The sequence below is a fragment of the Dermochelys coriacea genome, chromosome 6, assembly GCF_009764565.3.
Source record: "Dermochelys coriacea isolate rDerCor1 chromosome 6, rDerCor1.pri.v4, whole genome shotgun sequence".
NCBI classification, from domain to species: domain Eukaryota; kingdom Metazoa; phylum Chordata; order Testudines; family Dermochelyidae; genus Dermochelys; species Dermochelys coriacea.
In genome coordinates this window covers 30,102,392-31,255,824 of record NC_050073.1, presented here as the reverse complement: position 1 = coordinate 31,255,824, position 1,153,433 = coordinate 30,102,392, and the positions used below count along the sequence as shown (strand labels likewise).

Genomic DNA, 1,153,433 nt, shown 5'->3' with positions numbered 1-1,153,433 from the left:
ATTCAGCGAGTATGGAAAGAAGAGCAGGATTTGCTTCATATATTTTAAGGTCCCTGGGGCAAAAACATCTGTCTTCTGTGCTCTATGAGGCTGATCCAAAGGCCACCGAAGTCCCAGTGAGTCTTTCCATTGGCTGTGAAGGGCTCTGCAACAGGCCCTATACTCTGAGTACAGCGTCCATAGGCGTGCGCACGGGGTGTGCCTCAAGCAGGGCAGAGCTCTGGGGCTGCGGGTCTGGCTCCGCGCTGAGCCAAACGCTGCTAGGAGCCTCATGGTTGGGGGGGCCGGAGGCTGGACAGTCAGGGGACAGGGTGGGTTGGACACACAGGCGGGGAGATAGGCCGTGGTGCCCAGGCTCCACGGTTCAGCAACGAGAGGCGGGGGGGGGGGGGGAGCGGGGCGCTTCCCCCCCCCCGGCGTCCCTGCGCGCTGCGGAGCGTCTCGGGAGAGGCCGGGCGGCTCCGCACGCTGCCTCCCTTCCCCCCCCTCCCAGAACTGAGCCGGTTCCCAGCCCATTGGCCAGCAAGCTGGCCAATGGGAGCTGTGGGGCGGTGCCAGAGCTGCCGGACCGCGCCTCCCCAGCTGGGAGCGGGAGGGGGAGGGAGCTGCAGGAGTCTGTCCCTGTCAGACACAGACGGGGGGGGGGCAGACAAACAGATGGAGCCGGGGGCAGGAGAAGGGAGCAGCGGTGGACACCCTGGGGCTGGCATAAAATACACAGTACAGAGAGGGCTTCCTGGGGGGTATAGCAATACTCCCTTCCCCCACAGGCCAGACCCGGGCTGCAGCTGGCTCTGTCCATCATTCCCCCCCACCCTACCCCACTGAGACCCCCCCACAACCCTCTGCCCCCCTGGAAGATCCCCACCAGCCTCTGTGCCCCCATCATCCCTCTCCAGAGAGCCCCCCCCTTTGTGCCTCCAGAGACAGCTCCCCTCCCCCCTGCTTCCCCTGCTCCCGAGCTCCCTACAATCTTTCCCTTTGCCTTCCCCCTCCTGCCCCCACTTCATCGGCCAGGAGGCTCCCAGACTGTTGGCCACCAAGGACAATGGGAGCTGCACCAGATGCAGACCTGCCCCGCTGTGCCTCCACAGCACGGGGAGAGGGAGCCACAGGTGAGCAAACGCCGCTCATCATCACAGGCCCAGCAATTCTCTGGATATTTAATTTCACCGAGGCAAAAAATTTAATCTGCTCTTCCTTTCCAGACAGTTTGTGGCTCTTCTTGTAAGAAAACTTACAGTTTCTTTGCAAAGAATTCCAGTTATAGTTTTTCACTTGAGAAGTGTTTTTTCTGGTTATTCATAAGCTCATTTATTTTAACTCGGTTTCATAGGGAATTTTATAAGTCACTTGAATTGTAACTGTTTTTTTTCCATTGGTCCAAAAACACATGGAAGATGTGCAGATTTTTATTTCTGTGGGCCAAACCATGTAGAAATGTAAATGTCAGAGCTAGAAAAGCTCTGCAAGGGTATGGGTATGGGTCCCTCAGGAAATTGTCCTCAAGTCATTCATTCTTCTGGGCATTCCATTCTGTTGTTCCCTCTCACAGTGAGAGAGATCAGTGTCTCCACCCACAGGGGAGATGCAGAAGACTGGGCCAACCCTACAGCCACTCTGCCTCTACCCTTGTTCTCTGTCTGCTTCTTCTACCCGCCCCTTTGGTCTCCCTGGGATTCCCCCTACCATTACTCCCTCTGGGTCTTCTTTCTCTGGAGCTTCCCATGAAGTAAAGTTGTCATTACAGGTTCTTATCACTGTAATGTATTTAATTTTGATGTATTTATTAAGTGTTAATTAATGCACTATGGGAGTCCCCCTTCAGCCCTCTGTATAAATTGATCCTCTTCTTTCTATATGTTTTGCCCATAGGGTTTTCTGCAGCCCTAAGGCAGCTAGCAATAACACCTGCGCCTTTGCAATGGGGTGAAGGAAGGGGACCATGAGATAACTATTTATGTAATTTGCAAGAGGTGTTATCATTACTTAGGGTACCAAATGTGTTAAAATGATATAAGTGCTTTGTAAAATCCCAAAGCAAGCTCATTTTCATTTCTCATATAATAATCTCATATACAGTATACACACATTTTTCATTAATTTTATGAGTTGATTTTAGTAGTATTAATCATTATTATTATTATTATTTATTATTAACTAGGTTACTGGGTTTTTTTCAGTGTGGAAAATTGTGTGCTAAATGTTCGCCTTTAAAAAAATAAATAAATAAAATTCTCTGGGTGCACACCCTAATGAAATGTGCTGCACATGCCTATGACTGTGTCAGGGCTTAAAAAAAGAGTTTTGAACTATGATTTTTTTTTTCCTCAGAGGAAAAAGCAAAGTTATTTCCACTGAACTTTTTGCCTCTTTTCTTCAGAGAATTGAAAGTCTCCTAGTGGATTTGGATTTTCCCTTCTGATAAGTAATTCTTGTATTGTTGACATGTAAACAAAATTTGTCTATTTTGGTTGCATGCAATTTTGTCCCAAGATAAAATGAGTAAATATAAGCAAACACTAATTAATCTGGTATATAGACTACCTTTTGAGAATAAAAGTATGTTCTTATGTGGATTTGATAAAGATTTAGCACACAATGTATTTTATCAGCTAGAAACATCTTTTTTGGCTTAGAGATCCATGTTTGTGCAAACTTATTTATGTATCAAAGTATGATTTTATACTGTGACAGTTTTTAGTGCTTTTAAAAATTCTCACTTTTGAATAAAGAGATTAAATGATGATGTGTGGGGAGAGTTGAGAGTTATTTATTGTGGGATAACTGTGTTTGTCTGCACAGTGCAGTTTTTGTTGTGGATATATATAAAATAGAGAATGTGCCATTAGCTTTATACTGAAGACCCTACGTCAAGTCCAAGTCTCAACACACAATCAGTCATTACATGGACTTAGGATATCATTTATAGTATGATTTCAGAGATCAATTAATTTATCTAACCTCATTTGTTGTACAGAACTATATTGTATTAGAGATACACAGGCAAAAAAGAACGAGTGGCATTTTATTATTAAATTTTAAGAACTCTTCTTTAAAACAAAGTAATTCTATAAACCATAGGATTAAATAAGAAACCTTTTCTTATAAAAAAAAAAAAGCCAGCAGACCAGTTTTCTGTTATTGATGCACTAGTCTTAGGATAAACTAGACCTAAGCTAAGAGTGACATCCAGTGGAAAGATTGTCCCTATTCTTTTCTGTCTTTAATGCTGTTCAGAAAGCAGCTTTCACTCAAATAATTTATCAATCAACAAATTTGTATTATAAAAAATGAGTGGCGAGTCAGGCTGATTTATATATAATTGAGAAGATTCTGGGTCAGATCTTGATCCCACTGAAGTAACAGGCAAAATTGCCAGTGGCTTCAGTGAGAGACAACTTGGCTGTTTAGATAGGTTCTGGACTGCTATCAGGTTTTATAATCAGCCTAACATTAGGATAATAGTATCCTTCTGGTACTTGACCCATGTAGAATATGGTTTGGGACCCTGGTTATTCATGGTCATATTGTTATTGGCTACTTAAGTTATCTTCACTGCTATCCCATCCATGCACCATCTCTTAACAGCATGACCATGAACACCACTGAAAAAGAAAGATTAACAATCCTCCTTTAGCAGCATTTCTTTGCACCACAAAGAAAGTCTAACTGAGTTGTTATTTACTTCAGGGCCTAAATTCATACCTGAATTGGTATTATCAAATTCAGCTCCATGGGGGAGCAAGTTCAGATCTGCTGTTGGGTGCAATTTGTTTTCTTTGTCTAGGAACAATTTTTCCCTTGGCTTAATGGTAAGATTTGTTTTCAAAATAAAATTATAAACCCATACATGTCTGTCATTTTTTAAACAATAGTATAATCCCTTGCTGCGGTCTGAGTGTAAGGGCAGAGGGTCTACAATCTTTGCATGTCATGCAGCTATGGCCTATAGAGACTCCCTGTGCCCTAGCATGGAAGGCGAGGAAGGGAGTGGTTGGGTTGGACTGGAAGAAGAGCTGAACAAGCAGCCATTCCCCTCCATAGAGCAGCAGTACAGAGATAGTTCTAAAGCTGCAACCTCACCCTTCCTTTTTGGCCCCACACGGTTCTCCCAATCAGAGCAGGGTTTTGGGGGAATTAGCATATGCATCCAAGAGACAACACAATGGTGGTGGGGTTGTATAGGATACTAGTGCTTGCTCCATAGCCCACTAAAGTCCATAGTAAAACCCCCATTGACTTTAATGGGGCCAGGACTTCATCTCCAGCCTTTGGCCTTATGCTTGCAATGCACCTGAGAAGTGCTTCTGGTATTGCAGACCTAATAATGATTAAGTAAACAATGTAATACTCTATGAAACTGATATTGTTTGGCAAGTCCAACTCCAGTTGTAAGCAAGTTCCTGCTTAATTATATATTGCATTAAAACATTATCAATTAATCTCTTCTCCAAACAACTACACTTTTAAACAAAACCTGCCAGGATTGGCAAGTAAGTATTTATTTCATCTCTTCAGGAAGAATTTACAAAGAGAAGAAGATAGAAGCAGGAACTGTAGACTAGAACAGATGATAAAGTTCTCTGGTCAGGTATGTGTATTTAACATAAAACCAAAAAGTATTTTTAAAGTTTCAAAGCAACAAGGTGCATTTGCTCATTTTGGCTTTTATCCTGTTTAATAAGAAGGCTGGGGAATGAACAAGGGTATACAGAGCCTTTCAGATCAAGGATGTTGGTTCAAATCTAGCTAACATCACAAGTCTATGAATGACTCATACAGTTGTCACTGACCTATAGATGCAACCACATTTTTTTTAAAAAGTCAGGAGAGTGAAATTGTATTAAAAATATAACAAAAGACAAAACAGGCATGATACCCAGGCAGAGCTAGACACAGAAATTGTCCTGGGCCACCCTCAGCAAATGTTATCCCTTTCCTCTTTAAAAAATAGGTTTTTTTAAGTTATTCTATTGCATACATTTTGCATTTTTCTTTTCTATTAAGCAAAACTTTTAAATGTATTTTTTCTCCCTCACGTTTGTTCTTTTTCCTTTCATCTTCTTCAATTTTTTCCTTTCCTCTGTCTTTTTTCAGTCTATTTTCCCTTCAAAATCACTTTTCTATATCATATAACTGATCTGTTTTTACTTCTTTCCCTTTACCCTCCTTCATCCCTTTCCTCTTTCTCTTCCTGTGCTGTTCTGTTCTTCCTTACCCCAATTTTCCAATCTCTCTTTCTTCTCCTTCATTCTTTTCCTCTTTTACATTCCCAAACTCTCTGTACTCTCTCCAGTGCCATCTTCTCTCTCTTACACATGCTCTCTTGCCTCACCCATGTTTTAAAGTAAATTACAGGCTTCTTCCTTGCATTACTCCCATCAAATGGGGTCTCCTCTATGAGTCTTCTCCCTCTAAAGTGCTCTATGAGATTTCTCCCTCTAAAGTTCTTTAATATCATGCCACATACTAACATGCCTTCCTTATTAATTTAAGTGGTAGGATGTCATAAAGTTTATTTTAATTTTAATAAATACCCTGCAGTAGTTCCTATTATTCTTTCCAACAGTGTTTCTTTGCTTCCAAAGCAAAGAAATTCTATAAGACAGGATAATATTTTTTTCATCATGCAGCATATTTCATTCATCCAAGGATATTGAGGCACTTACAATGATGGGTACTATTTCAATATTTTAGATAGGGAAACCAAGACATACAAAGCTGAAGTGATCACTTGTCCTGTTTTGGAACCTTCATTCTTTGGTGCCTAATTTTCCCATGTACAAAGTCTAAGGACCTACCGTACTGAGAAACTCCGTCTGATCAAATGCATGTTTTCTAGCAATAATTATGCATAGAATCATTGATACAGATGTAATATTTTTCCCCCTAATACCAAGAAAAAGTCACTATGGGATGTTCTCCTATAAAAATAAACTGTTATGGATTTTTTCACTTCATTACTATTAGTTTGCTTGAAATGTAGATTCATAGATATTAAGGTCAGAAGGGACCATTATGATCATCTAGTCCGACCTCCTGCACAACGCAGGCCACAGAATCTCACCCACCCACTCCTGCGATAAACCTCTCACCTATGTCTGAGCTACTGAAGTTCTCAAATCATGATTTAAAGACTTCAAGGAGCAGAGAATCCTCCAGCAAGTGACCCGTGCCCCATGCTACAGAGGAAGGCGAAAAACCACCAGGGCCTCTTCCAATCTGCCCTGGAGGAAAATTCCATCCTGACCCCAAATATGGCAATCAGCTAAACCCTGAGCATATGGGCATAGATAATCAGTATTGTTCCAGAAGATAGCGATGATGATAGCATAAGGTGATTTTCAGAAAACATACATTCACCAGTTATTAGTAGCTATACAGTTTCTGGTTTTTCAAAACCCCAGTAGTTCAGGGCCACACATAAATATGTTCACAAAATCTCATGCCTAATTTGAATTATAATTTACATTATTGTGCAAATGGGCATCTAATTGGCAAGCTGTGGGGGGAAGTGTCATAACTGAACATGCAAATTAGCAGAGTTTCATGCACTTTTTTAACATGGCCCAAGACTCCTGGTGTTGAGGAAAAATTGGACCCTTCATACTCATCAACCAAATCTTCAGGATGTGAATGAATATAGCTAACCAGCTAGTGCAAGTTAACTGTCTGTAGGAATTTGTGGATAATCATATCAAAGCAAACTGTTGTGAAAAATAAACTGCATTTCCCAGAGATGTGAAAGCTAGGAGACTGGTTTCTAAAAATGGAAAATTACCTTGGCTGATTTTTAGATTAGTGATAAATGAAGGATTACAAGGAGGTTTGGCCCAGGCAGTGTATTTATTGAATAACATCATATAATAAGAGATAACGAGGACAGGAGAATACAAATGAAACAAACCAGTAAAATACCTTTTTATTGCAAATGAAAAGCACATAATCCTCTAATTACTCTACTGGAGAAGAGGGGCCTGGGTAAGCCAGGAAAATGATTGGAAATTTAAAATACCAGAATGACAAAAGTTCTGCATGGGACAGGTAAAATAAAGCCTCAGTCGTAGTGGTAGTATCAATCAAGGATGATATTAAATCTTGAGAGAAATGTTTTGGTTGATACATCAGAGATCATTTGGATATACATAAAAAATGATGTGCCACAATGAGTTTTGTGTGGTATAGCTCAGAGTAGAATTTGGCCCTGAAGATACTCAAGTGATTCTTGGTTACTGTAGCTTGTGAAAGTAGACTGGGACTTTTTTTTTCCTTTTACCCACTTATGCCCCAGTCCTGCAACTGGATTTGCACAGGTAGGCTCCTGCATATTTGTGGGCACCATTGACTTCATGGCTTGTCTGAAAGACATTGCAGAATCAAGGCTAAAAAAGGTATACAACTCTGATCATGGAGAATTATTGACTTCAGCATTTGAGCATCTAGGCAACAATTAAAGGAGTATAGCCTCTCTAGGGACAGCAATGCAGGATTGGTTTTGGACAATTTAAGAGCCTAAAATTGTCTCTCTTTAGTCACTTTAGTCACTAAAGTTTAGTGGATTGAAGCAGAGGAGGAAAAAAGAGCTACTGTTACTCAGAGCTAATGGACAGTCTCCTTTAATTCAAATGGTAACAGCTGTTTCTGAATCTGAAGGTTGTTGGATCAAGATCCCCAGTCTACACTGAAGTTCTTTGAAAAATCTCAGGGTTGTTAGTGCAGGTGCCAGAGCACCAGAGGAAGTGACAGTTGACTGATTTCCAGAGTTTTTACCACCATCCTCTAACCCTGTGGCACCAATGCTAGGGCATCGGTAGCAGACGTTCAGAAAAACTTTGGTATAGACACAGCTGGTAAAGCCAGACCCTTTTGATCAGCTTGGAGACTTCAAGACTTCTAAAAAAATAATGCAAGTATTATAATGTATGCTGGTAACTCACTGGTGAGCAGTGAGTTAAAATTGTAAAATTTATTCCCGTTATAATCCCCTGTTTTCACTTGCTGCAGCTTTTTCCAAAAGTCTCTTGTGAGACTGAAAATGTCTATGTTTGTTCTTGCTCTGAGGTGGATTTTTTCTTTGAGTTTGAGCAAAATCTTTTGACCCTGAATTACAACATAATTCAAAAGAAAATAAAAGTTGGAGAGGGTAGAATACAGTACAGTGACTTCAGGAAAGGTAATGTTGAAGAAATATGAATTCTACCAATGAACTGTGATTGACATTCTATAACAGGTTGAGTGTTTTTACAGAGAAATGAACAGAGACTCTGGCCTTGACCATGCAAATATTAAGTACATGCACAATTTTGTACATTGTGAGTAATCCCATACACTCCAACAGGGTGTATAAACAGGGTACACTCCTAGTATATAAAGTAAACCACATGTATAACTCTTTACATGATCACAGCCTACCTTTGTATTTAAGAGGCTTGTCAATTTCAGCCTGTAATTAAATTCCATTTAATCATAAACATTCAAAAATAGAGACCAGATCCTCAGATGGTGAACATCAACATAGCTCACTGGAACTCAATGGACCTGTGACAATTTACACCAACCAGTGATCTGATCCACTTAGGAAAAAGATGGATAGTCTATGAAAGCCCTTCTTTAGTACGTCATAAGTTTTATTACAGTGGAGGGGACTAACTGGGAAGTGCCAGAGTATATAAGTGAATTCTGGGGATCAGAGACACTTGGGTAGCTTCACAGATCAGACCAGATTATAGAGGCCTGGAGCAACAAAAAATAATGGCCAGTTTTGATCTCATGCCAGTGTGATTCAGGAGTAACTCAAAGGAGTTACTCTGGTGTAAAATCAGTGTATAAGTGAAATGAGACTCAATGAGATCTTAAGAATCAGAATGACATGGAGCAATGAGTGAGGGGATGAGAGAGGAGGAAAGATCTTAGAGGACCAGAGCAATACTGAAGGCAATCAGGGGAGATGAGAGGTTTACAAAGGTCCTGTGTGAGAGGTCCAAAGGGGCTAAGGGGTTGGAGAAAGGAACCTTCTGAACTTGGAATGTCCCTCTGTTAGAAGTAGCAACAAAAATAATTTGTAAGAGGTTCCAGTCCTGCAAGGATTCCCATCATCTTCATTTTGCTCTACAAAAGCACAGGAGCCTGCAATACAAAGCTCCATACCAGGATTGGAGCCTAAATTTGGTGGGGGGGGGGGTAAAGAGGTCATTAATTTTGAGGATACCGAGTAACCAGACTAAAAGGAATTTGCATTTTAGTAGCTTTGGATGGTAAGAGGAATACACAATTTAATATATTCCATGTAAAATACATTATATCTGGGGACAAACCAAAGGAAGAGCGTATGGAGTAAATGGAGCAATTGTACTGAATGCTTTACACAAAACTATTAGAGGCTTATTGAAGGCAATTCTATGAAACTATCAGCCCATGTTTCTACAATAATAAAAGGAAATAGGGTACTGAGATTCAAGACACACACACACAGAAAATGGGACAGAATCCAGTCTCAAAAAGAGAAAGATTTATGATGTTGTTGTTGTTCCAAATGCTGGGTAAACACAATTGATAGTGTTCATGTCGTCAGCTCCACACTCAAACCTGCTCCTATAAAGGTCTGAAGGTGGCACTAGGGTGACCAGATAGCAAGGGTGAAAATCGGGATGAGGGGTGGGGGGGTTATAGGCATTTATATAAGACAAAGCCCCGAATATCGGGATATCTGGTCACTTTAGGTAGCACAGACATTAAGTTCTGAGATCAAGGCTTCTGGAGTGATTTTTGCTGCAGGACAGATAAAGCTTAATGCTGACCCTGTAACTGTTCCACATAAGAATGAGAGGAAGAACACTTAAAATATCTCTTTACTCCCATAGCCGTTTCTTCTGTGCATCAGAAAAGTGGCCTGAAACACACTGACTGACACCACACAGAAAGCTATTGTCTGTCTTGTCAAAACAACCTCACGGAGAATGCTGATCAGTTATTCATTTATATGGAGCATTCTGTCAGGATTATAATTAAACACAGAAGAAACAAGACTAATCAGCCACTAGTACAAGGGAAGGCTCATCAACAACAAAAACCCAGGACACTAACCTTCTAACAATGGTACTGTCATTAAATGGAAGGGAGGGGAAAATCTGTTTCACTGAAAATCATAGCCCCAATAGCATACTGCGCATTAAATAATGACATTGAATGGCTGTTGTAAGAGGCATGAATTCCTTAGAAGTGCCTAGTAGAACAACAATGCCAATCAATGCAATTGTCCCAGAGATACTTCGGAAAAAATATCACCACAGGAAAAGTCATTTTGGATTATCTTTTGTTGACGAAAAACCAAATGAATTCAATAGTCATAACAAACTTGGTCCAGTGCACTTGCTTTACAATTAACAGACTAGAGTTAATGCACTTTGAGATGAGCATCAATCCCTCAGCAAATGCTGGAGGTTTTTATACTGTCTATATTGTGGTAGCACCCCAAAGTGCTATTAGGGGTCAGAGCTCCATTATGATGGGCACTATATGTACACACAAGAAGAAATGGTTCCTACTAGAGCTATTTGGGAAATACGTTGTTGTTTTATTGGCATTTATGAAAAATGTTAATGAAAGCAAAAGTTTCAATTTTTTTTTTTAATTTTCAGGTTTTCATCGAACACCCCCAAAATGAAAAAAAAACAATTACAGTTTTTGGCTGAAATGTTTTGACAAAAATATGAAACACTTCATGGAAGAAATGTATTGTAGTGATTTTAATTTTTATGAAAGCCATTTTTCAACCAAAAAGTTTCAAATTTCAACAAGCTCCAGTCCCTGTCCCAAAGATTTTACAATATAATTTAAGACAAGATGTATTAAGTTGGTAGAATGAATAGCAGGAGGTGAGGAAGGAAGAGAGTAATAGTAAAAAAGTTCATGCAGTTATAAAGCTGTTCATATTGCTAGGTCTGAATCATTTGAAAGGGTGTTTGTGGGGGTTTTTCATTAAGAAATAAAATATGTGAATAGCAGTGGCTTAATTTTCCTTCAAAGCTCCTTGGTTCCATGTTTATTTTGTCAGAACAAGCCTTTCCTTTAACCTAATAATATACATTTTTTCAAGAAGAATATATTTCAAACCCAGAACCTGATCCTGCAATCCCTTAGCTCAAGGAATTTAGTCCCATGGATTTATGAGTAAGAATTCTTCACATGATTAAGGGTTTGCAGGATTGGGCCCCCAGTTACTAGCAAAAATGGGTTTCTAACTTCAAATCCAGATTCCAAAATTCAGGTGTGTTTGGATCTGAGATTAGAAAAAGGGATCAACTGTCAAATTCAGAAGTAGATCTGTTTTCAGACCCATTCTAGTAACTATCTCCCACCAACCTTTTTAGAAAATATATGGCAAAAAGCTATTTTGTGCACACACTAAAGCAAGAAGGAGATGTAAAATTGTGCTGTAATTAAAAAAGAATCATGCTATCCCTGGAGAGTTTTGTGTTCTAATAGCTCTGGAGGTTGAAAACTCTGATAAAATGCATAATACTATTGCTTAATCTCATCCTATTATTGTGTTAGCATACTGGCCATCATAATGTGATGCAAACACCACACAAAATGGGAGAATATTGATAGAAGTCCTGTATTCAGTCATTATTAACTCAGCCATTTCATACCACAGGAAATTTACATTAGCTCATACAGGCAAATGGCAAAAGTGGATTCCGTTAGCCTTTGCGTGTGTGGGAATAATTTTGTTATCTTGGAGGTGGCCTAAAGAGATTTTAACCTATTTCAGAATGTGCTGTAGGGCAGCTGCTATAGAAAAGTTTGCATGAAAAAATGAATTCACAAATTATATTAATCCCCTACAGGTCCCCATTTATTTATGTCAATTTGTAAAGAAAAGGAAAGGACATCTATCAATTTGATCTAAGTGCATGTGACATCAATTAAAACACCTTTATCAGAATCCCCTTCATTATAACCTCAGCGATTTATCTAACCCAGAACCAGACAAATTAAAAATTAAAGCAGTCTCCCTTCACACCATTAACTACCTTCCTAATTCTCTCTCTCCTTTCTCTCCCCCCCCCACTTTAAAAACTTGCCCTGAAAGTAGACAAATTGGGGCTATTTTGAACCCAGGTGGGAAGCTAGTTCAATGCTGTGGCCCCCTCAGGGAGAATGCCCTGTCTCTTTCTTGCATCACATGAGCTCCAGACTGAGTACCTCTGCTGATCACAGTGGTGGCAGTATGTCATCGAGAGAGGCATTGCATTTACTTGAACCCTCAGTGGGTATACATTAGAATAAATCAACTAATGACATAGAATCTGGGGCGGGGAAGTTGGTGTCTTAGCTGACTTCATGACATGCAACAGGAGTGGAAATCCAAGCATGTGCCTGAACTTGGGCCAGCAAAGGCAAGCACATGGTACAGCTGATGTTCTTGGTCTCTGGGAGTGGGAAAGACTGATGCTGACTTCACCAGACTTTGAATTGGCCCCTAGAAATACTCAGAGAAAATATTGCTGCACCATTCAGCAATCACTATGGTAACACAAGTGAATGAAGACTGATTACAACCACCAAGTATGAACACTTTGGTTTACTAAGTGATGAATGTGTAAAGGTAGTAAGTACATTAATAATTAGTGGGAGGGTCAGAGTATTAATGTTTCCATGCAGGAATTTGGGGAGAGATGAGATAACACAAAGTCTTTGATTCAAATTAGATTGAAATAAATATTTTTTTAAAAAAGTAGTTTAGTTAGTAGTCAACTTCTATTCCTTTTTTTTATTTCATGTAATTAACAGGACATTTTTACAATAGGACTTGTGACTGCATAATTACCTTTTTTAGTTATTCAAGTTGCCACAGAATTGTGCTCGTCAATTAAGGCTTTGATTTATTTATTTTAAAATTGTTTCAAGCCTATATGGTGCAAAAGTAACTTTCAAAATGTGAAGGAACATAAAATAATGTTTGAGTCTTCAGATAGCATGAAACAGTTCTGAGGTATGAACTGCCTCAATCATTTCAATGGGCCAATGCTGGAACCTTATGAAAATTAAAATGTCAACATTAACTAGTTCATTGGTGGTCATTTTAGCAGAAACAGTAAGTTAAGCATTGTTTGAGATGCAATTACCAATATGTGAATGAGATCCAGTGGGCAGCTAGTTGCTGTATGGGGTTGTGATGAGGAATGAGGAATTCAAGCCTGCATGTTCCATTGCATAGGAACTGGGAATTTGGTAACTGGCGCTTAAATAAGAATGTCCTCACTCAGTTTATTGAACAGACCCAAACACTTGGTTTGGAGTCAGTTCAATATTAAATTACAGTTTCCCATAGTGGAACATTGCCTCATAGGAACCGTAGTTCAGGAATCTGATGCCCCCATTCTCGCTTATGGTCCAGCCTCCTTGGCTGAACTACATCTCCCATGATGCACTGTGCATCTCAGTCAGCTAGAAATCTATATAGTGTTATGGGAGATGGAGACCCCCAGTCCTGCTAGGAAGACTGGTCGAGAGGAGAGAATGGGGGCCTGAACTACAAATCCCATAAATAAATGAACTCATAAAGAAATCCAGTATACTATTTTGTTGAACTGATTTGAAACATTTTCAGTTCAAAAAAAGGAAAGATTCCAATTTTAGTCAAACTGATTTGTGGAAAATTTTTGGCAAAAATCAGAATTTTGCCATGGAAAATTTTGCTTTTTTTAGAAACTGCATTTTCCATTCAGAAGTCATTCAGATGGAAAAGTCCCTACCATCTCTGTTTTGGAGCAGCGGTAATAGTAATCTTTGTTTAGACTTTTAGATGATGAGTGATTTCCTTATATGATCAATACAACCGTTGCTTCCCTGCTTTATGTCTGGCTCTCACTGAGAAAATATATTCCAGAATTTAGATGTGAGGGTATACTCACTCTTTATTACAGTTTTCTCTTGAAACTTAGGCAAAATTACTTAGGCAAAGTTAGCTGTAGGCAAAGTTACACTGATATCAACAGTGTTCCACCATGGTGCATCAGCTTGCATGATCTGCAGAACCTTAATTTGTTCCATTAATTTTTGTGCATTTAGTGAAACAGCATAAAAATAACCAATTTTGTAAGGCTTATGAATCTGACCTACGTGGTCCAGTACAGACCCAGGGAAAATCCCCTCCATATTGTTAACTACCTAATGTAAACAGCTGTTGGGACTGGAGCTGGGTGAATTTTTCAGTTCAGAGGCAGTTCTAAAAAAAATTGTGGGCAAGGTGGAAATTGGGTTGGGTCAAACAGAAACCAACTTCTTTTTTTTAATTTGTAGTGAATTGGAATAAGTTTACAAATCCAGTTTCATTTCCAGGTATTCTAAACCATTTTAACAACAGAAATGATGGACTAGCATGGTGGTGGGGGTGGGCATTGTATGCAGTTATGGGTGCATAAGGAATATAGGATTTTTTCAGAGTAGCAACCATTCTAATTTGCATAATCATCAGTCTTTTCCAGCTTTTCAATGTCTGTAGATAATTTTTCTCAAAAGTTGATTATTCTTTGAATGAATGTCTGTAGGGAAAACTATTTTGTCCTCCTTTATAAAATAACTATAGGATATAAGATGTTCTTCCCTTTGGCTGATTGAGGAGTTCAAGATTTATATTTGCATGCAACAGGCAGGTAGCAGAAGAGAATTGAAGCTGACAGAAAACACAGATGTATTAATCGCTATTAGAGTTTTTGCCAAATAAATATGAGTTCATGGCTTGAAGAGTTTGGCAAGAGAGCTAGCTGCATTTGTCATTCAGGCATATCATAATACTTGAGTGTTATGTTGTGTGACACAGAAATGCCGAAATGATGAAACATCAGCTCTCACCTGAACAAATATATGCTTATTGTCACCTTGGTAAGCTGCAATCAATTCACATTTCTTTGATAAAAGGAAGCAGCAAATTGGTATGGCATAAATGGGCAAAATGTCCACATGAATTATACACTCCCAAGCAGAAAAAGGAAGCTGTCTGATCCTTAGAAGCAGAACCAAACTGCTTTTCTTCACCGTCTCTTCTCATATCGCTTCTCCTTTTTCTCTTTCATCCTATTGCCATCTTCTCATTCCTCAGTACTTCCTACTTCTTTCCCCCTGTCCCTTGACTTTTTCTTTGGAAAAACCACACTGAGATCCAGTTCAAAAATGGAGAGACTTTTCTCACATTCAGCTCCTCTACTCATAAGGCTCATAAAAAAATCAGAAAATAATCTGGAAATAGGGCAGTTGAGGTTCCTCAGGGTAGTATGTGTTGAAACAGATACATTATGACCTTTGCCTCATACATCGACTCTTTACATCAGTGATTCTCAACCAGGGATACGTGTACCCCTTTATTGCTGCCTTTCTTCTTCACTTCTCCTTCAAATTTTTTGTCCTTATGCACTGTTGCGACATTTATCAGGTGGGTAGCCATACTGTTTGGAAAGATTGGGTAGTGGCACTATGCTGGAGGCTTCTAAGCAGCACCAAGTTTTCAGATTAGTGCCCAGGCTTTGTGGCTGGATCTCTGCATGTTTAGTTCCTTGGTGACCTGCTCCCATCTTGCCCTTCTAGAAGCATTCAAGTTACTTAAAAGATGTCTGGCGATGTCTGGATTGCCACTCTCTTCATATTCCTTGAGGAGTTCTATATACACCTCATCTAGACAGGGACTATAGATCTTATAGAGACCTCTTGGAATTGACTTGGTGGCAGGTTTATAAATAGCTTTTGTGAACCAATGCAAGCTTCATCAATAGAAATGGTGTGGGATATGAGTGATACAACAGTCGATGGATTGCCAATTTGCTTTCCGATAGCTCCAGTGAGTGTTTTATTGGTGTTCACAATAGGTATGGTTACTCCAACTTTGGAAAGGATTGGATGATGTTGACCATGTAGGAAGTTTTTCAAAACACTGCTTATAGCCTGAAGTGGACGATTGCCTGTGCTAGTGGTCTAGGAGAGGTCAGGGGAGCAGTCTTGCTTCCATCTGGCAGACTGAAAAGTACCCTGTTGTTTTGGATCATGAATGAGTTGAAGGTCATAGAGTGAGACCCGGTCCAAAAAATGAACTCCATTTTGATCTGACTCTTGGTATCTCCACATGTTGTGGTGACTGCTATATTCTCCAACATAGGTGGCAGGATTTGTGAGTTGAGGAAGAATATCTGGAGTAGGTTAGGGGCTTGTACTCATTTGCCATTCTCAAATGTCTGACTTTCACAACATCACAGATGTATTAGATGGGAGTGGCTTTGTGCCGACAAGATATGCTATAACATAGGAAACATGGCTATATTTGCTATGCAGAGAATAATTCACAAGGTCATAAGCAGCTGGCAGAGAGGGAGTCAACAGGTGTCTCCTGAAGGAAAATTACATTAGTTTTATGTTTGAAAGCTAGAATGGAGACTATAACTGGTTAAACGTTTAGCTGAAGGATTTTCAGAAATGGGCCCATGTCCAAGGTTTCTTGATCACGGGTAAGATTGCTGAGATCACTGAAAGTCCATGCCGGCCGTGATCTGAAAGTTTTGACTTTGTTAATAGGTGAACCAGACTTCCATGATTATGAGTAGGCGAGACAGAGTCCCACAATGCCTTGTGTCTATAATTCTTTATATTTAAGATGAAACTTAACTGAGCTTCAGCTGAAACTACTGTGTTATCAGTAAAATGAATTTAGGCTGAGCCTTAGCTTCTTATCAATGTGGATTGGGTGTCCTCTTAATCTGAGCTATTGGCCCTTAGAAAATGTGTCCGGATGGCCAGAAATGGATGACTTGTGATCATGAAGGGTAAATGGCTTCTGTGATTGAGAAGCTCAAAGCATCTCCCACAAGATCATTATCAGGAACTACTCACAGATATTTTCTGTCATAATGAGTTGGTTACAGGTGTCTTTATCTTATCTGCTAGGTAGACCAGATAACTGGAAAAGCTACATAGGTCAACAGGTCATTTACACAGAAAAAGAGACAAAGAAAATGCATAGTATATAAGGGGGAGAGTTGCTGGTTGTTACTTGGGAGTGAATTGAGCTGTAAAGTTGCTTCTCTGGACTAGTTTGGTATGTATAACCTTCCTTTCTGGTCTGTGCCATATTGATCTTTGACTAATAAATTCTAGTTTAATCTGGTTAGTCCACATCTTGTATTATTATTTTTAAAATTCAAACCTGTAGCAGCCTGCTTGTTGCAGTTTTCGTTCTCCTGCCAAAGCAGGGTACTTATGGGGTATATGATGGGAACATAGGTGCATTGTACCTGAGTGAGAGGAATTACTGATGCAGTTATTTGTATCTATGGTAGTTATATGGCCCCCTCTGTCATACTATTTAAGTGCCTCACCATTTTTATTGTAGTTAACCTCTCTGTACCTCAGTTCTCCCTCTTTAAAATGGTAATAATAGTACTTCCTTCTCTCACAGGCTGTTGATAAGGATAAGTGACTTTCCTAAGATCACAAAGAAGCTCTGTGGTGGAACAGACTCAAATCCAGGTCTCGCCAATCCGAGGCTGGGTCCCTAGCTACTAGACCAGTATTTGCAGTACAATCCTTGGTGTTTTAAAACCATCTGAAATAAAAAACCTGGTAAACTGTTCAATGCTGTTGCTCTGTCTTATTCACAGTATATAACCTATATTAGATCTGGAGTAGTGTATGCAATTGGTATATACTATTCTTTGGTCTGTAGCTGAGCTGGTGACTTCAATATTTTTAGGAGTTACAGAGCTGCTGGTGAATTTCCTATTCTTTACAATTATATGGCTACAAGGTTTAGAGTGTACTTCTAACAGATGTTGGTTTGGAAGGGCAATTCTTCATTAGTTAAATATGCCTTAGAAGAACTGGAAAGTTCAGTCATTTACATCTTAATATTAGTAGATACTAATTGTGGACTAGAGCTGCTAAAATCCTTTAGTATAAGTGATTTTTTTTTAAAGCTTTTGTTTGCACTTCCTCCCAAAAGGGAAAGGATTGAACTATTTATCCTGAAGTTGAAAAGCTGGCTATTTAATATATTTAGAAAAGGTTTATAGTTCTTTTTGTATAAACATTTGCAGAGTTATAACACTGATGATTTACTGTACTTAACAAATAAAAGACTTATGAGTGAATTCCCATAAAGGGAATAGCAATACAGAGCATTATTAATATTGCTTCAAGTTTTATGTTTAATTTATGAAAGCTTCATTTTAATCACCTTGGCACCAGTGGATTAGGAGTTCAAGACTCACTGTGACATTTATTTCACCTTTGATTTAAAACCAGCACACCCTGTGTTAAGCAGCCCAGAGTTTGTGAATCAGAGGGCTCTGTGCTACCTCTTTGCAGCTTCTCACAGTTTGAACAGTGTCAGGTTGTGAGGAAGCTGCTTTTGGAAATGATGATATAATGGAAGGAAGCAACAACCCAATGCTAGCTGTAAGAAGATTCCAGAGGGGCCAAGTGGAACGACGAATGACTTGCTATAGGGTAACTTTACTGAACACTTAAAGAGGAAGGATATTGAAAGATATGTAATAGAGGAAAAACAGAATATTCCAGTATGCTACAATCCTCCATCATTAATCCTGTGGTACGAAGTGGCTGCCTCAAAGGATTGGTAAAGAATACCAAGCCTTTAACCCCTACACTGCTAATTTAAATCCAGCCCATTTTAGTATAGGCCAAAAGTTGGTGGAGAATGGTGGGCTAGCCTGAAATGAACTCATACGGTGCCTACAGAATATATAACCCTCTGGCAGTCCCAGAAGGAAGAAAGAGTACATGGGGGTGGAGACTACCCTACTTTCTCTTAACCATTCAATTGGCCCTTTCAGGTGGGGGAAGCTTGCAAGCCACACTTTCTGCTCTTGTCTGTGCTGTACCTGTTCTGTGGTAAATCAGGGCCTGGTTCAAAGGTCATCTAAAGTCAATGGAAAGTCCTCACTGGGCTTTAGGTTAGGTCCATATCTCCAGGAATATCAATCCAATTCCTTTCATCAAATTCATTTTAAAAACTCCCCCTATTGGTGTCTTACCTGAGACTACCAGATAACTGCCTCAGAAATGGTAAAAGCGTGTGAGAAAGTAACTGCAAAATAAGACACTTTGTTTGTCCTGAGGAGACTGATGATGATATTATTGCTTAGTGCTCAGACATTTTAAACCAGCTGTTATTTCTGTCTCTCATGAAGTTCATGGGGAATATCTGGCATTAATAATGTTCAATCAAGCAGTTGACACTGCATGTCACAATAACTCTTTTGATAAATATTGGAATAAACCTGAATCCAACTTAGTCTATTGCCTCCAAGGAACTAGAGACTCATTACTAATATCATCTAAAACTAATTAGTACTTGGTGTTTATAGACTGTTAGCATTAAGAGGCTGATTAACGTTCCTCTGAGGCAAAATTCGTTTGTTTTTCATTTTTTTCCTTCTTTGCTTCAGTTTCAAATAGAGAATAAATGATTAACTGTTTACATCTGTGAAAGATTTTATTAATCTATAGAACACAGGATTAATTAGCTCTTAGGTTGTGCTCAAGGCACGTACATCATTGCTTGACATATAACTATCATGTGCTGGGATGCAATGCACGCTTGTATTTTAACCCTGGGTGCCCCCAAAATGCTTCTGCTACTTGTGGCTCCCTGCCTAGGACATATATGCAGCTATCCTGCACTCCATGTTCTGTATACTGTGCAGCTGTGATTCAACCACTTTGAATTCAACAGCCTGCCAGCAGTTATCACACACACTTTTTTTGTCTTTACCAGACTTGGGGTGTTTTCAGGTTGCACCTGCTAACATTACCCAAGTCCCAAACTTCCCCAGTCCCATGTGCTCTCTCTTGCAATGTTCACAGGAATAATAAGATATTTGCTCCTTTAATGAGACAAAACACATCAGTTTGCCACATTAGCTGGAACTGACATTCACTTTAGTACAAACACAGCACTGTTGGCTTACATTAAAGTAAAACAAGTTTATTAACAAAAGATAGGATTTTAAGTGAGTTCAAGTATAAGAGAGAATGTTAGAAATGGTTACAAGCAAATAAAAGTGAAAACACACATCTAAATGTCTAAAATTTCATCTAGCAAGTTCTTGTTCAAGATTGCCTTTCTCATCCACAGTCTTCCAGCAAGATGGTGACTGACCCTCTCCTCAGTCAGGATATCTTCCAGAGGCCCAAAGGTGCTGGTGCCTTTGTCTTAGGTTAAAGAGAGAACTCTGCCCCTTTCTTTTATAGTCCACTGAATCTTTGAAGATCATCCTTCTGAAGGATACCCCTCAAAGTAAAGTTTGTTCAAGCTCTGAGAAACGCAACATAGAGTCACTTGTGTTTGTTGAAATGCATATTGTTCTGTTTCTTGCCATCTCTTCTCCTTGCTGTCCAGATGATCCTGTTTCCTATCTATATGTAAATTGGGTTAAACATACATTCCTTTGTTTAGGATAGATCTATTTAAGAATGTTTGCCTAGGCAGAACTGTCTGGTTTTGAACATGCGCTAATAACATCATACAGAGTGAATTCATATCTTTACATATCATGTTGCTACATACATTTCACCATGATATTATTTACCAGAGTTATTAGTTTTCAAATGATGCCTCAGAAGGATTTTTACAATAGTGTTTAGGGTGTAAATACTGGAGTGCTTTGCATGCAATAGCATGGCTCGTTTTTTTTTTGCTTGGTTGGGGGATTGCAGTAGGAATCTAAGCAGAATTTCTTTTTATTACTATTTAAGCAGATGCTTCATGGACTTGTTGAAATAGATTTCATGAACATTCTAGAACAGTGCTATTTTTTTCCAGGATATAATTTGTTCCCAGATACTGTGGTGATAGGTATAAATACCTTAGATAACACTGAGTGGGTTTTTAAAAATTACTAAATCTTTAGGAGAAAACAGTTATTTGTTTCATTTTTAAATATTACTCCATGTAATCCCTTTCCATTAGCCTTTTTTTTTCAGTTCTTTCATTATGTTTTTGTCCATATTGAACTGCATTCTTCAACAGCTCATTGGGGCTGGGTCTTTCAAAATAATGGCATCTACAACTCAGTCTCGCTACTCTCTTGGTTTTATTTTGGTGGAAGACAATTTAGGGATGGGATCTTCTGAAAATTTAAAATCATATTTCTCTGGCAGGGGGGAAGCATCTGACACTGTAGAACTTAATAGTCAGGGAGCCCTTATTCAATGAACGTGATCAAAACTTGATTTGCAGATGACCGTTCCAAATACATTCAGATATTTTTAGCACTAATTTGCCCCCTTTGCCATTATCCAACCACAATTTAAATGTATGATGCTGTATATAGTCCATGCACTATGTACATTGTCACCACAATGGTGGGCCAGATGGACAGGGAGGAGGAAGCTCTGGCTATCTCTCTTTTGGTTTATAGGTAGCCATACATAAAGCGTGTGAAGGGGACGTGAGAAGAGAGAAACTAGTTGGATGTCTGCAAGGGATTGCTACAGCCAAAACAGATTAGTAGACAAAGTTTTGGTTCTATTTTTGTAAGACATTCTGAACCACAAAGTTTTGGAAACTTTTATCCTGATGAGTAAATTGTTGCATGGTTTTAATGATTAGTCATCACATACACAACACTATCACTGAGTGTTACTGTCCTAGTGGAAGGAATTACTCAACTATAACATAGACCTTATCCAACTGAGAGGTAATGAAGATTTTCCTTTAGCTTAAGTGATAGTTGCCTCTGTTTCAAACAGGAGACACTGAGTTTAATCCCTACTACTACATTCCTGAGATGGCAACATAATGACCACCATAAAGTTCTAGGTGACTGTGGATTTGTTGTAGCAACATTTCAAAGAGGAATCATTCTTGACAGAAAGATGATTTGTAAAGAAATACACTCCAGAACAAATTTAAATGCAATTAATGTCATATTTAAAAATTAGGGCTGTTCCAAAACAAAATACTAACAAAATTGTAATTTTGTTCAAGGCCATTTCTTGGCTCCAAAATTTCATTTTTTATTAAATTGTTGCAAAATCTCACATTAAACCATGTTACATTAAAATGGTGTATTGATGCAAAAATTCATAACAAATAAAATTTCGAAGTCTAGAATGATGCTATGTTTGTTCAAAATGCCAGTTTTTGGGAAACTGGAACAAGTTAACTAAAGCAGCATGAAATAGGAATGCATCCACTTTTTAGGCTTTTGAATTCCACTGCAGATATTTCAGAACCTTGTTTAGAATGCTCAGCCATAGAGGGGATGTTTAGATTTAGCCTACAGTGAGAACAAAAATTACATGGGTGCCTCACTCTCTAAAGTAACAGAAGTCTGTGTTGGCAGATGAAGTAAATATTGAATAAAAGATCAATGCTTTTTCATATAAAATCTGCAGTAGCACTGCTGGACATGAGATGGTTCTGCCTGCATTACTGAAGTTAAGCAAGTATATTCACTCTGACTTTAACCTGGGTTAGGAGGACATCATGTGGCAGAATAATGTATAACCAGAAAAAGTAATGATAGGCCTTTTTTAAAAATTCCCCTACTTGGGTGTGAAAAATCAAGGTTTAAGAGAATAACACTTTCATAGCTGTTAACTCTAAGAGATAAAGATATTTAATGCTGCTAATTATCTAATGTTAGATAAGTAACTGGCATATTAGTGAGATCTTAAATTCTGTCTCAGAAGTGTGTGAGTGAACAACTAAGAGTATGTCTACACTACGAAATTAGGTCGATATTATAGAAATCGATTTCTAAAAATCGATTTTATACAGTTGATTGCATATGTCCACACTAAGTGCATTAAGTCAGCAGAGTGTGTCCTCGCTACCGTGCTAGTATAGACTTACAGAGTGGTGCACTGTGGGTAGCTATCCCAAAGTTTTGGAAGTCTTCGCCGCCCATTGGAATTCTGGGTTAAGCTTCCAATGCCTGATGGGGCAAAAACATTGTCATAGGTGGTTTGGGGTACATGTTGTCAGTCGCCCCTCCCTCCATGAAAGCAATGGCAGACAATAGTTTTGCGCCTTTTTTCTATGCGGATGCCATACTGCTTTCAGCAGACAGTGCAGTAGGACTGCTAACCATCATCGTCCACCGTTTCCGCTGCAACTCTGCTCTGCTGCTATTGTCTCAATAGCAAATTTCTCCATGTTGTCTCTCATGGGCTTCTCGGGAAATGTGCGCGGTGCTAACCGTCGTCCTCCACCACAACTCTGCTCTCCTACTCTCATGAATCCACCTTGCAGGTCTTCTCGTCGTTCTCTATAAATATCTATTCTCGTGGCATCCATCGTCAGCCACCGCTTCCACTGCAACTCTGATCTCCTGCAGATGCCATACCACGGCAAACATGGAGCCCGCTCAAATCACCGCAGCAGTTATGAGCATTGTAAACATCTCATGCATTATCCTGCAGTATGTGCAGAACCAGAACCTGCAAAAGCAGGCAAGGAGGTGACAGCAGCACGGTGACGAGAGTGATGAGGACATGGACACAGATTTCTCTCAAAGCACAGGCCCCAGCAATTTGGCCATCCTGGTTGCAATGGGGCAGGCTCATGCCATGGAATGCCGATTCTGGGCCCGGGAAACAAGCACAGACTGGTGGGACCGCATAGTGTTGTGGGTCTGGGATGATTCCCAGTGGCTGCGAAACTTTCGCATGCATAAGGGCACTTTCATGGAACTTTGTGACTTGCTTTCCCCTGCCTTGAAGCGCAAGAATACCAAGATAAGAGCAGCCCTCACAGTTCACAAGTGAGTAGAGATAGCCCTCTGGAAGCTTGCAACACTGGACAGCTATCGGTCAGTCGGGAAACAGTTTGGAGTGAGCAAATCTACTCTTGGGGCTGCTGTGATGCAATTAGCCAACGCAATCACTGAGCTGCTATTATCAAGGGTAGTGATTCTGGGAAACGTGCAGGTCGTAGTGGATGGCTTTGCTGCAATGGGATTCCCTAACTGTGGTGGGGCAATAGACAGAACACATATCCCTATCTTGGGACCGAACCACCTTGGCAGCCAGTACCTAAAGCACAAGGGGTACTTTTCAATGGTGCTGCAAGCACTGGTGGATCACAAGGGATATTTCACCGACATCAACGTGGGATGGCCAGGAAAAGTACATGACGCTCACATCTTCAGGAACTATGGTCTGTTTGAACAGCTGCAGGAAGATACTTACTTCCCAGACCAGAAAATAACTGTTGGGGATGTTGAAATGCCTATAGAAAAGGAATACTTGTGGCACCTTAGAGACTAACAAATTTATTTGAGCATAAGCTTTCGTGAACTACAGCTCACTTCATCGGATGCATTCGGTGGAAAATACAGTGGGGAGATTTATATACACACACAGAGAACATGAAACAATGGGTTTTATCATACACACTGTAAGGAGAGTGATCATTTAAGATGAGCCATTGCCAGCAGGAGGGAGGGGAAGGAGGAAAACCTTTCATGGTGACAAGCAAGGTGGGCCATTTCCAGCAGTTAACAAGAACGTCTGAGGAACAGTGGGGGGTTGGGTGGGGGGGAGAAATAACATGGGGAAATAGTTTTACTTTGTGCAATGACTCATCCACTCCCAGTCTCTATTCAAGCCTAAATTAATTGTATCCAGTTTGCAAATTAATTCCAATTCAGCAGTCTCTCGTTGGAGTCTGTTTTTGAAGTTTTTTTGTTGAAGGATAGCCACTCTCAGGTCTGTAATGGAGTGACCAGAGAGATTGAAGTGTTCTCCGACTGGTTTTTGAATGTTATAATTCTTGACATCTGATTTGTGTCCATTTATTCTTTTACGTAGAGACTGTCCAGTTTGACCAATGTACATGGCAGAGGGGCATTGCTGGCACATGATGGCATATATCACATTGGTAGATGCGCAGGTGAATGAGCCTCTGATAGTGTGGCTGATGTGATTAGGCCCTATGATGGTATCCCCTAAATAGATATGTGGACAGAGTTGGCAACGGGCTTTGTTGGAAGGATAGGTTCCTGGGTTAGTGGTTCTGTTGTGTGGTGTGTGGTTGCTGGTGAGTATTTGCTTCAGGTTGGGGGGCTGTCTGTAAGCAAGGACTGGCCTGTCTCCCAAGATCTGAAAGAGTGATGGGTCGTCCTTCAGGATAGGTTGTAGATCCTTGATGATGCGTTGGAGAGGTTTTAATTGGGGGCTGAAGGTAGTTATCCTTGGGGACCCAGCCTACCCCTTAATGCCATGGCTCATGAAGCCATACACAAGGCAGCCTGGACAGTAGTAAGGAGCTGTTCAACTACAGGCTGAGCAAGTGCAGACTGGTGGTAGAATGTGCATTTGGACATTTAAAAGCACACTGGCACAGTTTACTGACTTGGTTAGACCTCAGAGAAACCAATATTTCCATTGTTATTGCTGCTTGCTGTGTTCTCCACAGTATCTGTGAGAGTAAGGGGGAGACGTTTATGGTGGTGTGGGAGGTTGTGGCAAATCACCTGGCCACTGATTGTGCTCAGCCATACACCAGGGTGATTAGAAGAGCACAGCTGGGCTTGCTGCACATCAGAGAAGCTTTGAAAACCAGTTTCATGACTGGCCAGGCTACAGTGTGACAGTTCTGTTTGTTTCTCCTTGATGAAAACCCACCCCCTTGGTTCACTCTACTTCCCTGTAAGTCAACGACCCTCCCCCCCCTTTGATCACCGCTTGCAGAGGCAATAAAGTCATTGTTGTTTCAAAATCATGCATTCTTTATTAATTCATCACACACTTGGATAACTGCCAAGGTAGCCTGGGAGGGGTGGGGTAGGAGGGCAGCACTGGGTGGGGTGGGGGAGGAGGGAAGGACAAGGCCACACTGCACTTCAAAACTTATTGAATGCCAGCCTTCTGTTGCTTGGGCAGTCCTCTGGGGTGAAGTGGTTGGGTGCCCGGAGCTGCCGCCTCGTGTTCTTGGGCGTCTGGGTGAGGAGGCTATGGAACTTAGGGAGGAGGGCGGGCAGTTACACAGGGGCTGCAGTGGTGATCGGTTCTCCTGCTGCCTTTCCTGCAGCTCCACCAGATGCCGGAGCATATCACTTTGATTCCCTCAGTAGCCTCAGCATTGCATCCTGCCTCTTCTCATCATGCTGCTGCCACCTCTCCTCTTGCTCCCGCAACCTCTCATCTTGCTCGTCCCTCCTGTCCTCGCGTTCATTTTCTGCTTTCCTAGACTCTGCCATGTTTGCCTCCATGCATTTTGCTGAGCTCTTTCAGTGCGGGAGGACTGCATGAGCTCAGAGAACATTTCATCGTGAGTGTGTTTTTTTCCCACCTTCTTATCTGCGCTAGCCTCTGGGATGGAGATAATAGGGGGAGCGTTGAAACATTTACAGTTGTGGGACGGAAAAAAGGGAGAGTAGTATTTAAAAAGACACATTTTAGAGAACAATGGGTAGACTTTTTCACGTTGAACCAACTGTTAACATTACATAGCTGTGTACACATTACATGACATGTGCTGTCGGTACAAGGTCGCATTTTTGCCTCTTATATTGAGGGCTTGCCGGTTTGGTGTGAGAGATCACACACGCAGGGCCGGGCAACAGAATTCGGCTTACAGGCAGCCATGATAAGCCACAGTATTTCGGCTTTTTCAACCTTAATAACATGTGGGAATGGTTTCAAACAGCAGTGCCCTTCTTTCCCATACCAAGCACCCATTGGGTTGGCCATTTAAAAGGAGGGGCTGCGGTTTTCGGGTTAACGTGCAGCACAAACCCCACTAACTCCCCCTCCCCCAATTCTCTGGGATGATCGCTTCACCCGTCCTCCCACCGCGTGACTAGTATCAGGGAAGATCCCTGCCAGCCAGACGCGAACAGTTCAGCATGAACACCCCCGCCTTCCCCCCCGCCCCCCCCCCCGGTGTGGCTAAAAGTGGGGATGATGTCTTTTCAGCCACAGGCAAACAACCCAGCAGGAACAGCCACCTCTGAATGTCCCCTTAATACTGTCCCTGGAGGATTTCCGCTCCATCTCCAGACACGTTAACAGACTTTTCCAGTAGCTATACTGGCCACGAATGCATCCCAAGTCTTCAGGGCAAATTAATCATTAAACACACTTGCTTTTAAACCATGTATTATATTTACAAAGATACACTCAACAGAGATGCCTTCTCCGGATTCATGGTCCGGGAGCCCGCCTTGGGAGGGTATTGGCTCCAGGGTGATAAACAGTTCCTGGCTGTCAGGGAGAACGGTTTCTCCACTTGCCTGTTGTGCGCTATCCTCCTTCTCCTCCTCTTCCTTGTCCCCAAAATCCTCATCCCTGTTGCATGAGACTCCCCCCTTGCAGGTGTCCACGGACAGGGGTGGGGTAGCCCCTGCCCCTAGATTTGCATGCAGCTCATCATAGAAACGGCATGTCTGGGGCTCTGACCCAGAGTGGCCATTTGCCTCTTTGGTTTTTTTGGTAGGCTTGCCGGAGCTCCTTAATTTTCATGCGGCACTGCTGCGGGTTCCTGTTATAGCCTCTGTCCATCATGCCCTTGGAGATTTTTTTTCAAATATACTGGCATTTCAATGTTTGGAATGGAGTTCTGATAGCACGGATTCGTCTCCCCCTACAGCAATCAGATCCAGTTTGGTTCATGCATTAACATTTTAATCTCAGTGAGTGGGGGTGGGGAGTTAAAGGAACACACAAGTTTTTAGAACCTTGAGGACATTTGTCACCAAGCCAAGCAACAAAAGATTTCCTGTGATGGACTACTCTGTGTGCCAGGGGGGAAAAGGAGTTTACTGAATCGGTTTTCATTCTCACTTAAAAAATTGTTCCTGTTTTGTCCAGCCAGAAGTCAGGATAAAGAGCAAAAAGAAGAAACAAATTTCTTCACCACGCTGCCCAGACAGCAGGGAAAAGGCTTCTATCAGCCAACATCCAAAATTAACCAAGATCCGGTTTCTTCAAACTCAGTTACATAGGACAGGCATTAGAGACAAGACACCCTTCTGCCATTCTTAGATCTCCTGATTTCCTCCAGGCTACTGATTTACATCCCCCATCTGCTTAATCATGTGCCTGCTGCCAATTAGACTTGTTAACAAGGAACACCTGTTGTAATTTCTGGAGCATTGGAGTCCAAAACCTCAGGAGACAGCTGTCCTCTATAATCTCAGCTGTATCTTGAAGGGGCTTCTGGCTTCCTGAAACAGGATTTTACTGTCTTTTTAGGTAGATATATTGCAGGGTTTCTTCATCATCTCATCATAGTTCTTTTTTAAAGTTTGTTCAGTAATCAGGTAAAATACTTCTGAGGTGTCTGGGGTGGGATGTATTGGGGGTTTACATTTAGTCAATATCTACCCCATAAATGGAAACATACTGGCATCAATAGAGTAAGCAGGCTGCGTTAACATTTCATGGAAGACTCAACATCTGCATTGGGCTGATAGATGATCACCATTCCAAAGGAGTCCTTGCACACCAGTGAGGAAAATGTCCACATCCTCCTCTGTCCTTTATACAAGCATAAGAGTGTATGTGTGGATAATATAGAGTGACTTAAGCAATTTGAAAAATATAGTCTTTCAGTGGAGTTATTTATACAGAATATGAGTTCAAAATTATATTTGTTTGAAAGAAAAAAAATGAATATGTCCAAACTTTGGAGAAGTTCTCACTAAAATCTGAATTTCATGGAAGCCTGTTATGTTAGGAAACAAACAGATGTAAACGTTGACAAACTTTCACATTCAGATTTGGATCTGAACTTTGCAGTTCAGGTTTATCTCTATTTTGTCTGTAATTAAAAAGTGTTGTTAAGGTTTTAGAAAATGAGAAAAAGACAATTACATCAATTCTTTTCATAAACATGTTTCATAAACATGACCTGCTCTGCCTGGCTGTATACAAGTGGATATCACCACGAATTCCCTTCATTACTTTCTCTAGTGTCACAGTTAATAATGACACTAGAGCAGTGGTTCTCAAACTTTTGTACTGGTGACCTCTTTCACATAGCAAGCCTCTGACTGCGACCCCCAAAATAAATTAAAAACACTTTTTCATATATTGAACACCATTATCAATGCTGGAGGCAAAAGCGAGGTTTGGGGTGGAGGCTAACAGCTCATGACCCCCCAGGTAATAACCTCATGACCCCCTGAGGGGTCCCAATCCCCAGTTTGAGAACCCCTGTACTAGTGCTTGAGTTGAAGAAAATTCTGGGCATGTTGAATCATAGCTATGTAGGGCTATGTCACCCTGAGAGTTAGCAAGTCCAGTCCCTTGTGCTGAGGCAGGACCAAGTAAATCTAGACCGGTAATACTCAGATTTCAGTGGTTCAAGAGCCAAATTAGCAATCAACATTACCCAAAAAAGCCACAGTAATGCGAATGCATTTGATTCATTTACTATAATACTATATAGTCATATTTAAACAGTATGACATGGGAAATATTTAGTTTATATTATTCTCACAGAAAAATGACTGACCACATATTTATGAACTATAATTGGTTAATAACATAGTAGAAGCATCCTAATTGGTTAATAACTTAGATTAGTTAATAATAAATCACGCAGTGTTTTAATATGTGCTGCAAAGAACCCCAGGAGACACATTAAAGAGCCACATGTGACTCAAGAACCACAGTCAGAGTATCACTGATCTAGACCATCCCTGAAAGCTGTCTGTCCAATTTGTTCTTAACCTCCACTGGTAGGGATTCCAGAAGCTTAACTACCCTTACAGATTTTTTTTATTTAATGTTTAGATTAGATTGTGTCAGATGATAGAAAATCACTCCAGAAAGTTAAATCCAAAGAAGACTGAGACAAATTAGAGAAGTGGTCTGAAATCAACAAGATTAATTTTGAGAAAGACAAATGCAAACTACTACACCTAGGAAGGAAAAATTATATATACAGCTACAAAATCAATAACAACTGGCAAGGTGGTAGTACTGCTGAAAAGGAACTGGGGATTGTAGTAGATTGTTTAGTAACTTGTTCCAGTATCTTTGCAGGTATCAAGGTTACATTGACTTGTCTATAATTCTCTGGGTTGTTTTTGTTCCCCCTTTTAAGATAGGTAATATGTGTTCCCTTTTCCAGTTCTCTGAGACCTCTCCTGTACTCCATGGTTCTCAGAAATAATTGCTAACTGTTCTGAGATTTCTTCAGCTAAGTATCTAAGGATGATTTTTATCAGGTGCTGCTGACTTGACTGCATCTAATTTATCTAAATTTTCTTTAACCAGTTCTTACCCAATTTTGGCTTACATTCCTTTCCCCTTGACATTATGTTGGCATTATACATTCTTTTTCTAAGAGAAAATTTATGGTTGGACTTAAATTATAATAGTCCAATTTTATCACAAGTCACGTGGGGTGGAAGGACCAGGTATTTTGGCCTTGGAGAGCCTTTTGTCAATTATTTTTGAGAGATCAAGGTCACAAAAACACTCTGTAAATTCACAGTGGTGTTATTAGGCCATATGTACGTCAAAAGATTTTGTTCTATTAATTTTCTCTTGGTGGTTTTTTGTTTTTGCTTTTTTTACTGATTATTTCTGGGTGTATAATATACCTATATGTAAATTGTATATATTATAACACACAAGTCTATATATGTTAAATATTTAACATATACACTGCCATCTTCTGGACCACCACTTTTTGAAAATATTTGCTAAAGAACTCTTATAAACCATTATTGATTATGCACTTTGAAAATGATTTTTATTGTTTTTGCAAAATTAATTTGTTGTGCAGGCTCTTCGATTTGACAAATGGCATATACCACCTTGGGTAGGGGAGAGAGAGAAATGACACGTTATTTTCAGAGTAAGCAATCAAACAGAATTTTTGCTCTTCGCATTTTTTCCATCAGAATGTTTCCATCCATAACTGTAGCCTCCAGTCATTTTGTAAAACTTCAATAAAAGGACTTATTAGCATAAGCTAATATTTTCAAACATGGGTTAGAAGTTTAAACATGGATGTAAGAGCCTAACTATCAGTGGCCTGATTTCCAGAAGTGCCGAGCGCCTGCAGCTCCTGTTGACTTTAAATGGTGGTGTGGCTGCTAAGCACTTCTAAATGTCAGGCTCAGACCTGTTTGAGTTTGGGCACCCAAAATCAGTGGCTATTTTGTAACTTGCCCAAAGTCATACCAGGAAGAAAAAGCAGAGACGGAAACAGAACCCAGATCTCATAAAGCCCCAGCCCTAGCTATAAAATGTTTTCTCTTTCACAGCAATTTGAACTTACCTACACTATCCATGTATATTTCATAAGACTCCATTTTGCTTCAGATACAATCATGCAATCACTGATGTCATTTCATATTGCATGTGTATCTGAGGGTAGAACAATGCACGCTGCATTATAGGTCGGACACCTATAGTTAATGTTACCTGACACTTTCTGTTAAATTTAAACCATTGGGGCTGAAATTTTCCATGCCCTTGTGTCTTCCGCAGGCTGATTTTAAGTTTCAGCTAAAACAGTTCTGCTGCTTCTCAGAATGAAATTAAGGGAAAATGTTAATTTAGAAGCAAAAGCCAAGAGTGGGGAGCCAAGGGCAGGATCTGGGGTGGGGGGCGAGATATGGGAGGGGTTAGGAGTAGAGGGAAGGCGCTGGGGGCAGGAACTGGGGAAGGATTAGATCTAAACTGGAGGAGGACAATGACAGGAGCTGGGGAGGGGGGTATAGGAACAGAAGGGGACAGGGAGAGGCTGGACAGGGGCAGGAGTGTGTATATATAATGACTAGAGAACAATCCTCTAAAGAACCTGGAATAAATTCCTGAGTCTCAACATTCCTTTTTTGCCTAGCAAATATCTGTGAACCCCATTGGCAAAGTGGGTCTATCCCCTCTAGCAGCAGATCCACACAAAAGAGAGAGCCTTTTATTGCTACCAGTTTCTCTGTTAGCTTAAATGGTGGAAGACTGTGCTGTAGATCTAAAGATCACTACCCTGCCACTGACACATGTGGGCATCAATATGATTACATAAGATAAAATTTTTCTTTCAATTTTTAAAAACATGTGAAAGTACATCCAAAACACAATCTTAAAAGAATGTTAAGGTTGAAAAGTCAAATCCTGTGGGGGGAAATAGCATGTGATCATGTAATTAAAGACTATATCTACCTATAGTCATACAACAGACTTTTGAAGTCAATAGGGGTTTCATGGATGTAAATGAGTAGAACATGACTCTGGAGTTGGTCCAGTTAACACTTATACACAGGAGTAACTTCACTCACCCAAGTATCACAGTGAATTCTATGGAACCGCTTAGTGAGTAAGTATTTGCATGGCTGTGTCCTACTTATATTATGTCATGCTCTCTCTTAGTTTCTTGTTAAAAGCTCTTTTTATCTTTTGTCTTTTCACTCATTTTTGCTCACTAACTGAATGCCAAGTTAATGAAAATTGTGTTGCTTTACCACTTGGGTTCAAAATGTAAATTAAACCACCACTGAGTTCACTAGCAAACTTGGCCCACAGATTCTCATAGGAGCTCTACCTATTTCCAGCAGAGTTTAACCCTCCACCTTTAAAAGCAGTGTTGTTCCAGTCTTATATGCACCAATTTCCAGGGATTTTAACATTCTGCTTAATAGTGGTTCTTGCCTATTGTACAACAAAAGAGGCTTCTTTCGCAATATTAGTTTAACCTTCATTCCAACCAATAATAATGTACAAAGCTAACATGAGACAAATAAGTTGAATATTTGTTTTAACAGGCCTTACTTTATAGTAAAAATCTTTTATTGTGAGAGTGAATCTCCCTGTAACTTGCAGTTAGCTAGTGTTTTTGTTTGGTGGTTTTTTGTTGTTGTTTTTGACAAAGACATGTTAAATGTAATTGCTTAGCTGCTGAATATATGTGATATAATGATCACATGGAAAGATACAGGAAATCAGACTGGGAGTTGATGAGAGTGCAAAGAACTGCAGGGAATTAATTAAACTCTTAGATACACTGTAAGCTTTTTTCCCCCTTCCCTTTACAAACAACCTTGTGGAACTGGCTGCTAACGCGTAATCAGACAATGGTTAGAATTAAAATAAGGCCAAAAGCATGATAAACTAGGTGGTTACAATAAGATGCTTAGAGTTCAAATACTACAGGCTTTCTCCTCTGGCAAAACTCACATTGACTTGAGTAGCAATTTTGACTAAGGACTGCAGAACTAGCCTATGCAGTACCATGTGTGTTATACCCATACACCTACACTGGTTCTGTATTGTGTGAGACAAACCTGTGCTTGGAGAAATGTGATTTCTACAAATGGATGGAAGGTTTCAGAGACTGACTGACAGATGACACTAGTATAAAGCGGATAGCCTTTATTTTTACTGTGAAATATACAGTACGGGTATCTGGGAATGCCTGTGAGAACTCTGATGCTTCATTATCCCACATGCTTCATTATCTCAATTCTCTTGATTGGTCTAGTTTTATGAAAAGTCTGGGTAAAAAAGCAAGATGGCCTGTCCTTGCTCTTTCATTTGCCTGTGCATTACATATTATGGTAGCAATCATAGTACGCACTGTAAACAGAAAATATATGTTGGGTCTCATTCTGCAATCCCTGTGCAGGCAGAACTCCCATTGAAACAAATTGCCATGGGAATTTTGCCTGCCTAAGAGCTACAGGATTAAGTTCCTGATTTTCAAAAAGTGTATCTTGCTTTTGTCTGAATTAAAAGTCATCCAATATCCTTCTGAAGACCAGTTAAAACAATCACAGGCTGAGCTGTCTGCCTGCACCTTTTGGAATAACTGTATAGCCTTGTTTGAGTGCTACTAATATGCTTGGCATTATACGAACACAAACATCTTGTAATTAGATCTTCTCTCACTAATACTGGATGACTGTTTGTTTGCTTTTCCATGCTCCTACAGTATGCTATGAACTTGCCTTCAGAACTGTTGAAGACAGAATCAAATGTGAGCACACCAGAGTACCATGAATTTGGTTAATCTAAAGTGAGTTTGAACTTTGAAGGAGTAGGGCTCAGTTCTGTAAATGTCACTCCTTGATAATTAATTACTATTAAACAGATGTCCCAAGGAAGTCAGTGCATCTTGTGGTGTATGTAAACCCATGTAAGTTGAGTAAAAGCTGCAGAATTAGGCTCCCGGGTGCTGGCCATTCCTACTGAAGTCTGCTAAACTACAGTAAGCAGCAGCAGTATCTAAAGACACACCTTTTGAGAGAGATCTTAATTTCATCAGCATTTGGATCCTGAAGATTGTTTCAGACCCATCTATTTATTGCATGCCTGCCATACTTATAAACATTTACATTCTACAATAATTATTCAAAAATTTCAGTTAATAGTGTTATTACATTATTTGCAACTGATGCTGTAGGATTATGTAGTCTGTGTTAAAAGAAGAGCCCACAAGGTTTTAAACCTTGCCTAGTGTTCACTGTTGCATATTATGGAGTTTGGGAAGTACGGGGAAATTTGAAATCTATCTAAACTCCATTTAAAATCCATACTTCTCCAGATATTCACTCCCTATAATTATAGCTTTTTAAAAAGGAAATGATTGGTGGTAGTCTTTTAGTTTAAAATATGTTGTTTGTATTATCTCCCTAATGGTCATGAACCAAATTCTGTATGCAAGTAGTCCCTTTTAAGTGAATAGGATCACTTGCATGAGTAAGGCAACCTGGATTGTGAGCACCTACATTCTGTATTATCTCCCCTTCTCTGTGCACCTAGGACCTAATATATGCAGTTGCGTAAATCCTTTTATACATAAGTGAAGTTAGGGATATTTCATTTAGACAGAGATGGTATTGTGCCCTTTTTGACCAGAGTGGTTCACCAATATTCAGAATCTTGTGGATTGTTTGCACTGGAGGAGAAATTGATGATGGGGTCAGGTAATACTTTGATGTAATCCTATTTATTTACAAAGAATGTACTAAGAGGAGACGGTTTCTTTGCTCAAAGTTCCAATATGCTTTCAGGCAGCATTCTACCCAAAAATGTTTCTCTTGTGTTTTACTCAGACCCATGTTCCCAATGCTTATTCTGTTTGTCTTCTTAGTTTCTGCTGCTTTTCTCAGATTCTCAGGTGTTTCTGAGGTTTCCCCACCCGCCCACTCAACTTTGTCTTCACCCAGAACAATACCCAGTCTCCCTATATTTTGGTATGGGGCAGGAATGCAAAGATGATGTGTTTGGTGGGGCACAGCTAACAGTTTTTTTGTGTTTTTTGCATGTGCACGTGCTGTGGTGGCTTAATATAAAACACTTCCCTGGCTTCGATGTAAAACTCTTGACTGTGAGTTCAATCCTTGAGGGGTCCATTTAGGGATCTGGGGCAAAAATTGGGGATTGGTCCTGCTTTGAGCAGGGGGTTGGACTAGATGACCTCCTGAGGTGCCTTCCAACCCTGTTATTCTATGATATGATTGCTATTCCTCTTAAAGCACTGTCAGGGGAAAGGCTATGGAGGAGTGGATGGTCACATACTGAAAGACCTGAAGTGCTTTCTGTAAGGTAATGCATACACTAGACTGTGTCAAACTAGACTGAACTATAAATGTCCAAACTTGATTAGCATCCTGCTCTAGATTCTTTAGCCATACAAAGAATAGATACCAGTATTTACAATCTAGATGATGCTGTGATGACTAGGGAGAAAACTCTTTCACAAAGCTCAGTAGGTTCAGTGAAACCAGGCCTAGCTCACCAAATTGTAGGATTCTGCCCAGCATAAACACTTAATCCTTCCGTAAATATTAATGCTGCTTCTGTCTCTTGTGTTTATTTGATAAACTATTGGTTTTCAATAGCCTTTCATCTGTGAAATAACTTAGAAGCGGTTCTCTATTGCAGAGAACATCTACTGTAAAAGTGTAAGAGACTGACTAGAATTAATAAGAGGATATTTCTCGTCTCCTTAATATTTACAGGAGATCTTTCCAAATCCCATAAAGCACTCAGGGATTTTCCCTTACAATTTCTAACTTATTACATTTCATAATATTAATTAACTTTGTTTTGAGGAGGACTGGACAGCTTGGTTGATTAGTAATGGGAAGAAGAGCCTTTCAGTCATATTGCATGTCTGAATCCAGGCTTGGCTGGTATTATTCAAAGCTTTTCAGTGGCCTATGTCAAATGTACCTGGTGATGTCAGTCCAGTCCACATCATTAAAACAATCTTCTATCATAGCTTGCACTAGCAGTCAACTTTTGTTCAGTCTCAGCAAAGAGGACTGGATGGGCATTGGGGACTGAACTATCAACTCCTCCATAGAAGTGCTCCCTCCAACTCAGGACTGGCAGAGCAGTATGGAGAAGCTTACACAACATGTAGTGATAGTGCATCTATTCTGGGTCCAGTTCTCCATTTCTTGCATGTTCCAAGCACCACTTATTGCAGTGCTTCTGCCCTGATGCCTACAAAAACGTGACAATGGTTAGGCAATTAGCATGCTATGACCACTGCTTAACAAGCTGATTACTTGTCTCATTGTTACCTTGTGCTCCATCATCTGTTTGTTCTAGCCACCTGTTATCTTCCATTTTATATTTGGATCGCAAGCTATTCAGGATAGGAACTGTCTTTGTTATGTGTTTGCACAGGGCTAAGCATAATGAGGACTTGATAAATGAGTGGGGCCCCTAAACACTAGAAGGATTCAGTACTATTTTTCCAAGCTGATGAACTGTTTGACAACTCAGTTTTCAAGACACATTGAAAATATTAATATACAATATAATATACATTCTACTAATATACAATACATCTACATTTGGCGTTTATGAAGTTGGTGAATGCAGGGTCAGGCATGGATACAATAAATGAGCAATACAAGGATTTTTTGTTTTGTTGCTTAGCAATACAATATGACTCCTGTAAGCCAGCAGACAGACACTGTTAAGGGAATGGAATATAAGCTACTTAAAAACAACACAGTGCACAACCTTCTGTACTATACCAAAAAGATATAATGGAGACTAATACAGAGCAGGTAATGTCAGCAGGCCAAAATAAGTCAATTCAGTCCAGCAAAATCTATCCAGAGTGTGTGTGATGCAAAACAAATATAGAACAAAATATTACAAAGCGCCTAAATCTGTTCAGTCAGTCAAATGATTACATTTTTTTCTTTGTCCCTCTCCTATTAGTAGAGTGGCTGCATCTCTCTGGGCCAACTGGCCTGGCTTTAATTGTTGTTTTTTAACTTTGTACAGCCCCACAGCTTGGGTGCAATATATACACAAATAAAGAATATTAAACTGGCTGAACATTCTGGCACGTCTTTCCTTGGAAAATATTGCATCATATAATGGAATGTTCAGCTAGCATTCATTGCGCTGCTGAGGGGGGGAAGAACTCTGGGTTGATTTTTTTTTATTTAATATAAACTTTTTTTAATTTCACTGATGCCTTTTAATGTATTTAAGGTCTCTTCTGTTCGTGTCATCCTGGTAGAACAAAGTGTTTTTCTTCACTGTTTAAGGGGTGGACTGGCAAGATCACAAGCCAGGATCCTATGCTACAAGTATAAGTCACAGTGGTGATGTCTCCTTTTCAGAGCAAAACCTGCACTGGCCTTTTTTATTATCCCATTGTAAATAGCCTGTATTCTTGCCTGACTGGTTAGAAATTGGGTCCAGCCAGGCAAGAATAAATGCCATTTTCATGACAGTCTGTCAGCATCACAAGCACCCTGTGCTAGTCTACCGCTGCCCTGTTTATTCCAAAGGTAAGGTCAGCAAACCTTCTCATGCCTTTGTCTAGTCCTTCCTTAAACCACTCTTCTTTCACAAAGTCTTCCAACACTGACCTCATCACTACCAACATCTGCTTCTGCCCGTGTTTGAACTCTTGCCTAGTGTATCATATTTTATTAATATTCATGGAGCAGACACCTTGGGTCAGATTATTCTCAGCTGAACAGTATAAATCCAGACCAATTCACTTAATCTCTCTGTGCCTCCATTTCACATTTGTTAAATGGAAAATAATATGGCCATGTCTATACTATGGGCACTACAGGCAGCACAACTGCAGCTATGCCACTATAGCACCCGAAGTGTAGACTCTTTGTACATCAGTGAAAGGGGGTTTCCCATGTATGTAGATAAACCACTTCCCTGAGCAGCAGTAGGTAGGTTGACAGAAGAATTCTAGTCACCTCTACTCCCTGGATTAGTTTGACTTAAATGTGTGTTAACAGGGTGTGAATTTTTCATACCCCTGAATGACCTAACTAGGTTGATCTAAAATTTTAAGGATAGATTAGGCCTCAATCTCTTCCTCAGAAGGATGCATCTGTGGATAATTACATTCGGGCCTGATTCTCATATATCCTAAGAGCAGTGTAAAGGGGCTTTACATTGGATGTAAATGTAACTTACAATGTAAAAGGACCTGGGATGTCAGGTCACTAATGCTTGTGAGTTGCTTAGATACTATAATAATAGCGGCTATATAATTACCTACAATGATAGAAAATTAGAATAAAGTAGACCTGAGTAAGGACTCTGAGATCTAAGTCATGGTAAATAACTTACTTGCTTTTGTGTGTTGCAGTATAAATATAATGGCAGTAGTTTTCATGCCTGTTTTACTGCACTACTTATTGCATAATATTCACTAATTTACTTATCCCTAATAGTGGGAGCATAGGTGGTCCTATTATGTGTGTTGACTCATTGTAACAGTATTTACTCCACACTCAACCAGAGTCCTTAGGCCTTGCAGAGGGCACTTCATGTACCCAGGGATCTAAAAACAGGGAATGGGTGGGCTGGGGTCAAGTGCCTTGTCCCACTCACACTTGCCCCACGGAAATTCCACAGAAAAACTAATATGGCTCTAAGTTATATCAATTTTCTACACACTCACCCCTGACATAGATCCCCCAAGGTAGCTGCAGGCTGGGAAAACCTTAGCATATTGGCCCTACTGGCTCCATGTTGTCAGAAAACATGGAGGGACTGGGAACACAGAACTGGCACAAATGCACACAGCCTTTGCACAGATTGACCTGGCCTCCTGCTGATTCTCATAGCATAGGTTCTACACATGTCTAGGGGATCTGCATGATTCAGGAGTAGACTCTCCCAAAGGGAACTATATGAGGGGAAACCTCAAAGATTTCCTTTCCCGTAGCTTTCTCCTTTGGGGCAGGCTGGTAGTGACTGGACCCAATAACACATTAATAGAGGCAGAATCCATAGTTTTACTTCCCCTCTCCCCCACCCCGCCCTGTGAAATACCACAATAAATAATATTTCTTGGACCATTATTCTCATGACTACATGTGCCTATGATGATTATAGGTTTCAGAGTGGTAGCCATGTTAGTCTCTAAGGTGCTACAAGTACTCCTCGTTCTTCTTGCTGATACAGACTAACAGATTTATTTGAGCATAAACTTTTGTGGGCTAAAGCCCACTTCATCAGATGCATGCAGTGGAAAATACAGTAGGAAGATATAGATAGTTACAGAGAACATGAAAAAATGGGGGTTGCCATACCAACTCTAACGAGACTAATTAATTAAGGTGGGGTATTATCAGCAGGAGAAAAAAAACTTTTGTACTGATAATCAGGATGCCCCATTTCAAACAGTTGACAAGAAGGTGTGACATTAGCATGGGGAAATAGTTTTTAGTTTGTGTAATGACTCATCCATTCCCAGTCTTTATTCAAGCTGTGATACAGGAGGGCCAGGGAGTAGTGGGAGAGTGCTAGAAGGGAAATATATAAGCTCAAGGCTAATTAAGGCATGGTTCCCTGTAGACTAGGGAAGGTGGCTGCAGGTTAATTGGAGTACCTGCAGTCAATTAAGGCCCTGTTAGGAACCTAATAAACCCCCCTGCATCAGGCAGATAGAGGAGGAAGGAGAAAGGACTGGAGCTTGGAGGTGTGGTGAGAGATTTGAAAGACCTGAGAAATGAAATAAGGGAGACCCTGCCCAGCAGGACAGGGAGACTCCCTTCCCCCCAGCATATAAGGACCAAGGGTAACCCCACCTAAGGGGGATGAGGGTAAGACACCCACAGGGGCTGGGACTTGGAGTGAGGAGCAAAACTAGACCCCCTCCCCTGCTTCACGCCTCTACCACCTTCTGAGCTACTAGCAGGGCCCTCGGCACCCAAGAGCAGGGGCAAAGGGTGGCATCTTAGCTCCCTGTCAAGAAAAGTGCAGGACCCACCAGACCAAGATCAGCCATCTTGCCACAAAGCCTAATTTAATGGTGTCTAGTTTGCAAATTAATTCCAGTTCTGCAGATTATGGCACTGAAACACTTTAAAGACACTACTTAAAATTTACAAGTTTTAACTCCTTGTATAAGTAAAATATCTCTATTCATTGTTTTTGTCCTGTACAACATCACTCAGAGCTCTGCCACAAGTTACAACACAAAGGCCATGGCTAACTTGTAAAACGTATTGAAACAACTGGCATTTACAAGTGTATATATTCTACTCCATGATACTCACCCTTTGTTGCCTCATGCTGAGCCATGTGAGCCATGCTTCAGGTGAATGATTCAGATTATAGATTGAACTAGTGAAATTCAAATTCAATATAAATCTCCTATTCCCTTGCCATTAATTTGCTGAGGAGCCTGAAAAACCTGACAAAGATGACAGAATAATAAAATAGTTTTAATGTCACTTTATAAGAAAGGGAAACTGTCAAACATTAATACTCCCAAAATTGCTAGTCCTCTTAAAAGCAATTTTTCCTTGCAAACAGAAATATTCCCTTGACGTTTTTAATCAGGGCAGTAGTTAGATGTGGACATGCTTTTAGGCTTAGCATATTATGGCAACTCATTGTCATAATGCATCAGGTATACTGCATCTGATATTGGTCAATGCTTGATGCAGCATAGGAAGGCCAAACATTTCACCGCCCAGCCTCCACAGTGCACCTGGCTGGTTGCATAGGGGAAGATTTTTTTTGCTTCTACAGCAGGCAATCTTCTCATGCCCTGATGCAAGAGAATTTACACCTAATGCAATTTTTTGATCTAGATCTTGCAACAGCAAAAATTCAGAAAGCTATTTAACTTGCTAATATCCTGTGAATATATTCCCCGGATTGGCTATATACTGCTGAAAAGTATTTTCTTATCTGGCCTAAAACTAAAAGTCAGCAAACTGAATAAGTGCCTAATGCTTACTATGCTATAGGTAAGACACATATATACCTCCTTCCCTGATTAGATTCCATCATATTGTGTATTACTTTGTAAAGTGTTCCCCTTCTTCCTCTATTTTTCTTCTCTCCATTGAGCTAAATAATTTCATTCTTTGAGACCTGCTTTCAACTAAAATGCTTGCACAAATCCTTCATTTGAACATCCACACAGGAATTTCAGTGCACACTTACTCATTCTGCTTATCTGTTTGCCCATTTTGTCTGCACAAATTTTGGGATCTGTGTTCAGTCTAGATGACCATATTTAAAAATTACAGGGGGGTATCATTCATCATGTGCAAGGCACCTCTGTCCCGTTCCTCTGTTTTTGATTCCTCTTTTTAAAAGTTGTTTTAGTCTTAGCTGTAACAGATATGGCAATTTCCTGCAAGATCCTTGAAAAACCTTATCAAATGAAGTTTAAGTATCTTTGGACTCCACAGTATTAACTGCAAAGGTTATGTATTATTGTGGTCCTGGGTGATTAAAGGACTAGACTGAATAATGTGCAGACAAGAATGGTCTTTTGGGACAATATCTATAAAGTGGATTTCTTGGGAAATGCATAAGGGCAGTGAATGCAAATTCCTCACCCCAGGTTATACAAAAGCCCAGCCTTTTGAAACTATGACCTGAGGAGTGGGCCTTTGACTGATGATCACCTGTTACATGAGACTAAGATCAAAGGCCCAATCTGTATAAATGAAAGACTGAACTATTCATGGTTATTCTGGTTCCGAGCTGAGTGTGTTCTAACCGTAGAAAACCCCCTTTGTGAGCTTTGAAGAACTGACTCCTAACCAGAGCCCTTCTTTGAGTTGGAGGGTGATCTCTGGTAAGTTCATTGGCATGTGTATAGGCCCTTTTATTGTTTTTTAATATGTTTACTTCATCATGCTTTCACCTTAAGAATAAATGTGCTCGCTTATAAAGAACAGTGTGGTAACTCCTCATTGCTGACAACGACATAATACGTAGCTTTCAAAGAGAAAACAAAATGCAGATGTTGGCCTCTTTAGGCAGTCTGGCTTGCTGGGAATATCACAGTATATGCAGGGAACTGTGCAGCCAAGAAAAACAGTTGAGAGACACAGGTCTCTAACCAAGGGAGGTGATTGCTGAGGAGCCTAGAATGAGCACCCTTGGTCCTTTTAGAGTGAGTTCTCATGCCCGTCTCATGAAACTGTCTGCAAAAGTACACCAAATACAATCACTTAATCATAAATTCTTACTGGTAGCAATTACAACTGTCATTGGTTAATGAACAGTTTGTAGCATCTGACAGATTGCATCATTCAACATCTGAAGGGTGCCAACAGAATTGCTCAAAAGTGTTTCCTCCAGGCCAACTCTGTTGCTATTAGCAATGAACCCCCTTCAGTAGCAGCAGTGAAGCAACTCTGAGGGGAGACAAGCAGCAGTGACAGCTTCTCCTCCTCTTTTACCAAAAAAAAAAAAAAAAAGGGGGGGGGGGCAGGGGGCAGAGTAGTTTGAAATATCAGTGCCAAGCTGTTTAAGATCTAGTGGTACCAACAGTAAAAAGACCATTATCTCTCTTTTTAAAAATAGATAAAGAAAAGTAACGGGTGTAGGACTTTCTGATAGCTGTTTTATATTTAGTATCCAACAAACCTTTGTGGCTTGGAGTTGTCTTTTTGAATTGCTGTTCTGATTAACACCATGCCTGCGTAGACCACAGATACTAAACTAGTTTACTCTCCTCTTCCTTGACAGCTAAATAGACCTAAAGAAAATAATGTTCCCTGTTACTATTTGCAGGGGTCATGTGAAAATGATTTTAAATTATGACAAAAATTAATTCTGTCACTACTTTAATGAACAATATATTATTTTGGAACTATCAAGCTGTTTAATTTAGCAGCTCTGATAAAGAATATTCTGGATGTGGCTTCACATCTGGAAACACAGAATTGTGCTAATGATTGTTTGTTTTTTAATAGAGAAGTTTGAAGACCAGACTTAATTCTTGCTGCCAAAAACCATTTAAATCAGTGAAATAACATTTGGAATAGGTCTAGAATATTAACCCAGCTACACAAATAATCTGACTTCTAAAAACCGGATGGTATATGATCTTTATTGAAATTTTCCTGGGTGTGTAGAATAGCTCAATCATCTCTTGGGAAACATCTGTGGAATAGAAATTCCCTGGAATGAGAGAGACAGTCATGGAGGAGTCGCTAATTAAATATATCGGAGCCACAAATAGCAGAACTTGAGGCATTGTAAATTTCTCAGAATTTTTGGTAAACATATTGGAAATAGGTTAGTTGGTGCCACAAGCACTCCTGTTCATATTGGGAATAGGGTCAGAGCATGAAATCACAGCTCTATTTAAAAGTCTTTGTGCCTGTAATCCCTGTGACAAGATACAGAAGCTGTATTTGATCTCTAGCAAGCAGAGTTAATGCTTGGCTCTGATCTCTCACACAGGTGTTGTAAACTGAAGTAATGAGGCAGGATTGGGGCCTAGAGGCCCAATCAGATACTCCAAGGAAGCCTAGGAGATTTTATACAAACTTGGTAGTCAGAGGAGAGAGAGTCCAGATGCTAGCAGGCAGAGGTAAGACTTCAAGTAGGTTTTTCTGTTTATGAACTACCATATGTTTGAGGAACAACATTTTCTTTCAACTTGGACACAAAAGGCTTGATAGTGATGGAAAAAATCTCACTTTCACAAGTTATCCCTCTCTCTACCAATTTGCAATCCAATTTAGAACATATGAAAGAAAAAAGGATGGTGGGGAACATATTGTACACAGAATTCCTTTATTTTCAATACAGAGAATATAACCCCACCCCTCCCCACATTTCTCTGAATGTCTGGTTGAAAAAACCTTTTCTCTTCCTTTTTTGTATGGTTGCCAAAACATACAAAACCTGGCAAGATGCTAAATGTTGGTCAGTCTTTTAAACCATATCTTTCCTGAGGCTATTTTCTTTTCTGGAGTTGAGCCTCTGTGCAAAGTAGCACCTGTGGAGTTTTCTGTATTTTTAAATATGAATAGTATTGCTCCTTTAGTCAAGAAACAACAAAAGCTGAAGCAATACATATGATAGGATAACCAGTACCAAGCCAGTTTTTCTTTTGTTCAGTTGAGCTCTGTTGTGTCTACCAAACCTGATTTGTGTTCCCTGAAAATGGCATTTGAACAGAAGGAATCCATTGTACTATATCTCGTTATCAGAACAGAATGGATAAAGATATCAATATAAACTGCTGTTATGGAAAGAAGGGTCTTTAGCACTTTGTTTTTAAGGACAAAAAAACTAAAAATAGGGTAGCCATTTTGTAGACTTTTTTTTAAGCAAGCCAAGTAAAAGAAAACCAGCCGAAACCATAGGAAATGTATCTCACAACATTAAATTAATACACAAATAGTGAAAATCTATAGTTCAGTGGTTTTCACACTTTTGTACTGATAACCCTTTTCAATGACAAGCATCTAGTACAAAAGCCACATCCCCCTCTTAAATATATATAATATTTGACATTTATAACACCATCATAAATGCTGAAGACAAAGCAGAGTTAGGGGTGGAGGCTGATCGTTCATGACCTCTTCTCTCCCCGTCCCCCATGTAATAACCGTATGACCCTTTCAGGTGTCCCAACCCCCACTTTGAGAACCCCTGCTCTAGTTAAAGTCTCCCCCATTCTTCACTCCGTGTAGTAAGATTGAAACATTGTAATCTATAAGGTCATTCATGTTGAGTATATACAAGGAAAAATTCCTTTTTTCCCCTCCACTGAACATTAAAAATCAGTATTTAAAAATAAATAAAAAATTGTTGTGCACAGCTGTTTCTACTTGAAATCAGCTTCTCCAGCCTCCACTCTATTAAAGACTAATAAAATAACTGGCTCTGGAAACCACTATTTGGTGCTCCAAAACTATGTCAGCTAAAATAACATGATGTATCCCAATGGGCTTGCTGATGCAAAAAACAATGAGAGGGGGAAAATGAAAAGGTAGGACCTAAATGGGGATGGGAAATGCTGAAAAGGGGAAAGGAAGGCTTTAGAATGCCACTCTCATAAGAGCTTAATATTAATAATAATAATATGCAAACTCCAGCACTCTACCCATAGATTTTTAAAGCACTTAAAATAGCATCACCACTTGGTAGATGAGCAAGCTGAGGCACAGATAAGTGAAGTGACTTGCCCCAAACTTACTTAACAGATCAGTGGCAGAACCAGGAATAGAACTCAACTTTTCTCAGTCCCAGTCTAGTGCCTTACCTGATGGGCCACACTTGCTCTTAAGGAAACTTGATGATGATCAGTTGAGAAGTAAAGTCCTGTCATGGTTATACAACTGTTAGAAGACAGGGAACACACTGTGTGTGTGTGTGTGTGTGTGTATATATATATATATATATATATATACATGGCCAATTCTCATTGAGAAAAGAGGTTGATAGATTGCCCTGGGAATTAGTACTACAGTGACTGCTAAATATAGTAACGATCTGGAAGAAGAATAAGTGGCTGAGGACATGCAACTCTTATTTAAGGAAGACAAGACTAGGGAAACCAGTGTGAGGAACTCCAGAAAGACCTTTCCAAATTGCCTAATTGGGCATGGTAAGCACAAGTCAGGACTAATTTCAGTAATCTATATACACATCTAAGTTAATTGCTGTAACTACTGGATGGAGGGTAGAAGTGGAAATCTGGATGCTGTTGTGGACAGTTCTATTTAGTCATCTTACTCACTGCAGCGGTGGCCAAACCAGACTGTCTCCTGTCATCTGATGAGACTTTAATGCCAATCACTTGCTCCCATCATCCTAAATCTTCCCCAAATATGGTTAGTTGGCAACAGCAATTTATCTTCTAAAGGAACTAGATAAACCATCCAACTGTGATTTTTGAAACCGCTTCACTTTACTCTGAACAATCAGGTTCCTCTTCACACCACTTTCATTTCATTTTCCACTTGAGAATTGCTGTTTCATGATTCAATAAATGAGTCAATGTAAATCAATAAAGTATATAGTATGTGTAATGTACTGTGAGCCAAATTAATCCCTGGTATAACTCTAGTGATGTCAGTAGTTACACAAGGGATGAATCTGGCCCTGTGGGTTCAGAGTTTAAATGGAGAGGAATAGGATCCTATTCACCCTCAGATAAATAGATATAGATATTAGTATGTAGTAGGAGGGGACAGAAGGGAAGACAATTTCCCACCATTAAATGTGTAGAGATGAACTAAGGAGTGTGTTTGAATCTGGATTAGGTTTAACATTAGAGTTTGGGTATCTTATTCAAAAAAAGCCAGTGTATAGATTCAAATATGTCAGTAACAAAATTTTTTGAGGCAGGTCTTCAGAGATGTCAGCACAATTAAGTGAAATCTTGCAAAGTCTTGTTCCCATGAGCTCTGAGCCACTTAAGCCTACATTTTAGTTGGATCTGGAAAAATAGGCTCCTTCCAGTTTTGAATTCAATCTGCAACCAACTCTAATCCCAGGGCCCAGATACTCAAATGTGAAATGCACAACACATGCCTAATCCCAAAATGTGAGGTTCCTGTGAAAGCCCATCTGGTCTAAAAGTTAAGCCTCATAAATCTGAATTTTATAACATTTTCAACAAAACATTTGTATTGACCACAATAACTCTACTAGTGTATAGTGCAATTAGTACAGCTCCTTGGTTTTAAAACAAATAAAAGGGGGAGACATTTTGCAGCCAATTCTCTTTTCTCTGTACAATTTATGCAAGGCAAAGGGCACAGAAACTAGACACAGTTCCCCAGCAAGAGGTTCCCCCACTGTAAGGCAAGCCACAGCAGGCATATATAGCTAGCTCCGTCCTCACCGTCTTACCCTAACTTGCATCCCCAGCCTGGGAATGTGTTGTGGGTGGAGAAGTGTACTGTGCTCCTGCAAGCTGCAGCTGGTGGATAGTTTTGCAGGACTGTTGCTAGCTGGCTCAGAACTAGCCAGAGAATCAGGTAACTATAACCATCTCCCTTTCAGGTCCTCCCTCTCTCGTTCTGAATGGAAACAGGACAGGAGAGAATGTGGGCCAACAATTCATAGAACTTAAATACACACCTATACTCCTTTATTACAATTGTTTAAAAAAATTTGTTGTATCATAAATTCATGAAACGTAAGAAAACAGTCTTATCATTTGAGTAAATTTCATGCTGCTGAAATAAACCAACATTGAGAAATGGACTATTTTTAATTTGCAGAACAAATACAGTGCAAATTTCCCCACCAAGGTACCCCTAAACTACTTGGATTGAAAGAGTTCAGAAAATTCACTTCTATAATAATAATAATTAATAATACCTATTTTTTATAGCTCTTTTCATCAGTAGAACTCCAGGTGCTTTTATAAAGGAGGTCAGTATGATTATTAGTTTATTTTGTATTATCATAGTACCTAGGAATCCCAGAGGTGGACCAGGACCCCACTGTGCTCGACTCCAAACAAATACAGAACAAAAAGCCAGTCCCTGCCCCAAACAGCTTACTACCTAAGTATAAGGCAAGAAACAACAAATAGATACAGACAAAGCAGGGAGGAGTACAAGGAACAATGAGACAATATTTGTCCGTGTGATAGGCAGTGCTCTCAGCACTCCAGCTGCCTACTCATTGTCAAATATTTTGCAATCTTCAGAGCAAAGAGGAGGTCTCTGAAAGAAGATAATGTTAGTTTTGCAGATATTTACAGGAGGCTTCTCCCAAGCATGAGAGGCAGAATGGGAGAAAGCACAAAAGTGCTTGTCTGAAAATTTAACAAGTGGGTGATGGAAGCTGACATCATGAGCTGATCAGAGGCAGCAGCTGACTTTTCAATACTGAATAAGAGATAAGTGGGTGAGGGGAGATTAAAGATGAGCAGCTTGTTTGATGTGTGGGGAAAAAAGAGGGAATCCCAGTGAAGTGATCCAAAAAGAGGGGTGATGTGGTCAAAGCAATGAGCTATGAAAATTATCTTTGCAACATAATTCTAAATGGATATCGGCTATCAAAGTCAGAGAAAGGGAAGTTGCAGTAATGAAGATGAGATTCTGGATGAGAGCTTTAGGAAAGGCTATATCTTAGAGATGTTATGCAGAAATAATCTGCAAGACTTAGATGTTGGCTGGATGTGACTATGTGAGGACCTGGAGAGAGGTCCAAATTGAAGATTATGGTTAAGGGCCATAGGGACATGTAGAATGGTAGTGTTGTCCATGGGGATTGAGAAAGGAGGTAGTGAGGATAGTTTTGTGGGGTTTAGATTAAGAACTCTATTTTAGCCATGTTGAACTTGAGCTGATAGCCAAATGTCCACAAAAAGATGTCAGGGAGACAAATTGAGGGGAGGCCTGTATTCCAGACCTCCAGTATAGACGCTACCTATGCTGATGGTCAGCACAAAACCCATTCTGCTTTAGCAAGGGCATACTCAGTGGAATTAAAATGTAACCCATTTAAAACTGATAAAAGGAAATATTTTATACAATGCATAATTAAACTGTGGAACTCACTGAGACATAGCGTTGGGGCCAAAGGCTTAATAGGTCTCAAAAATAGATTATTTTTTAATGGAAAATGATAACATTTATCATTGCATTATGTATTATGCAAACTGATGAGGGATATACACCCATGTGCGTGCACCCTGGGCTTAGGGCATAAGTCGAGCATTAACTGACTGAAGATGGGGGAGGGGGAAAGTTCTCCTGTAGGCAGGTACTGTGTAATTTTAAAATCATGCCTTATTTTAAATAAATTGGTCCTGGCCATTGGCAAAAACAGGATACTGAACTAAATTGCCCCCGTATAGCAATTTCTCTGATCATAAATATTATAAAAATGCTGTCACTTTAACAAGATGGTGAATCTAAGCATTCTGTGGGTCCTGTATACCAGTAGACAACATTTAATAAAGGGCCACCATTTTCCCCCCAAGAGTACAAACTATACTGAGGACATGTATGCACTATTTTAGCTTTAAAAAGGATTAGCATATTTAAATATTTGTATTACTATAGTTATGTTTTGGTTCAGAATATGCACTATTTTTAAATGAAGAGCATACTGGTAGGCTATTGGACTGCATAGACAGAACTGTGCATAAAATCTTGTGTAATACTAATTAAAGCAGGACTGGCTCAAGTTCTGCTACCATTAAGCAAATTAGCAAATGCCCACCTATAATAGCCCACAGTAATCCACACAAACAGTTATTGCTGTAGCATCAATACCCCTAATATTTGGTGGTCTAGTGATTGCCGGTCCATGTGGTAAAGCTGGGCCATAATTTATTTAATTAGCCAGTGAAATAATGAGGTGGTAAGTTTTTTGCCTTCTTTGGTCTCTTGTTAAGGTAAGTGCAACAAGCTGAAAAGCATGGCAAGCTCCTGGGTAAACAATGACATTTTGGGTTCCACATTTTTACAAAGAACACCACTAAAATCACACACAATCCTGACTGTAAGATCCGAGGAATCCAGTGACTATTAGTTGATAGGCTAGTGTGTAAAAAAGAGGGTGATGGGGGGAAATACTGCCCATATATGTGATAGAGAATTAAGTGGATAGCAGCAGCGGGAAACCAAGATGCTGATCTAATTTATATAGAGCTTGATTTTCAGAAGCTGACGAGATAAAGCAAAACTCTGATGGCTCAGACACATCTGAGACAGATGTGACACTTGAGAAGTGTAAAGAGTTCCAATGACTATATTGAAATGTTGTTTTTAGTGTTGTAGCCATGTTGTTTCCAGGACATGAGAGAGACAAGGTAGGTTTAGTCAACTTTTATTGGACCAACTTCTGTTAGTAGAAGGGACAAACTTTCAAGCTTCACAAGATTATTCCTCAGTTCGGCAGAAGGTAACCAAAGTGTCTCAAGCAGGGGTCGGCAACCTGCGGCACTCATGCCAAAGGAGGCACGCGAGCCGATTTTTTTTTTTTATACTGGCACGCTGCTGCCAGCCGAGGTCCAGGCCAGCAGCTCCACTCAGCCCACTGCCTGCCTGGGTGAACGGAACCCCAGACCGTCAGCGGGTTAAGCGGGGCCTGTGGCCAGGACCCTGGCTGGCAGAAGCCAGCGTACGGAACCCCAGACTGGCAGTGGACTGAGCAGCTCCACTGGGGGCTAGGAGGGAAGGGGTTTCCCTCTGTGTGCTGCTCTTGCCTGCAAGCACCACCCCCACAGCTCCCATTGGCCAGGAGATCTGTGGGGGCAGTGCTTGCAGAGAGAGACAGTGCACAGAGTCGCGTGTCCCCTGCCCCTCCCCAGGGGCTGCAGGGGTGTGTTGGCCCCTTCTGGGAGCAGTGTGGGGCTGGGATAGGCAGGGAGCCTGCCTTAGCCTCCCTGTGCTTGCTGCCCACCAGGAGCTGCCAGAGGTAAGTGCTGCCCAGAAGGATGCTGCACTCCATCCCTGAGCCCCCTCCCAGAGCCAGCACCCCATACCCCCTCCTGCACCCCAAGCCCCAACCCTGATCCCCCTCCCAGAGCCAGCACCCTTGTACCCCCTCCTGCACCCCAACACTCTGCCCCAGCAGAGCCTCCTCCTGCACCTAACTCCCGTCTAGAGCTTGGACCCCTCATCCCCTCCTTCACTCCAACCTGCTGCCCCAGGCTCAGCCCAGAGCCCCCTCCCACACTGGTAACCCCTCGGTCCCAGTCCAGAGCCCACATTCCCTCCTGAACCCCAACCCCCTGTTCCAGCCTGGTGAAAGTGAGTGAGGGTGGAGGAGAGTAAGCAACGGGGGGGAGGGATGGAGTAAGCAGGGTGGAGCTTTGGGGAAGGGGAGGGGACTTGGGGAAGGGGCAGGGTAGATCCTGGGTTGCCCTAGATTCAAAAAGTGATCTTGGGTGTAAAAAGGTTGGAGACCACTGACTTAAAATGAAGTGGGCAGTTAAGGGTTAGTAGGCAGTAGGGTGAAAAGAAAAGCAGTACTTGTGGCACCTTAGAGACTAACAAATTTATTAGAGCATAAGCTTTCGTGAGCTACAGCTCACGAAAGCTTATGCTCTAATAAATTTGTTAGTCTCTAAGGTGCCACAAGTACTGCTTTTCTTTTTGCGAATACAGACTAACACGGCTGCTACTCTGAAACTAGGCAGTAGGATGTGTTACATATTGTAATGAACCATAAACCTAATGTCTCTAAGTTCATAGTGTCCAACAAAGTTATGAATTTAAGTTCCCAGATTTGTGTTTTGAAGGTGTTTGTGCAGATTTCCTTTGACATCGGGGACTGTGTGATCAGCTATGGAATGATTGCTTTGTGAAATCTGTTCATCTCTGGGTGATAGGATGTCTTTGTCATTTATCAGTTTTCTGTGTGAGTTCATTTGAGACTGGAGTGATTGTCTGGTTTCACCCACATAGTCATGGCATTTGATGCACTGGATGAGGTACATTACATGTTGTGGAAGGCATGTAGGACCCAGGGATCTTGAAAAGTGTGTTGAGAGGTATTGATCTTCATAGTGTGAAGATATGTTTGCAGGTTTTTCATCTGTTCTGAAAGGGTCTGGTCTGTGGGATGATGATGAGCTTGGTGAAGTTGGGGGGTGTTTGAAATTTTTGAATGTGCCAGACAAGCACAGATTTTTGAGACAGTACATGGGAGTGGGTAATGCCACAATACTGGTTATGCCCCCCCCCCCCAAAAAACGGCCAAAAATCAGCTTCTTGAAGCTAAACATGGAGGAGCGAGCTATTGGCTGCTTATTACCTGTTCCTGGAGACTAGTGATCAAAGGCCTGAGCTGCATAAAGAAATAGCTGATCTGTCTAGCCTTCGTTCTGGTTCCTGATCTAAAGACTGATCTGAACTTGTAATCACAGGGAAAACCCAGTTGTGGGGTTTGAAGGAGTGATACTACCTCAGCCTTATGCTGTAGTAGCAGTGACCTCTGGTAAAGTTTATTGTTTTCACTATAATCCTTTTATTTTAAGGAAACACATTTATTCTTAGAAAGAGTTGTATGGTAACTTGAACTGCAGTGCTGGCAATACAGTAACCATAGCCCTTGCAGAGAAAGCGAAGTACAGGCACTGCCCTTTTAGGCAAACTAACTTGCTGAGGATAGTGAAGGGAGTTGTGCTGCCTTAAAACCTTGGTCTTATTGGGATCCGGGAAGTGGGCAGGCGAAGCCCGTCCACTGCTAAAGGATCCCCCCCAGCCTAAAAGGGGGATCCACAGGACCTAGATGCCCAAAAAATTCCGGGGGACAACTAATAAAATAACAGGGATAGGAGTGAGGTCAAAGGGTCAAACGAAGGGAACCGGACGGGGACACTGAGCAGAGAACCCCTTAAAACCTTGGTCAGAAGGGAGTGAGATAGGTCTTTACCCAGGATTGGTGACAGCTGGGAGCCAGAAACCTTTCAGCGGGTGCTCTTGAGGGACCACAGAGGGGGAAATACAGATGCAGTTATCCTGAAACAGTGACAACATAAAAAGATATTCCTGAATATTCAGTGATGAGCTGGAAGGGGCTCTTGGGAGGAGGGAAGGGGGTGCTCTCAGAAACCCCTTGTTAAAACTTCATCCCCTTACTACAGGGAGGATTCCGTTGATTTCCCTGAGTCTTTGGAGTCATCCCTCTCTGGAAATTGCTAAATAATCTCTGCCAGAGATAGCAACTCTGGGGCTCATACAATGTTTCTGAAAAGGAAATCCGTTTGTACCAAATAAGCATTTTCTAGAAAATTTTCTAAGGCAGGATGTCCCCAGAGCCCCCTAAAACATCTCCACCCCTAACCCTGTCACATTACCCAAGCCAAGACTTGTAATATGCTATCAATGAACTAGTACATTTTTCATAAATACGACATAAACACTTCCAGTAAAAGTGCAAGTGCCCAATATAAATTTGTTTGCCAAATGATGATGTGTTCCTCTTTGGCTGGAAGTGAGGAGAGGACTTTTGTTTAAAGTGAAAAACAAATGAATAGATTCTTCAATCCCTCACAGCTTCAATCCCACAGCATAGATGTTCCCAATTCAGAGAGTTTATCACAGGCTCAGAGGGAAGAACTAGTGAGATCCACTAGCTACATGTGATGGGCCAGAGACACAAACTGGTTTTAGCAAACAAGGAGTTAAGTTCAGCTTTCCCATCACTTTGCACATCTTAGAGGACAGCATATAACAATAGATGCTTGAGAAGCAGGGAGGGGTGGATTGTTTTTGTGAAGATAGAGTTCCATTTACAGAAATATCATACTGTCCCACATGTTCTGATGGCAAACACTTTTTTTTCCCCAAGTGTATAACAATTATCAGTTGAGGAAAATAACTTGTTAATTGCAATTGTCCTGTTATTCCAGCAGATTATACGGGATAAATATGTTGATTGTTGGCTGTTAAATTTTTATTCATGTAGACAGAAAAATATATCTCAAGTCCTTTAATTGATGGGCTCCCCACAATCCAGTTAACTCTTGCTCAAGACATTTTCACTTGTTGAGGTAGTTGTCTACATTTATAGAGATTTTATAACCAACTTATTCCATTGCATTTTCGGAATTGACACGTTAGATGCTACTATTGTTGTGGTGCCTAAACTGATCTGCTGGAGATGAGTATGTGAAGGTAGAGAGTAGAGCTGAGCAAATCCAGTGACGGTTTTACACTGTTCAAAGTGCTTCTTGGGTTTTCAGGATTTGTTAAAATTTGCATGCTACTTTTCCATTTCTTTTTCTAGGAAGTTAAACAAATACAAGGTCTCTTCAGCTAGGAAAACACCTTTGTTGTGTATGGATTAAAGGACTACCCCAAACAAATAGATGACCCTATACAGTACTGTACATATAATCACTGATTTTTGGTTATATACTGTTCTTTCCTTCTTTCTGGTCCTTTTTTGTAATGCCGTTGTAAATGGTTTTTCTCTCCACTATCTTTTCTCCTATTTTTTTCCGCTGGAGTGTGTGTGGGGTTTTTTTTTGTTTGTTTGTTTTTAAAATCTTCCACTTCTGCTGTATGCCCCAGCCCTGCCTTTCCTAAACGGAACGCCAAATGAAATAATGTTCCAGCTCAAGTCAAACGGTTTAACTTCTGCTGTTAGTGGGTTCGAGATCTGACAAAGTAAATTCACTCATTCCTAGTAAAGCCTATGTGCCTTTCTTCCTATGTGATTTTAAATTTCCTCCCAAATTGAAATGTTTTCCTTCTTTGATACCCACAAATCTATGTAGCCCTCACAAGATTATTTTCTGTGCATTAGTGACACATGAACTTCAGATGGGATTGTTTTACATCCACCTTAAAAAAAAAACCATGTCAATTTCTCTAATCTTGCAACTGTTCCATGCCAATCAATGGGGATGTACGCTGACATTAGTGGGGTTCTGAATGAGTGTAAGGGTACATCCACACAGAGTATTTCTCAGAGTCTTGGCTTCCCTGATTAGTCACCGAGTCACAATGTGCAGGTACTGAAATTGGATTTAGATTCTAGAGGACCAGACTGAGTTTTTACTTTTGGAGTTAACAGTCCATGTTAAAACTGTGTTTTAGATATAGGGGAAGGAAGGATGTTGAGGCGACTTTAAACATTTTTCTTTCTTTACCAAAAAAAAAAAAAAAAAGGCAGCGGACCCCACCTTAAGGAACAACCCAGGTACCAATGAACAGCAGCAGCAAGAGGAAAACAGGTCACAGAGATGGAACAAACATGATAATCACAAAGATTATAGATACTGTAATTATAACTATTTGTTAAAGAGGCAACTTATTCCATACCCACAGAGAGACAACTGCAGAGACTGATAGCTAGATCAGTCCTGGCCTTGGATTCTTCCAGACATTGAGTAGCTGCTGTTCAATATAAGTGACATTATGAAAAAAGATATTTAAAGGGGTGAGGCTAGGATAGTTTAGAGAAGACTAGCTTATGATAAAGGTATCAGGACCACAGATGACAGTCAAAAGGGGTAATGAAACTGATAACTGATTAACATATTGCTGATTGCCTGGAGCAAAGTGGGGATAATATAGAAACCCCTTCAAGTTAAGATATGTGCTGGATACTGTACTAGTGATTGGACTATGCAGCTCTCAGATGTGAGCAAGGGTGTGCCTTCACTGTTGGTTGGTGGTACTAGTAAGATGGGCAATATATGTGACACTGGTGTTTTAAAGCCTAATTTGTCCTGCCAACATTTTTAGCAGTAGTAAAGAGGAAGGGAAACCAACTCTCCAGAGATGCTCAACACCTTGCAGGCTCACCTTAATGGCGCACTTTTTCAAACACTTATGCACCTGAATAGTCTCATTCAAGTCAATGGGACTTCTTATGTACACAGCTACTTACATGCATATTTGCAGTGTTAGGGCCTAAGAGAACAAGCACAGTTTAAAAAGTAAGGATCATGCACCATGAGATGTATTATTAGTTTATTTAGCAAATGTAGTTTAACGTTCATTGTTTACTATAATATAGAAATAAATATTTTGTAGTGTAGTTTTCTAAAAAAAGTAACAAGGTTGATACAATGGTCTGCTAATCAACATCCACATAATTTGCTTACAAAAATAAATAAATAGTGGTTTCTACCCACTTCCCAACAAAGACTTATTAGAGAAAGTCAAATGATCGAGCTTTTACTTCACTTCCACTTTGGGATCCTTTGTGCCCTAACACAGTGCTGGAATAGTTGTGAGGCAAACTCGGTAGGGGAATGTCCTGTACTTCAAAGCAAAACACAATCCCTCATTTCAATTTGGTTTTCAAAAATTTTGAGTACTTCTATTACACTTTTTTTTTTTTTAACCCCCAAGAACACAAAAAATTTTTGGATCTGTTCTGTACTAGACAGAAGTCTGGTACCACCCTTAATAATTGTGCTTTAATATCTTGAGCCTTGATCTCGCAATGGCCTCTGCAGGCAGACCCTATATCCACATAGAACCCCATTGAAGTTAGTGAAGCTATGAACAAGTGCGGAGGTCTGCCTGTGTGAACCCTATGCAGGCTCAAGGTTGTTGCTGTATAGCTCTTTGGGGAAACTGCCTTTTGACACAAAACAAGTCAGGGGGAAAAAATATTCTTCTACCCCTCATCATAAAGAAATCTTGAGCTTCCTAGTATTTTTTTTTTTGTTTTTTAAAAAAGACAGTCCCTACATGTGTTTACCTACATACAGCATATGTGTCTGTCCATGAAATTTACTTTTAAATAGTCTGAGTAGTCTGTTCAGGTTTTTTCATATAGGATTTTGAAGATAAACTGTTAATGCTTATTGTTATTAGATAGAGGAAAATACCTGGATTAATGTTGTCCTACTGAAGAGGAACACACAAAGGCCTATATCGGTGCACCATGGTAGGCCTCACATAAATTTTTGGACAGCAATATAAGTTGTTGAGAGCCTACTGCAAGGTATTAACAACAGGAGTTGGTTCTGGAAAATTAGAGGCTTTCAGTAAAGCCATCTGTTTGGACCTCCCAGCTGCAGGGTACAAGAGTTAGTGTGTCACTTTCTCAGTCACTTGCCCTACACTTCTGTCATGCCAGCTAAAAAAAGAAAGGCACAGTAGGTGATGTGTCCAGAGCTAATGTGGGTGTTTGTGGAAGTTTAGTGTTAAGGAAAACCTCTGGCATGACCCATACAGGACTGTGATAAAAATGAAGATATTTTGATTCTTTAGGAGGTTAAAGTTAGCAGTATCACCATAGAGCTCCTGTAGTAAAGGGACATGACCCCATCAGTCTAGCATTTTATTCTGTAGCTGCTAGGGATCCTGCATGACCTAGGAATCCACCTAAGGCTGCATCTCTGGCAGTATTATTTGAACTAACATACATGAGCACACACCTATTGACCTCAACCAGAGGAGTGAGCCTTCCTATGACTGGTTTAAATGACGCATAGTGCCTGAGGTGGGCACTCAGTGCAGGGGTAAATTTTATTCAGTACAAATTAAAAGCCTCATCCCCACCAAAACACCAAACTGCAAGCTATAATTGTATTACGGCTTGTCTACACTACAAAATTAAGTCTATTTTAATTTAGGTTGACCTACAGCCACCGCAATAATTCAATTGACGGTTGGTGTCCATACTACCCTACTTCTGCCCATAGTGCACATCATGGGCAGTGGGTGAACCCTCCCCCACTTCGGGAAGACTAGCCCACCTACCTTGTCTTGCCCACCAGAGCCCTGAGGGCCCCTCCCAGCCGGAGAAGCCCTGGCCAAACCACTCCAACCCCTCAGCCATGGGCTTGCCCGAGCCACCCGGGCTGCCAGCCAGCTGAGTCACCCCTGGCCACCGGTGGGTCTGTGGACTGGCCCAAGTTGCCCCTGGCCACCAGCAGGCCTGAGGACCAGGCATGCCAAAGCACTGGCCCAACCTTCAGGCTGGCCTGAGCTGCTCCGGGCCACCAGCCAGACAAGCCCCGAGCTCCAGGCTGCCGGCCCAAGTTCAGCCCCTACTGGCTTTGGGGGAGCAAGGGTGGGACCTTGAGCAAAGCATGGGCGGGGCCATGGCCTGGGTTAGGAGAGGCTTAGCCTCCCCGACCTATTGTACCTGCCACTGATGGTGCATATCCTCACCAGGAGCACTTGCATGACTGAAGTGGGGCATTGTGGGACATGACAGCAGTGCGGAGCTCATAGTGGAGTAACCCACCCTCCCCAGGGTGACAGCCTGAGCTGTGAGCCAAGGAGGGCTCAATTTCATTGCTGGAAGCCTACCAGCAGTGAAATTGACATTTGTGTCAGTTTCACAGCTTCCTCCTGCTCAGAGCAGCAGCCTGGGGCTTACAGCTGGAGCCCTGAAACTGACAAGAATGACAGCCAACAGCAGATCTAAGTAAGGCAGAGTCTACACAGCCACTACACTACAGACTGCCTTAATCACACTGAAATAAGCACTATACCTCTTGCAGAGGTTGTTATGTCGGTGTAGCACGCCACTTGCTTTGGCAGAAGCAGCATTCTAGTGTAGACATTGACATAATTAGGTTGACGTAAGCTGCCTTATGTTCACTTATCGCTGTAGTGTAGACTAAGCCTTAGAAAATGATAATATTGTGATGGCACACATCATGAGATGGTGCTGTTGCACAGTCTTCCAAGTTTGCCTTCTCGTGTGCAAGCAAATGTTCAACTTTGGTATGGCACACGTTGTTGTTGTTAGTTGGGGTTATGCGAGTTCTGCATGGAAGTCATTGGTCGAGGAAGAAATGGCTGTGTGAGGCGTGGGAGAGTTTGCTCTCTGCCTTGTCTCTCGAGTTGTTCTCTGGGAACCAGGCCTTGAAGTTGAACTATTATTCCTGGGGGAAAAAAGATTACCGTTAATGTCATCTAACCACCACTTTTCTAAAACAAGTGTATTGTGTAACCACTAGGTAGAGTACAGGAGTATACTCAGTCTCTGCTGGGCATTGACCTGCAAAGCCCTTGGCCTAAACTTCTGCTACCATTTGCCAGATTGTTGAGACTAATGTCAGAAGAAGGAGCAACGTTATTGCCAAGCATAGTTTACCATGCTTCACTACTTTTAACATGGTCATGGTTGTAGCTGACAGTTTAGGGCTCTGTTGTTTACTTTGTGATTAGAGTATGCTCCCTTCAAGCTCAGGCTGCATATATAAAATATTTATTTAATCTTTAAATCTTCATAACATGAACTTTGGAACAATTCAATAAATAGAATTCTCCTATTGCCCCGCAACTAAGACTCTCCTATACTCAAACCGGTCACTTTATTTTTGCCACCACCCTCTGAAAAGTGAGGAAAAAACAATTAGTTTGAGAGAACAGCTGTATTTTGAAGTGTGTCCTGCAAGCTGAACAATCACGGTTCTGGGTAAAAACCTGTGACTAGATTCCCCCCATGTGCAGTCTGGGACTGGCATGGGCCCGCTGTGCACCCCTGACTCTTTTTCCCTCCGGCTGCTTGTCAGGAGCTGATCCAAAAAAAAAAAAAAAAAAAGCAATAAGCTGTAACAAGCCAAAAACTAGCTAACAAGGAATTCACAAGCCAATTAAGCAAAAAACACGCCCAATTTCTGGGTGTGTGTGTGGTTTTTTGTTTGTTTGTTTGTTTGTTTTTGAGGGTTTGGCAGGTCTGGTAATGAGGGTTTACTGTTGACAAGACTGTACCCTAAAATAATGTGCAAAAACATATCAATTAAGAGGAGGAAAGAACTGTGATTTATAATCTAAGGAAAATTTTTCATCTGCCCAGTAGCTGCATTGTGAAATGTGCATGTGCTCTCAGTCATAGCAGCAGCAAAAGTCCTTCCATGGCAAAGCATCTAACTGTGCTACCATAGCTACAACCATGTTCAAGAACGATTGTTAAACACTATAAACCATGCAAGTCAGAACCGGCCCCACGAATCATCGTCAACCATCAGTCAGGTGCATGATGCCACGCGATGGACTGAACAGCTCTACCAGCTGAACCCATCTACTGCACCCTAGGTGGCCTCTAAAGAGGGAATCCAATGAAGTGAGCTGTAGCTCACGAAAGCTTACGCTCTAATAAATTTGTTAGTCTCTAAAGTGCCACAAGTCCTCCTTTTCTTTTTGCGAATACAGACTAACACGGCTGCTACTCTGAAACCTAAAGAGGGAATGCAACCCTAGAATTGGATGCAGGGGACTAGACCCCTGCAGCCACCTGGCAACGGTCCTTCATGCAGCTGTTTTCAGGCTCAGATCACAATGTATAACCGTGTAGTGTATGGCAACAGTAGGTAGGGTGTGTACGTGTGTTTTCAACCTGGTCAGAGAGGCTGAGTAGTAGTAGGTAAAACATCCCCTCCCCTTGCTCGCTGTGAGCCGGGCAGCCCGATGTAAGGCACTGGGACCGCTCCTTCACCGTCCTGAAGCAGGAGCCTGCCTGATGGGAGAAACATAGGAACAAACAGCAAAGAAGAGAGAGAGGCAAGCAGCTCCCACTGAATGGGTGCGCCACTTGCGCAACCGCCTCCTTTACACCCGGTCAGTTACGCCATCCCGTTGGCGTACATGCCTTCGCGCATACCGGTGCTGCACTGCGGAGGTGCTGCTCTTCAACCAAGCTTTCCTTGCTCGCTCCTCCCCCATCTTTGCTCTATCCCCGCCCCCTTCCTCTGCTGTGATTGGCGGGGATGGGTGGAGTCTCCGGCGGCGATTGGCCGTTGGAGTGCTGAGGCGGGGTAGGTTGCGCGCAGGGTAATAAAGTTAGTGGGGCTGCCTCAGTGCGCGTTAGAAGCGGCCGCGAGTTGGATCTCTATGGAGGTGGTCGACGGAAGCTTTTGGCTGCTCCTGCTGGGGTGACTCGGAGGCTCGTCCTGCGTCGCACGCTTCCCCCCCCCCTCCCCGGTTCCCTCTTTCCCCCTCCCTTCTCTCGTCTCCCCCACGCCCTTGGTAGCCGCCGGGACCCGGTGAAGCTGACGAGGCCCCAGGGAAGGTGAGGAAGCCGGTGCCGGCGGACAGCGTTGGGTGGGGAGGGGGTAGGGTACTGTTGTCTAAAATGGCCGCCGCTAAAATGGCCGCCATCTTCTTTTCGTCTCCCCCTCTTTCTCCACTACAAAATGGCGGCTCCGGCCGCCGGGACCGGCTTCTCCCCGATCGGTGGGCGAAGGGCAGAGACTCGCAGCCCGCCCGGCTAGGCTGAGAAGCCGCGGGGAGAGGAGCGGCGGTGGGAGCCGGTTACCGGCTCTGCCCTTGGAAGGGCGCCTCGGCCCCTTCGCGGCGGCGGGGAGGCGGAGAACCGATTGCTGCTCCCCCGTAAGCCGGGAGACGCTGCCTGCCCCCGCCTACACCGGGGTGCAGGATGAGGGGTCCTGATCCGCCCCGGGGAGGGGCGAGTCCCTGTCCCCGACCTGCCCGGGGGGGGGGGGTCGCGCCTTCGGAAGCGTGATCGCCCCCATAGGAGCCCCTCGCTCCGGAGGAGGTTCATGTCACGCCCGCCCTTTCGGGCGCCTCCCTGGGCCGGCGAAGGGGGAAGCGCTTTGTCTGGGCGGCGCGGTCCTCGCGGGCGGGCGGGCGGGGGGGGGGGGGGGCAGGCCGGCCCGTCGCCCTGCAGAGGGCGGGCTGGGGCCTTCCTGCTTCCTTCGCCGAGAACAAAGAGCCGGCCGGGCCTGCTGCGCCTAGGAACGGGCGGCGCCCGGAGGCGGGGGCAGGGGGGGGCGCTCGGGGCTCCGTGCGGCAGGGAGGGGGGGGGGGAAGCGCCTGTGTGCTGCGGGGGCGCCGCTGCTTCCGCCTGCGTTTCCCGCAGCCCTTTTGTTCAGCTGCAGCCGCCTCTTGTTCCCTTCCCTTGCCTCCAGCCCTGAGCAGCCAGAGCAGGATGAGAAGGTGTATTGCTGCCGCGGAAAGTATCCCTAAAGAGCAGGAGGTAGCGCTTGCCTGCCAAACCTGCAGAGGAGGGAGGGGGACTTCCTCAGGGGGAAACACCTTTCGTGCTCTCGTCCTCCAGTGACGAGACCTGTGCTAGGCTCCATCATGCTTTATCTCGTCACTTAATTTTTTTAAAATGGCTGAGCCAGTAGAAAAGGTTATGGAAGGAAAATTTGAAACGCAGAACAGTTCGGGTTTCAGAGTAACAGCCGGCTTAGTCTGTATCCGCAAAAAGAAAAGGAGGACTTGTGGCACCTTAGGGACTGACACGTTTATTTGCGCATAAGCTTTCGTGAGCTACAGCTGAAGTGAGCTGTAGCTCACGAAAGCTTATGCTCAAATAAATGTGTCAGTCTCTAAGGTGCCACAAGAACAGTTTAGGTGCTCGATCTTTTCAGAGCAGAGTACCTACATGATGAGTACTGCTCTGATTTTTCTTTTAAAGGCCACCCACGTTTCCAGGCATGCTCAAACTACCTCCATCTTTGGATCTTAACCATTTGTGCGGTGAGGCAAATGGGGTTTAAAGCAGTTCTGTAGTTAAATGACTATCACATGGATTAGATATTCATGTGATCTTAAATCGGCCTGGATTAAACCCTGATGATCTGGCACATCTGTTCACGCTACAGTTTTTAGGATGCATTCCTGTTAAATTTGACATTATTGCATGGCTGTTCCTGCCAAACTTAACAATAATACAAATAAATCTTAATTTAAGTAACCTGTAAGAAAAAGGTGCCTCTCGGACAAGTATTGAGACCTTATTTTTGGTCACAAGAGAAATGATTATGATCACATAATCGAGCTTTCTGAGGCTGTCCCTACATTGCTTTATGTTGCTCATGTCATCAAGTGTTGCACATAAGTGAAGGAATAAACTGACTTTCAAGCTGTATTTAAGCTCTGGGGGAGTCCTTTTTAATAAAAGCACTTGGTTAACACAAACCACATTATTTGAGTGTTTAGATGTCATCCTGCTGAAGAAAAGAACTCTGTTATGAGCACAAGCGAATAATTGTAATATGATCTCTTGATTTATCGTTCTAGGTTTTTTCCCCCCACCCTGTCAATTTATTATTCTTTTGAAGATTCTTCGTTGTCAAGCCGCCAAAGTGGAGAGTGCGATTGCAGAAGGGGGTGCTTCTCGTTTCAGGTAGGTTTTTTTCCCCTCGATGACAGACTATTGTAAAATGACTCAAAAGCAAAATGTCTGGCAATATATACGTTGAACTCTGAGAATTTTAAGTTAGTTTCATATGCTAAGGGACAGATTAATTGTATCACTTTTAACTTCTGTTTATGAAGGATGTATAGCTAAACTTTCAAATAAAATATACAAAAATTGTGTAGCTAGTCCAGAGTTAGAGAGAATACTTTTGAAAAGCCTTGAATAAAGATATATTCTTCTCTGAAACAGTGCTTCTTCAGGCGGAGGAGGTAGTAGGGGTGCACCTCAGCACTATCCCAAGACTGCCAGCAACAGGTATGTCCTATTGCCATGGTGGTAAAAATAAATAACGAGTCTGCATGCATGCAGCAATTATTGATCTCAAACATGTAGACTTCTCTAAGACACCATATGATGATGATTTTGTCAGTTTTTGTTAGCTTGCTAACAGATAACACTGACAGATCTTATTCCAGTTTTGTATACAACAGAAAAAGGCTTTTATCTTTTTAGTTAGACTGGCCAACTGTAGGCAGTTAGCGCTAATATGATCAGTTTTTTCATTTAACTGAAGTGAAGTAAAGGGGGTGTGGAGAGGAGTTGCTGGGGATCCTAGAGAATACCCAATCCTGCAAAAGAAGTATGTGGGTCTCCATACTGTCCCCACAGGCTAAGGGAGCATCTATTGCACAACCAGTTGCAGGTTCATATCCTAAATCTAAGGTGACATTCAATGCTTCTGCTGCTTGTGACAATATTTGAGCAAAATCACTTTTTCTCAGTTTGTTTACTTATTTATATTTTTCAATAAATATAGCGAGTTCCTGGGGAAAACCCCAGGGCAAAACGCTCAGAAATGGATTCCTTCACGAAGCACTAGACGAGATGACGACTCCGCAAATGACAAAGAACGACACGATGCAATCTTCAGGAAAGTAAGAGGGTAAGTTGGTCTGTTGTTTTTAAGGTTAATATCGATTGGCAAAGTGGAGTACTAAAATTACCTTTTTCCCCCCCCCATATTATATTATCAACCTGTAGTACAAGTACTTTTATACCAGTAGTTTTTAACTTGTGATCTTCAGACCCCAAGGGGTCTGCAGACTACATTCAAGATTTCCAAATGGGCCCACACTTCCGTTAAAAGTTGTGGGTTTTTTGTTTTTTTAGGGGGGAGGGTCCACAAATAAAAGGTTGAAAACCACTGTCTTGTATGGTTAAAATTGAAATGCATAGTTCCTAATGGAAGAGTTAGGAGGGGAAAATACGTGTGCATAAACTTATGAGAGAGTATTCCTGAAGCTGGTTAGAAATTCCTGAGTAGCTGTCAGGAGCAATAGAAAATATCAATTGTCTGCCCTGCATCATGTAAAAAAACTTGTAAGGGGGGGGATTAAGACTGCTATATTCTCTTTGCTACTGAGAGTGTATTTTTCATGTGCCCTAAAACCTACTCAAGTTGACAAACACACAAAGTAAATTGATCTTGTCGAAAGTGAAAACTGGAAGAAAACCAGGAGAACTCAAATCTTAAGCCCAACTCGCATAGATTAAACTGTATGGACTATGTGAACATTTTACAAGCATAACTGATTCCTCTTAACTTTTTTCTTTCTCTAGCATACTAAATAAACTTACTCCTGAAAAGTTTGACAAGCTATGCCTTGAGCTCCTCAATGTGGGTGTAGAGTCTAAGCTCATTCTAAAAGGGATCATACTGCTGGTAAGTCGGGTGTATTTTAAGTACATATTAATTTAGTATTCAATAAGAATATCTGTGATTTTACTAAAACTTAAGTTTTTTTTGCTTAAAGGATGGTTATTCTTGGTTAAAGTCTCAGAATTGTTCCTGATGCATAAAATATGGCCAAATAGATGACGGAATATTGCCCAAAACTTAATTTTATTACATATTGGGGGGTTACAACTGGAAGAGAAGCAGTAGCCTAACTAATGAGCAATTTAATGTTTACGCATATATTAAAACAACCCTTCTGGTGAAGATTTCTACAGTAGAACAGGATATGAAGACTTCTTTTAATCTGAAGCAGGCTTTTACTAGCCACAAACGCTATTTCTATAGGTGGTCTTGAGATAGTGTAGCTTTTTTTTTTTAACATTTGCTACTAGTAGTAGTTATACTGTGCAAAATAATTTGTACTGTACTACCCATCTTTGTGATCTGTGTAAATTACTTGCATATAGTCAGGTGAACTAAAAGTGGGATGGCAGGGACTTTGAGAGATAATCTAGTCCACAGACACACACCATGCTGTGACCACCACCCCTCTTCCCCCCCCCCCCCCCCCACCCCAGTGCAGAGGTAGAACCAAATACACTCATTCACATGACATAAAAGATGTGTGAGCTCAGGCACAACTACTGTCTAAATCCCATAGCAATGCTGTAAGGCTGTATTAGATTCTGAGGTGGTTGGAGGGGAGGGAGGAGGAGGGTATTTTTTTAACATTGGAATACTAGTGTATTGAAGATTACACAAGACACTCAAGTTCTCTAAGGCTATAAGAGGTTAGGCAATACCAGGAGTCCATCTGGAACAATAGTCACATATGAGAGTGACTCTTGTAACTGTATGACTGGGTACTTTGCCCCCAAATGGACAGTTTTAAAAGTCCCCTGTTAGTGTCCTGTTGAAGATATTCACTACTTAATCCTGAAAGTATCTTAAAGTTTGAATTAAAATCTAATCAATTACAGTACTAGAAACATACTATTTTCTTTAGATCGTAGACAAAGCCCTCGAAGAGCCGAAGTATAGCTCCCTGTATGCTCAACTATGTCTGCGGCTGGCAGAAGATGCACCCAACTTTGATGGCCCATCAGCAGAGTGTCATCCAGGACAGAAGCAAAGCACAGTGAGTGTCTTATTCCTCTCTCTCACTGAAAATCTAAACTTTTTGCTTGTGTGGTTAACTATATTGGTCTGAAACCTAATTATATCTTGTTTGTAGACATTCAGACGCCTCCTAATTTCTAAACTTCAAGATGAATTTGAAAACCGCACCAGAAATGTTGATAGTAAGATTAAAGCTATTTATATTAAATCCAGACTTTATATTTTATGTATATTTGTATAGTATTGTTGACACACTTCTCTTTATGTCCAGTCTATGATAAGCGTGATGGTCCCCTTCTCCCGGAGGAGGAGGAACAGAGAGCTATTGCCAAGATCAAGATGCTGGGGAACATCAAATTCATTGGAGAGCTTGGCAAGCTTGATCTTATTCATGAATCTATCCTTCATAAGTGCATCAAAACAGTAAGTGTCAGGACTTCCTAAATTTGGTGTGTAACAGCTTGGTAAAATAGTTCTTCACAGCTAACATTCAAGTGCAAAATAGTCAATGCTACTTTAAAAAGTGTGGGTTTTTGTTTTTTACGGTGTGTATGCAGGAAAATTTGAATAGTTAATGATGGTGCAAAATACTTTTGGGTTTTTTTCTTTTGTTTAAGAGGGGCAACTTTCAGTGCAGTACATAGCTTTATCTAACAGAGGTCTTATCTTGGAGAATTCTCATAGGTTTTAGTTTGGTCCAGGTATTTTGCAGGATCAGGCTCTATATAGAGAGAGGGAGGAGTATTCTGTATTTTGAATTAACCTCATAACTGTCTGCAAAAAGATCCCCCTCTTAATGGAAATAATCCCTCTTTAATCTTTTAGCTTTTGGAAAAGAAGAAGAGAGTTCAACTCAAGGATATGGGGGAGGATTTGGAGTGCCTCTGTCAGATAATGAGGACAGTGGGACCTAGACTAGACCATGCAAAAGCCAAGGTATGTCTTTCTTTCAAACTGGAGTACTAACACTGATTTTTTATTTTTTATTTTTTTTTTTTTTGGACCCAGGTGTAATATGTGGCAATCCAGTCTAAATTAGTGTTTCAGACTGAGTGCTACTATACCAAAATCTTTAAAAACTGGCTGGAAAAAACTAGATTTAGACTAAGTTCTTTATATTCAGGGAGTTCATCTACATTAATTGTGTTGCCTTTTTATCACGTGAACTCTGTATACTTGTCGTCTTTTTTTTTTTTTTTCTTTTCTCTCTCTCTCTAAACAGAATGCTGGAACCTTTGTGTTAAATCTGTGAAGGATTCGTATTTTGATTGTATTTTTTATTTGAGATGGCTTCTTTATGCTTTTCTGGGGAGGGAAAAAACAGGCAGAAATAAGTTGCTTGTTCACAATTTTCACTTTAGAAAGTTGGGGAATTAGGTAGGTATCTGAATATTTTCTATTGGGGAAATAATGTAGATCTGCATTCTAAGCACAAACAACTAGTTAGTTACATGATGTCTTATGTTTTATGGCCTATAACTTTCCTACCCCATGTCTCTTAAGGTTGACTTGTCTTACCTTCATAGGTATTTTTAGTAGCTGGTCACTATCAGAATGTTTATAAAGCTAAGTAGTGTTGATCTTTTTGACTTTTTGCCTCAGAATGACTTGGGCAGAAGATGGTCTAGGGATTCAGCTACAGTCCAGTCCAAACCATTCCCTTAAAGGAATGGAAACAGAAGAGGAGGACAACAGCTTGTTTCCCTTTACCATTTTTAGATCATTTGAACACTACCACATTTAAAATGTAATTTGTAATACTGATACTGAAAAGAGAGACTATTGAGGGGGAAACTGAAACTTTAAACAACTAAGCTAAACTTGGCCTCTTTCTCCTCTTAGTCCTTAATGGATCAGTACTTTGCCCGTATGCGCTCCTTGATGTTAAGTAAGGAATTGCCAGCAAGGATTCGTTTCCTGCTGCAGGTAAGAGTGCCAGTCACTTAACAGTTTGTCCCGTGAGGTTTCTTGCCCTCTTTGTCTCTTCCCCCTCCTCCCCCCTCCCATTAAGTTTTTGCTTTTTTCCTTTAGGATACTGTGGAGTTGAGAGAACACAACTGGGTTCCTCGCAAAGCTTTTCTTGACAATGGACCAAAGACTATCAATCAAATCCGTCAAGATGCAGTAAAAGTAAGTACGTCCATGTACGTTTGCACCAAATGTGGTGGTGGTGTTTGGTCATCTGTGGCATGTTTGCATGAAGACTCCTGGACTCCGACTAAACTCTTATTCTTAGAATCTGAATAGACTGCAAATACATATTCTGGACTTGCAGAACTATCTATATGAATTGACTAAGATTCTAAATCTGTCTTTGAAGGATCTGGGAGTCTTTATTCCTGCTCCTATGGCTCAAGGAATGAGAAGCGACTTTTTTCTGGAGGGACCGTTTATGCCACCCAGGATGAAACTTGACAGGGACCCACTTGGAGGGCTTGCTGATATGTTTGGACAAATGCCAGGTAAACGGAAATCCTAAAGCCGCTGTGGCAGCAGCAGCATTCTCTTGAACGTCAGGTGTATACATGACTGTCTACGTTCTCATTCACCTTCCTATGTACAGGTAGTGGAATTGGTACTGGTCCAGGAGTTATTCAGGATAGATTTTCACCAACCATGGGACGTCATCGTTCAAATCAACTTTTCAATGGCCATGGGGGACACCTCATGCCTCCTGCTCAATCCCAGTTTGGAGATCTAGGCAAATCTTTTTTGAAAAATCAGGTAAGGAAGACTTTTGGTGATTACGTATATCTGAAACCTCTTAGTTTTGGAATCTCTTTAGATTGAGACAGATGTGCAGGCTTCCAGATGGATGATGGTCATCTGTGGTGTATAAGATTCTTACAGCTGGTAGGAGAATAAACATTTCTTGCATACTGCGTCATTCCCCACCCCTCCACACACTCCTTCCCCTCCCCATCCCCCGAAAAAAGAGAGAAAAGAGACTGTTGCAAGGGAGACTTCTTTCTTTATTGCCAGGGAAGGTGCACATTTAATGACTTCGAGTCAGAAGTGTGTAATTTGTCACTTTTTTTTTCTCTTTTAAATCAATGGCCCTGGTTTTAGGGATAGACTACACTACTTTTTTTTCCCCTCTTTCTTCCTTCCCTGGCAATATTTCTATTGAACTTCTAGTTCCTTTGGTACTACTACCATATTTTGTGCACCCCCGTCATCTGCACTTCTTTTCTCTCTATCTCTTTCTCTCTCCCTCTCTCTCCCCCTCTCTGAAATAGGGGCAAAGCCAGCTCTACCATAACCAGAATCAGGGACTGTTATCCCAGCAACAAGGACAGTCGAAGGATATGCCACCTCGGTTTTCTAAGAAAGGACAGCTTAATGCAGATGAGGTATATACCTACATTACTTGCAGCATTCTCAATATATTGCCCAATGATTATAGCAAGACGCGTTATTACGAGGACTAATGCTGGACCTCTGCTTCTTATCTCCTCCTCTTTTTTCTTCTTTGTCACTTCTCCACTTTCACTTTAACCCTCATTATCCTTGGGTGTCCAGCGTCCTGTGAGCAAGATTATGAGATATGAGGGCAATTTCTCAGGATTTTTCTTTCATAAAGCAAGGCCAATACCTCTGGCTTTTCATATAAAGAAGCTCTTCATCTGGTCACAATACAGACTCTCTTTAAAGGTCTGCTTTAGGGAGTGGTTGGCCATGATAAAATAACATTTCAGTCAATCTGAAAACTGATAAGCATGTATAATAATACAAAGTTTACTCTGCATTTGACACAATCACTGAGATGTCAACTTGCATATTTTTCCATTAAATCTTGGCTTACCTAATAGTCATGCCTCTGTTTCCAAACCAAATCACTTTGGGTCTATATTGCAGTCATCAAAATACCAAAGCAAGGCTGAAACTTACAATATCAAAACACAATATTGCTAACCAACAGCCAAGACTTAAATACACAGGCACCTTATATTAACACATCTTGTTTCAAATTGGGACTTCTATCCTTCATTCATTCTGTTGTTGTTGGGTGTTGAAGTACACACGTGGCCTACTCCTGATTAGTTTTACTAGTGTAAATTCTGAAATCCCATTGAATACACTAGTGTAAAACTGGCATGAGATCAAGATCAGGCCTACAAAAATAAATTTGTCCTGAGTCACTACACTGCATTAGCAGGGCTTGTGTGATATTCTGATTATTTAATGACTTACCAAGGAACTTCAGCAGTTTGATGGGCTAGGATTTGTCTTACAGATTAGCCTGAGACCTGCTCAATCTTTTCTAATGAATAAGAACCAAGTGCCAAAGCTTCAGCCCCAAATAACTATGATTCCTCCCAGTGCACAACCACCACGCACTCAGACACCACCTTTGGGACAGGTAAATATCCTAATTTGATAAGTGACTATTGTTTAGCTCTATATAAATATGTATGCAATTTAAGCACTGACAACTAAAGTAGATCTTGCACATGCATCAGGATAAATCACAATCAAATATAAAAAAACAATGTTGAAACAAATACAGGCTTTTCTTCTGGCTGTACTTTCAGTAAAAGATATTTGAATAAATGTGACCGAATACATAATTTCTGAAACTACCCTAACTTTATCACTTATTTTCAAGCCGCCTCAGCTTGGTCTCAAAACAAATCCACCACTTATTCAAGAGAAGCCTGCAAAGATCAGTAAAAAGCCGCCACCTTCTAAGGAAGAATTGCTTAAACTCACTGTAAGTTTTAATGTTGTTGTACTCTGCTCCAAACAGGAGACACGGCTGCTGCAAGAAATCAGTGGAGCTCAGATATTCATTTCTATTTCAGGAAGCTGTTGTGACTGACTATCTGAACAATGGAAATGCAAATGATGCTATCAGTGGTGTGAGAGAAATGAGGGCTCCAAAGCCCTTCCTACCTGAGATGTTGAGCAAAATTATCATTCAATCCCTAGACCGATCAGATGAAGATAAAGAGAAAGCAAGTGCTTTGATCAGCTTACTCAAACAGGAAGGAATAGCCACTAGTGACAACTTCATGCAGGTACTGTGTTGTAGCTTTGGAGTTCTTTTTGAGTTAAAAGTTCTGTTTTTGATGCTTAGCTTCAAAAAGGTAGTCTGCTTAAAAACTGTAAGTGATTTAAATACTGACCTTGCAAGTCCCTCTCCCAACTGTTGTGGCTTTACAACTACATTCCTATTTCAGATGTGACAGTTTCAATGACTGATTCCAAGATCTACAAATGGAAATGGTGAAACTGACTAGATAGAATTCTATCAAATAAGAAACTGGAAAACACTCCTTCCCCCCCTCCCCATAATATCCTAGAGTACAGGGGTTCTCAAACTGGGGGTTGTCATTCCTCAGGTCGCAAGATGTTTGCATGGGGATTGTGAGCTATCAGCTCTGCGGGGCAGACATTTCCCAGCCCCCATTAATTTAAGTCTTTCTTCCCTCCCCCCCATGTGTAAGGGGGTCACACTCAGAGGTTTGCTGTGTGAAAGGGGTCACAATACAGAAAGTTTGAAAACCACTGCTATAGTAAATATAGGTACTACTCCGGATAATAGACAGTTTTTTCACTGATGTATAGTTAGTGTCGTTTTAGACAGAATAGTCCTTGCATGTAAGGTTCTTTCATCTTGTAGTTCCCTAGACTAATCATGTTACTGACAACTTAATATTCTTCCCTCTTTCATAGGCATTCTTGAATGTATTAGACCAGTGTCCCAAACTGGAGGTAGACATCCCTTTGGTGAAATCCTACTTAGCACAGTTTGCAGCCCGTGCCATTATTTCAGAACTGGTGAGCATTTCAGAACTGGCTCAACCACTGGAGAGTGGCACCCATTTCCCCCTCTTCTTGCTTTGTCTTCAGCAGTTAGCTAAGTTACAAGACCGTGAATGGCTAACTGAACTCTTCCAACAAAGCAAAGTCAACATGCAGAAGATGTTGCCAGGTAAGCAATCAAAATACCTGTGATATGATATTAATCATTTTATCTTGCAACTTCTGTAAAGTACACTAGGGTGGAAAATGCCATGAAAAGTTCTTGAGGAGGGGGAATAAGATATTTTAATAAATAACTGTCATATAGCAGAATTTCTTATATAGATCAGGTTTTTTCTACCCCACTGACTTACTTGATATCATATCAATGGTATTCTTCAAGTTGTCTATATGGATGCCTGAGATGAGGATGTTTGCTTGCAATTGCATTCTTAATTGGAGTTTTTTGTTTTGGCTAGTAGTGTCATCAAGTTCATAAGTGGGAGCTGACAGACATGCTATTTTGAAAGATCAGCCTTACCAGGGGCCTTCCCCAGGTAGACCTTTTTTCCATGCCTTCCAACTTAAAATGGCAGTTTTCTCAGAGCAGAGTGTGGAAGATGCACAGTTGTGACTCCCTGGGAGATGGTCTTCTGGCACATTGGTCCCTTATATGCTTTCCCTCCAATTTCACTGATCCATAAAGCCCTGCTCAAAGAGAAAGCCATGATCATTTTCATAACCACAGTGTGGCCAAGATCAATGTGGTTCCTGACCCATCTGGTCTGCCTCTACCTTCTTGTAATAATTGATCTTCTGGCTCTGTAGTAGGGCTCCATAACCTGCCCCAGTTTATCATCCCAGCTTCTCAGGCCTAGAGCAGGAACGTTGTTCTGAAGTTCAGGTGTGTGTGTGTGTGTGTGTGTGTGTGTGTGTGTGTGTGTGTGAGAGAGATATGCCAGGGGAGAATTGGTAGAAGATGCATAATGTTGAGTGTACCAGATCTGGAAGTACTTCTACTCTTGCAAGTCCTTTTTAAATAGCGGGAAATCTTCAGCTTTTGTACTAATCCTGAAATTGATGGGCTTGTTCCTGAGCTCTGTCAGGGTTCATTTATCTTCCATTACAGCTTTCCATCTGCCACTCCATCCTGCAACCAGATTCCTTAAGGGCTTCCTTAATCTTTTCCTTCCAGTGTAGGACCACAACTTACCCTGGAACTTCAGCTTAATGCTTAACACAGTAAGAGGATCTCCTTTCAAACACAGGGCAACCTGCTTACTATTTCATCCATTCTTCAACACTTGGTTTCTTGTGTCAGTCGCCTAAGCCAGAAGGGATGGGGAGCTGGAAGCCTTCATGGCTGACCCACCATATGCTGTGGGGGTTTTTTTCTGGACAAAACTTACATTACAGGCCTACCACACTTCTTCCATGAAGTGTCACTGGACTGCCACATCCACCAGGACATTCATCTGTCTTCCCTAGACAAGTGGAACTTGGATAAGGTTCAGAGACCAGTCTTCATACATTGGATATAAAATGGGTCCTGGGTTTCTGTCCTTATCAAAGTAAGCCCTTCAAAGGGCTTTCCCTGGACGCTGCCCTTTGGAGGGGTCACTCAGTCTCCTCAGACTGAAGTGATTGTAGTGGTGCATTTTGCTCTCTGGGATGAACCCCCTCAAGTCGCTGCTTATTCCTTGAGGGCTCAACTAATTCCATTGCCCTCCTTAAGAAGGTGCCCATCAAGGACACTTGCAAGTCAGTCACCTGATCCTCCCTTAATACATTTTCATAGCATTATGCCTTATTTCATGCCTTCAGAGCAGACACAGCCTTTGAAGCTGTTCTATACTCTGTACGGGATCCACCTCCTAAACATCCTCCTCCACATTAAGGAACTGCTCGGGACAGGGTCGGGCCAGATGGCTATAGGAGAGTAATAAAGGCAGATATATTAGCCCCAGGCTAAGTAGGTCCCTTTTCCCTGGGTAAGGTAACAGGGAAGGTTCCAGAACAATCAGGAACCTTCTGGAGACTATTAAGACTGGCTGCAGGTGTTCTTATCAGGCTATCAAGAAGCTGCTAGAATCAATTAAGGAAGGCTAATCATGGCACCTGGGTTTTAAAAAGGAGCTCACTTCAGTTTGTGGTGTGCATGTGAGGAGCTGGGAGCAAGAGGCACTAGGAGCTGAGTGAGAACGCGGACTGTTGATATACAAGCATTATCAGACACCAGGAGGAAGGTCCTATGGTGAGGATAAAGAAGGTGTTGGGAGGAAGCCATGGGGAAGTAGCCCAGGGAGTTGTAGCTGTCACACAGCTGTTCCAGGAGGCACTCTAGACGGCTGCATTCCACAGGGCCCCAGGCTGGAACCCAGAGTAGAGGGCGGGCCCGGGTTCCCCCCAAATCCTCCCCAACTCCTGCTCAGACACAGGAGGAGTCGACCTGGACAATGAATTCAGAAAAACAGCCAAGCGGGGGGCTGCTGTGAAGCTCCAAGGCAAGCAAATCCGCCAATAAGCCCAAGACCCATCAAGGTAGAGCAGGAACTTTGTCACAACCCATAGGAACAGTAATTCCAAGGAGAGGTTACTTAACTTAGATCCATAGACTTCAAGGCCAGAAGGGACCATCATGATCCTGTAATCCAGTGGTTCTCAAACTTTTGAATTGGTGACCCCTTTCATGCAACAAGACGCTGAGTGCGAGACACCCCCATCCCCAAAAAACACACAACGCTGTTATAAATGCTGGAGACAGTGTGGTTTGAGGGTGAAGGCTGAGAGCTCATAACGCTTCCCTTTCTTCCTCCTCCTCCCACCACCCTCATCCCCAAAAAACACACACACACTCGCTTCAACCCCCAGTTTGAGAACCCCTGCTCTAATCTGCCTTGCACATTACAGGCCACAGAACCTTGACCACCCACTTCTTTTTAATAGACCTGTGACATCTAGCTGTATTACTGAAGTCCTCAAATCATGATTTTTAAAGACATGAAGTTACAGAGAATCCACCATTTACACTAGTTTTAAACCTACTCCTATAGTAATTGGCATTCTTCCTGATGTCTTGGCCCTATGTGTTTTTTACCATTACCTCCCTTCCCATTTTGCTTTGGAGTCTTGCTGTGCTGTGAGGTTCTGAAGGAACTGGAGTGTCCTAGTTTGCTCCTCATACCAGAGCACAAGGAGGCATAAGTGCAGGTGCAGACCCATAGGCACTATTAGTAGAAAAATCTCCTAGTCTGCATGGGCATGTATACATCCTTGCCTGGAGCACCCATCGTGGCAAAACATCATGAACTCAGTTACTGTGCAATTGTAAGTAACCTATCCTTTTCAGCTAAGCTGGTTTGGTCCCTCGTTTAACTTCAAAAGTTGTCTTGGTTATTCAGAATTTTTATTCAATTTGTCTTAGAAATTGATCAGAATAAGGATCGTATGCTGGAGATCTTGGAAGGGAAAGGACTGAGTTTCTTGTTCCCACTTCTGAAACTGGAGAAGGAACTGTTGAAGCAAATAAAATTGGATCCATCCCCTCAAGCCATCTATAAATGGATTAAAGACAACATTTCACCCAAACTTCATGTAGATAAGGGATTTGTGAATATTTTGATGACCAGGTGAGATGATAGGTTTGCTTTGAATTAATCAGTCATACTTGTTAGTAGTTCAGAAATGGATTTGTGCTCACTAATGGCTTATGGAGTATCCACATAGCTGAAATAAAGTGTACCCTGCAGAAGGAGGATATAGAGACAAGATCTTACACAAGTAGGGCGTTCATAATGACTTGTTTTTAATGCTGTTTAAAGCACTACGGCAGAAGGAAAGAATGCTCTAAAGAGCAAATCCTGACCTTGTCCTCAAATCCTTCAGTGCCCTAACAGAGTCCAAGGAAATAGATTAGGATTGCTTGCATCTGAAGATGAATAGGCCCACAAATAACTTGTCTACTCATTGAGTATTTTCCCAAATAGGACCTTGTTGGTCTTTGGGTTTAATGTGGTGAGTTGAAAGTGGAAAATATTGATAGTGAATTTGACTGACAAAAGTGCTTGTTTGTACAGCTACTTTGACAATGTGAAAGTAATTCACTAGTCTTAGAGATAATTTCAAAATATTTTCATAAACTTTTATTTTCAGTTTCTTGCAGTATATTTCAAGTGAAGTAAGCCCTCCTAATGACGAACCAGATTCTTCATCTGCTCCTTCTAAAGAGCAGTTAGAACAGGAAAAACAACTGCTTCTTTCCTTCAAGCCAGTAATGCAGAAGTTTCTTCATGACCATGTTGATCTACAAGTGAGTGCTCTGTATGCACTTCAGGTGCACTGCTACAACAACAACTTTCCAAAAGGTATGGATAATGTATTTACATATTTCCCTCAAATACAGTAGCAAATTGGCAAAGTATTAATCCAGTGCCATCCATGTTATGAAGTGTTTAGTAAAGCTATCTGTCAAAGGGCAGTCTGTAACAATTGCAGCCTCTGCTACTTTTATAACGAGGATGTGCTTAAAGTTTACCACCTGGTGCAACAGTGTACTTCATTTAATGTGCAATTGTCAACCTTGTATAGAGCTTTCTACAGCTGGGGAAACTGCTTCTGAGGAAAGCAATATGCCTAATACTGAATTGATTTACCTGGCCTGTCTTTTATAGGCATGTTACTGCGCTTTTTTGTTCATTTCTATGACATGGAAATTATTGAAGAGGAAGCCTTTTTGGCATGGAAAGAGGATATTACTCAAGAGTTTCCAGGGAAGGGCAAAGCTTTATTCCAGGTAAAACTGTGTATAATGGAGCAGAAATTGTGTTTTAAAAAAAAAAAAAAAATCTTTTTTCAGTATATATCTGCCTACTTCCATTGTGCTGATGAGTTCAGGGAAGCCTACCGTAAAAATATTAAGTACTTAGCTTAATTTAGAAATGCTCTTGTATGTCATTTATTTGGGCTGGGGAAGGGAATCTGAGTCAGGATAAAGGAGCACTGCCCCCAACTCCACTCCACACAATAAAGGGACAAAGGTCCATGACATGTATGTTAGCCAAAAGAAATGCTTTCTATGCTAGTATTTTAGGGGAAAGCCACCTGAATGAGACGTAGAAATTTGTGTGCGTGTACACAGTCTGCTCGTTCCGCTTCTGAAACTGCATTGATATGATTGCAGGTAAACCAGTGGCTAACCTGGCTGGAAACTGCTGAAGAAGAAGAATCTGAAGAAGAAGCTGACTAAAGAACCAGCCAAAGCCTTAAATTTGTGCAAACACTGTTGCTATGATGTAACTGCATTTGACCTAACCACTGCGAAAATTCATTCCGCTGTAATGTTTCACAATATTTAAAGCAGAAGCGTGTCAATAGGATATTCTTCTGCATAAGGTTTTTGTAGTATGTCTTAATCATAGTCTACCATAAAATATTTTAGAGTATCTTTAATGTTTAGATAACAGTGTATTAGCAGCATGCAATAATTACATCATAAGTTCTCAAGCAGAAGCAGTCTATTGCAAGGGTTTTCTTTGCTGCCAGTTATTATAGGCTGTTAAGTTAGAAAACTGAATAGCAACACTGAATACTGTAGAAATGCACTTTGCTCAGTGTAATACTTGAGTCGTTGCAATATTTGATTATCCATTTGGTTGTTACAGAGAATCCTTAACTGTAATCGATGGTTGTTGCCGTAATAGTATATTGCCTGTAATTCTACCTCTAGTAATGGGCTTTATGTGCTAGATTTTAATATCCTTGAGCCTGGGCAAGTGCACAAGTCTTTTTAAAAGAAACATGGTTTACTTGCACAAAAACTGATCAGTTTGGAAAGGTGCTTAAATGCCCTTGGAAGTGGTTTTTGTGGGTGTGAAACATAAAATAGTGAGAAATTGAATTGGTCCCTCTTATTATAGTATTGAAATTAAGTCTACTTAATTTATCAAGACATGTTCATGCCCTGATTTTATATACTTGTATCTATCAATAAACATTGTGATACTTGACTTGTTTCTGAATGTCTCCCGGTAGAAGAGCTTTGACTGTCAATGGTTAATTGGATTCCTTAAAAACATTTCATCCAAATGAAGTGAAGTTAAAGTATACAGGTGGTAATATACTGATGAGGTAGAGCTGAGGCTTTGCTAAATGGGGGAAGTTACAAGTTAAATTTGTGTTTAAATCAACTACTTTTTTTTAAGTGTCTACAAAGGAGTTTGAGTGACTGTTTAAACATTATTCCCAACTGATTTAAGTTAAACTGCAAAATGTCACCCTTACATTATGTCTACTGATGGGTTAGGGCCAATTTAACTTTTAGATTGCACTGATTTTTACGAAGTGTTAATTTTCATAATATGTAGACACTGTTAAATGGATTTCTTTTAAAGATGGGATACAAGGGAGTGGGGGGGGGAAGCGGGTGAAGAAATCCTAATCACAGAGCAAGTTTTATTAATTCCTGATATCTGGGTGAGTGCATTTTGTAGTGGTGCGGTTGCTTGTACCTTCCTGTGAAGTATCTCATACTGGCAACACATGAGGACTAGATGAACTACTGCCCTGACCCAGCATGGCAATGGTGTGTTCCTAAATTTTAAATTGCTTGTGGATTTCCTCACTTGAAGGACAAGCTATTGCCTTCTACTAGAATAGAGAAATAGCATTGACGAGCTTGCAAACACACTTTTATGTAATTCTTTTAATGAAATGTTGATGAAAGGAGAACTTTATATAAGCACTAAATTGCTACATCTTGTGGTAGATGAGAACTTAAGGAAAGCAAGATATGACCGACTAAACAAAGTGTTCAAGACTGCTGTCTAAATGTCACTTCTACTGAATTAGGTTGCTCAGACATAGCTCATCTCATGAGTAGGTGTATTTTTAGGTTGGTACACAGGGTGCAGTTCTCACAAGGGTTAGAAGCATGCTCAATATATCATTTTAAATTGGGGGTGGAGGGTGGCTGGCTTCAAGTAGTGCAACATAGTCTGCAAGCTGGCATTGAAAATAGCTCCTGCTAGAGTATGTATGTTAAACATCTCTTGGGAGGAGTTTCACCATACATAAATCCTTAATTCTTTTTACATTTTGTCTAACAATTAAAGCAACGCAATGTAGGTTAGATGCAGGGCAAGTGGAGGTGCCAGGACACATTGATGTTAGTAGTAGTATGGATAATGAGCAGTCCATAGAGAACATTTTAACCTGTGTAAAGCTTAATCAGTAATCTTTTTAACTATGCTTTTATTGATGTCTTCTCCAAATAAAAAGATATTTACTCCCCATCCTAGCAGTCAGAGCAGAAAGTGAGCAACATCAACTGTAGTTTCCTCTTCTCAGACTATTCAATTGGCTACAACTTTGAGCTGCTTAATGATATTAAACTATCACTGCAGGTTCAAAATCTGTTAAATGTTTTCAACAGTCACATCTCATTGCTAGTTTGTCCCTAGTGAAATGTATATGATCTGCTTTATCGGTATTTGTTTTAATGGTAAAAGTGTACTTACACTCAGACAATCAACTTATACTTCAGTCAGGTTTACTATAAGCTTGCTGTTCCAGGTGTATCTACACTATAAAATTAGGTTGAATTTATAGAAGTCGGTTTTGTAGAAAGCATTTTTATACAGTCAGTTGCGTAAGTGCATGTAGTCAGCAGTGTGGCCACAGTACTGAGGCAACCGTTGATTTACGGAGCATTGCGCTATGGGTAGCTATCCCACAATTCCCACAGTCCCTGCTGCCCGTTTGAATTCTGGGTAGAAATCCCAGTGCCTGATGGGGCTAAAACGTTGTTGCGGGTGGTTCTGGGTTCATAGCGTCAGGCCCCCCTCCCTCCCTCCTTCCGTGAAAGCAAGAGCAGACAATCATTTTGCATCCTTTTTCCTGAGTTACCTGTGCAGCCACCATGCCACGGCAAGCATGGAGCCCGCTCAGCTAACGGTTCCTGTATGTCTCCTGGGTGCTGGCAGACACGGTACTTTATTGCTACACAGTAGCAGTTTATTGCCTTTTGGCAGCAGACAGTGCATTATGACTGGTAGCTATCATCGCTGTAGTCCTGGGTGCTCTTTTAACCGACCTCGATGAGGTCGGGGCGCCTGGGCAAACATGGGAGTGACTCAGCCAGGTCATTTCCCTTTTAAGTTTCATCTCATGGCGATTGAGTCCTACCAGCAGTGCACTGTCTTTTAATCAGCAGCCAGCAGAAGACAATGGCCAGCAGTCATACTGCACGGGTCTGCTGCCAGCAAGATGTATAAAGATAGATGAAGTGGCTCAAAACAAGAAATAGACCAGATTTGTTTTGTATTCATTTTCTCCTCCCTCTGTCCGTGAAATCAACGGCCTGCTAAACTCAATTTTGAGTTCTATCCTTGAGGAGGCCATTCCGTTTCTTGCAAAGCCACCCTCTTTGTTAATTTTAATTCCCTGTAAGCCAGGGCGTCAGTCGCCTCTCCCTTCATCAGGGCAATGGCAGACAATCATGCAGACGCCATACCACGGCAAGCATGGAGCCCGCTCAGATCACTTTGGCATTTAGGAGCACATTAAACACCACACGCATTATCCAGCAGTATATGCAGCACCAGAACCTGGCAAAGCAAAACCGGGCGAGTAGCGACATCAGCCCGGTGACGAGAGTGATGAGGACATGGACACAGACTTCTCTCAAAGCACTGGCCCTGGCATTGTGGTGCTCATGCTGTGGAACGCTGATTCTGGGCTCGGGAAACAAGCACAGACTGGTGGACTGCATACTGTTGCAGGTCTGGGACAATTCCCAATGGCTGTGAAACTTTCACATGTGTAAGGGCACTTTCATGGAACTTTGTGACTTGCTTTCCTCTGCCCTGAGGCACAAAAATACCAAGATGATAGCAGCCCTCGCAGTTGACAAGCGAGTGCCAATAGCCCTGTAGAAGCTTGCAATGCCAGACAACTACTGGTCAGTCGGGAATCAGTTTGGAGTGGGCAAATCTACTGGGGGGGGGCTGCTGTGATGCAAGTAGCCAACACAATCAAAGATCTGATATCAAGGGTAGTGATCCTGGGAAATGTGCAGGTCATAGTGGATGGCTTTGCTGCAATAGGATTCCCTAACTGTGGTAGGGCCGTAGATGGAACCCCTAGTCCTATCTTGGCACCGGAGCACCAAGCCGGCGAGTACATAAACCACAAGGGGTACTTTTCAATAGTGCTGCAAGCAGTGGTGGATCATAAGGGACGTTTCACCAACATCAACGCAGGATGGCCGGGAAAGGTACATGACGCTCGCATCTTCAGGAACTCTGGTCTGTTTCAAAAGCTGCAGGAAGGAACTTTATTCCCAGACCGGAAAGTAACCGTTGGGGATGTTGAAATGCCTATAGTTATCTTGGGGACCCAGTCTACCCCTTAATGCCATGGCTCATGAAGCCATACACAGGCAGCCTGGACAGTAATCAGTGGCAGTTCAACTACAGGCTGAGCAAGTGCAGAATGGTGGTAGAATGTGCATTTGGACATTTAAAAGCACGCTGGCTGGCGGAGTTTACTGACTTGGTTAGACCTCAGCAAAACCAATATTTCCATTGTTATTACTGCTTGCTGTGCGCTCCACAATATCTATGAGATTAAGGGGGAAATGTTTATGGCAGGGTGGGAGGTTGAGACAAATCATCTGGCTGCTGGTTACGCACAGCTAGACACCAGGGCGGTTAGAAGAGCACAGGAGGGTGTGGTGCACATCAGAGAAGCTTTGAAAACCAGTTTCATGACTGGCCAGGCTACGATGTGAAAGTTCTGTTTGTTTCTCTTTGATGAAGACCCCGCCCGTTGGTTCACTCTACTTCCCTGTAAGCTAACCACCCTCCCGTCCTCCCTTCGATCACCGCTTGCAGAGGCAATAAAAGTCATTGTTGCTTCACATTCATGCATTCTTTATTAATTCATCACACAAATAGGGGGATAACTACCAAGGTAGCCTAGGAGGCGTGGTGGAGGAGGGAAGGACAAGGCCACACAGCACTTTAAAAGTTTAAAACTTATTGAATGCCAGCCTTCTGTTGCTTGGGCAATCCTCTGGGGTGGAGTGGCTGGGTGGCCAGAGGCCCCCCCACCACGTTCTTGGGCGTCTGGGTGAGGAGGCTATGGAACTTGGGGAGGAGGATGGTGGTTATACAGGGGCTGTAGCGGCAGTCTGTGCTCCTGCTGCCTTTCCTGCAGCTCAACCATACGCTGGAGCATATTAGTTTGATCCTCTAGCAGCCTCAGCATTGAATCCTGCCTCTTCTCATCACACTGCCGCCACCTTTCAGCTTCAGCCCGCCACTTACTCTCTTCAGTCCGCCACCTCTCCTCCGGTCATTTTGTGCTTTCCTGCACTCTGACATTGTCTGCCTCCACGCATTCGTCTGTGCTCTGTCAGTGTGGGAGGACAGCATGAGCTCAGAGAACATTACATTGCGTGTGTGGTTTTTTCGCCTTCTAATCTTCACTAGCCTCTGGGAAGGAGAAGATCCTGTGATCCCTGAAACACATGCAGTTGGTGGAGAAAAAAAAGGGACAGTGGTATTTAAAAAGACACATTTTATAGAACAATGGGTACACTCTTTCACATTAAACCTTGCTGTTAACGTTACATACGTAGCACATATGCTTTCATTCCAAGGTCGCGTTTTGCCTCCCCCCAGCACGTGGCTAGCCTCTCCCCCCTCCCCATGGCTAACAGCAGGGAACATTTCTGTTCAGCCACAGGCAAACAGCCCAGCAGGAACGGGCACCTCTGAATGTCCCCTTAAGAAAAGCACCCCATTTCAACTAGGTAACCATGAATGATATCACTCTCCTGAGAATAATACAGAGAGATAAAGAATGGATGTTGTTTGAACGCCGGCAAATATACACTGCTTTGTTCTACAATGATTCCAGAGTACGTGCTACTGGCCTGGAGTGGTAAAGTGTCGTACCATGGTGGATGGAATAGGGCTGCCCTCCCCTGAAATCTTTTGCAAAGGCTTTGGGACTACATCCAGGAGAGCTGTGAATGCTAGGGCAAATTAATCATTAAACATGCTTGCTTTTAAACCATGTATAGTATTTTAAAAGGTACACTCACCAGAGGTCCCTTCTCTGCCTGGTGGGTCCAGGAGGCAGTCTTGGGTGGGTTAGGGGAGTACTGGCTCCAGGTCCAGGGTGAGAAACAGTTCCTGGCTGTCAGGAAAACTGGTTTCTCCACTTGCTTGCTGTGAGCTATCTACAACCTCATCATCATCATCTTCCTCATCCCCAAAACCTGCTTCCATGTTGCCTCCATCTCCATTGAAGGAGTCAAACAACACAGCTGGGGTAGTGGAGGCTGAACCCCCTAAAATAGCATGCAGCTCATCATAGAAGCGGCATGTTTTGGGCTGTGACCCGGAGCGGCCGTTTGCCTCTCTAGTTTTCTGGTAGGCTTGCCTCAGCTCCTTAAGTTTCACGCGGCACTGCTTCGGGTCCCTGTTATGGCCTCTGTCCTTCATGCTCTGGGAGATTTTCACAAATGTTTTGGCATTTCGAAAACTGGAACGTAGTTCTGATAGCAAGGATTCTTCTCCCCATATAGCGATCAGATCCCGTACCTCCTGTTCAGTCCATGCTGGAGCTCTTTTGCAATTCTGGGACTCCATCATGGTCACCTCTGTTGATGAGCTCTGCATGGTCACCTGCAGCTTGCCACGCTGGCCAAACAGGAAATTGAAATTCAAAAGTTCGCGGGCCTTTTCCTGTCTACCTGGCCAGTGCATCTGAGTTGAGAGTGCTGTCCAGAGTAGTCACAATGGAGCACTCTGGGATAGCTCCCAGAGGCCAATACCATCTAATTGTGTCCTCAGTACCTCAAATTTGACCCAGCAAGTCCAATTTCAGCGCCAATCCTCTTGTCGGGGGTGGAGTAAGGAAATCGATTTTAAGAACCCTTTAAGTCGAAAAAAAGGGCTTCATCGTGTGGACGGGTGCAGGGTTAAATCGATTTAACACTGCTAAATTCAACCTCAACTCCTAGTGTAGAGCAGGGCTAAGTAACATCCCTTTCCTGATGTCAGTGCAGCTGTACATTAAGTTGAAGCAGATACTGTTCATCCTATACTGAAGATTGAGGCAGGGAGAAAGATGTCATCTAGGTCAGTGGCAGACAACTGATTCAAGATGGTGACTCAAACATGGGAACAAATAGTTTCTTAGCATTAAAGGAGTGTTTAAAAAAAAATTACCCTCAGATTATTCCCCTTTTACAGGGCTCCCTCTTCTTACACAGGGAGTTTGTCTCTGGCTTGCAGTAGTAATAGAAGATATACCAAGCATCTTTTTATCTGAACTGTTCCTACATAAATGGTGCAGGAGCGTGGGTCCTAAATATTACTGCAATACTAGTTCCTTTTAGAAAATTCCCCAGTTTGAGCTGTCTTCTCATGTAGCTAATGGGCCATTTTTAGACCTGCTTCCCAAACTTCACAGCATAAGAAAAATTCCACTACACACATTTTTTCCTGTCCTGTGCTGCAGTATGGGGCAGATTGCAGTGAAGGGATTAAAGCATCAGATTTCTACTCCTCCCAATTTGGGATATCTAGAATAAGTATGAATGAAGCACCAAAGACAATTACAGTAGCAGTGTCTGGCAGGAGAGGAGTCACCTGATACACCAGCTGAACCACACACAAAATGAGCCTAGAATGGCATTATAGGACTCTGCAAAGGGCCTTCTTTCTTACATCTTCTGGCCCCAACTGCCACTGACTACAATGCATCTCAGCAGTCAGTGCTCTTCTTCAAATAGGACTAAGAGAATGAAGAACAACCAATGGAAGGATTACAGTGACTCAGCCTTTCCAACCACGACCTTGTTCAAATACAGACTGTTCTCAATTCAAGCTGCCTTCTGCTTTCCTGTGGGATGTAGCCAGGTAGAAGGAGGCTGTTATCTGCTCAGCTTCAGCAGACAATTTTTCAGAGGTTTGGGACTCAAACTCAGAGTTCCTTGTGATCCCTCCACCAAAGACCACCTTCCACAAAAGGTACAGGTCCCCCTAAGAATCTGGAATGAATTAACAGTTGGAGAGAGTATGATCCCTCTGAGAAGCCAAAACTCCTCCTACTTCAAATTCCCTGGGCAGCATGAGGATTTGTCCATGCTAGAGATTAATCAATGAAATAATACAAATTTATTCTTTGCATATGTAGCATAGTTTATGCTGTAGGTGTGAATCTAAGTTTAGAATCTTTTGCATAGCCATGTCTGTTAAAACCTTGAATGGGCCTTGTGCTCCTGGGCAAGGACAGACCCTCCCTCAGTTCTCTCTTACTGCCCACAGCAGCAAGATAGAACCTGGCCTGTGCCCAATTTACTCAGTCTTTGGTCTAAGCTTTAGACTTAGGTGAAGAGTATTTTTTCACAAATAATAAATTTCTAAATTCTTAATTTTAATTGGCAATTCCAAAATATAAAGATAGACAACCAATGAAAATTAGACTCCAAGCTCTCTGCCCTTTGTGTGATACCCAGTTGCCCCTGACAGACTGGCGTAACAAATGTCTCTGCTGCCTGGGGGAAGCTCAGTTCCCCAATAAATGCTCCATCTGTTGCTCTTTCTCCAAAATATTTTACATCTGATATGGAGCTTCACCACAAATGTTGCTCCAACAGCCCATCACATCTGTATCAGAAGAAGGACCTTAAGTCGAAAGACAGCTGTCACAGCCTTCCTGCTCCAGGTATGGTAGCAGAGCATAAACAGTGAAAAGAGACAGAGAAGCTTTGGACCTGGTGGTGACATCAACATTGAGAGCCCTACTGACTGAGAAACTATTTCAGCTTTTAAGCATCCACCTTCACTGTCCCAGCACTGATTTAGGAACCAACACTACTATTAGCACTGTCTTCACCAACATCAAACCTGACAGCACCACTATTCTGAGAGGTGGAGTTCTCCTCCCAGTCTCTGGACCCTCCTCTATTGGTTCTACCAGATAACGTCTCCAGAGAGACCAGAATGATATCCTAGAGGGTGCCCAGTACCAGATTCCCAGACAAGACTGGCAACGGATGGGTCATGCACAACCTGTCCAATACCAGTACAACCTGCCCCCAAGGCCATATTGGCCATACTGGGCTTGCCATCTCACCATCCTGGAACTGTGCCCTATCACATGTTTCCACAAGGAAGAGGAGATCCTGGTCCTTGTCAGCATTAGTAATGAGGGCTCCCTTGACAAAACTGGAATGGCTAAGCAAACTTTGGCAGATCTAGCCCAGGAGACACTCCAGCTTCCTTCTCTCAAGGAATCCTCTTCCTCCCCTGACAAGGCCATTGCCCCAGCTCTGGTGCCAACCGTGGACTATTTTCAGGCATTCTAGAAACTTTTGTCCAAATGCAGATATCTTGGATATCAAAACTACAGTCATCCAAGGGGACATCCGTAAACTGTTTGACATTTTTGAGTTCCTTGGAGCCCACCTGAATTGCCTGCACATCAGCAGGGGCTTGATGGATCCTGCAAGAAGGGTCTTTGGCACACTAGGGTTTCATGCCCCCAATCTTGAAACAGGTAGAGAAGAGGTGCCAAATCCCACCCAATGGGTTATTTTAAGCAAATTCTGTACGCATCCTACATGATGATCACTTGTTGGCAGTCCAAGACATAACAAGGTCCACCCAAAGGATCCCAAAGACAAGGATCTGAAGAAACTTGACCTTTCCATCAGAAAAACATACTCTTCAGACTACTGCAGTTTTGCATTGCAAATTACTAAGCACTGTTCATGAAGTACAGCTTCCTTGTGTGGGAGAGAGAGCAACCCCTTTCCTCTCCAGACTGACCCAGAACTTCAGAGGAACTGAAGGATAGTCACAGCGAAGGCAGCATTATAGGCAGCCATGGGTGAGTCAGACACTGTCACCTAGTCCATGGCCACAGTTATCCTGATGCTCGGGGCATCTTTGCTGCAGGCAGCAGGCATCCCTTAGATGTCCAAGCAACCATCAGATATCTGCCTTTCGAGGGAATGGATCTGTTTAGCTTTAGGACGGATGAGGTATTCCACTCATTAAGATTCCAGGCTATGTTAAGATACCTCAGGATCTATATCCCCATGTCATACCAGAAATCATTCTGGTACCAGCCCCCTCCAAGGCATAGAACATCATCCTTCATCCAGACCAGTTACTGTGAGTACTTGCTGTCATGTTTTGCGGTGCAATTCAGACCAGTGAGAGGTTGTGTCACTGCTTGTTGACTGAGTGACTCAGAATGCTCTGCAGCTGTAGCTCCATGTCTGGACACTCCCAGCCAGCATTTAAGCATGCACTGGATGTCTGTGTTAAGCAGCCTTATTTCAGAATCTCTAACTCCAGCAACTTGCTTATTACACCACAACCATACTCTGTTCTCCATTAACCTTGGTTACAACTAGCTAAGTGACCCCCAACACACACCCAGTCCCAAATGTCTCCAAAACCATCTTCCCTGAAATGTCTAGCCTCCTGATACATTCAGAGATGTAATAAGGGCTGTTGCTCCTTTAAAGAGGCAAAAGCACAACAGCTTGTTCCTTTAACGGGAGTTAATAACCACTTCAAGTCAAACCCAGTACTGGATTGATTTTTAGAAAAAAAAGTAAAAAGTGTATTTAATCAAAAAAGAGTTTTAAGTGAGTTCAAGTATGAGAGATAAAGTCAGCAATGGTTATAAACAAAAGTGAAAGCACACCTCTAAAACTCTGACTTACTCTAGCAAAATACAGTCTTTGTTGAAGATGGTTTTTCTCACACAGTCTTCTGTCCAGCTTTTTACTGGCTTGCCTGGCAAGGACCCATCACACAGATTAAATCACCTGCTTTCTTTGTCTCCTTATGATAGGGTGTATGGACTCACACTGGGGAAGTAAGGGTTAAGGAGGAGCTCTGGGCCCAGAAAGCCCCGCCTACCACCCCTGCTGGGCATGCTTACAGTGAAAGCTGAGCTCAGAAGGGACCAGTTTAGCTCAGTCTGGTGGATGGAGCAGGAGAACTGTTGTGTGTTGCAGGTTCCTGCTAAGGAGCCACAAAAGCCCCACACACCTGGGCCCAGTGCTCAATGCCAAGCTGCCACAAGCCTTTCAGCGATGGAGATTGGAAACAATGAGTTGCAACTGCAAGAGAAAAGTCCTTTGGAGCATAGATAGAACTCTAGAAGGGACTCAGAGGTGAACCACTGACCACCAACAGAGGACCAGAAGCCAGGGTAGGAAGTGGCCCAGCTGCAGGTGTAGGAGCACCCGCTCCCCTAAGATGCACATTTTGGTTTAACTGCTTCAATGGGTCCTGTGTTGGAACATGGTGGAGCAGGGAAGGCCTGGGTTTCTCTACCCCCAGACATTGACTCTCGCCATTGGGTGGTACAGACACTGACACTAGCTGCTAGGCAAAGCAGCTACTGATTCTTGCCAGTGGGCGATCTAGCTATTGGCTCTTACCACTGGACGACACAGCCATTGACTGTCACCACTAGGCAACATAACCCAGAGTATTGCCACCAGGCAGGTAGCACTGCTGGAACCAGACCTGAATCCCAATGAGACATGGTGGAGAATGTGGGTAACTGGACCACCAACTGAATGATCCTAAAGAGGCCATGGTTACAGAAAAGCTGCTGAAATGGAGAACTACCAACATCAGGCAATTCATCAACATTAAGGGCAGATATTGCCACAGATTGCGGCCCAGCAACAACAGCAAGTGGCAAATAGCAACAACAGCTAACTTGGGAGCTGGCAGCCCTTTACCAGGCACAAAAAGCACACCTGATCGAGCAGGTGGCAATACTATTTTAGCCCTTTTGCGCATCTGGTGTCTGGACCTATAGGAGATGCTCTATCTACCAGGCTGACCATCTGGCTCACTAGAAAGGATCCAGAGATGACCCCAAAGCCTTCAAACGGGTCACCTTCAAACGGGTGGCCACCGTGGCACAATGGCCACCAGAACATTGGGCTATCTTTATAGCCGCACACCTGACCGGCTCTGCGCAAGCAGCCGATCAGAGCTTGGACCCCACTGAAGCACTAGACTACACTAAGGTAAAAGCAGCCATATTCAACTCCCTAGATATCAGCCCTGAGACATTCTGCCAGAGGTTACACAAAGAGAGAGACCCACCCAGAGCCCGGTTCTGGGTCGTGGCCCAGCGTCTGAAGGACCAGTGTTGGTGCTGGTTAGACCCAGAAAAACAGACTGGGGCGTAGGTGGTGGAAGTTATCATATTAGAACAGTCCATCCAGATTCTTCCAGCCAGGGTGAAGGAGTGGGTGAAGCATCATCAGCCGTCAAACCTGATAGAGGTAGTGACACGAATGGAGAATTACTGTCCACCCAAGGGCCAGCCTCACCAACACGGAGGGCAGGGGCCCCTGGAAGCAAGATTTCGACCCCTAGAGAGGACCAGGCTAGGACAGAAGGCTGAGGACAACTTGGGAGCCGTCACCTTGGGAGATACTCCTGGCTGCAGGGAGAAACCTAACCGCAGAGGTGGAGTGAAGAGGGGTGTCTCAGCAGGAAGGCTGGGTCACTGAGGACTTAAGTAGGGGCAAGGAGTCCCTGGGGAAGATGCCCTCGGGGTGCTACTCAATTTCAGAGTGGGAGCCTTGCAACCTAGCCGGACCAAGTGAGGGTGCCATGATGGGCCCTTTTGGACTGTTTTAGAGGACTTAGCTCAGGGAGGGCTGCAGGACATTGGGGACATTTTGGATTGTGTATCCCAGAAGGGGAGGGATTGTTTCGCACATGGACAGAGTGTGATTTGGCCGGAGGGCTGAGTCACCAAAGACCCTGACAAGCGCAGTGGCCAACAGCGGGCATCCATGAGCAGAGGGAATTGAGAAAACTTCAGTATGCATATGCTCAATAAGGGGTGCTTGCGAGAGGTGAGTGCACCCCATTACAAGGCCTTAATGAGCAATATGTGCTTGCTAACTTTAAAAAAAAAATGTGAACGCTTGAGAATCCAGAACTGCACATATGCGGTAGAAAATTCCACTAAGCTCTTAGGTGTGCACTTCTGACAGATTGCTGTAAGAATTTATAAGCACATCTGCTGCTGAAGCAAGAAAGTGCTAGATCAAGAGGCTTGTACATCATGCAGAATACTAACGGTAGACTTTTCCTAAGAACAAAACAACAAACTGCAGACAAATTAAATAAAAATAATAATAATGTTACTGCAATGATAAAGTTGTGAATGAAGCGCTGAAAGTTCAGGAAATAAGGTTTTCTCCACAAAAATAACTTGGCCATCTTGCCCTGTTAGCAGTATTTCCAATTCCTTGTTAAAAGTATTTTTTCATTTGTTGTTCCTTTAATAAAGTGTAGCTTATTATATTGGATGGGCAACACAGCTGAGTTAATGCTACACAAGAAATTTCACCTTTTGGATTCTCCTGACTTTTGAGTGCTTAATTTTGCAAATTGAATGTCCTATTACCATTGGAGTTTTTAATTTGCATTTAATTATATATTACTTTTAATCTGAAGATTTATTGGCTTTAAAAATGCAGCATGCTTTATTCAGATTTGGCTATTCTGAAACTCTAGGGTAGCTGAATTTAAATCAATGTGAGTTTGGTCATTGAATTCAGTAGGCCAAGATTTCATCCTAAACTCTAGCTATAAATGCATTTCTTTTGGCACTGTTTGAATTTTTGCCTGCAAATCTAAAACTTGTTTCAATTTTCTCTATTTGATTATTTTTTTAGATATGAATCACCTATTTCTAAATATGGTTTATCTGAAAGATTGCAAAATGCCATGCACTTTCAATCTCAACCCAAGTGCTGGAACAGCAGGAACTGGTGCTATAGAACAAATAAGTACTTCCCTTCCTAGCCAGAAAAGTAATGTTACCTGTGTGGTAAAATACAGATGATAGCAGTTTAGGACTTTGCAGGGTAAGACTTCTTAAATTACATAGAACTTAATTATAACACAGTGGAAGTTCTATACTGACATTATAATTGGCAAATATTACCTTAAAATAGAACCTAGAATCAGATTTTTGTTTCTTCTAAAATAATACATGTGGGGGGCAGGGGGTGTATACGGTATGGTTAAAACTGAATCAACATGTTGAACCTTGGATTAAGTTTTCATGGCGGATGTGTATTAAATACAGCACAGTCATGGCAGACATAAAGTTTTAGTTTTTGTGTGAGAGGAAGAGGAAACTTGCCTTCTATATACTATATTCTAGGGACTACCTTAGGTTCAAGTACTCAGTCACAATGATTCATATAACTAGAGCCTGGAAAATCTGCGTATAGCCGCTTTTGCAGATCATGGATCAGATGCAGATATAGATTTGCAAATACAAATCCAATCAGGGCTCTACACATAACCCAAACAACTTTCATTTCAGTAAGCTGAAATTGAACAACAATAAAGAACAAAGAACAACTAGGGGCTGGATTCACAAAGAGGACCTAAATGTTGCAACACCCAACTTTTAAATGCTTAGCCTCCCCAGGTTGAATCCACTAACGCTGAGTTAGGCACCCAAGCTCTTTATACAATGCAGGGGGAGACTTGTGTGACAAAGAATGAGATTCACAAAAGCCAGCATGTTGAGCCACCTAAGCTAGCCAATAGCAAGTGTCAAGGAGAGGAGTGCATCTAAATCCAGGCCGGAGTGAGGCATTTATCTCCATTTGGGATTCACAGACATGAACTCTCCTGGAGGCAGGCACCGAAGCCATTTGTTGCAAGAAAGGTGACCCTGCATGCCTAACTCCACACCAAACAGCCGGAGGAGCTCACCTCCCTTCTAACCTCTAGCCCACTGGTTAGGCATACCCTGGGGATGTGGGAAACTCTGGTTCAATTCCCTCCTCCACTGGAGGAAGAAAAGGGATTTGAAGATGGGTCTGCCCCTCTCTCAGGAGAGTGCCCTAACCACTGCAACATTCTCACAGGCCCAATGCTGATGCTGTTCCAGTGTGTATTAAATATGCAAGAGACATTGAGGGAACCTCACATCAGAATAGCTTACAGAACTCTAGGTAGGACACTTATTTGATAGGTGGGATGGAGGCACGGGGGAGGGAATTGCACCAGCTGATCCTACATCCTGGATGAGCATCCTGTGTGGGGGGAGGGGGGATGTAAAGTCCTCCCCTGCTGTCTTGTGTGGAGTTAGGTGTGCTCTGAACACAGAGTCACCTATTGCACTGGGCCTGCAGAAATAGGAGATGGGGCAATGCCTAGTTTGAGGGTCCTTCGGGGCTTGGGTGAGACAGAGATGTCCTGGCACCTGCCTGAGGCAGCAATGTGCACCCACAGAGGCAGAATCTTAGGCTGGGAGGGGACTTTTACAACAAAAATTCAGGTGCATGGGGAATTTAGGCATCTCCACAGCTGAGCAGGGGTTGTGTGAATGCTAGTGGTGCCTAATAGTTGGACTTTGGGGCCTAAATCCCATTGTGAATCTGATTCTAGATGTTTTTCTAGTAATGAAAATGAAAAATAGGATGTGATGTGGTGGTCTGTCCCTTTAAGGCCCCTTGAGAAGGGGCAGGTGTTCCCTGCATAGGCAGGCTGTTAAAGGTTGGAGACCAGGTATGGCAGGAAAGAGGTCCTTAGGAAGTAGCAAGTAAAGCCCAAAAAGACACAGGAAAAGGCTATTGAAGGCTGGAAAGAAGAGACTGCTGGAATGGTTGTGATGGTTCCAGAACAGTCCACTGGAGTAGCTGTGGTGATTGTGCACGGGGATTGGTGTGAACTGTGGGTTGGGAGCATAAGGGCTGTTTACAATGTGCAGGCTAATAATCCAGGGAAAGTCTTGACATTTAAGAATGTGCACTAGTGTCTTTTAAGGAACCGGAGAGGGGAAACTGAGGCAAGTGCACCTGTCATGCTGCAGAGCTACCACTAAAGGCCACACTCAAGCACGTGCAATCCTTGTATGTGGATTTGTGGGGAAGCTATTTTTCTAGTATATAGTGTCCTCTATTGCTTTTCTTCTAGAAGAACCCAGTTTTCCTTTAGAAGAACTCCAGTGTACCTACATACACATATAAAAATCACTCCAACCACTTTGTGATGGAAAATATAACCATTTAACAGAACAGAGTATCATTACACAACAGTTTACCTGAGAAAATGAAAAATCTAGCCATTAGTGCTTCATCCAAAGCCTATTGTACCAACAGAAAGACTGCACTTAATGTCAGTGGGCTCTGGCTCAGGGCCTGAGTGCTGGGAATGAATGCCCTAAAGGAAAGAGGGAAGGTTTGTCCATTCTCTCATTTCTAGATTATGTGCTACAAAAGCATACCGTGATGCAAAATGCCAGGGCACTGAAGATCTATTGATAGAAGTGATCACTCTTTGAGATTTACTTTACTGATTAAAATTAGCTGGAGTGAGCAGAGCTTAAAAAAAAGTGAATACGTTAATTCTGGGAAAGACACAGTTAAACATTTTGCCTCTAGAATAGAAAAATTGATACATTCAAAATAAATTTCTGAGCAATAAGTCAAGCACACATGCAGGGATGTTTTACATTAGCTGGTGATTGCTGGACTCTTGAAATATCTCCATGGGCAATATTTAATTACTACTGCCTTTTTAAATCAAAATAACATGAATATCTTTAGAACAGTTGCTTAAACAAAATACCAGTGTAATTGTTTGTCATGTATTCATCAACATTGTGGATCTAATTTTGAAGCCAATAACCTTAGATTAATAAGATCTCAATCTTGTGTATGTAGGGAATTTGAATCTGTATTATTTTGAAGTATTTTCTGGTTGATTATAAATAATTATTAAAGGTATACAAGCCTTTTTGGTAAATTCGTGATACTAAAGCTGCTTTCCTTCGTGTGACATTCTTTCAATGTGGTCAGGGCTGTAAGTCACCTTGTTACCCACTACCTACGTGAGAGAGAGACTTGCTGGTGTTAAATTGGCGTAGCTACCTGTCACCCCAGTCTGTTAGCCATCCAAACAGTCTGCTCAGCTCTGCCAGCCTTTACTCCTCCTTGTAGGTAATACTTGGTGTGCCCCAGCACCTCAGAACTGTCTATCTATAGTGTCCAGCCCATCAGTGGCCACTCAAAGTAATTACCAAGTCCGCTGTCTCCAAAGAGACACTGTACGCACCCACTTGTTTGATTCAACTGGAGATGCACATTTAATATCACAGCACTGAGATGAATTTAAAATAAAAAGAGAATGTTTATTAACAAAGAACAGAGATTCAAAAGTGTAATGAGCAAGGATAAAAAGAACAGATTACAAGTAAAGCAAAAAAAAAACCACTTCTACAAGACTAGAACAAAACTTGAGTAAGTTAATCTTATTTAAAGCAGTTTCTCACCTAAAAGCTTTTCTGCAGAGCTTGCTAGTTTTCAGTCATGCCAGGATTCAGACTTTCGTTATTGCCCTACATGCTATGAGGGGTTTCCTCAGTAAATGGATAACAAAGGGGTTCTTTTTCCTTCCTCTTATAGCCCAGTAACCTTTAAAATGTATCTTTTTGAAGTGCCCCCAGGTAACATTCTCTGCCCTGTTGTTTGTTCTCTGGTGTACTGGCACAGTGTTGAGTTCACATTCCCTTTTCAGCCTCTTTTTGCTGTTGAACCTACATGCAAATGGGGCTTCCTTCCCATCAGCTTCACCATGCTGAATTTACATTTGAGACACAAGGTAGTGAGGTAACTTCTTTTATTGGACCAATTTCTGTTGGTGAAAGAGACAAACTGAATCTGAGTTACTACAAATAATTCTTTCCTGGGTATCTGGCTGGTGAATCTTGCCCATATGCTCAGGGTTTAGCTAATCGCCATATTTGGGGTCAGGAAGGAATTTTCCTCCAGGGCAGATTGGAAGAGGCCCTGGAGGTTTTTCGTCTTCCTCTGTAGCATGGGGCACGGGTCACTTGAGGGAGGATTCTCTGCTCCTTGAAGTCTTTAAACCACGATTTGAGGACTTCAATAGCTCAGACATAGGTGAGAGGTTTTTCGTAGGAGTGGGTGGGTGAGATTCTGTGGCCTGCGTTGTGCAGGAGGTCGGACTAGATGATCATAATGCTCCCTTCTGACCTTAATATCTATGAATCTATGAAAAAGCTTCCATGAGCCCTTCTTCAGGTCTGAGAAGCGTACTGGGAGTGTCACAGCTAAATACAAGGTGGAATAGATTATTCAGCGTAAGTAGCTAACACACATTGTAAGAGACCATTCAAGGTAAAGTGGCCAGTTAACCCCTCTGCAGTCATAAGACAAAGAAGGGGGCTTAGTGGGTTACTCATTGTTATAATAAGTCATAAATATAGTGTCTTTATTAGGATCATGTTTTTTAGCATTTAGCAGTTATGAATTAAAGTGCCCAGACTCATCTTTGGAAGTTGTTGTGCAGGTTTCCTTTGAAGATGAGGACTTAGAGGTCAGACATGAAGTGATGGTTTTGTGAGAAGTCCATGGGGAATATGGTGTTTTTGTCCTTTATCATTTTTCTGTTTGAGTTCATTCAAGACTATAGTGATTGTCTGGTTTATCCACATAGTTGTTACTGGAACATTTAGTGCATGGATGAGATACAGTGTTTACATCACATGTGGTGATAGGCATGTGTAGGACCCATGGATATTGACGGGTGGATTGTGGGGGGTATTGATCATCATACCAGTGAAGATACACCTGCAGGTTTTGCATCTGTTGTTACGATAGTGTCTGGTGCCTCTGATTTGGTGTGTTCTGGTCTGTGGTGATGAACTTGATGAGGTTGTGGGGTTATCTGAAGACCAGAAGAGTGTGTGGTTTTCTTTCAGGATGTGGTCCCCATTGAGTATGGGTTGTAATTGTTCAATGAGACCCCTATAGGTACTAGTGGGGGTGGGTAGGTGACAGCTAGGAGTGTGGGGTCAGAGGAATTTTGTTTTTCCTGTATTGAAGCAGTTTCTCTTGGGATTTTTAAGTTACATGATGCAATCTACTTCTCTGGTGGAATGGCTTTGTTTGAAGATAGTTTTAAGTAGGTTAAGGTGTGTATCCTAAACTTTCTCCTCAGACCATATTCTGTGGTATCTGAGTGCCTGGCTGTAGATAACAGATTTCTTGGTGTGTTTGGGGTGCTTACTTGGATTGTGAAAGTAGGTATTGTGATCTGAAGGTTTTTTGTATATAATTGTTTGCAGGGTTCCACTGTCGAAGCATGGTGTCCAAGAAGTTGATCCTGGTCCATGAGTGTTCTAAAGCGAGTTTGATGGATGGTTGATGATTGTTGAAGTTGTAGTAGAACTCTATGAGGGAGATTAGATCATCTGTCCAGAGGATGAAAATATTACATTTACATTTGACAGAGAGATAACTACCTTCCCTCCTGTCTGGAAGAAAACTTGTTTCTTTCTTTGGTTATAGACTTTAAAACTTAATATCAGTAGATATACATAATTCCTCACATAGTGTTAATACAAACATTACACAATAATATAATTCATCAGTGTGTCATTGACTTTCATTTAATACCCCACAAGACGCTTTTTGGAAGTTGTATGTAAGCAATATGTTAGGTGTAGTGAGTTGGTCACGCCTGATAGGAGTTGCTGATAGAACAGTGAAACCTTTGCCAGTTGGCATTGAGAGGCTCTTAGAGTCACACTTGGGTCTTTTCCCATCTTGTGTAAAATGCTATATTTACTTGTAACCATCTCTTCTCTTCTCTTCATCTTCAGCAGGAATTCAGAAATATTCAACAAACTTCTTTCTTTTTCTGGAAGGCATTTTCTCTTATAGGTCAACAGGGCAAAGTGCACTCAGCTGCTCTTGTCCAGGGCTTGAGCTTGGTGCAGCAATTTTATACAATATCCTAGAAAGCAAACGAAAAATAATAGTATATACTTTACTTGGGGCCAGAGGCAAAGTCCATTGAAGTCAATACATTGACTTTAATGGCACCTGGATCAGGCCCTTGATTAATCTTATTGGTAGAGGCTTAAGATTTGAATGGATTGAATGCCAAGAATTGAAAAGAAAATATCTTAGTATGGATTTGAGACTTGTATGCAATTTTTTTCTGCCCACAAGGGAAGGCAAAGGAAAGTGCACTTTTGCTAAGGCAACTAAGGTAACTGTAGTTCTTCCCTGAGTTCAGATTCATATTACGTGTTGCTTATACGGATTATTTTTAACATATAATTTACTACTTAGTGCTTTGGATGGGACCCAACTAATATAGGAAAAAATATTGGCCTCATTAGTATATCATTAGGAATACTCTAACAAAAACAGGCCTCAGAGTGTGTGGTGCTATGGCTGAATCAGAATCATTGGGTTAGAAGGTATCCCTAGTGAGTCATGTAATCTTCCCCCTACATCATGGAAGAATTGAGTTCACCACTTCTAAATCATACCAAAGAGACGAGTCTAGTCCAACCTTGAGTGTGGCTAGTGATGTAGATTTTTCATTCCTGTTTATTTTTATGAAACATCATGAATGTGCTTTGGCTTTAATAAATTCTATAAATCTGATATTATGAGATTAGTGAAATGTTATTTTTAATCAGTTGACTAGGCAACCATGACAACAAAATTACATTTGACATAAATATAGGGTGAAAGTGGGGAAAGTAACTGATTATTTGACAGTGATTTTGATCTTTGAACATTTTTAAGTTTATAATTAAAACAAAATGTAGTATTTTGACAACCTATATTTAGCTTTTATTTATGTTGGCAGCGAGATAGCTGAAGTATTTGCATTATGAAACATTCTCAGAGTTTTACTGGTACCTGAGCAGCTATCCAAAGCACTATATCTAAAAATAAAAGGAACAATTTAGAATAACTATGTGGATGGAGGGGTTCCTTTAAAGAATGCAGTCCAAATTGAAAATCGTTGTTTATTACCTTCTGGTAGCTCTAAAGAGGCACTCTAGAAATGAGGGCATGGGACTAGCTGCAGAGTTTGAAGCCTTCCCTGCTGTCTTTTTTTGAATCTCATGTAACTCTCAAATGAGACATAAGGAAGAGGATCAAGAGTCTATGGAGTTAAATCTGAAATACACTTCAGGGTTTGATTTGTGTTACTATGGTGTTGTGGGGCGGTGCCCCACCCCCATGCCAGATTGGGCTACAACAAGCCAGAGTGGCTGCACAAGGCGGCAGCCAATCACGGAGGGCCTATTAGAGAGCCAATCAGGGCCAGTATTACAGCCAGCCCATCAGGGCTAGGCTGGGCCCTATATAAAGGCTGCCTAGGAAAGGAGCAGGTAGTCTCTCCCAGGCCTTCAGAGGGTGAAGGTCTGTCTCCTGTGTGAGCACGGCACGGCACGGCACGGCACGGCACGGCACGGCACGGCACGGCACGGCACGGCACGGCACGGCACGGGGGTGAAGCAGAAGGGACCTTCTGTGTGGTACCTGCTGGGCTGCGAGCCCTGAGAAAAGGGGCTGAAGGGGAAATGGCACAGGGAGAGAGATGGGCAAAGAGAGAGAAGGAGGGCAGGAACACTGCTGCCAAAGGACTGCTGATAACACCAAACCCCCGGAAGGGGGTGAGACTGGAGGGCAGTGTCCTGAAGAGGATGGCGCAAGCTGGGAGCAATGTGGGTTGAGACACCAATCTAGGGCAAGAGATGGATGGGCCACCACTGGCAGAGGGCGCTCTGCATGAACTGAGCTAATTCCCAGAGTAAACAGCAGGAGGTGCTGCGGTGGTGAGTCCCAACCCTGTCACATGTTGCAATTACCACCTTATCTTAAAGATGAACTGTAGAACTAAAATCAACATTGAGGCTAGTCCAGAGGTAACTTCTAGATGTCTCCACTAACTAGATTAGGTAAGTGGGTGGTTAGTTGGAGAAGGAGATATTTGGCACATAAATATGTTAATTAACCTTCTCAGAAATTCTATTTAGCCTCTGAAGTTCCCTTGCTCTTTTGGGTTTGTTAGCAATATCCCAGCATGGATCTATTTGGGGGTTTGGCATAAGTAGCACTGGAAGATCAGCAGTCTTTCACAGAGGCTAACCCTGTGGGCTTTAGCACCCTTTCAGAACCTGTGGTTAAACGCAATTACTCCTGCAGCTGAGTTGAGCACCAGTTCACTTTGCCCATGGTTGATGCCCACTGTTAACAATGGGTAATAGTGTAGACAAAGCCTAAAGGGTGTGGATGCTAGTTAGGGTGACCAGGTGTCCTGATTTTATAGGGACAATCTTGATTTTTGGGCCTTTTTCTTATTTAGGGTCCTATTACCCTCCACCCCTTGTCCCGATTTTTCACATTTGCTGTCTGGTCACCCTAATGCTAGTTCTAGTTTTATCTCTGATCAGAGTTGGAGGGACACAAACTTTCAAGTGTGTCACTAAAATCTTTAGTAAGTTAAAGGCTGTGAGGATACGTTTTAGTAAGAGGATAATTTGGTACTGAACTTGTTGGGGCCAAGGAGGCAGAATTTCACTGGATGGTTTAACAAACCAGTTTAGTCATTCTGTGACTCCTATCTTCAGTCTTCAGCAAGATCTTTGAAGCCATTGATTCTATTGACTGTTTTTAAAATCTCGCTCCTTTCACCTACTCATTAGCCAGGCCAAACTCCCTTTATTAACACCCAGTTACTCTGGGTCAGATCCTGTGGCACAAAACCAGCTTAGCTGATTACCAGAAGATCTTTCCACTCCCCCAGGATAAGGAAATTTTCAGATAGTATAGAGCCACCGCAATGGTTTCTATGCCACCCTTTCTCCTTGCTACCAATGTATGGTTGGAGAAAGGTGAGTAGTTGGGACATCCTGGCAATTGACTGTTACAGCCCTGAGTAACATTGGTAATCAGTGAAGCCTTTACACACTCCTAATCCATAGGTGTGGGAACTAGGGATGTAGGAGGTGCTGCAGCACCCCCGCCTAGGCCTCCACTCCCCAGCCCAAGGCTTGGGTCCTGGCCACCGGCCCTGCTCCCCAGCTACTGGCCCTGTGCCCGGGGCTCTGCTTCTGGGCTTGGGTCCTGGCTACCAGCCCTGCTTCCCAGCCACTGGCCCTATGCCCAGAACCCCACATCTAGCCCCTTGCTCCTGGCTCCATGCCCACCCCCAGCCTTTGCCCATTACCCCTGTCCGGTCTCTCCTCCCCACCCCACCTCCCGTCCTGGAGACATGGCTGCGGGGGGGGGGGGGTGTGGACAGGGGTAAGGGGGCTGGCTTCAGCACCCTCACTATTAAAAGGGTTCCAGCACCACTGCTCTAATCCATGCTGGGGAAGGGCCCTGTACCCAGCCAGTTGAAAAATGGCTTACTCATGCAGCATTTTTGCAACACTGCCCTCCTCCACCATTGCTGAGTGGCATGAGTACTCCTTGGCCACAGCTCAGGATCTGATCCTTGGTTTTCTTCCTCACACCATTTCTGCCTCATACAATTTGGAGGATGAGGTCTTGAAAGACTAAGGTGCTTAGTCTCCTGAAATCAATGGAAACTGAGAGCACTTGGCATCCGGCAGGATCAGCTCTAGAGTTGGGGAATGATTAATCTAGATGGCTTGAACTCTGAGGAACAGCTAAATGCTGCCTTCTGTCCAACAGTAGCGATCTTTCTGTATCATTCATTAGAAAAATAAAAACGAGTGGCACAGAATAACCCTAAGATTACCCTGTCTGTCCTGTTTTCAGCCACTAGTATAAAACCTAAAGTGTAATCCATTGCACAAGAATGCATTCATAGTTTTAGACACTGCATTGACTTTATTTTTTGTACATTTCCAAATGACAGCACATCCATGTAGACTTCATACACTACCTGTCAGCACTCCTTGCTTTTCATTCATTTTCTGCAGCAGGAGTTGAACAACAGGGTTGCTCTCCTTCCTGAAACAGGTGTAAGATTAGAAAGTCAGGCCAGCTCTGAAATTGTTTCCATTTTTCTTGCCAAAAATCTAGTCTTCCATTGATGTGTATGCTGTTTAAATAAATATTTTATACTCAATTTTTGAATTTACCAGTTTTCAGGCACAAAGCAGTGTAATGAATAACAGCAGATGAAGATTGGCAATAATTCTCATCTAATCACACTACTGGCAAATTTCCTTAGGATAGCTAAAAATATCCATATGGGGGAGCACCCTGCCCATGCAAATGAAGCTCTTTGGCTCACTGAATCCCATGACAATATGGTATCTACAATACCTCAGGTACCCAGAGGAGTCATACAGGATGTAATTAGATGCCTTCCAGGAGATTTGAAAATAAACTTAATTTAACCCTATTGCATATAATTTGACTAATATATGGGGAAATATGCTGCTAACTCAATTCTAACTCTGGATAGTTTGATCTAGGCATTTACATTCTGAATACATTAACTTCACAGATTAACGTATTAAACTGCCATTATGATTCAGGTATAACACGACATCATACACGTGTGTCTGGTAAATTAATTCACAGCTGCCTCTTTAGAAAAGGAGTTGAAATCCCCAGAGGAGTAAACAGAGCTAGCAAGCTGACTAGACCAGCCATGCATTGTTTCTAACCTAGCAGCACAAAAAGGGGGAAGCACTGAATGCCTTACTTTTATTCTTTCAAGATATTTCTTGATTTTACTCTTTCTCCTAACAAATCAACCAGACAACTGTCAGCTGCTCACTCATTATTTTAAATGTGCACTGTGCCTTCTGACTTAGCATTTCAGATCACTATGAAAAGAACCAATTCCTCCCTGACACTTACATAACCATCAGCAAAACAACAGCAGATATTCATTTCATCCTTAAATATCAAGATATTGGTGCAGCAGAGAACTGATTCAAGCTCAAGACTGTTGTCAGGGTTCCTTCCCCACTCTGATATCTAGGTTACAGATGTGGGGACCTGCATGAAAGACCCCCTAAGCTTATTCTTACCAGCTTAGGTTAAAAACTTCCCCAAAGTACAAACTTTGCCTTGGCCTTGAACCATATGCTGCCACCACCAAGCGTTTTAAACAAAGAACAGGGAAAGACCAGTTGGAGACGTCTTCCCCCAAAATATCCCCCCCAAGCCCTACACCCCCTTTCCTGGGAAGGCTTGATAAAAATCCTCACCATTTTGTACAGGTGAACGCAGACCCAAACCCTTGGATCTTAAGAACAATGAAAAAGCAATCCAGTTCTTAAAGAATTTTAATTAAAAAAAAAAAGGTAAAAGAATCACCTCTGTAAAATTAGGATGGAAAATACTTTACAGGGTATTCAGATTCAAAACACAGAGGATCCCCCTCTGGGCAAAACCTTAAAGTTACAGAAACAGGAATAAACCTCCTCTTAACACAAGAAAATTCACATAAAACAAAAGATACACTAATCTGCCTTGCCTGTCTTACCTACATTGGTTGCAATTTTGGAGACTTGGATTAGGATGGGTTGGAGAAGACGGATTTCTGTCTGGCCTCTCTGTCGCAAGAGAGAACAAACACATAAACGAAGAGCACAAACAAAAGCCTTTTCCCCGCCCCAAGATTTGAAAGTATCTTGTTCCCTTATTGGCCCTTTGGGTCAGGTGCCAGCCAGCTTAGCTGAGCTTCTTAACCCTTTACAGGTAACAGGATGTTGCTTCTGGCCAGGAGGGATTTATAGCACTGTATACAGAAAGGTGGTTACCCTTCCCTTTATATTTGACACCCCTCACTCCCCCCTCCTCCCGCAATCACAGATAGGGTGAAACACTGGCTGTGATTTCTTCCTGGAGCTCTAGGATAAACAGAGTTAATAAGACACATCTCTAAATATACTACTAACTGTATAAAGACTAACAATATTTCCCATATCTTAAGGATGATTTGGACCAGTTGATTCTGGGAAACTTTCACGGGAGAGTGCCACTTTGTTAGAAACTCCTGAAATGTGTTGTATGTCGAAATTAAAATCTTGGAGAGCTAAACTCCACCAAATAAGTTTGTGGGTTTTTTTTTTGTTTTTGTTATTTCCCTTGGCGGTATGAAGCCATTGTAGCACAGCATGGTCGGTTTGCAGGTGGAAACGCCATCCCCAAACGTCTGGGCGTAGCTTTTCCAGAGTGTAGACAATGGCGTAACGTTCCTTTTCACTGATTGACCAGTGGCTTTCCCTCTTGGACAGCTTCTTGCTGAGAAACGCAACAGGATGGAACTCTTGATTTGGTCCTTCCTGCATTAAGACTGCTCCCACATCACACTTGGACGCATCTGTGGTTACTAGGAATGGTTTGTCAAAGTCTGGGGCCCTTAGCACAGGTTCAGACACGAGTGTCGCTTTAGGCTGGTTAAAGGCCTTCTGACATTCTTCGGTCCACTGAATGGCATTTGGCTGTTTCTTTTTGGTTAGTTCTGTCAGTGGGGCGATGATTTGGCTGTATTGCAGTACAAATTGCCTGTAATATCCGGCCAAACCTAAGAAGGATTGGACCTGTTTCTTTGACCTTGGGACAGGCCACTTTTGGATAGCATCCACTTTGGCCTGTAGAGGTTGATAGTTCCTTGACCCACCTGGTGTCCAAAGTAAGTCACTCTGTTTAGGCCTATTTGACACTTCTTAGCCTTAATAGTTCGTCCTGCCTCCCTTATGCGCTTGAAGACTTTTTGTAGATGTTCCAGGTGTTCTGCCCAGGAATCTGAAAATATGGCCACATTGCCAAGGTAGGCAACTGCATATTCTCCCAGTACCACTAGGAGACCATCTACAAGTTTTTTGGAAGCTGGCGGGTGCATTCTGCAGCCCGAAAGGGAGCACATTAAATTCATACAGCCCGACATGTCTGATGAAGGCTGATCTTTCCTTGGTGGATTCATCAAGCAGTTCCTGCCAGTACTCCTTGGTAAAGTCCAAGGTAGAGATGAACTGGGCCTATTCCGTTTCTCCAATAGTTCATCTGTGCGTGGCATTGGATAGTTGTCTGGGCGAGTTACAGCATTTAGTTTACAGTAGTCCGCGCAAAAACGTATCTTCCCCATCTGGTTTGGGAACTAGAACCACTGGAGATGCCCATGCACTACAGGAAGGGTGGATTACACCATCTGTAGCATATCCTGGATCTCCCGTTCTATAGCAGGTTTTAGCTTGAGGAGACATCTGGTAAGGTTGGGCTCTAATTGGGTGAGCATTACCTGTGTCAATGGAGCGGTATGCCCGTTCAGTCAGTCTTGGGGTGGCTGAGAATGTCAGTACGTAGCTAGTGCACAGCTCCTTGATCTGCTGTTGCTGCATATGATCAAGGGTCATGGACAGATTCACCTCTTCCACACCACCATCACTTTTCCCTTCGTAGTAGACACCTTCAGGCCACTCAGTGTCATCTCCTCCCTGGGCTGTAAACTGACAAACCTTTAATTCTCTGGAATAAAAGGGCTTTAGAGAATTAATATGGTACACCTTAGGCTTTTGGTTTGAGGTGGGGAATGCTATGAGATAATTAACAGCTCCCAGGCGCTCTTGGACCTTGAATGGCCCTTCCCACAACGCTTCCATTTTATGGGCCTGGAGTGCCTTTAAGACCATGACCTGGTCCCCTACTTTGAAGGACCGCTCTCTGGCATGTTTATCATACCAGGCTTTTTGCTCTTTTTGAGCATCCTGTAGGTTTTCTTTAGCAAAGGCTAAAGAGGTTCGGAGGGTGGTTTGTAGGTTGATTACAAAGTCCAGAATGTTAGTTTCTGGAGAAGGTGTAAATCCCTCCCATTACTGCTTCACCAACATATATGGCCGCAAGGTTAAGGGGCCATTACAAAGTTCAAATGGTGAAAACCCTAAACTGGGATGTGGTACAGCTCTGTAGGCAAAGAGCAACTGCTGCAACACTAGGTCCCAATCATTGGAGTGCTCATTTACAAATTTACATATTATGGCCCCAAAGTTCCATTAAACTTCTCCACCATGCCATTTGTTTGATGGTGGTAAGGGGTGGCAACCAAGTGACTTTTTTTTTTTTTTCCCCATGAGCTTCCCAAAGGCTTTCTGTAGTTCCTGCCAGGAAATTAGTTCCTGCATCTGTAAGGATGTCAGAGGGCCAACCTACCCTGGCAAAAATGTCTGCTAGTGCCTGGCACACATTTTTTAGCCCTGGTGTTTAGAGCTACTGCTTCTGGCCATCAGGTGGCAAAAGCCATGAAAGTTAGTATATACTGCTTTCGTCTGGGTGCCTTTTCAAAAACAAAAAAAAAAGGACCCAGAATATCCACAGCTACTCGCTGAAATGGAACTTCAATGATGAGGAGTGGCTGGAGAGGGGCTTTGACCTGGTCTTGGGGTTTTCCCACTCTTTTTGGCATACCTCACAAGACCGGACATAGGTAGAAACATCCTTGCCCATTCCCTCCCAGTGGAATGACCTCCCCAACCGGTCTTTGGTCCTTTTCACCCCAGCATGGCTGCTAGGATGATCGTGGGCTAAGCTCAAGAGCTTTTCCCGGTACTTAGTTGGAACTACCAACTGTCTCTGAGGATGCCAGTTTTTCTGATGCCCACCAGAAAGTTTCCTTGTATAAAAGTCCTCTTTCTACAACAAACCGGGATCAATTTAGAAGAGTTGAGAGTTGGTGGGTTGCTCGGTGCCTCCGTTCAAGCTCTCTGGAGGTTTTCATCTGCTTCCTGTTCAGCCTGGAACTGTTCCCTTGATACTGGAGACATCAGTTCCTCACTGGATTGTGGACCTGGGCTTGGGACCTCTGGAAGCAATGCAGGTGATGGGGCTGTTTCTGTTGACGGTGAACCGCTCTCCACTGGTGCACTATGGGGTATTTAGGCTCTGGCTGAGCCTCTTGTGCAGAGTCACTGCTGTCCATGCAGGCTCAGTGGTGCCCTCTGGTGTTGGAGTTGTAGACAGGGTTGCAAGCGCTGGACTCAATGCTGGCAGTGGTTCTGGTGCTGGCTGCTGTGCCAGTTTCAGTTCGGAGACTAGCTTTGGCTGGGTCTGTGGGACTGGATCCACTACAGCCATTGCAGTTGGCAGGGGATCCGGTTCCACCATCTCCATCTGGGTCTCTAGTAACACAGACGGGGCCCTGGTGGAAGGCTCAGGAACAGGGATAGGTGTGGAAGCTTGCTTAGTCTGGCTGCGGGTGACCATTCCCATCCTCTTAGCCAGCTTTACCTGGGTGGCAAAGTCTTCCCCCAGCAGCATAGGAATGGGATAATCATCATAGATTGCAAAAGTCCACATTTCTGACCAGCCCTTGTACTGGACAGGCAACTTGGCTGTAGGAAAATCGAAAGGCTTGAAGCATCACATGGGCCTCTGGGTTGATTAAGTTGGGGTCCACTAAGGATTGATGGATAGCTGACACCTGCGCTCCAGTGTCCCTCCATGCTGTAACCTTCTTCCCACCCACACTCAGTTTCCCTTTGCTCTAAGGATATCTGGGAGGCATCTGGGCCTGAGGACCTTTGGTGTAACCCCAGTGCAATTAACTGTAATCTGTTGTGGTTCTTGGGGCAGTTGGCCTTCACATGTCCCAGCTCATTACATTTAAAACATCGCCCAGTTGACTGGTCACTGGGGCAAGGTGGGTTGCTGGAGAATGGTGTGGTGGGACAATAAGGTGTCTGGGGTTTTCCTTGGGATGTAGGTGGGGCCTTGGGTTGCCCCCGGTGATAGGGTTTTGTTTCGGGTTGTCCCTTCTGATATTTGCTCCAACTGCTACTAGTTTTTTTTCTTTTCTGCCACCTCCACCCATTTGGCTCCAATCTCCCCCACCTCGATTACAGTTTTGAGCTTCCCATCTAGGATGTGCCTTTCTATTTCAGGAACACCCTTTAAGAACTGCTCCATTTGCATTAGGAAGGGCAAATCTTCTGGAGATTTAACACTTGCTCCTGATATCCAGGCATCCCAATGTTTCACAATGTGGTAGGCATGTCGGGTAAATGACACGTCTGGTTTCCACCTTAGGGCTCTGAACCACCAATGGGAATGCTCAGGTGTTAGCCCCATTCTGACTCTCTCCTGGGTTTTAAAAAGTTCATAACTGTTCATGTGTTCCTTAGGCATTTCAGCCGCCACCTCTGCTAAGGGTCCACTGAGCTACAGCCTCATCTCTACCATGTACTGGTCTGTAGAGAGGCTGTACCCAAGGCAGGCCCATTTGATGCTTTCTAAGAAATCCTCATTATCCTCTCCTGCCTTGTAGGTAGGGAACTTTCTGGGATGGGAAGCAGTACCTGGAGAAGGATTGCTAGGGTTGTTTGGAATATTCTGCTGAGCCCTTGCCTTCTCCATCTCCAGTGCATGCTTCCCCTTTTTTTTTTTTCTTTTTCCTCTTCCCCTCCCCCCCCCCCCCCCCCCCCCCCCGCACAGCTCTCTTGTGAGCAGCTTCCTCTACCTCCACCCTGGCTTTTTCTGCCTCCAACTCCAAGCGCCTTAAGGCCATCTGTCTATCATGCTTATTTTTTTTGTTTGTTTTTTGTTTCTCTTCAGCTTTGAATCTGGCCAGCTCTAGTTGCTTCACTGGTAGTCCATTTTCCTGTTTTCTTGTGCTTAACTCTAGGTATACTCGAGAGTTGGGGTGGAACCTTGTGAATTTCCCTGCAGGAAGTTAACTACCCTGCCTTTAGGTAGAGAACTCCAGCTCAAAAAAACAATCCCTTTAAAAAAAAAAATCACCTCTGTCTCCAGGCAAATAGACAGAAAACCCTCTAGCTGCTCTCAGCTTAAAAAAAAAAAAAAAACAAACCCTCTTGAGGTCTGCTTTTGGTTCAAAATGATCTCTGGTTCAAAATGATCCCACCGCTCTGCCACCATGTTAGGGTTCCTTCCCCACTCTGAACTCTAGAGTACAGATGTGGGGACCCACAAAAAAGACCCTCTAAACCTATTCTTACCAGCTTAGGTTAAAAACTTCCCCAAGGTACAAACTTTGCCTTGGCCTTGAACTGTATGCTGCCGCCACCAAGCGTTTTAAACAAAGAACAGGGAAAGAGACCACTTGGAGATGTCTTTCCCCCAAAATATCCCTCTTAGCCCTACACACCCCCTTTCCTGGAGAGACAAAGAGCATAAACAAAAGCCTTTCCCACCCCAAGAGTTGAAAGTATCTTGTTCCTTTATTGGTCCTTTGGGTCAGGTGCCAGCCAAGTTAACTGAGCTTCTTAACCCTTTACAGGTAACAGGATGTTGCCTTTGGCCAGGAGGGATTTTATAGCACTGTATACAGAAAGGTGGTTACCCTTCCCTTTATATTTATGACAACTGTCTATTAACATCAGACAAAGGAAACAACAAAAAAATTAAAATAGAGCCTCTAAGTAGTCAAGCAGTAACAGAAGTCACTTTTGGAGAAGTACAGACTATGACAAGAGCAACATCAAATACCAAGGGAACTAATTCACATTAACTCTCCTTCCCACCCCCAAGTTAGTAAAGACCTGAATAGATGTTAGATCTCGCACTTTTGCTGGCTAACCATCTAAGGATGGTGCAGTGGTTAGGGCACTCTCCTGGGACCTGAATTCAATTCCCTGCTCCACCAAAGGCTTTGGCTATGAACACACTACAGTTGATGTTGGTATAAGATATGTCGCTTGGGGTGTGAATAAGCCACCCCCGAACAACATAAATTATACTGACTTAGCTCTATCCATACTGGCGCTTATGTCGGTGGAAGAGCTTCTCCCACCAACATAACTACTGCTTCCTGCAGGAGCTGGAGTAATTAAGTCAATGGGAGAGCTCACTCCTGTCAGCATAGAGTGTCTGTACTAGCAGCGGCTACAGTGGCACAGCTGCAGAGCTTATAACAGTGCAGAGTAGCTATAGTCTTCCTGCGTAGTGTTGGCAAGTCACCTCATCTGTAACTTCACATTAAAATTGTGATGGGGGGCCATATATAAATCTAGATTATAGATGGTATTGCAGAATTTCAATATTAAACTGAAGCCCCAAGGGCACAATGAAGACTGTTAAAAGACTCAACACATCTGGAAAGTCCTCAGCTGGTACAAACTATGCAGGTCCATTGATTTCAACTTATGTGGACCTGTGTGGAATTATAGTGGCTGAGGATCTGGCCACATTCTGTAAAATAATGCAGTATTAAACAAGTTATATTGGTGTCTATTGCCCTATCAATGGGCTAGATTCTGAGATCTTGACTGAGTTTTAACTGAATCCTCACTGAGGCAAACTGCAGCTGACTTCAATAGGAATTTGCTGGAGAAAGGGCCAAGTGGAAACTCAGTAAGGACCTCAGAAATGGGCCCAGGAGGCAGAGCATTTAAAGTCATCATAGTTCTGACTGGCAGACCCTCTCTGTCTTTCCTGCTAACTAGGGCAAACCTCTGTGATTCAAGTCTTTTTTTTTCTCCCCTCACCATTCTTTTTATTATTGTGCAATAGACATACCATATAACTTAAATGTAGCTTAAATGCATCTTTGACATCATGTATGTTTCAGTTTAGGATTTGATCACACTTTCTCCATTGTACATATAGAATCATGCTTGATAAAAATTACACATAGGCTAATGAAAGAGAGGGTTGGCTTACCAAGAAGCGCAGTCAGTTGTGCAATAAAATACAGGAGCAACCTGGAAGAACACTATCATAACACTTTAATTGTGAGTGATTTATTCAGTATCTTGGAGATCCATCTATACCCAGGCACTATTTTTACAGTATATGATGTGCTTTAGACTGGCTCAGTGGGTATTTTAGTCTCTGTGCCTGCATTGGGCCCTATCAATGGGGCTCTGTGGATACAGGAGTCCACCACTCATTGTAGGATTGTGGCGTAGTGAAGAGGGCTTCACTGGAATACGAACAGTACCAAGCTGAAGCTATTTATCACAGAACTCCTTAAAGTTCTATCTTGATTTCTCAGAATGCTAATTTGCTGGTCACTTTCACCAATGCACAAGAAGTAATTTTTTAATTTAACGTGGCACTGGGGGAGCTAAAAAGATTGCTGCTGAAACACAAGATGCTGAAACAGCCTAAAAATGCACTTCAAAAAATTTAAATATAACAAAGTCTCCTAAAGAACAAATATATAAGCCATAGGTGGCTGGGGGAAGGAAGAGTGTGGTGGTGGGTACTGACCTGACGCTGAAAAGATTCCCTTTGATTTCAATGGGAGTTTGATCAGGCCTTACATGAATTTCCTGATCCTGTCCAGGTGTCTTGTATGCAAAGTTACATCGTCAATGGGAAATTAATTCCATTAGCTAAGAAGGATGCAGAAGGTAATTGTGATGGGCTGGATCCCCTGGGATGTCACCTGATGTGCTGGGACACCACTGAGTTGGACTATTCTGCCAGCCTGGTCCCCCTTTTACCTGGTATTGCTGGGCTAGGCTCCCTAGCCTTTTCCAGCAAAGCACACAGGCAGAGCCACACCGAACTGCACAGAGAGACTGTGATCCACTCTGGAAAGGCTCAATTTAAGGGGCTTGCTACAGCACCCAGATGTCCGCCCTGCCCCCTTGCAGTACAGACCCAAAATGATATTTGCCTCCTCCCTCAATGTGGAGGAGGGTATATACAACTTCTTGCTCCCCCATGTTAGAAATCACATAAACTGGGTTATATTATAAACCAGAAATACATGTGTTAACTGTAACAGGTGCATTTTAAGTAGTTAAGGAGGTAGCAGACAGAACAAGGCAGATTACTAAGAAAAAACAGAGTACACAAACTAAACTTAATACACTAAAATAAACTGGTTACATGTAATGTGGTTCTAATAATCTTCTTCACAGCCAGATGCCCTTCCAGCTTGGGTCCAGTTCTTTCTCCCAGTTCAGTCTTAGTTGTTTCCAGCAGTCATTTTGGGTGGGGTAGCAGGGGAGATCTGATGAGCTGGATTACCTCATTCCCAACCCTTAAATAGGATTTGCATAAGGCGGGAGTCTTTTGTTTCCTAGTTTGACCCCCCCACACACTAGTTTCTCCTGGAAAAGTACAGAGTTCAAGATGGGTTTCAGTATCGGGTAACATGGTCACATGCCTCTGTAGTGCCCCTTTAGCCATTCTTCACAGGCTGACCCACAGGTTCACAGGAAGACTAAGCTCTTTTATAGTCCATTGTCTCTTGCTGATGGGCCATCAGCACTGTCAGGCTTTTTCCACTGTTGTACCTTAAGCGGTAGCAGTAGGCATCACCCAAAGTAGCATTGCTGAAATACGGATACATAATCAATATTCCTAATTTCAGATACAGAAATGATAAATGCATACAAATAGAATAATCATATTAAGTAAATTATAACCTTTCCAATAATACCTTACAAGAGTTATCTTGCATAAAGCATGCTAGGTGTGTCATATTGCTGCCACAAGCATATTTTCATAAAGAACATGGAGTGTAATGTCCAAGCTACTGTAATGGTTAGGTTTGTGGCACTGAAGTAAAAAATCTGTCATAGAGCCAGCTAAGCACACACAGGGCACAACTGCACTACGGACAGAATGTGTGCTAGCACAGCTGTCTTCCACAGTTAGGGATATCCATGGTTTAACACTATTGCTAAGGTGGATGGAAAAACATAGTCCTACAACTATGTTGAGAAACAATATTGTACTGCCTATTATGCTTCCCCACCATGTTATAACATGATGCTCCTATAATTCTAGGGGCATATGAGAGAGTTCATAGAGACTGCAAACACTATTTTTTATGCTAAGGAACATACAGCTACACTCAGTTTCAAACTAGGTTTATTGAATCAATTTAAAAAAAACTTATTTTAAACACAGTTCCAGGTTGAACAGTCTAAACCTAATTTAGTTGGCCAGTCTGGATGGGTTAGTTATCAGTTTTATAACCAGTATTATAGCCAAGCTTTAAACTATTGAGAGACCATGCCTTACCCTGATTTCTACACTAGCCAGCCCAACTGACCTTTCCTTCAGCATCTCCTTGAGTGATTCTATTCCTCTTCCTTTTTCTCTTTTGGTGTTCTCTATACCTCAACTTCATACCAAAGAACCCAACTCTTTCTCTCCTTCCCCTGCAACCCATCTGACCATTCGTGCATCTCTTCTTGGATATTCCACTGCCACTTAAAACTCTCTCTCCATAACTGAGTTGCTTCATAATCCCACTTCTTCCACCTCTCCACTCTATCACTGTTGAGAACTCCATAATCTTTCCTACTACCTCTCATATGCCTCCCAATCTTTTCTCATTCTTACTCCCTTCATCTCCTCCTCCTCCCAGCTTCATGCTTTCATGTGATCTTGGACGACTCACCAACTTCTTGTCTGCCAACCGCTTCCTGTCTTTGCTTTCAGAGATTCATACATTTTAAGACCACAAGGGAGCATTATGACCATCTAGTGTGACCTTCTGCCTAATGCCGCTAAACGTTTCTAAAACATCCATTGAGCACATACAAAAGATTTTAATAAATCTTTTGTCAAGATCCATGGTATTTAATTGATTGTATATTGTATACCCATTGTATACTAATTTATTTTATCTGTTTGATTTCTCCTCTTAGGACCTTGAATGCGTTCATCCATAACTCACATTCTCTTCTCTCCTGTCACATTCCAGTAAACATTTCCCCCTTTTGGCCTCATACTTAAGCATGGTAGCTTTCTCTAAAGCCTTTTCAGCTGCTGCCTCTCTGCATCTTTGAGATTTTTCTCTGGAAAACCAAAAGGAAATAATGTAGTCATTTTCAGAATAACCATAAAGGCACATCTGTGCTATAAAATAACCAGTGCTTTCCCAATGCACTAGCCTGTAAAATTGCTGTATTTTTTTTTTTTTTTTACTCTCCCTCACATTTTCAGAGACTACAATATTGCCAGCCCCAAGCTTTCAAAATTGTCAGGCCCAAAAAACCCAGGAGACTGGCTAAAAATCTTGACATTTTAAAAGTAATAAATGTTGGCTTATTTGCCTTCTTTCAGAGCCTCTAGGGTGTCCTCTCTTCACATTTTCCAACTTCTCTCTGGAACCACAAGGGCTAGAAGCTTGCTTTTTAAAAACTAAAGCTGAAATTCTCATACAAACCCTTGATTCCAGCAGCTGGGGCTTTAGGGAAAAACACCAAATATCTTCAGACTCGCGATAAAATCTCATGAGCTGGCAACACTCAAGCCATGAAATTTGAGTCATGGTTCTCCTCTCATGTATAAAAGTGTAAACTAGGAGTAACTCCAGTGAAGTAAACAAAGTTACACTGGTGTAAGTGGGAGGAGAATCATGTCCTCAGCCTTTAAGATAAATCACAAGATATACCTTTTACCTTTGTATTGGATGTAAGAGGAAAAACTCACTTTTCTTTAAATTTAGAATTTTCCTTCATTTCTTCTTTCAGCTGGTGCTTCATTTAATTCCTTTCATGCTTCATATGTCTATTTTCTTCTATGATGATTTTTCTCACCATAGTTATTCTGTCTACCTTCATCTTGCTTTTAACTATAATGGCAAAGAGAGCTCCCTTTTGCCATCTAAAATTCCAGATGGGGGTTTGAGGACAGGTTATGGAGAAGAAATTTAGTTGTCAGTGACAAGAGCTGTTTTAAAAAAAAATACAAATAATAACTAAAACAAAACAAAGAAAAAAATCCTCAAAGTATCATAAGAATGGCCATAATGTGTCAGACTATTAGTCTATCTAGCTCAGTATCCTGTCTTCAGACAGTGGCCAGATCCAGATGCTTCAGAGGGAATGAACAGAAAAAGGCAATTTTGAGTGATCCAGTCATCCCTGTGGCACCTTAGAGACTAACAAATTTATTAGAGCATAAGCTTTCGTGAGCTACAGCTCACTTCATCGGATGCATGTTTAAACATGCATCCGATGAAGTGAGCTGTAGCTCACGAAAGCTTATGCTCTAATAAATTTGTTAGTCTCTAAGGTGCCACAAGTACTCCTTTTCTTTTTGCGAATACAGACTAACACGGCTGCTACTCTGAAACCAGTCATCCCTGTCATTCAATCCCAGTTTCTGGCAGTCAGAGCATGGGGTTGTGTTCCTGACCACCATGGCAAATAGCCATTGATGGACCTGTCCTCCAGGAACTTATCCAATTCTTTTTTGAACCCAGTTATACTTTTTGGCCTTCACAACATCCCATTGGAATGAGTTCCACAGGTTGACTGTGTTGAATGAAGTATTTCCTTAGGTTTGTTTTAAACCTGCTGCCTATTAATTTCATCAGGTGACCCCTAGTTCTTGTGTTATGTGAAGGGGAAAATAACACTTTCTCCACACTGTTCATGATTTTATAAACCTCAGTCATATTCCCCCTTAGCTGTCTTTTCTAAACTGAACAGTTCCAGTCTTTCAAATCTTTCCTCATATGGAAGAAGGTCCATATCCCTAAGCACTTTTGTTACCCTTCTCTGTACTTTTTCCAATTCTAATATCCTTTTTTTAGATGCGGCAACTAGAATTGCATGTGATATTCAAGGTGTGGGCATACCATGGATTTATATGGTTGCTGCACTGATCAACATTGAATTTTATGTGCCATTTTGTGGCTCACCCTTAACGCCTTTCCCAGACCTGAAGAACTCTGCATAGCTCAAAAGCTTCTCTCTCTCTCTCTCTCTCACCAACAGAAGTTGGTTCAATAAAAGATATTACCTCACCCACCTTGTCTCTCTAATTTTGTTGACCAGTCACCCAGTGTTGTGAGATCTTTGTAGCCAGTTTTGCACTTAACTATCTTGAGTAATTTTGTACTATCTGCAAATGTTGGCACCTCAGTGTTCATTCCCTCTTCCAAATCATTTATGAATCTGTTGAACAGTGCACGTTCCAGTACAGATCCTTGGGGAACCCTATTTACCAGAGGCAACATGTAATTCTTGATTGGGAGGGGGCACAATTTAAAAGTTCTGGGGGTGCACATAGCCACCCCATGCATCACCTCTGGGCCCTTTCCCATGCTCCCTGTGCCTCCCAAACCTGCACCACCTTGCCTCCCTCTCCTCTTACAGTCCTTTACCCATCACCCATTTACTTCTCCCATCACCTCTTGCTGTGGGCACGGCGTGGGCCTGAGCAGGTTTCAGCTACCTACTGCCAAGCAGTGGTAACATGTATGGCGAACAGGGGCTTGTCCAAACCAAATCTATTGTGGTTCTCATTCAACCATTAACATATGCAATATTTGATCCTGGGACAGTAGGTTTCCCTGATAACCTGTGTAATAGGTCCGCTGCCATTAGCATCCACCATTCTCTGAAACAAAGTATCCTTGATATGCTTGTACCCTTCTCTTCAGCTGCAGCATTTCATCTTTTAAATAACATTCTCACCTCCTTTTGCTCTCAACATTGCTGCTCCTGGGCTTGAACTTCCACAAAGTATTTCTCTGTCTCCACTTGGGTCAGCAACAGAGTTGCCTTCTGTTGAGAAGCATGTAATTTCTGCTTCAGCTGCAAGGGATCCCAAAGGTGATATGAACAGGTCTACAACCAGGACTCAAAAACAACTGAAAAACCTGAAGTGAAAACATCTCACTGACAATTGTTCGAGCGAGGTGCCTTTTCAAGGGAACTTCAAAGGAAGCATCTCAACTGAAAGATTCAGCCGCAACAGTGGTTTTCATGCCATGCCCCATATTCAGCCACTTGGCAACTGGCTTTCCCCAGATACAACCCAGAATCCTTTGCACCAATTCTCTTTGCAGTGCTTCAAAAGGAAGAGTCAGGGGTGCAGAGCTTCACAGAAAGAATCAATACACTGGTTTATGGCAGCATTAAAATTTTTCACTCAGTCACTTACCTGGGCAAATTACAATCATTTTAGGACCAGTAAATATATTTTTCCCATTATAATCAAGTTAAAGGGTGCATGCTTTGGAAACTAGATACCTTAGAATCACAGCAAGTAGGTAAATATATTAGATTTATTGTCTATGTCTGCACTGTTCTCTTTTCAGGACAATTGTTGCAAAGCTGGTTTGGTTGGCCTTAGAATCTAGGAACCTAATGCAAATCACTGCAAATTTGCTTCAGTAGAATTCCAGAAATATCCTGAAATGGGAGTTCAGCTTGTTACCCACCTGGTTCTTCTGACAAGGGCAGGTTTTGCACTGAGGTGGATTGTTAAACTCCACAGGACTACAGTAGAAACATACAGGATACAATACATTAATTTCAGTTTGGGATCTGAGCATGTAGGTCAGGGAGAGTTGCCTCCCAAAGTTCAAATATAAATCCTCACATCCCTGAGAAGTTCAGATTTGAGGTTCCTGATTTAGCACAGCTCTAATCCAAGGGAGAGAAGGGGTAAAACAAACAAACATATTTCAACAGGGGAAACAAATGCAACAGTCTAGGTGGAAGATGCTAACACAAGTTATGTTGCAACCCCAGGATTTTATATATTATAAAGAATTACACCCTAAATGCTAAGGGTTACCCACCTTTACTGTTGAGCTGGACTCCAATTTTAGGTTTCACCACAGAATAAATATTGCTTGCTGTAAAATTCAGAATCATGTTTTTCAGAGGCAAAGAGAGGGAACTTCTTTCTTGTGTTAAAAGAAATACACCCACCTTCTCTGATTACATAGAGGTCGCCACTGTGAACTTTAGTGATTAATATTATATGACTAGTGATGTCGGGAAGGATCAGATTCAACATTTTGGCAGCATGCTGTCCTTCAGGACTGTTGCCTAACTTGGGCAGAAAAGGTGTAGGGAGAAACAAGGGAAAATAATATAGGAAGGTTATTTAAAAAGCCTGTGGATAAACAATTAGTAGACAAATGCAGGTTTGCCATGACCAGATATAGGGCTGAATGGGCAAGAATTTGAAAGGGTACATAATTTATTTAAAAACCCCTTGTAGTTTTATCTGATATGCTGTATAATTATGTGTGACCATATATTGCTGGAGGCCTCAAATAAATTAACAAACAAAAGAAACTGAAATATTGTTCAGGTGAAGAACTGAGTTCTGTAACCCCTACTCTGCTGCGTAATATTTACTCACACTGGTACCCTGATTGTGAGCAGTGGGACTACCCCCAGGGATAACTACTGCTCAACATGAGTAAGAGTTGCAAAGTCAGGTCTTAGATTAATAATCATAATTATATTTATTTAATATTTACATTGCCGCAACCAGCGCAGTACACCATTGTGCGAGGCACTCTATCCACACGCAGTAAATGTCAGTCCCTGCCCCCAAAGAATTTCTTGGCTAAAGAAGACAAGATGTAACACATGAATGAACCAAACCAAACCAATGCATGGGGAGTGAGATTACAAAAATAAAAGGATGTTTTAGCACAGGCTAGCATTGTGCACAATTCTAAGCCAATCAGCAGCAGTAATCCCTACAATCCTGATCCGCTACTAGACATTACAGGAGTTACAAGAGATGTCTGCATATATGTAAATATTAAATAGATAAGGTGCTAGTAGGTGGTGCCCAAGAATATATAGCATAGTTCCTAGGTTTTGTAGGATAATACAATTTTTTGATGTGTACTCTGCAAATGGCTTCCTTTGTGCAAATCTTTACATTAACTCTTAACAGCAGGATCAAGGCCTAAATGACACATCAGTGAAAAGGAAAATGATGAGGAGGCAATAATTCATTTAAATTCAAATCCTCATAGTTTATTTGAAATAAGAAAAGTCACTTACCTTTTGGAAAAATAAATGATACCTTTTCTATAAGCCTCAAAACCAGATGTGCTGGGTTTTTTAAATTTAGTTAAACGTGTTGCTTGTCTTCAGGGTTTATTTCAGCACCAACCCCTCTGATCAATTAGTTAATCCCTTTTCCTTTTGAAAGGCATGTTTTCCAAACTTGAAAGCAGCTTTGAAATAAAATCAGCATTGCAACGAGTCTCCCCTGCACTTGAGGGACTGCATGTGCCATCCTCAGAATCCAAACAACCTAGTTAATGCTTTGCCATCTTGCCGCAGGTATAGCAGAGATTTTATCTTACAAGAAAAAGAAAAGGTGGTTTTAGTCATTTCTCTGAGCCAACTGCTTCACCTACAAACTACTGACATAGGCACAGGAAGTGCACAGAGGTTCCTGGAGCAAATCTAAGTGAACTCCTTCATGTTGTCTGTCTCCGTTGATACAAATATCACTCTCTTGTTTTGCAGTTCATTCGCCTTTAGTGGTTTGTAATCTTGGGATTTGATTGAAAACATAAGGGTCTGGAGACTCTCTCCTGCTGGTTCAGCTCCGGTGTGTGAGTGTAAAGGGGTAAGATATTGGCTGTATCTGGCCAGCAGAGAATTTCCCCTGACAGCGTGGAGGCCAATGTAGCCAGCTCCTAAGCCACCTCTTTCCAGTCCTGATACAGGGGGTTGGAGGAAGTGGGGCCAGAGAGATGAGTTCCTCTTGATGGTTCCTTGAGGATCTCTGCCAGGTGATGTAGATTACAGCAGTGCTTAGACTGCTCTAATATGTGCTGTGGTTGGAGTTGAACAGGGTAGAGAATCAAAGATCTGTAGAGCTGGCCCCTTTTTCAGGCTGTCCACCTCTCCAGTGCTAAGTATACCTCAGCACAGGAGAGAATCTGACCCAGGGTTATTTTTTAAATTAAAGCACTTGGAATATATTATAGGCACTTACATACTCCTCTTCTCTGATAGGCAAGAGCTGGAAGAATTTCCAGGCTAAGAGCAGGAGAAGGTTAGTGTTCATCCTATTTGCTTGGAAAAACCTGGTCATATGGTGGTTGTTATAGTGTCCTCCTTTAGATACATTTCTAAAGAGACAACTTGTGATTTCTAGATGGCGATGGTCTAAAATCTTTTATGGGAAAATCCAATGTGACAATATGCAAAAATGTAGCAAATAAAAGGGTGGTTTTTCACAACAGATTGTGGCCAGTCTCCAATGCTCCACTGACCAGTCAAATTGGAACCTAATATGAGAATGAAAAATATGGTAATCTCATATAATTCATAGCTGCACATTTGGGAAATTGATTTTCTCATTTGCATAGGGCAGAAATCTCCTGAAAAGAGCTGTTCTCATGAGACTTTGCCCCATGGTGGTGGAAGTTTTGTGAGATTTCCACCATTCAAAATGGGAGAAACCTCATGATTGCAGCCCGAATGTTGGAACTAAGGTCTCGTAACAGCAGCTTGCAAGATTTCAGTTCTGTCAACTCAAAACCTAATCCTTCTCCCAGTACAGGAAGCTATAATTGCTCAATTCCTACCCTAAAATTAATCCAGAACTAATCATCATCCTCTTTGTCCGTGTCATTCTTTTTTTTTTCCCATGTGGAACTTCAATGCTTATCCATTCATCACTCATTTTCTTTTTATCTCCATTTCCTGATTATATTCACATTTCATGGGAGTACACCTCTCACTCCAGGACATGGATTGTGCATCTTTGTTTGGAACCAATGCCCAGAATCCTCACCTGCTGGAATGCAAGGAGGAAGCGTTCTGGGAGGGTGATACTCAGTATCAATAATCCCAGTGCATCTCTTAAAGTTTCCAAACAAAGCTGACTTGGGATCCCAAATACCTTGTACTGGCCCACTGCACAGGGTGGAATTTCACCCTAAATGCTAAGGGTTACCACCTTTATTGTTATATGCTGACCATAGGCATTCTGAGGCAGGCTGGATTGGAAATGCTGACCCTTCATCCCATAAAATAATATTGAAGAGAGGAGGCAAGGCCTTCTCCACTGACAGCCCATGACTCAGGGCTATTCCCCACTCTCCCACACCAGTGTTCATTTCTGTCTTCCTTCCATATGGGTTCCATGATATTTTTGTTGTCTCTTTACTCATATGTGCTGGGAGGACCGTGGTGGGGGTGAAGCAAGTAGTAGATTTTTCTCCTCACCTAAATATGATCACTGCTTACCATTTGGCCCTGTTCTTTTCCTATTTGTAAGAGCTCTTCAGTGTATATATTATATTGTGCTAGGCCTCCAGAGGCCTCTAAGTACAGGGATGACTTTCAAATAAATATTCTCACTATTTATTTTACATGCGTGTTTCAGCTGGGTGAGACAAAGTGACAGAAATATTTAATCCCTAAAGTCAAAACTTATTATGGAATCAGAAGAACCATCTACATCACTGTAACAGATTTATCGAAAGTCACGGAAGGTAACTTACAAGTTACTTACTGAAAAATAAATGAATGGCAATCAACGTACCTGGCTGTTTTAGCAAACGCTATAGAAGTATATGATCATCTGTCATCCTCAAAGGGTTGTGAAACTAACCAGAGCCTGTACTGCAACCTTCCAGAGGACATGGAATCCATTGTCTAAAGGAGGCAACAGTTAAAGAGCAAAGCTGTCATGTTGCAATTTATTTATAATAGGAATGGGATGGTTGGGGACAACTGCACTTGGTGCCTGGACCTAAGACTGGCTATGGCTAACAAAGCCTCAGGCTTCAACTTGGGGTTGATGACCAGATGGGGAATTTGGCAATATAGATTTGATTCTACAAGTTGCTAAGAAGTCTGCCCCCAATCTAGTACTTAACAGGTGTAACACTATTGGTTTCAAGTTTAAAATTGAACACATGGCTGAACTGGGGCCAGAATGCTCAATACCATAAAGGATCAATCCTATAGTTGGCCAATTCTCAACTGAAAGTAAATTCTGTAAATTCTCAACTGAAAGTATGGCTTGCTCTCAGTAGAGCTAAATAAATATTATAGAAGGGAAACACTGTTTCTGAACAATAGCCTATAGCTAGAGAACAGCAAAATAATTAATTTTCTCACAGTATTATTATTAATTTGTATTATGGTAACTAGACACAAGAAAATATGTGAATGTTTAGTTTGGAGCTTTTGGAACAAAAATAAAAAATCCCCCCCGAGAGTTAAATCCATATATACTAAAACCACCCCCGTGAATGCCATACTTCCGCCTCAGGCCAAAGATCCAAACACTTTACCCACCTGGGATTGAATTTTCTCAAACTCATTGAGAAAAGGGTTGGCTCAGATATCCTGTACATTCTGGAAAGTGCATTATAGATATGCATAATTTTCTAGTTTATTTTAACAGTGAGATTTGACTGAATTTCAAAATGTTGCCCTTTTCCCACTTTTGAAGGTTTTTTTTGCTGGATAAGAGAAATTAGAGACAAAACACTAATTCCATTGAGCAAGCACTAAATGTGAGTAGAATTTGTGAAATCAGGCCCTCAGTGCAGATCCATAGTCCAGTTTAGGACACAGAACGTATAGCTTCTTTCAGAATCAATGTGTTTGGATCAAACAGCATACAAAAAAAGTGTCAGCATACTATCTTTATTCAAAAGATTAAGGATAAAATCCTGGCCATTGAATCAATGGGAGTTTTGCCATTGGCTGCAGTGGTATCACAGTTTCACCTTAAGTGTATCAGCCCCGGGGTTGCTCTTGGAGACTATATAGTATTCAAAGGATTTCCATAGGCCCCAGTCCTGCAAACCTTCATCCGTGCAAGTGGTCCTTAGATGAAATGCCCTGCAGAAGTCACAGGACACTGCAGGTTTGCAGGATAGGGCTTGTGTATTTCTAATACAATTGTATTCTTTTTTTCTTCTTTTTAAATTAAGCTATTTCAAATGCAAAGCTACACTAATCTTCTAACCCACCACTCTTGATCGGAGGGGAAAGAGCGAGAAAGAGACTGTGGAATCTCATTCATGCATGTCTTAGGATAGGCTATTATTATTTAAGCAGCAATACCTGGTACTTTGCGCACAAAGGAGCTTGCACTGTAGTTCAGACACAGCTAGGAGCTGGTTTGAATTGAAGGAATCCTTGGTTGGTCATATTCTGAATTTGCGGATTTCCCAGGCTTTTGCTGAAAGAAGAGGACCTGATGTGGTGACTTAGCGGCTGGTAATGGCTGAGTAGGCTAGAGTTTAATTTGGGGGGGTTGGAAGAGTTCTAATTGTGAACATTGATCCAATCTCTATTTTTATGTTTTTATAAATACATTTTGTGCCTGCTGCAACAGAAGTGGTTGGGCATATTTTCAATAAATCTAAATAAATTAAATAGAATATAAACATGATATCTGAGCAATACTATAATTCTGTAACAGCAAAATAATAAACATTCTCTCATAGTATTATTATTTTGTACTAGAAGCCCCGACCAAGACCAAGACTGCACTGTTCTAGGCTCTGTACAAACGGATAGTGAGAGACAGTGCCTGTTCCAAATCGTTTACAATCTAAATAGAACAGACAAATGGAGGGAGGGGAAATTGAGGCACAGAGCAGGAGAAGTGAGTAAGACTATACAAGTTAATCAGCACACAGGGGATTCTGGGAATAAAACCCAGATGTCCTGACTTGCAATTCAATACCCTATCCACTAACCCCTGCTGTCTCCTTACATACTACTTAAAAGCTGCAGATATAAAAATCTACACTCATTTATTTTTCATTTATAAAAACCAATAGAAACACTTGCATCAGTCAGGTTGGAACTAATGAATGACACAACCTGCAAGAGCAAGTATGGATTTGAAAACAAGTACTAGGGATTGTAGACGTCTCAGGCTAAAAAAAGTCAAATATTGTAGCATGCTAACTGACCTTCCTTTTTCACACAAGTTCACCTTGCAGTTGGCTAATGGATCCTTCTTGGATCACAGTACTGATTGGGCAGAACTAGACCAACTGGCCTCATTCCATGACAGATTAGCATGGCCTTTGAGAGAAATGGTAGACATGTGGGTTTTTCAGTAGGCCCCTCCAGGCTTAATTTTCCAGTCACTGATAGTGCTGCTGTTTGTACAAGAGCTGCCCTTGCTAACTGACCCCATCCTTTAGCAGAGATGTTCTCGTTAGTGAGCTGGTTGCCTGAGGTTTCCGTATGATGATGCCTTCTGCGACATAATGGAGAGGAGTCTTCCTGTAAATATATTATGCTTTGCCTCACTGTTATGAATGTTACTCCCAGGTTTTAGAGGTGGATAGATCAATAACTTTTGCTTATGCAGCAAAAATATCTTTTCTTAGGCACTCTTTAAAGACAATGAAATTGAAACGCTGGTGGACAAGATGAGATGGCTGTTTGGACATAAATTATTAAATGTTATGTGATCCCAGAGCAAAAGAAACCGAAATACAAACTCCAGACTGGAAACATGAACAGGCAAATGGGGGATTTTATTAGGAGGCATTAGATAATTAAGTGGCAAGAACTAGAAATAGTAAAATCATCATTTTGTTGCTTGTCTGTACACTGAAGGGTTTCACCCTCCTCCCAGTCCCTCCACTTTAGTTTATACAGCTATTGAATACAAACATTAACAAAATACAAGGTTTATAACCACCTAATGCCTGTGATTTGAATCTAGAGATGAAGCTGCTACTCACTGAACAGATGGACTATGATGGCTGCATATCTTTCAGTATCACACGACCTGGGGTCTTGATTCAGTAAAGCACCCCCATTCAAGACAGCACTCAAGCATATGCTTAACAGTTAAGCATACATAAGTGCCTTCCTGAATCAGGCCTGTAGTGCTATTTGCTGGTCTATCTGTACAAACTAGGGCTGTCTAGTGATTAAAAAAATTAATTGCACTGTTAAACAATAGAATACCATTTATTTAAATTTTTGGATGTTTTCCACATTTTCAAATATTGATTTCAACAACAGAATACAGAAGTGTAGAGTGCTTACTTTACATTTTAGATTACACATATTTGCACTGTAAAAAACAAGACTTTTTCAATTCACCTAATACAAATACTGTTGTGCAATCTCTATCACAAAAGTTGAACTTACAAAAGTAGAATTCTGTACAAAAAACCTTCATTCAAAAATAAAACAATGTAAAACTTTAGAGCCTACAAGTCCACTCACTCCTATTTCTTGTTAAGCCAATCGCTCAAACAAGGTTTGTTTACATTTGCAGGAGATAATGCTGCCCGCTTCTTGTCAAAATGTCACCTGAAAGTGAGAACAGGTGTTCACATGGCACTGTGGTAGCCAGCATCACAAGATATTTAGATGCCAGATGCGCTAAAGATTCATGTGTCCCTTAATGCTTCAACCACCATTCCAGAGGACATCCATCCATGCTGATGTCCGGTTCTGCTCAACAACAATCCAAAGCATGCATGTTCATTTTCATCATCTGAGTCAAATGCCACCAGCAGAAGGTTGATTTTCCTTTTTGAGTTCTGTAGTTTCCACATTGGAACACTGCTCTTTTAAAACTTCTGAAAGCATGCTCCACACCTCATCCCTCTCAGATTTTGGAAGGCACTTCAGATTCTTAAGCTTTGGGTCGAGTGCTGTAGCTATCTTTAGAAGTCTCACATTGGTATCTTTTGTGTTTTGTCAAATCTGCAGCAAAAGTGTTCTTAAAATGAACAACATGTGCTATAACATGAAATATATGGCAGAATGCAGGGAAAATAGAGCCTGAGACATACAATTCTCCCCCAAGGAGTTCAGTCACAAATGTTAATGCATTTTTTTTTAAATGAGCATCATCAATATGGAAGCATGTCCTCTAGAATGGCAGCCAAAGCATGTAGGGGCATACAAATGTTTAGCATATCTGGCACATAGATACCTTGCAATGCTGACTACAAAAGTGCCATGCAAATGCCTGTTCTCACTTTCTGGTGACATTGTAAATAAGTAGTGGGCAGCATTATCTCCTGTAAATGTAAACAAACTTGTTCTCTTAGCAATTGGCTGAACAAGAAGTAGGACTGAGTGGACTTGTAGGCTCTAAAGTTTTGCATTGTTTTGTTTTAGAGTGCAGTTTTGTAACAAATCTACATTTATAAATTGCGCTTTCACAAAAGAGATTAACCTCATAAGTATTGTAGTGCAATTGAAAAATTTTTACAGTGCAAATATTTAATAAAAATATAAAGTGAGCATTGTACACTTAGTATTCTGTTAACAAATCAATATTTGAAAATGTAGAAAAACATCAAAAATATTAAATTTCAATTGATATTCTATTTAACTGTGCGATTGTGAATTTTTTTTTTTAGTTAATTGCATGAGTTGATTGCAATTAACCAACAACCCTAGTACAAACCTATCTTAGCTCTGGTGTACACAAGCTCATCCACATGGGTTCCCACAAAGCTGAGCCAGCAGTGAATTTGGCTCTATTTCTATACAACTCTCAAAAGAAGGGTTGATTATATGTAGGCTTGAAAGGATTCAATTTTTATCGGTAAACAAATTTTCCTCACACACACACACACTTTAAATACTAATAACCTAAATTTACACAAACCAAGAAAGAAAAATGCTGCTTGAGAACTTAGTTTGATTTAAGGATATTCACTTTGTACATTTTGGAATGTGATGTTGAAAATTAGTGATTTGATGGTTATAAAGCTAACTTCTTGAATCTCAACATTTACTGTTCTTAAATGATTATCTCCCTCCCCTATAATTTCCCACAAGGGTGAAAATTTATAAAAATTGGAAAAGCTTAAAACCCATAATTTTGTGCAACTGAAAATTTAATTCAATCAACATGGAAAAAATGCTTAAATAGAAACATTGATATTACCTGTCAACATTATAATAAAAAGTTAATTCTGCCAAGCCTAGTTGTTTGTTGGAAGTTTGAACTAGTTACTTAAGGGACCAGCTAGTCAGAGGTCTTCTCTAGCCTGAGAAATTATATTGCGTTTAGAATATGACTGAATTATGGTAACTGACATGTTAAATATAACAGACTACCTACAGAGAGTGCTAAGTTGCATTTAACATTGGGTTAGTTGTAACAACTCCTCAGGGTTGCATCTAATGTAACCTAATTGCCTTGTGAAGAGAAGCCCAGAGGAAGGATTTGAGAGAGGCTGAGACATGGGATTTATTTTTTTAAACCTCATTAATGTTACAATTAAGTAAACATTTTCTACATTTCCTTTCCCTTCAATTTATGACTGCTAAATTCTTAACTGGCTCTTTTCCCCAATATGGTCTGAGCACACTTCCACATGAAGCAGCATATGCAGCTATCCCCTGTGACAGTCTTTGGATCCATTCTCTCCCATGGAACACGGTATTGCTGAATGTATGCTAAGCCAGAGAGACCCAAAACCAAGGCTCAGAGCAGAAGATGCACCTCAAAAGTTGCATACCCAACAGGTGCATGTTTTCTACTTGAACTGCAGAAGGGGCTTACAGAACTAGACCTACTACCTTCAGGTATGTTAAGCCCCTGACTTGGTACTAGGTACCATATCATCCACTGGATGCAGAAGTTACTTGTAATTGTGGAGTGCCGATAAATTCCTTCAAATGAGGGAAGACAATTTGCACATATCACACTTTGGCAGTGTAGAGACAGTCTCTTTCAGCGCTAAAACTTGAGTCATTCAAGGGTATGAAAGAACACCCTCTCTGAGCAACAAAAATGTTAGCGCTGAAAAGTGCCAGTATAGACAGCGCTTTATTGCTGGGAGCCGTGCTCCCGGCGATAAAGCTACCACCTTTCATTGGGATGGTTTTTTGTTTGTTTTCTTAAATCGCCGGGAGAGCTCTCCCCTGGTGATAAGGTGTCTCTACAGTGCCCAAATCACAACACTGCTGCAGCTGCACTGTAACATGGGCAGCGTAGGCATACCCTTAGAAAAAAGGAGTCATGGGGATTCTCAAACCCATAACTGGTGATAGGAATTTAGTGGCTGTGTCTCTGTATTAAGCAACCCCTTCTCTCTCCCTAGCCACATCAAGGTTACGTATGAACATCCCACAGCATCTACCTCTTCTCCAAGCTGAATATTTGCACATTCTCTCCCCCTCACAAGTTCAGTTCTGAAAACCCTTTTAGAAGGATGCAGCCAACAGAAAATAGTAATTTAGGCTTTTTTTTTTAGCCACTCATGACTAAAATACAGCTTAATTTTACACAGTAACATTTGTATGCTGCACTAACATGTAAATTAATGTGTCTATACTTTTCATGTTAAGAATGCTTATCACTTTTTATAAAACACAGAGGTAGCTCTATATGATACAAAGATGCACATTAAGGCAAAGATTTTTTAAAGACAAAAACTGAATAAAGTTTAGGTCCATATTTAGGCACCAAAAATGTGGGCCTGGTTTTTGAGATTGCTGAGCATCTAGCAGTCAATAGGAGCTGCTGGCTGCTCAGCATTGATCAAAAGCAGGTTACTTAGTTAGGTGCCTAAATATTGATTTAGGAACTGAAGTTTACATATACAGATTTCTGAAAATCTAGGCCTGAGACAGCATTTCCTGACATGTGGGGCATGATGGGCTAGGCAGGCCTCAAATATTTTTCAGAGAGTCTCAGCTGTACTTTTAAAAGTATGATATGGCTGCAAACTAAACATTCAAAACATTAAGTATACCACCTCCTACGGGTACTGCTAGGCAAACTTCTCTGGCTCCTGTGAGCTGGGCACACGCAGGTAAGTGGAATACACAGCTGCATCTGCTTGAAGAACTGAAGACAATATCTGCTGCAGTTTGCAAAGAACCTGAAACAACAGCCTTGAGAGTTAAGGACTTCCCTATTCATTACAATGGGTGCTAACTCAGATGCCAACATTAATTATATAATAAATTATATTAATGCTGGCATTTAGAGTAGTTCAAAGCATGAAAGGGAGTAATTGTATTCTATACAGGTTTTTATACCACGTCACCATTGTATCTGAGAGCCTTCCAGCAGTGCATTAAGCAAAGTCACTACTACTACTTCACTTGTTTGTTCTCTCATCCTCCCCAAAGGAATAATGTGCAGTGGAGTATCTTGTTTGAGTGTTTTTCTTTATTTATATATGTATATACATATACACACCCCTGTTGCTATATATTTATGTTAGAGAAGGCAAAATGCACTTGGAGCAGAAAGGGGTAAGTATCTGTGATGGCCCTCAGTTCTTGGAGTTCATTTCACAGTCTGACAGCCTCCTGAGGAAATGCTGTCTCCAGCACGGACGAGCTTTACTCTTATTGTTGAGAGTTCCATTGTGCCGGAGGAGCATAACTATATCAGAGTCTTCAGAAGATGTTTTAGATATCGTAGACTCAGGCCCTAGAGAACTCTGAAGATAAGGGCAGAGACATGAAACTTGATTTGAGATTTTATAGGAAGCCAGTAGAGTGTAAAGGACAGGTCTGATGTATTTGCAGTAACCTGTGTTGCTGAGGAGCCATGCTGCAGCGTTCTATGTTAGATGGAGCTTCCCAAGTGCTGAAGACTTTAGACCCAGGTATCCTGCATTGCTGTAATCCAGGTGAGAGATGATGAAGGCATGAATAACTGAGACCAGGTCTTAGTCCACCAGACTAAGATGGTAGAAAGTGTTACTTGGTGATGCTATGTGAGAGCTCTGCGTCAGTGAAGAATGCATGAGTACTCCAACACTATGGACCGAATTAACAAATCGTGGAGTGTCCATCTTCAACCAAGACTGCCCTGTGGCTGCAACCTCTTCCAAATACTGTCCTCTGCCCACCAGCATCACCCATCTTGCTCAAGTTCTACTTCAGCTAGCTGGTTTTCATCCAAGAACTGCTCTCATCCAAGCACTGGGCCACCTTGGTGGTGGGTAGTAGTATTGTATGCGGTGAAGGATAGGTAGCGCAATGTATCATCTGCATATTGCTGGCATTTTAGTCAGTGTCATATGACCAGTTCGCCTAGTAGCTACATGTAGATGTTGAAAAGGACCAGAGAGAACTGGTCCTTGTGGAATAATGTAAATGAGGAGTCTAGTGGTGGAGGTGCAGTTTCCTATCACTACTTATTTGGAACATCCATCCAGGAAGGACTCAGATCATTTTAGTACATTACCCTGGACCCATCACCTCCCTTAGGTGATATAGTCTCATATTATGAGGTTCTATACAATATACTTTGAGCGAGTGCTCATTTTGAATAGGCCTTTAATACATGGTGAGGTTAGGGAATCAAATTGGTTTCCTTTCCCAAAGGATAACTCAGCTCTCAAGTTTGGGAAACATTGCCCCAACAACTAGAGCAGCAGATTGAAAAGTCTGGTTTTAGTGTCTACATACAGTCTAGCAATTGGTTTGTTACATGGTACACACAGTACTAAATTGAGGGGGTTTAAAAACTCTTGAACGTGGAGCCATCTATTAGAAATGAAAAATGAACTTAAATGTCTGATTGCTGGCAAACTTCATTTTCTTAATGACATCTGAACTTCAAGATTTTCGTGTGTCATCATAATAGATTGCAGTTTGTTGTTTTGTTACTGTTGGGTTCAGGGGATAGGCGTTTTTTTTTTTAAAAAAAGGATGATGAAGTAAAATAGATCACTCCAGAACAGATGGTAGCAACTACTTTTTATTATTGCAACAATGGCAGATCTCTTCACTCAACCATACAAGAATACAGAAAGTTTTCTACATCTTTATTTTTCACCTGTCAACTTAATATATTTGCATTTTATCTACATACCTGTAATGTTTATTTCATAAACTTTTGTTTAAACCTGCATCTTTGTTGCTTTTTATTTATTTTTTTAAATTGGTATATCAGGAAAGCAGGCACAAGAAGGAAAGCTTTTCAAAACTTAGGAGTTGCATCACAGTAAACTTACCCTTTAACAGTTTAAAAAAAAAAAAAACAACATCACCATTGATCTCTATTCAGAATGACACAAAGAAATAAATACCCAAAGTTCTTTGTACCATTCAATAAGATCTCACAAAGACTGGCCTGTAGCTTTTTTGCATGTAGAAACATTGAACAAATACACTACAGTTTTAACCAACTCTTTGAACTTGGGTGTTTTTGTTCTGCAGCATTTACATACACCCCATCCTCATTGTGTGAGTTTACCACTCACTGTACAGCATCTGTGATCGTCAGCTATGTTAGTTTCAGTGTAAGAATACACCACATACACCAACACAGAGAAATATCCATTAATGCCTAGTAATGTACAGCTTGATAGAACAAAATCATATGAAGCAAGTTTCACAACAGTTTTATTAAAACATTAAGTTTTTTTTAAATCAGTTTTCAAATCTAAAAATTGGATTTTCCTCCTCATAAACTGAAGTATATTTAAAAAACAATTTTTAAAAAATGGTTGTAATTTAAATCTAATCGCTATCATCTGATCCACCTTCTGATCCATGTTCAGACCCCTCAATGTTGGATGCTTCTGGTTCAGATTCATTGCCAGACTCTCTGCCAGAGCCTTCGTTGTCAGATCCTCTATCAGAATCTCTGTCTGAATCACCACTGCGAGAAGCTGGACGAGATTCATTCTCTGAGCCACCGGAGTGACGACTTCCTGATTGTACAGAGTGGCTTCTCCCAGATTGCACAGACTCATTGTCAGACTGTTCTGAATCTGACAGTCTCTTCTTTCTGGCTGACCTGTCACTGTCCGAATCCTCATCAGATAGATGAGCACTGGACCTCCGTGGACTTCCCATCTCACTACCAGACTTGTTTCTGTTATCTGAATCGCTGTCAGACATGATGTGTTTATTGCGTGGCTGTTCAGCGTCATCAGAATCACTGTTGCTGTTCCTGGCATTTCTGTTTTTTAAAAAAAGCAGTAGAGTCAATTATTAAGCTGCAAATATTGGCTTATATGATCAAGCAAGAATCCTGGATTTCACAGAGATGTTGACACTTGCACTGAGAAGGAAGAGGAGAAAAGGACACTCAAATAATTCAGAGAGGAAGATGGTATTGCAGTGCAGTACTCACTATCTTCCCAAGTGCAGGGTTCCCAGTTTGGCTATGAAAAAAGGTATTTGGCAAATCTGTGTGGATCACCAAGGAAATACACTAGAGAATGAAAGGTGAAACACAAAGAACCCATTCAGACTAACATGATACAACAGTGATACATCACTGAAGCAGCAAGTCAGGACTAAGAAGTGGGGGGATTCCAATCTCAGAAATACCAAAGGAGACACGAGTATATGCTTTGACTGAGAATGTTTTTTAGACCTCAAAAGTACACACTTTCTGGGCACAGTATTTCAAAGTACTGACTGTTGAATTTTTGGCCATTTAACAATAATTAGTTTGTTCATTTGAGGAGTGTTAACCCTACAGTTATGTCAATTTAGATTTGGGAATATATACTTAGTTTTATTTTAATCATCATCATCATCATCATCTTCAAGCATGGGTTTGCAACCTGAGGGCCTGGATGTCAAGAGGTCATGACGTGCCCTTTACATATTGCTTATTTAGAGAACAGTGTCAGTTAACTAGGGTGGGGTTGTCCCAATATGGAAAAGGTCGAAAGCCAATCTCAGAGCTTTTTCCATCAGATAGAAGTCAACATTTGACTTTCAAAACGTACAAAATCAAAGGTTCATACCCATCATCAGCAATTTTGAGTTATCCTCATCAGAAGAATCTTCACTAGATGAAATTATGGCTTTTGATTTGATCTTTCCTTTCATTGAAGGAGGCAGACGTTCTGGCTTGGCCTGTATGGAAAAATATACAAAGTAATATTGCTTGTTCAATGGAGTAAAATGGATAAAATAACTGAGAGCTTAAAGTACAGCTGTTCTAACATAACAGATGGATGCAGAAAACTAGACTCAGATTTACAAATAGCTGTTTGAAATGGTCAGAATTTATCTTCTGATTTCAAAATGGAAGTGGAGAGCTTTCAGAAGCATCCCTGTAGCTACTGCTATATTAGGAGACATAAAAGAAGGGGAAAGTATGATAGATGTTTGCTGCAGGAAGTATTTTACATAGTTCTCCCTTCAGCGAATGTCACTTTACTGAATGCTGTCGCACTGTAATCTTCCAAATGTAAACAGGAACTATCAAGGCATTACACTTTGAAACTTACGGCCTTTTTCCTCTCTGCTTTGGGTGGACGTCGTTTTTTAGGTCTTGGGCCATTTTCATTTTCTTCATCATCGGTTCCATCATCTCCTTTCTGGGGTCTTAAACACAAAAATTACGTCAGAATTAATATTTAATTCCTGCATAAACAGTGTATTATTTCCAACAGTGTCAAACGATCAATGTGTTAACCATACATTTCTTGTATTATAGTAATATGAACAGTTAGCATTTTGCTAACATTTACGGTTTATAATGGATGCGTATGGCCATTTACAACTGGGAACTTCTTTTTTAAAAGAAAGTTGTTCGGGGAAAAAAGCAAATCTACTTGGTCTTATTCTAACATCATTTGTAGGCTCCTGTGTAAGGTATACTCTAAACCAATACTACAGAATTACAAAAAGAATTTAAAAGATTTAAACTTAGTTACCTCCTCCTCTTTTTCTTCTTCCTCTCGCCATCTTCTTCTTCACCATCTTGTTCACTACCACTGCCTTTCCTCCTCTTTTTCTTTCTGGACACAGGCAGATCTTCATCACTCTCATCATTGACAAACTCATCAAATTCTCCTCCTTTTCTGGAACGCTGCAATAAGTTAAAAACCCACACCATACCAGATTTGTAATCTGAAAACCAATCAGTCAACATATGGAGAATATAACCCTTTTCACCTTAATGCCTCGACTGTCCCATTATCTGTACAGATTTAGCACTAAGAAACTGGTTCTTAAGAACGATTATTATAATATATAATTCCACCCGCTGCTGATATTTGTTGGATAAAATTTATTTTCTGTACTGTATTCTTGGAGCAATATCTTGATTTACCTTCCATCCCAAAGGTGTCTGCATGTCATTGATGAGCACTCTGTACAGCCTCACTAAATGTCAGGTGCTGATTAATGCCTGTCTTAACTCTGGTCACAGAGTAACTCTAAAATTATAGAAAAGTGTGGAAAAAACTCCATTCTGTACCCTTCCGCCACCACGTTTCTTCTCCTTCGATCCTTCTACTTCTCCAGTGAACATCAAAATATTCTTGGTCTTCTCCACATATTGGGCTCGTTGTTCCAGAAGTTTTTTCTGTTCTTCTTTCTCTCTGAGGCGTTTTTCTTCCTAAAAGAATCAGAACAAACTGACCATTACCAGGACCCTGCACTGGAGGCATGGAGAAGCAGCTGCTGCTAGTGTAGTTCATAGATCACACAGTGACCATGGATGGCTTGTGCTAGAATCTCACATCTTGTGGGGGTGAATTCTGTTCTCCTAAACACCATTTTCACTTTTCCTTCCCCAAAGCCTGAATGAACGGGCTCTGCAGAGGAAACAATTTCACCCCTTTTTACATATCCATACATTTTCAGCCCCCTCTTTGTTAAGTACTCATTTACTCCCTGAACAGTTTCTAGGTATCAACACACAGCTATGGTGGCAAGCATACCCATTTAACACACACACACACACACACACACACACACACAGTACTACAGGGAATATAAACCTGTTCTTTAAGCAGCTTTTGGCGGAGCAACTCCTTTTCTTGCTCTTGCTTGGCACGCAATTCTCTCTCTTCTTCATCCTGCTTGCGTGCACGAGCCACATGATATTGAGCTTGACTCAGTAAATCAGAGCATTGCCTGTAACATTCAATGTTTTCAATTAAAGGAAAGTAAGTTTCTAGGCACATCACACATGCTAGAAGGAGAAAACAGTTATAAAAGAACACACATCACGATACGAAAGTTGTCCGTACCACTGAACCAAAATACAAGCGATCTGAAGTAACATAACTGAAATGTTTAATAATTCTACACACAACATAATTATTTGTCCTTTTAAAATCCATTACAGTGATGACTTTTACTTCAGTTTATTCATTCATCTTCTGAGACTATGGATTTTTTTAGCTAGCTTTTTTTAATTTAAGCCTGAAGAACATGTTTCCACAATTCCACAGAATGCTACTCAAAGCTGTCTGTTTGTTAAAAGTTTAGCTACTTCAGTAAGAAAAAATCCTTAACATAAAGAGGAAGAGTCTTAAACTCAGCTGTACAGCTCCACAAATACCCCTTACAAAAGCACCTTGTATTTAAACAGCTGTAATTAACCTACCCAATCCAAAAATATAGTGAGAAGTTAAGACTATGTTCAGGGCCCAGACTTTTTAACTGATTTAGGACTAAATCTCAGTCAACATGATTCAGGCACATTAGAGCCTAAATTCCATCAACTGTCAATGGGATTTAGGCTCTCAAGTGTCCTAAATCACATTTGAAACTGAGATTTAGGCTCCTAACTAAATCAGATATGGCAACGCTGAGTGCAGCCCTGTCTAAATGCCTTTAAAAATCTGGGCTTAAGTGCTCAAACATCAGAAAATGAAGTAGGAAGTGGTCTCAGTTCAACCCCCGGTAAGTTTAGTGTTCATTATGAAGTTACCTTTAATATTATGTTCACAAATAGTTTCTTAATACAATGCAAAATATTTTTCTGCCCACAATTTTAGACATACTATAACTTCTATTGGTACTGCAGTCTGCACATGCAATCTGTGAAAAGCCTGAATTTGTAAGATGTACAATGAATAAAGCTGAGTTTTTTTCATTCAATGTGCACCTTCGAGATATCTGTTTACTGCACACCTGAGCTAGATGTGCTCATATGCACAGTACTATATTATTTATCTTGGAGCACTGGTAAAAACAGCTAAGAAGCTGCATCCAAAGTACTGTGATTGCATGAACTCATTTGAAGTCCTAACTACTCTTCAAATAACTGGTTTTCACCAGGGCACTCAAAATCACTTCTCAGTGAAAGCTAGTAGCTGCCAGATTTCATCTTTCTGATCCCAAGCCCCCTTAAAAAAGAAAAAGGCAAAGAAATTATTTTAAGGGGAAAAATATTTGCCATTAAAAAACCCCACAACTCATTTTCACAATGTTTTGCTCAAGCTTCTCAAGCTTACAAGTAAACATTCCACCAGAGGGCAAACACCAGGCCTGGAGTGTTCTAGCCTCCCAGCAGTAAGTTTGGAAAATTATGAGCAATTGAAAAATGAATTCTGATGGAAATGCTCACAGCGCCTTACCTATGGTTATCACTATTCCCCCATGATAACAAACCAACCACTGAATTTTAGTTCTGGAAAATACTCTGTTTTAATCAGAAAAAAAGGAATAATTTTTACCTGGCTTCAGTAGCAGCAAGAGCCAAATCAAATCTCATTTTATCTCCTACTTTACTTAAATAACTGAAGTATCTGGAGGGAAAATGAAAAACAAAAGCAGATTGATATAGTGACATTTCGTCTTATATTCCCCGTTTCGTTTTACTTAAACACTCACCTAAACCAAAAGCAAATGTGTCACTGCAAAATTTTACAATACTACTGATATGACACGCTGGCTTCTATATTTGTACACTGTGCTTGGGCCTTCTAGTACAAAAGTACTACGTTGACATTTAAGTCTGATATCCCTAAAACAAACAAACATTCTTAAAATGATCACTACAATTATTATTGCTCTTTTCACCCTTAATCCAAAAAGTTCATAAACACTTTACAGGCTTTCTGTAGGGACCGATTCACTCAGCATGTAGGAATGTTTGAAGTGGAACATTGCAGTCTTATAATGTTGTAAACAATTGAAAGTGTCAGCAGCAAGTATGAAAAAAACTTCACCTGAGTTATCACAGCCAAATTTCTATTTACCTACATTTTCCCAATAGTTTCAATGCGTTGAACACCCTAACTATTGAAAAAAAAAAAAAAAAAAAAAAAAAAAAAAAAAAGAGGCATCTTTTCAGCACAGTTGACTTGGTTCTATTCTGTTTTAAAGTACTCAAACAGAACCAATCTAACAATCAAGTCTTAGATCTTTTTAATTTAAAAATTAATTCTTAGAACTCCCATTAATAGAGGGTCAAATCCAAATTCTCTACTTGCTTTTATACTGGAGGCAGGCTTAGTTTCTAGACATAGCTGTCCTATGTACTGTAATTATCACACAGCAAGAAACTGAAGTCTCAGAAATAAAGAGCTCTGTTGGAGATGGCCTTGAAAATCATCATCTCTCCTCCCTTACAGATCAGTCTTGCCTTAGCTTTCCCAGGAACCTCAGCATCTGCTGCTGCTGCACCTGCCTAACTCAGTCCTACTACATTGCATTTGTAGCCTCTGGTGATTACATCAACAGGAGGGAGTCTTTGACACCCTGCTCCACTGGTGCCTGACTACGTATGTTGTTGGACTAGTCACACTTATGTGTTTTCCATTCTATTTCGGACTGTGGTGACCATTGAAACAGTGGAAAAAGGGAGGAAATAGAAAAAATATTTTTTCCTGCTAGAACTCTGCCCTGGCCAAATTTACATTTTCTCGACAGAAGCATGGATCTCAGAAGATAGATCCAGAGACCTTTAGAGGCTTTGAGGTCTATAGGTATAGCTTCTGGAAGGCATGCAATAGAGACTTTCCAACCCCTCAAAGATAACTTCTCAATCTGCAAGCAAGGATTTGTCTAGGTTTACTTGGTCCTGCCTCAGCACAGAGGGCTGGGCTGGGCTTCATGACTTGGGAGGTCCCTTCCAGCCCTACCTTTCTATGACTGAAAGGATTTCTATAGTAGAACTTTTCTTTTCTTTGCTAGACTGACCTAGCATTCTACTGCAAAGAAAACAAAACAAACAAACTTTTTTCATATGAGATACAAGATTCAGATTCCACCCTCAAGTTTATCCCGACAGACATTCAGCAGCAAAAGTGAAATGTGTTGGAAGTCTGAATTCCCCCAGACTGGGGCATCAACTCCACTTAAAAAAAATCTGGCTATAATACTTTAGTGAGTACAACCAAGCAGGATAATTTAAATTCACACCAATTCTGACAACATCAGTCATGTAATGCAAGCCATTTTCCTCAAGACAAGAGATTACAGACTTCCCTTACAGGATTTCTAAATGGAAATTTGTTTAACTGGATTTTTGTATTACAGCATGCAGTACAATTTTGAAGTGATTGCCTGTATAAATAAAGGGTTTTGTTTTTGTTTTTTAATTTGTGAGCAAATAATTAGAAGCCTTTATCCTGAGGAAGCGTTTTCGTCAATACTAGGAGCACGATATTTCTGGGCATGAATGAGGAATAGAGCAAAAGGGCTCAGACAAAGTAAGTTCCTGCTATAACAGAAGTCTGAAAAGAAACACCTACTAGGCAACTTTGTCTCGCATTTCAGAGTTGTGCTTAAGTATATAAAGCAAGTGACAGCAACATCAGCCTAAATGCACAGACTGTTTTTGGAAGTATATCAGAATCCCTTATGCCAATATGACTGGCTGACCTACCTCCAATGGTCTGACTCAGCAAACTCAATGGCAATTGATAGTAACTATGAATGAGATCAGAATTAGAGATGTCAAGTGGCAAAGTGAAGCCAGGACTAGTAAAAAAGTACTCAATTTATAACATTGGTTGATACCTGTAACCAAATTGCTATCTACATAAGCTTCAGTGATAGGTATACAGCTTAAAAGTGAAGAATCACACTGTGGTTTGTTCAAGCAAACAAAAAAGTAACAAAGTTTGCCTGCCACACAGTGTTTTGGAATTTAAGGTAAACTACTCCTTGAGATCTGTGACTGAAGTAGGTTGGCAGGTAACCAGGATATAAAACAAATGATTTCAAGATTTTACAACCAAAGTTTGCATCAGGAAAATGGGCAGGAAGAAAAGAAAGCTGTGGAAGGCCAGCATTAGTTACCAAGGGACAGAAATAAGCCTTAATTTCTTGTGGCACGTTCAACTCAATATGCTCACAAGTGCTGGACAGTTTGATTAATCTAATTGAACTCAGTTCTCTTTATTTAAAAAATAGGTTTGTAAAATAACTCATGAAGTCTGATTAATTAAGAGACCTCGAACAAGCTCATGAAATGGCTCCACAGCTGGTAGTTTTTTTTTTTATTTTCACAATTTCTGTGAATAAATATTTAATTTATTTTCAGTTAGTGAATAGCAGTTGACGGATTTCCTCGCCCCCTTCAATTGTGATCTTCTACCACCAGAAGAATTACATAAGGCAGAGACATAAACAAAAACAGAACTTCTTTGGAGATTACAACACCAAAACAAAGAAAACTGGTTTGGAGCAAAGATTGGCAGGGCTCCATTTCTTCAAGCTTAAGCTCTTATATCTAATTTTTTTCCACTAGGAATGTTGAGAGAGATGCAACTTAAAAAAAAAAAAAATCTTGTCTTCTGTAAAACAAACCAAAAAAACCAAACCACTTTCACTCATATCAAAATTGGAATTTAAGATCCATATTCAGAAGAAAGTATTTTCTTTCATGACAGCTAGGTAAACATACTACAGCAATTAAAAAACGGGGCATAAAACTTTTTTTACTGCTTATTGTTACCTGTGGGCTAACTCCAGTTCTTTCACAGCATTTAGTACTTCCTTCAGGTTACTTTTTTCATCTTTCAGGACCAGAAGTGGCTAGCCTCTGTAGCACTAGAGCCACATTAAACATAAGGACTGTATCACTGGGTGCTACATGTCTAGCCTGTGAATGAAATGGACATCTTTTAAATCACAGAAGTTATCAATGACATATGGATGGTAATCAATTATTTCAACCCCAGACTATAGTATTTAAAGAGATGTACAAATAAATGTACATTAATAACCCAAGGATATGAAACAGCATGTATTCAAGAATAAAGAATAAAATTACTTTAAAAACTGCAATATACATACATATTTTTACCTTCAGCAAAGTCTGTTTGCATTCCTGTAATTTGCCACATTTGAAGAGTGCTCTGGCCAAGTACAACAATACTTCAGTATTCTGATGCTTATAGAACTTTCTAAGGCAATTTTCATACTGAAATGGAAAGATCAAATTACTTAAAAAAAAAAATAGTGGAGTTTTAAGAACTTTTGTAGCAGTTTTGTATTGCAGACAATTCCAAGTAACTTGGGTTCTAGTCATGAAATATATTTATTTCTTGATGGGGGGGAGGGGAAGAGAATAATTACACTGTGTTGCATGGCTCTCTTCCACTTTATTGTATACCATTCTGAGTTCCAAGTTATTGTAAAAACTCGTAGGTCCCTCAGCACTCCTGCAAGTCCTTAGCTTAATACAATAGGATCCTATGCATTTTGGAATGCACAACATTGTAAGCACGCACCATTCATTTACAGCAGTGGTTCTCTGAGGGTATACCAAGATCTTCCGGGTGTACATCAACCCATCTAAATATTTGCTTGGTTTTACAACAGGCTACATAAAAAGCACTAGTGAAGTGAGTAATAACTAAAATTTCATACAGTGGCTTGTTTTATACTGCTCTATTACTATATGCTGAAATGTAAGTACAGTATTTATATTCCAATAATTTTATTTTATTATATGGTAAAAATGAGAAAGTAAGCAATTTCCAGTAATAGTGTGCTGTGACACTTTTGTATTTTTATGTCTGTCTTTGTAAGCAAGTAGTTTTTAAGTGAGGTGAAACTTAGGGTACACAAGACAAATCAGAATCCTGAAAGAGGTACAGTAGTCTGGAAAGGTTGAGAATCACTGATTTACAGTAACCAAGGTAGGGGTACAAATTGTACAAGAAAAAGAATTGTTGGAATAAGCATGTTTATTTAAGTTATGAAATTTGAAATTTCCATTTTCTCTCTCTATTCATGTGTATGTATTGCTATCGTAACCTGAAATATACTCGATATACCTCTTTCACCCCATCCCCTTCACTGTAATTTCTGAGGAAAAAGGTCAGTTTTAATAAATACCTATCATGTTAGTTCTATCCAGCTAACTCAACATTGTTTGGCTCAGTAACTTATCAAAGTGTTGCTGAAGTGTAATGCAGGTACAATCAGCCTACAACTGGGCTTCATGATGCGTTTAGGGTTTTATTTCTCAGTTTCCACTGGTCATTACCACCTTTCTTGATCTAGTGGCAGGCTGTCACATAACATGCCATTTCTCTTTTTCCCCCTGCATCCAAAAGTTATGCAGTTTTCCTTGCTGTTTTTTTTTTTTTTATTGAAAAAGCTTGCATCATTTCTGATCATTTGTGGGAAAATCATTTGATTTGAACTTCCTCACATTTCAAACACTGGAGTAGAAAGTCTCTCAATCTCTATTAAACTCGCAGGAAGAACCACCTCTGGGGTTGGACTGTGCTTTGTCTCCCAATTTCCACTTGTAGTTTATGGCCAAGGATTCTATATTTGGTGAGAAAGCTACCTTGGCTTTGCATATTTTCTGTAGAGAGTCAGCTACTGCAATAATTTTGTGGCTGTATTAGTCTAAGTTGTTATATTTGATTTGTTCTTCCATATACGCCAATACTGGTGCTCTCTTAGCATGTTGTGCATTTTTAGTTCTGGGTGGAATTGTTTGTGTTGGCAAGCCCACAGAGTGATAATGCACTTCTATTTGAATACGATCTTTTGATCTCACTGTGCTTTGCAGTGTAGGAACTTTTTGCTATGCTGCTGTTAAATTTAGTGTTCTTTTCTGCATGTCAGAAAGATATGGGTAAGTGACCCCCCAGTTTGTCCCTGGAGTCCTAGTACTCGTAAATATCTGCAAAAATGTTGCAAGTAAGGTTTCTATTAAGATTTTTGTCTCAAACAGTGCAATTGCCTGTTACAATAGGTTTTGCAACTTCACTTTCATATAGTATAATTTGACTCCTATTGCTATCAAATAGTTTTATCAGTAGTTTCAATGGAGGATTGTATTTAGTAGGTTTTTTTATGGCATTATCTATGAAACCATATGGCATCGCCGTTCTTGTAATGCTTTTGTAGCCATTCTGAAGCTCCTGGGTGTGTTTACTCTAAGGCCCCTGTACACACAATTAAGGAGGGTTCTATTTCCATGTCTCTAATAATGTTTAGTTTGTTCTGAGCTTTTCTCCAAATATCATTCAGTTGATTTTTGCTTGTTTTTGTTATTTTAAGTTTGACTTGTAGGGCACATGTTTTAAAGTAGCAGTTTTCTAGTGGATGGATGTTTCTTGGAAACAACTTTGTATAGGCCATAGTTTACCAGATCCCCAGTATACAATAGGCATTTTATCTCTTAATTATTTAGTATGACTTTTGGGTTTGTGGATTCGGCCAAAAGAGTTGGTAGGATCAACTGTGTTGTGTGTTGAAAGGGGGGGGTGATGAAGTTTCTTGATAGTTGATAGTTTGAAGTGTGTGTTATACACGTTAGTAGTCACACTCCGGGCCATGATTACAAAAAACTGTGCCATGAAGGAAAGACAGCAAACTGTACTTATCTACGTCAGTAATGTCTCTTATAAATGACATTAAGTGACTTAACTGAACTACACACAATCAAAAATGCCTCCTCGTAGAACAAAAAACTCTTATTTATATCTTAACTGTACTTAGGACAGCACAGAAATAAAAAGTACAAGTTGATAGATCCTCTGTTACTCTTGTCCACAGTTGGCAGTTCACTTCTAAATCTAGACATAACCTGGCAGCTAAAAGGACTTCTATTTTATTTGAATAGGACCATAATTTGTTTAAAACAAGAATATTATTCAGAATATCTGAAGGCTGCCAGCAACGACCTCTAGCTATTCCTTTGCTACCTCATTCCAATATTTTAAATGGTTCAACTTAGAGGTTACCATCTGCACGGCACTGATGTACTGCTTCTGTTCTACGTAGATGTGCGCCAAATTCAGCCACACATCACTGATATCTGCTGTTGCCTCTCTCACTTGGGCAAAAACATCACGAGCCTCACGGAACTATCCTTTGTGTGCCAATACAGCTCCTAAAGGGAAAGTTAAACGTACAGGTAAGCTTCCAGGTTTAAATACTATCAAAGTTCCCAGAATGTTAACAGAAAATTGAGACAATTAACTGCACGATATAGCAAGACATTCCTCCTGAGATCAGTAATGTATAGCCTCTGAAAAAAAAACTAAACAAAAATGATGCTTGAAATGCTCTGCAGATTATATACTAAAAGAGCTAAATCCAAGAACCACCACTAGTAAACTACTAAAGGGAATTCAGGTGTAATAATCACCTATGCCATTAGCAGCGTACAAATTCTTTGGATCATTTCTAAGTACTTGCTTGTAGATTGCTAGTGCACGATCTTGATGACGCTTTTCCTACAAACATGAGTAAGAAAAAGATCAATCATTCATTCATCTGTTTGGTGACGCAGTGCACCTAATATTTTACAACTGATGAACTTGCCATACATACAACATAAATACTTGCGCCAGGGAGGTCAAAGGTTAATGGCATACCAATGTACTTCAACAGATGTGAAATTTACCTCTCTCTATCCTGGTGGGCTGATGCAAAGTTTGCAAACCAGACATTACCAAGAGCCAGCATGGAGTAAGTGTCATTTTGTGTGGATGGTTGTTTCAATATCCTTTCAAATTTCTTCTGTCCTGGACCCCATTCTTGTTTAGCCAAGTGAAGATTACCAATTAAAGACCAAGCATCTGGATGGTCCTGAAACAAACTCCATTGTAAATAACTTAAGGACTGTTTTCACTTATCTGTGCTAGACATCTAAATACAAGCCTTAATCATTGTATTATTACATGCGTATTGTATGGAAATAAATTACATTTTTATATACATAAAACAGAGCAGAGGAAGTTAACTAAAAGAAAGGGACTACTTTGGATAACTTGCATATATTCATTTAAAAAAAAAAAAAAAGGGACAGGAATCCAGTGAATCTCATTTGAAATTTTGCTTCTAAATTAAATATTTAAGAGTCTCACTAACCTGATTTATCTGAAGTGCTTCTTTAAACCAATCAGAAGCCTCATAAAAATTGCCTTTATCTCTAGCCATAGCTCCTAAGCGCAAATAGCCTAAAAACAGAAAATTATTTTACATAATCCGCTCAAACAGAATAAATTAGGCCAGGCAAGGATTTCACAAACTGTCTTTTTTCTGATAAGTTTAGGATATCAAGCACCTAAAGATATTCTATATTTTTATTTCTATATATGGACACACATTACATATGATTTTTATTTAAATGCTGGAGAATATCTTGAGTTGGAAGCTTATGCTATCTCTGACTATATCTTTTGTAAGTGTTAATCAAAATAGTTAAAATTTGAAAACAATCTGGATTTGACTTATGAGCTATTCACCAAACAGAAGAAAGAAGGATACATCAGTTACACAAGACAAAAAAATCGCTCAGCCTCCTGAACTCTGTTATAAAACAAAAAACTCAAACATACAAAGAGGCAGATGAGGGCCTCAAAACAAAAATCTTTCAGTTTGAAGAGGAGGATTATTGAACCAAAATAGAAGAATTTCTTACAGTCAACCTAGTTAGGATGTTCCCTTAAAATGTTTTATATAGCTTTTCTGCTTCATGAAATTCACACATTGCCTCATATCGTCTGGCAAGATTATAGGATGTTGTTACTGAGATAGCATTGTAGTAATGCTCATCATGTTCAGCTTCTGCTTAGCACGATCCAGAGATGCCAAAAGTATTTCTAAGGACAAAATAAAAAGAGAGAGGAAGGAGAGAGGAACAGAATGCTTAGATGATTAAATAATTTAAACTCAGATTTGGATAATTTCTTAAAATTAGGTTATTTAAAAAGTAGTAATGTGGTTTAGTACCTTTGCTTCACCTAGGTTTCCAAGCCTAAAATGGAGAGCACCCACAGTATTCAAAATCTCTGGTGGGACATCAGCCTGCACTTTCTCCTGAAGGATGCGTGTTTGCTGTTCCATAGGCTGAGAGGGGCACCCTGTGCAATTGTAAGATTGAAAAGGTGGGAAGGAAGTAGCAGGATGAGTTCCATTCATCACTTTGTAACTTAAACTAAGCGTATGTGTTATACAATGTCTCCAATTTTACAGCATTAATACCTGTATGTCAGTCTGCTCAGGATTTGCGCTAGTTCAATCCACGCTTCTACGTCATCTGGATACTGTTCTGTGACTTTCTTCAAGTGACCCTGAGAAAAAACACAGTACTTATGCACTCAAAAGATAAATATAAACTGTCAAAAAAGGCACCAGATTTGGTTTTTCAACTTGTTTAGGCTTGAAAGCAGAAAACATCTCTTCTGTAAAGATATAAAACCTCAAATGTACGCATATGACTGAGCATGTTAGGCAACAAAGCCAACCTAGTTCATCATCACTTAACACCATGTATTCCGCACCCCCCCATTTAGTAAGATATGGGGAAAGAACTTTAGGGTTCTAACTATTCAGGAGGAATACAAATTTCCTTCAAAAAACTACCACATTCAATAACTGAGAAATTAGCAGACTGATTTGCCATGAAACTTATTTTCAGGTCAGTCCTGATGTATGCTTGTCAGTTTTCATTGAAGCTCAGCTCTGGGAAATGTCTGTGTTCCCTACCAAAAGGAGGGTCTGTCTTGATAGAGGTATTATATACTGTTAAATTACTGATCAGTAAATGAAACCATGTACCCACACTGCCATTCAAAATTTGAGGGAAAAGCAAAGTAATATTTGAGTAAATAGAAAGAAAATCAGTAGTAAATCAAGGAAAAGATCTAAGCATCAGAAAGAATAAACAGACAAATTTTTAAAAAAATGTTGTACTAGTATGTGACAATGTCCTTTTAGAATGTTAAACTGGGAGGATAAGAATATTCCCAGAAATGTGATAGTCAAGTTGTCATTTACAGACAAATCACCTTTTTTTATGCAGAGGAAAAAAAGTGTTTTTCCATATGCAACAGAAGCAGAATGGTTTTGTTAGCTTTGGTTAACAGATCTAGCATGGACCCACTTCTGTTCAGATGACATTACCTTCTCTGCAGTTAATATCTTGCCATTTGGAAAAGTGACTGACCTACTAAAACTATCACCCCCAGTTCTATTTTCACAGCGAAGTAAACCTGATTTTTAGTGATACCATAACTCAGATTTTCAGGAACAAAATTTTCCCTTGGATGCACGAATGAGGTATGAGCTGGAGCGACATACATTCAGGTCATCAAACAGGTAACACTGAGATCCAACTTCAGCAAATAAATATTGAACATACTTTTGCAATATCTCGTTTGTCTTGGTCTTCTGAAGCAGCATAAAGAGATCCAAGGATTTTCATAGTCTCATAATTGTTAGGGTAGGCTTTCAAAACTTTTTCAAAGCATTGTGATGCATTCTCTTTGTCCCCCCGATAAATGTACATTTGACCCAATCCAAAAATGGTAATACAAAAGAGGATGAGGCAAACTGTGTGGCTTGGTAGTAATATTGGAAAGCTTGGTCATAATCCTCCTAATTTAAAAGAAACAAGGAGAAAAAAAAGCAGATGGATTATTTTCTTAGAGTTTTGTTTAGTTTTTTTAAGATGTTGAATACATTTGAATATTACAACGTTCTAAATGTAATCTAGAAAGGATTTTTTAAAAATTCATTCTACCTGTACGTGAAAAGACCGGGCCAGCTGGTAGCAACTCTCTGCCTGCATAGCTTCAACTTCTGTATTATGGAAAGCATGGAGAGCCAAGTGCTGGACTTTACCATAATCCTGAAGATGAAAATAAAAAGCAGTTTTGAAAAAATCCCAACCCATTTGCGGTGAAGTTTATACATTTCTGAATCATCAGGCCTGGACTGATTAATGCAGACAAACATAAGCAGTAGCATTGGTAAGTTAACATCAGTAGATTTAATTTTACAAGTTACTGTTCTTTTCTCTATACCCCAGTTTTAAAAGTAGCAGAAAAGAAATCTTTTCAGGAAACGTAGGTAAGTTTAAATTAAGAAAAAAGTGTGCGCTCTTCTTGGCAGTCTTGAGGAAAAAAAACAAATAAGGGATTTAAAAGTTGAAATTTTACACTTTTCTGCCTATATTAAAAATGTACTTTTACCCTTTGGCCTTATGAAAGTCATACGATGGGTAAAACTTATTCTTTTAACAGCTGTACTTTAATACCTTTCAAAATGCAGGATTTAAAATGATTTTTGGAAGCCAGAAGCAGTAATGAGTTTGACACTGGAGCGGTTACTGTTCAGAAAGTTATGGAATTTTCCATTCATGTACTTTCTTACCTTTTTGAAGAAGAAGTGATTAGCCAAGTGGTTCAGCACCATTGGGTTACTGGGATCAATTGTGTAAGCTCTAGAAAGGAGTTGAACACCATTTTTGATAGAATCAGCCTAAATGAATAATAGATATTAGCACTATATTTCAACATATTTCCTCAATATAACATCTTCAGAGCTATTCTTCTCACAAGTCCCAGGAACTGTGGCTCAGAAGAGCCTTCCATTGATGGCAAGAAGCAGCATCAGGACAATCCAGCCAGAATCTCTTTACTCCCCCAGATTCACACAGAGAGTACCCCTTTGACAGGGCACCAAGGCCTTTCATGGGTGGTGGAAAGAGGAACAGGACTTCCTGAAGTGGAGATATTTTCCATCTGTTGTTTGCCCCTACCTCCTCCTCACAGATCTTCTCATGCCCCGCTATGGTACCCTCTCTCACACTCAACTTCCTTGTTCCTATTTACTGACCCACTCACCCCCAACATTCCCTTTCATCCCCACTCTGGCCACAACTACTAAAAGAGGAAACACCATGTATGCTCATCCTCATCTTGATTATTTTGCTAATATGTTGTATCCCTTTCACCACCCTATATGTTATTATCTCTAATGCGCAAGCTCTGTCCACGTGTTCTTATGCCTTTGTACAGCAACTAGCACACTGCAGCTCCAATCTCAACTTGGGACTTTGAGTACTACTACACTATAAAATATTAAATAAGCATTTGCTTTTTATAATCTGCCTTTTAAAAAATGAACATTAAATCATTCCCTTCCAAAGGGATCTCTTAATTTGCAATAATTTAGTTTTCCTGAATACAAACCCAAACTTTATTGCAAGTCAGAACCCATGACAAGTACAGTAACTTGCAAGCTGGCACAAATGTGAAATTGTCACAGGGAAGAAATCTTATCTCTAATTCTATTTTCTGTTTTGCCATTGACTCAATGTGTAATTTCTGGCAACTCATTTAGCATCTACATCTCAGTTATCCATCATAAAAAGGGTAAATCCCCTAACAAAGGATTAATTAATGTTCATGAAATGCTTTCAGACAATCAGATGGAAGGTGCAATAGAAGTGAAAGTGTTTTACAGTCCAAAAATACATTGGTCCTTTCCAAAGCTATCATAGCAATATCCCTGTGAATTTAGTTTAATGAATCATTTATGATCTCAGGTTTTAGAACTTTTTGGTTTGGTTCTATAATTTTAACAGTGTAAATTCTCTCATTTCCATATACGTTTGTTTATACTGTAGATAAAGTTAAATGTGCAAGTGGAGGTTTGAAGGGATGCAAAAGGAAAAACCATACAGAAATAGAATTAGTATTTGTATTTTCAGTGCACTCTACGAGGCTACATCTTAATTTATATGAAAACCAGAAACAATGCAGAAGGTGATTACCTGTTTGGTAAGTAGGGTGTCCAATAGAGAGCAAGGCCTGGTCTACACTCAAAAAGTTCTATTGGCATAATTATGTTGGCAAAGAGTGTAATTTTTACTGATGCTGTTATTTGGGTAAAAGCCCTTGTGTAGATGCACGTATACCACTTTAGCTCATTTTGCTTCGCCAAAATGGAATAACCAGTACATGCAGTTATACCAGTGTAAAGGTGCATCAACACAGGAGGGTTTTGCCAATGTGATTAAAGTGGCAACCTTTAATGTGGACAAGGTCCATGTGACACTTGTGCTCCTGAACCTACACTAGTTACATGCGAACTTCAGACAGATGTTCAGGTGTTGGTTTGTACTTATGAAGTCTGAATGGCCTGGGATCAGGCCACCTGAGAGACTGCCTTTCTTACCAAGACACTCCGCTACAACTGCAATCAGTGGAGACACTGACAGTAGATTACTCCTTGATACAATGATGAGGGGGGCTACTGGTATAGCATTCTCCCGGAAGTGCCCTTCTATACCAGAACAATTTTACTTGAGATTTGCAGACTTTCAGAGGATGCTAAAGGACTTGTTTTTAATGCCCGGCCTTTGAAGAGAGTAGGGAAGAATGCAGCACTGGCCAGTGTGTTGCAGCGTTATTTGTATTTGGAGGTGCTGCTTACTGAAAGTGGTGAACTGATTAAAGTTCCAGAATTAAGAAACAAATTTCAAACAACAATCAGACCACGTACATGGGCACAGTTTATTATTCTATGTAAAATATTTTTTACACACACATTTAACACACCGCTAGTTTTTAATTCATATTACTTAGTGTACATATCACTTATTAAATACAGGTGGCTCTAAGAAGCACACGAGAGATTAACATTTAATTTGCACTCTTCGTAACTATTCAGAATTGCAATACCATCAACATCAGTGATGTTGATTAAAGTGATTCAGTAATTATAGATATAGATATAGATAAAATTAAAAAAAAAAATTTCAGACTGCTGAGAGGCTCATTTTTTAACTAGAAACCCAATACAGAACTTCACATTTTCCCCATCCCATCACACCCACCTCTTTGTTATTGAGTTCTAGAACAGCCAATCCAACCAAAGCCCCTACACATTTCGAATTAAGCTCCAGAGCCCTGCTGAATGCCAGACGAGCTTTTCCAACTTGTTCAGTTTCACGAAGCAATGGCCCATGCCTAATCGAACCTCAGCTAGAAAACAAAAGCAAGTCATTCAGAATGTCAAAAATCAAAACTTTTTACGTGTATATTTTTTTACTTTAGACAGTGAACTGATACAGGATTGATATCTTTATTACTTGATTCATACTGTATTTAGCGATGGTTATAAACAAGGCCCTGTGCTCAGTGGCAAACCTGACAATAATAGTGTGGTAAGGCCCCTGATTTCTACTATATTACAGTGGAGCAGGCTTATACTTCTGAAGTAGTTTCAGATAATTATTTTTAATTAAATGAAATATGAAAGATTAGTGCAGTCAATGTAACATTTATGCTTATTTAATATCACTTTTAATCTATTCCTGATAATTTAATTTTCAGTGTGCTGCAGCATGCCATTTAGAAAGAACAGTATTACAGAACTGTAAGTCAGGAAAGCTGGAGGTTGATCAGCTAAAAGGGAATAGTTTTTGGTACCTCGGCAAGGGTATGAGATGGTTTGGGATTGTGGGATAAGCAATTAAGCTACGTGTTTCTTCTAAAATGATTAGCAGTGAAAGGGTTAACAAGGCTGCTTAAATTATCATCCATTGATATCAAGTTCTTACACAGTTCAACATAAAGGGAGCAGTTCACACTACAGACATTGTTTCAGGCTGTCTACAGACTCAGGAATAAACAGCCACATTTGTTTACATTAATTGCACATTTAGAAGTTTTCCTTGTAAGTAGTAGAAACTTTTTCTTAAAAAAACCAAAACAAACAAAAATAAAAACACCACACAAAAAACCCAACTTCTATTCTGAGCACAATTCTGCAGCAAGGAGTGGATTCTGCAGCTAATCCACAGCCTAAAGAATTACAGATTACACGTGGCCCCTAATTTTATCTCATGTTTAGGACAGAAAATGGCCAAGTAGCTTATGTAGGTGTACCCCATCTTTCAGTGTATGGATAACACTTATTCCTCTATTAAAGGAATGTGTGACATCCTCTTCAAGTACTTCCTTAATTTCTAACACTGGACATATAACTTCGCTGCCTCTGGTAGTTTCCGCAGGAATTTTAGTAATAAAAATCCAATATGATACAATGAACCATCAGATATTTTTGTATCATTTGACACATCTTAGATAAATTTGACACATACATCATTTGTTTTGTTCAGAATTTTGTGATGTCTCCATTTACCTCTGTCTAACTTCATATTCAAAAGCTTAGAGCTAGTTTCTGTAATCCTTTTGGACAAGAGTCTGATTTGGACATCCCTTTGGTACTTTCTGCACTTCTTTAATGGCTTTTTAATAATCTATTGGTCAGAAATGCATGAAATATTATTACGAACTTGGCCTACTTAAGGTATGTCTACTCTTTGAACAGGAAGCATATTTCCTAGTTCAAGGAAATACCTGCACCGGCTCCCTGGAGCTAGTATACTAAAAATGGACGTAGCCACTTCGGTGTGAGCCACTGGTCACCCCGAGTACATACTTGTCTGAGATGCTAGGCACATACTTGAGGTAGCTGGCCCCTCCCACTGGCATAGCTATGCTCTTTTTGATGTGCTAGCTCAAATCATAGCCAGCGAGATTATTGCCAACACCCAGATATCCACCCCAAATTTATTAATTTGATCCTCACCCAGACCAATTTTACATTCATCAACACTCACTTCAACCAAACCATGGGAACAGCCACTAGTAGTAGGATGGCTCCTCAATATGCCAGCCTCTTCATAGAAGAGAAGAAGAATTTCTGGACAAATGCACCATGAAACCAGTGATATATTGGAGATACATCAATGATATTTTCATCTTCAGGACAAAGGACCTAAACTTCCTCACATTTCCATCACAACTTCAACCATCCCCACCCATCTATCCAACTCTCTCTAGAACACTCCCACACCAGCATCAACTTCTTGGACACCAAAATCAGCTTCAACAATGGAACCCCACAGACAACTATACACAATAAACCCACAGATTGCACTTGTCTTCACAGATCCAGTAACCACTCCAAACACACCAAGTAATCAGTTTTCTACAGTCAGGCACTCAGATTCTTCTCAGAGCATATTCTGTGATAAGCCTGGGATATACGCTTTAACATATTTAAGACTTCCTTCATCAAACAAGGACACTCCACCAGAGAAATACATCACATCATGGAACAGGCCACCCAAATACCCCAAAAGAACTTGCTTCAATATAGGAAAAAAAACTCCAACCACATACCTCTATGTGTCACCTTCTACTCCACACTGAAACCCCTATAGGTATCATAAAACAATCACAACCCATACTCAATGGAGACATCCTGAAAAAAAAAAAAAATCTTTCCCAAGCCACCTCTTCTGGCCTTCAAACAATCCATAACCTCACTATCAGAAGCAAGCTCCTCACAGACCAAAACACACCAACTCAAAGTGATGCCAGCCACTACCACAACAAACAGAGCAAAACCTGTACACATATCTACACTGCTATGATGACTAATACCCACCCATACCTTTCAAGATACATGGATCCTACACATGCCTATCACATGTGTACCTCATCCAGTGCACTAAATAACATGTTAACTACTTATGCTAAACAATCTGTTCTGCATTATATTTAGCTGTGATACCAAGTACCTTTCCCAGACCTGAAGAAGAGCTCTGTGTAACTCCAAAGCTTGTCTCTTTCACCAACAAAAATTGGTTCAATAAAACAAAATTACCTCTCACCCACCTTGTCTCTCTAATATCCTGGGACCAACATGGCTACAACAATACGGCAGACATATCTCTTAGTCATTACTCAGTTAGCAGCTATTACAGAGCCAGCAGAAAGCAGATCTGTCCTACAAGAATAAGAATTTCATTTGTGACCGCATGGATTGGAAAAAAGGAATTATAAAAAAGCCCATTTTCTAACTGCAGGAATTATAAGGACCAGTTTTAGGTTTAAACAACTTAGTAAGATCGCTTCAGTAGCAAAGATTTTCTACACCTTACCTGGACAACCTGGGTTGGTTCGTAGTGCTTTCTTGTAGTAGGCAAGGGCTCCTCTATAATCTTTCTTGTTGAATGAAATGCATGCTTTACCTGTTACAACAAGCAAGTTACAGAAGTTGCTATAGATTTGCCATTCTGACTTTTTCAGTAGTTAGTGCCAGAATAAATGGAATTAGTGAAGGCTTGCATGCTGTCAGGAACAGTCATTTGATTATAACTGCTTTGTGTGTCTTGATGCCGAGCCTACAAGTGTCAAGTATCTCAGAAAATAAAATTAATAAAAGGGCAACAGAAAACAAACGTAAGATTTTAAAATAATTTTAAATAACTTTCATTTTCTTTTCTTGGTTAGGAAGTTTGGATGAAAATTGCCCTAAGCTTCACTCTAGAATACTGACTGAAGGTGTTACTGCTTGCTGACTCTTCACTACTGAAAGTGTTCTGACCACATTGAGAGAGCACAGCACCACTAGTGTCAGCAGGAAAATACTGGTAAGTAAGGTGGACTGTCTCAGGTGACTGGCCCCTTTTAGAGAGAAGGGTCTGCCCCACCTGTGCCTCACTCAGCTCTCCTCCCCAAATGTGACAAATCAGGTAGGTCATGTGACCAAATCAGTCACAGGCCTTGGAATAAAAGAGAAGCCTCCAGAGAGCCAAAGGAGGAGGGAATAAGCAGACAGCCTAAAGGAGGCACATCTGCCTAATGACAGGTTTCAGAGTAGCAGCCGTGTTAGTCTGTATTCGCAAAAAAAAAAAAAAAAAGGAGTACTTGTGGCACCTTAGAGACTAACGAATTTATTAGAGCATAAGCTTTTGTGAGCTACAGCTCAATGAAGTGAGCTGTAGCTCACGAAAGCTTATGCTCTAATAAATTCGTTAGTCTCTAAGGTGCCACAAGTACTCCTTTTTTTATATCTGCCTAGTGAAAGTAGAACTGTGCACCTGCCTGTTGGCTCTTCAGCCTACTGACCTTTCACAGCCCTGGGGGAAAGACAGGATTAAAAGAGGCCCGTTCAGAAGCTGAGTGGTGCAGCCAGCCTGAGTTATCAGCACAGACCCTAGAACGGCTGTGAGACTCTTAACTTATGGAGGGGTAGCCTATGGGAACACTCATACAGAAGCCTAGAAGGAGGGCTGTAGGAACCCTGAATCAAGGGGAACAAGAACTTGATTCAGGGGATAAAAACTAAATTGATACACTATAAGAGACACATTAAATGTACATGACCACACAGAGGAATCTCAATTTAAAATATTTTGACCTGGGAGTTACTTCTTATAAGAGCTGAAGGGGAAAGAAGAGGTAGCACATCTGCAGAATCAAGCGTGCTACAAGGGGGGCATCCTGAGGGTAGACATGGACATAACCACACAGGCATTAGCATACAGTTGTTGATAATACCCCCACCACCACAGCTTTCCTTTCTGCAGGCACTTCCTGAATCCATCTCAGGCTCTTAAATGCGTATTATCCCAAGACAGAGATCTCCCTTCTTTATTGCAAGGACCATGTATGTCTCTCCTTATGAGAACTGGGACAGACTGCGAACATGCATTTTCTACAAGTCCTAAATGGAGATGGAGAGACTGGGTTTTTGCAGAGATATTCACAAAATTCTTACCAAGGAGGGCTGGAATATTATTTGGAGACTGGTTGAGCACAAAATGAAACTGTGCATCAGCCTGGTCCATTTTATCACCCTCCAGCAGACAGAAGCAGGCTCTTCCCACAAGTGATTCTAGATGAGAAACAGATTTCTAAGATATTATTCTTTGCATTTTTATACAAATACTAGGATTTTGTATTTGGGTCTTTCTTAAAAAAAAAAAAGTTATAAAAATCAGACTAAAGGAAAGAATGCTAATGTACTACTTTAAACCTCATTTTGGAATTTTATGATGAATTTCATTCTCCTGCATCAAAGCCTGTGCAATACCAATGGTTAGACTGTAGGTTCCCACAATTAATTTCTACAAATCACATACAACCAAAGTAGGAAGGTATATTGAGCAAAATGTTTAGGCCAACAACAACAAAAAAGGAATACACAGGCATAGTTGCATTAAGAAGCTTGAGCTAGGATCACTTTTATTCTGGGCAGTGCTACACAAGTGCCAATTTAATCCAAATGTTTGTGAAATCAGTAAGGTAACACATACTAATGAGGTTATAAGGGCCTGCCCATCAGTGACTACCTTCCCTTTAGGGTACAATAATTAGGTATCTGCTTCCTTTCAAAAAATGTACTTTGAATCAGAGTTGGAGTATGGATACTATAACAAAGTTACAAACTAAGTTTAATGACACAGTTTATAGCTATGATTCTATGTATAAATGGACACAATCTTTTTTTTTTACCTGATCATACATGATAATTTTGTCAGCCATAGTATACAGCAGGGTAGCTTGCGTAATGAGCTCCTTCTTGTTGTCTTTATTCTTTTCCTTCCGCGCCTGCTGTACATAGTATGCTGCCAGAGTATCCAAGCATGTCATCTGATCTTTTTCATGGTCTCTATAATCCAAGTTACCATCTATTCGTGCAGCTTCCAACAGTTTCACAAAATCTTCTGTTTTTCCTTGTTTGTAATATTCCAACTATAAAAGCAAACATTTTAAAAATACTACTTTTATAGCTATTCCACCACATTTTTTTTCCAGTTAAACCACAGATTTTCACTTACATTCTAATATAACGTTTCAATATAGCTCCATGAGTACTTTTTTCTTAGAACAAAATCTTTCCACTGATGAATTACATACACAAGTACAGCAGTTGTTAGAGCAGGTGCTCTGCTGTCCACAATCATTCATTCATACAAAACACACACATGAAAAATTATTCAAAGATGAAATTGTTGGACAGTACACAAGTAATCAGCTACGCCTGTCCAAAAGAGCACTGGGATCCTTAAGTGTTCAACTGGACAACCAGAGACTAAGCCAAACAAAGGTTTCAGAGTAGCAGCCGTGTTAGTCTGTATTCGCAAAAAGAAAAGGAGTACTTGTGGCACCTTAGAGACTAACAAATTTATTAGAGCCCATAAGCTTTCGTGAGCTACAGCTCACAAGTGAGCTGTAGCTCACAAAAGCTTATGCTCTAATAAATTTGTTAGTCTCTAAGGTGCCACAAGTACTCCTTTTCTTAAGCAAAACAAAAAAAGTCAGTTTGAAGCCTGTCTGCAATGTAACACATCTGAGACGGCAGAACCTACTAGTAGTGTACGGTATCAGAAGAGGGTGAGCATCCTCATGTAGGAGTTCAACCCCCAACCTTCTGGTACAGAAGTGAGCATCCTATCAGTCAGGCTGCAATCATGCCAATGTAATTCATTACTCTCTCTAATGGAAACATACTTTTGGAAAACACCTTTGGAAATTTAGCCAAAGCATACAGAAGTTGAACTTTACAAGGAAAGGTTTCAGAGTAGCAGCCGTGTTAGTCTGTATTCACAGAAAAGAAAAGGAGTACTTGTGGCACCTTAGAGACTAACAAATTTATTTAAGCATAAGCTTTCATGAGCTATAGCCCACTTCATCCGAACAGATGTAAGTTGGATTATAGAGACCATGAAAAATTTGTGAGTCTCTAAGGTGCCACAAGTACTCCTTTTCTTTTTTAGAAGGAAAGCGTTCAGACCATTTAATCCTAAAATTCTATGTTGTTGATTCTTTTCACAGTCTTTTATGGCAATTTTTTCTCCATTCACTCTTTTCTTATTTATTAAAGCACTCCCACTGGAACTGTTCAGCTCTCCCTTCCAGCCAGCATAAACTTGATAGGGTAGTTAAGTGAATATTGCTAGCACTGATCTTGCCTCATTGTGATGCATAGCCTAGGTAGTAACGTCTGTGTTAATAAATTAAGAGGGATTTTTTTTATCAGCACAATCAAAGAGACAATTTTATTTTTCTTCAGTCACCAATGTATTTTTTCCACTATATCTGAACATCAGGACAATGTTTTTTACTTTGAAAAAACAAAGTTAAAACAAAATTAATGAAGCATGCAATTTTTAAATATAGTAATAGAAGCAGCCAAAAATTGTATCAATTCATTACAAACCTCAAGTTGTAGAGCCTCTACTGATATTTGCAATATCAAAATTGATGTAAGAAATATCAGTGATCTAAAAGAATAATTTAATTTCTTCTGCTAAAAAATGCAACATAGTAGAAATTAATTATTTGCATAAATACTGACCGCTAAAGCAATCCATATGTGCAGCTGAGTATGTTCCTGTTTCAGGATACTTATAACTTCATCCCCCTCCGGTAACTGATCGAAGTCAAGCTCAATGACCTAAAAGAAACAACAATAACATGAGTTAACACTTACCATGAATATCAACTTTTTAAATCACAGGTTTCAGAGTAGCAGCCGTGTTAGTCTGTATTCGCAAAAAGAAAAGGAGTACTTGTGGCACCTTAGAGACTAACAAATTTATTAGAGCATAAGCTTTCGTGAGCTACAGCAAATGCATCCGATGAAGTGAGCTGTAGCTCACGAAAGCTTATGCTCTAATAAATTTGTTAGTCTCTAAGGTGCCACAAGTACTCCTTAACTTTTTAAATGTTCCATTTAAAGTCTATATTTACAATATTTATAATAGGAACTCAACAGAAACCCTAATCCTCACTCTCTCCAGCATGCCAGATGATAGATTAGACAACCTGGAGTCTGGATTTTCCACTTTAAGAGGTTTTCCAATAAGACCATCCCCCAAATAATAACAGAAAGTAAGTATCTATGGGGTTGGGAGCAAATACTGCCTCAGAGCACAAATGGCCTCGGCCACAGAAATCAACAGAAACTGGGCATATTTCAGAGAGCAGAATATAATCCATTTTTTTGCAGTCTGTGGGCAAAGGGAGAAAAGAATAAATCTGTCCTATCGTTTATACAGCACTGACAATGTGCTCAGCAATGTAAGTAACATAAAATGAGTCTCTCTCAAAGAGGTTATGATCCAGAAGACACACATATGGAACGAAGGTTGGTCCAGTGGATAAAGTGCTAGCTTGAGACTCAGGGAAATCCAGACTCAATTCCCTTCTATATTCATAGGATTACTGTGTGACCCTAGCTAAGTCATTAGCGTCTTTGTGCCTCAATTCCCCATCTGTAAAATAGGGCTAATTAGTATATCCCTATGTCACAGGAGTAATGTGAGAATAAGTATGTTAGATTGTGAGGCACTCAGATACTATACAGCGAGGACCATACAAGTCCCTAAAACAGAGAGCAAAACCTTTACTGAGCAGAAAATTGAGGCTCTAATCCACAATCCACTCTATACAGATATAATTAAATTGCAGAAACTGGATTTTGAGCTGAATATTGGATACTGCAGTACCACTAACTGTAAATAAGAAGATAGTGCCACATAAGACATGGCAATAATCCATACATGGATGCAAAAGAACAATAATATTTTGCAATTCAGTAGCACTTTTTGTTGACAAATGCAGTAGATCTCTACTTTACAGCTGGGGACAGAGATTACATGATTTCCCCAAGGTCACAATGTAAATCAGTTGAAGAGCTGGAGATACAACCTTTGTCTTTTCATTCCCAGTCCAGCCTCTATCAATGAGCCATGCGGTCCCCAGAATTGCTTAGCTGCTTTACTAACTGAGATAAATGCTTTGTATCATACATACTTGATTTTAAGGCTAGAAGGAGCTATTATGATAATTGAGTCTGACTTCCTACTTAAACACAGACATAAAACCGTACCAGTAACTTCTGCATCAAGCCCATAACTTCTTTCTGATCTATAGCAACTTTTTTAGAAAGACAACCAGACTTGATTTTAAAGATCATAAGTGATGAAGAATCCACCACATCCCTAGGTAAACTTTTCCAGTGATTATCCTCATGCTCATGAATTCGTATTTTGCTTCAGCTTCCAACCACTGGATCTTGTTATGCCTTTTTTGCTAAATTAAACTTTGATCCAACTGCTGAACTACAGGAAAATAAAGTTATATTTCTGATAATCTTCCTGTGTGTGTGTAGGTTGTGGTGGTAGGAAGTGAGCAAATAAGGGTAATAGGGGAAAAAGAAGAAAAACTGCACACTGTACTCTTACTGCAGTCCCTGGAGATTAATCCACAGACCAGCCTCCCAGATGGAAAGAAAAGTAAGTTTGTCTCATGTCACAAACACAGATGGCCATCATTTCAAAGAGCACTACTAAGATCACTTATCCTTGTGGACAACCATGGTGAAAGCAATTATTTTTTGGGGGGAGGGGGAGATTAATACTTATGATTATACACATACGTTACCTACAGAAAGCAAAACATACTGCCAAATTGATGGCAAGTTTCAAACAAAGTAACAGCTAATTGCAGTGAACGATTGTTTTTAAACAAGCATGTGAAAGTAGTATCTAGTAACAGAATATAACTGCTTCACCAGTTTAAGGATTCGTCTTCATACAAGTTTTGAACCAATATCAGATTTAAATTTGATTTGGTTATACTGGGGTAAACACCCGTGAAGCACTCTTAAATCTATATATCCCTATTGTCAGTTTAGTTTATGTTGGCAAGGAACCCATGTAACCCAACTTGATATAAATCAGCTTTAAACCGAATTAGGAGTGTCCACACAGGGTTTTCCACCGATTTAACTAAGCTGACTTTAAAACACACTTTGAGCTAACCTGATGTGACACAGAGTTAGACAACATGAAGTTTAACTATGCCACGCTACAGCTGGACAGCACATGGGCAAACCAAAGTTACTAGTCGTCAAAGGAGTTCAGACTCAGCCCCTTAGTGTCTTTGTAAGAGGCTTCCATTCTTATGATTGAAGGTTATTATTGGGGGAACTAGGCCCTGGTCCTCTTCCTTGTGGTGCCTGCGTGAAAACAACCAGCACAACGTGCGGCCGGCCGAGGCCCCGGGGCTGCATTTCCTAACAGCTGCTTTTCCTGCCCATGAAAACCGGCCAGGCACAACCCCTCTGCCCCCCAAGGGGGGAGGGGGAGTATTCAGCGGAGTGAGGGCGGCTCACAAGGCCCCGGTGTGTGTGTGTGTGTGGGGGGGGGGGGGTCAGAGTTATGAGGCGACCACACACTTTTCTCTCTCTCTCTCTCTCTCTCTCTCTCACACACACTCGCCGGGGCCAGCTCACGGACACCCCGCACAGCGCCAGGGGTCAGCAGGGGGAAAGAACCAGGCCCGAGGCCGCCGCGTCCCCCTCACCTCGTCAGTGTCCCGGAGGGGGATCTCGATCGAGCCGCGTGACATGGTGCTGCCGGCGCTGGCCCCCGCCGGGCCGCTTCCGCCTTAAGGGGGGGGGCGGTGCGGCGGCGGCGGCGGCGGCTACTGCGAGCTCCCGAGCGGCCGGCAGCCTCCGCCTCGCTCAGCGCCCGTCGCTCCGCGCGCCCAAGCCCCGTCACAAACACGCCCTCTGACCCCGGAACGGCTCGGGCGGAAACGGCCCGAGACCCCGCCCCTCGGCGCGGAGCCGCCTCGCGCACAACCCGGAGACCCTGAAGCCCCTCCCCCTCCCCCTCCCCGGCCCGGCCGGGAGCACCCGCCATTGCCCCGCGACGAGCAGCGCCGGCTCCTCGACGGGCCTGGCCGCGCTGGGAAACGGCATCGTGGTCAGCAGCCTGGCTTAGCGGCGGGGGCAGGCCGCCGTGTGGGAAACCGTGTCAGTCTCCGCCGCCGCTGAGCGCCCGGCCCGGCCCGGGCTCCGGCGGAAACGGCTGCCGGGGCGGTAACGTTCGCGTGTTCGGGGGGCTAATTCGTATCTTCCCCGGCATGTCGCCAGCAGGAAGTGCCCTTGGCGTCGACTCAGTTGTGGCGACATACAAGTGCGTTGGTATCGCTTATTTCCCCCAGGCACCCGCTGTAAGGCAGAGCAGCCGAAGCTCGCTCGCTCTCTCTTTTTTTTTTTTTATTTGCCTGTGTCAGCTGCGTCCCCACTAGGAAGGTTTGCTGCTGGCAGAGCTGTTGTACGTGTTGTGTTATATCACAACCTCTATGTGCTTCTTTAAGGGCATGTTCCTTTAGCCCTTTCTCATGTAAATAGCCTGGAGACGCACAAGTAGACTCAAGTTATTTGCTTGAGTAAGGCCCGTTTATGTGATTAATGGTTGCAGGAGTTAGCCCTAAATTAGACCCTGATTCTGCGGCTGACTGTACAGCAGACTCCTGTGCAGCACTCCATTAACTTCAAGGCCCTGATGAGATTTGTGTAGCTAGGCTCCCATTCAAGTCCTCAAAGAATCTGGTTCTTTAATCAAGATCTAATAAAGTATTCAACAACCTATTCCTATCGTTGGGGGCAATAATTTGCCAGTAGAAATGTTTATTCTTTGACGGTATAAGTGATGCAATAATATTAATAAAATAATGTGTCCACATATACTGTACTGTACACGGGTATCAAGCTGTGTACATGCATATACCCACAACCACACTTGTGCTGTTGTTACCCAGTGTTGGCACTACCATTTCAGGGGTGGTATCTCTGTGCTCTGCATCACTGCAGACACCCTGGGAACTGCTTTGCTGTGTATTGTTGATGCTATCTCCCCCACCATCATACATTTGCTGATGACAGTTCCTGCTCACCTCTCCCTCCTGCCAAACTGGGTGGAAGGTATGGAGCAACTGGATGATGGTCTGGTTCTGCTGCTGCTCCTTACTGTGGTACAAATGTTTATGTGTTGGCGATTGGCGAGATACAAGATGAAATATGGGCTGAACTTTGTGATGTGCTGAAGGCAACCAACTATGAGGATGAATGACAATTCTTTCATGTCCCCTGGACAGATACAATGCCAGTAATGGCAAAGGCCTGCATGGCTTTTTTAATTGTGTTTCATTGTTCTGTATATAAACCAAGCCATAAAGATGTTTATCTACCCATTTTCTGTGGGGTGATTCTGCTGCTTTTAAAACTCACAGTGCTTTCTGTGAGCGGATAATGTATTTTCCCCATTCCTCCCATGTATCCTTAGGATTTTGGATATTTTTTAAACTGAGGCAGGGATTGTGGATGTGGCATGAACAGAAAAGTGTTTGCACTATGATGGCACCAGACAGCTACATCATTCCAATCCATGTTCTGTGAGTCACATGGCACAATACCGAATCTGCAGACATCTTTAGGAAGGAGGGTCCACACACAAGTCAAGGAAATTATCCCATTTATTAAAAGTAGTATATGGAACATGTAACTGAAATCAGGGAGGATTTGATTTAAATCGGATTGATTTTAATCATGATTTAAATCACTAGTCAGGAAGACCCGATTTAATTATGGATTTCTATATAAAAGTGCATTCTGGTTGGTTTTTATAACCTTAATACATATTCTTCACAACTCAGAGGTAGATGTAGGTTTCATTTTTAGAAGGTACACACTATACATTTTTAAAGTGATTTATTTTGAAAACTTTTCGGATGAGTTTTACAGCTATATCAGAAAATGAATGATTGGTTATTTCATTTACCAAAGGTAATTGAAGTAGATATTAATGAAGTCATTGGGAGGTGAACTATCTCCAATTCAACAGGTTAATCATTAATATTTGGAGGATTTTCTTGCCATGCTGTATTAGGAAGAGAACATCACCAGGCAGACATTTAAATTGTTGTATTTAAATAAAACAACAATGTTATATATTCTGGATTTTTTCTTCAACAGCAAACGTATAATATTTTAACAAAACAAGCATATGAATTTTTGAATTTAGTTAAACATTCAAGTTTTTTAAAATCAGGTTTGTTTTTGTTAAAATTGTTTTAAACTTAAATATTTAAATATATATAAAAGTAAATTGACTGTCAGCCAGGTCAACATGAGAAACTTAAAATAATGGCTTCTGCACCTAACTCAGTCGTCTTCACCCTAATTTTTCTGTTTGTTCGTAATCTGGAAAAGAAAAACTAGCTTTCCCACTTTTTCAGGTCCCAAACGATTTCTCAATTTGGAATGAATTAATCCAAAGGAAGAAAATATTCTTTCTACGCTGGCAGAAGAAGCTACTGCTGTTAAAAGTGAAATGATCACTTCAGCAGTCTCTAAATCCAAATGCTTAAGTAGCTTCCACCAGTTCACTGGTGTGACTTTCTTTAAAACATCATCAGCAAATATGTATTTATTGAATGGTTCACCTTTAGCTCTGAAGTTTATTGTAGTTGGCATTATGGAGGGATGATTGCTGGATGTCCATGTCATAACCAACTCCTCTTCTTCAGCAATTAAGGCATATTTCTCTTTATAAGATCTCACTCAGTTCCTTCCAAATTTCAACAGCATCAGCAATAAAACAGCTATTTCCCTGCATTTTGATCAAGGCTACAGAAATAGGCTTCAGGGTACTCAGCATGTGTTCAACATTTCTCTTAAGCCCAATGTTGAGAACTTTGGCCGTGACAGCGCCATCTATTTTTTCACGATTTTGCTCACAAACTGTCATTAGATTAGGCCAGTTCTTGATACAGTGCTCAAAACAGTCTACTACTAAGTTCCATCACATTTCTTGTGGGAGAGTTAGCTTGGTTCTTCCCACTTTTTTCAGAGCAGTTGCTGCAAAGTGGTTATTATGGAAGTATTTTGCAATTTCAACATTAGCCTTTATTTCTGGAACACTGAAGTCTTTGGCTAGGAGGTGCACCAAATGAGCACTGCAACTGTATGTTAGCTTTGGACTCTTCTAAATTTCTTCTCACCTTGGATACACTTGCAGCATTGTCTGTGATCAAGCTGCATACTAGACATTTGGATGATGGGGATTTTTTTTTTCTTTTTGCTACAGGTGATATACTGTGGCTATGTGACATACGTGATGTGACTGAAACACTGTGATTGACAGATAACTCTGAAACTATAGAAAATGATGGTGATCTTGAAGGTGGATAGTCTTCAGAATCCTGTAGGTTGAGGATGGATTCTCCTAAACAAAATAAGTCAATGAACTTATTTAATTATTATTACCATACTGCTCATTTAGTATTACTCATTGCATTCACTGACACTTGGTACTACTTTAAAGGTGAAATTGTAAAAGGAAGATCTGCCTATTTCAGCTATTTATTTTTTATCACAACTGCATCTAAAATGATAGTACCATAGAGTAACAACTATATTTTTTGCTCAAACATGAGAATTCAAGAATAGTCCAGAAGGAATACAGGCAGTCCTTAAGAAAGAAGTATGAAATAAAAAAGTTTACCAATCTGAAGATCTTACATGTTCAGACATGTTCATTTCATTATCTTCAGTGAAACTTCCTCCTGAGAAGGAACACTTCTCATGATGTTGTTTCCTTCGGGAAACCAGGCCTTGCATTTCTTTGTTGCACTGTTTGCATTTTGCATGCATGCCTGTCTTACCCACAGGTAAAGGAACGTCATTAAAATATTTCCAAACTGGGTCTCTTTTATGGCCTGCTGCCATTATAGGTTTACTTACCCTTGTAGTGAGAGAATGGTGTGGTAGATCGCAAATCAATGAAGGCTACACTGAGAAAGACCTCAAGACTTCTGGAATATGCTGCTCAAACAGTTTCACTTTTGTTTCTACTGCCTGTCCCTCCCTTCTCACATTTATCTCCAGATTTCTTCTTGTCCAGATCTTTTCCACCCCCAACAATCTTCTCTATTCATTGAACTTTTTGAAACTTTGCACTTTTAGAGAGAGGTAAGGGATTGATTCCGTGTACACAAATTTGCAGAGGGACAATAAGGTTGAGGTCTGTTACCTCTATATATTATTTAATTATTTAAAATATTTTTGCTGTTAACAAGCATGTTACCTCTGGAAACAAATCCATAGTTTGAGAACTGCAAAACTAAGCATCTCTGATGGTATCTTCTAGACTGAGCACTGAGTCCCATTGGGTAGATAGAAAGATTAACCTAAATAATCATACAGAAGTCTGTGGAACCCCATAAAATTGGGTCCCTAATCCATGAACTATTGGAACTCATTTACAAAACTTTTCTTAAACATTACATGAATATATTGTCTCATACTATAGAATTAGAATTTATAATCCCTATTCCATGATGAGATATCTTTGAGCTATAACGTATCTTAATTAAAACTATCCGTAGAAAGGTTTTTTCCTCAAAAAACATTTTATTAAAACAATCTGATTTAAGTAAAAAAAAATCCAATTTCTTTTATTTAAAAAAAATGATTTTTATCCATCCTGACTGAAATATTTTTAAAAGGAAACATCAACCAAGAAAACATAACGGGGCCTGGGGGGAGAGGCATGGAGGCCAGGGATGCCAAAATACAAGCTTGCCCAGGGTGCCATTTTCCATAAAGCCAGCCCTGCAGCTAAGTCCTGGCTGCAGAATATGTGCTATGGGTTATTTTGATATGAGGCTCCCTCAGTTCCTCCTGTTGAAGCTGTTGGATTCTGGATAAATGATGAAAAAGTGGTTGGAGCAGGGGGACTGGACCTGCGATCTCCCACCTCCTAGGTGGGTGCTGGGCTAAAGGTTATAGGGTGGGAACCGGAACCAGCACCACCACCACTTCCTTTGGCCAGATTCTGAATGGGGTCCAATCCAGCTGGCAACTTCTGTGCACAGTTTAAGTGGACAAATACCTGTCTTTCCCTGGTTTGTGAATTGCTCTCTCTTAGGTGAGAGATAGGTGTCAGAACACTTAGAGTGAGGCAGCAGTGGACATGCTCAGAGCCGAAACTTAGGCCTGATCTACACTTAACAGCGAGGTCAACATAGTGTGCTCATTGGTGTGAAAAATTCACAGCCTGGAGCAGTGTAGTTATTAATCCCACTTAACCTCAGTGTAGATGCAGCTAGGTAGACAGAAGAATACTTCTGAGTTCCACTATAGTGCTCATAGTCCTAAGTGGCTAGGGACTTTTACTCTGAAAAGATAGGTACCAAATGAGTTTAGGAGCCTACAGGGTTCAGCAAGAGTTTTGTGGATCATAGTAGAGCCAAATCTGGGTTTTAGGCACCTAAACTCAAAACATAGGCCTAAATCTAGGATTTAGGCACCTAAGTACTTTATGCATCCCACCCTTACAGCCATGAGTAGTATTTGAGACAAGTCATGTCAGTAAGCTCTACCCTCATTAGTGTTTGCAGGTTTGAGTCCTATGGTAGTTTCTATAACATTTTTCAAAAAGATCTGTAGAGAAATTGAAATGCAGACAATAAAAAGACATAATATTTTTCTTAATTGCAACCCATGAGTTTGATCTTGTGATCTTATTCAGAAAAAACACCAATTTACTTAGGCCCTGATTTTGCCACTGTGTTGCTTGAATCTCTGTGGAGCCCCTCGCTCCATGCAGATGCATGAATCCACCTATGAAGAACAAATTGCAGGATTGGGCTCTTAAATTGCTATTTTGCCTCAATTACAACTGCAAGATCAGCTCAATGTGCACAATAAAGGCACTGGAGTTTCAGTATAAAGTATACAGTGGGTGGTAATTTACTATAAAAGAGCAGCTACAGTCATCTAGTTTTGAAGCAGTATTGAAGGAACAAAAAGACAAGGCAAAAAACTACTTTTACTATAAAGAGAATCATAAGGATCAATTAAAAGAATATTTTTTAAAATATATTTATTTCAAGGAAAAACGTATTTCATGTATAACAAGGCAGCCCACCTCCCCTTACATGTGTATTTCAGTTGAAATAGATATGTTAAAATCATTTAATTTTGAACAGAGTTATAAACTAATTGTTTTCTACTGTTTTCATTTGCATTATCTTATTAATTCCTAGGTAAGTGGTGCATCTGATAATTATAAGGAGGTTCATTTTGTTTCATAATAGAGGGAAAATGGAACCTGACCCCCTAAGAAAAAAAGGAAAACATTCTGATTTGAACTTTGACCAGTGCATTTTAATCAATATGGATTCTGGATCAGATACTTTTTCAGAAGATATACATCTATCACCAGAGAATAGTAACTCCCTATTGAAAGACTGCTGAAACTTCAGAACCAGTGTGCCCTCCTGTGTTAGACCTCCCTGTGTTTTTTACCACTGAAACTAAGTATGCAAATTTTTTTGAAGTGTGACAAGTTCTGATTGCAGATACTAATAAAGGGCTCTCTTGTACCATGGAGGCATTGCCTTATCTTTGGAACTTGGAAGAGTAAGAAGTCTTCCCAGAGCTTTTCCAATTTAGACAACTTCTGCCCCATCCACAATGTGGTGTGGTGCAGTGCATATAGGAGCTGGAACTAGGGGTGCTGCTGCACTCCCTGACTTGAAGTGGATTCTGTTATATAGAGTGTATTACAGTTTGGTTCAGTTGCTCTCCGCACTCTCACTATAAAAATTGTTTCAGCACCCCTGATTGTACATAAATGGCCCAAAGAAACCCTTATCACTCCCTCTTAATTAAAACAAACATTAGAACATTGTGTAGTGCTCTAATTTCTAACAGCACTGGCTTGCTCTTTCTTTTGGGTGCAGTTTAAGGTTGTTAACTTTAATTGTTTTAAAAACTATATGAATTGGGGACTAACTACTTCAGATCATCTCTCTCTCTCAATGAGGGGCTACTGCAGTTGGGGTCAATAAGGTTGCCCAAGTTAACAAGCCCTAATTTAAAACATCTGGGTGCTGTTGGATGGTGGAATTTTCTTCTTTTGCCGTTCTGATAGAGCAGGAAACTATTGTCTTCTAAAACATAATACAAGTTAAATCTTTTCTCAAGGGTTTGCTAGAGCAGGGGTGGGCAAACTTTTTGGCCTGAGGACCACATCTGGGAATAGAAATTGTAGGGTGGCCCATGAATGCTCACAAAATTTGGGTTGGGATGCGGGAGGGGGCTCTGGGTGGGTGAGTAGGGTGTGGGGGGTATGAGGGTTCTGGGGTGGGGCTGGGGATGAGGAGCCTGGTGTGTAGGAGGGTACTGTGGACTGGGACCAAGAGGTTTGATGGGCAGGAGGGAGATCAGGGATGTGGCAGGGGGTTGCAGTGTGGGAAGGGGTGCAGGCTCTGGCTGGGAGTGTGGACTCTGGGGTAGAGCTGTGGATGAGGGGTTTGGGGTGCAGGAGGGTGCTCTGGGATGGGATCAAGGGATTCGGAGGGTGAGGGGGAATCAGGGTTGGGGCACGGGTGGGAGGCTCAGCAGTGCAGGCTCTGGGTGGCACTGACCTCAAGCGACTTCCAAAAAACAGTGGCATGTCCCTTCTGCTCCTATGTGGAGGCATGGCCAAGCAGCTCTGCACGCTGCCCCATCTGCAGTTGCCACCCCTGCAGCTCCCATTGACTGCAGTTTCTGGCCCATGGGAGCTGCGGGGGCGGCACTTGGGGTGAGGGCAGTGTGCAAAGTGGAACCCCCTGGCTGCTCCTATGCATAGGAGCCAGAGGGGGGACATGCCACTGCTTCTGGGAGCTGCCTGGAGAGGCTCCTGACCCTGCTTCCCGGCTGGAGTGCTGGAGCGGGGCCATGCCACTGCTTCCAGGAGCCGCGTGGAGCGGCCCCTGACCCTCCTCCCCAGTTGGAGCACTGGAGCAGGGTAAGCCCCAGACCCCGCTCCCCAGGAAGAGCTTGAGGGCCAGATTAAAATGGCTGTTGGGCCGGATCCGGCCCATGAGCAGTAGTTTTCCCACCCCTTTGTTAGAGAATGCGATGGCTGGGGTTGGGGATTTTTTCCTTTTCTTTATGAGACTTGTGGAAAATAGGTTAAAAGTGGTATGTTTTTATTAAATGGTAGGTATGTGTCCTGAAGCCATAACATAAAATATATTTTTAACTTACAATATTTCTGTTTAGGAAATGCTAGTACTGCTGTCAATGAAGGCGTAGCTAATAATATAGTAAAAGTTGCTGGTTACTCAGAAGATGATTTGATCAATATTACTTTTGAAGTTTGCAACCTTAAGGAAACAGGTTCTACTGGTACTCAATCAAAATAGGAAAGGTAAACATATACTAAACTGTGCTCCATATCATTGCTTTTTCTACAGGACTAGTTCCTGCTTCTGGTTTTTATAAAATATTTGGAAGATGTGACAGGACAGAGCCATGAGAAATGCAGATTATTAATCCTCTACAATATGTTAGACCCTAAAAGGCAGAATAGCTTTAATGATAGCATGAAATGTTTCTCTACTATGAAAAGCTGGATTGCCACATGCTATCAGGACTGGTAACTATGTTTGGTTTGGTTTGTTTGGTTTTTTTTATTCAAGCTGATTTGACTTGGTTATATTTGATTTGTATGCATGATGGATCTGATACTGAAGTCAGTTGGTGTTTTGCCTCAATGAGGCTCTTTAGTAAGCTTTGGGGACATACTCTATAAGATACAAATGTGAATGTTTGTTTGAAAATGAAAGAATGATAGTTTTATGGTTAAGGCACAGCATTCAATGGGGATAGCTGGCTTCTGTCCTATCTGTTCCATTGACTTCCTGTGGCACATTAGGCAAGTCACTTAGGTTTAAATCCACACCTAAGTACCTGGCCTGCTGACTTAGATAAAGCTCTGCATTGTCATCTGTTTTATCTGTTCCCCACAGCTACCCATCTACCTGCACAGAAGAGAGCCTTATGTGGGTTCCTCCCCATTTGTACTGTGACCTGTGGGGAAAGTAGCTTCACTTCATGCCCTCTTACCCCTCCTCACAAGCATGAGGAGCAAGAGACAATGTATTTCTAACTAATTATAGACTAAATCTCTCACCTATGGTGTTTGATATAATTCTGAAAACTACAGGAAGCAAATTTTCCCACAAAGAAGAAAGGAAGATCTGTGCAGTGTTTATTTTGATCTTTTTAAATAGATGGACTTCTACACTTTCTAAATTCAGTATTTCAGATGATGAAGCTGATGAAAATAGGTCAACAAGTAAAAGAAACATGCATAAAAATAGTAAGTCTCTCTTTGGTCTTGCATGTTTGATAGAATGCCAAGCACATTTCGGGCATTACTGTCATATGCTATAAATAATAATCTTTATTGCATATCAGTTTTGCTGCATATAATTTATAACATTAGATTAGGTACTTAAAACACTTAACTATTTTATGAGTGACATGTTAAAGCTGGAAATCTCTCTCCTGCTTTCAAGGAGGAAATACATCATTCCTATCTGAGGAAGATTATGAGAAATTCCAGGGAACAGCTGAAGACATGTATGTTGCCTATAGTGTATTGTTTAGAAATGTGTGCCTGATTGCCGTGGGGTGGGCAATTATTTATTTTAGCCGTCTTCATGTCTTTTTTGTTGTTGTTGGTTTTTTGCCTATTTTGTGGGTATTTATAATGTTACCCATGCCTTAAAAATGTATCTCCTATTCCTAACATGTTCCTATTTAAAATGGCAGAGCATAATAAAAAATAGGGCCAAACCCTACTGGTCTTAGTTGGGCAAAACTCCTATTGGGATTTGGCCCAAATTACACTGAATATGCACTACATATATCAATATTATTTGAAAACTGCATCTCAAGATCATGTTATCATCTAGAAAAAGAGCAGTTTGGTAATAGCAAATAGTACCTTAAGTGTGTGTGTTTTACTTATATACACACACAGACACACACGCACTGTGTATGTCTCTGTCTCTCTCTCTAAATTGGTTATATTCACCTTTGGAGTTACTCCATTGAAATCAACCTAGTTAACCCAGAGATGAATTTGTCCAACTGCACATAGTTGGAAGGGTTTTCATTTAATTTTAGATTCAAATCTACCTCTGCTGACTTTGAATTATTTTTATATAAACCCCTTTGTTCTAGAAAACTAAATGTTGTTGTTTTCAATGCATATTTTCCCCCTAATTAGGGCCCCTTTTGTGCCTTGTAAGTGAACTCTCTCTCATCTAACTTACCCAGATAAAATATATATATATATATATTCTTGAGATTGCATAGGTCACAGATCCAGCTGGATTGCCTCTTCTGTGGAAAAATTCCATGAGAAATGTTCAAGGGAAGGAAATTTTCACATTTTTGTCCACCCTATGTCCTCCCAGGCTTTTCTCCCACCTGGTGCAGTCTCCACTTCTTCCCCATGTGGTCCTCAGTCTAATGAGCACCCACCACAGAGTTGTGGGAAGGAGGAGCAGTGTAGTAGAGGAGACTGACGTTCCTTTTCCCCCTCTATGCGTCTGTCTACAGTGCAATATGCGGTGTGATTACAGCTTGAGTAGCTTTTCCTATGCTAGCATTACTAATGCAGCAGCACAGACTTCAGCATGGGTAAGCAATGTATTTGCATGGCTTTTTTTATAGCATGCTAGTGCATGTCTGTCTACCTGAGCTGCATTCACACCTCAAAAGGCAATACTGATATACCCTGTTGTGGGAAAGAGGAAATGAGCTGGGTCTGAAAAAGGCCCAAGTGACGAGAACTACAAAAACATCAACTTACTCCTATTCTTTCTTCTGAATGTGGAAATTACTCTAGTAAAATTGCCTATATAAAATAAAACTTCCAGTAATAACACCTACTTCTTATATAGTGCTTTTTATCAGTAGATCTCAAAGTGCTTTACAAAAGAGGCAAGTGTCATTATCCCCATTTTACATATGGGGAAACTGAGGCATAGAGATGAAGTGACTTTCCCAAGGTCACCAGTAGAAAGGGGGAAGAGCTAGGAATAGAATCCAGATATCCTGACTCCCAGTTTAGTGGCTTATTTGATAGAGCACTGAACTGCTTATATTGAAGCGATGGACTTGTGTCTAATATTAATTTATCCTACTGATTTACATTTATTCTTCCCCTTAGCCTTAAAATTTTTCACATTTAAAAATACAACCACTTTTAAATATTGGGACTTGTACACTACGTCCAATAAGTAATGGTTAAAAGATGAAAATCTGCCCTTTTTCACCAGTTCAGATTTTGTCCAGGTCAGTACAGTGGCATATGGGGGAGGGCAGAAATTATCCTCCCTTGAAGACGGTGGTCACTAACCCATCGATTGTGATCGACTGGTCGATCCTGGAGCCTCTGCCAGTTCATTGTGATCTCCGGGCCACTAGCAGTAGGTCTCAGGCATGCTGCCTGCCCGCCTGCCTTGGTCCCACGCTGCTCCCAGAAGCGGCTGGCTGCTGGTATGTTTCTGCAGCCATTGTGGGGCAGGGGAACAGGGGAATGAGGGGGCTCTGCATGCTGCCCCAGCACTGTCCCTGCAGCTCCCATTGGCTGGGAACCAGCCAGGCAGCAGGCAGGCAGCCTGCCTGAGCCCTGCTGCACGGCCAGCCAGGAGCTGAATGTGGTAAGTGCCTCCCAACCACACCTCCTCCCCTACCTCAGCCCCCTCCCACAGCCTGGATCCCCCCTGCACCCAAATTCCCTCCCAGAGCCCACACTCCTGTCCTACACCCCGATTCTCTGCCCCAGCCTGGAGTCCCCTACTGCACCAAACTCCCTCCCAGAGCTTGCACCCCTCACTCCTGCACCCCAACCCCCTGCACCGGACTCAGACAATGTAAACCCCACAGTTGAGATAGTTACACTGATTTGTGACAATCCCTGAAGGATTTTGGATCTATAAACTACAAATGACACTAATAAAAAGTAAAATTCATGAAATATCCAGTGGATTCTAAGAGACTAGGTGCAGTGTGACAATAATGATTCCTGCACCCCAACTCCTTGCCCCAGGCTCAGCCTGGGGCCCCCCTCCCACACTCTGAGTCCTGTGGCCCCAGCCCAGACCCTGCACCCCCCCACACACCCCAACCACCTGCTGCAGTCTGGTGAAAGTGAATGAGGGTGTGGGAGAGTGAGCAAGGGTGGGGGAATGGAGTGAGTGGGGTGGGGCCTTGGGGAAGGGGCAGGGTAGATAATGGGTTGATTTTTAAGTTCAAAAAGTGATCTTGTGTGGTTTAAAAAAAAAAAAAAAAGGTTGTACAGCACCGCTTTAAGATATGGTTCAAATTAAATTTAGGTTCCGTTTCCACAAAATATATGTACTAAAAGGGTACTTTTTCTTTTTCTTGGTAAAGGGGATTTGACTCCTTAACCAGCAATGTTGAAGACTTAAAGTATGTGAATCAGAAATTAAGTGGACAAATACAGGGTATGCAGAAAGCAATGGAAGTACTGGATGAAGCCTGTCTGCAATTGGCAGATGAAATTGCAGAGCTGAAAAGCAGACTAACAAGGTATGATTGATTTCTAGAGTTGGCTGTTCTCTAGACAGCACTGTTGTATCTTAAAGTGTTTCATCTGGACCCATCTATGCTGATTTGGGGGGAGAAAGGTGTGTCTTCTGTGCTCTAAATTCATATCCCTCTTAAAATATTATTTAAAAAACAAACGTGCACTTAAAGAAAACTGTCTCAAGGTGCCTTTGAATAAGAGTGCATGTAAACTAACCTAGGATTTCTGGTTCTCTTACCATTAGACGTGAAACCTGTTCATATTTGATTGTGGTGCTGTTTGAAATGGAAACTGCTTAACAGTTGGATGGGTTTTTTTACATTTCATATACATTGTATTCTGTGTTGTAATTGAAATCAAAGTGTATATTTTTTTATTACAAATATTTGCACTGTAAAAATGATAAACAAAAGAAATAGTATTTTTCAATTAATCTCATACAAGTACTGAAGTTCAACCTTTGTCGTGAAAGTGCAACTTACAAATGTAGATTTTTTTTTTGTTACGTAACTGCACTCAAAACCAAAACAATGTAAAACTTCAGAACCTACAAGTCCACTCAGTCCTACTTCTCGTTCAGCCAGTTGCTAAGACAAACACGTTTGTTTACATTTACAGGAAATAATGCTGCCCTCTTCTTATTTACAGTATCACAAGAAGGCGAGAACAGGCATTTGAATGGCACTTTTTTGTAGCCAGCACTGCAAGGTATTTACATGCCAGATATGTTAAACATTCGTATGCCGCTTCATGCTTCAGCCATCATTCCAGAGGACATGCTTCCATGCTGATGACGCTCTTTAAAAAAATGTGTTAATTAAAATTTGTGACTGAACTCCTTGGGGGAGAACTGTATGTCCCCCTGCTCTATTTTACCCGCATTCTGCCATATATTTCATGTTATAGCAGTCTCGGATGATGACCCAGCACATATTATTCATTTTAAGATTTCAATTTCGCTGCAGATTTCACTAAACACAAAGAAGGTACCAATGTGAGATTTCTAAAGATAATTGCAACGCTTGACCCCAGGTTTAAGAATCTGAAGTGCCTTCTATACCTCATCCCTCTCAGATTTTGTAGCATGCTTTCAGAAGTCTTAAAAGAGTAACACTCCAGTGCAGAAACTACAGAACCTGAACCATCAAAAAAGAAAATCAACCTTGTGCTGGTGGCATCTGACTTAGATAATGAAAGTGAACATGTGTCGGTCTGCACTACTTTGGATTCTTATCGAGCAGAACCCGTGATCAGCATGGATGCATGTCCCCTGAAATGGTGGTTGAAGCATGAAGGGACATATGAATTTTTAGTACATCTGACATGTAAATATCTTGCGATTCCAGCTACAACAGTGCCATTAGAACACCTGTTCTCACTATCAGGCGACATTGTAAACAAAACCAGGCAATATTATCTCTTGCAAATGTAAACAAACTTGTTTGTCTGAGCGATTTGGCTTAACAAGAAGTAGGACTGAGTGGACCTGCAGGCTCTAAAATTTTTACATTGTTTGTTTTGTTTTTGAATGCAGTGTTGTGTTGGTTTTTTGTTTGTTTTTTACATAATTCTACATTTGTAAGTTCAACTTTCATGATAAAGAGATTGCACTACAGTACTTTGGTGAATTGAAAAATACTATTTTTCTGTTTTTTACAGTGCAAATACTTGTAATAAAAATATAAAGTGAGCACTGTACACTATGTATTGTGTTGTAATTTAAATCAATATATTTGAAAATGTAGAAAACACCCAAAAATATTTAAATAAATGGCATTCTATTATTGTTTAACAGTGCGATTAATCATGATTAATTTTTTTAATCACTTGACAGCTCTACCAAAGATGCTAACAGAGTGATAGATTAAATACCTAAATTTGGACTATTAATCTAGTTCCTTCACAGTAAATTTAAATGTCATCATCTCTGTATGTTATGATAGCTAATGCCTAGCTTCTTGCCAGTTAGTGTGTCAAAATCTGAAGCTTAACCCCTCTCCCCCAAAATAACTCCCTCTGACTTGAGTAGGAGTTCTGCCTCAGTACTAACTTAATAAAAAATTTGAAAAAACCGACTCAAATTCTGTTTCAGACAGTGGTAGGAGTCAAATATGGGCCAAATCACCTGAGACTGTACCTTACTTTAAAATGTCTTCTGTTTTCCATCACTGGTAGAACAATTGAACGTGTTTCTGAAATGGGCCTTTTTAGCACTCGCACAAGTTTTAACAGGAAGTTAAAGCAACACATAACTTAGTCAAATTTATATAAGCAAGTATCTGTGAGCATAGCTTTTAATTTTGGTATTGATTTCTAACTCTGGTGAGTGAAAATACTTGATTCAAAACTCTCCAGAAGAAGGAAACCTGAGAAGCAGAAGTAAAGATGGGGAAAGTTTGGTTGGTTGTGGTTTTTCAGTACAGCAAAAAATCTTTCTCTATCTCCTATTTAACTCCTCTATCATTAATGTGACTTTTTAAAAATTAAACTTTTATATTGACCACGTGTAGTTTCATTAGGTAACCAATTAATTTTCCTTTCCTCTTCACTAGTTTTTTCTAACTTTTTCCTTCTGCTTTTGTCTCTTCTATGCCGTTTCTCCCCACCCCTTTTCTCTTCCTTGAACCACTCCCCATTGTCGGTCTTCTCTAATCACTTTTTAAGGTTTTCAGCTATTAACACACCAGTATTTTTTCTTCCTGGTTGGACAGAGTGCTATGCTGCAAAGGATGATCTAAAAATCCGCCTCTTGTGGCCTTAAATCCTGTAAAAGTGTGCATAGGGGCTGACTTCCTCTGCTCCCAGGGTGGGGGTGCTTGACCCCCTGCTCTGCCCCAAGCCCCCTCCCCAGCCTCTTCCTGCTTCACCCCCTGCCCCAGCACCTCCTGCACACTGCTGAACAGCTGATCTAAGGCATGGGAGGCACAGGGAGAGAGGGGGAGGAGCTGATCGGCAGGGCTGCTGGTGGGTGCTGAGCACCTACAATTTTTTTCATGGGTGCTCCATCCTATAGAGTCGGCACCTATGAAAGTCTCTCTCTCTTTCAAAGTAAATGTGGCTGATGTCCATCTACCTTACACCATGCAGCAACCTCTAGAAAATTTAAAATGTATATCAAATGAGCTTGAAGACATCAAGTGCAAAACAATTAATTTGTGTGAGGAGAATCATGTGGTTTATGATGCTGCAGAAGACTGGTATGTATATTTTTATTATAATACATCAAAAGATGCTGTCCTTTTTTAATAAGAATTCTAGCAACTATTGTTAGTTTAGCTGTATTTCACATTTCATATTATTTCTGGGTCATATTTGATAAGGGCCTGATCCTGCAAATACTCTGAATGTAAAACTTGGACATATGTTGGTGCTCAAAGCATGGAGTGGTTAAAGGATTGTGTCCTATGTTGGTGAAATAATTTTAAAGTTTGTACTAATAAAATATTTTCTAATATTTAGAATAAATATTAGATAACATTTCTATAGGCTTATTCATAACCTTTTTAATGATACAAAAAGAAAAGGAGTACTTGTGGCACCTTAGAGACTAACAAATTTATTAGAGCATAAGCTTTCGTGAGCTACAGCTCACGAAAGCTTATGCTCTAATAAATTTGTTAGTCTCTAAGGTGCCACAAGTACTCCTTTTCTTTTTGCGAATACAGACTAACACGGCTGCTACTCTGAAACCTTTTTAATGATATGATAAGATTTCATTTTTCTGACTGATAACAGAATATAAAGAAATACTTCAGGACAAAGGGCCCACAGTATGTGGGAATTCAGTTTGGCTTGGGGAGCAAGAGATTGTGGAACTGGGAAGCAAACCCAGGGCTTCCACAATTCAAAGTACAGGATCAGCACTGAGCCGTGGTTTTTAAAAATCAGAGTGTGTAATGATATAACAATAGAAACATTGAAATATTGATATGCAGGTAAACAATATTTAATCCTTGTTAAAAAGAAAGGAGTACTTGTGGCACCTTAGAGACTAATGAATTTATTTGAGCATAAGCTTTCGTGAGCTACAGCTCACTTCATCGGATGCATTCAGTGGAAAATACAGTGGGGAGATTTATATACACAGAGAACATGAAACAATGGGTGTTACCATACACACTATAAGGAGAGTGATCACTTAAGATGAGCTATTACCAGCAGGAGAGTGGTGGGGGGAAGGGGGTAGGAAGAAAACCTTTTTGTAGTGATAATAAAGGTGAGACATTTCCAGCAGTTGACAAGAACGTCCGAGGAACAGTGGGGGTCAATCTGCATTTGCTCCAACCCCTCAGACAGAGACAAACACCTACAAGATCTCTATCAAGCATTCTTACAACTACAATACCCACCTGCTGAAGTGAAGAAATGGATGGACAGAGCCAGAAGAGTACCCAGAAGTCACCTACTACAGAACAGGCCCAACAAAGAAAATAACAGAACACCATTAGCCATCACCTTCAGCCCCCAACTAAAACCTCTCCAACGCATCATCAAGGATCTACAACCTATCCTGAAGGACGACCCATCACTCTCACAGATCTTGGGAGACAGGCCAGTCCTTGCTTACAGACAGCCCCCCAACCTGAAGCAAATACTCACCAGCAACCACACACCACACAACAGAACCACTAACCCAGGAACCTATCCTTGCAACAAAGCCCACTGTGCCAACTGTGTCTTCATACCTATTCAGGGGAAACCATCATAGGGCCTAATCACATCAGCCACACTATCAGAGGCTCATTCACCTGCGCATCTACCAATGTGATATATGCCATCATGTGCCAGCAATGCCCTTCTGCTATGTACATTGGTCAAATGGGACAGTCTCTACATAAAAGAATAAATGGACACAAATCAGACATCAAGAATTATAACATTCAAAAATCAGTTCAATCTCTCTGGTCACTCGATTACAGACCAAAGAGTGGCTATTCTTCAACAAAAAAACTTCAAAAACAGACTCCAAAGAGACTGCTGAATTGGAATTAATTTGCAAACTGGATACAATTAACTTAGGCTTGAATAGAGACTAGGAGTGGATGGGTCATTACACTAAATAAAACTATTTCCCCATGTTATTTCCCCCCACACACACTGTTCCTCAGATGTTCCCCACTGTATTTTCCACTGCATGCATCCGATGAAGTGAGCTGTAGCTCACGAAAGCTTATGCTCAAATAAATTTGTTAGTCTCTAAGGTGCCACAAGTACTCCTTTTTCTTTTAACCCAATGGAAGTAATTGCTAGGTACAGTAAGTGTGCTTTTCTGTAACTTTAACATTCTTTTTCTCTGGGGATAAGCTTTCTCTTATTTTTCATATTTTTTTTTCTTGTGCATTTTTAAAATAGTCTTGTTTATATAAACAAAAAATCATTAATTTCACTTCTCGTCTGCTCTGGATATGGTAATCCCCCAATCCTCTGAGACTAAACTCCAGTGCAATAATAGCTATAGTTAGCACTAACTTATCTGTTTCTGCAAGAAAAATCTGTAGAATGTTATTTCTTTCATTTCCTGTGTTTACTTCCACACTTCTTCTTCTTTTTTTTTTTCTTCCTCTTTTGGAGACCAGCAACATTTTATCTGTTTTGAGAGTAATGGGAATGGATGCCAGACTTGAAAGAAGGTGAAGTTTTTAGACCTAAATACAGGCATGGTGCTTCAGTATCTTGCTGAATCAGTCGGGAAGGAAGCCAATAACTACCTTCGACCAGAGGTGGATGTGATTTCTAGATGTTACGAGATTTAATGCCAGTTCCTTGCTAATACAGAACAAAATATGATCACTGACAGAGAAGGTCTTAATCATATTTTTCTTGCTAAATTAAGCCTCTCTCTCTAAAGCTACTCTTACTAGATAGATCTGGTGTGTAAGAAGTAGTGCACATCTTTGTTAATCTTTCTTGACTGAAACAAGATCCTGTTGAAAATGAAGCTTCTAATAAGTCCTGCAACTTCCATGGATGATGTATTTTTCTACTTCTATATCCAATATTTTAGTATAGAGAATTGTAATATTACATGGCACTTACAAAAAATGTTTTTAACTGACAACATTTTACTGATTCAGTGGGATCGTAATACAGTACATAGACAATGGGCCCAATTCATTCACTGGGTTCTGTTGATAGAACTGCAACTGCAGTGCATAGCCGTAAAAAGTCCCCATGAATGGAGTACAGATCTGCACGCTGCCTGCAATTCTCACTCCACCAAGGTGTCTGGAGCTAGTATATGTCATCACAAAGTGGATGAGGCTGAGGGAATGGGAAGGAGCGTCCCGAGCTGCCTCTGCCAGAATGTTTCATTATGGAGGCCTGACTGGAATTGAAAGCTGCCCTCCTCCTGGCAGAGGGCAGTTGAGGTACTACGGTGCGTCCTCACATGCCTCTACAGGAGGAGCTGCCCTCTCTGGTACTGGGATGTATGTTTTTAAGTTAGAAAAACATTTTTATCTACTAGCGCTACAGAGTCAGCTTGGGAGCTAGAGACTAGCTGTGTTCCTCTTGACTTGCACGTTATAACCATTAATAAAGCTTCTGCAGCTGTAACTTGGTCAATAGATCTGTTGATGATGGAGGAGTCGGAAAAGAATTGCCCAGAGCTGTATTGTCTTGGCAGAGAGAAGAATAAAACCTTTATTTTTGTCAGTCAGGTAAGCAGTTATGACCTTGAGTGCAAATGGAAATCTCTTCTTGAGTGAAGGAGCCATTTTCACTATAGTCAGTCTTCCTGATCATAACTTCATTGTGTACCAGATTCCTCCTTTGTGTAACTCTACAGATATTATGCGTGAGGAATGACTGTGACTCCATTAGAATGAGGGTTTGAATAACATGCAGTATACTAGAAAAATCACATCTGAATTTGTTTTATTGTATTATGAAATCTTTTCTCCTGTGATTTTTGTTTTGAACTCTTCAGTGTTCAAGTCCTATTCCTTTCAGTGCACTGAATCTAATTCTTAATTTGCTATTCTGTAGAATTCCATTAATCTCTTTCTTCTTAGAACTCTAAGGCCCATGAAGAGAAACAAGTAGCTGTGTATGAAGTGTTGCCCATTGAAGATGCCTGGGAATATTTGCAGGACTTCTTGCAGGAAATAAAATTTCAGAATAGCGCATTTCTGGCCCTGACAGATGAGATGACAGATGAGATAACTCTGCTAGTCATTCAATCTTGAAGGCCAATAAGATTTAATTTAATGTTTTAAATGTGTATCTCTCATCTTGTTTTTACTTGGAAAGTAGGTCATGCAATCAATATACCTACCTTAATAGCAAGCATAAGGCATGCTTATGTTTAGAACTATTTGGAGAGGTCCAAGTTAGTTTGGCTCCGTTCCCATCAAAGCAACCTTTCATTTCTACCAATTTAAGGGCTGGATCCTCTTATTGTTTCTTGTCTATGAATTGACTGCAGAATTAGGTCTTGATCCTGTTATGCAAATTATTGTGATTGTTTCAAAACATCAGATGGTTATATGAACTGTTCAGATTTCCCTTCTTGCTCTGGTGGTAAATCATAAGTGGGAGGATGGTGGCTTTTGCCCATCTGTACCTGAATAAAATAATAAAGGATTACAGAACATGACCAGGCACATTACAGTTCTAGAAACTTTTCTGTAAGCGAGAAATCCTTTTTCTCTGTGTGCAGATGAACTTGCATTATTGGCTAAATCTTATCTCCTCCACCCTGAGCACGTCAGATGGCACTGTTTTGTACAGGTGGAAGATCTGCCAAGCGTGCATTTCACAGGAATTCAGAGCTTAACTGTGTAGCAGCTCCTTCTTTTGTTCCTTTGTAATAGTTTGAGAAAGAGGGGCAGAATGGGCTAGAGAAGGAGCAAGGATAACAATTTTACTGCTGCATGGTACCACTAATTTCTGACATCTCCATCTCCCTACAGTTTGGGAATGCAGCAGCGGTAGGGGCTACTGCAATCCAGGATGGATAAAAATCAATGTTTATCTTTTTTTAAAATCTGATCTTTTTTTATTTAAATCTGATTTTTTTGATAGGTTTCTTCCCTCAAAAAGCATTATCTGAAGATGATATCTCATGGAATAGGGATTATAAATTCTAATTCTGTAGTATGAGACAATATATTAATGTAATGCTTAAGAAAAGTTTTATAAATGAGTTCCAAAGTTCATGGATTAGGGACCCAGTTTTATGGGCTTCTGTATAGATTATTTAGGTTTAATATTTCTATCTACCCAATGGGACTCAGAGCTCAGTCTAGAAAATACCATCAGAGATGCTTAGTTTTGCAGTTCTCAAACTGTGGATTTGTGTTTCCAGAGGTAACATGCTTGTTAACAGCAAAAATGTTTTTAAATACATAAATAAATATATAGATGTGAGAAATAACAGATCTCAACCCTGTTGTCCTTCTGAAAATTTGTGTACACAGAGTCAATCCTTTACCTCTCTCCAAAAGTGCAAAGTTTCAGAAAGTTCAATGAATAGAAAATTGTTGGGGGCAGAATAGATCTGGACAAGGAGAAGAAGTCTGGAGATAAATGTGAGAAGAAAGGGACATATGCTTGTTTTGTTAAAATATTATATTTGCTGTTGAGAAAAAAATCCAGGATACTTAACATTGTTGTTTTAGTTAAATAAAACAATTTAAATGTCTGTCTAGTGATGATCTCCTTCTCCTAATACAGCATGGCAAGAAAATCTTCCAAATATTAATGATAGTTCACCTCCCAATGACTTCATAAATATCTGCTTCAATTACCTTTGGTAAATGAAGTAACCAAACAATCATTCATTTTCTGATTATAGCTGTAAAACTAATTTGAAAAGTTTTCAAAATAAATCACTGTTTAAAAATGTATAGTATGTGCCTTTTAAAAATGAAACCTATATCTATCTCTGAGTTGTGAACAGTATGTGTTTAAGGTTATACCAACCAACAAGAATGCACTTTTATGTAGAAAACCATAATTAAGTCGAGTCTTCCGGACTAGTGATTTAAACACATTTGATTTAAATCAAATCCACCCTGCTGCAGACTCAGGGCTGCCGTAGCAACAGTGGATTATGATCTGAGTTGGAGGATTCCTTCCCTTCATGGAATGCACCCCATGAGACTTCTGACGCTGATAGAAGGGGGCAGATATAGCAAACTGTAATGTAACATCACTCCACCCTAATGGGGGCATACTTCGGGCCTAGATATTTTTAATCTAGTCTGATAATTTGCTAAATTGACTAAAAAGGTGGTGGTTTAAGAAAAAACAGGAATCTAGCAGCAAATCTGTCACTTATTTAAGACTAATTTGTGCTGTTTAGACACAGTCTGGGCTTGGGGTGATATGGAGCCACCCTGTAGCTACCTCAAGAAGATATGCCTATTTTAGGGCATGCAGCCTGCTCTTAGTCTACTCTGTGAGGTCCTGCAGACTGATGCCATGTCCTTAGTGATGTTTTCTTAGGGACATTTGGAGGGAACAATCCCTATTCTCCCCTATCAACAGGGACTGCATTGTGCAAGTAGAGGAAGTTCCTATGTGCTCCTTCTCACTCCATTAGCTTTTAGAAAACCACCAAGGGCCAATAACAGCACTACCGCCCCCTATCCCCCCCGGCCAAAAAAAAAGCTTCCTTATCTCAAATGGAAATTGTACTGTATACAGTAATTTTCTGTAAAGCACTAAAAGATTGTGTACTATAAGCCTAGTTATACCTTTCTACAATATACCTTACACTAGAGCACATGAACACTTCGTGGGGAGGGGGGGAAGGAGGCTAAAAAATTGCTATATTTTGTTTAGTTTAATATAATGCTATTTTTCCAAAGGAGGTCTTTGCTCTTACAAAACACTTCATGGCAGATGTGATCAACTTCAGTACTAGAGAAGCTGTTAAAAATAGCTTGTATCTGTCATCATCATGACTGGTACAATGCAAGCTTCCTCAAACACTGCTCCTAGTGCCTCTCAATCCTGACTTTCAAGTATGTCTGTTGTTCTATTGCTGGGTAGATGCTGTAAATGGACAGGTCATGACAAATTGCAGGTCAATAACGATACAAAATATCTGCTAGGGATTACAACAAGCTTATTGAGACATCTTGTCTGTGACTTTTTTGTAAAATTGGAGCCCAGATATTCAGAGGTGGGGGACTGCTAAATTCATAGACTGCCTTATTACTTGATCTTTGAGTGGTTTTTTTTTATCCCAGTCATTGGAGAAGCTTCCTTTTTAAGTGATCTGCATTCTTATAACTTTGTCCTCTATCCAAAGAAGCTTGTGAGCAGCTGTCTTGGGAGCTCCTCACCTATCCTGAAGGCATGGCTGAGAGTGTCTGAAGCAGAGCATGCTTCTCCTGTGCCACCCAATGAAGTAGAGACCAAACTCACTCTGTAATGCAGAGCCTCCCTGTATGGAGCTGAGTAAGGCTACCTGCTCATTTTTTAATGTGCTCTGTCTTAAAAATATAAAGTTAAAGAATCCAAATAAACCCAGGGATTCAATCTAATAGACTGACCTGAATGTAAGATACAAAAAAATCTGTTATTTTATAAGATTATTTTTTGTGTGCTTCATTTACAGGAAAATATTTAACAAATTTATCATGTTTTAGTTCAGGAAGAGAGAGATCTTCCATGCAACCTACAAACTAGAGCATGAGTTCCAGCAGATGGCAGTATTAAATTTATATATGGAGATAGCATTTTAAAAAACTGCTTCATCTGTGAAGTTGGCATGTTTCCAGTTTTCTCTTATGGAACACAGTAATCGCTGTAGGCTTTAACTTGTTATATAACAGCAGTTAGGATTGTAATTCCTACATAAGTAGGGTTGGATATCCTTCCTCTAGAAACCCCTGTTATATGAGGATTCACAAGTCAGCTGAATAAAGATTTGTGTCCTGTGCTGAAATGCAATTTCTTAGACATCTTGAACAATATTTAAAAAAAAATAAATCTGTTCATACACTTTTGGTTATGGGGTAGCAAATAGTTCCTGAAAGGTCTTCATTTCGCTATCTTGCATTATCATAATTGGTTGATTAATCAAACCATTTTTTTTCAGGCTTTAGCCTCTAATAAGTTCTAATTACTTGTTTGAAAAAAATTATTTTTTTTGAATTGCCCAGTATTGAACTTTTAAGGGTCAGAATTTCAAGCACGGCCTTTAAAAATTCTGGGCTGAAAATTTGCATTCCCAACAATTTTTTTTACATGCAACTTGTTGTGAAAGTAACAGTACATTGTATGCAGAAACTGCATTTACTCACACAAATGGGTTAATTGAACACCTGAGTGTTCTAACAGTTAAAGTTGTTTTTGCCCCAATTATTTGAGATTACATGTTTAATCATTTACTCAGTATTCATGTTTTCAAACAACCCTGTCTCACCATAGTCTAAATTGAGACATTAGGGCAAATTCTCTCTTTAGTAGAGCAATGGAACTCCTTTGAAGTCAGTAGATTCCATGATTACTAACCCCATGTGCTTATTTTGAAATCTTATGACTATTAATGAAGCTTGAGATGTGTCTTCTGATGGGGGAACCTTAAAGCATCATGTTTTCAAGCTTTTCTTCACAGCCATAAATGTTACAAATTTATTCTTAAATAGAGTTGCAATTTTCAAGTAATATCATTCTGGCAGCTGGGGCTTTAAGAAGAACACCAAATACTGTCCGTTCTTCCAATTTCATCTCCGTTCTCATGATACTAGAAGGGCCTTCTCCAAGCAGTCTCCTATGAAAGAGGAGGCCTGGAATGAGAGAGTGGGATTGGTGCTCCCGCAGCAGAGTCCCTGCACCACCTATGGCAGCACTGCAGACAGCAGGAATTGGAAGCTGCTTGCTGGCAGTAGTGCTGGTGGCCTGTATCAGCTCAGAGCTAGATCAAGGGGCTCCATAGATAAATGCATGTATACATATGTATTAGACTAGTTCTATACAGTTAAAATGTTTGAACAAAAACACCTGGTTGTAGACAGCCTTTCCCCTCTTAAGGCTTGGCTACAAGGGAAATTTACCATATCGGTATATCAGTGTAACTCCCCATTTGCCCATTCTCGTTCCTGAATGTGTGTGTGTTTTTCTGATTTAGCTTATACTGTTTGCTGTTCATGAGTCATAGTAATGTGATCAACTAAGTCATCGTATATTATTTCTGCTTCCTTACTGGATGACTGAAAAATCTTATATGAGAATGAAAAATCAGTGAACATTGCACTACTGAAACAAATATTCAAATGAATAATCATTCTGCTAAATATGACACTTTTAGGATTTAGGAACTTTTTTGTGAATAACTGGCGTTCATCCAAGCACTCAAGCACAATTAATAAAATGACCTTTATATCACACTGAGACAAATTTGCCACTTCTATTTGAGAAAATTAATTTCAATTTTTTTCTGTCAGCCTGCTTAGTGACTGAAATTAGAGTCTTGTGGGACAGAGCATATTCCTGTAGTTTCTCATGTGGGTCTGCTATAGTGTTGGGGTTTTTTTGTTTGTTTGTTTTTTCCTTCAAAGTGATAATATTGTAGGTGAAGTAGCAAATTTCTAATGTGGGAAGTAATTGCCTAATATAATACTAAGCCTAATGTTATGCTAGGGAGTTTACTGGCACTCCTGTCATGCTAAAGTACTTTTGACATTTCTTTAAACCATTTACATGAACTAACAATTTATCTTGTTTACTTCAATAAAACAAGTACTCTCTTAATGTCTTCAATTTGAGCAGCAAAATTATTTCATTATACTTCTGGTCCTAGAGTGTTTAGTTGTGTTTTCTTACAAAAAAATGAGTTGCAATGCTTATTTGAACAAAACATTTGTAATTCTGCATTTCTCTCTACAATATCTACTGAGCAGTTTTCTTTATCTAAAACATCTTTTATTCTTTCCTGTTTTAGGCATTGAAAGAGCAGCTGAGTCACTCACCCTTAAGTGTGATACGGACGGATGCTTGCTTGCTTGCTTACACCCATTCATAGAAAATTGGAACAAAGTCATAAAGAGATTGAAAACAACATTTCTAGAATGTCCAGAACTTTCAACAAAATCAACCAGGTGTGTAAATTGTTTAGCTGAAAAGTCCCAGAAAAATGTGGCTTTATTTCATTTTTTTTTCTTCCATACAATTTAGAATACGTTATGGCTGCTTCCGTCTTTATGGTGGTGATTAATGGATGCCTCTGTGTTGCTATGCCAGAATTGAAGAGGAAGGGTGGTGGTGGGTTTTTTTCTGTTTTAAATCTCATGCTAATGTGTCTGTCTCTAGCTTTTACCGCATATACCCATCCGTGCATAGATTGTGTGGCCAGATTCTGACCCTATAAAACAGAATGATCGACTCACAAAAGGGCTGTGCTAGGGATAAGCTCAGTTTTATCTTAAGAGTGCCCAGACTTTTAAACACTGGTTACACAAATAGGTGAAATCATTATTCTTCTCTCTTCCTATTTAAGATTTACACTGTGTTGGATGTACACTGGTGTTCATGAAATTCTGCAGGAATTCTAATATAAGGTTTGTCAACTTGAACGAACCAGGTTTTCAAGGAGGGCTGGAGTCAGGTTCTGCTGAACTAGTATAATTCCTCCCCTCCCGCCCACACACATTAGGAGTAGGAAGTAGTGAGAAAGTTGCAGTTCAGCTGGTAAAAAAGCATTGCTTGTAACACAACTGGGGTAGGTGTTGTGGGAACACCAGATGACTGCTTCTCCTCTTGTTTGCTCTGGTATAATGCTTGTTTATTTCATTAGTTACAAATGTACAGCTGGGATAGTCTCAAACTTTACTGAGCAACTTGCTGGCCATGCTTTTCAGCCTACTGTAGGCAAGGTCACAGAGATCTAACACCATAGAAATATAACACTTGTTCCATCTTAGAAAAGAAAAGTGAATAAAAATCAATGTGTTTCATAGTAGTCTACACGTGCAAGTAAATTTTTTTGGCTTCAGTGTAAAGGAAATCTTATTTCATAATCTTTCATTAAGTCAAATAACGCCTTTAGTGAGAAGTTAAATTTCACTGTAGTTTGAGCAAGGAACCCTGATCTTGTAACTTCCTTTCAAATTGTGATGCATATATCATTCATTGACCGTAAGTTTTACTGATCTATGGTAATAGAAACAAAAATTAAGATGGAGGATAACTTTACAAAGGATTAAATATCATGTAACTGCTTTGAATTTTAAGCTTGACAGCCTTAAATTAGAACAGTCATTTAGAGAATTGCTATAAAATAAATATCTGCCTAATATGACAGATGTTAATGTTTTGTGCAATGTGACCTTTGAAAGAACAATGCTAAAGAAATCTGCTAGCCTTTGGAAAAGAGTGTTCACTATATACTCACACCTAATATAGGTGGTGCAAGTAGCAATGCCTAGTCAAGGCTGCCTAATGCTTTCCATAATAAGACCCTATTTGCAGTTGCTTATAATTTTGCCAGACATTAACAGTTTAGGCTAAAATTTTCCATGCCAGGTTTCTGCCTTGGACTGCTGGTTTTTTTGTTTTTAATTCAGCAAAAATGCATCCACCCTTTCTCAGACAAGTTCAAGGGAAAATGCATTGTTTTGCCTATGTTAATATTTTTTTTATAACTGTTGAGTTGAGAAGCTCTAGTGCCTCCATCGTGTGGAGTAGGGACTTGAAATTTGGTTGGGGCAGCAGTCTCCATGCTGTCAGGGATATGACATTTCCCATCCCTGTGAAAGTCCACCCAAATTTGGCCAAGTTATGAGCCTCTGAAACTCTGAGTTCACACCTGTTCAGAGAAGACTAATTAAAGTTTTTGGCATCTAAATTTTCCATGAGCACCCTCCATCCGCTCACAGCCGGACAACTTCTGTATGTGCCATCCCTTCAGAGCAGCTGAGTATGCCTGGGGCTGCATTTGCTCCTCCCTTTTGCCATGGCTAGTGAGCTGTAGCTCACGAAAGCTTATGCTCTAATAAATTTGTTAGTCCCTAAGGTGCCACAAGTCCTCCTTTTCTTTTTGCAAAGGCAGGAGACTGTCTCTCCTGTTCCTTTAATGCATCCCCTATTGGCCGCCTAGCAGAGAGGAGAAGGGAGATGCAGCGTGATTTTTAATAACTGCAGAAGAGTGTGGAGTCACAGCTGGGGGTATAGTGGCAGGGTCGGAGTGCAGTGAGGAGCAAAGGGGAGACTGGAAGCCGAGATGAGGTGGGGCGGATGGGAAATGGAATGAGGGAGTTGGGTGGCCTCAGGAGGAGGACAGGCTGGAGGGCAGAAGCTGTCAGGCGTGAGGAGCTTCAGGAATAGAAGTGTCTAGTGCAGTGGTTTTCAAGCCGTGGTCGCGGCATGTAAGGCGCAGGGTCACCTCGCTCTGCTCAGCACCGCCGACTGGGACGTTAAAAGTCCCATCGGCGGCGCTGCCCAGCTAACGCCGGCTAGCGCCTAGCTTTTCTGACGTCACCACGCTGTGCCCCGGAAGCGGCCCGCCGCGGGTCCGGCTTCTAGGGAGGGGGGGGTCACAGGGCTCCCCGCCCCGCCTCCGCCCCGAACTCCAGCTCCGCCCTCCCATTGGCCGACAACTGGCCAATGGAAAGTGGCGGGGGGGGCGGTGCCTGCAGGTGAGAGTTGTGTGGTGCCACTTGCGTGCCCAGGAGCCAGACGTGCCTCCTGCTTCCGGGGCGCCGCGCGGTCTGCGATGCATCCCGGCTGCGCCGCTGACCGGGAGCCGCTGGAGGTAAGTCTGTGCCCATGCCCTAATCCCCAGCCCTGAGCCCCCCCCCCACCTGAAACCCCTTCCTGTACCCCGAGCCCCCCAAACCTGGAGTCGCTCCTGCACTCCAAACCCCTCACCTCCAACCCAGAGCCCTGACCTCCTCCTGCACCCCACACCCTGCCCCAGCCCTGAGCCCCCCTCCTGAGCCCCTCATTCCTGGCCACAGCCCTGAGCCCCCCCATCTGCCAACTCCATTGGGTCGTGGGCATCAACAATTTTCTTCAACTGGGTCCCCAGAAAAAAAAGTTTGAAAACCACTGGGCTAGTGTAACCACTCAGAACTTGGAATGGCACCCGGAATCACTGAGTCTGAACACTCTCTTCTTCTGTCAGAAATAGCTGTGGAACCCACTGTCTCATCTCCTGCTAGTGGCTGCCCCCCATAGAGAATGACTGCCTACTACTGCTATTAGTTACTCTGATAGTTTGAGAGGCAAAGGTCTGTATTTTGGATTTACAGGTTCCAACGCTGCTGATAAGAATGGCTATACTGGGTCCGACCAATGGTCCATCTAGCCCAGGATCCTGTCTTTTAAAAACGGCTGGTGCCCGATGCTTCAGAGGGGATGAACGCAACAGGGCAATTATCAAGTGATTCATCCCCCTGTTGTCCAGTCCCAGTTTCTGGCAGTCAGAGGTTTAGGAACACCCAGACTATATGGAGTTGTCATGATTCCACATGGGGACACTTCTGGTTTTCCACTTTGCTTTTTCAAGAACCGAGGCAGTTGCATCTAAAAAAAACTTCCTTAAAAGAGTGTTAAGGTAGTAAAATCAAGCAGTCAAAAATTAGGCAATACCAAAATTAGGATTGCCTATGCAATCTTAATTTGGCCCTCTTGGGTCTATGCATTTTGACACCGTCTTTAATTACATGTTCACTTTTTTTTTTTTTTTTTTGCCCACAGGACCCTGGCCTCATTCAATGCACAGGAAGAACGGGGTGTAGGTAAATAGATCACACCAGTCTCTAGAGCTTTTAATGCCTGTGAAAATTGCTGACTGAATCTACAAAAAAATGAACTTTGGCCATGATCTTCTGAGATCAGTCACTGCAGTTTCCTGAAGTGAATGGGAGGTGAAGATTCAGCATGATGCAGGAGGTGCTTTTCACAGGATCAGGCCCTTGTCATGTAAAATATAATTTGGAGAGATTTATTTGACTATCAATTAGTTTTATACTCCTTGATTTAGACACTATTGTATAGAAGTTTACTCTTGCGAGAAATGATGGACATTGTTACCCATGGTACTCTGTTCTTATGTGGCAACTTTTATTCTAGTTTACCACAGGTTGTAGAGAAAATTCTGTCTGATCCACATCTTCTTTGCACATCTTGACGCAAGATAAAATTGAATTGTTACTCCTAATGAAATATACAACAAGTTGCCCTCATTATGATGACTTTGCTCAGTTTACAATTTATTAACTTTCTAATGGGGGAAGAAGAGAAGAGAGGGGCCGTTTGTTTTTGCTTTCTTCTGTATAGAGTTGTAGTTTGGGACACTTCAGTGTGAAAATAGACATGTTTCTGTCACAATTTGTTTTTAAGAAAACATAAGCTCTTATTATACAGAGAGACAATAGTCAACATGATGATTTGGGACAAAATTCAGGATCATGTTCTCAAAGAAAAGCAAGTTAAATAAACAAGGTGTCACCTATTTTTATTATTTATTATTTTTTATATCATGAGTTCATTTGGAATTTGCCTTCAAGAAACTGCGAAGATGTTCTGATGCTTTTTACAAGTGGAACAACTTGGAGTGAATTTAAAAGGTGCATAATTAATTCGGGGAAGGAAGGAAGGAGTGCGGAGAGAATACTTCAGCACTTGTAAATATATATGTACGACTTGGATTCTTGGAACAAAAAGTGGCCAGGGCCAGCATGATCTCCCAAACCTGTACAATTACCTGTATAAAATAAACTGTCTAAGAGCAAGCAGACCAGATCATCTGTATCTGGTAAGATAATGGGTGCTCTACCTCTGAGATATTGGGAGGATTACTTTAGCAAAGTCAATGTTAAAGGTTTTAATAAGAGGGGTGTGTGTGTGTGTGTGTGTGTGTGTGTGTGTGTGTAAAAGGATCCAAACAATCCTAAAGCTAATTTGAATGCCCAAGTGTGGAACTGCAACTGTGCTGGAACACAATGACAGTGTGAATGAGGGAAGGCTGTTTTTGCTCTCTTTTCCCTCTCTTCTTGTGCACCTGTCCAAGTCCTAGCAGCCTTATTCAAAACATTAAAGGGAATGGTAACATACTTTTATGGCTGTACTCTGTGAGCTCTTGGGAAGGAACTGTGGGTTTTTTAATACATATGTACAATGCCTACCACAATGGGGCTCTGATCCCTGAGGAACTACTGCAGTACAAATGCCTAGTAGTAGTAATCGCAAGTAGGACTGGAGAAATGGCACTGAATAGATGGCAGTGCACTGAGGAGGACTTATAGGTGTTAATACATTGTATTTTTTCCTCTTAGCTGTGGCCTCATTTGGTACTGTACATCCATACACTGTACTTCCAGACATCCAATCAGAACAGAGAGCAGTGGCAAATTTATTCTATGCTATTGCCTACCCTTGTTCCCGGCTTCTTCAGAGGGCTACTGTGTGCAGTTGTGATGGCCAAGGTCAGCCGGGGTGATTTTTCTGACAAACTCTTAATGTCTGGAGGCAGGAAGTGGGGCATTTTGACAGAAACTTCCTCAGATCTGGAACTCTCTCCAACTTTGACCTGACAGAGCTCAAATATGTAGGCCATCAGGGCAGAGTGTAAACCCTACTGACTGAGGACTTTACATGAGAAGGCAGTTATGAGGAACCGAGGTAGCTCTACACTGAGGTGAGTTCTTAAGCTTGATAAATATTACATGTGTTCTGCATATGCACCTAGAACATTCTATAAACCACCTAATAAATAAAATAACCCTTATTGGTTTGTGTAACATGAATTTTGTGAACATTCTGAGTGCTATAAAATGTCAATTACTGGAGGAGAGGACAGATGTTAGAAGTATTAGTCTGAAACGTATTTGCAAGCAGATATCATTAGAGAGAGACTTTGGGGATAGCTGTGTGAAGGTGGGAGTGGAAGACTCAGACTTTACTTAAGGTGAGAGAGGGACATGTATGGTAGCAGTGTTGGATATGGGATTTGCAGACTGACTTAATCTAGACTCTTTAGGGTTAATTTGTCCATAAATACACCTACTATTCCTGGAGGAGTTTTGCATCACTGAGCAGGTGCAGAATTTATGTCCCCCACAGATTTCTTTGCTTCCCCACAGAAAAATGACTTTCTGATGGGGAAGCAAAAGGAAGCGACAAGAGCGGTCATGTGACTCTCCCTAGCATTATGTTTCGGGTGCCCAGGGCAGCTGGCAGAGAGGTAAATCATTGTGGTGCATGAGGTGGAACAGGAGAAGACCAGGCTCAGCGGCTGGGCTGGGCTGGGGAGGATGGTACTTCCTCTTCCCCTGCATGGCATTCAGGGCCAGGTCAAACCCATCCACAGATTTCTCCCCCAGTTGCAGGAAGCTCTGCAAACTCCCCCCCCCCCACCTCTGCTTCCTGCACCCATCACTCCTCAGCTGCAGGGGGAAGGATCCCTGTACAGGGAACTGCTCTCCCATTTGCCCAACCCCCATGCATCCAGACCCCCTCGTACCCAGAGCCTCCTACCGAGCTGAACCCTTCCCCTGCACTAATAACCCCCCCTCCCGATAAGCCCCACTCCCCTGCACCTGGAGCACCCTAGTGAGCCCTAACCATTTGCTCCTAGATTCTCACCCCACTGAGCCCCTCTCCCCCACCATGAGGACCACCAACTAAGCCCCCACCCTGAGCCCCAACCATCTTCACCTGGGCCCCCCTGCAGAGTCCCATTACCATGCACCCAGAATCCCACAACAAGCCCCTGTGCAGCCGGATCCCCTTTGCACCCAGTTCTCTCCACTGAGCCACCTGTACCAGATTGACCCACACAGAACCCTCTCCACCCACACCTGGGTCCCCCCACACTAAGCCCTTCCACACTTGGATCCTGCTGGGCTGAGCCTTCCCACCCACACCTGGTGCAGAGGGACAGGGCCCTGGGGTGTTTCTGGGACAGGCCCTGTCCTTGCACTGCTTCAGGGTTGGGTGCAGCCTCACCAGGGAGTCCACGTCCAGGGAGCCTGGGGGAGAGCTACACAGTGATCTCCCACCTCTGTGCAGTCAGCGGCCTATGTTCCCCAATACCATGCTGGAGCCTCCACATTTGACAAATAAACTTGGCAGAATTTTAATTTTTTTTTTTGGTGCAGGAAGCCCTCAGGAGTAACAAGAAAAGGAGTACTTATGACACCTTAGAGACTAACAAATTTATTTGAGCATAAGCTTTTGTGAGCTACAGCTCACTTTATCAGATGCATGCAGTGGAAAATACAGTAGGGAGATTTTATATACACAGAGAACATGAAACAATGGGTGTTACCATGCACACTGTAACGCGAGTGATCAGGTAAGAGCTAGTACTAGCAGGAGAGCAAAAAACAAAAAAACACCTTCTGTAGTAATAATCAGTGGGCCATTTCCAGCAGTTGACAAGAACGTGTGAGGAACAGTAGGGGTAGGGGGAAATAAAAATGCGGAAGTAGTTTTGCCTTGTATAATGACACATCCACTCCCAGTCTTTACTGAAGCCTAATTTAATGGTGTCCAGTTTGCAAATTAATTCAAATTCAGCAGTCTCTCATTGGAGTCTGTTTTTGAAGATTTTTTTGTTGTAATATTGCCACTTTTAGGTCTATAATTGAGTGACCAGAGAGATTGAAGTGTTCTCCGACTGGTTTTTGAATGTTGTAATTCTTGACGTCTGATGTGTCCATTTATTCTTTTACATAGAGACAGAACGCCACAACTATCACCTTCAGCCCCCAACTAAAACCTCTCCAGCGCATCATGAAAGATCTACAACCTATCCTGAAGGATGACCCATCACTCTCACAGATCTTGGGAGACAGGCCAGTCCTTACTTACAGACAGCCCCCCAAACTCAAGCAAATACTCACCAGCAACCACACAACAGAACCACTAACCCAGGAACCTATCCTTGCAACAAAGCCCGTTGCCAACTGTGTCCACATATCTATTCAGGGGACACCATCATAGGGCCTAATCACATCAGCCATACTATCAGATGCTCATTCACCTGCACATCTACCAATGTGATATGCCATCATGTGCCAGCAATGCCCCTCTGCCATGTACATTGGCTAAACTGGACAGTCTCTACGTAAAAGAATCTTCAAAAACAGACTCCAGTGAGAGACTGCTGAATTGGAATTAATTTGCAAACTGGACACCGTTAAATTAGGCTTGAGTAAAGACTGGGAGTAGATGTGTCATTATACAAGGTAAAACTATTTCCCCATGTTTATTTCCCCCCCACCACTACTGTTCCTCATACGTTCTTGTCAACTGCTGGAAATAGCCCACCTTGATTATCACTAGAAAAAGGGTTTTTTGTTTTTTCTTTCTCTCTCTCCTGCTGGTAATAGCTCACCTTACCTGATCACTCTTCTTACAGTGTGTGTATAACAACACCTATTGTTTCATGTTCTCTGTGTATATAAAATCTCCCCACTATATTTTCCACTGCATGCATCCGATGAAGTGAGCTGTAGATCACGAAAGCTTATGCTCAAATAAATTTGTTAGTCTCTAAGGTGCCATAAGTACTCCTTTTTCTTTTTGCGGAAACAGCCTAACACAGCTGCTACTCTGAAACCCCTCAGGAGTAACCTATATGTGCTAAGCTGGACACCATACGAGTTTCCATATTCCTATTTGCTAGAGATGCCTGCGGATAGTAGAAGGCGACAAACTGGCATATTGTTGCATGTAACTTTACAGTGCTATATAAATGTATACCTAATAATAATATGCAGTTATGTGGGTTTACTAAAGTGAAATTGTCTGTCTGAAAAGCACAGAAATACTTGTGAGCAGACAGAAAAGGAGTACTTGTGGTACCTTAGAGACTAACAAATTGATTTGAGTATAAGCTTTCGTGAGCTACAGCTCACTTCATCGGATGTATCTGAGCAGACAGAGGATCTTCTAAAGGTTAGTGAAGATGTGTTAAACTCTTGAGAATCTTCCTTTGGTGCCTAAAGGAAAGCGATGCATTATGTTAAACCAGTTTTCAAAATGTACAACTTGTGTGAGAAGAAGATTGCTTTAAGCCAGTGTCCATATTTCAAGGTGGGAAGTGACTGGAAGCAGCTCCACCAGGCATTGAGCCTGAGCCACCTCTGGGAAGTGCACAGAGTAGTGGCATCTGCAGTGTTCTTTACCTGGCTGCAGCATATGCTATGCCCAGCACTTGGCCCACTTCTGCTGGCTGGTGCAGAATGAGGCAGGACCATGGCACTGGGATTTGTCTCTTTCTATTAGGTTTCTAGCCCTGCTGTTGAGGCTAGAGACCTTTTGGCTCTTACACACTGGGTGTGCAATGACCAAGACTGTGCATGGTCCCTTAGCTAGGTTTCAGGTTGAGATGCTCCTTACTTATGCCCCCTCTCCCCCTTTTCACCCAATCAAGCCCTTTCTGCATTATGATTTCCATGCTGAAATGTTTCATAACTCCTAGGATCTGAGTGTTCTGCTCTTTAGCTCCTGCATTCTGACACTTCCTGAAATAACAGCAAGGACTGGGATTCCTACTGTGTGCAAACAACAAGCCAGAGTCTTCAAAACCCCACTTAGAAAGGGGTGGGCACAGAGTGTCCCAGTTACTTGGATTTTCCTTCTGTAAGTGGCAAAATCTCCACCTTGGCTCCTAAACACCAGCAGTAGAGGTTAGGAGGAAACCCAGAGTGTGGGTTTTATGGGCTAGCAAAAGTCACTGTTCTGCAGGGGTGAGTGTAAGAGGACTTACCGGTATGCTGGAGTCCTGAGCAGGGGGTGTGGCCTCAACCAGAAGAGGAAGGGCCTTAAATCCCCAGGCCCTTTAAATCTTGATTTAAAGGGCCAGGGCTCTAGCTGTGGTAATGGCGGCTTTAAATCACCCCCGAGCTACCAGCTGCAGAGGCGGGGCTTGGGGGCAATTTAAAGGGCCCAGGGCTCCAGCTGCTGCTACTGCAGCAGAGCCCTGACCCCTTTAAATCACTGAGCTGGGGCTCCCAGCTGCCACTGCTACCCCGGGGCTCTGACAGAGCTTTAAAGGGCCTGGGGCTCTGCTGTGGTAGCAGCTGCCGGAGCCCCGAGCCCTTTAAATCCATGCCTGAGCCCTGCAGCCGCCACTACCGCCCCAGCCCTTTAAATGCCCGCCAGAACCCCACCGCCGCTACCCCAGGGCTTCAGCAGCAGGGCTCCGGCAGGGATTTAAAGGGCTGGGGCGGTAGCTCTGGGGCCCTTTAAATCCCTGCCGCCGCTACCCCAGAGCTTTAAATTGCCCTCTCGGAAAGCCAGTCCTGGTACGGCGCACCAGCTGTTGCCAGTATGCTGTACCGGCTTACTTTCACCTCTGCTGTTATGCCCTGAGCATAGCATCTGTCACTTCTCCAGAGTGGCCAGCAAAAGCTAAGGGAGTGCCTGCCCCATAGAATCTCCTGGGCCTGGCCATTTATAATCTCTGTAGAACCTTTATTTTACTGCCATTTTTTACACAGTGATGACATACCACAGGAGCATTCAAACAAAAAAAACATGTAAAGTTATAAACATTGAGGTAAACTCTAGTCTCAGATGTGCATCAGTGGCTCCAACTAACTGCCCTATTCTTCTCTCGGATGGGTGCTCATAAGCAGAGTTTTTAGTTCTAGCAATTGTAAAAGCATTTAAAAGTATGTATATCAAAACAAAATCAAACTTGAATTAAAAAAATTGTATACACACTTTTTTTTACCACAGGATTTCTTAAAACATTTTTTTCTTTATGCATGAGCTGGTAAAAAGCCAGGGAAATTTCAAGAATTTATAACAGTTTATTGTTGCAATTTATAGAGGCAGTAAATCAAGGCCTGTATTTTAGTAAGTTCATGTTTAACAGTCATGTTTTTCTACATATCCTTTCCTGTAATGGCTAGTTAACATGATACCGTAAGAGCACCAAAAAAATTCAGCTTCAGTGTAATCAGACACTGTTCCATTTTCGTTGCTGGGGTCTCACCAGTGTAACTCAGGGCCAAAACTGAGCCACAGAGTGCAACAATCTCTGACTTGGTACTCTGAGTCCAGTCATGCAACCTCTCATGCATAGAAGGAGTCCTGTTTTGAGTCAGTGGGATTATTTATATGAATAAGGCTTTGCAGGATCCGGTCAAATTCCACTCTATTAAATGTGTTCAAACCCATTAAGTTCAATGAGTTGCATGCTTGTATCTGAGAGTAAAAATTGGCTCTAAGAATTTATCTGTGCATTCAGCAACAACTGGAAATGAAAGGCAGAAATAATAAATAGCTAAATGGAAGTTTAGAAATTATATATTGTCAAAATACAGTAAGGGTTTTTAGGAAGACTCTGAAATAACTTCTCTTCTTGTACTTGTACTTGATGCCAGTATATCTCCTGCTAATGTGCATAATCTGAAGGACAATTCTTTGTTTAACTCCATACCAGTTGTCAAAGATGAAGGGAAGGGTAAACACCTTTAAAATCCCTCCTGGCCAGAGGAAAAACCCTTTCACCTGTAAAGGGTTAAGAAGTTAGGATAACCTCACTGGCACCTGATCACAATGACCAATGAGGAGACAAGATGCTTTTAAAGCTGGAGGAAGGGAGGGAAAAAAAAAAAGGGTCTGTGTCTGTCTGGGTGTTGCTTTTGCCGGGGACAGAACAGGAATGGAGTCTTAGAACTTAGTAAGTAATCTAGCTAGATATGCGTTAGATTATAATTTCTTTAAATGGCTGAGAAAATAAGATGTGCTGAATGGAATGGATATTCCAGTTTCTGTCTTTTTCTAACTTAAGGTTTTGCCTAGAGGGATTCTCTGTGTTTTGAATCTGATTACCCTGTGAGGCATTTACCATCCTGATTTTACAGAGGTGATTCTTTTTATTTTTTCTTCTATTAAAATTCTTCTTTTAAGAAACTGAATGCTTTTTCATTGTTCTTAAGATCCAACAGTTTGGGTCTGTGTTCACCTATGGAAATTGGTGAGGATTTTTATCAAACCTTCCCCAGGAAGGGGCTGCAAGGTTTTGGTGAGGATTTTGGGGGAGAAAGATGTTTCCAAATGGCTGTTTCCTAATAAAAAACCCGGTTAGACATTTGGTGGTGGCAGCAAAAGTCCAAGGGCAAAAGGTAAAATAGTTTGTACCTTGGGGAAGTTTTAATCTAAGCTGGTAAAAGTAAGCTTAGGAGGTTTTCATGTAGGTCCCCACATCTGTACCCTAGAGTTCAGAGTGGGGAAGGAACCTTGATAATGAAATGGGTAATGGGTAATAATGAAAAACTTTAATTCACTTACTTGGCTTCACTTTGGCTTCACTTACTTTTTAGGAGAGGAGAAAATGAGTCATCATAACCAAGGAAGTGGAGGGATAAGATAAATAAAAGCTGATCTCAATAGCTAATAATAATTACAAAATAAAAGAAATCTCTTCTTATGATCTGGCAGTTTGCTATAATACACTTCACAGCAACATTCCTGGATATAAAACTTTGTAAGAAATGATTGTCCAAATATTTAGTAAGAAATATAGGTATGCCTCCTTGCTACCACTATGTTGACAGGCAATATTTTCCATGAACTGTGTCCAGTGAAAGACTCAGTACATTTAATTTAGTAGTGATTCACTCTTGATCTGGCTTCCACTAAAGTCGATGGCAAAACTCATCCTGATTCCTATGGGGCCAGATCATAGCCTCCATGTGGCCTTTGGAATTTCTTCCTCTGTGTCTGTTTCCTCATCTGTCACATGGGGGTTGGGTGGTATGGTAATATTTGCTTTCCTGCCTCATAGGGGTTCTGTGAAAAATTACTGATTTGTTTTACATCTTCAAAGCATTGCCCCCACCCCCTCCAGTATGCTGTAGCTACAACAGGCTTGGATCCCATGGTGGTATCCATGTGGGTCACCCTTTGCACCCACATGAACCTGCATTGATTTTTCATTTACTTGTAGAATTGGCCTTCTAGTACATAAAGACCTATTTAGTCATAACCTCCCTCCACACACATTTTATGTGGGTACTGAATGACAGCTGAAACAGGATGATCTTCTTATTTGTTAGGACATGTGCTCTAAAGCATCTCCAACCCAAGTGAAAGTTACATATAAAGACTCACGACTTCAAAAGGCAACATCAAAGGAAAAAATTATTATAATATGTGGCTATTCTTGTCTGACTTGACTAGCTACATTTTACCATATTTCATGATAATCATTATGATGATCCCTTTGGCTGCAGACATCTCCAATGGACTGGTTATACAAGTTACAGGTTCTGATGTGTTAAGTTTAACCAAAAATACCTTTAGTCCTCAGTCTTGCTTCTTTTCAAGGTAAAGTGAAGCCATCCAAGATTGTTCTTCAGTCTGTTTCGGGGATGGGGGGGGGGAGAAGAGATGTATATTTAGAATTTTTTTGTTTTGAATTTAAAAAATGTAATGTTCATAATAATGGAGAGGAAAACAAAGGGAAAATATGAAAAATAAGGCACAGGGCTTAATTCTGGTCCCAATTGCACCCATGCAACCCCATTTTCTTCAATTGGGGTAGTGTCTTTATTATTTTTTGTATTACAGTAGTGCCTGAAGATCCCAGCCTCATGGTGCTAGGCACTATACAAATAGCAAAGGTCCATGTGCTGAAGATTTTACAGTCTGAGTATAAGATTACAAATAGACTGGGTGAGCATAGGATTCACTGAAATGATCCAGACAATAGCTGCTTGCTCCCATCTCCAGCAGTTTCTGGGGCCCCAAAAGGAGGTCGGTCATTCTGACTAAAACTTCCTCAGATCTGGAATAGGAGTTGTCTTTATTATTTGTACACCTAGGGTCTACACAAGTAAGGGCTAGAAAATCAGCATTAATTTAAAGCTATCAATCAGCCACTTTATAGCAGCCAGTGTAAAGTAATGGGCAAACAATGCAAGCTGAATTGGCAAAGTAAATGTTCGAGGCATCTTATATGAAGTAAATATTGGTACTCGGAAAATAATTTTTCTCCTTAAAATAAAATTAACAAGATTAGTAACAAATTATTCCATTTTGATAGCCCCCCAAGTTCCTGAACTACAGAAGGTCCTTTTGGAAGAATCAGATGAAATAAAAAAGCAGTCAGAGCAAAATACAGCAGAAGCAGAAAGTAACACCACCACTAGCAATATAAGAAAGAACAAGTGGTCCATGAAGACTGCCAAAATTAATTGCCACAAAGACCAAGATGGAGAAGTAAGTTTAAACAATACACCTATGGAAAATGATGATATTTTTGCACACCAACCAGAAGCTAAGTGAAACTGAAGACAAAGCTCCAGATCAAATACGCATGTTTCAGACCTGGCAAAAATTATTAGAAGTAGAAAGAAAAGCTAAAACAATAAGAAAAAAATCATGAAGTCTTTGACAGAAGACGAAAGGGACAGTGTGATTTTTGGCTGAGCAAAGAGAAACTGAAATAAACCTACAGGCGTTACAGCAAACAAATCTCAGTCAGAAGACAATAAAGAGCTAAATCCCCCAGCACCTATTTTGAACATTAATAAAACTGAGAGGATCTGCTCTTGGGATTCTGAGAGCTCTCAGTAATGATGTACTGGAAACTGATGTGTTAATTTCACATGTTCTGTATATGATTTAGGCAGTTCAGTATAGTTTTCTGATGCTGAAAGAACAATGGTGCTTCCAACATGCCCAAAGGAAGTAAAAAGCTACTTTAAAATTTAAAAAAAAAAAAAAAAAAAAGGAAAGAGAGCAACTGTTAAGCAGGTAGTGTATGTAAACCAGATGTTTATAACTAAACTTAACTGAATAATTTTAAAAATGCTTTGATTTAAAATGCTAAAATCCTGCTCCAGTCATCATAATGGAGGGTCTTCCACAGGTATTAATGCGCTTTACTCCCTCACCTTTGCAAGGATTTAGAGTAGGACCATCATTTGTGATGCTGGTTAAAACAGAACTCTGGCCTTCAAGAGGTAAAGGGTTAGAACATCGTTTATTTCCACATCAACATTGTTATCGAGTGTACATCTTTAGGACCAACTGATGCTCTCATTTGTTCATATAGGGCTCCTGCTGAAGGCAATGGGAGTTGAATGTGTCTGTATTCAAAATACAGCGCAGTGCATTTTTTTAAATGCAAAAACATGTTGCCATTGAAGTGAATGGTAAAACTCTCATTGACTTCACTGGGAGCAGGATTTAGTCTTTTTGAGAGAATCAAAGGCCCAGTGACTTCAAGTCTTTTTTAGTGTTTGTTAAAGTTAGTCCTGTAGGAAACAGAATCGATATCATGTGACTTACTTTGACCAGTCATACAACTTGAACATCAAATTATGATCATCTCCCAGTAATATTCACATTAAACAGCTGAGCAACCAAAAAGCTAAACTGTCAGACAAAATACTTTTCAAATAAGTGTGTAAAGAAATCATTGGATATCTAGATCTGTGTACAAGTTGCAAACAGAAGATTTCTTCATTAGAAGTAGTTCTTTCAGCCCCAGTAAAAACATAACATGACCCTTATGATTATATAGGCTAAATTCCATATGAAACATTTAAAATGCAAACTTAGCTTTTGAAGATTCTAAAATGGTTGCAGGGCTTCCCCTTGGAGGGAATCCAAGGAGGCCATAACAGTGTGGGAAAAGATTCTTATCTGTGATGTTGTACACTTGTAATAATAAGAAGAACATCCAAAAAACTATGTTTAAAGAACATAAAGGTTGCAAAGTCAAGCACTTAAAAGTTAAGCAACCTTACATCTAGCATTTCCTGTGCAACCATAGTTCGACCCCCTCTGTATGCACGCATTATGATACAGTCTTTAATTACATGATCATGTACTACTTCCCTTCCCCCCCCACGAGACCCTGGCCTCATTTAGTGGATGGGTCATTTAAGCAATATTTCTTTTAGTCCTCCACATTCAGTGTGTTCCTCTCCAGGCCTTATTTAGTGCAAACCATCCAAACAATGCTGTATATACAGAGAATGGATTTCAAGAGAAGAAAACCAGAGCTGTCTTTTTAGACCTTAGCATCATAGGCTGCAGTATCTGACACACTGCTATACAAGATATCAAGAGTTCTTCCTAGATGGGTCCTGGCAACTGAGAAGAAGAAGCAGCTGATGCTCTAAGGTAAATGTTTTCAGGTGGCTCTGTGCCACAAAACCAGCAACTGGAGATTTCAGATTAATTGACATCTGCAAGACTTGTTGGCACCAACTTTACTTAATGTATTCAACCATGATTTACCAAACACCATCTCCAGGTGGTTCATGTATGCTAAAGATAATTGCTTGGCCTCAAAGGACTGACTTCCAGAGGACTGAAGAGAACTTGAATCATGTTTCAGTCTCCATTTCTTGCAACAGTTACCTATGGCAGCCATATCAAAAATCATGTCACCGTGCTTCCACCTACACCAGGTTCAGAGCCAACGTGAGCTTAACATCTTCTTGAATGGTCAGTAATTGTCCCATGATCTAAAGACTGTATATGGGGGCTGCTTTAGATCATACACTCACATACAAATATCATGTCACTAAATTGTCTCAAAAGATCAAGAACAGAAACTTTCTTGAATAAAATGGTAGGGTCACTCTGGGGAATAAATACACAAATACTGCATGTTTTGGGGCTCCCTCTCTTATTTAGTTGGTGAATCTTGTGTTCCAGTTTAAATTCTCCCCACATTAAACTACTGGGCACACAGCTTAATCATACTAGGAAAATTATCACAGGCACACTGAAACCAGCAAAACTTGTATGGTTACCAGTCCTACCCAATATTTCTCCACCTAACATCTAGTTTCGGCAGCCAATAAACTGATCACCAAGGTACAGCAAATGCCACACTTGCCTCTGTTTAGGGATATTCAGGATGCATCTTGCTAGGAACTGTGTAGTAGAAATCCCATCTGGACGGTGCCGCACACCTTCCATGTAACTGATCACCACAGTGAATGGCTGAAGTTAACAGAATGGAAAAGAGCAGAAACTGCTGCTGCTAACAGGAGCTCTCACATCAACAGGCTGGACGGATGGCTACCTGACTTTGGTCTCCTGCACTTCCTTTGGCGTCAGCTTAACAGGTTCACTGTGTGAAGACTGACCAGGCCTGGGGCATCCAGAAGAGCCCACTGTGCATCTGTGATGCTTTTTTAGGACGCCACACATGTGCGGGATGGTTCCTGGTTTTGTGCTTGGCTTCTTGGAGGTAGTCTCATGCTCAGTGCTAGTGACTGAGAGGCCAGTGACTGGCTCTAGACTATTTAGCTGTAGTTCTTCCTCTTCCCCCTCGCCCCTCCTTGTAAACAGAGTCTTGCTTGTCTTGCCCACATGCAGACTGTACAAATTATACATTATACAACCCTGATTTATTTCCAGAGTCCCATCCACTCTGTGGACTAAACAAGGCAGGAGTCCTGTAGAAAAAGTAGTATGTGTATGCTTTGAATACTGGCAAAACAACATACTGTTCTGTAACTGGATTCCGTGAAATGGCTGAACCGTTTTAGCTGAATCTTTCCAAAAATGTTTAGGAGCCAGGTGCCTGGCATGGAATATTTCAGCCCAAACTGCTAAACTTGGCAAAGTTTTTTATAAGCTTTTGAAATAGGGTCTTATCATAGAAACTGTTGGGCAACTACAGGTAGCATTACCTGCTCTGCCTGTAGTTCTTTGAACTCACTTAAGATTTTTTTTTGAATTTCAAAACATTTGCTAATGAATCCACAAAATGGCCCTGTCCGGTAATAATTTAAGTGGTGGTATCTCTATATTACACCTGGGGAAAATTGACAGAGAATTTAATAACTTACCCAAGGCTACAGGGAGGGTGTTTTGATAGGATTTTCCCACAGCAGGGGTAATAGCCAGGCACATTGCTTGTTTTATAAATTTGTTTCATACAAAGATGTTAGTAGGATGGTATCTCGCCCTAACATTTAATAATCCAGGCATGGCTTAAAAAATTAAAAGAATTGTAATTGTTTTGTTTTAAAGATTGATTTTAATTTTGGATTTTTCACTTGACTATGCTTTGACTGTTTAAGCAACAAGACATGGGCCATGTGACAGAGGGAGATTTTCCAGAGACACAAAGAGGAATTAGGCACCCAACTGTCATTGACTTTCAGTGGGTTTCTGCTGATATGTGGTTGCCAGGTTATTAGTGCCTGAGCTATATAAAGACAATGCAGATACTATACTCTTGGCTGTTCAATGTATACTATGACAAAGCTCTGTCCTTGCCTCTGTGGGTTGCACATTTCCTGGCAGATTTAGCTAGCCTCAGAGGCTCGCTGTGACCCTCCACGTAACCCTTCTTTCTCTAGAGACAAGGGTCACAGTCTACTGAGCCGTTTTCATCATAAGCCACCAAGGGAGGTGAGAAGTTATCCTTCCTTGTACAGTCTCTGTTGTCTCCTAGTCTCAGTGATTAATCAGGGGCAAAGGTGGTGGCGGGGGGAAAACCCAGGCCCTCCCTCTACTCCAGGCTCCAGCCCAAGGACCCTAATAGTATCAGCTATGGTAGCTGACCTTTTAGAAACATGTACAATTCCCTGGGCTACTTCCCCCACAGTAGCCCTCACTTCCTCAAGCGCTACTTCACCCTTAAATCAGAGCCTCTTTCCTTGTACCTGATATGGTGTGTACTACTCAGCCTCTCCAACCACGCAACTTCTTCCCATAGCTCCTGATATGCACTCCCACTTGACTGACTGGGAGGCTTTTAACTAGTTTCAGCCAGCCCCTGATTGGCTTCAGGTGTCCCAATCAACCTAGCCTTCTCCCTGCCTTATGGAAAGTTCTTAATTGGCCCCAGGTGTCTTAATTGACCTGTAGCAGCTTCCATTTCACTGATCCTGGAACCAGGGATTTGTTTAGCCTGGAGCGAATCTCTCTCTCCCCCACTGCTCTCCCATAGCCTTCTAGCTTGGAGAAGGGCCGGGTGGTAGGGGGCGTTTTTGTCCCCCTAAAGCTGCTAGAGGACCTGGGCGTCCGCCTGGTCCTGACCTCCGTCCCTCCCTTTCTCCCTAATGCCGCCCTGTTACCCGCCCTTTCTACCTTGGGGAAGCCCATCTCTGTCATCAGCCCTCTCCCGTTGGGCTGCAAAAACCCCGCCCTCCGTCACGTCCTCTCGTTCCGCCGGCAAGTGCAGCTTCAACTGCCGCCGGCGGCGCGTGACGGAGAGGCACTGGAGGGGTCCTTCCTAGTCCCCTACCAGGGGGCCCGTTACCGGGTGCATTACTCCACGGGGGGAGGCCCAGTGCTACCTCTGCCGGGCGATGGGGCACGTCCGGAGGGACTGCCCGGGAAGGAGGGGCATCCAGGACCCCCGAGACCCGGCAGGGCACCGGCCCCGTCATCGCCGATACCCCTGGCTGCCCGGTGCCCGAAACCGCCCCTCCTCCTTCCCAGTCCACCATTGCTCCCGCTTGGACCCAAGAGGCACCTCCCCAACTATGCCCAGACGAGCGGGAGAGCCCCGCCCCCGCTGCTTACAATCTGGCGAGGCCTGTGGAGGAGGGTGTGGCAGGGACACTGCCGGGCATGGGAGAAGGCCCGCCCCAAGGGGAATCTTCCCTCCCTTGTGCTGCCCCACCGTTACCCTCTTGAGTCCCTGAGCTATCGCCTCTGCCCCCTGACACAACCCCTGCTAGCCAGCCCCTGGATGATGCCATGGAGGGCTGGGCCCTAGTCCAGGGGAAGCGGGGCAAGCGGAAGGCTGGAGCTCCGCTCCTCCCATCTGACGCGGAGGCCCCCCGGAAGACCAGGAAGGGGGGCACTGATGCCGAGCCTTCCGCTCTACCCACGGATGTTTTCCATCCACCAGAGCCGGCTGGGGAAGACGTGGCAGCACTGGAAGGCAGTATCTCCCCTCCAGGGGAGTCCCTCCCCTCCAAGACCCCCGAGGCACCATCTGAAACCCCAGTGTGCCCCAAAGCAACCGTCGCGTCAGGTGCCGGCGGGGAGAATCCCGGGGGAGCGGAAAACAATTTCCCATCTATATAGGAGGAGATGGAGGCCCTGGGTCTGACCCCGGTCACGCAGGGGGAGGACGATCCAATGCCAGCGGGCCTCAATCTGGGCGACTTCACTCCAGCCCCCCTTTCCCCAAGTTCCCTCCCCCTAACCGTTGCTTCTGCTCCCACCTCCGAGGAGCCCCTGGACTCCTCCATCAACCCGGCTGCAGAGGGCACCCCGCTGAGAGCCGCCGAGCCAGTTGAGGCGACGGCCAGTGCCACGCGGCTGGAACCTGAGCCACCAGGGGCATCCCTCGCTGGTGAGGAGCATTCGACCTCCTTCCCGGGAGAGGACCCTACAGAAGAAAGTCCACCTCCTGATGCCGTGGCTGCCAAATCCACCAGAGAGCTTGCGCCCGGCATCAGTGAGAGCCCTCTCCCGACCCAGACTCTCACCTCTACCCCTGCCCCTGCCCTTCTCCCGCCCACCTCCCGAGATATTATTGCCACCCCTGGGACAGTCTCCTTCCCCTTTCCAACAGATGACTCCCAGGGAATGGCCTTTGTGTTTGCCCGTCCCGACCCACCAGGGGCTGCTATCCTCCCTCCGCCGCCCCCTATCGCCCCAGCATTCAGGTCAACCCATCAAGAGCCCCGTCGGGGGTCCGCACCCTGTCTGCCCGTCACGCTGGGCCAGGGGGCTGTACCAAGGGCCCCATCGGGAAGCAACCAGACCATAACCCCAGCCCCCCATGCGCTGCGAGAGGAGTTGCGGGAGTTCCTAGAAGACGTCCGTGGCTCCCGCAACAAAGTCCAGCTTGCCCTCCAGCGATGGGGGGACTTTAATCAAATCCTCCGGGCCGCAAGGGCCCTCATGGGGGAGGGGAAAAGGACCGGGAGACAGGGCGCCGCGGCCTACCAGCGGGTCCGCCACTTCCGTGACTCCTTACTCACCTACGGGGTGGGTCACGGACTGCTACGCGGCCCGCCGGGAGCCACGAGCATCCCTGCCGGCGAGGATCCCCCCCAGCCCTCCTCATGGCACCCTTTACCATCGCAACATTGAACACCCGTGGCTGTAAGATGGGTCTCCGCAGGTCCCAGGTGCTCTCCTTCCTTCGAGAGGGGAGGTACTCTGTGGTTTTCCTGCAGGAGACCCATACGGATCCGACCGCCGAAGACAGCTGGCGGCTGGATTGGGGGGACAGGGTCTACTTTAGCCACCTCACAGTTCATACGGGTGGAGTGGCGACCCTGTTCTCCCCCGACCTACGGCCCGAGGTGCTGGGGGTCGCCGAGGCTGTGCCGGGTCGCCTGCTGCACCTCCGGGTCCACATGGAGGGGCTCGTAATCAACCTCGTCAACATCTATGCCCCAGCAGCGAGCCCGGAGCGGCTGCAATTCTATCAGCAGGCATCCGCCTTCCTCGGCACCTTGGATCCTCAGGAGTGCCTGGTCCTGGGAGGGGACTTTAACATCACCCTTGAGGAACGGGACCGCTCGGGGACCGAGAAGAGCCCGGCCGCCGTCGCCGTCCTCCAGGAGATAGTCGAACACCACTCCCTGGTAGACGTCTGGCGCGACCACCACCCGGATGACACTTCCACGTTCACCTTTGTCCGGGTGGAGGCCCATCGGTCGCGCCACTCCTGGTTGGACCGCATTTATTTATCACGCTTTCATCTTACACGAGCCCACTCCTCCAGCATCCGGCCGGCCCCTTTTTCGGACCATCACATAGCCACCGTGACAGCCTCCCTCTGCGCGGAGAGGCCGGGGCCGGCCTATTGGCATTTTAACAACAGCTTGCTGGAGGATGCGGGCTTCGTGGCGTCCTTCCGGGAGTTCTGGCTGGCCTGGCGAGGGCAGCGGCGTGCCTTTCCCTCGGCACGGCGGTGGTGGGACGTAGGGAAGGTGCGCGCCCGGCTCTTCTGCCGTGACTACACCCGGGGCACCAGCCGACGGAGGGATGCAGCGATAGAGCAGTTGGAACGGGAGGTCTTAGAGCTGGAGAGGCGTCTGGCCGCCAGCCCCGAGGATCCACCCCTCTGCGGAGCGTGCCGGGAGAAGCGGGAGGAGCTCCGGAGCCTCGAGGACCATCGGGCCCGGGGTGCCTTTGTTCGATCCCGCATCCGTCTCCTTCGGGAGATGGATTGCGGCTCCCGCTTCTTCTACGCCCTGGAAAAAAAGAGGGGGGCTAAGAAACATATCATATGCCTACTGACTGAGGATGGCACCCCCCTCACGGATCCGGTGGAGATGTGCGAGAGGGCGAGAGCCTTCTACGCAAGCCTTTTCTCCCCGGAGCCGACCGATCCTAACGATTGCAGAGTGCTGTGGGAGGAGCTCCCGACGGTCAGCGTGGGCGACCGAGACCGGCTAGAGCTGCCTCTCACTCTGGCCGAGTTCTCGGAAGCCCTCCGTCGCATGCCCACCAATAAATCTCCGGGCATGGACGGGCTGACCGTGGAGTTCTACCGCGTGTTCTGGGATGTCCTGGGCCCAGACCTAGTCACCGTCTGGGCCGAGTCTTTGCAGAGCGGGGTCCTCCCTCTTTCGTGCAGGCGAGCCGTGCTCGCCTTATTGCCGAAGAAGGGGGACCTCCGCGATTTACGAAATTGGCGTCCCGTCTCGCTCCTCAGCACGGACTACAAAATCGTGGCAAAAGCCATCTCCCTGAGGCTAGGGTCCGTGCTGGCGGACGTGGTCCACCCAGACCAGACCTACACCGTCCCGGGCCGCAGTATCTTCGACAACCTCTATCTGGTCCGGGACCTATTGGAACTTGGGTGTAGGGATGGTCTGTCGTTCGCCCTCCTGTCCTTAGATCAAGAGAAGGCGTTCGACAGGATGGATCACGGGTATCTCCTGAGCACTCTGCAGGCATTTGGCTTCGGACCCAGATTTGTGAACTTTCTCCGGGTGCTGTACGCTTCCGCAGAGTGTCTGGTAAGACTCAACTGGACCCTGACCGAACCGGTCAACTTCGGGCGAGGAGTACGGCAGGGGTGCCCCCTCTCAGGCCAGCTCTACGCTCTGGCGATCGAGCCCTTCCTCTGTCTCCTCCGAAGGAGGTTGACAGGGTTGGTGCTGAGGGAGCCGGAGCTGCGGCTGGTCCTGTCGGCGTACGCTGATGACGTGCTCCTCATGGTCCAGGACCCGGGCGACTTGGTGCGAGTGGAGGCTTGCCAGGCCATCTATTCAGCAGCCTCCTCCGCGCGGGTCAACTGGGTCAAGAGCTCTGGCTTGGTGGTAGGGGACTGGCGGCAGGCGAGTCCCCGCCCACCCGCGCTTCAAGCCATCCGGTGGAGCACGGGTCCGCTGCTCTATCTGGGCGTTTACCTTTCCGCCACGCATCCCTCTCCGCCGGAGAACTGGCAGAATTTAGAGGGCGGGGTGATAGAGCGGCTCCGGAAATGGACAGGACTGCTCCGGTGCCTCTCCCTTCGAGGGAGAGCGTTAGTGCTTAATCAACTAGTCCTGTCCATGCTTTGGTACCGGCTCAACACCCTGGTCCCAGCCCCGGCTTTCCTGACCAACCTGCGGACATCGATTCTGGAGTTCTTTTGGTCAGGACTGCACTGGGTCGCTGCAGGGGTTCTCCATCTACCTGTGGAGGAGGGAGGGCAGGGCCTCAAATGTCTGCTTACTCAGGTCCATGTCTTCCGCCTCCAGACCCTGCAGAGGCTCCTTTATGGTGCAGGTAGTCCGGCGTGGAGCATACTGGCGCACGCCTTCCTGCGCCGCTTCCGAGGGCTCCGATACGACCGGCAGCTCCTTTATCTCCATCCGAGAGGTCTTCCGCGAGACCTCTCCGGGCTGCCGGTCTTCTACCAGGACCTCCTCCGGACCTGGAAACTCTTTACAACGAGCAGGTCCGTGGCGGCCACCGAGGGGGCAGATCTCCTCGCGGAGCCCCTGCTACACAACCCCCAGCTCCGTTTGCAGGTGGCGGAGTCCCGCTCGGTGCGCCAGAGGTTGGTCCTGGCAGAGGTCACAAGAGTCGGAGACCTCCTGGACTATGACCGGGGAGACTGGCTGGATCCCCTAACCTTCGCTCAGCGCATGGGGCTTTCCAGACCTTGTACTCCCCGATGCATACTTCAGGAGGTGAAGGCCGCTTTGCCGCCCGCTGCTCGGGTTTATCTCGACCGGGTCCTGCACGAGGGCACGCCCCGCCCACCCACTACCCCAGGCCCGCCGGACCTTTTAATTGGACCCCTCCCCCGTGGACCCAACCGATCCCTTCACCCCTTCACTAGAAGCCGGCTGCACAAGATGCAGCCGGTCTGTTTTCAAACCGCGCCAAGAAAACATCTCTACACACTCGTGCTCCACACCCTTCACGCCCGCACCCTCGTGTCCCGCCCCGATACAAAATGGCGGGACCTCCTGCCACCTTTGGAGGGTGCAGAGCCCCGGTGGGGCAGCCTATATTCCATCTTAGTCCCAAAGCCCGCCGGGGATGTCAGTTGGCGGCTCCTTCACGGAGCCGTGAGCACAGGCGTGTACTTGGCGCGGTTCACCACAATCCCAGACACCTGCCCCTTTTGCGGCGTGAGGGATACCCTGGCACACGTCTACCTGGAGTGTGCCAGGCTGCAGCCCCTATTCCGGCTCCTCACCAATATCTTATTACGTTTTTGGTTGCACTTCTCCCCTCACCTTCTCATTTATGCACTCCCTATCCGTGGCCCCACAAAGTCCCGGGATCTCCTGGTCAACCTCCTCCTGGCCCTAGCTAAAATGGCCATCTACAAAACCAGAGTGAGGAGGTTGGCCGATGGAGTCTCCTGTGACTGTGGGGCCTATTTCCGATCCTCGGTCCGTTCACGTATCCGGGCAGAGTTCCTCTGGGCGGCGTCCTCTGACTCCCTTGACGCCTTTGAGGAGCAGTGGGCTCTGTCCGGGGTTCTCTGCTCGGTGTCCCCGTCCGGTTCCCTTCTTTTGACCCTTTGACCGCACTCCTGTCCCTGTTCTTTTATTAGTTGTCCCCCGGAATTATTTGGGTATCTAGGTCCTGTGGATCCCCCTTTTAGGCTGGGGGGGACCCTTTAGCAGTGGACGGGCTTCGCCCGCCCACTTCCCGGATCCCAATAAGACTGCTCTCCCATAGCCTTCTAGCTTGGAGAAGGGCCGGGTGGTAGGGGGCGTTTTTGTCCCCCTAAAGCTGCTAGAGGACCTGGGCGTCCGCCTGGTCCTGACCTCCGTCCCTCCCTTTCTCCCTAATGCCGCCCTGTTACCCGCCCTTTCTACCTTGGGGAAGCCCATCTCTGTCATCAGCCCTCTCCCGTTGGGCTGCAAAAACCCCGCCCTCCGTCACGTCCTCTCGTTCCGCCGGCAAGTGCAGCTTCAACTGCCGCCGGCGGCGCGTGACGGAGAGGCACTGGAGGGGTCCTTCCTAGTCCCCTACCAGGGGGCCCGTTACCGGGTGCATTACTCCACGGGGGGAGGCCCAGTGCTACCTCTGCCGGGCGATGGGGCACGTCCGGAGGGACTGCCCGGGAAGGAGGGGCATCCAGGACCCCCGAGACCCGGCAGGGCACCGGCCCCGTCATCGCCGATACCCCTGGCTGCCCGGTGCCCGAAACCGCCCCTCCTCCTTCCCAGTCCACCATTGCTCCCGCTTGGACCCAAGAGGCACCTCCCCAACTATGCCCAGATGAGCGGGAGAGCCCCGCCCCCGCTGCTTACAATCTGGCGAGGCCTGTGGAGGAGGGTGTGGCAGGGACACTGCCGGGCATGGGAGAAGGCCCGCCCCAAGGGGAATCTTCCCTCCCTTGTGCTGCCCCACCGTTACCCTCTTGAGTCCCTGAGCTATCGCCTCTGCCCCCTGACACAACCCCTGCTAGCCAGCCCCTGGATGATGCCATGGAGGGCTGGGCCCTAGTCCAGGGGAAGCGGGGCAAGCGGAAGGCTGGAGCTCCGCTCCTCCCATCTGATGCGGAGGCCCCCCGGAAGACCAGGAAGGGGGGCACTGATGCCGAGCCTTCCGCTCTACCCACGGATGTTTTCCATCCACCAGAGCCGGCTGGGGAAGACGTGGCAGCACTGGAAGGCAGTATCTCCCCTCCAGGGGAGTCCCTCCCCTCCAAGACCCCCGAGGCACCATCTGAAACCCCAGTGTGCCCCAAAGCAACCGTCGCGTCAGGTGCCGGCGGGGAGAATCCCGGGGGAGCGGAAAACAATTTCCCATCTATATAGGAGGAGATGGAGGCCCTGGGTCTGACCCCGGTCACGCAGGGGGAGGACGATCCAATGCCAGCGGGCCTCAATCTGGGCGACTTCACTCCAGCCCCCCTTTCCCCAAGTTCCCTCCCCCTAACCGTTGCTTCTGCTCCCACCTCCGAGGAGCCCCTGGACTCCTCCATCAACCCGGCTGCAGAGGGCACCCCGCTGAGAGCCGCCGAGCCAGTTGAGGCGACGGCCAGTGCCACGCGGCTGGAACCTGAGCCACCAGGGGCATCCCTCGCTGGTGAGGAGCATTCGACCTCCTTCCCGGGAGAGGACCCTACAGAAGAAAGTCCACCTCCTGATGCCGTGGCTGCCAAATCCACCAGAGAGCTTGCGCCCGGCATCAGTGAGAGCCCTCTCCCGACCCAGACTCTCACCTCTACCCCTGCCCCTGCCCTTATCCCGCCCACCTCCCGAGATATTATTGCCACCCCTGGGACTGTCTCCTTCCCCTTTCCAACAGATGACTCCCAGGGAATGGCCTTTGTGTTTGCCCGTCCCGACCCACCAGGGGCTGCTATCCTCCCTCCGCCGCCCCCTATCGCCCCAGCATTCAGGTCAACCCATCAAGAGCCCCGTCGGGGGTCCGCACCCTGTCTGCCCGTCACGCTGGGCCAGGGGGCTGTACCAAGGGCCCCATCGGGAAGCAACCAGACCATAACCCCAGCCCCCCATGCGCTGCGAGAGGAGTTGCGGGAGTTCCTAGAAGACGTCCGTGGCTCCCGCAACAAAGTCCAGCTTGCCCTCCAGCGATGGGGGGACTTTAATCAAATCCTCCGGGCCGCAAGGGCCCTCATGGGGGAGGGGAAAAGGACCGGGAGACAGGGCGCCGCGGCCTACCAGCGGGTCCGCCTCTTCCGTGACTCCTTACTCAGCTACGGGATGGGTCACGGACTGCTGCGTGGCCCGCCGGGAGCCACAAGCATCCCTGCCGGCGAGGATCCCCCCCAGCCCTCCTCATGGCACCCTTTACCATCGCAACATTGAACACCCGTGGCTGTAGGATGGGTCTCCGCAGGTCCCAGGTGCTCTCCTTCCTTCGAGAGGGGAGGTACTCTGTGGTTTTCCTGCAGGAGACCCATACGGATCCGACCGCCGAAGACAGCTGGCGGCTGGATTGGGGGGACAGGGTCTACTTTAGCCACCTCACAGTTCGTACGGCTGGAGTGGCGACCCTGTTCTCCCCCGACCTACGGCCCGAGGTGCAGGGGGTCACCGAGGTTGTGCCGGGTCGCCTGCTGCACCTCCGGGTCCACATGGAGGGGTTCGTAGTCAACCTCGTCAACATCTATGCCCCAGCAGTGAGCCCGGAGCGGCTGCAATTCTATCAGCAGGCGTCCGCCTTCCTCGGCACCTTGGATCCTCAGGAGTGCCTGGTCCTGGGAGGGGACTTTAACATCACCCTTGAGGAACGGGACCGCTCGGGAACCGAGCAGAGCCCGGCCGCCGTCGCCGTCCTCCAGGAGATAGTCAAACACCACTCCCTGGTGGACGTCTGGCGCGACCACCACCCGGATGACACTTCCACGTTCACCTTTGTCCGGGTGGAGGCCCATCGGTCGCGCCACTCCCGGTTGGACCGCATTTATTTATCACGCTTTCATCTTACACGAGCCCACTCCTCCAGCATCCGGCCGGCCCCATTTTCTGACCATCACATAGCCACCGTGACAGCCTCCCTCTGCGCGGAGAGGCCGGGGCCGGCCTATTGGCATTTTAACAACAGCTTGCTGGAGGATGCGGGCTTCGTGGCGTCCTTCCGGGAGTTCTGGCTGGCCTGGCGAGGGCAGCGGCGTGCCTTTCCCTCGGCACGGCGGTGGTGGGACGTAGGGAAGGTGCGCGCCCGGCTCTTCATGCCGTGACTACACCCGGGGCACCAGCCGACGGAGGGATGCAGCGATAGAGCAGTTGGAACGGGAGGTCTTAGAGCTGGAGAGGCGTCTGGCCGCCAGCCCCGAGGATCCACCCCTCTGCGGAGCGTGCCGGGAGAAGCGGGAGGAGCTCCGGAGCCTCGAGGACCATCTGGCCCGGGGTGCCTTTGTTCGATCCCGCATCCGTCTCCTTCGGGAGATGGATTGCGGCTCCCGCTTCTTCTACGCCCTGGAAAAAAAGAGGGGGGCTAAGAAACATATCATCTGCCTACTGGCAGAAGATGGCACCCCCCTCACGGATCCGGTGGAGATGTGCGAGAGGGTGAGAGCCTTCTACGCAAGCCTTTTCTCCCCGGAGCCGACCGATCCTAACGCTTGCAGAGTGCTGTGGGAGGAGCTCCCGACGGTCAGCGTGGGCGACCGAGACCGGCTAGAGCTGCCCCTCACTCTGGCCGAGTTCTCGGAAGCCCTCCGTCGCATGCCCACCAATAAATCTCCCGGCATGGACGGGCTGACCGTGGAGTTCTACCGCGTGTTCTGGGACGTCCTGGGCCCAGACCTAGTCACCGTCTGGGCCGAGTCTTTGCAGAGCGGGGTCCTCCCTCTTTCGTGCAGGCGAGCCGTGCTGGCCTTATTGCCAAAGAAGGGGGACCTCCGCGATTTACGAAATTGGCGTCCCGTCTCGCTCCTCAGCACGGACTACAAAATCGTGGCAAAAGCCATCTCCCTGAGGCTAGGGTCCGTGCTGGCGGACGTGGTCCACCCAGACCAGACCTACACCGTCCCGGGCCGCAGTATCTTCGACAACCTATATCTGGTCCGGGACCTATTGGAACTTGGGTATAGGGATGGTCTGTCGTTCGCCCTCCTGTCTTTAGATCAGGAGAAGGCGTTCGACAGGATGGATCACGGGTATCTCCTGAGCACTCTGCAGGCATTTGGTTTCGGACCCAGGTTTGTGAACTTTCTCCGGGTGCTGTACGCTTCCGCAGAGTGTCTGGTAAGACTCAACTGGACCCTGACCGAACCGGTCAACTTCGGGCGAGGAGTACGGCAGGGGTGCCCCCTCTCAGGCCAGCTCTACGCTCTGGCGATCGAGCCCTTCCTCTGTCTCCTCCGAAGGAGGTTGACAGGGTTGGTGCTGAGGGAGCCGGAGCTGCGGCTGGTCCTGTCGGCGTACGCTGATGACGTGCTCCTCATGGTCCAGGACCCGGGCGACTTGGTGCGAGTGGAGGCTTGCCAGGCCATCTATTCAGCAGCCTCCTCTGCGCGGGTCAACTGGGTCAAGAGCTCTGGCTTGGTGGTAGGGGACTGGCGGCAGGCGAGCCCCCGCCCACCCGCGCTTCAAGCCATCCGGTGGAGCACGGGTCCACTGCTCTATCTAGGCGTTTACCTTTCTGCCACGCATCCCTCTCCGCCGGAGAACTGGCAGAATTTAGAGGGCGGGGTGATAGAGCGGCTCCGGAAATGGACAGGACTACTCCGGTGCCTCTCCCTTCGAGGGAGGGCGTTAGTGCTTAATCAACTAATCCTGTCCATGCTTTGGTACCGGCTCAACACCCTGGTCCCAGCCCCGGCTTTCCTGACCAACCTGCGGACATCGATTCTCGAGTTCTTTTGGTCAGGACTGCACTGGGTCCCTGGAGGGGTTCTCCATCTACCTGTGGAGGAGGGAGGGCAGGGCCTCAAATGTCTGCTTACTCAGGTCCATGTCTTCCGCCTCCAGACCCTGCAGAGGCTCCTTTATGGTGCAGGTAGTCCGGCGTGGAGCATACTGGCGCACGCCTTCCTGCGCCGCTTCCGAGGGCTCCGATACGACCGGCAGCTCCTTTATCTCCATCCGAGAGGTCTTCCGCGAGACCTCTCCAGGCTGCCGGTCTTCTACCAGGACCTCCTCCGGACCTGGAAACTCTTTACAACGAGCAGGTCCGTGGCGGCCACCGAGGGGGCAGATCTCCTCGCGGAGCCCCTGCTACACAACCCCCAGCTCCGTTTGCAGGTGGCGGAGTCCCGCTCGGTGCGCCAGAGGTTGGTCCTGGCAGAGGTCACAAGAGTCGGAGACCTCCTGGACTATGACCGGGGAGACTGGCTGGATCCCCTAACCTTCGCTCAGCGCATGGGGCTTTCCAGACCTTGTACTCCCCGATGCATACTTCAGGAGGCGAAGGCCGCTTTGCCGCCCGCTGCTCGGGTTTATCTCGACCGGGTCCTGCACGAGGGCACGCCCCGCCCACCCACTACCCCAGGCCCGCCGGACCTTTTAATTGGACCCCTCCCCCGTGGACCCAACCGATCCCTTCACCCCTTCACTAGAAGCCGGCTGCACAAGATGCAGCCGGTCTGTTTTCAAACCGCGCCAAGAAAACATCTCTACACGCTCGTGTTCCACACCCTTCACGCCCGCACCCTCGTGTCCCGCCCCGATACAAAATGGCGGGACCTCCTGACACCTTTGGAGGGTGAAGAGCCCCGGTGGGCCAGCCTATATTCCATCTTAGTCCCAAAGCCCGCCGGGGATGTCAGTTGGCGGCTCCTTCACGGAGCCGTGAGCACGGGCGTGTACTTGGCGCGGTTCACCACAATCCCAGACACCTGCCCCTTTTGCGGCGTGAGGGATACCCTGGCACACGTCTACCTGGAGTGTGCCAGGCTGCAGCCCCTATTCCGGCTCCTCACCAATATCTTATTACGTTTTTGGTTGCACTTCTCCCCTCACCTTCTCATTTATGCACTCCCTATCCGTGGCCCCACAAAGTCACGGGATCTCCTGGTCAACCTCCTCCTGGCCCTAGCTAAAATGGCCATCTACAAAACCAGAGTGAGGAGGTTGGCCGATGGAGTCTCCTGTGACTGTAGGGCCTATTTCCGATCCTCGGTCCGTTCACGTATCCGGGCAGAGTTCCTCTGGGCGGCGTCCTCTGACTCCCTTGACGCCTTTGAGGAGCAGTGGGAGCTGTCCGGGGTTCTCTGCTCGGTGTCCCCGTCCGGTTCCCTTCTTTTGACCCTCTGACCGCACTCCTGTCCCTGTTATTTTATTAGTTGTCCCCCGGAATTTCTTGGGTATCTAGGTCCTGTGGATCCCCCTTTTAGGCTGGGGGGGATCCTTTAGCAGTGGACGGGCTTCGCCCGCCCACTTCCCGGATCCCAATAAGACTGCTCTCCCATAGCCTTCTAGCTTGGAGCTTGGAGAAGGGCCTGGTGGTAGGGGGCGTTTTTGTCCCCCTAGAGCTGCTAGAGGACCTGGGCGTCCACCTGGTCCTGACCTCCGTCCCTCCCTTTCTCCCTAATGCCGCCCTGTTACCCGCCCTTTCTACCTTGGGGAAGCCCATCTCTGTCATCAGCCCTCTCCCGTTGGGCTGCAAAAACCCCGCCCTCCGTCACGTCCTCTCGTTCCGCCGGCAAGTGCAGCTTCAACTGCCGCCGGCGGCGCGTGACGGAGAGGCACTGGAGGGGTCCTTCCTAGTCCCCTACCAGAGGGCCCGTTACCGGGTGCATTACTCCACGGGGGGAGGTCCAGTGCTACCTCTGCCGGGCGATGGGGCACGTCCGGAGGGACTGCCCGGGAAGGAGGGGCATCCAGGACCCCCGAGACCCGGCAGGGCACCGGCCCCGTCATCGCCGACACCCCTGGCTGCCCGGTGCCCGAAACCGCCCCTCCTCCTTCCCAGTCCACCATTGCTCCCCCTCGGACCCAAGGGGCACCTCCCCAACTATGCCCAGACGAGCGGGAGAGCCCCGCCCCCGCTGCTTACTATCTGGCGAGGCCTGTGGAGGAGGGTGCGGCAGGGACACTGCCGGGCATGGGAGAAGGCCCGCCCCAAGGGGAATCTTCCCTCCCTTGTGCTGCCCCACCGTTACCCTCTCGAGTCCCTGAGCTATCGCCTCTGCCCCCTGACACAACCCCTGCTAGCCAGCCCCTGGATGATGCCATGGAGGGCTGGGCCCTAGTCCAGGGGAAGCGGGGCAAGCGGAAGGCTGGAGCTCCGCTCCTCCCATCTGACGCGGAGGCCCCCCGGAAGACCAGGAAGGGGGGCACTGATGCCGAGCCTTCCGCTCTACCCACGGATGTTTTCCATCCACCAGAGCCGGCTGGGGAAGACGTGGCAGCACTGGAAGGCAGTATCTCCCCTCCAGGGGAGTCCCTCCCCTCCAAGACCCCCGAGGCACCATCTGAAACCCCAGTGTGCCCCAAAGCAACCGTCGCGTCAGGTGCCGGCAGGGAGAATCCCGGGGGAGCGGAAAACAATTTCCCATCTATATAGGAGGAGATGGAGGCCCTGGGTCTGACCCCGGTCACGCAGGGGGAGGACGATCCAATGCCAGCGGGCCTCAATCTGGGTGACTTCACTCCAGCCCCCCTTTCCCCAAGTTCCCTCCCCCTAACCGTTGCTTCTGCTCCCACCTCCGAGGAGCCCCTGGACTCCTCCATCAACCCGACTGCAGAGGGCACCCCGCTGAGAGCCGCCGAGCCAGTTGAGGCGACGGCCAATGCCACGCGGCTGGAACCTGAGCCACCAGGGGCATCCCTCGCTGGTGAGGAGCATTCGACCTCCTTCCCGGGAGAGGACCCTACAGAAGAAAGTCCACCTCCTGATGCCGTGGCTGCCAAATCCACCAGAGAGCTTGCGCCCGGCATCAGTGAGAGCCCTCTCCCGACCCAGACTCTCACCTCTACCCCTGCCCCTGCCCTTATCCCGCCCACCTCCCGAGATATTATTGCCACCCCTGGGACTGTCTCCTTCCCCTTTCCAACAGATGACTCCCAGGGAGTGGCCTTTGTGTTTACCCGTCCCAACCTACCAAGGGCTGCTATCCTCCCTCCGCCGCCCCCTATCGCCCCAGCATTCAGGTCAACCCATCAGGAGCCCCGCCGGGGGTCCGCACCCTATCTGCCCATCTCGGTGGGCCACGGGGCTGAAGCAAGGGCCCCGTCGGGGAGTAACCAGACCATAACCCCAGCCCCCCATGCACTGCGAGAGGAGTTGCGGGAGTTTCTAGAAGACGTCCGTGGCTCCCGCAACAAAGTCCAGCTTGCCCTCCAGCGATGGGGGGACTTTAATCAAATCCTCCGGGCCGCAAGGGCCCTCATGGGGGAGGGTAAAAGGACTGGGAGGCAGGGCACCGCAGCCTACTAATGGGTCCGCCACTTCCGTGACTCCTTACTCAGCTACGGGATGGGTCACGGACTGCTGCGTGGCCCGCCGGGAGCCACAAGCATCCCTGCCGGCGAGGATCCCCCCCAGCCCTCCTCATGGCACCCTTTACCATCGCAACATTGAACACCCGTGGCTGTAGGATGGGTCTCCGCAGGTCCCAGGTGCTCTCCTTCCTTCGAGAGGGGAGGTACTCTGTGGTTTTCCTGCAGGAGACCCATACGGATCCGACCGCCGAAGACAGCTGGCGGCTGGATTGGGGGGACAGGGTCTACTTTAGCCACCTCACAGTTCGTACGGCTGGAGTGGCGACCCTGTTCTCCCCCGACCTACGGCCCGAGGTGCAGGGGGTCACCGAGGTTGTGCCGGGTCGCCTGCTGCACCTCCGGGTCCACATGGAGGGGTTCGTAGTCAACCTCGTCAACATCTATGCCCCAGCAGCGAGCCCGGAGCGGCTGCAATTCTATCAGCAGGCGTCTGCCTTCCTCGGCACCCTGGATCCTCAGGAGTGCCTGGTCCTGGGAGGGGACTTTAACATCACCCTTGAGGACGTCTGGCGCAACCACCACCCAGATGACACTTCCACGTTCACCTTTGTCCGGGTGGAGGCCCATCGGTCGCGCCACTCCCGGTTGGACCGCATTTATTTATCACGCTTTCATCTTTCACGAGCCCACTCCTCCAGCATCCGGCCGGCCCCATTTTCTGACCATCATATAGCCACCGTGACAGCCTCCCTCTGCGCGGAGAGGCCGGGGCCGGCATATTGGCATTTTAACAACAGCTTGCTGGAGGACGCGGGCTTCGTGGCATCCTTCCGGGAGTTCTGGCTCGCCTGGCGAGGGCAGCGGCGTGTCTTTCCCTCGGCACGGCGGTGGTGGGATTTAGGGAAGGTACGCGCCCGGCTCTTCTGCCGTGACTACACCCAGGGCGCCAGCCGACGGAGGGATGCGGCAATAGAGCAGTTGGAACGGGAGGTCTTAGAGCTGGAGAGGCGTCTGGCCGCCAGCCCTGAGGATAAGCCCCTCTGCGGAGCGTGCCGGGAGAAGCAGGAGGCGCTCCGGACCCTCGAGGACCATCGGGCCCGGGGTGCCTTTGTTCGATCCCGCATCCGTCTCCTTCGGGAGATGGATCGCGGCTCCCGCTTCTTCTACGCCCTGGAGAAAAAGAGGGGGGCTAAGAAACATATCATCTGCCTACTGGCAGAAGATGGCACCCCCCTCACGGATCCGGTGGAGATGTGCAGGAGGGCGAGAGCCTTCTACGCAAGCCTATTTTCCCCGGATCCAAACGATGCTATATGCTTGCAGAGTGCGTTGGGATGATCAGCGTGGGCGACCGAGACCGGCTAGAGCTGCCTCTCACTCTGGCCGAGTTCTCGGAAGCCCTCTGTCGCATGCCCACCAATAAATCTCTGGGCATGGACGGGTTGACGGTGGAGTTCTACCACGTTCTCTGGGATGTCCTGGGCCCAGACCTAGTCACCGTCTGGGCCGAGTCTTTGCAGAGCGGGGTCCTCCCTCTTTCGTGCAGGCGAGCTGTGCTGGCCTTATTGCCGATGAAGGGGGACCTCCGCGATTTACGAAATTGGCGTCCCGTCTCGCTCCTCAGCACGGACTACAAAGTCGTGGCAAAAGCCATCTCGCTGCGGCTAGGGTCCGTGCTGGCGGACGTGGTCCACCCAGACCAGACCTACGCTGTCCCGGGCCGCAGCATCTTCGACAACCTATATCTGGTCCGGGACCTTTTGGAACTCAGGTGTAGGCATGGTCTGTCGTTCGCCCTCTTGTTCTTAGATCAGGAGAAGGCGTTCCACATGGTGGATCACGGGTATCTCCTGAGCACTCTGCAAGCGTTTGGCTTCGGACCCAGGTTTGTGAATTTTCTCCAGGTGCTGTACGCCTCCGCAGAGTGTTTGGTCAGGCTCAACTGGACCCTGACCGAACCGGTCAGCTTCGGGCGAGTAGTACGGCAGGGGTGCCCCCTCTCAGGCCAGCTCTACGCTCTGGCGATCGAGCCCTTCCTCTGTCTCCTCCGAAGGAGGTTGACAGGGTTGGTGCTGCGGGAGTCGGAGCTGCGGCTGGTCCTGTCGGCGTACGCTGATGACGTGCTCCTGATGGTCCAGGACCCGGGCGACTTGGCGCGGGTGGAGGCTTGCCAGGCCCTCTATTCGGCAGCCTCCTCTGTGCAGGTCAACTGGGTCAAGAGCTCTGGCTTGGTGGTAGGGGACTGGCGGCAGGCGAGCTCCCTCCCACCCGCGCTTCAGGCCATCCGGTGGAGCACGGGTCCGCTGCTCTATCTGGGCGTTTACCTTTCCGCCACGCATCCCTCTCCACCGGATAACTGGCAGAATTTAGAGGGCGGGGTGATAGAGTGGCTCCGGAAGTGGACAGGACTACTCCAGTGCCTCTCCCTTCGAGGGAGAGCGCTAGTGCTTAATCAACTAGTCCTGTCCATGCTCTGGTACCGGCTCAACACCCTGGTCCTGGCCCCGGCTTTCCTGGCCAACTTCTGGACATCGATTCTGGAGTTCTTTTGGTCAGGACTGCACTGGGTCCCTGGAGGGGTTCTTCATCTACCTCTGGAGGAGGGAGGGCAGGGCCTAAAATGTCTGCTCACTCAAGTCCATGTCTTCCGCCTCCAGACTCTGCAGAGGCTCCTTTATGGTGCAGGTAGTCCGGCGTGGAGCATACTGGCGCACGCCTTCCTGCACCGCTTCCGAGGGCTCTAATACGACTGGCAGCTCCTTTATCTCCATCCGAGAGATTTTTTTGGATTTTTTTGGGTATCTAGGTCCTGTGGATCCCTCTTTTAGGCTGGGGGGGATCTTTTTGCAGTGGATGGGCTTCGCCCGCCCACTTCCCGGATCCCAATAAGACTGCTCTCCCATAGTGTTCTAGCTTGGAGGGAGGTGGGAAGCTGCTACTAGGCCCTAAGCTCTCCCTGCTGCTCCAGCTACTCCCTTGGCTGGGTCAGACACCCCTACCTCGCCATTCTCTGCTACCTGGTTGCTGGACCCCCACTTTCAGGTGCTGCTACCGCTCAAACTACAGCCCCAGGGCGGAGGGGGGCTGCTAGTCCACTCCCCAGAGAGCAGGAGTGAGGGACCCCAACCACTGCTGTTGTGGACACCACCACCACCTGAGAGGGGTCCTGTCTGCCTGCCTGGACCACCACCTGGAGTTCCTGGAGCTGCTGCTGCTGCAGAGTCTGCTGCCTGGAGCTGCTGAAGCCCGAGGAGGAGAAGAAGAGGACCGTCTACCAATGGGGGAGCACCTAGAGACCACCGTGGAGGGGGCCCCAAGACTGAGTAACTTTCAAACTGTGCTCTTGTGGTGGGGGTCTTGACTGTGTTTCCAGGGACACAAAGGGTAGGGTGTGGAGCTGCCCCCCGATCCATCTGTGTCCCCCCACACACACTATTACCACCACTGCTGCCCCCTCCACCACCCCCACTGGCTGTATACCATCTGCCTCAGTTCCTGCCTGTGGACTCAGCTGCTGGCTTGGCTTGCGACGCCCTATTTCCACCTTTTGGGCCAGAAGCAGCAGCCAGCCTAAGAAAGACTTGTGCAAGCGCACGTGGGTGCACGTGCCCCCCCCCGGACTGCCCACTCCACAGTTTTGCCCTTTACTACCTGCCCCATTTGCTACTTGTAGCTTTGCCCCCCATTTTTGCCCCAGCCCCCCTTACTAGCTTCAGTTTGTTTGCCTACCCCACCCATTTCCTTCTGCAGCCTTTGTTTGTTTGCCCCGCCCCAGCCTCTGAAGCTAGCCCCTTGGTTTCCCTGTTCTACCTCCAGCCCGATTAGCCCTCGTTTCATGCGCCCGTGTCCCCTCCCATGCGCTTGTGCCACTCCCCATTTTAGTTTCAACCCTCTTCACTGCACCCCCAATGTTGTTGTATCCCCCCCACTCTAGTGCACCAAGAGGAGCTGGAATTCCACCCTGTGTCGGCAACTGAACCCTAACCCCTGATTGCCCCCCGTCCAGCCCACCCCTTTTCGCGCCCTCCTCCCCTGCCTGCAGCCTAGCGGGGAGGAGTGGTTGACCGCCTCCCCTTTCCCCTCCTTCTTCTGGTATCTCCCCGTCCCCCAGCATCATGAGCAGGGATGGAAGAGATGGGTGGGGGCCCCCCCGAGCAGCCCCAGCTACCCCTGCCCCTCCGTCACCCCCCCCAAGTCTCTACCTCCACTGCCGAACCATCTGCCACCACCCCCACTGGGGCACCAGCAGGAACGGGCACCAGGGTGACCTCCACTGCTGCCATGTCCTTCCCCCACTCAGATTCGCGGGGAGCCCCCCCAGCCGGTGGGAAGGGCCAGGGTAAGAAGAAGGGGAAGGGCCCCGTTTTCCCACCATGACCACGAAGCACGGCAGCCGTTGCCTCCTGGTGCCCGCCTTGCCCCACGTGGAGACCTATGTGCGAGCGTTGGCTAGGGTGGTGGGGCCCATGGCCATCGTGGCGGCTTCCAAAATGTATGGCAAGGTTGTATTCTTAACATCGGAGGCTGCCACCCAGGAGATGGTGGAGAAGGGCCTGGCAGTAGGGGGCGTGTTCGTCCCCTTAGAGCCGCTAGAGGACCTGGGCTTCCACCTGGTCCCGACCTCCATCCTGGGGAAACCCATCTCGGTCATCAGCCCTCTCCTGTTGGGCTGCAAAGACCCCGCTCTCCGTCACGTCCTCTCGTTCCACTGGCAAGTGCAGCTTCAACTGCCGCCGGCAGCGTGTGACGGAGAGGCGCTGGAGGGGTCCTTCCTAGTCCCCTACCAGGGAGCCCATTAGCGGATGCATTACTCCACGGGGGAGGCCTGGTGCTACCTCTGCCGGGCGATGGGACACGTCCAGAGGGACTGCCCCTTGGCCTGGCAAGGAGGGGCATCCAGGACCCCTGAGCCCCGGCAGGGCACCGGCCCCGTCATCCCCGGTGCCCCTGGCTGCCCGGCGCCCGAAACCACCCCTCCTCCTTCCCGGTCCACCATTGCTTCCGCTCGGGCCCAAGGGGCACCTCCCCAACTATGCCCAGACGAGCGAGAGAGCCCCGCCCCCCACTGCCCCAATCTGGCCGGGCCTGTGGAGGAGGGTGCGGCAGGGACACCGCCGGGCATGGGAGAGGGCCTGCCCCAAGGGGAATCTTCCCTCCCTTGTACTGCCCCACCATCATCCTCTCGAGTCCCTGAGCCATCGCCTCTGCCCCCTGACACAACCCCTGCTAGCCAACCCCCGGATGATGCCATGGAGGGCTGGGCCCTAGTCCAGGGGAAGCGGGGCAAGCGAAAGGCTTGAGCTCTGCTCCTTCCATCGGATGCGGAGGCCACCCGGAAGACCAAGAAGAGGGGCACCAATGCCGAGTCTTCCGCTCTACCCACAGGTGTGTTCCATCCACCAGAGCCGGCTGGGGATGACGTGGCAGCACTGGAAGGCAGTATCTCCCCTCCAGGGGAGTCCCTCTCCTCCAAGGCCCCCGAGGCACCATCTGAAACCTCAGTGCGCCATGAGGCAACCGTTGTGTCAGGTGCAGGCGGGGAGAATCCCAGGGTGGTGGAAAATGATTTCCCATCCATATATGAGGAGATTGAGTCCCTGAGTCTGACCCCGGTCACCCAGGGGGAGGACGACCCTATGCCAGTGGGCCTCGATCTGGGTGACTTCACTCCAGCCCCCCTTTTCCCATGCTCCCTCCCCCTAGCCGTTGCTTCTGCTCCCACCTCCGAGGAGCCCCCGGACTCCTCCATTAACCCAGCTGCAGATGGCACCCAGTTGAGGGCCACCGAGCCTGTTGAGGCGACGGCCAGTGCCACGCGGCCGGGACCCGAACCACCAGGGGCACTCCTTGTTGGTGAGGAGCATTCAACCTCCTTCCCGGGAGGGGGCCCTACAGAAGATAGTCCACCTCCTGATGCCGCCTAGAAACTCGTGTCTAACCCTGCCCCTGCCCCTGTCCCTCTCCCGTCCACCTCCCGAGATGTTATTGCTGCTCCTGGGGCTGTCTCCTTCCCTTTTCCAATCGATGGTCCCCAGGGAGCGGCCTTTGTGTTTACCCGTCCCGACCCACCAGGGGCTGCTTTCTTCCCTCTGCCGCCCCCTAACACCCCAGCGTTCAAGGCACTAACCCATCAGGAGCCCCACTGGGGGTCCGCACCCTGTCTGCCCATCTCGGCGGGCCATGGGGCTGTACCAAGGGCCCCATTGGGGAGTAACCAGAAGACCGTAACCCCACCCGTCCATGCGCTGCAAGAAGAGTTGCGGGAGTCTTTAGAAGATGTCCATGGCTCCCGCAACAAAGTACAGCTTGCTCTCCAGCGATGGGGGGATTTTAATCAAATCCTCCGGGCCGTAAGGGCCCTCCTGGGGGAGGGTAAAAGGACCGGGAGGCAGGGTGCTGCGGCCTACCAGCTGGTCCGCCTCTTCCGTGACTCCTTACTCACCTACGGGGTAGGTTACGGACTGCTGCATGGCCCGTCAGGAGCCGCGAGCATCCCTGCCAGCAAGGATCCCCCCCAGCCCTCCTCATGGCACCTCTTACCATTGCAACATTGAACACCCGCAGCTGTAGGATGGGTCTCCACAGGTCCCAGGTGCTCTCCTTCCTTCGGGAGGCGGGGTACTCTGTGGTTTTCCTGCAGGAGACCCATACGGATCCGACCACCGAAGACAGCTGGCGGCTGGATTGGGGGGACAGGGTCTACTTTAGCCATCTCACAGTTCGTACAGCTGGAGTGGTGACCCTGTTCTCCCCCGACCTACGGCCCGAGGTGCTGGGGGTCGCCGAGGCTGTGCCGGGCCGCCTGCTGCACCTCCGGGTCCGCATGGAGGGGTTCGTAGTCAACCTCATCAACATCTATGCCCCGGCAGCAAGTCCGGAGCGGCTGCAATTCTATCAGCAGGCGTCTGCCTTCCTCGGCACCTTGGATCCTCATGAGTGCCTGGTCCTGGGAGGGGACTTTAACATCACCCTCGAGGAGCGGGACCGCTCGGGGACCGAACAGAGCCCGGCCACTGTCGCCGTCCTCCAGGAGATAGTCGAACACCACTCCCTGGTGGACGTCTGGCGCGACCACCACCCAGATGACACTTCCACATTCACCTTTGTCCGGGTGGAGGCCCATCGGTTGCGCCACTCCCGGTTGGACCGCATTTATTTATCACGCTTTCATCTTTCACGAGCCCACTCCTCCAGCATCCGCCCGGCCCCATTTTCTGACCATCATATAGCCACCGTGACAGCCTCCCTCTGTGCAGAGAGGCCGGGGCCGGCCTATTGGCATTTTAACAACAGCTTGCTGGAGGATGCGGGCTTCGTGGCGTCCTTCCGGGAGTTCTGGTTGGCCTGGCGAGGGCAGCAGCGTGCCTTTCCCTCCGCGCGGCGGTGGTGGGACCTAGGGTAGGTGCACACCCAGCTCTTCTGCCGTGACTACACCCGGGGCGCCAGTCGACGGAGGGATGCAGCAATAGAGCAGTTGGAACGGGAGGTCTTAGAGCTGGAGAGGCATCTGGCCGCCAGCCCCGAGGATCCACCCCTCTGCAGAGCATGCCGGTAGAAGCGGGAGGCGCTCCGGACCCTCGAGGACCATCGGGCCCGGGGTGCCTTTGTTCGATCCCGCATCCGTCTCCTTCGGGAGATGGATCGCGGCTCCCGCTTCTTCTACGCCCTGGAGAAAAAGAGGGGGACTAAGAAACATATCATCTGCCTACTGGCAGAAGATGGCACCCCCCTCACGGATCCGGTGGAGATGTGCAGGAGGGCGAGAGCCTTTTACGCAAGCCTTTTCTCCCCGGATCTGACCGATCCTAATGCTTGCAGAGTGCTCTGGGAGGAGCTCCCAGTGGTCAGCGCGGGTGACCGAGACCGGCTTGAGCTGCCTCTCACTCTGGCCGAGTTCTAGGAAGCCCTCTGTCGCATGCCCACCAATAAATCTCCGGGCATGGACAGGCTGACAGTGGAGTTCTACCGCGTGTTCTGGGACGTCCTCGGCCCAGACCTAGTCACTGTCTGGGCCGAGTCTTTGCAGAGCGGGGTCCTCCCTCTTTCATGAAGGCGAGCCGTGCTTGCCTTATTGCCGAAGAAGGGGGACCTCCGCGATTTACAAAATTGGTGTCCCATCTCGCTCCTCAGCACAGACTACAAAGTCGTGGCAAAAGCAAACTCGCTGCGGCTAGGATCCATGCTGGCGGACGTGGTTCACCCAGACCAGACCTACGCCATCCCGGGTGGCAGCATCTTCGACAACCTATATCTGGTCCGGGACCTATTGGAACTTGGGTGTAGGGATGGTCGTCTTTCGCCCTCCTGTCCTTCGATCAGGAGAAGGCGTTTGACAGGGTGGATCACGGGTATCTCCTGAGCACTCTGCAAGCGTTTGGCTTCGGACCCCAGTTTGTGGGTTTTCTCCGGGCGCTGTACGCCTCCGCAGAGTGTTTGGTCAGGCTCAACTGGACCCTGACCAAACCAGTCACCTTCGGGCAAGGAGTACGGCAGGGGTGCCCCCTCTCGGGCCAGTTGTACGCTCTGGCTATCGAGCCCTTCCTTTGTCTTCTCCGAAGGAGGTTGACAGGGTTGGTGCTGCGGGAGCCGGAGCTGCGGCTGGTCCTGTTGGCGTACGCTGATGACATGCTCCTCGTGGTCCAGGACCCGGGCAGCTTGGCGCGGGTGGAGGCTTGCCACGCCATCTATTCAGCAGCTTCCTCCATGCGGGTCAACTGGGTCAAGAGCTCTGGCTTGGTGGTAGGGGACTGGTGGCAGGCGAGCTCCCTCCCACCCATGCTGCAGGCCATCCAGTGGAGCACGGGTCCGCTGCTCTATCTGGGCGTTTACCTTTCTGCCACGCATCCCTCTCCGCCAGAGAACTGGCAGAATTTAGAGGGCGGGGTGATAGAGCGGCACCTCAAATGGACAGGATTACTCCGGTGCCTCTCCCTTCGAGGGAGAGCGCTGGTGCTTAATCAACTAGTCCTGTCCATGCTCTGGTTCCGGCTCAACACCCTGGTCCCAGCCCTGGGTTTCCTGGCCAACCTGCGGACATCGATTCTGGAGTTCTTTTGGTCAGGACTGCACTGGGTCCCTGCAGGGGTTCTCCATCTACCTCTAGAGGAGGGAGGGCAGGGCCTGAAATGTCTGCTTACTCAGGTCCATGTCTTCCGCCTCCAGACCCTGCAGAGGCTCCTTTACGGTGCAGGTAGTCCGGCATGGAGCATACTGGCGCACGCCTTCCTGCGCTGCTTCCGAGGGCTCCGATATGACCGGCAGCTCCTTTATCTCCATCCGAGAGGTCTTCCGCGAGACCTCTCCGGGCTGCCCGTCTTCTACCAGGACCTCCTCTGGACCTGGAAACTCTTTACAATGACCAGGTCCGTGGCGGCCACCGAGGGGGCAGATCTCCTTGCGGAGCCCCTGCTACACAACCCCCAGCTCCGTGTGCAGGTGGCGGAGTCCTGGCAGGGGTCACAAGAGTCAGAGACCTCCTGGACTATGACTGGGGAGACTGGCTGGATCCCCTGACGCTCGCTCAGCGCATGGTGGTTTCCGGACCTTGTACTCCCCGGCGCATACTTCAGGAGGTGAAGGCTGCTTTGCCGCCCGCTGCTCGGGTTCATCTCGACCGGGTCCTGCACGAGGGCATGCCCCGCCCACCAGTTACCCCAGGCCCGCCGGACCTTTTAATTGGACCCCTCCCCCGTGGACCCAACCGACCCCTTCACCCCTTCACTAGAAGCCGGCTGCACGAGATGCAGCCGGTCTGCTTTCAAACCGCGCCAAGAAAACATCTCTACACGCTTGTGCTCCACACCCTTCACGCCCGCACCCTCGTGTCCCGCCCCAATACAAAATGGCGGGACCTCCTGCCACCTTTGGAGGGTGAGGAGCCCCGGTGGGCCAGCCTATATTCCACCTTAGTCCCAAGGCCCGCCGGTGATGTCAGTTGGCGGCTCCTTCACGGAACCGTGAGCACGGGCGTGTACTTGGCACGGTTCACTTCAATCCCAGACACCTGCCCCTTTTGCAGCGTGAGGGATACCCTGGCACATATATACCTGGAGTGTGCCAGGCTGCAGCCCCTATTCCGGCTCCTCACCAATATTTTATTACGTTTTTGGTTGCACTTCTCCCCTCACCTTCTCATTTATGCACTCCCTATCCGTGGCCCCACAAAGTCACAGGATCTCCTGGTCAACCTCCTCCTGGCCCTAGCTAAAATGGCCATCTACAAAACCAGAGTGAGGAGGTTGGCCGATGGAGTCTCCTGTGACTGTGGGGGCTATTTCCGATCCTTGGTCAGTTCACATATCCGGGCAGAGTTCCTCTGGGCGGCGTCCTCTGACTCCCTTGACGCCTTTGAGGAGCAGTGGGCGCTGTCTGGGGTTCTCTGCTCGGTGTCCCCATCTGGGTCCCTTCGTTTGACCCTTTGACCACACTCCTGTCCCTGTTATTTCATTAGTTGTCCCCTGAAATTAATTGGAATCTAGGTCCTGTGGATCCCCCTTCTAGGCTGGGGGGATCCTTTAGCGGTGGACGGGCTTCGCCCACTCACTTCCCGGATCCCAAAAGGACTATTCTTCCATAGCCATCTGGCCTTGCCCCATCACAATATGGATAACGCTCTTTCCTTGTTCCAGCATTTTTCATGTACTTCTGGATCAAATATACTGTTTGATAATAATAGTTTCTACAATATTTGAAATATAGTATTTTTTTTCTTTATTTGAAGAGAAAATAATTACTCTGCACATGAAGAATTCATCTTGGATGACAGGAAAGAAGGAAAACCCAGCAATGTAAGAGGTTGAAAGCATGAAAACTTATTTTCCCTAAGTTGCTTGATTTGTGCTTAGCTAATGTTAAATCTGAATTAACACATTCAAATAATAGAATGAACATACTCTTCTATTAAATCCCCAAATTATATAGAATATTTGGGGACCCTCTGAGGAACCCATATGAGCAGGGAAATTTAGGCTCCACACTAAAACTTCATTCTCAAACCACTTTGTCTTTGCAGAAGTTATGCAGCCTTAAGATTTCACATGTCCTGTGAAGGATTTCTTACTCTGCCTGGTAAATTCTATTGAATAAAACTGAATTCATGCAAAAACAGATTCCTTCCTGCAAGACAGGTGGGATTTTAAGGTTCCAGTACTGTAGAATTCATGACAGATAACACATTTTTTAGGCCTTGGAAGGAAACCTAATAGAGTATGGAAAATACATCACAAATTACAAGTCAATAGAGCCCTGCAAATCTGTGAAAAGAAAAGGAGTACTTGTAGCACCTTAGAGACTAACAAATTTATTTGAGCATAAGCTTTCGTGAGCTACAGCTCACTTCATCGGATGCATTCAGTAGAAAAATCTGTGGATATCTGCTTTATATCTGCAGATATCTGCACTCAGACCATTTTTGCAGATCAAATGCAGATACAAATTTTGTATCAGCATAGGACTCTAGAGGTCAGCATGTCAAATTAAATTCTGATTTTCCCTTGCGTTTTGATAGATGCAATGGACTTTATTCATGCATTGGAACATAAGTTTTTGTTGTTTAATCTCATTTAGTTTGATGGAGGAGAAGAGAGAATAAAATGTGTCCTCAACGTGCTCTGAGTTAACTTGCACTTCGGCAAGTTTGGTTTAGGACAGGGATCGGCAACCTTTGGCACGTGGCCCGAAATGGAAAGCCACTGGCAGGCCAGGACGGTTTGTTTGCCTGCAGCGTCCGCAGGTCCCACTGGCCATGGTTCGCCGCTCCAGGCAATGCAGGCTGTGGGAAGTGGCGCGGGCTGGGGCACCTCTTTCCACAGCCCCCATTAGCCTGGAACGGCGAACCATGGCCAGTGGGAGCTGCAATCAGCTGAACCTGCAGACTCTGCAGCTAAAAAAAACCGTCTCAGCCCACCAGCGGATTTCCCTGACAGGCTGCATGCCAAAGGTTGCCGATCCCTGGTTTAGGGGGTTCCTCATTTGTTTCTGACTCAGTAGTTTGGTTTCCCGTAAACCCTCCCCCCATCTTCAAATTTACTTAATTCTGGGAATTTTTTTTATTTTTTTTTTAAAAAGGTCATGAATCCTCCATCAATTTATTTCAGTGTTTCAACATACCAAAATGAACAAACTTAATCAGGCAATCAATTTTAAACTCCTTACTCAGACAAATCTTCCATGACTACACGCTTCTTTAAGGTTATAGAATCATAGAATATCAGGGTTGGAAGGGACCTCAGGAGGTTATCTAGTCCAACCCCCTGCTCAAAGCAGGACCAATCCCCAACTAAATCATCCCAGCCAGGGCTTTGTCAAGCCTGATCTTAAAAACTTCTAAGAAAGGTGATTCCACCACCTCCCTAGGTAATGCATTCCAGTGTTTCACCACCCTCCTAGTGAAAAAGTTTTTCCTAATATCCAACCTAAACCTCCCCCACTGCAACTTGAGACCATTACTCCTCGTTCTGTCATCTGCTACTACTGAGAACAGTCTAGATCCATCCTCTTTGGAACCCCCTTTCAGGTAGTTGAAAGCAGCTATCAAATCCCCCCTCATTCTTCTCTTCCGCAGATTAAACAATCCCAGTTCCCTCAGCCTCTCCTCATAAGTCATGTGTTCCATATCATTTTTGTTGCCCTCCGCTGGACGTTTTCCAATTTTGCCACATCCTTCTTGTAGCGTGGGGCCCAAAACTTGACACAGTACTCCAGATGAGGCCTCACCAATGCCGAATAGAGGGGAACAATCATGTCCCTAGATCTGCTGGCAGTGCCCCTACTTATACATCCCAAAATGTCATTGGCCTTCTTGGCAACAACGGCACACTGTTGACTCATATCCAGCTTCTTGTCCACTGTAACCCCTAGGTCCTTTTCTGCAGAACTGCTGCCTAGCCATTCGGTCCCTAGTCTGTAGCGGTGCATGGGATTCTTCCTTCCTAAGTGCAGGACTCTGCACTTGTCCTTGTTGAACCTCATCAGATTTCTTTTGGCCCAATCCTCTAATTTGTCTAGGTCCCTTTGTATCCTATCGCTACCCTCCTGCTTATCTACCTCTCCTCCCAGTTTAGTGTCATCTGCAAACTTGCTGAGGGTGCAATTCACACCATCCTCCAGATCGTTTGGGAAGGTATTGAACAAAACCGGCCCGAGGACCAACCCTTGGGGCACTCCACTTGATACCGGCTGCCAACTAGACTGAGAGCCATTGATCACTACCTGTTGAGCCTGACAATCTAGCCAACTTTCTATCCACCTTATAGTCCATTCATCCAGCCCATACTTCTTTAACTTGCTGGCAAGAATACTGTGGGAGACCGTATCAAAAGCTTTGCTAAAGTCAAGGAACAACATGTCCACTGCTTTCCCCTCATCCACAGAGCCAGTTATCTCATCATAGAATGCAATTAGATTAGTCAGGCATGACTTGTCCTTGGTGAATCCATGCTGACTGTTCCTGATCACTTTCCTCTCCTCTAAGTGCTTCAGAATTGATTCCTTGAGGACCATGATTTTTCCAGGTACTGAGGTGAGGCTGACTGGCTTGTAATTCCCAGATCCTCCTCCTTCCCTTTTTTAAAGATGGGCACTACATTAGCCTTTTTCCAAGGGGGTGTAAGGTTTTGGTGAGGATTTTGGGGGGGAAAGATGTTTCCAAACAATGCTTTCTCAAAAATAAACCCGGTTAGACGTTTGGTAGTGGCAGTGGAAGTCCAAGGGCAAAAGGTAAAATAGTTTGTACCTTAGGGAAGTTTTAACCTAAGCTGGTAAAAGTAAGCTTAGGAGGTTTTCATGCAGTTCCCCACATCTGTACCCTAGAATTCAGCGTGGGGAAGGAACCTTGACAGGTGGTCTATAGTAAACTCCCACCACGACATCACCCTTGTTGCTCACACTTCTAAACTTAATCCAAAGACTCTCAGGTTTTTCTGCAGTTTCATACTTGAGCTCTGAGTAGTCATACTGCTCCCTTACATACAATGCAACTCCCCCACCTTTTCTGTCCTGCCTGTCCTTCCTGAACAGTTTGTATCCATCCATGACAGTACTCCAGTCATGTTAGTTATCCCACCAAGTCTCTGTTATTCTAATCACATCATAATTCCTTGACTGTGCCAGGACTTCCAGTTATCCCTGCTTGTTTCCCAGGCTTCTTGCATTTGTGTACAGGCACTTGAGATAACTTGCTGATCATCCCTCTTTCTCAGTGTGAGGCAGGAGCCCTCCCCTCTCGCACGCTCGTGCTTCCTCCCGGTATCCCACTTCCCCACTTACTTCAGGGCTTTGGTCTCCTTCCCCCGGTGAACCTAGTTTAAAGCCCTCCTCACTAGGTTAGCCAGCCTGCTTGCGAAGACGCTCTTCCCTCTCTTCATTAGGTGGAGCCCATCTCTGCCTAGCACTCCTCCTTCTTGGAACACCATCCTATGGTCAAAGAATCCAAAGCCTTCTCTCCGACACCACCTGCGTAGCCATTTGTTGACTTCCACGATTCAACGGTCTCTACCCAGGCCTTTTCCTTCCACGGGGAGGATGGACGAGAACACCACTTGCGCCTCAAACTCCTTTATCCTTCTTCCCAGAGCCATATAGTCTGCAGTGATCCGCTCAAGGTCATTCTTGGCAGTATCATTGGTGCCCACATGGAGAAGCAGGAAGGGATAATGATCCGAGGGCTTGATGAGTCTCGGCAGCCTCTCTGTCACATTGTGAATCCTAGCTCCTGGCAAGCAGCAGACTTCTTGGTTTTCCTGGTCGGGGTGGCAGATAGATGACTCAATCCCCCTGAGGAGACAGTCCCTGCCCACCACCACCCGCCTCCTTCTTCTCTTGGGAGCAGTGGTCGTGGAACCCCCCAACCCTAGGACTGTGCATCTCGTGCCTTCCAATGGGCGGAGTCTCCTTCTGTTCCCTTCTCTCAGATGTATCATCTAGTCCACTCTTCGCATTAGTACCTGTGGAGAGAACATGGAAAATGGTTACTTTCCTGTATCTGCGTTGCTGGTACATGGACGCTCCCCTTTCTTCTTCTGGAGGTCATATGCTGCCAAATTTCTTCACCGTCCTCCTGTCCCCACAGTGCAGCCTGCTCTGAATCTTCAGAACGTTGTGTCCGTAGAAGCATATCCTGATGTCTGTCCAGGAAATCTTCAGTTTCTCTTATGCAACGCAGGGTCAATTCCTGTTGCTCCAGACCTTGAACCTTCTCTTCCAATATGGAGACCAGCTTGCACTTTGTACAGACAAAGTCGCTTCTGTCCTGTGGAAGAAAGACAAACATGGCAGGTCACAACAGTGCAGGTCACAACAGCTGAACACACCCCATCCATATTACCTTCCTTCTATGAGCTTCCTCAGGAGTTGTAGTAACTACTCAGAGAAGCCGGCAAGATATAAGCCTCAGTGGGCTCTTCCCAGGTGAAATCCCAGGCAAACTCCCTCTGTTAGCCTCTCTGCTGTTGGCCGCTCAGCTGTTTCGCAGCTGACTGGTTTTTTTTTATAAGTCAGGCCCACTCAAGGCTCACCTGGAACAAAGCACTCCAATTCACACTTTTCAAACAGCCAATCAAGCACACGGTCAAACTGTTAAACTGTCCCCACAACAGATGCTCAGATACTCACCAACACAGCCTCCTTAATGCAGCCCTTAGCATACCTCCTCTCAGGCAGATCCTAGGCAAACTCCCTCTGTTAGCCTCTCTGCTGTTCACTTTAAAAGAAGAAATGTCTTGGGTTTTTAAAAAAAACTTTGATGGGCCTTTACTTTGGGACAATTTCTACTTAACATTCTTTTGTAATAGCATATCTCTTTTCTCTGAAGAGTAACTTTCTGTTAATGAACAGAAGAGTGGTCCCCAGGCTTCCTTGAATTGGCTAAGAATAACATCTGTCACTACCAGGAGGTTCTGTGTAAAATTAGAATTTCTCAGGACAGATTCAGAACAAGACTTGTTTATACTGTGTTCTTGAAGTATGTGATTACATTCCAGCAGTCATTTTAGTTAGGGTGAACCCTGCATAGGCTTGTGTATTGTAAACTTCAGTGAAGTGCACAGAACGTAAACATAACTCTTCACAGTGTACTGGGAAAAGGGGTTCATTTTTCTGTTGGTGAATACTTCACAGTTTAATATTAGAAGGTTTGGGATTTTGGTGTGTATCACTGTCAAGGGTAGTTACCTGTAGCAGATTCCCTAAGCATATTTAAAAAGACTGGGGAAAACCAAGAAAGTCAAGTGGAAAGTGAGTAAGGACCTCAGGATTTGGTACACTGGTTACACAGATAGGATTTAATATGTTAGAAAGCCAGCTAATAAGTTTAGTCCCGGGTAAAGACACCAAACCTTGCTAGATCTTCCAAATAATATGCTAAAATGCCTATGTCCCTACAGTTCAGTTAATTCATCCTAGAGAGATAGTAGGGGCACAGTGAAGAGCAAAAGGAAGTCTTATAAATTAATACTAACAATCAGGAAAGGCACTTGGTGATATTTAGATTATAGAAATGCTAAAAAAGAGTTCCCCATACTCTAGATACCCTTGATGTAACTTCAGGTGTAATATATGATATATTTTTAAGAGCAGTTGTCTGGTGTGTCTCAGCAGAGTGATGATGAAAGGTAGGCATTTCTAGTAGGTAGGTTTAAGGTTGTGGAGTATGGCATACAAAAGTTGTGGTAGTGGATCAGGTGTGCGCCTGTAGGAATAGAAGGCATATACTGTTGGATAGCTTGACTTTTTTCCTTCCTCTTTTAGTCTGGGGTCAAGTATGTTGTGTTACAACCTCTGTCACAACAAAGTTTTTGTTTGTTTGTATGTGAGTATTGCATGTCACAACCATATGGAAATCCACACTATCCCAGCTTCTCTCTTCATCCCCAGACTTGGAATGGCAGTCTAGGACCAATGTACTGCTTGTGGTTTGTCAGACCCAGAAGCTGGCCCAATAGCAAAGCTCAGAGGCCCTCTTGTCAGGGGAGATTACCTGCCTGCCAGTGGAGGTGTTCCATACAGCTTTTAGGGGCTGGGACATGGAAGGGAAAAGAAGGGTGGAGATTGTAGTGGGGCAAGTAAGGGAGGGTGTTAGAAGCAACAGTGTCCCATACAAGTACTCAAACATAACACTGACACCTACAAATCATGAGACTTCAAACAAAAAACAAATCACTCTTTTTTTTTTCCATCAGCCTTCTGATTTTTGAGCCTTTTAGGAAAAGCTCTCGAATGTTAACTTGTATGTGATCGTTTGAGCTTCAAAATTGAAACTTAAATGCCCAAACAAAAATGTGAGCCTCACTGCTGGCTATTTTGGAGGGGACACCTTACCTTCTCCTAAACCTTGAAGTGTGGGAGGTGCCGTGATCTCTCTTTCTATCCTCCTCCAGCATCCCTATCTGTGAACCCTGAATCCTTCCTTCCCCCTTCCCTTTATATTTCCCTGCCTCATCTTCTGTTTTTATATCCTCCTGCCTTTCCCCCTCACTTTCTCTCCTGTCACTGTTCCTCTTGCCTCTATTCTGCCGCCCCCTTATCTCCCTCCTGCACTCCCTTACATTCCCCTACACAAACCCCTCTCCCAGCTGTCCCTGTGCCCCTACATGTGTATGCACACACGCTTTCCCCCTCCTGCCGTCAACAATCTCATGCACACACAATTTTCTCTGTTTCCGCTCTCCCCCTCCATTTTTACCTGCTCTTTCCATTGTGTGCCTCTGTCTCTTGACAGCACTGGAGGCCTTCATCGTCCCTGAGGACATTTTGCCTTCCTTCCCAATGGGAGCAATTGGAGATAGTATTGGCTTATACAGAACTTTAGAACTCACCCTTTTATCTTTTAGGTTTCCATATTAATAGCACATCCTGCAACTCCACACTCTGACCTTCATCAAGTTCATTTCTCCATATTAATAGCACATCCTGCAGTGTTTTTGATAGTCATCATATCAAGGTTATCAACGGGGATGCACTGAAACAATAATAACTTTGGGAGGACATTCATCTTTACCAAGGCTACCTAGCTAGCCAAAAAATTTCTTGTTTCATTCCTCCAAGTCTTTTCTTCTACATTGGTGGGTAATTTGCCTTAAAAAAGATTTGTATGTTTCTACACAATACATATTCCTAAATAGTTTAAATATTCCTTTGCCAATTTAAATTTATGTCACTGATGATAGTTTGTTTTGAACCTTTCAGGAATATTAATTCCTAAAACTTCAGATCTGTCATATAGTTTATTTTGAAGCCTGATATCTGCCCAAATTCCAAAGTTCCATAATTTTTAACAAGACTTCTGGCTCCTGCAAATGTAGCAAGATATGTCAGCATACAAAGCTATTTTATGTTCTAATCCAAAAGATGTTTTAATGCCCTTTACCAAGGGGCTATTTATCACATTTATTGGAAATTGCTCTATTGCCAAAGCAAACAGCAGAGATAACTGGCAACCTTGTCTCATACCCCTAGACAAATTAAAAGGGGGGGATTGACAACCATTAACCAAAGCAGACACTTAAGGATGAGTATTTAGGGTCAATATGCCTCTATTAAACTGATTCCAAAACCAAACCTTACAAACCTGTCTGTGATACTCTCACAGCAGCCAGTTTGACTAATATTCTTTCAGTTAAGAACAGAAAAAAAAAAACCCTTATTGCACTAGATCCATTTGAGTCACCTCTACCAATCTGAGAAGATAGACAATGTTATTTTAAAGAAACCTATCAGTAATAAAATGTTAGAAACCCAAATTTTAGTTTCAAGCACTTCCTATTAATGTATTAGACAAAACCAAAATTAAAAAAAAACATATATAGAAAATTTTAAAGGACGTGAAAACTAGTACTATGTGAAAATTTTCACAGAAAGATCAACCGCATATAGAGGAAAAACAGGAATTTATTTCGTATTTTAGAACACAGTCTTTAATTATGGAGTCACAACCAACACTTCCATTATGTGCCAGCAAATAATGGTGGGCACAAAAATTCAGACCTAAATATTTGCAGGTGCAAAGTTACAACAGTAAATATAGAGGCTGAGTTGAGGTTGAAAATCTGACCCAATATATAGTAACTACTTTTTTTCAAAAAAGTTTCTGTTTGCAAAATGAGTTGTTCAGATGCAAGTAAAGCACCATTGCCTATTAACTCACTTTTTGACAGCGTGAAACAACAGTCCAAGTTTCATGTGAGAGAGACAGTTTCTTTCAAATAATACCTTCCTTGCTACGAACAGCAAAATGCTCCTGTTCATATGGCATTCTGATTGATTGGAAGTGAATCTTTTTTTGTATTTACAGAGAGTAGTTGTAGCTTCTCTCTAGTATTGTGTTGAAGCATTCTCATGCCCTTTTCATCTTTTGAAAAGAACTGAAAAACCTCTGACATGAATTGGAAATCCTTGAATCCTTCAGCATACAATAGGTATTTGGATGAGCTGTTTCGGGCTTTATAGCTGCATTCTGCTCTCAGGTGACCACATGGTTCCTTTTTTGCCTTCCGGTTGATAAAAATGATGTGTACACTTGAGGGCAGACTTTTGGCTCTTAATAGGCAAGTATAGGAATTGTAACTTTTTGTTATAGACTAAACTTTCCCACTGATCATTGTCTGTTTATCATGTCACATGCTTCCTTTTGATCCAGAATACAAGTGAATAAGCTATAATTTAATCCAGTTAGGTTCCTGCCTTCAAAAAGTACCACTGCATTAAAATTTTATATTATTTAATCTGTATGGGGTGTGTGTGTGTGTGTGTGTGTGTGTGTTCTAAATGATTCAGGGTTGTGTGTTTTCTTTTCTTTTGGCAGAAAGCTTTTTAATAGATTTGTGACCAAGTCACTTTGCAATTTGGTATTTTTTCCTCCTTCTATTTGATGTTCTTCTTTGACCCTGGAGGTCCTGGCAGACTTAATTATACCTGGATTCAAGAAAAAGTAGATTCTTATTTGGTCATCCAGTAGTACCTTGAGTTATAATTGGAATTAAATGCTTCTTTAAGGTAATTCTTGCTTATATACAAAAGGTTTAACTTGATTGCCAAATTGGAGTTGAGAAGGCATTTTCTCCAGGGCGCATTGCCAAGAATTTTTTTTCAGGGTGGACAAGGGGAGTTTTACTTTGTCAATCTGATCATATGAGGAGACATTCTACACAATCCTCTGAAACTGAAAGGACTAGGCATTGATGGATCCCCATCTTTCCCACCTCTTTCTGCGTCTTGGTTTCTGTGATAAGAGAGCTATCGCTGGTATCTTGATTATTAATACAGTGCAGAAAGATTCTTCTTTTTAGTTCTGGAAGTTCTTTGTGTGAATAAATCCCCATGAAATGTAGTGGAATTTGATAAGCTTTGAAACTCCACAGAAGTCAATGAGCTTTTATATTTAATCTAGACACCTAGAAGTCAGTGGGGGATGCTAGCTAATGTATCTACACAGAAGTTAATGAATTTCAGCAGTACGTTGACTTTACTAGTGTTGTAGGTTCCAAACTACGTAACAGTCAGGTTGGCATGGAATATATGTTCATTTTCAAAGAAAGATGAACTAAGACGTCAATTGAGGATCAGATCTGGTGAGATATTTGCAATGTCTCTCACATGTACACTTTGAGAGTTGTTTTTTTAACGTCAATATGTTGTGTTGCCTGAAATCAAATATTCATGAAAATTTTCTGGTGGAATAGAAATATCTTGTCCCTTTCTACTCGCTGATCATTTGAAATTTGTAAAATTCTGTCTCATCTGACTTATGTTGAGGTCTTCCCATACTTTTGGCTATTTTGATTTTATTTGGATTTTGAGTTGGCCATCTTAAATTGACTTTTTAGTAAATTGTAGCCATGTTTTGAGCAGTATTGAAACAAGTGGGCAAGTAAAAAAGAAAGGATATATGTACATTTAATAATGTTTCAGGTTACTGGATTTAGCAGGGTGATGATGATGATTTTGAATTGGTTGATACAGGAGAATTGACAAAGTGATTGTTCCTTACTCTTGTATAGTTAAAACAAACTTCTTCGCTTCAGAGAAGGTAAAATATTGGTTATTGTATAGCACTAACATATAAATGTGCTTCTTGAAGTGACCTGAATTTGAGAAACTGGATAAAAAAACATGTAAGAATCTTGGGATTTAGAATTTTCCAGAACCATAAAACCCAGGGAAAATCCTAAATTTGGGAATTAAAAGTAAGCCATGTTTTAAGTCTTTGGATAAACCGAATGAATATAATGGGAGAAAATTGTTTAAAAAAAATATGAAGAGCCTTAAATAGCTCTTAAACAGCTGCAGCAGCACAGGAGCTAGCAAACAGAGCTCTAAACAAGGAGTTTGAGTGGAAGTTCTGTTGGAGGAGAAGGTAGTTGTACTTGGTTTTGTATTTTTAGTATTTGTGTGTGTGTGTGTGTAGAGGCTTGTAGGGGCTTTGTGCTGGGAGAGCAGCTGAGCCCTGATTAGAGGGTGGGGCTTCTGACTAGAGGTCCTATAAAGGTAGCCAGCCAGTGAGGCAGTGGCACAGACAACTGCAGCAGCATAGGAGCTAGCAAACAGAGCTGTAAACAGGAGAGTTTGAGTGGGAGTTTGCAAGGGAAGTTTGGATTGTGGTGCTTGTTTGGGGTTTGCTTTTGCTGGGGAGGGTGGTCTTTTTGGTGTGGCTTGTGTTTCCCAGATTAACAGGATTTAGGTGGGAAGGCGATGACAGATACAGAGGCAGCTGTGGGAGTGACTCCTGTAGTGGAAGACACATTGAGGATGACTGGATGTGGAAGCTGTGGTATGTATATGATCCTGGAGGGGGGACTTGGTAAGAGTTTTTTCTGCATGAAATGCCGTCTGATAGAGCTGATGGAGGAAAAGATCCGAGGTTTGGAGTTGCACGTGAAAAGTCTGGTTGAGTTTAGGAAGGGGTTTGAGCAGATGATGGAGCAAAGATATGAGGTATCTGAAGGGAAAAGCTCAGACTCACGGATGGAAGCAGGGCTGGGGAATTTTGAGGGGAGACTGGGTGAGGAAAGTGGTCAGTGGAAGCATGTGACTAAAAGAACCAGGCAGAGGAAAAGACGAACTAGTGAAGGAGAGGAGGGATAGCTCAGTGGTTTGAGCATTAGCTTGCTAAACCCAGGGTTGTGAGTTCAATCCCTGAGGGGGCCATTTGGGGCAAAAATTGGGGATTGGTCCTGCTTTGAGCAGGGGGTTGGACTAGATGATCTCCTGAGGTCCCTTCCAACCCTGATATTCTATGATTCTATGATTCTATGAAATAGAGTTTAGGAATAGGTTTGCAGAGTTGGAAAATGAAGAAGGGGCTCAGCAGGTACTTGTTGAAGGTGGAAGGGTAAGGAAGAAGAGAAGAGAGGCTAGTCCTATAGGAAAAGCGGAAGAGTCAAGGGAGACTACACCAAATATGAGCCCCAGGAGGATACAGGATGGGTTGAAGAGGATTATAAGGGAAAATAGGAATGGAAAGAACTTGCAGCCAGAGGGAACAGGGGAGAGACTGGAGAATAGCACCGTCACCAGGAAAAGGCAGATCTATGTGATCGGGGACTCTTTATTGAGAAGAATAGACAGGCCTGTAACTAGAGCTGATCCAGAGAATAGAAGGGTGTGCTGTCTTACAGGTGCTAAGATACGGGATGTAGACCTGAGGTTGAAAAGGATCCTAAAGGGAGCGGGAAAGAATCCCCTAATTATCCTTCATGTGGGAACAAATGATACAGCTAGATTCTCGCTGGAAAGTATTAAGGGAGACCATGCTAGGCTGGGGAAGACGCTTAAGGAAATTGAGGCTCAGGTGATCTTTAGTGGGATCCTTCCTGTTCCTAGAGAAGGGCAACAAAGGTGTGACAAGATTATGACTGTCAACAGATGGCTTAGGCAGTAGTGCTATAAGGAGGGCTTTGGGATGTATGGCCACTGGGAAGCATTCATGGACAAAGGACAGTTCTCTCGGGATGGACTTCATCTGAGTAGGGAAGGAAATAGAATTCTAGGATGGAGGCTGGCACAACTGATAAAGAGAGTTTAAACTAGGAATTTGGGGGAGATGGTTGGGAGATGTCCAGGTAATCTCCACACCAGATTTTAGCATTGAGAGGGAAGAAGACGAAGTAAGAAAGGATACAGCCGTGGGTAGGAGAATGTATATAAGGAGCGAGGGCGGTGTGGATACTAGTCTAATAGGTTATACTGGTTGTAAAATGATTGTGCCTAATAGGGTACAAAATGTGAGCGAGGCCAAACAGCAAAAATTAAGATGTTTATACACCAATGCGAGGAGCCTAGGTAACAAAATGGAGGAACTAGAGCTACTGGTGCAGGAAGTGAAACCAGATATTATAGGGATAACAGAAACATGGTGGAATAGTAGTCATGACTGGACTACAGGTATTGAAGGGTATGTGCTGTTTAGGAAAGACAGAAACAAAGGTAAAGGGGGTGGAGTAGCATTGTATATCAATGATGAGGTAGAATGTAAAGAAATAAGAAGCGATGCAATGGATAAGACAGAGTCCGTCTGGGCAAAAATCACATTGGGGAAAACTAGTAAAGCCTCTCCTACAATAGTGCTTGGGGCGTGCTATAGACCTCTGGGATCTACTTTGGATATGGATAGAGCCCTTTTTAATGTTTTTAATAAAGTAAATACTAATGGAAACTGTGTGATCATGGGAGACTTTAACTTCCCAGATATAGACTGGAGGACCAGTGCTAGTAATAATAATAGGGCTCAGATTTTCCTAAATGCAATAGCTGATGGATTCCTTCATCAAGTAGTTGCTGAACCGACTAGAGGGGATGCCATTTTAGATTTAATTTTGGTGAGTAGCGAGGCCCTCATAGAAGAAATGGTTGTAAGGGGACAATCTTGGCTCAAGTGATCATGAGCTAATTCAGTTCAAACTAAATGGAAGGATTAACAAAAATAAATCTGCAACTAGGGTTTTTGATTTCAAAAGGGCTGACTTTCAAAAATTAAGGAAATTAGTTAGGGAAGTGGATTAGACTGAAGAATTTATGGATCTAAAGGTAGAGGAGGCCTGGGATTACTCTAAATCAAAGCTGCAGAAGCTATCGGAAGCCTGTATCCCAAGAAAGGGGAAAAAATTCATAGGCAGGAGTTGTAGACCAAGCTGGATGAGCAAGCATCTTAGAGAGGTGATTAAGAAGAAGCAGAAAGCATACAGGGAATGGAAGATGGGAGGGATCAGCAAGGAAAGCTACCTAATTGAGGTCAGAACATGTAGGGATAAAGTGAGACAGGCTAAAAGTCGAGTAGAGTTGGACCTTGCAAAGGGAATTAAAACCAATAGTAAAAGGTTCTATAGCAATATAAATAAGAAGAAAACTAAGAAAGAAGAAGTGGGGCCGCTAAACACTGAGGATGGAGAGGTGGTTAAAGATAATCTAGGCATGGCCCAATATCTAAACAAATACTTTGCCTCAGTCTTTAATAAGGCTAAAGAGGATCTTAGGGATAATGGTAGCATGACAAATGGGAATGAGGATATGGAGGTAGATATTACCATATCTGAGGTAGAAGTGAAACTGAAACAGCTTAATGGGACTAAATCGGGGGGCCCAGATAATCTTCATCCAAGAATATTAAAGGAATTGGCACCTGAAATTGGAAGCCCATTAGCAAGAATTTTTAATGAATCTGTAAACTCAGGAGGAGTACCGAATGATTGGAGAATTGCTAAAATAGTTCCTATTTTTAAGAAAGGAAAAAAAGTGATCCGGGTAACTACAGGCCAGTTAGTTTGACATCTGTAGTATGCAAGGTCCTGGAAAAAATTTTGAAGGAGAAATTAGTTAAGGACATTGAAGTCAATGGTAAATGGGACAAAATACAACATGGTTTTACAAAAGGTAGATCGTGCCAAACCAACCTAATCTCCTTTTTTGAAAAAGTAACAGATTTTTTAGATAAAGGAAATGCAGTGGATCTCATACCTAGATTTCAGTAAGGCATTTGATACCGTGCCACATGGGGAATTATTAGTTAAATTGGAGAAGATGGGGATCAATATGAACATCAAAAGGTGGATAAGGAATTGGTTAAAGGGGAGACTGCAACGGGTCCTATTGAAAGGCGAACTCTCAGGTTGGAGGGAGGTTACCAGTGGAGTTCCTCAGGGATCGGTTTTGGGACCAATCTTATTTAATCTTTTTATTACTGACCTTGGCACAAAAAGTGGGAGTGTGCTAATAAAGTTTGCAGATGATACAAAGCTGGGAGGTATTGCCAATTCGGAGAAGGATCAGGATATTATACAGGAGGATCTGGATGACCTTGTAAATTGGAGTAATAGGATGAAATTTAATAGTGAGAAGTGTAAGGTTATGCATTTAGGGATTAATAACAAGAATTTTAGTTATAAGTTGGGGACACATCAATTAGAAGTAATGGAAGAGGAGAAGGACCTTGGAGTATTGGTTGATCATAGGATGACTATGAGCTGCCAATGTGATATGGCTGTGAAAAAAGCTAATGCGGTTTTGGGATGCATCAGGAGAGACATTTCCAGTAGGGATAAGGAGGTTTTAGTACCATTATACAAGGCACTGGTGAGACCTCACCTAGAATATTGTGTGCAGTTCTGGTCTCCCATGTTTAAAAAGGATGAATTCAAACTGGAGCAGGTACAGAGAAGGGCTACTAGGATGATCCGAGGAATGGAAAACTTGTCTTATGAAAGGAGACCTAAGGAGCTTGGCTTGTTTAGCCTAACTAAAAGAAGGTTGAGGGGAGATATGATTGCTCTCTATAAATATATCAGAAGGATAAATACAGGAGAGGGAGAGGAATTATTTAAGCTCAGCACCAATGTGGACACAAGAACAAATGGGTATAAACTGGCCACCAGGAAGTTTAGACTTGAAATCAGATGAAGGTTTTTAACCATCAGAGGAGTGAAGTTTTGGAATAGCCTTCCAAGGGAAGCAGTGGGGGCAAAAGATCTATCTGGTTTTAAGATTCTACTCGATAAGTTTATGGAGGAGATGGTATGATGGGATTTTGGTAAGTAATTGATCTTTAAATATTCAGGGTAAATAGGCCTAATCCCCTGAGATGGGATATTAGATGGATGGGATCTGAGTTACCCAGGAAAGAATTTTCTGTAGTATCTGGCTGGTGAATCTTGCCCATATGCTCAGGGTTTAGCTGATCGCCATATTTGGGGTCGGGAAGGAATTTTCCTCCATGGCAGATTGGAGAGGCCCTGGAGGTTTTTCGCCTTCCTCTGTAGCATGGGGCATGGTTGACTTGAGGGAGGCTTCTCTGCTCCTTGAAGTCTTTAAACCATGATTTAAGGACTTCAATAGCCCAGACATAGGTGAGGTTTTTCATAGGAGTGGGTGGGTGAAGTTCTGTGGCCTGTGCTGTGCAAGAGGTCGGACTAGATGATCAGAATCGTCCCTTCTGACCTTAGTATCTATGAAAATAAAAGTATGGCAGACTAAAAAGAAACTAAGTGGTATTAAGGCAAAGTGAACAGACTTCTGAGTTTTAGGAGGATGATAATTTCCACTATTTTAAAATTAGCATAAACTAAGGAGTTCTGCTCCAGTCCTGGCCCCCAGCTCCATCCCATTTGTTCCACTTTGGCGTTGCAGAAGGAACAAAGAGCAGCTCTAAAACAACTATTAGGGATTCCCTTAATGTAGAGAAATCCTTCAGTGGCATAAATCAGTTGTAGTCAGTTCTACATTACATGCTGCCATTCTCAGGCATAGAGGGTATTTCTGTGGAGGCAATGGACATGGCTTCATGATGCACTCTTAGGATGCCTCGTCATTGGGCTGGACCCTAGGGTGTATGCTCACTGCTGTAATTTAGAGCAACACCTAGGCTGCTCTAAGACCTTGTCTACATTTGGAATTTCGCTTCAGTTCCATTATTTGATGGCAATCCACTGATGTGGCTGCACTGGTGCAAACCCCAAAAACAGACAAGGAAAGCAGCAATCTGCACCGGCAGGAGAGCACTTACCCCGACTGAAACTGAAGTAAGCGCCGCTGATTTGAATCATGGCTTTCCTTGTCTACACTTGGGGTTTGCAACAGTGCAGTTAATGCAGACAATGCCTAAGTTATGCCAAAAGTCAATTTCACCACTAGCCATGGATCTGGCCCTCGGAGTTTGGGCTGAAACTATATCACTGCTGTTACTACTGTTGTGAGGGTTCCTGAGCAGTTATCCTATTTTAGTGGTAATTCTTAGCCATAATGGGGCTCATTAGGAGGGAGCTTCCATTTTAATATGGAGTTTGCTAGTTTAAAGAAACAGTTCTCATTGTGTAAATTAATGCACATTGTATGTAGAAGCATTTTTATTTAAGACAATTTTTAAACCTTTAAGGCTAAACTCTGTTGGTGTAAATTTTTGCAGTTCTGTTGATTTCAGTGGAGCTGCCTTAGTTTATACCAGCAGAGAATTGTTGCGCATACAAAGCTCCCAGCTTTGTCAATGGGGGAGATGTGCATGCAAGGTCTCAGGCTCAGTCCCCTTTTGATTTGGGCAGAGTAGGGATTTGTCTTTTTGGGATAGCATCAGAACACTGCCCATAAGGCACTTGAGTATTCCTTATCTTTTGGGCCCATTTCTTCACAGTCCAGGAGCAGAGGATTTGCCATCCCAGTTCAGATCACTGGTCTTTCAAGTCCCACACCCCATATCTCTGACAGTGGACCATACACACTTGATGTTTCATAGTAAGGTGAAAAATCAGCATGAAGCATTAGCCAATAGTGCGTTTCTCTACAAGGGAGTCAAACAATGGGGTGAGCAAATTACACCTTGAAGTGTGATATTTAAATACCCGTGTGCGAGCATGCTTCGTTGTTGCCTTTTGAACAAAACTGCCCATTTGTCCTGTAGAAATCGGTATTCCAGGCCTTTAGAAGGCCATTGGCCATTATAAGCTAAAAGACAGAAGGATGGAGTGTGATGTTTTAGAGCCTTTTCCCACCCCAGTTCTGTAGGGAAAAACCCTTACTGTCTAATACTGATTTTTAAAATGTCTTTCCCCCTCCCCTGTCTGAGATAATTGCTTCTTATCAGAATTTAATTGCATTGTTTCTAAAGAAGACTGAGGTTTAAAAAAAAAAAGACTGTATTGTTTAGGTTTTTAATGGTGTTAGCTCTTGGCTTTTTGTGTGTATGGTTTTGTTGTTGCTCTGTTGTGGGTTGTTTTTTTTGTTTTTGTTTTTTAAATCAGTGGGTTATATTTAACTCTGTACCCTTAGTAATATTCCCCGGCTTTCTTCTGCAGTATGAAATTACCATTCATATTTGTGAATCAGAGAAGTAAAGGTATTTTCATCTGAGTGTCACACCTTCACTCACCAGCTTGTCTAAAACAATTAAATGAAAGTCGCAAACCCAAAGATTTATTTACCAGACTAGTACATTTAATTTTTTAAAGGGACATTTTAAAAAACACATTTTCAACTGATTTTCTTAACTGTCTGCAATATTTGTATACCTGTGAATGGATATTCCCAAATGGGCACGTCTACACACACACACACGATAACTGAGAATTTAACTATATGGAGACCTGCATTACATAGTTAGCACATGCAAACTTGAGTTTGTATTTGTACTCATGGATGTAATTCTTAATCCTGTGGGCACAATTAAGGAATCTATATGCAAATTTAGCCCAATTAGTTTCTTTTATTACTCTTTACTGCAATGGCATACTAACTTTTTTTGTTATATTGTGATAATTTACTTTTGTTAGTCTTGAGAGCAGTGTTGAGCAAAACTTTCCTGGTTTCACTAACATCCATATCTCTCGAGTGTTACTGGGAGCTGCTAGGCTCCTGCTACTGGCTATTTGTTCTCCTCCTCCAGACAGGTAGTGCTACATAGTTCTTCTCTCTCTAGAGTTGCTTGCTGACCCTTGGTAAAAGGCAGTAGTAGAGAGAAGCAAGTGGACTAGCTGAATTCAATGTGATTTTATTGATCACTGATCTTATTTGAATGGTACAAAACTACTATAGGCGAAGAACAAAATACTGAAAATTAATACCCTGAACCTGCAAATGTTTAAGCAGGTACATATAACTTCACCCACATGAATAGTCCCATTGGGCCTACTCCAGGTCTAAAGTTAAGCATGTGTATAAGTATTTGCAGCATCAGGGACTAAAACTGTAGTTTAATAAACAACTTTTCTCTTAATGGCATAAAACTCTTGTCATTTCACAACAAAATTGTGTTGGCAATAAAAACTTAACTTTGTTAATCTGTTTAAAGTTTATTCTGAACTTTTTTAATACACACAGGCCATGATTTTAAAATTAGAGTTTAAAGGTAAGCTAAAGTTCACAGTTAGGCACTCATGGGTGGGATATTCAAAACCACCTAAGTGCAGTTTGAAGTAATTGGAAATTTGTGCTCCAGACAGAGTCAGACTCTGATGGATGTGTATGGCCTAGTTGAAGCATGTCAGCTTTCTTCATTTGTGAAAGCTTTTGATTGTATTATACGTGATGTTGGTTGCCAATGTAACATGGGCTATTTGCTTAAACACTTTTCTGTTCATATGGTCAGATTGTTAATAAGGCCCTAAATGTGCCTTTTTAAAAGCATAATTAACTTTTATGAAACGTCTTAGTTAAAAAAAAAGTTTCTAGGTAAAATCTGAAATTCTACTAACAGGAAACTAATTAAAGAAACATCTACTTTAGCAATGTAAGACTATAAATGGGATAAAAATGAACTACCAACATGTAAATAAAAATCTGATTTAAATCTTCTTAAATTATTTAAATTACATTTTAAAAATTATTTTATCTTACGATTTTTATTCCCCTGTGGAGGGCTAGCAGCTGGGGAAGTGAGAATTAAAATAGGTCAGCAGGCAGCCTCACAGGAAATGGAGATTCTTTGCCAGACTTAACTGATGGAGAGAACTGGAGGAGAGGAGACGGGTGGAACAGAGAGAAAGAAAAGAAAGGAGGGAAACTAAAGGGGGGAAAAAAGAGATTGGGGAGGAAGATGACTGGATTGAAAAAGGGAGGGAAACCTAGAGAGAAGGAAGAGAGACAGATATAGGGGAAAAACTAGCAGGGAAGACCGCATGTCAAGAATCTTTGGTATATAAGGGGGATCCAAAAGCTCAGGGAGAGGTAGTGAAGTTGCAATCTGGTCTGTTTCATGTTCTCTGTGTGTGTATATAAATCTCTCCTCTGTTTTTTCCACCAAATGCATCCGATGAAGTGAGCTGTAGCTCACGAAAGCTTATGCTCTAATAAATTTGTTAGTCTCTAAGGTGCCACAAGTACTCCTTTTCAATCTGGTCTGTGTGAGGGGCATTGCAGAACTGCAGTGCCTTTGGAGGGTGGTCCAGCAGAGTTTGTGCCTAAGAACTTGTCTACATTAAAAACTTGTATCAGCAAATTTCTGCCAGCATAGTGACATTGACAGAACAATTTCAGCATTGTGTGTTCACAGTTGGTTGCTTGTGCTGGTACGTTGCATTCGCACAATATCAAGTTGTGTATGCAAAAGGTGTATTGCAGTGTGTGTGGGTAGCATCTCAGTGTCATGCATACCACATCAGGCACACTACCATGGGAAACGATCGTTGTGTAGGGTGGAACAGCTGTTATGTATTTTGGGATACCTGCACGCCTTTCAGGGAATTGGTGAAACTTGGGGTCAAATGTCCACAATTCCTTCTGAATTATCCCATAATCTACAGCTGTCACGAGCTATTTTTGAATTCACGACTGGAAACTTGGGTGCAGCATGGTGGAACACAGCATTCTTATCCATTATAAGGTCTGGACATACCATCCTGTTTTTGTGAGGGATGTGGGAGCTGCCCAATATTTGATGAATATGATATGTTCCATATGTTTGTTAATTAAAGAAAGGGTTAGCTGCATGTAGGTAGGAAGGGAGACAATGACCTGATAATAGCTGCTTCAGGAATACCTGAGACAAGACAGAAAACCAACCAATTTGAAGTTTATCTCCAACCCTGGGTGAGTTGCCTAAACCAGTTTAACCAGGTTCAAGAGATACAGATCAATCAAATGACTTGGCTGGACTGAAAAAGGTGATACCCTCCTTGAAGGGGAGAGATGGGGCAACAGAGAGCAGGGCTCGCAGCCTGGGTAGACAGAAACTCCCTAGCTTACAGTGTGAATATTGCAGCCTTGGTGATGACATAGGCAACAGTGTGGGCTACTCACCTGAGTATGGACCCCAGGGCAGGCTTGTATTCGGGCAGCTAGTCTGTGCCACAACATCCACACTGCTATTTTTAATGCGATAGCTTGACCAAAGCTAGCACATCTGTCTGCCAGGGCTGGGGGAGACACTCCCTGCTGCAGTGTAGACATACCTGCAGGGTGCTGTAGACCAGGAACCCAGTCTGAGTGAAGAATCACGGGATTCCATCCCATGACAGGTGAAGGCCAGAGGCCTCTCTCTGAGGAAGTACATTCAGAGAGACCAGAGAGGGGTTAAAGGTGCAACTAGCCCATGACGGTATTTGCAACTATGCAATTCTCAGTCAACTGAGGATGACTGGACAGGGAATTCAGCAGCTACACTGTTACAGCTAATCATGAAACAGCTGCACACACAGTGGAGAGGTGGTCTTGGGCCTGTCAAACGAGCACTGAGTGGTAGGACTGAATAGTCCTACAGACTTGGGGAGACCAGTAGTGGCTCCTGATCTTGCAAATGCAGAAGGACATGTTCCTGAAGTTGTGTGCCAAATTCATCCCGGTCCTACAGTGCAGAAATACCTAGATGAGAGTTGCCCTAACAGTGGAGAAATGAGTGGTGAATACAATATGCTTGCAGCTCCAGATTGTTGTTGGCAGGTAAGGAATCAAACCGGCATTGGAAAATCAATGGTATGGGTGGTTGTCATTGAGATGTGCCAGGAACTAAAGTGTGCCCTGCTGTACAGGGTTGTCAGGTTAGGCAATGGTCAGGAAACAATGGATTCAATGACATGGACTTTCCTAACTGCCGGGGTGATAGATGGGATGCATGCTCCATTATGTGCACTCTGCCAAGCCTCTGAGTATATAAACAGAATGAGGTGTTTCTCAGTGGTTACACAGGCCTTGGTGTATCACTGCAGGTGGTTTACTGACATAAACATTGGCTGGTTTGGGAAAGTTCACGATGCCTGGATTCTTAGAAATGCTGGACTTTTTGATGAGATGAAAGCAGAGTCTTTTTTCCTAGACCATCCAACTGTCATTACTGGCATCTTGGTGTAAGTCAAGATTCTTGATAATGTTGCTCTCCTTTTTCTTCCTTGGCTTGTGAAGCCATATATCAGTAAGGGTGGGCGAAGCAATCGCTCTACCCCCTCATGGCACTTTAGAGGTAGTTTGTGCCCTGGGACATGCAATCCCTTCGCTCTTTAGAACTCCGGGACTGTGATTCTCCCAGGGCCTCTGTTTACCTGTGTGTGTGTGTGTGTGTGTGTGTGTGTGTGTGTGCGCAACAGCCAGGAACCGTCTGGCCCTTGGGGCTGCATCCATGTAGTACAGGTTCCTGTGCTACCTCACTAGGCACAATCAGGTGGAATACGAAAGGAAATTTCAACTGTCATTTTGTCAATCCTTCCTTTTTTATGATTTTGTCAGACTCCTTTTGAATGCCATTCTGTGGATTACTATTTAATATTTTAAGTATTCTAAATTATGTGAAGATGAATCATAACATAACCTGTTAAAGGTTGCCCAAGGCTTCCTATTATAAGATTCTGTTTTCCAATCCTTATGCCAAACTTTAAGCATGTGGGCTGAAGTCTCCCATAACCAATATAGCAAACAGAATTATTCTGGAAAGGTTTTAGCCAAAATGATTTTTCCATTTCTGAGAACAAGGTTAGGAAAAAATATGTTGTTTGGCCATGGTAACAAAAATATCCTTTTCTCTGTGAAGCTCTGGCACCCTCATGTTTTGGAGAAGGGATTTGAAATTCAGCTGGGAAATGGCCTTTGTTAAGGATGCTGTCAGGGTTCCCTCCCCACTCTGAACTCTGGGGTACAGATGTGGGGACCCACATGAAAGACACCCTAAGCTTATTTCTACCAGCTTAGGTTAAAAACTTCCCGAAGGCACAAATCCTTCCCTGTTCTTGGATGAGTACTGCTGCCACCACCAAGTGAGTTAGACAAGATTCTGGAAAAGGACCACTTGGAGTTTGTTTCCCCAAAATATTTCCCCAAGCCCCTTCACCCCCTTTCCTGGGGAGTCTTGAGAATAATCTACCAACCGGATAGGTAAACAAGGTGAGCACAGACCAGACCCTTGGGTTTTTAGGACACTGAAAACCAATCAGATTCTTAAAAAACAGAACTTTATTATAAAGAAAAAAAAAGAAAAGAAATACCTCTGTAAAATCAGGACGGAAGTTAATTTTACAGGGTAATAAGATTTAAAACATAGAGGATTCCCCTCTAGGCAAAACTTCAAAGTTACAAAAAAAAACCCTCCCAACAATAACCCTCTTAGCCTAGGGAAAATTCACAAGCTAAAACAAAAGATAATCTAATGCATTTCCTTCCTATTACTTACAATTTGTAATCTTAGTTCAGATATGGCTTTAGGAGATGTATTTTCCCTGCCCTGATTCCTCGCTGACCCAGAGAGAACACAAAGACACACAAAACAAAAACCTTCCCTCACAGATTTGAAAGTATTTTCTCCCCTTATTGGTCCTTTTGGTCAGGTGCCAACCAGATTATTTGAGCTTCTTAACCCTTTACAGGTAAAGGAAGGATTTTATGCTACCCTTTGCTGTATGTTTATGACAGATGCACCTCTTGCTATTTCTGTGAAAATTGCCCAAATCTGGTCAAATTATAAACTGCTGAAAAATTAGTTTATACAAGTTAGCAGCTAATAAATCCAAAGATTCCACTCCTGACTGATTGTTCTGTACCTATCACAGCTCCTAATGAGACCGGACTGGACAGGGTAAACCGGGTCCTCAAGCAGTATCTGCAATGCTACATTAATTATCACAAGAATGATTGGTCCTTGCTTCTCACTTATGCGAAGTTTATATATAACAACACAGCCCATGCATCCATGGGTCAAAACCCTTTTTAATATAAACCAACTACTTCCAATTCCATCCATAATTGCCCATGTCCTTTCCCAGTCTGGCCACCTCAGACTTAGTGCAGCGGATTCACTGGGCCTGGGAAGAAATGAGGGAACACCTGGAGAAGTTGAGCAGACTATAAAGGGTACGCTGATCAGCATCAATAGCAAGGTCCCACCTATTCACTGGGACAGAAAGTATTGCTCTCCATGGAGCATCTCTGCAAAGCCAAACCTACTCACATGCTGGACTTTGGATTCCTTGATCCTTTTAGGGTGCAATGATTAATTAATTCCAGTCACTTTTGAACTTCAACTACCCTGCTCTTTGAAGATTCACCTGGTGTTTCATATACTGCATTTGAAATCCTATATGGAAAATGCTTTCCCTCACAGGACCCAGCCTTCTCCTCCTCCATGTACAGGTCCATAAGGAATATGTGGTTCAGGAGATCCTGGACTCTAAGCATAAATGTGGCAGGCTCTGGCTCTTTATTGACTGGGAGGGATACAGCCTCAAGGAGCAGGTGGAAAATGTACATGCCCCAGCATAGTACAAGCATTCTCTAGGAACCATCCCGAAAAGCTCAGTTCTACATTGCCCAGAGGGAGAGGAGATGTCAGGGCCATGGGTCTCAAACCCCAGTCCACAGGGCTCTTAAGAGCCAGTATGTTCTGACCTGCTGCATAGTGACCTGCTAATAATTGCCAGAATTCAAAGTTCAACTCTGGCAGAGGACCAGTCTAGGGATTTGATTAGAGTAGCTCTGGGAGTCTAGATTGGTTCCATGCCTCTGTTTAAATCAAGCAGGAACAGAAACTCATCTATGAAACTAGGTTTTCTCCAGCATAGGACTACTTGTTCCTGCTGCCTGACTCTGACCTTGTGGTATCGTGACCTGGCCCACCTCCTGACCTGACTCCAGGTGTGCCCTCTGGCTGTTGGATCTCCTGGTAACTTGACTCTGCTTGCCTCCAGGTACCCGACTCTTGCTCTGCCCTTTGGCCTGTCTCAGACTCTGATATCCTGGTATTCAGACCTGACCTGCTCCTGACTCCCATTTCAGACCACAGAACAACCACATCCTGGTCCTGAAAAACCAAGAAATTAACTGTCGATATGTACAGCCCTGTAATACTTTTGCAGAGGGGGTATGACGCACGGGGGAGCTATCCAATCAGCAGAGGTGTATGATTAACAAACAAGACTGTTTTACAGAAATTTTATTGTTTATGAAAAATCCATTTGTACTATCAGAAATGGGAGCAAATATTCTAGTATAAGACACATTCTTGGTAGTCTCAGGAACTGCTTGGAGATCTTAGAAGGAAAGGTACAATATAAGTGCAAAATTTTAATGTTTAACACCAATAGGCCTTAAAGAGCAGTCTTAGTTTAACTGCTACTGATTTTTTGCATTGCTGTTCTCGAAATGGAGGTCAGATATCTATTTCAGATAGCATATCCCTGAACAAAGCTTCCCATATTACTTTCTGATAAGTTTATTTTTACCATAACAAATGTACTTTTCACTCTCAAAGCAGTTAAAAAAATAAACTTAGGCCATTCATTAATTATTCTGCAAGCATGTTAGATCAATGTGTATAGTATAGATCTTGGTATCAAATTTTGCAAGTGATTAATGAAACTTGCCCCATTGTTAGGATTAATCCAGCAAAGGAATGTCAGCTCAAAAATGTCAGTTATCTTGCTTGCGTCTTTTTTGCTCTCTAGAAAAAATTATATAAATGTACAAAAGGTAAAAGGGCAACTTTTAATTTCATTTTACTAGGAATAAAATATGCTATTCTGATGATGCACTATCCAAATTAAATATGAATACTTTGTTTCAGAATCCATTGCCCTGGATCAGTATGTAGTATTGTCCCATCAGATCAGTATATAGATTGCCATGCGAAAAGCACTCTTTATCTCCTTCCATGTTGATGGGAAGTCAGATATCCTTGTGGCATCATTTTCTTTCCCCTTGCCCCCCCTCCCCTTTCTGCCAGATTCTACAGAGGCAAACTGAGGGCAGGATTGGGGAAGCCACACATCATCCCTCTTCAGTTTTGTAAAAAATATCCCCAGAAAAATCATCCTTGAGTTGTATTATCTTCTTTTCAGTGCATCCCACTCTTCCCCCTGGAGTTGCATGGAAAGGAGGCCCGTACCATAACTGCAGAGGATCTAAGCTGCCAGAAGCCTGTGAGGCCAGTGCTATTACAGAGGCAGAAGACCTCTCTGCACCTGTGGCTCCCGCAGGTGTTCCACAGATAAGCAAATCCTTCCACAGAGCAGTAAGGAGGGAACTCTGATGAGGGTTCTTTGTGGAGACTTCCTCTCCCAGGGGCCTGTCCTATGTGTGTTTTTATGATAGGAAATTTTGACTCAGTTTATTGTTCCTAAAAGCTGCTGCATAGGGAGCTAGTTATTTACAGTACTTCATAATGGATTATGTAGACGTTTGCCTGTTCAAGACCAGTTCCAGTTAGTATTGACTGAAAGATAAACCACTTAACAGCTTTCAGATGTTAAACTGAAATGTGGTGCTAGTCCTAGCAGACAATTGTCCATGACAAACTAACCATGTTTGAGACCCCGTAGCCTCTTGGTGGAGCAACTAATGCTTGAATGGGCACAGAAATTGAATTACTTGCTTACTGCTGAGGTGTCCAGTCATGGTTATGTTTGAAACACATTAGTGTGGGAAAACTTGTGCTGTTGCTGCCAGTATTTTACTTCATCTGAGGATAAACAAGAATCTGAAGGGCTGTCAATATAGTACTTTTCAAGAGAACTGAATTAACTTATTTTTTAAAAAACCCTTTTTTCCCAAAAGCCTATAAACACTGCAAGTTTAAATGTAAAGATATTGCAACTTGTCCAGAATAGTATCTTAGCCGGTTGTGTTTACCATTTTAAATCAGTTTATTATCAATGTCATCTGCTTGTGAATTCTACTAAATATATTGTTACATTTCCCAAGTAGACAATCCATTACATCCTATCAATTGACTTTTTCTTTTTTTTTTTTGAGCAGCATAGCAATTACTTAAATCCACTTTTACAATGGATCACTACTTTAAAACACTATCTGGACCAAAATGGAATATAATATTGGAAAGCACTGGAACCTTATTTTTTTGTTGGTTTTTTGTTTTGTGTTTGTGTTTTGTAAGAGCTACTCATTCTCGTGTTTCATTCAAAACTGAAGTTATAAGGCCCCAATCTTGTGAATGTTTAAGCACTTCTTAATTTTATGTACCCAAATATTCCCATTAAAGTAATTTTTTTAAATTCAAAAATGTTCTGTCCAAAACTAGAACATTTAGGCCTCAATCTTGCATAAATGTCTGTTCATACAGCATGGAGCATCTTACAGAATCAACTAATCAAACCCAACATCAAATTTTGTTACTGTTAGGCTGGGACATAGACAGCCAGGTCTCTCAGTTGGAGCAGGAGTCAGAGTTGGGAGTTAAGTGAAGAGTTAGAGCTATAATCCTAGATTGAGCCAAGGGTCAGAGCTGGAGTTGGAGGCCAGGATCAGGAACCAGAAACATCTCAACAAGGCAGGAACCAGGAGCAAGTCAGGGAAGCAGAGTTAGGAGTCAGGCAAGAAGGCAGGATCCAATGTAGCAGCCAGGTCGAGCGCAGTTGTACAGATAACTTCTTGTGCCTCTCTTTGAGTTTAAATAGAAAGCCCTGATTGATCAGAGTTCCCTATCTTCCTCTAGTTGGGCCCAGGGAAGCCCTCCCTTGTGTAACTTCAGGTTCTTTTTCGAGATGTGTTATTCACGTCCATTCCACATTAGGTGTGCGTGCGCTGCGTGCACGAGCATCAGAAACTTTTTCCCTTAGCAGCTCCTGTTGGGCCAGCGGGGCCCCCCAACTGGTGCCACTGCGCCATGCATATATACCCCTGCCGCCTGACCCCCTCCAGTTCCTTCTCTCTCTTGTATGAGAGCAGTCCCTTAGCCTTTCTCTTATAGATAGCTGTTATCAGCTAGTTAGCATACACTTCGTTGTGGACACTTAAGAGATTAGGTGCTTGGAGGCTTTGGGCCACGGGGCATGCCACAGGCTCATGGGTTTAAGGCTTGTGCCATGTGCCGCAAGTCTATGCCAGTTAGTGACCCCCACAGCTCGTGTCTACGTTGCTTGGTGGAAGAACATCAAACTGAGCAGTGTAAGATTTGCAAGGCATTCAAGCCAAGAACAAAGAAAAACTTTAGTTTAAAGTAATTGTTGGTGGAAGCCACATTACAGCCACTGGGCCCGGAGCGCCCGATGCTGGCTCCAGCTTCCTGGGAGCGTAGTGCCCCGGAGCCATCAGGAGACCCAGCACCGGCTAAATACTGAAAGCTGTCGGCCCCACAGCACCAGACTAGGCCCTGGCACTGCTCGTCCTCCCCGGTGCGGCCCATGGTGCAGCCAAAACGAAGGCGTGGACATTCCCCGCTTAGGAGGCCAGCACCTTCCAAGGCCCTGAGCACCAGTAAGAGTGGAAAGGCTGCTGTACCGGCGCTGGCTCCAGCGCCACAAGTCCCACTGAGCCCAGGCCTAAGTGAGCTCAGTGCGGACGATGGGCTCAGGACTTAATGGATCATCCCTCCATGCCTGGCACTTTTGAGATGGCAAAAGACTTCATTGAGCTTTTGGCGACGAGCCCCCTCCCGTACAGGGAGAATCTTTCAGCACCCATGCCATGGGTGCCATCGAGGGCTAAGCTGGAAATGGTGTGCCATTCGAGGACACCGTCCCGGCATAGCTCCTGGAGTTGGTCCCGGTCAAGCTCCACATCTGCGGACTCCCAGTTACCCACAGCTCAGAAGGAAGTTGTGGTACTGGGAGTCAATCGGTGCGAGGAAGTAACGGACGAGGCACGATCCCCAGCACCGATTAGAGACCAGCACCAGGAGGAGTCGAGATGGCCCTCACCAGAGAACTCCCACAGGCGCCAAGCCTGGTCCCAAGAACACTGGCGCTGGTCCCGGTCCAGATCCCAGTCCCGGGGATAGCAGTACCGGTCTCACTCCCGTTCTGTTAGGAGCCGCTCGTCGACCTCCCGCTGAAACAGATCGTCAGCACTGCCATGGCCTTTGTGGTCAGCGTCGCCACAGTCCGACGCCGACTCCAGCCGTTACGGTCACTCGCACCATGCTCTGGACAGCAATGGGGCCTGCCAGGTCATTGGCCCTTCTGGACTCCTTGGGCCTATCAACAGCGCCAAGGGGCCCCATCCAGAGCGAGCTACTCAGTGCAGAGGTCCCGGTCCCCGTACCGATAGCACCAGAAGCCACAGTATCCAGGCCTCCAGCATCCCCCCAGGGTAAACTGGAGAGACCAGCACCGAGTTCGGTGCCGCCCCAAGGTCTCCCACCCTGGCCTGAGCCGGAGGCCCCTCCCGCCAGAGAAGAGGAGCAGGAGGACCAGCCAGAGGGGGCTGAGCAGCTGCTAACCTCCTCGTCATCCCCGGATGAGGCGGTGGCAGGAACAGTGGTGTCCAGCCCTCCATCCATAGACCACAGAGCCCTCCAGGAGCTACTGCGTAGGGTCGCCCAGAACTTTGGGCTGCAGGCCGAGAAGACGGTTGAGCAGGAGGACCCCATGGTGGACTTTTGAGCCCCGAAGGCCCATCTAGAATGAGCTCCTGCTCATTAAGACCATCCAATCGAATTATAAGACTATATGGCAGACCCCGGCCTCCAGTGCTCCAATGGCCAAGGGTGCGGAGCGCAAGTACTTTGCCCCATCAAAGGGCTATGAATTCCTATTTTGCCACCCAAGTCTGTGCTCCTTGTGCTGTGGTCTCAGCGGTGAACGAAAAGGAGCACCATGGTCAACAGGCCAAACGCCTGGACCTTTCTGGCAGAAAGGTGTACTCGTCGTGGGGCCTTCAGTTGAGGATTGCTAACCAGCAGGCCATCCTCAACAGGCATAATTTTAACTCCTGGGCAGCAGTGGGAAAATTTAAGGAAAACCTCCCGCAAGGTTTCCAACAGGAGTTTATGGCCCTGGTGGACGAGGACAAGGCAGTGGCTAAGACCTCTCTCCAGGCCTTCCTGGATTCAGCAGACGTGGCAGCCAGAACAATTGCGTCGGCGGTGGTCATGAGGCACTCGGCGTGGCTGCAGGAGTCAGGCCTGCTGCCTGAGGTCCAGAGCACACTCCTCAACCTCCCCTCTGAAGGATCCGGGCTCTTTTCAGACCAGACAGACACAAGGCTGCATAGCCTCAAGGACTCGAGGGCTACACTTAAGTCGCTGGGTATGCACACCCCGGTGACGCAGAGGAAGCCCTTTAAGACCTCCCCCTCAGCATCAGTACCAGCCTCGTCATAGGCATGAGCCTTACCGTAGGTGAGGCAAGGATAACAGGTGACGGCGCAATAATAATAACAATGCGCCGGGCCAGAACCAAGATCAGCACAAATCCCAGCCGGGCACTAAGCCAGGCTTTTGAAGGTGCGCTCAAGGACAGTGTACCAGACCAGTCACTGGATCCATCCCCTTGTTTCCTGAACCGCCTGGCCCGTTTCTCCCGTACGTGGTCCAGCATTACGTCAGACCGTTGGGTCTTATGCGTGGTACGGAACGAGTACTCACTGCAATTCTCTTCCCTCCCACCCCTCTTCCCCATCCCTCTTCAGGGACCCCTCTCACGAGCGTCTCCTAGAGAAGGAGGTTCTCTCGCTGCTACAGGCAGGGGTGGTAGAGGCAGTGCCGCATGGCCTAAGGGGGAAAGGTCTCTACTCCCGGTACTCCTCATCCCCAAGGCCAAAGGGGGCCGTCGTCCCATTTTAGACCTGCGAAAGTTCAACAAGTTCCTGATCAAGGCTCGGTTCCACATGGTCTCTCTGGGCACCATCATCCCTTCCCTGGATCCGGAAGGCTGGTATGCTGCCCTCGACATGAAGGGCGCATACTTTCATATCGCCATCCACCCAGTTCATCGGCAGTTCCTGCGTTTCACCGTGGGCCAAGAGCATTACCAGTTTGCAGTTCTCCCGTTCAGTCTAGCCGCGGCCCCATGGGTGTTCACAAAATGTATGGCAGTGGTGGCGGCCTTCTTACGGAGACAGAGGGTCCATGTTTACCCATATCTCGATGATTGGCTCCTGACAGGTCGATCCAAAGCAGAAGTGTGGGGACACGTGGAGGTGGCCCTGAGATTGTTCCGTGAGCTGGGGCTCCTGGTCAATGTCCCCAAGTCCACTCTCGTGCCCACACAGAGTGGAATTCATAGAGTGGTCTTGGATGCAGTGCAGGCCAGGGCAAGCCTTCCAGTATCCCGCTTCCAAGCTATCCAGCAAGCAGTGGCCTCCCTGCACCAATTTCCAATGACATCAGCCAGGTGCTGCCTGCGGCTGCTGGGCCACATGGCAGCATGCATGCATGTGGTCAGGCATGCCAGACTGAGACTCAGGACACTGCAGGCATGGCTCACTCAGCTATACTGCCCAGGCAGGGACCCCCTGGACTTGGTAGTGACAGCCCCAAGTGATGTGCTGGACTCCCTACTGTGGTGGCAGTCCCAGCCTGTGGTTTGTGAAGGCATCCCCTTTGCCACCCTACAGCAGGACCTGACGCTGGTGATGGATACGTCAGACCATGGATGAGGGGCTCACCTGGGGGACCTCAGGACTCGGGGCTTGTGGTCTGGAGCAGATTGGTTGCTCCATATCAATGTGAAGGAGCTCAGGGTTGTTCGTCTAGCCTGGCAGACCTTTCACGCCACTCTGAGTGGTCACAGCATGACAGTTCTGACAGACAACACTACTGCCATGTTTTATATAAACAAGCAGGGAGGGGCTCGTTCCTCGCCACTCTGTCGTGAGGCTCTCCTCCTCTGGGACTTTTGTATAGCCCATGCCATTCTCCTCGAGGCGTCATATCTCCTGGGGGTGAGAAACGAACTGGTGGACTACCTCAGCAGGTCGTATTGCATGCACAAGTGGACGCTCAGAGCGGATGTCATGCTTTTGCTCGTTCACAGGTGGGGGTTTCCCCGGGTAGACCTGTTTGCCACCAGTGCCTGCAGTTCTGCTCATTCCAGGGCCACAGCCTGGGCTCAGTTGCAGATGCGTTTGTGATCCCGTGGGGAGGGGGCTTGATGTATGCATTTCCCCCACTGCCCTTGGTACACAAGGTCCTGCTCAAGGTATGCAGGGACAGGGTGACGGTGGTCCTCATTGCCCCAGCGTGGCCCCGCCAGCACTGGTACATAATGCTCCTAGAGCTGTCAGTGGAGGCCCCGGTAGTCCTGCCCCTACACCAGGAACTCATCACACAGGATGGTGGGTGGCTTCTCCACCCCGACCTGCAATCACTACACCTGACTGCATGGAAACTCTGTGGCTAAACATCTTGGAGAGCCAGTGCTCCCTTCCTGTGCAGCAGATTCTGCTTGGCAGTAGGAAACCCTCTATCAGGGCTACCTATATAGCCAAGTGGAAGAGGTTCTGTTGGTGTGAGCCCCAACAGGTGCAGCCATGTCAGACCCCGGTGCAAGCCATTCTCGAGTACCTCCTGCACCTCAAGCAACAGGGGCTGGCCCCATCCTCACTTACAGTGCACCTGGCAGCCGTCTCCGCCTTCCATCTGGGGTCTTCGGGGGGCTCGATGTTTGTTTTTCTCACCCAATGGTGGGACGGTTCCTTAAAGCATTGGAGAGGATGTTTCCATACTCACACCCCCCAGTCCCTCCTTGGAACCGTAACTTGGTCCTCTCTAAACTCATGGGACCCCCCGTTCAAGCCCCTAGCTACCTGCTCCCTCCTCCACCTTTCCTGGAAGGTGGCATTTCTGGTGGCCATTACCTCAGGGCTCTCACCTCTGAGCCACCGTATAGTGTTTCACAAGGATAAGGTGCAGCTCCAACCACACTCCTTAGTTGCTCCCTAAGGTGGTCTCACAATGCCATTTGGGCCAGGACATTCATCTGCCAGTGTTTTTTTCCAAAACCCCAGACAGACTCGGGTCACTGCAGCCTACGCACCCTGGATGCCCGTCGAGCGCTGGCGTTCTATTTGGAATGCATCAAACCCTTTCATAAATCTGTGCAGCTGTTCGTGGCCATAGCTGAGAGGATGAAAGGCCTCCCGGTTACGGCGCAGCAGATCTCGTCTTGGATAACAAGCTGCATCCGGGCATGCTATGAGCTCGCAGGTGTTCCGGCCCCGGCGGTCATGGCCCACTCGACCAGGGCGCAAGCGACTTCCACTGCTTTCCTGGCACAGGTCCCAATCCAGGAGATCTGCAGAGCAGCCACCTGGTCCTCGGTGCACACCTTCATGACCAACTGTGCGGTCAACTAGCAGGCCAGAGAGGACACGGCGGTTGGCAGACCGGTCTTCCAATCAGTTGTTCTGTGACTCCTACCCTCCTCCCAGAGGTAAGCTTGTGATTCACCTAATGTGATTCACCTAACGTGGAATGGACGTGAACAAGCGCTCAAAGAAAAAACGGTTACTTACCTTCTCATAACTGTTGTTCTTGAAGATGTGGTGTTCACGTCCATTCCACCACCCACCCTCCTACCCCTCTGTCGGAGTCGCTGGCAAGAAGGAACCGGAGGGGGTCGGGTGGCAGGGGTATATATGCACGGCTCAGTTGCACCAGTCAGGGGGGCCCCGATGGGAGCCACTAAGGGAAAAAGTTTCCGACGCTCATGCACGCAACGCGCGCACACCTAATGTGGAATGGACGTAAACAACACGTCGAAAAAAACGGTTACTTACCTTCTCATAACTGTTGTTGTTGTTGTTGTTGTTTTTCTCTCCTGCTGGGTTGGTTAGTATTGTGCTGGGAGCATGGAGTTAAGTCAACTGGGCACCCGGCAGACAGAGGATTAAGACCTGTGGGGTCATGACAATTACTTTGCATTCTCTTAACTGAATGGGCTCTAACTGGTGGTGGACTTTTTAATAAAAAAAAAAAATTCCTTCATTTTTATTTGCTAGTAATGTGACTATAGATTTATTCTTTCCACCTTTCTAAACAAACAAATAAATAAAACTCATATGCACCAGAAAAGCCAAGTTGGAAGAAATGATTAAATCATATAAAAGATATAGCTAGAAAAACAGCCATGTTAACATGATCAAATGTAATTGGTTAAAGTAAATAAGACACAACTGGGGCTCTCTCATTCTTCTTCACAATTATAGTTCCCGTGGCTGGGTATATGAACCATTAGGTAGTGGTGTAATTAATCTTAATTGTCTTTTTTTTTTTTTTTTTTCATTTTAACTTGACTATCTAAAAGGTGGCTAAGGACAGAAAATTAAGTGGGTTAAATAACACCTTTATTCCACACATCTGCCTAGCTGACTTAAATTTTGTCTATATGTCTTATGCTTGTAGAGCCAAAACACCCTATTGGTGAGCTGAATTACACATCAGCAACAGACTTGTTAACTAAGTTTCAAATGGGGAAGCTTTATTATCTAGCTATCCTTTCTGTGTTTTTTTTTTTTTTTATATAGCTTCAAATACTATAGGGCTTGATTCTGTACCATGCCTGAGTTCTGCCTGAACTGGGCAGACCAGAGTATTTGGCCCCTTAGTGTTTAAGAACTGCATGGAAAAATGAGATATGGTCAGATCCACACTGTAGTGAGGCCATAGTAATGATGATATCCAAACCAGAAACAAAAAGATATACAAATCCTAAGCTGATGTAAATCTGGCAGTTACTTTAAAACAAAAAATATTTTTTCTTATCACTGAGTAAATTTGTTCAGGGGGAGACAGTAAATGTGGAACTCAGTTATGCAAGTTTTGAAGTCACTTTTCTGAGTAGAACTGCATTGAGAGTTACTTAACCATCATGACTAATTTTCTAATTATCACCCTTTTATAGCTGAGCACTTTAAAAAAAAAAAAACCAAAAAAACAAAAACAAAAAAAAACTTGGTATGTGTGAAATGTTTTCTGATCAAAACTACTCACACTACTGACTGCCAAAATGAGGCTGACAGTCACATTATTACTGAAGAGAATTTATTTATAAGTTTGCATAGCTTTTATGTTTAATGGAAATGATTGCCCATGGTTGAAGTAAATGACGATCTGTTTAGAGTGAAGACTTTTGTACTGTATGAAACTTAAAAATAAAACAACCCAAAGATGAAACCTTCTGTAGCACAAGGGACTGATTAAATATAACATTGATTGCTCTTGGTTTTTCAAAGTTTAAAAGTCAGGGATGCATATATGAAGGAATATATGAATCTCTCTGTTCATGTACTGTTTATTTAATGCAGCATTCAGATTGAGGGACCGGGTTTGGGTTTTTTGTTTGGAGGCAGGACTTTTTGGAGAGAGCATATGGAGTCTTTGAACTGACTGATGTTCTTTATGGCTATATCTGTCTGGTCTTTTGAATGACTCCATGACTCTTTCATACTGTGCTTGGCTCATCTTCCTATTGTTTGTGTCTTTTTGTGGGCTGAAGCTGACACTCTCTTAAACAGTCTGGGTCATTGGCTGTCCCTGGCCTTCCTCCATGATATTCTAACTTTTTGTACTCTTCCTGAATTACTGTTCTTGATTTCTGAAGCCATAAAACGTTCTTCCATTCTCCTTTATACTGCGTACACCCTTTGGACTATCTCTGCTCTTTGTGCTTTCTTTGTCTGATTATCCCTTGCTTTCCTCTATACTGTTAGTGGATATTTGACTGTCCCTGGCCCTTCTTTATGCTGCTCATGGCTTTCCCAACTGTTTTCTGACACTGTATTGTTTTACACTGGCCTTTTACAGACTCTCTCCCCCTGTTTTATATATTTGGATGTACTAGAATGATTAAGAAGTGAGCAATATTATCTCTGACTCCTGAAGGACCTCTGTATGTCTTCCAGATACACACAATTCCTGTGGCTCTTCTATATAGTTTTTTAGTGATGGGCTCCAATGTGCATCTCAGTAAAGTTCCAGTTATGTTTTTTTATTGCTATGTCATTTGTATTGTTTGGAGTGACTAGCTCTTAGCTATGCTGATCTTTGTTACACCCAAGTAAAGCAGAGTATGGTGTTTGAAAGAAAGTGAACTCTCCTAATAAGAATATGAACTTAGAAAAAACAAGACTAAGACAATTTCTGGAGAAGTTCCAATAACCAAAGTATTAATGGTGATTGGCAGTCTCATTGAGAATGTAAAAAAAAAAAATGGGACCAGAGGTTCTAAAGCTACAGGAATACACCTGTTGTGTACGTTTTTGATGTCCAAGGACATGCAAGTAGCCATGGTAAGGTAAAGGTCCTAGCACTTTATAAGTGGTCCCTGGGGAACAGATACTGCTAACATCAAATTCTAAAATTCATTTAATAGAATCCAAGTTTAATGTCAGAATTTTACACTACTGCAATACTTGAGCTTGTTTGCAGTGGAAAGATTTCTCTATTCTTGGTTCTGTGCTTGCAAAACATGACCTAGTCTTTTCACAAGATGTAAACAGTTTTTGTCTTTTTTTTTTATTACCCTAGGCATTACACAGAAACGATTCAGAAAGATAGGTTGAGCCAAAAGGTAGTAAGTAGCATATTCATACAATCCCAATCTTAGACTCTTGAAAATAGTACAATAATTTATTTGTAACTTTTCCTAAGAACTGTTTCTTTCAGACTTTACTGAGGAATTTCAATCTCTACACAAGTAAATCAAATGTTCAGATGAATTTATATAATTGCTTTCTACTGTTACCTCTTCTCATCTCCCAGTAAGTTTAGTTTTTTCAAATAGCAGATCACTGAAGTGATAAATTTAAGACTCAAATGTATCAGTAAATTATGCCAGATTACATAGTTATTGTTGGTCAGAAAATAATTTTGTGCCTAGAGTTGCTTCCAAGAAGTAAAGACCTTGGATGAAATCCTGGCTCTATTGAGGTCTGTGGAGCAACTCATATTGACATACTCCAGAGCCAGGATTTCACCCTTGTTTATAAATTCAGACAGTTGGCTCTAAGCTTTTCCTCTCTATAGGCACCTTACATTGGGATGAAATGTGAGCTATCAGTGTTCAAGCTCCATCTCCTCATAAGGCATACAGATCTTGAATTGAGGACCATTGACTTTATAAAAAAGTACCTGTTTTTTAGCTTTTTGTTTTGTTTAAACCTGCTGCACTTGGTCACATTGCAAAGCTTCCATAATGGCAGAGTCATGGGACACTGAATCCTTACCTTCCAGGGCATCAGTTGGAATGAGCACATAATGATCCACTTGCAGGTCAGGCCCCACACGTGAAGAAGCACTGAACAAGCCAATGAAATATTTCAGAATAAGAATAATGAAGCATTTGGTGATATTAATGGAGAATACGTTAGTGTTAATGACATTATTATTGCTGCTGAGAAGGCTACTATGAGAACATTCTGAGTAGAGTAATCCAGAGAGATAAGACATAACAGGTTCACCAGGTTGCTGGGTGTGATCAGATATCTCCCCTCAAATATTCCAAAAGTGGCCGGTATCACTCTTCCTTGAAGAAAACCTGTATGTAAAATTATGTTTCTGGAGAACACAACACCATGCCTCACTTGCATTTTTGGGTAACAAAATAGTTATCCAAGGGAGAGCAAGAAAAGATTGGTTGAGAGCCATCCAGGAGCCCAAAGGATTTAGGGCCTAATCCAAAGCCTGTTGAAGTTAATGGAAAAACTCCCATTAACTTCAATGAACTTTGGGTCAGGCTCAAAGACCAGAGCTAGAACAATGATATAGTGACTGGCCCAATATGTTTTATGTCTTTCAGAGCACTATTGAGCAGGTGTAAAAATTTTGCCCTAAATCAACATAGTATTAACCAGAAAATGTCTGAGATTCAGAATAATAGAATGTCCACTGAAAAGTCCAGGTCTGCCATGGCACAAACTAGGCTTGGATATTTTTTTTTTATTCCAAGGAAAATGTTTTTGAATGCTTAAAAAATTAAGTAACTAAAGGATGTGAACAGTAAGGAGGGAGAGAAATAATTTGATATGGTTGATGGGATATAATTAGGAGTAATAACAGTACTTTGTACTTATAGAGTGACTTTATTCTGAGAATGGCAATGGAGTGGTATGAAATTAAGCAAATATAAGTTTAGGCTAAATATTAGGGAATAGTCCCAGGAAGCAGGGGTGCTGGAACTAGCGGTGCTGGGGGTGCAGCAGAACCCCCTGGCTTGAAGTGGTTTCCATAATATACAGGGTTTGCAGTTTTGTTCAATGGCTTATAGCACCCCCACTATAAAAACTGTTTCAACGCCCCTGGTGGGAAGCCTCATCACTTGACTAATTTAGAACTAAACTTACAAGTGTTGTAGAATGTACTATAGCATATGTTCTCATCCTGGAGGTCATTGCCCAACAAATGTCAGCGGCTCACAACCACTCTCCCCTTCTCATATTGCTAAATGGGACGAAGGTTCTGTGTAGACAGAAAGTCCCAGTATGGAAAAGGTTGAAAACCACTGTACCATAAGAAACGTACACTAGCAAGGGATGTATTGGATGACCTAGTGGATTTGTAATGAGATGTTTATAGGGGCTTTGGATATGGACAGGGTCAGAAAAGCCAGAAGACAGAATGGGGAAAATTCACAAAGGTCCTTGTCTTTATGACCCACTTCTCGCATGATGTTCATGGTCATCTGCTGCATGATAACGGCTAGGAAGGTGGCCTAATAGTGATTCATTATTATATCTTGTTTACTTAAACCAACTCCAATTATACAGTTTTCAAATTTTACATCAAGCTAGTATGTACAGTCTTGTGCTGTTATTTCTGTCACACTTATCTCCCCACTCACCACCTGCTCCTCTGTTGTGTTCTTTGCATCTTGCCCCCATTTTATTTTTGTATAGCACCTCATATAATGGGGTCCAGATCTGGGTGCTACTGTAATAAAAATAAAAATTAGGAACTCAACAGTTGGAGGAAAAGCTGTGGGCGATCGCAGAGTTAAGATTTTTAAATCTTAATTCTTCTCATATATAATATATAAACATTGAAAAGAAACCATTTATTATCTTGTAATGGCAGAATTCTCCCCCTGCAGGATGTGAGCAATCCCCCTTGACTTTAATGGGAGTTACTCATACTCTGTGAGAGGAGAATAGGGCCCAATATTGGAAAGAGGCCAGTGTTCTTTACAAGTTCACATGCCTTTTGAGTGGGTCATTTAATTTAGGCTGCCTCTGACCAACCAAAGGAAAAACTTCTCCAAATAATTATGTTTATTTTTGTACAATTTCATAGTAAGGGTTAACACATTACGATGAAAATCGTATTTCATCTGTTCTTCCCACTTGCCCATTTTAATCAGTTATTCAGAAATGAGTAAGTAGATCCTCACGTTCAGTGAACTCGGAGAATGTTAATGGGGTTATCTGTGTCTTTTTGCTCTGAGGCTTAAGCCAGAATCAGGAAAGCCTTTTATTCTACCACTCTCTCGGAGTCAGAAGAAAGGGGCTTTCTGAAGAGTTACTTTAAATTGAAACTCTCTTCTAATGTTAGTCTGCTGACTGTCTTGGGTCTCTGAGTTAGAAACTGCTTCAGCTTAGTTAATAGAGCCAGATGTAACATTGACCTTAAATGGTAAAAGCTCCCAAGAGTGAGAGAGAGGCTCGCCTGAGGGGAAAAAGAGGAATAACTCAGTTTTAGGTAAGTAATCTATGTAACCAAGAATAAGCTGTATCCTTCATCTGTGAACCAGAACGGAACCATTTTTCCTCCTTAAAGGTACAGTACCTCATTGTTGTGATATTTAACTTACTTGGATAGATATTTTTTTCCCCATTAAATTGACTGTCTAAAAAAAAAAAAAAAATGGGTGTAGCAAGACCTGTTCGTCTTGCATACTGTTTTGGGAACAGAAAAGTCTTTGGGTAAAGAAAAGTCTTTGCTGGTTAGATAGAAGTTTGCTAAAGAGAGGTAGGTAATCAGTAATAAAATGCAACCCTGATTCAGAATAGTCGGTAACTGTATTGTGCTATCTGAGATAATTAGCTAGTGCCCTGAAATGGTTATAGACAAATATGTTTAAAATGAGCTCATTATATTTAGCACACAGTTGTATGGTCTTCTTCCTTGCATGCACTCTTTTAACAGTGTATGCACCAGAGTTGCTCATTTTGATGGATTACCTACTTGTCTCTGGAACCATTTCTTTACTTAGTACATGTTTGCTTTTAATGCCAGTAAGGGTAAACGAATGCTGATAAGTTACAACTAACTTAGCTGTTGTAATTCTTCAATATCTATTAAAAATAGCCTCCCCAACTCAGCAAATTTAAAAAACAATATTTGAGATTTCTGATATTTCAAATTTCAGTTTGTCTGTGCTGAAGCTATTGATAGTTACATTTCCTTGTTAAATTAAAATTTTAAAAATACTTGTTGTTGTGTTTAAAAATATGCATGTTAAGCATTTTTCAGATAGAAATATGTAAACTTAATATGTTGCAATAATATATTATGTAAATGAGAATTCAGATCGAGGTCATGAAAGTTTAGGCCAGCAATCATGTTCATAATATAAATGTTCATTAGTGAGTTAGATTTCAAGCTTTTAAAAAATAGCCTGATTACCACTGGTGAAAAATTCCCATGCAACTGAGTACACATGGAGAGAATAGACACCTACATTAGTTTATGCTTCATGCTATTTAGAAGAAGCATTTTTATTTTGGATATAGACAGAGTTCCTGCAAATAGTTACTTCATTTATGTTTGACATTGGAAGGTGTTGTGTATACTGTAAGTGAAAGCTCACTACATCTTGTTTCAAGAGAATCTGGCAAACATTTCTTAATTGCTTTAACATTCAGATCCAGTTACAAACATTATGATTTACTTCACTTCTATCTTTCTCTGAAATTTGAGTCTTTCATTAGTGGCTATTTTTTTAAATCATTGATAATGTTGACCTTGTATCTATTAGTACCCTAATAATAAATCTCCTGGAAATTGTAAATTAATACATTTATTAGGTTTTATAATTAGGCCACCTAGATGAATGGAAATGACAAAATACAGCCTGCAAAATGCATCTGAATATTGTGAGTGACACAAAGTAAGAAACTATCCAATACATTAGAAAAAGTAAATGACATACTTTAGGGAACTCCAATTTTCAAAATATTCCAGTATCAAAGGGCCTTATTCTGATTTATTGGACTTGCATGTATCTTCACTTGTAGCATTATCTATATCCTTTCAGTGTGCATGATGATTCACAGTTGTTGATCATACATAGAAGAAATTTGGATCATTGCATATTTTATTTATAACTTCATATGTAGACTGGACTAACTTCTACCTTTCAGTTTAAACATCTTTTTATGTTTGCCCCTAGGGCAGAGGTATCTTTTGTTAATATCGCATTTCATAACAACTTGTCAACTGTTGTGTTATCAGATACACTGTAAATCAAGAAAGAATATATAATGTAATACCCAGAGTTATAGTTGTTATAACTCTATAATTAAAAACAATCATACTTAGTATAACAATACAGATACATAAGGCTATGGATCTGTATTCACAATTTTAATTGGGGATTTAATTTTAATGGGGATTTAATTTTAATTGGGGACTGTGATATAGTAGCTAAACTTAGCACTTTATTTATTTTAGAGCTAACTTATAGGCACTGATGATATTCCTTCTAGGAAACTTCCTAGAACTCTGTGGTGTCCGCATGCATCTTTATCTCTCATTACCTTTCATTTTGTCCATTTTTAAAATTTATTTATTTTTTTTAGGAGGAGTCAGTGATAGCCTAAGTCACAGTCCATGGATCCAGGCACCAAGCAGAGAGGGGACCAATGGCTACTCAGTGGCTGGATCCATTGATCCAATGAATTTGAGGGGGTTGGGGAGAGAAAGTGATCCAGTATGCTACCATTGCAGGAGGCAACTGGTGCCAAGGGTTGGGGCTACTGGACTCTCTGCCTCTTGCCAACCTGCTAATATTAGTCACTTTTCAGCTAATACTGCAGAACACCTGAACCAGCTGGCAGCTAGTGGGAATGGGAATTAGAGAGCTGGTGGAGAAAACTGGTCCAAAGAGTTGGTAGCATGTACTTTCTAGGGTCATGTCCTTTACATATAAAGGTTGTGTGGTACCCCTTTAGCCCCAGATTCCCAGGGATGGTGGCTCTGCTAACCCAGCAGCTGCTGACAGGGAGAGAGCAGGGGCTGAGTGAGAAAATTCAGTATAAGACTATATCTTACTCTTCCTGTCCACTATAACTTCATTCCATCTATCTGTCTTGTACATCTGTCTAGGTACTTATATGCTGCCACCACTATAGTATCAGAGTGCTTAGAAAAGCAGAGCAAGTTGGGCCCTGATCAGTTGGTTCAGATAGTCAAGGGCTGCAACCACTTTTCATCACTGCTCTCTGCCCACTCCTGGTTTCAGGCATGTGAGTAAGAAAGAGAACCTGCTGCAGTTCCAGGCAAGGGAAAGTACATCCATAGCCTTTTTGAGTGGGGGAGAGAGACTAGCAACCTGGTGGGCTGGCTGCCTCTTCCTGAGATTTGTGGGACAGAAAGAAAGAGGAATCTCACAGCTTTCTTCCCCTCTCCTGACCTTCAGGCCCTCTATGGGGATTGGCAATAAGGATCTCCTGCTGGTGCCTTCACTCCTGCTCCCTTGTGGAAGTGGATCTGAGAGAGACTATTTGAAAACTAGGTATCCGTGATGGGGGTTTATGAGTGGAGAGAGGTCCAGGACCAGTGATAGTGTGTGTTAATTATATTAATTATGCACATATGCATTTGATAAATTAAGGGGAACTATGATTATGAATGCAGAGTTTTGAAATATTGCCTGAGTTGCTTCCATTCGACAGTCTGCTCCTGAGAAGCAGGGTTCATTTCTGTGGAAGAAGGGAGGAGGATCTTGAGATTTGAAGAGAAGAGGACAATCCAGTTCAGGTGGGAATAGGTGTCTGTCAGGGAAAGGATATAACTGGCGGGCAGAGGTCTGACAGGATTTGGTTTGGTTAATCCAGGCCCACAAGTAGATAAAACCTCTTCCTGCAGTAGAGTGAAGCAGCCAGGATTCTTTCTCTACTGATTTATCTTGCACTTCTCCTGTGAAGTCTTTCCATTGTAGAATGAGATATTTTATAACTCCCAATTCCCAAAAAGATTGACATTTTATTTTAAAAAATAAAAATTGAAATGTAATAAGCTGAATAAAGCATGCCAGTATATGTGTCAGTGGGCCATTTTTTGCATTTCTCGGGGGAGGGGGGAGCGGGAGGGGGCTGTAGGCACAAGGTCCAAAGATTTTATACCTCACAATTCACCAGTAACATACAAATGCATGTCCTGTTGTGGCTTGTCAGTGCAGAAAGTTACATGGTAGAACCACATTACACAACATATTCATCCAAATTACATGCATACGAAATACTCATCCTGCAAATGAAGAGGGAATATGGTTTTTGACTGTTATCCTTGTGTCATAAAATCCAGTGGAGTCCATTCGGCCAGATCCTTGGTTTTCTTCTTCAGTTAATAGGAGTTTTGAGTAGTTACGTATCCAGCCATAAAGAGGCTGTCTTTCTTGGAGAATTCATTTAGTTAGTTTCATTGGTTGCAAAGCTTGCAGACTGAAATGTGTGTGTTGTACTTGCAGTGTGTTTTGTACTCCTGTGTCTAGGAGGACAAGAATGTATGCTTTGGGTTGGGCTTGTCATAAAAATAAAGTTGTTTGTGCTTATGTAATGATGCAAAGTGTTCTGCAATGCTGACATTATACATGGAGTCTGTGGCTCCAATCCTGTACTACTGAATTCAACAGCAAAACTGCTGTTGACTTCAATTGAGCAGCAGAAAGCCCTTAGTGAATACCACAAAGGAAGGTTATGACAGTACAGAGGAAATAAGAGTCTGAAATCTGTGAATTTGGCCAAGAACAAAGAGATTTTTCACCCATCTTGCTTTGTACCCTTGCACCAATGAATAGCAGGGTATGTAGAGTGGCATCTGTTTCAAATCTTAAAAAACAAACCCTGCAATGAAAAAGCAAACTGGTTCCCTTTTCTGAGTGTTCTAGCAGTTTCTTTTGACTTGTGATACAGGCTAACTGGGACAGTGGAGTGTACTCAGCAGGGTAGCGTAAAATGAGAGATATAAATTATTAACATTTCCTGTTTGGGAAATTTAGCAGGATATTTAGTAATGGTGAACTGTGCCCTAACTGCTGTACACAGAAATTAAAAATAAAATGTTCAACCATAACTCAAAGAAGAATTTGTGGAGGGGGAAGGGAAATATTTTCACAAAGTATAAAAATACACACACAGCCTTGACTTATTTGACAAGAGCTGAAGACATTTTAGCCACTGTACTGCTCTTATTTTTCTTTTTCAAGGATGAATGAATGTAGTTAAGTTCAGGACTCATGAAAATGGCATGATGTGGCTGGTTGCAGCTAAATCTAGTGGCAATAAGTATAGCTGGTGAAAATTATATTACTGCAGAAGGCCTGCACAAGGTCTATACAATGCTTAGGCCCCGTGTTATGGTTTTAACTGGGTCATAAGGCCTTTCTTGTGCAGATCCTCTGCACTAGGATAAATACTGTTCTTAATGGAAGCTTCTCCACATAGTAGCTCTACTAGTGCCCATCATCTTGACACTTCTGAATGGTGATTACATTTTAACAAACTCCCTGCAGATCTTGCTCTCTGGAATGATAGTTGTCATAATTGTTTTGCCTGCTGTTTTAGATGGAGGTAGATTTAAGTCTTACAAATAACAGTGGTCAATAAAGCAGAATGAGGAAAATGAAATAGTTGCAAATTTTGATTTGTCAAATGCTAATCCTTGGATATAGGGTACACTCCCTGCATGACATGCTGGGAGTTTTGGAACTTGTACTGTCTCAGTCACAGACCATAGATATTGTACCTATTTCCAGCAGTACTAAGTAAGCATGGCAACAAAAGAGTAATCATTGTGTGGTGGGAAGACTTACCGTGGACATAATGGGATGTATTATGTGAGTTGTACATATCACACCTCTGTGCTAAACTTTTGGGAACTTTTTGAATACAGCATTGCACTAAAATGTTCTTTTCTGAAATTCAGATACTGTACACCGAAGAGAAGGACTTGCTGAAATATTAAAAACCTTGCACTTGTAAGATGCTTTTGACATTTCCTGTTGAATTTGACTTTTTTTTAAAAGTCTTTTACATTTCCTGTTTAATGGATTTAGTATGGTGTTTGTCAGTAAAATGGCAAACATCAACGACCCCAGTCTATACAAGGCTGACATAAAATCATAACAGAAAGGTGAATAATACCATAGGATTTCTCAGGAAATCTGTAATTATGCGTCTTGATATTTCCCTGTGTTGGAATGGGTTCAGAAGTTGCATTATATTAAACTGCAGTATTTTTTTCACTGACCAGTTGCAAAAATGAGTGTCTGAGAACCTGAAAGAAAAATACCATACCAAAGATGAATAACTTTTTTTTTAATTGTAGAAGGGTAAATGATGATGAGATGCAGTTTGGTCCTTAAGATACAGTAGGGAAAATCTTGTAAATCAGTGTAGCTCCATTGAAATCAGTAGAGCTATGCCAATTGACATCAGCTAAGGGTCTGCTCCAGTGAATTTTCATTGCCACTGAGAAGGGAGGGTACAGCCACTTTCGCACCCACCTAACCCAAAAGATATTAAAGTAGTACCCCTTCTCTTACGAAAGAGGAAGACACTCCTACTGTTTCAAAACTAAATGTCAGAGTTGATAGAATTTCCTTCCTCTTTCTAAAATTCATTGTAGTTGGACCTTTAAGCTGAATAACTTTTGCTTTTATTAACAATATCTTGTTACTGTAACTATTAGCTATAGATACGGTACTCATCTACCCTGACTTTTAACTTCTGCTCCAATGATCCATAAAAATGTACAGAAAATCACAATGTGCACTAACAGTTTATATGCTTCAAAGGTTACACAAATATTTCATGCAGTTACAAGAGGTTTTTCCCCCCTGTAGGTTAGATACTGTACTATCATCTTTTTATATTTATCTGTGAGCATCTGCTAAGAAAATAAAAGAATATGCGACTTTGACAACCAAGGAAGTTCTATAAAAAGTCTGTTGCTATGTTTAAATGCCTACACACAGTTGCTATGGCAATAAAATTCTCAAAATGATGTAAGAATTGACACAGCTCATTGCCACTCCTTTCTGGGACAGGAAACTTGTTGGACTGAGGAGATGAAGGCAGTCAATGTATTAGGACAGAGCTCCCGTATATAGTTCAAGTGCCCTATGCTCCACTCTGGTAAGCAAAAGGCAGCCTAAACTCACAGACCCTAGCTGGGGAGGACACATGGAAGGGAATGTAGCATTCTCCTCTTTCCTGATTTAATGGAAACCCTTTTTCGGGATTTGTATTGGTAGGGAGGGGATGGAGATGTCAGCCATTCTCCAGAATTCCCCCTACCCCATGGAACAAAATATTGCAAGTCATTGCATACATTTTTACAGTAACCTGTGTGGGTTCCCTGTCTGCCCCAAACACTGTAACCATGCTATGAAAAGGTGGGAGGGAGGGAAGTGGGTGAAAGTAGTGAATGCCTCAAGGTCTGTGGGTTTGGGTGGGCTGATCTTCCAGCTGCTTCTGAGAAGGGCAGTAAATCCTATTTCTCATGGGAGAATTAGGAGGAATTTTCATGATGCATGAGGAATTAAACATGCAAATCCTAAGAGTTTTATACCAGGGAACTGTGATGAAATGCTTGGTGTAGAATTGTCAGCTCTGTAGGACTTGCTCCTGTTTCTTCCATTGAGCAACATATTAGATGAAAGTAAGTCAGAGAGAGTCAGGACAAGCTTTATCTATCTGGGAGCAGTATGCAAAGTATTGCATAAGTGTTCAGTGACTGTCATCACCCTCCACTGTGTCTCTTACTTGACCACTAATGATGATTCTTCAAAGACCACTCTAGAGTACCAGATTATATCCCAATATGTGCTGTTTAGCTAAAGTGTGGTGTCCAAAGTCTGCAGCACACAGATACATTAAAGGACAAAGATAAATTTGAGTAACGTACCTTTTGATGAAGTACAGTTGAGAGATATGGTAATAAGAATGCATCAGAGTTGGCAATCTGTGTTCTTAAAGTTGCCAAGTACTGAACAAGAATACTTCTATTCAAGATTCAATCTACTGATTAGCCTCCTGATAAAATTGATCTTGTAGGTGCTACAGTATTCTCTGGCTTATGGGCAAACACAGATCTGTTGTATTTATTTAGATAGACTATATGGGTCCAAAGAGTCATGACCTTAACTGTCCAGCATTAAACAAGGTTCAGTGTTTGGTTCATGAAGACCTTAGCTTGCTTAGCACTGTGGCAAACACACCATTAAAAATCCTTTTAACCTTGTATTAAAGATACAGAAAAGAAGGAAAAACAGTTTAAGCATTTGAAATGTATTAAGTAAGGATTTCATTTTAGCATCGCCCCTTGCTCCCCTTCCCTTTAGCTGGAGAGAGTTTTTAGAAGGAAAACCCCCTTATTTGACACTCTCTCTTTTAGGTGATGTTAAAGATGGTAATTGTCCTTTTTGTGGGGAGAAAAGAAGCTAGTTCAAATGGCTTGGAGTTGTTGTTAAAGTCCATTCCTCCCACTGCTTGAAAAACAAAGGCACAGCACACAGTCTTATCAGCCATGCCAAGACATGGCAAACTTGTACCAGCATCAGGCTGGTTAAGGTATTGCAATTGACTGCTTCTCTGGTCACAGGCTTACAGCAGTATTGCAAAATATATAGTCCTAGGCCTTATCTACACTGGCAAGTTTCTGTGCACTAAAGCAGCTTTCTGCGCTGTAACTCCTGAGGTGTACACACTGCCAAGCCACTTCGTGTGCAGAAACTGCGCAGTTACAGCACTGCTTATTTAAAAAAAACAAAAAAACAAAAAACCAAAAACCAACACCCTACCCAACGAGAGGCATAGAGTTTTCTGTGCTGGGGGTACAGCGCTGCGGTGCCAGTGTAGACACCCTGGTCAATTACAGCGCTATGATTGGCCTCCGGGAGGTGTACCACAATGCCTGTTTTCGCCTCTCTGTTCATCGGTTTGAACTCTACTGCCCTGATGTCAAGTGACCAACAGTCATCCCCACCCCATACATTTTGAAAGTCCCCTTCCTGTTTGCTCGGTGATGCTTGCAGTGGTCTCATCACATCTTTCCAGGTGACCATGCCTGCTCCACACACCAGGCGATCCCCCGCTTGGAGCAGTGCCAAGCTGCTGGACCTCATCGGCATTTGGGGAAAGGAAGCTGTCCAGTCCAAGCTGCACTCCAGCCATAGGAATTACGATACCAATGGACAGATTTCACAATGCGTAACAGAAAGGGGCCATGACCGGGACACGCTTCAGTGCAGGGTCAAAGTGAAGGAGCTGTGGAACGCCTACCAAAGGTGAGGGAGGCAAACAGCTGCTCCAGTGCTGTGCCCACGAGCTGCCAGCTCAATGAAGAGGTGCCAGCTCTACAAAGAGCTGGACGCAATACTCGGCAATGACCCCACCTCCACTGCGAAGGCCACTATGGATACTTTGGTGGCTTGCGTGCCAGTCAAGAGTGAACCGAACCAGAAGGAGGAAATCTTGGGGAAGTGGGGTACCCAGAGGCCGAGGATGACTCGGAGGTCAGAGATACATGCAGCCAGGAGCTCTTTTCTACCCTGGAGAAGGCTATCCAGTCACAGATGTCGGATCTTGGCAAAGTGCAAACAGGAGAGGAGGCCCCTGGTAAGTGGCTTTGATTTTTGGGAATTGCTGAAGCAAGATGTTGTGGGCAGGAGGGTTACAGAAAGCAGGCTTGGGTACCCACTGCACTGTACTCCAAAGGAGAAGGTTGGATATGATACCTGGACATACACAAATCTTTAACCATCCCGGGACCCCACCTTTTCCCTTCTCCCATCCCCCTCAGTGCTGATGTATTTTTTTGTTTGTTTGTCTCTCTCCTCCAGTTGTTGTTTTTTAATAAAAGAATTGTGTTGGTTTGAAAGCAATCTTTATTCCATTAATTGAAAGCAAACAGAGCCCTGCAAAGCAACAGACAAATTTCTTACACCTTTATAGTGCATCATCTGCACCAATCGCAATCACCTCCTAGCATTACAAGCACAGCAACAAATATTAGTGGCTTTCAGCTTCAAATTGCTACCTCTTGGCATCCCTGGTCCTTATGGCCCCACACTGTGCACCTCTAATAGCCCTAGTCTCTGGCTGTTCAAATTCAGCCTCCAGACAGTGAGCCTCAGTGGTCCAGCCCTGAGTGAAGCTTTCACCCATTCCTTCACAAATATTACGGAGCGTACAGCACGCGACTATAAGCATAGGAATATTGTCATTGGCCAGGTCCAGCCTCCATATAGGCAGTGCCAGTGTGCCTTTAAATGGGCAAAAGCACACTCAACAGCCATTCTGCAGTTGCTCAGCCTGTGGTTGAACTGCTCATTGCTGCTGTCAAGGTGTCCCATGTACGGCTTCATAAACCTAGCATTAAGGGGTAGGCGGGGTCTCCCAGGATCACAATGGGCATCTCACTGTAGGGGAAGTTGATCTTCTGCTCTGGGAAGAAAGTCCCTGCTTGCAGCTTCCCGAACAGGCCAGTGTTCTGAAAGATGCGTGCATCATGTACCTTTCCAGACCAGCCTGTGTTAATGTCTGTGAAACACCCATGGTGATCCACAAGCACCTGGAGAACCATTGAGAAATACCCTTTCCAATTAATGTACTTGATGGCTAGGAGATCTGGTGCCAAAATGGAATATGCATGCCATCTATCCCCACTCTGCAGTTAGGGAAGCCTAGTTTTGTGCAAAGCCATCCACAATGTCATGCACGTTGCTCAGAGTTAGTCTTTCGGAGCAGGATGCAATTAATGGCCCTGCACACTTCTGTCAACACAAGTCCAATGGTCAACTTGCACTCCAAACTGGTTAGTGACTAATCAGTAGCAGTCTGGAGTAGCCAGCTTCCACAGTGCAATTGCTACGCGTTTCTCCAATGACAGGGCAGCTCTCATTCTCGTGTCTTTGCGCTGCAGGGCTGGGGTGAACTCATCACACAGTCCCATGAATGTGGCTTTACTCATCCGAAAGTTCTGCAGCTACTGCTCATCATCCCAGACATGCATGACGATGTGATCCCACCATTCAGTGCTTGTTTCCCAAGTCCAGAAATTGGCGTTCCACTGTGGTCAGCATCTCCGAGAATGCCACAAGCAATCTTCTGTCATAGCTACTACGCGTGGCAAGATCAATGTCGCACTCCTCTTGCCTTTGTAGTTTAAGGAATAACTCCACTGCCACTCGTGACGTTGGTGAGAGCAAGCAGCATATTGGTCAACCGTGCGGGATCCATTCCTGCAGACCTAAGAGGCACAGCACTCAATACACAAACCGTTGAAAGATGGCACCAAATGCGGATGGAAGCACAGGGGTTGCTGGGATGCAAAGCAATGCATCACAGGGCTTTGGGACAGGATCCAGAATGCCCTGCAACCCCCTCCGCCTTCCCACAATTCATAGCGGCAGAAGAGGAAGAGATGCTCAGTGGGATAGCTGCCCAGAGTGCACTGCTCCGGATACTGCTGCAAGTGCCGCAAGTGTGAACACGCTATTGCGCAGGCAGCTGACAGTGTGAACACACAACCACTGTTTCCCTTCAGTGCTCTCTGAGTAGTGCTGTAACTCTGCCAGGTTTTACATACCCTTAGTTGACTAGGCCAGATTCTTACATGACAAAAAAAAAAGTGTGATATGAGAGAAGAAATAAGGTGGGGAAGGAAAAGAACACACAAAGAAGAGGATGTGAGTGTGAGTGAGAGAGAGTGTGTCACATCCCAGGTGGTGGCTGGGATTCATCCAGAGCTGGTAGAGGTGGTGATGTCCTCTGGGTCCTCTTTCTGGCCCAGTCTAACCAAGACCTCTTTTAGGATTAGGAAGAAGAAGGTCTGGGATCCCAGGAGACTAGGCGGAGGGGTGGTATGCCAGCCATGATGGTGATGTTTGCTCAGTAGCCAGATTTTCTCCCCAAAGTTTTTTTTTGTTTTTTGTTTGTTTGTTTTTTTTAATAAGGACCTGAAAAGGGAGTGGTGGGTGGAATAACCCATCCCCTCATTATTTTGTCCACCAATGAGGCCTGATTTCCAACACACCAATTTTAGTTTCTTGTATTCTGGTTTCATGCTTTTGTTGTTTACCAAGAGTGATCTTAACACAGTCCTTGAATTATATCATTAGGCCTTTTTGATTAGACTAAAAAGCCTTTCTGTCCCACTTTTTGAGCCTTTTCCCATCAACATTTGTTCTTAGAGATTATTGTGATATCTTACGAACTTCCACTTTTTACAGTTGAGCTCACCATTAGGACCCAATTATTACAATGCATTTAGTATCTAGTAGTAACTGTAACAAATCTATATATGTACATTTGGAGCACTTAGCAAAATTGATATAAGGCAAGCCTGAACCTACCTAATGCTTATATATTTTCTCAAAATGGGAGTTTTAAAATAATATGGATAAAAAGTAGGTACTCTGGCATCCTTACTTATGTCTGTAATTTAGAGATACTCTGTAATTAGTATAATTAAGTACTCAGTCTGTTATGTAGTAAACTGTGAACTTCCCTAGTATTTGTTGGCTACCTGTAGAGTCATAGAGTTTAAGGCCAGAAGGGACCACCAGATATCTAATTTGACGTTCTGCATATTGCAGGCAACCAACACCTCCCAGAACCTTCATGCTAAACCCAACAACTGAAATTAGACCAAAGTATTACAGCCCACAGGAGACTAGACAATTATCTTTTGCAGGGACAGACTAGGATGGACTGAGGAGGCCCGGTGCCTGGGCCCCAGTAATGGCAGGGAAATGATTAAATTGAGAAATTAACATGTAACTTCATTACTACGTGATGTGGGCCAAGTTATGTGGGCATGAAAACAAAATCTTCTTACACTTTGCATGGATTTCTTGATTACTTTCCTTCTGAACCTGAAATTCTTTTGTTTTGCAGGACTTGATCACTATCATGCAAATAGCCTTATTTTTAAATATTGGATAACAGGGCTGGATTTTGATCAAACAGAACTCTTGGATGAGCTAGAATTTGATGCCCCTCATAATAATAAATTTGTGATAAATGTTTAAAATTTTCCTTTGGTGTTCTCCAGTTTCCAACCGTAGGGGAAGCTGGCCAGCTTACACATCCCCTCAGACTGGCCTTTAGATTTAGCATGTATCTCTTCCATGTTTAATAAATGGCACTCATCAACCTGGATTTCTTAGCATGCAACTAGATGCTGATCCAGTATGTGGTTCATGGAGGAAGCAAACTGAAAAGAGAGCAGAGAATAGGGAAAGTGGTTTGAAACTAGTGGTTTGAAATAAGTTAAGGCCATGTCTATGCTACAAACTTTGGCTGACACAAGTTACATCAACATAAAAGCTGCCACAGTTAGTATATAGCTCATACACATGTATATTTGGCTTTTTGCGTCAGTGCTGCACGCACTCACCAAGAGTGCTTTTTTCAATGCACAGAGTGTGGTACACTATGGGAAGTTATCCCAGTGTGCAACTCACCACCATTCAGCTCATTATCTTTTGCCAACTTTTGATGATGCAAGGTGGAACAGAAATGAGTCATGCAAGGGTGCTAAGACTCAAGTTCCCATCATACAACTTCTCCATCCAATAATGTCATTCATATCCCATAATTTTCACACCTTTTTTTTAAAAAAAACAAAACAAAAAACCCCATGAACCTGAATGGCGCTCCTCGCTGTCCACAATCTCTGACAGAAGCTTGGAATGTGCACAGCTCTGCGTTATTGTCACAAGTGTTGCAAACACGGGGTGTACAATCCTTTGGTATTTGCAGAGCAGCAAGAAGAACCTAATTGGCGGGGAACATGACAAATTCATGGAGGATCAATTGCTGTGGGACATAGCGAAAACCAATTCAAGGTTGTTGGTGGCATTCACAGAGCAGCTGCAGATAGTGGAGCACCGCTTCTGGGCCCGAGAAACAAACACTGTAATGTAATGTGGGGTTGGGATGATGAGCAGTGACTGCAGAATGTTCAGATGCAAAAGGCCATGTTCCTGGATCTATGTGCTGAGCTCACCCCCACCCTCCAGCCTTGGGACACCAGAATGAGAGCTGCACTGACCATGGAGAAGCAAGTGGCAATCACACTGTGTAAACTTGCAATGCTGGTTTGCTAACAGTCCATGGCTAATCATTTTGGAGCTGGAAGATCCACTGTGGGGGCTGTTGTCATGCAAGTGTGCTAGGGTGACCAGATATCCTGATTTTTATAGGGATAGTCCCAATTTTGAGGGCTTTTTCTTATATAGGCACCTTTTACTGCCCCACCCCCATCCTGATATTTTATACTTACTATCTGATCACCCTACAGTGTGCAGAGCCATTGATTAGTCTTCTGCCGTGCAGGACTATGGCTCTTGGCAATGGGCAGGACATAGTGGATGGATTTGCAGCAGTGGGGATCCAGAACTGCAGTGGAGCAATAGATGGCAAGCATATCCCTATTTTGGTAGCAGCCCACTGTGCCCCAGAGTACATCAGCAGATAGGGCTACTTTTCTATTGTTGTTATGCATGCATTGGTAGATCACTGAGGATAGTTCACTAACATCAGTCTTGGCTGGTCAGGGAAGGTATATGACACGTGCATATTTTAGAACACAGGACTGTTCAGAAAGTTACAAACAGAGACTTTCTTTCCCACCCAGTAGATTTACCATTGGCAATGTTGAAATGCCACTGGTGATCCTGGGGGATCCAAGCCTCTTGCTCCCCTGGCTCATCAAACTGTAGACCAGCCTCTCTGAGAGCACCAAGGAAAGATTCAACTACCAGCATAGCAGGTGGCAGAATGACAGTTCAATGTGTTATTGGTATACTGAAGAGACACTGGTGTTTACTCAGATGATTGGATCTCAGTGGGAAAAATATCCCAATGGTTATAGCTGCCTGCCATGTCCTGCATAATATTGATGAGACAACTTGGGAAATGTTACTGCTGAGGTAGAGAGCAGTCATGAAGCGGCTGTCTGCCAAGTTTGAACAACCAGACACAAGGGCTATTAGAAGAGCTCAGTGTGGAGCTACACAGCTGAGGGATAGCTTGAAAGTCACTTTAACAGTGTGCCCCAGTAGTGCATTGTGCTGGAGGGTGGCCATGCACCCTGGCCATGCACTTTTGAGGTCTGTTAGGAACTCCATGGGGCTTGCTGTACATCTATGAATATAACACTGTCAATGTGCCTATTAATTGTGTGATGCTTGTTGTACATTGATGATGATGATTACACTGTCACTGACCCTTTGAGTTCTGTCACACTGCACAATAACAAGTGGGTGCTTTCAGTACCTCTAGGCATTCTGCAGTGTATGCTGGGAACTAATAAAGATGAATAGAATTTTGAATAACAAGACCAGTCCAAAATATCTGTGCAATTTAAAAGCAAATACATAAAAAAACCTCTAATAAATTAATGGAACAGATCTTAACATGTTCACTTTGGCTACACATACAGTAACTGTGGCTTCCTCAGGTCACTGTATCTGAAGCTGTGATTGTCCTTAGCGTCTCCTTCTCTGAAGTGGCAGGAGTAGTGCAGCAGTCCTTGGTGCCATGGGGAATATTGAGGCAGGGTGTGGGGAGGTGCTATACTGGAGTTCTCCATGATTGCAAAGGAAGGCTAGGAATTGTTGAACCTGTAGGTCCCCAAGAATCTACAGGATCTGTGTTTGTTGCTGGAGAAGCCCCATTTTGTCCTGGGGCATCTCCCTCTCCTTTTCCTGCTGGGACTTCTGAGGCTTTTTTCTGTCAGCTCTTTTCCTTTTCCAAACAGCTTGAAATATTCACCCTCCAGACTCTCTGCTTGCAGTCTGAGGCAGCATTGGTTTGCAGAGTCTCATGGAACGTGTCATCCCGAGTCGTCCTCTTTTTTTTTTCTCCTTATCTGACTTCCACATGTGTGGAGGGGGAAACCCTCAAAGCTACAACAGCAGCAGCTTTAGATAGAACACACAGAGGTACCATTGTCAGCATAGTCCTAACAGAAAGCAAACGTTAAGGTTCAGAACTCCCTTTCCTTGCCCCCTCTGAAGTGTTAAACAAGACGTGACTATTGACACCTGCTTCAGAGTGCTAGTGCACGGCACCACTCTCAGCATCAGCCACAGTGAATACAACCCACCAGAAATGAGGAAAATGAGGAGGGAATAGCTCGGTTGTGTAAAACTGTGAATATAGGACCATGGCACTGAAGATCGGCACTATTTTCATAGATTCATAGATACTAAGGTCAGAAGGGATCATTCTGATCATCTAGTCCGACCTCCTGAACAACGCAGGCCACAGAATCTCACCCACCCACTCCTACGAAAAACCTCACCTATGTCTGAGCTATTGAAGTCCTCAAATCGTGGTTTAAAGACTTCAAGGAGCAGAGAATCCTCCATCAAATGACCCGTGCCCCATGCTACAGAGGAAGGCGAAACACCTTCAGGGCCTCTTCCAATCTGCCCTGGAGGAAAATTCCTTCTCGACCCCAAATACGGCAAACAGCTAAACCCTGAGCATATGGGCAAGATTCACCAGCCAGATACTACAGAAAATTCTTTCCTGGGTAACTCAGATCCCATCCATCTAATATCCCATCTCAGGGGATTAGGCCTATTTACCCTGAATATTTAAAGATCAATTACTTACCAAAATCCCATTATCCCATCATACCATCTCCTCCATAAACTTATCAAGTAGAATCTTAAAGCCAGATAGATCTTTTGCCCCCACTGCTTCCCTTGGAAGGCTATTCCAAAACTTCACTCCTCTGATGGTTAAAAACCTTCATCTAATTTCAAGTCTAAACTTCCTGGTGGCCAGTTAATACCCATTTGTTCTTGTGTCCACATTGGTGCTGAGCTTAAATAATTCCTCTCCCTCTCCTGTATTTATCCCTCTGATATATTTATAGAGAGCAATCATATCTCCCCTCAACCTTCTTTTAGTTAGGCTAAACAAGCCAAGCTCCTTAAGTCTCCTTTCATAAGACAAGTTTTCCATTCCTCAGATCATCCTAGTAGCCCTTCTCTGTACCTGCTCCAGTTTGAATTCATCCTTTTTAAACATGGGAGACCAGAACTGCACACAGTATTCTAGGTGAGGTCTCACCAGTGCCTTGTATAATGGTACTAAAACCTCCTTATCCCTACTGGAAATGCCTCTCCTGATGCATCCCAAAACCGCATTAGCTTTTTTCACAGCCATATCACACTGGCAGCTCATAGTCATCCTATGATCAACCAATACTCCAAGGTCCTTCTCCTCTTCCATTACTTCTAATTGATGCGTCCCCAACTTATAACTAAAATTCTTGTTATTAATCCCTAAATGCATAACCTTACACTTCTCACTATTAAATTTCATCCTATTACTATTACTCCAGTTTACAAGGTCATCCAGATCCTCCTGTATAATATCCTGATCCTTCTCTGAATTGGCAATACCTCCCAGCTTTGTATCATCTGCAAACTTTATTAGCACACTCCCACTTTTTGTGCCAAGGTCAGTAATAAAAAGATTAAATAAGATTGGTCCCAAAACTGATCCCTGAGGAGCTCCACTGGTAACCTCCCTCCAGCCTGAGAGTTCGCCTTTCAATAGGACCCGTTGCAGTCTCCCCTTTAACCAATTCCTTATCCACCTTTTGATGTTCATATTGATCCCCATCTTCTCTAATTTAACTAATAATTCCCCATGTGGCACGGTATCAAACGCCTTACTGAAATCCAGGTAAATTAGATCCACTGTGTTTCCTTTATCTAAAAAATCTGTTACTTTCTCAAAGAAGGAGATCAGGTTGGTTTGGCACGATCTACCTTTTGTAAAACCATGTTGTATTTTGTCCCATTTACCATTGACTTCAATGTCCTTAACTAATTTCTCCTTCAAAATTTTTTCCAGGACCTTGCATACAACAGATGTTAAACTAACTGGCCTGTAGTTACCCGGATCACTTTTTTTCCTTTCTTAAAAATAGGAACTATATTAGCAATTCTCCAATCATTCAGTACAATTCCTGAGTTTACAGATTCATTAAAAATTCTTGCTAATGGGCTTGCAATTTCAGGTGCCAATTCCTTTAATATTCTTGGATGAAGATTATCTGGACCCCCCGATTTTAGTCCCATTAAGCTGTTTGAGTTTCGCTTCTACCTCAGATATGGTAATATCTACCTCCATATCCTCATTCCCATTTGTCATGCTACCATTATCCCTAAGATCCTCTTTAGCCTTATTAAAGACTGAGGCAAAGTATTTGTTTAGATATTGGGCCATGCCTAGATTATCCGTATCCACCTCTCCATCCTAAGTGTTTAGTGGCCCCACTTCTTCTTTCTTAGTTTTCTTCTTATTTATATGGCTATAGAACCTTTTACTATTGGTTTTAATTCCTTTTGCAAGGTCCAACTCTACTTGACTTTTAGCCTGTCTCACTTTATCCCTACACGTTCTGATCTCAATAAGGTAGCTTTCCTTGCTGATCCCTCCCATCTTCCACTCCCTGTATGCTTTCTGCTTCTTCTTAATCACCTCTCTAAGATGCTTGCTCATCCAGCTTGGTCTACAACTCCTGCCTATGAATTTTTTCCCCTTTCTTGGGATACAGGCTTCCGATAGCTTCTGCAGCTTTGATTTAAAGTAATCCCAGACCTCCTCTACCTTTAGATCCATAAGTTCTTCAGTCCAATCCACTTCCCTAACTAATTTCCTTAATTTTTGAAAGTCAGCCCTTTTGAAATAAAAAAATCTAGTTGCAGATTTATTTTTGTTAATCCTTCCGTTCAGTTTGAACTGAATTAGCTCATGATCACTTGAGCCAAGATTATCCCCTTACAACCATTTCTTCTATGAGGTCCTCGCTACTCACCAATATTAAATCTAAAATGGCATCCCCTCTAGTCCGTTCAGCAACTACTTGATGAAGGAATCCATCAGCTATCGCATCTAGAAAAATCTGAGCCCTATTATTATTACTAGCACTGGTCCTCCAGTCTATATCTGGGAAGTTAAAGTCTCCCATGATCACGCAGTTTTCATTAGTATTTATTTTATTAAAAACATTAAAAAGGGCTCTATCCATATCCAAAGTAGATCCCAGAGGTCTATAGCACACCCCAAGCACTATCGTAGGAGAGGCTCTACTAGTTATCTTCCCCAATGTAATTTTTGCCCAGACGGACTCTGTCTTATCCATTGCATCACTTCTTATTTCTTTACATTCTATCTCATCATTGATATACAATGCTACTCCACCCCCTTTACCTTTGTTTCTGTCTTTCCTAAACAGCACATACCCTTCAATACCTGTAGTCCAGTCATGACTACTATTCCACCATGTTTCTGTTATCCCTATAATATCTGGTTTCACTTCCTTCACCAGTAGCTCTAGATCCTCCATTTTGTTACCTAGGCTCCTCGCATTGGTGTATAAACATCTTAATTTTTGCTGTTTGGCCTCGCTCACATTTTGTACCCTATTAGGCACAATCATTTTACAACCAGTATAACCTATTAGACTAGTATCCACACCGCCCTCGCTCCTTATATACATTCTCCTACCCACGGCTGTATCCTTTCTTACTTCGTCTTCTTCCCTCTCAATGCTAAAATCTGGTGTGGAGATTACCTGGACATCTCCCAACCATCTCCCCCAAATTCCTAGTTTAAACTCTCTTTATCAGTTGTGCCAGCCTCCATCCTAGAATTCTATTTCCTTCCCTACTCAGATGAAGTCCATCCCGAGAGAACTGTCCTTTGTCCATGAATGCTTCCCAGTGGCCATACATCCCAAAGCCCTCCTTATAGCACCACTGCCTAAGCCATCTGTTGACAGTCATAATCTTGTCACACCTTTGTTGCCCTTCTCTAGGAACAGGCAGGATCCCGCTAAAGATCACCTGAGCCTCCATTTCCTTAAGCGTCTTCCCCAGCCTAGCATAGTCTCCCTTAATACTTTCCAGCGAGAATCTAGTTGTATCATTTGTTCCCACATGAAGGATAATTAGGGGATTCTTTCCCGCTCCCTTTAGGATCCTTTTCAACCTCAGGTCTACATCCCGTATCTTAGCACCTGGAAGACAGCACACCCTTCTATTCTCTAGATCAGCTCTAGTTACAGGCCTGTCTGTTCTTCTCAATAAAGAGTCCCCGATCACATAGACCTGCCTTTTCCTGGTGACAGTGCTATTCTTCAGTCTCTTTCCCCTGTTCCCTCTGGCTGCAAGTTCTTTCCATTCCTATTTTCCTTTATAATCCTCTTCAACCCATCCTGTATCCTTCTGGGGCCCATATTTGGTGTAATGTGACTCTTCCCCTTTTCCTATAGGACTAGCCTCTCTTCTCCTCTTCCTTGCCCTTCCACCTTCAGCAACTACCTGCTGAGCCCCTTCTTCATTTTCCAACTCTGCAAACCTGTTCCTAAGCTCTATTTCTTCTTCACTAGCCTGTCTTTTCCTCTGCCTGGTTCTTTTAGTCACATGCTTCCACTGACCACTTTCCTCACCCAGTCTCCCCTCAAAATTCACCAGCCTTGCTTCCATCTGCAAGTCTGAGCTATTCCCTTCAGATACCTCATGTCTTTGCTCCATCATCTGCTCAAACCCCTTCCTAAACTCAACCAGACTTTCCACCTCATCTCCAGTCCTCGGATCTTTTCCTCCATCAGCTCTATCAGACGGCATTTCATGCAGAAAAAACTCTTACCAAGTCACCCCTCCAGGATCATGTACATACCACAGCTTCCACATCCAGTCATCCTCATTGTGTTTTCCACTACAGGAGTCACTCCTACAGCTGCCTCTGTATCTGTCATAGCCTTCCCACCTACGTCCTGTTAATCTGGGAAACACAAGCCACACCAAAAAGACCACCCCTCACAGCAAAAACAAATTTTCCATGAGCGTTGGTGATTTTAGCTGATATCTCACTCCTGATGGTAACAAAGACACAGAGCACAGCTGCTGCTGGTGTCCCAAAGCCACCTAGTCCATATGCAACCACTCTATTTACTGCACTGGTGCCTGCTGAAGTCATCACGGACTGCCATGGGAAAGTGTCCTACCACGGAGGAAGAAATAAGGCTGCCATCAATAGAAATCTTCAGGAAAGGATTGCAGAGTACCTCAAAGGGATATCCCTTTGTACATAAACTATCTGTTCCACATCCCCTGCCTAATGCAACAGGGGAGTGAAAAGCAGTGTACCCGGGGTATGTGGGGTAGAGGTGGCAAAGTAGGGCATGCCGCTCTTTTTTTTGTAAAAGTGGCAAGTCTGTGGCTTGGCACCACATCGACTGTTGACTTCTGTGGCCTTCTGGTAGGCCTGCCACAATTCCTTCACTTTCATGTGGCACTGCTGCTGATTCCTGTCATACCTCTTCTCTCGCTTCCTCTGTGCAATCTGCTCATAAATGTCCATGTTTCTGCAGCTGATCTATAGTTGTGCCTGCACAGCCTCTTCTCCCCACATGCCTAGGAGATCTAAGATCTCCTGTCTATTGCATGCCAGAGTGTGTCTGAAGCATGTTGCCAGCAAGATTGGTTGGGCAGTTGCACACAACAGTGGACAGCTGCTAGGTGTGCTCACCAAGCTGTGCAATCAGGAAAAGATATTTTAAAAATCCATGGGGTTCCAATCTCCATGACCCTGGGAATTGGAATTTGCGAATGTGACCAGAGCAGTTAGTGTCAGGCATTGTGGGACAGCTGCTGGAGGACTGTTAGGGTTGATATGAGTAATGCAGTCTGTACACTTATATAGTGTTGCCATTAATATGTCGAACATGGCTCAATGCTATTCAGCGAGTTGATGTTGCTGCCTTGCTGCAAACGGGGTGCTTACACCAGTGGGAGACAATTTTAGGTGTAAGCACCTGCACATCTATGTTGACGCAAAGTGGCTTACATCAACCTAACTTTGTAGTGTAGACCAGGACTAAGAAGGGTACTTTGTAAATATGACTTAAAAAAAAATCCTGAAAAACCTCTACACAGTGGTTACAAATATCTAGTTTTGCTTATGTCTTGATCTTATGCTTTCCATAAGAATTAGCCATACATTTCTTCCCTACCCTTATTTTTTCTAATGTAGAGATATTCGTTATGTTCGGTTTCCGACTTGCATTATACATTCAATTTGTTCTCTTTTGAAAAGCAATGTAAACTCCCTGGAAATGTGTGAGACATACCTGGTTTATGAAAGTTTCCACTGATGACTTTCGAGTGAGTTCATACTAGGCAAGTTATAATAATGGTGATAAGAAAAGCAGGAGAGCGGGGGGGTGGGAGGGAACCTTTTGTAGTGATAATCAAGGTGGGCCATTTCCAGCAGTTGACAAGAACGTCTGAAGAACAGTGTCCATTTATCTACCAATGTGATATATGCCATCATGTGCCAGCAATGCCCCTCTGCCATGTACATTGGTCAAACTGGACAGTCTCTCTGTAAAAGAATAAATGGACATAAATCAGACGTCAAGAATTATAACATTCAAAAACCAATCGGAGAACACTTCAATCTCTTTGGTCACTCAATTATAGATCTAAAAGTTGCAATTCTTCAACAAAAAAACTTCAAAAACAGACTCCAACGAGAGACTGCTGAATTGGAAATAATTTGCAAACTGGATACAATTAACTTAGGCTTGAATAGAGACTGGGAGTGGATGGGTCATTACACAAACTAAAACTATTTCCCTGTTTATTTCCCCCCCCCCCCACCCCCACTGTTCCTCAGACGTTCTTGTCAACTGCTGGAAATGGCCCACTTTGATTATCACTACAAAAGGTTTCTTCCCCCCCCCGCTCTCCTGCTGGTAATAGCTCTCCTTAAGTGATCATTCTGGTTACAGTGTGTATGGTAACACCCATTGTTTCATGTTCTCTATGTATATAAATCTCCCCTCTGTATTTTCCACTGAATGCATCCGATGAAGTGAGCTGTAGCTCACGAAAGCTTATGCTCAAATAAATGTGTTAGTCTCTAAGGTGCCACAAGTACTCCTTTTCTTTTTGAGCTCTGGGTGGCTCAAAAGCTTCTCTCTCTCTCACCAACAGAAGTTGATCCAATAAAAGATATTACCTCACCCACCTTGCCTTTCTAATATTCTGGGACTGCTATGGCTACAACCACACTGCATAGAGCATGATCTTTTTCAGTATGTTTTTAAATAGTACAATACATATTATTATCTTACTTTTGGAGAGAGTGATGGATGTTACTTGATCATTTTGAGAGCCTCCAAATAAAGCTAGGCAACATCCTACTTTTTGAAAAACCTTCAAGTTTACTATTAAGATTTTTTTTTCTCTTATAACAGGAGGGTCCTGCTTACTGTGTTCAATCCAAAAGCCCATTGCCATTTCATTATCCCTTCTTCACCTACAATACTGGGCATTATCCTGACCATGACAGTTCCAGACTTCAGACTCCACTGTTAGGTAATGGAAATATCAGTTTACTTTATATTTTTATTGCTTTTCAACCTTACCTTTGCTCATTTCTTGGGCTGGGCTATGACGATGTTTCATTTGGGGTCTGATCCTAAAATTATTGTACACACAACACTCAGCTGGAGTTTTAACATCTTTTTGTTTTCTTAAGCATATAGGCTATTTGTTAGCACTTATAAAGTAGCTTCTCTCTTATAAAAAGGTAGAGGAGCTGCTGGTTTTTTTACTTACTGTAAGTAAATTAATTATAGGATGGACAAATCTATTGCTAAGACTACAACTGTGATAAATTATAATGGAGCACTAGTAAAACAAAATTATTTGAAGACAGTTTCGGCTTTCAGATGCACTCACATGAATGGCTTCTGTTGCAGCCAGTGGGACTGGCTTATATTTGGCCCTTGAAGTCTGAGCTAGATGTGGTAAGTAACTAGTTAATTTAATTGGGCCAGGTGAGGAAGACTTTGACTCAAGTAACTAGTGGTCCAGAGCCAAATTCTGCCATTAGTTGTCCAAGTACAGCTCCTATTAATTTGTCCCTTAATATTAATTAATTAATTAATTAATTAACTTCTGCTTTGAAAATGTCTGCTGATTTGCAGTCAAATACCTATTGAGATTGGGGTACATGAGGAATGCAGGTTTGTGTTGAGAATTTGCCAGGAAGCACCAGATGCCATTTTTCTAGTGCAACTGAACAAAATCATTGTATGATTACCAATCTGTCCTGTCTCATTAAATAAATAGCTGCTAAATGTTCTGCCTGAAAGAGTGAGTGAGTATGATAAATTTAACCCTAAGTGCTTGCAAGGACCATTTCTACTTGAAACAAGTATCCTATCAAGAGTCTTAAATCCATGGTAGCAAAAGGTTTGGTTTTTTTTAAATAGTTTAAATTATATGTTGTAACTAATATTTTTGCATATTCTGAAATTCTTTAATGGGTCAGCTATTTTAAACTCTCCCAGAATAGTTGTAGATTGCAGCACAGTGGAGAAAACAGCCAAACTCTGAACATATTAGCACTGAACTGTTCTCCCCAGGCCCTGCAACACACAATTCTAGTGTTTCCTGTGGCATTTGTGCTCTGAAACATTAATGTTAATGGCTGAATTTTAAAAGCATTGCACAGACATTTATAAAGACAATTCAACAATTTGTGACAACACCTTTGCATAACACCCTCACTACCACTTTGAAAATACAAACCTTCCATTCGCTGCCTAAGAAATATTAAAACCTTATGAACCAAATTCTGCCCTCAGTTACATCCATGTAGCCTCACTAAAGTAACTGAGACAAAGTTGCTGCTGGTGTGAGTGTACACAACTGTATTGACTACAAATAGTTCTGCAACAGCTGATGCCTGTGGTGAATTTGGTTTGGTGAGACTGTGTGAGTATAAATGAGGGATGACTTTGGCCCTCTAAAGGAGGGGTGGGCAAACTTGCGGGAGGCGGATCAGGGCAAGGGCAGGGGCATGGGCACGGGTCAGGGGGGTGAGGGTTCTGGCTGGGGGTGCAGGCTCTGGGGTAGGGCTGGGGATGAGGGTTTGGAGTTCAGGAGGGAGCTCCAGGCTGGGATCAAGGAGTTCAGAGGGCGGGAGGGGAATCAGGGCTGGGGCAGGGGGTTGGCCACAGGAGGGAGTCAGGGATGCAGGCTCCAGGTGGCGCTTAACTGAAGCAGCTCCAGGAAGCAGCGGCATGTTCCTGCTCTGGCTCCTACATTTAGGGGCAGTCAGGGGGCTGTGCACATTGCCCGTCCCCAGGTGCCTCCCCTGCAGCTCCCGTTGGCTGGGAGACCCCAGACTCCGCTCCCCAGTGGGAGCTTGAGGGTTGGGTTGAATTGGCTGGCAGGTTGGATGTGGCCCACAGGCCTTAATTTGCCCACCCTTGCTCTAAAGTCATCCCAATGAGATTGTTTAGGATACCTTCACTCAAATTCTTGATGCCTCCCTGTTGCAAAAATGAAGGCGAAAATGTAATCCTTAATACTTAAACCAGTTACGTTATGCAAAGGTGTGTATTGTCTTTGAATATTCATGAGACCGTACAGCACACTTTTCCATTAAAGTTGTCAGTTGTAATTTAAAATGAGCTTTTTAATGGCTACTTCTTTTTTGGCTCATCTCAACACAAAAGCGTTGCCATGCACACCTAGAATACAAAGTACTCTTGTTCTCAGTGCTGGCAATGGAAGAATGCAGTGCTACTCAGATTTAGCAAATGCAAAACTGACTTGATATGGTAAGAATTTTAGTGTCCCAGTCTTTTGTTTATTAACCCAATATGTTTCTGGCTTCTCTAATTGAGGGTTGAAGTCATTTTTCTTTGAATTAATTGACTATAAAGAATTTGGAGGAAACTTTATAGTCAGAGCTAGCTTTTAAATTAAAATATTTCCTGCAATAAAAAGAAAAAATAGTATATTCACTAAATTACTTTATCCTTTTTATATTATAAAGTAAGCTTTTCTGTTTAAGAGAAAAACAGAAAAAACACTAGAGCCAAAAACTCTTTAAAATGAATTTGCATGTTGCCATTAAATGCCACGGCAACTAAAACAAACATTGTTCTATTTAGGAAACCTTTTTTTAAAAAAATTGTGTTGAATGTGTTTGAGATTTTTTCCCCAACAAAATTAGTAAGTGTCCTTCATGCATGGAGATCCAGCTACTCTGTAATGTGTGGCAATTATAATCAGATGGGCTAAAAAGCGGTGTTTTTATATATTATAGGTATGGTTAGTAGGACCACCTATTAAGGTTGCCCTACATTTCCCTTTATAAGACCTAATTTTCAGTTGCTTATAATTTTATTAGACTGTAATTGTTTAGCTGAAATTCCAGTTCATTCCAGTTGATCCTTCGGGGGAAAAAAGTCAAAAAGAAAAGAGAAGATTGGGAGGAAGGTTGTCTAATGGGTGGAGCAAAGGGATGAGAAAAATGGGATCTGTTTTTTATCGTCCCCTCAGCACTAATTAACAGTGACCTAACTCAAGTCAATTTATGCCTATTTTTTTTCCTGAAGTTTCTACTGATTTGGGGTAAGTTAGTTTTTGGTTGCTCAACTTAATTCACCTAGGACATGACTTTCAAAGGTTCTAAGTGAGCACTCACAGTTCACAGTGACTAGAGTTTTTTTTCTGGAGTTGTAGTTGCCTCGATCTCTCAAAATCAGTTGCTAGGTGTTTGACATTTCCAAAATCAGAGACCACTTTTGAAAATGTAGGCCTTTATTTCTTTGTGCCTCAATTTGCATCTGAAAAACAGCGATAATAAGTAATATGTGTGGTTTCAATGTTTAACATTTGCAGAGTGCTTTGAGAACTTTGAATGAAAGGAACAATAAAACTAAAACTGGTGTTGGGAGATGTCCCCACTCAGTTTGTTCAAACAAACTCTCACGTAGAGAAAGTTTTCACTCAGTAAGGTTTTCAGGATTTTACCAACTGTTATTTACTTAATAGCTGATAGGTATATAGTTTATGATGATAGCTTACAGTAAACACCTTTTTTTTTTTTTTAAGATGACTTACAACAAGAAAAAATAGGGCTTTTTTTCTGCTTCTCCTTTCCCTTGGAAATATTGGGAATGTAAATTGTGGTGCTCCCTGGTTTTGCTAGCGACATTAGTGAGAAGTCTCAGATGAGTATTAGGAGCTTTACCGATCCATAAATGAATGGGTTAAGGAGGGCTGAACATTTTAACAAAGACAGCTTTTCTGCCAATTGTTTAATCTGATGTTTTGAGATAAATAGGTGGTAAAACCAAACAAAACCCAAATGTTTTAAGGAGTTCTAAATCAAAATAATTTCCCTTCTCAGTTTATCAGGTTTCACTGGCATGATGGTATCTCTAGTGTCATCATAATACTATTTCTTATGTTGACCATAATGGGGCTTGCACCAATTTAACTAAATTGGTAGAGAAAATAATTTAAATTGGTGCAATCCCCCATGGCATTGAAGCAGTTATACCAATACAAAGGAATGGTATGGTAAATTTAGAGTTTTCCAGGGGTGGGGAAAGGGATTGACAAGAACTGAATTTCTGAAATTAAAGACAACAAAAATAATAAATAGCTTAATATTTTTCAAGTCCTTTTCTGCCTTTTTTATACATCATAAAGAAGCAAAATAAAATAAAAATAAATAAAAAAATAAACAAGGGCACAAACACATTGTTGTTCCTTTGATGTATCACCTTGAAAGAGTCACTGTTCTTCACTTCAGGAACTTCAAGTTACGGACTCAAATTGAATTTTGTTTCTACTTTAGTAAATGGTAGTGGATATATTTTTCATTATGGTTTTAATCTTGATTTTAAAAAAGCATTTACAAAATGACATGAAATAATCTTAATTCCAAAGCTTTTTATGATCAAATATTGTGTTTTGAATCACAGAAGCTTTGAATTTAGAATGTATTTGGACTCAAGAAAGATGCCAGCAAACATTTTGTAACACACTCTTCCATCAAAGACAAGGATCAGAAGAAAATCTTTTAAATAAGAAAAGGCATGCCTATAAAACAGAGCATGGGAATAATCATAAAAGGTAGAGTGAACCTATTTTAGTTGTCATTTATGATGAACCTGTAAATACAATTATGATTTGTAAAGTCAAAAGTTGAAACTATTTCCCAGCAAAATTTTTATTACACAGGACTATTCCTAAAACTGTTTAACAGTAAAGCCAAAAAAGGAAAAAGCTTTCATTAGAGCATTGTTCAATGTAACCAATAATTCTGATTAAACCAATTGCTAACATAGGGCCAAATTCTGCCTTCAGATATTCACTCACAACTCTTATTTGGGAACCTTTCAAAGGAATGTATGTACAAATTAAGTTCTTGGGGCAAATACTTGTTTGTTCACCCACCTAACATCACATCAGAAATGCTACATTTATATCTGCTTATGCTAGCAGGCCAGACAGTAGACATCATATGCCTGGGGCTCTGTGCATCCTGCATGCCATGGAGTGTCTCTCTGCACCACAACAGCAGGGGCAGACATGGGTATGAACAGTAAATTTTCCTACCAAACTAACTCCTCATTGTGTGTCCACTACTCCACTTTCCACATGGTAAAGGTCCTGAACCACACGTAGGAACTGAGGATTCTTTCCCTCTGCCTTTCTGTGCTTCAGTGCCTCGTTACAGATATTGGGCTGTACCCTGAAAAAGTAGCTTGAGATCCTTGGGGGGGGGGGGGAACAGACTCTCTAGAAGTGCAAAGTATTTATTTTAATATGGAAACAAGAGTACTTGGAAAAGGTGTGGAAAATAATTTGCATCTCCAGAAAATCTGACCATTTTTCATTAAAATTGTTTTGCAGAAAAGGAGAATAAATTCCAGCTGTTTGCCAATGTAGTACCACAATTGGCATCATAAAATCACTGCTGCCTAATAGCCTAGGCTTGTTTTCAGTTTTAAAACCAACGGGCCAAAGCCCTTACTCAAGGAAAGTTCCCATTGACGTCTATGAGTGAGAACTTTGGCCTAAATTTTCAAAAGTAACTAGTTAGAGTATCTGTTTTTGGTTGCCCCACTTGTGACACCTTAAAAGAGTATGATTTTTTTTCTCCAGAAATTGAATGCACAACACTTTCTGAGCAGCTGGACAATGTCAGCACAGCTCCAGGCTGTCTTTGTTGAAGAGAGATTCATGAAGGAGTTGTTCTGATTCCACAGTAACAGGGCCCATATAAATACCTGAATAGTAGAGGAAGACCCTCCATAAGGTCAGAACTTCCTTTCTCAATAGATCCCTAGTATTCACAGGATTTGATAGCCGTGGACTTTACTTCCTCTGTCCTGTCCAACAGTCTTTGCAGTGGCAAAATAGAATATGACCATGAGATTACTATGGCCCTTTGTCCACTCAACTGATTAAGAAATTACTATGGCACAGAGAGCTATAGAATGTTCAGTACATCTATGCAAAACTTTTCTACAACAGATTATAATCCTCTAATGGTTTGTTTAGGGGAAAAGGAATTCCGGGGACCCCAGAGGTTCAAAATCTCAGATTGTCATTTAGCATGGATAGTATGATTTTCTGCAGGAAATATGTTTTGTTGTTGTGTATTGTTTACTTGTTCAGCTACCCTGTCATACTGGATCTAGCAATTGCAGCAGAATTACTGTGGTGACATATTATAATCTCCATTCTCATGAGATAAAGCAATCTCATTGTTACAGCCTGGTGTAACTTCTCTTCTCTTCCAAATTTTGCTCAGTAGATACACTAGGCAAAATTTGCTTACAGTATTATATTGTTTGGGGAGATAGTGATTACATTCTATCAGCCACATGAATTTCTAAATTATCTTTGTTTTCAGAACTTGATTAGCCTCAGGAAGCAAGATTATTTATCATGTCTGAGACCAATAGCTTTGCTTGGTTTGAGCTTCTACCGATGTGATTGAAGATCTGTGCCTGATGGACTAATGAGTGGTACATGTCAGTGAAGTGAGGAAATGAAACTTTTTTACAAACTAATTTAGGGACGGTGATCTTTCACAGGTGCACTGACATGATGGATCCTGGAGGAACAAAGCTCATGGGAAATAGCATGATATTTGAGACACTAATTGACTGACATATGTTTATACTGTTAATTTTAGGAAGTGGGGCCAGTATTGTGAATGACTTAAGTGACTCATCCCCAAGTGAGATTGGGGGGGTGTGTGCATATGCATGTGTGCGCACACACGCAAGATGGGATGGAAGGAAGATTGTGCAGTTGAGTGTGTGTGATAAAGTGAGGGAGCAGAGATTCGAGAGATGGGTAGACAGAATAAGTAAAGAAAGGAAAGGAAAAAGAAACCCAGGGGAATAGAGTGAGGTAGATAGTAATTAAGTCTGGTAATTGAAAGGGCAAGAATATAATTTGATTCCCATGCTCAGTCACTGCTCTCCAAGCAAGTATAGAGCACATCATGTTGCTTTGCAATGACCCACCTGGCTGAGATGGGAGAAAGTATGCTGGGGCTCAAAAAGAGACTCCATTCAGCCATTCTTTGCAGAGTAAAATCATCACATGGAACTTTCACTATGGAGGCTGTAAACTTGGGGAGAGAAGTCTTTTCCCTGGGATGAAAAATAAAAGAAACCTGGAACTCAAGTCGTTGACAAATGAGATTTTTTTTCTTAATTTGGTCAAAAAAGTTTTGGTTCAGTATCACTTACCTAGCATGTCCAGTACCTCTGCATTGATGAACACCCTTTTGCAGTACCAGAAATATGTCTGGTAGCCTGGCATCTGTGTGCTTTCTAAAAATATTTAATGCTGACCACATTCAGAAATCCAAACTGACAGAGCAGAGAGATTCGAGGCATTCTCTAGCCTGGGATTTTTTTACTGTCTCGAATAGTAGAGTGGCCACACTAGGTCAGATCAATGGTCCATCTAGCCCAGTATCCTGTCTTCCAACAGAAGTCAGAACAGGGCAGTTTCAAATCCCTTGTCATCCAGTCCCAGCTATTGGCAGTCAGAGGTTTATGGACACCTCGAGTATTGGATTGCATCCCTGACCATCTTGGCTAATAGCATTGATGGACCTATCCTCCAGGAACTTATCTAATTCTTTGTTGAGTGCTTTTATAGTTTTGGCCTTCAAAGCATCCTCTGGAAACAAGTTCCAAAGGTTAACTATGCATTATGTGAAAAAGTACTTCCTTTTGTTTTGTTTTAAACCTGCTGTCTTTTAATTTAATTGAGTGACCCCTAGTTCTTGTGTTATTGAAGGGGTAAATAACTCTTCCCCATTTACTTTCTCCATTCGTGATTTTATAGACCTCTACCATATTCTCACTGAGTCACCTCTTTTGTAAGAGTCTTTTTTAATCTCTTCTCATATGGAAGCTGTGCCATACCTCTTATCATTTTGTTGCCCTTCTCTGTACCTTTTCCAATTCTAATATTTTTTTTTAAGATGGGGCAACTGGAGCCGCATGCACTATTCAGAGGGTGGGTATAACATGGATTTAAATAATGGCATTATTATATTTTCTGTCTTATTATCTATCCCTTTCCTAATGGTTGCTAATATTCTATTATCTTTTTTGACTGCTGCTGCACATTAACCAGTGTTTTCAGAAAACTATCCACAATGACTCCAAGATCTCTTTCTTGAATGGTAACAGCTAATTTAGACCTCATCATTGTGTATGTATAGTTAGGATTATTTTTTCCAATGCACATTACTTTGCATTTATCAACATTGAATTTAATCTGCCATTTTGTTGCCCAGTCACCCAGTTTAGTGAGATCCCTTTATAACTCTTCACAGTCAGCTTTGGACTTAATTAATTTGAGTAATTTAATATAGTCTACAAATTTTGCCATCTCACCATTCACCCCTTTTCCAGATTACTTATGAATATATTGAATAGCTCAGGTTCCTGTACTGATCCGTGGGGGACCTTGCTATTTATTTCTTTCCATTGTGAAAACTGACTATTTATTCTTACCCTTTGTTTCCTATCTTTTTAAATGGTTACTGATACATGAGGGGACCTTCCCTCTTATCCCAGGACTGCTTACTTGGTTTAAGAGTCTTTGGTGATGGACCTTGTTAAAGGCTTTCTGAAAGTCCAAGAACACCATATCCACTGGATCACCCTTGTCCACATATTTGCTGAAACCCTCAAAGCATTCTAATAGATTGGTGAGGCATGATTTCCCATTATAAAAACCACATTGACTTTTCCCCAACATATCGTGTTTATCTGTGTGTCTGATAATTTTGTTCTTAGCTATAGTTTCAACCAATTTGCTTGGTACTGAAGTTAGGCTTACTAGCCTATAATTGCCAGGAGTCTTTTTAAAAATATCGACATTACATTATCTACCTTCCAGACATCTGGTAGAGTTTGTTTTAAGCAATAGGTCACATACCACAGTTAGTTGTTCTGCAGTTTCATATTTGAGTTCTTGCAGTACACTATCTGGTCTGGTGACTTATTACTGTTAAATTAAACAATTTGTTCCCATCTCCTCTGACACCTCACTCTGGGACAGTTCCTTAGATTCGTTGCTTTAAAAGAATGGCTTGGGTTCAGGGATTTCCCCCATGTCCCCTACAACTAAGACCAATGCAAAGAATTCACTTAGCTTCTCTGCAATGGCCCTTTTTCCCTTGAGTGTTCTTTTAATACCTCCATTGTCCAGTGACCCTACTGATTGTTTGGTAGGCTTCCTGCTTCTGGTGTATTTAAGAAAACATGTGGTTAGTTTTTCTGTCTTTTGCTAATTGCTCTTCAAATTCTTTCTTGCCCTGCCTTATTATACTTGAATTGCCAGGGTTTATGCGCCTTTCTATTTTCCCTACTAGGATCTGACTTCCAATTTTTAAAGGATGTCTTTTGCCTCTTTTACTCTGTTTAGCAATGGTTGCATTTTTTTATTCTTTTTACTTTTTTTTTTAATTTGCGGTATATATTTAGTTGGAGGCTCTATTATGGTGTTTTTAAACAGTCTCTGTACTGTTTGCAAGCATTTCACCCCTGTGACTGTTCCTTTTAATTTGTTTAACTAGCTTCCTCATTTTTGTGTAGTTCCCCTTTTTGAAGTTAAATGCTACTCTGGTGGGTTTCTTTGGCATTTCCCCCCCCCACAAGTTTGTTAAATTTAATTAAGTTATAATTGCAATTTCTGAGTGTTCACCTCTTGACCAGATCCTGTGCTCTGCTTAGGACAAAATCAAAAAATTGTCTCTCCCCTTGTGGGTTCCAGGAAAAGCTGTTCTAAAAAGCAGTCATTTATGGTGTCTAGAAATTTTCTATCTGCATCCCTTCCTGAGGGACATATACCCAGTCAGTATGATAATTGAAATCCCCCATTAATTACTATGTGTTCTACCTTTGTAGCCTCTCAAATTTCCCCAAGCATTGTCGCCAGGGTCAGGTGGTTGATAGTCTGTTCCATTGCAATTGTTCAAGCATGGAATTTCTATAGTGATTGGTACAGCTTGATTCATTTCAGATTTTTACTTCATTTAACTCTGTGCTTTCTTTCTTTCTATATAGAGCCATTCCTCCACAACACAACCAACTCTGTCATTCCTATATACTTTGTACTTTGGTATTACTGGTTTTAGAGCAGCTGTGTTAGTCTGTATCTGCAAAAAGAAAAGGAGTTCTTGTGGCACCTTTAAGACTAACAAATTTATTTGAGCATAAGCTTTTGTGAGCTACAGCTCACTTCATGTAGCTCACGAAAGCTTATGGTCAAATAAATTTGTTAGTCGCTAAGGTGCCGCAAGTACTCCTTTTCTTTTTTTGGTATTACTGTGTGCCGTTGACTATCATCATTCCACCAAGTTTCCATGATGCCTATTATATCAAAATCTCATTTAATGCTAGGCACTCTAGTTAGCCCATCTTAGTATTTAGACTTCTTCTAGCACATGTATGTACACAATTGCATATTTTGACAATATTCAGTTTATCAATATTCAGACTAGAAATAAGGCGTAAATTGTTAATAGTGAGAGTAATTAACCATTTGGAACCACTTACCAAGGGGCATGGTAGATTCTCCATCAATGAGAATTTTTAAGTCAAAATTGGATTTCTTTCTAAAAGATGTACTCTAGGAATTATTTTGAGGAAGTTGTGTGACATGTGCCAAACCAGAGGTCAAACTAAATGATCATACCTGTCCCTTCTGGCCTTAGAAACTATGAATCTGAGTTGTTTGCCTTCTGTGTTATGTTTAAATGGGAATCCTTTAATTTCACTAGCTCCTACTTGTATTTTACCAGCTTCTTTCCTGTCTTCTTTATTAGGATAGAGTGTTCTCCCTTTAATAAATTCATCTCTGTGGGATGTCTGTATCTGAACCATGTGCTGCTTTCCACCCTCTAGGAGATCTGCATGTTAGCTCTCTAATGCAATGCCATCCTAAGGCAGCAAATAGTGAGTATTAAGGTCCATGTGCTATTCACTATTGTCTGGGATAGAAGGGAGCTCATGAAATCAGATATTTAACAGAGTGCTATGATGGAGAGAGAATTAGCTAGGGTCCCTCTGACCGTGGTGCCTGAAGGGGCCACACTGAGAATGCCACACTCATGGCAGACTGTAAGAAATAGGACCGACAATCCCCCAGACTGGTGGTTTAGTCTATAATTAGATTCACTGAGCCAATAATAAAAGAGCTTCTGCAGTACAACACTGGTTTAACAAGAAGCCAGACACAGTCTCCTTTAAGCAATTCAGCCTTTGGCTCCCATCCAGACAGCCAAGTCTAATATACTGAGGGATTATTGAAAACCTTATTCACTATATTTAAAGTTCTACCAATCCCAAAAGATCAGGCACGCTGCCCACCAAGTCAATTAATATTTCAGATCTCACCCCAAGTACACACTTACAGCCAATCCTTATTAACTAAATCTAAGATTTATTAAAAAAAGAAAAAAGTTATATATGGTAAGAGATGAATATATATACAAATGTGTGTAAAGCCCTTAGGTCAGTTTCATAGCAGAGATGGTGAGGCTGCTGAATCAATTGTGAAGGTTATAGTCCAATAGGCTGTTCAGATGTAGAGTTTGTTCAAATTCTTCCATGAAAATTCCAGGGTAAATCCAGAGTAAATGTGGAGATCTCAGTCTTGTGACTTAGACCTTCCCTTCAAAGTTGAAGCAGGCTTGAGATAAAAAGGATCAGGCCTAAAGCTTCCTTTATAGTTGAAGCAAGCAGGGTACTGACAGGTAATCTCACCATGAAGCTTTGATGAAAGCGAGCCAACTTTATTCAGAGAGTCCTTTCTTAGACAATACTTTAAGCAATAGCCATTCAAATTACTAAGACAGTTCATTATATCAGATAATTAAGCTGAAGTCAATGTAAATAATAATATTAGTTCCTACAATATCTTACATCTTTTGAATCAGTAGAATACAGTAATGTATCATCAAAAAACAGGAACTGGATTTTTTTCATCCATGAACTAATTAGATCATATTGTTAAACTTCTAACAAGATATAGGTAAACACAGACAACACCTAGCATCTACTCATGATTCTCTAACCATACAGGCAAACATGTTAAAGATTTGAGTCTACTTAACATGGTGTTGATGACTAGCTATGAGGAATGGCCCTGTTTACCATTTCAGTGCCTCTTGTTGTTATGGGTCATACACAAGTTGACCAGTCTGTCAGTTTCACAGTGCCCTTTGCCCCGGCAGATGAACACACATTTTAGGGCTCTACTGGAAATTTGAGGTAGGGGGGAATAGCCAAAGGGTGAGGGGTCTGAGAAAATTCCATTCTATGTGGCATAGAATCAGAGGTGTAGGGCTAGAAGGGATCTTGAGAGGTCATCTAGTCCAGCTCCCTGTACTGAGGCAAGACCAAGTAAACTTTGACCATCCCTGACAGGTGTTTGTCTCACCACTTCTTAAAAACCTTCAGTGACAGGGATTCCACAATCTCCTTTGGAATTCTATTCCAGTGCTTAACTATCCTAATGGTTAGAAAGATTTTCCTAATATCTAAGCTAAAACCTCCCATGCTGCAGATTAAGCTGATTACTTCTTGTCTGACCTTCAATGGATGTGGAGAATAATTGATCGCTGTTCTCTTTATAACAGCCCTTAACATATTTGAAGACTGTTTTCAAGTCCCCCCTCAGTTGTCTTTTCTCAAGACTAAACATGCCCTTTTTTAAACCTTTCCTGGTAGGTCAGGTTTTCTAAACCCTTTATCATTTTGGTTGCTCTCTGCTGGACTCTCTCCAATTTGTCCACATCTTTCCCAAAATGTGGCACCCAGAACTGGACATAATACTCCTAACTAGGGCCTCACAAGTACTGCCTAGAGTGTGAAAATTACCTCCCGTGTCTTACATATGAGAGTCCTGTTAATACCTCCCAGAATATTAGCTGTTTTTGCAGCTGCATTACATTGACTCATTCAATTTGTGATCTGCTATAACGCTCAAATCCTTTTCAGCAGTACTACCACCTATCCAGCTGTTCCCCATTTGGTAGTTGTGCATTTGATTTTTCCTTCCTAAATATAATACTTTGCTCAGGAATGCTCACTTCACCCTAAGTAGAGGAGGACCTACACTTTCCTTCATCTTTCTCTTGCTCCTAAAGTATTTAAAGAACCTCTGATTGCCTTTTATGTACCTTGCTAGGTGTAACTCATTTTGTGCCTTAGCTGTTCTGATTTTATTCCTATATTCTCATGTTGTTCTTTTATACTCCTCCTTAGCAATGCATCCATGCTTCCACTTTTTGTAGAACTTCTTTTTGATTTTTCAGGACAATGAAGAGCTGCAGGATGGATAAGCCAAAATTCATGAAAACTGGCCTTGCTGTTCTCACAAAAAAACTGTTTTATTTTTTAATGCAATGTAAAACCTGAGAGCTTACAGATCCACTCAGTCCTACTTCTTGTTCAGCCAATCACTAAAATAAACAAGTTTGTTCATATTTACAGGAGATAATACTGCCCTCTTATTTACAATGTCACCAGAAAGTGAGAACAGGCATTTGCATGGCTCTTTTGTAGCCGTCAAGGTATTTACATGCCAGATATGCTGAGCATTCATATGCCCCTTCATGCTTCGGCCACCATTCCAGAGGACATGCTTCCATGCTGATAATGCTCGTTAAAAAAATAATGCGTTAATTAAATTTGTGACTGAACTCCTAGGGGGAGAACTGTATGTCCCCTGCCCTATTTTATCCGCATTTTGCCATATATTTCATGTAATAGCAGTCTTGGATGATGACCCAGCATATGTTGTTCATTTTAAGAACACTTTCACTGCAGATTTCACAAAATGCAAAGATGGTACCAATGTGAGATTTCTAAAGATAGCTACAGCACTCGACCCAAGGTTTAAGAATCTGAAGTATCTTCCAAAATCTAAGAGGGACGAGGTGTGGTGCATGTTTTCAGAAGTCTTAAAAGAGCAACATTCCAATATGGAAACCACATAACCCAAACCACCAAAAAAGAAAATCAACCTTGTACTGGTGGCATCTGATTCCGATAATGAAAATGAACATGCATTGGTCCGCACTTCTTTGGATTGTTATCAAGCAGAACACGTCATCAGCATGGACGCATGCCCCCTGGAATGGTGGTTGAAGCATGCAGGGACATATGACTCTTTAGTGCATCTGGCACCTAAATACCTTGTGACGCCAGCTACAACAGTGGCATGAGAATGCCTATTCTCACTTTCAGGTGACATTGTAAACTAGAAGTGGGCAGCATTATCTCCTGCAAATGTAAACAAACTTGTTTGTCTGAGCGATTGGCTGAACAAGAAGTAGGGCTGAGTGGACTTGCGGACTCTAAAATTTTACATGGTTTTATATTTGAATACAGTATTTTTGTACATAATTCTATATTTGTAAGTTCAACTTTCATGATAGAGATTGAACTACAGTACTCGTATTGGGTGAATTGAAAAATACTATTTCTTTGGTTTTTTTTAGAGTGCAAATACTTGTAATCAAAAATAAATATAAAGTGAGCACTGTACACTTTGTATTCTGTGTTGTAATTGAAATCAATATATTTGAAAATGTAGGAAACATCCACAATATTTAAATAAATGGTATTCTATTATTGTTTAACAGTGCGATTAATCACAATTAATTTTTTTAATTGTTTGATAGCCCTAATTTTTACAAATCAGACATAGGGAACATTTTGCCTCCTGCACTAGAATTAAACTATTACAAAGAAATAGAGCTATTAATTGTCTTATTGCTCTTCTCCTAAGCTGCTGTTCTTAAATGTCTAGGCCCCATCACATTAAAGAGAAAAATAAAGAAGGTAGATTTTTCACTGTACATAAAGCCATCCAATCTGCAGTTTTGTTTTTCTTGCCTTATTCTGATAGGATTAGTATTTTATTGCCATCCTCCTTGGTTCTATTTTTAGAGGACAATCTTTTGGGCAACACAGGGAATATGTTAACAAACCATCTGTTCATAACAAGTTGTTCAGTTTTTTTAGTTGTCTGCTTCATAAAGAAGAGCAAGAATCTCCCTACTCATTTCTCCCCCATCCCCATCTACCCAAAATCTCAGCTTTTCAGAACAAAATTTTCAAACTTGGGTGTATAACATATAAGCTCTTAAATCCACATTTAGACACCTAAATAAATGGCTTGATTTTTCAGAAATGCTGAGCAATCTCAAATTCCATTGTTTTTAAAGATCATGACACATTCATCTAGACACCTAAAAATAGTTTGAGCTAACTTTAAGCACACGATTTAAAAAATATTGATCTTTGTGTATATGCTTACATTAGATCTGTGGTTCTCAGACTATGGTCTCAGGACCGCTAGCAGTGCATGGAGTTCTTTCTGGAGGGCTCATCTTTACATGTTTTCAGAGCCAAGCAGTAGGAGAATTGGGCTGCTGAATAGGGAGATTGATCTATGAGAAGTTATTAATCTTGCCAAGTAACCTGCAGAATAAAAACATTGAACCACTCACTATATTAGATAATTGTCATTGTGAGAGAGTTAGAACACATCCTGGTCCTGGGATAATATAAGCAGGAAATTAGGAGGCAAGGGTATGGATTTGCGGGGAGAGGAACTCTGGCATTTTTATTTTTGCGCAGTAAATCTAGGGGAAGGAGAGACTTTTCTAGTCTTCATTGTTGTAAGAATCCTGGTGGAGCCATAAGAGCAGAGCTCCCAGAAGACTGGGAATTGGGAGGCTTCTTTTCCTCTCCTGGGGGTATTTGTTTAATGTAAGATGTTTTTGTGACTTCTGAAGAAAAGTGAATTACTAATCACTCTACCTCATTTTCTATCTGTCCTGACCTTTCTGCTGCCCAGAAAACCAATTCTCTTCCTGTCTTTCTCAACTGACGATGTGCGGATTTTCCCCCTCTCCTACACCTGACAATCTGCACTTGTATTAAAGACACTTTGATTTTTTTCCTGAATCTGTGTTGCCTGCTTGCCAACAATAGCAGAATGCAAACATGGGAAATTATTTCTCTTGTAAAGTGGTGGCTTGTTCTAGTCTCCCCTTTTTCCCCCATCATACTTCTTTCTCTTCCTTCCATCTTTTGAGGGTGGATATGAAAGCTCTCAGACTGAGGACAGTAGGTCAGCACTACATCTTAGGTAAGGCTAGTTGGTTTAGAGCTTTATAGTAGGTGAGTTGTATTATCATAATAATTAGCCAATCTGTTAGGCATTTTACTTACGGCCAACATCTTTGTGACCTCGTTTTCAGTTAAGGCCTCGTGTGCCTTAGAACTGGAATTTTTTCTCATTTCCAGCCACTGATATAGCTGCATCAGTGCACATCTTAAAGTTAGACAAGAAAGCCGCATTCTGCGCTGGTGGAGCTTACTTATCTTTGAATCTGGAATAACCTTCACTGATGCATATGACTGTCTTCATTGATTACATTTGGGGTTTGCACCAGTGCTGCTGCTGTTTTGTGGAGTCCCCTCTTGAAGTTCGCAAATATGTACTGTGGTATTGGAGCATCTATTGTCAAATGTATCTTTCATGGAAGAGTTATTTTGCTAATATAACAACCAGTGATGAGCTGCCAAAATCTTAACAACAGGTTCCCTCCTCACCCCACAAGGGGGTCGTTGCCCACCCCTGCTCTCTGGGACTCCTGCCCCATCCATCCCCCCTATGTTCCTTGACACTCCCCCGGACCCCTGCCCAATTCACCCCTGTCCCCTGACTGCCCCCAGAACCGGGCAGGAGGGTCTCATGGGCCACCGTAGTGGGTGCCCACCCCACCCCTAAGAGCCAGAGGCACCTGCTGGGGTGCGAGGTGGGGAGTCCCGGAGGTGCTTACGTGGGGCAGCTCCCAAGAAGTGTCCGGCAGGTCCCTCTGGCTCCTAGAGGTGGGGGAGCATAGCTGGGGGGGGGGAGCGGCCGCTCCCCCACTGATCACATCAAAATTGGTGCCTTAGGCACTGACTCCCTGGGTGCTCCGGGGCTGGAGCACCCACGGGGAAAATTTGGTGGGGGCAGAGCACCCATTGGCAGCTCCCCGCCCTGCGCCCAGCCCCAGCTCACCTCACCTCCCCTCCGCCTCCGCCCCTGAACGCACCGTCCCGCTCTGCTTCTCTACACCCCCCCAGCTTCCCGCGAATCAGCTGTTCAGCAGGAAGCCTGGGAGGGCTGAGAAGTAGGCGGCAGCTTCCCGCTCAGGCCGAGGGTGGCGGAGGTGAGCTGGGGCAGGGAGCGGTTCCCCGCACGCCCCCCCGCCGGGTTACCTGCTGTGGCACGGGCGGCCCTCCTCGCGCCCCCCTGCCCCAGTTCACCTCCGCCTTGCTGGGCCTGAGCGGGAAGCCGCAGCCTGCTTCTCAGCCTGCCCCAGCTTCCTGCATGAACAGCTGATTCGCGGGAAGCGGTGGGGGGGCGGAGAAGCAGAGTGGGGCGGCACGTTCAGGGGAGGAGGCGGAGCAGAGCTGGGGCCGGGGAGCTGCCGGTGGGTGCTCTGCACCCACCAAATTTTCCCTTTGGGTGCTCCAGGGCTGGAGCACCCATGTAGTCAGCACCTAAGGCGCCACTTTTGCCCGGTTAAATTTAGAAGCCCTTTTAGAACCGGTTGTCCCTCGCGGAACAACCGGTTCTAAAAGGGCTTCTAAATTTAACAACTGGTTCTAGTGAATCGGTGCGAACCAGCTCCAGCTCACCACTGATAACAACTATAGATGATGTATTGAATTGGGATGATTGATTTTATTTATTTTACCCTGGGGGAAATAGCACAGTTTTGAACCCTGTGTTTTAAATCAAATACCCTTTAGTGGCTTACTTTGGAATTGCATCATTGCCTCAGTTAAGCAAAATCCTTTTAAATATAAATCCAGCTCTGAATCGTTCATCACAATCTCAGCTAATGCATAACCTCTTTTGAGAGGCAGCCAAATCATTGCTATCTTGACCAGTGAGATTCCTATTGAATTTCTTGGCAAGAGACAGAAGAAATAGGATGGCCTTCCTGCCCATAGATGGCAGAGAGGATCTTTTGTTTTTAAATCCCAGTAAAAAAGTTGTCTCCAATTATTTTAAAGGGATAAACTACAAAGAACCGCATGACTTCCTATTATGGCCTCACTCTGTCCTCTTTGACTGAGGCCCAAGCAGGTTTCTTCAGCACACTTGAAATAGTCTCTCTGAATCAAATGGTTTAAAAAAAAAAAGTTTCACCCACTGGAAATAATGGTGTAAATATGTGGGGTGCAGCATAAAAGGGTCCAGTCAGTAAATAATGGAGGAGCTGCCTACTCACAATAGACCTTTTCAGACAAAATTTTTGATTAGGGAAAAAAATAAGAGCAGCATTTGAATATAAGAACCCTTTCTTTCCAATATTAAAATGAAACTCGGTGAGATTGAACCAAAAGATACTTCACAGCATATTATTACTAATGCTTTTGAGAGTCTTGCTGTCAACAGCTAGGATTAATGAATTTCAGGTGAAACAGTTGGGTAGCTGTGCAGTGCAAGCAAAAGACTTACTGGAAAATATGCTTTGCAAAATCTTTTATCTCATTGAAATGAATGGGAGTTCTGTAGTTGACTTTAATGGGAGCAGGAGCAGTGCTTTAGGCACCAATCCTGCCATGGATCAGTGCCTTTGTAAAGACCTTTTTGGAATAACAGTGGGGACAGTGGAAGTCCTTCATCCTGCCATCATAATACAAAAAAAGAGGTGATGACAGGTTGACTGTTTCTGAAGCCAGAAATGTGTATGGCAAAGTAATGTCGATATCTGCTTGCAATGTTTTTGTGCTCTGAGACTCTGAAATATGGCACCATGGGGTTTCATGTTTATTGTTTGTGACTTCTGGATCAGATGGTCACAAATAAAAAGATGGTGTGATTTTTCCCTCAAATTGATAACCTTGCAAACTCAACCTGAAAGTGAAGTTGTAGTTTTTCTGATTCATGTAACCATACAGATGTTCCAGTTGGAATGTAAAACTGCAGAGCCAATATCATCATCAACAAGAGTAAAAATTAGTTTTAACTTTTCAGTAAAATAACACATTGGACTCCGAATCCTCACAGCGAGCGGATTGCTTAAGAAGATGCCATTTTTAGTGTAAAGCAACGCTTTAAGATGTCACCTGGATTCATAAACAGGAAAAGCAACCAATTCTCTCCACCTTCCCTATGTTGATTCTACCATGCTAACAAAAGTAATAAGCAGTAAAAAAAAATTAATCGCTAAAGCAAGCAGATCAGACTCTGAATATCCTCAGAGATCAGATCTGCTGAATAAGAGTGCTCTTTTTATGTAGTCACTTTTCAGAGTGGATCCTCACTTTGAACTGCCAATTAGGTCATGAAGTTGTTGATCTTGTTTGCTAAAAAAGGCTTTCTAAAATCCAGAACAAAACCTATCTGAGCCATGAGAGTAATCTCTTTGTACATTACTAATCATTTCTCTGTTTTTATCACTTTGGCAATGCAAAATTTAACTAGCTACATTTGCCACTTGCTTAGATGAGCTGGAGAGTTTAATGTAATTTGTGTCTGCCTAAAGGACTGCAAATGCCTCTTAGGATCCCAAAGTAACCTGTTTATGTTGGTTTTAATCAAGAGAATGTGTTCTTTGTGATCACTCTTTTTCAAATAATGATAGAAAGAAATTTTGTTTCATTTATTTCTTCATTTGGTAGACTTTTTGCTTGAATAAGAACAAGCTGTGTTTAGCTTATTGGGTCACTAACCAATTGTGTTCTGCCCAATTGCCTTAAACTTATTTAATGTTGCCAAATTAGGTCTTTGCTAATATTTTTTTCCAAAGTATATAATTTGTTTTCCAGCTCCACTGATGCTTATGTGATTTTTTTTTATATAATGTGTTTGAAATTATAGCTCCATTTTCATAACTTTAAATGATTCCCAAAAATGGAATGAATTGACATCAGAGGACATGGGATATTTTTCCCAAAGGAAATGTCAATTTGTTCTTTTCCCTTAGCTAAGAAAATTATCAAATTGCCATTTCAGAACTCATCTTTACTGATCTTCCCAACTCAACCTACATGCTAGCCTAAAGTAAAGATGTGATCTGAAGTGCACAATTTTGAGAGTAGTAACATCTAGGCTTCTCCAGTTTGAGAGGAGCGGTGGCAAAAAAATTGGTTCATCAGTAACACTCAGTCAGCAAAGGTGTCTTTATCTGTCTGCATTTATTTGTATTATGCTAATATGTAGGGGCCTAGTCACAGATCAGGCCCCATTGTGCTTGGCACATATAAATGCATAATAAAAAGATGGTCCTTTCCCCAAAGATCTTACAGTCTAAGGCTACATTTACAGTACACTGAGCTAGGGATGTGATTCCCCTGCTCACATACACATAATCATGTTGGCGCTCATCAACCAGCACAAGTATAAATAGCAGTGTAACCCCAGTAGCATGGGTGGAGGTAGCAGAGGCATGGCTTAGCCATGCTGTGTACATACCTGCTGGTTTCAGGTAGGTTTGTATTTGGCACAGCTGGGCAACGCCTCTGATGCCACTCCCCATGCTGTCAAAACTGCACTGCTGTTTATACTCACGCTAGCATGTTGACAGCACAAATGTGTGTACACAAGCAGGAAAGTCACACCGCTAGTTTGTGGTGTAGACATAGCTTCAATATGAGTGTTGTTTGATAGTGGTGTCGAAATCTTTTGCCTTAGAACGCAATCGTGTTGATGCTAAGAGGAGTTTGTCCATGACATTTGAAAGTGACATCTATTATCAGCTCACTTTGGGGAAATAGTAGTGAACCTAACTATTGGGGAAACATAGAAATCATTTTCATAACAGGTAGGTGAGTATATAAATGTTCACAAGCAATTCTCTATCCATTTGTTTCCTCCATCATAATTCAGAAACCATACTGAATAGTTTGTCTTAATTGTCTTTTGAATTAATATTTACCATTCTTATACAGACATCCAGTACAATACAACTCTCTGGATTTTTTTCCAACACAGGGTCATCCTTACCAGACAGATGTGTAACCTGGAAGAAATCAGTTCACAGTATCTCATTTTTGAGAGCATTAAGAATGTTTTTCATTTTTCATTTTGTGATTATTCCCTATATGTCCCAGGAGCAAAGACTTATGTTGTCCTACATAAATTAGCCAGTTTCTGTACAAAATATGTTTGCAGTGTTGTAGCTGTGTTGATCCTGGAATATTAGAGAGACAAGGTGGGTGAGGTAATAGCTGTTATTGGACCAACTTCGGTTGGTGAAAGAAACAAGCTTTCGAGCTCCACAGATCACCAACAGAAGTTGGTCCAATAAAAGGGCAGCCCCTGGGCCAGCAGCAGAAGTTTGGGTGTGTGGGAGAGGGTTAGGGGCTGGGGTGTGGCAGGTGCACTTACCTGGAGTGGTAAACATAGCCTTACTTATGATCACCCCTAGATCTAGATTCCTTCCAAGCCACCCTCCTAAGTGGCACTTGATGACACTGTTTGTCCAAGATCTGTTTCTTAGAATTAGAATGACTAAAAGATCAAAGAAGAGTACACAAAATCAATTAAAGTTTGCAGGGAAAAGATAATGGCAATAAAACAGAGGTGGGCAAACTTTTTGGCCCGAGGGGCCACGGGTGATCACAAAATTGGGGGTTGGGTGAGGGAGGGGGTGAGGGCTCTGGCTGGGGATGCAGGCTCTGAGGTGGGGCCAGAAATGAGGAGTTCAGGGTGTGGGAAGGGGCTCAGGGCTGGGTCAGGGGGTTGGGGTCGGGGAGAGAGGGCTCCGACGGCAGTGCGGGCTCTGGTGTGCAGGAGGGTGGGACCGAGAGGTTCGGAGAGTGGGAAGGCTGTGGCAAAGTGTTGGGGCATGGGAAGGGGTTGAGGTGCTGACTCCAGATGGCACTTATCTCAAGCAGCTCCTGGAAGCAGCGGCATGTCCTACACGGAGGTGCGGCCAGGCAACTCTGCGCACTGCCCTGTCCACAGCTGCCACCCCTGCAGCTCCCATTGGCCCCATTTGCTGGCCAATGGGAGCTGCAGGGGCAACGCTTGGGGCTGGGGCAGCGCACGGAGCCCCCGACGTCCCCTATGCATAGGAGCTGGAGGTGGAACATGCTGCTGCTTCCGGGAGCCATGCGGAGCAATCCCCCAACCCCACTTCCCAGCAGGAGCTTGAGGGCTGGATTAAAATGTTTGAAGGGCCCAGTGCAACCCCGGGGCCATAGTTTGCCCACCCCTGCAATAAAAGGGAGGCCTTCATGGACAGAGGACAGTTCTCTCGGATGGACTTCATCTGAATAAGGAAGGAAATAGACTTTTAGGATGGAGGCTGCCACAACTGATGAAGAGAACTTTAAACTAGGAATTTGGGGGAGATGGTTGGGAGATGTCCAGGTAATCTCCACGCCGGATTTTAGCATTGAGAGGGAAGAAAACAAAGTAAGAAAGGATACAGCCATGGGTAGGAGAATGGGAGGAAGGGCAGTGTAGATACCAGTCTAATAGGTCATACTGGCTGTAGAATGACCGTGCCTAATTGGGTACAGAATGTGAGTGAGGTCAAACAGCAAAAATTAAGATGTTTGTACACCAATGCGAGGAGCCTAGGTAACAAAATGGAGGAACTAGAGCTACTGCTGCCATTTTAGAATTGGTTTTGGTGAGTAGTGAGGACCTCATAGAAGAAATGGTTGTAGGGGACAATCTTGGTTCAAGTAATCATGAGCTAATTCAGTTCAAACTGAATGGAAGGACAAACAAAAATAAATCTGTGATAGGGTTTTTGATTTCAAAAGGGCTGACTTCCAAAAATTAAGGAAATTAGTTAGGGAAGTGGATTGGACTGAAGAACTTGGATCTAAAGGCAGAGGAGGCCTGGGATTACTTTAAGTCAAAGCTGCAGAAGCTATCGGAAACCTGCATCCCAAGAAAGGGGAAAAAATTCGTAGGCAGGAGTTGTAGACCAAGCTGGATGAGGAAGCATCTCAGAGAGGTGATTAAGAAAAAGCAGAAAGTATACAGGGAGTGGAAGATGGGAGGGATCAGCAAGGAAAGCTACCTTATTGAGATCAGAACGTGTAGGGATAAAGTGAGACAGGCTAAAAGTCAAGTAGAGTTGGACCTTGCAAAAGGAATTAAAACCAATAGTAAAAGGTTCTATAGCCATATAAATAAGAAGAAAACTAAGAAAGAAGAAGTGGGGCCACTAAACACTTAGGATGGAGAGGTGGATAAGGATAATCTAGGCATGGCCCAATATCTAAACAAATACTTTGCCTCAGTCTTTAATAAGGCTAATGAAGATCTTAGGGATAATGGTAGCATGACAAATGGGAATGAGGATATGGACATAGATATTACCATATCTGAGGTAGAAGCGAAACTCGAACAACTTAATGGGACTAAATTGGGGGGGCCAGATAATCTTCATCCAAGAATATTAAAGGAATTGGCACCTGAAATTGCAAGCCCATTAGCAAGAATTTTTAATGAATCTGTAAACCCAGGGGTTGTACCATATAATTGGAGAACTGCTAACTTAGTTCCTATTTTTAAGAAAGGGAAAAAAAGTGAACCGGGTAACTACAGGCCTGTTAGTTTGACATCTGTAGTATGCAAGGTCTTGGAAAAAATTTTGAAGGAAAAAGTAGTTAAGGACATTGAGGTCAATGGTAAATGGGACAAAATACAACATGGTTTTACAAAAGGTAGATCGTGCCAAACCAACCTGATCTCCTTCTTTGAGAAAGTAACTGATTTTTAGACAAAAGAAATGCAGTGGATCTAATTTACCTAGATTTCAGTAAGGCATTTGATACTCTGCCACATGGGGAATTATTAGTTAAATTGGAAAAGAGGGGGATCAATATGAAAATTGAAAGGTGTATAAGGAATTGGTTAACAGGGAGACTACAGCGGGTCATACTGAAAGGTGAACTGTCAGGCTGGAGGGAGGTTACCAGTGGAGTTCCTCAGGGATCGGTTTTGGGACCAATCTTATTTAATCTTTTTATTACTGACCTTGGCACAAAAAGTGGGAGTGTGCTAATAAAGTTTGCGGATGATACAAAGCTGGGAGGTATTGCCAATTTAGAGAGAGACCGGGATATCATACAGGAAGATTTGGATGACCTTGTAAACTGGAGTAATAGTAATAGAATGAAAGTTAATAGTGGGAAGTGTAAGGTCATGCATTTAGGGATTAATAACAAGAATTTTAGTTATAAGCTGGGGACGCATCAATTAGAAGTAACAAGGAGGAGAAGGACCTTGGAGTATTGTTTGATCACTATTTTTAATCACATAGGATTACTATGAGCCGCCAATGTGATATGGCCGTGAAAAAAGCTAATGCGGTCTTGGGATGCATCAGGCGAGGTATTTTCAGTAGAGATAAGGAGGTTTTAGTACCGTTATACAATGCACTGGTGAGACCTCACCTGGAATACTGTGTGGAATTCTGGTCTCCCATGTTTAAGAAGGATGAATTCAAACTGGAACAGGTACAGAGAAGGACTGCTACGATGATCCAAGGAATGGAAAACATGTCTTATGAAAGGAGACCCAAGGAGCTTGGCTTGTTTAGCCTAACCAAAAGAAAGTTGAGGGGAGATATGATTGCTCTCTATAAATATATCAGAGGGATAAATACAGAGAGGGAGATGAATTATTTAAGCTCGGTACCAATGTGGACACAAGAACAAATGGATATAAACTGGTCATCAGGAAGTTTAGACTTGTAATTAGACGAAGGTTTCTAACCATCAGAGGAGTGAAGTTTTGGAATAGCCTTCCAAGGGAAGCAGTGCGGTCAAAGACCTATCTGGCTTCAAGATTAAACTCGATAAGCTTATGGAGGAGATGGTATGATGGGATAACATGATTTTGGAAATTAATTGATCTTTAAATATTCATGGTAAATAGGCCCAATGGCCTGTGATGGGATGTTAGATGAGGTGGGATCTGAGTTACTACAGAGAATTCTTTCCTGGATAGCTGGCTGGTGAATCTTGCCCATATGCTCAGGGTTCAGCTGATCGCCATATTTGAGGTCAGGAAGGAATTTTCCTCCAGGGCAGATTGGAAGAAGCCCTGGAGGTTTTTCCCCTTCCTCTGTAGCATGGGGCACGGGTCACTTGTTGGAGGATTCTCTGCACCTTGAAGCCTTTAAACCATGATTTGAGGACTTCAATAGCTGAGACATAGGTGAGAGGTTTATCGCAGGAGTGGGTGGGTGAGATTCTGTGGCCTGCATTGTGCCTGAGGTCAGATTAGATGATCATAATGGTCCCTTCTGACTTTAATATCTATCTATGAGAAAAGGTGAGATAAGCATAAATGAATTAATAATCATGTGGCAAGGATAAAAGAGCATAGGAACACATAACATCTACAGCTATTAAAGTGGTGTAACACATGAAGCAGAGAGAAGAACTGATGATGTATGACTAGGATAGGCTGAACTTAAGAGGAGAAAAATTCTGCATGAATATCTGAAAGAGCTTCCCTACAGCACAGTCTATGAGGCTATGGCATAGTAGCAATCTAAGGTCCTAATCCTGCAGTGGAAGTACTTGCATGCATATGTTTGTTCACATGTGCACAAGTCTATTGTGGTGGCTGTAAAAGAGAAAATACAATTCTTTATGAAGTAGTTCATCTACAGTGGCCCAAATCTTGAGGTCTTTAGTCAGTTTTGACTCAGTCCGTTCTTCGACAAACTTCTACTGAAGCTAATATGAGTTTGCTTGAGTAACGTCTAAGTAATAATTGAGAGTTTTGTTGTGTCCCCAAAATCTATACATCGATCTCCTTCTTCTGCATGATCACCCTCTTCTCACTTGGCTCCCTGGTAATATCCTTCCACCTTCCCTTTCCTTGGATTTTCTGTTAGGTTGAGCAATCTGTCCAGGTACTTGGAGGGCAATGAGAGAAAAAGGAAGACTGGGTTTGCCGGAGTGGGAGGATGCAAATGTTTTCTCCTATTTTGCCGAGTGGCACTTGTTGCTATATTAGTTCCATAGCACTCGTCTACTGTGGGGATTCCTTCTTAAGGGTGATCCTCGGGACAGCTGCCAGTTTAGCAGTCTTGTGAATAGGGGCAGATGGAGGCAGCCACTGGGGACCCAGATTCGTCATGGAGGCACCAATCTTCCTCTGACCACTTAGAATCTACTGGATTTGTTGTTGGGCCCATGCTGAGCAGGGGAGAGGACCCTGATTTCCTACTATGGAATGATTAAGGAGAAATCTCTGCAAGAAGAACCTTGCAAACATTTCCCCTCTCTGGTTACAGTGTGTATGGTAACACCCATTGTTTCATGTTCTCGATATATATATCTCCCCACTGTATTTTCCACTGAATGCATCCGATGAAGTGAGCTGTAGCTCACAAAAGCTTATGCTCAAATAAATTTGTTAGTCTCTAAGGTGAGACTAACAAGTCCTCCTTTTCTATTTCCCCTTTCATAATTCCCTCTGGGCCAGTTTTCACACACAAGGATATGATCAGACCCTGAGTAAGGCCCTCTGAAGGGTTAAATAGGGTCCAGTGTTTGGACATGTCCATGCTTAATGATAAAGTATCTCACTGGATCTTTGTCATGAACAGATGAGTCAAAAAGAATAGGCAGAATTAATAGAAATGTAGCAGACTGCTATTAAAGATGATTTATGCAAAATCATACACACAGTTCCTATAGTCATTAGTAGAGGGATATGCCAATGACATTAATAGTAGCCTAATCTTCTTCAAATTCGTTGTCTAGCTAAATAAAACACAAACATTGGAAATGGAAAACTTTGGTTCCAGGACTTGTGACTCATTCATAAAAGGTAAAGTCATGCACTATTAACTCCTTACTACCCAAAGCAAAGGGGCCCTGAATTCTTCCAGAGACATTTTTGTAAATGGACCTAGAGATTCCTCCCTTAAAAGAAAACTGCATCCATTTTCCTGAGCATATTGTTCTAGAATTTTGTTCCTTATCCTCACTATTACTAATTCTTTTTAAAATATATATTAATTGCATTTGCCAGTTGAGTCTCCTGTTAGTGGCAGCAAAATGGGGTCTTAATACAAGAGACCACAGACCAGGTTCCAAACTGATTTAGTGCTACTTGAATGAACAAACCTAAATTTTAATGTTTGATACTTAAGCAGAAGTGGCAATATTCAGATAGTTTTCTTCTGATAAACTAGTGTTAAAACGGAATGGAACCTGGCTGACAATTTTTTGTGGAGAATTCCTATTCTGCAGGTGTGATTGCTATTCATTAATCAGCCATAATCCTGTATGATGGGTCTATATTAAAACTATTTTGTGTGTGTAGTAGAATCAATATAGAACATTATGTAAGAGCAAATATTAAACTTGAGGTTTTCATAGGTGCCTAAAGCAGTACAAACCTAACTCTCCTTGAATTTGGGCCCTAAAATATTGTTGCAGAATAAGTTTGTGAATTTCAGTAACAATGGGAGGTTAGGTGCCTAACTCCCTTAGGCACCTATGAAAATCCCAGCCTAAATGCCCAAGTGCCAAGCTGCTAATCTAGTTGCTACTTTACAGCTATACATACCACAAAAAAACCACTGCATTTGGTTCTGTTTTGTGCCGTTGTTGGCAATTTCAGAAGACTGCTGCGGGTCTCTGTGATAGCCTCTATCCTTCATGCCCTTGGAGATTTTTTCAAATATTTTAGAATTTTGTCTTTTGGAACAGAGTTCTGATAGCACGGATTCATCTCCCCATACAGCAATCAGATCCAGTACCTCCCGTTCGGTCCATGCTGAAGCTCTTTTGCGATTCTGGGACTCCATGGTCACCTGTGATGATGAGATCTGCACAGTCACCTGTGCTGATCAGCTTGCCACACTGGCCAAACAGGAAATGAAATTCAAAAGTTCGCAGTGCTTTTCCTGTCTACCTGGCCAGTGCATCCAAGTTCAGAGTACTGTCCAGAGCGGTCACAATGGAGCACTGTGGGATAGCTCCCAGAGGCCAATACTGTCGAATTGCATCCACGCTAACCCAAATTCGACCCTGCAATGTCAATTTCAGCACTAATTCTCTCGTCGGGGAGGAGTACAGAAATTGAATTAAGAGCCAATTAAGTCAACGAAAATGGCTTCGTTGTGTGGACGGGTGCAGGGTTAAATAGATCTAATGCTGCTAAATTCGACCTAAACTCATAGTGTAGACCAGGGTTGAGGGTTATGTTAACTAGAGGTATTCCCTGCAGACCAAAGTGGAGGTACATTGAAGAAGCATTTTGGGAACATTAAACTCTCACTGTCCTTTGCTGTATTTACTTAGTAGAAAAATGAAGAACTCCATTTTCCATCACATTGAATGCATCACTTTTCATCAGGACTAATTTTTTAAGCACTAATGCCTGTAATATTACTCTCCAAACAATCCACCGTATCTACAAATTCTTCAGACTAGTGCAGGCCACCCTTACCTCATTTTTGAAAATACAACCTCCAAAGAATGATACTTTTAGATGCTTTGGAGAATCAGAATACTTTGCTGCCTACCTAATTAAGTTATTTCTTCTTTGTTCAATAACAAGATGGTGGCATATTCTAATTTGTACATAGTATGATGAGCAAAATACTATTCCAGCTGTGGACCTCTCTGTACCTTCACAGAGTTGAACCTTTTCAGTTTATTTCTAAAACAGATGCTTACAAGCTGATTTTATTAAATAGTACAGTAAAAGTTGTGTTATCCAGATCTTTACCAACTGGAAAACTCTATAAACCGGCATTTCTGATCTTCATTGAAAGTTGGGTTTATAGTCCAGTTGGTGCGGGGCCGGCAGGCTCCCTACCTTGCTCCCCAGAAGCGGCGACATGTCCTTGCTGCTCCTAGGCAGAGGAACAGCCATAGGGGCTCCGTGTGCTGCCCCCGCCCCGAGCACTGGCTCCACAGCTCCCATTGGCTAGGAACCATGGCCAATGGGAATTGCCAGGGCAGCACCTATGGGCAGAGGGACAACACTGTAACTGCCTAAAAAAGTCTTGATCCTACCCAGTGGGGTTGAATGGATATTAATGGGGGCAGAATTTGGTTCAGTAAACGTTATCGCAGAATACATTGGTATTGTACAGTATCTATGGAGTTGTTAATTATCTGTGCAGATAAATGATGGCTAATGCAGTTTTAAAATAACTTACAAATTTAAGCACTACTTCAAGTGAAAAATCAACTTTATAACTTTTAAAAAATTACATGCAGTAAAGAAGCACCTTCTATCAATGTCCATGACCTCTTTCTATATATCTATATCTAAAGACTTAAATTGCTAGCAAATGTTAACAAATTGCACTTTTTCTTATTGGAGTAATTACTATTATTAATAGTGTTTTGTAACTGAAAGGCATATCATGCAATACAAATAAATTGGCAGGAAAATTGTGTTTCTGTCTTGCATTAATTTTCACTGAATGAAATAGAGCTATAAACTGTCTTAGGGGTGGGTCTACACTGCAATAAAACACCTATGGCTGGCCTATGGTTGCTGACTTGGGCTTGCAGAGCTCGGGCTGCAGGGCTATCAAATTGCAGTATAGACATTCAGGAGCATTTTACATTCACTTCACACTTGTGTAAAAGAACACACAGTGTGCAGTGCATTTGTGAATCAAATCCTCTGACCTTAAACTTCTTAACACTGGAGGTATGTCTACATTGCAATAAAACATTCATGGGTGGCCCATGTCGGCTGATTTGGGCTCGGGCTCCCAAACCTGAATGCCTACACTGCAATTTTATAGCCCCGCAGCATGAGCCCAGGTCAGCTGACATGGGCCAGCCACAAATGTTTTATTGCAGTGCAGACATATCCTCAGTGTTAAGAAGTTTAAGGTCAGAGGATTTGATTCAAAAATGTGCTGCACCTTGTGCATTCTTTTACACAAGTGTAAAGTGAATGTAAAATGCTCCTTTTCTGATTTGGTAGCAATCTACACTCACCTGTCATTCACTTTTCAGGGGTGCAAATGACTGCACAAGTGCAGGGCAATGGAAAACTGAGCCCACAAGGAGCAATTCAAAAATATTTCATTCAGAAGCCAAGATACTATCCTTGATGAGAACATGGAACTCCCACTACTGCCAATGGGAGTTGCTTGCCTTGATTGGGGGCAGTATATGAACCAAGGAATCTTAAGAAAACAATTTCTAAACTTTGTGTTTATATTTTTGCTCTTTTTCTTATGTATTTGCTGTGATTTGACAGAGCATTTGAGGTCAGCTGTCAGACTAGCAGTGGAGATGGAGTAAAGCATCTTTATTCTAAACCCTTGCTAACACTGTTTTCAGCTGTGACTCAGACAGAGAGGGTAAGTTTACTGATTATACTCTGCTTTCTCTACTGTGGTGAAATGGGTTGCAGAGGGAACAGATCAAAAGCCAAACATTTCTGAATACTTTTTCCTATTATGGAATACAGCTTCTATATCATCATTTCCTGGAGACTGTGTTCTAAGCTACCAAGGGATAGAAGAAAGTTCCCTGTATCCACTGATCTATATCTGACAACAAATTTGAACCCTAAGGAAATCCATTTTACCTAACTATTTTAAGCAGAGGTTGTACAACAACAGACAAGAACTAAACGAAACTTATTTATACTGCATGTCACTCAGTGTGAGAATAAGTAGAATCTGGAGAATAGGGTGTTTGCCTTGTTTAAAACAACTAAATCTTTTATCTTATAGTCCACAAAGTGATTTAACTGAACCGATGTTCTACTCCTCCATCCTTTTCCACTTCACTTGTGGCATTGAGTTAAAAAATAATTTATAGAGGTTTTTATTTGTAACTGATGATTTCGAAGCTGTTGCTGTTACTCTGTGGTTGGTTTTGAAATGGTATTGTGGATCATTTGATTTAATAAAAATAGCAACAATAACATAATGATAGAATCCTTTGGGATGGAAGTAGGTCATACAGAGCCTGATCCAATGCTGTTATGAAGATACTTCCACTGACTTGAATGGACATTTGATCAGGCTCATAGTGCATCCTTCTGAAACATGGCAGGACTAATTTTGTTATTCTTAAACCATCGATGGCTGCCTTGTCCAGCGTTGGATATCTCCAGTGATGGTTATTCCACAGCATCCTTTGGAGGCTTATTTTGTTGTATGTTTTTTATAAAGAGGTTTCTAATATTTAACTTAGAGAGGTAAAGCTAGCAGCTTAATGTCAGCATGAATCAAAAGGTAACCAGCTGGCTCATGTCAAACCAGGGAGCATCTGGCACTCTGCACTACAACCCTGGGACTGTAACCTGGTTTCCATGTGGAGGTTCTGAGCCTTGGTGGTTTCAAGGCTGCACCCTGTCTCCCAATATCCCAAAATAAAAGTCACTTCACCTTCACAGGTGAACTCTGAAGAGTTTCTAGTGATTATTTTCCCTATTGCAGGTTTTCTGTGGGAGGGCAGATCAGATCCTACCATTCTTGCTATAGTGCATTGTTAGTGATTGTCTGTCCTTTGACACTTGAGATTCCACTCCATCCAAGCTCTGCTTATGGGGCCACAGGAGCAACCCCAATCGATGCCAGTGATGTAAGGTCACTCTAGTGAATGATCTGGTGTGAAGGAGATCTGGTTCGCCACTCCTCTCCTCTCCTTCCCACCCGTGACCCAACTTGCCTCTTTTCTTCCCGGACACCCAAGGGAAGGGAGAATGCAGGATGTGTCAGAGATGTCCCCTGCACAGAGCAAATTCTCCACTGGATATCCCCAGTGAGTTTAAGGCCAGTTTGTTGCTTATGTAACACCTCTGCCTTAGTGTACCAGAGAATCTGACCCTGTACGTTTAAAGTGTCTAAATAAAAAAATTGGAATGCTAATGCATGTGTCTTTATTAGGAAGGAAAGTATATGTTCATATTTTGCTAAAATCCTAGGCCCTCTAAAACACTGAGGACGTGTATAGGAGACACAAAAGCACCTCAGTTAGCCAAGGGAGAGTATCCCTGGCATAGTGTTTTCTAGAGATGGGGTTGGGCACCAAAGGAGATGTGACAGGGTCAGGAGAGGGAGTTTTCTTAGTGCTCAGCAATACAGAGATTCTTGGCTGCTCCTGGCTCCAAAGTAGCCCATCAGCAGCCTGAGTAAGGCTCTAATTTTATGCCAGAGGCTGCTCCAGGCCCAGCCACCCAGGATCCAGGCACTGCCATGGTGGCTTAAATTAACCTGTATTCCACCAGCCCCCTAGGCTGTACTTTCTGAGAGGCACAGCACAGAATCAGTCCCTCTGCGTTATATGCAAGAGTGGGTTGGTTTTGTTGTTGTTTTTAATCAAAATAAGGGACTGAACCTTGAGGTGTTTTAATGGTACTGTGCATTGTCTTTTTTTTTTTTTAATTTGAATTTGTTGCTCATCAAAGTAAGACATATTAGGCTAAGTAGGTAGCTGGTAGTATGAAAGATTTCACATCTAGCAGTGTAGCAGGCATGACTCTGTCCTGGCCTGAAATAATTCCTGATATTTTAGCCCCAGGGTTCTCTTGAGTACTTGTCTGTCAACTATGCCAAATTATATGGTGATGTGTTTCTATGTCTACTGAGAATTAGGTAAAACAACCAAATTCATTTTTCTTTGTGACCAAAGAAAGGACTGAATCCATCTTTTATGTAGTAATGTGCTCAAGCTCTAAAGCTTTTTTGGATTCAATTTTTCACCAAGTTCAGAGGTTGCTCAGATCGCAGGATTTTGTTCGATCCTATGTCTCCAGAGATGAAAAATAAGGGTTTGTTTACATTATAGGATAATACCCTTTAGTGACTTCTAAAGGACACTAACATGTTGTGGACTAATTGGTCCATGTGCACTAAAGGTTCTGTAGTGTGCTTTAACCTAGCACTAAGAAAAGGAGTACTTGTGGCACCTTAGAGACTAACAAATTTATTAGAGCATAAGCTTTCGTGAGCTACAGCTCACTTCATCGGACGCATTTGGTGGAAAAAACAGAGGGGAGATTTATATACACACACACAGAGAACATGAAACAATGGGTTTATCATACACACTGTAAGGAGAGTGATCACTTAAGATAAGCCATCACCAGCAGGGGGGGGGGAGGAGGAAAACCTTTCATGGTGACAAGCAAGGTAGGCTATTTCCAGCAGTTAACAAGAATATCTGAGGAACAGCAGGGGGTGGGGTGGGGTGGGGGGGAGAAATACCATGGGGAAATAGTTTTACTTTGTGTAATGACTCATCCATTCCCAGTCTCTATTCAAGCCTAAATTAATTGTATCCAATTTGCAAATTAATTCCAATTCAGCAGTCTCTTGTTGGACATCTGATTTGTGTCCATTCATTCTTTTACGTAGAGACTGTCCAGTTTGACCAATGTACATGGCAGAGGACACAAATCAGACGTCAAGAATTATAACATTCAAAAACCAGTTGGAGAACACTTCAATCTCTCTGGTCACTCGATTACAGACCTAAGAGTGGCTATCCTTCAACAAAAAAGCTTCAAAAACAGACTCCGAGAGACTGCTGAATTGGAATTAATTTGCAAACTGGATACAATTAACTTAGGCTTGAATAGAGACTGGGAATGGATGAGTCATTACACAAAGTAAAACTATTTCCCCATGTTATTCCCACCCCCCCACCGCACCCCACCCCCCGCTGTTAGCTCATGAAAGCTTATGCTCTAATAAATTTGTTAGTCTCTAAGGTGCCACAAGTACTCCTTTTCTTTTTGCGAATACAGACTAACACGGCTGCTACTATGAAACCTGTCAGATATTCTTGTTAACTGCTGGAAATAGCCTACCTTGCTTGTCACCATGAAAGGTTTTCTTCCTTTCCCCCCCCTGCTGCTGGTGATGGCTTATCTTAGGTGATCACTCTCCTTACAGTGTGTATGATAAACCCATTGTTTCATGTTCTCTGTGTGTGTGTGTGTGTATATCAATCTCTCCTCTGTTTTTTCCACCAAATGCATCCGATGAAGTGAGCTGTAGCTCACGAAAGCTTATGCTCTAATAAATTTGTTAGTCTCTAAGGTGCCACAAGTCCTCCTTTTCTTTTTGCGAATACAGACTAACACGGCTGCTACTCTGAAACCTGTCATTAACCTAGCACTGCTTCAAAAAGCACTACATTAAAGCACACCAGCAGGGTCATGGCACTTTTGTAGCTGCTGCTATGACTCCAATGACCAGTGTCACTAGTGTAATTCACCAAAGCAAGCATGGCAACAGTTTTAAAAATCAGCCTGGGAAAATCAAACTGTTGCTGGACAAATTCTTCCTGTTCTTTCATGAAACAGCTAGATCAAAACTTTTTATATTAGTAAAAGACAGTTTACAATTAACAGTTCATATAAAAGGCATTGAATATTAAATTATCTGTGTCTCGTCTTCCTCCAGACAAAACAATCTCCCACTCAAGAATAAAGATTGAGCAGACTTTGTAGAATTATATATTTATTACCATTTTTGACTGATAATACCAATGTTTATTTTTTAGCATTTTTTTTCTATTTTTATCAATTTAAACTTTCACAGTTGTGGAAATTTAAGTGGAGAGAGTCAGATAAGTTATTTAATGTTAGTAGACATTGAGATTCAAAAAGCTAAAACTTACAATTGTTAAAAATCCAAATTGTCAACATCCTATGTCAAAACATATAAAATAAAACTCTAATAAGTGCTCAAGCAGCATTTTTCTTACTTTGCTTATCTGTAAATTTTGATTATAACCCATATTTGTGTGTGTGTGTGTACTGAAATCCATGTTTATTGACATTTACCAATAAAACTCTAATCCTTCAAGACTAGGAATAATGCAGTGATTCAGAGTTGGGAGAAAATAATAGGGTTCAAGTGTTGAACCTGTTCAGGATTGGTAGGTTACTCTATCCTTTACTGACCAAGAACTGTATGTGGTGATTATTCTTCCCAGTACACACAGACATAATGTATCTGCTGTTCACCAGCCAGAAAATGAATATAGTTAACATTTGCCTTCATGGTAAATTGAGCAGTGAGTTCTGCCTCTGATATCCACCTTGTTCGTGATTTAGTTAGTGTGTGTTAAGAGGACATTAAATAATACACATGCGTGTTTGTTCCTCATTTCTTCTCTCTTGTGCCTTCTATTAGTGATACTGAGAGCTAACAAAACAATAAATGTAAATTCAAGCCATGATGTTTCTCTGATTTTCACCAGCACATAAATTTTAGCAGGTAGCTGATACTTTGGGAGATAGATTGAACAAAGAGAGAATATTAATTACCCATCTGCCTAGTAGATACTGTTTCTATTTTGTTTAATTTCTAGTTGAAGTTTAAACTAGAAAATTAAGAATCTTACAGTAATGTACCAACAAGCTGTTGTTGGTTAGAGTTTCATAGTGACAAGAACAATAAGAAGGTAGTTAGTATGCAAGCCAGATCTGCCCTACTTTAATGGAACCAGGATAACTAAGCAGTTGATAACTAAGCTAATTTGATAGAATCATTAAATCATATATCAACAAATCTGACTTGCTCACTCAGTGAGTTGTTTTGTTTTAGCTGTAGAAAGTTGTCCAACTGCTGTGTAAGTGTGTATACACACCCATGCACTGATGTCAAACCCAATCTAGTTTGCATTCTCTCTAACCAATACCTCTTTTCAGTCCAATAGTATTTATTTGCTTTTATGGTGGGGTGACTGTAGTCCTACATTCTGTCCAGGGAAGCCTATCTGAAGCAGGACCTTTGTGTGAAGCAATTAACAAAATCCAGCCACTGAGTAGATTAAACTCTTATATGTTTACTAACCATGTTCTTAAACTGACCACCAGGGGTCGCAGTAAGGTTTTAGTGCTTAGTTTGTGACTACAATATAGAGTGAACACCACTTAAAATAATTCTTCATGTTATATAGCATTTTTCCTCTTCAACTTGCTTTATAGACATTAACTAATTAACCCTTACAATATCCACGTGAAGTGGGTATTATCATCCCCGATTTGATGGAAAAGCTAAGTAAGAGAGGTTAAGGGGACAACATTTTTAAACATCCATTAATCTGAGGTACCACAATTTTTAGGTATCCAGTTTGAGACACCAAGGGTCTGGTTTGTTTTTTAGAGGCGTCATGAACGTACAGCTTCCACTGATTTCTACTGGAGTTGTGGCTGCTTCGCACCTCTGAAATAGTTATTAATGTAAGGTAATAGTTCTAACACCTCTAGTTTAGGCATCCAAAATTAGTGGAAGTTTTTGTGGATTTGAACTTGGAACCAAATTTTCAGAGTTGATGTCTGAGACAAGATTCAGAAGTTACTGGCTCCCAGTTCTGTGCTCACACCACTAAACCAGGCTCTTAGTCTGAGAATAGACAGTACATAATGAAAACATTGAAGGTGTATATATACTTACAGGACTGCAGTTGTAACCCACACACCTCCTGGGTGTGGTGTTCTGTCCCATCTAGTGGCACTGAGATCACTTAGAGAGAGAGAGATTAATGAGTTTGCTCTACAGCCTTAGCTAAGGGCCATATCATAGGCGCCAACTCTGTGGGTGCTCTGAGGCTGGAGTACCCACGGGGAAAAATTAGTGGGTGCTCTGCACCCACTGGGAGCCAAGTTCTCCTCCCCCCTGCCCCACCTTGTCCTCCCCCCCAGCATGCCATGTGCTCGCTCCTCCGCCTACCTCCCAGCGCTTCCCGCCTGGCCGCCACCAAACAGCTGTTTGGTAGCGTTAGCATGCTCCAGGTGGGTGGGGAGGAGCAGGAACGTGGTGCACTCAGGGGAAGAGGAGGGGCCGGGATTTGTGGAAGGAGTTGTAATATTGGCAGGGAGGGGCAGAGTTAGGGCGGGGACTTTGGGGAAGGGGTGGAAAGAGGCTGGGAAGGGATGGGGCCTCATGGAAGGGGTGGAGTGGGGGCAGGTCTAGGGGCAGAGCGGGGGTCGAGCACTCACATGAAAGAGGGGAAATTGGTGCCTATGGGCCATATGGCTTTAGCTCATGCAGTAGAGGCTCATGAACTAAGCTCCAGAGGTCCCAGTTTCGATCCCGACTACCAGCAACCGGGGTCTGTCAGTGTTACACAGTGCTAATATTTTTCTATCTTTAATTACAGTAACAACTTTATATAATACAATTTAAAATTATAGTATTGTGCACTTTAACTCTGTTCCTCTAAGAAAGTAGCAGTTGCTTTCTTTCCCCCTTGTTGCCAATAGATCTTATGCAAATAGAGCCATAAAATTCCTGCCAACCTTTATTAGGCATAATTGTTTTTTTCACTTTGCATAACTCTCACTGGAAAAGAGATGCCCCAGGCTGACCTGGGTTTTTTGGAAGAGACCTAATAGCTATGGGAAGCTAGTAATTTACCACAGAAACCTCAAAACTCTAAGCTTGCTAAAAATACATGTAAAAGCAGAAAAAATCCTCTTGAAAAGGACAAGTAAGAAAGAGTCCCCAGGAAATATGTTCTTGGACTGTGATGACTATATTGCCTTAATAAGTCCATCAGGCAGTCTTTTCTTTGAAGCAAAAGTTGGAATATATGATCTTGATTACTATATAGTCCCTGTCACCCAAATGGATCCAAAATGCTGTACAAATTTCCATAAGAATTACAGTAACCACCGCTGAAATTCAGCTACTCTTGGATTAAATATGGTAGGCGTTTAACTGTGTTCTCAGCAACACTGCCTGATAGTTTCCTCCCGCTGAAAGTGCATGGAGAATTTAGGTAGGCAAATATAATTTCCAGAGTTGAAATTTGGTCAGGACAAGAGTTAATATCTTTGGCTTTTGCAAAAACGGCTACAGGATTTACAATGGCTGCATTTGATCAGGAGTTATATTTTATGCCTTATCTAAAAAAACAGCATCTCAGACAGGACAAAGCCCTTAACACTGGTGTTAGCTATTGATGCATTACACAGTGCAAAATAGTGGCACTGAACCTCAAACCCACTTGAACTGAGCCAGGTTTCAGAGTAGCAGCCATGTTAGTCAGTATCCACAAAAAGAAAAGGAGTATTTGTGGCACCTTAGAGACTAACAAATTTATTTGAGCATAAGCTTTCGTGAGCTACTCTGATGAAGTGAGCTGTAGCTCACGAAAGCTTGTGCTCAAATAAATTTGTTAGTCTCTAAGATGCCACAAATATTCCTTTTCTTTGAACTGAGCCAGGCATTCAAGATTTAACATGTTCATCAGCTTTGTTCTAGTCTCCTGAACGTTTGGTGAACATGGACTGAATGTCTGCATAGTTTGGAAGCCAGTGAACCTCCATTCCTGAAATCAGCTTCCCTTCTTCTTTCCCCCAATAATCCTAGAGACATCTAAAGTAAGATGGGGGGCGGGCGGGGAACTCGACTCTAATGAGTGTGAGAGGGCTAGAAAGCTGGCTGAGGCTTGTTCTTAGGATATTCCAGTTTGTTAAACCCAAACCGCTAAAAAAAAAAAAACATGCAGAGGTATGATTCAATTGTAACTGCAGGAGTGAGCCTCCAGGGACCAATTTGTGAAAACCCTTTGCTAACCAAACTGTGCAAGGTACACATATACCTATTCAATACTAGCTCAGAGGAAAAGTGGCACCTCCTGAATCAGCAACATTTCCTCTTGAGGATTTTCCTTTCTCATCCTCCTTAGCATATCAGATCTGAGATCACATTATGTAGTAGTAAGGTTGCAGTGTTTGTTCAGGGATATATTATAGGTATCAACTGCACGCTCTCCATTTTTTAGAGAGCTTTTTGAAAGGGCAGTTCATAGTCACAAGCGAATCAGATGCGGAAAGTCTGAAAAATCACCTAAGAAAATGGAAAAAAAAATGAAGCAAAATAAGGAAGATTGTTCTTTTAAATATTTTATCATGTTATATTTGATCTTTGAAATTTTAGTTAATAAAATGCAAGAAGACACATCATTTTTAATTTTAAACTTTATTACTGTTTGTTGTTATAAAGTGATCCCCAGTGTTTGAACATAGATTTTAAATGGATTTGATTTGTATTTTTGGCATACACTATAGTCTGTGGATCACAAGGCATCTCAGTGCTTATCCCTTGAAGTTAACTTGAAACAGACATTCCAAGTGCATGGTCTTTTTAGTCCACATTGCAGTCCATCGTGTCTCTCACCACCTACCATGCCAACCCTACCTGAAGACGAGGGACAGACACCAGAAGCACAACGCACCAGTTCTCCTCCAGTCAAAGTAAGCAAACTTAAAAATCTATTCTATTAATACTGTGTTGCACAAATCTAAGACAGAACCCTGTCACTTTGTATACTTTCTGAAGTTTGTAAAATTGTATACAGATTTTGTACATGGCTTTTATAAAGGAAAATCATGCCTCTGCAATCTGTTAGAATGCTTTGAGGTTGTCAACAAATATGTAAACTAAGGTGATCCAGTGGATATAGTGTACTTGAACTTTCAGAAAGCCTTTGACATGATCCCTCACCAAAGGCTCTTAGGCAAAATAGGTGGTCATGGGATGAGAGGGAAGGTCTTCTCGTGGATCAGTAACTGGTTAAAAGATGGGAAACAAAGGGTAGGAATAAATGGTCAGTTGTTATAATGGAGATAGGTAAAAAGTGGAGTCCTCCAAAGCTCTGTAGTGGGACCAGTGCTGTTCAACTTAGTAAATTATCTGGAAAAGGGGGTAAACAATGAGGTGTCAAAGTTTGCAGATGATATTAAACTACTCAAGACAGATACTCAAGTCCAAAGCTGACTGTGAAGCATTACAAAGGGATCTCACTAACCTGAGTGACTGCAATAATATGACAGATGAAATTCAGTGTTAATAAGTGCAAAGTAATGCACATTGGAAAAAATCATCCCAACTATACATACAAAATGATGGCATCTAAATTGGCTGTTACCACTCAAGAAAGAGATGTTGGAGTCATCCTGGAGAGTTCTCTGAAAACATTGGTCCAGCGTGCAGTGGTAGTCAAAAAAAGCTAGCAGAATGTTAGGAACCATAAGGAAAGGGAGAGATAATAAGACAGAAAATATAATGCCACTATATTAATCTGTGAATACCGCATGCAGTTCTGGTTGCCCCATCTCAAAAAAGATATTTTAGAACTGGAAAAAGTATGGAGAAGAGCAACAAAAATGATTAGGGGTATGGAACAGCTTCCATAAGAGGAAAAATTAAAAAGACTGGGGCTGTTTAGCTTAGAAAAGAGACGATTAAGGGAGGATATGACAGAAGTCTATAAAATCATCAATGGTGTGGAGAAAGTGAATAGGGAAGTGTTATTCACTCCTTCACATAACACAAAACCAGGGATCACCCATTGACATTAATAGGCAGCAAGTTTAAAAAAAATATGAAGAACTACTTCTTCACATAACACCCGCTCAACTTGTGGAACTCATTGGCAAGGAATGATGTGAAGGCCAAAATATAACTTGGTTCTAAAAAGAATTGAAGGATAGGTCCATCAGTGGCTATTAGCCAAGATGGTCATGGATGCAATCCCATGCTCTGGGTATCCCTAAGCCTTTGTTTGCCAGAAGCTTGGAATGGATGACCAGGGATGGATCACTAGATAGATTGCACTTATCTGTTCATTCCCTCTGAAATATCTGACACCAACCAATGACAGGAGATTGGGCTAGCTGAACCATTGGTCTGGCCCTGTTGATCAGTATTTGTATACTTAGGGTTTTTCCATTACATCAAATGATTCATATATATAAGGGATGAGAGCTCTACTTTTTCAAGTATAGTACCTTCAGTTTGTTTTGGAAGCTTATATTACTCACTTATTATAACATTCTGTGCTATTTATTCCAAAGCTGCCTAAAAATGTCATGTTCTTCCAGAGACCATGAATAAAAAAGAATTATGAAAACATACGCATACTGTCTGTCTTATTGCAACAAGGAATTGGAGTAATTTCTTTGCATTTTCAGAACTAAATTGCAGTATAATGTACAATAACTTAACATCTGAGGAAAGAACTGAGTCTTGTAGATGCTTTAAGCTAAAACTAGAAGCACTGTTGCCCTCAGAGCTACAGAGCTTGTTTCTGAAAATGTTATCTTGTTGATGCATGATGGAAATTTATTCTGTCTACAGTATCTATCAGCATCACAACATACTCATCACAATGGTATCTGAACATGTAACAAAATTACATAAAGTCCAAATGGGTAGTCTACATAGAAGTCTATATGCAATTTTGTAATTTTAGATAAATAAAATAACCAATAAAATACAGTTTGGCCTTCAAATAATTTGTATGTTACTTTAAATATTTTTTTTAATTTCTCAACCAATTGTTTTTTTTAAATAAAAATCCTATTCTTTCCTCAGATAAGTATGAATGTCTAGCTGAACAAAACAACATCCTTACATATAACAATTAAAGAATCACAGCCCCACCAGGTTATCCTGTTTTATGCAACCTGGTGAAAATGGAGAGAGGATTTATTTTCTGGCATGTTTTCAGTTAAAATTTATCATTGTCACTGGAGCTAGGACACTGTATAATACACTTTGGATAAAAACATCCGCTTCTTTTCTTTTAACATCATAGGAAAATATTGTGAGTAATGAACCCTTCATTGATTTGTCATGCATTCCATCAAAATTGCACATTTTGCTGAGGGTTAGTTTCCTGGTTTCAGATAAACACCCCAGTTGGATTCAAGTTTAGCAAACGATTAGTTGGAAACATACAGTAGGTCAAGCAGATTACTTTTATCTGTCATGTGCAAATTGTATTTGAGTGTACTAGATACTCATTGTGAGCTTGCTAGGCAGAGCACACCAGAAGAGGACTAGTATGAGAAACACGAATGTCTAGACCTAAAAATTTTGTTAATCTGGATGGATATAACAGCATAGCCTCCTGTTCTAAAAACAAGTTTAAAATAAACTACAGTAAGTGACAGATTATGAATCTTTGTTTACCAGGCAAAACACTTGCTTTTCAGAGGAACGTCATTTTAAGGGGTAAGAAAACAGAAGAAGGAATTTAAGCAACAAGCTACTTTTAATCCTATCTAAATGTTTGGAACAAGGATTACAACTGGCAAATGTCTGAGCTAGGAGTTGAACGTGTATGTGCCTGTCACCACTAGCAGCCTGACTCCTACGGCATAATCTAGATATTAGCTTAAAATAATGATAAATAAAGTAGTTCTGTTTCTGACTAGCTGAAAAAATTCCCACTGAAGTCAATAGAAGCAGGGTTTTAAGTATGGAGGAACACAGCTCCTTTTCAGGTTGGTGAAGTGAGGACTTGCCAAGTCAGAGAAGCAGGAGAAGCTAGTGACTGATGGAGGAATTTCTGGGGCTCTGATTCTTTCCTGCTACTAAACAGAGCAGCATTAGTATCTGCTGGGAGAAGAGATGTCCCAACTTGAAGTCTTCCTACCTTCCTCTTTTTTCAGATAGTAATATTTGTCCTCTAGCAAGCCCTCATTCTCTTAAAGAGAGAAACTCAATCCTACCAGTTTCCTTTATGTAGAACCTCTTTCTCGAAATTTTTAAGATATTTAAACTGCAGAAAATTGCATTGGGTTTTCCAAAATTTAAGGAAAAAACCTTGGGTCCGTGTTTTTAATTTATTTTTACATCAATACAGATTCTCCAACTTGCCCAAGTCAAAACAACAATATTGGGTAGGATTTTCAAAAGCACTCAGCGTTGGCCTAACTCTGCTCCCATTGACTTTAGTGGGAAATGAGTTAGGCCAACGCTGAAGGCTTTTGAAAATCCCACTCAATGTCTTTAGGAAAAAGGATGGCTAAATACTAGGGATGTGCACCTCCCCAGCTCCACACACTGCCCACACACGTGCACACTGTTGCTTGGTTGGCTAAGGATCTGCTTGTGGTCATGTACACCTTACAAATACATTTCTCCTCTTCTCTTCTCTCTTCTCCCTGCTCTCTTCCTCCTGCTGCATCCTATCTCCACAGCAGGATGCAACATTGAGACCTGTAATAACTGACACCAAAATTGGTGAGCGTGAGCACCCCCTCCTATTCTGATGCACTCTAACTCCTAACACTGAATAGGAATGTTGCCTGAATAGGGAGTGCAGGATAGGTCTTGTGTGTGTCCTGCTCCCATAGAACATTAAACAGATTTTTTTTTTGACAAGACCATTCATTCAGCACTGAAATGGTTTATACAGAATGGTTGCTCAAGACACAAGTCGTATCCCTTTTTCTGACTTGATGTTATGTCCCTTTATAAATTCACTTTCTTAGAATGAACTGACCTGCAATAACAACCAGAATCAGTTGATCATAGGGTTTTAGAATTAAAAAAAAATTGAATATTTCCTACAGTTGCATTAAGAAGCTAGAGACTAAATTATCTGGGGATATGTGATAGCAGATTTTTGAGGCTGTGTAATTCTCATCTGGGGTTAGAACCTGGCTGTCTCAAGCCTACTGTATTCTTTTCCAACTGCATGTTATCAGGGTTCAATGGAAGCTCTCCCTTTCCCTCTTTTTAGTATAGAGAGTCCCTTTACCATTTTCAAGCTGTCTCCTTCTTCAACTATAATCTGATTTTACTGGCTCTCCTGAGTTCTGATGACATATCATCCTATTATATTTTTAACTTTTCTTTTAGACAATTTACTTTATTCCATCATCCAAATCTTGATATTGCTTCTTTGACTGTTTCTTATTCCAAATTGTGTGAGACATTGATTTTCTTTTAAATTGCTGGTTATTATCTGCTTTATTTTGAAAGGGAAAAAAGCCTCTCATTTTTATTCTGTCTTGCTCTCCTGTCAAGAGAGCTACAACTGTGAATCTCAGTACCCTACTGCTCTCTCTATGCCCCCAGTTCAGCAAATCACTTAAGTATATGTTTAAACATGAGCTTAAGCCCCTTCGAAATCAAAATTAAATTAAGTATGTGACTAAGTGCTTTGCTGAATAGGAATGGTTTTACGCATATGCTTAAAGTTAACTACATGCTTAAATACCTTGTGGAATTGGGGCCTAAGCAGGAAAGGAAAAAACCATTTTAGTTGTTAGAACATTCTATGATAACAATGGCCAATCCTTGTGTTACATTAGTTACTTAAAACAAGAATCCATTTAACTAAAATAAGATTTACTCAATGGGTTTATTTTGAGGATAATCTGGTCAACTAAACTAAATATTTGTTATCTAAGTACCTGTATTGTCCTCGATTTCTCATGTACCCAAAACTCCCATTGACATCAATGAATTTTCAGTATGTCCCAGTATTGCAGGATCAAATGCTAATGTAAAAGATAGATAATGTAAATATTGGGTTGTCAATGCAAAAATTGACTTCCACAGATAGGGAATGTAGGATTGGTTTCTTAGTTTAATTAAATTAGTTATCACTTTCTACTTCAAAGGCTCTTACGCAAAGTAAGCAGTCATGGGATAAGAGGGACGGTCCTCTCATGGATCAGTAACTGGTTAAAAGACAGGAAACATAGGGTAGGAATAAATGGTCAGTTGTTGCTATGGGGACAAGTAAATAGCAGAACCCCCAAGGCTCTGTACTAGGACCAGTGTTGTTCAACTTATTCATAAATTATCTGGAAAAGGGGCTGTCAAGGTTCCTTCCCCACTCTGAACTCTAGGGTACAGATGTGGGGACCTGCATGAAAACCTCCTAAGCTTACTTTTACCAGCTTAGATTAAAACTTCCCCAAGGTACAAACTATTTTACCTTTTGCCATTAGACTTTATTGCTGCCACTACTAAGCGTCTAACAGATATATAACCAGGAAAGAGCACGTTTGGAAATGTCTTTCCCCCCAAATCCTCCCCAAACCCTACACCCCCTTTCCTGGGGATGGCTTGATAAAAATCCTTACCAATTTGCATAGGTGAACACAGACCCAAACCCTTGGATCTTAAGAACAATGAAAAAGCAATCAGGTTCTTAAAAGAAGAATTTTAATAGAAGAAAAAGTAAAAGAATCACCTCTGTAAAATCAGGATGGTAAATACCTAACAGGGTAATTAGATTCAAAACATAGAGAATCCCTCAAGGCAAAACCTTAAGTTACAAAAAGACACAAAAACAGGAATATCCATTTCATTCAGCACAGTTTATTTTCTCAGCCATTTAAACAAACAGAATCTAACGCATCTATAGCTAGTTTACTTACTAAGTTCTAAGACTCCATTCCTTTCTGTTCCCGGCAAAAGCATCACACAGACAGAGAGAGCCTTTGTTTCTCCCCCCACTCCAGTTTTTGGAAGTATCTTGTCTCCTCATTGGTCATTTTGGTCAGGTGCCAGCGAGGTTATCCTAGCTTCTTAACACTTTACAGGTGAAAGGGTTTTTCCTCTGGCCAGGAGGGATTTTAAAGGTGTTTACCCTTCCCTTTATATTTATGATGGGGGTAAACAGTGAAGTGACAAAGTTTGCATACAATACTAAAAATTACTCAAGATAGTTAAGTCCAAAGCTGACTGCAAAGAATTACAAAGGGATCTCATTAACCTGGGTGACAGGGCAACAAAATGGCAGATGAAATTCAGTGTTGATAGGTGCAAAGTAATGCACTATGGAAAAAATTACTCCAACACTACATACAAAATAATGGCATCTAAATTGCCTGTTACCACTCAAAAAGAGATCTTGGAGTCATAATGGCTAGTGCAGTGAAAACATCCACTCAATGTGCAGCAGTAGTCAAAAAAGCTAACAGTGTTAGGAAACACTAGGAAAGAGATAGATAATAAGACAGAAAATATCATAATGCCACTATATAAATCCATGGTCCACCCATTCTAGAATACTACATGCAATTCTTGTCATAGACGATGCATGCCTCCTCATGCTGGGGCGAGGTGCAATCCAAAAGGGAGGGAGCCCAGCTGGGGAGGTGGTAGTGGTGACAGGCCACACCCCTCTCCTTCCCGGGCCTGACTGCTGGGAACAGTGGCCAAGCGAGTTGGAAACCTGCCGGGTGGGACGAGGGACTCTGGCTCACTCAGCCCCCGTCTCTTGCAGCTGGGCGGTGGGTGGCCAGCTGCCACCACCACCTCCCTTGCCATGCTCTTTGACAGCCGCTGCACTGCACAGAGCAGCAACCCAGAGCAGCTTGTGTGAGAAGTGGCTGGTCCCACCCCTTCTGCTTCCCACCTGGGCCCAGCTGCCAGGGACAGGGGCCAAGTGTGCCGGGGGCAGGTGCGGCAGGAGAAAGACAGTCCCTCTCTCTCCCACCCTGGCAAGCCAAGCAGAAACCAGGGGCGGGGATCCCTAACTTGACCCCGCATGCCCCCCCCCCGTATTGCCTTTTGAACAGTCACTCCATCTTAAGATCTAGTAATTGGAAAAGGTACAGAGAAGGGCAACAAAAATAATTAGTGATATGAAACAGCTTCCATATGAGGAGAGATTAAAAAGACTGGAGGTGTTCAGCTTAGAAAAGAGACGACTAAGAGACGACTAAGTGGGGATATGATAGAGGTCTATTAGATTATGAATGGTGTGGAGAAATCAAATAGGGAAATGTTATTTCACATAACACAAGAACTAGCGGTCACCCAATAAAAATAGTAGGCAGCAAGCTTAAAACAAACATAAGGAAGTACTTCTTTGCACCATGTACAGTCAACTTGTGGAACTCATTGCCAGAGTTCCAAAAAGAATTAGATACATTCAAGGAGCATAGGTCCTTCAATGAGTTTTAGCGAAGATGGCCAGGGATGCTCTGGGTTTCCCTACATCTCTGATCACAAGAAGTGGGACTGAACAGTAGGGGATGGATCACTGGATAATTGCTCTGTTCTGTTTATCTGTTTGAAGATCTGGCACTGGCCACTGCCAGAAGATGGGATACTGGGCTAGATGGGCCACTGGTCTGTGGCCACTGTGCCCATTCTTATGTTGAACTTGGAGCTAGAAACAAATTGGTGTCATTTTAGCAAATCTGCAATTAGACATATCACATATGGCACTATGTATTTTATCACCATTATAAATTATGTTTCCTTTCTGACCTGTAAATACAAATATTTTTATGGTTTTCAAACTACATTTTAAATTAGTTCTATTCTTCTTGCCTAGATTTGGACTGTGCATGGATAAGCAATGTAAAATTACTGAAACAATAAAAATGAAACGTCCTTTGAACTTCAAAACAAATGTTTATGTATAATTTGAGACGATCTCTAGAACACACACAGGATGAAGTTCATTTTATTTCTGAAATCTGCTAATATTATTGTTTCTGTTAAAACTTCTTGAGAAAGAGGATAGGTGGGGCACATTATAAAGAGAGCAGTGAATCAGAGAATTTGGAAAAAGGGCAGTTAGCATACTGTACAGTTTCTTAGTATGAGGCTGGTTAGAAAGATTATTTTGCTAAAGTTTGATCTGGGCTTTACTGTTGTTTTTTCTCTCTCATAGTACATTATGTTTTTGAGTTACTCGGGTTTATTTTTATTTAATTTTAAATAGTGAGTGAGTTTTCCAGCTTAAAGGAAGGAGAAGAGAATTCATATCATGTGCTTCAAATTAGTCACAGCATATAAATCCTTTCTGAGGCAGTTTTGTTTGAGATGCCATTTTGTTTGTACTGTTAAAATGCTTTAGGATACTGAGTATTGTTGTCTAATGGCTGAATTGTAGCCATTCCTTGTGCAGGTGCAGAAGGGTCGGGGCATGAGGAGCTTCCCACTTTAATCATTCAAAGACTCATAGACTTTAAGGCCAGAAGGGACCATCATGATCATCCAGATTGGACTGACCGCCTGCATATTACAGGACACAGAACCTCACTCACCCTCTCCTGTAATAGACAGTAACTCAGCCTGAGGTTATGTAACATCCTCAATCATGATTTAAAGACTTCAAGTTACAGAGAATCCACCATTTACTATAGTTTCAACCTGAAAGTGACCTGTGCCCCATGCTGCAGAGGAAGGCAAAATACCCCCAGGGTCTCTGCCAATCTGACCCAGGGGAAAATTCCTTCCCACCTCCGAATATGGCAGTCAGCTGGACTGTGAGTATTTTGGCAATACCCAGCAGGGTCCAGCCACTGTTGCGGTGTTTGTCCTCACTTGAGTACAATCAAGGACTGCTCTTGATTAATAGTATTTGGCTCCGTGACAAAGGGCTCTGTGACTCCTTCCCATACATGCAACAATGTATCTCACGGGGTAGGGCATGAACTTTGCACCACATTAAAGGGTGTGCTGTATGAATTATACTCAAAATATACATGATGACCTAGATTAGGTTACTTTAATCTGACCTCAAATCTTGAATTCAATGATTTCTGAAAAAACAAGCCTCTTATTTCGGTTCCTAAATATGGATTTTAGGCACCTAATTTTAGTCACCTGTTTTTTAAAAATCTCAGTTGCAGTCCTGACATGGTCCAAAAGGTTTTACCCTTTGTTTATACGAGCTTTATAAAGATCACTAAGGTGTGTTTAGGGGGCCTGATCCTGCTCACACTGAAATCAATGGTAGTTTTGTCATTGACTTCCATGTAAGTAGAATTAAACCTGAAAACTGATTGTTATAGGCGTGTGCTATTCATTCAGTAAACAGGGCATGAAGATAGCTCTTTCACAAATGTTAATAAACAGGGTTCTATAATATCTGATCATAATAGTTTCAAGCAACATCAGCATTGCCGTTACGGTCTCATATTACAATAATTAGGGTTTCTAGGTTTTAGCATTTATTTTTCCAAATATTCAGGCAATATATTTCTTTAAGTTTAAATCTGCACATAATTTTCTTAGCATGTTTTTATTTTTCTTAATTCTCACTCCCCTATGATCACCAACCTGGAATGGCCTGTCTGTGACATCTAAATGAGAGTTATGGTCATGGAGATGAGGAGCTGTGTGAATTACATTTTATTTATTTATTTATTTATTTATTTATTTTTAAGTAAAAACTCCTGTTTACCAGCAAGTCAAAATTTTGCTGCCTGTTTTTAAGTAATAACTTTGAACTTAAAATGGAAGCCTTAGCCAAAATTTATTTTATCACTTGACATTTGTCATCTTGGTTTTAATCATACGTCATTTGGGAGGGAGGGTTTTATAGGTTCACTTGCAATAATGCCACGTATTTTAGCTTTATACCATTTTGAAGCTATTGTTGATTCCTTTGAATTTATCAGATGAATAAATGTATTCAACAAAAACAAAATGTGACTCTTGAGGAAAATGTATTTATTAAAAAATTAAGTGGTGTACTTAATGGCAAGCAATTTGAGAATTGCTGAGATCAGAGTATATTTTATTCCATGTTAGTTGTACACTTGCCCACTGGGTAAATACGTTTATAATGACTTTGTTTACTACATTGCATTTTTAAGATAACCTCAAATGGAGAAATTAAAAAGCAAGTGACTGATTGAAAGAAAGGTATCAAAGTATTCTTTTTAAAATAATTTTTAATTGTCTCAAATGAAGAAGTAGTCATTTTGTAGCCTGAATGTCAGAAATGTTTTTGTTTTATTTTGACATTACCCCTAATTTTGGAATGTGAATTTCAGCTCCATTAAACTGAATATCACATCTTCTAAAGACACAAATCAGTTTTGTCAGGAGGACTTTCATTGATCTATGTATTTTGAGTAGACACTGATGAAGTAGTTCTAACATTTTAACGCTAAATTTTACAGATTTAAACCTATCTTGTGATTAGTCATATGTCTTTGTTATAAATTAAGATTACTTCACTGAGCACAGTTGGAACAAATACAATATTTCACGCAGAGCCAATTTGAATTTACAGAATAGAAAAGCACATGTGAATTTCTGCCACGTTTATACCACATAACATGTTGTTTTAGAAGCATTCAGAAGTAATGAGAGCCAAATTCTGCTGAATCCATTGCTCACTGAAGTCAATGGTAAGTCTCCTTTGGGTCAGGCTTTCAGTTATTGGGGTGTAATTGAGGGGAAATTTGGCCCTCAAAAATGTACATATTATATAGCTGTATTGTATTGTAACTAAGCTATAGAAACCTTATTTTAATTAGTTCAGAAAGTATTTCAGTAGAATTGTTTTTAAATTAAGAATCATTAGGGTGGTATTTTCTGGCAAATGCTTTCTCCACTTAATCCTGGTCAGTGTCTTCTTGGTAGAAGTCCCTCAAATTAATCTCCTAATTGTTTCTACTGAAAAGTGGAGATACAGCAAGTTATTCTATTGCTCTGGTAGATTTGTTCCTTCAGAATACCGGGAAGAAAGTACCATTCACTTGTGTGCAACTTTAACTCCAGCTAGAAATACTACCAGTATTGCAGAGCGGTGTGTTCCATTCATTTTTTCCTAAAATACAAATAAATCTTGTTGCCACTTCTAAAATGAGCCTACACTCTCTTTTATCAGTATAGTTTTCTGTGAATTGAGGCTTTTCAAACTTATTTACTTGATTAGCATCAGGAGTAACAATAATCCATTTGTTCATGAAAATACTTAAAATGTGCAGTGAATTCTTCCTTTTTTTCTCTTTATATTTGCATAGATTATAATACTACTTACCATTTACATAATGCTCTTTTATCTTCAAAGCATTTTACAAACATGAATTAATCTTTGTAACTTCCCAATTATGGAGGAAAGTAGTACATGAATTTCCCAGATGGAGAAACTGAGTCAGATGTTAAGTGGATTGTCTAAAGAGTTGTAATTAGAATTCATGTGGTTTTTAATGCTCGTCCCTAATGCTCTGAGTTACTGTGCTAATCCTCCATCTGTATTTGAGTCTACTTGTATGGGCATATGTTTACATTGAATATTTCTTCTAGCATCATTCTTCTCCACATGTAACTGATTGTTTTGCATTTTTAAAATGTTGATATAATTTTTGCTAATTTGAAGCAGTCTTCCTCCTTAATATTGAACAGAATAAGTCTTTCAATTGTCCTCTATGAAGAAAAAAGAATTTCAGAAATACATAACTTTCCAACAGTATATAGATGATGTTTGGCTGACAACCTTATGTACTTGACAGTTATTTAAATATGGGGAAAAGGGCTTAATCTTTTTGTATGGGAAAGAAATCTATGTATGGGAAATCCACAGGTCTTAATTCCAAATCCATTCTTTGCACTTTTTCTAGCAATATCATCACCAGTAGATAGTACACAGGAAACGGCCTCCACAACTCCAGTATCCACCTCTCAACTTTTGGCATTACTCCCAGCTCTCCAGTATAGGTCATGGGCAGAGACAATAGAAATTTACAGTTGCTAAAAGTTGTTGGTGTAGGTTCCTCTAACAGTTCTTACCATATTTTTCTAGAAAGAACTGTCAAAATCATAGTACCAGGATGACACAATTAGATTTTTAATTATTGACCTTGGACCAAAGCTATAGTGTTAGGATCATGCATTATCTTGATTCACAGTAGATCTCCAACAGATAACAATAGGAATTTTATACAAAGATTGAGGGTAAATATGACCTTTATATAATAAAGATAATGACACATTTACTCATTTGCGGCGGGGGTAAACTGGAATTATCCCTATTGAAGTCTGTTGAAAGAGACTTGTGGAACAAAGTGTTGAAATCAATAAAAATACTTGTGAAGGTACTATTCAACATGATTTAAAGGTGACAGAATGGAGTCCTTATTTAATAAAACTAATACTGTATTCTGCATTGCAAATTGTAAAAAATAACTTATGAAGGGCGCTGCTAAGAGCATTATTATTTCTGCCATTGTTTTCTATGGCTATTCATAAGTTCAGTTATCCAATTTGCATGTATATGAAAATTACTTGTGCAGTCACATGATTAACTTCTTTGGAAATTGGATCCTTAAAATATAGCCAGTGGGCATCAGAATCAAAATCCATTTTCTAAAAAAAAAAAAAAAAAATCCATTTGTAGGAAAATGAAAGCTTTCTGTGGGATCTGACTCTATTATGGGGCTGGAATAAGACATTAAGTAAACTGGGGGGTTGACACCCCTAGGTCTAGAATCTAAGGTATCATTTCTAAAAATGGTGTATCTGGCCCTTCGGACTGTGCAGAAAACTTCACAATGCAAACCAGTGCAATGTTGTCATCTTTAATGTGCAGACAACAGGTGGAAATTATATTGCACCAAGAGACGTGAATTTTCTCTCTATATATCATAATAGTGTATCAGCCTTCAAGCTTATTTATGACCATTGTTAATTCACATAACAGGTACATGTTATCCAGCAGATGCATATGTCCAGTGCAGACAGATACTGTGCTGTTTCATTTGTTTAAAAAGATATTCCATAGAAACTGCTGTCATTATGTAAATGTTAAAGAACAGATGAAGGGAATGAAACATCAAATTGGGACAGCTGGATTCAGTTCTGGTATTGATTTATAAGACCCATGTAATTTTTTTTAATCAAACAAAAAATGAACTCTGCTAATTTAGTAGGTTCATGGTTTTTTAAAAAATGAATTGCTATCCTAACCTTTTTCTACAGGATTGACTGGAATGTGGAGGAATTTGTTTTTTTGTGGAGAAGAAGAAAGCTTTATAATACAGTTCTTATTTTCCTAGAAAATCCATATAAAACATCAACAGATTTCCCATTTGTTAGATATGGATAACCTTAACTAGCTTTCTTCAAAACCGCAGCCACCACCTCTACTTATTGGGAGTTCCTTATAAAATATTTTAGTATGAAATCTGTGTCAGAAGTATTTCTGTGCTGATTTGAAAGAAGGATTTCTTTTTCCCCAGGGGAAAATTTCCATGCAGCCACAAACCAGCATCTCATTTTGCACCCTCATAAAAATGAGTGCTCACCTGTTTTCTGCAAGTGATTGGTTGTGCACCCACGTTTGCAGGTGCAGTCCATGGTACATTTAGAAATGGAGGCTGTATTATTGCCTGATTTGCATGAACAAAGGCTAGTTTACACACTCAAAAGCAGTATGTTGTGATTACTATACAAATGCAGTGAGTGCACATTGTATAAGGTTTTAAAAATTTGACCTTCAACACTGACACCTACTAGAGAGACAAGGTGGGTGAGGTAATGTCTTTTATTGGGCCAATTTCTGATGTTGAAAGAGAGAAGCTTTTCAGCCACAGAGAGCTGTTCTTATTCCCATCTGGGAAGGGTACTCAGAGTGTCACAGCTAAATACAAGGTGAAACAGATTGTTTAGCATAAGTAGTTAACACATTCTAAAAGACTATTCAAGGTGAAGTGGTCTGGAAACAGCTCTGCAGTTATAGGGTTAGTAGTTACAGATTATTATAATAATCTATAAATCCAGAGTGTTTATTAAGATCATGATTTTCACTGTCTAGCAAAATTATGAATTTAGGCTCCAAAGTTTGTCTTTTGAAGGAGATTTTGTGCAGGGGTCCGATGAGAATGAGAACTGAGAGATCAGATATAAAGTGATCACTTTGTGAAAAGTGTTCGCACCCGGGGACTATGGCATTTTGTCTCTTATCATTTTTCTATGTGAGTTAATTTGAGAGCATAGTGATTGTCTGGTTTCACCCACAGTTGTTACTGGGGCATATAGTGCACTGGAAGATATACACCACATGTACCGAAAGGCGTGTGTAGGATCCAGGGAACTTGAAAGGTGTGTTGTGGGAGGTTTTGATCATTGTAGCAGAGGAGATATGTGTGCAGGTTTTGCATCTCTTGTTATGGCAGGGCCTGGTACCACTTTGAGATGGTATGTCCTGGCCTGTGGGGAGCTTGCTTCTGATAATGAACCTGGCCTTCAAAAACAACTACCCATCCATCAGACTCTATTTAGAAAACACCCACACCAGAATCAACTTCCTGGACATGATCAGCTTCAATAATGGAATCCTACAGACAACTATATTCAAAAAAGAAAAGGAGTACTTGCGGCACCTTAGAGACTAACAAATTTATTTGAGCATAAGCTTTCGTGAACTACAGCTCACTTCTTCGGATGAAGTGAGCTGTAGCTCACAAAAGCTTATGCTCAAATAAATTTGTTAGTCTCTAAGGTGCCACAAGTACTCCTTTTCTTTTCTGCGAATACAGATTAACATGGCTGCTACTCTGAAAACTATATACAAGAAACCCATGGATCAGCACCCTTACCTTCACAGATCCAGTAACTGCCCCAAACGAACCAAGAAATCTGTTATCTACAAGAAATGTGGTATCTACATTCAGATACAACAGAATATGCTCGGAGGAGAAAGTCCGGGATACACACCTTAAAATATTTAAAACCGCCTTCATCAAACCCACCTCCAACCACACACTCTTATCATCCCACACTGGAACCCATATGGGTTATTATTGAACAATTACAACTCATTATCTATGGAGAGCGCATCCTGAAAGAAATTTTTCCTGAGTCCCCTTTTCTGGTCTTCAAACAACCTTGCCAAGCTCTTTATCGGAACAAGCTCCCCACAGACCCAGAAATAGCAATTCAAAGCAGCACCAGACCTCCCATAACAAATGCAAAACATAAATCCACTGCTATGGTGACCCCCACAACATACCTTTCAAGATCCATGGGTACCTTTTCCAGACCTGAAGAACAGCTCTATAAGCTCAAAAGCTTGTATCCAGTAAAAAAAAAAAATATCTCATCCACCTTGTCTCTCTAATATCCTGGAATCAATACCACTACAACAACACTGCAAACTGACACAGACTGTCATGTAAACTTTTAAAAATGACATATTGTATTTATTAAAATATCTGGCTGTTGTAAAGTCTGATAAATCCCACTATATTTGATTACAAAAAGCACTGCTAATTCATGTTGATGTGAGATAGGAAAATAGAAAGCAAGCAATAAAACAACATGAAAATAATAGTTTCTATATACTGAAACAAATTGTTCTTGCTGCTAACTGGAGTTTTGCACCTAATTTAACCCACCATTGTAAAGGATCCATTCTTCCCCTTTTCTTACATGCAGCTTTCATTAACTTCAATGGGATTTGCACTTGAGCTTCAAGGGGAATGCACAGATTACTTATAATGTGCCTCAGCACCTCTGTGGGACTGATCCTGAGAGTCTTTGTAAAAGCCAGTTGTTTACTGATTTTACCTTGTGCAAGGACTGCTAACATCAGGCCCTATGTGAAGAAATTGCATGTCAATGACTAGCCATCATTTCTCCTTAGTAGTTGAAGTTAAGGATCAGTTTCATTATCTGTTGTGTTTGAAGGACATTTAACTCATATATTGTTGAACTATGGTCATCTTTTCTCCTGGTAAATTGACAGTGAAATATATTTTATATTCCATATACAGCATCATTTTTCAGTGTTTTAAATTTTTGTTTAACTACATTTTTATTTGTCACAAACCATTCAGGATGCTACTATTGAAGGAACAACATGCAGTACACCTTCTATTGTTCTTCCAGAGAATGCTGTTACGCCAGATGTAGAAATTGATAAAAATCTGGTTAACAGGTACTACATATAATACATGTGTTACCAGATTATACATAACTGGTATAATAATTCCAAGATATACGTTTCAGAGAATCTGTTTTGAAATTTACCTAATTTTAAAGAAATCAGCCTTTTATTTTTATTTGTAACTAGATATATTGTCTCTACAGTAAAATTACTATTTTTAACATAAGGAGGTGGCGTTATAGAGATATCGTAATTGGTACCAAAGGAATAGGTTTTTTACACATGACTCAGTTCTGCGACCTAACTCTGGGAATAATCCCAATGAAATCTGTAGGAGTTTGACATGAATAAGGACTGCAAAATGCATGCATGAAGTTTACATAAATTTGCTAATCTTCCAGATTAACATAATTTAAATTTTGAGCAAACATGAGATTAAAACAACTATGTAAATAGTTTTTTTCCACATAATTTGGACCCAATTTGACAACTATTACTAATGGGAGCAGGCCTTTCTCATGTGAGTAACTCCAGTGTAGTCTTGTGAGTAAAGGTTGCTGCCTCTGTCCTTTTGGCATGTGATGGAGTGTCCTGGAACCCTCTGCCCTTGTGCAGTGCAAGCAGGGACCTGGAATAATTGTGCAAGGACTAGTCCTTCCACACACTTTATTGCATGCACAGTATTCCAAGCCCTTTGACCCTGCATCAGCTTTATGTATGACCACCAGGGGAGCACAAATTGGGAAGTTTAGGAAGGGATTGTACCTCAGGAGAAAGGCACAATTCTTCCCTGAGCTCCTCATCGGGCAGTATACCCCTAGTCCAGTGGTTCTTAACCTTTACTGCAGCCTGCACCCCTTTTGTTCTCAAAATATGTTCACACCTCTTATCAAAAATCAAAATATGTTCTCGCACCCCTTATAAAAAAAATTGTTGAAGTAGGTCAGTTCTTTAAACCTAGATATATTTTTGTTTGTATATTACAGTAATTGTTAAAAAATGTATAATGATAATAAATACATAGGTTTGATGAAACAAAGTAGTTGTATTTATGTGCCTGTGCTTAATTTGTGTTTTCGATGATTTACCTTCTAAAAAAAATCTGGCATGTCTCACACCCACAGAAAGAGCATCTTGCACCCCCAGGGGAGTGTGTGCACCCCAGGTTAAGAACCACTGCCCTAGTCAGTTCAATGGCTAAATCCCACATTCTACTCCACTAGTTGTAGTTATGGGGTCAAATCCTGCTGATTTTACTCACACGAGTGAATATTGGCGTATGTAAGGTGAGGAGAATTTGGTCCAAAATGGAAATATGTTTTTTTTGTTAAAATCCTTAATATATATTGTTCCTTCTTCGTTAGCTCATACTCCTGTAGCTTAAGTGTGTATAGAATGCATAGTTTGAATCTGATTATTCCACTCCTTTTTTGTTATCCAACTAATTAGAATGCTGTTTTAAATTATGCCTGCTAGTATTATATCCTAGCATCACAAAGAAAAGTTTATATATATTAGCAGTCATTCATATTAAATAGAACCTACTTTGCAAGAACTATGTATCAACACAATATTTTGTACTTAGAAAAATCAAGACCATTCCATTTATCTGAAGCTTAAATTAGTAAAGAATTAAAAACCAATAAATTAACTAAAAAAGAAAGAACCAATTTAAGCAGAAGTTGTATTTATAGTGTGTAAGAACAATATAGTAACAAGGCTTAACTGTAATGGAAAGTAATTTCCAAAGGAAATTGAGTAAACTAAAAATGCTTTGCAAGTTGTACTAACAGCCTTTGCAAATACTTTATTTAATTTTATTCTTATATTTTGCATTTTATGTTTTCATGCATTGCTGAAAGTAATTATGATTTTTCTTGACATATTTAGTTGATGACACATTTGTTAGATGCACTCTTATTTCCAGTCTTGTGTACATTATCTTCAGTATTGAATAAATTATTAAAACTTACACCATTATAACTATCAACATCAATAACTACTATTGTGTATAGTTTCATTACCATATGCATTGTGGGAAAGCTTGTATCACTGCAGATTCCCCAGTGCAAGCCATTATTTAGTAAACTTGTGTTGGCAATAAAGGAAATAGTCTTATTTCTTATTATCAAAGTGTGGGAAATCTTCAAAATACTGGCAAAACCATTTGAGTTTTCTTTTAAAGAATTTGAGTTGGCTGGTAACCTGAGTGAGACCACATTCATTTCAAAATAGCCATCAAACAGTTAACAAATGGTAATAGCTCTATGTAACAGATCTTTGAACTCATGAAATGGAAGAGATAAATTCCAGATTCTGGCCCCAGTTCAACACATTTTCATGCTAAACTTCAAACACATCAATAATACCGTCACTATTCAGCAAAGCACTTAAACATTGAGGTCAATGGGATGTATGTACTACTTAAAGTTAAGCACATGCTTAAATACTTTGTTGAACAGGGATAGGATTATCAATATGATTAAAGATAAGTATGTCTTTACATCTTTGCTGAATCAGGACCATTATTATCAATCCTTTGAGCTACCCAGTTCCTCATCTTGACGTAGCTTAATATCTATTTAAAGGTTTCAGAGTAGCAGCCGTGTTAGTCTGTATTCTCAAAAAGAAAAGGAGTACTTGTGGCACCTTAGAGACTAACAAATTTATTAGAGCATAAGCTTTCGTGAGCTACAGCTCACTTCATCGGATGCATTTGGTGGAAAAAACAGTTTTCCACCAAATGCATCCGATGAAGTGAGCTGTAGCTCACGAAAGCTTATGCTCTAATAAATTTGTTAGTCTCTAAGGTGCCACAAGTACTCCTTTTCTTTTTATCTATTTAAAATAATTCTTTTTTTTTAATCTCAGAGAAAACAAACAATCATAACAAATTATCAGTTTACACACATTGGAAAGTATTTCTTGCCATGAACCACATTAAATCAGTCTTAGATCATGACACTGAACTTAAAAGGTGCAGCTTATGTTGAAAAATAGTGGAAACGTTTATGGAATTCAAGTTTGTTGGTAAAAGTCAAAACTTCCACCAGTTGAGAGTAATTTTTGCAATACACTGCTTCCTTAATTTCTCCCTTATACCAGAGGAAACTCAGCAAAACAAGAATTTTTGGGGGGGGGAGGTCTAACCCAACTCCGATTTAAGTCAAAGGGAATCTTTTCATTGATTTTTAATTGGATCGACCTTTACTGAAAAGAATCAGCTACGTAAACACTTTTCAATAAAGCAAGTTCAGAACTTTGAAGAGAGGGTGTTTGCCTGTCTTCTCCCAGATTTTGGAAAACTTAAAATGTCTAAAATATAAAATTTGTATAATTAACTTTTATGGGAAAAATAATACAAACCTTTATCATCTTGAGCATACTGCTTCTTTTTTCTTTCTTTTTTTTACATTCTGAGACAAATAGTTAATTGGATATCAAATTGTGATTGGGGAAAGAGGGAAAGGGAAAGTTAGTTATTTTTATAATGTGTTTTTCCAAAAGGCATACCAGTAAATTAGAAAATGTTATTTTTGTAGAAATTTCTGTCAGTGAATATATATGATAAAAGCATTATTTTAATTTCTTCCTTGTTGCTTACTGCTATGTTTTGTTTTGTTTTTTCTCTAGACCACATAATCCTTACTTGAGACATTCTAACCGACACACTAGGACTTCTGTTACTTCACTGACTTCAGTTGGTAAGAAATAGTTCTGTTAATGTTAATATTTTCTTCCCCAAAACAAAATCTGACATGTGCAAATACAATTTAAATAGATCTCCACTGGAATAGCATAGTATATTGACTTCAGTGGAACCACCCCAATATACATCAGTGGAGAATCTGACCCCCAGAAATTAGAATGACTGTATAATGCCCTCTTCTGTATACACTGAGTATAATGTATGCCCAGAAAATACTTGATGGTATAGCAGGATAAATTATCACCCTGAGTTTAAGATGTCTGCATTGCAAGTGCTGAATAATACACAGAATACACACATGAGCAGAACTAGGGAAATGTATATCTTCTAGCACCTCAAAATACAGTAATAAAATAAAATAGAGTTTACTTCTTTTTTTATAAGGCTGGAGATATATCTTCTTAGAAACTCCTGTTTTGTGAAAATTATTGTACAGTAGTTCTATTTTTTCATTCCTTGTGCAGAATCAGATATCAAATTAAAAGGGAAAAAAACTTCATGAACAGTTATCTGTCAAAATATTCAGGTCAATTAAGGTATCAGCTACTTAAACATTTAATGAAAATTAGCACATTCTTTAGGGAGAGATTTTGATGCCCTGCCTTGCAATGAGTACCTTACTCCATGAAGAGTACCATTGACTTCAGTGTGGCTACTTATGGAATAATGTATTTACTCAGTAGGAATAAAGGTGATAGAATCTGACCATTATTATACGTATGTGCATTTGGCAAACTTCCCAAAGTTTCGAGATGAAATGCTGGCCCTACTGAAGTCAGTGACAAAACTTCCATTGACTTCAATAGGACCAGGATTTTATCCCATGTCTGTTTGTATCTGGATTGTTGCTGCAGACCCATCTCTATTTAGAACATCCTTCCTTTGCCAGTACAAAATGTACGGAATTATAGGCATGATTACACTAAAGTATGAAAAGATAAAGGAATAAACAGACATGAGCTACTATCTAAAGAAGGAAAGAAAGAAAAACTTCAGAAGTCCAGATCCAATTACACAACAGACAAAATGGTTTATGTAAAATTAAGTTTATGTATTGAAATACATTAAAAATGTTTCATTCTTATTGTACTTTAATAGTCAAGATTCTGGTTTGATGTTTTCAGTTTATTTTATAGATTATATTAAAATGATGAGTATATGATTTCATTAATAAAAATCCTAACAATTTATTTAGGCAGATTTGTTTTTCTAAAGCTATGTTTGAAGCTGTTTTTAAAATAGCATGGTATATGGTATGTGGTGGCTCAAAACATTTGAAGTCAGACATAATCAAATATGTGAGAAAGCAAGCAAACTATGGCACTACTGAAATTAAACTTCAAAATGCCTAGAAAACTAAGTGGTCTTGAAAACCGTGTACCATATATAATAGACCTACATGCTAGCTAGATCAACAGCAGCACCCAAGTCATGCATACATTGTGAGATGCCATTATTTGGTGAGAAAATGAGAATGCTGAACTAAGAAAATGAGAATTGTTTGGTGAGAAGTCAGTTCCCTTACTCTCTTTTTAAAAGATAACTGAGGGCCTGATCCAAAGCGCTTGAAGTCAATGGGAGTCTTTTCACTTACCATAATGGACTTTGGATCAGGCCCACTGAGGTGGATTTTTGACAAGACCCTAGGGTAAAATGTTCAAAAGCACCACTTAGTTCCAAAAGTGACTTAGGCTCCTAGATGCCTTAAGTCACTTTTGAAAATGGGACATAAGTTTCTAAGTTACCAAGTGGTTTTGAAAATTTAGTATGAAGCTACATGAAAAGCCAATTTTTAAATAGAAGAGGAACAATTGTAGACCCTATTGATCAAATTTTCAAAACCAGCTTCTAAAATTATAGTCACAGTTACAGATGGTCAAATATTTGCACACGCAAAATTCTGGCCCCAATCTGCAAACCGGCCAATAGAGCTACTCATGTGCTTAAAGTTAAGTATGCACTTCCTTTCCCAAGGATGTTTGTGGGACTTTGTGCTTGAAAAATTTTACAGGCAGAAACTTTCACAAAAAATAGTTTGTAACAGAAATGCTGACCGTATTAGCTAACACAGGGATAGTGCCACGGTCATTTTTATAAATAAGGAAAATCAATCTTAGAAATAAATAAAAGGGTGGGTGGTATATAGAAAACCAAGTTTTATGTTAAGGTAGCTATTTAAGGTGAGCACCTGCACCTCCAATGATTTCATTTGACAGGAGATCATCAAGATCTTTTAGGATTTGTCCCTAAATCAGGGGGGACAGCACCACTGCAAAGTGATGTTAAATGTGATTGGTTAGTGAATATGAGTTGATAGCTCAATTATAGGTATATTTTAAACCATATGATATGCGCACATGATTTTTTAGTAATATGCAACAAATTATCTAGAGACAGGGTTATACTATACAGATCTAAGTCACGTGCTTTGCTACTGAGACAATACAGGTCAGGTGATTGATCTGGTAAATGGCCAACTGCCAGATGTCAAAATCTCAGATGAAGATAAAAAGAAGAATCTTGAGTTACTAGAAGAAGCAAAGAGAGTGAGTGAGAGGTTCCTAATGCGCAGAGGCAGAAAATCAAGAAGCAGTCTTCCTGAGTCTCCCACGGGTAGGTGCAAGATGTGAAAATAACATACTACATAGAAATCCAGAAGTTTGCAAATGTATAAGGCACATGTTCAACATGACCCATGCACATAGTTTGTAGTTATTAATCTCCCTGAGGATATTTCTCTCTAACTGTCTTCAAAGCTGAGTAGAATGCCTTTCCAGTCAGCTAGTCTAGAGCTGGCACACACTTTTTGTGCAGAGAGTTTTCCCACTCAAAATACAAAATTCTACATGGGAAGATGTCCATTTTTATTAGATTTTTCCCCCACAGGAAATATGTAAATAAAAATTTGTTTTTTAATCCATAGTTCTAAACTAAATTAAAATTGTGTTGACTTAAAAAGTTGTTTTATTTCATTTTTTGGTTTAAAAATGAAGACATTTTATGCTGGAATGTCAATTTGAAATGACACTTTTTTTTCCAACTTAACATTTTTTTGGAAAACTGAAACAAAATGATACTTTAAAGGAAATAAAGTGAAAATTATGGTTTCATTTTCACTTGTCAATTTGAAACCAAACATTTTGTTTAGAATTGTTTGAAACTTTCTGGGAAAAAACAAAATTTTTTTCTTTCATTCAGAATTCCTGTTGGCAATATTTTGGTTTTCTAACCAACTGTAAGCTCATTGTGATTTTTTTTCACTAGTTTCCTTTGTGGGTTTATATATATAATATGTGTGTGTGTGTAAGATGATATTTCTGATACCCCTTTTACCATCATTTTTTTTTTGGAATTGCTTGTCTTTTTTTGGGTCATTGAAGCCATAACCCATTATTGTTGTTGTTATTTTAACTGTTTTTTCTTATTGGCCTGATGCTGCAAACAGGTGGGCACATGTAAGGGCATTGATCTTAGAAAAATATGCTGTAGCACAATGGGGCTAAGGTCAAATATTTTGTCACAAAATGTTCTTCAGGGCCTTCAAACCCAACCAGTCTGTGATCCACAAATTATTGCAAGGTATAACCAGGAGTCGCAGAAGCAGCTTGCTGCTTGCTTCCATTGTGGGTTCTGGCCCTTTTCAGTTCACACTGTGTACAAATTCCCAAGTCCTCACTCCTGTACATCCACTTCCCTGTGTTGCAGTGCAGACAGCCCCTACAGGTGACCCACAAATGCAATAGAAATGCAGCATCAGAGGATCATATTTAGCCCATTCAGGAAGTAGCCTGTTTGTTTCTCAATACAAGTTGTTTATATTTTTAGAAACTAGTTCCCATTTCCCCAAAATGTTTTTAGCAATCTGAAATAATTTGTTGAGACTTGGAAATGCTCTGGCCATGAACATTACCATCAGATGACTATGCTACCCCACTGTCTGTTGGGGTGTTTAAACCTGAGCAGGAAGCTTAGAAACCACAAGCCAAGTTAAAAAAAAATTACCTAATGCTTTCTTTTTCTTTTTTTTCCCTGTTTTAATGAAGCTGTTTCCCCTACACTTAGTCCAAGGGTTTCACCTGTACCAGCTCAGAGCAACTCTCTCACTTTTCCAATCCCAACAGGTAAAGTTATCTGTAGATGTTCAAATTTAAACTATTTTACAAAGCCGGGGGGGGGAGAGGGATGCCCATTAGGCTACATTTCCATCCATTGAAAACTAGCCAGGATTCATAAATTCACAAGTCTCTGTCCTTGAAAATGATGTTTGTGAATACCCACAATACGTTGGTATGTATGCAGCATTGTTGTAGCCGTGTCAGTCCCAGAATACTAGAGAGACCAGGTGGGTGAGGTAATATCTTTTATAGAACCAACTTCTGTTGCAGAGACAATCTTTCAAGTTCTCACAGAGCTCTTCTTCAGGTGTGGGAAACTTATTCAGAGTGTCAAAACTAAATACAAGATGGAACAGATATAGTAAGACCGTTATTTTGTCCTTATTCCTAGGTTATATGTCCTGTATTTTATTGTCCTTCTCAACTGTGAAGCTTTGCTATAATAATTAATGTTCTATTCCTACTGCAGTAAAATAGGCATTTGTTTATTATTATTATAGTTTATTATTTCCACTTTAAGCTACAACTTTATGAATTCTAATATCTAAGTGGGAAATGTTCAGGGTTGTGCCTTTGAAACTCTCTACCTCAATTATCTTGAGGGTGGGTGGGTGGGTGGGACTGGGTGTTGTTGAAATATAATAAACAAAAAATAAAAAAGCAGGAGATTCTCTCATCATATATTTTTTACTATTCTAGGGTCTGATATATGTATAGCCACGGGTGTTGGGTCAGTGTCTCCACTGCAGGTAAGACTGAGTTACAGGTGCTGGCTGTGGTATACTGTAATTACAATAATACAACTTTACACTGTCCTATTACTCTCTAAGAATAATATGATGCTTTCAGTAGCAGTCTCTATACCAAAAGTAGCAAAAGTTAGGGCTAAAGATACATCTTTTATTTAGGTTATGATAAGCTTAATGAGCTGACTTTGAAAGCCAATTACACACAACATAATGACAGTTCTCTGAAACATCATGGAGAAGTGGAGAGCCACTGGAAGATTAGAAAAGATCTAATGTGTTCCTGATTTAGAAAAAAGGACAGAGGCATAATCTTGGTAGTTACCAGTCCATAAATGTAATTTCTACTTCAAATAAAGTAATGCAACAAATATTAAGAGATTAAAATATCATCCCTGAACATCTATTAAATGCAGAATTAAATGCAATAGGTGTCATGTGTCTGTCAAAAAAATTAAAAAGAAGTCTTACAAGACAAATGACTTATTTTTTTCTTTTTTGCTAGAATAACAAAATTATGAAAGAGGATGAAGGGCAAGCAGCAGAATTAAGCATTTGATACAGTGTCTTACAAACTCTTACCCTTGAAATTAAACTCAGGTTGGCTCAGATAAGAATACTGTTGTGTGGCTTTGAAACTGAGTGAAAAATCTTAATCAAAGTGAAATGAGATACAGCACTGAACTGAGAGGCCAGGAGGGGTCTACTGCAGTACTGGAGAGAAAAGATTGCTTCTAGCCTTAGAATCTAATATTGTGAAAATTTATGTTCCTGTTTATACACATGAGTATTTCCATTGATTTTTAACTGAGCTACTTATGTGAGGAAAATTTAGAATATATATGACTTGAGTGTTGCAGAATCAGGGTCATAGTTAACATTTAGAACCATAATGTAACCCCACCTAATGCAGCCATGCAAGGGAATAAAAGGAAATAAGATTCCCACCTCCACACATACACATGACCCTGCACATCTGAATTTGTGTTCCCTGCATCTCCGCATTAGTGCTCCTTACCTCAGTAAAGAAAGGATGGGGTGCATGCCCCATACTTCCTCCATCCCTTCTCTCCTACAGGCATATGAGTAAGGAATATGCAGATCCCTGGCTCTGACCCCCAACACACAGGCCAACAGAGTTGGCAGGTGCTGGGAGGGGTGAGGAAGAATGTGCACCAAGTAAAGGAGTGGTGCAAATCATTTCTCCCTGTGAACTAGAGGCGAGTAAGGAAGAATCTGTGTTTACTGTGACAGTTCCTTCTCATGCATCAACTGGAACATTGGGCAAAGGCGCGGTCTAGCCTTTTGCAGTCAGAAGGAGAGAGTAAACACCATGTTAAAGAAATTTTCCAATTAGGCGGAGTTGCAATTATCAGTAAACAGAGAAATAACAGAAAGGGACCCAGAGAGATTAGAAACACAGGGAGAAAATGAGATAATGTGATTTAATTTAGGAAATATAAAGGCTCATATACTGGTGGTGGGGAAAAAATGGGAATCAATCTCTATTCAAGCCTCAATTAATTGTATCCAGTTTGCAAATTAATTCCAATTCAGCAGTCTCTCGTGGGAGTCTGTTTTTGAAGTTTTTTTGTTGAAGAATAGCCACTCTTAGGTCTGTAATCGAGTGACCAGAGAGATTGAAGTGTTCTCCGACTGGTTTTTGAATGTTATAATTCTTGACATCTGATTTGTGTCCATTTATTCTTTTACGTAGAGACTGTCCAGTTTGATCAATGTACATGGCAGAGGGGCATTGCTGGCACATGATGGCATATATCACATTGGTAGATGCGCAGGTGAACGAGCTTCTGATAGTGTGGCTGATGTGATTAGGCCCTATGATGGTGTCTCCTGAATAGATATGTGAACAGAGTTGGCAAAGGGCTTTGTTGCAAGGATAGGTTCCTGGGTTAGTGGTTCTGTTGTGTGGTGTACTTAGGCTTGAATAGAGACTGGGAGTGGATGGGTCATTACACAAAGTAAAACTATTTCCCCTTGTTTATCCCCCCACCCACCCCCCACTGTTCCTCAGACGTTCTTGTCAACTGCTGGAAATGGCCCACCTTGATTATCACTACAAAAGGTTTTCTTCCTTTCCCCCCACCTCCCGCTGGTAATAGCTCATCTTAAGTGATCGCTCTCCTTACAGTGTGTATGATAACACCCATTGTTTCATGTTCTCTGTGTATATAAATCATCTCCCCACTGTATTTCCCACTGAATGCATCCGATGAAGTGAGCTGTAGCCCACAAAAGCTTATGCTAAAATAAATTTGTTAGTCTTTAAGGTGCCACAAGTCCTCCTTTTCTTATTTTTTTGTGTGTGTGGTAGGCACTTTCCAAACACATAAAGAAATCTGCCCCTTAAAGCATACTATTGAAATAATTATTATTGTTATTTATTTAATCAATCACTTAATCTGGAGGTTTATCGCCAATATTGCTATCTTTAATTTCCTCTAAACATCATGAACAATATTAATGTCATGTTTTCTCTGGAAAATATCCTAGGAGCACTAAAAATCTAGTGAAGTTCATGGCTATGATTAGATTCCATAGCATAGAAAACATTAAACATTTTTGTCTGTCAGGTACAAGTCTACTTCCATGAAAGATGGGTAGTTCTCTTTGAATTAAAGAATCCCTATGTCTATGAAATGCACAGCAACCTTAAAGTTACTTCTATTCATTTTTTATATTCATAGATTCCAAAGCCAAAAGGGACCATTATGATCAAGTCTGAACTTCTGTATAACACAGGCAATAGGACTTCCCAAAAATAAGTCCTAGAGCATATCTTTCAGAAAAACAGACTTTTTTCTTTCAATATTTCTTTGATGTGGAAATAAGTATACAAATTCTAAAGCTCTAAATATTTTTGTTTGTCTATCTCAGTGATTGCATTGCACAAGGAGAAGGAAATAATAAAAGTTTAATAGAGCTAGGATCAACAGCACTTTTAAGTTTGTATATGTGACAAAGTTCCTCCTCTACCTTGGTGGGTCTTGCGCTTATTGGCGGATTTGCTCGCCTTGGACCTTCACAGCAGCCCTTAGTTTGGCGGTTTTCGTAAATCCACAGTCCAGGTCAACTCCTCCTGTGTCTGACCAGGAATTGGGAGGTTTGGGGAGAAGCCGGGCCCGCCCTCTACTCCGGGTTCCAGCCCAGGGCCCTGTGGAATGCAGCTGTGTAGAGTGCCTCCTGGAACAGCTGTGCGACAGCTACAACTCCCTGGGCTACTTCCCCATGGCCTCCTCCCAACACCTTCTTTATCCTCACCATAGGACCTTCCTCCTGGTGTCTGATAATGCTTGTACTCCTCAGTCCTCCAACAGTCCACGTTCTCACTCTCAGCTCCTAGCGCCTCTTGCTCCCAGATCCTTACACGTGCACCACAAACTGAAGTGAGCTCCTTTTTAAACCCAGGTGCCCTGATTAGCCTGCCTTAATCGATTCTAGCAGCTTCTTGATTGGCTGCAGGTGTTCTAATCAGCCTGTCTGTCTTAATTGTCTCCAAAAGATTCCTGATTGTTCTGGAACCTTCCCTATTACCTTACCCAGGGGAAAGGGAACTACTTAACCTGGGGCTAATATATCTGCCTTCTATTACTCTTCTGTAGCCATCTGGCCCGACCCTATCACAATTGCAATAAGCCTACTCTTTGGGCACTGGGAAAACTACTGCCATACTAATACCTTATGTCTGGAAAGTTGCTTAACAATTGTGTGTTTGCTTGCTTTGTTTTTAGCTGGGGAGGTTGTGCATGTAGGACAGTGCCTGTTTTAAATATGGATTTCTTTTAATATTAGGCATTAAAACATAAAATGAGTAAAGCAAACTAGTTTTCTCACCTGTGTTAGCAAAATCAAAACTGATGTACTCAATTCAGGCAGCCCAATGCCCACTTTGTCTTCATTCTTGCTCATAGTTCTGATTCTCACAGGCCTTGCCAGTCTGGGAGCAAGGGGCCATGCAAGGTTTAAAATAAAAAAGTGATATGAATTCATGGCAAGCCTTGGATTCTCCAGACATGGTTTAACTGGTTAAACTTGTTTAGGCTCTCCTTGCAAAGAGCACCAACAAATTTCTTGTGAAAATATCATTCATTGTAAACCAGATAGATTGACATGCCAGGAATATCTCTTCTGCTTCAGGTTTCAGAGTAGCAGCCGTGTTAGTCTGTATTCGCAAAAAGAAAAGGAGTACTTGTGGCACCTTAGAGACTAACACATTTATTTGAGCATAAGCTTCTGTGAAAGCTTATGCTCAAATAAATTTGTTAGTCTCTAAGGTGCCACAAGTACTCCTTTTCTTCTGCTTCAATGTAAGTTTACTTGTTTGACACATTTATGGGCCTCATTCTGCAGCCCTTACTCAGGCAAATCTTACACTGAAGTCAACAGGGAGTTTTGCCTGATGTAAGGTTAGCTGCATTGGACCCTGGAAGTGGGGGTGTGATTTTTTTTTTCAAAGGCACAAATGAGAGGTGCCCATCTCCCATTGATCATCAACGTGCCTGCAACCACCTACCTGCTTTCTGTGTCTTTCAAAATCTCCCCTACTCTCTCCTCTACAATGAAGCATTTATAAGCAAATGGCAGTGAAAGCGGAAGTGTTCCTTTACAATGCAATCCAGGTCTCCCCCACCTACTCCCCCCCCCCACACACAGTGTTTCCATATCTTTTATACATATCCTTTTCTTTCAGAATGTCACAAAAGGTTTAACCGATCGAAAGCAGAATGATCAGAGGAAGGTTTCTCAGGGAAGGTTGGTTCCTCGTTCCACTAGTTTTGAAAACTCCAAAGAGAAACTCTCTGCACAAAAAGAAAACTTTGATCCACTTACACGTATGGATAATTTACCCAAATCCTCCCCTTCAGGCAGTGACGCTGGCAAAACTTCTCTTAACACAAGCACAAACAGCTGTGAAAATGAACATGGAAAACCATTACTTAAGAAATCAGAAGAAAATGACTTTCCTTTAAGAATGTATCGACAAGGACCAGGCATAGGTACTATGGACCGAAAATTAAAAAGTTCTGTACCAGAACTGACGGACCCTAAAGTTACCTGTAAAACAGAACTTAAAGGATCTGGAACACGCCCTCCTCTATTACGAGCTGTATCGTGGGATAGCATAGAACCTGGACATCAAGAAAAGGCACCTTTTAAATTACCACCTGAAGAAGATAAAAGCTTTGCCATTAGTAATAAATCCAGCAATAAATTGAATAAAACGTTAACGTTCAAAGACCTCCAAATACAAGTTCAACCAGTTCGAATGCAGAAATTGACAAAGCTCAGAGAGGTGAGTTTCTGGACATAAATAGTATTATGTAGCGTTACACTAAGTTACATAATGTTGCAATATCCTATATGTGACCTACTGTGTTTATACATCACAAAACTATAAATTAATACTTATTAAAGTGCTACACTGTAGTAGACTAGGCAAAAATAATTTTGTAGATGGAATTGAGGAGATTGGATAGTGAAATATAAGAAAACAGATTTTTTTCATTTTTTCTATTTCTCATAAGAGACCATGCAGACTAGACTCTTTTGATTCCATTATTGTTCATCTAACTGTGCATTTCCTAAGTCTTACATAGTAAAAACTTATTAAAATATATGCAGTTGTTATTCTGGGCTCTGAGCTCTCTGAGATTTATGTTCTTGACTGGTTACAAAAGGCTTTGGATGTGAAACACAGTTCAGTACTAATGGAACATGCGTAGCTAAAACTTAAGCCATTACATTTAGAAAATTGAGTCCTAATCTGAAGCCCATCTGAAGTCAATGAAAGGTGGACTTTGGATCAGGCCCTTATCGAGAATACTGTTAGTGGTATTCCTAAATAATTCCTAAATAATAATGCTGTCCTCGGGAGCAAAAAAATCTTACTGCGTTATAGGTGAAACCACGTAATATCGAACTTGCTTTGATCCACCGGACTGTTCAGTGCCCCCTCCCCCCCGAGCGCTGCTTTACCATGTTATATCCGAATTCGTGTTATATCAGGTCGCGTTATATCGGGGTAGGAGTGTAGTTCTACTGATAAAGTGGCTTCAGTGCACTGCACACAATGTTTATCATTTGGACCAGAAAATCAAACTACAAAAAGCAGCATTTTGTTAGGCTCGGTGTGTTTCACATTTTCTTATTTTATCACTATTTTTATAATTACAAGAAAGCTTATGCTTAAGTCATGGAAAGAATTACAGCAAAGTTAACATAGTATTGTGTTTTTATTTTTCCATTTCTATTTATTGAATAAGTAGCTTTAAAATTCCTTTCCACTGGTGTATTCTTGTTCTCAGTTCCATAGAAACTGCAAGCTCTTCACAACACACATGCTGCTGTTACATACACATTTCTTGGTTCCCAGAAACCATCTTATGGAAGAAAAATTATCACATGGCTGTATGAGAAACATTACTTGTTTCCCTCTATTTAATATAAAGGTGAACATAACACATAGTACAATGGTATTTCAGTTTCAGATATAGTGCATTATATGTAAACAGGAAGAAGCTGATTAACTGTCTTGTCATTTTAAGTAATATTTGGGAGTGAAATAATCTACTTTAATCTCTAAGGAGAGATTTAGATAAAAGCTCTCCTTCCTGAGGATATATCAACAAACCTTATGCAAAAAAATAAATTATTTAGGAGTGTTACTTCTGCTTATGCACTTCCTTTTCTTCTCTGTGCTATATTTTTCTGCTCCTTCCAGAATTTCTCCCTCAAAACAAGATACTCTCTGACTTTATATGTTAATAGAATTTGGTATGTGTGGACTGAGAACTGTATATGGACCTAAGGTCCAACTAAAGTTTAGACACGGTTACTGTACTTCATTAAAGTCTGACTCTGCCCTGGTATACTCCTTCATGTCTCTCACTGGAGTCAATGGTATCTTATTTGTCCTTATTGTATCTTATTTGTCTTTTTTTTTTTTTAAAAAAAAGGTCACTTTTGTTTAGTTCTGTTGAACATATTTGAATCTCTGTAAAGAAAATAGTAATTTTTAAAGGGTTTTGGCCTTTGATCTAAACCTTGGCTTACAAGATATAATGGAGATTAAAAAAAAAAGGAAATTGCACTTCTTCAGATAAACTTTTACGTCTAAAAATTAATCTGCTTGATAATTGTATGTGTTTTAGCATCAAAGTACTTTTTAAAGTGATAATCCACCCACGAACATTAGCAAACTGATACATATGTATTGCAAAGAAGAACCCTTGAATTAAAAAGCAGTAAATCTTTCACTAGAGCTGAAAGAAACCCTTCACTGATTCTTAATTACAATGACACAACCAAGATATCTTCTTGCAAGCCTCCAGCCAATTATATGCAAGATAAACACAGTGCTGATATAAAAGAGAATATCAGATTTTAAAGTAGGTTATTTAACTCCACAGTATTAGTCCTGTTTTTCTTGTTTAAGATATAGAATTATGTACTGGAAAAACAATTTCTTTCAATAAGCACTCCAATCATAGGAATGCCATAGAGATTCCTAAAAATAAATAATAAATTTATAAGCAACAGAATCAGTAACTGAAATCAGGAAATTAACACTTACAATATGTGGCAAAATTCAAGTTAAAAGAGATTAATCTTTAGGTTTAACAAGGAACCTTTTTTAGCAAAGGACCATGTTTATGACTTATAAATACACTTAAGAGAAGAATGTTATCTAAATTTATTTTTTGCAAAATTTAATCCCCTCTCTGCTTGGGAGCATAGTGGCACCATAGACTGCAATAACAGTGAGAAGCATTAGCTTGCAGTAATAACATAGAAGGGGTTTTGTGAAGAATTCCTAGTGGATAAGTAGGCTAAGTGACAGCCACTTGAATTCCTTTTCTGCATTTTGCCTTCTCTCCTTCCTGGGATCAGTTTTACATTGAATTATTGTAGCAGTAACAATATCTAGAACTTTTTATTTTTCCTCCACTTGCGTAGAGAGAAATTGACCTTCAGAAATGAGAGAAATAAATGCCTTTTGCAAATCCCTATAGGCATTGAGCAACTACAGGGATGACCATAAATCTACACTGAAGATTCATTAGTTTGGAGACTTTACTAAATAAAATGGGTTGAAGTGTTTCATACCTGAGTTATTGAGTCATACAATTTAATACGTGACTACAATTAATTCCTTTTGCATACTTCATATATATATGTACATACATGTATTTCAGAAATACAATGTTGACCTTAGTTTTCACAGTGCTGTGATATTTAAATTGAAACATCTAATTATTCTGTTTAGAAATATTTCAATTTTTCTCAACAGGAGCATATTCTGATGCGAAATCAAAACTTAGTTGGACTTAAACTGCCTGAACTCAGTGAAGCAGCTGAACATGAAAGAGGTGCAATATCATCAAGCTGGAAGAAATACTTGTTTATTTCACACAGTCTTTTTATCCAAAGAATGTAAAAGGAAATGATCTTTAGTTACTGTACTGTCAGTACATTCTCAAAACATAACAGTAAATGGGGAATCATCTAACTGGTGTGTTTCTAATGTGGTCTCTCCGGATCAGTTAGTGGCCCTATGCTATTTAATTTTTTTTTATCAATGATCTGGAGGAAAACACAAAATAATTGCTGACAAAGTTTACAAATGACACATATGTAGTGTAAATGATTAAGAGAACAGGTCACTGATACAGAGCAATCCGAAATGCTTCGTAAGCTGGGCACAAGCAAACAATATGCATTTCAATATGCCCAAATTAAAGTCATACATCTAGGAACAAAGAATGCAGTCTATATTTACAGGATGAGGGACTCTGTTCTAGGAAGCAGTGACTCTGAAAAGGATTTTGAGGTCATGGTGTATAACTTGCTGAATGTGAGCTGCCAGTGTGATTCTATGGCCATAATGCAATCCCTGGATATATAAACAGGGATGTATTGAGTAGAGCAAAGGGGATTGTATTGCTTCTGTATTTGGCACTGGTGAAAAATTAGAAAGACTGAGAGGGGACATAAAAGTTTTCAAGTACATAAAAGGTTGTGACAAGGAGGAGGGAAAAGAATTGTTCTTCTTAACCTCTGAGGACAGGACAAGAAGCAATGGGCTTAAATTGCAGCAAGGGAGGTTTAGGTTGACATTAGGAAAAAATTCCTAACTGTCAGCATGGTTCAGCACTGGAATAAATTGCCGAGGGAGGTTGTGGAATCTCCATCTTTGGATATTTTTGAGAGCAGGTTAGACAAACACCTGTCAGGAATGGCCTAGATAATACTTAGTCCTGCCATGAGTGCAAGGGACTGGACTAGATGACCTCTCGAGGTCCCTTCCAGTCCTATGATTCTATGAAAGGATTCAGAGAAAAGCCATGAGCATGATTAAAGGCCTTATAGTGGCAGAATCCAAGGAGCCCAATCTGTTTAGCTATCAAGAGAAGATTAAGGGGTGACTTGATCACCATCTATAAGCACTAACATGGGGAACAGAAATGGGCTTTTCAGTCTAGCAGACAAAGGTATAACAAGATCCAATGGCTGGAAGTTGAAGCTACAGAAATTCAGACTAGAAATAAGGTGCAAATTTTTAACCATTGGAACAATTTACCAAGGGGGGTGGTGGATTCTCCATCCCTGGCAATTTTAAATAAAAGCTGTTTTTCTAAAATAACTGCTCTAGTTTGAACAGGAATTAATTCAGGGAAGCTCTGTAGTCTTTGTTATGCAGGAGGTCAGATGAAATTATCACAATTATTTGGGGTATGATCCAAAGATCATTGAAATAAATGGAAAGATTCCTATTAACATCATTAATTCGTAAGTTTTCAGGCCACAACTACAAACACGAATATCCTGCAAAATGCAGACCACAGAATTTCATCCAGTAATTCTTTCTTCAAGCATGTAACTTCTAGTTGAGCTAGCTCTTATCTTTTACAAAGACCTCAAATCTTGATTTAAATAATTCAAGTAATAGAGAATCCATCACATTCCCAGTAAGTTGTTCCAAAGGTTAATAATTCTAATGTTTAAAAATATGCATCTTATTTCTAGCCAGAATTTGTCTAGCGTAAGCTTCCAGACATTCAACCTTGTTATGCTTCTGTTTGCTAGATTGAACAGCCCTAGCTTCTGTGTGCTAGATTACCAAATTTCTGTTCCCGTGTAAACATTTATAGACTGTGATCAAGTCACCCTTAATCTTTTCTTGGATAAACTAGATTGAGCTTCTTATTTCTCTTGCAGTAAAGCAGGCTTTCCAGACCTTGATTGATTCTTGTGGATATTTTCTGAATCCTTTCCCATTTTTCAACATCCTTTTTGAAGTGTGGAGACAAGGCATGATATCCTGGCCCAAATGAAGTCAACAGCAAAACTCCCATTGACATGTGCTAGAATTTCACCTTGGAAGTGGATTGCAGTAGCACAGATGAACCAACATGCTTATACTAACCTCCTGTATCATGATTTTTTGTGTGATCAGATGGACCACCTTGTGGGGGGCTACCATTCAAATGAACAAATGACCTTCACTTTCTCAAGAGATTTCCATGTTGCTCTGTGACATGTGTTCCAATATGTAAAACTAATATTAGTGACAGGACTGTAAAGGTTGAGGCCAATGTTTTCAAACCTGTGTGCTTAAAATCAGTCATCTAAATCTGTGTTTAAAACCCTAACATAAAGGTGGTTTGGTTTTTCAGAGGTGCTGAGCATTCACAATTTCCATTTAGTTGAATGGCAGTGTTGGGTGCTCAGCAACTTCGAAAAAGAGGCCACCTTTTATATAGTGGCTTTAAATAAGAATTGAAATTACTAACGTCAGTCACCCAGTTAGGAAATATTTCTAAATATACTAAATATTTCTGCACTCTGTAGTTCAGTTTTAAATATCACTACAAGAGAAAAACAAACTATGGCAAATATCCCTTCCAACAGGGAAGAAGGCTCAGGGAAAGGAAACTTCTGGCAGACATCCCGCCACCTACATTATCCTGTTGGGGTGCTGGATAATATGCAAAATAGGTTGTGGGGCTCACCTCCAAACCTGACAGCTATTCTGGGATCTGCAGGAGGTTAGGGCTGGGTGAGCAGAGACTCCATTCCTCCCCTCTCCCCACCAGACCCACTTGGGATCTCCAGCAGCATGATTCCACTGGAGTTTCACTACTTTGGATTCCTCCAGGTGGCTACTGCTCTTAGGATCCCCAGGTTGGGGTATGCTCTGCAGAGAAGATAATATAGCCTGGGTGTGCATTATCTTTTTCACTAAGTTCCACAGTGCTGGAGAGGGGAATGATGCATCCCATTCCCCCATCTGCCCTGTTTCTACTCCTTGGACTACATCAAGAGGCTTACACAAAAGGTAGAGACCAGTGAAGGAGGGCACAGTGCAGCGGAGTTGAAATGCACTTTGTTGCTTTGCACTCCTTAAGTAAGACACTGTCAAAACCTGAAGGTTCAGTTTCACAGGAAAACTGTTGAGAGATTGCTTTATTTTTAACAATTTCAACCGTAGCATCACAGAAAATCAAATCATAAAAAGAAAAGGAGTACTTGTGGCACCATAGAGACTAATAAATTTATTACTATGAGCTGCCAATGTGATATGGGCAGACACATACACATACACATCCCTTCCCCACAATTATTTTAGGGGGATCTTGGTTGTAGTGATATTGTTAGTAGATATAGTCTCTTAGTCCTGTTAATATACCTTTAAATAGTCATTTTCAGCAAACCTAAGTTTGTATGGCTGGAATAATTGCTACCTTTCAAAATTCACACATGTAGAGTTGGCAGACTTAGAACTTTTGAGAAGAAAACATTCTGAAATTCTACATGTTATTTTACATAGGATGAAGGCATAGCATGGACATTTAGAAGCCAACCACACAAGGGAATCTCTAGCCAGGGCTTTAAAAATCAACTCCTTCACCTCATTGGGAATAGCAGCAAGGAGCAGAATCCTTAGTTTACTTATTAAAGAGCTTCTTACTTCCTTAAATTGTAACAAAATTAACTTAATGTAATATTTTACTAAAAGATACAGTAATCAAGGTGCCAACAGTTTCCTTTGTTTCCAAAAGTTTCCAAAGCACACAGTTTGGCTCCATCTTATCTTATCTTATCTTTTCTTATCAATGTCAAGTTGTCTATCTTTCTCATCTTGGGATAAACACGACTTTAAAACTACAGACCTTTAAATAAATTAGCAGACCCAGTAAACTGGAGACACTGTTATGAGACAAAAAGAAAAGGAGTACTTGTGGCACCTTAGAGACTAACAAATTTATTAGAGCATAAGCTTTCGTGAGTTAGCTTTCGTGAGGTAACTCACGAAAGCTTATGCTCTAATAAATTTGTTAGTCTCTAAGGTGCCACAAGTACTCCTTTTCTTTTTGCGAATACAGACTAACACGGCTGCTACTCTGAAACCTGTTATGAGACAGGCTCATTATTCTTCAGGGCATATACGCAACAGTGCTGAGGTGGGTGTTGGACAATCTTTAAGTATTAAAAAGGTACAGAAAACAGGAAATACAAATTTAGTTGTATAATTAGTAGAGAATCTGCCTCCATTAAGCTTCTCTAACTGCAACTACTATCATGCACATTTTTAAAGGGTCAGAGCTTTTTCTTACTACCTCTTACATTTTTCCCAAGTCCAAGAGTTTGTTAAACAGGGAGGATTTATCTAGAAGACAGGAACATGAGTATTCATAGGCTTTCCAGCTTCATTTGTAGGTGTTCATGTTCTAGAAATGAGTCTTGTCCAGGGTGGTCACAAACAGTTGTCAGGGCATTGTAATTACCTTGTCCTTTTTCCTATTGCTAACCACTAGATGGGAATGAGGTAGTAGGGGGCTTCTGGTATGGAAAAGGGTGAGACTCAGTGTTGTATGAGGAAAAAGTAACTGAAATACACTGAGAGCCATACCTTGGTCCTAGTGAAGATGAGAGAAGTATAAGACTACAATTCAGTATCACTGTTCTGTCATATTTGTAGCAAATAAACATGTAGTATAAATCAGTTAGATATCATATATCCATCACAACTTGGGGGAACAGTGAAGCCATGTAGTACAGTGTACTTTCTACACCAGCAATAATCTTGGCCAGATAGCACATAAATCATCTGGTAAATGACAGTGCCTTGTTATAAAACATCTAATGCAAAATTCTAGAATGATATGATCAACTAACAAAGCTCAAAGGCACTGGACTAGATTTTCCAACAGTCTATTCTGATTCAACTTCTGGGGTTCCTAGGAAAATGCTCACCTAGAAAAATAGAATATTTGCTCTTTTCCAGTATGTTCAGAGGCACTATGCCCTGCCAGAATATCTCCTTCCCTTATTATCTCCTTCCTTCCACGCAACAGATTGCCATTCTGAATAGTTATTCTTGCTGCCAGTGTTCAGAGAGGGAAGTAAGGTAACTTTACCCTAGTATTAATGAATATTAAATAATGAACAGATGGATTATAAATTGGTGATTGGGAGAAATAAGGTACACATTTCAGACTGTAGAGACAAAGGGTGGGGTTTTAAAAGCACTCCACTTTTCACCTAACTCTACTCGCATTGAAATCAATGGTAAAAGTTCCATTGACTTCACTAACAGTAGAATTCCGCTGACATGGAATATTTTTTAAAAACCCTCCCCAAATGTCTATGGGAGGCTGATTTCTGTATTAACACGTGACTTCTTACAGTGACTTAATTGTGTCTTATGAAATTGTCCTTAGGGCCTTCACCTATACCTTGCTCCACTGAAGAAGAGGAGTCAAAGAATAGCTCTGATGTTATGCCTAATATTCCTGATGTACTACTACGAAAACTCCATGTGCTTAAATCTCTTCCAGGAAGGTAAAAGCTAACTAGGGGTATCGGTCCAGCATCTGTTGGAAGTCTGCTATCAAAGAAATAGTTAGTTCGACTGAACTAGCATTATGTAATTCTGCTCTCATATGAAATCCATATGTAGACAGATTTCTGAATCAGGATTTTTGGAAGGGCGATTGAAGCTATATCTTAAAATTTACTCTGCAGAGTCTTATAAAAAATATGTGCATTTCTCAAACACCCAAAATGAAGAAAAAGAGAACCCATTTTAAAAATAATTTGAAATTCATAGTTCTGTAAATGTCTTATAGACATGAGGTGCAAGCTACAAATATTCCTTACCAGATTGTTCATGGTCTGACAACTCCTAGTTTTCCAGAATACTGCTGCAAACTTAGGTATTGGAAATGTTTGTATTTCCTCCATCAAAAAAAATGAAACAAAAACTATTGGGCCAGTTCGCTCCTTGCCCTGGTAAAACCTGGGGAAGGGAAACTCTGCAAGGAATCCACTCTGCCAGTTTCTCCTAGATCGGGGTCCTCAAACTGGGGGTTGGGATCCCTCAGGGGGTCACAAGGTTCTTACATGGGGGTTTGTGAGCTGTTAACCTCCACCCCCAAACCTCGCTTTGCCTCCAGCATTTATAATGGTGTTAAATATATAAAAAATGTTTTTAATTTATAGTGTGGGGGGGTCACACTCAGAGGCTTGCTATGTGAAATGGGTCACCAGTACAAAAGTTTGAGAGCCACTGTCCTAGATCATTGCTTTGGCAGCAGGGGGTTTGCCACTCTGCAGATTTAGATGGAGGACCTGCCCGCAAATTCCACAGATCCCTGGGGATCTACAAGCAGCCTGAGACATTGACACAGAGATCCTATCCTTCTGCCACAACTCTAGAGTCTCACTGTCCTTTCATCCATCTTGTCATTGCTGACCCAGGATCCCCTTTAAAGGGCAAGAATTTCCCCGCCACATAGGGAGCTCCATGGGAAAGATAACATAGCTTGTCTTACTTGTCCAAGGTAATCTATATGCAGGACCATTGGAAGAGGATATTGTGTATCCATCTGCCCCCATCTGTACTCAACATGGGACTAGATGACCCTGTCCCCAGTTTGTTCCACTTCCAGCCTTCTTGCACAGATACCAAGCCCACAGTGTACTCCCTGTGGGTTCCGGGACAAGAGCAGGAGACACTACCACCAATGCTTTCCACATGGGAGGGTGGAGATCTATGCAGACATCGCTGGACACCCGGCCCTATGTTAAGAAAACCTTAAAGTTGCATTGTTAGGTGCTCAAAAATGCAAAAAGAGAGACCTTAATTCTGCTCTCCTTTGCCACAATAGTCATTAATTGCATTATCATATAATGTTTCTCAGATACTATAGTAGAATCCCATACATTTTTCTACTACTTTTGATACATACTGATAGCATGTACTCTGTATAATCCAGACCAAAACAACAAAGTCATGTATACACAAGATGTACAGTGAATTAGGAAGGAATATCTGTAGAGTTCTTGCCTCATTCATGGCCTATATGGCAAGATACATGTTGCACAGTGGGAGAAAGAATGGTAAAGTTAATATTATTATGGTCAAATTCTGAAGTATATGGCCTAGTATTTAAAACCATATTTTAATTCATATGTACAAGTGAGTAAAGTTAAGGTTATATGGACAGCCTTGACACTGGATTTCCTGATTTTTGAGCACTTCACCAAGCAACCTTAACATTCTCTTTTTATACAATTTTTAATGCAGTTTCCATAATCTGGAACAATCTGGCTAAAACGTATTGTCCTGTCCCAAGCAGTGTGGATGCTTAGTGAAGAAAGAGTAATTCCTAAAGTATATCTTTTAGCGAAATGTCCAATATTGATTTTAAAATGGTCAATGATGGAGAATCTACCACAATACTTGGTAAACAGTGATACATCATTTAACTCATTTGAGGTCAGTGGAGAATGAATTTAGCCTCAGAGTTTTTGCATAAATTTTTACAGCTTTGAGTAGTGAAAACCTAAAATGTGTGTAATGTAAAACCAATATTTTACCAAAACTGTGCCTAGATACTTCTGTGCATCTTTGTAGCATATTTGTAATCATGCAAAATACTCCATTGTGACCAGTGCAGCAAACATGCACTGTATAAAACTTCATGTAAGAGAATATTTATTTAGCAAGTGATGCAACTTCAAGATCTTGTAAAGACAAAGGCAATTGAGTAGACAAGGACAAAATAATTCAGAGTTGTACTGAGGTCAATGCCTAACAATATTCAGAAAAATAGAATTTGACCACTAAATAAAGCCAATCCATTGAATGAATTCATAAATGACCTTGCACCCATATTGCATGTTTGCTGGAGTCTCCATGGCCAAATTAAGGAAGTGATATTTCCTGGTCATTGGTTTCAGAGTAGCAGCCGTGTTAGTCTGTATTCTCAAAAAGAAAAGGAGTGCCACAAGTACTCCTTTTCTTTTCCTGGTCATTGTAAACAGTCCTGTAACACTGGCAGATGCTCACACTTTTTACTCCTTCTTTCCAAAATTCATTAACTCCACATCAGCAAAGAAAATGATTTGTTTACAAAGTACAGTGATAAAACAATAAATGAACTTTACTTGCATATACTACAGCAAATCAAAGAGCTTACTACTATTGAACTTGCCAAGAAGTACACATCTGTCCAAAATAACAAACCCTTTCTAATACGAACACTTTGCCTTCCAGCAGGAAATCTCTTTTCCCATATGATAGATGTGCTGGCCTCCCCTTTTTGGAATAGCTGTCAGTTCCAGATATTAATGCTGCTCCACTTCACCAAGAAAATCTCTTGCTCATAAATGACAGACAGGCTAACTTCTCTTTGGGATAAACACACTATACAAAATGCGAATAACATTTCAATATGCTGAGAAATGTATTGCCCATACAGTACCTACTATACATGCCAACCACTTCTTCCATTATTAGCTTCCCAACCTGTAGGTGAAAGAAGTACTGCCACTCTTTTTAGATACTTCCTTTGTTAGTTCACTCTGGGTAGCATTCCAAAGTGTCAAAACAATTGCAGGGGATAAAAATTCTGTAACTCATTGGTAATGTGGACATGGCCACTAATCATGCCTGCCTATGATCTAACAGGCTTACCTAAGTCAGCCCCTCTGTAGTATTTTGTGGAATCAAATTTGTTATCACTTCCTACCTCTCATGCTGATATTCATCATCCTTATAGCAAACTCCACTATACTGTGCTGCAGTTGCCTCCTAGCCAGTTACAACAGATTGTATCTCCACATCTTACTGCATGAAACGTTCATATTTGCACCATTTTTCTTCCTACGGGTCTCTGCTGTTTTCACAATGATTATGTGCCTCCACCTTCTCTTCGTGGCTACCATGATGCACCAATGAAAGGGTTATAAGGGACTGCAAGGGTCATGAAGTCTAACCCCTTGCCAAGATACAGGTTTTGTTGTCTAAACCATCCAAGACAGATGGCTATCCAGCCTCCTTTTGAAATCCGCCAATGAAGGAGCTTCTATAACCTCCATAATTGCCCTGTGCTATAAACTCCCCCTGAAGCTTTGGTACAGGCCACTGTCGGAGACAGGATAATGGGTCAGATGGACCATAGTCTGACCTGGTATGGCAGCTGTTATGTTCTTATGTTACCACGTGAGATCCCAAACCAGCACTGGTTCATTTTCTGGTTCCAATCTGGATGCAGATGAAATCCAGTAAGAACAGTCATTCTTCCAAGACTTTGTGAGATGCATGTATTTTACAAAAAGAAAAGGAGGACTTGTGGTACCTTAGAGACTAACAAATTTATTTGAGCATAACTAATTTGTGAACTACAGCTCACTTCATCGGATGCATGCAGTGGATAAATTTGGTAGTCTCTAAGGTGCCACAAGTACTCCTTTTCTTTTTGCAGATTCAGACTAACGCGGCTGCTACTCTGAAATCATGTATTCTACAGGATCAGCCAATGATCACAGTACAACTTCAGTGCTTTGAAACTAATTCTGTCTGCTGATTTGTCTAAGCTTTTATATTGTGTTCACCATACTGCCTGAGCACTTAACAGGAGGAGGATGGGTGGTGATACTGATTCCAGACATAATACATTCAACCATCAGTTGTCCCAGAAGCATCTCCCCCGATTTTTCCTTGCATGCTCATGTTGGTGCAATGTAGTGTTGCTGTACCACCAGCACAGCTCAGTTACAATACATTTCAGTCAGTGCATAAGTATTACTGTCTTGAAATTTAAAGCAGTCACAATTTAGTTTTATCAAAAATGAGTCATTTTTAAAAAAAAATGTAATAAATGCTATGTTTTCATTTCAGCTCTCCTCCACTTACTGAAAAAGAAGTTGAGGTAAGTGATTTAGTAAACTCAAGATTCATAGGGTTTTTTTTTTTTCAAGGACAGAAGCAACCACTGTGATCCTCTGGTCTGACCTCTGCATAACACAGACCATAACTTCTATGTTGAACAAGAACATTCATTATAGAAAGATATTCAATCTCAATTTAAAAACTTCAGGTGAAGGCGAATCCATCACATCCTTTAATAAATTGCTCCAATGGTTACTCACCTTTGCTGGGTGAGGTTGGGGATTAAGTGCCTTATTTCTAATTTGAATTTGTCATGCAAGTTCTTGGCTATGTATAATTCAGATTATGCTCTTAATTCTATATTTTATTTTTTATTTAAAATTCAGTTATTATGGTATTACTGTGTTTTCCATGCTGCATTGGTTTGTATCTTTTGTAATATGCTGTCAATTTTGAGAAGTGAAAGGATAGCTGGTCTGTTACAGAATAATTTAGCAATTGTCTGCGCTCAGTTAACTGCCATGAATGTGAATGGTTGTGAACATGAATACCCACCAGCCCAAGGATAATATTGACTCCGGGTATTGTGACACCTTCTTATCACATCTATGTGAAATATAAAGGCCCAGTTTTTCAAGAGTGACCACTGCTTTTACAGTGCCTCAATTTTAAAATACCTAACTTTGGACATTGTAACTTAGAGAGGAAGCAGATCACTTTCAACTCTAATCAGCTGTTGTTCAACTACACGGGAAGAAGGACAGGAAACACTGGATGTGGTTTTATTAGGCCTCAACTTTATTATTAACTGTCTGGGAGTACCTGGCAGATAAAAAGTGTACAGTGCAGGCAATTCCATGATCATTTCAACATATACATATGAGCATGGGCGGTGGGCAGCCACCTCTAAGGGACACCTGGGCCACAGTGGCCCCGCTCCTTCCCCGAGGCCACTGCCTGCTGCTGCAGCCACCTTCCTACCTGCAGTCCACCTGCCCCACCCCCAGGTCTCCACTGCTCACCACATCGCTTCTCCTCGGGGGCAGGAGAGTACAGAAGGACGCTGCGAGGAAGCAGTGGGTGTGCAGGTCTGCCAGGGGAGTGAGGCAGCTTGGCTGGGCACTGGGGCTGGCAGCTCGGCCCTGAGGGGGTGGCTCGGCCCGGCGCTCAGGCACAGGGTGGGGGAGAGTGGCTCAGTGCTCGGGCAGGGGGCGGATGGGAGCATTTTGGCCCAGTGCTCAGGTGGGAGTGGCTCGGCGCTCAGGGTGGGAGGAAGGGCGGCTTGACTCAGCCCAGCATTGGGGCTGGCTTGGGGGCAGCTTGACCTGGCACTGGGGCCGGCCCAGGGTTGCTGGGGTGGGTAAGCCGGGGCTCCTCTGGTCAGTGGGGGTCTCAGGGCTCCTCCTGTTATTGGGGGGGTTCAGGCTCCAGGGTGCAGGGGGTGGGGCCTGGGGCAGGGACTGGGCCAGCAGGCTAGTTATAGCCTCTCCAAAGTGGGGGTTCACCCGCTGCCCATGGGGGGGGCTTCCATCAGCCGTCCCCCTTTCCCATCCTGGTCCCCAGGCCACCTGCTCCTGGGACCTTACCATCCCCATCCCCCCCCATGAGGGGTAAAGTGGTCTATAAAGGAGAGGAATTGGCACCCTGCCATGCCAGTTACAGGAGCCCTGAATCTCGTTTCTGCTCCTTTAAGAAATACCTCCTTTAAATCCTTTACCAATCCATTTATCTGATCACTGTATCACTTCCCTATGGAATACCTGTGCTGGACATCTGTACAGTGCAGGTAATGACATGATCATTTTAATATATACCAGGGGCCTTCCATCATCCCTCCCAATGCTGTGACCTTATCATCCCTCCCTATTTACGTACCTCCTAGCCTTGTCAACCTCAGGGGGCTTCACAGTTCCCTGTGCAGCATGGCCAACCACACAATTTTTACTCCAGGGAAAAGTTCTAAGATCTGTCCCAAGTTCCTACCTTAGAGAGGGTGCTGTACAACTCCAGTCAGCTGGAAGTGTGAGTTCTCAGCACCTCACAAAATCAGCCCTAATAGGTGTAAAATTTAAACATTCAAAAAATTGAGGCTACTTTTAAGAATATGTCATAAAAGCTTTAGATTTATGACAAGCAATAATGTACTTGTAAAGAAGGAAATATTCTCAAAACCAGGTTCAAGAAAATGTCAGTTGATGATAATCTTTTGCTGCCTGCCATATCAGGTGTTTATGTCCTAGATGAAACGTTTTTGGTAAATTACGAGTTCATCTCTGGATTTCCTTTGCACAGACTGCCTGTTTAAAAAACTTGGGGACCCTTGGGAAAAGTCCAGCGTAATTAACGTAGACATTTGTGATTCTGATACATAATGCTGTTAGGTAGTCTAATTCCTTCATTACGTTTGTCATGTTATGCTGGTATTTCCAAAAACATTGAGGAAAAGAGACACTGCAGCACATTTACACATAATAACTAATCTCAAAGAGGAAGGTAAAAATAAAATAATATAATCTCCAAAATATAATGTAATATCTAATTTTATTGTATGTGTGGGTCCTGATCCTGTGGTCCTTACTTAGGCAAAACTGCCAGTGAAGGCAGGCAAGTCATATCTTACTGGTAATTTCTTTACCAGAATAGAAAGTTCTAGTATACAATCACTATTATTACAAATGCCCTTTGTTTCCCCCCCCCCCCGCCCCCAACAGACTGTGTTTGTACAACTTTCCTTGGCCTTCAGAAATGATAGTTACACCTTGGAATCTAGAATTAACCAGGCGGAGAGGGAGAGAAATCTTACTGAGGAGAACACGGAGAAGGAACTGGCCAACTTTAAAGCAGCCATTATGGTAAGAAAACAGGGATAAATTCTTTTCTCATTTAAACCAGTAAAACTCCACTGATGTCAATGCAGATACACCTGCTAATATCAGCTGTGAATTTGATTCACAGACTTCATTTTCTACCACTTTTACTTCACTACTTTCACCATGACAAGGCAGCCAGTTAGTTAAAGCTTCTAAGTAGGTATCAGAGAAAGATACCTAGGCTTGATTACCCCCAGACTTAGGGCAAAAATTATGTCTATAAAAGCTTGTGGCTTTTATAGAGATAATGCCTCCTGGAGCTCCCCAGTCTGCAGGGGAAGTGCAACTGTTGTGGTACCCTTTAAGGAGGTGCAACATAATGAGCCAGCGGTGTGGAGAGCATTGTGCTGTCTCTCTCCCCCGCACAAACACTCTTTTTGGGGAGTAGAAGACCTGTAATTGTGCTCAGCCCTAGTGTGAGAGAACGGGGCAGGGCCCAATGTAAACTCTGATGTGGCTGGGAGCACTGCAGGAATGAAGCATTTCTGGAACTGCAATGGAGCACTTAGCCATGGAGAGCTGGAGTGGTATCTTATTGTCATTTGGTAATAAACCTAAATGGACAATTTAGGTATGTTATTGAAAGGTGTTGAAGGCAGCTCTCTCTTCAATGGCTTGAAGTTCATGGCTTGACATAAAGCCTTACTGGAGATGTTAAAAAGAGGCATGGGAAAGGGAATAGTGAGCTTTCACGGGACCCCTTCAGGGGTCAATGAAATCTCAGTAAAAATATTGTAGTTCCTGGACTCTTTTCCACTTGTTATATAGCTTCCAGGGTGGCTGTTTTCTGCTTCTAATCAAAAATTTGTCGGCTATCAGCAATTACCTTTCTTGTGTTCAACTTTCCAGCTCTCCATGGATTTTGTAACTGAAATGTCAAATAATTTTGAAATATGTGTCAAGTTACAATACACTGCAAAATTCCTTGTGCAATAAAAGCAGCAGAGACCTAGGTACCATGGTGATAGGTACAGGTATTAGATAGACAGAATGATGTACTGATCTGGGGTTGATAAATAGTTAAAAGAGCATAAGGTAAGAGTCACCCATTATATTTGGCAAACAGGGCACACGAAGTTATGAAACTGAAGGAGGATACAATTAAACAAGAATTGAGAAGTTTACATTTTTTCACTGGGATTTCAAAGCTGCATTTGAGGATTATCTGTACCTAAAAATGTGGGGGTTGTATTGCTGCTTTCTCCCGTTCTTGGCTGTTTAGAGAGCTTTAAGTAAGCAGAGATGATCTATTAAATCTCATGTCTTCATTTATAGTAATCCTTTGTGTACATATACATTTTTATAGCTAGTGCATAAGGGCACTTTGAAATACAGCCTATTAGTCATTTGTAGTAATACAAATATTTTGGTTTAGAATCATTTACTAGAGAGAGATACAAGTAAGTATCATGTTAACAGCACAGGAGAAAAGCAACTAACTTCCCCTCCTCATTCCAGTTCATATGGCACAATTTGGACTTAAATGGCTACTTTATACAACCTCTGATAATGTGTGTAATTTTTACTAAACAGGGTCTTATTCCAAATATTCTGATGCTCCGATCACCTTAAACAAAGGGACAAAGCCCATGGGAGTTCCTGTATTACACATGGATCATATTAGGGCCTACGTCTGCCCCTTTGGAACTCAATTGAAGATTGACGGTTCATTTCTGTAGGAGCAGGCCCATCGAACAGTGTTGCCAACTCCCATGATTCTTTCAGGAGCTTCATGATATTGATGTTTTACTTAAAGCCCCAGCTCTCGAAGACAACTGATAACTTGAGAATCTCATCTTTCATTTTTAAAAAAGGTTTTAGTCCACATGGTTGCACAAAAAAGCTTGAAAATGTAAGCTGAGTGTATCCTAAAGTCTCAAAGACCAGATGGCGCATAAAACCCCCACACACATTGGTTTAAAATCATGAGACTTAAAAAATAGGTATTCATGATATTTAGGAGTCCCCTGACTTCATGATTTTTGAATGTTTGGGGTCAGCAATAGTATAAATGTCATATTCATGATGAGAGCAGTAGGTTTTTCTTTCAGGTATAACTACATAAACAAATAAAACTACAAATAAAATCTGAATCACAGATATCCATGTTTATTTCTAATTCGGGGTCCCTTCTGAAGTTACTGCAGCCCTTTGACATTGAAACATGCTATAGAACACAGAAATGAATCCAACAACACAAAAATCTGGCTCTAGATCTGAATTACCTCAAAGTGTGGGGGATTTGGGCCATTTTTTTAAATACAGTGACAAAGAACTAAATATTACAGAGAATAGCAGTCACTAATTAGGAAAAGAGTTGTTCACTAAGGCCCTGATTCAGCAAAGCATATGAACACATGCTTAACTTTAACTATGTGAGTAATCCCATTGAAATCATGTACTTACGTGCTTTCCTGAATTAGGGCCTAAATTACCAAAGTGATTTGAGTTAGTATATACAGATATTTCTAATTCATTTCTCACCTGTCCATAGGATTGTTTTCTGGTTTTTGCGGGCAATATTAGAGAAAGTCATGCTGCTTGCTATTGCTCTTTTCCTTTCTGAGTTCATGGAAAGTTAAGGGTTGATAGCTTATCAGAATGTGAATATATCATAGAAATTAGAAAAGCTGAAGAGACTTGTTGATACCTACTACACTGGCAAGTTCAAGTATTCTTTGGGTTTTGGAAACAGATTTGTAAATGGTCATTACTATAAAGGGTATATTTCTAAAGTTGTATGTAGGCCTTTACCACTGAGACTTCCATTGACTTCAGTGGGAAAAGCACTTCAAATGTGCACCCTCTGAATATTTGCCTCTAAAACTCTTAGCCCGTACTTTGATATTTTGGTGCTTAGCTCATCTTTGATGTTTTGGTGCATTCTTTCATTTCAGTCTTCAGCTCCCTTATGGCATCACTATGAACACAGAGAAACTTGCCAGAAGCTGTTGGAGGATATTGCTGTACTACATCGTTTGGCTGCTAGGCTCTCCAGTCGTGCTGAAATGGTTGGAGCTGTTCGCCAGGTAAGGCAATTTAAAAAATCTCCAGCGTGTTCCTTGATTTCTATACTTTAGCTATCACATTTTAGATCTTAATGAAAAAAATTAATGTTTCACGTAGTTGCACATGTATGCACATGTGTAAATATATTATGTATCTCATCATGCGATGCATTTACACACACACAATTTTTCTGTAGTGTACTTGGATTTTATCTGTCATTGTGACTGGTTTAAAGCAATTAACGTAACTTCAGATAACATGCTATTGCCCTCAATATGGTATGTGTAGGTAATAGAATGCACACAGAGGGAAACTACCCTTGAAGCCACTCAACATTTGTATGATATATATAATTTTAAATAATAGTTATTTCACGTACAAACCAGGTAATTATGGTAACATTTTGTGTATGAACGTTTGTGTATAAATGTATGATCTGATCATCATAAATATCAATATCGTCAGTATATGTCCATGTATGTGCTGGGATTCACGTGTGGCAGATAATTCTATTTAGCTTGAGGAGTTCCCAGTCATGAAAGTCCTTTTTGAACAACTGCTCCATACTCAGCTCTGGCAGAACTTGGCAGACATAGAGATGAATGATTTGTTTAAATAGTATAGGAGTTATCCCTGTATTTCTCTCCCTTTAGGAGAAACGTATGTCAAAGGCCACAGAAGTAATGATGCAGTATGTGGAGAATTTGAAGAGAACGTATGAAAAGGACCATGCTGAGCTAATGGAGTTTAAGAAACTGGCCAATCAGAATTCTAGCAGAAGTTACAGTTCATCTGGTAATAACAGTGCTTAAAGGCTTCCCTTTAATCACATGGGTTTATAGTGCTACTTATCTTGTAAAATCAGGTATTGTGAACATTCTCAGTTACAGAAGCAGATTTTACAAGGTATCTCCCAACACAGACTTGGGTATAGTATCTGCAAGAGGTTTTAGGCCTGGTTGGATTACTCTATTTTAAGAGTATCTTTTTGAATTTCCCTTGTATATGACACAAAGCTACTTTATCTAATCCTGCAGTTGTTAGGTGCAAACCATTTCCCATGAAAATCAATGGAAATTTGAGAGATAAGGTGAGTGAGGTTATAGCTTTTATTGCACCAACTTCTGTTGGTGAGAGAGATAAACTTTTGAGCCACACAGAGCTCCTCTTTAGGGCTGGAAAAGGTACTCCCATCATCACAGCAAAATGCAAGGTGGACCAGATCGTTTAGCATAATTATTAGCACATATTGTAAGGGACCATTCAAGGTAGACTGGCCAGTTAACCCCTCTGCAGTCATAGGACAAAAGAGGGGGTTAGTGGGTTACAGATTGTTGTAATAAGCCATAAATCCAGTGTCTCTGTTCAATCCATGATTTATAGTGTCTTTCAGAGTTATGAATTTAAGCTCCCAGGCTCATCTTTTGAAAGTGTTGTGCAGGTTTCCTTTGAGGATGAGGACTGATATGTCAGACATTCTGATCACTTTCTGAAGTGTTCTCTCAAAGGAGATAGGGTGATTTTGACTTTTATCATTTTCCTATGTGAGTTCATTCAAGAGTGCAGGGATTGTCTTGTTTCACGCACATAGTTGTTACTGGGGCATTTAGTGCGCTGGAGAGGTACACCACATGTTGTGGTAAATGTGTAGTACCATGGATCTTGAAAGTTGGGGGGGGGCGGGATTGATGATTGTAGCAGTGGAGATATGGCTGCATGTTTTGCATCTGTTCTGGTAGGATCTGATGCCACTTGGAGTTGGTGCTCCTAGTCTGTGAGGAGCTAGCTTCTGATTATGAGCTTGGAAATGGCTGTTGGAAGGCCAGAAGTGGGGCGGGGGTTCAGGAAAGATTTCTTTCAAGATGGGGTCCCCATCGAGTATGGGTTGTATTTGTTTAATGATACACAGTTTGGGGTGAAAGGTGACAGCTAGGGGTGTGTGGTTGGAGGGGGTTTTATTTCTCTGTTGAAGCAGATTCTCTCAGGGTACTTGGGTCGCCCATTCCATGATGCTATCTACTTCTCTGGTGGAGTGTCGTTGTTTGGTGAAGGCAGTTTTAAGGTGTGTTAAAGGTGTATATCCCTCCTCAACTTTGTCCTCAGAGTATATTCCATGATATCTGAGTATCTGCCTGTGGATTACAGATTTCTTAGTGTGTTTGTGGTGGTTACTCGATCTATGAAGGAAGGTGTGGTGATCTGTGGGTTTCTTGTACATGGTTGTCTGTAGGGTTCCATTGTTGAAGCTGATTACAGTGTTCAGGAAATTGATGCTAGCATGGGAGTGTTCCACACCAACAACCACCCATCCATTAAACTGTCTCCAGAATACTCCCACACTAGCATCAATTTCCTGGACACCACAATCAGCTTCAACAGTGGTGCAATAGGTATAGTATGTGAAGCTGAACTAGTTTAAGAAATAAATAGGCACTGACTACATTGAAATAAATTTAAATACTTGAAGAACTGATGATGCATGGGAAACTTTTAAAAACATTCTGTTTGGGAACAATTCTGTTTCTACTGTCTGTATTAAACATTTTATCTGAGCATTCTTTACTACTAAGAATATTTGCATGAAAACAGGATCTTTGTTTCTTGAGAGAGCTCATATAAATGGTCTTCATTATAAAGAGCATGAGAAAAGAAATACAGGAAGTCTATGATAGAAGCAATATTACTTCTAAATGGAACATTTTTAATAGTTTCCAAAAGATATCAGTCACTTTTAAAAAAACAAAACACTGGATATTTAACATCTTTATAAAATCTTGTATGTATAGAATTGTTTTATGTTTGTCTCTAGGATCACAAGTTTGGCTGTTTATTAAATATTCATTTGCACATGCTCTTGCATGTGTTTAGAGTTCACTTTCAGCAGACATCAGCTCTGCAAAGTTGCTATGTCTCCTTAAAGTGAATTATAAAAGCTTTTGTGCAATGCCTATACAATACATTTTATATTTTATCAGCTAGATTTACTAACTATAGTTATTTTAGATGATTGTTAATTATCCAAGTATGATAGAGCCAAATGTTTATATTTAATTGCATTACTTGCATGTATGCTTATTTTTGCCTGTTTTCTACAGGACTTCCTCAGAAGTAAAATGTGATGAAAAGGAATTTATTCCAGTAGGCAAAATTTTAAAAGAAGTTGGTACTTCTTTGCTGTCTTTTATTTGCTGTTTTTGCTTATGTAGCCTACTGGAAGTTTAAGTATTAAAACTTTCTTCTGAAAAATCAGCATGTAGGAACAGCCAGTAGGCCAGATTCTGATCGCAGTGGCAACTGAAGTCAGTTGAAATAAGTGGGAAATTACAAATTTCTATTGGGGTAACTGAGATCAGATCTAGTTCATATATCAATTTTATTTATAGGGATTTATCCATATAGTCTAACTCTGTTCTTTATCTACTGTCTTTCTTGTAGAAGATGGAATGCCTCGTTCATCTAGATCCATGTCTCTTCCTGTTGGAAAGGTATTTTGACAATATTAACAGAAATTAAACTGTTAAGTGAAGATTTTACATAACAAAAGTTCAGTCACTGTATAAATATATGGAATTTGATTGCCTACTACAGTCCTGATAAATCTGCAGTGCAGTTTGTGTGATGGCCAATTCAAATATTTTGCAAAAAGAAAAGGAGTACTTGTGGCACCTTAGAGACTAACCTTAGAGTCTCTAAGGTGCCACAAGTACTCCTTTTCTTTTTGCGGATACAGACTAACACAGCTGCTACTCTGAAACCTGTCAAATATTTTGGAATTTTGTAAAATTGAGAATAACTGTATACAGTAATAAATAGTCATTCTTGGAATTAATTGAAAATTTATAAAGGGGCCTCATTAATTTGTTTCAGAATAATAGTGTTTTAGAGCACAATCCTGCTTTACAGTCCATGGCCAGATTCTCAGCTGTGACTGTCACAAATTGAGCATCAGGCCAAGAATGACTATATGAATAGGGGTTGCAGGATAAGTCTCTTAGTCAGGTTCTGAAATTGTCATTCTTAGCAACCACATCATTTCCACAACACCATAGAGATAATCCAGTAGTTTTTAAGGGTGTGGCTCACTGATTCAGTCAGCACAGGACAATCTTTTTTTATTGTTTTGTTAAAGCATTCAGAACTGAGATATTCTCCATTGATATTGACTTATTAATAGCTTTAACAAAGCTAGTTTTAAATATGTGCAGACTCCTTGGCTTTGGACACCCAGTTATAAGGCAGCTCCTTAAATTCATTAATTAATACAGCTGAGAACCTATTCAGCTAATAGGAAATTGATCTGTGTATGTTGTTCAACTTCTGCAAGCTTTATTTTATATTTATATTTCATCATTTGTAACAGTTAAGGTCCAAATTGTTCCCAGCCCCATGCAGATACTCAGTGGGAACAAGAAGCCTCCTTTATTGTCCCTCTCCGTCCAGGTGCCACCCATACTCCCATTCCTTGCATTTTCTGCACACAGGGACCAAGAGACTTTAGTATCTGCAGCAGTGCTAGACTCTCCAGAAATGGTAGGGCCATCCTTCTTCTCCCCTTCCATACCAGCAAGTAAAGCTGAGCTGGCATTTTGGGAGCATAGTGCACTGTACTTGGATAAAGATTGTCATGGTCTACATTCAGGCATGCACTCACCCAGCACGACTTGGAGACATATTGCCTGAGCAGGAAGGTTCAAATTCTGCCCCACCCCCTTGCTTTTTCTCTTGGTGGGCGGGGGCAAGGGAACAGCAGCAGCCTGGGAAATTCCATACCAAAAATTGTGTTAAGAGAATGTTAAGTTTATACTCAGAAGTCAGGAACTACCAAGCTAAGGTTGCACATACCATTTTAACTCCTCTTTGTATCTATATGCATTTTGATAGTCTTTTTTTGTTTACATTATATTTATTTATTTAAAAAAAAGTGGGGGGAGCAACTGAAGAAAAAACAAAAGACCAAACAATGTAAAGGAATAGGAAAAGAGGGAAAGGAGACTGACATATTGATTTCCATCCACTATGGATTAATAAAAAGTTTCTAAGAAGGTAGACTAAAACTTTTAAGATTTGTCTGAAGTCTTTCTCTGAAACAGTACCTGCTCTTTAGCTGCTAGGTCAGCCAAGTCGCTGACCCAACCTTCTATCCCTGGAGACTGTCTGCTCTTCCATCTAAGCAATATGAGTTACTTGCCTACAAGCACTGCTCTAGAGAACTAAGCTTTCCGTGAGTTGGAGAGTTTTCAAGATGATAAGCTATATCCCAAAAAACAGTTCTGGGAAGTAATTTTTAAGGAGGTATCTATTATCATACTAATCTTACTACTTATTTTAGCCAAAACAAATGTATCCTGGAACAGTCCCAAAATATGTGAGCCAGTGTGGTTCCAGGAGACCCACATCTCCAACAGCAGTCTGCTTTGGCAAGATCCATGCACTGTAATCTATGCAGGGACCAGTGTGAACAAAATAAAATGTGTGGCTACATTAGCCTTAATCATAGATCAATTGCAGAGTTTTAATGTTTTGCAAGGTATTTCCCCATTGTCTAGGGCTCAAAAATATACACAAATCTTTGTTTCAGGCCTGGCACAGGCAATCTGAATTAGGAAGGGTCTTTTGGGCCTGGAAGTCAGGCTGCAGCTGATTGGGTGTACCTACAGATGGAGCTCTCTCCACATCGACTATAATTCTGGCATCTCTGCTGCTCCCAGTGCATCGGGACCAAATATGTCCTTCAAGAGATGCTTACGCTGTGGGTAATGCCATGCCACTGGACCAGGTAAATAGTATTGTAGTTAGAGTACTTGGAAAAGAAGAAACTTGATCCTCAACCCAGAGACCCAAATTATCCCCTTATCCATCCACTCTCTCCACATTAATGGTTTTTGATTGATTTTCAACAATGAGCTTCCCAAAGTACAGCATCAGTGTGTGAGAAGGGATGGAATTTAGTATTTTTAGCCAAACTGGGCCATGTTTGTTTGGTTGTTAATATTTTAGGGGACATTTTATGATTAAAACAGTAATGGACTGAACCCAGCCTTCCTGCCAGCGGGAGAAGTTGAAGGTTGATAGTCTTTAATTATATGATCACATACTGTTTCTCAAATTTATAATATTGTATAAATTTTCCTTCTACCTTGTATATATCATCTTCTAATTTATACTTAAACTATTATAATGTTATTGTGTTAGACTGCAACCAATATAAAGAGTCTTTCCTAAAGTATGCTTTAATACTTAGACTCCAATTCAGGAAAGCACTTAAGCATGTGCTTAACTTTTGAAGTTAGCACATAAGTCCCTATTTACTTCACTGTTAAGCAGATGTTCAAGTGTGTTTCTGAATAGACACATTTCTGAATCAGGACCTTAGTCAGCAGTCATTTATCAGACCTTTTCTTTTCAACCAATAGGAAGTGCCAACTCGCTTAGGTGCATATCAAGGAATGAGGCACTTAACTACTAAATTAATGTATCTGCCAACTTATCTGACCTATATTTACCAGCAAAAAAATCACTATTATTCTGTTACATTTAATCCGTAATATATTGTAATATATTGTGTAAATTTACTGTGTATTTTTCTTAAAAGGATGGTCATGGTCTTTGTCTGGTATATAAGGAGTAATACAGAATGCTAGATGTGTGTCTAATTTTGTAGAAAAAAGTGTATAATATTGTAAAATTGTGTTATTTAAGAAGCAGTATGTGATCATGCACTTAGACTAATCATGATGAATACACCCAAAGGGGGCAGAATTAAGGTTGCACATGCCACCATTTCCTGACTTTTGCAATATTAACATTCTCTTAATATAGTTTTATGTATGTCTTATCCAAAATATATAATTGTGTTTGCTGCTGCTAGTATAGGTTAGAATATTTCTGTTGTGTGGATTGCATGAATCTGCTTGTTTACAATACCTACCAACCACAGAGAATTATCCTTCAGTTGAGCTTCTTGTATAATAAAGTTTGTTGTTTAATGACAGAATATGCCTCGGAGGAGAGTCAGTGTGGCTGTTGTTCCTAAATTTAACTCATTACACATTCCTGGCCAGTCACCTACTACATCACCCATACCTTCAATGCCATCCCTGGTAAGTAAAAATAAGTCCATAATTTAAAGAAATGAACATATTTCTTAAACCCGTGTCATATTGGACTGAGCAAACATTTCTGAAAAATCTGAGCCCATTTGACATTGCAAATTTGAGTGATTCAGACTGCACTCAAATATATGGTTTAAATTGGGAATATCCATGCTATTCTCTCCTCACCTTTTCTCAGCACAAAAATGTATGTGACCCCCAAGCTTGAAGAAACACTTCTAAGAAGCCTCACACCCCCAAGCCTACCTTGTTAATTAGGTTTTCATTAAGACACACAGGGAATTTCCCAGTGCCATGAGCCTGTGTGGAATCTGTGACCCAACCTTTTAGACGGGGATAGTCATAGGTGGCTCTGTAGCCCAAGCTGCATAAAGGAAGTACCCTCTCCAAATCAGCTTCCTCGGCTGCTTATCTTAGGAACCCAGTGACACTGTATGTTGGCTCACTGGGGCCCTGAGGCAAGTCAAAGTATAATCAGATTATACGTTATAGTTTCTGTTTATTCAGTGGTAATGTACTATGCATAAAAAAGTAAAAATAACCTCCATAGCAGAACCCAGAGGGGGTGATAATTTCAGTCATTTACTGCTCTGTTAGTGTGACAGCTTCTAATCAACTGTCACAAAAGTCTCCAGTATAAACCCAAACTGAAAAACTCATACAACAGAAATGTACAACTCCCACTATAGCCTGGGATAAGTAGCACATTCAGCTCCTGTGTTGCCTTTTTGTTTACAGCAGCATAATCTGGTACTACATACTGTTTGCACATTAAAGAAGAACCAAATAAAACTTGAGCTTAACAAATCTACATAACATATTACTCCAGTGCAAAATGCACCAGGTATTCCTAGCTTCAAAGACAGACTAACAGATCCAAGATGACAGATCTAAAACTTTTAAAGTTGTATGGTCAAGGCTCTCTACTGGAAGGCCAAATCTTCTTTAATGGGGATTATTGCAGACAAGCAGCTGAAGAGCAGCATGTATGTTGGAAATGTCTTCAAAGGGACAGTATTTTTAGCTGGGTGGGAGTTAAAATGAAATTGATCTTTAAATTGAATTCAATTTAAAAAACAACATGATTACATGACCATGTTATGTCATTATGTGCCCACAAGAATTGTTTAAAGACATGAATGGAGGTGAAAAATTCATTGTTAAAATTTCTCACTGAAAACCCAACAGAGGAAGCACAATTTACAGAAAAGGAAGAGACAGGAAAATAATCAACATACTACCCAGTAGTCAGTGCAGAACAAAAGGAAGAGACTAAACAACACATATATAACGGAAGTAAGGTAGAGAGAGAGGCACAAAAGTGGCAAAAACAGCTACTCATAATTTTTAAAGTCCATTGTTTACAGAAGTAGTTTGAGAGCTCAATTTTCAGGAGATTTTGTGTGATGTATTTTGGAAGAAAAACTTTAGGTAAGAAACCCATTAACTTTATCATCATACTGAAGTTGCATTAGAAATCAATTCATGAAACCTAACATTGCATGGAATCTAACATTTTATTTATCATGTTTTCAATTTACAGTCTGAATCACCCAATGGAAGAAGTAGTCTGACATCTACACCTGCCCTACCAGCCCTTCTAGAGAAGTGAGTGTTCTTAGGTTGTTTTTCATATTGGATTTATTAGACAACGAATCTATTTGATATAAAAATGCAACAATTTCTGTAAGGGAACTAAAATGATAGGATTATGGTCCTTGATGTCAATGAAGCTATACTGATATACACCAACTGAGGATTTGACCCTATTATTCTACTACTGAGTGATTATATTTTGCATTTCCTGTTTCATGTATGAAGTTGTAACTTAATGAAGCAATGTAACTTTTTTAAAAAATCAGCAATTCCATTTCTACAAAACTAGGCCCTGATCCTGCAATCTGATCTACACAGGCAGTCATCTGTTTGTTTAGCCCAGGTCCCACTAGAAACACTTACTTTTAAAAAATTAAATTTCCCTTGGAAAATAAAGGATTCAAAGTACAATAAAAATGTTTCATGAAACTCTACAAAGCTTCAGAAACCCATCATTTTTACAAAAGTTCTAGCGGTTTCACAAAACTCAAAACCCCACCAGCTTTTTCTCATCCCTACAGTGCATGAACTGTACTCAACAGTATAGAATAGTTCTGTGCACTGAGATTTGAGAGTTCGTGATTTATTTAGTGCCACATTTAAAAAAAATTGCTGCTTAATTAGTTGACCCTCATGATGATGCTATGCAAATCTTTCAGTGGTTTGGATTTAAATTTAGACATGTTTTTAGATTTCAGGTCTGTATTGCACCCATTTTGTGTATGTTTCGTGCCGCTTTTAAGCAAGATGAAAGCGGAAATGAGTACATCCAGAAAAATTTCAGCACACAATAGAACAGTTCCATAGCATGCTTTCTAAAGCTTTTGTCTGCTGTATTATCTCAGAAATATCTCTCTGGATCTTTTTCATCACATCACAGTGCTGATGTATCTTTCAGCCTGAAAAACTCTTTCTTTCTTCCCTGTCTCTGGTCCTTTCCCCCACTGCGTTCCTCATTTTTCTTTTTTTCAGCCTTAGATCTGAGTTCAAGCTGCTAGTTCTAAGTGTAGTCTGCAAAGCTGTGTGCACCTTGTACAGCCCCCACAAAGGTCCAGCAAACTAGCCCCTAGAGAGAGCTCTGTTTCTTTCATTCTTCAGTTTGTGAAATAATAGTCCTTCTTTAATTTAAATATTCCTCATTTTTGCCTGTCTGGGCACATATTTTGTTCATACTGCAGACTATCCACCCACAGTGTTCTTTATAGTGTATCAACTTATCCTGCTTTTTAATTTTCTTTCATTTGACACTTTAGTATACTCTTTAATACCAAACAGTTTCCCCTCTTCCTGCTCCCCTCTTTTGAACCATTAATGCAGAATAAAAGGGTCTCAGTCCAACCCTTGTATCTAACACGGTTCTTCCCCAGTATTCCCCTTGTTATGTTATATAATCTCATCTCGAATGTCTGCACTGATGATGGTACAATGACCTCTGTTGATGGGTGCTTTGTTGTCTGGTCGCACCAGCGGAAAGGCAGGAGGTAATGGATGTCGTTTAATTAGGCCACAAATTTATTCACTTAAAATATCTGAGAGTAGCCAGCAATAAATTGTACAGTGCAGATCATCATCATTTCCACATAATTTCCAATTTAGTCCCAGCCATCCTGCTGCTGGGGCCCTGCTGCCCTTCTTTACCATCACTGAGAGGGGGCTGTAAAAGGAAAGAGGGTTGACTCCTTGCTGTACCAGATGTAGGAACCCCCAACCCCCACTTCCTCAGCTCCCTTAAGGGATGCTTTCCTTCAAAGACTCTTTGAATCCATTTTATCTGATAACCATATCCCTTCCATACTGAGTACCTGCACTGGACATCTGCCACAATAAGCTTGGGTGCCTCTGGCCCATCCCCTACCAGTTTCCAAGATAGTTACTGATTCCTTCCTTAATAGCAGATAGAAATATCTCTAGTTGCATTGGTGTACTCCATCCTCCCTAAATAACTTAGATGTCCCGTAAGATATGTCCAGATGAAGAATTATGCAATCTCTTTCATTACCCATGAATTTATCCACATCCCTATTCACATACCCCCAGTCATATCAATCCATGGAGGCTTCACAGCTTCATGACACACCTTGCACTGCAATATGTCAGACCAAATAATTGTCATTCCAGGGAAAAAATCCTGGATCTGTCCCAAATCCCTCTTAGCTCTGATCATCAGTTCTACACCTTCCCAAATTGTTTTCACCAAGGTGAACAATAATCACATCCAGTGCCTCCTCCTGGGCCTCCAAAGAGTATACAAGGGACATTAGCTGGTTCCAAGAGCAAGCCTCTCCTTCCATGCCAGCTCAGGATTGTTTCACTACCAAGACCCAGCTGTTACCCTCCAGACAACCTGGAAGGCCACCTAAGCACTCAGTATACAATACTGTGCTCTCAGATCCCACAGCACCGCTCGTTTGGCCTGTTCGCATGATTCTGAAATTGGAAGCACAGGAGAATTAGCTTTGATTCTCTACCTGGGGTCTCCCCTACATCCTGTATACATTCAAATGCTGTTGCCCAATTGCCTGCATCACTGTGGCCCCTCATCCAAGTTGGGCCAAAGCTGTTGCAGCCCTGATTTGGAATGAGTGGGAATTAAATTAATGCTCTGGTAGCCCCAACTTTGTAAACCCCTTTCTGAAAATTGTAACAAATGTATATGTTATGAGGCTTCTTCCATCCCTGTGAATAAAGAGGGGCCTTTCCCCAACCAGTCTCATTGCTATATAAGTCCTTAATGCCCACACTGGTTAAACCCTGACCTCACCCCTTCCCATTTTGGACTCACCTTGTCCTCCTCTCTCCACTCCCCCATCTGTTTTCAAGATCCTCAGGGTCAAGATGACTGACCCTTCTCTCCCATTGTAACTCCCACCACTCCAAAGCCCTTCCTGATGTATCCCTCGCTCATGCAGACACTGGTTCGCTGGCTGTGAAAGCTCCAAAAACCACTACCTGGACTGCAGTTTTGAATAAGGCCACCTCAGATCTACTTCTGCGTATTTGGTGGAGAACTTGCATCAAAACCCTAAGTGTCTGAACAGTGATGGGATAATGGGGATCCTTTCTAGGGCCTCTGTCCCAAAACCACCTTACTAAAAACCTCCAGACTCTGAATCCATTACAAGGAGCTGGGTATCCTCTCATTCGATTGAGAAATGTAAGGCCTTATAGGTGACCAGAAATGACAGATGATGCCAGTGTACAGAGGGCCGGTGACACTGTAGTCCAGAAGTATCTGGTCTTCTGGAATAGGTCAGGTTATCCACAGGCCCCTCATCTCTGAAAATGCACAAAATCATTGAACCTCTTGTCATAGACCTAAATGTCTGTGGTGCTCCTGATTCTTTAATACCCTGAGAGCCTTCATGTGCCATGGTCCTAGAGTGTTCTGGGTATCAATTCTGGTTCCTTGTTGGTTCCTGGAGTCAGGTCTCAAAATTTGTCCACCTGAAATTTAGAGAATGCATCGGCTACACTATTATCAATCCCAGGTACATCTCTGGCAAAGAAACATTTTAAGAGTTAATCACTGTAGTACAAATACCCCTACCGGTTTTATAACCTTGGCAATCTAGAGGACTGGCAATTGATAAAATGTACTATTGCCATGTTGTCAGTCCAAAACGCATGCTTTTGTTTGCAAAATCCATTCCCCAAATCATTTCTGCTATCAAAATTGGAAAGAATTCCAGAAATGTTATATCCTTTATTATACCTTTTAGTATTCAATCTAAGGGCCATTTCTCAGCACAGCACCTGCCTTGATAAAATACCCCAAAACCTATTCTTCCCGATGCATTGTAATGAATCTTTAACTCTGCCTCTATCATCCATTCCTCCCTCCAAAAAGACACTCCATTAAAATGATTCAGAAACTGTTCCATGATTCCTAAATCCTCATAATCTCTTTATTAACCATTGGAAAATGGATGGGCTTCGATATTCCCAAGGTGGCAGCTGACAGTCTGGTGCAAAATGCCCACCCTGGGGCCACCAACTGACATGCAACATTTCAAAGTCCAATAATAGACTGCAGCTCTCACAGTATAAACTTCCTGGCTGCTCTAGCCTTGATGATCAATTCCAGACTTTCCCCCAGTTTATCCTGGGGGAGTCCAGATATTTATCAGCTCGCATATCTAACTCAATCTCCAGATGGATCAATAAGTAGAGGAGTCTCTCTATTTTTTTCATCGGTCAGAGGTACCCCCAACCTACCAGTCAAAGCTTGGAATGTGGCCGCTGGGCTGACATGTTCCTCAGAATCTGCTCTGCCTGCACACACAAAGTCATTCAATTAGTGTACCTCCTGCTATAAACCAGACTCCCGTGCCATTTCCTATTCCAGCAGAGTGCTGAATTTTTCAAACTCTGAGTATGAGATGGGTAGTCCCATCAGGAGGGACTTATCAAAATAAAATTGACCTTCAAAGCAGAAACCCAAAAGATTAAAATTGGAAGGATGTACTGGCAGCAATTGACGAGCCGCCTTGATGTCACATTTTGAAAACTGTGCCCCCTCAAACAAGTCCTAACCATGCACACAGGAGGAATAGAATATTGAACATAATTGTGAGTCATTAACCGAATTGCCCTGTGGGGATGACAAGTGGTGAATCAAGCAATATTTGCCAGGTGCCTTCTTGGGAATCAAGCCCTGAGGAGAAAACCCATAGGTTCATCATAGGTAAGTGATTGAATGGCCCTGCTTTTTAATTTAAGGTTATTACTTCTTGTAATACATAGTCAACCTCAAATAAGCCTTTCTCCACCAGGTTATGTCCTTTCAGTTATTTATATATTCAGCTCTATCCTACCTTCATGTCTTTCAGTTACATGCACTAAGTTGAGTTCCTTTAATCTTTCTTCATGTCATGTCTTCCTTCCATTACTGGTCTATATTTTCCTTTATTGATATGCAAGCATGCAGCCTACAAGTGCCTATATTCACTTTTCCTTCTGTTTTTAATACTGGTGAGTTTTGTGCGTGGTTTGTTTTTGTTTTTTTATAGTTTTGTGGGAGGGAATGTCATTTTGGTTTTGGTTGGTTTGTTTGTTTGTATTTTTAGTTTTGTTTTTGTTTTGGAATCTGGTTGTTTCTTTTAAGCTTCCCAAGCCAGCATCTTCTCTCCTTCTATTCTCCCAAATGGTACCTCTAAGAATATTATGAGCAACCAACAAAAATAGAATGCAAGCAGATGTCATGATTAATGACCAAGCTGTAAGGCAGTAAATGATTTTAATTATCTGAGATAATTTTTACCTAACCAAGGAGACATTTCCAAAGAATTCAGAAGACGACTAGGGATGGCTCACTCAGCTATGGCCTCCCTTAAGTAAGTATGGAAAAACCATGGCATCTTAAAATGCACAAAGGTGTGACTGGTGAAAAGCCTAACTTTTTCCATAGCCATTTTGGATGTGAGAAGTTAATGCTGGTGACAAAAAAAAAATTGAAGCTTTTTGAAATTTGGTGATGGCAAAGACTCCTGTGTATCTCCTTGATTGGGGGGAAAAAATAATGGCTATTTTAGAAATATTATAGAGAGACAGACTCTGATGGCAGAAATCAACAGACACAAACTTATGTACTTTGGTCATAAATAACATAGAGATGGAAATAGCCTTGAGAAAGTTAGTAGGGAAGGAATGACAGGTTTCAGAGTAGCAGCCATGTTAGTCTGTATTCGCAAAAAGAAAAGGAGTACTTGTGGCACCTTAGCGACTAACAAATTTATTTGAACATAAGCTTTCGTGAGCTACAGCTGTAGCTCACAAAAGCTTATGCTCAAATAAATTTGTTAGTCGCTAAGGTGCCACAAGTACTCCTTTTCTTTTTAGGGAAGGAATGGTGCAAGATCATCATAATAGGGGATTTCCAGCAAGGAGATGGATGGATGATGTGCAGCAGATCACTGAAAGGTCAGCTACTGAGTGCTTGAAGTTAGTGATGGATTGTTGAAGGCTTCTGAAAGTTCTGTTTATGATGTCACCAATACTGAGAGATGAATAAATGGATTTATGTACTTTACTTACTTGTCAAATAAGGTACTGCTTAACATGAGCAAGACTGGAAGTCTCAGGCCCCTAAAGAACTGCTCTGTTGAAAAACATATATGCATCTATAGAAATTTCTGAAGACGGTATAAAAATATTTGGGTAGTGTCAATTACATATCTAGTTGAGTTTTATCACAATTTCTTGGACTTATGAATGCAAATTATGTTGTACACTATACTTTTTAAGATTTTGTATATTTGTGGGTTGCATTGGATCACTTCCCTGTTCAAATAGTGACAAACTTAAAGCTTCTGTAATAATTTGATGATAAAGATATGGAAACAGACTGAAAAATAAACACATGATATATTGAGATGGGAACAGAAGACACACCCAAGCTGTTTGTGCAGATTTTGACAAAGGATTTCCGTTGTGGACACAGGATGTGCTGTACTTAAAAACTGTGTGCCACGCAAGTGTATGAAAGCATACAGCATATTGACAGGCTCCTGTCCATGGCAAAACACTTATCTCTTTCAGGAAACATTGCACATTCTAAGGAAATTGCTTGCTGACATTTCAGAATTAAAAGATAAGTAACTTGTTGAAGGACAAGACAATACTAAAAACCTTCTTGGTATACTATGTATTTTTAATAATCTTAGCTTGGACTATGTTAAATATCATTTGAAATTATTTGCATTATATTGTGTTAATCTGGATCAACATTTGTTAAAATGCTTTAGGCATTATGCAGAATTGAAAATTTCAAAATATGCAGTTCCTATTCAGGTAAAGAATGCTAACTTTCACTTTTTAGTTTGCTTTAAATCTCAAGGTATGTATTGTTTTGTCCCCATTATACTTTACTGAAAGCTCTAATATTCTAAAGCTGGGAAAACAGTAGGTATAAATAACACAAAGGAATGGGTATTCAGCAATACAGCTGTTCATTTTTGGACCAATCATGCTGTTCTTACTTGAGCAAAATTCCCACTCTTGTCAAATAGAGTTTTCCCTAAATTTGACCCATCTCTTGTAACAATAAAGAGATTCCAAAATGATCAGAAATCTAATCTACCTTTTCTCACAATAAATTATTTTTTTAAAAGGTCCATATTATTCAGTAACACATACATGTCTTGAAGATTCCAGGTTAATGGCTTGTAAGTCTGTAGAAGATGTGGGGCCAACTGGCTCCCTGGTGTAAGCTTGTGCAACTCTGTTGACTTCAGTAGAGTTATGAGTATTTGCCCTGTGTCAAATTTGGCCATGAAGTGATGGATTTCCAAAAGTAAATAAGGAAACCTCACCTGGTAATAGTTCAAGGGACATTGGCCAGTTGGCCACCCACTGGGAGGAAGACAAATTGTTGTAAATGTTCTCTTAAAAGAATCAATTGACCACAGATAATCTATCCTCCTCTAATGGGATCCGATCCCACACCATTGAAGTCAGTGGGAGTTTTCGCAAAAAGAAAAGGAGTACTTGTGGCACCTTAGAGACTAACAAATTTATTTGAGCATAAGCTTTCATGAGCTACAGCTCATTTCATCGGATGACTTCATCTCACTTCAGTGGCACCATCCTGGCCACTATGGATGTAGAAGCCCTCTACACCAACATTCCACACCAAGATGGACTACAAGCCATCAGGAACAGTATCCCCGATAATGTCATGGCTAACCTGGTGGCTGAACTTTGTAACTTTGTCCTCACCCATAACTATTTCACATTTGGGGACAATGTATACCTTCAAATCAGCGGCACTGCGATGGGTACCCGCATGGCCCCACAGTATGCCAACATTTTTATGGCTGACTTCGAACAATGCTTCCTCAGCTCTCGTCCCTTAATGCCCCTACTCTACTTGCGCTACATTGATGACATCTTCATCATCTGGACCCATGGAAAAGAAGCCCTTGAGGAATTCCACCATGATTTCAACAATTTCCATCCCACAATCAACCTCAATCTGGAGACACAAGAGATCCACTTCCTGGACACTACGGGCTAATATGCAATGGTCACATTAACACCACCCTATATCGGAAACCTACTGACTGCTATTCCTACCTACATGCCTCTAGCTTTCATCCAAATCACACCACACGATCCATTGTCTACAGCCAAACTCTACGATATAGCCGCATTTGCTCCAACCCCTCAGACAGAGACAAACACCTACAAGATCTCTATCATGCATTCTTATAACTACAATACCCACCTGCTGAAGTGAAGAAACAGATTGACAGAGCCAGAAGAGTACCCAGAAGTCACCTACTACAGGACAGGCCCAACAAAGAAAATAACAGAATACCACGAGCCATCACGTTCAGCCCCCAGCTAAAACCTCTCTAACGCATCATCAAGGATCTATAACCTATCCTGAAGGACGAACCATCACTCTCACAGATCTTGGGAGACAGGCCAGTCCTTGCTTACAGACAGCCCCCCAACCTGAAGCAAATACTCACCAGCAACCACACACCACACAACAGAACCACTAACCCAGGAACCTATCCTTGCAACAAAGCCCTTTGCCAACTCTGTCCACATATCTATTCAGGGGACACTATCATGGGGCCTAATCACATCAGCCACACTATCAGAGGCTTGTTCACCTGCACATCTACCAATGTGATATATGCCATCATGTGCCAGCAATGCCCCTCTGCCATGTACATTGGTCAAACTGGACAGTCTCTACGTAAAAGAATAGATGGACACAAATCAGACATCAAGAATTATAACATCCAAAAAACAGTCGGAGAACACTTCAATCTCTCTGGTCACTCGATTACAAACCTGAGGGTGGCTATCCTTCAACAAAAAAACTTCAAAAACAGACTCCCACGAGAGACTGCTGAATTGGAATTTGCAAACTGGATACAATTAACTTAGGCTTGAATAGAGACTGGGAATGGATGAGTCATTACAGAAAGTAAGACTATTTCCCCATGTTATTTCTCCTCCCCAGCCCCCAGTGTTCCTCAGATGTTCTTGTTAACTGCTGGAAATGGCCTACCTTGCTTGTCACCATGAAAGGTTTTCTTCCTTTCCCCCGCCCTGCTGCTGGTGATGGCTCATCTTAAGTAATCACTCTCCTTACAGTGTGTATGATAAAACCCATTGTTTCATGTTTTCTGGGTGTGTATATAAATCTCCCCACTGTATTTTCCACCAAATGCATCCGATGAAGTGAGCTGTAGCTCACGAAAGCTTATGCTCAAATAAATTTGTTAGTCTCTAAGGTGCCACAAGTACTCCTTTTCTTTTTGCGAATACAGACTAACACGGCTGCTACTCTGAATCCTGTCATTATGCAGTGGGAGTTTTGCCACTCACCTCAATGGCAATAAGATCAGGCCTATAAAAAGAGTTCTAGTTGCTTGAAGTTCAGACAAGACATACATCTGAGATTATTCCCTGATTTTTCTTGATTCCAGCATTCTTCAAGTGAGTTAAGATTTATGATCCAGAGACAAATAGTTTTTTTTTTCATTTTGTGTGGCTAAATATAGATTTGGCCCTTAATCTTTCAAGTAAAAAAACACTTTCTTCACAAAACATAAATTATCATCTTCCTTTCTATCATTCACAGATATATATATACAATTAAGCAATATGCAGTGGCTTATATTAAAGCTAAACATTCAAAGATCTTAAAGTCAAAATGAAAATACACGTGTCTAAATGTATATATACAGCATATGCAACCCTTGAGAAGTTAGATTAATATGCAGAAGAAAAATAAGAGGAGAAATATTAAGTGAATAGCCAGTATTTATCTGTATTATCTTTCTTTGTCGTAACCGGCTCCAATTTCTAGGAAGTCTTTTAGAAAGTCCAGGGGAGAAATGGTTAAATAGAGAACAAACTAATGCTGAATATGAGCAAGGGAAAAAAACTCTCTAAAAAAAAAATACAACATTTAATGCCTTAGAGACCTGTCAGTTACTGCTCTTTAGATAGTGATCTTTGAAATTAAAAGCTTGCTTAGAACCATTGGTTTTCTCTTTTGCAAGGTTTTTCTGCAAGGTAGTTGAAAAGAAGGAATTCAGACCTCCTCCCAAAGATACATTTGAGTTTATCATAACAGGATCAGAATTAATATGAAAGGAATTGCATCATTCTCCAATTGCGTATTCCAAACACAACACTTTCCAATGCTATTTTTCCTTTCTCTTTTTCTTTCATCTTGTCAGTGGAAAGTCAAATGGAGAGCATGACCATGAATCGCCTGCTTCTCTGCTGACACAGAGCACTTCGGAGGAGATCAACCCTGAGACAAAAGCCAAGATAGAGGAGGAAGCTTATAACAAAGGGTAAAAGTGTTTATGTGAACTGAATTCCCCAAGAGGGGTTTACAGTTTAGGACACATCCTTTAATGATATAAAGCAACTGTAAGTGTATGTGCACCACTTTCACTTCTCCATGAAGATGAGAGCCAAATACTTCAAAATACGTGGATGATAGAAATAACATTTACTGAATTCCCCTTAAATGACAAAACCTACTATCAACTATATGTTGCTTTGTAATGTGTAAATAAATAACGTAGGAATAACTACCCTGGATAAAAACAGTAAATTAAAATATTCTGATAATGTGCAATAGTTTTAATGTCTCTATACAATGTGCTGATATGTTTAATGTTTATTTTGCTGTCCTGCATAATAGCTTGCCTAGCATCAGAGCAGCTAACGCTTATTTAATAAACTAAGGAACATAATTTTATTAAAGCTATAAAAACAAACGAGCTAGATAAAAATTGACAATTAAAACAATAATTAACCCAAGTAGCTATGCTCTACCATACATCATGCCTTGAAGCTCATTAGTCTAAGCTGTGGTTCCAGCAAACTCCCAAAAAGAGCAATTTCCAAGGCAGGAGCTCTCAATTGAGAAAATTCTACTTCCAGCCCTGAAGAGTTTTACACTAGGAACTGATAAACCTAGCTGTGTGGCTCTTGTTAACTGCTACAGTGGGATACTGGGTAAAAAGGTTTATCTCAGATAACTGTATCCCAGACCACTCAGAGTTTCAGAGATCATCAGCAACATTAAATCTGCAGCCAGAAGTGAACATGAATCCATAGTTGAACCTGGCCACAGCAACTTATCCCAAGCTGCATTCAGCACCAACTATAGGTTCGAATGAACTTCAAGGGTAGCTCTACATGAAATGTCTTGCATTAATCCAAATTGGAGGTAACACAGTCTTGGATAACTTGCAAAGTCAGCGATATATAGAAATGTTTGCAGCCTCCTAGACATCTCTACTTGAGGAAAGACTTCATGGGCCACTACTGCTCTCCAAGATCAGGAGATCTACAATAACAACTCCAAGCATGTGAACCCAGTTGGTGAAAGCTGGGCAATTTTCCAGCAAATCACTTCTGTATGATCTGAATTGAGTCACAGCTGGTCACCTTTAATCCCTATACCAATCTTGGTCAGACATTGGGAGAGTAATAAGACTGTAGAATCTGGGCTCAGTGAAAAGGAGATGCAAAGCTGAATGTCATCAGCATTGTAAGGATAGAACAACCCAAAACATCACCCCTAGGCCTTGATCCTGCAAAGGGTACAGCAGAGTTTGTGGTCCAGCACAAGGTTGAGCAGAGAATTTATATGGGTCTGAGTAAGACTGACGACTTGTCATAGCCTTTTGCACAACGCAGACATAAGTTTCATGCACTTTGTGCACCCACTCATACTCACAAGAGCTCAGAGTAATCAATGGAGCGTGGGTCAATCTGTCTCCAAGTGCATACCATAGAAAAAGCTTAACCACTCTGACAAGTGTAAGGAAAGACACTGAATTCATTCTAAAGACGCTAATGATAATAGTGTATCTTTATTTTTGGGATGGACTGAAAGCAACTGGTAAAGTCCAGTGTCCAAAGTGAGTCAAAACCTACCCCTCTCATGCAATACCACAGCAGTTGTGATCAACTGAGAACTTTAACCCATATTTGCAAGGTGATGGACTCAATGGTCTGATAGTTTTTTCTAACTAATATGAATCTATGTTGGAGAAGGGACAGTGGGAATCTTAGTGGCCTCTGCCAATATTTTCCTGTTGTCTAGGCACCATACCACAAGCACTATTTGTGTTTTATTTAATATGTTAACTAAATGGCCAGTTCTTCACTGAACAAGAAAGAGGTATTTACTTGGCACTTCTAGACTAAGAAATATGTTTTATGCTTACAGTTATCAGGAAGGCTTAAAGAAAACCAAAGAACTTCATGAACTAAAAGAGGAAGATGAAGAGAAAACAAATGAAATCCCTGATGAGCATGCAGAGGGTGAAAATGAAGAGATAAATAACATGAAAAACAGGTGAGAATCCAGTGTGGTGCATCTGCCAGGAGGCCAGTTTAATTTGAGATACACAGCTGAGTACTTCACACTGTTATCCACATCTCACAGTATTTTTTGGCTTCCCTCCAGGAATACCTTTTGAAGGTTGCGGTTAAGTTATACTCTCCAAAGACCTGGTCCTGAAAGGTAATGAGCACCTCAAATTCCCATGGACTTTGGAAATTGCAGACGCTCAGCACCTCTCAAGATCAGGCATTCAGTTTGTGCATGCACCAGTCGCTTCAGTAAATGGTGAATTCGCAGACACAAATGTGCGATATGCAGTCACAATGGGTGAACATGCACAAACAGAACCCTACGTTTTGCCTCTGGGGGTGTGTCAGTGCAAACCCCTCTTCTTCACCCCCCATGAGAGTGCCACTTACTCTAATTGTCCACAGGTCCTATTCTGCAGAATAGCGCAGAGTGGGGAGGCGTGAACTTGTCTCCTTCCTACCCCTGCTTGACCTCTTTGGTCCCCAGGGGAATTTGAAAGACCAGGCATAGTTCAGCCCTGAGAGTTACAGGAAGCAGTATTTAGAAATTTGTCCCTTAGTGTTTTCAGGGATATGCAGATATGTAGCAGTGTCCCTGCAGGCCCTCCTGGCTCCAGCCTCTGCTGGGCTGAGAAAGTCACACAGAGACCTTTAGGTGCAGTGCCCACCTGGTGCTTTTATTTACAGGCTGTGCTTCCACCATCTTCCCACCATACAAGTAGTCCCCTTCTTGCAGTCTACCAGCAGGACAGGGGCAAGCTTGCTCTCTCTGCTTCCCCTCACTGCCTTTCTTTTACTGCAACTTTCCTCTTTTCTGCTCTCCCCTGACTTCCTTTTCCTGGGGCTCTTATCCAGCCCCAGCCAGATGAGGCAGCAGCTGTTCAAGCTTCTCCAATCAAGGCCAGGTAGTCTACCCAACTCCAATTCACCTCCCTTAATTGGAGCTGGAGTGACAGTGGGGTTGGCTAAGCAGTTTTCTGCTTAGCACTGTGTCACAAGATACCTTCACAAAAGCATACTCCTGCCTATCAAGGCAGGACTCGATTACAGAAAATGCATTTCTCATCCTATACATTAAAAAAAACACCCAAGAAAGCTCACATATGGGCAAAGGGTCTCTTGCTTAGGTAAAAGCAACATTTCAGAGATGTGCATCACATAAACGCCTGTAAAAGATAATACCGACTAAGAGGTGAGCAGATAGATGTGCAGTTAAGAGATCCATTCCCATGTGTATTTTTGCATCTGTTACATGTTTAAAGGTCACTTAAGCAAAAATAAATCTAGCTCCTTTTGCCTTCCAAGTCTGCACAAAGGCAAAAAAGCCCTGCTAAAAATCATCCTCTACAGTGTGTGCAATACAGCCAAGAAAAAAACAGAATTTCAATGCCATGAGAAAATCTAATATATCAATATTTGCTTTTGTTCCAAATTGGGACACAGTGTTGAAATATCAAAATTTTTCACAGAATAAACTATTCCAAAAAATTTCAATTGGGAAATGTCTAAACATTTTTGACATTTTTTGAGCAACACAAACATTATTATTTTGACAAATCAAAATGTTTCATTTTTGTTTGTTGAACTGACCCAAAACACTTAGTTTCAAGTCACAGTATTAATATGCAACTCCCAATGGTTTGCCTCCTTGTAGCTATAATTCTAGTGCCTGATGCTGCTATTCACTACTGAGGACCAGGCTCCCTGGCTGGACTACATCTCCCAGGATGCACCAGGCACCTTGGTCAGAAACTCTGTCTCTTGCATCCTGGGAGATGTAGTCTAGCAAGGGAGCCCAGTGTTGAAGAGAGAATGGGGGCCCAAACTAAAACTCCTATGAGACAATATGGCACAATAAGGAAATACTGTTTAATGTTGAACTAACTCAAAAGAAAACTTCAAGTCAGTTCAACAAACCAAAATATTTTGTTTTGGGTTTTCACAGGGAAAGTTTCAATTTAATAGAAACTGCATTCTCTGTTGGAGAAAAAAACAAATTTAATGGAAAGTTCCCAACCAACTCTACCATGCAGCAAGAAAGAGGGTGGGTTTGGGGGGTTTTGTTTGGTTGGTTTTTTTGGTTGGTTGTTTTTTTTGTTTGCTTTTTATGTTGTTTTTTGTTATAGGATTTTTTTTAAACAAATTGTTTTAAAGATCATTATGCTGGTGATAGTGAACATTCATTGTTTCAGTATATGACCACATTGAAACTGTAGTGTGAGGTGGGTTAATCATGAGCAAAAGTGATGAGAATTCTAGGATGTGTATTGAAAAGGACAGGAACACTTAATAAAGATTCTGAAACTTCTTCCTCTTACTTTGTTTAATGGGACTTTTGAGTCCAGTACTGGACACCTGACCTGAAGCCTCTGGTACATAATTTACAAGGCTTGCTGTAGCTAATTGCCTTTTCCTGTTGCGGATAGGTTGATGTTCTTGTGTGGATGTACCCATTCTATTTGATTATACATACACATTCTTATATTTTTAAAAACAGGCATTTGTACATTAGAGAAGCACAAAACATTGATCAGAGCAGGTAGAACATCTGACCATAAGCTGAGGCAGTTCTAGGAGGAACCCAAAGATCCCAAACCTCTTCATTCTAGGGGCCACCATCTTTTGCCCTGTAATTCACCCTTCTTCTAAATCTCTGCAAACATGTGGCCCATCCCATGGTCCTAAGGTCAGCCTCCCTACTGGCAAGTCATGGAGAGTTATATTGGAAAGGAACTTTTCTAAAATTATTTAAATTAAGCGAATTATGAGCTAAACAGGATCTGAAATATTGTCAGATTCTAGTAATGGTGCTGCCTTTTTGAAAGAGGGAATCAGAGGACTGGAAGTCTGTCCTTGTGCGGGACTCTGGAAAAGTAACTCACTTAATATCGATCTACATTTCTGTTTATTTATTTATGAAAAGGACATAACAATATGGTTTTTATCTAGCAGAGAGTGTTGGTCCTTGTATGCAAGATGGCACAGCATATAATTGCAAAGTTAGTAATAGTCAAAGTATTAAGGTAACTGACTTGTATATAATTATTATAGAAGAACACTTATATCTTTTTTCCATTTTACAGCAAACTTGAAGTTGTTATTAATTATTTACATATACTGTACCCAAAACTGTGTAAACACTGGAATGTGGTCTGGATTGTAGCAGCTGCGATAATCGTTTTTGCTGCGCTGTTGGGGATCTACCATTCATACAACTCCTGTGTTGAATTATCAGATGGACCCGAGGGGAAAGCCACCTGTTCTGCTGTCCAGCAATACTCCTGGTGGAATTCAGGACTTCAGCATGAGCAAGGCACAGAATAATAAACAAATTATAAAATATTTATGGTACATCAGTAAGCACACACTTTAAAACACAATTATTAAAGCAAGGTAGCACTTTGTCATTTTCCTGTTGCTAAATGTGATCAGTAAGCCACACTAGTTATTCTATGCCATCAGGCTTGGGAATGGATTGTGATTTACCTAGTGAAATTGACCATCTGATAAATACTTCTGTTTTTTTGTCATGATAATTGTATCTGACTGATATGACTTCATACAAATAAAGTCACATTTAAATCATGCCAAGGTTGTGACAGTCATCAGCAATAGCCAGGATATTAAAAGGGAAGACGGATACATTAGACCTTAATTCGTGCACTTTTGAGGAAAGCCATAAAAGCTACCAGTTATAGAGTATTTGCTTTAACTTTGTATTTCTTGGCCTTTATTGACTGATGTCATAACTTTCACAACAGTTATATATAGGATTTTTTTTAAAAAGGTAATGTCCTTGTTTAGAATTCCTTGGGTATGAAAGAAAAGCCTTCTGCTGAAGACTAAAAATATTATACTGGGCCAAATTTATCCTTGGTATATTTCCATAATATGAGCTACACAAAGGATGAGCTTGGCCCAATAATCATGCAACAATGCAAAATGGAATGCTGACTAAATATGTTTTGTGTTGCTATTCATAATATATTGCAAGAGGGAAACCACTCCATTGTTTGAAGAGGGTTTATGTTAAGGGCTAAATCCAGGTCTGTGTGGCAAACAGACCAAGTGCCCAGTGTGTCTCAGAGCCTCTTTGCATGTGAAAGGGACATGCTGTGTGGTGCATTTTGCTGCTTTTCTGAACAAGAGTGCAATGCACTCTCCACTAGCAGCTGCTACTGATTGCAGCAAAACAATTACTGCTTGGCAGATTAGACATATCCCCTAAGCTTCAGACTACAGCACACTAAGAGAAGAGGTGAAGGCCAGCAGGTGAACTATGGATGGATTCTGCCCAGCTGCTTGCACTGGAAACAGAGACTCCCTATGTCTTTTTCATGCCCTTGCACACCATCATAACACTGGTCAGAGCTGAGCCCTGTGTGTGTTTAAAGTGCTTACTGATTTAATGTCCTCACATAAAGAGGTCACTGTGCACATGCAGCAGCTCATTTTAGAATCAAATGCTGTGTGTGTTAGCTGTTCTAATATATTTTCAAAACTCCAACAAGTTATGAGGACATTACAGATTAATTATTTTTAATGAGCCACTTATTAGTGAGTTATAGAAGCTCACGGAAGGATAAGAAACTATTTACCCAACGTCGAAGCTTTTGTGCATGTATAATTTCAAAATGGCCAAATCATTTTTGAAGAGAATTTACCCATGGGCTAAGGTACTGAAATGTCTGGCACTTAAGAGTATATTGTATGTACCTACAGAACTTGAGTTGGGATTTCTGGTCAAGTATGTTCATTTTTCTATTGCTGTGCACTTGAATACAACTGAACTTTTAAAGTGAGTGTGACACTGGAGAGTAGTGTTGGGTTTCAGATGTGTCGGTGTTTTGTGGGATTATGAATCTAGTTGTCTGAGTGACTAACGGCAGTTTCCCCTTGGGAAGGATAAGGAAGCCATGTGCAGTACCTAATTCTGACTTATCTGCAGCCAGTACTAGGATGTTTTCTTTTAATATAGTCCCCAAACTCTCAGCAAATGAAACTAGCTGGGAGAATAAAGGTTTTTAACTGACTCAAAAGTGTTTTAACTCCGATTTCTCCCACCAAAAATAACAACTAAAACTCTCCGGAGAAATTTTTCTCTTTTAATGTTAACTAACTCACTTCTTTTACCGTATTTCTCAGACAGATGTTGATCCAGGAAAATATCAGATGGCCACCACTGTTGTTAAACAAATGATGCTTGAATTAACCATTTGGTGTCTTTTAAAAAAAACAAAACACCTCTGGAGGAGTAAAGGAATCAAAGTGATTAAAGAAGCTCCATAAGGCTAAAGGAAATGTGCCATTTGTTCTCTATCTGTAAACAGCAAAGAATCAAATAAACAATTGAGTTTTTATAAATTTTCTATCAGTTTGGGTGCAGCTAGAAGGCCTGGCAGATTCAGACTCCTCCATTCCAAAAGATGGACTTTATTCAAATGGTGAAATTAGTATGTTTGATTACCTGAGCATTAGTGTGATTAGGTGCCCTTTACAAAATAAAGCATTGGTACTGATAATTCCGGTGGTTCAGCCAGGGCCAAATCCCTCTGCCCTTACTCACATGGGCCCTGATCCAGCAAAGTATTTATGCTTGTGCCTAACTTTAAGCATGTGAGGAATCCCACTGACTTCAATGAGACTAGTCACATGTTTAAAGTTAGGTATGTGTGTAAGTGCTTTGGTGGATCTGGACCACAAGATGAAATTTGCCCCTGTATAGAGGGCATGCACACCCTACTTGGGACTTAATTAGTGCATCGGCCTTTTGGGAGCTCACTGCACAAGGGTGAATTTCATCCATGAGGAGTTCCATTGGTTTGAGTAGAATTTCTCCTGGGGTCAGATGTGCAGAATTTAGCCTCCAGAGTCTTTGGTTACTAAGGGTTTAGAGGGGAAAGGATGGGCAAAGGGCAAGGTGTTTTAAAGGGGATTAAAAGATGAAAATGAAATAAAGTGAAAAATAATTTGGGAATTATTTTTATACCTACTGTAATTAAGCTGCCCACTTAAAATAATAGTCCCACAGTGGCTGTAACAGACAATAAAATACTTTATCTTGTTCAACTAATTAATGAATATACTTTTGTGTTTAATGAAAATTAGGGTTGTGCTCAAAAATTTTAAAATCAAATTTTGTTAGTCTGATTTTAATTAACTATATCTGAAAAGAAAACTTCTATTCTCTGTGTTCATAAGGCATGTCAGATTACAAACAATAGGTCAATTATTTATACTATTAATACTGAAATAATTTTCTTGGGGTGCAATATTTATTTTTCTGCTTCAACAAGACACGTTTATTGTTTCTCATGCACAGCACTGATGTTTTTAGTAGAAAGAATTGAAAGGAGGCACTATTTTTGTGTATCATATTATTTAAATTTGTAACATTGTAAGACCTTGCACAAGTGTGCTAGTATTGTACTGTATAGTATCACATACTTGAGTTTTGAAATAAAAATATGGTTTCAAAGTCCTTTCAATTCCCAGCACAAGTATTATTTAAGACATGTGCACATATCTAAGACTGAACTTGTTCAGATGAATCCTACCCCTATACAGGTTTTTGCTAGGAACCATAACAACAATTTAATGATGAACTAGTAATTAAGGTTTCCATTCCACACTTATTTCCACTTGGTTTACTGTGTAATTTGAATAGAAGTATAAAGTGTTGGTGCCCCTCTCACTCTCATTCCAGTGATACAAGAGCAATCTATGTCCTTCTGGAACTTTGGGTACATCTTACGGAAACCTGTTATTTGCCAAGAACGTGTGCACCATAGCCTTCTAATAAGATGAAAGTAGCCTTTTTTAAATGCTCTCACCACTTTTTAATGAAAAGAAAAGGAGTACTTGTGGCACCTTAGAGACTAACAAATTTATTGATGGAAAATGCATCCGATGAAGTGAGCTGTAGCTCACGAAAGCTTATGCTCTAATAAATTTGTTAGTCTCTAAGGTGCCACAAATACTCCTTTTCTTTTTGCGAATACAGACTAACACAGCTGCTACTCTGAAACCTGTCACTTTTTAATGGTTTACATTCATTCTGTTGCATACCCAGATCATCCCATTTACCCTTTTTAAATACTGGCACAATTTTAGCTTTCTTGCAGTCTTTTGGAATTTCCTCATTGTTTCAAGAGTTATTCAAAATCAACATTTTGATAAGCTCTTTTAAAATTCTTGGATGCAATTTAGTAGCTGCTGTTAACATCCTCCTGAGGAGTTGTTATTGAAGTGGAAAATGTTATATCATCATTATACAATATGACTACATTAACTGTTCTTCTCAGATACAATACAGAAATATTTATTGACTATTTCTGCCTTTTTTGAATTACTGTTGACAATTCTACTATTTCCAACCAGTAATGGACCAATGCCATTGTTAGGATTCTCTTTGTTCCTAATAAACTTTAAAATCTCCTCCTTGTTGTCCTTAACTCGACTAGCCATAGAGTTGGCCTTTGGCCTTTTGCTTCCCTTATCAGTTTTCTACAATTCTTAGCTTCTGATTTATATTTATTATTATCAACTTCTACTATCACCTGATGCAGAAGAAGCAAGCAGTGTTATTTTTCAGGATTAGCTATACCAGTGGCAGACTCCTTTCTCAATGGGAAAAGAGTTTTTAAACTTTCTTCTGACAAGCCTTGGGTGTGGCTGGCATTCCTGTAAAATAGGGCACGCTGACCCTTTATGGTAGGGTACAGGCCTGACACTGCCTGTTGCCATGTTTAGGACAGAACGAGTGGAATTCTAGGAGGGCTAGTTCCCAACACTGATGAGAGATGTATGCCTTGCATCAATGCATGATATGAAAGGGGGCATGGATATAAGGTGCTTTCTTTTCTTGTGTGAAAGAGAGACCAGGGAAGAAGCAAGACCTGCTGTGGGTGTCTCTACAGAGAGAGAGAGAGAGGCCTGGGAAAACCTTAGTTGGGCATTTTGAAAAAGCCAGTGACAGGTTGCATGAAGTTCCAAGGAAGGGTGGTGGTTGTGGCAAGGCAAAGGAAGTAGCTTTGAAGGAGAAGAGAAGGAGAGAGAGTTGGGGGTCAGACTCAGAACTAATGCCTTCTTCATTGTTAAGGGCCCCCAGGCTGGTACTTGTTGAACAGGGAGGGCACAAGCTCCCTTTTTACTCTGAAGGGCTAGTGGGAAGGGGTTGCTGTTGTATCCTAGCGAGGAGAGAAGAATGAAGATTGACATATCTTTAGGGGAGGGGCTGTTATGCCTCTAAGAGGGGTTAAGACTGACAAAGCCACAAGAGAACTGTAAAAAGAAAAGGAGTACTTGTGGCACCTTAGAGACTAACAAATTTATTTGAGCATAAGCTTTCATGAGCTACAGCTCACTTCATTGGATGCATACAGTGGAAAATACAGTAGGGGGATTTTATATATCCAGAGAACTTGATACAATAGGTGTTACCATTCACACTGTAATGAGAGTGATCAGGTAAGGTGAGCTATTACCAGCGGGGGTGGGGGGACACCTTTTGTATTGATAATCAAGGTGGGCCATTTCCACCAGTTGACAAGAACATATGAGGAACAGTGCAGGGGGGGGGCGGAAGGGGAATAAACATGGGGAAATAGTTTTACTTTGTGTAATGACACATCCACTCCCAGTCTTTATTCAAGCCTAATTTAATGGTGTCCAGTTTGCAAATTAATTCCAATTCAGCAGTCTCTCGTTGAAGTCTGTTCTTGAAGTTTCTTTGTTGTAATATTGCCACTTTTAGAGAAGCTGGGTAAAAGGTTTGGACTTTTTATATGGCCATTTGTTATTATAGAAACACCGCTCTCTCCCTCAGGTGGTGTTGGCACCCTGAAACAAAGTCCTGACGTTTGTAAATAGATCGTATTGAATTGAGACTCTCTACTGCTCCTCACCCTTGTGCATCCCACATGGTCCCTTTACCAAGCACCACAGAGCCCTGTTTGGAGTCTTCTGACACAGTCCAATGAATCAAAAAGAAAAGGAGTACTTGTGGCACCTTAGAGACTAACAAATTTATTTGAGCATAAGCTTTCGTGAGCTACAGCTCACTTCATCGGATGCATCGGTTTTCCACTGAATGCATCCGATGAAGTGAGCTGTAGCTCACGAAAGCTTATGCTCAAATAAATTTGTTAGTCTCTAAGGTGCCACAAGTACTTCTTTTCTTTTTGCGAATATAGACTAACACGGCTGCTACTCTGAAATCAGTCCAATGAATGTTTAGATTATCACTCTCACAAAAATCACAAGTTCTCTAAGATTAGCAATGCTTGTCAGCATTTCTAAATATTATTGTGAAACTTCAGCACTTCTAAAAATCTGGTGCCAGATGCTGACAATTTTCCTGACTATATATTCTAATAAATTATTTGTTTAATGTGCATTAATAGACATATGTCTGTCATAACACTGATCCTAATACCAGGTAAGTTAAAATGAAGAACAAACTCTAATTTTGCCTTCCTGTCCTAAGGCCAGCTTCTTTCTCTAATTTCCATTTTAGCTGTTCCAAAAGCCTGTGAAAAATCACACATTTTAACACTCTATACTGTTACAAAGGTTCTTAATAGTTCAGTCACAAATGTTTTTTTTAAAACCCTTTTGATCTCACTATCCAGTCAGGCATAACTCTCATAGACTTCAACAAATCTGGACAGAATTTGGCTATTCTAATTATTAGGGCTGTCAATGATTTTAAAAAGTAATAGCAATTAATCATGAGATTAAAAAAATAATCATGATTAATTGCAGTTTTAATCGCACTGTTAATGATAGAATACCGTTTATTTAAATATTTTGGATGTATTCTACATTTTCAAATACATTGATTTCAATTACAACACAGAATACAAAGTACACAGTGTTCACTTTATATTATTAGTTTTTATTACAAATATTTGCACTGTAAAAACAAAAGAAATAGTATTTTTCAGTTCATCTCATACAAGTTCTGTAATGCAATCCCTTTATTGTGCAACTTACAAAAGTAGAATTTTTTTTTACATAACTGCATTAGAAAACAGAACAATGTAAAAAGTTAGAGCCTACAAGTCCACTCAGTTCAACTTCTTTTTCAGCCAATCACTAAGAGAAACAAGTTTTGTTTACATTTACTGGAGATAATGCTGCCCGCTTCTTATTTACATCACCTAAAGTGAGACCAGCCGTTCACATGGCACTGTTGTAGCCGGCACTGCAAGGTATTTACCTGCCAGATATGCTAAACATTCATATGCCCCTTCATGCTACGGCCACCAATCCAGAGGACATGCTTCCAGGCTAATGACAGGTTCTGCTCGATAACAATCTGAAGCAATGCACCCTGACGCACATTCATTTTCATCATCTGAGTCATATGCCACCAACAGAAGGTTAATTTTCTTTTTTTTGGTGGTTCAGGTTCTGTAGTTTCTGTATCGGAGTGTTGCTCTTTTAAGACTTCTGACAGCATGCGCCACACCTCGTCCCTCTCAGATTCTGGAAGGCACTTCAGATTCTTAAACCTTGGGTCGAGTGCTGTGGCTATCTTTAGAAATCTCACATCAGTACCTTCTTTGCAGTTTGTCTGCTGTGAAAGTGTTCTTTAAATGAACAACATGCTGGGTCATCCTTTGAGACTGCTATAACATGAAGTATATGGCAGAAGCCTGGGACATACAATTCTCCCCCAAGGAGTTCAGTCACAAATTTAATTAACTTTTTTTTTTTTAAAAGCGTCATCAGCATGGAAGCATGTCCTCTGGCATGGTGGCCAAAACATGAAGGGGCATAAAAATGTCATGGTAATGTCAGGGATCTAGATTCAGCACAGGAAGGCCCTGCAAGAAGGCTTATGTCTGCTGTGACTCTCAAGTTCTCCAAGGTTTGGCAGCAGGACCCCTTCATTCCATGAGCCAGGTGGTTTATTGGGAATTTTCATTTGGGAGACAAAAGTTTCATTCAGTAACATGTTCAATTTCCGCCACCAGCCTTGGTGGAACAATCCAGGGAAAATGCCCAGAGACATTTCTCTTATTCCCCGCTCAAAGTAAACCAACCTCAAATCTATGCCTTGCTTAACTAAGCATCAATCAACCTCTGCATTATTATGCCCATTTTATACATTGGAAATGTTAGGCATGGAGAGGTTAAGTGATTTGCCCAAGAGTCACATATAAAGTCTATAGCACAGCTGGGACCGTAACCCAAGAATGCTGATTGCCAGTACTCTGTACTAGCGGTTAGACATGTTGATTAACAAATGAATGCACTACATGAGTGATGAGCTAACACTCAGTTAAACAGGAACAGTTACAAAAGGAATAGCAAGAGAAAAATATTTTGCAAACTGTTTATAAGACTGACAGACTAACACTGCATTATCTCCCTTCCTCAGCTGTATATTTTCTGAGTCAGCATTAGCTGAATTTTCCAGACAGCCAGCTGCGAAATGTTCTGGGGACGTCATGTATTTCCAGCTACTGCCCTTGACCAGTAGATGCCTTTTTAGCTGAGCAACAAATATTTGCTGACATTCTTTCAGTGAATCAGTACAGTGGCATCTAAGTAGCTATCAAGAAAGCCATCTCAAACCCACAACAGAGGGACTGGCAATACACCATTGTCTTTAACGTAGGAAACAACCCATCCTGAGTTTTTTCATTTGTTATTGGTGCTAATGATAATGGGAACTTATTCTGGAGTTACCCTGGTTTTCTTCTCAATCTGGATTATGAAATTCCTAGCTCAAGGCTCTTTCAATGTGAAAGGTATGTTTTCTTACAATTTTTCAGTGTGTGCAACTTTTTCCCAATGTCCAAAAATTTGTTCAAGATAGAAAACCAATTTACATCTTTCTCTTTCTTTTTTTCCAGAAAAGATATTTGTTAAATCAGTGTGTTTGCAAATAAAATATGCAGGTGTATAATTACATCTGTAAGTATATATAACTCTGTATGTGCATATATTTTAAAGTAACCTATCATTTATAGGCATATGAAACCACAGATTTCTCAGAAATAAATGCAAAAGAGAATAGTTTCAGTAACATTCTTGCTTGTGAATATCTTTCACTTAATATTTATGTCCAATTATTTGATTCATTTTTAATAATGTCCAAATAAGTTTTTGATGATATTTTTAGTAATAAGTGAAAATCTGGCCAGATGTCAATTTTTTTGAAAGATGCCACAGCAAAAGCTTTTGAGCGGTTATCTAATCGCAGGATGTGCATGAAATGGGTCATTGGATGCCTTAGAAATATGTTATTTTAAGTGTAAACTGTTAGTTTTGATTTTGAAATATTGTAACAGTGAATATGAGTCTGCCACAAAGTTCCCAGGGACATAGGCATGATTCTTGAAGTATAGCTTTTGGGTAATGAAGTCTGCCTCTGGTTACTAATGGAAGGAAAAAATAACCCAAACACTTGGGAGTTCCCACTTTTGAAAGACAGTATTTCAGGAATTAATAAAGGAGCATCTGCCTTACATAGCTCTCAATGCAAAATGGTTGCATCATAATTCCATTAACATATAGTCATATAATTTTCTTATGAAATATTTTTATTTAATTTGTATGCGGTTAATGCTTCTTCTAAGAAAGTATTTGGGGATTTGATTTGCAAGCCATGAAAGCTGAAGTCTGTTCTTCAGCTAGCAAACAAGTACAACATAGTGAACAGGAGGCATATCCCCTCCACCAATCCTCCACCTGATGCCCTGATTCATAGATTCATAGATACTAAGGTCAGAAGGGACCATTCTGATCATCTAGTCCGACCTCCTGCATAGCGCAGGCCACAGAATCTCACCCACCCACTCCTACGAAAAACCTCACCTATGTCTGAGCTATTGAAGTCCTCAAATCGTGCTTTAAAGACTTCAAGGAGCAAAGAAGCCTCCCTCAAGTGACCCGTGCCCCATGCTACAGAGGAAGGCGAGAAACCTCCAGGGCCGCTCCAATCTGCCCTGGAGGAAAATTCCTTCCCGACCCCAAATATGGTGATCAGCTAAACCCTGAGCATATGGGCAAGATTCACCAGCCAGATACTACAGAAAATTCTTTCCTGGGTAACTCAGATCCCATGCCTTGGCAGGACTGCCATTAGAGGTGAGAGAGCAGTTCAAGGAGGAGGGGAGTAACCACGCCAAGAAAACTGGCAAAGAGATTGCTGATTAGTTGTTGGTGAATTGTGTAGTGCAGCGGTTCTCAAACTGTGGGTTGGGACCCCTAAGTGGGGCGCAACCCCATTTTAATGGGGTCGCCAGTGCTGACTTAGATTTGCTGGGGCCAGGGCTGAAGCCCGAGCCCCACAGTCCAGGGCCAAAGCCAAAGCCCAAGGGCTTCAGCCCTTGGCAGCGGAGCTCAGCTTTGGCCCCCATGGCTTCAGCTTTGGCCCCCCTGTCCAGAGTGGTAGGCCTTGGGATTTGGCCTCCCCACCCGGGGCAGTGGGACTCAGGTGGGCTCAGGCATCAGCCCCCCCCTTCTGAGGGTGTGTAGTAATTTTGGTGTCAGAAGGGGGTTGCGGTGCAAAAAAGTCTGAGAACCCCTTGTGGAGTGGGAATGTGTGCCACAAATAAGTCAATCCCGGCTCCAGTGGGCTCAAAATTTAAAAGACAAAATGATGGAAGCAGAAGATGGGAATATCATATACAAGCAAATGACTATACATACACATTTGTCAGCAATCAACTCCCTTATCTTTGGACAGTGATTGAGGGAGACTGTTGGGAGACTGACAAACTGTGAGAAGGGAGAGTCAGCATTGTAATTTATTTCATAGGAAGCAATAGCTCCTGCTTCGGTTTCTTCTCCACAGCTTTGTGAATTACTGCCAATGCCACATTTTATGCTGCTGGTCACACTACACAGTGTCATGATGTTGATCAAACAATTACAGGCTTTTTCATACTGTTGATAGAGGAAGGACCCGTTTTCCACCAAAGAAAAACAGAATTGCTGGTTCAGAACACCAGCAGACATTTTCACTTCCTCTGTGGCTCCAGTCCACACACACAAAAATGCACATAGAAAATTTGTTTGTGGAATAAGAGTCTGACTGCCACCAACTCACATGGCAGCTGTCAGAAAGACCTCTCTGGAGGAGCTGCAACGCAGAAGCTCCAAAGCCTAATTCCAGGAAGATATGAAACACTGCTGTATTGCAGCATCAAATAAAAGAGAGGCACCCAACACACTTAAACTTATTATTTCCAAGAACAAGGGCAAGACTATTTCCCCTCACGATGTGTAAGTTGGAGGAGAGCAGAATGAGTTATAAATGAGATATATCTTTAACAAGGGAAAGGAAAGTATAATGGTACCATTTTCAAAAGTGCTTAAGTTCTATTTTCAAAATTGACTGTCAGTGAAACGTAGGCTTCTAAGCACCTGTGTCACTTTTGAAAATGGGGCTTAGGCTTCTAAGTCACTTAGGATGCATTTTTCAAAAAGCACCAAAATCTTTTTTGATCAACACAACTCTTAACCCATAAGTAAGAGCTAGGGAAGATGAGAGAAAGCACTAGTGAATGTGCCATACAGAGAAAGCTACATTTGAGTTAAATGAACCTTGTTACGTAACTCACTGTATTAGTCATAAATACCACATACCTATCCTTTTAGGAGCACACCTTTAACAGCTAGTTAAAATACTAGCTTGTGTCATTGCCAGCTGCAATCTTTCTGTCATGGGTCAAATGAAACTCGGACATCCTCTGATTCAGGTCCCATCTTCAAAACCAGCCTAAGTTGACCTGTGCGTGTACATCCTCAATAGCTATTATCATGCAGGTTGCGGCAGTGCAGCAGGGGTGAGCGTGTCAGTCTCTGTAAGTGAATTTAGTCACACGTTGCAAAGAGGAAATTTTCTTTCTACCTGTGTAAACAACCAGATTTCAATGTCAAACTGATTTATTGTTCTTATCTACTGAAGGGTTCTACACAACAAATTATGGCTGGGATTTTCAAAGGCACCCAAAGAAATTAGATGCCCAACTCCTGTTGAAATTCAATGGGATTTGGGTACCTATCGTCTTAGCCTCCCTTGAAAATCCCAGCAGGCAAAGATCCTTCTCACCAGAGCAGCCTAAGAATGTCCCTCGCTGCTACCAGCAGACAGAGCAACCCATCCAGCACCTCATGGACAGAACATCACAATATGAACTGAGGATCTGGGGAAAAACAAGAGACTCAGCGGCAGTTTCCCAAAACAGCAAAGAGACTAGATCACATGAAAGAAGAAGAGTCTCCCTCACTTTACAACAGCTCAAGTCCTTCATTCTATTCTGCACCCACCATCTTTGTCTTATTCTCAGATTTTTTTTCTCCCAATCAATCAATTCCACTGTTCTTCTAATGAAGTAGATTTCTCCTGCAAATGTACAACATATGATTCAAGATGAAAATATCCTTTTGCTGTTAGACCAGCCAAGTACAGAAGAGCTCAGAAGCTAGCTAAGAGCAGCTTGTGGAGCCAAAGGATAATACATTTCTAAAGGACTAATCTGCCTCCAACACAAATTCAGTGTGCTTCATCATAGGACTCAGAGAGATGATTTAGGAAGTCATGAAAAGGGTAGGATGATTGGGAAGTTGCTGTTTGCTTCTAATCTTTTTCTGATGTTGTAAAACTAGTTGTAGTTTACACTAAAGCTGATAACTGTCCAAGAAGGTGCTTTTTACTTCTCCATGTTGTTTCAAAAATGCTAATTTCAGGTACACATTGCATTTTATCTTCTTTTGTATTTTTCAGGTTAAAAAATTGCACTCTATCTGCAATTCACTCTGCTTTCTTTTCCTTCTTACCGACTGAGCCCTCATTTTCTGATACTGAATCTTTCTTCTTCCTGGGTGAACATCTTCCCGGGATGTTCTTCCGGGTGAACATCTAGTTGACTGCTTTTCTCATATGAAAATATTTCTTTTGTTGAGTATATTATGCATCAGTCAGGCATTTTCAAATACCAAGCCAACTTGTCAAGTGTCAGGAAGTTCCATTTAATCAGCAGCTCAACTCAATCTGAAAAGCTGCATTGTATTTCTCAATGTCCTTCTGAGGACTAGAAAATTAAGGCTGGTCATTAATAAGCTTCCATCATCACTTTATAAGGTCTACTCAGCCAAATTTTAATAGATGCTGAGGAAATCCATGGACTGGACTGGGGACAGAGGAGGGTAAGGGCAGGAGAGACTGTGCCTGAACATAGAAAGGATCATGTGTAAATAGTATGAAAGGAGGGAAAGTGTGGAGCAGGCCCTGGAGACAGGAAAGGAGAGGATGGATTAGGTCTAAGAAGCAGAGAGGAGAGTGGGATCTACATTGCTGCAGCTGGAACATGGAGAGGCCCACCAGGAGACGACTGGGTATGACTGGGAAGAAAAAGGGGAGACAGAACAGTCTAGAATAGTGTGGGTTAGGTCTGGAGGCACTGACTGAAGTAGGAGGAGTCGGACCAAATGGAGAATATATTGACCACCAAGAAGAAACTATAAGGTAAATTTACATTTTCTTCGCAATCAGATCACTCTCATTGTCTGAGCTGAGCACTATGGTACTTAGGCACACCTTCCCTCCACCCAGTAGCACCTCTCTCACCCCTGCTGAGCAGTGCTATTGGCTGGCATTATGTTCCAAGGACTACAATATTTCTTAGTTCCTCTCTGCAAAGCATCACATCTAGCACAGACAGAGAGGAAAATATTCCCATGGATACCTCATTTCCCCGTCGCCCCCCTCCCCCACCCCCAAGGCTGTATGGACAACCTGGTTATTGCATGATTTTTATGGCTAATCCATAAATGTATGAACGGTGGTGGCTAGTACAGTCCAGAGGGAATATCTGAGAAGCAGTTATTGTTTTTTTTGTTGCCACTCTATATTCATTCTGTTTGGTCTCTACAATGTTCCTTGTTTGTTCTACAGTGTATTGTTCTTTGTTTATTTAGCTTGGCTGCTACTGTACATAAAAAAATGGAGCTTTTTGTTTCTTATGGCCCTGGTGAAATGTTACATGGAGATAAAGAGCCAAATCCTGCCCCCTCTCCCTCTCTGTCCCCTTAAAGTTGCTTTGGGCTCTAAAGCCAGCACAGGAGAATCCCCATTTAGAGCTAACCAGCCTTAGGCCACCCTTCCCAGTTCTTGATGTAGTGGGTGTGGCCAAAATGCCACTGTGCTCCAGCAATTGTTGTCTGCCCACTGGCGGCTGTTGCAACATGGTGAAATTTGAAGCAGCTAGCTGGCCCCAGGAGGAGCACAAAAAGGTGGGGGTAGAGCCACCTTTGCCCATCCCCCTCAGCTGTACCAAGCACTGCCCCAGCACAACTTGTAGGTGCTTCAAGTAGGAGTGCGGGGGGTGCTGTCGCACCCCCAGCTTGAAAGTGGTTTCCATTATATACAGGGTTTATAGTTTGATTCAATTGCTCTCAGCACCCCCCACTATCCACATTGTTCCAGCACCTCTGGTAAAAGATAATAAGTAACTTAATTTGGCCCATGCTTGAACCTTGTTACCTTTTGATATTATTTAAAAAAATGTATCTGAGTTCCCCAATGGCCTAAAAAATTACAACTCAGCAGAGTGGAGGTGACATAATTAAAAATTACAAAATCCCTCTAATGGGCATCTTTTTGTGGGTAAAACTCCGCATGCTTCCAACCATGTTTGACATCCATGGCAGGCCTTGTAACCCTGTCACTGTATGAAGCTCACTATGCTGAGGTCATTCGAGTTTTATCGTAAGCACTAGTTTTATTATTTTAAGACATTATTAATCAGGTGGAAAAACTGGTTTCTAGCCCACCCATAGGGCTGTCATGCACATGTCACAAATCACATCCTCTTTAGCAAGATGGTTGCCCCCATGCACAGGCTCAAAGTTGCCATCTATGATTAATTTTTTAAAATGTACATTTTCATAGTCTAGCCACAGTGACGAGTCATCCTTACCCTCTGAACTATTAGACTGTTGGGGTGAACAAAACCGATTATTTTCTTATAAAAGGCTAAATTAGATGAGTTACCTTCCACTGGGAGAGTTAATGCCCTAATACTCATAAAGCTTAAAAAAGTGAACAACAATATGCTCCACTACACACACAGGCACTTACTTAAAATAAAAGAATAAATTCTAATGTAATAACTTTGAATATTTATGTTTAATTTACAGATCTCACCATTCGGGAGTGCAGGACCGCAGGCATAACCCTAATTTCTCATCCAAACAAACTGAATTTCTCAGAAGCAGAAAGTGCATGTAGACAGCTAGGGTTACAGCTGGCAAGCAAAACCCAGGTTGAGAAGGCCCGGAATCATGGCTTTGAAACATGCAGGTACGTGAAGTCTGTAATTTACTAGCAGCTTTCAGCAGGTCCATTTCCTTACAACAATATGCTTGTGAATGCATCCAACATTAAAGGGACTGATACTTTTTATTCTAGCTTTGGATGGGTGGCAGATAAATGGCTTGTCATTTCTCGGGTTATCCCAAATCCAAAATGTGGTCAGAACAAAACTGGAGTAGCAGATTGGAAAGTCCCTCTCTACCGCAAGTATCATGGTTTCTGCTTCAATTCTTCAGGTAAGTAGGCATGAGACCTAGAGTCGTTACATTTAGTTTTATTATTTCAAATCTTCATAGAAAAATTGTTGTTTGTGCTTTTTTCCTAATCTTAGATGGCGGATTGTGTCTTTCCCCTCCAGGGGAAAAAAAAGAGCTATTGCTAAATGCAGGGTGCTAGACGGACAGAAGTTCCATTTAGTTCATCTAAATTAATAAAATGATGCTGTAATTAAAGCTCTTGAATAAGGCTGTCTTCATTATATTCAGTTATGTGGAGTCAGCTATGTGAAGCCCTTAAGTATGCTCAGTCATACTTGTGCCAATGAAAATGTTTCAAACGCATAGCTAGCTTACACTCCTTCAGTAACAACAATGTTGTTTCGTGATATATATTATTTTACTGCAAAAATAAAAAATGACCCAACAAACTAAATTAAATCTAAAAATACCTAAATTAAAATACATTTGTTCTGGCTAAAGTCCATACAAGCTAGTAAACTCCAACGCCATCATTGTCACATATTCCCAGAATCTCCATCTGTACAGCCTTGCATTTTACTTCATACTGTCCTGTAAAAGGGGAGAAATTAGATCGTCACATTAGTGACTCCACCCAAGCTAGAGGAAAAGATGGGAGGGGAACTAATAAGTCTTCAAATATATTAAAAGCTGTTATAAAGAAAACAGTGATTGATTGTTCTACGTGTCCACTGAAGATAGGACAGAGGGCAGAGATAAATTCTGGAGAGCCTAGAAAGTAAATTGAAGAAGTTTGAACTTTTTTAGATCCAAGAAATGGTAGAATGTGGAAAAAACAGCAATAAAGGCAAGTGATTTTGATGGAAGCATTTTTAATGGCCTAGGATGAGAGGGATGAGAAAGTGGAGAGCAACTAGGAAATGGAGTAATATCTCAGTTGCTGTGTGGAGAAGGAACAATGGATTTTGGAGATGGACAATGGGTGAACCCCGGGCTCAGGGAGGCTAGCCCCTGGCCCCGTCTGCTGCTTCTGCCCAAGGACCCACCCCTCCTGCTGGAGCCCAACCTCCTCTTCCCCCCCACATGGCCGCCATCACCATCCCCAGCCCTGGAGCACCGAGCAGTTGGGTGGGGGGCATGCCCCCCCAGATGCTGGGCGGGCGGCACAACTCCCCTCTCCCAGACTCAGAGCGCCGGGTGGGTGGGTAGATGGCACAGCCCCCCTCCCCCAGCCCTGAAGCAGCGGGTGGTTGGGTGGCACAGTCCCCGTCCCCCCCAAGCACCAGAGTGCAGGCTGGCCCCCATTAGCCCCAGCCTAGGGGGGGAAGAGCCCCCCACAGCACAGCACCAGGAAGCAGGAAGAGGTCTGGGGGCAGAGAGTGGGCGGGACCATGCAAGGTTGTCTGGGGAGGCTTAGCCTTCCCCCGGCCTTCGATACCCGTGCCGCCCATGATTTTGGAGTTGTTATAGTGAAAAAGACATCAGGATTAGCTAGAGCCTGAATCTTAGAAGAGAAAGAGGGAGTCGAGTTAAACATGGCCTAGGGATTGTTGGCTTAAGTAACAGAAAGAATGATAATATTGTCAACAGTAGTAGAGAAGGTAGGTAAAAGAGAAGGATAAGGAGGAAAGAGATAAGGTTTGTTCTGACTTGTTGAGCATGAGATGGTGACAGAGCATCCAGCAAGAGAAATCGAATGAGATAGACATGTTGAGACTGGACAAAAGAAGGGAGTTCAGGAGTAGAGTGAGAAATGTGGGTGCCATCATTGTATAAGTGGTCATTGAGGTTATGGGAGAATACGAGTGTTACGGTTACAGGTCTCCTGCATCTCTGAACCCCTTCCTTTGTCTCTCTGAGTTCACGCTTCAAGTGTTAGGCCTGATGTCCTTACCTCCTATGAGGTGGAGTCCCACAATTCTTCCCTTCCTTGGTTTGGCCCCAGCAATTCTTCCCTTTGGGAGCTTGTGGCCAATAGTGAATACAGTGACTAGCTGACTATCTTAAAACAAAATAATGTTTAATCTTAACCATAGAAATACAGCAAAGCAAAAGAGAAAAAGGATTTTAACACAATAAACAGTCTATATGCCTAGCTCTCTTATGAAAGGCTTACCATCCCCCTGGAATCTTTGGAAAGCTAAATTGCTTCATACTCCCTCAGCTGGGCCGTTGTCAATGTCACCCTGTTCTTTAGGAACAGCCCTGAACAACTGGCTCCCCCTCTCCCAACAACTCACTTTTTAACCATTTCAAGTCCTTTGGATCTGTCCATTCTCAGTCTGGGCAAAACAGAGTGTAACTTTGGGCTGGAGCAAATAATGTAGGCTCCTTTCAACATAATACCTCAGCATTGTTTCTTAATGACATCCACCATGTTTACTGAGAAGTTACTTATCTAAAGACATTGTGTTCCCTTCCTGCTAGTGTCTTAACAGCCCTGCTATTACATTAAATCAATATATTAATGCAGTAGACATTCCACTAACCCAATAAAGTAACTACCCCAGTAACCAGATCATATACAGTATTCATAAATTATTACAGACCAGCCCCACATCCTTCACAATGTCTAAAGAGAGAAGACCAGAGGACTATGTATGAAAATCTGAAGGGTTTCAGTGGAGGAAAGTGGCCAAACATGTGAAAGAGATGCTGAAAGAGTGGCTGGAAAGCAAGAGGAAAGCCAGGAGAGTAGCAAGTCACGGCAAAGTAGGAAGGAGAGGCTATTACAATGGACTGAGAGATCATTCATGTCAGAGGTGGCAGAAAGACTGAGGGTGAGGCCATTAGAGAGAAGGCTATTATACATGGCCAGAAGGAATTTGTTAATGACCTTCATGAGTAGCCGTGTTGGAGTGTGAGTGGTGTGAGAAAAATCCAGGATGGAGGTACCCCTTGGACATATCCATAGGAAAAATGGAAATGGATTAGCCACTTATACAGTCCAGTTAAAAAAGACATGATTGGGGTAAAATTGATCCTTCTCTACAGTTCAGAACTCTCATGTGTGGGTTTATGAACTCTGTGGGAGGTTAGCTCAGATCGTGTCTTATTTAAACAGCTACCCTTTTTTGATGTCACTGCTTTTGTATGTGCTGTATCATGTCTGTGTATGCTTGAACTGTTCTTTTACAATGTGGCTTTTTTTTAATCTGTGTAGTATTTTGGATTGTATTACATCTATGAATAATAAGATGAGCTGTGTAAAGACAAAGTGGCAATCTTAACCTGGAATTCCTTACTTTTGCAGGTTTAAAAAGAGAATTGTCACTATTTTACATTGTTGTCATATTATTTAATAGAGCAAATTAAGCCTGTTGAATGCTATTAGGAAGCGATTTTTTATTAAATATAGGGAATGAAGAATCACCATTTATGTTAATGGCCAAATTGCCTCTTGCTAGAGCTCTTACAACAAAAGTATTTGGCAAGAGCTCATTTTGCTGCATTTTGACCTTCCAGCTGCAGTGTGTAGAGTCACTTAAAGGCCATAGTGAAAAAAGAACAACTCTGTGTCATCTATCCTCTTACTTTGTGAATGAAAATGCGTCATCAGACTTCCCCGCCTGGGACTCATATTAAGAACTGTACATAAGTCATTTCCACCCATTATTTCTATAACATATTCAGCTGGTTAACATGTAGATAACATTATAGTTTTCAGATTATGTAAGAGTACCAGCAAGAACCAATGACCAATTCCTCCTTAGAGTCACATTTTCACTCCAGCCTTACCCAGAATTCCAGTTTTTCACTTATAATTTTAAAGGTGCAGTTTTTTTACAGGCATCATTTATGCAATTTGTCTAAATTACTGGCTGTCCCTGCAGATCAGGTCCTTATATAACCATCATTAGGATATAAGGTTGCCAACTTTTTACTTGCACAAAACCAAACACCCTTGCCCCAGCCCTACCACACCCCTCCTCTGAGGCCCTGGCACTTCTCCAAGGACCCTCCCCCATTCACTCCATCCCTCCTCCCTCTGTCACTCACTCTCCCCACCCTCACTCACTTGCTCATTTTCACTGGGCTGGCTCAGGGGGTTGGGGTGCTGGCAGGGGTGAAAGCTCCGGGGTAGGGCCAGAAATTAGGAGTTCAGGGTGCAGGCGGGGGCTCCAGGCTAGGGCAGTGGGTTGGGATGTGGGCTCTGGCTGAGGATGCAAGCTCTGGGGTGGTGCCAGGGATGAAGGATTTGGGGTGCAGGAGAGGGCTTTAGGCTGGGACAAAGGGGTTCGGAGTGAGTGAGGGGGCTCTGGGCTCGGTCTGGGGTGCGGGGTGTGTGAGGGCTCTGGCTGGGGGGTGCAGACTCTGGGATGGGGCTGGGGATGAGGGTTTTGGGGTGTAGGACGGTGCTCCAGACTGGGACCAAGGGGTTCATAGGGCAGGAGGAGAATCGGGGCAGGGCTTGGAGTGCGGGGAGGTGAGGGGATGAGGGCTCCGACTGGGGGTGCAAGCTCTGGTGTGGGGCTGGGGATGAGGGGTTTGGAGTGAAGGAGGGGGCTCTGGGCTGGTGCAGAGAGTTGGGGTGCAGGAAGGGATTGGGCTCTAGCGGGGGTACAGGCTCTAGTGTGTGGCTGGAAATGAGGGGTTCTGGGTGCAGGAGGGGGCTCTGGGCTGGGATCGAGGGGTTTGGAGGGTGGGAGGGGGATCAGGGATGGGGCAGGGGGTTGGGGCGCAGGAGGGGGTGCAGGCTTTGGGTGGCACTTACTTCAAGCAGCTCCCAGAAGCAGCGGCATGTTCCGTCTCCAGTCCTATGCAGAGGTGCAGCCAGGTGGCTCTGCACACTGCCCAGTCCACAAGCACCGCCCCTACAACTCCCATTGGCCGTGGTTCACAGTCAATGGGAACTGCAGAACCGGCACTTGAGGCGGGGACATCATGCAGAGCTCCTGTCTGCCCCTACGCATAGGAGCCAGAGGAGGGACATGCCGCTGCTTCCAGGAGCTACACGGAACCACGGCAGGTAGGGAGCCTGCCTTAAACCTGCTGTGCTGCCGACTGGACTTTTATCAGCCTGATCAGCAGTGTTGACTGGAGGCACCGGGGTCCCTTTTTGACCAGGCGTTTTGGTCAAAAACCAGACACCTGGCAACCCTCTTGGGACAATGTGCAAACTGAAGATTTCAAAGGTTTATAGCTTGGTCAAATTTGTATGGATTTTCTTGGGGACAGAAAAAGACACGTTCCTGATACAAATATAACCCCACTGCCAAACTTCAAGTCCCTGATCTAAAGCATGGGGGCACTAAAACCTCTCAAAGAAAAGGTTGCCTGAATGTTTTGACATGGACAAAATAACATATTTTTCCCTAATCTTGTTCTTGGAAAGCCCTAAATTTCCTTGGCTGGAAAAAAAATCAGTCTGAGGCAGACGCCAGGCATATAAAATTTCAGTCCAAATGGTTACAGTTTGGCAAAGTTATAAGCAGGTGAAATCAGGGCCTTATACTGGGAAGTGTTGGATAACCATAATAATAGGCAAGGCTCATAGCACCACCTGTAATGATATAAATTAACCTCAAAATGCTGGATAACCACATGACAGTGTAACCTGTGTTCTTACTTAGTTCTTCCCTCCATTTTGTTTTGTTTCCTTGTCATATGTCACACAGGAAATTATATTGTAAGCTCTTTCTGGCAAGGATCTTGTCTTTTGTATGGCATTGTAAAAGGAGTTTTGTCACACTTCTGGGCTTTGTTCCCTGTTCAGAAAGGTATTAAGCATGTGCCTAACTTTAAGGAGGTGAGTAATCTGGAATTACTCTTATACTTAAAATTAAACATGCTAAATCTAAGCCTCTCTGAATAAATACATAATAATAAACAGTGTCAATAGTTGTATCCAGAGTTCTGTTGGTCCCAAGATATTAGAGAGACAAGACAATATCTGTATGGGACCAACTTCTGTTGGTGAGAGAGAGGAGCTTTCAAGCTTACACAGAGACCTGAAGAAGAGCTCTGTGTAAGCTTTGAAAGCTCCTCTGACCAACAGAAATTGGTCCAATAAAAGCTATTATTCACTGGCCTTGTCGCTCTAGTATGAACAGATATGAGTAGTGGTCATCTGATTACCTCACGGCATAGCCTCAGAAAAACTTCTGAAAATATCCACCATAGATCAATGTGTGGTTTGCCTTAGGTATGTGCAAAATTTTGCAATAGCGCCCAGTGCAACTCATTAGACTTCCTTTCCCTCTTTGCAGATATTTGGATTGATTCATGCATACCAGAAACAGGTACAACCCTGTTACCTGCAACAGATCCAGAAATAAACTCATCTTCAACAGCTTCATCTCAGGGCATCACAGAGATGCCTACTGCTCCTGAGTCACCAAAACCCCAAATACGTCAGAAGACCTTTCGTATAAAATGTGTAACGGAAACCATTTTACCAACAGTACAGACTACTTGGGAAAGTGAAGAGGAGATGGCAGTGCCTAATGGAAACCAAGCTGCCTTTACAAATGATAGTGTTGTATTTGGAGGTAAAGGATATATGTCTTTTTTATATATACCCTAGTTATTAAATAGTGTTTTAGAGTGGGTTAGTGTGCACAGCTACAACCAAAATCAAGGATTGTTATGCATGAGTGTATGAGGGCAGAATAAGAATGTAAGGAATTGCAAAGCCAAAACTAGTAACACAAAGGAAACTCCTTTCTTTTGAAAATTAATTGGTATATTTGTGGAGGATTAAATATAACCTCACTTAGCTTTTTAATAGGAATCAGAGGAATTTTACCACATAAGTTCTGTTCCTACTTCTGAGGAAGTCAATGGGAATTTTGCCAACATATGCTACATGCCTGGTGCAAGTGAAAAACTTAATTGGTTCTCACACCTGCCAGGATAAAGCAATCAAAACACCCACACAAAACCTCGTGTTAAACAAAAAAAGCAAAACTGTATCATTTTCTTACATGACAATAATCACTACATCTTTCTGATCCTCAACTTTTACTGTACTACTTGGAAAATATGGTGCAGAATAATATATGCATGTATGCGACTGTGTAGATTACAATAGCTAACAGAGCAGTCTGGATATAAATCTTTGGCAAACCCTAGCCCTTCAGTTTTACAATAAATGTGTTTCCATGGGTAATGACTCTGAAATTTTCATCCAGCATTCATTATCTGCCTGGAAAGAATATCAGCTCACCTCTTGTTTCCTGTTTAATAATCCTGATGACAATGCTTAACTGAAGGGTTTTTAAAAAAGCTTTCCTTTGACTATCTATATTTAGAATGCAATCACATACAATTTACATAGGATGTCTTCTTAAAGAACAAGAGAACATGCCATATACCTGAACAAAATCATTGTAGTGATGTATTTCTCTAAATTCCGCTGCTTTAATAGACAGTAAAGATTATTTTGAGATTATAATTCATATTCAACAGTGACAAAAATGATAGTCTAAATATCAAAACAGGCCTGAAGTTGTTCCCCTTGAACTCAAGGGCAAAACTACCATTGACTTTAATGGAAGAAGCACTGGGTGTAAATGGTAAAGTAGTGTAACTTGCACTCAGCTGGTGTGCAAAATGAGTGTAATTGATGCCACTGTTTAGGTCATTGTGAATTTGAACTAGAGATTTCCATGGGGGTTGGGCCCACTTACTCAAGGCTGCCTTTAGAAGAATCTGACCTTAGGCACATGAATTTTCAGAAAGGCTGATTTAAGAACTAAGAATATTTTTCAAAATCAAGATTAACACATCAGTTATCGATATTGTTTTATCTTTAGGTGTACCTATCGCACTCCTTGTGCTGGCACTCATCTTTTTTATAGCATCGGCTGTTCTTGCAGTCTGCTATATCAAAAAGTAAGTTCTTTCTTTCATAATGTTTACTCTTAGATTACGGCTGATGAATATTCATATTTGTATACAGTACAAATTTAATTAAAACATATGACAAAGAAGAGTGAAATGTGCGTATCTATAGCTCTGCAGATAAACTTTATTGTTGTAGCTGATGGCATGTCATAGGAAGGAGCTTAATCAATTAATCATGTGCCACATGTGTGATTTCTGCATGTCAGCTTATCTGTTTGCATTTAAGTATCTGCTGTAGTGTTAGTATGTTTTCCTTCTTGTACCTTTCTACCATCCCAATCCTGATAGAAGAGTTCTTATTCTTGAATTATGGTTGTGTTCAGAAAGATTGCATCACTTTGTAAGCTTTACAAATGTTAGACAGACATTCAATCCAATGGATTATTAAATCCAACCTAAAAACTGCGTATGTCTGAAATTGCATTCCATCTAGTTTCATTATTATGTACTGCTACTTCTGATATATGTTGTCTGATTTAAAAATATTTAAGAACTAAGTCTAAAAACCATGTGACCACTTAAGGGGGACTAATTCAGCATCCCCATGGCTTTAGTGGGAGTTCTGCTTGAGTATGACCTGCAGGATCAGTTGATAATTCTAGATACTTTGTATTGCATCTATTCAGTGATTATTCAGAGCTCATAATATGTGTGCTACTTGGTAGTGTTTCTGTTTTAATTTGCTTTAATATTTCTATTTAAAGATACAAGAAAACCTTCCCATTCTCAAACAAGGAGCCGCAAAAAGAAAGGATTGAAGCCAAAGTCATCAAAGAAGCTAACTCAAGTGACAGTGCTCCTGAGAAGGAACCAAAGAATAATGGGAAAAAGGCAGAAGAGCCTCAAACCAAGCCTGAGGCCACAGTAAAATGTGTGGAAGCAGAAGTTTGAAAGGATAAATATAACAGCAAGTTTGACAGATTTAAAATGAAGAATTCAGAATTACCAAACCATTTATAAATCGTTTCAGTTTCCCCATCTTAAAAAGGGGATAATGATATCTACCTCTCTTTGTAAAGTGCTTTGAAAAAGCACTACATAAGAGCTAGGGTGTTATATTACTGTAAATACTGGCAAGGTGAATGCATATTCCTTAGTTCAAACGTTTGTACAATCAGCATTGTATGACTATTAATTACACTTCCTCTTTTTGGTATAAAATGTTCTTTTGCAGAAACATGGTATCTTATTCATATTAATATTAAAAAAACAAACAAACAATCATCTCACAACTCAACATTTTCCATCTTAACAAGAAGTAACTAAGTCTAAGAATGCCTTGTTGATTGAGATACAGTGTATAATTGTTTGCATAAAATTCAGATCAACACATCTAAAATAAAATGCATGTTTCTTTCTATCCTGTAGGTTGTCTGCTAATGTAATAGCATCCACAATTAATACCTGATCCTGCAACCCTTACACATTCAGACAATTCGTATTCAGGCATTGAGTTCAAAAGGACTGCTGGCATGAGTGGGGATTACTCAGGTAAGGGTTGCAGGATCAGCCCCTTAGCCTGTAAGTTCCCAAACAAGGGTACTTTTAGATTTACTATAAAGATAAGTAAGATATTTATACTGAGTATAATGTAATCAACAATGAAGTATTTTCTTGGGTATATCACTGTATCATAATTTACAATTTTATTTATTAAACTCAAGACTGCATCATTCTTCTTCAGAAAACTGACAGAAAAAACACCTTTAAAACTGTATCACAATCTGTATCATAAAGGTCTCTGATGTCTATTTCAATGTGTTTTCAAAAGAAAAGGATACCCAGTGGCGTGGGAAGTTTACAGCATTTAATAAGAAAATAAAGTACAGTAGATATATTTATTTGTTACATCTGTTTTATTTATTAGTCTCATGAAAACTACCTCCCAGGAAAATCCAAACAGTACACATTACTTCAATATTATACTTTGCAAAGAGACAGAAACACATGGCTGGTGTTATGTTAATTTCATAATAGTTGCATAATCTAAACATGAATTTGCAGTCTCAATAGCAAATGTACTACATATCTCCATTAACAAACATTTTGGATAACATTTGCTGTTAAAAATGCCCTTCAGTAGGCAGATTAGTTTGAAAGACATATCGCAAAATATCTTCTGCTATGGCAGCCATTTTAGCACAGAGTTGCTCTAACCAGTACCCAAATAAGCATCTCGTTGTCTGAAAGGAAATAACACGAGTCCTCCTGGTATTCCAGGTTGTTAACAGAATGAAAGATAGGATATGAAATTAACTTTTAAAAGAGAACAGCATTTAAAATATGAACTAATGTAACCCACTAGTGAGTGTCAAGTGTCTCCCCTCTGTGCCCAAGCCAAAAAAGATTAATCTGTTACAGCTTTAGAGCATGCTTTCAGCTTTTGATGTCCCACAGTTCAATCCCCAGTGAGTTGGCCAAGATGGAAACCTGTTGAAATAAAAGACGTAAGAACACCTCTCTTTGAAAGCCACAGGATATGACTGACTTAGTTCGGTAAGGGAGTGGTAATGCCTAAAAACACTGCTGCCATTCAGGATATCCTCTTCATTTCTGAAGGATTTAATTTGTGTTCATCACAGGGGGCCTTATCCTGTGAGGTGCTGAGCAAGCACAAGCGCCATTGAGGAGTCAAAGTCACTTAGGAAGTTCAGGCCCATGTCATGTGAGACTCTGGGCAGGCTCACCATCTTCCTGAGCTCACTCACTTTGTAGCTAAATGTGCTTAGATAAGCATCTATACAGTTATAGAAGCTTTTAAAGCAATACTATCATTATTCACTCATAGGTGAAATTTGCCCACATACAGTGCCAGCACAAGGGCTACGCACTACTTAAATTCCACTTAAGCCATTCAAGTTTAAGTGGCACATAGGTTTTATGCTGGCTCTTGGCCCAAGCATGAATTTCACCCACATTTGTAATTACATTTATTCCCGATTCTAACGTGAGTGGTGACTTATTCCATGATTTTAATGGGGATGAGTTCTCTGTGAAAAAGAACCAAATTCTGTGGCAGGTACTCTTTATTTTGCAGCAGGGAACAGTCAAGTCTGAGTGTGCTAATTAGGTTGTTATTTTTTTCAGAATACATTCCTGAATTCCAGTCTCATGTCCTCAATTTCTGGGGTCACATGAGTACGTCAGATTCTCCACTTTCATTTTAAGAACATTATGTTTCTAGCCCTCATGGTTGTGAAGAAAACTGACAGTGTGACCCAAGTGTAACTAGTTTCAGAGTAGCAGCCGTGTTAGTCTGTATTCGCAAAAAGAAAAGGAGTACTTGTGGCACCTTAGAGACTAACAAATTTATTAGAGCATAAGCTTTCATGAGCTACGATGAAGTGAGCTGTAGCTCACGAAAGCTTATGCTCTAATAAATTTGTTAGTCTCTAAGGTGCCACAAGTACTCCTTTTTTTTTTCCAAGTGTAACTAATAAAGCAATACTGGCCTGAGTCTGTGGAGAGTTTGAAGCAATAGATCTGAGAGAGGTGGCATGCCCCATTCATCTCCAGGAGGTGTTAACTCCAAAACCCACTGATCTGGGAAGTCCACCACCACCACCTCAGCAGAGGGCAATGTGTGTGGCAGGAACAAAATAGTGCAAACAACCTGACTCACCCAAGCAGATACAGCTTGACTCCTGGATTAAGTACCGAGGGGAACCCCACACCACTGTCCCTGCCTCTTTGTAAGGGAAGGCAGGGCCTTAACACCAGCACATCGTATGGTGCGTGAGGATATAATGCAGGGGCAGGGCTGCAGGGCGGGGAGCCAAAGGAGGCCCTGTGTCATCTTGTTCCTAGAGCCCTAGATTGCCTTAACCCTAGGGTTGCCATCGGTTTAGGTTTTCCCAGGATTGTCCCTTTTTTGTGGCAGTTGTCCCAGAAAATCTGAGTGCTCAGTATACGCTGCCTGCGAACTTACTTTGATGGCCTGGCCTGTTTTTTTTTTCTACCTGAGGTGGCAACCTTGCTTAATCCAGACCTGTATACTTCACAGCCTGGGTAGGATGGAGCTCAAGCCAGACACTGTAGCTCAATGGCTTGGCCCCTCCAGCTGCTACAACCCTCCATCTGCAATCCCATTTGGAACACCACACCACACTTTGCAACCCAGGCAGGATGGAATTCTTCCTGGTGCCCGTGATGCTCATAGCCTCATCCCTGGCTGCTCCATTTCTCCCTTTTGGTACATACCTTAAAGACAGGTAAGGGTGGTCCTGACAGCCAGAAGCTCTCGTGTCCTGCTTTGTAGCCCCCCTTTTTATGGACAGCAGGGTAGGCAAATGTGCTAGTTATGTAAAACGCTCCCATTGTGGTGAAAGCAGCACAGAAAAAGGCAGCTATAGCTTGGCACTGGGGGAATGGAGGCAGGGACAGAAGACAACAAAATGTCAAACATGGGGCTGCAGCAGTTTGGCAAAAAGCCAAATTCTGCAAATGTGTTATTACAGAGTACCTGGTACCTGCCTGTAGTATATTTTAGCCATCAGGCCTAGAGGCTAGGAATACATAATTAACAACAAAGAGTAACACTAAAATAAAGCATTTTGCAGCCAAAATTACATATATACTACGTTCTCCATCTCTGCAAAAGCACTGACCTCTACTGACAGGATGGGACTGGCTATGTCACCTTTCTGGTGGAGGTGGGGAGGGACAACGCCCATCCTCCTCATCTCAGCCCAGCCCTCTCCATGAACAGATCCTGGAGAGCCCTCACAGGGTCCAGGTAAGGGAGAACAATACATTGAGTTGGGGGCAGAGTCCTCTGCACACATGGATATTGGGGTGACTATCAGGACTCAAATAACAAAAGATCTTCTTTGTTCATCATATGAAATACATCTAAGAAATGTGAGGCCTGATTCTCAGATGCAGCCAAAACACACACAGCATGAATCAAAAGGACAGGTGCAAAGATGGTTTAAAACACCTGGCATTCCCCTAATTCTAGTTTTGCTCTGTGCATGGCAGTTTCCCCCTGGGATTTATTAGAACAGCTAAAGAGCTGATTTTAATGGAGCTGCAATGACCGCAAATGGTTTTACAGATTATGCCAGCATTGTGAAACAAAGTGGCCACATAGAACAGGAGCATCTGGTTCATTGCTCTCCATGCAGTGAGAGACTAGCTCTACATGACAATAGTGATAGAAACATTAATCAGCAAGTGCCATAACAGACTAGAATGATAGTGATGTAAAATATAGTAGAGTGTGCAAATGTTCTTGGTCATTGTTTAAATGAATTCAGATAGGTTTTTCCACTACAAAGCAAACAGGGAAATGAGCATTATGCTCAGGATGTGAACTAATCTCAGCAACCAAACCCTCAACAAATGATTTCACCGGGAAAAATATAATATAAACTATATATTGCTCTCTCCACTTTTTAAACATTTTTTATTCTTTTACTTTCTTACTCTTTCTATTTGTGAGAAATTACTAATGAAACAAGTGTGAGAAAAAATCCAAGAGTTCCTATAAGGATATAACTTCATATCACAAATAGCAGTTACCCCCAAGTAATTACCACAAGATGAACTCAAAACTGAATACATTTTACTGAGCTGTATGTAATTTTTTTCTTTAAAATATTTGCTTAACAAAAACATTACAGTAGTTGTAATATTTGTATAATTTATTTATTGTAAAATTATTGCACAGCCCCCTAAGGACCAGAATGTGACAGCGTTACATTAAGTAGTACCTTACTCCATTTGCTTCAACAAGACTACTCAGTATAAGATGATATTCAACATCAGTGAAGAAATCACAATCTGGCCCATGTGGGAGAAGGGAGGGAAAAGTTTATAAAGAATATTATATATCAAATATATTATGTAATTATGTAATTATATTATGTAATTACATTAGCTATAGTTGCCTGTCTAGTAAGAAGAAGCCCACCTGGTTTTGGAGGCATTTGCCTGATCCTGAAAGCTTTTATTAACGTGAATAAAAATTACTCAGGAAAACAGAACTAATAACTTCAGTGGGATTACTGGGATGAGTAAGCATTTGAAGGATCAGGTCCTAGGATTGCAGTCTGAAAGTTAACAAAAATCTACTGTCTAATGACTGGCTGTGTTATCACCAATGATGTCATAATTCCATCACCCAATCATGAGCTGTTATATAACTGTTGTGAAATCAAAGTGTAAGTGTTAAAAGCATGCAGTAGAACCTCAGAGTTACGAACAGCAGAGTTATGAACTGACCAGTCAACCACACACCTCATTTGGAACGAGAAGTACACAATCAGGCAGCAGCAGAGACAGAGAAAAAACCAAATACAGTACAGTATTGGTTAAATGTAAACTACTAAAAGAATAAAGAGAAAGAGGCACTGTTCAGCTGTAAACTTTTCAAAGAACAACCATAATGTTTTGTTTAGAGTTACAAATATTTCAGAGTTACGAATAACCTCCATTCCCGAGGTATTCATAACTTTGAGGTTCTACTGTTTCTTTAAAAGTCTCTGCTATCTGACAAGATTTACCAAAAATGCAAGATACATGCAATTTTAATAAAATGATGTTCATCTTACAAAATGATCTATCAATATCTTATAAATGTGATATCTCAAATATAAATATTTATAAAGCAACACAGGAGTTTTATGAATAAGGCTACACCACCCACATAAGATCACAAACTTCAAAGTGTATCCTTCCAATAACAATGCATGAATTATGTATATATTCAGACTACACTGGTATCCATGTTAGGACACCTGCCAGCCAATGCAGTATTAAAAGCTATTTATTTTGGTAGGACTGAATATGAGAATTATAAAAAAAGAGTGAAATCCTTACTAGGCTCACAGCGCTCTTCCCTTTAACCATTGTTGAATAGTTTTGCTAGTGCTGGAATTCTAAGAACAACTACAGGATAGAATCCTCGGGCCAAATCCTAAACTCCTAACTCAGTACAAGACTCTGCCTGGCTGATATGCAAATGTGCTGCAGTAAGGTAGGCACAAAGAAACATTCACCACCCTTCTGCATCCCATATAAAGGCCAAGCAGAATTGCAGTCTTTGAACTCCTCGGACAGAAATGACTTGCTCCCTTCCTGTTCCCATTGGAGTGCTCCCTGAGCATGGAAAGCAGTTAGAAGGGGAATGAGGATCTGGACCACAGTTTCTGCTGAAAGGAACAGATGGTTTTACATAGGTTGCTTAAGGAACTTCTCGTTAGGTCTTAACCCAGTGCAGGGGTTTTTTGAAGCTAGTCACAGGGTCAAAACTTTATTATCTGTTGAAGATAGTCGTGCTCAGTCACTGCAAACTGTGCCTTGTTCATCACCTCCAGGAAGTCTCAGAAATGACAGTGACCTTGAGATTCCTATAAGAATGATTGGTTCCATCGAACATCTAGTAATACTTTGTATTATTCACTCAAAAGTAACAAGAGTTGGATTCCCACACTTAGGCTCCAGATGTTTGCTGACCTTATAAAAGAGAGAGGGAGGTGTATGTACCGTCTGCAGGAAATACGTAAAATGTCACAAGTCCAAGCCAAATCTTATTTGGAATACAGGGATTTCTTTTCTGTAATTTTAATGGAACATATTGTAGTGAGGTAGCAACTCCTTTCTCTTTTTTAAGTAAAAAAACACCAGATGTGAAAGATTTCCAGGCTATAATGATGGAAGATCTAGGATAGTCTATAATTTCTATATATCTGAAATTTCCTGTTCTAATTGTTGTTTCTCTCATAGTAAAAATTAATCCCTAGTGTCTTTTGGTGATTTTCCACATATGTCCAACATTTAAGTCCAGATCTTCTGCTGTGGCTGAAGAGGACACAGTTCAGCTCAGCAGTGAGTGTCAACGTGGCTTTTAATCTTCCCCAAGGCTGGATTGATTATGTACACTGGCTGACAATGGTTTCAAGGAATGAATACAGCACCTAGGGACATCCCAGTCATGCTTCTTGCTTCAGCCACAAACTTTATGTCAGCACCAGGGATATTTTAAGATCAGGCCTACCAGTTCTCTCTACCAGAGGATCTCCCTTCACTCTGTCTAGCCTCACACTGCCTGCTAAAATAACTTTATGACCAAAATTCATCAGTAATGTGGCACTAAATAGCCACAACACAGCAGAGGTAATGGGCCTCAGAAAGTGGTACACTGAAAGGTATGTTTTGGAAATAAATTTCCCATTTATTTCACTCTTTCAAACAGCTGAAGGTCTGGAATTCACACCAACAGGACTAAAAGGAAATAATACGTTACATCACGAACTCCCGACCCCATCATTATTTGGGCAGGGGGGAACAAACGACAGCCCATGAGCCATACCAACCAGTCACTTTCCTAATCCTTTCCCTGCTGCCAGCAGCTGTGCCAGCATGGCTTGAAGTGGCTGGGGCCCAGGTAACATCGGCATGGCGGAGGCCAGGTATGCAGCAGGGGCAGCGAGGTAGGTGACGAGGCAGCACGGGAGTAGTTCAATGCGAGCCACATGCTGGAGGAGCACAGGCAACTTTTCCATCGCTTCTGTCCAGCCACCACGTGCTTTAATGCCAGCGCCTCCCAACACCAGAACCCCCCATCTGCAAGGCCACAGAAACCAGAGATGGAGAATCCCGGCCAGGCCTCCCCCTTGGGTGCGTCCCGCCCACTCTGGCCAAAGGGCGCGTGAGCGTCTCCCAGGTGGGGGCTCCACGGCCCACCAGAAACGTCCCACCCTCCAGTCCCCTTCTCCCAGCCTCTCCCCTGCTGTGCGGGCCCCGCCGCCCCGCGCCTCACGGGCGCACCGAGGCCGCGAGCGCTGAGCCGCAGGCCCGGCTGGCGCTGTGGCGGGGGAGCCTCCGCCTCCAGGGGCGGGCGGGGCGGGTTCCTCGGCCTCCTGGCTGCGGCGCCTGAGGCGCGCGCGCGCAACCGAGCACGTCAGCGAGCCGCCGCGCGCGCGGCGGCGGCCCCCATTTCTCGCGCTGGCGGTTTGGGTTTTGGGGGCAGCCCGTGGCGGGGACAGGATGCCGGGTGAGGCTGCCGCTAGGGCTGGGTAGTGACGGGAGCGGCGGGCAAGGCAGGCCCAGGTGAAAGGGCTGCGGGGAGACCGGAGCGTCCCCCTCCAGCACGCGCCGCCCGCCCCCGGCTAGGAGCTGGGCGGGGGCCGGCCACGTGCCCGGCGGTTGTGGCGTCGGGGTAGCGGTCGGCGGGGATGAGCATGGACTAAACCCGCCAGCCAACGTGCACCTTGCCGGAGCCTTCAGCCTCGTGCCTGGCCCGTCACCCCCGTGCGCGCGCCAGGCCTGTGTGCACCTAGGCGCTCTGGTGCTGTGGCAGGGTTCCTGGGCGGTGCACGTTCTGTAATGGCAAGAGTTGATGGTAAGGGAGGGGAGTGAGTTGTGCCGTCGAGGGTTAGTGGCTGGGCCTCCACAGCACCAGTATGTAGCACGGCTGCGCTACTGGAAGTGTGGGAAACAGAAGCGGGAATACCCTAAAATGATGGTACTTTGCACAGTAATGTGCATGACAACAGTAGTGTGTGGCTTTGCGTCACAAACCCTCACCAGAAACCGTGGCAGCGCTTACTTACCCTCTTCAGGTCCAGCTGAGCCAAGGGTGAAGCACAGGAGTAGTTCATTATTAAATCTCCGTTCAGGAACTTTAGAAGGGACTAGATTTGCCTGCTTGTTTATAAACTACAGACTTTTGTGCATTGACAATGTAGTATATTAAGGGCTGAGTTGCACAGTGGCTTACTGGAGCAGAGAACCTACTTCATCTCTGGAGTACAGAGTTCAAATATAAATACTTAAATTAAGGGTGTTTAAAACAGGAATGGAGAATCAGTGATACCGGCTTAGTTGCACACTTGATTATAGTGCTACTGATTGTCACAGCTATATAATTTCAGAGTGATTGAAGAGGGAAAACACCTGTTAGGTAACCTACTCTCTCCCCATAATTTTGGTCTTTCAGTTACTACATTATAAACCCTTATTTTCTGGATGGCTTAACATGGCTGTAAAATTGACTAGATTGAAAGTTACTCATGGTCTTAACCTGGTTTTAAATTATCACACAACAATCCAAGAGTTCTGTAGCTTTGAAAGCAGTTTATCATTTGTTAAGTCAATATGTTAACTTCTTCAGCTCCTGTATAGATTATTTAGGTTAATCTTTTTATCTACCAATGGGACTCAGTGCTCAGTCTAGAAAATACCATCAGAGATGCTTAGTTTCTCATTTTTCAAACTGTAGATTTGTGTCTCCAGAGATAACATGCTTGTTAACAGCAAAAATGTTTTAAATAAATAAATAATGTATAGAGGTGAGACCTCAACCCTATTGTCCCCATGCAAATTTGTGTACGCAGAGTCAATCCCTTACCTCTCTCTAAAAGTGCAAAGTTTCAAAAAGTTCAATGAATAGAGAAGATTGTTGAGGGCAGAATAGATCTGGACAAGGAGAAGAAGTCTGGAGATAAATGTGAGAAGGGAGCGATAGGCAGTAGAAACAAAAATGAAACTGTTTGAGCAGCATATTCCAGAAGTCTTGAGGTCTTTCTCAGTGTAGCCTTCATTGATTTGAAACCTACCATACCATTCTCTCACTAGAAGGAAAACCTATGATGGTAGCAGGCTGTAAAAGAGACCCAGTTTGGAAATAAGAACCATTCAAGAAATATGTTTGCTGCTGATCTTTTAAAGAAAGTCACACTAGTGAACTGGTGGAAGTCACTTAAGCACTTGGATTCAGAGACTGTTGAAGTAAAGTTTGAGTAGCAGCTGTGTTAGTCTTTATCCGCAAAAAGAACAGGAGTACTTGTGGCACATTAGAGACTAATAAATTTATTAGAGCATAAGCTTTCGTGGGCTACAGCCCACTTCATCAGATGCATAGAATAGAACATATAGTAAGAAGATATATACATACAGAGAAGGTGGAAGTTGCCATACAAACTATAAGAGGCTAATTAATTAAGATGAGCTATTATCAGCAGGAGAAAAAACTTCTGTAGTGATAATCAAGATGGCCCATTTAGATAGTTGACGAGAAGGTGTGAGGCTACTTAGAGATAGATTCAATATGTGTAATGATCCAGCCACTCCCAGTCTCTATTCAAACCCAAGTTAATGGTATCTAGTTTGCATATTAATTGAAGCTCAGCAGTTTCTCCTTGGAGTCTGTTTTTGAAGCTTTTCTGTTGCAGAATTGTCACCCTTAAGTCTTTTACTGAGTGGCCAGAGAGAGGTTGAAGTGTTCTCCTACCAGTTTTTGAATGTTATGATTCCTGATGTCAGTTTTTTGTCCATTTATTCTTTTGTGTAGAGACTGTCTGGTTTGGACAATGTACATGGCAGAGGGGCATTGCTGGCACATGATGGCGTATATCACATTGGTAGATGTGCAGGTGAATGAGCCTCTGATGCTGTGGCTAATGTGATTAGGTCCTATGATGGTGTCACTTGAATAAATATGTGGACAGAGTTGGCATCGGGCTTTGTTGCAAGGATAGGTTCCTGGGTTAGTGGTTTTGTTGTGTGGTTGCTGGAGAGTATTTGCTTCAGGTTGGGCTGTCTGTAAACGAGGACTAGTCTGTCTCCCAAGATCTGTGAGAGTGAGGAATCATTTTTCAGGATAGGTTGTAGAGCTTTGATGATGTGCTGGAGATGTTTTATTTGGGGGCTGAAGGTGACAGCTGGTGGCGTTCTGTTACTTTCTTTGTTGGGCCTGTCCTGTAGTAGGTGACTTTTGGGTACTTTTCTGGCTCTGTCAATCTGTTTTTTTCACTTCAGCAGGTGGGAATTGTAGTTTTAAGAATGCTTGATAGAGATCTTGTAGGTGTTTGTCTCTGTCTGAGGGATCGGAGCAAATGCGGTTGTATGTTAGAGCTTGGCTGTAGACGATGGATCATGTGGTGTGTCCTGGATGGAAGCTGGAGGCATGTAAGTAAGTATAGCAGCTAGTAAGTTTCTGGTGTAGGGTGGTGTTTATGTGACCATCGGTTATTAGCACAGTAGTGTCTAGGAAATGTACGGTTTGTGTGGATTGGTCTAGGCTGAGGTTGATGGTGGGATGGAAATAGTTGAAATCATGGTGGAATTCCTCAAAGGTTTCTTTTCCATGGGTCCAGATGATGAAGATGTCATCAATGTAGCGCAAGTAGAGTAGGACCATTAGGGGACGAGAGCTAAGGAAGTGTTATTCTAAGTCAGCCATAAAAAAGTTGGCATACTGTGGGGCCATGCGGGTACCAATAGCAGTGCTGCTGACTTGAAGGCATATATTGTCCCCAAATGTGAAATAGTTGTGGGTGAGGACAAAGTCACAAAAGTCAGCCACCAGGTTTGCCGTGACATGAGGGCTACTTTTCCTGATAGCTTGTAGTCCATCTTTGTGTGGAATGTTGGTGTAGAGGGCTTCTACATCCATAATAGCCAGGATGGTGTTTTCTGGAAGATCACTATGGATTGTAGTTTCCTCAGGAAGTCCGTGGTGTCTCAAAGATAGCTGGGAGTGTGGGTGGTGTAGGGCCTGAGGAGATCATCTCACTTTTAACAGCAGTAGCTTCGTCTGCCGATATAGAAAGGATATTTTCTTCCTTTGAACTAATTCATTCCAAATTGAGCAATTGTTTGGGACCTGAAAAAGCAGGAAAGCGTGTTTTTTCTTTTTCAGATTATGAACAAACAGGAAAATGAAGGAGAAGACAACTGAGTTAACTGCAGAAGCCAATATTTTAAGTTTCTCGTGTTGACCTGGCTGACACAGTCAATTTAATTTTTGTTTTTTAAAAATTTCATTTAACTATTTTAATTAAAAACAATTTTAACAAAAACAAACCTGAATTTAAAAAACTTGAATGTTTAACTACATTCAAAAATTCATATGCTTGTTTTGTTAAAATATTATATGTTTGCTGTTGAAGAAAAAAATCCAGACTACATAAAATTGTTTTAGTTAAATAAAACAATTTAAATGTCTGTCTGGTGATGTTCTCCTAATACAGCATAACAAGAAAATCCTCCAAATATTAATGATTAACCTGTTGAATTGGTGATGGTTCACCTCCCAATGATTTCATAAATATCTGCTTCGATTACCTTTGGTAAATGAAATAACCAAACAATCATTCATTTTCTGATATAGCTATAATACTAATCTGAAAAGTTTTCAAAATAAATCACTTTAAAAATGTATAGTGCGTACATTCTAAAAATGAAACCTACATCTATCTCTTGAGTTGTGAAGAATATGTATTAAGGTTATAACAACCCACAAGAATGCACTTTTAAGTAGAAATCCATGATTAAATTGAGTCTTCCTGACTAGTCTTCCAAATCCACCCTGGTTTGCAAACATTGTATTGTGGAGTTTTTGAAACAGTACATTCTGTATAAAAATGGGAATAATTTTTTTAAACTTATGAACAAAAGAATGTCTTTTCACAAGTTGCTATTTTAAAACTTAACACTCCAAGAAGTGTTATTGTTTTGTTCCAGGCTTATGTTATGGATGTGTCTCTTATCCAAGGGTGTGTCTTTAGTAATCAATGGATGATTTTCCAAACTCCTTAGAGAGTACATATGTTGCTGTGCTTAAAAGGAAAGCGAGAAAAGGAAGCAGAGACTCTTAAATTTATATTAATACAACTTTTTAAAATGTATTTAGCAGAAGGTCCTCAAATGACTGAAACCTCCTTTCTGCCTGGACATTGAGCTGAAGAATTTCATCATGGGTCAACAGATTTCAAACCAGACACAGAGTGCTATTAACAAGTTGCCAGAAAAAGTAATAAAACATGCATCTTTGGTTCGAGAAAGTGGCTTTCTGACTTATGAAGAGTTTCTGGGGAGAGTAGCTGAACTTAATGATGTGTAAGGCTGCATGTTCTTTATTCCTTTCCCATTGTCATATTGTACAGAGACTGTACAGAATAGTATCTTGATAGTAGATTATGAATAAGCTTATCCAAGTTTTCAAATATATGTCCTTAATTCTCAAACTCCATGTTGAGATTGAAATTTATTTATATAGGATCAACCAAATCTATTAATACTTCACAAAAATATCAGTGTATGTTTTTATTATAGCATGTTGGCCCTTGTTTATCCTTTTAAAGTGTTTGTGTATAAGAAAGATATTTAGAATGTGAATATTATGTCTGAAATTGGAGGGTTGTCTATTGATGTTTCATTTATTTATATTTAAGAGTATGTATATATATATATATATACTACTTAGCTCATTATGGTCCTGAGTCTGCAGATAGGCATATAAGCAGCCCTGTTGATTTCTGTGGCATTGATATAACTGCTGTTCAGATTTAAAAGCGGATGGGTAAATGATGCCAGTGCCCAAGTTTCTTTCAAAGGTGACTTCACCAAGCATTGCCTGTCTAATATATAATGTCAGATTAATGCAACTGTGTTTCAGCACTGCAAAGTTGGCTTCTGGCCAGGACAAACATCTTCTGTTTGAAGTGCAGCCAGGTTCTGATTCTTCTGCTCTTTGGAAGGTGGTGGTTCGAATAGTCTGTACTAAGGTAAGATTATCAGAACCTTTAACTCAGTTTTTTAATCTGCGGGTAACTGAGAACAACGGCTTTTCAATGAAAATCAAATTGTTGTTCAATACAATATGTTTCAAAAATATTTGGAGGTATTCCTATACTGTTAAGTACAGTTAGACCTAAAATCTAGGTCGTCCTAAAAAAAGTCAATATCAACAGTAACATTCCCATGACCACTTTTAGAGGATTTGCAATCCAGTCATTGGAACATCTTTCCAATATATAAGAAACAGAAAGTAAAACAAATTGGAGACTAAATGAGTTTAGTTTTATAGTCCAAGCTTGACAGAGGTTGCATATTAATAAAGGACATTCAAAATAAACTTCACTGGGAGATGAAATTCCTACACTCTGAAAAACAAAGTAAATCTTGCTTTAATTTACAACTTTGACCTTTAATGGTATTAGATTAGGCCTGATCCTGCAAATTGAACCATGTGGGTAAATCATTTTTATTGGGGCTTCACATGAATGTAGCAGTTCAACCATTTTGCAGGATCAGGACTTCATTGTGACACTTCATTGAATTTTAGGAGCAAAATAGGTTTCCGTGACACTGTTAAAAGTATATCATTCATTAACACGTGTAGCAATAAATGTGTATGACTTCAATTTAATGTGTTTTTTTTACTGTAAGACTTCATCTTGGCTCTCTGCCCTACTGAAACTCATAATGAACACTATTGTTCAGTGATGCTTCACCCTAGGAAAGCAAATAGTGCTACTTTGGAATATTGAATTGTTAGTTTTGCAGTTGATATTCATCCCACAAAACCAGAAGTTGACACTGAAATGCAAAAGGTAACAGTATACAAAATCAATGTGGCAACTATTAAACGAATTAAAAACTGGCTAACTGTTCTAAGTGTTAATGAGGAATCACTGAATCAGGGTGGTTTCTAGTGAGGTTCCTACAGAGATCTGTTCTTGGCCAAATGTTACGGCAAGAAAAATAAAATCATTACTCTTAAAGTTTGCATATGACAGAAAAACTGGTGGAGTGGTAAATAAATGACAGGTCAGTTATTCAGAGTGATCTTTGATCCCTTGGTAAACTGGGCACGATCAAACATGCAGTTTTAATATAGTCAAATGCAAGGTTGTACTTCTAGGAGCAAAAAATGTAGGTAATACTTACAGTCCCCTATCCTTTATCCTGGATAGAGATGATTCAGAAAAAGATTAAAAGGTCATGGTGTATAACCAACTTGTTGGTGTGAGTCTAAAAGGGCTAATCTTCTGCAGGGGAATATCAAGTAGGATTAGGGAGTGGTATTACCATTGTATATGGTATTGGTGAGACTGCTACTGATATATTGTGTCCATTTCTGGTGTCAGTGCTTCAAGAAATATGTTGGAAAAAATTGATCAGGGTTTAGAAAACAGCTATAAGAATAATTTGAATTCTTAAAAATCGCTCTACAGTGAGACTTAAGAATCTAATCCATATATCTCATCACAGACAGTTAAGAGGTGACTTTATTATGGCTTGTAAATACCTACTTGGGGAAGTGATTTCTGGTATTGGAAGGCCATTTAATCTAGCAAATGCAAACATAACAAATTCAAATGACTAGAAATTGAAGCTAGACAAATTCAAGTAAGGCACGTGGTTTTTAATTACATTCCATCACTCAAAAGTTTTTGAAATCAAAATTGCATGTCTTTCTAAAAGAGATGCTCTAGTTCAGTGATACTCAGACCTCAGGAGTTCAGGAGCCAAATTAGCAATCAGCATTACCCAAAAGAGCCACAGTAGGCTCATTGTTTCATTTACTATTCTCTCTCTATATATATGTATAAAAAATAAAATTCTCACTGCAAAATGACTAAGTATTATTTTTATCAACTACGATTGGTTAATAACAATAAAAGCATCCTGGTTGGTTAATAACTTAGCTTAATTAATATTTAAATCACACAGTGTTTTAATATCCTATGCTGCAAAGAGCTTCAGGAGACACATTAAAGAGCAAATTGCGGCTCCCAAGCCTCAGTCTGAGTAACACTGCTCTAATTAATCCAGAAGCTATTTGCCTTGAAATGGGAATTGTTGGTTGAAATTCTGTGGCTTGTGTAGTGCAGGAAGTCAGACTAGATGATCTCTTCTGGCCATAAAATCTATTACAGTAGTTTCTTTAAAGACTGCATTTTTAAATAGATCACTTAATCGTGTTTTTTTTTAATTCTTAGTTTTACTTAATTCTTTTAAACTTTACTTTAGCTTGTCAAGTGACATCATCCAGAATCTTAATAAAGCTCTTGAATTCCTTAATTTAGAGTTCAAATCCAGCATAGCTCAAGACTATTCTCTGAAGCTAACAATTTTTAATATAGCTTTATTTTTTACTTTTAGCCTAATATATATAAAAATTGGGGGGGGAGGTGTACTTTGAAGAACAAGATTTCATGATTACTTTAATCAAGACAGACATTGTAATCATGATAGTTGGTACTGTACAATTTAGATACTGGCTAGGCTAAATTAAGCCCTAAAAATGAAACCATTTATTTCTGTCCAAGGTTTTGTTCATGCTTAAAGTTTCTCGACATAAACCCACCTACTTAATTATAGCTCAATATAGTTGAATACCATAAGTCTAGTGTTATGCAAGTATCACACTTAAGCTCATATTTTCCAATCATTTGATCTTATTTACCTACCTATGTTCAGAAATGATGGCAGATCAATTTAATATTTGTTACATAATACAAATCTGTTTATAAACTTTTGTATCTTTAGATAAACAAAACAAGTGGCATTGTAGAAGCTTCAAGAATTATGAACTTATATCAGTTTATTCAGCTTTATAAAGACATCACAAGTCAAGCAGCAGGAGTTCTTGCACAGAACAGTGCCTCTGAAGGGACTGCTGCAAGTCTGTCAGCTGTGTCATCTTGCCAGGCCAGCTTATGGATGGGAAGGTAGTTCAATATATTGCAGGTTGTGTGTATGTGTGTATGTTTGTAATAATTATACACCCTCCAAAATCATATTAAATGTGAACTGTTACCATCCAGCACAATAAATGTGGGTAGAGCAGAGTTTTGTCAGCCAAACAGTGAGCATGTTACCAAAAAGGATATGGTGTAAGTACTTGTAATCATGTTGTAGATTCTGAGTTACCATTGGTGCCTGTACACAATAGGTTTGGAATAGCCTTTTTAGTGATTATAATTTAATATAAACCTAGTATATGTTGTCTCTGAGTGAGGAAACAGAAGGAAATGAAATCAGCTGTGGCTACAAAACTGTTTTCAGTGATGTTTGTTTACACAGACTTAATGTTATTGTTCCACTTAAACTTTCTTTTCCTCTTCTTACATTTTGGCATGTGGAAACTCCCATCTGTTGTCATCTGAAAGTCATCAATTCTAACCATAATTTAACCTGTAAGACGGGAAAAAATATGTACTGGTTCATAGGTGTTGACATCCTGCTTTGTTAGCTAGGAGGAAAAGCGATGGACTAAGATCAGCACATGCAGTACCTTTTAGTTTAAAATTTATAAAATGGTTAACATGTGAATGTAGTGGCAAGAATTTTTGCACTCTATCTCCATGTTGAAAAGTTGCTATGGATAACTGTTTAAATGTAAAGTTTGTATTACCTGAAAGTTAAATATGAAAGTTGAAGTAAGTTAGGGAGATGTTTTAAACAATGATTTACTACATGGAATGATTCACTGTAAAACAGTGCTATTTCTGAGTAACGGGCGAAGAATTAACTATAGCAAAGCTGGCAATCAGGAACTTTGCAAATCATAAGCAAGTTACTAAGTCAGTTTTAACTGTTGTTAAAGACTGCAAGCTCCAGTTGTTTGAGGGAGTGAGAGATAGGGAGATTATTCAGAATAAAGACAGTACAGTGTTTTTAAACTGACATACAAGAGTTGGTTTAGCAACTTAGAGGACCTGTGCACAGAACTTGTTCTAATAGGCAGGAGGGGGTGCAGGCTCTGGGCTGGGGCTGAGGGTTCAGAGTATGGGAGGGGGCTCGGGGCTGAGCCTGGGGGAGGAGGTTGGCGTGCAGGAGTGAGGGGTGCAAGCTCTGGGAGGGACTTTAGGTGCAGGGGTCATATGGTCACACTGCACCTAATCTCATAGAGTCCACTGGACATTTCATGAGTTTTACTTTTTATTAGTGTCATTTGTGGTGGTCGATTCAAAATCCTTCAGGGATTATCACAAATCAGTGTAACATTCTCAGCTGTGGGGTGTGCATTGGTTGAGCCTGGGGCAGGGGGTTGGGGTGCAGGAGTGAGGGGTGCAAGCTCTGGGAAGGAGTTTGGGTGTAGGAGGGGACTCCAGGCTGGGGCTGGGGGTTGGGGTCCAGGAGGGGGTATGAGGTGTAGGCTCCGGCCAGGAGGCGCTCACCACAGGTGCAGCGGGTCTCAGGCAGGCTGCCTGCCTGCCATGGCCCCGTGCCACTCCCAGAAGTGGCTGGCTCCTGGCACGTCTCTGTGGCTGAGGGGGAGGGGAGAAGCAGGTCTCCATGCGCTGCCTGCACCCACAAGCGCTGACCCTGCAGCTCTCATTGGCTGGTTCCTGGCCAATGAGAGCTGCAGGGATGGTGCTGGAGGTGGGAACAGTGCATGGAGCTGCCTCTCCCTCCTTCCTGCCCCCCCTCATTCCCCCCAGGGGCTGCAGAGACGTACCAGCAGCCAGCCGCTTCCAGGAGTAGTGTGGGGCCACGGCAAGCAGGCAGCCTGAGCCCTGTTGCGCTGCTGGACTTTTAGCGGCCTGGAGATCACGTTCAACTGGCAGAGGCTCCAGGATCAACCAGTCGATTGCGATCAACGGGTTGGTGACAGCTGTTCTAATCTGACTCCCTGCACATTGCAGGCCACAGAACCTCACCCACCCACTCCGGTAATAGATCCCTAACCTCCTGCTGAGTTACTGAAGTCCTCAAATCATGATTTAAAGACTTAAAGTTAGAGAATCCACCATTACACTAGTTTAAACCTGCAAGTGACCAATGCCCCATACTGCAAAGGAAGCACTCTCCCCCCCGCCCCTCAAGTCTTTGCCAATCTGACCTTGGGGAAAATTCCTTCCTGACTCCAGATACGTCCCCTGTTTAAGTTATGTTTACAGCGGTCACTCTCTTTCTTCAGTTTTGAGGGATATTATCTAGTCCGACAGCATTTCCCATCTTAAATATAAGGAATGCTTTTGCAGTGGTATAATCTTTCAAAGTGGAAAAATTCAAATATGACTCCTGTATAGCAACTCTTTGTCGTACTAACTTTTTCCATCTTTTGGGGATAAGCTATCATCAGAGCTTTTGCTATCACTTTGATAGTCTTTATTGAGCTTTCTTAAATGCATTCCCATAGCAATGCTGAAAAGAAATATTGAGCCAAAATTTCAAGAGCACCTAAGTAACTTATCACATATCTTTTGAAAATTCAGTGGGCTTTGTGCTCCCACCTCAGTCAGGAACTTGAGGTAATCTCACCAGTTATGTTGTTCTATAACAGTGGTTCTCAGTTTGGGGCCCAATCAGCGCACAGCTGTGGCCCATGTGAGATCCTCAGTGCCATACAGGTAGTATTGGATGCGGCCCACATAACACATTCTGGCCCATAATGGTAAACAGGTTGAGAACCACTGTTCTATAAGCTGGAACACAAAAAGAATAAAAAACAGCGGGGGAGAGGAGAACTGCATGTGAAATTCCTGCTAATACTACTTACCTAATGTGAGGAGAGATTCTGCAACCTCATCTTACAAAGAATGATAATCTAAACTGGGATGGGACAGTTTTGCAACCCACACTCTTCTTTTCTGATTTAATTTCCTGTTTATCTTGCATAGGAACATTCAGTCGTTTTTGGCTGTACTGATTTATTGACACACTAACACTGTCTAACAAATATATTGTAGGCATATTTGGGAAAGAGGTATTTTCCTCTCTTTAGTCACTCTCTCAGACAGATGGACACTGTGTTCCCATTTGCGTAATTGCTGTGAGAGGCTTTTTTTGGAAGCTTGATACTCTGTACTAGTCTTCAGTTATGAGGTGAGGTGATAAGGATGGGGTAGATGGAGAATAAGAATCTATCTTTTTAAATGTGGGTTTTGGGGGTTTTTTGGAAGGGAGAACGTCCTCTCCATTTAAATGAGCTGTTTGATGTAAATCAGATCACTTGTGGCAATATACCTGCCAAATGGAAGTAAAGATTTTGAAATGCTATTTGTAATGAGCTTGAGTCAACTTAGCTAGCATCTTCTAATTTTTCATGTCCCTCTATATCTAAAGACACTGGAAAAAAAAAAAAAGCAATGAAGCCCCTTCAAATGTTCTTCTATCCAGTTAATCTGTTTGGGTTTTTTTATGTGAAATATTCACTTGGCTAAACTCTGCTTCCTTTCAGCTTTCTGTTAGCTCTGCAAGAGATAGCGGTCACTGAGCAAAAATAGTGAATATTATCTACTTAATTTTCCTTTCATCTTAACCCCTTCCAGTTAAACAGTGTCCCACTCTTGTGTTGCATGTACTTTAATATACTGTGGGTGGGAAAGTATCTTTATTGCTTCTACTAACTTTATCTAATACTAGTGGAAAAATAGGCAAATGCTTATATGATCCTTAAAATTTAAGACTTTCCATTTGTGGCCTATCCAATCTTGTACACTTTCCAGAATGTCATCTGTATCCAATATTCTACTCTCTGGATCACTTAAAAATTGGCTGCATGTATTTTCAAGGTTTTGGTCCTATGACTCTAAATACCAGCCCCTTAAAACTTGCTGAAAATGGTGCATCAAGCAGGTACATTAGTATGCATGTATCAGTAAATTTCTCATACTTTGAAATAGGGTCATAGAAAAGTACAGCTATTAACAGAGAATGGAGTCCCATAATTTCTGTAGCGGTACATATGTTTTTCAACCTTTTTTGCCCCATCTTGGTGGGGATGGGGAAACTTTTTTCAATGTTCCTTGCGTAGCAACTAAAAAGGCAATCCTGGGCCCATCACTGGTTTTTTGGACGGAGAGGAGGTTGTTTAGAAGATTTATGTTCAGTAACCACCTCTGCTTTTTTTAATGAATTCAGATGCTTTCTTTGATTATCAATATATTTGGCAACAGGCCTTGCTATATCCTAACCACTACCTATATTTGTAAAGAATATCTTCTCTATTGACAACAGCCTGAAATAAATTACAAAAATAAGAGAATCAGTAATTTGGAAAAGAAATCCCAGGCGTATACTTGGCCCAGAAAGAAGTGCTGAGGATAAGAACAAAAACACTTGAACTGCTAGCCATTAAATTAGCTGGCATCCATTCTGTATTAGAATAGTTCACAAAACATCAAATCAAATGATCATCCAAATTAGTCTCTCACCTTTGTTAAACAGTCACAAACCAGGGCAGTCACTCTAGAAATATAATGCCACTAAATGAAACCCTCTCTGCAATGTTCCCCCCACTGTTCAGCGCTCCAGTGCAGTATTTTGAAGCAACCTTCGCCCTAGGAGATCTTTAAACAGCTTGTCTCTGACATCAACTGAAATATTATGGAAACTGGTTGAGAACTGGTTAAAAGACAGGGAACAAAGGGTAGGAATAAATGGTAAATTTTCAGAATGGAGAGAGGTAACTAGTAGTGTTCCCCAAGGGTCAGTCCTAGGACCAATCCTATTCATAAATGATCTGGAGAAAGGGGTAAACTGTGAGGTGGCAAAGTTTGCAGATGGTACTAAACTGCTCAAGATAGTTAAGACCAAAGCAGACTGTGAAGAACTTCAGAAAGATCTACAAAACTAAGTGATTGGGCAACAAAAAGGCAAATGAAATTTAATGTGGATAAATGTAAAGTAATGCACGTTGGAAAAAATAACCCCAACTATACATACAATATGATGGGGGCTAATTTAGCTACAACTAATCAGGAAAAAGAGCTTGCAGTCATCGTGGATAGTTCTCTGAAGATGTCCACGCAGTGTGCAGTGGCAGTCAAAAAAGCAAACGTAATGTTAGGAATAATTTAAAAAAGAGATAGAGAATAAGATGGAGAATATCTTATTGCCCTTATATAAATCCATGGTACGCCCACATCTTGAATACTGCGTGCAGATGTGGTCCCCTCATCTCAGAAAAGATATACTGGCATTAGAAAAGGTTAAGAGAAGGGCAACTAAAATGATTAGGGGGTTGGAACGGGTCTCATATGAGGAGAGATTAAAGAGGCTAGGACTTTCCATCTTGGAAAAGAGGAGACTAAGGGGGGATATGATAGAGGTATATAAAATTATGAGTGGTGTGGAGAGAGTGAATAAGGAAAAGTTATTTACTTGTTCCCATGATATAGGAACGAGGGGCCACCAAATGAAATTAACGGGCAGCAGGTTTAAAACAAATAAAAGGAAGTTCTTCTTCACTCAGCTCGCAGTCAACCTGTGGCACTCCTTGCCTGAGGAGATTGTGAAGGCTAGGACTAAAACAGGATTTAAAAGAGAACTGGATAAATTCATGGAGGTTAAGTCCATTAATAGCTGTTAGCCAGGATGGGTAAGGAATGGTGTCCCTAGCCTCTGTTTGTCAGAGGGTGGAGATGGATGGCAGGAGAGAGATCACTTGATCATTACCTGTTAGGTTCACTCCCTCTGGAGCACCTGGCATTGGCCACTGTCGGTAGGATACTGGGTTGGATGGACTTTTGGTCTGACCCAGTATGGCCATTCTTGTGTTCTCAGAAAGCATTCTGTCAGTGATTTTTTTTTTTTTTAAAAAAACAGGATCAGCTGTTGACTGTTCCAGCCAGTAAAAAAAAATGTGGCATAAAGTCAAAGTTTAATTTATTAAAAGCTATATCTCTGCAGACTTCACTTGTCAATATGGAAGGTGATGAGTATATAACCCTTTGTGAAACCAAAAGAGGAATCGTGATAGAAAAATAGGTTGCATAATCCTAGTGAAACTCCAGTTCCCTTTGTAGTTTTTTGTTGATGACTTTAGGCCACAACTGTTGCCACAAACAGGTTGCATGTGTTCATAAACTCTCCTTTGGTTATTTATCGCTAATCTGAACGTTTATATCTACAAAAAATAACTAGTCTGCATGTGCACAGAAGGAGTATTTTGAGATAGGTTTTTGAGAAGAACAGTGCAGAGGAGCTAGCAAACAGCTCTAAACAGGGGAGTTTGAGTGGGAGTTTGCAAGGGGAGTTTGAATTGTGGTGCTTGTTTGGGGTTTGCTTTTGCTGGGGGGTTGTGGTCTTTTTGGTGTGGCTTGTGTTTCCCAGATTAACAGGATTTAGGTGGGAAGGAGATGACAGATACAGAAGCAGCTGTGGGAGTGACTCCTGCAGTGAAAGACACATTGAGGATGACTGGATGTGGAAGCTGTGGTATGTACATGATCCTGGAGGGGGGAACCGGTAAGAGTTTTTTCTGCATGAAATGCCGTCTGATAGAGCTGATGGAGGAAAAGATCCGAGGTTTGGAGATGCAGGTGGAAAGTCTGGTTGAGTTTAGGAAGGGGTTTGAGCAGATGATGGAGCAAAGATATGAGGTATCTGAAGGGAAAAGCTCAGACTCAGAGATGGAAGCAGGGCTGGGGAATTTTGAGGAGAGACTGGGTGAGGGAAGTGGTCAGTGGAAACATGTGACTCAAAGAACCAGGCAGAGAAAAAGACGGGCTAGTGAAGGAGAAATAGAGCTTAGGAACAGGTTTGCAGAGTTGGAAAATGAAGAAGGGGCTCAGCAGGTACTTGTTGAAGGTGGAAGGGTAAGGAAGAAGAGAAGAGAGGCTAGTCCTATAGGAAAAGGGAAAGAGTCAAGGGAGACTACAACAAATATGAGCCCCAGGAGGATACAGGATGGGTTGAAGAGGATTGTAAGGGAAAATAGGAATGGAAAGAACTTGCAGCCAGAGGGAACAGGGGAGAGACTGGAGAATAGCACTGTCACCAGGAAAAGGCAGGTCTATGTGATCGGGGACTCTTTATTGAGAAGAACAGACAGGCCTGTAACTAGAGCTGATCCAGAGAATAGAAGGGTGTGCTGTCTTCCGGGTGCTAAGATACGGGATGTAGACCTGAGGTTGAAAAGGATCCTAAAGGGAGCGGGAAAGAATCCCCTAATTATCCTTCATGTGGGAACAAATGATACAGCCAGATTCTCGCTGGAAAGTATCAAGGGAGACTATGCTAGGCTGGGGAAGACACTTAAGGAAATTGAGGCTCAGGTGATCTTTAGCGGGATCCTTCCTGTTCCTAGAGAAGGGCAACAAAGGTGTGACAAGATTATGACTGTCAACAGATGGCTTAGGCAGTGGTGCTATAAGGAGGGCTTTGGGATGTATGGCCACTGGGAGGCATTCACGGACAGAGGTCAGTTCTCTCGGGATGGACTTCATCTGAGTAGGGAAGGAAATAGACTTCTAGGATCGAGGCTGGCACAACTGATAAAGAGAGCTTTAAACTAGGAATTGGGGGGAGATGGATGGGAGATGTCCAGGAAATCTCCACGCCAGATTTTAGCATTGAGAGGGAAGAAGATGAAGTAAGAAAGGATACAGCCATGGGTAGGAGAATGTATATAAGGAGCAAGGGCGGTGTGGATACTAGTCTAATAGGTTACACTGGCTGTAGAATGACTGTGCCTAATAGGGTACAAAATGTGAGCGAATCCAAACAGAAAAAATTAAGATGTTTGTACACCAATGCGAGGAGTCTAGGTAACAAAATGGGGGAACTAGAGCTACTGGTGCAGGAAGTGAAACCAGATATTATAGGGATAACAGAAACATGGTGGAATAGTAGTCATGACTGGACTACAGGTATTGAAGGGTATGTGCTGTTTAGGAAAGACAGAAACAAAGGTAAAGGGGGTGGAGTAGCATTGTAGATCAATGATGAGTTAGAATGTAAAGAAATAAGAAGCGATGCAATGGATAAGACAGAGTCCGTCTGGGCAAAAATTACATTGGGGAAGAAAACTAGTAAAGCCTCTCCTACGATAGTGCTTGGGGTGTGCTATAGACCTCCGGGATCTAATTTGGATATGGATAGAGCCCTTTTTAATGTCTTTAATCAAGTAAATACTAATGGAAACTGCGTGATCATGGGAGACTTTAACTTCCAAGATATAGACTGGAGGACCAGTGCTAGTAATAATAATAGGGCTCAGATTTTCCTAGATGCGATAGCTGATGGATTCCTTCATCAAGTAGTTGCTGAACCGACTAGAGGGGATGCCATTTTAGATTTAATTTTGGTGAGTAGCGAGGACCTCATAGAAGAAATGGTTGTAGGGGACAATCTTGGCTCAAGTGATCATGAGCTAATTCAGTTCAAACTAAATGGAAGGATTAACAAAAATAAATCTGCAACTAGGGTTTTTGATTTCAAAAGGGCTGACTTCCAAAAATTAAGGAAATTAGTTAGGGAAGTGGATTGGACTGAAGAACTTATGGATCTAAAGGTAGAGGAGGCCTGGGATTACTTTAAATCAAAACTGCAGAAGCTATCGGAAGCCTGTATCCCAAGAAAGGGGAAAAAATTCATAGGAAGGAGTTGTAGACCAAGCTGGATGAGCAAGCATCTTAGAGAGGTGATTATGAAGAAGCAGAAAGCATACAGGGAGTGGAAGATGGGAGGGATCAGCAAGGAAAGCTACCTAATTGAGGTCAGAAGATGTAGGGATAAAGTGAGAGAGGCTAAAAGTCGAGTAGAGTTGGACCTTGCAAAGGGAATTAAAACCAATAGTAAAAGGTTCTATAGCCATATAAATAAGAAAACTATGAAGGAAGAAGTGGGGCCGCTTAACACTGAGGATGGAGCGGAGATTAAAGATAATCTAGGCATGGCCCAATATCTAAACAAATACTTTGCCTCAGTCTTTAATAAGGCTAAAGAGGATCTTGGGGATAATGGTAGCATGACAAATGGGAAGGAGGATATAGAGGTAGATATTACCATATCAGAGGTAGAAGCGAACCTGAAACCGCTTAATGGGACTAAATCGGGGGACCCAGATAATCTTCATCCAAGAATATTAAAGGAATTGGCACCTGAAATTGCAAGCCCATTAGCAAGAATTTTTAATGAATCTGCAAACTCAGGAATAGTACCGAATGATTGGAGAATTGCTAATATAGTTCCTATTTTTAAGAAAGGGAAAAAAAAGTGATCCGGGTAACTACAGGCCAGTTAGTTTGACATCTGTAGTATGCAAGGTCCTGGAAAAAATTTTGAAGGAGAAATTAGTTAAGGACATTGAAGTCAATGGTAAATGGGACAAAATACAACATGGTTTTACAAAAGGTAGATCGTGCCAAACCAATCTAATCTCCTTTTTTGAAAAAGTAACAGATTTTTTAGATAAAGGAAATGCAGTGGATCTAATTTACCTAGATTTCAGTAAGGCATTTGATACCGTGCCACATGGGGAATTATTAGTTAAATTGGAGAAGATGGGGATCAATATGAACATCAGAAGGTGGATAAGGAATTGGTTAAAGGGGAGACTGCAACGGGTCCTACTGAAAGGCGAACTGTCAGGTTGGAGGGAGGTTACCAGTGGAGTTCCTCAGAGATCGGTTTTGGGACCAATCTTATTTAATCTTTTTTGTTACTGACCTTGGCACAAAAAGTGGGAGTGTGCTAATAAAGTTTGCAGATGATACAAAGCTGGGAGGTATTGCCAATTCGGAGAAGGATCAGGATATTATACAGGAGGATCTGGATGACCTTGTAAACTGGAGTAATAGTAATAGGATGAAATTTAATAGTGAGAAGTGTAAGGTTATGCATTTAGGGATTAATAACAAGAATTTTAGTTATAAATTGGGGACACATCAATTAGAAGTAACGGAAGAGGAGAAGGACCTTGGAGTATTGGTTGATCATAGGATGACTATGAGCTGCCAATGTGATATGGCTGTGAAAAAAGCTAATGCGGTTTTGGGATGCATCAGGAGAGGCATTTCCAGTAGGGATAAGGAGGTTTTAGTACCGTTATACAAGGCACTGGTGAGACCTCACCTAGAATACTGTGTGCAGTTCTGGTCTCACATGTTTAAAAAGGATGAATTCAAGCTGGAGCAGGTACAGAGAAGGGCTACTAGGATGATCCGAGGAATGGAAAACTTGTCTTATGAAAGGAGACTTAAGGAGCTGGGCTTGTTTAGCCTAACTAAAAGAAGGTTGAGGGGAGATATGATTGCTCTCTATAAATATATCAGAGGGATAAATATAGGAGAGGGAGAGGAATTATTTAAGCTCAGCACCAATGTGGACACAAGAACAAATGGGTATAAACTGGCCACCAGGAAGTTTAGACTTGAAATCAGACGAAGGTTTTTAACCATCAGAGGAGTGAAGTTTTGGAATAGCCTTCCAAGGGAAGCAGTGGGGGCAAAAGATCTATCTGGTTTTAAGATTCTACTCGATAAGTTTATGGAGGAGATGGTATGATGGGATAATGGGATTTTGGTAAGTAATTGATCTTTAAATATTCAGGGTAAATAGGCCAAATCCCCTGAGATGGGATATTAGATGGATGGGATCTGATTTACTATAGAAAATTCTTTCCTGGGTATCTGGCTGGTGAATCTTGCCCATGTGCTCAGGGTTTGGCTGATTGCCATGTTTGGGGTCGGGAGGTAGTTTTCCTCCAGGGCAGATTGGAGAGGCCCTGGAGGTTTTTTTTGCCTTCCTCTGTAGCATGGGGCATGGTTGACTGGAGGGAGGCTTCTCTGCTCCTTGAAGTTTTGAACCATGATTTGAGGACTTCAATAGCTCAGACATGGGTGAGGTTTTTCATAGGAGTGGGTGGGTGACATTCTGTGGCCTGCGCTGTGCAGGAGGTCGGACTAGATGATCAGAGTGGTCCCTTCTGACCTTAGTATCTATGAATCTATGTTTTTAACTGAATAATACTGTTTTGTCTACTGCAGGGTTAAACAGCTGACTGAGGAGGAGGAATGTTGCATCTGCATGGATGGACGTGCTGATTTGATCCTACCATGTGCTCACAGCTTTTGTCAGAAATGCATTGATAAATGGTAAAGGGCTTAACAAGGGAGCTCATTTCTAACATGATTGGTTTTAGTATGAAGGACTCCTCTGTACCAATATGCTCTAACATTTAAAGAGATCTTTTGAGTAATGTACATGTGATGGATAGGAACCTTGAGCAAATACCAGGATTGCAGCAGAGCGATGAAGGGTCACTTCAGAATTTGCAAGCATTTGATTAACAACTTGGATCCAGAAAAAGCTCTAATGCTTAGTGAGGACTAGCAGAGAATTCACTTGTAGCAGTGAAAGTAGCTGATCAGTGCATAATTAGATGTAAAGCAAGTTAATTAAAAATTACAGGGAAACTGATTAAATTTGAATTGAAGAATTCATCAATTGATGAATTGAATTCAGAAGTATCTTAAACTTTTTTTTTTTTAGTTTGCTGCCCATATTATTCTTAATTCCTATAAAACATTGTAGATATGCATGAAGTTTTCAAGAAGAGGAAAAGGGGAAACACATTGAAGCTGGCCTCTTGATCTGTTCAGGTCAGAAGTTCCACGACATTTTTCTCTTTAAAAATGAGTCTAGTCCTCTTTAAATGTTACAAGCATAAGGCAAAATGGAATGCCCAATTCTTATTTTTGTGAATTAACATATTGCAAAGGGAATATTTTTAGGCATTAAATTGAGAAGTCTTTTCACGGGTCAAATACTGTAAATTTTCCCTTAAATTTGATAAAATTCCAGTACAATAACTTTTGTGGGGAAAAGATTGTTTTTAATTAATACTAAATAGTATTTTGAAATGTATGCATAACTTTTATTTTACAATATAGTATCAAGTTAGACACAATACCAGCAACAAATTGCCTTTTAGCCTCTCCTTTTGCTCTAAAGCAGCGGTTCCCAAACTTGGTTCGTGGCTTGTTCAGGGTAAGCCCCAGGCAGGCTGCAAGATGCTTGTTTACCTGAGCATCCGCAGGTATGGCCACTCACAACCCACGAGGGACTTACCCTGAACAAGCCAGGAACCAAGTTTGGGAACCTCTGCTCTAAAGTTAGAGCTGAGGTCATGCTATTGATTAACAAGCCAGTTTTCAGAATCATGGGGAAAAGTCAGGGAGCCAAATTCAGCTCTGGTTTACTTGGGCGGCAGGCTCAATCCATATTAATTTAAATGAGTTGGCCATTTACTCATGGCTAAACTTGGTCCATTACATTTGATTCTCTGTGGTTATTTCAAACACTTGATGAGGAGACAGTCTTTAGCACAATACTCACACAGCTTTAATCAAAGAAATTGGATCCCTGTGTATAATCAGACTTATCTACTTACCTTGGACAAGTAGGACCTTGTGCCTATTAGCATTGCAGAAACCACTATGTCTACTGTGTGAATGAGTTAGTTTCCATGATGGTGGTTGGTTGACAGAATTGTTAACTGGGTTCCAGTTGCTTAGTCTTTATTATTGTTTGTTGTATGAGTCAAAACAAAGTTTGACATCTAGATCCCAAGTTAGGCTAGTACGGTTAGAGCTGGAAAAACTTTTTTATTTAACCTGAGAAAATATGATTCTGAGCCCCTAAGACAATCTTTATACCATTTTCATCACTTTTAAGAATATTGCTGCACTCAGAATTGTTAACTAATGTTGATTGCAAAGACAGTACAAAGGCACTATTCAAGTGATTGGGTTTTCAGTTACGCTTGCAGTCACCAAATCCAGTTATATTTTGCAGAGTCTCTTAATATACAGAGCATGCAAAGGCTGACAGTGAAAGCAGATGGTATGCAATACTTACATCTCAGATAGAAGTGTGCATGTTTTTTGTTTTGTTTTTTAACCAACTATTTCTCTGGTTTCCTAAACAGGAGTGATCGCCATAGGAACTGTCCTATCTGCCGTCTACAAGTGACTGGGGCAAATGATTCTTGGGTGGTGTCAGATGCACCTACAGAAGATGACGTTGCTAGCTATATATTCAACATGGTAGATGAGGCAGGCCAGCCTCACAGACCATGATGTTGGTGACTACTGATAGAAGTACTTGAAAGTTTCATTGTCATGAATATCTGCTTTTTCCTCTCATTCTTATTCATCCATTCTTCATTTCATCTTAGGTGTCTCTTAGGTTGCTGTAAGCTAAATCTACACTTTTCTTTTAAAACACAGGGAAAATGAGCTAATATGTCTGGGTGCATTCTTAACTTTTAATAGGTAGCTTCATTAAATGCTCTGAACTGTTAAAGTAAACTTTACAAGCGTTACTGATTTAACATCTTTTCTGACAAGATTAAGAGCCATTGGAATAATTTTATTAGTATTAATTATAACATAATAGCATTGCGCACCAGATTTTTGAACACCACAAATAGAACTTTATTATAGAAGATGCAGTGTTTTATTATTAAAGGGCCTGCCATGCAGCCTTTCTCCTCATAAGTAAACCTTATTCACACAGCTAGTCTGACTGACTTCAGTGGGATGACTCACAGGAATAAAGATTGTTAACACGAGTTAGGATTACACAATTGTAACTAAACTAAAATTTTATTGATGAAATTTGAAAAGCATCTTTTGCCCCTTCACTGACCCGTGGTCATTTGTTGCCGTTTAGTATTTATATATTGAGTCAAACCACTACTAATTTTTAGCATAGAAAACTGTTCTAAATCTATTCTTAGAGATTACAGAAACCAGCCATGTCAACATGTGTGTGCTTTCCTTTTTTCCTAGCAGAGTAAACCTTTTAGAAGGCTATTTTATCTGATATTCTAAAGTTTCATAGGTAACGAAGCAATGCTAAACAGCTTCACACACAGTTCCTAAGGTTAAAACAATATATTTTTGATGAGCTACAGCCAAAAATTGTCATATGCACTAAGCATATCTGAAAAGAACTCACTTAACTGAAAGACATTGTACAGTAGCTGTCATGGTTTTGTTTAGTCTTGATGCTTTTGGCTTTCTCCATTTTTCCTGAGTTTTCAGTCACAACATTATGCATACCTTAAAGAAAAAGAGAGAAGCTAAACTGGTGCTGTGCTTTATTTCTACAAGTGCAATATGTCTTTCTGTAGCAGAGAAACTTTTGCTTTGATAACAATAGCTTCATTTTGCTTCTAATAGAATGTATAGCTCTGAAAATCTGGGGAAAAGGAAGTAGTGATAGAAGTTCATCAAGATATTTCTGTAGTGTTTTTGCAGTGAAATTTTTAAGTTTGTTTATTTTAAAAAAAAACAAAACACCTTGTCGGTGCTAGTGCACAGGGAACAGACTTTCAATTCTGTCATACATCAGTTATATTAGCTCAATATGTCATTTTTCTGTTTTGCAATTAACAAATTGAACTGTTTTGACTTAACACTTGGAGTCATACAGATACGCTTACATGCAGCTGTTCCATTGAATAAAAATGGCAGCAAATTCTTGTATAAAATTTCATTTTCAAGGTTTCATTTGCCATACCTGTTGAAACATAGTGTTATTTCAGGCTAAAACTCAGTCATGGATGGATTCTGCAGTTACAGATATGCAGATTTTTGTAAAACTTAATACAGTAACAATACCCAGGGACCAAACCCTGGGAGTCTTACCTATGTATGTCAAACTTTTGTCCTTGGGAACTTGTACAGAATACAACAAACTTTTGAGTTTGACTTATGGCAGAGGTGTCAGACTCAAAGCTGGAGTGAGCCAAGTAAGACTGACATCCTGTGCAACTCACCCTCACAACCATTATGGCTTATTGTGTAAATCTGTATTTAGGCATCTTTAAAAATCTGTCTGAGTTTATAGATCTAAAACAATTAACTGGTTCTTCCTCTTAATCCTATCATGTCAGTGAGTCCTGGATTCTTCAGAAAAACAGTGGGATTACTTGTTTGCACTAATTTATTGTGGAGTAGTTGGCTGCACTAAGTATAATGAAAACCTTTGCTGAAAATGCATCATGTTTTGGGGGGTTTTCTACTAAAATAGTTAGTAACATTTCTAAACACAAATCATTTTAATTTTTATTCCTTTCTATCCAGCATTAGTCTGCATTCAGGAGGTTAAAATAATCTTTAAATTTTTAAGCTATTTTTATATTGAACCACAAGCCAGCATCTGAAATCACTAAATCCTCCACTTCATTTTATTTTTTGAAAAATTAAAAGAAATGAACTCCTTGAGCAAGATTTTTGGTATGCTGATTCTCTGGTGAGGGCTTATATGTACTCACTAAAATGTGACTTTGTAGTGAATGCAGATGGGTTATTAATTACAACATAGTGACACACAACTAACTAAAGCAAAAACTGTAAATTTGTTTAAAAGTAAAAATGTAACTTTATATTCTGTACAGCTTTTTAAATTAAGCTTCTCTAATGCACACTGCTGTGCTGTAGTTACTGTAATGTGTGCCTTGTAAAGTATGTACTGTATGTTATAAAAGGAAAGTATGTTAGCACTGAAAAATATAATTCAGCAGTGGCAATCTTTCATAGTCTGAAATACTACATTTAGATGAATACTAGAAAAGAAAAAAGCTTAAGTTAACTTGAACATGGTAGTGAGTTTCAAAAGTCTGATCTTTGAATGTGAATTAGTGTAAATAGTTGCTGATGGGGCCGTATGAAATTGCTGGTTTATGCTCTGTATTCTAGCATTTAAAGTGAAGATTTCGTAAAGCTTTGATATGGGGATACAATTTATACACTATTGATAGTTAAAGGTATTCCAGTGTATTGTAACTTGTGTATGAATTGTGCAATAAATATACTCTGGAAGAAAATGTTAAAGGAATTCCAAATTTAAGGGATTTCCTGGTTTCTCTAATATGATATACTGGAAAAATAAAGCTTTAACTTCAGTTAAATTCCATCAAACAGATGGTATGCTTAACAAGAACATATGCTATTCATGAGTAGGATGTGGTTTAAACTTTAAAAGTGTAATGCGAATAAGCAAGTTACCCCCATTTCTGGGGAAGCTGTTGCTTATCTCCCACCCCCGGTCCCTAAAAGAAACATTGCAGTTGGAGTTCTTGCACCAAAGTGTTTTGAAAAGCTCCTTGTTAAAGAAATATGGTCAATTTAAAATCATGCTTTTCAGAAAGCTTACCCACTCGTATTACAAAAGTAACCCCTGAAACTACTATACTGGAAAGATTAGAATATTTTTTCCTCCTTGTTCAGTTAGGTGTGGGGTGTTTTTAAACAGGACTTGCATGCATCATTAGTGTCACTGTTTCCCTCTCTAGTCACTTAGTTTGTGTTGATGTGGGCCTTTGTACAGGAAGCGAGGGGTGGAGGGGGTGTAGGGAGGGAGGCACGGTGGAGAGAGAAGAGAGAAATGTTAAGAGGAAAATGAGTGCACTGCCACAAAAGGGCAGAGATGCTAAGAGGCAGGTGTAATATGTGAAACTACATCTAATAACTTGCTAAATTTGAAAATGAATGTTCCTCTGAACGTGCCAGCCATACTAATACTGAATGCTTTTTGTGATAGGGGTGTTTATATATTATATATCTGTTTGAGAGATTTCTCTTGATAATGATCCAGATTCCCCCCCAAATGTCAACACAAAGCAACCAATGAAATGCTGGTGTGGTGTAGAATTGGCATTGGAAATACTCTGCTTCCTTCTGGCAGGGGCCATTCTTAGGGAAATGGGGACATTGCTGTGGCCCCTCTCTGTTCTGGCTGCTGGAACAGCTCCCTAGGGCCAGGGACAGAGATGCCTAAATAGAAATATGCTAAGCAGCTATAACAATCAGGAGCCAACATGTTAACATTCCCTTGTACATGATCTAATCTACATTGCATATCAATGAAATTACTATAATTATCTAAACTCTTAAATATACACAGTCTGTGCAGTGAGGGCAAGTTGATATATTTGGGCCCTCTTCGTATTTCAGTATATACTTACCACTGCAGTAGTGGTTTTTCATTTTCACAATTTGGGTTTTTCAGGTGCCTAAACTCTTAAAGAAATAAAATTCACCACAAGCTTTTAGCTTGAACAATTAGTTTGTAAGTGGATTGGCCATGGGAAGAGGATCATTTTCACACCTCTTCTTATAAATTGGTAAAGAGATAACTTTAGAATTGCAATTCAACTTTCCTTCCACCTATTAGAATTTAACTTCTGAAGTCTAGAATTTAGCTTGATGAGATCTGCTGTGTAGATGGTCTTATTGCTATCTATACCAGAGATTAATCTTACCAGTATTGTCATCTTTCATCAATTCAAATACTGTAGGCCCCTTCCTCAACTGCTGTAAATCAGCATAGCTCTACTGAGGTTCCTTGGAGCTGAGTCTACTTCCATCCAGCAAGGAACTGGTCTTAGTTAACATACGGTATATGACTGCAGAGATATCCACGTGCACCAAAAATAAATAAAAATATATCTCCCCTGGCAGCAAGTCTCAGAGCCTGGATCAGTTGACTGGGGTTCATGCTATGGGGCTAAAAATAGCAATGGAGAAGTTCAGGCTAGGGCTGCAGATCAGGCTTTGAGACCCTCTCCCTTCACCAGGTGTCAGAGACTGCTCCAATCCAAACATCTACACTGCTATTTTTAGGGATGTAGAAGGAGCCTGCAAGCCCAAGTCAGTTGATCCAGGCTCTGAGCCTCTCTGAAGTGCACTTCTCTAGTATGTTGTATGCACTTACAGGCTCACCAGTAAGTTCTAAAGGTTAACTGCCAGTTAAATGGGAGTTCTGGGAGGATGGAAGCATACAACTTGCCAGGTCAGGCCCTTACAGGGACCTTTACCCCTCATTCTTCTGTGAGCTAGTGCTGGCAATATAAGAGAACTGACTTACAGATAAGTACATATTTGCCTCACATATCTATTATGAAATGTGAAATAAGACTCTTAGTTGAAGGTTATTTAATTTCTTAACGCCAGATAGGTCTCCTCATGCAGTTCTGTTGCACATGGCTCATTCTTGAGAAACAAGCAGGGACTTTGGGCCCAAAACCTGCACTCCTTAAGGCTTTGCCATATGTTCTTGTCCCCATGGCTCAAGCCCACACTGATGGGACTTGCACTTCCAACATACGCCCTTAGACTTTTTAGAGGGAGACGAGGCAATCCAGCTATAGGAGAATCCTCCACATTCACTTGGGACCATGGAAAGGAGTGTTATACTGTGCTATTATCCCCCCATGTACACTATTATATGGTGGGTAATTTGCAGGGCACAATGTCTGGGGAAATTAGATGCATGATTTTAGTATAGTTAGGGTTGATGGGTCCAGGCCAAATCCATATCTCTTATTTGCTTGTTGTATAGAGAAGTAGAGGAATGTTATGGAAGCTTTTGTTTACATCTTAGAGAACTTATTTTTATTGCTCTAATGTATTTGATAGATTCTTGCCCTGTTCCTACTGAAGTAAACAAAATCCTTTTAAGTTAAGAAATGTTCTTTACTTCAGGTAGAATGAGATGTAGAAAGTAATTAGTTTTCTATTTTGTCAACTACCTTAACTCGTTTTTAAATATTTTGTATGAATTACAAACTTTGGGTCTTGTACAATCTTTGAATGTATGTTTTAAATCATGGGTTCTCACGCTTTTTCTTTCTTAGCTCCTGCCCCCCCCCCTTTGCTATAAAAATTCCATGGCCCAGTTGTGCTACAACTGTTTTCTGCATATAAAAGCCAGGGGTGATGTTAGGGGGTCTCAAGGAGGGCAGTTGCCCAGGGCCCCACACCATAGGAGGCAACACAAAGTTGCTCAGGATTTGGCTTCAGCTCCAGGTGGCAGGGCTCAGGGCTGCAGTCCTCTCTGGCAGGACTTCGACTTTCTGCCCTGAGCTCTAGCAAATCTAATGCTAGCCATAGTTGATGGACTCCCTGAAACCCGGAGGGCCCCAGACCCCTTGTTGAGAACCACTCTTAAATAAGGTTAGACTCTCAAGCAGGGTAAATCAGCATATTTGACTTCAGTGGCACTAAATTAAGAGGAGGTAGCCCTGGGCCAGGACAACTTCCTCATCTCTCTTCTGTTGGCAGAGTGAGCACCTTAATCTGTCAAACAAAGCAAGTACACAATGGGAAAGCTTTGCTAGAGCCAGGTCAGAGATGTATGCTGTGAACCTAAGTACTCCTATCGCACTTATGTAGCTTGTATAAGAACCTAGAGAACCTTCCTACAAATTATTTGAGTGTGATGTAGGAAGAACACAAGTGGCACCTCTGGCTGGCCATCCTGGGTGGGTTTAGATCCACCAGCTTGTGCTCTCCCTCCAGGGTTATCTTCTCCTGTCCTGTCTTGCTCTGCTGCCCTGCTTGCTCCCAGGTCTGTAGCTTCCTCTCTGGCCAGGTGACTAGAGTCTTCCCTTTGAGGGGAATTCAGTCTTTCTAGACCTGTTGTCCAGCTGGCTCCTCCAGTGCCCTTGCCATTCCTCAGTGGCTGGTATGGGAACCCAAGCCCACCCTGTACACTGAGTTGCAGCCCCTGGGCCCTATAACAAGCAGCCACAGTCCCACCTCTTGCTGCTGTTTCTCTGGGCTCCTTCCTACATATCTGACTTTCCCCCCTCTCTGGGTTTGCCAGCCTCTAACTTCCTTCACTCAGAGAGTGAGTGCAGCCTACTTCCCTGCAGCCTTTCCCAGCAACAGCTCCTCCTTCCTGCATAAATGAGCCTGTCCTTACTTAACTGTTTCCAGCCTAAATCTCCTGTTTGCAGCCTGATTAGCTGATTAGGCCCACCTGTCTTAATTCAGTTCTTGCAGGGCTAGTGTGGAGAATCCACCCCATCACAAGTACTTAAAGAACTAGCTATATCAGAACTTGCAGGAATTATTTTTGAGAACTGGCAGACAGGTAAGGTCCCAGAAGACTTGAGAAGGGCAAATATAGTACCTATCTTTAAAAAGGGGAACAACAAGGACCTATGCACCAGTCAGCCTAACTTCAATACCTGGAAAGCTACTGGAACAAATTATTAAACAATACATTTGTAAGTACTTGGAGATTAATAAGGTTGTAAGTACTAGTCAGCGTGGATTTGTGAAAAATAAGTCATGCCAAGCCAACCTAATTTCCTTCCTTGACAGGGTTACTGGCCTAGTAGATTGTGACATCTTGATTTTAGTGAGACTTTTGATACAGTCCTACATGATGATCTTGGAAGCAATTTAGGGAAATGTCTAGCTGAAATTACTAAACTGATTGGAAGATCATATTCAAAGAGTAGTAGTTATCAAGGATTTGCTGTTAAAGGGGGAGGATGTAGCTAGGGGGAGTCCTGCAGGGTCAGTTCTGGATCCAGTGCTGTTCAATATTTTCATTAATGGCTTGGACAATGGTGTGGGACGTATGCTTATGAAATTGGCAGATGACACCAACGTTGGAGGGGGTGCAAGCACTTGGGAGGAAAGGATTCAAAACAACCTTGACAAATTGGAGAATTGGTCTGAAATCAATATGATACTGAATAAAGACAAGTACAAGGAAGGGAAAAAAATCAAATGCACAGCTACAAAATAGGACTAACTAGTAAGGTGGCAGTATCGCTGAAAAGGATCTGGGGGATACAGTCAATCACAAATTGAATAAGACTCAACAATGCAATCCGCTGCAAAAAAGCTAACAATTCTGGGATGTATTAATAGAAGTGTCATATGTAGGATGGGGAGGTAATTGTCCCACTCTATGTGGCTCTGGTGAGGTCTCAAACGTAGTACTGTGTCCAATTCTGGGTGACGCTCTTAGGGAAAGATGTGGACAAATTGAAGAGAAGGTCCAGAAGAGAGCAACAAAAGTCATAAAAAGTTTAGAAGCTGTTACCTATTAGAAAAGGTTAAAAAACAGGCATGTTTAATCCTGAGATAAGACTGAGAGGGGACCTGATAAGTCTTTAAATACACTGAGGGCTGTTATAAAAAGGACAGGGTGATCAATTGTTCTCCATGTCTACTGAAGGTGGGACAAAAAGTAATGGGCTTAATCTGCAGCAAGGGAGCTTTAAGTTCGATATTAGGAAAACCTTTCTAATAATAAGGGTAGTTAAGTTCTGGAATAAATCTACAAGGTAGATTATGAAATCCCCATCATTGGAGATTTTTAAGAATAGGTTAGACAAATACTTCTCAGGGGATGGTCTAGATTTACTTGGTTCTTCCTCCATGCAGGGGCCTGGACTTTATGGCCTCTTGATATCCCTTCCAGCCCTACATGTCTACAGTTCTATGACCACCTTTGAGATTTATCAGTCTGTTGGTTAAAAAAAAACTTCATTTAATTTTATTAAATAGCATTTGTATGATGATAAAAGAATTTGGTGCATTGGCAAGGGGGGGAATTTCAGATGAAAATAATCAATATGGTTTATTCATAGCACCAATAAAAATAATGGAACAACAGTATTCTTGAAAACAATCAAGGGATATCCAGAAAAGTGTTCTGAACTGATATTTTACTCCCTCTCTCTGCATCTTGGGAAATTGTTCCAATAGTTAATTACTCTCATTGTTAAAGAAGTATGCCTTATTTCCAATTTGAATTTGTCTAGCTTCAACTTCCAGCCATTGGACTGTTATATCTTTCTCTGCTAGTCTAAAGAGCACATTGTTATACTGGAGATGATGCAACCAGGCAAGAACCGTCCCACTAACATTTGAGTGAAATGGATAAGAAAAGATAAATGACACAGTAATCCAGATGAGTGGCATGTATTAACTTCTGCTGTCTCATATCAGGTATATACTAAAAGGGTTCTTTGAAGCAAGGGAGATTCAGGTTAGATATTAGGAAGAACTTTCTACCTACAAGGTAAGCACTGGAACAGGCTACCTAAGGGGATTATGGAATCATCATCTGATCTTACTAAGAAAAAGGTTAGACAAACATCTCTCAGGAATGGGCAAGGTATGTTTAGTCCTGTCTTGGGTTGTGGGGCATGTAGTAGATTACCTTGTGAGGTCCCTTCCATCCCTACAGTTCTAAGATTCTAAAATTCTTGTGAGGAACTTGTAATCAAAATCTGTTCTCCATTTTCAAGGCAGTGCTTTCATATTGAAGCTAAAAATGTTTGAAAAGTCATTTTATTATATGTTTAAGATATACAGTAATCATTTTCACACAATTTTCTGTTTTCATTAGCAAAAAGATGTAAGCTTCTATTTTTCACACTCACCCCCAAATACTGAGTGATAAGAATGACATGATAGAACTGTTTTAACCAATTCATAATGATGAAAAATATGCAATAATTATCTGGTAACATCTTGTTTCTAAGATCATTGCTGAATACTTAAGTACAGGTTGGAGAGTGTCTCCAGATATTTTCTATAATGAAAGTGAGCTCATCATGGTGTGCATCATACAATCTGCTAATTAACCAAGAGCTAAATTTAAAAATGCTGTTTGGTATGACTACCACTAACAACTTTCATGACAAAAAACAGGTGCACGTGTACTACCAGCATCTGCTGTCATCATGCATCTTGTGTTTGCAGTAGAATACTATAGATCATAGATGCAAGCATTATTAATATTATGATTGGTTTTAAAACTACACTGCAAAACACAGTTAAAACGCAGTATGCAACATAAATGATGCACAGTTCTGAGCTGACTCGTGTTTACTGCAGTCTTACATAGCCTAATGTATGTACAAACTGATATTACATTAGAGTGTAATGCAACAGAAAATAACTTCACACATTGTTTAACTCCATCTCCCATATATACTTTTATCCGTATTGTTCAAACAGTTGCATCTTGGCAGCTGTCAATCACAGATTCATTATTAAAAAGCAGATGGTAAATGCACATGGTCAGGAGGAAGATTGGCTTGTTTCTTGGTGCTGAGACTCTTTAGATAGAACTGTAATCTCTTCTGATTTCATTGCGTCAGACAGGAAGCTGAGCTCATTACATAGTGTCTCATACCTGAAAGCCATTCGGATTTGTGCCACATTTGTCTTTCGAATGTCATTTCCTTCAGGCCCTTCTTTATAATAATTTACCCCTAAGAATTTTTGTTTTTCCTGGGAACAAAATAAAGTTTAAAGCATTATGGAAAAAGTCAGTTTTAAATTACTCTTGATTTTTCTTTTTTTTACTACAAGTAAAAGCATCTTTTCCAGTCAATGGCACTGAGAACAAGTGAAAAGAACCCACAATTAGCTGGCCATGTAGTTTATGATATTTAGCCATTCACCCTCTTTTTATGTAGGGTAGCTTGCTTGTATTAAGCTGCTTTGCCAGTGCAGTTCCATGCTGGTTGGTTCAACCAAGATATGCTTTTTTCCCCTATCTGTTTTTCCATTTCTCCTGAATTACCTTTTTACTTCAAGTTAGAATCCTTTAAGAAGTTAATGCCCCTAGCTTCAGCAGAGTTTTGGTCTTATGAGCTGGTTTGCACAATAGTTCTCTATCAGAGCAGAACATGTGACATGCTCATGTGTGTATTTGTTTCTTCTATTAGCTGTGATAGTAAAGCTGCTCTGTTACAGCCAGACCCAAAACCCACTGAAGTTAATGGGAAGCCCATTGGGTTTTGTTGGGCTTTGCATCAGGAACTTACCACCTCAGGAGTTTAAGGAGAGAGATTTAGATACCCGTGGCAAGTTGCCATTTTTTTATTTCTTGGGGAAAAATGGACGACAGTGGTCACATCAACCCACCAGAGGATGCAAGCCAAAATGGCAGTGGAATATGCACCACAGAGACATTCTCGTGCCAGCTTCTCAAAGGGATGGTCCAAAGAGATAGAGATAACTACTTAGAAAAAATTAAGTAACTTCTCTAAAATAGCTTTTAGGGAGAGAAATTCATAGATTTTAAGGCTTGAAGGGATCATTAGATCATCTAGTCTGACTTCCTATATAAAACAAAGGACATAGAATTTCACCCAGTTACCCCTGCAATTGACCCCAATAACACTTGTTGATTAAAGCAAGTCTTCCAGAGAGGAATCCAGTCTTGATTTATAGAGGAGACAATGCCCAGCTGAATCAACTACTTCATTCACATTAGGATAGGCAACAGTAAAAAGAAAAGGTTTAAGGAAGAAAAGTAAATGACTGAATATATATGGAATCATGATAAAACCCTGATATCTTTTTGCAACATAGTCTATTTCAAGAAGAAAACTGAAGAATGTCATATCCACAGAGTTAAGTCAACGGTTCACCTGCTACCATTTACTTTATTTAAATATAGACAGCAAACTGACTTTTTCTAAGATGTTTTATATCCCTGATACTTTTTTTTAAAGAACTAAACAGAAACCATGTAGGATTGTTTTAGACTTAGTGCCAGATTTTCAAGAACCCAGCGTACATAACGGGTCAGGTTTTCAGAAGAGCTCAGTTCCCATGTAGTGACCAAATTACCAACAAGGTTGCAAATTTTAGCAGTGATTTCTGCAGTGTGATGTTCACCTGTCTTAAGAAGAACTGGAGTGAGACCATAAATGTATTTTACGTATACTACTAGACAACTCAGACTGTAATGAATGCCGCACAGACCAGTAGGAACCAAAAGTCAAATCAGTGACTATCTATTACATTAAAGTCTTTGTATACCAGCATCAATCCCCTGAGAAATCCAAGCATGTATACATGTAAAATGTAACTGCCTGCTCCCAGGAGATGTGAAAATGAGAGAGCCTATCTCTTGAGGTTAATCTGGGAAACAAAGTTATTTGCATACATACATACCATATGCTCAGCAAGATAACTCCAAGGAGATGCAGCATCTCACTTTCTCGATGCTCCTTGAAGCCAGAAGTATTTCACACACACACCAGTCATTTCATAGTCCACAAACATTTCATTTAATCCTTGCATACCTTTACATTCACAAAAAGTCCAAGCAATGACAACGCGTATCTTGCAACAAACCAAATTTACCTTATGTGATAACCCACTTTGTATTACGCTGTTTCTTGCTAGCTCACAGGAGTCACATGTGCTCAGTTTCCACACTTGAGCTGCTATGGCATATTCCTCCATAAGTGCTTCCTGTACCATCAGAAATATGATTTGTTAGCCTATACCCTATTTAGTAATTGTGTCTGCTATGTAATCATTTCCAGTTAGGAAACTGTCTTACGCTTATTAAACAATTTTGTTAGATGGACACAATTTTCAGGTTTTAAACTCAATTACTGGAGACTGAACGTATTTGTCTATTTCAAGATGCCTGAGAAAGATTGATTAATTCAAATTCATAGGAATGGGCATCCAAATTCCTTAGGTTGCTTTGCAAATTGCAGTCTAAATGCTTAATGAATACACCAAGAAAGTTTCTCTCTTTTGATCTGACACTTTTGAACTCAACAAGGAGGCAGATACTGACCACCTGAGAATTCCTCCAACAGTGGGTAGCTCTCAACTGGTGTAAAGTTTGTGCAGCAAGCTCCTGCACAAACTGCTCTGTACTGTAGTCACATTGCGGATGGGGAGGGGCAGGGCAGAGTGGAACAGACTAGAGCACTGCTGATCCTCAGAGGGCAAAAGTTAGAGTTGCCCATAGGCTGCTCTAATTCACACTGGGGTTGAGGTCAGCGTAGACCAGCCCATAGAATCAGGGAGCTGTAACCAGTTTCCAGGTACTCTCTCCTCTCCTGCACTGAGTGGAACTCAGAGCAGGAGAGCATCAAGCCCAGAACATTGAATGAACAGTTTGTAGTTTATCTTCAGAGACTTCAAATTACATTTTTTTCAGTAAGCTTCAACCACATTCATTAGAAAGGAAACAGGTCGTCCTGGCACCCCAGCTCTAAAACATTGGAGCTCTCCATCTGCTTGAGCTTCCTCTGTACTTGAGGAGCCAGTAGCTGGAAGAGGCAGGAGTACAAACATGTAATTTGGCAATTAGTAATTTCCCCATGAAACTAACAGTTTTCAGTGGAGTGGGAATGATAGGGGACATTGAGAGGTGTGTAAAGACATGAGGTGTCATATACTATGCCATGAGAAATAAAGTGTTTCAGGCTACTTTTGTCTTTAAGGTGAATTTGTTAACCGTGCTAAAGTTTTCAGTTGTGCTTACCTTTGTATAATGGAATTGCATAGGATCGTCTGTAGAGAGGGAAATGTGAAGTCCCTTATGTAGAAATTCCCGTAGTGGATTTTTTGAATACTCAAGGAATAGGCTATTGTTGCTAAGTGGAGACATGGCAATGGGAATTTGTGCAAGATAATAAAGATATTGAAGAACTGGACTCTGTACAAAAACAATACAGATATTCATTATTTAATGGCCCTATGAGATAACAGGAAAGGAGGTTTTCAATCAGAGGAAATGGAAACAGCCTCATTGAATACGATTGTGGAAGGATTATGACCAGAAAAACTGAAGTCTGCACCGAACTGCCTTTTGTGGATTGACTTTCACAGATTTTTTTCAATTTTTCTAAGTGCAACTTTAAATGCCATTATTATTTCTTCTTCCTTTTTTTTTTTAAAGCAACAAATATTCTACATTTTGGATGCACAGAGACAGTATTCTCATTAAAACACAATTATTTACCCAGTCTAATGATTGTACATGATTCTGTCAAAGAGCTCTGTTCCATACTAACAGAGTCCCTACCCAAAAGAGCTTAAATCAGATGCACCACAGATGCATTACAGAACACTAATTATATCCAAAACACACAGAATAGGTCAGTTTGGTGGTGGGTGTTTAAAGAACAGAAGGAAGGAGCTTTCATTTGTCTGAGACCATAAATATGGGTGCACATCTAATGAATTCAGACTCTAGGGATGCATTCTCATCTGTATTCATGACTATTTTGGGCTTGTAATCCCACTAGTGTACATGACATGAGCCTGCACCACACTTATCAGCTCTGCCAGGTTTATTCCATTCTTGGCCATACAAGAATAGAGCTGACAGGCTAAAGAGAAGAACAGCATAATGTAGTGACTGTGTACAAAATATAGGACACTGCCTGGGTCTAATTTTAGGACTGTCAGCCTTAATAAAGACTTAATTAGGATATGACTTCAGGTCAAAATTTTCAGTTTTGGGTATCTAACATTAGACACGCATCCATATTTAGACATCTAAGTTAGTGGATTGATTTTCACAGGCCCTAAGCACTAGCAGTTCCCACTGATTTCAATTGTGTTCTGAATTCTTTTAAATAACTTGTTTTAGATGCCAAATTACAGGAGAACTAGATTGGGGGAGGGGCAGAATGCTTTTCCTTTCAAAATGTCAATATTTCAACAAAAATTCTAGAACTGAAACTTTTTGGACAAAACCAAAAATTTTGGGAGATGTGGCTTGGCTTGGGAATTTATCCCAAAAGAGACTGCAGGGCCTGAGGCACCCAAACCACAACTTCCATGAAGCATTATGGTGGCGTTTCTTGGGTTTTTTCAACAAAGTTGAAATATCCATGGAAAGCTTATTATATAAAAAAAATGGGTTTTATCAAAAACCCAAATTTTCCATCAAAAATCCATTTCAATCAAAAATTTCCAATCAGCCTTAGGGAACCATTTTGTGGGGAGATGCAAGCAATTTTTCCTAATCTTAGAATAGTCATAACAGATTAATTTTTGATTCAAAGAATTTACATGTGAACTATGGAGGGATTCTTATTTCAGTCTTCCTAAGTAAATTCCCATTTACAAAGAAAGATATATTTTTACCAGAATGACTATAGACTTGATACAAATTTGCCACCCAGTGGCCAATTATTTTTACAAAGATTTTCTTAATGGATGAAAGCCTGGTCCCCACTGATGTCAGTGGGAATTTCGCCATTTACTTCAATGTGGCCAGAATTTCATCATCTATATTTGCCTAGATTCTTCAGGAGGGTGAGGGGTCATGTAGAGGTGTTTTTATTAATTGATAAGTCTGATGTATTTGAGTTTTTTCAATAAACTAAGACTATGATAAATGAACAAGAGCAATACCTTCTTCAGGAGTAATCCATGAGAAATGTTGTCAGATGTCAGAAAGGCTGACACCAGATGAGTGATGGACCCAGCTTCTCCACAATGAGGGCGAAATAGGAAGGTACTCATGCCTCTTTCCCTGCAGAAATTAAAAAATAAGTCCTACCCCAAGAATAACTGGTGTCTTTTCACCCATTTTGCATGTAACTCCCATTAATATCAATTGAAAAATATCCCCAAAAATAACTCCACACATCAATTTGGGGAAACAGATCTAAGAGTAATTATTTACTTCACTAGACTTAGATGTGCTTAAATTACAATTACTTGTGTCTTAACCCGGTACCATTTCTTCCATAAACCATAACAAACCCTGCACAAACTGAAATTACCTGCTAATCTTTGCAGATGCTCAAAACATGAAAAGGATTAAAAACATATATTTTCGGATTGGCTGAGTATAAAGACGTTCTGGGATGGAATCTTAATTACAAGTCATACTCATAGAATCATTTGAGGGTGTATTTCATCTTTGTTGGCTGCATATGCTACCAGGTTACTCAAAAATATGAAATAATTCTGCAACGAGATACCAATGTTTGCTTCAGAGGTGTTGATCCTTTTGAGACAGGGTTAACAGGGTGCTGCTGACTCATTGAAGCAGGTGGGTCATTTCCATTGCCAAGATACCAGGAAGTTTAGTGTTGCTCCCTAGAGGGAGAGGCTCTGGGATGGCAACTGAGCAGTCTTGAGGAAGGAACATTCAGTTCCAGGCAAGCTAGAGTTGAACTTTCTTGTATTTTTGTTAATTATTGTGGTAATAAAAGGAAACCCCAGTCAGAGGGTTATTTTGGAATCTACATCATATATTAATTTTGTTTCAGAGTAGTTGTGAAATATACCTAGTAACAATCTTATGAACCATAATAAACCCCAAAGATTGGGGGGAGACAACACACTCACACACATACCTATTTTCTGAAGTGAAATAGTCCAGATGAAAAACAAGATGGATGAATGTAGGAGAACTAGGTGATGTATTTCTAAATTCATAGTGGAAGGAAAGACTGTGTGTAGCAGACAGACAGCCAACAAGTAGGCAGCCAGATGTTTGATATAGTTCAAGGAGATTTAAAAGAGTTTTTATTGTTTTTGTTGATTTTATGGTATAGTGAAAGTAAGACACGTTTGGGGTTGGGAAGGGGGAATACTGTTTTGAATGTTACTCAGGAAATGCTTGGAAGATGATAAATTAAAATGACGCTAATGCTTTGTTAGTCTATAGCATCTGCCATGGGAGGATCCCAAAGCACTTTACAAATGATAATGAAACAAAATCTCACACCGCTTCTGTGAGTTAGAGAAATATTATTACACCAGTGCAGTAGATAACCTCTCTGTGCCCGTTTAAGTGACTTCCTTAAAGTCCATGTACATCAAAATTTGGTGTTAATTTCTCTCTTCCCTTTTAATTATATTCTGGAAATCACCTTTATAAGCATTCCAAACTTTAGCCTCTTCTCAGAGCTAAGGACAATGAGAGTCAATTGTCCTATCCCAACAGATGAGACATCTTGCCTGGAGAGCATTTATTAAGCTAAAGCTAAAATACACAGTTCCCAGGAAAGGAAAGCTCTTATGCTTGATAAAGATTTTTCCAACTACTGTTAATTTCTCAAACCAAAGACTCCCAACATTTTACTTATGGATGAGACTTCCATTGCTCTTGGTCTGGCTCAGGAAAACCAAGGCCAGGCAACACACAAGTCTAACTGCCCCCTTTCTGTGTGGAATACCTAATTGTCTTATATGCTAAATAGGAACTGTGATGCTGGCTTGCCAGGTGCCAGGTCATGCCCAGGGTCTCTCTGGGCACAGACAAATGCATAGCTGGAAGCCACGCTGGTTTACCTGTGGGTTAGCATAGTTAAACACAGATATTAGCATTGTAAGAATGTGTTTAATGTTCAGACTTTATGGAATACTTGTAGGATGCTGCACATAATAATTCTACTTATAATATCTGTATCCCATGGTTTAAAGTTATATTGAGGGTTTGCATTGTAAACCTCTATAAATTGTGTAACTCACTAAACAAGAGAAGACACATTAATTTAGAGTAAAGTGCTGGCCCTGCAGACAATAGGGCCTTTGAAACCAAATGAGCCATTGTAAGATATCAAAAGGATATGTTGTTGATTGCCCTCCCCACTTTTGTCAGACACCCACATTTGTTCCATTAGTTTGGACTCTGGGGAGAATAGGATAAAAATCCTTGACAAGAAGAAAATAGGTCTCTTTATGCTGTCTGGACTCTGAGGGACACAGATTCCTAAACATAAGCAAGACAGCCCCATGTTCCTTGGCATGGGTCAGCCCTAAAGAGCTGCTTAATATAGAAGCTTATATTACCTTTTTAGACCAAAGACTAACTCATTTGTGGGTGTTTACTGTTTTAAGCTTGTAAATAATTCTCATTTCTTTTTTTAGTTAATAAATCATTAGTTTGTTTCTTACAGGAGTAGCTATAGGTGTTGTCTTTGGTTTGAGATACGAGTATAATCAACCTGGGGTAAGTGATTGGTCCTTTGGGACTGGGAATATTGTTGTGATTTTTGGTGTAAAGTAACCACATAGTCCAGTTTGCCTAGGTGGAAAGATAAACTGGCATGCCCAAGGGGATTATCTGTGACTCCATGGTAAAACTGTTACAGTGCTTTAGGAGTTCACACTTGTTACTGTATAGATAAAATCTAATTATAGAACATACAGCCAGTTTGGGGTTTCTGTTGTGCTTTTTGACAGTCTGCCCTGAGGTTGGCCCTCATGGTCATGAATCACTCCAGACAGTGTGAGGTAAACCAAAGAAGTGGAAAAACAAAATGGAGATTTAAACCAGTTAGGAACAGCTTGTCTGGTGACCCAAAAACCTGAAAGTTCCAGAGATCAAATGTCCAAGCTTATATATTCCATCCCAACTTAAAAACTATTGATAATATTTGCCTGATAAATCAGAAATACATCTCTGAATAATCTGTCTGGTTTCTCTAACGTATCAAATCCTATAATAAGCCTGGAAAGATGTTAAGTGAAGAGCATTCAAAATAATTAGGGCTGTCACTTAATCGCAGTTAATGCAAGCAATTAATACAAAACAAATTAACTAGATTTAAAAAATAGTTGTGAGTAATTGTAGTTTTAATCACACTATTAAACAATAATAGAATACCAATTTAATATTATAAATATTTTGGATATTTTTCTATGTTTTCAAATATATGGATTTCAACTACAGCACAAAATAAGTGTACAGGGCTCACTTTATATTACAACAGTGCCATGTGAATGCCTGTTCCCACTTTCTTGTGACACTGTAAATAAGAAGCGGGCAGTATTATCTCCCGTAAATGTAAACAAACATGTTTGTCTTAGCAATTGGCTGAACAAGAAGTAGGACTTGCAGGCTCTAAAGTTTTACTTTTTGAGTGCATTTATGTAAAAAAAAATAAATTCTACATTTGTACATTGCACTTTCATATAAAGAGGTTGCACGACCGTACTTGTATTAGGTGAACTGAAAAACAGTATTTTTTTTTACAGTGCAAATATATGTAATAAAAATAGTATAACGTGAGCACTGTAAACTTTATATTCTATGTTGCAATTAAAATCAATATATTTGAAAATGTGGAAAAAAATCCAGAAATATTTGTGTATTCTCTTATTGTTTAACTGTGCGATTAAAACTGATTAATCACAACTATTTTTTAATCTTGCTATTACTTGAGGTTTTTTAATCATTTGACAGCCCTAGATATAACCAAAGAATGTATGGTTCATGTTCTATATGTTTAAAGATTGCAAGGGATTTTGTTTCATTTCTTTGAAAATGGCAGTTGCACCCTAGAAGTGGTAAGAACTATATGGCACTAGAAGGAAAAAGAAATGTTGAAAAATATCTAGCCAGGGTATAATTTTGGAATATTAAGAGAAATTGCTTAAAGAGCGATGAATAGTCAGGACAAATAATGAAATACAATCTATTAAATGAATTAAACCATCTGACTGAAGGAAGCGTTAAAGAAATGTATTATACACTGATGCCATCTACTGTATATCAATGGAAGCATCAGAAAAAGAGAGACAGCTGAGAGCCACAGGGCAACTGACCAATAGAATTCAGAGGCCCCCTCCGAAGAGCCCTGAAATCAGGATATACAAAACTGAGGTCACTGTATGGGAGTTTTTTCCAGCAGAGGTGTTAAGCAGATCTCACCAAACTCTTCTCCCCTCCTCATTCAGGGTCAGAAGGCCAAAAGTTGACTGAACTCGCAAAGAAGCTGCAGAATCCCCAGTGTGATCAACATCTGGATCAGCTATGTGGAAAGGATTCTCCCTTATTCCAGGGTTAAAAGGATAAGAAGTGGTAAGATTTCATTACTAAGACTGTATTTCCCTATCTATCTGTTTAACATAAATAACTGAAGATTATCTTGTTGAGGCTACACTCTTTAGTGAGACTTCAAGTAACAATACTTTAGATCAGGTTTTAGAGTAGCAGCCGTGTTAGTCTGTATTAGCAAAAAAGAAAAAAAGAGTACTTGTGGCACCTTAGAGACTAACAAATTTATATATACACACACACACACACACACTTATTTATATATAAATTTATTAGTCTAAGGTGCCACAAGTACTCCTTTTCTTTTTTGCAAATACTTTAGATCAGTGGTGAGCAATCTGTGGCCCATGGGCCACAGGTTGCTCATCAGGGTAATCTGATTGTGGGCCTCAAGACATTTTGCCGACATTGACCATTCGCAGGCAACGGCCCCCACAGCTCCCAGTGGCCGCGGTTCGCTATTCCCAGCCAATGGGAGCTGTGGGAAGCGGCGGGCTGCAGGGATAATGGAGCAAATAATCAAACAATTTGTAAGCACCTAGAAGATAATAAAAGTGATAAGTAATAGTCAACATGCATTTGTCAAGAACAAATCATGTCAGACCAACCTAATATTCTCCTTTGACAGGATAACAAGACTTGTGGTTGGGGAGGAAGAGGAGAGAAGAAGTAGATGTGATATATGTTGACTTTAGTAAGCCTTTTGATACTGTCTCGCATGACTTTCTCATAGACAAATTAGGGAAAAATAACTTAGACCAGCAGTTCTCAAACTGTGGGTCGGACTCCAAAGTGGATAACAACCCACTTTAAATGGGGTCGCTAGGGCTGGCTTAGACTTGTTTGGGTACAGGGCTGAAGCCCAAACCCTACTACCCAGGACCGAAGCCAAAGCCCAAGGGCTTCAGTCCTGAGCAGCAGGACTTGGGTTGCAGGCCTCCTGCATGGGGCTGAAGCCCTCGATCTTCAGCTTTGGCCTGTCTCCTGCCTGGAGCAGTGGGGCTCAGGCTTTGCCCCCCAACCGCTCACCCAGGGCAGTGGGGCTTGTGTGGGCTCAGGCTTCGGTCCCTCCTTCTGGGGTCGTGAAGTAATTTTTGTTCTCAGAAGGGGATCACGATGCAATTAAGTTTGAGACTCCCTGGCCTAGACTAACTTACTATAGACAACTAGTTGGAAACCATACTCTGAGTAGTTATCAATGGCTCACAGTCAAGCTGAAAGGGCCTATCGAGTGGGATCCCACATGGATCTGTCCTGGGTCTAGTTCTATTCGATATCTTCACAAATGGTATGGATAATGGCATAGAAAATACATATATAAAGTTTGCGGACGATACCAAGCTGGGAGGGGTTTCAAGTGCTTGGAAGAATAGGATTAGAATTTGAAATGGTCTTGACAAACTGGAGAAACAGTCTGAAATAAGATAAAATTCAATAAGGACAAATGCAAAGCACTACACTTAGGAAGGAATAAATCAGTTGCACAAATACAAAATGGGAAATGACTACCTAGGAAGGAGAACTGCAGAAAAGGAGCAGAGGGTTATAGTGGATCACAAACTAAATGAGTCACCAATGTAACAGTGTTTCAAAAAAGTGAACATCAGTTTGGGATGTATTAGCAGGAGTGTTGTAAGCAAGACAAGAAGCGATTCTTCCACTCTACATGGCACTGATAAGGCCTCAGCTGGCATACTGTGTCCAGTTCTTGGTACCACACTTTGGGAAAGATGTAGACAGGCTGGAGAGAGCACAGAGGAGAGCAACAAAAATGACTAAAGATCAAGAAAACAAGACCTACAAGGAAAGCTAGACAAATCAGATTTTTTTCAAGTTTTGGGAGGAGTGAGAGGACATAACAGTCTTCAAGTACATAAAAGATTGTTATAGCCCTTCTCTTCTATAAATTCTCTTTAACCACTGAAAACAAGACAAGAAACAAAACAGGCTTAAGTTGCAGTAAGGAAGACTTAAGTTAGATATTAGGAAAAACTTCCTAACTATCAGGGTAGTTAAGCACTGGAACAAATTGCATAGGGGGGTTGTGAAATCTCTGTCCGTTGGAGGTTTTTAAGAACAGGTTATACAAACACCTGTCACGGATTGTCTAGATAATACTTAGCCCTGACTCAGTGCAGGGGACTGGACTAGATGACCTATCAAGATCACTTCCACGCCTACATTCCTACGATGAGTCCATTAATGAGCGTAAAAATCAACTTAATTTCCTGAGCTGAACTTGGTTATTGTGTAAAAGTAAGTAAGTATCATTGTTGTATAACTTTTAAAGTAATTATAATTGCATCTTATCAGGAAGATGCATGAGACCCAGTAACTGAACAAGATTACATTATTGAACTGTTTAAACCAAACACAAAGTACAAAAAAATTAACAAAATTAACCGACCATGTGCACCATTTATGGGAGTTATGGACTAACTACCATAACCAGTTCATCAGGGAATGTCAACAAAGGGAAATTGCCTAATCTTATTAATAATGAACAAAATGGTATTGTCCTCGGTGTATAACAGAGGGTACTCTAAACTTGGCAATGCATTAAACTGTATAGGGAAATTCCATTTAGCACAACTTGTAATTTGGGGTCAGTGACACCGCATCCTATTTGAGGCATATGTTATTCAGAACAATTGTGCTTAGTGTACATTTCTTCTATGGTATCTTTACCAATATTGGATCCTGACACTGCAATACTTGATAACCTTCTGTACGGACAGTAGCCAATTTATCTGGAAGAAAACATCAAGAAATGCCTAGATTTTCCTCAGCTACTAGTGCATCACTCAGCAACACAAACCTGGAGGGTACCACATACAGCTTGTTGTTCCATTAAGGGATATCAATATATATATATTGAAACATGGTGTTTTTGACATCGTGAGCACTGTGTGTGCCCACAACAGTTTGAATCAGTACAATGAGACAAAAGCTAACCATTCCTATCTCCTGCCCTCTCAAGTTTACCAAATGGTGACAATTAGCAGACCTACAATATGGAGGGACACTACTGTTTAGTAACCAGCTATAAAAATTATATATAAAAACCTTACTAGTAATGTTACTACTCCAAAATTCTGTCTTACTCTTCCTGTGCATAACACTGTGTGTCACACTATATTAATGCTATTCCAGTTTCAGGAGTAATAGTTTTAACTGTATTATACATTGCGACTTAGCAGTTTGCTAAAACAGTATAAAGCTTACATAAATGCTCTTACCTCTGCTTCATGTAACAATTTGACAAAGGAGCCCCCCTGACTTCACTGTGCCATATGGGGGACCGTTAGCCAACACCTACATGTTAAGTGTAACATACACCACACTAATAGATATGCACACAGTATAATATACATTGTGTAAATGGATGTTGGGAAGCAGTTAACTGAATGGATTATGCTCTTCCCACAATCCTGTTCACCCATGTCATGTATTCCACAACACTCTGCAATGTTGAAGTCAGCTTTGGCATTAGAAAACAGGAAATCTGTCAAAGCCAAAATATATGAATGGTGTATCCTAGCACAGGTTGGGATGCACCTCTATGGTATCCAAAACAGAGATGAGGAACGGTACAGAACAAGTTAAGGAACTGGAGGGTGGGATCTTTGGTCAAGTATAAAGTGTTTATTAACTGTTAAGCAGCCATAATACATATAGAGCTAGTTTTGGAGGTGTATCCTCAAAGTACACCTTCTGTGTAAATTTGGTTAGTTGGTCCTTTTACTACACTTGTGGTTCATTAAAAATATTTAATCAATTGGCTACATATTAATCAACAATTAGGGTTTCCTGTATCTTTGATAAATGGCTGTTGTTTAGTAAAGATTTCAATGTTTTTATTTTAATACAATACAATACAGTATCTCTGAAATACTTGGTGGTAATAATTTACAATACAGGTAGAGTGGAAAATACACAGAGAACAATACTACAGAACAAGAAAAGTACTGACAAAACTTGTGGTACTGCTCCACAGAGGAGCTGTCTGAGCACCCTAAACTCAGAAATACACCCGGAATAAAGGCAAGGTGAGCCACAGAGAGCCAACTGTGTTTTTAACTATAGATTTTTCAGTTGAAACAAATACCTCTACCAACAAAAAATGTAAGTAAGTGTGAGTGCCATAATGTAAGTTATAGTATTTATCTGTCATCTAACAATCCCAGACACAATCCTAAATATTTTGTTTGAGTTCAAAACTGGACCTAAAAATGTTCTTAGTTTTAAAATAACAAAATCAAACTGGGCATAAAATTTAGACTGGGTTCAAGACGATTATTTTAATCTTCTCTACCCCGTCTTTCCACCAAAAGTAAACACAGAATGGTATGGAGGAAAATTACTACTTACTTTCTAAGGTTGTTGAGCACCATGATGTTGGCGTACATGTAATACAAATAATAACTATATGGAGGATTCTTTTCACTGGTCCAGATGTCGGGGTTAGGACTTCTGTTAGAGAACATGTGGTCGGTATGTTTAGACTCATCATCAACACTGTCAAAGCCAGTCACCTACGAAAAGGGATTCATAGGAACTTTTTTTTTTTTAATAAGCAAGTTTCAGAACTATCAACTCTAGTTTTAATAGATATTAAAATAGCCACCTCCACCTGTAAGCACTTTCCCTCCTTCAGTCAGCAATCCTGCAACTCTGCTATTCTAGAGCATTGTTCCAAGACGCACAGGATGCAGAAGGCAGTTCTTCTGTGATCTGTGTCATAACAACTGAAGCAGCAATTCTACTCCATGGCTAGAACATTTGCTGGAAATTTTGAAATTGATCAGCTGCAGCTTTCAAAATTAAACTAATGTAATTATACAGCTTTATATAATCCAAATTGGTATTAACATTTTGTGCATATTTTATTAAAGCTGAATCATCGATTTAGTAGTCCTTTCTCAACATGAAGGCAACTAGCTGGACAAATTAAGAGCATGAGGTGATATGGACATATATTAACAAGCACAATTAGTATTTTTCTTTGATTGTTGAAGGACCACTATGGAGGTCTTTATTGTTTAAGGAACTGAGGTTTTTTCCCCCCAAAGAACTTTTAATTCTGCAGGGAGCCAGCAAAAGGGGCTTTTGTGGTGCTTACCAGAGCTTGTTCTTGTTCTCTGCACTAGCATGAATGTAGATTCACTCTCTTCTACAGGTAGGACTATTGGAAGGAGCCCTGTGCTGCTTCCAGGTTAAATAAATGGTGGTTGCTTGTCAACATGTTCTTACCCATATTTTTACTCAGGCATATGAGTGTTTAAAAAACATTAACAGCCCTCACAGGAGGGTTTTTAATAATAATGTTTGTGGCTTTCACCATCTCCCCTGATGCAGAAACAGAAAATCTAATTGTGAAGAGAGGATCCATTTCGAGTAAGGCACAAGAGAGCCATACATACTTACATATTTGAGGAAGAGGTGCAGCTCCCTGTGATCTGTGGGATTGATGGTTGCCTCAAACAGAGGTAAGAAGATGTTCTCTAACATTTTCCCAAAACTAGCCAGAAGATTTTTTGACCTAAATATGTCACTGAAAGAAGCAGATATACAACTTTAACCCAACTTTTTTCCTCCCTGACATACTCGGAAAATATTTTAGGGTCAGATTCAGATTCCAAAGCATTTATCACATGGTTGGTGCTACACAAAAATATATATATATATATATATATATATATATATATATATATATATATATATATATATATATATATATATATATATATATATATATATTTTGGGACCAGGGTAATGTTCCCTCTAATTTTTGACAGGCTGTGTGCGCAAAAAATTTCTTCTGTGCTAATTTTTGTGCGTGTGGTGTTTCGCTATGTGCACGGGGTTTAGGATCTGTGTGCACACGCACATGCACACAGCTTAGAGAGAACAGTGGACCAGGGCTGTCTTTTTTTCCTTCTTTATTCTGTGTCTGTACAGCACCTAACACAATGGGGTCCTAGATGCTACTGCAATAGAAATAATAAATACATGTGTCAATAATTAATTTATTATTATTATTATTAATAAATATCAGAGGGGTAGCCATGTTAGTCTGTGTCCACAAAAACAATGAGGAGTCTGGTGGCACCTTAAAGACTAACAGATTTGGGCATAAGCTTTTTTGGGTAAAAACCCCACTTCTTCAGATGCATGGAGTGAAAATTACAGATGCAGGCATAAATATACTGACACATGAAGAGAAGGGAGTTACCTTACAAGCTGCGAACCAGTGGTCAACGACAAGTGGTTCTCCACTTGTAAGGTAACTCCCTTCTCTTCATGTGTCAGTATATTTATGCCTCCATCTGTAATTTTCACTCCATGCATCTGAAGAAGTGGGGTTTTTACCCAAAAAAGCTTATGCCTAAATAAATCTGTTAGTCTTTAAGGTGCCACCAGACTCCTTGTTGTTTTAATAATAATAAATGTTACTGACATGTATCAATCCTGAGAAATGTCTCAATCGTGAGAACAAGTAACCCATTTCCTTAAAGGAATCCAGGCACTGGAAGTGGAAAGGAGAGGTAATTGTGTGATTCAGTTTTCCAAATGAAACTATTGCAAAGAAGAGTAAAACGTTCTGTCTCTTTGCAATACTGAAGTTTCTCTTTTGATAGTCCCAGTTTGCATGACTAATGCAATCATCATCCCGATTTAGAATGTTGTGCGGGAAAGTTAAAGGAGAAGAACTCTCTCCCCAGGGAGCAATAGGCCCAGGGGTAGCTGTGCTATGCTGACAACTCCTCATATTAATTTTCCAGCTGCCTAAATTCAAAACACGCACTTGAGCCACCATCTACTATGACAAATATCCAGGGCAGAACTCATTAGTTACAGCATACATCATTTAATATAGTAGTCCCTAAGGATGCTGAAAGATTGGGTGAAAACAGATATTGATTTAATTTTGTAATTTATAGTTTTGGTTGAAGTACCATGTTAATTGAATCAATTAGTCATGATCTTGCAGAAAACTCTCTGCCACTAAAAGTTTGGAAAGCATTTCCCCCTCCTTATGCAGCATTTCTGGAATCAGACTCTGACTGTTTCAGCAATCAAAACTGGAAGTGATATTTTGACCCACTTTTGACAAATGTTTTTTTCAACATAAAAAATGTAATTTGAGTTAAATGCTTATAAATATTTTTGGAGGAAGTCACTAGTTTTGAAAAGCTTGAAGCAAAATAAACTTTTAGTCCCACAGAGGAAGCCTGCAGCATTGAGGTAGCCATGCACTTAGCCATGAAGAAAATTCCCAGACTTTTTTTAAATAAAAATAAGTACAGAACTGTTGGTAAAGCAGCTAAGGGGATATTAGAAGAGAAAATGTATCCTTCTGCAAGACTTTAATCTGTTCTCATTATCACTAACTCCTGCTTACTTACTAAATTCTGGGAACCTGAATTATCCAGCGTATGTTGGGTGAATAAACCTTGTGTTCAATGAACCATGTTGCCAAATTCTGCCATTCATCTGGAGACCTCCCATAAATGGATAACCGAGGTTCCATATACTGGTATTTATTTTCTTCTAGTTCATGAGCTACTTCCTATTGGAGAACAACTCATTAATGTTTGCTTATGTAAGGACACAACATATCATGCACAGTTAGTGTTTTTGTCTACCACACTTTTTTCCCTCAGACCTGCTTTACAATGGAATGCAGCTGAACGGAGTCTGGCAACTGTTAAACATAAAAGGAATCTCTTGTCATTCCTGCTAAACTATCCCATTTAGAATGCAGGAAGGGTTGTCATTTAGTGGCTAACTTTGAAATCTTTAAAACAGTGTAGAATTAAATGCAACCTTTGGCTTCAGAGGGCCTGCCCTGTGCCTTGTGGAGTCACTTATACCACTATATACTACATGTAATCAGAATGATAGCATTTTGCACTCCCTTTACACTGTTGTAAATGACTACACAGTGTACAGGACAATGGAGAATCAGGCCCAGAATCTGTATGTCAATTGCCTCCTAAAAAAGTTATGCCATTAGTTTTAGTCAAACAACTGTGTAGGTGTGGAAAGAAACTGAATAATGCATATGCAGGAGGCCTCTCCTCCACACTATTTTGTTGCAAGAGTACTTTTGCAGCAATTGTGTATGTATACCATTCCTAGCTCCTCAGTCTTTAATTTCTAGTGCTGAGGGCTCCCTATCATGTTCTGGACCACAATGTTCTAATACTGGTTGCTTCCCATTAAATTTGTAACTGCACAAGACTGAGGAGGCTTGGAACAGCCCAGGCTCCCCTGCAAGTTAGAGCATGTACAATTATACAGGAAACAGCAGGCAGTGATTGGCTCAGCAGAGGTCTCAGTCTGGTAACTTGGTACAGCAGCCTGAAGCCTTTGGGAATCTCTGAACCATTGTACATATTGTAAATTACTTCTACAAAATACTGTGCCATTACAGCTAGAGAGATAAAAATAAGGGGCAGCACTTATTATGGGGCAAGGTAGGCAATCCTCATCCCCGCAACCCTTCATAGGTATATATGCTCCATTATGTCGCGCTCTCTCTCACAGACGCATGTTGCAGGATATGTAATCACCTTTATGTTTCTATATGCTTACACAACTTCCTCTCTCCCCTCCAGAATTTTTCTGATATGATATCCCTGGTACAAATCTTATTTACCTTGACCATACGAGCAAAGTATTCACCACCAAGGTAGTTCTCAGTTTTCAGGTACAAGTCCCTTAGCTCACTGGCACCAACTGGATTGTACTTGGAATTAAATTTATCAAACCGATGAAATGTTTGGCGACCCTGGAGGAAAAAAACATCTCAGTAGAGGTATCCAAATAGCAGTGGTTAAGAACTACCTAACCATATCATAAATCAAATATATATATTTGTTTTCTAGCCACAAAACTATTAGGAAAAGAACAGCCTATGAAAATCCTTGTTTACAACATACTGACAAATAATTTAAGCACTGTTTTTTTGGATATATATTTTTTTAAAATATCATTCGACAGATGCAGCAAAAAACTCTTTCCCTTCCCTTCTCCCCAAGCAGTTTGCACTAACAGAGAGCTGGTTTTTCTCTATTTTATTTATTGAGGGAATAGACTTACAGCATGGACATCTAAAGAGTCTACAGTGAGATCATAAGGATCCATCTGAAGGCTCTCAAACACTTGTTTTAAAGTCATCTTCTTGCCTTCTTTCTCTGCAACAATCCGATTTGACTCTGTTTTGTAAGTGCGCTTAATAAACTTCAGCAAATGTTTCTGATTCATGCAGGCAGCAGCATGGATATGGGTATCAACCTTAAATAAAAAACAGATTACTCGTTTAGCAGACAGTACATGCCCTTTATCTATCCAAGTACCTCTGTGTCATACAGAATTATAAAAATGTTACACAATATTTCTCTTTAGGAATCAGATGGCATGGGATATTACATCCCTCAAAATATTTCAGCACCTGGGTCCCAAGGGGTGAGGGAGAGGGGGGAAGGGTTACATTAAATTAATATAGTGCTCAGTGAGTATTTATTTAAGGTTTCAGAGTAGCAGCCGTGTTAGTCTGTATTCGCAAAAAGAAAAGGAGTAATTGTGGCACCTTAGAGACTAACAAATTTATTAGAGCATAAGCTTTCGTGAGCTACAGCTCACTTCATCGGATGCATCCGATGAAGTGAGCTGTAGCTCACGAAAGCTTATGCTCTAATAAATTTGTTAGTCTCTAAGGTGCCACAATTACTCCTTTTCTATTTATTTAAGGATATTCTATTTTTTCACAGTTTTAAACTAGAACATAAAAACCACTGATAGATTAAACTAAAGAGAGCTAATAAAAAACCTGGAACTCTTAGGACAACATCCTGCCCTGCATCCCCAATGGAGAAGAAGTTGAGTAACAGGGTTGTACATGGATGATCTCTTTCCAGGGCTAAATAGAATCCTTCCCCTCACGCTGCAAAGTGGGAGCATTGCCGCTCCACAGGCATTCTGTGCAGTCTCCAGCATACTGCTGCCAGTACAGTGCTGTAATCCTTCACTGTGGTGTGTAGAATAGCTGCTGGATCTGTGTAGTTGCACATGTCCTTCTTCCTCATCTGTTCCTCTCCTGCACCATCCCAGACTCTGTCGTGTACTTCACTTGTGCAATCTCTTCCTTCCATGCAGTGGACAGTTCTACTGTTGTCAGGGATCTTCACAATCACAGCAGATCTTGGTATGAGATGGGATTTGACCCATAACTGACATTAAGAAAATGGTTTCACCTTTTGAGGACCCATTTTGTAGTTTATATACCACATATACCATATGTTATTGGATCCATTTATGAATCACTGACATCTTTGAGCAGACTACTAGGGTGCCCTCTCCCTTTGTATCCCTGAGCAGGAATTGGCTACAATCTCCTCTGAAAGAGGAAGTGATGCTAGTGCTGATATAAGTACTTCAAAGGGGTGGAATAGTAGTGGGCTCAGAGCTTTATTGAACCCACCAGCAGAGCTGCACCTCATTAACGAAGTGGCAGAGTTGCTGTTCCAGAGTTGCACTTGGTGTGAACCTGCATGAGAAATTCTGGTTGATTCAATCCAAATTTCTCCTGGTGGCTTGTGAGGAGGTGTCAATCCCACACCAGCCCAGCTGGGGTGAACATGGTGTGGAAGGGGTCAATTAACCCTATAGGCTGCAGCTGGGAGGAGAGTCAGGCTTGGCTGATAAGCACTAATTGAAGATGAAGCCCAGCTGGTCAGGAGCAGGCTGGGCTTGTATAAAGCCATGAGATTGAGTGTAGAAAGGGGTTGCAGAGAGAATCCAGTTATCCTCTGGGCAGAGGGAGGTGAATAGGAAGAAATCCAAGAGGAGTAAAAGCTATAGGATCCTGTCTGTGATAGAAGAGGTTTACCCAGAGGTATTGTGGGAATGAAAGCCCGTGGGAGGTAAACATACCTAGCTACAGCCTCTTCTATCAGCATAGGTAATATCTGCCCTGGAGCACAATAGTGGCTCAGTAGCAGCTGAGCTACTGTAGCATTTTAAGTGCAGATATGCCCTAAGTTAAGTGTAGAGGTGTGTAGTGTCTATACATATACTCTGACAGGCATAATGATGTAAGTAACAAAGCTAATTTTACTGCTTTAATACAGTGGTGTTTGTTGTGCATTTAGCTGTCTATTCCAGACCTCTCTGACTAGAACTAACTTTCTACTGTATGTTGCATCACCTCAGGTACTCGCATGAACTAACCACCTAGTTGAATAGTGATCAGTACATGGCACATTTAGGGCCAATTGCCATCCAGCTTCTTTAATTGCCCTATTATTTCCTGGCATATCCATTTGCACATGAACCCCTCCCCCCCCACCTCCATACAGAAGCTGATTGTTTTAGTTATGCAAATACAACATCTGCCTGTGGGCAGGCCAGACTAGTGCATGTATGTGTGCACCATGGCTCATGCTGGAAGCCTTGCAGAAGAGATGTATTGTAATGCGACCCCTGTTGGGGTTCACTCATCCCTAGGGCATCCCCTTGGGGCTAGGTCTGAGGATCAGCTATCATGCTTTATAGTGTCCCCTTTTGTTGCTCACTTGCCCTGCAGGCCTTCTTCCTCTCCAGGACTCAAGAGGCTCTCTGTGATTCAGCCCTCTGGCTAGGCCACTATATAGTCGTCACCCCAGAAGCAGGATGGAGGGATCAGTCTCTCTGGACCAGCTATCTGCCTTGTATCTCTAACAATCCTATGCCACTTCCCACCTGCTACTCCAGGTTTGAGCCCAGGGACCCTACAATCAGCAGGCAAGGTCTACAGTCTCAACCTTGGCAGTGCTTCCCACCGAAAGAGCAGCATACATCAAGGGTCAGGTCAGCATAGCTATTTCTCTCAGGGACACAAATTCATAGTGTAGACTAGCCCTTATAGATGCTCAGGATGTTGAAAGATTTTGATTCTAGACATAGGCACCATGTTCACTGTCAGTCTCTTGACCAATGAAATACTAGAGACTAGTTGGTTTGGCTGATTCACCGAGAGCCTCAGATACAGTTAATAGATACAGTATGTTCCCTAACTTCCAGGGAAAACTGTTATTAAACATAAAATCCAAGCTTTAGCAAACCTGAGTAGACTGCAACTCCCAGATGCTGTAGAACCAGAGGAGACTCAACCTCTTGTAATTCATAAACCTTGTAGACCACCATTCCCTCCTTTTCAACCCAAAATGAACACACCTTTGTTGAAGGAAAAGGATGGAAGCTTATTTACTTGCTATCAAAGATCAAGTGACCGATCAGCAACTGTAGCTTCTTTAAAATCACTCTACTCATGAAACAATTTTTTATTCCCTCTCACAATACAGGGGTGATTCAAGAGGATCATGTAATGTCTCTAAAGTGTTCTCATTACCCTGCCACAGATGCCACCATATCTGAGCTAAGATCAGGAAGCTTATTCCCAAGGAAACATGACTCCACTCTTTCTAAATGTATTCATTACCCAGTGGTGTGATCTCTTTCCTGGCACCTCTGTCACTCTTTCTGCCAGAGTACTCCAGAGTCTCTGGCTACCTCCCTGAAATATACCCAATAAATTTTTACCTTCATGAGTGTGGCAAACTGACATAAAAAATTATTTGAGTATAATGCAGTACTGAGCTTCTGGAATGTACTTAGAAAAGTGATCTGTATACTGTACTGCATAACTTATTAGCACACATTTATGCACACTCACAAATCAAACTGAAGATGAAAATCAACTTGGATAAACCAGCTTAAAAACAGAAATCTGAGTACATGTATACATCATCCTATATGATTTTTGACTGGAGTTGTACAAGAGTTTGTCTTTGAATGCAGCATAAAAAATTGTTTTGTAATGCTGTGTGATCAACCCATCCTTCCCCCCCATTTGTCTTTAGTTGAAATTTCATCAAATGGCTATTTTTAACATAAGCATATGAAAATGTAACTGTGTACATTACTTTTCCATTATGAAAGGCATCTTTGGTCAAAAACAGGAGCCCATTTTCACTCAAATAGTGGTCTGTGTATGTATACAAAAAATTGCAAAACTAGGCTCCTTTTTTGAGTTCTTGATACGGTGCCCAAAGTGTGCTAAGGGTTCTGTAGACAGATCTAACAAGTCCCTGCCCCAAAGACCTTTTACATTCTACCTTAATTACATCACATACAGACAACAGAGAGAGGGAGGGATCCACTATAAGAGTGAGGCTTTTTCTTCAGATATGTTTTCCAGCCTTTCCCATTGGACCCTTTTTGGATCTGTTTCTTGTCATTTGCTCTGTCTCCAGACCTTGTCTCATGTCTCCTTTGATATCTCCTAAAGCTTTTCCTTTTGGTGAAGAGAGTTAGAAAACACTGAAATATGCCCAGTGGAAAGTTTCTTGGTTGGTTGTTCCATGAGAAGAAGCATGTAGCCCATGGTGGTCTTAATCTCACTACTTTAGTCAAATAAACCCATAACTCTAATGATTTATGGAAGCTTCTGTCTGAACATAGACTACACCTCCAGTGAACTAAATGTCTCGCCCAACAAAACCCACTTCCAACCCAAATGTTTCCTTTACCTTTCAATTCCAGTGTGCCACTGATCAAAGAACTGCAGCACTCCTTCTGCCTTGCAGCCCTTCCTGTCAGAGAGCTGACTCTACTGAATTTGCACTGACGGTTTTCCCCCCAGGCCGCCTGTCCTCCTCTTGTCACAGAACTGCCTCCAAACCCTTTTGACAATCCTCTGCCAGTGGAGCAGGGAGAATGAAATAGTAGCTCCTCCCACCAACCAGACAACAGCTGCAGTTGTATAGCCTCTTCATCCTCCATGGGTCCCTACGCATACTACATCCTGCTGCTCCCCTCACACCTAAATTCCTACGTCCACTTCCCTCGTTCCACCTCCCATTGCTCCTCTTCCCTCCCATCTTTACCCAGGCCTCAGCAAACCATGTTCCTCAGCTGACCCGCCACACACCCAGTCCCCCTCACTAGCCTGCCATCTTCCACTGATTTCCAGCCTACTCTCCCCACTCCTGGATTTTCAAAAAGTGACAAATGAAGGGATTAACGGTTTCTCTTCCTAATAAGTTTTTTTCCTACACTGTTTAGCTTGAGTCTGTCTCAACACCTTCTAAGTCATTAATAAAAGCAGTGTGTGTGATGGGGTAGTCTGCCCTCTTAAAGATAGTAGGGCCTAGTGGTCAGCCCACCCCATTGTGTGATATTGCTCTTTAAGATTTTGAAAAGTATGATATATGTACACACAAGGATGTAGGAAATAATGACGGAGAGGAAGCAACTCTGGGAATAAGTAATGCTTGGGAGAAATCCCATCACTGTGTCTTTAAGGGCCCAGGGCCAGGAGCTTTGCTGAGAGGATGAGGCAGATTCCCCACTCACCAAACCAACTGGGAATGAGCTGGGCGAAGGGGACCAGCATAAATGTTGCCTCCTCCCTCATAGCAGGTAGACACCAGTAAGAGAGGGCTCTGTCTGTCTTTCTGTCAAACCCTCTGAGCCTGAGGACTAATAGGAGGGAAGGGATACCTAAGAAGAAGCTGGCTAAGGCCCTACTGGTGACTAAATTACAATCCTGCTCCAAGGAGGAGAGCTGAGGACTCCTGGGTTAAGGAGGGAGTTCATGTCTGCCTGAATTAACCAGCCCTCTGAGGAGAGCTGGGGTTGCTGCCTTAAGGAGAGACAGTGACTGTTTAACTGAAGTATACCTTCTTCCAGGAAGAGAGCTGGGAACTCCTGTTTTGAAAGAGAGAGAGAGAGAGCTGACCACAACTAACACAGTGAGTTATACTTGGTAAAGACTTTAAAGAAAAAATCCCAGACCCCACACAAGGGGTACGTGTCTAAAAGCTATTTAGTCTGGGTAACTGAGTGAAAGAACATGAGGGGGCCAGGCGTGCAATGATACTATGGGACTATGCTGGAGCCTGCACCCCATGACAAAGTTTATACTGATAGTCTTATGTGCATATATCGTATATATAACAACATTGAGTTGTTATAACAATCATTGAGTTAAGTTGACGCTGTACATTTGGAACAGTTGATAAATATAGTCACAGGTGTCTTGAGCAGCCCATTGATGGTGATATGTCGTTCCAATACTTAAGCCAGTGAAACCGTCAGCTGTAAACTACTTGTCTTTCTGGGTACATACACTTTCTCTTGTAAACACTACTGCCCTTCCTAGTAAGAGCTTCATACTACTTCCTGTGAAGCCAATGGGACATCTAACGTTAACTTCACCTAAAACAGACCTTAGGATAGGATCCCACAAGCTGGTAGTATCCACAACTCCCATTGAGGCCAATAAGAGATGAGGATAGTCAGCACTTTTTAGGATTGGGGCCTTATTCACCAACTGTCTAATACAACAGGAAATGTATAGTGTAAATAGATAAACAGAAGAATGCCACACCAGGCTCAAAAAATATAGTATATGGGAATTGCAATCCACAGGGGGTTATAGAATTAAATAAAACCTCATTTATATGGCTTAGTCCATTAACCCTCTTAACTGTGCTACAGCCTTATAACTGCTAAATAAGAAACTGGCATCTATAGAGACTTAAGAACTCGAGCAGAAGCAGCAGTGCGAGCTCCCCCTCTCCCCAAACCCATTGCTGTGCACAACCCTAATTTGGAAAGTCTACTTCTATGGGCTGCTTCAGTTTCTGTATCAACTCCATTCTTGGATTTTCTGCTGAGATGGCCAAAAGAGGAATCACAGATGAGCAATACGTAATACTGGTGTTGGCTGTCTTAGCTTTAGTGATGTGTATACTGATAAGCTGGGAGCTATAAAAACCCCACCAACTTCTGGTCGCTGCTAACCTTTGAAACAATCAATCTAGATATGAATGTCTCCATATCCCTTTTCTAGTTCCCATAACCATTCGCTTTGTCTTCCTTCAGAGGGCTGCAGAATCACCTCTAGAGTCTCAAATTCAAATGATGTTTTAATATCATCCACATAATGGAAAAATCTCAGCTTAAATGAGGCCAGTGCTAGAATATTAGGCTTCTGGGACGTAAGGTCTGAGGTGCATTAGCAAAACACATAATAGGATTTGTTTAACATTTTTAAAGCTATACTTTTTTCCCTTGCCACTAGTATTAGTGTCTCCCTCCAGGAGTATCAAGTTGATATGCAAACTTTAGAATAAAAATATGTTCTTTAAGATTGGTAACTAATAGCAATATTGTTCATAATTAACAACTTGATTGGACTTGCTTACATTATGTAACCCCAGGACTGGAAGACTTAAGAGGAATGAAGTGCTCCCTCTGTTACTAAGGGAAAAAGCCAGTTGTGGCTAGCTTCATTAACACAAATTACAATGTTGTTTACCCTTAATTCCACCTACTGAGTTTTGCTGCTTTGGTTGAGATTTGTTCACAGGAGTAAATATGAGACTCTTATCATTACTAGTCTAGTGGATAGGGAGGAAGCTGTAGATGTGATATCTTGATTTTAGTAAGAGTTTTGACATAGTCCCACATGACATTCTCACAGGCAAATTAGGGAAATGTGGTCTAGATGAAATTTCTATAAGGTGGGTGCATAATTGGTTGAAAGACCATATTAAAAGGGTAATTATCAATGGTTCACTGTCAAACTGGAAGGACATATCTGGTGGGGTCTTGCAGAGGTATGTCCTGTATTTGGTACTAGTCAATATTTTCATTGATGACTTGGCTAATGCAGTGGAAAGTCCGCTTATAAAATTTGAGGATGACTACTGAGTGTATATACTGAACTTGAAAGATTATACTCTATTGCTTAGCACAGATCCATAACACTTTTTCTTACTGTTTGGCAGTAAACAGTCCACTCTATAAATACATCCAGGCTGTCTAAAAATACAACTGGCAATCTTTTTGAATTTAAAAGAGGGGATTTCCTCACCTCTGACAGAGATCATCCCTATTTCTGTTTATTGCTGATCCCTTGTTCAAATGTACTTGTGAACAGCACATTTTATCTTTGAAACGCACCTAATTACATGAAGTGGCAGATATGCTTTGCTATAGGCACAGTTCCTCAATCATTCATTTAAGTGAATTCAACTGTAAGTCCCAAACCACATCTTTGCATTTTAATATGCTTTCCTTCCTTGTACACCTTGACTACGCTAGCCGCATTTGGACTCCAATAGAACAGTATGAAATGAACATATTATGAAACTGGAGCAGCGTTACTGGTATCTCTCTTCCCCCCCCCCCACCCCACCCCAGGCTGGCTCATTTTCTTCTGCCATTAGCAGTCCTACACAGTAATGGGGCATGTACACTCTGTCAGTTGAGAAGATAAGAACTAGATCTGGACTTGCAAAGGGAGGGATTGGTGAAATGGTCTGTTCCAAACAGATAAATTCAGTTTATTCCAAGCATTAAATTTGTTCCTAAACTGTTAGAATTTTTTTAGATTATCTATAAAAAAGCCATTCATGTCTTATGGCAGAACCAAAGTAGGACCTGGGGGAAAATGCTAAACTAAACTGTTATGAACCTAACTCCTAATGACCTAACATGGAGTTAGACCAGTGAACAGATCACACAGCATTTAGGAAACCACAGTGAAAAGATAACAAGTATCGTTAGCTAGTACGACAATGAAACCTTTTTTTTACTATCTTTTAGTCTAAGTGTATATTCAGTAGCTGCACTGAAATAACCTCTTGCAGTATTTTTATGGCCAAATCCTGTACATGGATGTGCTCATACAGCTTCTGTTTAATTTATTAGATAATACCCTCCAGGTCACATTATGACAAGACTCCCATTAAAATCCATGAGATCAATATGCACATCTGAGGACACGGCACAATCCTTGGCCCCAGTTCTGGCTGCTTTGCACTCCTGAGGTTGTCAAGCAGCTGGGAAGCTGTCCTAAAGGAGCAGCCAAGGATTCCCTCTGACACGGGAATTCTCTGAAGGGAAAAGCCAGCATAGTTGGTTCAATGTCCCAGCCCATCCTGCCCACACAGCTATGTTAGGGGCAGAGAGTACTGTGGAGGAAATGTGCCATGAACAGGAGGGACTGAGGCAAAGGGCACATGACTCCATCAGATTATTAGCTGCCCTAAATTACACCAAGAGCTGTTTCAGCTCCTGGTTAGCCCAGGATCAGGACAGTGGAAAGGTGGTCGGGAAGGAATTTTCCTCCAGGGCAGCTTGAAAGAGGCCCTGGAGGTTTTTCGCCTTCCTCTGTAGCATGGGGCACGGGTCACTTGAGGGAGGATTCTCTGCTCCTTGAAGTCTTTAAACCACGATTTGAGGCCTTCAATAGCTCAGACATAGGTGAGGTTTTTCGCAGGACTGGGTGGGAGAGGTTCTGTGGCCTGCGTTGTGCAGGAGGTCAGACTAGATGATCAGAATGGTCCCTTCTGACCTTAGTATCTATGTATCTACAACTCACTGCACCAAGTGGAATCTCAGTGAAGTTGAGGATTGAGCCCAGAGTTTGACCTTCAGAGTTTTGAGTGTGTCACTTCCCTCAGGCAAGAAGGTTTCTGAGCTGAGGCTGCAATGGACCATCAATGAAGGGTTAAATTTATAAACAAAATGTGTGTGTTTTTTAAATAGCTAAACTATATTGGAATATTAACCTGTAATCTAAATGTTTAGTGTGTGTGGTATTTATACAGCATCCTATTCATTCCATATATATTGCACACAGAGGTTTTAGTAAATGATATAGACTAAAGGAAGACAGCTGAAAATTCCATAACAAAGACTGCAGCATGCTAATAAACCCTTTCATACTTACCTTTCTCACGTTATAAAAGTCTCGATGTGGATTACTCTGCAGTTCTTTAAATTCAGACATTTCATTTAGCATCTCATGTAAACTGAATTTAGATTCTAAAAAGTTAAGTCGTCTGTGGCAATATGTTTTTCTGCAAAATAGAGATGATGCTTTAATTACGATCAAACTACTCAGATTTTAAAGTTTTCAGAGTGTAAATTACTTTGAGTGAAACAGCATTAGATTTATCCATATTTTAAGAAGTCACAGATGTGATTTATCAGAGATCTATAGATGAAAAGGGCAAGATATCATTATAAATCTTGATTTTTGTGGTTGCCAATTAGGCCCTAAATTTGATTTGATACCAAATATGAAGCCAGTTAATAAAACACTAACAGAATATGCAGGGAAGTTGTGTGTTTTTGTTGGTTGTTTTAAGAGCAATGAACTACAAGGACACTGAAGGAATGTATCTAGCCATGATTTACCCCCTTTTTGCATGTTATAATTTCACTTGTAATATTTTATCTCGGCACTGTGCCTCTGTGGAATTTCCAGTTCTTTCAGTTTGATACATGATTGGGGGGGGGGGGGGAAAGCACAAAAAAGTAAAATGTATTAGCTAACAAATGCTACCACTCAGATGCTAAATATTACCATCACACAAACAAACCACATTCTTACACAATGGAAGCAACCTGTAAACAGGACTATTAAAACATTGGAATGTAGGTTATTTTCAACCAGAATAGTTGTATCTCAGGATATGATCTACTGTGAATGTGATTTAAGTTTTGGGTGTCTTTATAGATGGTATATGTGTTTACCAGTATATTTTCACTGTCTTTTGTTCCTTTTTGAGTCTTGTTCTTCTGTTTTTCATGCTCTCAAATTGCTGCACTTTCACCCTCTCTACTTTTTTTTTTTCTGTTCTCTGTTTACCACTGATGGTTTTTTCTCTGCACTATTTGTCAATCCTAATCTATGGTATTTCTAAAGTGTCTCAGTTTAATATCTAGCCCTTGTGTAACCCCACTGCTAAGACAGTCCCCCTTATGGTCTTCAGGGCACAACTCCCCCTTCTCCCCCTCCCGCCCCCACACACAGAGCACGTATCTGTCTCTGAGGTCAGGGTTGTGGGGCTTTGACCCTGCAGCTAAAGAGCACTTTTGTCCTATCGCTTTCAGGGCATTGAAATTCAAAGATACTCTGGAACAAAAATAAACATAACTCAAAGCCAGGGTTATCCCACAAACCTTCAGAGACACCCTGCCAGTCTGGGCTTCCACAGTTTCCCTTCCCAGGATCTGTTCATCCCTTCCTGGAGAGCTGATCCAGCAGGCAAGCAAACACCATCTCAGGTCTGCACCCAGGCTTTTCTCCCAAAAGAACCAGAGTAATGTTCTTCTCCCTTGGTAGGCCTGAAATGGGGCTAGGTCCTTTCCTCTTATCTGCCCTTCCACAGCTCAGGTTTGCTGCAAGTGTAGTGGAGCAGGGCCAACTGGGTCCACAAGCTTTTCTTAACCCCTTCCTACCAGGGAAGAGCCTGTCAGCCTCCTTAACTCCCTCACTGTCAGGGGGCCCTCTCTGCTCCATGACACCTTCTCTTTTGCTACTCTTCTCAGTCTTTCCTTAATGGAACACGAATCACATAGTGTTAGTCAGTGAATCCATCGTGTCTGAGTGAATTTGACATTAAGCAGAACAAGTTTGCCCTCTGTCAGAGGCCTGGGATAGTCAGGAATGTAGATAGGAGATTTAAGGTAGCAAGGGTTAAAGGCCAGTGCTCAGCCAACTGGAGCTTGTCATCCTGCGAGCGGCCTAAACTGGAATGGAGATAAGTGACCGCGAGGCAGGTGCCTGGAATGTGGAGATAGCTTAACCACACCAAACTAAGGGAAAGCTTATGCTGATAAAGTTACTATAAAGACTTTCTTGTGGTTGGTTTCTGTTAGGCTTTTCCACACTGATGCCCACCCCTGCCTGGTCTGAAGAAGTGAAAAGGCTCTGGAGAGCTTGCTCTTGTTTTCAGTTTGGTAAATGGGGGTTTCAACATACTCTAAAATTTAGCCTAAAGAAAGGGTTTGGATTGTTTTTCTCTCTCTGGCTTGCTTAAAGTGACAACATGTACCCTGTCAGAAGGAAGGGTTTAGAGCTGGTCTTATTTTAATTTTTTACTACTCCATGTGTGTGTGTCTAAGAGAAGCTAGGCTAACTTATCACTTGTGAAGGATTTGGCCTCTCTTAAAAGGAGAGGATTTAGGGCATGTGGTGGTCTTGAGGCAGGCAAATGACTTAGTAGGATAACCCAGACTACTGCTCTGGCTCAGGGCCCAAGTCTGAGACTCCAGGGAGCAGTATTCACTGGAGTGCTGCTCTTTTCCTGATATTGGGGCACTGTGAGGCTAATGTGAGCTCAAGTGCTGTTATCCTTCCTCCTGACTGAAGACATAAGTACTGCATTTAATTTTTATTTTATTTTTTAACATCAAATGCACAAATCTTCATTTTCAACAAGAAGGCTGATATTCCTCTTATATAGTACTGGTGACATGCAAAGTTCTGGTTCCCACATTTCTAAAGGTTCAGGTCAGATTTGGCCTGAAACGTGTTTTATGTAAACTCATTCATGCTTCATTATGCCTAGTACCCAGAGGCTAAAGACACACCTTTAGAGGTTTACTGTTTTCACTTCTTAGGTTTTTCTGTTCATTGTAAGGCATTTTTTACTGTATTTCCCCACCCATGGATGTTAAGACACTCAGCAGATGTAAAGCAAATGCTTTGGACATAAGCAGTCTCACAAGAAATTGCTGCTGATCTGTATTATCAGCTCTCTGGAAAAGCATGGTAGTAAACATACATACGTTGGACCATCTGCAATGAGAGCAAGAACATGGCTGAGGTCAAGTGTGTAGGTCACCAGATCAGGATATGGCAGACTCCGTGGCTCATTGAGTTTCATCATTTCTTTATTGTCATAAACAAAGAGAATGCCTCCTTGCATTTTGACAACATAATCCAAATTGCCCGGCGCATCGTCAAGGTTGTAAGGATTCTCTAGTTTTCCTGGGGGTGGATGAAAATCTGTGAAACAAGCTTGATGTCAGAAGTAACCCATTTTGAAACGTAAAATAGTTACAGAAAGAAATTAATCTTGTTAGTTTCTGCTCTAAAAAGAAAGATTGATTCCAAATCCATCTTTCATCTATTAAAAGCATGTTGGTAGTTACTCTAAAGAACCTATAGTCATAGCACAGTTGGCTTTATTCTGACCAGCTTCATTAAAAATTAAATGCAGTTGTGATTATTATTTTTTAAAATAAGTAGGGCCTTACTAAATTCATGGTCCATTTTGGTAAATTTCACAGTGTTAGGATTTTTAAAATCTGAAATTTCACAGATTCAGATACTTAAATTTCCAATTTCATGGGATTGGGAGCTGGGGTTCGCAAGACTATTGAGGAGGTGGGTATTGCCTCCATTACTTCCTCACTGCTGGTGGCTGAGGCACTGCCTTCAGAGCTGGACAGCCATCGAGTGGCAGCTGCTGGCTGGGCACCTAGCTCTGAAGGCAGCACCACTGCCAGCAGCAGCACAGAAGTAAGGGTGGCAATACCATACCATGCTACCTTGACTTCTGCACTGTTGCTGGAGGCAGTGCTGCCTTCACAGCTGGGCTCCTAGCTAGCAGCTGCAGGGCTTCCTGCAGCCAGGAGAGGTTGCCGGAGGTGGATCTGACCCGGCCCCTGGAGCAGCCTGTGCTGAGGAAGTCACATCCCTCCCCTGCCCAGCCAGGACTAGCAGCTGGAGCCTGGCGTATGGTAAGAGCCCCTGGCTGGAGTGCCCCCTGCCCTGCCCCTCCCCAGCTCTGGGCCAGCGCTTGGGATTAAAGAGGACTTGGGTTGGCTGTCTGACCCTACCACTGCATTCTTCTCCCCCCGACCACGACACCCTGGGCACTCACATGTACGGCCAGCCATACCTCCCAAAAGTGACACCCCCCCCATACCATGCCACCCTAACTTTTGCCCTGCTGCTGTCAATGGCACTGCCTTCACAGCTGGGTGCCTATCCAGTTCTGAAGGCAGTGCAGAAGTACAGATGGCAATACATGAACCCCCTATAATAGCCAGATTTCATGGAGGAGACCAGATTTCACATTTCGTTTTTCATGGCCGTGAATTTGGTAGGACCCTATTTATAAGCTACTAAAGTTTCTATCATAATTCCAATACACTATTTTAAGAACTCTGATGCTATATACAGTTGGACTCCAAATGCTATGCATCGCTGCCACCACCATATTATAGTTCAAGGTATGCCTATGTTTCAATACAATTTCAGAAACAGTTTAAAAAAAAAATTGGGGATGAAAGTACAGTTGAGATCTTTGAGTACTGACTACCTCTCCATAACTACTAGTCCTCTTTTACCTTTTTGTTACAGTGGTTTTGGACATGTTTCACCACAAATGAATCGGCAGTTCCAATATTGATGCATCATTCAGAAAGGAATAGGATACACTCTCCTCCCCGCATCATGTCATGCAGTGAGATAAGTGAGTAAGTGCAGTAAACTTTCACCCAGTGATGAATATGCTCCATACTTGGCAAAGGTAGGCAATAACCAAGACCCAAAGTGTTTCCTAAACTTTATGGCATAGACCAAACTTCTGCATATTCAAATAAAGCTGCTTTTATTTTTATAAAACACTCCTTATTTTCATGCTTCTCTGCTTTTGGCCAGAACCAGGAAATGCAGAAGTCAAAGTGACAATAGTTTTCCCTCTAGTTTTTCCAGTATAACTAGAATCAGGAATTACCAGAAATGTAGTGAGAAGACCTCTTTTTAATGAGATTTTTAGTCCCGTTTTACAATTCCGCAAGGTTTGAGTAATTTGGATACAAGTCAGCTAAACAAACTTTTGAGTGCTTATCTAAATTGAACCTCCAAAGCCTTTGCCCATCAGTAAGGCTGCGATTTAGTCATGGAGGTCACAGAAGTCACTGAATGGGTTACTTCCAGCAGCCTCCATGACTTCAGCCTGCGGTGGTCAGGAGCTGCAGGGTCCCCCGCCACCCGCTGGGGAGGAATCTGTGAGGTACCAATGCCGCCTCTGGCGCCCCTGGCAGCTCCTGGCCACTGGCAGGGGAACCCCCCGGCAGCTCTGGGCCCTGGGGGGAGGGTGGCAGGGGCCCCCGAGCTCCCAGCTGCTGTGGCCGTGGGGGGTGGTGGGAAACCCCGAGCTCCCAGCCCCCAGGTGCAGTGGGGGACACTAAGAGTTGCAGGTGGCAGGGGTACCCTGCAGCCCCCAGCTACTACAGGCAGTTCCTAGTCCCTGCAGCTGTCTCACTTGAAGTAGTGAGGGGATCTGCAGATCCCTATTTTGTCAGGGATATTTTTAGTTAAGGACAGGTCACGGCTTCCATGACTTTTTCTGTTTTGCCCATGACCCGTTCATGACTTTTACTAAAAATATCCGTGACACAATCTTAGCCTTACCCATCACTTATTAGTGATTAGATCATACCCTCTCTTAGTGTATAACTAGCATACAGTGTATTCCAACCTCAGCTATAGCTGACCTAAACCAATTAGACCATGCCTGGACTTAATACTAAGTAGTCTGAAGAACAAGATCATGCATTCAGTCTTGGCTTAATAGACTAAGTAAGAAAGGGAAGTTGCCACATCCTTGCTATTCCTTTTTGAAGTTACAGCACCTGAAGATGTGTTGTGCATTGATACCAGAAGAGTGTCAACAGTAAATAGATACTCAAATTCACAACCACCTGGATACAACTTACTCAAATATTTTATTTTAAAGAGACCTCGACAACTTAAATCACAACCTTAAAATCATCTTTTTACTTAATTACTAATACCTTAGAACTAACAATGTGAAACTTGTTTTCAAATAAGATTTCTCTCTTGCATCTAGACAGCCATGATGTCTCACCAACTAGCCTAGAAATTCTCACAAATATCATCTATCTTCTCTTGAATATTCAGTATATTTCTACTCTCCCAAGAAAAATTTCCTTGTAATATAAAACCTCCTACCTGAGGACATATAAACTTCCTCCTCCCTGCCACTACAGGAGAGGACAACCATTTAAATAATGTCTCTTTCCAGCCAAGTTCATGGCTGAGAATGTGGCTAGGTCCAACAAAAACTAAGACTCTTTTATATGTTTATGGCTATTTAACAATATACTCTCATATTTCCAGGGATGTAAAATAAATATGTGGTCCCTCAAATCAGGTTCAAAGGACTGGCCTCCTTCAGAACCCTATCACAAATGATCTACACCTTTCCCCCCATTACTGTAGTTAAAATGTAATTTACATTACTTTTTCTTGTTTGCTACAAATATTCATGTCAGGGAATTAGTGTGTCTTTAGGGGCGTGGTTGTGGTGGTGTTTTTTTGGGGGGGGGTTGGTTGTTTTGTTTTTAAACTAAAGGTTATTCCAGACCAAAACCCCACATCCAAACCTGCCTGAACTTCAGGAAAATTTAAATTCATAATGAACTTTGCAGCTTAAGTCCCTATCTAGTGTTTGCTTATTCAGACTGGAGACTAGATTTCAGAATGTAGCCTTTTTATTCTAAATAGAAATAATCACAGAAATCAATTGTTTTCTACAGTATGATAGTACATTTTTTTATTTTTTTTTTAAAAAGGGAAACCTATTGTACCTGGACATACTTCATCTTCCATCTTCCATTTTTCATCTTGCATAGTGCATAAATACTGTGCTGTTGTTCTTGGAAAGCGATGGTAAGCTAGGCGACAATACTTCTCTCGAATTAGCAGAGCTTTCACCAGGCCCTTCGCAGCCTGTTCGTAATCATCAACTGTAACCTGAAAAGAGAGGCTGTATAAATACTGATGGAAGTGAAACAGGAGCATCTATAAAAAGTCAGTTTGTCATTCATTTAAACCCACTTGGGCAATAACAAGATTTTTATTTCCAGAAGTGTAAACCTTTGTAGGATTTGGGTCTAAGACCTGCATCCACAAATTGACTTAGACATTGCAATGCTCCTCAATGTGGCACCTATTTCTAGGTGTCTAGAAAATCACAGGAACAATGCTGATACATAAAGCCAAGTTAGGTGCCTAGGCTCCCCATACAATGAATGGGGAGAGATAGGAGCCTCAGAATGTGCGTCACAAAAGACGGCACATCATGTGGAAAACTGTCTAAGCTAGCCAATGGGAGATGCCTATGACAGAAGTGTGTCTTAAACCCTGCCACTCTGATGGAGATAGGAGCCTAAGTCCAGGCTGGAGAGAGGCACCTAGCTCTGCTAGTAATCCATGAATGGGAACCCACCACTTGGAGTCAGGTGGCTAAGTTATTTCCTGTGGCAATGAGTTAGGCACCTGCCCTCACTCTACACAAAATGGGGGGAGGAAGTTGTGCTGCTGCCCACCTACTAATTTTTAGTCTAGAGGTTAGAGCACTCATGTGGGAGCTATGGGAGACCCAGGTTCAATTCCCTCTTCTCTGGCAGAAATAGAGAGGTTGAACAGTGGTGTCTCACTGGGCTATGGGATATTCTGCTATGGGGCTCCCTAAATCTCTCCTCCTGAAACTCTTCCACTGTGTATAAATAAGGAGTGAGTGGAGCAGTGGAACTGGACCCTGGATCTCCCACCTCTGCAGTGGATGCCTTAACCACTGGACTAGTCATTTTCTCTCTCTCGCCAATGACTCTAAGTATTTATGCACCATGTACCAATGGACCCTAAAACTGGGACTTGGGCACCTATGTCTGAAACTTAAGCCCCAAAGGTACTTAAGTGCCTTTCCCAAGGTCACAGAAGAAGTTGGTGAAAGAGCCAAACGCTAAAACCAAGTGTTGAGTCCAAATCTAGTGCCTTAACCACAAGAGCATTCTTCCTCCTATCGCTGTATGCTAAAGCACATATTTAATGCCTCGTTATATTTTACATCTTTTTTTTACCAATTAATAAACAGTCATAAATAACCTGGGGCAAATTCTGCCTCATCACACCTGTACAACCCCATTGACTTCAGTGTGAGATGTCAAAGTATAACAGGAGGGCCATAACAAGCAATCATTCCACACTGCATAAGTCCTCTCTCTTTCTTCTCCCCCTCCCCCCCACCTAGAATACTAAAAGAAAAATTGACAGATTTCTTACCCCAGCACAGTAATCCCCACTGATTGTAACTCTCTGAAACTCTGGAACTGTAAATGGCTCTTGGACTGACTGACCAACACCTGGAAGAACTGGAGTTGCAGGAGAGGGACATGAACTGACTGATGGTGCCTTCCACTCTTGGGTTGGCATTTGTAATGACAAGGACTGGGACCGAATCATCTTGAAACTTTTCTTCCTAGGAATTCATGGTATCAAAAGTTATATATCAGAAACCAGTCTATAAAGCGAAGAACTATTTCATTCTAGAAGGCTTTCTGTAGAATGATAGATTTCAAATGATTCAAAAATGTTGGTTTATAAAAATGAGCTTTGAAATGTTTAGTTCAGTGATATTTCTGACACTTGTAGCATGCTACATGCAATTTATATACAACACACACACAATAAGCCCTGATTATTTAGAAAATAGATAATTGAAAGTTGGTATGCAGATTTTTTTTTTGTGTTGCAGCAACATCAAGTGAGAGACTGATGTCGCTATAATGAGTGAAAATATGTTCACTACACCTGTGCTTAATATAGCAGGAGTTGAGAAATTTCTGACTCTTAAAACATTATTGCACCAGAAATTAATAAAATGGCAGCTAGGAATGTGAGTGGGTGTGCACTGGGTAAGGTAAGTGGGTTATGTACCATCAAAAGTTATTACATCTGCTTCTGATTCTTGGTGACAGCTGCAGGGTTTAGAAACATATCAAGTTGATTGGTATGGTTTCACTTAAAAATACAGGTGTGTTTCAGTTGTATTGTAAGTAGCAAAGGCATGTTCTGTCCATATGAGGAAAATCGCTTCAGCTGATTAACTTCAACAGGATTGGGCCCTTTATATTCAATGGGAATTTGGCCGTTTGCTTCACTGAGAGCAGGAATGGACTTGTATAACAAAATCAAATCCCTATTTTAAATTGCCACTTTAGAATACCACGAGGTTTCCAATACAAAGGTAAAGCCCACCTCATCAGGCAAACTGTTTGCTGATCCCTTGCTTAAGACAAGTTTAACTGAATGATGGCTATGCATAATGTCCTGATTAGCAATCAGTCTTGTAAAAGATATATTTGTATACCATGAAATTAAATCTCCCTTATAAAGCTTACTTGTAATTTATTTTTCTAAACATTTAAAGTATACTTGAAATAATGAATTACCTGTGACTTACATGCTGTGAACTTCTCCCACTTCATAATTTTACAGAAAAAGTGCCAAAACTTTAAAATGACTTTACAGGAAAACTTGAATAGTAATGCAAATGCAGAGCCACCATTGCCTAGTAACAGTGACCAATGGTAAAACTTGGCACCTACTTCAAGGACCTCTAAAGATTCCTTCTCCAATCCAGTGTCAATAAGAGCCCTTAAACAGAAGGAACACTGAAATCTGGGGCTTTGTATTAATTCTGTGACACTTTATTTATTTCCTCAAATATGTGGTATAAATAATACGAGCCAAATTCTACCTTCACTTTCATGGGTGTAACCCCCACAACCCGAAGTCAACACTAAAGCTCCTCTTAAAATTTCACTCAATACGAATTGAAGTCAGTGGGAGTTATACTTTTATAACTGAAGGCAGAACTGGACTATACATGTTCTTCAATCATTGAGGGCAAGGGTGATTACTAGTCTCATCCCCACAAGTGAAGAGCATAAATATAGTATCCCACTTACCAGGATAACGCCTGTACTAATACTTAGCTTCAATCAAGCTGTGTTTGTGTCTATTTTTATAAGGCATTTTCCTACATTAAAAATGTTTTGTTTAAATATCCTGTTAGAAGTTTTTCTACAGGGAGAAAAAAGTGTCAAACGGTTGTTTGAATGCATGGAAAGACAAGGTAGAGGGTTTTTTTTTAATTTTTATTTTTATGACCATATCAACTGCTGAAACCCACTAATTGAACTTTCATGATTCACCTCCAAAATATCTCAGCATGTATCATGTTGGTAGCGGAATTAAATCACTTTTCTGCCTTGCTTCTTTGTTACATTAGAATAAAAAAAAAAAGTCCATATTTAAGTAATGGTAGTAATTTTTTTCTCATAGGAAAATAAAATGAATGTGTGTTTTTAGAACTTTGTTTGTTTGTTTAATAGATGGCAATCTATTAGATCTCATATGGCCTTTATCTCTGAGTTAAGGGAACCCTAATAATAACCCATTTGAGCCCATGACACTTCTCAGTTTCTCCTTCAGTGATAAAAGTCAAGCATTTGCTGTCATCTATTTTTATCGAGCTAAAACAAAAACATTTAACGCTGACTGCCGTAAATGTTTAGATGTGTTAAAACTCAACATTGAGACAGAAAATCATGTTTTCAAAAAACACACATAGCTTCCTTAAGTGTGTTGCTGATTTTATTTACACTGAAAGAATCTGTTTGTATTTGCCTCTCACCAGCTATGCTCTTTTGTTGAACTTGTGTACTCTTATAGTCTTACTGGGAGTACATGTCAGGGGATAACCTCACCAACTCAGGATCCTTCCATAACTCTCTTAGAGGACACTTCCCAGCTCATCTGCAACAGGAGCTACAAAGGGGCATTACAAAGGGTGTGTAAGCTACCTGTTCGTGTGTGTGTTCTCTGACCTTGAAATGGTTTCTTTGAACAATCCGGGGCAGATTATTCCCATCCTTAATGGATCAGAACAAGCAGGTGCTACAAACCTGCAATTTCCCACTCCCATTAAAGAGTATTGCAGGTGAAGAGCACCTCTCAGGATCTGGTCCAATAGCAATATGTTTGTGAGGTGGTGATGTGCATTGTGTTCGTCGCATTCTGAATGCAAGCAAACTCTAAAACTTGCAACATACGTTTACCTTTTCAAGACACTGTGTTTGTTGCAAAGCAGCTGCCAGACTTTGACCCTTTGTATATATCAAAGCAATCAGTATTACAACTTCTGGGAACACGTGCAATAAACAGCACATTCTAAATCATACAGCACAGGTTGCTGGCTTCTGTGTTCAAGCATCATGGATGAGTATCATGCCATTTGTGATGTATTCCTGTATGTAATTCTAAAACCCACTTTAAACATTTTTTCCAGGAAAACGATGAACTCTGAACAAACCTCTTAGCTGTCTCCACAGAATGCTGTTCTGCCAACTCCTTCTGCAGTTCCCTCTCTTTAGCCTCTTTCTGCCCAATAGGACAGTCTTCAGGCACAGTGAATAGTGACAAGGCATCTTTGCTGTCTTCTTCTCTGAGAACTTTAGCAAATACCTTCTCTGCTAGAAGCCGCACCTGCTCATCAACCTCAGAAATGTTCAGCTTTGGAAATTGCCTAGGCATCTCTGCTAATAATAATTTAAAAAAAAAAAAAGCCAGTTCACAGAATTGTAACTAAAAGTTGAATAAAACAATTATTTTTCATGGCATTTCTACTGAAACTAAGATAAGATTTGAGAGAGAGTGTGCATGCATACAATTTACAGGGCACTACCTTAACAGTAGTCAATAGTTCATAAGACAACAACCAATCTATCATAAGAATCAAGGGAATCCTTTGAGCACATTTTGTTTTGGAGCTCAGTTTAATGTGTGAATTAGGATTTTTTTTTAACTCAGGGTAAATTTTGATACTTCCATCAGAAAATAACACTTCTAAGGTACAAATTGATTTAGGCACAAAAACACCACTGCCTTAAAGCTGGTTGAAGAGAATGAGACAATGAAAGGCCATTCTCTATGCCAGTTGATCAAATGGTACAGGTTGAGATTTCCACTGCTGAGTATCATAGAATCATAGAATATCAGGGTTGGAAGGGACCCCAGAAGGTCATCTAGTCCAACCCCCTGCTCAAAGCAGGACCAAGTCCCAGTTAAATCATCCCAGCCAGGGCTTTGTCAAGCCTGACCTTAAAAACCTCTAAGGAAGGAGATTCTACCACCTCCCTAGGTAACGCATTCCAGTGTTTCACCACCCTCTTAGTGAAAAAGTTTTTCCTAATATCCAATCTAAACCTCCCCCATTGCAACTTGAGACCATTACTCCTCGTTCTGTCATCTGCTACCATTGAGAACAGTCTAGAGCCATCCTCTTTGAAACCCCCTTTCAGGTAGTTGAAAGCAGCTATCAAATCCCCCCTCATTCTTCTCTTCTGCAGACTAAACAATCCCAGCTCCCTCAGCCTCTCCTCATAAGTCATGTGCTCTAGACCCCTAATCATTTTTGTTGCCCTTCGTTGTACTCTTTCCAATTTATCCACATCCTTCCTGTAGTGTGGGGCCCAAAACTGGACACAGTACTCCAGATGAGGCCTCACCAGTGTCGAATAGAGGGGAACGATCACGTCCCTCGATCTGCTCGCTATGCCCCTACTTATACAACCCAAAATGCCATTGGCCTTCTTGGCAACAAGGGCACACTGCTGACTCATATCCAGCTTCTCGTCCACTGTCACCCCTAGGTCCTTTTCCGCAGAACTGCTGCCGAGCCATTCGGTCCCTAGTCTGTAGCGGTGCATTGGATTCTTCCATCCTAAGTGCAGGACCCTGCATTTATCCTTATTGAACCTCATTAGATTTCTTTTGGCCCAATCCTCCAATTTGTCTAGGTCCTTCTGTATCCTATCCCTCCCCTCCAGCGTATCTACCACTCCTCCCAGTTTAGTATCATCCGCAAATTTGCTGAGAGTGCAATCCACACCATCCTCCAGATCATTTATGAAGATATTGAACAAAACGGGCCCCAGGACCGACCCCTGGGGCACTCCACTTGACACCGGCTGCCAACTAGACATGGAGCCATTGATCACTACCCGTTGAGCCCGACAATCTAGCCAGCTTTCTACCCACCTTATAGTGCATTCATCCAGCCCATACTTCCTTAACTTGCTGACAAGAATGCTGTGGGAGACCGTGTCAAAAGCTTTGCTAAAGTCAAGAAACAATACATCCACTGCTTTCCCTTCATCCACAGAACCAGTAATCTCATCATAAAAGGCGATTAGATTAGTCAGGCATGACCTTCCCTTGGTGAATCCATGCTGACTGTTCCTGATCACTTTCCTCTCCTCTAAGTGCTTCAGGATTGATTCTTTGAGGACCTGCTCCATGATTTTTCCAGGGACTGAGGTGAGGCTGACCGGCCTGTAGTTCCCAGGATCCTCCTTCTTCCCTTTTTTAAAGATGGGCACTACATTAGCCTTTTTCCAGTCATCCGGGACTTCCCCCGTTCGCCACGAGTTTTCAAAGATAATGGCCAAGGGCTCTGCAATCACAGCCGCCAATTCCTTCAGCACTCTCGGATGCAATTCGTCCGGCCCCATGGACTTGTGCACGTCCAGCTTTTCTAAATAGTCCCTAACCACCTCTATCTCTACAGAGGGCTGGCCATCTCTTCCCCGTTTTGTGTTGCCCAGCACAGCAGTCTGGGAGCTGACCTTGTTAGTGAAAACAGAAGCAAAAAAAGCATTGAGTACATTAGCTTTTTCCACATCCTCTGTCACTAGCTTGCCTCCCTCATTCAGTAAGGGGCCCACACTTTCCTTGGCTTTCTTCTTGTTGCCAACATACCTGAAGAAACCCTTCTTGTTACTCTTGACATCTCTTGCTAGCTGCAGCTCCAGGTGCGATTTGGCCCTCCTGATATCTTTCCTACATGCCCGAGCAATATTTTTATACTCTTCCCTGGTCATATGTCCAACCTTCCACTTCTTGTAAGCTTCTTTTTTATGTTTAAGATCCGCTAGGATTTCACCATTAAGCCAAGCTGGTCGCCTGCCATATTTACTATTCTTTCGACTCATCGGGATGGTTTGTCCCTGTAACCTCAACAGGGATTCCTTGAAATACAGCCAGCTCTCCTGGACTCCCTTCCCTTTCATGTTAGTCCCCCAGGGGATCCTGGCCATCTGTTCCCTGAGGGAGTCAAAGTCTGCTTTCCTGAAGTCCAGGGTCCGTATCCTGCTGCTTACCTTTCTTCCCTGCGTCAGGATCCTGAACTCAACCAACTCATGGTCACTGCCTCCCAGATTCCCATCCACTTTTGCTTCCCCCACTAATTCTACCCGGTTTGTGAGCAGCAGGTCAAGAAAAGCGCTCCCCCTAGTTGGCTCCCCTAGCACTTGCACCAGGAAATTGTCCCCTACGCTTTCCAAAAACTTCCTGGATTGTCTATGCACCGCTGTATTGCTCTCCCAGCAGATATCAGGAAAATTAAAGTCACCCATGAGAATCAGGGCATGCGATCTAGTAGCTTCCGTGAGTTGCCGGAAGAAAGCCTCATCCACCTCATCCCCCTGGTCCGGTGGTCTATAGCAGACTCCCACCATGACATCACTCTTGTTGCACACACTTCTAAACTTAATCCAGAGACACTCAGGTTTTTCCACAGTTTCGTACCGGAGCTCTGAGCAGTCATACTGCTCCCTTACATACAGTGCTACTCCCCCACCTTTTCTGCCCTGCCTGTCCTTCCTGAACAGTTTATAACCATCCATGACTGTACTCCAGTCATGTGAGTTATCCCACCAAGTCTCTGTTATTCCAATCACGTCATAATTCCTTGACATCACCAGGACCTCCAGTTCTCCCTGCTTGTTTCCAAGGCTTTGTGCATTTGTATATAAGCACTTGAGATAACCTGTTGATCGCCCCTCATTCCCAGTATGAGGCAGGAGCCCTCCCCTCACAGACCTTCCTGCCTGTGCTTCCTCCCGGTATCCCGCTTTCCCACTTACCTCAGGGCTTTGGTCTCCTTCCCCCGGTGAACCTAGTTTAAAGCCCTCCTCACTAGGTTAGCCAGCCTGCTGGCAAAGATGTTCTTCCCTCTCTTCATAAGATGGAGCCCGTCTCTGCCCAGCACTCCTCCTTCATGGAACACCATCCCATGGTCAAAGAATCCAAAGCCTTCTCTCCGACACCACCTGCGTAGCCATTCGTTGACCTCCACGATTCGACGGTCCCTACCCAGGCCTTTTCCTTCCACGGGGAGGATGGACGAGAACACCACTTGCGCCTCCAACTCCTTTATCCTTCTTCCCAGAGCCACGTAGTCCGCAGTGATCCGTTCAAGGTCATTCTTGGCAGTATCATTGGTGCCCACGTGGAGAAGCAGGAAGGGGTAGCGATCCGAGGGCTTGATGAGTCTCGGCAGTCTCTCCGTCACATCACGAATCTTAGCCCCTGGCAAGCAGCAGACTTCTCGGTTTTCCCGGTCAGGGCGGCAGATAGATGACCCTTGTTGTGTGCATAAAGGGCAGAAGATCTGTGCTTGGCATACCCTGATTGAGGGGTTCTCCCTCAAATGAACTGCATTCGCTAAGCTGTGGATAGAGGTGCCAAAGCCCAGTGCAGAGGTGAGAGAAGGAGGACAGGTGTCTGTACATGGTGGCGTGGGCTCTAAGGGTCCTAAACACCATTTGTCCTTCCCCTCCCTACTGTTTAATGACAGAGCTGATTAAGATTCAGTTGAGAGTCTTTTGTTTTGGATCCCTAGAGCTGAAATCACTGATAACCAGGTCCAGAGTAATGTTGCTTGGGTTGAAGGATACTCTTGTATTTATCACAGTCTATATGAAGATATAGAGAAAGCAAGTATTATGATTAATAAGGATGTTCACTTGCACTAACCTTTTAATGTGATTCACAACCTTGTGTCACAGTTCAGGGCAACTGCACCTGTATTTCCCCATAGTGGTCCAGCAAGGGCACTCACTCTCAAGCTTCCAGAGCACTAGTCATTGCCTTTCTTGGGCTGATAACCTGGTCAGAAGGGAGTGAGACACAGGTATTTCCAGGCTGCACAGTTCCCTGATTCTACTGTGTTACTCCCAGCTGAGACAGGCTGCCAAGCACACCTGCTTGCTTTCACTTCAGAGACTGATAACAGAATGATTGTCAACAGGTATAAGTCACCACACAGTTCTTATTATGCAATCTAAATTTATTTTTAAGGTAAAAACACTACAAAAACTTATTAAACAGTAAAATAACCTACAGGCATGCTAATAAGCTTCCCAGACATCAACCCAATTCTGATATGGGCTCTGTCAGGAGCAGTCCTACCCCACCCTACGCGTTTTCTTGTCACTACAAATTCATCACAGCTTCAGCTCAGAACAAGCATGGTAGGCCCCATCCTACCACCCCTTCTTTGAGAATTAGGGCCCTCCATGTGTAACCCACGCACCTCCAGCGTGTGGTGTTCTGTCCCATCTAGTGGTGCCAAGGCCACTTAGAGAGAGAGAGAAAATGAGTCTGCTCTACAGCCTTAGCTAGCAGCCAGTTGGATTTTAGTTCATGCGGTAGAGGCTCATGCACTAAGCTCCAGAGGTCCCCGGTTCAATCCCACTTGCCAATGGCCGGGGTCTGTTGGTGTTACACATGCACCAGGGGTTCTGTTTGGTTTTTGGCCAGGAAGAAGATCCTGAGTCTGTTTAAAACCCAGGCTATTTATCCAAAAAACCCAGGAGAGTGGTTTCAGAACCTCGATAACAGCGGAAGTACATTGGCATCCCCCACCCTGCTAGAGAAGGTATATACAATGAGATAACACATACGCAATGGCATTTTTTATACTATGTACTCCAAAGGTGTTTAACCCTAATTCAATAAAGTTTAACCTTACTGATTTTAAGTTTCTGAACTCCATAAAGTTTGTTCAGTATATTAGACTGTCAGTCTGTCACAACGTTACCAAAATTCTTTTATTATTGGGCATTCCCAAGACAACATGTACATGTGAACCTGTTGAGACTTGGCACTAGAAATTATATGAATTCCACAAGCAGTGAATTTTTATGGTGTAATACATATTCAGTGGAGAAAGTTACAAGTATTCATTCTGAACAGAATGTTAATAAAGCAGGATGCCATACTAGCATGGGAAGTCACACTAGCAGAGTTCTTTCCTGCTTCCCGCCTCCCACTCTACTCCATTGTCTTCAAATCAATTCCATAACCATCGGCAAGTTGAAAACTGATTTGAAATTCATAGCCATATTTGCATCTCTTTATCTTTTGTTTGTCATGGAGCTCTTGTGAAGTGGACGTGGCTACGTGGTGGAAGTTGAAATGCTGTGTTTATCTCGGCAAAGGTTTTTAATTAGTTTTCTAACGGCTCATAATCTGCCTCTGATCTGCACGTGAGAAGCAGGCAGGGTATGGACTCTAGTTTCTATTGGATTTTTAATTTTTTTAAAGCTGTTTTTATATTTAGTGTTTCTATTTTAATATCTTTCCATCATAAAAAGACTTCAGTTTTATTATAGCTGCACCACTATAGATGATCTTTTAGAGTTTCTTCTGCAACTCTAAAGTTTTGTTTGTTGAACTCCTTCACAAACACTATCCCCAGCCTGGAACTTGACACATATGGTAGCAATTCAGGGAAAACTCTGGGCAAATTATTGCCCAGCAGTATTAGTTTGTAAAGCATTTTTAAATTCCTTTGGGTATGACAGGTGCTATTTCGAGCCAGATTTCATTCTATTTGGGTTTAAAAATAGATGTCAACATGAACCAAAAAAACTGGATCCAAATACCACCAAACCTTTGGAAAGTCTGGATCTGACCTTTGCATTTCAGGCCCCTCTTTGAATATGTATTCAAAAAGACAATAGTTACTGTGGTGTTTATTTTAAGTTTGTCTTATGCTAAAAACCAGTCTGGGTCATGACAACTTGGCATGATTTGTCAGTGTCCTTATTACAATATTTTGCAAGCATGCTGCAGGCTTCAAATGTTGATAAGTGTTCCTTTTGACATTTTATCTTATTTCATAGAATCATAGAATTATAGAATATCGGGGTTGGAAGGGACCTCAGGAGATCATCTAGTCCAATCCCCTGCTCAAAGCAGGACCAATCCCCAACTAAATCATCCCAGACAGGGCTTTGTCAAGCCTGACCTGAAAAACTTCTAAGGAAGGAGATTCCACCACCTCCAGAGGTAACCCATTCCAGTGTTTCACCACCCTCCTAGTGAAAAATTTTTTCCTAATATCCAACCCAAACCTCCCCCAATGCAACTTGAGACCATTAGTCCTCGTTCTGTCATCTGCTACCACTGAGAACAGTCTAGATCCATCCTCTTTGGAACCCCCTTTCAGGGAGTTGAAAGCAGCTATCAAATCCCCCCTCATTCTTCTCTTCCGCAGACTAAACAATCCCAGTTCCCTCAGCCTCTCCTCATAAGTCATGTATTCCAGTCCCCTAATCATTTTTGTTGCCCTCCGCTGGACACTTTCCAATTTTTTCACATCCTTCTTGTAGTGCGGGGCCCAAAACTGGACACAGTACTCCAGATGAGGCCTCACCAATGTCAAATAGAGGGGAACAATCTCGTCCCTCGATCTGCTGGCAATGCCCCTACTTATACATCCCAAAATGACATGTCAGCCTGTTTTCTTGATCTAAAAGATTCTTCTAATTAACATCCACCTGTTTTCACAGTTGTTTTAAGATTTGTTTTTGCTTTTAGTCTAAAAAGCTGATGTAGGTTGAGAAAATAGTGAATTGATAAATGAGAACATAAGAATGGCCATACTGGGTCAGACCAATGGTCCATCTAGCCCAGTATCCTGTCTTCCAACAGTGGTCAGTGCCAGATGCTTCAGAAATGAAATGAAAAGAACAGGGCAATTTATCAAGTGATCGATTTCCTATCGTCCAGTCCAGGTTGGTGAGGCATGATTTCCTTTTACAAAAGCCATGTTGACTCTTCTCCAATATGTTGTATTTATCCGTGTCCCATAATTCTGTTTCAACCAATTTGCGTAGTACTGAAGTTAGGCTTATTGGCCTGAAGTTGCCAGGACTGCCCCTGGAGCCTTTTTTAAAAATCGTCATTACTTTAGCTATCCTCCAGTCATCTGGTACCAGCCACCTACCACATTTAGTAGTTCTGCAATTTCATATTTGAATTCCTTCAGAACTCTTGGGTGAATACAATCTGGTTCTGGTGACTGACTACTGTTTTAATTGATCAATTTGTTCCAGAATCTTCTCTACTGACACCTCACTCTGGGACAGTTCCTTAGATTTGTCACCTAAAAAGAATGGCTCAGGTTTGGGAATCTCTCTCACATCCTCTGCAGTGTAGCCTAATGGAAATAATTCATTTAATTTCTCCGCAATAGCTTTATCTTCCTTGAGTGCTCCTTTAGCAGGTGGATTGTTCAGTGGTTCTACTGGTTGTTTGGCAGGCTCCCTACTTCTGATGTACTTAAATATTGCTGTTAGTTTGTCTTGGCCTGTCTTCTTAAACTTTTACATTTGACTTGACAGAGTTTGTGCTCCTTTCGATTTTCCTCAGTTGGATTTGACTTCCAGTTTTTAAAGGATGACTTTTTGTCTCTAACTGCCTCTTTGACTCTGTTTAACCATGGTGGCTTTTTTTTTAATTTGGGGTATACATATAGTTTACGCTTTTTTTTTTTAAACACCATAATAAAAGTTTCCATGCAGGTATATCACTCTTGAGACTGTTCCTTTTAATTTCAGTTTAACTATTCTCCTCATTTTTGTGTAGTTCCCCCTTTTGAAATTAAATCCTACTGTGGTGGATTTCTTTATTTTCCCCCCTACAAAGATGTTAAATTTAAATACATTATGGTGATTATTACCAAGTGGTTCAGCTATATTCACCTCTTGTACCAGATCTTGTGCACCATTTCGTATTAAATCAAGAATTGCCCCTCTCCTGGTTGGTTCCAAGGCTAGCTGTTCCAAAAAGCAGTTAGTAATGGTGATTTACAGATATTTTTATTCTTATCTTGCATCTGATCCAAAGCCCAGTGAAGTCAATGGAAAGGCTCCCATTGACTTCAGATCTACCCTTAAGCTTTTCTGTTTAGCAGCAATATGGTAACACCAAATATTAAATTTTCACAAAATCAAGTATATCATAGAACAACTTCTATACACATGGTTGGCCTAGTGATGCAGTGACAATGCAATATGTATCCAAACTGAGTTTCTAATTTCAGTTTCTCACTCTAAAGTCTTATTAAAGTCATAGGAATCTTTCTATTGACCACTGTAGCCATAATTGTCAGCAACAGTTGCACGCAGTGTTGTTGCAGCTGTGACAATCCCAGGATAGTAGAAAGACAAGGTGGGTGAGGTAATATCTTTTATTGGACCAACTTCTGTTTGAGAGAGACAAACTTCCAAGCCACACAGAGCTTGTCTCTCTAACCAACAGAAGTTGGTCCAATAAAATATATTACCTCACCCACCTTGTGTCTCTAATAATAGTTAGACCCAGATATAGCTGCTGACAATAGCTGTCAGTAACAAGGACTTCCTAGGCTGCCTCAGGTGGTGTTGGAAACAGTTCACAGCTAGTGAACATAGGACTAAATCAGCTCCAGTAAAGATAGTATGGCAATCCTCAGTGGCAGGTTTAGAGTTAGTGGGGTCTTGTGCTCAGCTTCATTTTGGGGGCTCCTCCTTGGGACCCAGCCAAGAAAAAGAACATTCTCTCATCTCTTCCCGCCTCTGTTTTTCATGCTTTTTTTTCCTCCTTTCTCCTCCTCCTTTAAGTAATAGGAAGTAAGTGAAAATAAAGTGAGGTACCTTGATTATTTTTGTAATCTAACATTTTTCCACAGACCACTTGAAAATTTGCTGAGGGTCTTGATGATCTTTCCAAATATTGTTTGTACCATTAGCTACCTATTGTAAAGTGCTTTGGATAAGAGGGCTTTGTAAAAAAAAAAAGTTGGAGTGCGGGGTCTGGCCAGGACTTGGTGTGGGAGGGGGCTCAGGGCTGGGGCAAGGAGTTGGGGTGTGGAGTGCTTACCTGTGGCAGCTCCTGTTTGGTGCAAGGGGTGCAGGTGGGGATCTGGGGGCGGTGTAGGAGTCAGGACTTGGGGTGTGGGGGGGCTGGGGTGTGTGAGGGGGATGCAGGAGTCAGGTCTGGGAGGAAGTTAAGGTGCAAGAGCAGGTTGGGGTGCAAGGTCTGTCCAGAAGTTAGGGTGCAGGAGGGTGCTTAGGGTTGGGGCAGGAGGTTTGGGTGTAGAGCACTTACCTAGCGCATCTCCCATTTGGTGTGGGGGCACAGGTGGGAATGTGGGGGTGTGCAAGAGCTCCCATTTGGTGCTCGGGGTGGGGATGTGTAGGAGTCAGGGCATGGTGGAGCTGTGGTGTGTGAGGGGGGTGCTCCCAGCCCCCTGCCCTGAGTGGCTCAGGGCAGGAGGCCAGGGACAGGTACATGTAAGGGAAGTGCGAGAGCCCCAATTTTGCTCTGTCCTGCCCCAATTTACCCATTGCCCAAGACCCCGCCCCCACCTCCACCTCTTCTTTGCCTCCTCCCGAGTGTGCTGCAGCCCCGTTCTTCCCGCATTGGCAAACAGCTGTTTGGTGGCAGGGGATGCACTGGGAGGAAAGGGGAGGGGTGGGATTGCCGCATGCTCAGGAGAGGAGGTGGGGGAGGAGGGAGTTTGGCTGCTGGTGGGTGCGGTGCCTGCAGCAGGAGCCAGCAGCACCAAGCTTCTGCCCCCGCAGCTGCCCGGCCCTGGGGCCCCGTGCCAGGGCACCCTGTGTTCTACTGTAAATCTGCCTCTGCTAGTCCTAGTGGAACATGGAGCTGAAAATTGGTTTTGTCCCATCTATAGCAACAGTTGAACTGTTTTCATCATTGGCTGAGTAGGCCTAGAGAGGGGTCCACAGCTGAGCAATCATGGTCAGTGACGGATGGTGTTCCTAGTGTAAAAATGGCCTTAGTTACATAACTGCTAAATACTGAAGTACAGTAGAAAACCTCTTGCATGATAGACTTCAGTACTTAGCCCATTCTGATTAACGAAGTGAATTTTAAGTCATTAAACCAAATGTCCACTTTTTACTTCATTTTATCTATGTCTACATAAACCCCCATTTTCCACTGACACCAAACTATTTTTCTCCAAGATAACACTTGTTCCTGCACTCCCTTTTCAGGCAAATGAGAGGTGCAGGTGTTTTCGAAGTAGGCTGTGTTTTGTTTACATTAATAGGTTAGTTCACATCATGGAAGAAAACTTAGTAAACATAAAAATAACACAGTGACTCTTCACTCACTATTCATGCAATTTCTAATCTCCTTGGGCTGAGTTGGTAAATTGATACATTTCAGTATTTACTGTACTCCTTTTAAAATAAAATAAAATTTGCTAGGTGGGGGATTCAATTTCCCCGAGTGAAAATGACTCATTCCTGTTGTGATTTGGGGAAGAGGGAATGATGAACCATTTATCCACTCTGGAAGGAGAGACTGAATATTATGCCATATTCATAAAACCCTCTCTCCTTGCCTGACCCCTTTTTTTTTCCCCTGCTATCCCAAGATTGCTGTGGTTGTCGTCTTTAACTTGTGTGGGAGTGTTACTCTACAAGTTTAAGAGAAATAATAGACACTACCTGACAGGATGATTACTTAGAAGACAATTTTCAGAGTAGCAGCCGTGTTAGTCTGTATTCGCAAAAAGAAAAGGAGGACTTGTGGCACCTTAGAGACTAACAAATTTATTAGAGCATAAGCTTTCGTGAGCTACAGCTCACTTCATCGGATACATAGAAGACAATGGTTGTTCAGAAGTTTAGAGCAGTGGTTCTCACTAGATATTTGCCTAGTTTTACAACAGGCTATATAAAAAGCATTAGCATAATCAGTACAAAGTAAAATTTCACACAGATGGCTTGTTTATACTGCTCTATTTACTATACACTGAAATGCAAGTACAATATTTATATTCTAATTGATTTATTTTAGTTTACATGGTAAACTAAAATGAAAAAGTAAGCCCATTTTTAGGAATACGGTGTTGCCACTTGTATTTTTATATCTGACTTTGTAAGCAAGTAGTTTAAGTGAGGTGAAACTTGGGGGTAGGAAAGGCAGATCAGACTCCTGAAAGGTTGGGGACCAGGGAGTCAGAGGCTTGACTACGCCAGGAGCCTACTGTAAAATCAGATCTGCCAGGGGCTGAGCGGGGGAAATCTGGCCCTGGCCAGCTCTCGCGGCGAGGAGACTTGACCCAGGACCCTGCCGCCGCTTTCTGCCGGACGACAGAAAGTTGGTGGTGCAATTTGGTCCAGCGGCGCCACGGCGAGGGGATCCCGGTGCCCGCCCGGGGGAAGAAGGACTCACCTAGCGCCCCAGGGAAAGCCAGGCTGGACGCAGCGCCACGACGCAGGCGGCGCTGGCCTGGGAAGAAGCCTTCAGGGCCCAGGAGGAGGCGGCGGTAGCGCTGCGGCCGGCCGGGGCTCGCTCAGCGCCCTGCCCGGCCGGGGACGCCGCCGCCGCATCCCGCTGCGGGCCGGGGGGTCCTATTCAGCGGCCGGGCGGCCCCCGCCCCGCCCTGGGCCCCGGCGCCGCGGCGCTGACGCGGAGCCCGGCCGCAAAGGCCGAGGCGGCGGGCGCGGGCTTCCCGCCTCTCCCCCGAGCCGGCCGCGGCTGGGGTCCCCCAGCTCCCTACCTGAGGCGGCTGGCTGGGGGGAGCTGGTCTCTCCTCCCGGCGCCAGGCGTGGCCGCTGGGAACTTCTGGCGGGGCGGAGGCTCGGGGAGGTTCCACCCCCAGCGCCCCTCGTGGAAACGCCCCGCAGTGGCGCGGCAGGGCAGCCCGTGCGCGCTGGTTCCTGACCGAGGCTCCAGGACAAGCGGCTCCTGTCCCAATGCCGCCCTCAAACTCCCCGGGGGCGGGGGGCGCCATCTCCTGGTGCTTTTCACCCCTGAGCCGCCTGGCTGCCGGCGGGGGGGGAGCTGCCCAGCCCCGGGCGCCACTAAAGGCTGCCAGCTCAAATCACCGCTTGCCAGAGCGCTTTAAAGAGGTGGAAAACGTCGGTCAATGGAAAGATTCCCTTGGACATCAGTGGCCGCGGGATCAGCCCCCAAGTCTCTAGGCCGGTGGTTTTCAAGCTGGGGGGCGCGAGCCAGTCCTGGGGCGTGCAATGGAAGGTGTGAAAAGTCCCCTTTGGCGGTGCTGCCCGGGGAAGGCAGGCGAGTCCCTACCCGTTCCCACAGGGCGCTGCACCCCGAAAGTGGCCAGCAGCTGGTCCGGCTCCTAGGCAGAGGGGCCACGGGGCTCCGCACATTGTCCCCGCCCCCAGCACCGGCTCCGCGGGGGTGCCTGCGGGCGAGAGCTTGCAGGCCTCCACCCGGGAGCCAGACCAGCTGCTGGCCACTTCTGGGAATCCGGCCTTAGCACTCCCGCTGCGCTGCTGACCGGGAGCCACCTCAGGTAAGCCCGCGCCCCACCCCAATCCCCTACCCCAGTTCTGAGCCCCCCCCAAGTACCCCAAAGCCCTCATCCCTGGCCCCACCCCAGAGCCCTCACCCCCTCCGGCACCCCAAATCCCTGCCCCAGCCAAGAGCTGTCTCCCACACCCTGAACCCCTCATTCCCGGCCCTCACCCCTGCACCCAACCCTCTGCCCCAGTGCTGAGCCCCTCCCACACTCCAAACCCCTCATCCCCCAGCTCCGTTGAGTCACGGGCATCAAGAATTTTCTTCTGGGTCGCCAGAAAAAAAGTTTGAAAATCACACTCTAGACAGCTTTCCCTCGTGCCAGGAGGAAGTTTGCTGGCAACATGTATGAATGGTATGTATAAGTATATCTTGTTTAGCCGTGCCTGAACTCTTCTTCATCATCATCATCATGTTCTTATTACTTCTCTGGCACTTAGGGTAGTGATGAAGCTCCGCCACTCCTGCCTGTTTCTGGCAAGTTTTTCAGTGGTTCTCCAGCTGTGCCCCAGGTTTTTCAGCTTGACTTCCACAGCTCTTCGCTATGTTGTTTTCGGGCGGCCTCATTTTCGCTTGCCTTCAGGTGTTCGTCTTATTGCTACTCTGGTGATGAAATCAGTTTCCATCCGAAGCACAGGACCGTTCCATCTCCAATGCCTCCTGGCAATGATGGTGCTCAGATCCTCTTGGCTGCTGTCTTTACACATACTTCATTGTGCTTATCATCATGATAGCAGAAGACACACCATTTCATGTGTGTTCCTGGGTTAGTGGTTCTGTTGTGTGGTGTGTGGTTCCTGGTGAGTATTTGCTTCAGATTGGGGGGCTGTCTGTAAGCAAGGACTGGCCTGTCTCCCAAGATCTGTGAGAGTGATGGGTCGTCCTTCAGGATAGGTTGTAGATCCTTGATGATGCGTTGGAGAGGTTTTAGTTGGGGGCTGAAGGTGATGGCTAGTGGCGTTCTGTTACTTTCTTTGTTGGGCCTGTCCTGTAGTAGGTGACTTCTGGGTACTCTTCTGGCTCTGTCAATCTGTTTCTTCACTTCAGCAGGTGGGTATTGTAGTTGTAAGAATGCTTGATAGAGATCTTACAGGTGTTTGTCTCTGTCTGAGGGGTTGGAGCAAATGCAGTTATATTGTAGAGCTTGGCGGTAGACAATGGATCATGTGGTATGATCTGGATGAAAGCTAGAGGCATGTAGGTAGGAATAGTGGTCAGTAGGTTTCCGATATAGGGTGGTGTTTATGTGTTTTAGCCCCCCAACCTGAAGCAAATACTCACCAGCAACCACACACCACACAACAGAATCACTTACCCAGGAACCTATCCTTGCAACAAAGCCCGTTGCCAACTCTGTCCACATATCTATTCAGGGGACACCATCATAGGGCCTAATCACATCAGCCACACTATCAGAGGCTCGTTCACCTGCGCATCTACCAACGTGATATATGCCATCATGTGCCAGCAATGCCCCTCTGTCATGTACATTGGTCAAACTGGACAGTCTCTACGTAAAAGAATAAATGGACACAAATCAGACGTCAAGAATTATAACATTCAAAAACCAATTGGAGAACACTTCAATCTCTCTGGTCACTCGATTACAGACCTGAGAGTGGCTATCCTTCAACAAAAAAACTTTAAAAACAGACTCCAACGAGAGACTGCTGAATTGGAATTAATTTGCAAACTGGATACAATTAACTTAGGCTTGAATAGAGACTGGGAGTGGATGAGTCATTACAGAAAGTAAAACTATTTCCCCATGTTATTTCTCCCCCCCACCCCACCCCCCACTGTTCCTCAGATGTTCTTGTTAACTGCTGGAAATGGCCTACCTTGCTTGTCACCATGAAAGGTTTTCCTCCTTTCCCCCCCCTGCTGCTGGTGATGGCTACTCTCCTTACAGTGTGTATGATAAAACCCATTGTTTCATGTTCTCTGTGTGTGTATATAAATCTCCCCTCTGTATTTTTCACCAAATGCATAGATGAAGTGAGCTGTAGCTCACGAAAGCTTATGCTCAAATAAATTTGTTAGTCTCTAAGGTGCCACAAGTACTCCTTTCCTGATACAGTACACTGAAAGCTCAAAAATTACTGTGTCAGCATTATCTTTTGAGTTCAGATTTTATGGCTGAGCAATATGGGTAAAGATTTCCTACAGGAGGTTGGCCCACACCACCATAGGCCCAATCTTGCAGCTGCTATGCATGCACAACTTCCACTGAAGTTAAGGAAAGTACTTGAGCATAATAACTGCAAGATCACACCCTACATGTGAGAGCAAGCAGGGCAGAAAATCTCTCCCAAAATGTGGACCCAATTGGATATTTTTATGGCAAACATCTTATGTCCTACACATGGTCTTTTTCAGCTCTGACACAACAAACAAGCAGAAGCAACCTATAGGTTGATAATAATGAAGCATATCATTTATAAATCTCAAATCACTTGAAATAGAAGCAAAGAGAAGGTGCTACTGCAAGAAACCCAAACACCGACAATTATGAGATAACCTGTTTGTATCAATAGAGACTGTGGTCAGTATCTATGAACACCTACAAAGTGTCAGGGGTATCAAATTTTGTATGCAGACCCTAGATGATGAGGTAGAATGTAAAGAAATAAGAAGCGATGCAATGGATAAGACAGAGTCCGTCTGGGCAAAAATTACATTGGGGAAGATAACTAGTAAAGCCTATCCTACAATAGTGCTTGGGGTGTGCTATAGACCTCTAGGATCTAATTTGGATATGGATAGAGCCCTTTTTAATGTTTTTAATAAAGTAAATACTAATGGAAACTGCGTGATCATGGGAGACTTTAACTTCCCAGATATAGACTGGAGGACCAGTGCTAGTAATAATAATAGGGCTCAGATTTTCCTAGATGCGATAGCTGATGGATTCCTTCATCAAGTAGTTGCTGAACCGACTAGAGGGGATGCCATTTTAGATTTAATTTTGGTAAGTAGCGAGGACCTCATAGAAGAAGTGATTGTAGGGGACAATCTTGGCTCAAGTGATCATGAGCTAATTCAGTTCAAACTAAATGGAAGGATTAACAAAAATAAATCTGCAACTAGAGTTTTTGATGTCAAAAGGGCTGACTTTCAAAAATTAAGGAAATTAGTTAGGGAAGTGGATTGGACTGAAGAACTTATGGATCTAAAGGTAGAGGAGGCCTGGGATTACTTTAAATCAAAGCTGCAGAAGCTATCGGAAGCCTGTATCCCAAGAAAGGGGAAAAAATTCATAGGCAGGAGTTGTAGACCAACCTGGATGAGCAAGCATCTTAGAGAGGTGATTAAGAAGAAGCAGAAAGCATACAGGGAGTGGAAGATGGGAGGGATCAGCAAGGAAAGCTACCTAATTGAGGTCAGAACATGTAGGGATAAAGTGAGACAGGTTAAAAGTAGAGTAGAGTTGGACCTTGCAAAGGGAATTAAAACCAATAGTAAAAGGTTCTATAGCCATATAAATAAGAAGAAAACTAAGAAAGAAGAAGGGGGACACTAAACACTGAGGATGGAGTGGAGGTTAAAGATAATCTAGGCATGGCCCCATATCTAAACAAATACTTTGCCTCAATCTTTAATAAGGCTAAAGAGGATCTTAGGGATAATGATAGCATGACAAATGGGAATGAGGATATGGAGGTAGATATTACCATATCTGAGGTAGAAGCGAAACTGAAACAGCTTAATGGGACTAAATCGGGGGGCCCAGATAATCTTCATCCAAGAATATTAAAGGAATTGGCACCTGAAATTGCAAGCCCATTAGCAAGAATTTTTAATGAATCTGTAAACTCAGGAATTGTACTGAATGATTGGAGAATTGCTAATATAGTTCCTATTTTTAAGAAAGGAAAAAAAAGAGATCCGGGTAACTACAGGCCAGTTAGTTTGACATCTGTAGTATGCAAGGTCCTGGAAAAAATTTTGAAGGAGAAATTAGTTAAGGACATTGAAGTCAATGGTAAATGGGACAAAATACAACATGGTTTTACAAAAGGTAGATCGTGCCAAACCAACCTAATCTCCTTTTTTGAAAAAGTAACAGATTTTTTAGATAAAGGAAATGCAGTGGATCTAATTTACCTAGATTTCAGTAAGGCATTTGATACCATGCCACATGGGGAATTATTAGTTAAATTGGAGAAGATGGGGATCAATATGAACATCAGAAGGTGGATAAGGAATTGGTTAAAGGGGAGACTGCAACGGGTCCTACTGAAAGGCGAACTGTCAGGTTGGAGGGAGGTTACCAGTGGAGTTCCTCAGGGATCGGTTTTGGGACCAATCTTATTTAATCTTTTTGTTACTGACCTTGGCACAAAAAGTGGGAGTGTGCTAATAAAGTTTGCAGATGATACAAAGCTGGGAGGTATTGCCAATTCGGAGAAGGATTGGGATATTATACGGAGGATCTGGAGACCTTGTAAACTGGAGTAATAGTAATAGGATGAAATTTAATAGTGAGAAGTGTAAGGTTATGCATTTAGGGATTAATAACAAGAATTTTAGTTATAAGTTGGGGACGCATCAATTAGAAGTAACGGAAGAGGAGAAGGGCCTTGGAGTATTGGTTGATCATAGGATGACTATGAGCTGCCAATGTGATATGGCTGTGAAAAAAGCTAATGCGGTTTTGGGATGCATCAGGAGAGGCATTTCCAGTAGGGATAAGGAGGTTTTAGTACCGTTATACAAGGCACTGGTGAGACCTCACCTAGAATACTGTGTGCAGTTCTGGTCTCCCATGTTTAAAAAGGATGAATTCAAACTGGAGCAGGTACAGAGAAGGGCTACTAGGATGATCCGAGGAATGGAAAACTTGTCTTATGAAAGGAGACTTAAGGAGCTGGGCTTGTTTAGCCTAACTAAAAGAAGGTTGAGGGGAGATATGATTGCTCTCTATAAATATATCAGAGGGATAAATATAGGAGAGGGAGAGGAATTATTTAAGCTCAGCACCAATGTGGACACAAGAACAAATGGGTATAAACTGGCCACCAGGAAGTTTAGACTTGAAATCAGACGAAGGTTTTTAACCATCAGAGGAGTGAAGTTTTGGAATAACCTTCCAAGGGAAGCAGTGGGGGCAAAAGATCTATCTGGTTTTAAGATTCTACTCGATAAGTTTATGGAGGAGATGGTATGATGGGATAATGGGATTTTGGTAAGTAATTGATCTTTAAATATTCAGGGTAAATAGGCCAAATCCCCTGAGATGGGATATTAGATGGATGGGATCTGATTTACTATAGAAAACTCTTTCCTGGGTATCTGGCTGGTGAATCTTGCCCATGTGCTCAGGGTTTGGCTGATTGCCATGTTTGGGGTCGGGAGGGAGTTTTCCTCCAGGGCAGATTGGAGAGGCCCTGGAGGTTTTTTTGCCTTCCTCTGTAGCATGGGGCATGGTTGACTGGAGGGAGGCTTCTCTGCTCCTTGAAGTTTTGAACCATGATTTGAGGACTTCAATAGCTCAGACATGAGGTTTTTCATAGGAGTGGTGGGTGACATTCTGTGGCCTGCGCTGTGCAGGAGGTCGGACTAGATGATCAGAGTGGTCCCTTCTGACCTTAGTATCTATGAATCTATGAATCTATGTTCCAGCGTAATCATCTCCTAGGTGAAAGCTATTGTCTTAAAGGATTGGTATTAGCACAAAATTCAGTGTCAGGAGATTGTATATGTAACTTCCATTCTTCAGTGGATGTTGACATGCAAACAAGACTTACTAAATTTCTGTTTTTCACATGTTAAAATGCTGAGCTGACTCTCACAGCGTTCATATATCATGGAACTTCTGTGCTGTATTGTAGCTATATTAGTCATGTTTACTGTCACCAAGATACTACTGTCCCGATTAAATCCCAAATTAAGGGCTTGATCCTGCAAGTTATTATTCACACAAATATTCCTACTTCAGTCACGATAGATATATACAAAGTTATGGATGATAATAGGTAAATTGGGTACTGCTATATATTATGTGAACAAGATGATATTCAATTAAATTGAAAAATCAACAGATTTAAAACAAAAGGAAATGCATTTTTACACAATACAAAGTTAATTTGAGGGAGTAGTTACCAAAAGATATCATTAAGGCCAAGAACTTAGTAGGTTTAAAAAAGGATTAAACATTTATATTTAGATAGATTAAAACTTTTTTTTTTAAAAAAAGAATAAACTCTCATGTGTTAGGGCATAATCCAACCACTAATTAACAGAATTGGCAAAAAAACTTCCCCTATGGGCAGTGTAATCAATGTGTAACCCACAGGACTGAACTTTAAGTTTAACTTTAAAAGACTGAACTTTATGGCCTGTTATCAGTCATCTATCTAGATTCATAGATTCACAGATACTAAGGTCAGAAAGGACCATTCTGATCACCTACTCTGACCTTCGGCACAGCGCAGGCCACAGAATCTCACCCACCCACTCCAGTGAAAAACCTCACCTATGTCTGAGCTATTGAAGTCCTCAAATCATGGTTTAAAGACTTCAAGGAGCAGAGAAGCCTCCCTCAAGTCAACCATGCCGCATGCTACAGAGGAAGGTGAAAAACCTCCAGGGCCTCTCCAATCTGCCCTGGAGGAAAATTCCTTCCCGACCCCAAATATGGCGATCAGCTAAACCCTGAGCATATGGGCAAGATTCACCAGCCAGATACTACAGAAAATTCTTTCCTGGGTAACTCAGATCCCATCCATCTAATATCCCATCTCAGGGGATTAGTCCTATTTACCCTGAATATTTAAAGATCAATTACTTACCAAAATCCCATTATCCCATCATACCATCTCCTCCATAAACTTATCGAGTAGAATCTTAAAACCAGATAGATGTTTTGCCCCCACTGCTTCCCTTGGAAGGCTATTCCAAAACTTCACTCCTCTGATGGTTAGAAACCTTCATCTAATTTCAAGTCTAAACTTCCTGGTGGCCAGTTTATACACATTTGTTCTTGTGTCCACATTGGTGCTGAGCTTAAATAATTCCTCTCCCTCTCCTGTATTTATCCCTCTGATATATTTATAGAGAGCAATCATATCTCCCCTCAACCTTCTTTTAGTTAGGCTAAACAAGCCAAGCTCCTTAAGTCTCCTTTCATAAGACAAGTTTTCCATTCCTCGGATCATCCTAGTAGCCCTTCTCTGTACCTGCTCCAGTTTGAATTCATCCTTTTTAAACATGGGAGACCAGAACTGCACACAGTATTCCAGGTGAGGTCTCACCAGTGCCTTGTATAATGGTATTAAAACTTCCTTATCCCAACTGGAAATGCCTCTCCTGATGCATCCCAAAACCGCATTAGCTTTTTTCACAGCCATATCACATTGGCAGCTCATAGTCATCCTATGATCAACCAATACTCCAAGGTCCTTCTCCTCTTCCGTTACTTCTAATTGATGCGTCCCCAACTTATAACTAAAATTCTTGTTATTAATCCCTAAATGCATAACCTTACACTTCTCACTATTAAATTTCATCCTATTACTATTACTCCAGTTTACAAGGTCTCCAGATCCTCCGTATAATATCCCAATCCTTCTCCGAATTGGCAATACCTCCCAGCTTTGTATCATCTGCAAACTTTATTAGCACACTCCCACTTTTTGTGCCAAGGTCAGTAACAAAAAGATTAAATAAGATTGGTCCCAAAACCGATCCCTGAGGAACTCCACTGGTAACCTCCCTCCAACCTGACAGTTCGCCTTTCAGTAGGACCCGTTGCAGTCTCCCCTTTAACCAATTCCTTATCCACCTTCTGATGTTCATATTGATCCCCATCTTCTCCAATTTAACTAATAATTCCCCATGTGGCATGGTATCAAATGCCTTACTGAAATCTAGGTAAATTAGATCCACTGCATTTCCTTTATCTAAAAAATCTGTTACTTTTTCAAAAAAGGAGATTAGATTGGTTTGGCACGATCTACCTTTTGTAAAACCATGTTGTATTTTGTCCCATTTACCATTGACTTCAATGTCCTTAACTAATTTCTCCTTCAAAATTTTTTCCAGGACCTTGACGTTAACCAAAATCAGGAAATAGTTTCTCATTTTTACTGGAGATTTTTTCATTTATGAACGTATTGCTTTAGGTCTTAAAGTGCCTTGAAGTTAATGGATTTATATTTTTAAAGTACATTCATATTATTGATTTGTACTTTACTGCAGGGCAAAACAAACTAATGGATCAGATAGTAAAATGTTTCCATATTTGTAATGGACCCATTAATGGTATCCAAAGACATGATGTTACATACTTTTCTTACCATTGTCTTTAATCAGTATTGTAATTGGTATATGTATCTTTATATTTAATTGTTGAAGTTAGTCATACTGAAACATTAGAAATAGAAGTGATAGATAAGAATAGTTTTGAAAAGCTGGAAGGGGAGATTGGTACTAAATATAAAATGTAATTGAATGATATTTATAAGTGTTAAATTATTCATTATATTCTCTCTACTAGAAGAGACATGCAATTCAGCAGATCTTTTATTTTTTTTAGGACATATTAATATAGATGAGAGTTGTAGTGATTTACAAAGCGAGGAAATTATTCCACTGAGGGTTTGAGATGATGTAAAACACGAGTGAAATCTGGTTTGGGGTTTCTCTGCAGGTACAATGTGTACATAGAATATCATATCATAGAACCTCAGGGTTGGAAGGGACCTCAGGAGGTCATCTAGTCCAACCCCCTGCTCAGAGCAGGACCAATTCCCAATTTTTGCCCCAGATCCCTAAATGGCCCCCTCAAGGATTGAACTCACAACCCTGGGTTTAGCAGGCCAATGCTCAAACCACTGAGCTATCCCTCTCCCCGGAGGCTTATGTTTTGCCTCTTTCAAAAATGGAGCCAAAAGACAGAGTAACTGATTGACATACATGTAAGTAAGTAAGTAAACTAGCTAGGAAGCTGGGATTTTATCCGTTCCTGCCCTGACTTTTTTGTTTTGTTTGTTTGGGATGGGGGTTGAAGAGGGGTTGTCTTTGTCATCAAGAGAGAGCATGAAAAACAACTTTGTTTTGTTTTAAGATGGGTTAAATTTGGAACTTGACAGGTGTGGCACTATACCTTTCAAATCTATTCCAGTTCTTATGGAAAGGCATTGAAATAACTCAATAGGCCAGGGTTAGAGTACTCACCCAGGATGTGAGAGACCCAGGTTCAAATCACCCCTCTTCCTGATTTAGAGCAGAGTGTTGAAACCAGATATCCCCTCTCGGTACTCTAAATATTGGGCTATAAGGTATTCTGGGATGGGTCTCTCTCAGTCTCTCCTGTTGAAGATGCTCTACTTTATATGAGATACTGTCATGGGGCCCACTTGCCACAGTGGCGCCTCCTGCTAGCCATCCTGGAGATTAGCTCTGTCAATTTCAGTGCCCTCTTCAGGTCGTGCCTCATCTATTGTCCTCTCACCCTGCAGACCTGCCTCACTCCAGGAACCGCAGCATCCTCTTCATGACTCGGCCTTCCAACTGGGTCACCATCCATCTTTCGCCCTTCTGGGGTTACCTAAAGTCTTTCTGTGCAAAGAGTGCTAGGCAGTCTTCTCCTGTGCTGCCCTGATGGTGCCACTTCTCCAGTGGCCAGTAGGGGAACCTGGGCTCACACTCTTCTCTGGGTTCCAGTCCAGGGTCCCTCAGCTCAGCAGTTCTGGGCTCTACCCTCCCAGCCCGGACTGCTTCCTAATCTTCCTGGTCTCTCCCCGTCCCCCTATCACTGGGAGTACCAGCTCCAAACCAACTCCTCCCAGCAAGTGACTGCCCTTTCCCCAACAGCCCCGTCTGTTGTCAGCTCCTGGGCTTTATAGGCCCATCTATTCCTGCCCAGCTGAGTAGGGGTTGCAAACATGGGCAGCGTGTGAGCCCCCTTTCGGGGAAGCTAGCCCTGCAGCCCGCCCCTTCTACCTGAGGCCAGAGGTGCCCCGGAAACTATCCCAGGCCACCACCTGCCCTCAGTGCCAGCCCCAGCACCAGGCCGCCACCAGCCCTAATCTCCCGGCTGCCCGCCCACCAGCCCCTGCATCAGCCCCAGTCCCAGGCTGCTGGCCTCCGGCTGGATCTGAGCTCCTGCTGGCTTGGGGGAGAGGGTGGAACATGGGCGGGGCCAAGGTTTGTCTTAGCCTCGCCTGGCCTATTATACCCACCTCCCATGGTTGCAAGCATTGTGGAGAATAGGACTAGAATTCAAAATGACCTTGACAAGTTGGAGACTTCATCTGAAATCAACAAGACTACACTCTAGAAAGGAAAAATCAAAGGCACAACTACAAAATGGGGAATAACTGGCTAGGCAGTTGTACTGCTCAAAAGCATCAGTCAGGTTATAATTGATCTCAAATTGAGTATGACCCAACAATGTGATGCAGCTGGGTAAAAGACTGATATCGCTCTGGGGTGTATTAACAAGAGTGTTGTATGTAAGACATGGGAGGTAATTGTTCCATTCTACTCAGCTCTGGGGAGCTTTAGTAATGTGTCCAATTTGGGGCTCCACTTTCACCTGGTTCAGATCTAGTATTTGAATTCATACCCTTTTTAGTCTTGGTGAGACTTCCACCCACAAAACTGACATGAGAATTTGACACACAATCCATGAGTCAGAGTCTTCCTTGCATTAACATTAGAACTGGATTCTTATTTATATTGATCTTTTAGGTCTAGCCTTTCCAGAAGAGTCTCAGGATATTTTTCCTGCAGTACATTACTACAAACTAAAATAAGTACACTGTATAAATCAAAATCTGAAAGGTATTGTATGTGGAAAATTAAAATGGAAGTGAGAACCACAGAAACCACACCAAGGGTCTAAGTGTTGATTCACAACTTAAAAAATAAAACTAAAAAAGAATGTATTCATAATTATCTCAATCTCAAATGCCATAGCAATAGTTTACCTTCAGTTTATAAATGGAAAAACTGTAACACTTTAAAAGCGGCAAAGAGTCCTGTGGCACCTTATAGACTAAAAGAGATCTTGGAGCATGAGCTTTCGTGGGTGACATCCGACGAAGTGGGTATTCACCCACAAAAGCTCATGCTCCAATACATCTGTTAGTCTATAAGGTGCCACAGGGCTCTTTGCCATTTTACAGATCCAGACTAAGACGGCTACCCGTCTGATGCCTGTAACACTTTAGTGCACCAGGAAACTTTTAAAACCGAATGAAAGGATTTGGAGCTTTTAGTCTTGAAAGTTATCAGTAAGATATTTGGAAAGTGTTCTCTTCTAACCACCTGTCAATTTTCCAGATGCAATCTATCTGTAGGCCTTGTTAGTGAAATTGCATTTCTTACAGCAGCTTGTGTGAAATATCATTTCAAAATCAGTTTATTGTAAATCTGTTCAGTTTGGGCTTTGAAAGCATTTACTCTTAATGCAAGTTTCTCTTTGAAGTTGTAAATTATTTCCTAAGCAGGAAAGATCTGACCACTTTATTGTACAAACCAATGGATCACTCATGTTTAGAGCTTGAATCATCTTTTAATCTGCTCAAACACAGCAGGATTTCCAGGAAGTTAAGTTTCACATCTGTTGTTCTAAAATCTCAAATCCATTTATAATCTTTTTAATCCACCCCTCCCAAATTTCAATGTACTGCCACCCAGTCGTCAGCCTCATTTTATCAGATATTCTATTCCCCCAGGATACACACAAAAGAAAATATTTGGCAAGCAACTATCTGATAAGATATAGACTGCCAATGCATGCTAAATAATGTAAAATGTAGTCATATGCCAAGCCCATATTGAGAAGCTAATAGTTTCTTTAGTATGATAACTCTAAAAATGGAGAATACTGAGAATTTTGATTTCTGCATAAACAGGAATGGAGACTTAATTTAAATCTGGCAGACATGTTTGTCTACTACAGATGGTCTCAAAAGGTGATGTGCGGTTCTGGATTTGTATTGTATTTAAACTAGGGTTCAGATTTGGTGATGAACCAGATCTATGGCTTGGGTTTGGATTTCATGGTGTTGTGCTTATAAGAAGCACACGGGATCTTTTTCAGAGAAAAAGGCAATACGCCGCGTTTATTGAAAATACAACAGTTAGCATATGCATTCAATTACACAACACAGACACACACACACACACAAGTCCTGCAGATGGTCTTTAGATTGACTCAAGCTATGACAGACTGGTAACTATAATGGCCAGTTAGATTGAACACGAGTGAGGAGCTGGGCTCTGTCGGTCGCAATCCGATGCTCCAAGGCTTTGCAGGACTGACCCCAGAGCTCTATGGCAAAACACCCCATCTTTATACTTGTACATTTCCATTTTAGTCTATGGATTTTGCAGTGTTATTCTGTAATTGTTAGTCCTTAAATGGTGTTAATCTTGGGGTTTTCCGCTTTTATCTCTTATTTGTTGTCTCACCTTCAGCCGCGTTTGCCTCACCTCTGAGGTTGAGCTTGTCTGTTCCTGCCTTAACATTAGTTCAGACGCAGGCAGCCTGTCTCATGAGTTTCTACCAATGTCCCAGAGGGTCATTCCTTTCTGCTATTCAAAAAGGGTGGCTGGCAGGATGAAATCAAATCATACATTAATACATACTACATTATTATAACCATCAATCATAATCTCTAATACAAATATAAAATCCTACTTTTAAAATGGCACTGAAGTCTCACAAACTACTCTTGTGCAATTTGTGCCAAAATGGCAGATATCTTTTGAGATCAGCTATCCTCATGAGATTTTCACAAAAAGTTGTTCTCAAGATATTTTGGCTGTATCTAAATGAGAACCACAAAATAAACCTGGCATTGGTACAACTGTGGTGGAGGTATACAAAACCCACACCAGTAAGGAAAGGGTTAATCAGCCACATTGGGCCAAGGCATCCCCACCTCACAGCTGCAAAGCACGCATGGCTTGGAGGAGGCACTCAAAAAGGAGAACAGCCCAGCTCGGTAGGAGGGCAGACAGTGAAAGCAAACTGACCTATACTCCAGGAAAGACGTATTGCAGGAGGTCCTCCTGCCCAAGACTCTGGCTGTAGTGGCTTTTGTCAAAACCTGCAGAGAAGAGACTTCTGACACTGAGAAGCTCTGAGACTTTACCTTTGATTTCACTTATCTAATATTTTTACTTTATCTGCTGGAAAAGAGGGTACTGGTAGGAAGCAATCCATGGAGGCAGCAGTACAGCATGTTTGGGTGCAGGACTTAATGCTTACCACATGGCCCTGGACCAGAAGACAGTGGAGAGGGTGGCTACTAGCCCTTTGGCAGTGCAGAATGCAGAAAGCCTACCCCAATAAGGGGAATATGGGGGAGAGAAGGCCCTGAAGCCAAAAGTCTTGAGACCCTAAGATCTTGTCCCAGGGCAGATCTGAAGCCCTTGCTTAACCAGTAGGGCTGGAGTCTTTATATACCCCAAAAGGTCTTACTGCCATTAGATGCATGATCTGACCAGAGCACTGAGCCACGAGAGGGACAAGCTGCCAAAAGGCAGGAGTGGCGGTCAACGAGGCCAAGACAGAAGAGAACCTGCTATGCCCAGGCCTGCCGACAAGGTAGCACCTGCGATGAGTGATCTCTGTTACACCAATCAGAATTGAGACAGTAAGGTTGGTTTGAGTTCAGCTGTAGAGGCATTTGGTCTATCCATTTATTATAGATATCGGCGCTGATTCTCTGATAGGGCCAGAAAGGGCTCAAGGAAGTCTGGATTGGAGGTAAGGATGTGTCTGATGTGATGTGTTGTACTTGCACTCCTTTTTGCACTTTCAGCTGGTAAGGTACATTCCTGTGTGGGTGTCTAGTATCATGAAGGAAGCCATATAGTGTTTCTTGATGAAAGAGAAAATGCCCTCAATTGAATGTGATGTGATGGTATTAGCTAGCTGCCTAAAGTGTGTCTCTCCTTCCATGGGCATCACTTCAACTTTCCTGGGTTTAGCTTCAACCAGCTGTTTCTCATCCAAGGGTCAGAGCTCTGGTTGCGGAGGTGAAGTTGCCCAACATGACCTTCTACCCATAGCAGAAAGAGCAGAATCATCTAAGTGTGTGGCCACTACTAGTTCCCATGGGAGAACCACCAGCATCTTGATCCACAGCATCAAACACCATGTTGTGATCCACAAGGAGGAGGACAGATGTTTTACTATCGTCCCTGGCCAGGAGATCATCCAGCAGTGCAACCAGTGGAGTTCCCATACTTAAAGCCTGATTGAGAAGAATCTAGGATATTGGAAGACTTCAGGTGATGTTGGAGGCAGCTTGTAGTCATCTTCTTAATTACCTTCCTCAGGAAAGGAAGGCTGAATGCTGGCAAGTAGTTTGCAAGGTTAGTGGTACTTTGAGTATGGATTGGACAATTTCATGTTTTAAAGTAACTAACTAACCAGTTAGAGGATCTAGATATTCACTGCAGTCTTTCACCAGCCAGTAGTGGCTACTAACTTTCTGGACATGCTGCTCCTTCTGCATTACATCTGGACCGCTGGGGAAAAAAACAATATGAACAAATGTGAAGATGCAGCTGATGTACATCTACTCATTCCAAAAATATTTAAAGCCAAAAAAATGCAAAAATCTGTGCTTTCCCCGCCCACTCCGACATCAACTAAACTCAAAGGGACAGATTCTCAACTGCACCTGAGCAAAGCTCTAGCCCAGAGACGATGGGGACCATCACACAGCTACTCATGGCTCACTGATCCTTCACCACCCATCCCCAGAGTAAACTGGAAATACAAAATTAAGAAGCAGTTACAATTTGACATCAGGATAAGGTCTCTCAATAACTTATGGCAATTTGAAGATTATGCATAGCAGAGCACTATTCCTCCTCCCTCCCCCCCCACACACAACGCCAAGCCAGAGGTGTGGGGAGTGGCAGGTACAGGAACTGGCTCTGTCATCTCCAATAGCAGAGAGTTCCACTACACAAGGGGAATTCTCTACTGGCCACCTACAGACAGAATATGGCCACTTAGCATGGCTGAGCAATAATATGCAGCCACAATGGATCAGAGAATCCACTCCCAAATGTGTTTGTTTTAAATTAATAGGTCTGTGTTCTCACCTGAAAATTTTTATTTTACATTATTTTGTCTCTAGCCTGATTAGGAGGGAAAATGCTATGCCTATTCTTGCATGCAGAATAAGGACACGAGGTTCTGTCTTAATTCCTCAAAGCTTCCCTAAAATATTTGGAATGGGATAAGTATCCTGTCAATTCTCTCCATATTATTTCCCATTATGTAAATAATGGAAATAAAGAAAAAGCTGTTTTATACACTGTGAACACTCTTTACCAGGAGGGAAAACTGAGTCCAATATTATAAAATATGCATGTGCTACCCACCTACAAGACAGGGACTGCTTCCGTTTTGCCAGACGTTCATTTATTTTGTCAACAGGCTCCTTATGTCATGACTGAAAGTTTTGTTGCACCACTTACTGTCCATACTGCACATATTTGTTTTAGTATCTCCTTGTCTGTTGACCTTGTTGGTATTATGTAAACAGCAGTTATGCCAGGAATGAAAGCTGCTCAGTGTCTCATAGATTTTAGATTACATAACAGTTTATTGCTATTGGAGCTTTCTGTATTCCTACCAATACTCCACATGAAGTAAAAGGGGGGGGGAAGCACTCTTCACTTTATTAGAGATATGTGTCCCAGTTTCAAGACTGCCTGTAAGAGCTTTTTGCCATCACAGTATTATTTTACTTCTGAAATTTCATGTAGCCCTATTCTTCCCCACAGGATGGATGAAATTCATTCCTGTGCAGAGGGCTAGCATAATGCCTACACACCACTTAAGCTCTCTTTTGAAGGAGTAAGTGAGACTTAAGTGGCACATAACTGCTGTACTGGCTTTCTGCACAGGGATGAATTTAATCCAATAAAGCAAATTCTGTTGAAGTCATTGGGACTCCTGTGGAGGAGAACAGGGACCTTGATGTTTAAATACCTTGTATCTAAGAGGGACTGACTGGCTCAGAGGATTGACAATAGCCTAGGACACAAAAACTTTTACCTCTAGCTTGCCAAATCCATCACAGGTTAGTTTAGGCATCAAAAGTTTCTGTTGGTTGTTGGGGCTCCTATGTGAAATGAATTCATGGCCTCAGTTCCGTATCTAGTGGACAAGTGTCCATTCTAATTGACATCCTTTTTACTGATCTCAGAAGACAGGCTAATGTTGGATGGAGATAGAGAATGACTTACTCTTGGAGCCACAGAAGTGGTATCTCCAAATCAAGGTTGAGGCACTCTACTGGGGAAGCTTGTGTCACTGTTCCTTGTATTATAGTCATTCTGTAGACAAAGAGAAGGCCTGATTAAAACCCAGCATCTTTCATGAGTACTAAAATTCAAGTATAAATATAAATCCTATGTACATCTGAGTGTGAATATGTAGGCTTACATGGAACAATTCTGATGATATCTATCTATTGTTACCTGATAGTTATAATGGGAGACAGTCATAATGAGAGAACAAGCATGGGCATGTTTTATTTCAAGCATGCCCATGCTTGTTCTCTCTCCCAACCCCATGTTTTTCATAACAACCATTAATGTTATCTGTCATGATTGCACATATCTAAAAGAAGGGATTGCTATTTATGTTCCCTCTGCTGGCTGGTTCTGCAGCAGGCGGCAAAAGTATTAAATTGTTGTTTGTGGCCTTTTTTTAATCCCCCCCCTGCACACACACACCTCCTGACAACAGCAGATGTGTGTTGGGAGGCAAGGGGCTGATATGGACAGACTTGATGTGGGTCTGGAGCAGAGCTGGGAGCTGGGGAGGCACACAATTAATTGATGTAGTGCTGGAGGATGTGGTTAATTAATTGATGCAGGACTGGGGTATGAGCAGTGTGTGACTGACAGATCCAAAAGAAGGTGGGATACCACATTAAGATGTATTGTACCACCAGGGAAACATAAATGGAGGTCAGTGGGAGGAGGGGAAGAATAATTTTGTAAATAATGTAGTTCCCTTACCGTTTGTGGGGAGGGGAGATTGGCTTGAGAGGAGCAGCTTCCACAGACAGCCAGAAGCATAGAGACAGTGCCTGGGAAGAGAAAACTGAACTGGCCTGCCTAATGCGTGTGTTGAGACCTAGACAGCCAGGGGAGAGTGAGGCAGAGGAGTTACTGGGACAGAGGTCTCACTGATCTGGCTGCATAAGCAAAATAACCTGCCCATGGCTGGCACCACCCAAATATGTCTGTTGTTAGGGAGACCTCTTCTAGCAGCAGGAGTTGCTATCTGCAGGACAGGAAGGAGCTCCATTTTATTTCTTGGCTAAAGAAGTCCAGGCCCCCAGAAGCACTCAGCTTCACTGGGTGTTCCCCTGCTGCTAACTGTCCCTAAAACACCTCGGCACTGGGTAGGCTGAGGAGCCAGCCCCTTCACCCAAACAATCAGCATCGTCTAGCCAGAACCAGAAGGGAAAGAGCACAGGCAGCCTGGCCCGGACAAAGGGGGAAGGAGAGAAGGAGCCATCAACTGACGCCGGCCGCCATCCTTCTCCTTGCACCAGAAGTCAAGGGAAGACAAGTGCTTGAGCAGCCTAGAGACTGATCTCTGTTACCTGGCAGTGGGACACCTTAACAGTGAGTGGATGCTACACTTGGGTAGCTAGGAACAGGCTCTTAAAGTCTGTGTGTGCTTTCATGGGGTTGTAAGGATCTGTCAGCTCCACACCACACATAAGTAATGGCCAGGCCTGATACAGGAATTTAACATTAAAACAAACTAGTCTTTCTAAAAGCTGCAGTGCAAGGTATAATGGGTATGTATGTACCATTTAGGACCTGTGGGTATGCTCTGGAGATGAAGCCACTTGCTTTTATATTCAGTTGGAGCGAGGCTGGCTGTACCGTATTTAGTCATTTTCGGGAGTAGAATGTTTAATTGTTTTGGGATTGATTGTTTAATTGTTTTGGTATTGATCATTCATCAATTTTTACTTGTATTTCTCCTGGCTTTTTCTCTTATCCCTGGTTCCTATTCTTATCCATTCTTTTAATTTAAACCTATCCTTTACCCTACTAAAGCATTAGTTTCTTCTGCCAAGCAGTTGGTCCTTGACACTCTTGGAACATATATCGATTTCATAGAGCTCAGAGGGGCTGTGTTAATTGATTCCTCTCGCCACTTAGTGTTAGCATTGCACATTCAGAAGACCAATAAGCTAAGACAGTGGTGGGCAAACTATGACTTGGCCTGCAAGCCGTTTTAAGCCAGCACACAAGCCACACCACGTGGCTCAGCCCCGCTCCGGCACTCCAGCCAGGGTGCTGAGTCAGGGGCCATACCACGCAGCTCAGCCCTGCTCTGGCCGGGGCACAGGGTTGGGGCCGCACCACACGGCTTCCAGAAGCCACGGCATGGCCCCATTCCAGTTACTACGCTCTCCAATGGCCCCCTCCGCTGCTCAAATGGGAGCTGCAGGGGTGGTGCCTGTGGATGGGGCAGCATGTAGAGCCACCTGGCCACGCCTCTGCATAGGAGCTGGAGAAGGGACATCCTACTGCTTCCTGGAGTCGCTTGAGGTAAGCGCCGCTCGGAGCCTGCACCCCATAACCTCTCCCCATGCCTCTGCCCCAGCCCTGATCCCCCTCCCACCCTCTGAACTCCTCAGTGCCAGCCCAAAGCACCCTCCTACATCCCAAACTTCTCAGCCCCTCCCCAGAGCCAGCACCCCCTCCTGCACCAACCCCAATTTTGTGAGCATTCATGGCCGGCAAAAAGTTTGCCCAGCCCTGAGCTAAGACCTGCTTTGCTCTAAGAGGGGATGACATTGAAGTAATGCTTTGGCACTCAAGAGCTATCTATGTTTATATGATATCTCCTATTTCCCCCACTATGCCATGTAAATCACAGATCCAAACAGACAGAATTAAATCCTAGGGCATCATTCTATGGATTTGTGACTCATCCTAAGGACTAGTGGTCTAAAATATAACAGATGAACTATATGGAGATGTATTTCATATTTTATCATATTTTTAATCTGTAGTGGTGGTCCTTTTTCTGGGCTGTCTTCGTGTCAGCACCGGGAACATTTTAAGCAATGTCTTGAAATAGCTATTCTAATAATTAGTTCTTGTGAACACTTTGCAAATCAAACAGGAATTTTTAATTTATTGCGGTGGCAGTGGCAAATAAATTACAAGGAGGTTACTGTACAGATCAGGGGACTCAAAGTCCCAGCCCGTGGGCCATCTGCGGATTGAGAACTTCCCCACTGCAGCCTGTGGCAGGCTCCGCCCCCTGCAGCTCCCATTGGCTGGGGGAAAGGGACAGAGATACCATCATAGTCGCCAGGCAGAGTCAGCCATGAAGGCAGCGTCACTTTTTTCCACAATGAATATAAACAAGTCCAAATACCCAACACAACTGTCTAATGCACACCTCGCTGCAATCCTGAAGGTTTCAACTGATCAGTCACTGAGGCCAAATGTCGACAAACTGACAGAACTGAAGCATTGCCAGGTGTCTGGCAAACACTAAAAGCTGTCTGGCAGGTGAAGAATTGTATACAGTTGTATGACAGTTTTATCATTTCTAAGAAATTTGAAATAAAAAATGGAATATAAACGTTTTCTGAACACCATCTTCAGTGACATTATTGGTCCGCTGGGAGGATTTGAGGACTGGCACTGGCCCTAAGATAAACTGAGTTTGAGACCCCTGGTATAGATGATATTTCTTTAACATTAACATTTCATATCAATTTTGTCTCCCTCCAGAACCAATATTTTGTTGCACATTAATTAATCTTCATTTTGAAATATTAAACAGTTATATAGTATCCTATCCAAAAAAATAGGGAAAGAGCATTTGCATGTGTGCACACACTCATTTACCAGTCCCGACCTGTAAGTTCACCTTTGGGCATATCTTTTTATCAAAGCAACGTTAAAATCTAGCAAATGTTCCATCTCTTTGCCACATCCATATATGCTTTAATAATTCATAGGTTATTGAAAATGCTCTCATACAAAACTCAACAGCTACTGGAATAATAATCTGCAAGGAATATTCCAACTATGCTTTCTCTAGCTAAGAATGCATCCCACAAAAGCCTGTTATATAAAAAGGTTTAAAGATCTACTATGTCAGCCCACAGTGCCAGTGAGTGGCTGTGGACAGAGCCACATTCAATTGTCTTCCACCATGTGGAGGGCTGCTGCAATAGTAAATCTTCTAGCATTATTCTGGAAGAAATAGATGGAGGATCAGGGGTTAGAGGATCCTATATGCCTGATGACATCAGAAAAAATATAAACTATTATCCTAGATGGTTATAGCATAGTTTAATTTTGCTGCTAGACAACCTGGGTCAGATTCTCTCCTGCATTAGGGCTGTGTTGCACCCATCAATCAGCACAAAGCTATCTTAAAGCCAGTTTAGCTAGCCCTCGGAGAATTGCCCATGTGATAAGAAATCCTGCAGAGCCACCTACTGTTTAAATTAAAAGTATCCCACTTCATTAATTAGAGCATAAGCTTTCGTGAGCTAGTTCACTATGTTTTATTTTTAAAAAATGCATAGACAAGTTCATGATGGAATCATGCAAGTTAGAGAAGAAAAAGATCTATTCAGTCCTCTGATGCAAATCCCTGGCAATGCAAGATAGCTCCAGATTGTGCATTTATATGTGATTTTGATAACTTTCAATTTTAAATGTTTCATCTGATGGGGCTTCCACCATTTCTCTTGATACACTGTTCCAGAACCTGTCAAGAAGTTTTCTCTGATACTAATCTTTTTTATTGCAGTATATTACACTTAGTTATACCCTCTGTTCAAACCAAATTAGTCTCTCTTCTCCAGGCTTTGTATTTAAACCCTTGACATGGCTGTACAGTGTTAGTTTCCTTCCTTGTTTGATGTTTAACCAAGCTATACATATTTAGTTCTTCCCTCAAAAGTAAGTTCCAACAACCCACAAACAATTTTTGCAGCTATTAAGTGAACCTCCTTTAGTTTGTCACTATATTTCTGGCAGTCCCGGTACACAAAACTGAATGCAGTATTCTAGATCTGGTCACACCAGAGCTGTAGAGAGAATGACTAGTGTACTTGGTCAGAATATTCAGAAACTTCAGAACTCAACATTTCTCCACCACTTCAATAGCTATTATCTCCCTGCTCTGAGATATGGTGCCCACACATGTGCATCCCAAAATTATATGGACCTTCCTCCCCCCACTCCCCCGGCCGTTCCCCCCAATCACATTGCAAACTAATTTCTTGGCTCCTGTTACCAGTGGCCTTTTTTAGCATTACTGCTTTTGAGTATCTGCTTAGGATTGTTTTTGTAGAATTTTTTCCAAGCTAAATATTTTCTTCCCATAGCCTCCAAAGGGAAGAAAATATGATCTTGCAATTAAAGCACAGGTTAAGTAGCCAGGTTGTCTGTGCTCTACTCCTATCTCTGCCATAGCTCTTTCCTATGTGATCTTAGGCCAGTCACTTAACTTATCTGTCAGTTTCCTTCTCAGTAAAATTGAATTGATGATATTTATCTACTCTAAAGGAATGTTGTGAAGCTAAACTAATGTTTACAAAGTGCATGGAAATCTTCTGATGGAAGGCACTAGAGAGGTGCAAAAGATGAGGATTATTTCTCTATCTCACTTAACAACTCTATGTTTAGCATCCTCTGCAAATGTCATTAACATTGTTTACTACTGCCTCTTACAGTTCACTAACAAAGAAGTTAAATAAAGCCTTGAGGAAAAAAACACATACTTGACTTTTAACAGGAGTAGTTCCATTGAAGGGGCCTATTTGTGTGCTTAAAGCCAAACATGGGTGCAAATGTTTGCAGAATCAGAGCCTTAAGATAGTACTTGATACTAATCCTTGCAGCAACACTTCCCAGTGCTCAATATGTTACTGTTCATAATTGTCCAACTAGATTAAGGGAACTATATAGTCCTAAATTTAGATGGACAGTCATTAAAAATGGAATTTGGCCATCTCTGCAGAGTGACTTTGCACATCTTTAGAGAGTCATATGGTCCATATCTCTGCCAGGGCAGTATTCTCCCCAGTACATACAAATGTTTGATCAGTCAAAATTGTAACTCGCTGTTTTAGTTACTCAAAGTAGGTGAAAGTCAAATACTAGGACACTTCAGTCTGAGTGGCTTTTGAAAGGGCTGTAATTTTCTTTCTGCTTTGACTGAGGCATGAGGCCAGGTACTGATTGTTTCAGTCACAAATGGCAGATAACTGTACATTTTTAATGTCCCTCAGGATTACGTACTACTGGCAATGACAGACTGAAGAAAAGGTATTTTGTTTCCACCTTTGCATACATTGCATGGTGTAAAAAAGATTAAATGAATGAGCACAAATATCAACTAAAACTAGCCAATAAGCACAAAAGATGGGAACAGAGCCTACAGCCTACCTGTCCCTAACTCAAAATGGTGTCGGGGATGCTCTGAGTCCAATCCTGTAATCTGTACCCATACCAGATACTTCTGAAGTCATGGGTGGTATTTGCACATGCTTGCATCATCAGGATCATGGAGTTAATTAAGATGGAGGAGCTGGGGGGGAGCCACGTTAAAGTATGTCAGGTTTCAGAGTAGCAGCCGTGTTAGTCTGTATTCGCAAAAAGAAAAGGAATACTTGTGGCACCTTAGAGACTAACAAATTTATTAGAGCATAAGCTTTCGTGAGCTACAGCTCACTTCATCGGATGCATTCCGATGAAGTGAGCTGTAGCTCACGAAAGCTTATGCTCTAATAAATTTGTTAGTCTCTAAGGTGCCACAAGTACTCCTTTTTCTTTTTATTAAAGTATGTGACATTGCTCTTAGTGAATCAGTGAATTTTCCACCAAGTTATTGCTTCACAGAATCTCATTAACTCCTGCACGACAACAGGTACAGCTAGTCCACTGTTGGTAGCATGGATGGTAAACCATTTACTCTGCTGATGTTGGAGGGCACAGGAGCAAGACTCGGGGCTGGCTCTCTGTGTGGATTCACTGGGCTGGAGACAAGTTGCTGCTCAAAATGCTATGGGTAATGAAGAAAAAGCTCATGGAGTAGAACAAAGTATAGTTCATAAGATTTGCTAAACATTTGTGAGTTGAGAAAAGCAGCAGCTCAGATTATAAAGGCTTCATTGATGAAGGTGTCTGATCATTGATCTTCATCCTGGCAAAGCTCCAGGAAAAACACTTTTGTTCTAAGCTGTGGCCTTTGTGATAAAACTACTGAAAGCTGTTTAGAAGGTGAATGTACAAGTGGAATAGACAAAGGCTCCAGGAAATAATTACCTGAAGCAGATTAGCCCATTTCTGTTACTATGCAAGCTATATATCAATACATTTCACTGAATGATAAGTTGGTGGCTCCATTTTTAATCTGTTTTGAGGTGGATCATGAGTAGATTTTAGGCATATGCAATAACTTAGGGTATTTAACCCTGGTAGTTTCATCTCCATTATATTACAATAGTGCCTAGGGGCCCAACATGCTAGGCACTGTTCATAAACATGTTAACAAAGAGTCCCGACCTTGGAGAGCTTATAGTTTAAATAGAGAAGACAGATAAAAGGTAGGAGAAAAGGAAGCATTATCATCATTTTACAGGTGGGGAACTGAGGCACAGAGAGATTAAGTGACTTCTCTATGGTCACACAGACGGTCCCAATGTGGCACAGCCAGAAACTGAACAGATCTCTTTATCCAGTCCATTATCACATGCCCATCTTTCCTCTCTAAGGCAAATCATCATAAATCATCATTTGTTTGCTTTAGCACTCCACATACTAGTAAATGAACATGTAGTGACTGCCTCTGTAGAAGATGGAAAGAGTTTGGAAACACCTTAGAATTGATTTTCAAAGCAGTCTAGGGGATAGGATTTTATCACACATCTTCCTTTAATTTTAATGTCAGGTAAGTGACTCAATTAATGGCTAATCTTCTTGACTGGAGACTAGCTGGAGCAGTCAGGAAGGGAATTAAATTTAATAATGCAAGAGGTAGAGGAGGATGATAAGATGGCAAATTCAAACTCAGCATGTCATGAAAAAATTGAACTGATGTGATTAAAGAATGTGAAGAGAAGACATTTTTCAATTGCTTATATTCCAAGGCTAGGAGCCTCGGGAACAAGCAAGAAGAATTGGAAATTGTTGTTGATGAGAAGAAATTTGATACAACTGGCATTAATGAAACTTGGTTGAAATATTTGCATTACTAAAATGTTAAAATCGCTGGTTATAATCTCTTCAGGAAGGATAGAGTGGGTACAAGGGATGGGGGCAGTACTCTACATTAAAGGTGACATTTCCTGGTTCTGAGTTAATAACTCAGGACCACAGAATATTGAATTCACAGGTATCCATGTGCTAACAGCACCCAGGAGTTGGATACTGGTAGGGTTTTTTTTATAGACCACCAAATCAAACCAGAAGACAAGATGAGTTGCTTCTTAAACACTTGTATGTAATATGTGGAAAGAAAAACTGTTATGGGGGACTTCCATTTGGGGGACATATGCTGGAGACCTCATGCAGTAGTAAAACCATCATATAAGTTTCTAAAAATTATAGATGATTTTCAACACAAAAGGTGTTCACCCAGCATGAGGTAACTATTTTGGCCCTCATTATGACGGATAAAGATGAATTAATCACTACTTTGGAAGTTGTTAGTTGCCTAGGGACCAGTAATCATGATCTGATTACATTCAATATAGACAAACGGAAGACAGTCCCAACTAGTAAAAAAATATATATATATTTATAGTTGATGCTTCAAAAGGGATAATTTCCTAAAGATGTGAAAAATTATGAGTGAAATTGATTGGGAGGAAAAATTTAGACAGAAAAATGTGAATGAAAATTGTGATTTCTGTAAGAAGAGTTTATTAGATGGCCAAAAAGCAAAAATTCCACAATCAAGAAAGAGGACAACTTGGGGGGAAAGCCCATGCTGGTTCAGTGGCAAAGTTAAGGCAGCAATTAGAAATAAATAAAATAAAAAACCAATATATAATACATGGAAAAAAGGAAAATAGCCCTAATTGCTATTTATCAAGCAATTAAAATTAATCAAATTAATTGCACAATTAAAAAGATTAATCGTGCAAATAATTGCACTGTTAATAATAGAATACCATTTATTTAAATATTTTTGGATGTTTTCTACATTTTCAAATATATTGATTTCAATTATAACAGAATACAAAGTGTACAGTGCTCATTTTATATTTACTTTTTATTACAAATATTTGCACTGTAAAAAACAAAATAAATAGTATTTTTCAAATCACCTAATACAAGCACTGTAGCACAATCTCTTTATCATGAACATTGAACTTACAATGTAGAATTATGTACAACAAATAATTGCATTCAAAAACAAAACAATGCAAAACTTTACAGTCTATAAGTCCATGCAGTCCTATTTCTTGTTCAGTCAATCGCTAAGACAAATAAGTTTGTTTACATTTGCAGGAGATAATGCTGCCCACTTATTGTTCACAATGTCACCTGAAAGTGAGAACAGGCATTCGCATGGCACTGTTGTAGCCAGCGTTGCAAGATATTTACATGCCAGATGCACTAAAGATTCATATGTCCCCCATGCTTCAGCCACCATTCCAGAGGACATGCATCCATGCTGATGAGGGGTTCTGCTCAATAACAATCCAAAGCAGTGCGGGCCGACGCATGTTCATTTTCATCATCTGAGTCAGATGCCACCAGCAAGAGGTTGATTCTCTTTTTTGGTGGTTTGAGTTCTGCAGTTTCTGTATTGGAGTGTTGCTCTTTTAAGACTTCTGAAAGCTTGTTCCACACCTCATCCCGCTTAGATTTTGGAAGGCACTTCAGATTCTTAAACCTTGGGTTGAATGCTATCTTTAGAAATCTCACATTGGTACCTTTGCATTTTGTCAATCTTCAGCGAAAGTGTTCTTAAAATAAGCATGTGTTGAGTCATCATCCGAGACTACTATAACATGAAATGTATGGCAGAATGTGGGTAAAATAGAGTTAGAGACTTAAATCTCCCCCAAGGCGTTCAGTCACAAATTTAAGTACCACATTATTTTTTAAACGAGTGTCATCAGCATGGAAGCATGTCCTCTGGAATGGTGACCGTAGCATGAAGGGGGCATACGAATGCTTAGCGTATCTGGCACGTAAATACCTTGCAATGCCAGCTACAAAAGTCCCACGTGAATGCCTGTTCTCACTTTCTGGTGACCTTGTAAATAAGAAGTGGGCAGCATTATCTCCTGTAAATATAAACAAACTTGTTTGTCTTAGCGATTGGCTGAATGAGAAATAGGAATGAGTAGACTTGTAGACTCTTAGGGTTGTGCAGTTATGTAACAAAAAAAAATCTACATTTGTAAGTTGCACTCTCACGATAAAGAGATGGCACTACAGTATTTGTTTGAGGTGAACTGAAAAATACTGTTTCTTTTGTTTATCATTTTTATAGTGCAAATATTTGTAATCAAATATAATATAAAGTGAGCACTGTAAACTTTGTATTCTGTGTTGTAATTTAAATCAATATATTTGAAACTGTAGAAAAACATCCAAAAATATTTAATAAATTTCAATTGGTTTCTTTGTTTAACAATGCAATTAAAACTGCGATTAATCGCAACTAATTTTTTTGAGTTAATCACATGAGTTAACTGGGATTAATCGACAGCCCTAATAGCAATTGATATAAATTAGTTATGAAATGCAGAAAATGTATAAGAGAAGCTAAAGCCATCAGGGGAAAATCCATGGCTGACAAGGCTATGGACAAGAAGGAGTTTTGTTATATTAGGAACAAAAGAAAATCTAGCAATGCTATAGGCCCTCTACTTGATGTAGATGGTAAAATTGCTAATAATGATGGAAAGGAACGGTTAATAAATATTCCTGTTCTGTATTTGGAAAGAATTAGGATGATGTATTCGTAGCACATGAGGATGATGAAGTACTTTCCAGTCCCTTAGTAACTCAGAGGATGTTTAACATCTACTAGAGATAAATATTTTTAAATCAGCAGGCCCAGATAACTTGTATCCAAAAGTGGGCTGAGGAGATCTCCTGCCCACTGATGTTAATCTTTAATAAATCTTGGAATACCAGGGAAAGTCCAGAAGACTGGAAGAGTGCTCATATTATGCTAATATACTTTATTTATTTTTAATATCTGGGTAACTATAGGCTGGGTAGTCTGACAACAGTCCCAAGCAAAATAAGGAGAAGTTGATATGGGATTAAATTTATAAAGAAAGGATAGGAATATAACTAATGCCAAACACAACATGGTTTTATGGCAATTAGGTGTTGCCAAACAGATCTGATTTCATTCTTTGAGACTAAGTTTGGTTGATAAAGGTAACTTACCTCAGACAAGTGAGACATCATAATGTGAATAGGGGTGTTTCTATGGGGATCTGCAAGGATGGGGATTTCACTGCTATAATTAAGAGACTTAAAGAGCTCAATCTGTTTAGTTTATCACCAACAAAAGACTGAGACGTGACTTGATTACCTACCGGGGCAGAAAATGCTGGGTATTAAAGGGTTCTTCAGTCCAGCAGAGAAGAGCATAACAAAAACCAGTGACTGGAATCTGAAGCTAGACACATTAAAAATAAAGCACACATTTTTAACAGTGAGAGTGAATAATCATTGGCACAAATTCCCAGGGGAAATGGTGGATTCTCCATCTCTTGGTGCCGTTATAGCAGTACTGGGTGCCTTTTTGGAAGATATGCTTTAGCCAAACACAAGTTGTTGGGCTGGATATAGTGGAAACTGGATGAAATGTAATGGCCTGTGATAGGATGATCTAATGGTCCCCTCTGTCTTAAACTCTATGAATTCCCTTAGACTGCGTTGAAATTCTCAACCTAGATTCCAAAATTCTTTTTATTTTTGCATTTGTTTTTTCTTCTGTTTTTAATTGCATGCTCAGAGGGAAGAATTTTTTTAAAGCATTAACTACAGTCTAAAAACATTTCTGTTTGTCAAAATGTGGGAGGGGAAAAAAAAGTAGGACAACTATGTTTCCAAAAGCGAGAAAGGAATACTGTGTACCCAACAAAACAGGGATAAGAATGTAAATATGTTACAGATTGCTATTAGACTTTTGGATATAAAAATAAAGTCTAAAAATGATGATTGAAGGGCTGGAAATGAGTAAACCCTTGTTTAAACACAAATATCTTCCATAGATCATTAATGAGGTGAAAAAAATATGAAAAAAATACATTTGGTTTAAATCTGGAAGCTTCCCTTAGCGTGAAAGTCTCTTTTTACTAGTAAAGAAGAATAATGTGCCCTACGGAATTCCTAGAAAAATGAACTTTATTAAGTGTTCATGGCCATCTGAACTATCCACCCACCCACTGTAAATGTGTTTTGGCAAAATAAGTGTTTGTGTTACCATGGCCTGTTCCATGATGTTATTTTCTTAAGCAAAGGCATTTTTCTAACTGAAATTTGGACAAGGACACAGGCAGAGTGCAATGATTTAGTCCTTGATGGGGAGAATAATTATTTGGAAGGAATGATAAGAGGGAGATCCTCTCAGAGGAGGTAGGAAAACAGAGTTTGTCATGAGGGCCCAATTCATCTGACCAATAGAAGTGGGGCAGAGGATCCCCTCCACTTGGATATTCAGGAGGGGAGTCAGCCACTTCTGTGGTACCACCCCCAGCTTGGATTCTCTGGATCCCTCTCCCTTAGGGCTAGTGATCTGGACAATGAGGGAGGGTCAGGGATCGGGCTCCGTGGGAGATGTGCAGGTTCTCCAATTCCTGCAGCAAAGCTCTCACAGATTTAGTGTGCTTGGGGACCTTCCTGCAGCCTCCTCAGTGCTGGAGAAATCCCTGTTGAAGCAACAGGTGCAGGCATCCCCGGCAACGTAGCACAGAGGCCAGAGCCCATGCAGAAGATGCTGATCTCTGTATCCCCCCAAGTTCCTCATTGTTTCCTGGGTATCGGCAGGTGAGGATGCTGGAATTGCTGCCTTTACTGCCCTCCAATTAATTAGTGGGGGGAACTTGTAGCAGAGGATTTTGCATGATTTTCCACCCCCAGATGGGTGCCTTTGGAGGAAGGAATGCTCTAGGTCTCAGTGCTGAAATTGATATTGACACACTGATTTATACTGTACCTTCCAGAAGTATTGTATCAAAATGTTTTATAATAAAAATAGGAAGCCTAATGACATGTATAAACCATAGTCAGCACTACTCGACAGAAGGTGCATTACAGCAATTAAAACAAATGTAAAACACAGAGAAAATTGTTAAAAATCAACATAAAACCAGAGGATTAAAATTAGATTTAACAAATCTGAGAGACGGCTGCATAGGGTTGTCAAGGAGGAAGCAATCCAACCACATCAAAGCAAAGGCAAAACAGTTCTGTGAAATAGCAGAAGATGGAATGGGAGGGTTAAAGGCTGGGACCTAATTCCCACTGAATTTCAACAGGATTTGGGCATCTTACTCCCTCAGGCTTCTTCAAAAATCCGAGCCTAAAGTCCTGTGGCCTGATTCTCCTCTCCCTAAAACTGGTTTTACACCAGTCTTATCCCATTGACTATCATGGAACAGCTCTCCTGACTTATGCCAGTATAAGTGAGAAGAAAATGAGGCCTATTGATGTTAAATATGGGTTTAAGTCTAGTGCAATAGCTATTTGTGGAGGAAGATGTGGCCACAATAACTGAATCATAGAAATTAAAAATAAAATAGGCCTTTTTGGTCACATAACCCAAGAATCCTCAAGCTTTTTTATAATGTGAACCATATCTTAATGGAGTGACTCAGAAACTGGTTCTCCTCCTATTCATCGTTGTGCAGTCTACGTCTCCTCTGATTTGTCATATAATGCAGCAAATACAACAATAGCTTTCATTCAACTGTAAATTAGTTAAACCTGTGTTTACCAAAATTAAGCATTTTTTTAAACAAAATTAGAACCAAAGGAGGAATGCCAACAGCATGTTACCATCCATCAGCAAATATTCCTGGCACCATGGGTTGGGAACACTTTGATCCTTGCTGATCAGGGCTGCTCCCTATACTAAGTTATCAAGTGCTCTGTCCAGTCTATTTTGAAGTGCCTCCAGCAATGGAGCTTCCACCCATTCCCCTGGGAAATGATTCCACAGCTTAACAAATTACACAGGAGGAAGGAAGTTTTTCCTGATATGCAGTCTAAAATTTCCCCTCTATAATTTCATTGCATTGCTCTTTACACCTCTGACATACCTTTATGGTTTATAAGGGTCACAAATTTTTTAAATGATCATAGAGATTCAAACACAGGAAGGATCTTTTGGGCTAAATCCAACATGCTTTACTTGCCAACATCTAGTCCTAATGAAACCAAGAGGACTATTCATGGTAGGAAGGCTAGCAGAATTTGTACCTCTTACTGCAGAAGAAAATAACTCCAATCTTGCATTTTGCACTTCAAAAATGTAGAACATTAGGTTATAAAAAGGCTGGTGCACTAAAATGGAATCAGCTAAACCACTTCACTCCTGCACTTCCATAAAGATATATCAGGTACCAAGAGAGAACACTGGAGCTGCATTATATTCTGGAACTTTAGACCCTGATCCAGAACAGACCTAGGAGTAGAGCCACACAGGGCTTGAGGAGTGCAGTGCCTAACTCCTAGGCACCCTGCAGCCTAGTGGAATCCTCAGCTCTGATTTAGGCACCCAGGCTCCTCATACAATACAAGGGAGAGTTAAGCACTAAGAATGGCATACTCGGAAGCCAGCAAACTAAACAGCGAGTTACCTACAGCCAAATGCACAGGAAAGGGATGGGGGTTAGAGCCTAGATTCATAACGGTACTTAGGCACCACCTCTCATTGATCTGGGCCTGAGGTATCTTACTGATAGGGATGGAGGGAGGCACCTCTTTCTGCTCTGGATTCTCAGCCATAAACCCTCCCCTGAAGTTAAGCACCTAAGCTAGGTCATCCTTTTCTAACAAAGAGCAAGAGACCCCCATTATAGCCAATAGCCCAGTGGTTAAGGCTCTCACCTGTGATGTAGAAGACGCAGATTCAAACCCTTACTCTGCCTGATTTGGAGCAGGGACTTGAAACCAGATCTTCTACCTCCTAGGAGAGTGTCTTAACCACCAGGCTTTTGGGTATTCTGGCCTGAGGATCTCAATTTCTCCTTCTGGAGCTATTCCACATCAACAGGGTTAGGCTGTAGCTGAGCGGTGGTTTTGAGGATGTCATTGGCACCTAAATGTTGGACTTGGGAACTTAAAGAGGCAGTGAGACCCCCTAAGTACCTTTGTGGATCTAGCCCTTATTCACATGGGCTAGATCAATACGACTACTCATATGCTTAATTTTAAGCATATGCATAAGTCTTTGCACAATGCGGACCTTAAAGAACACTGAGACAGTTAAGCTACAGTTGACCATAGGAACACTAGAAACATGCAGAATTAATCAGTCATTAATAATCAGTTAAGGAAAATGGGATGTTAACTTCACCCTGAGGCAAAGCTGCAGCCTTCTCTCTTTTCTCTTCAGGGGCATGAGTCCTGGGTTCACCTATAAGGGTGCCTGGTGCCTCCACCCAAGGAAACCCCTCCCAGTGCAGAGTACACAGAGGGCCTATCCTTCGGGAAAACATTCAACACCCAAATTCAATATCTCATACAGAGTAATGTCAGTCACAGCACAAAGAAATAAAATGGCTATCGCACTTCCCAGAGCAATAAAACAGTAACTGGGAGTTTATTGGGTATGGGGAACTCAGGAAAAAGGGCAATGGAAAAATGGAACAGGATAATAAAAGACAAAACAACAATACACAAACTCTACCCCTCCTGACATTCATGGCAAATACATACCACCCTGTATGCCCTCCCAGCAGCTGCCTAGGCAAATAGTGAGTTTAGGCTCAGTCTTTGATGGGTGATACAGCACTGAAATCAATGGCTGGTTTAAAACACAATATCAAAATTAATAAACAGGAGTATTCTTAAAAAGTATTCATACCAAGGATGGTAAGATCATCCAGTGGCTCTCTGGTCTACATCCAAATGTGCAGTTAAGTTGGATCTTGGTAGTGTGACCATGACTCTCTCCTTAACCTCTTGAGTTTGTAGTCTCTGATGAGATAACACTGTTCAGTGACCCAGAAACCCCAAAAGGGCTCAAAATCTCCCATTGGGTAGGAATGTGAGGGTAGAAAAAGCCCCAGTGACTGTGATGCTTCTCTCTCTGTTCCACTCCAAACATAGCCAAAACTAAACGTTAAATCAAACCCTTTGTCTCTGAGTTCTGGCTTATGATTGGTTCTGGAAGAGTTGCTAGCTAGTTCTGTCTCTGCCCTGACCCTAGGCAGTTTGGGAAATGGAATCCTGAGCCTCTATACATTGCTGCTGTAGTCCAGGGTGAGTCTCCTAGTACCCCCACTCAAGGAGTCACAGGGCAATTTAAATTAATTCATAGATAATATGACATATATGTTTTAAATTGTTGGTTGTGCTCTCAACAATACAGTTAAGACACATTGAACTGCTGGTTACACTATGTTCTATCTTAAGAAAGAATTAAGACCTTCTTGTATATTACCAAGGTTCTCATTAACAATTCTTATGTTAAAATATTTTCATCTGGCTTACATATGAATGAATTTAAATTGTCCCAGTTTCTTTGATGAAATATTATTGATATATAGCTTGCATAGTAGCAGAAATGGGCTAATCTGCTTCAGATAATTATTTCCTGGAGCCTTTGTCTATTCCACTTGTACATTCACCTTCTAAACAGCTTTCAGTAGTTTTATCACAAAGGCCACAGCTTAGAACAAAAGTGTTTTTCCTGGAGCTTTGCCAGGATGAAGATCAATGATCAGACACCTTCATCAATGAAGCCTTTATAATCTGAGCTGCTGCTTTTCTCAACTCACAAATGTTTAACAAATCTTATGAACTATGCTTTGTTCTACTCCATGAGCTTTTTCTTCATTACCCATAGCATTTTGAGCAGCAACCTGTCTCCAGCCCAGTGAATCCACACAGAGAGCCAGCCCCGAGTCTTGCTCCTGTGCCCTCCAACATCAGCAGAGTAACTGGTTTACCAACCATGCTACCAACAGTGGACTAGCTGTACCTGTTGTCGTGCAGGAGTTAATGAGATTCTGTGAAGCAATAACTTGGTGGAAAATTCACTGATTCACTAAGAGCAATGTCACATACTTTAGTGTGGCTCCCCCCCAGCTCCTCCATCTTAATTAACTCCATGATCCTGATGATGCAAGCATGTGCAAATACCACCCATGACTTCAGAAGGATCGGTATGGATACAGATTACAGGATTGGAGTCAGAGCATCCCCGACACCATTTTGAGTTAGGGACAGGTAGGCTGTAGGCTCTGTTCCCATCTTTTGTGCTTATTGGCTAGTTTTAGTTGATATTTGTGCTCATTCATTTAATCTTTTTTACACCATGCAATGTATGCAAAGGTGGAAACAAAATACCTTTTCTTCAGTCTGTCATTGCCAGTAGTACGTAATCCTGAGGGACATTAAAAATGTACAGTTATCTGCCATTTGTGACTGAAACAATCAGTACCTGGCCTCATGCCTCAGTCAAAGCAGAAAGAAAATTACAGCCCTTTCAAAAGCCACTCAGGCTGAAGTGTCATTTCTTCATGAAATGATTAGAAAATATTCTTACATGATGAGTGGAGTTTTGCTTTTTTTCGTTATTTCAGAATGCTAAATGATTATACAGACTCTACTAGAATTAAAACTGAAGGAAATTACCAACTTATTTTTCCAGTTTTGCATATTTTTATCTACTATTTAATTTTGTATTTGCTAGTTCTTAATATTTATCTGAACAGTCAGGTCCCATTTCTCTACAGCCTGGCAACTTATTTTGACTTTGCAAAGCTCTGAGATTCTACCACTCTGATTCAATGGAGCCTCAGATCCTTATATTTTAACTAACTGATGAATAGGTAGGCTAATTTTCTGCTTAAGCTCCAGGAATGGGCATTGGGAGATCTGGATCATGCTATTCCAAGCTCTGCAACAGACTTCCTGTGTGACCTTTGGAAAGTCACCTTAGGACTCAATGTCACAATGACTTCGCCATTGATGATGTGGCCATCTTTTAATAGGACTAGACTATCACAAGCCATATCAGTAAGGGAGCATAAGGTGCCCCCTACTTCCTTGAGCAGATTACCCCTACCACAGTGTGCTGCATGAGAGAGGAAGTGGGCTCTGCAGAGCAACTATTTCCCTCTCCCTCAGACAGATGACCAGGAGGAGGCCTTGGCTCTGCCCCCCACAATATGTCAACCTGCAGAGCTGTGCTGACACACCAGGTGATTTAATTGAACCAAATATTGGACTGATACAGTTTGCTTCCTCCCTGGGTGGGGGAGAGCAAGAAATAACTATATATTGTCCCTTGTTCAGAGTAGATCATAAAGTGGTGATCTAGCACTAAATCAGCACTTTACAGTCATTGTCTGTAATATCCTTGTCTACCACAAAAATTGCACTGGCTTAACTAGAATTGTTTTTATGTTTTTGTTTTGTTTATTTAAACTGGTGCAAAAGCTGCATGGTCACACTTAAATTGGTATAAAATTGGCTTATATTTAGTTTGTTCAGATATTAAATTAAACAAAGTCATTCACCACAGCATGGGGTCCTAATCCCAGGTGGGGCTTTTGGGTACTACCAGAATATAAATAACCATTGAGATTAGGATCACATGCTGCTAGACATGTTATTAACATAGTAAACACAGTCCTTGCCCTGACTTATTTAGAAGGAAAACCTTCCTAGGAAACTTCTTTGGTCCAGTTTTGTGAGAAGGCTCACTGCTCTTTCAGTGATGTGTAAAACGAAGGAGAGAGCAGGTGCTTATTTCTGTTTAAGAGACTGATCTGCCATCATTTTGTGGTTTTTAAAATATGTCCATATTGGTCAATTACTGTCCCCAAACACTTCTTTACGTAGCAAGGGTCAGGAATAGACAACACTGTAAGAATGTCAACTTGCAACTGAACCCAAAGCAAAGCAAGCTGTTTGTAAAACAGCCAACCTGCATCAGTCAGCCAGAGGAGGAAGAAATTTCCACAGACTCAAGGAAAACTGTGGCAGGTTAGAGTTGTCCTGTCTACAGTCAATCACAGGTAGATATACAGAGTAATATGGGGCTCTGCTCCTATTAGAGATCATTTGTTTTCAGGTTTACCAGTGTAGCCAGAACATGTTGGATAAGAAAGAAAGACCCCTTTAGTGGTCATCTGTGTGGTTTGCCATTTGCAGAATTGGCCTCTTATGACTGCTTTGTTTTCATCTTACTAATGTTTCAAAATCCTTTCATGTTAGACTTGGATGAAAATAATTAGGCTTGGGAGAGCTTTTAGCCCAGGAATGGATGGCAGCATATTGTGGCAGAACTAATAATTCTGTAGAAAGAAATTACTGCATTCCTAGGCAGGAAAAGCTGTAACTAAATCTGTTGACCATTTTAACCATTATTGGAATTGGAGAAAAATTGTGTATAGGACAGACCATCATCTTTATGGTGGACTTTTTAATTCACTAATCACAAAGGACGGTTGGCCAGGTAGTTGCAGAAATTCCAGGGAAGTGATTAGAAGTTCACACCAACCTGGACGCGGTTTGGAAAAGCAGTGCCTTGTAGGAAGGCAGTTCCCCATAGTGGCCTAATCTGCAGGACAAGGAATAGATTGTAAAATGAGCATGCTAATGAAGGAAGATCTGGGGTAATGAACACAGAAAATTTGCAGAAGTGCTAATGTTCTCCTACTGATTGCTGTAACAACAGTAGAGCCGGTGCTGCAATGAACTGCACAGGTTGAAGGATCCTGATAGTGTATGACTGATGACTTAACTGCATCTACCTCAGAATAACGCTCTCAAGTTGTACCCACTCAGAGTATCAGTTCGTAGACTTTTGAACTTGGTGGGAAGTCTGGGATATAAAGATACAATATCGTATAAGGAATGGGAAAACCCAGTCCGTGATGGGTACTGCTGTCAGCAGTTATCAGCTGGCTGTATCAGATAAGTTAGAAAAGGAGATATTGAGGCTATGATCTTAAAACAGGGCTGAGTCTTTTAAGGCTATGACAACTTTAGTCAGCATGGACTGTTGCCTATAAAACATCTTTAAAATTGCTGTTGGTTGAAATCTGGTACGCTATGCAGGTTCCATACAAAAAGAAAACAAAAGATTACTTATGCAGTCCATGAAAGCAGGATTTATAGTATACAAACTTTAGATCCAGACCAAAGCTTTCCAAAGTTTTGGTTTGTTTAGCTCTAAGGTTTTGATTTGGTTCCATCTCTAGTTTATGGGAACATAGGCTGTGGTGTCCTGAAACAACTACAGCCCAATATTCTGTCTCTGGTAGTGTCTTAGTACCTGATGTTTGAGAGAGAGAAAAAAATGTTGGCCAGTGTCTGTATTTATTTATGATGAGGACAATGAATTCTTTCCAGCTCCTGTTGCCATCTATTATGTGATCTGAAGCATGATGTTCGCTTTCCACTATCATCAATTAAGAACATATAACAAAACAAATGCTTGTCTGTTGCAATACATTGGGGCAGCTGAAACTACCATGCTGACATTAATTGATATTTGTTTTTGGTAACTTTAAAGTAACATTAATGAGAAATTTTTTGACTTTCTCACAATACGTTGGTGAGAAAAATGTTGTAGCATCAGGAGTTTCTGTGCAAATCAACCAAGATCATTGTCAAAAAAAAATTTGAATGGAGCCAGAGACTTCATACACCAGTGTCTGCATCCTCCAGAGTCAAAAATAGAGGGCTTCAGTTCACAAAACACTTTCAGCTCCTCATCCTCTCAGACGCACACCAGCAACCCAGCTACTGAGGGAGGAGACTCTCATTCCACTAGATAACAGTAATATACATCACAACAAAAAGTCCTATGGGCTCTTTCATGACTAAGGCTGTAAAAGAGTTGTGGGGGTTTGGGTCTAAAAGATGTGGCCACAGCTTGTTAAAGTAGCAGAAAGTTGCAGGCACAGTTTGTTTAAGTTGCGGTCCGTTCAGATACCATTAAAAAACCCAGAAGGAATAAAGACCACCTCTGCATACCCCTACAAGGAGCACCAGCCTTTGGTGCACACACACACATACGCTCCAGCCAAATTTGAATGAGTGGCATTGTGATCTGTCACACAAGGTTGCAACACCACTCAAATTCAGCCCGCCCTCCCTTCCATCATAATGGGCAGGTGCAGGGTGTGCATAGAGGTGCCCTCAAAGCAAAGGTGTGGTGGGGTTGCAGAGTAAGGGGGACTTCAGGACATAGTTGGCAGCAGTGTTCTTTACCCTCCAACAGAAACTGGATTACTACACACACACAAATCTTCCAGTCCCCAGAGAGACCTGTGACACAGGGTTTCATTCACAGTTAGATCTTTAGAGACATTCAGCTGTCTGGTACAAGTCAATCTTTGCTGAATTCAGTAGCTAATTTTCAGCCACTGCAATTAAAGGAATACAAAATAATTCATGGGGTGCCATGCAGTGTTCTGTTGCCTGCTCCCTGCTTGCTTCTGTCATGGAAAAAGATCTGCTTTTCTGTGAACAACTCAGCTTTTCCCCTTTCCCATCTCATCCCTCCATTCTCCAATCCCCAGGGCTGAGTGAGGGGTGAATCCCTGCGCCCTAGAGCCAGCCCCACCTCAGAGACCCTTGGAGGCCTTGGAGGCTGCTTGCACCATCAGGGCTTCCCTGTCCCAACGCTGCACCCTGCGGGAGGCACATACCCCAGCCCCTGGGCAGCTCCACTCACTGGGGCCTTCCTGAGCCCATCCTCTGGCACAACCTGGCATTCACAGATGGTGACGTCCTTGAGGTTATCCTACTCATCTGCCTCTACCACCATCTCCACCATGTGTGCAACATTGCAACACCACTCACTCAGATTTGGCTCAGCCACCCATCTGTCATGATGGGGGGTGGCTGGGTCAAATTTGAGCGAATAACATTGCAAAAACATTAGACTGTGTATTTGTAAGTTGAGTAGAGTTGCAGTTTCTGCAACAAAATTTTCACCCACAATTGTCTTACAGCCTTATTAATGACAAGTGGGAAAGACAGAACCTCCAACAGCACATTGCCACCAACACCATATTGGGTTGTATGGAATCTGAGGTAACTGTTCCAACTACTGAAGCATTAGCACCACTTCATACAACACTTGTTTGACTATACCCAACCCCTTCTGGCTCTGGATACCTTTCCTAGACCTGAAGATCTCGGTGTAGCTTGAAAACTTGTCTCTGTCTCTTTCACCAACAGAAGTTGGTCCCATAAAAGATATTATCTCACCTACTTTGTCTCTCTGATTACCTTCTGACATTTGACAAGGCAATAGCACAGGGTAATATAGTTATGGGTTCCAAAACAATGTCACACCCTTGTATTGTAATCTATGTTTGTCAGCACAATGAAAATGTTCATAAAGATTTTATTACCTTGAAGTAAACTATAACAAAATAGCTTTTTAAGAGGACATCTTGCAGTTGTAAGACATTCTGGTTTCACTTATATCAAACTGAATTTGCAGACATAAGTTTTTGCTAGCAAAACTAAGAGAAAAAACTTCAAAATCTCATGAAATTGGTGCCAAGGAATATTCCAGGACTCTGTCCTGCTGTACTTCTCTGGCATTTTGATGTATATACTTCTACAATAAGGAGGATGACAAAGATAGAAGAATAATGTTATTAAATTTGTGGTTTCTTGAGGTTTCAACTATGTCAGGTTATAACATTTAAATTAATAAAATTAACTAAGTCTGATAAAATAAGATTTCTATATACCCCACACCGCATCCTTCTGAGAAGAGACACACTAATCTTGAACACATGTCAAGTTCCTATAGAAGAAAATAATGATAGATCATTTGGCTGAGGTGTATTATTTAGAAGCATTATAGGAATGTGCTACCTTTAAACTCTCTACCATCTCGTTTTAATGGTATTATTTTTCCTTTTTCTGGCAAAAATGGCATTTGTCGACTCTGATGTAAGTGAGAACCATAAAATCATGGGTTTTAAATAACTGCAAGATGTCTTGGTTAACAGCTTACATTTCTACCATAACCCATCGGCATGGATTTAAGGATTTTTTTTGTCATTGTGCTGCAATAAAATAGTGCAAATAGAGAATATGCTCATTAAGTCAGTGTGTGAAGTTCTAGCACTTTGCCAAGGTCAGTGTATTTCTGCTTTCCTCTGTGCTGCATGGCACTGTTGCTACAGTTCCATTTTAGCTTTTACGTAATTGTTCTCACTCTTCGGCATCCAAACAATAAGGTCAACTGGAACCATCTCAAATAACTAAAGAAATTTTTGTCTTAAATAGCTTCATATGTGGAAAGTCATATGATCATCAGTTATTACCTTTCGCCTGGATTTTCTGAAACCTACCAGAAGTGTGTTATAATGTACCAAAAGCAACAGAGCTCAGTGGCTGGACAGACCACTTGGCTGTTAGCAGCAGCAGCTGGTGAGCAGCTTGATCCAAATATTTGAGTCTGGCACAGATAAAATTAGGATTGAGAAGTTACTTAGCTTTCAGTGACCCATTGTACAGCCTCTTTAAACTCAACTTTACAAGACAAAAGCATATTTGTACCAGGAGAAAAATATTATAAGAATGAAAGTCTCTAATTTTATATGCTTTTGAAAATTGGCTTTAATACCATTGTATTCAGCAATGCTACATTGTGAAGTTTTTTAGTATAAAACATAACATCTGGGATACGGCATCCATCTGATTATGTTTTATCCAAACTGAGCATAGATACCAGCAAGTGTTATTTTGCATTTATTAACTGGAACATATAGTAAAAGTCCACCAATTTTCCTTTTCTTCCTTCATCTGGGAAATTGGGGAGAAAGAAGTTAAAACTGCTATAAAAATCCTTAAATCTATAAGAATCCTATGACTATAAAATACGTTGGATACATAAAAATAAAGCACAATCTTCTCATCAATGTTTCTCCCTTGCAGTGAAGGTCAGCAAAAGAAAGAAAACAATGTCATATCCAGGGACAAAATAAAGCAAGCCAGAGCCTGGGCCCAACAAAATTTTGGGCCCCTCTCAAAGACATTATCTCCAGGCTGATCTCACATACCCCCTCCAAAAGATTCTTCCTCCTGTTTCAACTCCCTTTTCCTCCACAGTCCTGAAACACCTTCCTCTTCCTTCTTACCCTCCCTTGTCTTCTCAGCCCCTTTCCTCAGCTCCTTTAGCCTCAGCCCCAAGCACTCCCTCCCACACCCATCTTTGTTAGGCCCATTCTCCTCAGCCTTGAGGCTCTCTTCTCCTTCTCTACCTCCTTGAGACACCTAGCACTCCATGGTTTCTTCCTCTCACTCATATAGCTACTCAACCATACTTCTCAATCGTTTTTCATTTGGAGGGATGGCTTTCTATTTGGCAGAAAACTTTCCTGTTCCACACTGATCTTATGGCATCACATTTTTTGTATTGTGAATTCTACACAGACAATGTTATTTATGCTAACATAGTTAATCTTACAACATATACATTTCTTACACTATAATTTTTGGTTCCTCATTTGCGTCTGTTGTTGGGATATAGATATTCAGGCCTGTCTGTAAAGGCATATACTCTAAGAATTTAGGTGTATTCTTGTCACTTGGCTAGTTATAGAGGTATAAAAGAAAGAATCAAAATCACTGTCTGCCAGTAAGGTCCTTACTTCTCTTACTGTGACAGTCTGAGGCCCTGTTCTTAGGCTAAGGCCTTTGGCTAAGCAACAGAGGCAGCCATAAGCTGGGAAGCGACCGGTCACCTCCTCACATTCCAAACTAGTCACATTGAAATAAGGTGCTATTGGGCTGTTAGGAATACAATCCTGTCCTGATAATGCCCATTGCCTCCAGAGAAAGGGAAGTGCCTAGAAAATGTAAAAGGAAGCTTAGTTTGATAGCATCCTGTCTGGCAAGAACTCACTTATCAATAGCTGGGATGTGAAATCCTCACTTATGTATTGTTTTGTCATTATAGTTCCCACTTTGCCATTGTTTGTCTGTATAATCTCTGTCTGGTTCTGTGATTGTTTCTGTCTGCTGTATAATTAATTTTGCTGGGTGTAAACTAATTAAGGTGGTGAAATATCATTGGTTACATAATCATGTTACAATATGATAGGATTGGTTAGTTAAATTTCAGTAAAATGATTGGTTAAGGTATAGCTAAGCAGAACTCAAATTTTACTATATAGTCTGCAGTCAATCAGGAAGTGTGTGTGGGGGAAATGGGAACAGGGAATGGGGCTGGAAATTGGAATCATGTTTGGCTAAGGGCAGGAATGGGAACAGGGACAGGTGTAAGGCTCTGTGGTGTTAGAGCTGAGAAGGGGGACACTAAGGAAGGAAACTGGAATCATGCTTGCTGGAAGTTCACCCCAATAAACATCAAATTGTTTGCACCTTTGGACTTCGGGTATTGTTGCTCTCTGTTCATGCGAGAAGGACCAGGGAAGTAAGTGGGTGAAGGAATAAGCCCCCTAACATCTTGGTGCCGTGACTCGGATGCATCGCATTGGATGGATGAGTGGCAGCCTGTAAGTCCCCCTCCCCAACAGTCCGCACAGCTGCTTGGAGGGGATATCGCGAACTCTCGTGATGGTAGTTGCGGGTTCTGGCAAGCCAGGGTAAAGGATTTTTTGGATAAATGGATAAGGAAGAACCAGGGCCCATACCAGGTACAGGGGTCAACTTGGGATGAGACTAAAAAGGAAATGGAGGAAGTGTTAGGGGACCCAGAGGGATTGGGGGTGGCTGAGGAGCCCATCCTCCTTTGGTATATGGGTAGTGGAAGAAGGTCCCTGCCCATTGGGACTGAATGCCTTCCAGGGAAAGGAGGCACTTCAGTCCGCTTGTGAGAGGTTTGAAGTAAGAGCAACATTATGGGAAGCTGCCAGTAATCTTTCAAGTTTGGTGCTGCTTCAGCAAGGGCTGCTGAAGGGTTGTAAATTAGTTAGAGGTGGTTAAAGATGATTTGGCACAACAGGGTTTAAAGTCAAAAGCAGAGTTAACAGACTACCTGTAGAGACTGGAGCTGGGACTTGGTCCTGGGGGAGTGGAGAGAAAGAAGGGGAAGGAAAAAAAAAGTTTCAAAGTGCAACCTGCCTTTCCACTCTTTTGTTTTTCTGAAGTTTTAATGGAGGGTACTTTGGATCCTTATGTGAGATGTCAAGAAGGAAGTTTTTGTTTAATGATAAAACCCAGTTATATAAATGTAACTGTATGTGCAACTCTGTGCAGTCACATTGGATAGAAACTTGGTAATTAAATTATCCAAGGGGGTCAGGTAGAGTGTCTACTACCACCACTATGCTTCTGTCCCCAGATGCCTTTACAGCTATTCTGAAGGAAAATGGATCCTTTTCCCACAGAAGTGGTCTATAAGGGACTGCTGCAGGCAGCAGGAGGAGAGAGAATCTGATCAAAATTATTTGACTATTGGATAATGTAATCAAAATCACTAAAGTATGTAAGGGGTTTCTATTGGAACTTAACTTGGTTGCCCCTGGTTGTGTCTAGTTGTACAAGATGGAAGTGTAATCGGGGTACAGTTGTGTAAAAAGTAATCATAGTGCAAGGGATGTTAGGCAAAAGAGAATTTTGTGTGTGCGCACAAGTAAAAGAAAAGAAAAAGGGGAGGAATGATGGGAACACTGAGCTTTGGGGGATCAGATTGTTGCTTTGGTGGGTGTGCATGAAAACCCTGTGGGCCAAGTGTAAGCTGTGAGGTTGCTCTAATCTTCACTGTCTCATGACATGGGTGGGGGATGGCTTCAAAAGGCTGACCTGGGAGGGGGGAGATGTGTATGGGAATGCAAAATGCTCAACTAGGAGGCCAGCACATCCTATGCATGTGCCTCTAAGACCAGAATCTGCAAACAGCCTGCCATACAGAAAGGCTTAATAAATCAAACATTACTTTAATAATATTTAATGTGGAATACGCTCAGGCTATTTGGACAAAAGGAGAGATTATTCAAGAGTAAAGAAAGGATATTCTATGAATGTATGTAAATAGTTTCTAAAAAGGAAAAGCAGGTTCCTGAGCCTCAGTCATCTTTGTCAATTGTCCTATTTTATACTCTCCTGAGACTCTGTTTAGAACTTTCAGGTCAAAGAAACCTGAAGGGTTAGAGTTTGTGGATTTAGCTGATGAAAACTGGTGTCACCCCTTTGAAGTCAATGAAGTTGTGTTGATTTGCAACTCATGAGGATTTAACTATATTTTTTATAAAGAGCAATCATCTACACTAGTACAAAAATAGAGCCTCAGAACTATGTTTTTAGGAATGTTTACTTACATTATTGCTTGACCTACTGTAAGTATTGCATCTTGTGCTACATATGCACAGATACTCTTTAAATATGAAGCATCTGTTAAAGGGTATGGGCCCTGATCACACTATCCGAGGGTACGACACTGCAATCACACTGCCTCAACTCCTCACTCTTGGTTCTCCAGTCTATTCAGAAAATAAACACTTCCTTGTTACTCCTAGCCTCAAACTCTTCTTTCCTCTGAGCAAGGGAGCTCTACCAGTTCCACTCTGCATCCTAGGCCTCTCAAGAGATATTCATACATATTCCCTACAAGTCTCTTCCTTGACCTGGTCCCTAGATTCAAATTCCTTCTTCCTTTGGGGCAGGGTCTCCTCAGTCTTCCTTGTGGTTGTGCTTAAGTCTAGGCAGTGTTGGCAAGAGCAACATACCACTTTATAGATTAACTTACACTGATCCTATCTGACTGAGCTAAGTGCTCTTCTTTATGAGCCCCAGCAAGTAGTCACCTGATTTAAACACTTGGCCTCCATTCTCAACATAGCCTGGTATCCTTCCCCAGAACAACCTGTTCTTAAAGGGGCCATATCTTGGAACAAGGTTGGCTGGTCCCAAGTGCCACTACCCTAAAGGGGCCAGACCATCTTGAAGAACTCAGGGCAGGTGAGGTCCCAGAGGATTGGAGATGTACAATCATAGTAACTATCTTTAAAAGAGGAACAAGAGGACCTGTGGAATTATAGACCAGTCAGCCTAATTTTGATGCCTGGAAAGATAATGGAACAAATTATTTAAAAATCAATTTGTAAGCACCTAGATAACAGTATGATTATAAGGAGTAGCCAGCATGGATTTGTCAAGAACAAATCATGCCAAACCTACCTAATTTCCTTCTTTGACAGGTTACTAACCTAATGAATGGGAAGGAAACAGTAGATGTGATATATCTTGATTTTAATGAGGCTTTTGATACAGTCTCACATGGCATTCTCATAAGTAAACTAGGGAAATGTAGTCTAGATTAAAGTACTTTAAATTGGGTTGGATGCAAAACTGGTTGTAAGCCTGTACTCAAACTGAGTTATTAGTGGTTAACCTTCAGACTGGGAGAGCATCTGTCCTGGCTCCAGTACTAGCCAATAATTTCATTAATGACTTGGATAATGGAGTGGAGAGTATGCTTATAAAATGTGCAGTTGACACCAAGATAGAAGGGGTTGCAAGCCCTTTGATGGACTGGATTAGAATTCAAAATTATCTTGACAAAGAGAAGAATTGGTCTGAATTCAACAAGATAAAATTCTGTAAAGATAAGTGCAAAGTACAACACTTAGGAAGGAAAAATCAAATGGAAGACTACAAAATGAGGAATAACTGGCAAGGCAGTAGTATTGCTGAAAACGATCTGGGTTTTATAGTTGATCACAGATTGAATACATTTCACCATTAGGGTGCCATTGTGAAAAAGACTATCATTCTGGGGTGTATCAACAGGATTGTCATATGTAAGATGTGAAGGTAGTAGTTCCACCCTACTTGGAATAGGTAAGGCCTCAGCTGTAGTGCTGTGTCCAGCTCTGGGCTCCATATTTTAAGAAAGATGTGGACAAACTGTAGAGAGTCCAGCGGACAGCAATAAAAATTATAAAGGGTTTAGAAAACCTTGATACCAGTCAGCTCTGTGTTCTTGGGGGACCACAGCACAGTATCCAGCCTGTCTGACTCATGAAGGACACACCCCACCCCAGCTTCCGCTTGAGCCAAAACCAATCAGAGGAAAGATGTACAGAAAGCAATGAAAAGGCAGTGGGGGGCACACCTAGACCCCTCCTGACAAGGGTGACAGGATTAAGGCAACTCCCCTAGCCTAACCTGCATCAAAGATGGGACAGGGAGGCATCTCTATTAGCACACAGAATAGAGAACAGAGATTCCAAGGCAAGAACCGCACTGAACTCTGGGACCAGAAAAGCAGGGAAACACTGCATCATGGGGGATCTCTGCTCCAGATGTTAATGAACCTATGACTGCACATACCCAGCTCAGCAGTTATCAGACCAATTCTAGTAATGAATCCTTGATTGATATCCAAAATACTGAAGCTGCCTAATTGCATTGTGAGCTCCCTGGAAGGAACACCACCCACAGTCAAGAGTGATCAGCTGCTATTGTCTAGCCTAAAGAAAACCCTTGAGTCATCAGTTTACCCATAAACAAATCTGATGTTCTCCCTTGAACCATTGTTGTTTCCCTACAAAAAAACTGACCCACACTAAAGTAAGTGTTTTGATGCATGGATCCAAACTCTGCATCAGTTCCACTGTGATTTCATCTTCTCCTGATTGATTGTGCTGGGGGCTCTGCCTATCTCCAGCACTCAGGACCCTGAGCTACCACCATCACCTAGGAATCCCGACCAGTTCAAACTTCTTGGAGTGGTGAGACCCCATCTCTCTCTCTCTCTCTCTCTCTCTCTCTTTCTCTTTTCTACCTCAGGTATAACTTTCTAACCCTGACTTATTTGATCAGGTATAGTTGTCTATATATGACTTTTGTGATCTTTAATAACGTAACTATTATGTTTGTTTAGGCTCTCCTTATGTCATTATCACTATTATTCAATAAATAACTTTTATGGTTAAGCTGGTTTCTTCCCTCTCTCTCTCTGAACTTTACTCTTTTGTGTTTTTTGCTTCCCCATTTACTCTGCAGCAATGCTCCTCTTACCTAGGCTAAACATCCCTGTAGTACCCAAAAAATACTGTGGGGTTTGCTCATCAAGTGGGTTACTACCAGTACAATTGTAACATGAAAGTGGGGATAGGGACGCGCTGAACCTGTGACATACAAGAGTGGCAGCTTGGAAGTGCTTCTTGGCCCAGCCTATTAAGCCTAAGGGCATATAAGGGTGGCAGCTTGAAAGTTATTCTTGATCCAGTTCGCTGAGTCCAGGGACATATCAGGGGTCAGCTTGACAGTGCTGATTGACCCAATTCACTCAGATTTGCTCTGTTTGTGTGTGTGTGTGTGTGTGTGTGTGTGTGTGTGTTCATCTGGGGCTGGAGGAACTCAACCCTGGGGAACCTAGGTCCTGCAAGATAGCTCCATTGGGAGGGGACTTGCAGAAGGGAGAAGTAGAGCTCCATATGAAAACACAAGTGACACCAACAGTACATTGATAGAATTACAGAACTCCCCCCCAGCCCCCAGAAGAGTAACTCTAATAAATGAGGGTACCCCAAAGTAACGGGAAAAACTGGTAACAACTGACCTGTTAGGAAAGGTTAAAAAAATTGGTCTGTTTAGTCTTGGGAAAAGAAGACTGAGGGGCCACTTGATACCAGTCTTCAAATAAAGAGGATATGCTATAAAGAGGATAGGGTGATCGATTGTTCTCCATGTCCATTAAAGGTAGGACAAGAAGTAATCAGCTTATTTTCTGCAGCAAGGAAGATTTAGGTTAGATATTAGGAAAAATATAATAACTATAAGAATAGTTAAGCACTAGAATAGGCTTCCAAGTGAGGTTGGAGATTTTTAAGAGTCAGGAATAGTCTAGGTTCACTTGGTCCTGCCTCAGTGCAGGAGGCTGGAATAGACAACCTCTCAAGATACCTTCCAGCTTTTGTGCAACTTGTCATCCATATGAAAAGGCATGCAAACTCTCCTTGTAGCTGCCATTAATGTTATTCCATTCATAGATGCAAGATAAGGAAATATATAGAGTTTCAGTCATGGTCATCAATACTCTAGCTCCTTCCCTCATAAACCAAATACATCACACCCACAACACGCATAGGAGACAGATTCTTCATGCCAATGTTGGCCCTTTTTATGATATATAGCTAGTGAACTCAGGCTTGGGAATACCCCAGGGAACACCCTGGCACGAAGAGGCACCCTGGGTGTCTCAGAGTTCCATGCTGCCTTTCTTGTAGCCCTAAGTACAGGATGTGGGCCAGAAGAATGAGGCAAGTATAACCAGAGAGCACTTGGGGACTGTTGCAGCCAAGTGTAAGCTGTGAGGTTGTTCTAATCTTCACTGGGGCAGAGTAGTTCTCCCCATCTCACTCCACCCAGCCCCAGAATATGGAAAGTTGTTGTAAAGCCCCTCCTGCTCTTATATTGAGTGGCGTTCAGAAGGAATGGAGAATTGGATCCCCTGCCTTAAACAGTCTTGAATAACCAGCCTAGTCCAGATTCAGAATTCTCTTCTAAATTCAGGTGTCCCTGAGGGCAGTAGCAGCACTGTGCCGTATCCAGGATTAAGTTTAAATTGGGAGTAGTTTTTCTTCAGTAGACAGCAGGTGGCAGCAAGGTTTTAAAGATGCACCACATTGTTGAAAGAAGAAAAAGCCTTTAATCTGTGAGTTCTAACAACATTCCTTGGAAAAACTATAATTTGTTTCTAACAGTCTTGCAGTGTGGTGAACATAATAAATCATTCTTCGTTGCCCTTGTGTACTTGTAATATGAGTTATTTCCTGTGTTGCTAGGAGATAGTGCAATCAGATTGGGGCACAATGATATTACTTGTCACTCCCAAATATCATTGTTTCTGTAGGATTCAGTCTATTGTGTAAATAAATTTTAGGCACTTTGATAAACACTTGTTTTTTATTATTAATCAGATCATTACCTTTATAAAAATATTACCTTGGAGTACTAGCATGGGTGTGTGCACACGTTCAGATCCATCCCAAAAGTTCTGACTCCCAGGTCCTGTTTTAACCACTAGAAAGGCCTCTTTACTCCTTATTTCAGTTGTTTGTCTGGATACAGCCTTGTGTCTACGGCCTTAAAGTGGGTGCTTAGATTAAAAAAAAGAGAAGGGGCAGTATGCCTAAAACAAATGCTATAAAAAAAGAAGTCAAAAACTCACTTCATGATATATGTATGATGGGCTGGTTTTGGAGAGCACCACTGGAAGCTGCAGAGATTTGGTGCCTTCTGTTCAAAAGCCACTGAACTCTTTTAACATTTCTTTATAGATTCATAGATATTAAGGTCAGAAGGGACCATTATGATCATCTAGTCTGACCTCCCTCACAATGCAGGCCACAGAATCTCACCCACCCACTCCTGCGAAAAACCTCTCACCTATGTGAGACCTGAGCCCTGCTTAGGGGGTGGGGCTTCTGACTAGGGGTCCTATAAAGGTAGCCAGCCAGCCAGGCAGTGGCACAGACAGCTGTAGCAGCACAGGAGCTAGCAAACAGAGCTGTAAACAGGAGAGTTTGAGTGGGAGTTTGCAAGGGGAGTTTGGATTGTGGTGCTTGTTTGGGGTTTGCTTTTGCTGGTGGGGGGGGGTGGTCTTTTTGGTGTGGCTTGTGTTTCCCAGATTAACAGGATTTAGGTGGGAAGGCGACGACAGATACAGAGGCAGCTGTGGGAGTGACTCCTGTAGTGGAAGACACATTGAGGATGACTGGATGTGGAAGCTGTGGTATGTACATGATCCTGGAGGGGGAAACCGGTAAGAGTTTTTTCTGCATGAAATGCCGTCTGATAGAGCTGATGGAGGAAAAGATCCGAGGTTTGGAGATGCAGGTGGAAAGTCTGACTGAGTTTAGGAAGGGGTTTGAGCAGATGATGGAGCAAAGATATGAGGTATCTGAAGGGAAAAGCTCAGACTCACGGATGGAAGCAGGGCTGGGGAATTTTGAGGGGAGACTGGGTGAGGGAAGTGGTCAGTGGAAGCATGTGACTCAAAGAACCAGGCAGAGGAAAAGACGAGCTAGTGAAGGAGAAATAGAGCTTAGGAACAGGTTTGCAGAGTTGGAAAATGAACAAGCGGCTCAGCAGGTACTTGTTGAACTTGGAAGGGTAAGGAAGAAGAAAAGAGAGGCTAGTCCTATAGGAAAAGCGGAAGAGTCAAGGGAGACTAGACCAAATATGAGCCCCAGGAGGATACAGGATGGGTTGAAGAAGATTATAAGGCAAAATAGGAATGGAAAGAACTTGCAGCCAGAGGGAACAGGGGAGAGACTCGAGAATAGCATAGTCACCAGGAAAAGGCAGGTCTATGTGATCGGGGACTCTTTATTGAGAAGAATAGACAGGCCTGTAACTAGAGCTGATCCAGAGAATAGAAGGGTGTGCTGTCTTCTGGGTGCTAAGATACAGGATGTAGACCTGAGGTTGAAAAGGATCCTAAAGGGAGCGGGAAAGAATCCCCTAATTATCCTTCATGTGGGAACAAATGATATGGCTAGATTCTCGCTGGAAAGTATTAAGGGAGACTATGCTAGGCTGGGGAAGACGCTTAAGGAAATTGAGGCTCAGGTGATCTTTAGCGGGATCCTTCCTGTTCCTAGAGAAGGGCAACAAAGGTGTGACAAGACTGACTGTCAACAGATGGCTTAGGCAGTGGTGCTATAAGGAGGGCTTTGGGATGTATGGCCACTGGGAGGCATTCACTGACAGAGGACAGTTCTCTCGGGATGGACTTCATCTGAGTAGGGAAGGAAATAGACTTCTAGGATCGAGGCTGGCACAACTGATAAAGAGAGCTTTAAACTAGGAATTAGGGGGAGATGGATGGGAGATGTCCAGGAAATCTCCCGCCAGATTTTAGCATTGAGAGGGAAGAAGACGAAGTAAGAAAGGATACAGCCGTGGGTAGGAGAATGTATATAAGGAGCGAGGGCGGTGTGGATACTAGTCTAATAGGTTATACTGGCAGTAGAATGACTGTTTTTCGCCTTCCTCTGTAGCATGGGGCACAGGTCACTTGCTGGAGGATTCTCTGCTCCTTGAAGTCTTTAAACCATGATCTGAGGACTTCAATAGCTCAGGCATAGATTCATAGATACTAAGGTCAGAAGGGACCATTCTGATCATCTAGTCTGACCTCCTGCACAGTGCAGGCCACAGAATCTCACCCACCCACTCCTATGAAAAACCTCACCCATGTCTGAGCTATTGAAGTCCTTAAATCATGGTTCAAAGACTTCAAGGAGCAGAGAAGCCTCCCTCAAGTCAACCATGCCCCATGCTACAGAGGAAGGCGAAAAACCTCCAGGGCCTCTCCAATCTGCCCTGGAGGAAAATTCCTTCCCGACCCCAAATATGGCAATCAGCTAAACCCTGAGCATATGGGCAAGATTCACCAGCCAAATACTACAGAAAATTCTTTCCTGGGTAACTCAGATCCCATCCATCTAATATCCCATCTCAGGAGATTTGGCCTATTTACCCTGAATATTTAAAGATCAATTACTTACCAAAATCCCATTATCCCATCATACCATCTCCTCCATAAACTTATCAAGTTTAATCTTGAAGCCAGATAGGTCTTTTGTCTCCACTGCTTCCCTTGGAAGGCTATTCCAGAACTTCACTCCTCTGATGGTTAGAAACCTTTGTCTAATTTCAAGTCTAAACTTCCCGATGGCCAGTTTATATCCATTTGTTCTTGTGTCCACATTGGTACTGATCTTAAATAATTCCTCTCCCTCTCCTGTATTTATCCCTCTGATATATTTATAGAAAGTAATCATATCTCCCCTCAACCTTCTTTTGGTTAGGCTAAACAAGCCAAGCTCTTTGAGTCTCCTTTCATAAGCCAGGTTTTCCATTCCTCGGATCATCCTAGTAGCCCTTCTCTGTACCTGCTCCAGCTTGAATTCATCCTTTTTAAACATGGGAGACCAGAACTGCACACAGTATTCCAGGTGAGATCTCACCAGTGCCTTGTGTAATGGTACTAACACCTCTTTATCTCTACTGGAAATATCTCGCCTGATGCATCCCAAGGCCTCATTAGCTTTTTTCACAGCCATATCACATTGGCGGCTCATAGTCATCCTTTGATCAACCAGTACTCCAAGGTCCTTCTCCTCCTCCATTACTTCTAATTGATGCGTCCCCAACTTATAACTAAAATTCTTGTTATTAATCCCTAAATGCATGACCTTACACTTCTCACTATTAAATTTCATCCTATTACTATTACTCCAGTTTACAAGGTCATCCAGATCCTCCTGTATGATATCCCGGTCTTTCTCTAAATTGGCAATACCTCCCAGCTTTGTATCGTCTGCAAACTTTATTAGCACACTCCCACTTTTTGTGCCAAGGTCAGTAATAAAAAGATTAAATAAGATTGGTCCCAAAACCAATTCCTGAGCAACTCCACTGGTAACCTCCCTCCAGCCTGACAGTTCACCTTTCAGTATGACCCGCTTTTAACCAATTCCTTATCCACCTTTTGATGTTCATATTGATTCCCATCTTTTCCAATTTAACTAATAATTCCCCATGTGGCACCATATCAAACACCTTACAGAATCTAGGTAAATTAGATCCACTGCGTTTTCTTTGTCTAAAAAATCTGTTACTTTCTCAAAGAAGGAGATCAGGTTGGTTTGGCACGATCTACCTTTTGTAAAACCATGTTGTATTTTGTCTCATTCACCATTGACCTCAATGTCCTTAACTACTTTCTCTTCAAATTTTTTTCCAAGACCTTGCATACTGCAGATGTCAAACTAACAGGCCTTTAGTTACCTGGATCACTTTTCCTTTCCTTTCACTTCACATACGGATGTTTCTTACAGGCCTAGGGTTGCCAGCAGTAGTGCCTCCATTTAACCTTCTATAATTATAGAGCAGGAGCAGCAGTGATCATACATTAAGGACCCCATCTTGGATTCAATCCCAGGGTTTGGATTAGAGTCACCTCCTTTTGACAGAGTAATTATCCATCATTTCCAGTTATTAGCAACTCCTTTAGTTTTCAGAAACAAGGCTTTACATGGAAAACACATGAAGCAGCAGGACTTTCGCTGCTGGGGAAGATTGTGGTAGAGAGTAAAACTGATTATGTATTCTTCCAATGTAAAGATAGTCTTATAAATAATTTTCAAGAGTCCTGGGACCCCATGTTTTGTCATTAACTTAAGTAGGAACAGGCTCGGGCCCCAGATTTGATAGGGAGATTCATAGTCAGTTCATCATATTACCATCCCCATCTCCTGTATATTCTGCTGTCCATACATAGTTAATGAGGGGGACACAATTATCATATTCTGTAACGTGTTTTATTTATCTATCAACAAACGGACAGACTATAAATTTACATCTCATTCTATATAAGGAGCAGTACATAGCTGCACTTCCCCAGGAGCAGCCCAGGACAAGGAATGATGACTCAGAAAGCCACCGATACTTCCCTGGCTCCTGGGAGAATAATTGGCTGTACAGGGTGCAGATGTCTTCCTCCTCCAGCATGCTGGTTCACCTCTGCTCCATCCAGTCCCTGGCCCTCTGCAGTCACATATGTGGTGGGGAGAGAGAGGAGAGATTGTGCCTACTGTCTGCTTTCCCCCAATACAAAGAAGCAATACAACTAGGCTATTTAAGAGGATGGGGAGAGCTCTGACAACCCCTTGTCCACCTGCACGGTAGTGTTAGGGCCAGTTCCAAAGTGGTCCCAAGTTAGTTTTAAATTTTCTAGGCACCATGGTGATTTCAGTTACAGGAAACCTATTATTAAAAAGACAATAATGTTTGTTTTATTGACCTAGCCAGAACATAAACTAACAGACAAAATCTCTCTTGTTTTTTCTCTTCTTCCTTGTTATACTACCGGTCATCAAAGAGTAAGACTCAGGCACATGTTTCTTTACCATCTTAGGAAAATGTTAAGAAACCTTCCCCCGCCCTTTTTAAATACAGTTGCTAAAAAAGTTATACACATTTTACAAACTGGCAGCTTTGTGAAGCCATAATGAAAATGGGGATGGGGGGAACTATTCACATTTCAAACATATTTGGTGACATTTCTGGAGTTTTAGTGTGAAAATTGGGGGAGGGGAGGGCAGCGGGAAAGCCAAGCAATTTTGTCAGTATCTAATCATAAGGATAATCTTTTTTACACTAATAGTATCTCTTTATAAACTGTTCAAAACACTTGACACTTATAGTGTAGAGTGTATTAAAAGGTCCTTTACATAACAAAGGTCTTCACCTCATGAACAAAGTATGTTCTTTTTCCTCACCACTGGATATATGATTCTGTTCCAAGGTGCTATGTGTTTAAAAGTTTAAAAAGTTCAAAGCTGAGACAAATTTTGTGAAATAAATAGTTCTTTAAAAATATTTTGGTAATAAAAGCAACTTGTGAACCCTTTGAACATAATAAACAAACTCCATTAGACTTAATTATTTTTTATTATTAGCTGCATTTATCCCTGTTTGGAATTTATTTTTTGCTTGATGCATGTGTGCTCTGCACTACTTAATTATGATGTTAGATAATATAAAATGCTGTATTGACTGCACAAGGAAAATATTTGGACAGTTGTCTGGTGTTGCCATTATTGGCTTTAATTATGATCTTCTGTCTTTTGGGTACTGAATGAGCCAGAAAATTCTACATATGTGCCAAAATATTCATTAGTATTCCCTTCTCTGTCATTGTTCTTGAAGAAAAAGTTATTTCTGGCATCATGTTGCAGTTCTTATTAGTGGAGACTTAGATGCTTCACAGATTTTTGTGATCATCAGTTTGAGAATACACTTCTGGGTATAACTTATATGTACAGGTGCTTTAATAATCATCTGGTAAAAGTAAAAACACTCTTTGATCTTCTATTATATGTGAACTATGAATACTTCTCAGCCTTCCAAGTGACATAGCTGCTAGAACTATGTTTTTATGCTACCCTGCTGGAGAGACAAATACAAACGCAAGCCTCTCTCCCAGGGTAAAAGTGATGCTCTGAGTTTTTATAGGTAAGGCACTGGGATATCACCGCCCCAAAGCAGTAAGAATGCAACCTCAGAAATGTTCTTTGTTGAAATAAATGTATTTAGGTAATAAAAACAAGCTAGAACAATTTGGTGCTCTTTGTCTTTGCCATATTACCCTCTCTGGGGTAGCCAGATAGCATAATGAATGTAACAGCTCTGAAAGGAGATCCCATGAATGAAAGCAGCAATTTCCTGACACATCACCACTCAGATTCTGTTCAGAAAGGTGATCCCTTTTTTGGCATAAATTCTTGGACGGGCTGGTGGGCAAGGATGACCTCATATTCCAATACATAGTTCCAACCACAAGAATCATTTTTAACTTAAGCCCTTGTCTATATGGAACTTTTAAGCTGCCTCTGTTGTGCTGGCCTACCAGGCTCCACACTGTCCCTTGAAATTGATACTTGAGGCTCCATGTAAACTGATGCTGATTTTGGAGGCATGTGATGACATCTTTCACTTGTCACCTATCACACTGGACCACATGCTGCCCTTGATCTTTGCACACAACTCTTATTGTGTTTCTGGCACTTTTTGTATCATCTCACCTTCTTGTGGCAGATGGTTTGCGAGCAAGTCAGAACCTGTGACTTGTACAGGAAGATCTGGCTTGTGCATTTGCATCTGCAGCCTAGGGGTTTATAATACTCTCATGATTGATCTTTAGGAGGATCACAGAATTGATCTCCTAGACAGAGCTTTAAAGCCTTTGTATTGCTCTGAGCTTTTGGCCTAGCCTGTGGATTGGTGTAAGTTGGTATCTGTTTAGTTTTACTGTTATTTGTACCTGATATATTAATGTATGGCCTGTATTTGTGCTTAGAATGTCCATGGTGGAGAGGAACCTTAAACACCCAGTCATGCCCTCTACGGCAACAGGCAGAGAGGACACTTGCCAAGGGAGGGGTGAAAAAAATTGGAGGAGGACATAGTGCTACTTTCACAGCTTTACCTCCTGCAAAACCACTCCATGTGCTCTTGGGATGCAATTCTGTGATATTTTGGGAGGTGGACCCTGGGGCACAAGGGAAAGAAGTTGCTAGTACCCTTGGCTTTTTCATCTACCCTTATCCCACAGAGGCAGCAGAGAGCAGCACCATCATCTTGAGTTCTTTTCATGCAACCTTGTCTCACCACTTCCCCTCACCCTCAGAGAAGGGGTTATGGTATGTTGAGGATCTTTTTAGGAAGGCAGCTCCCCTTCCTTGCAAATCTCTAAAATCAGTGGTCTTAGGAAGATGCACCCCTTCCACACATGCACCCCACATCCTTCCCACCTGAGAGGATAATCAATTGGGAACTCCAAACAGTGATTGCTATGGATGTCAGGCCCCTGCATTCTCTCTCATATAACGAAATATTCCAATCCATTATTATTATATATGGCAGGCATCAGATACCCTTAACACGACGTGTTTCTTTCCCTCTACCCCCTAACATTAGTTCCACGGCCCCAAGGAGCTTTACAGAAGAGCTCTATTTGCTTCAGGAGTCCAAACTACCCGGGCTGGAGGTGGGGAGCTAAGTTTATTACTCAGTTCTAATATTTATATGACAGTAGTGCCTACATGCCTCAGTCAGTTCATGGACCCCAATGTTAGGCACTGAACAAAGTCATATAGTAAATGCCTTTCCCCCGAAGAGTTTACAGGGGTACATCCCTTTCCCCTCACACTCAAAGAACAGCACCTGTTCTCTTGCAAAGGGCCATCCCAACATCTTCTGGCATTTAGGGTTCAGTGATATTTCTCTTCACACATAATAGACCCCCTTTTTTCAAAAACTAATAGGGAAGAAAGCCAGATTTTTACTTTTCTTTAATTCCTGTTCAATCCTTACAGCAGTACCATCCTGTTACAGTTATAGGGCTTTGCTGCTTCCTCCAGCTGCAGCAGATGGCACTCTTGATCCTTTTAAGTTGAAGCCTATTTATTAAACTTCTAGGAGATAAAAATAGTGCAAGCCATCCAGCACCACTTTGCTGGCTTCAGTCATGCCCAAGTAGGCCATGGATCTTGCAGGTCTCAACTTTGGTATTTCCCTTCAGAAAAACATAGAAAGTATGCCCTTTAAAACAAGGGACTGTTTTTTGGCAATAGATATGGGAAAAGAAATCACAATAAAACAGATAGCTGGAATGTGCATACTGTAGATTATTATCAACTAAAGCAAACATGGAACCTGCCACTGGTATAGCCTCACCTTACAACTTTGGGGTCACCCCGGGTGCACAGTTATGTAACTGCAGACTGTGCCTTCCATAAATCATTGCTCCACACAGGAGGAGAATATGGGCAATTCCTAGCCCTTCTGAAGTCAGTATGAGTTGTTCAGTTGACTTCAGTGGCACCAGGATTTCATCCTTTGTATTTTCTTTCTTTATAACACCCTACTTCTTTTTTGTTTGTTTTTTTACTACAGAAGCCAGCCTTACTTCAAGATCTTGGTATCTGTAATTGTTTTTTACAGTAGCTACTTGCTGGCTTTGTAGTTGGCAGCCATCAGCTGAAATTTGCATGCAAGACAACTCATTTCTGTGGGAAATGGAAGCCTGATCAGCATATAAGGGACAATGTTTTAGGTGTATGCTTGAAAAATGTTATTTTCACCCATCCTATCGCTGCTTTCCACAAAATCTGAATCAGAAAGGCCAGCAGCAGGAAAGGGAGAACTCTCTTGTAAGTTTTACTTGCCACCTATTTGGTACATATATGAAGTGCCAGTTTGTAAAAATCAAAACCTCAACCAAAAAACTAGCTGTATAAAACCCCACAGCTCTAGACTATAGGAGTCTTAGCTGAGAATTTTTTTAGGGAAGTGATTAAAACTAAAGGCCTCTATAAAATATGCCTATAAAAACTTGTGGGTGCACAAATCAACACAAGAAGCTGATGCACACAACTGCAAGTTTTGTTCAAACTTCTGGGGGCACCTCCACCTTTTGGAGACTCTTTGTAGAAGTAGTTCTGATAAAGGAGACACTAATTGTTCCCCCCCTTAAAATGATACCTCCTGTAAAGTCTGTAAAAGCAATGGTATGCTTCAAGCAGTGGGGTTCCACCTTCTTGGGTGGTTGAGTGCACTTAATCTATGCCTGAAGAGTTGAACTTTAGAGCATGGGTAATGGGGACCATAGATGGTGCTGTAGCTCCATTAACAAACTCCATCGTATCTCGAATTTATTTTCTGGTCTGTGGTTTTGGGAGTTTAAAATAACGCTAAGATGTCCTGCCCGCATTGATCCCGTCGGCGTCTAACTTTAACCTGAACTGTGGCCCAGGAAATCCTTCACCATAAGTAACCTTGTAAACTGCCATGACCGTTTTTTGGAACAGGCTCCCTCAATAAATCTATTACTTTGTTGTGCAATGTTGGAACTTTGCGGTTGTTTCTCTGATTAATTATGGCAAAAAATAAACTTGCACGATCAATCCCGCCTGTGAGATATTTCAGCCCGGTTTGAATCATGTGCTTAGGAAAGACCTTGGGGCCTTCTAAATAGCCCTGCTCCGAGATTTTTAAAGCGCAGGTTATGCTTTTATTGTGTTTACTTGCTAGAGGCTTTTGGTCCCTGCGTTGGCTGCTAACAAACTGCCTGTGATTAATGGCTTGATAGCCGTGTTATTGCATTGGCGTAGTGCCGTGTCAAGTATTAGTTACGATAGGAGAGAACAGGGTCAAAAATAACTAATTATGATCTTGTCTACCCTGTCCAGAGACACCATAACAGCACTGTTTTATGTAATAGTGTTTATTTTATGTCACACGTTACCCATGGAGAATAGCGGATACATTCTCTACATCTGTCACCAGTCCAGAATGCAAGATAAAAGACTCAGAGAAAGTTAAACACCAAGATTTTACATTCACGCTATGAAAAATAGAGGGAATACAATGCTTTTTTAAAATGCCCTTATGCAAAAATAGATAACGTATAAAAATAACTCTTTTCAAAGATGCAAAAAGGACGGGAAACAGTAACATCTTAAATATTGATATTTATCTTATTATACACACACAGCACTTATAATTAAACCACGTACAATTGCACTTTTCCTCTCTCTATTACATTCAAGTATAAGGCAGTCCCCCGCAGGGACTAGTGAGTGTCCGATTCCCTGCCGGGTGCAGACAATGCAGAGGGTGCTTCCCCCCAGCCCAGTGGCCAGGGCAGGCGGAATTAGTCCCCGTATGTCCGAGATCCAGGGTTCACACGACTTCACTTCACAGCCCCGTGTGATGTGGCACCAGAGAGAAGGGAGCCAGCTGTGCGCTCTCCCCTCGCGCGCTCCAGCCCCTTCCTAGGGGCGCCGCGCCGCTGGCGGGCCCGGCCCGGCTGGTGCCGAGCGCCTCCGGGGCCCGGCAGCTGCTGTAGCCCCAAGTCTGGGTGTCCAGTCCAAGGCCATGCGGGTGCGCGCCCTGCTTCCCAGCTCCGTCTCCGAGGCTGCCCTGCCCCACGGGCACCCTAATGCTGAAGCGCCGGGGAAAGCCACCATCCGAGGTGGCGCCAGCACGGTGCTTGGCTGCTCCGCCGCAGCTCTAAGTCCTCCGGAGAGAGGGGGCGCGGAGCTGCGCCTGCAGCTGGCCGGCGGCTGCGGCGCTCGAGCTCTCCCGGCGGCTGGGGCGCAGGGCGAGCCACGGGGACTGCGTCCGGCTAGGGGCTGGCACCGAGCGCCGCCTGCGGCCATATCCCAGGGGGCTGATCTTGCTCACGGGGGCGGCGCCGTCCTTGTCCTTGTCCGTCAGCTGGTAGATCTGGTGGGCCAGCTGCTGGATCGTGCAGGTCCCGAACCTGCAGCCCATCCGCATGGCCTGGAAATGGGGGAAGCCGTTCATGCTCTGGCGGTAGCGCTTCACGCGGATGCGGGCATCCTCCGGGGCGCTGCAAGACACAACGGGAGAGGAAGAGGACGTGAGAGAGGAGCAATGGGGCTGCGGAGCAAGGGGACCCTCCTGGAGGAGGAATAGGGCTCCGGGGTTGGGGGAAGCCAGGCGTTAGCAGTGCGGACAGGGAAAGGGGAGGCTGGCCAGTGCTTGCACTGGGTACAGAGGAAAGGCTATAGCCCAAAGCTTGCTGGCTGTAGGAGGAGGTGACCTCGCAGTCTGGTGGCTGATACTATTTCTGTGTATCCGGGACTCAAGTTCCCATTTATATTTGGCTTTCCACAGCAAACGTGCTAGTCTCCCTGCAGCTACAATGGGGGCCGCTGGAGCCAGATCCCAAGAGGTTTCACAGTCCATAGACCCCCTCCCCCGGCTGGGGACATCTGGGGTTCAGCCAGCCCGAACAAGGGAGACTGAAAACTTTCCACCTCCTTGCGCAAGTGCCCGCCTGCAATACGTGTGTGAGCGCGAAGTTACCTGGGATGCGAGACTCGGGGATCCTCCTTCACGTCCTGTGACCTTATGAGAGGCTGCACGTCCGCCGCTGCCACTTGCCCGCTGAACGTGCTGGGGGGTATCGCGTCGCGCTTGGCCCGGCTCAGTGCCCATTTGGTCCATCTGAAAGGAGCAGCAAAGGGGGGACGGGCTGTTAGTGCGAGCCCACAGTGCAGGAGCCAAACCAAACACAGGCTAGGGGCTAAAGGTTCTGCCAGCGCAGGTTTCCTAAAGGGATGGCGTAGGGCTTAGGCACCGTGCAACTCCCAGAGGAGTTTACATCTTCTGACCTAGGACGGACTAGTAGCCACTGCTCAGCCTGTACAAAGGCGCACATTTGGATACTTACTTTCTTCTGAATTCTGAAGCGACGTCTAGCCTTGCAGCATCCACCCCAAGGAAGGTCACGGACCCGAGATAGAGGAGGGCTATGTGAACCAGTTTCATTCTGGCTGAAATCCTGGTGGAGGAAGACGAGAAGAAATGTCATCGGGGGTATATTTAACACAGAAGTTGTATTCGGTTACAGTGAACTCTACGCCTCGGGATGGTCCCCAGCCGCTGGGGACTTCGCGTGTGTGCTGAACTAAGCGCTAATATTGGCTTAGCAATTTATCGCAGAGTAAATAAGAGCCCCTCCAAAGTTTGCTTTTGTCAAACATTTTACTTGCTTACATGGCTGAAGGCTAGAATTGTTGTCAAAAATACCCCACAGGGGTTAAATTGGGATTTCATTCACTCACGCGATTAGAAAAAGCTTGCTACTCAGTTTTTAAAAGCATGCAACGAATTCCCTTACCAGCCTATATATAATTGCATTTGGTTTTAACCCTTGACAGCTCAGCTTTCTTAACTCGCATAGAAAACGAGGGTTTACATTGCAAGCTGCAACTGATACCAAGAGCCAGTGCAAACCCAGCAGCATAACTTCATGCATTTAAAAAAAAAAAAACAGCCCGATTTGGTAGCTACTCGCCCCGCAAATTCCTCTTTTTAAAAGATCCGTACCTGATAACGATGATAATCCACTGAGTAAAATCTTTGTATATTACCGATCCCAAGTAGCAGTTTCCCTCGCAGTCGCTCTGCCCTTCTCCGTGTCACTGAGGTAACCACTGGCTCTCCTGCGTTCCACTTCACACTTTTATAGAGCAGCGCCGCTGGGGAGGGGGAGGAGCTTCGTGTGACTGGTCTGACACTTTCTGCCCCCGACCCCCCGCCTGCCCCATGCACGTCTAGTATTAATCATCCTGCGGCGATAAGCGTGGATTGGGACCAATCAATAGTCGGGCAAAAGTAAAATGACTAGCAAAAAATATCCCGTACAAGCTTGTTGGCGTTGTGCTAATTATCAAAGGGATTTTTAGGTGTTGGTTCTTAGTCATTGCATGTTGCAACGTTCATTACAACTTACAATATCTGCTCTATGGATGAGTCTGTATTATACTCGGAACACTCAATACCTGTTGGTCTATAGAGTATAGATACAGTATATAATATATAGTTCCCTCATAGAATATAAACACTATAGATAGAGATTTATAGATATATTGTAGCTAGACCTGATCATTTAAAAAAATCCGTTCAAGTGCAGCAAGGCAAAACTTTTTTAAAATTTATATTTGGAAAATGTGAAGTGCAATGGATAACGTTAATGAAGAACAGGCTCGGTTACATAAGTAAGGAGATGAATACATCATCCAACATTGGTATTTATTATACACCCTAGAGCATTTCTGTCTGTTGCTGATCGTTTTAATGTAAGCTGACATTTAGATATTGTTAAAATATTAAGTTTAGAACAAACATTTAAAGAAAATTGTACTGATATGGAACTAGAGACACGGTCATCTAAAATATTAAAATCTATAGACTTTTTAAAAAAATGTAAGGGGAAAAGTTGTCATGGGCCGTTTTAGCCCTGATCCTACAAACACTTAAACATATGCTTAACTTTAGTCAGGATAGTAAAGTTAAGCACGTGCGTGTTTGCCGGATCGGGGCCTTTGTCAGTATTCACCATAGCCAATAAAATATAGCGTTGTTCTACAATAGTGTGACATCTCTACTATGAACATTTCACACGTTTCGGTTTCTTTCTCTCTCTCTTTTTCCCTCGGATTCTTTTTACTAGGGAACACTTTTACTCTGTACCAGAATGAAGGAGACTTATCCGCTGTTGCAATGCAGATTCTTTAGCCTCGCATTGACATTTTTCCAGAAGGTCCCCTGGTGTTTCTTGTTGTCTTTGCCATTAATAAATATTGAAGGATAGGAACTGAATTCAGACTCCTGAGACATTTAATTCACAATTCTGCCAAGAGAAACGTTATTTAGGAAATCAGGTGTGGATACGTGTGTGATGCTGTCCTTTTTGGTAAATTGGGCGTGTGTATCACTCTTGGAAAGGTATGTGTATGAATATAATAGAGACTTTCCTTTGACTGCCCAACCGACTCAGTCTAAGGTGATCCCTCCCTTGCCAGCAGCGCCCAGAAGCATTCACGTCTCACAGCAAACCCAGTGTACACACCTACTTTTGGGATAGATTGCTAGGCTGGTGGCAATGTAGTAGGTGGTTGGGGTGTGGTGTGGCGTTGCAGGAGAATTACAGAGATGCATTCTCCGCCTTAACTATTCTCCCTGAAATTGCGGCTGCTACCCTGCAGGCAGACAGGGCGGTCACTTCCAAACACACATCGTCTTTCTCCAGAAAAAGTGGGACATTTACAAGTTGGGATTTTAATACAACTTCAGGGCTTAATCCTGCAAACACTTAGGAATCTGGGTAGCTTTACTGAGTAGTTCCATTTCCTTTCATACATACTGTGTCCCCAAACAGTTTTAAATAATGCAGTAGTGACAGTTAAAGGATCTGCAGAGAGAGGGAACAATTAAGAAGTAGATGAAGGAGAAAAGGAATTAAATGAACATATCACTAATATATAATTTTTAAAAATTAATCTTTCACTGGGGTTATTTTATAGACAAAACCTAGAGTAAACAGTTGACAAATTAACATACACTCAAATGATCATTTATGCAACTAAAGCTCAAGTGACTATTAATCATCTGTTTAAAACCTTTCTTAATCAGCAAAAATACATGATGAAGCTGACCCTACTTTTTTGAGAAGGCAGATTTAATGTTAATGGGTATTGCTTTGGCTTTATATTATTATAATCCTCTGCAGTTCCAGTAAGAACACATTTCCGCAAATGTGGAAAATTCCTAATTAAAATAGTTAATTAAAATTATTGGCCAAAAGAGAAATTCCATTCTTTATACTTTTAGAAAATATAATACAGGAAGAGTCCTACATGGATTTGAGATGTGTCATAAACCACTCACCACTTTGTGTCACTTAACAGTGTCATGCTTAAAAGTCTGTTCATTACAAACAGGATTTCAGTGATATATAAATCATTTTAACCTAACATGAGATTGAAACTTGGCACTCAATTTATCAACCCGCTAGTGTAGTTTGTGAAAAGGGCTGGAACAGGTAACACTGATTTTAGGTCTAACATGAAAACATTGTTTTCTGAATTCAGATGCTTGCTGTCCTTCCTAAGCATAAACACACAGAGAGTTTAAAAATGAACTATAAACACTGAGTTTGTACATGGGGTAACAGTGTCTCTTTTATTTTGAAAATTATTTCTCCAACAGCCAAGTTATGTACACTTTAAAAAAGAGACATATTTTTGAGGCAACATAATTAAATACAATGGAAAATATTTCTCCTATGAGATGTCCATTCTCTCATAGATACTAATTCCCATTAATTGGGAAACTCACTGGTCTGGAGGAAGGAGTGCTAGGCTAGATGTTATGAAGTATGCATTTTTAATCTGTTACTGACTTGCTGTTGACCTTGGGCAAGTCACTTCAACCTCTCTGTATCTCAGTTTCCCATATGTAAAATTGGATTAACTGTATGTACCTTCTTTGCAGGGAGATAGTGAGGATTAGTTAGTGTTTGTACAGCACTTTGAATAGGTAAAGTGCTAAGTATTATTGCTGCCATGAGAGTTTCTGTAAGATCTCTGTGCATCAGTGGGAAAAAAGGGTTTTGGCCAAATTCTGTATGGCTTATGCAAGAAAATCTCTCCTTAAAGTCAGTGGGAGACTTTCTTGGGCAAGGAATTTGGAGTTTGGCCCTTAAGTATGGACTGATATTAATTTAATGACATATGCAATTTACTTTGTCATACTACATATTATAGTGAATCTGAAGTTGGACTAAATATATGAATGTAAGTATTCTACAATATGTAGTGTGTAAAATCCCAGCCAAAGTCAAAGTGCAGAACTCTTGCTTTTAGTTTTATTGCTTTTCAGTTAATCTGGGCCAACATATTCTAAAGTGACTAGTGATATTAGGTGCATTGATTTTTGGGTGCCCAACAAGAGATGCCTTAATGGCATCTGACTTTCAGAAAGTGGTGAGAATCTAGGCTCTGGGACTTGTCCATAGCCCGCAACATTTTGAATGTTCCATCTACAGCATAAATTCACTCAATGTTCTGAGAGCAATTTTTAATTTCCAGGCAGAACAGGATGAGTTCCTCTCCCTCCCAAGGAGGAAATATGATCTCATTGTTGAGGCATTGGACAGAGATTCAGTAAATGTAGTTTCAGTTCTCCACTCTACCACAGACTTCCTCTGTGACCTCAAGCAAGAGTCTCTCTCTTTCTCTCTCTCTCTGCCCCGTCCTCATTTGTAAGATGGGGATACTATTACTAGATGATACAGGGATGTACAGAAGATAACTCCATAAATATTTAGGAGATGGTCAGGTACTATGATGATGGTAAAAGTGGCAAAGCGTCCTGTGGCACCTTATAACCAACAGACATATTGGAGCATAAGCTTTCGTGGGTGAATACCCACTTCATCGTTGCATCCGACGAAGTGGGTATTCACCCACGAAAGCTTATGCTCCAATATGTCTGTTAGTCTATCAGATGCCACAGGACTCTTTGCCGCTTTTACAGATCCAGACTAACATGGCTACCCCTCTGATACTTGATATGATGATGGTGATCATATGGTACCCAAATAGGTAGTTTAGTTAAGAAGTGAATTAAAGTTAAGAAGTGCTTTTTCTTTTGCTTGGCTGTTTTTAAGGCATGCCACCCTGTGCTGTGATCCCACTAGATTTTACAAGCTAATCAAGATTTAGCTATGTCTGTTTGGATGGAAGAGGCAGGAATGGTGAGGTACTGTTGCTAGCAGTGCTCGTGAGACACTAGGTATATTTTTTCTCCTAAGTGCATACTGCATTAATACCCCAGCAAAGTCCTATATAATATTGTCCTGCTAGAGGTGCTCTCTCAAATGAAGTGCAAAAGTAGAGGTTCTGAGATTTGTTTTGATAAAATAATTCCATGGTACTTTTTGTAAAAGTAGAGATGTTAATCCTAAACTCCTGGTCAAATTCCAAATTAGGTAATTACATTTTGCTTCTATGAACTCCTCCTGCAGTTTCAGTTGTCCAGAATATTATTCATTATTATTATTATTCATTCATATTCATTATTATTCATTCATTCATATTATTCATTATCCCTGTTGTAACCCTCTTGCTGTGCACAGTCAAACAGTTGCTGTGTTTCACCCTAGTGTTGACACTATTGTTCCCACTTCACAGAGGGGCTGTGTGGCTTAACTAACAAATGCATACCTTTTTGCTATTTCGTCAATGCTTTTCATCCAAAGATCTCAAAGTAGTAAAATGATACTATTTTGAAAGCTTTTTACCCCTAAATTTTCAAAGCAGCTCTTCAGGTTTTAGTAATTAAAATCTATGAGAACCATGCTGACAAAAACCTGCACGCTCATTTAAAAATGTATCCCTTAAACTTATTCTAGCTACTCTACTGCTCAGGGGGAACTAAAATAATCTAATCAGAACCCTACAGCTCTTCTTTTTCTCTAAGTGATTATGCAATATTTTAGATTCATCTTATGCTCTTGTCTTTTCTACTGATGCATACGCTGCATTTTATTAGGTCTAAATCTTGCTACATGATAATATTTTATAGGAATGTTGATTACCTTAAGGGATTTGGGGGAGCTGCTGCCCTCTACTGGAAAGTAACAAGGATTTTCCACAGTATGCCAACATTTTTATGGCTGACTTAGAACAAGGCTTCCTCAGCTCTCATCCCCTAATGCCCCTACTCTACTTGCGCTACATTGATGACATCTTCATCATCTGGACCCACGGAAAAGAAGCCCTTGAGGAATTCCACCATGATTTCAACAATTTCCATCCCACCATCTACCTCAGCCTGGACCAGTCCACACAAGAGATCCACTTCCTGGATACTATGGTGCTAATAAGCGATGGTCACATAAACACCACCCTATATCGGAAACCTACTGACCGCTATTCCTACCTACATGCCATTAGCTTTCATCCAGATCACACCACACGATCCATTGTCTACAGCCAAGCTCTACAATATAACCGCATTTGCTCCAACCCCTCAGACAGAGACAAACACCTACAAGATCTCTATCATGCATTCTTATAATTACAATACCCACCTGCTGAAGTGAAGAAACAGATTGACAGAGCCAGAAGAGTACCCAGAAGTCACCTACTACAGGACAGGCCCAACAAAGAAAATAACAAAACGCCACTAGCCATCACCTTCAGCCCCCAACTAAAACCTCTCCAACGCATCATCAAGGATCTACAACCTATCCTGAAGGACGAGCCATCACTCTCACAGATCTTGGGAGACAGGCCAGTCCTTGCTTACAGACAGCCCCCCAACCTGAAGCAAATACTCACCAGCAACCACACACCACACAACAGAACCACTAACCCAGGAACCTATCCTTGCAACAAAGCCCGTTGCCAACTCTGTCCATATATCTATTCAGGGGACACCATCATAGGGCCTAATCACATCAGCCACACTATCAGAGGCTCGTTCACCTGCGCATCTACCAATGTGATATATGCCATCATGTGCCAGCAATGCCCCTCCCTCTGCCATGTACATTGGTCAAACTGGACAGTCTCTACGTAAAAGAATAAATGGAGACAAATCAGATGTCAAGAATTATAATATTCAAAAACCAGTCGGAGAACACTTCAGTCTCTCTGGTCACACAATTACAGACCTGAGAGTAGCTATCCTTCAACAAAAAAACTTCAAAAACAGACTCCAACGAGAGACTGCGGAATTGGAATTAATTTGCAAACTGGATACAATTAACTTAATAAGCCTGAATAGAGACTGGGAGTGGATGAGTAATTACATAAAGTAAAACTATTTCCCTATGTTATTTCTCCGCCCACCCCACCCTCTACTGTTCCTCAGACGTTCTTGTTAACTGCTGGAAATGGCCCACCTTGCTTGTCACCATGAAAGGTTTTCCTCCTTCCTTCCCCCCCCCCCCCGCTGGTGATGGCTCATCTTAAGTGATCACTCTCCTTACAGTGTGTATGATAAAACCCATTGTTTCATGTTCTCTGTATGTGTATATAAATCTCCCCACTGTATTTTCCACCGAATGCATCCGATGAAGTGAGCTGTAGCTCACGAAAGCTTATGCTCAAATAAATTTGTTAGTCTCTAAGGTGTCACAAGTACTCCTTTTCTTTTTTGCGAATACAGACTAACACGGCTGCTACTCTGAAACATATAATTTGTGGTCCACCCCATCTATACCAGGAAAGTGTTGCTTCTAATTACGCCTCTTCTGAATGTAGGGAGTAGTTATTCAGTATCTGAGATATGGACAATAATGTTCCTATACAAAACATGTTTATTACTGTATTCCATATCCTAACTTATGGTGGAGTGATGAGAAATAAATTCAACTGTAACCTAACATTAGAACTAAACAGTGATTCATAACACTTAGTGCTGCAGTTCTTACTATTGTGCTGTAAAACATGTCTGGGATATAAATGGTGGTTTTTATCTTATACTATTTTTGGCATACACTCAACCAGTTAATGGAGCAATGTCTTGTCAAGACACACTACATATCAGCATAATCTTTTCAGGGGCTAGTAGGCCAATTAGGCTTTGGAGTAAGAGCAAAAGGCGTCAGTCCTATTTACACACTATAAATAGCAACCTGAAATCTTCCACTTAATTGTAAATGCTCTCTGCAGGCTCTTGAAGAATAGCATTTTGCTAGGATGTCACACAAATGGGTAAGTAGAAGACCAACAATATTAAATAAAAGAGATACTGCAAGTCTGCACTTGAGTCACAATCATCTTCTCGATGAGGATTTAAAGTGACATCAGCCTGTGATTTTTTTCCCTCCTTGGGTGCCAGTGCCAAAGCTGTACTCCACATGAAGCCTAAATGTGGAAAGCAAAGTTGGAAAACCTGTTAAGAAATATGTGTGGAAAAAGATTTCTAGGCACATTAAGATTTCAATTAATATGGTTTCCATATCTCATCACAGTATTGTAATAGCAATTTGGGCCAGAGGCAGCCTGCCTCTCTCTCTCTCACGCACACCTTCTGCCCCAGATTTTCCTGCTGACTTTATTGCCAGAGACAACTCAGTGCAGCATAAGAGTCACAGAGTCACTAAAAATAATTAAGAGACTTGGTGAATGCTGTGCCATGAGAACTGCACTCAGTTTAGGAAAGCCTGCTTCTCTCCCCACCATGGCATGTTCCTAACATCCAAAAGAAAAAGTAAACAGGAAGCTTCCTGGAAATTCCGGGCCACTGAAATTCCATTCTTGAGAAGGAACTCGGGGAGGTTATTTTAGATACCCTGATAGTTCATATTAAGGCATTTATTTTGCATGCACTGAACTATAAATGCATCAGCAAAATATTATACAAAACAAGAGGATGATGCGCTTTACTGCAAATTCTGCAACAGAAAAGGTCCTAATCCCATGTTTAGGCGCTGAATGAAGTCAGGGAAGATATTTTAGAAAGACCTTAGCTACCGGGTGGTTGGTTTCTTTTTTTCTTTTTTAGTTTTCATGCGTTAAACTCAAAGTGCGTTAATAAGCTATAAATACAAAGAAGGAACAACGTACATCTTGAGGCATCCTTTACAAGCGAAAATGATCTTTGGGTGGGTACTTTAGAGAGAGACATTAATTTTTTTGCATGCACTAAAATGCATGGGTAAACTACCTTGCTGCCTCCTTTGTAACAGGAAGGGAGGACCCAAGCTCAAGCGGAGAACGAGAACAGGCAGGCACGCTTATTTTTGGGAGAGATCTTTGCTTATTTAGTTGTTTGCCCGTGCGGTGTCCTGTGCATTCGCGAAATGCAAATACAGCGGGAGGACGCTGCACCCCGCCCCAGCCTTTACACCTAAAAGGGGACCCGTCCCGAATTCAATCGCGCGCTCTTGGCCACGGCTAGCCTGCGCGAGGCGGACAATAGCTCCCCTCGCGCCGCCGCCGCCGCCGCTCCGCGTGCTAGTTGTAAACCCCGCTGCCCACGCCCAGCCCCGCGGGGTCACAGCACAGAGGCCGAGGGGGCGCGCAGGCGCAGAGCGCGCCTGGGCGTCCAACATGGCTGAGGTGCTGCTGTTGGTGCTTCTCTTGCTGGAGCAGAGGGCAGGATGCTGAGTTCCCCAGCAGCAGCAGCAGCCGCCGCCGCCTCGACAGTGGCAGTGGCAGTGGCAGTGGCAGGGGCGGTGGGGGCTGAGGCAGGCTCTTCTCAGCCATGGCTAGGCTGGCTGACTATTTCATTGTGGTGGGCTATGACCATGAGAAGACAGGTAGGTGTGGCTGTGTGTAATGCTGCTGTGTGGTCTCCCTCCCCCGGCCCCCTGGTGTCACGCAGGCCCCCAGAAGGAGGAGGTGGAGGCTGTGTGGACATTGTGTGCCAGAGGCTGCTGCGGGGAGCGCTCCTCAGGACTGGGGGATGGGGTAACTGCCTCTCCCCAGGTTGAGCAGGTTGGTGGGGGAGTCAGGAGGTTGCTTTCATGAAGGGGACTAATTTAGCAGGGGGTTAATTTCCTCCCCAGGACGGTGGATAGGTTGGAAGGGGAAGGAGGGGATTCTCTTCCTCCGATGAAGGTGGGTGGGTTCGCTTCAGGACCTTCCCAGAGCACGGGCATGTGTGGCGTGGCTTTCAAAATCTGTCAATGAAAATAAAAACACACTAGTAAAGCTCCCCTGTCCCTCCCAGCACTAAAGCCCCTGTCACATCCTGAGCGAGTAATGAACGATGCAGGGGGCGGGGGCTGGGATGGTCATTTTCAACAGAAAAAAGAGGTGACATTCTGGTCCTGTCACTTATTGGTAATTTCACGTAGTGGATGCAGGCTGTTGTGCTTTCCAGGAGCCATTTCCCTCATTTGAAGGAGGGAAATTATGAAGAAAGAATGAGAGATTTTAAATGTCTCATAATGTACATATTAAAATTTATTCATTGTGAGAGCCTTTAAACATTAGCTTAACATGAATCCCCAGGTGGGGATTCTTGTTTGTTATTTTATGAGGTGTTTTCTCTGTAAGGAATAACATTTTTGTTGTTCTCCTACCTCTTTGTGTATGTAGTTTTTCAAAATATTTTGTTTAGCAGAATAGTAAACTTAATGCTAAAAAAAAAGGTAGATTAAGTAGGATCTTCCTGGAAACAATTGGGGTTATTGCCCTTTTTGTTTGGGGACAAACAATTGTTAATCACCACCTCACTGAGGTACCATTGGTGTTATAGTATAGGTAGCAATATGGCATTTTGTAAGCTCTGTAAGGTTGCCTGTGTTATAGAATTGACACAGCAAAAATGTTTTTGCTCCTCTGATCAGATGAGAAGGGGAGACATTATGTCTGGTACGCAACCTTAGAGGCAAAGAAAACCCCTCTTTCACTAGTTCATTGAAATATATATTTTTATCTCCGACTATAATATTTGTCAATGATGACATGACATCACTTGTTTATGGATATTGCTGAAGAAACTTTCAACCCTCAGACTGCCGTATTTTAATTTTCAGTTGAGTTGTTGACTGGTACACAAATACACACAGGCTTGCTTTTCAGTAGATATTTTAGGGTGAGCATTTAATCAGCTATTATCATTAAGCAGGATTTTAAATAATTAAATGCTTTTTATAAATGCCCAAGTCTATATTTAACAAACCATATTTAAATCTTGTACTTGAATCTGTATTCGTGGACTATCTGAAGATAATAGTTACTCCATAACTTTCTTTACATACTTTCAAACTAAACATAATAAAGGGTTAGTTTGGCATATTTTTATTTAACAGAAAAATAAAAATCTATTACATCTAAGTATTATATTTATAAGGTTTGCATGGCTTGGATAAAAATCTGTCCATAAAAGATTTGGTGTCTCGTATAGAATTCACACACCATTTTGTCTATGCATTACAATATGTACTGTCTTTTCTAATTCCATTTGTGAAATTACAGGACTTGTGAAGTGGAAGTTGGGTGCAAGAAGCTAAGGGCCGTTAAGGGGAAGATACAAATACATATATTGCTTTTTTTTTAAGGGGGTGCAGTCAGCTTTGACGTCTTCACTATATGAAGTAAATTGACAGCTCAGAACTGGACAAATGGCTGTATTTGTAAGATCCTGATCCTGCAAGCACTTAAGCACACGTCTAACTTCATGCACATATCATTGACCTCTTGACTACTCCCTTGTGTAAAGTTATACACGTGCATAAGAGCTTCCAGGACGGGGACCTTAATTTGAAGAGTCTGTGTCCTGAAATAGTTAGTTTAGACCTGACAGAGCAATCAGAAGTTATTATTGAATGGGTTTGCTGCTGTTTAACACCTACTGTTCAAAATGTTTGAGAGAAAACAACATTCTCCAGAAGACTAGGCATGCACTGTCTTCCAAATTCCTTTACCCCCACGTGCAATTCCATAATACACAGAGTATTGACAGTTTTTTTCTTTTGTAAAATTCCAAAGTTCTTTTGGTGTATTAATTCCATTTCCTTCTATATGAAATCGATGGGTTGAAAATTTTTTGTAAGATAAACTTATAATTATTCTTGACGGTTTTAAATACATCTTTTTGTATAGACATTTTCTCTTTGCTTTCTCTTTAAAAGGCACTTACTTTGGTATATTAGATTGTTTTAACTTTTATCTGAAGTGAAAAATGTTTCTATTTAAGTTTTTAAATGCAAAAAATCTGTTACTTGTCTACAGCTTGTCTAAATGATTTCAAATAGACTCAGAATAAAAATTTAAAATCTTGAAATATATTTCATGTAGTTTAAGAAACGATTTTTAGAGTTCCTATTGGTAGAAAATACTCTCAACATCAGTGTTACAACTCCTGATCCAATAGGTGTTTTTTAAATGCTTTTGAAAAAGAGAGCAAGCTATCATTTATTGTAGTCTATTTTTTATATGGCCGTCATCAATTTAGTGTCCGAGTGCCTCACAGACGCTAACAAATTTATCCTCACAGCACTCCGATGAAAGGAAAAGGAAAGTGGGAAAGGGTTATCCCCACTCTACAGATGAAGAACTCAGGCAGGGAGAGATGAATGGATTTATCCATAGTTGAGAATTCAACCCAAATTTCCTCAGTCACAGTGCAGTGTCTTAATGACAAGACCATCCTTCTTATTACAAAGTCAAATCTATTTCACCTGGCACTTTATCCATAGCAAACATTTGCTGACAAACTTTCCTATTTAGTTGATTATTTATACTTGGATGTTTCAAAATTATAAATTTGAATATGTAGTATTTAGGGACTGTCTCGGGTAAATAACATTTAGCAGTTTACTGGTGTGTTGGTTCTTTCTTCCTTATTGGATTTAGTTTCATGGTAATCCCAAAATAAGGAGGAATGTAGATTTTAAAATTAGTGCAGCCTCTATAATGTTTTCTTCACCTTTTAAACTTACTATGAAGTGATTTTTATGATAGTGAAAAGGTGCTGTATTGACAATCCTGTTGATTTAATCCTATGTTTATTCATGAAATAGGTGTACAGCTGTGGCATTATAAACTTCCCTGTACCACCTTGTTAGTGTGCGCTGCTTTGACTTGGAGCTACCATCAGTGTGTCAGTCACATACAGTTGGTGGATTAAGCTAACTCCTTTGATTAGATTTTTCTGTCTTCGTTAGTTGGAACGTGCAAATTGGCAGGTAGCATGTTATATCTAATCCTGCATCAGTTTTACACATCCATTGCAAGTATTGAAGTATTTGGGTCCTGATCCTGCATTTGCCTATCTGTATGTGCACTCTTACATGGACTTCTGCTGAAGTCAGTGGTACAGTGTACCTGTGCATGATCATATGGAATTGGGGCTGTGGCTTTTATTGGGAGAGGGTGTCTGTACAACTGCTTATTACCCTGCTTTTTATGGTTTGTGATATTGAGCTATACAATCTAGCAACCTTAAAAACTAACAGAATTATTTTTGTAGGCATTGTATACAATCCATGCATCTTTTCCGATAATACGTATGTGACTTTTTTTGTGCGCACATTTACTAACCGTTGAAAATTTCAAGAAGGAAAATTATTCTTGTGGACTTCCCCATGATTTGTATAACCGTCAGTATACATACATATGAGCGATGCATGCACAGTTGAACCTCAGTTCTGCAATTGAATTCACACATATAGACCCTTGAACCACGATCAAGCCCTACTTATCTTGGAAGTACTCTGTGTGGATGTAAGAGCCCACATATGCAGATTGAAAAGGAGTACTTGTGGCACCTGAGAGACTAACCAATTTATTTGAGCATAAGCTTTCGTGAGCTACAGCTCACTTCATCGGATGCATTCAGTGAATGTATCCGATGAAGTGAGCTGTAGCTCACGAAAGCTTATGCTCAAATAAATTGGTTAGTCTCTCAGGTGCCACAAGTACTCCTTTTCTTTTTGCGAATACAGACTAACACGGCGGCTACTCTGAAACCTGTCAGTATGCAGATTGGAGTCCTAGTTGCAATGGAATTGAGCTTGCATTCCTTGTGCACTCAAAACTTCTTTTGAAGTCACTGATAATTTTGGGTGTGAAGGGATGCAGTAGCAGCATCCCTTGTGGGAAGTGAAATAAGCAAGCATTTAATTTGACAAATGTGAAGGAGTCAGATTTAATATATGTAGTTCTATAGTTGTTAGTGCTCTCACTTTTTATTCTGAATTAACAATTATAGAGGTACACGTATTAAATGTGACTTTCTCTTTTGTCACATTAAATGCTTGCTTGCTTCAGTTTCCACTGCTATATCCCGTACACACCCAGAATTATCAGTGACTTCAAAAGAAGTTTTGAGTGCACAAGGAATGCAAGCTCAATTCCATTACGACTAGGACTTCCATCTGTATATATGGGCTCTTACTGGGATGGAGAAAATTTTTGTTATCCAACCCTTCAGTATAATGGAGAGTTGCTGCAGAAATGGTTTAAAGGGCACACATTGAGATTTCTTCGCAAAGAATGTAGTTAGAAAATGTAGGCCCCATGAATCAAAAAACACCACTTCATGTGCATTCTAAGACTTTTTTTTTTCCATGGATTTTGAAGTGTGTTTGATGGGCTTTACAACAAGAATTCCCATATAATGTGTTTACATAATGGAATGTTGATGGGATTTAGGGAAGTTCACAGATGTTTGCAAAGATCACACAAGGGCATGAGAAAACATGCTGCTGCTTGTTTTTTATTTTTTTGTTTTTTTGCTGGTATAAGCCCTAATCATGAATTCATCATTGGAATTTACATACGGCCTTATTCAAAAAGGTATGAGAGAGAGACAAGGTTGTATTGCTTTCCCAAAGCAGAAACAAAATGGTAGTGTCAAAGAAAGAAACTATATATTGGGCATATTTAATCTGCCCATACACCCACCATGGCTTTTCTTTAATTAGAACACTGGAAAAAACTTGCGTGTAATTGAGATGCAATAATGTATACAACAAAGTAAACTCTAAAAACTAGCAAAACAGAGATAATCTGTTAGTTTTAGAAAAAATATTTACAAAACATAAGTTACAATTAGTCTGCATTACTCTTGCTCCTGGTATTCAGTGGCTCTGTGTATAACAAAGGGAATAAGGCTTGAGTACTTAATTTTTATCGACTATTACAATGATTAATCAATTCTAATGTGACAAGTGATCATACTATAGTTGCCTGCACCTTCACTTATAAAATTATCTAATCGTGCTTATTTTAAAGAAATCACTTTCTCTTACCTAGCTTTACATCTTGTTAGATTGTGAAGCTAGATAAGGGAGAGTGCAGTAAAGTGGGCAGAAGAAATTCCTAAAATGTGGTATTCTTGTTTAGATTCAGTTAACTTTCCTGTGATCAGAGTTTGCCTATAAACAGAAGGATGTTATTGTGCTCTATTCAGTTAAAACAAAACAAATTCCAGCTACAATAAGAATTATTTTTTTTTCTTATGATAAATCTTTTTGGAGATGATGTAACTGGTGTGTAACTTCATAATAAGTGCTAAGTAGTCTTTTTATATTTAAAGTAGTATCACATATATTACCCGGGACAGGCATTCTGTTTGGCTGCCTCGCAAGTCAAAGGAAGTCACTTTCTTCCTCTTTTAAATAAACACCTTCTTCCCTCCTCCCGCCCCCCCCAAAAGACACTGAAATAGGAGGAGTGTAGGAAATCAGGTTGTCACTTGACTCCCCCATTTGTGCCACAACTGCATGAGGTCTAGTTGCAGTCTAGTCCTAAAAGTACAATATACCTAAAATAAAGAAAATAACAAAACAAAATTTAAAAAAAAGAGCCCTAGCCTTTTTATGGCAAAGGAGCTTTAGCGCTTCATCAAAGCACAAAATCTGCTCTCTGAGCTAAATCAGAATGCAGCTACTCAATATTGTGGTCTCTGAAAATCAAGATTCAAAGATTTGCTAGCAATATAAGCATATTTATTTATTTAAGCTGATCATTGTAATTGAAAGTGGTTACTCTGAATCTCTAATTCATAATTTAAGAAAATGCTACAACTCTGCAAGTGAAGTTATACCTTCTTGCGAAGTTCTTAATCTGACATTTTCTTCAAAACTTGGATTTTGAACTTTGTCCGCTGGATCTCCCTTTCATAGCAAGAAAAAATTATTCATTTAACAGGGAAACATTTCATACAGCTATTTCAGTTTAAAATTTAATGTCCAGAAGGTGTGCATGCTTATTGTATACACATGTCCAGAAACTAGATTAACTTGTCCTAGCATTGTTTAATAAGGGAAGATAATGAATATTTTATATTTTCAGGGATATTGTAAGGCTAAATTGCCACAGAAAAATAATTGCTCTCTCTTATTCTGGGGCAGTCTTGAATTAACATACTGTAGTTTTATATCTAACTGAAGGATGTGTCTGCTTGACATGCTGTATTCTTCTCTTCTTGGCTAGCATGTTATATTGTGCAAGTTTGAACACTGCTAATGCTGTGGGCTTCTATAACCGCAAGCATATTGTTCAGTAGGAAACAATGGTGACTTGCATTTTTAACTCCGACAATATAACAAACATAGTAGCCTTATCATATAACACTGGGCAAGATAATTATCAGGATGGATAAAAATCAATGATTTAAAAAAAATCGGATTTTTTTTCTTTTTTGGACAAAATGCATCCAGCAATCATCCCTCCATAATGCCAACTATAATAAACTTCAGAGCTAAGGGTGAACCATTCAAGAAATATGTTTGATGATGATGTTTTAAAGAGAGTCACACCAGTGAACTGGTGGAAGTCACTTAAGCATTCAGATTCAGATCAGAGACTGGATTCAGAGACTGTTGAAGTGGTGATCTCACTTTTAACAGCAGTAGCTTCTTCTGCCAGTGTAGAAAGAATATTTTCTTCCTTTGGACTAATTCATACCAAATTGAGAAATCGTTTGGGACCTGAAAAAGCAGAAAAGCTTGTTTTGCTTTTCCAGTTTATGAACAAACAGGAAAATTAAGGCGAAGATGACTGAGTTAGCTGCGGCACCTTAGAGACTAACAAATTTATTAGAGCATAAGCTTTCGTGAGCTACAGCTCACTTCATCGGATGCACGAAAGCTTATGCTCTAATAAATTTGTTAGTCTCTAAGGTGCCACAAGTACTCCTTTTCTTTTTGCGAATACAGACTAACACGGCTGCTACTCTGAAACCTGAGTTAGCTGCAGAAGTCAATATTTTAAGTTCTTCTTAGAGTGCTTGCTCCTATCGATTCCAATTAGGTGTGCGCGTGCTGCATGCATAATTGTCGGAGAATTTCTACCCTAGCAACACCCGGTGGGTCAGCTGTGGAGCCCCCTGGAACGGCGCCTTCATGGCGCTAGCTATATACCCCAGCTGACCCAGTGCCCCTCAGTTCCTTCTTACCGTCCGTGACAGTCCTTGGAACTGTTGAGCTCGGCTTTACTGCTCTCCACTCTCCCTAGTGATAGTGTCTTCGTAGTTTAATTGTTGTAGTTTTAGTATAGTTATAGCTGTAGTGCATATAATTATTGTAGTGGGTTAGAAGGGGCCTCCTCCCCGCCTGCCGCTTGGGCTTATGCTCAAGGCTCCGGGCTTTAAACCTTGTTCATCTTATGCTAAACCCATGCCAACAGGCGACCCCCATGGCTCCTGTCAGAAGTGTCTGGGAGAATCCCACCAGGCAGACACGTGCAAAATTTGCAAGGGATTTTGGCCCTGGACCAAGAAGGAGCGGGACTTTAGATTAAAACAGCTCCTGATGGAGGTGGATCTTAGCCCGGGTCCCCCAGTGGCGCACTGAGACCTAGTGCTGAGCGACTCGGTGCGCACTGCCCCAGCGGCAGCAGTAGGTATTGCACTGTGGTTGGACTCTGGCAGAGACCCGCGGCACTGAAGTTCCCCGGCACCGCAACCGGTGCAGTTGGTCCGGCACCATTCTCATTCACCTGGCCAAAAGCGGCACTGCAGGCCAGAGATAGCTGCTCCGCCTCAGCAGTCGCCAGTGCCCCTGGGACCACCCTTGGAATTGCGTCTGGTAGTGGAGTGACTGGGGGGTTCAAGCACCGACGTTGGCGCCACTGACTCCAGCACTGAGGGAAGAGCCGTTGAGTCCAGCGTGGATGGGCTCCCCGACTCGTAGCGTGGTTGAGCCCCGGCTCCCATCAACGCTGGATACCTTTGCGGTGGCAAGGGACCTCGTGATGACAGAGTGGACATCACTGCAACCGTGGCACCGGCTCCTGTTCGTGCGGTATCGTCCCAGGGCAAACCATCCCTGATCTGGCTGTTGGCTCCTCAGTTGGAACCACGGCACTGGTCCTGTTCTTGGATCTGCTCCTGCTCCCGACGCTACTCCCTCTCTCAGCGCCGGTCGTACTCGCGATGCCGGTTGTACTCACGGCACTGATCCGGCTCGTGGGGCTGGTCAGACTCCTGGCACTTCTCTACACGTCGGTCACCGTCCTGGAGCAGATCTCGGCACTGCTCTTGGAAGCGGTCATCGTCGCGGTCAAGGTCCGGATCGCGGTACCGGTTCAGACCTCGGTACCGGTCTTGGTCCTGGTACTGCACCCCAGCATCACAGTGCTGCTCCCCGCAGTTGCGGCACTGATCTCTGGCAGCCCAGTACCAGTCTCCACCACGTCCGGGTGACTTGACGCAGACATGTTCGGCACTGCCTTGGCCCTCGTGATCGCTTTGCATTCGTCGCAGTCTGATGCGGGCTCACGACCCGGCCACGCAGCTCATAGCCATGGCTTGGGTGATGCTGCCCACTGGCAAGAGGAATGCCATGATCCCGTCCAAGGGTCTGCCCGATGGCCATTTTGGACACTGTGAGCTTACCACCAAGCTCAGGGCACCCCATCCGGCTACTAAGAGCCTCGGCTGCTAGAGGCCACCATAAGCCATCCTGCTCTGGGGGGCATAGAAACCACAGCCCTAACTCTGAGGCAGACTCCGGAGTTGTGGATCCTGGATGACAAGACCCAGCAGGAAACAACACTGGACCCCCTGGCTCCTGTGGTGTCATCCTCATCCTCCCCAGACGAGGCAGTGGCTGGGACAACAGTCTCAGGTCCCCCTTCCAGTAGACTACCAGGAGCTCCTGCGTAGGGTGGCACAGAACATGAACCTCCAAGCGGAGGAGGTAGTGGGAGTTGGAGGACGCAGTGGTGGACATCTAGTCAGTGGAGGCCCTATCTCGAGTGCCTTTACCACTCATTCGCACCATACAGATCCCGGCCAGAATAATCTGGCAAACACCTGCATCCATCCCTCCAACTGCTGAAGGAGTGGAGAGGTGGTAATTTGTCCCCTCCAAAGATTGAGTACCTCTATACTCACCCTCAGCTGTGTTCAATAGTGGTGGCCTCAGTGAACGAGAGGGAGTGGCATGGGCAATAGGCTCCGGCGCCCAAGTCGAAAGACGCCAGGCGTCTTGATTTGTTCGGGCAAAAGATCTATTGCACAGGGTGCTGCAGCTCACGGTCACAAACCAGCAGGCGCTCCTGAGCTGCTATGACAACTCATGGAACTCTGTTAAAATTCAAGGGCCTAGTACCTCCGGAGTCCAGAGATGAGTTTGGGGCCCTGGTAGAGGAGGGCAAAAAGGTGGCCAGGACCTCCTTACAGGCCTCATTAGATGCCGTGGACTCCACTCCCCAGACCCTTGCATTGGGAATAGCCATGCGGTGCATATCTTTGCTGCAGGTGTCCAGCCTGCTGCCAGAACTGCAGCAAACCCTACAGGACCTTCCCTTTTGAAGGACAAGGCCTGTTTTCAGATAAGACCGATTCCAGGCTCCAAAGCCTTAAAGATTCTAGGGCCATAATGTGCTCCCTGGGGATGCACACACCAGTCACACAATGGAGGCCCTTCAAACCCCAACCTGAATGATCCTATCCCCCTCCTCGACCGAGGCAGGGCTTTTATAGCAGACATGGGCGAGGTGGCAGGAAGAAGTCCACCAACCACCAGCTAGGGCAGAACCAAGGCCCAGCTAAATCTCTGGCAGGGCCCAAACAAAACTTTTGAAGGTGTACCCAAGGACAGCTTACGGACATCAGTCAGGATCCTTCCCCGTTGTTCTGTAATTGTTTATCCCGTTTCCACTGTGCGTGGTCCCTCCATAACTACAGATTGTTGGGTTCTTCGCACGGTGGAAAAGGGATATTCTCTCCAATTTTCTTTCTCCCCACCCTCCCACTCTCCCTCCCTGTCCCTCTTCAGGGACCCTTCTCACGAGCAACTCCTTATGCAGGAAGTGCAGACGCTCCTAACCATGGGAGCGATCGAGGAGTTTCCAAGGGAATTAAGGGGCAGGGGTTTTTACTCCTGTTACTTCCTAATCCCCAAAGCAAAGGGCGGGCTTTGGCCTATCCTGGACCTGTGCAGACTCAACAAATTCAAGGTAAAGTTGAAGTTCTGCATGGTGTCCTTGGGGACCATCATACCTTCCCTGGATCCTGGAGACTGGTATGCCGCCCTTGACATGAAGGACGCGTATTTCCACATAGCGATTCATCCGGCGCACAGACATTTCCTTCGCTTTGTGGTCAACCGCGAATGCTATCAGTTCACAGTCCTTCCATTCGGTCTTTCTATGGCCCCACGGGTATTTAAATGTATGGCTTTTGTGGCAGCCTCCCTCCATCGGCAGCGGATCCAAGTATTCCTGTATCTCGATGATTGGCTTATCCGAGGTCGCACCAGGGAACAGGTGCAGTCCCACATCCAAGTGACCATGGCCATGTATCCTCGATTAGGCCTCCTCCTCAACGTGGAAAAGTCGACTCTGGATCCAACCCAGAGAATAGAGTTCATTGGGGCAGTCTTAGATTCCAGACTTGCCCGAGCTCTTCTACCGGACCCCGGCTTCCAGTCTTTTGTGAGTCTCATCCAAAGTTTTCCTACCTCAATGGCAAGGACGAGTTTAAGCCTTCTGGGGCACATGGCCTCCTGTACGTATGTGACCAGGCATGCCAGACTGTGGCTCTGCCCACTTCAGGCCTGGCTGACAACAGTCTATTGCCCAAGTCGAGACAGCCTAAACATGGTGGTCACCGTTCCGGAAACGGTCTTAGCCTCTCTCCGCTGGTGGTTAGACCCCAGGGCAGTATACGAAGGAGTCCCATTCTTCAACCCTCATTGTCTCTAGTCACAGATGCATCATCCCTAGGATGGGACGCTCATCTCGGGGACGTCCGGACGCAGGGTCCGTGGACCACAGCTGAACTATCTCTCTACACAACAATGTACGGGAGCTGATGGCAGTGCGCCTGGAGTGTCAAGCATTCCGGGAGCATCTACATGGCCGTTGCATAGCTGTCCTCGAAGACAATGCCATGGCCATGTTCTACATCAACAAGCGAGGGGGAGCTCGCTCGTCCCCTCCCGCCCTTTGTCGGGAAGCCATTCGCCTGTGGGAGTTTTGTACAGCCCACTCCATCCAGCTAATGACATCCTTCCTCCCAGGGGTCCAGAACACAGTGGCAGACCACCTCAGCAGGTCCTTCCAGTCCCACAAGTGGTCAATCCGTCCCCATGTCATCCACTTCATCTTCCTGAGGTGGGGGTTTCCCTAGGTTGACCTGTTTGCCTCGTACAGCAATCGGATATTTTGCTCTCTCGAGGGATGCTCCCCGGGTTCTCTCACAGACGCCTTCCTACTCCCATGGAAGGGCCAGTTGTTCTACACCTTCTCTCCGTTCCTGCTGGTTCACAAAGCCCTACTCAAAGTGCTCATGGACAGAACACATCTGATCCTGATCGCCCCAGCGTGGCCCAGGCAGAACTGCTACACCACGCTATTGGAGATATCGGTAGACGCCCCGATTCCACTCTTGTTTTGGCCAGACCTGATCTCACAAGACCACTGCTGCCTCTGTCTTCCCGACCTGCAGTCCCTCCACCGTGGCGTGGATGCTGCATGGCTAACTCACTCGGAGCTTCTCTGCTCCCATTCAGTGCAGCAGGTCCTGCTAGATAGCAGGAAGCCCTCCTCTCAACCCACGGACCTGGCCAAATGGAAGTGTTTCTCCTGCTGGTGTGCTCAACGCAGCACACCCCCGTATCCCCCCCCAAGCGTCCGTGCCTCTCATCTTGAACTATCTCCTATCCCTAAAAGGCAAGGTGTGGCAATATCATCTGTTAGAGTGCACCTGGCAGCCATCTCGGCTTTCCACCCAGGAGAAAATGGATGCTCTATTTTCTCCAACCCTATGGTAGGTAGGTTTCTTAAGGGCCTAGACCGTCTCTATCTGCAGGTGCAGCAACCAGTCCCCCCGTGGGACCTTAACCTGGTCCTCTTTAGACTTACGGGGCCCCATTGAGCCAATGGCCACCTGCTCGCTTCTGTACCTCTCTTGGAAGACAGACTTCCTCATGGCTATCACTTCGGTGAGGCGCGTATCTGAGATCAGAACCCTCACTCTGAAACCACCGTACACGGTCTTCCATAAGGACAGGGTGCAGCTACACCCTCACCCAGCTTTCCTTCCCAAGGTGGTATCAACTTTTCACGTCAGCCAGGACATTTTCCTCCCAGTCTTCTATCTGAAGCCACATGCTACTCGGTGAGAGCAACGGCTGCACTCTTTTGACGTTCGTAGGGCCCTCACCTTCTATATTGGGCGTACGAAGTCATTCAGGAAAAAGACCCAGCTCTTCTTCGCCATGGCCGACCAGATGAAGGGCCTCCCGGTCTCTTCATAGTGCATCTCTGCTTGGATCACATCCTGTATCTGTGCTTGCTACAACCTGGCCGGCATCGCGGCCAAGCCCCTCACCGCCCATTCCACAAGGGTTCAAGCCTCATCGGTGGCTTTCCTGGCGCAGGTTCCAATACAGGAGATCTGTAGAGCTGCCACTTGGTCTCACTATGCAATAGTCCAGCAATCCAGAGATGATGCGGCATTTGGTTCAGCGGTGCTGCACTCATCAATATCTCGCTCCGACCTCATCGCCTAGGTAAGGCTTGGGAGTCACCTAATTGGAATAGATATGAGCAAGCACTCAAAGAAGAAAAGATGGTTGCTTGCCTTTGTAACTGTTGTTCTTTGAGATGTGTTGCTCATATCCATTCCAAACCCGCCTTCCTTCCCCTCTGTCGGAGTAGCTGGCAAGAATGAACTGAGGGGGCGCTGGGTCAGCTGGGGTATGTCTCTAGTGCCATGAAGGCGCCACTCCAGGGGCTCCACAGCCGACCCACCGGGTGTTGCTAGGGTAAAAATTCTCTGATGATCATGCATGCAGCGTGCGCACACCTCATTGGCATGGATATGAGCAACACATCTCAATGAACAACAGTTAAAAAGGTGAGTAACTGTCTTTTTCTCATGTTGGCCTGGCTGACATGGTCAATTAAATTTTTTTTTTTTAAATTTCATTTAACTATTTTAGTTTAAAACAATTTTAACAGAAACAAACCTGATTTTTTAAAAAACTTTAATGTTTAACTAAATTCAAAAATTCATATGCTTGTTTTGTTAAAATATTATGTTTGCTGTTGAAGAAAAACGTCCAGAATACATAACGTTGTTGTTGTTGTTTTTATTTAAATAAAACAATTTAAATGTCTGTCTTGTGATGTTCTCCTCCTAATACAGCATGGCAAGAAAATCCTTCAAATATTAATGATTAACCTGTTGAATTGGTGATTGTTCACCTTCCAATGACTTCATAAATATCTGCTTCAATTACCTTTGGTAAATGAAATAACCAAACAATTATTCATTTTCTGATATAGCTGTAAAACTAATCTGAAAAGATTTTTCAAAATAAATCACTTAAAAATGTATAGTGTGTACCTTCTAAAAATGAAACCTACATCTATCTCTGAGTTGTGAAGAAAATGTATTAAAGTTATAACAACCCACAAGAATGCACTTTTATGTAGAAATCCATGATTAAATAGTCTTCCTGACTAGTGATTTAAATCATGATTTAAATCAAATCCACCCTGATAATTACACTGCTCTGGTACTTCATTGACATGAATTTAAAATATAAGTATGATAGCAACTCACTCCCAGTAGCTGCAGCTCATAAAGTGGGGAACTCAAATTGTGTCATAATTTTCTAGCAGGAAACAGTAGTTGCCATGTTCAGCTTTGAAAAATATTGCTAAAATCTGTACCATATAAACTGATAAATTGTGGGAAAGACTTGGTCCTGATCTCCTTCTACATCATCTTTGCAGAGTAATGCAAGGTTTGCTAGTTGTTACTGCTAATCTAACAATGACCACTGTCATGAATTACTAGATTAATGTGATGGTAGTGAAAGTGTCTGTCTTCTGCAATAACTTACTTCAATTTGTGTACTACTTTTTTTTTAAGAAGAAATTGCACCTATAGTATTTAATGTCCTATTCTGAAGTCATGAAAAATCTCTTTGGTGTTAATACTCTGCTCTGAAAACAGAATGAGTAATTTTCCTTTTTGGGTTTTCTATGGCATTCATCACTATAGTATCTGAGCGCTTTGTAAACATCAGTAATTTTTTCCCCAAGACACCCATGAGGAGGAGGGATATTATAATCCCCATTTTACAGATGGGGAGTTGGGGCACAGAGAGATTGGATCAAAAGTATCCACTAATTTTGTGTGCCCAATTTGAGATGGATGAAACCTGATTTTATTTTTTTAGAGCACTTAGCAATATATAGAACTCTGTATATTCAGAAACATCTCCCATTGACTTCAGTTGCAGTTGAGAGTTCTTGGCACTTCTGCAGATCAGGTCTCAGGGTCTCAAGAAGACCCCCCCAGAAAACAAGGAACTCAAAGTTAGTGACCACTTGTGAAAATTTTGGTTTCATTGTCTTCATTAGCATCACATAGGAACTCTGAGGGAGAGGAAGGGATACAATCAATTTCGTCCAGGGCAGCATTCAACTGCTTTAACCATGAGACATCCTTTATCTTCCTCTAGTCCCCTACCTCCTTCACCATGATAAGTCCCAGAGCAGATCCATTCTGTGCACTGAATGAAGCAAGCGCCCTGTGGAAAAAATAGTGAATAATCATATAATTAAACATTGTTTCATAATGCATATACTCGGAGGCTGAATTACGGTTCCACCGGCTATCTTAGTTCTGGCATTTCCTAACTTCAGTGCTTGACTTTGCAACCTTCATGATCTTTTAATTATTCCCTACATTTTAAAAAAAGCAAATTGAAATAAACAAATTCTATCATGTGGGATCATATTGACATCCACATAGGTTATCGACAGGGTTGGAACCTTTAGATCCACTCTTCAGACCTTGCCACTTGAGCTAATGAAGTAACTGACAGCAATTTTAGCTTGTCATCTTCTATGGGGGGCCAGCAGAGGAGGATGAGACATGCATTTTGCCGGTGGGTTTCACAGATATTTGCTGACAGCAGAGGAATGGTGAGACTCGGGACTCTTGGGCTCCATTCCAGCATCTGGAGGGGCGTGTTTTCTAGTGAGCAGGATCTTCTGCACATTTCCCCTAAACCTGACGCCTTCTGTTCCATCCTCCCCAACCTGTCCTGTCTCTTCTCTGCTCCTGTCTCCTTGTCTCAGTCCTGTTCTCCTTATCTACCCTGTTCTAGTCTCCACTTTTCAGGCTTCTTATCCAAGTCCCAGTCTCTCCATCTGTCCAAGTCTCCAATCTACTACTTTCCCTCAACCCTAGTCTGGCTTTTGTCTCCTTAGCTTTCAGATCAGAGCATATTCTCCTTGAGACAGGCTCTCTGTTCGAGTGCCTGGTCCCATCTCAGCCCAGGGCAGCAGTTATGGGGAAAATCTTCTGAGGTCTTGTTCATTTGCTCAGCGAGGATAGAGCATGCACAGTCCTGTCACATAAGAGCTGTGAGGGGATGGAGCATGTTCTGTGGGGATGGTATGTGTAAGGGATTAAGTAGTGTGAGACCCCAATGTGGTCAGTGAGGATGGAATCTTTGGAGTTTTTAGCTATTAAAATTGAAGTCTCTATTGAACATACGTGAACTGCAACTTTTTCTTCCAAAGGCTTATAACTTGGCCAAATTTGGGTGGATTTTCATAGGGATGGCAAAAGGTACATCACTGGCACAAAGGTTACCTCCTTCTGCACTCAGTCTAGATTTCAATCTCTTCCACAAAGTATGGGGATGCTAGAGCACTTCAAACAAAAGGTCACTAGAATTTTTTTAATACGTAGAAGACCATGTCTTTTTCCCTGGCTTCGTTCTCGGAAATGGCTGACCAAAATTTAAAAAAAAAAAAAAAAAAAGCTCCAGGCAGCACCCAGCATAGAAAACTTCAGTCCAAATGGTTAAAGTTTGGCAAAGTTATAAGTGACCGAAAATAGAGTGTTTATAAGAGGCGGTGTTCAAAAAAAGCATTGATTGGTGTTCCTTCTTAGTTTATTATAATATGATCTTTGTCTCATTAAAATGTAATATTTTCTATCTTTGCACTTTTTAATGTTGTGATGAAATTGACCTATACAGTTATCTTTGGTTTATGGTGTTCAGTTTTGTACAAGGAAATTTAAATACTTAATTCTTCCAGATTACCAGTTTTTAAGAGGGGGGAAAAATAGTGGGGCATAAGATTCAGTTCTTGGCAGCTTTTGAAAGAGTTTGAGTGCTCTCCGGGCCAGATTCTCAGCTAATGTAAACAGGCATAATTCTCTCACTTATAAAGTATTAAGTATCTAACAACTAACTGACAGGATACAAAACAAGGCTGTCTGCTGAAAAGCACACATTAGTAAATGTCACCATTTATTAAAACTTAAAAATTATTCACTTAATCTGAATTCCTACTTATTGTGTAATTCTGTGACACTATTGCATGCACTAGCTCTACTGTGGTTTTTTGTTTTTAAATTTAAAAATAAGTCCTGTGTGCTAGGGTTTCTTGAGAAAACAACATAGACCCAAATAATAATAAAAAAAAAACCCTTCAAAGTCAGCGGCATCCGACTTGACTTACCACCACCCTTCAAAAATGCAAATAAACTTTCTTAAGAAGAAATTCTCATGTTCCTACCCTGCAGAGCAGTTCCTAATTCAGGGGTGGGCAAACTTTTTGGCCTGAGGGCCACATCTGGGTGGGGAAATTGCATGCAGGGCCATGAATGTAGGGCTGGGGCAGGGGTTTGAGGTGCGGGAGGGGGTGTGGTGTGCAGGAGGGGCTCAGGGTAAGGGGTTGGGGCAGAGAAGGGGTGTGGAGTGTATGAGGGGGCTCAGGAAAGGGGGTTGGGGTGCAGGAGGGGATGCACAGTGCGGGAAGGGGCTCAGGGCAGTGGTGCAGTGAGGGGTGTGGGACGGGGCTCAGGGCAGAGGTGCAAGGAAGGGTGCGGAGTGCGGGACAGGGCTCAGGGCAGGGGGTTAAGGTGCAGGAGAGGTGTGGCAGGGAGTTGGGGTGTAGCAGGGTGTTGGGGTGCAGGTAGGGGGCTCAGGGCAGGGAATTGGGGTGTGGGGTGCAGGAGAGGTTTGCGGTGCGGGCTCCAGTCCCATGCCACTTACCTGGAGTGACTCCGGGGCCAGGGCAGGCTTCCTGCAAATGGTTCCCTATTCCCGGCCAATGGGAGCTTTGGGGGAGATACTCACAGGCGAGGGCAGAATGCTCAGCCCTCTGCCCTCCCTCCCACCCCCCAAGGGCTGCAAGGACATGGTGCCAGCTGCTTCCTGGACCGGCGTGGGGCTTGCGGCGCCATGGGGTGGCAATCTCGTGGGCCAGATCCAAAGCCCTGAGGGGCCGGATTTGGCCCGCAACCCGTAGTTTGCCCACCCCATCCTAGTTCATAATCTCATCATGCGATTCTCCCAGCACAAGTGTACATGTGAGCTTCAGTATAAAGACAGAGACTCTACATTATTACTAGACTATTAACAGCAAACAGTATTTCTTTCTATTTTAAACAGTTTAATGCAATGAATCACTGAATTTTACTAAAGGTGATAGAAGAATTTCAAACTCATGGCCTGTTTAACTAGTGAAAGCCAGTGGGGAGCGTCCGGGTCCAACATTTGTGGAGTTTGTCGGTGCCTATAAGAAGGGTGGGATGTTGGGCTGTCAGTCTGGCTAGTTAGTTACCAGCCTCTCTTCAGTCTTCCTTTTTTGAAAGTTGATTTGAAAAGGTTGTTGCATAGCAACTCTCTCAACGTCTAGTCATTCAGATCTTTTTGGCACAGAAACCACACTTGATGCATTGATCTCCTCCAGGAATAGACAGTGAGCTGATGTTCATGCTAATGTTAGATCTGTTAGCAACTTCTGATACAGTTGATCACAAGATGGTGTTGAATCTGCCTATGGCTAATAAGAGTGGATGGTACTAGGAAAGACTGGAGCATTTCAAGAGTAGTCAGGAGGACCCAGAGCATCCTATTGGGGAAATTGCTCACCAACCCTGAAGATGGTTTTGTGTGGTGCAGAAAATGGGTACCCACTTGGTGAGTAATGAGATTTTTTTTTTGGGGGGGTAGAGGGGTTGTGTGACACCTATCGTCCATAATATGCATGGTTGCTGGTGGCCTTCTGCATAGAATTTAACCTATAAAGTGTTAAAGGGTCTGGGATTTGCCTGTCTGAGTGACTGCCATTCTTCCTACGCAACACTGCTGCAGCTGCAGTCCACTGAGGCACTTGAGCTGGAGTTTCCTCGGTAGAAGAGAGAAGCTGCTGGCAGAGCATTCTCTGTGAAGGTCCTTTGAATGTGGGATTCACTCCCCCTTGGTCTAAAATATCCTGAACTTGCTGACCTTTAGGGTATTCTCCAAGACTTTTGGGGAGCATTAGGTTTCAGACAGAATGGGAGAATTTTGTCTTTTTAAGGTGTACTTTGATTCTCTCTTATTCTCTGTCTGTGGCATATAATGTTGTCTCATTTACTTTTTCATTTCAGTGGTTGGGTTTAATATGTGGGTTCTGGGTGGTGGTTATGGCCTGTGGTATACAGGAGCTCAGATTAGATGATCTAGTGTTCCTTTCTGGCCTTAAACTCTAAACTCTATGAGGTACACCTTCCTTTGATCTGGAAGGTGTGATTCCTGGTTTGTGTAAATGTACCCACATTAACTGCCTAAAAATAGCAGTGTGTTTGAGGTAGCATGGGTGGCCACTTGGATTAGCTGACATGAGTACAACCCAACTGACCCCTGGGACTGTACTCAGGCAGCTAGCCCAAGTTGCCATCCATGTTGCCGCAGATGTGCTGCTATTTTTAAATGCTAGCTCGAGCAGAGACAGTGCAGATACGTCTACACAACCAGAATCACACCTCTCAGATCAAATGTAGATGTACCTCCATAGAGTTTAAGGCTAGAAGGGACAGACTAGTTTTTATAAAGAGGGAAGTTGATTAGGTTGTGTGTCTCTCTCATAAGATCAGTCGGGGTCCAATGGAATGGATGCATTTTAATGTGTTTACAGGTTGAAATAAAATATTTTGTGTTTTAGAAAGAGCAAAAACTATGCCTTTGAGGTAGTAGGGCAACAGAGTTTGTAGTTCAAAATATGTTCAAAACTTCCCATTGGTTTTAAAACATGATAAAAGCTTTACAGAACAATTATTTTTCAGTCATTAGGTATAGTAGAACTATATTGATATGTTTTCTTATTGTAGATGTTATTGCAGAGGTATAGCTACATAACACTGAAGCTTAATGTGTTTTTATTACAGTTCAGAGTGTCAGCCAAAAGAAGAATCATGTGTTTTCCAATACTGTAGAATTGAAAAACAAAACAAAATCATGTGGAACCATGTATTCGCTATTCTGAATTCAGCACTCTTTACAAAATGGTGTTTCCTGTTTGACTGTAATCTAGGTAAACAAAGATACTAACCCTGCTGCTGAGTAAACAATGTTGATTCAAGTTATGATACTTTAAAAAAACTGATATTTTGTTGCCATGTTTACAAATACACTGTTTTTTGTGAGCCTAGAACACATTAGTTATACAACATTAATTTTTCTATAGGTAATTTTTAATATATATTCATCCTCTTTTTTTGTTTTTAGCGCTTGTATCCTGTAGTAGCTATTTATGATGGGCAATATGATCATTGCAGAGTTTTCATTAAATTAGTAGTATTGTGTATGAATGTGTATTCTTCAGCAGAAAACAGAATTACACCTTTTCAGATTTTAATGTTTTTTTGAGATGATGTGGCCAAATCAAAAACTTGCTAATTGCTACAGGAGCAATATTTTTCTAACAATAGAGGAGTAAAATCTTTTACTGACCAAGAGTCCAGAAATGAACAATAACAGTTGAATAAGAAATATAATTATGACTGACAGAAAGATGGGGTGGGAGAAGACTTTTATAAGCTAAATTTCCATTTCCATTCATGTTCAGTTGAAGCAAAAACAAACAAAAAAAATAACCAGGATTTTTAAATGTAGTTTACTACCATGTCTTTTGTTTGTTTGTCAGGATTTTAAAACTATACTCCGTGGTGTTTATCTTCAGCATCTGTTATCTTCTTTTTAATATTGACATCTCTGCTTATTTATGATTGTTAGTTACAAAAATGGAGAGAAGTGATTATTGATTTGTATTACAGTAATGACTAAAGGCCCTAGTGAAGATTGGACTGAGGGGGAGGGGAGGCGATTTTGCTAGGCTCTATACAAATATATAATTAGACACTCTCTACCCCAAGAACTTATAATGTCTTGTGGTTAAAGGAGAGGGCTGGAAACCAGAACACCTGTATTCTAGTTCCATCTCTGCTGTGGATTTTGTGTTCCATTAGTCAGGTCATCTAATACTAGATGTGACTTTGCCATCCTGATTTTATATATGAAGAAGCTATGTATCCCTGCCGAAGGATGGTTGTGAGACAAATTTGTTAATGTTAACAAAGATTTTTGGAGTCCTTGGATGGAAGACTGTCTCAAATAGCAAAGTATTATGCTAAAGTTGAAACCAACTTCTATTTTAGCATATTTTAATCACCCAGTATCTTTGGGTAGGAAAAATGGCTTGGTCTGAATATTGTCAGATTTGTTCTGAAGGCAAAGGTAAATGTTTCTGTGATGTTTTGGGAAAAAAATTGGTCAGACACACATACACACTAAGAAGTTTCAGAGAAAATCCTCATACTTACTTAGGTATGTATTTTACCTCTACCAGCACAGTTATAAACTTTCCCTATTAAACTACATACACACCATTCTTAGATTTTGTTTTTAAGCCAACTACCCCCGTTCTCCCAAATCCAACCAAAAAACCAACTAACCACATAAAAACACTTAATTGGAAAGAGCTAAGGTTGAAAGTGTGTATCATTGTCACCCTCCTCCCTCAAAGTATACTTTTTTTCCAGTTTATTTTTTGTTTAACTTCAAAAATCTTCAAATGTTAAGTCCTAGCAATGAATAGTTAAGGGACACAGCATATTCCTACTCCTGCATAATCCCTAATTACTTATTGTCACCACAAGCAATACGCACTACCTGCTCAAAATTAACTTTGCTCCCTAAAATTTGCAAAAGAGATATGCAAAGGTCGAAATAAAAATTATAGGATATTACTGGAAATAAGATTTTATAACATCTCCAATTATTTTGGATTTAGTGTATATTTTTTGCAAATATTAGAGCTATTGGACTGTAGTGACCTTGATGGTTTATAATCTTAGACCCTCATCCTGCAAAGACTTACTCAAGTGCAGCTATATCATTATGTTGAAATCAAAGGGACCATTCACAGGTGCAGAGTTAAGTATTAGTGTAAGCCTGCAGAAATGGGGCTTCAGACTCAATATCCACCGTCCTCTCTTGAGGGCTAGGAAAGCTACAGCTCAAGTTTCAGCATATTGTGGTGTTACTATCTCATCCCAAATCTTGGATCATCCAGTGTAAATGATGAATTTCATGCCTGATACTCCTAATGTTTTCCCTTTTTTTTTTAAGTGGGGGAAAAACATTTGAGGCTGTCTTCTTATATCGTAAAAGATTTTTGAAGGGCATAAACCCAATATATTTTTGTTCTGCACTTTACCATTCACCATGTGTTTTGAAGCCTTGCTTTTTAATCTATAGATCTTGTTCTTGATAGGATTTTCTGTATGAGATCTGAGGAGGGAATTTTATTAATGATTCAGAATCTTGCCTTTGGGATATGTAGTTAATGACCCCCACCTAGAGATGAATTTTATTTCTCTGTCAGTCTGTATCTATGCCACATTTAACAGTTTTCCAAGACAGGACTGAAATTTTTTTTTTTTTTTTTTGTTAAATTAATACTACAATAGCAAAGTTTGAAAGAGGCAGTTAAAGCAACTATTCACCTCTAAATTCTTTATCATATTCAAAGTTCCTCAGAAGTGTGACTTGTGGGACTGAAGGGCTTAAAAAAAGTTGACAATCTATTTATGTTATTTCACTCAATCTTTTGTTTAAGGGAAATGCAACTGAATTTTTGCAGTAAGATTGTTGAGGTGGAGCAAATTTATTTACACTAAATACCACTCTTTCAGTGCCGGATCAGTTTGCCTTTAGTCTATCCCACTTAGTGCCACTCAAAATAACAAAAGCCTAGTAGCATTTGACTATTGGACAAAACATAAATGCAAAAATAAAAAAAAATCATGTATGAAAAGTTTAATATTTTTCTTTGATTAAAAAGTTATGTTCAGTGAAAAATTAGTGAGGGTAACAACTTTATGATCAAAGTAGAGGGAAACAACTTGTGCATAAAATTGTCCCACTTTCTGCTGGACCTTCTGAAAGCTGTGTTGTCTCTATTTCCTTTGAATATACTATATTAAGTTTCATATAGCATTTTCCATTCAAATTCTTTCTCACCTTGATCTAGAGTTAAATTGGCGTGGGCTGGCACTGCAGAAATCTTTGCAGTTCCATTAATTTAAGTGGAGCTTTGGTAACTATAAAGCAACTGAGGGTCAGTTTCACAGAGTTAACAAGAGAAAGAGCAAGAAATTAAAACATAAGACAAGGGAGAAAATAAGTTTTTTGGATGAGATTTGGAAGGAGATGAAAATCTGGATTAATCGTCCTGTTACTCCTGGTTTTTTTTTTTTTTACACCAAAATAACTTTATTGAACCCCATTGAACAGCAGAGTGCAGAGAGTTAAATTTTGTGAAACTCCCAAAAGAATGGATCTCAGCCCAAATTAGGAACAGAGAGAGAGAGAGAGATTTGATGCAAAGTGATTGAAAAGGATGAGCTTAATATATTAGTTACAGTAAGGAACTCATCTTCTAGATACAGTACATGAGGCATATATTCTTGTGGGATGATACTTCAAAGCTACCTATGCATACGAGGTAGGGGTGTGTGTGTGTGTGTGTGTGTGTGTGTGTGTGTGTCTCTCTCTCTCTCTCTCTCTCTCTCTCTCTCTCTCTCTCTCTCTCTCTCTCTCTATATATATATATATATATATATATATATATATACACACACACACACACACATTGTATATCATATAGAGGTACTCTGTAATGTATATTTTGGAGGATCTGTATTAGTCTTTGAGGTGTATCATCCTGCTCTGAAATAGAAGTGACCAGCTAAATTTTTATGTATTAATATGACTTGTTCAGAAAAAGGGTAATCAGTTTTTATTGAATACATATGGGCCGTAAAAATATTCATACTTAGTGGAAAATTCTGTTATATTATTATGTGTTTTGCTGTTCTTTGAATCTGTGTAGTCAGTCCAGACAAAATATTTGTCCTAGCAAGAAATGTGAATCATTCTTTGTAAAATTTATTTATCATCTCTCTATATCCTGAAAATATTTTGTGTGTGTATAAGAAATAGTGAGTACCTAACATAGGTTTACTGTTAATGTACGTTTTTACAGCTGTTCTGTAAAAATCAGATTTTTGTAAGATCAAAATATTATTGAAATGTGTTTATCTTATTGGTACTACAGGAAGTACACAGGGTGGGAAACTCCCAGGTGGCCCTCAGCTCTTCATTAGACATGGGCTACCAATGGCATGTTTATAACCATTCTTCCCAGCTGTTGAGTTCTGGGTAAACAGGAAAATTTTGTTCTTTCATTGTGCATGCTCCTGTTGATCCTGGAATTGTGAAGAAAAAGAAAAAATATTTAGTGTTATCCTTCATTATATCAGCATCTGTCATCAGTCAGGAAAAAGCTGACCCAGTCATAATACTTGTAAAATGAGATTAAAGAATAAGTGAATCAAGTACTGGGCAGTACTTACTAGGTCTCAGTCTTTGATTTAAAGGTATGGGTTTTTTATTGAGGGGTAGATAGAGAAGAGTGTGGGGGGCTGGCACCAAATGTGCACCATCCGATGAGTGAATGAAGCAGCTGCTATTAAAGAGAGAGGGAAATTGATGATCTCATACTGACCTACTTTATGAAGAGTATAGTGACTGCTTCTTAGCATTCCTGTATGGTAAATATCTAAAAGGATTAAGATTGCTAGTATTTAACTTGAGAATTTCATCAAAAAGCTTGATAGCATGTTTCCATAGTGAGATGATATAGCTTTTATGTTTGTGTGACTGTGTGTATCTCACCATGAGCTTGAACAAGGCCATATTCAATTCCTGTCAGTAGAAGATCTGATAACAGTCCTTAATACATCACAGAGGTGGCATGTTAAAATGGATGGGGAGGGAGCAAGAGGAAGAGTAGGCAGAGAGTAGTTAGCTGATGCTGCAACAAGAAAGGATGCTCCTTCCTGGAGGTGGGGGGAAACAAGGGGGGCGGGTTAGGGGACTCAGAAAACATAGTCAATACCTAGGAAGAAAATTAAAGTGTAGAGAGATGAACTCCTTCATGGATGGGGATGTTGCCATAGAGAAGATGGAGAAAGGGTTTTTGCAGAGGATATGAAAGAAGATGTGGTGGCACTAGGGTTTTTCAGAATGTATGATGAGAATTGACATGGATGAATAAATAAGTGATTTAGCAGAGCAAATGTAGAAGTAGTGGGAGAAACATGTGCTGCAAAGATTTCATGCAGATTTTCAGACTGGAGTAATGTGGGGGTCCAGAAGAGGGCTCTGTAGATGGGGATGACTTCATGTTTACAGACCTGGTTCTGTAAAGATTGGAATTGAGAGAGGAGATGGATGAGCAAAAGATGTGACTGAAGAGATTCCTACTTTCAGGTGGGAAGATGATGATTGTTCTGGTGATGTGGAATTAAAGGAAGTAGTGAATGGAGCCAGATGCTGTTTGACTATTTCTAGAGCCTGCAGTTCACAAAAAGTCTATTGCAAGTTTCAAATGAGCTGGTCTGATTTTGTGTTGCTTTTACGTCCTATAGAAACATTAACTTTTAACACAGTTGGCAGACATTGTTCAGAAGTAACTATGATTCTTGGGAGGTTACAGAGTGAGTGGGGCCAGTATAAAGTAACATTAAGATATGACTATGCTTAGCTGAACTGGAAAATTGGATCTCTCAAGCAGATTTTGATTTTATTATGCACTTTCTTTGACTTCAGGAAATAATACTGCAAAATTTTTTTACAAACGACTTATATAAATTTTGGTACCTGCCTTTGTCTCAATCTATCACCTAAACAGGATATGTCTTTAAAACTTACAATAGTCAGGTAGGTATGATGTATATTTTGCTTAAATATAAAACACTATAGAAACAATCCAGTTAACATATGCTACAAAGTACTTTCACTGATATCAAAACGTTAGGTACTTGTCCTTTAAACTAGTCTAAAGTGCTGTTCACTGGTATGATGAAGCAACTGAGAATGAGGTCCAAATCAGACTTTGGGTCTGAGAAGGAGCCTTCTGCATATTTAGCTAATCTATCGAAGATAATTTCTGGAACATGGACTCTGTGCAGTGTTAGCACTGTGTGTGAGAAGAGACGAAGAACTTTTAATAACTGACAAAATGCTGGCCAGGCTCCATGTCATACATCACTAGATGTTGACTGCTTCTGAGCTGATATTGCAAAGTGTAAATGTATCATGAAATCATCAGGAATTACTGAAGAAGCACCAAGAGAGGTTCCAGAGTCTCTCCATTCTATTCTTATGGCTTTTGTTCTGTTCTTTTTATTAGAAAAAGGGGAAGCTTTTGGCAAGGTAGGCCAGAAACTCTGGTGGCCTTTTAGCCAGTAATTGAAACTGAAGCAGAAAATTTCAGTCTTGCTGTATTGTAAAGGGGCTTGGTGAATAGGTCCCCAGTCTTGCAACATATATGGTGTGGATAGACCATGCACCTGCATGAAGCCCAATGGAAATCACTGGGCTCTGCGTCATTTCAGGGGTCTGCCTGTGTGGGACTAGTTGCAGGATTGAGGCCCAACTAGCTAAATACCTTTTGCAGAACCATTCAAGTTGCATTTTGTGATATAAGTAAAGCAGAAAGATTAGTGTGGATTAGTCTGTGTGGTACTGCCAAATAGAGACAACCATTGTAGCATAATTTTATATATTAGCAAGGTGCTTTTGTACATAATTATTCTTCAGTCAGGGTATCAGACAGGAATTAAGATGTCTGTGAATCAGTTATTAAGCATCATATTACTGTGTGGGAGAAGTGAGGAGACCAATAAGCTGATCATCACATTTAGTGATGGAGAGAGCTTAAGTTTTTAATTTTGTTTAGGAGAAAAAAAAAAGTGACGCTTGATATTGGTTTTCCTAATAAGCTCAATGGATTGTTCCAACTGCTTTAAATATATAGTTAGCACTCTAAATCACTTATGAAGCAGATTTATTAAATACAGTTTGATAGGATATCATTCTTTAATGTCTTCAGAACATATGTAGCATAGTTATAACAACAACATCAGATGGATATGAAGATAAAGTGCAAAATCATGGTAGGGTGACTGATATTCTGAATTATGCATACTTAAATAGGGTCTTCGTTTATAACACAGAGAATTGTCACAATTCAAATGCTCTGATTTAAAAAAATTGCCTATTTTTTAGGCATTTTGTATGTTCGTTTCTCCTTTTCAGATCCTGGCAATTTGCAGATTACTAAAGTGGGAAGCATAAGAATTGAGGGAAAGGTTCTAAAGCCAGTTCATTTTTTCAGAAACTTGATTGATTAATGAATCAAGTTTGACATCCATGTCAAAGGTTTAAAGATTTGGACTTCAGCTGCCTTTGACAACTTTGCTCCTTGGGAGTGATGAGCCTGTCTGTCTCAAGGGTGAAGCTTGTATGTGCAGGAGGTAGGAGTTCCTCAGCAGATGGCTCAAGACTATGGAATTTATTCCCTGCAGAAACTAAGAATAACCTTTTCCATCGAATCATCTCCATTATATGGTAGCCTACATTAAAAAGAGTGGGATGGATGTCGGATGCAGATGCAGCCAGAGGAGGCCCTGGTACAATGGCTTCAATAGCCTCATAGACTTTAAGGCCAGTAGGTCATCTAATCTGACCTCCTGCAGATCTGTGCGTCTCCTGAGACTGACTTAATCATAGGGATGTCATGTCATTTTAATGGGTGGATTTTATTCAGGTGGCATCTGTCTGTTCTCCTCCAGGACCCACATTTTACAGATAGCCTCTCTGTGCCTTAGTTCCCTAAGTGACTTGTCCATACCACCCAGGAAATCTGTGGCAGAGCAGGGAATTTAACCTGCATCTCCCAAGTTCCAGGTCCCAATCACTGGGCCATCTTTCCTCCCCGTCCAAGGGATCAGGCAGGGAGCAAAGATGGCCCTTGTCTCATTCAGATCCATGGTGATCTGCAGCATTGATGTAACTGCAGCTCAGGCAAGCCATGCTGTTTCCATGGGATGATTTAGAGAGAAACAACTGGAGAAAATAATCATATGGGGAGAATCTTGGGGGGGGGGACTCAAGTATTCCCAGAAGAGAGAACAATCCATATAGGGTATCGTTTTCTCCTCTTATAATGCATTTTCAAAAAATCTTATGGAAATGGTATCCATTAATTATGGATGTGTAATAATTTCTTTAATGTTCGGTGGACAACCATGTTGGTTGGAGTATTCCTTTTAGAAATAGCTATGCTTCCTGTGTTGGATATATGTGACTACTATCTATATTACCCAGCTGTTGCAGCTACAGATTAGTCATAGTACACCATTAACAGTTAACCAAAGCTGTTTTTGTTGTGGTGTGATATTTTTTTTTTATTTTTTAAAAAAATCTTTCACTGCTTGTGTCCCTGCAAACACAGGGAAACAGAATCTTGTCAAAAATTATCTAGTTTAATCAGTTCTACATTCTGTTATATTTAGGTTCTTGTAGTGTGCGCATGACTTTGACATAAGCTTCAATACCAAAGTTAAAAGTGTGACCTATACCATTCAAGTAAACTTTATACCATATGTGGGAAATCAAGGTCAAAGACTTGAATTTGGATGGAGAAGTGGCTAAGTTTATAGTCATACAACCTTTACTTGGTAATCCTTGCAGAGGAGATATTGCTAGCCCACTTCCTGCCCCATCCCTTCCCACCTCTGCCTCCCTGCACAAATCTCAGTTACCCAACGTGGGATCCAGGAAAGAGTACAGAGCTGGTGAGATAATTAGGACACCTCTTCCACTAGGCAGGACAGATCTACCTGCTCGTCTCATTGGAATGATTTGTTGCCAGATATAGAAATCTGCTTGAGATGAGCTGATAGAACTTGGCACATAATTAAGAATAATTTTTTTATGAACATACACATAATCTGCATGATCTAAAGTCTCGACCAGGTCTTGGGGTTTGACTGCCAGCGATTCCCTACAGAAGTGTTTACCAAACTTGGGACGCCGCTTGTTCAGGAAAAGCCCCTGGCGGGCCGGGCTGGTTTGTTTACTTGCTGTGTCCACAGGTTCGGCCGATCGCGGCTCCCACTGGCTGTGGTTTGCCGCTGCAGGCCAATGGGGGCTGCGGGAAGCGGCGCAGGCCGAGGGACATACTGGCTGACACTTCCCGCAACCCCCGTTGGCCTGGAGCGGCAAACTCCAGCCAGTGGGAGCCATGATCGGCTGAACCTGTGGACGTGGCAGGTAAACAAACTGGCCCGGCCCTCTAAGGGCTTTCCCTGAACAAATGGCATCCCAAGTCTGGTAAACACTGCTCTACAGGGATATTTACCTACTTGTGTGAAGATCTTTGAGGTGTTTTGAGTCAATATGTAAATGCCAAATATTATGCAATATTTTGTTGTTTAAGAAGCATGAGTCTCAAATGTATATGAGAACAAGTAAAGACTAAACAAACCAGAGAAAATGTTAGTGAACCAAAACCCACTTCCTAACCACCTATGCTGTTGCGTACAGATATTAATGTGGTAATTAAATGTCAGTGAATATTCATAAGAGCCACACTTGAGTCCATTTCACTGAATTTGTTCAATTCATCTTCAATTTCCAAACTGCGAGCCAGTGATTTCCCGATGATTATATAGACAACCATTGTTATGGACATTCTTGCTGAATTATACTGACTGATTTCACAGTATTTGAGATAGCTTACACTGAGGGCTTGTGTTCACTAGCTGGGAGATCCACGCTGCTGCAATCAATGCAGAAGGTGTAGATTTTAGTGGGTCTAGTGAAGACCCACTAAATCGACAGCAGAGAGCGCTCCCATCGGCTCAGGTACTCCAGCTCCCTGAGAAGGGTAAAGTAAGAGAATAGCAGAGCGTCTCCCATCAACACAGTGCAGTGAAGACATGTGGTAAGTCGACCCAAACTACGTCGACTCCAGTTACATTATTCATGTACCTGTAGTAGCATAACTTAGGTCAACTTCCCTGGGGGTGTAGACAGGGCCTGAGTCATCTTGTTGTTCAGAGTTCCCTTGCAGAATTGCTGCAGCACTGTGCTCTGACACTAGTCTGTTGACTCTGACTCTCTCAGAGAGAGTCAATCTTCAGACTCACTGCTCTCTACAATAGAGAGCTTGCAAATGTGAGAAGTTCCCAGCAGTTTGAAAAGAGAACTCTGGATAAATGGGATTTTTAGTCTTGGAATGTATAGACTTCAAGGGCAACCTGGGGATCCTGAGTGCTCAATCAGCATTTTTTCCAATTCCCTTCCAAGTATGCACATGTAAGAGCTTAGCCTGCCATTTTGCCATACTTATCGCTAGTTTCCTTTAGTATCGCAATAGAAATGTCTTCCTCAAACTGTAGTATGGTGTAGACCATCCAGATAGCTGGAATAATAAAAGAAAAAAAATAGCTAAGATCCCTATCTTTTCTTTCCAAGTACGCAGTAGAGTGCGCTAGGATGGCCTCCACTTTAGGGTTTGCAGACTGTTCTTTATACCAGTGGTTCCCTCTGCGGGGCCACAAGCAGGTTTTAGGGGGGCTGTTGAGCAGGGCCAGCGTTAGTCTTGCTGGGGCTAAGGGCAGAAAGTCAAAGCACCCCTGCATGGGCCTGAAGCCCGGGCCCTGAGCCCTGCCACTTGGGGCTAAAGCCGAAGCCTGAAAAATTTATCTTTGCGGGGGCCCCTCTGGTATGGGGCCCCACACAATTGCCCTGCTTGCTACCCCCTAATGCCAACCCTGGGTTTTATATGCAGAAAACCAGTTGTTGTGGCACAGGTGGGCTGTGGAGATTTTATAGCATGTTGTGGGGCTTCAGAAAGAAAAAGTTTGAGAACCCCTGCTTTATGCAGGGCAGCAATGTAACAGTGTGTACTAGCAGGTCATAATCAGAGATTCTAGTTTACTATGATGATAAAACCAAAATTCTCAGACTACAAAAAACATAAAAATCTGCATTTTTCTGCGATTTAAAATGAAACGCTAAACTTTAGTTTCCCTAGCTCCTATATAGGTATCAGTTAAGCACAATATTTTTATTGAGATACAGTAGAACCCCATTTATCTGAGCCTCCATTATCTGCCTCTCCATGTTAACCAAACCACCAGCTATCTGGGGCTGACCACCTGAGCCCTGCTGCTGTAAGCCCTGTGTGGCTGGTGGTTTAGTTAACGCAGAGAGCTGGGTAACAGAGGCTTGAATAAACAGGGTTCTACTATATTTAAATTTAAAGTGCATTCAAAAAATGAACCACAAGATGGGGAGGTTGCTTGCATTGAATAAGTGACACTGTTACTTTCGGTAAAATTTAATTAATATGTTTTTTATTTTTTTCACAAAATGTAAAAACTAAAGATCTCTGTATTAAAAAAAAAAATGCAAATTCTGCATTTTTCCTTGGCAAATGGATGTCTAGGATCCCTGATCAGAACACTAGCCTGCCAGTATCAGTGGACCACCCAATGGTTGTAGCTTCAGTGAAAGGTAAGCACTAAGGGAGAAAAGTGCTAAAAATAGTGTTGTAGCTCTAAAGCTACTTCAGAAGGGCCTGTCTGTGCCCAGTGAATTTTTAAGTATGAGAAGGTTCCCAAACACCAATACTACTACCCATGTCTTGTAGTCTCCCACAATTTTAATCTCTGCTTTAGCAAAGAACATTCCTCCCTGTTTCTTCAAGATGGTCATTGACGGGGTCAGTAGTCAACCGTTATAGAGGCAAATGAGTTCAAAACACTCTAGCTTTACTGAGACCTGAGGTGGTAATAGCTTGGAGTGACAGGTTGGACCCCCCCCAATCCGGGTTGACACCTGATATGCTGGGGTTCCACTGGTTCCTCCCGTTTCAATAGCCTGGGTTTTCTCACCCTGTCCTAGTTTTGCCAGGCCCTCAAGCCTTCTCTAGCACAGGTTAGGCCACACCCAACTACAGACACAGACTTAAATAAACTGTGTGGGAAGATTCAGCTTGGGGATTTACTCAGCACTCGTGTGTACACCTCCTTTGGAGTGTAAACCCCAAATAATATTGTCTTGCCCTGTATAGAGAGATCTACACATTGAAAACTTATAAAAATTGACCCCTCCCTCCATATGGAGAGAGAGATGCACAGCTTTTTGCCCCCCCCCTCCAGATATCAATTGTACAAACTGGGATTTGTGATTAAACCAAAAAATAAGTTTATTAACTACAAAAGGTAAATTTTAAGTGATGAAAGGGATAGCAAACAGAACAAAGCAGATTGCTGAGCAAATAAATAAACACGCAAATTAAGCTTAACACAGTCAAGAAGTAGGTTACAAAATGTAATTTCTCATCCTAAATGTTGTCTTAGACAGGTTGCAGAGTTTCTGTAGCTTACAGTTCCAGTTATTTCTCTTTACAGACTGGACCCCTGTCTCAGCGTGGACTCAGCCCTGCCTTTCCTTCAAGTATTTTAAGAAATCGTCCTTCTTGGATGGGGAGGTAATGGAAGAAGAGTCCTGATTGCCTTAATCCCCAGGCTTAAATAGAATTTACATAAGGCAGAAACCCTTTGTTTCCAGTGTCCAAGGTGGTACTCCATACCAGGTGACATCATCAGATGACCCAGTAGTGTCAAAGCTACATCCCAGGGAGCTCCTCAGGATGGTGGGAGATTAGTATCTTCAAAGTTCTATTGTCCTCCTTAAATGCTCATTCAGGCTGATTGTCTACTGTCTGTGGATGTTCTCCCAAGTGTACACACAGTTGTAATTGTACATAGTCAATATTCCTAACTTCAGATACAGAAATGATACATGTAATACAAACTGGATAATCACATTCAGCAAATCGTAACCTTTCCAAGGATGCTGTACATGACCCATCTTGCTAAAACATATCTTAGTTATGCCATATTCATATCACAACAACATTTATATGAAGAATATGGGGTGTAATGTCACACTTGGTACCAGATAGACGAACTTCTTGCCCTTTCATGTCCGGACAGCTAGGAATTTCTCTCAAGCTTCTCATGTCACTCACAATAGAGGTTAGACATTATATTAGTGTCCTGAATAAGCTCATCGAAAGCCTTTATCATAGTCCAAATCATCTGCCTGTTTTAGAAGGAGAAAAGTGTGAAGAGAGTGAGGAAAAAGTCCTGGTTTGAGGTACTCTGTCCAGATACTATGATGAGCTTAGTATAACTAGCTTGACAGATCCTGCATTTGAACCCTTTTCCATCGGATTAAATGATTTGGAGAATCTCTTAGATAAATTTATCCATCTTCCTCAGTCCAGCTCTTACTAGGGTACAAAAGACTTTTCTACAGGAACTACAGACATTCAGAACTTGTTGTGCCAGATCTAGCAGGCATTCTTATGACCATCTACTTTATGTGGAGGTGGGCGGAAGTTCCAACTCCCAGAACATAATCACAGATCCTCCTTCAAGAACTCAGTGTAAAAACTGGTAATGTAAATATGCTGGTTCACACACCCTCAATTAAGGGAAAAATTAAACATTTTCCTTCTGTTTTTTACTGGTTCCTCTTCAGACAGATGGGATTTATGAAAGAGATCTCAATCTTCTTTTTCTTCTATTATTCAAGCCAGTGAATTTATTTTTAAAAACTGAGACAAAGAGACTTAGTTCATGGGTGGTAGTTATCCCTTTGGGTTCTGCCTCCTACCATCTTGGTTCGTCTGGGTACTGACAATTGAACTCAGGCGAGTATTTAACAAATTTGTCAGTAAGATGTGAGGCTACAGACACAGGAGCTCTACTTCAAGCAGAGTAATGGTGGGGTAAACTGACTAGCAGATGGCTCCAAAGAACTGGTTGTAACATAGCTTGTGTGTGTGTATATATTACAAAGTAATCAATCAGTAGAGAGCCAGGGCAACTATCATTTTGTAAACAAAGTAACCAATCAACACATAGCCTGAGCTGTTAGGGGAATTGATTAACCTACCGAGAACTATTGTTGGGTCAATAGGTACCTTTCCTGTGAATCACAACCATAAGCAAGCTTCTCAGGCCCGGAGTCCCTTCTGCACATAAGCAGACCCACAAAGGTCACACAATGGACACCCTGATTAACAGCACTAGGTTGCACTTACTCTGGTGCATATCCTGGTGGCACAGTCCATATCCTCAACAAGGCAACAAATAGCTACTCTCCTCAGATTGGTTGCAGTCTCTACAAGTATAGGAGGACTCTGTCCCAATTCAGCCTAACCTTAATGGAAGCAAGGAGTTTCTGTGATTTTTCCCCCTCCTCCCCCGGTAAAAACACTTATTTCATAGCAAGATAGGCAATCTAACTCATCAGAGATCAGTGGATGCTTCCAGTTTTGGAAATAACATTACATATAGGAAACATTAACTTTTTATGGCTTTGAAAAGAGAAATCCTCTTATCACATAGTAAGAGGGATAAAAATATTTCTAATATGTGGTTTGTGCTTGATGAGTTAGAGTGCCTGATTACATACATATGGAGTAATTCAGTTAGGAAAGGCAAAGATTTGTTTTTCAGACAATCATATGATAATAAAAAGTGAGATTTTTGTACTGCACTTTTGGAAGCTCAGCACAAAACTTGAAGTCCGGGAGAATGGGGGCTGCAGTGGGGGGCTAAAAGGCCTCCACGTGATGTAGGCAACCTTATTTTGGTCAAAACAAAACTGCATGGGGATGGCAACAATGCCCAGAATCATTGTAGCAGAGTCCAGTATGACCATGACCCCTGTGAGAAGGCTTGCAAAGATGGCCTTACTCAGTTTCAGTTCTAGGGAAATTCTCCCCTGAGTGATTCAAGGCTTTTTAGCCCCTTTACGCTAGTGTGTTAGTGTAAAAAGGCTGTAGCAAGAGCAAGAATTACTCCTGTATCTTTTACAAAAATAAAAAAAATAGTTTCCTAATTTCAAGACATTATCTTTTTAAAATATGATACATTGGAATCTTATTTACTCCTGAAAGCGTTCATTGCAGTTATTTAAGTTTTTGGGATCTTGGGAGACAGGCCAGTCCTTGCTTACAGACAGCCCCCCAACCTGAAGCAAATACTCACCAGCAACCACACACCACACAACAGAACCACTAACCCAGGAACCTATCCTTGCCACAAAGCCCGTTGCCAACTCTGTCCACATATCTATTCAGGGGACACCATCATAGGTCACATCACATCAGCCACACTGTCAGAGGTTCGTTCACCTGCGCATCTACCAATGTGATATGTGCCATCACGTGCCAGCAGTGCCCCTCTGCCATGTACATTGGTCAAACTGGACAGTCTCTACGTAAAAGAATAAATGGAGACAAATCAGATGTCAAGAATTATAATATTCAAAAACCAATCGGAGAACACTTCAATCTCTCCGGTCACTCGATTACAGACCTGAGAGTAGCTATCCTTCAACAAAAAAAGCTTCAAAAAACAGACTCCAACGAGAGACTGCTGAATTGGAATTAATTTGCAAACTGGATACAATTAACTTAGGCTTGAATAGAGACTGGGAATGGATGGGTCATTACACAAAGTAAAACTATTTCCCCATGTTATTTCTCCCCCCCACCCCCCCCACTGTTCCTCAGATGTTCTTGTTAACTGCTGGAAATGGCCTACCTTGCTTGTCACCATGAAAGGTTTTCCTCCTTTCCCCCCCTGCTGCTAGTGATGGCTGCTCTCCTTACAGTGTGTATGATAAAACCCATTGTTTCATGTTCTCTGTGTGTGTATATAAATCTCCCCACTGTATTTTTCCACCATATGCATCCGATGAAGTGAGGCAGTAGCTCACGAAAGTTTATGCTCAAATAAATTTGTTAGTCTCTAAGGTGCCACAAGTACTCCTTTCTTTTTGCGGAATACAGACTAACATGACTGCTACCTCTGAAACCTTAAGTTTTTTAGTTTATGTGAATTGTTTTTTCCCCAACATACTCTTCTTTATGATGTATCGAATACTAAATTATGCTGGTTTTTCCTGGAAATTTCAAGAATCCAATTCTTTAATGAATCCAGAGGCTCTGCAACTAGTTTTCCCTCTGCAGGACAAAGAATCCTTGAATATTGTTTTCTGAAATAAGTTATGTACCATCTTACCTTCTGACTTCATCCTGATAATTTGAGTTAACATATATGCTATAGTGGCATCCATATTGTGAGATCTGCCACATTGACTTGTTTCTAATTCTGACTTCCACCTGATGAAACTTTTGTATTGATCCATTCCTCCTCATCACAGAATTAGAAAAGGGGGAAATGCTCTTGAACAAGATTATTTTTTTTTTTCAGTCGATCTTGTCTTAAAGTTTCTCACCCTTTTTCTGTTTAGGTCTCATGGATGGCAGAAACAACTGCTCTATATAACAATGTTCGATGTTGTGATAATAACATAAAAAAAATTTTGAATTTCAGTCATTACTATGTTGCCGGTCACGCAATCAATGGTAGAGCTTGTAATAAAATCCAGGAGTCCCTGATTCTAGGGTGCTTAATCTAGACCAGAGCTGGGAAACTATGGCCTGAGGGCCACATCTGGCCCGCGGGACCGTCCTGCCCAGTCCTTGAGCCCCCGGCCCTCCCCTGCTGTCCTCTTTTCCCCGCAGCCTCAGCGTGCTCTGATCTCTTGCTGGGCAGCGTGGCTGTGAGAGCCGCTGGATGTAGTATATTAAATTGTACCCTGTAGGAATGTGCTACTTATGGAGCATCAGGACTGGCAGCCGTAAGTAGTACACCTTAAGTAGCTTCTCTGTATCTGCTTTCCCCGAGTGAAATAGGGGTAGTACTTTACAAACAATAATTCTTAAAGTATCTTTGTGAAGTAGGTAAAATGTTTTGAAAATGTTAAAACCTAAGTAAGTGCTTGGTATTACTATTTTATTAGTGAATTCATTTATTCTTGTTTCCAGTTGGAGCACCAGTAAGTCCATTGCCAATTTCTGCTCTTCAGTCTTTTCAATTTGATTGTATATATCAGGGGTGGCTAAACCACAGCTCATGAGCTGCATGTGGCTCTTTACAGTTAAAGTGCAGCTGTGGAGCCCCTCCCCCATTCTCTGCTTACCAGACTGGGGATGGGGATGGGAAGAGCTGGGCTTCTGCCCAGCAGTGGGGTGGTGCGACTAAAGACTTCAGCCCTGTGGGATCCTGGGGGCTTCAGAAGGAGTGGGGCTGAAGCCCCCAACCCTGGCAGGTGCCTCCCAAAGGGCTGAAGCCTCAAAACCAGGTCCCTTCAGGTCAGAAGACCCTATTTCCACCACACTGCTGCAGGGTAGAAGCCCTGAGCCCTGTCAGCATGCCCAGCTCTCAAACTTCTGAAGATTATCACATATTGCTCCAAGGGTCAATAATTTGGCCACCCCCAGTATATACATCTGCTCAAAATCATTGGGTGACTGTGCATTTTCACCAAAATAGATGGGAATGTGTCCTCTTGCAAATTCCATTCTTGTCATTCCAGTTTATGAATTTATTTTTGTTTTACTGGTTTCCAGTTTCATTGGTACAGCCCTTTATAAAGTTGTTCTTCTCCCACGGTAGTCTAATGGCAAAGTGAAGTACTTTAACAAGATAGTTTTACAAGAGTAAATAACTTATCATAAATTTTAAAGTTGAAGGGAGTTAGTGGACAGATACGTTGAGACTGACTTGTAAAAAAAAAAAAAAAAAAAAAGTTTGTTTTTCTGGGACTTTGCAATAGGCCAGACAAGATATTCTTAAACAGCATATATGCAGATGATATTGTCTTCTTGTGAGAGATTTCTTTCTCTTAACCTTGAACTTAATTTTTTTTATTATGGACCATGCAAGAAGAATTCATCTGTTAGCAGTTTAACAAAATAGAATGTCCTGTTATTACACACTGGGAACGTATTACTTGAGTACAAGAGCTGGTTCACACTTTTAGGCACATTTTTTAAAAAATGCCAGATTTTTGTGATCCAGTGGCCACTGTTGTCAGCACAAGACCTAAGGAACAGGGTGGGGAGCAAGTTGGCTTCCTGCCACCCTTGGCTTCCTGCCACCCTTGTATCTCCCCAATGTAAGGGCCAGCTGGGCCCTACTTTGGCCCTTAGCATCGTACAAAGCAGGCTAGGGGGCGTTCTAATCTACGCCCAGCTGCCATAGCTCCAACAGGCCTTTTTGGCATCTAGGAAGAGTTGGTGTGCAGAGATGCTCTGGCTGTGACCTGTCTGCTGGGGGATGCAAGTGTGGTATAGATTCGCTGTGCCAACTCTGCATTGTCCTGGGATTCCCCTTTATGCAGAGGGATATGAAATTAGCTTCCAGGGCTTCCAAATGTGGCTTATTCATGTGTATTAGAATGAACAAATTCCCCAGGGTCTGGCCAGCCCTATTTGTAAACTATGATGTTATGCAGGGATTAAATGCATTGCTTTTCTTTTTGGTGTGAAAGGTCTGAATTAATTCACAGTCCTTCAGCTTACCTTTAATTGCCATCATGGTGGTAATTTGCATATATATGGCTTTGGCATTTTATTCACAAATTTGTGAAACTAAAAGGGAATTCTCTGTCTTCTCTGGAAATAATCTTAGACATGCCTTGTCCAATTAGTGATACAATGTATATTTTATATTAAGAATTAAAAAGTCCTCTTGTAACTCCTTGGGGAAGAGCCAGGAAGGCCTAGAAGAGTTTGAAGCAACGGGACAGGTGGAGAGGAGAGAAACCACCTGACTATGAATGGGGTATTGAATGGACATACAATCTTGAGTCAACTGTTGTACAAGAGGCTCCATATAAAATAGAAAAGGAGTACTTGTGGCACCTTAGAGACTAACAAATTTATTAGAGCATAAGCTTTCGTGAGCTACAGCTTCCTTCATCGATGCATTTGGTGAAAAATACAGAGGGGAGATTTATATACACACACAGAGAACATGAAACAATGGGTTTTATCATACACACTGTAAGGAGAGTGATCACTTAAGATGAGCCATCACCAGCAGCAGGGCGGGGAAAAGGAGGAAAACCTTTCATGGTGACAAGCAAGGTAGGCTATTTCCAGCAGTTAACAAGAACATTTGAGAAACAGGGGGGGGGGGGGGAGAAATAACATGGGAAATGACTCATCCATTCCCAGTCTCTATTCAAGCCTAAGTTAATTGTATCCAGTTTACAAATTAATTCCAATTCAGCAGTCCCTTGTTGGAGTCTGTTTTTGAAGTTTTTTTGTTGAAGGATAGCCACTCTCAGTCTGTAATTGAGTGACCGGAGAGATTGAAGTTCTCCAACTGATTTTTGAATGTTATAATTCTTGACGTCTGATTTGTGTCCATTTATTCTTTTACGTAGAGACTGTCCAGTTTGAACCTATGTACATGGCAGAGGGGCATTGCTGGCATGTGATGGCAGCATATCATATTGGTAGATGCGCAGGTGAACGAACCTCTGACAGTGTGGCTGATGTGATTAGGTCCTATGATGGTGTCCCTGAAATAGATATGTGGACAGAGTTGGCCAAAGGGCTTTGTTGCAAGGATAGATTCCTGGGTTAGTGGTTCTGGTGTGTGTTTGCTGGTGAGTATTTGCTTCAGGTTGTGAGGCTGTCTGTAAGCAAGGACTGGCCTGTTCCCAAGATCTGTGAGAGTGATGGGTCATCCTTCAGGATAGGTTGTAGATCCTTGATGATGCATTGGAGAGGTTTTAGTTGGGGGCTGAAGGTGATGGCTAGTGGCATTCTGTTATTTTCTTTGTTGGCCTGTCCTATAGTAGGTGACTTCTGGGTACCTCTCTGGCTCTGTCTATCTGCCCTCCTGCTGGTGATGCTATCTTAAGTGATCACTCTCCTTACAGTGTGTATGATAAAAACCTGTTGTTTCCATGTTCTCTGTGTGTGCTATAAATCTCCCCACTGTATTTCCACCGAATGCATCCGATGAAGTGAGCTGTAGCTCATGAAAGCTATGCTCAATAAATTGTTAGTCTCTAAGGTGCCACAAGTACTCCTTTTCTTTTTGCGAATACAGACTACACGGCTGCTACTCTGAAACCTGTCATATAAAATAGCTAGTTGATGATATTACCCCAGATCTCCATTGTTGATGTGTTGCTGGACCTGTGCTATTGTATTTACAATGCAAAGAGAGGAGTGCTAACTGCGTGTACTGTTGGTGGAATGGTCACAGATTAATGGCTTTTGGGTCTTATGCTGTCAGAAAATGTTCTACTGTTGGACCAACTAGTATTCATCCTTTCTTCTGAAGGGTTGTATTACTAAATCTTAGGGAACTGAACTGAGGCTTGCCTCCTAAAAGGGGAAGATGGTGATTTTTGAGGTGTGGAAGCGATATCTGAACTCTTTCTGTAGTTGTTATATGTGGGTTAATGGGGCCAGACATGTTGCAGCGGTTTCCTACTAATTTACTTTGAAATACAGTGGTGGGAGTTAGTAGGGTTAATTTGGAGAAGCAGAATTTTCTTTATAGATATGCAGAGACATGGATATATATGGGTGGGATTTTGTTTGGGGCGGGGTCCTCGCCAAAAAAAGAGAGGATTCAGACACTTAGTCGCATAATGATGATGTTGGGCTACAAGCTATTAAGTTTGTTTGATGCTAACAGGAGCCTTTAATTTTTTGCATATTTGGTATAACTTTTGCTATGGTTGTGCATCAGTAAAGTTACTTAAAAAATGGAATGCATGATGAAGCAGGCAAAAGCTTCTCTCTAGGCACCTATGCAGCTACTTTCAAGGCTATGTTTGTTCTATAAATTCCATTCTTAAAGTGACCTTGGACTTGAATAGGTGTGCAAACATCTGCATTTCTAGGTCCTAAATATGGTATCTTTTTTTCCTTTCCTTCAAATTAGGGTAGCTGTTGGATATCAGAAATCTCATTATATTGAGTTTATAGCTAGTCTATCAGCCACAGAAATCCCCTTGGGACTGCTCCTGCCAAAATGTATGTTTAGGATGATGTCTGGTAAGCTTATTACCAGTGTGCAGGTTGTTAATTTTTTTTAATATGTTTTCTCTGTAGTGCTTCTTGCCTTAAGAATAAGTAGACTGCATAGGGAGGTGTTTGTGGTCCTTATAACTGTAGCACTGCCCCTAGTAACTGACTCCTGAAGAGAAAGCAAACAGGTGTCATTGGGCAACCTGTCTGTGCTGGAAATAATATAGTGAAGGTTGGAAACTGGACTACCTGGAAAAACCTGGTCATAAGGGAGAGAGAGCTGGGTCTCCACCCAGAAAGCGTAGTGGCTGTGGAACTGGAAACCTGAGGATGGGTGCCTGTGCTGGACCACTGAGGGGATATACAGGTGCAGTTGCCCTGAACTTTGACAAGGATAATGTGATACTAACTTGCTAACCAAATGGTATCCACAGATTTGTGTAAGCAGCTCCCTTGGCTGTCAGTGGGAACCCCTCACATGCACGAAAGGACATAATTTAGTGCTAAGAAAGCAGAAGAGCCACAAAAACCAAATGGCAAATGAGGAGAAACAGGTATCATTTGAAAATTGTAGTTAATTCCATAGGGTTCTGCAAATTCATAGAAATGGTTATTCTGCTTCGACTGTGGCAAGATACAACTCTATTGAGATTAATCCCTGAGTCCTATGTGTCTTCCAGCAGTTGCTTTTTGAAAGTAGCCTTTGCCCAGAGGCTTGGAATTGTCACTGGGTCAAGGTCTCTATTATTGTTTCATAGCCACCTTGCTAAGAAGGGCACGCCATGAAGTTGCAAACATTAGGCAGTAGGAAATTTGTATCCTCCTCCTCTGTCTCTTCAGCTGCCCCCATTTAATTGTGTTAGGCTTCTATTTTTCTTGTAAAGCATCAGGTCACTTACAGAACACCCTGTCCCAGATGCCACACTCAGTGTATTTTTGTTATTTCCGTGTTTGTTTGTTCTTTTAAAAAAGTGGCCTGAGGAAAAACAGAATTCCTCTATGTGCAACCATAAGGAGCCAATCTCACTAATTTGTTAAAAGTTGTTTGAACTTTCAATCCGTACCACAGACTTATGCCTTATGAATTATTAGAGTAACTGGGTAGAAGTAGTAGTCTGTTCTACATGTGGAATACACTTTGCCAGTGGGTTACATACACTATTGCCGGATAGTAGTAGACCAGGTGGGAAATCATGATTCTCATGTTCTGCTTATAGGCTGGAGAGGGGAGTATTGTTTACTGGTGTGAGCAGTGGAGACAAAGGGGATATTCAATTAAATGGCTTTTGCGGATTCCTTATGAAAAGCACTATGCTGAACTAGATATGGCAGAAATTTCTAGCTTTATAGAAGTGAGTTTGTGCAACCTATGCATTAAATCATATGTAAATAGGAAATTTTATGCTTGCCTCGGTTGCCGCCTTCTAGATTGGGGTTGAATATTGCTGCATAATAGGGTTTTGTAGTGTAGAGAATTGCTAACACTAGTCGGTGGAAGAGATGTGACTTGAACTTGTGGCTTCTTGGCTCCCAACCTCAGTGCACCTTTTCCTGGAGTAAGGTGCATACACACGTGTGCTTGCTATGTCTGTTCCCCGCTCCTGGGGAGCATTGCCTGAGCTGTGCAGCAGGAAAGGATGATTACAGCTTAGAACGTACTCGGTACTTTTTGAGAGCTCTACTCAGATAGTGGTAGAAGCTTACTAAACCTTCTCTATCCTCAAGGAGACTAGCCCTGAGCTCAAGCAGACTCCTTCCCTTCTCTAATTTCCAGCTGCACTGATGAATCTGATGATAACTCAAGTTTGGATGCTTGAGGAGCACAGACAACGCCTGCCCACTTCTTAAGATGTATATTTCATATGAGTGGTTAGAATCTCACTCCTTTAAGGTAGCGGTGAAGGACTTGATCTAGAACACCTCATACTTATGAGATGGCCATAGGATGTTGCAATCCATTCATTTGGTTTGTAATAACCAAAGGTGCTTGGTTGAGGCCTTAACTTTTTGCTACACATTAAATGTTTGGTGGTGGTATTCATAAAGAGGTGTGATGGTTTTCTTACCTTTTCCTTACAACTGTCAGAGGTGAGGCATGGGAGGTCTTACTGGTTGTTGTCAGATAAAGGAAATGTTGAATTACTCGGGTGGTAAAGCTGCATCCCGCTTCCACCCACCCCCGTTTGTGGATAAGCTGCCTGTCCAGCCCTACCCTCCTAATTCTCTTCTGACTTCCCTTTAATTTGTTGCCTGGAGGGACTTGATACATATTCCCTGAATATCCTCAGTACAGATAGATAAACTTGTTTTCACTTAACCTAGTTACTTGCTAGTGATACTTGGTTTTTCAAAAGGAATTGCAAAGAAATTAAGAGTGTTTGGTGTATATGCTTAGTTATATAGAAAGGGACTTTGAAAGGGTTCGGATAGAGCTAGGTACCTAGCTCCCATTGAATTTAAATTGGGTCTGAGTACCCTAACACACTTGTGCTCTTTTGAAAGTTCCAGCCTTAATCTTATACCCACTAGGCGTATTATGGAGCTCATGAGTTGAGTTTCAATAGAATGGCAACATTTAACTGCTACTAGTCCTATGTAGTCAGCAACGTAACATTTGCCAAGTAATTATATCTGATGACGCCAAGGCTGTCAGGTGCCTGTAATGTTTAGGGCCGGGTTGTGAACGTCCATTAGGACCACTTTTGGTGAGCACTTATTCAGGCATGTTAGAAAGGGGTTCGGAATCGGGGCACTAGAAAGTTCACAAGTTGCTTCAGGCTCATGTATGGGAACCTCATGGTATTTTAGTTTAGTTTTCAATAACTTCAAAAATTGTTTACTGTCATTCATAAAAGTGATTGCACAACTTCTCACTCAGCTCTGACTATTTTGCTTTATAAAACAAATAATTTATAGACTGATGTTGAGCCCCTATCATAAATTCAATACCTGAGAAACAGCCCTTCATATTACAATCAAACTTCCCCAGAATAATTTCTTCCAGATTTAATCTCAGAAGTGTCAAGCCAAAATTATTGTCCTTTATTCTTTTGAGAAGTTAGTGTGAGTCCACATCTAGCTTATAATGGAAAATGCTTTACAACTGCAGTGGTGCCATCATAATAATAAAATTTCAAATTATCGCCTTGTTCAAGTTCTGCATGAGAATTAAGTTCAAGAATTTAAAGGCATTTTTAGGACTGGAAACAAAATTATTCAATAGGAGACATTGTCCTGATTGTGCCTCTTGGGATGGTTTTAAATGTTTGAGGTGTGTTTCTGTTTTATTTTAAACTGATTCTACCTTTCTTAGCTTGATTATCCTGTCTCTATTCATTTAAGATAAAATATATTATGATTGTGTTTGCAAGACTAGCAAACATAATATTAAATCAATTATAATATGTGGACAGCTAGTTCAGTTTGAGGGCAGATGGCCAGTCTCTTAAAGTACAATATTGCATTCTTGTGTGTCACACTATAGTATGATCTATTCATTCTGTAGAGAGCAGACTCAGCAATGATTATTAGTCATGTTTTCCTAGTTTAAAAACAAGCTTGCATAATGAGTCAATGACAGGTCTTTCCCTCTGTTTCTTTCCTTCTATCTTTGTCTCAATGTATTTCACTTTTGAATAATTAATAGGTATACATGTGGATTCAGAAACAATTCATTCTCACCAATTTAATGTTACACTAGTGTTTCAGTGCTACACTCATGAGAGGAAAAGAAATGGAACTGAAAAAATAGAACTGAAATTCGGTTGCAATGGAATAATGCATTTGTATCCTGTTTAGTGAACAGTGGAAAGAGGAAATGAGAGCTTAAAAATCACCTGTTTTAACCTCGGTTTTTAAGTGTGAAGGAGGAGTGGAGAAGGAGGGTGAAGTAGAATAGATCCAATTGAGAGATCAGAAGGATGTGTTACCTGAATTCTACTGTATATTTGTACCTTGGGGAGCTTCCAAGATTTGTACGAAAATTCTGATTTACCTATGCAGTATATAAAAAATCTTTCCCTTTGTCAATTTTCACGCTTTTTTTTCCATACCAGAGGAAAGATCTAGATTCATCTTGTATCTACATAGAAATTTTTGAGTGTTAGGGATAATATATATATAAAGTATTTTGTTTGGTTTTCTAAACTAGTCTTGAGTACTTGCTGAGTGTGTGATGGTTAGATTGTGATGCTTTATGTAAGTGAAGAAATATTAGAAATAAGAGAAGGCCATTTGGCTATGAACATTAATTTCCTGACTCTTCTTTCAGTGTCACAGGTTTTCTAACTTACAGTCAGTGCCAGCTAGCTTAGTGACCTGGCTCATTGCTCATTCCTTTAGATAGCAGCACTTCTACATAGTGCAAAAGTTATTTTCATTTTATAGCTCTTTAACAGAATTAACATCAGTTAATTAGTTTACAAAATCATTGCACTTGTTCTCATAGTAAAACGCTGATAAAGTAAAATCTTTGTTTCTTTGCTGCATAGTTTGTTTAGCCAAGTATAAAAATTTCAATTTAAAGAAAAGCTAAAGTTTTTAGTGATTTATCTTAGAATACTGTGATCTAAATGTTGAAACATATTTGTCCTTTTATAGAAGGATCTATAGGTTTTTTTTAAAAAAGAACTTAAGGAAATTTTACAAATATGTTTCCAGTTAAGATGGTTTCCAAGAACTCATGGGGAAAAAAAAAAACCCCTTAAAAAACATACAGTGAATTTTGCTGTACTGGAGCACATCAGTGGTTCATAGTCCGGTAACTTGTTCTGATGGTTGCGCTTGCCAAATGCTCCGAAGGAAGAGACACACTGCCTGTAACTCATCTGTATTATGGAGGGCTCCTCCCCCACCCTCCCAACTCATGATCCACTTATATTTGGAAGGCAGTTACGGTGTTTTAGCATCTGAAGTGTAGCAGTAGAAATCTGTGACAGGTTTTCCTCATTGTTTAGCTTGAAAAATTAGTACCTTTCTTAATGGGAAAATGAGATTTATAATTGTATCTCACAGGGCTATAGGAGTTAAGTGTTGGTGTTTTTGGGGTGTGTGTGTGTGTGTGTGTGTGTGTGTGTGTGTGTGTGTGTGAGAGAGAGAGAGAGACAGGGTAGTGTGGGGAGGAGGAGTTTGACTCTCTTATTTTACATCAGACTAAAACATGGCATAGAAAACATCATTTTTAATAACTTCTGTTACTTTTTTTGTTACTGTAACCTTCCCAACACCCCTCAAAGAAATCTCTCTAACTTTAAAAGGAAAGTTTTCAGTCTGTTTGTTAACAATAATACAAATTGTAACTCTTTAATGCTTGGTAGTACTGTAATGGGGTATAATACGTATGAGTTTGGCAGTGTGTAATACACGTAGGGCTAGATCACGGCCCTTGCTCTCGTAGTTTTGTGCTACTCTGGTAGTACAATGCAGTCATAAACCTGGTGGATCTCTGCCCTCTGTAGTTTTCCCCTTTGTAAGGGGAATCTTTGCACTCTTTTTAGAGCTGTCATGGTGGAGTGGTCAGGGTATTACGTACCTTGCTGATCCTCAGCTGCTAGAACTGCCTCTTGAGAATCGCATTAGCTCTTTTGACCACGGTGTTGTGTTGGGAGATCATTCAGCTGATTATCCCCTGATGCCCCAAGTCTCTTTCAGTCACTGCCCAGGATGGAGTCCCCTATCCTCTAAGTATGGGGCACATTCTTTATTCTTAGGTGTATAACTTTAAATTTAGTTGTATGAAAATGCATATCTTTTCTGTATCAGTAACCTGTTTTTTCATTATTTACCACAATTTTTGTGTCATCTTCAAAAATTTTCCTGGTGACTTTTTTTCTTCCAGGTCATTGATAAAAATATTAAATAGCAGAGTGCCAAGAGCCAATCTCTGCAATACCCCACTTGAAACACCCTGCTTGAAGATGATTCCACATTTGCAGTTACATTTTGAGATCTCTGTTAATGAGTGAAAGTGTGTATGTTAATTTTGTATGTTTCTAGTTTTTTAATCAAAATGTCATGTGGTACCGAGTCAAATGCCTTAGAGCAGTCTGTTACATCAGTGACACCATAGCATTTTTGTAATCTTACTTTATGAGTATCGGTGTGTATCATTTGGACTCGAACTGTGTTTTAACGAGCATGCTGCCTTTAGTGTGTTGGGCAATAGCACCAGCTCTTCTCCAGAATATAATGAAATATGTAAAAGTTATTACTTCATAGTAAGAGAAAGTGTGTACTTTACCTTTTCAGCCATAAAATAAATCACTAATATAGATCTAGCCAAATAGACTTTCTTAAATGTCAGTCTTCTTTTCTTCCCAGAAGGTACTCTCTCTATTGTACAGATTAGTACAAAGGACTAAAATGAGGCCTTTATCATGAGACAAGTAGTATGTGTAGAGGCATTCAGCAAGCTACTATGAATTGTGTGTCGGTTCTTCTCTTCAAACCAGTTTATATTTAAAGCCTCTTTTCCATTGAAAATAGTATTAAATCTTACTATGTAGAATTGTTTTGAGATCTACATATTTTAGATTTGTTTTGGCTTGCTTAGGAGGTAGAATATTCCAGAGGGCAAACAAAGGTAAAAAGCTCCATAAATAAAGAATTCTGACACTTATCCTTGGGCAGATGACGTCGTTGAAGTGATCTGATGGTGGGTACAGCACTTGTGGAACAAGATGACTTCTTGACACTGCAGATGAGATCAAATCCATCAATGTCAATTGCACTACATCACTGTAGTGGTGTCTGTCATAATTCGGGCAGGCCTGGGAGAAATTCTTGAAGAGTAGATGAATAGCGCCTAGCATGAACGATTTGACGTGGAGCCTCATAACCTTCAGAATCCACCAACCAGGAAGAGGGTGGGACCCAGGTGCAGAACCACCTTAGTGAGCAGTATTTTTGCACTGATGTGCCAAGCCCTTGGCACTGAACTTGGCCACCCAGATGAAGCCAGAGTAAATGCCATGTATGCTTGGCATAATCAAACTGAGTAACTTTTTACAGTAGTGCTGGATGTTTGACCCCACACTTGGCAGAATTGAGTCCAAGATCCTCAGTGTCTCTTATGCCAATCATAGAGGCCATATTTGTAAGCACTTATTTGCAGATGATTGGACCGATTCCTCAACCGTACACTCAATTGACCTGGACTAGTCGTTGATATCCATGATGCTTATGTCAGGGACAAAGGCACTTCAGCAAGCAGTTCTTTGGTTTCTAGTTGGTGGTGGCAGATCCTCCACACTGGACATGATCAATCAAATAAGGCCAGGGACCTGAATGTTGTTAAGATGGGTGTAGAGTCACTTGGGTGGGTGGAGCTCCAAAGTTGATGCAGAACATGTGGTACCAGTCTTGGATGAAAGGACCTGAATTATGTCATTCTTCAGGCTGCAACCTCTAATACCACTGCCTTTTTTGGGTCTAGACAATTTATGTAGTGCACAATACCCCTTCTTTTTTTGCTTAAAGAAAAGGCTAGCTGACTGTAAAACAAAACTAGCCCACAAATGGCAGAAAAAAATAAAAACAAAGGGAAAAATCAAGGTCACAGAGCGTGCTCCAAGCTTGCTGTACCATCAGTTATTCAGGTGCTCCCCCATTTAAATTCTTGGATCTCTGTGAGCAGGAAGAGTGAGTGGCTTCAAAGGACACAAATTGTGTCCTCATGATATGCTTATCTTCAAAGATGGGAATGTGCAAAAGCTGCTTCAAGAAGATGATTTCTTCCTTGCCCCAAAACAATTAATCATTCACCAACATTCTGTCTTTGTGTCACCCCAAAAATGGATTAGAGAAGGAGAGCTATTTTTGTTCCTAGAAATGACCATTCATGAACCTGCGAAATAGCTTCCATGGTGTACAGGATAATTGGCTTTTGTACCATTTTGAAGCTTCTTTTTAACCTCTTGTTGGATTGTTACTTGTTGGTCCTCAAAGGCAGCACTTGACAAGTTCGCATCCTGTGGGAATGGCATCAGCATAATCCATAAACTAAACATACAAGTACCTAGCAAAGTCTGCCTTGTTCTCAATCAAAGAAATGAACTGGTTGAGGCAAGAGTGTAACCTTATCAGTAGGGCTGTCAAGCGATTAAAGAAATTAATCATGATTAACTGTGCTGTTAAACAAAATAGAGTACCATTTATTTAAATGTTTTCGGATGTTTTCAAATATATTGATTTCAATTACATCACAGAATACAGGTGTACAGAGCTCACTTTATATCTATTTTGATTACAAATATTTGAACTGTAAAAAACAAAAGAAAGTATTTTTCAATTCACCTAATACAAGTACTGTAGTGTAATCTTTATCACACTATCGAGATAGAGATTTTGTACATAATTCTACATATGTAAGTTGAACTTACAAATGTAGAATTATGTACAAAAAATAAAACAATATAAAACTTTAGAGCCTACAAGTCCTACTTCTTGTTCAGCCAATTGCTCAGAAAAACAAGTTTGTTTACATTTGCAGGAGATAACGCTGCCTACTTCTTGTTTAGAATGTCACCTGAAAGTGAGAACAGGCATTCACATGGGACTGTTGTAGCCAGCATCGCAAGATATTTACGTGCCAGATGCACTAAAGATTCATATGTCTCTTCATGCTTCAACCGCCATTCCAGAGGACATGCGCCCATGCTGATAATGGGTTTCTGCTTGATAACAATCCGAAGTGGTGCGGACTGACGCATGTTCATTTTAATCATCCGAGTCAGATGCCACCAGCAGAAGGTTGATTTTGTCTTTTTTTTTTTGGTTGTGGTTTGGGTTCTGTAGTTTCCGCATCAGAATGTTGCTCTTTTAAGACTTATGACAGCATGCTCCACACCTCATCCTGCTAGATTTTGGAAGATCTTTCAGATTCTTAAACCTCGTGTTGCATGCTGTAGCTATCTTTAGAAGTCTCACATTGCTACCTTCTTTGCGTTTTGTCAAATCTGCAGTGGAAAGTGTTCTTAAAATGAACAACATGTGCTGGGTCATCATCCAAGATTGCCATAACATGAAATATATGGCAGAATGCAGGTAAAACAGCAGGAGACATACTATTCTTCCCCAAGGAGTTCAGTCACAAATGTTATTAATGCATAATTTTTTAGTGAATGTCATCAGCATGAAAGCATGTCCTCTGGAACGGTGGCTGAAGGGGCCTACGAATGTTTAGCATATCTGGCATGTAAATACTTTGCAATGCTAGCTACAAAAGTGCCATGCGAATGCCTGTTCTTACTTTCAGGTGACATTCTAAACAAGAAGCAAGCAGCATTATTTCCCGTAAATGTAAACAAACTTGTTTCTCTTAGTGATTGGCTGCACAAAGAAGTAGGACTGAGTGGACTTCTAGGTGCTAAACTTTTACATTGTTTGTTTTTTTGAGTTCAGTTATGTAACAAAAAAAATCTACATTTGTAAGTTGCCCTTTCACGATAAAGAGATAGCACTACAGTACTTGTATGAGGTGAATTGAAATATACTATTCTTTTGTTTATAATTTTTACAATACAAAAATTGTAATAAAATAATATAAAGTGAGCACTGTACACTTTGTATTCTGTGTTGTAATTGAAATCAATATATTTGAAAATGTAGAAAAACTTTCAAAATATTTACTAAATTTCAGTTGGTATTGTATTGTTTAACAGTGTGATTAATCGTGATAAATGTTTTTAATTGCAATTAATTTTTTTAGTTAATTGCATGAGTTAACTGTGATTAATCAGCAGCCTTGCTTATCAGTCATGATCTTGTGAGTTGGTCTGCCGTTGTTTCAGCTCTTTTGGAATGTTATAGCATCTGGTTTGTAGCAAATCTCTCTTCACTCCTTCCCTTCTTTGGGACCATAACAAATTCCCCAAGTATTTACTTTCTGTATTTTTTTTTTTTATTTGGGGCCTAAACACTGAGTTCATTTACATAAGATGTTGTTTAATTTCTAAGATTCTTTGTCAGATTGAGTACATCTGTCTTCATAACTTTCTTTTCTTCTCTTTTATGCTTTTACTTGCAAAACATTGTGTGGCAGATCATAATACATCCACTTAGTAACTATTTCAGGTATTTGTTTTTCCCTCTACTGTTTTAATTGGTTTTTATATTGTTACCTTTATATTTGTAATGTACAGGTTGCTGAAACTTTTTCACTTTCAACCCTCTTGTTGCCTAAAATAGCATGGGGATTGCACCTTTTTCTTGGAAATTGTACCACAATATCCTGAGGGTGCTGATGTCTTCATATGTCATTTTGGAGGTAGAAAGAGGACTCTGCATATCATTTGAGAGAGACGCTTTAAGAACAACTTTGAGCAGGTCATACTTGTATATAAAGAAAAGAAGTACTTGTGGCGCCTTAGAGACTAACAAATCTATTTATTTAATGCTCAAATAAATTTGTTAGTCCCTAAGGAGCCACAGGTACTCCTGTTCTTTTTGCGAATACAGACTAACACGGCTGCTACTCTGAAACTTGTAATATAAGTTTGGCTTAGGATAAGGGAACTTTGTCAAGGTATAAATGTCTCGGTGTTTCTCTTCCTCTCTGTACTGTAGAGTTGTGGGGGAAAATATTCAAAAGTGAAAAAGAATCTAGTCAGATGGTCTGATAAAATAAGTTATTTTGTACTTTTTAAAATTTCAGTTGAATATGTCTCCAGACTTATTCAAGGAGTGTGAAAATTTGCCATGCTGGATTGGGAAGTTGTTCCAGAATGTTCTCCCCCATTCTCTTCCATGCTTAAGGTGCTTGGAGGAGAGAGAAGCCCCACTGATGACTGAAAAGTTAGTGTTTGTAACCAGCTTACTAGTTTGAATCTTGAGGCATGGGGAACTTGTTCCTAGGGCCTAGGGCTGATGTACTCATTCATGTAGGTGAATACAGCTGCTCATTAGAAATTTTAGGAAAATTTGTACTTTTTATTTTATTTTTGTGAGACTTAGAGGAACACAATTTGAGTGACTTGTACCATATACAAAGTTCTGTAGCATGAAGGCACTCATTCTCACATATTTACATGCTTAACTAATCTGTTTATATGTGGAGATGTTTATAAAGGGGTGTGTGTGTGTGCGCGCTGTGAGGGTTTGATTGTCATGTGTAACTAGGATGGGTGGCCCTTCAGAAATGCGGAGAAGCATTGTTGTAGTAGTAATAGGAGATTTTGCACTTCTATAGAGGTTTACATTATCTACTCCTGGGGCAATTCTGTGCCAAAAAGCTAAAATTCTGCACACACAATTGCTGGGTGTAGGTGGGAGAAGTATGGAAGAGGTTTTTTTGGGGAAGAGATTGTTAGGAAGTTGGAGAACCTCCCCCATGCAGACCCTGGCTGACCCCTAGCCTTTCAGTCAGGCATATCTGCCCCCATCCCAGCAGCTCCATGTGTGCTGTTCTGTCTGTCCTATGCCTACTCACCAGGCCCCGCTGTGAGGAACACATTCTCTTCTCCCTCCCTCTCTGCTGGCTGGGTGCCCTCTCTTCTGGCACCACAGCAGCTCCTGGTTGGCGAAAGATGTAATTGCATGCCTCTCCAGCAGAATCTATATTCTGTGGATGAAAAAAAATCTGTGGGGCACGTGAATTCTGCATGTGTGCAGTAGTGCAGAATTCCCCCAGGAATAATTTATCTAAGCGCTGTATGAAAAGAGGAGAATGGCCTTGTTGCTAAAGTATGGGAATGGGAGTCAAGGAAACAGTTTTATTCCTGGCTTTGCCACCAACTTCCTGTGTGATCTTGGGCAAGTCATTTAACTTTATGTGCACAAACAGAATTTTTTTTTTCACTTTAAATGTTGTTGTTTTTCTTCTATAAAATGAGTATAGTCCTGCAACAAGGTTGGTTGTTAAACATTTGGAGATCCTCTGATGGTGGGTTTTATAGAGGTACAAAGTATTACTTATTAATATATATTAACCCTCTGAAAGGTAAGTAAATTTTATTATTTACAGTCAAGGGGCAGGAATAGACACGTGTAGAGGTCAGGTGACTCTCCCCAGGCTGCAGTCAGTTAGCGTCAAAGCTCGTTTGCCTGGGTCTCAGCTGTTCCTATCTTTCAAATCCGTGCTCTGACCAGTAGTCATGACTGCCTGTGCTTTCTGTGGAAATATACTGGAGGTTTAAAAGGCTGACTGACTAGGAGCAACACCTAAGCATGATCCAGGTGGAAAAGACTCGGGGGAAAAAACTCTGAGGTAGGAGCAGATTCATGGGGGAAAAAAGAAAATCTGGAGAATATGAGCTAGCAAACCCCTCTCAAACTTTGTTTACAATCAGAACAGATCCATTTTCCTTCACCTTTGATGTACTGATTCATGGAAGGGGTTTTTATTATAAAAAAAGCTCTGTATCAACATATGCTTAAAAATATTTTGTGTGTGTATGCACACATGTTTTCTGGCTTTCTGTGTCCAGTTAAGCTCTGTGACTTACAATTTCCCTCTGTCCTCCTTTTTTGACAAAATCTTGCAGGCAGTCAAGAGACTACAGTGTTTTCCCTTCCCCTTAACAGTGGTGCTCAAAGTCAAATGAAAAGCAATCATGCACCCATGTTAAAATATCTTCTTATAATGAGATCTTTTAGAAAAAAAGAAAGTTACGTTAGTATTATTTAGTTTAGCAACTTAACACATTACATTTATGCTAATTAGGTTGCATTATTGACACCTCTGAAATGCACTCTAAGGGTGAGAGGATATTTTAAAATCTTAATTTTAATCTTGGTTTATTTAATACAAAAATTACCAACTGTGTTAAGGTGTTAGTGGCCATTATGAGACTTTTTTTTTTTTTCTGCTTTGGTTAAATGACCTGAAAAATGACCTGACTAACCCTTTGGCAGCGTTCCTCTAGGTTGTTAATTAACAGATTTACAAGTATGTAGAATTGTCTGCTCTAGTGTTAGTCACATGACTCATCTATTTAACCACACCATTTGGAACTAGTTGCTAATTTTGGAAGAGGCACATTGAGGTATATTTAATTGCATCTAAGTCTCTTAGTGGTAGTATACATTCCCCGATATATCTCTCATGTGGCATCCCTGTTTTTTCTCCCCAAAAGGACAACTTCTGGTGATAATTAGTGCCTAGGTGTATGTTGTATTTCTTTCTTAAATGCTATGACTGCCAAACCTTATTTTTGTGGTTGAGAACCTAATCTAGTAGCAAAGTGCACTGTTGACTAGCCTAAAAAAATCACGTCTGCTACTTGGTACCAATAAGGTTGGATGTCAAAATATTTTAATGATATTAAGATAATCTGATTAGGCTCTCAGGTCTCCATTCAAAGCAAGATTTTAACATGGGATATGTATCGTAAACTTAACTGAAATTGCACACATTTGTTTATAGATTCCTTTAAAACAAAAGTATTGTCTGGAAATGATGTACGGTATTGGAGTGAAACTGTCATTTAATTTTGTTTTGAGTTTCATAGTCAGCTTCTCAGCAGTCTGATCAGTTCATATATGTACCAGGTGTTAATATTAAATGCAAAGCACATCTGATATGTGCTGAGATATCCATGGTATTTTCTGCTCTTGCTGATTCAGTCTCTTTGGTTGTGTGTCGTATGTTTTTTCTTCATGATAACAGTAATAGTGAAATTGTCAACATCATTTACTCTATGATCTATTTATTTGATGCTTCCAACAAAATGTAAAAAGAACAGGAGTACTTGTGGCACCTTAGAGACTAACAAATTTAAGTACTCCTGTTCTTTTTGTGGATACAGACTAACACGGCTGCTACTCTGAAACCTAACAAAATGTAGATAACTTATCAGAAATTTTAAGTATTCAGGTATATCTTTTAAAAATACAGTCCCAATTAAGAACATTTTCTAATTACATAACATCTCTGACCATTTCTGGTTTAATCTGGTTCTTGGCAGCAAAAACTCAATAAAATCTACTATTTTAACAGAACAAGTTCAGTGAGTTTAGACTGCAGTTGTCCCACTCCAGTTTTGTAAGGCTGGTGATTTTCCAGCTAATTGACTAGAGTACATTCTTTAAATAATACTGGGGACTTAGTGCCATAGCACTTAATATTTTGCCGTTCTCAAAAGATCTAAAGTGGCTTATTAGTATTCCCTTGTGTGGTGTTTTATTTCAGAAGAGAAAACGCATGGGCAAGTTTAATAAATAAAAGAAACCTTTGGTCTTATGGAATATCCTTTAGTGGACAAAGAAGCAAAAATGTTTGCCATATGTCTGGAGATATCCATTCTGTTTAACGTACATTTTAACACAATTGCAAATTTTGTCATGAAAACTTATTATTCTGGCACATCATATATTTACACACCTTACTCTGATGATGAAATAAAAAAATCCAAACACACCATCCTCCTACTCACCTGTCAGAAAAATATACTTTTGATGAATGCACAAGAAGAGATTTGCAATGCTGTGTTGTTAAGATTAGTATAAAATTTCTGGTAAGTCTTGCTCTTATAAAATCCATCAAATTTGTACCTATAATATGAAGAGAATTAATACATTTCAAATTTGTAGTAAAAATTCAGAGGAGAAATTTTTCCAGTGTCTGTCTGTCTGTCTATGATCGGGAATGGGAGGCATCCATGTTCTGTTCACACTTGCATCTGCTACATCATAGCAACTTGTATTCACTTTATTACGGACGTTTCTTTTAAAGCAGTTTAGTAAGTGGATTTTGTTTCTGAAGTGTTGTGAAAGAAAACAGAGTGCTAAATATGTATCATAATAAAGATCTCTCTTGATTTTTTCCAGCAGGTTAGATAGAATCTAGGTACTGAGATTTAGAAATGTTAAGAACCAATGTCCATGGGTTTCAGAGTAGCAGCCGTGTTAGTCTGTATTCGCAAAAATAAAAGGAGTACTTGTGGCACCTTAGAGACTATCAAATTTATTTGAGTATAAGCTTTCGTGAGCTACAGCTCACTTCATCGGATGCATGGGGTTACTGTTGCTACTGCGTGCTATGTCTTTAGGCAGCCTCTACTGCCCTCTCCTGCTGTTTTCTCTGACTTCTATTAATGGAAAAGGTAAGCAACTCATAGCATAGGGCTAGAGCTTTGCCTACTAAAGAGTGACTGATCCATAGATCCTTAAAAATAACCCAACAAAAAACCAAACCAAAACCAAGCTTGGTGTTTTCTGCACCATTACACTCCCTCCTCTAACGATTGAGATGATTCTAGCTATTCTTTAATATAGATGAGCATATCTGATGTCATGTATAGGAAAAAAACCAGGAAAAATACTACTCAGATCATTAAAGAAGATATGGATTTTCTCATTTTAGGGGGAGGGATAGCTCAGTGGTTTGAGCATTAGCTTGCTAAACCCAGGGTTGTGAGTTCAATCCCTGAGGGGGCCATTTGGGGCAAAAATTGGGGATTGGTCCTGCTTTGAGCAGGGGGTTGGACTAGATGATCTCCTGAGGTCCCTTCCAACCCTGATATTCTATGATTCTAAGTGTTATAGCATCATAAAGTGATTATCTTATCTTGTCGCCTAGATTTAACCAAGCTGAAGACTTATCTTCCCTCTTCAAGAAGTTCTAGAGCCCCGATTCTTATTAGGTGTTCACATTGAGCAGAAGTAAAATTTTCCTGCTGCTTATTCTGGCTACAACAATAGTAGATACTGATGCATGGAAAGTAATACTTGGTGTGTAATTTGTAAAAGTGTAGAATACAGGCATGGTTTAAAAAAGATTAAACAAAACCAAGTGCAAGTTAGATTTCGGTTTGTAACTTTTTGGAAGCGTTTGGACAATATCTAGAGTAATCCTAAACTCCACAGGTGGCTGTGATATATAATCAAAATAGGAAACACTAAATTAGGGTATTGAGACTTTAAAATTCTGTGTAAAAATCCTACATCAAAAACTATATTCAGATTCTTTTTTGTAATTCAACTGTAAGGAAGAATTAAGAGATTAATGACTATGAAAATAGTTGGTAAAATATACACAGGGAGAGATTAGACACGATATCGTGGAAATGCAATCATGGTTTATCTTTTAAATGGTATATCAGTATCATCCACAGCTCCTGTTCTGGAGAACAAATAGAAAAAACAATTTAGAACAAATGTTTGGAAATGCATTTCACTCAGAGTAGTACAAATATGTGATGGGGAACAATTAGGACTTAGATTATGTTGTACAGAACATGGAGTACTTAAAGCACAGACCTCATTGGAAAAAATGATATTTACTCATCTCCAGTAAATCTAATTTATCAGTTTGACCAAAAATTAAAAAAATAAAAAGCATTGCTGGCCTGGGGTTCTGTAGTGAAAAATCTCTGCATGAAAAAGCTTTTATTATAATATATTAAATGTGAGTCTGTAATTAAATATTTTAAAATGTATTAATCTGAGATGTTAAAGGTTTATTGTTTAGTCAGCAAAGGTACTATCTACTGCAAAATACATTTTATCTATTCAGCACATGTAGCCCTATTAAATTATTTACTACGTTATCTCCTTAGCTCTTCATGCCACAGAAGCCCATGATACTTAACTCATTTGCTCAGACAATACATGGCTACTAAGTTAGGACAAAACTGAAAATATAAAAATACTTTGTAAGGAGGTATTTTTTGTACTTTTTCTGACAATGTCAGTAAAGTTATGTATTTGCATTTGTCTGGGGTTGTTATTCTTTGCTAGATTAGTGTTTTATAGCATTTAATTTTCAACATGCACAGAACTGTGTACTTTTACAAAAATTGAAAAGTTTCTGTAAATCTGGAAGATATGTTATACAATATGCAATTAACTTTTATTCAGCTTCATATATACTACTGGTAATGGTTACAGGATAACTTTACCACATAATTTTGTAATCAGTACATCTTACTTCAGAAAGGTTGAGATAATGTTTACAAGATAAAAATCATTGTCATTCCCGTGTGCCTATATGTTAACTGTTGGGACAAAATAGCCGTTTGTGCAGTGTTAGATTGTAATAAGATTAAACTGTATTGTAGATTTCTACAATGAGCAAGTCTTCATTAGGCATTCAGTTTTGGCACTAAATACTAAGATTGGCCTCATTGGTATTCAGGACAATAATCCCTTGTGATCAGCTGACCAACATACTGCTGCTGTTTTGATTATACAAGAGTCAGGGAACATGGTTTAAAAATCAAATGTAGTATGTAGCAAAAGATGTCTCTGAGGGCTTTTGTACAAAAGTGAAAGCTTTTGTAACTTTTAGTGATTCTATATTAAGACAAAGTGGTGCGTTTAAAAATTTTATTGTGTGTCAGCACATTAGCAAAGTCTAGACAAGGTCAGAATAAGAAATGTTTTTATAGCTAGTCTATCAGGAATATAAAACTGGGGGAAGTTGACCAGTCAAATATTGATCAAATAATGTCAACAATGGTCAAAAATTTATAGCACACAGTTATTAGAACAGTACCAAAATAAACCAAAACCCCACCCCCACAACTTTGTGGTTTCCAGGAGGCTTAGTCTTAGATGCTTACGCCTAATTACAAAAAACAGGTTACTTATTTCAGAAAAATGCAAAACACAATGAAATGAAGACCTAAAAAAAAATTGATTAGTATTATCTTTCTTAGCAATATTAGGCATTCCATTCATTTAAATGGAAGGTATGGGCTGTACATCTTTCTCCTTTTATGTTCTGAGAGGAAGTTAAGGACTGTGAACTCTTTTTTGCCTCTCCCACTTCTATCTGCTTTGTCCAGTTCAGTTTAGATTGTAAGCTCTTCGGGGCCGGGATCATGTCTTTTAACTTGTTTAATGTGCTTTGTAACCTGCCCTGTACATTGATGGTCTGATCTACAGAAGATTCTAGCCAGTCAAGATGCTCAACTTTTGATTAGTTCATCTTTTCCCTAACAGATGACATTAGCATGTAGTAAAGTGAGTGACCAAGACACATTAGTAGGCTTTCTAACAGATGGCACCATGGTAGGCCGATGCCTACATCAGAACATTCTTGCTGGAATATTTGACAATATTTAACTGTGGTCTAATAATAGGAGGTCAGTTGACCAGCTTGCTAAACCTAGGCCACTGTTGGTAGGGATTATATTTTGATGAGTGTGCTGTATGCTGCTCTCTTTGCTGTTAAATAGCGTCAGATTTGGTCAAATATTTGACTAGCAAACTCTCTAATGGCTATCTTACAGAAGCTTGAAAGTCCTTTGCTTACCACTAGTATAATAGCATAGGGTCATGTATTTTTCAGAGTGGAGATTCCCGAGTTCCCTTCGTTTGTTGTTGAACAAGGGCAGGGAAGCCAGCATCCCCAGGCTTAGGTTTCTTTTGCTTATTTTCTTTTTTGGAAACATCTTCCACCCAGTTTTCACTTTAAATACTGTATCTGCTTGATTTATGTACAATGGAAACATTACTTGTACTGAGCAAATATTTGCAGAAAATGTCAGTTCTCACTTCCGTGCATAACTTGTGTACAACAAAAATGTCTAAAACATGTATATAAACAGTAATAAAAACCTTAGACTTTAAGTTGGTACTAGTGGGAGGTGCTGGGTTCTCAGCTCCCTTTGACAATCAAGCTGTTTATTTAGGTGCTTAATTTGAGAACTATTCTTGAAAATCAGGCATAAAGCTTTAACTTATCATAAAAGTGAAATGTAAAATGTTGATTATTCTCCAAAGCACCAACAGAAAACCCTTCTCTTCTGGCTGACATATTAAACCTTTTTAGTGCTTCACTGTATAGTTCCACTGTGTAACAGCCCATCAGAGTGTAGTACTGTGTATTGTGTGCAGTGGATGCTTAGTTTGGGAAAGGAACCTTGGTTTGACAGCTTTATGTAGGACTACGCCAGTATTTTCATAGGCAAGTCACGTTTGCACAGTCGAGTCTATAACCTTGTATGGTTTTGTAGAGATAAGAGGCCATTACTTGCTCTCTGAACTAGTGAGAGTTGGGAGTGTTGTGCATGTGACCAATGAGGTTTGGATGTTACAAGGTAAACCTCTATATTGCCAAAAAGAAGTGACCAGCTAGAAAACCAATAGTGCAAAACTCTTTTTCAGGACTTATGATGCTGTTTTTTGGTCAACTGTATTTGGTCAAATGTATTTTCTAGTGTTATATGTTTTATTTTAGATATGTCCACCAAACTACTAGAGAAAAGTTTTACTTGATTCTATTTAAAGCTTTTCTCAGGGGAGCGGTGGTTGAGTTTGTTTTGCCAATAGCTTGCCTAACTTTTTAAGGCGTATTAGTTTTTTTACATGTTTGAGCGGAGAGCCCTCACGATACGATTTGTCATATTTCAATGCTGAATTAAATCCTGTAAGATTAGCTTACTTAGAACAATTTTTGGCACTGTAGTTCTTGAAGGTTAATGTAGTAATTAGCTCTTAGAAGAACATACAGGGCTTTAGAAAGAGGCACAAATGCAGCTCTTCGGGGTTCAGTGAGACTCCACATTGGTAAAGAGCTTTCTGTAAGTAGTTCTTCCCCCAATATCATGCTCCTTTCTCCAGTGGCAACCAAATAGTGACAGTTAAAAGATTTTGATAAAAGACTAAGAATTGATGTCTCTTGAGATGAGTTGCCACTATTAGCAACAATAGCAACAACTGATTCTTTGTTTAAGTGTTTTTGTGATGATGTTGGGTGGGATTTTAGGTGTTAAGGCACCTAAACTATTTAGGACTACAAATTGCATCAGCAATTAAGGTTAAAGTTAGGGTTCCAGGTCCATATATAGCCACCTAAATAAGTAACTTCACTTTCCAAAAGAGCAAATAGCTTGTACAGAAGTCAGTGGGAGGTGCTGGGTTCTCAGCTCCCCTTGACAATCAAGCTGTTTATTTAGGTGCTTAATTTGAGACAACTATTCTTGAAAATCTAGGCAAAAAACTTTAACTTATCATAAAAGTGAAATCTAAAATGTTAATTATTCTCCAAAATGTATAAACAGTTTGATTAAAGGCAACTAAAAGTGTGGATACTTTTGAGGTTTAATCATTTTACTTTTGAAACACAATCCAGGAAAGGACATGAGATCATTCAGTTCTAGTGTAGTACTTGAAACTGGAAAAATGTTATATTAATGACATTTTTAGGACAAGAAAATTCAAAGGTATGAAAGTTATTTAGTGCTTTTTTGCTGTTGTAGAGAGCATAGGTTTAACCAAAAAATTGACTACAGGCTTGATATTTGGTATCTTTCTTCAGGCATCTTGCATAACTCTTTTGAAATGCGCATGCTGATAACGTGTACACAAAAGCTTAGCAAATTCTCAGTTTTCGCAGTCATTAATCGTATATAAATTCTGTAACTTTATCTAGGCATCTTATACGTGCTTAAGATAAGGCCGTAGAATTTGATTTAAAAAAAAAGGATCCTAGCCCAAACACACAGGTGGTACAGGTGGTATTCATTCCTTGAGGTATTTCAAAGTGCAAGTCTTTAATGGCTGATTTCTTTTGACTTTATATTATAGTCTGTAAATTCTGAGATGGCAAATGGTTCTGATTCCTTGTCTTTTGGGACATCAGAGTGGAGAGTTGGCTGGGTTTCTTTCTTAGACTGTTTATTTAAAAGCTATTAAAAACTCTTCTGTTTGTTTTGTGATTACAGCATGTCACTGGCAGATGGGCAGCTCTCTTGACTAAAATGCTTTGGCCTCTGCATTAGTTGTGGATAGCAGATTTTGCCAGAATGTGTCTGTCAGAAGCAAAAAAGAGATAAATAACGCTTAATATATGAGCATGTATTGCCTTCACTTAGTGTGATACCATCTGATTCTAGTCCATTATTAAGATTCTTGGAGACATCCAGAATAAGAACATGATCAGCAGGTAAAGGAGGACTCCAGCACAGAACAGAAAAGTGCTTCCTGTAGCAAAAGGCACAAAAGCACAACCATAGGTGTGAGAATCCTTCTGGGTTCACTAGCAAGAAAAAATTGGTATGGCGCCTCACTACTGTGGGAAATGGTACACTGCCACATGTCCATAGACAGGAGAAATTCTGCCTGATCCCCTCTGATATTCTAGTGAGTGGAGGGTCATGCTTCTCTCTTCAGTACCTCACTTACTGTTTTATTATAACAGATGTTTAATGCTCTCAGTATTGTTCTGTGCCACTTTTGGTGAAGATACTGCAAAATTCCTGGAGTTGATTATGTTCCATTTTAATAAAATCCTGTAGTTGTTTTCCTTTTATTATTGTAGGTGGAATATCTGTATAATAGCTATATTGCATGTCGGAGAGAATAGCCCCTCTTCTTGCTCTCAAGTTATTGAATTGCAGGGATTTTTGTGCATTAGAACATGTTAGTTCATCCAGTTAAGCTCCTGATGGTCTTGATAAGAACAAAGAATGTGTGTCTTTGGTAGAATTTAATGTTTTCTCCAAAGCTATTGTACAGCCCCAAATCACCCTTTCAGAATCATTTTTTGTGTCTTTCATTAAACTGTTAATCCACTCTTCCACTGGTAATTGTGAAAGAAACTCTTCAATGTGTGAATTAGGTAAGAGTATGCAGAAGAAAAGTGAACAGTTAGTGAAGATGAAGACAAGGATGTTTCTTCTCCACAGTGGCCTGATAGGATAATATATGCTAAGAACTGTTTTTAATGGGACAGTAGTGTTTAATAAAACTACAGTGGTCTGTATAAGGGGTTTTCTACATGAAGGCACTCAGGAAGGTTGAGACAGTTAACTAATGGTGTGAAATTAAGTGCATTACAACCTTTCATGGACAATCTTATTTAAGCTAAAGTGAAATATTTCTGAAGGAGAATGTTCACACAATGAACCTGTGCTGCACAAAGAAATAACTTCAGAAGTCTTTGAAAGTAGAAGAAAACTGTGAATTGTCCTCATGCAATCATATCTTCTGGAAGAACCTTTGTAACCAAAGAGCAAAAATGCTTGTCAATAATTGACCCCTCTAACTATAATAAGTAACTACAATTGAAGCTGCTTAAGAGTTGTTCTGGGATTTGAAATATCTAGCAATACCTTTGCTGCTTCTGAGAAATCTGAAGCTTTATTTTTACTTACCAACTGAGTGGTGGAATCCAGATTTTGTTCTGATGTTCAAAGATGTCTTACTGAGTTACTGTTAAATTTCAATCAATTTTAGTAAAAATGTCAAATTCACAAGCCAACCTACTCCCCTAACATATACTAGGAGCAGTGTGGTGCAATGGATGGGGCACTGGATGTCCAGAATATTGGGGTTTGTTTCTGGCTTTTTTGCTGACTTGCTGAGGATTTGAGCAAGTTATTTAATCTCTGGACTTCACTTTCCCATCTCTAAAATGGAGATTATCTATCTTTTTAAAAAGGTCATCCATCATCATGGTATCTGAGCATCATATTCCCCCATTGTAGAAAGTTTTAAGGTCTTGTGATGAAAAGCATCTTAAGAGCTTATTTTTATTATGACAGGTGTCATAAAATAGCCTTTGTAGTCTAATTATTCTGTTTTTGTACATAAAAAGAGGGCTTCAGTTTTTGATATGAACCTTTGAAAGTAAAAACAAACAAATCAACCCTCTGTTAACGTTATGGCCAGAATGCTTACTTTCCACTGTAACAGCAAAATGACTCAGCCAGAAACAGAATGAATTTTTTCCTACCCCCTCTAGTTTAATTGATTGTGAATCTCTACAGACCTATCTTCATTTCACATCGATTAATATTTGCACGGTTACCACAGTGATGGAATCCATAGGAGAATTTTATTTTATTTATTTATTTTATTTTTACTTAATACTTTTTCTGTTCCCTGACAACTTTAAAATAAGACTCTTTGCTGCTCCCTGTCCTGCAAGATTTAGAGTGCTGCACAGGCATCATGAGTATTATCCTCTTTGTGGGCAGGAGAGGGAGTGTTTGTCTTTCAACTATGACTCCTTGGCAGAAACTGAATGGTGTTGATGGACTCTGAAACGGAATTCTGTCCAGTCTTCCATATTCCAAGAGGGAATAACTGTGACAGTTGCCGCAAGGATGATAGTTGAAGGATGTCCTATGGGAGTATCCTTGGGTATAGGAATGGGATACAAAAGAATTTGGCCAAGTTACTTCAGGTTACTTCTACTGCAGTAACCTCACTTGACTTGCTCAACTGTATATCAGATTAATCTCATGCAAATAGAGATATTAGAAACTTCAGCTTGTCAAGGTCAGTTTTATCAGCAGGGTGATTTGCAGATAAGGCTTATCTTCAAGTAATTTCTTAGCCCCGTTTAGGAAGTGGAGGAAATGAAGGGCACTTTTGTTCCTTATTTACCTGGAATACCTGTATATTGTATAGTGCTCAGTTAGCATACATTAAAATAAAGAGATATATAAAGACAAAAGGTCTTGGTTTAATGCACATAGCTGTATAAATGTTGACAACGTTAAGTATAGAGAAGAACAGTTTATTATGGTACACAGTTTATCTCTGCATAAATTGTTTTTTGTTTGGGTCAGAGACACTATAACATTAATAGTTATAATTGCGTTGCTCTGTCTTGTCACAGCCAAGTTTTTATGCCTATCAGAATTTTCTGAAAAGGAGATGTGCGGAATTTTTGCTTGGAAGAGATGAAAAATATATGATGTCAGAGTGCTAGAGAAGATAAGTCTTACTAAAAATAGACTCCAAACTATGCACTTCAGCTGAGCATTCTTAAGTTTGGTGTAGATGAGCCCTGTTCCACCAATGTATTTTCTTCTCCTGGTAGCATGACAAACTTGTGCAGAATCCTGTAAAATTCATGTTATATCTAGCACAAAAAATGTACTTTTGCTCATTTATGATGTATCTGCCAAAGTTGTTCATGAGCCCTATGCTGAACTTATCAACGAGCGCTGGGAAAATTTTTTGCTTACTCTTGAGCAATGTTGCATTCCCTGCTAATTAGATACATCCGACTCCCTGGTGCCTTTGAAAGCCCCCACAGCATGAAAAAACACGTGGTTTTGCACTGATTTTACAAACTTAGTTTTCACCATTAGTAGAATTCTCAAACTAGGTTTGTCAGTGTGAATTGCCTAACGTGGGGATAGAATAAGGTGCCCAGAGTCACCATACGCTTCCTGCATGTTTATTGGTTGTACTCATCATCTCACAGTAGGTCTTAAACCGTATTATATAGAGTTTGTACTTTCATTAGCAAAAATGATTGTATAATAAATGAGGAGAAAACAATATTTTCTAATCTGTATTTTTGTCATGGAAGCAGCTCTATTTATAAGATTTTAATACAAAAGTTATGTTTATTAAGGACCATCACAATATTCTTTGAGTGATTATCTACATCGATTCCACTCTAAGTGCAGATGTGCCACATGTGTGCGAGATCAGATTCTTTTTGAATAGCTTTATCCTTTGGTGGCTCCATTTATGCCCTTCATGCCCCCAGCCACTGTAGCCGAGGGCATAAAGAGTGGGGCTACTGCAGTTGCCCTTCAGTTTTCTTTTTATCACCAGTGGTGTGAGTCAGAACACCAGTAGTGTCAGTGTCCTCATGACATAGTTATTCTTACAATTCACTTTGTGCATTATTATATTTTTCTTAATTTTCGTTGTGTGTTTTTCAACTGTTGGCTCTACATTTACCAACCCCCCCCCCAAAACCCCCCCCTCACCCACCGAAAAACCCTAACTTTAGAAAGAGTATCTGTATTCAAACCTCATACATATAGCGGCATACCTTTTCTTCATTGTGGATCCTAAGACTCCTGGCTTGAAGACCAGTTCCTCCATATCCATTAAAGATGGGCCTTCCAGTTACCTCATTTGCCTGGGACAGGACCACATAACAGAGCATTGCTATATACACTGCTAATTTTTCAAGAAGACCATCAAGAAGAAGACTGGGGGACTTCAAGGAGAATCCATTGTGCTTTCTACCTTCTCAGTTTGCTTTCCAACTTGGCCATACTGCTCTCCCTGGATCTTGAATCTCTGCTCCAGGGAATCCCCCTCCACTGTCTCCTGCTCAATATATTCTTCCCAGAGGAAGCAACTGTATTCTCCACCAACCACTCATCTTCCTTAGCCCCAGTGAGTAGAGAATGAGGAGTACTTTAGCAGGGAAGAACAACATTTCCCCCCCCAGTTCAGGAACCTCCAGCCATCAGGGGACTTCCTTGTTGTCTCCCGATGAAGCAGTTAATCCACGTGCTTTAGTGTCTTAAAATGAGTTCAAAATCTTCCAGGACTGCCTTAAAGAGGATCACAGAGACCCTTGACATTCCTGAGATTATGCAGGAATAACTACACAGACTGTTGGGTATTTTCCACACAGCAATGCAGGACAGAATCTATAGTCACCACACTGCAGAGAAAGTAGCAACCCTACTAGAAGTGTAGACTGTAGCCACAATACTTCCTATGGCAATGCTAGTCTACCTTTCTGCAAACAGCCTTCCTTTCTTTGTGGCAGATTGGATAAGGGTAACCACAAACTGGTGAATTCTCAAGGTAGTAAGCAAGGATTATCCAATTCAGTTTCAGTTGGTGCCCCCCTTTCACCTTCTTTTCTCTTTTCAGGAACCCTCTTGTGAGCATCTCTTAGAACAGGAAGCAAATTACCTTTTATATAGCTTGGAGTGCAGAAGAACTACCCTCAGTATTCAGAAGAAGAGGCTTCTATTCCCTCTACTTCCTGGTTCCAAAGAAGAGAGGGGTCTCAGCATTTTCATCCGATGTTTAATATTTGGTATGGTCACTCCAGCCTCCATAATGCCCTTCCTGGATCTTTTGGACAAGTTCCAAGCTCTTGTCCTTCAAAATGTGTATTTTTTTTTAATCTCTATTCACATGACTCATTGAAAATATCCCAGATATCTGGTAGGGACTGCTCTCTACTGGTACAGGTTACTTACTTACTACCTTTTTGGTCTCTCAGTACCCCCCTGGTTAGTCAATGTCCTAGTAGCTGTCCATGTGCACGGAATGGGAATACGAATGTACCTGGACAGCTGGCAGGTTCAGCAGTGATCCCCACAGCAAGTTATTGACCTTTGTCTTCATTTTCTTTGGCCTCAAGGTCAACAGGGGCAAGTCTGCTCTGGTCCCAACTCAGCCCATAGTGTTTATTGTATCCCTATTAAACTCCAAATCAGTAAGAGTGTACCTGTCTCAGAGCTTTCATACTTTGGTAGACCTCATCAGTCAGCTCTGCAAGTGCCCCAGAACACCAGTGAAGGTGTGTCTCATACATGCATGCTACTATAAACTCATGGGGTATGTGTCACAGCGTGACAGACTTCAACTCCAGCTATTACAAGGTTGGTTGAAATCAGTGTATCCACCCAACAGACACAACATGGCCTGGTGGAGGCTGTTCCTGTGAAAGTCCTGTCCTCTTTAAGCCCGTGGACAGATCCGCTCCAAGTTCTTCAGCAGAGTCCCATTCTCTGTATCTCTTCCCGTTAAGATTCTGGTAAGGGCTGGCATTGCTCTAGGATAGGAAGCTCATTTTGACAACTTTGGGATTCAAGGTCACTGTGGAAGGCCCTTTTCCACATACTGGAACTCAGGGTGATGAACATGAAAGGCTATCCTACTTCTCTTTTGAGGCCTCCTTGTCCATGAGCACTTGAACACCACCACTGTGATGTACATGTCAATTGATAGAGGAAGGCAAGATCATCCCTGTTTTGCCAAGAGATGGTGCATCTTGGGGAATATTGCATGCCTTACCATGTTAGGTCAGTGACCCTCCATGTGGCTGGCCTTCTGAACACCCTGGCAAATCATCTCAGCAGGACTTTGCTACAGAACCACGAATGGGCCCTCAAGGATTCCATTCTCTGCAGCATCTTTCTGAGTTGGGACACCATTCACGGACTTGCTCATGACACATGAGAACAAGCAGGCGTTCTGCTCCTGAGGTTGTGTGGGTCTGGGCCAGATACATAGGATCCAGTATCAGGTTATTCTGGTGGTAATCCTTTTGGTTTTGGAAGCATTTCCTGGATGTAAAGTGCACTGCTGAAGTCTACCCAGCAAGGAAGACCTGCATTTTTTTTTTTTGTAGAAGATTCATTGTTTTAGAGACTTGCATAATAAAAAAAGTGCATTCAGTGCATTGGTCCCTTTTTTGTTCCCCCCCCCCCAGTGTTCTCATTCTATACTCTTTCCCAACTTCAGGTTCATCTATTCCTGATATGTTTTGTCAACAGCTTTTTTTTTTTTTTTTAAAAAAACAGAATGAATTTTTTCCTACCCCCCTAGTTTAATTGGTTGTGAATCACTTGCTGATGAGATTAGAATGATACAAAGCCTAATATATTTCTAATTTTATTTCTCTATTTTGGGACAACTGACCTCCACTCCATATGCAACCTTAACATCAATGTAGCACAAGATAAATCCTAGGAGTGGACAGGGGTTGTGGGTTTTGTTTGTTTTTGTTTATTGGTAAGTCGTACTAATGGTCTCATTGATGCTCAGCCTTTCAGGAAGTAAAGAATGAGTAATTTGATGTTGCATTGTGATATTACCATTGAAAAGGAAATTCTTTTTGAATGTATTGTTTAGTGCTTTGCCATATATTTTATCTTTCTGAAAAATATCAGGATGTGGTCTCTGACCAAAGGAATATATTTATTTCTCACTGGGAAGGATGAATATTTCCTTTTCATGCTTTCCTAACTTTGACTTCAAAAGTTCACACAAACTTGAATAGTGTTGAGGCTAAACATAAAATTAAACTATATATGTGAAATGTAATATATGTGCATACTAAATATTTTATTTAATTTTTGGGTTTAAATAGTTTTGTTTTCAGTGTTTACACACACTAGACCCTATTCAACTATGGTGTAACTAAGCTCAAGTTCATTAATCTCAGTTGTATTTGGACTCACTTTTTGCCAGGCCTCAATTTTGTTCAGGGTTACCATCTGCATGGGGTGTCATCCATAGATAAACTTTCAGCTTTTCTTTGCTTTGATCAGTCTTGGACCAAGTGTGAGTAGGCACTTTAAAAAAAAAATTAAAAAGACGTTTGCAAGTGAGAATTAAGGCATATGCACAGTAGCATCTTAATAAATAAACTCAGGCGTACTTTTTCCCATCTAACTGCTCCTTCCATAGAATCATAGGGCTGGAAGGGACCTCGAGAGCTCATCTAGTCCAGTCCCCTGCACTTTTTTTTTTTGGCAACAGTATTACACTGTTGACTCAAATTTAGCTTATGGTTCACTATGACTCCCAGTTCCCTTTCCGCAGTACTCCTTCCTAGCAGTCATTTCCCATTTTGTATGTGTGCAACTGATTGTTCCTTCCTAAAATGGAGTACTTTGCATTTGTCCTTATTGAATTTCATCCTGTTTACTTCAGACCATTTCTTCAGTTTGTCCAGATCATTTTGAATTTTAATCCTATCCTTCAAAGCACTTGCAACCCCTCCCAGTTTGGTATCGTCCACAAACTTTATAAATGTATTCTCTATGCTATTATCTAAATTACTGATGAAGATATTGAACAGAACCAGACCCAGAACTGATCCTTGCAGGACCCCACTCAATATGCCCTTCCAGCATGACTTTGAACCACTGGGAACAGTTTTTCAACCAGTTATGCACCCACCTTATAATAGCTTCATCTAGATTGCATTTCCCTACTTTGTTTATGAGAAGGTCATGCGAGACAGTATCAAAAGCTTTACTAAAGTCAAGATATATCCATATATCCCCAAAAGAGAGAATTTTAAAATACTGCTCTGTTTGACGTTCAGAATTTTAAATTTTCAGTTTTAAAACTGCAGACTGCGTTCAAACTGCAAAAAGGTGGTTTGAATTTTCATTTAAAACCAAACAAACCCAGAAACAAAATCATTGCTCCAAAATGCACACTCCATAATAATCCTTGTTATGCAAAACACAGTTTTCCTCAAATATAATACTCCTACAAAGATTTTCAGACAAAACCTCTCTTTAAATGTATGAAAGCCTTTTGTAAAATTGTTTCCTACACTACTTTTTAGAGTATGAATAGCCTTTCTTCTGGCTCTGCAAAATTAGACTATATAATTACAACTGCTAACAGTACTGGACTCGTAAGTAGCTGAATACTGATTGTAACCCCATCAAACATGTTGATTTTATAAAAACAAAGCATAAACAAGGAGTTACAAACTTATATTTATGGAACAGTTTATTTATTGCGGTGTTTGTAGTGTACATTTTATCCTTGTGAATGCTGAAGTGGTTTTTCAGTGCTGATGGATTTGAAATAGATTGTTTTAGTATAAAAATATATGAATATAAACTTATAATTTCCGATTATCTTATGTCAAAGAGAATTTGTAAACAGTTCAAAATTGTAATGATTGGATTAGGGCATTTAGAATTGGAGTACCTTTTTAAAACCTGAAGGCCAGGGTGAGTTAAGGGCAAAACTTGGTTCTAAACCAAAAGTCCAGTGTGTGTGTGTGTGTGTGTGTGTGTGTGTGTGTGCGTGCACGCGTGCATGCATGCGGGGTGGGTGGGGGGGAAGAGTCTCTCAGAGTAGCTGAGCTGGCTGATGCTTAGGCCAAGAAATCTGAGGCAGCACAAAGCTCTTAGGCTTTCAGAGGACAGTTCTGATATCTTGATTTTATTCTTGCAAAGGAAACAAATCTAAAGAGCCACAAAACAGTCAGAGAAGCACTGTTCAGTATAAAAATATCAATTTTAATGACACCCCCATCCTCGCTAGTTGGCAAAGGGTGGGTAGCATCTGATCCATTATTTCCTGTTAAGACCACTGCCAACCACCTTACAGTCCACCCGGAAAAAAATAAGATATCTTTTTGGGGGAAAAAAAGAAGTCCCAAACTTCTATTTGGAGGGAGTAAGGCTTTATATCTTAACTACATTCATTATACCAGTAGTTGACCAAGATACAACCTTCTAGAATTTGGAACTTCTATTGAAAGGAGAAGGATGAAATTGAAGGGTTCCTTTCCAGCAATGATTGATGCTACCCCAGCCTCAAGGAAAGAATTCTATCAAAGAACATTCAGGAATATGGAACAATTTCTGATACTTGCTCTTGACCACGGTCTCAAAATGCAAGAACAAGGGGCCATTAATGAAATTAAGAAGGTGGCTAATTCAAAACTGATAAAAAGAAATCCTTTTTCATACAGCATTTAATTAAAATGTGGAACTGATTGCCACAGGGTGTCACTGATGCCAAAAGCTTAGCAAGTTAAAAAATGGGTTAGATATTTCTCCCATTAGTGACTATCCTGTTATATTTATTACTGACTGTAACAGGGTGGGACTCGCCACCAAGGTGCCTCCTGCTGGTCATTCTGGGAATTAGCTCAGTCCTTTCGCAGGGTGCCCTCCTCCGGTGGTGTCTCGCCATCGTCACTCCTGCTCTGGACCCGTGTTGCCTTAAGGATCGCGGCGTCCTCTTCTGGACGCTGCCTTCCGGCTATGCCCCATTCCCTTCTCCCCCACTTTTGGGGGAACAGCAGTTCTCTGTCCAGCCTCTCGCATCCATGGCCAGCTGCAACCCAAGGTTCTAGCCACTTGCCTCTGTGACAAACTGCAGCCCTTCACTGGCCACTCCCCTCAGTGGCAAGTGTGTGGGGGGGGGAAGACCTGGGCCAGCCCACTACTCTGGGTCCAAACCCAGGGACCCTCTAGGCTGCAGCCACATGCTGTGTCTCCTTCAACCCCCACCATCCGTTTCCCTGGGCCACTTCCCTGTAGCCCTAGTACCTTCTTCTCTTCCCCTCTATCAGGGCTTCAGTCTTTCAGCCAGTCAGGCAGGAGCTACCTCTTGCTCCCCTGACCTGGCCCAGCACTGCTCTGTCCAGGGTGCTGGCAGTTCCCTCAACCTTCAGGGACCCAGTACTTTCTCCCTGGGCTCCCAAGAGGGAACTGCCCCCTCTACTCTGCAGCTCTCTTTATATATGGGCCTGCTCTGCCCTGATTGGCTGCTCATTGCAGCCCCTCTCTGATTGACTGTCTGCTGCACAGCCTCCCCAGGGCTGCTTTTAACCCTTTTTCCACCAGTGTGGGGCAGAACCCCATCACACTGACACATATGGAACCTCATGCTTCTGAGCTTAAGATCATCTCTAACTGAAGTGATCAGCAGGGACTTTGTGTGGGCTAATGTAGTCCCACACCTGCCTAATACGGGGTTTCTTGTACCTAATCCTGGCCACTGTCAGAGACAGAGTATTGGACTAGGTGGACCATGGGTCTAATTTCTATGTACCTACTCCTCTTGTGCCTTTCATTGTGCACACACTTCCTTGCTTCTTAGTTCTCTTCCTATCTTTCTTCCTCTGTCACTCTTATATCTTCTTTTAGGTTGCCCTGGTCTATAGGGAAATCTACATTCCCTTCTCTATAGTGGTATTTGCTTTTACAGGTGGCCTCCTTAACATTACTTCTCCATGCTTTAACTCTAGAGTGTAAGCTCCTTACGACAGTGACCATGTTGCTTTCTCTATCTGTAGGGTTTCGTATTCAGCTGTTACACATAAAAATACTAGTGTTCAGATAAAGGACAGCTATCCAGGAGAACTGAAAATCATAGCTGACTTAGGGCTGGTCTACTCCGGTTACATGAATAATGTAACTGAACTCGAGGTAGCTTAGATCAACTTACCGTGGTATCTACACCACACTGTATTGACGGGGGATGCTCTCCCTCTGACTTCCCTTATTTTTCTCAGGGAGCCGGAGTACTGGAGTCGACCGGAGAGCGCTCTATTGATTTAGTGGGTCTTCACTAGACCCACTAAGTCAACACCGCTGCATCGATCACAGCAGTGCCGATCTACTGGTAAATGTAGACATGGCCTTACACAGTGGAAATTCTAGCCATAGGAGAGGAAGGATGGTCCAGTGGGGTTAGGGCACTAGCCTAGAACCTGGGAAATGTGAGCTAAATCCCTGTTTCATCACACCTTTCCTCTGTGACCTCAGACCAGTCATTTAGCCTCTCTATGCCTCTGTTCCCCATCTATAAAATGAGGGATATAGCACTTCCCTATATTACAGGAGTGTTCTGCGGCTAAATCCAGTAAAGGTTGTGTGGCAGTCAAATATTATGGTAATTTGGGCTGTGTAAGTACCTAATATACATAGCCCTAAACACAGTATTAACACATTTAGTGAGGATTAGTATGTATGCTTTATTTGGGAAATGGAAATAATGAATAAACCAGATGTTCTTTATTTACAAAGAAAAGAGCCTAAGGATCGATCTTATTTTTCTATTATTTGTTGTAACTTTGATAATGTGGCTAGCCTCCAGAAAGTTTATTTTAAATTCTGATGATTGTTATATGCATGTCTTTGACTCCATTAAGATGAACTGAGCTTGAAGCTTACCAGTTGTATAAATGACTTCTAAAATGAAATCCCAGTGGGAAGTGTTCAGGCTGCTTTAACTCTGTGAAATTCTTATAAAGATGCCAAAAATAAACCATTTTAAACATTTCTCTTGTTGGAATAATTGGATTGTGTACATTTTTTCCTATGAAGACTACCTTACAATAGGATTAAGATATTTTTCAGGTATATAATATAACACTTGTTGTACAGCAGATGGAAAGCCCACTTCTTACTTTCTACTGTGCTATAATGTGATGAAACAGATTGTAAGATTTTTTCCACTCTGCATCTTTTAAATCCTATCAAGGAAAGTTAATTTTAAGTGTCTAACATAGGTTGTATCCACAGTGCAACTTTTAAAGACTATTTCAAACCATTTAAATCCACAGTTTAACAAAAAGTGGTTTAGACAATTTTAATCTTATCTGTCTAACTTTTGTTCAGCAACTTTATACCATTGCAATACCGCTGATAGCGATAATAGCGTATACAGTGTTCAGATGTTTTTATTGCCATGTTTCTTAGACCTTCCCTGAACAATATTGGATGACACAGTGGTAAAAATACCTGAGCACTGTGTACACAACCATTTTCAGCATTGCTTTGCATTGGTGATACTGAGACAGAAGGAGACTAGCTTCATCGGATGCAACGAAGTGAGCTGTAGCTCACGAAAGCTTATGCTCAAATAAATTTGTTAGTCTTTAAGGTGCCACAAGTACTCCTTTTCTTTTTACAATCTATTAAATTGGTTTAATGTAACATGGTTGATGAAGTTTCAAACTATGGTAAGTTAAGCCATTTCCACAAGCTCTTTAACTTTAGCTGGTGTGGACAGGGCTTAAATCTATACCAAACCCTCTAGCTTTTCTGCAGACAGAGTTATTCATGAAGAGCAGTTTTTAATGAGTGTACATGTTGAACTCTTGTTTGTGGAGATAATAGTTGATGTGTTAGGCTCTATTGTAAAGAAGACTACAGATGAGTTAGTTGATGCTTCTTCCATTACGTTGTGTCACAAGCAGTGAAGTGGGAAGCAAAGCAATACATGTAGGAGGTTCTAAAATTGGAAAGTGATAAAAACAAAAACCTGAGAAAATAGTACTAAAAATATTGTAAACTGATGGCTAACTTTTCTCACAGCAAATATGCAAGTACCTGAAAGCGTTTTGTTTCTGATTTTCTTAGTTTATGCAAAGTTGTTTAGTTGTTAATATAAGAGAACTCTATAAACATGTCATTTTATTACCCCAGATACTTACTGAATGTACTATATGCAGTCTCTCTCATTAAAGTAATCTACTGTACCTAGGACAAGAAGATACTAAATTTTCCTGTCTGTAATTGGGTCAGGTTCCTCATGAGCACCCTTATGTGGCTGTGGCTGGGGTAGCTCTGCAGCACCCTGCATCAGTTTCCCCTCTCAGGGCCCCTGGAAGAGCACCACATAGTCTTGTGAATACCATTCTCTCTGAATCCTCAAGGTCCCAAAATAGTCTGTCACCACAACACAAAAGTTCAGACTCTGCTCTGCTATCTTCTACTGCACTGTGAGCTCTTCTTCTGTCCCAGTCTGCTCTTCTTGAAGCCACCATTCCCAGTCCTTCCTAGCTGGAACTCAGCCTTCTGGCTCTGGTTCCAGGCCACAATGCTTTTTCCAATCAGGGTCTCCTGCAGGAGCCTCGTGCTCGCTACAGCTCCACTCTGCCACAGCTTCCTCTTCCTATTTCTTGTTCCCCTCTGGCTCTTTATTGGTGCACCTGTCCTCTGTTAGGTTCCATCAAGGCTGTTAATGAGGCACTGATGAGCTGGAGTCCAGAACCCTGTGGGGGAGGAGTGCTGGGGCACTAGGGCTCTGGACTTTAACCCTGGGGCGCTGGGCTCAAAGCTCCAGGCTTCGGTCCCACATACCCCCTGAAACCGCTGGACCCTCGGTTGAGAACCACTGCTCTACAGGGTTCTGGTATGGGTGTGGATGTGGATATGTATAAAAGGTGGAGTGTGGATCACGGGTCAGATGCAAGTTAATTATCACGGATGCAGATCCAAATTTTTGTATCCACACAGGGCTCTATAGGTTACCCTCTGATACTATTCTTTAAAAGGTGCTAAGGATGATCACAAAAATTACAGAGCACTGTGCCTTTCTTCATTCCAGGAAAACTAGATGAAAGGTAATTAAAAGTGGAAGAATAAAAGCCCATACATTAACGTGATGTGAAAGGGAATGCAACCTCTGTAAAGGAAAATTCTCCCTTAGAATAGAATTCTTTGAGTGCATCAACAGAATATTGGATAAAGGTTAACCAATTAACAATTTATTGGGATTTTGAAAAAGCCTATGACAAAGTCTCTTACAGGAGGCTGTTAAGCAAACTCAGTTCTTGTCTACTCTAGGAGGATTTGTCAGTATTGTGATACTGGTATAGCTATACAAACAAAACCTTCAAACTTAGAAACTGTTATATGGATATAAAAGTGCTTATATGGGTATAATTTATGCCAGTTCTCCCATCCAGCATAAGCACAGCTACACGCTATAATTCGGTCTATACTAAGGCTTTTCCTGGCATAACTATGCCTGGTCTATGCTACAAAATTAGGTCAACATAAGTTACCTTGCACTGGCCTATTTATGCACGTGTCTAGACTCTCAAATTTGTCTCCAGCTGATGTAAGTACCCCATTATGTCAGTGCAGTAAAACCACCTGCTTGAATGGCTTGGAACCATGGTTGACCTACTGAGGTTGATACAGTGTGCGTATGGACACTGTGTTGACCCTAACAGTCCTCCAGCAGCTGTCCCACAATACATCCTTCCCTCTGACAGTGACTGCTCTGCTCACAATGATAAACTCTGTTGATTCTCAAAACCTCCTGTCCTATTTTTGAAATGCCTTTTTCCTGTTTGCTCATCTTGGCGAACACACCTAGAAATTCTCCCTTGTGTGCAGCTGCCCAACCGACCATGCTAGTTCTGTGCACTAGGAATGCTCCTGTCTGGAGTAGACAGGAGATATTGGATCTCCTTGGCCTGTGGGGAGCACAGTTACGGACAAGTGATAAAAATGTGAACATCTATGGAAAGATTGTATGGGGGTGCAGGCAAAGGGGTATGGCAGGGATGAGCAGCAGTGTTGTGTGAAAGCAAAGGAACTGCACCAGGCACACCAGAAGGTGAGGGGGGCCAAGGCGAACAATTGATCTGGCCTGAGCTGCAGACCTGCCACTTTTACAATGAGCTGCATGGCATATGTGGGGGAAATCACATCAGCACCGTGCAAACTGCCATGGAGACCTTTAAGGAGGCTGTGACGGACCTCTATCATGAAGTACAAGGAAGGTGTGTGTGTGCGTGTGCGTGTGTGTGTGTAGTTGCAGTGAGGGCTATAGTCAAGCCACAAGCTATGACCTATTTCAAACTCGATGACAGTCTAGGCAGTTCTATTAGCCAAGCACAGATGAGCCTGATGAAGGGGAAGGGAACTTGGTTGAGTAAGCGTTTGCACACACTTTTCCTTTCAGTGTTTAAATTTAGAGATGGTGACTGGCCCATCTCCAAGTTAACAAGATACTGTCTTTTCTCTTCATCATTTTACTCATATGGGAAGAAACAAAAAAAGGTAGAGTTGGCATATGCTTTTCATTCACCTGTTGGAGTAAGCGGCGCGGGATGGGGCTGAGGAGCACTTTGTTTATGTAAGTAAGGACATCCCCTTTATCCTTCTTAAAGATCTCCTCGAAACTCATGGATATATTGTGCAATCTTCTCCCGAAGGTTCTTAGGATTGCTGCCTTATTTTTCCTCCTCTGTAGGACATTTTCCTATGCCACTCCGCAATGAGTTTGGCTGGGACCATTGCAGTAAACAGTGGTATATGGATTTGGATGGCTTTGGGATGCCAGTAGCAAAATATCCTGGACTCCTCGCCCTTTGCAGTCCTTGAAAAACTCCATGGTAACAGCTGTCCCAAGGCCTTCCAATATAGCACATAGTATAACAGGCTGCATCCTTACCTTTATCACTCCATGCCAGAGAAAAGCAAAGAAAACCACAGCTTTGCATACACCAACTTTGGTTCTCACGGGTATGTGTAGCCACAGGGTATTATATTTGTTAATTGAAATGGACAGAAATGTTTGCTACTGTTCCAGTTTAGGAGTTCCATTCTGTTAATTTATGTTCAAAGTTGGTATTGCATTGCTTTTTGGTTTTTGGACATCATTTTCTGCATTGATTTTGCCACTCAGTAAATTTCTACTTTGGAGAATAACATTTTCTTTATTAGTTCACAGCGCACATTGCAGAATGCACAGTGTTAGTCAAGGACATGATACTTGTGAATTACAGCAAGCACCACAAAACTAATAGGTTTGGGAAAAACACCCAGGCATATTTATAAATGTCCAGCAAGCACTACATAGTTCCTAGCAGCAAGCAACGCTCCAGGTCCAGAGAACAGTCTAGCACAGAACAATTTTTAGCTGACTCTTAAAGTGCTCTTTCAAAGCTTCCCTCAACCACAAGATCTCATCATGGGGGTTTGCAATGGCTCTTGTGTTCAAAGTCAGCAGACAGCCACTTCACCTCCACCCTCCACCCCGGCTACAGTTTTTTCCCACTTTGCTTCACAGACATTATGCAGGACACAACAGGTAGCTATAACCATTGGGATATTCCAATTTAGTGAGCAAATGTTGCCAGCATCCCATCAATTTACCAAACACTCATTCAGCAGTCAGTTTGCACCTGTGAGCTGGCAGTTGAATCTTTCCTTAGTGCAGTTCAGGTGGCCAATGTATGGCTTCATGAGCCAGGTGAGTAAGGCATAGGCTGGGTCCCCCAGAATCACTATTGACACTTCTATATTACCAGTGGTAATCTGCTGGTTGGGATAGAATGTTCCTGCTTGCAGCTTTCTGAACAGTCCTTTGTTCTTAAAGATATAAGCATCCTGCACCTTCCCTGAGCAGACAACATTGATATTGGTGAAGTGTGCCCATTGATCCACCAATACTTGCATAAACACAGAAAAGTAGCCCTTCCTGTTGATTTACTCTGGTGCAAGGTGGGCTGCTGTCAAAATAGGGATGTGCGTGTTATCTGTCGCCCAACTGCAATTCAGAAATTTCATTGCTGCACATCCACTATGTCCAGCACATTGCTGAGAGTCACAGTCCTAGATAGGAAAAGGCCCTATATTGATAATGAATGGCCCTATATTGTGTATTTTCCAACTCCATAGTGATTTCCGACTCACTGGTAGCAATTCAGCATTGTAAGCTTCCAGAGTACAATTGCAACTCGCTTCTATACTGTCAGTACAACTCTCATTCTTGTGTCTGTGTGCTGGAAGGCTGGGATGAGCTCAGCACACAAATGTAGGAATGTGGCCTTTCACATCTGAGAGTTCTGCAATCATAACTCATCGTCCCAAACATGCATAACTACGCAATCCACCATTCAGCGCTTGTTTCTTGGTCCCAGAAGCAGCTCTTCACTGTCTGCTGCGCTCTGTGACTGCTGCCAATACTCTTGAATTGTGTTTTGTGGTGTTCCTCAGCAAACTGTCCTAGAAGAAATAGTCATGTCCCATATTGTTGAATGGTCATGAGAATAGTGCAGAGCTCTGCTAACTCCATCTTTTGTCAGAGATGGCAGACAGTGAAAAGTGCTGTGTGGGTTTGTGGATTTTTTAAAAGGGCATAATAATTGAGATGCGGATGATGATATGAGATGGAGAAAGTTGTATGCTGGTAGCTTGACACTATCTCCTAGAGGTCCTGGGCAAGTAATTTCTATCCCAGAACACATTGGGGAAAAATTCCCAAAAGGCATTGCAACAGACAGTGGTGCTTGGCACACTAGTATACCCACCTGTGGTACACTACACTTTGCACTGACATAAGCTCTCCTGGTGAGTACATGCAGCATTGATGCAAGCAGCCAAGTATGCACATATCTAAATGATATACAGACCTCAGTGTCTGTATGCCACCATAACTTGCATCAACCAAAGTTTGTATTATAGACATGGCCTGTTGTTGGTGGTGGTGGTAATAATAATAATTAATAATCACATTTGTAACCAACTTAGTTATGCTGGTAAAACTTTTAAGTGTAGATCAGGTCTAAGTATTCTTGAAAGAGGTAAAGTACTGTCATGGTTAAGCCTTATCTACACACAGTAGTTTAACCACCTTTAATATACTGATATAACTGCATCCGCCCTAGGAGTTGTACTGGTATAACTATTTCAGTTAAAGGGATGATTTTTCACCAAAGTAGTTACGCTGGTAAAAATCTCTGTGTAGGCCAGGATTTAGAGATGACCTTTATTTTCTTTTTTGCCAGTTGCTATGTCTACACTACAAACTTTTGCTGGCATAACTAGGTTAGTCTGGGATGTGAAGAGGTGTGATCTCTGACCAACACACCTGAGTGAAGAAAAGCCCCTAGTGTAGATGCAGTTATACTGGTAAAACTTTACTTTGCTTTTATAGTTATTTTGCTTGGGAGGAGGAAGGCTGGTATAAACTATGCTGGCAAAAGCACAGTTTTGTCAGTATAAACTGTACCCATACTAGAAGCACTTTGTTAATATAGTACTGACCAAAGAATAAGACTGGCTAATTACATTTGCTTACCATCTCGGAATCCCTCTATTTTTGCTATAACTTTTTACAAGGTAAAGTGACCATAACTTAGCACAGTATTACATGAAGGTGGAACATTGCAATATATAATGGCATTATTGTATTTCCAACGTTTTCTTTATGTACTGTAACTGTGTTGGCTTTTTTGATGGTTGCTGCATATTGAACAGAAGCTTCTTTTAAGTTTCATTAAATCTTTTTCTTCAGTGATGATATTTAAATTAGAACCTAGCAATGTGCATGGATAGTTCAAAATTATCCCTTCCAATATGCACAACTTTGTATTTGCATATGGATTCATCTGCCATTGTGCTGCTCAATCAAGTAACTTATGTCCTTCTGAAGTTTCTCATAGAGCTCTTAAGTCTTAATTAACCTAAACAAGTGTATAATCTGTAGATTCTGACATCTAACTGCTACTTGGTTTTCCAGATCATTAATATGACTTAAGACAGAACCTAGGGCATCTCACTTGTTACTCTTTGTCGTGTTGCAAATTAGAAGCACTCAGAGACTTCTATATGGAGACATTTGAAAGATTGGGACCATTAAGAGAACAGGTTATTTAGAACAGGGGTTCTTAACCTTTTTCTTTCTGAGGCCCCCACATGCTATAAAAACTCCATGGCTTTGGCTTCAGCCCCAGGTAGTAGGGCTCAGGGCCCCAGGCTTCAGCCCCATGAAGTGGGGCTTCGGCTTTCTGCCCTGGGCCCTAGCAAGTCTAACGTGGGTCCTGCTTGGAGGACCCCCAGAAACCCCGGACACCTGGTTGAGAACCACTGATTTAGAGGGAACATGAGAGAGAGGTAAGTTAAGGCTTTGGAGAAAGAACCCATTAAATTAATAGAGATGAAATGAAGCTTGATTTTAATTGAGTCTTTGCTTTGACTAGCTGTAACATTATAATATTGTTACCTAATATAGTATTTATATTGATATAAATTCTTCTAATCCTATGGGCTGCTACACAACACTAATGCGTGCATGTGTTCTGAAAACTTCAGTTCCAGTGGGCACTCAACTACAAACGTGTATGGAAATAGTTTATATGGATAAGTGGTTTTTTGTTTGTTTTAAAAAGGGGTAGATGTTAAAAAATTAGAATCGGTCCTTCAGTTCATGATATTAAGTACTTTGTATCATTTATTTTTTATTCAAATACATATATAGGTATGCCCAAAGATGATAAAGCCTGAGGTCAGTCCTTGGTTTTTTCCCCCCCTCACAAGTTCGAAGTTCTTCTTTAACACCAATTCTGTTTTTCTAATACTGTTGTAATGTCTTGAGCCAAAAAGAGATTCTCTGTTGAAGCAGCTTTAAGTGGAATTTTGTGTGACTGTTGCTACAGCAGTTCCCTGCTATTCAGTGTTTTGCACTGTGAATTCTTTAAATGCACACTGTTTACACAGTCTTTCTTTTATCGCATTGCTTTAAAAATAGCCAAGCAACTTGTACCCAACACAGAGTTACAATACATTTAAAATGTGCTTATTGTTGTTGGTAGTTTTCAAGTAAAAGACAAGAGTTTATCACATTTCTCATTAATTTGGAATGTAAGTTGTATTAACAGCTCGCTTCTGGAATTTAAAGGGCAAACAAGAGATGGCATGTGACCTTTAATGGGGAAAGATTTACACAAGAAGGGAGTTGAGGGGACTAGGGTTCAGAAACTAGCAAATTCTGCTAGATTTTTAATGTAGTGTGTGTTCTTATTGTCTGAAGAAAAAGAGGGGTTTGTAGGATTGTTTAGGAGGGTGAGGTGAATTCTTCATTTTAAATTGCTTTAAAATGTAAATTGTTGATTCCAAAATTCTTCTAATATACTATCATTGTTATCTCGGAAGCAGCAACAAATATGTATATGATTCTATAGAGGCACAAAAGTCCATTGGCGTTTCTCTACAAAATCAACAATAATTATGGAGGAACAGTCTACCTTTTATATATGCATTATACCTTATCTGCATTTTGAAGACTTGAGTAGAAAGTGATCTAGAAGGCAAATCTACTATTTGAGTATTTTAGAACCTCTTGTTGTCTTAATTGAATCAAATAGTAATTCACTGATGTAGGTGTGGGGTGATTGTTTGTTTTCCGAATTTTTAGGATTTGTAGGATTTTTGTAAGATTTTTATAGGCAGGGTAAGACTGTAGTTTTATTATAACATTAAAACTATTACATTCATCAATGTAGGTATTTTCAGAAAAATAAGAGTAAGGAAAGACCTTTTAGACTTTAAACATACAGTATAGGAACAATCTAACTTTCTAGACATAGAAACAAATACGCAACTGTTAATGCTAGAGACAATTAGTATTGGCAGTAATTGATCATTTGAATTCCCACTACATCCCAGCATGTTGGTAGATATGTTAAGAATAATAAATCTAACGGTGGTTTTAAGAAGAACACATTCTTACCACTTAATAATTTACATATTCCCCATTTTATAAAGAAAAGGTAACTTGTAGAAAGAGTGCTATCAGTTGGAAAGCTTCTATTGATTCTAATAGCTTTTTAATTATAAGGATTTGGTAGAATATTTCATACCCACAGAACTTTTGATCTCTGTACCTAGTGCTGTTACTCTAAGATATTACAGTGATGGTTGCTTAGACATGTGCATAAGTTGCAATAGATCAATTTGATTTATTTGTTCAATAGTCTATAATAATGAACCACACAGATTAGTTTGCAAGATTTGTTGTATACAAAGCATATGTGTATGAGATGTCTGTTTTTGTGTCAGATTATTGTTCTCTCTCCCATGTTAATTTTATTTATTTAGATTTACTGAAAATATGCCTATCCGCAATGTTCTTGATGTGTGTAGTCTTTTTTAAAAAAAAATATATATATATATGTATGTTACAGAAACAGTATCTAAAAATTAAAACTGTATATCCAAAGCTAAAAATATTCTGCCACCTATCCTTCCTCCCTCTGTGTCACCCTACTTCTTAGGAAGAAGCCAGGGAAAGCAGGCCTTGCAGCATGACTAAAGGGTTAATAAATTATTGCATTGGTGAACCAACCGAGGAAGCAAATTACACTGGAAGTGCACTGCTTCCTTTCCCCTCACAATTAAGTCCAGAGACTGCAAGATTTAGTGCCTTAAGTAATTTCAGAAACTTCAGCTTCAAAAGAGAAGAGAGTTCTGGGCTACTAAGGACCCAACCCTGCAACTCCTGATTCTAGTGCACATCCTTTGGAAATGGGGTGAGTGGGCAAATGGATAGCCTGCTGTAACTGCAATTCCAATCCTATTTTTGAGTTGATTGGCAGGGAAAGCTCTTAAGATGACTATTGTAATTGGTGCTCAAATATTTTATGTATATTTCTGCTCCACATCTAGGTTTCCCACCATTACAAGCAATCTCATCACACAATCTCACTCATAAATTTGCCCAATTCTCTCTCAAAACTAATTAAGCTGTTTTCCCTCACAACTCATATTGGGAGACTGATCTAGAACTTCATTCCTCTGATGATTAGAGACATTTTTCTAGTCTTCACCTGAATTTGTTTATGCCCAGTTTATACACATTTGTTCTTGTACCAGTATGGTCTGTAAGCTTAAAATAGTTCTTCACCCTCCCTATTGTTTATACCCACAATATACAGTAATCATCCCCTCTTTGCCTTCTTTTTGCTAGGCAAAACAAGCCAAGCTCGTCCAGTCTCCACTCATAAGGAAGGCCCTCCGTTCCCCAGATCATCCTAATAGCTCTTTTCTGCCCCTGTTCCAGTTGAATTCAGTATTTTTTGAAAATGATTGAACAGAGCTGTGCACAATATTGTAGATGAGGTTTTACCTTGCACAATGGCATTAATACTTGCTATCTCAACTGAACATTTCTTATCTGATACATGTAGGATTTCATTTGCCTTTTTCACAATCATATCACATTGTTGTCATTCTGTGATCAACCAACACACCCTGGTGTCTCTCTCCTCTGTGACTTCCAAGTGCTGAGCCCCCAGATTGAAGCAGAAATTCTTATTGTTAGACTCTAAGCGTAAGTACTATTGAGTTTCATCGCATTTCGGTTACTCCAGTCTTTAAAGTCATCCAGCTCTTCCTGTATAACATTACAGTCCTCCTCTGTATTGACAATGCCTCTCAACTTTGTAGCATCAGCAAATTTCATTAGCATACTCCTACTTCTTGTGCCGTGGTCATTAATAAAAATATTGAATAGGATTGGTCCCAAGCCTGATCCTCGAGGAACTCCCCTCTCTCCAGTTCTGTAGTTCACCTTTGAGCACAACCTGTTGCATTCTCCCCTTTAGCTAGTTCCTTATCCACTTTACAGTTCTTGTACTAATCCCCATTTTCATTAATAAATTTCCCATATGGTACCCTGTCAAATGCTTGACTGAAACCCAAGTATATTAGATCAACTTTAATTTCCCCTTTCTACAAAATCAGTTATGTTCTCAAGGAAGGAAATGAGGTTAGTCAGGCACAATATAACTTGGATAAACCCATGTTGCATTACATCCCCTTTTCTGTTTACTTCCATGAATTTAATTATTCTTTCCTTCACTCTTTGTTCCAAAACCTTGTACTCTACTGAGGTTAGACTAACAAGTCTGTAATTGCCTGGATCACTTCCCCCCCCCCCCCCGCTTCTTATGTAAAGTATAACATTAGCTATTCTCCAGTTATATGGTGCTACCCCCTGGACAGATAGATTTATTAAAAATCCTTGCTACAAGACTAGCAATCTCATGTGCCAGTTTTCTGGGATGGAAATTATCTGCTCCTCCTGATTTGAGTGCATTAAACTCTGTTTTTCTTTCTCCTCAGAGGTGGTAGTTTCCACCTCTATATGCTTATTTCCAACAGCCATTCTGCCTTCATGCCCATGTTCCATATTCCTCTCCTTGTTGAAAACAGAGGCAAAGGGTTTACTTAGTTTTTGGGCCATACTTAGATTAACTTTAGTTTCCCCCTTCAGTACAGACCATATAGCACACCAACCTCATCCTTCCTTATTTTGGTTTTGTTTCTATAACTAAAACCTCTTATTTATTTTAATTTCCTTGGCATGAGCTAATTCAGCTTGACTTTTAGCAATTCTCACTTCTTTTTTAACATTCTAACCTCCAAGATGTAGCTTTCTTTGATTATCAGTCCCCTTTTCCATTCCCTATAGGCTCTGTGATTACTCCTAATAACCTTTGTGAGGTTGTTATTCATCCAGCTGGGTCTGGAGCCTATTGCTACAAGTCTTTTCCCCTTGTTTGGGATGCAAAGTGCAGATAGTTTTTGTATAGTTGATTTATAGAAATTCCAAGCCTTCTCCATATTAAGTCCTTGAACTCTTTAGTCCGGTTGACTTCTTTAAGTCTTTGCTTTTTAAGTATTCTTATTAAAGTAAACAATTTATATTGATTGTTTGAAGTAGGATGAAAGTTTTTAAACAAATGACAAAAATGTGGGGCTGCTGAGGTCCCCAGGAAACTTTGAATTATCTAGATCTTTGTATATTATGTAAGCCTGTTTTTATCGAAGTAGTATTTTATAACATTTTAGCATATCTTTTACAATTTTAATACATTGTAGTACAATATAAAATTAGAATATAGCACAAAAAAAGTTCTATTCAAGACAAAGTAGTAAATTTATTTTTATTTAAAGTTATATTAGTTAAAGTTTATTTAAAGTTATATTTCTAAGACTTTGTGGTAGTTTAAACCTTAAAATTTTATTTTAAAATATAATTTTGTTTGGTGTTCATATTCTTTTTAACATACTCAATCTTTACAGAAACATTGCTATTCAGCTTCCAAATTTTAGGAGAGAGGAGAGAAACTTTATAAGAAGTATTTTATTTTTTGTTTATGGTAAAGCCAAAATTTTCAGGGTTCTTTTTATTCTCTTTTTTCTCACAAAAGACTGATTTTGAGCAGAATTTTATAACTAAATGTTAGAATCTTAAATTGATTTTGATAAACTTGTTTAATTAATAAAATGTTTTATAACTAAAAAAATCCAAGTTTTTAAAACTACATTAAAATATTCCATTTAATCTAGGGACAAATAATTCTGTCAGTGCAAACTGATTCGACAGTGAATTACTGTTTGGAATGTGGCCTCTTGATAGTTTAGGAATGTTGTCATGAGTTGCCATCAGCATCTATTGTAACCAATTTTGCTTATCTTTAAAAAATGTTCATATGCTTTTAATAAAAGTTTTCTGCTAACACCTTTAGGGCTGCCGTGTTTAGGAATGTGAAATCACATTGGCATTTACAAAGTTTCTACCACATTGTAAAGATGAATGATCTGATATTTCTAAATACAAGAGATCTGCTGACAATTGAAGGACTTCATGAAAGTCATTTGAAGCTACTGTAGTTAGAGTCAATGACCCAATAAACTATGAGAACACAGGGACTTTATTACAGTTTTAATGGGCCACATGGATTTGAAAAATTAGAGTAATCAAGGGTCATCAGAAATTAGACCAAAGAATTAGAAGAATTTGGCAAGCACACTGCATTCAAGTTTTTTTTTTCCCATTTAATGTGTTTCTGTTTTTTGATGGAAACATAGATATTGGGTCTGAGTCTCCTCTCTCTTAACCAGATTTTACTCCTGTCTTGCTGCATGGAGTTAGTGGAGTAAATGAATCAGGCCCATCAGTTTGTGTTTGGAGAGTTAAAAGTAATTGTTTTCTTTCTATTAGAAGGCTGTGATTTCATTTGTAAAAGTCTAGATGACTGCCACTGTGTAGATAGCAGGATACTTTTTTAAAAATTGTTTACGGGCTACGGTGAGCTGTAGCTCACGAAAGCTTATGCTCAAATAAATTTGTTAGTCTCTAAGGTGCCGCAAGTACTCCTTTTCTTTTTGCATAGTTCCCTATAACAGCAGTTTGTGCTTGGGATCCAAGCCAAGTAAGGTGCATGTTTGTAGATTAGTGTGACAGCGAATGTTTCCTTGTTGTCTAGTACTATAGAGTTTCTGTGGTCTGACAGTTTTGCGAGATTTCTGAGGTGGTCAAAAAATGGGACGAACTTTTTGTGGAAAATTTGCCCAAAAAATTGTCCCTGTTCTTAAATGAAATGTTTTGAGTTTTGTTGGCGTGCTCTGATGACTTGTACATAAACTGTGAAACTGGAACTTAGACAAAATTGACACTCTTAGACTGGATACATTTTAAAAAATATTTTGTACAAAACACATTTTAAAGTGAAATTTCAAATTAAAAACTTATCCACTTAGAACGTTCATGGTGCTAATTTTGTGATGTACAATTTTTTACTGCTTTTCATTTTAAAGTATAAAATACCCCTTTATGCAACTCCAAATATTATTACATTATTAAACTGTTAATTTCTCATTTTATTGTTTTTCTTTACACACAGCATTGTGATAATTCTGCATAGTATTTTACATGAATTAGGCAATTCAGTTATGCGGACATAAAATGACCTAAGATAATGTTTTTGCCTCTTTATACGAGCTCTACAGTAGAGCTTGTTGGGAATTTTCTAAAAAGGTTCTTTTTTTTTTTTTTATGACAATTCATCAAACATGAAATGATTTGGGAGTAAAGTTCAATTCTGACTAATTTCCTATTCCAAAAAAAATTTGAATTATTTTTTTTGAAATGGTCAATATGTCTCATTTTTACATTTTTGAATCTGTTTTTCTGGTTGAAACAACTTTCTGTTTAGAAATTTATATATAATTTCTAAGTTCAAGTTAAAAAAAGGTTGAAATGTTTCAAAATTATTGAAATAAAACAATTTGTTTGACCCAATCCCAATTTTGTTTTCATGAAAAATTTTGAGATTTTGACTCTTCATCCTAATTTGGAATGGGAAAAATGTTTAAAATCTCAAATTCTCTTGGGATGGGAAAACTGTTTCCTGACCAGCTCTAGTCTACATTTTGTGAATAGATGCATACGTTCTGTATAGTTTAAGTAGGCCTGTAAAACTTTTTCATGACACCTTTTTGTGGAAGAATTAATCGTATTAAGCCAGTTTATGTTGCATTTTCATCTGGTGGGAAAATATTTTCTTATGCTTGCCTCTTGCAGATGTCCTATGATTCTATAGAGACTAACAAATTTATTAGAGCATAAGCTTTCGTGAGCTACAGCTCACTTCATCGGATGCTGTAGCTCACGAAAGCTTATGCTCTAATAAATTTGTTAGTCTCCAAGGTGCCACAAGTACTCCTTTTCTTTTTGCGAATACAGACTAACACGGCTGCTACTCTGAAACCTATGATTCTAGTTTCTCTTTCATTATAATTTAACAGTATGTCTCTGCAAGAAAGTCACACTGCTGTGGGGTATTGCCTCTGACTCTGATCTTAATATAAAGAAAGATTAATATTGAAAAACTTTGAATGTCAGTCATTCTGGGCCTTACGTTCTTGACTTTTATATCTGTAATATTCTTGAGACTTTGCTGTCTAGTTTGATATTTTCTGGAAAGAGTTTTTATTTTCTGTTGGAATCTCAGATCCTATACCAGTTGCACTTGAAATGAAGGCAGATTGAAGAGCACTTCTTTTTCAAGAATACATTTCAAAGAAGAATCTCTCTTCAGAGAGAAAACACTTGAACATGGAATGAGACATGAAGGAACAAATGGTTAATAAAAGAACCTTTGCCTTTGATCATGTGCTGTGCCGAACCTAATAATAATGACTAAGGAAAATTAAGAGGTAAATCACTGGGGAGGATCTGGTAGCATACAAGATCTAAAGGACCAGCAGTAATATCTATTAGGAAAAACAAGTTTCAATACATTATACTAGAAAAATGTGAACTTCTGTTATCTAAATTTCCTGAGTACTTAGGAAAATCTGACACAGAAAGATAGTTAATATTATACTGATACTTCATAATCTAATAGCTCTGATTTACCAGGAAGCTGATCGGATCTATTTGTTTTTCAGTTGTTCCCTGAAACTGTCTTGTGTAAGGCTCCCAGTAGTTAAAATTTGGTGTCCTGTTTCATCTCTCTTAATTCTATTGAGTGATCATGCATTTGCTAAAGATCAATTTCTACTACTAAAGAAGGTGATAATTGATCAATCTTGAAATAAGAAAAATATTACCTCAAAAATATAGGTTTTTTTGGTAATGGCAGGTTTTATGTTAACACTCTTATTTCTGTTCTATTTAATTTGCTCCAGACTTCTTCTACAGGAGTGTGTATAGTGTTAGTCAGCCCTTGGCAAAGCATCCAGTTTGTCATTAGTTTGAAGATTTATCCCACTTGCCTTTAGTGCTCACTACAAATCGGAGTCTGGGTATTTGGCTACTGCCCTGCTGTTCCATGACCTGATTACAAAGCAGTTACACTCTGCAGTGTTGATGGGATTTAACTGTTTTTAGGGTTGTTCTGTTGCTTGGGGTATATCTCAACTAAGGAGACACTGATTATAGCTATGTCTTCTCTCAACATAGCTATGTCTACATGGGGGTTAGGTTGGCATAGCTATATCATTTAGGTTGTGTTTTATTCACACCCCTGACCAACGTAGCTATATTGACTTCACTTTTAAGTGTAGACTTGGCTGGGGATAAGGTCATGAATTTGTCACAAATGCTGTCAGGCTTCATCCACACTGTAGTTGTCACTGTAATGTAACAGGGTTAGAGGACAACAGTGTTGTGATCTTGACAATTAATAACCAAATTGGTTATTCAGTTTTGACTGACTCTGTAAAGAGTCATTATTAGTATCTTGTAGATATGAATGGAGAGAAATTAAAGTGCTCTAAAGTGTAGAAATTATTCTCTTTCCTCCAGGGCTGTGTTGGGCAGGAGCTGGAGAGCCTGGTTAGGGGATCTATACATTGTATACTATGGAGCCCAGCTCTGCAGTACTTCCCTTTGTATAGCTGTACAGCAGAGTTTGGTGTGTGGACCTGGTGAAATTGCAGATCCACAGGCCATCTTTCCCCTAGTGGTGTGGGCACAAGTGGCCATTGAGTGTCATTTGGGTAAAGAAATTCCTACTCCAGCACACAGCCCAGGTACTGTGCAGCACATCTTTATCACTTTGAGTTGTCCATCTGAAGATCCAGGAAGACAACACAGCCTTGGTTTTACTAAGGTCATATTCAGAAGGGCTTCTATGCAAGCATAAGGGCCAGAAACTTTCTTTTCCTCCCAACCTAATACTTGTCAATGTGGATAACACTCTGTACGTGTGCATGCGCACAAGCTGAAATCTTCTAATAGCAGTGTCCTTTGGGACCGTACTTGTGTCTTTTTGTGCTCCACTGTGAGGGTATAAAGGGCAGAGCAGCTGTGCCTCACCCTCAGTTCCCTCTTACTGCCCATGGCAATGAGATGAAACCTGCACTGTGTCTGACCTGCCTCTGAGTTTCGAGTTTCAGAATTCAAACTTTTTTGAAGAAACAACTTTCACTTCTTACTGTAATTTTTCTCATTGAATATTTTAATTGGATGTTCCAAAAAAGAGAGAGAAAAAAAGATACAGGGGGAGACCTCTTTGTACATCCTCCTGTACAGAGAGGTGAGGTGTTTCATGCCAACTTTTAGCAATGGCGAGGACACTAAACTTACAGGGTTTAAACCTTGTCTTTCCTGTGACAGTCTGCCCTCAATTTATGGGCAAAGCAGATGTCGCATCTGCCTCAGGGAAGGATGCATCTCTGTCAAATGCTCCTTCTGCCACTCCTTCTCCTGCACCCGAAAATCAAGAGAGGTGATGCTCAAGCTATACCTTTGGGAGCAATCCGTGAAGATTGCATCTGGTCCCAGAGAGGATTATCTTCAACTCTGGTTTGGAAGATGCCTGTCTTCAGCAGGTGATCTGGTAACCATGCAACAAACAACATCTCTGGATTGCAGTGGGGAAAAGAAATCTAAAAGGGTGCCAAGCTCTCCAGTGCACTGTACCTTTTTTTTTAAAGTTGTCTGGGATTCTGAAAAGTCCAGGCAACAAGAAAGGATGTTTTCCTTCGAGGCATGCACCTATTCAGTACCTGAACAGATAAGGCACTTTGTTCCCTGAAGGATTCCAAGGAGATGCTGAAGTCCTTGGGTATTTATGCTCCTATGTTGTACCATAGTTGCTTTTAGGACTAGCCCAGTCAAAAACAGAGAGCACTATCTTATTCCCCCATTCGCCAGTTGGAATATGTGCCCAGGAAGCAACCCTGCAATCCTCTCCTTCTCCTCCCCCTCCTCCATCACACAGCCGCTCTCTCCCAGAGGTATCGGGTTTGATGAGATAGTCGAGAGTTATGCCAAAACTATCCTAGAGACAACCTTTGGAAACTGCCTCTCCCTCTTCTGTGCGGGTGGTGAAATCTTACAGCCAACAAATGAGTGCTGGTCATTGCCACCCAGAGCTACCTCATCCAATTCCCTTCCCTGCCATCCTTCAGGGACCCTTCTCACAAGAGCTTAAGAAATAGCCTTGTTGTTGTTTCTAGCTAGGAGCCATAGAAAAGGTTCTGCATGAGGACGGGGAGGAGGCTTCTTCCTCATTTGAAGAAAAGTGTATGTATGTGGGGGTGGGAGAGTTGGGTCCTATCATAGATCTGAGGAGACTGAATAAATATGTATTTAGGATGCTAATGCTTGCATCCATTATTCCATACTTCAGACTCTAGGCTGGCTTGTGACTCTTGACTTATAGGGTATGTACATTGCCCTCCACCCGTCCAACAGGAAGCACCTGAAATTTATGGTGGGGCAAACCATTACCAACATATAGTACTTCCCTTTGGGTTCTCCAGAGCACTGAGTATCTTTGTGAAATGCCTTGTCATACCTAAGGAAAAGGGCTTCCATTTATATCCATATCTAGACAACTGGCTGATTAGAGGCAGATCACCTCAAGAAACACTAAAAAGCCTCAGCTGTGCCCACCGTCTGTTCTCCTGGCCAGGCTGCCGATGAACCTGTGAGAAATTGTCACGCATCCCATCATATATGATAGTTCATTGGGGCCAGGATAGATTCTTCAAGACAGTGAGTGCATACTTACCATAAAACAGATTCCTCTTCCCTCAGTTGTAACTAAACATAGTGCTGTCACACCTAGCTCTGACAGTATGGACTTTGCTCACATCATTACGCAGCATGTCTGTGTGTAGGTATGTGTACTTGCCAGACTTCACAGGAGGCTCCTACAACTGCCTCAGATCAGTCTACTCAGAGCATCAGATGAGCAAAACAGATTTAATTCCATCTCGTGTTCTTGCAGTGCTGACCTTGTAGCTGCATCCTGGCAATCTTAAAAAGGGATACTATACTGTCTCCATCTAGGATATTAATCCCAGATGCAGTTGGGAGCTGCATCTGGGAGCCCAGCTGGACTGTCTGCAGGTACAAGGGACATGAACATCTTGGAACTCAAAGCCATCAGAGTGGCATGCATGGCATTCCTCCTGATCCTATAATACTCTGTAGTACAGATATTGCTAGACAGACGGGACGACAGTGGTCATCCTATGGAAACCATCAAGGGGGTGCTTGCTTTTCCCCTCAGTTCCGCAGGGAAGCAATCAAGCTATGGAAATGGTGCATAACTCTGATAACCCGACGCCTCCAGGAGCCAGAAACAACTCGATGGATTTCCTAAGTAGACAATATGTCAGCAACCACAAGTGTCGCTGCTGAAATCCATCACTGAATCAATATTCCATCAACAGGGGAATCTGGGAGTAGGGAACCATGCCAAGTGCCCAAACTTCTGGAGGAGGCATGAACTCAGGATCCTTGCCAGATGCTTTCTTCTGCAATGAAATCAGGGTATCCATTATGCCTCTCCTCTGATCTCACTGATCCCCAGGGTGTTTGCCAAGGTCTGAGGCAATTAGGCTAAGCTCATCCTCATAACTCCTACTGGTAAAAGCAGTTTTGGCAGGCTGACCTGCTCCACCTGTCCACACAACTCCCAAATAGGCTCTTAGACCATCCGGATCTGTTGTTGCAAGAACAGGGACAGATATTCCATCCAGATCTGAAGTTGCTGCAACCAATAGCTCAGATGCTTGTTGGCTGAGCATCATGGAAAGGGACTGCTCCTCACAAGTTTAGGAGTCCCGTCCTGGCACAAATCAGGGATCTATCCTCAAGAAAGACATACTCCTCCAAATGGAAATATTCTTGATTATGGTCAGCCTAAAATGGACTAGACCCAGTCCAAGCACTTGTAATAAAGATTTTGGAATAGTTGTTGCAGCTAAAGCATTCTGGACTCTTATTTAGCTCAATCAGTGTTCACCTGGTAGCAATATCCACTGAGGTAGTCACTCTTTGATCTTCTCTCATACAATGATAGCCAAATTCCTTAAGGGCCTGATTCCTGCTTACCTGCTCTGTAGAGAGCCTACTTCAACATGGGACCTCCACATTGTCCTTCTGAAGCTGATGGAGTTCCCGTTTTGAGGTCCTCTGTAAGTGCTCCATTCACTATCTTATTTTAAGAATGGTCTTTCTGGTGGCCATCACCTTGGCTGGAAGAGTGAGAAAGATTCAGGCATTAATGGCCAGAATTCCAATATACTTAGTACCACTTTTATCCTTATGGAACAAAGACCTCAAACAAAATTCATACCCAAGGGGGTTCCTGAATTCCACCTAAACCAATCAGTGGGTTTTCCCAAATTACATTCTACACAAAGGAAGAAGAAGCTGCATACTCTGGACATATTAGAGCTCTTATATCTAAACAGGACCAAATCTTGCAGATGTTCCCACATCTACTTGTGGCTGTAGCCAGCTGTTTCAAAGGCCAAGCTTATTTAATTGCAAATATTATCAAACTGTAATTCATTTATCTCACTATGCTACCAGCTGGCTGATATACCTCTTGCACAAGCTTTTAAGGCTCACTTCATCAGAGCCCAAGGAGCATCCTTGGCCTGTTATTGAAACATGCCGATATCCAAAATCTGCAAGGTTGTTATTTGGAGCAATCTGCTAATGTTTCTAAAGCATTATGCATGTGACTTAGCTGCTAGATCAGATGCCAGACCTGGGAGAGCAATATTCCAGTCTCTGTTGGAGTGAAGCAGCCGATACTCCTCATTCCCACCGTCCTGAAGAGCATGCTGCTTGCCAGTCACCTCCAGTGGGATCCACACTGACACATACTCAAAGAACAGTTAGTTACCCTATAGTAACTGTGGTTCTTCAAGCTATTGTAGTCAGTGTGGATTCCACAGCCCATGCTCTCTCATATCTTTCAAAGTCCTTAGGTAACACAGGCTTTGAATAGCAAGAGAACTGAGGGAGGGTCATGGTGGCTCTGCCTTTTATGCTCTTGTATAGGAGCACGAGGAGGTGTAGGGTGCGTGTGTGGTGCTGATGGGTATAGTTATTCAGAATATTCTGATAGTGCACACATGAGGCACACCTACAGTGGAACCCACACTGACGACAACATCTTGAAGAACCACATTTACTGTATGGTAAGTAACAATTCTTTACATCGGAAAACTGATCTGCAATACTCCAGATGTGGCCTCACCAGTGCTGAATAGAGGGGAATAATCATTTCCCTCGATCAGCTGGCAATGCTCCTACTAATGCAGCCCAATATGCCGTTAGCCTTCTTGCAAGAAGGACACACTGTTGACTCATATCTAGCTTCTCATCCACTGTAATCCCCAGGTCCTTTTCTGCAGAAGGTTAGCCAGTTGATCCCCAGCCTGTAGCAATGCATGGGATTCTTCCTTCCGAAGTGCAGGACTCTGCACTTGTCCTTGTTGAACCTCATCAGATTTCTTTGAGCTCAATCCTCCAATTTGTCTAGGTCACTCTGGACCCTATTCTTATCCTCCTGTGTATCTACATCTACCCCCAGCTTAGTGTCATCCGTGAACTTGCTGAAGGTGCAATCCATCCCGTTATCCAGATCATTAATGAAGATGTTGAACAAAACTGGCCCCAAAGCAGACCCCTGGGGCACTCTGCTTGATACCGGCTGCCAACTAGACATCGACCATTGATCACTACCCGTTGAGCCCAACGATCTAACCAGCTTTCTATCCACCTTATCATCCATTCATCCAATCCATCTTTTTTTAACTTGCTGACAAGACTACTGTGGGAAATCGTATCAAAAGCTTTGCTAAGTCCACTGTTTTCCCCATAGCACAGAGCCAGTTATCTGATCATAGAATGCAATCAGGTTGGTCAGGCATGACTTGCCCTTCGTGAATCCATGTTGACTGTTCCTGATCACCTTCCTTACCTCCAAGTGCTTCAAAATAGATTCCTTTAGGACCGATCCATGATTTTTCTGAGGTGAGGCTGACCAACTTCTGTTAGTTGAAGAAAGCCTCGTCTACCTCATCCTCTGCTCTGGTGGGCTATAGAAGATGCCCATTATGACATCACCCTTGTTGCTCTTGTCTCTAAATTGCTACAGGCTTTTCTCTAGTTTCATACTGTGGCACTTATAGAGCTTCTAAACTGTGTTTCCTCCAGCCTGTGACTTCCCATTATGGCTGCCACATCTCTTACCCCATTCCTCCTTCCTGGTTCTGCCTAATCTGATTGCAGTTCTCCAATGTCCTGTCCTGTGTACGTGAATACCAATTAAAGTTGTAGGCTAGGAATAGTAATCAGTGTTAAGCATTATTTAGGGGTGAAGCTGTTCTCTGTAGGGAAAAGTCACTGCTGTATTATGACATTTCCGTTACTGTGCTATTTTCAAGAATTATTACAGATCACAGAAGGCCAGTGGTAGAACTAATTTTGTGAGTAAATATATTAAAATAGACTAAATAGAGCAAAGTAAACTGCCATACCGATTGCCTCAAAACAACTTTTATTATGGATTTCAAAGGTCTAAAGCAAATTCAAACTATAAATTAGTCGGTGGTGGTGTAAAGGGCACATCTGTTTAGATTGCACAATAAAAGGTGAAACAATATTATTGTGAATTATGCTATTCACATCTGCTGTATCAAATTAAGTATTGTTTTTGTAGGAGTACAAACATATAATAATATTTCTCTGTTGCTTTTGAGTATCTGCAGTGAATCAAATACAAAGAACATCACCCTTAACTCTCTCCAGGATTAACACTTTTCTTATTGTTTCTTAATGTTTAAATGTATTCTCTGAAAATTCTACAAGGATACTTTACTTTAATCTTTTCACACTAGCATGATTTTAACATTGCAAGCAAGTGTTAAGTGTTCAGAGTATATTGTGGAAGTATAACACAACTAGCTATTGAATTTTAAATCAATATAGGTTTTAAATATTTTTCAGTATGGACTGTGTTAAATAAATGATTCAAATGGTTCTGCGATTTACATTTCCTGTTGTAAAGCAAATATGTTAAGAATGTTGGAAAGTTTTTGTGCTATGAAATACTTTGCAATCTTTCAGCATCTTGCTTCTGAAAGTAAAGTGCACTTTATAGAAATTAAAAAATTAAGCCCCTTAATCCCTTGCAATAGGAAAATATTATCACATTTTACAACTAGGGAAGTAGAAGCAGAGATGAGTTAAGGTTGGGATTTTCAAAGGGACCTAAAAGAGGTCAGTGCTCAATATCCATAGAAATTCAATTTTACTTCTTTTAGGTCCCTTTGAAAATTGCAGCCTTAATCTAATTGATGTATCCAAAGAAGTAAGATAGTAGCAGATCCAGGAAAGTCTCTTTGATCTGAGTCCTGTGCATAAACTGAGAGATGATCCTTTTTTCAACTGCAAGATGATGGCAATGCTGTCTTCTCAAGTATGAGGAGGGTGTTAATCGGAGACACTGACTATGTACACTGTATGGCTAACTCCAGAATGGTCCTAGCTGTTGTCAAGTAAGTTGCCTAAACAGAAGAGTTTTTAATCTATGAATCATTTAAATCATTGGTGAAGAAAGAAAACAATGGACTCTCCAATTGAGACGTTTTTCAGTTGTACAAAATGCTTGGGGAATGGAATTTCTCTGATGATTAAGATGCTTGTGGAGTGTAGTAATATGACCAAGCAAAAATAATTTTTAGGATTGAAAGTAAGCCATGGATATAGCTATATTATTAAACTACTCCTATTTCATTTTCATTATTCCTACATCTAAGAAATACATATCTGCTTCCTAAGGAGTCTCTAATCTCACTATGGTATACAAGAAAGTGAAATAAGAGTTCTGGCAAGGAAGACTGGAGTGCATTAGTAATTTATGCCCTGGATAAAACAAAAATGCCATTTAATTCAAATCCAGTAAACTTTTGAGCTACAAATTTTTATAAAGAATTTTATATTCCATAAACATTTTAATATCATTGACAAATTTTGAAATCGGCTCTTGATTATATGAGGGTCTCTATTGTATTGTATTTTATTTTAATAAAATAGATCTACTCGCAAGCTTCATTCAGACCACTGTATTTGTCGTCTTGATTTATACTATAATATTTACACGTTGGTAAATTGTTGATGGGAGAAACTTTCATGCTGTGATTTTTGTCTCTACAGGCTCAGAAGGTTGGGGAAAATAATTCAGAGGTTTCCTCAGAAGATTGGGATGACACTCCCTTTCCGCAGGGAATAGAGTTGGTAAGTTCATACTAACCTTCTGTATTTTATAAATTTCTTAGAGCTGGAGCCTGAAAATGTAGTTCCCTGGGCACATTCATCTAGCCTGACATGGTATTGAACAAGATCATGTTAGTGGGATGTAGATAATGTCTTTGAGGTTAGTTTTCGGCTAGCAGAAGATACAGGAAAAAATTATCCTCTCCATTCACAGATGTAACTGAAATGTAAGAAGTAGAAAAATGATTTCTAAATATGGTTGCTTGAAAGTTAAAAACATTTCTTTTAAAAAATAGTTTGAAAATTGTAAGGAGAAAGTCAGTCCTTTTTTGTAAAATGAACGTGTGTTTAATACGCTGAAGAAAATATGAATAAATTTAATTTTCATCTTTAACCATTGCAGAACATTGTTGTTTTTATGTATGAAAAGAGATTCATTGAGTAATGAAAATTCAAATTTAGGATGTACAATGTAACTGTGCGGGGGGCCTTATTATCAAATTATTACTAAAATGTAACATATGTAACAAAAAGTATTAGCAAGATATTTTTATGACTGCATTTCTATGGTGGGTGAACAAACATGGCATGCAGGTATCCAGTATAACTGCATGACTTGTCTTGTGATAGTGCTTACCAGTACAAACTTTTTTTACACTTTAATATCTACTTCTGATAGAAGTGATATATTAATTTAAAATTTCAGTACATACATGCAATTGAAATCCAGAGTTAAACATACTATGTTGCTTTAGGAGCTACAGATAGAAATTAAGCAAGTATTTGTGTGTTTTTTTGGGGGCAGAAGGAACAGGGAGATAGAGAGTTAGATTACTTGATAAAAGTATCATGATTTTGTTGGAGATAGAGCATACACTTAAAGCAAGTTATCCATGGAATTTTATTGTGGAATGGAAAAGAGAATTTTTTGCGGTCATGATGGTATGAAACATTGGTATCTATTCAATAACATTTAAGGCTGATGCACTATAAAGTGCTTAAGGCAGTTTAATAGATGAACTATAGCTTGAGATAAAATAATGGATATATTTGTCCAAGTGGTCTCTCTCCTTCCTCCCCTCCCTAGCTCTTCACTAGAATAAAAACTATATTATATCATGAGAACTTTTAGGAGAGTAAATTATAGGCTGAAATATGAGTTTTCTAACCAAATTTGAAATAGATATGAAAATGCTCAGTCATAGAAAAGCAAGATATCTTTCCATGTGTGCAAAAGTCTAAAATTAATGGTTTTATGCTGTTTTCATTGTGTTGAAAATTTCCTTAAAATAATCCAAATGACATTCTGTGAATTGATTGTTAGAGTAGCAGTATAATTGCTGTGTCTTCTCTGATTCTTGGACTACAGTCTCTTCTATTATTAGCACCACATGTCCCCCCCAAATCACTTTCTCTTAGTCTCTATGCATATCTCCTGGAATACCAATAGCAGACAGTTGCAGAAAAGTTGTCTTCTCTCTTTTCTTTCAACTCAGCATTAGTTATAAAATATCCATGAAGTAGTACTACATCTGCTTGGAATTTTGAACTGCTAACTTCATTAACATTGTGCTAACTCTGTTCTAGCCATTCACATGTTGAAAAATGTTAAGATTCCTACCTCTCCCCTCATCGGTTTGTTTAATTAAAACTTGAGTGTGTTTCCTAAATAAAGTAATAATTGTATCCTGACTGAATAAACTCTGAGACTGAAGGTCATGGAAAGTTAACAGGAGCCATCCTCAGTTATGGTCATAATGAAAATGTTAATTAAATATATCTACATTTTAAACGAAAAAAGAAACTACAAAAACGAAATGTTGTCAAAAGATCAATTTTTTTTTGTACAAGAAGGTTAAATTCTTTTGTACTTTCTTCCACCCTTACTTCTCCTTCCTTTTAATTTCATAGATTCTTCTCCTTCCCCCCCGCCAGTTTTAAGGCCAGTGGGGATTATTATGACCACCTAGTCTGATGCTCTTGCAGAACAGACCCTAGAATTTCACCCCGTAATTCCTACATCAAGTCTATAGCTTTTTCTTGAGCTAGAACATATCTTTTAGATAGACACCAAGTCTTTAAATAAAGACTCCAAGTGATGGAGAATCCACCACATTCAAAGGTAAATTGTTCCAATAGCTAATTATCCTGATGGTTAAAAATTTGTGCCTTATTTCCAGTCTGAATTTGTCTAGCTTCAGCTTCCAGCTCTGGATCGTGTTGTTTGTTTCTTGACTAAAAATCACTCTATTATAAGAAATCTTCTTCCCATGCAGGTACTTTATAGACTGTGATCAAGTCACCTCTTAACTTTCTTTTTGATAAGGTAAATAGTTTGCACTTCTTAAATCTATCTTTGTAAAGCAGATTTACCAGATGTGAAATCATCCTTGAATCCTTTCTAATTTTTCAACATTCTTTCAGAAAGTGGATGCCGGAATTGTATTCAGTAATCCAATAATGGTCTCACCAATGCTCCATACAGATGTTTTGCTAACTCCCTACTCCAACTTGATATTTCCCTGATTATACATCCAAAGATTGTTTTCGCCCTATTACCCGTAGCATTGCACTGGGACCTCATGTTCATGGTTATTCACCATGATCACTAGATCCTTTTCAGAGCCACTGCTTTTAGCGTGCAGTCCTCAGTCCTGTCTGACTGGCTGTATAATTTTGCAGTTGGCTATATTAAAAACATATATTGTTTAAATTTTCCTCCCTCTTATCTGTCCACATTACACTTTCTCTTCTCCATTGTGAGAGAAACTCTTTGCTTTTCTCCTTCTCCCCTTCTCTCCTGTTCTGTCTCGTATACATTTAGGAGTTTACCTACTTCAGCTGAACAGACTGGGGAATTGCCTTTACTGATCTAGAACTTGAAATGTATGAGTATAAATGGCTGAGCAGATGGAGGTTAGTCAGTCAGGGTAGAGAGATTTGCATAATCACTGTACAGTTACTGAGAAATAACAATTCAGTGATTATGCAAGTAAGAGACTCGTAGCTGATCAGTGCAGGGAATTGTGTAGCTAAGAGAGCTGAACATATATATCCCTGTATTCTAGTTACTTGGTTAATTCCATGTCAGTATAATTCTCCATTATCAGAAACAGTGGCCCTTACACTTGTCAGTTTACCTATGATGAAGAGTGAGAGAGTTTCCTCGATGTTTGCAATATTTCCATGTATTTCACTATAGGAAATACCTTGAATTTTGCAAATACTTATTTAATTTTCTAAGACAATTCACAAGTTTTTAAGACCCACCATTGGCTATACCTTATTTTACCAATATAGCTACAGCGGGCACCATTGTAACATACTGCTTTTGAGATCATGTTAACACAACTAAGAAAATGTTTTCCTTCAAGAGCACTTAGTCTCTATGGTCTGTTTCTGCATTGTGTCAAATTTAAGTATCTTTCAATGGTGTAACTATAGCTCACTAATTTTGAATATATTAAAGGATATTCTCTGAAACGTATTTCCTGTGTCTTGTTAAAGTCACACTGTCAGAAAAACATTTTCATAGATGTGATCCAAGAATCTAGTCTAACCATTACTTGGCTTGAGCATAAATTGTATTGAATTCATTAGAATACAATACAGTAAATACAGTCCATCTGCAAACACAGTACATGTGAAAAAAAGACTTCTCATGTAAATCAGATTTTTATAGTTGTCAACATTTGAAAATTTTCTAGGAACAATTCTGCAATCTGTCTTGGCCATTATTTAAATAGGTAGTCAACTGATGGAGGGTCATGAGTGCTGCTGGTGATTTTGGGGTATTTTAATATGGATAACTTATTTATTCAGGACCTCAAAAGATATTTGGAGTTTGGATAAATGTCCGGAAGTCTGAAAACTTCTCCAAATTTTTGGAAGCCCATTATGAGGCTCAGCATTCTTCCATCCTTCACAAAATGCTTTATTTCAACTTTCTCTCTACCTGGAGCTGTCTTCTTGGGGTGACGACTTCATTGGTGTGTTAGGGTGATAACATGAGGTTCCCCTTCACCAAGGTAACTTCTGAAGAGTATTGGGCTCTTTCTCTCTCATCTGACATAATGAAGGGGAGAATGATGGGGCTTTTCTTCTCCTCTTCCCACTTTTTTCTTCCCTCTGTAGTCATTCCCCCTGTTTTCTGTTTTCTGAAATTCGCCCGTTTCTCTCTTCTCCCCCCTCTCATCTTTGCTTTCTCTTTGTCTTTTTTTCTGTTTTGATGCTGTTCCATCATTGCCCTGATCAGAGTGTGTTGATGCTAACTGATGTAGCTATGCTGACTGTGGCTAACTCTGCTCCTCTTCTTCCTTCCCTTCCTTAGCTGCTCCACTGATGTCTGGGTGTGGAAAGTGGCTGAGGCAGGCAGGAATATGCATTCAACCATAGACTTTCTACTTACTCTGCATAGTGATCAACTTTTTTCCTCCTCTTATCTTTTTCTTTTTAAATAAATCCTTAGACAATCCAAGATTCTTGTTGGAATGAGACACCTAGGACTAAAATATAAATTCAGGGAAGTCTTGACCAAAAGAGGTTAGATAGCAACTGTGGAATAGTGACAAGCAAATACATTTTCCTTTCCATTTATTGCAGGAATTGTTACTGACATAACTGTGACAGATGAGAGAAGCGTGGAAACTTCAGAAGTCTGTTATATTGAGATTGCCGATGCTATAGGCAAAGGGATTATTCATAAGCATGTGTATCTTTTAAATGTTATATGTATCCTTGTGAGCTAGGGAATTGTATTCTAGTTCTGTGGGGGGAAGGTTACCGAGCTTCCCCCAACAGCTAAAATCATTGGTGAATCCCTGCAAATGCCTGGACAGGTAAACAATTCAAAGCAGTTCCATCCCGTAGGAGAATTGCATATACGGGTTCAGATAGGGTTCAAAAGGCTAAGAGACAAAGAAAGGATGTTTGGTATAATGGGTCATCACAAACTGACTCAGAGTCCCTCATCATGATCCAGAAACTGACATGAGATTGTAACCCAAGAGGCCGAAAAACCTGCTGGAAGGGTTTGAAGCACCCGGAAGCTGCCAGTTTCTCTCTGTGGAAGATGGGTGACACTTGGTAAGCTTAGCACCCAGGTAGAATGTTGGTTTTATTACGTTTTCTTTGTAATGCTTTTGTACTAAATAAATGTACTGTGCTTTGTGAAATCTGGTAACCACTGTCATAGCCTTGGGAGAGAACAGAATAGCAGATTCTAGATATTGAGGTCATATGAGACCTGTTGGGATAGTCACAGTGAATTTCAAGGGGACTGCAAGCCTAAATCCCTGATCTGGAAGAAGGGGGATGCAAATTCCTGCTTGCAGAGAGGTGATGGCTTGAGGCTGGAGACCTCTAAATATAAACTATGCCAGGGGTCAGAGGTGCATTTAGCCCTGGAATTGTGACAGTCACGGAAAAAGTGTAGGCTGGATGAATTAGGTAAATAGTTATGAATTTAGGAATACTGTGTTTAGGGTAAAAAGAAAAGGAGTACTTGTGGCACCTTAGAGACTAACAAATTTATTAGAGCATAAGCTTTCGTGAGCTACAGCTCACTTCATCGGATGCATTTGGTGGAAAAAACAGAGGAGAGATTTATATACACACACAGAGAACATGGAACAATGGGTTTATCATACACACTGTAAGGAGAGTGGTCACTTAAGATAAGCCATCACCAGCAGCAGGGGGGGGAAAGGAGGAAAACCGTTCATGGTGACAAGCAAGGTAGGCTAATTCCAGCAGTTAACAAGAATATCAGAGGAACAGTGGGGGGGGGGGTGGGAGGGAGAAATAACATGGGGAAATAGTTTTACTTTGTGTAATGACTCATCCATTCCCAGTCTCTATTCAGTCTCTATTCAAGCCCATTCCCAAATCCTCTATTCAGGGGATACCATCATAGGGCCTAATCACATCAGCCACACTATCAGAGGCTCGTTCACCTGCGCATCTACCAATGTGATATATGCCATCATGTGCCAGCAATGCCCCTCTGCCATGTACATTGGCCAAACTGGACAGTCTCTACGTAAAAGAATGAATGGACACAAATCAGACATCAAGAATTATAACATTCAAAAACCAGTTGGAGAACACTTCAATCTCTCTGGTCACTCGATCACAGACCTAAGAGTGGCTATACTTCAACAAAAAAGCTTCAAAAACAGACTCCAATGAGAGACTGCTGAATTGGAATTAATTTGCAAACTGGATACAATTAACTTAGGCTTGAATAGAGACTGGGAATGGATGAGTCATTACACAAAGTAAAACTATTTCCCCATGGTATTTCTCCCCCCCACCCCACCCCCCACTGTTCCTCTGATATTCTTGTTAACTGCTGGAATTAGCCTACCTTGCTTGTCACCATGAAAGGTTTTCCTCCTTTCCCCCCCCCTGCTGCTGGTGATGGCTTATCTTAAGCGATCACTCTCCTTACAGTGTGTATGATAAACCCATTGTTTCATGTTCTCTGTGTGTGTGTATATAAATCTCTCCTCTGTTTTTTCCACCAAATGCATCTGATGAAGTGAGCTGTAGCTCACGAAAGCTTATGCTCTAATAAATTTGTTAGTCTCTGAGGTGCCACAAGTACTCCTTTTCTTTTTGCAAATACAGACTAACACGGCTGCTACTCTGAAACCTGTGTTTAGGGTAGAATGAAAAGTGTTTTGCCTGTAAATACTAGGCAGAGTAGCTTGATCTTGTAATTTGGGAATTACAAGGTGGGCTGATTTTTGTAGCAGTAAAACTCTTGAAAGTGTCTCTCTTAGGTTTGTCGCTTGTATAAATTTGTCTGATAGGGAAAGCTTGTCTCTCACAATGTGGGTTCTGAACATTTTAAGGATTTGTTGATGTAACTAGGGTGGATGACAACTCTAATCTTTTCTGAGTGAGTATGTGTGGAACCAGTTATTTTTGTATGTTTTGGAAAAAACCCTAAAAGAAAAGCTGATATACAATTCTTTTTGTTGTGATGTAATATGGTCCCCTCTTCACTAGCCTATTAAATGAAGTATTTAAATGAAAGAAATAGTGAATAGAACATTGAGCATTTGTATAGAGGCTTGAGCAAAAAGGCTACAAAACAGGGGAACTGAGTTTTTTTTCCCAACTGTCCCATTAATTTGCTATGTGATCTTTGGTGAGGTGCTTAACTTTTTTGTGCATAAGTTTCCCCCATCTGGAATACAGAAAATTGCTTACTCAGTTTCGTAAAGAACTTAAGCATCTGTGTGTGAAAAGTGCTGTATAAGTACAAAAGTATATATAAAAACAAAAGTTAGGCATATGACAGTGACATATTAGAAGCTAAGCTTGAAAAAGATTACCTGTTCTGAAGGCTGAGATAAATGCGAAGTGATTGGCTTTTTACTGGAACACCTGTTGCACAACCATACTTCGGAATCCATTGAAAGAGAAAGGCATGTTAACTCATATCTTGGTTATTATAGGTATCTTCAGGCTTCTGATCTTTAAGTTGGCATTTAAGTGATGGAAGTATTTATGCTTTTTACTATCTAATGTTGCTGTAGCACCCAGAGGCCACAGTCAGGATTGGGATACATTATGGTCAGTGCTAGACAAACTCTCATGAAGAAGCAGTTACCGTTCCAAAAAGTTTATATAATATGAAGTATAATGTTTAAATTTTACTGAGGAAAATTAGTGAAGCTTTCAGGAGAAAAAGACAAGGATTGCTAAAACACTTTAAAACACAGACACGTCCAAAGCCCTACATACAGGGGAGAGAGAAGGCTGGGTTTGTTGCACCTCTTCATATTTTAATAGTGGCTATGACATAGCTTTATGGATGCTCCTGCTCCAATTTGTGTATTGGAGGAAGGGAAGGTTCCTCCCCTTTCCCTCCCCCCAGTCCTCTGAATTGTCGCCACAGGCAATGCCTTTCCTTTTTAAATTTGATCATGAAACCAGGATTTGGCCTTACGTCAACAAAATATTCTGGCTAGTCTTTTGATCTATACCTAATAATAATCATGTACAATCCATATACTCCATTTTTACTTTAACACACCAGTTTTGGTAAACTAGGTGGTGATAATTTTAATTGTTTGAAAGGTTAGTTGACATTTAAAGAGTTCTACTGGAAGAAATTTTATTTACTATGAAGCATTTCTATGTAATTTTTTCTTAATTAACAAAGAATAACGGAACATAGTACTGGGTTCTGTTCTTTTTACCCAAGTAAAAAAAGGTGTTTGTTTTTAAATATCACTGTTGCTAAGCAAAGTAAAATTCAGTTGATAGTATTTAGAAATAAATAAAATGGAAAAATAAAGTACGCTTGGCACAGTCACTCTTCAAACACATTATAGTTATTTTGTCAGTTTTTTAACATACTAGGCCAATGAGATACCCGCAGACAGCCACACACATTAATCAGAGTTAATTTTAGTGACAGACGCACAAAGTACAAGAATAATATTGCAAAGTCATTCTGTGGCCTTCTTTAATGTTACATGATGATAAACCTGGAGATGCATAAATGCAATATAGTGTAACTTTTTGCTTTGTTTACTCCATTGCTTTGATTTATATTGCATTATTTCCCATTGTCACCTACTCATTGAAAGAGAAAATAAATATATTGTTTTTGGAAAAAATACATTTTGTTTGTGAGAAGTAACCAAGACTCTACATTTTTTAAATGATGTGATTATAGATATGTTTTGTAGAGATGCATCTTTTTGAAAAATACATTGGTTTTAGTTTTTTTTATTATTTTGGAGCACAGCCTTTTTCCCATGGCGATTCTTTAAGTGGTTGCTTTGAGTAACTTCTAATAATCCCAAATCACTGAAATGCAGTCCAATTTCCTAATCTGTATTGTATGATCACTGAAATGCAATTTGAGTACAATCCACTAGACATTTGAATTAAAAACATTTCTCATAGTGTAATATAATGGTAGAGTACTGAAGAAAATGGGGAATATTTTTATTAGTGTTTTAAATACTGTAAATATTAGGTTGAGTAGTAGTAGAGTTTTCTCCAAAAACCATTAATTGCTTGGAAATTCGAAAGCCTTTGAGTTTTTGTTTTGAATTGTTCTAAAGAAACAATGTTGTCTCTACTTGGACAGTAGTGACCATCTGTAAGGTAAGTTAAGAAGAAAAGTTCAAGCAATCAGCCAGTTTTCTTATTAAAAATATGCTTTTGTATATATGCTTATCAGTATCTCTCTTAACCTTTTACCTTGAACACTGAGCACATTGATGGATCATGGCTTGATCAAAAAACACAGCACATGCTTTGCACAAGGGATTCTATAGAGGCAATAAATTCACAAAAGCAATTGAAGGAGGAGTTTTCAAGGAAATTGCCAGATTACAGGCTGATAACTACTAATGCAGCACCAGAAGAAATTTGACTTAATTTAATTAACAATTAAAAATGAGAACCACAAATACAATATATTTACATTTATATTTAATATAATAATACAAATTTGGGATAGTTATGGTAGCTGATTGAAAATGTAGAGATACAACCTTCTTGAGTCTTCAGTCAAGTGTCTTTGAGGTTGCTGATTATGGAGAAATTTTGAATTTCTACAATGCTCTTTAGTAGGGTTGCCAATTTTGGTTGGATGTATTCCTGGAGATTTCATCACATGACATAATCTTTAATTAAAAATTAATCTTTAATTTCTGAAGGCTCCATGCCAATCCTGAAGGGTGACAACCCTACTCTTTAGGTGTGTGATTGCTGTTTCTTCTTCCTTAACAAGGTTAAGGCTGAACATCATGCATCAGTTTAGACTGATTGCACTGGAGGAGGTCTGATCTTTTTAATTTATTTTTGTCATCTGAACAAATGGCAAGGACTTCTTTGTCATACTTTCCTCTGCACTAGAAATACCTTAATTATTTCTAAACAAACCCCTGTCTAAGTCACACTCATGCCTACAAAGAGAGGGAATAGACAACCTTTCCGGTTCAAATTATTCTGTTACTGAGCCAATGGTAGGGCTATATCTAGTTTTGTCTCAGGAAATTGAGATTGTAACAGTTGGGTACTATTTATCACACCAAAAGTTTCCTTATTTTTAAGTAATATGTCAGACAAAACAATTGAGCTGTCTGATTTCTAATTATATTTGGAATTTTAGTTAAACCATTACAGTCAACAGATTTAAAGGCACACTAGTACTCTCTACTAAATACACAGATTTCAATTAAAATATACATAATTGAGGTATTTCACATATCATGCTACAAATATTATTTTTCTGAAGGAAAGCCTATTTAGTGCTTGAACAAAATGTTCTTTTTTTTTTTCCAAGTGATCCATTAAGCCAAACCATTTAAAGTTTGAACTTCCAAAATAAACTCTAAAAAACAGCTATTCAGAGGTTGAATTAAGGACAACAGTTTAAACAGCTTTAAAGATCAGCTGAATTCTGATTGCCGTCCAAACTTGGTAAATTAAAAATGTGAAACTCATTAGGATTGAAGAGTTAGAGCTATCATAAAGGTGACATCTTTGGTACATCATCCAGGAAACTCAGGTTTGGGAACAATATTGTTTTTTCAGTTCTTGAGCTAGTGTAACATGTCAGCAGTGAAGAAGCAACACTGACAGTTCTTTGAAGGGAAAGGAAAATCTTCATTTAACCTAATCTTAATGTTATATTGGTCATATCAGTCATGCCTGCCTTAGTTAAGCTTGGAAAGTCACACTCCTGCCTGCACACACAGGAACAGAGACTTGTGTGTAAGCACAGAGGCCAGCATAGACATAGATCTGCCTATGATCTAACTTCCCTTCCCCTTTAACCTGGGCGTGTAAGTGTATTGAGTAAATATAATATATCAGAGGGATAAATACCATGGAGGGAGAAGAATTATTTAAGCTCAGTACCAATGTGGACACAAGAACAAATGGATATAAACTGGCCATCAGGAAGTTTGGACTTTGAAATTTAGATGAAGGTTTCTAAACCATCAGAGGAGTGAAGTTCTGGAACAGCCTACCAAGGGAAGCAGAAGACATATCTGGCTTCAAAACTAAGCTTGATAAGTTTATGGAAAGGATGATATGATGGGATAGCCTAATTTTGGCAATTAATTGATCTTCAACTATTAGCGGTAGATATGCCCAATGGCCTGTGAAGGGATATTAGATGGGGTGGGATCTGAATTACTACAGAGAATTCTTCCCTGGGTGTTTGGCTGGTGAGTCTTGCCCACATGCTCAGGGTTTAGCTGATCGCCATATTTGGGGTCGGGAAGGAATTTTCCTCCAGGGCAGATTGGCAGAGGCCCTGGGGGGTTTTCGCCTTCCTCTGCAGCGTGGGGCACAGGTCACTTGCTGGAGATTCTCTGCACCTTGAAGTCTTTAAAGCTCGATTTGAGAACTTCAATAGCTCAGACATAGGTTAGGGGTTCGTTACAGGAGTGGGTGGGTGAAATTCTGTGGCCTGCATTGTGCAGGAGGTCAGACTAGATGATATAATTGTCCCTTCTGATCTTAAGTCTATGATTCTATGATAAGATTATGCTGTTTTAACATGTCCTGGTAACTATCTTGAGGGCAGCATTAATCTTGGAAGAAACTGTCAATAACTACGCAACAGAAAATTCTATCACAATGTGTGAAGGAGATAAAAGATAAGAAGGATAGGACTATAGACAGGAAAACTGATGAGAAGTAAGGATGATGATAACCTTGTTTTATGTATATACTTGATCTAACTCAATTTTATATTATCTTTAGCAAATAGTATGAATTAGACTGTTGGTCAGAAGGAAAGGAATTATACCTATACTTCCCCTCCTGTCCATAATGTTTTCCTTATCTTTGTACTTTATTTTGTACATAAACTAAAATTAACTTTTTCTTGGCTATGTTACAGAATTTTAGTACACATGGGACAATGTAAATAGGGACTCTGCCCAAATTTGTTCTATGTGCTGTCTTTCATATACTGATAATTGAATCTGTGCCCAAAAGTAATACCTGCAGAACTTTAATACGTTTAATTATTTCTATGCAAAAAGAAATGTGAAGATCTGAGTTAAGCATGAAATTCAATGTTTTATAGGACTATCTAAATCAGTGCCTCTCAAGCTATCTGATGTGGGAGACCAGCAATTTTTTCCCCCAATATGTGCGCAGACCGGCCAGCTGATGGCTCGTGAACTGGCACTGGTCTGCGGACCACCTCTTTGAGTAGCACAGATCTAAATGTTTTAGCCAGAAAATATATACTGCTTTGTGTGGGGGATGAACTAGCTGACCTAATAGGTCTTTTCCATTCCTGTTTTTGGTATTTTATGAAACAAACTAACAGAAATTTAAAGATGGGAAGACCTATGCCTGTTTCATAAGAGGGTCCTAATACTTTGAGTTTGAAAATGTCTGTTAGGTCATCTCATGTTACCAATAATATTTTTCCTTTTGCCTTGCCCAGTCTAGTTTTAAATGAGGGACCAATATGTAAAGAATTGTAATAAGTTTACACTTTACTGAGTGAAAGGAACTATTCCAAGATCATTTGGAGAGCCACTAAGGAAAGTTGGTGACCCTAACTCAACTTTCATTTTCAGCTTTTGTTGCCATCGTAATTTTACTAATTAGCACAAATTGTTTGTTTTAACATTGTATGTTAACTTTTAACAGTTCATCATCCATCTCCTAGTCCATCAATACTGAAGCTAAGTCACCACCTTGAGTATGATCCTTGTTTAAAAGATTTTACCAGTCTGTGCTAGAAAAGGGTTTGGACATTATACAGTATCATTATGGTGTTGAGTTATGTATAAATGCGAGTGGAAAGTATACTCTGGTGTTTTTTAATGTACATTTAGTACATTTATATAGCGGATATACTGGACCAAATTCAACCAGGACTTGCACTCTGTGGAAACCAGTTGAAGTCAAAAGGGTTTGAGTTAAGAGCAGAATTTCTCTATCTGTACAATAAATTATATGTTTTCTGGGCCTAAAAAAGAACATGAAATCTCCGAGGAATGAATGATACAGGCCTCTGCTAAGATGTTCTATCAAGTGAATATTTTATATAGTAGATGTATTGGACCAACTTCTACCCTAATTATGCATCTGAAATCTCTCATGTTACTTATAACACCTCAACATCAGCAGATCATCAGCACACTGCCTAGCAAAATTCCAGAGTGCTTTGCCTTTGGCTCTGACTATGACAAATGCATATTTTATTTGTTTTCTGTGTTAAGAAACTTTAAAGCTTTCAAAATAAAACATAATACAGAGCTACTGTGTGCTAATCTTAAAAATAGGAAATTTACACTGGTCCAGTAAGAACTCAGTTCAGCAAATCACTGAAGCATGTGCTTAAGCTTTATGGACATGCAACTGCTTTGTTGAATAGAGATGGATTTAAACACATATTTAAGTGCTTTGCTGAATCACGGCCTCCAGTTTTGAAAAGAAGGATGCAGTCTGCACTCTTAAACCAAAATCAAAGAGAGCTTCATGCCATTGCAAAGGAATATATTGCATTTTGTACACTTAAAAATTTCTTTAAAAATGAAATTACATTTTAATATTTCTATCATCATGTTCCTATTACACCTCTGGCGTTTAGGGCAGTGACAAAGCTCCTCTACTCCTATATGCTTCTTGCAAGTCTTTCAATGTTTCCCAGCTGTGCCCCAGATTTTTCAGCTCGTCTTCCACAGCTCTTTGCCATGTTGTTTTTAGTTGTTGGCAGAAGAAGAATAATCTAAAAAGTACATAATGTAAAAAAAATCTCATTCAACTATCTTTGCTGATTTTTTTTTTTAAATTCTGAATGATGACAGGTGTGTTTGTGTGTCTGTAGTTTATAATCAGTTTCTTTCCTTTTTTAAAAAAATGATGTGACCACATGGCTATCTTGCAGTGTAAAAACCAAAAATCTTATTTACATGTGTATCGGGTACCTTTGATCAAATGCTACTGTTACGCTTGTGTAAATATGTTATTAATATCAGTGGAGTTATTCCCACAGGAATGATTGCGTTAAAATTTGACCCTCTAAATCTCTGGGACTGGCATCTGTTATATAAATAAATAAAGTAAATGATCACTGAAGCAATATAAAGCAGTTAATATTAGGAAAGCTGCAAGACAACCAACTGGTTTCAGAGCAGCAGCCGTGTTAGTCTGTATTCGCAAAAAGAAAAGGAGTACTTGTGGCACCTTAGAGACTAACAAATTTATTTGAGCGTAAGCTTTCGTGAGCTACAGCTCACTTCATTGGATCTGATGAAGTGAGCTGTAGCTCACAAAAGCTTACGCTCAAATAAATTTGTTAGTCTCTAAGGTGCCACAAGTACTCCTTTTCTTTTTGCGAAGACAACCAACTGCGTGTTCTTGCTTGTAGAAAAAACTTTTAAAAGGAGAGTATGTAGATAGGACGGGTTAGCTTTACTCATCTCTGCATATTTTTATCATTTATAAGCAGATTTTAACTCTGCTGCTTACCCTCCCAGACGGTGTTATTTGTTAGGGATCAAAGAAGGAGGCTTTGATGTCTAATGTTATACTGGGTACTCAATTTTGTCCTTGGGCTAACTCAGTTGAATTGCATGGCATCTGCATGACTAATTTGAGAAATGAATGAGAATTCACATAATGAGACAGTCACACATTGAAATAGATGCTTATGCTAAATTTAATCTGGGTGCAGGTATATATGTGCACTGTAGGGAAAAATGAGTGGGTGTAACTATGCTACAGTCATGGACTTGTAATTTGCAGTTAGGTCAAGTGTGTGCAAGTACAAAACATGCACATGTTTCTAGACAAGTTTAATAATTTAGGTGATATCATTGTTTAAATGCCTTAAAAGGCAAAGCATTAATATATTACAACACTAGGAAAAATGCTGATGTGATATTGTAGACAGAAGAAAGAAGATTTAGTAGCAGTTAACTTTCTAACTGGATTTATTTGAGCTAGGCCTTCTTAAATTTTTAAAGATCGCTATTTTACAGACAAACTTGTTCAGTCTCTGAGGAAATTCCCTTTCCAATTTTTACCCAGTTATAAAAAATGGAAATAAATATAGTTGAGTTTTAAATAAATACATTGTGGGGAACACCCATACATGTAAGATTTTTTTTTCTACACTGAAGTTGAAACCATGTGAAAACAATCATGTTACAGCAGATTCTGTTGCATCTTAAACATGCTTTCAGGAATTTGCTGCTACATAGTTTCAACTGAAGTGTTGAAAGAACCTTAGAAAATGGAGCTTAAAATGGTACCTTTTCATGAGGACAGTTCCTGTTTTATGTTTGCAGTCATTTATCCTTGTATGTTTGTGTGTGTGTATGTAGTAAACATATAATCACATGTGTAGAGGTCATAGCCATGAGATAATTTCAGAAACAAGTGTTAAATCACAGAGCTACGTGCTAAATTCTTTATTGTGCACCTTTTGACAGCTTCACATGCTCCCTGTTTACTAATCCATCTCCTACACAAAACCAGATTAGAGGCAATCCCAGGATGTAGGCACACTATGACTCCCCCCACACTCCTAGAGAAGCAGGGGAAGCAACATTGCGCTCTCTTTTCCCCTTCAGGTATAGCAGTAGGGGTCTCCTCCATATGAGAGATGCAGAGTTCCCCTATCCCCTGAGAGAGGCAGGAGTGGCATCCGAGGTGCCTCCCTCTACTCTTCATACTTACCCAACAATTGGAATGTATATGCTTGGGTCAGCGTTGGCAGGAGTTTTCCAAAGCAGAGTTCTTGAAGTTAACCTCTTGGAGATGTACCTGGCAGTTCACACCTTTGACAGCTATTTTATAGGTATTCTGTAGATTCAAATATGACTGCATCAGTTACTCAGCTCATGGTTGTCTAGCTTTTCTTCTCAGCTGCGAAGGCTAGAAACTTTTTTAAATGAAAGCTTGATATTGTGATGTAATTACATCACTCCCGGATTTGGGGCCCTTGGCATGGGCCTGTAATGCCCATTGCCTTAATCCAGCTATGTCCTTGGAATTTATTTTAGCATTTTGCCTCTCCTGAACAGCTTCAAAAACCCATCATTTTAAAAATATCAGTTTACCTGAAAAATGTTTTCTTCTCTACCAAATATGGAATTCAGCCCCCAAATTGCACCCGTCCAAGACTCAGATATGCAAATTAAGCTGGGAAGCACCACATCTCCACTCCTCCCCCTCCCTCAGAGAAAGTCCTAAGTGCCACCAAACAGCTAAGGAGCACTTAGCACTTTCTGGGCGGGATGGGAAGGAGCGGGGACATGCCTTGTTCCAGAGAGGAGGTGGAGTGGGGATGGGAAGAGGTGGGCCGGGAGTGGAGCGGGGACAGGAAGAGGCAGGCCTGGAGCATCCCCTAGCAAAGTCTGCGCTTGTTCTTCTCTGGGGAAGCTGCCGCTGCTGCTGTGCAAGGTGCTTCTTAAAAAGAAAAGGAGTACTTGTGGCACCTTAGAGACTAACAAATTTATTTGAACATAAGCTTTCGTGAGCTACAGCTCATGCTCAAATAAATTTGTTAGTCTCTAAGGTGCCACAAGTACTCCTTTTCTTTTTGCGAATACAGACTAATACGGCTGCTACTCTGAAACCTGTCAAGGTGCTTCTTAGCGTCCTTGCCTGCAGTGGGCTGTGCCTGTGTGGGGTAAGCCAGAGGCACCTCCCAACCACAGTACAGCACAGTACTGTACAGTAGATAATGCCTTTGGTCTGCCCCCAAAATTTTTTTTGGAACTTAATCCCCCACATTAACATTAAATCTTACAGGAAAATTGGATTCGTTTAACATCATTTCACTTAGTTTCATTTTTCAGGAACATAACTACAACGTTAAGTGAGGAGTTATTGTATAGCCCATTTTCTAGGCATTTCTTCTAGAACTGACTTCAGGCCTTCCTTTAGAAATATTAACAAGGTGTTTAAATATTTTCAATATGTTAGTGACCTTTGTTTTTTTGAGTTCAGAACAGTACTTCTAAATACCTTAGATTTTTACTCGACCCTCTTTCTCATGTTTGGTGTAAAGTAGGTGCTTAAACCTATAGCATAAGGTAAGTAGTAGCAAAAGTTACATTAGCCTTGTATCAGAGTTAAACCGATTGCATAAGGTAAGTAGTAGCAAAGTTACATTAGTCTTGTATCAGAGTTTCTAACAGTCTCTCACTTTATATTCATTTTATTTGACTTTAATATGTGAATTGTATGTACATTTATGTACCTGAAGTGAAGCTAGTCAATACTGTTGTTTTTGCCAGGTCACCTTTCTAATATCTTCCCTGAAATTTTTGCCATAGGAGAAACTTCTTTTTGCCCTCAGAGCTCTTTTCTTTTGGATAACAAATATGCAAGGCCTTGCAAGCCAAAACCTAGAAAAAAAATACCAAAAAACCTCCAAACAAACAAACCCAAACAAAAAAAAGTTCTGATTGGTTCTCTGATTACCTGGGTAGTATTCCATCACAACCAGTGTCATGCCTCACTCTACCTATTACTTTTACTGTAGTATAGAAAACAAACAAACATGTGGAGAATGTAATATATCTTTAGAAAAATAGTCTGTTTTCTGGTGCTGTTGTTCTGTTCTACAGCTATATTAGTATTTTTATTTATTACTTAGTTGCTTGTAAGCTGTCCATCTTTAGCTCTAGACGCTGTTCTACAGCCCCATCAACATGCATGTTGTTTTACAGAAACAAAATGTTAAGTCCCTGCCAAAAGGAGTTCATAATCTGGTTTAAGAACCTCACTAATTCACACTGACTGGGAGACCATTGTAAACCACTGAACTTTGCAAATTAGTGAGGGCATATCCTAAGAGGCACTGAACACCTTCCATTTACATTGATGTCAATAGGAGTTGCATGTGCTAAGCATTTCTCAGGACTTGATTAAACCATAAACCAAGAAGTAATGCTCCACAAAATGTACTTTTTTCCCTTATTGTGTCAATTGTGGTTTAGTTTAAATCAGGGGTTCTCAAATTATGGCTCGGGACCCTAAAGTGGGTCGCAACCCCGTTTTAATGTGGTCACCAGGGCTGGCATTAGACTTGCTGGGTGGGGCCCAGGGCCGAAGCTGAAGCCTGAGCCTCACTGCCTGGGGATGAAGCCGAAGCCCAAGAGCTTCAGGGATCAAGTTACATACCCCCTACCTGGGGCTGAAGCCCTTTGGCGCCCCCGCCTTGGGTGGTGGGACTTGGGCTTTGGGCCACCCAACCCCAGGCAGCAAGCTCAGGCTTCGGTTCCCACTCATGGGGTCGTGTAATAATTTTTGTTGTCAGAAGTGGTTCACTGTGCAATGAAGTTTGAGAACTGCTAGCTTAAATTATTTAAGGTACTTCATAATATACTATTACATGTAGCTTATTAAGTAAATATATTGAAGCGATTATGACTACCCTATATCTTTTAGAAGAGCGGTTTTGAATCAGAAGTCTGGGAGCCCTTGGGGGTCTGTGAGCAGGTATCAGGTTGTCTGCCAAAATAAGCCGGAGAGGAGCCAGTGTTAAGACTTGCTGGGGCCCAGGGCAGAAAGCCAAAGCCTGAGCAACTAAGCTTTGTGGGCCCCTTTGTGGGCTCTGGGCAATTGTCCTGCTTGCTACCCCCTAATGCCAACCCTGTCTTTTAATCTACTGGATATGCAGAAAAACAGTTGGGGCACAGCTGGGCTGTGGAATTTTTATAGCATGTTGAGAGGGCCTCAGAAAGAAAAAGATTGAGAACCCCGTTTTAGACCTTTCCTGAGAGATGAGAAAAAACATCAGTGTTTTTGTACAGATTGTAAAGTGTGCACTTAAGCAAAGTACAGATTAATGAGATTTTAATGTGTAATTGTGGTATATCTTATTTCCTGTTGCATTCCATTTTTCTTTTGTTTAACTTTGAAATATGAATAAACAGTACAAACTAGAAAAAGTCCCTTCACTTCTTTATGGGTTGCCTACTAATGACATGTGTTCACTAGAAGCAAGATTCCAAAAGCAGTCAGGATATTTGCTTTAGAAATGATATAAAGGATTTATAGCACTGTAAGGAACCAACATGATATTCTGAATGATGCAATAGCTCTACAGTTGTTTTCTAATGCTGATATTCAATCTTTTGCTTTAATAGCAGGGATCCTGTGCTTCAAATCAAGCAATGAACTAAATAAGCCTATAAACCATGTTGAATTGTGAAGACTGTATTTTCACTGCAGATCAGAAGAGTGTTAATCACGTTCTTATGCATCATTATGACAGTTTATATCAGACTTTGAGAGTGCAAATTTAAATTGCAGCAAGGAACGCATCTGTTGCTACAGATAACACCAACATTTAAAAGAACTGAAAGAAAATGATTTTAAACTCTGAATTTACCATGTGGACTGAACTCTTACTCTTGAGTCTGTTCCCAGCACAGAACAGGCTGGAACTTCCCTAGTTATCAAAGATTTTTGGCCATTTGAGGTCAGGTAGGCTAACCCCCTTAGGACCAACTTCAGGAGATACCAACTGAAGTGGTATCTCTTGGAGCCTGCACATGAGACTCCTTTCAGTGTGGTCTTTATATTGGGTAGGAGTTGTCTTGCAGCAGATGCTTAATCTAATATCTAAAGTTCAGCTTTGCGTCTCTGCTTTTAAAGTCTTGATGGCTTTAAACATTCATTGTTGCTCATTGAAGAAGGAACTTTAAAGTCTTAATGGCATTTTTTGAAAGATATATTTTTCTAGGTATATCATGTTGCCTGTTCTGCGTTGTTTTGTGTCTAACAATTGCAGTGACTCACTGCATATGTGTTTTTATCTGCAGCAGAAGGAAATAGTTGAATAAAGTATAATATACATCCTTTGTATGTTAAGTAGCGTGCTGATGCATGAAATCAGATTGGAATCAACAGTCGACACTCATCCACTGACGTCTTTCTGCATATCCAGGAGGAATGATCTTGTACCTCTTTACTTCTGGACACATTTCCCTTTAGCTCTTGACAGTTGCTCCAATGTTTCTCACAACTTTACATCTTCCTGTTGTGGATAGGCACTTCCCTGTTGTATAAATTGCCTTATGCAGTTTGTGTGCTTTGGTTTTTTTTGGTTAGGAAAAGATTGGAAAATATGTGGGTTTGTGGAGACTCCTTTTGCTTTTTAGCTTCACAGTGTAAAAGTCCAGTAAATATAATACTTTGAGAGAAGGGATAATTTACCTATAGTTTTGCTTCTAGTATCTTTCATAGACTCATCAATTTTGAAGCCAGTAGCTAACTTTTTCCAGCTAATTTTGTCCTAGCTCAGAATGACAGTTACATTTAGAATCGGAGGAGCAATGGTGTAGACTTAAGGAGGTATATAGTATATATACTATATAGTACATTGAAATTACTTTAACTTTTTTTAAAAAATGAACTAGATTTCAAGTTGATGTTGTTCCTTTAAACTCTGATGTGGGATTTTATATATACAGAGAGTACGTAATCCATTTTCAGCTAAGGAATAAACACTAAACTATTCTAGGCTGTTAGTGATACACTGCAGTGTAAGCAATTTATTTAAATGTTTTAGGAGCTGGTTTGCTGTTTCTTGTTGATTTCTATTATAGTTAAGGGTAGGTATGGGTGGGTGAGAGTGAGAGAGACTTTTGGTCTATTGAATCCATAGCTATTTATCCAGTGGTCAAAGAAATTAGAAGTTGTAATCTTCAAGGCTGTGTAAATGGGAGAAGGAAGAGAAATTAATAACTTGTTTCTTATCTAGTAGTCTATTGTCCTAAACATAAGATTATGAAAATTGAACAAGGGCAATATATGCACTGTGGGAATCCAGAAATGATTTACATGGCAAGCTAATTCCTATGATTATGAATTAGTTTTAAATGTTTTCTAATAATTCAGGGAAAAGCAAATCAAGTGCAACTAAATTATGCTTTTATAAACTTGAACAATTTTATAAGTTGTAAACAGTCTATGTATGTGTATGGAGTATTTTGTGTATTTTGGAGTAGCTACCTGTGGGGTTATAATTACAATTTTTCAGCAATCCCATTATAAATCTTGAATGTCTTCTTTTAGGATTAACTATATTGCTACTTTAAATTTAATTGGTGTGAACTTTCATGTGTTTTTGTCAGGCTTGATGCAGGTTTGTTTGTTTGCAAGTTCCCTGAAATGGCTTATATCAATTAAACATTAAATTGTAGATTGACAAAAATATAAAATTCTTGTAGTGCTAAATCATATTTTCTTCCAGATAATTGAATGCACTTTATAATATATTACACATAGTTAGACCATATTATGGTGAAAAATATACATTGTTACAGCTGACTTCGAAAATCAATGCCTCGATGAGTTTCATTCTGGTGCACTTGCAGTATTGACATGCAGTATTTATTTCCAATAATTAACAATATTTAACCTTGCTATAAAATTATTATGAAGTAGACCAACTAAGGGTAGGAACGAAGTCTAAAAGGGAGCTTTGGGGCACATTTTTTGATGTATCCAGGTTGTGCGGCTCCCTGATTCTGTATCCTGGCCAAAGCACAGGTTTGAGCTGTATTGTGTTCTTGCCCCTTCTCACCTCTGACATGTCTCTTCCATCAAACACTGTGGGAGGAGCTCACTTTGCGGGCAATGCCAGCAGGCAACTTGAGGAAAGGATTTTACCTCCCCGTGTGGTATGTGAATGGGTCAAAGAAGCACATTGGGATAGAAAATCGGGTCCATTTATTGGTTTGTTTTTGAATCAAAAATAGATTTGTAATCCTTGTACTACTTATAAATAGCATGGTTTGTGAATTTTTAAATAAGGGCTTCTTTACCAGATATGAAGAACTGTGAAGCAGCTACAGTTTATTGCAAAGCAGCAAAACCTTTCTTAGACCTGTTGAGTTTGTATTAAGCAGCCTTTGCTAAATCTTTTTCCTGGTCCGCTATCTTCTTATAAGAAATTCTTATAGCATATTATTTTCATTTATACAGAAGCTTCTGCTTACAGATGAAAAAGGAACTTTATGCTTCTTCCTCCTACGTCACTTTGTATTTTAATATTTGAGATATGTACCGCTGGTAGCTGAGTAGTGTTAATATCACCTGCGGTTCACCTGAAACTGCCCCAGTATGTAGGAGCGAAAGATCTTTGTCTTCTTCCATGTCTCCATCACTTTGTGAAATTGAAACAAAATAATGCAGACAATAAGAAAGCTCCTGAAAAGACAGGTTCTCAAAATAGAAATAACTTTAAGAAAAAGATATAATTATTTATGGTTAATACCCAGTATGTCTGTAGATTCACTGCAGCCTTAATTAAGGAAACATTCAGAAAGATATATCTCTGAGAAGCCTGTTTTCACTAGGTGTTTTAACTCAAAAATTCATTTCTGTGTTAGAGGCAAATGGTGTGGGGATAACAGGATTTATGCTTATCTTTATTACCTGTTAGTTAGAACATTGCCAAAGAAAAACACAGAATTCTGTACAGATGTTGAGTTCTTCAAGTGACACAGCTTTATCCTTTAATGTCATAAAGGATTTTTTCCGGATCAGTTAATAGTCTTTAGATGAAAATTGCCTTGGAGGTTGTCAGGCTTTCAGAGGATCTTTTTAAGAGAGACTAAGGCTATGGCTACATTACAGAGCTTACAATGGTGCATCTGCATTGATGCAGTGCTGCTAGTGCAGACCTCTGAGGCGATGGGAGAGAGCTGTCCGTTGGCTTAATTACTGCAGGCCCCTGGAGTGGCAGTAGCTATGTGAGCAGGAGAAGCTCTCCCATTGACATAGCACTGTCCACACGAGTGCCTAGGTTGGGATAACTTATGTCGCTCGGAGGAGTGACTTATTCACAGCCCTGAGCGACATAACTTATACCAACATAAGTTATAGTGTATACATAGCCTTACATGTTATCCGTGCCAGGATAAACCTGCAAGAGTGTAGCTTTTGCTTGAGGACACTATCGTAGATGACAGTAAGGGTTTGTCCATGTTTGTGTGTTTTTTGTTGTTGTTGTTGTTTTTTTAAACCAGATCAAATCCAGTTAATCTGGTTTGAAAATGTTTGTGTACAAATTAGTGCACAGTGATGGATCGCATATCTCCTCATTTATAATGAACTTTGGAGTCTTCTTATAAAGTGGAGAAAATTTGCTTCAAATTTAATTAGTTTGGTATATTCATGAGGATGCGATTGCTGAGCACTGCTTTTTACATGCTCCAAACAGCTATCCCAGAATGCTTTGCAGTTTGACCATTATTGACCTGTCTGTTGACTTGTTGACTGTGCTCCCCCATGCTGTGATATCAAGTTTCCAGGATGATGCCTCACCCTCTTTAAAAGCTGGCCTAGAGCTAGATTTTTCCCATTTGCTCCTGGATCCCACTGTATCAGCATTCTTAGTAACCGCGATAACACTCCAGAAGCCCCACAACATGCCTCATGCAGCTGCTTGGGGCTGTGCTGTGAGCTTATATTTTGTTTCCATCTGGGGAGAATTGTGAGTTCAGGAAGCTCTTGTGGACAGCCACTGGAATAAAGATCTTTTCATTGCAAAGCAGTGCCCATGAAGGGTTATGCTGGGGATGGTGAGTAGTTCCAGATAAAAAGCAAGCTGCTTAGGATGGATACAAGTTTAGTACATGTTTCAGAGTACTGCTTAGTACATGGATACAAGAGAGAAAAGGAGACAGGCTGGCAATGAACATGTGACCTGGCCATTTTATGATGAACTGATAGGATATGACACATTTATAACACATCCCATCCTAGACACCATTTGGAGCCTGCTGTTTGCACTCTCCACCTCACTGAGGATAACTGGTAAGACCTATCGGAGAATGGTGGAGAGGAGCAGTCTACTGGGAACCAAGAGAAGTCAGGACTCTGACTCCAGATAGCTGGAAAACCAGCCCCAGTCTTGCCCTGCTGCAACAGACTCCCAATTACTGCCCTGTGTCAGATGAACCAGAAACCCAATGCCAGGACTGAAGAGTCGGATCTCTTGGACAGAACTTAGGCATGTATGTACCTATCTTTGCAGTTAATTAACATCATGCTATACTGACATTCTGGCTTCATATGGCTACGCTGTTGTAGATGGATGTGAGCTAGAAGCTCTTCCAAGTATCCAGCCCTCACCTCTCTCCTTTCCTCGTTTGGCCCATGCTATCCATTGGGCCCTTTTGTACTTGTTTAAAAAATGACAGCTGCTCTTCCTGGACAGTTGGCCTCTGTGGCATGCTAAAGACACGACTACTGACAGTTTTCAGATCTGTGGCATGAGGGCATTTGCCCATCTGCCTATTTTTCTTTCCCTTTCTCATATCGTCCTGACCAGCAAAACCCCTCTTTCCCCTGTTTTTGACATCTCAAAATAGCAGCCTCCAGGCTAGTGCAGCTGCAGTCTCTACCTTACATCTCATCTGATGCAGGTTTTTATAACAATAGTATTTTATTTGTGTGGAATTCAGCAGTTTGAGATGGTGATTACAGGAAAAGAAGTTTGGTTATATGGGTATAAATGGTAAAGGTAGAAACAATACTGCAAAACCAAAACAGAAACATAATTCCAACCCTACCCCTGCAACCTTCTGAACAGCATATACAGCAGTCAGAAATCCCACTTAGCACTTAACACTGTCCTCACATTCGGACCACTTAGCATTTCTCAGGTTCCCCCCGAGACTTGGAAGAGTCTCAGGGAGGTAAAGTACCGTATCATTTTTTTAATATGCATATATTTGCCTGTTTGGAATATGAACAGTAAGTCACCTTTCCCCCCATACTTCCACAGTCACAGCATCTGCATCAATCAAACCATTAAGAATGGGGTCTCTGTGTACTGTTGAGAGGCTGGCCAACTAGAGGGGGTGAAAAAGGAAGACCAGGATGAGATGTTTGCAGAACTTGTGGCAGAGTCTCAGAGAAAAATCAGACTGGCTAAGAAGTGGAGGGGGAGTATATAAGGATCCAGAGGAGGTAAGAAATGCAGCTCTCTCAGGAGATTGTGGCAGTGGCCAAGCACGGTATCTTAGTGGTCAGGGACAGTGTGGCAATGGCCAATGACTGCATTACCATGGCCAAGGAGAGAATGGAAAGAGAGGGAGATGCAGAGGCAACTTATGGACTCTATCCTAAGCCAGAATTCTCTGTTCCAAAACATACTCATGCTAGGCCAGCAGACCCTGCAGTCCTGTAATTTGTGACCTAGCCACGTCTTTCAGCTACTGGACAATACTGGCTACTGGGATCAGCAGCAACTCCTCCAGCAGTGCTACGAGCAACCATTCCCTCTAGGAACTAACTTCTGGGCATCAAGAGCCCAGCACATTTGAGCCCTGCAGCAATTTTGAGCTTCAGGACTTTACCCCAGAGCCCACTCAGACCAAAAGAGACAGGTATATCATTGGACAGGGATATAGTTGCCTGAGACTTTAAACCCCACCCCCACACACCCTGTCTTGTTCTGTTTACACCTTTTATATTCCACTGTTGCTTTAATTAAAGGTTTGGTTATAATTGATTAGGTAGTAAATTGTTCAGTTAAATGTTTCTATATGTGAAAATACATTATTTTTCTATTGGTTCAATTAAAACTTTTTTTGTTTGTTCTTTCATGATAAAAACTGTTTATAATCATGAATCATTATTGCAGTTAATTCAAAAAATCCTTTAAGTAAAGCTGTAATAATTCATATGATTTTACAGAAGTACTTAGGGAACTCTCCACTTCTACCAACCACACACAGTACCTGAGTACTTGCAATGTATCTATCCCAACAGACTCCTCCATGGGCTAACAGATGCACATATTCAGGCATGAGACTCAAAATTTGAACAACAGGCACCCTTGACAATATTTCTGCAGGTGTTAGCATTTTCTATGGGTACCTTGTTGGCTGCTCAAATTGTCAAGCAAGTCTCGGAACCTCACTTCCACCCATTGTTAAGGCTTTCTTCCTTGTTCGCACAAATATTGTGCAGAACACCAAATGCAGCTATAATGGCCAAAACTTTTTTTTTGTGATGCTTCCAACCTATTCCATAAGCAGCACAAGCTCAAATGGCCAAATGTACACTGTCATCTGTTCTGCAGCAATTCAGATGATAGTTAAAATGTTCCTTCCTACTGTCCAAGCAGCCTGTGTATAACTTCATTAATGAGGGCATCAGAAGATAAATGGGGTCTCTCAGAATTACTGGACAATCTCCACACTATTAATGTCTGCAGTGGTCCTGGGGCCAAACAGTCCTTTCTCCATTCATTTAAATAGAACTGAATTCAGAAAGATCCTTGCATCATGGACCTTTCCAGACCACCCTGAAATTATATCTGTAAACCTGCCACTTGGTCAACAATTCCATGGAGAAATATCTCTTTCTATTTATAAATTCTGCATCTTGGCAGGTGAAGAGGAAATATGGTGTGTAGTCAACAGAAACGTGAGATTTAAAAAAAAAAAATTGAACACACTTAGCTTCCCACAATTCACAGCTTAAACAATCCCATAATGCATGTTGCTCAGCCTCATGAAAGGACCATGGGATACTCCCTGGGAATTCTATGCCCTCAGTTTGCATTCATTTAATTTCTCTTTGCAGATTAAAATGCCCTGAACCTCCTACTTTGTTTTATTACCATGTCTCTCACCCACATGACCCCTTGTTTATCCCTTCCACCTGTTATGTCTCGTCTTTTAGATGGTAAACTCTTTGGGGCGGGGACTGTCACTTTCTGTATGTTTGTACAGTACCTTGCACGATTGGGTCCATCCTGGTTGAGGCCTCTAGGTGCTACCACAGTATAAATACTAAATAATTACTGCTATTTCAACAAAATTGGGGTGACCTGAATATTTGGTCTGCTCATCTTCCTCAACATTAAGAAACTCTATGTGATTTGCTGAATAAAACCCATAAATCCATTGCTTCCAGAATGAGACATAGCTGCTCATTTCAGTTGTTGGAGACAGGTATATCCCTAAGGGTAATAATCTGCAAAAACTCCAATGGCAGCACTGATATTAACTTGGAGAACTCACAAGTTTGATCCTCTTTATAATCTGGTAATCTATAGACCAGAATCATCATTCTTGCTCCACAAGCACAAAAATAACCTCCAGTTCTTCTTTGAGTGCTTGCTCATGTCCATTCCATATTAGGTCCATTCCAGAGTAGGTGTGCGTGCTCGCCATATGCACTGGTGCCGGCATTTTTTTCCCCAGTAGTATCTGTAGGGGACCTGCTCTGCCACCTTCTGGAGTTGCACCACTTATATGGTGTGGTATAAGGGGCACCGCTGGCTCCTCCCACCCTCAGTTCTTTCTTGCTGCCAGTGACGGTGCTAGAACGTTTGCTGCTTCGGCTAGCATTGTTTTGTTCTCTGTTCTTGTGAACTTTGTAGAACTAATTTACAGTCCTCCCATTTGGCCTGATGACAGCACCGAAGGTATTTACCAAGTGTATGTTGGTGGTAGTGGCTTACCTCAGGCGCCGGGGTATCCAGATCTACCTGTACCTCGACGACTGGCTGGTCAAAGGCCAGTCCAGGTCTTGGGTCCAAAAGGATGTTGTGGTACTGCAAGCCACATGCCACTCCCTGGGCCTACTGGTGAATGACAAAAAGTCCATGTTAGTTCCAATGCAAAGAATAAATTAATCGGAGCGGTGCTCGACTCGACCTGCGCAAGAGCATTCCTGCTGCTAGAAAGGTTTTGAACATTGACCGACCTTATTGTGGAGGTGTCGGCATTCCTGCTGACTATAGCCAAGGTTTGCCTGCGTCTGCTGGGCCACATGGCAGCTTGCACATATGTTGTCTGCCATGCCAGGCTCCCGATACAGCCCCTGCAGCAATGGCTGACAAAGGTTTATTCCCAGTCCAGAGATCCCCTGAAAAAGATTGTTACCATTACCCCGGCAACAGGTAAGGGAGAGCATGCTCATTGGCTCTCTGCTAAGAGGCATTCTGTCTCTGGAACTTCTGCATTGACCATGAGATCCACCTGGAGGCTGGTCACCTCCCTGGCATCAAGAACATGCTAGCGGATCACCTCATCAGGGCCTTCTCCTTTCACCATGAGTGGTCGCTCCATCTGGAATATGCATGATCTTCTAGAGATGGGGAACTCCCCAAGTGGACCTGTTCACCACCAGGCAAAACAGAAAATGTCATTGGTTTTGTTCTTGACAAGGTCTGGGCAAAGACTCCCCCTCCGATGCCTTCCTCCTGTTGTGGCCTGATGTACACATTCCCTCTGATTCCACTCATCAGCAAGGTCCTGGCAAAGATCAAGAGAGACAGGGTGCAGATAATCATGATCACCCCAGTGTGGCCTCGCCAGAACTGGTTCGGCACGCTCATGAACCTGACAGTGGCCCCTTCCTGGCCCCTGCCCAACCAACCGGACCTGCTGTCACAGGACCACAGTTGGCTCTTACACCCCAACTTCGTGTCCCTCCACCTCTCGGCATGGATGCAGAGTAGCTGAACCCGGAGGAGTGGACCTGTTCAGAGGAGGTCCAGCAGGTCCTCCTAAGAAGTAGGAAGCCCTTAACCTGGCCAAGTGGATAAGGTTTTCCCGCTCGGTGTCCAAGTGTGGCATCTCTCCCTCGTGTTCTTCCTTACAGTCTGTCTTAGATTATCTGCTTCATTTGAGGAACCAGGGCCTCATGCTCTTCCATTAGAGTGCATCTCGCGGCCATCTCTGCTTTTCACCTGCTGATTCAGGGCCGATGTTTTCCCATGACATGATGGTCAGATTATTGAGAGGTCTCCAAAGACTCTTCCCCGCAGATACGGATCCTGTCCTGCAGTGGAATCTTAACTTGGTTCTCTCTAGGCTCATAGGCCCACCCTTTGAGCCGCTGGGCTCTTGCTCCCTTTCCACCTGTCATGGAAGGTCACTTTCCTGGGGGCGGAGACATTGGCAAGATGAGGCTCTGAAATTAAAGCCATGACCTCAGAACCACCTTACGCGGTCTTCAACAAAGACCAGGTTCAGCTGCAGCTGCACCCGGCCTTCCTGCTGAAGGTGGTGTCTACCTTCCATATAAACCAGGACATCTTCCTCCCGCTGTTCTGCCCTAAACCGCGCAAGACCAACAAAGAGAGCCATCTTCATGCACTGGATATCCGAAGGGCTTTGGCTTTTTACGTAGTACGTACCAAGCCTTTTCTGTAAATTGACTCAGCTCTTCATTGCTACAGCGGATAGGATGAAGGGCTTTCCAGTGTCCTTGCAGAGGATTTCCAATTGGATTATCTCTTGCATAAAGACCTGTTATGACCTGAGAGTTCTGCTGTTGCCGATTGTCAGAGCCCACTCAGCTAGAGCTCAGGTGTCCTCAGCTGCCTTCCTGGCACACATCCCTATCCAGGACATCTGTAGAGCTGTGACATGGTCCTCTGTTCACACGTTCACAGTGCATTATGCCTTCACTCAGCAGGCCAGAGATGACGCTGAGCTGCATTACAAGGTACAAAACCATGAATTCCTACCCGCCGCCGATGGTACTGTTTGGGAGTCACCTAATATGGAATGGACATAAGCAAGCACTCGAAGAAGGAAAGACAGTTACTGGTGTTCTTTTAGATGTGTTGCTCATGTCCATTCCATGACCCGCCCTCCTTCCCCACTGTCAGAGTTTCCAGCTAGAAGGAACTGAGGGCGAGGGGAGCTGGCGACACCCCTTTATATCGTGCCATACGGGCGCAACTCCATTGGGTGCCAGAGCCAGTCCCCTACAAATATTGCTGAGGGAAAAACTTCCGGCACCGGTGCATGTGGCGAGCACACACACCTAATATTGAATGGACCGAATATGGAATGGACATGAACAACACATCTTGAAGAACACCAGTTACGGAAAAGATAACTGTCTTTTATTTTAAAAAAGGTCTCTGCACACTTCACATATTGCAAGCAGCATGAAAATGTTCTTCCCCTATTGTGTTTGCATGAGGTAAAGCTGTCACTAGAAACTGCGAAAAAAATTAATATTTAAAACAGGGCCTGTATCATCATTCAGCTAAATTTCAATTATATATGTCAAAATAAGATGATTTTCTGCAATAGTCATGAAGAGTGTAACCTTATTCACAACAGATCTGGAGTCACCCAACCAAAAACTTGATCAGAAGGAATATGAAATGCTTATTTCACCTTTTTGGATTTGCCAAATGAACCTAAGAGAAATGTGCCATCTGCCATCTCTGAAGCTAGTTTCCCCTGCAGAATTCTTCTTATGGGTGTCTTGAAACCCTTTTGCCCATCTCACTCCACCATGCAGTTTACTTGTCTCATAATCTTCTCAGGGAAAGCCATCTCTCATTCATACCAGCAAAAAGAAAATACGAAAAAGAGAACAAACCACACAAAAATCTTAAGCGAGAACTCTCATTCACCTACACCAGTGGTTCTTAATCTATTTACCATTGTGGGCCGCGTATGCAGTTCTTTGTGTTATGTGGGCCACATCCACACAATACATGTACTACCTTTATGGCCCTGAGGATGTCAAATGGGCCACAGCTGTGTGCTGATTGGGTCGCGGGTTGAAAACTACTGACCTACCCTCGCATCAAAAAGTGTGTTGTATAACGTATGTGCCAATTCTGAGAGAAAGTGTTTTAGGATTAGAATGGGTACCAGAGCTATACATATTTGCTCGTGTGTCCATAATTTGCTTGTAGACCAGGAATATATACCCTAATGTGAAGCCTGCTCTGCCACAAATCCACATTAAAAGTGTGTGTAGAGTGAAATTTGTGTTTCTGAGAGGCAGACTACTCCAAAGGATATAAAATGGCTACCTTTTAAAAAAACAAAAAACCCAAATCAACAACCCTTTCCTTTGTTTTTGTTTTTTTTTTTTTTTACAATGTTGTCATCTTTAACACCTGCATCATAATATATAGAAAGGGAAACAGGCACTCACTAAGATGATGGATTGGAAGCTTAGAATTGGGCAATGAATTAAAGAACGTATTTATTCTCACTATCATAATAATGGGTACTAGAGTTACAAACTGTTTGTGGCCTCTGTTGTTTGTTTTAACATTCCTCAGATGCCAGATTTGTCTAGTTCTGAGTATTACCTCATGAGTATTTGCTATAACTACATACTAGAAAAGCTTATTTCACAATGGTTTTCCTTCATTTTGGCAGTAGTAATGTACCTGCAGGGACTTGCTGGCATTTGTATGTTTCTAAGATCTGTGGTTGGTCCCTGTTCATATCTGTTTCATGACCCTTGTATTAAATTTGACTTCCTCATCCCAAATAATAGTAGAATTGGCAAGGCAGCTCAGGAGGTGGAATGGGTAGTACATATTTTTTTCCATATTTAAACATCTTCCTTATGGGGACAGTGTTCTAACAGCAACAATTTCTATAGAAGAAGCTGTTGAAATCTCAAGAATGTTGTCACATTTGTAGTGAGTAACAAGACCTGTTTGTTTGAAAATCATTTGTTTGGCTGAAGTTAAACCATTAACATTAGTGTTTCTGAAGATAATTCTTGGAAAACCAAGATATCTTTCTCTGTGAGCATTTCACTTTCAACAGTGACTCTTCCCGCAGATACAGTTCCACAGAAGTGGAACAATTTAAAATGACTGGTTTTCATAATTTCATGGTTATCTGGTTTGGGGTGAACATCAGCTAAAAGGGATCAGCTGCAGTATAGTATAAACAGGAAACTTTTCTGGAACATATTGTAATAAAAATAGTTAATAAAATCTAGAATTTTCTATTTTCCTGGGCAATGGAATTGTGAAAACTAACATGAACTGGGAAACCACTTCCAGCTCAAATAACAACCACCTCCACGAAACACCCCTCTCCCCAGTCTAAATGGCTAGAATGTTCATATAACCTTTGAAACACTGGAAGGATTCAGAAGAAAATCTAAGATGACAGTGTTTTTCCAAAAACTAGTCTGATCAAGCTGGTGTCATGAGAGCAGCAATATTAGTTGTCTGTAATAATCAGACCACTACAATCTGAATCATGAGTAGAGGAACAGTAAAATATTGTCGTCTTGTTTCACTTATGCTGGCAAAAAAGGCTAATAATATAAATGTTTCTTGATCACAAAAATAAACACAAATTCTATGCTATATAAGTCTGCACATTGTATTGGATTTGAATACAGAAATGAAGGTATCTTTGTGTTTAATTTTTTTGATCTTGACTGCTACTAGAATACTTTCACTTTAGTTCCATGTGGTGAAGGATAGATGATGGGTTTGCATGCCAGTTCTCAGCCCTGAAGTCAATTATCCTCTGTACTTTTCCAATTGTTTCAGTTATTCCCAAGATGAACCGTAATAAAGCAAATATAACATTGTGTGTCTTGTTTTTGTCAAAAGCCCTTTAGATATGGTACTGATTTTGGCCTTAGACTGAGAGAAAAGTAGTGCTCATATCCAAGAGTTTAACTAAAATTACTTAACAGATGATTAGATGCAGTGGTGGAGGATGGTTGGTTTTACAAATCTACATTTTTGTTGTCCGATTAAGTAATAAAATGGGCAGGAGAGAACAATCAAGCTGATAAGCTAATTGGTCATTTTGAATTGTTGTTGTTGGAGTATAATTACATTTTTGTGTTTTTTAGTTATATCATCTTTGCCAAAAGCCACCTACAAACTCACAAAAGTGCTTCTAAATAATAATGAAAAAGGTAGATGATTTCCCCCCATTTTTTTAAAGTTAAACATGTGGATAAGTGTTTGAAATGTTTGCGGGATCAAGGCTCAATTCTTAAACTATTTGAGACTGTTTTCTCTAGACAAATCTTTTGCTTAATTAGGGAAGTTATTTTAGAAATATGTTTTCTTTATAAATTATATTTTTTTTTTCTAATCCCAGGAAGAACACTCTAGGTATGTGTTCCAGATTGATAAAAATATGCCTTGTGGATTAGTAATAGCTGAGGTATATCTTTGTTTGAACATGTACACGTGTTAGAAGTATTTTTCTCATATTTCTTGCCTTTTTAATTAATATTTTATATCTTGATAAGAAACTCCAGTGTGTTTATTATGGGCTAATAATGACATGCCTGTGGATTATTAACCACCAAGGCGTGTTGTCCTTGCATCATATGCCTTCTTGCTTAAATACAGTGTGGTGTTTAAAATAATGCTTTAAAAGGAAAGATTATATAGTGACTTGGGTAATGTAGTAGTCATAGCATATGCATGATTTATAATTTGTATTACCTGTTGCGGACAATATTTTCCTTGACTGGTTGTTATGAAAGCAACATGCTGTTGCAGCCTTAATTAGATTTTAGGGATGACAGGGTACAGTTGAAGGTTCTCAAATCTATACAAAAAAAAATCTGTCTTTCAAGCAGCAAATAACGTAATCTCCTCAAGTTTAGTTACCTAAAATGTTGATTTGATGCACTGAAAGGAGTGTGAATTAACTGTGTTGAATTGAGTTGTAATCATCCAATATTTTGATTTCTTAAAGATAATGAACCTGATTTTTTTCTCTTTCATTTGGACTAGTTCTCCTGTGCAATCAGTGTAACACCATTGACTTTAGGGGAATTATTCTTGATTTACTCCATTTTGACAGGTTTCAGAGTAGCAGCCGTGTTAGTCTGTATTCGCAAAAAGAAAAGGAGTCCTCGTGGCACTTTAGAGACTAACAAATTTATTAGAGCATAAGCTTTCGTGAGCTACAGCTCACTTCATCAGATGCATCCGATGAAGTGAGCTGTAGCTCACGAAAGCTTATGCTCTAATAAATTTGTTAGTCTCTAAAGTGCCACAAGTACTCCTTTTCTTTTTACTCCATTTTGAGTTACCGGATAATGAAACCCAGTTTTTTCCTTTAAAGCCAGCCAGTGTTCAACCCACTAGAACAGAGACTATTTTGTATTAAAATAATATATCTTCCCATTCTCTGATTTTATTTTAGATTTCAGCAAAAAGCAGATGTTCTAGCTTTAGGGCAGTGTAAATACAACTGTAAAGTAACTCCAAATATTTTTTTAGACATTTTAGGCCTCTGTGTGAGATGGAGAGCAGAGTAGGTCCATTTCACTGTTCTAAAAAAAATGAATATGATTTATTGTTTTAAGTTAGGCTTTTTAATCGTAGTATACACTTTGTGCAAACCATAATTGTATTCTAATTTGAAGTAATATTTAACCTTCTGTTGGTTCAACTTATTACATTACTCTTTCAAATACTTCATAAACTTGTGGGGGTGTGGGGGGCACAGTATCTAGTGCACTGAACACAAACAGTAAATTCTTTATCTTTTCTTTAAAAATATAAAGGACTATGATAGAAATTCAATGCAAACTTGAAGTTCATAAGAATATAATGCATGAGGCTGTTATGTAAGAAGAAAAGACTAAAGTTTATCAGCATCTTACTCTGAAAATGAGCACAAATTGTTTCTGAGATATCACCTTTGTGTAAACAGCTAGAATAACGTGAGGAAACATAAAATAAGACTATCACTACTTTTTCTGTAGGTCAGAATACAAAATTGAATTTTTCTCATCTTTTAAAAAAGGAAAACTATATTAAGACTACACATTTAAAGCTTTAGCCTTTTCATTATTAAAATACTACTGGTTCAGAAGTGAGAAGAAATATGTCAGATTTTCTGCTTATAGAACAAAATTGACTACAGGCTAATTCTCCATGTTTTGGAGAGCAGAAATTAAACTCTTCTTAAACAGTGGAATTTTTTTTTTAATTTTTATTTTTTTTTTTGGCAAACTAGAATTGCAGTTAGCAGTTTGTTTTCCAAGTGCTGCCCAGCCGTTAACCTTATAACATATCTGGGAGATAGTTGTATTATCCTCCTATTACAATTGGAAGATCGGTGGCTTTCTCAAAGCCACCCAGGGATTCAGGAGAAGAGCTGGGAATAGACTTTCCAAGTCCCTGACTCTGTCCCATGCTCATTCCACTAGATCATATTATAGTTCTTTTGTATATGTTAGTAGGTTTATTATTGTCAGCTGTTTTCTTATTTTGCACCTAACAGTTGGAGCAAAGTCATTTTAAAAACATTGTACAAACATTGAAAAGTGTCTCGTTCTTGCTTCATATGTGCTGTGAGAGTGGGGCTTTCAAAAGTGGTCATTGTTGACCCAAATCTATTCCTGTTGTAGTTGGTGGGAGCAGTGTTGGGCCAACCACTATTTAAAAATCCTTCACTAAATCTCTTGACCCACATAGATTAATTATTTTGCCTTTTTAAAACCAAAATTTAAGTATTTTCCATGCATACAATATGCATATATTATCTTGACCTGTTTCTCAAGACTCACATGAAATAAGATGTTTCTTGTGCAAGGTGTCCTGGTGAAAAAAATCTTAAACAATCATTTGTTGCTTAGAAATATCACACAGCAATGTTGGTAACAATACAGAGGCAAAAAATATAAATGACCCTTTGAATTTTCAGAGCAAGTTGCCAAACCTGTGCAGTAAATTAAAATATTTGGACTGTTCATTTTAATACATAACAGAATTTTGAATTAAGCATATTAAAGGCATGAAACAAACAATGAAGAGTACTTTCTGTTTTTGCTATTAAACAGTGCCAGTTGTAAAGCATTTTTTTATATTTATAAAGCACAGTTCTCCCTTATAGTATATTTAGGCCTTGCTTATGAAATTTTTGTAATTCCTGGCTAGTATAATATAACATGACACTTTATTTTTAGCATGCAATATTGTAAAACTCTGTTAAACATTATAACAGTAGTTTTCATATGCAACAAAGATGACAATGTTAACTTGCAGTGTCCTGCAAGTAAGTAGTCAGCAGTGATGTATTAGTATCTCCCACACTGAAGATATGTGCTGATGTGGAAATGTCTAGCTATATTCTTAATTTTTTAAAAAGTGTCAAATATCTGCTTAGAATTCTTAGGCACTTTAAAATGGATGCAACTAATAAATAACCAAGCCTACCTAATAAATCAACCCACAGATAGCAAGATCACATGCCTTTAATACACCCATCTGACAAGCTGAGTGTTGTGCAACTAATTAAGTTAGAATGCAGAAGTTAAAATGCAAGTAACAATAGATTTAAAGTGATAACTTCACCCCATTTCCTGCCCAATTTCTTAAAACATGTGATGTTCTATCTGAAAAGGTTTCAAATGGAAAATCTTACTTCATTTAGGACATTCCAAACTTATAACACATTTTGTAGCATTTGAAGCTTAACATTCTAGATAAGTAACATATCAAGATAGACACTAATTTCTCAAATGAGACAGAGCTCCAAGTCAAGAGGCAACTTTTTTACAAAGTAAAAATCTAACAGCTTGTATGTTGCTGTAAAATTTGAATATGTGGCTAAAATATTTACATTGTTGTTGACACAATGTCTAGTTTGGCTAGGAGGGCAAGGGAAGCATGTAAAATATTGATGTTTCAGGGGGACTGGTCGTTAGGGCCAGAGCTTGCCAGATACCTGATTCTGTATGGTTTCACAAACTTTGTCTCACCTAGCAGTACTATCATGTGCACTGAAATGGAGACACTTAAAGTATATAAAGCTTAAAGTATATTTTGACGTGTTTATTGTTCAAAATGTCATTAGTAGAGTTGAAAGTTGGCCAGTATATTTAAATCAACACATATCTTTTGGTGGTTTTTTTGTTCATTTATAGATTATTATTTATTTTAAATTCTGGTGGTCCCCACCTCAACACACATTCCTCAAAATATATATGAGTCTATCCTTGCTATACCTTTGTGAAATAAGGAAGTGTTATAAGCATTTTGCAGATAGGGAGCTAAGGCATAGTCGAACTGAGAGGTGTTCAAGGCTTCAGTGTCCCAAATTTCCTGAGTCTCATCCAGTGCCTGAACTGCAGGGCATCTTTTCTCTTATACTTTTACAAAAAATGCTGTAAGATATTTAATAAATGCAGGTGGCCTGGATGTTGATTTCGTTTGACACATTCAGCCTCAGATGTTTGTGCAACTCCCCTGGACATGAATGGGAGTTTTGTAACTGTGTTTAAGGGCAAATTTGCCCGTAATCGTATTAATAGTAAGACGGAACATTTCTAGAAAGGATGGGAGTTAAATATTTAAGATGATACATCAGTTTCAGATTATGAAATTACTTGGCATTACCCACTCCAGCGTTCAGTACTGATGAGTGGAAGACTTTGATTCTTGATTGGCAGGCTGCAACATGAGTAATTTTTGGCATCAAGTAGCAATAGCCCAGTCATTCTCTTGATAATTGGGATTTCCATTCTGCTTCTGACAGTTAAGGTAACAGAGCACGTAAGACTACATTTTTAATTTGTGTGGCTGAAATGTGTAAATTACTCAGAATATTGAAAGTAGTCTCAGAGTACTCGGTCATGACCCACTGAGTGGAGGGTGGGAGGAATGTGGGGAAGAGAAAGGGGAGGAGAAAGACATCCAACCCCTTGACTCAATCACCAAGAGAAATACATTGCTATACTGAAGAAGAGGATGTTGATTCTGATATTTCCTAGCATTTTACACTAGTGTACTTTCCATAGGCTAGTATGATTTCCCATAAACAAAGAGATTCTGGCCAGTTCCCTGGCTTTTATAATATGATAGTAAATTGGTGAGCTTCTCTGATAGTTGACAAAAGCTGCTAGACAAGGTACTTCTTAGAGTGCTTGCTCATGTCCATTTCATGTTAGGGGTATGTGCTCTACTTATTTACCAGTGCATGTGCTGGAAGTTTTTCCCTCAGTAGTATCCGTAGAGGACTGGCTCTGGTGCCCTCTGGAATGGCGCACATATGCTGCAGTATAAGGGGTGCTACAGGGCCCCTCACCCCCAGTTACTTCTTGCTGCCAGTGACGGTGCTGGAACGTTCCTTTGCTTCAGCAAACCTTTCCTTCTCCAGAACTTTGTTGTGAACTTTCTGTTGTAAATAGTTATCAGTGAGTATTCGTTCCCTTAGTGTGGTGTTATTAGTGTCCCAAACAGGACTTAGCCTTGGGGTTGGGACATGCCCCTGCTCCCCAGGGTTTAAGAACTGTGACCAGTGTAAAAGCCTATGCCCTATACAGTTGTTTAAGGTGCTTAGGGTAGTCGCATATTAGTTACAGGTGTCACATCTGCAAGAGCTTTAAGCCTCGCACTAAGAGCGGGACATCCGACTTAAAGCGCTCCTTATGGAGTTGGTGCTGACACCGGCACTGGATCAGCCGCAGCTGGACTCCGGGCATGGTACCATGGCTTCAGTGCAGAGCGCCCCCCTGGTACTGTAGTTGGACAGGTGAAAATCCACTTTCCTGGGACTGGCCAGTGAGAAGAGAAAGACGGGAAGAGTTGGTCTCCTGCTCGCAGTTTAGGCCATCCAGGGATGCATCCACCACCCTGGACAGCGGCACGGGAGTCTGGCATCTGGAGATGTTGTCAACCCAGAGGCCCTGCAGCAGTGCAGGATATCTTGTCCCTCCTGTGCTGCCCACACAGGCGATGGCAGCTCACAAATCAAGGGGCAAGTCTGCCCTTGGACTTCCCCCTTGTTCCCATCAGTGCGGCTCTTGCTCACCAGCTCAGGGAGCGTCCCTGTCAGCGCTTGCCCACTCAGAGCCACCGTGTCTTCGATGTAGGGCTGGCCTAATAGTTGGAGCCCTCAGCGCCCATCTCCGGATTTTGGCCATCGCTCTGTGGGCTCGAAGCGTTGGTAGTATGGCATAGACCTACTGAGGCACACGTGACCCCGGTATCGGGAGCGTCATAGCCGCTCCCCTTCAGTACAACGCTGATCCTGTGAAAGCCTTGGCGGGACTCTCAGTACCAGTCACAGGCCTACAGACATAGGTCACCACACCAGTGTCGATGCTCAACATCGCTAGTGTCAGTTGCACTCTTGCTCCCACTCTACTATTTTGGCACCGGTCAGGAAGCATTCGGCATAGATCGCCAGGGTACTGTCGCGGATCTGCCAAATGCCAGTCACTGGGATTTCAATACATGGGCAATGATCCGCCATTGCAGATAACCTTTGGAGTATGGGTGGACGCAGGCGGGGACTGGATCACCTGGTGGCCATGGTACAGTCCTGGTCTCTGGAACATGGCTCTTTAGCTCAGGACTCAGAGTCGGATCAAGAACCCCTGCACGCAGGTCAGGTCCTCCGTTGACAGCACCGGTCCTCCCTGCAGCACTGCCAGGATTCTCGTGGCTCCAGGGCCAATGACCTGTGCCATGGCATCCTTGGAACCCTTGGTGGTTCTCGCAGCTGTCCCAAGGGCATAAATCAGTGTTGGGAAGCTCAGACAAGCCTTCGGCCACAGTCTCCTGCCCGCCCTGAGATGGAGGCTACCGTGCCTGGAACCCCCAGATACAACATATGGGGGAAGAAGTCCCTGCTCTGAGCAGGTCACAGAGGTGGTGATACCTGCTGCCACCTGCATTGTCCTCTTCATCCCTTGATGAGGCTATCATGGGGCCCCCGCCTATAGTCCCCTGGGATGGTGCCAAAGCTCATCAGAAGCCTTTGAGGAGGGTAGCCTCGAACTTGGGACTAGAAACTGAGAAGCTAGAGGAGCCCTCAGACATCCTCTTCAATGTTCTCAGCTCGGCAGCCCCAGCTAGAGTCACGCTGCCAGTGCATGAAGCGGGGTGGCAAAGATTACTCTTCTCTGCAGTCAATCTTGGAATACTTGCTACTCCTGAAGAATCAGGGCCTGGCTCTCTCTTCTGTCAAGGTTCATCTAGCTGTCATATCGGTTTTTCATCCGCCAATCCAGGGTAGATCAGTATTCTCGCACGAGATGTGCATCAGGTTTATGAAAGGCCTCGAAAGGCTCTTCCCTCCCGTTAGGGATTCTGTCCCACAATGGGGACCTCAATGTGGTTCTCTTCAGACTCACAGGTCCACCATTTGAACCCTTGGGCTCTTGTTCCCTTTCCACCTATCGTGGAAAGTTGCCTTCCTTGTGTCAGTGACATTGGCTAGATGAGTGTCAGAGCTTAAAGCCCTAACCTCAGAACCACCTTATGTGGTCTTCTACAAAGGCAAGGTATAGTTGCAACCCTATCTGGCCTTCCTGCCAAGTAGTGTCTTCCTTCTATGTCAAGCAGGACATCTTCCTCCTGGTGTTCTGTCCTAAGCTGCACAAGATCAATGAGGAGAGGTGGCTGCACGTCTTGGGTGTCCGCTGTGCCTCAGCATTTTACCTGGAGCGTACCAAGCCCTTTTGTCAGGTCGACGCAACTCTTCATCGCAACAGCGGACAGGATGAACGGCCTCCGGTGTCCTCTGAAAGGATCTCCAACTGGATTATCTCCTCCATCCGGACCTCTTACGACTGGCGCAAGGTCCAACTGCTGCCTCTGTGGGGGGCCCACTCGATGACAGCGCAAGTGTCCTTGGTGGCCTTCCTGTTGCACATCCCCATCCAGGACGTTTGCAGGGCTGCAATGTGGTCTTCAGTTCACACATTCACAGCACACTACGCCATCATCCAGCAGGGCCAGAGACGACACTGGGTTTGGCAGAGCTGTGTTACAAGCTACACGTCTATGAATCCTACCCACCTCTGTTGGTACTGCTTAGGAGTCACCTAACAGAATGGATATGAGCAAGCACTCAAAGAAGAAAAGACAGTTACCTTTTCTGTAACTGGTGTTCTCAAGATGTGTTGCTCATGTCCATTCCATGATCTGTCCTCCTTCCCCACTGCCGGAGATCCTGGCAAGAAGGAACTGTGTGTGTGGGGGGCCCGGCGGCGCCTCTTATACCATGGCATATTCATGCCACTCCAGGGGGCTGCCAGAGCTGGTCCACTACGGATACTACAGAGGGAAAATCTTCCGCACCAGTGCACGTGGTGAGTACACACACCTAACATTGAATGGACCATGAGCAAACACATCTCGAAGAACACCAGTTTACAGAAAAGGTAACTGTCTTTTTTTTCTCCTCTCCTCTCTTCCCTACTCAAGCAGTTTCTGCTAGGCATCCTATAGTGAATTTATCTTGCTTGTCTGCATGTCTAATCTGTAAAAGTTCCTGTAATAATAATACAAATTTAGGAGGTCTGTCCGCAAAGTGGACTCAGTAGTTGCAAATTGTTTCAGTGAAACTTGTAGTCCTTTGAAGGAAATGTAGCCTTTTTTAATTAAAGATTGATGAGAGTCTGTAAGGGAATGTCTTCACTGCTGAATTAGCCCAGAGTTGTCCTAACCCGTAGCCCAAGTGTGGTCCTAACCTCCCTTCCATCACACAGAAAAACCTCTAGTCCTAAGAGTATAGGCTTGAACTCAGGTTTCATTTCAGTCAGGTTGGCAACAAGCCTACTTTGCAGTGAGAAGGTAGGCTAATTGAGCACATGGTGGTGTTATCATTATGGCTTATTGCTCCAAAACTGTAGACAAGATCTGGTTTATCACTTGCCTCTAATAGTTTCCTTGGGAGTATAGGGTATTGACAGAGGGTACTGCATCAGTGTTCAAGTGTTTGCTTAGGTTCCCCACATGCACATCTGGGTCATTCTTCAGCTTCCACTTGATCATATTGTCACACAGTCTTTGCCCACCCAAATACCTCGATTTAGAGTACACTGGGTTTTCATTCCAAAGTCAGTGTCTGGAGAGCATTGTTATGAAGGAATGATGTTCTCCAATATCTTCGCATTTCCTACCATTTTGTTGCTCTGTAGCCTTTACCAAATGGTATTTTGGATTAGGGATTTTCAGAGGCGAAGGTCTTTCTGGACTTTCATCTCTTGGGTGGTGGAATGTGTCCATGTGGTGTGTGTCCTTGGATCATGCACCTGGTTTTGTTTCTCCTTTTACTGAAGGCATGCTGCCTCACTGATGATGGTGCAATCCTGTGAGGCAGTAGAGCAACAGCATGAGAATCGGTTTCAGATCCATCTGATGATCCTGCATGACTGATTAAGTTCAGTATTGATTTTGTGTGTACAGCTGAAGCCTGACCATATTGGGGCAGCTGAGTAGCACAGGATGAGGAAGGTTTCTTAGTGTTTGGATCAGCTCCCCTTTTTGTGTTGGCCAGTTTTTTGAGTACACCAATTCCCGGCGTTCACTTCTTTTGCAGCTTTTTTGATGGGCTCTTTGATTGTCAGTGTTTGATCTAATGTGACCCCATGGTACATTGGATGTTCATAGTGGTTAAGGATCTTTACCATATCCTGATATTCTGGAGTTTCTGCTTGGCCTCGTGATCTTTCAGGGGAATGGAAACACACTTGTCTCTTACTTGGTTCGAACAGTCGATGGTAGTACTCAACGAACGTATTGTCCCCAATTCAGTTCAGTGCAGTCCACCCTTGAGTTTAATATTACACAAATGGGCCACACCAGCATTCCCCAATGCGCGGAAGATTCATTTAACCAGATAATCTTTGCATGCCATGCAATCGGAAAGATTTGAGGACATAGCACACATTCTGACGAGCTCCTTGATTGTACTTGGAGAATATAACCAGACATGGCTCCTAAATGCCAACTCTAGTTTTTAAAAAAAAAAGAAGTGTGTGCCTTCCATGGCTGTTAGTCCTCCAATCCTATCCCATGATTCCATATGGGCTATTCTTTCTTGTCCAACTCTTGTCTCTTCTTTTGCACTGCATTTTAACCCCATGTTTGCTTGTTCCATTTCTGCTCTGCTTCCACTGCATTTGAACAGAGATGCCATCCAAGAAATCCTCCTCCCAAGCTGCCATTTGGCCAAAAGCTGACACCGGCCTTCTGGTAAACTGGTGGTATAATAACACTAAGACCCATGATTTGAGGCAATGTACCCAAAATGACATTTTTATCTTAGTGGATGGGAAAGCAATGGAGAAGCAGAAAAGTCAGGTGTGCTACAAATCACTTTGTGATTTGCAGACTGAACTCCTTAATGACAATTCTCAATAAAAGTTCTTGCTGCCAAATGCTTTCGCCTTCAGAACTATCTGCATCAATAACATAAATTCCCCTTGGAAGTTATTTACATAATGTATTATTCTCATGTCACTGCTACAGAGAGGAGCTCAATTCTAGGTGAGAGAGAGCACAGTATTAATTATTTCATGTAGCAGCCCAGTTTAATAGACTGCTAAAAATCATGGGCTATCCCAGCACATGGCTTAGTACAGCAGCATTGTGGAAACAGTTAAATGTATCTGGCATAGGGAATGCCAGTTTGCCCCACTTTTCATTGGGAATACTCCAGCAGTGTTATGCTAGCCAGGTCTAACTCTACAGTGAAGATGTATTCTAAAAGATTTAGAAAGGCTTGCAGGAGATTAGGTTTCTGATGCTATCCATTCTCTCTGTACCACCAGTGCCTTGATTTAGTGGCCAGCATTGTGTGGCCAGCATACACAAGTACTTCTATACTGGGAAAATGTGTAAGCATTTCTCTGAACTGATGCACCTCCACCAGTGCTACCAAAGGTGGAAGCCCTAATGTAAACGGGCATAGGTGTTTTTCACCACTGCAGCTTTTAACCTTGTGCAGAAAAGGTATTTTAAGGCTGTGTAGTCAGGATGAATGAATACAGGATTGAAACTCAGAATATCCTGAATTCTAATCATATCTTGGCCATTTTATGGCATCGGGCAAGTCCCTTCACCTTTTTGGCTCATCTTTAACTAATCAGTAGAGGGTTCTATTATTCCTTTGACTTGCATGTGTATGACTCAGATTAATGTTTGATTCTCCATGTACATATGGATCAAAGGAGAACAGAGACCCCAGTGTGTTGTGTAATGTGGCTGGGTGCCTTATTGAAACTTCCTTAGTAGACACTTGTTATGTACTGTGTTGGCTTGTTGCCTGGGAAACAGTGTTTATACAACAATATTTCAAAATACAGTAGTTTGTGAAAAGTTGTTGATTGAACATTAAAAGAGGTGGCTGAATAAACTGTGTAAGTCCTATTATAGTTGACATAGTAATTATAATGAGATCTAAAATTATAAACTGTAACAATATTGCATCAAATGTTGGTTCATAATGAGCACTAATGTGTATACAACTCCCTTTTGAAAGTACACAAACTCGTATTTTACTTCAGTCCTTGACTCTGTAGATTCTTTGCTATATCATAATTTACATGGTAGGTTTTTGGTTTCAGTAGGCAATACTAATATTTAGTCTATTCTGGAAAAAAATATTAAAACTTTAGGGCATTAATCTGGTCCCAGTGAGGCCTTTGGAAGTCAGTTGGAATATGATATGCCCTTATTTACTGAGTCAAATTCAACTGATAACATATATGTTTTCAGTTGAAACCTACTATATGGCCCTTGACTTTCCCTGAACCTTTTAGAACTTTTGGATTGTGAAAGTGTGTGACTGATTTTGGACAGCCCAATTGCTTTGTCAGTTATCACCATTTAAAACATATATAAACTAGTGCTTGGATATTTTACTCTGTAGTAAATGCACCCCGCCCCTGCCCCAGGAATGCTGAAAAAAATTTTATAGTGCAGGGGTGCTGATGAGCAACTGAACTAAACTGTAAAGCATGTATATGATGGAAATCACTTCAAGCCAAGGGGATACGGCAGCCACCCACTAGCGTTCCAGCACCCTCCCTCCCTCCCTCCCCCCAAGCTGGCTCCCACTGTTTCAGGGCTAGGATGGGAGCTGCTGCAGCCTGACAAGGAGCCTGCTTCGGTAGGTAGCAGCTCCCAGCCTGAGCAGGGGCTGGCTTGGGTTGATGACCAGTGGTTGTCTGGTCACCTGGCAACCCTCAAGACAAGACTAAGTAGTATCTAGACCATGAGTAGTCAATACGTGGACCACAGGCCAATTCTGGACGGCCAGACACTTTTGAACCGACTATGAAATCTTTTTATTTACTTATTATTATCTTAATTATCTTTTTGTTTATTTTTCTCTGAAGTCAGGACCTCTGACTATAATCTTGACTATATCTTGACGAAGAAATTGGTCTTGACAAACATATAAGTGATTACTCCAGATCTAGACCATCCCTGACTGGTGTTTGTCTAACCTGCTTTTAAAAATCTCCAATGATGGAGATTCCACAACCTCTGTGGGCAATTTGTTCCCGTGCTTAACTATCCTGGCAGGAAGTTTTCCTAATGTCCAACCTAAATCACCCTTGCAGCAATTTAAGCCTGTTGCTTCTTGTCCTATCTTCAGAAGTTAAGGAGAACAATTTTCTCCCTCCTTTTATGTACTTGAAAACTGTTATCATGCCCCCTCAGTCTTCTCTTCTTCAGACTAAACAAACCCAATTTTTTCAATCTTTCCTCATAGGTCATGTTTTCTAGACTTTTAATCATATTTGTTGCTCTTCTCTGGACTTACTCCAATATGTCCAAATCTTTCCTGAAATGCGGCTCCCTGAACTGGACCCAGTACTCCAGTTGATGCCTAATTAGTGCGGAGTAGAGCGGAAGAATTACTTCTTGTATCTTATTTATAACACTCCTGCTAATACAACCCAGTATGAGTTTTGCTTTTTTTTGCAACAGCATTACACTGTTGACTCATATTTAGCTTGCGATCCACTATGACCCCAGATCTCTTTCCACAGTACTCCTTCCAAGGCAGTCATTTCCCATTCTATATGAGTGCAACTAATTTGTTCCCTCCTGAGTGGAGTACTTTGCATTTGTCCTTATGAATTTCATCCCATTTAGTTAATTTGTGATTCACTATAACCCTAAGGTTCTTTGAGCAGTACCACACCCTTGCCAGTTGTCCTCATTTTGTTAGCTGTGCATTGATTTTTCCTAAGTGAAATACTTTGCACTTGTCTTTACTGAATTCATCTTGTTGATTTCAGACCAATTCTCCAATTGGTCATCAAGGTTGTTTTGAAATCTAATCCTGTTCCTCCAAGTGCTTGCAAATGTTCCTAGCTGGGTGCATCTGCAAATTTTTACAGCATGGTCTGTACTCATTATTCAAGTCATTAATTAAAATATTAACTATTACGAGATCCAGGATTGATCCTGTGGGACTCCACTAGATATGTCCTCCCAGTTTGAAACAAACCCAATAATAACTGCTTTTGGACTACGTTCTTTTAACAATTGTGCACTCACCTTATAGAAATTTCATCTTGACCACATTTCCCTACTTTGCTTATGAGAATGTCATGTGGGATTCTGTCAAAAAACCTCACTAAGATAAAGATATCTACTGCTTTCTCCCTGTCCACTAGGCCAGTGACCCTGTCAAAGAAGGAACTTATGTTGGTTTGTCATAATTTGTTCTTGACAAATTCATGCTGGCTATTCCTTATACCCTGTATGCTCCGAGTGCTTACAAATTTATTAATAATAATTTTTCCAAGCATTCACATTTTTTCTCTGCTGTACTGCTTGCTCTTTTTGTGTACACCAGCAGAAAAGTGACATTTTCAAAAAAAATCCTGCTTTCTGAGCTGCACTGTGTGATAATTATTCCTTGAAGTGAATTGACAGAAAAGAAGATCTCTATACTATTGGGTAGCTAACCAGTTAATGTTGTTTTAACATCATTTAAGTTAAGTTTTTCTGTTTCTTTCCAATATTCTTAGGTACAAGTCTGTCTGGCTAAGCCTGAACATTACATAAGGAGTTGGTACTGTAAAAATTTGCAAGAGAACTTTTTTCATGGTGTCACACTAAGCATCTTCCAATCGTTGGACAATCCTCTACTTTACTACAGAAAAATACATATGGTTTATAAATGCAGGGAAGATGCTATTGCTTTGAAGTGGGATGGTAATATTGACTTTATCATAACTATCTTTATTATGTGTAAGAGAGCACATTCCTCCAAAATTAATCCTATTTTAACAAGAAAACAATCCCATCTATTTAACCCCCAGACCACAAATAGTTATTCTTACAAAAATTGCAGCTCAATAGTGGGGGAAGTAGACTTTTTCTTAGACTTGATTTTGAATTATACTGGTAATTAAGGTGCTATTGTATGTAGGTAAATTTTCTTATTGGCATCCATAGAAAGAAAATCTCTTCATTCTCACATATTAGCTGTGCTTTGTTTCGAAGTCATATTCTGATTGGACCTGCATGCACAAATATTTGCAATGTATTCTGCTTAAAAACTCACTAAAAATAAGGGATTTATTCTATCTCACATGACTGTGTACAAAATCACTCTATTTCACATGACTGTCCTCTATGCACATTTTGATGATAAACCCATTTATAAGCTTTTTATCAGACTATACTGACTTACAGCTGTATTTTTTTTTTTAAGAAAAACAACTGGGTTAGGTTTGTTTTTACAACTGAACTTTGCTGATATCGTTAATGTTAAGATGTTTGTAATGAGTTCTATTCCCTCTGGGTCTTACAGAGAACATAGCATCTCTGTAAAAGGCAGGATTTATGACAAATTGCAAAAACACGTTTGATTAGATACAGATCTAGAACATTGTTTCAGAACCACAGAAATACCAGTGTGGTGGTATTGTAGATAGCTTATTTTGTCAGGTGGATTACCTTAGAAAACTAACTTAAAACACATCACTGAGAAATCAGAAGCATTCTGAGTGGCCGGTGCATAATTTTAGCAAATTATATGTAGTATAATATTTGGGCAACTATATAATAATATCTAATGTTATAGAATCATTTAATGCTCTCATTTTAAAAGAAATAATTTTTCAAAATATCATGCTGTTTTTGGAAGAGCATATTCCAGAGTACCAGTTCAAATCAGTTAAACTCAAATAACTAGTTCTTTCTCTTTTTGTGAAATAATTTGTGGGCTGTATAAATTAAATATCCTTCACAGATTCTGAACCGTGCAAGCCCAGTAGCATTAGAACAGTTTTTATAGGGGAGGAATGCTGAAAGCCAATGTACAAAACTGCAGACACTATATATGATGGAAACTACTTCAAGCCAGCATCCCCACTCCTAGTTCCAGCGCCTCATGCAAAGCCCATGATCCAGCAACAGCAGTAGGCAGATCTGTTCAGGAGAACAGTTGCCTGCTGTAAGGTGTACTCCCAATGTCTATAATGTAGTTTTTTCACCAGATGCATTTCATGGAAAGTGTTCAACAGACAAAAATTTATTCTGTAATTTACATTTCTATGTTTAGCTTTAAGGACAAAATCGCTGTGATTATTTTTTTTTAATTTTTTTTTTTTAGGCAAGTTACAAGTTTTCTGTGTCTCAGTTACTAGTTTGTCAAATGTGGGATAATCTCTGCCACACACATCAAGATAAATTATGTAAATATAATAATTCAAGATCTGCAGAAGTAGAAAAAAAACTCACAGCCATCCTCTTCTGAATGTTAGCCAATCTCACAAAATGTAATCTTGCTTTGAATTTCTTAATGCTTAAAAAATGCTGCTCAGAATATAAGAGATCTTGCGGTAGGTACTGCAGGTAGGGAAGATGGGAGGCTGGAGTTACTGTGAGGATTGAATTAAAAGTAGTTTGGGTTCCTTCAGTAGGGAATTTATTTGCATTCCAGTGTCTAGGTTTTCTTTTAAATTAACTTAATATGAATTTCACTGGCCTTCTACTAGTCATTTGGGTAACCAAAATGTTTCTGTAACTTTTTTCCACCTTAGATACTTGTGTAGATTCAATGTGCCAGTTTAAGCATATTACATCAACACTATTATCTTTATCAGCTAAATTTATAATCTCATCAAAAAACCATGAAGTTAGTCTGACAGAATCTGTTTTTCATAAACCCATATTGATTGTCATTAATTTTATTACCCTCCTTTAATTCTTTATTTATTGAGTCCCATATCAGTCATCTATTATGTTGCTCATGATCAATGTCAGACTGACAGGCCTATAATACCTAGGTAATTACCATTGTCTTTTCTGCATTATTATTATAATTGTACCATTTCCATCTGGTAATGGACTAGTACAATTGTTAGGATTCTTTTTGTTTCTAATATCTTAAAAAAATCCTCCTTATTGTCCTTACCTCTGTTGACCATAGATTCTCCTTGTGTCCCTTTGCTTCCCTTATCAATTTCCACAATTTGTAGCCTCTGATTTATATTCATTGCTGTCAACTTCTCCATTCTTCCATTTGTTACATATTATTTTATTTTATAGCTGCCTTCACTTCCCCTGTGAACAAGGTCAGTTTTTAGCCAGTGCAGCCTTCTTCCTCAATTGTTGGTAATGTGGTTTTTGAGGTATCCAGTAAAGTATTCTTCAACAACTGCTAATTATCATTCTCATTTTTAAGGACAAAAGAATAGCCATATTGGCTTAGACCAATGGTCCATCTAGCCAGATATCCAGTCTTCCAACAGTGTCCAGACCCAGAAGCTTCAGAGGGAATAAACGGAATAGGGCAGTTATCAAGTGATCCATCTTCTGCCATCCAGTCCCAGCTTCTGACAGTCAGGGATTTAGGGATAGCAAGAGCATGAGGTTCTATCCCTGACCATCTTGGCCGATAGCTATTGATGGACCTATCCTCCATGATCTTATCTAGTTCTTTTTTGAACCCAGTAATACTTCACAATGCCCATGGCAATGAGTTCCACAGGTTGACTGTGTATTGCATGAAGAAGTAATTACTGATGTTTGTTTTAAACCTCCTGCCTGTTCATTCATTGGGTGACCCCTAGTTCTTGTGCTCTGTGAGGGGTAAATAACACTTTCACTTTCTCCACATCATTCATGATTTTATAGTCCTCTATCATATCCCCCCTTTGTCATCTCTTTCTAAGATGAACATTCCAGTCTTTTTAATCACTCCTCATATGAAAGCTGTTTCATACCCCTAATCATTTTGTTTTGTATGTTTTCCCAATTCTAATGCATCTTTTTAGAGATGTGGCAACCAGAAACTACAAACAATATTCAAGGTGTGGGTGCACCTTGGATTTATGTAGTTGCCATTATGATATTTCCTGTCTTATATCTATCCCTTCTTAATGGTTCCTAAACATTCAGTTAGCTTTTTTGACTGCCTGTGAATATTGAGCAGATGTTTTCAGAGAACTAACCAGAATTTTCTGATTAAATTCTTCCTCCCAGTTGATTTCTCATAATTGTTTTCAGCTTAGTGAAATTAGTCCTTTTAAAGTATCCGGTATATGTATCACTGGTCTGGTTTCATTCTTTTTGCACATTATAAACGTGAACAAGTCATGATTACTTGTACCTAAGTTACATTAGTTTTTAGTGCCTCTGTGATGATTGCCTCTTTCTTTATCTGTCAAGATGACTAATATAGAATTCCCCATGTTGGATGCAACACTTTTTAGTTAGGAAGGTTGTCATCTATAATGTTTAGGAATTCTAAGAATGTTTTAGTACTGGCAATATGAAACCTTCAGCATATGTTGCTCAAATTGATATCCCCCATGATCACACAGCTTTATTTCCTACATTATGGATAAGTGCATAAAAGCTGGTCATCCTGTTCCCTAGTATGATACAGTGGTCTGTAGCAGACACCAACAAATAATACCCCATCTTGTGTTTTTTCTTTTTGGACATTGTTCCATAAGTATTCAAGATAATTTTCTTCTGAGTTATAAGTGGCTCGAAATAGGTAATGCCATATGTGACATAGAATGCCACTTCCCCTCCCCTTTTGCCCATTTGATATTTCCTAAAGCAATTATAACCACTGATTTTTTACGTTCCAGTCATAGAAATCATCCCTCCAGGTTTCAGTAATACCAGCTAGATCAAATTTATGCTCATAAATGTGCAATTCCAGTTCCTCTTGTTGATTACCAGATCCTAGCATGATGTATAGGTAATTAAAGAATTTCTTCTCTTTGTGTGCTTTGGCTCCTTGATTAATTTGTTCTCAACATTCCTATTTCAGAGAAATCCTTGAATTTCTTGTCAAGTCTCAGTTGCAAATCTTTGAATTAAATAATACTTACTAACATGTATATAGTTAGATTGGAAAGCTTAAAGCTACCCTCATTTTGCAGAGTTCTTTCTTGGGTAGTCCTGAACTTAGATTTAGGGCCAGGATCTGGTCTACCTTCAGTTGCTGGGGTGAAAGGATTTCTCCACCATTAGAGATTTTTTTGACAGAGGATTCTAGAAAGAAAATTAACAGACAGACCTCTTTCATGAGAAGATATTTAGTGCATATGTAATTTATGCTAGAGTACATCAATGTGCAAGTAGCAGAGGTCCTAATCCTGCAAAGGGATCCTAGTGGGTGGACTTTTACACCATTACCAGCATGGAGGTCAGAGGGATACAATATGAACTTAAGTGTCCACCTGCTTATTGTACTGTCAGGGATCATTTTAGTTGTATTGTTGATATAGAAGAGACTCTAATATTAGCATAATTTATATGTATATACTGTTCCATGCAAACAAGCAATTATTTTGAAAAGATTTAAAAGTTAGAAATGAATCAAGGTCTATATTATACTTTGAGTTCTGGGTTTTCAGAGAAATAGCCAATATTGTTATGAATGGTATAAGATCACTAGTTCATGAGAATGTACTTTTGTGGCACAGATAAAAGCTAAACACATTCAAAGTTTCTAAACTTCCCTTCCCTTCCATCTCCTAAAAATTATCATTTCTGGAGGAGAACATTGCTTTCTTGTTAAGGGCCCTATTTAATTTGTGTAAGTCATAAGTGAGCCAACAAGCAGCTATAAAAGAGCATTTGCACTGGATCAGCTGGCTCCTTAAAGCATTTTGTTAGAAGTCCAAAATATCAACTTTGATTTTATACAGTTTAGCAATAGTCTGGATGGTTTTACATTGTGTTCATTCAAACACCATATAATTGTGCTTAGACATGCCACCTTTTACTCTTTCCCTGTAAGTCTGCCTCTTCCAGCCCCCTGATAATTTTTTATGCTTTTCTCTGAAATCCCTCCAATATGTGTTTCTATTTGATAATCCAGAATTACATGAAGGATTCCAGGTTTGTATATAAATATATAGAGATTACTATCTGGGTACTTTGTGACGTACTTCTGGGTAGGACCAACTTCTGTTGGTGAGAGATACTAGCTTTCTAGCTCTCTCACCAACAAAAGTTGGTGAATAAAGATACTACCTCGCCCATCTTGTTCTCTCTAATATCCTGGGACTGACAAGGGTACAACAACACCACACAGTTTCTGAGTATGCAGCATCCACAAATTGGTCTTTTTTTATGGCAACTTCTATTTGATTGCTGCCTGTAAGCATAACTAGTCTTTCTCAAAACCTTTATTTTCCAGATTTCTCCTCTCTATGCATTATCTTTTCTATGTTGGGCTAATTTTTAGAGGTACTGAGAACCCAAACTTCAGTTGTGGAAAAAGAGAGCTGTTAGGTGATCAGTACTTCTGAATATAAGCCCCACTAATTTTAATTTCTTCTTTGAGTGATTGTCTCTGTGTGTAGAGCATTTCAAATTGCACATACGACCTAGGACTGGAGACTTTTTCCTAGCAACGTCTATCTGGTTTGCTCATTGCCCTTATTTGCCTCATGCTGTGCATTGAGGGAATAAAGGAGGCTGCTGGATCACCCCCATCTTAGTTTGTTCCTACTACTCATTGTCCTAGGATTGGAGCTTTCATCTTGTGCTGACTACTTCAGCTTCTCTCTGAAAATAGTTTTTAAAAGCTTTCATAATTTGTGAGTTTTCAGTATAGTTAGTTAGGAGGAGTTAACTTTAGGGGTTTTGGTTTCTTATTTTTGGAACCCTGCTGGGGCAGGGAGCTATTCCTGTACATGCTTTCCTTCCCCCACACACATGTTGGCCTTCCAATGGTTGCGGGGGAGTATGCAGGGATCCCTGGCTTAAAAACTGCATTAGATGCTATAAACACTTACCCAGTTATGGACTTTCCCCAATGACTGTTTATAGTTCCTGGGGAAACCTATATCCCTTCCAGGTTCAGTCTCTGCAGATGTTTTCTGAGCAGAACTAAGCAGTTCAGCAAGTTTCAGTTCTGAAAGTTCATGGAGCAAACCATGATGGTTGGAACAACCTCTAACTGGGAATATCCCCTGTATGTCACCCTGAAGAAGGTAGAAGGGGAAATTCTTTTGGTCCCAGGTGGTTCCAAGACCCACCTCCAGCTCGAGAGACTCAGGAGAGCAGAGCCAGAGCAGACAAGGACAAGAAGAGCGGTTCCTTCTCTCAGTCCTCTAAGAAGAGGAAGAAGTCCCACATCCCATCTTCAAGTCATTGGGAGCTTTGTGCTCCCAAATGGGACTGTCTAGTACCAGGAAGGACAAGACCAGGACTTCCTCGAAGGATAAGTCTGCAGCAGCATCTGGTATGGGACTGGTACTTTGGAACTGAAATCTACCACATTAGTATACTGGATGTGGTACTCTCTAGCTCAGTGAGTCAGGTTACATAAACATCTCTGTTGGCTCCAGTTCGTTTCTCAGCTCTGGATTATCTGTTGGTGCTCCCAGTACTGGAGTCACTACTGCTTTCCAGACCCCCTCACCCAGTACTGGGACTATAACCAGTGCTGATCTTCCCTCTGGTATCCTTCTTGGTGCCCGTCCTCCAGCAGGAGTCAAGCCAGACCCTTGCCAGTATTGTCAACTAGTAGAGATAGGTTATTACTGTCTCTTCTGGTACAGAGAGCTCCCCCTTTAGATCTGGCCTTTGAATCCTTAGTCAGAGGAGGACTCTGGCCGGCACCCATCCTGGAACATGGATTGAGCCCAAACAGAACATGGGGAGTCTCCAGGGTATCCTCACTATTTCCATGTGGGGAAAGTACTGTCACTACTCCCAGGTACTAGTCCCAGGACCATACATCCCTGCACTGAGGGAGTTTGATATCCCACAATAGCAGTATTGGGGCCTGGAAGACCTCTGAGACTACTGCCTATTTACTCACCTTGTGAGAGAAGAGATTAGGGAGATCCCCCCTTTCAAAGAAGAGGAAGAGCCTCCTCAAGATATGCAACTATGCTCCGTAGCATGAGGAGGAGGAACCAGGAGGCTTCCCCTCAGTCACCACAATTTTCAAGGGGAACTGTTGTTGTATGCCTAGGGTCCTCCTTCAAATTTTTCATATCCCTTTGCTAACCCCACCTTTTGAATCTTCTTCCACAAGCCCTTATCACATAGATTGTCAGACCATTTCTCATTCATGAGAAACTCCCAGCTTATCAAGCCCAGGGACTCCCCCACCCTCAGATAGCAAACCCCAACCATTGCCTAATTCTCCACTCCTTTTTGCCATTCCAAACCCTCCCTAAACAAGCTCCCAAATCCCTATCCTAAGCCTTCCTGACCCCTTGTACTATACCACCAGACCCTTACATGACCCTTCCCCTCTACTTCATAGACAACCATCATACACTCTCAGCTGTGTGTGTCTGTCTGTCTGTCTGTCTGTCTGTGTATGTAATATATATTTTATTGCACATGTGGAGCTGCTGACAATGCTTAAAGGTAAGGTTGTCTGATGTTTTTCCATTATAAGCGCCCTAGTTTCATTTGTTACTAGAACTTGTCAAACTCTAACCATTTGGTTTGAAATTTTCCAGTAGGTCTCTGCCTCCGGTGGAAATTTTTGGAAGGTTTTTAGCAAAAGTGGTTTAGCCTCTTCTGAGAACAAAGTTAAGGAAAAATATATGTTTTGCCAATGTTGTATAGTTCTTCAGACCACTTCTTTGAAAAGTTCTGTTGCCTTTATGCTTTGAAGCAGGAACTTGAAATCTGGGAATAAGGAAATGACTTTCGCTGTCTCTGTGAAAATCTATCCACATTTGTTAATGTTTGTACAGTTCTGTATTAAGCTCTGTATAAATGCATAGTGATTAACCTCACTTGTTTAATGCAGATGTCTTGAACAAAACCGTGCTGTGTATGTAGGTGTCTATTAGCCTGTGTTATGCCTGGGGTAATGAAGTAATTTAGCTAGGAGAAACGTTATAAGCTTTCTCAGGAACTTGTAATTAATACTGTGTTATGCATGGCCATTTTTGAAATTGAACAATATATTTTCAACTCTTGCAATTTCAACATAGTCTATAGTAGCGGGGGTTCCTAAGATCAAATACATGTGAAAATGGATTTTTTATTTTAAGTTTTGCTTGAATCTCAGAACTTTCCTATAGAACTACTAAAATATTTTCCTTTCTTATTAAATCCTAAAAATAACTCAGTGAGGAACATGAAATTTTGGACACATAATCATGTCAAGGTCGTAGACTGACTGACTGTATGTATGTTCCTATTCTGGGCACAGGAGGGAACTTAGTGGATGATGTCTATAAATTTCTTAATGAAATGAATTAATAATCATGCTGGATAATCTCTATTAAATACATTAAGATCTGTCAAATTCTAAATTTTATTTTACTCACTGTGTGTATCAAATTGTGTGTTTGTTGTTTTGTTTTGTCTGAGAGCAGTGAAAAGACAACTGGCAGGATGTTAACTTGGAATTATAGGCTGTTCTTTTTGTAGTAGCTTTTTTCCTCAATGTTGCTGTTAGAGAAAGGAAGAGGCCATTTTCGCTTGTTTTTGTCACAACAAGTAGCTTGGAGCTGAAGGAAAATGCATCATTTAGCAAATGGTTATTAATTATTCTTTTGGCAGTGTGGCAGTTCTCTAGTCTCCATCCAGGTTTGTATTGTTTTTTCTCAGCCCATTAGAACCCAGTTTTTTTCAGTGGGGTAGAGCATGGAGAAAGATACTGATGCCTCCCTCTCCCTCAGAAGTGAAGATCTTATGAAGTGAAACACACAAGCATATGTTGCATGATTAACTTTGTAAACTTTATTTAACCCTCACACTAAGAAAGCAGACATTTTCCAAAATAATAAGCTTGATTTTTCTGTAATATGAACACAATACACAACGTAATTGAGTCCTGAGTTTATTAACAATTGTACCTGATGCTCTTTTGTATCTGCACCTAATTAATAATACACTTTCCCAAATTTACAATGTTGCTTTTTCAACACCTTGCCTGTCACTCAGTTTCAACAAGACCAATTTAGCTATGATGGAAACACAGTTGGTTGATGCAGAATTTGTTGGAACAGACGGCACATCTTTTAAACATTGAAAGAATTCTGAATTCAACTGTTCTGTCTTAGATAATTCATTTCTACATTTTTCCGGCACTTTGAATGCAACAAACTCTACATGCTGCTTCGCAGGATCATATATTTTTGGTAGAAATTGATCATTTAATTTTAATGCTAGAAGACAAAGAAGGAGCTCAGGATTCATTCCAACTAGAAACATTTCAACCCTTTCCTCTGTTCTGAATCATCCCAAACCTTGGTTTGGGGTCAATCCTGTTTTGCTAAATAATGGAAAGGTTCCTTAAGCCTCTAAATCATTGTTTAGTTTTTGTCCATGTGTGGTTATGGTTCTTTGCTTATTAGATCAAACAGCCTAAAATGAGCAGCCGTTAATCTGCACGAGTTCCTTCCAAGCCTTCTATAATTGCTTTTTTGTAACTTTAGTGTCATCTAGATTTAGTGTCCTTGTTTTGATGAGCTTCTCCTCTGCTGATCAAAATGGGACACTAAATCTATGCAATTCAACATAGTAATGATAAGTGGATGGCAGTGTGAGAGCTTCAGCCTTACTGAAACTTCTAAGCAAGTGTCATTGAGGCTGTTGCTGAAGAATTTTTCAAGATAAGCAAAGTTCTTTAGGTTTATGTTGGTGTACTACTTTCTCTGCAAGGTTTAAATAGTGTATTGTGAGTACCCAGAGACACGTTTAGGATGATTGCATCTCAGATGTTCTCTCATTAGTTTTTTATTTTATTTCATTGTCTGAGCATATAGAAAAACCTCTTGGTCATACTTTCCTCTAGGAGATCACCTTCATCAATTTGGACATGGTATTCTGTAGCTTTCTTTTCAAATATCAAATCATTAGCACTAAGTAGGAATGTATTTTCCCCACTATGCATGTTTGCAGCTATTTTCAGGTCTCGCCTCCTGTTCGGTTAACTATCTTGTTTTAATGTCATCAGTCATTTTTAGGTATTCCTTTCATTTTCCTTTGTTCTTCATTTACAATCTCTGGTAATGAATTTGAGTTTAAATCAGTTTGAGATATGTCCAGTGTGAACTGCTTCAGTCATTTCTTTGTATTGTTTGGGGTTTTTAGTTCTTTTTTTGTTTTTCGCTACATTCTGAGTATATTAGTGTTAAAAGAAGCATGCAACTTGCTTATCAAGCCTCAAGTTCTTGCCTTTCAGTAGTTTTCTCTGCCATGATCGTTGATCAATCTTTGCCATTTTGGTCTGTTAACGACAGAGACGACTTCTCTCTGAAACTGATATTGAACCAGCTGGCTGGAGACTAGAAACAAGGACTTAAATTTTCATCATAGTCATTTCAATGACTAAAGATGCCCCTGAAATGTCTCACTTGCAGTGTTCTGCTCTTCCACTCTATACAAATGTCATTCATTGTAATTTTTTGATGTACCGAATGCTATTCAGAGAAAGTAATTCTGTACTTTTAAAAATAAGCACAAGTCCTTTCTATCCTTCTACTAATAACTCTTAATAGTGTCTTTACATTGTATTTTAGAACTATCTGATTTCATTTACACCACTCTATTCTATAGAACAGTTCTATAATCCAGGCTTGTAGATAGCTCTGTAATTATTTACATTGTTTCTAATAGGCCTAGTAAGCACAACAAAATGTTCTCATTTTTCATTTAACCTTTTAGACTAGTTAGTTTTCAATCACAGATTAAGTTGAGAGCTGTGATTATCAAAAGCCAGTCAAGAATAAATTCATTAAATATTTTAGAAAAACAAATACAATGGGGGAAAAAACCACTAGTTTTGTTTTCGCTTCAAAAAGATCTCATATCTAGTTGTTAAAATGCGAGGTTGGAGCTAGAACACTACTTGAAATGAGTATAGGAGTTGGCGTAAAAATGAAGGAAGATGCTCTTAAAGAAGTGGAATATATGCAAGACTTTTTAATAAACAAATATTCCTAAGCATTGATTTTAAAATATATCTTGATGGGGTATTACTTTTTTGTTTTGGCAACAAATATCTGCCAGATCTTGTAATATCAATTTTCAGTTATCCACTAACTCTAAGATAAATTTTGTTTTAGTGATAGAACTCATTTCATTCCTCATATTACCAAACAGGAACATTCAAGTCTTAAGTGAGTGCATTGATTACTCAAGTGTCAGAATTTTCACTGCCTTAGCCCATTAGAGAAAAATGGACTTTGTGGGTACAACTGTGTGCATTATTTCTCTTCTCTTGGACATGGTAGTCTGTCTTTTTTGTATGTTTACAAATTGGTTACAGAGATTCATGTGAATTACTTTAATAAATATTAAAAAAATAAGATGATAGAACAATTTAGAGGCTTCTTAGGGTGACCAGATGGCAACTGTGAAACAATTGGTACGGGGTTGGGGTTAATAGGAGCCTTTTTAGAAAAAGCCCCAAATATCAGGACTGTCCCTATAAAATTGGGACATCTGGTTACCCTAAGGCTTCTTACGGATGTGGCTTTTCAGCATTTGTTTTCTCACATTTTGGATAATTTTGATATTTCTCCCCTATTTGGAAAGAGATACAAAACATAATCTAGACAGAAAAAATTATTATAAAATACAATAAACAAAATCTAGACACTTTAGGCATACTCTATATGCCAATATGACTTTTGCGCTTTCGGACAAGGAAAAGAGAATAACTGAAGAAAACAGTCGTTTTGAAGTGGATTATTGAAAGGAATTGTTTGGAGGACAAGTATAATTTCAGAAGCGAAGGCTTAAAATTTGTAAATGTGATATAGACAAAAATTAAGGTATAATAGGGTTAATTTGAATCTATATAAACTATTATTGAAATGTATCAGGTTGTGGTTTCCTTGTTTTGTGTGGGGATTGCAGGGTACATATGACTGTGGCTTAGTTATAGATAGTTATGCATGGAGCTTTGCCTGTCAGACTGCTTGACTTTTTAAACTTTTCTCTTTGTTATATTGCAGTCCCAGATGTAATGTGGAATGCAGTATGACCTTCGGGAAGTGCTTAAATGTTAATTAAAAAGAATGCCCAAATAGGAATAGTATCACTCAGTGACTAAGGATAACTGAATTCAGTTTAGCAATTCTTTAATTCTCTTGTTTTCCTGTCTTGTGATGAGACAAGCCTCTTGGCAATCAGTGGTGGGGATAGAGGAAAGGAAAGTTGAATGCTAATAATGAACCAAAGCAGGAACTTCAGGGCAGCTCTGTTTGTATCTTTTAGTGTTTTGTAATGAAATCAGTTGTTTTCAGTGAATAAGCAAACAGCAGTAACATGTAGAATTGCATGTTACTAGTGAAGTGCTGACTGCCAAGATCCTTTCATTTACAAATATTCCAGAAAGACCTTTTTACTGGAAGCAACATCTTACTACCCAGTAAACTGTTCTTAGAGAACAAGAGATTCCATAATTTTTGAAGCTACAGTTTGCCTCAGTTTGACTGTACTCAGAAAAGTGACTCTTGGAAAGGTAGTGTTGTAGTAGTATTCAGAATATTACATGTTCTTTAAATTATTTCCATATGTAGTTGCTCAGGTTATAATACAGTTTATTTTTCTAACTGTCAATCCTGCAAACTCCTGGAATTTGTAAGTATTTCTGCTTCTTACATTGTCATCAGTTTTTAATGATCCTGCAACCAGAACTTTGCACAGCTTTATTGATGCATGAGTTATATTCCAGTCCATTTGAGTCTTCAGCGCCGTACCACCTCTTTAGTGACTAATGAAAGTAAGACCTTTTTTCATTAAGGTAAGGGCTATGACTTGAAGACACACAAAGAGCAAATATTGTTATGCATACTGGAACTGTCATTGTGGCAATGAGAACACAAAGTTTTGTGGGACATCTGTCATTATAGACTAGTAATCTAGTAGGAACCCATTTTTATACATGGCTACCTGTGGAAAAACTCCAAGGGCTTTGGGTCACGCCCTAAGTGCACAAATAATTCAGCATCCCTATATGGAAAGTGCGATGGGCACATTTGCTAGAGATTCTAACACATCCTCTGTTGGCAGTATCAAAAGTTCTCCTTTAAGTGACTGACCATATGCATATTAAATTTTGGTCCTCGTGAATCCCATGTGCCTGAGTTCAGAATCTTTTGGTCAGCAGTGTCTGTTGTGTCTCCGTGTGCACCCTGAGTGTCTTTGTGCCCCATACTGAGGGCAGAAAGGGTGGAGTGGGCCAACTGCCATTCATTTTGTCTCATTGTGTCCTGGCTTCAAGACAGAGCGGTTTGCTGCATGTCATTTAATGATCTACTTGCACTTTTCAAATTCATAAATAGTTTGCCTGTTGGCACTTAAAAATTAAGTATTAGATTTAATTTTTTACTGGGAAATTCAGTATTTTCTCCCTGGTACTGAGGAGGGCTCCTTCCAGTTCCCTTGGGTTTAAGTACTGCCCCTTATGAGAGGATGGTATGCCCAGATCTTCATCCAGATCTGAAGTCCCTTCATCTCGCACCCTGCCCTTTTGGGTGGATGTTGAACTTAGAGAAATCATGCTGCTTTCCTGTGCTAAATATCTTGTTAAACAGTATAAAAGATTCTACAAGACAAACTTACCTAAACAAAATGGACAAGTTTTCCTTCTTGGTGTGTCCAGAAGTCTTCAACTCTACAAGGTACTTTTGTATCCATTATTCTGTTTCAAACCTTACTTCTTTTGAAACATCTCAACTTCTCCGTTAGCTCAGTCAGGGTTCACTTTGCTGCTATTTCTACACATGAACTTCCAGTGGATGGATACACAGTTTTTTCTCGCCTGACTGTGGTAAAGTTTTTGAAAGGTCTCATCAAGGTGTTTCCACCTTGAAACACCAATGAATGAAAGAAAAGAACCAGTCTCTGCATGGGATCTTAGTGTATTTATTCTAGTGTAATGAGCCCACTCTTCAGTTCAGTGGGTTCATTAATAAACTTGTCTGTGAAAACATCCATTTTAATCACAATCACCTTGTTAAGAAGGATTGGAGAAATTCAAACTTTGGTCGTGGACACGCTCACCTTATTCTGTGTTCTGTCTGGGCAAGGTGTCTCTTAGATTCATCCTAAGTTTTTACCAAAAGCTGTCACGGACTTCCATTTAGACTAGTAGATTATCTGCTTATATTTTTCCCTAAGGTACATGTTTTTAAGCAGAAGCTATGCTTCATATGTCGGATGTCTGAAACTCTTTAGCATTTTATTTACAGAGAACAGAATGTTTTAGATCTTCACCTAGACTTTTTGTCTGTATGGCAGAGAGAGTGAAGGGGAAACCCATCTCTTCCTTGGGGTTGTCTCCATGAACGTTTAGTTCAAAGGAAGCTGGGGTGTGAATCTAGCCTGCACTACCCTACTTTGTACGAAGTGTCCATGTGTACCCTCTTGAAGTGCACTAATAGTTCTTTAGTGCACTTTGAGCTACTCCCATTTCCAAGTGGGGAAGATCAACATGCAATGGGGAAGAGTTAGTGTGCATTAGCAGGGTTCACATGGACACTTAATGCATGGCGGGAGCAGATAGCAATGTAGCAGACTTCACTGGCAGCTGTCAGTGTCAATCCAGCCTCCGGGGAGGAGACTCAGGCTGAACTAGGTCCGTTCAAGTTAGATGTTTTCAAGTCACCAGGGCCTGATGAAATACATCCTAGAATACTCAGGGAGCTGACTGAGGAGATATCTGAGCCATTAGCGATTATCTTCAAAAGTCATGGAAGACGGGAGATTCATGGAAGACGGGAAAAGGGCAAATATAGTGCCCATCTATAAAAAGGGAAATAAGGACAAGTCGGGGAATTACAGATCAGTCAACGTAACTTCAGTACCTGGAAAGATAATGGAGCAAAGAATTAATCAATCAATTTGCTAACACCTAGAAGATAATAAAGTGATAAGTAACAGTGCAATAAGTAACAAAATGGATTTATAACGAACAAATTGTGTCAAACCAACCTAATAGCTTTCTTTGACAGGGTAACAAGCCTTGTGGATGGGGGGAATGTGTAGATGTGGTATACCTTGATTTTAGGAAGTCTTTTGATACAGTCACACATGATCTTCTCATAACAAACGAGGGAAATACAACCTCAATGGAGCTACTATAAGGTGGGTTCAGAATGGTTGGAAAACCATCCCAGAGAGTAGTTATCAGTGGTTTACTGTCAAGGTGGAAGGGCATATCATGTGGGTTCCCACAGGGATCACTTGTGGATCGGTTCTGTTCAATATCTTCATCAATGATTTAGATAAAGGCATACAGAGTACACTTATAAAGTTTGTAGATGATACCAAGCTGGGAGGAGTTGCAAGTGCTTTGGAGCATAAGATTAAAATTTAAAATGACGTGGACAAAGTGAAGAAATGTTCTGAAGTAAACAGGATGAAATTTAATAAGGACAAATGCAAAGTACTCCACTCAGGAAGGAACAATCTGTTGCACACATACAAAATGGGAAATGGCTGCCTAGGAAGGAGTACAGCAGAAAGCGATTTCTGGGGGTGTGATAGTGGATCATGAGCTAAATATGAGGTCAACAGTGTAACACTGTTGCAAAGAGAGCACACGTCATTCTGGGATGTATGAGCAGGAATGTTGTAAGAAAGACACAAGAAGTAATTCTTCCACTCTACTCTGTGCTGATATGGCCTCAACTGGTGTACTGTGTCCAGTTCCGGGAGCCACATTTCAGGAAAGATGTGGACAAATTGGAGAAAGTCCAGAGAAGAGCAACAAAAATAATTAAAGGTCTAGAAAACATGACTTATGAGGGAAGATTGAAAAATTGGCTTTGTTTAGTTGGGAGAAGAGAAGACTGAGGGGGACATAACAGTTTTCAAGTACATAAAGATTGTTACAAGGAGGAGGGAGAAAAATTATTGTTCTTAACCTCTGAGGATAGGACAAGAAGCAGTCAGCTTAAATTGCAACAAGGGTGGTATAGGTTGGATATTAGGAAAACTTCCTAACTGTCAGGGTAGTAAAGCACTGGAATAAATTGCCAAGGAAGGTTGTGGAATTTCTGTTACTGGAAATTTTTAAGAGCATGTTAGACAAACACTTGTCAGGGATGATCCAGCTAATACTTAGTCCTGCCATGAGTGCAAGGGGCTGGACTATGACCTTTCAAGATCCTTTGCAGTCCTAGGATTCTTTGATTCCTAGAACTGACATTATGCACTGTCTCCAGTACAAAAGCACCTTAATTGTCTGCACTGCCCTTAGAGAAGATTTTATTTTTCCTCACCATCTCCAGGGGTCACTTTTTGTCCATCTTCCAGCAGGGCAGGGAAACTATTCTTTCTGAGGTCTGCAAGTGGTGCTACTTAGAGACCTGTAGACTTCTACCAACTTCAACCACCATCAACTTTCCAAGACTAGCAGTGGTCCACTCAACAGCCTCAAGTCATCCATATGCACTTGGGATGCTTGCATTGCTCTATGGGGGATACTGGGGCCTATTTTAACAGGAATGAAAAGCTGTTCTCCACCGTCAGTTAAGATGCAGAGGTTCCCCCTCTCCAGCAGCTTTGCTTGCTAGACCATGAATGGTAGTATACGAAGAGGAGCAGGGTCTAGGGCCACAACATCAGTGCCCTGTTTCTCTTCTCCTCAGAGTCTTTCCTCATTGTTGCTGGATGAAGCAGTATCCTTGGCAGTGTATCAGCACAAGCCAAATTTAAGGCATTCCAGGAACTCCTTGTTTCAGTTGCTGATACTCTGGAGATTGAGAGTTGGGTCATCTTGGAAAAGTCCCACAAACTGTTTGTCATATTGTCAGCTCCTGGAACTGCCAGGATCACCCTCCCCGTTAATGTGAAAAGGACATCCTCTTGTTAGAATCCTCAGGAATCCCTAAGGAGGTACAAATTACAGTTAAGGATCTTCCATTTGAAGGATGTTAACTCTTTAATGTAAACATTAATGAGGCTATCCTCTCTCTTTAAAAGGACTCTTGAGTGACACTGGGGATCCTAGGAGTCTATATTCCTGCACCAGTGAGAAGCCTTTAAGCCCAAGCCATATCAAATACCTATTATAGACCACTTGAACCACCCAGGAAGAGCCAGAGATTTCAGAGGAGAAACCACCATGCACTACCATGTCTTATCCCTAGTCCTCCTCATCATCAAGGCAGCAGGTTTGACTCCTTGGTCAGGAGCAGGGTATAACTTGCTGGACCTCCCTTTGATATCCCCTCTATTTGGGAACAATTTCTTTTATTCTCATAGGGTCTAAAAACCATAACTACAGATCGTTGTATCCCTGGAAATTGTAAAGGTGGGCTACTCCATACAATTTTAGATCCTCCCCAACCCTCACCCACTTTCCCTGTCCCTTTTCAGGGATCCCTCTTACAAGACCCTCTTATCAATGACTTGAAAGAAACATAAATCATTACTGATAAAGTTTGCAGATGACACAAAATTGAGCACTAGTAAATAATGAAGAGGACAGGTCACAAATACGGCATGATCTGGATCACCTGGTAAACTGAGTAAAAGCAAACAATGTGTGTTTTAATATGGCTAAAGATAATGTTATACATCTAGGGTAAAAGAATGTAGGCAATACTTACAAAATGAGGGCCTCAATCCTGGGAAACAGCAACTCTGAAAATAACATGGAGGTCATGATGGATAGTCAGCTGAACATGAGCTCCCAGTGTGGCCAAGAGGGCTAATATGATGCTTGGATGCATAAACAAAGGAATCTCAACAGAGGAAAGAGGTTATTCCTCTTGCTCCTTTGTATTTGGCACTGATGCAACTTCTGCTGGAATACCACTTTCCGTTCTGGTATCTATAGTGCAGGAAGAATGTTGATAGGAGAAAAGCCCCGGGAATGATTGAAGGATTGGAAAACATGCCTTCTAGTGAAGAATCAAAGAGCTACATCTGTTTAGCTTATTAAGCAAAGGTTAAGAGGTAACTTGATCGGTTTGTCTATAAATAGCTACATGGGGAATAGAAATTTGATAATTAGACGACTGCAGTCTAGCAGACAAAGATATAACAAGATGCAATGGTTAAAAGTTGGAGGTAGACAAATTCAGAAACACAGCATGAATTTTTAACAATAAAGGCAACTAATCATTGGAACAATTAGCAAGTGGATTCTTCACCAATTTTTAAATCAAGACTGGATGTTTTTCTAAAAGATAAGCTGAATAATTTCTGGGAAGTTCTGTGGCCTGTGTTATGCAGTAGGTCAGATGACCACAGTGGTCTCTTCTGGCCTTGGATCTATGAAATCATGCTACATCAGGAGGTGCAGTTACTTTCAAATCTCAGAACAGTGGAAGAAGTGCCTCAAGAATACAGGGGAAAGCGGGTTTTATTCTATTACTTTCTTATACTCAAGTTAAGGGAGGCTGGAGCCCTATTTTTGGACTTGAAACAGTTGAACAGTTGAACACCTTCAATCATAAATTCAAGTTCCGTAACTTGGCAACTCTGGCTTTGATATTCCAATCCTAGATCCAAGCAACTGAAACACGTGCAGGCCACTTATTTTCATATAACAATTTACATATTTTCTATTCCTGTTTTCTGGTTAAATGTTCACCTTAATAGATTTACTTTTTAATCAGCTGAGCTATTTGTGTTTGATATTGTCATCAGTTTGAAGAGTTACATGGGTGAGGTAGCAATATAAAATGAGTAATCTAGTATTAGAAATAGATTATTTTTAGTTTTCTTAAAGTTCCTTCCAAATTTTTGAATGTATTGTACAATGGGTTCAGGAATAGCTAGTGTATTGATTTCTATCTGTCCATAAATGTGCTTGTTTGTAATCATAAATGTAAGCAGAAAGAAGAAGAGGATTTCTTTCTGTAATCTGTTTTAGTGTGTTTACAAGTGAAAAAAGTTCTATTTTTTCCTAAACACAAAATAAATCTGCTAGAATGAATCACATCTGGTTGGCGGATTTCCTTCATGGAGAAACTCCAGATTCAATGTCAAGACTTGTGTAAGCATTATGGGTTTTCAGGATTTTGACTGGAATTCAAAGTATTGTGTTTTGGAGTGGTGGACAAATCAGTTGTCTCCAAGGTATTTGTTCATGTCCTAATTTTGGAACTTTTTTGTCTGTATTCTAATTTTAAAATATGTTTTATACTTTACTTTGTACCTTGGGATTTCAGAATACACTTGCTTAAATAGTGGAAATACACACAAAACATCCTTTGGAGTGCCTCATAACAGAAGGTTTTCATCTGAAAGAGGTTGCCAAGTTAGTTGAGATCATCTCATTTGTCAAAATGTTACTTATTAAGAATGGAATTTCAAAATTTGATAAGTATATTTCCAGTACTTACATACATATCAAGTATTGATTTTTTTTAAAGTTTGTACATATCTGGTATGCTATTTCTTTTACAGTAATGGTTAACAAAGCATTTGTGTCTGAAAGAAGTCTCTTGGGCAAGGTAAAGAAAAAAATTGCATGCCCAATAAAAGGCATTTGCAAGCTCAAAATTGCTTGTCTATCAAACATTTATGAATTGCTTGTTTTGCACTTACACTAAATGCTAAATCATAACTACAAATAACATGACTTAAACATGGCTTGCTGATGTAAACTGATGTGGATTTATGAAAATCCAACATTGCAGAACATTTAAATCCCTACAGGGTTAGCATTACATTCTTGGCTCATTTTTTAGAGTCTTTTATTCCTCTCCCTCTCCTCATGCAAATCCTATTTAAAATACCTACTTCTTTCAGGAAGCCTCAAACCTCTAAACCACATCAAACTTAATTTTCATCCCTGTAATTTTAAAAGAAATATTTTTCCCACTTGTTAAATTGATCCAAAGTATGCCAATCCTGGGTTTTCCAGTGCTTCTTGTTTTGTATGTCTGTCTTAAATGGTAATATCTTGCAACAGTCCTTGCTTCATTATTTAAGTCTTTCACAGTACTGGGCACAAATACTTAATTATAAGTTTTGGCCATCATTTAGTGATATCATAATCAAATTGACACAGAAAAATATCTTGGCTGAATTTATTTGTAGTTAGATTACAATAATTTAAACCTTATGGGTTTATAATCACAGCCCAGACTTCCTTTGGAGGACTTCCTGTTGAGATTTCTTTCAGTATAAATAAAAAGGCACACAGTTTTACCATATATGTTAAGAAATAACTAATAACTATTGGATACAGATCTTATTAAAAATACTCAATTCTTTAGTTCACCATCAGTTTTGTTACACTGTAATGTGGGCCTGTAGAGTGAGCTTCTAGAGATGAATCAGGCATTTCAAAGAGATGTTGTTTATTTCTGCCTCAAGTAAAGGCTAACTACAGTTTTAAGTTAGTGTTTCTGAATTGTCCTAGTTAAATAGTAACTATGCAGTGTAGCTGTAGCCATATTGGTCCCAGTATATTTGAGAGACAAGGTGGGTGAGGTAATACTTTTTAATGGACCAACTTCTGTTTGTGAGAAAGACAAGCTTTCAAGCTTACACAGAGCTTGTCTTCAGGTCTTGGAAATGTACTCAGTGTCATAGCTAAGTACAAGGTGGAAGTAGTTCAGACATATTTCAAGGGATGAGTCAAGGTGAAGTGGCTCATTGACATCTTTTTAGTCATAGTGGAGGGTTATAGATTGTTGTAATAAGCCATAAATCCAGTATCTGTGTTCAGTTCATGATTTTTAGTGTCTAACAAAGCTATGAATTTAAGCTCCTGTTACCCAGGGTTTTCAGAACCCACATTATTGGTAACTTAACTGTTTCACTTCAGGCGGGTGTCAGGAATAAATCAATGGGAATACACCACTCCAGCTGATGAAAGATTAATACAAGTAAGCGTGCTCTTACACACAGACACAAGAAATAGGGTTAGAACACCCCAAATATTTACCTAAAATCTGGGATGGTATTGAATAGATTTCAGCAATTCAGCAATGGCCAGTTGCTTCCCCGCTGGGGAGTGAGATATCAGGAAAATAGTCTCTCAGGATGGCTTCAGAGGACTGTTCTCAAATACTCTATATTAGCTAGTCCTTTTTATAACTAACTTTTACAAAACACACAAACATAGTGACCCCTACTTGGTCATCTCTTTTCTCTTCACTTCAGTAAACTACTTATCAACAAACATTCCTAACAATCTTAGTCATAATAAGCTTTTCTATCAAAGGCCCCCAAAACTTAAGGTTTCTGTCCACTTATTTTCTTTCTGTCTCAAATAGTTAATTCTTTTTCTCCACTACTCTCATTCTGCTTAGCAGAGACGGCAAGCTTGCAAGAGTATTTGACCTTGCCTTCAGAAACTCTGCTTATTCCAATTAACCCTTAGGTAAGTGGTGGTCTATTTTATTAATTTATGGTGTCTCAATGCACATAACATGGTTGCTTGATCAAAATCTGGGGTACGCACATCCCTTAAATCCAGGGTAACACTCCCAGGCTCATGTTTGAAGGTGTTGTGCAGGTTTCCTTTGAGGATGGGGTCTGAACGCTCAGATATGAAGTGATTGCTTTGTGAAAAGTGTTCCCCCACAGGTGATACAGTGTTTTGTTTTTTATCATTTTTCTGTATAAGTTCATTCGAGAGCATAGCGATTGTCTGGTTTCACCTAATACCTGTGGATGAACACTTTTCACAAAGTGATCACTCTATATGTGACCTCTCAGTCCTCATCCTCAAAGGAAACCTGCACAACACCTTCAAAACATGAGCCTGGAAGCTTAAATTCCTAACTTAGTTACACACTTAAAAATCATGGATTGAATATAGACACTGGATTTATGGCTTATAGCAACAATCTATAACCCACAAACCACCCCCCTCCGCAGTCCATCCCACCCCACCCCATGACTGGAGGGGTGTTAACGGGCCACTTCACCTTTAATAGCCCCTTGAAATATGTCTTAACTACTTATACTAAACAATCTGTTCCACCTTATATTTAGCTGTGACAGTCTATTACCCAGACCTGAAGAAGAGCTCTGTGCAAACTTGAAAGCTTGTCTCTCTCACCAACAGGAATTGGTTCAATAAAAGATATTACCTCACCCACCTTGTTTCTCTTAAATAGTAACTGGCATTTGTTCCAGATCTCAGCATCTTTGGTTGCATCAGAAACTCACTGAGTTGTCATCATCTTGTGGTAACCGATTTGATGACCAGGAATTTAAATGCCAAGTTCAAGTGGAACTTCTACCACCAGTTCTAAGTATTTAAAAATCAGATTTAAAGAGGTTTAATTGTTATGTGCAAGTGTTAAAGAATGTATGGCCATTCTCCTAAGTACTCCTTCCATGTTATGCTCAGTCACTAGGCAGGGCACTTGATAAGGTCTCAATCTGGATAGCCACATCAGTTTAATGACCATGGATTTAATATTTGTTTGCTGAGAGGAGAAGTGATAGTGCTTCACCCTTTCTCCACTTGCACCCCTGAGTTGCTCCTGAATGAATATCATGGGTCTTGGGAGGGAAAGGTGGAAAGGGGGATATCATGGGTAGAAAAGGAAAGGAGGTGAAGAAGCATGAAAGTAATGGAAGAGTGGACATTTGGCTGTAGGTTATGAGGATACTGCCAGGAGCAGACAGGTTCCAGTCAGGAGGGTGGTACTCAGGAGAAGCTAAGTGATACAGAAGTAAAAATTGGGAGGGAGGGAGGGAAGTACTAGCTTCCTTGCCTTCCCTACTGCACAAATGTCCTGTGATTTGTCACAGGAAAAGGCCCCACTTGTGCAGGAGAGGAAGAACTTTCAGCAAGTCTTAGGAGGCTTGTTTGGTCTCCCATACAATCTCCTGAGCCTTAGACAACTTGGTGGCCCACCTCAGAAGCATTCTGATGGAAAAATTTTCTTCACTGACACCCCTTCTTTATGCTTGAGTTATAATTTGAGGTCTGTCTCTGCAAAGAAAACCCCTAAACCAATTAAAAAATGAGAACTTAAGTCTCCAGCAGCCATTAATATACTGGTGCATGCTAGGAGCCCACATACCCTAGTAATATTACTAAACAAAAAGTCAAATGGCAAATAATATTATTGATCAAATTTTGGTATTGGGCAATAGATGTAAGACAGAGGAATCCAGTAAAATAAGTTTTCTTTTTGTTAAATCTGATTGCCACTTTTTTGGGGTGAAGAGGGGAGAGAGAGAGAGTGAGTGAGTGTGTGGGGAGTTTGCTATATAGTAACAAAAAGAAAATTAATATACTTTTGTAACGGTGCTTAACAGCTGTGTTTCTTGAGTTTCATATTTCTGCAGTTCATTGTCCCGGTCACATCACCAGTTTTGTGACTGATAGAACTGGTAATGAATATAAACCAGAAGCTAGGAATTATAGAAAATTTGTAACAGAAGCAAGGGATACAAGGCGAAATCTATGGCCAGCAATGTTAGGGACATTAAGAAGGAGTTTATAAAATACACTAAGAACAAAATAATCCTAACAGTAATATTGGTCCATTACTGGATTGAAATGGTAGAATTATCAGTAATAATGTGGAAAAAAGAAGTGTTGAATGAATATTTGTTTTGTATTTGAGAAAAAGCACATGATGTCATACAATATGATAACACTCTTCTCATTCCACATGGTGTTAAACAGCAGGTACTAAAATTAGACATTTTTTAAAATCAGCAGGTCTAGATAACTTGCATCCAAGAGTTTTAGAAGAGCTAGCATAGGATCTTGCTATAACATTAATGTTGATTTTAACTAAGTCTTGGAACACTGGGGAAGTTCCCAAAGAATGGAAAACAACTAACATTGCACCAATATTTAAAAAGAGCAAACGCTATGACCCGGGTAATTATAGGCCTGTCAGTCTGACATCAATTCCAGGCAAAATAATGGAGAAGCTGATACAGGACTTGATTAATAAAGAATTAAAGGAAGGTAGTATAATTAATGTTAATCAACATGGGTATATGAAAATAGATCTCGTCAGACTAATTTGGTATTTTTTTATAAGATTGTGTATTTGGTGGATAAAGGTAATAGTGTTGCTGTAAAAGAAAAGGAGTACTTGTGGCACCTTAGAGACTAACAAATTTATTAGAGCATAAGCTTTCGTGAGCTCACTTCATCGGATGCATTTGGTGGAAAAAAACAGAGGGGAGATTTATATACACACACACACAGAGAACGTGAAACAATGGGTTATCATACACACTGTAAGGAGAGTGATCACTTAAGATAAGCCATCACCAGCAGGGGGGGGGGGAGGAAAACCTTTCATGGTGACAAGCAAGGTAGGCTAATTCCAGCCGTTAGCAAGAATATCTGAGGAACAGTGGGGGGTGGGGGGGGAGAAATAACATGGGGAAATAGTTTTACTTTGTGTAATGACTCATCCATTCCCAGTCTCTATTCAAGCCTAAGTTAATTGTGTCCAGTTTGCAAATTAATTCCAATTCAGCAGTCTCTCATTGGAGTCTGTTGGAGTTAGACAGATTTACTCTGGAAATAAGGTGTAAATATTTAACTGTGAAGGTGATAACCATTGGAAGAATTTACCAAGGCTTGTGGTCCATCACAGACCATTTTAAAATCAAGATTGGATGTATTTTTAAAGTATATGCTCTAGGAATTATTTTGGGCAAGTTCTATGGCCTGTGATATAAAGGAGGTCAGACTAATGAGCACAGTGGTCCCTTCTGGCCTTGGAATCTATGAATTACTCTTTTCGATTGTGTATGGATTTTAGAGGAGAGGAAAAAATTAGTCTTGTCTTATGAAAAATCAGTTGTGATCTCAACTGTAGAGCAAACTGGAACGGATTCCGGTCATTCAGAGCACTAGACACAACCTATGTGGGATACCAAGACTCAGACCCTCTTTGGAGCCATCTTCTCATCTTCTAGGGGGCTCACCACCACATTCTCATTGGGCTTGCTGGACCTCCGTGTTCCCCTGGGTACTACTCACTGTCTTTGACTCTGCAAGGAACAGTACTAGTATCATATTAACAGATGGGGTCCCTCAGAACAGTTGAATTCAAAATTAGTAATTAATTGAGATGAAGGGCTGGTTCACATCTCTTAGAGCTCTTGTTTCAGGTTATCTGCAGACTCACTGCATTGGTTGGCTCACTGCATCTGTTACTCATGGCTCATATTTTCAAAATTTTCTTCACAATCCTGAGGGTTAGAAACAGTTGTAAATGAAAGGTGATATTCTGTTATTGTTGTTTATCATTACTGGAGCTGCTGGGGACCTAGGCACATGTCTGTGTCTTAGTCTGGTCCTGGAATAATTACTGTCACTCCATAATAATTGTGTCTTAAGGATGTTTTTCTGTAAAGGTGTGTCAGTGAAATTCTGATTCTCTATTGATTATAAATGATTTTTGTCTTTAGACTGTGCTAGAGCATAAATAAAGGAGCTAGAGGCCAGTGTTGATGCTAAGGGCTACAGGATACAGTTAAAGCAGTAGGACTATTGAGCAAAGCTGCTGCTACTTTTCCTTTATTACTTCCACTTCACCTTTGTTATAGGCAGGGCTGATTGCATTTCCTGTTAATTAAGGTTGCCAAACACTTGCCATTTTAATACCTTGTTTTCAGTTGTTTATGGCTTTGCCGAACTGTAACTGTTAGGGTTGAGATTTCCCATGCTGGGTGTTTGCCACAGGCTAAATTTATTTGTAAACGTTCAGCCAAAATGGGTGAGCCATTTCCAAGGATGAAGCTAGATAAAAATGCATGTTCAGCCCCCAACTAAAACCTCTCCAACGCATCATCAAGGATCTACAACCTATCCTGAAGGACGACCCATCACTCTCACAGATCTTGGGAGACAGGCCAGTCCTTGCTTACAGACAGCCCCCCAATCTGAAGCAAATACTCACCCAGCAACCACACACCACACAACAGAATCACTAACCCAGGAACCTATCCTTGCAACAAAGCCCATTGCCAACTCTCTGTCCACATATTTATTCAGGGGACACCATCATAAGGCCTAATCACATCAGCCACACTATCAGAGGCTCGTTCACCTGCACATCTACCAATGTGATATATGCCATCATGTGCCAGCAATGCCCCTCCCTCTGCCATGTACATTGGTCAAACTGGAGAGTCTCTACGTAAAGAATAAATGGAGACAAATCAGATGTCAAGAATTATAACATTCAAAAACCAGTTGGAGAAACACGTCAGTCTCTCCGGTCACTCGATTACAGACCCTGAGGGTGGCTATCCTTCAACAAAAAAACTTCAAAACAGACTCCAACGAGGAGACTGCGAATTGGAGTTAATTTGCAAACTGGATACAATTAACTTAGGCTTGAATAGAGACTGGGAGTGGATGGGTCATTACACAAAGTAAAACTATTTCCCCATGTTATTTCTCCCCCCCCCTTACCCCCCCCCCCACTGTTCCTCAGACATTCTGTTTACTGCTGGAAATGGCCCACCTTGATTATCACCATAAAAGGTTTTCCCTCCCTTCCCCCCCTCCCCTTCTTGCTGGTAATAGCTCATCTTAAGTGATCACTCTCCTTACAGTGTGTATGATAAATCCCATTGTTTCATGTTCTCTCTGTATGTATATAAATCTCCCCACTGTATTTTCCACTGAATGCATCCGACGAAGTGAGCTGTAGCTCACAAAAGCTTATGCTCAAATAAATTTGTTAGTCTCTAAGGTGCCACAAGTACTCCTTTTATTTTTCCACAGGACTCTAGCCTCATTCAATGCATGGAAAGGACGGTACTTAAGTAAGAAGCAGCTGTTTAATATTTTGTTTTCTCATTGTACAATGTGTAACCCGATGGCTTATTTACTGCACCGCTATTCAAACCTGCCTTTGAATACAGAATTATTAATTTCCTCATTGGCTTTTCTATGGTGCTTATTATTATAGTACCAGAGTGCTTAAAAACAAATGAATTTATCATCACTACACCCCGTTAAGTGACGTGGTGGTAGTATCCCCATTTTACAAATGGGAATTGAGGCACAGAGCGAATAATGTCAGAATTTTCCACTAGTTTGGGATGCCCTTTTGAGATACCTCGGACTTGATTTTTTCAGAGTACTTAGCATTATATAGCACATTCATATGTTCAGAGTGCCCATTGATTTCAGTTGCTGAACTGAAACACTTACAGGGTGAGTGCTCAGCATTTTTGCAGATCAGTCCCAAGGTCTCAAGTTGGGCACAGAGAACACAGAGGAAAATGAGTGACCAGCTGTGAAAAGTTTAAGTGACTGACTTTCCTAGCATCACATACCAACTCTGTGGCAGAGGCAGGGACAAGAATGAATTCTTCAGGGCAACATTTGACTGGCTGAACCATGAGACCATTTTTCTGTTCCTGAAATCCTGTGCCTTGTTCACTACACACTTACCAACTTCTGTAACAAATGAGTCAGGGGTCCTACAGTGGAGTGCCCTGGTTCATCCCCAGAGTAGGTCCATGATGTGTGCGGAGTGAGGCATGAGTCCTGTGGAATAGCATGTTATCTTAAATTAAAGACTGTATCATAATGCATATACACAAGGACATAAATTAAGGTTGTACAGGAATCCTAATTCTGGCATTTCCTAACTTTTAAGAGCTTGACTTTGCAACCTTAATGATGTTCTTTCAACATTTATTGTATGTAATTGTATTCATTTTGAGGAGATGATTTTAATGTTCATATAATTGATGAGATTCTGGCCCAAAGATTTTGGCGACAAAGATATTATCACAACTGTGAACATGTTCCTTAGTTGCCCTTCTGCTTCGAATCATCTTCCTCTGCCACTAACCCAAACAGCCTACCTTTCTTTCAAATCATGAATCTTCTTCAAAGCTTTTATATAATAAAGACTAGAATATAGAAGAGAACCTAGAAATGACAACAACACCAAATGTAAGTTGTGTGTTTATCATCTGTTTTACAATTAGGTCATAAATGCCTTAGAGCAGAGATTGTTATAGGGTGTCTTTGGGTTGTTGATGTTTTTGGGTATGTGTTTTGCACTACCAAACATAATTGTTGTCAATAAATAATAATGTGGCCATTAATCTGTTCATTATCATGATAACCTTAGCTGCATAGTCTGGATCTGTATTCTTAATGTGGCTCAGATCCTCCAGTGGGCTATAGTGCTGTTTTGGACTATTCTACCAGAGCAAAGCTGCCCAAAAGTCAACTGGCCACAGGAGGATCCCTCAAGCATTGGAAGACATTTGGGTATTCTAGAGTTTCCATAGCAGGTTCTATGCCACTGATTTAACATGTAACAAGATGCAGTGATTGTAAATTGAAGCAAGACAAATTCATATTGCAAATAAGGTGTAAATTTTTTACAGTGAGAGAAGTTAACAATTTACCAAGGATTGTGGTGGATTGTCCATCACTGCAAATTTTATATCGAGATTGGATGTTTTTCTAAAGATATGCTATTGTTCAAATTATATTGTGCAGGTTCTATGACCCTGTGTTGCACAAAAGGTCAGGGTTCTCAAACTGTTTACCATTGGGGGCCACATATGCATCTCTCTCTGTTACGTGGGCTGCATTCACACAATATATATACTACCTGTATGCCCCGTAGGATGTCACATGGGCCACAGCTGTTTGCTGATCGGTCTGTGGGTTGAGAATCACTGAACTAAAGGATCACAATGGTCCCCTCTGACCTCAGAATCTGTGGATTTCCCTAGATTGTCCCTGCTGTTCAAAAGTCCCTGGCTACCATACAGTTCCTTGGTTTAACAGGCATATAGTACAAATTAGCATAGCTTGATTTTGTACCAAGAGACCAGACTGGCACGCAGCAGCTCCGTGACTGAGGAAGTTCAAAAGTGGCTTAAAACCATTTTTGCATCACTTCTTGACTTGGGCTGAACATTCCTCTGCTGGGCCCTGTGTGGTTTATGTAGAAAAGTCCTGTGCAGACTGTACTCAAATCAATAGTTTAGTGAGATGCCAGTTCCCCCTGGTTCAGTCTCTGCTTCCCTTGTGAGTTATGGAAATCAGTCCCAATTTACACTGCTGTCTATAACTGGCTTTTCTTTTTTGGAATCTGTTTCCAACTTAATTTGGCAATATGGTTAGCTTTGTGATAATATTTGGAGGATCTTTTGAGATGTTGCAAAAGTTCATTGTCCACTTCAAACACACTTTGAATGGTAGCAAAACTCAATAGTAGTAATAGCCTATTTTGGTGTTTTGCGGTTTAAAAAAAAAAAGTTGTTGGAGACCGTAAGTGACATTTTATGTTTTGTAATGGTTTGAAATCCCTAATTTAAAAAAGCAGGATGCTAGTTAAAAACAACTTTAACCTTAGTCTTAGTGGAATAGTATAATAGGTCCATGATGTTTTATATACAAAGTTGAGTGGTTAAACAGTTATATTAAGATGAAAATATTATGTCATGCCTTTTTTCCTTCTACTCTTAACTCTCTGATTGGGAGTATCTTCACGTTATTTAGATTGTATCCTTTACCTTTGTGATAACTAGACATGTTTCAGGGATAATGGCTAATTTGTTTATGAATTCTCTGCAAAGAACATTTCTAGAATTGCATTTGAAGACTTCTTTTACACTGAGAACATTGGCACTGAATCACAGGCAGTACATTATTAGATCCGCATTTCATTAATATTCTCTATGTAGCAGGCCCTGTAATTATAGATGTCTGTAATGTTAACAGGTCATACACTTAATAGAATCATAAGGATGCGATCCAGGATTTGTGCCTGCGGACTTTTTCACATCTAGCAAGATATATTGCAAAATGGAACATGAGTTGCAAACTATAAATTAATGTTGGTCAATTAATTATTCTGGGCATATCAAATTCTCGGTATCAAATTGTGTTCACTTTTCTACACAATTATGCTTTCTCCCAGGACTTTTTTTCCTTACCAGAGGACAATATACTGAACTAACTTTTCAAGTTACCAAATATAATTCCACATATGGGCTGCTGTAGTCTGCTGTGTTGTTCAACTTCCATCTTTGGAAAATCAAAGGAGTCACTTCTGTGATGTGCTATTTTTCACTTAATCAGAGAGCAAGAGTCTTCAGATAATTCCCGTTTCTTGCTTTTCACTGTACTTCCAGCTCTGCTTAATCAAAGCTGTATGTTGTTGCATAGACTGTGTCTGCTGAACTTGTGACTGTTATGAAGTGGTTGAAGAGGGAGAAAAAAGGTTTTGAAATTAACGATGGAAGAGCTTCAAGTTTTGGAATCTGATAAGATTATAGATGTTAAGATGTAACATATATATTATCCAAACCTTCAATCCCTACACCAAACCTATTAAATGTTCATATCTTGATACAGAGAAATGTACGTTATAATACAGAGAAATAAATTAGCCTGGTGTATGGGAAAGGAGAACATAAATCCTCCTCCATGTTTGGAAATCTGATTCACTGATGACGTATTGCTAACCATAAATTAACAAAAGACAAAAGTATGTGTTTCACATTTTGTGTTGTCAGTCCTTTTGTTTCTGGTGGTGTGTGCTTTTTGTTGCTTATTGCATCTGAAAAAGGCTTTCAGAACAGACACTAATGAGTAAGCCACCAAGATATTGATTTATCTTAGACACAAATATTGGCCAAATACTCTTCTTGAAAAACGAAAACGGTAAGCTGTTAAACTAATGTAACTTCTTACTAAGGGCTTGTCTACACTACTGCTTAAGTCGATGTAACGTACTTCGCTCAGCCACCCCACATTACATGGACTTAAAGTGGTGTCCACGCTGCTGTGTTGGCGGGAGATGCTCTCCTGCCAACATAACTTCTGCCTCTTGTTGAGGTGGAGTAATTATGCTTACAGGAGAGTGCTCTTCTGTCTGCGTAATGCGTCTTCATCAGAATCGCTACAGCGGTGAACTACATTAGTGCAGTTGTGCCAGTGGGATTGTGTAGGTTAGCCCTAAGTAAATGTCCATAGTGATAGTTGAAAGAGTAGTAGTAAACACTCACCTGTTTACATCACGGAGTCAAATGATCCCATAAATTATAATCGCTCTATTGTAATCATTCTCAGAATGTCTGATGGGTTATTATAGGATGTGGTCAATGCTTCAAACAACATACCAAAAGGTAGGATGTTACTATGTAGACTTGGTGCAGATATAGGTGCAGAATGGGAAAGTTTGTTCATGGAAAGTAATACAGTATACTCCTGTTTATCTGAAACCTTTTATCCATATTACCCAAATCCCTTCTTGTCCTCCAACATGAGATACATGCATCTCATGGGGGGACAAGAAAGGGATTTAGATAGTGCAGAAGTTCAGATAATATGAATATATGGCCAGGACTGGGAAAAGGAGAAGAAGGAGGAGGAAGATGAATGAGCCCCTGGCCATGGGGGAGACCACCCAGCTATTGAATGACTCCTGTCCTCTTGATTGTCTGAACTCCCAAGTATCCAAATAAAATCCATGTCTTCCATGTTATTCATATAATTGGGAGTATACTGTAATTCAACTTCATCAGCTTAAAATTTACTGTACTCATTTTTTGGAGTCTGTGCTGTCCAGATGCATGTATTCATGCAGGGTATAAAAAATCACTAATACACAGTTCATTTATTTCTTCATAACTACCATGTTTCCATCATTAGCCTAAAGGTTATGGAGGATTTTGTTGTAAAACGAAGTCTGGGTTTGTTTCCTGTAATCCACCACTTTCCGTTTTCCAACAGATACAACTTCAGCCTAGGAATTTGTCATATCGCACAAGTTATGCAGGATCAGATCCTCATCAATATGTGGAAAGGAAACATCCAAGAAAAATTCAGGATGTTACAGGGGAAGTGTTGGTGACTCTATAGATGAATGAGTCAGAAGTGAACCATTGCCTCAGTATGGTTTTAGGGGCGCACTGTGTTTTAGATATCTTTCAATGAGACAAAAACAATGTCCTGACCACTTGTGATGATTAAAACTACTGCAGCAGACGATTAGGAGTGTTAGTCGCCAGTGTTTTTGCAAATTCTAATTTTGAGGAATTGCATTCTGCCTACATAACCCCCTACAGCTTTGCTTAGGTAAGGTCCTTGGCCTAGTTTATAAAGGACTTTTGAAACTTTCTGGATGAAAAACACTTCACATTTAAAAAAAAATACAGGAATATTATTCTTTATTAATGGGAGAATCTAACTTATGGGTGCTTTTCAGCACTGATTTATTTGGTGACAGTTATAACAGGTGTCTACCAGAAAAAGTTTTGACAAATATGCATAGTCATTTTTTAGGAATAATGCCATCTAATATGTGTGTCCTCAATGAGCTTGTTGCACTTGGAGATGTTTTACTATGCTGGATTTGGACAAGAGTGTCATGAACTTTTATTCTGTATTGCACTTCATGTGAATTCAAGCCTGGTGTATCATACTTAACACAGTTGATACCTTCCATTAACTGTCAAGGAAATGCCAAATATATGATCAAGTTAAGATGACAGAGGGAAGCACTGAATGCATGTCCAGAGTCTACTCTTGTCATATTGCTACTGTTGTCAGCAATGAAGCAGCTGAGTACAACACTGTGTAAATAGATCCAAACAATAACCTTACATTCCAGAGGCTCTTGAATATTTTCAGCATTTATGTTTTCAACTTGGAGCACAATTTTCTGAATAGTATACTGCTGAATTACTGTGATTAGTAGTGGTAATGGCTGTGACAGAAATGCTGATACCAGTCCCAAAAGCTGTCCTAGAAATAAAATACTCATCACTTTTCCATGGCTAAGTAAAATGCTGTTTAGAGAATGATAGAAATTTTCGTTTCTTGCCTACCTGTTAATAGTAAAATATGACTTTTTTCTACTGCTTGTGTTGGTGTGCCTTGTTTTGATCAAGAAGATTACATAAATGTTTAACAAAGTAATGGTGATAAATTTCTGCCGAATAGGGATTAATAAGTCTCACTATGGTTGTTACCTTTAGCAGCCTTAGTGTTAAATATTCTTTACAATAGAGTGTAGCTCCAGAGCTGTAACTAGGGCAGGTGAGAGGAGCAGCCCCGCAGGGCGCTGAGTCAGCAGGGGTACAGGATCGGGCCCAGAAGCATCAGCCCTCCCACCCGCAAGATTGGGCCTAGCAGCATTTGGCCAAAGTCCATGGGTGTAGTTTGGGGTGGGGGGTATTGCCTCCCCCCAAACAGAGGTGTGGGCCAGGAGCAGAGGTATGGAGCTGCTCTCCTGCTGACAGGGCCTCAGCAGCTAGGTGCTGCCTCCTGGGTCCTAGTGCTCGTTGACTTCCCCTTCTACATGTGCTGGGTACCCTGCATGGCCAGCATCCTGTTTTCTGTACAAGGGTGAGTGCCCGCGGGGAACTGGGGTCTGGGATGAGGTGGGGAGAGGAGCCAGTGGGGCAGGAAGGGGGAGGGAGATAGGGGTAGGGGACAGTGGGGAAGAGGGATGGGATGGGGAAGAGAAAGGGAAGGGGGGAAAGTGGGAGCCCCACATGCAGCATCCCCTCAGCAGCAGCAAGCTCTCTTTTCCTTTGTTAAGCTGGCCCATTTCCCCCCATCCTCAGCACTGGCTGCCTACCTCCAGTGGGTACCTCCTCCCATGCCCTCCAAATACCCCCTCTATCACCTCCCAAATATTCCTCCCAGTACACAGACACCACCTCCATCACCTCTCAAATATTTATACCACAAATTGAGAGATCTTTCTGATTTGACTTGAGCCAGAAGTTCCAGTAGAGACTCTCTAGCTTGGAGAGAGAGGGACCTGGCTGCAAGGGCTGAGAAAGTACCTAGATTGGGAGCAGGGCTGGGGAAGGCCAAGGGAGCCGGGGAGCTCGGGCCTAGGAAAGCACCAGGCTGCACGCCTGGGAAGGCCTATTAGGTACGGGGGTTGCAGGGGCAGCCCACGGGTAGGCAGCAGCAGGTCCAAACCCCCTCGTCTGTAATGAGGGGCTTGTACTGCAGTCTGCCCCAGGGAGTGGGAACTAGTTGGTGACTGGCAGTAGCCTAAGACTGAGACGAGGTGGGGATAATGGGTAGGGATTCCCCTGGGAGGGGGAGACCCAGAACTGTGGGGGTACTGCCAGGGGGCAGCACCCAAGACAAGGGCACTGGGGTCTATTTAGGCATTGGGCCTATTTACCATGAATATTTAAAGATCAATGAATTGCCAAAATCATGTTATCCCATCATACCATCTCCTCCATAAACTTATCAAGTTTAATCTTGAAGCCAGATAGAACTGGACTTGACGTAAGCAGCTATTTTGTGTACTCAGCCACCATTATCTGGAAGCGAGAACACCACGTAGTGAGGAATAATTTGACCATTCCATAAGCAGACAAAACAGCTACGCAGCTGCAGCGTTGCTAATAAGGATAGATAACATAACCAATTCATGAGAATGGGAGGAAGTGTGAAGAGTTGATCTTGGATCTGGGTGTCTATGACCATGAGTTTTTTTTTTTGTTTTTTTTTGTTTTTGTTGGGAGTTGCTTTGCTGATGAGTAGAATTATGAGTTACCGTTTGCAGATGTTAGGGAAATTGTTAACCCACTAGGAGTTATTATGAGTTATGTGCTTTGTTTTGAGAAACCTATAAAAAGATTAGTTGGAGTGTGTAATTTGGAGAAATTTGGAATTAATTTTGATGAGTTAGGAACAACATAAGAATGGCCATACTGGGTCAGACCAAAGGTCTGTCAAGCTCAGTATCCTGTCTTCCAATCATGGCCAATGCCAGGTGCTCCAGAGGGAATGCACAGAACAGGTAATCAAATGTTCCATCCCCAGTCACCTGTTTCCAGCTTCTGGCAAACAGAAGCTAAGGACACTATCCCTGCCCATCCTGGTTAATAGCCATTGATGGACCTATCCTCCATGAACTTATCTAGTTCTTATTTTAACCTTATTATTGTCTTGGCCTTCACAACATCCTCTGGTAAGGACTTCCACAGTTTGATCGCGCATCGTGTGAAAAATACTTCCTTTCATTTCTTTTAAACCTGCTGCCTATTAATTTCATTTGGTGACCCTAGTTCTTGTGTTATGAGAAGGAGTAAATAACACTTCCTTATTTACTTTCTCCACACCAGTCATGATTTTATAGACCTCAATCATATTTCCCCCTTAGTCATCTCTTTTCCAAGCTGAAAATTCCCAGTCTTATTAATTTCTCCTCATACGGCAGCAGTTCCGTACCCCTAATAATTTTTGTTGCCCTTTTCTGAACCTTTTTAAATTCCAATATATCTTTTTTTTTTTTTTTTTTGGAGAGGGGTCAACCACATCTGCATGCAGTATTCAAGATGTGGGCATACCCTGGATTTAGGGTTACCATATGTCTGTATTTTCCCGGACATGTCCGGCTTTTTGATTCCTAAATCGCCGTCTGGGAGAAATTTTTAAATGTCTAAAAACATCCGGAATTTTGCCATTATTATTTTTCCCCAAAGAAGAGTTGATCATTCGAGAAAGAGAGTGAATGTTGATCACTCGAGAGAGTGTCCACATTTTCCCCCCAGCTCCCAGTGCTTGCACTGTGAAACAGCTGTTTTGCATTGCTGGGAGGGAGGAGGAGGGGGAATGTAGCATGCTCAGGGGAGGAGGCAGGGTGGGGATTTGGGGCAGGGACTTTGGGGAAGCGGTTGGAATGGAGGCGAGGAAGGGGTGGGGTTGGGAGGACATGAGCAAATAGCCTCTGCTCTACTCCCCCCGCCCCTCCCCCTCTGTGGAGTGTCCTCTTTTTTGAATGTTCAAATATGGTAACCCTACATGGATTTATATAGAGGCAATATATTTTCTTTTTTATTATCTATCCCTTTCCTAATGATTCCCAACATTCTGTTTGCTTTTTTGACTGCCCCTGTACATTGTGTGGATGTTTTCAGAGAACTATCCACAATTACTCCAAGATCTCTTTGCTGAGTGATAACAGCTAATTTGGACTCCATCATTTTATATGTATAGTTGGGATTATATTTTCCAATGGGCATTACTTTGCATTTGTCAACATTGAATTTCATCTGCCATTTTGTTGCCCTGCCATCCAGTTCTGAGAGATCCTTTTGTAGCTCTTCGCGATCTACCTGGGACTTAGCTATCTTGAGTAGTTTTGTATCATCTGCAAATTTTGCCACCTCACTGTTTACCCCTTTTTCCAGATCATTTATGAATATGTTAAATAGGTCTGGTCCCAGTAGAGACCCCTGGGGGACAGCACTATTTACCTCTCCCATTCTGAACACTAACCATTTATTCCTACCCTTTGTTTCCTATCTTTTAACAGGTTTCAGAGTAGCAGCTGTGTTAGTCTGTATTTGCAAAAAGAAAAGGAGTACTTGTGGCACCTTAGAGACTTAACAAATTTTTTCCACCAAATGCATCCGATGAAGTGAGCTGTAGCTCACGAAAGCTTATGCTCTAATAAATTTGTTAGTCTCTAAGGTGCCACAAGTACTCCTTTTCTTTTATCTTTTAACAGTTACCAATCCATGAGAGAACCTTCCCTCTTATCTCATGACAGCTTACTTTGCTTAAGAGCCTTTGATGAGGGACCTTGTCAAAAGCTTTCTGAAAATCTAAGTTCACTCTATCCACTAGATCCCCCTTGTCCACATGCTTGTTGACCCCCCCCCCAAAGAATTCTAGTAGATTGGTGAGACGTGATTTCCCTTTACAAAAACCATGTTGACTTTTCCCCAACAAATGATGTTCATCTGTATGTCTGACAACTTTGTTCTTTACTATAGTTTCCACCAGTTTTCCCAATACTGAAGTCAGGCTTATGGGCCGGTAATAGCTGGGGTCACCTCTGGAGTCCTTTTTAAAAATTGGCATCACATTAGCTAACCTCCAGTGATTTGGTACAGATGACTGGAGGATAGCTAATGTAATGCCAATATTTAGGAAACTGACAACCAACTCCCCAGTAGCTAGGAGGCAGGCTAACCACAAGAAACCTGCCGCTAATCACTTGACATCATCTCAGACTTTGGGTAAATATATCTGGGGTCCTCTAGACTATTGTTGTTTTACATGTGTGCTTTAGACTCTAAAAAGGAATTTTGTTTTGTGTGAAAGCTCTCTTGTGTGTACCAATCCTTAATCAGACTGCAGAGCTGTGTCCCCATTGATTTTTTTTTTTTTTTGTCCTGAAGCCGCCTTGAAAACAAGACTAGTTACCATAGTTTCAGCTTCAGAAAACCTTGGGTAACACCAGATGGCTCTTTGTCAAGGAACTAGAGGACCTAGCAAAGAAGACACTACTTTTGCTGACACCTGGTTTGCTACAGTGCTGGAAGTGCTGAACAGTACTATAGTTCTTGTCTATGCCTTCCTGAAGTAAGTCCTGGATAACTGAAATACCAGATTCCTTGGGATATTCATTGTGTTCTAGACAACATGAGCTAAACCTAGCCCAAATAGAAAAGTAGGCCTTTAGTGTTTGAAGCTCAGCTGAAGGAGACTACAGTTCCAGTCATTTCGGAGGCTAGTCCTAGTGTGTCTAATGCTTCTGTGTCAATAGCCAAGCCCGCAGCTGTAGATGGTCTGAGTCTCGATGGAGAAATGGGTCTTGATAAAGGATGTCTGGTCTCACTGGTAGCAGCATTGGTGATTTTAGTTTCAGTTCTATCAGATCAGAGAACCATTGTCTCCTTAGCCAATGCAGAGATAGCAGTGTCACCTGTGCTGTTTCTTGCCCTGTCTTCTGGATCACCTTTCCTAGAAGTGGAAAGGGTGGGAATGCATATAGCAGGCCTTGTGGTCCTCTTTGCAAAAGCATCTGTCCCCCAGGATTTGGAGTCTGATTATTCTGATGAAATACTTCAGCCATTCTTGTTCTTGTGACTGCTGATCTGGTTGACTGCCAGAAGGCCAAACTTCTGCAAAATCAAAGTTAAGTCTTTCTGATTTAGGTTGAGTTGTAGACTGTGCAACTGCTGAGCCAGTCAGCTTTTTGATTCTTTTTGTGTATTGCTCTTTTGGATAGAGTCCTCTTTCCCATTCCAGTATCTCCTTTCTTCTGAGTGTACAGTTACACTCTTGTTCCTCCTTGGTTGATATACACCATAGTGGTCGTGTTGTCCTACTGGACCTTTGGGTAGTTCTGGAACCTTTATAGGGCTAACTTGTATGCTTTGAGCTCCAGTAGGTTATTGCTCTTGTCCCTTTCCCTGGGGTTCCAGGAATATTGCACTGTCCTGCGCCCCAGATGTAGTCCCCATCCCATTAGGCTCATATTGGTTGCAAGTGCCTGTGGGTCTGTAAGTCATGTGCAAAGACCCTAGCAGGCATTCTATGAGATTGTCCACTGTCTGAGAGAGGTCTTTATCTGGTACAGAACCAGTACCTGATCTTGCATGCATTCGGATCAGTGGTTCCATACTTTCAAGAGAGAGGCCTGGTGAAGGTACCTGATATGGGACCTCTTCATGGGATGATTCCTACACATGAAAACGGGGGCCCCAGTAATTATAGACTGGGTCAGCCTTGCACACTTTACCAACATGGATGTCAGGTTCTGGATCTTGCAGAATCTGTCCAGTGATGGATAGATCTTTGCCACAGAAGTGTCTGTTTCCACTTCCTGTCTTTGAGGAGGGAGTCAAGGAGCTTTTCTTGATGATTTATCACAAATCTGTGTGCTTTAAGCAGATCTACCATCACAGGATAGTTTGACTTCTATATTTGGGGGGAGGGAAGCTCCAGTCTGACCAATGGGGCCACATGGGGGTGAGAAAGTTCCACACCTCCCCAAGGCTTGCAGTTTGGAGGGGCAATGCCCTCCTGCCCCACAAAATACGCCCATGTCTACCATTCACATTGTGGCACTGGGTCAGAGTGCTTGGGTTAGAGTTCTTATCAAAATGTCATCTAGGAAGGGGTATAGGTGAGTTCCCTGAGAGCTGAGTCTGGTGGTTATATCATCATACATCAACATCTTGGTAAAGACCCTGTGGGCTGATGGGAGTATTTGTTACTGGTAGTGGGCCATGCTGAATGCAAATCTTAGCAGTCTGTGGTGGCATGGTTTAATAGGAATGTGGAAATATGTATCTGCTGGATCCACAGAAGTGAGGAAGTTCCCTTCAGAGAGGTATACTACTGTTGAAGCTAGTGTCTCCATCTGCGATCATGATTTTTTTTGTCATCCATTTATTGAGCCTCCTGAGATGGCTAGTCAGCTGTAGTAGGCAAGGATCCTCTTCTGGGTTGTGGTAGAAAGATAATAAATTGCATCTTAGGTTGGGGGGCTATCTGTAAGTGAGGACTGGCCTGTCTCCCAAGGTCCGTGAGATTGAGGGATCGTCCTTCACCTGCACATCTACCAATGTGATATATGCCATCATGTGCCAGCAATGCCCCTCTGCCATGTAACATTGGCCAAACCGGACAGTCTCTATGCAAAAGAATAAATGGACACAAATCTGAAATCAAGAATTATAACATTCAGAAACCAGTAGGAGAACACTTCAGTCTTCCTGGACACTCAATAACAGACTTAAAAGTGGCAATTATTCAACAAAAAAAAAACCCTTCAAAAACAGACTCCAATGAGAAACTGCAGAACTGGAACTAATTTGCAAACTGGATACCATCAAATTAGGCCTGAATAAAGACTGGGAATGGATGGGTCAGTACAAAAACTAATTTTCCCCCTGCTGATACTCACACCTTCTTGTCAACTGTTTGAAATGGGCCATCTTGATTACATTGAACTCATTAGCACTACAAAAGTGATTTTTCCTCCCTTCTTGTGTTGAGAATAGCCCACTTCCACCTTAATTGAATTGGCTCGTTAGCACTGACCCCCCACTTGGTAAGGCAACGTTCATCTTTTCATATGCTGTGTATTTGCCACTCCATGCATCTGATGAAGTGGGTTTTGGCCCACGGAAGCTTATGTCCAAATAAATTTGTTAGTCTCTAACTCGTTGTTTTTGCTGATACAGACTAATGCGGCTACCACTCTGAAACCTATCGTGAAAGCGTAACTTACAAATGTAGATTTTTTTTTTGTTACATAACTGCTCTCAAAAACAAAACAATGTAAAACGTTAGCGCCTACAGGTCCGCTCAGTCCTACTTCTTCAGCCATTTACTAAGACAAACAAGTTTGTTTACATTTACGAGAGATACTGCTATCTGCTTCTTATGTACAATGTCATCTGAAAGTGAGAACAAGCATTTGGCATGGCACAAGCATTCACATGACACTTTTGTAGCCGGCGTTGCAAGGTATTTACGTGCCAGAAGTGCTAAACCGTCGTATGTCCCTTTATGCTTCAGCCACCATTGCAGAGGACCTGCTTCCATGCTGATGTTTTTTGTTTAAAAAAAAAAAATGCACTAATTAAATTTGTGACTGAACTCCTTGGGGGGAGAATTGTATGTCCCTGCTCTGTTTTACCCGTATTCTGCCATATATTTCATGTAATATGATGACCTAGGACATATTGTTTGATTTACGAACACTGTCACTGCAGGTTCAACAAAATGCAAAGCAGGTACCAATGCGAGATTTCTAAAAATAGTTACAGCACTCCACCCGAGGTTTAAGAATCTGAAGTCCTGTCCAAAATCTGAGGGGGGAGAGGTGTGGAGCATGGTTTCAGAAGTCTTAAAAGAGCAACATTCTGTAGGAAACTACAGAACCCGAACAACCAAAAAAGAAAATCAGCCTTCTGCTGGTGGCAACTGACTCAGATGATGAAAATTAACAATTAGTCTGCATTGCTTTGGATCGTTATCAAGCAGAACCCGACATCAGCATGGACACATGTTCTCTGGAATGGTGATTGAAGCATCAAGGAACATATGAATATTCAGTGCTTCTGGCATGTAAATATCTTGCAACATAGGCTACAACAGTGCCATGCAAATGCCTGCTTTCACTTTCAGATGACAGTGTAAACATGAAGTGGGCCCCATTTTCTCCTACAAATGTAACCAGACTTGTTTGTCTGAGCGACTGGCTGAAGTAGAACTGAGTGGATTGGTAGGCGCTAAAGTTTTACATTGTTTTATTTTTGAATGCAGTTATTTTTCTGTACATCATTCGACATTTGTAAGTTCAACTTTCATGAGAAAGCGATTGCACTACAGTACTTAGGTGAATTGAAAATACTATTTCTTTTGTTTTTTACAGTGCAAATATTTAATAAAAATAAATATAAAGTGAGCACTGTACACTTTGTATTCTGTGTTGTAATTGAAGTCAATATATTTGAAAATGTAGAAAACATCCAAAAATATTTAAATAAATAGTATTCTATTGTTTAACACTGCAATTAATCGTGATTAATTTTTAATCACATGATTAATCATGTGATTAATTTTTTAATCACTTGACAGCCCTAATGTGTATATATTTTTGTGTGTGTGTGTGTGTGTATGTATGTACAAACACACAGTTATTATTTGACTTTGCTATCTTTTTTCTTATGACAAAACACATATATTCTAGGTGGTACCATATAGACTATATAAAAAAATACTGTACATGAGAAACGAGAAAAGATCAAGCTATGTACACAATGCTTGAATTCCCACATATTAACAACAGTATTTCCAGTATATGGATTTTTATGACACATATCTAAACAAACAAAAAATTAAGGAAAACAAAGTTAAGAGAGAAAAAGGGTGGAGTGAAGAGACAGATAGGAGAAGGAACAGAGAAAGGGAGCGTGTGGATTTATCTCCTGCCCTTCATCCAAGCGTTCTGCAAGGAACTTCAGTGGATCAGTTATAGGAAAATGGACTGAAATTTTTCCAGTGTTTGCTGTATATTGTATGTGATTAATTTCTTTTGCAGCCACGTCCACCAGTCCATTCTACCATCCTCTGTGTCTTGGGAGGATTTAATTATCCACTGTAGTAAAATTTAATATTGTGCAGTAAGTAAAACTGTATGTAGCCATCCCCTTTGGTATGGGGATAGGCTCCATTTGCTGGGTATATGATCCAGTATGCAGATATCTGCTTCAAGGTCAAGTGAAGTCTTTAGGATCATTCTAATGCAGGGGTTTAATACCATCCCAAAGCTTGAAACAATAGGACATGACCAAAATACATGTTCAGGTGTGGCTTCTTTATCCCCACATCTCCAACATTGATCACTGGGGTCAGCTTTAATTATTTAAAGTCTTTGGCTTAACCATTTTATCCTAAATATTACTTTTTGGTTGAATGAGTTGTGATCATTAAGAGAGCAGTATGACTGCTCAGAGCTCTGGTATGAAACTGCAGAAAAACCTGAGTGTGTCAATCACCTGAGTGATTAAGTTTAGAAGTGTGAGCAACAAGGGTGATGTCGTGGTGGGAGTCTGCTATAGCCCACCGGATCAGGGGGTTGAGGTGGACAAGTCTTTCTTCCGGCAACTAACAGAAGTTACTAGATCACAGGCCTTGGTTCTCATGGGAGACTTCAATCACCCTGATATCTGCTGGGAGAGCAATAGAGTGGTCCACAGACAATCCAGGAAGTTTTTGGAAAGTGTAGGGGACAATTTCCTGGTGCAAGTGCTGGAGGAACCAACTAGGGGCAGAGCTCTTCTTGACCTGCTGCTCACAAACCGGGAAGAATTAGTAGGGGAAGCAAAAGTGGATGGGAACCTGGGAGGCAGTGACCATGAGATGTCTGAGTTCAGGATACTGACACAGGGAAGAAAGGAGAGCAGCAGAATACAGACTGGACTTCAGAAAAGCAGACTTTGACAACCTCAGGGAACTGATGGGCAGGATCCCCTGGAAGAATAACATGAGAGGGAAAGAAGTCCAGGAGAGCTGGCTGTATTTTAAAGAATCCTTATTGAGGTTACAGGGACAAACCATCCTGATGTGTAGAAAGAATAGTAAATATGGCAGGCGACCAGCTTGGCTTAACAGTGAAATCCTTGCTGATCTTAAACACAAAAAAAGAAGCTTACAAGAAGTGGAAGATTGGACAAATGACCAATGAAGAGTATAAAAATATTGTTCGGGCATGCGGGAGTGAAATCAGGAAGGCCAAATCACGCTTGGATGCAGCTAGCAAGAGATGTTAAGAGTAACAAGAAGGGTTTCTTCAGGTATGTTAGCAACAAGAAGAAAGTCAAGGAAAGTGTGGTCCCCTTACTGAATGAGGGAGGCAACCTAGTGACAGAGGATGTGGAAAAAAGCTAATATACTCAGTGCTTTTTTTGCCTCTGTCTTTACGAACAAGGTCAGCTCCAGACTGCTGCACTGGGCAACACAGCATGGGGAGGAGGTGATGAGCCCGCTGTGAAGAAAGAAGTGGTTCGGGACTATTTAGAAAAGCTGGACGAGCACAAGTCCATGGGGCCAGTTGCACTGCATCTGAGAGTGCTAAAGGAGTTGGCGGATGTGGTTGCAGAGCCCTTGGCCATTATCTTTGAAAACTCATGGTGATCGGGGGACGTCCCGGACGACTGGAAAAAGACTAATGTAGTGCCCATCTTTAAAAAAGGGAAGAAAGAGGATTCTGGGAACTACAGGCCAGTCAGCCTTACCTCAGTGCCTGGAAAAATCATGGAGCAGGTCCTCAAGGAATCAATTCTGAAGCACTTAGAGGAGAGGAAAGTGATCAGGAACAGTCAGCATGGATTCACCAAGGGCAAGTCATGCCTGACTAATCTAATTGCCTTCTATGATGAGATAACTGGCTCTGTGGATAAGGGGAAAGCAGTGGACGTGTTATTCCTTGACTTTAGCAAAGCTTTTGACACGGTCTCCCACAGTATTCTTGCCAGTAAGTTAAAGTACTATGGGCTGGATGAATGGACGATAAGGTGGGTAGAAAGCTGGCTAGATTGTCGGGCTCAACGGATAGTGATCAATGGCTCCATGTCTAGTTGGCAGCTGAGGGAACTGGGATTGTTTAGTCTGCGGAAGAGAAGAATGAGGGGGGATTTGATAGCTGCTTTCAACTACCTGAAAGGGGGTTCCAAAGAGGATGGATCTAGACTGTTCTCAGTGGTAGCAGATGACAGAATGAGGAGTAATGGTCTCAAGTTGCAATGGGGGAGGTTTAGGTTGGATATTAGGAAAAACTTTTTCACTGGGAGGGTGGTGAAGCACTGGAATGGGTTATCTAGGGAGGTGGTGGAATCTCCTTTGTAAGAAGTTTTTAAGGTCAGGCTTGACAAAGCCTTGGCTGGGATGATTTAGTTGGGGATTGGTCCTGCTTTTGAGCGGGGGGTTGGACTAGATGACCTTCTGAGGTCCCTTCCAACCCTGATATTCTATGATTCTATGATCAGCTGTTCAAAGGTTGCTTGCTTAATCTTGCAAATTGCTCAGTTTCACTTCTGGTGAGATATTTATTGCCAGTTCTTTATTCCATTTTTGCCTCATTACATATAGCTTAGGTACTGGTTTAGGGAAATAGTATAAATCTCCATAAAATTTGAGTATTTCTGGCGCTTTGAACAGTGCAAGTGCTTCTGGACCAAATTTCAAGATGAGTAGATGATGGATTTGAATGTGTTGTAATATTGCAGTACTTTGTAGGTGGTATTGTAGTTGGAGTGAAGTAAATGGTGATTTGATCCTCAGTTGTTAATTGGTATATGTATAGTGTGGCACATTCCATCCGATATTTCTATGTTCTCTTCCATCTCCAATTTTTAGCATGGAATTCTCCCGAATGGAGCCTCCAAATGAAATGAAAGGTGGAATTTGTGTTGGCTTGCTAAAGTGGCCCATATCTGATGGGCCATATGGTAGGAAAGGATGGGACTTTTGCTATCCAGAAACCAGTATAGCTGTGGGCAGCTGTGTCTCGATATTCACCCATGTAGGAGTTTTATTAGTGATAAACTAGACTATGCAATGGACATATGCTATTACAAAGATCTTATGATATTGCCTTAGATTTGAGAATCTAAACTCCCATGTAGCTCAACTCATGGCTGGAGTCTCTTAAAAGAGATATGCAGATGGATCTCCATTCTTCATAAAAATGTTTTTAGGTTATCACTGACTTTCTGAAAGTAGTGCTGGAGTATTTGGAGTAGGAGTCCCCGGAGCATATGTATTAATCAGGGTAGTGCATTCATTTTTATCAGACTTTATTTTTCCCCAGATGCTAAATGGCATAACTTCATATTTATCCAGGTCATTAATGACTTGTGTGATAATTGAGTCTAAATTGATTTTACCTATTTGCTTTAAATCTCTGGAGATTAGAATTTCTGGATATTCTAATGGTGTTGGTTCCCGCTGAAAATTCCACTAAGTGAGCAATGCCCTGTATGTATATTTAATTGATCCTAATGCCTCAGACTTGTTCCAGTTAATCTTTTATCTGGACAAGTGCCTGAACTTTTTGATGAGGTCTAATAATTAGGATATCAGCGTTTGTGGGTTAGAGAGTAGAATCAGTGCATATGCGGTTTTTTTGTTCTATCTGACTAATTTTCAACATCAGAAGATTTAGTCAAGATTAGTCATGGTCCTTTCTTGGAAGAAAGTGGACTGTTCTCTCCAAGTGAAAGGGGAGCAGCTGCCCTTAGTGGAAGAGTCCAAGTATCTAGAGGTCTTGTTCATGAGTAATGTTAAGTGGGAGTGTGAGATTGATAGGCGGATTGGTGTGGTGGCGGCAGTGATGCGGACACTGTTCCGATCCGTGATGGTGAAGAACCTCACGTATGGTCATGAACTTTTGATAATGACCAAAAGGATGAGATCGAGGTGCAACAGGTGCGAATGAGGTTTCTCTGCAGAGTGGCTGAGCTTACTCTCTGAGATAGGATGAGGGGCGTGGCTATTCTGCGGACTATATACTGCGGACTACGTGGCTCTGGGAAGAAGGATAAAGGAGTTGGAGGCGCAAGTGGTGTTCTCGTCCATCCTCCCCGTGGAAGGAAAAGGCCTGGGTAGGGACCGTCGAATCGTGGAGGTCAACGAATGGCTACGCAGGTGGTGTCGGAGAGAAGGCTTTGGATTCTTTGACCATGGGATGGTGTTCCATGAAGGAGGAGTGCTGGGCAGAGACGGGCTCCATCTTACGAAGAGAGGGAAGAACTCTTTGCCAGCAGGCTGGCTAACCTAGTGAGGAGGGCTTTAAACTAGGTTCACCGGGGAAGGAGACCAAAGCCCTGAGGTAAGTGGGAAAGCGGGATACCGGGAGGAAGCACAGGCAGGAAGGTCTGTGAGGGGAGGGCTCCTGCCTCATACTGGGAATGAGGGCGATCAACAGGTTATCTCAAGTGCTTATATACAAATGCACAAAGCCTTGGAAACAAGCAGGGAGAACTGGAGGTCCTGGTGATGTCAAGGAATTATGACGTGATTGGAATAACAGAGACTTGGTGGGATAACTCACATGACTGGAGTATAGTCATGGATGGTTATAAACTGTTCAGGAAGGACAGGCAGGGCAGAAAAGGTGGGGGAGTAGCACTGTATGTAAGGGAGCAGTGTGACTGCTCAGAGCTCCGGTACGAAACTGTGGAAAAACCTGAGTGTCTCTGGATTAAGTTTAGTGTGTGCAACAAGAGTGATGTCATGGTGGGAGTCTGCTATAGACCACCGGACCAGGGGGATGAGGTGGATGAGGCTTTCTTCCGGCAACTCACGGAAGCTACTAGATCGCATGCCCTGATTCTCATGGGTGACTTTAATTTTCCTGATATCTGCTGTATAGCAATACAGCGGTGCATAGACAATCCAGGAAGTTTTTGGAAAGCGTAGGGGACAATTTCCTGGTGCAATTGCTAGGGGAGCCAACTAGGGGGAGCGCTTTTCTTGACCTGCTGCTCACAAACCGGGTAGAATTAGTGGGGGAAGCAAAAGTGGATGGGAATCTGGGAGGCAGTGACCATGAGTTGGTTGAGTTCAGGATCCTGACGCAGGGAAGAAAGGTAAGCAGCAGGATACGGACCCTGGACTTCAGGAAAGCAGACTTTGACTCCCTCAGGGAACAGATGGCCAGGATCCCCTGGGGGACTAACATGAAAGGGAAGGGAGTCCAGGAGAGCTGGCTGTATTTCAAGGAATCCCTGTTGAGGTTACAGGGACAAACCATCCCGATGAGTCGAAAGAATAGTAAATATGGCAGGCAACCAGCTTGGCTTAATGGTGAAATCCTAGCGGATCTTAAACATAAAAAAGAAGCTTACAAGAAGTGGAAGGTTGGACATATGACCAGGGAAGAGTATAAAAATATTGCTCGGGCATGTAGGAAAGATATCAGGAGGGCCAAATCGCACCTGGAGCTGCAGCTAGCAAGAGATGTCAAGAGTAACAAGAAGGGTTTCTTCAGGTATGTTGGCAACAAGAAGAAAGCCAAGGAAAGTGTGGGCCCCTTACTGAATGAGGGAGGCAAGCTAGTGACAGAGGATGTGGAAAAAGCTAATGTACTCAATGCTTTTTTTGCCTCTGTTTTCACTAACAAGGTCAGCTCCCAGACTGCTGTGCTGGGCATCACAAAATGGGGAAGAGATGGCCAGCCCTCTGTAGAGATAGAGGTGGTTAGGGACTATTTAGAAAAGCTGGACGTGCACAAGTCCATGGGGCCGGACGAATTGCATCCGAGAGTGCTGAGGGAATTGGCGGCTGTGATTGCAGAGCCCTTGGCCATTATCTTTGAAAACTCGTGGCGAACGGGGGAAGTCCCGGATGACTGGAAAAAGGCTAATGTAGTGCCCATCTTTAAAAAGGGAAGAAGGAGGATCCTGGGAACTACAGGCCGGTCAGCCTCACCTCAGTCCCTGGAAAAATCATGGAGCAGGTCCTCAAAGAATCAATCCTGAAGCACTTAGAGGAGAGGAAAGTGATCAGGAACAGTCAGCATGGATTCACCAAGGGAAGGTCATGCCTGACTAATCTAATCGCCTTTTATGATGAGATTACTGGTTCTGTGGATGAAGGGAAAGCAGTGGATGTATTGTTTCTTGACTTTAGCAAAGCTTTTGACACGGTCTCCCACAGCATTCTTGTCAGCAAGTTAAGGAAGTATGGGCTGGATGAATGCACTATAAGGTGGGTAGAAAGCTGGCTAGATTGTCGGGCTCAACGGGTAGTGATCAATGGCTCCATGTCTAGTTGGCAGCCGGTGTCAAGTGGAGTGCCCCAGGGGTTGGTCCTGGGGCCCGTTTTGTTCAATATCTTCATAAATGATCTGGAGGATGGTGTGGATTGCACTCTCAGCAAATTTGCGGATGATACTAAACTGGGAGGAGTGGTAGATACGCTGGAGGGGAGGGATAGGATACAGAAGGACCTAGACAAATTGGAAGATTGGGCCAAAAGAAATCTAATGAGGTTCAATAAGGATAAGTGCAGGGTCCTGCACTTAGGATGGAAGAATCCAATGCACCGCTACAGACTAGGGACCGAATGGCTCGGCAGCAGTTCTGCGGAAAAGGACCTAGGGGTGACAGTGGACGAGAAGCTGGATATGAGTCAGCAGTGTGCCCTTGTTGCCAAGAAGGCCAATGGCATTTTGGGATGTATAAGTAGGGGCATAGCGAGCAGATCGAGGGACGTGATCGTTCCCCTCTATTCGACACTGGTGAGGCCTCATCTGGAGTACTGTGTCCAGTTTTGGGCCCCACACTACAAGAAGGATGTGGATAAATTGGAAAGAGTACAGCGAAGGGCAACAAAAATGATTAGGGGTCTAGAGCACATGACTTATGAGGAGAGGCTGAGGGAGCTGGGATTGTTTAGTCTGCAGAAGAGAAGAATGAGGGGGATTTGATAGCTGCTTTCAACTACCTGAAAGGGGTTTCAAAGAGGATGGCTCTAGACTGTTCTCAATGGTAGCAGATGACAGAACGAGGAGTAATGGTCTCAAGTTGCAATGGGGGAGGTTTAGATTGGATATTAGGAAAAACTTTTTCACTAAGAGGTGGTGAAACACTGGAATGCGTTACCTAGGGAGGTGGTAGAATCTCCTTCCTTAGAGGTTTTTAAGGTCAGGCTTGACAAAGCCCTGGCTAGGATGATTTAACTGGGACTTGGTCCTGCTTTGAGCAGGGGGTTGGACTAGATGACCTTCTGGGGTCCCTTCCAACCCTGATATTCTATGATTCTATGATTCTATTCGGGAGAGCCTTGTAGTAGAGCTGCTACTCCTCTGGATCAAGAGGAGCCAGGTGAGGTGGTTCGGGCACCTGATAAGGATGCCTCTGGGAGGCTTCCTTTAGAACTCTACCAAGCATGTCCCACTAGAAGGAGCCCCTGAGGCCAACCCAGGACATGCTGAAGGGATCATATTTCCCAGTTGGCCTGGGAACGCTTGGGAATCCAAGGAGGAGCTGGAACCTGTTGTGGAGGAAAGGGGAGGTCCTCCCTACTCTCCATGCTGCCACTGCGACCCTCACCAGAAAAGTGGCTTAAAGGAAAGAAGAAGATGACAACTAATCTTAATATCCGTTATATATGCACAGCACTGGATTGCATATGCCAGCAGTTCCAGAGCTATGTCGAAGAGCAGCAGATATAGCAAATGTGTTGGTAAATTGAGTCCAATTATAAGAATTTGTTAATGTGGATCATTACTTCTTCAGCATGTACTGTTTTGATTTGCCTGTGTTATACCATCCACAGGACATTCTATAGTTGTGGGGTAAAAGGTCATTACGTGAAATCATGGCCTTTAAAAAAAGTATTCTGCAGTGTTGGTAAATTGTTTCCATTAGAGCAGTGGTTCTCAAACTTTTTTTTTGCGGACCACTTGAAAATTGCTGAGGGTCTTGGTGGACCACTTAATGATCTTTCCAAATGTTGTTTGTATCGTTAGCTAACTATTGAAAAGCACTTTGGATAAAAGCACTATATAAAAAAACATAATAATAAACTTTTTTGTTCTACAAATAAAAGCACACAACTCATATTTTAATATCACTAGTCTTATCTTTCTAATGCAATGGATGTGCCCTCTCTTCCCCCGCAGCAGCCCCCGAGCTGAGGCTGGGAAGGAGGGCCATCTCTCCCCGGCAGCTGCAGCAGCTGGAGCTGGGGAAAGTTGCCTCTTTCTCTGGGTACCACAACCCTGCACGTCCCAAATTCCCCCCATCCTCTCTTCTCACCCCACTACCCCCTCCTGCCTACCCTCTATTCCCCCAAGGCTGCCACCTCACCTTACATGTGCATCCTCTCCAGGGCTCCACTAATTAGGTGGGTGGCCCTTCATTCTCTTGTGTGTGGCTACTAAGGCGCACACCTTAGAGGGAACTATCCGTGGACCACCTGAATGGAGTTTGCAGACCACTGGTGGTCTGCGGACCACAGTTTGAGAACCTCTGCATTAGAGTATTTTTTTAAAAATGGGTTCACCAGTCAGTGTTACATGTATAGGTTAACTGAGTTTGACTAATGGAACTGCAATGACTAGCAGCATTATGTATTTGATAAGATAAATGTAGATGTATTCTAGATTAATGTAGATGGAACTTTAGTCTGGACTATCTCTGAATGTAGTCTTCAGTCTTGCAGTGCATTAATACCAATCTTTAGTTTCCTTTCCCTGTTTAATTTACGTCATTTGAGGTAAAATAAGAAACAGCCAATATCTTGTCTGATTTATTTATTTGTTGGCTTTAGGATAGCTCCTACAAACACTCAAGTGAATAGGATGTTAGACATTAATTTTAATGAGTTCAGGCTCAGGCCCTTGATTTGTATGAAGTGCTGGAAATGGGTAATATGTGCAGGTCTCAGGCTAAATTAAATAGGCTGCTTCACATGGAGAAGGTTCAGAAAGAGATGTGGTTTTATGAAGTATAATACAGTAGTTCAGGGGTTCTCAAACTTCATTGCACTGGGACCCCCTTCTGACAACAAAAATTACTACTTGACCCCAGGAGGGAGGATCGAAATCTGAACTTGCCTGAGCCCTGCTGCCCCAGGTCGGGGGACCAAAGCCTGAGCCCCGCCAGGCCCAAGGGTTTCAGCTCCAGGCAGGGAGCCTGTAACCTGAGCCCCACCACCCAGGGCTGAAGCCCTTGGGCTTCGGCTTTGGCCCCGGCCCCCAACAAATGTAAGTCAGCCCTGCCGATCCCATTAAAATGGGATCTTGACCCACTTGGGGTCCCAACCCACAGTTTGAGAACCGCTGCAGTAATTTACTGACAAATAGTCAGAGAAGGTTGTGTGCTAAAATTAGAAGCCAGTTTATTCAGGCACTTAGAGAAGAAACCCACTTATGTCTACACAAGCAATGCAGGACCTATTGCTATTATTGGCCCAGATTCAAGAAAGCATCTCTATTCAAACAGTCCTCAGTATATGCCAAAGTCCTGCTGAAATCAGTAGTATTTAAGCACATGCTTAAGTGCTTTCCTGAACCAGGCTATTATTTTTTATTTACATAGTACCATAAGTTCACTTTACAAAATACATAGTTAGAGAAGGAGTTGACCAATTAAATTGGACAGACACAACAGAAACAATTATAGGTGAGTTGGAGGGAGGAAGTTAAGAAATATAAGTAGGGACTGGCAAATTGGAAAACAGACTGACATGAAGGCAGCTGAGAACATCTGAAAGATCTCAGAGATTGGGGAGAGAGAGAGAGTGGAAAAGGAACATAAAGAGCAAAAAGGAAGAAAAAACAGCCTGGAGCACATGCGGAAATAGGAGGGGGAAATACAGCGCAATCTGGAAAGGGAAGAGAGATTTCAGAAATAGTGATGGACCAGAGGGATGATCAGAAACTCAAAGATGCAGAAAAGTGGCAAGGAGTAGCAAAAAGCACTGCCTGAAGTGATTGAGGAAGCTGTGCAAATAAGAGTGGAATGAGTAGCTGAGAGAGGATTTTCCTGGCTAGATTACAACCTGTAATAGGTATAGAAGGACTAGAAAGTGGAGATCTAAATACTTATGGGCAGTTGAGAAAACATTGGATGGATAACTTGGATAGCTGAGAGAGAACAGTCTGGTACAATATGGTAGTTGGCTGTGATACCAAGAATGGGGGGAAATAGCTATTACCATGCAAGTGTATGTGTGTTGATATGATTCACTATAACAGTTTCTTCAATCAATTACTGTATGTTGTGTAAATGGAAAACCTATATAATGTATATGATTTTACAATGTTTTTGGAGCTTGTATAGGAAAACCTGCATACATGCTAAGAACTGTAGACATTCTGTACAACCAGTAGCACAAAACTTCAGAAGAAGAAGTTAATAATAAAATTGCATGTTGTCAGTGGAAATGTTCTTTTTTCTGCATATTTACTAATGTGTTTAATATTTTTCCAAATGCACTGAAAAAGCTGCCACTCATCCTTTGTGCTGTTGCGGATAGAGTTTGTAACAGTATTGTTAGCTTTTTCAAATGTCATGGGTCAACACATGTTTCTGGTATGTGACTTGAATGTTTCTTAAATGTAACCCCCACACATGGTTTGTCAAAGCACTTGTATTATTCGTTTCATGTTTTTCCAGCATTACATAATTATTTTCAAATCTTCATTTAATTTGTTTTGGGTTTGTAAAAGATACTTTTCATTTGATTTTTGTCCTTCTTGATCTGTTTTATATTTTATATTTAATTCCTAAAGAGAGACACATTTAGGCAGTTACCTTCTGAAATATTTAAGAAAATCTAGGAAATGTTGCATCAGGAGAGTGTTTTCCTATTCATCTTGAACCATTATTCCTGAGACAGAATACTAAAGAGCTGGAATATTTTTGTAAGTAGCTTTGCAGTGCTTGATACCTTGATTTGCTCCGACAAAACTATTGTATCTGAGTTTCAAAGTAATGCATGACAAGTTATGCACATTATGTAGTTAGTATTTTATGTACACACATTTGATGAATTTAGGCAATACTTTTAAAGTTAGCTCTTGTAGTAAAGATGATCCCAGATTTACAACCAGTTTATATATAGACTGTATGTTGTCATCTGCCTGAGAAAACATTGCCTGACAAAGCTTTTACTGTCCAGAGATTGCTTATGACATGGTATCACTAAAAATATGTAATGTCTTTGTTTATTTAATTAAACAATCCAGCTTTAGTTACTTTAGATGTGAGCATTTTAAAACTTTGTTATTAAAAATCAGGGTTTCCAGGTGATTTTCTGTTGCTTCATGTCAAAAGGATAAAGTATTTTAATAAGAATGTTCCATTGGAGAGCTGTATTGCACAAATAACATGCAACATAAAAGTTTCCTTTTCTCTTGACTTCTCATTTTTCCTGCAGATGGCTTCCTCTTGGGTATAATTTGGAAGATTTTTCAGGAGAACTTAGTACTGTGTCTGCTTTATCGTATTCAAAGTATATAAGATGTTACAAATGTCCTGAAGTATTTCTATTCCCTGTGTATACTTACGGGACAAAAGAAGAGAGCCCCCCCCATGGTGACTAAAGTTGCTACTTTTTACAAATGGAGCTTCACTAACATTTGAGGCATTTTGAGAAGATGTATCTTAATTATTTGTGACTTTTTAAACCAGAAAAAATGTGGAGTTATTTTAAATTTACATGAATTAGTTGATCATTAGTTGCTTCTATTCATTAATAGTTTGTTTAGGAATATTCTTATTATTTATCATTTATATATCACCATCAATATATATTGTGCTTTATAAGACATAGAATTTGATATAGTTCCTGTTTACAATCCAACTATTCCATAAAATAGACAAGGTGAGTGAGGTAATATTTTTTTGGACCACCTTCTGTTGTCCAATTTGTGAGAGACACAAATTTTCAGGCTTAAACAGAGCACTTCTTCAGGTCTGAGAAATTTACTTAGTGTGTCAGCTGAATACAAGGTGTTTGGCTTAAGTAATTAAGACATATTTCAAGGGACCATTCAAGGTGAAGTAGCCTGAGTTCACCTTTCCAGTCATAGAAAGGAAAGGAGCGGGAAGAAGCTGGGGGGGGGTCGTTTAAGTGGATTATAGTTGTAATAAGCCATAAATCCAGTGTCTGTATTCAGTTGATAATTTTTAATGTCTAGCAAAGTTAGGAATTTAAGCTTTCAGGCTTGTCTTTTGAAGGTGTTGTACTGGTTTTCTTTGAGGATGAGGACCAAGAGGTCAGATACAGAGTGATTGCTTTGTGAAAAGTGTTCACCAACAGGTGATATGGTGTTTTTGTGTTACATGATTTTTCAGTGAGAGTTCATTTGAGAGCGTAGTGATTCTCATTTCATCCACATAATTGTTGGGAAATTTAGTGCTCTGGATGAAGCACACCACATGTTGTGACAGGCATGTGTAGGACCCATGGACCTTGGAAGATGTGTTGTGGAGGATATTGATGAACATAGCAGTGGAGGTATATCTACAGCAGAGATCCCCAAAATGTGGGACGCGTTTCCTAGGAATGTTCGGGGGGATCTGGCTGGGGCCCAGGCCAGACACAAGGGGTGGGAGGAAAGTGCCATCCAGCTCTGCTCTTGGCCCCGGCCCTGCGCTCGGGGTCCCAGCTGCTGGACCCACATACCCGGCCCAGCCCGCCGACCCCTGGCCGCATCCTTAACTGTGGCCCCAGCCACGATCCCCCTCCAAGAGCCACGGCCCCTCTCCCAGCCCTGGCTCTGGGCAGGAGGCGCAGATAGGGATGGGGCAAGGTAAAAAGTTTGGGGACCTCTTCTTCCACTTCTCTGGTTGAGTGTCCTTGTTTGGTGAAGGCATTTTTAAGTGTTAAGGTGTATATCCCAGACTTTCTCCTCAAAACATACTCCGTGGTAACTAAGTGCCTGGCTGTAGATAGCAAATTTCTTGGTGTGTTTGGGGTTGTTACTGGATTGTATAAGTAGATGTGGTGATCCATGGGTTTCTTGTATATATTTGTCTGTAGGATTCCAGGAAATTGATGGTCATATGGGAGAGTTCGAGAGAGTTCAAAAGATGGATGGTGGTTGTAGTTGTGGTGGAAATATGTGAAGGAGTTCAGGTCGTCCATCCTGAGAATGAAAATATCATAGATGTATCCCAGGTATTTCATTGGTTTCATGGTGAATTTGTCCAGAAGTTCTTCCTTCAGATAGCCCGTGAAGAGGTTGGCATATTAAGAAGCCTACACATGCCTATCACAACATATGATGTACCTCAACCAGTGCACTAAACCAGTCAGAACTGTGTGGATGAAATGAGACAATCATTATAGTCTCAAATGAACTCTCACAGAAAAATGATATGCGATAAAAACACCATGTCACCTGTAGGTGAAGACTTCTTTCACAAAACGATCCCTGTATATCTGACCTATCAGTCCTCATCCTCAAAGGAAACCTGAACAACATCTTCAAAAGATGAGGCTGGGAGCTTAAATTCCTAACTTTGTTAGACACTAAATCATGAACTGAATATAGACACTAGATTTATGGGTTATTACAACATCTATAACCCATTAGCCCCTCCACCCCCCAGCACCCTCCCTTCTTTTCCCCTCTATGACTGGAGAGGTGTTAAGGAATAACAGAAAGCCCTATCTTTGAAGTAGAACTCTTCTCTGCGAGGGACTGCTTGATTCTTGAATGTAGTCAAGTATTGGGGGTAGATGTGTTAGTCTGTATCCACAAAAACAACAAGGTGCCACCGGACTCCTTGTTTGTTTCTTCAATGTAGTTTCCCATGTTGGTTATTTCTTTCCAGGGAGAAAAGAAAGAAAAACTGGGTTTTTCTTTGCATTAATTAAAAAAGCACCTTTTTCACACTGTTTCAGTCATAAAGATCAAAGTTTTAAACCCTGCTCTTCTCCTTCAGTGTACGTACATAGCATATATTTTAAAGCTTGTTAAGCACCCTGAAGATAAAAAGTACTTTAAGTGCTATGTATTATCAATTTTGTGTTTTATTAAATATTAGGCACTACGATTCTGTGATTCTATGCTGTATCTGACATCTAGTAATCCAGCTGAAAAAATATTTGTTCTCCTATTCCTCCTCCTCCTAGCCCCCCCTTCAGCAACTATGCTTCTGCAATAGGAAGCATTAAAACACTTGTGATACTGTGTCTATTTGTAACACAAAAAAAAGGAGTACTTCTGGCACCTTAGAGACTAACAAATTTTAGAGCATAAGCTTTCGTGAGCTACAGCTCACTATCGGATGCATTTGGTGGAAAAAACAGAGGGGAGATTTATAACACACACAGAGAACATGAAACAATGGGTTTATCATACACACTGTAAGGAGAAAGAAAAGGAGTACTTGTGGAACCTTAGAGACGAACAAATTTATAGAGCATAAGCTTTCGTGAGCTACAGCTCACTTCATCGGATGCATTACGCATTATTATAACAGGGCTGCTAATATGAAACTGTAAGGAGAGTATCACTTAAGATAAGCCATCACCAGCAGGGGGCGGGGAGGAGAAAACCTTTCATAGTGACAAGCAAGGTAGGCTAATTCCTAATTAACAAGAATATCTGAGGAACAGTGGGGGGTGGGGTGGGGGGGGGAGAAATAACATGGGGAAATAGTTTTACTTTGTGTAATGACTCATCCATTCCCAGTCTCTATTCAAGCCTAAATTAATTGTATCCAGTTTGCAAATTAATTCCAATTCAGCAGTTTCTCGTTGGAGTCTGTTTTTGAAGCTTTTTTGTTGAAGGATAGCCACTCTTAGGTCTGTAATCAAGTGACCAGAGAGATTGAAGTGTTCTCCGACTGGTTTTTGAATGTTATAATCTTGACGTCTGATTTGTCCATTCATTCTTTCACGTAGAGACTGTCCAGTTTGGCCAATGCACATGGCAGAGGGGCATTGCTGGCACATGATGGCATATATCACATTGGTAGATGCACAGGTGAACGAGCCTCTGATAGTGTGGCTGATGTGATTAGGCCCTATGATGGTATCCCCTGAATAGATATGTGGACAGAGTTGGCAACGGGCTTTGTTGCAAGGATAGGTTCCTGGTTAGTGGTTCTGTTGTGTGGTGTGTGGTTGCTGGTGAGTATTTGCTTCAGATTGGGGGGCTGTTTGTAAGCAAGGACTGGCCTGTCTCCCAAGATCTGTGAGAGTGATGGGTCGTCCTTCAGGATAGGTTGTAGATCCTTGATTATGCGTTGGAGAGGTTTTGGTTGGGGGCTGAAGGTGATAGCTAGTGGCGTTCTGTTATTTTGTTTGTTGGGCCTGTCCTGTAGTAGGTGACTTCTGGGTACTCTTCTGGCTCTGTCAATCTGTTTCTTCACTTCAGCAGGTGGGTATTGTCGTTGTAGGAATGCATGATAGAGATCTTGTAGGTGTTTGTCTCTGTCTGAGGGGTTGGAGCAAATGCAGTTATATCGTAGCGCTTGGCTGAAGACAATGGATCGAGTGGTATGATCTGGATGAAAGCTAGAGGCATGTAGGTAGGAATATCGGTCAGTAGGTTTCCGATATAGGGTGGTGTTTATGTGACCATCGCTTATTAGCACCGTAGTGTCCAGGAAGTGGATCTCTTGTGTGGACTGGTCCAGGCTGAGGTTGATGGTGGGATGGAAATTGTTGAAATCATGGTGGAATTCCTCAAGGGCTTCTTTCCCATGGGTCCAGATGATTCATAGATTCATAGATACTAAGGTCAGAAGGGACCATTTTGATCATCTAGTCCGACCTCCTGCACAGCGCAGGCCACAGAATCTCACCCACCCACGCCTATGAAAAACCTCACCCATGTCTGAGCTATTGAAGTCCTTAAATCATGGTTCAAAGACTTCAAGGAGCAGAGAAGCCTCCCTCAAGTCAACCATGCCCCATGCTACAGAGGAAGGCGAAAAACCTCCAGGGCCTCTCCAATCTGCCCTGGAGGAAAATTCCTTCCCGACCCCAAATATGGCAATCAGCTAAACCCTGAGCATATGGGCAAGATTCACCAGGCAGATACCCAGGAAAGAATTTTCTATAGTAACTCAGATCCCATCCATCTAATATCCCATCTCAGGGGATTTGGCCTATTTACCCTGAATATTTAAAGATCAATTACTTACCAAAATCCCATTATCCCATCATACCATCTCCTCCATAAACTTATCGAGTAGAATCTTAAAGCCAGATAGATCTTTTGCCCCCACTGCTTCCCTTGGAAGGCTATTCCAAAACTTCACTCCTCTGATGGTTAAAAACCTTCCTCTGATTTCAAGTCTAAACTTCCTGGTGGCCAGTTTATACCCATTTGTTCTTGTGTCCACATTGGTGCTGAGCTTAAATAATTTCTCTCCCTCTCCTGTATTTATCCCTCTGATATATTTATAGAGAGCAATCATATCTCCCCTCAACCTTCTTTTAGTTAGGCTAAACAAGCCAAGCTCCTTAAGTCTCCTTTCATAAGACAAGTTTTCCATTCCTCGGATCATCCTACTAGCCCTTCTCTGTACCTACTCCAGTTTGAATTCATCCTTTTTAAACATGGGAGACCAGAACTGCACACAGTATTCTAGGTGAGGTCTCACCAGTGCCTTGTATAACGGTACTAAAACCTCCTTATCCCTACTGGAAATGCCTCTCCTGATGCATCCCAAAACCGCATTAGCTTTTTTCACAGCCATATCACATTGGCCGTGGAGCCTCGGTTGGCCCCGGATAGCCGCCCTCGCCCCTCCCGGGGCAGTAGTGCTCGGCGAGGAGAGCCATTCGTGTTGGGACCGGAGTGCGGACAGAAGGGAGCCTCCTCTCGCCCGCTGCGTACCGCATGTTCGTGGGGAACCTGGTGCTAAATCATTCGTAGACGACCTGAAGGGAACGTGAGCTGGGTTTAGACCGTCGTGAGACAGGTTAGTTTTACCCTACTGATGATGTGTTGTTCCAATAGTAATCCTGCTCAGTACGAGAGGAACCGCAGGTTCAGACATTTGGTGTATGATGAAGATGTCATCAATGTAGCGTAAGTAGAGTAGGGGCATTAGGGGATGAGAGCTGAGGAAGTGTTGTTCTAAGTCAGCCATAAAAATGTTGGCATACTGTGGGGCCATGCGGGTACCCATCGCAGTGCCGCTGATTTGAAGGTATACATTGTCCGCAAATGTGAAATAGTTATGGGTGAGGACAAAGTCACAAAGTTCAGCCACCAGGTTAGCCGTGACATTATCGGGGATACTGTTCCTGACGGCTTGTAGTCCATCTTTGTGTGGAATGTTGGTGTAGAGGGCTTCTACGTCCATAGTGGCTAGGATGGTGTTTTTAGGAAGATCACCAATGGACTGTAGTTTCCTCAGGAAGTCAGTGGTGTCTCGAAGATAGCTGGGAGTGCTGGTAACGTAGGGCCTGAGGAGGGAGTCTACATAGCCAGACAATCCTGCTGTCAGGGTGCCAATGCATGAGATGATGGGGCATCCAGGTTTATGGATCTTGGGTAGCAGATAGAATACCCCAGGTTGGGGTTCTAGGGGTGTGTCTGTGCAGATTTGTTCTTGTGCTTTTTCAGGGAGTTTCTTGAGCAAATGCTGTAGTTTCTTTTGGTAACTCTCAGTGGGATCAGAGGGTAGAAAGCTTGTAGAAAGTGGTGTTGGAGAGCTGCCTAGTAGCCTCTTGTTCATACTCCGACCTATTCATGATGACGACAGCACCTCCTTTGTCAGCCTTTTTGATTATGATGTCAGAATTGTTTCTGAGGCTGTGGATGGCATTGTGTTCTGCATGGCTGAGGTTATGGGGCAAGCGATGCTGCTTTTCCATAATTTCAGCTCGTGCACGTCGGCGGAAGCACTCTATGTAGAAGTCCAGGCTGCTGTTTCGACCTTCAGGAGGAGTCCACCCAGAATCCTTCTTTTTGTAGTGTTGGTAGGAAGGTCTCTGTGGGTTAATATGTTGGTCAGAGATGTGTTGGAAATATTCCTTGAGTCGGAGACGTCGAAAATAGGATTTTAGGTCACCACAGAACTGTATCATGTTCGTGGGGGTGGAGGGGCAAAAGGAGAGGCCACGATAGGACAGATTCTTCTGCTGGGCTAAGAGTATAGTTGGATAGATTAACAATATTGCTGGGTGGGTTACGGGAACCATTGTTGTGGCCCCTTGTGGCATGTAGTAGTTTAGATAGCTAAGTGTCCTTTTTCTTTTGTAGAGAAGCAAAGTGTGTGTTGTAAATGGCTTGTCTAGTTTTTGTAAAGTCCAGCCACGAGGAAGTTTGTGTGGAAGGTTGGTTCTTTATGAAAGTATCCAGTTTTGAGAGCTCATTCTTAATCTTTCCCTGTTGCTGTAGAGGATGTTGATCAGGTGGTTCCGCAGTTTCTTTGAGAGTGTGTGACACAAGCTGTCAGCATAGTCTGTGTGGTATGTAGATTGTAATGGTTTTTTACCTTCAGGCCTTTCGGTATGATGTCCATCTGTTTGCGTTTGGAGAGGAAGATGATGACTGTCTGTATCTGTACGAGTTTTTTGTAACACAGTTATTCAACTATCTTTTTAATACTTTTTTTTTAAAAAATCTTATTATTAGTGACTTGCTTTTGTTAAGCCTTCCTGAATTCATTCTGCTTTTTCTCTTGCTATCATAGATCATAGCTCTCTTCCTGAAGTATGTTTACTCTATTTATTCTCATTCTCTCTCCTTCTTTATGGCTTTTTCCTAGATTGTGTTCTATACATACTCCTCTGTTTTCTGGCCTTTCCATCTTCTCTCACTTCTCAGCATTCCCCAATAATCTTTTTCCCATGATTTCCTTTAGTCTCTTCTTTGCCCATCTGCTTTCTCATTCAAGCATCTGCATCCTCTTACCCACATCACCATGTCAACAAGGTTTGAAACTTTCCCCAGGCCGTTAACCATTAGACTGATATGTAGCATGGGTGACCCCTTCCAGAGCTATTATTCAGAAGTCAAGCCTATGCATTTCTGCTACTGGAAAGGGGAGAATGCACTCTGATGCCATCCAGGGAGCCTTATTTGGGGGCTCCCATAATTTGTATCAGCCACTGGTTGGTAAAAGGCAGATAAATTTGAAGCCAATACCTAGTTCACTCTGGTTTCTGGATGAGAGCAGCATTCTCATTCGTCTTTTGTTTCCGTGCTCGTAAGTGTGAGCCTCTTGGTTGCCGCAATGGGCATTGTTTATAATGTTCCCCATCTTCTGCTTTTGGCTTTTCCTCCTGTAGTGAACCGCTCCATCACCTATCTCTGTGGCTTCTCATGCCTTTTTCAAATAGCAGTATCAGACTAAATTGATTCCTGTCAGGTTCATGGCTGCCCTCAGGGTTCTGAATAATAGTAGTGAAAAACAACTAGACTTCATTTAGCTTTCACTTTGCTTCACCATTTCATTAATTGCTCTTGGGACTGGTTTACATGGGAAGTTGGTGTGCAGAAATCTAGGGTATGAATTTACAACATTCTAGCTCAGTGGTGGGCAAACTTTTTGGCCTGAGGGCCACATCTGGGTGGGGAAATTGCTTGCAGGGCCATGAATGTAGGGCTGGGGAGGGGGTTAGGGTGCAGGAGGGAGTGCAGGGTGTGGGAGAGGGTACAGTGTGCAGGAAGGGGCTCAGGTTAAGGGGTTGGGGCAGAGGAGGGGTGCGGGGTGTATGAGGGGGCTCAGGGAAGAGGGTGGGGTGCAGGAGGGGTGCACAGTGCGGGAGGGGCTCAGGGCAGGCGGGAAGTGTGGGGGGCACAGGGGAGTTGGGGTGCAGAGTGTGGGAGGGGACACAGGGCAGGGAGTTCGGTGCAGGAGGGTGTGGAGTGCGGCAGAGGGTTGAGATGTGGTTAGGGAGTTGGGGGGCACGGTGCAGGAGGGGTTTGGGCTCTGGCCCAGCACCGCTTACCTAGAGCGGCTCTGGGGTGGCAGCGGCGCGCACCGGTGCCAGAGCAGGTTCCCTGCCTGCCTGCCTGCCTGCCTGCCCTGGCCCCGGCCACGTGCCGCTCCTGGAAGCAGCCGGCACCACGTCCCTGCAGCTCCTGTGGGAGGGGAGGCAGAGGGCTCTGCGTTCTGCCCTTGCCTGTGGGTACCTCCCCCGAAACTCCCATTGGTCGTGGTTTCCCATTCCCGCGGGCCATAGTTTGCTCACCCCGTTTAGCTCCTTTGCACTCACTTCCTGTATGCACTCTCTTAGTGAGCATTAAAAGTGTACACTTTCAAGTGTACTAAACTAAATCACCTGAAGGCACCTTTACTGATCAGTAAGAACATTTGCATAGAGAGTTTAGTGTGCTGAAAATTCACACCTAGTTTGCTATGCCCCAACTTTTCCATGTAGACAAGTCTTCTGTTCACATCACTAGTAGTAACTATAAAAGCTTTTTCTTTTTTCTTTTTTTGGAATGAAATCTGCAAAATTTGATGCTACTCACATATAGGGTGCTTGTTGACTATGAATTAGCGATTTTAAAATGTTTTATTTTAGCCTATTTCCACATAATATGGTGGAGAATGGAGACTGTACAAGTTGCAATTCCCTGGAGATTGTGAAGAGGTCCATTTTTAGAAGCACTCCAAGCTGCCTCCTTTCCCCCCCCCCCCCCGATTGGTGCACCAGGATGAATGGGAATTCAAAGGTTCAAACTCTCATTGTCAACTCTATCTGCAGTCTTAATCTTGATGGAGGCATCAGAAACTCAAAGGCCATATCTACACGATCTGCAAAGCCTCATAATGGAGATGCAGCTTATACCAACAAAAGAGTTCTTTTCCTAGTACAGTATATATTAGTTCCCCACATGAAGTAAATTTTATACCGGCAAAAGGACTTTTTTGACAGTAGAACTGTGTCTGCACTGTGACTTTTGCTGGCATAACTATGTCAGTTAGTGGAGTGGTTTTTTCACACTCCCAACAAATATAGCTATCCTGGCAAAAGTGACCCTAGTCTGTGATAAAGAAGTCATAAAGTTTTCCAACAATAGAGGATAAGTGCCCTACATTGTTTCCTGCATTTTTTTGCACTGGAAGCTGTAGAGCTTGGTGGAAAGCACCGTACTTTTTAGCTGTCTTTACAACATATATTGTTTGTCCTTAGACACATAGCTTGCACATATTTTTAAAATATAATTTCCTGTATAATCCTCCGGCTAACATTACTTGTTAAAATTGGGGAATTCCAGCAGGTGTATTTAATGCTCCTGTAATAATACATACAGGCTGCTATACCGCATATTTAAGTGTTCCAGTTCACTGGAACTTACTATTCTTTCCGTTTTTCCCCAGAAAATATGATACAATATCTTAAACAGACAGCAACCTTTGTTAATAGCTTTTGCAGTAATATTTAGCAGCCAGGGATTGTTCTGCAAGTGCGTTTCTCAGGAAGAATGTGTTAAATAAACAAATAGTAAATACTCTGAATGACTAATAACTGGTAGAATTAAAAGACAACTGTCTTTCCGGATCATGCTAAAACCAATTTTTATACATTATGGTAATCTATTCATCTTGGTTAGATAGGTCTTATCAAAAACATCAGCATTTCATACCAAATATTTTTTCATCAGGCTCATTAAATGTAAAACTAAGAAATCTAAAATAAAATTACCTGTAATCATGTTTGAGTAGTTCATGTTAGTTGTAATGTTTTGATGATTTTTTCAGAAGTGAAGTAATGTACTCTCTTTTACAACGGAAGAAAGTCAATATCTTCAGGCTTCCAAATCAATATTTTTAAATGAAAAAGTTTTAGTACATTTTTATGGATTATTCAGTATTTCCCTTGACAAAAAATATGAAGGCAATTTCTAACTGTCAACAATAGTTGATGGCTTTAGCAAACAGAGAAAATGCTTCTGTTTGACAAGGTCCGGTGTGGTCAAAAGTCTGATCTCATTAATCAATTTTGGCACAGATCATTCAGCACCATTTATTTCTCCTTTGGGTTTCAACTGGACACCTTTTTGACAAAATGAGGAACATAGCTTTAAAATGTATCCACTTCCTTATTTCATTCCGCTAATGCTCACTGGCAATGCTGCTGAACCAACCTGATACATCTCATGGCACAAATATGAAATATGTACTATATGAAACTACTGTACTTGGAACATACTATTCTTCAAAAGGAAGTCTCACAGACTCCAAGGTACATATTGGTTTTAACTGGAAATAGTTTGCAGGTTGTAACAGAGAAGCCCAGACTTTGACCAGTGAAAGCATTTAAATAATTAAGTAGTTTTTCTGCTTTGGAACACAGATCCTTCAAATGTCTATCTATTTATATTCCATGCCCTACCATCACCATGCTAGCCCTGGGAGGTTGGGTAGTACCCAGTGTACATATTAGGAGCTGAGGCACAAAGAGATTAAAAACTAGATTTAGTGCTTTAGTTTTTCAGGTACCCAACACTTCCTCAGCTCTCGTCCCCTAATGCCCCTACTCTACTTGCACTACATTGATGACATCTTCATCATCTGGACCCATGGAAAAGAAGCCCTGGAGGAATTCCACCATGACTTCAACAATTTCCATCCCACCATCAACCTCAGCCTGGACTGGACTAGTCCACACAAGAGATCCACTTACTGGACACTACAGTGCTCATAAGTGATGGTCACATAAACACCACCCTATACCGAAAATCTACTGACCACTATACTTACCTACATGCCTCCAGCTTTCATCCAGACCACACCACATGATCCATTGTCTACAGCCAAGCTCTACAATACAACTGCATTTGCTCCAACCCCTCAGACAGAGAGAAACACCTACATGATCTCTATCAAGCGTTCTTACAACTACAATACCCACCTGCTGAAATGAAGAAACAGATTGACAGAGCCAGAAGATTACGCAGAACTCACCTACTACAGGACAAAGAAAGTAACGGAACACCGTTAGACGTGACCTCCAGCCTCCAACTAAAACCTCTCCAATGCATCATCAAGGATCTACAACCTATCCTGAAGGAAGACCCATCACTCTCACAAATCTTGGGAAACAGGCCAGTCCTTGCCTACAGACAGCCCCCCAACCTGAAGCAAATACTCACCAGCAACCACACCCCACACAACAAAAATACTAACCCAGGAACCTATCTTTGCAACAAAGCCCGTTGCCAACTGTGTCCACATATCTATTCGGGGACCCCATCATAGGGCCTAATCGCATCAACAACACTATCAGAGGCTCGTTCGCTTGCACATTTACCAATGTGATATATGCCATCATGTGCCAGCAATGCCCCTCTGCCTTGTAGATTGGCCAAACTGGACAGTCTCTACGTAAAAGAATAAATGGACACAAATCAGACATCAAGAATTATAACATTCAAAAACCAGTCGGAAAACACTTCAGTCTCTCTGGTCACTCGATTACAGACCTAAAAGTTGCAATATTACAACAAAAAACTTCAAAACAGACTCCAATGAGAGACTAGCTGAATAGGAATTAATTTGCAAACTGGACACCATTAAATTAGGCTTGAGTAAAGACTGGGAGTGGATGTGTCATTACACAAAGTAAAACTATTTCCCCATGTTTATTTTTCCCCTGTACTTTTCCTCACACGTTCTTGTCAACTGCTGGAAATGGCCCATCTTGATTATCACTACAAAAGGGTTTTTTTTCTCTCCTGCTGCTCACATTACCTGATCATTCTCGTTATAGTGTGCATGGTAACATCCATTGCTTCATGTTCTCTGTTTATATGAAATCTTCCTACTGTATTTTCCACTGCATGCATCTGATTAAGTGGGCTGTAGCCCACAAAAGCTTATTCTTAAATAAATTGTTAGTCTCTAAGGTGCCACAAGTATTCCTGTTTTTTGCGGATACAGACTAACACGGCTGCTACTCTGAAACCTGAAAATTGTTAATAATTTAAAAAAAATTAGATCTAAATGACTTGTGTATGATCACAAAATAGTTTTGGCAGGATTGAAGTTTGAACCACCATTTCTTGATTTTTCAGTCTGATGGCCTCACCATGAGCCACTCTTCCCCCCCCCCCCCAAAAAAAAAAAAAAAGTATGAGAGGATCATTATGAAGCCTATACTAGGTTTGGGGGGTACCTTTAGGTAGCATGAAAATCAGGGTTGATTTACTGAGATTAGTTGTACAGTGCTGATAAATTTTATAGTCAATTGCTTGACCACACTTTGGTTCATTATGAAGTATATTTGAGGCCAAATAGCTAATGTCATTCAGGTTTATTAACATGATTCAGGAAAAATGCTCTATACAATACTAGTCTCCAAAGAGCAGCAATATTGCATTCACCTTATGCAGAAGGTGTGCTCTCTGACGTTATACTCCTAAAGCCATCTTTTTATACCCTACTTACCAGTAAAAGGTACTATATACATCACCTGAAACTGGATCTAATTAATTTTTACCTTGTTTGTTTCTGGTACCATGGTTACCCCTTTATCTTTGTCTGGAACCCATGCATTCCAGCTCATGATGCACCCTTATCTTTGTGCTGAGCACATGCATTCCAGGTACTAAGGGGCATAAAGACACCTCCTAGGCCTGTATCAGGATAAATAGGTTTGTGAGGGTAACTCCCTTTCTGTTGCTGTGAGGAAACAATTATATGTCCTGATACTGACGGTTTTTCTATCTACTTCTGCCAAAGCTTACCTCTTCTAATGCAAGGTGTTATGGGATACTTAGCGTACATGAACAGGCTTATAACAAAGGTTTGGGCTATATAACAGTTATATTAATATGTGTACTTACATGCTTAGAATTTATATATATATTGCAGACAGTATTATTGGCATAATATAGATATGTGCTAGCAGCGTATATTAGTCAAAAATAGCATGCATTAAATTGGTATCTTGTTGTTTCAAACTACTGGGTGTCATAGTATTATAGCTATCTGAGAAGATATCTGAGACATTAGCAGTTATCTTTGAAAAGTCATGGAAGAGGGGAGAGATTCCAGAGGACTGAAAAAGGGAAAATCTATAAAAAGGGAAATAAGGACAGCCTGGGGAATTACAGACCAGTCACATAACATAAGTACCAAGAAAGATAATGGAGAAAATAATTAAGCAGTCAGTTTGCAGACACCTACAAGATAATAAGGTGATGAGTCATAGCATGGATTTGTCCAGAACAATTGTCAAACCAGCCTAATAGCTTCTTTGACAGGTTAACAGGCTTTGTGGTTACGGGGAAGTGGTAGATGTAGTATATCTTGAATTTAGTAAGGCTTTTGATACTGTTTTGCATGACTTCTCATAAACAAACATGCAAATACAACCTAGATGGAGCTACTGTAAGGTGGGTGCAAAATTGGTTAGAAAACCATTTCCAGAGAGTAGTTATCCATGGTTTAACTATGGATAACTGTCAAGCTGGAAGGGCATATCAAGTGGGGTCCTGCAGGGATCAGTTGTGGCTCTGGTTCTGTTCATATCTTCTCAATGATTTAGGTAATGGCATACAGAGTACACTTATAAAAGTTTGCAGACGATACCAAGCTGGGAGGGTTGCAGGTTTGGAGGCTAAGATAAAATTCAAAATGATCTCGACAAAGTGGAGAAATGGTCTGAAGTAAATAGGATGAAATTCAATAAAGACAAATGCAAAATATTCCATTTAGGAAGGAACAATCAGTTGTACACATACAAAATGGGAAATGACTGCCTAGGAATGAGTATTGAAGAAAGGTATCTGGAAGTCATAGTGGATCACAAGCTGAATATGAGTTGTCAATATAACACTGTTGCAAAAAAAAAAGAAGCAATATTAGGCTATGTCTACACTACGAAATTAGGTTGAATTTATAGAAGTCCATTTTTTTAGAAATCGATTTTATACAGTCAGTTGTGTGTGTCCCCACTTAAGGACCATTAAGTCAATGGAGTGTGTGTACCGTACGAGGCTAGCGTCGACTTCCAGAGCGTTGCACTGTGGGTAGCTATCCTGCAGTCTCCGCGCCCATTGGAATTCTGGGTTGAGATCCCAATGCCTGATGGGGCAAAAAACATTGTCGCAAGTGGTTCTGGTTACAAGTTGTCAGCCCCCCCCCTTCTGTGAAAGCAAAAGCAGACAATCGTTTCGTGCCTTTTTTCCTGGGTTATCTATGCAGATGCCATACCACGACAAGCGTGGAGCCCGCTCAGCTCACGTCACCGTATGTCCTCCTGGGTGCTGGCAGACGTGGGACTGCATTGCTACACAGCAGCAGCTCATTGCCTTGTGACAGCAGATGGTACATTACGACTGGTAGCTATCCTCGTTGTCTCCTGGGTGCTCTTGGCCAGCCTCAGTGAGGTCTGTCAGGGGCGCCTGGACATAAATGGGAGTGACATCAAGTCATTCTCTTCTTAAGTTTTGTCTAATGGAGATTCAGATCCTGCCTGGAATATTGGCAGAGGGATAGCTCAGTGGTTTTGAGCATTGGCCTGCTAAATCCAGGGTTGTGAGTCAATCCTTGAGGGGGGCATTCTGCCTCAGGCTGCTCTTCCAGTGAGCAGCACCTCAACTACCCAGGAGACGATCACAGCAATAGTTTGTACTGGCACTGTCTGCTGGCGAGCAACCCAGGAGATGACGATTGTCTAGCAGTCGTACTGCACCGTTCTGCTGCCAGCCTACCCCCTGGCTCCTCCCTCCGTGAAAGCAACGGACGACAATTGTTTGCACCTTTTCCTGTGCAGGAGCCATATTGCTGTCAGCGTCGTCATCCGCCTGCTGCTTCTGCTGCCACTCTGCTCTCCCTGCAGATGCAGGGCGGTTAGCAGAGTAAGGAGGGTGCGGTGTACATCACATCATTGAAAACCAGTTTCATGATGGCCAGGCTATGGTGTGACAGTTCTGTTTGTTTTGCCTTGATGAAAACCCCACCTCTTGGTTCACTCTACTTCCCTGTAAGCTAACTCCTCTCCTCTCCTCTCCTTCTCCTCTCTTCGATCACGCTTGCAGAGACAATAAGTCGTTGCTTCAAATTCATGCATTCTTTATTAATTCATCACACAAATAGGGGGATAACTGCCAAAGGAGCCAGGGAGGGGTGTGGGAGGAGGGAAGGACAAGGCCACACTGCGCTTTAAAACTTATTGAATGCCAGCTTTCTGTTGCTTGGGCAGTCCTCTGGGGTGGAGTGATTGGGTGCTTTTGAAGCCCCACCACCACATTCTTGGGTGTCTGGGTAAGGAGGTTATGGAACTTGGAGAGGAGGGCGTTTGGTTACACAGGAGCTGTAGCGGCGGTCTGTGCTCATGCTGCCTTTCCTGCACCTCAACCATACGCCGGAGCATATCAGTTGGATCCTGCAGTCACCTAAGCACTGACTCCTGCCTTCCGTCAGCAAGCTGACGCCACCTGTCATCTTCAACCTGCCACTACTTATATTCAACCCACCACCTGTCCTCGCGTTCACATTGTGCTTTCCTGGACTCTTAACATGGTCTGCATTCACGCATTCTGCTGGTCTCTTTCAGTGTGGGAGGACTGCATGAGCTCAGAGAACATTTAATCGTGAGTGCATTTTTTTTCACCTTCTAATCTTCGCTAGCCTCTGGGAAGGAGATGATAGTGTGAGCGTTGAAACATTTGCAGCTGCGGGAGGAAAAAAAGGGAGAGTAGTAGTTAAAAAGATGCATTTTAGAGAACAATGGCTAGTGACCTGGCATGGTAAAGTGTCCTACCATGGAGGACGGAATAAGACTGCTCTCCCCAGAAAGGTTTTGCAAAGGCTTTGGGAGTACATCCAGGAGAGCTTTATGGAGATGTCCCTGGAGGATTTCCTCTCCATCCCCAGAAACGTTAATAGACTTTTCCAGTAGCTGTACTGGCCACAAATTAATCATTAAACACACTTGCTTTTAAAGCATGTATTATATTTACAAAGGTCCACTCACCAGAGGTCCCTTCTCCGCCTGGTGGGTCTGGGAGCTGGCCTTGAGTGGGTTCGGGGGATACTGGCTCCAGGTCCCAGCTGAGAAACAGTTCCTGGTTCTCAGGGAGAATGGTTTCTCTGCCTTTGCTTGCTGTGCGCTATCTTCAACCTCTCCTCCTCTCATCTTCCTCGTCCCCAAAATGCAGCTCATCATAGAAGCGGCATATCTGGGTCTCTGACCCCGATTGGCCATTTGCCTCTCTGGTTTTTTGGTAGGCTTTGCGCTCAGCTCCTTAGTTTCATGCGGCATTGCTGCAGGTCCCTGTTATAGCCTCCTGTCCTTCATGCCCTTGGAGATTTTTTTCAAATGTTTGGGCATTTCGTCTTTTGGAACGGAGTTCTGATAGCACAGATTCGTCTCCCCATACAGCAATCAGATCCTGTACTTCCCATTTGGTCCATGCTGGAGCTCTTTTGCAATTGTGGGACTCCATCATGGTTACCTCTGCTGATGAGATCTGCACTCACCTGCAGCTTGCCACTCTGGCCAAACAGGAAATGAGATTCAAAAGTTTGTGAGCCTTTTCCTGTCTACCTGGCCAATGCATCTGAGTTGAGAGCGCTGTCCAGAGCGATTACAATGGACTACTGTGTGGATAGCTCCCGGAGGCCAATACCGTCAAATTGCGCCACACTACCGCAAATTCAACCGGCAAGGTCGATTTCAGCACTAATCCCTCATTGGGGGAGGTGTACAGAAATCGATTTTAAGAACCTTTTCAGTCGAAGTAAATGGCTTCGTCATGTGTATATGACTTCCATCTAACGCTGCTAAATTCGACCTAAACTCGTAGCGTAGACCAGGGCTTATTCTGGGATGTGTTAACAGGAGTGTTGTAAGCAAGACACGAGAAGTGATTCTACTCTGTGCTGATTAGGCCTCAACTGAAGTATTGTGTCCAGTTCTGGGCGCCATATTTCAGGAAAGGTGGATAAATTGGAGAAAGTCCAGAGAAGAGCAACAGAAATGATTTAAAGGTCTAGAAAACATGCCCTATTTAGGGAAGGTTGAAAAAATTGGGTTTGTTTAGTCTGGAGAAGAGAAGACTGAGAGGGAACATTAACTGTTTCTAGTACATAAAGGTTGTTATAAGGAGGAGGGAGAACAATTATTCTACTTAACCTCTGAGGATAGGATGAGAAGCAATGGGCTTAAATTGCAGCAAGGGTGGTTTAGGTTGGACTTTTGGAAAAACTTCCTAACTGTCAGGTTAGTTAAGAACTGGAATAAATTGGCTAGGGAGGTTGTGGAATCTCTGTCATTGGAGATTTTTAAGAGCAGGTTAGACAAACACCAGTCAGGTCTAGATAATACTTAGTCCTGCCATGAGTGCAGGGGATTGGACTAGATGACCTGTTGAGGTCCCTTCCATGAATTCTATGATTATTGATTTGTTCTGTAGTAACAATGCAATTATAATTATATCATTCTCATCTTTGTGGTCCCAGATTAGATTAGATTAAAATGATTTTTAAAGGCATATTCAAGGTCCTGCCACAATGCTTTTTCAACTTATGGTGTCAGTAGAGGGCAGAGTTAAGGTTCTTTGGGTACCTTAACTGTGCATTTCCATATCTAAACAAGTTTGGATTTATTTTAAATATAACCTTAACTCTGAATGTCCTTGGTTTGTAATTCTTCATTTTGGGATAATTACAACATGTCTGTAATATTTTTTTTACCTTTAAGTTACTGATATGTACTCTCAACATTAATTCCACTTCAAGGTATTTTTTTCATCTTGGAATGTAAAGAACATTTGACCAAGAGTATTTAGTTTTGATGAGGAAATTAGCAGTGTTCTTTCAATGGAACAACATAACCTGAACTTTATACCGATACTTGTTCATGTGCACATGCAGATTTATCTCTATATTTATCTCTATATCACTTCATATATCTGTAGGCTGTCTATCTTAATCTATCTGAGCTCAGAGCTGAGGTTGTGCATTTGATTGTGATTGTGAAGAATTATATGGCTGTGGTTGGATATATGTTACTGAAAAAAAGTTTGTTGCAGAGCTGAGGAATCTGAGAGTGTATTTGATATTACAATATTTGGGTGACAGCACATACAAATGTAGATTGATGTGGATGTTAAGGCTGCTTTGGTGATTTACTTGATTCTTAGTGTTTGAGTTGAAATATATAAATTTATTTACTCCCCCCCCCCAAATTAACAGTAGGGTTCAGTGTGTAGAAAATTCTGTTGTTTTAAAGGGAAACCATTAACTTACAATCTAATGAATGAAAAAAAAATTAAAAGAAAATTCTGGTTTTATCACACTCTCACTTCAGCTGCAAGGGTTGTTTTGTTTGTTTTTTAAAACACGTTCATGTGTTTAAATATTTTCTCCTCTTTTTCTTTGCAGAAAATCATGCAAACAAAAAGGGAAACTGACTTTAAATGGGAAACAGTTGCACCCAAAGTTCTCAAAGTATTTTCAGATGCACAAAACAAACAAACCTATGAAAGTAACAGAGAAAAATTTGACTTTTTTCCATATTTTTTTTATTTATAACAATCCTACATGTTATTTGTAACAATCTATACAATAAGACTCCAGGATTGTCACTGGCTGTGTGTCACTCTGAAGCCTAGAATGTCTGCTGAGTCATAGTGAAGAGATGAAAACAGCTGAGACCTCTTTTGTTCAGAATATCACCAGGTTCAATCATTACTGGGTTTTGCCAGTGATCATACAACTTTTAAGTTCTCAGCCATTTTGACTTCACAAATTTCATGCATGTGACACAAAGGAATGTGTATATGCTTTGCCAAGAGTCTTAGAACATTGTGATTATATGAGGACTGCACATATGGTGGATTTCTTGAAAAAATGTCTCTTTACTGACTAATTTTATATCTAGACATGTATCCAACATAACTTGCCTGGACAGGATATTGAAAGTGTGGCTTAGTGTCTGGATGTGGAGGTATATGTTTTAAAAATCCCATAAATAAGGTTTATGAATTACAATAGTATTTTATAAGAGATTGACCAGCTGCTCTGGAGGGATTTGTAGTCATTAAAATGTCAAATCAAAATTTACTACTGAATATATAGTTTACAGTGTGTTAAATGTAGAAGTTTTGTGATCTAGTTTAATTATCCCTACTGTATTTATTATTTCTGCATTTATTTATCTAATTTGATAAAACACTTGTGCACACTATAAATGTTTTTGAAAGATAACTTATAGCCTTTTGTGTGAAATAAATTGGAAGGAAATATCAGACTGAATAAGCTAAATAAATTTGAGTGCTTTCATAATATGAGGCTAGTTTAGTGTTTAAAAAAAGAAAAAAAGAGAACCAGTGCAATATCCCTGCTGAATATGATTTACTCAGATTGAAATTTTGAAATTGTATACAGCTCCCGTGTACTTTTCAAAAATATGACTAGATTGCTCAGACTACCCAGACCACATTCAAAAAATGGTGAGATGATTGTCTATAATAATTTAAATGTTAAAATTAATAGCTGTTTTAAGAAATGGCATTACAGTATTGTAGAAACCAGTTTTGACTAGTTTGGGGAAATTGATAATAGAGGCATTTCAGCATGCAGTTAGATGAGTGTCCGCCAGTCTATTACAAACCATCATGCTATTCACAGGTAGTTGTATATGTCTTTTCCTTTTCTTTTTTATTCACACATTATTTGCCAATTCAGTAATTAATATAATGAGGACATAATGCAGAAATGTAAGAAAGAAAGGTAAAAAGTGAACACAAGCTATTTACTGCCATCTTATGGGAGATAGTCACTGCCAAGAACTTGAGCTCTTATGTTAATTGTGTTTTGATTGGTAAGAACACAATTATATACCTATAGCACAGAGTGAGAATGCCTGCCTGCTCTATTCTTGTGAGGCCAAGGTAATTGAAATTTACAAGAATCCTCATATTTGAATGTTTATGCCCATAATCTTGAATATTACGCTGTCTTTGCTTTTGTATAGTCTGCCAGGATTATACTATACATTGAACAGTAGCTCTAATTTTAGGAAACTATCCAGACAAACCACTGTAGGAATCAAAAAGGGGAAGTTATTGGGGGGGGGGGAATGGGCAGGATCACCTTCCCTCTAGTCCTTTAGAAATGGTCTATATTAATAGCTGTTCCAGGTGCAATGACATTTTGAGTAACACCACTAAAATTCAATAGGATGATACTATAAATGGAAAATAAAAGGAGTTAAGAAAAATGGAACTAATGTAGGTCATCAAAGCATCTACTCACATATGTCTTCCATTCATGTCACAAAACATAAGTGTTCAAATGTAAATTATTTAACAAATATAATACAAATATTTACAAGATTCATTCTTTTTCCCCAGACATATTTGTCCCAAACACACACAGTGTCACAAATAAGCACAGTTTAGAGTCCTCTGTCAAGGATATGGTTTGTATTGGCACAGATACTCATTACAGTGGTGTATTTTTAAGCTGTGTAGGAAAGTTTATCCGGCCCTTACACATAATTTTTTATTGTATCTAGTCCTTAACTTTCAAGAACCTCTAATTCATGAACACAAAATTTACATAACATTTTAAAATGTCAAAACATTGGGCATGCATACATGTCATGCCAGTTTAGTTACTCCTTCATGATAAACTCTGGTCAATATCGCCTCCTCTTTTTCCAACTGTAAGTCGGTTTACATTGGAGATGATGGTGGTATTTCTTTGCTTGGCCATGTTTTGTATCCATTTTTGGAATTATATTTCAGGTTATAGATTTCTGAGGTGGGTTTTTTTTTACATGGATGTCCAAGCAGCTAAAAACCTGGATTTAAAAACTAGCTTTTCTGTTGTCTCTCTAATTTAATAACTACCAATACTACTGTAATGTGGAACTAAAACTATGAATGAATACATTATCTGCCTTGAAAATATCTCCTATCAAGAGATCCTGCCTATTGGTTTTAATTTATTTATAGTAAAATATTTTATATTTAATAGAGTTTGGGGGGTTTATCATACTTCTTGATCATTTGTAGAATGGTGTGTAAGAATGTATTCTTCTGAAGATAGGAAATAGAAGGAAGGGAAATTGGTGAAGAGATTTTCAGATTCTTTAAAAAAAATGTAGTTCTAGAAAATTTTGTAATATTTAATATTAAATTAAAACAACCAAAATGTTAATGCAGAGTTGCAATGTTTAGCACTGAACTCCTTTTCATTTTTACTCAAAAGAGCTCATTTGAGAAATGATCTACACAATGAAATGCTGTTTATGAAAATGCTTTACATTTTTCTGCCACCAAATTAGTGCAGTTAACGGGCAAAGGCATGTATTACTGTACGAAGTCAAGTACAATCTACTAGGAGTTGGACTTGACTTAAATTCATGTTGTTATATTCCAAATTGCATTTTGTTAGCGTTTGCTGAGTCTACACTACAATATATAGTGTATATACTTCCCATTTTTTCTGTTTAAGATTAGTTTCCATCTGCAAGCTTTGGTGAACAGCAGAAAAGAGCTCTCTGTAAGACACATTTTGAAGGCAGGTTATATTTTGATTTCTAGTTGCATGTATTAGAAGTATTAAAACATCTTTTTGACTGTCTGTGTTAAAGAAAATATCTCCTACTTGAAAATATTATTCATAATGCCATAGACATCTCATTTAACATATTTGAATTTGATTTGACATCTTGATGTTATTGTCTCTGGTTATTATCCATAGTTGTGTCATTCCCTTTGCCTGAAGCTATACAGAGTTACTTTTAAGATTCCTGGTCTCAGATTCTTAACATTGCCGTAAGAGTATTTTTTTATGTAAAGGGGACAAAGAAGAGAAGAAGAGGGCAAAGTGGAGAAGAAAACTCATTACCCTCACAAGTATATCTAGTTCACCCCCCTCCCCCCATTTAAATGTCTTAATTGACCCGTCTTTCTGCAGAACAAAAATGTCTATAAACCATACAATATCTTGACTGCTAGAATTTATTACCTGCTGAATGGTGGTAGTAACACACTACAACTAAATATAAATGTATTTTTGTCAGTCAGGCCCGCTGACAATCTCTTAACTGTAACTTTAATGATTGCTTTCATTTTAATGTTTTTGCAATGAAGCTGGTAAGTTACTGGCATGGATATTAAATGTTTTGAAGATACATAGTTGATGGAATGCTTCTGACGTTTGAAAAATAAACAGATTTTTATGATGCATGACATTTTAATTACATCTGAATTGCTATTTAAAGGTTTCCTCAGAAAGGCAAATGACTCTTGCCTTAGTCTCCAGAAGAAGTATTCAGCAAAGTTGTTGCTCTACTTTTAAAGATCCAGAAACTTATAACACTTGAATGTGTGGCACTAGCCTTCAAACTTGGTAACAAATGTCTGTAAGAAATGATGTGAGAATAATTACACACACACACAGAGATAGAGTTTTCTGTAACCTAATTTTTGCAGATCGATGATTTCTTATTACAATGAATTTCAGTAATATACAGTCTGATTAAACAGGCCTGTGTGTGTGTGTGATGGAAGTAAATTTTGTCTAGTTGGGAATTATGCCTGGAAATCTTCAGCTTGTTGAGATGCAGAAAGCCATAGTTACTGAGTTCTGTTCACAGCAGAGATTCGAGGGTTGTTTTGCTGCTCTATGGAAAATGTGGGCTATTCGTGCATGTATGCAACCACATTCTCCATTCAACTGCCATTAAACATGTTGCCTTAGTAGTCATGCTACTGTTTTGAAGTTTTGCTTGTCTCTTGATGAAGAATAAGTGGCAAAGAAAATATGTTCAGAAATGCATCTTGCTGACATTAACTGACTTGCTGTGGGGATGGAACTAGCTTGTTTGGGTTAACCTGTTGTGAGAGGCAGGTCGTATTGGAGGCCATGACTAGTTGGTTCAAATGTTGCCAAAGTATCCTCAACATACAGCATATGTACATGGCATCTCTCCTCCCTTCCCTCCTATATATGTAGTAGCACCTTTCCTTCTCACTTGCTTGTATATAGGATGACCCTTTTTTATTTTTTTGTTATTTACACATAATGTGTAATATACTCTTTGAAACTCGGTAGAGGATTTTGGGGCATCAGTGGAAAATTTTGGATCTACATGAACCAGATAGGGTGATAGCTTTGCAAGGAATATCTGCCTTATCTCTGTATTTGTGTACTGAATTGTAGTTAAGTTCTGCAGCATTAATAAAGTTGAGGATAGTTGTTTTGCTTTTTGTACAGTGATCAGGACACGCAGTAAATTATACAGACACAACAAATAGATTCAGAACAGCAGGCTACAACTTTCTTAAACAGAATGGCCATTACCACTTCCTTGAATTACCAGGCAGTTATTTGGATCCAGTGTGGGGAACATCAATTAGCTGAATAAGAGTAAAAGGAAGGTTGACCCTCCGCCTCATCCCCGTATAGTCCTCAAACAGATTTAGCACTAGAGACCCAAACACAGTCGCCTTGTGCAGGGGATGAGAATGAAGACAAGAGTAGCTTAATCTATGTGAGACCTCAAGACTACCCGCTACACTAAAACCAATCCGAGTTGGTGCCTATAGCCTCTTTGGTCCTATGCTCTTATTTATCCCAGGAGTGGGCACTTACTACTATTTAGTCTGCACTGGTCACCAGTGGCAAGATGTAACAAAATGTCTTTAAAACTATTTTCCTGTTAATCTACTGCTAACTAACTGGTCAGGCCTCCAACTTGCTGTGGGGAAGATTGAAAATTAACCCCACTAGATATGTACTAATCTTGTCTAGTTGAAAAATCCCTTTTTGGGCCTAGAAAGGTGACTTTGGCTAGGCCCACAGCTTACCTGGAGACCTGGCCAGGCAACTACAGAAGATCTGGACAAATTGGACAGTGTCCAGAGGAGAGCAGCAAAACTGATAGAAGGTTTAGAAAACCTGACCTATGAGGAAAGATTAAAAAAAATAGGGCATGTTTAATCTTGAGAAAAGAAGACGGGGGGGGAGGGAGGGAGGAGTGGGGAGACGGACATAAGTTTTCAAATATGTTAAAAATATGTTTGAAAGAGCCTGGTGGTCACTTGTTCTCCATGTGCCCTGAAGGTAGGGCGAGAAGTAATGGGCTTAATCTACAGCAATAGTGATTTAGGGTAGATATTTAAGAAAAAGTTTCTAATCATAAGCATAGTTACATACTGGAATAGGTTACCAAGGAAGGCTGTGGAATCCCCATCACTGGAGGATTTTAAGAATACATTAGACAAACACCTGTCAGGGATGGTCTAGGTATTGTGACAGGGTCAGACCAGATGGCTATAGGAGCGTAATAGAAGGCAGATATATTAGCCCCAGGCTAAGTAGGTCCCTTTTCCCTGCGTAAGGTAACAGGGAAGGTTCCAGAACAATCCAGGAACCTTCTAGAGACAAGACAGGCTGATTAGAACACCTGCAGCCAATCAAGGAGCTGCTAGAATCCATTAAGGCAGGCTAATCATGGCACCTGGGTGTTTTAAAAAGGAGCTCACTTCAGTTTGTGGCGTGCATGTGAGGAGCTGGGAGCAAGAGGCACTAGGAGCTGAGAGTGAGTACACAGACTGTTGGAGGACTGAGGTGCATTATCTGGAACCTGGAGTAGAGGGCAGGTTCCCCCCAAATCCTCCCAACTCCTGATCAGACACAGGAGTCGTCGACCTGGACTGTGAATTCAGAAAAATGGCCAAGCTGAGGGCTGCTGTGAAGCTCCAAGGCGAGCAAATCCGCCAATAAGCGCAAGGTAGAGCAGGAACTTTGTCACAGTATACTTGGTCCTGCCTCAGCAAGGGTGGATGTACTAGATGACTTCTCAAGTTCCCTTTGAGATTTACATTTTTATGATTCTGTGATCTAAGAATTGAACAAGTGTGTACATTCTGTGCAAGAATTGGCAAGATGTTACATTCCTTTCACTGACAGAAAAAGTTTTCTGCTGTTTTATCTCAAGCTGAATTATGGAAATGATTGAGGCAAAGCTAAGGGGAAAGCAGAGGTTGGATTTTGACCTGGAAGATCATTTGTCAACCAGATTTTCACCCTAATAATAATAATTGAAGAGAGCATTGCATTGCAAAAACCACGCATCATAAACTTCATAGATTTGAGAGAGCATTTTAAAGTCTCCATTTTGATACTGGATCATCTTGAAGTGTTATGGTATACAAGCAAAAATTATCATCATCAAGACTTTATGTCAAGGTGAAGCATGCACCGTTAAAATAAAGGCAGACTTGAGAGAATGGTTCAGTATAGACACTGGTGTCAAATAAGGATGCATTATTTCACCTCTGCTGTTTGACATTGTAGATTTTGCAGGAAACATAATGGATCACTCAACCAACATTTAAGTAAAGACCAAAAAAGACTGTCCAGCATCGTAAAAAGGATGGGGCAAAAAATCAGTTATGAAAAAAAATCTAATGACAACCCCCCCAACTCTGAACTCAAGCATTACTTTAGAAGACAAATGAATACAAAAGTGACTCAGTTCATGTACCATGGCAGTGACATGCAAGCCAAGGGGATGTTCAGTGGGAAATAATATCACAATTGGCAAGGGAGCAGCTACATTTATCACCTTTAAAGGTACAGACAGTCATATAAATGCCTTCAAAATCAAATGCTTTATAAAAATAACAGTTATTAAATGGAATGAATTTATAAAAATTCCGAGATCTGACAGACAATTCATCAACTCCTTACCTTTTAATTTATCCGGAAAAGAACATGACAATATTTGGGTCATGTTAAGGATGAAGACAGAGCATCTGCCATGGCAGGAATGCCATTGGACAGTGGGAGAAACTTGCAAAAGGAGCCAACTTATGGGAGATAGCAACATACAGAAATGAAAAGAGCAGGCCAGGATAGACCGGGATAATGGGGAGTTGTTCATGCCCTAAGCAACACCTGACAGCGTGGGGAGGATTCAAATTAAGATACATGTAACCCGGAATTCATTGAGATGAACCTCTGCATATTCACACTTTCGGCCCATCTTCCTCATTTCTTCAGAAGCTAGAAATTCCTAAATTAACTGAAGAAACTGAAAGGTTCCCCACCCGGCTAAGGGCAGGTGGAGAGTCCTCAAATCCACGTGGGCTCTTCCCGCCTGGGCTCAGGCAGGGGGGAGGGGGTTGCCTCGGAGCCTCAGGCTGGCCCTCAGTGTAGGTAATTTTTGCAGATTGCGGATTGGATGCAGATACACATTTGTGTATCCGCACAGGGCTCTAAAAATAATATTGAAAGTCCTTGGGAACTCATGTGGCTATCCTAAATTGTTTTCAAGCAGCAGAACCAAAAAATAATATTTCCTTACGCTCTGAAAGCTGAATCTAGCATTAAAACTATAATATAAACTCAGTTTGAAGGACCAATTTCAATTTTTTGTTGTACTGTATCTAACTATTGCTTGTAGACTTATGTTCAGCTGGATGCACAGCTGAGTAGCAAAAAAGAAAAAGAGTACTTGTGGCACCTTAGAGACTAACAAATTTATTTGAGCATAAGCTTTCGTGAGCTTATGCTCAAATAAATTTGTTAGTCTCTAAGGTGCCACAAGTACTCTCTTTCTTTTTTGCGGATACAGACTAACACAGCTGCTACTCTGAAAGCTGAGTAGCAGATATTGTCAATAGAGGGGGAAAAAGGAACTAGTTAGAGCTCCACATCAAAGAGAGAATGAGGACAGAATAAAAGTTAATGGATATTCTCTTAAGGGTGACATTATTCTGCTTTTGGTTTGATTCTTTTTGATTTTTTTCTCGGAAGAAAAGGATTTCCAGCCTTTAGATGACAGAAAAATACTTAAAGCTAATTTGATGATCATGTCAAGTTTTCAGAATGAAATTTTATTTTGGTTTGTTTGAGGTTGCCAAGAAATCACTCCCTGTATGAAAATATCCATCACCAGATGAATTTTTAGCATATAGTTTTGACAAAATAGACCCCTGTATGTATTGTAATAATCTTTGTACAAAATATGCTTTGTAAGTTAACTCAAAGCTTGTCTCTTTCACCGACATAAGTTGGTCCAATAAAAGATACTACCTCAACCACTTGTCTGTTTCAAGATTTCATACTGTCATTCGAACATAGGAATTTTATATTTGTATTCATTTATATTTGAAATTGGCCTGAGCTACTCTAAGGGTTGGGTTTTTGTTCGATGTTTGATCCAGATTTGGGTTCTGACATGTACATATTGCACTCAAAAGTTGAGAAGTATTTGGGGTTGTGGTTTGGTGTCATATCTACTTTATAGGCTTTGAAAAAGGCTTTAGGAGAAGTAATCCCTAGCTAGCATATTTTATTGCTTGGGATTTTAAAACGTACCTGTCTTGAATATGATGAAAACCATGTCTCGTAATAAAAATTGCAAGGAAGATAGATGGTGTTAGGGGGCTTATTCCTTCACCCACTTACTTCCCTGATCCTTCTCGCATGAACAGAGAGCAACAATACCTGAAGTCCAAAGGTGCAAACAATTCAATGTTTATTGGGGTGAACTTCCAGCAAGCAGGATTCCCGTTTCCTTACTTAGTGTCCCCCTTCCCAGCTCTGACACCTGTGTCCACAGAGCCTTACACCTGTGTCCCTGTTCCCATTCCTGCCCTTAGCCAAATATGATACCAATTTCCCCACCCCCATTCCCATTTCTCCCACCCACCCACACGCTTCCTGACTGACTGCAGACTATATAGTAAAACTTGAGTTCTGCTTAGCTATACCTTAATCAATCATTTTACTGAAATTTAACTAACCAATCTTAATATATTGTAACATGATTATGTAACCAATTATATCCCACCACCTTAATTAGTTTACACCCAGCAAAATTAATTATACAGCAGACAGAAACCATCACAGAACCAGACACAGATTATACAGACAAACAATAGCAAAGTGGGAACTATAATGACAAAACAATACAGAAATGAGGATTTCACATCCCAGCTATTGATAAGTGAGTTCTTGCCAGACAGGATGCTATCAAACTAAGTTTCCTTTTACATTTTCTAGGCACTTCCCTTTCTCTGGAGGCAATGGGCATTATCAGGACAGGATTGTATTCCTAACAGCCCAATAGCACCTTGTTTCAGTGTGACTAGTTTGGAATGTGAGGAGGTGACCGGTGGCTTCCCAGCTTATGACTGCCTCTGTTGCTTAGCCAAAGGCCTTAGCCTAAGAACAGGGCCTCAGACTGTCACAGTAAGAGAAGGACCTTACACTGGCAGACAGTGATTTTGATTTTCTTTTATACCTCTATAACTAGCCAAGTGATAAGAACACCTAAATTCTTAGAGTATAGGCCTTTACAGACAGGCCTGAATATCTATATCCTAACAGATGCTTTTCCTTTTTCACATGCTCTAAATTTAAAGATTATTTCTGTGTCTTTTTAATGAAGTGTTCTTTTAATGAAGACCTCTGAAATATATTTTATACTTATCTTTAGGTGCATATAGACAATATTGCATTGTAAAATCATCATAGCATTTAACAAAAAGCAGCTCTATGGATTTAGGAGAGTCTACATTTTTGGAAGAAGATGTTACAGAACTGCTGCAGTTTAAAACTAAAATTGCACAAATATTTTATTTCTAGTTTCCTATTCAGTACAGTCTCTGCAGGAAAAGTTTGCAGAGCATACAAAAGAGAGAGGCAGCATCAAAGCGTAAGGAGAGGCTGTTTGTGCTGTGTGTGTGTGTACAGCACCTAATACCACAGAGTCTTGGTCCTTGACTGGAGCTTCTAAGTGCAACCACAATACAAATACTTGATAATACTTCAGTCTCATATCTTGTAATATAGCTTACATGAGATGACATTTATACATGTCTGTGTTCATCAGGCTGGTTGTTTTGCACATTACTTGCTTAAACCAAGAATTTGGTTCAGTAAAAATGTTTATGTAGCACAGAACACAATTTTGCCCAAGGTTCACTACTGCAGACAGAGCCATATGGAGTTTCCCTCTGTTCCAGACAGGATTGCATGCATTATGTCTGTTCTACAATCAAATACTGAGCCTACTCTCCAGAAAAAATACCACACTTGTAAAATTTGATGATCATTTCATACCCCTTTACAACCCTTTCACACTTACACAGAGAATACCACCTAAGCCTATATGTTCCTCTGCCCATCATTAAATTCACAGACTGCTTTGTATCTCACCTCACTACTGAAAATGACAGTGGCAAGAAGACCCCAGTGCCCTGCTACTGACATAACCTACACAATTCTGTATTGAAATCATGCAGACTGGAAGCTCAAAGTACACATATACCTCTTTCCTTTGATCACATGTAGGGGGACTCAGACCCGGATCTCTTCATATTGCAGTCACAGCTCTGTGACACTTCTCAAACTCATCCCTGGATGTCTTCATATCACAAACACATCTTTACCAAGCTGTCTCCACCATTCAGGACAGCTACACCTAAAACTGAAAGTAACTGGAGTGCATGTAGATCAATGATTCTCAACCAGGGGTATGTGTACTCTTGTGGGTATGCAGAAATATCATCTAGATATTTGCCTAGTTTTACCACAGGCTACAAAAAAGCACTAGCAAAGTCAGAACAAACTAAAATTTCATACAGACAAATGACTTGTTTATACTGCTCTATATACTATACACTGAAATGTAAGTACAATATTTATATTCCATTTGACTTATTTTATAATTATATGGTAAAAATAAGAAAGTAAGCAATTTTTCAGTAACAGTGTGCTGTGACACTTTTGTACTTTTATGTCTGATTTTGTAAGCAAGTGAGGTGAAATTGAGGGTATGGAAGACAAATCAGACTCCTGAAAGGGATACAGTAGTCTGGAAAGGTTGAGAGCCACTGATGTAGATAATTCCCAGTGGCTCTTGCTACCTCCAGGGGGGCGGAATTTAAGGTTGTGTGCGTGTATGCTTTAACTTTATATTTCCTGGTTTTCAGAAGTTTGTTTTGCTGAACTTGACATTTTGGAAGGGCATGAACTATCACTGGACAACTTAACTCTGCATTAACAAAGTTTTTGCATTTCATTACTATAGTGATTTAACTGTACTAGTATTATTATGCCAGTAAAATTCATCATATAGATGCACCTTAAATCTCTCCTGCCCCATTCTCCTTCCCTTAGCACAGCATCTCCCACGGAGGATGATAGAAGTAAATTTTTTCCTAAGTTTGCTGAAATATACACATACAGCTGGCAGTGTTCAGAAGTCACATGTGCTCACTGCTTTCCTACTGTTTACTAACCTGTACCAATTGTGAGTGTTTTGAGAATATGAACTACAGTCACATTAAGAAAAATAATTACAGCATTCACATAGAATTGAATATACTGAAGATTCTGTAAATTTAAACTTGGTATGAAAATTTGGAGCTGTGATCACAGCATTTGTCGTCAAAAAATAGGTGGAACAACACTCTCGCCAGCTGACAGATATTGCCTGAGCTCCCAGAGAGAATTCCCCACTCTGGCATTTCGAGTGCAGAAGGTGGAGGCCCACAAGGATTCTAAAAATTAATACTGGCCTCTCCAGGCTTGTGTTAAACTCCCAAGGTTACAGCTTTTCTCTGACCTTGGATTGGTAGATGCTGCCACCACCCAAGTGCAGAACTCCTTTGAGAGCCCAGGAAGGCGCACTTGGGAATTCCTTTCTGTGGAGTACCCTCAAGCCCTTTCACCCCCCTCTAGGGAAGAGCTGGGGGGGGAGGGGGAAAGGAAATTAGCTGTTGCCACCAGCTAATTAAACAACATGTGCACAAACCTCTTAAGACACAAAAATTCAATACTGTTCTTAAAAAAGGTACATTTTATTAATAAAAAAGAAAGAAAGAAAAAAAGAAAATACATCTGGGAACTCAGGCTATTGCTAGATTTTAAAAGAGCAACTACAAGAATTAAGCACCAAGAATAGCTTTCTTGAGGTTCAGCTTAAAGGTTACAAACAAAATAAAAGCACCTGGGACTAACACAGAGGAGTCCACAAGACGTAAAGAAATAGAGAGATAAACCTAATCGCATCTTCCTAAACATTTCCTGATCTACTTACATATCTGGGGTTTTAAATGAGTAGTTTCTAGGTATGATACAGAGGATTTTTCATACCTGGCCCCAAGCTTTTTACAAGCATTGCTGCTGCCCTATCTCCTCCTCCCCAGGAGAACAACAGACAGACAAAAGGGGAAGTCTTTTTTCAATTTTAAAAAATTCTAGCCTTCCCATTGGCTCTTTTGGCCAGGTGCCCACTCACTTTCTTTTACCTATGCATAGCAGTGAAACTTTTTAACTCTTTACAGGTAGAGCAATTAGAGAACAGCTACTAAAAGGGATTTTATAGCGACTGGCTAGCTGGGTGTCCATAAAAGGGAGCTACCCCCCTCCCTTCATTTACCACAGAGAGATTCTATTGAAATTGGCTTTTCTGCACTGGGATGTATCTACATAGGCATCTCAAAAACTATAAATTTAAGAACAAAATTACCAGACTTTAGTATTGGTAGAAATTGGTCTGTCTCTGTAAGAAAAAAGTGTATATGTAGTCTTTATGTTTTTTCACTGTAAGGCTTTTTCTCTATCCCTGGAATCATTGTGGCTCTTTCTTCACCCTCTCCAGTTTTTGAACAATCTTTTTAAAATGCAGACATCAGAACAGGACATGGTATTCCAGTATTTCTTGCCAATGCTGTATACAGAGGTAAATCACCTCCTACTCCTGCTTTCTATTCATTTTTATATATCCAAGGATCGCACTGGGAGCTCTTGTTTAATTACTTGTCCACTCTGACCCCTAAATCCTTCTCAGCGTCACTGCTTGTTAGGATACAGTCCCTCATTTTGTAGATATGTTTCTAGATGTATAACTTTGAACTTGACTGTATTAAAACATTTTGTTTGGATGTGTTCAGTTTACCAAGTGAATCAGATCGCTCTGTGCTACTGCCTTATTCATATAATTATTTATCACTCCACCAGACTTTTTCATCCACAAATTTTATCAGCAGTGATTTTATATTTACCTATATATCATTGACGAAAATGTTGAATAGTGTCCAGCCTATTACTGATTCCTGAGGACACTGTTCCCTCTAAGCTGTGTGCATGTGCACGCGCACACAGATCCTAAACTCTGCGCACACGGCAAAACACTACACGCACAAAAATTTTTGTACAGAATCACAAAAATTTGCACAGAAGAAATTTTTTGCGCACACAGCCTGTCAAAAATTAGAGGGAACATTACCATGGAACCCTCCTCAATAATGATTTCCCATTAGCAAATTTTTTTTGAGATCTGTCAAACAGCTCTTAATCCATTCAATTTTTGCTTCATTGATATTATTTACTGTTAATTTTTTTTATCAGAATGTCATGTGGTATTTAGTCAAATGCCTTTCAAAAGTCTCTGTATGGCACCAATGCAGTTACCTTTATCAGCCAAACTTGTAATTCCAAAAAATGAAATAAGGTTTGTTTGACTAGATCTAATTTCCATAAAACCATGTTGTGATTGGCGTTAATTGTATTTCTATCCTTTAATTCTTTTTCAGTTGAATAATGTATCAGTTTTTTCATTATTTTGCCCAGGATTGCTATCCGGCTCACCAGACTGTAGTTACCTGGGTTATCTTGCTTTCCTTTTTTGAATTTTTGCACAACATTAGTGCTGCTTTCATCTTCTGGAATTTCCACGGTATTCCAAGATTTATTAAAAGTTAACATCAGTGCGCCAAAGATCTCCTCAGTCTTTTTTGGGAGTCTTCAGTGAAAGTTATCTGGGCCAGCTAATTTATCCTTAGTAGATGTTGTTTAACATCCTCCTCATTACTAGTAGACTGGAAGGAGGAGGCAGTCTACGGCTATTGATAGGGCACTGGAGGTGAAGGAGGAGGTAGAGGCATTGAGGTCCTATTGATAGAGCACTGGATTGGCACTTGGGAGACTTGGATTCTGTTCACAGGTTTATTCCTAACCAGCTGTGTGACTTTGTGAAAATCACTTCAACTCTCAGTGCCTCTGTTTTCCATTTTACCTTCCTGTGTCTTTTCTATTTTGATTGTGAGCTCTTTGTGGCAGGGATTGTCCCTAAATAGGACAACATTGTCCTGATCTTGTTTGGGGCTTCTAGGTGCTACTGTAATACAAATAATAATAATGGTGACCTGAGCTGAAGAACTAGTAAAATGATGACCTGACGAGTTCAGAGACAGAAAAATGGGCAATTGAGAGAAGGAATATTATGCAGCCTGTTTAAAATTAGTATTTGTTTGGTAATACCTACTTTACAGCAATGCCTTATGTGTTGCTAGAAAGGATGGCTTTGTGAAAGTTTCAACTTCCATTTAAGATGCGAGAGGATATAATCAGTACATATGCTCTGAGATCCTCAATACGTTCCCTAGCAAAACCAGAGAGGATCAGATTTAGCTTTCCTAATATTTTCCTCTGCTTTGCCATTGTGAAGCATACAAAAACAACAGGTAGGCTGCTGGTGTGCTAAGACCACAGCCCTCCAAGCTGACCATATTTCTGTTTCCTTTTACTCTCCCATCTGTCTGTATCCATCTCTTGTCTTATATTTCGATTTTAAACTCTTTGGAACAGAGACTGTCTTTTTGTTCCATGTCAGTACAGCACCTAGCATGCTGGGGTCCTGCTCCATTACTGGAGCTCCTAGGCTCCATGATAATACAAATAAATAATAAAGTAGGTACAAACTCAGTTTAAGTATTCTTTACAAGTTAACTTTAAACATATAAATGTCCCCTGCAGTATTTGCAGTTTATTTATTTCAGCATTGTGAATTTGAAAGTGATATTAGAAAAGGTTTAGGTGTTTAAAATTATTGTACTAGAATTATCTCAAGTTGTATAACTCCTGGAAATAAAATATTCCTTCAAACTTTGAAGCGATGCTGAACTATGCAAGTAGATATGCTTTCATAAAAAGATACAGGGACAGAGTTGGGAAAATGTCTTTAAAAACCTGTTGGGCAACAAGTTATAACCAGCAGTTTATAAACATTAGTTTAGATGAGGCTTAACGCCTTTAAAAACATGTTAACTGGTCATGCTTAACCCTAAAGGGGAATCTAGGGTTGACCATGAACCGGTAACACATTTTTAAAGGTATTAAACCCCATCTACACTAGACAATGTAGTAGCTAATACATTTTTAGTTACAACCTATTTTTCTAGTTTAGACCTGGCCTAAGAAAGCAGTTGAGAATAATTAATGGAAACTTATTTGCTTCCTTGATTAAATTATGGAATGTAATTCCATAGCTTTAGAAATATATGAGCAGCTTTATATATCTGTTCTTTTAGCTCAACTGTTGGAGTATGCATGTTGGATTGTTAGGAATAAAGTTCTTTTACTGTTTCATAAATTGTAGGAAATATGAAGCAGTCACCTACCATTAGACTCAGAATGTTATAAATACACAACCATCTTGTCTGGCTTGGTATTTGATAGAAACTATGTTCTAGTTCCAAGAATTCTGCAAATAAGTGAAACAATATGAAAATATGTTTATTTTTTAAACTTCTGCTTCTCATCGTTTACTGTACAGAAGAACCCACATGACCTTCCGATTACATTCTTCTTAATAGTGATTTTTGTCTGGTGTGGAATTTTAGTAAGAAAATATATTTTTACTGTTCTGACTTAATAACTAGACTGATGTTAATCAGCTTCTCATTACTGTCTAGTAAGTTATATTTGTATTGACTTTTAAGATTTCCTTCCATGTTGTTTTCACTGATAAATGTTACGCTAAAGTATCTTAGTGTTTTTATGGAAATTACATGTCATTCATTATTTTAATTCCTTTGAGGCATGCATTTTCCTCAATTTTGATTTTTTTACTTCCTTTCCGGTTTATTTGAAAACATGGAATTTCCCTGTCAGCCAGTAGGGCTCAGACATTTTAGCCAGGATTATGACATTTTCTTTGCTAAACGACGTATTTTTGTTGCTAGTGAAATAAACAGATCTAGAAAGAATAAATTATATTCCTGATCTTCTAATCTTAACCCATGCAAAGTTCCTATTGACATCAGTGGGAATTAAATAAGCATAAGGACTGTGAAATCAGCATTGATAGCTCACTGCTCTCAGTTCACTACACACCTTTGATTATATTCTGAACCTAGCATACTGTATTTCCTTTGCGCTTGCCTGTGCAGCCCTCTTTTCCCCTTTACATTATAATTTAGGTGTAATTTTCATTTATCAGTCATTTATAGTAGCCCCCCAGTAATGGTTTATTCAAGTTAGACTAATACAATTGGCATGTAAATAACTCTTGTTTTAATGTACATTCAAAAAACTATGTTAAAAGAATATTAAGGTTGTAAACTCAAGCACTCAGAAGTTAGGAAATGCCAGTATTAAGGTTGCAAATTTCATTCATGCAAATTTAATTCAACCTCCTTATGTGTTGTAGTCTTTAATTATATGATCATATACTATGTTTTCTACAGGATCCTTGTCTCATCAATGTACAGGCTAGACCTTGCTCGCAGAATAGGTATTTCTTCTTTGGGTTATGGTCTAAGTTCCCTATAAACTGTGCAGCTGTGCAGCAGCCTATTTAGCGCCGCGCAGGCACTCAAGGAACCCGCCCGGGGACCTGCTGAGGGGAGGGGTGCCCCTCCCCTGGCCCCAACTCTGCTGTAGCACAGCCCATGCTGGCCCCAAGCGTGGCCAGAGTGGCCCGGACCCAGCTGCAGACAGGTTTCCTGGGGCAGTTCTCCCCTGACCTGGACCTGCTAGGGCCGGGGGAAGGGCGCCTACTCTGCAGCCCCAACCCCAGAGGTGCCGCGGCGGGGGGAGAGAACCGGGGGGAGCCGTAGCCCCTGAGCACCCTCCTGCACCCCAAACCCCTCATCCCCGGACCCACCCCCAGAGCCCTCACCCCCTGCTTTCCAATCTTCTGGCCCAGCCCTGATCCCCCTCATCCTCAGCCTAACACCAGAGCCTGCACCCCCAGCCAGAGCCTTCACACCCCTGCACCCCAACCCTCTGCTCCAGCACTGAGACCACTCCCATACTCCAAACCACTTGGTCCCACCCCCACCACATGAATTTTATGTCATGTCACACACCACTCCATATTGGTGCACATAATGAAATTCATTCTGCACATGGGTGGGAAAAATTAGAGGGAACACTGATTATGGTCCCAGTGTGTATTCCACTCTGGGATGTGAATGTGCTACATGCACCTGAGACCAGAAGACTTTGCTAGCAGCGTCCGTTGGTCCACGCCTGCGTCCCTCGTCTCCTTGTTCCATTGGTCCATGCCTGTGTCCCTCATCTCCTTGTGATCTGACTTAAGGGCATAAGGGGCAAAGCAGATGGACTGTCTCTCCAGTTGCTCTCTACCACTCATGATCTGAGACAGAACTTCAGTATCCACAGGGTTAGCTAATATTCCTCTTTTTCAAACTTTGTCCTCATCTGTAAATAGCTTTTAAGATCTGTTAGTTTTTATAGTTAGTGTAGTTTTAGTAACTGTTAATAGTTAGGATTTGGGGTCCTTCCCTCCCTTCCTCATACAGGGTTCTTAATATGCTGAGGATCCCAGGTTCAAGAATTGTGTGTCTTGCCCCAGGGCCTTTCTGGTCACTGATGACCACAACAAGTGCCTCTCTTGCCTCGGGGAAGCTCACTTCTTCTCCCAGTGCAGCATCTGCCGGTCCTTTCCAAGCTGAAACTGTCAAGCCTGGAAGTGTAGGTTCCTAAGATTCCTAATAGACCATGTGATGAGGCCCCAGTCCGAACCTGCCAGTCAGACTCCCCTGTACATTGGGCTGAGGCCCCCGAGAGTGTCCTTCTGAGCACAGTGGTCTCCAGCTCCAGAGTCGAATGGAGTACAGCTAAGGACTTCTTCAAACAAAGGCAGGAGGAAGGTAAGATCAAATAGTCTTACAAGAAATGTGAGAAATCCCCCTCCCAAATCCTAAAAGAGAACCTCTTCTCTGACATCCTGTAAGTAGGCTGAGACTCCATCCCCCAATATGGAGGTATTGGAAACTCACAAGGAGCACAGTACTGGTTTCCCAGTACCAAAGACCAAGAGCATCATGAAGCTCGCCCTCAATGAAGGAGTACAGTTGTCTTTGGTACCAGAAAGGGATAGAAGGAGGTGGATTCCTCCTACAGCATCAGTGTTGATGCAGCCTGAGAAGGAGCTATCAGTGCCAAAGATTGTGGCAAGACCAACATCACTGACACCATCGAAGGAAAGAAGCCCAGCCCACTCCCTCACATCAGGGACATTAACATGTATTGTGTTCTGTACCATGTACAGAATCTCTGATACTGTTGGATCTCACCCTAACCAGGGAGGTCCCCACACCTAATCAGGGAGGTCCCCAAAGCCATTCACCAGTACCATCGACCAGCAGGGACATAATAAGACTCCTGATATCATTGGCACTGCCTGTTCGTGTTGAAGCCACCTCAGACGAGTCTATGTCAGTGGGAGAGCTTCACCACACTCCTCTACACAAGGGATCGGCTCAAATAGAGGGTCCTGGATATCATGGGTGCCATCCCACTCAGTACAAGTGGTATCCTCCCTTATGGGGACTACTATCCTAATTTCCCTGTGACCCCTCACATTGGCCTTATTGGGGTTCTAGGGAAATTAGGGGTCCATACATAAATTACCCTGAAAACACCAGATCCCATTTGGAATCAAGGCAAGCTTCTACATGCAGGGAAGAACTTCAGCTCCTCCAAGGACAAGTGGAGGAGGAAGAGGAAACCAGATCAGAGAGAAATGCCCGCACCAATAGGGTTCTCATCTTTGTCTGCAGACAAGGCAGTCGCACCAGCCTTGCCATCACCACCTGATAACTACAGGCAGTTGCAGGACCTCCTGATGAGGATTGCAGATACACGCCAAATCCTCATGGAACAAGTACAGGACAGGACCCATCCGCACAAGCTTCTGGACATTCTTCAGAGTGTTGGTCCTACTAAGGTGGCATTACCAAGAACTGGCCAAGACAGTCTGGCATACTACAGCTACCTGTGCTCCCACTCCAAAGACAATGGAGGAGAAATACTTCATACCAGATAAGAGAGCAGAATAATTACTTGTACACCCTAGTTCTAACTTGCTATTGGTGCAGGCTGTAGCTAAAAGAAACAGACAACACCAAACTAAATCTACACCCTCTGAGAAAGAGGTGAAATGTTTAGATCTTTGGAAGAAAACTTTACTTTAGCATGTTTACAGTGCTGCAAAGCAAATTGCCAAGTGTTAATGTTGAAATATGATTTTATTAATTATAATAAATTCTTGGAGTTTACCAACAAACTGTCGCAAGAGGATAGGTTACAGTCTCTGTCAATTATTGATGAAGATAAATTGTTGGCTAGATCAGACCCCAAACCTCAGTAGATGTAACAGATGCAGTCTCCTACTAAATGGTGACTTTTGTAATCATGCAATAGGCATTGTGGCACCAGTTGTCCAGATTTCCCCAGAAGGTTCAATCTACCATAGAGCTTCTGAGAGAAATAATCTGTTCGACAAAAAGAGAGATGAGTCACTACTTTCCCTGAAAGACTCAAGAGCAACCCTCTGTTCACTGGGTATCTCCCACCTTTCTGTTCTCCACCAGGGTCTGGGTTATTGTCTCCTGGTGGGAGAACAGAGAGGTGGTCTGCTTTGGCGTTCAAAAGACTGATCACAGACAGTGATCCTACTAGGGTGGGATGATCACGTAGCACAGGGCATCTGGATCACCAAGATTCCAGTTACACATAAATCTTCTGGAGCTGTGTTCAGTTAAGAGTGCTGAAACTAGGGATGATAAGCACCCCTTGGCTTGAAGTGGTTTCCATTATATACAGGGTTTACAGTTTTGTTCAATGGCTTTCAGCATCCCCACTACAAAAATTATTCAAATGCCACTGTGGTGCAGTATACAAAGCCTGAAAGCAGTTCCTACCATTTATTCAATCTTTACATGTCCAAGTCATGTTGAACAACATTGCTACATTAACAAACGGGAGAAAGGTCCACCCCTCTTTGCAAAGAAGTGATTAGTTTCTGGAACAGGTGTATTTGACACTAGACCAGCCTCTTGGCAGCGCACTTCCAAGGGGTACACAGTACATTAGCAGACAGCCACAGCAGACATTTTTCCAGAGACCACAAATGGTAATTACATGATTCCTTTGTATGGAACATCTTTCAACAGTGTTGATACCCAGTGTTGCTATCTTTGCATGTCAAGAGAACAAGAAGTGTCCCATCTATTGCTCCAGAACAGCTCAAGGCTATTACTCCAGAGGGCGTTGGACAGCTGATATGAGTTTTTAATCATCCCTCTCTTAACCCATGTTCTGAAGAAGATTAAACAAGGGAACATTGGTGATCCCGATTGCTCCCAAGTGGCCCGGGTAGTTCTTGTTTCTGAATATGCTTCAGGTGTCTGTGCACCCATGCATCTGGATTTAGCTCTTCACTGACCCGTTGACCTGGGACAGAGACAGGATCAAATACCCCAACCCAGCATCCCTCCATCTAACAACATGATATTTGTGTTTAAAGTCATGCTTTGTGGAGGTACTGTGCCTATATGAACTGTGATTTTTTTAGAGGCTTGTAACTTGGGCAGATTTTCACAGTGATGGCAAAGCATTTGTCCCTGAAACCACAGCAGCCCCCTGCCATATTTCAGATCCCTTCTTCGAAGCAGGGAGATGCTAAAGCTTCCCAGTGAAACATCTGTATAAAAGTTTTTTTAACATGTACTTTTGTCTAACCTCATTATTGTAAAGTTTTGGACTGTTTTAGCTGCAATTAAAAAATTATCATCATCCTGCAACGGGCATCCAGCATGGGATACTTCAGCGTAAATGAACATAAGAACGACCATATTGGGTCAGACTAATGGTCCATCTATCCCAGTATCATGTCTTCTAACAGTGGCCAATGCCAGGTGCTTCAGAGGGAATGAACAGAACAGGCAATCATAGAATGATCCTTCCCCTCGTCCGCTCCCAGCTTCTGGCAGTCAGAGACAAGGGGCACTAACAGCATGGGGTTGCAGCCCTGACTGTTTTGGCTAATAGCAATTGATGGACTTATCCTCTATGAATTTATCTAATTCTTTTTGAAACCCAGTTGTAGTTTTGGCCTTCACAACATCTCCTGGCAACAAGTTCCTCAGGTTGGCTGTGCATTGTGTGAAGTACTTCCTTTTGTTTTAAACCTGCTGCCTATTAATTTCATTGGGTGACCCCTGGTTCTTGTTTTATATGAAGGAGTACATAACACTTCCATTTTCACTTTTTCCATGCCATTCATTACAGCCCATGTCACTTGAAAAGGTTTTTTTCCACTGTTGCAGAAAGCTAATGTGCAAAAATACTTGGCAAATGATAATGTACTTCTTTAAATTAAAAATGAGTTGCATGTCAGTTTTTAACAATTAATTTTGCGTAAGTAAAGCTCAGCTTGAATTTGAATTACTTGTAGCAAAAAAATGTGTATTCTGTTTGAATTAATTTATTCAGATTTCTCAGTTTGTAATGTTACATTGTAGTTCAGAAGATTAAATTGTGTGACTACTTCATGCATATTTAATTAGAGGACTGATAAGGAATTGTATAGAAAATAAACTGTGGCTATTTTAAGAGAGAAAATTCTGGTCAAAGTAGCAATTAGAGTACCGGTTTTAGCAATTTACCTGTTATAAATGCACCGTATCACTAATTTTGGACCTGTTGGGGGCAGCCAAAATAGTCCTTGTGATGCAAGTGTGTCATATTTTTTGGTTAGTCTGCTTGGATTTCTTTTGATGAATAATATTCAGACTTGAAGGTACTTTCACGCTCTGTAATAGGCAACAGGAAGGGAAACTGCTGGAGACACCTATCCAGTTATATTAATAAGCACCAACCTGCAAAATGTTAAAAGTATTTTACCAGAATTTCAAGACCTGTTTCATCTTTCATATTATTATAGTCTCAGTTTATTTTGTTAAGAGATGTTGCAAGGGAATATAGAAATAATTTTAGGGTGCAAAATCTCTTGTACTGTCCACATCAGAATTTGTTCTGAAATATTTTTCTCTCCCTACAAGTGCACAAGTCCTGTTGCCATCAGTGTTTGATCAATGCACCTGGAAAGACCTGAATACTGAATTCGGGGAGGGGAGCAGATTCTCAGCTGGTGTAAATTGTCATAACTCCATTGAAATGTATGAAGCTATGACAGTCTACACCAGCTGATGATTGGCCCTAAGATCTGGTAGGTAGCTCTGTCCTTGTTTTGCAGAGTATCACTATGTACTGTTGTGCACAGATACTTTCATTTCATGTATTTATTTTTTACATTTAATGTTTCAAGAAAACTTTTGCTATATTGTTAGAAACTATTTGTGATGCTTTTCTAAAATAGTATTATTGTTTAACTATATTTTGGCATTTTCTTGTTTTCTTTAATTAGTTTTGTCAGCCTGCAGGATGGCAGTTGTGCAGAGAAAGAAAGCAGCCTACGTTCTTCGTGGTGGTTTTGACCGATATAGACTCAGAACGGCACTACTGTTCATGCTTAACTTTCTGTGAAGCGGAGATCAACTTGCAGGTAAATCTCTTGGAACCAAAAATAAAGAGCAAGAAAAGAGACATTTGAAAAACAATAAATACTCATAATAGAGTGTTATTAAATAATTTTAGTTCAGACAATATTTCTATATTCTTGATATTCAGATGAGGGAATTTTTGTATATTAAAAGTCTGTAATTGGGTTTGGGGTTTTTTTTTTTTTTTTGTTTAATTGAAAGGACACCTCAAAGTACTTGTTTGGGATCCTTTTGATTGTTTTTACCTTCCACTATTTGAAACAAATCGCTTAGAAGAATTAGAATAAAAGTGTTACTCCATACTGGGTTTTTTTCCTTTTCCTGTCTAACAGTTATTTTTTGCATGTATTTTTTATGCAAGGTAAGACAGATGGTGGTGTTTTTTTCATTTACTTCCTTGTTTTTGTATTAGCATAGTGATTGTCATCTCTGCTCCATGAATAGAGTTTAACTTTTGCTCCCTCTGCTGGCTGTCTCTCTCAGAATAACAAAATATTGTAGATCTATATGTTGTTTTAAATGTTAAATGTTGTGTATCTTTGTACTGTATATAGCTTCTTGTGGTTAATCTCATTTGTTTAATTCCATTTATTAGCAAAACTAATGGATTAATAAAACAATAGATTTTTAGAAATGAAAGGATAGTCCTCAAATTATGCAATTTTTTTTAGGTAAATCAGTTTTTGGGTATTAACTATTTGGCAGTGATCCTTTTTAAATGTCTTATTAATTTTTGGACAATTTTAATCAATTAAAAAAAAGGCACTTTATTTCCCATTTGGTGTAAATTACTTCAAATAGTCTATATTGTGTTATATTATTTGGAATCCTTGGTAGGAAAAACCTAAGGACAAACTTAATCCAAAATCTTGGTATTGTTTGTCACTAATGTGTTTCTAAAATTACACATCTAATACATAGATCCAAAATTATTTGTTCCTTAAGAGCAATTGAAAAAACACTGCTATTATTTCACAATTAACTTTTTTTTAAAAAAATTCTATTAGTATGATTTCCATGTTCCTGGAGTTGAAATATTACTCTATACTGCTATTGAAAACCTCACTGAATAATTTAAAAAAAAAGTTTGCTGAATAGCAGCAATTTTATATTGTACCTTTTAGACACAACTGGAATTTTAAGAATAGCAGCAGTAATCTTGGGTGCACTCTATTTCTTTAGCTTTACAGTTCTTTAAGGTGAGTTTCTGGCAAATAAACTAATTGAGTTGAATTATAGAAATGTAGCCAAAAAACTGGATAGACTTTACTTCAGTACAGTTCATTGAAGATCTACTGATATTTTCATAGATTAAACTAAGAAAAAAGACCTTATGTCTTGTCAACTCTTCGTTTGTTTGTTTTAAAGTATGGAAGGAAATATTCCATAGCAATTCTTCCATGGCTGATTAAAGCTTGCAAACATGTACTCTTCTTCATCATTGTGGATTTCATAATCTCTATACTAATTCTGGCTAGGTCATTATTGATGTTACAGTTTCCAACAACTGCTTTTAATTAATTAATTTCTTGCAAGAAATACTCATTAAACAACTGGTCTGATGTGAACTAAAAACTTTATTTCTAATATTGCCTAATAATTAGACAGATGCAAAAAAGTAGTAGGATCTTGGTCCATAGAATGCTGTTCCTGCCCATCTTCTGAAGGATGTATATTTTTCCGATGAACTTGCTTTGGTGAAGCTTGTTCCATGACTGCATTGTTTATAGCCAAACTTCCTGTTTCTTTATGAAACCCAAAGATAATAAGTGGACGTGCCATATTACATGGTCATTAGACAAGAATTCAACACACGTACAACTTTAATGAAAGATAATCTTGTTGAAGCATTGAACTATGTAACTAAGTAATATAGGTTTGACCATCAGCTGTATACCTCATTAAACAAATGAGTCTGTGAACCGCTGTGTCCGGGACCTAAATGATAAACAATGAAATCTTGGACAATAATTTTTAGTCTTGAGAACAATGCAGATTTGTATTTACTGTTCTAACTCACGAAAAGACTTTAAAAGGGTTGAGTTTCTAAAATAGTTACTTCAAAAAGCTGATGATGTTTTCAAGTCTACATGGACCTAATGTTGATTCAATAAGAAGATGATTTAAACACTAAAAGCAGCAATCTGTATTGTGTTGTATTGTTTCATGGTACACTGTTTCCCTGTGAGATAGAGAACAGTGACAAGTATTTTTTCTAAATACCTTGAAACTCAACTGTGGAAACAGAACACTATACCTAAAAGCCTAGCAGCTGTAACACAGTAGGATCCTAGTATTAAATAAATTCACACTTCACTTGTGAGCCTTTCAGTGGCTCTAAAATACACAATCTTTCGTCTAGATACTGAGATAAATTAACTGAGAACCTTGAATTTAACCTTGTGAAGTAAGCTCACTGTCCACATTCAGCCTTGTTTCTCAGTGTGACATTGTGTATGACCAAATGTATTCAATATAAAGCATATAAAATGTAGACTGCATTTTAAATTACATGGCCATTTATAGGTAGCATATATCTACCAGCTTATTTAGTTAGTTGAATATACATATTCTTCAAATGATTGCACATGTCTATTCCACTTAGATATTTGAGAGTCCAGGGCATTCAGACTGGAGAGTTTTCTCTACTCATACCTGTTGGGATGGAGCATGTATCCTTGTGCCCAGCAGGAGGTAGAAAGGGTAAAGCCACCCTGTACCTCCCTCAGTTTCATCTTACCGTCCATTTCTAGAAGTCAGAGCTTCTTGTGTACTGTTGCAGTTGGGTGCTGGAATAAGAATTTCCATAGCAAGCTACAAAAGCGATCTTAACATCAGATTACAAAAAAAAAGTATTAAAATGCCCCAGATTCCCCCTCAAACACAACTCCTTAAAAGCCCTTTCTGAATTCCATTACAGTAACTCCTCACTTAACGTTGTAGTTATGAAAAATGCGACTTTAAGTGAAACAATGTTAAGCGAATCCAATTTTCCCATAAGAATTAATGTAAATGTGAGGATTAGGTTCCGGGAGATTTTTTTCACCAGACAAAGCACACAGTATAAGTTTTAAACCAACAATTTAATACTGTACACAGCAATGATGGTTGTGAAGCTTGGTTGAGGTGATGTCAGAGGGAGGAATATTTCCCAGAGAATGCCTTACTGCTAAATGATGAACTAGAACAGCTGAGCCATCAAGGATTAACACATTGTTATTAATGTAGCCTCACACTCTACAGGGGAGGGGAGACAGCATGGCAGACAGAAACACACACTCTGTGTGTGTGAGACAGAACATAAGAACATAAAAATGACCAAACTGGGTCAGACCAAAGGTCCATCAAACCCAGTATCCTGTTCTCTGAGAGTGGTCAATATCAGGTGCCCCAAAGGGAATGAACAGACAGGTAATCATCAAGTGATCCATGCCCTGTCACCCAATCCCAGCTCCTGGCAAACAAAGGCTAGGGACACCATTCCTGCCCATCCTGGCTAATAGCCGCTGATGGACCTATCTTCCATGAATCTATCTAACTCCCTTTTGAACCCCGTTATAGTACTGGTCTTCATAACACCCTCTGGCAAGAAGTTTCAGAGGTGGACAGTGCATTGGGTGAAAAAATACTTCCTTGTGTTTGTTTTAAACCTGCTACCTATTAATTTCATTTGGTGGCCCCTTGTTCTTGTATTATGAGAAGAAGTAAATAACACTTCCTTATTTACTTTCTCTATACCACTCATGATTTTATAGATCTCTATCATATCCCCCCTTAGTCGCCTTTTTTCCAAGCTGAAAAGTCCCAGTCTTATTATTCTCTCCTCATACGGAAACCATTCTAGACCCCTAATAATTTTTGTTACCCTTTTCTGACCCTTTTCCAATTCCAGTATATCTTTTTTGAGATGGGGCGATCACATCTGCACGCAGTATTCAAGGTGCGGGCATATCATGGATTTGTATAGAAGTAATATGATATTTTCTGTCTTGTTATCTATCCCTTTTTGGATAGAGAACTACTCTTTGAGTACCATCTTTCAACCAGTTGTGCTCCCACCTTATAGTAATTTCATCTAGAAATTTCCCTAGTTTGCTTATGAGAGTGTCATGTGGAACTGTCTCAAAAACCTTACTGAAATCCAGGTATGTCACATTTACTGCTCCCCCATCCACTAGGTCAGTAATCTTACCAAAGAAGGAAAATAAGTTGGTCTGGCATGATTCGTTCTTGACAAATCCATGCTGACTATTCCTTATAACCCTGTTATCTTCCAGGTGCTTATAAATTGATTGTTTAATAATTTGCTCAAGTATGTTTGAGTATTATCATTAGGCTGACTGGTCTATTATTCCCCAAGTCCTCCTTATTCCCTTTTTAAAGATAAATACTATGTTTGCCCTTCTCCAGTCTTCTGAGACCTCTCCTATCCTCCAGGAAGTCTCCAAGATCATTGCTAATGGCTCCGAGGTTGCTTCAGCTAGTTTCTTAAGTACCCTAGGATGACTTTCATCAGGACCTGCTGATTTGAATACATCCAACTTATCTAAATATTATTTAACCTGTTCTTTCCTTATTTTGGTTTGCATTCCTTCCCCTGCTTGTTAATATTAGTTATGTTCAGCATCTTGTCATCATTAACCTTTTTAGTAAAGACTGAAGCAAAATAGGCATTAAGCACCTCAACTTACGTGATGTTACCAGTTATTAGGTCTCCTTCCCTACTAAGTAGAGGATCTACACTTTCTTTCATATTTCTATTGCTCCTAATGTATTTAAAGAACCTCTTCTTACTGCCTCTTATATCCCTTGCCAGGTGTAACACATTTTGTGCCTTAGCCTTTCCGATTTTGTCCCTGCATACTTGTGCTGCTCTTTTGTACTCCTCATCAATTTGACCGTATTTCAACATTTTGTGTAATTTCATGTCATTAAAGAGCTCCAGATGGAGTCATATTGGCTTCTCACTATTCTTCCAATCTTTCCTTTGCGTCGGAATAGTTTTCTGTTTTGCCTTTAGTATTGTCTTCTTGAGGAACTGCCAACTTTCCTGAACTTCTTTTCCCCTTAGATTTTTTTCCTATGCATTCATCATTTTCTTTTCATTCTTCAGCATTTAATTTTTCAAAATTCACTCTCAAAACTCCATTGGTGTTTTGTGTAACTTTAGTACAATAGCCAAGTCAGGGGTGGTTTAATAAAAACACATTTTTGTTATACAGTTCCTAGCACAACGAGCCCCTTATCTCTGAATAGGGCTTCTAGATGCCACTATAATACAAATAATAAGAATACTTGGAGATTTGATCAGCACTCTTTACTTAGGCAAAACTTCAGCTGACTTCAGCAGTGCTCTATAGCAACTATTCAGTTAGAATTTTCACTGAAAATTGCTGAAGAGGGCCCGGAGATGGCATTCTTTGTGTTAAGTTCCCAAATGGGACCAATGTCAAAGATAAATGTTAAAATTTTATGTGTTCTTATACTTTAAAAGAAGAACTGCCCCCACTCTCAAGACAAGTAAAACAAAGCAACAAAACCAATAAGTTCAATTTTAGATTTTTTTTCTTTGCACAAATTCTACTTAATGAGGTAGAGTATAATTTCACTAATTTTATTCAATGACATTTGAAACATCCATTTCAAAAATGCATGTGTACTTGGTTGTACATAAAGGTGTGCATATGCATAAATGCTTGATATGGGCCCAGGCATTGTACACTGAACAATACACTTTAAAATATTTGGAGGCTCAATGTTTGTAAATTGGTAAAGACCCAACTCTGGAAAATAAATCTGACTGAAAACATCACAAGCAAAAACTTCACAAAATGACTATGAATGAAAAACATTCACTGATATTTCCTGAGTCAAAGTAGGAAATGGACTAGGGACACCATTCCTGCCCATCCTGGCTAATAGCCGCTGATGGACCTATCTTCCATGAATCTATCTAGCTCCCTTTTGAACCCCGTTATAGTACTGGTCTTCATAACACCCTCTGCAAGAAGTTTCAGAGGTGGACAGTGCATTGGGTGAAATTGGGTGCTACCAACCTAAACTTCATTGCGCTTCAGAAAGTTGATCTTCTTTGGTTGGACCATAATGTTTATAATCTTACTGATCAAAAATGTATATTATAAGAAAAATTGAGTGTCTGTGGTATTGTTTTAGCAGACAACGAGAGCAATCGGTGATATCTTTTTGGAAATGTGACATCTGAACATCTTTTGGGCAATATGTTAATGTGTATTTTGTTTTTAAGACATTAAAGTATGCTGTGAATGTCCCAAATATTAAACTTGGCATGAAAGTGACATGCATTTGTTTCTTCGTTGGTTTACAAGTACTGTCCCAAAATGTTTCTTTTGGAAGAATGTTCTTTTTCATAATGTTTACTGTGTTCTATCATCACATTCTAAATATTCTGAAAAATAGATAGCATAATGTCATACAATGATTAAATAATACCCTGGTTCCTTTCAGTTCCTTATATAAATGGAAGATTTTATAGTTAATGTTCTATACACCTGAAATTGAAAAAAAAATAGTTATTTCTTTTTATTATAAGTCTGAAGGTCTGTTATAGACCAAAGATTAAAGGTTAAGTTTAGAATAACTAGACAGATTACAAATTTCTGTCTTCCTAATAGTGGTGTTCCAGTAGTGTTTTTCCTATAATTTATGCAACTTGATGACAAACAAGTTAGAGAACAAAAATAGAAAACTGTTTTTAAACTAATACAGAATTCTAAAAATGAGGGAATTAGTGAAACTTCCTGTATTTAGTGGTAAAACCTCTCATTTGCATCCTTTATTTAAGTAATGTGATCATACTGGCTTGGATAATATGTGATTTTGAAATGTCCACGCAAGAACCATTTTTTCCCCCAGCTTCCCTCCCCATCCCTGCCTCTCATGGTCGAGGCCAACATCCTTCTAGCTAAAAGGGTTGGGCAGGACTATCTTCAGGTCCCAACAATTCCACTTTCTAACTGGAGGTGCTGTTTCCTTTTTTCCTGTAACGCCAGTGCTGTGTGCTTCCTGCACAATGTGAAGTCTTTACGTCATGATTTGAGGACTTCAGTAACTCCGCCAGAGGTTATGGGTCTATTGTAGGAGTGGGTGGGTATGATTCTGTGACCTGCAATGTGCAGGAGGTCAGACTAGATGACCCTGATGGTCCCTTCTGGCCTTAAAGTCTGAGTCTAATGTCCCCAAGCCACCTTGGCCCAGAGGATGTAAGAGATTACAAATTTAAGAAGACACTTTAATCCTGACAGTAGATAGCTGACTTTCCATCCATAAATGTTTCCAATATTGCATTTTATTGCAAAGCTTTTAAAATGTTTTCCTAAAATACATTTTGAAGGAATTTAATACCTGTTTTCTAAAAGAGCTGATTGTTATGAAAAAAGTTTGCAAGACACTGTCTAAACATATTTATTCATATACATTACTGTATTGTATATACTATTTTTGTTCCTTCCTAACAACTTGTGTGTGAAATAAAATTTTTATTTCTTAAGTTCATTTGTTCATGCAACTTGTTTTGGGTCTAACCATTTCTTTAAAGAGCTCTAGTGTCTCCGTGCTTTGGAGCAAGGAGTTGAAACTTGAAAAGTTAATGGTCCTGGGCCAAGGAGATGCCTTTTTCTGCCTACTTTAAAATGCAAGAGGATTTGGCAAGCAAAATTCTGACAACTCTCATTTGCAATGCTTAGTACAGCTTTAGATAGGGGCTTGCTGTTAAAAATTTCTGAGCAATCCCTCTGCACTGATAATGCTCTAGCTCCCCAGAGCTCCTATATACCAACTGTTCTGAGTATTCTTCCAGCCCCATGAAGTTTCTGCATGTCAATTGTACAGAACACCCTACATGTACACAGGCACAGCAGCAGCTAGAAAATATCCATTGGCCTAAGGCAAGATGTTCTGGATTGGGAGCAAAGAGGAGATCATGAGGATAAAATTTTCAAATGTTCCTAGGGACCAGATTTTTAAAGATATTTACGTGCAGTTAGGTACCCACTGAGATTTTCAAAAGCATATAGATGCCTAACTCCCGTTGAAATCAATTAAACTTAGGTACCTATCTGTCTCTTAGGCACCTTAAGTACAGTAAATCTCAGAGTTATGAACACCAGAATTACGAACTGACTGGTCAACCACACACCTCATTCGGTATGGGGAGGTATTCAGTAAGGCAGCAGCAGGGACAAAGCACAGTACAGTGCCATGTTAAACAAAAACTACATGCGTTTGAAATTGGTTATGTGTATTTTTATATACTGAAATATAAATAAAATGAATTACTGCTGCCTGTTTTCTTGGCTTATGATAGGTAAACCAGTTCAGTGTGAACTAGGCTGTATTCAGCTCCAGTAGAGATTAGCATGGAAAGAAAGAGTTGGTCTGAATGAATTTACTGAGGCAAAACTTAGATCATTTATTTTAAAATAAGAAGTCAGGTGTGGATTCTAAATCTGCCTCTGCTGGCAATTAGCAGATTACCAAAGGTCTTGCTAATCTTGGCAAGGTTGCAAGATAAAACTTACACAATGTCAAACAGTTCTTGTACAGTTTTTTTTTTACAGTATTCAGTGAGATTCAAAGATTTTGTATATGAGAGATATTTTCTCTCTTTTCTTTGACACTTAACTTTTATTGTAAACAATGCAATTAAAGATTTGCTTCCTACCTATGTTTGAACTCCCTTGATGCACATTCAATTTCCCATTACAGTGTTTCATTATGGGATCTTGTTCCAAACGTTTGTGTTTGGTTCCACCTTCAGTTCTGCAAAGCCATATGGTATCTCACTGTTTTTAATGATTTTTTTACTCACTTTAAATCATTGTCAGTCAGAAGCAACTCCTTTGACTTTTGTAGAAATACATCAGTGTAAAAAGATGTAATGAGAGGAGAATCAGGCTTAAGTGTACCCTTGTTGTCCTCATGCCCAAATGTAATCAGTGGCAATAACAGAGGAAACCTTTAACTGTGTCTGGACAGCTGTGTCCCCTCAATTCTCCAGTTGGGTGCAGTTCTTCAATCTGAGGTGATTCATTGTGAGAGCAACCATTCCTGGTCTGCTCACGCACAGCCTCCAGCATTTAAATCACTCCTAGTTATACTGTATGAGTGCTATAGCCAGCCTCTCATAAATTACACTGCAGGGCAACACGAGCAAATACCAGTCCCAAATTTCCCCCCAGAAATGTGCATCTTGTACTGCCCAGCACCCACCTGGACAACACAAACTCATATAAAATCCGTCATTTTATTAACAGAAAATAATATGCACAAATCCTGTTATCCCAAATGGAGTTTCACAAGCACAATCCAAACACACTGGTTTAGATAAAACAAATTTATTAATTCTGGAAAGATAGGTTTTAAGTGATCACAAGTGACGAGGCATAAAAATTAGAATTGGTTACAAAGAAATAAAAAGTAAAACTCAACTAATACCTAACTTAACAAGCTAAGGGAATTCAAAGCTGCTTCCTTTCTTCTTCAAGTGTTGTTGGTGTCATTGATGGAGAGAAAGGGAGAGATAATTTGAGGTGTATTTCTTTCCTCTTATAACCCTTTCTCTTGTGCAAGAATAATCTCCAGCTGATGTTCGAGAGGCAGAAAGTCTGTGTGGATGGAAACCTCCAGCTGTTTCTTTGTTCAAGATGTAGATTTTTGCCCCCACCCTCTCTTCTGCCAAATAGTGGCCACTTGATTAAGTGATGGTCCATTTGATTTTGTTGGCACCTGGTTGAGGCATTGGCTAATCTTTTGTCTCTTGGGAACTGGTTTGTGGTTGCTCTCCACAAAGTGTTGGAGCATGTCCCAGTAATATCGGACAGTAGGATATTACAACTTTATATGCAATATTGCCACACATATTTTATCAGGACAATAATGATCAGCAAATCATGAGTTTTCAAATGGCACTTCATAAGTCATACTTTGTACAAGGTTTACCATAATTCTGTAAATGGGGTGAATATAAAGGTATAGACTGTCACAGTCTACAGAGCTAGCATTGGAATGCAAAAATGTGGAGTAGGCCTGTCGTTGAAAACCAGACCTAGTCCAGCAGGGGAGCCTTGGGCCATCTGGGGCTCAAACACTAAACAAGACAGGACCTAATAAAGAGCTTCAGGTTTTCTCTCTCTTCCTCAGGGCTCTTTTTCTTCCTCTTCTCATTCAAGTAGATTCTACTGAGACTTTTGTGTCATGGCTATTTTCATGGTATTTGAACACTTTCCAGGGTGAAGAATAAACAGGGATACTAGTGCAGGCATGTGAGGTTTCCCTTCTTTTCCTCCCTGCCAAAGAGACTAGTTGCATATGTATTTTCCTTTTTTAAATGTGTACATGTGTGTATGTGTATGTACATGTATATAACATTGTGTGGGTGTGTGCATGCATGCTTGCTTACTGGCTTGCTTGCTCTTCTTAATGGGAAAGCAAGACTGAAGAGGTAAGTTTTAAATTTGGACCAGAAAGTAGTGAGGTATATTGTTCTAAATTCCTGCAGGAATGAACTCCTTTGCCTCTTCCCTCTTTTCTCATTTTCTCTTTCTGACCCCTCTCTCTCCCCTCCACTCCCAACTTCCTCAGCAAGAGAACCTCTTTCAACCTCTAATATCGAGCTTTTTAAATGCTTTCACTCTTTTCTGTGCCCATAAGCTGTAGGTATGATCTTAATGTGAGTGACTGCTTTTATTCCTTTAAATTGCAGGAAGGCTCTGCAATGCAGGTGTACTTCATTCTGATAAACTGGATTAGTTCTTGGATTCTTAGGTGTCAGATAAACTTTTCAAGTCCTCAATATGAGCAAAAAAACATGGTCCCATGAAATCCAACTGCATTTAGACTGAACAGGTGTTCCACTATATCTTACTGTGATGTGGGGCTGTTTAGTTACCTTGACTCCGCCTGCTTTGACTATCACTGACTTATATTAGACTATATTTAAAAATTACTTTGTCTGATCATTGACTTTAGTTCCTAATGTTGAAGATTTTGGCTATGTTGATATCATTTTGAAATTAATGGCAGAAAGAATATTTAACAGAAAGTCTGACTGCTAAAGCTAGTTTGGTGGTAGCGTGCTTCCAAATGAACATGCCAGTTAAAGAAGAAAGCTTAATGTCCCAGGGCTAACTCGGGACAATGAATCAGTGTTGGATGATGAGGAGAAAGAGTTTAAGTGTTGTGTGTTTCTCTGTCACATTTTTTATGGCAGTCTGACCTGTTGTCTACAATCAGTTACTATAATTCACCAAATGAGCACCTAATCTATCATTCTTTCTGCTAAGAGTGGTTTTGGTGATGGAAGGTTTTAGACAATTTTAAGAGAGGCCATCATGAATAAAGCCCAACCTCAAGCTTTAAATGAAATTAAGTTGATTGATTTTATTTATTTAGATTTATAAAAATAACAAAATAGGTGCCCTTAATATCCTGGGTGCCCTTAACAGTCATTCAAAAACTGTATCAAACAGATATAAAAACAAGAAACCAGTAACAAAATCACAAAATATGTCTGTAGCTAATCATCTGCTTGAAAAATCTTTGTATTTTTGAATGTAATAAACTATTCCATTTATTCTTACCTTTATTACTATTTGAAATTTTTTGGACAAAGCATCCAGAAGAAAATTAATCTGATCATGAAACGGAGATCTACCCTGTTAGCAAATCCAAGATATTATGGTGGGATATAGGGAAAAATTAAGAATCCGTGACACTGTTGCCTAATCTATAAACATAGTGAAGCCATCTCACTAGTAATATATGTTCAATAAAATGTTTTTGTTAGCATAGTCAATTTACTATTATTTTTCTGTTGCGCCCTAGGTGCAGTGGAAGAAAAACTGTTAATAAAATTAATTTAATTGGATACAAAGTACCTGCCTAACCCCATTTCAGTTTTTCTGTGTGAGATTATAAGCAGCCTGCAGTGATATTTTTTATAAAGGGTAGTTGAAAGCTGAGCAATAAGAAAGTTATCTGGTCATTAGAACTTCTCAGCTTTTTGGCTCCATTTTTTGTCTCTGAGTACAGTGGAGATCAGATATTTACCATGATTAAGGCAGTGTTTCTGCTCACCATTACTTTGGCAAACGGAAAATAACAAAAATAACCCTTCTGGGAAACTAGAGATACTAACAGTAATTTGTACTTTTCTTGCCACTTGTAAATAGGCATTTGAAACTGATACTAAGTTTCAACTGTGGATCAAGATGTGTGCTCTAAACTAAACAAATTGTATTAGAGGGAAAAGATCATTGCAGAATTATTTGGAATTTACCCTTCTGTCTGTACCAGAAGGTTATTCCTTGGCTTATGTGGTGTGCTGAATACACAGTGGAATATTAGAGGGTTGCAACATAGTTTATAAGTGCTGCATATCACGAGTTGTCTAACGGGGGCTCTATGTACTGAATGTATTTATAGATTTCCAGTGGTTGCTAACAATCTCTTTAATGTCACCATAGATAACCTGGCACAGCCACTAAAGTTTGTGTGCTGTATGAATGATTCTTCTCTGTCCATTTGTTGAATTAGCCTAATTACATCATTTTCGAGAGGAGACAGACACATCATTGCCATGTGTGTTTATGTATGAAACATACATTATACTGTAAATGCCAGTTTCAAGAAAGTTGTGGTCTTTTGACCTATAAGCATGTGCTTATTTGATTAACCCTTGCTATACTTGCTTTTAAAAATAATCCTTTTGTTGTTTGTTCTTCTGAAATCCTCTCTAGTCTAACCCCAAATTTAGTACTAATATCTCATTAAGATATTTGTTGCTTGATAAAGTGCACTAAACTCTGCACAGTGTGCTTTGCACATCATCATAGATTTATTTCAGAGTAGATTTATAGATTTTAAAGCTAAAAGTGGCTCTTATGATCATCTAATCTGAACTCATGGAGAACACAGTCTGTAGAACTTCACCCAACAATTTTTGAATCAAGCTCATAACTTCTGTTCTGGTTATAGCTATATAATATTTAGAGAAAGATATCCAGTGTTGACTTTTGCTGCAAGTTATAGAGAATCTAGCCCATCCTTGGGTAAGCGGTTCCAATGGTTAATTATCCTCACTGTTAAAAACCTTTCCAATTTTTCAACATTTTTTTTGAAGTGCAGACACAAGAGTTGGACACAGTTTTCCAGTAATGGTCTCACTAAAGCTGTATACTGGGGTAAATACCACCTTCTACTCCTACTGGATATTCCTGTGCTTATACCTCTTGCATTCAGTGATTGCATTCACTGTCTTTAGTTAGCTACAGCATCACACTAGGAGCTCATATTCAATTGGTTATCTACAGTTACCCCAAGTCCTTTTCAGAGTCTCTGCTTTCTAGGATGCAATCCCTCATCTTACAAATGTGACTTATATTCTTGTTTCTAAATGTGTGATGTTACTTTTGACTGTATTCAAATGCATGTTGTTCAAGTGATCCCACCTCACCAAGCAGGCCAGGTCAGTCCGTATAACTGATCTATTTCCATCATCACCAGTCCACTGGATTTTGTGTCATCTGCAAATATAACCAGCAATAATTTTATATTTTCTCAGTATTGGGCTGAGACAGATCACTGCAGAATCCCACTGGAAACCCCCCATTAGATGATGATTCCTCATTACAATTACTTTTTTAATCTATCAATTAACTAGGTTTTAATCTATTTTATATAAGCTACACTGATTTTTGTATCGTGTTCATTTTTATCAGGATCTCATGTGTCGAATGCTTTACAGAAGTCCAAGTATATTATATCAATACAGTTATCTTTATCAACCAAATTTGTAGCCTCAACAATAAACTAACAGCTTTGTTACTACTTTTGTAGGTGTGCTACATATTTAGGGATTCTGGTTTTTGTTATGACAAAAGTATAACCAATAATGAAAAGTATTGAGAAAGATGTGTCTATTTACTTGTTCTCATACAAGATCAAAAGTAATCAGTTGAAAACGATAACCACATTAAAAAGCCACTTAGGATACAGTAGCTGTGAACAACCAGTAAGGGAATTAGGCACTGTGATGATACAAGTAATCAATAATAATATGAAGATAATGAGCAAGAAATGATGCAGGCTGTGTGGTAACTTACAGCAGACAGTGTGAACAAGATGTGAATTCCATCAAAAGTCCCTCTAAAGGAACTTTGCCATTTTCTGAGGGGGGTTTTTTCACTTTTTTTTTTTAAACATCTGATTATTGTAAAATTACTCACTGTTACTGGGGTTTCAGTTTAACATGAAATATCCCAAACCCATATACTGGTGGCCATTATTGATAACTAAAAATTAGATAACTAATTTGAAATCTTGAGAATATAATTCTAAATCTGCTATTAAAACTATTTTATTAAATTTCTTTCCTTGTGCCCTCTTATGTAAGTCAAATAACATCCTGTACACTTTTGAGAGCTGAGAGTACAATAATGTATTACAATTAACTTCCTGTTACAGAGCTATGAATTAAACTAAGTATATAAATCATGCAACTGAGAAAAGAAAGCCTTAATAAATGTAGATTAATTATGTAGAATGTTGTAGTTAATGGAAAAAAATATTTTTTAAATATCATTCTTCACTGAAGTATGGTTATATTAAAGCCATTACCCTAGCCTTAGTGCCTTGGGACTGATCATCAGTAGTTAATACTGTGTGTCTTTTAGGCTGGTTACTGCAGTAAGTACAAATTTTTCATTCATATTTCTGCCATCCTGTTCGATTTGCTGATTCTGTGTTACTTCCTTCCTAAAATAAGGAGACTGATTATTTCAATGTGGCAACCTGCTTGTGGACTGAAACAATTTAGGTGCAAATGTTTACACTAACAATATATAAACCATAGCAAAGAAAGGTATTTATCAAGTACTTACAATAAATTACAGAAAATCAGCAAACGAAATATGTATAGTGCAAACGCCATCATATACTTTGGGATAGCATATTTGTTTTCAAAGTGTTCCATTCAGTCGCATATTTGAGATCCAACCCTTTGCATACATAGTATAAAATATATTCTGAAGGTGGTTGTTTTTGTTCAATGATGAGTGTCTGATACAGTTTATTTTCCAGCACAATTTGAATTCTTTTTTGTGTGTTTGTGCCCTTTGGGTGTCTAGACATTACTGTGCTTTAGAACGGTGTTTTTTTTCATTATCTGCAGTGTTCAAGCACACTGAAGAACAGAAGAGTTGGACTTTCAGTCTTAATTTTGAATTTTCTGCTCAGAGTGCACTACAGTTGGTACCTGGAAACTGATCTAAGTTAATACTACTTTGCTAAGCCAGACATGTTGAGTGACAGACATAAGGGGCTTGATTAAATGCTAGTGTAAAGAATGTTGCAACAATTTAGACCAGGGCAAAGTAGTAACCTGGGACATGTAAGTGAGATGAAAATGTAACGTGCATGCTGGTGTAATCCATTACTAGTTTGTAATCCAAGTTTAATAACCTTAGTCAGGATTAGGGTGAAGGAATGGAAAAGTGCAAGTCCGGAAAAGACTTCTTGTTTATAGTATTATTTACAGTATTAATTATTTATTGCATCAGCACCCAAAATGTGCTTTTTGTATACACATATAGAAAGATTTAAGTCTCTGCTGCAAAGATCTTGCAGTCTAAAATACATGTAAAGGGAGAGTGAAATTTAGCATATGCCTTGCTAGTGCCATAGATTTTTAAATATATGCTGTCCCTAATTTCTCCTCTATCTAGCCTTTATTAATGGGTAATTTTCCCATAGGCAGAACAGTAGAAGTAGTAATGTCCTAATTCTTAAGCAAAAGACCATAACTCCTTCCAAAGGCAAATAGAGCTTTATCGATACTTCATGACAGTTGTGCTCATTCAATTTAAGTGTATAGTCTAAAGTATTCTTTTCCACAGCATACTTTGTCCATTGCTTTCAAGGTGGTGCATCGTGTCTGCACCAAGTCAGATATAACGATTTGCAGCAAGCTGCATTACACTTGTCTCTCAACAGCCATTACAGCAGGGATTCTCAAACTGGGGTTCAGGACCCACAGGGGGTCACGAGCTGTCAACTTCCACCCCAAGCCCCACTTTGCCACTAGCATTTATAATGGTATTAAAGATATTTTAAAAGTGTTTTTAATTATAAGGGGGGGTCACACTCAGAGGCTTGCTATGTGAAAGGGTCACCAGTAAAAAATTTTGAGAGCCACTGCATTACAGGGACACAATGCAAAATTAAGGGGCAGGGGCATTAATGTGAAAGTGGATAGACAAATTTATTAGTGATCCCGCCATATGACTCCATTAGTTGTTCACAGCTGGCAACCAGCAGCGCAGTCGTGGCTTTATGAATGCCTCTTTAGAGTGAAAATGTGACACTTGTTCTTGCATAGCTCCTAACAATTGCAGGCACATGTGGAAGAATGATCACTAGACATTCCTTAGCTGTGTGAACACATTTTAGAAATCAGGCCACATGTACCCATGGATGACTTAGCACTGCACCTAATTTATTTTACGCCAGCAATACCACTCACACTATGCACCCTTACTGGTATCATATTTATATATGGAGATGCACTTAAGTCACAGCTTGTATGCCAGGAAATGAAGTGAGCTTAAGGTCTTGAACAGACTGAGGAATAGTTTAACAATTTCCCAGCACTACTGCTTAGTTACTTACAGTGGGAAGATAAGAAGACAAAAGTCAAAGATGGTATTTTGAACAACAAAAACAACAAAAGCTTTCTAATTTATCACCTGTTAAGACCATGGAGACAAAATACTTATCTGGCTAAGGCTGGAAGCATTGTCAGAAAACTCTCACAGTTCTATGGGCAGAAAAGAGGAGGCGTTTTAGGCCATATTTATGGAAGTTCCTGCAGAGAGATTATTTTTTCCTTAGCTGGAGGGACATTGGATAGCAGGTCAGTGATGAGTATAACTATTATGTTTATTATCATAATACTTATGCACCAACTGAGAACAAGGCCTCTTGCTAGAGGTAGATAGTAAGCTAACTACCTTGTCAGAAAGGATTCTTGCCTGGTAGGGAAGTATTTACATACAGAGAAAATGTTTAGTCTTTCTTAAAAATCCAAGATTAAGCACTGTATCCCTTGCTGCCCTGCCCAGGTATTGAGTTTCTATGTCCTGACTGGGCTCGTGCGTCCTAGAAGATCCAGGTTTAGAAAGAAAACCAAGGAGACTGGCCACATACTACAGGCATTGGCACCCTGACAGCAGGATTGTCTGGCTATGTAGACTCCCTCCTCAGGCCCTTAGTTACCAGCACTCCCAGCTATCTTCGAGACACCACTGACTTCCTGAGGAAACTACAGTCCATTGGTGATCTTCCTAAAAACACCATCCTAGCCACTATGGATGTAGAAGCCCTCTACACCAACATTCCACACAAAGATGGGCTACAAGCCGTCAGGAACAGTATCCCCGATATTGTCACGGCTAACCTGGTGGCTGAACTTTGTGACTTTGTCCTGACCCATAACTATTTCACATTTGGTGACAATGTATACCTTCAAATCAGCGGCACTGCGATGGGTACCCGCATGGCCCCACAGTATGCCAACATTTTTATGGCTGACTTAGAACAACGCTTCCTCGGCTCTCGTCCCCTAATGCCCCTACTCTACTTGCGCTACATTGATGACATCTTCATCATCTGGACGCATGGAAAAGAAGCTCTTGAGGAATTCCACCATGATTTCAACAATTTCCATCCCACCATCAACCTCAGCCTGGACCAGTCCACCCAAGAGATCCACTTCCTGGACACTACGGTGCTAATAAGCGATCGTCACATAAACACCATCCTATATCGGAAACCTACTGACCGCTATTCCTACCTACATGCCTCTAGCTTTCATCCAGATCATACCACTCAATCCATTGTCTACAGCCAAGCGCTACGATATAACCGCATTTGCTCCAACCCCTCAGACAGAGACAAACACCTACAAGATCTCTATCATGCATTCCTACAACTACAATACCCACCTGCTGAAGTGAAGAAACAGATTGACAGAGCCAGAAGAGTACCCAGAAGTCACCTACTACAGGACAGGCCCAACAAAGAAAACAACAGAACGCCACTAGCCATCACCTTCAGCCCCCAACTAAAACCTCTCCAACGCATCATCAAGGATCTACAACCTATCCTGAAGGACGAGCCATCACTCTCACAAATCTTGGGAGACAGACCAGTCCTTGCTTACAGACAGCCCCCCAATCTGAAGCAAATACTCACCAGCAACCACACACCACACAACAGAACCACTAACCCAGGAACCTATCCTTGCAACAAAGCCCGTTGCCAACTCTGTCCACATATCTATTCAGGGGACACCATCATAGGGCCTAATCACATCAGCCACACTATCAGAGGCTCGTTCACCTGCGCATCTACCAATGTGATATATGCCATCATGTGCCAGCAATGCCCCTCTGCCATGTACATTGGCCAAACTGGACAGTCTCTACGTAAAAGAATGAATGGACACAAATCAGACGTCAAGAATTATAACATTCAAAAACCAGTTGGAGAACACTTCAATCTCTCTGGTCACTCGATCACAGACCTAAGAGTGGCTATACTTCAACAAAAAAGCTTCAAAAACAGACTCCAACGAGAGACTGCTGAATTGGAATTAATTTGCAAACTGGATACAATTAACTTAGGCTTGAATAGAGACTGGGAATGGATGAGTCATTACACAAAGTAAAACTATTTCCCCATGGTATTTCTCCCTCCCACCCCACCCCCCACTGTTCCTCTGATATTCTTGTTAACTGCTGGAATTAGCCTACCTTGCTTGTCACCATGAAAGATTTTCCTCCTTTCCCCCCCCCTGCTGCTGGTGATGGCTTATCTTAAGTGATCACTCTCCTTTACAGTGTGTATGATAAACCCATTGTTTCATGTTCTCTGTGTGTGTGTATATAAATCTCTCCTCTGCTTTTTCCACCAAATGCATCCGATGAAGTGAGCTGTAGCTCACGAAAGCTTATGCTCTAATAAATTTGTTAGTCTCTAAGGTGCCACGGATACTCCTTTTCTTTTGGCCACATACTAACTGTGTGAGTACAGAGAATAGGAAGAGGGTAGGTTTCTGTCAAAAATAAGAAATTACTAGTTTATATAAGGTTTTCATATGGTGAAATAAAGAGATTTATCAAAATTTTACCTTGATAGGTGAAGGAAATGGAAACTTTATCATGTGGAATAACTGGAAGTTTTAGATAGTTGTTCAGCTACAGATGCTTACATGAATTACATTTGAGACTTGCCCAAAACTTAAACCCTGATTCAGCAAAACACTTAAGCTTGTGAGAAAATGCATTTCTATTCAGCAAATACTTAAATGTGTGCTTTCCCTTTGTATTTCTGGTTCTGAAAACTTACAAATTTCCCAAACTGGTATCTATTTTTTTAGATTCTAATAATAGTTTAGGAACACTTTTTTTTTTTAAATAGCTGAAATTCTAATTTACTTTGGAATGGCATTTTTTTCTTCTGTCTTTAGTTACCAAAGTTTGTATGTGAGGAAATGTAGGCATAAGAATCTTTGTGCTTTTCCCCCCAATATTAAACTAAAATTAAGGCCAATTTGCTCTCTGCTCTTACATGATATAAAGGGAAGCTGATGGGCAATAATATAGCTGAAAAGGGTCAGGAAAGACAATGAGGAGAGTGCTCAGTAGTATCCCAAGCCACCCTCACACCTCCTGTGCAGCAGGAAAAATTCAATGATGATTTTGACTTTTTAAAATGCATAAACTGCAGCAAAACCACCATCATATCCCCTCTAGTTGGGCCAAACACAAATACATTGCAGTCTGTGCAATGTATCTTTTTGCTATGGAGCATATTCAGTGTGAAAACGAGGAACCTGAATTTATTTTTCAGAATGGAACTTTGTAAATCCTTGGGATGGATATTCTGAAACATTGTCATTCCTAATGTACTTGTAAACTGAAGAAAAATACTGGTAAAATAAAATGACATTGTTCAAGAAACAAAAGTATCCTTTTTTGTTTGATTTCTCCTAGTAGGGCATATTTTAAATGTCCTTTTTTTTTTGTCAGCTTCAAGAGAAAGTATGTGTGCGTGAGAGAGTGGGGATAGAAGATTGTAGTTGAAAGAAGGGATGAAGAAAAGGGCCTTGCAACTTGTATTTGGTATTGTTACAGAATGTATGTGCCGTTAGTACTTTTCATGTAAAGTAAGCTGAAAGTATTGTATTTGAAATGATTATCCGCTTACTGTGCTGACTTTAAGGATATTGCCTGTGTGTTTGTCAAAATCTTTAGTCATATCATGACTGGCTTTATTTCTTCTAAGAATTTCTATGGTTACTTTATTAAGCTGAAATTACATTAACAGCATTCTTACAAAGTGTATGATTACATATGTGTATTGCAGATGTATTCATTGCTGTGTTGCTAGCCAGATTCCTAAAACTTTAAATAAGCTGTAGATGTGAATTATTTTCAGTGGAAGGCCTCTATAGAAAATTAATGCAATTACATAAGTTAAAATAGCATATTTAAAAAAAAATTGACCTCTGTTTTCTTTGTTAGAAACCATGATAATTCATACAAGCTTCCATGGTCCTTTTGCTGTAAAGGGCACTGTAAACACATTTTAAGTGATCTTTTTTCTAATTGTGTGACAAAACAAAACTTGTAGGGTAGCTAGAATTTTGTGCTCTTAAACCTAAAACTAGTGATTGCTGGTTAGGTTAGTTGATAGAATAAATTTTTGTTTGAAAGAAACTAATTCTTAACTCTCAAATTGTATTTAAACAAGTCTTCAAGCACTTGAATTTTGTCACCCATTGTTGACGTAAAAATTGCAAAGAGTGAGAATAAATTTACCTTTATGCTATATGTGACTGATAATGAAAGAAAAGATCATAACATTGTGTCTTTTTGTGAAGTTGTGGATTATTACCTTTTCCACCCTGATATAAGATGCACAAATGGACTTATAGAATAGAAATGTCTTCACTGCCTACATCTTTGTTCTTATGATAGTAAAAATCAATGTGCAGCAGTCCAGCAGATGGCAGTAGGTTTTTTCTCTGTGGCAGGTGTTTGTGCTGTAATATTAAAATATATAATATAATTCCCTTTTATAGTAAATTAAATCAGGTTAGTCATCCAATAACAATAACACAAAGCCAGTTGGTTTTTATATTATTCTGTTCTGATCTGCAGGTTGATTTTTGAATAATTTAAATTATATGAGTTAAACTAACACTGAGTTCTGGATAGATATCAAATGGTGTTGCCTAACATTTCCACCATGAGTGTTCATGTTGGCAGTTTTCCAGGAGCTGCATGCCCAAGCCTAGTTGGCATATAAAAACGTAATATTTTTTAGTATTTGAATCTCCTCCGACAGAGAAATAGAAATAGAAATAGAATTTCTTCTGTTGAAAAACCAGCTTCAGTTCTGAAAAAGAATTGCTTTGGGCTTCATTTTTACATCTCTGTAGGTACACATTAATTCTTGGTGCCTATTCCTTGTTTCAATGAGGACAATGGCAAAAATTCCATTGATTTCAGTAGTAGCAGAATCGCTGAAGTACAGAGATTTTCCCCTTTTTATTGAATCCATGTTCAACAGCTGCTGCTTTCCATTTATGGAAATCCTCTACCATAGGTCACCACTAGTTTTCCATCTTGTCATTTCATATCAAGAATAAGACACTACTGCCAGGTAAACAACAAAAGATTATCATGGTCTTCTTTTAAAATGGGACAGATAGCAATTCTGTAGAAAGACTACTTCTTTGCAGCATTTTTGTAAGTCCAAATGTGGCAATTACTTACCAGACAAACCATCTTGGAACACAGAGATAAAATAAATATTTTAAGTCATCCGCAAGGTTTTTCAGATTTCAGAGTAGCAGCCATGTTAGTCTGTATTCGCAAAAAGAAAAGGAGTACTTGTGGCACCTTAGAGACTAACAAATTTATTTGAGCATAAGCTTTCGTGAGCTACAGCTCACTTCATCAAGGTTTTTTCAGAGTAAAACCAATTCTCAAAATACATCTTCATAAAATGAATGATCTGAAATTTAAGATGTGCAATGAGACTCTCCTCTCCCTCTGCAAATTTTTGGCTGCTCCACAAAATGATTGCACCACAACTTAAAGGAGTGGGGGCATTGTCTGTCTTGCTGGGGAAAGGAGACTATTTCTTTAAGCGTGGGGGATGAGAGAGAGGCACAGAGGCTGCTGCAAAAGCAGAGTGGGTCAGCATGGTGAGACTGACTCATCCCCCAGGGACCCGAAGGGATGGGGAGTTTATAAAGGGCAAGCCTGGTAGAAGCCCCTTTTCCCTGAACCAAGTGAAGCAGCACCCACCTTCCCACCCCTGGCAAAATACCAAGTTTGGTTGGGACCCTCTGTGGATGTTGTGCTAGCCGTTCCTTTCTTGGGGGGTGGGAAGAAATTTTTCCCTTGCCACCAGATTGGCCAAGGTGGAATGGAGTTTTCTTAGTCTTCACCACAGCAGGTTTGGGGGGGAGAGCCTTTGTTACGGTGAGTAGAGAAGGGAGTTAGGCTATGATGTCGCAACTCATTAGGTAAGTGTGGGGCGGAGGTCCAGTACAGATACTCCATAGGGAAAGATGCAGTGAGCTGATAAATAGTTTGGTACAGGACTTAAAGGAGGTGTTTGTTAAAGGAGTGGAATGGGGGTGTGGTTTGGGGTGCCTATGACTGGCCCAGTCGGGAGCCAACCCCCCTCTTCCTTATTGCCCACCTTAACCCTCACTTTGGAGGTGGGGTGGTAAGGTTCCAGCAATGGGTTGGCTAGGGATCAGGATGTAAAAAGTGGGAGCTGGCAGAAACCCTCAGGTAGATATTGAAATGATCATGGAGTTACCTGCACTGTACACTTTTATCTTCCGGGTAGTCCCAGATATCTAACAATAAAGTTGTAGCCTGATTAAACCATATCCAGTGTCTCCTGTCCTTCTTCCAGTATAGCTAGACAATAGTCTGTAGTCTTTTATATTCAAAGGGGCAGTACCAGTATGCAGAGACTAAATAGCAACAAAGTTTTATATTTATATTGAAAATTAAATTAGTTCTAGAAGAGTGGTTCTACTTACGGGGTAGAGATTCCTAAAGAGAGTGAAACTGGCCCTGTAATTTGCTGTGAGACTCCATACTATTTTTAACTTTGGTTGAGAGGATTTGTAGGATTTCCAAAAGATGTTCCCAGGTGTTTTTACTGTGATAAATTATGTAAATGTTTTCAGCCTTAGGTTCAGTCCTTATATATTGAATCAAAAAAAATTCCACCAATTGTGGAACTCCCCCTACAATTATTAAAAAAAAACCAATTGTTTTCCAATTAATGCATTTATAAAATTAACCTTTAAGGTTTAGTGGCATTGTTATTTACTGCTTGTTTAGAGAAGCCATACATTCTGAATTAAAGTAGCAAGATGGAACTGACTGCATTTCTGCCTGCTAAGAGAATTTGTACCCAGACTCCTTCCTTGTAGGACAGTGATGACTGAATATATTACCAGGGTGATATCATCTATTTTTTTGAGGAATATGCCAGGAGTAAAAAGCTGCTGTTTCATGCTGTTATTACTAAAGGAAGTAGCCTCTCTCCATTCATAATTAAGGAGATCTTGTGATATCTGCATAGAAGAATGTTGGGTCAAAGGCACAAAGAAAGCAATTAGTCATGTTTGGAGGGGAGGTACTCAAAAACTGGAAAGAGCGCATTTTCTACAGTTTATAGTATGTAAGATAATGAATTTGTCAAAGAATGTGAAGAATGTCACCAATTAAAGAGTGCTTAGTGTTTTGTTATAATAGACTTGATCAAAATTAATATTTGTGAATTAACAATATTTATTCTTTATAACTGTATAGAGTCTTTTTTTAGTATGGTTACTTGTGAAATGTGCTGAGTAATTGGTTATGAGATTTATCTGAGTGATCTATTTCTTCACTCAGAAGAAATTCAGCATTCCATAGGTTAATAAGGCTTTTTTTGCAAATCCCAGCTGGTTTCCTTGTGAAGAAATTCCTGTAGTTCCTAGATTCTCTAGGGATAGTGGTGAACAACCCTGTGGTTTTCAACTGCAAAATGGATTGAAACTTTGTCTGAGATTATGTGGTATTTTTGTTTGAATATGAAAAAGACTCTTAAAATTGCCTTAGTTACAATACATAGTAGTATTGCTATATATAGAAGATGTATAGTAGTAAATCTGTGCAAACCCCCCAAACTATTTTAACTAATGAACTATTTTATCAGATTCTAAAAACTCCATTTGGTATAGTCTGTCTTACTGTCTGTATCTACAGATATACACAGGGAATATTAATATGAAATACTATCCTATTAAAATGTATGACTATGACAGCATGATTTGTTAAAGCACAGTGCATTCCAAATGTTGTACATATTTGTAATGATTTGTTTAAATATTTTGGCAAAGTGATGGCTAGGACTGCATCCCTTAACATCACAGTCAAATGTACCTACAACAGCGGAAATTTATTTAAATAATATTCCATATAAAATTTAAAAAAGTTTCATTTTATTTATTTTTCTGGTTTACAAAAATGTATCCACTTTTCTCATGTGTCTGGATGCATGTACAGTTTAAAAATGCCACCAAATTAGTTAACCAGTGCTAATCAAACATGCATTATATTTCATCCCACAAAGCTAGAGTATACGTAATCCCAATTAAATTCCTGCTTTAACCTATTCAGGTAAAAGTCTGAGAAAACAGATGGGATTTACATTGTGCTCCGAAGGTCAACAAACTTTAGTCATGCAGGGGATGTGACTTCCAGTGTCTCCAGATAATTAAATCTAGGGTCTGTTGAACAATAGCTGATTCTGTTATGTTGGAAAGTGAGGAAGATCTGGTCTCTCAGGTAACTAAGATCCTTTCAGAATCAAAACCAGCTCATTGAATTACATCTGGAGCCACACAGGGAGCCAGTGCAGTTTTTGGATACTGATGTAATATGTCAAGTATCAGGGGGTAGCCGTGTTAGTCTGTATCCACAAAAACAACAAAGAGTCCAGTGGCACCTTAAAGACTAACATTTATTTGGGCATAAGCTTTCGTGGTGTAATGTGCTCCCTTTGGCTAGCCTCATTAAGTGGGTGAGTTGCTATGCTCAGCAGCAGGTGTAGCTTCTACATGGTCATCAGGTGTAATGCCATGTAGAATGTATTACAGGACTCTCATCTAGACATAACAAAACCAAGAATGAGAATAACAAGATACACATTCAAGAGAATAGTTGAGCTAAATAAGGATGAAAAAGTTACTACAGCCACTGATAGATGTTTGTGAGACCCTCTGAGCAGATACAGTCACCCATCAACAGTTACTAGGATCTCACTGAAAGGTATTAATTGAACCATATGTGATCCTATCCATTTCTGCCAGGTCCACAGTTAGTTCAAGAAAACTTTGTGATCAGTGACATCAGACTTCTGACAGACTAGAAGGAGTCAAACATACCTACAATATGAGCATAATAGTGCAGTATGAAGTATTTGCCAGTTTTCAGTCTCTTTAAAGTACTGTAGCATAATTTTTGTGAAAGACTAAAGCAGAGGATAAATGGCTGGTTTGGCATCCTAATTGTCCATATTGAATAGACTTAGGTCCTACTCCTGCAGGTGACTTCAGAGGACCACTGTATGTGTTCATGGGTGTACCCATTTACAGTTTTATGTTCAGGTCCTTACTTGTTTCTTTTAAACAGAACCAGTTATTAATTATTTTTCATACAGTTTGACAGCACTCCATTTTTGATATGAAAATGAGGAAACAGTTATTCTCCTTCGTGGCAATGTGAGGGGTTTTAAGTCAGTATTTTGGTACTTTTTAATAATTACAACAGCAGAGTGTCTGTGCATATAGTGTTATCTATAAAGCTGTTGGGATTTTCTTATAGTTAGCTAAAAATAATATGTGTTTGTGATTCTTTCAAAGATTCTATGCAATATATATATTTTTTCTTTCTAAGTGATCCTGATCCTTAAAAATTCTAAAAATATTTCTTTGTAGGAATACTAGCCTTATTTAATTTCTATTAATTAACCGAAGTGTATCTGTTTTCAAGGGAACAAAAGAGACTGAAGGTGAAGAGGAGGAGTCTGGTTTAATTCAGCCTGCTGAAGTATTTGCTCCCAAAAGCCTGGTGTTGGTATCCAGACTAGATTATCCAGAAATTTTCAGGGTAAAGAACTCCCAGCTGCCATTTGTAATATGTGTCAGTGTACAAATCTGTTTTTAATGAGCAGCAGTGACAAGTAGTTTTGATTTAAAACATCTCCGCATTGGTTTGGGAATTTACCAGAACAAGTAGAATTAGACTGTACTAAAAAAAAAAATCAATGTCTAGGAGACTGAATGCCCCTATGGGTTAATGCAGTTCCCTTTTACTCAGAGAAGGCCTAGTTTTAAATCTACATAGACCACAAAATAAAGTCTTTCTGAGCTCAGCTAAAAGCCTAATGAAAAAAATCTTCATGACAAAACCACTCCTTATAGGTAAAATTAATCTCATCTGATACAATTTGTTTAAGAGTATTAAGAATTAAGTTAGTATCAATATTATAGTATATGAATTATCTTCCTACCTATAAAGTGAGTGAATTAGTGACTCTTCCAGATCAATTTAAGATATATAAAGATTCTAAGGAATCTGATTTCTTTCAGTTGCTATTGTGACTGACCTGAAGTAAATGGAAAACTTAAATTTTTATCAGGCTTCAAGCACTTTTAGTGAAGCAAAAATAGTTCAGTCTAGTAATGCAGAAATAATTCATTTAATAGTAGGTTGCTGCCACAGTGTTGAAACTATTTGTAACTGGATAACTCCTCACAAATTGATCCATTTTTCAGAATTTTCAATATTTTCGCCAACTAAAAATAGAAGGCAGCCAAAGTGCCATTACCAAGCAGTGTAATTTATTCTCTCCCTTCCTTCTCTAAGACTTATTGGGAATCAATAGTGAATCATCTTTTGCTAAACAAATAGCTTTATCAGTTTTGTCAAACTTACCATGGTAACCCTTAATCAAAATTGAAGAGATGCAAAATAAAGATAGTAATGCTAAAATGTCAATGCTGTTTATTTTAAAATATTCTTTTTTTTGAAATAACAAAAATACAAACTGTAAATAGAGAAGACACACAAATGTGGATCACTGATCCTCAGAATAATATTAGGATTATAGTGGTAAAATTGTAGGCGGCAGTCCTGAATCAGATTCTGTGAGCATGGACCCCTGCACTGACATAAATTCCCAGTGATTTAGTGGTACTTTATATAAACATGGAGATTTTTGGAAGGAGTAAGAGAACTCAGATTAAGTTTTATATTTCTTATTAAAATGTGGGTACTCACACTCTGTAGAGTTTGTGAAAACTAAGAGGAATTCAGCGGGGTTGATGTGACATTTCTGCAACTGAATTAATTCTTTTGCAGAGTTACTTTTTCTCCTTTTGGAATGTACTTTACCTATTAAGATTGTCCTAGGACATGTTTATTTTAAAGTTGTTGTATATTTGTCAGCAATTATCAGTGTTTGTCTTCCCCACATAAAATTGTATATATTTATTATTCAACTTTTTAGGCTTGCCTTGGCTTGATCTACACTGTGCATGTGGACAGCCTGAGTGTGTCCTTGGAGAGTCTCATTGCAAATCTCTGTTCATGCCTTGTCCCTGCGGTTGGAGGCTCTCAGGTAAGTGGGAAAAAGAGTATTTTTCCAGTTAATTTAATTTATGAAGAAAACAAAAAATAAATTCTTTAGATATTTTCATTGAAAAAAAGGATCATAGTTCAGCTGAGTGTTGTCCCTGTAGCCTGCCTTCTAAAGACAGCAAAAATTCCATTCCAGGTCAAGGTCAAAGGGTTAATTTTGTTACTGGATTTGCCTTTTACAAGGCATAGTAACAAATCAAGCAGTTTGTTATAAGTGTGACTTTTTTAATACTATGTGTTCAGAAATAATTTTGTTTTATGCATTTTTTTTTCTTGGGAGCTCTGTTATGTGCCCTCCTTTTCCATTCACTTTGTGTGTGGGTGTGATGGTATAGTTCAAGATTCCATTGCCCCTTTAAGACAATAGCTACTTTGGTGCTAATGGTTTTTGACTCTCATTTTTATGAAGCACAAACATGATTATGAAGTAACAACACATTTATTCAGATTTGTAAAATGCAACTGAAGGTGTCCAAAATACTCCATACACTAAAAATTACAAAATAACAAAGGTGTGTCCATAAGTATATCTGCCTCAGCAGTCTTAACAAAGAGAGAAAAAAGTTGCTTTCAATACAGATGTTGGCCAGGAATGTAATAATGTGGTGATGCTCTAAGACAAAAGTATAAAGTAATAATTATTTAATGAAGAAATAAATTATTTGATAGTCATTCTTACATGCAGTTAAAATAGGAATAGCACATTATGCCAAGATAATGAGAGCCACCAATCTCTCTCTGTGAATGCACAACACTACAGAATTATCAAAGTTAACTGGAAGAATAAATAAATCTTCATGTGAATTGAACTACAAGTAACTCCTATGCTGATGAATGTAATTGGTGAGTAATATACTGTAGCTGGAAGTCAGGTTGCCATGAAGATTATAGATTCTTGATAACTGACATTCTCAGGCCTGGTTCTCTACAGTATCTACTAACCGAAAAATCTCTCATAATTTTGATAGAAATGTGATCTGTATACTATAAGCTAAACAGACTAGTGGATAGTCCATTTTTCTAGTTCTAGTTTCATCCAGGATAATTGGGAAGATTTCTTTCAGGGTTTTTGGACTAAATGAGGAAAAATTGCACTCTAAAATTTTAGCTATTTTAAAGCTTCTTCAGGACCTAAAATTCTCTTGATGTTATACTAATTTCCTATAGCTCTAACATAACCTTATTCAGTAATGTTTATTATATTCACTATCATATCTGAAACGGTTGACAAACTTACAATTAGCTAACAAGCACTGAAAGGGCTGATTCAAATAATTTTTTTTTTTTAAGCAACATATCAAGATTTTTTTCTTCCCTTCTTTCAGGTTTCCTCCTTTGTCACCCAGTCTCCCTATTCTTTACCTTCAACATTCTTGACTAGTTTAGTAGGTATTTCTAGAGAGGTAGTCTTGTTGGAAAGCTGAGATGGTTCTTAAATTTTGTCCTGAAAATGGTGAGGCTCATGGTTATTTTAATTATCTCTAATCTTCAATATGCTTCTTATCAAGAGTGGAAACAGAAACCTTGGAAATGGGAACTAGTTGGCATAAACCATAAACTTTTCATCTCTGCAGATGGACACTTTCCACCACACAATTTGGCTTGATGGGACAGGTTTGCAGTAGGAAGTCAAAATTCATATGCATCACCAGTACAGTGTGGAGGAGTTTACAGCTGATCCTAGCTGTACTGTTCCTGTTTCAGTTCGTGCTTTTAGTCCTTAACCTTTCATCAGCACCAAAATCACTCTCACAAAATAAAATCTAAGAAAAAAAAAGATCTTCAAATACTGATGTTGCATTTCTCTAATATGCAGAAATGGGGAGCATTTTTGAACATTGGAGAAGCTATAATCTCCAATGTTCCTTGGGTGAGAAGCCAGGTCTTTGTTCAGTAGCTTAAATAGTGAGACATCCCTGAAAATTAGATTATAAAACTGTAATGTTGAATTGCTAAATTGAATTTAGTATGCATGTTCTGTACACTTTGCCTCTCTTCTCTCCTATGGGCCCTCAGTTTCCTTGAGGAAATCCTGTAGATTCCCAGCTCTTTCCCATTTTGATTCCATTCCCCACTTTGTAGGCCTCCTCTATTAAATAGAAATTTCATCAGTCGGCCAGTGCCACTCCTTAATCAGATGAAAGGGTCACTGTTGATGTAAGATGCTCCCTTCTCCTTTAACTCTAAACAGTAGAGATCTGCACTTGCACAACATCCTGCCCTTTCTTGATAGGGGCAAGTGACTAAACTAAGGAATTCTCATGGAGCCTAGGTTCTTACATGACAGTGCAGACAGCTACCACTACCTAGGTTGTTGGGGCTAACCCATAAATTGCCTATTTATTTTATTTTACTGTGGGGTTTTTTTATTATTGCAGTGGGAGAAAAAGGTTTGGGAGACTATTAGATACTTGCCTTAGTTTAAAGGAGAAAGGACATAAGCTTAGTGTCTTTTCCTCAGACCTGTTCACAACCCTTTTAACATTGACTCAAACAGAAAACTACAAACAGTATCTGTGAAGATTTCCCCACCACCAGCACTGCCATACAGATTAATTTGGTTTACAGTTTTCTTACCTCATGCCTAGAAACCCTTGTGCCTTCCTTTCAGATGTACCAATCTAATGTGTTCTTCAACTGGTTCACACCTGTATGTTCATGTCCAGCACAAGCAGAGCTAGAAAGTTTTCCATGCAGTACCCAGTGGGGCAGTGCACATGCCACATGCCTCCTTATGGCCCCTCCTGAGGCTATTTAAGGGTGGCAGTGCCCCAACTCCCCTCACTTCATTCTCACAACCTGGGCCTGAGTCAGCGGTCTCTCTGTGTCGTGTACCTCATGGTTACTATGCAGCTGGCAATTTTTCCCATATGTGCTTTTGTTTTTAGTTTTCTGAAGTTAGTTGTAGTTTAGCAGTAGTAGCTAGCAGTTAGTAATAGTTTAGATAGTTTTAGTAGATTAGGATACAGTCTGAAGGTAGGCCACCACCAGGCTTCAAACATTATCCCTCGTGTGGGTTAGCCTTCCCAAACAGCGATCCCCACACATTCTACCTCTTATGCCTCCATGAGGGGCACATCAAAGAGAAGGGTGGTATTTGTCATTCTTTTTAAAAGAGAATACAAATCTCTAGAGACTTATGCCTCAAACAGCACCTTATGGAACAGATGAGGTGGCCTGTTTTGCCCAATCCTCCAGCTCCAGAGCTGGGCTCTGAGGTAACCACAGTCTCAGACAGGCTTCTGAACTCAGACTCTTCTCAACAGATGAGAAGAGGTTGATCCTTCTCTGGAGAGCCACTATGAATAAGAACCCACAAAACAAACAGGAGACATTCCAAGTCCAAAAAGGACTCCAAACTTCTCTGGGACTTGTCTGGAGCACAGTGTAGAGTCGGGCCTTCATCCTATCTCTTCCTGGTACCAAGATGAGATTGTATTGCTATTTACTATCGACTTCAGCACCACGGCAGGGTGTACATTGAGTTCAGTGCTAACAGACTCGAGTCCAGCATCAGTCCTTTTGGATCCATCAATGCTGCAGGCTTTTAAAGCCTGTCTGACCTCCTAGCATTTCTGTCCCAATGGCACAAGACTCTTTAATTGAGATATACCTTCAGCCATTCTGTGATGAAATTGAATCCATTTACTGTACCAGCACTCAGAGTAGCAGCTGTGTTAGTCCGTATCCGTAAAAAGAAAAGGAGTACTTGTGGCACCTTAGAGACTAACAAATTTATTAAAGCATAAGCTTTCATGAGCTACACCTGGAAATGGCCCACCTTGATTATCACTACAAAAGTCCCCCCCCCCGCCCCTGGCTCTCCTGCTGGTAATAGCTCAGCTTTCCTGATCACTCTTGTTACAGTCTGTATGGTAACACCCATTGTTTCATGTTCTCTGTGTATATAAAATCTCCCCACTATATTTTCCATTGTATGCATCCAATGAAGTGAGCTGTAGCTCACGAAAGCTTATGCTCTAATAAATTTGTTAGTCTCTAAGGTGCCACAAGTACTCCTTTTCTTTGTACCAGTACTGGCTTTGATTCGGAGAGGCAGTAAAGATGCTCCCCTGGTACCGATTTCAGTATTGCTCTCTACCAGGTTGGTATAATCTTTGACTTTGAAATCTGTGTCAATGGTTTCTCATACACCTCAAGTTGTGGCACCAAATTATTAATCTGTTATGACATCAGCACCACTTGAAAGGCCCCTTTCTGGCGCCAAAATTTGAGGAGTCCGTTAACATATCAGGGTGCATCTTGGATTCCGACCATTGTACCAACCTTGGTACTGATGTTGCTGACTTCCCTCTGGGGTATGGACTCCTTAGGATGCCTGATAGCCCTTCCAAGCATGGCTTCTCCACTACCAACAGTTTTTTGGAGGTTTCTTCCAATTCTGACCAGAATCCTCCTCTTCACCTTCCCCTCTTAGATGAAAACTGAAGAGAGCCTCTGACATGTATGTAGAAGGGGAGCATCAGTACTGAGAGGAGAGCCACCTTGGTACTGGGAACAGGCTGCTTTGACTGAGTCTGTACTGGCCTCCGAGTCCATACCCACTGCATCCGTGGACCTACTGGCACTCCTGAGAAGTTTCTTGATTGTAGACCTGTTCCAGAGGAAAGTCCCCACCATTAAGCCACCCTGAAGAGCTGCTGGTTTCATAGCAGAACTCACAGGCACCTTCTGTTGAGCCACCACAACATCAACCTGAACCTATGGCCCAGGTTTCTGTTGTGTTGCAGAAAGAGCCCATTCCTCCTGTACCATTGTTTACCTGAGGACCCTTTCAGCCAAATTATTTTAAGTTGTAGCAGGATCTTTTAAGGAGGATGGCGGCAGAATTTGGCATTCAGGCTGAATGTGTCCAAGAGAAGACGCATAGACTTCTGAACATCTTGCAATCATCAGCCCTTGGGAGGATTGCTCTTCCAGTGTACAAAGCACTTTTGTCACCCACTAAAACCTTGTGGAATACACTGGCTTCCACAACTCCCACTCCTAAGCATACAGAAAAACACTACCATGTTTCCATGCATAGCTGCGCGTGTTTCTATTCCCACCCAACTCCTTTGTGGTCACTGCTGCCAATGAAAGATCTCATCAGGGTAGGTACAGATCTACACCCAAGAAAAAAAAAGAATTTAAAAGACTTGATGTGTTGGGGAGAAAGATTTATCTGTTTTTGTTGTTACAGATGTACATAGCTAATCAGCAAGCTCTCCTGTTGAAATATGACTTTCTTAATTGGTATTCATCAAAATTAGTTGATAAGCTCCTTGAGGACTCATGAGACAAGTTGAAATGTCACTGCAGTCAGCAGTCGTCAATGTCATAGATGCTTCCTCCAGAGTTATAGCGTCTGCAATAACAAAGAGAAGAACCTCATTGCAAAACTCTGGTGTAGTCCCAGATAGTCAGCGGGCTACAGAGGACCTGTCTTTTGATGCTCACTATCTCTTTTCCAGGAGTGCAAGTAGGACGGTGCGGTCTGGTACAAGATGTTTATAGCTGGTATGGTGTACTGGAAAGAGGAGCAGCGGAACGTGGGGTTGGGTCTCCTCCATCTGTACAGCAGCCCCGCCGGAGGACAGGGGTGGTACAGCTGCAGCGGAGGAACTGTGGTCGTGGGGCCACCCGGTGGCCCCATGTTCTTTCTCTTTCCCCGCTTCCCCTCCCAGGAGGGAACGGAGCAGAACTCCCAGCCCTGCCCCCTGCTCTTCCACGTAGCTGCATCTCTTCTGGCTCCCAGCAGCAGCAGCACCACTGGAGGACAGGGCTGACGGGGGTGTGGCTGGGAGTGCTACAGCCGCCAGAGGAGCTGCCAGTGTTCTGATCCTTTCCCCACTGCGGTTCCTGGGAGAGCCCTGAACTTCAGGGCTCTCCTGGGAACCACAGCAGGGAAAGGAACAGAATGTGGGGCCACTGGGCGGTCCCATGCTGGCAGCTTCTCTGGTAAGGCTGCTCTACCACCCCCAGCCCTGTCCTCTGGTGAGCTGGCTGCTGTACAGATGGAAAAGATCTGTGTAGAAGGGCTGGAGCAGTAGAACAGCCCCACGTTCTGCTCCTTTTACTGCTGCAGTTCTGAAGGCACAGCGGGAGGACAGAGCTCTCCCCCTCCCCAGATAAGAGGGGTGGATCATGGGGAGGGGACAGGGAGAGTGTGGGGGCCCTGGACTGGGGGTGGGACAGGGAGGAGTCATGTGGAGGGTCACGTGAGGAGGCCACATGCCCCCAGTGCCCCACCCCATACCGCTCAGAAGTGGATTCCACTTGCATCACTGGTCTTTTTCCACAAGACTGATGACACCATGCCGTTATTAAAAGACTGCTGTGCCGTGTTAGGAGTCTATACTCCAGTCACTAAAAATATGACAGTACATACCACACCAATAACAACATCAACAGCATACAAACAGCTATTCTACAGGCAACCCACATACCATTCTAGACAATATGACTTCTCTAAGGAGAGACATAAGTCTCAGAGGAGGAGGCCTTCCGGTGTGAGCTCCAACTAACCTTCTCATCGACATTTGTTCCTAGGAAAACAGGCTATTTGACATCTCCCTCGAGGACAGCAATCCAGTTTTGAGTGATCTACCAGTCATGTCCCCTCCATATGGGGACAGATTGTCCTGATTTCTTAGTGCTTGGGGCACTATAACCACCGACAAATGGGTGCTAAACGTGGTGACTCTGGGATATTCTGTCCAATTCATATCTATCCCGCATCCCTTTTCAGGGACCAATCTCACAAGTCTCTGCTCCTCTAAGAAGCATCAGGGCCCATAAAAGTAATTCGCCTACCACATAGTGGCAAGAGGTTCTACTCTTGGTACTTTTTTGATCCCCAATGTAAAAGGCGGTTGGAGACCCATTCTGGACCTTTGTAATCTCAACAAGTTTATTTAGTATGTGAAGTTCTGCATGGTTATCCTGGAATAACTCCTTCCCTCATGAGATCACAAGGACTAGTGTGCTGACCTCAATATTCATGACACCTACTTTCATCTGGCAGTGCTACCAAGTCACAGGAAGACCCTGAGATTTGTTGATGGTGGTCACCATTATCAGTAGACAGTGCTTTCCTGTTGACTGTTCTCAGCCTCCTTGCATATTTTCCAAGTGCCTGGCAGTAGTGGCCACTCATTTGAGGAGAAAAGGGATTCACATCTTCCCTTTACCTGGACGAATGGTTAGTTCAGGCAGATCTGAAAGCCAAGTTTTCCGTCGTGTCCATGTCATACGTATTTTTGATTGTGTCAGCCTCAGGATTAACAGAGAAGAATCCATGGTACTTCCAACACATGAATCATGTTCATTGGGGCCCTACTCAATTCAAGAAAATTGATGGCCTTTCTCACTGCAGAGATTTCAATTAATTTGCCAAATCTGCTTGTCCCTCAAATCCCACCCCACAACTATGATTGAGATATGTTTGAGACTCTTGGGCTACTCCTGTATGCAAAGCTATGCCTGCACACTCTTCAAGTAGGGTAAAGTCTATCTACTGACCAAATTTCCACCCATTGAACAGATTGGCCAGAGTTCCCCCAGGGGTACTGAGTTCCCCTGGATTGGTGGATGGATCAGAACAATGTATGCAGAGATGTTCCCCTTTGCTCATCCACCTCCAATAATGACCATAGTTATAGATGCTTTGAAATCAGGTTGGGAGGGGCACATTTAGGGTCTTTGTGAGCCCAGGAGGTATGGACTGAGCAAGAGGTGTCTCTGTATATCAACATGCATGAGCTCAAAGCAATTTTCAATGTCATTGGTTATTCTTTTCCCACATCAGAGGCCTTTCAGTTCAGATTCTCACAGGCAGTATGTTTGTGATACATTATGTGAACAGGCAAGGGAGAACGTGGCCCAACCAACTCTGTCGAGAGGTGATGAACCTGTGATACTTTTGCACCACACCAGTGGCTGCTCACTTACAGTCAGTATTCTCTAATCCAATGTTGGGCAGATTTCTCAAAGGTATTATTCCTTTCTAACCCCCTATAAAGAATGCAGTTACTATGTGGGACTTAAATACAGTGCTGGCCGCTCTTATGGGCCCGCCATTTGAGCCTCTAGCTAATTGCTCTCTAGCTCAACTTCTTCAGAAAATAGCTTTTTTCATTGCAACAATGTGAGCCAGAAAAGTGGGAAAATTTCAGTACTGGATGGCAGGCCCTCCATTTACAGAGTTCTTTGAATGTAAGGTGACTGTAAGATCACATCCAAAGTTTTTGACCAAAGTTGTATTATGATTTTCATCTAGAACAAATGATATACTTATCTGTGTCATTTCAGAAGCCACACTCCAGCAAGGATGAACAGTGTCTTCATACATTAGATGTGTGAAGAGCACTGGCATTCTGTTTAGATAGAATGAAGCCATTTCAAGCATCTCTCCTTGCCCATTTGTTTCTTATTATGATAGAATGAAAGATCAGGCAGTTTCAGCAGAGACTATCTCTAGATAGATTACAGCATGTATTACAATAGCCTACAGGGCAGCAGACCTTTCCCACACTGGAAAGACTCCTTGCTTATACCACAAGAGCACAAGCTATCTCTATGGCTATCTTAAAAGACATTTCTATTCTGGACATAAATGCTGTTGCGTAGGCCTTTACTCAGCATCATGCTATCACAACTGCTTCCAGATCTGATGCAGACTTTGGAAAAACAATCTTGCTATTCAAATAGACTTCATGCCTCACCTACCTGAACTGCTTGGGAACTGAGTGAAGTACAGATGTGAACCACTCGAAGAAGAACAAATGGTTACTTACCTATTCTGTAACTGTTGTTCTTCAAGATGTAGTTTATACATGTATTCCTTGACTCCCTTTCTGTCCCCTTTGCATTGGCATCTTGAGCCATATATTCTGGTACAAAAGAACTGTGGAAGGCTAAGGTGGTGCAGGCCTAAAATAACCTTATAAGAGGCTACGAGGAAGTGTGCAGCACATGTGACAGCCTGACAGGTACTGCTATAGAAATCCTCTGGCTCCAGGTCATAGGAGTGCGCACACACACCTGAGTGGAATACACATGTGAACAGCACTTCGAAGAACAAAAACAATGAGGAGTTCTTGTGGCACCTTAGAGACTAACACATTTATTTGGGCATAAGCTTTCGTGGGCTAGAACCCACTTCATCAGATGCATGGAGTGGATAATACAGAAGCAGGTATAAATACATGAAAAGATGTGAGCTGCCTTACCAAGTGTGAGGTCAGTCTAATGAGACAATTTAATTAACAGCAGGATACCAAGGGAGGAAAAATAACTTCTGAAGTGGTAATGAGAGTGGCCCATTTCTGACAGTTGACAAGAAGGTGTGAGTAACAGTAGGGGGAAATTAGTATTGGGGAAATTAGGTTTAGGTTTTGTAATGACCCAACCACTTCCAGTCTTTATCCAGGCCTAATCTGATGGTGTCCAGTTTGCAGATTAATTCCAGTTCTGCAGTTTCACATTAGTCTGTTTTTGAAGGTGTTTTTGTTGAAGAATTGCCACTTTTAGGTCTGTTGTTGAGTGATGGGGGCAATTGAAGTATTCTACTGGTTTTTGAATGTTATGATTCTTGATGTCAAAAAGGAGAAATTCAGGTGTATATGATAGATTCTCCTCCAGTTTGCTTTGAAAAAAATCAAATATCTTTCCCCTATCTAGAGAGTCTCACTAAATTTTGTTAGTCTCTAAGGTGCCACAAGTACTCCTTTTCTTTTCACTAAATTTTTATTATAGGACTATTGAAGTCTCTAGAAAGGTGGACTTAGCTGTACATAAGATTTTGACTCTTGTGTTATTAGATTTAATAAAGTAGCACTGCACCACAGATGTAAATTAAAAAACCAACTAGGTTAACATAATATGAATTTTGTATCAGAGCTGATGATATGAACCTTTGAAATGGTATGTTATGAATGCAGTCTGTCTTTAGTTAGGAAAACGAAAGCTACCAGTAAGTGAAAGCTGTGCTAAGCTTTTGAGGACAGAATTATGTCTTTACTCCACTTTGCCATATTTATTTTTCTATGCTTTAAATATTGTAGACAGGAAAATACGTAGAATTCCAGCAATACATTACTTTGCACACCAACAGAATAATTGTTACAAATATTAACAGAACAGCAGATAATGTATTTCAGATGTATTTTATTTGGGGTCTGATATAAACAGCTTGATATTGTCTATTATTATGACTTCTGACTAAAGCAAACATTTCAGAAGTTCAGGTGTAAGCATTGCTGTATCAGTTGAATTTTGAATGATATTCATGACTGTGAATTTTTCTGTAGAAAGGATGTTGGGCATAAGCTATGCCTTATTGTGGCACCAGTTTTTGTTGCACAGTGGTTGTATCAAAAATGCAGAGAAGCTGGACAGTATGAAATGATATGAAAGAAGAAGAATTACTCTCTGTGATTATTAGCGTCATTAAGATTAGCAAGGTCATCTTTTTCTGTTTTTTTTTCTCATTTAAACTACTGAAGAAAATTAATCAGTTTTAAAACACGCTCATAAATAAAATATTTGGTAGCATACCTTAAACAGTTTCTGTAACAGATGATGATAAAATAGTCTGCTATTATAGCCTTCCTAATTTTATAATTTCCACAAACTCAATGAACTGTTAATCCCAGTCTCAAAGTTATTTCACTTCTTTGTTATTAACAAACATCTTATTCTGTTGTTACTGCTTTTTAAACCATTTTTACTTTGTTCTTTTCAGTTCTTTAATGTTTTTCATGATGTTGCATATTTTCATGGAAACCAACTGATAACTATTTGAACAATTCAATTCAGATCTTTCTTAAGGGAGGATGTTGTCACATTCAAACTGTCATTCCATTGTCCTTATTTTACTTCTCCATCTTTTCCAGACATCTTTTAGTTAAATGATATACCAAAACTATTTTTTAATAAAATGAAAAGTGTATTAACATGAAAAATATAAGGATTTTTTTTAGTTTAAATAAAGCTGAAAGAATTACATCCAGGGAATACAGTTAGTTATAATTGTTCATCATCATCATCCTTGAATGAAGAGATTAATGCTGGTCAGATGCTAATATTGTTGAGTGGCACTTCTTCTGGAGATGCTTCTGACATAACTGCAGTCCCATTAAAGTCACTGCTAACCTGTGCAGAGGACATTGATTTTGAACATGATTTAAACTTCAGTATGTAATAGAAATAAAAATGTCTCTGAGATTGAAATATGTAAATAACAATATAACATTTTATACTGTGTGCTTGGTCTGAATAAAAGATTAAATATATATATAGTAAATATGTAAAAATATGTACAAAAGAGATTAAGGTATATATTGAAATATCTCTATCTACAGAAATTGTTTTCGTTGGGAGCAGGAGACAGACAACTGATACAAACCCCTTTACATGATAGCCTTCCTGTTACCAGTACCAGTGTGGCTCTTCTTTTTCAGCAATTGGGTAAGTCTGTTCTTAGTTTCTTATGGTATTTCACAAAATGTTGTAGAATGATATATTCTCATTTAATTTAGTCATGTTAGGTCAGGGATCAAAAAAGGTTTCATTAATGCTATGATAGTGATTATTTGTTTGAATGAAATAATAGCTATGAATGCTTTTGTTGTGTTTATATCTGATTTAGGGTGACCAGATAGCAAGTGTGAAAAATCAAAGTCCCGGGGGGTGGGCATAATAGGCACCTATATAAGACAAAGCCCCAAATATCAGGACTGTCCCTAAAAATTGAGACATCTGGTCACCCTAATCTGACTTTATATAATCTTCCATTCTTGGAATTTTTCTCTGGCATTAGGAAAACCTATTATAGATGGAGCTAAACCTGGCTGTGTTTCATTACACCTGCATCATATAAAGAATTTTCTCCCTGGCCACCATAGCAGCCCTCTACATATCCAAGGAGGATAATTTTGAAACTAGCATAACTTAAAATGACACATCGCACTCCCATCAAAAAGTTTAGAGGACTCCATAGTACTTGCTGCTGATATCTCTCTAACTTGTTACAGTAGTAATCACAAAGAACCAACCACTGGCCCATTCTCTTTACTTTGGTTCCAAACTGAATGACAAAGACCATTGCATCTTTAACTATAATCCCACTTGACCCAGTAGGCCACTCCTTGCTCTGACCATTTTGCTTCCCCTGCCTTTGTTACTGAAATATGAACTGTAAAACTCCTACCTAAATTTGGTGTGGATTTGGGAGCTGGAAGGAATCAGTAAATCTGCTCCCTAAATTTCTGAGCCTCTGGGCATGTGTTCAACAATAAAAGGGCCTAGGGAAATATGTGGGGAGTGAGGCAACAACATACATGAATGAAAATGAAAATAGATACAAATAGAAAGATTTTTACTGAGGGGGGGGAAGAAAAGCTGGTGAACTTGGGTAAATCAGCCTGAGACACTTGTCCCCTTTGGGATATACCACTGAAAAGAAAAAATATGTGTAGGGATAGTCAAAGCGAGAGCTTTAAGGGAAATCAACCTGCACAAAAAGTGTTAACTAGTAACCCTGCTTTACATCATGTGAAGATGCACATTTTTTCTATATTTCTGAGATCATGTGGCATATTACTTTTTCTAAAATGAGGTAAACTTGTCCATTCAAATGTGGGTTGTGTCTCTCATCGTAAGAACTATTATCTTCTTTTTATGGCCAAAGGAAAGATCCATATTTCTGATGCCATTTTTACAGTAATAATCTGTTTATACTAACATTAACTTTCACTTCTTGATTACTTCTAATAAAACCCAGATGTTAATACGATAGCTATGTCTGTCTATGACTGTGAATGATAAAAGAGCACTGGAAAAGATGAAACATTTACATAAATTCTCTCCTTCATGCTCCATTCTTATGCAGTCTGATGAAGAGTTAAAGGCAGAGAAAGGGTTAGTTCAGGAAGAGGGAACGTTTTTACTTAGCTTATCCTTCAGTGCCACTATTTTTCTAAACTGAAATCTAATCCTCTCTTTGAGTACATACTTAAGCTTGTATGAAGAGTTTTGTGCAGCTGGTAACAGTGCTCATAGAGTGGCCTGTTCTAGTCCTGTGCCTCTATGCAAAGCTATACAGTATCTCTTCCTCTCCCACCCTGGGGACAAGTAATATTGTTCAAGTAGTCCAGTCTCCATTGTGGTGTTTGGTTATTTCTAGGGCTGTCAAGTGATTAAAAAAATTAATTGCAATTAATCATATGATTCAAAAAATTAATTGCAATGTTAAACAATAATAGAATACCATTTTTTAAAATATTTTGGATGTTTTCTATGTTTTTAAATATATTGATTTCAATTACAAAACAAAATACAAAGTGTACAGTGCTCACTTTATATTTATATTTATATTACAAGTATTTGCACTGTAAAAAAACCAAAATAAATAGTATTTTTCAATTCACCTAATACAAGTATCATAGTGCAATTTGTTTATCATGAAAGTAGAATTTACAAATGTAGAATTATGTACAAAAAATAATTGCATTAAAAAATAAAACAATGTAAAACTTCAGCACCTACAAGTCCACTCAGTCCTACTTCTTGTTCACCCAATCGCTCAGACAAACATGTTTGTTTACCCATTGAGATAATGCTGCCCACTTCTTGTTTACAATGTCACCTGAAAGTGAGAACAGGCATTCTCATGGCACTATTGTAGCTGATGTTGCAAGATATTTACATGCCAGATGCGCTAAAGATTCATATGTCCCTTCATGCTTCAACAACCATTTCAGGAGACGTGCATACTTGCTGATGATGGGTTCTGCTCAATAACAATCCAAAGTAGTGTGGACCAACACATGTTCATTTTCATCCTCTGAGTCAGATGCTACCAGCAGAAAGTTGATTTTCTTTTTTGGTGGTTCAGTTTCTGTAGTTTCCACTGTAGTTTCTGAGTGTTGCTCTTTTAAGATTTCTGAAAGCATGCTCCACGCCCCGTCCCTGTCAGATTTTGGAAGGCACTTCAGATTCTTAAGCCTTGGGTCGAGTGCCATAGCTGTCTTTAGAAATCTCACATAGGTACCTTCTTTGCGTTTTGTCAAATCTGCAGTGAAAGTATTCTTAAAACAAACAACATGATCCGAGATTGCTATAACATGGAATATATGGGCTGAATGTGAATAAAACAGAGAAGGGAACATACCCAGTTCTCCCCCAAGGAGTTCAATCACAAATTTAATTAATGTATTTTTTTTTAATGAGCATCATCAGCATGGAAGCATGTCCCCTGGAATGGTGGCCGAAGCATGAAGAGGCATATGAATGTTTACCATATTTGGCACATAAATACATTACAATGCCAGCTACAAAATTGCCATGCCAAATGCCTGTTCTCACTTTCTGATGACGTTGTTAATAAGAAGAGGGCAGCATTATCTCCTGTAAATGTAAACAAACATGTTTTTCTTAGCGATTGGCTGAACAAGAAGTAGGACTGAGTGGACTTGTAGGCTCTGAAGTTTTACATTGTTTTGTTTTTGAGTGCAGATATGTAATAAAAAAAATCTACATTTGTAAGTTACACTTTCATGACAAAGAGATTGCACTATAGTACTTGTATGAAGTGAATTGAGAACTACTGTTTCTTTTGCTTATCATTTTAGTGCAAATATTTGTGATAAAAAAGAATATACATTTCAAATGCCTCCGATGAAGTGAGATGTAGCTCACGAAAGCTTATGCTCTAATAAATTTTAGTCTCTAAGGTGCCACAAGTACTCCTTTTCTTACTGGAAACAGTGAATACTTGCTTCGCTTCTCACTTAGTTTTGTCTTCTCCCTCCTTCATTCCCTCATCCTCCAATCCTGCCTACCTTTCCCTCTTCTGCTAGCAGTATGGCTACTCAGCACTGACACATTTGTCTCTTTCATTCTCTCTGATCATCAGCCTTCCCCACACTGGAAGACAGGATTAGAGTAGGGATCTGAGCACCGTCAGAGGAAAACTAGTATTTGTAAAGCAGAACAAGGCACTTCTTCTCTGATCAGTGCTTTTTCTCTGCACTTTCAGCATGTTTCAGGCAGAACTGGTGACAAAAGTACTAAGGGAGAGAAGCAGACTGATGGCATTCAGCATTCACACTGCTGGCAGAGTTGGGGGAGGTACTGGGCAGCAGTGCTCTGATATCTTATCCCGTTTTTCTGAAAAATAAGTATTTTCCCCCAATATTAAAAAAAAAAAAGGGGCAAAGGAATTTCCTCTTCCCAGTCCCTCTTGGATAGTCACATTTCTGCATTCTCATTCCACTTGCCCCATTTGACTCTTCCCCAGTTCCACTTCTCTCTTGCCTATATTACTCCTTTCAGTGCTGCTTCACCAGAATCCTTTGTTTTGTGAGTGCACTCAACAGACTTAAAAATTACTTTCAGTATTGCTTTGTTACAGACCTGGGAAAGGAGTTGGGTGCAAAGCAAAATGAAACATACCAGTACAGTTCACTTTGAATCCCCTGGGTCCAGACACAGAACAAAAGACACTGCTGAATCTGACAACCAGGGCTGGGGAAAGTAGAGAATTAAATAGGGAGCAGGAGTTGGTAGGGGTGTAGGAGAATGGTGCCTAATGTGGGGCAATGCTCACTGAAGGTAGGGGGGTAGGCTGGCCTGTGTTTCATTTTTCCAATCTATGACATAATTTATTTTAAAAAAGAATCCTCTTTACTCCTTTCTAATCCCTGGACCTGCCCCCATATCTTGAAGCTGTTTGATTCTAGAAACTGTGAAGATCCCAAAATTGGAGGCAAGAAACTTTAAAACAATTAATTAAAATCATAATTTTAAAGACTACTATATTATTTGAGCCCAAATCATTTCAGTTGTCCAAAATGACAGATTTCTTGAAGTACTAAATATTTCTCATATCTGCCCTGTTGCCTAAGTTGCATGCAGCCATTTATGAAGGAGGAAGAGGTGATGAGCAGAGAAGTGCCTCACTAAGGGTGGAGAGTCTTGGAATGGCTCTGTTTCCGCAGATTCTGCTCATCAGCAAGGTCCTGGCAAAGATCAAGAGAGCCAAGGCACAAGTTATCGTGATCGCCCCTGTGTGGCCGCACCAGCCCTGGTTCGGCATGTTGATGAACCTGGCAATAGGCCCTCCCTGACCCCTGCCCGATCCAATGGACTTGCTGTCTCAGGACCACAGCCATATCCTACATCCCAACCTCACCCCCCCGCCACCTCTTGGCATGGATGCTGCATGGCTGAACCAGGAGGAGCGGGCCTCCTCTGATGAGGTCCGACAGGTTATCCTGGGAAGTAGGAAGTCTTCCACTAGAGCGACTTACCTGGCCAAGTGGACAAGCTGACACAGGTTCCACCACTGCCGATCGTGAGGGCCCTCTCGACCATAGCTCAGGTGTCCTCGGCAGCCTTCCTGTTGCACATTCCTATCCAGGACATTTGCAGAGCTGCGATGTGGTCTTCAGATCACACGTTCACTGCTCATTACACCATCAATCAGCAGGCCAGAGACCATGCTGGATTTGGCAAAGCTGTGTTACAAGTTACACATCCATGAACGCCTACCCACTTCCAAAGGTGCTGACGAGGACTCACCTAATACGGAATGGAGATGAGCAAGCGTTCAAAGAAGAAAAGACGGTTACCTTTTCTGTAACTGGTGTTCTTCGAGATGTTTCTCATGTCATTCCATGACCAGCCCTCCTCCCCGACTGTCGGAGTCTCCGGCAAGAAGGAACCGAGACTGGGGGTAGCCGGCAGCACCCCTTATACCATGGCATGGGTACACTGCTCCAGAGCCGGTCCTCTATGGATACTACTGAGGGAAAAACTTCCAGCATCGGTGCATGTGGCAAGTACACACACCTAATATGTAATGGACGTGAGCAACGCATCTCAAAGAACACCAGTTACAGAAAAGATAACTCTTTTTTTTGTGCATGAACACAAACTCTGGACCCTTTGCATTTAGCATGGTAGGAGTGCAACTGGGTTTTCTTCATGTAGTTTCATCTTAAGAATACACTAATGTTTAACGTGATTTCCAAAGACTGAACGCACTTGATAAACTGTGAGTCAAGAGACATCGGCTATGCTATTAACTTGCTGCATGAACCTGAGGAAGTTGCTTAATCTCACTTTCCCTCTTTGTGACTTATTTTTCTCATTTCTAAAATGTAGATACTTACACAACCTAGTTAAGCACTTGGATAACTATACACAAAAAAGCACTGTATACGTCCAAAGTAATGTAAGTAATAACCAACCTAAAACACTGGTGCCAAACACTGTCAGTTTTCTTGTCATTCTTATAATAAGATTTTTATTTTTAAAAATATAGGACCAGATTCCACTCTGTTACATCAGCACAACCCCGTTGACAGCTGAGTTTGGGCTATAGATTGGTCATTCTCTGTTTCTGCAGGTTGGAGAAAGAATATTTGAGAGAATCTCATTTTCATTACAATAAAAATAATACATTGGTACACAATTTAAGTTTTCAATAAAGTACTTAGGGACATACTTAAACCCATCCCTATTCAACTCAGCTTTTAGAGTCTGATTCCAAAAGCCAATGAAGTCAGCAGGAGAGTTTCTGTTGACTTTAGCGGTCCTTGGATCAGGCACTTTTGCACATTCCAAAATGCTTTACTAAATGTGGGCCTTAATGGCTATCTGATAAAAGACTATTCTGTCCAAGGAGAAGCATAGTAGTCATAGTGACAGAGAAATGACAGAATGGGTCCGTGCTGGCGGGGGATTGGCACTATATGTGAAAGAAAGCATAGAGTCAAGTACAATAAAAATCTTAAATGAATCAAACTGTATCATAGAATCTCTATGGATAGAAATTCCATGCTTGAATAATCGTATTGCAGTAGGAATATACTACTGACCATGTGACCAGGATGGTGATAGTGGTTGTGAAATGCTCAGGGAAATCAGAGAGACTGCAAAAACAAAAAACTCAGAAATAAGGGGGGGATTTCAATTATCCCCATATTGACTGTGTACATGTCACCTCAAGATAGGATGCAGAGATAAAATGTCTAGCTACCATTAATGACAACTACTTAGAGCAGCTAGTCCTGGAACCCACAAGCGGGGAGGCGATTCTTGATTTAGTCCTAAGTGGAGCACAGGATCTGATCCAAGAGGTGAATACAGCTGAACTGCTCAGTAATCACAACCATAATTTAATTTAAATTTAACATCCTTGTAGGAAGAAAAAATACCTAAGAAATCTACCATAGCAGCATTTAACTTCAAAAAGGGAAACTACATAAAAATGAGGAAGCTAGTTAAATGGAAATTAAAAGTAAGAGTCACCAGAGTGAAATGCCTGCAAGCTGCATAGAAACAATTTAAAAACACCATAATAGAGGCTCAAACTAAATGTACACCCAAAAACAAACAGTAACAGGACAAAAAAATGCCACTATGGTTAAACAACGGAGTAAAAGAATAGAGTTAGAGACAAAAAGACATCTTTTGAAAATTGGAGGTCAAATTCTAAGGAAAATAGAAAGGAACATCATCTCTGGCATGTCAAATGTAAAAATATAATTAAGCAGGCCAAAATAGAATTTGAAGAACAACTAGAAAAAGACAGACAAACTTTTTTTAAGTACAATTTTTTTCAAGTACATCTGAAGTAGGAAGTCTGCTAAAAAATCACTGGGGCCATGGGATGATCAAGGTGCTAGAAAAGCTCTCAAGGAAGACCAGGCCATTACAGAGAAGCTCAATGAATTATTTGCATTGGTCTTCACTGAAGAGGATGTGAGGGAGATTTTCACACCAGGGACATTCTTTTTTGGTGACAAATCTGAGGAACCGTCCCAGAGTGAAGTGTCAGTAGAGGAGATTTTGGAACAAATTGATTAAACAGTATTAAGTCACCAGGACCAGATTGTATTCACCCGAGAGAGCTGAATGAACTCAGATATGAAATTGCAGAACTACTATCTGTGGTATGTGACCTATCAGTTAAGTCAGCCTCTGTACCAGATAACTAGAAGATAGCTAAAATAAAGCTGATTTTTTTTTAAAAGGCTTCAGAGGCGATCCTGGTAGTTACAGGCCAGTAATCCTAACTTCAGTACCAGGCAAATTGGTTGAAACTACAGTAAAGAACAGAATTATTGGACACATAGTATGCCAAACAAAAGTTACTTCTTTTGGAGGACCATGTGTTTCATTTTTTCCCCACTCCCTTCTTTCTTGAATGAATGAGTATTTTTTGGTGGCTATGGTAAAGAAACCTGTTCAGCAGTGACCATGATTAGTATTTTCTTAATGTTCTTTCTAACCATATCTCATTTTAAAATATGCCTTCCATAAAGAGAGGGAAAACAGAATATTAAAAGAAAAAATCTATTTAGAAGTTATGGCTAAGAAAAACAAAGAAAAAGCTTTTTAAAAAAAATGCAAAAGAAGTAACTTGTGGTGGTTAATTTATAAAGTGCTGCTCTCTGATATAGTATTTGTGATGTCATACAATCTTTGCCCTGAATTAAACAAAAAGTAGCCAGAGTGCCTAGAAAAAAACAGAATACTTCAGAAAACATGCCATCTCCAAAAAAAAACTTTTTTTTAAAAAAGAAGGCATAAGTGGTCAATGCTGTAGTTGAACTATTTTCTTGAATGACTGGTCTTGGATTTTCAGACTAAATAGCCAGTATTTAAGCCTTTTGTTTTTCTTTGGGTATGTAATAGATCATGACATGTCAGTGTTTGTTGAATTTATAAGTACGTATCTAGAGGAGGCAATATAACTATGTTGAACATTCTTTCTGAACCACGACAACGTATTAGTCTAAGTGAAAGAATGTCTTGCTGTTAACACACAGTGGACTTGTGACAAATTCAAAACTAACGACGTTGTTTGAAATTTCCCCCCAGTCTAGCAATTTAGTAGTCTAGAGGGCTCTGTATAAAACCCCCCTCTCTATTAAGCCCTGAGTTTAAGTGGTTTGCAGAGTCTCATTTATACCCCTTATTTACTTGGACAATTTTTACTTGTAAAGTGAAAAACACAAAATTGATGTCTTCTATTAAAATCTATAAGAAATATTTTTCAGTCCATGGAAAGAAATTCATTCTAATAAAAAGAGGAGGTTGAAAAAAGTATTATTATTAATGCAGATTGACTTTTAGGCATTGAAGAATGAAATCCCAACAAAAATTACCATAAGGCTTTTATATATAATTGTTGGTTGCATCGTATGTCAGTTTTACTTTTTTAAACCAATCTTTATTAGGCAACTTCTGGCATTAACAGATTGCCCCAAAGTTATCTTCAGATATACTGAACCAGAATCTCTGGGGAGATGCAACAGGTTTTCATCTTGCTGCCAGCAGATTCAAGCTCTAGAGCAGCGTATCTTAGCCTCAGGGGGATCTTCTGGCATGCAGAGATCCACAGAGCCTCCTATACAGCCACACTGTGATTTTGGCCTCTTAGCAAAAGCATAGGTCAGAGCGGTCATCCATAGTCAGGCTAACATATGCTGCAGGATCATCCCGATGCACAGCAACCCTTGGTTTGGAGAGAGTACCAAGGTAAGCTTTTTATGTCTGCACTAAAAGCAGTTCAAATGAACCCCAGGATCTGGTCCTTGAGTGAAACTCTCCACCTCCTTTATTAGAATATCACCTTTGATAGGCAAGCTTTTTTGTGTTTGGTTCCTGAAATAGTCGCTTATATATTTCACTGATTTCAGAGCACTTTGATAGATTCTTATATTTCCACGTTCACCATCAAGTAAACACAAGTAGGTGCTCTAGTTATTGAACGTTTCACAGTCTTGGAAGCACTGAAAATGACAGCTTCTCATGCACTTTTCTATATCTAAACAAGTCTAAAGTACACATTGTACAGACCTTTGTCACATAAATGGTGCCATCAAAATACAGGCATTTTGCCCATAAATGTCAGCATCTGTTGTGTGGGTTTTTTATGTATTTTAATTTTTTATTTACATCTTTTACTTATTTACATCCTGTCTCCAGTGAATTGCTACCCTGTTTATTTGTGTAATCTTTTGCAACAGCTTATTTACAAGCACTTTTAGAGAGGATGAAATCTTACGACCGTTACCAAAGAGATTCATGTTTTCATTTGGAAGAAATGAGTACATTACACTCAGTTTTTCCTTAGAAGACTCCCTTTTCTCTCATCATACCAGAGCACTGATTGTTTGGTCTGTATTACTGACAGATTATCACCGATACCAGGAGTATGTTAAGCCAAACCTTGCCTGTCCCTCAAACTGAACAATAGTGTTTTAAAAGTTCCAGGAAAATCAGGAAGCTTTTCCCTATAGGAGGTGGCTCTGCAGTTGGGGAGGTTTAGGTTGGATATTAGGAAAAACTTTTTCATTAGGAGGGTGGTGAAACTGGACTGCATTACCTAGGGTGGTGGTGGAATCTCCTTCCTTGGAAGTTTTTAAGGTCAGGCTTGACAAAGCCCTGGCTGGGATGATTTAGTTGGGGATTGGTCCTGCTTTGAGCAGGGGGTTGGACTAGATGATCTCCTGAGGTCCTTTTCAACCCTGATATTCTATGATTCTATGATTCCTCCAGGAAAGAGTTTCTTACCTGCTTTCCATCGGGATCACATCCTGTTCAGGTGACAGCCTGCTTCTACCATGCAAGGAAGAGTCCATTCCAGGGAATGTCAGGGTGGCCATCTTATGCCCTTTGAAGCAACACGAAGCTGTCCCTTTCCTTAGCTCCTACTGGTCTGCCTTTTAAAGTGCTCTAGGGCAGAATTGGCATCCCAAAGTACCTCATGAGACTCGGGGCTAGGTCCACAGATTCTCAGTGTGGATCATCACCTGTCTGTATCTCTAGGGGTCTGAATCAAAGCTGAGGGACTAGTTACCACCTTTAGAAGTCCCCCCCCATAGTTTTGTTCTCCCTCCTATAGCTAGTGGCAGGGTGATGGAATGCAGCACCTACTGTGAGAGAGAAGAAGTGGTTTGTCTCCTGCCTGGAGTTTGTCTTCTGCCTGGAGTTACCTCAGTGGGAGATCCCGTCCCCCCAACACACACACACTACTCAGGTAACAGGTTGGGAGGATGGCAGAGAAGGGTCCAAAGAAGAGGAGGCCAAGGTTGTGTGCTGCTGTACAGAGTGCAGAGGAAGAGGTTTATGCCTTGTGCACTCTTGTATCCTCATCTGACTGGGTTGGAAAGAATTTGCTTTGGCCCCCTTCTCAAACCCAAGAGCCAGCTCCACAGGAGTTCCCCACCATCGAGGGAGAGTTTGACATCCAGGCTGTTGGTGCCTGGAAGGACAGCAGGAAAAATGAAGAGAGCTATTTGGCTGCTGGAGGAGATTTCATCCAAGGAGAGTTACTTGATGCAGGAAAACTATAAGCAAGATCGGACAAAACCACTACAGATGGAGCAAGGAGCTGCTGGTAAGATTGTTTCAGGCATGTACACCTACAGTCCTTCTGCATCAGTGATCTCATCGTTGCCCCTCCCTTTCCTTGTTGGGCAGTTCAGTCTTGATCCCTTAGCCCCAGGGAAGTCAGGAATTGTGCACAGATGGGAAAGGAAGGGAACCTCCCCCAAGGAAGGAATCCTCTCTTTGGGCTGGGGCCTCCTGAATTTGACGCAAAAAGCACCTTCCCCTCAGAGGCTGCCATCTTGTGAACCTCAGGCAGGAGCTGCAGTATCCACCTACAGGTATTCTGTCCACTCTGACAAGGGCAAGGGAAAAAGTTGCCTGTTAGCAGATGAGATCATAGGACTCCTCATCTGACTGAGGTTCCCAATCCCGAAATCCCCTCCAGCAACTGCTGGAGGACTTTACCAGAACTCCAGCTTAGAGCAACAAGAATATAAAACAACCAAAAGGATTCAAGAATTACTGGGTTTTTACTTAGCCGTGTGGGGGGCTCTGCAGCAGGACTGCTGTAAATTTCAGATACTGAAATCACTGGATGCAGCAGCTTCCAGAATGACATGTCTGGGCAGGTCTCTCTAGTGGAGCACCTCATAGGTGATCAGAGGAATAGAGGAGTTGACAGAAAAGCAGCCAAAATGCCTCAGCTAACCAGACCCCATTTATAGTGCAGTCGGCCATGTCACAACTCTTGGGCTAACTGAACCCTGCTCGTGCTGCCTATCAGCTATACCACAGCTGCTGGGCTAATGGGACCCTACATGTTGTGGGTCAACCATGTGCCAAACAGCCATCCCTGCAAGGCTGCAAGAGAGAGCAGCCCAGATGGAGAAACAAGCAGGAAGAAGGGCGCTCTTGGCCCACCACTTATTTCTGACTAACTTACTCTGCCCACTTTAACAAGATATGAGTCTGTCCTTAGGAAATCCTGCCTTGCCTACTCTAGGATTCTATGAGACTACATGGTAGTGCCATGCAGCTCTGCAATAGCATTGCCTGGCTCACTAAAAAGGGGCCTCTTGAGGGAAAAGGGCTGTACCATGCAGCGATTATGTAGCTATGACTGACTCACTAAGGATCCAGTGAGACACAGACTGTGCCATGTGGTTGTTGTAGCTCAGCCTGGCTTACTCAGGAGTCCAGTGAGATGAAGGGCTGCCCATGCGTTATCAACGTCAAAATATTCAGTTTATTCAGGGAGCTGTCAGACAAAGTGGTCATGGAATCTTCAGGTAGATCAAAAAAGTCCTTACAAAGCCTTCTTGATTCCAAATCCGGGAAATGAATATCCACCCTTATTACAGGCCTGGGTATCCTTTTTGTGGTTACTCTAAGTGTAGAATGCAAGACTATCACAAAAACAGATAGAACAAGGAGGGGAGAGACCTTGGATGCAATGCAAATTCCAACACTAGAAACAGCCCTTAACTGCAATCATAGAATCACAGAATATCCAGGTTGAAAGGGACCTCAGGAGGTCTAGTCCAACCCCCTGCTCAAAGCAGGACCAATCCCCAATTTTTGCCACAGATCCCTAAATGGCCCCCTCAAGGATTGAGCTCACAACCCTGGGTTTAGCAGGCCAATCCTCAAACCACTGAGCTATCCCTCCCCCCCCGAATCAGGAGAGGTGCGATGAGCAACACCTTGGCGGGAGGCTATTAAATTTCAAAGATCAAGGATCTCTCTAAACATTGGATAGATAGGTCCTGGATGCAGTTTGACAAGGTTCCCTCAGAATTTTCAAAGATTCTGAATCATCCCTTCTCCACTATTCTCAAATCCCCAAAAGATGCAAAATTTGCAGAAGGCCATAGATCAGCTTTTGACAATCAGTGTGATAGACAGAGTTCTTGAGGTGGAGATGTTTTCCAGCCACTACTCAGTCTTGTTTCTGGTACCCAGGAGATCCAAGGAGGACAAAGCAGAGTTGGACGTAAAACACTTGAACAAGTTCATAAGGAGGATCTTGTTCAAGATGGAGACCTTGAAGTCCACAGCAGTAGCCATCAACAAGGGGGATTACTTTACATCATTGGACTTGAAGGAGGCCTACTTTCATCTGCCAATTCCCCAGGCTCACAGGAGATTTCTGCAATTTATTTCTGGATCTGATAATTTGCAATATAAAGCGCTGCTTTTGAGACTGTCATCTGCACCTCAAGTGTTCACAAAATTCCGGAGAGGTTCCAGGGAGGGATGGACATGGGGGAAACACAGAAGTCTGTCATAACAGATAGAAGTCTGGCAGTATGGGGAGTATTCTCCAAAAAATCAGTGACTCAAGGGGTATGGTCTTTCTCTGAGCGAAAGAAAAGCATAATTTTTTCTAGAAGTGAGGGCATTTAAATATTCTCTTCAACAACTTGCCCCCCGCATTGCTGAATGGTAATATCCATATAACGATGGACAGTATGTCAGCAATAGTGTATGCATACCATCAGGGAGGTACAAGTTCAAAGGATATACAGAAGGAAGCAACATCACTGATGCAGTTGGCAGAAGCCAATCTAAGTCTATCAGGGTCTTGCATATCAAGGGCACCAGCAATACAAAGACTAACTAGATGAGCAGAGGAAAATTGATCAGGCCCAATGGAGTCTTCACAATGAATCCTTTTGATCATCAACAATTTTGGAATGCTGATTCTGGATGTTTTTGTATCCAAAGCAAACCATAACGCTTGCCAATACTTTGCAAAGAGCAGAGAGCCAGAAACACTAGGCATAGATGCCCTGTCACTCAAGTGGCCAAAGGGGTTACTTTATACCTTTCCTTCAGTGTCCATCATCACTAAGGTAATACAGGAGATCACGAAGGAGGAAGTTAAAGTGATCTTAGTGGCCTCCTATTGGCCTAGAAGGCTTTGTTTTCCCAATCTAGTGAAGATATCAGTGGAGTCACCATTTTTCCTGAATCCAAAGCCAGATTTGTTATCCTAAGGACTAGTTCTTCACCAAGAGCCAAGCAAGTTATATCTAGCAACTTGACATTTGAAAGGAAATTTCTAAAAATGAAAGGGTCATGTTGAAACTCTGTTGGCACCTAGGATAAAATTGACAAATAGGTCTTACTCACGGACTTGGTCTAAAATGAAAGCTTTTTGCAGAGGGAGAGGTATGTAGTATTGTGTAGCCAAAATGTCTCGTGTTCTGGAATTTTTAGAAGATGATTTTGATTTCAGGTTACAGGCTAATACCTGGAAAGTGAATGTTTCTGCACGCTGATCAGTTTTGAGTATATCCAGCAAATAATCTGTTTCCCACCATCAGAACATGTCACTTGATTAGAGCAGTTCAGCTATTGCATCCTCTTAAGGTATATAGGGCTCTGTCATGGGGATTGGACATTGAGCTTAATGCAGGCGCCCTTGAACCTATGAAATTAGATTCATTGCACTACTTGATTGTGAGAATGACCTTTTTGATCGCAAAAAGGGTGTCTGAATTGTGAGGCATATAGAAAAAGGTTATCAATCATACAGTGTGCTCAAGTACTCACTCAGTACAAACAGTGGCAACGTCATGGACTGAGAAAGAGCAGGTCCCTTACAATGAAATCTCTAAAGCTGCAACTTGGTCATCCCTGTGCACATTTACTGAGTTTTACAAGATAAATACTCACTCTTTATCTGATGCAGCCTATGACAGATGGGTCCTGCATGCTGTGGTGATTCCTTAGAGCAGAGGAATCTTTTCTCTCAGTGGCATTATTTTTTTCCCTCTCTAGGAACTTTTTCACTGATAAGAAAATCCCACTTTGAGGATTTGTGGACCTAACTCTGTGAGACAATGGAGAATGTGTGGTTGCCCCACTACTGGTTGGCACTACTGTAATAGACATGCTGCTGATAATAATTATAATAATAATTAATTAAACAATAATAAGATGTCTGACAAAAATATATAGATATAGATATAAAAATGTGGCAAACAAATGCAAGAGTTAGGAATATCTAGACAGATCTAATTTTCATCTGTACTTTGGTTTTTCAAGGTGTTTGTGGCTCCTGTAACCTTTTCAGGTCTCATTTACAGTTACCGTACATGACTGTAATTCACTACTTTTTCCATTCCTATCCTGCAGCTATCCTAATAATATTGTATACTTAATGTGAGTAGAGACTACAGGTCTCCAGAAGACTGCAAGTTTAATACTGATTTACAATAAATAGTCTTAGGCCTAGTCAACACGCAGATTTTGCACCTGTGTAACTATTTTGGTGATTTTTTTTCCCCAGATTTTTTTTATCAAAATAGTTTTGCCAGTACTGTCCATTGTGAGGGTGCACTTGTATTGATATAAACATGCCTTATGCTGGTATAATGTAACTCCCCATGTGGGAATCGCCTACTGGTATATAGCACCTTTATTCTGCTATAACTGCATCCGCTCTAGAGCATTTGTACCACTTGATACTGGTATAGTTACTTTTGTGTGTAGATAAGATATTAGAGTATTTTAAAACTTTTTTGGTTATTCTACCCTACTCTGTTGGTACCGTAAACATATTTTGAACTTTTGGTAACTTACTAAAGAAGAAAGACAATTTCTCTGATTTTTTTTTTTTTTTTTTTTTGGCGTGAGTTGGGCTCTTACTAACATGCAGTAACTTAGCACTCTTCAATTGTTTGTGTGCATTCTTCAGTATTTGATACCTGGCAAACTTTGAAAACATTTTTCTTTGCATACAGAATGCTCTCTATATTATATTTCCATTTCCATTTACTCTGTTTTCAACTGTTTCCTGTAAAACATCAGAAGAATCCTAGGGAATCAATATCTGAGAACTGTGAAAATACATATAAAAAACCTTTCTAAAGGCACATCTTTGACCTGGATAAGCTTCTTCCCTAGGGCCTATATTTTATGATCCTGTTACTGTTGCCTCTGCATTTGAGTATGTTCAAGTTTATAGAAGGGAGGAAGGGCAATTGTGGATGGATCAGTTTGATGTTGGGTCTGTCTTTGTAGCGGAACGTGGGTCTAAAACAAAGTGAAAAAAATCTGGACATTATAAAAACTGCCATGGGAAACAATATAAAACCTCTATAAAATATTGGAACTCAATGGAACTGTGCTGATTTAGACCAGCCAAGTATCTGGGCCTTTGTCCTAACACATCTGAGTTAAACATACTTAACATGTGAAATGTTGTTTTTCAGGTTCTGAGGATGGTGGACCTTACTTTTTCTATTCTGCAAAAATATTTGGGTTTTTTTTTTGCATGATAACACTTGTCCGTGAAAGTGAATAAAGGCACTAGAATTTATACATGTCTATATTTCAGGGGAAAGACAAATGCAATATATAATTTTCCTATACCAAAATAAATAAAAAGAAATTGTATTATAAGATAGACACAAGCCAATAGCTATTTCTCAACCAGCTATTCAATTTGCACACACAAATGCTCATAAGAGCTGTGCCAAGCATGACAGCTTCACTTCATGAAAACTGTGCAAAGTGAATTGTTGGTAAACCTCAAAATCCCTTTAGCTTTTCTTGCATTTTTGGTTTGTATAGAAGTTCAGGGACCTCTGTTTCCCCCACCAGTTGTTTACGAGATTTTGGTGCAAGTATATATATCGCCAAAACTTGAAGAACTAGTGCCAGCTTTGAGATCAGGAGTGTTTATATACTTATACTGCACTACATATTTGCCAAGAAACCTTCTGCTTTATTGAACTAGTTAAATATCTAGGAAAATGTTTCACATAAGTTACTCTTAAAGTTGTATGTTATAATCAGTTGTATAACTAAAACAGCTGTGTGTACTTGTAAGTACTCATGTAAGTAGACTCATTGAGCTCTAGGTGCAGAATCAGGCTCTTACCACCGAACTAAATACATACATTTTTGCTCCTGAGTATGTTTGTTAACACTTTGGGGAATGTCTTTAATGATATAATAATTCTCTTTTTCTTTGTTTTAATTCAGCTATGGAAGGGGAAATTATAATGTTCAAATTCCCATTTAGCATATCCTATGCACCCAAAAGTCTATATTAAATTACACTATTAAAGGGAAAAGACATTCCACTTAAATCCTGATGTATATATGCATACTTGTATTACTGGGAAATATTATGTAAGGTTCATTGCACAGGCAGTAGGTTAGCTAGCTTCAGATTGCTGACTAAAATATTCTAATGTCTTCAACACAGATCAGAAGACTTATTTGTCCTTAATATCCTATTTTGTTTAGAAATAATTTATAGGAAATTAAACTGTGTATTTTAATCTGCAAACCATGTTATATAAAATGGCCAGCCACACTGTTTTGAATGCAATAATATGCATAGTTGAAGGATGCATTAAAAACACCCCTGGCGCATGGCTTTGTGTCTCATCTGGAAGTGCTCAACCTCAAGTTTCTCATGAAGCTGCAGTGATACAAACCCTTTGGCAATTTTCACTTTTCATTCCAGTTTACTATGATATTTTCAACTGTTTGTTAAATTGTTTGAAAACTTTTCACCACAAGTCACTCCTTTTCCCCTCACCTCAATAGACCTATTGTACTTTGAGTGGGCAAAATTTGTACTTGAAATTTGTTGAAGTTTAACAATATGCCCAGTGAAGTGAGATCAGGAGTGACAGTAATATCAGTGTTCATGCTTAAGTCACCCATTATCAGTCTTTGATCCTGCCAAACTATATCCTTTCCAATTATGGAAACCAATGCTACATGTTGCATGAGTAAAGCTACAGGCGTATATTATAGCTTTAGGTTAAATCTCGGTGGCTAGTGTGCTGTGATGAGCTGTATAACTACGGAGAGATAGAATCTGCTATTTAAGCTTTCCAAGAAGATTTGTGTAGACTGTAAAAAGAACTATTACAGATTCCCCAAAGATTTGATTTGGCATTTACTGCTAACTGGAGTTTGCTGCTGGAGCAGTAGAACGAAAAAGGGTTTTTGATGTCCTTTGAAGCAAAGGAAAAAGTAAAGGGATATTGCAGCAACAAGTGTCTTAGCAGTGCATTAAGCTTCTTTGATACAATTCTTTTGTTACAAAATAACAGCACTTTGTGGACAGACTCTCAATTGTTGCTGCTTGTGTTCAGTTTAGATTTAGAAGATCATTGGCAAAATTCAGGTTTCTTTATTGGCAAAATTGTTACCTGGCACACACGTCTCTGGCATGTATGGCTAGACTATGAGAGATCTGATTTCAGTCCATATAATACTGGTTGTGTCGTATCATCTGCTAACATGTTAGAGTCTCAAATGCATCAGGATGTTGTGAACAAGATTTCCAGTATTGTCACCCTTTATATTATGAAAGCATCAGGAAACGTGTAACAGGATGCTGACTTATCTATGACCTAATGTGAGCCTGCATTACCAACTGATGAGTTTGTTCTAGTAGACACAATGATTCTGGAAGTGAAATACAAAGCATGCAAGGAAATGGTATCCGGAAAAATCAAATAATGACATTAAAGAAAATAAACTGGAAGCTACGTACGTGATAAAGTACTATACCTGTAGCTGAGTTATTTTTCTGTTAAAAGGAAGATGACCTTTCAAATATGATGGGAAATGCATAAACATCTAATCTGAGATTCACTTCCTGACTGTTACGTGAAAAGTTTAGATAATTTCTTCTAAACTAATTAACAACTGGAGGAGTCTGAAGTTAGTACATATTTTCTTAGCTAATGCTTGCCATCTGTTTCAGGTGAATTCCAAATTGGAATGTTAAGGCTTTCCATCTTATAAATGAACTCTAGTAATATACATGTCAGAATTACAGTGAAGTTCTCCAGCTGTGTAACAGTTTAAGTTCCACAACAAGAAAATAGCTTGTAAAACATTTGAAAAGATGAAGTAGTCTTGCCTTTGGTGATAAAGGAGACTAAAAATACAATTTAATTTGAATACATAACCTTCCCTTGTATTTTTATTGGGGTGAATCCAGGAATAAGTTTGTTGGGTTTTCTCCCTATTATATCCATGCAAACTTTACTAGTATATGTCCTTGAAAATCTTTAGCAGTCATAACTTCAGAGTTAATTGCTGTGCCAAAGACTAGAAAAAACCCCCTGTCTTTTAAGAGAGATCCATACAATTAAAATCTTTAGAATTTAGTTCAATGTCAGTGTTCTAAGCCAGCACTAACACCTGTGGTGTTGGTCAGGCACTGAGAGGGGCTGTTCCAAACATGGAGGCAGAAGTTCAAGGAGCTCAGTGTCCTCTTCTAAGGACAGGCACTGTAAAACCACCAGAGAGAAGTTCACCAAACCCCACATGGTTTTGAGGGCTATGGAAAAGAAACAGCCTTCAGTGTAGCAGACTTGGCCAGCACTGATCCCAGCTCTGATGATGCCCCTTTGCATCAATCCTGACCTGATAGGACAGATTCAGGTCCTCTGTTGGTGACAAGACATTTGCCAGTACAGACTCCGATATTGAGAGTGCTTTACACATAAGCCCCACCCCTAAAAATATTTACTTCTCACTATTACTAGGGCATAGATATTTCCCATAATTGAATAAAGAGCCCTTTCCCCTGTGATTGACCCCACTGAGAGACCTATAGGCTTCTCCTACAAGTCTCAGCACCACTAAGTGGCCTGTTAAGACTGGTACTGGACTGGCCAACACCCAGTAAATCTACTAGTGACACCATGGTCTGTTGGTTGTACTGGGCCTCAGCATGACAGTCATTGACAAGTCAGTCTTCACCACTGAGGAAAAGGAAGAGATCTCTTTCCCAAAAGGCATCCCTTCCTCCCCAGGCCACCAGCTCCAAAATACTAGAAAGAGCATCCTGCCTCATCACCAGGAGATCTCTCCTTTTCATCACTGGATGACTTTCATCACTGGATAAAATTCAGAACTGATACCAAAGTTTGGGCATGTTTACACTGCCCCATGGTTCAGACTAAGGGGATGTGAATATCAGTGCATACTGAAGTGCTGCGCTGTACCCCCCCCCCCATGTGGATGCTGCAGGCACGAATTTAAATGTTTAATGCAGGACTTTTAAGTTTGCACCTGCAGCATCACACAGAGGAGTTACAGCACAGCACTTCGGTGTGAACTACTGTTCACGCCCTCTTAGTCTGAACTGCAGGACAGTGTGGACATGTCCTTTGAAGCATTCCAGGAACAATTTGTGAGGCTTGCCGGGACTCTGATATGACCAACGTCTTAATCTCCAGAGAAATCTCACAAGCTGTTTGACATTCTGTTAGATTCTGGTTCAGCCAGGATCACTTTCCCCATTAATGAGGGACTGTTTGACCCAACCAATATTCTGTGTCAGAAACCAGCCACACTACCACCAAGGCAGAGCAAGTCCAAAAGAGGAATCAAATACCCTCCGTTAGGTATGAGTATGTCTACACTCACCTCAACTCAGGATCCTTAGTCATGCTGGCTCTACAAGTGAAGTTGAGGTTGGGCTAAAGCACACCTAAGAACAAGAAATCCAAATTACTTGACCTGTTTGGGAAGAATATGTCATTTCCCTATTCTCACAGCCAGGGGACTCCTTGCGAACTATGAGAAATCATCTCTCACATGATCACAGATTATAGATTTCATGGGAGCTTTAATTGATTCCAGATTGGCAAGAGCCTACCTGCCAGAGAACAGGTTTCAATCTCTTCAATAGGTGGTACACAACCTACAGTCAGACCTAATGACAACAGCATATACATGCATGGTACTTTTAGCCCATGTGTTGTGCATGTACATGACAGCATTTGCAGACTTTACCTGTAGCCATTACAACTGTGGCTGAGGTCCATATACTTCCCGTACGGTCAGCACATGAACAGGAGGATCACAGTCCTGCCTCAAGTCCTATGAGAGCTCACTTGGTGGCTAGACACAATCAACGTGACTAAAAGGGGTGCCATTCTCAGTCTCTTCCCTGACAGTGCTTCAGGAATGGTCTGGGGTGTCCACCTGAGCTACATGTAGATGTAAAGCAGACAGTCTGGGTATGAACTGAAGCTATCCATGAACATCCTGGCACTGAATGCCATCAGAATGGTCTGCATAGTATTCCTGCCTGTTTGCAGAATCCCATGCTGCAAATCCTGATGGACAACACATCTGCTGTACCCTATATAAACATAGGGTGGGGGCTTGGTCATCTCCTTTTAGTCAGGAAGTTATCAAGCTCTGGGTATGGTGTCAACAACATGGGGAAACTCCACTGGCTCTATGCCTTCCAGGGGTCTGCAATAACCTAGCAGATTTCCTAAGCAGATATAGTGTCTAACTACACCTTCCCTCTTCAGTGGTGTCAAGGACTCCTATATGCTTTCCTGCTGATTACTCTGAACCCCCGAACAATATCCCTCAGACAAGACAAGGTTTTGATAGTCATGTACTGGCTGAGAGAGTTTTGGCTGTTGGACTTGTTACAGATAACTAGGCAGCCTCCCCAGCTGCCCAGATATAATATCTCAGAATCAAGGTCAGATACTCCACCCAGACCTATAGCTGTGGCACCTGACAGCTTGGATGTGGGCTGGCTGAGCACTACTGATAGATACTGCTCCCTGCAAGTTCAATAGATTCTTATTCAGTACAGGAAGACTGACTTACTCCTCTAAAATGGAAATTATTCTCTATATTGGGCAACTCAGAATAATAATGACCTTGTCAAGGCCCTGATAGAGAAGACTTTGGCCTGTGTGCTGCTTCTGAAGTGCAGTGTCAGCATTAAACTCCCTTGCCATAATTTTGGTATGTCATGCTCTGGAATAAGCATACTCTCTTTTCACACCCTATGGTTTCAGATTTCCTTAAGGACCTCCTTCATATTTGACCCCTAGTCAGTGACTCAACTTCTATGTGGGATCACATCATCATCCTTTTAAGGCTTATGGAGCTTCTCTTTGAACCAGTGTCAGAGTGCTCAATATACTTTACTATCAGGATGGTCTTTCTCTTGGCCGTTACTGCAGCGTGGAGAGTCAGTGAACTCCAAGACCTTATGGCCAGATCTCTGTACACATCCTTCTGCAGGAATAGGATGATTGTGAAACCACATCATATGTCAAACACTAAGGTGGTCCACCTTAACCAATCAGTTTTTTTACTAGTCTACTTCCCGAAGCCACACTCGATGCTGGGAGAAAATAAGTTGCATATTTAGACATCTCCAGAGCTTTTCTCTATTACTAACAGGACCGGGCCTTTCAGTCTGTCTTCCCAGCTCTTTGTGACCATATCTGGCTCATCCAAATGCTAAGGTATTTCATTGTAGAGAATCTTGAAGTGTCTCACGCGGTGTATTTTTCCCCTGCTATCAAATGGCTGGTGAACCTTTCCCTCTGATCATCAGGGCACACTCCACCAGTGCACAGGCAGCAACTTCTGACTGCTTCAGTAACATTCCAGTCTCTGAGATCTGCAAGGCCTCAGAGCAACCCACTCTTTTGCATTAAACATTATGCACTGGACATGGAAGCCAGATCAATGGCAAATTTGGGAAAACAGTATTCAGATACTTTGATACTGCAGAAAAGCCTCACTCCCACCATTCATGGAGGACATTGCTTGCCAGTCATCTCTAATGGGATCCCCACTGAAACGTACTCAAAGAAGAAAGAACTGTTACTTACCCTATAGCAACTATGGTTCTTTGAGATGTTTATCAGGGTGGATTCCTTGATCTACCCTGCATCCCTACTTTTCAGATTCTTCTGTAGCATGGGCTTTTATTGCATAGTAACTGAGGGAGGGTTGTGGCCAACCCATGCTTTATATCTTCATATGGGGGTATGAGGAGGCATAGGGCGCCTGTGTGTGGTCCTGACAGACACTACTTTTCAAAAGAACCCCCGATCCTGCATGCAGACCTATAGTGGGATCCACACTGACTACAATATTTTGAAGAACCACAGTTATTGTAAGGTAAGTATCCATTCTTTTTAAGGTAATGTCCTATTTAAGGTTTCAGAGTAGCAGCCCATGTTAGTCTGTATTTGCAAAAAAGAAAAGGAGTACTTGTGGCACCTTAAAGACTAACAAATTTATTTGAAGTGAGCTGTAGCTCACAAAAGCTTATGCTCAAATAAATTTGTTAGTCTCTAAGGTGCTACAAGTACTCCTTTTCTTTTTGTCCTATTTAAGTGTCTTGCAGGATGGAGTGTCAGTAATGCAAGACAAAACAAAATATAAAAAATAAGCAAGCTCTACATAAAAAGAGAACAAAAGTTGATATTAAAAATGTTGATCAAACATTATCAAGAGACAGAACAAATAGTTAACTCCTATGGCTTCTATTGCATCCTTGTTTTCCTTGACTTCTCAGTGGCTTATCACAATGTCAAACACTTCACACCTGGTAAAATCCTATCATCCATTGACTTTCACAACTCCATCCTCTCATTATTTGTACCTCTTTGATCATTTTGTCAATGTCTTGATTGGTAGATCCAACTCCTCACCTCTTCTCCTTTCATTGTGCATCCTATAAGGTTTACTCATTGGTCACCACCCTTCTCCCTCCCCTATCTTTAGATGATTATATCTGCTTTCACAGCTTTGAATATCATGTTTATACTGTTTACTCACAAATCTACATCTCCACTGCTGACATATTTTCTTTCATCTAATCCTGTATCTCAAACTGTCTTTCTGACATTAACTTGTGGATATACTGCCTATAGTTTAAAATAAATATGGGTATAACTGAGCTCCTTGTTTACCTCTCAAGCCCTCTCCACTGCTTCCATTTTTGTTACCATTGATAATGTTGTCATCCTCCCAGTTGCTCAGGTCTATCATCTGGTAGTCATTTTTGATTCTGCCTTCTCCATGAAACCATATTGTGACGGGTTGGAACACAGAAACCCCCTTGGGGCTGCCAACTGATGTGCCAAGACTACTTCTGTCGGTGCTTTCCCTGCCAGCTTGGGACTCCAGCACCCTGTCTTGTGGAGCCAATCTGCTCCAACACAGACCCACGGTCTGAACCACATGCCCCAAAGCTGCAGTCTTAACTGAAAGCAACTTAACAAGTATTCCTCTCTTTAACACTCAGATGCCCAACTCCCAATGGGGTGCAAACCCCAAATAAATTTGTTTTACCCTGTTTAACCTTATATAGAGTAAACTCATACATTGTTCGCCCTCTATAACACTGGTCTCCAAAGTGGGGTACGCACAAGATGATTGATTGGGGGGTGCAGCAGGAGGAGCGCTGCTGGAGCAAAAGGGTGGCGTGGCAGGAGGAGCACCGCCGGGCGGGGGGGAAAAGCGGGGGCGGCCCTGAGTCCTCTGGCCTGTGGAGGAGCAGGGGCAGCCAGTGGCCAGAAAGAAGAGGCACTTTCCCTTTCAAAGCCGGCCAGAGAGAAACAGGGCTTTGAACGTGAAAAGAACCGCTTCTCTCTGGCCGCTGGCTGTGTGGCTGCCCCTGCTCCTCCTGAGTCCTCTGGCCCGTGCTCACAGGGCTGCATTCTGAAAGGGGCTTTTGAGCTGCAGGCCAGGGCCCTGGGCCCTTAGCCCAGGGCCCTGAAGCCCCTAAAGCCCCTGCATTCCGGGTGGCCCTGCCTGCAGGGGGAGGGCAGCTCCCAGAATCATGGCCATGGGGGTTGTGCTGCACTGCACAGAGCCACTTGCACACCGCCTGCATCAAACAGGAGCTGCCCCAGGTAAGTGCTCTGCACCTCCTGCCTGCCCCAGCCCTGAGCTTACTCCCGCACCCCCACCCTGAGCACCCTCTCACACCCTAATTCCCTCCCAGATCCTGCACCCCACCCTGAGCGCCCGCTATATCACAAAGTGTTAAACCAAGATTTTCAAAAATAATAAAGCATATTCCATCACATTGCTCTCACTAAAAATATTATTAATAATAATTTTTAGTGAGAGCAAAAAGGTTTTTTGTACTGTTAATAAATAAAATAAAATAAAAAATTATTTTAAAAATATTGTTTATTTCATCTTTATCTCATCGTTTTTTAATTTCTATTTTTTGTGTATGTTTACATAATATATTAGTACAGTAGTACATGTATATAATTTATACATAAATAAATATACATGTATTGGGGGTGCGTGCTCAAAAATTTTTTACTGATAGGGATGTGCGATCAAAAATTTTGGAGACCACTGCTCTATGACACTGATAGAGAGATATGCACAGCTGTTTGCCCCTCCCCCCAGGTATTAATATATACTCTGGGTTAATTAATAAGTAAAAAGTGATTTTAGTAAATACAGAAAGTAGGATTTAAGTGGTTCCAAGTAATAGCAGACAGAACAAAGTGAATTACCAAGCAAAATAAAATAGAACTCGCAAGTCTGTCTAAGAAAACTGAATACAAATAAAACCTCACCCTAAAGGAATTCCAGTAAGCTTCCTTTTACAGACTAGTCTCCTTCTAGTCTGGGTCCAGCAATCACTCACCCCCCCCTGTAGTTACTGTCCTTTGATCCAGTTTCTTTTAGGTATCCTTCGGGGTGGAGAGGCTCTCTCTTTAGCCAGCTGAAGACAAAATGGAGGGGTCTCTCACGGGCTTAAATAGACTTTCTCTAGCATAAAACATATTCTAGTTATGTCATATATACATTCATAAGCATATTTCCATAAAGCCTTATGGGGGGCACCATCACCCATACATTCAGGCTGTGTCTAATATTTACCTCTTTTTCCTTCATAACATCTCAAACATCTGGCTTTTTTCTCTGTCCAGATAGCCAAAACTCTCACCCAGGTCTCTATCGGCTCATGTTTTGACTATTATAATCAGCTCCTCTCTGGCACTGGCTGTTGTCATCTTGCCTCCCTCAAGCTTATTCAAAAAGCTGCTGTCAAAATTATCTTCCTTTCTCATTGCTTTAATTATGTCAGCTCCCCTCTTTGAGTCCCTCCACTGCCTCCTCTCTTCACTGCCCCATCAAATGTAAGCATCAAGATCTCACCTTTAGAGCAGTTCATGACTTAGTCCTGCCCTTCCTATCAGATTTATTACTACTTTGCATTGTCAACCATTGTCTTCACTCTACTGGTGTTCCTAGCCTTTGCCCCCCATTGGGTAATTTTTTCTTCAAGCACCTCAGTGTTTTCTCCCATGCTTTCACTTGTGCATGGTACAAACTGCCTGGAAACTTCCACTCAATGAGTATATGCCCCGGAGTGAGCATGAGCTGGGATACGTGAATCTGCTGTTCCCTCAGTCGGTCTCAGTTCCCGCGTGCCTCTCATAGTGTGAGCATCTCGCCATGGTGAGTGTGATTCTAGTATTTAAAGATACTGTAAGTATTTTTCGTACAACATGGCCCCTAAACGCAAGCCGACTACTTCATCTGATGCTCAACCCGAAGAAACAGTGATCTGTTCCAACGCTGGAGGAAAAACTGGCTTTATTGGACTTACTGAGAGACAGTATGTCGGTCTCCAGCGTGGCGTGTAAATATGGCCATAACGAATCTAGCATCCATGCCATCAAGATGAGAGAGAGAGAAATTCATCTAGCTGTGGCATCAAGTGCTCCAATAACTGCTAAGGTGACGAGCCAGGTGTGTGATAAGACTTAAGTGAAGAGTAAAAAGGCATTAAACTTATGGCTGGAAGACATGAACCATAAACGTATGCCTATCGATGGCAATGCATTGCAAGAAAAGGCTCTTAGCCTCTGTGCTGTTCAAACCTCCTCCCAAAGAGGGACAGCCTTCTGATGAGAAGGAATTCAAAGCCAGCCAAGGTTGGCTTAACAGTTTTAGGAACCACTTCAGCTTCAAAAATGTGCAGACTACTGGTGAAGCTGCATCTGCCAATGAAGAGGCAGCAAAAGCCTACCCCGAACAATTAAAGAAAATCATAGAAGAAAAGGGCTATCTTCCAGAACAAGTTTTTAATGCTGACGAGACTGGGCTCTTCTGGAAAAAAATACCCAACCGCACTTACACTTTGAAATCAGAAAGACAAGCCCCTGGCTTCAAAGCAGCTAAAGACCATGTGTCTATGTTGTTTTGTGGCAATGCAGCTTGGCATTTAATAAAGCTGGGCTTGCTCTACAGGGCTGCAAATCCCCGTGCCCTAAAAGACAAGAACAAAAATCTCCTGCCTGTGTTCTAGCAATCAAATAAAAAGGCTTGGGTGATGGCAGCATTATTTCTGGATTGGTTCCAAAAATGTTTCATTCTGGAGGTCAAGCGGTACCTCGAAGAGAAAGGAGTTGACTTTAAAGTGTTGCTAATTGAAGACAATGCTCCTGGCCACCCTGCAGCACTCTGGTTTGCGCATAACGATGTTGAAGTCGTCTTTCTCTCCCCAAATACCACCTCCATCCTCTCGACCAAGGCTTGAAACTCGCTGTTTCAAGGCCACGTACATATGGCTTACGTTCTCATGGATACGTAGCGCTATGGATGCTGATCCCGATTTTAATGTGATGGAGTATTGGAATCCTTCAACATTGCCGATTGCATCACTTATATTAAACAGGCAAGGGATGCAGTCAAGCCTGAAACAGTCAATGCATGTTGGCGAAACCTATGGAAAGAATGTGTAAATGATTTTAAGGGGTTCCCGACCATTTAAAAAGAAGTGAAACGCATTGTTCGTGTGGCCAGGCAAGTGGGTGGTGATGGCTTCGTCGACATCCTAGAGGAAGAAATTTGAAGAATTAATTGAGAGCCATAGAGAAATATTGACTAACAAAGAGTTAGAGGAACTGATAAAATCATCTACAGAAGACGAAGATGATGACGACAAACAGGACGAGCCAGCAAAATGGAATCTTCATAAATTTGCTGAAGTGTTCCAAGCAGCGAAACACTTGAATGATTTAATTTCTGAATACGATCCCTCTATGGAACAAAGCCTCAAAATCACACGAAGTATTACAGATGATTTGAGACGGTATCAAGAAATGTTTGAGCAGCTCAAGAGACAGCAGCGGTTGCTGATGACCATGTTTTTCAAGGAAAAACAGCCAGCAGCAGATAAGCCTACGCAATCAACTTCTCGAGCTGAACCAGAGCCAACCACTTCATCTACGACTCGCTCTCCGTCACCTCCATCTTCTGGATTGACATCAAGCCCTGACGACCCCCTGTAATTACCCCTCTGTAATTAAAAATACAGTACTGTAAAATTATATTTTGCATATGTACTCTTTATTATATACTGTACATTACTGTATAGATTATACATTTATACATATTGCTGTACAGGGTAGTATACACAAAACCATGTACAGTATACTGTACTTTATGGTAGATTTAAGAGATTGTCAAGAGTAATTTTGATTATACGCGATTTTCGCCTTACATGCTGACTTTAGAACCTAACCCCCACTTAAGATGTGACTCCACTGTAATTACGTTTGTGTACTTTGCTGAATTGGGGCCTGTATGAAGATAGCCTATCCAGGAGCATGGTGATAACTGTCTCTGTTCTTGTGTTTTTTGCTTTTGTTTGATTCCATTATTACAGTCTGTCATCAGTTAAGTACCTTAGGGAAAACTCTGTAGACAGGAAGCAGACAAGTTTACAGTTTCTTTTGTAACCATACACTTTCTTGTATGCAATACAAGAGTAATACTATTCTCATTCTTAGATATTTTCTTTATAAAGATGATGGGTATGTTGTCAGTTTTCTGCTTCTGAGTTCTCTCAGAATTTAATTTTGTTAATTCTGAAATTTTTTTTCCCAGGAATATTTTTTCATCTTAATCTTCCTTGCCACTTGTTCATTTTCTTAATTTTGCCTTTTTCTACCTCTTGGTGAATGTGAAATATATGTGCCTCTTTAATATTTCTTATGTAGTAGAAATAGTTTATGATGTTCATAACAATTTCTTCTTCTTTGAATTTGTTTCTGTTTCTATTATTTGGGAGAGAACATGAATTGTATCCCAGTCACAGGTTGTCTTGTCACCTCATTGAAGCTTTTTTTTTTTTTGCCTGATTGGTATCCCAATCAAATTACCAAATTATTTCGGACATTCTCTATTATTCTTTTCTGGGACGATATGTACAATACAAGATATGCAGGAATCTCTTCCAGGCATTGATCTACTATGTGTTCACATTGGCATTACCCTACAAGCTGAGATATTTTACTTAGCTTTTTGCCAAATATCCCTTAACCCCCAATTCTTAGCTATGAGAAAAGTAGTCACACATAACATTTGATCCACATATTGACCCATATCCTCAGCTGGAGTAACTGGTATAGTTCTGTTGAAGTCTTTGGAGCTATGCCAAACATGTAATGTTCAATGTTCAAAATGAACAAAGGGCTGAGGATATGGCCCATTATTTCCAAAGTAACTATTACCAAAGTAATTAGTAATTAATTTTTTTCTATGACTTTTGTGCTATTGAAACCTTATAACCTTGGGGCTAGACTTATAAAGGTATTTGGGCACCTAAAGATGCAAATAGACACCTAGTGGTGTTTTAACAGAGTCATAGATTATAAGGCCAGAAGGGATCATGGTCGTCATCTAATCTGACCACCTGTATAAACACTAGCCATACAGCTTCCTTGAATTAATTGGTTTGAACTAATGCACATCTTTTAGAAAAACATCCAGTCTTGATTTAAAAATTGCCAATGATACAAAATCCAACTCAACCCTTGATAAATTGTTCAAAAGGTTAATTACTTTTAATTACTAAAAAATCGGCCACACTATCAAAGGCTCGTTCACCTGCATATCTACCAATGTGATATGTGCCATCATGTGCCAGCAATGCCTCTCTGCCATGTACATTGGCCAAACTGGACAGTCTCTACGTAAAAGAATAAGTGGACACAATCAGACATCAAGAATTATAACATTCAAAAACCAGTCAGAGAACATTTCAGTCTCTTTGGTCACTCGATTACAGACCTAAAAGTGGCAATTCTTCAACAAAAAAACTTCAAAAACAGACTCCAATGAGAGACTGCTAAATTGGAATTAATTTGCACACTGGATACAATTAACTTAGGCTTGAATAAAGACTGGGAGTGGATGTGTCATTACACAAAGAAAAACTATTTCCCCATGTTTATTTCCTCCCCTACTGTTCCTCGCACGTTCTTGTCAACTGCTGGAAATGGCCCACCTTAGCTCATCTTACCTGATCACTCTAGTTACAGTGTGTCTGGTAACACCCATTGTTTCATGTTCTCTGTGTATATAAATCTCCCCACTGTATTTTCCACTGCATGCATCCAATGAAGTGAGCTGTAGCTCACGAAAGCTTATGCTCAAATAAATTTGTTAGTCTCTAAGGTGCCACAAGTACTCCTTTTGTTTTTGCGGATACAGACTAACACGGCTGCCACTCTGAAACCTAAAAAAAATTATTTATTTCTAACGTAAATTTGGAAAGCATTAACTTCCAGCCATTAAATCTTCATTATATCTTTGTCTATTAAGTTGAAGACCCCTCAGTTATAAAATTTCTGTTTCCTCTGTAGGTACTTACAGACTAGGATCAAGTCATCCCTTTAACCTTCTCTTTGTTAAATTAAACAGACTGAGCTCCTTAAGCCTTTCTCTGTTTGACATTTTTTGAAATCCTTTAACCATTCTTGTGGCTTTTCTCTGAAACCTCTGTAATTTATCAACATTCTTTTTGAATTGTGGACGCCAGAACTGGACACAGTATTCCAGTAGTGGCTTCAACAGTGCCAAGTATAAAGGTAATATAACCTTCCTACTCCTATTCAGTATTCCCTGTTTATACATTCAAGGATAGCATTTGCTCTCTTGGAGGACATGTTTCACTGAGAACACATGTTGAGTTGATTATCCACCATGATTCACAAGTCTTTTTCAATATCACTGCTCCCCAGAAGTACTGGCGAGGCATAGTGCTGTCTAACTTCCAACATCTCAGATGAGATTGGGTGCCTTCAGTCTGGTTTGGCTATAAGCACCTAACTCCAGTCTACATCTTTAGGTACCTAAAACCTTTAAAAACCTGGCCTCTTGAGACTTGTAGTTTTTATTTATGCATGTATTAAATTCAACACAAGCAGATGCTCTACCAGCTTCCTCCCACTGTCCTGTCAATGTGCCTCAGTCCTGATCTGGAAGAGGCCAATAGCTATGAGAAGATTATGCAATCTCTGTGCCCATTCATTTCTTTGCCCAGCTGCTGAGAATACCAACAAGAATGCTAGCTGTGGTAATGGTTTTTGTAATGTGAACACACACCTACTAGCAACAAGCCTGAGTTCACAAAACTAATTTCCAGCAGGTCACAAACCAGTTACTTCATATCACTATTGAGCCAGTCTTGATTTGAGTCTATGACCTAGACAGGTTAATGTTCTATGTGCTCTTGTCAATCCCCTGGGTCACTGAGCGCTATATTAAAATAGTAATGATTTTTTTTAATGAGTGGTTGAAAGGTTCTTAAAAGGACACTTCTAAAATTATAAACAGCAGTTGTTGTTTGGCAAATAGAAATCCATTATTGTCTGATTCAGACATACCAAACAGTCTGAAAGTATTTTGACACGCTGGCACACTACAGCGTCTATTTTTGAGGTGCATGAACAGGTCAGCAGTCACTTAAGATTCCTCCTTCACATCAAATTAATATTTTAGATCTGCTATGAGAATGAATAAAGAAATGTTGTGGCTGGTTAAATGTGTCATAAATCATTTTTATAGCATTTGCCCATTTTTCCAAAGTTTTGACTCTGTAGGACAAAGTATTTGCCAAAACCAGTCATTTTGGACTGCTCAAAATGGCATTTTGTGACAGAGGAAACTCAAAGCTTTCAGTATTTCCAAAAATGTAGAAAAATTTTAATAAAGACCCTTCCTTCCTTCCTTGCTCCCTCCCTCCCTCCACATATTACGGGGAAGTGGTGAGACTTTGGTTAACCTACACTGAAAAAAATAAGCAACACACTAGGCAACTATCCCTCAAAAACTAAATGTTCTTGTTCAGGCACCAGGCATGGGAGGACCCTAGGGAAGTTCTGTGGACCACCACTAGGTGGGTCACAGAGTTGCACGTGGATACATACCTTGGGATTCTTCAGATCTGGAACTATGACATCTAGGGAAGAAACATCCAAGCCACACACAGTTTCCATTTTATATATTTGTGATGCTTTGGGGTTAAACCAGATCAGTAAGGGGTTGTAGTGATTGCCTGCCCTACAACCCTGGGTCTGTCTGTACTGTGCAGCCTTGGTTCAGAGCTCTGATATCAATAGTACCCTCACAGCACGATAACCCCACTTTGGCTTCCACCAGCCTTTGTTACTCCTTGAAAGGTGACCCCTACATGCATTGCAGCAACAGGAGGGGTTCTCCCATCACTGTAGTTAATCTACCTCCCTGAGAGGCAGTAGCTAGGTTAATGGAAGAATTCTTCCATCGACCTAGCACTGTCTACACCCGGGTTACACCAACTTACTTATATTGCTCGGGGTATGGATTGCTCACACTCCTGAGCAATGTAGCTGGGTCAACTTAACTCTTGAGAATAGACCTGGCCTAAGAGTAAAATTTAACTTAATCCGCTATAGTTCTTGTTCAAGATGGTTTCCCTACTTACAGCAACTTTTCCAGTCTGTCTAGCTGTTGCAGACAGGATCCAACCTTACAGCATCAAAATTTCTTTGATCACTCGAGATGGATGCCCCAAAGTCTTTCAGCAGTTCTATATATCCCTAAAATTTATCTTTGATTTCAAATCAGGAAGTCCTCCTGGGAGCTTAGCTTGGCTCTGCTTCCTGTGTGCCCCACCATGCTGATTTTACAATGCAAATGATTCTCCTGTAATCTCTGATACAAATGAGTAGTCCATTATCCATATCTCGGTCACACCTGGCTCAGTTTGTCACTGAGCCAGAGGTGTTTGCCTGCCCCTTTATCTGGAAAAAAAACCTCTTTTTTGCATCTTTTATCTGTTTACAGTCTCCAAAGCATAATATAAAATAATATCCATAATTACATGTACACTGTTGTTACAGACATTTCACAGTGATATTAAGAATCAATGTTTTACTAGTTTTCAAATGGTATATTACATGACACCTTTTAAATTAATATCATGACAACAGTGTGTGTGTTTTGAGCTGGTCAGGCCAGCTGAGTTTTATTGTTACATACAAAGGAGCCCTTTGCCATCTGGCACAGTGGTGTTCTGAGGTCACAATATTTTATTAGCTTAACTAAACTACAGTGAACTAAGCAAAATAATAAAATACATAAAAACAAATCATATTACAATACAGTAGGTTAATGTCAAACCTCAAATTAGTCTAATTACCAGCTGATTAAACCATATCAAAAAGACCAAGAATTCTTTATAAGCTCTGTGCAATGATTTGGGAAGACAGTAGTCTTGGTTAGGTATCAACTCCAGAAATAACAGTGTATTATCAAACATAGTGCCAATAGATATATTTATGTTCTAGCCAAATATCTGATACAGGGAGGATCAAATCACTTCCAGATTGAAGCTAATGTTGAAACTACAGCTCTGATGTTAATTAAGGCAGCATGCCCAAATTATCAGTAGTTAGGTAGTATTGCCAATCTCTTATTCCCAATATAAGCTTACTTTAAACATTCTAACACAATTCAAGATGACACACCTTGTTAAATTTAATATTCAAGTGACAATTGAGGTGAAAACACATGATTGCTCAGGATTAAAGATATAACTACTAGCCCAAAAAATATATGCATGTGTGATTTCTTAGACAGCTGATTGTTTAACTTAGGGCTGTTTTAGGTATTTTAGGAGCTATTCCATAAACACTGTTTTCAGAGTCTGTGAGTTCTATGCATGTACACACTCTCTGCCAGCCATCTTCAGGACTTCAAAAAAAAAAGTTGAAGAATGTTTAAATACGGGTGTGTCTTTCTACTGATTAAAAATTAGAAAAGAAAACAAAAATACTGACACAATGCAGGAAGGTTCTCATTACTCTCGATTTTATTCAGCTTCAGGAAGCTGGCGTGGGGTTGAAAAGATTAGCTGGTGATCTTATTGGTTCAGATGTTTTAACATTGATGTAATTGTTGGCTGACTAAAGGTTATGTATTTGTAGATGTCAGATCTTAGATTTAGCATGTTGCTGGACTCTTATCCCTCACTGGCTGATGGGAGGGTGAGGAAGTACAGACCTCTTGGTCAGGCATGGTAGTGTTGCATGGCCAGAAGCCAGTAGCTGCAGCATCACGCAATGTAGCCCAACAAGCCAGAATGCCAATAATTGAAGTTATCTTCCTTTCCTTTAGTTTTTGAAGATGGAGGGGCCTGGTTGGTTCCTTCCCCCTTGGAGAACTCCTCATCAGAAGTCCCTTGGCAAATCAGAATAGAGCACTCTCCTTCTAAGGTCACTGACATCAAACAGCAGGGCCCAGTTAGGTCACTTTTATGCTAAAACAGAATCTTCCCCATTCCAATTATTTAAGACTCAGGAAGTCTATGTATCCAAAAATATATCCAGTCTGTCAGCAGGTCCACAGGTCATGGGTCCATAAACATTATCTCAACCATCCTGTAAAACTCCTGACTCAAAAGTGATTTTTGAAATGTAAGGCTAGCAAAATGTTGGAAATCTTAAGAAAATAGCAATTACACGTTCATTCAGCCATGCAGATAGAGGGACAAACTGAGAGATACTTATTACTTCCCATTTTACATTTTGGTTGACCTCCACAGCTGGGTGAAAGGTAGTCACAATAAAAGTCATTGCCTCCTAAAATCACAATCTCGAGGTTCAGTTTTTACCTACACCCCTAACTGACTCACATCCCTCTGGTGTTAATTCTTTATTGTAGTCTAATTTCTTTTGATTTGGTATTCATCTTTTCAAAGGAAACAAAGGAGAGTTTATAATCCTGAGATTAAAAGTAAAATCTACACAAAGAGTAAAGTCTTGGAAAAGCTATTACAAGAAGAGTAATTGAGTAATTGTTCTTTTTAAGCAGTATCTATAAAACATGTATTTTTACAATTTATATAATTAAGACTAAAATTGTACTTTACCTATTAAGACATCATCTTGGTCAGAACATACAATTGTTACAGTGTAAGACTTTAATTGCCAGTGTAAGTTAAATACACATACCTCAAGGTGATATATTATGCAATGTGTGTTTGACACTTTTTCCATGTGAATACTCACTGTAGTTTAGGTATCTTGGACTATTATTTCTCTGTAATGCCCCCCCCCATTGTCTGTTACCTCGTATTACCATGAAAATATTTGAAAATCATTTCCAGCTGAGAACCAGGAGACAGTGTCTCTGTGGAAGGATGTTCCCCCCTGGTTTTTTTCATCTGTGTGAGCTTCCTTTGTTTTCCCTTCCTCCCCGTTTCTTTTTGAAGACTTTGTTTACTGCTTAAATGCAAATTAAGCTGTACCTGCTGTAGCCTGGACAAAATGTTGTTGTGTTGTTCCCTGGGGACTTTGGCAGAGGTGCACTTGAGTGTCTTTGTTCTTCTCTGTCAGAGACGACAAGTAGTTTAGTATAACTGGGCAATTGCTGATGTGCTTGCAAAGGTGCTTTTGTGTAGCAGAACTGAAGAGGTCAGTTCTTTTATTCCTCCTTTTCAACTGATTTATGGAATCACTGGGGTGGCAGTGGCATCAGCATGAAGATTACAGTCAGCTCTTTCTCTCTCTCATACATTGTGGCTGATTCTGTTTCCTAGTGACTAGACACTAGTTGGGTGAGAACTACCTGCCTGAAGCCCAACCTGGATAAAATATTTGCAGGTAATGCTAATAGGTTATGAAGAAACAACTGTAGGAAATAAAGGTGATACTTGTCCCTTCAAATAAAGATGTTTTTCCCCTGTTGATGACTCAGGTTCACCACCTGATGTCCTGTTGGACACTCAACTGCTGATGTATGCTTTTTGTCACCTCTGTGTTGGAATTCTAGTAGTCCACACTAGATGAGCTGTCACTTGAAGGCCTCTCTCAGAAACTTAAATTAGTTCAAAAGGCAATGTCTCATTTACTGTATGGTGCTCGTTGTAGGAAACTCATTACACCTATGCTCCAAAGACTAAACTGGCTTCATGTTAGTTTCTAGGTCCAATTCAAAGTTTTGATTTTGATCTATAAAGCCCCTTTTGGTTTGGGTTCTATGTATCTTGAATATCGCTTCTCTGTGCTTTATCCCAGCAATTGAAATCATCAGAGACACTTGATTCCTGAGATGTGTTTGACTGGTCAGGATCATCTGTTGAAGACTCTGGAATTTAGAGTTTGCTCCTCTACTCTTTAGTCTGGCAAAGTCCAAATAAGTTAACCTTTAGGGATGCTCAGTTCACACATTTTCTGTCTGAAGGGGCTGAGTAATTTTGCATGTGTGAACTGATATTGGATTGGGTGACAGAGATTTATTAGTTTTTATTATAAAAGTTCCTAGATATTGATGATAGATGGGAAAAATAAATAAGATTTGACAAGGGTTACTTGTTTGAGTTGATTTGAATAAAGTTGTTGCCTTTTATTTATTAGTCAAGCATATCTATCTTCTTATTAGCAGTACTTCAGCAAAGTACCTCTGTAGTTATGATCTGTAACATCTAAAAATAAAAATGAAAGGGTTTCTGTGTTTTTCTCAACTGTTTTTGTTTCCTAATCATCTTGAGATTTTGCACTGTACAAATTGTAAAACCTTTGTAACAGGCAGCGTCAATCTCCAGTGTTCTTTAGAGAATTGTAAAACCTTTGTAACAGGCAGCGTCAATCTCCAGTGTTCTTTAGAGAAGCCTTTCAGTCATTGCTGATCCATTTCCTGGATTAGTCAGGCCAAATTGTGGGTTATTTCTTCGGTTAAGCTTTTCCTTATTACCCACTATTCTAAGAGCCAGAAACCTGTTGCAGCATGTTGATTTGAATCTGTACAACTAGGTAAATTTCCAAATCTTATGTTTAAAATTTAACTATAAAAAGTTTTTAAAAAGTTAGCAATAGTATTTTAGTCTCATTTAGAAAGATTGCACCGTGAATTACAGTTAACAATTTGACAAACTCTGTGTGAGCACACACGCAGTGCTTAAATTGGTATTGTAGAACAACAGGAAGCAGACACATTAATACATTTGTTAGGGTAGGATGTCAGATATTTTAGTACATATTACAAATCCTTTAAATCCTTGAAAACAGCAAAAGTCAGGAAGTCTTGTTTAAAATTTTCCAGCATATGTGTAAGGTTCAACAGGATGTATGGCTGCCTGTGGATTGTTAGATGAGTAATCTATGAAAATCAACTTGTTTGTTGTTTTTCATGTTGTCTGTTTGTGCCCTGACAGTTTAACATCAGATGTATCTTGAAGTCTGAAGTCAGTAAGCAGTTCAAGGTTGAAAATAAATATGGTTATGCTTTGTAGCATGCAAAATCCTCAAAGGTTGTTATTCTATAGTGTTTGTTTGTAATAATATCTCTCAGGGCTTTAAATGACATTTTGGTTGTTTGTCTGATTAGTCAAATGACTTAAGAAAGGAAGAAAAGTAAGTAAACAAATTTTAGAATTAGTGCTGTGATATCAGATATGGATTGATTTCAGAAATGTAATACTGAACTTATGATATCCTTGAAAAGACATACTGTAAAAATATGCTGCAATATATATGTTTTTAAACACATAATTTTGTACTAAGCTGCTGTTTATCTCTTCTGAAAAACAGGCTGTCTTTCTGGGGGCCTGTATATGGGTTTAGGAATCTAACTTGAGATGCCCAATTTTAAAATCTTGTTTTGTATGTCTGTATATAAGGTGTTTAACAAATAAATAAAATAATGCAATATGAAAATATCACAGCAGAGCCACACAAGTTTCAAAATCAGTCTGTATATAAGAGAAAAGATGTAGTCCAAGAAGTTTACTGATGTAAGTTTAGTAAACTTACCACACTCCTTTCAGGAAGTTGCGCTTAGACTGGGGACCAGGTTCTCATTAGGACATGAGACAGCTTCAGGACCCTATCACTACCCAAAAAATGGAAGGCCCAAGATGGCAGGGGACCAACTTCCCAGCTTGGATACTTTTTGAAGAACCTGTCGCTAGGCATAGATTTCCAATTTCCCAAACTCTAAATGTCTCATTCTGGAGTGCAAAGCCAAAGAGCTAGGGAAATGTGTCTTTAAACTGGCTTTTGAAAGATGTGCACAGATTATGTCCATACCGCATCTTAAGCAGGGGGAGGAATGGGGATGGATGACCGTTGTCTGGCTTTCCAGGGGAAGGGGTATACCACTTTAAGTGCAGAAAGGCATGGATGTTGCTGCACATGCAGAGCAGGTCAGCATAGGGATGCTGACTCATCCCCCTCGCCTTTCCGCCCCCCCCCACCTGACTGGTAAGAGAGGAGGTGACAGTTGAGTGGGAGAAGCCCTCTTTCTTCTGGACCAAGTAGAGCAACACCCACCCTTGAAAGTGGCAAAATGCCAGGTTTGGTCAGGATCTGCTGTGAGTACTGCGCTAGCCACTCCTTTACTGGGGGACTGCGAAGGAATTTTTCCCTTGCTGCCAGATTGGCTAAGGCAGACTGGGGAGGCAGGTTGCCTTCCCCACAGGGTTCAGGGATGGTGGCTTAGTTGAAGTGAACATATGATGTCACAGCTTATTATGTAAGTGTGGAGCAGATGTTCAGTACAGGTCCCCCATAGGGAAGTGATACAGTGATCAGATAAATGGTTTGGTAAAGGATTTTAAGGGGGTATTTGTTAAAGGAGCAGAAACCGGGGGTGTTTGGGGCTCCTATGACTGGCACAGCAGAGAGTCAACCACTCTTTCCTTTATAACTCACCTTAACCCTCATTTGAGAGTGGAGGGGGGCTGTAAGGTCCCAGCAGTGGGTTGGTTGGGAACCAGGATAGAAAAGGGGTGGGGAAACCCCCCTCTGTAATGAAATGATCATGGAGTTACCTGCACTGTACGCTTGTTTATCCAATAGCCCCAGACAGTTAAGAAAGTTGTGGCCTAATTAAACTACATCCAGTATCTTATGTCCTTCTTCCAGTATAGCATAGAGGGCATACCTTACAATTTAAGGTCTTTTTGAAAGTCATTTTTTTCCAATTTTAATAACGCACAGAAGATTCCTCGCTGAGCTCTGTTCATAAGCCAAGTTTCAAACTGCATTCACCTGTTACTGCTGTAGTCTGGGCCAAAAAATGTGGCCAGGTTTTCTTTTCCAATGAACAGGGGTGGTGATGGTTTGATGTCCATGTACTCGGAATTCAAAAAAATGGCTGAACGATTTTAAAAATATAAACCATTTATTTGGCAGAGACAAAGTATGGAAAATTCCAGGTCAAAGTTGCATTTATGAATGAGTGTAAAAGTCACACACGTATACATACACGTATCGCAGATATACATGTACTACATATATAAATGTGTGCTTTCTGTATGTATGGTATGTATTTACACGCAGACCACAACATTCAGATTACATTGCGTGTGTAAAACCAATATGATGTGATACTCTTGAGAGATTTTGCCCATTCTTTTAATTTAAGGTGTTGCAAATAAATAATTTAACTTATTCATACTTTCTTTACATCTTATCCGATTATATATAACCTTTTAAAAAGTAATGTTTGTTATCTATGATCACACCTAGTGATGAAGACAGAACTGATGAACTCCAGACTCAGTGTAGCTGAATTCAAATACCTAATCACTTATTCTACCATTTGTTTCAGAGGGTTTTTTTGCAAATGAAAAATGTATGGAACATTTTTACTTGCATCCAAGGTTAAATTTCAACAGGTAGAAAAGTGCTCACTCATCTAAACTTCAGCATAGAGTTATAGTCCATCTAGCTTCCAACATGCTAAATGAAGTGAAATTCTTAAGAGCTAAGAATGTCTAACAGAAAAACAATCAACGAATGAAGAATGCTCTGATCCTAAGTCCAAAACTTCATGTAATCAGTCCTGGACCATACCCCCTTCCTCCCCCAAAACGCTTTTATAATCTGATATCATAAACTATCAGAAGTGACAGATTTCAGAGTAGCAGCCGTGTTAGTCTGTATTTGCAAAAAGAAAAGGAGTACTTGTGGCACCTTAGAGACTAACAAATTTATTAGAGCATAAGCTTTCGTGAGCTACAGCTCACTTATGCATCTGATGAAGTGAGCTGTAGCTCACGAAAGCGTATGCTCTAATAAATTTGTTAGTCTCTAAAGTGCCACAAGTACTCCTTTTCTTTTATCAGAAGTGAGTTGAATGTTTTATGCTGTTGGCAAGCAATGATTCTCAGCTGTAAAATAGTATACTAGCTTGGTGTTTGCCCTGGCACACACTGTAATATTGTACTGTACAACTACTTTGTTCTCACTGCTATGTTGTTTCCTCCTCTTCCTCCCTCTCCCCCCCTTGAGTTCTAGCATATTAATGGCTGCTTTCTAGGCAGTTACTAGAATTAGAGGCTCAAGCTGCTTCTGTGTCTGTCAGCTTGTTTGGAATGCAGCATTTAAATGACATTATTAGGTATTAATAGTACTAGGTAGGACCAGTATTAGGTAGGACCAGTTTTAAAAAAAGCTGGAGTTTTATATGCAGGTGGAGTGCTCACTTGTGCACCTATTTTTGTATTCAGACTTCTACAAATAGGGTATATGGCACAAGTGGGTCTAAAGCACCTGCTTTTATGCAGTTTGTGTATACATACAAAATGTGTGTGGGAGTAGGTGGGTATATGTGTAAAAATAAGTATCTGTGGGTGTCTATATATATTAATAATAAATACATTTTAAATTGGGGCCTTGATCTTTTTCATAGAGTTGTAGCATACTGGTTGTTTGTAACAGGATTCAAGGTAGGAGAGGAAAATGGCGAAACAAATTTGTAATAAGAATGACCTGCCAGGGTTAGAAAGAGTTTGAGAGACGTATACAAATATTTCAGAGGAAATAAACTTTCCTAAGTGTTAGTTCTGGACAAGTAATCCATAAAAATATTTACCGGATTGTGAAGATGGCCTGAGCATTGATTCTTTTAATCACTCAAGCAACTTCCTAAAGCGACAGTAGAACTAGCCTCAGACTGGAAATCTTCCAAAATAATCCTGTTAGTAAAAAGTTTATTGTATCTTAAAATAAGCTGCATGGATACATTGTATAAATATTGAAAGATATATACCATTTATATTGAGTCATGGCAATCCTTTATTAGTTAAATTGAACATACCTGTAATTTATTTATAACAGCAAATTTTGTTCCTTAATGTTTTTGTCAACAGTAGCTTAATTATCCTTGTACTTTTTAGAACTCTGTATTACTTTGATATGTGACTGTGAACATGTACTTAGAATGATTCTGCCCCCTCCCCCCCAAAAAAAAGTTGATCTTAGATAATAGTTTACTGAGTATCCAAGGTATTTGAATTAAGATACTTTTTAGAGTTTTACATTCATCATAATCCACTGCAACCTCTTGTGTCACATAGCTGGAAAAAAAAGAGGACTTTTTGTCTCCCACAGCTTGATTTCACCAGAGTATTTTGTTTTTTTAAAAACCCCTCTATTCATAACACACAGCTGTAGTCAATAATATAAGGAAAATCTTTGATCTATTGTGGTCTCATGTTCGAAGGCAAATATTGTGACATGGGGATGGGAGGGGGAAATTACCTTTTTAATGAATCTTTCTTTATAGATGTTGATCAGATGAGCATTGAGAAAATTTTGATACACCAAAACTTTCTAATATGTGAATATGGATGTTCCTGTCCTTCCTCTGAGTGTTATAGGAGTTGCCTTCCTTTTAGAATACCTTGAGCACAGTAGCCTTTTCTTTTATTATAACATAGTTAGTAGAACTACACAAGCTCTTATAGGATGGTTTGTGAGTCAGATATACCTATAGTCAGCTACTATTTCAGATTCTTACAAGAATATGATAAAGCAATCTAAAAATATATATTTGTAGACTTTGTTGTAATAAGATTGATTTTGAAGTTCCAGGTCAGCCTATCATCATCCACTTCAGGTTTATTCCTAAAAAGTGGTTTTTGCTAGAAGTTCCCTTAGCTAGATGAAAAAACTTGATTTTCTGTAGAACCTTTCATGTTTAATGTATCATAAAACCATGGCCTAGATACTGCTAGTGATTGTGCTAGTAAACACAGCCACAGATTTATTTGCAGCAATACCTCACTCAGAGTCTTGAGCCTATAAACAGTTTTAGAAGTGTGTGAATATTAGTCTGTACTTTCTCTCGCTAAAGAATGCTGTCCGAATTTTCACTTCCATATGTAGAACCACCTGAGAAGAGACATGGGTTCAGTAGCTTATTCAGAACTTTTTTGAGCCAGTGATTTCAAGGTCTGCTAAAGGTGCTGCACAATTAACAAATGGGTTCTTATTATTTTACAGTGGTATAGATTGTCATTAAAATATTTTGAAGACCTGAACAAAACAGCTCTTTGGAGAATTAGTATACCATACAAATAAGACTTATAGATTCATAACTTACAATTTCTTCAACTAGGACAATCTGGACTTCCAGCCAACCCAGTCATCTTTGTAATCTTTTTTTCTCTCTCTCAGTGGGTGGGAGGGTAGATTAACTTCCAAGAGGTAAATGAAAGAAGAGTAGTAGATCTAACTCTTCAGAATATAAACATGACATTGCTGGTAAACTCATTAGATACAAACAATCGGAGGGTATTACCCATGTTTTAAAGTAAACAGTTCTGAATTCATATTTGCAATAAGGCTTACTATCCTTCAGGTTGCTTGAGTCTCTCCATGTTTACACTGGCTTATGCCAGCCCCTTGTTGGTACTATGTGGATGGAGTTTGTAACCACAAACCATTATATTACTCTTGACTCAGCCTTCTCAGAAGTCAGAATGAAGTTCTTTTTCTCCAAGACACTGCAATAGTGTTTAACCTCAATGTAACAGGCTCCAAATCCCAGTTTTTTTAAAGAGAAACAAATTTTACTGGTAATACAGAAAATATACACTTATTTTAAGAAGTGTTAAATAAAATGTAGTTAGGCAAAACTATACTGTTTTAGAAGATCACTACAGAAAATTGCCTCTAAACAACCCCCCATCTTTATTAGGAAGGTAACAAGAAACCCTACATAGGTGATGCAAGCCCTTTTAGTGCACAGTCTGTGTCCTCAGGAAATTTTATAAATTCCAGCATTTCTCAAGAAATTTCATTATTTCTAGGCTATCTTAAAGACACATCTATTTAAAAGGATGGGACTTGTTTTGCTATAAAGGAAATGCATTTTTTTGGTCTTCCCCAGGAGTGCATTACTTTGTAACTTACGCAACAGGTTATTCATTATACCATCTTACCAAAGCCAGTTTAATCTGATTCATGTGTCTTGTCCTCAGTCTCTCAGGGCTTGTTTAGACAGTCAGCTCCTCTTTAACTCCTTCCAATCACATGTAGTATGTAGGCTTTACTGGCCTTTGTTTAATCTAATGACTCACAGAAAACACTTTTTCAGATAAAGTATGAATGTGTTTACTAGACAAATCTTATGAACTCTTTGTCCATGATCAGCAATACTTTCAGAGATATTACGTAAAGGTTCAGAAGTTGAGCCTGGATCAACACTGATAATGGGCTCTGGGTTCATGTTTACCTTTGCATACTACCATTTGAGGTCATTGTTAAGCAGTGTTAGGATTGTTTTCAGAGGAGAAAATCCTTGGAAATGGGATAGAAAAGGAGGTGTAATAGAAAATATTTGAACTACTGGAAAATATTCAGTGGGTATTATACCAGCTTGAAAAATAGAAATCAAAACTGACGGTCAAAGAAAAGTGACCGGATAAGGCATTTGCATACTTATTACAAATTTTCCTCCAGTGACTCCAAGAATTCTTAATAATTTTTCATTTTCATTCTTTGTTCTGTTTTGGCTAAGGGTTCATAATTAGTAAAACACACTTTTTTTTTTTAAAGGAATCCAAAATGTTCTGAGCTTGTTCTGTGCGGTCCTTACAGAAAATAAGGTTCTCTTTCACTCTGCAAGTTTTCAGAGGCTCAGTGATGCCTGTAGAGCACTGGAGTCCTTAATGTTTCCTCTCAAATATAGGTGAGTTTTGTTAGACAACTTTGACACTTTGGAGGTGATGCTGAAAACCTGTATTTATACAAGTTTTCCTTACTCATGCAAGTTGTTCCATTGACGTTAATGGACTATTTTCATGAATAAGGATTACCACATGAGGAAAGGCTCTCAGGATCAGACATTTGGTCTTACGGTTTGTGTACTTTATCTATCAGAATCTCATTTAATCCATTTCAATGTAAATTGTATGTAATTTAACAAAAATACGGTGTAGATACCTTGCCAGATACCTGATTATAAATCTCTTTTTCTAATGCAGTCATGATCCACGAGCAGAGGCTGACATGTGTACCAGTTTGTGCAATCGTTTTGTAAGGTGTACAAATGTCCATTATGGACTACAATTCAATCAATAAACTAATTCCTTGTCAAAAAAGCCACATTTGAACCCATTTTTTTATGTCAAAAGTTAGTGTATCAGCCTTTTAGGGCAACAGTCAGCAGTGCCATCACAGCTGGGGTAGGCATACCCGTGCTAGCTTTAATCTATGTAGCATGGCTAAAAATAGCAGTTAAGGTGCAGCAATACAAGCTGTACAAGCCCACTCGGAACCCGCAAGAACGTACTCGCATTGCTAGCCCGTGCTGGGGTCTGTGCCACCATGTCTTCACTGCTATTTTTAGGTAGGTTAGGTAGATCAAAGGTAGTGCGAGTATGCCTACCTGAGCTGCAGACCCACCTCCAACTGCAGTGTAGATATATCCTTAGTTGCACAAATGAAAGAAGTGTAATTCTAAGGCAAATGTCTGCAAAAGATACTTCTAACTTTGAGTATGCAGAGTTCTTGTATTTATTCAAAATAGTTCAAAGACAGGTTTGTATCTTATTGTACAACAGAAAAATTTTGTAACAGATTGGAAGTGAATTTTGTAATATTGTTCCATCATGTTAAAATACTTGTGAAATTTTCCCATGTGAAAATCAATCTCTGAGAGCCATGTGTGAGTGATGTTACAATTTTTTAAAATTTAGATCCATGTTTAAATATGACTCAGATCACAAGTTACAAGAGTACTGTATTCTCAGTTTATTCCTAAGTAAACATTGTCTGCATCACAAAGCTCTACACTTGGGGATTTCATTGTTATGTGACACTGTACAAAAGTAGTAATTAGCATTATATATTGTACTGCATGCTTTACTTCAAACATACTATGTTGTAAAAACTTAGTGTATGCTCCATAACAGATCTAATTTCTCTAGTGCAATAATAATCTCTTTGTACACATTTATCATATTAATGGGCACCATATAAGAACCTAGATAGACAGATTACTATGAATATTCTTTTTTGTCTTTTCTTCTTAGTTTACATGCATAGTCAGAAGCAGTTTATTTATTTGTGATAGATTTTTATAAAGGAATTACAAATCCCTTGTGATAATGGCTGGGGTTTTAATGTACTACTTTATATTTTCATGCTGGAATGTCCTCATAACTTTGAGTATGGTACTTTATAATTGATGTACTGAATGCCCCAGAATTTTAATTGGCAAATTATGAAGTAGTTACAATAGGTGGCAGGAAGGTGATGAAAGACTTCATTTAATGGGGCAGACAAAAAGCAAAGCTTTTTATTAAATCTCTTCACAGTTATCCCTATATTCCAATTCTACCTGCACAGCTGCTAGAAGTTCTCAGTTCACCAACACCGTTCATTATTGGTGTACATTCCATCTTTTGTGCTGACATTCATGAGCTTGTAAGTATGCCTAAAAAGAATATGTACACTCATGGTGACAAATGTGATATTGGTGTAGAGAATTTTTTGTGCTTCAAGCGTTATTAGTTTAAGCTATTCATAGCCATACAAAGTAAACTCCTTGGGGAATTCTGCGCATAAAAATTTTGTACACAGTATTTTAGAATTCTATATATTTATTTGTTAAAAAGTAAATATAATTGAGCTGGTTTAAATTATTTTGGTAAGTTATTTAAACTACAATACAATGGATGAAGAATGGGAATGGGGAGCATTGGAGGAATTCCCCCAAACCTCCTCTGTCTAATAGTAATGTAACTAATATTGACCCTTTACGGCTAGTTATTAGTCAACAAATATATGCAGTCATATGCTCAGTGTTACATCATAGGCAACTGAAAAGTAAGTGAGGGCTGGGGACTCAAACTCACAATTTATATTGGCTGCTGACATCTCCAGAAATGTCAGTAGCAGACAATTCATGGAGCATATTTTGACAGGAGATTTTTTCAATCCAAAAATTTAGACCAATTCTAATCACTAAAGCACCATAAGCATTTATAAGGCCACACTGTCCATTACAATAAGGCTCCTTTACATACTTTGGCAATGTAAAGAGCTTAAAATTTTTAGACCTGTTTTATACTCCTGGGGGAATTCACTAAGAACAATGGGAACAATTCACTAATCTGCTACATTCTGCTCTGTCTGAAGAGATACTCCTACCTCCCCAGAAACACCCCCAAAAGCCCTGCCCTTCCACGCTGAGCGTGCCACAATAGCGATTGAGAGGGGACAGAGTGTCTCTCTCTAATGCATGACTGCCCAGCCCTCCTGTCCTGGCGGTGATTTATGTCTCTAGTGGCTGCTCCAGGCACCCAAACAGTGCAGGCAGGGGTGCATGACTGCTTTTGCAGCTTCCCTTTGCTTCCCCGTCAGAAGGCATTTTTTTGCTGGGAAGCAAAGAAATCTGCAGGAGTCATGGATTCTGCACATGCTCAGTGACACAGAATTCCCCAGGAATGAAAGAACCGATAGATAAAGCAGGACAATCAGTAATGGGCAAAACCAAAAAAACCCCTCACACACCAATTAATTGAACCTGTTGTCAGTTCTTCTACAAATACCAATACAAGCTGTCAGAGGGAAATAGGGTGAGGGAGGGGAAAACTCAGAAGAATAATTTTGAGATTAAGATGTGAAGTCAAGACAGGGATATATTTCCAGCTCTGCTTCAGACTTCTGTTGTGACCTTGAGAAATTGAATTAGACCAACATTTGCCAAGGTGTCCTTTGATTTGGGGGTCCTCCATTTTTGCAGTTGTGGTTGCTCAGTACTTCTGAAATTCAGTCATAAACTATCTCAAGTTGAGACCCAAAAACTAAGGCATCCAGAACTAGAGGCCACTCTTGAAAGTTTGTCCCCTCTCTCTCTCTCTCTAATTCACATAGGTGTTTTGAGGTTACATTCATTAACATTATTTGTGCCCAAGTTCCTTCATTAATGGCACTATAGAATTGTGAAGTAATATTATCTTCACAAATTTTAGGTTAAATATGTAAAATCTGAATGTCTGTTTGATGTTTTAACTATGTGCATCACAGAACATACTATATATAAGTATTTGTTTTTCTTTTTCAGTTGGATGTAATTATAGCAGACCTGGATGGAGGAACAATTAAAATTCCTGAATGTATTCATCTATCTCAGCTCCCAGAGCCACTGCTACATCAAACTCAAACAGCTCTTTCTTTAGTAAGTCTCATTTCCTGATCAACTTGTCCAACTCTTTTTAAAAATGTAAAAAGAAATAAAATCATTGAATATTATGAAACATTTTGAAAATGACTTATGAGATTTAAAAGCAAGATGAATTAACTCCTTAAATGTATTGTGTGTGAATACCAAATATACTCAGAATTTAAAAGATGGAGATTACACTGTGCCCTAAAGGCCCATCGGTCTACTCTTTGGCAAGCAATTTTTATTATATGCAGGTATACCCAGATACGATATTGGAGGTTTATATATTTTTCACTTAAACATCTTCTCAGATTTAGAATCATAGGGCTGGAAGGGACCTACAGAGGTGATCTAGTCCAGTCCCCTGCATTCATGGCAGGACAATTATTATATAGACCATCCCTGACAGGTATTTGTCTAACCTGCTCTTAAAAATCTCCAATGATGGAGATTCCACAACCTCCCTCGGCAATTTATTCCAGTGCTTAACCACCCTTACAATTAGGAAGTTTTTCCTAATGTCCAACCTAAACCTCCCTGGCTGCAATTTAAGCCCATTGCTTCTTGTCCTATCCTCAGAGTAAAGAACAACAATTTTTCTCTCTTCTTCTTGTAACAACCTTTTATGTACTTGAAAACTGTTATGTCCCCCTCAGTCTTCTCTTCTCCAGACTAAACAAACCCAATTTTTTCAATCTTCCCTCATACGTCATGTTTTCTAGACCTTTAAATCATTTTTGTTGCTCTTCTCTGGACTTTCTCCAAGTTGTCCACATCTTTCCTAAATGTGACGTCCAGAACTGGACACAATACTCGAGTTGAGGCCTAATCAGTGCAGAGTAGAGTAGAAGAATTAATTCTCATGTATTGCTTACAACACTCCTGCTAATACATTCCAGAATGATGTTCACTTTTTTTTGAAACATTGTTACACTGTTGACTCATATTTAGCTTGTGGTACGCTATGACCCCCAGATCCCTTTCCAAAGTACTCCTTCCTAGGCAGTCATTTCCAATTTTGGATGTGTGCAACTGATGGTTCCTTCCAAAATGGAATACTTTGCATTTCTCCGTATTGAATTTCATCTTATTTGCTTCAGGCCATTTCTCCAGTTTGTCCAGATCATTTTGAATTATAATCCTATCCTCCAAAACACTTGCAACTCCTCCCAGCTTGGTATCATCCACAAACTTTAAGTGTACTCTCTATGCCAGTGGAGGGCAACTTGCGGCCCACTGGCCGCACGTGGCCCATCAGGGTAATCTGCTTGTGAGCTGCCAGTTTGTTTACATTTGCATGGCTGCCGGCAGCTCCCAGTGGCTGCAGTTCGCAATTCCCGTAGCTCCCATTGGCCGGGAACAGCAAACCGCAGTCACTGGTAGCTGTGAGCGGCCGTGCAAATGTAAACAAACTATCTGGTGGCCTGCCAGCAGATTACCCTGACGGGCTGCAGATTGCCCACCACTGCTCTATGCCATTATCTAAATCATTGATGAAGATATTGAACAGAACCAGACCCAGAACTGATCCCTGCGGGATCCCACTGGTTATGCCCTTCCAGCATGACTGTGAACCACTGATAACTACTCTTTGGGAACGATTTTCCAACCAGTTATGATCCCACCTTATAGTAGTTCCATCTAGATTGCATTCCCCTAGTTTATTTACATACAAACCTACCTTGGTGTAATTGCTCACTGCTCACCTCTGTTGAAGCCATTGAAGCTTATGCCAGGGTTAAGTTGAATCCAGCATGTTCACTTCATTAAGTCTTTCCTCATAAGGAACTCGCTATGACCCTCGCATTTTCTGGATACAGAAGTGCAAAAGTAATTTAAATGAATGTACATTCAGTTCTGTTCTGGCCCTACCAGCAAGTGTTTGTATAAAATTCCTGTTGAATTCTATGAAAGAGAATGTTGTACACAAAGGAACAGCAAAATCAAGATATACTGTTAAAAAGGCAAAATAAGCCTGAAACATTTTCCTTGCTACATTGTACCCCAAAAACTTCCTTTCTGGGTTTAGAATTTTTTCAAAAATTTCATCCCAGAGATATTTATGTTGTGCAGTTATAAGCCTTTGCAATACAGGAGTTGCAAATCAAAACCAGTTAGAAATAATAGTGAAGCATGAACTTTAAAAATGCAGCTTATGACATTTAAGATGACAACCCTGGCATTCAACACCTACTAAAATCTATTGCAAACATTCCCCGTATTCCATCAATTGAAGTATTAACAAAAAATAAATAAGACCATGAAAAAAGTTAACAATTTTATTTGTACTTACTTTTTAACAATTATTTTCATTAATTAAAAAATATGTTACAGGTTTTACACCCCGATTTGGAAACGGCAGATTATGCATTCCCTCCACCACGAACGGCTTCATCACACTCAAAAATGCTGGTAAGACACATTATTTCTGACTTTGTAATAAATGGAAAAATATTAAGTTTTTAGAATTAGCTTCTTTTCAGAAGCTAGATTTCTGTATTTACTTTTCTCTATTCTTCTACAATATATGTGAGAAAGAACAAGTTCTTTAGCAAGAAAATACTATAAGTATTCACTTTTCTTAAACAGAAATGACATGAAGTACAAGTTAGAAAGTAATCTACAGATTTATTATTTTCCATTAGTTCAGTATGTTAAAAGAGAAATGATCTACTGTGCTAAATCCATGTTGCCCAGGTAAAGGGTACTATAGAAGTGCAAAGTATTATTATTGCTATTATTGAACTAGACTAGATTTCTTTAAATGTAGGCTTGGGAGGTAAAGAGTATTTTCCCCCTACTTGAAATTTGTTAAACCTGCAAAGAATGGCTAGTTGTCAGTTACATAGTTACTTTGTAGGCTAGAATTTTTTTTTAATGAAAACTTAAATTCCACAGGATTTAAGGTGATGGGCAGAGGGGTGCTCATGAGAGGGCAATGTACAGCCCCATAAACTACTCACCACAAGTTTGGAAGCTTGAGCTGGAGACTGTGTAAAACCAGTGAGAGAGAGCCAAGCCAGAAATTACTATGCATCACTAAGGTTTCCTAAGACCAGTAGTACACAAATAAAAAAACGAAGAAAGAAAAGGAAGAATCAGTGCTGTTGGAAGTGAATGAGAACTAAATATAGAGGAGAAGAGAGAAATAAGAGGTTGAGAGTGCTCCAGAATGCAAGCTTCCAGTGACGGACTGAAAAATGTGGTGTAAACCTGAAAATCAACATACTTGCATTCACTTATGAAATTTGATAACACCATCTCAGGAACCATTACTGCAAGACAAAAACCTGATTAGAACAGTGAATAAAAGAGAATTTCGTTTGGAAAATATTGTCAGCTCAACTCTTTAAGAAAGCCATTCTGTGTCTAAAAAAAAAAAAATGATGCTGTAGGTTATCTAGCAGCTACGGCAATGGTCTGACTATATGAGAAGTAGAGATGGGACTCATTAATTTTATAATAAAAAAGGAAACTAGGAATATATTTTATGTTTGTGCATACGCATGGTATATTTATAAACTACAAAGAGAATTCTAGCTTCTTAATGTTGCATTGGGCTCTGGTGAACATAAACTTGGAGGGAGGAGTATGTAATGCTATCTAAGACATAAAATGGAACTCTTTATTAAAGATAATAATAGCATAACTTCACTCAAATGCTGCAGTATTTTTCCTGTTTTTTTTAATATTTCTTGCTTCACCTTAAAAGATTCATTTTTCAGCCCTGAAGTCGAGGTGAAATCCTGGTTCCATTGAACATAGAAGCCAGGATTTCACCCTCTGTGGGTAGTCTTAAATTGGTGTAGTGCATATTACAATATTGATGCTTTCAATCCTGTATAATTTTTGTCTAACATAAGAGAAACAGACAGATAAATGTTCTGTGGTGAATACCTGTGTATATGACTTCTATAATTTGTACAAGTCACTATAAACTATTTGGTGCTAACTGTGGTGAGCAATCTGGCCCTGAAATAAATAGTGTATCTGCCAATAAGAGTAGCTTTTATTGAATCCTAAATTAATTTGTAAGAGGAGAGAACAACACTGAACACATTCTTAATGAAATTCAGGGCCATCGTTTAAAAAATAGTTGTTCTTTATAGAATCTTTAGTGAAACATAAAAATCTACTTCCAAAACAATCTATTGAAAGATTAAATCTTGATGTCATAGCTTAATAATTTGGTTCACTGTGGCCTGGAATTCATTTGTGCTTGTATTTTTCAAATCAAAGGTCATATTTTAAAGTGCATTTGAGACTTATTGTAAAATTGAAGTCCCAGAGCAACCTGCAGGTTGGCTACAAGAAGAGTGATTGTACTGTACTCTGGTTTTAGCTGAGGTAAAATGTACTAATCTAAAGTGACAGAAGGGATTGGTAGTGATGAGCATAATGCTCAAACTAAATTGCTAACTAACACACACATGTATATATAGTCACTCTACAATTGGGCTGCTACCCTGCTGTACTGTTTTGGATATTGTCTGAGAAAACTGATTATTCTGTTTTACAAATGTTTGTGACATAGTTTAATACTTGCAGGGGGGTAGGGAGGTAGGAGGAAGTTATAGAAGAAAAATGTTTTACACCATATTTAATCATCATTTCAGGATAAAGAAGTACGGGCAATTTTCCTTAGATTGTTCGCACAACTTTTCCAAGGATATCGGTCATGCCTTCAGCTGATCAGAATTCATGCTGAGCCAGTTATACATTTTCACAAGGTAAAAGAGAAAAAAGGTTGTCTGTATTTAGTGAATATTTCACATATGATTTGAATTCATATCAGTCTCATATACTTGCTTTCTGAACCAGCTTCAAATACACAATCTTGGAATTTAATTGTGTATCTGACATACAAAAATTTCTTTAGATATGATATGATAAAATCATATCATTCTGATATTACTGAGACGGTACTGTACAATACAGTTTAACAGGCCCGTTTACTGTTGCATTTACAAACAGATTTGTCTAAGATGAAATCTGTAACAAAGACTGCATGTTAATATTTAAAGTAAAAAAAAAACAATTTTGGAAGTAATTAATGGATTTCAAGAAATGTTTACCTATAGTTAAAAGAATCAACTTAATGTGTACTAGAATTATTTTGTATTTTGCCTCCCAGAAGTTTTATTGCTCAAAGAAAACAGATTTTTGAATGATTTTTAAAAGTGTGTGTGTGTGTGTGTGTGTGTGTGTGTGTGTGTGTGTGTGTGTGTGTGTGTGTGTGTGTGTGTGTGTGTGTGTGTGTTTGAGAGAGAAAGGGAGAGAATGTTCCAGTTCCGATACCTTTTTATTTTATTCAACAAAGAAAGTTTACAGCTATTGTCTCTTAAAACACTTTGCACTTATTATAAGCAGAAGAAGGTTTAAGCTATTAATATACCTGGAGTTGATTAAATTTTCTGTTTGTTTCCATAACTTTTCATTATACAGTGACCAATCCCTCTTTACATTCACTGCAGGCGGCCTTTTTGGGCCAGCGAGGCTTGATAGAGAATGACTTTCTAACCAAAATTCTCAATGGAATGGCATTTGCTGGTTTTGTATCTGAGCGAGGTCCTCCCTACAGATCCTGTGATCTCTTTGATGAGGTAAAAATTCTGTTCTATATGATGTATGTTATATTCAAAAGACAATTAAAATATAGATAAGATGTTTCTGTATGTAGAAAAATGGTAATTGAGAAACTTCTGAATCTTAATATATTCAAATAAATATGATTACTAAAAACATATTTTATAAATTATCTAGCAGTATCTGATCTTTTAAGTCCTGATGCATAAATGAGGATACACATGAAGTTACTGGGACAATCACTAACCTAAAGTTAACCATGTGTGTAAGTCATTGTAGGGTTGTGGCCTAATTTTTTTATGGTCCCATTTGGAACTCTGTATACTGATAATACCTGCTAGTATAGAATTATTTTGAATAATTTAATTATATTTTTAGAAATATCTTGCAGAAGTAAAACTTTTGACAAATGTTAATAAATTAAATACACACTTTGCCTCAGTTTCCTTGGTCAACATCTTCTCTTGTACAATGGAATTGTCAACGTTGCCACTGCTATAGCTGCAGTTTTTAAATTCTTGTCTAAAAAGACCAGATACAGTAAATTTTTCATCCAAACTTGCTGTGCTGTTTAAACTTGAATGTTTTATACAATACTGATATAGCTCTGTATTACTTTTATGTGGAAGGTTCAGAAACATGGCATGCTGTATTATAGATGTTAAATGAACACAGGAACATTATAGATGTTAAATTAACAGGAACACAGGTTTACTGCACCAGAGCGGTCTTAAAGTCCATCAAGTCTGGTATCTTGCCTCTGGAGCTGTGATTTGCCCTATGCCTAAAGCTTCAGAGGAAAGTGAATACTCCTGATAATTCACCTAGGAAATGGTACACTGCTTCCCAGAAGCATAAGAGATTTTTCAGTGTCCAATTTTCTGTACACCTTTCCGTTTAAGATGAATATTATGTATTTTGTGTATTAGCAACGTTATTTTAAGGTGATTTTTAAACATTTTCATACTTTTTTTTAAGTTGGTAGCTTTTGAAGTGGAAAGAATTAAAGCTGAGGAAGGTAATCCACCAAAAATGATGAAGCACGTCAGAGAGCTTGCAGAACAGTTGTTCAAAAACGTAAGTTTATTGTATCCATGTATGTACTGTACTATAGAATGCTTCAGTAATTCTTCACTAAACTAATATGGTTTATAGCCTGAACAACTGAAACTAATGACTCTTTGTGGTGGTCATCTTTGTATTTTGGCTAAAGCCTTTGAAATGTTAAATTGTATTATACTCTAGCAATTTACAACACATGTTGAAGTAGCTCAATATTATTGTTAACTTTCCTTCAGCTGGTACACTCTAGCACACTTCTTAGTTAACGTAATTACTTAATGCTTTTAAGGTTTCTTTGTTACCTCTAGTATAGCATCTCCACATCTCCCACCAACTCACTGCCTCCCAACAACTCTATGCTCCTCAAACCCTGTGCCCCCCATTCAGCACAAACTCTGTCTTCCCTGTGCATGCTTCTCTGGGGGAAACCTGCTTCCCAATTTGCATCCATCCACCAAGTCTTGTCTACTCCATTTCTCACTCCCATCCCAACCCGAAGCTGTCCCATGTACATTGTATGTTTTTCAGGACACCATCCTCTGTTGCCTCCTGCCTCCATTATATTAACTAATCCTTACTTCATCTCCATGCTGCTGCCCTAACAACCCATGCTTTTGGCTGGTCCGGTATATCCTATGCCCTCCTATCCAAGACTATCCATATCCCCTTCTCCATTAACCACCAGTGTTTCTGGCTTAGCCTGTGATCCTCCAAACCACCCACTACATGACAGCTTCTGCTATCTTTCCTGCCTCCACCATGTTTTTTCCAGCATCTACTGCTCCCATCTCCTTTGCATCCTCCTTCCCAGAATTACTTTCCACTTTTACACTTTTTCTTAAACATGGAAATTCACACAAAGTAACTTAAAATTAAAGGCTTTTTTCAAGTCAATTTCCTTTCAACCTGTAATCTCTAAGGATCAAGGAAATTGCCAGTTAAAATGAGATTAACATCCAGAGGTTATCCCAAAACTCTGTAATCTGTGACTTCAGTAGGCTTTGGTTTGGTAACTCGCAGCACACAAGTCACATCAATAGCGTGCACACAGGATACCTGTTCCGTTTTCAATTTGCATTGTGTGAACATAGAGCAGTGGTTTACTGTCAGCTGAGGGAGTAGTGTTCTCAGGGGGATATCACTTGATCCTTTATTTCATGATTGAGCAGTGTGCATCCTTGGACTGTTCTTGCTGTAAATGGTGGGATTCAAAGCAGAAGCCAGGTCAATATTTTTTTTAAGCCCATATTTCTGCTGCTTGTGCCCCAGGCTTCCTTCCTGTGTGCTAGCACAATTTTCAAATTGCTGTCTGCCAGCATGGCCCCAGAAATGCACAGCTCCACTATCGTGGCAAGCGTGAATACACAGAGGCTGCTTGGACAGCATTACAGCATTCAAACCCAGACACATTCAGCATTGGACTTTCCTTGCCACACCATCGAGCAGATGCTGCGGGTCCAGGAGAATATTCAATGCAGCATCACTGGGTCCTCCAGTAACAGGACAACACTGGAAAACTGTTGCAGCAAGCTGAGGATGCTGAGTTGTTGGAACCAAAGGATCCGTTCAAGTGTCAGCACCATTTCTGGGCCCTGCCAACCTGTGTAAAATGGTGGGAGACATTCATTCTGCATTAATGCCATGGAGGTTGGGCCAGTTATTCGGGGAGGCCCCACTTTTCCTCTGATTCCCTGGTTAATTAAGCCATCCACAGGCCACTTGGTGGTTGAGTGTGTGTTTGGTCATTTGAAATGCAGATAGTACTGCTTATGGAATCATATGGAAGTATCAGGAAAAAAAATCCCCCAACCATTATATCTACATGTTGTGTTCTGCACAATATCTGTGAGACCAAGGATGATAGTCTTAGCAATGGGTAGTAGGCAGAGGTACAGAGACTTACTTGGTGGTTCGAGCAAGCAGCCATGCATCCCATAGAGAACACGAACACCCAGAGGAATATTGTCAGGGATGCCTTTTGTTCATATTTTGAGTCTTGAGGTTGAAAACATGTGGACGTTCAGCTGCTAATCTATGGAGGCAGGTTGGAATAGCTGTGGGTAGTGCAGTATTGTTTATGGTGATGGAAGGGGGACATTGCCTAACTACTTTTGTAAAACCAAATTAATTATTTTAGCTTTACTTAGGATTTTGTAAAAAGAAAAGGAGGATTTTGTGTATTACATGCCATGGAATACATGCCATAGTGGACCAAAATGGATTTTTAGCTATTTTTATTAGAAACAACAGTAACAAAGCCAAAAATAAAGGTTTAATTGAACTGATGGATAAATAATACCTTTTTATTTGAAAATACATTTACCAAAACAGTCAACTGACTAACCATCAAAAAGAAAACTTTTATATAAAACAACAATGCAAACCAAATAATTCAAACTGCAAAAATAACAAGGTTGGAAGAAGGGTTTAAAATTGCAGGCTCATGTTCCCTCTGCCTCTTCTTGTATGCAGGGTACTGGGGTTGATTGCTATGGCTCAAAATTTTCATGTATATTGCAAGGCTCAAAAATGATGGCTCCCAGGAGCCAGTGTTCTTAGTGGGCAGATAATGGACCTGAGAGGAGAATGGCGTTTGGGACATGTATTGTGTGTGTTTTATGGGAGGAGTTGCTGCTGGTCCCAATAGCCAGTATTGTCCAGAGGCTGAAGGACATGCTAGTTCCCAGTTTATGGGACTACATGGCTTGCTGGTCTAGCAGGAGCACATCCTTCAGCCTCTGGACAATACTGGCTACTGTATAATGTCCATGAGTTGCCTCTGTATCTGCTTGTCTTTTTCCATGCTCTCCTTGGCCATGGCAATTGTTTTTCTTGGCTACTGCCACAATCTCCTAAGAGAGCTACATTTTTCTCTTTCTGGATCATCATGTATTGCCTCTACCTCTCAGTCAGTTTTTCTCTGGGACTCTGCTATGAGTTGACCAAACATCTCTTCATGAGTCTCCTTTTTTGCCCCCTCAGGTTGGCTAGCCTCTCAACAGTAGATAGAGGCTCCGTCCTTGGTGGTCTGGCTATTGCAGGTGCTACGATAGTGTGTGTGGGGAAAACAGTCACTTATTGTTCATATTCCAGACAGGCCATGATAGGACTTTTTTTTTTTTTTTTTAGTATGTGTATGTGACTTTACAGTCTGCTGCATATGCAATTTGCCACTGTGGCGTGGGGTTAGAGGGGTGGAATTATGCTCCAGTTTTGGTTTTGCAGTTTTATTTGTGCATTTGAGTTGAATCTCTGAGTTTGGAGGGATTATGGAGGGCATCGGGGAGGCCAAGCCAGATAGTAATCCCCTCTGCATCCACTTTAGGCTGCCCTGACTCTTGATGACATTACACAGAGGTGGGTGACTAGGAAGCAGAGAATAGTCTTATTCAAAACGCAAAAGGGCAGACCAGAAAGAGACGCATTGAAGTTGCTCACCAGGGTGGTCTTCCCAGAAGTGCTGCAAAAGTTGAAGGGCTTGTGAGCTATATTGTGAGCATGCAGCCATTCCCTATAATGTGTGAACCAAAATTGAGCAGTTTCTCAGTCTTAAGTTCTGCTTTATCTCTGTTGCAGACATAAAGTGCAAAGAAAAATAGATAGAGCCCTGCAATGATTGTCAAGTAGAATGTACAGGTTTCAGAGTAGTAGCCGTGTTAGTCTGTATTCACAAAAAGAAAAGGAGTACTTGTGGCACCTTAGAGACTAACAAATTTATTAGAGCATAAGCTTTCATGAGCTACAGCTCACTTCATCGGATGCATTACAGGACACTTTAAATCTCATCAGGGAAGAGTTCTGTTTGCACCTTTACCAGGCGTTTGATGACCATGTAAACTATGAACACAATCAAACTTCTTTCCCTTTAAATATTGTCTTAATAAACTGTTGCACTTTGCACAAATAATTTTTTCATTATTTGAATGTGCTGCAGGAGGGAGGTGGGGCAGAGGCTGCAGCAGCACCGTGCTGCCAGCTGCCATTTCAGGCAGGCGAATAGGGCAGGAAGAGGAAGACAGATAAGGGAATGGGAAAGGAAAACAGGCAAATGAGTAAGCGCCCTCTATGCCACGGTCTTGAAAACTATCAATAGTCATGGCTTTAGCATGAGACAGGCCAGTCACTCATGTGGAACAGTCACCATTTTGGAAATATTGGTGGGGGGTGTGCCAAACAGCGTGGGCCGAGGGAGGGAGGTCAGGCACAAGGGCTGGATATTTGGAAGGGCTCCTAGCTCACGTTCATCTGAAATGGCTAACTCCATGAGGAACCTGGAATAGAGTGTAGAAAAGCAATATAACACAATAATAATAAAAAAAAATTGGAAGGATAGGTACTTCCCTTCCAAAGTTACTTCCAGAGAATCTACTTCTTTAGTTCTGGCCTGGGTTTCTAGCTGGGACCTGATTTCAGCCAATGCAGGGCAAGAATTGGGGTACTTTGCAGCAGGTTATTATTGTGGCTGCATTTCCAACTGGCCAGTGTCAGGGTCCTAAGTCCCCAAAAGATCATTGTCTCTCAAGGCACAGCTCCTCTCTGCCATCCTTCCCTACTCATCCTCCAGCAGGCCTTGCTGATTGTCCACAGTGGGCAGGAAAGTGTGGCCAGGGGGCTCTACATGGTGTCTTGGACAGGTTGTGCTATAATTGTGTAGGATCCTGCAAGTTCATCATAAAATGGAGAGGTCACATGCCCCTTGCCGAATTGTATCCTTTTGTCTCCCCCCCACCCCCCCTTTCAATGTACTTACTCCCAAATTGCTTGATCTTTATCTGGCATTGGTTGGCATCCCAGTCATGGCCCTCTTGGACATCTGCTTGGCAATGTCCATAAAAAGATTTTTATTCAGGTAGCTGACCACAAGAGCTTTCTGCACCAACACTTCTCCCCAGATAGCAATGAGATCCAGGGTCCCAGCACAGCTTCAAACAGCCGGACAAAGCATGTTGTGGGACTTCTGGAGCGCTATTGTGGTTGTATCACAAGAATGCTGATACACTCGGATCCAGGAACAAATGGATGAATTCTGGCTCTGTGCCAACCTTTATGAGAGAGGAGGGGATGTCCTGGGAACTTGACATCAGATTCAGGGGAAGGGTACGCTGGTGGACAGGTCAGTAATGGTTGATTTGCAAGGCACTGTTGGAAACATGGGGAAAAAGTGGTATGCAGCACTTTTGTCCACATGAGCAGTAGGCCACACTAATTCAATTTGCAGCAAAACCTAGTCCCCTTGGCAAGAGGACTCCAGAGTTCATGGCAAATGAGGAGTGAGTGCACAGTGATGGATTACGTTGTGTGTATGCAAACCATTTTCAAACTGCATTCATGGCATTTGATCCTCTTTTAAACCCCTGTATAGACAAGCCCAAAGCCAGGGGTTCTCACAAGAAATTTTTTGTTGGCCTTACAGTGCTGTCACAAACTCTTGCTGGTAGTCGCTCTGACAATTTTTCCTAAAATACTTACTTAACTTTAGGAAAAACAAATAAATATGCACATATCCATGTCCAAATCATTGTAATTTATTTATGTTGGGGTTTTTTCAGACTCAATAATAAAAATAATGTACAGTTGTGTCTATCCTTTACTGGACCTAAACAGAATAGAAACAAAATAAGGTGCTTTGTAAGTTCTTTTCTTTTTTGTTGTTTCTCTTGGGTTTTTTTGGTTTTTAGTTTGTTTTTTAGACTTGCTAGTCTGCTCCTGTGAAAACTGGTATTTGTAGGTTTGTTAATATCGCTTTTCACAGCAGACTTACTCATCCCTGGCAAGCCGGGGGACAAATCAAGCTGTGAATGGAGAGGTGGATAAGGAGGCAGCTGTGGCCAGGGCGATGGAGGGCTGGGGAAGGCAGGGCCATGGGCAATGGAGGGGAAGGTGGTGAGCCGGGGCTGGAGCCCAAAGCCCCATGGCCAGGGATTGGAGCCCGAAGCCCTGTGGCTGGAACCTGAAGTCCCATGGCCAGAGCCGGAAGTCCAAGCCCCACTGCCCCTGGGAAAGAGGGGAACTCACACAGGCTGCCTGCTCCTCTGGTGTTTGTGGCTCCAGAGGGGGACAGGGCCCAACTCCTACTGGTGGCCCCAGGGAAGGGTGAATGCTTTGCTGCCCCCTCCTTCACCCCTCCCAGTCGCTACCCAGGAGGCTGTGGCTACAAGAAAAAACCCTGGTGGCCACATGCGGCCTTGGTGGCTACGCTGCCCTAAGTGCATGTGAATATTTAGACAATACTTTTAACATTTCTTAAAATGGAGTGTCAACAATTCATTTTAGTCTAATTTATGAGCATAAATATTTTTAAATCACTGACCTTATAAAATTACTTGAAAACAAAGTTACCACCAGTGACAAACTGTAGCTAACAATTAAGTGCTATTCCTCAGGCTGTCATGCATACAGCCACATATTTTAAAATCTGAATCTATTTAAATAGAAAACATCATGGTGCACAACATACATTCCAAAAATTACGCAAAGGGTTCCCTGGTGTAATCACTCTGAACCTCCCAAGGCATTGAAGGGATTAATTTGACAACTGTTCCCCACTATTTTTATGTAGTGAGGTTGATCAGTTTAGACTTACGTTCCTAATGATTTCACACCTGGAATGGCATAATACAGCACTTATTCTGAGGAATTTGTGTAGTATAAGGCTGATTTTCCCCATAATTTAAGTGGGGGTCATAATGTGAATCTTGATTATTTGATTTTTGGTAGACAGAAAGATGGAAACATTTTTCTACAGAATAAGTGCTGCACATTATCTACATTTATCAGCATGCAGATGCTATTCAGGACTTATTTTTAGAAGCAGAGAATCCGCATTAGTAGATTAATCACTGGCATTGATTTTCCACATTGCATAATATCAAAACCTACAGCTTGAAAAGCCTTCTCAAATGTAATTTTTCAAGGTGCACACTAAAGGATTAAAGTGCTAGCTAAGAGGACCTTCAATCATTTAGTCTGATGCTGGATTGACAAACTTTACAGACAGAATTTCTCTACCCAGAGAACAGAAGAACCTTCGTATATCTTTCATAAAATGAAATACATAAGCAGCCATCAGCTTGTGTTGACATTTGGTTACTACTTATCTGGGATGGATTTAAAACTAGTGACTAAGAGGTGAAAAACTGAACTGGATATCACACTTTCCAACTTCATAGCCATCCAGTTCCGCTTTTGTTTTTTTAAGCTTTTTGCAGCAGCTTTTAACAAGACCTCCTCTGTCATGGTAATTGTAGAAGACTATGGGAATGAAAGACTAATGATACTACACTGGAACAATACTCTCAATGCAGCCAAGTTTGATAAACTTGGCTGGAAAAGTGAAAATTTACCATTTTTAAAGGCTGACCTCATGATGATGTTCTCTTAACATTTCTTTACCAGAGTTATAACATGACATACATGTTGTTCTAATATAATATGAAATACACTGGCATCTTCTGAAAAAAATGATACGGGGTATAATTTGTCTGTTGACTTTCCTGCTGACATAGTAAGTATAAATAACCTCCCTTGTCAGTATCTAAGAGATTAGGATTTGGCTAGAATACCCCATAGAGTATATATGCTCCATGTTATCGCTTATTAGCTTCTAGACATCTCAGGATTGCCCCGTACTCCCTAGTTTGATTTCATTGAGAATTTGTCTCAATAAAGCTAAAGGCTGAATTTTACTATTTTCCCTGCAAAGGGTCAGATTCTTTCCTTATGCCCTATTCAACACCACTAGACTCAATGAGATTGTATATCATAAATCAGGGTAGAATTTGGCTCTAATACTTTAAGGAATATAATTGGGTTTAGATTTTTCAATGTGCATTATTTTGTATTTACCAGTGTTGAATTTCATCTGCCATTCTGTTGCCCAGTCACCCAGTTTTATGAGATCCCTTTGTAACTCTTTGCAGTCAGCTTTGGACTTAACTATCTTGAGTAATTTAATATCGTCTGTAAACTTTACCACCTCACTATTTACCCCTTTTCGAGATCATTTATGAATCTGTTGAACAGCACTGGTCCAGTATAGATCTTTGGGGAATCTCCATGGTGAAAACTGACCTTTTACTCTTATCTTTCTGTCCTATCTTTTAATGATCCATGAGAGGACCTTCCCTCTTATCCCCTGAGGCTACACAAACCCACGTGGCTTGAAAGCACAGGCGAACCAAGGGTTAGGCTCATTAAAGCTGACTGGTGACCATCCACTGAGAGGGGGACTCAGCCAGGGATGTAATAGTGGCCTTTCCTTTCTGTCCACGTAGCTGAATCTCTCTCCAGACCCTCCTCATTTCTCATCTTGACGACTGCAACGTTGTCATCTCTGACCATGAGAAATGCAACTTTGTACAATTTTTATCCATTTAAAACGCAGCTGTAAACTTCATTTTCATGGTTCATCATTTCAACCATTCCACACCTCTCTTGCATCCCTACAATGGCTTCCCCTTTTCCACTGCATGAAACACAAAGTAGTCATTTTCATTTTTAAGTCCTTCATGGCTTATTCCCCGTATCACCAGTTATTTTGTGTACACTATCGAGATATCAGTCCCCATCTCTGCTCTGCTAATGATACCAGCCTTCATTGCCAATTTCTTAAATTTTAAAACAAGCATTTTACACTCTTTCTTCTGCTCCCCCATGCACGGAAGGAGCTCCTCTGAAACACTCATAAAGTCACCTCATTTATATCCCATCTTAAAATTCTCCTCTGCTGTGATGCATACAAAGAACTTGTTAGTAATTAGGCAACTGGTACGTTTTGACTGCTCTTCTCTTGCTCAGTAATATTGTCTTGTTGCTACCTTGTGCTCCCATGTTTGTTTGGTGTATCCACCAGTTCTCTCTCGTCTTATATGTAAACCTCAAGCTCTTTGTGTTTGCACAGCACCTGATACAATGGAGTTCTGATCTGTGACTGGGCTCCTCGGCAGAACCTCATTACAAATAATGTAATAATGTTATTGGCATGATTAACAATGAATCCCAGAAAGTAGCTGATTGAAGAGAAAATCTCTTATCAATCTGATTGACAGTCACACCAGCCAGTACCAGTGAGTTACAATGCTATTAATACCAACCATGGGAGACGTCTTCCTGAAAAAAGTAGACTTCTACTACATTTACTAAGAGTAGAAACCTCACTCCAGAGGCAGAACACACAAGTCTGCATGTAAGAGACAGCACTGACAGTGGTACGGAGAGATCACAAGATAGCCTACAGAGCTACAGCAACCAACCAGATAATCTGAGTAGACACGGCAGTTATAGAAGCCTAGTACATGATTCCTTTGCAGCACAGCACATAAGTGTTGAGACTGAGGCCAGCCTCATACTGATTACATAGCAGCTAACGTAGAGATCATTCTAATGGAACAGGTAAATCAATGTTCTGCCCTGCTCTGAACATAAGGTTGCAAAGGTTTTTCTTTTTTACTTAGAAAAGATCTCTTACTTACAATTTGCGGTGGGGGGCAAATGGGTTTTCTGGACTGAAAAGTAAGTAATAAAGACAACAGAATGGTGAATGAAATATGAATGGATGTGAATTGGCATGTCTTTACCTTTTCTGAGTCCAGCGTTCCTGAATAATTTAAAATTCTTTTCAGGGACTGAGTATATTCAGAAATCTTTGCAGCTATGCATAATGCTCCAGATCAGTCTAAATGCATTTATATTAGCACAAGGCTTTTTACCCAGGCAAAAACTATTAATACAAAAATATTAACATTTGCATTGAACCAGGGTTGCAAATCTTAGTTTCACCAAATCTTTCTTAATATCATATCACCATCCCTACAAGTGTTGCTTATAAAACTGAGGGAAGATTTAGATACATTTTGTATAAAAAAAAAAATCACTTGAGCCCAAGTGATGTTTCAGCTGAGCTGCTTTAAGGACCATACATAGTATCCAAATTAATGTTTGGAAGATTAGGCCAATTTCCGTTTTCTTCAGATTCATAGATACTAAGGTCAGAAGGGACCATTCTGATCATCTAGTCCGACCTCCTGCACAGCGCAGGCCATAGAATCTCACCCACCCACTCCTACGAAAAACCTCACCTATGTCTGAGCTATTGAAGTCCTCAAATCATGGTTTAAAGACTTCAAGGAGCAGAGAATCCTCCTTCAAGTGACCCGTGCCACAGAAGAAGGCAAAAAACCTCCAGGGCCTCTTCCAATCTGCCCTGAAGGAAAATTCCTTCCCGACCCCAAATATGGCAATCAGCTAAACCCTGAGGCATATGGGCAAGATTCACCAGCCAGATACCCAGGAAAGAATTTTCCATAGTAACTCAGATCCCACCCCATCTAACATCCCATCACAGGCCATTAGGCCCATTTACCATGAATATTTAAAGATCAATTAATTACCAAAATCATGTTATCCCATCATACCATCTCCTCCATAAACTTATCGAGTTTAATCTTAAAGCCAGATAGATCTTTTGCCCCCACTGCTTCCCTTGGAAGGCTATTCCAAACTTCACTCCTCTGATGATTAGAAACCTTCGTCTAATTTCAAGTCTAAAACTTCCTGGTGGCCAGTTTATACCCATTTGTTCTTGTGCCCACATTGGTGCTGAGCTGAAATAATTCCTCTCCGGTATTTATCCCTCTGATATATTTATAGAGACCAATCATATCTCCCCTCAACCTTCTTTTAGTTAGGCTAAACAAGCCAAGCTCCTTGAGTCTCCTTTCATAAGACAAGTTTTTCATTCCTTGGATCATCCTAGTAGCCCTTCCAGTTTGAATTCATCCTTTTTAAACATGGGAGACCAGAACCACACACAGTATTCCAGCTGAGGTCTCACCATGCTTTTTTCACAGCCACATCACATTGGCAGCTCATAGTCATCCTATGATCAACCAATACTCCAAGGTCCTTCTCCTCTTCCATTACTTCTAATTGATGCGTCCCCCGCTTATAACTAAAATTCTTGTTATTAATCCCTAAATGCATAACCTTACACTTCTCACTATTAAATTTCATCCTATTACTATTACTCCAGTTTACAAGGTCATCCAGATCCTCCTGTATAATATCCCGATCCGTCTCTGAATTGGCAATACCTTCCAGCTTTGTATCATCTGCAAACTTTATTAGCACACTCCCACTTTTTGTGCCAATGTCAGATGGAGAGAATGAATTTGTTATACTTTAAACTAGTTTTGCTTGACAAATAATTCTTAGATCAAAGCATTTCAGATCAAGGGTGAGAAAAACTTAAAAGGTTTTTAGGATTAAGAACTGTAGACTTTTTTTTTTAAGTTGCAGTGTTCCATAAAAAGCTCTAACACAATTTTGAAATAATATTGTTTTGAAGCATGTTTTTCTAATTAAATTGATTACTTTATATCTTATGCTTTAAAATAATTTTAATTTCATCACAGTCCATTGGTTGAAGGGCTGTCATTGGTCTTGGTACTCTTTATCCTCTCTGTTTCAAAAGGAGTTGACACATGATGTCTTTTCTAGGACCTTGACTTGGTGACCACTAAGGCATGAGGCATATGCAATCCTAGAAATGTAGGGCTAGAAGCAACCTTGAGAAATCTTTTAGTCCATCCCTACATGCTTATGCAGGAAGAAGTATACCTAGTTCATCCCTGACAATTGTTTGTCCAACCTGTTCTTAAAAACCTGTAGCGATGGAGATTACATAATCTCCCTTGGTGTTACCTATTCCAAAATTTAATTATTCTTATAGTTAAAAAGTTTTTCCTAATATCGAACATAAATTTCCCTTGCTGCAGATTGTCCTACCTTCAGTGGACTTGAAGAATAATTGTTCACTGTCCTCTTTATAACAGTCCTTTACACATTTGAAGGCTGTCCCCCTATAGTCTTCTTTTCTCACACGTAGTTTTTTTTAAGCTTTCCTTATGAATTATTTGGTAGACATTTACTGATATTTGTAAATACCAAGGCCCAGATATTAATTGGTTAGTGAGGTGCAGAGGAGATGGTCAAGGTCACCATGTTGTACTGCATAGCTTTTGTTTCACTTAGTTTCATGGACCTACCCCGGCTAACTGTTTTAAATGATTTCAGCATCCATGCAGAATAGCTGTACTGGGTTGACTCAAGATCATATGTCTGATCTTCGCCTTTCCCATCCAGATTGGGGCTCTGTCCATATAGGTGGCATATTCTTCAGATTTTGGTTTTGAACTGAGTTTTTAGAAGGTTGAAAAGCGTCCTGATATGGTCCAATCAACTCCTTCTATTTGGCAGTAAAACATACTTTTGCCCCTATCATGGGAGAATACTTATTTTACTGGTCTACTCAGGAAGATTGAATGACCTGATGGTACTATCTAGTTTTCTAAGTGTACATAAATTGCAGCTGATGTCCATGCCTATCCTCACAGTTTTCTCCCTATATGTCATCCTCAAAGATTGTTTTTATATCCAAATTATCTGCAAAAGATGAACCATCTGGGATGAAGTTGAGAGCTCCAGTGGTGAAAATCACACTCCAAGTCTGATTTCAGCCTAGAGGGATTTTAAGGTTCTTTGCCATATCTATATTGGAGACATAAGGGAGATAGTCTCTCTCCCCAGGACATTCTTAGTATGTAGAATTTGGTTTCTCCCCCATCAGAGCTAGGGTCTGTACATTTTTAAGGCATGGTGTAAGGCCTCTCTCTCTTCTTCCATGCTTTTGCTTAATTAAAGTTGATTTTAGTGATGGGAAACCCATAGTTTTCAACAGTACAAATGTCTTCTTAACACTTTGTACAATGCTCAGAAACTTTAGGCACTTTTGTAAGCAAAAAAATGGTTAAATAAGTAACTATAAGAGTAATGTAAAAATATGAGGAAAGGAAAATTTAGGGTGAATATCACAAAATATTTGTTAATGGTAATATCTTTTACACTGTGAAATAACCTTCCGAAAGGACGTAATGAAAATCCTAATCTCTTGGATTATTTAAAACTGAAAAAAGCAAAAACCTTGGAGAATATTCTTTAGGTAACCATACTACGTTAATTTCCATTGAATAGACAAGATGACCTCTAGAGAGACAAGGTAGGTGAGATAATATCTTTTATTGGACCAACTTCTGTCGGTGAGAGAGACAAGATTGTCCAAAATGGTCCAATAAAAAATATTATCTCACTCATCTTGTGTCTCTAATATCCTACGACCTCTACGTATGGCTACAATTATACTGCATACAAGATGACCTCTGAACTTTTCCATTTCTCTGATTCAAAGACCCTATGTCCCAACTCCCTGTTACATATCTGTTTTGCTATTGTGGTTTTGGCCCTTCTTTTCTTCTAGTTGATTTTTTGTCCATATCCTCCAAGTTGTGTCTAATGCATACAGTGAGCTGTAGAGCCAGATTGAGTTTCTCTGCAGGTAAGAGTTTAGTAGCTGCAGAGACATGCCCACTGATGGAAACCTGGTAAAGTGTGTTACACAAAACTGCATTTTCACTATGTAAATTTTATATTTATGTATTGTGCTCTTGAAATACTCCTTCTCCTGATTGTATAGAGAAACTCTGCAAGACATGGGCATGAAAGAAGCAAGGAAAATCCAGTCTCTGCAACATAATGGTCAGAAACCAAATAGTTTTGTACAATAGACCAAAAGAACTCTCTCATCAAAGTCTTCATATTGATGTTCCTAAAGCACTCCCCTGTCTAACTCTCTAATTTATATATTGTCTGCCACCGACACTACTCTACAAATTTCAGTGAATGTGCACTTGCACACTAGTTCTTACCTTGCTTAGAGGAGGGAAATCCATTATACACCACATATACATAACTAGTCATGCAGAAGATCACTTAACACTTTCATTTGCTCTTGCTATAATGATGTAGACTTGATTGGACAAACAGAAAATCCCTTGGATTTACAGAAAGATTCAATACGCTATCACTGCTCTGTTGTGCTGCAAGAGGGCAGAGGAAACCTGAAACTTATACCGAGGATGAAATTCTAATTGAATTCCTTCCAAAAACTATGCATCTTGTAATTAATACAGATAGAAAAAAGGTTTTCTGTAATCTTACTCTATGACTAAGAAATTACTCTATTAAATTCTTATTTTGTGTTCATTATTATGTTGTCTGTGTGCCTGGAGACATTTATGTATTTCAGCTACTCAACACAGTGAAATGACTATGTATCACACCACTCCTCTAACCCTTCCAATAGTGAAACGGTTGGCTGTTTTGGTTACCTACCATCTAAGTGTCAGTTATGCACTAAGTTAAGTTTATTTGGCTTAATTTAAGCAATCATTTCCATCCCTTTCTCCTCTGAGTTGCTTTCAATGCCAACAGAATTCATTTTGTAAATTGTGTGGCTGAGGAGCATGCTGTGACATTTCTCTTATTTCAACATCATGTGAGCTTACCCAGGAATTAAACAGTTCATAAAGTCCTTTAAAATTATAAAAGTGAAGTTGAGAAAGTTACAGTTAAGGGGATTGGATTGATGAGAATTTGGAACATAACATTACTGTGTCATTTTGAGTATGTAGAGTTTTTATTCTTTAAGCATAAAGGACACACAAATTGTCCATGAAAATTGGGCTTTACAATTTTTCAACAAGCCAAACATTCAATGCCTGCAAAATGTAGAAGAATTTTTTGTGCTTGTGCAAAGATTATTGTAATGCTAAAATGTTCTGGTGCTGTTACAAAGACTAAGGCCTTTTTCAGTAGCAGGAAGCACCTGCCAACTTCACCTATTGAGTTGACCACTCAGTGATTACTCTTTATTTGTCTGTGTTCCAAGATATTGTGCTGCTTCTATATGAAGAGTTAATATAAAATAACCATTTTATATAAGATGTTATGGTTTTTGGTTGTAGGAGAATCCAAATCCTCACATGGCATTCCAGAAAGTTCCACGGCCCACTGAGGGATCCCATTTACGAGTTCATATCCTTCCTTTCCCCAAAATTAATGACAGCCGGGTTCAGGAACTAATTCAAGAAGGCCTGGCTAAGAACCAAAGTGCGCCACCTGCTGCTTGGGTAGAAAAAAAGTGTGTGGTTCCTCCTGGTCCGCCTGTTGGTATGTTGCATTGTTATCTGCCATATATTTATGAATCCATATTAGCATGAGTGGAAACATCTACTTTAGTTAAAATGTGTTTTAATGGGGTGTTTTACTGAGAGATGGGGGAAGGCAAGAAGGGAATTCATATCGTAATGAATTGAACATATCATTAATATATCAAATTTGTTGTTCCCAATTCAGCACTTACGTAGTGGGTTGGTTTCAGAATTTATGTTAAATCCATGTGCCATTTTAGTACCTTTTTTATAAGAGCTAGGTATTATATACTTTCTCAGAACAAATGATGATTAAAAAGTTTACCAAAGAAATGAGGAACTTGCCTTTATCTGATTGAACTGTAGATTTTCCAGTGTACACCTTTTTAATATTAATTCCCCTTCCTCATGTTGGCTATGTCAGCACACATAGTAGCTCATTTTATGTGTATGTGTGGGGAGGGGAATGTGGAGGGCATATTCTGCTCTCACATCCGTGGTGTTCTCTCTATTTTTGATGGGGGGAAGGTGGAGGGAAAGAGAGAGAAACAGAAAGCTAGATCTTCTATCAAATAATCTCTAGAATTCAGGAAATTCTAATCTAGATAGGAGAACTGAGTTGTAAACTTGCTTTTCAAGTCATAAGATCCTTTAAATGCTTGATTCTTCTGAGGACTTTTGTTATGGAGGATCCAGTTTTGTAAATTCTTTGAAACAGCTCTAGGTTCCTCTACTTTAAGGAACCATATATTATTTAATCAGGTTATTTAAAAGGGTGGTTCTTAGCACAATATACACAATGTTCATTGGACTGTGAACAGAAAAATCTGAAATTTGTTAGGGTTCATTGATTTGCACATATGTGAGTGTAAGAATCCTCATGCGAAAATGATGAATTACCCCCTTTGTTTTAGTAGAAGGATGCGATACATCAGGTTTCATGCAAGATTTGCATGTCTGCTTTATACTTGTTTCAGTGTACATGATAACAGAAGTAATGGCTAGTGAACTATCAATTTATTTAATAAAAACTTTGTTTTGTTTTTTTTAAAAACCAGGCAAATATGGAACTATGCAGTTGCTTAATCTACAGCAGACTAAAAAATAAGACCTATTTTAATTAGCCACTGCAGTTTGTTGGATTTAAAACTTAGGAGAGATAACAGATATGGTTGTACGCTTTAGCAGCAAGGCAAAACAAAGCATGCATAACAAAGAGGTTGTCAGAGAGAGTATAGCTTTAGGAAAGTGAAATTACAAACAGAAATTTGAAGTGTTTCTGTAATACTGAGTTTGGTAAGTGTAAAAAAAAAAATATGGTTAGCATTGTGAGATAGAGCCGAAGAAAGGTTCTACATGAATTTATTATCAACTGGCCTAGTAGCACCTCCAACATGAATCTGTGTATGTGGACAAAACAAAGAAGAGAGAGATTAAGACAAGGAGCCAGGAAGGTCAGAAATTTTAAAAAAAGACGTATAGGTTGAAGTAATTAAACTGTTGTACTCATGTAACTCTGTGATTTCCATCCCTGTACAGTAAGATGAAAATAAATAACAGGGTCATAGAATTCACTTTTTCCATGCCATATTGGTTAGGATAGTGATCTTGAAATCCAAACTCAATTAGTATGTTAATACCATTAATTTAGTTTTACGGGTTGGAGTCTGGTTGTCTATATGAAACAGACAAGCAAATAAATATTCCACTTAAAATTCAGAGCACAACCACCAGCAAGCCAGCTGCAGGCTGTTCTGCATAAGGGTAACTGAAGAAAAGCAAGACTTAGCAATAACTTGTTTTTAAAGGCTACTTAACAGTTTGTAAATTCCTTCTCATATAAGCCTAATAATGACAAACAACTAAACAAAATAAAATTTAGACTTGAAGCTATGTTAGGATTTTTCTAAAAATACCGTCTAATTACTATTTGTGGCTTTTACAGAGAAACTGTTTCTCATCTGTGTGTACTTCTCTTTCTTTGTTAGTTTCCATAATGGAAAAGACCAGTACAGTTTTCAACAGTGCACAGAGGCTGGAAGTTGTTAGAAATTGCATCTCATTCATATTTGAAAATAAAATTTTGGAGACTGAAAAGGTAATAATAATAAAAAAGTTAAGTCTCTTAAATAAGCATTTACTGCCTACAAGTTAAACTAGCACATGGTAAGTGACTGACTGACCTCCTCACAAACTCTGTCACGTTTCTTGTCATATTTTTTAATGTTCATTATCTGTTCAGTCATTTAAATGAGTGATAATGGTAAGCAGTAACCACCAAGTGGTCTAAATACAATACCATATGGTAGTGTGCAATTTGCTCCCTCTAAAGACCTGTTTTTAATGTTCAGTGTGCTCGTTCAATTTTTGGCTAACCATCCAGAGATTATTCATCACATATTATTTTCCATATGGGTTTACAAAAAAGATCATTGAGAGTTTCAGCCTAATTGTTCCAGTTGTGAGGCATGTAAACAAAATATAGGCGTAGTCATTTAATCTCATTGTTTGCCAACAGGTGCTCTATTGAACTTTTCAATTAAGTTAATTCTTGTCTGTTTTAAAAGTGATAACAGAATTTAGTGCAATGTGTAGAACACAAGACATGTTTAACTATTTGACTGACTCATTTTTAGTAAAATCCACTAGTAACTTGCCACAATTGTTATCCTTGATAGTTTTATTACTTCTGCCTTTCAGATGTGGCCAGCTTTTGTGGATTCTATCCATGGAATTTTACAACTATAAATTTAACAGCATATCACTTATTTATTTTTTTACAACAAAAAGCTCAGGACAGAAAGCCAAGTGGATTGTCATCTTGATCCAGGAAACAAATTAGAGCTTTAATTCTACTATTTTTTTTCAGTTTTACCACATACAGAGTGGTGAAATCCATGTGATAAAATGAATTCTTAAGTATCTTTGTCTCACTTGCATTGTGACCACAAATCCACCTCTTTTGAGACTATTTCCAACACTCCAAACCTCTGAGCAACTTCAAATGGCTGCGTTTAAAGGGAGTGGGAAAAGTTGAACCAGAAATGTTATTTCTCCCCCACTCATTAGATTTGGTGGAAGTTGCCTTTCAGATTTCACAGATCTGTGGTTCATGTCAGACAGTATTCAATCCTGAAATAGGAACGTAGATTAATTATGTCAGAACTCATCAAGGCTGCAAAATGACATATATTAGAGGTGAATTTGTAGATATTATGTCTGGAAAAGTTATTTTAGGAAATTTGTAGAGATTTCTAAAATTTAACTATAAATTTGCTCTCCTTGGAGACCTGTATAGATGAGTTCATGTAACTAAGTCACTTGACTTTAGTAGTGGAGGGGTATGAAGGAATCCCAATAACATTAGTAATAATTTTTCTAAGTATTTTTAAAATAGTTTTTCCATAAAATATATAGTTTATTTAGAATGCATCATGGCATGGTAGATTTTATTGGGACTTGTTTGGGATGGTCTACATAATATACTAGTGGCTCCACTGCTTGTGAATAATGTGTCCATCCCAGACTCATGCTGAAAAACTTTATAACTCACTATATATCAGGACAGATTCTCAGAACCTAGCCCATCATATGCCCTGTTCTACCAGAGTGACAGAGAGCCCTCACTCTCATGCACAATAATCTTCTAACTGATTTCATATTTGTAGTTACTTATCTGTATTCATTTTTTCCTACTTTGGGATTTAGCAGAAAATTTCTGCAGTTTATTATTGGTATATAAAAAGAGCAATCAGAGCTTGAAAGTCAGTGCCTGGTTTAGCATAAAATCAGTTGTTAGAATATGATGTTCTGGCTCTGGATTCATTTGGACTTTTAATTTACTATTCTTATTTGCAGTGTCTTGACAAAGAATTAATGACAGCCAGTATTTCAGTGGCATTTCAGATCATTTTAATGAGGTTAGGATTTCTTGTCTGCAGACTCTGCCCGCTGCATTGAGGGCACTAAAAGGAAAGGCAGCTCGACAGTGCCTGACACAGGAGCTGTGCCTGCGTGTTCAGCAAAATCGGGCAATACTGGACCACCAGCAGTTTGATTACATAGTGCGGATGATGAACTGTACCTTACAGGTATTTTATGCTTCTTTTGGCCTCCTTTCCCATCCGTCCCTGGTTATTTTAAAACAGCATTGGTGGGGAAACAAAATAGGGTTTGATCAAGTGATAATGAATGATTGTAGATGTAACAAGTGTAAACTGTCCATGGTGTTCTGAGACCTGTAGAGTTGAAAAGATAACAAGCCAAGATCCACGGTGCTCTGGCCAACTACATCTATTCAGTATTTGGAAAGTAATCCAAAGTGTTAAATCTCCTTTCCATTCATACTGTCGTATGCTGTTCAATTTTTTGTTTTCTTTTGAAAAATATTAATTATTCCATTAAGCATATTGCCATCCTTAAAGAAATTGCCTTTTGAAAGTGTTTCAATTGATTTGAAGTTCGGGATCTGTCTATTTGATGCTATTTCTGTTGAGAACCTAAGCTTGAGTATTCTTTACTGACATTTCGCATGGTGAAATCCAGTGGTTCTGAGAAGTGCTATCAATATGGACAAAAGCATAGACCATCCATTATCAAGTGAGTGGTGCCAGCTGATTGGTTCAATATCAGTTAGAGAGTCCCCTTTCACTATAGACCATCAATACAGAAATGGATTCATTTGTCTCACTTGCCAAAGACAATTTTAACAACAACAGTTTATTTTATCTAATTAATGATATTGTGTGTTACATAGCAAAAATTTACTTATTGTCGAGAGAGAAAATTTTGACTCCATTATAAAGATGACAGCTTTAACTTGGTTTCAGTTAACCAGTAAAAGCGATTGGGAGACTGGTATTCATGCTTGTCAGTGGTAAGATTTTAGTGTCGGAGCTGTTCCCTACAGCTATTTATAGCTTGCTTTTGAGATAATCCTAATGATATTTTTTTAAAGTATTCCATAGCCAAAGTCTGACCAGCCTATTCCAGCCAAACTAAAGTAAAATAAAATATGTAGATCATTTTGGCCTTCATTTGAATTATTTAGTCTGCCTATACACTGGCATGTACTTGTCAGAAATTGTGGGTCTGATCTAAAAGTCGGTAGGGTTTCAGCCTAACATCTGAATATGTTTAAAATATTTTACATTTTTAGAGTGTGATAATGTTTGCTGTGGGTAGTTTGTATCTCTAACCTTTTTTCCTTTAAATCATTAAAGTTCTAAGAATTGCATTGCAAAATGTAAAAGAAAGATCTTTGAATATCAGTTCTTTACGAGTTTCCATTCTTAAAACAAAGGGGCAAACAAATTTGCTAATTTTAATTCATCTGGCTAGTTGTTTTAAAAATGTTTCTCTGTGTTTTAATATTAACTTTTTATAGTGTATATATGGTGTATATTGTACATAATGAGAAGAAATCCAGAAAGATCATTATAGCATGTGTATTGTCGAGCAGATTAAAAGAAAACAAAGGAGACAGCCCCATAATTTAGGGCATGATACCATTCTGTAATGTTGTATATAATTTGTTACACTAAAAATAGTACGGCTTTTACCTTCAATTTATAATAAATTTAAATAGCCATAGATGTGTATTTTGATTATTTGAATATGAACTGTGTATGACTATATGATGCACTGTATTTTTCATAGTAAAAACTCACCACATCTCAGACTCATGCTGATATTGAATGTTCCAAATAGACCCAAAGGTGAAAGCATAGCTTTGAATTGATTATTTATGGTCAACATGGGATTTATTAATATTTGTATTTCTTCTTAGAACTGTGTGCTTTTCAGGGTCTAAGTTAACAGTCTGAACATTTTTAAAGCACTGAAAGTTCCATGGCCATGTGTCCAAATATCTATAATGTTGTTATTTTAGAAAAGCAGTATTGTTCAAAATGAACCAAATCTAGATAAGTGATTTTATCAATAATTAATTAAATAATTATTATTGCTTTCCCTAACCTGGAGATGTTCTGTTTCCTGTACATAAGATGGCAAGGTTTTTTTCCAGTATGTATAAGATAGAGTATAATTACCACATTGAGATGGTTTATTTCCTTTATCAAGCAGTTTTTATCCAACGCAATGAAAAGTGGTTGGCAAAACGCATAGCCCTCCTCCTGTGCATTTGTCTGTCACTCAAAAGCAAGATCAGCTCAGAAACCTGTCTAAATAGTTCCATTCTCTTGGAATATGGAAGTAATTACATGAAAATAGCTGTGTTTGAGAAATATGACTTTTTTTCCAAATGTGAAGAGATTGAAGTTGTTTAAGCAGTTATGAGGTGATATCTGTTCAAATGACAGGTAGGTGTATAGGGCCGTGCTTATTCATGTTTTACATAAGGTTTTGTATAAATAATTACTTGTTGAATTGTTTTTCTGTAATGCTGACTTCATTAAAACTACCATGAGAGCAGTAAGAACACTCATTGTTTATTAAATAAGGGTTTTTTAAATATCCTAGCCCAGGGGTGAACAAACTTTTTGGTCTAACGGCCACATATGGGTATGGAAATTGTATGGCGGGCCATGAATGCTCACAAAATTGGGGGTTGGGGTGTGGGAGGGAATGAGGGCTTCAGCTGGAGGTGTGGGCTCTAGGGTGGGGCTGGGGATGAGGGGTTGGGGTGCAGGAGGGTGCTCCATGCTGGAACCAAGGGGTTTGGAGGGCGGGAGGGGGCTCAGGGTTGGGGCAGGGGGTTGGGGTATAGGAGGGGGTCAGGGGTGCAGGAGGGGGTCAGGGGTGCAGGCTCTGGGCGGCTCCCAGAAGCAGCAGCATGTTCCCGGCTCTTACACAGAGGCGTGGCCAGGCAGTTCTGCGTGCTGACCCGTCCACAGGTGCCACCCCTGCAGCTCCTATTGGCCGTGTTTCCTGGCCAATGGGTGCTGCAGGGGCGGCGCTTGGGACAGGGGCAGCATGTGGAGCCCCCTGGCTGCCCCCACCCACAGAAGCTGGATGGGAAACATGCCGCTGCTTCCAGGGGCTACATGGAGTGGGGCAAGCCCCCTACCCTGCTCTCTGGCGGGGGCTCGAGGGCCTCATTAAAACATCTGGAGGGCTGGATGCAGCCCAGGGCCATAGTTTGCCCACCTCTGTCCTAGCCTCATGCAGATATGTTCTCAGGGGCAAATCCACCACAGTTCTGCTTCATAAGGGGGACAGGATGTAGAATGTTGCCTAGGAGAATCCATACCTCAAGTTCCTGGCTGAGGAAAGGACAAAGGTGTAGCCAGTAGACTGACAAACCATGCAAATGATCTGGGTCAGTGATCTCTGGAGAAGGCACATAGTGTGTTCTGACCTCCACTACAACTCAGAAGCTTAAGCAGCAGCCACAAACTGGCTACAAAACTGATTCATGCCCTATCTCTAGGTTATGAAGGATTCCTTTTCCTCCCACATCTCTCTCTATATCCTCCTTGTAACATTCATTTACCCAGCTTTTGCGCTGGGGACGTGAGTTCGGCCCTTCAGAAATATTCCTGCTCCAGTTATTTATGGCTGTTATAGACATAAAAACAAAACTAGTAAAACTGTCCAGAACTGACCAAAACAAATTGTTAGTGCTCCAAGGGGCACCCACTAAATTAGCAGATTTTTTTAAAAAGGCATACTGTGTAAATAGTGAAATTATTTTATGCACACACTGTTTTATGCTAAGACTTTTTTTTTATTTGTTTGGCCTTCTGGAGCAATAGCATTTGAAGCTACCTTGCAGATTTTAATAGCATTCTTAAACCTTTTCTGATTGGAGTCACCCAATACCAATTTTATTTTTTGCGCTCATCCTATGTAATCTGTAGGTGTTAAATAGTAGGCATTCAGGTGCAGCCTTTGAATGTAAAATTTTTGCTGAAGTCTTCTGAACTAATTTCTAAAATATTGTAAAGGTTTCATGAAATTTTCTTATCCAAGAATAACATGGTGACAAAAGTTTGACAGTATTTGCAGGCTGTCTTAGTTTGGAGCTATGATATTCTATCAGCAAGGGAGGATTAAAAAGCATGGCCTTTTTGAGTCCTTGGAGAAGGGCTTAATAGTCAGAAGAGACTAGAGGAACAGTGTTGTTGTAAATGCCCTCTCCTCAAATCCTCAAAACAAGAGGTAGACTAGGATCTACCATTTGAAGAACCATACTTACTGTATTGTAAGTAACCATGCTTTATCACTGAAGTGAGCACATCCATTTCTTAGTAGCAAGCTTGGCCAATTTGCAAGATTTTCTGATTCTTTTCCAGACATTATACAGTTAGTTAGAGATATAATCGATAACATTTGTTGTCCACATGTGGAAAAACATCACTATTTTTTTTTTCAAGCTGAAGACATCTTTGGGGCAGAGACAATCTTTTTGCTCTGTGTTTGTACAACACTTAGCAAAGTGGCATCCTGGTCCATGACTAGGACTCGTAAGTGCTATTCTAACACAAACAATAAATAACAGTGATTTATAATTTAAGTGTGTCCCCCTTTGTCCACCCATCTTGGATTTTGGAACATTTTTTTTTCTTCTTAATATATATTGTCATGTTTAGCAGATTTCCTTTATTAGCTAATGGGTGGAAAGGATAACTTTTTTAGAGGACATGTTACACTCCTTTATACAAAGGAGCTATAAAATCAAGATATATAAGATGCTTTCTCACCAAAGCATTTATAGATGCATCTATGATGGGATTCCCATGGTACAACATTGAACTGTGGGATCACTGTGCCCCTTAACACTCCTCCAAGATGCTTTGCTAGTGACAAACAGCAAACCTCTCAAGATACTGTGGTCATTCAGTCAACATCATGCAGGGACATACCCAGCTTAGTTACATGAATGCTTTCTAAGCCACTCATGAATCATACACAGGGAAACATCGTACGCTCAAGATCATCTCTTGAACAATGCAAGCTCATTAATTAGTTCGTCACTTCGTCAAAGTATAGTCAACATGTCTACCAGCCTTTGTAATGTGAGTAGATTCCCCAAGCAATTTAGACAAACTCACTGGTGAGGATAAAACAGTAAAACAAGTTTATTAACTACAGAAAGATAGATTTTAAGTGTTTATTAGTGATAGGCATAAAGATCAGAGATAGTTACCTAAGAAAATAAAAAGTAAACATGCATTTTAAATCCTAAACTTTCAGACTAAGCAAGATTTGAATCAAACAGCTTTTCTCACCCCGCTGGATATTGCAGGCATGTTACAGTTCTTAATACAAAGGCTGAATTTCCTTTTCAGCCTGGGAGCAGTCTTTTCAATTCAAAATCGTTGTCTTTCCAGCGTTCTTGTTGCCTTCAGGGTAGGTGGAGGAGGAGAGAGGTGGACTCATGATGCCACTGTCCCTTATTTTATACTTTCAATTGATGTCCCAGGAAAGATAATGGCCCATGTAAGTCCTGGTGAGCCGTGCTGAGTCACAGCATTGAGCAGTCCCCATTGTGTGGTGCTCAGGTGTCTCTTACAGAATTGTAAATCTCTTGTTTACAATTCCCCTGATTGTCAATGGCTCATGATGGTCGCTTAACACACACACCATCTTTATTGTCATTGGAGAGCTACCAGTGGGTGTTTTCCAAGCTCTCAACATTTCAATAACAACCATACAGCAAAATCTCATAACTCCATAGAATCATAGAATATTAGGGTTGGAAGAAACCTCAGGGGGTCATCTAGTCCAACCCCTGCTCAAAGCCGGAACAACACCAGCTAAATCATCCCTTCCAGGGCTTTGTCAAGCCGGGCCTTAAAAACCTCTGAGGATGGCCTGTCAGGGCTTTGGATCCGGCCCGTGGGCTTGTAGTTTGCCCATCCCTGCTCTATATATACCTACAATAAAAGACTCTCTAAAAATATTTTAAAAATGAAGTGTCATCAAAAGACTGCAACTCCAACTTCATTAATAAGGCACTTTTAACAAAGCAGTATGGTCTAATGGACTAAGCAGAGGTTTGAGAGGCAGGAACATCTCAATTTTAAACCTGGCTTTTCTGTTTACACACTCTGAATCCCTGAGGAACAGTCATGTATCTCTCTGAGCGTTTTCACCAACTGTAATATGGGGAAACTATACTTACCTAGTACTAGGTGAGTTGTGAGGTTTACTTTGTTAATGTTTGTGAAGCACTGTAAAATTGTAAAAGTCTTGCAGTCATTTCACACATTCTCACTGAAGTCAGTGGAAGTTTTGCATACAAAAGATGGTAGGAGTGGGCCTTTTGTTATATTTTACAGCACAAATTGATTTAATTCCCATTACTAGTTCTTGGCTGTCTTATGGAGTTAATTTCAGAACAAGGCACTTCACATCTTCTGTTTGTTAAATTTTAGGTTTTGAAAGTTATGGTTAGTTTATGCATTTTTCTTTATTTATTTAACTCTCTAGCCAATTAGACTGTATTGAATTCTTTCATAATTTCTTTGCAATTTGTTTTCTTTACAAATTGGACTGGTAAATTCACATCTGTGTATGTTGTAACATAAATGGGTCTCCTCATTCCATGTCTTTTTATTTCTTGCTTAGCTATTTCTGATTAACTGTTCATCTGTTCTGATAGTAGATTGGTAGTATGTTGAGTTTGCTTTCCGGTATTGTTACTAAGGGCATGTCTACACTGTAAGAGTTACAGCGCCGGGAGTTACAGTGCCACTCAGAGAGCGATGAAGGGAAACCGTGTTGTGTGTTCACACTGTCAGATGCCTGTGCAATAGCATGTTCACATTTGCGGCACTTGCAGCGGTATTCAGAGCTGTGCACTCTGGGCAGCTATCCCGCAGAGCACCTCTTTCTCTTCTGCCACTAAGAGTTGTGGGAAGGTGGAGGGGGTCATGGGGCCTCCTGGGTCCTGTCCCAGTGCCCCGTGATGCATTGCTTCGCATACCAGCAATCCCTGTGCTTCCATCTGTATTTGACGCCATCTTTCAACAGTTTGTGTACTCCGCGCCCTGCCTCTTTGGGCATCAGGAATGGATCCTGAGTATGCTGCTCGCTCTGACTAACATGTCATGAGTGGCAGTGGAGTTATTCCTTAAACTACAAAAACAAGAGGAGTACGACATTGATCTCGCCATGCTCAGTAGCGACGACACGAGATTGCTTGTGTCATTCACGGAGGTGCTGACCACAGTGGAACGCCGCTTTTGGGCTCGGGAAACAAGCACTGAGTGGTGGTCTGGAATGATGAGCAGTGGTTGCAGAACTTTTGGATGAGGAAAGCCACATTCATGAGACTGTGTGATGAGCTCACCCCAGCTCTGCAAGGACACGAGAATGAGAGCTGCTCTGCGTTGGAGAAGCGCGTGGTGATTGCACAGTGGAAGCTGGCTACTCCAGACTGCTACCGATCAGTCACTAACCAGTTCAGAGTGGGAAAGTCTACTGTTGGCCTCGTGTTGATGGAAGTCTGCAGGGCCATTAATTTCATCCTGCTCTGAAAGACCATGACTCTGGCAACGTGCGTGACATTGTAGATGGCTTTGCACAAGTGGGCTTCCCTAACTGCAGAGAGGCCATTGATGGCATGCATATTCCAATTCTGGCACCAGACCACTGATTACATTTATCGCAAGGGGTATTTCTCAGTGGTTCTCCCAGCACTTGTGGATCACCATGAGCATTTCACAGACATTAATGCAGGCTGGTCTGGAAAGGTGCATGATGCACGCATCTTTTGGAACACTGGTCTGTTCAGGAGGCTGCAATCAGGGACTTTCTTCCCGGATCAGAAGATCACTGTAGGGGAAGTCAAAATGTCCATTGTGATCCTGGAAGACCCTGCCTACACCTTAATGCTGTGGCTTATGAAGCCATACATGGGGCAACTTGACAGCAGCAAGGAGTGATTCAACAACAGGCTGAGCAAGCGCTTTTGGCCATTTAAAAGCCCACTGGCACTGCCTCTGTGGGAAGCTGGACCTGTCTGATGACAATATTCCTATGCTTACAGCTGCTCCATAATATTTGTGAAGGGAAAGGTGAAAGCTTGTCCGCCACACAGGTGCATTTTTTTTACAGTCATCCTGCAATTCAAGTAGCATCTTAATGATTGTTAATTATCTGATTTTCAGTCAGAGAGAACATGCATGCTGTAAGGCTTGAAGGGTTTACACAACAGGATATTATATCCATATATTTTAGTGATGCTAGTTAATTTGTTAAAATATTTCAAGTAGGGCTGTCGATTAATCACAGTTAACTCACATGATTAACTCAAAAAAATTAATCACAATAATCGCACTGTTAACCAAAAGAATACCAACTGAAATTTATTAAATATTTTTGGATGTTTTTCTACATTTTCAAATCTATTGATTTCTATTACAACATAGAATACAAAGTGTACAGTGGTCACTTTATATTATTATTTTATTACAAATATTTGCACTGTAAAAATGATAAACAAAAGAAATAGTATTTTTCAGTTCACCTCATACAAGTACTGTAGTGCAATCTCTTTATCCTGAAAGTGTAACTTACAAATACAGATGTTTTTGTTACATAACTGCGCTCAAAAACAAAACAATATCAAACTTTAGCGCCTACGAGTCCACTCAGTCCTCCTTCTTATTCAGCCAATCACTAAAAGAAACAAGTTTGTTTACATTTACGGGAGATAATGCTGTCCGCTTCTTAATTACATCACCTAAAATTGAGAACAGGGATTCACATGGCACTGTTGTAGCCAGCATTGTAAGGTATTCGTTTGTCCCTTCATGCTTCTGCTACCATTCCAGAGGGCATGCTGATGATGCTCGTTAAAAAAATAATGCGTTAATTAAATTTGTGACTGAACTCCTTGGGGGAGAATTGTGTTTCTCCTGTTCTGTTATAGCATTCTTGGATGATGTCACAGCACATGTTGTTTTAAGAACATTTTAACAGCAGATTTGACAAAATGCAAAGAAGGTACCTGTGTGAGATTTCTAAAAATAGCTACAGCACTCAACCCAAGGTTTAAGAATCTGAAGTGCCATCCAAAATCTGAGAGGGACGAGGTATGAGTCTGCTTTCAAAAGTCGTAAAAGAGCAATACTCAGATGCGAAAACCCCAGAACCCGAACCACCAAAAAAGAAAATCAACTTCTGCTGATGTCATCTGACTCATAATGAAAAAGAACATGTGTCGGCCTGCTCTGCTTTGGATCGTTATCAAGCTGAACCCATCATCAGCATTGACACATGCCCTCTGGAATGGTGGTTGAAGCATGAAGGGACATATGAATCTTTAGTGCATCTGGCACATAAATATCTTGCCATGCTAGCTACAATATAGGGTGACCAGATGTCCTGGACTGTCCCGATTTTTAGTTCTTTGTCCCCCTTCCCGAAGCACGGTCAGGACGCCATTTGTCCCAATATTGCAGCTTTGAACGCTCCGACGGTGTTCTGATTTTTTTTTGTTTGTTTTTTTTGCTTCCCCCATTGTGTGTCCCGATATTTTGTCCCTTAGATCTGGTCACCCTGCTACAATAGTGTCATGCAAACACCTGTTTTCACTGTCAGGTGATATTGTAAGCAAGAAGCGGGCAGCAGCATCTCATGCAAATTGTAACCAAAATTGGTTGTCTGAGTGATTGGCTGAAGTAGGACTGTTTTTTACAGTGCAAATATTTGTAATAAAAATAAATATAAAGTTAGCACTGTACACTTTGTCTTCTGTGTTGTAATTAAAAACAATATATTCAAAAATGTAGAAAACATCCAAAAATATTAAATAAATGGGTATTCTATTATTGTTTAACAGCGTGATTAATTGTGATTAATTTTTTTAATCGCTTGACAGCCCTAATTTCAAGCTCTGAAACTCCAGATTGAAAATTTCAAAGATTCTGAGCCAGGTGTTTAATCTATGGTATATTGAATAAACATGTTAAATCATGAAGCCTCATTGTATGAAGCCTCAATCAATGTAATTGCAGGATTGGGGTCTGAATCTTTTACTAGAGTATATTGCTTTCTCATTGTCCCAGCTATAGTATCTATTGTAAAAGAAACAGCTGAGACAGTTGAATGAATGACCACATATCCTTTCTCAGAATTCATGTTGAACCTGAATTCTGCTTGCTTGATGTCTTCCAGTGAAAAATACCTTAGCAAAGTCCCTCTTAAAAGATGCTACTGTTGCTACTTTTTTGCTTTTCCTATCTCTGCTGCTGAAAGAGATGCTGTTGCATCCATATCTTCAGCTGCTCATGAGTCCACACAAGCAGAGAAAAATAAAAACAAAACAAAAAAAGCCACCCAGTTTCCTTTGTATCAAAGAAGTGAAAAATAAGTGTTAAATTACAGGATACAGAGGCTGTACAAGTACAAAAATGGACCATAGATCAAAAGAGCTCATAATGAATATGTGCAAAGGGCTGGTGAGATATCTGCTATGAGATGTGTGACATACCCAGGGTAATGAGTCGATGTGTCACCTTGCATGCTAACCTGGGGGTACCCTTTGCAATGCTTTGTGAGCAGTCCAGGCTGAAGGCTACAGCAGCAAATAGCCTCAATCATGCAAGTCACTCCCAGCTATGGCTGTGTGTATGCTGCAGCCAGCCACACCTTGGCTCTTACTAGCCTTAGTTATATTGCAAGGTGACCCATATATACCCCCAGTCCTAGATTTCTCCCCAGAAATGTATGTCTTGTACTGTCCAGCCCTTTCCTGGACAATGCAAGTTATATAAAGTGTGTTTTTACTTTAATAGACATAATATGCGCTTAACTTGCCATCCGAAATAGAATTTCCCAGGCACTTCAATTCAAACACACTGGATTAGATAAAAGAGTAAAACAAATTTATTAACTACGAAGAGAGGGATTTTAAGTGAATTCACATAATGAGGCATAGAAGTCAGAAATGCTTACAAGAAAAATAAAGATAAAATGCATCTGGTGCCTAGCTTAACAAACTACATTAAATTCAAAGCAAAGTTTTCTCACCCCTTGCTTTCAGTAGTCTCATTGACCAAACTACATAAGTCAGGACCCCAGTTCAATGGCTGCTTCCTTTGTCCCTTCTGGTGTGATGAATTGATGGGCAGAGAGAGAAGAGGGTGCCTTAGGATGTCTGCCACCTTTTTTTTTTTTTTTGTAGTCCTATCCCCCCTTTGCGAAGCATTTCCAGCTGGGAGCAAGGTGACAAGCAGTCTGTGGGGAAGGGAACTCCATTCTGTTTCTTTGCTAAGATGTAGATTTTTTCCCCTGCCCCCTTTCCTGCCAAAGAATGGCCACTGAGCAGTAATGGTCCATCAGCCTTGTTTACACCTGGCTGAGGCGTCGGTTTGCTTTTTGTCTCTGAGGAATCAGTTTGGCCAGTCCCCAGACTTTTCTCTGGAAAACATACTTTTAGACATGATCTCAGCTAATGTTTATAATTTCACATATAATGCTGCTATGTGCGTTTTTTCATGAAATTATTGATCAGCAAATTGAGTTTTTAAATGACACACAAAGGTGTACTTTGTACAAAGATTATTATAATAGTGTATAAGGTGTGGACACATATGTTCTCTCACAGGGTGCAAAGGTTTTGGGGGATGGATGAAATATATGTAAAGATTACAACAGGGTGAGCTATAAGGATAATAGTTGTGGAACTCAGAAAAAAGCGAATTGTAATAGTCAGAGGTCACGGTGGAACATTGCTTATCTTGAATAGTTTGTGGCACCTATAGTCTTTATATGATGATCTGAATTATTTCAGTAATCGGACATAAATGAACAGAAACTAAGAGGGAAAGCATAGGAGAATTTAATAAAAATGTCTTCACACAGTGGGGTATTTAAAGCTGTATTAGTAGCTTAGACTGAATATATCCACAAATAAATCATACAAGTACTTTCAAAACAAATTACATTACAGGATACAAATACTCAGAATTGTAGGTGTTGGATGGTCATACTTTGAGTTCAGTGGGTTGGTATGTACCTTAATAGGACCAAACTAATAAGATCATTTCTAAAAAGTATATAATTAGAGCAACAAAATGTCTAATTTGTGTGGTATATTAAATTGCCTGGTAGTAGAAAATAATGTGATTAGTACAAACATACTAGACTCACTAAAACTTTAACATCTGTGCACAAGAACAGACTTAACTTTGAATTTCCTTCCTTTTTTTTGGCCTCAGTCCAATCCTTAATATTGCTGTTAGCATAGTGTTTTGTGTGTGTATGTACAAACATCTCTTATTGAAATTATAGGGCTTCTTGGATCATTGATGGAGTAGACTGTAACTGCTCTGTAAGTGTTTTTATCATTTATTGTATCATTGTGGTGGTTGCCAAACATTCCTTTTAACTCTCTGTACTATAGGTTTTTGGCTATTTTGATGAAAAGCAGACGTGCATTAGACTAGTCATGACTGTAAATAAAATAACTTGGGTTCAGAAGCCATGTCATGCTGCTCTGCAGTTACTCTCTAGCTTATCCACTAAAGAACTGAGATGGCTGATAAAAAGGAAAAGAAACTAAAAGCAAAATATAAGATCTTTGTGGTTTAGGGGACCAAAAACCTATTTTAAGAACAGTGCAAAGGTATGTGAAACTAATCATGTCTATTTTTACAAAACTCTTACCATCATATATATAGAATATAAAAAAATAAGACAAACCAGTTGGTACTGTGTATGTGATTCTTCTGAATTCACTGTATATTATAGTATGCGTCAGTACTGGTACACTGTAATGTATCTAGTGAATTAAATAGCCATTGTGACTGCTTATGTGGCTTTTGCCCCAGCTTCCCATCTTTCGGAGTCTGGCTACCAGCAGCTGGGAAATGTAATTTCCAGCTTGGGTAGACATATACATGCAGCTCATCTCAACCTAGTGCCTGAAAATAGCAGTGTGGCTGCAGCAGGTTGGACTAGTTTCCCAAGTATGTAACCGGGGGTTTAGGCAGGATTGTGCTCAGGTGGCTAGCCCATGCCACTGCCCGTGTAGCCATGGCTAGATTGCTAATTTTAGGGCATTGGTTTGATCTGAGCAACTTCCCATCTGTTATGTAGACACATCCTGAAAGGGAAGACAAGAGTATCCTCATCTACCTTTCTTTCACCTCAGGCCCCTCCCCCTTGCATGTTTCCAAGCTCTGAACCCTTTGCATATTTGCCTGCAAATCCTGCCCTCTTTTTCTTCTGCAGCAGAACCACTCTAGGTCAGCTTGGGGATACTTATCTGCTATGAAGGTAAAGGCAGGGTTTGGTCCTATGATAATTGACTGACTGGCCAGTATGCCAAAGGAATAGTGCCTTATAGCAGCATGGATGGTTGTTTCTTTGGATAGGAATTTTATAATGTTTGTTTTATTTCATTCAGGGACTTTGCATGAAAGATGTAGTAGGATGGTCACAAGACTATAAAATATTTTAGTAATCTTTCACATGCTGTCATTTCTAAAACAACAACAAAGATCCCAGAAACAGAATCATAGTTGCTTAGTCATTTGGTTGCTATAACATTTGGTTAACCTTTGATTCAAACCACTGAAATCTTGGCAACATAGTCTTTGAAGTTAATAAAGTGTGGTGTTGAGATAAATACTATAAAAAATCCAGCCAAGTTCTGAGTTTTGTCAACGTTTTGTGTGAACCTGTACAAAAACATAAAGGTAGACAAATTTGAAGGTGATGAGCCAAGAATAACTTTGATTAGAATGGCAGACCTGTATTTAGCCCTTTCAGTGACAGAATGCAGCATTTGGCTTTTTATAACAAATTGTGGAAAATAAGGGTGTAAACAACCCCCCACTTGAAAATCTGCATATGTTGTGAAAATTTCATAGAACTCTTGGCATCAGTTTTTGCTATTACAGTCCAGATTTAGAGTTCTGTGAATTGGTTGCTAGGATGCATGGGGAAAACACTTTGTAATCCATATTGATGATTGATTTGGTAGTATTGTCAACCTTATCCACAATCCTTATCACAATGGTAGGTTCTTAAATGTAGTTAATACAACAAAATATTAGAGAAAAACTTGATTTAATACTTTGGTATCCTTTCTTGGTAGCTGTATCACACAATAGATCAAGAATCTAATTCCTGATTTTTCTGTACTCACCTGTTAGGTATTGATTTTTATCTGAATAGCAGTGTCTTAGGTACAGTAACTCTAGCACAGAATGGTGTTTCTGACTGTACATTTAACAAAACTGCAAACTGAAATAGCTTCCTCTCTGGCTTCTTTAACCTTTAGAAAAGGAACAACCCATGTTGAAGAAGCTAATGGTAGCGCCGCCCTCCATAAGCCCTTCATTGGGCTTATTCCTGTGAGGTACTGAGCATCCTCCATACCCGTTGTTTTCAGTGGTAGATGAGACACACGGGGAACTGAGTCCACTCTGGCCTACCAAATAAGATGCATACAACTAGCTTTCAATCACAATATCCAGATGTATGGATAAAGAGAAGTTGGTATAGAAAATTAATTAGAATGTAGTTAGGTAAGCGGTTTTCGAAAGCCACATTCTTAATGGCTGGATGGCCTTTTTAGTGATGTCACAACCATTGTCTAATAGAGCCTGCAACATTATCACTGGGGATGGGGGAGAGGAAAATCCTAAATTCATCAATTAAAAAGGTTATGAAAAGTCAAGAGGGGATTGTTAGTATCTTTCCCTGACTTTTTCCAGTGTGTAATACTTCTCACAATTTTTTAGGTGCATTAAGACAACAAAAATATAAAAATGTCACCAAAACAATGACAATACTTTTTCCCAGACAAAATCAAGAAAAAGAAGAGAAACCCTTCTTATTCAACCTACCTTCTCCAAAAAGATTGATTAAATAAGTCATGCAGCATTCCCTGTAGGTCAGTAAATTCTGTTTCTTTTGGTCCAACTGAGGAATCCAGTTCCAGAGATGATGGCCTGGCACAGCAGATGCAGTGTTGTCCCCCCATCCTCTCCCTTACAAATTCTGAGGACAGTTACCTTGAATATCTGATTTCAGCTTTCAAGATAAAGTACGGAGAGAAAGAGAGACTATGAAATCATTTCATAATCCCCATCACCTCCTGCCTATTACCTCAACTTCCTGTCGCCGTTTCCATCTGCCTTCTTTGTGGCTCTTTTAAGTATGTCCTCTTAAGACCCTAACCTGGGATGTCTAAATTAAATCCCCATTTACCATATCATGATAAAGTTATACTTAAATTCAGCCTACTCACTTCCATGCCCTCTTGAGTGCCATGACCAGGCTTCAGGGGGAAACTGGTTTTTCTTTTGACAGGTTTCAGAGTAGCAGCCGTGTTAGTCTGTATTCGCAAAAAGAAAAGGAGTACTTGTGGCAATTTGTTAGTCTCTAAGGTGCCACAAGTACTCCTTTTGGTTTTTCTTTGATATTCCCTCTGTCAGGAGCACTCTGGTTCTTTGGGAATATAATCAGATGAATACATTTTGACTGCTGATTACTGTTCATTTGCAAACAGCACTGGAAAGCCAAGCATTTACAATCCTCAGGTTTGCACATGGTGAGCTGTCCAAGTCTAGCCACAACAATCATCAGGAGAAAATTGTTAGTGTGTCTCTTTTTATGACCCAGATGAGATGCTTAATGAAGTACTGGGATAAACAAATTTTCCCCTCTGAAGAGATTAGATTATAAATCACTCTAGGTACTTGCCTGCAAAAATTAATTTACAAAATGTAAAAGTTCCCCAGGAGCTTTGTTAAAATAGTGAATGATTATCTAGACATGAGTTAAATTAAGATATTAACCCTGCTAACTTGACATTTGTCATGAATATAGGGGGAACTGTAGCAACATTTATGTATGCTTGGCAGCTGTATTGGATTGCCTTACCTGTAAAGGGTTAAGCAATTCAAATAACTTAGTTGGCACCTGACCAGAAGGACCAATGAGGAAAGAAGATACTTTCAAATTTTGGGGGGAAGGATTTGTTTTGTTGTTCTGTTGTTGTTCTCTCTCCAGATGGAGAGACAAGCCAGCAGGTACAGTATCTCCCAAAAATCATACCTTGAATAATCCAACTAAAACCACAGAAACTGTAAGTAGGAAAGTAAGGAAATGCGTTAGGTTATCTTTTGTTTTGGCTTGTAAATTTCCCTATGCTAAAGAGGTGGTGTCATTCCTGTTTGTAATTGTGAAGCTGAACCCAGAGGGGAATCCTCTGTGTTTTACATCTTTTTATTACCCTGTAAAAGTTTCAGAGTAGCAGCCGTGTTAGTCTGTATTCGCAAAAAGAAAAGGAGTACTTGTGGCACCTTAGAGACTAACAAATTTATTAGAGCATAAGCTTTCGTGAGCATCCGATGAAGTGAGCTGTAGCTCACGAAAGCTTATGCTCTAATAAATTTGTTAGTCTCTAAGGTGCCACAAGTACTCCTTTTCTTTTTTCCTGTAAAAGTTACCGTCCATCCTGATTTTGTAAGTGTGATTCTTTTACTTTTTTCTTTATAAATAAAGTTCTTTTTTTAAGAACCTGATTGATTTTAGTGTCCTGAAGGCAAAGGGTCTGGTCTATGCTCACATTGCTAAAGCAACTGGTTGGTATTTTAATCTCAAGCCTCCCCAAGAAAGGGGATGAAGCGTTTGGGGGGATATTTGGGGAGGATAGGGATTCCAAGTGACCCTTCCCTGAATATTTTGTGTAAATCACTTGGTGGTGGCAGCAATATAGGTCTAAGGAATTAGTGCCTTAGAGAAGTTTTAACCTAAGCTGGTAGAATATAAGTTTAGGGGGTCTTTCATGTGGGTCCCCACATCTGTACCCCAGAGTTCAGAGTGGGGGAGGGGGAGAACCCTGACAACACTAGTGTGTAGCCTTTTGATCTCAGAACAGGCTGAGGTCACCATATTCCAATTATGAAGCATACCCATGCTTAAATTTATAATCTGTTAGCTTTGTCTGAAGTGTAGATAGGACTTAATTTGTGAATTTAAATTTTAATTAAGACATTTTTAAAAGTACAGGTTTACTTAAATGTATTGTGGCCTGCCAAGTAATCTGTTCTGTTAATAGTAAATTACCATTCTGATAATTAATCAAAAATATGTTTTAGCTATTAGAACTTAGACAGAACAATTAATTGCTTTTTAATTATAAAGGGGAAAATATATGTCAGGCTTAAAATCAAAATTGTAAGGCCACAATTCAAAAATCAGGCAATTTACAGTTCTCAGACCAATTCAAGCTGAATTGTAGCTCAATTGACTTCATTGGAATGAGGCCCATTGTGTTTCCATAATTTATTCAAAGGTAAGTTATTTCCATAAAATACATATAAAGAAGGATATTGTTATTAGTGGATAATTGTGTAGTGTTACTGCCATTTGGGAATACAAGCAGCTGAAATTCTAACCACAGAGGGTTCCATCTAAAAGCAACAGGCTGAAACTTTAGTAACATAAACACAAATTGTTACCCAGGCTCCTCATCCTTAATGTAGCAGACTTTGACTCTGTGCCTAATCATGAAAGATAACCCTGCATCCCCACTTTTTATCCATTTAGCCTCAACACCATTCTGAGTCAGTGATCCTTTAAAGAAAATGAGGCACGCTCATGGGCATGCCTTATGTCTGTGACCAAATATAAGATCCACAATCTTATTTTGGGAAAAGTGGCTTAGACGACTGTTCTTACTGCAAGGAACTGCTCCAGGAAAGTTTCAATAATAAAAGGACTGTATAACTAACCACTGTGTAACCAAGATGTAAATTCCATCTACTGTCTTGTCAAACATCTAAAATGAAAGTCAGTTTGGGACAAATATGAAATCAATATGCCATCAGAACTGACTCACTTAAAATCAAACATATTGAGTGATTCTTGAAGGATGATCTAGAAGAATGATCCAGAGTGAAAGAACACCACTGCCGCTTATTCAGCATCCTACAGATGAAGAATTCCTTTCTGACTCCAAATATGGTGACTGGATCTGTCAGGGTTCCCGCCCCACTCTGAACTCTAGGGTACAAATGGGGGGACCCACATGAAAGACCCCCGAAGTTTATTTCTACCGACTTAGGGTAAAACTTCCCCAAGGCACAAACTCTTTGCCCTTGGAGGGTACGCTGCCACCACCAAGTGATTTAACAAAGAATCAAGGAAAGGACCACTTGGAGTTCCTATTCCTCCAAAATATCCCCCCAAGCCCTTACATCCCCTTTCCTGGGGAGGCTTGCGAATAATATCCCTAACCAATTGGTTACAAAGTGATCACAGACCCAAACCCCTGGGTCTGAGGACAAGTAGAGAACTCAGTCAGGCTCTTAAAAGAAACAGAACTTTATTAGAAAGAAAAAAGGTAAAAGAAGCTCCTCTGTAAAATTAGAAGGGAACCTAATCTCACAGGGCAATCAGATTTAAAACGCAGAGGATTTCCCTCTGGGCAAAACTTTAAAGTTACAAAAAGAAAACCAGGAATACATCTTCCTCTCAGCACAGAGAAAATCACAAGCCAAAACAAAAGTAAACTGACGCATTTCTTTGCTAGTACTTGCTAATCCTAATAGAGTTGGATTGCTTGCTTTCTTGATCTTTCTCCGGCAAGCACACAGAACAGACAGACAAAAGCCTTTTCTCCCCCCTAGATTTGAAAGTATTTTGTCCCCTTATTGGTCCTTTTGGTCAGGTGCCAGCCAGGTTACCTGAGGTTCTGAACCCTTTACAGGTAAAAGGATAATGTGCCTCTGGCCAGGAGGGGTTTTATAGTACTGTATATAGGAAGGTTGTTACCCTTCCTTTTATATTTATGACAGAATCATACTACGCATGTGAGGAAGGATTAGCCATACTAAACCATATGAGATATTTTGATTATCACTTGTATCAAAAGTCCGACTTATCAACAACTCACTTGGCTTTTGTCAAATATGAGGCCACATGGAAGTGATGCAACAAGGTGGAGAGCATTGGGGAGATCTTTGTGCTTTTGGTGGATATGCTTTTCCACAAAGTCGCCTCAGAGAAGGCCATTCCTGTGAACTGGCAGAGTTTGAATCTGCTATTGACACCCACCAGAATTATCCAAAAACCCACAAGTCACTCTGGAAATTTCATGCTATCTGATGGGATCACCAATTAATAGTGCGAATTTCAGTGTGTGACAATAGCAGTTGACTTATTCTCTGTTTTCACAACTCAGCTGGGTTGCATCCGATGAAATGAGCTGTAGCTCACAAAAGCTTATGCTCAAATAAATTTGTTAGTCTCTAAGGTGCCACAAGTACTCCTTTTCTTTTTGCGAATACAGATTAACACGGCTGCTACTCTGAAAATTGTTAAACCTGATTCAGTTCAGGTTAAATCAGCTCTGTTTTTGTCTATAGATTTAGTTTCCTTGACATATTGGAGACTTTCAGGTTCAGTTACTGATTTTCAATTTTAATTAAATTCAAAGCTTCTGTGTTTATTTTCAAAGCTCAAGACAAGAGTAAATAACTGAGATGAGAAAAAGGAAAGTATGTACCTCAGCTCATAGTTTTTCAATCAGCAAAAGATTCTGTCCTTAGCAAAGATAGCATAGCTTGAAATTCTGGCAGGGCCTTTGACCCATGTGTCATTGATAGAAAATCTTTATCTATTCAAGCAACATGATCTGAAAGAGAACATGAACAAATTAAGCCTGATAAGATCAAAACTGCATGATTGGAGAGTTTTCAAATAATTTAAGCCCTATGGAAAAAGGTTTGGCCAAAGAGGAACTCACAGAAAACATGACTGGAACATTTGAGATGAGTATGCAACCCCTTTTTGAAATAATAAAAAGCTAAGTACTTTAACAGAAGCTAGTCTTGGATTGTCTGATGTGTAGAAAGAAGCCGTTACTGTTAGTGGTAACACATGAAAATCCTCACCTTACTAGCCAAAGGGTAGTTTTGATAGGGCCAGGAGCAATGGAGACATTTTTGGGGCCATAGGTGGGGTTTGAAATCATAACTGGGAGCAACTGTGCTCCTCTCCCTTCTTTACCCTTTTGTCGTCGTCCCCCCCCCCCGCCGTTGCTTCTTTCTTCACACTCCCTTCCTCTTGCTTAGAGTTTGGGCAGAGAAACTGTTGCGGTAGGGCACATTCTCCAGACTGGTGATTAGACTGGCCCCCAGCACCACCAGATATCCAGCAACTTTGTTAAGGGTGAGGCTGAAACCGTGAGCCCACAATGTCTATACTCCTCCTGGAATCCTTTTTTTTTTTTTCCTTTCTGGGCCATGACTAAGTTGTAATTTTTCAAATAGTTTTATCATGACAGACAACCAGATAACTGATCATCATAGCAAAATTCAGTTGGGTCTCTGTCCATGTTTGGGAAATTAGCATTTGTTGTATAAGTCATATGTAGAAACAGTCATTTCTGAAATTTCCTGCTATTACTAAGAATTGGAACTCAAAGAGCTTGCTTAATTAAGGATAAATATTTCTTCATTTACCTCTTTAGTGAGTTTCTCCAAATGCTACAGGATTTTTATATACTATTCAAAGAGAGTTGTGATATTGTAAAGTACAACTCATTACTATTATCATCCAGTGTATTATTGTACAGTTAGCTTTTCCACTTGCTTCAGTGGTCTTTGGTATACACCTCTACCCCGATATAATGCGGTCCTCGGGAGCCAAAAAATCTTACCATGTTATAGGTTAAACCGTGTTATATCGAACTTGCTTTGGCCTCGAGCATTTCCATTATTAATAGTCACTTCCTGCCCCCTGACTGACCCCTCAGAATCTCTGACCCATCCAACCCCCCCTTATCCTCTGACCACCCCCACCAGACACCCCCCTCCCATCCCTAATCACCCCCGCCCCCTGATAGGCCCCCCGGACTTCCACGCCCTATCCAACGCCCCTGACGCCCCGCCCCCAGAACCTCAGAACCATCCAACCCCCCCCCCCCACTCCCTGTCCCCTGACTGCCCTCCGAGACCCTCTGTCCCTTATCCAACCCCTTGGCCCTGGCCCAGCACCCTTAACACTTCACTCAGAGCAGCATGTCAGAGCCTGACGCACTGATCCGCCGGAGCGCACAGCCCCATCCCCCAGAGTTCTGCATTACCGGTTTTTTTCCGAATTTGTGTTATATCGGGGCGCTTTATATCGGGGTAGAGGTGTACTAGTAAGTTGCCAAGCATTAGGTTTTCCGAACAAACTTAGGTTCCTTTTACACTATTGCAAATGTGCCTGGTTGAAGTGAGCAAATAGTGGTTTAGTTAAGCAATAAGACGAGTACACTTATGGAAGAAAATAAAGAAATAGAAGTTATCTTGTACTAGTTTAAATAAACAAATCCCTATCCTATTAATGCATCCAATAAAATGAAACTATGATCAACAGTAATAAAACAAAAAACAGTCCGTTTATCTTTCTGCTCAGCTCATTGGAGATCATTGAGGGTGCATGTACTACATTCAGAAAGAAGCCAGTTTCCAGAGATTTGTCAGAGAAATCCAGTGTGGTGTTAAAGCCATGCTGGGTTTTGGCTGATACCTAGCAAAGATGTATATGATCTGATTCACTGCATCAGGAGGGATAGCTCAATGGTTTGAGCATTAGCTTGCTAAACCCAAGGTTGTGAGTTCAATCCTTGAGGGGGCCATTTAGGGATTTGGGGCAAAAATTGGGGATTGGTCCTGCTTTGAGCAGGGGGTTGGACTAGATGATCTCCTGAGGTCCCTTCCAACCCTGATATTCTATGATTAATTGTCTCTTTTAAAGGCAATTAGTGACTTTTTAGAAATGCTTCTTGAAAATTGTTTTCTGGGTGATGTATGTGTAGTAGTGCCAAATGACTTTAGAAAAAAAAATTAAGATCTGTATGTTAAAGTAATATACAGTAATTTGCCAAGTTCAGTACAAACTTTTTTGAGTTAGCAACTATATATGTATTATTGGAAGGATGAATTTCTGTAATATAGTCCATCTTTCAACGCATATGGTCTTCCAATAAGAGCTTTGGCCCTTTATCAATGTGGACACAAGAACAAATGGGTATAAACTGGCCACCAGGAAGTTTAGACTTGAAATTAGATGAAGGTTTCTAACCATCAGAGGAGTGAAGTTTTGGAATAGCCTTCCAAGGGAAGCAATGGGGGCAAAAGATCTATCTGGCTTTAAGATTAAACTTGATAAGTTTATGGAGGAGATGGAATGATGGGATAATGGATTTTGGTAATTAATTGATCTTTAAATATTCAGGGTAAATAGGCCTAATCCCCTTTGATGGGATATTAGATGGGTAGGATCTGAGTTACTCAGGAAAGAATTTTCTGTAGTATTTGGCTGGTGAATCTTGCCCATATGCTCAGGGTTTAGTTGATCGCCATATTTGGGGTCGGGAAGGAATTTTCCTCCAAGGCAGATTGGAAGAGGCCCTGGAGGTTTTTCGTCTTCCTCTGTAGCATGGGGCACGGGTCACTTGAGGGAGGCTTCTCTGCTCCTTGAAGTCTTTAAACCATGATTTGAGGACTTCAATAGCTCAGACATAGGTGAGGTTTTTCGTAGGAGTGGGTGGGTGAGATTCAGTGGCCTGCGTTGTGCAGGAGGTCAGACTAGATGATCAGAATGGTCCCTTCTGACCTTAGTATCTATGGAAAAGGAATATTCAAATAAGATCACTACTTCAAGATTGAAAATACATGCCCTTGACTATATTACTGTAAAAAGATAATGTGAATAGATCACAACATTGAAATATTTGCAGCAACAGAATAAAATGCTGTCGATCTGAACTTGAGTGATGTGCATGAAAAAATACAAATGAGTGGATGCCTTATTTAGTATTATATGTATTATCTTGGCTTTGAAGGAAGCAAAATGCTATGAAAGTTTAGTATATGATTTCATTAGTGGAGGTAGAAATATAATAGATCCTGAGATAAATTTGGGTGTAGAGCCTGGGACACCAATGATGGAATAATATTTGTGTCAACATATGTATATAGTTAAGACTGTAACACATCTTATAATCATAACTTGAGTCTGATAAACTATTTTTCATACTTATTTAGATACCAGTAGAATCAAAAAGCAGGAATTTGAGTATTGGCATTGATAATTTTAATATGAAAATTAATGATTGTTTAATAAGGTAATATAGATTTGTGATAAGATGTTCTGGGATCAAGTTATTGACCAGGCTAGAATTTTCAAAAAGAGACTTAAAGGATCTAGGTGCCCTGCTCCCATTGAGTCTCAGTAGGCTTCTTTGAAAATTCCAGATCAATATAGTTTTTCGTATTGATAGGGATCTCAGCCTATAGGGCTCAAGGATTCCAATTCTAGGTCTTCGTATTTTATGCAGATGCACCATTCTGATAAACATATCAAAAACTTGGAATTTACAGCTAGGCTAGATATATGTATTTTTACAACCCATGTTACTAGTTGAATGCAAGCTTTTGTCCATATCCCAATAAATTTAGAATTTGAAATAATTGGTGCTGTTTTTAAAAATTATAATCTGAAGATTCTGAAGAAGGAAATAGTCTGTCTAAAAACTGGTTTCAGAGTAGCAGCCGTGTTTGTCTGTATTCGCAAAAAGAAAAGGAGTACTTGTGGCACCTTAGAGACTAACAAATTTATTAGAGCATAAGCTTTCGTGAGCTACAGCTCACTTCATCTAATAAATTTGTTAGTCTCTAAGGTGCCACAAATACTCCTTTTCTTTTTGTCTAAAAACTGTTCCCTGTCAGGTTTTTAAATACTAGCTAGACTTCTATTTTACTGGATGTTTAAGTGTTCAGCTTCAGCTTCTATATGACTGGCTTGTATAAAATAATGTTTTATGACCTCTAAAAAGTGTTGATGATGAAGCTGACTTTGAACAAAGATCTGGATTGCTCAAAATTAATACTGATTGAATTTCTGTAATGGCAGAAATCTGTGGAGAGCATATCTGAGTGAACTTCTATCATCAAGATTAATCTGATATTCCAAGGAGTAACTATAAGGTTCTGAATTATGAAAACTGGGAATTGGACTGAGTTACAAGAATATTGTTGAGGCATTACTATGGGTACACTTGGTACCATAGCAAGAGATTTCTATCAAGGGAATTTTTGTTACATTCTTGCATTTTACCACTAATCACTGATAAGTGTGCTTGCTTTCAGGTTGCCCAAGAGACTAATTCTTTTGTGTCGCGTAACTGAGATTTCAGAATGAGGTTGAGGAATTGTATAATAGTTATAATTTTGTGAGCCCATTTTTTATTTATTCCCTGACTCATTTCTTTGTATTGAGTTGATAATTGTAAAAGTAATGAATTAAATAGAAAAATGTTTGTATGTTCTAATTTGCTTCTCTTTCTCTCTGGGGTAGATCGCTTTTCCATGCCTTCTGTTTGTTTAATTAAGTAGGCTTCGGGGAGGAGGGTTCCTCTTTTATTCGGGGGCGGGAATCAAACTCAATTAAAGAAAAGACGTGACACGGCTGAAGTCATACAGAGCAATGATTATGCAAACTATTATTTAGGGGGTAGGAAGTCTCATTCTTGAAGTTTCTCTAAGCTTTGTTTTATATTTTTCTTTTTAATTTAAATTTTTGCTGGTCATCATGACAAAATCTCTAAGGCTGACTGTTTATCAGTATCATTGCCATTATTTAATGTTATTTATAAATATGAACTTTTCACTTTCCTATGCTTAAAGGAAAACATTTATCCATGATAATACCACACCTCCAGCTGGGTATAATGCCACCTTCTCAGAGACCTGACTTGTGGAGGGCATTAGGGAAATTTATTCATAGGAGTATTTTAGTGTGATCAGAAATGAGGTTTTGTGAATGAGCCACTTTACTGTTGCAACTCTGATTTAAATTAATTCATAGGCTGCATGGACATGTTTATGTGTATATTCATTTCAAGTTACTGTTTATGCCTGTCTCACACCTGACCATTATAGACAATGCAAATACCAAACGTATCAATAATCTTAAAAACAGAATAAAAAAACTTTCCCTGCAGTATTATTTTTATCATGATCCTCTTCACCCATCCTCACTTAATATTGTCTTTGGATGTAAGAGAGCATGTGCGTCTTGCTGAATGCCCTAAATATTCGCAATTCTGGACTCGGGTGAACCAAGACAAGAAGCAGGTTTCTGAGTAAAATAGTTCTCACTGAGAATATCCAGCTGTCAGTCCCCTCTATCTCCCCCCCCCCGCTAGTTACACCAGTTCAGTTAATCGTAGGTGCTGTTGTGCTGCATGGAGAGAGTGATGGTCTCCCAGAAGATTGGATCCAAACTATTTAGCTTATTACTGTATAAGTCAAACCCAACACCCTGTCACCTGAAAATCAACTGCTAAGCAATTGAGATCACTGCTCACAAATGTTTATAGGCACTGTTTGTGAAAGATCACTCAGTAAGCAAGTTTCAGAGTAGCAGCCATGTTAGTCTGTATTCGCAAAAAGAAAAGGAGGACTTGTGGCACCTTAGAGACTAACAAATTAACCTCATTCATTCTGCACTAGCTGCAGTGGATGCAACTTTCTTGCTAAGTGCATATAAGAAGTATCTTGACAACTGCTGCATCCTCATATTCAGAAACTCTTTGGAATACAATACCATCATGATGTGAGCTTTAAAGACAAAGAGCATACAAATCCATTTATTAGGAGTGCAAATATAGGAGTAGATTCTCACCTGCAGGTGAGCCCTGCATCTATTATATTATATTATATTAATATTAGCTGTGACTCCCTGATCTGTGCTGCCCAGTCTCAGCATAAATCTAATCAAGACTGGATGGTTTTTAAAAGATATGTTCTAGTTGAATCAGGAATTATTTCAGGGAAATTCTTTGGTCTGAGTCATGCGGGAGGTCAGACTACATGGATCACAGTGGTCCCTTTAGACCTTAGAATATATGTAATCAGAGCAGCTTCTCTTTTCAAAGCCTGTCTCCAGTATGCATCTGTAATGGCTCCTGCACTAAAGGTGGAGGGACTACTGGCACAGGAGCACAGAGAAAAGTGGTTATCAGAGAAATGTGGCTATAGCAGAGCTGAGAACATTGGTCATTATCTCCACTGTTTCTTTTGGTGGTTTCTTCTGTTCTAGAAAGATTCTTCATTTTCTCTGAATTGAATTTTGGCCAGTTAGTCCTCTGCCAAGCTCCATTTTTCGCTGGGTAAATTGTTCCTCTGCACTAGGTAGATCTAACAAAATTGATTAAGGGCTACATTACAGCCCTTGGGAGGACGGAAGACATGGAAAGGGGAGAGAACTTAGGGGGTTAAGAATGAGAAAGAAAATGCATGCAAAATTAACAACAACAATTTTATAAATTGAACTATCAGATTTTCCCATCCTTACTCTGCTTCAGTGGTGAAAAACCATTCACTCCACAGCAGGGAGTCCAGAAATCTCTCGTCTTTAAAAAAATATTAACTTCAAACATTTTGCATAATCATGTAAGTAGAACTGTCAGAAAATGTGGTTTTTAAAAGAAAATTTAGAGTTTTTTCAGTGAAAAATCCAAAAACTTTTGACTGAAAACCAAATATTTTGATTTGGAAATGCTGTCCACAAAGCCTCATGGGGTTGTGGATAGTAGGGTTGCCAATTTGGTAATATTTAAAAACCAGACACTCCAGCAGGAGTGCCGGAACCTCCCTTGCGCTGCCTCTTCCCCCTGAGGCTCCACCCTTGCCTGCCTATTCCCCCGAAGTCTCCCTCCCATCCACTCCTCTGCCATCCTCCCCGCATCGCTTGCTGCTTTTCTCCTCCTACCGCCCTGCCTGGGTCAGGAGGCACTCGTCTGAGGATCCTGAGTTGGGAGTCATAGCTGCCTGACACAGGTAGAAAGTGGCCCTGGCTGAGTAGGGGCTGGCACAGATGATGACCTGGCACCTCCCTGTTTCCCCCGCAATAACCAGACATGGGTGTCTGGTCAGTAGATGTGACCGGAAACTGTTGGGTCCCCTTTTCAACTGGACTTTCAGGTTGAGAACCGGGCACCTGACCACCCTAGTAGATAGTTGCACCATGTCCCAGTCTTCTCATGGAGGAGTCAGTGGGCATGAGGCACAACGGCAGCATTTTTAAATCAAATTTTTTTTTATTTTTTTTTTGCCAAAAACCAGAAGGGGGGGATTCTTTCAGGTGTTCAGTTTTTCAACAAAAAGTTGACTTTTTTGTGGACAGCAGACACTTTTGAAAAGTCAGTTAGGGCTTAAGCAGGGATTGCAGGATCAGGCCCAGAATCTTATAAATGCCAAATACTGATATTTAAATATAAAATTGCTCCATCCTATCTTTGAAAAAAAAATCTTTTGAAAAAGTGAAGAACAAACTTTTCAGTTAACCAGAATATAAGCTGATAATGATATTTGAAATGTGGTGTAAAGTAAGACTCTGAGACAAGTTTTCTTAAAAACAAAAAAACACAGGAAATTCTAGTGGCAACTATGATGTGCTATACAAATACAGAAAAATTTAGTGTGTGAAATATTAGTAGGAAATTAAGGTTCATTTCACTGAGAGAAAAGCAATGAAATATATATTATTCAAGGAATTTCAATGTATTATACTCTTTATGCTTTTGAAAGTTAGTAAATTCTTCGAGATGTTGGGAACAGAGATGCTGCTGCACAGCAACGGGATATTAGAATACACATTGTGTATTTATGAACTGATTCCCTAATAGATAACAACTGGACTGGACTGGAATGTTGCAGCTATTTTAATAGCCCTTCCATTATTCTAGGGATTTTTTCCATTGTTTCTTAACTCAATTAACTAGAATGGCTGTAAAGTGGTTTACAAAGTATTTTGTATTTATGTTTTGCAATCATTGCACCAATGTTTTACTGCACCACAAATTTTAGACAAGCTCTGCAGTATATAAACATCTTGTAAATTAATATCCCTTCTTGTCTAAGTGTTTAATGACTATTGATCACTAGTTTGTCATGAATTGTAATGTATCCCATAGTTTAATTTAAAAAATATTTGTCAAATACTTTAGAAATTATTGTGCGGGACTTCGTATCACAGCTGGTGTAGTTTAAGGTTTGGACAGAGTCACTGCAAATGAAGCCCTGCTGTGAAATAAAAGTCAAAAGGCATCTTGGCATCCCAACCATTTCCTTGGGAGAAGATTACAGCCTGAGTATGTTGAACTTTATTGCCATGGGCCTCATGACAGTATTCAGAAACATGCATGGCATTTTTGTTAAAGAAACTCAGATGTGCTCAGACACAAGGGATGGCATTCTTGTATTTATCTGCGTCTTAAACAGAAAAATTAAAAACAAATTTTACACTCATTACAAAAGAACTATAATGGGGTACAGTAAAAATACTGAAGAATTTATTACTTCTGCATGTAGGAGTTGTTTCCTTGTTCCCTAAATATTTTTGTTATTAAAAAAGGGTAGAACAACAAATCATAACCTTAGATTGTGAAAAATGCATGTATTGTGAGATAGGCACCCCAGAGCTCTCTTTCTAGTAAAGTGCTATTGCTAGTGTTGGTTTGCTGCTAGACCAGAAGAGCTGTGGGACCACAAGCGGAAAAGTTCTACATTGTTAATTCATCATCCAGAGTATAGCTGGGTTAAACTTTTTAAAATTGAATAAAAATTAGGTGCTTGAATGCATCCATCCAAAATTGCATCCATGACATTCTCTCCCCTGCATTCTCTCTCAATAAGTCCACACAAACCTATGAGAGGCCAGAACCTAGTAAAGCCAAGTGTAAGAAATTTTCTAAAGTTAAAAAGAATCTTGGCAGAACTTCCTACAGACTGGGATGTCATTGTGCAGCCTTTCACACCAAAGATCTGTTTTGCTTGTTTTGTAGGGTACCAGCTCTCTTGTTGGCTAATGAAATGATCTATAGGGCCTGTTCTTGCTTCCAGCTGTGGCCCCTTTGCACCACTTTAGTGGTGTAGTGGGGCCAGAAAGTCATCTTAACCAACCAGCTATGGGGATTTGTCTGGGGTGAGGTAGACAGCTCTGTGTCTTCCCCCTAAGAATGCCTATTATGGGGCATGGTTGGAGCATATTTTTGTTCCAGTGATCCCAGGATAGTGTAATGTCCCTTGTGGGTGTTGCACTTAGTGTATCTCAGGGCAGAAGTGAGGTTGGTCTAATTTGCGTTGAATCATCCATAAGATCAGGGAATCACACAGGCAGCTGCCTTTGCCCTGGCCTTGCATTGTACAGAGCGCACACAGCTGCAGCTTGAGCCCATAGCATCTTTCCAGCCAGTGGTCAACCTCGCAAGAGGTAATAATAGAATGTAACCTCTTCACTTTTTGTTACTGAAGGTCACTGGAGCTCCGTCCTGCCCAGAACACTAGTTAGAGGTATGCATCACCTGAGTAGGCATAACTACAAAATGTTCAAGGGGACTTGTGAGGACATGGCTTGGTGAATTGCACCCTCCCTCAGTAAATTTTCTCTTCATAAACTTTCCATAAAGTATAAGACATTTTGGGGTGGGGAGTTTGCACAGGGCTTGGGCCACATGTGGTTACACCAGATAAATTGGGGAGAGATTGCAGGCAGAAGTAGTAGTTTCCATAGGGGGGAAAAACTGTCTTGCAATATTACCAGAAATCTGGGGTTTAATGTCAGAAATGTCATACATGAAGTACAAATGGCAAACAGTGCCAAATATGCATATTTCATTTAAGCCCTTATATGCAAATATTGAAGCACATTAGTAAAGATAGGTAGATGCATTTTTGCATGATCAGGCTTGTGGTGTTTATTGTGCAAAATCAAGCAACTTTATTTTGTGTATCTTTGCCTCTTCTCCATTGTGTGATACATTCTATCCCTGCATCATGTCTTCCTTCTGCCCCATCTACAACAAAACCATTCTGTTTCCCAGGTAAATTGCAATACACACACATAGTGCTGCGTACAAATATTATAATTATACATTTGTTATATGAAAAACAACCTTGAATTGTGTTAAACTTTTTTAGAACAAAATGTACCCATGTAAAAGGGTGTATATCACATCCACATTCAAAGATTTGAAGAACAACTTGGGGCAATTTTCCCCACAGCAGAGAGAAAAGATAGCTCCTCGCAGGCTTCACAACCACTCTCGTAGCCCTGTAGTTGGAGAGATGAGGGCACAAGTTCTCTGTGTGGATTCTTCAGTCGTTGTCTTCCTCTATGCCTCACAGAAGTAATACGTCCAGGCAGCCTCAGTGGAATGGATATAAACACTATTACAGCCTAGAGGAAGAATTCCTTCTTCCTCACCCCATTGTGGAGCAGAGGAACACAGAGTCTGGTACTGACTTCATAAGTGAAACCTATCTGTATTTGATGGTTATAAAGTAAGTAACTATGAAGTTAGCTTTCCCTAAAAGATGTAATGGCTGAAAACCATGTCCACATTGAAATTAGTTGGAGTTTTGCTGGTGATTTCAGTGGGGCTTAGGATTTCACTCTAATTTAAGAAAAATTAGATTCCATGCTGTATTTTGAATATATATATTAATTATATTACATAGCTTTGGTTATAGGAATAACAAGTGTTTAATACCTTTTTTGACAATCATTAAAGCAGGATAGAAGATTAGGTTATCTATAGGGTTAAAAACTTGTATTTAAGTGTTTTAAAAGGTTCTTATAATAAAATTCCACATAGGAACACATACTTTTTCATTTAATTAGCAGCAGCACCTAAATAGATCATATAACAGATATTATATGATTGTTAATATCTCATAAAATTGTTATTTTATGTGAAATCTATTTTTAACTCTGGAGAATGTAGGAATCATAGCCTTGAATGTGTGCTCTAGTATTTCTAGAGTAGATTATACAATCCATTAGATGCATTGCTTCATGTAAAATAGATAACATGACTGTCTATAATTAAAATACTTAAATCTTATAAATATTTCATATTGTAGGAGGATAAGAGACATTTTTGTGGGGTGACTAGAAGAGTTTCTGATTTATATAATGAAGAAAAGGGTAAATCTGCATTATTTTTTTCTTAGGTAACAATGTTTTATATACATTCATTGCTTGATTTAATTAAATTACATCTTACACTTATTTGCTTGTTGTATAAAAGATGATGTTTCTTCTTGTTTACAAATCAAGAATACTGACTTGTAGCTACATGACATTAACATTTTCTGTGCCAATGAACATAGAAACGATATTCAACCAATCTCATAATAGTAGGTGCAAAATATATTTTTAAAATTTGGAATATTAAAAAGGGTTAATCTGTTTTGAAATATTTTCCTAAAAATACTTTCTAAATTACTTATCAATAAAATTGTAGTCCCACTGTTTTCTAGTAACACAGAACCAGTTCATAAAATAAAGCAGTCTTTCTAATCCACCCTGATGAGCTCTGTTGTTGCTTTAGACAAAGAAAAGACAGAAAATACTGTAGTAATTTGGGTTGGTCAATATAAAGTAATCCCATAAGGTAACCTGTACTGACAGTATAAATGCTGTAAACCAATAAGAAGCTAAACAATATAACGTGTACAGACTAATATAGGGTGAAATCCTGGCTTCACTGAAGTCACTGAGGGGAGTTTTGCCATTTACTTGATTAGGACCTCAATTTCAGCCTTAATGTTTAACCAGTGTTGCAGAAATATATGTCATCATCGCTTGTAGTTTCACTACTCATGGTGAGTTATCGGTTCTTTCCTCACTCCTTTGATAAACATAGCTCACTTTAATCTGACATGCGTTTTCCTTTCTTTATGCATTAAGGGCCTAATCCAGCAAGATGCTGCACGCTCTTGGCATTCGTTAAAATAGATATTCAAAGCACTCAGTACATCACAGAAGGTGATCAGCACCTGGCAGGATCTGTATCAGTATATTGTATAGGTGTATACCCTTTACCATTATGCACACACATTTTACCATATATCAACAACTGGCATGTAGCTCATTAGTGTGTCACTTTATATGGTGTATGTTATGTTTATTATATAACAATGTACAATAAACTGCAGCTAATTTAAAATTAAACTGCAGCTTATTTAAACTGTTTCAGAACTTTGAGCAAAATCGTGCTCAGCTCTGTACAGAATGTAGAAAACACAGTTCCTGAGCTTACAGTCTAATGTAGATACAGTTTATAGCTACACAAGACAAAAATTGCCTTCAGTGATAGAAAATAGTGTAGATTTTCCTATTTTATTAAAAACACCACACTTTTTAAGATGGCTGGATAATGAGAAACTTCATAGAAGTTGTGAATTTTAAGAAGACAGGAATATTACTTCTCAGTGGAAGATATCCCTCTCAAGTTTTATAGGTCATGTGACTGAGAGGGAACTGGCATCCCTAAGAGTTTACTGTTGCTTACAATGGCTCCAATTCTGGAAAACACTTAAGAATATAAGTTATCTTGTTGAAGGCAGTAGGATTATTCACAGGCTTAAGGGATTTGCTGAATCAGAGTGTGTATTTCCCCTGAACTTAAGCAGGAACTCCTTCCTTCATGTGGATGTTCATTAGCTGTTCTCCACTGAGAATAGGAAGAGGATAGCAGGTTGTTGTCAGTGGTTGATGAAGTGAGGAAGTAGCAGTTGAAGCCTCCCAAAAATGCAGGTCAACTCTGACCCTGACTATAAGGGTGAGGGAAAGAAGAGATGCCTCCCCATCCCAGCGCCAAAAGCCTAAAATTTCCACTAGGTTCCAAAATCCAAAACTGCCTCCTGCCTTCTTCCAGGTTCAGAAGCTCCAGCTGCCCACGGCAAGTTGCCAAAACCTCCAACTTTGCTTCTGTGAATTCTAAAAAACAGATAGTGTCAATACAAAAATTTACTGCACATTGAAAATCTGAAGGTAGCATAAAATGCATTTAAATTTAACATCAAAAGAAGTAAATGGAAGAATACAGTGCTGATTTTATTAAGTATTTTCATATTTAATTCAATAAAGACTTCCATTTTAATATACTTGAAGCTGCCATTGAATTTTCCGTTTCCTTCATAGAATCATAGGGTTAGAAGGGACCACAAGGGTCATCTAGTCTAACCTCCTGTCACGATGCAGCTTCAGAAATTTCTGGTTCACAAAGTGAACTTTTAGTTCTTGCTGAACAGGGCATGGAATCAAACCAGTTTTCTACAAGAGTTGGTATCTCATTATCAATTGTCATTATTTATAGAAAGGCTATTTGTGTGCTAGGAATACGCCTTGATTTCCCATGTCACTCATCTTCATTCTATGTAAATTAAGAAAGCAATTTCATTGCTTTGCAATATCTCGTCAGGAATTTTTATCAGCCCCTTATATAGTGATGGTCTGGCCTTCACAAATCTGAATTCATTTCATACAGTACCAGTAGGTATATGACATTTACAGTACCTGCATGTAGGTAATTAAGAGTGTTTAAGATTTTTACATATAATCTCCATTAACTGTGGTGTTTTAGTGTGCTCAGATAAAGCAAATAGTTAATGGATTTTACTATACTTCAAGCAGCAGTATTAGGAAGGTATCTTGGGGAGAAATTTGTCCTGGAATGGGATTATTTTACTTGTATTGTCTAATGCTTTCATCACATGCTGGCCAAGGAAATATATATTGATTATACAACTACATTAGAGGTGTAGAGGGTACTGCTGACATGCTAAATGTGGGGAATTGCATATTTGTAAGTAAAAATGCAAAAATAAAGCACCATATGTTGTCTGTGCTGTGGTGATATATATCTTTTAGACATATGTTAGCTCTTGGAACACTGAATGCTCTCTAGGTGAGGATTCTAAGATTGCTCAGTTTAGAAAGATATTTTTGTGCATGTTTTGGGTAAAAGCCAAAATGCCAACAAAATAATTTGAGCCAAAAGATTGAATGGACAACTTGAAACAATCAGCATAGATCATTTTGCATCTAGACACACATCCATAAAATATACAAAAGGAAAATAAGTATTTCTTTGTAAAGCATTGAGAATTTTTAAATAATGTATAGTCTCACTTTAAATGTAGAGTCATCTTACTAACTTAAATTGAAAATATTAAAAATGTGACATGTATTGTATACACATACCATCACATAAATATGTGTGTCAAACCACAAAACATTCTTATAAAGTAAGGTTATAGATATGGGCAACAACATAATAGCAAATAATTCACAGTTTGAGAATGACAGGCATGCCAGACTTTCCCTTCTGAACTCCATTATGTCTAGACACTGAAAGAGTGGAACTCGTGTATAATTTTACAAACTACATAGTATTCTGAGACACGTATCACAGTAATGAAAGATATCATCAGAGTATCTATCATGCTTTTCATCATTTTTTTTTCATTCTATAATGATCACCTTCTCAAATGGTATGAGATGCATGTGCAGAATGCACAGATTTACACGCACGTATTTCCATGCACAGTTGCCACATTCACATTCAGGCAGGGCACAGGTCTAGACAACTAAAAGTTCATTTACAAGTACAACTCGGGTAACCTTGCATAAATGTTCGCTTACACATGTGTATCCATTTATACACCACCTTTAAAATCTGTCTCTTAAATCTTTTGTCAAATTTTGGTTTTTTCCATGACTGTGTACATCGATGTGTTACTCAGGATGACTGGGCTACTTGAATTGAGAAGAGAGCACTGAAGTATTTGTTATGAAAAAAGTATTAAAAATCACATGGACTTTTCAAACAACTAGAAAAAACTACCTGAAGATTAGATTTTTGGTCTATAAACTTTGGACCCAGTCCTGTGGTTCTTAACACTAATAGGCTCATTGACTAAGTTATGACTTCTTATGTGAGAACGAACTGCAAGATAAGGCCCTTTAACAGTGTCCAGTGGGCCACTTTGGATGTGAGTGTATCAAGTATTACAATAAATTGCATAACAATTCACATGAGCAGTCACAATGAAGTTAGGATTACTAGAATGAGGAGAATGATTTCCTAGTTGTGGGTACAGAGTTGAAAATCGACATTTAGTAGTACAGATTAAATTGCAAAAAGTTTGATTTGAGAGAAAATTGTAAGGTAGGAAGTGTGTCAGCATGAAGGTATAAATAAAAATCTTGGCAGAGGAACAGTCCAGATAATTTTGGATTCGGGTAAATTATCAAAGATTAAAAATAGATAAGCAGATCTTGGATCTTTGGGTTGAATTGAAGGTTCTCAACAGTAATGGTCAGCATGAAACAGGAGTTGATAAAGATAGTGCTAATGGAAGTTATGTTTATGCCACTCATTATCCAGTATATAACTCGGTATTTGTTTTATAGAAATAGTTGCATTATCATGTTTCTCCAACCTTGGCAACAAGGACCAATGAAAAATATTTAGTCCATTTAAAATTTTTAAAAAAAGAGAGAGGGAGAGAGGCCTTTCAGAAATAGATTTCTTTGGATAGGGCTTCGTGGACTGCTTTCACGTTATGTTTTCACTGAATGTTGTTTGTTAATTATTTTTAAAAATAATCTTAAAAAGTTAAGTAGTTTGTTTTTTAAACCTTAAGGTACCTATCAATTCTAGATTCTCTTGAATGATTTCCATAACAAGATCATTATTTTCTTCAGTCCACTCACTGGTTCATTTACTTTGGCATGACATCTCTTTCTTTATCCTTATTTTGAAAGATCTGAGTGACGCATTTCACTGTTAAATTAAGCATTCTCAGACTATAAACGGGTTTCGGAGTAGCAGCCATGTTAGTCTGTATTCGCAAAAAAGAAAAGGAGTACTTGTGGCACCTTAGAGACTAACAAATTTATTTGAGCATAAGCTTTCGTGAGCTACAGCTCACTTCATCGGATGCATTCAGTGGAAAATACAGTGGGGAGATTTATATACACACCCACAGAGAACATGAAACAATGGGTTTTATCATACACACTGTAAGGAGAGTGATCATTTAAGATGAGCTATCACCAGCAGGAGGGGGGGAAGGAGGAAAACCTTTCATGGTGACATGCAAGGTGGGTCATTTCCAGCAGTTAACAAGAACATCTGAGGAACAGTGGGGGATGGGGTGGAGGGGAGAAATAACATGGGGAAATAGTTTTACTTTGTATAATGACTCATCCACTCCCAGTCTCTATTCAAGCCTAAGTTAATTGTATCCAGTTTGCAAATTAATTCCAATTCAGCAGTCTCTCGCTGGAGTCTGTTTTTGAAGTTTTTTTGTTGAAGGATAGCCACTCTCAGGTCTGTAATCAAGTGACAGGAGAAATTGAAGTGTTCTCCGACTGGTTTTTGAATGTTATAATTCTTGATGTCTGATTTGTGTCCATTTATTCTTTTATGTAGAGACTGTCCAGTTTGACCAATGTATATGGCAGAGGGGCATTGCTGACACATGATGGCATATATCACATTGGTAGATGCGCAGGTGAACGAGCCTCTGACAGTGTGGCTGATGTGATTAGGCCCTATGATGGTGTCCCCTGAATAGATATGTGGACGGAGTTGGCAACGGGCTTTGTTGCAAGGATAGGTTCCTGGGTTAGTGGTTCTGTTGTGTGGTGTGTGGTTGCTGGTGAATATTTGTTTCAGGTTAGGGGGCTGTCTGTAAGCAAGGACTGGCCTGTCTCCCAAAATCTGTGAGAGTGAAGGGTCATCCTTCAGAATAGGTTGTAGATCCTTGATGATGCGTTGGAGAGGTTTTGGTTGGGGGCTGAAGGTGATAGCTAGTGGTGTTCTGTTATTTTCTTTGTATGAAAGGTTTTACTTTGGAAAACCTTTCTTCCCACCTTTGCCTCTATTCGTTGCAGTGGTGTCATTTGTCTTCTAAGTTCCTGTCATGTGAAAGATGATGTTCCCTCATTAATACAATATGCAATCTGTATGGATTGTCTTCATCTTCTGCCACAACTTAGTGGTAATGAAAGAAACAAACTCGAACTCCATTACAAAACAAAAATCTTTGAATTTCTTCCCCACCAAATACAATTAACTATGACAGAAAATATCATATTACCTCTATAGAAATCCATGGTATTCCCACATCTCGAATACTGCGTGCAAATGTGCTCACCCCATCTCAAAAAAGATATATTGGAATTGGAAAAGGTTCAGAAAAGGGCAACAAAAATGATTAGGGATATGGAACAGCTTCCATGTGAGGAGAGATTAACAAGACTGGGACTTTTCAGCTTGGAAAAGAGATGACTAAGGGGGAATATGATAGAGGTCTATAACATCATGACTGGTGTGGAGAAAGTAAATAAGCAAGTGTTATTTACTCCTTCTCATAACACAAGAACTAGGGGTCACCCAATTAATAGGCAGCTGGTTTCAAACAAACAAAAGGACGTATTTTTTCACACAACGCACAATCAACTTTTGGAACTCTTTGTCAGGGGATGTTGTGAAGGCCAAGACTATAACAGGGTTCAAAAAACAAACTAGATAAGTTCATGGAGGATAGGTCCATCAATGGCTATTAGCCAGGATGGGCAGGCATGGTGTCTCTAGTTTCTGTTTGCCAGAAGCTGGGAATGGGTGATGGGATGGATCACTTGATGATTACCTGTTCTGTTCATTCCCTCTGGGGCACCTGGCGTTGGCCTCTGTTGGAAGACAGGTTACTGGGCTAGATGGACCTTTGGTCTGACTCAGTATGGCCGTTCTTATGTTCTTAACTCTGATTATTCTGTGAACTATCTTTGCGACAGTTTTAAACTTCTCTCAAATAAAATGTCTTTGAAGCTTCATTTCTAATTATATCTATTCAGAATTAAGAATTTAAGCTATTCTTCACATAGCCTCTGTATATGACCACTTATGGGATCAAGGCATCAGGACATGTGAATATACAGAAGCTCATCTTGAAGAATTATTACAGTTACTATTTTTCTTTTGTATAGTTTGTTTTTGGTAAATGTACTTCATTATTTATCATTTGACTCACCATGATGATAGTTAATTGAATGTCATAGATTTAAATATGATGGGGCTTATTCTTACCTCTCATGCTGATGTATATCAGATGCAACTCCATTGAAGCTCGTAGAATTATATTGGCATAAAATAGAATCAGTCCCAGCATGTTAAATGAATGCCTGCTTAAATAGTGGTTTCTTGAAATAACATTTCATCAACTGTGTGAAAAATACTTAAATTACAATGGACTAGTAATAACCCCCTCTATAATGACTGATACTTTCCTTCCATAAAAGTGATTATGAACAATGTACTTGTTATTTCCTTGTGTAAGTTTTGAATAAGTATGTTACATGCACCTATTTACTGTATTTATACAAAGTAAAATTTCAAAATGATTGTATAAAATTAAGTTGAAACCAAAAGTTCATAGAAATGACTTTTCTGTATGTTTGCAGTTATTATTACCAGACTTTTGTTGTGGTTGAAACTTAATGCTACTGTGCCGTAGACTCAGCATTGGCAACAACCTAGCAACTTTGCTTCAAGTCAGTTAATGGCCGTGTTATTACTCTGGGGTGTGCAACAAGAATGATCCTCAACCGCTAAGAAACGGGTGTGTGGACTACCATCTCTAAGAGCACATTCTTATTGCTGATATATGGAGTAGAATTGGCTCACCCTTATGACTGGAGGTTAAGGTACCACTGTTGGAACAACAAGGGCAGAAAGGGACATATAACAAAAAAGCCCATCCCCAACAAAAAGGAAAAGGTCAATCTGTCTATTATGTATAAATGTGGTTTACGCTGTCAGCTAGTCATCATGACTTATGCTTATTTTCTGTGTATGTTTTTCTTGAAGGATTGTTCAACTTCAGAAGAGTACAGCATTGCTGCAGCATTACTGCCCCTGACAACTGCATTCTACAGAGTAAGTTTTTACTGGTTTTAATTTAAGTTGATTACTGTTTTCTTAAATGTGTTTACATTTATTTAGATCAGCAGTTCTCAAATTATGGGTCAGGACCCCAAAGTGGGTTGGGACCCCGTTTTAATGGGATTGCCAGGGCTGGTGTTAGACTTACTGGGGCCCGGGGCTCAAGCCCGAGGACTTCCTCTCCAGCACTGGGCAGCTGGGCTCAGGTTATAGGCCCCCCTGCCCGTGGCTGAAGCCTTTGGGCCCCCCCTGCCTGGGGGCAGTGGGGCTCGGGCAGGTTCAGGCTTTGATCCCCCATCCTGGGAGTCATGTCGTAATTTTTGTTGTTAGAAGGGGGTCGCGGTGCAATGAAGTTTGAGAACTGCTGATTTAGATCACTAAAAGGATGGAAGTGATGACATGAGAAAACCTAAAAGGTAGGAAGCCTTTTACCGAAGCCCACTGAAGTCAATGAGTGTCTTTCAGTGAACGTCAGAGGGCTGTGCATCAGGCCCAGAATGAGGGGGATTGCTTGGCAATGGGAGTTCTGACTACAGCAGAACAAATTGATTTTTCAGTTCGGCCAGCATGCTGAAAAATCAGAAAAAATATTCAATTCATTTCCAAAAACGTGTGGAAGTTGTCAGCAAATCGGAAAAATCTATTTGGGGTTGTACAAAAAGTTTTGTTCTGGTCAGCATCGTATTTATTGTCCAGGTCTACAGTTATCCAGTGGAAACACTGTGAGACTATGGAAGTTGAAAGGATGATGATTTTCCATGTTTCAGACCTGAATAGAAAAACTAAGAAATCTGACTGTCACTTGCACAAACCAGATGTTGCTGCATAATGGAAAAAGAATTTTGTTTTTCCCAGATCTAATCTTCAGGTTTAGTGACTGTCCCTGGTTTATGCCTCATAAGACTCTCATTCCTTGGCAAAAAGGCAGAAGCAGATTTTATTTTGGTTATATTTTTGATAGAAAATTAAGATTTAATCTGTTTTTAAAAAACGTTGTTTAGAATGCCAGATCAGCAGGGGAACTTTCGGAGGGTCTAAGTACAGGGATTCCATTTGGAGTTGGAAGATGAATAGAACTTTTAAAATATATTTCAAATTCTTTAGAGTCTTTCAAAATTTATGCAGGACTGGAACAAATAGGTCTCAACCTCTCATGGGTCTTTGTAGAGAGGGCTGTGTATGGGCATTCTTCTTAGGAAATTGGTACCTATATTTTTTTTAAACCATCTGGTACTAATTCTGGAGAGCTGCACTGAGTCGGGCAGCTGGTGGTGGTCCTCCATTTCTGATTTTGAGGAGATGACACCATCAAATACTGTCAAGCACGCTTCCCTTCCTACCCATTCCTAGTCTTTGGAGCGGAGGTCGAAGCGGTATGTAGGGTTGGGCCTGGACCAAGGGGGCACTGGAATCAAGATCTGAGGACAGGTCAGGATCAGAACCGAGATCAGAATCAGTACTGTAGCAGGAAACCAGGTGCAAGCCAGGGGTCAAAGCTATGTGACCAGAATCCAGGGACAAGCCAAGTCAGTACTGTAACTGGGGTCCATGTCCAGGCCAAAGGTCAAAGCCGGATAATCAGCATCCGAGGAGGATCAGGAAGCAGAGGCAAGGCTGTAAGCATGTCAATAGCAGAGCTTGAGCGAGATTAGAGTAGGGCAAGGACAAGAGTGGAATGAGCTCAGGCAAGGCTGGGGAATAAAGAGGAACAGGATCAAGAGCAGGCTTGGAGTCTCATGCGTCTGATGCACTGCAGGGCTGCAGGAGAGTTCCTGGCGGTATAGCGTTGTTGTACAAACTGATCTGAAGCTTTGGTGGAGTTTGGGAAATACCTAGGAGTGCAGGTCATCTGACCCACACTGTACTACAGGATAGGCTGCTGCTGCATGCCGAAAGGCTGTCATTACAGACTCTGTAGGAAGAGTAACTTAGTACAGCTGAGGTATTGCTGCGTGTTTGAGTGGTCACTCCCCACGACTCTACTGGAGGTGAGCAAGGAGCCCTGATCTGGCTGCAGGTTTGCCTCACAAATACTGCTGCTCATCCTATTTCCTCACCTGAGTTTTCCTGTGAAGGACCTCATCGCTTATTGGATGGTAGGCTGGAAGATTCCCTCCTCTCTTCATCTGGGCTTCCCTTTATAGCGACCCTAGCTAGAAGAATAAACGCTTTCCAGATTCTCAATAGACATGTTGCTATCTGTGATCAGCCCAAAGGGACATACAAAATTCGAACTAAGCTAGGGAAAATTGTTTGGGGGATTATTATTTTTATTAAAATGTATTCTGGCGCACACACACACACACACACACTTGTTGTTAGAACCAAATATATGTCATGGCTTTTCTTGCTCTATTGCTTATCAGTGTTATTAACGATTTTTATAGGATAGATTTTTTCTTAGTATCTTATTTCTCTTCAGGAAAAACCACTGTAGAGGCCATCAGCATTCTAATTCTGTTGCACACATTTTGCTGACAATCCATACCCTGAACTCTACATTCATAGTTTAGCGTTAAGAACTATGACTATTTTTACATTTTCCGTAAATGCAGTTATAGTGATGCTTGTAATTATTTGCTTCTTTTAATAATGTTTTTGTTATCACTCCTCAGTATAAAATGTAATAAGCAAATTGAATTTGAAATTTGAAATTGTCTATCCAAGCAGCACAATCTTAATGATAGTTGAAGAATCTGAGGCCAGGAGTAAACAGGAATCTCAAATTTGTTAAGGGTATTTGTTTTACTTTATGCCATGTTCCAGAGGTACCCTTTTGTGTCTCATGTGCAATTTGTATTATTTCACAAAGGGGTTGTATCCCAAAAGAATTACCAATGAAACAAACCCTACAATAAAGGTAGAGATGCTGTAAAATTTAATTCAAAAACATGAAATTTACAGAACTGTTAAATATCTTCTCAGTCTTATAACTAAAACTCAAATGTACCAGTTTAATATCTGATTTATCCCTGGGTCTGGGGATCATAATACCAGTATATCCTGAAATTGCAGTGGAATAGATTTTTCCATCTTTAACTATTATAATCTTATCATTAACATCATTTCCTGTTCCTTCAGATCAAATAGTAAAAACGAGTAATCCAACATCTCAATTCCACGTCTAAGATACTGTGCATAGGAAATATTAGGGTTCATAATGTGCATCCATTTGAATTACCTGATGAGCTAAAATTATTACAAGAGAGGCATTTAGTTGAAAGTGTGCCAGAAGGGTACTTTATCTCTTTGTTTAAGTTCATAAAGCAAAAGTGACGACAACTCCTCAGTGGAACTGTTCTATTTATTTTCCAGGCATCTTTACTGTATATGTATGAATGCTGTACAGCTACAAGTATTTAAAGTATATACATATTGCAGCAAAAGAAGCATTATTTAGGATAGTCCAAATAGGCATAAAGAGCTGTTGGAATCATAAATGCAATCAAGAGGAGGAAAAATTAAGCTGAACAACACGTAAAACTTACTTAATGGTGTGGTTTGTTAGACTATAGGATGGTTTTCCAATGGAAGTGGTAAAACTTCCATCCTTTGAGACATTTAACAGAGTACTGAAAAAGCATTAAAAATATATTGTAGGGAACAAATTTGCCCTGGCTTTGGGTGAACAGGGTGATCTAATAGATCTTTTCAATCTCCTAATGTCTCTGATTATGAGACGTTTACTCTAAGGGGGTTACTACATGTATTTAATTAAAATAACAAGACAGATTATTTCAATTTGCAACATGCTGTGGCTTTGGCTTTTGGGATGTCCAGTAAAATTCCAAACTAAGCTGTTGTGAAATGTGACAGTACAGGATGTGATTGTGGAAGTATACTAACTCATTGTTGGCAGCATTCAATTCATAGACAACAAGTCAGTACATATTTGCGAGCTGAAAAAATGCTTTACATTTTTTCTACAAAAAATCACAATGCTTTTTTAAAATCACAATACTTTTTAAAAGCATTTAACATATTAGACATAAGTTATTAACAGAATGTGACTTATCTGTGATAGCCAGTCCTCTTCACTGTGTACTGTAATGTCATGTAAGCAAACAAATCTTTTGCCTCTGGGTCAGAAAAGGTTTTAGCTTACTATTAGTAATGCTTATGGAATTTTGTTTAAATTTTAAACAATATAAATAAATAAAACTTATGTATGCCTGAAGATAAAAATATATTGTCCAAGGTTTGAAGATGTCCTCTGTTATTTGTTCTTTATTTGCTTTCTAATACAGAGTTGTATAAAACAAAAAAAGTACAGTGTTCTCCTGGTAGATGTTTCTTAATAGACAAAGAAGTATTTCACTTAACTGATTCCATGAAGAATGCTACAGTATATGGGACATTTTCCTTTACTTTTTTTCATAATAATCCTTAACATTTTATGGTACCTTATGTCCTCAAAGTTCTTTACAAACATAAAAGAGCTCAAAGCAACTACCAGAGAAGTCAAGAGGAATATTGTAATTAACTCATTTCTGTTATATTTTTCCTCTTTGTATGGGGTTTCCTTCCTATGAATTAGGAACATAAGTACTGTAAGAAGGTCCATGACAAATACTATGTTGCCTTTGGCTATTTGAAAATGGGAGCAAGTTCAACAGGGGAGAAAGTCTTCTCCACTGAGACCTTTAACCTTACTTCCTGTAGCTGGACTTTTCTGGTTAGGAAGACTAGCAAGCAGCTTTCTTCAAATCTGACAACTCTAAACTTTTCCACTAACTTTTGCCACTATAATTAGTTAATCCAATAAAGGTAAAAAAGATAAAGGTAAAGGTAAAAAGCGTCACCTGGCTGCAATGAACCTGAGGTTCAGAAACCCAAAACGGTTTTGAGTAACAGCACACAATATTCTGAATTTTTACCTTTCCATCCTTTCTGGATTAATTCTAATACAAACACGAATTAGATGTTGGAGCAGAAGACCGTAAAGTGGCACATAAAACAGTAAATAATTTCAGTATTTTTAATTTTTCTATAAACCTTAAAACATATACACTGAAAAAAATTTACAAATTTAGGACAATGTTTGTCTCTTTTGGAGTTGTCTTTGTCATGAGTTTAATTTGGGGCCATTTATTTCTGGGGGCCAAATTCTTGTTTTCACACACACATTCAGGTCTCCCATTGACTAATCTATCCTAGCAGTTCATCATCCTTAAACAATGTGGGTGAAATTCACACTTGTGCAGTGGACCAATGTAAGCCCTGTGTATCATTTAAATCTCATGTAAGTAATCAAAATAGTGCTTGAATGATGTACAGGACTTGTGGTGAATTTCACCGACGTATACTGAAGTTATGCATTTAAATAAAGAAATGAACTTAGGTGAACAAGAAATATTGATCAGGACACAGAAGAACAAAATACGGGTATGGAGATGCATTTTGAAGTGAACTTTATTAATTTTAACTTTTATGGAGGATCTACCTCACCTCTCCTAAAATACCATGCATTTACTTGAGTACACTGCAGTGTTAAGTAGCCTCATGCTAAATAGCCAGTATTCTGGGTTTGCTCCCTTCATCCCAACCTCTAGGATTCAGACCTCGTTGCAACTCTCTTACTCTTGCCCCAGAAAGAGAATATACTTTTATGTGTACCGCAAGCCAGGTCTACATTACATGTTTTTGCCACCAAAGCTGTATTAGTTAGTAGTGTGAAAAAAATCACACCTCTAACCAATGTAAATTATGCTGGCAAAAAAAGCCATGAAGATGCAACTTATAGTGGAAAAAGAGTCCTTTCATCAGTATAGTTCTTGTCATTCAGGGAGGAGGTTTAACTATACCAGCAAAAGAACATCTCCACTAGGGGGTTTTACCAATATAGTCATAGAATCATAGAAACTTAGGGTTAGAAGAGACCCTGAGAAGTTATCTAGTCCAGCCCTCTAGACCATCCCTGATAGGTGTTCTCCAACATATTCTTCAAAACCTCCAATGATGGGGATTCTACAGCCTCCCTTGGCAACCTATTCCAGTGCTTAATTATCCTTATTGTTAGAAAATTTTCATAATATCTAACCTAAATTTCCCTTGCTGTGGATTAAGCCCACAATACCTTGTCCTATTCAGTGGACATGGAGAGTAGTTGATCCCCATTCTTTTTGTAACAGTCCCTTAATGTATCTGAAGACTGTTATCAGGTCACCCTTTTCTCAAGACTAAACCTGCCAAGTTTTTTTAACCTTTCCCCACAGATCAGTTTTTTAAACCTTTTATCATTTTTGTTGCTGTCCTCTGGACTCTCTCCAGTTTGTCCACATCCTTCTTAAAATGTGGCACCCAAAGCTCATACACTATATCAGAGTATATCAGCAAAGCCTTTATAGTGTAGACTAGCCTTCAGACTTCTGAGATGTAAGGTGTCCTCTTCAGCCTACATAATAATAGGTTCCACCAGTTATTTCCTGGGTCTCTTACTCATATTTACATCTGATAAACCCTTTGAGCTTCTCATCCACAAGTTGGCAAAATTCTGAATTCCACTTATAAATGTACATCATTTAAATTCCTATTCTTCTTCAGGTGATTGCTCATGTGTATTCCACAATAGGTTTGCATGCTCGCCATGTGCACTGGTCCCGGAAGTTTTTCCCCTAGCAGTACCCATAGGGGGAGCACCCCAGCAACCCCTGGAGTGATGCTTCCATGGCATGATATATGGGGAGCTGCATGCTCCCCCCACCTTCTTGCTGCCGGTGAAGGTTCAACAGAACTGTGCTGCTCCAGCTTTGCTGTAGCTCATCCCCAGAACCTTTCGTTTGTTCAGTGCTAGTATCTGTAGTTAGTTAGCTGTTACAGTTAGTTCGTTTACTTAGAGTACCCAGGCCAGGGCATGCCCCACGCCCCAGGTTTTAAGACATGCAACACTTGTCAGCGATCTGTGCCAAGGAGTGATCCGCAAGCAGATTGTCTACGCTGTTTGGGTAAAACCCATGTCAGTGATCGTTACAAAATTTGTAAGTCGTTTAAACCTCAGACTAAAAGAGAAAGAGACATTAGGCTCCGGGCCATTTTCATGGAGTCAGCGCTGACTCCGGCTCCAGCGCACCGCTCCGAATCGGCACCAGGCACCACGGCATCGGTGCGTGGCGACCTCCCAGTGCCTTCAACTAGTCAGCACCGCTCCCCGTCTTTGGGGCATAAGAAGGCTAAGAAAGTTCCTTCTTCGCAGCAGCACTGAGGTAAACCAGGGGCAGAGACTAGACCCATGTCGGGCAGTCCTCGATCCCCTCTGGCCTCTACGCCTCCGACTCACATTGAGCAGAGTAGCCTGGCCGCATCGGACCAGGCCTCCCCAGATATCCAGATGCCGTCCATGCCGGAGGCCCTGCAGGTGGCCAGAGATGTCATGACCATGTCGGTACCAGGAGTGCCCCCAGGTTCGGCCCCCCGCTTCAGAGGCAAACCACTGCTGAGTTCTCCACAGTCGTCCCCGGCACCGGTCTTGGTCGTGGGAACGATCCCGATACCATTCTCCTCCCAACAACCATTTGGTATGCAGTCCTCATGGCTCGTCCTCAACTCCCACCAGACTGTCTAGTTGGGTACTGTCCGACCGGGACTCCCGGCACTGCTGCACGCCATGGAGCAATTACCGACAGGACTGAGGCAGACGTCGCCAGAGGTCCTCGTCTTGCAGGGGTTACCGCAGCCAGTCACGGCACGGACGTTGACACCATTCCCCCTTGGAATCCCGCTCAAATCTCCGCCAAGGCACCGTCTCCGCAGCCCGGGGTGTAGCTCGCTGGCACTGCACCATCGCAGATCACGGAGCAGCAGCTACAGGCGGTACTGGTCCTCCGCATCCAGATCATGGTCCCGTGGGCGACGTCGCTCCCAGTCCCGTGACAGAGGCAGGTTGTTCATCACCCCGATCTCCACTCGTAGTCGCCCTTCTATGGGATAGGCCGAACAGCTCCGGTGCAGGCCTGCTTGGTAGCTGGGGCCTCAGAGGTGCTGTTGGCCTCCCTCTCCAGGCCCCCGAAGAGAGGGTTGGTGGGACATGCATCCTCAGCACCGTGCCTGAAGACCAACCAGGTGGTGGACCCTCCAGTGCCAGCGGATACCCAGAGCACCGTGCTGGCTTCCTCGCCTTCCCCGGATGAAGCAATAGCGACCCCCACAACCCTCCGTCCCACAGGAAGACTTCAGGGCCCATCAAGAACTTTAAAAACAGGTGGCATCAAGCCTTCACCTCCAGGCAGAGGAGCTGGAGGAGCCCTCAGACTCCCTGTTCAATGTACTGTCATCTTCGGCACCGGGCAGGGTGGCTTTGCCACTCCATGAGGGGATGGCAAAGATTTCAAATGCCCTGTGGCAAACACGGGCTTCCCGGACTCCTATCTTGAAGAAGGCAGAACGCAAGTACTTTGTACCCACCAAGGGGTACAAGTACCTCTACACCCAACCAACACCCAACTCCCTGGTGGTCAAGTCGGTCAACCACAGGGAGCGGCAGGGCCAACCAGCCCCCACTCCAAAAAATAAAGACTCGAGGCTGGACTGTTTTGGCAGAAAGGTTTATTCATCCTCAAGTTTCAACCACCATGCTCTCCTGGGCAGATACGAATTCAACTTGTGGGGTTCGCTGCCCAAATTAGAGGACTCCCTCCAGGAGCACGATAAGAAAGAGTTCAAGGCGCTGGTGGAGGAGGGTGCAGCTGCTGCCAGGGCGTCCCTGCAGGCGGCGTCAGATGAGGCGGACATGGCAGCTCAATCCATGGCCTTGGTGGTGTCCATGAGAAGGGCGTCGTGGCTTCTGCTGTCCAGGCTGTCCAGTGAGGTGCAGTTGGTCATGCAGGATCTCCCGTTTAAAGGAAAGGCTCTGTTTGCAGAACAAACAGATACACAGCTGCATGGCATGAAGGATTGCTGCAGACCCTGGGTCTTTATTTTCCTGCTCCGTCTAAAACTAAGTTTAAGCCGCAGCAGGCCCCTGCCCCAGCTGCCCATAAAAAGTCGAGAGACTATAAGAGGCGCCCTCAGCGGCAGACAAGGCCTGCCCTGCAGCCTGGGTCCTCCAAGGGTAAGCAGGCAGGGAAAAGGTGGTTTTAATGGGACACCGGGGGGCACCCGGACAGTTCCTGAAGGGAATCCCCCCTCAATAAAGCCTCCTTCTGCAATCGGTTGTGTGCTTTCCTTCCGGAGTGGTAGCAACTAACCTCGGACCACTGGGTCCTCAACACGGTCTTCCAGGGCTACACGCTGCAATTTGTTTCACCTCCGCCCAACCATCCCCCACCCCCGTTCCTTCTGGGGGATTCTTCGCACAAAACCCTGCTAGAGCAGGAGGTGGGGCGGCTCTTAGACCTGAGAGCAGTGGAAATGGTCCCCGGGGAGTTCAGAGGTAAGGGGTTCTACTCCCACTATTTCCCTATCCCGAAGGCCAAAGGGGGACTCAGGCCCATCCTGGACCTGCAGGATCTGAACCAGTTTATGGTCAAACTCAAGTTCCGCGTGGTCTCCCCGGCCTCCATCATCCCCTCCCTGGATCCAGGGGATTGGTATGCTGCCCTGGATCTGCAGGACGCATATTTCCACATCCACATATTCCAGGGGCACAGACACTTCCTCCATTTCCTGATGGGACAGAATCACTACCAATTTATGGTCCTCCTGTTTGGCCTATTCACTGCCCCAAGAGTGTTTACAAAATGTATGTTGGTGGTAGCAGCCTACCTCAGGTGCCGGGCAGTCCAGATCTTTCCCTACGTGGACAATTGGCTGGTCAAGGGCAGCTCCCGGTTGCAGATGTGGGATCACGTGTCGCTTCTACTGTCCATGTGTGCTGCCTTGGGCCTGTTAGTACACAGCACCACGTCCACATTAGTCCCGGTCCAGCACATAGAGTTTATTGGGGTGCTCCTCGACAGCTCGTCAACCACAGCCTCCCTCCCACCTGACAGATTCGGGACCATAAAAGTTCTCATTGACACGCTTACAAAGTTTCCTGTGACAACGGCCAGAGCGTGCCTTCAGCTCCTGGGTCACATGTCAGCATGCATGTATGTGGTCCGCCATGCCAGGCTCTGAATGAGGCCTCTCCTGCTTTGGCTGGCCTTGGAGTTCTCCCAGGCCCGGGACAAGAGAGACAAGGTCCTCACCATGCCCAACTCGGTGATCGCCTCTCTTCGGTGGTGGTCCATCCCAAACAACATGCTCCAAGGGGTTCCTTTACAAGATAGGGCCCCATCGTTGGAACTGGTATCAGATGCGTCAGACCTGGGTTGGGGGTCCATGTGGGGACCGTTCAGATCCAAGGGCTGTGGTCGGCCTTGGAGCTGTCCCTACACATAAATGTCAAGGAACTCAAGGCGATGTGTCCAGCGTGCATGGCCTTCCGTTCGTACTTACAGGGCAAGGTGGTCAGGAGATCCTCACGGACAATACAACCTCGATGTTCTATATCAACAGGCAAGGTGGGACCCGATCTTCCCCCCTCTGCCGCAAAGCCCTCAGACTGTGGGACTTCTGCATAGCCCACGATATCTCTCTGAGGACCTTCCACCTGCCGGGCGCCCGCAACACACAGGCGAATCGCTTGAGCAAGGACTTCTCCTCCCAGCACGAGTGGTCTCTCCACCTGGAAGTAGCTCACCATTGGAAAGTAGGCGGCCCTCCACACGCTGCGCCTAGTTGGCAAAGTGGTCCCGATTCTCCAGATGGGCCGCCAAGCAGGGTGTTTCCCTGGTGGCCGCCCCGATCCAGCTTATCCTGGACTACCTCCTTCACCTTAGAGCCCAGGGCCTGGTGCCCTCATCGGTCAGGGTGCACCTAGCGGCCATATCGGCCTTCCATCCGCTGGTGCAGGGACACGTGGTGTTCTCCCATGCTATGACTGGACGATTCCTTAAGGGATTGGATCATCTTTTTCCATATGCTAGGCCCCCGTCCCACCGTGGGACCTGAACTTGGTGTTATCCTGTCTCACGGGGCCCCCGTTTGAACCTCTGGCCACGTGCTCCTGGTCTCACCTCTCATGGAAGGTTGCCTTCCTGGTTGCTATCACGTCAGCCAGGCAGGTCTCGGAGCTCAGGGCCCTGACTTCCAAGCCCCCGTACACGGTTTTTCATAAGGATAAGGTTCAGCTCCGCCCACACCCCACATTCCTCCCTAAGGTGGTCTCTGCCTATCATTTGGGCCAGGACATTTTCCTGCCTGTCCTGTGCCCCAAGCTGCACGTGTTCAGTGAGGAACACCGCCTCCACATGCTCGACGTGTGTAGGGTGCTGACCTTCTAGCTGGAACGGACTAAGCCGTTCAAGAGGTCCTCTCAGCTGATTGTTGCCTCAGTTGAAAGCATGCGGGGTCGGTCGATTTCCACCCAGTGCCACTCCCACTGGATCACCTCGTACATTCGCACCTGTTATGATCTGGCGAGTGTTCCCCCACCACCAATTGTAAAGGCACACTCGACTCGGGCCCAGGCCTCGTCAACTGCCTTTGTGGTCCTTGTCCCTATCCAGGATATTTGTAGGGCTGCCACTTGGTCTTCAGTTCACACATTTACTTCACACTATACGATTGTCTCCCGAACCAGGGATGTCGCTGGGTTCGGCAGGGCCGTACTCCATCCCAGGGATCTGTGAACTCCTCCCACCTCCAACAGATATAGCTTGGAATCACCTATTGTGGAATACACATGAGCAATCACTTGAAGAAGAAAAGACAGTTACCTTTCCCATAACTGGTGTTCTTCGAGATGTGTTGCTTATGTCTATTCCACATCCCGCCCTCCTTCCTCTCTGTCGGAGTTGTTTGGCAAGAAGGAACTGGGGGTGGGGGGGAGCACACAGCTCCCCTTATACCGTGCCATAGAGGCACCACTCCAGGGGTCGCTGGAGTGCTCCCGCTACGGGTACTGCTAGGGGAAAAACTTCCAGCACTGGTGCATGTGGTACGCACACACACCTATTGTGGAATAGACATGAGCAACACATCTCGAAGAATACCAGTTACAGAAAAGGTAACTGTCTTTTCCTAGTTCATATTAACCTATAATTGGCCTCCAGAGTGCTCAAGGAAAGCAAAAAACCATTGGACAACTTCCCAATCTTTCCCCAAAGGAAAAAAAAATCCCTTCCTGATCACAAAAAAACTGACAATTGATCAGACCCACACTATCTTGGAAACACAGTTCCAACTATACCTCCTTTATAGGGCAGGGAAATAACTGCAACAGAATGGCTGCTGCAGGCCCCAAGGGCTTCCTATATAGAAAAGGGTGTTCCATGAGAGACAGTTAATGCCTTCTTCCCACCGCCCCAGCCTAGACAATGGGCAATAGGGATAGGCAGGAAAAACCTCTCCTCCTTTGCCCCTCCACACCCAGGAATGATCTCCATGTGGTTGGTTTTGTGGGAGGAAGGCTCCAGAGCCGCTGAGCCTACCCCTCTTCCCCCCTGCCCACCCTTTTCTCTCAGCATCTTAGGGTTTGTCTGTCACCTGGCAGTCTGATCAAACATTCCTCCTACTCCCTCAACCCCTTACCCCTGCTGAGATGGGGATGGGGAGCATTTTGATGCTACATTCTGTCAATGAAGATCCAGTAAGGATTTTCTAGTTTCCAAGAAATAGATTTCTTGAATTTTTGAATAGAAGCTTGAATTTCACGTAAGCTTGACTTCTGAGTTCAAATAATTTAATCTTTAATTATATGCAGTAGCCTGTATAGCTACATCTGTGTATGAAAAATTACATTACATGACAGATGATTGACCTAGTTTTCAAGTTATATTATTCAGCATTCATAATAGTGAATATTTAATTCACCCATAAATGATTAAAGAAAATAACATAATGAAAAACATTCCCCTTTAGAAAGCCAAATTTATCTGTTTTGTATAGAAAATGTAGGGCTTTAAGTTTTCCATTGTAATGAGCATTCTTGTAAATTTTGATAACTAGGATGATCTTGCGATTCAGTATCCCAAGTGTTCCATATAGAATTCTGAATCAGTTAATGTTTCTAATGGCTTGATTTAAAGCACTTGTCAGTGATCATCTTGTTTTGGCAAAGAAGATATGTAGTAAGCTATCTCATGTCTTGGATATGTTACATAAAAATCAACATATACCATTTAAGGTAACACATTTAGATACTTCAGTGACTAATTACTTCATAGATTGCAATACATGATTGCAGTTGATCTCATTTGTGGTTCAAAATATTGTGTCACTCCTGAACAATTGTTCGCTTGGCCAAGAGAGCTACAAGTTTACTTGTAACAGATTCACCCAAATGTATCACTTTAAGTTTTGTTGGGTTTTTTCCCCCACTTCTGAGTCATCCAGTCTCCAATAAAATTTAAATTGGATACTGATGACAATTTTGAATCTAAATCTCATAGTGAAACATCGAAAAAATATTTTGCAAAAATGGACACTGGGATTAGCAGGTTAATTCTTAGTTGAGACCATTGTTTGTACACCCACATCCACCCACCATTATTTTTATATTAAGTCCCCAGGCAAGGCATTTTGTCATGATGTGCTTACTTTAGTTGGAAGAAAACATTTTGGTAATGGAATTGGGTAAAACAGACTTCCTGTTTCACTGATACAATCTTTTTAAAATGTACAAAAAATGTATTCAGTTGGCACGTGTGGTACCTTTTATAGAACATGAGCCCTTTTTTCCAGAACATTTGAGGAAGGGATTTACTGGTGGTTCATTATTGGATTAAGAGGGATGGTGTATTAAAATTCAATGAAAACATTTTAAAGAAATATCTCTCTATCAAAAGCAATCATGATGTGAGAAGTAAAACGAGAGATGGAAAAAAAAGGGTAGTGATAAATTATTAAATATGGGACAAACAGTATGCATCCTGAGACACCAGATAAATAATTGTGATGATGGTTCTTTGAGTCATTGCACATGTCTATTCCGCTTCAGGTGCATGAGAGTCAGAGATTTTTCCCTCAGCAGTACCCATTGGGGCAGTATATGCACCCTCTGCTGCCTTGTGCTGCTGCATGATGGTATGAAGGGCAGAGTCACCTCACCTACCCCGCAGTTTCCTCTTACTGCCCATGATTGGTAGTCAGAGCATATTTTCTCCCCTTACAGGGAATTTATCCTATCTTTCTGTGAATAGTTGTTTCTTGTTGGATGTTAATTGTTTAGATTAGTATATGTTTTATTTGTTGGGTTTTTTTTTGTTATTTTATTGGAGCATTGGTTCCTTCTTGTTGTGGGGTGTTGACTCTCAGAACCTGAATATGCCTCGGTCTTGAGGGTTTAAGCCTTGTGATAGCTGCAAAAGACCTATGGCAGTAGGTCAACCTCATTCCACCTGCTTCAGTGGGGGACTTTAAGATGACAAATGTATAGAGACTTTAAGCCCAAACAAAAGAGAGAGGCAAGAGTGTGCCACATCCTTCTGGAGGTTTCCATGCATCTGTCTTCTGAGCCTTCCTGTTCAAGGCGCGCACTAGTGCTTCAGCATCATTAAGAAGTGCCCCTCCAGTCACTGCCCGGGAGCTTCAGCACTGATCCCCTGAGGCCAAGGAAGAAACACAAGAAATTGGAACAGTCCAAGGAGCTAAGATTTAGCTCCACAAGATGATTGAGGTTCCTGGTACCATACACTAGTAAGCACTCAGGAGATCAGAGAAGGGGATCTGCAGGCAAGATACAGTATCCAGTGCCAATCTCCTCACACAGTGGATCATCAACTCTGGCACCAGTACCCGGGCCGAGTGTTTGTGTCAGTTGCAGACAGGATGAAAGGCTTTCCAGTCCTGATGCACAGAACTTTGTTCTGGATTTCATCCTGCATATGTCTGTGCTATGGCATTGTCAATGTCCCCCCCTCCAAGCAGTGTGGTAGCATATGCTACAAGTTCTCAATCAGCTTCCACAGCTCTTTTGATTCACATACCTATAACAGACATTTATAGAGCTGCAACTTGGTCAGTGGTACATACTTTTACAACTCACTATGCTATAGCTCAATATTCCAAAGATAATGCAAGTTCAGATGAGCAGTCCTTCACTCATTTTTGAGGTAGCATCCAAAATCCACCTCTGGATTGAACTACTTGTGAGTCACCTGAAGTGAAATGGTTGTGCAATCACTCAAAGAAGAAAAAAAAATATTAACTGTTCTGTAATTCTTGTTGTTCTGGATGTGTTGCACATGTTTATTCCACAAGCCACCCTCTAGCCCTTTATATTGGAGTCTGTCTGGTAAGAAGTAACTGAGGAGGGCCTGGGGAGGCTCCACTCTTTTTACCATAGTGTAGCAGCATGAGCCAGCAAAGGGCACATTCGCTGCCCCAACAGCTACTGCTAAGGGAAAAATCTTCAACTCTGGTTCACTGGGCATGCACACACCAGAAGTGGAATGGACATGTGCAACACATCTCACAGAACAATAGTTACATAACAAATTAGTAGTAGGGTTTTGGTTTTGGTTTTTCAAAGTGGGGAGACCATATTCTTCATAGCTTAGGATCTATTAGACCAAATGAAAACAGGAACATACTTTTCCTAACTAAGGACTTATACACAGCATTTATTTGGCTTGAAGTCCTTACAACTTAAATTTCGTAAATTCTTTCATCTCCTTTATGGACCTCAATAGATAACCAGTTCAATTCAGAAGCCTTTCAGCTGTGGGGGAGGAGCTTTTTGTTATAACAGTATAGGACCTCTAAGAAGATCAAAAATTGTAACATTCAGGACAGCCAGGGCTCTGTATCACATTTTAAATATACATCTATATTGTCATCTTAGACACTTTCTCAAAGAGGTACACAGTTCCACGTCACTCAAGGAACCAGAATGTAATCATTTGGTATGTTATCTCTTTCTTACAGAATCTATTAATGAAAGATGAATTATTCATCTGTACCAATTGCTATTTGAAAAGCATGAAGGTCTGTTGTGGAAAGCAAAGTCTAAATGTCTAATGGATGTGAATGTTAGAATACTCTGATGATGGGTAGAGGGTTAATTGAGAACAAACTAGAGACAAATCTTGTAGTCTTATTCAAGACTTATACGGGCAAAAGTCAAAGTGACTTCAGTTAACATCAGCTGGAGTTGGTGGGAGTTTTGCCTGAATCAGTTTTGAGAAAAGACCAAAGGATTTGGAATATGAAATGCAGAATAGCTTGTAGTCATCTTTATTTGTAGAATTTTTATGATACTAGCAAGTTATAATGTTCAGCCTCTCTTTTAAACCCTCCCTAGACATATCAGCATCTATCTATCTATCTAATCTATCATATCTATGCGTTATGTGAGTCGATGAGATGGCTTGTGTCACTCACGGACTTGCTCACCACAGTGGAATGCCACTTTTGGGCTCAGGAAACCAGCACTGAGTGGTGGGATCACATCGTCATGCAAGTCTGGGATGACGAGCAGTGCCTGCAGAACTTTTGGATGAGGAAAGCCACTTTCATGGGACTGTGTGCTGAGCTTGCTCGCACCCGGCGGCGCAAGGACACGAGATTGAGAGCTGCCCTGCAGGTGGAGAATCAGGTGGCCATTGCAATTCGGAAGCTGGCAACTCCAGACAGCTACTGATCGGTCGCTAACCAGTTTGGAGTGGGAAAGTCGACTGTTGGAATCATTTGTTTCAGAGTAGCAGCCGTGTTAGTCTGTATTCGCAAAAAGAAAAGCAGTACTTGTGGCACCTTAGAGACTAACAAATTTATTAGAGCATAAGCTTTCGTGAGCTACAGCTCACTTCATCGGATGCATGTTGATGGAAGTTTGTAGGGCCATTAATCGCATCCTGCTCAGAAGAATCGTGACTCTGGGCAACATGCATGACATTGTGGCTAGCTTTGCACAAATGGGTTTCCCTAACTGCGGAGGGGCGATAGATGGGATGCATATTCCATTTCTGGCACCAGACCACCTAGCCTCCGAGTACTTAAATCGGAAGGGCTATTTCTCTATGGTTCTCCAGGCGCTTGTGGATCACCGTGGACATTTCATGAACATTAACACAGGCTGGTCCGGAAAGGTGCATGAAGCACACATTTTTCGAAACGCAGGCCTGTTCAGGAAGCTGCAAGCCGGGACTTTCTTCCCAGACCAGAAGATCACCGTAGGGGAAGTCGAAAAACCCATTGTGATCCTTGGAGACCCTGCTTACCCTTTAATGCCAAGGCTCAGGGAGCCTTGGCAGCAGCAAAGAGCGGTTCAACAACAGGCTGAGTCAGTGCAGAATGACTGTGGAGTGTGCTTTTGGCCATTTAAAGGGCCGCTGGCTCTGTCTGTATGGGAAGCTGGACCTGGCCGATGACAACATCCCCATGGTTATAGCCGTGTGCTGTACCCTCCATAACATTTGTGAGGGGAAGGGCGAAAGCTTCACTCAGACATGGACCCACGGAGGTTCAACGCCTGGAGGCTGAATTTGAACAGCCAGGGATGCCGGGCTGTCCTCTGGCTCTGCCACCCCCCCAGCTCCCTCGCTCCCTCTTTCCTCCTCCTGCCTTGTTGAACTCTGTGCTGCTCTGAGCTCTGAAGTGTCCATGGTGGTCTTCAGAGTGGAGGTGGGGTTGCCCCCAAGTATCGCGTCCAGCTCTTTGTAGAAATGGCAGGTCGTGGGGGCAGCACCAGAGTGGTGATTTGCCTCCTGCGCTTTGTGGTAGACATTCCGCAGCTCCTTTACTTTAACCCTGCACTGCACTGCGTCCTGGTCATGGCCCCTTTCCATCATGTCCCTTGATATCTGCCCGAAAGTATCATAATTCCTACAGCTGGAGCGCAGATAGCACTGGAAGCTTCTTCCACCCAAACACTGAGGAGATCCAGCACCTCATCATTGCTCCATACTGGGGATCGCTTGGCGCGTGGAGGCGTGGTCACCTGGAAAGATGCGCCAAGAGCACTCCATGCCTGGCTGAGCAAACAGGGTAATTTCAAAATTCCCAGAGAATTTAAAGGGTGGGTCTGACGGTTGGTCATCTGAGGGCAGGGCAGTAGAGTTCAAAGTGATGACCAGAGTGGCTAGAACAGGCATTGTGGGACACTTCTGGAGGTGGATCAGAGTGCATTAACAGACCAGGGTGTCCACACTGGCGCCGCAGCGCTCCAGCCGAGGTGCAGCAAGTTTTTTGCTTCTCGTGGAGGTGGATTTCCAGGCGTGCTCCAGTTGCAGAGTCTGGGCATTCTACATGCCTTGCCAGTATGGACACCTCAGGAGTTAGAGTGCCCAGGGCTAATTTAATGCACTCTAACTTGCAAGTCTAGCCAAGGCCTTAGGTAATTTATTTATTCTTGCATTTGCCAGTGTTGGCTTTGATTATTGCAACTCCCTCTTCTGTGACCTCCAAAATCACTTGCATCCAAACTCTGTTATGCTCATAGTATTGTGGCACACCTTCTCACTTTCATAAATTCACATCATCCCTATCATGAAACATGTCTACTAAAAATTGTTTTGTCATCTTTGTGGCATCTTTGTTTACACCAAGACTTTATATCTTCATTCTGCCAGTTCTGAACCCGTCTCATTCCACAGAGATATTTTTTATGAGTTAGGCGGTATTATAACATTACCTTTTATGGCATTTCTACCAGTATTTTCCCATTCTCAGTTTCTGCAATTATGGACACTTTTTGTATGTGTCAACAAAATGAAAAACAGCAACAGCAGGTGCTCAGATCACATAATGGGTGTGATATAAAAAATCTGAACCTAAGACAGGAGAATTTATGTAGGCCTGAAAAGTTGACAAACTTTTAATGCTACCCTTTTGTTATATAAATTCTTGGCTTAATACTCTATTAAAATATACAGTCATATCATTTAGCACTTAAGTGTTTCCATTAAATAAGCACTGTATTAGCAAAATACTACAAAGGTTTCTACTAGCATTTCCATTATTGGATTTTGCTGTTCTTTCCCTGTCTAGTTTATTAAAACCCGATGCTGCTTCATGTTAGAAAAAACTGTTATGTTTCAGCTGCATCTTAATATAGACTATCAATCTGGTTTGGAAGGAGAGAGATCTTTTGTAGTTTTGGGCAGAGGCGATAAGATGACATAATATATCTGCTGAATGTTGCTCTTAATTTGATATCCTTTCAGAGCATATTTGGTCTTTACAGGAAAAAAAATCTCTTGGGTATTTGTTTATCCTTAAGACTGAGGTCAGTCCTAAGAGTACTAACCACAAGCTCAACAATATGAGAAATGTTTATCCACATCATAATCCCAATATTTTGGAAAATCAGTGTTTTTCTAAATGCCCTAATTAAAAATGTTTTGTATATGTGTACAGGGTCTCAGGTAATAGCTTTCCATTTAGAGATTTTACCCATTTTAAACATGTTGAAATTGGCACAGAAAAAATGATTACATAATTTACCTATATTCTCAAATATACATATTATTATTATTATTGTTTATACTACTACAGTGCTTAGGAGCCCTACTTATGCAGTAGGACCCCACTGTGCTAGGCACTGCACAAACACAGAACAGACTGTGCATGTCCCAAAAACTTACTGTCTAAATATGAGAAAAGAGACAACAGATGGGTACAGACAGAAAAGTACAAAGCAACAATGAGACAGCGTTGGTCAGCATGCTGGGTTGTGGTGTCAGCACACCGAGGGCCTAACCAATGTCAAGTTCTTTATAAGCATCATGGAAAAAGAGGGTATAAAATAATGACAACAGACATGGGAGTACGAGGAAACAATGAGACAGTCTTGGTCAGCATAAGTAGTGGTCTTAGCACAGCAGAAGCCTTACAGCTGTCAAGTATTTTTTTAAGACATCACAAAAAAAGAGAGTTTTAAGGAGGATTTTGAAGGAAGATAATGTTAGGTAGCTTTGAAGACATTCACGGAGAACTCTCCCAAGAGTGAGGGGTGGCATGGGAGAAAATAAAATGTGATAGTTGAAGTTTTGTCAATGTTTCCACTTTTTTCCCCCTTATTTCAAGGCTTATACCATGGCCATAAAAATTGACTTGGAAAAAGGACTCAACCTGCAAATTATTTCTACAGAAAGATGTGTTCTGTGGTTAGAGCATGAAACTAGGAATCCAATCTCATATGCTCAATAGTAGTAGTATGTTTTTTTGTGGTAGTACCTCCAAGCTCCACTCAGACCCCAGTGTGCAGGAAAACAGATAGCAAAAAGACGGTCTGCCCCTTAATATTATTTACCAGCAGCATTTTGTGTTTGAATGTAGTATGCAGGACATGTCAGTTTAGTTTCCATTTAATTTGCAGGTGCTGTGCAGCTCACTTCTGCTTTTAAAATAATCCTTGGATGACTAGGGTTGTTGTATTAGATCACAGTAAGAATATGGGTTCAAAGAGGGGCTTGGTCATGCCCAGGTAACATCGTTACAGGAGAGCATCAGTTTTGCATTTTTGATTGCTATGTGTTATAAAGTGAAAGGAGTCAAGGCCCAGTAAAGATGTATTTTCACACCTCAGAAGGAGAGACAAAAGAGAGGATTTTATTAACTTCTGCCTGTAAAGGGACCATTGGACAAGGATTACAGTAATAACTTTTCTCTGAAGTAGCATAATTTCCCAGAATGATAGAGTCATGAGACACACTGAGAAAAGCCTGCATTCTTCAGTTCCAGCCCTCTGAGGCTTGAGGGAGGAGGTGCTTGGTTGAAAAATAAATAATAGAATAGGAAGCAATAAGATTTTCAGTAATAGTTGGTTCTGTCATTAAGGACCCTGTCCACTGTTTGTTTAGGTAAATAGAAAGACTCACATTTAGTCCCACGGCATTGGATTACAGGAAAATAATTTTTCTTTACATTGTTTTTATTCCAGGAAAAAGCTGGGTTGTTAAATTACATGCATATTCCTTCCCACCCCCCAGAATTTTCACCAAATATGCGGTTTTCTGCAAACATGTATATGAATATTTTAAAGGTGTACTTTATTATGTCCAGTAAATTGGGTATGGTATTCTTCATTTCCTGATCTAAACTGTTATGTAGTGTTGTGGCATGCTGTTAAAACCCAGAGACAGCTGCATTTCAGTGGTGGCTGAAGCAATTAGGAGAATCACAGATGAGGGGTCCAAAGATGCATATTAAGGAAAGGCTGAGTCTTTTATATATATTAAACTTTAAATGTATAAAGTTTGATATATAATTTTAAGCACCTGAAGTTTTCAATGTGGATAAGATCCTCTCCCCTTCCACTACACTGTAATGTCCACTACCTCCTTATTCGATTTAGTTATAACGCCTTTCTCTTTCCACACCTGTCCTTTGGACCATAGATGCTGGAACTAGGGGTGCTGTGGGTGCTGCAGCACCTCCTGGATTGAAGTGATTTCCATTATATACAGGTTTTATAGTCTGGTTCAATGGCTCTCAGCACCCCTACAATAAAAATAGTTCCAGAACCCCTGCTTTTGAGTCACTAAAGACTGCAAGAGGGGAGCACCACTATGGTGGGCCTCATAAAGTCTGTTGGCACAGATTATCATGATTTAACGTAGCACAGATTATCATGATTTAGCACTTCTTTTAAATTATGATCTCTGAGACCGGGACCATTATTTTTATTATTCATGTTTATTACTGTAGTGCCTGAGGGCCAACTAGGAGTGAATCCCCATTGTGCTTAGCACTGTTCTAACATTTAGAGTAGTAGATGGTCCATGCCCAGAAGAGTTTACAATCTACATAAACAAGATAAACAGGCTGGTGGAAAGGGTATAATACACCAGCAGAGTCTGACACAGACGCTCCTAGGCAAAAGATCTGCTGTACACCAAACACAAGACTTACAGGAAATTTATTTATAAAGAGTAACATGTGAATTATTTACAGAAAGCCAGCCAGCTCTGCAACAGGCTGAACTCTGGGCAGGGAACCTACGTTGTTATACAGGAAAGGTAACTGTTAATAAGTGTAGATCCAGGTTTGCATTTTACAATTTTGTTTTGTATTGTAACCATTTGTTTCCAGCATTCTTTCTTTTTTCTAGTTAGAATCTCTATTCTTACATAAGTAAACCTACTTTTGTTTTATTAATTGTTATAAATGCTCACAAGTGCTGTGTGATTTTTACAGGAGCGGTGATTTAAGGTCAGACTAGTAGACTGGGGCATACCACTCCTTTTGAGGCAGAGGATCTGGGATTTCTGTGAGTAGCCAGTGTCGGGCTGGATATGACAGGGGAGCGATTCAAAGAGACTTGGGGACTGGGGTGCACCTATTGTTCACCTGCAAGATGAAGACAGGTCTTCCATAGCTCAGAGGAGAGTGCTTGAGGGACTAAAAAGCTGGTGGTGTTAGGGAGCTGACTCCAGCCAGTCACAGGCAAGACTCCCTCACACTGGAGGCAGCGTGACTCGGTCCTGGGTATACCAAGAACTATCATACAGAGTGAACAATATGATGGCAGCAAACATCATGTTAGTTCTCTGATTTTTTGGGGAGTTGGTCTACTTAGGAGAGGATAAGCTAAATGGAAAGAAAAGGTAGGAGAAGGCCGTTGAGGGGAAGGGGCAGGGGAGAACAGATGTATAGTGAAGCAGAGGTGAAGAGACTGTGAGGGAGCAGATGGGAGAGGGTTAGGGTTGAAGCAAACAGCCAATGGCAGAAAAAGTCTAGTCAAAACTAGAAAGTTCCCTGAATGTCCAGAGGGTCCCTACATCTGCCTGTACCAGCTAGCATCTAAGACTGACTCCTCTCTGCAGTTTCCACCCCAAGGTGACATTCTGGGTTCAGCAGGGTGCTGAGGGCAGGGTTGGTCCTGGCTGGAGCCCAATTTTACCCCCGCACCTCAGTGCAGCAGTCCTTGCTCTGGTTGCTTCTGCTTCTACTGGCTGGAGTCTCTGGCTGGCTCCCTGCCTTCTCATGTTCAGAAAGCTTTTAGTGCTCCCTGAGAACTACCAGAAATAATAATAATAATAAATAATACAAAAGAACACCCTTACTGGGCTACCTCCTGTCTTAGGAGGCCATCCCAAGGAATACTCAAACTCATTACAATTCTGCTCTTCTTTTATTTGAAGACTACCTATTTGAAACCCCAAGTTTTTCTTCATTTCAGTAGTCTCTCCTGACAAGTTGAGTACAAAGAGAACTCCACCACCAAAGATGGAGGATGTTAGCATAAGGGAAGAAAAAAACCACAAGTTATTCGTATAAAGTCCTGTCACATTATCTAATATTTATTTTCATTCACTTATTTCCGCACTTTCTTCCAGATTATTACCTAATTTTTGCACTCCTCACTTTGGATGCTGAATGCAATATTAACCAGGCTTTATATTTCTTTTCTCAGCAGTAGGACAAGCCTGAACCAATAACTGGACATAAAACACTCTGAAGTTTGCAGTTTGCATGTTTCTAAATGGAGATTTGGATCTGAATTTCATTGCTGGCCTATTAAACAATCACTACTCAGAATCTAGGTTTGATATTCAGACCATGAATTGTTAAATTTTGCAGTATAACATCTCATTTCACTTATTTCAATGGGATTTCAAAAATAGGGGGAATTTTAGAGATAATTATCCTAAAATATTTTGTGGTTTCATGCTATTATAAGTATTAAGATCAAAATTCACATTACTGAAGGAAAAGTGAAAGTATTTTTAATCCCTATCTGCAAGCAGTTGGGATTTTCCAAAAACTGATAGTGCATGCAGTCACCCAAATACTGTGGGTATCAGTGTTGGCTTTGTAAATCTTGACATTTGATACCAAATGGCTAAGATAAAAAAACTCTTTGAAAGTAACAGTGTCAAAGTCTCAGGAACTCACCAACAGGAGGGTTCAAATGATCCAAAACTTAAGGTCAGTGAAATATGTGTTTGACTGGAGGACTTGAATCTTCTTGTCAGTGGGACAAGATTTTTTTTTTAATTTTGCTTTTGTAATGTAACCAAGCATATGAATTTACTGTAGGTAGAGGAAAAGCACCACTGTGTTACTTACCCACTTCTTTGAATCATCCTTCTTACCTTATATTCATCATCCATAATCCCTATCTCTCCCTTGCCTGAACTCTTGTCCTGTGTCTTGGTTTGTGTTTGTCTTGTCTAACTTCATGTCAGTTCATTTCAAGTACTGAGCACCCTCATCTCTCATTGACTTGAGTGCATTCAGGTGTTCAGCACATTGCAGGATCAGGCTCTTTGTGGAAGGAATGGATCATATGATTCATTATTATGCATTATTTAATATGTTGTGTAGTTTCGTACTGCTAGATACCTCAAAAAATAAATATTAAGACAATCTCCCTGCTCAGAGAAGTACCTTGCTCTCTGATTTTAAAGTATTCTGTAAATTTATGGTGCTACGTGTGATTTTTAATATTATAATCCAAATTGGCCATAATTATTCAGTCATTGTGCTTGCTTTATCAGAATTCATGCCAGAAGATAATTGTTGTTAATATATGACAACATATGTAAAAGCTGAATTGTAATAATTTCATTTCTCTTTCCGGGGGGTGGAGGGAGGGAAATGACATTTGGCATCAGCAGTTCTCTGACTGAAGGAAATACCATTTTGTGGAGCCACAGTGCAGGCTTATATTTGGCAACATATTTTGGGAATGCCTTCCTTTCAGCTGGTGATGCTCTCAGTATCCAGCAGACAGCAGCATTCTTTATTAGGCTTTATCAATCTCTATCCCAGCAGGGAATGATGAATGATGTTTAAATCTAAATCAAGATTACTTGTCATGCCAGCTATAATATGTTAATGGATTGCAACTGTTACTGAGAGGGTAAAAGTTTTAAGGGGAAATAGGAAACCAAAAGTGAAATTTTAGGATCTGGTGATTAAGGTCTTTAGTCACTGCCTACCACTCCTATGGTAAGTTCCTCAGGGCAGGGGCTGTGTATTTTCCTGTGTGCTTGTACAGCTCTAAGTAGAACAGTCCTCAGTCCTGAGAGTGGGGGTGTTACCGGGAATTACTGCAATACAAAAATAATGTATAATAGAGTGTACATTTTTTCAAGAATATGGGACACAAATAAATACATACTTAGATGCTGGGTTTCTTCTGCCAGAAAATGTATATGATAAATAAATCTCTGTTTAGGAGGATTACATACCATTTCTGCAGAATTCTATTGCCCTCTACTGGTTCACTGTACATAGCTGTGATTTGGTAATGCTGACTAATATAAGATGACCTTTTATGGCTTTCATGATGAAATAACAGTAGACAAACAACATGAGGGCTCAGTGTACCACTCACATTTAAAAGGGAATAAGAATCTAAATACTCTTGAGTGTTTTATTTATTTTTATTATATTTTTTATTTTGTATCCAAAGGTAAATGCAAAAATAAATAGTTTTCCTAACAACAGTGAGCCAACACAGCTAGTTCTCTTTTGTGCACTATATCCCTTTACATTTATGTGTATAAATATCTGTGGCCCCAACCTTACAGTGAACTCCAGATGGGAGGACCCCCATTGACTTCGACGAGCTTCCACAAGAGCACAGGGGTTTGCCTATATAGAGCCCACCATAGGATTGAAGACTATACCTATAAACACAAGTAAATATATATGTTTGAGATACAGATATATAACACACAATATAATATGCATGTGTACCCACACACTAACGCTCCTGCAATCTGATCTATATGGCAGGACCTTTATGCCTAAATGAGGTCCCACTGAACTTAATGGAAGTCTGTGTGGGCACAGTGCAGATCTTAGTGCAGAATCAGGGCCATATAATGAGTGTGTGTATGTGTACGCGCATGTGGAAAGTATTGGATGTGGAATACATCTTTTTTTCTGTAATATCAGTATTTTTAAAGACTATTTTAAAATGTAAAGTTGGTTGTATTCATTTTGAGTAAGAGGATCTGTGAGAAGTAAATTCTAGGTATGAAAGGATATACGTGAGAATGAATGAATTTATAGATAAGCGGTCCATAGTGATTTCAAAATCTACCTTTGTATTGATTATTACATAACATATAGACTTCTTAGTAATATTAGTCTGCTGAGAGAGCACAGCATACCTTGCAGGAGAAGTTAGCTCATGTTCAGAGTGTTCCTACGGCTCAAATGACATCAGACAAACAGCTTTATATCAAAGACTTCTTATTAGTTCAGAAGCTTTGGTGAAATTCTTGAGAATTGAATGAGAATTACGTATTTCATGTTTATGTTCAAGTTAATCATGAGGTACTTCACCACATACTTCAATAAGGTAAATTATGGCAAAACATTACATGTCATTTTCTAAAGTGTTCCATTTCAAAATATCTGTTCTGTGATTGTTCATAAATACATGGCAAATGATCAGAAGTTTTAGTTCATCATTACTTGTTCTTGGAAGAAAACACAGTGTAGAAACAGAATTGTTCAGAGGACTTCAAAACTAGTCTTTCAAAAATTTGAATAGTAGTTTGCTACTCTTCGGTATGGAAGGCCCTTTCTGTCTGATATTGAAACACTACTCTGGCTGTTTTGCATATTTTTATAGTTAAAAATATCACATTGAGTATGAATGAAAGTAGTTTGCAACATGTTGTTGTCAAGGAAGTGTTGTTCCTTGACTTTAGCAAAACTTTTGATGCAGTCTCCCACAGTATTCTTGCCAGCAAGTTAAAGAAGTATGGGCTGGATGAATGGACGATAAGGTGGATAGAAAGCTGGCTAGATCGTTGGGCTTAACAGGTAGTGATCAATGGCTCCATGTCTAGTTGGCAGCCGGTATCAAGTGGAGTGCCCCAAGGGTCGGTCCTCGGGCCAGTTTTGTTCAATATCTTCATTAATGATCTGGAGGATGGCGTGGATTGCACCCTCAGCAAGTTTGCAGATGACACTAAACTGGGAGGAGAGGTAGATACGCTGGAGGGTAGGGATAGGATACAGAGGGACCTAGACAAGTTAGAGGATTGGGCCAAAAGAAATCTGATGAGGTTCAACAAGGACAAATGCAGAGTCCTGCACTTTGGACGGAAGAATCCCATGCACCGCTACAGACTAGGGACTGAATGGCTAGGCAGCAATTCTGCAGAAATGGACCTAGGGGTTACAGTGGATGAGAAGCTGGATATGAGTCAACAGTGTGCCATTTTTGCCAAGAAGGCCAATGGCATTTTGGGCTGTATAAGTAGGGGCATTGCCAGCAGATCGAGGGACGTGATCTTTCCCCTCTATTCGACATTGGTGAGGCCTCATCTGGAGTACTGTGTCTAGTTTTGGTCCCCATACTACAAGATGAATGTGGAAAAATTGGAAAGAGTCCAGCAGAAGGCAACAAAAATGATTAGGGGACTGGAACACATGACTTATGAGGAGAGGCAGAGGGAACTGGGATTGTTAGTCTGCGGAAGAGAAGAAGGAGGGGGGATTTGATAGCTACTTTCAACTACCTGAAAGGGGGTTCCAAAGAGGACGGATCTAGACTATTCTCAGTGGTAGCAGATGACAGAACGAGGAGTAATGGTCTCAAGTTGCAGTGGGAGAGGTTTAGGTTGGATATTAGGAAAAACTTTTTCACTGGGAGGGTGGTGAAGCACTGGAATGGGTTATCTAGGGAGGTGGTGGAATCTCCTTCGTAAGAAGTTTTTAAGGTCAGGCTTGACAAAGCCCTGGCTGGGATGATTTAGTTGGCTATTGATCCTGCTTTGAGCAGGGGATTGGACTAGATGACCTCCTGAGGTCTCTTCCAACCCTGATATTCTATGATTCTGTATATTAGTTTATGTAACATATATCTTTCAGGTGCAGAGTATCTTTTATGTGATGTTTAACAATTGTTAGTGTGGTACTGTACTAAACTAGATGTAAATAAGCATATCCTTCATCATCCAGACTTACTGCTGCTGTAGCTATAACAACTTCTTCGAGTGGTGGTTCCTATGTATATTCCCCTTTGGGTATGCACGCACTCCATGCACCTGACACCAGAGAATTATAGTAAGTATTGTGCTTTGGTCCATGCCTGTACCCCAGCTTTCCTCGTGCGCCATGCCAAGGCTATAAGGGGTAGTGCAGACTGACTCCAGTTGTTTTTCATGGCTGGAGTTGGAATATCTAGTGTCTAGAACTGATCCTCTTCAGCATTTTTTCCAGTAACTATTTTTCAGAGTTTTATAAAGTTAGTTGCTATTGTTAGTAGTTTATTAGTTTAGATAGTGGTTATTTCAAAACCTCACCTGGGGAATCCTCTGATCCCCTAGTGCAGGACTTAATTATGCCCAGGCTTCCAGACAAGAATTGCATCTCGTGCCCTCACTCCTGATGTGTCAGGGACAACTGCCAGCACTACCTCTACTGCCTCAGAGAAGCTCATATTTCTGCTAAGTGCAGTATCTGCCATTGCTTTCCTAACCGAATGTGGCAAGCATGAGAATTTCAGCTTCAGAAACACTTAATGGAACACTCCATGAGGCCCCAATCAAATCCAAGCCAGGGAGAGTTCCCTGCATATCAGCTGAAACATCGATGAGTACACCTTCTAGCTCAGTGTCTGACTCAGGAAAGGCAAAGACTAAAGTGAAAAACCCTTTGTCTGGCATTCTCACTAGTATAAGGGGTACTCTCATAACCATAAAAATAGATCACCTCCTAGTTCTAAGGGAACGGATCTCTCCCCACTCCATACAAGTTGGGGAAGTCCTTGCACACAGGACACAAAGATTTAGGTCCTCCTAAATGTCATGGCAGTGACCAAAAGGTGCATAGAAGCAAGGCTCCTTCAGTACTGTTCCATGCGCCACCATTGACACTGAATATGGTACCAATTAAAACCAAGCACCAGGAGCTGAAGGACCAGCTGTGATCACATGGACAGAGGCTCCTTCACAGGCAGTATCTTCACAGCCCCAAAAGGAACCACAAATTACTAAGACTCCCTTTATACCAACCCTGCTGGCACAAGACAACAAGCTGCAACCTTCCAAAGCTCCAGTATACTACACCATTCCAGGGGATATCTTCATCCTCCTGGAGCCGCAGTCTCCCCTATTGTTAGGACCAACCCTCAACAGGAAGATCCTAAGACCAGGGAAAAGCCCATCTTCCAATCCATCCATTAGCTGCAGCTTCCCGACAGTACTGACAGCACCACCAATGGAACCAGATCAAACTTTCTCATCATTGGGAGAGTCAGACATATACTGGTGGAACCATCTTTCCCTCCACCAAGGAAGTTCAGCCCAGAAAGGGGATTGAGAATCTTCTACTACCAGTCTCATCCATCCAGGTTGTGACCCATCCTCAGAAACAATGTCTTGGGAATCACAACTTACATTTGAACCCTCAAATTGGCCTTACTGGGGAGTATGGGACCTGTATGAATGGCATTCAGAATCCATGCAATCCAATAGGGAGTCTTTCCACCTCTTCCCTCCAAAAGGCCAATCAGAACCTCCTGAGCTTACGGAAAAAGAAAAAGGTGAACCGGATCCTTGGTACCACCAATACCAGCAAATATTTCTCCTTTCTCCCCCCAATGGGGCATTTGTTCCTTCCTCACGAATTCTTTCAGTTGGCCACAGACAGTTTCAAGAGCTGCTTTACAGAGTAGCAGAAGAGCTCCAAATCCCTTTAGATGAGGTCCAGGACTCTCAACGCAAGCTTCTGTACATTCTACCACCTACAGGATCTAGCCGACTAGCACTCCCAGTCAACGAGGCCATACTGGAACCTGCAAGAACTGTGTGGAATACACCAGCAACCTGTGCTTCTACCCCTAAGAAGGCAGAAAAGCAGTATTTTGCCCCAGCTAAGGGAGCAGAGTTCTTGTTCTCCAATCCTGTCCCAAGCTCCCTAGTCATCCAACCAGCCATGGAAAAGTTGAGATAACAATATGCAAGAGCTGCCCTTGCAGAAAAGGATGCCAAGAGTTTAGACCTTATGGTGAGAAAGGTATTTACTTCCACCGGCCTCTAATTTAGAATTTCCAACTATCAGGCCCTAGTGGCAAATGGACAATTACCTGTAAATGGGCTCTCACCTCTTGAGTGCCTCCGAGCGGCTGGGTGCTGTATCACAGTCCTTTTCTTGGCCCTGGTCTCACCCTGGGGGCTGCCAGCTAAACCACAAAGTCTAAATGAATCCCTTCCGTGGTATTCGTCTGTTTGCCTTGGTAGGGTCTTAAACCTCAGTTCTAGGCCTTTTAAATTCAGCCTTTTGTTTGGGCTCCCATATAAGCCCTCTCCCCTTCTTGGGGTTTATGTCACTTTACCCATGGCTGATAGGGAAACCGAGGCCCACCCACTACTTTGGGTTCCAAGCCAGGGATCCTATACACAGCAGTCCACGTACTGCTTACTTGAATCCTTTGCTGATATTTCCCTGGTCTTCTTTATACCGGGTCCTTTTAACTCCAGCCCTCTCTCAGGGCCAGTGCCTTCTGGTTATTCTCTCTCTGCAATCCCAGCTGGGTACGTTCAGCCAGCTATAGATCTATCTAATAGTTGGCTCTTTGGCCCAAGAGGAGAACCCTTCTACACTCCTCTAGTCCCAGCCAGAAACTCACCTACTAAGGCCAGGCAGCTCCCTTTTTTGTGGTCCAGTGGAACCCTGATTGGGTGTTCCTAGCTCTTCTGGCCCTTGGAGGACCAGGTCTCTTGTGGTTTTCAAAATGGCTGCTCAGAAGGGTCCTCTCTAAGCAAACCTGGAGGACCCATCTTCATTGCTCTTTTCCTCTCAACCCATTGCTTCTTGGGACACAGTGAGTAGGACCACAGGGCCCCCAGAATGGAGCTTCAAAGGCCAAATGCACTCCATCAAATTACTCCAGGAGAATAGGCTTCAGTTTCAAACCCATGATTTTTATTTGAAAATTTGATATTTTGCTAATATGTTATTTGAAATTACATGATTGCATTTCTTACTCTGAAATACAAAAACTACAGAATAAACTTTACATGGATGAAGGAATATCCTAACACTTCTTGGATGATCTATTATTCATACTGAATGGCTTTAGAATATCAGTAATAAAAAGTGAAAGATTACATACTGTTTGGCAACTAAGCTATATTTTGTATTTAAAAAATATTCTTTAAAGATACCATCATCACAGGATTTTCACTCGTGAGTCTTGCCTCCAATGCAACCCAAGCAGGCCCTGTCTTGTTATGATAGATCTGAAGGGATACATTGCAATGGATCTTATGTGACTACAGCTTTTAAAGTAAACAAAACTCTAAATAGATAGATAGATAAAGTGTACTGAGCCTGCATAGTCCACTGTTGTAAAAATATATCAGTATACACATTGATGATTATTTTAACTGATATTCTTATTTCTGTGCTTTTAGAAACTGGCACCTGGAGTTAGTCAGTTTGCTTACACCTGTGTACAAGACCACTCTATATGGGCCAACCAACAGTTTTGGGAAACCACATTTTATAGTGATGTGCAAAATCAAGTTCGTTCCCTGTATCTCACAGCTAGGGAAGACAATCATACAATACGTTCAAAACAAAAGGTAAGAGAATAAATAAAATAAATGAAGTGCAAAAAAACTATGTTACTGCAGTATAGTGGCTGACGTTTTACATGCAACAAAAGTCATGAAGATGTAAGTTTATGGCTCTCACCTGTTCTACAAATGTAGTGTTTTCTTGTTACTGTTTCCACATTAAATAGATATATGTTATTAACTTTGTTCTGTAATCTGCATCTGAAATTTATCTAAGTTATGTGGGGAAAGTTGTGAAATATAACTTGTGGACATACTTTACAGTATATTGCCCTTGATTTATGTGCAGATTAATGACAAATAATAAAACTTTAATTTTTTTTTACCCCCTAATACCCAAAGGTCTCCATCACAGGGAGTTATGCCCGGGTATGAAGGAAAGTTCTGAATTTCATTGCTGTCTCAACTTTAACATTCCACTAAAATATATTTTCCTTTAATTTCCTAAGCAAAAAAAATCCTTTTAGTGAATTTATAGTATTCAAACTTTATAATGCATTTCAGAGATGTTTTGCTAAACAGGAAAACAGCTTTTAGCCTTGTTGATTAATCAGCACTCAGCTCCCTTAACTTCAGATCATTTATATCTCCCAAACAACATAATTCACTGTCGCAGATGGGGGAAAGTGTTTCTGTAATGGAAGAATGGATGAATGATGTGCGCATTCAGAAAATACTAAAATAAGCATGTTCCACCAAGCTGTGTATCATCATGCCAGGTATGATCTACTGGACCATCCCTATCGTCTTCTGTTATGTGAGCTCCCCAGAACCACCATCCCTAATCATGTGATTTGAGAGATAAGTACTACCAAGGACATATGATGAGAAGAGAGAGAGTTGCAGAGTATAGATCCACATAACCATATGGGCCTGGGAAGAATGAGATGCAGAGAATGCACCCTCAGTCATATGATTTGTCAGGGGGATGGGAAAAGTTGCTGAATGAGGAAGTCCCCTGTCCACATGCGGTGTGTGGAAAGCTGCAGAGGGAAGGAAGTTGCTGTAGGGAAGGAGACACAGGCAGACACCCATATTCACATTCCCAAATAATGTATAATTGTACTGAAAATTACTTGGAAAAATGTTTCCACATTGAATAGATCCCTGCTATTTTAATTCTTTATCACCAGCTAAATGAGGATACGTGATATCAGCTACCAGATGTCTTTATTTGAATTTCCTCGGGCTATCATATAATTAGCCTACCGTGTTTACAGAAAGCAAATGCTTGAATTGGAATCCAGCATGTGAAAACATGAACATTTAAACTGTGCTATAAATTATGTATATCTACACAAGCCTCACCTGAATACCATAGGACTTTGGACAAAATCATCTGTGTCAGGCAATTAGGGTATGTCTATACAACGAAATTAGGTCAATTTTATAGAAGTCGATTTTTAGAAATCAATTTTATACAGTCGATTGCATATGTCCACACTAAGCGTATTAAGTCGGCGGAGTGCATCCTCACTACCATGGCTAGCATCGACTTAGCTATCCCACAGGTCCCACAGTCTCCACCGCCCATTGGAATTCTGGGTTAAGCTCCCAATGTCTGATGGGGCATTGTCACGGCTGGTTTTTCGTACATATCGTCAGTCAACCCTCACTCTGTGAAAGCAACGGCAGACAATCGTTTCATGTCTTTTTCCTGCGCAGACGCCATACCACGGCAAGCGTGCAGCCCATTCAGCTCAGCTTGCTGAGACCACCGCTGTTGTGTCCTGGATGCTGCTGGCAGCAGACGGTGCAGTAGGACTGCTAACCATTGTCATACACCGCTTCCGCTGCAACTCTGCTCTGCTGCTATTGTCTCAATAGCGAATTTCTCCATGTTGTCTGTCATGGGCTCCCGGGTACGTGTGTTCTTCCTCGGGAAATGTGCGCAGTGCTAACCATCGTCATCCACTGCTTCCGCTGCAACTTTGCTCTCCTGCTCTCATGAATCACCTCACAGGACCTCTCATCATTCTCTATAAATATCTATTCTCGTGGCATTTGTCATCAGCCACCACTTCCGCTGCTCTCCTGCTCACACCATATCACAGCAAGCATGGAGCCCGCTTAGATCACCGCGGCAGTTATGAGCATTGTAAACACCTTGCGCATTATCCTGCAGTATGTGCAGAACCAGAACCTGCAAAAGCAGGCGAGCAGGCGACGGCAGCGCAATGATGAGAGTGATGAGGACATGGATACAGACTTCTCTCAAAGCACGGGCCCCGGCAATTTGGACATCCTGGTGGCAATGGGGCAGGCTCATGCCGTGGAACGCCGATTCTGAGCCCCGTGAAACAAGCACAGACTGGTGGACCGCATAGTGTTGCAGGTCTGGGATGATTCCCATTGGCTGCGAAACCTTCGCATGCATAAGGGCACTTTCATGGAACTTTGTGACTTGCTTTCCCCTTCCCTGAAGCACAAGAATACCAAGATGAGAGCAGCCTTCACAGTTCACAAGTGATGTTGCTTGAATGCCAGCAAACACCAGGACCATATGCTGCCATGCTTTGTTATGCAGTGATTCCAGAGTACGTGCTACTGGCCTGGTGTGGTAAAGTGTCCTACCATGGAGGACGCAATAAGGCTGCCCTCCCCAGAAACCTTTCGCAAAGGCTTTTGGGTTACCTCCAGGAGAGCTTCATGGAGATGTCCCTGGAGGATTTCTGCTCCATCCCCAGACACTTTAACAGACTTTTCAGCAGTAGCTGTACTGGCCATGAATGCATCACAAGTCTTCAGGGCAAATTAATCATTAAACATGCTTGCTTTTAAAACATATATTATATTTACAAATGTACAGCTTCTCCAGCTTCATGGTCCAGGAGCCCGCCTTGGGAGGGTTGGGAGGGTATTGGCTCCAAAGTGATAAACAGTTCCTGGCGGTCTGGGAGACGGTTTCTCCACTTGCCTGCTGTGCGCTATCCTCCTCCTCATCATCGTCTTCCTCATCCCCAAAATCCTCATCCCTGTTGCATGAGACTCCCCCCTTGCAGGTGTCCACGGACAGGGGTGGGGTAGTGGTAGGGGCCCCCCCAGAATTGCATGCAGCTCATCATAGAAGTGGCATGTCTGGGGCTCTGACCTGGAACAGCCATTTGCCTCTCTGGTTTTTTGGTAGGCTTGCCTGAGCTCCTTAATTTTCACGCGGCACTGCTGTGGGTTCCTGTTGTAGCCTCTGTCCATCATGCCCTTGGAGATTTTTGCAAATATTTTGGCATTTTGTCTTTTGGAACAGACTTCTGATAGAATGGATTCGTCTCCCCATACAGCGATCAGATCCAGTACCTCCCGTTCGGTCCATGCTGGAGCTCTTTTGCGATTCTGGGACTCCATGGTCACCTGTGCTGATGAGCTCTTCATGGCCATCTGTGCTGATGAGCTTGCCACGCTGGCCAAACAGGAAATGAAATTCAAAAGTTCCCAGGGCTTTTCCTGTGTACCTGGCTAGTTCATCTGAGTTGAAAGTGCTGTCCACAGCAGTCACAATGGAGCACTCTGGGATAGCTCCTGGAGGCCAAGACCGTTGAATTGCATCCCACTACCCCAAATTCAACCCGGCGATGTCGATTTCAGCACTAATCCCCTCATCGGGGAGGAGTACAGAAATAGATTTTAGAGCCCTTTAAGTCGACAAAAATGGCTTGGTCATGTGGACGGGTGCAGGGTTAAATCGATCTAATGCTGCTAAATTTGACTTAAACTTGTAGTGTAGACCAGGGCTTATTTAGCTGCATCTTATTTCTCCATCCAAATAATGCTTGATCTCTGCCTGAGTTTGACTTTGCAAGCTGAAAAGAACATCTATATAATAGACTGTTAAACCCAACTCAGCAAAAAATGAATACACAAAGATGGTATGGGCTAGAAAACACTAGAACTGAATTAAACTATTAAATTGAACTTGGCTATACTATGCTATTTGCATTATTTCAGTACAATACCTTCATTCTTTTAAGGATGCAATCCTTAAGTCCTATTACAAGTAGATATAATTGTTAGATTTTTTTTTTTACATTGTACATAATGAAATGAAGAGTTCAACTTTGGACTTAATGTGACTATCTCTTTTCTTAATGTTAGTAATATAACTCTATCATCTATTGTTTTTATGTGGCAATACTTATTCTAGGAGAAAAATTCTGTAGGTTTGGACCAGGAGAAAACAGCCATGGACCTGGCTGCTGAGCAGTTGCGTTTATGGCCAACACTCAATAAAGAAACTCAGCAGGAGCTAATACAGAATGAGGAAAGTACAGTTTTCAGTCAGGCAATTCATTTTGCTAATCTCATGGTCTACCTGCTAGTGCCACTGGATACAAGTAAAAACAAACTATTGAGAACATCAGCTACAGGAGACTGGGAGAGTGGAAGCAACAGCATTGTCACAAATAGGTACGTAAATAAAAAGACATGGTTTGGTAGTAAGCAATTGTGGGATGTAACTCAGTCCTTTTAATAAAAATACTATATTAATTATAAAAATTAAACACAGGAGCAATTTACAATAATGAAAGTTCATGTCCTATGTTAATGTTTGTAACAATGTAAAAGTAAGGAACTTTGGAATTGTAATTCCTGCTGATATTCTTTCTAACCTTCTGTTCAGTTTGCAGTGCTCTGTATTCTTAATACAAGTAATATCAACATAATGTTTTAATATCATCCAAAAAGTGCCATTTTCTCCTTTGACACTATCCAGAGAAATCCTTACTTCTCTAAGCAGTTTCAGAGTATTGAGCTATTAAAACGTTATGCCAGCAAAGCAATATTTCCTTTGGTAGTAATTAAGGCTGTAAGGGAATTCAGTAGTGGATGATGTGACCATTCTGTGCATTTTGTACATTAGTCTAAGGTCTTAATCCTGCAAACTGCTCTAAATACACAAAGTCCTGGTGAAGTGAATGAAGTTCTATGCAATCACAGGGATCCACCTGTGCAGAGCACCTTGCTGGTCTAAATTTGTAAAGCATTTTATGACCTTTCCAGTAACAGGTGTTATGTAAACTATTGTACATGGAGCATATAAAACTCTGCAAGAAATAAAGGGAATGTGATATAACAAGGCTCACCCTGCTCTCAAGTACCTAAAACATTGTTCTCAAAGACATCAGAGAAATTCTACTGTGTGCACCTTTTCTTTTTGTGATAACTGATTCAAGAGCAATATATTAAGGAGTCCAGAAGCTCAACGTGGTCATTCTCATGTAACGAGATACTTTTTCATTTGTATTGAGGAATAAGGAAGAAAACTCCTTCCCTGTGCACTTTAATACCAACATAAACAAAATCATATCCTCTAGAATTAGCAATTAGCTCCTTAGTTATAATAGATTTGAGGGTCAGCAGTTGCCATTAGTGATAGGGAACACTGAAAATACATTAAATACCTAGGTCTTTATTTAGATAAAGTGCTCTCACCTTACTCTCTTTTCTTCCTTTCTTTGAATTGATCAAAATTTGACCAAAAGAGTGTAATAATTATTAAATTGCCTTTTTGCTAGCAAATATTGGAAATAATTCCATGTACATTTAAATGGACTTTAAGAAGTAGGGCATTGGCAAAATTCATATTGTCTTCAACAGGACTAGGAGAAGACCAGTAACATTTTCTATAATAGTGAAATAGAAGTGTAGATTGATATTTTGCTGGCTATGGAAATCATGTAACTTGCAATCATTTAAGAAATTCACAATCAGTTTTACATTCATCATCCAGTCTGGAAATATTTGTTGGTGTCTCTGTTGTTTATTCTGTAAAATGCCCAAACCAACAAAACCATGTTCTCTTCTCAAGTATCATTATAAATATGACAACACTTTCAAATGTTTTTGTTTAATAACTAGAGATAGTGAGATAATAGGAGTGTCACAGATTAGAGCTCTTGAATGATCCAAAGGCTGAAACATAAGTAGTTATTGTACGATATCTTTCCATTATCATCCTCTCATACTTCAGTGAGATTATTTAAATCTATATGTAGTACTTGTCCTTTGGGAATTGTTTAAATGATTGCTAATTATGTGGTAAGTATTTGGTAGTTTGATACTAAAGGAGATAAAGCTAAGTGGCTACTCCATGTTGCTGCTGAAGAGAATGTACAGTTTAAAATTTGTATAGTTGCTTACAGTCTACATAGAAATTTTAAGTTCAATTTTCATTCTTATTTTTTCACTTACCCTACCTTCCTTTTCTTCTTAACTCATTAGAACAGCTACAAAATACAAATTATTTGAATTATTATTTTGCATGCCATTTCTTGGAGAAAGGCAACCATCTCACATATAAGGGATCATTTGCTACCACTTAAAATGACATGCATTTCATAGGGACAGTCAGACTGTTGATAAATTAAGACATTTAGTATTATCATTTTAGACAAAGGAGTTCTTTTTATGTTGAAAACCAGCTTCCATTATCTTCACTTGCAGTTTTGAATACTCAGCCCTTCTGCAAATTAAGCCGCTACTCTCTCAAGTTGTGAGGAACACAGTTAGTGACCACCAGTGAAACGTTTGGTGTAAGTGACTTGCCTAGCATCTCACAGGAACTGTATAGCAATGTCAGAGGTGGAATCCAATTCTCCAGGGTAGTAGTCAACTGCCTGTACCAGGAGACCATTCTTTCTCTTCCTGCAATCCCTTGTCTTAGACACACTTTCCAACGTCCACAACAACTAAGTCTGGGGTCCTACAAACAGCCTCACTCATTATACAACCCTGATTAATTACCTAAGCAACATCTATTCTGTGCACTGAATGAGTCAGGAGTCCAATGGAAAAAACAATATATGATTAATTCATACACACAAGGGAAGTGAATTAAGTTTCCACCTTCATTCTGACACTTCACAATTTCTGAATATTTGATTTTGCAACCTAATTGTTCTTTGAATGTAGGTTTTTTTAAAATGTAATTTATTGTTGTTCTTCGAGTAGTGTCTGCATGGGCGCTCCACTCTGGGTGCATATGCACCTCAGATTGGAGATTTTAGGTAGCAGTGCCATTCAGCATGTGCCCATGCAGCCGCATGCTTTGCACCATATCTATATAGAGCTGTGTAGGTGAACCGCCATTAGTTTCTTCTCAGCCACCTCAGCAGTGTCCAAGTTGAGCTTACCTCAACTGTATTTTTTCTCTTATCTACTAGTTAGTTAATGTTAGTCCTTAGTGTTAGCTTTATATTAGTTAGTTGTAATTATTATTTTTTTAATTAAAAATTATAGAGCAAGAGAGAGAGTTAGTTTTAGTTAGTTAGTTAAAGTGTAAGGACCATTGTCCTTTCTCCTTTTTTTGCCTCTCAGGGGAACTGGGATGGCATGCCCAATTCTCCCGGTTGGAAATGCTGACTTTCATGCAGGAAAGCGATCCCGGTGAGTGACAGGCACTCCCGGCATGTCCATAGCCTTGGGGAGTTGCACGTTCCCCAAAAGTGTAATTCCTGCTTGGCATTATAATTAAGAGCAAGAAAGAACTGGGAACCTAAGTTATGTCTCCTCGTGATGGAGAGTTCTCTCTGACCAGCTTCTGACCCCACCCTGTACAATGATCTCCAAGCAAGTCAGCTGCCTCAGCCTCCTCAGTGTAGCACTCCCCTTGAGCATTGAAAATTCATCTCTGGGATCCTCTCAAAAGGACTATAGGAAGCAGTCTTTAAGCCCTGTAGGTAGAAAATCTACCTCAAAGAGATGGTCTCTGGTTCAGACAACCGTTTTGACACCTACCGGTCTCCAGCTTAGTACCCACATGGCTGCAGGTTCTTCAGGTACCATGAGCACCACCAAGGCCAAGGGCTCTAAGGGTTCTAGCTCCAGAAGATCAGTACTGTCTGTTGGTTGGAACAGCAGAGAGGAGATCATCAGCTCTTCTGGTACTGACAGAGTCTACCAGGCCCTCGGTACCTAGCACTTCGGCTCTTCAGAACACCAGACAACACCTACTAGTCAATCATCGTAGTGCATAAGACCTTCAGTACCATCAACTCTCTCTGCCTCAGTTACTTCTGCCAGGCTGCCTTTTTGGCACCGACCAATGTTTCAGTACTGCAAGAGTTTTGATTCCCGGGGGACCTGGCAGTAAGACAAACATCTGAATCTTCTTTGTTTGGCACCAACCCATCTTGGTATTGAGGACCTTTTGATCTCTGGAAATTTGCCTGGTACCAATGGAGTCAACACCTATCTCTAAAGGTGTCCCTCCCTGATGAAGTGACATTGACGAAGATGATGGGGACTTCTCATCAGTCTCCCAGATTTCTATCATGGCTCTCCTTTCCATTATCAGGGGACCTTCTTTCTTGAGGGAATCAGAACATCTCCTTGAGACACATCCTCATACTCCACCCCACTGGTATGGACACCCTTGGGTGCCTTCCACCCATGCCATATGCACCATCTCATTGGCTGTACTGGGATCCTTGCACAGATTAACTACAACAATTCTCCAGGCTCCTAGTATTTCTCACTGGGAGAAGGGCAGATAATCCCCACCAGCCTCTGTCTCTAGGGTGCCTGATCCACAGGAAGAGACCTTTGAAGAGCAGGAAATGAGTGGACAAGGAGGTCACTCCAACAACTAATATCTCTTCCTTATCCCCAGATAACATCATTATGCCTCCTTCATCCTCCAGCATCCCTCACTGATGATTTCAAACAGTTCTAGGACCTCATTAAAAGTATAGCAGACTCCTTGCAAATTCTACTTGAGGAGGTTAAGGAGTTACAATATAAACTGCTTGACATGCTGCCTACATTATTATCCGCCCACATTGTGCTGCCTATTAATGAGGCTCTGCTAGACCCTTCAAAAATAATTTGGCATATCCAGCCACAATACAGCTTACCTGGGAATGAGCGACAGGGGATGGATCACTTGATGATTACCTGTTCTGTTCATTCCCTCTGGGGCACCTGGCACTGGCCACTGTCGGAAGACAGGATACTGGGCTAGATGGACCTTTGATCGACCAGTAAGGTAATTCTTATGTTCTTATTTTACCTATAAGAGGGTGGACAAAAATATATTCTCTCTAAGGATTCTGAATTTGTATTTTCTCATCCCTTTCACTACACCTCTGTGGTTAACTCTGTAAACAAATGTGGAAGACAGCACCGCCCTAAATCAACACCATATGACAAAGACCAAAATCATCTTGACTTATTTGGCCATAAATCATGTTTTGTGGGGTACTCTACAATTTAAGATCACCACCTACCCAGCCCTCATGGTGAAATACTAACTATTTGAAGTTTAATTCCTTTATTGAGCATCTTCCATCAGAGCAGCCGGAACAATTTCAGGCAATCATTGCAGAGGGTCAGCTGCTGGCCAGGATATCACTGCAGGCCTCTCTGGGTGCCACTGATATAGCTGCTTATTCTATTTCCACAGTGGTAGTAATGAGGAGGGCCTCCTGGCTGCAACTCTTGCGGCTTCCAGGGAAATTCCAAAATACAATTGAGGATCTTCCCTTTGATGGATTGAAGCTGTTTGCGAAAAAGACCGACAAGTCCCTGCATACCTTGAAAGACTCAGGATCCACTTGTGTTCTCTGCAAATTTACACCCTTTCACAAAAAAGAAAGTTTAGAAAGTCCCAGACAGCACAGAGGTCTTGTCCTACTCTGTTTCTTGCCTTCCAGGTACCTTACAGAGTCCAGTGTATGAGACAACAGTTCCAAAAGAAGAGACCACCTATTTCTCAGGCATTGACTTGACAACCCACAATTTTGACACACTAATTTTGACAGGATGGTCGAGGTGTTCAGTTACCATCCCCATTCATACCTAGTTCAACAATCCGCATGTCTCCCTCGCTTTGGTGACCACCTCTCTCACTTCTGCTGAGCTTGGGAACGTATCCCTATGGACATGTGGGTTTTGGAGATCATTTCAATAGAACACTCCATCCATTTTACTTCCCTGCTTCCCAATCCCTCTTCAGGGACCCCTCTCACAAGCATCTCCTATGACAGGAAATAGACTCCCTCCTGAATTGGTGTGCTATAGAACCAGTTCCTATGTAATACAGAGGGACGGGGTTTTATTCCAGGTACTTCCTGGTTCCAAAAAAGAATTGTGGCTGGAAACCCTTTGTGGATCTAAGATTACTCAACAGATTTGCAGATTCAGAATTCAAGATGGTAATTCTTGCAGCAGTAATTCCATCACTTGACAAAGGGGATTGGTTCTCAGCCCTTGACCTGTGTACTTTCATATAGGGATTCACCCCTTCCACAGAAGCTTCCTACGCTTTGCTCTTGGTCAAGAGTATTTTTAATACAGGGCTTTCCCATTCGGTCCCTCCTCTGCACCCAAAGTATTCTTAAAATTTCTCTCAGTGATGGCTCCTCGTGTTCACAGACAAGGAATTCTGATTTTTCCCATACCTTGTCAAAGGACTCTCCTACAATGAAGTCTCACTGGCCACTCAGAGGGCCATAGACCTATTTCTCAGACTCGGACTACAATTAAACATCCAAAAGTCCACCTTAATCCCAGTGCAAAGTTTGGTGTTCATAGAAGCTTACCTCAATGGCCAAAGCATATCTCCCTTCACGCAGGTTCAAGCCCTAGCCAATTTAGTCACTACAGTCCAGATCAGCCCCTAAACATTAGCTAGAGATTGTCTCCATGGGACACGTGGCAGCTGATGCCTTTGTGATAAGGCACATGTGCTGCCTTCAGGGGTGTCTCAGAACTGTTTATTTGCCAATGAAACAGAGTTTGAACGAATTACTCTTGATACCCTTGGCCATGAAAAAAATCCTTTAATTGGTGGAAGGACCCTCACAATTTTGTGCATGGGCCCCCTTTTCTCAATCATCTCCAATGTCAATAATAACAATGGACATATCCCTTTTGGGGTGGGAAGCCCATCTAAACACTCACTGCTCAAGGCAGGAGGTAACCTCTTGAGTCCATGCTACACATCAACTTACTGGAACTCAGAACAGTTAGAAATGCCTGACTCCATTTTCTTCCACTGATCAGGACAAATACATGAAGATCATGACAGACAACACGTCATGCATGTTTTATATCAACCTTCAGTGGAGAGCGAGATCATCTTCCCTCTGCTCTGGAGCAGTGAGGCTTTGGAATTAGTGCATTCGAAATCAGATCAGAATCTCAGCAGCTTACTTTCCTTGCATGCAACACATTACAGCAGATACCCTCAGTAGACACTTCTTACAGGATCACAAATGGGAGATAGAGACCATTACACTCCACTGCATATTTTGATTTTGGGTCATCACGCAGAAGACCTGTTCACCACAGCCAAGAACAAGAAACAGACTTGTCCCTGTGAGTGCTCCACTACCTGCCCTTATCTCCTCTGCTTCAGAGTTCTTTGTGATGGAACTTGGCAGGAGAAAAGGAACTGAGGGCAGTTCACCTGCACAGCTCTGTATGGCTATGGTGCAGAGCATGGGACTGTATGGGATGCATGCGTGGGCTGAACAGGCACTGCTACCTAAAATCTCTGATCTGAGGCTCATGAGACGCATGCACACCTAGCGTGGAGCACACATGGAGACATACATGAAGAACCACAGTTACTGCACAGGGTTAGTAATCTTCTCTTTGTTGAGCATGGATTACAGATTGTGTGAATGATGCTAAGTATAATGAAGAGGAGACATGGGACCAGACTTCAGGGATTTTCCCTTCTAAGGAACTGTTCCTGTCTACACTAGACTTTTTAGGAAAGTTTTCTTCTACTTTGTTTATTACCAGTATAGCTCTAACAGTGGGAGTGCTATTGTAGACATGGCACCAGCATACACTGGTGTTTATATTGTTAGTATCTGAAACTGTGCTTGAAGTGTAGAGGCAAAGTGAACTATATATTTAGCTACACTGAATACAGCAGACTTATTAGACAAAAATTATATGGTAATTATTCTCTGTGTATTATGATTAGGTAACTGGATATTTTACAATAGCATTTTTATTCCTTTTCTTCTGTAGTATTGCCGGCAGTGTTGCAGAGAGCTATGACACCGAAAGTGGATTTGAAGACTCTGAGAACAATGATATTGCCAATGCAGTTGTGCGCTTCATCACCAGGTTTATAGACAAAGTTTGTACAGAGAGTGGAGTTACACAGGATCACATCAAGAGCCTTCATTGCATGATACCAGGTAAGAATTGGTTAAAAAAAAAAAAGTAAATTTGCAAAATTGTCTGTTCTTTCTCTGGGAACTGATATTTTCCAGTAGAAGTGTATTTTTCGTTTGTTGTTTTCAGTATAGTTTAAGTGTTTTGTTTCCTAGACTGTAATCATTGATGAATTCGAAATAGCCACTGATGCATCTACTCTGTTTTTCCTTGACAGTTTAACTCCAGGATTTCAAACAGTGGAGTTATATTTAGTTTGTTTTACTCTTTCTTATATTGTGTGAGATTTAATTTATGGTGTCACTGATTCCCAGGGATTGTAGCAATGCACATTGAGACTCTGGAGGCCGTCCATCGAGAGAGTAGAAGGCTACCACCAATACAGAAGGTAAGTATTATAAAAGGTGTTTGTATTGGTTACACGTATTTGAATCGTACACAGTTTGAAGTGGCTTCAGCCTTCCTTTTTCTAATATTATGAAGAGACATCTGATCACTGAACAGTATAATCAAGAAATTTTCCACTAGTGATAAATAAATTGTTTGCCTTTGGTCTCATGAAATATGAACTTATGAAATATGAAAGTAGCAGAGCCAAACTTCTGAACATAAAGAAGTGTTTGCATGCCAACTACTTATTAAGACTCATTTCACTGAGTTGAGTCCAAACTCAGCCTCTCGCAGAGTCAATCTCATAACAATTTTGTATTTAAATTTTTTCAAGTCAAATACCAATTTGGTAGATTCCAGTGTTATACTGTACATTATACTTAAAATTCTTATATTTTGGCTCAGCCTAAGATTCTGCGACCAGCTTTGCTGCCAGGAGAAGAGTTTGTGTGTGAAGGTCTCCGTGTGCTGCTGGATCCTGATGGGAGAGAGGAAGCAACAGGAGGATTGCTCGGAGGTCCCCACATTCTCCCAGCTGAAGGAGCCTTGTTCCTTACCACATACAGAATTATATTTAAAGGCACTCCTCATGATCAACTAGGTATGGTCTTTCTTACTAAGATCAAAATAATGTATGGTCTGGCAGATATATGAGGCTTTGAACTGTCCCTGTAGTTTATTTAAGCAAGATCATCAAAACACATCTACCCAACAAAAAACTGTCAAGAATTCAGTTAAGTATTAATTTAGTTCATGTTGATCATCTGCACAGAAATAGACCCTGTACCTAGATTCTTGACTTTATCACAAGATATAATGATATTTATTTTTGATATTACCGTTTAATTTATCTGCAAATATTCACCTGAATTTTTAGGTACTGAATTTTAGCATTGTTCCCATGTCACAGTAGGCCTTTGGGGTCCTATTTACGTAAAATAAAAATATACTTTGATCTTTCTGTTCATGCTTAACCTCAGAACAGCCATTCTGGGTCAGACCAGAGGTCCATCTAGCCCAGTATCCTGTCTTCCAACAGTGGCCTATGCCAGATGCCCCAGAGGGAATGAACAGAACAGATAATCATCAAGTGATCCATCCTCTGTCACCCATTTCCAGCTTCTGGCAAACAGAGGCTAGGGACACCATCCCTGCCCATCCTGGCTAATAGCCATAGATGGACCTATCCTCTATGAATTTATCTAGTTCTTTTTGTAACCCTGTTATAGTCTTGGCCTTCACAACATCCTGTAAGGAGTTCCACAGTTTGATCGCGCATTGTGTGGAAAAAATACTTCCTTTTTTTTTTAAACCTGCTGCCTATTTATTTCATATGGTGGCCCCTAGTTCTTGTGTTAAGAGAAGGAGTAAATAACACTTCCTTATTTACTCTTTCCACACCAGTCATGATTTTATAAACCTCTATCATATCCCCCCTTAGTCGTCTCTTTTCCAAGCTGAAAAGTCCCAGTCTTATTAATCTGTCTTCCTACGGCAGCCGTTCCATACCCCTAATCATTTTTGTTGCCCTTTTCTGAATCTTTTCTAATTCCAATATATCTTTTTTAGATGAAGTAACCACATTTGCATGCAGTTTTCAAGTTGTGGGCATACCATGGATTTATATGGAGGCAATATGATATTTTCTGTCTTATTATCTATCCCTTTCCTAATGATGCCCAACATTCTGTTAACTTTTTTGACTGCTGCTGCAGACTGAGTGGATGTTTTCAAAGAACTATCCACAGTAACTCCAAGATCTCTTTCTTGAGTGACTCTGTCATTTTATGTGTGTCGTTGGGATTATGTTTTGCAGTGTGCATTACTTTGCATTTATCAACATTGAATTTCATCTGCCATTTTGTTGCCCAGTCACCCAGTTTTGAGAGATCCTTTTGTAGCTCTTCACAGTCTGCCTGAGACTTAACTATCTTGAGTAGTTTTGTATCATCTGCAAATTTTGCTGCCTCACTGTTTACCCCTTTTTCCAGATCATTTATGAATATGTTAAATAGGACTGGGCCTAGTACAGACCCCTGGGGGACACCACTATTTACCTCTTTCCATTCTGGACACTGACCATTTATTCCTACCCTTTGTTTCCTATCTTTTAACCAATTACCAATCCATGAGAGAACCTTCCCTCTTATCCCATGACTGCTTACTTTGCTTAAGTGCCTTTGGTGAGGTCCTTGTCAAAAGCTTTCTGAAAATCTAAATACACTATATCCACTGGATTCCCCCTTGTCCACATGTTTGTTGACCCCCTCAAAGAATTTTAGTAGATTGGTGAGACATGATTTCCCTTTACAAAAAGCATGTTGACTATTCCCCAACAAATTATGTTCATCTATGTGTCTGACAGTTTTGTTCTTTACTATAGTTTCAACCGGTTTGCCTGGTACTGATGTCAGGCTTACTGCCGTGGTCTCTGGAGCCCTTTTTAAAAATTGGCATCACATTAGCGATCCTCCAGTCATTTGGTACAGAAGCTGATTTAAATGATAAATTACAGACTACAGTTAGTAATCCTGCAATTTCATACCATCTGGTCCTGGTGACTTATTACTGTTTAGTTTATCAGTTTGTTCCAAACCTTCTCTTATTACTTCTAAATCTGGGACAGTTCCTCAGGTTTGTCACCTAAAAAGCATGACTCAGGTTTGGGAATTTCCCTCACATCCTCAGCCGTGAAGGCTGATGCAAGGAATTCATTTAGTTTCTTCACAATGGCCTTATCGTCCTTGAGTGCTCCTTTAGCATCTCGATCGTCCAGTGGCCCCAGAATTTAGCAGTTCTGATGTACTTTTTTAAAAAAAAATTGCTATTACTTTTTGAGTCTTTGGCTAGCTGTACTTCAAATTCTTTTTTGGCCTTCCTAATTATATTTTTACACTTCATTTGCCAGAGTTTATGCTCCTTTCTATTTTCCTAACTAGGATTTAACTTCCACTTTTTAAAGGATGCCTTTTTGCCTCTCATTGCTTCTTTTACTTTGTTGTTTAGCCACGGTGGCTCTTTTTTGGGTCTCTTACTATGTTTTTTAATTTAGGGTATGCATTTAAGTTGAGCCTCTATTGTGGTGTCTTTAAAAAGTTTCCATGCAGCTTGCAGGGATATTACTTTTGGTGCTGTACCTTTGAATTTCTGTTTAACTAACTCCTCATTTTTGTGTGATTTCCCCTTTCTGAAATCAAATGCTACTTTGTTAGGCTGCTGTGGTGTTTTCTCCGCCACAGGGATGTTAAATTTAATTATATTATGGTCACTATTACCAAGCGGTCCAGCTATATTCACTTCTTGGACCTGATCCTGTGCTCCTCTTAGGACTAAATCAAAAATTACCTCTCCTCTTGTGGGTACCATGGCTAGCTGCTCCAAGAAGCAGTCAGAAGCAGTCGTTTAAAGTGTCACTTTTACAAGCTGAAACATTTCAGTAGTGTTATCACAAGAGTGAGGGAATGTTGTATAGTGGTTAAAGCTGAAGAGTGGCAGTCAGGACTCTTAGGTATATTCCTGGCATTCCCATAGACTTGCTGTTTGATCTGGACAAGTCATTTAGTTTCTCTGTGCCTCATTTTCCTCATCTGTAAAATGCTACTTTATGGAGGATTTGTGAAACCTACAGAAGTGTGCTGTGTTCTACAGAAGTACAAAAATATCATTAATGACTAAAGATTAAAATCTCATTTAGTGTCAAGTGATGAGCCATGTCAGGATGGGGGCTTGTAGTTGAGGACTTTAACAGTGAGAGGGAGAGAAATTCCTGAACTCAAAGGTCTGCATATGTTCAAACATTTTTAAAAATAGCACAGACTAATAAAAGTGCAGTAATTAAAAACTAAGGAGTGACTCTGAATGGTAGAAATTGAAAAAGCAATTATCTTGGACAAATTGGAGTTTACTTTTTCCCCTCAACAATCGTTACTGGATTAAGTATTGTGTTTAGTTATGTCATGGGAAATGTAATAGTTCTAAAGATCAGATTTTCTTGTTTTGAAATCTCTGCTTCAGTTACTTTATTAAACAAATTCATTTATCAAGCAAAAATGTAAATACATAAAGTTCATAGTTTTTATATAAGGAAACTAATGCATATCAATTATATATAAACTTCAGAATATAATATGACAAATTACTAGTAGTTAGAGACTTATTTTTGGACCTGCAACAAAATAGTTCTTTCTGTAATTTCCACCATTTAGAAAGAGAGAGAATAAAAAAATATTTTTCCAATCATCCTAATTAATTTCAAATAGGAAAATTGAATGTTAGTTAACTGAATGTTGGGTTGTATGTCATATTTTGGGAATTTATCACCTGTTTTAAAGCCTTTTGCCTAAAGTGAATTCTGTATTGTTATTGGCCTTCTGGTCAAGATCATTTGCCTTATTTTCCATTTCTTTGCACGCATTCATTAACACCTGTTCAAAGTAAAATATACTGTATATACTCGTTCATAAGCCAAATTTTTTTTAGTAAAAAAGGGAAGCATAAGAGAAGGGGGTTGGCTTATGAATGGGTATAGGGATGGGGAGTGGTGGGACACAGCCCTTCCCCCCCAACAGAGTGGGCAAGGAGAGGCAGCACAGCCAGCAGAGCCAGAAGGAAAGAGGCAGGGCCAGAGTCTCTCTGCTTCTGGCCACGCTGCTCTCCCTCCAGCCTCCGAAGCAGCTGCAGCTCCGGGGCTGGCAGGCTGCAGCTGCGCTGCCCGGCCCAGCCCACTGGAACATTCTGCAATTGCACTGCCCCATGTGGCCCCGAGGAGCATGATGCGGCCACATCTTCCCTTGGGCCTCCCCAAATAAGGTGGGAAGGGATGGGATGGGGAGAATATGGGGATCCCGGGCTATGGGTGGGTCATGTGGGGGGTGGTCACAGGGGTTACTCCCCTGACTCCCAGCTTCTCCCCACAAAAAAATGTCCCAACAGTTGCCGTCCCGGCCTGTCAGGGTAAGCAGCTGGTGTGCCGGGACACTTTGTTTACTTAGGTTTACCTCCCTGCCTGCAGACTCTCAAGGTAAACAAACCATCTCAGCCCGCCAGCGACTTATCCTGATGGCCCGGGAGCCAAAGTTTGCCAACCCTTGAATTATAGGGTTGGATTATGAATGGGTCATAAAAATTTTCCATTTTTACTTATCCATCTTGGGGGGGTTGGCTTATAAATGAACCGGTTCATGATCAAGTATATACGGTAACTAAATCAGTTATGATTCCATGACCTAACGTGTCTGTAAATGATTCTGTGGTACTTAGCTGGAGAACAGACAGTGATCCGGAGCTTTCCCATTGCATCTATTATGAAGGAGAAGAAGATTACTATACAGAACCAGCTGCAACAGAATATGCAGGAAGGACTTCAGATCACCTCAGCATCATTTCAGGTAGAATGGAGTGCTTTATTCTTTATACTTTGTAAAACACCTGAAATTATGATCTCATCAAAATAACCTGCTGCAACTAACACCCTGACCCCTGGGAGCGGCTGAGTGTCCTCAGTTCCTGGTGAAGTCAATGGTATTGGAGATGTCTCAGCAACTCACAGGAACCCGGAAGTGCTTTCCTACGTGCACACACTGGAGCATAAATGGTTTTCACTGCCTGTTTCTCTCACTCCTCGCCCCTCCATTGGACCCTGTGGAGGACAATCTTTGGGTCCAAAGTCTCTGCTGAAGAGCAAATTGAGTCTGGGCAGGTCAAAACACATGTACATCATATCTCTTCCATCCCTGTGGAGTTTATCTGCAAAAAATAAGCTCCCTGCCACTCACCAGTGTTTCTGGGTGGATCCATGGCAGGAGGAAGTCCATGGTAGCACAGTTGAAATGGAGCCTGGGGCGTCACCAAGGTCGAGAACTAATCCAGAAGCACAGGGCCTCTCCATAGGTGGCCCTGACCTTTGGTGGATCCCCACAATCTGTACAGATTCCTGAAGATTTACCAGTTTAGGGACAGGCCCCAGAGCCTATTCTTCAGAGGCATGTAGAACAGGACAGTTTGGAGGGATGGGAATCCTCTGGAGATTTTTTTCCCCAGAGCCGGGAGCCCCCTACAGTAAATTTAGTCTATGAGGTAATCTGGCCTATGATGAGTCCCTAAATGAAGGGAAGTGGAATGTAAGGTAGAAATCTTCAAGTATTGTAATCAATGGAATTAAAATTATGTAACGTAGGGCTTCAAACATGAAATGTTTAGCTAGATCTGGTTACTACTACAAAAGTTCATTACTTTGTTCAGGACAAAAACAAAATCACAATTTGATAAAATGGAGAGTCTTTCATTTAGGAATATGTCACCAATTTTTTCTTCTTGGTGTTTTGAATAGACACTGTGTAACATAATTTTTATCTCATATACATTATCCTATACAAATGAATGGATTTAATTAACAATGTAAGGAGTCACTCTTATATGCCTTTCAAGTAAAACAGTAACTGTGAGGCCTTTTGTTTTCCAAAGCCCATTTTGGAGACTAACAGTAACAATAAAATTTCTAACATCCTTCAGTAGTATGCTAAATGCTCAAAGTTTCTGGTTCTGGACTCTGGTCAAATATAATCTCTGCTTTTGTTTAACATAGTTTCATTTTAGGTTATAAAAACAAAACCAGCCAGCAAACAGTTTACTTTCTGTTCCTTTTCTAACAGCCAGAGTTCAATATTATTTGAAATAGGCTCCTCTCTGTTTTGTGATAATTATGATTATCGAAGGAAAATGGCTACAGCTATATTATTTTAATGTATTTAAAATGTCATACCGGGGTGACCCCTAAATATTCAAGACCTCATTTCAAGGAGGTCCTAGAACAACAGAATTATTAGCCATTTGGAGAGAAAATACAAAAGTAAGTGGAATGAAAACGAAGAATCAGATATGCCTTGTGTACAGCAAACAAGAGACATATAAACAGTAACTTCATCTTGGGACTTACAAAATAACAAATACCTCAGAAATGTTTATTTTGTTTACCCCCACCGTGTCCCTTTTACAGATGCTCATTTTTCCTCTCCTTTATTGCTCATCCTCAAGATATAAGAGCTGCCCATCATCCCTCTGGCTAAGAGTCATGGGACAGGGCTCCCTTTAAACTGTATAAAAGCCATATTTTGACTGGGAAGAGAGATCAGTGTAGATAGTGCAAAGCACTTCCTTTTCCAAGGATCAGATTTGGTTATCATGCTTTGCTACTAGCACAGTTTTCTAGGCTTTGCAAGGTGAGGAATGAATTGAAATGAATGGAATATGGAAGGATAGTTGTGGTAATTTTTAAATGCTAAACTTTTATAGTATAGTGACAGAGTCTTTAAATCAGAGTATCATTTTTTTTTACCAGCGTTGTCCTGTCTATCCTCAAGGACCTGGCCCACCAGAGCTCTTCCAGCCCTTGCCATCCCATGTAGCAAAAAAATATGGCTAGTGTTTTAACTAGTGTAGAAACATTAGTGCAAAAGCTACTTTTTAGATTTGCTCAGATGTTTTGTCTTAATTTTACGGGAATTCCAAATACTACAGAGTGGAAATATTTTGGCATTAGAATATAATATTAAAAAATAAAGTAAAAGATAACATGAATTGCCATAATCAGTAACATATACATATTTCTATTTATTTATTAATGTATTATTTTACTTCCTTTGTGGGATCTTTTTCATTTTCTTTGATCTCAAAAGTTGCCATATTAAATTATTTCCAGTCTCTAACATGTTGTTATGTCTTTTTATTTGCAGTTAATTAAAGTAGCATTTGATGAGGAAGTAAGTCGTGAAGTGGTAGAAATATTTAGGAAACAGCTAATGAAGTTCCGTTATCCCCAGTCAATTTTTAGCACCTTTGCTTTTGCAGCTGGGCAAACTGTACCACAGATAATCTTGCCAAAGCAAAAAGAAAAAAACACTTCCTTTCGGTAAGGTATACTCTATTTTTCCTTAATAAGAATTTATTATTGATATCCTTGTTTACTCTTAGTCCAGTGCATTGAATTCTGTGTCATTTTTGATGGCTTTCTAAAATTGCAAGTTCATTTAAGTAGTCCTCAATAAAGCTGAATTGACTAGTTTCTGTCAAGCATGTTACATAGGTATGCCAAAAAAAACTACCTAGTGTAGAAATATATATGAATTTGGTAATAAAAGCGTATAATTAACCTGTTGAACTACTTGTCGTAGGAAATTATGGAAGTAATTACTGTAATAAGATTCAAAGCATACTATCGGGCATTTATATGAATAACATCTGCAGTTATACTAATTCTATGGCAACATATAAAGAGACTCCTCATACTTCAGAGTATGGATTGGCCACCAATATAGGTAAAAAGAAATTTACACTCATGGGATGGTATTGTGCAGTTGTTCTAGTGATCTGTAATATAGAGTTTGGATTTTTGTAGTCTTCCTTCGAAGCAGGTCCTGATAACCTGCATTCAAGAGTTTTGAGAGAACTGGCTGAGGAGTAAACTGGATGAGTAATTTTGATTTTCAGTAAGTCTTAGAATACTGATGTATTTCCAGAAGATTGGAAGAAAACTAATATTGTTCCAGTATTTTAAAAAGGTAGAAAGGATGACCTGGGTAATTGTAGGCACAGGCAAGATAATGGAGCAGCTGATACAGGACTAAATTAATAAAGAATTAAAAAGGGATAATATAATTAATGTCTTGGATTTATAGAAAATAGATCTTGTCAAACTAATTTGAGATAACAAGTTTGGCTGATAAAGGTAATAGTGTTAATACTTAGACTTCTGTAAGGCTTAGACTTGGTACCACAGCAACATTTTGGTTGAAAAACTAGAATGATATAAAATTGACATGGCACACACTAAATGGATTAAAAACTGGCTAACTGATAGGTCTCAAAATGTAACTGTAAATGGGAAATTGTCATTGAGTATGTGTGTTTCAAGTGGCATCCCCCATAGATCAGTTTTTGGCCCTATTCTGTTTAACATTTTAATCAGTGACCTGGAAAAAAACCTAAAATTATCACTGGTGAAAATTATAGGCAACACAAAAATTGGGAGAGTAGTAAATAAAGAAGAGGGCAGATCTCTGTTTATAGAGCAATCTGGATCACTTGGCAAGCTGAGTGTAAGCAAATAATATGTATTTACTACAGCTATATATAAACATATACATGTAGGAACAAAGAATGTAGGCCATATTTACAGGATGGGGGACTCTATCCTGGGAAGCAATGACTCTGAAAATATTTTTCAGAACTGCTGGAATACTGCATCCAGTTCTGGTGTCCACTGTTCAAGAAGGGTATTGATAAATTGAAGAGGGTTCAAAGAAAAGCCACGAGAATGATTAAAGCATTCGAAAACATGCTTTTTAATGATAGATTTAAGGAGTTGAATTTATTTAGTTTAACAATGAGAAGATAAACTCTGATCAAGTCACCCCTTAATAAGTGACTACATGCAGAACAAATATTTAATAATGGGCTCTTCAGTGTAGCAGAGAAAAATAAAACATGATTCAGTGGCTGGAAGGTGAAGCTCAACAAATCAGACTGGAAATAAGGTGTAAGGTTTCAACAGTGTGGGTAATTAATCACTGGAACAATTTACCAAGGAACCTGGTCGATTCTTCATCACTGACAATTTTTAATTTCCATTGGTTTTTTTCTAAAAGATATGATCTAGGAATTATTTTGAGGAAGTTCTCTGGCCTGTGTTAAACAGGAGGTCAGATTAGATTATCACAATGGTCCCTTCTGGCCTTGGAATCTATGAATATGTTATACTCCATTAGTAGGCACCTTACTAAACTAGGTGGATTATTAGCCTGTTACAGAGTAGCAATTCATATGTTTTACAGAGTGGCAATTCTATTGATTAGTGCCTTGTTGGCTCAGTTGACTAGAATCCCAACATAGTTCTGGAGAACAGAGATGTTTAGATTTCTGTTTTCATACCTTCAATCTGTTAACCAGGAAGATTTATTTGTTATATTGCCAACAAAATTCAAACCTCCAAACAGAAGATAGTTATTTATTCTTTACTGTGGGACACAGTTGGCACAGTGTTGACACAGCACATTCTCCAAAATCCCAGGACTAGCAATTTAAAATTTTAGGAGCCCATTTTCTGAGGTCCTGACCTCACTTTCCTTTCTTGAAATTAAATGAAAAATTGTTAAGCATGCTTTGTGTGGGTGAGAAGATGCATCCTAAAAGTGTATTTTGGTATACTGACACAGATATTGAATATTGGTGAGAGTTGAAGATAACTGTTGTATTTTACTGGCATTTTGAAATCAGGCATTGTTATTTATTTCTGAATTCTAGCACCTTCTCAAAAACAATTGTGAAAGGAGCCAAACGTGCAGGGAAGATGACAATTGGTCGTCAATATTTATTAAAGAAGAAGACAGGCACAATAGTGGAAGAAAGAGGGAATCGTCCAGGCTGGAATGAAGAAGATGATATCTCTGGTAAAATATTTTCATATTATTAGATGAGCTTATGCATCCACTAAAATACACTGACCTGTCAAGAGATTCTCAAACAGTAATTAATCGGGAAAAGGGTCTATTTCAGACATTAAACTGAAAGGTTTCAAATGTCATCACTTGGTGAAGAATTTGAACTTTTATTATTTTCCCAGGTTTGTAGGAAATAAGGGAAAGTACAAACTTTTAACTTAGTTTATTTTCAGACAAAATTTTCAATTTCAGATCCTTTTTTAAATCACCAAATTGTGCTCAGTACACCTTTGCTTACCATCCCGTACAGCACCCTGAAGTAGACAAGGATATAGTTGGCTAACAGCATTAAGGCAAACTCGGCAGCATTCATGTACGGTATTGTTAAACAGTTTGTCATGAGCCATTAATCTAGAATGGTTGAGTCTCATTCTAAAAAGGCAGGTGTAAAGAAGAATCAAATAGCATAGGTTCTATCAACAGATGTGAAGGTATAAAATGAGGGGATTTCTTCAATGAACAAAAAATATTACATGTGAAAATATCACACTTCCAGATTTCAATGGAAAGTATGTTGGGGCTGAAGGCAGAAAGTGTTCATTTTGTTTTGGTTTTTTTCTAAATAAATCCGTTTCTAAAATGTGCTGCTGTCACTACAGAGAAAGGGTGGGTGAGGTAATGTCTTTTGTTGAACCATTCTGTTGGTGAGGGAGACAAGTTCAAAAGCTTGTCTCTCTCACCAATGGAAATAGGTCCAATAAAAGATATATTTCTTATATCCTGGGACCAACATGGCTACAACAACACTATATACAACTGCTGTCACAACATCCATTTTTTCCTAATCTGGATCAATGCTACTATAAAACATACCACTAGAGGGAACCAGATTCTCCTATACCTAAATAGGTATTGTTTTGTCACACCATTCCTCACTCATTTACTATTTCAGATAGTGAAGTGTATCAAAAATTAATTGTTTCTTAAAACATCACACAAGCTAAATGTTTCCTATTTATCACAGCACTGGTGTTGGATATATATAGGAAAGATTACAAGTAGGAAAAGGAGACTAATCTTTTTTCCCTTTCTTTTGTTTTATTTTTAAAATACTTTTTTCATTAATAAAATGATTGAACTGATTGGTAAGTGTGAGTGGGACAAAATATGTGGATGTATATAAAGCTCATTCCTACTGAACTCTTAAGCTTGGCTAAGTGTGAGCTATCAAAAAGAAAGAACAAAGCCTTCTAGGAAAAGTCTAAAATACCTAATGCTCTTCACTCATCTGAGGAAGAAGGGAATGAAATCAGAGGGAAAATGTCCACACATTAGTCAGAAATAATTCTCCTTGCGTGAAAATCCAGATTCTTCTTTAGTCCTTGTCCACATAGATTCCATTTGTGGTGTGTGTCCACTCACTGCGCTCAAGCTCGGATTCTTTGGCTAGCAATGTCCGCTGGGATTGTGCTTGCACTCTGTGTGTCCTGCTGCCTGAAGTGCATAAAAGACAGGAAGTGTTAGTAAGTTTAGTGTTAATGGATTAATTGTTAGCTTCTCCTCCGCCCGCCTTTAAAACATTTTTTAAAAATGCCTTAGTTTGTGAGGCTTCCTCAGTATTGGGTTCCAACCCTGATGGCTGAACTGGAGTCTCCTGGTTTTAAGAATTGCCTTTCTTGTGAGGTGGTGATGCCACTTAATGATGGGCATTTTCAGGTTGTTCAAGAAAGCAAAAAGTGAGAAGGCTTGGCTTAAACTTCAGCGAAGAGTGTAAGTCGGTAGTCTCTAAAGGTCAGCACACCCTTCTTACCATGTTGTACTAGACTGGAGGCTCAGACACAACAGTTAAGTCCATGGCCACATCTATTGCCATGAGGAAGTCCTTGTGCTTGACGTTTTTGGCATACCTAGAGAAGTACAAACAACCATAGAATCAGATTGAAACCAAATTTCAAAATGTCAAAATTTCCCATCAACCAGAAATTCTGAATATCAGCCAACTCACAAAGCACCTTTAAGATCTCTGGGAAGTAAACACATCTGCATCAGACCTACTTCAAGCAGAGCTACTATCTTCAGCAGAGGTGCCAAAAAAGAGATATCCTTTGTCTCCTCTTTGTCAGCCACTCCCTGCAATAGCTTCAAGACAGCTGGTTTGATGCCTTGGTCAGGAGCCATTTGTAACACCTAGAAGATCTTTTTACTCCTCTTCTCCTTTTGGAAACCATTTACTTTATTTTCTCAGCACCACAAACCATTGGGTCTTAGAGATCATCACAGTGTCATATTCCATACAATTTCAGACCCTTCCTATCCCTCATCTCCCTTCCCCATCCCTTTTCATGGATCCCTCCCACGAGAGACTGTTACAGCTACAAATGGGATCACTTCTAAGTCTTGAAGAAGTGCCTGTAGAATACAGAGGGAATGGGGTTTACTCCCATTATTTTCTAATTCCAAAGAAAAAGGGAGGCTGGTGCCCAGTTCTGAATTTAGAGCAAGGTATTTAGCTGTCCCAAGTTCAGGGTGGCAGCACTAGCCTCTATAAGCCCCTGCTTGGATCCCCAGGAATGGTTTGCAGCTCTCGGCCTCCAAGTTCTCTACTTTTACATAACAATCCATCAAGCTCATTAGAATAACCTGAGATTCCAAGTGGGAAATTCCTATTATCGATACAGAGTTCTTCCATTCGGACTACCAGCAGCAACAAGGGCATTCACCAAATGCTTGGCACTGGTGGTGGCTCACTTGAGAAAGCAAGGAATCCAGGTATACCATACCTCAACGATTGGTTTATTCTGGAGAAATCACACAGCATGTGATCAGCTCCAATCATCAAATGCTTCAGCTTTTCACTGCCTGAGGTCTCAAAGTCAACATATAAAAGTCAGCATTAGTACCAATCCAGAGGATACAATTCATAGTCTACATCAGGAAAGGTTTATCTGCCTCAGGACAGATTCAACACCATCATGGATTTCATCAACCATTTACAGGCTCATCCTCAAACTTCAGGACAAGCATACTCCAGACTTCTAGATCACATGGCCTCCTGCACTTACATAGTATGCCAGACTTCACCTAAGTCACATGGTTGAAATCTTTGTATCTTCCCAAAAGATATCATAGTCATAAAGGTGCAGGTCCCCCAGAAGTCCTGTTGTCATTAAACTGGTAGAAGGACTATCCTTTTCCCCACCATTGTCATCTAAGACACTAGTGACATATGATTCCGCACACGAGTTGGAACTTCATCTGGACCATCTCCAGGCCCTAGACCTTTGGACTCTTGAGCACAGGTCTTAAGGAAGCCTGCAGCTGTGATGATCATGTTGGTATTGGCTTGGTCAAGACAGTTCTGATTCTCAGATGTGATTAATCTATCCAGTACGCTTCCCTCTTCCAGAGATAATCTCCCAGAACAACAGGTAGATCCTCCATCCAGACCCTGATTCATTACATTTGACAGCCTAGACGAAGGCTAGCAAACCAGCATTGAGAAGAGTTGCTCTACAGGTGTCCAACGTATGTTAATCCACAGTAGAAAAGACTCTACTAGACTTGCATATTTGGCAAAGTGGAAAAGATTTGCTATTTGGACCCAGCAACATCAGTTAGCTCCCTTAGACACTGAGATACGTACTATTTTGTATTACCTTTTATTGCTGGAAAATGTAGGACTGTTTATAAGCTCTTTAAGAGTACGCTGGGTAGGCAACCATCCCTCCCATTCTGGATCACACAGCATTCTCCCAACCGAAATTAGCTAGATTCCTTAAGGACCATATGCACCTGTTTCCCCCAGTTAAGAAGCCTTCCACTGCTTGAGATCTTTAAGATAGTCCTAGTGGGATTGATTGCCCACCCTTTTGAGTCTCTAGTTATGTGCTCACTTTATCATTTATCCATGAAGATTGCCTTCCTTGTGGCAATAATGTCCACCCAAAGAGAAGGAGAAATATAGGTATGTATTACTATTACTGTGACTGGTGCACAATATACTATATTCCAGGGGTGGCCAACCTGTGGCTCCAGAGCCGCATGCGACTCTTCAGAAGTTAATATGCGGCTCCTTGCATAGGTGCTGACTCCAGGGCTGGAGCTACAGGTGCCAACTTTCCACTGCTCAACCTCAGGCCCTGACCCCACTCCACCCCTTACCACAAGGCCCCCGCCTCTTCCTGCCTCCTCCCCTGAGCCTGCTGCACCCTTGCTCCTCCCCCATCCATCGCAGAGCCTCCTGTACACTGCGAAACAGCTGATCACAGCAGGCAGGAGGCACAAGGAGAGAGGGGGAAGTGCTGATAGGCAAGGCTGCCAGTGGGCAGGATGTGCTGGGGTGGGGGAACTGCTGATATATTATTGTGGCTCTTTAGCAACATACATTGGTAAATCCTGGCTCCTTCTCAGGCTCAGGTTGGCCACCCCCACTATATTCCATAAGGATAAGGTGGCTTTTAGGCCTCACTCTAAAATCTTGCTGAAAGTAGTCTGACTTCTATCTAAGTAATACCTGAATGTCTAGTACCAGTATAGCATTGTCTTTTTTCTTATGCCCCACTCCAGCCAAGAGGAAGCCATACTTCATACTCTGGATGTGCTTAGGGCACTATCATTCACTTTCAGGAATTCCCCAAGATTATTTGTAGTTTTCATAAGTAGGGTGAAGGGACTGGCAATATCTGTCCGTAGGATATCTAACTGGATTTCCAGTTGCATCAGAGTATACTGAGCTAGCTAGTTTAGATCTGCCAGTTAAGATTAGCGCCCACTCCACGAGGACTCAGGCAGATACTGTGGCTTCTTGAAGAAGTGTACCAATCTTTGAGATTTGTAGGGCACCTATGTGGGATTGGGTTCACAGATTTCCAAAACATTACTCCCTTGTAGAAGCATCAAGAACTGAAAACCACTTTAGCAGAGCACTTCTTCAAGTCATTATTCAAATAGACTCCAAGCACCCTTCTCTTATATGCCAGATCACTGCTTGTGAATTAGTGTTCTGCAATCTGACCCAAATCTGATAGGGCCCAACTACAAGTGTTGGGTCCAGGTTGGTTTGGTTTGAAAACAACCAAACCCACTCAGGCTCAGGTCAGATTGGCTCACCTCTTCCTGCCCCATGGGGTCAGCACAGGTGGGTGCCCTGCTGGCTGCTGCCACCTCGCTAAGCTGTTTGTGCTCAGCAGTGAGTGTATTGAGAAGTTGCAGTGCCTCTCCGTCTGCAGTTTATGCAGCTCCTGTGGCATTGGTCCCACTGGCAGGAGAAGAACAGATCTCACCTGTGAGTCACCAAAAGTGGAATACATACAGACAAGCACTTAAAGAAGAAGAAATGGTTACTTACTTACATTAAATGTAGTTCTTCAGCATATGTTGCCCACAGGTATTCCATGTCCAACATCCTTCCCCACTACTGTGGAGTGCTATAACAGCTAGATTCTGTATTGGTGAAGGAAGTAAGGGACAATTTGGCCTGCTTCACGCTTTACATCCTTGGGAGGCAGGCACTAGAACACTTCAGGCACAGGCGTGGCCGCGGTGGACACTGCAGGCCAAAAGAATCCAAACTTGAACACATGAGATGCATGTGCACCTGAAGTGGAACACATATGTACAATATATCTCGAAGAACCTCAGTTACTATAGGTAAGTAACCATTTATTTCCATTCAGAAATGTTAAATATTGAATTGATACAGTCAAAAAATTGTAAAAATTATTTCTAAAGCCTATATCGCTTGTAGCTTTTAATATACCTTTCTTATCACCTAGAAAAAACTGTCTCATAGTCTGCTTTGTCAGGTATTTGTCTCACTCTGATAAGCATATAAACATACAGAGAGAAGTGAGAGATTCATAATGCAACCTGTCTAGAGTTTGTCCAAGTATAACATTGATTATTTTAGTCTAGGTGCAGTAGGGATCCTAATAAGACAATCCTTTTCAGACCATATTAGAACAAGTGCCTGAAGGAAAGGATGTCTAGAGTCTAGTACCATAAGTTGTTTCCCTCTGTACAAGAGGGTCGCACACTTCATAGCTTGTGTAGATTGAGCATATTGCTCTCCCAGGGGGCTCCTTGCATTCCTCCATTCCAGCCCACAAGCTCCATGTGCCACCCTCCCACTCCTCTCTATTTCAGGAACTTCCTGCAACTCCCCCATCCCCTCCACAATTCCAGGGACTCTGTGTGCCTCCCCTCATTTATCCCTCTTTCCATACCAGGGTTACCCATTTCCCGCCGCTCCCCTTCAGTGTCTCTGTGTGCACCCTGATTCCCCGCAATGGCAAGGACTCTGTGTGCATCCCAATTTTCTCCCCATATATCCCACCCAAACCAGAGTCCCCCACTGTGCACATTCATGCTAGGAGATCTGTCTGCCCCCAATGCCCACCTCCTCCCCCCATGACAGAGGTTGTATGTGCTCCTTCACTCCTCCCCCATATCAGGGTCCCCAGTCTCCACCCTCTCCCCCACATCCCTGGCCAGGCGTTCTGTATGCCCATTACCCTCTTCCCCCTGTACCAGGGGCTATGTGCATGCCTCTCATCCTCCCTTTCTCCCTCCCCCCCCATCAATCTTTCTATCTGTGGGTGAGACATTCAGGGTGCATTGGGAGGATAGGCAGAGATGAGATGGAGTATTGTTGTGCTGGAAAGCATAATGGGCGCCATCAACCAGTTGTTTGATCTGTAGATAATTGCAGAGGTGCTTGTGGCTGTGCGGATTAGATGGCAAGGGCTCCATGTGTCCCCAATTTTTCTCCTTTTAGTTTTCCAGTTTTCTTCAGCATTAATAGGGTTCTGTGCATTGATGCCTTGAGCATTTCCTGAAATTTCAAATGGATTAAAGGTTATTGCATTATAGATGGAATGCATTACACATTAAGAGAAAAATGTTGTTAAATTGAGTATAAGCTTTGTAAAGTAGACAAAAAATTGAACTGTACTAAACTATTTTTAATTTCAAAATGTGCACTTGTCCCAGTACCTTTAGCCAAAAATTCATGCAGAAATAACTTCATTCTATTCATATGCGCACATTTTATAAAGGCCAAATAGTGGGAGAGCAGGGAGCTGACAAACCATGAACAGTAAATTTGCCTTCAGAAATATTTGGGAATAACTGAAATAAAGTGGTGATAGCAGGTCGGTGGCTGGTTTTGTATAAAGGCCATGCTTTACTTGAATTTCACTGTAGCTTGAACTTGAGACATGGTTTTTATCTCTCATGACTGAAATTGTTTTCTACTTTGGGAAAGTGCAACTGACAGTAATACTCTGCTGAAGAAGGCTGTTTGACATTGATATTGAAGCACAGAGAAAATTCAGAACATTATCTGTTGCTAATCTGTGGCATAAGAGACAATTCTATGCACTAAAATTTTAGACAGATGAACAAAGCCTATTAAGGTAGTTAGAGAGTATGTGGTCCATTTTCTTCTGGCTGTATGAGGGATTTATATATATATATCTTCCATTAGCACAAATAGTTATGCTGGTAAAAGAAAGATTACCACCAATTCAATTCAGTTGAATACACAGGATCACTTTAAAGCCAGTAAAAAGGATGTCAATCATTCCAGCTCACTTTTGAAAACAAGAATAGGATATATCCACGTTAAATTTTTGTTTGTTGTCCTTTAACAGGGTTGAAACTTTTGGAAGCATGTGTCACAATATCAGAGTTAACTGCATCTTTGCCTTCTCCTCCACCCATTTCCTTGAGAGCACCCTCGTAAGGTTTCAGGCTCCCAGACGTCACCTCTCTGGGTCATGGAGCCATTTCTCTCTCCCTTCACATTGAGGGTTTAGGCTTGCAGTTCCTCTACACCTCACTGTAATTTCCCCAACAGATCTGACGGGTCCAGCATCTGAAATTAACCTTTCTCCAGGGGCTATAACAGTGTATGCCAGTTACCACCCAGCTTGCACAAAGCAAAATACATTTATTCTTAGGGTTAAATCATTACAGAGAAAATATATGTTAAAAAAATAAAATTTCTATGCACATGCTAAAAGCAGACTAGAAGTACCCATCAGTCTAATGGATCTAGTAAGCCAAAGTCCTTTCAACTCTTCCTCAAGGGTTGGGGCCCCCCATTAGATAGAAGATGCTGTCCTTTAGCTGAGTCAAAAGAAGGCCCTGTGTTAGTTTAAACCCCAACTTTTTATATCAAAAGCTCTTTTGTTCTCTGTTGGTCTCCGAAAAACCCATTTTGAACTAGTATATGCGTAGCTCCTTCCCCCCTTCTCCCCCCCCCTCAACTCCCCCCAAGTGGTACCTCTCTGGAGGTGTTCACAGCCTGAGTGATTCACCTTAATCACCCTCTGGTTTTGGTTCCTGGAGGAACTGTGGTAGCCTTGCCCCTAGGAGTTGCATACAATCCCTGGCCACAGTGATACATAAATCATGAATAGACTTAACACAGTATGGTCTCCAAATCTATTTCACGCAATTGCAACATTTTGTGTTCTGTCCACAACAGGATACGTTATTCTTCTGGGCAAGGCTTAAATTGTTTTGGTGATGTGGGTGGAGAAGGGTTGGGTTGGTCTCCCAACCTCGTGATGGACTATGGAGCTTACTGCCAAAGGAAGTTGGGGCCAACAACGTATAAAGAGTCAAAAATGGATTGGATGTTTATATGGATAACAAGATATCTAGAATGATCATAATTAATGATAAATTTTTTGGAAGAGATATTAAACTTCATGTCTCATGCTAACTATTAGAGATTAGTTAGATATTTAACGTGGGGTGCAGATTATCCAGTATCTGCCTACTGTAGGGTTCTGCCGCATCTGGCTGCTTTTGGAGACAGGATACTAAACTAGATACTGATCTAGTGAGGTAATTTATATGTTTCTGTGGTGGGTGGGATGTGGAATGTTCATCATTCCAATCTCTTTGGACTGTGGAGGTTAGATCCACAGGAGTAACTGAAGATCCCGCATCTACTGTCTCAGTGCAGAAGATTATGCTAAACTACTAGCTTTGGAATTATATGGGCTCATCTTTGCCATAGGTTTAAGTAGAACTGTTTAGGTCATGGATAGGTTTCAGAGTAGCAGCCGTGTTAGTCTGAATCCGCAAAAAGAAAAGGAGTACTTGTGACACCTTAGAGACTAACAAATTTATTTGAGCATAAGCTGTCATGGGCTACAGCCCACTTCATTGGATGCATAGAGTGGAACATATAGTAAGAAGATATACACACACACATTCAGAGAATATGAAAAGGTGGATTAAAAGGCTAATTAATTAAGATGAGCTATTATCAGCAGGAGAAAAAAACTTTTGTCGTGATAATCAAGATGGCCCATGTAGACAGTTGACAAGAAGGTGTGAGGATACCCATGTTAAGTATCCTCACATCTTCTTGTCAACTGTCTACATGGGCCATCTTGATTATCACTACAAAAGTTTTTTTCTCCTGCTGATAATAGCTCATCTTAAGTAATTAGACTCTTACTCCACCTTTTTCTGTTCTCTGCAAGTGTCTATACATATATCTTCTTACTATATGTTCCATTCTATGCATCCGGTGAAGTCAGCTGTAGCCCACGAAAGCTTATGCTCTAATAAATTTCTTAGTCTCTAAAGTGCCATAAGTACTCCTGTTCTTTTTAGGTCATGGATAATATTTCCATGCCACTGGCATGCTGGTGGCAGTTTTAGGGTGTTGCTGGTTCACATATGCTCCCTTCCTTCAGTTCCAGGATATTGTAGCTTGTATCTTAAATTTCTTTAATAAAATTTGAAGCCTGTTGGCTATAATTTGCATAAATTGGTATCAGTTCTCATTAATCCTTGCCATCAGCAGTTGCTGGATTTGGTAAATGTAATGTTTTGCTCAGGATGAAGCATCTCAGTCTACTTTATATAACTAGTGAATTTCTAAATACTAAACTAGAAAAGTATTATAACTTCAGTTTCAGATGACAGTGAATTGCACACAAGTGGTACTTTGAGAGCCTCAGAAAAGTCAACAATGGAGCAGTTAGTAGAGAGAGCCTGTTTTAGAGACTATCAGCGTTTGGGACTGGGGACCATCAGTAGTAGCTCTTCTCGCTCAAAAACCGAATACTTCCGAATAACTGCATTGAACAGGATGTATTCACTTTGCAGAAGGTGAGTTAATCAGTTCACTCTTATGTTTAGAAATGTGTATCTGCCATATTACACATCATCCACAACATCCATTACGTATAACACATTTATTTAGAGAACAAAGTATTCTGAGAAAATAGTACTTGCCATAAACCCAAAACCAATAACACTGAACTTACAGCAAACATAGCAGTGCTGTTTTTCTCTCTTTTTGTTGTAACATATTTGTTAGCATCTCTGCATATTTAGCTACTAAGACTTGTATTTTAGTTGGATCTATAATGTCCTTTTTGTACATTATAAAATCCTAATTTGTAAACTCCTAAAGGTCTATTCTCCTGTCAATGCATGGCAGCTACATACAATCAATTCATTTTAAAGATACTGGATGTTACATACATAAAACTTCTGTTTATGACTAGGAAAACAAGCCCTAGAAGTGCATGTTTATTAATACAATTCAAACAAAAAACTGCAAATAAGAACTCATGAACCAGACATTGGAGCACTTCTTTTAAAATGTTTGTCATATACAATATATAAGCTCCTGAATGTCAGTAAGAAGTTAATGCATAAGCCCTTTTTATTGTGAAAGTTCACTGAGATTTATTATCAGTGCCTACAAAAATGCTGTTTAACACAACAGCAAATCTGCAGAAGTTTCATCACTGGAGCACTCATATCCTACAAAGATACTGCAGGCTAAAAGTTGTTTTCATTATGGAAAAATGAAATTGCCATTGCTTTCATAGAAAGAGCATAAAAGAATATTAAATCCAGACTGTTTGTCTCTTATCCAAAGCATCAATGTCACAACAATACTTTTATTCAATCACTAGTGAATATTAGTTAAATTGAACCAAAGAAATCACTGCATAATATTAACTATGCTTTTAAATTGCTTGTAATCACTATATTTTAAAAATAATTTTCATACCTTATCCTTACCCAAAAAATATCTGTTTGAATTTTTGTCACTATTTTGAGAAAAAGTAGTCAATGTCCAACTGGTTTACAAATTTCAGGATATGAGTGGTTATTTAATGTCATGTGATTTTGGTTCAGGTATTGTATTTTAGTAAATAGAGAATAAAATGGATTAGGCATTTCTTCCCTAATGATAAAGTTCAGTAAACGTCAAATAAGTTCACTTACATTGTGTCACAAACAATCCTATGTTTAGAGTAGCAGCCGTGTTAGTTTGTATCTGCAAAAAGAACAGGAGTACTTGTGGCACCTTAGAGACTAAGAAATTTATTAGCGCATAAGCTTTCGTGGGCTACAGCCCACTTCATCAGATGCATAGAATGGAATATATAGTAAGAAGATATATATACACATACAGAGAAGGTGGAAGTTGCCATACAAACTAAGAAGAGGGGTTCTTTAGTAAAATGTAAAATCTCCCAAGTGCTCTCCTTAATCAGCTTTATTTTGAGAGAAAACTAACGCTTTAATTGAATCCTCTTTGTAGGAGATACTCAAACTCTTTGAATCCTTCTTCCACTTACATAACCAGAGACAACACTCCTGCTTGATTGTCTGTTTTCAAAACTATTATGTCATGGAAGTTCCCAAACTGTCTTTGTTTTGTTTTTTTTAAACATTATATAACCAGCAATTTGTAATGTGCTTTTTCAAAACTGTTTCTTACTTAAATGCATTTTGACATGAGCCAGTTATGGTCAATGCCAAAGTACTGACATTGACCATGCAATTGGCATGCAATTCAAAGTATCTAAACATTCTTGCCTTTAAAATGTCAGCACCTGTACACAATCATTGGTGTCCAATATAAAAATGTTTGTTTACTTTGAAGAGCCCCAGTGATCTGTTTTCTATGTCATTCTCATAAACCTGACTCTGTTCAAATGATAGATTGAGGAGAGAGATTTAGGAAAAAATGGGGAGTGAGGAGATGTATCAACAAATAAGACTGTAAATGAAAAAAAAAAAAGAAAGAAAAAGTAGCTATTTTCACTTTCTCCAATGAAAGTTGCTTTTTAAAAATTCTAATACTCTTCATCCAATCAAAATAATAATCAGGAGTACACTGTATTACAAAAATAGCTATTCTTTAAAAGATATTAAATAAAAATGCATATATCAGTGAAAACTGCAGATTAAGAAATATACATATCCTGTTTTCAAAATTTAAAAAGGAAAAGGAAGAATCTTATTGAAAATAATTCTAATTATCTTTTTAATTTTCTCTCCATTGATTAATACAGCTATCCTGGACTTTTGGTAGTACCTCAGTCTGTGCAGGATAGCAGTTTGCAGAGGGTAGCTCGTTGTTATCGTCACAATCGCCTGCCAGTTGTCTGCTGGAAAAACTCAAAAATCAGTACTCTGCTGCTAAGAGCTGGGGGCTTCCATGGAAAGGGAGTTGTCGGCCTCTTTAAATCTCAAAACACACATACTGCAGGTGAGCTTATGTTGCTGGACTTTCTGCATGTGTTGTTTCAGTGAAAAAGGTTCTTTTCCTTTAGAGTAATATAGTGTTCTCATTAATAAATTATTTAATTTACAGCAATCACACATGCTTCCTTTAAACAATAATCTTCTAATTTGGTTTTGTTGTTGCACCTTATTGATTCACAAACGAGTTCACGATGTCATTATTTATGGGATATAGAGATAGTTAGAGCAGATTCTACTCTTGACTCTCTGATGGCTTTGAGCATAATTTTAGTTTTACTTTGAGAGGGTTTTATAAAATCAAGGCCTGAGAGATTTCCAGAGTTCTGCTTGGGTTCTTTGGGTGAGATAAAAGTTCGTCTTTCCCATGATCACCACTGGAACAGTGCAAGATCTGTCATAATGGAGTATCTTTGAAGAGAATATTGGAGGAAAGTGAATTGCATGTTTGGAGGGAAATGAATTGTGAAGGACACATTACTCTCAACTTTCACCTCCCTCATGAGCTGCATGGTGTGTCTTTAATTCTTACTCCTCTTTCTCATAGTTACTGTCTTGGTTTTTTGTTTTTGAGAGGGCCTGAGTGAGTTGTATATGATGTTTTGTTCTGTGGATAAAATAATGACACTGAATAAAGTCAGTACTCCTAGACTCATAGATATTAAGGTCAGAAGGGACCATTATGATGCTAGCCAATAAGGAAAGTCTAAGTACTTGGGATACTCATGACTCTGTGAAGAAAACAGGACTGGTGCATCTCTTAGGCATATAGTGTTTGAAGTAGGATTCAAGACAAAAGTGAACTTGGTTATCTAAATAAGGAAGAATTTGGTTTGTGATTAACTATCCAACCTTAGCCTGACCCAGAGAAATTAGAGCAGAATGAAGGGTCCTTCTACCTCTTTGAAATACATGGGATCATGGGAGTTGGGAATTAACCAGCCAGTGGAATTTATTTCTAAGAAAAAAATATCAGAATGCTGCTCAGAAAGAATGAGAGGAAAGTGGCAAAACAGATATCTAATCAACATAGAAATTTCTGGGTCAATAAGTTCCTCCACTTCTGCAATTAAAGACTGAAAAACTGTTTTAAAGTACTTGACATTACTGAATAGTTTGCCCTGTGGAATTTCTCACTGTGAATAACATAATGTACAATGGTAAGCAAGTTACATAAAAGCAATGAGTGACTCAAGGTTCTCATGATGAGGATAGATTGCATGATTTAAGTATTTTCTGCATAATCCATTGAATAAGGTACTGCTTCATAGGGTATCTCTGTGAAATAACCATGGGAAATTGAAACTTATTGTATTTATAGACATTTTCAACTATTTATAAAGAACAGTTCACATCTGGCATAATATTTAACTGTAAGAGCTTTGCATATTTCACAGGCACTTGCAAAAAAGTGCTAAAACTTCAGAAATATTTTAATTAGAAATTCAATAATGACAGCAATATTTGGATTGGCTGTTATGTTAGTGGTTTGTGGACTCCGCACTGGGTCATAAATTAACAGTGCTCACCATGCCACATACTGCCTGTGTGGACCCTGCTGCTGCTGCTCAGTAGAGGTTCCCCAGTAGTACACTTTGACCTACTGCTCAAGAGCAGTTTTTCTTTTTGAATATCATTGGCTGTTTTGGCCACCGGGCACCTTAAGTGCCCTCTCCACACCTGTAGCTAAGGGCATAAAGGACAGAGCGTCCCAGCCACCTGTCACTTCCTTCTTCTTACTCATTGCTGCAAGAGAGAACCCTTGTAGTGTCCACATCCCTTGCTCTAGTATTCGTGTTAATTTGTTGTGGTTAGGATAGTTATTATTTCTTCTGTAGAAAGAAAAGGAGTACTTGTGGCACCTTAGAGACTAACAAGTTTATTAGAGCATAAGCTTTCGTGAGCTACAGCTCACTTCATCGGATGTCATCCGATGAAGTGAGCTGTAGCTTACGAAAGCTTATGCTCTAATAAATTTGTTAGTCTGTAAGGTGCCACAAGTACTCCTTTTCTTTTTGCGAATACAGACTAACACGGCTGCTACTCTGAAACCTGTGTTTCTTCTGTAGGTTTCTTTTGTCTGTTGGCTATAATAAAATAAAGCAACTGAATGGTTTATTCATAGGTTTTCTTTACCCCACTGTACAAGGGTGTTTTACCCCATTGTATATTACTTTAAAATGGTTGACATCAAGTCACAGGAGTTGAAAATTTGCCCCTCCTGTAAAGCAGTTAACAATCGGCATTCTAGATGTCTCATTTACCTAGGTGTTGCTCCAAATGCTCATCATTCTCCAAATGTACTCAGAAGATGAGGGAAGCAAGACTCAAACTCTTCCTCCTGGAAAAATTGATGCAAGCCTCATGAGATATATGCACATCCACAGAGAAGCTACATCAATCAAGGCAGTTACATGTCTCCAGTTCCCCAGTGAGCCAAGACCCTACTCCTAGGCCCTTCATCATTTCTCACAAGACCCATTTGTCTGCTGCATCAGCATCGACTTCTGAAAGGGGACCATAATTGATGCTGCTCCCAGCACCAGGGCAGGTACTGATCTTCTTCCCCAAATAGGACACCTAAATCGTTCTCTAGATCTTCTTCTAAGAGCCTGAAAGCAGAATCCTATTCTAGTATCTCCATACTAACGTTGAAACTGGCACTGACAGTTCCCTTCCATAGTAAGGACTGCACTGCCTCCAGTTCTGATCATACAGCACAGACCTCAGTACCAGCTTCAGCACAGAGTGCCTAATTCACAGCATCATCAACCTCTTTGTTAGCATCTGACACCACAACACCAGATGCCCAGTTGCTCACCATATGAGCACCAGTGTAGTTCTCAGCATCAAGTGACCTCACTTTAGGCCCAGTACCAGAATCACCTCTTATTGAGAGATTCAGAGAGGTTATCATCAAACCCCATTTGGCAGCCTGGTCCTGTTTGCAAGATGTCTGGGATGGGATAACCTTGTACCAGTCAGTCCTTGAGATAATAAGCAAAAAGTATCCCTTCTGGTTTCAAGCTGTTCCAACCCCCTTCTTGACCCTCTTCAGGGACCCTTCTCACAAGAGACTTAGCAAGAGATAAACTCCCTCATACAACCGGGAGCAGCGGAGGGAATGCCCCTAGAGTTCAATGTCAAGGTCTTTTACTGCTTAATCCTATAGAAGAAGGAAGTTGGAAACTGATCCTCGATCTTTGACATCTCAGTGCGTTTATCTGTTGTTTCAAATTCTGTATTGCTACTTTTCTATAATCCCCAATTTGGATCCTATGGGCTGGTTCATGACTCTCAATTTACAGGATGCTTATTTTCACATTTTGATACATCCAGCTTACAGGAGGAAGGAACATCATACTATCAGTATTGAGTCCTGTGCTTTGGCCTCTCCATAATCTCACCAGTTTTCACCAAAGTTCTGGCAATAGTGCCAAGCCTGAATGAGAAAACAAGGACTCCAGGTATAACGCTATCTAAACAACCATCTAGACAAGGGAAATCCCCACAACAAGTGACCAACTCATTTAAATTATTCTAAATCTGTTTGCATCACTGGAACTTCAAGTCAAAAAAAAGAATCCACCCCGATCCCAAATCAGACCATAGAATTTATCAGAGCAGTGTTAGATTCTAGGTCATCAGGAGCATGCCTCCTTCAGAGATTTCAGACAGTGACAGCCTTCATCAGACAGCTCCAGGAATACCCAAAAACACCACTGAGGACCCACCTCAAACTCATAGGGCACATGGCAGCATGCACTTACACCACATTCATTCAGCTCCACCAATTACAGATTATGGGGAGATGGTCTCCTCAGGAGATGGTCCTATATATAAACATTCTAGAAGCCAGGGCTATTCAGCTGGCTTTCCTACCTCTTATTTAAGGCTTAACTGCCCACACTTTCATAACAACACCAAAGCAATACAGCATATCAACAAGCAAGTGGGTGAGCCAGATCCTCTTCACTGTCAGGAAGCCATGTATCTCTGGGATTTGGTGTATCTGTAATCATACCACACTTGGCCTCCAGACTACTTTGTCAGATCAATTTATCAGAGACTTGTTTGAAAGAAATGTGATCCCTCAAGCACAGTCCTTCATGTCATTGTTTGCATATGGGGATTTCTAAAAATGGAACTGTTTGCAGCAAGTGCCATATGTTCTGCTCCAAAAGAGGCATCAATGACTGTCTCACCCTGTGGGCTCCAAATTTAATGTATGTCTTTCAACCAACACCTGTGATACCCAAAGTTCTGTAGAAGCTCAGGCAAGATGGTTGTATGATCATGATAGTCCCAGAATGGACCAGATCTAATGAATCTGACAATACAGAAATCAGCCTGGTTTCTCAGAACGATGACCCCAAATCATTACACCTTGCAGCCTGGATGCAGGTTGGGTGACATCAACAGAGAAAAGATGCTCTGCTGCAGTCCAAAACATTTTTCTTCAATGCAGAAAATCTTCAACCAGGTTGAACCTTCAATCATACAAGACCAAATGGCAGAAGCTTTCTATGTGAGCAGTTCAGCATCAGTTCTCAGTGTTGACAGTTCCAGGTTCAGGAATATTGGACTATTTACATTCTCTGAAGGAATCAGGACTCTCAGCTTAGTAAGAGTGCAACTGGCAGCAATCTCTGGAAATCAATCTCCTATGCAGGGCCACATCACGTTTTCACACCCCATAGGGATGAAGTCCATGCTTGAATAATAAGAGCATAATCATAGGAATTTGCCACCAACTCCTGACCAGGATGATGACAGTGATTGTGAAACGCTCAGGGAGATTAGAGGCTACAAAATCAGAAAACCCAACAATAATGGGGGATTTCAGCTATCCCCATATTGACTGGGTACATGTCACCTCAGGAAGCGATGCAGAGAGAAAATTTCTGGGCACATTAAATGACTGCTTCTTGGAGAAGCTTGTCCTGGAACCCACAAGGGGAAAGGCAGTTCTTGATTTAGTCCTATGTGGAGCACAGGATCTGGTTGAAGAGGTGAATATAATTGTACAGCTTGGTAATAGCAGCCATGATGTAATTAAACATCCTTGGGGGGTGGGAGAGGAAAGAATACCATAATCCCAACACAGTAGCATTTAACTTCAAAGAGGGGAATGACACAAAAATGAGGAAACTAGTTAAATGGAAATTAAAAGGAACAGTCACAAGAGTGAAGTGCCTATACGCTGCATGGAGACTATTTAAAAACACCATAACAGAGGCTCAAACTAAATGTATACCCCCAATTAAAAACAAATAGCAAGAGGACAAAAAATACCATCATGGCTAAACAGCAGAGCAAAAGATGTGGTTAGTGTCAAAAAAGCATCCGAAAAATTAGAAGTCAAATCCTACTGAAGAGAATTCTCCTATCCTCCTAGCACAGTCTACACTGGGGGTTAGGTCAGTTTAGCTGCATCACTCAGGGGTGTGGATTTTTCTCACTCCTGAGTAAAGGAATGGAGAACATGATAGACTCGTAGTGATAGACTCAAGAAGCTCAATCTGTTCATTTTAACAAAGAGAAGGTGAAGCGGGTGACTTGATCACAGTCTGTAAGTACCTAGCTGGGAAACAGAAATGTGATAATAGAGGACTCTTCAGTCTTGCAGACAAAGGCATAACAAGATCCAATGTTTGGAAGTTGAAGCTAAATAAATTCAGACTGGAAATAAGGCAAGATTGTTTAACAATTAGGGTAATTAACTATTGCAACAATTTACCAAGGTTTGCAGTGGATTCTATATCGCTGACAGTTTTAAAATCTAGTTAGGGTGTTTTTCTAAAAGATAGGCTTTAATAAACAAGAATAAATTTAGGGAAGTTCTGTGTTATACAGGAGGTTAGACTTGATCACAGTGATCCCTTCTGGCTTGATGATCTATGAATCTAAGAAATGTTGCAAGTCAGTTGATGTGCATTAAAGGCAGAATGCAAAGTGTTCTCTCTGCTCTCATTCTGTCACCTTTTTTTACATCTGATTGTTATCTATGTTGTTTTGATCTTACACATATATGTAACTATAGCAATAATTTAATCTATTTTATACTTTTTTGTATTTATATAGTTCCTCCTAATTTAGAATCTTCAAGCAGCATAGAACAGGAGAAATATCTGCAAGCCTTACTGAATGCAATTTCCATCCACAGTAAAATGAATGGCAGTAATACTCTCACTGTAAGACCAACAATTGCTTTGTCTCCAGGTAAAAGTGTGCTGCACTATTCTTTTCTGAAACTAAAATGAAAAGTAAAACCACTGTGATTGTCTGTGTCTTAGACTCCCCAGTCTGATTTCTGTTACTCCTTCAGTGTGTCTTCTTAATGTTACAGCTTCTGGGTAGCTTCTTTACTCCAGTGTTTTACAAGTGTCAAGAATGTTGAAAGGTAAATTATTCTCCAGAACAATTTCAGTCAGGCCAAATTTGTGGCTAAATTTGGACCATCGTAATTTTTATTATTTGACACACTATTTCAGAGTTTCTCAACCAGGAGTTACACCAGAGGAATCACAGAAGGAAATCAGGAGAGTTGCAAGGCATTCAAAACGTTGTTACAATTCTAAAACAAAGCAAATAAAATTTCCAAAATAATTTCAGCGTGGCCATTACCTTCAAAGTTTGTGAGGTCCAATGTAGTAATAGTAGTTGTATTGTATAGGCTTATCACTGTTATCATTAATATATTATTTTTTTACTCTTTTTATATTAAATGTAAGAAGGTTGCAAAATATTTTTGCTTCAAATAAGGGGTCACCAATCTGAGAAGGTTGAGACAAGCTGCTTTATTTTATATTAGATGAAGATTTGTAAAGGTTGTTGGAAGTTGATGCTACATGAACATATATGGTTATCTATAAAAGTAGTGGAAGGTGCATAAGCAATGGTTATTTCCATGTTTTACACAGTCAGAAAGAATTTTCATTTCTTTTCCAGGTATAATTTTAGTTAAATAAATTGAAAATTCCTGCACTACACTCTAGTTTTGCTAGATCTGAGTGAAATCACTAAGAAATTTGTCAGTATTCTATTACAGTTATCCTGTGATGAAACCTAATAGGTTTCATGTAAAGCTAACTCAAATAATGTTTTAGAAACAGGAGCATGCAATTTGAAAAGTTTGTCTACTTGGCTTAATCAGTTGGTGGAACTGACTTAGTGTATCCAAATGATGGCTTTTTTTTTTTTTTGCAAAGTAACAACATCCCAAATTTGTGCCTGCTTTGCTTCATTTATCATTAAATACTTCCATTGCATTAGCCATATCTAACCCCCTAATGTTGCAAATGTACACATCATCTCTAAAAACAAGTTTAAGGAACTTTGAAAGTACAAAATCGGCAGCAATTAAATACATTCAGCGTGAAAAGCACATGTGTGTGATTTGTGTAATGTTAGTCTGAATGACATTGTAGTTTTTAATCTTGTATTCTTTTTGACTGACTTTAGGCACTGAAAGGAGGGCTTCAAGAATGTCCACTGTGGTTAAGCAGGTAGTGCCAGGACATTTGGATGTAAATCTATCCAATAGCTTTGCTCGAGGAGGTTAGTAAGACTAGCTCAAAGACTAGTCATTGATGTAATCTGAAATAAGATGTATAATAAAATGTTAGTAGTGAAATAAAAACAATGAGTTCATACATGAATTAATTGCATTATAAAATAATAAAACACATATTAGAATTCTTTAATTCATCAGCCGCACATGGAGTTAAAACATGTATCTTTTATTGCTTAAGTAAGTAAATGGTCATTAATTGTTAACAGAATATTGTTAGCATCCAAGCAAGTTCAGACTTGCATTAGAGTTGTGAATGAGTAATTCTTTAGAATCCTAACATTACAGATCAACACAATAGGTGGGTGAAAATTATTTGATGCCTCATGAATATACAAATGTATGCATCTGAATGATATTACTCCAGGGAAATTAAGGACAGAGCAGGACAGCCAGTAATGGATAGGGTTGTACAAATGGGCCAGTTAGAGCTGAAGGAGAGCTTACTGAGTCTGAAGTTACTTCCAGCTGCCATTTTTACTTTGTGGGATGTGTGTATGAAGTAGAGATGTATGTATGCAGAGAGCTTTGTTTAAATAAAATACTAATACAATAAAAAGCCTTATTAACTTGGTGCTTTGAGAGTCTGCGTGTCTGAGAGTTGGCCTTGGGCTTCTGCTAAGAGGCAGAGACAGACTTTTTTCATTTGTCAGGAGTGAAATCAGACCTTTTGACTTTTCTGCTTTGAGCCAATTGTTGTGATTTTATTTTGAACAGCTGCTGCATAAATCAGTGCACTGAAATTCATTTTGTTTTTAGGATAGAGGTGAGGATGCAAGGATATTTGCTAACAGTCCCAATTCCATCCCAAGTATCTGATATTGGGAAAATATTTGTGTTGCTATTACCACCCATGGCCACTAAAGACTGCTGCTAGGCAGCCAGAGACTGCTTTTCTTGTATTATTCTTCCTTGTGTCTTCTACCAGTTTCCATAGCCATCCAGTTACCCCCCTGTGAAACAGCCACTCAACAGCTCCTTCGACTCATCTTTGCAGGAGTGAGGGAGAGAGGAAGCACCAGATTGTGGTAGAGGAAAGAACTTCACAGGTGGAGGATAGGGAAATAACAATGTTATTAGGGGAAAGAAAAGAGAATTTGGTAGAGAGAGATACTCAAAAGTGGTAGAGGAAGAGCTTAGAAGAAGGAGTTTCACAGTGCTGTGGTAAATAGAAAGGGGAAACTTACATGGAGCTGAATACGGGGAAGTGAAGTGAGGGACACAGCAAAGAAAAGCAGAGGGAGAGACTAGAAAAAGAAACCTCAGAGGAATGGGACGAAAATTAGGGAGAGGACATTTTGTGCAGCTCCATACGTGACAATTTATAGTAAAATATGTATGAAGCTAATTTGCATATTTGCTAATGATTTTCATATAACCATAAACTTCTGCTTCTGGTGAATACACACCGCCCCAAGCAGTGATAGGACATGGAGCTGCACAGAACCTGGCACCTGAGACTGGGGTAGGTAGAAGAGTATCTAGAGATACTGCAGTGGATGGGTTTGCAGTGGATGGGTTTGGGATGGTGTCTGTTTGAGGATGCTGGATAAATGGGTGTGCACTAGGCTGTCTAAGTAGATAAGGTACTGGAGGGTGGGATGCTGGGTTAGCTGTGAGTGCCTGTTTGATGGTTGCATGAGGCTCCTAAGGGGTGGAAAATGAGGTGTTTGGGATGGCAGTGCTGAGATAGCTGAGAGGGAGTTTGATGGTTCTCTGCAGTTACTGGGATGCATGGAAAGTGTTGGGGGGGGGAAGGGGGGAGAGAAAGTTGCTGCTATAACTAGGAGGATAGGATGGTTGATAGAGGTGGAAGTGGGGATGTATGCCCGGGGTTACTCTCTAGGAGATACGTGAGCCAGTGGGGCCAGTGTTGGATCACACCTTGTGCTGTTCCCTCTGCTGGGTTCCAGCACAGGGAGGAGACAGAGGGGCCATCTAACTGTCTGCCCAACAGGCACAACAGCTGCCCTAGTGGTCTGAAAGTGTAACTGCAGGGCCAATGTCCGCAGTCTGCTCACAGCTCAGCAAGATGCACGGGAATCCAGCTGAAATGCAGGAATGTGTGACAAGTTTGTCAAATGATGGCTGCCCCAGTTAAGGCAGGAAGCCCTGGAGTGAGTATCTCCTAATAAGGGACTAAACACCAGGCATCCCAGATAGCAGGCTACTGTGCTCCCACAAGATAACACAGATATCCAAATTATCCCATCAGTGATTTTATATGTAATTTTGCTATTGCTAGATTTATATGCTCTTTCATAGTTTGTTACGATTACACCATTGTGAAGCAATGTCACAACACAATATGTGGGTGTGGGGCAGAGACTGGTAAGATTCAATGGACATCTGGCTGACTAAAAGAGCAGGCTGCCTTAGGAAGGCAGCCAGAAAATGGTGATATTTTTGAGATGCTAATAATTAAGACATTTAATTAAAAATACATAAAACTAAGATTCACCATAATATGCACATAACTCTCCGGAGCCTTTGGGGCAAATGTTAGCAAATATTTCTGTCCCTTTTCCTCTCTTTTATGTTCCACTGGGTAACCCAAAAATAAATACCATATACTACTAGTCAACAATGAGTCAGTTTGTCTCAGCCAACAGCCCAAGCAGTGCAGAATCCATTTAATAATAGGATTATGCAGTACACTGTTCAGAATTGTAGGTGAATAGCAGCATTGTTGTTAGCAGCATTGCTGAGTTTCTGAGCTTGGTCCCTTCTTCCAATTCCTTATTTTTCCTGGACATCATACATATGGGGCCCAAAAGCTGAGTTTTACTATAATGTGACCCAGCAGGAAATGACATTTCCTGTATTTTTTGTGTATGTGCACACAATATTAATTACATGTCAGGGTGTATAGGCATCTTTTTATTATTTAAATCAAAATGAATAAATATACCAGGGCTAGTCTAATGTTCTGCACACTTTTTGAAGTCAGAACAGTTCTGAATATGAATATCAGGCCCTCCTGAATGTATGCAAGTCCGACCTATGTTCATCCACTGTCTGTGTTATGTCTATGTTCTCTAGAAATATCAGAACAAAGTGTTTACATAAAATCCAGTCAGAGTGGTTCTGTTGTAAAGTAAATGGCCAATCAGTTACATTTTGCTGTAATTTTTCAGTACTATGGCTTTCTTGGCTTTTTTATATATCTTTCAGAACAAACATAATATTACTCAAAGTACAGACCTTTGTGTCTCATACTGTCTTCAACGTTGGCTCAAATATGGTGTGGTGCATAATTGGCTATATGGAACAGAGTTTGTCATCTGGTTTTATCCCCAAGCATTTAAACAGTTAAGAGGTCATGTTAGTGGAATAGAATGTTGTCACAGGATAATGGTCTCTTGCTGCTAGATAGATACTGACATATTTATGGAAAATAAATGTGGAGTCAAAGCCAAGACATTTATTGAAAAAGCAGGAGACGTTACTGTAATTATGTTCTATTATAACATTTATGTTATATCAAATGGTTTGGTTAGATTTAAACAGTTGGGGCCAAATCCTGCTCTTTGATGCACACGCATGACTCCCTCTGGAAGTCAAGAGTGTGCACTTGAAGGAAGAATTTTTCCCTTGATATAATGAATGTTAGTGGTTTAGAGTGATAATTTTCCTAAACAGCATATGCCTTATACTGTGCTTTAGAAGTGTAGATAGGTAGGTAGATAGGACTGCTGTCCTGCATTCTGATAGACCTGGAGAACAGAATAATTATGTGCTTAAGCCAGTCAGAGAGAAGCAGATACAGCTTTACACAAATATCCTGTGGCTTTATGGTGAAACTTGCTTCTGACAGGGGTAACGTTAATAGTAATGTTCTTAAATAAGGTATCCAGCAATCTAATTGAATGGCTCAATTTCCATTTGATAGAATTATCATATAATTGGCATATCTTCCTGGCTGTGCTGCATGTTTGGAATTATTGCAATGCCTTGAAAATTATTTATTTTGATTAGTAGGTACTGCTTTTCCATTTTGTATTAGTTTTCTGTTGTTTTGTAATAACTAAGAAATGCACTACCTGTTATGTTGTACTTTTGAAAATTATTTGAATATAATCCTACATCAGTGGAAACTGACAAGTAACCTTTTTCTTTTCTCCTATTCCATTTGCTATGACTGTCTCACTGCAATGTGCATTTCATTCCTCCTCCTTCTGTCTGTACTGTTATCTACCAGTGCTTGGGTACAGAGATAAATGTTTCACTCACTCAAATTCCAAATCAGGAGCTAAGGGAAGAGTCTATCAAGGTACTGTATTCTGGCAGTATATTTTATTTTACCATCTCCATAGCTAGTGCTATGTTTTCATATATGTTCAAGTGTCAGTGTTAGGCAATCTTAACTGCGTTAACAAAGTTTTGTGACTGTGGTTAGTCATACAGTTTAGCAAATTTTACATTAACATTTGTACTGTCTAGTACAGAATGGCCTCCAGATTTTAAATATCCCTTTTAAAATCTATTAATCCTTGCCAAAAAATTAACAGAAAACCGTTCCCCAAAATAGCATTTGTTACTTTTACTACTCAGTAGCAGAATAACTTAAGAAATATTATTATCCAATGTGTGAACTTTCCTGCCAACATCATCAATAATGTTGATGAACAGAGAGGTAATGGCTTCTGCCAAACTAGAAATACGTAAAAACATAATGTATACTAAATAAAGAAAGCCATATCTTCTAAGAGTCTACTACAAATAATAAGGTACAAAAATTAGATACCAAATAGAATAGAAAGTCATTAACTTTGTCTTTTTAATCACTGTTACCCATCACTGGTAAATGTACTAGTCTGCATGTATTTGTAATTGGCTCTGTGGCTTTTGATGTGCCACAAGCTATAATCACGGCCTGCTTTGACATTTGCAAAATAGGACTGATATCCGAAGAGATTTCTCTAGTATATAGTCTCTGTGTCCTCCTTCTTTTTGAGAATTTACAACCTTTTATACAAAAAATGAACAATAGTTTATTTCTATTATTAGATGACTGCTGTGATTCTTTCCCGAGTAATGAAAACTTCATTATTATTACTTCAGTGATATATTAGATATGGAACAAAAGCTAACATTAAAGATAATCATTGTATAAGTGAGATGCTTCATATAACTAGCTTTTTATGAAGGTGGGGCTGTTTAAAGGGTGACTATTATCAACTTTACGTTCCTAACAAACCCTTCTCATTTGTTCCTACTGTTTGTTCACATCTAAAGTTGTGAGCCAGACAAGCAGACAGGCTATGCTGTACAAACAGGCAAGTCCCTGTCTGAGATTTCTCTACAATGTTATTGTTTGAGTAGAAGTACTGTGCTATTTTTAAAAAAAATTCTGACCTGTTTCAGATATCTCAATGGGATTTCACCACTATCTACAGTTTTTATTATTTTATTTATACAGGAAGCCTCAGCTACTACATAGTATTAGGTTTTAGTGAGGACTTTTTTCCTTCTTTTTTATTCTTTGTATCTCAGGGCCAAGATTTTCAAAGATAACTAGAGATTTTCAATTCCTCAGTTTTTAGGTGCTCTGCTTCATAGATTTATAAGCAAGACGGGACCGTTACGATCATCAAATCTGACCTACTGCATAACACAAACCATAGAATTCACCCAATAACTTGAACTCCAAACTTCAGACACTTTAAGGGGATTGAATATTCAGAAAGTGCTGAGTTACCCGCCTTTTGAAAATTAGATGCCTTTAAGTTGTCTCAGGTTTGGCATGCAAAAATTGAGGCATTCAGAATTACTAGTCATTTTTTAAAAATCTTGTCCCAGATATCTAGCTTGGTTGATTGAGGCACAGAATCACATAAATTAGCAAGAGAAAATATTTATTAGGTTATCTAGTCCGTCTCTCTGCCAATGCAAGGTTGATCACTACTGTATATTTACTGCTGTTTTCTTATATGGAGATGATATGATTAGTTGAAGGCACCACAGTGAACTAGAGAGAGAATTGAAATATGATCCCAGGATCTTCTAGGCACCACCATCATCTTTGCTCTAACTACTAGACCAGTGGTTCTCAACCAGATTTCAGGGAGGTCTCCAAGCAGGGCTAGCATTAGACTCACTGCGGCCTAGGGCAGAAAGCCAAAGCCCCACCACATGGGACTGAAGTCCAGGTCCCTGAGTCCCGCCACCCGGGGTTGAAGCTGAAGCTGAGGCTGAAGCCCTGGCTTGCTACCCCTACTGCCAAACTTGGCTTTTAGATTCAGAAAAACCAGTTATTGTGGCACAGGTGGGCCATGGAGTTTTTATAACATGTTGGGAGGGCCTCAGAAGAAAAAGGTTGAGAACCTCTGCGCTAGACCATTTGAACGTCTGTCAAAAATGTAATTGTGGGGCATATGCCCAAAACAAGGGACGTCTTAAAATCAATGTAGGCATGAATATTTAAATACTAAGCTTCATAAAATAATCCATGATTGTGGCTTTAAATACTGTAATTATTATTCAAGCTCAAATATGGAATAACATCATGAAGTTTAATATTTTGATTGCTTATGCTGATATTTTAATTACAGTAAGTACTAATGGTGCAATCTGTCATTTCATAGGAGGTACTTTCAGTTGTTGAGGAAAAACTTTATGTGATAGCAGGCTATTCCTAGTAGATAAACTCCCAAAACAACAGGCCTGAAGCAAGGAAAGCTATAGAAATTTGTCCATAGTACTGAAAAGATCACTTAGCGCTTTCATTAAATGCATATTAATTATCTGAAAATTGTAATTCATCTCAGAACCATGTATAGATTTTTATTGCAAACACTATTAATACAGTACAATGTTTATCAGTCTGTAGAGTATTAAATGTTCGACTAGTTTTGATTAGTATCTAACATTGTATTACTGTACTGTAGTTTAATTGTGAGAATTTGGAGAATTTTAGTTGTGGAATTATTCCAATTTGGGATTATTTCTTTCCAGTACATGATATTTGTTCCATTCTATAAATAATCCAAATGATATGTGCAAACACCTTACTTTCAAAAGTATATTTATGTATGCATGCTTCGGTGTGTATATTCTACAAAACTTAATTTTTATGAGAGAGAGAGATTATTTTGTAATATTTTTAATCTTTGTAAAGGTGTATGGGCAAGTCTTCGTTCTAGCAATCGATTTATCAGCACTCAAGCGCCATTCATTGATGTCGGTGCAAGACTAGCAGGGAAAGATAACACAACATCATACAATAACAGTTCATTTTTGCAAAACCAGCTTCTGAAACGCCAAGCTGCCCTCTACATATTTGGAGAAAAATCTCAGTTAAGGGTAATGTCTATCTTGCTTATGCATTAAAAGAATTTTTGTTTGGTTGGGTATAATTGGCTTAATAGATAAATAACAAAACAATGTTCGAGATACAACAGATGGGTAACTTTTCTTAATGTGTAAACTCTCATAGAGATTCTGAATAGTATTGGCTATGCAGACACATATCCACATTTTTATTGTCTTGTTATGTACTATATTGTGTACAATATATTAATATTTAATACAATATAACCCAGCACAAGATAAGGTAATCCAACGTGTATTGTCAGTGATGCAGTGCACCACAGAGTAACTTATTTCCCTGTGTGTTCATTTATATTTTAGAATCATTAAGGGTCAGGGTCAGACTCAAACTCAGACAAGCTGGGAGATTTTGAAATACAAAGTAAAGCTGATATAGAGGAAAGTTGATAGATTTCAAAATAGCCTACTTTGGGAGTATGCACAATGTTGGAGGAATGGAAAGCTTTGCATGAAAAAGCAGAAAATTCCACTAGTATCCCCAGCAATCTGAGGCCGACAGTAATGTTTGGAAGATCTAGGTAGTGCCACCTTTCTTGTAACTACAAACCTCCACCTGCATATTTTTCATCCACACTTTTCATCATGAATGTAACTCAGGAACCCTCACTTAAACACATACCGGTATACCACTCTACATCTCCTTCACCTTGATGACAATTCACTTTCCTTAGTACTGTCCCTGCTTTCCATTAATTAACTTGTATACCAGCATGCAGTCCAGTGCATTCAATAATAAAGCTAAAAAATTAATGCCAGTGAGGAAAGCCATTTTTTAGCTTTGGAAAAAAGTTTTGCTGTTCTGATATTGAGATTTTTTGTTTTTTTCTTTTTAAAGTACACTTTAAAAAGACAAAATCATGAAAATTATAGACTGGCCATTGACCATAGTAAGCAGTCATGACACACTATACATAAACAGATATAATTATTATAAGAAGCAATATAGCATGATATTAAAGTAAATCTGAGAACTAAAGTACATCCCATGGTATATGAAATCACTTAATTTAAAAGATTATTTATGTTGAATTATCTTTTAGACATGACATGAGCCATATATTTCTTCAGATTTTGGATCTTTAGGACATCCGCTACATGTTCTTTCAGTATTGAAGCTCACAGAAACAGGGGTCCTGATTTTAATGTCCTACACTGATTAATAGATTATGGTGGGCCAACTGTCATTTATCTGTATCTGTGAATAGAGAGCTGTTTGACTTTGGCTTTTAAATTTAAAAAAAAACATACTTTTACTGTCGGTCAAATTTATCCTTAGGCTTTGAAGTGTTTGCCAAGCTTTTGTTGGTTACTTGCAAAATATTGTAGAAGCTGCCAGGGCCATAGTAAAGTTAAGTGAGTACTTGATGCCATTTCTAATGTTAGTTCCCCTGAGAATCTGCTTTATTCCATTAAATAATGCATTAGTTTGGTTAGGTTAGCAAAAAAAGAGAAAAAATGGCCTGTGTGTCTCATTTTCCTTGCTCTCCTCTCAGCATCATTATATTATCATTACATTTTAGCAGCATAAAGACAAGCCAGATTCTTAGATGGTGTAAAATAGCCAAGTTCCATTGACTTTACAGTGGAGCTATACCAATTTACACCATCTGATGAGTTAGCCTAGGGTTTAGGTTTCTCATTTTCACAGCTTTTTCAGCCTGACACCCTGTGAGACCTCTCTATTTATCAAGTGTAGAGAGTTGCAGGCTCTATTTTAGGTATGTCAGAGCAGCTTCTAAAGAAAATGAATCAGACTTTTCCTTTCCAGGCCTTCAGTTATGCCTATTCGGTAAAAGTTATTTCTTCTAGTTGTATTTTTCAGGTCCTCATAATTCTCCAGTCTGTTTTTCAGCGAGATAATTTCACTCATAAAGTCATTAGTTTCAGTGCCACTTTTTGGTAATTCATTTTCTAAGTATGGTATTTTAAATTTAACATCAGGCACCTCTCTGAAAAGGCCACAGATATCTTCTGATATTGTATCAAGTCTGAGTCTCAGATATTCTTTCAGTTCTGCTACATGTTGAGCTAAGGTTTGTATAGATGCAGCTACCTCTATGAAGTGAGTTGTAGCTCACGAAAGTTTATGCTCAAATAAATTTGTTAGTCTCTAAGGTGCCACAAGTACTCCTTTTCTTTCAGCTTGCAATGACTATTTAGTTGAGTCAGCTGCCCTGTATCTTTTGTTGTTGTTTTTTTTCACCACAGGAATCCATCTTTAATTCTTCTTACTTTATTCAGGAAGTTAGTTTTAGCTTGACAGAAACTGTCTTTTCTTGTCTGTTTAAAAAAAATGGTTTCAAATGAACTGGTGTGGGATGAGATAAAAAAATGAGGTAGCCTTCTTACCAATATGTCCCACTCCCCAACCCTAACCTTAATTACTCACACATTTTAGATCATATTGAGATAAAACTCTATTAATATATTGAGAGAGAATTGTGGTGTGAGTGCAGAACTTGGACCTAGGAACTTCTGAATATTAATTCTGGTTTGGTCTCTTTGTAGCCTTTGACAAAAAAAATCTCTTCTTCAAGTTCCCCATCAGTAATTTGAAGCTGGAAAGTGCTTTATAAATACCAATTACTATTATCGCAAATGTGCCCTGTACCTACACACTACAAATCTTGGGCTTTTCTATCAGAAGAGTCCAGAAGAGTAGATAATCTTGCATACCATCGGTTAGAATACCTAGACATATCACTTCTAACAGACAATCATCTACCATTAAATTCCCTTGTGTTTGCTGATTTAAGTCAAAACCTTCAATTGAACTTAATAAATAAAAAGTATTAATTGCCCATTCTGATTCAAACAATTACTTTATAATCAAGCATCAAGCTCTTGAGTTCATATTTATCAAATAATACTTTTATTTTTAATGATTCTGTAACTGTTCACAAAAGTCCAATGTCATTTCAAAAGAGTTAGGAAGGTCTACTAAATACCAACTTTATTTTACTATTCACATAGAATAGAAGTCCATTTTTATTGCGGGTGGTGGATGGGGGAAGTATCGTTTGCAAGAGTGTTGTAAGAATCATTTTGTACAGGACAGTTTCTTATGGAAAAAATGAAATGTAAATTGTGTTTGGAAATTCTTAGCATTAAAACAATCTCTTTGAAAGCATCTTTTCTCACATAGGTACTTTGCATGAAGAATATGTTTTCCAGTGAATAATGTGTCATTGTCTTATTCATCCACAGGGCTTCAAACTTGATTTTGCTTTGAATTGTGAATTTGTTGCTGTTGAGTTCAGTGACATCCGACAGGTGAAAACTAGTTTTAAAAAGATGATGAGGGTTTGTGTTCCCAGTACTATTCCTACAGATTCTGAAGTAACGTTCCTTAAGGCACTTGGTGAATCAGAGTGGTTCCCAAAGGTAATTCATATGACAGATGCTTCTAAAAATTTATATGTAGTACTGTTTACCCAGAATAAATTCTGATCTCTGCTGACAGAGAAATGTGTGTTGTTCTAACCAACAAATCTTTCTCTTTGTTCCTTGTAATTACATTGCATGAAATCAATTATATCATTATACAGACATTAACTATTATTTTAATACAGCATTAGGAGTTACTGATGTGAGATATATTTGACAACTAGACAGTGTAATTCATTGTTCCTTATAATGTGGAACAAAATGCCAGAATACAAATTTTCTTTTTTACTGTCTATATTAATTTTTATGGCCTTGATTGCACACACTTTAATTCTTCTGTTTCCCATTAAAGTTCGATAAAAATATAAAAGTAGAACAATGAAGTAACTATGCAAGGTGAATAATAAATTGGCAATTTTATTTTAAAACTCATACACCCGTTCTTCATATATCATCACATCTCATCACTGTGTGCTAACTCTGCATTTCTATATATTCCTTCATTTACTAGTCTATCTGTGAGCTATTAATTGTCAAACATGGAGAAGCTCTCATATAAAAGTCCTTCAGTGCAATTGATATTTTGAGAAATTCTCTACTAATCTCTCCCTTTCCTTCCTCCTCCCACACACATTCACACAGAGATTAACCAAATAAAAATATGATTAAGGATGTCTTTTACAAGATTTAAGTGAGTGGGGATGTGGTAAATTAAGCTCTTTGTAAATCATAATAAGTATGAACATTTTTGGACAACTAGATGTTATGTTGAGAAGCTGTTGTTGAACAAATACTCTTAAAAATATAATAAAACATGATAGATCCTTTTTGTTATGATAGCCTCTCAAGGAGAACACATGCACTAAACAGACAAAGAGTGAATAATGCAGTAACTCTGAAAATTACATACCAAGGCCCATATTTTTGCCTGTTCTGTGTAGCAGTGCAGGGGGGATGCCTTACACCTCCTTACTCCCTTGTGTTTTTGCACTGTGCCAGCACTTCCAGTGTATGGGAGATAGTTGGCTTCATAGAGCTGCTGTGTCCACCCCCTTGCTCAGATGGGTGAAAATGTGGGAGGGGGTGGAGCCTTGACTCCTCCTCCCGGCCAACATGTTCAGTAGCATAGTTACACCAGCATATTGGGGTGCATATGCAGTACACTGGGTGTAGATTTGTCAGAGCATGTTCCCTCCTTGAAGAAGCAGGGGGATTGTGGGAGTCACAATGTCCCTTCAGCAGTGCTCCAGGTAAACAACAATGATGTGCTTTCCTTGCTTTGGACTAGATCATAATGTCACACATTAGCCCTAATTCAGTATTAAGACATTTTCATGGTGCTACACCAAAATAATATACAGTATGGTTATAAATACAAATTGGAAAGCTAATGTGAGTTTATATTTAATTTGCCATTTTTAGACCATGCCTATGAGAAAACTCAGATCTTCATCCTGTAGATTTGTTTTTAGTATACAGGATTTTCCTCTGCTGGAGAAGAGAGAAATAAATTACACAGTTTGTGTTTTAATCCTGTTTAAAAAGGTTGAATGCTTCTTTAAATGGAAGTACATAAATAAGAAAAAATGAAGTGTACTACAGTATTTTATTAAGTTAGCATAATGCACATTAGATTCAAATTAAGAAATTTAAAGTAATAATGTTGTGCTTTCATTTAAATGTATTCTACTTGCTGTGTGACTCCTTTAATTTGAAAGATAACGTAGGTTTCCAGACAGCTACCGTGCTGCTTATTATTTGATGGGCTGTTCAATTGTATCTATTACAAGTTTCAGTTGCAATTGCAATTATTTTCTAAATCCTTAATGACTATGTGAGCATTGTAAGAAGTTCGGCATTCAAAATGAGGATGAATATACCTTTTAATCCTCTTTGAGTAATTCCATACATCTGTTCCACTGTAGGTATGTGCACTGGTGTGGAGAGTTTTTCCTAGCAGTACCTATGGGCGGTCATGTATGCATCCTGCCTTCCCTTGTGTCCAGAGCCAACATGTAAAGGATGAAGCTACTACCCCCCTCAGTTCCTTCTTTCTTTTGGCAGTTGGACATTGTTGTTATTCATTTAGTACACCCTCTTGTCATTATAAAAAACAAAAATCCTGCATATACTTTGTTATAGTCCATAGCTTTTAGTGGTATTCATTCATCCATTTGGACTTTATTTTATTTAATTTTGTTTCAATATTCTAATTGTACTAGTTTGTCCAAGCAAATTTTGTCTCAGTAGTAGTAGTAGGAGGTCTTATGCCAAGATCTCCTGGCTTCAAACCTTGGTCCAGGTGTCACAGGCGATACTTATTAATAACCCTCACTCTCACTGTTTGAGATGCTTGGCTGAAGGCCACATAAGGGACCAGTGTCCAGTCTGCCACAGATTTAAATCAAGGACGAAGAAGCAGAGAGAAGTGCATCTTCGATACTATTGCATGGAATCCACTCTTTGCCTGGCAACGGATCCCATTTGCTCTCTTCAAGGGAGCTCATTCAGCACTCCTTCAACGAGTGCTCCCCCCAGCCTTGCCATCTGACACAGACAGAGATCTTCACCAGAGCCATCTCTAAGGAAGCACAAGTGCTCAGGACACCCTTGGCCTCTCAAACCTCAAAAGACTGCTTCAGCTACCTGAGTCCTCAGTACCAGACTCCTTGTTGGCAGGATTAATCTACTCTAGTACCAAATGTAGATCATGCCCTCTGGATAGCCTCAGCCTGGGACCATCTCATAGTGGCTGTCATAGGCTGGAGTTGTTGGCTCCAGTGCCTACCATGGGACCATGGAGATAGACTGCTGCTTCAGGGACTTGTGAAGGATCCGGCACTGCTTCTGAGTGTCATACAACTTCCTCTCTTAGGGCAGGTCTACACTACCTCTTGAGTCAATGTAACTCATATCGCTCATGGGTGTGAAAAAGCCACCCGCCTGAATGATGCAAGTTACAGCACCTAAGTGCTGTCGACACCAGTGCTATGTCAGCGGGAAACATACTTCCACTTCTCGCAGAGGTGGAGCAATTAGGCTAACTGGAGAGCACTCTCCCATTGGCATAGAGCGTCTTTACTAAACGCGCTACAGCGGCGCAGTTGCATCGATGCAGTGCTTTTAGGGCAGACCTGCCCTTAGTATCAACAATGCCACAGGCCTTTGCAGCTTCCTTTCAGTACTGGATTCCCCATTTACTCTAGGGGAAGGTCCTCTATCAGTACCAGTGCAAACTGGGCAGACTTTGGCACTGGCATTAGTGTCTGCTTTAACACCCATGGTCTCAGATATGGTACCGTCTTGTCAGCATTGTCAACAATGGTATCTAGGCCTCCGATACTTATTCAACACTTGGTACCAATAGCTAGGAAGACACCAATACTGCCACCAGTTCTGTTGTCTTGGTGCAGATCTTGGTACCAGTCTCCAGTGACTCTTCCCAGTACTGCTCCACCCTCGCCTTCAGAGTATTTATACTCCTCATCAGAGTCAGAAGTGGGTTCTTACACTTCCCACTGTAAAGAGTCCAGGGTGTCATTGAGAACCTGATCCCGCTTTTAGGTATTCAGATGGAGGAAAATCTTCACAAACTTGTTTATATTGTACACACAACTACAGGCAGGGAAGGGAGCCCTCCCTGTAAGCTAGGTAATAATGCAGCCTATTAAGTCACTCTAGCAAACTTAATTCTCTGTACCCCCTGTAGCCAAGCATACCCAATGAAATATCAGGTTCCTTCCCAAGGTTTTGAACAGTTTTATTCACATCCTGTACCAGATTCACTGGTAGTAGCTGGAGTAAATAAAAAACATTGTCAAAGTCAAGCTAAGCTACCCCAAAAGAAAAGGATGCAAAAAAGTTACACTTCTTTAGAAGGAAGGTTTATTCAGCTGCTGGTTACAACTTAGAATTGTCAGACAGCGTGCCCTGTTGGCCTGGTATGACTATTAGACTTGGGAGGCAATGTCTAAATTTATAAATAAGTTGCCAGAAGATTGTAGGGATGAATACCAAGCCATTTTAGCGGAAGGTCATCTGGCCTCTCGATTGGCCCTGAAGGCTTCCTTGGAAGCAGCAGACTCTGCTATGAGGGTCATGATGATGGCAATAACTATGCACAATTCATCATGTTTACAGTCTAGATGCAACCACAGAGCACAGAGGAGGAGGAGGAGGAGGCCTTCTGCTTCCTCAGTTGCTTTTCCCAGGCAGCCTCAGGCCTTGGAGCAGCATGTTTGACTCCTCTGTCAAGAACAGCTCGGATCTCCTTGTTCCTTTCCCTTCCCTTCCAAATTTGATCAGTTTTCTCTCTGTTCTGACCCTTAATAAAGATATTAAACAACACCAGACCCAGAACAGATTCCTGTGGGATCCCACTTGAGACCCCCTCCAATCTGACATCTTTCCATTAATAGTTACTCTTTGTTTGCAGTTGTTCAACCAGTTATGTATCCACTTTCTGATAGTTCTGCTGAGCCTGCATTTCTCCAGCTTACTTATCAGCATGTCATGCGGGACTGTGTCAAAAGCCTTGCTGAAGTCCAGGTATATTATGTCTACTACATTCTCCCTATTGATCAAACCAGTTACCCTGTCAAAGAAGGAAATCAAGTTGGTTTGGCATGATTTGTTCTCAGTAAATCCATGCTGGCTGCTATTGATCACCCCTTCATCCTCCAGGTAGTCATAAATTGAATGTTTTATACATTGATACCTGGGAAGCTACTAGAGCAGATTCAGGCTGACTGGTCTATAGTTCCCTGGCTCCTCCTTTTTCCCCTTTTTTAAATGTTCCTATTGTTAACAGTTGTAAAGTGGTGATATGGTCCTCTGTACATACCTTTGCTAGCCATTATGCAATTACTGCAGCATCACAGCATGATATGAATGTGGGGAAAGCAGTCCTACAGCTCCTCTTCAGAAGAGACTCCTAGCCTCATCTCCATTGAGAAACAACTTGGAGTTACCTACAGTGGAATACACAATCACTCAAAGAAGAAAAATGGGTACTTACCTTCTTGTAACTTGTTCTCAAAATGTGTTTTATATGTCCATTCCACAACCCATACTTTCCCCCAACTCATCAGAGTCTATCATCTAAGATTCTGGTATGAAAAAAAATAAAGGAGGGGTAGGGCTGCTCCACCCGTTATATCCTTGGGCTCCAATCAAAGGGAAGCCAAGATGCATGTGTAGCTGCCCCTACAGGTACTGCTAGGAAAAACTCTCCAGCACCCATGCATGAGATGCGTACACACTTACAGTGGAATAGACATACAACGCATCTCAAACAACAATTACAAGGAGGTAAGTAACAGTTTTGCATTTCTGTATCGTAAGTATTTTAAATACTTCTGTAGTGTATGTATTTTTCCCTTTTACATCTTGTAGTAACAAAATAAATACTATTTAATAAAGGCTCAGAAGACCTGTAGAAAGATGAATTTTCTAAAGTTATATCCTTGTTTGGGAGTCTCTAAGGCAGACTCTGTCTGTCTTTCACTTTCTTTCTCCACCTTCACTCTGTTCTCCCTGAGTCCTTTCTCTTGAACTCTCCTTTTGCAGCTGATTCTTTTTTTGTTCTTTTCATCCTTAAACCTAGATTTGTCTTATATTGTGTCTTTGCACGTACATTGCTTTCTTCCCTGTAATAGTGTCAACATCTTTTCCATTCCTCACTTTCAAGCTTTGAGACTTTTCACTGTTAATTTTATCCTTGTTTGGGTTGTGTCCAATACAACATGCAACTGGTTTCTTCCTACTGTTGAAAACTGAAATAGCCATGTTCGGCCTACGTGAAAGCTGCTTACACAAGTATGTTCTACTGTGACATTTGATCTTGGATTACCATACAAATGGTAGAAACTGAAAACAGATTTTTCTCATTTTTAGGAATAAAATTGTTATGAATCACATCAATCAGGAAAATGTTCACAAAATATAAGCTTGATAACAAGAAAGAGACTTCAGTCCTACAAACACTTTTCAGCACACATGTAATTATAATCCCATAAGAACAGGTTTCAGAGTAGCAGCCGTGTTAGTCTGTATTCGCAAAAAGAAAAGGAGTACTTGTGGCACCTTAGAGACTAACAAATTTATTAGAGCATAGATGCATCCGATGAAGTGAGCTGTAGCTCACGAAAGCTTATGCTCTAATAAATTTGTTAGTCTCTAAGGTGCCACAAGTACTCCTTTTCTTTTTGCGAATCCCATAAGAAGTCACACTGAAATCAACAGGACTGTTCATGGGGGTAAAGTTACAACTGTGTGTAAGTGTTTATAGGGCTAGTACCATAATGAATACTTGAGCATATACTTGCCCGCATCCCAACCAGCCTGGCCAAAAACAAAATATAAGAGGGAGAAGATTTGATCTACTTTCATAAGACAGAAACTTGCTTTCTAAATGAATAAATTTGAAATTCTGAAGAGTTTGAACAGTCGACGTTCTCTGTAGATATTGTTAAAGACAAGTTAACTCACCAGTTACATACCCAGTAAAATAGATACTTAAATATTTGGTTACCATTTATTCAATACTCAAAGTACACTCACCTGCAGAAAAAACAGCACGTGTCCAACTTTTTTGAATATTAACATTTGACAGTGGATTTGTTAAATATGCGTGATCAGAGATTCCACACAATTTAATAAAATCACTAGAAATATGATATAGGTAGTATAAAGATGCTTACTTAATAATATGGTAACATTCTGTTAAATAGAATGATGATAATTATATTACTGTATGTTTCACTGATATAATGATTATTGTTTTGTCTCTGAGATTTACCTGGCAAGGATTTGTAAACCTGTTAAAACTTCCTAAATAAATAAATGGTTTAATATTTATTTATTAATATATATAACATGCATTTAATATATTTAATATTTATAGTTTAAATCATCAATGGTATGGTATGATATGAATCTATAAGCATTCGGTAATATTAACAGATGAATTCTGCACTCTTAGTATGTTACTAATTTTTTTATATTATGTAGCTTCACAGGATAATGCAATTGGGAGTGCTCATATCAGAGCTCCTTGAGAATGGTTCTTCAGTTATGGTTTGTTTGGAAGATGGTTGGGATATTACTGCACAGGTAAGCTCCTATTACAAATTTGTGAATGGTGAGGGCTAATAAACACCAGGCATTAAATTTTGGCCAAGTAGCTGTAATTTTCTTATAACTTTAAACAACAAATTCCTAAACGCAACCTGTCCTGGCAGCAGGGAAAAGGCAAGGGCTACCTGATCTGTCACCGCTTTTCATCCATTTTGATTTTCAAATCCAGAACAAGCAGTCAAAACATATGCTTTCACCCAAGGTCTTGATGGCCCTGCACAATTCAAGGGCCTAACCAAGGTCTGCAGCCCTGTGCAGACTACTGCATGAGGAGAGGCTAAAATTCACGACTAGAAATTGCTTAACTTTGTAGCTGAAACACATTTTGGCACACAAGGTGAGTTGATGGGTATTACGCCCTTATCTCTACCACTGTGTGTTCGAGAGATTCTTTCCCATGTACACACACAGTTCCGACCCTGTAGCATCTGCTGCCAGGACAAATTACCAAAGTATAGATCTTGCGAAACAAACCAGGCATTAAATGAAAAGCAACAGCTGAGCTCATTCACTGAGTAGATTGTGCCTGTGTAAATGCATCATAATCCAAAAGGTACATACAGCAAATCAATAATTCCATCAAATTGTTTGAGAACCTGACACACAACCCATAGCTCCATACAAACAAAAGCACAAATGAAACTTAACACCGTCCACTCAGCCATTTTTAAATTATAAGGGAGGAGTGGAGGGATAGATGTATAGAAAGAGCAGGAAGAGACCCATTTCTGCCCAGTGCTGTCTTTTAACCACCACCTAATGGCTGATAAAGGAAGTCTGCAGGCAACATGGCATCACTCCAGAGGGTATAGACCACCACCTTCCTGGCAATCCTCTGCCAGCTGAGATGGCCGGCACCCATTTTCTAAATGTTTGTCATTTTTGTCTGTTGATAAAATGTTTTAATTAACATTTAATTTAAATTTGGTAAATATTGTAGTGATTTCCAAATTCTGTAATCACTTGAATTTGCTTTTTTCCCCCAAATTCAGTAAAACCTCTCTTTAGTTGAAGCCCTTATGAAACTTGCTCTTATCCAAATTTGGATTATTTCTGCCTTTGTAAATCACTTATCTAGTAACTTCCTCAGTTATTCATAACTTAATTTATTTTAATGCTTTTGATGCCTTGCAGTATTTCATAAAAACAAGTTTAGAACATTTCAGATGTTGAACATGATATATTTAATATTAATGCCAATGCACTCTGTTTTGTGATCTAGGTGGTGTCTCTAGTGCAATTACTCAGTGATCCATTCTACAGGACACTTGAAGGCTTCCGAATGTTAGTGGAAAAAGAGTGGCTCTCTTTTGGTCATAAGTTCAATCAGCGTAGTAATGTGACCCTCAATTGTCAGGGTAGTGGATTTGCTCCCATTTTCTTACAGTTCCTGGACTGTGTGCACCAGGTAAGAATGACAAATCTGTGCCTATTCAGTGTTTAGAAAATGGATGCATAAGACCATCATTGCAGAGCTATTAATAAATAATGCATTGAAAAAGAAATAGGGATTTCCCTTTCACTCTTATGAGAGAAGATTGCCCTTTTTGCAGGAAAGAGAGGGAAAATAGTGAAGCTATTGGTAGAAAGATAGTACATACATTGTCCCTGCTAAATAGTAGTAGCTGGTATTGTGGATCATGTAAGGTGATTTACAGAGGGATTTCAAATAGAAGCTCTGTGAGTTAGAGGCAAGCTCCAGAGTTTATATTTACTGAGCAGGTGCAGAGAGTACATTCATTTTCTACAAAGAGAATGCCAGCTGTCCTATATGCGGCAGCCAACTCTTCTCTTTGCAGGTAACTCTGGGGAGACTATTTACTCCATCCGTTTTGGAAGCAGAAGAAGCTTATACAGTAACTCCTCACTTAACGTCCTCCCACTTAACGTTGTTTCCAAGTTACGTCCAAGTTACTCCATTAGGTAACATACTCGTTTAAAGTTGTGCAATGCTTCCTTATAACGTTGTTTGTCTGCCTTCTCTGTCCACTGCTTGTAGGATTCTGTGGGAGAGCGGTGACTTTACAAGGGAGCATTGCACAAGTTCCTCTCCTCCACCTCCCTCCCAGCATTTCCCCCACTGCCAAACAGTTGTTTGGCGGCGCTTAGGACTTTCTGGGAGGGAGGGAGCAGGGAAGCTCCATGTCTCCGCTCCTCCCCCTCCCTCCGAGAAAGTCCTAAGCACTGGGAGGGAGGCGGGGCAGATTAACCAGTAAACACAGGGTGCCCAGCACACACACGCACACCCGCCGTGGGGAGGGGGCGTGCTGGGCAGGGGAGGTGCGGGTGGCATTCCAAAAGGGGCTTTAGAGCGGCAGCCCCGGGGCCATCCTTAACCCAGGGCCCTGCATTCCAGGTGGCCCTGCCTGGCCGGGGGGGCAGCTCCCAGAATCACAGCCATGGAGTTACTGTACAATAATTATAGATTTCAGAGTAGCAGCCGTGTTAGTCTGTATTCGCAAAAAGAAAAGTACTTGTGGCACCTTAGAGACTAACAAATTTATTAGAGCATAAGCTTTCGTGAGCTACAGCTCAGTTCATCGGATGCATCCAATGAAGTGAGCTGTAGCTCACGAAAGCTTATGCTCTAATAAATTTGTTCGTCTCTAAGGTGCGACAAGTACTCCTTTTCTTTTTGCGAATAATTATAGAGTTGGTGGTGTTTCAGAACTTTTCAGTAAAACTTCAGTCTGTTACAGTTAGTGGGGGTAGCATTCTCTCTTATCTCCCTCCAGTCTGTTACTTCATTTCTGCTTCATGCTAAGGTCCACAGATCTATTACAATTGTACTACAGCCAGCTTGCGTCTTTTGGGGCAAAACCAGACCTGTCAGTCACTGACAGCAGGGGAATGCCCCATGTCCTGAAGTTCCCTTACTTTTTTCTGCTTTGCGTGGCCAGCAGCTCAACCAGCCTATCCTGCTGCAGAGCTTTTCTGAAGGAAATTCCAGTTTTTATTTCAAATTTTAATCTACATTTCAGCTCAGTAATGTACCTATCTCATTCCCAGCTGTGTTCCAGGACTGTATTTGATTTTTTGGAGCTGCTATAGGCTTCATGAAGTGAGCTAGGCTGAGAAAAGCCAGAGACAAAAGGAAGGGTCTGTGTCTGCTGCTGCCCTTTAGCAAGTATCTCATTGGGGAGCTCAATCAGTTCTGTGGGCAGGACCCATTTTCTCTCTCTCAACCCCATCTAGGTGGGGTCGTCATCCCCTTCCCCAAGCAGGAGAGAAAGCAAGAAAGATTGAAGAAGCTGATCTGCTAGACAAGAGGCAACTCAGGTCAAACAGGTTTACTTGAGCCCCCTTCTCCATCCAGCAGCAAAGGAGACAAGAAGGCAGGCAGGATTGGAAAAGAACTTGGCTCTAAGGCAGGCATCCCCTCCTCCCCCATCACAGCCCAGATGCAGCCAATGCCAGAAATTTCTGTAAGGCAGGGGCTCTCAATCTTTTTCTTCTTGAGGGCCCCTCCTCCCAACATGCTATAAAACCTCCCCAGCCCACCTGTGTCACAACAATTGATTTTCTCTATATAAAAGCCAGGGTTTGCATTAGGGAGTAGAAAACAGGGCAATTGCTTGGGACCCCATGCCACAGGGAGCCCCATGAACCCAACCTGCTCAGACTTCGGCTTCAGCCCCAGGCAGTGGGGCTCAGAGCCTCAGGCTTCAGCCCCATCCAGTGGGACTCCAGCTTTCTGCCCTGGGCCCCAGTGAGTCTGATGCTGGCCCTGCTTGACAGACCCCCTGAAACCTGCTCACGGCCCTCCAGGGGGCCCTGGACCTCTGGTTGAAAACCACTGCTGTAAAGCATTTTGGGGCTACATGTTTAATTTGAAAGACATTACAGAAAACAAGGCCCTGAGCCTGCAACCACTTCTGCCCCAGGACAGCGTCACTCCCCGCACAGCGCCCCTGCGCTCAACCCCAGCTGGGAACATTGCCAGGATTGGGGCCTCACGTTTCACTGTGATAATTACCGACAGGCCCAACTGCCCAGCTGGGCTACATGTATGGGGCCCGAGCCTGCTGTGCAGCCCCGCGGGCAGAGTGAGGAGGGCCGGGGGGACTTTGCCTTTCAGGGGCTGGTTCCAGCCTGCCGCCTGGAGGAGGGGTGCTGGGAGCAGGGGCTGGCCCAACTTGGGGCTGCTTTATGCAAGGGGTCAGGGAGAGGTGGAGCGGGGCGTGCCCGATCCTCAGCCTGCAGCTGCCCAGGGCTCAGTCACTTCCTATTCCCCAGCGGGTGGAACCCTGCCCCACGCTGCTGGGCCTGGTTGGCTGCCGGCAGCGGAGAGGGGTGGAGTGATGCAAGCTGCAGCAGGGGCGGCTGGAGCTAGCGGAGCGTGCGGCTGGGGCACAGCAGCCTGGGGCAGTCTGGCCATGGGGGTGCTGAAAGAGGAGCTGCTCAAGGCCATCTGGCATGCCTTCACCGCCCTGGACCTGGACGGAATGGCAAGGTCTCCAAGTCCCAGCTCAAGGCATATGCGGGAGGGAGCCTGGGGGTGTCAGCTGGGCTGGGGTGCTAGTGTCCTCCATTCCACACCAGGGCTGTCCCTCTCCCTGCCTGTTCAGGCAGGGCTGCTGCTGGCAAGGGATCCTGGGCATGGGGCAATAGCAGGGGCTTTGCAGGCTCTTGCCCTGGGGCCTCCTGGCTGTGATTCCTTCCTTCTCTCTCCCCCCACCAAGAGAGAGTGAGAGGAAGGCAGCAGCTTGTGACCATCCCAAGGTTGCTGCTGCTGGGGAAGCAAAATCAGCAGCTTCAGTCTTTTGTTCCTGCTCTTCACAGGGGTGGGGATGGAGAGCAGGAGCTTGGGGGCCTCCTGCAAAGCCCTGGGACAGTTGACTCAGGGAGGCTTCATGCTTTGGCTCCATTGTGGCTCTGCTGGATACTCCAGTCAGGACAGCGTCAGTCACATTGACACTCTCTTGGGATCGCCCCAAAATGGTGGGGCTCACTTTGAACACGGAAGGGGGGATAGGTCTGGAAACCTTCCATCTGGACACTCACTTGGACTGTCCTGGAGATAGTACCCTGGTATCCATCTTTGCCACCATATAACTCTGTAAAGTCACTTGGTGCCTCCCCTAAAACCTGATCGCAGCCCTCCAGAGGGGCCCCGGACCCCTGGTTGAGAATCACTTCTGTAAGGGGCTTTTGGCCCAGCCTTCTGGTTGTGCTGCCCCTCTGTAACAGACCTTCCCTTTCAGGATGCCTACTCATATACTGAGCAATACATCCCGGGGGAAACAGAACTATCTGGCCCATGTGAATCCCATGCTGTAGGCTGGGGTAGAACTTCTGGGGAGCCCACCCTTGGGCCCAAGGCCAGTTTCTTCCTTGAGAGACTCAGAAGTGGTGGCATGGACCAATGGCTTTTCCAGTTCCTTTCCACTACTCCCAGCCTGGGACAGAACCCTTAGCTGTGCATAGCCTTTCCAGTGCTACTGCTCAAACTTTGGCTCTGAAAATAGTTTTGTAAATCTATTTTCTTAGATAGTTAGGGATTTGGAGGGTTCCCTCCCTTTGTTCTCCCACCATTTGGTATGCCCAGGGTTTCAAGCTTCAAGCCCTGTCTGTCATGTCCCTGGTTCTTTCTGATTAGTGACCCTTGTTAGAGCTGCCTGTATTACCTTGAGGAATCGCACATTCCTTAAGAAAGTGATATCTGTTGCTCGTTTCCTCTTGTACTAAGCAGTCTCAAGAGTTCACATATTTAATGGAGATGTCCTTGAAGCCCCAATCTGATCCTGCTCCCCTTCTGATCCCCGCCTCACCGACATGAACCTCCTGGTAGTGTCCCACCGATACCAGCGCTCTCTAGCTGGAAATCCTCCAGCAGACCCAAGGACTCCACTAAATGGAGGCATGAGGAGGGTAAAGATAAACATCCTCATTAAAAGAGCGACAAACCACTCCATACATCCTCTAAGAAAAAGCCTGCTTCTCTTCTCTGTGCCACAAGTTGGGTTCAACCCAGAGCTCACAGGAAGCATGGATTGGTATCAACAGAACTGGGAGTTACCACCATTCTGAAGCCATCTCTGACAGGGCAGGACTGACTCTTGCACCACACAAGGGAACTTTCACTGTCCACACTGATGATACTGCACAGTACAAATACTGCTGCATCCAAACTCACACTGATGGATCCATCCATACCCAAGACTCCTGCCAGCTCTCTTCCTGTTAGGCCTTGATATACCCTTCTCAAGGAACTGGTGGTTTACACACATCCCAGATTCCCAATTTTTCTGACCCAATTCTATCCTTGCACCATCAGCACATCATTTGCCAATCCTGAGCAATCCTGAGTCATGCCGTAAGTGCTCCAACACCATCAGTATCCTATTCGCCCATTCCTGCCTCTGTCCGTATGGTCTTAAAACACTTGGTACCATCAGATCCACCAATAGTCAAACAATCCTTACTCCAGTGGTTCAGAAACAAGACGTGATCCCAGAGAGGGCTTCCAGAGCCTCCTGGATGCCTCCAAGTCCTCATGACCAAACTGTTGGGCTAGTGACCAATGGTACCCCCCTCCTTGCTGCCTCATTGTTATGATCCCACCCACTGGCCATACTGGGGCTTCTGTGATCTGTATTTTTGGGCCCCAGACTATGAGGACCCCGGCACTGCTTTCAACAAAGATCACCTCCCAAACAGGAACAGGAGCAACTGATACAGGATTCAGCTGATAAAGAATTAAAGGAGGGTAATATAATTAATGCCAATCAACATGGGTTTATCAGAAAATAAATCCTGTCAAACTAACACATCGCTTTTGATGAGATTACAAATTGGTTGATAAAGGTAATGGCATTGATGTAATATACTTAGATTCCTTAAGACATTTGATTTGGTACTGCATGACATTTTGATTAAAAATCTAGAAAGATATAAAATTAACATGGCACATATTAAATCGAATAAAAATTGGCTAACCAATAGATCTTGAAGTGTAATTGTAAATGGGGAATCTTCATTGAATGGGTGTGTTTCTAGTGGGGGCCTGTAGGGATCAATTCTTTTGTCCTTGTGCAATGTTACATTTGTATCAATAACCTGTAAGAAAACAGAAAATCACTGATAAAATTTTCAGTTGATACAAAAATTGGGGGAATGATTTAAAAAAAAAAAAAGAGGATAGGTCACTGATACAGAGCAATCTGGGTTGCTTGGTAAATTGGGCACAAGCAAACAACATGTTTTAATATGTAAATGTATACATGTAGGAACAAGAATTTAGGCCATATTTACAGGATAGGCAACTCTATCCTAGATAATCAGCTGAATATGAGCTCCCAGTGCAATACTGTAGCCAAAAGGGCTAGTACAATCCTTGGATGAATAAATGGGAATATTGAATAGGAGTAGAGAGGTTATTTTACCTCTGTATTTGGCACTGGTGTGACCACAGCCGAAATACTGTGTCCAGTTCTGGTGTCTACAATTGAAGAAGGATGTTGATAAATTGGAGAGGGTTCAAAGAAGAGCCAGGAGAATGATTAAAGGATTAGAAAACATGCCTTATAGTGATAGACTCAAGGAGTTTGATCTATTTAGCTTAACAAAGTGTTGGCTACGGGGTGACTTGATTACAGTCTTCAAGTACCTACATGGAGAATAAATATTTCATAATGGGCTCTTCAGTCTAGCACAAAAAGGTATGACACAATCCAATGGCTGCAAGTTAAAGCTAGCCAAAGTCAGCCTGGAAATAACACTTATATTTTTATCAGTGAGGGTAATTAACCATTTGAACAATTTACTAAAGGTCATAGTAGAGTCTCCATCACTGGAAATTTTTAAATCAAGACTAAATGTTTTTCTAAAAGATCTGCTCTAGAAATTATTTTGGGGAAGTTCTAAGGCCTGGATTATACAGGAGGTCAGACTAGATCAGTGGCTCTCAACCTTTGCGGACTAGTGTACCCCTTTCAGGAGTCTGATTTGTTTTGCTTACCCCCAAGTTACACCTCACTCAAAAACTACTTGCTTACAAAATCAGAAATAAAAAGTGTCACAGCACACTATTACTGGAAAATTGCTTACTTTCTAGTTTTTCCCATATAATTATAAAAATCAGTTGTCATATAAATATTGTACTTACATTTCAGTGTATAGTATACGGAACAGTATAAACAAGTCATTGTCTGTATGAAATTTTAGTTTGTACTGACTTAGCTAGTGCTTTTTATATAGCCTGTTGCAAAACTAGGCAAATATCTAGATGAGTTGATGTACCTCCTAGAAGACCTCTGCATACTCCCCAGGAGTACGTGTATCCTGGGTTGAGACCCACTGGATTAGATTATCACAATAGTCACTTTTGGCTTTGGAATTGTGAATCTACATAAACAAACAAGGAGAAGCAAAGTCCAGCCCATTCTGCAGGGAAGCAATCAAGTTCTGAAACTGATGCATTCAGCATCAAATTATCCTCTCAACAGTGCACCTTTTAGGAGTAATATACTCCCTGGTGGACCGCCTCAGGAGGCATTTTCACAAGGATCACGAGTGAGAACTCTGCTCGTTAGTGGTGCAGCATATTTTACAACAGTGGGGATTCCCATCCTGGGATATCTTTGCAACCCAAGGAAACAAGAAGTGCCCAGCCTACTGCTTTTGAGTTATGCAGGGGCACAATTCAAGAGGGGATGTTTTCATGGTATGTGGTTGGACCCATTGATTTATGCCTTCTCTCCCATCCCCCCTACTACTTTGTGTCCTCAGGAAGATCAAGCAGGACAAGCTAACTGTAATTTTGATAGTATCATGGTGGCCAAGGCAATTGTGGTTCACCACTGACCTATGTACGGTCTCTTGCCTATACAAATACTTACAACTGTTTCTAAACCTGCTGTCTTAGAATAGAGGCAGGACCATCCATCCCAACTGGAGATCGCTCCATCTGGTGGCCTGTTTTTTGGATGGACAATGAATTTAGAGAGATCCTGCTCACAAAAGGTCCAATCTTGTGACCTGAACCTGGTGCTAAATGCACTCATGAACCTGCCATTTGAGCCCTTGACGTTCTGCTCCCTCCTACACTTGTCTATGAAAGGGGCCTTGCTAATGGCAATCACCTTTGCTGGAGGAGAAGGAGAGCTCAGGGCCCTTATAGGGAACCCTCCTTACACAGTGTTTCACAAGGATAAAATATCCTGAGATTGCATCCCAAGTTTCTCACAAAGATACCTTATGGATTTCACCTGAACGAAATTGTTCACTTGTCTGTCTTCTATTCCAAGTCTTATGATAACAGGGAAGACAGGAAATTCCACTCCCTAGACGTACAAAGAGCTCTAGACTTCTACTTACACAGGACAAATCCCTTTTGGAAGTCTCTGAGATTGTTCATCTCCATAATCAAGAGGATAAAGGGGTAAGCAGTCTCTTCTCAAACATTCTCTAAATGGATTTCCAGCTACATTCTCCTATGCTATGTGTTTATGGGAGCGCCGCCTCCTCAGATGGTCAGGGTTCATTCAACTAGATCCCAAGTTGCCTCAGTAGTATCCCTACAAGTTCTTCTCCTCTTGGAGATCTGCAGAGTACCAACTAGGACACCAATCACACTTTTACTAAACATTATGTTCTGCTTCAAGTTTCTGCCGGGGATGCTTCCTTTGGTTCAGTGATCCTACAATCGGCGCAGAACACTTCCTCGTGCCCTCCAGTGATCCTACAATCAGTGCAGAACACTTCCTCTTGCCCTCCTCCTCAACATGCACTGCTGGGGAGTCATCAACAGTGAATACCCATAGGGACCAGCACTTGAAAAAGAAAAGTTACTTACCTTCTAGTAACTGGAGTTCCTTGAGGTGTGTGGCCCCTGTGGGTATTGCATGACCCACCCTCCTTCCCCTCTGCTCGGTTTCTCACTTGATTCACAGTAGAAAGGAATTGGAGCGGCGGTTGGTTCACACCATCCCTTATATTCTCGGTTCAGAGTACAAGGAGGTGTAGGATGTAGGATGTTGGACCAACGAACACTGCTATTGAAATATTTTCCACTCTGAGATGCATGGTGCACATCCCCATCCACAATTAATACCCATCGGGACTATGCATCTCAAAGAACTCCAGGTACTATAAGGTAAGTAACCTTCCTTCCCACCAGGATTGCTTTATTGTGGATGTATTAGAGTGTCAAAGTAAAAAAGTCATGTTTCTGTAGTGCAATATTCTCAGCATAGTCAAGAAAATGAAGTTTTATAAACATCTCAAATGCTTCATTAGGGCATCAACCTTATTCCAACCCTGCAAGTCATAGAATACCTTGGAATCTCATTTTGCCCCTTGCTGCATTACCCAGTTTGAACCATCACAGGAGGCGTTGTTATATGTCCTATCCATTAGAGTAGGCTTCCCAGTGGCTACTATCTACAATCAGATAAGGTTTTTAAATTTAAAGTTGGGAGCCTTCTCAAATGACCCACTATTGTACTTTTAATTTAGACACATACTTCTCCCAACTGTGATAGCATTAATTCCCTATGGAAATCCAAGACATATTCTTCTTTTGGTTAAGCAGTATTTAGGAGCACTAACAATTCTCAGGTCAGAGCAGTCAGGACTCCAGTACTGAGATCTGCTAGATAGTCATTTGTTCACCAAATTCTGCATATTGGTCATCCATTCTTAGCCAGTGCCATTTCCTTTCTTTTGGCAGATGTATTCTCCACACCTTAATGCCCAGAGGAAGATGTGTATTTCAGGCAGGACCAGTAACACTTGCTATTATTAAGAGTGTGTGTATATTTATTTATGTAATTGTAATGTGCCTTTTTTGAATATCCATATTTAATAATCCTGTTTTCCACCTTGGAGAGCGACAGCTATGAAAATCCCAATATAAGGGATCTGTGGACCTTAGCACAAAGAATAGAAAAATTTATCCATGCTTACCTGAAAATTTCCTTTCTTCAAGTAATAAGGTCCACAGATCAGTCTCATCCTGCAGAAAACCAGATCATCTAGAATAGAGATGGAAATTGATATCCAAGCATTTAAGTTCGTAATCATTAGGTAGACTTTATTATGCTCTGCAGTAGGAGAAATGGATGTTTTTCCTCCAAGTATGTAACACCATCTGTAATGAAAAAAATTAGATTTGAATTATCCTGGCCAGGGAAGTTGTCTCAACTAGAGGAAACTTTGTGTTCTCCTGTTGCTAGTGACTGAGAGGTCTGGTTCTGCCCCTAAGCTGCAAGCAGGATGAAGTACCCATTGTAGCACATATGTGGACCTTATTATTCAAAAAAAGGAAATTTTCAGACAAGCATTGATAAAGTTTCCTATTCTGCCCATCTTTTCTGAATGCAGTGTTGTTGTAGCATTGTTGACTCAGGATATTAGAGAGACAAGATGGATGAGGTAGTATCTTCAACTTCTGTTGGTGAGAGAGACAAGCTTTCAAGCTTACACCAAGCTCTTCTTCAGCTCTAAAGCTGGTCTCTCTCACCAGCAGAAGTTGTTCCAATAAAAGATATTACTTCACCCACCTTTTCTGGCCAATTTAAGTTTTTCTATTACACTCTAAACTACATTTCTCTCTGTAAAATCAACTATTTATTTTTTTTAGGATAAGCCACTCAGTTACCAGAATTAATGTTTGTATGGTATCCTTTAAAAAATAAGAGTAAATTATCTATTTGTTTTTGCATTGTCTAGTAAGTATCAATTAGAAAAAACTTATCTTTATAACTAATGTGAGGGTATTTTTAAAATATACTAGCAACTTCCCATATATGGTACTGTGTGTTTCTTTCTTACCTATTTTTTGTTTAGTAAGTGATATAAGTTACTAATATTTTGAACAGACACACTTTACACAATAAGCTGTATTTCTTGCCTTTTACCTTAGTGTTTAGTCTGTGCAATAATATTATACACCTCTTAGCCTCCGCTTAATAAAAGGTTGTAGGCTAAGTATATGATATAGTATCATAACTATGAATAAATTATCTAGGAATAGTTCATAAAAGTTTCTGAAGATAGTCTTTTAGCCCATTATGATATGTTGTTGACTTAACAAATTCTAACAATATTGCTACAGTTTTCAAGGGTATGATTTTTGAAAGTCATCCAAATTAATATGTATGCTTACATAAAATTTGTCATGAAGAATCTGATCCTAAATATTTGTACTATGGTGTTTCTATGAGCAGTGCCCTATGTTAGTTTGTGTGCAGCGAGATATATTATTATTATATATTATAATCAGACCAGAATTTGATCCTAAAATTTGATATGTTACAATCTGATATTCAAATATCCCATAAATAAAAGCTGAGGACATTTGGTCTCTCTTTAAATCTCTTATTTTTTTTTAACCATTCGTTTCAATTTTAACATCTTGAGTGCAATAAAACTTTAGAGCCAATGTGCATAAATTTGTCAGTTGTTCAATGAAAGTTACAAAGAAAACATATGAAAGTGATTCCTAAATTAGAACTGCATCATCTTTTAAAAAGTCATTGTTTATGCCAGTATCTCCAGGTGTCAGCTAAATTATTGATGCTAAATCATTGTTTCACAATAGAAACATCTGGCAGATAGTCTCATTGCTTCTAAGAGGATGGGGTGGGTTAAAATGATGTCATTACAGGAAGCTCCCCTTATTTTATACTTCAGCTATATCTATTTGGTATTTTGATAAATATAGCTCAACTGTATACTGAACAAATGATGCTTCAGAATTTAAATAATCCATTTTAGGGCCCAATCCTGCAAAGAGTTACATATATGAAATACTTTATTTACATTAGTAGTTACAATGAACTCAGTATGAAGTTACTCAGCTGTTCATGTGTTTGCAACAACAGTCTCTTAGTGATTACTAGTTATTCTATAGGATATTTCACAATTTTTTGATTATTTAAATCAAATTAATATTTATTTGCATTGGGATTACAAAACTGAAAGATATTATAAAACTGGAAATCTACAAAAGAATATTCTGAAGAGAACTGAGTAAATTCTAGAACGTCAGGAGTCTTTATTCTAGTCTTTATTTTAGTTACAGTATCAGAAACATCTGCATGTTTATTTAGCCAATTTAGATATTCATTATCATTTAAGGTGGGATTTACAAAGGAATCTAATGGTGCTAAATACTTTAATCCCTGATTTACGTTTTTGGGTTGCTTATGTGAAAATTGCATCATTGTTAACCAATATAACAACCTTTTATACAAGTTTAGGATCTGACCCCTTTCAAATCCATTGACTGCAATGGGGACAAAAGCTGATACATGATAACTAAATATATCTAACCTTTTAATGGGGTTAAGAAACCTGCAATGACTAGTGACATCTTTTTTGTGTTTATTTGTAATCAGTTAAATCATCCCAATTAGCTTCTATTACATTTGATTTCCAGGGTGCACAATTCTGTCATTTCTGATTGTCTGAGCTACATTTTATCAAGGACTTTTGACCCCAATAGCTCACCTCTAATTTGAATTTTGCAGATTGTACTGCAGTTGGAGAAATAAATGCTAACAGTGATTACCTAAGCCAGTTCTAGCACTGTCCCATCTCCAAATATGCAGAAATCAACTGTTAAAACACACAAAATAATAGCAACTATGTCATTCACCTTTGTTCTCTCATACTGCAAGTATTTTAGATTAATAATTGTTTTCCTGCAGAAATAAATTATATTATAATAATTTCTACAGTTACTTTAGCTCCAGAAGTTTCAGAAAAGGGATCCAGCTGAGAAATTATTTCATACTCTACACCTACATCCCTGCCAGGATTTGAACAACAGTTTATTTTTATTGCCCTTTAAATTTGGTAAACTATTTATTAGGCAGAAATTAGGATACCGTAAAATTCATGACTGACAGAAAATCTGTTGATCTATAAAAATATCCATCCTTTGTGCAATTCACTGAAAAATTCTTAACATGGAAAAAATGTATGAAACTACATACAGAGTGCATATTTGTAAATATAGTTTTGTGATCTGTCAGTTTATTATTCCATATGGCATTGCTATCCAAAATTAGTGTATTTGACCACTTTTAAATCTGTGCAGGCCAATAAAAGCATTAAAAAACCCACTATAATTCTGTCAATATTTTTCTTCTTTTTATAAAGAAATCTGAAAAGCTTTTTCCTTTATAAACTTGGTCTTCCACAATTTTATTATAGAGAAAATTACATTTTTGAAAATTATGTCTTATGCATCTGTATTGTTATGAGAGTTTAGCCGTCTGAATTATGGAAATAGAGGGGACAAAATAAGCAAGTATGCATAGAACTGGAATTTCCTAAGGTGGCTTAATATTTTAGATATCTGCCTAGTAGCTGACATTCAAATGAGAATTCATTGTGTGAAATACTCTATCTATTTCTATAGGGATTTTTCCTATATTACTCCAATCCATTACTACTATGCATTGGTACCTAATTTCTTTCTGATGGATTCAGATTCAGAAATTTGTTAAACACATCTGACACTATGCTCCCAAATCAACTCTCTCAGAAAAACAATCAAAGACAAACACCATGTCACTTGTGGGCGAACACTTTTCACACAATGTATCTGACCTCTCAGTCCTTGTCCTCAAATGAAACCTGCACACCTTCAAAAGACAAGCGTCTGAGCTTAAATTCATAACTTTGGTGGACACTCAAAATAATGGTCTTAATAAAGACACTGGATGTATGGCACATTGCAACAATCTATAACCCACTAACCTCCCTTTTTTGACCTATGAATGATTGCAGAAGGGTTAACTGACCACTTTGAGTGGTCCCTTAAAACATATGTTAATTACTTATGCTAAACAAGCTGCTCCACCTTGTATTTAGCTGCGACACTCTCAATACCTTTCCCAGACCTGAAGAAGAGCTCTCTGTAGTTCAATAGCATGTCTCTTTCACCCACAGAAGTTGGTCCAGCAAAAGATACCATCTCATCCACCTTGTCACTCAAGATTTTTAGCATTTCTGAAAATCTAAACCTGGACCACATAAAAGCAGATTTGAGTATTTAATGTCAATTGAGCATACTCCTATGATCTTCAGGGGTTTCCAGTTAATTTGATATATTGTAACTGTAGTGATTAATGACAAACATGTTTCTTCCTTGAGGTGGGTAAAAGAAGGGAGATAGCTGAACAAAGAGCAGAAAGAAAAGTTGAGAGGGAAAATGAAAAAGAAAGGAAGGAAATGAGAAATAAAAGCAAGAATATTGGGAATATTGCAAGAATAAAATATGTATGGAGGCGTTAGTGTTATGATAGACAAAGCCCCATGAGATTGATATTTCAAGTGATCCATTTAATTGGTAGCTCTGCTTGTGTTCTTAAAATGGTGTATTTATCTTCATTGCATCTGAAGAGTTATGTACGGTTTTCTTAATTTTGAAAATGAAATTAAAAGGTGGCAAATTAAAAACTGAGAAAAGGAAATTGCCACATCAAGTTGTTCAGGCCAAGTACTTAGCAAACGCTAAAAGGGGTTAGACATTGAAATGGATAACAAGTATATCCAGAGTTGTTATAATTAATGCTAACCAATTTTGGAAGGGGTATTAAAGCTCATGCTTAAGGGCTTAAGCCAGTCTCTAAATATTAATGATCAGAATGAGATTTTTTGTGGGGGGCAGATTATCCCACGTCAGTCTACTGAGGAATTTTTGCACCTTCCTCTTAAGCATCTGGAACTGTTAGACAAGATACTGAACTAGATGGACCTTTAGACTGATCCACGATGGCAAATTTTCTGTTCCTAATTGAGATTCTATATTATGTTCATTCATTTAAATATATAGAGTTATACCTATGTCATGGCAAGACAACTTTCTAACATGTTTGTTTCTTAATGTAATTGTAACATTGGTTGTTTTTTTTTTCCTCACTTTGAATCATCAATCTACATTTTGGAAAACAGAAGTGGTATGTAGAATAGCAAGCAACCAAAATGCATCTGCTCTAGTAATGTGTATTAAGGCCATGTCTATGCTTACCAGTAGATTGGCACTGCTGTGATTGATGCAGTGGTGTCAATTTAGCGGGTCTGGTGAAGACCCACTAAGTCAAGGGCAGAGTGCTCTCCTGTCAACTCTAGTACTCCGAGAAGAGTAAGGTAAGTCAGCGGGAGAGTGTCTCCCGTCAACGCAGCATGATGTAGACACTGTGGTAAGCCAACCTAAGCTACGCTGACTTCAGTTACATTATTTATGTAACTGAAGTAGTATAACTTAGGTTAACTTACAGCGGTAGCGTAGACAAGGCCTAAGGCAAAGTACCTGCCAGCACGCTCTCTGTGTATTTCTACTAGGATAATACTCAAAATTGGTGGGGTCTGAATAAAACTAAGCAGCCAACTTTGAAAAGAAATTATGTTTTTATGCTTCCTTTCCAAAAAAGTGCATCCTCTGGATATTGTGTGTGACAAAGATATCCCACATCCAGTGTGAAATAATGAAATAATGAGAGAGTTTATCCCAGAGAGAGCAGCATAATCATGAATCAGATTTGTCCAATGTTTTAATATATATATATGGGCTGTCAAGCGATTAAAAAAATTATTCGTGATTAATTGCATGACTAAAAAGATTAATTGCATGTTTAAAAAGATTAATTGTGCAATTAATTGTGCTGTTAAACAGTAATAGAATACCATTTATTTAAATATTGTGGATGTTTTCTACATTTTCAAATATATTTATTTCAATTACAACACATAACACAAAGTGTACGGTGCTCACTTTATATTTATTTTTATTACAAATATTTGCTATAAAAAACAAAAAGAAATAGTATTTTTCAATTCACCTCATACAAGTATGTAGTGCAATCTCTTCAGCATGAAAGTTGAATTTACAAATGTAGAATTATGTACAAAAAAATGCATTCAAAAATAAAACAATGTAAAAGTTTAGAGCCTACAAGTCCACTCAGTCCTACTTCTTGTTCAGTCAATCATTCAGACAAACAGGTTTGATGACATTTACAGGAGATAATACTGCCCACTTCTTGCTTATAGTGTCACCTGAAAGTGAGAACAGGTGTTCAAATGGCACTGTTGTAGCCGGCGTTGCAAAATATTTATGTGCCAGATACGCTAAAGATTCATATGTCCCTTCATGCTTCAGCCATAATTCCAGAGAACATGCGTCCATGCCGATGATTGTGTGATGGGTTGGACCTCCCCCGTCCGGGATGCCACCTGATGCACTGGGATTTCACTGAGCCTCTGCTGCTCCACCAGCCCAGATTTCCTCACCCTGTTTTGCTGAATTAGGCTCTCCGGCCTCTTGCAGCACACACAAACAGGTAGGGCCACACCCAACTGCAGACACAAACTGAAGTCAGCTCTGTGTGAGAGGACTCACCCAGCACTCACGTGCACACCTCTTTTGGGGGATAAACCCTAAATAATATTGTCTTGTGTAGTATAGAAAGATCTGCACAGCGCAAGCTCATAAAAATTCGGCCTGTCCCTCAATGTGAAGAAAGAGATGCACAGCTTCTTGCCCCCCACCCACCGCAGGATATGAATTGCACAAACTGAGTTGTGTTATAAACAAGAAATAAGTTTATTAACTACAATAGGTAAATTTTAAGTGATTAAAATTAAGGGATAGCAAACAGATCAAAAAAGATTACCTTAGTAAATAAACAAAAAACGCTAACTGAGCTTAACACACTAGATAGGTAAGATATAAATTAGCAAATTCTTACCCTGAGTGATAAACAGGATGGCAGATTCTTAAGGCACAAATTGCCTTGGCTTTCCCAGGTTTTCATATACAATCTAAAAATCCTTCTAGCCTGGGACCATCACCTTCCCACAGTTCAGTCTTTGTTTCCTCCTCAGGTGTTTCTAGGTGTGTTGCTATAGGGAGAGTGAGGTCCCCTCATAATGTCATTTTCCCCCTTTTATATCTTCTCCCCACCTTCTGGAAAGCTCTTTTGCTGTGACCTGGGTCAAACAGTTCCCACTGTGTAGTGCTATCTCTGAAAGGTTTCTGTTGTATACAGTTCCTGGGGTAATCCTTGTGCTTGTGTTCATTTCCTCAATAAGCCATTAACATTGTTTGGCCTTTTTACTGTCCTACCTGAAAGGCTGCTTGTGGGTGTTTACAACCTCAGGACATGTTTCAGCAGCACATCACATACATAGCCAAACTTCATAACTTCACACACGACAATAGCACATACAATCCAATGAGATATTACTGTCTAGCAGATCAAGACTTTTAGAATGACACCTCACAAGGCATACTTTGTATAAAACATATCCTAATTACATGACAGTGGTGTATATTGAACTGTCAAGGTATAACAGACGGGTTCTGCTCGATAACGATCCAAAGCAGTGCAGACCGACGCATGTTTACTTTCATCATCTGAGTTAGATGCCACCATCAGAAGGTTGATTTTCTTTTCTGGTAGTTCGGGTTCTGTAGTTTCCGCATCGGAATGTTGCTCTTTTAAGACTTCTGAAAGCATGCTCCATACCTTATCCCTCTCAGATTTTGGAAGGCACTTCAGATTCTTAAACCTTGGATTGAGTGCTGTAGCTATCTTGAGAAATCTCCCATTGGTACCTTCTTTGTGTTTTCTCAAATCTGCAGTGAAAGTGTTCTTAAAACGAACAGCATGTGCTGCGCCATCATCCGAGACTGCTATAACATGAAATATTTGGCAAAAAGCAGGTAAAACAGAGCAGGAGACATACTATTCTCCCCCCATGGAGTTCAGTCACAAATTTAATTAACATATTATTTTTTTAACGAGCATCATCAACATGGAAGCATGAAGGGGCATACGAATGTTTAGCATATCTGGCATGTAAATACCTTGCAATGTCAGCAACAAAAGTGTCATACAAACGCCTTTTCTCACTTTCAAGTGACATTGTAAATAAGACACCGGCAGCATTATCTCCCGTAAATGTAAACAAACTTATTTTTCTTAGTGATTGGCTGAACAAGAAATAGGACTGAGTGGAATTGTAGGCTCTAAAGTTTTACATTGTTTTGTTTTTGAGTGAAGTTATGTAACAAAAAATATCTAATTTCCAAGTTGCACTTTCACAATAAAGAGATTGCAAAACAGTATTGTATGAGTTGAACTTAAAAATACTATTTCTTTTGTTTATCATTTTTACAGTGCAAATATAATATAAAGTGAGCACTGTACACTTTGTATTCTATGTTGTAATTGAAATCAATATATTTGAAAATGTAGAAAAAAATCCAAAAATATTTCAATATATTTAAATATTTAAAATAAATTTCAATTGATATTCTATTGTTTAACCATGCGTTTAAAACTGCGATTAATCGCAATTAATTTTTGAGTTAATTGCGTGTTAACTGCGATTAATTGACAGCCCTAATATGAAAAGGAGTACTTGTGGCACCTTAGAGACTAACAAATTTATTAGAGCATAAGCTTTCGTGAGCTACAGCTCACTTCATCGGATGCATTTGGTGGAAAACTAATATGTGTTTACCAAAAGATTTATATCCAGTTATACTACTTTTGAGGGTCCTGTTGGCTCTACAAAGCAGAACATTCCCTGTAGACTAATACTAGAAGAATAATCTTGTTTTCAGACGGTTATGCATTCTAAACTCCAAGTCTCCAGGACAATATTAGGAAATTATCTGGTTCCAGAATACAAAGTTTTAAAACAATTAATATTTTAGTAGAAATTTTTGAGAGTCAAAATTCCTTTTCTAGACTGTAGTTCCCCAACAATCAGAGCGCCTCATCTTGAGAGGTGCTGAGCACAGAAATTCCCATTGCATAGCTTGAGCTATTCATTGCCAGATTATAAGGAAACATGAAGAGGCAAATGAGATTTTTCTTTTTTCGTTTGAAAATATCACTGGTATTAAGGGTACAGTGAGTCTAGCTGGTAGTATTCTCCACTATCATTCAAGAAGCTGGAGTTTGATTCCTGATACCATCTTTCACTCCTATCTGCAGGGCATCAGGGCTCTGTAGGAAATGCATTCAACTTCTGAATGTGAGCATCTGATGTCACAGAACAGCAGTTCTTTTAGATGATTTAAAGAGTGACATTTCAGAGGGAGTATCATCCAGTCATTAGCCAGAAGGAGAACTGGCTTGGAAGTGGGGAAGATAAAAAGTAAAGGAAAATCTGGAGACACTGTGGACTTTGGCGCGTGCAAGTTAAAGAGACTCTTTCCAGACTGATGGACCCCAAATTTGGAGCTTGAATTTTTTTTTCTATTTTGTCTGTTTGAAAAGCCCATATAATTCTTTGTAAATTGTTAGCATATTAACACTCTTAGGCAATTCTAAATAACAAACCATATAGGATAGATTTCAGAGTAGCAGCCGTGTTAGTCTGTATTCGCAAAAAGAAAAGGAGTACTTGTGGCACCTTAGAGACTAACAAATTTATTAGAGCATAAGCTTTCGTGAGCTACAGCTCACTTCAGCTGTAGCTCACGAAAGCTTATGCTCTAATAAATTTGTTAGTCTCTAAGGTGCCACAAGTACTCCTTTTCTTTTTGCATATAGGATAGAGAAGAAAATATAATTAAAGAAAATCTCCTATTCAAGATTCACAGTGATCATAAACGGTATAGGATGAAAAGGGGATTATTTTCAAAATTATGAAACATACTTTGACAGTGTTCTTGTAACTTTCAATACCTTGAAGACTTATTTATTTACCTCATCCAACTTGTCTCTTAAGTTAATATCTCCTATTGGACTTACTTCTGTTGGTGAAAGAGACAAGCTTTCGAGCTACACAGGCTCTTCTTCAGGTCCGCTGAACTTTCGTTATTTACTTAGCTACCATTCTAATATAAAGCAATGTCACATTTATCCAAGTTAACTTTGGCCTAAAATGAGTATAGCTGGATGTGGGATACTAGATGCTCATTGCAGATGAACCAAATTTGATGCTGGGGCAAATTTACCAAACTTTGCATATACTTTGGAAAATGAAGACTAAGCCTAATATGAAATCGCTTTTATGAAAGTGGTGTCTGTTAAAGCAGCCAAAAATAGCTATACTGTTTATGCAGAAAAACTGCTGTGCTTTTAAATTGAAAATTAGGATCACACTATCTAAACTCTAGTACAGGAGTCAGCAACCTATGGCACACCTGCCAAAGACAGCACGCAAGCTGATTTTTAATGGCACGCAGATGCCTGCCGGGTCCCAGCCACCAGCCCCGCTCACCCTGCTGCTGAACCCAGGCCGGGACCCCGGCAGGCAGCAGCGTGCCATTAAAAATCCTGCCCGCCCCAGCCCGCTCTTCTCCGCCCCCCCCGGCAAGATGAAGAAGCTTGGTCCTGCCGGCTGCTACTGCAGCGCAGGCAAGCTCCTCCCCCCCCGCCTCTTCCTCCGGCGGGCTGCGTTCCTGCCCCTCCTCCTCTCCCTGCCGCCAATCGGCTGATGGCCCTTGCGAGGGAGGGGGAGAAGCGGAGCCGCAGCGCGCTCACTGCTCTGGGAAGGAGGCAGAGAAGAGGTGGGGATGGGGTCTTGGGGAAGGGGGGGTGGAATCGGCATATCCCCTCCAGCCCCCTGCCATGAGCCGCTCTGGGCAGGGGGATGGGAGCACCCCCATGATTCCAGCCCACAGCCCCAGCCGTCTGCCCTGACCCTTACATCCCCTCACACACACACCCCAGCCCTCTGCCCTGACCCCTGCACCCCCTACACTCCCCAGCCTCCTGTCCTGACCCCTGTACCCCCCCCACAACCCCAGCCCTGACTCCAGTACTCCCCACACATACGCATCCCCCCACATCCTATACCCCCCACACATACCCAGCCCCCTCACACCCCATGTCCTGACTCTTGCACCCCCCACATTCCCACCCCCACCCTGAGCACCAAACAGGAGATCCTGCTCCCTCCCACATTTCCACCTGCACCCCTCGCACAAATGGGAGCTGCCCAGGTAAGCACTCCACACCCAAACCTCCTGCCCCAACCCTGAGCCCCCTCCCTCATTCTAGCTCCTTGCCAGACTCCACACTCCAACCCCCAGCCCTGTGCTCAGTGCACTCCCACCCTCAGCTCCGGGCAGAGAAAGAGGAAGAGAATGGGCTAGAATCAGGGAGAAGGTAGATACTCACTCTGTGTGGGTAGGGCTGAGATCCCAGACCAGCAGCATGCTGAGCGGGCCTGGCAGCCAGAACCCTGGCTGGCAGGAGCCAGCGGACTGAACTCCAGACCGGCAGCGGGTTGAGTGGCAGTGGGCTGAGCCACCTGCCAGCCAGGGTCCCGGCCGCAGGCCCTGCTCAGCCTGCTGCCAGCCTAGGTGAAGGGAACCCCAGGCTGGTAGCGGGCTGAATGGGCCAGCGGCGTAAAATCAGCATTTTAATTTAATTTTAAATGAAGCTTCTTAAACATTGTGAAAACCTTGTTTACTTTACATATGAGAATAGTTTAGTTATATAACATAAAGACTTATAGAGAGAGACCTTCTAAAAAGCATTAAAATGTATTACTGGCACGCAAAACCTTAAATTAAAGTGAATAAATGAAGACTTGGCACACCGCTTCTGAAAGGTTGCTGACCCCTGCTCTAGTATTTTGATGGAGCAAACATTCCATGGTTTAGCTCAGCTACAAAATGTCTTAAATGAAAACACCAGGAAAAGAACCTGCATAAATGGATTCATAAGGAGTGTAGGTAAGCCAATGGCCTTTAAGTACATATTTGTTATCAGCATTCACAGGGTTATTACTTTTTCATTATATTTTACCTTACTGTGCTTTAAACATTCTTGTTTTACGGTAGTCAATGTCTTTTTTCCCTTCTGTATATATTTTGTAGATTCACAACCAGTATCCAACAGAGTTTGAATTCAATCAGTATTTCCTGAAGTTCTTAGCTTTCCACTACGTTTCAAATAGATTTAAAACATTTCTTCTGGATTCAGACTATGAAAGACTAGAACATGGTATGTGTAGTAGAATGTGGTTGATGCTCATTCATTTTTTTTTCATTTTATTATTTTACACTTTTGCTTTTAATTAATATTTAGTTCATAGGAGTCTTTCCATTGTGAGATGGTGCTAATGATTACATTGCAGCAAACTAGAAACATAGAAAAACTTACCATATGCTATGTAAGTGCCTGGGGTGTACTGGAATTAATTCTGTGTACAGAGTCATTGGCAGTTATATATGGTGAATGAATAATTCCTGAACCATGCTAAAAGGGTAAGAGAAATTGAAAAAATAGTTATAATTGCCAGACCCTTGCTTCACTTTCCAATCCACTCACTTAATACAATTTCTACTTCCATCTGCTTGTTCTCTAAAGAACTTTTGTTTTTTATTGTATTTTTTTTAATTACAGAAAAGAGGTCCTGGGATTAATGAGATTGTATGGCATTTCCATAAAGGGGAGCCTTTTCCCCCTTCTTCATGAACTCCTGTGTTTTTCTTTTACTTTTTTCCTCTATCTCTTGCAGGCTAATTTGCTTCTTCTAAGGCCCCACCTCCCTTCTGCATTCTCAGCCCTAGCTCTGTCAGATTGATCACTCAGTCACATCCACCTTTCTCAGGCTTGTCTCTGACCATATCCAAAAAGCAAAGCGGGTAGTGTAAACTCTGAAATTAGCAGTTTTCACAGAGAAATCATGTTTTTCATGGCAAGCAGTCAATTTAATGCATTCTGTAAAATCCCAAACAACCATGAAACTAATCCAGGCACTGAGCAATCATTCTATTTCTGCACAAAATGCTGATTTGTATGTTTTTTAAACTAATGTAATTTTATCGTAGTTATGAAACTCCCAACAGTGTGATGATGCTTTCAAATATCACCACACATAGAAGGAAATAGCGGCCACAGTGAAGTCAATGACAAAACTACCATTGACTTCAGTGGAGCCTGGATTTCACCCCAAGTCTCTGCTCTCGGACTTGTACTTCCCAGTCCACATTTCAGATGGTGATATTGCACAATAGCAGAACAATGTATCATACGTTATTGAATGATTACAACATTTTTAATGTGTATATATAGTACACTAAATTGCCGCTTAAGTGCAAAAACAAAAACAAAAAATTTTGAACAAACCTCATTAACAACACCTCAAGTACTGCAGTACGCTTCAGAATAAGAATGCAAATGTCGCATTACAGAATTTTATTTTCATATCAAGTTGATGTTCAGGCAGCAAGAATGGCATTTACCCTGCAGCACATAAAAATCTTTATTGTTATTTTCATCAATTCAGACCTCTTAAGTATTGGGCATTTTTGCAATGTTTTCATTTCAAGATAAATGTCATAAAACCAAATCCGTCTGATTATGCTTTACCATTTGTTACATGTAACTATAAATCCTTCTTTTACCTTTTTTTTCTATAGGGACATTGTTTGAAGATAAAGGAGACAGACATGCCAAAAAGGGAATCTGTATTTGGGAATGTATTGAAAAAATGCACAAAAGGAGCCCAATTTTCTTCAATTACCTATATGCACCTGTTGAAACAGAGGTATGATATAGAAACTTTTATGTTGTTTGTTATTCTGAATGATTCTCTAAGTAGTTTGCCACTTGTTGAACTGGTCTAGACTAGTTTCAGACATGTATTATGCGAAGTAACTCTGTTTAAGAAATGTTAAGAAATATTAATAGATCATTGGAATTTCTCAGTAGTTTATATCACTAGTCATGCAAATTATTTAAGACTCATATTGGTTAATTGTAAAGAGGCAAGTCTTAGAACATTTACTCATCCACATGTGTCCCACTGACATAAAGAAGACTACTTAGGTGCATGACATACGATTAATTATGTGAATAATGATTGCAGGAGCAATCTTAACATTTGCACATGACCATAAAAAAGTAAATCTAAATAAAAATTATGAGGAAACAAGTTAAAAGTAAATATAAATTCCATTGGTAGTGAGACACGTTTCATAAGGTCCTGATACATTGCATTACATGTCTTATCATTGCCTGATAGGATCATATATTGATCACATTTAGCTGTATCTTGAATAATTTTATAGTGTCAATATTTATCAATATGACCCATATCCCTTCTAGTTAGAATTATTTTCTAAGTATAAGTTACAGTGTCATGAACAATACTTGTCCATTTTAAATTAAAATATTCAGTAAAATATTAAAGGTATGCATGGCAACACAGATTAATAATATTGATGCATTGCTTTCCATATTTAATGCTATTTATAAAGTAGTTTAATCTTGATCAACAAAACATGTATAAAAATTTCAATTAGGAGATCCATATCTGTTTCATTGTCAATACATGTGGTCTATTGTTATAAAATTAGCACCTCTGATCAGTTAGTATTAACAAAGGGAGATTTTCCCCTGTTCGGCTAATTGAATCATAGTCATGATGCAAAACCTGGATTGCGAGTTCCTTTAAAATAGGGGAAATGGGAGAGGTTATGAGGGTTCCAACTGAGACATGAAGGAATTGTACATACACACCGGGTGCCTCCATTTTATTGTCTTGTTAGCTGAAAAGATGGACAGATAAGAATGGCTCTTTCTTCTCCATGTATATTCCACTGTTGATGTGCATGTGTCCCATGCGCTCAAGTTCAGATTCTTTTGGCCAGCAGAATCCATTGGAGCTGCACCTGTGCCCCAAGTATCCTTCTGTCTCCCAGCTGAGGACATAAAGGGCAAGGTGTGACCCTAACTGTCCCTCAAATCCTTCACTAGTAAAAAAATGCAGGTGTTAAAAGATTCCACGGTAGCAGGAAGGGCAGATCATGGAATACATATGGACAACACATCTCAAAGAACTGTAGTTATTGTAAGGTAAGTAACAATTTATTCTATGAGTGATTGTTCCTTCTCACCACCTGTGGCTACAAGTTGGAATTCGCAGTATCGGAACATCTCACACATTGTGCAATCTACCCACTGTATTGTAAACAGATAGCTACTTCACAATTTATTAGCTGGTAAAACCTCAGAGGATAAGGGGAGAAAAGAGCACCAAGCCCACAAAGGAAAATGATCCAGGTCTCTTTTATCAGATCCTTCCTTGAGAAACTAGAAATCCCCTCAAATTTTCTTGGAAAAAGATAGCTCGAGGCCCAGTGAGGGTTCCTTGGCATCCATCACTGTGCATCAAGACCAGGTTCCTCAGTACTTCAAAAAATTACCCGTTACCAACCCTTTGTCCCTGAGTGCTCCAGTGCCAACAGCCCCAGTACCAACACTGTCCATACACTTACCCATGGCTCCAGCATACTCAGTCCAAAATCCTACCCAACCTTAAGGGACCTTATGGTCTGCTCATTATTGGTCTCACCATTATTATCAGCATAGAAGGTACTTCCTCTGCAACCAGCTGCCACCCCCATTCTGGTACCGTGCACATCAGCAGTACAAATCAGAGTGCAGTCTGGTGATGCTCCCAGCATTCCATCTGAGACTGTTGCAACCCTGCAAAAGAAGCACTTCTTCTCTTTCCCAGGCTCTGAGACTAGCAGGGGGCATTACCAGTTTAGTCCCTGGGGTCTAGATATTTAGATCCATATGCTTCAGAGTGGGAGTCTAGGACTCATTATTATTGTTTCAGACATAGAGCTCTAGGAGGGATGCAACCTAGTTCAGGGATAGATAACCTTCTCCCCCACCTCACAAAGGGGCACTACAGCCAACCATGACTACAGAGCTGCTGTCTGGACAGAGTGGTCAGGGCTCTGATGGGGATTTGCTGGCAGAGGACCCACCCCATACAAGCACCTATTCTCATTGTTGTATCTGGATGAGGCTATGGTAGCCACATCTACCTCACTCTCAGACAACTTCAAAGCATTTCAAAACACAGAGTCAGCAAAAATTTACACCTCAAGACAGATGCAAGAAATTCAGTTTATTTGGCTGCAAATATTATTCATCATCAAGGCTACAAATGAGAGGTACAAGTTACAATTGAGGATCTTCCATTTGAAGGTTGCAGACTTTTTAATGTAAAGATTAATGAGGCTTGGATGCTCTGTGAAAGGACTCTCAAGTGACACTGTAGTTCCTAAGAGTCTATACTCATGCACCAAAGAAAAAGTTCTTTAAGCCTCAGCCACATCGAAGGCAGCCAATACTGTCCTCATTATCAACCCAGGAACCAACCTTATTGAATCACCCAGGAAGCAACAGAAATGTAAGAAGAGGAAATCATGTGCCTCTACTACCATCTTCTCACTAGCCCTGCTCATCATCAAAGCCCCAGATTTGGCTCTTTGGTCGGGGGCAGTGTACAATTTCTCTTGGATTTCCCGCTTATATCCCCTCCATTTGTTTTATTTTTGTGGGGTCTGGAACATAATTACATACTGTTGGGTCATGCAAATCATAGAGGTGGACTACTCAATCCAATTCCAGACACTCCTCACCCACCACCTATTTTCCCCATCGTTTTTCAGAGACCCATCTCATGACAGCATGCTACATCTGGAGGTGCAGTCACTTCTGAGGATAAGTCGACTCTGGTGCAGGAGATGTAATTTTGAGCTCAAGTATATATATCCGTGCTAGCTCTTATGAAGGTAGCATTCCAAAAATAGTAGTGTAGCCATGGTTGCACAGGCAGCAGGACAAGCCAACCGATCCAAGTACCTGCTTAGAGTTTCAGACAGGATTGTACTCGGGGTGGCTAGCCCATCACACTGCTCATGCAGCCACAGCTACACTGCTATTTTAGTGTGCCAGCTTTGCACAGTTACCATAGATATATCTGCCTTAGTTGGCCATTATGCCTTCAGCTCCAGTGTAAACACACCCCAAATCTCAGAACAGTGGAAATAGTGTGTCCAGAATACAGAGGGTAATGGGGTTTATTCCCATTACTTTCTAATTCTCAAGAAGAAGAGTGGCTGGCACCTTATTCTGGATTTGAGACAATTGAACACCTTCATTCACAAGCTCAAGTTCAGGATGGTAACCCTGGCCTTGATAATTTCCATCCTAGATCCACCTGACTGGTATTCAGCTCTCAATCTCCAGGATGCTTATTTTCATATAGTAATTCATCCTACCCACAGAAAATATCTAAAATTTCAGATAAGCAATTTCCACTACCAATACAGGGTCCTATCATTCAGTCTATGGAGCACAGCAGCGGCATAGGTGCTGACTCCGTGAGTGCTTCAGGGCTGCACCCACCGACAGCCCACTCCCACTTCCTCCCCCTCAGCACTTCCCGCCCGCCAGCAACCTCGCCAATCAACTCCTCCTCCTCCCTCCCAGTGCCTCCCACCCACCGCGATCAGCTGTTCCACAGCATGCAGAAGGTGCTTGGGGGAGAGGAGCAGGGATGGGGTACACTCAGGAGAGGAACTGGGCAGGAAGAGGCGAGGCGAGGGCAAGAAGAGGCAGAATGGGGATGGGGGTTTGGGTGAAGGGGTGGAGTGGGGGCAGGGCCTGGAGTGGAGCAGGGGTTGAGCACCCCCAGGACAAGGAGGAAGCCACCACCTGTGGCCAGCCATATTCACAAAGGCCCAGATTTTTAAAAGTATTTAGGCATTGGTCTGCTCAGCATTCCAATGCCTAAGTGACTTCGGAGCCTAAATATCATTGAACATCAATGAGACTTAGGGTCCTAAGTGCCTAAATGAAACTTTTTTTGAAAATGAAACTTAGGTTTCTAAGTCAGGTAGATACTGCAATGCCTAAATACCTTTAGAAATCTGGACCAACATTCCTAGTAGTAGTGACAGCTTATCTCTCAGGAAACAGAGTCTGGGTTCATCCATACTTTGAGGGCTTGCTCATTTGCAGGAAGTCTCAAGAACAGATGACTGACTCCATACAGCAAACTTTGCAACTTTTTGCCTCTTTAGGACTAAAAGTAAACAAAGAGATGTCCATATTAGTTCCTGTTCAAAGGATAGCATTTATAGGGGCAGTTGTGGACTCCACAACAGCAATGACCTATCTGCCCCAAGAAAGATTCCAAGCCATAGGCAATTTGGCCAACCACCTGCTAGCTCAACATGAGATATCGGTAAGAATTTGTCTGACTTCTAGAGCACATGGCCTCCTGCACATATCTAGCTCAGCATGCCTATATTGCAGGTAAGGATGGTTGAAGTTGGTATATCAACCCAAAAAACATCACTTGAATATGAGAACACAGGTCCCACCAGGACTCCTGCAATAGGTCCCTCTCCGTCATTGCCATCAAATACTCTGGTGACAGATATCTCCTCTGGTGGGAAAGGAAGCCCATTTAGACAACTTTCAACCTATGGACTCCTCAAAAAACCCAGCTTCACATAAACATTTGAGAGCTAAGGTTTGTTTAGCATGCACAGTTTTCCTCTCTGTTCTGAAGTGTCTAACAATTCAGATCATGGCAGATGAAGCCATACCAATGTATTACATAAACAAACCAGGGGAGCAAGATCCACTCTTCTATGGGCAAGTCTACACTACAGGGCTACATTGGCGCAGCTCCACCAATGCCACTGCGCCGCTGTAGTGCGTCTGGTGAAGACGCACTATGCTGACGAGAGAGAGCTCTCCTGTCGAGATAATTACTCCACCTTGTCGAGAAGTGGAACTTATGTTGGTGAGAGAGCGTCTTCTGCTGATACAGCACCGGTGTGGACAAAATGAAACTTGCATCACTCGGGGAAGGGAAGTGGTCTCTTTTTCACACCTCTGAGCGATGTAAGTTAGATCAACTTAAGCGGTAATGTAGACTTGCTCTATGTCAAGAAACAGCAAATCCATGGAATTACAAGATTACTCCAATAGCTTTACACTTACCAGGGTTGCAAAATATGCTGATGGATCACCTCAGCAGACAGTTGCCAGTGACCATGAGTGGTCAGTAAAGAATACTGTTATCCAAGACATATTTATCAGTTAGGGTCATCCAACCATAGACCTCTTTGCCACCAATGAAAGAAAAAGTGCCACAAGTTTTTGTCCAGAGGAGGGCAAAGTCAGAGATATCTGTCCAATGCATTCCTGAGCCTTTGGTTCTCAGGCCTCATATATGTTTATCCTCCAATTCCATTGATCCTAAGAGTTCTCAGGAACTTCCGGCAAGACTTAACCAGGATGATCATCATAATAACACGAGCATGGCAAAGGTAGTCCCAGTTCTCAGACCTAACGAATCTCTTCATTCAACTTCCAAGTCAGTTGCCTCTGCACCCAAATGTGGTATGCCAAAGCTGAGGACAGATTCTCCATCCAGATCCCTCTTTCTTGCACCTCATGGCATGAATGCTGGCTGGTTAACATAAGTAGAGCAAACCTGTTCAACTGAGATAGAAAATAATCTTATCCACAGTAGAAAGGACTCTGTGAGACTTACCTGCTCAGTCAAGGAAAGATTCACTGTCTGGGATCAACAATACTACTTGTCTCCACTGAACACCCAGATACCTGATACATTGGATTACCTTCTGCCCTTAAAGAGTGCTGAACTATTTCTGATCTCCCTGAGGATCCATTTAGCAGCCATCTCAGCAGTCCACCCTCCAACATAGACATTTGACATTTTCACACCCTACAGTAGCTAGATTCCTGAATGGCCTTATGCAGGTATATCCCTTTTTAGTTGCAATAACATTTGCTAGAAGGGTAGAGGAGCTATCAGCTCTCATGTCCAGACCTTCATACACAGTTTTTCATAAAAATTGAGTCCCCTTGAGACCTAAACAAAAATTCTTGCTGATGGTAGTCTGTGACTTTTATTTCAACCAAATAATACATCTGTCCATTTATGGAAAGGGAAGGCTCAGCTTCATACCCTAGATGTATGCGAGCATTGTCCTTCTACATAACTAGGACTAAGCCATTTATGGTATCCCCCAGATTATTTGTAGTTTATGATGACAGGTCAGGCCATTTCAATGCAGAGAAATTTCTAAATATATTGTGCTATGAAATAGCCAACTTAGACCCACTCCACAAGAGCTCCAGTCGTGCAGCATAACTCACAGTAGAAGCATCAATATCTGATGTCCATTTCAGCTACCTAAACAATGATTGTCAGACAGGCCTCTAGATGTCCATTTCAGGAGGGTTGTCTGACAATCATTGTTTAGATAAGACTCCTAGCATCCACCTCCTGTGATCTAGGTCACTGCTTGCTAGTCACCAGCAATAGAATATATATCTGCACAAGCACTCAAAGAAATGGTTGTTTATCTTACAGTAACTGTGGTTCTTTGATACCAGTTCTCCACGTATATTCCACAACCAGTCCTCCTTTTCTGCCACTGCATTGTCCTATAACATCTACATTGTGTTTTGGCAAAGGAACTGAGGGACATTCAGGTTGCCACATCCTTTATGCCCTCAGAGGGCAGGCCTGGCCACAATGGACACTGCTGGCCAAAAGAATCAGAACTCAAGAGTGTGGGGCGTATGCACCCCACCAGTGGCTTACATATGGACAACGTATTTTGAAGAAGTACAGTTACTGTGAGGTAAGTAACTATTTATTTTCCTTGATCTGACATCTTTTATTGAGTTGTATCCCACAATCATGCACTGAAAATTGTAATTCCAGATCAGCACACACCAGTTGCAGTGCTACATTCAATTCAGGAGGATAGTCTATAAAATGTAAAGTATTGGATTTGTGTTGGGGAAAACTCTGAAAATTTCCATGTGACACTGTAGTATATTGGGCTTTGTTTCAAACAGGCATTAAAACCAAGTGTAAATATGTCCAGCCTGAAAACTTGGGATTATTATATGGAAGAGACCTTGGCCACAGGTCCTTCCTATGATTGGACCATGATTACTGCAAAATGCAACACTTCAGAGGAAGCTGACCAAATGGATGGTTCATTTCGCCAAAGTAAGAGGAAAATAGTGTGGCCATGCTATGATGATGTTAGCAAAGTGCAACCTGATGCAATCACCAGCCTCTTAAATGTAAGTATAGATGCAAACAAAGACAGAAAACTGCCATTTAGTACACTTATCAAATTCATATCCATTCAAGTCATTGCCTTATATAGATGTGCTGTAAAAGTAAATATTAGGTAAAAATAATTGATTTAATCTGCAAAGAGATATGGGGGTCAGAAAATCAGTCAAACATCTTACAAAAGGTTATGCTATTCTGGATGGATTCAAATCTGTAAATAGGTTTTAATACTTAGCTTTTTTACATGTGAACTGCAGCCAATAATGAGGCAATTTAGGTACATCTTACTTTTTATTTCTTAAAAGGCCTTAATTTCACTTTCCTTTTTAAATAAAAAAGTAACTTACATAATAGATTTTCTAACTATCTTTTCCCAGAGTTTTCAAAATTGTAATTTCATATTTTGCAAGGAATGTTATTGGGGCAAACTGGATTCTTTCTGGATTGCAGCAGTACGTTTACTCTCCTGTTCTTGTCCCTTGTTCACCATATAGTTTAAAGCAAATGAAGTGTAAGGAGTCCAAATCTCTATGCCTAGCTAGCTTGTCCATTAGTCCCAGCTTCTGTGTGTGTCTCCTCTTTACAGAATCTGGAGGCAGCTAAAATGTGGTGTTTAGCAACTATGTGTAGTAGGCCTCATCCCTTCCTTTTGGCTCCCAGAAGGTTGCCTCCAACAACATTTCAGTAAGGCATTTGATATTGTGCCACATGGGGAATTATTAGTTAAATTGGAGAAGATGGGGATCAATATGAACATCAAAAGGTGGATAAGGAATTGGTTAAAGGGGAGACTGCAATGGGTCCTACTGAAAGGCGAACTGTCAGGTTGGAGGGAGGTTACCAGTGGAGTTCCTCAGGGATCGGTTTTGGGACCAATCTTATTTAATCTTTTTATTACTGACCTTGGCACAAAAAGTGGGAGTGTGCTAATAAAGTTTGCAGATGATACAAAGCTGGGAGGTATTGCCAATTCAGAGAAGGATCGGGATATTATACAGGAGGATCTGGATGGCCTTGTAAACTGGAGTAATAGTAATAGGATGAAATTTAATAGTGAGAAGTGTAAGGTTATGCATTTAGGGATTAATAACAATAATTTTAGTTATAAGTTGGGGACGCATCAATTAGAAGTAACGGAAGAGGAGAAAGACCTTGGAGTATTGGTTGATCATAGGATGACTATGAGCTGCCAATGCGATATGGCTGTGAAAAAAGCTAATGCGGTTTTGGGATGCATCAGGAGAGGCATTTCCAGTGGGGATAAGGAGGTTTTAGTACCATTATACAAGGCACTGGTGAGACCTCACCTAGAATATTGTGTGCAGTTCTGGTCTCCCATGTTTAAAAAGGATGAATTCAAACTGGAGCAGGTACAGAGAAGGGCTACTAGGATGATCCGAGGAATGGAAAACTTGTCTTATGAAAGGAGACCTAAGGAGCTTGGCTTGTTTAGCCTAACTAAAAGAAGGTTGAGGGGAGATATGATTGCTCTCTATAAATATATCAGAAGGATAAATACAGGAGAGGGAGAGGAATTATTTAAGCTCAGCACCAATGTGGACACAAGAACAAATGGGTATAAACTGGCCACCAGGAAGTTTAGACTTGAAATCAGATGAAGGTTTTTAACCATCAGAGGAGTGAAGTTTTGGAATAGCCTTCCAAGGGAAGCAGTGGGGGCAAAAGATCTATCTGGTTTTAAGATTCTACTCGATAAGTTTATGGAGGAGATGGTATGATGGGATAATGGGATTTTGGTAAGTAATTGATCTTTAAATATTCAGGGTAAATAGGCCAAATCCCCTGAGATGGGATATTAGATGGATGGGATCTGAGTTACTATAGAAAATTCTTTCCTGGGTATCTGCCTGGTGAATCTTGCCCATATGCTCAGGGTTTAGCTGATTGCCATATTTGGGGTCGGGAAGGAATTTTCCTCCAGGGCAGATTGGAGAGGCCCTGGAGGTTTTTCGCCTTCCTCTGTAGCATGGGGCATGGGTGACTTGAGGGAGGCTTCTCTGCTCCTTGAAGTCTTTAAACCATGATTTGGGGACTTCAATAGCTCAGACATAAGTGAGGTTTTTCGTAGGAGTGGGTGGGTGAGATTCTGTGGCCTGCGCTGTGCAGGAGGTCGGACTAGATGATCAGAATGGTCCCTTCTGACCTTAGTATCTATGAATCTATAAACATAGAAGACCCCTCAGAATTGGGCTCTAAATAAAAAGTTTTCAAATGATAACCAACAGATTGCCAGGCCCCTTGAGCAAATGACCCAAACTCTTCTCTGTCTTTCCCCATCCCAGCACTGATAAGGAAGACAATACAAAAGGCAGAACAAGCAGAAGTAATAGGGTTGCCAACTTTCTAATCCCACAAAACCGAACGCTCTTGCCCCACCCCTTGCCCTGTCTTGATGCCCCACCCCCTGATCGCTCCATCCCCCCTGTCGATCGCTCTCCCCCACCCTCACTCACTTTCAGCAGGCTGGAGCAGGGGTTTGTGATGTGGGAGGGAGGTGAGGGCTTTGGCTGGGGGTGCAGGAAGGGGCTCCTAACTGAAAGTACCACGAAAGGTTATATTCACAAATTTCACAACAAGAGCATGTTATAAACAAATAAGTCTTTGTTTCGGTTCCTCCTTTTAATATACTTGAATATCACTTCTTATAAATCATGTTATGTAAATGTTGGCAATGTTTAATGCTAATGTCACAGTGTTGGATTTGCTCTTTTTAAATAGTTTTATAAAATGTATCCAATCCTTATCATTATATTTCTTTTATGGAAAGTGGAAATGGAATTTGTGTGTTCAAGATGCAACCAGCCTGAAATGTATATCCTCAGGAAAACACTTTTTTATTGATTTCAGGAAATCGAAAGACTGGAGAATAAATTAAATCAGAGCCCAGAAAAGTGGCAGCTCTTGTGGGAAAGGGTCACCGTGAATCTTAAAGATGACACAAGACAAGACAATGTAAGTGGTGGAAGGGCCCAATGGAACACCTGACATGCTCAGGGTCCAATTGACCACCATATTTGACATTGGGAAGGAATTTTCCCACAGGTCAGATTGGCAGAGACCTTCCAGGTTTTTCATCTTCCTCTGAAAAATGGGGCATGGGTCATTTGCAGGTTTAAATTAGAGTAAATGATGGATTCTCTGTAACTTGAAGTCTTTTAATCATGATTTAAGGACTTCAATAACTCAACGAGAAGTTCTGGGTCTAATCTATTATAGGAGTGGGCAGGCAACATTCTGTGGCCTGCAATGTGCAGTAGGTCAGACTAGATGATCATGATGGTCCGTTTTGGCCTAAAGTCTATGAGTCTAATAATAATTCAATCTCAACTATATAGGCTATCTGGGAGAGTGATAAAATCACAGTATTTGTTGGAATAAAGTATTGCTTTCTAAAAAACAGAATGTGTTGTTCTAACCCATGCTACTGGCTTTGCATTGCTGCATGTGAAAAAATACGTATTCCTATGACAGTTACTACTTTTGGGTCTTGAAGTAGATTGTTAAGTAAATATAAAGCAAGATAAGCGTTATAATAATACACAACGGTGTAAAATTAGATATTTATAAAGCTTCTTGGGGCCTGATCCTGCAAACATTTACACATGTGAGTAACTTTGCTTATGAGAGTAGTTCCTTGGACATCAATGGGATTATTCAGATGTGAAAATTCATAAATGGATCCATACATCCAAAAATGGATCCATACATTATAATCAGGCCTTCAATACTCTGGGCCTAATCTTTTACAACAACTAGTTATTTACACTACGTGAGGAACTAATCCTCTGTGTATTATACATTCCTGAGCACATTTTTAGGGTTTAGCAAATAATAAAAGCCAGGCCAACCAGTGGCAAATATATTAGGTGGAAATGTTGAATATTTGGGTGGGAATACTGAATATAAATATAAATTGTAGATAGTTAGGCATATTATTCACCATACAAAATTTCATCTACTATAGGCCTACTTTTACTTTCAATCACTGCTTATATTTCATGTTGCGTAGCTGCTGTTCAAGAGCATAATAGAATCTGAAAATCAGGTTCTTTCTTTAGATAATGTTTAGCACATCACATTAGCATAACACTACAAAATCTTTCTCTGTAAAGATACCGTCCACCAGATTCTCAGTTTTGATTCTTAGATCTTTGGTGTAAGATGAATGGATCTCCCCCTGGTCCCGAAGTATTTCTCCCTGAGGATAGCTAAAGCAGAACAGAGCATAAGCCAGGCCCCCTATTTGACATCACACACGATACCCTGACTGGAATATTTATACCCTTCAGGGGACAGAAGAAAACATCCAGTATGGGGCTTACCTAATGCTCTCCTCTGCTACTATTACTGCCCTCAGGGGAGTCAGTTTCTTAAGAGTTTCTGGCATTCTGCCCATCTTGCACGAAGAAGCTAAAATACAAAAGAGAGAATCCTGTCAGATCAGCGAGGCAGAATTATGTGTAAGTAATTTTCTTGTCTCAAAGTATTTACTTGGAAATTCAGCAAAAACAGTTAGTTCTTTTAGAAAGCCAAAACTCTGAGAGCAAGTTCTTTATTTTAAATTATATTCAGAGTAATCTCTAATGTATGGTTTATGTGAGGTCAAAAAATTCAGTAACAAAAAAGCTCCATACCTTTTGTGGTCATTTTTATGCTTACCAGGAATAAAAAACAAATGTTTTAGCAAATCTTCATTTTTCAAGTGCTCAGCTGTCTAGCTACTGCTAGTGCTGCAATCTAAGAATTAGTCAAAACACACCAAATAAAACTGAAGGATCTATTATATCAGGGTACAATGACCTTTAAATGTAGATTTATGTAAAACTAAGTTGTATTTCTAAAATAATGCAGTAATCAACACAATTTGCCGTGTTAAAACTTGCAGTCCAACTAGTACTACGCAATTAAAATTTAAACATCAGCCTCTGAACTGTTCTGACCACTGTGGAGAATGATTGGAAGGAACAAACAATAGAGTCTCACTAATTTGGATTAATGACTGGGAAGTTGATTACCGACTTTTCGTAATTAGCATAATTTTTTTAAAAGGTGATGGCATTATGAAATATAATGTGTTAATTTACTTTATATGGATAGTTTTTTTTTTTAATACTTCACAATATGGATGTATAAGGAAATGTTCTCTAATATATTTAGTAAAAATGCAGAAGCCTTTCTGATGAGAGGAACTACAGTTCTCTGCTATTAAAACATTACATTATGGACTGTGTGGAGGGAGTTGTGAGTTTTGTGGTTGGGGCTTTTTGTTTTGCTATTTATAATGTATTAATTTTGGCAGTTCTGCTTCTTAATTCAGCAGGTAGTCAGATTTTAGAAAATTTCTAAGTTCTAAACTTGGCTAAGCCTCTCACTCAAATTTTGTCATTTATCTTCCTTTTTAGCCACGAAGACATCCTTCTGGCTCATCAGGGATAATGTCTACTAATCCACATTCCTATCAGAAGAGGTCTTTGCTGCATTTACCTGACAGTGGTCTGGGTGAAGAACAGAGTGCCAGCATCTCTCCCTCTAATGGAGTGGACAGACGAGCAACCACACTATACAATCAGTTCACATCGAAGAATGATGAGAATAGGTAAACTGACTAATTGCTGGGTATTACTGAAACTTCATTTTCAGTAGGGAAGTGATTTATAAGAATGCATCACTGTTGTGTGTCATACTGCAGGGAGTCAAACAGGTGATAGAATAACGATGAATGTAATAGAATGGTGCATATATCTGCCCTAGAAGTAAAAAGTAGAATCTTCTTAGACATGGAAAACTCTGCTGCCTTTTTACTGTTTCTTCCAAAGTTTTTAATTCTACTTAATTACTTTTTTCGTTCTTCTATCTTAAAAAATATTTTGGGTGAATTAAGTGTTCGTACAAGTGAGGAGTTAATAGTAGTGCTGAGAATCAGGGATGAAGGGAGAAGATATCACACAGACTTCCCCCTTAAGTCTGCTGTCTCAGTCCTGACTTGGGCCTTCCTTGAATGCAGACATTTCTGCTCGTATCAAATTGTGTGACAGTTTAGTCACATGGGTAAATGAGAACTAGGATAAGATCATCAAGTTCATTTTTTTTGTGCCTTAATCCAGGATTTGAAACCAGTTGTCCAGAGGTGGTATGGTAATGCATTAGACCATTGTACTACCTAGACAATTATTGAATAATTTAGCATTTGGTCATTAAGAAACTTTAGCCTGTAATGCGCACAGTCAGAATAATCTTACTGTTAATACATAAAAATAAAACTAAGCATTTGAAATGATGCAGCCATAGTATCTTTAAGTCTGCTTCGGTGCCTGGACACAGTGGGAAATTATGGTGCTGATCAATGGGCCCACAGCTCCGAGCGATGTATCTTCTAAGACAGGCAACCTTTCAGAAGTGGTGTGCCGAGTCTTCATTTATTCACTTTAATTTAAGGTTTCGCGTGCCAGTAATACATTTAACGTTTTTTAGAAGGTCTCTCTATAAGTCTATATATTATATAATTAAACTATTGTCGTATGTAAAGTAAACAAGGTTTTCAAAATGTTTAAGAAGCTTAATTTAAAAGTAAATTATAATGCTGATCTTACGTCGCCGACCCACTCAGCTCGCTGCCAGCCTGGGGTTCTGTTCATTTGCGGCCAGGACCCCAGCTGGCAAGGGATCGGCAGCCAGAACCCCAGACCAGCAGCGGGCTGAGTGGGCCGGTAGCCGGGACACCAGACGGGCAGTGGGCTGAGCTGAACTGCCAGTCTGGGTTTCAGTCCGCCGGCTCCTGCCAGCCAGGGTTCCGGCTGCTGGCTCCACTCAGCCCGCTGCCGGTCTGGGATCCCAGCTCTGCCCACACAGAGTGGGTACCTACCTTCTCCCTGGTTCTAGCCCATTCTCTTCCTCTCTCTCTCTGCACGGAGCTGAGGGTGGGAGTGCACTGAGCACAGGGCTGGGGGTTGGGGTGCAGGGTCTGGCCAGGAGCTAGAATGAGGGAGGGGGCTCAGGGTTGGGGCAGGAGGTTTGGGTGTGGACTCCTAACCTGGGCAGCTCCCATTTGGTGCGAGGGGTGCAGGAGCTCCCATTTGGTGCCCAGGGTGGGGGTGGGAATATGGGGGGTGCAAGAGTCAGGGCATGGGGGGCTGGGTATGTGTGGGGGATGTAGGAGTCAGGGCAAGGGGCTGGGGGTGTGTGAGGAGGGTGCAGGAGTCAGGGCAGAGGGCTGGGGGCATGTGAGGGGGGTGCAAGAGTCAGGGCATGCAGTGTGGGGGGCTGGTTTTGTGTGGGGGTGCAGAAATCAGGGCGGGGGTGTATGAGGAGGGTGCAGGAGTTAGGGCATGTGGTGTGGGGGGCTGGGTATGTGGAGGGGGTGCGGGAGTCAGGGCTGTGGTCATGGGGGGACTGGGTATGTGGAGGGGATGCTGGAGTCAGGGCAGAGGGTTGGGGTGTGTGGGGGTGCAGGGCAGAGGGCTAGGGTCGTGGGGGTGCTCCCAGCCCCCGCCCAGAGTGGCTCAGGGCAGGAGGCTGGAGGGGTATGCCCTGATTCCACCCCCCCTTCCCCAAGGCCCCATCCCCACCGCTTCTCCGCCTCCTCCCCTGAGCAGCGAGCGCGCTGCGGCTCCACTTTTCCCCCTCCCTCGCAAGGGCCATCCGCTGATTGGAGGCAGGAAGGAAGAGGAGGAGGGGCAGGAACCCAGCACGCCTGCAGGGGAGGGGGGAACTTGCCTGCCCTGCAGTAGCAGCCGGCAGAACCAAGCTTCTTCACCCTGCCCCCTCAGGGGTGCGGAGGACGGGGACAGAGATGAATGGGCTGGGGCGGGCAGGATTTTTAATGGCACGCTGCTGCCTGCCAGGGTCCCGGCCCCAGCCCCGCTCAGCCCGCTGCCGGCCTGAGTTTGGTAGCGGCCTGAGCGGGGCCGGCGGCTGGGACCCGGCAGGCAGCAGTGTGCCATTAAAAATCAGCTCGCATGCAGTCTTTGGCACGCGTGCCATAGGTTGCCAACCCCTGTTCTAAGTGTTTAAAGTTGATTTTTAATACTGTAGTAAAAGCGGTTCCTAAACAGTTATAGACCATTCTATGCCATATGTGCCATGGTACGGAAGCTATGAAATCAACATGTACGTACTAAACCTTTTTGGTAATATACATATGCTTCTTCTGTTCAAGGTCTTTTGAAGGTACACTGTACAAAAGAGGAGCTTTGTTAAAAGGTTGGAAACCTCGCTGGTTTGTACTGGATGTGACAAAACACCAGGTAAAATATTTTTAGCAAACTGGATTTTTTTGTGAATAACTTATTACAGTTTTACTTAATAAGCATATAGAAATAGTTTGACAAATAGTACAAGTAATCATAAAATAATAGAAATGTAGGGCTGGAAGGAACCATCATCAATGCCAACCCAAGGCCACTCTGAGGCAAGATAAGTATACCTAGGATCCTCCTGGACAGGGATTTGTCTAACTTGTTCTTAAAAACCTTCAGTGACAAGGATTCCAGAACCTCTCTTGGTAACCTATTCCAGTCCTTAACTGATCTTATAGTTAGAAATTATTAGCAATGATTATTTGCAAATGCAGCTGTACATAGTATTTCAATACAGATATCTATCTGTGTGACTGGCATACCTCATAGTCAATGTGAAGGTAATAATTTTGTTTTTTAAAACAGAGAATGCTCTAGTGTATAATCCTAAAGAAAGTCCATGAACTGGTGGTAGTCTAGTATTTGTTGAGTGCAAACACTGTTTGTTGCTTTATACTTTACAGAGAAAGATAGTCCCTGCATCAAGGAGTTTGCCGTTTAAAATGGAAGTATATTGGCCCACCCAGAAGCAATTTTATTAAAACTTGCTATCTTCAGAAGAGTATTAGCCTGTTGGTCAGTGTTGGGCATTAACCTAGCCTTTCTGTGAGAGACATGTGAACTCTTCAGCAGTCAAAGCAGTTTAAGAAACCGAATACTCTTTGAAATGAACAGTCCAAAAAGCCAGAAAGTATTGTCCAGCATGCAAGTAGAGATCTGAGGGATAATTTTGGAGTTAGGAGTAGGGTTGCCAACTTTCTAGCTGCACAAAACTGAACACCCTAGGCCCGCCCCCTGCCCCACCCCTTTCCTGAGGCCCTACCCACTCCCTCTCCCATGGTGGCTCGCTCTTCCCAATCCTCACTCGCTTTCAGTAGGCTGGAGCAGGGGGTTGGAGTGTGGGCTCCAGGATGGGGCCAGAAATGAGGGGTTCAGGGTGCAGGAAGTTGGGATGTGGGAGGGGATGAGGGCTCCGGCTCGGGGTGCAGACTCTGGGATGGGCCTGGGGATGAGGGTTTTTTGGGCGCCAGGCTGGGGGGGGCGAAGGATTTGGCATGTGGGAGAGAGCTGCGGGTTGAGGCAGAGGGTTGGGGTGTGGGAGGGGTGAGGGGTGAGGGCTCTGGGCTGGAGGTGCTGGCTCTGGGGAGGGGCCTCTGAACTGGGGCAGGAGGTTGGGGTGCAGGGAGGTGAGGGCTCTGGGGTACTGGAGGGGGCTCCAGGTTTGGGAGAGCTCAGGGCTGGGACAGGGGATTGGGCCTTGGGGTTGGCAAGTGGGCTTACCTCGGGTGGCTACCAGTCAGCAGCGCAGCGGAGCTAAGGCAGGGTGCCTGCCTGCCTGTCCTGGCTCCATGCTGCGCCCCAGAAGTGGCCAGCAGGTCCGTCTCCTAGGCAGGGTGGGGCATGAGGCTGGGAACCGGCCAATGGGAGTGCAGAGCTGGTGCTTGGGCAGCACCCGGAGCCCATGGCTCCCCCGCCTAGGAGCCAGACCTGCCGGCTGCTTCCAGTGCGCCAGCAGTGCCCCAGGACAGGTAGGGACTAGCCTGCCTTAGCTCCCAAGCACCAGCAACCAGACTTTTAACAGAGCTTCCAGGGTCCCTTTTTAACTGGGTGTTCCAGTCGAAAACCAGACACCTAGTCACTCTATTTGAGAGCAAAATTAATTCAATCATCCCTGTCCAAACTGTAGTAGTAATTATACATTCCAAACATTCATTTTATGACTTGTTCATTTGTTCTTGGAGCACTTCTTTCATATTTATTTTCATGAAGCCTATCCTATGCAGATAAATTGGAGTCCAGTATACATTGTAGATTTATCAATCTAAATTGCCCTAATACAAAGTTCCATTAACCTATTATCAATGTTTATAATGCAATAATCCACATATATCTTCACTGGAATTTTTTTGCCGAAATATCTTCAGATCATGAGAACCAAGAGTGAAATCTTGGCCCCACTGGAGTGAATGGGAGTTTTGTCATTGATTTCAGTGAAGCCAAGATTTCCCCCACAAAGTTTATTTCTAAAGTCCTTTGAAATTCCAGTTTCTTTATATAATAACCATTTCAGACAGATGTATATGGGAGGAAACCTTTAGTCTGTCTTAGTGAAATCAGTACTGTTTTCAGTATATTGAGTAGTATGACCATTCATGTGTATACTAACAAATTAGTGCACAGGAGGTAAGCACAGAAAAACTAGCTTTTAAATAGCCAGTAGGGGCTTGTCCACAGAAGAAAATTGTGATAGAAAATGCTAACTAACAGGTTTAAATTAACACAGTGTTAAACGCTATTTTCTCCTGAGTGTGAACAAGGATAGTCATCTTTAAAAATGTTAATTAATTGTGATTAAAACTGGTGTCTCTCCATGCACAAGATGACAGATACTTTCTCCCAGAAAGTACAAGGTGTTCCTCTTTAATATTTTAATTGTTTCTATAGCCAAATCTCCTAGGGAACATTATTCATGAATGGTAGATATATAAGCAATATGGGACAGGCAACAGAAGGAAATAGATCTGATTTGGAAGGACTCCATTTTCCCTTTCCTTTGTTAGAAGGGTTTGCCTTTACTTCTTGCATCCAATGTGCAAGGGTGGGTTGTTGTTTTTAATATGCTTTTCTTTTGTGGAACTGTTTGAATACTGAAAGCAATTTACTGGAGTGGTTATCATTGAAACCACAGTGTCTTTGTAGAAAAGCTGCATTAAACCACTAAATATAGTATAGGAAAATGTCAGTTTTATATGTAATCTATAATTACCTAAATTATACCTGAATTTTTGCTGATCACTTTCAATTTAAAATACAGGAAATAAAAATTTTGTTAACTCTTTGGTGCAAAACATGTTTGTTAGTTTCCAAGCAATGGATGGGGGAGTATTGTCAGGAAAGCTTGAATCCTCACATCAGAGTCATTCTCTGGGGAAGCTTCACACTTGTCCCACAGTGCAAAGCTGCCATAAAAGCAGCAAGTCTGGCCACTTGAGGATTCCCCCAGTCTGGACAATCACAAGATGGCATATTGCTACTGTAGGAACTCCTTTGCCAATTCCAAAATTCCCAATATAAGCTGTCGCTTGGACATGCCTACTGCCTGGTGATGCCAGCTGTTACAATGTGCATTTGTAGTCATAATCAGTTTGCTCAGTTTATAGCAGATCTCAGGCTTTTGCAAGTGGCGCCTCAGAACCAGCCTAACATCCAGAGCCCCACAATGAGGGCACACAAAGGAGACTTAAAAGCACTTTTTGTTTACCCTCAAAACCCCAAAAGCTGTGCCAGACACAGAAAGGACAAGCACAAGGATCTGGCCCCAAACAGTGCATTTGTCTGCATATTGGTTTATATATTGCATTTGGTTGGTTTGTTTTTCCTTTTGTGTTCTAGCTGAGATATTATGACTCTAGTGAGGACACAAGCTGTAAGGGACACATTGATCTTGCAGAAGTCGAAACAGTGATTCCTGCATCTCCAACAATTGGTGCACCAAAGCATGCTAGTGAAAAAGCATTTTTTGATGTAAGTATACTTATTCTTTGCTGGCCTTCATTAGAGATTTTTCTTCCTTTGTTGTGTTCTTCCTATCACAGCCATTCCTGCTAGATGGTCACTTGAGAGATTTCAAGTTAACTCACTATCAAGGGCAGTTTTACAACTAACCAGTGATCCACACACTCAACCCAAAGTGAAAATTCAGAACATTAGTATATTCAAGCAAAATGAAATGCTTCAGATATCAAAGCTTAAAAGAAAGTTTGCACGTTCCTGAGCTGTGTCTTATACACTTCTATTTTCATTTTGCAGCTAAAGACAAGTAAACGTGTATATAATTTCTGTGCCCAAGATACACAGAGCGCACAGCAATGGATGGATAGGATCCAGAGCTGTATTTCAGATGCATAACGGAGAATACCATTCCACTGCCAACTGCAGAAAAGAAATGCTTTCAGCACTTCATGTTGCAAGAAGATACATTTTGAAATGCTATTACAGAACAAGCAACCTTCCTTTTATTTCAGTCAAATACTTATTATATGCTGAACCATCTTCTCTGTTTAAGTATTATAACCACTATACCTACTCCTTTTCTCCCACTAGGAGGACTTTTCAATATGATTCCTAGCTAAATGAGCCTGCTGTACACACTGAAATATGCTACCATCTAATACTGTTTTTCTAATCAGAGTTTCATCAGAAAAACTGTTGACCTTGAATTGTGGACATTTTTCCTCAAATAGTGTTCTGTTTTCACCTAGTTTTAATATTAAAACAAAATGGTCCATATTTTCAAGCTAGTTATGTATCTGGAAGAACATTTCTACAGTTTTCAAGAAAAGTTTAGGTTTGTGAATTCAGTGACATGCATAACAGATTGGCAGATGTCACTTAATATTTTTAAAGACCAAAAAATGAAACCTTAATTTGCGCAAAAAAAAAAAGGTTTCTTCTCAAATCTATTAGCTGCTCTCTAACCTCTTGCTCTAAATAATGCTTCTGCAGTTTTACTGTTAATGTACGGTATTTCAAGTTCCCACTGTTTAGCTAAAGCATATGCTTTTGGGGGATTCTATTTCCCCATTATAATAGGATAATGGAAAGAAAACTGGCTGATAAGAAGAAGAAACTGGTCACAAATTAAGACATTTATAGGAGAAAAATCTCTGAGTATGAAAAGTTGTATATGTTTATTTATGTTCTGCTCACTGTAAAGTAAAAAATAACAAACACAATGATAAATGCACTAAACAATAAAGCAAACACTTGCACTGAAATCATTGAAATGCAGACATTTTGAGGCACAGAGGTAAGTTATTTATAGCACAACGATGCTAGCTAGGTAACCTTTACAGATACTAAATATGTACATAATTTGATTTGATGTGATTTGATACTTTAAAAACATAAATTGGAAGACTGTTTTAGATTTTTACATTTAGTAACATTGTGTTTGTTCATCTTAAAATCTTTGAGGAATGTTGTTGGGTTATTTTTATATATAGCCCAAAATTACTAGAGGTTTTAATTGCTACAGTTTGTGATGACATGGAGTGAAGTCTTTAGATAAAAAACATTGTGAAGTTTTTTTAATGTTAATATGTTAAATATCCAACTAATATTTCAAAGAGTTTGTATATATGATTTGGTATTTCTGATTTTTTTCCAGATATTCTGCTTATAATTGTTAATATCAGACTAACCTAACTGACTTCATTTATAAGATTTCAATTATTAAATAGTTTTCCCCTTTTTTTAACCCCTTTTCATTTTTTTGACTAAATAATATTCAATTTCACACTGCACACAGAATAGGAAATGCAGCTGTTTTAATACATATGGAATTTTTTTAAAGGAATGAAGGATTTTTTTTTTAGCATTTTCAATTGATAAATCTCCACCTGTGAAAATGATGTTTGCACATTTGTATTTTTCTGTGTATATGAAGTACTTTTATATGTACTTTGTAAAATACTGATCCCACTGTTTTTAAGGTTATTTGAAAATGTACACAACATCTTATTTTGTAACTAGGTTATTTTAACTATTTTATGTACGTTACATGACTTATGTATGCTAACCATCTTGTAATAAATACACTTTTTTTAAAAAATCCTTCCTTTACTGTGAAAGATTGTATCGATGTAGTGCAATACCCACAGAATAAAGATCTTCTTATATCTTGTACCATAACACAAAATCCCAAATTACCTGGTATTAAAATGAGTGGGTTTTTGTGTATACTTGTATATATTCCTATACAAAAAATGCACATTGAGAAACCTTAGCTAAAAGTTAAACATCAGCAAAAATGCTATAAACTGAGGAAATTTGAATTTAAAGCAACAGTATCATCCATAATTCAGTGTCAATTTAAATACCCTTTCCCAGGGACCAAACACATAATTATTGCACTTAGACATTAAATAATAACATTAGGTATAAAGAAACCAGAACCTTCACTGCACAGTTTCTCAACACAACTCTGCCATATGCCAAAGCCATACAATTTTATAAGAAATTAAAAGGTCAGAATTGAAAAATGTACATCTGAATTTTGTCTGTGTACAATTATTGGCTGTGTATGTATTTGTGCAGGAGTTGGACTGAAAAAGGAGTGTTATAGAGGTGAGCAGTCAGTGACTCTAGTTGGGTATTGTGAAGCTTGGGTGGTAAGGTTTGTAAATTGAGTATGGTGTGGCTATTAAGGTTTCTTAAAGTGTTGATCTCAGTTTTTAGCATCTGCATCAATGGAAAATGCACTTAACTCAAAAAATTCTAAATAAAACACACTCAGTTTTAAGTATAAATGTCAAAGTTTAATGTTGGATGTGGATAAAGGGGAGGGCATGAAGGGTGGTAGGCATGGGAGCATAGAAGAGGCAGGGTCAATGCGTGTTGGTTGATGGGACAGTGGCCATGAGGTTGTTGGCCTCAGCAAGAGTCAAGAAAGAGAGGAGTTGGGGGTGGGGGCAGGGTAGATATGGTGGTGTTCATGTAGCATAAGATTTGGGAGGTGTGGAGCTGGTGGAGGATAGCAATAGAAATGAGTAGGGAAAAGGGAGTGTTGAGCCAGAGTGACACAGGCTATGGAAGCCTCTCCCCACAGTGGGCAGAACTTCCCTTTGCTGAGGGAATCCCTGACTGGTCTATGGGGACTCCCAGCACAGAGAAACCTACCCAGGCAGGAGGGGAGTTAACAGCACTTTCCTATGGAAGAGCACCTCCTCTGTCATACACCGTCAGTACTCCCCTGCTACGAATCATAAGAACCCTGTCCATTGGAGAAGGGAGACATATTATCAAGGGTCATATTTAAAGTGCAAGGGGTAGCTTGCCCTCACTTCTTCTCTACTGACACCATCTCACATAACAAATGATAGGGTGACTTTCTTTTTGAAAAAAAGATGTTTAGAATATGTGAAAATTGATACTTGAATGTCATATTACCAATGTCATATTTTGGTCCAATAAAAGATATTACCACATCCACCTTGTCTCTCTCATATTACTAACCTCTCCTTCATATCCAAAACACAATGGGGATTGGAGGCTAGGGTTATAGAAACCTTTAGTAATAAAAATAAGCAGTCCCATGTTATGGTACTTAAGAATTATAATCAATAATTGGAATCCCAAACTTCTGGGTCAGTACTTATATAATAAAAATATAAACAACTGTCAGATGCAGGGCCAGATGTTCAAAATCTGGCATCACAATCTGCACTCCTAATTGTTTGTATCTGATACTTTAACAACACCACACAAATCTTGTGACTCTGTCCAAATATGGTTCTCTTGCCTTTTCCTCTTGCAATGTCCCTGGACTCTGTGTAAGTAACTGAGCCATAGCTCTCATTTTTCACATCCATGATCATCCAAATATTTGGCTGTTTATGATCACCCTGAGGTTGCTTTCAAGAATCAGACTGCTCACATGGATGCATCAGTTCCCCAGATAATGCTAAAGTTCATGTTGAGTATCACTATGGCACCTGCTTTCTGGCTTGTTGCCGATGTGATGTTGGTTACTTCCAGAATTTTGGCCACTGTGTGAGCCAGAGTCTAACGTGATGTCCATGTTCTCATGCAGCACATTATTGTTTTGTTTGTGTGCTGCATTTCTTCCTTAATTCATCAGCCAAATGAAGACACTCCAAAGTAACAATTTCTTCTTCCTAATTCCTTTCTATGTTTGACTTTCCAAGATAGTAGAATATTGGTATACATGTGGCTTAAACATGAATATGTCTTCATGTTTGATTTCAGACAGTACAGAAACCAATCATTCTCCTTTACTTTGGACGCTAGTCCTGGGCATGACGTTAAACTCCATCCTCTGCTGCCTTGAGGATACTTCTTGGTTGAAGAAAGGCTAAGGTATCTCACCCCAACAGAAAAGGCACTCACGCTGAAGCGATAAACAGTTAGCAATTCTATTTAGGTTGCTCTCTGACAGAAGCTATCACCTCTGTGTCACTGAACGTCCAGACTCGCTCTAGGCTTTGGATTCTGGCTCAGTGGTTTAAAGGGGGGATGTCAGATCTATGGCAGCTGCTCCTCCATAACTTTGTCTGGGCATATACACTGAAGATCTTGGTATGATGGTTGCAGGGATCCAAGAAAGGCATGGGGTAGCGGGCAGCTACTCTGTGCGTAGTAGAGAAGGATTTGGTGCTTTCATCCACGTTTGCAGATTGAACAGGAAGTCATTGAAATGTTTTCCAGTAAATGAATGTGAAAGGAACAAAATGCAATTAAAAATGGAGCATTTCCCTTTAACATTCATTTTGTTACTGTGTTTTCAGCAAACCATGGTTCTGCCTTCCCGATATTTTACTTTCCCCCCTTCCTCCCCCATGGAGCCTTTGTTGTTTTTACTCCCCCACCTCCATAACCTTTCTGTCATAGCACTCATGTGGTTGCAATATAGTGTGATTTGTGTCTATGTGTACTACTGTTTTCTGGTGCTCTGCCAGTAAAGTGCAGAAGCCCTACTTACCACGGAAAGCTAAAGGCCTGTCCCTTTTGAGCTAATGGAACAAAGTTCTGACCTAGATGCCACATATCTATGGTTTACCTGGCAACCACAATGTATATGCAGCCATTAATATGTGAAAACTATCATTGCAGCTGAGGGTCATGGCTCTCAACTGAGTTCTATTGCGGCCACTCCTGAGAAAAAGAGCTTTCTAAAGCAGTGAGAGACTCTCTCACCTTTGGTCTAAGTACGCTGCCTCTACACAAAGAAAAGGAGTACTTGTGGCACCTTAGAGACTAACAAATTTATTAGAGCATAAGCATCCGATGAAGTGAGCTGTAGCTCACGAAAGCTTATGCTCTAATAAATTTGTTAGTCTCTAAGGTGCCACAAGTACTCCTTTTCTTTTTGAGAATACAGACTAACACGGCTGCTACTCTGAAACCTGCCTCTACACAGTTCCCAAACCCTGATACATTAGGAGCAAAGGACTAAAGATGAGATTGAAATACAGGTTCACCCATATAATAGGTCATTTAATTTAATGTTAGATCTCCATGCAGACCCTACAACTTGACATTTACACTATTAAAAACTGAAGTAATATTCCACATTTCTACCCACTGCATTAGTCTCACAAATGCTCTTTTGTTTTAACAGTTCCCTGATAGCAGCTTGATCTTTGTTCTAAAATAATAATTGCTGACAGTTTCTAATCAGAAGTCATGTTTTGTCCAGTCTCCTATTATAGTGCCTTCTTTTACTTGGAGCATATTGAAAATGTTCTTGCATTGAAGGGAACAGGTGATATGTTCCTTGAGCTATTTTCCAGTCCCTGATCTTTGATGCCAATATTGTTTGTGTGTCCCCCGGGAGACATTTTCAGTTCCTTTCATTTTGTCAGTTTAATAAAAAGTGACATTATAAAAACTGATGGTGATCAAAAGCCTACAGTATATCAGTTTGGCAAGAGATGAGATTTTATGGTATACAGTTGTACTTGGCTATTCATCATGTGATGCTTTCAGTAGAATTCCCCCTTCCCGCCCCACCAAAGAGCAGAAAGAACAGTCACAAATAAAGTAAGATTTATGCAAGACAAGACAACTATTCCAGATTGTATAATGGTACACCTCAGAGTTACTAACACCTTGGGAATGGAGGTTGTTCATAACTCTGAAATGTTCGTAACTCTAAACAAAACATTATGTTTTTAGATTCATAGATACTAAGGTAAGAAGGGACCATTCTGATCATCTAGTCCGACCTCCTGCACAATGCAGGCCACAGAATCTCACCCACCCACTCCTACGAAAAACCTCACCTATGTCTGAGCTATTGAAGTCCTCAAATAGTGGTTTAAAGACTTCAAGGAGCAGAGAATCCTCCATCAAATGACCCGTGCCCCATGCTACAGAGGAAGGCGAAAAACCTCCAGGGCCTCTTCCAATCTGCCCTGGAGGAAAATTCCTTCCCGACCCCAAATATGGCGATCAGCTAAACCCTGAGCATATGGACAAGATTCACCAGCCAGATACCCAGGAAAGAATTTTCTGTAGTAACTCAGATCCCATCCATCTTTTTTCTTTCAAAAGTTTACAACTGAATATTGATTTAATACAGCTTTGAAACTTTTTGATGCAGAAGACAAATACTCCTTTTAACCATCCTAATTTAAATGAAACAAGCACAGAAACAGTTTTCTTACCTTGTCAAATCTGTTTTTAATTTTTCAGTAGTTTACATTTAACACAATACTGTATTTGCCTTCGGGAGCGATGGGGGAGTCTCTGTTGCTGCCTGCTTGCATACTTCCAGTTCCAAAGTAAGGTGTGTGGTTGACCGGTCAGGTCATAACTCTGAGGTTCTACTATATTCTGCTTTGTTATTTAAGAGATCTCTTTCCTGTTGTTCAACTCAATATTATCACAGCAAAACCTTTATTTAAAGCCCTCTTCTGTTAAGCCACTATCTTCCTTAAATGATCACCCCAACAGTATTCCCCAGCATTTTTACTGTTCCAGAACCTGTATTGAGAGACCCCCTCTCCACCACAATTAAATCCCTCACACCCCCGTGCCCCCGAGTTGATCCTGGATGCAGCATCACGCTTTTATAAGAAGACTGAACTGCTTTGGATATCAACACTCATAAGGAACATATAGTTATACACATTGATTCTACAAACATTCACACCAGATATGCCAAACCTGTGGAAAAAAATACAGAAATTGGGCTTGTTTTTGGCTTAATTGGCTTGTGAGTTGCTTGTTGGCTAGTTTTTGGCTTGTAGCTTTTTGTTTATTGTAACTTGTTGCTTTTTTTTTTTTTTTGGATCGGCTCCTCGCAAGCAGGGGCAAGGTGGGGAGAGAGTCAGGGCATGTTTCAGTACCATGAAAGCAGCTGACTTCCCTTCCTTATCTGAAATGTTTGATAAAATTTGTCAAAATTAACTTGACTTTAATCTTCCACTTCAGACTCCTGACTCAAATTAAAGCCTCCAGTCTCTCTCCTTTTGTGGTATGGGTATGCAGCAATGCTTGAAAACCTGGAAAATATCCCATCAAGAGATAATGCACCAGCGCCAAGAACAAACTGAAGAGTTAGTTATGGTATGTAAAAGTCATGTCATTGACCACTGTGTGTGTAATGTACATTAACAGTGTCAACATGGCCTAAAGGTCAAGTAACAATCTCAAAAAGTAACGTGCAGTTGCTACAGTAGTCAAACATTTGGTTTAACCCTGAAATAGCTTTTCCTTTCACTCATTCCCTCACTGATGGAAATACTTATTTTAAACTTTTGTTCATGTACTCGGGCTGTGATTGCCATGGAAAAATTAATTTTAAAAGAGTATTAGACAACATCAGTGGCTATTTTAACTGTTATACACATAGTTGATCAGCCATGTGGCAGCTAATATCGGACATGTTTCTGTTGGCATATGTTTAAAAAAGCTATTTCCTATGATATTTAATGTGCTTTAATCCACAGCATACATGTACTCAGATTTTTGTCATGTGAGTGGATTTTTCCATTTTTGTTACCAAAAATAAAGATAATGAACATTGTCACTGTCAATAAGGTAAACTATACTCTAGCAACTCGCTTGTAGGCTACAAACGGCAAAACTTTAACTGTTGTCAGAAAGGAGTCGGTTTGAAAATGTGCATTTCCTCTGTCCTAGGACATCAGTTCTGTGCTCCCTCTATGCTATTCAAACACTTCCTGAAAACACAATTCTTCTGCTAAGCCATTCCACTTTTTCCCCCTTTCCTCTCCTTCCCCAAGATGTGTACTTTATGGTGAAATGTCTTCCGGTGTTCTGCCTGCCTGAATTGTTTTGTCTGTCTGAATTAGACTTACAAGATCCTTAAGGTAGGAACAATGTCTCCTTATCTGATTGTACAATGTACAGGAACACTTAATGACTTTTAAAAATAGTGATATGTATATATTTAATATATATAATCTGTCTCAGACACAGTTTCTCTTCCAGCTATTGAAGCTTGCTACAGGGAAAACAATGATTATTCAATTTATCAGATGTCTACAGCCCTCCTGATTTGGGGAGGGGGAGCTTTAATTTGTTGTGTTCTCACATACTGTGGTGATCCCAGTTGTTCCATATTAGAAAAAGAGTTTAAATTCACTTTTTGTGTCTGGTTTTTCTTCTTACCAACACTGGTAAGTGAAAGCGGACAATGGAGATCAAAGGCAGATAGATTCATGTAGCCACTGACGCATTAAGCCTCGATCCTGATAATCAGCACCCAAACAGAACAATGAGTCAGTGCTGGCATGAAGCAGGTGTCAGAACAGCAAACCAGTGATTTTGAGCTGGCTCATCTCTTGGGAAGATGATCAAAGACTCCAGAGAGAAAAAGATAGCTTTTTCCCATCCACCCTGACACATATCTTGGAGTGGATTGGGAGGAAGAGTCTAACCAGGTTGAGGAATTTGGTCCTGTTTAGCCTTAATTTACCTGGATTGTAGGTGATGATTTCATGTGTACATGCTTCACTCTGAGTAACTATATTATCTTGTTACTGTAACCCTTTTCCTTCCTTTCCTTGTCTGCCCCTTGTTTTGTTTATGACCTTTACTTGTTTTGTAATGTCTGAATTTAGAGTCTAAATTCTTTGGACTGTCTTGTCTTGTTTCTGCAAGGTGCCTGAACACTTTCAGATGCTCAGACATAATAAAAGCTGACGGGCAATATTCTTCATTATTTTTTAAAAAGTTTTGTGAAATGAGTGGCCGGCTCAAGCTGCAAATCATAAACGACACAAAGATCAGGGATGTTTGGATTAAGGCTTTGGTTTGGTCTATTATAATGATAAGGGGCTATTTTGTAAAATTTGGATCTGAGCCTGGATTTCAAACACTCTCAGAGTTTGACATATTATCTCTATTAGAAACTAGATTAACAGTATAGAGGAAAGAGATTAACATGAAACCAACATAAAGTAGGCTAAACTCCGACCACTGAAAATATCATTGCTAATATTTCTGAGTGTATTTCAAGTTGAATATCACAGTTCTTTATCGGACACAACCAAGTTATTTTCAGCTTCCAGAGGTGGGTACATTGTCAACTTTCTACTTTAATTTCCAAATTTAGAGCTGCTATTTCCAAGATGCTACACACTTGTCTGTTATAGGAATCTCCCTTCCACTTTCTCAAAATGTAGGTCAGCTAGTAATATGTAATTGAACCCATATTCCAGGATAATGGATGCCTTAAGAATAAGTCTACCAGTAATAATATTGCCCTTCTCAATAGCGGTTTCACAATGGGCTTTCTTGCACTTTCTTCCCTGTTAGCTTGTGTGGGCCACTGTCAGGGACAGGCATACTGGGCTAGATGGGTGTGACCATTCTCATGGTACCTAGGAGTGAGAGTCTCCTTGTTACCTCTTGCCTCTCTAGCAAGAGGTAGCTTTGCTCATGGTGGCTGAATGTTAGCTCCCTAACACCACCAGACTGTTAGCCACTCAAACACTCTTCTCTGGCCTATCCCAGTCCCCGAGTCCCTTTAAAGCATTCCTTTGTGATACTAGCCCCTGATACTGGCTGCTCACAGAAATCCCAGATCCCCTGCCCCCAAAGGAGCAGTGTACCCCAGGTTACTAGTTTTACCTTAAATCACATCTCCTGTAAAATCACACAGCAATTGTGAGCATATACAATAAAAGGTTTATTTAAGAAAGATTCTACAAGGAAAAAAAGAGAGCGGTGGGAACAAATTGTTACAATACAAAACAAAATCCTAATGTGTACTAGGGCCTGCATTTTATTAATAGTTACCTTTCCTATCTGTCACAGGGTCTCTGCAGGCTTTCTCCCTCTTGAGCCTGCACCCTGTGTTTAGGTTGGTATAATAAAGAATCTTTTGCTGGATCACCCAAGTGTCTTTATGTACAGCGCTCGTGCAGTTCCCAGATCCCCCAACAGCTATTGCCCCACAAACCCTCCCCAGGGTGTCCTGGCTTTTGAGGCTTCCTTCTTTGTTAAGGAGACAGCAATACCACCCTCCTGTCTCCTCCCAAGCTAGCGCTGCCCCCCCAGGTTTGCCCAGGGCTTTTATAGCCCTCTGTGCCTCAGCCCAGCTGTCAGCACTTAGCTCAGCATGTTCCTCTGAGCCAGCCCTCATTAGGGCGTGCAACTGGGCTCCCTGCTGAATACCTGTGTCTCTACTCCTGGCCAGAGAGCAGGCTGCAGCCAGCATTTTGGCAGGGCCTTAAAGGGGTTTACTCCTGCCCTGCCACACTATCTAATAGAGTAGGTTTTTCCCAAAGTTCAGTCTGTTGGAGAGCTGTTCGGCTTCACAGGAACCAGCATCCAAACTTTCATGAAAAACACGTCCACTCCACAAGATGTTTCCTCAGTGAATAGATGGAGAATGCCTCTTGCCAGTATAACTCAGTGTTATACTGAAACTGTCTATTATTTCTATTAATAGACAGGACAATCCCGTCTCTTGTTGTTGTTGTTTTGCCTCCTAATGGCTTTGATTGTTTGCAGTTGTCTCTTCTGGTTTTCCACTGATAGTCTTAAGATGGAGCAACGCTGAACAATTGAGCCTTGCATTCCATGACTGGCTAACCAGGGAAGAGGGTGAATCTCCCTTCTGTTTGAATGGGCCAGCAACTAGACACATCCACAGCTGCACCAGGCTTGGGCTGCAGGGCTGTTTCATTGCTCTGTAGACTTCTGGGCTTGGGCTCTAGGACAGGGGTTCTCAGAACAAAAGGTTTGGTGGCCTCAAACTGCGGCCACCAACTCTTGCTGTTGGCTGCTCTGACAAGTTTGCCTAAAATACTTAATTAACTTGAGAAAAAACAAATAAATATGCATCTATCCATGTCCAAATCATTGTAATTTATTTATGTAAGAGTTTTTTGCAGACTCAATAATAAAAATAGTGTACAGGTGTATTTTGGTGCCCCGGCCCCTGCTGCCTCCTGTGGCCTCCCACAGATCCCACTGCTTCCCCCCCCCACCCCTGCACATTGCCCTGAGCTCTCTTCTGCAGCCTTGCACCTCAGGCTCACCCCACTCCTTGCATCTTGAGAACAGCGCCTGGTAAGGACAGCCCTGATGAAGCCCAGAGCCAGAGACCCAAGACTGGAGCTCGGGGGGCAGGCTGAAGCCTGAAGCCCTGCCACCCCAGGGGGCTGAAGCCCAGAGCCCCACATCTAAAGCTGGGGGGGGGGCTGGAGCATGGAGCCCACTGACAGAGCCTCAAGGCTGAAGTGGGGGACTGAAGCCCATTCCCGGAGCCTCTGGCTGAGCTGGGGAGGAGGACTGAAGTTCACCCCCGGAGCTCCGTGACTGAACCTGGGCGGGGATGGGGCCTAAAGCCCACCCTTGGAGCTTCTGGGTGCTGCAGGGAGGGGCCACTATCTCTGCCCAGGAGACTGTCATGGCTGCAGGAAAAAAATCTTGTGGCCACATTTGCAAAATGCTGCTCTAGGACCATGCAGGGTGGGAGAGTCCCAGAGCTCAGGTTCCAACCTGAGCCCAGAAGTCTGTACAGAAGCCTGCACCTGAGTCAGCTGGCATGGCCAAGCCATGGGTTTTTCTTTGCTGTGTAGACATTCCCAAAATCCCCCAGTGACTAACTTTTACTCCAAGATCAAAAATACTTTCAATATAGTTATATTCTTCCTTAAATATTACCCATACATACATCTCATAGTGATTGAGTCTTGATAGTTGTAAGCTTTTTGTGGATTCCCTACATATTACTTCTTATAAATACCCTGCAAGACTTATTTGGTGTAGTGAGTTTGTCTGGTCTGAGACGTTGTAGTGAGTTTGTGCAGAACAGGGGACCCTTTGCCCAAGAGTCCTCTGTGTCACAATAGGCCACCGATCTGATCTAGAATGGCAATGCCTAAGTTACAGCTTGTGCACAGTATTTATTGCCAGTCTAATCTGTAGCTATGAAGGAAATTCCAGTGTTGGGTCTGAAATGCACATTAAAGTTTTCCTAGAACCAAACCCCTCTTATTGTGTAAGTTGGATGTTTTTCAAACACAAACCATGCAGCCAATAGACCTGTTCTAGAACACACCAAGGGAAGCAACAAAAATGAAAAGAGAAGCACCCATAACTTTAAAAAACCAATCTGGGCCCAAATCTCTGTGTCTCTCTTCTGTTTTAATAAAACACTCCACAAGAGTAACATTACACAAAGATTTCACCTTTCTATCTCTTGGAAGGAGTTCTATACATAAATTAACTACTTTATGCATTTTTACAGATAGTATTAACATAGTCAAAAACACTTATGGTCCTTGCTCCAATGAGCAATGAAAGGTCTCTTAAAGGCTCATTTGGCTGGATTTATAATACTGGGAAGGAATACGAATATTTTACTCTATTAATATGGTTTTCTTTTTAAATGCTTTGATTTTAAATGCAGGAAGTTGAACTAAGTATAAACACTGTATTTCAAAACAGTTATCTTATTATATGGTACATTTATGGTGTGTATTTGTTTTGCTTTAACATTAAAAATATTTAGCCACTGGCATAAATGGGGGTAATTCTGTTGAAGCCAACTTGTGCCTGCTTATGCCAATGGTAAACTTGGCCCATTTTCTTATATTTATTTGCTTTTTTAACTGGCTAGATTGGGAATATGTAGCAAAGCTATGGGCCACATTCTCATTTACATGAAGACCCCATTATACTGCTGATGTTAATGTAATTTATGTCCCCTTATACAGCCAGAATAGTGTTGCAGGGGTTTTAGCAGAAATGAGAATCAAGCCCTATGTTTTGCATGCTTATATTATCCTTCACATATGCCTTCAGGGAATAAATAAACACAATTCATAGTTGAAAAACATAGCTGTGAAGAAGTCCGACAATAGGTATTGAATTAAAGGGTCAGAGGAAGAACAATCTTTTGGCTAACTCACAGGATGAGGAATCAGGAATGAAACCCTGCCTCTGCTGAAGTCAATAGCAAAACACCCATTGACTTCAGTAGAGTCAGGATTTCACCCCCAGGTGATTTACTTTTGACGCAGAATCAGGAATAGAATTTAGCCTATGGTTTGAGAGACCCAACTTTTAGATACCTCTGACCTGATTCTCAGAGTTTCCATGAGCACTCTCAGCTCAGGTAGTCAATGGGAACCTTTCAATGGCAATTAGATCAGGCTCTCAGAGCTGGGGATGCTCCAGAGTTCCACATAACAGGGCTTTTTGGAAATTCAGAGCTTAGCTTTACGCTGACAGATATAAAGCTTTGCTGAACCATTTGTTCTTTTTCCCTCTTCTCTATTCAAACAAAGTCAGCAGCCACATGAGTTCTGTTCAGATTTTGTACTTGTTGCGCTCCCACACATGAGCATTTGCAGTATGTTTCACCCAGACAGAGACACTACATGGGGTGTTTGAAGTTATAATTCTAGAAAACAAACTAGTATCAGAGTTTGGTATGAAACCCTGCTGGGTAATCTTTCATTTTGAAGGATTAATTATGTTGCTTTCAATTTACAATTATTTAGCTCGCATATGGTTATACGCATACCGGTTAATCACAGAGTATGGGGGAGGGAACTACAGTTATTTCATGAATCCTATCTACTTTACAGCAGTACTCCCATTTTAGAATCCAAGATCATATCTCCTAAGGTCCTAGTACATCAAACCTACCTGTGATTGTTCTGAAGCACAATATTTGTGCATTGCAGAAAGGAGTCAGCCAGAGAATCCAGCCAGTAGGAACAGATGCATCCAAACCAGGGACTGCAGCACTGGGGTGTGTGTATAACAAGCTCAGCTGGGGCTACCCCTCCCTCCAGCTCCTCCTGGATCCAGAGCTGTACAGGGGAGACTTTACCCACAAACCCTGTGGGCACTAAGACCCAGGTGCTGCCTTCCTTTGTCCCTTCACCTTGTGGCCTTGGAGGAAAACTGCGCAGAGGAACCAGTTGGAGACTCCAGCCCTAAGCAGCCAAAGCAGGGACTGCTGCATCTAGAGGGAAGAAGCTAAAATGAGTCCCAGCCAGTGGCAGAGTAAGGTTTTGCAATCAGGGGAACAATGGGTCATTGGTGGTGCCTCCCTATTCGATAGGTGCTGTAGACCAGTGGTTCTCAACTAGGGGTCCAGGGCCCCTGGGGGGCTGCAATCAGGTTTCAGGGGTCCGCCAAGCAGGGCCAGCATCAGATTCACTGGGGCCCAGGGCAGAAAGTCGAAGCCCCATTGCATGGGGCTGAAGCCCAGGTCCCTGAGCCCTGCCACTCGGGAATGAAGCTGAAGCTTGAGCAACTTAGCTTTACGGGGGGCCCTGCTGTGTGGAGCCCCCAGCAATTGCCCTGCTTGCTACCCCTTAATGCCGCCCTGGGTTTTATATGCAGTAAATCAGTTGTTGTGGCACAGGCCGTGGAGTTTTTATAGCATGTTGGGGGGCCTCAGAGAGAAAAAGGTTGAGAACCCCTGCTGTAGACTACACTGCCACCTCCTTGCCCTGCCGAGGGAATACTGACCACCTGCAACAGCCCCCTCCATTCTGGCACTGCAACCCTATTCCTGGCCTGGTGCAGAGGAGAGCATGGGGAGACTGGAGGGCATATTTGCCCAGCCCTTCCCTGGAAACTGCAGCTCCTGTCCTGCAGGACTGGGCCAGACTCCCCACTCCAGGTGTTGTGACCTGGCATATGGGGTCACAGCACCATTCAGATTTGGCCCAGCCACCCCTCCGTTTTGACAGAGGGGCAGCCAGGGCACATTTCAGGGAGTGGCATTGGGACCTGGCACATGGGGTCACCGCACCTAGCCCCATCTGTGACTGATTAGCAGCATTCCATTAGAGCGGTAGGGTCGGATGAAGAGCCCCTGGCTGTTATAAAGGCCGGCAAGAGCTCAATTTTAAGGGAATGTTGGCTTCAAATAAGGCCAGGGAGGGAAAAATTGAAAGGCTCTGACAGACATTCCCTGGGTTAGCTTTTGGGGGGAAGCTGGTCTGAGACTGGGTCCAGAAAGAGCAGCCCTGTGAGTCAGCACAATCTAAAGGAGTGGGAGAGACTGAGCCCGGCCCAGGGGAGGGGTAGAAGACTCTTTTGAAAAAGAAGACCACCTCTCAGGTGGGGGCAGACAACTCTTGTGGGTTTGGAGTCCATTTGAATTTTGATACCCTAGAAGGGGTGGACTTTTCTCTTCTGACAATCAGAGGGTTAAGTCACTGTGGCAACTAAACTGTGCTGGAAGACTGGAATATCTAACCTATGTGAGGGGAAACTGAGGCAGCAGCTGGTCTGAAGGCAGTCTGGGTAAGTGGTGCTGCTACACCAATTATCTATGATTACATTGGTGCTATGAAATATGTTTTGTAAAAAAGTGATTAAACTTTAGTGATGTGAGAACTTGTTGCATCTCTTTCCTGAGAAATGGGTAGAGACTTATTTTGTGTGTGTAAATTTTTGTGTGTACGTTGTCCATTCTCTGACTTTTAGGCATGTCTGTTACCAAATATCATATGGAAGGAACCCCAGCAGAGGGCAGTACTTGAAGGTACCAGAATTACAGTCACCTGGAGACTCTTATTAGAAAATGTTGTTCTGTGCCCGTAGTTCAACACCCTACAACAGCAGTGGTATGAAAAATGGTGCATTGCTCTAACGATTTTTTGTAAGGTGTAGTTCCTTTCTACTCTGGCTCTGATGCCAGCCAATTGTGTATTTGGAAACAGTTACTGAAGGATTTGCTTTTTCTGTAGCTATGGTAAATGAGCAATTGAGTTCAATGAGATTTGAGTGTACTGACCACCAAACAGGAGACACTAAAATGCTTGCAAGATTGAGCCATACTGGCTAGATGCTAAGGGCTCACTTGACAGCTTTCTTTTTTTCATTTGCTGTTTAATACTTCATTTCTATTTTGCTCAACAAGGTGAAGGAAAGGGATGGACAGTGTATTGTGTAAAATAAGTCAGAGTTTTCACTCAAAATAGAAGTTCTGAGGCAGGGAAAGCAAATCGGGGAGATCAGGAGTTACGCAGTCCAGTAAAAAAACAAACAAACCACACATGAAATTAAGCTAGCATTTTATCTATATTATGTTGTGTTTCCCTTGTGTAACAGGTCGAGTACTCACGCTGTGTGTCCTGCTGGTCAGTCCAGGAATTAGCTCACACAGCCCTGGAGTGCCCTCTATGGGCCGGTGTCTCACCCTCTTTTACTTGCCCTGTTGTCTCCGCTACCTTTAGCCCTATGTCCCTCCCGGACCCCAGGACCCCTACCTGGGGGTGCTGCCCCATACTCTGGGTCTCCTCTCCCGGGGAGAGACCCAAACCCCTATACCAACCTTGCCTCAGTGGTAAGCTACAGTCTGTAATGGCCACACTGGCAAGGGGGTTGGACCTGTTGCCTTTCTAGCCCCAACTGTCTCCCTGCAGCCCAAGTTCCTCCTTAGGCCTTCCTGCCCGGCCTGCCCTGCTGAAGGTAACCTGTCTCTCCCAGGCAGCTAGGGCCTTCTCATTCCAAAGCTGAAGCGAGACTCCCTGTCTTCTGGCTCGCAGCCCTTCTATCAGGGCCAGCTGTGCCCTGATTGAGCCAGCCACACTTGGGGCCAACTACCTCACCAGCGTCCCTCAGCTACTCTTAATCCATTTTCTAATTGGGTCCTAGCCACAGCCCTTTCCGAGGGCTGCTTTTAACCCCTGCTTTCCTGGACTGGGGCAGCCACCCCACTACACCTTGTTCCATAGACAAGCCAATAACTATTTCAGGAAGATCTCATGAATATATCTGTAGACCCTGCTTCTTATTAAAGGGGCTGGTCAGATATCAGCCATACAGCTCCATATCTCAAGTAACACTGGAAAAAGCAATCTTAGTGCATTTATGAATGCTTATTAGAGAGCTAGGCTGGTGTTGAGAGTACTCAGCAACTGGCCTTAAATATCCAGCTTTGAAATAAAAGTGAAGGGCTCTTTTGCATTTCTGCTTCATAGTGATGACCAAGTCCCAGAAAAACTAACTACAAAATCTATGTATGCTGTAGAAATTGAAGTAACCCAAAAGCTGCAGTTGTTGTGTACGACCCTATTGCCCATTTAGGTTCTGTATGTGTCTCTGGACAAGAAATGCTTTGAAACAAGCAGAGAGCAGAAATTATGTAAACGGGAAAGGAAGTACAGCTAAACCTATATCTGCATCAAATTCCTGCATTACAACAGTGCTTCTCTTTTTTACTTCCCATCCCTACCAGTTTCATATAGACCTGAAGTAAATCATAGAATATCAGGGTTGGAAGGGTCCTCAGGAGGTCATCTAGTCCAAACCCCTGCTCAAAGCAGGACCAATCCCCAATTTTTGCCCCAGATCCCTAAATGGCCCCCTTAAGGATTGAATTCACAATCCTGGGTTTAGCAGGCTAATGCTCAAACCACTGAGCTATCCCTCTCCCCAAAGTACACTTGACTGTTTTCTGTGTGAAAGTTCCACTGCTCTGAGAAGTAAAATAGCCAAACCAGCACAGCAGCATGTGCTAAGCAAGTTGAAATTGTTAAAGCAGAAGCAATCTCAGATATTGGGATGGGAATTGAGGGCACAAGTAGAAACCATAGTGAATAGAGAGCTGGCCTCTCTATTCATATCTGAATCCTAATTGCTGTGTGAGACGCTAAGGGGAAAGGGTTGCTCACAGGTACTATAGGTTTAGGTTTTTTCTCAAGGTTCCCCCACACACATCCCTTTTATGTTCCATTAAAATCATAGACTCATAGAAGATTAGGGTTGGAAGAGACGTCAGGAGGTCATCTAGTCCAACCCCTGCTCAAAGCAGGACCAACCCCAACTAAATCATCCCAGCCAGGGCTTTGTCAAGCCTGGCCTTAATAACCTTTAAGGATGGAGATTCCACCATCTTCCTAGGTAACCCATTTCAGTGCTTCACCAATAGTGTTTCCTAATATCCAACCTAGACCTCCCACACTGCAACTTGAGACCATTGCTCCTTGTTCTGTCATCTGCCATCACTGAGAACAGTCTAGCTCCATCCTTTTTGGAACCCTCCTTCAGGTAGTTGAAGGCTGCTATCAAATCCCCCCTCATTCTTCTCTTCTGCAGACTAAATAAGCCCAGTTCCTGTCAGTGATACGATCCAAGCCTGGCCTGCAAAGCCTCTTGGCTGAAGTGTTTCCCTGTGCTGGGCCCGCTGCCCAGGGTCCCCCTCGCTCTCCCCAGCTGCTCACCGCACCCAGCTCCGGACCGCTCCAGCCCCAGCTCCACCACTCTGTCTCAGCTGCTCTGCCTCCAGCTCCCTGGGCTGCTTCTTTGGCCCCTCTGCCTCTGGTTCCTACAGCTCTGCTCCCAGGACAGGTCTGCTCTGCAGGCTGCTTCTGTCACTCTGCTCCCAGCACTGACCTGCTTTGTGGGCTGCTTTTCTGGCCCCTCTGGCTCTGGTTGCTGCAGCTCTGCTCCCAGGGCAAGTCTGCTCTCTCTGGGCTGTGCCTCTGGCTTTGGGGCTGCAGCTCTGCTCCCAGGACAGGGTCTGCTCTCTCTGGATCTGGCACAGCTCTTCCCCCCAGCTCAGTCGGGTCCCTGCTTTCTCCTTAGCGGGGCCCCACTCTGTCTGACCCAGGCAATTCCAGCTCACACGGAGGACGAAGACGGGACCTCCCTGGCCTCCTGACTCCCTGATTAGCCTGCCCGCCCTGTCATTCAGGCTGCCCTGGAGCATTGGCCTCTCCCCATTGTTTCTGGGGGCTGTCAGTCTCAGGGTCCTGATTCCCCATCGACCCTTCCCCCTTTTTAGTACTGGGAGCTAGCAACTAAAACACCCCCCACTGAATGTTAGTAAGGGGGCAACAGTCCCCTTACATTCCCCCTTGCTAAAATTCTGCCACAGCCACAATATTCACACCAGTACATCTGGGCTCCATAGTAACAACATATACCCACATCATATCATATCAAAAACCCATTAACAATTATCAAAAGAACATCTGACCTATTTATCATTTCACATCTACTTCTTCATATTATACATAACAATATTCCTTAAAACACTACAGAGAACCAATAACATAATCATCTTTAAGTCTAACAGGAAGTACACTCTTATTAGCCCTCTGGGACCTTCTTAAAACTGGTGATTTGTTACTCATATTTTCTATTTCCCTGTTCTTGGGTGATATTGGGTCAGTCTGAGGGATCTGGCCATTAGGGTTTGGATTTACCCCATTGGTTTTAGTCTCCTCAGGAAATGCTGCTCTATGCCTCCTACGAGCCCTGGTAAGACTAAAAGTCCAATGCTTTAGCTGGTCCCTATGTACTACTCTCTCAGGACCTCCTTGTTCAGGCTGCATAGTGTACACTGGCAGTTCGGGATTGTTGTGGGTGACCACAGTGTGGGGATTTGGCTCCCATTTGTCCTGTATTTTATTACGTCTCTGGCATCTGTGGCTACGAACTGGTACACTGTCACCAGGTCTGATGAAAGCCCCACTGGACTTGCGATCATAAGTCCTTTTCCTATTTTGGGCTGTGTCTTTAGTTGTACCGAGAGCAACTTCGCTGGCTGACTTTGGCCTGTCATGGACACCTTTGGCCTGTCATGGACACCTGTCATCGAAATTGGTCACCTCATCCTTTGAAAAGGCTTCTTGATGCTTCTTTGGCAACACCCTTAAGTTAGCCTTCTGTGCAGAAATCAGCCCTTGGCATGCCACTTGAACTGGAACTGGCAGTCTCCCACCACATCTTTCCTGAGGAAAAGTAACTTGTTCTCCCCTCTCCCCAAACGTTACCTTCACCTGAGGGATCACCTCCTCAGGCTGCAACTCCATAGCCTTCACGCTTGAGTTTAGAAGACTCACTGGTACTCTTCCTTTGATGGCACTAGTCAGTACATTGGCTGACTGAAGTCCATTAGGTAGGTTTACCCCAGATGTAGGCTCTACAAGAACCCGATATCTATTGGTATTTTCTGATACACAGCAGTGTTTGTCAAGGATCTTCCCTCTCCGAGGAGGAATAACAGTCTTCTGTTTTCTGCCCACTTTAACATTTCCAATCTGCCCCGCAGGGCCCAATGCATGGTATTGTCTCTGTGCTCAAGCCAGTACTCTACTCAGCACAGCATTCTTCTTAGAGTGCCGAAGACGGTTCATCCTCCTGGTTCCTTCTTCTGGCAATCGTAGCTCCTTCAGCTCACTAATGATGTTCATCCCTAGAATCCCTGGGACTCCTTCTCCCATATGGCTCTCTTCAGAGTCTTTGTCTTTCAGGATGAAGATTCATTTCCCTGGCAGTGTCTGGCCCATGTAGTCTATGTCTGCTTTGAGGCATCCCACCACTGGGATTGCCAGTCCATTAACTGCTGTTAGATGTACAAACTATGTGCTGTGCATGGTCAGCTCCTTGTCTTTCAAATATTTTTGAAAATGCGACTCAGTAATGGTGGTGACTTCTGAGCCAGTATCTAACAAACATCTGCTCTTCACCCCTGCTATACATACTTCAGCAGTTAGACAGTTTCCAAATGCTCACTTACAGAAGTTGCTGGATATGCCGGCATTGCCCACATTCCTTTCAACACTGTGTGCAGAGAGATTTTCCGCCACGGAGAGGCCTAGGAATCCTTCTGTCACTGCTCGGCCTTCTACTGTAGATGGGCCACTCGCTCCTGGTGCCCCACTGGTTTCCAGTGTCTGGGACTCTGTTCTCCTTCTCAGGGGACACTCCCAGCGAGTGTGCCCTGGTCACAAGGGTAACAGATGCACCTTCCCAGCTCATCCTTCAGTGGGGCCCTTCGGGATCCCGGTGCCCTTGGATATTTTGACATACTAAAGGGATTTTTTTTCTTTCATTAACTCAGTGATCACTTTTATCATCTCCTCCTGTTGGACCGCCAGTTTTTGGACAGCCTCACTTAAACTTTCCAGTGTTAACTGTGTTTGGGGCAGGGCCTTTTCCCCAGCAGCTGCATTCACTAGGCCCCCACTTCGTGTACAGGGATTAGGCTTGGCTGTCTCTGTCACAGGAACTTCCTCTTCTTCTCACCACATAATGGCAGGCTGCATGAGTTCATGGAACTCATTACTGGGCTCTTCCTTAAACCTCCTTTTCATTTCGCGGTGGAGGGAATCATCCTGGAGCCCCAGCACTAACTGCTCTTTCAGAACCATATCTGGGTCTGGAACTCGTTGAGGGTCTTGCCGCTCCACTTTATTCATTCTCTCCTGGAGGTCATATGCATATGCCCGGATAGTTTCACCGGGCTCCTGTTTTTGCTCAAAGAACTCCTTTAGTCGGGTTCCAATAGGTACCTTATCTCCATGCACTTCCAGGAGGAGTTCAAACACCTTTTCATATCTTTCTTGTCTCCCATTGCCACGAACTTTACTGTGGCCTTGGCCTGGCCCTTGAGGTGCTCCTCTATGAAGTCCACATGATCTTCTTCAGGTACTCTTAGCACACGCAGAGCCACCTTCACAGACTTGACCCACTCCTCTACTGTAATGTTTCCTGGTCTAGTCGGGAAGCCACAAAACTCCGTGACCTTCCGCTCCCATGCAACATAAATAGTAGGGGGTTTCTTAGCTTCTGCTGCCTGTTGGTCTATTACTGCCTTAGCCATGATAAGGCTTCTCTCTGTTCTGTCCTAGCTTGTTGTAATGCCTCCGCTTGGTCTGATAATCTGTGCTGAAGTTCATCAAACTGGGTTTGTAGTTCTTTAATTCCAGCCAGGGTTCTGGACCAGGCCTGGACAGTGCTACCAGAACTCAACTAGTAAACCAATGGGGTGGACCCTGTGGATAGGATCCTGTTTGTGACGCCAATTATATAAGCGGGGGAATAGTCCCACTCTTGTGGGGAACTTTCCTGGCTTCTGCACTACCCCGGTGAAGTGGGCTAGCAAAAGGTCTGAGTCCTCATTCCCACTTCCTTTATCCAGTGGCCTCCCTGCCCTTGAGAACTCTCCTTCCACTCTCCTGTCTGGCAGAGTCCTCGTAACCCCAACAAGGTTGGGCCCAGGATTCCTGGAGGGCTCAACCCCTAACCCTGCTGTGATCACCTAGGACAGGGGCTAGGGGGTCCCCACTCCGGGGTACTCTCTCTGCATTGGGCACTTCTCTGACCCACTGATCATTACATACAAGTTAAAGCAAATGCAAGTTTATTTATCAACAATTAATTTTAAAAAGAATAAGGAAAAATGGGAAAGGTTAAAGGAAACACGTCACCCCGCTCTGTGTCAGGGAACATCACAAACAGTGTCTCTGGAATCTCAGGGCAGTTCACAGTCTGTTCCTTGTAAGTCCCAGGCCGCCTTCTCAGGCCCTGGCTGTGCTGCAGGGATGCTGTGGGTTGGACACTTGCTCTGGTGGTGGCCACACGCTCTCAGGCTCTAAGTGGTAGGACCCTTCTTCCCAGTGTCGCCCCCACCCTGTCAGGGTTATGATCCAAGCCTGGCCTGCAGAGCCTCTTGGCCGAGGTGTCTCCCTGTGCTGGGCCCGCTGCCCAGGGTCCCCCTCACTCTCCCCAGCTGCTCACCACACCCAGCTCCGGACTGCTTCAGCCCCAGCTCCACCACTCTGTCTCAGCTGCTCTGCCTCCAGCTCCCTGGGCTGCTTCTTTGGCCCCTCTGCCTCTGGTTCCTACAGCTCTGCTCCCAGGACAGGTCTGCTCTGCAGGCTGCTTCTGTCACTCTGCTCCCAGCACTGACCTGCTTTGTGGGCTGCTTTTCTGGCCCCTCTGGCTCTGGTTGCTGCAGCTCTGCTCCCGGGGCAAGTCTGCTCTCTCTGGGCTGTGCCTTTGGCTTTGGGATTGCAGCTCTGCTCCCAGGACAGGGTCTGCTCTCTCTGGATCTGGCACAGCTCTTCCCCCCAGCTCAGCTCGGGTCCCTGCTTTCTCCTTAGCTGGGCCCCACTCTGTCTGACCCAGGCAATTCCAGCTCACACGGAGGACAGGACCTCCCTGGCCTCCTGACTCCCTGATTAGTCTGCCTGCCCTGTCATTCAGGCTGACCTGGAGCATTGGCATCTTCCCATTTTTCCTGGGGGCTGTCAATCTCAGGGTCCTGATTCCCCATCGACCCTTCCCCCTTTTTAGTACTGGGAGCTAGCATCTAAAACACCCCTACTGAATGTTAGTAAGGGGGCAACAGTCCCCTTACACTAGGGTATGTCTACACTGCAATTAAAAACCCATGGCCGACCTGTGCCAGATGACTCAGACAGTCAGGCTAAGGGCTGTTTTATTGCAATGTAGACATTGGGGCTCGAGCGGGAGCCTGAGCTCTAGGACCCTGCAAGGCGGGAGGGTCCCAGAGCTTGTGCTACAGCCTGAGCTGGAATTTCTACACTGCAATTAAACAGCCCCTTAGCCTAAACCTGACTGCTGGCATAGGCCAGCCACAGGTGTCTAATTGCAGTGTAGTGATTATCTAGTGATTCTAGTCTGACCTTCTGTATGTTGCAGTCTAAGAATGGCACACAGTTAGCTCTGTATAAAGCCCAGTAGTGTCTGTTCGACTAACACACGTCTTTCAGAAAGTCATGGAGTCCTGCTTTGAAAAAAATCAAGAGATGGAAACTCCATCACTTACCTCGGTGGTTTGTTCCAATAATATTAATATTTCTCTCAGTTGAAGTGAGCTGTAGCTCACAAAAGCTTACGCTCAAATAAATTTGTTAGTCTCTAAGGTGCCACAAGTACTCCTTTTCTTTTTTTAAAAAAACTGTGCTATTTCTATTTTGAATTTGACTGGCTTCAGCTTCCTTCCATTAATTCTTGTTATCATTTTGTCCACTAGATTAGAGTCCCTTGATACCTGGTATTTTTCTTCCAGTTAAGGTAAATTATACACTGTAATCATCTGTGAATTTTTTTTATAAGCTAAACAGATTGAGTTCTCTCACTGAAAGGCAATTTTCCAGCCTCCAAGTCAATTTGATGGCTGTCTTCTGTACCCTCTCCAATTTTTCAATACCATTTTTAAGTGTGGATACCAGAGCTGGTGCACTATTCCAGTATTGGTATCACAACAGCAGTATGTTTTCTAATAAAATGGATGAACATCTGTGTACTAGTTAAAACCAGAGATTGGCCCAAGGCATAGAATATGGGTCCAGATCTGAATTCTTCACATGTTTGGTATGGGGAAAGGGTTCAGCTCTGTGCTTTTGGTTCAGCCTGTTATAGCGATAAGGGGCAATTGTGCAGTTTGGATCCCGTGTAGGGGAGTTCAGCTCTGGGGTTCTAGTTCTAGTCAAAGCTTCTGTGCTATAAAACACAAATTTACATCAGAAAATAAGTATTCAAAATATTGTAGTAAGCTAGTTAGTGCTTACATAAGTTTTGATATAGTCTGTACAATATGATATGTCCTGATTCAGACTTTGACAATGTGGTTTGCCATTGGCATGTCTAATATGGGTATAAAACAGCAAATAACACTTCCCAAGTCAAATTTGCCAATATCTAACTTAAACTCAGCCCAAAAGGACAGAGAGATTCTTGTAGTCTGGCTTCCAGCTCTGTTTTGTATTTATTTTGGTCAGTCCTACAGTCCCACTAAAATCTAGTCTGTCTTCGTAAATGTGTCATCAAAATAAAGTTGTGGTGATGAGGGCAACGCAAAAATGTTCCTCTGTGCTTGGCTTCAATATTCTGTGTGTCTGATGTATGTATTTAACTTTCAGTTTTTCCTTTTGAACATCCATAGTTTATTCAGTGGAGATGATCAAACCGCCTCCTTGAGTGACTGATTACACCTCTTGCTTTTAACCTAGGCTTTATTGAGGTTGAAATACACTGTCCCCAGTGGATTTGTGGTTTTACCCATCAGAAAGATTTTTGCATGTGAAGTCACTTTTTTGCATAAAATTACAAATTCTCTTACAGAAAAGAAACACATGTTTTATAAACATGGAAGAACTTTCAAACCTCTCAGACATACAGCAGCCTTTAGAATGTCTAAAATGCTGCTATGTTACATAGGCTGTCAGCATTCCCAGATGTGGAGCCTGACAAAGTCAGGATCAGCAGAGTGTAGAGAGTCTCAAACATGACCCATTACCCTGGCCATACTTCTTCTGCTGGCAACAGGGAGGGAGGATCCCATAAAACCTCTATACCACTGAGGTATCACTTTAGCATGGGTGATCCTGTGGGGTTGGTTAGACTAGTCTTAAAGGGTGCTTTTTGCTAGAGGGCCAGTGCAAAGCACCTGTGGCACAACTAGGACTATGGGAAATTGTTTGTCACGTGAATTGGTACTCTGGCATCTTTTAAATCTTTGAGCCTGCAAACAATGCTTCTTCCAGATTTTCACAAAAAAAATTCTATTGATATGCACTAAAGACTAATGATCACTCACAGTTTATCTAGATCTGCCCATGGGCCAGGATTCCATTGTCCCCTTCGCCTAGCATCAATGAGAGCTCCATCTGCTTCCCAAAGAGAGAATAAATCCATGTACTTTTCTGAGTCCTGGAAACAAGATGGGGGGGGGGCAGAGGGAATACAGTGCACAATTTTAATAATTAGATCTTCTAGAAGAAATAAACTAGCTGTTCTGCGCTTCAGTCCAAATACTTAAACCCAAAAACACCATGAGTCAACTTTATAGAGTTAAAAAAAAAAAAACAGAAACACAAAAACCTTAGACTTATAGGGACACAGGAAAACAACACATCATCAGGCTTCTATAAAGAATTCACTCTAACCCTGAGGACACCTCTGCCAAGATTCAGCTTGGAAAATATTTTAAAATATGTGCTTATTTAACCCCTGAAAAGGAAGTAAATTTGGAACTGCTGACTCATCCTTTATTAGAGTTTTGCAAACAGTGCATACTCCATAATGCAACTTAAAGAAAAGACCTTATAAATCAAGAGGCATAAACAGCAGAGCATCCAAAATAGTCAAGTATCCTTCACCTTTTATCATGTCAATTTTTGATCTCAGTATGTTTACACAGTTACCGTTACCAACAACATCTGTAGCCCAAGTTAAGATTCCAGGAATTTGAAACCACAACAGTACTTGCTTGTAAATAAGAAGGATTTGCCACACATTACATATGCTTCTGTAGTTGTCCATTGTCACACACAGTTCTCAGTAGGAATGCCTGTATGGTGACAGATGCCTTGTTAAGATGTATGTGCAAAGTCTACACCTTTTCTTAAATACAAATGAAGATAACTGAGACCTCAGTTAACAAACTGTATTACATAGTTCTCACAGCTTGGGCAAGGTCCCTGCCTCTCTGACTGATGATCTTTGTAGACTGAAATCCTGTTATTCCAGGAGCTGCCAGTTCCCTGGCTTGACTGGAAGAAGGCGTTGCCTGTGGATCTCCATGCTATTGACATGACTAATTCTTGCAGGTAGAATCATCCCTCCTGGAGAAAAATCCTTCATCACTACCTCATGATTTGGGCTCATTTGTCTCTTCGGTGTTTGTGTTCCAATTTTGAGGTACAATCACGTAATCCATTTGCTCGTCATTTCTCAGTAAGGTCTTCCATTCAACTGATGTGAAAACACATACTGTAGCCCTTTTATTTTTCTGATACACACAATGGATGGATGATTCCATAATTTTCAGACTTGACTTTACACCAAAATATTTCAGGGAGGGCTTGGCTATGGGCCTTCTAATGTCCCATACAATAATACCAAAATATGGAAGAGCCTGGTGCAAAACTGCATCTGAACGAAGATGGTGTCCTTCTTGTATATTTCAACTTTAAATGCTGAAAATGCAGCTGCCATAAACACAGTGACTTGCTCTTCGCTCTGTCTCTCAAGGAGACTTTATATTTGTCCTTTCTCTGTTTTTTTTCTTAATATGAACTTTTTTTCTAGGCTGAAAATACATTTAGCTCCTTGTGTATGTGAAAACATACCAAATAGGTCATTTAAAAACATTTTTGTGTGGGAGCTGGTTATTTCAGCTGAGATTTTTCAAAACGAGAGCATCAACATACAGTAATTTTATCCACTGAAATGGAGAATAACAAAATAATCCCAAAGTATCTAGTATATTCAAATACTTTTCCATTATTTTATTTTTTTTAACTGTTAATTTCTTAAACTTTAGGAAGACACTTAGCTTAGTTTTTTTTTAATGCACTATCTTGCCTCTGTTACTGATAACACCAAGCTCAGACAATTAACATTGAAATAATTTTAAAATCTAGTGGTGTTTTGGGTTTGTTTTTGTTGTTTGCCTTTAAGTTTGGACAGGGAAAATAGACTGGCCAGTTTTGCCTCTTTGATCAGTTTCACTTTCTAGTTTTCATGAATTCAGAATTCTGCTTTGTTTGGTTTGGTTGTTAATCATCTTCAAGAAACTGTTTCTATTGTTTTGGGGTCTTTTTAAGTGAAATGTTTTCACTGTGTTAGACTTCTGTAGAATCTTGTTACTACTGCTCAAACTTTGTTGGTATTATGTCTCACAAATGTTCGGTGGGCGGGTGTTTGTTTTTAACTTTAAGGGAGTGGTTGGATTTGGGGTTTCTCTAAAAACTATGAAAATTAGAGGATATGTGCCAACCATTATAATATTTTAAGTAGGTCAAATTTGGGGTACAATCTATTTGGCCATGTCACTATGTACTTTTTTTGTGACGTATCCAACATTAATACAACTTATACTGGAGAGTGAAATTAATAAATCCAGAACACTGTTTATTGGCCACTGATACTGAAAGTTTTCCAGATTTGTCACTTTAGAATTTCCAAAAACCCAAGTTTGAGAAACAGATACTGTCTGGCCTCCTCAAATTAAGTAACTGAATTTCCCAGAACTTCTGTTCTTCGTTATCATAACTATTTCTTCTCATGTTGGATTTTTCAATGACTAGAACACTGGCTAAATGTTGGTGTCATTTTAGTTTCAATTCTCAGTTTTGATTTATGCTCTTATCTACACAAATCTCATTTGTCTCAAATGCCTTACTTATAGTATACAGTCACTGATTTGGCTCAATTCCTGTTTTTCTGATTTAGAAATTTAATCTAGCTCTCCAAGTAATGCTGGTCCAACCCTCTAACCACATGTAAAGGCACTTGTTCCTGGGTTTTGTGGTTTTGGGTTTTTTTCATATTTCATTAAAACATCCATTTTTCTCCCAAAGATGCAATGGACTGTTCTATAAATGTCTGAACTCCATATTCTTTTATGTAACAGTACCTTGTGAAAATTTTCCCAACGTAGTTTATTTGGGAGCAAACAATCAGTGTGTAATTCCATTTCTTGTTTTCAATTTGTACCGGAATTATTTCTTCGCACATTCAAGTGTGAAGATAGTTCCTCATTTTCACAAGGTTCTAACCCCATGCTTTTCCTTTTCACCTCCTTTCAGTACACTTTGTTCAGTTAACTTTGTAGCTCTCTAGAATGTTTACAATCAGTGTTTACAATCAATGCTCGGGGCGGGGGCAGCATGCTGAGCCCCCTTGAACTCCTGCCTAGGAGCTGGACCCTCTGGCCACTTCCAGGGCACAGCGTGGAGACAGGACAGATAGGGACTAGCTCGCCGACCAGACTTTTAACAGCCCAGTCGGAGGTGCTGACCAGAGCCAACAAGCAGGGCCGACCCACAACATTTTTGCACCTGAGACAGGGAGCTCAAATGACGCCCCCATGCCCCCTTGCTTGGGCCAAAACTTTGAAAGGTCTCAATTCTGCCTTCTTCCTGTTCTACTCCTCTCATGATACTGCTCTGCTACCTACCCCAATAAAGGAGAACTAACAACTTAAAATGCCTTGTTCAAAAATTTTAACTAACACTTAACTTTCAAATGCCTGAACAGCAAATGTAACTTTTCTTGTCTGCATAGTAAACACTGGCATTTTTATCTGTTTAAATAATCAAAGTGGTGCTTTCTATGCCTTCTTGGTTGCAAAGATTTGAACTGCTTCCTGCTGAAGGTCCACAGTCTGGGCCAGTTCATGCTCTATTGAGATGGTTGCAGACCGACCAGCCTCTCCTGTGCCATTGCGGAGCGTAGATGTGTTGTTTTTTTAACTTCAGCTTGGAGAAGCTGCGTTCTCCTCTGGCAACTGTTACAGAAAGTGTTAGAAGTATGCACAGAGCAACAAAAGCATTTGGAAAGAGGGTGGTCATCTTACTTGGGCATATATATTTCAGAACAGCCTTTGGAGTTGATCCTGCTCAAATGTATCTTGAAAGGGCTTTCAGTTCATCACCTAAATCACTCGCATCAATATCGTGCATGTCATCATGTGTCAACACTGTCTCTAGTGCCCTGCATTGCTGGTGTAGGTCTTCTTCAGGTATAGTGAGGAGTTTTGGAATATCATACAACATCCCAGATATACTGCTGTGTTCCTTGAGCTTCATGAAACGTTCTTCAGCTGACTGTATTGCACAATCTAGCACCTGGTTAAAGAGTTCAACTTTGAATTGTTGTTTGGGGTCTCTTATGGGATTATCCCGTGCCTCATAATCAAAATGTCTTCTTCGGTGACTCTTGTATTCTTGAATGGGTGGGAAAATAGCTTCAGTGTGAAGTTCCTCTGCCAACTTCTGTGCACTCTTCAGAACGTTTTGAAATCCCTCATCTGACCAGTAAGACTATAGGTACAACTTTGCTTTGTCCAGTTGTTCCATTGCTCCAGATATATCAAGGTCAACACCTTGGAGTCTCTTGCTTACAACATTTATTTCAAAAAGTATGTCATGCCACAACACTAAGCCACACAGAAATTTCAGGTTTCAGAGTAGCAGCCATGTTAGTCTGTATTCGCAAAAAGAAAAGGAGTACTTGTGGCACCTTAGAGACTAACAAATTTATTAGAGCATAAGCTTTTGTGAGTTACAGCTCACAGAAATTTCAAGTTATGTATGTTTCTGGTGATTCCATTTCCCTCTGCCACTGTTCTCCCACGGACAGTTCCTGTCATAGCATTATCCTCCATAATGGCAACTATGGCATCATCTATCTTCCCAATTCGGTGTTTGATAGGCTTTATCGCCTCCACTCGACTTTCCCATCGTGTGGCACTCAGTGGTTTCAGTGTCAGAGAGGATGTTCCCAGATGTTGCTTCAAAATTTGCCATTGATGAGTTGATGCAGAGAAAAATACATAGATGCTTTGAATTACATTAAAAAATTCAGCAGCCTCACTAGAAGCATCACTGACCACCAAATTCAATGAATGAGAACTGTATGGAACGAAAAAAGCTTGAGGGTTTAACTCTTGGATCCATGTCTGCACTCCTTTGTTCTTTCCTCTCATGTTGGCACCATTATCGTAGCCCTGACTTCTCATGTCAGCTATCGCAATTCTTGTGTCTTCCAGCTTTTTAAGAAGCACATTTGTCACACCAGCTCCTGTAGTATCATCAGTGTCAATAAATTCTAGAAAATGCTTTCTGACAGTCACTATTGCAGGACAAAAATAAAAGGAATACTAGTGGCACTTCAGAGACTAACAAATTTATTTGAGCATAAGCTTTCGTGAGCTACAGCTCACTTCATCAGATGCATTCAGTGGAAAATACAGTGGGGAGATGATTTATATACACAGAGAACATGAAACAATGGGTATTATCATACACACTGTAAGGAGTATGATCACTTAAGGTGAGCTATTATCAGCAGGAGGAGGGCGGGGGAGGAAGAAAACCTTTTGTAGTGATAATCAAAGTGGGCCATTTCCAGCAGTTGACAAGAATGTCTGAGGAACAGTGGGAGGTGGGGGGGGGATAACATGGGGAAATAGTTTTACTTTGTGTAATGACCCATCCACTCTGAGTCTCTATTCAAGCCTAAGTTAATTGTATCCAGTTTGCAAATTAATTCCAATTCAGCAGTCTCTCGTTGGAGTCTGTTTTTGAAGTTTTTTTGTTGAAGGATAGCCACTCTCAGGTCTGTAATGGAGTGACCAGAGAGATTGAAGTGTTCTCCGACTGGTTTTTGAATGTTATAATTCTTGACATCTGATTTGTGTCCATTTATTCTTTTACTTAGAGACTGTCCAATTTGACCAATGTGCATGGCAGAGGGGCATTGCTGGCACATGATGGCATATATCACATTGGTAGATGTGCAGGTGAACGAGCCTTTGATAGTGTGGCTGATGTGATTAGGCCCTATGATGGTGTCCCCTGAATAGATATGTGGACACAGTTGGCAACGGGCTTTGTTGCAAGGATAGGTTCCTGGGTTAGTGGTTCTGTTGTGTGGTGTGTGGTTGCTGGTGAGTATTTGCTTCAGGTTGGGGGGCTGTCTGTAAGCAAGGACTGGCCTGTCTCCCAAGATCTGTGAGAGTGATGGGTCGTCCTTCAGGATAGGTTGTAGATCCTTGATGATGCGTTGGAGAGGTTTTAGTTGGGGGCTGAAGGTGATGGCTAGTGGCGTTCTGTTATTTTCTTTGTTGGGCCTGTCCTGTAGTAGGTGACTTCTGGGTACTCTTCTGGCTCTGTCAATCTGTTTCTTCACTTCAGCAGGTGGGTATTGTAGTTGTAAGAATGCTTGATAGAAATCTTGTAGGTGTTTGTCTCTGTCTGAGGGGTTAGAGCAAATGCGGTTGTATCGTAGAGCTTGGCTGTAGACAACGGATTGTGTGGTGTGATCTGGGTGAAAGCTGGAGGCATGTAAGTAGGAATAGCAGTCAGTAGGTTTCTGGTATAGGGTGGTGTTTATGTGACCATCGCTTATTAGCACCGTAGTGTCCAGGAAGTGGATCTCTTGTGTGGACTGGTCCAGGCTGAGGTTGATGGTGGGATGGAAATTGTTGAAATCATGGTGGAATTCCTCAAGGGCTTCTTTTCCATGGGTCCAGATGATAAAGATGTCATCAATGTAGCGCAAGTAGAGTAGGGGCATTAGGGGACAAGAGCTGAGGAAGCGTTGTTCTAAGTCAGCCATGAAAATGTTGGCATTCTGTGGGACCATGCGGGTACCCATCGCAGTGCCACTGACTTGAAGGTATACATTGTCCCCAAATGTGAAATAGTTATGGGTGAGGACAAAGTTCAGCCACCAGGTTAGCCATGACATTATCGGGGATACTGTTCCTGACAGCTTGCAGTCCATCTTTGTGTGGAATGTTGGTGTAGAGGGCTTCTACATCCATAGTGGCCAGGATGGTGTTTTCAGGAAGATCACCTATGGATTGTAGTTTCCTCAGGAAGTCAGTGGTGTCTCGAAGATAGCTGGGAGTGCTGATAGCCTAGGGCCTGAGGAGGGAGTCTACATAGCCAGACAATCCTGCTGTCAGGGTGCCAATGCCTGAGATGATGGGGCATCCAGGATTTCCAGGTTTATGGATCTTGGGTAGCAGATAGAATACCCCAGGTCAAGGTTCCAGGGGTGCGGATTTGTTCTTGTGCTTTTTCAGGGAGTTTCTTGAGCAAATGCTGTAGTTTCTTTTGGTAACCCTCAGTGGGATCAAAGGGTAATGGCTTGTAGAAAGTGGTGTTGGAGAGCTGCCTAGTAGCCTCTTGTTCATATTTTGACCTATTCATGATGACGACAGCACCTCCTTTGTCAGCCTTTTTGATTATGATGTCAGAGTTGTTTCTGAGGCTGTGGATGGCATTGTGTTCTGCACGGCTGAGGTTATGGGGCAAGTGATGCTGCTTTTCCACAATTTCATCTCATGCACGTCGGCGGAAGCAGGGACATTTTCACTGTTACAAAACGCACCATTAAAGTCATTTGTTTCTTATGGCTGATGTCAGGTGTGCAGCCCAGAATAACAGAATAATATCTTGCTGACTTCAGATCTGCCACAATCTTCTGTTTGACTTTTGTTGCCAGTAACTGTATGATCTCATTTTGAATTGCTTTTCCAAGGTGGCGGTGTGTGTACATTTCTTTGGTGGTGACTCTTCTTAGATGCGCCTGAAGTACAGATTCAAACTCAGCCATCAGCTCCACAGTTTTAAGGAAGTTTCCATTGTTTGGCATAAACAGCTGATCTGAAATGCCACACAGTGCTAGGTTGTGGTAGCAAGCATTCTCACAATGGCAATGAGCTTTTCAGAACATTTTGCCAGTAAAGAGACTCTGATGCAATCTTCTCTTGATGCTGATCATCTATGGTGGCCTTTAACCTTAATCTCATCTCAAGCTCTTTCCACCTATGGAATGCTCTCTGGTGATTTGCTGCCTTCTCATGGCATGCCAGATTTCTAGCCAGATTTTTCCAGTCCTTTGTTCCTATAGAACCCAATGTGGCTGGAACATTAGACTGGAAGAGTTTGCAACAAAAACAGTATGCAGCATTCTGGGTTTTTGAGTACATAAGCCATGGCCTCTCCACTTTGTCACCTTTGGGGATTTCATGCCAGTAATGTGTTGGATGAAAACTTCTATTTTCATTGTCTTTGGGGAACATGAAGTTTTTCACTTGCTGTGGCCCATGCAGTACAAGGAAGTCTCTCAGGCTACTGCTCAAGTGGGTCCACAGTCCTGGATCATCTAGACTTAAGGAACTAAACTCAGCAGCAGCTGTTTCTTGCGCCTCCACCCCACTCTTCTTTGATCTACACTTTTCTTCAGGAATGTGCACGGTTACATCCATTTGAGATGGAGATACGGATGCTGCAGTTGCTGCCAGGTCACCTGCACTCTGACTAACTGGAAGATCAGGCATCTCCTCATCACTCACATCCTCACTGGGGCTGGAAGGCTCAGAGTGACCATTTGTGTCTATGTATCTCAGGAGAGCTCCTTCCTGCTTAGATAGAAAAAGCTTCCTTTGCTTGCTTTCTTTTTCTGAATGCTGCCCCAGAGGGGCGTTTTCTTCTGTCACTCATGACTGCTGTTCTGTGCCAGCTATAGTGGCTCTCAACACTCAGTTGAAGGGGACAAATAAGCAGGCTGGTAGCAGGGCCTGAGTGAGGGAAGATATCAGCGTCGTAAGGGCTTAACTGGCTCCTACTACTTCTGTTGACTGCCTGTTCTCCTCAAGTGGGTTCAGGGAAGCAGCAGGAACCAGGAAGCTCCCTGAGAAGCTGGTGTTCATCAGTCCAGGCTTCTGGGGGTGCTAGAGAGGTACATAAGAGGCTCCTCCTGCTCTCTCTCCCTGCAGCTCCTGCTGTTTTCTGTTATTCCCTCTCACCTTTTCTCCTGCCTGCCTGTTATGTCTCTTGTGCCCTCCTTCCTCCAGCACAGCACTCCACCATCTCTGTGCATCTAGAGCAGAGAGAATACATATGCCCCAGTAGCAGACGACACAATTTGCCACACTCTGGGTCCTAGCGATGCCCCCCCACAATCTGTCACCTGAGGCAGCCATCTCAGTTTGCCTCATGGTAAGGCCAGCCCTGTCGACAGGGTCCCTTTTCAACTGGGCATTCCAATCGAAAACTGGATACCTGGACACCCTAACCCAAGTATGAGCAGTTGAACCTCAATTAAGTGAAAGCAGAGCTCATTTTTTAGAGGTTTTATGCCTCTCTTACTTCGCTATGTTTAGCACCTAGAGAATACATACTTGGTGTGCTAAGAGTACCTTTAGAGAGAGAAGGATTTATTACCATCCTGTATGCATTATTTACAATAATGCTGAGAGGAGTAAATAGTAAAAGGAGACATCTGCTTATAAACATCATCTTTTTCAACAGGAATAGCAATTACATTTGTATCTTTCTCTTTAAGCTACTTACAATAAATGTTCAAAATACACCCGAGCCGCAAACTTTGGATCCAGATTTAGACCCAAATTATTTCAAAGTTCAGGAGCGTTCAGATGTAGGGCTTCAAGTTTGGTCCATTGTCAAAAGAAGGCAGCTGCACAGTTTGGATCCAGATCCAAACTTTTGAAAAGGTCAGGCCTATCTCATAGGAGCTATAATAAATACCATGAATGCAGGATTGTTTCCTGATAGTCTTTTTTTGGACTTCAATATTAATGACTATGTAAGAAAAGCAAATGTGTTCACCTTGTTCCCTTTATTCTATTTGTTGTGTGTACAATTAGAAGTCACATCTCTCCTCCTAAATAAGACATTCTGTTTACTTTCAAAAAAGGAAACAGGAACCCCCACTCCTGTTTCATATATGTTGTTTAACATCTTTTTTACTCCTGTGGGTCCAGCAGCTTTCCCACACAAGATCCCCCAGGGCATAGTGATTTCAAAGTACAGTTTGGCTCTGTCCTTTGACTAGGAAAGTGATTCTCTGATTAAGTTATTGTTTCTACGTCCAGATGGGCCCAAGGTTTAAACTCAAGGAGTGGGATTTTTCCTATTTGTTTGTTCGTAGTTTAGCTTGGTATTTCTGGGTTGGCTGTGGGTCAGTCTGTGCTCATCCAGCAGCTGTAATGGCCAGTTCAAAGAGTCACTAAACCAAAACAAAACGTTAGTTTGTTCATTCATTCTTGTGTTACCAGGAACTTCCATTACTTTGACTTGGAAAAATATACCTAATCCCACTGAAACTTTCTCCAGTCAGTTTCTGATACAAAGGATCTGATGGTGGCCATTGTGGACTGTGGCATCTTTGGGTCACAAGCCAATGACTAGAAGCTGGTGGGAGAGGGGGACAAGAGTGTAACTGAAATATCAGATGAGGTGATTAGAGGAAATAGACTTCATGCTTGGCAGGATCTTCATCTTTAAGGTTTTGTTGATGATAGAATTTGTTCAGTTTATACTCCTGCTGGAGGAGTGCTTTATTAGAATTTGGATCAGTCGTTGAGGCTAATTTAAACCACTGGGTAATAGAGAGAATAAGAACAAGAAAGAAAAGCAAAATCACAAGCATGTGTCTGTAATGATTTATGCACCTTTTCATCCCCATTGAAAGAAAATGTTTTGATTAATTTGCTGCAAGTTTTCTCCTCTCGTTTACTTTAACATTTTCCTTTATCAGTAGACTTGCGTTTTAATATTAACAATCTGCTATGTATCTAGCTCTGCTGTTGTAATGTGCTTATGAAAATAAAACCAGTTAGAAACAATTATAGCTGAAACAGAACATAGTTACTGAAAAAATACATTAACCATTATTGAATTTGCCTTTGTATCCCTAGTGCTCTTTAGCTTTGAAAGGCAGCAGCACCACATTTCATCATCCCTTTTTGTTATGCTAGACTTCACAGTAACCATTTTGCAGCCCTCTATCTGTGTTGCTGACAGGAGAGCTGACAAAAAGGCAAAGAGTGAAATCCTTAAATGATTCCCTTAAGGTTTCTTAAATTGGAGAAGAAATGGAGCTCCTGGCTTCATGGTTCACCTGTCTGTAAAGATGATCCAGCACTGCACAGTCTGGCCCCAAGTCCAAACGTTTGGGGAGGGGAGGAGAGGGTAAGAGGTTTCAGATGAGAGGCTTGGTCCTGCCTCTACTTTTGTGAACTTGGACCCTGTGGGTAAACTAGGGCAGGAAAAACAAGTTTCTATAATAGAACTTAAACCAACTTTTTGGGATGGTTCTGAACTACACAGATCAGGTTTTGTCTGGAAATTGGAAAAACCTAAAGGGGAATTTCCTGCTATCTCATAAGAGTCAGGACTTGCAGGATTTCCATCCCAATTTATACATTCATAACTCTTACATGACTCGCATCAACTTCGATAAGCATGTAAATTGTTGGGTACTTCTCTGAACCTTCTCCATCACTTCCTATGAGGGTCTTGGCAGTGGTGGATAGAGAGAGGAGGCTTGCCCGCCCTTGGCTGATTTGAGGCAGAAGATGGTCCTTTGTCAGGTGTACCTTTGTGTGTCAGTTTTGCCTACCCACTTTCAGATGTCACCAGCCTCCACTTGATTTTGGAGCACACAGGCATAGGAAGAGATCAGAGGCATCCACTCAATAAACTGCAATCGGGTTTCCCTCCACTCTTAAGGACAAAATGAATCTTTCACTGACAGTTTAATCTACTGAAAGTCTGTGTAATTTATTTCAATCATCTTGTATCTGACTCTTCTGTTCACTATCTGAAAAGCTGCAATCTATTTTCCTCCTCCCTCCCACCCCTGCTCTCTGCTTCTTCCCCCCAAAGGAGGCGCACACTGCCATATGCACAACAATCTTAGGAAGTGGCCAGTTTAGGACAACTGAAGTGGAATTCAAGACATTACTGGAATTCTAATCTCAGACGGTTCTAGAAAATAACTTAACAGCTTTTTGCTTGTCCTCTTGGGTCTGATGCTTGACAGGAAATGAGTTTGAAGGGTTCAGAGGCAGGTCACAGAACTCATGTCACTGCCAGCTGCTCTATGGACCCTAACATAGTGTTTTCAGAAACTTGATACACTTGCTTATTATTAAAGCCCTTTCTCCTTTCGGAGAAGTCATTCCTAAAGCCAGGTTCCATCAGACATACTGCTAGCATTTTACATCTTTTCCTCTCTGCATTCTTCTCAAGTGACACTTCTTATGACCTAGGACTTTAACCATGTGAAAAATGCTGTTTTGTAATTCAAGGCAGAGTGAACAATCACAGTCTCTTTGTGTGTCATTTGTTTTTAAGCATTTATTTTGCTTTTCCATCAAGCACCACATGTGGCACCAAAAGGAAATCTGGACATTCCTAAAGTCTGAAATCTTAATTATGCAAGATGTATTTAATAGGAAATGCATATCAGATCTGGTTGATAAAAATTATTTTGGTGGCTGGACCGACCACTTCCATGCAGGACTTGAAATTTATTCCCAGGGCAATTTAAAAATATAGCTTCCACACATCCCTGGAATTCGATCAGCAAGTAAGTGGGATTTAGGCAAGGAAAAAGTTCAAATAGGCCATCGAGACTGATTATCTGACTCCATCTACATAGTGTTTCTGAGGTGGAAATTGCATGCTGACTAAATCCAAAAATATCAGATGGATCAGCTATTACATGTGGGAGCCTAGAAAGAGAACAGCAATGGTGGGCATGTCGCAACTAATACATAATACACAACCTATGGCAAAAGTACCCTTTGTCACCCACTCTGTCAGCTGTGCTCTTGGGAAGATGTAAATTGAGTGGCTTTCAAACATCATCATATAGTGGAATGCCTGTTGAGAGAAAGAGCATCTTGGACATTTTACTCCCAACTCTGAGGGTTCAGGGTTCCCTTCCTTGACGTGACTAGGTGCCCATGGAAAAGTAAGGGCACTATTAAAGAGAGCAGATGAAAATAAATTTGCTTTAATGCAGTGTGTCAGGCCGTTACATTAGTGCATTTTGTATCTGTTTCCTCTCTGCACTGGACGTCACATTTTAGTAGTTTGGAATGTCCACTCATTGTGTGCACTCCCTACTGCCCTAAACTACTGTGCTAAACTCTATAGGTCACTTTTCAGTTTGGTTCAGTCCTCTCATATGTTTGCTACTTCTCTGGTACTAGTGTCATCTATTAACATGCTCATGTTTGAATTTACATCAGAGAGACACCTGACAAGGAAGCAGACACACATGTCACAAAAGGAATGTGGTTGGTTAGGGTTTGGGTTTTTTTCAGTTTAGTTTAACTGCTTTATTTTAAAAAAATAACTCCTGGAATTCCTAAGTGGCCTGGACTGGATGACATGTGGCAGACACTGTCATCACTACTTTAAAGAATGATAGATGCCTCGCCATACACCATAGTTTGAGAAGCACTGCATAGATCAGTACATTGGCAAGTGCAATATAGGACAGTACCCCTCCACTGACCCTGACAGGCATCCTTGTGAATGTAAAAAATGTAGGATTCATTAGTGTTGAACAAGATGGTTTGAGCATTGGCCTGCTAAACCCAGGGTTGTGAGCTCAATCCTTAAGGGGGCCATTTAGGGATCTGAGGCAAAAATTGGGGATTGGTCATGCTTTGAGCAGGGGGTTGGACTAGATGACCTCCTGAGGTCCCTTCCAACCCTGATATTCTATGATTCTATGATTCTAAGATGAGGGGGAGGGGTTCTGTTACATCAATATTGCCTGAGGTATACAACATTCAGAGAATGGAGAACCAGGTGCAG

The 1,153,433-nt window shown here is 41.0% G+C and overlaps 10 protein-coding genes, 2 long non-coding RNA genes and 1 other non-coding gene across 28 annotated transcripts in view; 9 read left to right on the top strand and 4 right to left on the bottom strand.

Annotated features, from left to right (window-relative positions):
* LOC119857366 (cytochrome c oxidase subunit 7A2, mitochondrial-like) overlaps positions 1-345 on the bottom strand; it is a 2,201-nt gene extending 1,856 nt beyond the window's left edge. Inside the window, exon 1 of the mRNA XM_038406153.2 lies at positions 1-345. This exon is cut by the window's left edge and continues 1,856 nt beyond it. The gene's annotated coding sequence lies outside the window, so the exon portion shown is untranslated.
* A 39,546-nt stretch (positions 346-39,891) lies between these two features.
* On the top strand, positions 39,892-77,328 carry EIF4G2 (eukaryotic translation initiation factor 4 gamma 2). 2 transcript variants are annotated; one of them, XM_043517442.1, is made up of 22 exons: positions 39,892-40,040; positions 43,657-43,786; positions 62,598-62,703; positions 62,968-63,033; positions 63,536-63,661; positions 64,339-64,441; positions 65,463-65,594; positions 65,691-65,757; positions 65,847-65,998; positions 66,401-66,511; positions 67,418-67,501; positions 67,607-67,705; positions 67,896-68,037; positions 68,139-68,299; positions 69,813-69,938; positions 70,185-70,289; positions 70,381-70,596; positions 71,255-71,513; positions 74,748-74,952; positions 75,476-75,687; positions 75,994-76,115; positions 76,503-77,328. In XM_043517442.1, the coding sequence occupies exons 2-22, from the start codon at positions 43,675-43,677 to the stop codon at positions 76,566-76,568; spliced, it is 2,772 nt and encodes a 923-aa protein (XP_043373377.1). In that variant the 5' UTR covers positions 39,892-40,040; positions 43,657-43,674; the 3' UTR covers positions 76,569-77,328. The 2 variants fall into 2 exon arrangements, with proteins under 2 accessions (XP_043373377.1, XP_043373376.1); XM_043517441.1 differs by lacking the exon at positions 39,892-40,040 and adding an exon at positions 68,815-68,928 and having other exon boundaries at positions 43,660-43,786.
* On the top strand, positions 68,965-69,132 carry LOC119858149. The gene has a single exon (XR_005293806.1). It is a non-coding gene; the product is annotated as a small nucleolar RNA SNORD97 (small nucleolar RNA).
* LOC122460809 lies at positions 71,535-72,469 on the top strand. Its single transcript, XR_006282321.1, has 2 exons — positions 71,535-72,245; positions 72,277-72,469. It is a non-coding gene; the product is annotated as an uncharacterized LOC122460809 (long non-coding RNA).
* Positions 77,329-129,295: 51,967 nt separating the features above from the next.
* CTR9 (CTR9 homolog, Paf1/RNA polymerase II complex component) lies at positions 129,296-158,134 on the bottom strand. Its single transcript, XM_038406170.2, is given in 34 exon segments — positions 129,296-129,740; positions 130,540-130,561; positions 130,564-130,651; positions 131,029-131,125; positions 131,458-131,612; positions 132,003-132,143; positions 132,529-132,664; positions 134,215-134,286; positions 137,445-137,515; positions 137,517-137,591; positions 137,796-137,912; positions 140,701-140,849; positions 141,108-141,195; positions 141,337-141,402; positions 141,404-141,550; positions 141,833-141,921; positions 142,386-142,421; positions 142,424-142,534; positions 142,537-142,557; positions 142,560-142,566; positions 142,697-142,798; positions 142,800-142,827; positions 142,949-143,037; positions 144,108-144,271; positions 144,274-144,343; positions 144,489-144,596; positions 145,121-145,228; positions 147,591-147,682; positions 147,685-147,738; positions 150,711-150,800; positions 152,333-152,468; positions 153,070-153,309; positions 154,916-155,014; positions 157,930-158,134. Coding segments are annotated over 34 exon segments (3,558 nt in total). The 5' UTR covers positions 157,975-158,134.
* On the top strand, positions 157,973-188,229 carry LOC122460700 (DDB1- and CUL4-associated factor 10-like). The gene is made up of 5 exons (XM_043516827.1): positions 157,973-158,010; positions 158,226-158,546; positions 170,663-170,821; positions 183,718-183,874; positions 187,473-188,229. Exons 1-4 carry the CDS (start codon positions 157,973-157,975, stop codon positions 183,722-183,724), a joined length of 525 nt encoding a protein of 174 aa, XP_043372762.1. The 3' UTR covers positions 183,725-183,874; positions 187,473-188,229.
* Positions 188,230-195,541: 7,312 nt separating this feature from the next.
* Positions 195,542-198,450, top strand: LOC122460808. The gene is made up of 2 exons (XR_006282320.1): positions 195,542-195,603; positions 197,785-198,450. It is a non-coding gene; the product is annotated as an uncharacterized LOC122460808 (long non-coding RNA).
* A 67,865-nt stretch (positions 198,451-266,315) lies between these two features.
* Positions 266,316-403,981, top strand: IRAG1 (inositol 1,4,5-triphosphate receptor associated 1). 8 transcript variants are annotated; one of them, XM_043517439.1, is made up of 24 exons: positions 266,316-266,702; positions 289,530-289,650; positions 294,069-294,219; positions 295,255-295,408; positions 319,885-319,987; positions 328,672-328,857; positions 344,944-345,044; positions 348,627-348,697; positions 351,142-351,315; positions 352,746-352,823; positions 353,517-353,566; positions 358,275-358,877; positions 361,875-361,953; positions 367,309-367,429; positions 371,775-371,805; positions 374,477-374,617; positions 377,533-377,664; positions 378,298-378,439; positions 381,080-381,129; positions 384,637-384,744; positions 386,300-386,364; positions 396,558-396,677; positions 398,573-398,701; positions 401,954-403,981. In XM_043517439.1, the coding sequence occupies exons 6-24, from the start codon at positions 328,789-328,791 to the stop codon at positions 402,024-402,026; spliced, it is 2,337 nt and encodes a 778-aa protein (XP_043373374.1). In that variant the 5' UTR covers positions 266,316-266,702; positions 289,530-289,650; positions 294,069-294,219; positions 295,255-295,408; positions 319,885-319,987; positions 328,672-328,788; the 3' UTR covers positions 402,027-403,981. The 8 variants fall into 8 exon arrangements, with proteins under 8 accessions (XP_043373374.1, XP_043373371.1, XP_043373368.1 ...); XM_043517436.1 differs by having other exon boundaries at positions 266,320-266,702; positions 351,151-351,315; positions 401,802-403,981; XM_043517433.1 differs by having other exon boundaries at positions 266,321-266,702; positions 401,802-403,981.
* Positions 403,982-410,055: 6,074 nt separating this feature from the next.
* LYVE1 (lymphatic vessel endothelial hyaluronan receptor 1) lies at positions 410,056-426,937 on the top strand. Its single transcript, XM_038405583.2, has 6 exons — positions 410,056-410,480; positions 416,881-417,043; positions 417,152-417,291; positions 423,462-423,743; positions 425,010-425,088; positions 425,805-426,937. Exons 1-6 carry the CDS (start codon positions 410,390-410,392, stop codon positions 425,989-425,991), a joined length of 942 nt encoding a protein of 313 aa, XP_038261511.1. The 5' UTR covers positions 410,056-410,389; the 3' UTR covers positions 425,992-426,937.
* Positions 426,938-433,945: 7,008 nt separating this feature from the next.
* Positions 433,946-456,876, top strand: RNF141 (ring finger protein 141). 6 transcript variants are annotated; one of them, XM_043517432.1, is made up of 6 exons: positions 433,946-434,154; positions 438,740-438,945; positions 439,505-439,613; positions 442,384-442,565; positions 453,558-453,665; positions 455,501-456,876. In XM_043517432.1, the coding sequence occupies exons 2-6, from the start codon at positions 438,803-438,805 to the stop codon at positions 455,649-455,651; spliced, it is 693 nt and encodes a 230-aa protein (XP_043373367.1). In that variant the 5' UTR covers positions 433,946-434,154; positions 438,740-438,802; the 3' UTR covers positions 455,652-456,876. The 6 variants fall into 6 exon arrangements, with proteins under 6 accessions (XP_043373367.1, XP_038261450.1, XP_038261451.1 ...); XM_038405522.2 differs by having other exon boundaries at positions 433,952-434,098; positions 438,743-438,945; XM_038405523.2 differs by having other exon boundaries at positions 433,961-434,098.
* Positions 456,877-464,665: 7,789 nt separating this feature from the next.
* On the bottom strand, positions 464,666-505,180 carry AMPD3 (adenosine monophosphate deaminase 3). Its single transcript, XM_038405518.2, has 14 exons — positions 504,960-505,180; positions 501,866-502,061; positions 500,389-500,554; positions 496,552-496,771; positions 493,703-493,832; positions 484,018-484,212; positions 483,575-483,706; positions 482,319-482,482; positions 480,337-480,463; positions 479,281-479,444; positions 470,526-470,646; positions 468,643-468,816; positions 467,499-467,609; positions 464,666-465,629 (listed from the first exon to the last, which is right to left on the bottom strand). Exons 1-14 carry the CDS (start codon positions 505,178-505,180, stop codon positions 465,417-465,419), a joined length of 2,334 nt encoding a protein of 777 aa, XP_038261446.1. The 3' UTR covers positions 464,666-465,416.
* A 70,833-nt stretch (positions 505,181-576,013) lies between these two features.
* ADM (adrenomedullin) lies at positions 576,014-578,774 on the bottom strand. The gene is made up of 4 exons (XM_038406608.2): positions 578,666-578,774; positions 578,007-578,117; positions 577,640-577,780; positions 576,014-577,160 (listed from the first exon to the last, which is right to left on the bottom strand). The coding sequence occupies exons 2-4, from the start codon at positions 578,102-578,104 to the stop codon at positions 576,818-576,820; spliced, it is 582 nt and encodes a 193-aa protein (XP_038262536.1). The 5' UTR covers positions 578,105-578,117; positions 578,666-578,774; the 3' UTR covers positions 576,014-576,817.
* An 8,244-nt stretch (positions 578,775-587,018) lies between these two features.
* On the top strand, positions 587,019-1,114,951 carry SBF2 (SET binding factor 2). Of its 3 annotated transcripts, XM_043517427.1 has the most exons (42): positions 587,019-587,396; positions 684,649-684,729; positions 826,737-826,874; positions 853,047-853,163; positions 854,566-854,676; positions 866,063-866,168; positions 909,974-910,106; positions 911,737-911,845; positions 913,488-913,601; positions 915,924-916,001; positions 918,206-918,319; positions 919,064-919,192; positions 920,154-920,252; positions 935,096-935,300; positions 937,270-937,379; positions 939,223-939,372; positions 977,940-978,008; positions 1,009,265-1,009,435; positions 1,013,568-1,013,830; positions 1,021,409-1,021,581; positions 1,021,873-1,021,946; positions 1,022,354-1,022,549; positions 1,027,208-1,027,335; positions 1,029,679-1,029,854; positions 1,032,245-1,032,390; positions 1,042,320-1,042,518; positions 1,044,729-1,044,925; positions 1,051,003-1,051,140; positions 1,052,383-1,052,478; positions 1,056,693-1,056,764; positions 1,059,612-1,059,796; positions 1,063,031-1,063,207; positions 1,070,222-1,070,323; positions 1,071,570-1,071,755; positions 1,093,152-1,093,278; positions 1,094,700-1,094,827; positions 1,101,994-1,102,227; positions 1,105,091-1,105,195; positions 1,107,646-1,107,839; positions 1,110,399-1,110,486; positions 1,113,931-1,114,062; positions 1,114,348-1,114,951. In XM_043517427.1, the coding sequence occupies exons 1-42, from the start codon at positions 587,238-587,240 to the stop codon at positions 1,114,444-1,114,446; spliced, it is 5,808 nt and encodes a 1,935-aa protein (XP_043373362.1). In that variant the 5' UTR covers positions 587,019-587,237; the 3' UTR covers positions 1,114,447-1,114,951. The 3 variants fall into 3 exon arrangements, with proteins under 3 accessions (XP_043373362.1, XP_043373363.1, XP_043373364.1); XM_043517428.1 differs by lacking the exon at positions 1,056,693-1,056,764; XM_043517429.1 differs by lacking the exons at positions 1,052,383-1,052,478; positions 1,056,693-1,056,764.
* The last annotated feature ends 38,482 nt before the right edge of the window (positions 1,114,952-1,153,433 follow it).

What these genes read in the sequence shown, in the direction of transcription:
- ADM (XM_038406608.2), bottom strand. Translation starts at nt 578,104, where the DNA reads ATGAAACTGGTTCACATAGCCCTCCTCTATCTCGGGTCCGTGACCTTC. An exon ending in GCTTCAGAATTCAGAAGAAA is followed by an intron (nt 577,781 to 578,006) that starts GTAAGTATCCAA and finishes TGCTCCTTTCAG; the next exon opens with ATGGACCAAATGGGCACTGA. An exon ending in CCCCGAGTCTCGCATCCCAG is followed by an intron (nt 577,161 to 577,639) that starts GTAACTTCGCGC and finishes TGTGTCTTGCAG; the next exon opens with CGCCCCGGAGGATGCCCGCA.
- SBF2 (XM_043517427.1), top strand. Translation starts at nt 587,238, where the DNA reads ATGCTGAGTTCCCCAGCAGCAGCAGCAGCCGCCGCCGCCTCGACAGTG. An exon ending in GTGCTGACATTCATGAGCTT is followed by an intron (nt 911,846 to 913,487) that starts GTAAGTATGCCT and finishes TTTCTTTTTCAG; the next exon opens with TTGGATGTAATTATAGCAGA. An exon ending in CAATACGTTCAAAACAAAAG is followed by an intron (nt 1,009,436 to 1,013,567) that starts GTAAGAGAATAA and finishes TACTTATTCTAG; the next exon opens with GAGAAAAATTCTGTAGGTTT.
- EIF4G2 (XM_043517441.1), top strand. Translation starts at nt 43,675, where the DNA reads ATGAGGCAGGATTGGGGCCTAGAGGCCCAATCAGATACTCCAAGGAAG. An exon ending in CCAGATGCTAGCAGGCAGAG is followed by an intron (nt 43,787 to 62,597) that starts GTAAGACTTCAA and finishes TTATCGTTCTAG; the next exon opens with GTTTTTTCCCCCCACCCTGT. An exon ending in TATGTTTGGACAAATGCCAG is followed by an intron (nt 68,038 to 68,138) that starts GTAAACGGAAAT and finishes TCCTATGTACAG; the next exon opens with GTAGTGGAATTGGTACTGGT.
- IRAG1 (XM_043517433.1), top strand. Translation starts at nt 328,789, where the DNA reads ATGCCAACCCTACCTGAAGACGAGGGACAGACACCAGAAGCACAACGC. An exon ending in TACCTTCAATGCCATCCCTG is followed by an intron (nt 384,745 to 386,299) that starts GTAAGTAAAAAT and finishes TTCAATTTACAG; the next exon opens with TCTGAATCACCCAATGGAAG. An exon ending in ATAAATAACATGAAAAACAG is followed by an intron (nt 398,702 to 401,801) that starts GTGAGAATCCAG and finishes TCCATTTTACAG; the next exon opens with CAAACTTGAAGTTGTTATTA.
- AMPD3 (XM_038405518.2), bottom strand. Translation starts at nt 505,180, where the DNA reads ATGCCTAGGCAATTTCCAAAGCTGAACATTTCTGAGGTTGATGAGCAG. An exon ending in ACTTTGCTCGTATGGTCAAG is followed by an intron (nt 482,483 to 483,574) that starts GTAAATAAGATT and finishes GTTCTCCAATAG; the next exon opens with GAAGTAGCTCATGAACTAGA. An exon ending in TGCACCTCTTCCTCAAATAT is followed by an intron (nt 479,445 to 480,336) that starts GTAAGTATGTAT and finishes CCCTTTTCGTAG; the next exon opens with GTGACTGGCTTTGACAGTGT.
- RNF141 (XM_043517432.1), top strand. Translation starts at nt 438,803, where the DNA reads ATGGGTCAACAGATTTCAAACCAGACACAGAGTGCTATTAACAAGTTG. An exon ending in GTAGCTGAACTTAATGATGT is followed by an intron (nt 438,946 to 439,504) that starts GTAAGGCTGCAT and finishes ACTGTGTTTCAG; the next exon opens with CACTGCAAAGTTGGCTTCTG. An exon ending in CAGAAATGCATTGATAAATG is followed by an intron (nt 453,666 to 455,500) that starts GTAAAGGGCTTA and finishes TTTCCTAAACAG; the next exon opens with GAGTGATCGCCATAGGAACT.
- LYVE1 (XM_038405583.2), top strand. Translation starts at nt 410,390, where the DNA reads ATGATAATGGGAACTTATTCTGGAGTTACCCTGGTTTTCTTCTCAATC. An exon ending in AGGCTCTTTCAATGTGAAAG is followed by an intron (nt 410,481 to 416,880) that starts GTATGTTTTCTT and finishes TTTAATTTACAG; the next exon opens with ATCTCACCATTCGGGAGTGC. An exon ending in TGATAGTGTTGTATTTGGAG is followed by an intron (nt 423,744 to 425,009) that starts GTAAAGGATATA and finishes TTTTATCTTTAG; the next exon opens with GTGTACCTATCGCACTCCTT.
- LOC122460700 (XM_043516827.1), top strand. Translation starts at nt 157,973, where the DNA reads ATGGTGCTGCCGGCGCTGGCCCCCGCCGGGCCGCTTCC. An exon ending in GCCCCCGCCGGGCCGCTTCC is followed by an intron (nt 158,011 to 158,225) that starts GCCTTAAGGGGG and finishes GAGACCCTGAAG; the next exon opens with CCCCTCCCCCTCCCCCTCCC. An exon ending in TCAGTTGTGGCGACATACAA is followed by an intron (nt 158,547 to 170,662) that starts GTGCGTTGGTAT and finishes TTCTTGGTAAAG; the next exon opens with GGGATTTGACTCCTTAACCA.